General features: G+C 33.9%; 12 protein-coding genes and 1 long non-coding RNA gene across 21 annotated transcripts; 8 read left to right on the top strand and 5 right to left on the bottom strand.

Moving 5' to 3' along the window:
• Nucleotides 1-313,846: 313,846 nt before the first annotated feature.
• On the top strand, nt 313,847-326,514 carry LOC126965638 (uncharacterized). Of its 2 annotated transcripts, none has more exons than XM_050809313.1 (6): nt 313,847-313,996; nt 315,301-315,485; nt 319,484-319,619; nt 321,574-321,707; nt 324,216-324,375; nt 326,281-326,514. In XM_050809313.1, the coding sequence occupies exons 1-6, from the start codon at nt 313,954-313,956 to the stop codon at nt 326,370-326,372; spliced, it is 750 nt and encodes a 249-aa protein (XP_050665270.1). In that variant the 5' UTR covers nt 313,847-313,953; the 3' UTR covers nt 326,373-326,514. The 2 variants fall into 2 exon arrangements, with proteins under 2 accessions (XP_050665270.1, XP_050665269.1); XM_050809312.1 differs by having other exon boundaries at nt 315,280-315,485.
• Nucleotides 326,515-336,825: 10,311 nt separating this feature from the next.
• Nucleotides 336,826-339,628, bottom strand: LOC126965635 (vacuolar protein sorting-associated protein 4). The gene is made up of 2 exons (XM_050809306.1): nt 339,460-339,628; nt 336,826-339,210 (listed from the first exon to the last, which is right to left on the bottom strand). Exon 2 carries the CDS (start codon nt 339,188-339,190, stop codon nt 337,868-337,870), a length of 1,323 nt encoding a protein of 440 aa, XP_050665263.1. The 5' UTR covers nt 339,191-339,210; nt 339,460-339,628; the 3' UTR covers nt 336,826-337,867.
• Nucleotides 339,629-343,867: 4,239 nt separating this feature from the next.
• On the bottom strand, nt 343,868-344,964 carry LOC126965642 (putative peptidyl-tRNA hydrolase PTRHD1). Its single transcript, XM_050809316.1, has 2 exons — nt 344,601-344,964; nt 343,868-344,067 (listed from the first exon to the last, which is right to left on the bottom strand). The coding sequence occupies exons 1-2, from the start codon at nt 344,787-344,789 to the stop codon at nt 343,876-343,878; spliced, it is 381 nt and encodes a 126-aa protein (XP_050665273.1). The 5' UTR covers nt 344,790-344,964; the 3' UTR covers nt 343,868-343,875.
• A 5,124-nt stretch (nt 344,965-350,088) lies between these two features.
• LOC126965644 (U6 snRNA-associated Sm-like protein LSm8) lies at nt 350,089-350,765 on the top strand. Its single transcript, XM_050809318.1, has one exon. It carries the CDS (start codon nt 350,374-350,376, stop codon nt 350,662-350,664), a length of 291 nt encoding a protein of 96 aa, XP_050665275.1. The 5' UTR covers nt 350,089-350,373; the 3' UTR covers nt 350,665-350,765.
• A 375-nt stretch (nt 350,766-351,140) lies between these two features.
• On the bottom strand, nt 351,141-360,732 carry LOC126965637 (probable mitochondrial glutathione transporter SLC25A40). Of its 2 annotated transcripts, XM_050809311.1 has the most exons (10): nt 360,513-360,732; nt 360,209-360,366; nt 359,974-360,136; nt 359,095-359,217; nt 354,785-354,883; nt 354,534-354,640; nt 353,819-353,900; nt 352,841-353,048; nt 352,375-352,455; nt 351,141-352,234 (listed from the first exon to the last, which is right to left on the bottom strand). In XM_050809311.1, the coding sequence occupies exons 1-9, from the start codon at nt 360,604-360,606 to the stop codon at nt 352,419-352,421; spliced, it is 1,071 nt and encodes a 356-aa protein (XP_050665268.1). In that variant the 5' UTR covers nt 360,607-360,732; the 3' UTR covers nt 351,141-352,234; nt 352,375-352,418. The 2 variants fall into 2 exon arrangements, with proteins under 2 accessions (XP_050665268.1, XP_050665267.1); XM_050809310.1 differs by lacking the exon at nt 352,375-352,455.
• Nucleotides 360,733-364,174: 3,442 nt separating this feature from the next.
• LOC126965646 (uncharacterized) lies at nt 364,175-365,372 on the top strand. Its single transcript, XR_007729574.1, has 3 exons — nt 364,175-364,502; nt 364,617-365,175; nt 365,287-365,372. It is a non-coding gene; the product is annotated as an uncharacterized LOC126965646 (long non-coding RNA).
• A 2,070-nt stretch (nt 365,373-367,442) lies between these two features.
• LOC126965631 (NADP-dependent malic enzyme) lies at nt 367,443-649,927 on the top strand. Of its 2 annotated transcripts, XR_007729572.1 has the most exons (13): nt 367,443-367,605; nt 376,500-376,677; nt 378,177-378,335; nt 380,337-380,518; nt 381,677-381,857; nt 385,377-385,505; nt 399,477-399,659; nt 400,154-400,376; nt 400,814-400,956; nt 401,796-401,966; nt 404,347-404,470; nt 407,163-409,556; nt 649,912-649,927. XR_007729572.1 is itself a non-coding variant. In XM_050809302.1 (12 exons), exons 1-12 carry the CDS (start codon nt 367,577-367,579, stop codon nt 407,321-407,323), a joined length of 1,863 nt encoding a protein of 620 aa, XP_050665259.1. In that variant the 5' UTR covers nt 367,443-367,576; the 3' UTR covers nt 407,324-411,659. The 2 variants fall into 2 exon arrangements, 1 of the variants encoding a protein (XP_050665259.1); XM_050809302.1 differs by lacking the exon at nt 649,912-649,927 and having other exon boundaries at nt 407,163-411,659.
• Nucleotides 412,737-424,827, top strand: LOC126965633 (NADP-dependent malic enzyme-like). Of its 2 annotated transcripts, none has more exons than XM_050809305.1 (13): nt 412,737-412,839; nt 413,075-413,225; nt 415,113-415,271; nt 415,834-416,015; nt 416,675-416,855; nt 417,150-417,278; nt 418,634-418,816; nt 419,556-419,778; nt 421,178-421,308; nt 422,033-422,203; nt 422,720-422,843; nt 423,640-423,799; nt 424,629-424,827. In XM_050809305.1, exons 1-13 carry the CDS (start codon nt 412,820-412,822, stop codon nt 424,648-424,650), a joined length of 1,836 nt encoding a protein of 611 aa, XP_050665262.1. In that variant the 5' UTR covers nt 412,737-412,819; the 3' UTR covers nt 424,651-424,827. The 2 variants fall into 2 exon arrangements, with proteins under 2 accessions (XP_050665262.1, XP_050665261.1); XM_050809304.1 differs by having other exon boundaries at nt 421,166-421,308.
• Nucleotides 502,558-514,515, bottom strand: LOC126965639 (uncharacterized). The gene is made up of 6 exons (XM_050809314.1): nt 514,412-514,515; nt 513,618-513,718; nt 512,012-512,156; nt 510,878-510,997; nt 507,243-507,379; nt 502,558-502,778 (listed from the first exon to the last, which is right to left on the bottom strand). The coding sequence occupies exons 1-6, from the start codon at nt 514,448-514,450 to the stop codon at nt 502,595-502,597; spliced, it is 726 nt and encodes a 241-aa protein (XP_050665271.1). The 5' UTR covers nt 514,451-514,515; the 3' UTR covers nt 502,558-502,594.
• LOC126965630 (suppressor of lurcher protein 1) lies at nt 552,391-906,248 on the top strand. The gene is made up of 15 exons (XM_050809301.1): nt 552,391-552,531; nt 612,888-612,928; nt 634,258-634,324; nt 640,339-640,516; nt 703,377-703,603; nt 784,364-784,520; nt 785,352-785,411; nt 794,516-794,604; nt 800,086-800,208; nt 805,273-805,344; nt 891,407-891,593; nt 899,944-900,134; nt 901,054-901,261; nt 902,869-903,113; nt 904,996-906,248. Exons 2-15 carry the CDS (start codon nt 612,908-612,910, stop codon nt 905,055-905,057), a joined length of 1,887 nt encoding a protein of 628 aa, XP_050665258.1. The 5' UTR covers nt 552,391-552,531; nt 612,888-612,907; the 3' UTR covers nt 905,058-906,248.
• On the bottom strand, nt 879,957-888,373 carry LOC126965629 (DNA ligase 3). Of its 2 annotated transcripts, XM_050809297.1 has the most exons (5): nt 886,118-888,373; nt 885,682-885,835; nt 883,964-884,227; nt 881,805-882,529; nt 879,957-881,330 (listed from the first exon to the last, which is right to left on the bottom strand). In XM_050809297.1, the coding sequence occupies exons 1-5, from the start codon at nt 887,708-887,710 to the stop codon at nt 881,202-881,204; spliced, it is 2,865 nt and encodes a 954-aa protein (XP_050665254.1). In that variant the 5' UTR covers nt 887,711-888,373; the 3' UTR covers nt 879,957-881,201. The 2 variants fall into 2 exon arrangements, with proteins under 2 accessions (XP_050665254.1, XP_050665255.1); XM_050809298.1 differs by lacking the exon at nt 879,957-881,330 and having other exon boundaries at nt 881,511-882,529; nt 886,118-888,372.
• Nucleotides 906,249-909,104: 2,856 nt separating the features above from the next.
• Nucleotides 909,105-1,131,764, top strand: LOC126965627 (cadherin-99C). Of its 4 annotated transcripts, XM_050809294.1 has the most exons (32): nt 909,105-909,336; nt 1,002,423-1,002,468; nt 1,010,919-1,010,964; nt 1,040,495-1,040,547; nt 1,084,902-1,084,990; nt 1,089,212-1,089,277; nt 1,092,612-1,092,790; nt 1,094,238-1,094,360; nt 1,095,931-1,096,170; nt 1,097,325-1,097,474; nt 1,098,422-1,098,640; nt 1,098,930-1,099,124; nt 1,099,407-1,099,544; nt 1,100,462-1,100,611; nt 1,101,321-1,101,435; nt 1,103,670-1,103,872; nt 1,104,417-1,104,557; nt 1,106,107-1,106,230; nt 1,107,461-1,107,621; nt 1,109,632-1,109,805; nt 1,110,359-1,110,568; nt 1,113,265-1,113,513; nt 1,117,012-1,117,107; nt 1,118,178-1,118,331; nt 1,119,576-1,119,868; nt 1,120,381-1,120,605; nt 1,120,974-1,121,242; nt 1,123,912-1,124,091; nt 1,124,645-1,124,777; nt 1,127,338-1,127,434; nt 1,127,872-1,128,178; nt 1,130,207-1,131,764. In XM_050809294.1, the coding sequence occupies exons 5-32, from the start codon at nt 1,084,906-1,084,908 to the stop codon at nt 1,130,295-1,130,297; spliced, it is 4,767 nt and encodes a 1,588-aa protein (XP_050665251.1). In that variant the 5' UTR covers nt 909,105-909,336; nt 1,002,423-1,002,468; nt 1,010,919-1,010,964; nt 1,040,495-1,040,547; nt 1,084,902-1,084,905; the 3' UTR covers nt 1,130,298-1,131,764. The 4 variants fall into 4 exon arrangements, with proteins under 4 accessions (XP_050665251.1, XP_050665253.1, XP_050665250.1 ...); XM_050809296.1 differs by lacking the exon at nt 1,010,919-1,010,964 and having other exon boundaries at nt 1,127,374-1,127,434; XM_050809293.1 differs by lacking the exon at nt 1,010,919-1,010,964.
• On the top strand, nt 924,444-925,172 carry LOC126965565 (uncharacterized). Its single transcript, XM_050809202.1, has one exon. It carries the CDS (start codon nt 924,444-924,446, stop codon nt 925,170-925,172), a length of 729 nt encoding a protein of 242 aa, XP_050665159.1.
• Nucleotides 1,131,765-1,153,433: the final 21,669 nt, after the last annotated feature.

Here is a 1,153,433-nt window from a genome sequence, read left to right as displayed (position 1 = left end):
AATTTTTTTATTATGCCAATAAATCTTTACTGGCAAGTTGTAGAATTTCCTTGGTTGTTATACAGCGAGTATATAATATTGAAACACAAACTTGATATTAAATGTTGAGCTTCAATATGGAAATTGAAATGTGGAAATGCACGTATATTATAACTTTCTCTCTATATTAAATGTTAAATAAATCATTTAATGGCATGAAATAAAATAAATTACTATATTTACAATTAAACAAAATAATACTACTATAAAAAATAAATTAAATTGTCCTAAGAATTTTTATGATGAATTTCACCAATAGGTATTATAAACGCTTGTAAGGATAGATAGGTACGGATGTATGTATATGATGGTTGGTAGTAATGCAAAAGCCATAGGTAGTTGAGATATACTACTATGTCCTCCTTAATTAGGTTATACGATTTATTTCAGTCAGCATAAACATGCAGATCTTGCGATTTAAAAACGCGTGACCAAGTCACGTAGAGTTTGCCGTAGGAAAAACATGGCATACCCTAATGTATGCCTGCTTCTTTAAGGTTTGACCCTGCGAATCGTTGATAGTCATTGAAAAGGCAAACTAATAGGAACTGCATGTGTATAAAATTAAAAACCCCTTCACCCGCAGACGTCCGGTCGCCCGCAAGCACGTCCTACTGCCTGCCACCAGACCACACCACAATATCGCGCACTCGGTTTTTTATCGTCATCGTCATAACTATTCAAATATTTGTCAAACAATGTAGTAAAGACAGAAATTATCCACTTTAAATATCTGTTATGTATTTATTATTTAACTTTCGTATTTATAATATTAGTAGATACTTCTTTAGAAAGCCAGAAGGTAGGGCTGTGATTTTCACAGGTCCATACATTCATACAAACTTTCGTATTTATAATGTCAGTAGATACTTCTTTGGAAAGCCGGAAGGTAGGGCTGAAAATTTCAGATGTACTAAGCTATATAAGAAACTATAATAAACTCGTTAGTTTTGCAGGATGAAAGGTATCCAAGATGTTGACCGGCAATATAATTATCAACATGTCAAATTTTATTAAATTAGATTTATAATTTGTTGTTTACTAAGGTATATAAGAAACTATAGTTTTTTAATTATCGCACGGGAACTCTTTTTATTCTGGGATGAAAAGTATTTAAAGTATTGACCGGCAATTTAAGGTATCAACACCATAAATTTTACTAAATTAGGTGCATAAGTTGATGTGTGTTACGCAATATAAGTGAGTAGAGTATACTTGGTCCATTGCTTTTCACACTTTTTACTAATGACATCTCAGATTGCTTTAAGTCTTGTAAGTTTTTATTATATGCAGATGATTTAAAATTGTATTCCCATATTGTTGACTTCAATGATGTACTGCTTATGCAGGAAGACTTGAATAGGTTAGATGTCTATTGCAAAAGTAACAAACTATTTTTAAGTTACACTAAATGTAAGCATATCTCTTTTACGAAAAACAAAAATAAAATTGAAACGAGATTTACACTAGGCAATCAAGAACTTGAAACAGTTACCTGTATTCGTGATCTTAGAGTATACCTTGATGCCAAGTTGACACTTAATGACCACATTGATCACATAGCGAATAATGCATATCGTATGTTAGGCTTATTACATGCGTCTCTAAGGCATTTAAAGATAAAGATACATATATGTGTCTTTATCGAACACTTGTGCTGTCGCAGCTTGAATATGTCACCCCAATATGGAATCCGCTGTATAAGGTATATGACCATCAGGTCGAGATGATACAAAAGAAATTCTTGCGTATCATAAACTTTCGCTTGGGTGGACGTCGAAACCACTACAAGAATTTCTTAAAACAATTTAATATTCTTTCATTAAGCCAGCGACGGAGTTTAATTGAATTAGACACTCTGAGAAAAATATGTACGAGTGAAATCATATTTGCTCGGAATTGCTTCAGTAAATCGATTTTCTTATACCAGCCCGCTCTAATAATTTATTTCAATTCTCAAAAACCTGGACAAATACTGGTATATGTACTCCACTGCACAGAATGTTTGCTCTCCATAACTCTAGATTTAATGATGTAGATATGTTTTCGTGTTCCTCTAAAACTTACAAACTCAGAATAAAACAAATCCTGGCACAAACACACAAAGTGTAAGTTAGAAATCACGTAATTTCATCTAAATTGTAACAATGTCTACCACTGCATTATGTTAGATTTATTTATTAACTGGTTGTTTGCAACTAAGTGTAATGTAAGTGTAAATTTAAATATTAAGTGTACTTAGTGAAACTGTTTAATGAGACATCCTTGTGTCCATATTTATATTTTTACTTTATCTACTTTATGTTTAAGGATGTTTCTGTATTTGTTACCAAATAAATACATAAATAAATAAATAGAGGTTTTTAACTGTCCCAAGGGAACTCTTTAAGTTTCTGGGATGAAAAGTATCTAAGATGTTGACCGGCTGTATCATTTAATCATCTTAAAATTTCAACCAAATTGGTCCAACAGTTTCAGAGATTAGCCCGTACAAATAGGCAAACAGAAAGAGAAACAAAAAATTCTCAAAAAATATTCTTACATCCCCTGAATCGGATTTGATCATTTTTTTTCTTTGTACAGAAATTTGATCTCTACAGATTTATTATAAGTATATATAGCCTGAGGGCGGTCACTCCACTAAAAACCTGTGGTATCATTAAAAAATCATTTATGTTATAGTAACCTTAATGTCATAAAATTTACGTTATAGTTATAAAAATAATTTTGTTTTGACCATTTTCTGAGATCTTGTTGTAAAAGCATATACATCGCCCCACAAAAGACTTTCTTACTCGACTTAGCCGAGTAGTAGGCAATATAAGTATATGTCTGTTCCTGGTATTAACATTATGGTTATGACTGTTCCTAGCAAATTCACTTACATATATTACATTATCAAGAAGTTTGCTTCTATTACTAAAGAAATTAACATATTGAGACTGTTGAGTCAAAATGTTTATTTCTTTAAATTTTACTCTCAATGATTCGTTAGGATCTAGGTTATAAATAGCGCGAATAGCCCTCTTCTGCAGCAAAAATATTGTATTAATATCAGCAGTGTTGCCCCATAGTAATATACATAATACTATGGAAATAACTAAAGTAAACCAGTCACGCCGTATCTAGGTCAGTTAATTGTCTCATCTTTTTAACCGCGTATGCTGCAGAACTAAGTCTGTTCGCCAATACTTCAATATGGGGACCCCATTGCAATTTGGAATTCAGAGTAAAAATAACAATGTAACCTTTTGAATCCGTAGTACTTTCATGCACGAATATGGTGCTGATAAGTTACTCAGATTTAAAGGTCTGTAAGAAAAACCAATCATTCAATTCGTAACACTTGGAAGATTATCTCAGATCTCATTTATATTGATGGCAGCAATGATTCCAACATTTGCCGACAATTCAGTCCAAACGAAGCTTATCACGTGCGGTTTTTACAGTTTTGCCGTTTAATGTAATGGAAACGGTGATAAAATACGTTGTTACATTCTCGCTATTCGTTCTACAGACATCATTGCAGCTTCAAAGGTAAGTGTATCCGATACTTGATAGACGTGTTTTTGATGTTAACACATCTTTAAAATATCTTCAATATTGGGAATTCAAGGAATTAAATCCAAAAATGTGATAAAATACGGATACACAGTTTGATGTTTAAGAAAGATATTATTCATTCATTATTTATATCTAAAGTTGAATAATAATACCACTAGATAGAAGTCAAAGAAATTGTTATGTTGAGTGAGGAATGTGAATGATTACGCCTGGTGCAGGGAAACTCGTTTATATTTCAAACTTCTCATAAATCTATTGAAGTGAATACAATATTATTCATAAATGTAAATATAATTCTTCATAACATTTTGAAGTTTACATCTTTGAGGCGTTTGGTGTCAATACACTTGGTCCTTTGGGCGGAGAATGTACAAAGAAAGTACTATCTTCGTGCCACAATAGGGCTACTGGAAACCCAATCGCTGGCAGCTATTTCGGTTAACGAAATAGCTGACAGCTATCTATCCAACGTGGAAACGCTGCCAGTATTATTTGTCATAGTTGCCTTCAAAAATAATGTAAGCCTATCTTAGAGGCCGGCAACGCTCTTGCGATTCCTTTGATATGCTCACAGCACCGGTGAGCTATAGTGATCACTTACCATAAGTTGACTTGCATACTCGTTTGCCCCCTTGATCATGGCTTATGCCATATATGTACTTCACTTACACAATAACTATTTAAAAACGCACAAAGGATCGTTGCATCCAAAATACATTTTATTCATTTGCAACTGGGTATATGAATAATTTCTAGAGTTATTAAGAAATTAATACCTACGTCATTAATTTGTGTGGAAAACTCGTTCAACAAACAAGGCCTATCCAACATAAACATTCGTAGCTCACTGTTTGAAGTGATTGTTTGGAAACCTCATGCCTTATTCATGATTTAGGTGCGGCAAATTGAGTACACGATGCAGGTCCTCTAATCACCATACACCCAGTACTAGGAAGAAGTTACCATGAAAATGAGGGATATGAAAATTAATAAAAAATATTTTATTTAATTAATCCCAGAAGTGAGGGATATCACTTTAAAAATAACAAATTGATTAAAATGAATTTGACCAAGCCTTAAACCTACCAAGATCCTGTCATTAGCAATATTAACACGTGCCTTCTGAATTGGCTTCGAAAGTTGTTTAAGTATGCAATTGCTGTTTTGGGTTGCTGACTATTCTTTCTAAATATGTTTTTCATGACACCTAGAACATTCAATATTTAAAAAATGTGCCATACTTTATTGTTTGTCTTTTTTTCTATTCAGCCTTAAAAGTAAGGGAATCAAATTCCGTTGTGGAACTAACACGGCAGAAACAGCTAGCAATATCAAATCTGTGTTAGAAGAAGATACGGCTGACGAAACAACCCAGAGGAAGCCAATACAATAAAATAAAAATGGTAAATTTCATGGGATTATTTCTAAAACCGAAAACACGTGGTGGGCGAGGTTCGAACTGTGGGCAACTAATTTTCTAATATTGTATTGTGTTTGATCCCACTGTCTTGAATTTTTAGTTACATTTAATAAAACCGTTACAAAATAAGGTCCAAGGTTCAAAACAACAAAAAGATGTTAACAAAATCTACAAACAAGCCAGGTAAAACAGAAAATATAATAACTTTATTGATGGCACAGATAAAAGAATGCATTTTTATTGTAACAAATCACAGCGGTTTATTTGAAATACAATTAATGTTTTATTTATTCCCCAGTCTTTTTTAAAACTATTTCGCCTAAAAGACTAATTACAAAGTATTTTTTGTAACTGTCCCTCTGTTAAAATATGAAATTTATGAATTAAGCGATTTCAATGTTTAGTGGCCGCAAAGTTTTCTTATTTCAAACAGCTAAGTGATTAAGTGAGCTATTACCACAAAATAATTTCTAGTATAATTCCATATCAAACACTTGTATTTATCATTACGCATTGTAAATGGTAAAAGCACATTCTAATTATTAATAACTTTGGAAATACCAAATTTGTTTCTTTATCAGAAAATAAATAAGTTTAATACAATATTGACTTTTGTTTGTATTTTCAAATTATATTTTATACATAAATTTTAATTTCGCAGCCTATCCCAAATCCCCTAACTTGTAGTGCTAGGACGCGGTGGTTTGCTGACGTACTGCGTCATGGACGATTTTTATTATGGAGGCTCATTAGGAGGATAATGTGACTTTAACGCAAAAACGAATGTAAAAACACAATAACAATAACACGTGTATTAATCCTTTAGAAACTGTAATATTTAAATGTGTAACGGTCGTGTTAGTTAAAGAAAATACTAAGGAGTCCAACTCTTGCTGTTAACGAAATTATTACGTATTTTTTGTTTCAGAAGCTTCAGACCCATTTTATATTAACTTTATATCCTTAACATTATAAAACTCTTTCCTAAACATAATCATCACTGGGAATGAAAGGGTCAAAGAGAAGATAATATGTTAGATTTTGTTTCTTCGACTTTCTTGTAATATTATCATTTTGGTACGGGAAACTTTATAAGAGGATCGAATAAATTTCCATAACTATGAAGCTTGGATACAAAGAAAACGAATTTTAGGAATATAATATTGTAGTAAAAGTGACCCTTTAGTATATTATGTTTTATAAACACTTTTTTAAATATATCTATTATTAATACTGCAAAAGAGCACTCGTATAATTTTAAATTATAAACATTTTAAAATAATATTTATATTAAATGAAGAAAAATTAGAACTAAATGGTGAATTACAAGAACGTTGCTGATCTTTGAGTAGTTTATATATGGATAATATCACCCTCAAACACTTAGAACATACTATCGTATAGACGTTCTAGCAGCCCGATAATTTGTGACCAATTTTGATTTGTCAATGTGTGCGTGGTAGGTAGGTAGTAGTAGTTAGTCGTGGTAGTTTAGTATACATCATACTAAGGAGCTAATGCATGGCTGACTGTTAACGACTTTTCAAACAGTAACAAAAGATTCGCTTTCCTTTTATATCTTGTATGTCTAAACGCTAGTATATTGAAAATATATGGTCACACTTATCGACCTAAAACACAGCGTATGCAAAAAAGCTAAATAAATTGTTACTACGTGGGATAAAGTTCTTTACTGCTAACTAGATTAGAAAAATAGTGTAATTGGAGAAGTTAAATGCAGAAGGGCACTGAGTCGTTCATTTATTACATCTGCTTAGAGACTCCGTAACCAAGTTAAACGCTGGTTACAATTTGGACAAGGGGATACTTCTAATTCGTACATATTTCAACAAAAAAATATTATTTTATTTGGTGTCCAACTAAAACTAAACTTGGTTTCGAGTAGGCCCTGATTTAGATTTAGATAAGTCTAAAGCTGTCGGAAAAACAATAAAAATTATCGTTGAATCTTTTTGAGCCTTAATAAATATATACTTTCACCATTTTATATTGATAGTTATTGAGTTAACGTTAAGAACCATTGTTAATGCTTCTTTCGTTTTGTATAACTTGTAGATTTAAATGAAAAGTAACTCACTAATTCTGTTATGTGTATGATTTTAATAATTGTAATAATAGTGGTAATTATTGAGGCGCAGCTAAATCCTACCAAGGTATATTTTATGTGGCTTGATCAAGAAAATTAAAAGACGGTACCTCAACAACAAGCTACAATAAATTTATTTCATGGCTTTTTGTCAGGCTTAGTGTAATTTCGGATTTGATATTTTATTTATTATTATATTATTAAGAACATAACTCGCTAATGGTTGCATAACAATATGATCAATATAAATGTATTCTATATTTCAAATAGGTCACCTAAAATTAAATTATTTTAAATACACACACTTGTTCTTTACATTCCGTTTTTTTTTTATTTAGCGTAGTAGCTATATCGTGTAAGTGGTACTATAGGTATATTCGTCTAATGACATGGAAACTGTAATAAATTATGCTCTATTTTATTAAAGACTCAAGTACTTTTAGAATCATAAATTAATAACATGTAACTTTCACAAGAATTATTATATTATAACTTGATTATTGATAATTTTCGTATTAAAGGTATTTTTTTGTAGAAAAATTTTTATCCTACAAATACTCATAATAAACGTGGAGATTGATATGTATTAATATTATATTTAATTTATTTTTCAGTCAAAATAATTTATTGGAACCTATTAACAGAAATATCAATTTATTTTTTAATTGTTTTATTACAATATTTGAAGATTATATTATTTACTTAATCAATGCATAGGAAAAAAAACACGAAATTACGTTTTCAACGAACCTCTTTCAATAAAAGTTATAAAATACTGTCTTATTTTCCTTCAACTCTTAAAAAGCACAGCTAGAAATAAATATTGTGGTAACATCCAATATCTGGAATTCAAGAGTTTAACACATTTTCACAGTTTCAAACATTTTGCAAGGCAAGACTTTGACATCTCACAATCGAAAACAGGAATATTATAGTGCACTATCATTTATTTTCACTGTAATTTGATATGACGTATAAGATTATTATAAAAGGATTTGCTTGAGAGTATTTAATTATTTTCAAACACAGAAAGCTGCTCCCATTTCCGCATTAATGTTTTGGTACATAATATATTATTATTTCAGGAAACTGGAGCTCTGTTATCGACATGTTTGCAGCAAACCTTCCGCTCAATAAAACATTCAGAATGCGGTGACATTGTTCTCATGATCAAACAACACACTCACAATAGCATTTGATTATATCCATTATGCACACAGTTCTGTTAAGCGGATATAAATTAGCTTTCTGTTTACCATCAGTAAATATAACACAACCGCTTGATGAATAGGGAGCTGAGTTATATAGCCTTGTGTATAATCTTATTAGTATTAGCTTAAACATTAACTCAAATATTAACAAACTGTATATCTGATAAATATTTTACTGTAGTATTTTGATGTGATGAACTACTATTGACAGATGTATTTGATTTTCCAACTCTTCAAATAAGTACATCAATAAATGTAGTGATCGTACGGTCAGCACAAACCACATGCAATATTCATGAGTCAGAATGCTGCAGTTTGGTCAATACAATATAGTATGTGCTCTTATCTTTAATTTATTGACTATTCGCATTAAGCTAAAGTGGTGAACAGAGTCAAATAGTTCGTATACATTTATATATTCACATATAAGTTTGATAAATTTTGTTGATATTACACCGTATATTACTCCATACTTTATTTTCCTATTCCTATCTATTTGGTTAGCTTCTAATATTAATTATATATCGTAGGTATTTAGGGCGTCTTATATATTGACAACAACAAGCTTTATATCTTCTCTGATTGCAGTAAATTATGACTTTAGCAGCATTAATAGGCATTTTAGTTCAGCACATGATTGCCTCGATCATTTTCAATATTATCTTGTGACCCACTTTGTGCAAACCAATCACCTTCAATTCCTTTCCATTATTGCTACTAAGGAATTCGCGAGATATTCCAAATACACGTGTCCTAAGACAACTATATTGGGAAGTCTCAACCACTAAAATGTATATGCAGTCTTTGAAATAAACGAATTTTATTATTAATATTATTATTATATTTATTTATTATTATGATTTAATATTAACTTGGAAAAAAATATGTGAACTGATGAGAAATGATCGAGGCTTCTAACATAATAAATGCATTCTGACAGAGAATTCATTAATATATAAATGTGCACGTCTGATATTATGTCAATTTTAATAGCTATTCATTATTCTTAATATGAGTGATTGTGTAACATTAATTAGGTACTTTTGTGTTCGTTCGGGTAAAAAAAATGTGTATTACATATAACGAATAATAAAAATATAGTATTGCTAGCTCTACTTTAAGAAATAGCAACACATTGTTTATTCATAACAACTGTTAATTAGTTTAAGAAAGGGCAAAACTATGTTTATTCATAGCAAATGAAACATATTATTTTTTGCAGTAAGAAAATTGTCCAATATATTACCGCTATGTATATAAATACAAACTGTCGACGCCAGATTTCCTATCGTCGACTGGATTATATTAAATTTTATTATTATATCGAGCCATACACCTAAACCTATCAAACAATTACTCTAATATTACTCCATTTGCCTACTCTGTCAATCATACTGCATCCTTCATCTATTTGTCAAATACAACATTCATTCATTCACTCTTTTCTACTTCAACTACTTGCACACGACACCTGAACTACACAAGAAACTATTTTATCTAATCCTGTTAAAGACAGACGAAATATACATCTTTAAGAAGATATCAATCGTCCTTTTGTTCATCGCGAACACAAACCTTAAGTAAGCCAGAGATATCCTCTACATCACAAAATATATTCGTAATTTGTTGATAAAGGGTCAACCCAAGTTTTGGGTCATGTAGATAACAAGTTAACTTGGTCAACTATCAAATGGTAAAGATAATGATGGACAAAAATTCGCAGGTTATTTGTACTGTAATTGTCTAGAGATCTAGAAGTTAGACTTCTTTACTAAGAAGAACTTCAGTGAAGTTTCATGAATATTTACAAACATTACATTATTTTGTGATTAGAAATGAAGAAATGAGAAAGACGATTATGAAGCGCCTGCTCATTTTTCTTTCTAATTCTTGAAGATTCAATATTTTGTAGCACCGCGATTACGATCTTTGACATAAAAACGCAGAAGTAAAACGACACAACCGCAAAGAGTTTGTACTCGTTTGATCCGTCTTAACGAGTACTTTAGTACTAAATATTAACCAGGGTCTGATGATGGAGTTGGAGGGTGGCCATATGACCTCGGTTATTAAATAACACAATTCCATCAGGTTTGGCCTCGTATTGTTCATCTTCGCCATTACTTTGGCTTTAGAAAGTAACCAGGGTCTGATGATGGAGCTGGAAATTGGCCACAGGAATTCAGAAACTATGCGATACAATTGTATTGAGTGTGATAATGGGTGAACCGTTATTGGTGAACGGAAAAATAAAGCTACGCGCTACGAACTACGCTGTAGTCATTCTCGCATCAAAAATACTAAAAAGTTAAAAATAATTAAAACCTGATAAGAAATATACCATTATAGGTAACCACATTTTCTAAAAATAATAATTATATAGGACCATCCATTCTTAACCCTAAAATTTGTATGTAAATACAAAGCTCACAACGTATATAAATTAGAGTTATCATTTTAGTACCACTATTAATTATAATTACCCTTTATGTGTACCCCTGAGATATTTTACGGCTTCTTTTATTCTTTGCCAAATTTGCTCCAACCTATTGTATACAGCTGTTGTAAGGGGTTACAATTAATTTTTTTTTTTTTTTTATTTTTTTTTATTAGGAAAACAACAGTATTACATGACATAAATAGGTTACAAAAAATGTACATCTATTAACCATTTACAGTTTTCGCATATAAGAGACTATAAGCGTGTTACAAATAATTAACAAAAATACAAAAAAAAGATCAAAAAGTAATACAATAAAAGTATATAGATATAATACACGAAGACAAATTGAATGGATATTATAGTATTCAGGTATTTAGTAATCAAGAGAACACACACTCATCCAACGCCTCGTCAATGTACCTCTTAACGCGTTTGGTGACGTATTGAATATATCGAAATCTGGCAAGTCTACTGATATCTGATTTATTCCTTGTGGACACCTTATAAAATATGAATGTTGCCTGTAATTAGTACTGCAATGTGGAACGTATATAGTACATTTTGTCCTGGTGTAGTTATTGGGCGCTTTGATACCAATTTGTGATGTTAATTCAGAAGAGTCTATCTTAGAGTGAAGTAACTTAGAGTAAAAAACAGTATCAGCTATTTGACGTCTTATTTGTAATGGAAGTATCTGATGCCTTTTACATCTTATTATATAATCTGCATCATATGTATTACACTTATATTGTAAATATCTTCAAAAACTTGTTTGAATTTTTTCAAGTCTATTAATGTGAACTTCATATTGAGGGTTCCAAACCTGAGAACAATATTCAAGGGTGCTTCGAACATATGAACAGTATAGTATTTTAATGAGTTTTATGCTAGAGAATTGAGAACATATCCGTTTGATGAAACCAGAAGATTTCTTGGCCTTTTTAACTATGGTATCGATGTGTTTTTCATATGTAAGTTTACTGTCATGTGTAACACCGAGGTCTCTAATTTCATTAACAGAATTAAGAACAACGCCCTTTATTTTATATTTGTATTCTATTATATTATAATGACAATGAAATGACATTTTAATGCGTTTAGGTCTAGTTTATTAAGAAGACAGTATGCCTCAACTCTTTCTAGATCCGCTTGAAGAAGCTGACAATCTGAATCTCTGGTGATATTTGAGAATATTTTCATATCATTAGCATACAGTAAAAAATTGGATGTTTCAAAGCAACCGTCTACATCATTAATAAATATATTAAATAATAGAGGGCCTAGTAATGAGCCTTGTGGCACTCCAGAACATACAGTAATCCAAGAAGAGGCATAGCCTTTTACAACAACTTGTTGAGACCTGTTTTCAATGTAAGAGGTGAACCATCTGAATAGATTTCCATGTATTCCAGCAAATTGAAGTTTCTGTAATAGTATGCAGTGATCAATTCGGTCAAATGCTTTACTAAAATCGGTGAAAACAGCATCTACTTGTCCACCTCCGTCCATACCTGCAGTCGTGTAATCAATAAATGATAACAGATTAGTGGTGGTCGACCGATTCTGCATGAAACCATGTTGTTCAGGTATGAACGTAGATTTTAGAGAGCTGTAAACCTGAGTGTGAATAATACGTTCAAAGATTTTGGCAAATATACATAGCTTGGAGATAGGCCTGTAATTTTTAATGTCATTTTTATTTCCATTTTTGTATACAGGAGTAACGAAAGCGGATTTCCAAATTTTAGGTACTATACCTTCATTAATTGATCTGATAAAGAGTATTGTCAATGGTTTAACAAGGCTATTGGAACAAGAGGATATAAATAATGGGTCGATATGATCTGGTCCCGATCCTTTTGTAAGATCAACAGACTTAAGCTATTTTCTAACTGTAGAATCATCAATATATACGGTGTTGATAGTGCTGCTATAAACAGAAGGACAATGATTAACTGTATGTGAGCTTTGATGAGGCTGTGACGTGGGAATGAGGAAATTAGACTGAAAGTATTGAGAAAAGAGATTACATATTTTAACACCTGTATCAGCTACATGACCCTCTAATGTTAATGTCCCCTTACTTTTATTATTTCAGGATAATGTTGTTTATCATATAAACGTAAGGGTTGTTATAATGTGGTTCGTTTATTATGTACAAATTATTATAGGTACATTTTACAGAACAATCTTTTCCATTGACCAATAAGAAGAATATTTCTATTCTTGAATAATTGAATGCATTGTGTAATAGACAAAAGAATAAATACTGTTGTTTTACTCATGCATTGTCCATGATAATAATTCCTTATTTATTAGTTATTTTTGAATTTATGTTTATTTTTAATTTATTTTGTATGTTATATTAATATTATTATATTATCAACAATTTATTTAAATAGATAAAAGCTTGTAAAAGCTAGAAAGTAATCAACACTCACTAATACTTATACAGATAATTTTTAGAAGTTGCAGAATACATTTAATTAAATTTTTAACCAAAATTTATGAACGATGCGGGAGTCAAACCTGCGACCTCGCGGGTTCCGTCCGAGCGCTCTTCCTACTTTGCCAACCGTTCCAGTGACTTGTTTAACTTTCAGGTTGAGGCTCCATCTACAGGATGTACTTTACAGTGGATAACCTGCTCCACCCCAATAATTGCATATTAGGAAATTGACTTGAGATGGCGCTCATTCAAATCAAAATTGCAGAATACATAATATTTCGTTTGTGGTCGACTTTTCGTCACATTGATGTGTAACGCAAAATTTTATCGATTACAGTTATTCACGAGGGCTCTTACTTAAATATTATGTACGTCTTACTTGGTCTATTTCATAATCTTACATTCCACTTACCATGATGTAATTATTTTATTGCTGTCCAAATTTTTTTTCCACATTCAATTCAGAAATTATATTTGGACACACAAGTAACAAGTTTTCTTTGGAGTGTTGTACGAATCAAACTTGGCTTAATATGGCTTTAGTTAAGTCTATGGTAATTACAGAATTTCATTTGTACAGAGTATTCATAATGAAAATGGATTCAAGGCATATTAAATGTATCCGAGATATGTTATTGTTGCATATAGGAAGAGTTATTGTTCGATATTTAAAAGAGAAAATCATTTCAATAGATTTTTGTTTTCTTTGTTTCATAACATATAAGTCTTGTTTGTATGTACTCGTATAAGTGATGATTATTGGTTATTTGAATTTATTATCTATCTATTTCATTTTTTCAATTACTTTTCATTTTTACTCACAAAATATTTTGAAAGTTTAAACGAATAAGAAGATGGAATTATTAAGAAATACATTAACAAAACAATTAATATCGTATAAATCATTTGTCAAAATCTCCCAAAATTACTTATATAACGAAATGTTAAATGAAGAATCAGATGTTACACAAGTGTTATATAATAAAAGTACTGACAAATATATAATCCAATTCATTGTTTATACCTTGGATCTCCGCTAATGTGTCCGTGTTGCAACACGAAGTAAAATTGCCTCCAGTTGTCGGTGCATTCGTCGTAATCCTGTAATCCTAGAAAATACGCCTCGATTTTCTCAGCTACAGCGGAGTATTGAAAATGTTGTTTTATCAGCTGAAGTAGTCGATTTGTGAAGTATATTTTGAATTTTTGTCTCTTTTCATTCACGTTTAAGAAATGTTTTGCTTTTCAACCGACTGCAAAAAAAGGAGGAGCTTCTCAATTCGAATGTAGTAGTAATTTTCAATAAGATTGTGCAAGCCGTTCTCCAGACAGACAAACAGACACAAATATTACAAATGTAGAATTGGTGGTGGCTCTGTAACATCTACCTACGTAGCATAAGATATTTGATCAATGACCAGTTGAAGTGATTCTGAAATGTTAAACCCAGATTCCATTTCCATACGTTTTACTAACATCCCGCACAACTCAGCAACGTATCCAATCATTACCTATTAAGTACAAAACTTAATGACCTTATTATAAATATTAAAAAAAAATAATCCTCAAATTTTGCAAAATATTTACATCTCATTTTAAATAGATTTTACTTGTGTATTATTATTTAGAAAATAAAAACTATTTTTAACTTTCATCATATTATGTGAAAGTAAAGTTCTTAACACAGATGAGAGCCATTCCCTGCTCGGATATTGGTCTAAATACCTCTTTTGATAATTAATTCCTTTCAACCCTTGTATAACAATCTAAATTGCTTGGAAAGCGCCTTCGATTGGCGTGAGTGTGCGTCAATTTTTTCGTATAAATATGCGAACCGAAGTAAATTAATAAAGTGGGTTGGTGGGTTGAGCGAGTAGAAAAAATGTATGAACACGAATTTCTAACGCGTTTCATATAATTTGCTTGTTTTTATATTTTAGCTATTGAATATTTTGATAGAACATCATACTCGCCAGTTACGGTTATAAACAAACTATTCAATTATAAGTTCTGTGCGATCAATTTTTAACATCGATAGTCATAAGTTCTTTTCTAAAATTAAAATATTTTTTATTTTCTTTTCCGTGTATTATGAATTTTGTATCACTCGGGCGAAATAACAATTATACTATTGGGCTTACGGAGGCCCTTGATTTCATCACATGCTTACAAATCGTACCCTCGGCTGCTCTTTGAAAATGTTTTGATAATTGAACTTTATGAATTCTTTTTGAATTGACTATTTAATACTGTAATTTTATTCTTTTAATGCCATAATAAGTACTGAAGAAACACCAGAATGTTCGACTGCTCAATATCAACGCAATTTAGAAACAAAGCAAGACTGTTTTCATGATGAAGTTGAGATATCTCTTTTCTCTGATTAGTTTAGATTGTATATATATTGACACACTTTCCACACAAATTATCTTGCCCCAAGTAAAGCATATATAGCCTGTGTTATGGGTTACAAGATAATGATATATTTAATACAATATACTTACTTAAATATACATAAATTCGTATAAACATACATAAATACATTTAAACATCCATGACTCGGAAACAAACATCCATATTCATCATATAAATGCTTGCACCTACCGAGATTCGAACCCGGGACCTCTAGCTTAGTAGGTAGGATCGCTAACCACTCGGCTATGTTGATGAATTTTTATTTTTATTTTATCCTGAAACAGGACTTAGGAATTAAAATTAGTTTATAATGGGTTTTGGCAAATTGGCCCTTTTGCTCTCTAGTCCTCTCTTATACAAAACTAATTGTATGTAGGTTTGTAGAGAAGATCTTCTAAGAAAACATTTAAGTATCAGATTCATACAATAACAAAGAAGAGTTATTAGGTTATATACGATTATATTATGAAGTCCAACATTGCAGTAATTACAAACGTATAACTGATATTTTGAAGGTACTGTACTAATGGGTATTGAATAAAATGTAAAAAAATAAATTCATTATTTTTATTTTAAAATCATATAACACATGAACTTATTACATAATATTTTTAAAAAGTGAATGCAATACTACAAATTCGACAAATTATCATACTTTTAGAGGGCCCCCGACTTTTCCCAGTATTTTTGGAAGACTAAGTTTTAAATATATTTAAGTATTTTTTATATAAAAAAAGGTACAAATAAATTACTGATTTCACATATGCATTTTTAATTGAAAATAATGGATCTAAAAAGAAAAAATATAACATATTATGTTCTCCGATGTTTCCCTCTTTGGTATTATATTCACTACTTTAGTATTGTACGTACCCAACTAGGATATAAGTCTTAACAGCAATCAACTCCCAATTACAAGAGGTTAATTCGTTGTAATACAGGTCAGCTTTGTGGGATAAATTTAGATAAATTAATTTTGTTCCGGCAAGTCATGCATGCTAGAGAAACATAATAATTATTACTAGTGTACTTAATAATGTATTTAACTAGCAATATCATAGGGTTTCACCTGTTAATGAAAAAAGAAACCCTTATTACGATCACTACTTTGTCTTTTTTTATGCCAATACGGGACGAGATGAGCAGGACTTTCATCTGATGGTAATTGATACACCCTGCCCATTGTCGTGCCGCTAAGAATTCTTGATAAGCCCATAAACTCTGAGCGGCAAAACAATTGCGCTCGTCCCCCTAAGACATAAGATGTTAAGTCTCATTTGCCCAGTAATTTCACTAGCTACGGCGCCCTTCAGACCGAAACACAGTAATGCTCACACATTACTGGTTCACGGTAGAAATAGGCATTGCACACACACACCTTAATCTAGCCAGCATCCTGTGCAAAGGAGCCTCCCACTTAAGGTCTGTCTCACCGTCCGTCATTTACCCCTTTATTAAAAAAAAACAACATTTACCTTCTTTCTTATGGTAGGAATTTTATTCACATAGATTTATATGCGTATTGCGGATAGAAGCTTTGTTGTAATAGAGTCCATTTACTTTTATGTTCAAAAAAGCTGACAATTTATTCAGACAATTTCGATAAAAAGTTGAGCGTGGCGACCGGAGGAAAAGTACATAATTTATTCGAGAGGCGATCCACCAATAAGTATTGTAACTTTTTGCTGTTCTCTAGACACTTGTGAGCTAGTACTCGTATTCCTTGTCGAAACCTTTGTATTTTTTAAATACACCGAGAAAATATTATTCATTTTGTATTAAATTTATTGTTATGGTTGTGGTTTGTAGAGCGGCTTTAGTTCAGTTCAGCGCAGCCCTGTTTCACCAATGTGATATTTTTAATAGCCACTGTTAATTTAATTGTTTAGTTAAATTTTATATGATGTTACTTATAGTATGAAAATATTTAATAATTTCGTATAAAGGATAAGGTTATGGGCATTCATTTACAATTAACATGCTTCTTCCACACTTGATACTCTTAACCATTGCCCGATCCAGGATACATCCTTGAAATGGTTGTGGAATGTACGTCTTGGTATATCTATTTCAAAAATACTGAACACATTTGAGAGTTTCATTAATAATGTAACATTGAAAGCTACTGAAAGGATTTAATTGCCCACAAAGCGGTTGCCGAATGTTCCAGCAAATTAATTCCTTTCGGGATTTGGCTTAGGGCCAATTTTATACACTTCAAGTGTGATTCATATATTACTCATAATTACTTACACCTCATACTAACTCTTAACCACTGTCTTATTAAATTATTCGTGCTTTATAAGATTAAGTTAAGATTATAATTCATTGCGAGTTAATACTTTGTCGGCCTGACTATAAACCAAGAATTTGCAAAATGTTTATATACATTTTGCTTATGATTGTTTTATTCGGACGTATAACGTGTCCCGCTATTCTTTGCAAGGATGTCCGATATCCGGAAAACTTCAGAATTATCATTGTATTATACTTATTTCAGACAGTTATTTATTAATCATGGCATTTAAATTAGTTGTTACCATGAAATAAAATAAAAATGAAAATCAGCTCTGTACCGAGTACTGGTAAACAGCACAAGCTGAGCATCGGCCTCTTCTTTTGCTGATACATAGACACACATACACAAGATAGTTAAGTTAGGATTAGGAATATATTAATTACTAAGATTGTAATGTTATGTGTGGCATGGAATTTTTTGTCGAGCAATGTAGTTAATTTTATTACTTTTATACCGGAATATAAATAAATCAAAATAGGCGTATAACATAATTACATAATGCCTCTCATATCCGACAGAAGCCCGCATAGTTCTTGAAAATGCGGCCATTTTTATTCCCTGGAATTTCTGGCCTTCGTGATATTAATATTCATTCATCATTATAATTTATAAATACAGCAGCAAATAGAATCCTTCTTTCATTTTCATGAAATTAATATTGAACTTAATCGGTCATTATTTTTTTAATTGAATTTACCATGACTAAGAAATTTATAGTTTTATCTTTTTAGACCAAATTAATGTACCTGAAAGAAGTCGACACTAAGAACGGCAAACTAATTATGAATGTGTAGTTTTTGTGTAGAGAGATGTGTAGAGAGCTTTGCTAACTTGTAATTTCGTGATTTCCTTTCTACGTTTGAAAAGGTTTTCACATTAATATATGGTATCAAATTACTTAGTACTTCTATAGAGTTAATTTGTACAGATTGTAGGGATTCTTTATGAAGCCAGATAAGATAAGAAGATTATTTACAGTAAATAATGACAGATAATTTATCAGATTTATCAGGTTTAGTGGTTAGTAAGATTATAGTTATTAATAATATAACTGGTGCTATTATCCATACTATGATTAAAGATAAAAATTACTCGTAATTCATACTTTGCCTGTTCGTTTTTTTTTTTTATGGAATAGGAGGACAAACGAACGTACGGGTCACCTGTTGTTAAGTGATCACCGCCGCCCACAATCGCTTGCAACACCTGAGGAATCACAGGAGCGTTGCCGGCCTTTAAGGAGGTGTACGCGCTTTTTTTGAAGGTACCCATGTCGTATCGTCCCTGAAACACCGCACAAGGAAGCTCATTCCACAGCTTTTGTAGTACGTGGAAGAAAGCTCCTTGAAAACCGCACTGTGGAGGACCGCCACACATCCAGATGGTGAGGATGATATCGATGATAGATGAAATGTATAAGAAGATGTCATAAAAATATAGATCATTCGGTGTAATGGCGTTTTGTATACATGTCTCGCCGCATAATATTACATTATTATCTATTTTGTATTTGACTTATAAATGAATTTAGAATGTATTAAGTAAGTATTATACAAGGGTATTACAAACTTATGACGAAGTAGCGATGAGCACTTTAAACATAGATTGTCTCATACAAAGGAGCGTCTAACTTAGTTTCACCACATCACTATAATAATTGTAACTTTACACTGTCATACCTCACTAACAATTAAAATACGTGGGTAAAAACTGAAAATGTTTAGAAATTGCCAGTTAGAAACATTGCTAATGATATGACAACCGGCGTGTGCCTCGTCACAACCGGCGTGTGCCTCGTTCAGGTCGATCGTGCGCGCCGTTCTGTTTTAATATTATTTCAATTTAATTACAAGTTAGCTCAAGGGATTATCAACTTAACACAAAGATTATAGTGACCAGTGTTGCGTGATAACAAAGTGTCTATCGCAGTCGCACTCGATAGTAACGCGTTCGTGGGTGAGTGAATAAGATATACGTAGTGCTTACTTCAACTCATCATCAGTGATAAGGTGTGTACGCTATTGTGTGTGTACCGTGTATCTATTACCTACACTGAGTTGGGTTTTTAACGTATTGCATTCTCAAACGGTCGGAGTAGTTTTCTTATTTGGTTACAATGGAACGTACACCGCCATCCAGATACGGGTCGGACCCTGACATTGCTCGCCACAACATGGACATAAGTAACGTTAACCTACGTAAAAGAAAACAGCATGATATCGGATGTCACTGTGAAACTACCATGTTAAAATACCAAAAAGATCTAATGGACTCCATCTCTGATATCATAAAGTCGTCAGTCGAATCCGTTATATCAAAAAAAATGGAACAATTCTCATCTGACTTCGTGTTACTTAAAACGGAAGTGACAGATTCACTTAAAGATATTAAGACTAGATTAAATGAGATCGAGTCCGGAGCCAGCTTTGCCGCTGATCGTCAGGACAAACTGGACTCTCGAGTATCCGTCCTGGAAAAACAGTCTGAGCTTATTAGCCAACAGGAAAAGGATATAACTATTTTGAAAACTGAGTGCGCTCGTCTCAGCGCGCAAATACAGAATAAAGAGCAGTGGGACAGACTATTAAATCTAGAAATAATCGGAGTTCCAGAACACAATAACGAACAGCTCAATATCTTAATTATCCGGTTAGCCAAGTCTATCGACGTCACCCTAACCACACAGGATATAGAATTTGTAAATCGCATACAACCGAAGCAATCGAGGCCCGGTGTACCGCGCACTATTATCGTCAAGTTCAAAAACCGTGCTATTAAGGACAACATTTTAGCGGGCGTACGGCGCTGTCGCGGTATTACTCGTAAACACATGGGACTACAGGGCGACCAGCGCGTATTTGTCAATGAACACCTCACGCTTGAAAATAAAAGTCTGTTTTATAAGTGTCGAGAGCTTACAAAATCAAAATCATACAAGTATATATGGATTCGAAATTGCCAAATTTTTGTGCGAAGGGACGACAAATCTCCGAAAACACCTATAAACAAAGAGGTAGATCTCTCAAAAATAAAGTGATTTGTTGTCCATCACTTTCAGTACCGATCTGCATATTTACTTTTGCGATAATTACAGTTAACTATTGTATACATGCATTACACACCAATGCAATCACCCAGTCATATTATCATGTATATATATATTCACACTATTTTTACTCGTATATTAAAAATACATATTATAATAATCACCAAGTAACAAGGAACTCAAACACAACAAAATTTATTTATCACTATACTGCTACCACAATTATTATACTTTATACAAAATATTACATAATACAATATTTAACATTATTATGCTTTTACTGTCGATTATGTCTGATAGATAATGTAATGATCATGCTAAAGCTATATAGCACTCTGTTCATACGATATAATAACGCATTATGTTTTTGTTTTATTATTACACTTTTTTTTGATTTATTATTACACTTACTTACTATAAATTTTGATAGCTGTATTAATTTAATGGCGTCTAACACTAGTAATTTTTATTTGTATTTATCGTTGCATCTTTTTTACACAATTTGTAATTTTGAACTAAATAATGACTCATAAATCGTTAGTTATTTTTTACCAAAATATTAGGGGCCTACGTACAAAGACTTTAGAATTTTACAGGGAATTAAATAAACATAATTTTGACTTAGTGTTAATCACAGAGACTTGGTTACACGACGGGATTTTAGATAGTGAATTCTGCGATCCTAGATATGACGTATTTCGAATAGACAGAGATTTAGCTCTTACGAATACATCCAGAGGGGGTGGAGTTATGATACTTGTACGCAGTGAGCTAGGGGCATTTCTTTTGACTAACAACAATGTAGTGCAACCAACCGAAATGATATGGGTTACTATTCCGGCTAGTTCACTCAATACTTCAGTTGGTGCGAACTTACATATCGCAGTAATATATGCGCCACCTAATAATAACTTACCTCATACTTTAGAAAATGTTACTTCCAGTATCACATATGTCATGAATTCACATAAAAATGATAATTTTTTGATTGTAGGTGATTTCAACTTGCCGTATATTAATTGGGATAACTGTCTAGGGCCAATTTTTACTAAGAAGGGTTCTGTAGAAATTCAAAATGCAGGGCAATTATTACTAGATGAATTTAAGTTATTAGGTTTAGAACAAGGAAACTTTATTAAAAACTCATATAATAATAATTTAGATCTTGTATTTAGTAACTTTTCTGCCTCCACCACTCGTTCGTTGATCTCATTAGTCAGTGAGGATTCAGCGCATCCATGTCTAATAATTGATGCTTCAAATATATCACTTAATTTCATGGAAGAAAATTCAATAGAGAAGTATAATTTTAAAAAATGTAGTTATGATAAAATTATAGATTACCTAAACAATCTTAATTGGCATAATATTTTTGAATCATGTGACACGGTAGATTGCGCATTAAAATGTTTTTATGATGAAATTTATACATGCATCAGCCTAATGGTACCTAAATATAAAATAAATAAGAACAATCACTATCCCATTTGGTACAATAATACACTCAATAAAATTATCAGAGAAAAATCTAAAATGCATGCTTAATGGAAAAGATTTAACAATCCACTAGACTATATTGAGTTTTCTTTACTTCGAGCTAGATCGAAAAATTTAGAATGTGAACTTTATAACAAATTTATAACTAAAATTCAAAAAGATATTAAAACTTGTCCTAAAAATATGTGGCGTTACGTGAAACTCATGAGACGAAAATCTAATTACCCGAAGACATTATCATTGAACACCCAAGTCTTTAACAACGGCCCGGATATATGTAATGGTTTTAATACTTTTTTTAAAAGTGTTTTTGTCGAACCCGCCTCAAACTATAACCTTGACAGTCTTCAATTACCCAAATGTAATGACGCATATGCAATTGGTAAGGCTGGCGTCTGTAAAAATAAATTATTACGATTACTCAAAACGATTAATATTAATAAATCCAGCGGACCCGATAATATACCTCCTATCTTTATTCATAATTGTGCCAGAGTGTTAGTTAAACCTCTCAAATATATTTATGACAGATCTTTATCAGAGGGCATATTTCCATCTAAATGGAAAGAGGCTAATGTCATACCTATTCATAAAAAAAAAACGAAATCCAAAATTGATAATTATAGACCTATCTCAATGCTTAATACATTTAGTAAAATATTTGAAAAACTTGTCTACGATCAAATTTATCCCACAGTTATGAATGGAGTGAGTCATTCACAGCACGGTTTTCTTAAACATAAGTCAACCCTGACGAACTTAGCTGAATTTATACAGTTTGTCCTGAAAAATATGGAAAATGGTGGTCAAGTTGATGTGGTTTACACTGATTTCGAAAAAGCCTTCGATCGCGTAGACCACATCATCTTGCTAGCCAAATTAGAAAGTCTAGGTATACATGGGGATCTGTTAAGATGGATTAAATCATACCTGTCTAATCGATCTCAGGCAGTGATAGTAGGTGGGTACAGATCGGATTTTGTGAAAATTCCATCAGGTATTCCACAGGGATCTCACCTGGGACCATTGCTTTACAACGCATATATTTATGATATATACAGATATTTTAATCCATGCAACCATCTTTTATACGCAGATGATAAAAAAATATTTTACAAAGTACACAATCATAATGACTGCATTGAATTACAAATTACTCTTAATAATCTATCTGAGTATTATAAAAACAATTTTATTTCAGTTAATGCACCTAAATGTCAACAGATATCGTTTAGTCGTAAGGTAAATAAGATACAATTTACATACTCGCTAAATGGAATTCCTATTAATAAAGTAGGTGTTGTTAGGGATTTAGGTGTTATTTTTGACAGCAAGCTAACTATGTCTGAGCATATTGATTACGTTGCGAATAAAGCGTTCAAGAGCTTAGGTTTTGTGATACGTACCTGCAAACCTTTTAATGACCTTGAATGTATTAAATCTGTTTACTATGCATACGTGCGTAGTGTCTTAGAGTACGCAAGTTGTATCTGGTCGCCCCATTATATGACATATATTGAAAAACTTGAAAAGATTCAAGCTAAATTTATAAGGCACCTTAACTTTCATCATAAAATTTTTTCCAACTACAAAGATGGCTGCATGCACCATAATATAATTTCACTAGTAGACAGACGAACGTTATTAGATACAATGTTCTTATTTAATATAATAACTAATCTTCTGGACTCCCCAACATTACTTGCTAGTATTAACTTCAATGTACCACTAAAACGAACGAGAAATACGCCTCTTTTTTCATTATCATTTTACACTACGAACTATGGTAAAAATTCTCCCATTAACAGAATTTGTAAGCATTACAACGAAGTTTTTTCGAATGTCGACATTCATAATCGCAGTAAAAATAGCTTCAAAACAGAAATTATTAAAATATTAATGAATACACTAGATACAAAAAATGTTACTGGAGCAATATAAACCGAAAAAATAGGTACATTAACACACGCGCATATACACAAACCACACTACACGCACACATACACATCCAAACATAAAATAAACACTATAACCGATAATAACATAATATAATAATAGATATATATATATATTAAATTCGCATTCATACGCATAATATTATTCTTTAAATGTTTAAACTATACATATTATTATGTTAAAGTAAATTAAGTTGAAATTCATTTAAGTCGATTTTTTTGTTTATAAGTTAAAGTAATTTAAGTTGAAAACTCATTAGTTGATTTTTGTTTATATAGAGAGACCTGTAATTGGCTATTATATGTACACTAATTTTTAAGACTAATTTGTAATATTTATGCTGTTGGTCTTTTCAATAAATAAATAAATAAATAAACTTTTTTTGAATTTCAAGTTTAGAACTCTTTGGTAACCTAATGTAGTATATTGCATTAATTTGACATTTGTTTTTGTGAATTGGCGGCAAATCTAAAACTTGTTACACGTGAAAATGAACCTAACGCGAGAAAAATGTTTTTTTTGAAAACTTTAGTTTTGGGCTTACTCAACAACAAAGCTGATAGGTTGCGATTAGCATTTCATATGAAGCCCCATCTCGTGCCACTATTTACAATTGATTTAACGAGTTTAAGCGTGGACGTAGCAATCTCAATGATGATCCGCGTGAGTTACGTCCTTTAACAGCGACTACTGAAGATAACATTAGATCTGTGCGACGCACGATAGAGGAAGATAAGAGAGCGACCTATCAGCAGATACCGGCAAGCCTAGGCATTGGTATGAGTCAAGTTCAAAATATTACACGAACATTTAGGCGTCAGGAAGCTTTGGAACCAGATAGATTCCCCATACTTTAACCGACGACCAAAACCACCTTCGCAAGTTCAACACCGGTGACTCAAATGCTGTATTTGACATCGTCACAGATGATGAAAGCTGGATATATAGCTACGAACCTGAAACCAAAAGACAATCATCTCAGTGGGTGCTTCCTTTCGAGGATCGGCCAACTAATGTAAAGAAAGGAAGAAGTTGTGCTAGAAAATAGAAGGACAGTTACTGCAGACTGGTTTTTTTTTATTGAATAGAAGGACAAACGAGCGTACGGGTCACCTGTTGTTAAGTGATCACCGCCGCCCACACTCTCTTGCAACACCAGAGGAATCACAGGAGCGTTGCCGGCCTTTAATGGCCTGGTATGTCAACTACTGTTTGCCTGTTGTCTTGGAAAAAATTCGACAGCAGCGCCCTCGAAGCAGGATCCTCCTTCACCACGACAATGCTTCAGCGCACTCCGCAAAACGCACTGTTGAATATTTGACTATGGCAGATGTCGAGACAGTGAGTCATCCGCCATATACCGTCCTGGCCTGGCGCCCTGCGACTTTTATTTATTCCCAAGAACTAACGATAAGATTCGAGTTATTCGCTTTACGAGCCCTGAAGACGCGGTGAAAGCATTCAAAAATGCCATAGAAGAGACCCCTAGAGAAGAATGTCAAGAAAGTCATGAAAGCCCACTGCTTAACTCAGTGGCTCCATTGAATGCGATGATGTGTAGAGGAACGGAGATAACTTCGAAAAAAAAAATAAAAGTATTGGCAACTTTCTACAATAAGCCATTTTTCATTTTCTAAACATTTTCAGTGTTATCTAGGTATAGTTGTCTACTTCTTTTAGTTAAGGAGAAATTCCGGATCCTTATCACAATTACTTCCAGTTTTGATCATTATTTGGCTTGGATGTTAGAGCACTTATCACTAGGCTTATTTCCCGATTGATATTATTAGTTACGTTAAATAAATATTAAGTTTTCCCTATATCATTAGAAACGGAGGCAGACTTAGGCTAAGATCTATAGAGCGTACTTAGAATTTGCGGAATCTCATAATTATCCAACTGTGTTGAGTTTTCTTTAGTGTTAATTCTGCCAATATTTGTTCTTAAACAATTTGACACGTGTTTCGCCTCTACACGAGGCATCCTCAAGACATGGTGACTCGGCAAACCCTGGCACGAGACTGACGGACAGACAGTACAAATATTGGCGGAGTTAACACTTAAGAAAACTCAAAACGCTTGGATTCGTTTTATAATAATTTGAAAGCTGAAATTTTACTGAGCTTAAGTTAAGACAGCCGAATACAAAAGTCAATTTCGCATTTTATCACAATCAGCAAAGTTTTACTTAAGTAAAGTCTGAGCAAAGTCTAATTTCACTCTAAAGATACCAGCCTATGAGTTTGTGGATCATTAATATAACGTAATAATAACATCGGGATCTGCTAATACCAATGCTTTACCAGTGGAAGGCTCCTTTGCACAGGATGCCGGCTAGTTTATGGGTACCACAACGGCGCATATTTCTGCCGTGAAGCAGTAATGTAAACATATGTATGTAAATACTGTGTTTCGGTTTGAAGGGTGCCGTAGCTATAGAAATTACTGGGCAATTGAGACTTATCATCTTATGTCTCGAGTTCTTGGTTTGGGTCTTTCAAGAATCCTAAGCGGCACTGCATTGTAATGGGCAAGGCTTATTAATTACCATCAGCTGAACGTTCTGCTCGTCTCGTCCCTTATTTTCACTAAAAAAAAAAACAAATAAACAAAATGCCACATTGTCGCAAAATTGTTATTGATAGTATATTCTACATTACTTAGATATCTACACGATTTATAAAAATACTAGTTTAATTATTTGATTATTAAATGTAACTTAGACACACCCACAACAACTGTACGATATTATTAAATACATACATACATACACTCACGCCTTGTTCCCGTAGGGGTAAGCAGAGACAATAGAATGCCACTTTGGGGACCTTTTATATCCATTGGGCCCTAGGCTGCACTCAAATATTTCCTTTTACAGAAGCGCTCCTGTTATATCTTTTCGTTTTTTTTGACTGCACCAAGTATTATACTTCATAAAATTAAAATCGGTCAATAACCATGTCTACTATGAAATGTTTTTACCGCAAATATTGTGGTAACGTAAAATTTTTACCGCATACCTTTTAGAATACTATATTATACGTATAGAAATTGTTAATGATGCAAAGGAGCCCTAACATATTTTATTGATACAATATGCTACAGATAAATTAAAACATTTATTTTTCTTATAACGTATGTCAATCTCATTATAAATATAAACGTATCAAGGTGCTGAAAAGTTTATATCTGCAACATTATTGGTGTCAGTTGAAAATAAAATTTCATGATCCATTTTAAATGAGTACCGCGTCATTATCCTCCCAAAATTAAGAGATAATGATGTAATTACTGCTGAAATTGCTCAATTTGTTAAAATAATATACAAAACGGGTTCACAATTACCCCTTTTAATGAAAAAGCAAAAAGTTCGTGAGTATTATAATATTAATTCAGTAATAAAATATGATACACTATTTTATACGTCACTTAATCCGGTATTATGTACTAGGAGTTCGATTCAATGAAACATTTTGAAAAGTATGTAGTATTTTGAGTAAAAATGTTGGTTTGCAACAATAGTTGACTTATTTATTAATACGACTTTTTAGTCTCGATTTATCGGTGTAAGTACCGACTAGTGTCGGATCATTCGGAGGTCCTTAAATAATAATAAATAATAATAACCTAACATCCACAGTTCATCTGTTTATAAATGGAAATCTATTTTATACGCATTCCTTAATTAGTTTAAATTATTAACAAAAAAACCCTTACCATAAATATTCACGTCTATTACATGATAGTGATAAAGGATACCTTAGACGATGTTAATTTTTCAGAATAACACTATATTACGGCTTATATTATAAAACGTTTATAGATGTGTCTATTCACAAGAAAAAAAGATTATTATATTTACCATATATCTGATATAAGGACTGCCCTATTTTAAGAACACAAATATAAATGTTTTTGTTTTCAACTTATTAAATAAATTAAATTTGACTATCAATTAGAATTTAAATCAGTTAAATCGCAGGCAATAACAACCCCTTGTACATTTGACATAAAAGCTTAAAAATATTCGTCTCGCCGCCGCAAACACACAATATTGTTTTCATTTAAATTTTTTAAAGTATTGGATTTTTTGATAACTCATTGGATGTCAAAATCAATCATGCTTTTGCCACAAAAACGAACAGCAAAAGAAAATTGATTGTCAAGAGCTGTGGTAAGATATACTACTTACTCTTGAACGATTTCCAGAAACTGCAGAATGCATTCCGTGTCCCAAAGTGAACATTTAAGGGGACTTCTGCATTCATTTCATTCTCAAAGTAATCATATGAAAAACAGTAAAGCTTGTAATATTTAGTGTTGGAATACAGCGGATTATGCATATATTAAAATATGATAGAAAATGAACATTAAACTTTTAATATAAATAAAATAAAAAGACTTTCAACTTTTGATTTTACTTTGTAGTGAAACCTTTTCATTTTACGGAAACGAAGGCAACTTCAGACGTTTCTATTTCCATTATTTCCGTTTGTTTAATATTGACCAACAGTATAAAAAATACTCCCTTGAAAGATGCTGGCTTAGATATAATTTAACCGATATGTTTTTAGAAATATAGGCAAAATTATTATAAGGTAGGAACTCATAGATTAATGTACACAAGTTTTATTAACACCATTGTTGAGATATAAAGATTATGCTGTGAATTGTGAATTGTTGTTGTCTTTACTGTCAATTAATTGATATTATAATATAATAAAAAGCATTGTACATAAATATTTATAAAATATTTTATATTAAATATTTTATTTTGTAGGATCGTCAGAGACTTTAAATATTTAAACCAATTAACTTCCACACAATACCTACACGCATTATTGTTATTCTTTCTAAAACGTGAATCCACATTCATGTTCAAAAGAAATTTATGAAAGGAAAGTTTGTGTGAATGAACACGAAGCCAAATGTGGTCCCCGAGCGAAGTTGAAATTTGTAACTGCTTGTGAATCTACTTTTAATATTATATTTCTACTTTTTCATGAAAAAAAATCTCGTTAAAAAGTTTAATTTTCATTTACATTTACAATGTTACTATCAGTTTATTCACACTATAATATATATACACATTTATAATATATGTACACAATGCCTATAATAGTTCTATTGAAAAACTTTATAAAGCTCTATGAAAAAATACATTTGAAAATCGTTTTAACAAATTATTATTTCTTGTACTCTGCATTGTTTTAATAAACCTTCCTATTATCAAAATTTAGGTTTTAAATGCGGAACTATAATTATTAAAAAATAACAATTTATTTTGTCAAAAAATCTCGCAATCGCTGAATATAGAATCTAAACGAGTTTTTAATTTCCCGCTATTCTTGATTGTTCTGTTTTAATCGAAAGCTTCTTTCATGAAATTCGTTCCACACCATCATTATGTAAATTCAAAAAGGGCATTGTTATTATTAATTTCTTCATAATATTATTAATCATAAAAAAGGAATGTTTTGCTGTTAAATTTCAATTGGTTTTAATTTTAATTTTAATTCTAACCAATGTTGAAAAAATTAATGTTTCTCAAAGTTTATGAATTGAACGAAAGAGCTGTTGAAGCAATTAATGATGTATAAACAATAGATTCATTAAGAGAAAAAAAAATTAATGATATCAAAATATTAACAGTGCAGTCAATAAATATTTGTTAATCTAATATTTGTTTGTAAAAGTATTAATTGTTTCACTAATTCACACATAGATAAGAGCACTTAGGGCACAAAGTGTCCGTTCCTAAAATAAAATCGCAAAAGATGTGTGACATACACTTAAAATTTTTAAATATTTGCAATACGTATACTAGTAGATAAACGTAACAGAAACCCATTATCTTAAAACAGTAATTGTGTAAGTATAGTTTAAAACAGAAGTTGCGATTCTTCTTAAATATTATTATTTGAAAATGTTAGTTACACAAATAAAATTTGAAAAACAACAAAATTTTATGAACGATGCGGGTCTCGAACCCACGACCTCCGGCGTTTCGTGCCGGTGCTCTAACCAAATGAGCCAACCGTTCTGGTGACGTCTCGTTATAAAATCTTGTATGCTTTGTTCCTGAGAGTTGAACAAAGCATGTTTTTGAATATGGGATGAGATTGTTCGTAGTACAATAACACTTTATATCTAATCTTAATATTCTACAAAAATACACGCACATCAAGTTCAGTTCATGATTGTATGTTTTTATCAAATGTCAAATGTTACAATAATTCTGTTATGTTAAAGACATTAAGCCTGGTATCAGTTGCATAAATACAAAAATATTCAGTGAACTTTTAAAATTACAAGATTTAAATTAAACAAAAATCTAAATAATCTAATAAATAAAAGTTAATTCAAACGTTGCATCAATGGAATTATAACTTCTATCTTCATCTATGCAGTTAATACACACATATTTATAATACAACAGAAAAATTATTCATATAAAAAATTAAAGGTCTTGTGATGAAACTTCAAAAGAGCCTCGCAACTGACGTAAAAGTATGGAATCCTTATGAATGCCTTTCAGATGCTCCATTTTTTCAGTTACGGCTGCTAATTAACATGGAAACTAATTTGAAATGCAAGAAAGCATTTCCTCGAAGAACGGGACATAATTTAATCATACTGTGTTTTAAATAATTACAAATTTATGAATAATGTATCGGTCAGTTTTTAATAAGTTTACATTGAATTTAAATTAAGGTTGAATAATGATGTTAACACTCATTATTTTGTGCAAAGCCTGATGTATTTGAATCAAATCAATAATAATATTTGAAAAATCATGTATTTCAAGATCAACATATATCGTTATTGGATTGCCCGAATGATAATATTTACAAAAGCAATACAAGTAAGATTATCAAGACTGATTTATTAAAGAAAACTAATACCTAGTATGTCTTAATAATTTTATAAATAATAATTATACCAATAACACTATAGGTGTGATTTGTTTGATTTTTTACTATTGTTATTATCTATAATTCAAAATTCTGAAAATTTCCATTAACTTCATTTTCGCAATCTTAAACTACATTCTAGTAAGTCATTTAATATCACAACAATTAATTAAATAGATCTAATCAAAAGTTATTAGCCCAGGTGGAATTTTCAGTTGATTTATTTTTACATCTTTTTGAAGCGACTTAAGACCTTGCAATGTTTTTTGTCTCTCTGGCAGTCTAGTCAAGAAGTTCACGGGGTAATTCTTGGTAAAAGCTCCTAAAAACATGGGCTCATTCAAATCGGAATGACATCTAGAAATATTTATATAATACTTCATATTATTACATAAAAATTTCAATTGTTATAAGGTAAGATGAAAGGATAGCATTTAGTATTTCGTAAATTTCTTAAAGACGATTAATATTTAACGCATTCAATAGTAAGACGATGAAAGAGGAATTAATTTTCAATACAAAGTTGCTACTCACAGAATTCTATTTATATCTATTATTTATAATTTTAATTCAACCCAGAAAATAGGTCCATGCGCGTCCGTTACGCTGTGTGCGCACCGCCACTAAAAGATGGTTTACTATATTAAGTAATTTATTTATGGTAATATATACTAATTGACATGATTACGAACTTGTTCACTAACAAAATATCAGAAAAATAAAATAAGAAAACAAAATTACAAATTTGAATAGTAAAAAGTAGAAGCTGTATAATCTTGGTTGTGTTATGTTACTCGTATCCACATAATTAATAGTAATAATGGAGCAGCAATTATTCCGAACAAATTAATTATAAATTTAATCATCTTTCAACCACAGAACGATGCCTGATTACAACTAAACTAACTTAGGCGAAATTATTTTACGGTTCGAATATTTTAATAAACTACCTTAAGGGGCGGGAAATAAAGAAAATTATAAAAACGACTGACAAAAAGCTCTTGATATTCTGTGAGGGCATTTAATTATAATTTACTCTTTGTAATACGAATTATTGTCTGCTTATAATTTCTCGTTCTTCACAGTTTTTGTTCGTGTCGTCATGGCTTGTTAGGCCCTCTTTCAAAAACTTCTTTTGATCGAAGATATTTCGCAGAGCAAACTATTATTTTGCACGACAATAGTACCATTTATTTCGAAATCATTCATTTGTATCGTAAAATTATTTTTGTTTATAATACAATGCAAAATATAAAGATTTGAAGTACAATTTTAAATAAATATTTATTTTTTTAAATTATGAAAACTTTATTCTACATTTGTATGCTGTAATCATGTAGTTAAAAAATTTAACAATTTGAACTAAAGTATTGAAGAGCAATTCTCTGATAACTATTTAATTTTCAGAAGCAGTTTTATATCAGAAAAAATAAACATAATATAAAATGAAGAGCTTAAATATAACAAATTTCAACGGGAGGGGTGTGCAAATTAAATATATTTTAAGTATTTTGAATTATTTTTACAGAGATATCATATTTAATACGTCCTTAGTAATAACATAGTATTTTTAATCAGTTTCAATTATAAAAAGTTTGCAAGTTTCAGATGCAACAATAATATTGCCTTTATAATACAGTCCTCTATACCAGTGGGAGGCTCCTTTGCACACGATGCCGGCTAGATTATAGGTACCACAACGGCGCCTATTTCTGCCGTAAAGCAGTAATGTGTAAGCATTATTGTGTAACGGTCTGAAGGGCGCTGAAGCTAGTGAAATGACTGGGCAAATGACACTTAACACCTTGTCTCAAGGTGACTTGTGAAATTGTAGTACCACTCAGACTTTTTTGGTTGAGAGTCCTGAGCGGCATTGTAATAAGCAGGGCGTATCAATAACCATCGTCTGCACGTCCTGCTCGTCTCGTCCCTCGTATTGTCATAAAAAAAAGTCTATAGAAGACTTTTTGTTATTAACAACATTGTGTGTTCCGTAGCATTGGGAAAGAGAAGCGGAAAAATATTAATCCCTAAAATGCTTTAGCTATAGATAATACTACTAAGGATACAAAAGGCAAGGTTTGCATAACTTTTCTCATTATGTCATGTAACAAGGTAAATTTTTGCCTTTATCATCGCAATATATAAGACCTACAGAAAAGTTTGTTCTTTGAAAAGATTTCACTGTGTTACTACATTACTATTTCTATCCCTATCAATAACAATATTTTTGAAGACAAGTCCGCAAGAGTGTAAGTTACAATTATCTTTGTTTTGTCAATTATTTATAGTTTTACTACTTTAAAACAAATTATTTTCCAAACAGTTTTTCGATAAGTCCTTGATAATAATTGTTATTAGGTTATTAAGTTATTATTTTTTGCTGTGGTTATGAGGAATGATTGAATTAAGATTCATCAACGGATTCATATGCCTTTTCAAAAAGTCGTAAGATTTCACACGAACGTTTAGGAAAAAAAATGCAACGCGCTGGGTTCAAAGAGAATTATACTCTAACCTAGTCCAGTTCACGTCGCATGATTTCAAGCGAAGCTAAGTCTAGCAACACTGTGCTCGCGGAGTTATTTAGGGCCACGGGCTGGATGGCGATTGCATAAATTGGCAGCGAGAAGCCTCTTCATGACAGTCCATAAGCTGGTTTGCACACCTCTCACCTCATCTAGAGTCTTTTTGAGGTCGACATAAGAAGATTTGTGATTTTTCAATGCCTAATGGACCAGGAAAAATAATAATATATAGGTATGTATATAATAACATTGAAAAAAATATATAATTATATATGTTTGTATTGAAAAATCCTGCTGATTTTTTCTTAGGTATTTTATAACAAATTACCAAATATTATGTACCACATTCCAACTTTCAATTAGACTTCACTTTTTATAAAAATAAGAATTGACATTCTAACTGATCTAGAAAAGGTATACTCGTAAATAAAAAATACACTCACAAAACAATACGTTAACTGATGACTACTGATATGGCCTACCCATTACAATACAGAGCCGCTCCAGATTCTTGATAATAATAAAACTCCAAATGATTTCAGTTTTCTTTATTGTTAATTCCGCCAATATTTGTCTGTAAGCAATTCGACACGTGTTTCGCCTCTACACGAGGCATCCTCAGCACATGTTGAGTCACCAAAATCTGGCACGAGACTGCAAAAGTCAGTCACTAAAGAAAACTCAAATCATTTGGATACTTATGGATTTCCACGAAGTAACGCCTACTTCAATAAATAATAAAACTATTAATGATGAGGTGAGAGATGTTTAGTCTCTAAACCTCTAAAAAAAGAAATAACTTTTGTACACTTCTGCGGTAAATGAAAGCGCTGCTATTATGCATTCACCCATTAAATTAAATGAAACCCATACTTTGCAATACAAAACTTAAGTAAGATGAGGTCAGGGAATTAATAAAAAATAAAATTTAATATTTATAACTGCACAGAACCCACTCATTAATTCATGCTATTTGCCATCATCAAATTCCTCTATTCCACAAAAACTTGGACAGAACCTTTGCCATTGAGTCTGTGAAAATAAAGCTCATAAACGAAAATAACATCCCCATGTAACCCACTACAATATTTTTACAATTTTCTCATCGTTGAAAATAGCTAAAAAAGCGTCATAAAGCTCTGTTCAAATGGTCTAGGTGTATTTGAATATTGTTGTATTTGGAATGAGAAATATGAAAGGCCTACGCTGGACATGGTATGAGTTTAATACGAGATGTTTTGAATCGGAGTTATAAGTTGGTTATAAAAATTAGATATTTATATCAATCAAAATCATGTTCATTTAGGTTAATGAAATGACACATAAGAATGTTAAAAGTATTTTTTTATGGAATAGGAGGACAAACGAGCGTACGGATCACCTGATGTAAGTGATCACCGCCGCCCACATTCTCTTGCAACACCAGAGGAATCACAAGAGCGTTGCCGGCCTTTAAGGAAGGTGTTCGCCCTTTTTTTGAAATCACCGTTTACCCATGTCGTATCGTCCCCGAAACACCGCATAAGGAAGCTCATTCCACAGCTTTGCAGTACGTGGAAGAAAGCTCCTTGAAACAGTTACAACAAGTTGATCTGTAATGAGAAATTAGTAAACAAATACTTTAAACTTTAACATGACATTGACCAAATTTTGGTATATTATTCACAGAAGTAATAGTAGGAAGAATAGTATGAGTAAATGTGATATGATATTGATTACCACTCATATAAATGATTAATCATACCTTCAATATTTGTTTCTAGTTGCATAATATCACAGTGATGCAACAAAAATACTCAAATAATGGGACTTACACAATGACTTACACAATTAAGTTGAACAAAATATAGTACGCATTCACAATATTAGTTAAGGTATACACGATTTTATGTGAATGTTGACGTATTGAAGACGAATTGAGACAGAATTTGTAAGCAATATTCACCGAACATTGAGAACATGAAACTGACACAATCGATTCTGATACAGGCCTGTTAGATGATGTATGACGTCAGCTGCTTAATACGAGCCGGCTTACAATATGGCCTAGATTTACACAATTGTTTGGTGAGTTTGAATTAATTAATACCTGCATCATGAGTGCTGAGGATACATTTATTCGTTATACAAACATACATAACATACGTTATACATAGAGGATACATTGAGCCTTCATGTAATTTCAGTGTTGTAAAATGGATATATAATTTTGTAAAATAAAATTATTTGCAAAGTCAAAGACAAATAAAATTCAATTAGTATAAATTAAGCGCTTTTGAATCGCCACTATAAATATTTCTGTTAAATTACTAAATCTAACTTACTAACTAAACTAACCTGAGCCAATTTATTAGAAGAAAATTTCACACGTCATTTAATAACAATGCAGAGCATAGTATCAATTTTAAATAGCTTTGTAAAACCTTTAAAAAAGTGGAGCTTAAACGGCGACCAATGCTTCCATGATTCCTCTGTTATTGGATGCGCCGCAATTTATTCTATTCTCTTTCTTGTAATATTGGTTATGGCAAATTATAGTGCAGATGGTTTCCTATTAAAAAAACAGAGAGATATCATAGACAACAGACGCATTATCATATGAGAGGCTAATCTAATGACAATTATTTCTTGCGCCGCTTAATATAAAAATTGTTACCGAGCAACACAGTTCGCATACAAATCGCAATATACGCTTAATATACGCTTAATACAATAGTTAATTGAGACTTCATCAGTGACCAACAACCTAATTGCCTCGCATTAAGTTCTCGGTGTAACGCAACGCATAAATCCTTTTCGTCTCACACGTCGAGAGGAAGTAACACACACCTCAGCACCAGGAGTGCCTAAAGGATTGGCGGGGGTCCCCAGCTGCAGATCATCGCCCCTCGGAATCTCAGGTAAGTCGGCCTATTATAGCTATAACTGGTTTTGAATTTTTACTAATATAATACGTTTTCCTACTCACGCACTAATACAGATTTATCAAGAGGATTATCTCTTGATAGCGGTAGTGAAGTATACCACTGCACCATTAGGGTCTTCAAATGCTAATGCAAAACCATTTTCAAATAATTCAGTCGTTTGGGAACACGCAATAGCTATAAATATGTAAAATCAGAGAAATATTGAAACTCATGTCGAAATAATTAATGTTAAAAGTCAGCTGTAAATACACGCGTTTTAATTCTTTAAATTAAAGTTTTATTTTAAGGTGCAGACTACCAAATTTTTGAACAAATATTCACCAGTGGGAGGCTCTTTAGCATAGAATGCCGGCTTGATTATGGGTACTACGGCGCCTATTTCTGCCGTGAAGCATAAATGTGTAAACATTATTATTGTATTTCGGTCTGAAGGGCGCCATAGCTAGTGAAATTACATCTAATATCTCAAGGTGATGAACGCAATTGTAGTGTCATTCTTGAACGCCTTGAAAAACGTTCAAGAATCCTGAGTGGCAATGCTTTGTAATGGAAAGGCCGTATCAATTACCATCACGTGAACGTCCTGCTCGTCTCGTCCCCTATTTTCGTAAAACAATATTGTATTATAATATTGATGTATCATTTTAATCCTATAAAAAATATTTAACATATAAATCATTACAGTAGAATGTTATGGTTTATCGACAAAAAGCTCCATACAAGTTTATTAATTATTAGTACGTAAAATGACCGTATATTTACTTAGGAAGATCTAAGGAACTAAAATAATTATACCATATAAGGCGAGGAAACAACATAATATATACAAACGCTGTTATGTGCAACTCAGGGGACTTGTAAAAATTAAAGAGAGGCTAGTTAATTAACAGAATGGGTACTGACTATATATCATATTACGACATACCTGCTAAGAGACGCGGTAACAAACTGAATGAAGGGTTATTGCGCTCACAATAGGATCTACACGAGAATTGTCGAAATGTTTTCCTTTTTTTTTTGTAGAGACTAGCTGCATGGTTTATATATCATCCCATCGAGCAGAGGTTAGTTGAGGAGAAAGAAGGATTTTAATTCCACTGTATTTTTTTTTGTTGGCTTGTTGTTACTCCCAAAAATGTCTCAATAAATATCTGCAAAATTGTGGAATAAATCAGATCAAATGATGGAATCTATGAGAAATTGAGGGAACTAAGCAATTGATACAGAAACAATATTATGGTGAAGCGAACCTCATTCATCATCAGATGAAGATCACAAGACCACTGAATTTTTTTTTATTTTTTCTTACCTTTTCATTTGTATTGACAAAAATATTAAGCGAACATGACCAATCAAACTCCAAGGCCTTGAAAATACGATGGCTGGTGATGAAGCCAGAAGGTGGACATCGGAGTTTCTAAATATAACATGTATATAAATTTTTTCTGTGACCTCCCTTTGCGTACCATTTGAGTACTTGTTTTGATTTTACCACCCTATTCTTTTAAATTATCATTTAAGAAATGACCAGTACGTCATTTACAGGTTGCAAGTCCTAAGTCAAATAAAATGTCTTTTAAAATACGCAACATGATTCTTAGTGCTATCTTCATCTCCCGAGATAAAATCTGCTTTGACCACCTTTCTCGTACGAACACTACGTGGACGGCCAGATCTTTTTCTGTCACAAACAGAAGAGGTCTCATTGTACCTATTAATAACCCGGTACACAAACATTTTACTTATACCAATAACACTTCTATTCATTTCTAGAATTTACCTATAAACGCTTAAATTTTGAAATCTTATTTAAGCCTTGTAAGATATATCAGGATGACTGAACATATTAACAGATTTCAGATACAAATCAATCTTGCAATCACAGTACTAAATATTTTATTCATGTTGCTCAAAGTGTTTTGAAGTTTGTTGAAACAATAAAGTAATGCGTTTCGTTACAATTTTAATGAAACTTGTCCCATTTTATGAATTAGAGCATAGAAATTTAATCATACAAAGGTCATCTTTAGTTCAGTTAAATCCTTAAAAAGCTCTACACATATCTTCTGAATTCTACATCATTATCCGTGTGTGTGTGAGATATTTGTAACATATGAACACATAACCTCAATCACCTGTTCCTCTATTTGTTATATTTATGTGACAGTTACGACTAACGCGAGATATGAATGTTTCTCTAGTGTATAAAGTTCAGTAACTGTAATTTTATACGATAAAACTGCATCGGATTTGACATTTATGTAGCTATCTACCTTACTAGATCAATTTTAATTTTATCTCGGTATATTCTTTTACGATGCAGTTATTTGAATGGATTAAATTTGAGGCATTACTGCCTACTCTTATTGCCACTGCCAAAGATCAGTGCACTGTTGTTGTGTGTTGCTAATAACATGCACTTTTTAAAAGTTTTGGTGTCGGTTTATTAAATTCTAAAATGTCTCATATCTCTTAAGATAAGATATATCTCTTAAGATATGAGACATTTTTTATGACATTAGGAGACGAGACGAGCAGGACGTTCAGCTGATGGTAATTGATACGCCTTGCCCATTACAATGCAGTGTTTCTCAGAATATTCTATTTACAACTCTGCTTTAAAAATTAAATCTGTAGAAATAGGTAAGCTTGAATGCATTTCTTTCAGTGTCATTTATAATATAATTTGAAAAATCAGTAAAAAATTTGGACTCTAACAAAGGCTGCAAGGCCCTTAGTCCTTACACAAGTACATTAGATATATTAATTTGTTTTGGTCTTTGCACTGTGTAGGCAGTGACGTGTTTGTAGGGTGGTCGGGATGTAGTAGTTTATTGTTTGATGCTTTACAACTAAGATCAATGTAAAGATGCAGCTAAACATATCAAAATCATTTAGAATAATTTAATGAACGCGCAGGAAAATTTTAAACATAGTATGGAGTTTTGAATGCATAAGATTATGCAACTTTAGCTGAAAGCCTAAATACACCTTTAGGGTCAATCACAAAGTTTACTAGGGATTTTATTTGACCCGATTCCTATGAACGAATCTTAATATTATCATACATTGGGTAAAGTAATATCAATGTGTAATGACCTTCTGTACACTGACATTATGACATTGTTACCTGCAAAAAAGTGTATACGCACTTTAAACTAAAGATCATAATATGGAATTTAGTTTTGGTAACAACTTGTAAAAGTAGTTTGAGAGAATGAAATGAATCTCCAATGAAGAAAAACTCGAATTATTATAATAGATCTCCGATTGACTAGACGATTTGTGGATGAGGGTATCTCTGCTCTGTCGCATATATCACGGGGAGTTTTCGGATGATTTTTTAATCTTGTCATGGATTAAATATTCCGTTAATCCATGACAACATTATCATTTGAAAATTAGACATAATATCTGCGGCACTGCTTATAATAATACGAATTACTCTAACTGACAGTTAGAACATGCTGTCACATGAAAGGCCAATAAAGTATCGCCCAGCATGTATGACATTGCAAGTGGTGCTAACTTCAAAACCTTACTGCCGTGGTGTATCCAGGTAAATATGACACTAATTTAAGAAGACCGCTCTTATTAAGATTCTCTTCTACTTCAGTCTTATTCAAATCCGAAGACATTCTATGATAATAGAAAATAATTTACGGATGCACAAAGGTGAATTCCTTGTTGAAATAATTTGCACCTGAAAGAGGACATTATAAACTATTCATGTACCAGTAGAGCTGGAGTGGGCTTCACTAGTACTAACATTTCGTTTATTAATAGTTTTGCCCTGTACTTTCCCCGGGGCGTAAAAAGAATAGGGGAGTCCCAGGCCCATGGGTGTCGTAAGAGGCGACTAAGGGCTTTTTAGGTGTGGGAGAGTCACGCTGCCGTCTTATGACGTCAGCACAATCGGGCCAGACTCGTCGGGGTTAATTACCACACTCGCACAGAATACCGGCGTGAAGTAGCGGCCTAGTGCCGCTATGTTTTGCATAGGTTAGTGTCGAGGACAGGAGGCCATCCCTTCCCCCCCCCACAAAATATGAGAGCGGTCCGTAAAAAGATATTACCCCAGGAGGGTACCGGCTCTACCAGAGCCGGAGAATCCCTCCCCGAGCACTCTCGCTCGGGCTGCCCTTCGTAGTCTGGGGTGGGCACAGAACCGCGCATGACCGAGGACAAACGAGGCAGTAACACCACGGCACCCCGCTCCACGCTCAACGTGGACTTTTGCAATATCAGGGGAATTCACTCCGATTTAAACGCCGTCCACCACCACCTTGACACGGCGCAGCCGGCCTTGTGTTTCCTTACGGAGACGCAGATATCTCGACCTAGCGATACGTCATATTTAACGTACCCCGGGTACAAAATTGAGCACAACTTTTTGCCTCATGCCGGGGTATGTGTGTACGTTAGGGAGGATATCTGCTGTCGCCGTCTCGGCAACTTTGAGGTTAGGTACCTATCTACTCTCTGGCTCCGCGTAGATTTAGACGACCGCGTCCGTATCTATGCGTGTGTCTACAGGTCCCATAGTGGTAACGCAGAAACCGATCATCTCATGGGCTGCGTTCAAGCGGCAATTGACGACGTGCTTGCACAGATCCCCTCCGCTGAAATCGTAGTCTTGGGTGATTTCAACTGCCACAATGCCGAATGGCTTGGATCACGTACCACAGACTACGCAGGGCAATCTGTGCATAATTTTGCATTGGCGTATGGTCTGTCCCAATTGGTTGAGTCGCCAACGCGGCTCCCGGATGTGGATAGCCACATGCCGTCCTTATTAGATCTTCTGCTGTCTACACATCCCGATGGTTATCAGGTCTTTGTCGACGCCCCTCTCGGAACGTCCGACTATTGCCTGGTCAGGAGTGTAGTGCCTATCCGACGCCAACGTCGCAGACCACCAGCGACCCGCCGCGTTTGGCACTACAAGTCAGCAGATTGGGATAAGATGTGTTACTTTTTTGCATCCTACCCTTGGGGCAAGATTTGTTTCCCTTCGGATGATCCTAGTGCCTGCGCCATTGCAGTAGCCGATGTGATACTGCAGGGCATGTATATTTTTATACCAAGCTCTGTAGTACCGATCGGTGGCAGATCACAGCCCTGGTTCGATGCGTCAGTTAAAGCAGCATCTGATTGCAAAAAACAGGCGTATCGAACTTGGGTTGCGGCGCTGGGCACAAAGAATCCGAACTGCAAAGTTCTTAAGAGGAAATATAACCGTGCCTCCAGATGTTTTAAGCGGCAAATCGCCCGTGCGAAGTTTAGACTTAGGCTTAGGCACGTCGTCAAAATCGGCGAGCAGCTTTCCAGTTACCCGACCGGAACACGCAAGTTCTGGTCGTTTTCGAAAGCTGCTCTTGGTAACTTCAACCAGCCGTCCATGCCACCGTTGCACATGAGGAATGACACCCTGGCTCATACGGCAAAAGAGAAAGCCGAGCTCCTGTGCGCTCTTTTCACCTCCAACTCGACTCTTGACGACAACGGAAATACACCGCCGACCATCCCGCGGTGTCAGAGCTCTATGCCTGAAGTACAGTTCAGACAGAAAACTGTGAGGCGAGCTCTGTTTTCGTTGGACGTCAAGAAGTCGAGCTGGCCGGATGGCATTTCTCCAATCGTGCTTAGAACGTGTGCCCCTGAGTTGACGCCGGTGCTAACGCGTTTATTCCGGCACTCTTATTCCAAAGGCGTAGTCCCTGACTCATGGAAGTTAGCCCTTGTCCATCCGATCCAAAAAAAAAGGAGACAGTTCGGATCCGGTGAACGACAAGCCTATTGCTATCACCTCCCTGCTCTCCAAAATCATGGAGAGCATAATTAGCCGCCAGCTTTTAGTATACCTAGAGGGTCACCAGTTGATCAACGACCGACAGTACGGCTTTCGCCATGGACGGTCGGCAGGTGATCTTCTGGTATACCTAACACATAGATGGGCGGCGGCTATTGAAAGCAAGGGGGAAGGCCTGGCAGTTAGCCTGGATATAGCGAAGGCCTTTGATCGTGTATGGCACAAGGCGCTCCTCTCAAAACTTCCATCATTTGGGCTTCCCGAGAGCTTGTGCAAGTGGACCTCCAGCTTCCTCACTGGGCGTAGCATACAGGTCGTTGTCGACGGATATTGCTCGAACCCGAAGCCCGTGAATGCTGGAGTGTCCCAAGGCTGTGTGCTATCTCCTACGCTGTTTCTTCTGCATATCAATGATTTGTTGGACACCTTCAACATGCAGTGCTATGCAGATGACAGCACTGGTGATGCCGTATACACGGGCCATGCAGGTCTCTCTCGGGAAATCGTCGACCAGTGCCGGGAGAAACTTGTGTCTTCTATCGAGTCCTCTCTAAAGAAGGTCGCGGAATGGGGTAAATTGAACCTTGTCCAATTTAACCCCCAGAAGACTCAAGTTTGCGCGTTTACCACTAAAAAAACCCCATTTGTCATGTCACCGCTCTTCGAGAACACATCTCTTAAAGCCGCGCCTAGTATCGGAATACTGGGTCTTGAAATCTCGAGCAATTGCCAATTCCATGGCCATCTGGAGGGCAAAGCCAAATTGGCTTCGAAGAAGCTGGGCGCCATCAATAGAGCACGGCAATACTTCAAGCTGGCCCACATTCTAGCGCTCTGCAAAGCGCAGGTCCGGCCACACATGGAGTATTGCTGTCATCTCTGGTCTAGTGCACCCCAGTATCTGCTCGATCCATTTGACCGCGTGCAACGTAGAGCAGCTCGAATTGTCGGAGACTCAGTGCTCTGTGAACGGCTGGATCACTTGGCGTTGCGTAGAGACGTCGCTTCATTGTGTGTCTTCTACCACATTTATCACGGGGAGTGTTCCGAAGAGCTGTTTAACCTGATTCCTGCCGCCGAATTTCACCTTCGCACGACACGCCACAAGTTAGGATATCATCCCCACCATCTGGATGTGTGGCGGTCCTCCACAGTGCGGTTTTCAAGAAGCTTTCTCCCTCGTACTACAAAGCTGTGGCATGAGCTTTCTTGTGCGGTTTTTCCGGGACGATACGACATGGGTACCTTCAAATAAAGCGTGTACACCTTCCTTAAAGGCCGGCAACGCTCTTGTGATTCCTCTGGTGTTGCAAGTGAATGTGGGCGGCGGTGATCACTTAACACCAGGTGACCCGTACGCTCGTTTGTCCTCCTATTCCATAAAAAAAAAATTGTTTTAGTACTTGTGATTTTTTTGCAACATAGTTCATCAACCTTTAATGAATTTCTATATATATATATATATATACATATCCATTTAAAAATTCGTAAATTAGGTGTTATGTGAGTAAATAAATGTTAATACCTTGACACACCTGGCTTAGCCATTTTGGTTGATTTTTATAGAAGTATTAAATGCAGTCTTAAAATCATAATTATTAATGAATCAAGTAAAACGACGCAGCGCACCTTTGTCTGCCTTTAAGTGAGTGTTCACGATTTGTGTTTTTGTTTAGTGGCCAGATCGAGAGTTCTTTTTTTGTAATTGTTTTCAGAATTTTATTAAAATACTAGCTCTAAAACATTCATGGTTTTGAACGATTTTTAATGTGGTTTTAAATAAGGTTCAAAACTGTAACAGAGTTATCCAATAATAATCGTATTTTTAAATTTTTATTAGTCAATATTAAGGTTACAAGAACGTGTTAATAGATCCTCAATTTCCGCTAGAGTTAAATCGTTTCTGATGGCTGAGCTCTGAGTCGCTTTCAATTTACTTTCGATGAATAGCGGTGATCTATCTTGTGCACGTTTGACGTGTTTCAGTGATATGTTATACAGGATGGACCATAAGTCCGTTTATAATTGGAATGATGATTAAAAAAAAACTAATTACAGTAGATCAAAATTGTTTATTGTTTTCGATAGGAAACAAAAGGGCAATTTATTTCTTAAAAATCACATCATCCATATGCAATCCTTCATTATTCTGGCATTGCTGCAATCTAGAGCGAAAATTTTCGATGACAGCTTTACATGTTTCTGTTGAGATGTTTTGGATTTCTGTGCGAATACGATCCTTTAATTCGTCAAGAGTTACTGGGTTGGTTGGCTGGAATGCAGGGGTTTTTGATCACCATGACATAGTGTCACTCCAATAACGACAATTTTGTCTATTAACATGCCCATTTAGGTGGAAGTGTGCCTTGTTGAGAAAAAAATGTTTGTAAAACTGGTGAATCGCTCTACCATTTCGTTCGCAAACTGCAACCTAGTGGCATGGTCCTGAGGCCTTAATTCCTGCACCATTTGGATTTTATAGGAATGTAGACTTAAATCTTTCTTGAGAATGCGGTTCAATACATCATTATCTTGGCACGTTAAGGACAGCAGACCGCTTTCGAGTTGATAGTCCAGGTTGGTCACGAACAGACGATTTTACTCGCTCCACGTTTTCGGGGTCCCTCGACGTTCTAGGCCGGCCAGATCGACGTAAATACATTGTTGAACTCGTCTTCTCAAACTTGAGCACCCATTTTTTAAATAACACACCTGATGGAGCTTGATTTTAGTGTCGTATCTTGTAATGATTGCAAAACTTTCGTTGAGCTAAGGTCGCAGAATCGTTGTTTCGATAGTACTCGCGTACACAAAATGCACGTTGACTACCGCTAAACGACGCCATGGTACTAAATTCCCATTGGCCGCTCTTGCAATGCGTAACCCTTCCACCCCCCTCCGCCGCCGTTGCTAGACACGGCAACCTATTCAAATGTAAACGGACTTTTAATCCACCCTGTATATTCCGTGCTTAGATTTTGAATTAGAATGAGTGAAGTAAGAATGACGCATCAAATATATAAAGCAAGTTGGTCATGGGAGACCTCGTAGAGCATTCGTCGACCAAATTGGGGACGTTTTGAGAAAGGGAAAGGTCCGGAGCACCCGCTACCGGCGAGCATGTATGAAAAGAGTAATGAATATAGAGGAAGCGCGTGTGGTTTGTAAGGATAGAATCAAGTGGCATTCTATTGTCTCTGCCTACCCGGAACAAGGCGTGAGTGTAGGAATTTTGTTAATTTAAATAAATTAAAGTATTTTCTTCGATTAACATCAGTATCATTTAACAGAATATTATTTAACAGAATAAATTTAATTTAGGGAATTAAACTGGGTGTTATTATAACTTAATTTTAAGATTTATCCTACGATTAACATTATTTTTCATCCCGACGATTTTACTCTTACTTTAATATTGTAAATATATATCCAAGATAAAAATTTGTTTCAGGTTGGGGTAATATTATTATGCCGAAAGTTATAATTATATAATATATAAATACATAATTATATATATGTCATTAGTTATAATTCATAATATAATGATCGAGTTAAAGAGAGGCGAGACTGGTGAGGAGAAGTATTTAAGTTAAGGCTTTCGTTCACCGCCTTTTTTCTATGTGGAGAAGACCTAATACGATCGAAGTCGTGGGCATAAGCTAGTTGACAATACATGCTGGTATCAACCCGAACAAGTCCCTTTGAACACTCCCCGTGATAACTGCGGTAAAATGCGTGCGGCTTAAGGGTTATAAAAATAATAACAAAAACGTAACTTTTACGCAAAGACCTACTGTATAAATATACCTGTAATAATTTTAATTTTAATCATTCTAAAAGTATTTTATTTTAATGTTTGTAATAACACTTGCGTTGATAAAACACCATTTTTTTACAAATATAAAAAACTTATACTACATTAAACATGATATACCCACAGTAAATAAAATGAACAAGGTAATGCTTATTGATCATAACATATGATAAATTATCTTCCATAGTATATTGTTATTGGAACTCTGATCTCTATCGATTTATACAAACGACCTATATCTTGTCAGATCAAATATACTATTAATATGAGGCAATCATAAATTACTTTCTTTACTTTGATACAAAGGTTTTCACTTTCACAATTGCTATAAGTAAAGTGAGAATTAAAAATATTATAGTTGACATCTTTTATAGTTACTTGTACCTTTCTTAATAATTTAAAATTATCAACGCTTTTGTTTAAACTACATTAAGATGTTTGTAATAATTTGACTTGTATTTTAAAGCCAAAGATTTTATATTCGTAAAAGGCATCATAAGAAACGTAACAAAATGAGTTTCATCAGTTAAAATAATGACTTCCAAAAACATTTGCTTCCGCAAATTCAATGCTTTCATCTCTGACTAATGGACCATTAAATTTCTTTAAATTTGATCTTATAATATTTGCACAATATTGGTCTCAAAACGTTTTCTTAATTTCTTAAATTTACTCTTATTCTTAAATATATTTAATGAAAAACCTACTAAAATATTTTTGATGTCCATCTGAAGGGCGAGCATGAGGCTCACTTGAATGTTAACTAATATCTCCCGCTTATAAGATCATTAATAACACTCAGTCAGATAAGTTTGTATTATATCTTTACTTACGGGCGTGACTCACACGCTGGTGTAAACGCTATATTATACTCAATCTGCTCGGAGTTTAACTGCAAATTCAAATCAGAAATAAGGAGAGCCTTAGCTTAAATACTTCTCCTCACCAGTCTCGCTTCTCTTTAACTCGTTCATGATATTACGTAGATTTATCGTACTTCCTTGGAAACTATTAAAACTTTCGACATAGTTACTATATACCCCATAATACTCTGTTCTGTAAACATGACAACCTGAAACAAAATTCTTCCTTGTATTAGATTTATAACATTAAAATTAGGGTAAAATCGCCGTGATAAAAATTAATGTTAATCATAGGAATAAAAAGCTCGTGGTTGCTCAAAGGGCTATGCTTGGAGTTTCCCTGCGAGATAAAATCAGAAATGAGGAGATCCGTTGAAGAACTAAAGGGCACAAAGTTCAATGGACAGATGGCCGGTGGGGCAGAAAAGTCTTTGAATGGCGACCAAGTGCCGGAAGACGTAGTGTTGGTAGGCCCCCCACAAGATGGACCGACGATCTGGTCATGATCACTGGAATACGTTGGATGAGGGCAGCAGATACCGATAGTCGTAGAAATACTTGGGGGAGGCCTTTGTCCAGCAGTGGACGTCTTCCGGCTGATGATGATTATGATTATACTCAATCTGTACGAAATATACTCAATTAAAAACAAATGTAGTCAACCGTTGAAATTTATAACTGAATCTTAATTTAAATAACGAATATTTAGATATTTTATAGATATAGAGATACTATTGTTACATGTCATGACAATAGGACCTACACGGTTTGGTATATACTTAATTCTCTAAATACCTTAGATAGTCAAAATGTTTCATCCATATTAAATATTGAGGTAGACGCTCGTAGAATAAAAAATCTTCTTTTAAATTTGGATCCCTCTAAATCTGCAGGTCCAGACAATGTGCCAGCTATCTTTTTAATTAATTGTGCTAGTACTTTAGCCGTCCCGCTGGCAATTCTGTTCCAAAGATCACTAGCTAATGGCATTGTCCCTACCATCTGGAAACGCGCCTTTATTACACCTATTCATAAAAAGGGTTCCAAAAACAATATTGAAAATTACCGTCCTATTTCCAAATTATGTATAGTATCCAAAGTTTTCAAACAAATAATTTATTCTCAGGTCAGTCTTGCCTTAAAACAATCTTTAAACTCCCAACAACACGGATTTTTAAAAAATAGGTCAACTACAACAAATTTAATTATCCTTAATTCCAGTATTACCGATGCTATGGCTGATGGTCACCAGTTGGATGTAGTTTACACTGATTACAGTAAAGCCTTTGACAGGATACAGCATCGTAAACTTATTGATAAACTCAAAAAGATAGGCATTAGCGGTGATTTATTGCAGTGGTTCACATCATATGTTCATAACCGAACTCAAGCAGTGGTCATTAACAACTATATATCTAGTTGGGTTCCTATCCCTAGTGGCGTCCCACAAGGTTCCCTTTTGGGCCCTTTGCTCTTTGTAATATTTGTAAACGACATATACAGGTGCCTACATCACTCACAGTTTCTATGCTTTGCGGATGACATGAAAATATACATGAAAATCACATGCTTATCTGATGCTTTGTCTTTGCAATCTGATTTGAAACGCCTTGAACACCTTCAAAATCAGTTAGAATTGAACGCGTCTAAGTGCAACATTCTGACATTCACTCGTAAACGTAATGTCCTATTGTTTGATTATATGCTTAAAGGTACTAAGCTTCAACGTAGCTGTGTTATTCGAGATTTGGGTGTTCACCATGACTTAAAGTTACTTTTTGACACTCAAATTGATACAATAGTTAATAAAGCCTCTAGAGCTCTTGGTTTCATCATACGTAACTCAAAAGACTTTAAAAATATCAAAACTTTAAAAATTCTGTACTGTTCATTTGTCAGGAGCAATCTAGAGTAAGCCTCTCAGGTCTGGAACCCATCATACTTGAAGTATGTTAACCGCATCGAAAATATTCAAAGGAAATTCCTCAAACATCTTTGTTATCGTGTGAAAGTAACATACCGCTCTGATGACTACCTCAATCTTTGCAGTAAACATTACCTCCTGCCTTTAAAGAATCGTCGCGAAATAGCCGATATTACTCTCCTTTTAAAAATAGCCCAAGGGCTAATTGACTGTCCAGACCTTCTTGCTAAGCTTCAGTTCAATACCCCTGTTAGATTACTGCGACAGCATGATTTACTAAGGCTTCATCACACTAACCTAAAGTGCAAGTATTAGCTTCAACAATCTGTCAAGTAGTGATAATAATTTAGATCTCTTCTGTTCAAGCGTGGACTCTGTAAGACGTGCCTTAGCCAACAAATTCTTTGCTAATAACCCTACATCTTCTTAAGTTGTTACATTAACTTAAACTTTAATGATAATGTAAATTGTAATTTTCGAATTGTATATGCTCACGTTGTCAGTTAAATTTTTCTACTCTAGCACTAATTGTGGAAACCTATAATTTTAAAGCTGTTGGTTTTCCAAATAAATAAAATAAATAAATAAAATACCTTTGCTATCACTACGGTATTTTGACATTAATCGCAAAGCAACGGAATGAAAACACAAGATATTCGCTCAATTTATTCAATCCAAACCATCCTGTGTACTAAGAGTCTATCTTAGTCTCTTTCAGGTTTCTAGATTTATCTACAGTGAAGTTATAGGGGGTTGAATATGACCTGAACTGCTTCGATAAAATGATGGTAAGGCCGTGCCGCTTGTTTTTTCTCAACTTGGCGGGGGCTATGCCAGGCTCCCATAAAATCATGAACTCTCCTTACGGTCGTTATTCAGTCGTTATAATCTTTCACTTGCTAGTGATTCATATATAGCGAGGGCGCTTTAAATCCTTCTATTATTTAGTAATTGCATTATCTACAAATGTGTCTTTCTTGGCCTGTGTATGAGGCAGTAGAACGCAATTCTTTGTCTTTATGATCTTAACATGAGGATTGAGCGGGATATCTACGACAATGTTAAACTGAACCACTTATGGTTTTGACTGGCATTGAATCCCTTATCCCGGTTTCAATTCAATTCAAATCAATCTTAACTTATACATGGATGATGTTATATGAACGGAATAAACAGGATTTCATATCGTTATTAAATGTCACGCCAAAATATAATTATGACATTTGAATGGAATTTGGTGGAAATATGTACGAGCAAATATGTTTACAGAGCAAAAGTTTTAAATAGCAAGCATTTTCAGCTCTCAGTCGTTATTTGTCTAATCACTTAGTAACAAATAAATTCCTACATTATGTCGCTTTTGCAAAGTTTGAATGCGCTTTTTATCTGGTCGTAACTAAGTGACCCACAGTGGCGGAATGCCATACGAAATCAAACAGAATTAGACACGAATAAAATTTAGTATCAATAAATTTACGTAGGCTGCGTAAAAAAATATTCTTTGAAAATTCACGAAAATTATCTAACATAATATATACATTATCGAAGATCTCAATTATGCTGTGGCAACAATTTAGACACTTGCAGACAATCAAGTTCGCTTATCGTGTGGGGTTTTACTGTTTTCACGTTTAATGGCATGGAAACTGGTAAATTATGCCATTATCTTGATATCGTCACTTTATTGAAGCTTTTAAATTGCACGTTCGGAAGAAACTCTCCCCATAAATTTCGTGAGTTGGCAACTCGATAATACAATGTATTTATGAAGTTTGGCCTGAAATATTGTCACAATTTATGCTGTTATTGCTATTCAAGGCAGAATTGGCTGAAATACTTTTAAGAAAAAAATATTGAGAAATGTTAAATATTATATATAGCGTATTATCAAAGATGACCTGAAACTAAGAGCTTATTGTTAATATACAGGAAATACCCTAAATATATATTAAAAGTGTAGTTGAGAGTTTTTCGATTAAAATGCTCGCTGTCCCGATATACGGGTTAAATGTATAGAAATATAAATTACACTGATGAAGAAATATTACAATTGAAGAACACCACAAAAAACAAAATGACAAAGTGTACGCTCATAGCCAGAGCCGACCTTGAACACACCTTGGTCTAAATTCTGTGAATTACAACTTATGTTCAATTTTAGAAGGAATTGCCTGCTCTAAAGGACATGCCAATATCGATTCGCTAAAGAAGTCTTTTGATCAAACATTGCCTTTGTTTCCCATGGAAACAATGTATAAATCCATAGGTTCATTTCCAGACAGTTTAACGGCCTGCAATCTGCATGCAAAGGTAGCTATAACAGAGTTCTTCTTTATTCGTGTTGGTACAAGCCGTGTATGATTCTTTTTATGTGTAAGTAAATAAAATAAAATATATAAGCATAGATGTACTACTGTTCTGAGTAACGACTACACTCAAAGCTAGTTGTGCTGCTACTAGAATCATATTTGTTGTAATATAATAGTTTAATTGTAAAAGTAAAATAATAAAGATTTTTTTGACTATGACTACGTCTTTCATATTATAAATTGTTAATATTCTTATATTTTTTTGATTTAAGATTCAGAGTACTGATATAAGAGTACATAACAAGTGTAAAAGTCGGATAAAATTTTATGTATGATGATAAACAGAAAATTCATGAACGATGCGGCACTCGAACCCTCGATCTCTCGGGTTCCGTTCGAGCACTCTTACCACTGAGCTCAAACTCGAACGGTAGGCTCAGTGGTAACAGCGCTCGGGCAGGACCTGAGAGGTAGCAGGTTTGAATCCCGCATCGTTCATAAATTTTGCTTACAAATTTAATTTGTATACGCTAAATGGAGTGAAGAGGTGTAGCAGAGAGGAAAACAATCCTGATAAGTTTCACTGTTATGCTGAACCTACAAAGTTTAATTTTTCCTGCTAATTTCATGGAATGCTCGATTTGCAGCAATTATTTCAAAAACTTTTCACCTGGTCGAGATATTTGATTCTGTTGAAGTTTTATGAATAATTTACCTTACGTCTGTCGATAACAATCATGATATTGTATGAAATTCAGTAACCACATTGTATGACAAAAGCTACCTATGTTACTCTGAATTGCCATATATCAAGCGACGTTCAGTGTTCACGTTACTTGAAAGAGAAGGTCAAATTGGCTTAGTTTACTGAATATGGCAAGACATTATTTCACTTCAAGTCACTCTGCTGCAACTACAACGGGAAATTACATAAATTATATTTTTAACTCGCACAGCTAATTTGTGGAGTCATTAACCGGCTATAGATTTCCCGAAACGCCTACCTACCTTCGAGCCTAGAGCATTCTCCCACTTTTAATACCGGAAATCCATCTTTTGACCTCTGGTGTTGCGAACGTCTTTTGGTGGTTGCTTTATCACTTCTACTCACGAGAACCTCTTGCCCGCGATTTCCTTTACGTACATTTGTATGAATGTTTATTTTTAATACAAACCATGCAAACAAAAACATAACTTTTTTTTCTCCATGCACACATTTTGATCAAATAAAGCTTAAATGGCTGCAGCAATCCAGGCTACGCTGAAAGCAAAGTATCATAACGGTCTGTCCATCAGTTCCAGCGATTAGAGTGTACAAAAAACAGACAAACAGACAGAGAGACTGATATAATTTAAATTTGTATTTTTGTATTCAGCCATACTGTCTTTATCACTACTATCGGTTTTTAGATAAATAACAATGCACAGACACGCTAGCTCTACAGGTTTACTATAGCACCAAAGATATTCACGACGATCAGTCCTGCGCTGCCCTCATCCAAATAAATCCGGCGATCTTGACCAGATTATATGGTGGGGGGCCTAAAAACACTGCTTTTTCCGGTACGTGGTCGCAATTCAAGGACTTTACTGCCTCGAAGGCCATCTGTCCGTCGAACTATGTACCCTGCCCACTGTCACTTCAGTTTTGCAATCGTTTTGGATATATTGATAACATTGGTTCTCCTACAGATCTCCTCATTTCTGATTCGAACTCGCAGGGAAACTCCGAGCATAGCCTTCTTCATTGCCCTCTGAGCGACCATGAGCTTTTTTATAAGGCCCATAGTTAGTGACCACGTCTGCGTACCGTAAGTCATCACTGGCAACACACACTGGTTGAAAACCTTCATCTTCAGACACTGCGGTATTTGGGACAAGATGATTTTACGGTGCTTCCCGAACGCTGCACATCCGAATAACATAATAACAATAATAACATCTGCACTAGTTTTATTATAATATAATATAAATTATATTATATTATATTATTTTACTTTACTTTTTGTTTACTTACTAGGAACTATTTATAATATATACTATAATAAATTACAAATAAGACATAAGAGCTCACACATTTTATAAAAACAACGAAGATTAAGCTACGAAATATATTACAACATTTATTTGAGAGGCGAGCCTACCGGTCAATTTTATCTCTATCGTTACGCCTGAATAAAATGTCAGTTATTTTTCAACCTGAAATGTTAGGGTAGGTCGTGAAATGGACTGGACGAGACTAATAAGCTTATGTTATGGAGAAATTTATAATTTCTGAATTACTCCAATTATTTTAGAATAAAATAATAACTTGATAACAGTTTGTTTATTAACTACAATTTAAAGTATTTTACTTTATTTAATACGAGCTTTTTGCGGTTTTTTGGCCATTTAACTATTTCAATGAAAGTTGTTCACAATTTCATGGGTATTATTGTTTTACAAAACTAAATCAATTTCTAATTTAAAAGCAGCAGTTACTCATGTATTGTAAGATGGATGACATGATCTAACCGCCAGTGAGTGTCCCATCACGAAAGCTAAATTATTGTAATATATATAAAACTAGCTGACCCAACAGACGTTGTTCTGTAGATAGTAAAAAAAATACTATTGTATAGGAATTTGTCAATAATATTTCAAAACATCAAGAATTATTTCGTAACATATGCTCCTTGTTATTATAATGAAATTGTTTCACAGCAGAACTGTCAAACCATGCGTCACTAAATTCTCTCATAAAAAATATGTCCATACAAAACAAATATTGGAAATAAAAATAATTATGGGTCCCAAATCTAAATAAAAAGTATCCTATCTCTCAAGTTGGACTAAACTTCACTCCATGAAGTGATCCCCATTAGAATCCGTTCATTAGTTTTGGAGTCCATCGCGGGCAAACAACGTGCCACGTAATTAATTTAATTTAAGAATGGCTTTCAGGTGTATCTAACATGACAACATAAGTAAGTAATAAGCTGTTATTTTCAATAATAATTATAAGCGTATAATCATAAATCATAAAATCAATAATGTTATTCATTTGCTGTTACATATTATTTCAATATTATATAGTGTTTGTATTTTTTTACTTTTAGACCGAAGGCCGACCGCTCTCACTTCACCTGATGATCTGTCTCTTTTTCGATTATGTCATTTACGTGTTTTAATTTATTTTCCATGTAACCTTTACGGCCAACATTGTTACAGTGAGATCTCAAATACGAATACTAATATCTCATTGCTACAGTACCTTCGTAAATATATATTTTTTTATATTTTGTAATATATAACTCATTTGTCATGAATACCCAAAGCACTTTAGCTCGATCAAACGAGCATAATTTACCACAGTTTCCATACCATTAGACGTGAAGACTGTTTAAACCACACACTCGATAAGCTTCGTGTGAACTAAATCGTCTGTGAATGTTCAAATCCTACTTTCACCAAAATCTAAAGCTGTCAAACGGAATGATGAATACTGTTTTAATAACGTTTCAGTAAGTAAAATAAATGTATTTTAAGGCCTAAAAAGTAACATTTTTAAAAATCTACTTAAAATACTTCTACAAATACTACGGTTCCAATTTTTTGACATGTTTAACTTCATTTCTTTATCTAAATTATCGCTGTTTGGAAAACACGATTACGAAAAAAAATCTCGATAGATTTACTTTTTGAAAAATAGTCTTTTTTATTTGAATTGTTTATATTATCATAAAACTATGATAGCTTTAAAAACAAAACTTATTTTATTCGATAGTTTATTAGTATTTATAAGTTTTCACTGTGGGATTTATCAATACGCTTTGTGAATTATTTTATATAATTTTTTTTCGTAACAAACCAAACGCGACGCCTTGGTTGCATGCTCGCTCAAGACAGCAGTACGACCGTGACCACTGTCAAGGAAGGTACTGTGTTCGTGTCTCTCGGGCTCACATTACGTAAGACTTTAGCAAACAAAAAAATAATGATGATGCCACAGCGTATTTGTTGAAATATATAGGTAAATGTAAGTCGGAAAGTACTAAAATAAAATTTACGTAATTTTATTTTGAATATTATGCCACGCGGGATTATTGTATATATGTACTTTAGGGAAGTTAGATAAATCCAAGATGACCGCCGCACAAAATTATGATTTCAGCAATATGGATATCGTGTCCGAGGTTCTCGAGGGTGCAGATAACGATTTTGTGATCATTTTTGAAATCCAAGATGGCCGCCGCACAAAATTATGATTTCATTAATATGGATATCGTGTCCGAGGTTCTCGAGGGTGCAGAGAACGATTTTGGGAATATTTTTGAAATCCAAGATGGCCGCCGCACAAAATTATGATTTCAGCAATATGGATATCGTGTCCGAGGTTCTCAAGGGTGCAGATAACGATTTTGTGAGCATTTTTTAAATCCAAGATGGCCGCCGCACAAAATTATGATTTCAGCAATATGGATATCGTGTCCGAGGTTCTCGAGGGTGCAGAGAACGATTTTGGGATCATTTTTGGAATCCTCGTATAACCCTCGAGAACCTCGGATACGATATCCATAATGTTGAAATCATAATTTTGCGCGTAATATAACATTTCTCTCATACGTCGATAAAAAAGATTTACTTCAAAAATGCATAAAAAATATTATCACAGTAATTCCTTACTCTAGCACAACTGTAAGTTTTAAAATATATTACGCGGTCCTCCTGGGTCGGCGGTCGTTGACCCGCATCGCTCGGTTCGTTCTCAGCCATGCCCGACGCCCGTGTCCATGCGTACCTATCGAATCTAACGTTCGCGCAATTTTTACCTAAAGTGTTGGGAAAACCTCGCCTTAAGAAATATCAAAAATTTCTTACTTTTTAAAATAATGCCAAATATCTCCTGTCGGGAAATGGGTTGTGGATTTCCAAATTTGTCACTTTTACGTATTTGTTTTTTTATAGTAAATCTAAGATCACAAATATTAGAATAATATTTGTAAATCAGTGTACTTTACAAGTGGAAAATAATGGTTGGAAAATAGCGATTCGGCATCAAAATTCGGTTCGGCCTCCATTTTCTTTTTTTTGACGGTGCAAAGCTATTAAGTTGAGATTTGCACTCGATACTCAATAATTGATTATTAAGATACGGATGCGATGCAGGAATTATGTTTGATCATCATCATCAAATAACCTTACAATAAATACATTTTCAAAATTCAATTTATCACCAGCATTGTATAAATTTTATTAGCTTTTTTACGTATTTTTAAAAAGGTATATTTTAATGACTACAACTATTCAGACCTTTTAAAGCATAATACGGGGAAACGGAATTCAATAAATAATTGAGAAACGAATCGAAATGAACGCAAAATTCAGGCCAAAGTGAATTCTTGAAAGCGATATAATGAATGCAATTTTTAAAAGTTCGCCTGAATTTATTTATTCGTTGAATGACATTCATTTCTCATGATTTATTTTCGTTCAGTTATGATTCTTGAAAATTATTTATTAGAGTCCATTACTAAATTTGTATTTCCTGTAGTTATTGGTAATTTAATTTTTATTGTTTCGAATCACGGAATAATTTAGGAGCTTTACCTCTTCTCTAGGAGCTATATCTCTTCATTGTCGGCCTGGTTGTCTATATGCACAAATTATACCAATACTTCTTAAAAAAAGTGTGCACAAATTTAATTATTTTAGGTGTTTTTAACCGACTTCAAAAAGGAGGAGGTTCTCAATTCGTCGGTATGTTTGTTATCTTCAAACTTTCGACTAGCTGGACCAATTTTGATAGTTCTTTTTTGATTTGAAAGCTGGAATCTTCCCGTAATTTGGTCCAGATCTAATACTGGCATCTGTGAGAAAACCATAAAAGTCTTATTGAATTAGATTAATTAATTAGATTGTATAAAAATACGCAATTATTTTTATACTTTTTAGTGCAAATTATATCTATTGTTTTGGAATAGTGTTTTAGAAGTCGGTTGTTTTTTTGTTAAAATATTTTTTTCAATGGTGCAAGGTGGTTGTCACTAATATTTAAACTAACCCATAATTTACCTTGAAGATAAGTATTGCCTCTTTTAGATAAAATAAATAATAATAAATGATCATCCAATTACGAATTGGTTAGAGCACGTCCATTTTATGTAATATAGCGGGTACTCAGAAGAAACAGATTTGTATCGGATGTTCGAATTACTGACACAGTAACGGTTCTTAGGTACAATAAAAGAAGAAATACGTCACTTCACTGAATCACTGAATTTATTAGTGGTGATAGGTGAAGACCATGGGTAAAAAGGGCCCGTCAAATTATGTGCTTCCCAAACTCTGTAGTGGTAGTACTGCCCTGTTGTCGCTGATGGCTGCAGGCCCCAAACAGGGCACTTGGATACACCTACCGGCCTTAGAGGTGCAGTGTTGGCGGTGGAACCTTGGAGGTGTCGATTGGAGGTGCAGTCTTGGAGGTGTCAGTTTGAGGTGCAGTCTTTGAGGTGACCTTTTGAGTTATCAGTTGGAGGGGCAACCTTGGATGTGTTGGTTCAAGGCAGTCTTGGCGGTGCAACCTTGGAGGTGTCGGTTGGAGTTGCAGTCTTTAAGATGAAATCTTGGAAGTGTCGGTTGGAGGGAAAACGTTGGAGGTGTTGGTTCAAGATGCAGCCTTGGAGGTGCAACCTTGGAGGTGTCGGTTGGAGGTGCAGTCTTTGATGTGTAACCTTGGAGGTGTCGGTTGGAGGTGCAACCTTGGAGGTGTGGATTAAAGGTGCAGTCTTGGAGGTGCAACATTGGAGGTGATGTTTGGAGGTGCAGTCTTGATGGTGCAACTCGGAGGTGTTGCTTGGAGGTGCAGTCTTTGAGGTGCTGCAATCTTGAAGGTGTGGGTTAGAGGTGCAACCTTATATTGAAATTTTTAATTAATGCATTGTTTCTACATTTTCTTATGTTTTTTATGGAATAGGGAGACAAACGAGCGTACGGGTCACCTGGTGTTAAGTGATCACCGCCGCCCACAATCTCTTGCAACACCAGTGGAATGACAAGAGCGTTGCCAGCCTTTAAGGACGGAGTATTCACTTTTTTTGAAGGTACCCATTTACTATCGTCCCGGAATCGCTGCACAAGGAAGCTCATTTCACAGCTTTGTTGGACGTGGTAGAAAGCTCCTTGAAAACCACACTGTGAAGGACCGCCACATATCCAGATGGTAGGGATGACATCTTAACTTGTGGCGTGTCGTGCGAAGGTTGAATTCGGCGGCAGGAATCAGGTTAAACAGCTCTTCGGAACACTCCCCGTGATAAAAGTGGTAGAAGACACACAATGAAGCGACATCTCTACGCAACGCCAAGTGATCCAGCCGTTCACAGAGCACTGGGTCCCCGACAATTTGAGCTGCTCTACGTTGCATGCATTCAAATGGGTCGAGCTGATGCTGGGTTGCGCCTTACCAGAGATGACAGCAATACTCCAAGTGTAGACGGACCTGCGCTTTGTAGAGCGCTTGAATGTGGGCCAGCTTGAAGTATTGCCGTGCTCTTTTGATGACGCCCAGCTTCTTCGAAGCCAATTTGGCTTATCCCTTCAGATGGCCACGGACCGGCACTACACTCCTGACCAGGCAATGGTTGGACGTTCCGAGAGGGGCATCGACAGAGACCTGGTAACTATCGGGATGTGTAGTCAGCAGAAGACCCAATAAGTACGGCATGTGGCTATCCACATCCGGGAGCCGCGACTCAACCAATTGGGACTGACCATATGCTAATGCGAAACTATGCACAGATCGCCCTGCGTAGTCTGTGGTACGTGATCCAAGCCATTCGGCACTTTGCCCGTTGAAATCACCCAAGCCTACGATTTCAGCGGAGGGGATCTATGCAAGCACGTCATCAATTGCCGCTTTAAAGCAGCCCATGAGATGATCGGTTTCTGCGTTACCACTATGGGACTCCTCCTAATCCTAACCGTCCTCTAAATCTACGCGGAGCCAGAGAGTAGACAGGTCCCTACCCTCAAAATTGCCGAGACGGCGACAGCAGATATCTTCCCTAACGTACACACATACCCCGGCATAATGCAAAAATTTGTGCTCAATTTTGTACCCGGGGTACGTTTAATATGATGTATCGGTAGGTCGAGATATCTGCGTCTCCGTAAGGAAACACCAGGCCGGCTGCGCCGTCTCAACGTGCTGGTGGACGGCGCTTAAATTGGAGTGAATTCCCCTGATATTGCAAAAGTCCAGGTTGAGCGTGAAGCGGGGTGCCGTGGTGTTACTGTCTAGTTTGCCCTCGGTCATGCGCGGTTCTATGCCCTCCCCAGAATACGACGGGCAGCCCGAGCGAGAATGTTCGGGGAGGGATTCTCCGACTGTGGTAGAGCCGGTACTCTTCTGGGGTAAAATCTTTTTGAGCACCGCTGTCATATTAAGGAGGGGGGGAGGGGTATGGCCTCAGATCCTCGATACTAACCTCCCACTTCTAAAAAGACCTTAGTCGCCTCTTACGACATCCTTGGGCCTGTGACTCCCCTATTCTTTTTACGCCCCGGGGAAAGTACAGGGAAAATGTCAATCATAGACTGAAGTTTAAAGTGTTATTATTTTGTTGTTATTCTAAACAAATTTGACCCTTATAGACAAATAATTTATTTTTCTACTTTTAAAAACAGACAGACCTTGTCTTTGCGGATAGATTTTCGTTACCTTATTTTGAAAGGACTCTCGAATCTAACTTTTCATGACGATCACGGAATGTCAATAAAATCGAATAAAACTTACGAACAAAAGAAGTTACCGCGTGATAGAATCACGAAAACTTGTTTGACGTTCGTGGCATAAAATATTGCATACTTATTGTTTACCAAGATAAAACAATTCAAATATAAGCTCATATATAAAACTATTGCATTTTCATTTGTGCTAAGTATTATCTTTTGTTAAGATAAAAGTTTTTAATGTAATAAATGTTTCTTAAAGACGTAATTTTGATTTCTTTCGTTGCTTTGTATGAATATAGATAATGTTAAACATACTAAGTGGGGTTCTTTTAGTTATTAAGACCCCTCTCTGGTATTTTCTAATTGCCTTTGAACTAAATAATTATATTTTAATTAAATTTAAAAATTTTATTACGCTGTTTCCGTTTTATATGAAATCATATTGCAGAAGCCTCCATCACCCATTTTTATAAAGTATATTATTAACATTATAGAGTTTGTAATAACCACGGATTAAAAATGTAATACTACCAAATACAGATTTATAAGAAACAAACCGAAGATAATAATAAAACTATACATTGATAACAGATTTTAAACAATACTGTTGGTTGTCTCGCGTAAATCAATTCGCGTAAAATATATACTTAAGCAATACAACAGTCAGATATTTTTTTGATCAAGGGTTGGGCAAAGATCCTGAGGTTAGCAAGATTAATAGATTTTCGGATTTAATAATAATATTTTCTATCAACAATGTTTCATATTTTGTTCCAAATGAGATTCAACATTGCCGACTAGATTATGGGTAACGGCGCCTTTTTCTACCGTGAAGCAGTAATGTGTAAGCATTATTGTGTTTCTATGTCTCAAGTCCGAGTGCAATTGTAGTGCCATTCAGAATTTGTGGATTTTTCAAGAATCCTGAGCAGTACTGCATTTAATGGGCAGGGCGTAACAATTAACATTAGCTGAACGTTCTGCTCGTCTCGTCCCAAATTATCATAAAAAAAAGAAAAAACATTTATTAGTTATACTGATTTCATTTAAAAAAAAATTAGAATAATTCCGTACATCAAATCGCCTCATCCAGTGGTCTCCTATACTTTGTCTATTAATAAGAGTTTTATACTTTTATTCGCTGTCTGCGGAACGGCAAAAGAGTGCTTAAAGACACTGTAAGCACACTTTCCTCCTTAGTCGTGTGTCACGTTCACTGTCCAAATTGGGTTCTAAATTCTACATACGTAGCCAAAACTGAATAAATGTTTTACATTGCTGCTTTTTCATCCATAATATTTAAACAACTCGAGGAAATGTGGCAATGTATAGAATTAGCATTCGAAGCTTATTATGGTGCAATTTGTGAAATGTTCCATATTTCGGCTTTTTTTTTATATGACGTGATTTCTGTACATGTATAGAGTGCGATTGGACTTATGCTATAATCGATGCACTTAATTTGGAAGTAGTGCAATTATCCATCGACATTTTTTAAAAATTTGTTGCCTGGTACTTTAAGTATGCATTTCTAATTAGGTCACGTGCTGGTTGAACACTCTGTTTCAAGATTGCTTCGATAAATATTTAGCCTACAAACATTTTTGTTACCAAAAAATTTGTACCATTAAAAATTACGTTATACTTTGGCGTAAGAGGGGCGATCGGTATTTTCAACCGACTTCTCAAAATGGAGAGGTATTCGATTTGACTGTATTTTTTTGTTTATATCCCAGACCAGTGGGAGGCTCATTTGCACAGGATGCCGGGCCTATTTCTGCCGTGAAGCAGTTATGTGTATGCATTATTGTGATTCGGTCTGAAGGGTGCCGTAGCTTGTGAATTTATTGGGCAAATGACGAGCGCAAAATATAGTGCCGCTCAGAATTTTTAAGTTTCTCAAGAATCCTGAGCGGTACTTAATTGTAATAGGCAGGGCGTATCAATTACAATCACCTGAACGTCTTGCTCTTCTCGTCCCATACTCTCATAAAAAAGATGTTTATTGAACGACTTTTTAGTCATTTCTAAGGGTATACCTACTCCCAGATTTTTTAAGAAATCAGATCTGATTTCTAGTACTGAGTACAATTCAGCTGTTCTGGTGAAGAAGCCGGAAGGTGGCGTCAGAACTCCTTAATATAATCACGTATCACGCATTTACTCTTAATAACAATATTAATTTCATTTATATCAAAGATTGCATATACATTTTACTGGTTGAGATTTCCCAGTAAGTTCTCTTAGGGCAGTTGCATTGGGATTATCTCGCAACTTCCTTAGCAGATTTCAACAAACTTCCTTTGTGTTTCATTGAGCACCAACTTAATTTTTTTTTCTTTTTAGATACATTGTTGTGAATTTAATATAGTTTTGAAATTAAACAAGATTTATATGTTATATCATATACAAATAACATATCAAAATATATGTGTGTGGACTTTCCAAACATTAATTTCCTTAAACTAAACGTGTATGTAATATTATCATTATTCATTACTATCACATAATCTTATAATCGATATGATTCACAAATTTTATGAATATATAGGCATAATTTTCAATGATTATGTAAATATGAATTGCACTATAAGCTGAAAGTTTTTGTGAAAATATTTAGTTGTTACAACTGTAAGCGGCTCCACGCACGCTGTGTTCAAACGTTGTCCTAACTTTCCGCAAAAACGAACAGATTGTCATTATCCGGAATTACGCTTGAATAATGCATGAGGTGATACTTTGTTGAAATTTGAATTAGATCCCTATCTTTATTGTTGAAGAAGAATAGCTGAAGCTGAAGCTGCATAGATTGCTCTACGCAAGGAGAGAATGTAAATTATATGTTTAAAAATTATAATAAATTGTTGTGTTGACTGGACATGTTCGACACTAAAAACTTTTTGCACCACCCATTTTTTTATTTGACGCAATAGTTATTTATGCAACTGTTGTGTAATAAGTATTAAAACACGAATTTGGGTTTATCACATGAGTATTTTAATACCTAATTATCAATAGTTGCATACAAGACTTTATCTACACCCATAATATGAATCCTCTATAAAAGATTCTGAAACAGTTAGCTTACTGCTAACATTAAAAAAGCCAGGCATAGTAACCATATTAATATCATCAAAAGAAGTGTTATTATTATGAAGAAGGATGATATAATGTTGTACTGAATTTCAATACAACACTCGTTTGGATGATGTAATGGTTATTAGGTCAATGGGTGTTTTAATGTTGGCAATAAGCTAACTGTTTCAGAATCTTTAATAGAGGATTTAAAGCATGCGTGTAGGTAAACTAATAATTATGAATTATAAAGTCACAGTAATAAATTAATTAATATTCTATTCGAAATGCCTGTCTTTGACTTTATTACAAGACCATGCACTATATCTCCTTGGCTACTAATCTTTGCACTAACGCACTGCATCTTTGATAAATTTTGTGACTGCTTGTTCTAGAGATTTCTTAATTAGTTGATATTGTATGAGATTGGCGTGTTGTTTATAGCAACCCATAGTTCAAAATGACTGATTTGTCGGAGAGATTCATAGTTAAACTAGATAAAGGCTAGTCTTTAGCTCTTATATTTGTGGAATGATACAAGATCCAAGAATGTTGAACTAGTGAATAGTTCTTTGACGTTTTGCTCGTTGGTAAATTATCTTATCTTATATCTATAAACGAGCAATTCTTGTATATATGTAATCTGAGTCTCGAAAACGGCTTCATCGATTTTAATGAAATTTAGTATACAGGTAGTTTCAGGGGCGAGAAATCCATCTAGCTAGTTTTGAATCTGAAAAATTGTTTTTAAGTGAGGAACAGCTGCTATAACAATAGAATAAAAAAGGTTAATTTCGCCACTATGTACTAGACTATAATAGCTCAGATGGGACGTTGGCTGATCCGGAAAGCAGAAGATCCCGGTTCGAATCCAGATGTCCTATTAGTTTTTTTTGTTGTTCAAGTTTTGTACATTCTTAAAAATCCGAGCAAGGCTCGCTCGTCCAGATATTTAATATTAAAATGAGACAAAACAATTTAAACATAATTTTGCTGTTCGTACAATCTGTGGAAGTAAATAGCGAAAGTACAACCCAAATGGAAATTAAATGTCTTCTACGTCAACCCAATGTCAACAGCCCTAAGTCTATGACTTCAACACTGGAAATAAGCGATAATATCATCACCCTTTGTGTGTGGCTGTCATTTAAGGTAATTGAAAAATAAAGGCTATATTATTATTATTATTATAAATATTTACAGCAAAAGTTCTTGAGATATTTTTTATATATTCATAATATGTATTTCTTTTAGAAATTATAATATGTAAACATTGTACTTTATAAATTATTTTGGTCTGTCTTCTTCCATAGTTCTCTTCTGTCTACTTATCATTTTTCATTTTAAAGATTATATAAAGTTATTTTCAATTTACTGATTTTCACAATTTAAATCACTGCTTATTTCCAACTGATTATTATTTGTTACTGTAGTATAGTTATATCTCGTATATATATTTAAGTATGAATCAACAAATGAAAGTATGAGTAGTAGAGAAAATCAAGTGGACTGCATAATATGTTCATCTCGTCAACAACTCTAATAAAGAAAATATTGCTTTAAGCATACGTTATTATTTTTGTTATTAATATTATCAGTTCATAATAAAATAACAATTGTAACAATTATATAATTGAATTAACAACATAAATAATTATTAACTCTCAACCAAAAATACTCTAATATTTTTACTATCGTTGTAAGAGAGCTAGAGCGGCGTTGATCACCATTGACACATTGCTTGCTCGTGCTCCCGTTGACAAAAATAGTATTCTCTCTAAAATGGAAGAAATCTTCAAACACGTTAACAATTCATTATTTATTCAAGAGAATTGTACTATTGGCAGACATTTTGCATCTAGAAGGCATCTCGTGTATTCTTTGTGCTATACAGTTTCCTTGCCGTCATAACCAATAAGATATATGCAAGTCTTTTGTCGATAGTTCAATGGAGCGTCGTGAGAGCTTTTACTGACTATACTTTAAAGCTTTAAAGTTATAGAAGGTTGTAAATCAACTGTCTCTTCTCTTTATACCTACATGTATATTTACAATATTTTTGCAAGTAATAAGTAGTCAATGTTGGTTTTTTATTTAATTTAAATATTTTACTATTTTTAACCGACTTCAAAAAAAGAGGTGGTTCTCAATTCGTCGGTATGTTTTTTTTATTTATGATTGTTACCTCAAAACTTTCACTGGGTTTCAATTTTGATAATTCTTTTTTATTAACCGATTTCAAAAAAGGAGGAGGTTCTCAATTCGTCGAATTCGTCAATCGAATTCTACTTACGATTATTTTAATTTTTGGAGTCAGTGTCAGCCAAGATAGGTTTGTAACTACATCCATAGTTATAGGTGAGATATGCTTGAGTCGTGAAGAGGCGAGAGGCAAGAGCGGATGGCGGCGGAAGGATACCGATTCCAAAAATTACAATAATCGTAACTAGAATTCGATTAATTAATTACATTGTATAAAAATACACAATTATTTTCATACTTTTTAATGCATATTATCTGTTGTTTTGGAATAGTGTTTTTGAAGTCGGTTGCTTTTTGTTATTTTTTTATATTGAAATTTAATCTATGATGTTATATTAGGACATCCAGGAGAGTTTTACACGCTGTTGATTAACTTGGTACCGAAAATTGTATGTATTTATAACTTATCAATTGTAACTGCGTGATAACTAATAGTTATAAAGACTTGAAAGATCAAATGAAATGAACTGGCACCCTACTCTTTTTATCCATCGGCTCCTTTTTTATTTGAATTGGTTAAATAGTAGATAATATTAACAAATAAAATTTCGCTTATAATAATGCCAACTTCATTTTCAAATTAATTTAACAATCTATCTTTGATTTTATTATGTAACTTCAATATTATGCCAATGGTAAAATTGGTATTTGGAATAAAATTTATCTCTTCACATTATTATTAGAAACGCCTGGGTTGTCCCATTTCTTTCTTTAATAACTTTTTATCGTCATCATTATCTTCAAGTTCTCGTTAGTGGACGATCCTTACGGTCTCGGTAGCGATATTGTCACGTAAGATTTGAATTCGTGTTTTCTCACGATCCGTAAATAAGACGTTATTATGTTATTCATATTGCAAGAAGAATTGATATTTTTATTTTACATAGATTTAATAATTCCAGTAATTTAATAGGACAAAAAGTTCCCTAAGTATTAGTATTGACTAATTAAATTTCTTAAGCAGTAACTGTTGAAAATAGTGGGCCAATACAGGTTTTTGTGGGGCTTATAGAGTTATTTTTTATGACGATGAGAGACGAGATGAGAAGGAGGTTCAGCTGATGGTAATTGATACGCCAACCCATTACAATGCAGTACCGCTCATGATCCTTGAAAAACCCAAAAATTCTGAGCGGTAATTCAACTGCGCTCGTCACATTGAGACAAGATGTTAAGTTTCATTTGCGCAGTAATTTTACTAGCTACGGCGCCCTTCAGACCGAAACACAGTAATGCTTACACATTACTGGTTCACGGCAGAAATAGGCGCCGTTGTGTTGCGTTGCGTACCCATAATCTAGCCGGCATCCTGTGCAAAGGAGCCACTGGTCATATAAATAAAAAAATTCAACCTGAGAAACAGAAAGGCTGAGTAAAATCCACAAATTTTCTCAGGAATTTATGTTTGAAGTTCTAAGTTCTAATGATAATTTTATATAAAAATGTGATTTTGCCTGTTCATAATTCTCTAAATATAATAAATTACTGTACTATCTATAAATACATAAAATTTATCATGCCTGGACTTAGTAAATATTACTTTTTTTAATTACTTAAAGTATCAATCTGATATTCGTTTTTATTGGTCAAACGAAAAGTGCCAACGACAACTTTATAAATAATTCTTGAGAAAGTTTAATTTCAATACCATGCAACAGTGTTATTATTCCCATATTATTTTAAAATATTGTTCTACAAACATGCTATTTTCCAGAATATTTTTGTATTTTTTAATAAACCTTAAATATTATACGTGATATGATGATAAATTAGTTTTGCTACTTTTAACATTAACTCGTAACAAATATAACTAGTAGTATTGCAAAAATAACAATAATTGTAACTAAAATTTGATTAATTAATTAGATTGTATAAAAAAACGCAATTAATTTTATACTTTTAAGTGCACATTATATCTATTGTTTTGGAATAGTTTTTTTGAAGTCGGTTGTTTTTTTTTGTTATTTTTTTTTTATAAATCCATAAGGAACAAATAACAGGTACAATACCTAGCCTGGTCATAAATTCTGTTACACATATAAATGCATTTATTGTCTATGACGTAATGTAAACTTATCAAAACTGATAAATATTGGAAGTGTATTTATTTATTGAAGTCACACTAATAAAGAAACAATAATTATTTTTAAAATGACTACTTTTGGCAATTAATGTGAGTGAATTAAGTATAGGAAAATTTATTCTCTGCGTTTTTTTCTTTAGAGGTGGTCATCTCAAACAGTTCATAATTTATACTTCAAGGGGTTCAAGATCCGAGCGAGACGAGGGCCAGTCTTCAGCTTCAAGATTATTCATGCCAAGTGACCAGGTGCAGATCCTTGCTGGAAAGTCCAGGGTCCATTTTTAAAAGTTTTTGTTAAGCTGAGAGGTTTCATAGAACGATCCAAGACACATTCTAATTTAGATTTGTAAAAAATTAAACAGAACAGAAACTAATTAAAACTCATTCGCTAGTAGTAAGTATTTTATTTATTTTTGTCTTAATGAAAGCAATTTTGAATGAATAGCTAGAGCAATATTATCGTTTATAAAATATATGTAACTGCAGACTAAACAATGTTACTCTGTGGTGGCAGTGTAACACTAATGGAGGTTATACGTTTATTACATAGTATATACATTGATATATATTTACTTATTTAATCATGATTTTATGTGACGTTCGTAAAATTTTCGTTGTAATAAAACAGCCTATCTTCTATTCTTAATCGAGGGCCCCTACAAATAAGTGTACGTTGAAATTACCCTTCCCTATGAGAATCAGCTTATAAAATAAATTATGTGCCTCGTAAAATTTTGATTTGACAGCACAACTATTTGAATAAATTGTAAGGATTTTATTAGTCTTAGTCTATCTTAGAATAATCGTAATATTATTTAGTTTAATATGCTATTGTGTTATTTTTTTTTATTTATGGAATGATTCCTGTCGGCGCGCTTGCTCCTCCTGTCGGAGAGTGCTACGTCATGGAGTGCAGAGTGTTCACATCAGACGATGTAGACCCGGGTTCGATACACATACCAATGTATGGATTTTTTTTAGATAAGTGAACGCAAATAAAGACTCGTTCCTATAAGCGGAGTATTATTTCCAATACCTGACCCACTCTTGTGTCAATACTAACTTGTAAGCCTAAAGCAGCTAGACTTTACCTGCTGATCATCAATAGAGGATTAAAAAAAAAATTATGCTATATTTTAACAGAAATTTTATTACAAAATAATTTTCACACTCTTACGTAAATTTCAGCACTGCACTGTTCGCCATAAGCAAAATAGAGCACGCTCAGGGCACAAAAGATCCACGGATTTAATTGGTGCAACTCCAAATATTATAAAAATGTATTAGGATGTGTGAATGGTTAACAAGAACAAGGGCTGTCCATCAAAGTCAATGGTATATAGAAAGTAGTCGCGTGTTTTTATTCTGTCTGTAAAAGCCTCTACCAGATGTTCAGAAGGTTTATGGATTTAATAAAGTATTTTTATTGGAATAATAAATGTCCATTCTTACTTGAATGTTCTGTTTCATTTTAAAAGTAAGTGTTGAATGGAATTATCACAAAGATTCAAGGATTTTTGTGATTCTCTTTATAATCTTGATGTACGTTGAAACTAACTCACGGCTCAGTGGTAGGACTTAGTACCGATAATAACGTTCAAAACCATGATAACTTTAAAAATTTTAAGTTAATTTACAAGGCACATTCGCTAAGAAATTTTAAGAGTATGTTAAAAATTCTATGAAACATAAATCGTACAAAGGTGTAAGAGTAAATTATATATTTGTGCACGAGCATTGAACAATACCATCCTCTTTGTGCCAATTTTCCCTGATATATAACATCAGAGGGCGCCATTATAAGCCATCATGTTAATTAGGAGGTGACAGATTAATAACATATTTACGTGCTAAGTAGTAAATGTGTGTTATTTTGATAAGTGCCTCAAATTTATATTGAATTAATGTAATATATTTATTCTATTATGATTTACTACAATCTTTTTGTTATAAGGATATTATAAGTGAATCCATTTATTTTTGGATATAATGGTGTCCTATTAAGCATAATAATGTATAACTTTCAATAAAAGTAAGTAAAATAATAAATATATTATTCGGATGACACTTCACTCATTTTCGTATGACGAGTTAAGCGATGTTTCAATCTGACATCGTGTACTGGTAAAACTATTTGAATTTGTAATTTATACAAGCTAGTTATTAAAATCAGGACGTAGCGAGGAATAAAAAGTAAAAATTGTCTTTAAAAAACTAATAAGGCTTAAACTTTTGAAAAAATATCTAAATACGTATTGTATAAAAAAGAAAATGTAATTCCAACTAAATGAAAGTATAGTTTTACGTATTTGGCCTAGAACTGTCAATAAAATACGATATAACATAAAATATTTACTACGTAAATCGTACGTGGCATTTAAGTACAAAAGGTTAAGCAGCGTAATAATATAAGTTAAAAGAGCAACCTATATAACCCTAATGCTTCATAATCAGCCTGTATTTTCAGTCTTTAGAAAAGGTTTATAGTCAGAAATTTGTCATTCTTTACACACAGGGACTAATAATAACAAAAAGATTTTTTCTACAAACACATTTGAGATGGATTTAATACAGTCCTAAAAGGAGTAGTGGGTTAATCTACTAAAGCTATTATCTAATACAGTTTGATATCGGACGCAGAAAATCTTAGGAAACCTTTTTTAATGTTCAACCCACGTCTGGACGAAGATAAATTAAATCAAACCGTTGCGACAAAGCCCATTCCATTACGGCAAGTAAACTGTAGTAATTGAGTTTAGATTGCTTCATAGATTACCACTACCTGCCTACGGACTGAAAGCAATAATTCAGCTTTAATTAAAATAAAACGATTACTTACACAGACTTAAAAAATGTATCGGTGTTAAGCTTTCTTAGACTAAACCAAATGCTTTTTCAGTTGTTGATAATATAGATTAATTTCTACCATCTCCACCTCGTTTAGATGGTAATGCTTTCTCCGTTCCTAATGCATATTATTTAGGTATATTTATTTTTTGATTTTCAAATCATATTTTATTTCAATATACATAAATGGTGGAGTTGTAAGGTACAAGGTAACGAGGTGACGAATGTGTCACTCATTTAATGAAATAGCCAAATTAGACATAGATGTTTTCGATTCAATAATTTCGTAATTTTTTAATAATTATACTATGTGAAATAATTAATTAGATTAGAAATTTTTGTGCGACGCATAATAGAGAGTGACCTATCAGCAGATACTAGGCATTGGTATGAGTCAAGTTCAAAAAGTATTACACCAACATTTAGGCGTCAGGAGCTTTGTACCAGATGGATTCCCCCATACTTTAATCGACGACCAGAAACACCTTCGCATGGACTGGTGTCGCCAAATGTTAGATAAGTTCAACGGCGGTGACTCAAATGCTGTATTTGACATCGTCACAGGTGATGAAAGCTGAATATATTACTACGAACCCGAAACTAAAAGACAATCAGTTCAGTGGGTGTTTCCTATTGAGGATCGGCCAACTAAGGTAAAGAAAGGAGGAAGTCAAGGAAAAAAGATTTTGCCTCTTTCTTTGGTCGGAAAGGTCATTTCACGACAGTTACTGCAGTCTGGTATGTCAATCACTGTTTGCCTGTTGTATTGGAAAAAATTCGACAGCAGCGCCCTTGACTCAGGATCCTCCTTCACCACGACAATGCTACAGCGGACTCCGCAAAAAGGACTGTTGAATATTTGCCTATGGCAGGTGTCGAGATAATGAGTCATCCGCCATACAGTACTGACCTGGCGCCCTGAGATTTTTATTTATTCCCAAGAACTAAACATAAAATTCGAGGTATTCGCTTTACGAGCCCTGAAGATGCGGTGAAAGTGTACGAAAATGCCATAGAAGAGACCCCTTAGGCAGAATGGGCTCACTTCTTTTCTCAGTAATTCCATAGAATGCGACAATGTGTAGAGAGGAACGGAGAATATTTCGAAAAACAATAAAAGTATTGGCAACTTTCTACATTAAGCTAATTTTCATTTTCTAAAAATTTTCAGTGTTACCCAGGTAACATTCCAATGAGTTGTAAGAAAAGGTGTTGTTAGATTTTTAGCAAGAATATAATAGGGATAAACCTACACAATTAAATATGATTAAAACATCCTTCTGAAGCTCAAGTGGTGTCATAGCGTTATAGAAGGCTATCATAGTTAATCTAGTATTTGGAACATAATTAGGTTGAGATTGGTGGTAATATAAAATATGTATAGACAATTCATTTATTGTTTGCCTTCAACTTCGTACTTGAATGTTATGCTTGCTTAAATGTCACTGCTTGTGGCGGCGACGTGGGACGGGTCGTTCCCTTCCCTAAAGTATGGTAGAGGAAGGCGATGGCTAGCCCATGCGTCATGCTTGTGAACGGGCACTACTTGTGGTTGCAGGATGACCCTGTAGCTAGAAACTGTATTATTTATAATCACTAGTAAAATGCTCGCAAAATACCTTTATTTATTTACGGTATATGGGGACTGATGCATTTACTAGACTTAATAACTCTTGTTTTACGTATTATTTCACATTTACTTTTGACTTACTCGTGTAAGGCGTTTATTATTTGAGGTTTGAGTGTTTTTGTTGCATCACTTTACATATATTTTTACTGAAATGATTTATAAAAATGAGTGTATTGCCACTTCTTGATCTCATTAAAGCTCAACCCTTTCATAAGTGGCAGTAGATTTAAGAAACTAAAACGTTTAACATTCATAAGTGTCATTTCCTTGACCTACATGAATAAAGTGATTTTAAATTTGATTTGAATCTTTAATTACGAATAATAAAATTCAACATCATGAGAAATAAGTAGAAGTATAATTATATAGTAGATTTCACAAAGAAATATATTTTTTATGTATGGACACAGGTACAGACAAAAAGATAGTTAAAGACATTTATAATAATGGCCCAACCAAGTAACAATACCCTCGTCGTAACACATCAACAACTTGTGATTGACATGTCAAGGCTCATAAACATGACGGCTAGACTTGAGTAACAAATATGAGAAATATTTTTCCAGTCACGTTTTTCCTCAAATGATAATGTGTGTGATAAGATTTGATACATAATGTATATATTTTGTTAAGTGAGCCAACTAATTTGACACAACAATAACGAATGCAAACTATTTCATTAATGTAAACTATTTCATTAGTTAATACTAATGAAATAGTTTACATTATCACTCATTTAATGAAATAGCCAAATATATTAATTAAACAGTTAATTTATAATAGTTATTTTTTTAAAAGAAGAATTGTGGTGCAAATCAGTTACCTGATAGTATGTAATCACCACAGCCCATGTTCTTTTAAATACCATAGGAATCAAAGGAGCGTGTTCTACCAGTTGACAAACTTGATCTTTATTGAACTTGTTTCAAATTCAAATTCTTTTATTCAAAATAGGATTTAAAATCCCTAACTGAACGTCAAAAAGTACCATCCATTCGAATTTAGTCATTTATGTTATGGTAACATTTTCGACAATTCATTTGAATTTCGTGTTTTGTACATTTTATGGGACGATCCCAAATATATGTAAGTTATAAAAGCGTGTACAAAAGACTTATGTCAGCTTGATGTGTTAACAAGCGCTACCAACGTCATGAACTGCCATCCCAATTAATAATTACATTCACTTAACTACTTACTGTGGTAGTAATGTTATTTTATATAATTATCACTTCAATTAGAAATAACTATAATATCATATAATATTCAGACCTTTAGTTAACTTGATTCGTGTAAGTTAGTTGACACTACAGCAGTGCCAACTCACAGTTGATAGCATCATCACGGTAGACGGTAGTGCCATATATAAGCCAGAGCGCTAAGTTCGAGTAGACTTTACTTATTGTGAACTCTAAGGGGCAGCGCTGCTCAAATTGTATTGAGTCAGTTATTATAATAATTATTTTTAGTGGGAACTGTAAAATACACATATGTTAATTTTAAGTGCGTTTAAATTACCAACCGCTTCTACACTTACTTACTCGACTTAAGCGAGTTGTATGCATAACAAGTCCGTTCCTGGTGTTAACAATATGATAATCACAGTTTATAGCAAATTCCTTTCCTGCATCACATCATCACATCATACGCAACAACGTAAATAACATCTTCACCACTTGTATTGGTGATGAAGTGAAGTTAGGCGTTATCATCTCTTTGGCAACAGTGAAACAATTTTTGACTGTATATACCACACTGTTTCCGTTTAATGATGTGTTCATCTTTAATTGTTACATATATCAGAATTGACCTAACATAAGTTTATATAAATGTTTAATATATGTAATGTTGATGATCTAAATAAATAAATCAAAGTCGTAACGTTAAAAATACATTGTTCTTATAAGAGGCTGCTTTGCTCCTTTTACCATACGAAAAAAAAAAACAACTTATATCTGTAATCTGTATTTATATGTAATCTATTTATTTTTTTCTAATTCTGCTTTGGCTTTAAGCCAAGTTGTTACAAATTGTGGCGAAAGCGACCAGTTAAAGAAGTACTTTGAAGAAATAAAAATCGAAAATATTCATAAGTGTATCTACGGGCGAAACTTCAAACATAGGCCTTGTATTTATACCTTCATTAATGTTATATTGAAATACAGCCTTTGATTATATCCTTGTGTACCTCTATGCAGATCTAAATTAACTTTCTGTTTACCATCAGTAAATTAGCCACAATCGCTTGATGAGTAGGCGTTTAAGCTGTAAAGCCATGTGTATAATGTGATTAGTATTAGATTAAAACTTACTGCAAATATTGACAGACCTTCAAGCAGTAATAACATTAAAATATGAAGGATGAACTAATAGAGAAAACTTTTAACAGTTTACTAGCGGCTACCATAATATTTTCCCGTAATTGCGCGTTTCCGTGTCAATCTTTTGTTCATCGATTTTTATATCGATTGGACTATTGAAACCCTTAATAAATGATCTAATTTTACTTCTGAGTTTTCTTCTAAAATAAATACAAAGTGAATAGAATGTACGTTGACCACATCTACTAGTACATGTAATATGTATGAGTCAGTATGCTGCAGTTTGGACAATATAATATTATATCTCCTCTTGACCATAATTTATAATGTTATGTTTGTACTATTATTAGTTTGTATATACTTTTTTTTTATGGAAAAGAAGGATAAATGAGCGTTCGGGTCACCTGATGTTAAGTGGTCACCGTCGCCCACATTTTCTTGCAACACCAGAGGAATCACAGGAGCGTTGCCGGCCTTTAAGGAAGGTGTACGCGCTTTTTTTGAAGGTACCCATGTCGTATCGTCCCGGAAACACCGCACAAGGAAGTTCATTCCACAGCTTTGTAGTACCTGAAAGAAAGCTCCTTGAAAACCAGCTATGTGGAGGGCCGCCACACATCCAGATGGTGGGTTTGTGGGATATTTTCCCTCCTCCTCCTTAGTCGTTCGCTCTTGACAGAGTCGTTGTACTTGCATGATGAGACTGTAAGTACACACAAGACGTATCTATGGTGGATGATGCAGCCCTCGCAATGCTCCTCCACTTGCCACGACAGCGTTACGGGAACATTGGAGTATGGTGGTTTGTGTCGCAGCCCTTATCAGATCTGTCCAACGCGTAGGTGACCGACCTCGTGACTGCTTGCCTTCCAATCGACCTTGGACGACGAGTCGTTCCATGGAGTTTTGGTTTCGTGTAACGTGCCCAAAGTACTTGAGGATTCGTATTTGTACAGTCGACGGTAATCTCTCCTTCACCTTGAGTTCTTCCTATATCGAAACATTGATCCGAAACGCAGTCCAAGGAATTCGCAGCAGTCGTCACCAGCACCACATTTCTAGTGCGTCAATTTTGCGTCAGTCTTTCAGGCGCACCGTCCACCTTTCTGCACCATATAAGAAAATTGGGAAGACTAAGCTTCTCATCAGGCGGACTTTCGTGACTTTAGTGATGTTGCAGTTGCACCAGACCTTATTCAGTTTGTCAACGGCAGATCGTGTGATAGCACATCTCCTACGGATCTAGTCTTAACACCCACCAGTGTTCGTGATCGTGGAGCCGAGGTGTACGTAGCTTTGGACAACCTCACAGTTGCCAATCAGGGAGATTTCAGGTTAATTTTTTTCCATTCGGTCCACGATCACCATTTTGGTCTTGGCTCTGTTGATTGCCAGTCCAAAAGAGAGGCTAGTTGTCTCTAGGCGTGCCAACAGCTGTTCCATGTCTTCTCTTGTTTGAGCGAGAAGAGTATACAACTCTTCACTCAAGAGTATACAACACATCAGCGTATCTTAAGTTCTATGTTTTCCTTCCTCTTACTGAAACCCTCTTGTCGCATTGCTCTGAAACAATTCTCATGATGCACTCTTTGTATATATTGAATAAAAGTGGAGAGAGAATGCATCCCTGCCGAACACCAGCGTGTGTGTGGAAACTTTCCGGGTCAACGTCATCAATCCGAACAGTCGCAGTTCCGTCCTCGTAGAGTCGAAGCATGAGACGTACTAAATGAGTGGCAACTCCCATCTCGCGTACAAAGTCCCAGAGCTTATGCCATTTCACGGTGTCGAAGGCCTTGCGATGATATTTTTACGAGAGCCTTTTTTTTTATAAAAAAAAAAACATTAAAAAAATTGATTTCCTTGTGGTTAAGTTTTAATTTGTTAGTCATACAAGAATCATGACTAACAAATGAAAGCTTATCGCCTTATGTATTCACAACAGTGACCCAGAAATGGTGATGAATTTGGAATTAATATCACTCTTATATGACAGTCTTTGTTAAAAGTTGCAAATTCCTAACAATTGCGCTTACATGAAACCGTAATGAATTGAGTTCTTATTTTTTAACAGAGCTGAATTCTTAACTGAATTTGAAATTTGAATTTCTTAAATGTTGAGCTTCTCAAGGAAAACACTCTACTTTCGTTGAAAACTTTTACAATCAACAGAATACCTAAAGGACCTGATTGATTGAAAAAACCGACTTCAAAAACTGAAAAGTATCGAATAAGTAAAAATTTAATTTAATACACCTCTTATGCAAACCTTTACCTTTAATATTAATAAAAACTATAACTTATATGTGCTACCTATTGATAGGCTTTAAGTCGGTGCCTAGTAAATATATATACTAGGCATATATATATATATAAGACTTTCGTAAAATAATCAGTGCTATTATAGATACATGTATATATATAATATATCTTTCAGCTCTTGGACTTTCAATGTGAGAGTTATGCTACTACTATTATTGTTGTAGTTAAAAGGAAAACTAATAATTTTTGGGTCATAATTTCATAGTTTTTGGATTATATTTATTTATAATAATATGTTATATATTTATTTATAACATAATATGATAATATATTTATCTACACAAGCTATCTAAACGACAATAATCTCTGTACTCATTGTCGTTTCTATTGTTCAAACTATGAGCATTGAACTCGTAAACGACTCACTTCTAGTAAATAATATTAGTAATTATTATCAACTCAGCATTTTTCCACTACTAGTATACTTTAAGCCCACTCAGGTTTGGACATGTGCCAGAAGTTTCAAAATTAATTTAGCGGTTTATAGTCAGCCGTACATCATTTTGTGGTAAATGGATTTAATCGTATAATTGCATCGATTTATGAATAAGCATAATAATATCAACATTATCAGAATCATCTGACAGTATTATAACGAGATTGATCCCGATCACACTGTATCATGCACCATCAGTCTTGAGGAGAAATCCCTTATGTTCAAATTACAAGCACCGGCTAACTCTAAACTTTACAGTATGTATTTCTAAAGACGAAGACTGCAAATACAGATAGTTTTTTTTCCATTACGTTTTTTTTAAGGGTCGAGATGAACAGCTGATGGTAATTGATACGCCCTGCCCTATACAATGCAATGCCGCACAGGATTCTCGAAAAACCCAAAAACTCTGAGTGGCACTATAATTCCGCTCGTCTCCTTCAGACATAAGATGTTAAATCTCATTTGCCCAATAAGTTCACTAGCTACGGCGCCCTTCAGATCGAAACGCAGTAATGTTTACACATTACTGTTTCACGGCAAAAATAGGTGCCGTCGTGGCACCTATAAGCTAACCGGCATCCTGTACAAAGGAGCCTCCCACTGGTAAAAGGTTTTTCCCACTATGATAGTCTGCTATAAATTTAAATTGTACCAAAACTTATGGACCATGCGGGATTCACCCGCGCCTCTCGTCCCAACGCTCTACCAACTAAGCCTACCGTCCGCATGCCACATTGTCCGTAAACCTTGGTACAGTGCTCCAAAATTAATAATGCGCATACAGAACTTCGCCACTTTTCGGCAACGGTCGCATTATTTTGCTCCGGTCACTATATGATTTATAACAAACGTTCTATCAGAAGCATTATCAGTCATTAAGTTTCCAACTAACTAAGTCTCGTTCCTCTGACTCGTAAGCATTCCAACATCGTTTCGAAGAATAATAGGGATTTCGATCTTAATTAATTACCTCGAACCTTGAAGTGTTTCTAGGTTAATATATTAGTAAGATAATTTTTATGTATGTATTCAAATTGATATTTACATCAATGTATTAGAATTCTATCATTATCAGAGGCTTCAAATTGAATGTTATAAATTTAACACGGGTTAATTAATTTAATGGGTTTATTGGAACTACATATTTTGGTGTTATTTTTTTCGATACACGATATTATATACTTGAATCTTGATCGCGCTCAGTGGTTCAATCATAAGGCTGAGTAAGATACTTTGATTAATTATACTTATTTTTTTACTCTATCCTGAGAAAAAGAGTATTGGTAGACAAACAACAGGGTGATTTATTATGAGTCTCTTTTTTCATTCTTTTACATAACCCTAAAATTTAATTAAGTTATAAAATATAATAAATTACTGTAACCAAAATGGAGAAATAATAGATTTTTTAAAAACCTATAAATGAGCCACTGAGTACGATGGGGTCGAAACAGTGGCACGCCCCGAAATATACAGTGAATCGGAGTAGTATACAGTGGATAATTGAGGAATAATCGTCTAAAATAATACAAGACTATAGAAAAATTTCTTTTCTATAGTCTTTAATGGTAAATCAAATATTTTTATAATTAGTCACAGTATCCTTAAACTTAAACACATAATTGAGATCAAATAATAGAGACCAATACTTAAAATTATTTGGAAAATTACTAATCCTAATAAATCAAACCACCCATTAACGCTCAATTTGGCTATAAACTAAAAATGCTATCCATAACAAAATCAAATAATTCTCATTTTTAAACACAAAAAAAACTCTACCTATCTAAGTCTCTGAAGTCAAAACAAGAGAATAAGTTAAATGCATTAAAGCCACTTTAACGCTTAAAATTATATAAACATTCATCAATCAAATAATTTTCATAATCAAACATAAAAAACACCTTCATAATAAGAAATAAAAAAATTAAAAATAGCAAATAACACATTAATGCATATTTAGTTGAGAAAAAATAATAAGATTGTTGACGTATGATACTGCCACCGAAAGTGGGTTTTGGTAGTATCAATTTGATATTGTGTTCTTTTACACTAGATAAATCAGGATTTATAGGCATAGCAAATTTATTGAAAGCCTTCTTGCGTAGGTAGCTAATGTAATATTCTAAGTTCCTATTCCTGCTTTCCAAAACTCTACCAATATAATACACTTTTTGTTTTTTAGTTGCAAATTCAACTTAAACAAATTCTCCTTCTCTAGGAAGTCTTGGTAGGGGCTTTAGGAGATCATTTTCTGTTAAAAATATTTCAGTTTCGACGGCTTCGTCTGGCCATTCATTGTCATCATCGGATTCCTGGTATTCCACATTCATATGAAAATATCTTCTTCATCTGATTCACTTTGTAGCACTTTCTTAACTACTTTTTTTTGTTTAGGCTCTTTTTTCTTTTTAGATTTAGCCATTTCAATTTTAGTATTTCTCTGGTGTGTCAGTAGCTATCAAACTTCGTCCTAATTTTCTCGGTTTTCGCTTAGATTTTTTGGCCCAGCTTTGATCGGATCCCTAAACTGAAATGGAGATATAAAGTCAATGCTTTTTGTTTGCGAAAAATCGTTTTATTCGGCTGAAGATCTTGAGAGAATTGCACGTGTATTAGACAACTCTGTCAGTACTTGGGAAGCATGTCTTTTCTCAGATTGTAGTCCTAATCCTTGCTCTAAATTATTCGACTGTGAAATTTCTCTAGTGGTAAGTTCTCGAGTTGGTGTTGTAGTTTCATTTGAATAATTGCAAATAGGTTCAAATTCATCATCGTTGGAGCAAAGTGACTCGGTGCCCAACACTTTGATCCTCATTATTGGGATAAGGGCGATCTGTCACTGTACTCGGCATGTAATCGTCTTCAGTAAATATGTTGCGGTCGAAAGGAGAAATCCCACATTTCTTAAACGAATTGATGATATTGACCGGTGTCATTGCTTTGAGAAACGCAATACCGACGATTTCGCCAATATCGTAAATTGATACTGGTCTTCCAGGATGTTGCATCAACCAAGAATCGAAGCGTTGTAATACGTTTTGAAGGGCCCATATATTCCAACATCTAGAGGCTGCAATTTAGCAGATATATGCGTCAAAATGTGAATTCCAGAAGCTTTCGCTAAGTTTAATGCTTCGATTAATAGATGCGACTCGTGGTTATCCATTATTAAAATGCATGGATTTTCAAGAGAAGAATTCGAATACTTTACTAAATTCTTGATTACTTCAGGAAAAATTTCTGAATTCATCCAGCCACTGGATGCAGCTAAGCCCAAAGTACCAGGAGGAGTATTCTTGATCATGAAGTTTTTAAAATTCTTTCTCGGAAAAACCATAATAGGCGGTAGTGCTGTTCCAGCCGCACTTATGATACAACAAGTTGTTACCAAATTACCTCTTTCTCCGCTAGTTACTTTTCCTACGTAGCGACGGCCTTTAGGTGCAATTACACGCTGCGGCTTTTGCACAGTTGTGGTGGATGTTTCGTCTAAGTTTAATATACGATCCGGACGCATGGATTCAATAGAGCTACAACTTTTTGATTTGTTAAAGTTTTTCCTTACATTCATTCCGTTTGCTTATTATTATTATGCTGTTAACGGTAAAAACAAATCACCAGTAAAAAACATGCTATATTTAAGATAGAACAAAAAAGATCTTAACTTAAAAGTGTATTTATCGGGTCCAAAAAACAAAAACCGTCCTAACCACAACTAACAAGCCTAAGACTAGTTGCTATGAGTAAGTATCCGAAGCGCTATCGAAGAGTGAATGAGACAACTGTATAGCTATCCTGTAAGCTTCGTACTGTTACTGAGCCACTGTGTCTGGCATAGCCACTGTTTTAACTTTTATTACATATTTTGTTTTTATGATAATTGTGAAGTTATAGTTTTAAGTTTAAGGGAAAGTCCCTTAAAGGCAGTTTTTATCCGATATAATTATTAATGCATATAAAATAATGTATCAGCTATTTAATAAGAATTTGGTACATACAGCTTTGCCTAAGTATCTAATATATATATTTATTTTAAAACTTATATACACGTAAATTTACAATTTTTTATTATTGTATCAATATAGTACCTACAACATATTTTTCAATCACATTTAGATTAAGGATGTTTTGATAGTGTTATCTTGTAATTTTTTCCTAAAAGTTTCTCGTAACTTTATGTTTGAGATTTTTCGAAATACAAATAAATTAAGAGGATTTAAAAGGACTTAAAACATTTTCTAAACTCAAAGGCCCTTAATTGCCCTAACGCTTATGGCAGCTTGAGGAAATTTGTTCCAAATTCAATAAATTAACAGGCGTATTTTTAACGTCGATTTAAAATACGAATGCTGGAATTTTTTAAATTGAATTCATTAGCTTTAATATAATTTTGTAAAAGAATTTTAAAATCCTAATGATAATTTTAATCCACAGATACCGATTGAGATGCGGTTTCGCAATTGAGTTACACGGTTAAGTTTAATTAATGTTTTTCCTGATTACATACGAGTAGTAGTCTTTCAATTGAAATAATAAATTATATTGTGACAAGTAGCAATAATAAACCACACAAAGCCTTGAGTAAAAAGGAACCTTTTTTTACTTTTGTAAAAAGGATCCTTTTTTATTTGCATTGTGGTTGAGAATTGTGGCTGATATTGATATGGAAGGAATCCTTGAGTCCTGAGTCTATAAGTAACCATAATAGGAATCTCATTGTTTACTATTCAGGTACGTTGTACTACGTAGGAAGACGCAGTGTTGGTAGGTCCCCCACAATATGGACCAACGATCTGGTCAAGATCGCCGGAGTAGGTAGGATGACGGCAGCGCAGGACCGATCGTCATGGCAATCTTTGGGGGAGGCCTCTTTGGAGGTCGTCCAGCAGTAGCCTTCTTCCGGCTGAAATGAAGACTCTTCGGGTACGAAATCCTTAAAACTTAGATTCCGCGGCTACTTCGGACGGAATACTTCCCGGGCGACATTTTAAAAAGATCTAAAATAACTAGCTAAAACTCCGTCACTGTTAATATGACATAATTATTCATATTTTGTGCGGATGGGATTCAGGTGGTTTTTCTTTATTTATTTTATTTATCAATTATTTAATTAGTTTATCTCCAAGTTTATGTTATAGTAACCTTTACCACACAAACGTTTTTTAACCATTCTTTTGAATAACGTAATACTTTTGTTTTGAACATTTTCTGGGATCTTGTTGTAAAAGCATATACATCGCCCCACAAAAGACTTACTAACTCGACTTAGCCGAGTAGTAGGCATCATCAGTTTATGTCTGTTCCTGGTGTTAACATTATGGTTATGACAGTTTCTGGCAAATTCACTTATGTGCCGTGCCTATGAACATACATTACATTATCAAGAATATATTGAGAAGCAACAGTCAAGATGTTAATTTCTTTAAACTTTGCTCTCAATGATTCTCTAGGACCTAGGTTATAAATAGCGCGAATAGCCCTCTTCTGCAGCACAAATATTGTATTAATATCGGCAGCGTTGCCCCATAGTAATTTGTATATATTACTATGGGGCAACGCTGCAATAATCTCTCACTATATAGTTCATATAGCCTTTGTCTGCTCCTATGAATGCCAGCTGTTGCCCAATCATTAAATGACAAGAGACCACCTGATTCGACTGTCTTTGAAGTAAATATAGAAGCAGACTCTGTTTTAATTATTTTAAATAACATATCATACATTTCATTAGGATTAATATTATGTTTCAATAAATCCAAATTTGAGAGTTTAACTGACACATTACCTCTATATTTCTCCATCCGCCTATTATTCACAGGAACAAACGTAAACTTTTTAATTTTAGAACATTTATTGACCTCAATATTAAAAGAGGCTAACTGGCCAAAGTGGTCTGAACTCAGTTGGTTTATTATTGCCTGAGAAATGGATTTATAATTTGAAAATATGTTATCAATACAGCTTTTGGAGGTGCCGGTTACTCTAGTAGGCTCTAAGAAAATATTGGTTAAATCATATGATTTGAATAAAGATCTGAATCTAATACTGGTGGTGGATTCTTCTAATAAATTAATATTAAAAATATACACAGAAACCGTAAATATAAATAAAAAAATATTTAATAATAAACACAGAAACCGTAAATCCTCCAAGATGTTAAAGATTGTTAAAAAAGTTAAAGTGGATTGGAAGCAGCTGCTATCAAATTGTAATTACATATCTAGATTTGTTTATGAAACGAAATAATCTTTCCTTTTTTGACTGGAAGGTAATTTAATAATTACATTGTCGCTATTACCAATATAATTATTAAAACGACAGGAATAAGGATTAAAAAATAATTATGGTTGAATTTATAAAAAGTTAAGTCTAGGGAATAATTAATGGCTAATAGTTCCAATGCAAATATCCAGGGTACCTGTAAGTATGTACATGGATTTTTTAAGAAGGTTCTTGAAATACGTTTTGTGTATATTATTATTGAAGTTTTTATGTTTATAATAATGCTGGCTTTATAAATCTAACAAAGCTTTCCACTAACCTAATTATAATTTTGTTGTTGTGAATTATAATAAGTGCACTATTGAGGTTGGACAGTTTTTGAAATCATGCTATAAACTATTTTTGATTACTATAGACTTATAAATCTATATTTGATTTTAATTACAGAAAGTTATAATAGTATTTTTTTTAATTAACTCGAGTGTTACTAAAATTAGATAAACACTTTTAAAGGATTAAAACGACTTCATTCAGGGAGACTGAAAACGTGCTCTGAAAAGGTCAAGGAAACATCAGGTAAGTTAAGATAATTATAAAAATATTACTTTTAAGCAAAAATTAATGTATAAACACACTTACAATTATTGGCGTTATAGGTATAGCGTAACGTTATAGGTATAGGAGTAGGTACTCCTTTAAAGAAAAAGTTATTTCCAATCGTTTTATGACTTGAAATATTTCTTAAAATCTAGGGGATCTTGATACTACTTTACACTGTCATTGCACAAAAACAAAAATGAAAGATGATAGTTATTGTAACGATAAAACTAAAGTTGTTAATCCAAACAAACATTTAATTGAAACACTCAATGTTATTGTTAAATGAATCTCATCTTGATGAAATGGAGTTTTGTACGATTACGTTAAGTTATTGTGATTGTATTGTACTTGAGACAGTGTAAATTATAGAAACGACAGAATTGTTCTATTTTATTGCTTTACAGAAACATTTTTGCTGCCGTTACATTTGTGTATTGGAAAGTGTTAGTGTAGTTTTTATTGAGCTGATTGTACAAAGAGCACTATACGTAGATTGGGTACGCCTAAATACATTTTTGTTATAAATGATTGAAACATTTTTTTTTCTACTGGATTATTTATACTTTCAAGTTCTAATTCAAATAATTGATTCAAAATAGGATATTATGTTATCATTACAAAAAATTGCCACTTATTAGAAAACACAGCGGGCTTATTTTTTCTTTTTGTATTGGATTTAATCTTGCCAAAGCTGCATCTATGCTTGTTCCTTGTTAACATTATATAAATATTTTTTATCGTACACAAAGCTACTTTTATTAATATAGCTTAATAATTTATGGATTTGGTAATATTTTTAGGGAGAATTCTATTAATTGATAATAAGCCTGTTCCTAGCTAAGGGGATATCCCTATAGCAAGAACTAAATGACGTACTTTCATGGTCTATTGCCAGCTAAAAAGCTAAGGAGTTTTTACCCGAACTATTCTTGTATCTGCGCTTAACCTAATGCACATTAATCTGCAAATGAAAGACCCGTATCTCGACAAAACTATAAGAAATGACAAATTATAAGGGTATTTATTTATCTAAATCGTCTTTACACACGAATAATCGGTGCGCACCCGTCTCACACATCGATTAACCGTGAGTAAAGCCTATTTAAATAAAGTTAATAATGTCTTATGAAAGTTTTAAAAGGGTTTTATTTTTCTGTAAAGTTACTGTACTGTACGAAATCATCATAATTTACCATATTTTGATGTCCGTGAACGACGTAATTCTACAGAAAGAAATGTAAAGTACGTATGATACTAACAAACAAAATATTTTAAATTGTTTCTAACTAGACTTGGACTATGACACCTTTATATGGAAGACGTGTAATCATACTGGTCACCCAACTGCTATTTGATCACTGCCGACCTGATAAGCATGTATGTTTAATACATACGAAAACACAGTCAACGCTTCAAAAAAATTGAAAACAAATTATGTCAATGTGGTTTAAGTGATTAAAGTATTCAATACATTAATTGTACGTGATTCAACAATTTACAACAGTTAAATATTGTATTACAAATAGCTAGTGTTTAATTTGTTATTTGAGTATTTGCTGGATATTATGAATGTGGGTGGAAATTACCGCCCACACAAGTTCCACCTCAGAGACGCTGACAATATTGGCTGGCTGATTTATGACGCGTATCTATTGTGTAGTAATGAGATGGTGTTGATAGCAGAGCTAATGTATTATATAATCCAGACTTCTATTGTGAGTGGAGCTTGTCACTTAACCATAGAAAATTTATTTTGAACGTACACAAAGCCTCAATATACGTGTCAGAGGCGTAGACGTAAAAATTTCAATCTGTATGCAATAATAACCCCATTTTTGAAATATAATTTATAAATTCGGAAAAAGAATTGTTAAAAAATGTTAGTGTGGTAAAGGTTACTATAACATAAATAAGTTTCTTAATGATTCCACAGATTGGGAATGGAGCGATCGCCCTCAGGCTATTAAATAGTTAAAAAGATTAATTGTACAATATTACTTTGTAATTATATTTTTGATGAAAACAAGCTCGCTGAGTTTGTTGCGCCCATTCTACTCAGAAGGAAAATTCAAAGAATAAAAATATTTGAATTTGAGTATAAACTAAAAATAAAACGACATAAATTATAACTATTCATTGAGTTGACGAAAGAGTTCAACGCGCTCACTTTAATTGTAAGAAAAAGACAACCGATATTCAGTTGTGTGTACGCCTCACAGGCGTAGATTAAGCTTCTAGAGTTAAGAGAGAGTTAAGGGCTAAGGAGGCAGACGTCACGCGTCTGAACACACCAGTGACCACGATTGATTAAACATGTGTGCGTGACAAACATGGACCCATCGTGCTTAAATATCTGTGCGTTTGTTCTGAACGAGTTTTTTTAGGTTTTCTGTCCTGGGTAGCAACAACAAAGCTGATTAACTGAAACAAATAAATAAACAAACTAACTGATAAAATATAACACAATAGTTACACAAATTATTTGAAAACATAATTTATGAACGATGCGGGACTCGAATCCACGACCTCTCACGTTCCGTGCGAGCGCTCTTCCACTGAGCCAACCTGAAGCAACAACCGAGAGTTGAAGAAGACATATCAAGATTAATGGACAATACGTCACTCAAACGGTTGGTTCAGTGGAATAGTGCTCGCACGGAACGCGAGAGATCGTGGGTTCAAGTCCCACATCGTTTATAAATTTTGCTTTATATTTAATTTGTGTAATTAATCCCAGACCTCAGGGTAATCACTTTTAAGAAAATAACAAATAGCTTAGATTTGAAAGAGCGACATCTCAAGTCAATTTCCAAATATCCAAATATTTGGGTTGAGCAGGTAAACTGTAAAGTGCAAAGTAGATCCTGTAGATGGAGCCACAGCCTGAGAGTTGAATAAGACAAATCAAGATTTATGGACGATACGTCACTCGAACTCATCATGGCTCAGTCGAATAATATTATTAGTAGAAGTTATACTTCTACTAATAATATTTATGTGATGCCTAAAATCTTAAGTTTTCATCTTAGTTTCTTTAATCTAAATATACATGAGCAAAGTCAGGTCTTTCGTCTTTATTAATTTCTGCTTTTGCAATTCTTCCATTACAAAACCTGTAACAGAGAAATAACTTTTGTAGTTATATTACAAAAATTTGCAAATTTATTGATGAATTATCGAGAAAACCTTAAGCAAATGTAATACTCATGTTCATAACCCATAAATATATTATTAAATATCGAACATAGGTTGAATGCTTGTGGTACAAGCAAACGGTCTAAAAAGACAAATCATGAGGCAGAAATTATAATGATGTGGATATTCATGAAAGGTTACAATTTCAATATTCACTGAGTGTTCATTCATAATCGTAGGAATCATTGAACCTGCAATACATCTAAGCAGCCTACTTTATAAAGGACTTCAATACTGGAGGAGTAATATTAATAAAATAGCACATGAATATGATTTAATCAAATGTAAACATGGATTTTTTAGCTTATTTATATACCGCCAATAACATATCCATGACCTGACCTCTACTAAATACCACTGAACTGGCAGCTGTCAAAGTGCTTTTTTGCCTGTTTGATATTCCCCATTTTGGCGCTGTTGGCCATGCAGCGAGAGTCTGCGGTACTAAAACTAGTGGTGACAAGCTCAGTAAACATTGAGGGTTACGTTGATTCTGAAAGTATAAATAGCACGGAAAACGAACGAAATAATTCAAAATGCAAAAATACTTCAGAGTATTGTACGTTACTTCGCAGCCATTTGTATTACTCGTCGAAATTAGTTCTCTGGACGCTTGCGAGTGGCGCTTCAAATAGGCACATACAATTTGCTGTCAAACATATGGAACAGCCTGTCCAGTGGTATTTATTAATACAGGTCAGTGACCATATCTCATTTGAAAATATTTGACAATATAAATATTGGTACGCAGAGTTCAACAAAATGAAAATGAACATATTTTACTAATCCATTTCTACAACAATATTCAAATTTGATTTCAGTACCATTTAAATTTATCGACAATAACGTTTATTTCCATTTACAAAACTATTTCGTTTCTACAAAGTACGGTTAAATTGCTGTGCAATCTCCAAATGGGATAAACAGAAGAGATTTTCAAAACAATTTTCCATAAATTTTAATGAAGCTTACTCTGAATTGATATTTGTTTTACTATTTTAATATTTTCATAATTATGACTTTGCACTACGAACAAACGGAACTACACTCAAACGGAATTTCAAAAATGGCGATGCAAGGATTTACTTAACCACAGATTTATTTTTTAAATTAAACTTATTGTTTTCTTTTGATGTCTGTGTAATATTTGAACGTAATTTAGATGTTACTAACTGGCAATGTTGGAATATTAGCACTTACGTAACTTATTTGTGATGAATATTTTTTTCGTTTTTTGAACTACCAAAGATAATAAGAAATACTTAACATTAAACTTTATTTTTAGTGCTTTCATAATAACATTACAGACATCTGTGTTTAACTTTAAAAGATATAAATTCATATTATGTAGTTTCATACAGTGTACAAATTTATATATATTATGTAGATAAATATTTATATATATTAAAATACTTCATTGTTGCTAGAGTTTAAGAAAATTATTTCTTGTGTATTGCAATTATGTTACAAAATTGTGGATTTTTTATTGCTGTTTAAGAACTATGTAGGATACATTATTTGTAATATAGTATCTTATTGTTTTTAATCACTTAAAGTATTCAAATACTGTATTGTAATTGTCACGATCATATCCTACATGTATTTTTATGATGTTTACTTTATGTACAATATCCAGACGACCGAGCCTTGCTCGGATTTTTAAGAATGTACAAAACTTGAACAAAAAAAAAACTAATAGGACATCTGGATTCGAACCGGGGTCTTCTACTTTCCGGATCACCCAATGTCCCATCTGAGCTATAATAGTCTTGTATATAGTGGCGAAATTTACCTTTGTATTCTAATGTTATTGTAGCTGCTTCTCATTCAAACATGGATAAAACCATTTTTTTTAAATTGAAACCTAGCTAGATCGATTTATCACCCCCGAAATCCCCTGCATACTTAATTTTATGAAAATCGTTGGAGCCGTTTCCGAGATTCAGATTTTATATATATATATATATATACAAGAATTGCTCGTTTAAAGATATAAGATTTTATTACTTTGTTGAGTCTCAACACTCCTTTGCATATATTGTACAAGTAGTGCTTATCAGACAATCAAATACAATTAATTCCACTATAAGGCATTTCGTTCGTTTACTTTGTCCAAATGAGGTGTTCTTAGAATCACAAATTAGCATCAGTGAAACTAACACAATTACTCACTAATAGTCTTAAATCTCCAATCTGAAGGAGAGGAATCTGAGGTTCAGTGAGAGACTCCGAAAAAAAATATCAAAATTTATCTCAATTATTCAATTCTTGTGTGTAAAGATACTCAGTATTAGGACCGAGTCTTAGACCATACTTATAATAAATTGAATTATTTTGTAATTTTGAAGTTAGGAAATATTAACCAAACTGACAATGAAACCTGCAATACTCGCGTATCGCTATTGTATTTTTTAAATAGTCATAGTAAATTATATTTGTTCTTAAAAAGCGTAATAATAACCTCAAATTTGCTTTTATTTTCTTTTCGCCACACTTGTCTTTTTATTTTTTCATCTTCACTACCGGATTCAAAAAATTGTTTTATTTTTATTTATTAATCGATCATCCCTTTTATTTAATTCATTATTCCTTTTGGGAAGTAGGTATCAGGTAGGTCATTATGAAATTAAATACGAAGAAAAAATATAATACTATTAAATAAAATTGTTAAGGTTTCAATTGCGCGTAACATATTTTTTTTTTATGGAATAGGAGGACAAACGAGCGTACGGGTCACCTGGTGTTAAGTGATCACCGCCACCCACACTCTCCTGCAACACCAGAGGAATCACAAGAGCGTTGCCGGCCTTTAAGGAAGGTGTACGCGCTTTTCTTGAAGGTACCCATGTCGTATCGTCCCGGAAACACCGCATAAGGAAGCTCATTCCACAGCTTCGTGGTACGAGGAAGAAAGCTCCTTGAAAACCGCACTGTGGAGGACCGCCACACATCCAGATGGTGGGGATGATATCGTAACTTGTGGCGTGTCGTGCGAAGGTGAAATTCGGCGGCAGGAATCAGGTTGAACAGCTCTTCGGAACACTCCCCGTGATAAATGCGGTAGAAGACACACAATGAAGCGACGTCTCTACGCAACGCCAAGTGATCCAGCCGTTCACAGAGTACTGGGTCCCCGACAATTCGAGCTGCTCTGCGTTGCACGTGGTCAAATGGATCGAGCTGATACTGGGGTGCGCCAGACCAGAGATGACAGCAATACTCCATGTGAGGCCGGACCTGCGCTTTGTAGAGCGCTAGAATGTGGGCCGGCTTGAAGTATTGCCGTGCTCTATTTATGACGCCCAGTTTCTTTGAAGCCAGTTAGGCTTTGCCCTCCAGATGGCCACGGAATTGGCAATTGCTCGAGATTTCGAGACCCAGTATTCCGATACTAGGCGAGGCGTTAAGGGAAGTGTTCTCGAAGAGCGGTGATACGGCAAATGGGGTTTTTTTAGTGGTAAACGCGCAAACTTGAGTCTTCTGGGGGTTAAATTGGACAAGGTTCAACTTACCCCATTCGCGACCTTCTCGAGAGAGGACTCGATTGAAGACACAAGTTTCTCCCGGCACTGGTCGACGTTTTCCCGAGAGAGACCTGCATGGCCCGTGTATACGGCATCACCAGTGCTGTCGTCTGCATAGCAATGCATGTTGGCGGTGTCCAACATATCATTGATATGCAGAAGAAACAGCGTGGGAGATAGCACACAGCCTTGGGGCACTCCAGCGTTCACGAGCTTGGGATTCGAGCAATAACCGTCGATAACGACCTGTATGCTGCACCCAGTGAGGAAGCTGGAGGTCCACTTGCATAAGCTCTCGGGAAGCCCAAATGATGGAAGTTTTGCGATGAGCGCCTTGTGCCATACACGATCAAAGGCCTTCGCTATATCCAGACCAACTGCCAGGCCTTCCCCCTTGCTTTCAATAGCCGCCGCCCATCTATGTGTTAGGTATACCAGAAGATCGCCAGTCGACCGACCTTGGCGAAAGCCGTACTGCCGGTCGTTGATCAACTGGTGACCCTCAAGGTATACCAAGAGCTGGCGGTTAATTATGCTCTCCATGATTTTGGAGAATAGGGAGGTAATAGCAATAGGCCTGTAGTTCGCAGGATCCGAACTGTCTCCTTTTTTTGGGATCGGATGGACAAGGGCTGACTTCCATGAATCAGGGACTACGCCTTTTGAATAAGAGTGCCGGAATAAACGCGTTAGCACCGGCGTCAACTCAGGGGCACACATTCTAAGCACGATTGGAGAAATGCCATCCGGCCCGCTCGACTTCCTGACGTCTAACGAGAACAGAGCTCGCCTAACAGTTTTCTGTCGGAACTGTACTTCAGGCATGGAGCTCTGACTACGCGGGATGGTCGGCGGTGTTTTTCCATTGTCGTCAAGAGTCGAGTTGGAGGCAAAAAGAGTGCACAGGAGATCGGCTTTCTCTTTTGCCGTATGGGCCAGGGTGTCATACCTCATGTGCAACGGCGGCATGGACGGCTGGTTGAAGTTACTAAGAGCAGCTTTCGACAACGACCAGAACTTGCGTGTTCCGATCGGGTAACTGGAAAGCTGCTCGCCAATTTTGATGACGTGCTTCGATTTCGCACGGGCGATTTGCCGCTTAAAAAATCTGGAGGCACGGTTATATTTCCTCTTCAGAACTTTGCAGTTCGGATCCTTTGAGCCCAGCGCCGCAACCCAAGTTCGATACGCCTGTTTTTTGCAGTCAGATGCCGCATTAACTGACGCATCGAACCAGGGCTGTGATCTGCCACCGATCGGTACTACAAAGCTTGGTATAAAAATATCCATGCCCTGCAGTATCACATCGGCTACTGCAACGGCGCAGGCACTAGGATCATCCGAAGGGAAACAAACCCTGCCCCAAGGGTAGGATGCAAAAAATAGGAACGCATCCTATCCCAATCTGCTGACTTGTAGTGCCAAACGCGGCGGGTCGCTGGTGGTCTGCGACGTTGGCGTCGGATAGGCACTACACTCCTGACCAGGCAATGGTCGGACGTTCCGAGAGGGGCGTCGACAGAGACCTGGTAACCATCGGGATGTGTAGTCAGCAGAAGATCTATTAAGGACGGCATGTGGCTATCCACATCCGGGAGCCGCGTCGGCGACTCAACCAATTGGGACAGACCATACGCCAATGCAAAATTATGCACAGATCGCCCTGCGTAGTCTGTGGTACGTGATCCAAGCCATTCGGCATTGTGCCCGTTGAAATCACCCAAGACTACGATTTCAGCGGAGGGGATCTGAGCAAGCACGTCATCAAATGCCGCTTGAACGCAGCCCATGAGGTGATCCGTTTCTGCGTTACCACTATGGGACCTGTAGATACACGCATAGATGCGGACGCGGTCCTCTAAATCTACGCGGAGCCAGAGAGTAGACAGGTCCCTACCCTCAAAATTGCCGAGACGGCGACAGCAGATATCCTCCCTAACGTACACACATACCCCGGCATGAGGCATGAAATTATACTCAATTTTGTACCCGGGGTACGTTAAATATGACGTATCGCTAGGTCGAGATATCTGCGTCTCCGTAAGGAAACACAAGGCCGGCTGCGCCGTCTCAAGGTGGTGGTGGACGGCGTTTAAGTTGGAGTGAATTCCCCGGATGTTACAAAAGTCCACATTAAGCGTGGAGCGGGGTGCCCTGGTGTTGCTGCCCTGTTTGTCCTGTGACATACGCGGTACTGTGCCCTCCCCAGAATACGAGGGGCAGCCCGAGCGCGAATGCTCGGGGAGGGATTCTCCGGCTCTACAAGAGCCGGTACCCTCCTGGGGTAATTTCTTTTTTAGGACCGCTCTCATATTTTGTTGGGGGGGGGGGAAGGACGGGGGGGAATGGCCTCCGGTCCTCGACACTAACCTATGCGAAACATAGCGGTACTAGGCCGCTACTTCACGCCGGTATTCTGTGCGAGTTTGGTAAGTAACCCGGACGAGTCTGGCCCGATTGTGCTGACGTCATAAGACAGCAGCGTGACTCTCCCACTTTCAATATAGGGATCACTATCAGCTTAAAAGGTTTTAATTTCTCAATTTAAAAAATTGAGAAATTAAATTAAAAAGAGTTACGCCTTCCGGTACGTGGTCACCATTCAAGGACTTTACTGCCCCAACGGCCATCTTTCAATCGAACTATGTGCCCTTCCCACCGCCACTTCAGTTACGCAATTATTTGGGCTATGTCGGTGACTTTGCTTCTCCTACGAATCTCCTCATTTCTGATTCGAACTCGCAGGGAAACTCCGAGCATAGCCCTCTTCATTGAGAGATCCTCCTCTCAATCGAGCAGCTAATAAAGCTATTTTAGCTTAATCTATACCAACCGAATGAATATATTTAAAAATAAAACCTTATACTAATATTCTAACACTAATTATATTCCTACATACCAAACGTGCAATTTGTAGAAATGTTTAGTATTTAATCTGTCGTGTAACTGTCAACTATAATAGGAACTGACAATGATATCTATTTCGGCAGCAAGGATAATTCGGAGTCATCTCGCCACCCTTACTGCTCATCCAAAACGTGACATATATTGTAATTACTGTTATGTACGATACCTCATACTATCTATTACAACCCTCACAATAAATTTACAAAATATTGATATTACTTAGCAATTTGTTTTGTTTTTAAAGCGATACCCTCACTTCTAGGATTAATACACAAATAAAATTTGATAAAAAAAATTTATGAACAATGCGGGACTCGAACCCACGACGTTCCGTGCCAGTGCTCTCCCATCTGAGCTAACCGTTCGAGTGATGTATCGTCATAAAATCTTGTATGCTTTGTTCAACTCTCAGGTTGTGGCTTCATCTACAGGATCTACTTTACAGTTTATAACCTGCTCAACCCCAATATTTGCATATTAGGAAATTGAGTTGAGATAATCTAAACAATTTGTTATGTTTTTAAAATGATAACCCTCACTTCTAGGAACTATTTACAGTTTTAAGCATGAAAAAATTGGCCGTATTAATTAATTTTTTTTCCTGGACTAATTATTTCGTATGAAACGGAAATAATAATCGGTGTGATTTAAGTTAATTAAGGGTAGGTCGAGTACTAATGAACTTACAGCTGCGTGCACGGACGGTAAAGGCCATGTTTGAATATTAATAATTCTCATTAACATGTATACCATCCAACCATCACACAGGGCAAGGATAAAATTCGATGCTAATACAAAAGGAAAGTTCTAGAACAAAATGAAATACCTTGAAATTTTGGGTTTTACTAAATAGTAGTGGGTACTAGTTATTTATGCAACTGTTGTGTGATAAGGGGTAGTTAACATGAATGTGGGTTAATCACACGAGGCGAAGCCGAGTGTGATAATAGTATCACATGAGTGTTTTAATAATTACTTATCAACAATTGCATACAAGACTTTATCTACACCCAGAATATGAATCCTCTAGATTCTGAAACAGTTAGCTTACTGCTAACATTAAAATCAGTCCTAGTAGTACCTTACCTAATATCATCCATTACTGATTATGTACAAATAAACTAAGTATTAATAAAAGAATTATTTACTTTAGTAGTAATTTACATTTTGTATAGCGCAATTATTAAATTCCATTTGAATATTATGTTCTTTTGCAGCGTTTAAAATATCTGGCGGTGTGCGGTGTCAAAACTTGAATCTCTCACTTTTTGTAAACAAAACAATATAAATATCGAAGAAAAATGGCGGAGTTTCGAATAACCTAATTTTTTTACGGCGCGTGACGTTCTGGTAGTGTGGAACGCGCGTAAACGAAAATGTTCTTCTTTTGAAATTCATACAGATACCACCCATCGAGCAATAAGAATGTGGCTGTTTGTTGAAACTCTGCGCATGATCGAAAAAAAGCAAAGGAGGTTTGTTATGAAATTTAGTACAACATTGCAACACTCGTTTGGATGATTATCAGGTTATTAGGACATTGGGTGTTTTAATAAGCTAACTGTGTCAGAATCTTTAATAGAGGATTTAAAGCATGGGTGTGGATAAATTATTTAAAAAAAAATATCCACGAAGATTTATAAACATATATACCAGATAATATCAAATAAAAGTTTGTTTTTTTTTTTCAATATCAATCTTATTATAGACAATGTAAATTTTTTAACAACTCACAATAGCTTGTCTTCATTATATGCAATAGAAAATTCGCCTTAGAAGAAGTTTTAGCAATTCCTATTTTTGTAGGTTGGTTTATATTTTGTTTGTCTTCAGATATAATTGTATTTTTAGTTCTATTTAGCTTTGTATGTCACAGTGAAACACATAATATTTACCTTTGTTATTAATTAATTATATTTTCGTTCAGATGAAAAAGTCATAGCGAGTATAAATAAATATTAAAAGCCTTATCCGTACTGTAACTCAAAATTTTATATATAATGAAAGATTTGTCGTCAACTAAAGATATTGAATGCATAATTTGATTCGATGCAACATTTTATTCAGATATAAACTGGTTTTTCCCAACATTCCCAAGTGATAAATTTCAACCATCGATGAATTAATTAATTTACAGTGCAAAGAATCTGGTAATCATAAGGCTTAGTAAGATACTTTGATTATTTATACTTATTTTTTACTATATCATGAGAAAAAGAGTATTGATACACAGACTTTTTTCATTCTTTTACAAAATCCAAAAAAATATTAAGATATAAAATCCAACAACGTAACAACCTATACAATGGTTAAGGGATGTTTTGGAAATAAACATTATAAAAACCATCAAATTTCTTTGATAATGAAAGTATAACAGACAGTATTGTTTAACTTTTTTTTGTAATACATTATAATTTTTATACGCGTGAAATTATATATCTGCTATTTAATAAGAATAAGAATTTGGTACATACAGCTTTACCTAAATATCTAATGTATGTTTATTTTTAAAATTTATACACACGTAAATTTACAAATTTTTATTATTGTATTAATATAGTACACCATATTTTTTAATCACATTCAGATAAAGGATGTTATTATAGTGTTTTCTTGTATTTTTTCCTAAAATTTTCTCGTAAATTTATGTTTGAGAATTATCGAAATACAAATATATTAAGAGGATTTAAAAGGACTTAAATTATTTTCTAAACACATTGCCCTAACGCTTAAGGCTTGAGGAAATTTGTTCCAAATTCTATAAATTAACAGGCGTATTCTACCGTTGATTTAAAATTTGAATGCTGGATTTTTTTAAATTGGATTCATTAGCTATAATAAAGTAGAAGAATTTTATTATCCTAGTGATAATTTTAATCCACAGATACCGATTGAGATGCGGTTTCGCAATTCAGTTACACGGTTAAGTTTAATTAATGTTTTTACTGATTACATAGTAGTCTTTCAATGGAAATAATAAATTATATTGTGACAAGTAGCAATAATAAACCACACAAAGCCTTGAGTAAAAAGGAACCTTTTTTTACTTTTGTAAAAAGGAACCTTTTTTACTTGCATTGTGGTTGAGAATTGTGGCTGATAGATAGGAATTAATCCTTGAGTCCTGAGTCTATAAGTTACCATAATAGGAATCTCATTGTTTAGTATTCGGGTACGTAGTACTACGTAGGAAGACGCAGCGTTGGTAGGTCCCCCATAATATGGACCAACGATATGGTCAAGATCGCCGGAATAGGTTGGATGACGGCAGCGCAGGACCGATCGTCATGGCAATCTTTGGGGGAGGCCTCTTTGGAGATCGTCCAGCAGTAGCCTTCTTCCGGCTGAAATGAAGACTCTTCGGGTACGAAATCCTTAAAACTTAGATTCCGCGGCAACTTCGGACGGAATACTTCCCGGACAACATTTAAAAAGATCTAAAATAACTAACTAAAACTCCGTCACTGTTAATATGACATAATTATCCATATTTTTTGCGGTTGGGATTCAAGTGGATTTTCTTCATTTATTTCATTTATCAATTGTTTAATTGGTTTATCTCCAAGTTCATAGCCAATCGTATTTATTTTGTGACATTCATTCAACTACCACTTTAATTGAATCTCTAAATTTTGATTTTATTTAATTATATTATATTGCAGCTGTTTTAAATTTTACGTGCTCCTATGTAAAAAATCTTCTATCATTAAAATTTAATTCTATAATTCCGATTGCTTAAAGGAATAAATATTTAATAATATACACAGAAACCGTAAATCCTCCCAGATGTAAAAGATAAAATGTATAATTAGATTGTTAGAAAAGTTAAAGTGGATTTGAAGCAGCTGCTGTCAAATTGTAATTACTTATTATGTTTTGTTTTTGAAACAAAATAATCTTTCCTTTTTGACTGGAGGATAATTTAATAATAACATTTTCGCTATTACCAATATTACTATTAAAACGACAGGAATACGGATTAACAAATAATTATGGTTGAATTTATAAAAAGTTAAGTCTAGGGAATAATTAATGGCTACTAGTTCCAATGCAAATATCCAGGGTACCTGTAAGTATTTACATGGATTTTTTTATTACTTGTACAGTTTTGAAGTCCTTTATAAAGCGGGCTGCTTAGATGTAATGAAGGATTGAAGACTCAGTGAATATTGAAATTGTAACATTTTATGAATATTCACAATATGTATTTATAATTCTGTCTCATGATTTGTCTTTTTAGGCCGTTTGTTTGTACCACAAGCTTTCAGCCTTTGTTTGATGTTTAATAACATATTTAAAGGTAATGAAAATGCGTATTACTTTTGCTTAATGTTTTCTTGATAATTCATCAATAAATTTGCAAATCTTTGTAATATAACGACAAAAAGTGTCGTATCGTACATAAATCTTGATATATCTTGTTTAACTCTCAGGTTGTGGCTTCATCTACAGGATCTACTTTACAGTTACTCAACCTCAATATTTGGATATCATGAAATTGACTTGAGATGTCCCTCTTTCAAATGTAAGCAATTTGTGATTTTTAGTGATAACCATTCAAATGTTGTTAGCTTTCTTGAGTGTAAATTCCACTAAGATTCGTCTTCAATCAATTCGACACGTGTTTCCCCTCTACACGAGGCATCCTCAGGAAATGTGGACTCGCCAAATTCTGGCACGAGACATAAAAGATATAAAAGTGATAACTTTCACTGGGATTAATTACACAAATTTTTGAACGATGCGGGATTCGAACCCAGGGACCTCTCACGTGCCATGCGAGCGCCATTCCACTGAACGACCGCTCGAATGACGTACCGTCCATAAATCTTGATATGTCTTGTTCAAGTCTCAGGTTGTGGGTCCAGGTTGGCTCAGCGCTCGCACGGAACGTGAGAGTTCGTAGGTTTGACTCCCGCATCGTTCATAAATTTTGTTTCCAAATTTAATTTGTGAAACTATTGTGTATTATTTTATCACTTGTTTATTTATTCGTTTCAGTTTATCAGCTTTGTTGATACTCAGGACAGAAAACCTAAAAAACTCGGTCAGAACAAACGCACAGATATTTAAACACGATGAGTCCATGTTTGTCACGCACACATATTTAATCAATCGCGGTCACTGGTGTGTTCAAACACGCGACGTCTTGGGTTGTTTTATTTTAAGTATTAAGTTATATTCCAAATTTAAGTTCCCGTTAAATAATATTTCGAAAATGGGGAGAGAATTATTATATATATATATATATATATCTGTATGCAACAGATTGAAATTTATACGTGTACGGCGTCTCTGAGACGTCTATTAAGGCTTTGTGTACGTCAAAAATAAATAAGTCTTCTAGGGTTAAGTCACAAGCTCCACTCACAATAGAAGTCTGGATTATAATACATTAGCTCTGCTATCAACACCATCTCATTACTACACAATAGATACGTGTCATAAATCAGCCAGCCAATATTGTGAGCGACTCTGAGGTGGAACTTGTGTGGGCGGTAATTTCCACCCACATTCATTATATCCAGCAAACACTCAACAAATTAAACACTAGCTATTTGTAATACAATATTTAACTGTTGTAAATTGTTGAATCACGTACTTCTTACTGTGGAATTACGTCGTTCACGGACATCGAAATATGGTAGATTATTATGATTTTGAACAGTACAGTAACTTTACAGAAAAATAAAACCCTTTTTAAACTTTCATGAGACATTATTAACTTTATTTAAATAGGCTTTACTCACGGTTAATCGGCGTGTGAGACGGGTGCGCACCGATGATTTGTGTGTAAAGCCGATTTAAATAAATAAATATCCTTATAGTTTGTCATTTCTTATAGTTTTGTCGAGATACGGGTATTTCATTTGCAGATTAAGATGCATCAGCGCAAGTGCAGATACAAGGTTAGTCCGGATAAAAACTCCTTTACTTTTAAACTGGAAACATACCATGAAACATCATTTTGTTCTTGCCATAGGGTATTCCTTTAGCTAGGAATGGGCCTATTATAAATTAATAGAATTCTCCATTAGAATATTACCAAATCCATAAATTATTAAGCTATATTAAGAACAGTAGCCGTGTGTACGATTAAGATTATTTATATAATATTAAAAAGGGACAAGGATAGATGCAGTTTAGGCAAGTTTAAATCGAGCATAAAATGAAAAAAGAAGCCCGCTGAGTTTTCTTCTCAGGTTTGAGGCATACTTTTTCGAATGTGTGGTAGTTTTTTTGTAGTGATAACATAATATCCTATTTTGAATTCATTATTTGAATTAGAATTTGAAAGTTTAAATAATCCAGTAGATAAATATTTTTTTCAATCATTTATCACAGAAATATATTTAGGCGTACCTAAACTACGTATAGTGCTCTTTGTACAATCAACTCAATAAAAACTACACTAACACTTTCCAATACACAAATGTAACGTTGTAAAAATGTTTTTGTAAAGCAATAAAATAGAACAATTCTATCGTTTCAATAATTCAAAGTGACTCAAGTACAATACAATCACAATAACGTAACGTAATCGTAATAAACTCCATTTCATCAAGATGAGTTTCATTCAACAATAACATTGAGTGTTTCAATTAAATGTATGTTTTGATAAACAACTTTAGTTTTATCGTTACAATATCTATCATTTTTCATTTTTGTTTTTGTGTAATGACAGTGTAAAGTACGAGGACTCCTAGATTTCAAGAATATTTCAAGTCATAAAACGATTGGAAATAACTTTTTCTTCAAAGGAGTAGGTATAACGCCTATAATTGTAACTGTGTTTATACATTATTTTTTCTTAAAAGTAATATTTTTATTATTATCTTAACTTACCTGATGTTTCGTGACCTTTTCAGAGCACGTTTTCAGTCCCCCTGAATGAATTTGTTTTAATCCTTTAAAAGTGTTTATCTAATTGTGTAACACTCGTGTTAATTAAAAAAAATACTGTTATAACTTTCTTTAATTAAAATCAAATATAGATTTTTAAGTTTATAGTAATCAAAAATAGTTTATAACATGATTTCAAAACTGTCCAACCTTAAGACTCCACTTATTATAATTCACAACAACAAAATTATAATTAGGTTTGTGGAAAGCGTTGTTAGATTTATAAAGCCAGCATTATTATAAACATGTAAACTTCAATAATAATATACACAAAACGTATTTCAAGAACCTTCTTAAAAAAATCCATGTAAATACTTACAGGTACCCTGGATATTTGCATTGGAACTAGTAGCCATTAATTATTCCCTAGAGTTAAGTTTTTATAAATTCAACCATAATTATTTGTTAATCCGTATTCCTGTCGTTTTGAATGTAAGGAATCTTCGATTTTTCACCTTATTGCAAATTTTGTGAAACAAAAACTTGTATTAAAAGCTTTTGCTCCAATTGGCTATTTCTCACGACAGTAAATGATGGAGCAGATAGCCCGCTATTTAATAGATAGATAACAATGAAAATATAATCGAAATATTAATGCATCATTCAATCACACAGAGAATTGAAAATGGAAAGTTCCATATCAATAAAATGCCAGTTATTACATCCAGATTCTTCGAACCGGAATGCGACGATACAGGGGCACATTATTTAGTGTAACAGCTACTGCTGTCTGTGGGTGTCTATGGCAGTACTCTACCACAGACAACCACAGCACAGTCTACGTTCCACTTCATTTCATTACATCATTTACTTGTAGTCATGGGTATACATAAGATGTTACAAATCATAATAAATGTTTTCCATACCAAGTCAATTAATAACAAGTCAAACAAATATACAAACAATACAAAATGTCATCAAATTGATATGTAAATAATTGAAGTTAATAATTACTTAAAATAAGTAATTTATACTTATTACTTGATTACTGAATTAAATTAAACGAAAGATGCATCTTATCAAGTAAGTGTAATAACAAATAAAATTTGACAACATTTTTTTATGAACGATGCGGGGCTCGAAGCCACGACTTCTGGTGTTGCGTGCCAGTGCTCTTCCAACTGAAAATTAATCCTAGAAGTGAGGGTTATCACTTTAAAATCATAACAAATTGTTTAGATATACAAGAGCGACATCTCAAGTCAATTTCATAATATGCAAATATTGGGGTTGAGCAGGTTATCAACTGTAAAGTAGATCCTGTAGATGAAGCTACAACCTGAGAGTTGAACAAAGCATACAAGATTTTATGATGATACGTCACTCGAACAGTTAGCTCAGTTGGGAGAGCACTGGTACAGAACGCCAGAGGTCGTGAGTTCGAGCCCCGCATCGTCCATAAAATTTTGTTTTCTAATTTTATTTGTGTATTAATCCTAGAAGTGAGGGTTATCACTTTTAAAACATAACAAATTGTTAAGTAAATCAATATATTGTAAATTTATTGTGAGGGTTGTACTAGAGTGTATTTTTTTTTATATGCGAGGGGGCAAACGGGCTCACGGGATGGGGAGAGGTGAGGCAACCGCCCATGGACATCCGCAACAACAGGTGTGTCAAGAAATGCGTTGCCGGCCTTTAAAGTGAGAGTATGCTTTTTTCTTGAAGGTCCCTAAGTCGTATCTGTTCGGGAAGACCGCTGCCGGTAGTTGATTCCACAAAGTGGCTGTGCGAGGCAAGAAATTTCGAACAAAACGCGCGGTTGTGGAATGCCAGACGTATAAGGACCATTTTATATTTTTACAATTGTGACCATCATTTTAGTGAAACTATTTTTTTGGAAATTTATCAAAACTCAATAAAAATCATTCAATTAAACTTAGGACTATAAAAAGGTAGTGTTTTCTTCAATATATATACTTAAACTTTTTCCATTCTTGTGATATATTATTATATGTATGGTTTAAAATGAAAGGTATATACGTATAGATTGTTAATATACAATGGTGCCCGCAATACTATATTACTTCATTAATATTAACATGTAAATACGAGTTGGGAAAGTAACATCATTTACGTAATCTTATTGTAGTATGTCGCTTAAATGTAACAGGGCCTAACTAAGAGCACAATGGACATATGGTGGGTGAGAGCCGTGCCCATACGGGATTAGCTCCAAACGATCCGCCTACCGTGTTTCAGCACAGTTTACGGTTATGACGCTGTACTAACACTAACAACTGCCCACATATCCAGACTTGTAGACTAATTTTTACTAAAATGTTTTTATGGTGACATCAAACACTGACAATTTTATCATTAAAACTTTAAAAAAGAAAATATTGCTTATGAATTGAATCTGTTATGACATGCTGTATTAAACAAATGAAATTTTAACAAAAAAACAACCGACTTCAAAAACACTATTCCAAAACAATAGATATCATGGGCACTAAAAAGTATAAAAATAATTGCATATCTTTATACAATCTAATTAATTAATCTATTTCTAGATACGATTATTGTTATTTATGGAGACGGTGTCCTCCCGCCGCGGCCCCGCTCTCACCTCTCGCCTGATCATGTCAGGCGTACGACTCAAGCACATCTTATCCAATAACTAATGTATGTAGTCACAAACCTACCTTGGCTGACACTGACTCCAAAAATAACAATAATCGAAACTTTTTTGTTAGAATTTTTTAGCCTCACATATTTCGTTGATTTCACTCTTTTTTTCCAATGTCTTTTCCACTTTACTAGAAGTATTGTTTTCATATAAAAAAAGAATTAATGGTGCCCTTTCCTAAGAGGTCTATGGTTAGTTATTATTCCAAGTGCAATAGTGGCTGACTACAGACTCTTTCCTTATTCTTTGGAATAGTTCTAAATTACACTATATTTTAGATTTAATTAATAATTAGGACGACTTTTATAAAAGTCAATATAAATAATAAGTGATGACTCGAAAACAAACATTTCATCATACAAATGTTTTCATCTACCGGGATTCGGACCCAAAACCCTTAGCTTAGACGTCAGGGTTACTAATTACTGTATCACGAGGTACTCAGCACACTTTCAAGACATAATTGAAATTCTTGACACGAGTCCATTAGTTATTACAGGTAAAATACATTTATAAACTATAAGTTAAATTGTATGAAAAACGGTGTACTAAGTCAATTAGATAGGAACAAATACTGTTAGAGAGTAGCAAATTACAAGGGGAAGATAAAAGTTCGGACTACTAAGAAAAAAATTATGTTAAATGGCTCACTGTTGTACGTCATGTTACTTTACCGAAACAACCACATTAAGATCCTTTTGTGACTTGTTTTAATATTTCCGTTCCTTAAGTGGGACGCGTATGAAAGTATTCGAAGCTAAAGATAATTCCCTTAGTATTTCGCGTTGTGATAAGGTATCGTTCTATGTCAATATTATAAAAAATATATAAATTGATAGATATAATCGCTACAATATTATTATTTAAACTTATTTTTACAGTTTTGGGATGAGCAAAAAGCATAGAAACTGCGTGGCTGTCAGACTAAAAAGGTTTAAAAGTAGAGATAAAGTAACAAAATAATACAATCAGGTACCGAACTGTTACATTCTCGTGTTATATTCAACTAAGCGTGCGTGGTTATATGTCATGATATAAAATAATCGTTCGATGCCTTCTTGCGCGTTCTTTGTATCGTTTTACTATTACAATGTTATTTGTTTAATAATTTCATCTTGTCATTAAAGGTCAACCTTCTTGAAAGATGTGGTAGCCAGTAAAAAGAAAAAAACTGTTAAATTAAGTAAAAAAAAGTCATAAGTGTCATTTCCTTGGACTAGATGAATAAAATGATTTTGATTTGATTTGACATAACTGGAGAGTTGAAAAAACATATTATAAATATTAAACTGTGGACTAAATATCGATATAAAGACTGATTCAACATAATGCCTTTTGACGTCATTATTTATAACAAACGGATAAATACATTATTTAAAAAGTTAAATTTAAAATGCTTCCATTATACTGCGTTGCTTGCAGAACAGAACAGCTTTCTTGCATTTTAATAAGGCTCTCTGTTAATTAGCAGCTATTACTGAGAAAAGTGAGCATCAGAAAGGCATTCAGGAAGGAAACCATACTATAATATAAATTTCAAAGGTCTTTTGCAGATTAGTCTCGAGACTTGTAATTTTAATATGATAAAATTTTTCCTATTATCGTCAATGTCTATTATTATTCTAGTCAAGTAAGAATTTAAACTGAATTCCGTTTTTCATTGATTCAATTTCTTTGTGATTCATGAACTTTTCATTAATTTGTTATTCGTATAGTTGATATCTGTAATTAAAATGTTCCTATCATTACTAAATACTTAAGAATCAACAGATTAACTACTATTTTCATACTAGCTATATATTACCTCTAGTCTCAGTTTTCCTCAAGGCAAAGTCCTCCTCTGACTCCTTCCAATAATTCCTGTCCCCTGTTACTTGTCGATAGTTACCCACTGACTTCTTAATTTCTACTTCCTATCTAACAGCTTATTTTCTTATACTCTTGTTGAGTTTCTGGGATATCAGTTTGTTCCCATTTTTCTCCACTTTATATCCTTAATTCTTCACTCATGACGTGTCCATTTCCATCTCTCAGGCATAAGTCATATTACGTAGATTGCATTAGTGAAATACTTTAAGGAAATACTTCAAGTTGGTCAACATTCTAAAATATTCTTTTTCATTAAAGAATCCGAAGCATTCTCAGTATTCATAGAAATGAATCTGGTTACATTTTTCTCCATTAAACATTGAGTATCCAGTCAACATCATACATCATTTTCAGGTAAACGAAGAAAAGTGATTGATGGCACGTAAAATGTCGTGTCATTGTTTTTGTTATAAATCTCCATCATTTTATCCATATCCATCGAGAATAGAAATTTATATTTAATTGAATTATTTAGTTGCGTATATTTTATAATGAATATGTCTACATACGCAGCCCATACTCTCTTTTAACATCAGAGGAATCATAAGATTGTTATTCATCTTATAAAGTGTTTTATAAACGTATATATGAATTCTAAAACCAAAAACACATTGGGTCGTGGAGGGATCGAACCGGGGGCTTCGTGGTGAGAGCCAATGTTTTAACCGATTGCACTACCCACGCATTAACAAATACTATGAAAAGTAGTTAGTAATTAGTGCATTATGACTTGAATTGCTGTATAAAAGTGGTGCGGTAATATGATAGAATAGAAGCAACTTCTCTATTTACTTTCCTGTAAACTTCAAGTTCACTTTAATATAATCAAGGAAGTTACGTTTTGTTATCCAATAACAGCATTATACACCTCAACTTGCCTTACAACTTCTAATTAATTAATACTAGACTTAAGTAGTTATACCATCTTACTAGTTTTCTGCTTGTTGCGGCTAAATCATTTTTAAATAATAATATGTAAGACAGCAAGTTTATAAATCGATGTTTGTTTTTATTAACGTTAGATATATTTATTAAGATCCCTACAAGTACAAGAATATTCAAACCACAAAATGTTATATAACACATTATTATACTCTATGTAACGGGTGGATGGAAAAGTCTTATCGCATATAGTATTTTGTATATAAAATTCTTGTGATCCGGTGTTTGTTACCAAACTCCCCCGAAACGGCTAAGCCGATTTGTAATCCTTTTTGCCTTTTTGCCTAAGTAGATCTGAGAATCGGCCAACATCTATTTTTCATACCCCTAAATGATAAGAGTGACCTTAATATTTAAAAAAATACATACAACTTCAAATTTTCACCTGTCTACTATCAATACCTAGTTTTGTAGCGCGATTTTATATTATTCTGTTCCATCCACGGATCCGCAATAGGGTATCGAATATAATAATTATTGTAATACGATAACTTTTGTACGATATATTTGGTAGGTCTGAGAATCGGTCGTCATCTTTTATACGGTCATTTTTTATACCCCAAAAATTTTAATAATAGATTATTTTATTATGTTATATGGCAATACAACGTTTGTTGGGTCAGCTAGTAATATTCAAAATCTCTATGGCTGTAATATTTCTATCTGGCCTCCACAGTGAGATTATCAAGGAGGATTCTTCCACGTACGACAAAGCTGTGGAATGAGTTTCCTTGTGCAGTATTTCTGGGACGATTTAGCATGGGTACCTTTAAAAGAAAGCGCGCACACCTTCCTCAAAGTCCGGCAACGCTCCTGTAAGTCCTCTGATGTTACAAGAGAATGTGGGCGGCGGTGATCACTTAACATAAGGTGACCCGTACGCTCATTTGTACTCCTCTTCCATTAAAAATTTGTGGGATTATACTAATGCAGCTTTTTTTTTATGTAAATGAGGGACGAGACGAGCAGGATGTTCAGCTGATGGTAATTGATACGCCCTGCCCATTACAATGCAGTTCCGCTCAGGATTCTTGGAAAACCCAAAAAAATCTGAGCGGCATTACAACTGCGCTTGTCACCTTAAGACAAAAGATTTTAAGACTCATTTGCCCATTAATTTCACTAGCTAGTACCCCCTTCATACCGAAACACAGTAATGCTTAGACATTACTGCTTCACGGCAGAAATAGGCGCCGTTGTGGTACCCATAATCATAAGCTAGGCGATACTTAATGCAATCTTAATCAAATGATGAGATCTTCAAATATGGATCCATTTTGAATCAGAAAACGGTTGAAATTTCATATAACAGCATTGCTAAGATCAAACAAAACTACATGAAATGAAGCGAAGTAATTTCAGAGAACATCTAGTGTTGGGAAAGTTTGATATTATGATGATCAGAGAGAAAGTTTGATTTGCATTGTCTGTTTAGTTTTAACAAACTGTATTTCAGTTGTCAGTCCGGTAATAATTGATGAAGCATGAATTTTATTTTCAATGTTTAATAGTGTTTTATATTCAATATATTAAAATATCTATCGATGTCGTTAGAACTTACCAGACTGCAATGTGTTTTAAAATCCTTTACTAGTTTTATATTATGCTTAAATATTAGAAACAGCTTACGCTACTGTTTACGACTTTTGTTGATATTTATAGATACGTAGGGCACACTAAATATTTTGCGTAACTTAAAAAACAACATGTTATAACAAAAATATTATGTTTATTAATTTTCAAAATACTCTCCTTTACATTTTAAACATTTTTTCATGCGATCGAACCATTTTTTAAAACAGGAGGACCACAGTTCTTAATGCATGTTTTATACGTGCTGATTGAACGCTATCACTGCCTCTTCGGAATTGGTAAAAGTGAAACCTCTCACCAAATCTTTGATTTTGGAGAAAATACAGACCTCACAGGGGGCTAGGTCTGGGCTATGTGCAAGATGGGTGACGAGTTGTATTTAAAACTTAGTTTTGTTTGCCGTGTGTGAAGAAGCGTTGTCGTGATGTAGGAGAAAGCGGCTATTTGGTCGTCTTTCGCGAACTTTTTTTAACACGCTCAATATTAACACTCTTTTGATCTTCAAGTGGAACTTTGAAGATGGGACCCGTGGCTCATAAAAAATGCGATCATTATTGTACCAACGTTTCTCGCCTGCCTCACTTTCAAACACCCATTCACAAGATTGCTGTTTTTTTTTCGGGTTCAAAACAATAAGTTCACGTTTCGTCTCCTGTGAGAATGTGAATGTGAGAATCATAAACAGCATTAGAATGTCCGTGGTCATACTTCATTAGCATCTGTGAGCACCATTCCACGCGAGCGCGCTTCTGCTCCGCTGTCAGTTCATGAGGGATCCAACGACAACAAAGTTTCCGAACTTTCAATTCTTCGTGTAAATTTTTTTGATTTGGCTCGTACCAATCTTCAATAGTCCTCGAACTGTCTCATAGGTAATTCGCGGGTTTTCTTCAATTAGCTGCTTAACAGTAGCCACATTATTTTCGTTGACGGCAGTTAAAGGCCGCCCTTCACATAATTAGTCATATAAAGAAACTCGACCTCTCTCAAATTCAGCAAACCAACACCTCACGGTGTTCAAGGAAGGTGCTCCTCTTCCAAAACATTTTTAAGACGAGTGGCACTGTCTTGTAGAGAGAGAGTACATTTAAAATCATAAAAAAATCATCGCTCTATAATCTTTTATTTTACTTAATTCCATTTTCTTTGCGTTCGTAGATGTTTGATAAAAAACAATTGACAAATGATTTCCCGCCAATTGTTTTTTTTATTATTACTAAACAGGGTTGCAACGTTTCAAAAAATATAATAATAATAATATAGCCTTTATTCAGATCCTTACTAACATAGAGAACTAACAATACTCAAACATAAAACATTAGAAACAAAATAACTTATTCTAGTATTTGTATTTTTTTTATTTTTTGTGAATCTGTTTGCCAATCGGCAAAGGCCTCCTCCAACCGTTTCCATTCGTGTCTTTCTTGAGCCACTCTGTTCCAAGTTACTCCTGCCACTTCCCTGATATCGTCCTCCCATCTTTTCTGGGGTCTACCTCTTTTCCTTTTCCCTTCCCTGGGATACCATCTTGTCACTTTCTTACTCCATTTGTCATGTCCTCTTACCATGTGCCCAGCCCATCTCCATTTGAGTCTTCTAATTTTGGATTTGACGTCAATGACTTTTGTTTTACTTCTGATGACGCGGTTTTTTAGTCTGTCTGATCTTTTCACGTTCAGAATACTTCTCTCCATAGCATATTGGCAAGTTGCGAGTTTGGTAATCATTTCATGAGTTAAAGTCCATGATTGACAGCCATACATCAGAACGGGTAAAATACAGGTGTTATACAATTTGCTCTTGATATTAATATTAAGTTTTTCGTCTTTCATAACCTCTCTCAAACTCCAATATCTTCTCCAGCTGTTCGTAATTCTTCTCTTTACTTCCTCGCGCATAGGTTCTTTTTGAGTTATGAGCTGTCCCAGATATATGAATTCATCAGTATAGTTGATTTCAGTATTTCCTAATTGTATCATGTCTTTTTTCCCATTTGTCATCACTCTAGTTTTGTCTGGATTGAGTTTTAACCCTATTTTTTCACTTTCTGTTGCAAGTTCTTCTATCATAGTTTTCATATCTTCGGATGTTTTAGCGAATAGCACTATGTCATCAGCGAATCTCAAATGCGTTAATGATTCGCCATCTATATTGATCCCGAAATTTTGCCAATTGATTCTTCTGAAAATTGATTCTAAAACAGCTGAAAATATTTTTGGAGATAAGGGATCTCCCTGTCTAACGCCTTTTCCTACTTTGAATGGATGACTCTTCTTTTCTAGTTGTATTCTGGCTGTACTTTGACTGTATACGTTTTTTATTAATCGAATGTATCTATGCTCAATCCCTTGTTCTGCTAATGCTTCCCATATATTTTTGTGTACTAGGGAGTCAAATGCCTTACTGTAGTCGACGAATGCTATATAGTATGTAAGCTGGTATTCATTGTACTTCTCTAAAACTTGACGAACTACATGGATGTGGTCAATCACTGAGTAGTCCTTACGAAAACCAGCCTGCTCTATCGGTTGATGTTCATCCAATGTCCTTTCAATACGTTTTAAAATGATCTTCGCGAAGATTTTGTAAATATTTGACATTAGGCTGATAGGGCGATAGTTACCAATATCATGTTTATCTCCTTTTTTATAGAGCAGAATAATGTTAGACTCTGTCCATTGCTGAGGTATTATTTCAGTGTTTAAGATAGTGTTAAACATCTCTGTAAGGACAGGTACTAAAACTTCCTTGTAATTTCTCAGGAATTCGTTGCTTATGCCATCAGGACCCGGTGTTTAATCTACTCTTTGGGTGACTATAGCTTTTTCGACTTCAGCTTGAAGAATGCTAGAAACGCTTGAAGTACCCACCAGAGTGTTTTCACATGTTGTTGGGTTGCTTTTGTACAATTTCTTGTAATAAGATGTTGCAATTCCCAATATGTCGGTTCGGCGATGATTCCATTTTCCAGTATCATCTTTCATTTTAACGATCCAATCATTTGAATTCTTCAATTCTTTGTATGCTTTTTTGACTCCACCCGTTTTACTTATATACGCTTCTATGATTTCCATTCTACTTTTTCTCTTATCCTTCCTTATGCTATCTTTAATTTCTTTACTAATCTTCGTTAAATGTTTTCTTCTATCTTGTGTATCTCTGGCTTTGATTAAGTGATTTCTCTCTTCTAGCAGTCTTACGGTATTTTTTGTCATCCATTTTCTTGGTTCATCTTTGGTATTTGCATTTAGTTGTATTTGGGTTTTTATGGTATTTTCTATCCAGTTGTATTTTTCTTGCGTACCCATCTCCTTTGCGTTAGATTGAAAGTCTACAAATTTGTCCCTTAGATTGATTGTTATTTGTTCTAACTGATATTTCCCGAGCTTTATATTTCCTGGGCCTCGTCTTGGTCTAGACTGTTTTGGTTGATTTGCTACCAGTTCTGTTCTAATTAATCTATGATTAGTGTTAAAGTTAAATTTGTTAATCACGGAGAAGTTAGTGAAGTCGCTATTTCTGTTAGTCATTATAAAATCAATTTGATTTTTTGTTTTACGATCAGGTGAGATCCAGGTCCACATGTTTTTATTGTTTTTCTTGAACAGAGTATTTAAGATGGTTAAGTTGTTTTGTAGTGCAAAGTTAGTGATATGTTCTCCATTTCTACTTCTAGTTTTGTCACTGTAGTTGTATGGTCCTAGTACCTTTTCTTCTCCTGGGCGCCTATCTCCGATTTGACCATTACAGTCTCCCATTATTATGAGGTTTTTATGGCCATGCTCTTGGATTGCATTGTTTAGATCAAGGTAGAATGTGTTTATTGTTTCTGGATTAGATTGTTCGGTTGGAGAGTATATTTGTAGAATAGACCAAGGATTTTTATAACCAGGTAATTTTATATTCAGCATGGCAATACGTTCCGAAATACCTATAAATCCTTCCACGTAATTTGATATATGCTTTTTTACTATGAATCCAACCCCGTGAAGGCCCGGGGTCTCGCCTATATGGTAAAACAAGTAATCAGGGTAAGAAATGATATTTTCCCCCATTCTTCTCACTTCACTTAGGCCAATAATGTCCCATTTGATGTGCTTTAAAGCATACATTAGTTCTGTGAGATTTTCTTCATTTTTCAAGGTAAGTACATTGAGGGCTGCGATGTGTATTTTGTTATCATAATTTTTATTGTTATTTCTTATTGTTGGAGGGTTGTGGTCTCTATGCCCCACGAGGACCAGTCGGCTTGGGGCAGTTTGATGAATTTTTGTTTTGTTGTTAGTTTTTTTGGTTGGTTTTGGTTTCCGTTTGCCGATTTTTAATTGTTATTGTTTTTTTATGTTAGATATAGTAGAAAGGGAGTTGGATCTCGACCTCATCATATCAAAGGCATTTGTCCTGTTTGACTTGATTGAGGAAATAGTCTGTTGTTTTTTATAATCTTCATTATAAGCGGCAGGTGAAGCAGATAATTCTCTTTTTCTTTTCTCTTGGCTATGTATGTTCTGTTTCACTATTAGTTTGTCATATTTCAAATATGCTATATTGCCTCTTTTCCTCTCTTTAGCTAGCTCTGCTTGCAAAGTTTTCCTCTTTTCCAAAACTTCCTTTGAGTAATCTTCACTAATGTTAATTGACTTCAAGTTCTTTTTATTTTTAATTATTTCGTTCTTTTTCATGTTGCTTGTAAACGAACATAGTACCGGCCGCGGCTTGTTGTAATCTCTATTCTTAGTTCCTAAACGATAAATTTTGTTGACTTCGTAGTCTTCTATATTGATATTTAGATCATGTTTAAGGTTTTCCTTTAATTTTTGCAGTAATTCATAGGTTGACGTTTCTTTTTCTTCCAGGCCAAATACAATAATATTGTTTATCTTCTCCGCTCTTTTCAGGAACTCTGTTTCTTTTTCTAGTTTTTCTACTTTTATTTTTCAAAAAATATACCATTCGAAATTCACATAGTTCCGATTAGCTAGAAGTGCAAAACTTTCAGTATGCCCCATGTAGAAATAAATTTTTATACCGAAGGGAGTGACAATAACATAAAATATTGCAACAACACTTAGTAAACTAGATCATGAAGCTACATCAGTTCTCTAAGATATTTGGAGAAATGCTGATAAGAAACACCGAGCCCATCTTTTAAGGCATATAATAACGAAATATCTTAGCCTAAATAATATAATACAATACAATTGTAGGTGGCCTGTACAGAACCAGTCAGTTGCTCTGTGCTTCCCCGGGGCGTAAAAAAAGTAGGGTAGTCCCAGGCCCAAGGGTGTCGTAAGAGGCGACTACGGGCTTATTGAAAGTGAGAGAGTCACGCTACCGTCTTTTGACGTCAGCACAATCGGGCCAGACTCGTCCGGGTTACTAACCACACTCGCACAGAAAACCGGCGTGAAGTAGCGGCCTAGTGCCGCTATGTTTCGCATAGGTAAGTTTCGAGGACCGGAGGCCAATCCCCCCCCCCTTCCCCTCAACAAAATATGAGAGCGGTATTTAAAGAGAAATTACCCCAGGAGGGTACTGGCTCTAGTAGAGCCGGAGAATCCCAACCCGAGCATTAGCGTTCGGGCTGCCCCTCGTATTCTGGGGAGGGCACAGTACCGCGTATATCACAGGAGAAACAGGGCAGCAACACCACGGCACCCCGCTCCTTTTGTAACATCAGGGGATATCACTCTAACTTAAACGCCGTCCACCAACACCTTGAGACGGCGCAGCCGGCCTTGTGTTTCCTTACGGAGACGCAGATATCTCGACCTACCGATATGTCATATTTAACGTACCCCGGGTACAAAATTGAGCACAATTTTTTGTCTCATGTCGGGGTTTGTGTGTACGTTAGGGAGTATATCTGCTGTCACCGTCTCGGCAATTTTGAGGGTAGGGACCTGTCTACTCTCTGGCTCCGCATAGATTTAGAGGATCGCGTCCGCATCTATGCGTGTGTTTACAGGTCTCATAAAGGTAACGCAGAAACCGATCATCTCATAGGCTGCGTTCAAGCGGCAATTAACGACGTGCTTGCACAGATCCCCTCCGCTGAAATCGTAGTCTTGGGTGATTTCAACGGGCACAATGCTGAATGGCTTGGATCACGTACCACAGACTACGCAGGGCGATCTGAGCATAATTTTGCATTGGCGTATTGTCTGTCCCAATTGGTTGAGTCACCAACGCGGCTCCCGGATGTGGATAGCCACATGCCGTCCTTAATAGATCTTCTGCCGACTTCACATCCTAATAGTTACCAGGTCTCTGTCGACGCCCCTCTCGGAACGTCCGACCATTGGCTGGTCAGGAGTGTAGTGCCCATCCGACACCAACGTCGCAGACCACCAGAGACCCGCCGCGTTTGGCACTACAAGTCAGCAGATTGGGATAGGATGAGTTCCTTTTTTGCATCCAAGGTCCAAGGCAAGGTTTGTTTCCCTTCGGATGATCCTAGTGCCTGCGCCGTTGCAGTAGCCGATGTGATACTGCAGGGCATGGATATTTTTATACCAAGCTCTGTAGTACCGATCGGTGGCAGATCACAGCCCTGGTTCGATGCATCAATTAAAGCAGCATCTGACTGCAAAAAACAGGCGTATCGAACTTGGGTTGCGGCACTGGGCACAAAGGATCCGAACTGCATAGTTCTAAAGAGGAAATACAACCGTGCTTCCAGATTTTTTAAGCGGCAAATCGCCCGTGCAAAGTCAAAACACGTCGTCAAAATCGGCGAGCAGCTTTCCAGTTACCCGACCGGAACACGCAAGTTTTGGTCGTTGTCGAAAGCTGCTCTTTGTAACTTCAACCAGCCGTCCATGCCGTCGTTGCACATGAGGAATGACACCCAGGCCCATACGGCAAAAGAGAAAGCCGATCTCCTGTGCGCTCTTTTCGCCTCCAACTTGACCCTTAACGACAACGGAAAATCACCACCGACCATCCCGCGGTGTCAGAAACAGAGGTGACAGAAAACTGTTAGGCGAGCACTGTTTTTGTTGGACGTCAGGATGTCGAGCGGGCCGAATTGCATTTCTCCAATCGTGCTTAGAACGTGTGCCCCTGTGTTGACGCCGGTGCTAACGCCTTTATTCCGGCATTATTATTCCAAAGGCGTAGTCCCTGACTCATGGAGATAGTTCGGATCCGGCAAACTACAGGCCTATTGCAATTACTTTCCTGCTCTCCAAAATCATGGGGAGCATAATTAGCCGCCAGCTTTTAGTATACCTAGAGGGTCACCAGTTGATCAACGACCGACAGTACGGCTTTCGCCGTGGACGGTCGGCAGGTGATCTTCTGGTATACCTAACACATAGATGGGCGGCGGCTATTGAAAGCAAGGGGGAAAGCCTGGCAGTTAGCCTGGATATAGCAAAGGATTTTGATCGTGTATGGCACAAGGCGCTCCTCTCAAAACTTCCATCATTTGGGCTTCCCGAGAGCTTATGCAAGTGGACCCCAGCACTGGGCGCAGCATACAGTCGTTGTCGACGGTTTTTGCTCGAATACTAAGCCCGTGAACGCTGGAGTGCCCCAAGGCTATGTGCTATCTCCCACGCTGTTTCTTCTGCATATCAATGTATGTTGGACACCTCCAACATACATTGCTATGCAGACGACAGCACTGGTGGTGCCGTATACACAGGCCATGCAGGTTTCTCTCGGGAAAACGTCAACCAGTGCCGGGTTAAACTTGTGTCTTCTATCGAGTCTTCTCTTGAGAAGGTCGCGGAATGGGGTAAATTGAACCTTGTCCACTTTAACCCCCAGAAGACTCAAGTTTGCCCGTTTACCACAAAAAAAAACCATTTATCGTATCACCGCTCTTTGATAACACTTCCCTTAAAGCGGTTGCCAATTCCGTGGCCATCTGGAGGGCAAAGCCAAATTGGCTCCAAAGAAGCTCGGCGTCATCAATAGAGCACGGCAATACTTCAATCCTTTTCTATTCCAGCGCTCTACAAAGCGTAGGTCCGGCCACACATGGAGTATTGCTGTCATCTCTGATCTAGCACACCCCAGTATCAGCCCGATCCAATTGACCGCGTGCAACGCAGAGGAGCTCGAATTGTCGGGGACCCAGTGCTCTGTGAACGGCTGGATCACTAGGTGTTGCGTAGAGACGTCGCTTCATTGTGTGTCTTCTACCGCATTTATCACGGGGAGTGTTCCGAGGAGCTGTTAAGCCTGATTCCTGCCGCCAAATTCCACCTTCGCACGACACACCAAAAGTTAGGATATCGTCACCACCATCTGGATGTGTGGCGGTCCTCCACAGTGCGGTTTTCAAGGAGCTTTCTTCCAAGTACTACAAAGCTGTGGAATGAGCTTCCTTGTGCGGTGTTCCCGGGACGATACGTCATGGGTACCTTCAAAAATAGCGCGTACACCTTCTTTAAAGGCCGGCAATGCTCTTGTGATTCCTCTGGTGTTGCAAGAGAATGTGGGCGGCGGTGATCACTAAACACCTGGTACGCTCGTTGTGCTCAGTGAGTCCTACTAATGATGTCCTTTATGTTGTCTGGCTTCACATAACCTAGAATCTGTACAAGTGTACTCTATAGAAATACCAAATAATTTGATAGCACGCACTAATGAGAAAACCTTTACAAACGTAGCGAGGGTCTTACGTGATTACATGTTAGAAACACTCTCAATAGAAGCTGATTAAGCTTTATAAGTGAAACGAAATACAATACATTTACATTATATTATTGCAGATCTATGAATTAGTTTGCGGGTCATTAATCCTTATAGCGACCTTAATTTATTTTATTTTATTGTTAAGTGGTAAATCTGTATGTTTTTACAACAAGATCCCAGAAAATGTTCAAAACAAAAGTATTACGTTATTCAAAATAATTTTCTGACTTTCTTCATAATACCACAGATTGGAATGGTGCGACCGCCCTCAGGCTATTAAATAATAAGTTTAATTGTACAATATTACTTTGTAAACATATTTTTTCCATGAAAAAAAAGCCCGCTGCGTTTGTTGCGCCCGTTTTCTCAGGTCTGAGGCATTCGTTTTGGAATGGGTGGTAGTGTTTGACTTTCAATGAGTGACGTCACATCCTTTTTCGAAAAAAAATATTTGAATTTGAATTTGTAAATGTAAGATTATTGGAATTACTTTCAAAGTCATGATCAATTTGTTATTTTTTTAAATTGATAACCCTCACTTCTGGTATTAATTGCACAAATTCAATTTTTTAAAGATGAACAATTTATGAACGATGGAGGACTCAAACCCGCGACTTCTCGCGTTCCGTGCGAGCCATAGTCATGCCATCCAAGAATAGTCAATTTAGGGGATGATTGTATAAATAATGATTAATAATTTCAGTTTTTCAAAAGAGTGCTGAAATTATGTGCACGAAATTATTTCTGCGCAGTTTTTGCTGCAATATTTATAAATTATAATGACCAATGCAAATTAGTAACACGAAGTACAGAAATTCCAGCGAACGAAAATGACCGCATTTTCAACACTGATGCGAGCTTCTACCGGACGTGAGAGGAATTACCTAATAATGTCAAACGCGTGTTTAGGTATAATTATATTCCGCTTTAAAAGTTAAATTCAAATAAATAGTGCATGACAAATCTGAAATAAAATTTAATAATTATTTGTAATATGATAGCTTGATGACAAGCGCAGCGCTACCAACGTCATAAGCTGCCAGAAGATATCCCAATAAAAAATTACATTTATCTAAGTACTATTAATATTTATATACTATTTCGTATAATTATCACTATAATTAGAAATAACTATAATAGCGTATTATATTCAGATCTTTAGTTAACTTGATTCGTGTAATTCGTGTTACTTGGCACTACAGCAGTGCCATATTTATGCCAGAGCGCTAAGTTCGAGTAGGCATTACTTATGGTGAATTCTAAGGGGTAACGCTGACCAAATTGTAGTGTGTCAGTTATTATTATAATTATAAGTAAAAACTGTAAAATACAGATATTTCAATTTTATTAAGTGCGTTTAAATTACCAACCCCTTCTACATAATTATATGTATTTCATTGTGATCTGGGAGCACGTTAGTGCCCCCTTCAAGTCGAGGAAAAACAAGCGGCACGGTCGTACCAACCTTTTCTCGAAGCAGTTAAGGCCATTTTTGACCCCCGATAACTTCATTGGGGATAAAATTAGTAGCCTGAATTTTCGGTAAGCAAGCAGACATTGTATGAACACGGTATATTACAAAATTCATTCAATTTGAACCTGTAGTTGGGAATTATAACTAGTCAAAGTTTCTTAATTTTGTCACTCATTGACGGATTGACCGATCATTAAAAGTTTAAGGCACTTCTTGCAGACATAGAAGCTACAAATTCAGCATAGAATAACTGTATAGTGTATAAATTAAGGATTAACGAAAATATTTTGCAAAGCTAATGTTATTATTTAAAACTTTAAATATTTTCAATATTGGTTTGGTCACTGTAAGATGTTTTAAAGTTAGCTAATTATGTAATAACTTCAGACAGAAATACCAATAAGTAGGGACTAAATAAATTCTGATCTCACGACTTTTTACAAAAGAGGAACTGAGTTTCGAGACTCGGCTTTTTTTACAAGTTATGTTTTTGATGGCATATCTGTATTGTAAGTCGGAAATGGACCTTGCAATCAGAATCAAATTTAAAAATAAGGTAAGGCTTTACATTTTAAGTTTTCCTACATACCTATAGCTATTTCCTCCAAAACACGGTACTTCATTGAGCCAATTACATTAATTTTGGATGTAAATTCAGATTTACATTGAATAATAATTTCGTGGTTGTACCTAAGGGATTGTAAAAATAAATTAAAATCTCATTTTAAAAATAAGTACAATGGAAATGTAATACAGATCAAAGCTTACTATGTAGAAAGTCTTACTATATGAATTACAATATTTAAGCGCTCTACTAAGGAATCTATGCATCACCATCATTTTGCTTCTCTCATGTCATTTTACCACTTAAGAAAACTTTAAGAAAACTTTAGCTACACAATAATATATAACTCGCAGTGAATCAAATTCAAATTCAAATATTTTTATTCAAAACAGGATTCAAAATCACTTTTTTTTAAATAGGTATATACCTAAATATGGATTACAATGTGATATCGTACAATAAACATTTATAATAAAAAAAGAGAGATGAGGGTGTTCGCTTTATTCCCAGTCCGTTGTGTCATTAAGAAAATCGTTTATGCTGTAGTAACCTTTCCCACACAAACGTTTTTTAACAATTCTTTTAAATTTCGTAACACATTTGTTTTGTACATTTTCTGGGATCATATTGTAGAAGCATATACATCGCCCAACAAAAAACTTACTAACTCAACCAAACCGAGTAGTAGGCATAACTAATTCACATTCTTATTTTAATCTAAATATCGCAAAACACGAATCGTGTAGTTAATCCATTTAAGAGCAACTGTGATGTATAAATAATTTGAATTTGAATATACGAATCAAACTTGTAGCGGCATTTAATACAATTATTGGCGGTATGCCAAGGCCCGTAAGGAATTAATATGCTGGATCATTCAACTTTTTAACCGATTTCAAAAAGGAGGAGTACTGTATTCGATTGGTATTTTTTATGGTATGTATACCGAGATGATGCTGAGATTTATGAACCGATTTACGTGATTCTTCTTTAGTTTGATGCGGAATAGATGCCATTTGGCATAGTGTAGCCCAGTAGTTTTCGTTTTATGAATATTTCTTATGAACATTCATAGACAGAATGTTTATTATAATAATCCTAATTATAATTCAACCACGTAGACACGTGGATGATGTTATTGTTTACGTTAGCGATGTAAGGCTTTTTTAAGAGTTTTCATTTAGGTTGATTACATATTATTATTAGCCTGTGTCCCGATAAGTGGGTCTTAGGCTACCTTAGACAATATATCGCAACGAATTTATAGTTCACCTGATTTAATCGAGAAAAAACCTACTGTAGTTTACAGAACGACCTATAAACCGACTTCATAAACAAAAAAGTATAAAAAACCTTAATAGAGATTGAATTTAATATAACTCTTATGCATTTTTAAGGAAAGGAGGATAAACGGGCGTACGGTACACCTGGTGGTTAGTGTTTACTATGCCACCCACATTCTCGTGCAACATCAGAATAATCACAGGAGCGTTGCCGACCTTTAATAAAGGTGTATGCGCTTTTTTTCATGGTACTGTCCCGGAAACATTTTGTTACAAAGAGAAATATTGTAACTAAACTAAATATCTATATAAAAGATACTGCAAAAAAATCTATACTATATGTATAAACATATAGATAATATTATAGATTAGAAAGTGTAAGTGAGCGTCAGTTACTGAAAGTAGCTATGAATTATGATTTGAACTAAGATTTATTTATGGTGAAAAGGTCTACGTGACTGAAATATGTGTTGTAAGTGCCCGTTATATGAAAGTTTTTTAAAATAGTTTGTATATAGTTATTGTTCATGTCATCATCATGTCATGGATATAATAAATGGAGGCGCGGTTATGTTGTATGTTATAATAAATAATAACATAGGTGGTTGCGCCGCAATTGCTTATTCTCTTTGTTGTAATTTTTTGTTATGGCAAACTGTGCAGATAGTTCCTGTAGAAATATAGAAATACTCATAGAGAACAGATGCATTCGTATTTGATTGGCTAATCTTATGCCAATTGACTCTCGCGCCGGTTTATAACAAAATTGTATCCGAGTACCGGCAGAGTCGCACGCATTACGCATATTAATTAATATTTCATCAGTGGTCAACGACCTAATTGTATTGCATTAAATTACTCGGTGTAAAGCAATTCATATTTCAATCTACAAACGCCGAGAGCACACAAAGCAAACTTTAGCACCAGGAGTTCCTAGAGGATTAGCGAGGGCCCCAGCTGCAGACCATCTCCTCCTCAAACCTCAGGTATGTGTGTCTTTTGTTTCGTCATAACTTATTTTTAGTATCTTATGTTTTCCTATGCACGCGCTAATACAATAGGTTTATTTTACTGTTTATTTAATAATTACCAGTATATTACCAGTGGGAGGCTCCTTTGCACAGGAAGCCGGCTAGATTATGGGTACCACAATGGCGCCTATTTCTGCCGTGAAGCAGTAATGTGTAAACATTACTATGCTTCGGTCTGAAGGGCGCCGTAGCTAGTGAAATTACTGGGCAAATGAGACTTAACATCTTATGTCTCAAGGTGACCAGCGCAATTGTAGTGCCGCTCAGAATTTTTGGGTTTTTAAATTACCATCATGCTGAACGTCCTGATCGTCTCGTCCCTTATTTTAATTAAAAAAATAATAATACTGTGGGCCAAGTTCCATTTAAAATCCAAAGCGGAACGATACGACCATAATTGATCTACGTATTAATAAATTAGTTTAGAGATTTTAAATATCAAAAATAAATTCTTGGTATTAAAAAAAAACAAGCTTTGGATGGTTAACTATCAGCTATCGCTCACAAGCATCAAGAGAGCAGCAAAAAATTACAATACTTATTGGAGAATCACCTCTCGAATAAATTTTATATTTTTTGCCCCGGCAGCCGCGCTCAATTTTTATCCAACATGGACTGAATTTTCAGCTATTTTTCAATATAAAAGTAAATGTACAGTATGATGAGAGTGCTATCCATTGTTACCTCAGATTGTTACCATGAAATGTTAGACATCGAATAAAAAATAATTTGCCAATATTTCAACAGAATCCCATCACAGCTTTTACAGAATTCTTTATAAAAATTATACTTACATTTTTGTTTTTATAGAAATTAGTACCAAAATTTATAGACAATGCGGGTCTCGATACATATAGGTACCGTTTATACGTAATATAGGTACAGGTTATCAACTATAAAGAAGATCCTGTAGACAGAGCCCCAACCTGAGAGTTGAACAATACATAATATAACGATTTACGGACTATACTTCACTCGGATGTTTGGTTCAGTTGGTAAGAGCGCTCGGATGGAAACCGAGACGTGCGTTCGAGTAGTAGACAGACACTACAATCGGAAGAATACAATAGATTAATATATATATTTAGTTCATTTAATATATAAAGAACACCACTTTTGTATATATTATATTATTCCTCATCATAATTATCAGCAAGGAACGATTACGCGGTGGTCTACCAATGTCATACAATTGTGTTAAATAAAAATTCAGGTGTTGTCATTACAAATGTCGAATTTGAGGTCAACGATCACATTTAACATCCAGTATATCAAATCGGAATCATCGCTCAAACGATCTGCTCTCCATGATAATGTAAATGTGTATGCAGGTTGTTCAGTCATGTGATATAAAACTCATATTTTTATACATTTTTTATGAAAATAAGGGACGAGACAAGCAGGACATTCAGTTGATGGTAATAGATATGCCCTGCCCATTATAATGTAGTGCCGCTCAGGATTCTTGAAAAACACAAAAATTCTGAGCGGCAATACAATTGCGCTCGTCACCTTGAGACATAAGATGTTAAGTCTCATTTGCCCACTAATTTCATTCGCTACGGCACCCTTCAAACCGAATAACAGTAATGCGTACAAATGTTGGCCGATTCTCAGGCCTACCCGATATACACACAAATTTTCAAACAAATTGATTTAGCCGTTTCGTAGCAGTTTGGTAACAAAAAACACCGGGACACGAGAATCTTATATATAAAATTTTATTTCAATCTAAAAGATACGATGGATGATGGAGGATAATCTAAAAGATGCCCTACGGCAGAAATAGGCTCCGTTGTGTTATCCATAAACTAGCCGGCATCCTGTGCAAACGAACCTCCCACTGGTAGCTGTGATCATAACCTTATAATGAGGATTCCGCAATAATTTCTCCATCGAATTTTATTTTATCAGACAACTTACTGGCGTTGATTTATGCTTGGGACATAAATTCCAAAATCCTTAACACAAATGAAGGATTAACTCGCGAAACAACAACTGGAATCATGAATATCAAAATGAGCAACAGAAAAGCAAATAGCTATTGAGTTCATGTTTTCAATCAGATTATTAAGTGTTAGTACCAGTCAATGTAATGTCTTATAGTTAAAAATAAATAACAGTGAAAAAAGATTTCATTAATGAATGATTTTCTTCCGAAATAATTTAAGTGTAATTAATATAGGCTCCAATTCATATGGGCTCTAAAAGCAGCACAGCATCAAAATGTTACTGTGTAAAACATATTATAAGATGGTTTTAGTCAAATAACGCGTTAATAAAAATTAGTTTTCATATATGATGGTGAGTGAATGAGTAAGTAACGAACATTAAACATATTCGCATTTTGGTGATTTAAAATTTTATTTTGACCATATTAATTTAGCCGAAAATAATCAATATTTATCTTTATAGCCTTTCATTTAATATGTCTACGACTTACCACTAGACGCAAAACATACACATCTTTTTGTCTTAGTACTCTACATACAATCTAAATCCGTTCTATAACTTATAACTTGTATGTAGACTTGCATTTGTATGTAAACTTGTATTTGGTTTCATTTTTTAAATTGTTGTTCATACCTGTCTAAATATAGAATATTTAAAAAAATGTAATTTTAATATAGTTTCAATTAACGGGTGACGGAGTCTAGCTTATTTTAGACGACTCATTTAATTATTATTTATATATTGCTTAACATTAATTGCCAAGTAAAAAGTAAAATTTAATAATACAATTTATGATTTATTAACAGCTTTTACTTAACACTATAAACTTTGACCCACAGATACACAGAATATACAGAAATTTGGATAAAAGCAATATAAATTGTCCAAAATCACGCATACATTGATAATGGGCCAGCAATTAGATTGGACAAAATGATCACTATTGTATTTCAAGGAACTGACTGTAAGTACAGTACTCTATAAGAACAACATATTTCAAAACAAGCGCAAATTACACACACCATGGACAAGATAATATAGCACATATATCCTGCAACATAATATGTAATAATGTAAACATAATAAGTTTAAAGAAAAAAAAATTGAAATCGAATACATATTCAAGTTGACATTCATCAGAATGACAACTTGAATATGTATTAAGTAACAACTCAAAAACTACCGACTTTAATGCTGTTTTCACAAATAGCGTGGTTAAGTTAAGAAGGTTTTAGTATATTATTTGTTAAGTCTTTGCTTATATTTTTGTATATATGAACGGTATTTGTTGGAGGTGTCGGAAAAAATAAGCCGTCTGGGAGCTTTCAACGAAAACGCTGTGTAACCCTTTCAGATATAACAAAATAATGTATGATGGAATTGTGTATCTTAAGGTCTACAGAAAAGTCCGCGATGGCATTTCTATCTATTAAGGATAACATACTATCTCCATTTTAATACTTTAAAAATTTAGCAAGTATAAAGCGGTAATGTAAAAGCTAAATAATACCTATCATTTTATTACCACATAATATTATAAATTCAATAAGAAATACGTTTTTGTTTCATATTCAACTCATTAACTTTGATTTCACATTTCCGATAACTTTAGACAACATTATTCCCGAATATCTACATCATTTTTTTCTATTAACAGAACAGTATCTGTCGGGTCAGCTAGTTATTTATAAAACGAATCCGAAGCTATATTGAATAGTTGGAAAATGGACGCACTTCTGAATTATTTTTAATATTTTTAACCGACTTCAAAAAAGGAGGAGGTTCTCAATTCGTCGGTATTATTTTTATGTTTGTTAGCTCAAAACTTTCGACTGAGTGATTTTGATAATTCAAAGTAAGTGTACTTCAAATTCACTAAAAATCATAAAATAAAAAAAAATAACAAAAAAACAACCGCCTTCTAAAACACTATTCCAAAACAATATATATAATGTGCACTAAAAAGTAAAAAAATAATTGCGTATTTTTATACAATCTAATTAATTAATCTTATTCTAGTCACGATTATTGTAATTTTTGGAGTCTTCAATTTAAGTATGGCATCTTGATTTAAAAAGAATTGAAATATTATTGTTTATTTTTTATTTAGTAGTATGTCGTATAATAACATTCTCTACTTTCTATTTAGTACATTAAAATATGTTAAATATTTTAAATGTTTATTAAATCTTATTAATTGCAGTAATTAAGTTAAATAAATTTCATTTAATTTTAACATGTTCCTCTTATCTTCACCTAAGTATGTCTTTTGATGTATGAAGGAATTATGAAAATACAATATTTTTAGTCTGATGCTGATGATCTGATGATGATATTTTTAAGTGATCTACAAAAGTTTTGACAATTATGTACATGAATTGAGTTAAATACCATGTATGAAATGTTGCAAAACTTTAGGGGTCTACCTCTGAGGTTTTTATTTCATATCAACCTGGAATGAAAGTAAAAGAAAGTTATTTCCTAAATTTTATTGTCTGTGTGTGGTCCTACTAACCACAAATTCTGGAAATGGGCTTTATAATATATATTTTTATATTATATAAAATTATTCATATAATGACACGTGAAACATGAGATATCATTTTTTTTATGGAATAGGAGGGTACGGGACACCTGGTGTTAAGTGATCACCGCCGCCCACAATCTCTTGCAACGCCAGAGGAATCACAGAAGCGTTGCCGGCCTTTAAAGATCTTTATTATATAAAAAATAGTGTTTTTCTGGTATTTTATTGTTACGGATAATAGTTTCGCCGAAGATTGGGTAGTATAAGTTAAATTAATGGTATTAATCAATATCTTATCATTGCTGAAATGGAAGAGCGGAGACACCTGGTACAGGCATTATTTGCCTAAAACTCCGGCCACTGGCTGCTGTAAGCCTTTGTTTTTAAGAGAAATAAATTATTATTATTATTATGTATATGTGTGCTAATTTTAATATTTAAATTATAATGATTAAATATATTATATTATAAATATAACTTTTATAATTTAATAGAATCTAAATACTGCAATATTTAATTTAAATATGAGTAAGAAATATAATACAGGATATAAGTTCACTTGAATGCTTCTATAAGGAACTGTCTGATCTCGAGATGAAAAGATTGGAGATGAAGGACCATTAGTGCGTATTTCGTTGAGTTTACTGATGTCATTCAGTGAGTCAGAAGACACAAGCCATTTGAATGTCCTTTGTTTTCGCTAAAGAATCACTTACGAAAACCTTTTAAAGATGAGTATAGAATATATTATGTAAGATTTTAATTAATATTCATATTTTTTTAGTTCCATGCAATGTGTTCAAATACCTTATATCTAAGATATACCTTTTCTCGTAATGCTTGTCAATTATGAGAAACTTATTTAAAAATTATAACCATGATAATGCGATGCGATACGTATATACAACACTGGGCTAACTTCACACATACAACTTTACCTCTAGGATACAAATATGATACAAAGGATTCATATTATGTGAAGTTGTATTGTCCCAAATAAGTATATAAGTGATATATATAATTACGAACTAAAGCCGTATATAAATATAATAGTTATTCGAATACATAAAATCGAAAATATTTAAATAATAAGCTTTTTTCTTGTCAGTAAATTTACAAAGATGTTATAAATTTTCAACAAACTAATAATAATAAAAATCTTAAATATTTTTTTCAGTTTCACCAAAGTAGTGGTGTACTTTTTATGCTGTGGTCCTGTTTGAAGGTTACAATGATAGATACGTATAATAATCAATAATTTAAATATAATCTATTTCACTTCCATATCTGTTGCTTACTTGCAGTATAAAGCAAACGTAAATTGGTATTCTGAGGCATAAGTGAAATGTGTGTAATGGAATTGATTTCAGTTTACAAAAAATTTATAAATAAATGAAATAATATAAATGTCAAAATCTTTATTTTTAAAAATATTTATCCAAAGTTGGCTCGCTAAGTTACTTAGCTCTTTTTCTCAAATCAACGATGAATAAGAGTGATAATTTAAGGACTAAATCAAATAATTTATAGTATATACTATATAGTTTATCTTCTTGAGAATAATCTCAATAGAAAAGTAAACCTCAACTGTTTCTAAGTTTGCAAGCGCGCAATTAAGATTTCCTTGCGCACTCGTTTATTGCTCGGTTACATCTTGCCCATACTTCTTTACGGATGTGAGGCGTGGACTATTAAAGAAGGCCTCAGGAAACGTATAGAAGCTTTTGAAATGTGGCATAAAGACGTATGTTGGCCATTAGTTGGACCCACAAGATCACGTAATCTAAAACGCGAACTCATGCAAACCATCAAGATGAGGAAAGACGCATATTTGGGCCACGTACTTAGGCACGAGAAGTACGTACTCCTACAAATCATCATGATGGAAAAAGTTGCCCGAAGAAGAGGCGTAGGTCGCAGGAAAAAGTTTTGGCCGGGCAACATCTGAGGGGACAGGAATCGCGAGTGCTGTAGAACTATTTCGCCTCGCGAAGGACAAAAAGCTAAAAATTACAAAGCTGCCAACCTTCGCTAGTCGGGGAACGCTGATACTAGGCGAGACATTAAGGGAGTGTTGGAGCGGTAACACGACAATTGGTGGATTTTGTGAATAATTTATAGTAAATGGAATTCCCGTGCCGCAACCTTCTCAAGAGAGGATTCAACAGAATTTCTCTTAATTAATTCCATGTAACCTAATCCCATATATCATCGTATTTGCAGAATATTTATATATTGAAGCGTTCAATACAAATATTTAATGAAATAATATTATCTTTTCTAGTGATTGTACTTATTGTGAAACGATGATTTATTGCGATATTTACCATTCCTTGGAATTGTTGTACCAGGCCCTCATATCGTACATAGAGTATATTATGATACAAGTCACGTTCCGGACGCACAGTAGGGTGGCGAGACAGCTCCGAATTATCCCTCCTGCTGAAATAGATATTCATGTCAGGGCCCATTACTTTTCAAAATGCTTGTTTTTCTTTTGGTTAAATTAAAAACCTTTTATCTCTTATGCAGTATGTACTCATAAAATATAAGTGAATAATTATAAGTTTGAATAAGAGTCGAGTAAACAGATTCGCTCGATGAGTATAGTTGTATTTCATTGATACTAATAACCTTGCCTTCATGAAGTTTTCACGTCTTTCATGTCGTCTAAGTTGTAAGTTGTGCAAGCGAGAGCGTGAAACAAACGATAGAGAGGCACGATCGACATGAACCATCGGCTTGTCACGCATCTTGTTCTTCGATTTAAAATAAGTAGCACCGGTCTGCGAGTGCAGTAATAATAGGTTATATGTCACAATTTTGACTGAAAATATTGTGATTTATAATATAATAGTGTATTTTTTTTAGAAAGTCTAATATTATCCTTATAATAAATAAAGTATAAGCTTTAAGGCAAATATTAGATAAATTATAAATATTTTGGTACATTTTGTGAACGTCTAGAGAGCGATTTATCTCCCCCAACGTCTGGAAGTCGTTCCGCTGGGACTACTTTATTATACTTATAATTTAATGTGGAATATTACCTACAATTCAACTGGAAAATACAATTATTTTACACCTCAAATAATCATCTTGTCACTCTCATTTTGTTTTTAAAGTTATGATTTTAAGAGATGCATGCTCTTATTTATGATATGAGATTTGCATGGTCTTATGGCTTGTTTGAATAGTTTTCTTACATATTCTCTCATATCATCCTAATTATAAGCAATATATTGCTATTGCTGAATACACGTAAAATAATACGCATTGACAGGTCGCTGCGCACGCCATAATGCTGCCGATCCATAAATCGGATGCCATAGCATACCGCGGCGCGGGGCACTTGTCTTTCACGGAAGGTTAAGTCACAATAAACTAATTATGTATACTTCTTAGTCGGACACTCTTGTTAGAGTGGTCGTGGTTGCGCTTTGTGTTCGGTGGGTCAGTATCCTTTCTGAGGGTAGATCTCCTGGCGATGTGCTTCTATTTCTGACGATTAGAAGCGTTGCGAGTACACTGGACTATAGTGGACTCAGTAGCCTTTGTGATGGCGTCTATCCAGCGGGCTGGTGATCGACCGCGTGCTCTCTTGCCTTCTACCTGGCCCTGAACCACCAGTCTCTCCAAAGAGTTCTCATTTCTAGAGATGTGACCAAAGAACTTCAGTATTCTTAGTTGCACAATTGACGATAGTCTGTCTTTAATACAAAGCTCTTTGAGGATGGATACATTGGTGCGAAATGCCGTCCACGGGATCTTTAGGAGGCGTCTCCAGCAACACATCTCTAATGCATCGATTAACGGCGGTCCTGCAGTCTCAGAGACCAAGTTTCGGCTCCATAGAGAAAGATTGGAAACACAAGGCATTTCATCAATCTGACTTTAGTTAACTTGGTAATCCTCCTGTCCCTCCAAATCTTTCCCAGTTGACGCACCCTCGTCTGATCTCGTCGCCACATCCTCCAGTACTTGATATAGTAGAAACAAGACAAATATAGTTCTGTACAACTTCACAGTTGGCTATATGTATACAGATTTGTATTAAATTAAAATACCTGTTGTTTATTTTTATTTTTGTCACCAATGAGCAGCGAGCTCACGTGATAATTTCTTTTATATTGTATGCTGGGGAGATTCACTGAGTAAGTGCAAAACGTGATATTCATAAATGTAACACGTGAACTGTTATTTATGAAATCTCCTATACTGTTATACTCCTAGCACTGCGCGGGAGAAGTAGATGTGTTAGTAGGACTGCCTCGAGCGAATACTGTGATATTAATAAATTCATTAAACTAACATTATTTAATGATTTCAACGTATCGCTTTTGTTCAAGTTGTTACTAATATAGCACCATCTGTTGTATTTAATATTAAAAAATAACTACGTTTAAACAACTGACTTGAAAAACTCAAAAGTATATAATGACTTAATAAAGATTTAATTTAATGTAGCTTGTATGCAAACCTGATACCTTTTAATATTAATAAAATATTACCTATTGATAGGTTTGAAGTCGGTGCCAAGCCATAGACGGAGAAGTATGACCAGCCACTATGTGGCCGGCGTTCGTCGACCGTCGAGAAAGCGTTTGATACAATAGAGATCTGGGCGATGCTTTAGTCTCTTGAGAGGTGTTGATATATCGATGCGTTGAAGTGTTTGTATGAAAACGCTAACATATTAGTCAAGAATCAGACAAGGCGATGTCATATCACCAAATCTGTTCACCGGTGCGGTGAAAGATATCTTTAAGCATTAGGGCGTTTATATATAATATGTATAAATAAATAAAAATTAATAACGTTTACATACCTATATTTTAAAATTATGCTTTGATCTCAATAAAGTTTGTTGTTATTCTCATTATGATTTTATAACAAATTTAATTCGACCGAATACTGTATATACACGCTAACGAATGTGATCAATAACAACTAATTTACTCGCGAAACTAAACTAATGGTTGTCAGCAATAGTATAATAATTATTACTTGGATGTGTAAAAGCGCTACCAACGTCATGAACTGACTTTGGGTTGTTCAAGAATCCTGAGCGGCACTGCATTGTAATGGGCAGGGCGTATTAATTATCACCAGTGGAATTTCATGCTGTCATTAAAAAAATCAACCATTAGAAACATGTCGAATACAGAATGTCTTTAATTAAGAATTATCAATAGTCTAATTATTGAATCATCAAGGTACAGTACGATACCTTTATAGTACTATTATAATTTCAGTTGCTAACCATAATTTTATTCCAAACTAAACATGTAAATTTCTTCAGAATCAGTTTGTTGTAACTTTAATAAATTCAACTTTCAATTATGACCAACACTATTTGTTCTACATATTCTTTGCCAATAATAATAAAGTACTTTGTCTATTTTGCAAGGAAGTAATCTATACATACAACAATACAAATTGTTGCAGTGTATTTTATAATTGCTCTGTATTCTATAAACAAAACTGAATTTATTTCTGTTTATCTGCATGTATGTCCAGTTAAATCTCAAAAACTACTGAGTATATTGAATTCTTATTTTCATTGAATATTAATAAGTGGTTGAGACAGCTAGATATTTAAAGGCTATGCATGTATGCAATTTTTATTGTTTTATAGCTTCCTCGCTTGCTCGCAGCATAGACAACGACTAGCTAAAAAATATTAAAGTAATCTGAACGGAAATTATAAACGGAAATTTTTGAACTAAACATGTAAAAAAAAAGAAAAGTCTGTAATGTAAAAAATAACATTTTCTTACCTACTATTTATGATATTGATTAAATAGTTAATATTAACCTGCATTTAGGACTGAAAAAATAACAAACTTTTGTGTCTGTTTATGCTGGATCTATTGTAACTAGAGTTCAGGGACGTGCATTGGTTTTCTAGCCAGGTAGGCACTGTAGATCTAACTAGTCGTAGTTGAGCTTGGAGATTGTTAAGCGTAGGTATTTTGGAAAATTTATGAGTGGGGGTTCAATAGAAGTTTGGTTATAAAATAACGGGACTAAATTAAACTAAATCAACTTTCACATTATATTTATCTAAGTTCATAAGAGGTAGGCACTGCCTAATTGCCTATATGATATGCACACCCCTGCTAGAGTTTCTCTGTCAGATTGTACACGTGATAATAGGTTATCGTGACAAAATATTAAAATTGTTAACAAATTGAATAATAAGTTGCTCCGTTAATGAAGTCTAAACAGTCAAAGTTGCGAGCGGTCACGCACTATCACATTAAATCAAAACACCGCTACGTCGATGTGATTTAAATATAATTTATTAAGAAACAACAACCATTTTATTAAAATGAAATCGACCTTAAAATTGTCTTTAGGATTATTAACATGTAGAATCTTACTTCAACGGAAATCAAAATTACCAATTCAAATTAGCCATTTTGTTTTAGAAAAGGTGAACATATTGAGTCTTGAAACAATAAAGTTAAAGAAAAAGACAAACGGGTGGAAGTTAGCACAATGAAAACGTGAGTGGAATTACTTGGAAATAGAAAATTGGAAAAGTGGCAGTAAATTATGTGTTGGATATAAAGTAGCTACCTACAAGTTTTGAGTTAATTAACCTACTTCAAAAGGGATAAGGATTTCAATTCAATTGGAATTTTTTTTTTGCATGTACACCGATTACTCTGAGATTTATGATCCAATTCATTCTTAATTCTGATTCTTCCTTAGTTTGATGTAAATTGTTTGCCATTTGGTCCCATAAAAAGTCTATATAGTTTGGCCCAGTACTTTTCATTTTATGAATATTTTTGTTAACGTGGATGATGTAATTGTAGTTTGTGTACGGCTTTTTTAGGAGTTTTCATTTAGGTTAATTATATATTATTAACCCGTGTCCAGATAAGTGGCTGTTAGGCTACCTGTCATTCTAACCTAACAAATGTTTACGATATTTGAGTGTCTGACAAGAAAGTGAAATAAAGTTTCCAACAGCATCATTTCGTAGTCGATTCCTATTTTCGTTGCCGTTTCTTTGAATCTATATTATTTAAGGCGCGCGGCACTTTTTGTAGGCCTACCCATAGTTACTTAAATAAAATCTATTTAATATTATACTTAAAACGAAAAGCAACGAAATCTTATAGTTCACAAGATGTATCTAGAAAAATCTAAAAAAGAGAAAAAAGGTGTACTGAATTAAATCTTTATTAAGTTATTTTATATGTTTCAGTCTTAAAGGTCGGGTTTTTAAAAGTAGTTTCTTTTTATTTTTTATAGATGCTGAAATTATAGAGGTTTTCCAGGCCTTTAAGATATTAATGGATATTAAAAATTATACTGTAAAAATATTTTGCCCCTACGTGATCAAGATGTTGTCGAATTTTGTAGTATAGAATAATAGTAGGAAACAATGTGAAAATGTTTTTCCGGCTGCTTAATGGCCCTTAGCCTACGCATATATAAATGAAAACGTTATCCCTTAGCTTAAAATGTGTAAGCGACAATAATTTACTTTCACATTAGTACATTCTTGGATATAATATAATATCAACAGATGCTGAGAAAGGGAAATACATACAAGAATAAAAACAAGACCAATTAGCATAACTTAACGAGACACTTATTTCCATTTAAACACCAGTAAAAACATTACATTGCAAAATAAAACAATTTTTTTATATTAAGTGAATTGTAGCAAGGCCCAAAAGTAAAAAGCTGGAGTAGTTTTATATAAAATCACAACTAAACTTTATTCACTGGAGAGGCATTCAGAGCTCGCGTTTGTTATAAGTGTCACATAACTATGATGTAGAGAGGAACAGGTGACGGGAGATATGTGTTCATAAGTCACAATGACCTCACACACCTAGATAACGGTATAGAGCGCTTAGAATATAAGTTCTATGTGTAAATATTGAATCGTGTTTATAGACTAGTGATTTTACAAATAATTTGAAAATAAATTGTATATGTTATACACACACCTATTGATTTATTGAAGTGAAAACTTCTTAGCGGCGTTGAGCACTTTTCCTGGGATGGGTATAAAATGTTAAGCTCGCATCTGGCCACGTGACCTGACCGAAAATTCGAAAAGACTGTCGTTGAAATTATGGATGAAAGTTGATTTTTCTGAGAGATTAATTAACTTTTTGATGTAAAATAATTTTTTTATAATAGTTTTGTAGTGATAATTTTTTTAGTTAATATAAATTGTCATTTTTGTGAGCGTAATATATGAATATTGTATTCAACTACACGAAATTTCTTGCCTCGCACAGCCACTTTGTGGAATCAACTACCGGCAGCGGTCTTCCCGAACAGATACGACTTAGGGACCTTCAAGAAAAAAGCATACTCCCACCTTAAAGGCCGGCAACGCATTTCTTGACACACCTGTTGTTGCGGATGTCCATGGGCGGTTACCTCACCTCTCCCCATCCCGTGAGCCTCTTGCCCGTTTGCCCCCTCTCATATAAAAAAAAAACACTGATAAATAACGCAAGTCGTGTATTCCCTAACCATTCCAAAATATTCAAAAATGCAAAACGTTAATGTTCAAGTTTTCACTTCTGCTGGCTCTGACAGAGTGCAATCCGTATTTTTTTCTGAATATACAATATAGTTATAAAGTATATGCAGTGAATAAATTACTCAAAGTTATATTTTAATAATACTTCAAAATAAAAAAGTACTTCATTTTTCCAAAGCTGGATTTTAATAAGAAGGTTTGTTGTTAAGAAACCATTTTTATCAAATCAATTGGCAACAATGTAAAGAAAGGTAGGATTTTAAGTGATCACCACCGTCTACAATCTCTTTTTTTTTAATTGATTAGGAGGACAAACGAGCGTACGGGTCACCTGGTGTTAAGTGATCACCGCCGCCCACATTCTCTTGCAACACCAGAGGAATCACAAGAGCTTTGCCGGCCTTTAAGGAAGGTGTACGCGCTTTTTTTGAAGGTACTCATATCGTATCGTCCCGGAAACACCGCACAAGGAAGCTCATTCCACAGCTTAGTACGAGGAAGAAAGCTCCTTGAAAACCGCACTGTGGAGGATCGCCACACATCCAGATGGTGGGGATGATATCCTAATTTGTGGCGTGTCGTTCGAAGGTGGAATTCGGCGGCAGGAATCAGGTTAAATCGATCTTCGGAACACTCCCCGTGACAAATGCGGTAGAAGACACACAATGAAGCGACGTCTCTACGCAACGCCAAGTGATCCAGCCGTTAACAGAGCACTAGGTCCCCGACAATTCAAGCTGCTCTGCATTGCACGCGATCAAATGGATCGAGCAGATACTGGGGTACGCCAGACCAGAGATGACAGCAATACTCCATGTGTGGCCGGACCTGCGCTTTGTAGAGTGCTAGAATGTGGGCCGGCTTGAAGTATTGCCGTGCTCTATTAATAACCCCCAGCTTCTTCGAAGCGAATTTGGCTTTGCCCTCCAGATGGCCACGGAATTGGAAATCGCTGGAGATTTTGAGACCCAGTATTCCGATACTAGGCGAGGCTTTAGGGAAGTGAAGTGTTGTCGAAGAGCGGTGATACGGCAAATAGAGTTTTTTTAGTGGTAAACGCGCAAACTTGAGTCTGCTGGGGGTTTAATTAGACTTGGTTCAATTTACCCCATTCCGCGACCTTCTCGACAGAGGACTCGATAGAAGACACAAGTTTCTCCCGGCACTGGTCGACGATCCCGAGAGAGACCTGCATGGCCCGTGTATACGGCATCACAAGTGCTGTCGTCTGCATAGCAATGTATGTTGGAGGTGTCCAACATATCATTGATATGCAGAAGAAACAGCGGGGTATATAGCACACAGCCTTGGGGCACTCCAGCGTGCACGGGCTTGGCAATCGAGCAATAACCGTCGACAACGACCTGTATGCTGCGCCCACTGAGGAAGCTGGAGGTTCACTTGCATAAGCTCTCGGGAAGCCCAAACTATGGAAGTTTTGAGAGGAGCGCCTTGTGCCATACACGATCAAAGGCCTTCGCTATATCTAGGCTAACTGCCAGGCCTTCCCCTTTGCTTTCAATAGCCGCCACCCATCAATGTGTTAGGTATACCAGAAGATCGCCAGTCGACCCACCATGGCGAAAGCCGTACTGCCGGTCGTTGATCAACTGGTGACCCTCAAGGTTAACCGAGGACTGGCGGTTAATTATGCTCTCCATGATTTTGGAAAGCAGGGAGGTAAGGGTGCGCTTTAGGCCTGTAGTTTGCCGGATCCGAACTGTCTCCTTTTTTTGGATCGGATGGACAAGGGCTGACTTCCATGAGTCAGGGACTACGCCTTTTGAATAAAAGAGCCGGAATAACGGAATAAACGCGTTAGCATCGCCGTCAACTCAGGGGCACACGTTCTAAGCACGATTGGAGAAATGCCATCCGGCCCGCTCAACTTCCTGAAGTCCAACGAAAACAGAGCTCGCCGAACAGTTTTTAGTCTGGACTGTACTTCAGGCATGGAGCTCTGACACCGCGGGATGGTCGGCGGTGTTTTTCCGTTGTCGTCAAGAGTTGAGTTGGAGGAAAAAAGAGTGCACAGGAGATTGGCTTTCTCTTTTGCCGTATGGGCCAGGGTGTCATTCCTTATGTGCAACAGCGGCATGGACGGCTGGTTGAAGTTACCAAGAGCAGCTTTCGACAACGACCAGAACTTGCGTGCTTCGGTCGGGTAACTGGAAAGCTGCTCGCTAATTTTGACGAAGTTCTTCGATTTCGCACGGGCGATTTGCCGCTTAAAAAATCTGGAGGCACGGTTATATTGCCTCTTCAGAACTTTGCAGTTGGAATCCTTTGAGCCCAGCGCCGCAACCCAAGTTCAAAACGCCTGTTTTTTGCAGTCAAATGCTGCTTTAACTGACGCATCGAACCAGGGCTGTGATCTGCCACCGATCGGTACTACAGAGCTTGGTATAAAAATATCTATGCCCTGCAGCATCACATTGGCTACTGCAACGGCGCAGGCACTAGGATCATCTTAAGGGAAACAAACCTTGCCCCAAGGCTAGGATGCAAAAAAGGAACGCATCCTATCCCAATCTGCTGACTGGTTTGCGACCAGGCAATGGTCGGACGTTCTGGGAGGGGCGTCGACCTGGTAACTATTGGGATGTGTAGTCAGCAGAAGATCTAATAAGGACGGCATTTGGCTATCCACATCCGGTAGCCGCGTTGGCGACTCAACCAATTGGGACAGACCATACGCCAATGCAAAATTATGCACAGATCGCCCTGCGTAGTCTGTGGTACGTGATCCAAGCCATTCGGTATTGTGCCAGTTGAAATCACTTAAGACTACGATTTCAGCAGAGGGGATCTGTGCAAGCACGTCATCAAATACCGCTTGAACGCAGCCCATCTCTTGCAACATCAGAGGAATTACAGGAGCGTTGCTAGCCTTTTAGAAAGTTATACGCGCTTTTTTTAAGGTAACCATGTTGTATCGTCCTTGAAACAGTACAAAATTCGTTGAAAAGTCTTTTGATTTTGAATTTGAGATTCAATGATTCAACATTTTGAGATTGGAGAGACTGCAATAATAATTAATGACAAAAAATCAAAAGTAATGTGAAAATGTTTATTTCAAAGAGTGGCAATGAGTTTCTTGCCAAACTTCTTAATAAAAATCAACCTTTTCCGAAGTGGTGGTAAATGTAAAAAGGAAAGAAAACTTTGTCATTCATAAATGTCGTTTCCTTGACTGTCATGAGTAGAGTCATTTCGATTTGATTTGATTTAAATACAAAAGATTCTTATTAAGATGACATTAAGTCAAAAACAATAATTGCATTTTTATTTGTAGCAGTTTGGCCAGACTAGGTTATACACTACTTCGTTGTTACTACAAAAAACTACTTAATTACAGAGCTCTGAAAAGCTAGTCTTATAAAGCTGCTTAATTAATACATCGACCTTTTTTTGTATCAAGCCCTCGTCCAAAACGAAGATAAAATTAATTCCAATCAATAAAGCTCGCCATATTGCCAACGAAAACTGTAGTAATTGATTTTAGATTGCTTCATAGACTTATAGCGTTATCTGCTGACGTACAAAGAAGATAATTAAACGTTGATTGAAGAGATAAAACATAATTTAAGTAGATTTTAATTAATTTTTTATAGTATTTTCTTAAGTGAAGTGGCAGTGGGCAGTGCACATAGTTCGACGGACAGAATGCCGTTGGGGCAGTAAAGTCCTCGAATGGCGACCACGTACCGGAAGACGCAGTGCTAGTAGGCCCCACATAAGATGAACCGACGATCGGATCAAATTCGCCGGAATACGTTGTATAAGGGCAGCGCAGGAGTGATCGTCGTGGAAATCTTTGGGGGAGGCCTTTGTCCAGCAATGGACGTCTTCCGGCTGACGATGACGATAAGTATTTTCTTTGATGAACGCGAGTGATACACATTTAAATAAAATATTTCAGATCAGTCCAATTGAAAACGAGATCTGGAAAGGTCTCTTAATAAAAATGTAACATTTATGCAAAAATCTAATGTAAAAACACAGTTACAATTACTCGCACTTTAATCCTGTGTTTTATTTGATTTTTATGTTTCCAGAGTAACGAGGCTTATCATAGAGAATGATTTTATTAAGAAATTAGAGATTGCTTATTTTACTTATGCGAAATGTTACATTTATTGATATAATAGTTAAAATATCAGGATCATACATTTTATAATATAGTTCTAGTGTGCAGTGATGCCCAATTCTTGAAACAAAAAGTTGTTAGCAACACTAACTCACCAATTACAATTATTGATTCTTACCCATTGTATTTATTGGAATTGAAGTACAACTTTGAAGCCATAGCAGGTCATAATGGGACAACAGGTGTAAATAAGAAAAACAAAAGATGTTAAACAGTAAAGAAAAGAAGAAAATTAATTAAACTATAGAAATGACGCGAGAAGATAACACTGAAAGTACTACTTTGTCATCACTATACCATATACTCTGTGTCATCACACTTGTAATAAAAGAACTTGAAATAATTTATGGCGAGTCCACTTCATACTACTATTACTTAATTTTACTTCAAATATAAACTCTTGTATTTGGATTGGTTTAAAATAATCGTACATCAACAAGAATCCACTAACATTATCTATCGTTGATACCTTAATACAGCAAAATAATCATATGAGGCATCGTTTTTTAGAGATTTAGAGATCAAAAGGCAAAATGACGGTTGGATTAGCTGGTAAGAGTGCTGGAGAGCCGCTTGTATATTCAAAAGGCATTTTAAGGAGACATGAACTGAAATAAATTTTCCATTTATCCGCACATCCAATCAGGATGGAGGGCAATAAATTAAATTAGTTAGTAGATTAGTATTTAAAACATTCATGCATTGTAATTTTTTCTGTGTAGATAATATCATCCAAATTTTGTGAGTTTTATTGTAAATTTTAAAAGGAAATTTTAAAAGGAAACTACAGCTTGGAATTCAAAAAAACGGTAATGGAATCCTGTGTTCATCCAACTTTGTTATATGGCTGCCAAACATGGGTGTTTACGAAGAAAATACAACACTTAATTAGGACATGTCAGCGCGGAATGGAAAGAAGCATGCTTAAATTAAGAAAAATTAATAAGATACATAGCCAGAAGATAAGGAAGAAAACAAAATTAACTGATGCCTTAAATCAAGCATTAAAATTAAAGTGGCAATGGGCCGGACACATTTCCAGACTAACAGACGCTAGATGGACCATTCAGACCACAACATGGAAGGGACCTGTAGGAAAGAGAAATGTGGGCAGACCACATAAAAGGTGGACCGATGAGATAAGAGAGACTGGCGGAACTAATTGGCCCGAAAAAGGAAAAAATAGAAAGGAATGGAAAGGAATGGAGGAGGCCTTTACCCAACTGGGATCCATTTGAAAATAATCAAGAAAACTAACATAGTGCATGCATTATAACTTACTAACATAAAAGTTAATAATAAAATAATCATGTTTGTCGACTAACCGTACTAACATACTAACACTAAAATGTAGAAATCAAATGGAAAATCATTAATAAAGGCTTTATTATTATTATTATTATTATTGTAAATTCCGCTAAGTTAATCAATTCGACACTTGTTTCGCCTCTACACGAGGCCTCCCAGGGAGATGTTGACTCCCCCAATTCAGATTGTTATGTCTCGTGCCAGAATTATGATCGAATTGATGAAAGACATTAGTGGAATTTACATTCAAGAAAACTCACAAAATTTGGATAGACTAGATTTCCTCAACAACGCCTACTTCAATAAATATATGATCGACAATATTATTGTTAGCGCAGTATCATCTTTGCACTGATAATATTAATAAAACTTTGGAAGGCTGGCGTCGAGTGACAATTTAATTTCATCCGAAACAAACAGGGCAGCCAAATTAACTGCAAACTGACACAATATAATATGGCAAAGTGGTATCAAAGAATTAGGTAAAATAAAAAAACAACATCGGTTATTTGGTTCGAATTTCTGAAATAGTAAAATTTGGAATTACAGTACAAATTTAAATCTTAAAAATTTACTATTAAAGAATGAAATATATGTGGATATAGAAAAATAGATAAAACTAATCTTTATGAAAGGATTTGAATCAGTAAATAAAATATTATTTCACGTATAAGATTCATTGTCGTCTGTTACTTTATTGCAATTTAGTTGCGCCGAGCCAAGAAAAGAAACTGAAGGCGGATGGATATCCGGTTCTAAAAAGCAAGGAAGTAGCAGAACTTCGAGTTCCATTTGTTTATACAATTTTCATTTTAAATTTTAATTTAAACAACAATTAATAAGAACAAATAAAATCTTACATTACTTAGTTATTTGCCTATACAGAACACCTAACTCAGATCCCACCCAATTCTTATGTAAATTAAACGACCTTTTAAAGTACTCAACTAATAAATATAAATTTAAAATGCGTATAGTTATAGCAGGGGACCCTTAATATAAACACGTTAAAAAAAGGCAATACTACTAATCATTTACGAGACATAACCTACAATTTTAACATGAAAATTCACTCGCAAGTCATCTTGCATCGATCATATTCTTAGCAATATTCCAAACGTTAACGCATCAGTCATGCCGCTTTATCTCTCTGACCATGACACAGGCCAAATGTTAAGCTTTTCTGTTAATGAAAAGCCGCAAAATAGTACTACATATTTTATTTATAAAAGGGATTATAATTTGGACAATATTCGCAAGTTCAGGGAATGCTTAAACAATTTATCCTGGGCGCATATATATATGGAAAATGACGCAAATGTATTCAATGAGCTTCATGAACTAATATGTCTATTTTACAATCCTTGCTTCCCAAAAGTGAAAGTAAAAATAAATAACAAAAATAAAAATAAACAAAACTGGATAAGTCATGGCTTAAAAAAAAGTTGTTTAAATAAACGTAAACTAAGATGTAAATACTATAAAAATAAAAATAGTAGTAATTTAAATAGATATAAGACATATTCTAATATTCTAAAAAAATGTTTAGTGAATTCAAAAAAAATGAAAACATTAAGTATATAAACAAACATGATAATAAATGTAGAGCCACATGGGCAGTAATTAAAAATGAAATACGAGACACACACTGCAAAGGAAACATAGAGAACATTATAGTTAACAACATGACAATAACAAAACCCCTTGATATTGCTACTACTTTTAACAATCACTACATTAATTTAACACATAAAACAACACAAAAAAGTATTAAAAAATCAACTAATATTAGTGCCCATGTAAACTCAATGTTCCTAAAACCCATGACAGAAAACGAGGTTAGACGAGAAATAATGTCTTTAACTAACTCCAATTCTGTAGGTTATGATGAAATCAACACCAAAATTATTAAAGAGTGTGCTAATCAATTAACTGCCATTTTAACACATTTAATAAATACATCATTCGAGACGGGCACTTTTCCTGACGCCATGAAATATTCAATAGTCAAGCCATTATTTAACAAAGGTGAAAAATTTAATATTAATAATTATCGTCCAATAACTTTGATACCCATATTGTCTAAGAAATATGAAATGTGCATGAAACAGAAGATTAACCGACTATTGCGAAAAATTTCATATAATTAGCAACGAACAGTTTGGCTTTCAAAAAAATAAGTCCACTTCATTAGCGGTATTCACTCTTATAAAGGCTATAGTTACAAGTATCAACAATAGCAATCTAACTACTGGACTATTATTTGATATCTCGAAAGCCTTCGACTTAGTCTCCCACAATCTGCTACTAGATAAGCTTGAATTAATCGGTATCAGGGGACCTACACTTCAGTGGATAGCATTATATCTTAGCAACAGGCAACAATGTGTCGTTATTGATAAAATAGATGACAATGGAGATATGGTCCCTTTCTTGTCCGAATACAAGCACAATAAATGGGCGTTCCACAAGGAAGTGTGCTGGGCCCTATCCTATTCTTATTATATATAAATGATATTATTAACATAACCAAACATCAATGTTTGTTATTTGCTGATGATATCACAATCATTGTAGCGTCTGAAAAAAATAATAACTGTATCAATAATCATGAGATTGAAATTAATAACACTATAAATAAATTAATACAGTGGCTTGATATAAATAATTTGAAAATAAATCTTAAAAAATCCGTATATATCAATTTCAATAAATGTTATAATCCTAAATACAATATACAACTAAAAATAACAACAATTAAAGAAGAAGCACATACAAAGTTTCTAGGAGTAATAATAGATGGCAACTTCAATTGGAAAGAGCAAGTAGATAATATATCCAAGAGAATAAATAAGTTCGTACATGCGCTTAAGCAAGTCAAAAAAGTAACAAGCTTAAAAACTGCTATAATGACTTATCACGCACATGTAGAATCGGTACTGCGCTACGGGCTTATATTATGGGGACGCAGTACAGATATAAACAGAGCATTTATTGCTCAAAAAAAGTGTATAAGGGCAATGTACGGGATGCATCCTGAGCAATCGTGTCAACCCGAATTTAAAAAACTAGGATTGTTACCTTTGCCGTCGCTTTACATCTTCGAGATATGTATGTTTGTAAAAAAAATAAAGAATTGTTTAAATCAGCTAAAGTTCTAAATCCGCGGAACCGACATGATCCACAAAGACTCGTTCTTCATGATGTTCCAAAAATTACCAAATATAATAAAAGTTGTGTATGTAATTGTGTTCGTATTTATAATAAGTTACCGAGTAGCATAAAAAATTGAAATTCAAGATTATTTAAGAATAAGCTCAATAGTTGGCTAAATGGTTATAATTTTTATAGTGTTAAGGAATTTATGGTAATGATGATGAAAGATTTATGATGATGAAAGATTCTGATATTCATTGTGGTTAAATATTTGCATGCTAGGAATAGTGCTGGCAAAACATATAAGCTCATTATTATAATTTATAAACACCATTGTATATTATGTTTTTTGCAAATAAATATATTATTATTATTATTACACGTAACAGTCACTTACGAGAAATCCATTGTCATAAGTCCAAAGTGAATCTTCTATAGGCACGCTAACGGACTATACAACTACTTAAATAATATACTTATTAACAGCAAGAATACTAGTTTTATATTTATAATTATTATTAAGAAACCGATTGATATAAAGTATATTATTCTAGTATATAATATAATTATAGTACTTTATATCTATACATCTAAAAATGTATTGTTGTTCGTTAGTCTCGCTCAAACTTGAGAACGGCTGGACCGATTTAGCTAATTTTTGTCTTGAATTATTTGTGGAAGTCCAGGGAAAGTTTAAAAGGTGAATAAATATGAAAGTGTTCGGAATTAAATAAAAACAACAATTTTGTTTTTCCTTTGACGTGTTCTCGATATTTGTTTTGTATGGACATATTTTCTATGAGAGAATTTATTGACGCACAGTTCTGACACTCTGCTGTTCTCACAGACAGTTCTGCTGTGAAACAATTATAATTATATAATAAACAGTTCATTACAACAACAGGGAGCATATTTTACGAAATAATTTTTGATGATATATTATTGACAAATTCATAAAAAACATTATTTTATTTATTATATACCTACAGAACAACATCTGTCGGGTCAACTAGTTATTAATTATTATTACCGATACATTAATCGATTCATAATCATCAAACGAAATGAAGCACTCATGTAACTACTTAAGCTTATCTAGACATATTTGCTAGCTATTTAGCATTATACATTTATGCTTGCGCTGGTGACGGGGCAACCAATATGTAAGAAACTTTTATTTATTTATTTATTTATTCAGCCCACATAGAAGCTGTTCCTATAGGAGACCTAATGCAACAGTTACTAACAAACAAGAATAATAATATATGCCAACAACAAGCAAATCAATCTTAAACTAATCAAATAACATTAATACAATACCTATACCATTAAATAATACATTACAAAACATACATTACATTACACTAGAAAATACATACGCTCAACTCATTATACCCTATCATACCCAGCAAGAACAGTATCGCGTACATAATGTGGGTTGGTGTGGGTATAATGGGTATACTCCACATACCTTGAAGTATAGGTAATAACGAATTTATTTTGGACACGATCTAACATCATATACATCACCTACTTATTGTAGGGGCCCAGATCGCCTAGTTGTACTCCAAACGACTCCTTACTAGTAAATTGTATCGTACTTTGAAGGTTTTGATATTAGTCAACTCTTTAGAGTGCCTCGAAACAAACTCACAATACCTATAGGCCTTTTTGAGATATTAATCCAAATCCTATATGTATCTGTGCCTATCTGACTAACTATAACTTACTGAATAAACAACAATGTTTTGTACGAAAAAAGATTAGCTTCTTTTGTGAATCATATCAACATTAAATAAAATTGGGGGGCTATGTGGGTACACAGGCACAGGCATGTAGAGCACCAAAATTTCTTTCAATCATAAATCAGTAACATAAAACCTTTATTTAAATTATATACCAAGTTTCATTAGTTCCGTGAGCTTCTATATTATCATTAATCTATCACTCATTATGAAACAATTACAACGTCTCATATTAATATTTGATTTAACGCACGAACGCGGACGTTCGTCCAAATTAATCAGACTCAAATGTTCAAAGCCGAACAAATTACTACGATTTTAATTAATTCAAATTTATTACTTGTGTGCTTGATAATAAAATATTACTGTTAGATGTCAATAAGGTTCTCAATTTTACGATGTGTTTTATATCTGAGTGTTAACCTGTTGCCTCATATTGTGGCCGTAAATTTGACCGATTTGATTTTCAATTAGGTCAACATTACACTTATAAAACCAAAAAACTATACATACTTAAACATACATAAATACATATTATCATCCATGACTTGCACACAGACATCCATATTCATCATGTTATACATGTTTGCACCTACGGGGTATCGAATATGTCCCTCTTGCTCAGTCTCAAGTCTAAATTAATAAAATATTTCTTTTTGTATTCCATTTAATAATGGTGATAATATAATCCTTAGTAATATCATATCATATAAGTAATATCATATCTTAACATAATTGTATTATAAGTTTGTGGCAATTTATAAAAATAATATCATAAAATCAATACACTTCATTTAGGTCTTGAAAAAAGTAAGTTAAGGAACTCATATGTTTGTGATAAAGTCTGTTACAAGTTAATAATAAATACAATATCACATCTCAATACTTTTTCACTTATCATTTTATAACACGTTTCGAAGGAGTCGACTCTATTTCACAGAAATATAAGCCAATGTTTTGTTGACGTCATGACTCCGTGGAGGAATCTGCGTCTTGAAATGATATATGTGGCTTGGATTATTATTTCTTTTTTATGGACGTGGATGGTTTTATGAAAATGTTAGCATATTGACACGGGAGTGGGTCAGGGATTGGAAATAATACTCCGCTTCTAGGAACGAGTCTTTATTTGCGTTCACTTTTTCCGAACTTGCACTTCGCCGGTCTGCCGCTGTTCCTCTAATGGGCAGCGGTACCTTCAACGCATCACACCGCACCGAACACTAGGTCTCTTCTATCTTCTTCTTCTTGGAACGCTTCCACTTTTCACTACTTCTTCTTTTCTTCTTCTTCTTCTTTACACTTTCGAGTCATAACTAGAACTGCCGTAGGCCACGCTTAGTACGGCGTATATACCCCCGGATCTGTTCTATTTTTAAAATGATTCTCCCATTCCATCCTTAAATTTAAATTGTACTAGAAAATTCTTTTAACTATTTTTATCCTTTTTTCTGTTCGATTTGATCCTGAACTTACTAGAAATTTCCATTTACTTAACAAAACCCAAAAAATTCCATACACTGATGGGTGTATCGAACCCGGGTCTACAGCGTCTAAAGTAAACACTTTTCGGCTGAGCTACGAGTATTGCTGACGGAGCTGTTGAAATTAACAATGTCTTGAAGTTTGACACACTCGTCATTTACGTTGCAGCGTTGCTACGCAACGATATTTTACTCCTTTTAAAGGATTACTTGGTTATAAAATAAATAAAAGCATATCGGACGACCAAAATGACCCAGTGGTGAGTGACCACTGAACTTCGCGGGTTCTATTCCCATAACGATAAATTTTATGGGTGTTTGTTTTTGAGTCATGGATGTTTATACGTATTTATGTATGTCGTATTAAGTTTATCGTTGTCTTGCATCCATAGCACAGGCTATGCCTAGTTTGGGGAAGATAATTTGTGTAAAAGTGTGTTAATTATTGAAGAAGCGGTTAAGAAGATAAGAGAACTGACTGACATAGATACGGCCAGAATAGTATATTTTAGTTACTTCCACAGCATTATGAGCTATGGTATCCTTTTATGGGGTAATGCTGCTGAGATCAATACGATATTTGTGCTGCAGAAGAGAGCCGTTAGAGCCATTTATAACATGGGATCTAGAATTTCGTTAAAGAATAAGTTTAAAGAAATAGGTATTATGACAGTGGCCTCACAATACATTTACGAGAATTTGATGTTTGTACAAAAGAATAAAAATAAGTTCACAAAACTAAGTGACTTACATAGTATTAATACTAGAAATAGGGGTAGACTTGTCATGCCTGCCACAAGACTCCATAAAGTCAGTAATTCTTTTAGGTGTCAGTGTGTTCGCTTCTATAATAAACTCCCCGAACATATAGCAAATATGTCTATAAATAAATTCAAAGCCTACACTAAAAGTAAATTAAGCAGCAAAGGCTATTACAATATCCAAGATTATTTAAATGATAAAGAAGCCTGGAATTGAATTGATCTATTTAAGTGTGATTTGTTTTATGTGATTTTAATTGTTTGATGTTATTTATTTATTATTATGAAATTAAGTGTATGACTGAACTTAAGCCATTGTAAATCAATGTTATAGTTCAATAGACGTTTTGATTTTGATTTTGATTTTGAAGGGGATTAGATTCATTATTCTTAATCCTACATTATTTTACATTATAAGAAAATATTATACAGAGCAACAATGATTTTATGGCAGTATAACTGCTGCAGTTAAAAGCATGTTATGGAGTTATTATAACACGGTTACAAGGATGTAAATTAAAAGGCGGTTATAAAGAAAAAACTGAAACATTTTTATTTACTTTATATACTTCGTAATAATAACTTTATTTTCTGTGTCAATTTCATCACTGCTTGGAAGTGAAGCTACTTACATACCGTCGCAGATGCAGAATCCTATATAAAACTATAAATGTTAAATGTAAATTATATCTTCATACTTCAAAAAAGAGCTGTACGTGCCTTGCCATATACCAAATGAGCCCACGAGAATTTCTAAGGGACAATTTAAAAGATGTTCATATTATGACCATGTACGGCCAATATATTTATAGCAATCTCCTGCACGTACATAAACTTTATAATTTCTTCAAAATAAGCGACAACCATAACTTAAATACTAGAAATAAGTACAACCTTATAGTGCCCCCTACAAGGCTCTGTAAAATAAGCAATTCTTTTGCATGCAATGGTATTAAATTTTACAATAACTTACCAAAAAGTGTATCGGAAATATCTATAAATAAATTTTAAATCTTTTATTTAACGCAGACTTATGTCGAAGGCTTATTATATTATTGAAGATTACGTAAACGATATTACAATTTGGAATTGAATAGTATTACAGTTGTTTTTTTTATGAATTTTATGGTTCAGCCATGTATTGTTTTACTGGATTGTATTATTATAAAAATATGTTTAATCTTTTGTGTAATTCACATGTATCTGAATCGTATTTTTAGAGATTGACGTTGACGAGCAATCTTTTGATTTTATGTCAATAAAATATTTTTGACTTTGACTTTTGAATTTGTATTATGAGTGCTACTTCATCGCAAACACGCAATATACACACACAATGAAAACCTTCCTATAATTCTGTATCGAATATATGATGACGTCATAATTTAACGAAATGTACGCAGTACGCAGTACTCTGCCAAAACACACTTTTTGAGGCTAAAGCTTTTCATACCGCATATTTCTATGTGCATTCGGCATAGCAGCTAAAATGTGATTTTACTTTTTAAGGTAAACGTTACAGCAAGAATGTTTGTGATTTGATATCCCGCCAGGATCTCGCGTATTCATTCAATCCATCGCAAGAACGTGACATAGAAACTAGAAATAGCCAGATGTGATGCTGTCTAAAAAATTAATATTACTTTAATTACAAATTCAATCTAATGTTATTCATACAATTGGCCCCCCTAGACTTAGTCCTCGTAGATTGTGACGTAGCATTTCAATTTACTTTACTTTTTCATTGTGAAATGAAACGGAATAAAAAATGAAACAAGTACTAATCATCATCACAACACACACAGCTCAACAATGTAACGAGAAACTTCCGAAAAACATCAAGTAAAACCGTATCAAAATCAGACTACACGAACAAGGACACAGACAGACAAATAGAGCATTTTAATTTATATTTTTACAGACAAAGATGACATAAATAATTTAAATATTATAATAAAGCTGAATCATTATGTTTATTAATTAGAAACAATAAACAATAAAACTGATCATGCTGTCTATATAAAACAAATAAACACCATTTTTTATTCAGAAGCAATGCAGCATAAGCATGGATTATGTAGTATTTATATGAGGAAGGTAGATAACATATAAGATTACACACTGACTCGTCATGATCTTAATTTATATCAAAATATTAACAAAATGGTGTAATAAGTCACCATTAGAAAAGATAGCAATACCAACGACGTCCACCGTCCACCACCACCTTGAGACGGCAAAGCCGGCCTTGTGTTTCCTTACGGAGACGCAGATATCTCGACCTAGCGATACGTCATATTTAACGTACCCCGGGTACAAAATTGAGCACAATTTTTTGCCTCATAAAAGCCTCGTCTAGTATCGGAATACTGGGTCTTGAAATCTCGAGCGATTGCCGATTCCGTGGCCATCTGGAGGGCAAAGCCAAATTGGATTCAAAAAAACTGGGCGTCATTAATAGAGCACGGCAATACTTCAAGCCGGCCCACATTCTAGCGCTGTACAAAGCGCAGGTCCGGCCACACATGGATCTCTGGTCTGGCGCACCACAGTATCAGCTCGATCCATTTGACCGCGTGAAACGCAGAGCAGCTCGAATTGTCGGGGACCCAGTACTCTGTGAACGGCTGGATCACTTGGCGTTGCGTAGAGACGTCACTTCATTATGTGTCTTCTACCGCATTAATCACGGGGAGTGTTCCGAAGAGCTGTTTTACCTAATTCCTGCCGCCGAATTCCACCTTCGCACGACACGCCACAAGTTAGGATATCATCCTCACCATCTGGATGTGTGGCGGTCCTCCACAGTGCGGTTTACAAGGAGCTTTCTTCCACGTACTACAAAGTTGTGGAATGAACTTCCTTGTGCGGTGTTTCCGGGACGATACGACATGGGTACCTTCAAAAAAAGCGCGTACACCTTCCTTAAAGGCCGGCAACGCTCCTGTGATTCCTCTGGTGTTGCAAGAGAGTGTGGGCGGAGGTGATCACTTAACAACAGGTGACCCGTACGCTCGTTTGTCCTCCTATTCCATAAAAAAAAAAGATAGATCACCGCTATTTATCTCGGCTAGATTGTAGGTCGCTCAGAAGTTGGTTAACAGAATATTACTACTATTTAGTATTTAAATCGACGCTACATTCAAATATCTCACATCATATCAGCAACATTATTAAAAAGCAATAGCGTTGGAATATTTTTCAATACGAGCACTTGAAACGTTCAAAAAATGTGAACCAACTATTTTAATATTATAATATTATGTTTATATTGCAATTTAAAACGCTTCGGCTCACATCGCAACCCACACTACTTACTTTCGTCTTTTCTCCATTATTTTACAACTGATACATTAAATACTATTTTCTTATGAAAAATATGTTGTTATAATATTCCGTAATCTTTATTTTTTTCAGATTTATGACCTTCTTACCCCTAGTGATAACAATATTATCCAAGTAATCACTCATAAAATATTACAAAGATAAAAATTGTCTATTGGTTATTACAATAATAAAGGCCTATAATCTCGACAAACATTTCCTACACTCTGCAACGTTATCAAGGTATGGGAAGTAGTAATAATATATAAATGTACATATAATGTGGCTTTCGGTTTTAATTAATGCTGAAAACCAAATAGTTTTGGAATTGCAAATTTGTTCAGCTGATTCTAAATCTATTGTATGCCATACTATCATCAAATAACCGAGAATAATTAAATATTTGAGTTGTTGGTTCGACTTTTATACACTCGTCTTACTCTCATAATAAAGTGTTGGTCTATACAATTGTTTTTTTTTAAATTGATATATTATAATATTTAATAATACTGCCATGTTTATCAAAATGGCAAAAAGTTTAGTATCACAAATAATTACAATATTAATATGCTGAAGTAAAGAATATTTTGATGTCTCTAATCTCATTTACTTTGACTTATTCCCTTATGGGTTACCCACATCATATGATATTTTGAATCGCAGCCAAAAAATTTTTTTCAAATAGTTCTCATAAAGGTAAAGTTGGATCCATTGGTCGTTTCTATAATAAGCTCAAACAAATCAGGATATATTACAGTATATGTCATAAATATAGCACTTGCTGATCTGATAGTCGTTCTGTCCATAATAAAAAAATACTCTTGCGCGTGGAATTTCGTAATATCCGTCCGTTCTTAGCTGACTTCTACTCGGCGTAAGAAATATTCCTACCAAATTTCAAGTCTCTACTTCTAGGTTCCAGAGATATTGTGATGAGTCAATACATAGGTGGAAATCTCTTATATAATATAAGCATGGACCTTTATATAAATATCTTCAGTAAGAGCAATATTACGTCATTATTGAGTTGACTAATAATCTAGGTTTTATTTTCATTAAATAACTAGCTGATACCCGCGACGTCGTCCGCGTACACACATGAATGAGCGCATAAAAATATCTGTTCTTAAAACCTTCATAACATTGTATTAAATTAAAGTATCGCAATTTTTTTTTGGTAGGGGCCAAGTGTCTTATAAATAAAACTAAGAAGACTTAATTCAAATCTATCCATTATTTTAACGTCACTAAAAGCGTTATCATTTTATATATATAAATCTCGTGTCACAATGTTTGTCCTCAATGGACTCCTAAACTAATGAACGGATTTTAGTGGTGATTACTTCATGGAGTGCAGTTTGGTCCAACTTGAGAGATAGGGTAGTTTTTATTTCGATTTGGGACCCATAAATATTTTTATTTTCAATATTTGTTTTGTATGGACATATTTTCTATGAGAGAATTTAGTGAAGCACGGTTTGACAGTTCCGCTGTGAAACAATTTCATTCTAACAACAGGGAGCATATTTACGAAATAATTTTTGATAATATAAAACAGTTGTTTTTTTACTATCTACAGAACAACGTCTGTCGGGGCAGCTAGTCATTTTATATATTATATACATTAACAAGGTTCTTGTATAGTATTAGAAATATGATAGGTACTCGTATCATCAGATTTTTGTGTTCATGTATTTTGGTACTGTAATTATTATTCATGGGAGTAATAAATACCGGTATGACATGATTACATATTTCCTCTCACGTCCGTTAGCAGACCGCAGCGGTGCTGAAATTGCGGTCATTGTTATCCGCTGGTATTTCTGTACTTCTTGTTATTTATTTTCAGTGGCCGTTATTATTAATTTTCCGTAGATTTTTATGCGTCAAGATATGTGGCAAACTAACATCTAGTTTTATTTATAAGGATATAAGAGCTGTAACATATATCAGAGTATTTATATTCACAGTCACTACTAAATGATAAGTATTTAATAATCACAATTTTTATCTGTTGATATGCTCTGTGAACCGCTCGATCACTTGGCGTTGCGTAGAGACGTCGCTTCATTTCTTCTATCGCATTTATGACGGGGACTGTTCCGAAGAGCTGTTTCACCTGATTCCTGCCGCCGAATTCTACTTTTGCACGACACGCCACAAGTTACTATATCATCCTTACCGTCTTTGTGAAGTTCTTTCACAGTGCGGTTTCCAAGGAACTTTCTTCCACATACACATCTTTGATACGACATGGGTATCTTCTAAACAGCTGGTGAGCCGTACGCTCATTTGTCCTCCTTTTCCATAAAATAATATTTTATTGTTAAAATTAGTATTAAGGTCCACCTTTAGTATTGTATCAATATCTTCTACACACCTTCTTTGAAACCGATTTGGCATTTCTTTTTACCAGCGGTACTGGTAATTGCTCTTAATTTTCATGGTGGGGCACAGAGGGGAATTTTGTCGAAGTGAATTATATAAGCCAATTCAGAAGATATTTATATTTTTTACACATTCTAAATGCCTTGGTTGGTAATACACGCTTCTTTCGGCACTCGGCTATAATTTCCCAGGAGAGACCTGCATAGCTGGCATATAGCAACCCTAATATTGTCATCGGTATAACAATGTATGTTGTAGACATCAAACGTATCAAAAGAATACGAGTGTAACTATAAGTTATGCAAATGAAACGAATTAATAACAGTAGTTTACTGATAAAAATAATGAAAATAACGAATCACTGAAATACCTAATGAATTATACAGTTGTTTTAATATTTAATTATAACTAATTTAAATTTAAAACTATCTTCGGTTTTCTTTTTATGAAAATACCGCATCATTCGCTTTTCCATTTTGTTAGAAAATGCGAGAAACAATAAACTTTAAATCATGTATTATTAATTATAATTACTGATTTAATTGATATTCCAAATATATTTTATTCTTATATTTTTAAAAGTGATGAACAAGGTTTTAGAATTTTGTGTTAATTTATTGAAGTTCTGGCTCCGTTTCGAAAAAAAACATATTTTTTTCGAGTTATGCAGACATACATACATTTAACTCATCATTAAAAACGAAAAAGTCGACTAAGACACTGCTAATCCTAATAGTGGCTTCTTTTTATTAATATCCTAACTATTATCTAATATATGTTACCATAACATATACGATTAAATTTTATTTCTTTCTCATTTTATTGGTTTAGATTGGCGATGGCTTTTGACTAATTAATAAAAACCAGTTTTCTTATTAAAAACAACACAACGTCCGTCATCATAACATACAATAAAAAAATATTAAGTTAAAAGTTAAGAGTTAAATGATTTACATAACTTTATTTTAAATAACATCATTAAACTGTCATCATTACTTGCATATACGACCAAAAAATACAGTTGATAATACATTTAATAAGTCCTAAAAATCCAATATGCCCTATGTAATATAAAAGATACACAGGAGCACCAATGAGTATTAAGCTGTTGCGAGTCAGCTCGAGTACTTCAGACAAATCAAAATATTAAAAATATACAAATTATGTTTATATTATTAATACTAAAAAATAATTTAAAAATGTGTTATACCATACAAAACATAGAAAACATAATTTAATACTTAATTAAGATAAGTCATTGTAGTTAAGTACAATATTGAATCATAATATAATAAAATGACCTCATATAATTTATAGGTCTAGAAACACTAACACTAACACATCGAAAAAATAGCGGTGGACTGTTAACTTTAATTTTCAGTAACCAACGCACACTAGAACAAAGTGACAGTAAGAGGCTTTATCTCAACATATAAATTATCCTAGAAAATTACATATTTCGTCGCTATTCGACTCTATAATATGATACGACTCACTTTCATGAATTATAAACACAACCTGGATACATCTCACACACAGCACTTTAGACTAAAACGAAAGAGGATTAGAACACCATTTATCTCAATTTCCGTGTCATTAGACCAGAAGCCTGCTGAAACCACACTTGTGATAAGCTCTGTGTGTACCAGATCGTTGGAATTATTTAAACTACACGCTGTTTTTATTATTATTTGTCTTGACACTTATTTGGGATGATTTAGTTGGAACTTGTTTCAACATCATTATTTTACTTATAATACCGTCATTTCCGTTTTCAATACTTTATCCTGTTTACCCGTCTTATACTTCTTCTTGATAATATAAGGACCCTTTCATGATTTGAGTCTAATATAGATGATATTAAAAATTATTTTATAGTATTAAAAAAACGGGCAAAAGAAAAGAAAAATATTCATAAAATAGGATTAACCTCAATATTATTGAATAGAAAATACCTCTTAAAGGATTAAAACGCGTGTATTTGTAGCTGTATTTTAAAATTAGATTGTTGCGTAAAAGTCCCCCGAAAACGTGAGCCTATAAAGGTCACGAAACGTCAAGTTAAATTAATAATATCTATTAAAAATATTACTTCTTTTTCCACTTCGATGAATAGCTCACTTTTAATCCGTGGTACGAGGGAGAAAAGGGCCCATTTTCCCGGCAAGACGACTTTTGTCCCTCGTACTAGGGATTGAAAGCGAGCTTTGTCATCTAGGTGTGAAAAAAAATCGTATACGCACCACGTGAAATAAGAATATTAATATTCCGCATATATCTAATGTAAGTATACTGCTACAATTACACGCAATTTAATCCATAAAAAAATATTTAATAATATATTATGAATTTATATAAAAGTCAATGTTACAATAATAGCTGTTGTTGCTGCCATGATACATGATATATATTACGTCAACAGCTTATTTTCATTTCTTTGAAATGCTTCATAATTAAAATGTAACTTGTTGTAAATACCACAATTAAAAAGTGTCTATTGATTTTCTTGTATGTTCTTCTTACGGACTTTTCTTATTTCGAACATAAATATGAGACATTCAATATTTTAAATAAAAAATATTATATATATATATATATATATATATATATATATATATATATATATATATATATATATATAAAACTATATACACACATATCTTTAAAATTAAAAGACATATATACCTTCTTGAGTAGGTAACTATTATGTTTACAAAAATCACAATAGACAATCCTTACAATAATACAATATTTGCTATGAGAAATGAAATTCACTTTAAACATCATTATTCAAGTTAGATCAACGGGTTATTAACTAGAATGTTTAAATTGGCGGCATAAACCATAAATTTGCAGTTTAGAGTGCCTATTTTAGTATTTAGCGAGAAATCCTCAACATGAATTATTTTATAATTAACAGAAGCTTAATGAGTGAGTTATCAATAACATTGTATGAAGTTATTATTCCGTACAGGGTAAATATTGGGCGATGTTCGAGTTAGCCGTGTGATTACATGTGAGATATCAATGTCCTATTAATTATAGTACACGAGGGCCCTAGACTAATGTGCGGAGTGCCGACACAACTGGTACCTGATACTCATTTAATAATTTTGTTACCTTTTATTGCAATTCATGCTACTTCATTATGTTTATTAATAACTAGCCGTTCCCGCCCGCTTCGCCCGGGCGAATTTTAAAAGTAAATAAAATCAAAAATAAAAAATAAGTAGCCATAAGCAATCTAGGATAAATTTCGCATCAAATGGTGGTAGTTTCATGTCGATACGATCAGTGGTTTAGGCGTGAAAGAGCCTCAAACAAAGACCATTTACATAATTGAAACTGCTATAAGCCGAGACTACCTAACTATATATATATATATACCTATATAGAACCGAGCAGTTTTTCCACTCATTTTATTTTACACGTGGTATGTTAGGTAGTCTCGGCTTATAGCAGTTTCAATAAACTCAATAAATACAAAATATCTTAATACGAATTAAATTTATGTCCTTAATTTATGAACGATGCGGGACTCGAACCCGTGACCTCTCGGGTTCCGTCCGAGTGCTCTTTCTAACTGAACTCGAACGGTTGGCTCAATTTAATTCGTATAATTGATTCCAGAAGTGAGGGTTATCACTAGAATAATAACAAATTTCTTATCTTAATACAATATCACAATGTTGTAGTTTATTCCTGTCATAGTGACTGACTACATCAACTTCCATGAACATTTAATAACACGCTCCAAAGGAGACTGATTCTATTTTCAAGAAAGATGAGGCAATGTTGTACTATCAAAGCACCAAGATGAAATATGATTTATACGATTATTGTAATATTTTCTCTTTTACAGTGAGCGCATATCATCAGATTAATACATACAAATAAGATATAGTTCCAATATAGATACTTGAAAAGTAATATCATCATCATCAGCCCGAAGACGTCCACTGCTGGACAAAGGCTACCCCCAAAGATTTCCACGGCGATCGGTGCTGCGCTGCCCTCATCCAACGTATTCCGGCGATTATAACCAGATCGTCGGTCCATCTTGTGGGGGGCCTACCAATACTGAGTCTTCCGGTACGTGGTCACCATTCGAGGACTTTACTACCTCAACGGCCATCTGTCCGTCGAACTATTTGCCCTGCCCACTGCCACTTAAAAAGTAATATAACTGAAGCAAATTTAATTTCAATATTAAGTACTAATGGCTCGCCCCAACTTCATTCAGGCAACATTTTGTAGTATATGTGCAAATATTACGCCTTACTCTTTAAAAGCAAAGTATGCAAACTAACAGTGGCTAAATACACTAGAATTCAAAAGTAAGTATCAGACATTTAAAATTGGGATAACGTTTTAAGTTTACAAGATATACTTTCGAAATAAAAAGGACTCCAAAGAAAATTTAATTTTGTACATAAAAACTTCATAGTGGGTAACCTTCTTTTAAGAATTGGCTGAAAAAAAAACTACAAAAACAAAACCATTCCTTTTTCAAAGTGGACGTTTCCGAATTACAATTTTACCATTCACATTTTTCTTTCTGTTTTAAATTTTTTTCAAGATCGATGGGTCTTGTTTTAAAAATTTATGCTGAAAAGCACATAACATTCATTTATCATGCCTCTTTCAGTTGAAGAATGTGCTAGGATCATGGCTTTTCTGGAACTAGGCATCAGTATGCGTCGCACTGCAAGAATGGTGGGTGTGACGGTATGAACGGTCCAGAAGGTAAAGCGAAGGTACGAAGAGACTGGACACCATCTGAGGAGACCTTGTAATGGCAGACCCAGGTGTACCAGTGCCCGAGAAGATCGTTATATTATTTCCACTGTGTTAAGAAATCGCCAACAAAATGCAGTTGAAGTCCAGCAACAGCTACTTCACCGGAGGGACGGTACCCGAAGGGACTACATTAGTGACAGTACAGTGAGAAGAAGACTTGCTAAAGCAAATTTGAAACCCCGAAGACCAGCGGTGGCCCAAAACTCGAGCGACAGCATCGAGTAGCGAGACTGCGATAGGCCCGTGAACACATGCAGTGGGATGAAGAAGAATGGTCAAGAATTTTGTTTGCAGATGAATCTCGATTCTCCCTTTACACTTCTGATGAAAGGCGAAGTGTTTACAGGCGACCTGGTGAGCGATACCTTCAAGTCTGCATCTCAGAAAGAGTCCAATACGGTGGAGGCAGTGTACATGTATGGGCTGGCATATCTTCAGAAGATCGCACAGAGCTAGTAGCCATAGAAAATGTCACCCTCACTGGGCAAAGATATGGCATAAGCATCATATATTTTGTTATGCAGGGCCGTATTTAGCAAATTTGGGTGATGGATCGATGCTGATGCATGATAATGCCTGGCCACACACGGCTCATATCGTACAAGAGTATATTCAGGAGGTCGGTATCAGCGTGATGGCTTGGCCATCAAGAAGTCCTGATCTCAACCCGATTGAACACGCCTGGGATGAGCTTGGGAGGCTAGTCAGAAATCGCTGACCACCACCTACTACCCTCAGGGCACTAAAGCAGGCCCTGGTAGAAGAATGGGAGAATATTCCCCAACATCGGCTCCGAAGCCTAGTGTTCAATATGCCAAACCGGCTCGAAGCTGTTGTCAGAGCTCGAGGAGGCAATACCAGTTATTAAAAATTAAAAAACATGTACATTTTAGTTGAATTTTTTTACACTAATCTAAAAATGTCTATTTTCATTGTTTTATCTTTTTTAATTTAAAAATGTTACTAATGTATAATTTTAGTTTCTAAGAATTAAAACCTATAAAATTTGCAAAAAACGTTTTTAATCTTAAATCTCTATCTTCTATAGTTAAGAAAAAAAATTAATTTGAAAAGTGTGATACTTACTTTTGCAGGCCAGTGTATGTTTTCATTTATCAAAGTATTGCATTTTGCGCGGATCTGTCACCTTTTTTCTTAAAATAAAGCCCATGTCTCTCCTTGTTAGTCACTCTGCAAGTGAAATAATTTTTAAAATCGTTCAAGACTTGTGGTATAAGGTTATATTCGTATTGAAATAGATTAAGACATCAATATTGAGAAAATAAATGTCTTAAAATTAATGATAACTGTAAATTTATTTATCAGCAGGTATTAATGATTATCTTTGAATAACATTGAAATCTGTTACCTGATATTTTTTTTGCTTGGAATTTAATTTGACAAAATTTTCATATTATATGTATATAGTAAAACTAAACCAAAGCTAAAAACCATCGTAGAACTAATCTTAAACTTAAATTTTTTATTTTCAACTTTCGTAACGTTAAAGTTGAGTAATAAAATTCAACAACTAAACTATTGCTCTTGAAAATAGACTAAAAAACTGCAATAATCTCAATTTTAGGTTTTGATTGCGTTTGAACATGTATAAATAACACCTATACCAGTAACGTTGCCTTTTCTAGCGATACCAAGTGAGGGTTAATAAGCACAGGCGCCTTTTTAATTATAGAATGGATCAAATAGAATCAAAAATATTTTATTTCGTAGGTAAATTGCATTACACTTGAAATGTGTAATTTTTTCATACAGCTCGTTCGGAAGGCAGATTTCCTTAGAGAAGAACGAGCAAGAAACTCTAAGGTTGCTCTTTTCAAAACACAATGGTATAACAAGTCTTATTTTCAATTAAATTTACAAATCATTTCAATAACAATAAAAGTAATGCAACAAAAATACTCAAACGTTCTAACTCAGATCCAGTAGTAAATAGCATTTCACGTGACGAATATGTTAGTTGTCTTAGATGATTTATAGATAGAGCCTCTTGCTGTAAGGCAACGCATAACAATAGGTCAGGTTTATTACTTTACTGTACATGACAGCTATTTCTTACACTCACGATACGTCCGTCACTTTGTTTTAGTGAGCGTGTGTTGCTGAAAATAGAAGCTAACTCTTCGCCGCTATTTAGTTCGACGTGTTCACAGCTATCACAGTATATCTAGACGTAAATATTATCTAAAGTTATGACTTATGAAAGGTATAAGGATATTAAATTGTAATCATAGTGAAGTGATGAATGTTTGTGTCTTCTTTGTGCTACACAATCAGCTGTATTTGGAGTTCTCGTCGCTGCTTTGACGTCAAGTTTACAAGATCGCTGCTTGTGTAGAACTTTTTATAAGTTCCCGCGGTTAATAATAACTAAAACACCAAACAATCTACAATATTATAATTCAATGAAAACAACACCGACAATGGTGTGTAGGATTATGTATATATTATGTACTTCGCCTTAGAGAACCACCATTGGGACCAGTGGGATGTTCCTTTGCACAGGATACCAGCTAGATTATGGGTACCACAACGGCGCTTATTACTGCCATGAAGCAGTAATGTGTAAGAATTAATGTGTTTCGGTCTGAAAGGTAGTAGTAGTAGTTTCACTGTAGCTAGTGAAATTTCTGGGCAAATGAGATCTTATGTCTTAAGGTTACAAGCGCAATTGTGGTGCCGCTAAGAATTTTTGTGTTTTACAAGAATCCTGAGTGGCACTGCATTGTAATGGGCAGGGCGTATCAATTACCATCAACTAAACGTCCTGCTCGTCTCATCCCTTATTCTAATAAAAAAAGTAGTCATTCCGAACAAACTATAGGGCCTTGACACTATCCTCGTTAAACAGCTACCTACATACTGCGCATAGTTATAAGATTTATAAAGAATTAAGAAATTCTTTATCAATCCAACAGCTACTCAAATAAGCTTAGATATAAGATAATATTCGCATGTAAATGTCAATAAAGTTAAGCTTGCACAAACGAAAATTTTAACTTTGTTCGATGACCAAAGCTTAGCTGATTCGAAAATGTTCAGAAAATTCTGTTTCATTTCATTCCTTTGAAGTTAAACACAATTCTCTCGGATTATATTATTGTGGCTAATACTGACTGCATTCTGTTAAATTTAAATAGTGGAAATAAGAATTGCTTCAGCTGCTTTGTGCACATGTTTTCATATCAGATTATGCTACAGTAACTTTGTTGTCATATAGGTTCACTATTTAGATTATTAACATTTGGTGATTGCTATCGTATTTTTTGATTGTATATTTTATTTTGATAACATAACCTCATACAAAAAAATATCGTACGAAAAAGGTGGTCAAAGCAGTAAGGGAAAGAAGAAATCCTGTCCGAAAGCAAAAGATTTAATCTCGGGAGATGATGATAGCACCTTGAACCATGTCGCGTATTTTAAAAGATGACTGAGGACTAACAGCCGATACGAGATGGTCTGGTCATTTCTTCAATAATAATTTAAAAAAGAATAGGTTGGTAAAATCTAAACAACCACTGAATCGGTACGTAAAGGGAGGTTACAGAAAATTTTTGTTTACGGATGAAAAAATGTTTACAATTGAGCAACATTTTAACAAATATTAAACATGCTCAAAGCTCTAAGGAAGTTTCCCAATCAGCCGACAGTGTACAACGTGGGCACTATCTGACTTCAGTGATGGTTTGGTGGGGTATTAGCTATGAAGAAGGGACCGTAAGTTTATCAAGATACCATTCTTGAGAAGGTAGTGAAGCCCCTTAACAACACCATGTTCAATAACCAAGATAGGTCCTTCAAGCAAGACTCGGCGCTGAGTCATAAAGCTCGGTCTACGCAGTCTTGGCTGGAAACGAACATTTCGGACTTCATCAGAGCAGAAGACTGGCCGTCGTCTAGTCCCGATCTTAATCCGATGGATTATGACTTATGGTCAGTTTTAGAGAGTACGGCTTGCTCCCTTCAGATGTACTTCACGTGTCCTAACCTGCAGATGTACTAAATTTTGCAATGCAGCATTGAACTTAAGCTCATTGCAATTTGATTATAAACACCTAGAAATTCTTTCATATATCTCACCCGTACTGTTAGTCGTTAAGGAGTTCCATTGATCATCATATTTGACTACAACAATTACATTTCCATAACGACGTTACGCTAGGTGACTCAAATGCCCGGAGAGCAAAAAAAAGATTCGGCTAAGTATCGATAATTTGCTTCTTAGAATTGAAGAGTTCCGTTACTTTGTCGTGGATCCCATTATTACAACCTAACCAAACTTTCACCAAAATACCTTTGAAGTATATCCTTTCCAATAACAATTATCAAAATCGGTTTGAGTGATATTGAGGTATATAGGATATATAGCAAATTTAAGACTTATGGTTTTCCAATGGTTGCTATGTTCTAAATACTCACCAGTCTGACAGATTTGTACCAAATTGCAACACGGGAAGCACTAGCTATCAAATAAAAAAAGGATTATCTATATCGGTTCATCCTGTCGAAAGTTCTGAGGTAACAAACATAAAAAAAAAAACATACCGACGAAAAGAGAACCTCCTCCTTTTTTGAAGTCGGTTAAAAAAGGCACGAGCCCCAATTGACTTAACGAACTCTCACGTTATAGCCGTAAATATTTAATATTCGACATTTTATGAAAAGATTACTGAAATTGTAGAAGTTTTCTTCTGTAATATTAATATGTCATTTTGTAATTTACTGGATTTTATATTATATTCTAATAAATTCATTAACTTTGTGACTTAATTTCTTTCTTAATATTATTATTTATATAATATACACTAGATATTTTATTATTATAATTAAATGTAAAAGTATCGTAGATCGTTTTGAGGAAATAATTAATGCATAATGAATATGATACTAATTTTATTATCATAATCTCATACATTTGTAGAGGCAATCTACAATAATTACATAAATAATGGTCGCAGCTCGTAAAAACTGCAAAATACAGACCAACATTTTAGCGCAGCTTAATATTGCAGTCGTTTTTATTTAGTTCAAAGCTATGTTTGGCAAATGTAACAAAGACGTATAAGAAATGGAGTAGATTTAAGTTGATTTCCTCTATCCAACATTTCGCGTCCATTTTCATTTCTTATGAATATTTATTCCCGAGTCCAAGATGTTTATATATGTACTAGTTTATTTGTGTGAAAGTTCGTCATTTATGTTACAATATTTCTTGATAATATTCATCACTGGCAGCAAATCGATTTTAGCTAATGTAAAAAAATTAATTTAATAATAAAACTGCTCAGATGTATGGATCATACGTCATTCACATGGTTGACTTAGTTGGTATGAGCGCTGGGGTGAATCCCGAGAGTCGGGGTGCGAATCCCACATCGTCCATAAATTTTGGTATAATATATTACATTTGTATTATTCCCAAAATTAAGGAATATCACTTAAGAATACTACTATTACTTAATTTGCAAGAGACTGCACATCAGCGATCACTTATTAAAAAAGATATAAACACTTTCCAGCTTACTTAACAACTTGACTTAAAATTCATAACTTAAAACGAATTATAGTAATACACAATAGGTGGTCAACTCTTTTAAATTAAACTTTAAAAAATACCAACAATGATACAGGATACAAATACATTTATTATTATTATTTTATTAAAAGCAGATAAGCGTCTCAAAAATAAATTTTAAACGCCTTTAAAAGTGTTTATATTGTTATGACTGGAATGAGCAGACATGAGCAGTTTAACGTAAGTTATATATGCACTTTCTGACACATATTCATATAAAAAACCGTATCGCTAAGACCAATCCAGTCTATCTATATCTACGTTCAGCGTGAACTATAGACGTACGCTGACTATGTAAGGTGTAATCAGAGTTTCATCAAAAGAGCGACATGTTCTGTACGATTCAGTCATCAGCCTTTGTCATTTTGATGCCCTCGCAATTATCTTACTATAAATTTGCAGTGTTATGATTTATGTTACACTGAGCATTCTTAACTTGATGTGACTTATTTTTTTTTGTTGTAAATATTATCACAGACAATCGTTGCCATTTATATCTCTCACTTTTTATGTTATGTCACATTTTAAACAGACTTACTATTCAAAATTGAAATGGCAATGTTATTCGTGCATGTTTTTACAATTTTATCACATGAAATTAGAAACGAAAAATTTAATACATTATTTTGCTGTTGTATTGTCTTGTATTTTTTTCCCGCATTTGGAAAGAACGAAAACAATATCCAGCATAAGAATAATAATTATCGGACCAAGATAAAAACAAGGATCTGCTCAAAGATGAAAAGATAATGTTATGATTCTATTATCTTACTGACTGTAACAAGAGCAGTTGTGGAAATATAATAAAATTGGAAATTTTAAAATGTTTTAGATAAAATGATGAGATATCTGTCAGGATACGTTATTACTTGTTATTCATAATATCAATTACATTATATTACATCAAGTTTTGTAAGTTAATAACGCCCCAATCTTTTGCTGCAAACTTTTATTCAATTTTATTCACATTCCGTGACCAACGTGAAAATATGGAGTTTTAAGAACATTTCTTCATTCACGCTAAAACTTTCTACTTTTAGAAATTATTTGCATCTTAAAGAGGATGGTTGAAGCTCTTCGTGTCCAGTAGTGACACGGCGGACGGGGGCGTCAGTTTAATTTCACCTTAGTCAATGTAAGTTTCGACATGAACAACTTTAGACAGAATTATAATAATATCTTATACTGCTATTATTTATGGTATAATCTATACATTTTTGTAAATGTTATAGTGATGGTCGAAATGCAATTGGTAGTGGAATATCTATGGTATGGAATATCTATCAAGTGTAAGTAAATTCGTTATTATTGTACAGACAGTGTATTAATAAGTAACTTTAAATATTTCTTAACCCAATAAACATATTATACATAATATTATAAATTTTTGGACCTAGAAGATACTTATTTTGGACCCCCGCAGTCTTTTTTTGCGCTCTTTTTAATAAAATATACAATATTCTACTGAAATTGTTATTGGTATAATATAATTATAATCTAGTCCCAGGCTGTCCACTTAGATATTCAGCTGTGGAGTAGTAGGAATTACGATAGGGTCATTTCTTAACAAAACATTTAAATTTATTAATAAATGATGCCTGATCAATGGCTGGGACTTTATTATAAAAGTGTATACATTTACCCTTAAAGCTATTTTGTATCTTATGAAGCCTACTAGAATTAGTTACAAGCAATCCCTTATTTTTAGTATTATTATAATGAAAATCAGTATTAAGAGCAGAAAGGTGTCGATTTTTGTGAACGTATATTAATTTTTCATAAATGTACTGACAATGAACATTCATAATATTTATTTCTTTAAATTATCTTTGACTGTCTATAACCAAGCTGATATGTAGCACGAACAGCTCTCTCTTGCAGAGCCAAACACTATCATGAATGTCAGCAGCAAATTAAAACTTTGAAATAATTTTTTTTTGAATAGCAATGGACAGAAGGTTCAAGTAAGTTTATATTGAAATCTCCTCACACAATAATTGACTAGTTGTTTTTTCAGCAGCAGTAATATACCAGCCCTTAGTCGTAAAGTTGAATTAACTCCCAACATAACGGCCGGCAACGCATCTTTGAGCCCTGGTGTTGCTGATGCCCATGCGTGGTTGCCTCACCACATCCTATCACATGAGCGTGTTACCTGTTTGCTCTCTCATATAAAAAAAAAAATAACTATTATGCATCAGAATCTATGAGCATGCAGAAGTTACATCAAATGTTTTCTCAATTAAAAACGAATAAAACTGTCGTTAATTAACAAGATTAGCACAAATACAGAATTCCGATTGAAGAAAAACATACTGGAAAAAGTGCACTTAGTGCAGCGAATCAATATCATATTACAGTACCGCTGGCTGTTATGGAATTAGTGTTTGTTTGACGAGCGTTCGCCTCCTAACTGTTATTTATTACCTATGTAACGATACAGTCCACAAACACCATAAATCAGATGAATTTTATGAGTCGCGTTTATTATTGCTTTCAAGTTTCGTTCAGTTTGTGTGAAACGCAATAATTAATACTTTCAATTGAACAAAATCGTTATTTGAAAGAAATGTTACAAAGCCTAGTTAATCATTGTTGTTTAACAAATTTAAGTACTATATTTTACAAATTTAAGTATTATATTTATGAGATAACCTTGTAATATATTTTCCACGGCACCTTTTATGTTAAATTTAATTTAAAGAATCTAAGATTTTAAAAGCAATAACTGCAAAATATTTATTATACTTGATGTGTAGAAAACTTTTTTGCTTAAACTATAACTTAATTCTAAGAGTTACATTTGTGGATTAAATTTTAATCAAATTGTTTGAAATCAAGGAGTCAAAGTATAGGTTATAACAGTTTCTAACTTTGTTTCTACAATGTTACTAATAATAATATCATCTCTATTATCGACAATTTCACGGAGAATCGCATAAATTTACATTTATATAAGCCATGATACAAAAGAGTTTTATGGGGTATATTATAATTGGAGATATTTTAGCTATTATTGAAAATCGTTGAGAATACAATGAATCAAGACTATAATACCGATTGAATTAGCAATAAAACATAATATTATTGTTTTAATATAAAAAATAGCTTTTTTATCGCGACGATGAAATGAAAGAGAGTGATGAACGAGATTTTTGAAATAAAATTATGAATGTGTTTTACCCAAAAATAAAATATTACTACTCATAAATTAATAGCTTTAATTTTTGCTTACTAAAAGAAGCTCAAGCTGGACAAGCTTACTATTTATTTTCTGAAGCCATTGTTCTAAAAGTACATCGAGAAATGTATTGTGTTTGTCATTATATAATATTACATCGTTACCAACAACTACAGGCACTCCAACTCACTGTAGAAGTGTTACAGCTTGATTGAACGTACAATTATAATTTTACGCAATTACCATTAGTACTGTTGCATACATTTTCATAATGGCATCAATTTACCTGTAATATACTGCTAAGTGCTTCTCGAAAGTACATATTATGTACATGTAAGTTCGAAGGCTCATATTGAATAATTTAAGGTAGTAAAAAGCTAAAATATTTTTGCGTAGCAACGCTGCAACGTAAATGACGAGAGTGTCAAACTTCAAGACGTTGATAATTTCAACAGCTCCGTCAGCAATACTCGTAGCTCAGCGGAAAAGTGTTTACTAGACGCTGTAGACCCGGGTTCGATACACCTACCAGTGTATGGATTTTTTTGGGTTTTGTAAAGTTAAAGGAAATTTCTAGTAAGTTCAGGATCAAATCGAACAGAAAAAAAGGGATGGAAAATGTGTAAGCAGGATAAAAATAGTTAAAAGAATTTTCTAGTACAATTTAAATTTAAAGATGGAATGGGAGAATCATTTTGAAAATAGAACGGATCCGGGGGTATATAAGCCGTACTAAGCGTGGCCTGCGGCAGTTCTAGTTCTGACTCGAAAGTGTAAAGAAGAAGAAGAAGAAAAGAAGAAATAGTGAAAAGTGGAAGTGTTCCAAGAAGAAGAAGATAGAAGAATCTTAGTGTTTGGTGCGGTGTGACGCGTTGAAGGTACCGCCGCCCACAAGAGGAACGGCGGCAGACCGGCGTAGTGCAAGTTCGAAAAAAAGTGAACGCAAATAAAGACTCGTTCCTATAAGCGGAGTATTATTTCCAATCCCTGACCCACTAGCGGGTCAATATAATACATATAGTTATGTTTTAAATTGAAACGGGTATAAGTTGGGTAACACTAAAGTATATAGTATATTCAAAAAAAATAACGGATTGTAATTCGGGAGTGCTGGCAGAAGTAAAATCTTAAATATTTACATGAAATCTTATATTTTATCTTATATATATAATTATAATTGATGGGAACACATTGTGGACACGCATATACATACAAATAACTTCCATAAGCATAATTTCATACGTGTGGTCCTACATACCTCATCAAGTTTTCTTTTAAGGTGTATGTAACTGCAGTTGAGGTTACTCAGCGCATGAGTCACTAAAAAGCGGTCGTATCGTGGTTTTGTGCAACATTTTCTCGAAAAATCTTGCCCTCTCTGAACGGAACATATTTTTTGGTATAGAGTTCAAGTTCTTTGGACGGTTGAACGCCTCATGCTTAGCCAGGGGTGTGCATACCATATAAGCAATTAGTTTAACAAATTGAACAGCATAATAACAATAAATTGAACAGCAGTAGGCAGCCTCCAGATAGCCTATTCGGTATTCAACTTCAATATTTAGACCTCAAAACCTACTACTGTCGGACAAAAGCACAACCATGACTATTTAAATCTACAGTGCCTACCTTGCTAGAAATCCAATGCACGCCGCTGTGTTTAGCCCCTGTGAGACGTTACATTAGCTACGCTCCTCTTCCAGCAGCTCTATAATTTCTAGCCCTAATTGGCTTTAATATGTTTTAAGTCACAATAAGCCAGGATGGTGGGATAAATATAAGTTATAATACTTAAAGTAATTCGAAGTTTTTAACGCGCGAAATGTAAGTAAAACGTCACAAAGGGAATATTATTTTTAAGACCAGTGTCCAGGTAACATAGTTGGCTATTTAAACCTTTTTATAATGAAATTATTACCAATTATTTAGAAAATCAAAACCATTTGAAACCTTTTGTAAGTACAATAATATTCCATGAGACAATATCATACCAACACAAAAATTAACCGAGTATCAAATTTCGAGTATAAATAGCTTAAACACATACTCCAATATCATATAATTTGGCGAGTTCTAAATAATTCAATTATTGTGATAATTCATTTAAATGCTCGGTGCGTAACGATTGGCACAGCTAATAATTATAAATCTAATTCGATTTTATCATATTATAATACTCGCTTTACTGATTAAAAATCTGTGATAGTATTAGTATTACTAATTGTGTGTAATCAATCAACAATCAACTTGTAATAAAAGCTATTTGTGTCTGGCTGGTTGTGATGATAACATAAAAGGTTATAATATGCTGTTTCCAGTTATTATCCACTTGTTTTTCTTTCTGTCAAGATTAGTGAATCTATTGAAGAAAATCGATACATTTTAAAATTTTATTACAAAATTGATAATGCAACGCAGTGGCTGTAAAAAGTGGCTGATTTCAAAAATATACCTATATCAAGTTCGACATATCACTTGTTACGACATGCCTTAAGATCTGGAAATTGCCTACAAAACAGTTTCAACCTAACCTAGGTTAGGTAGATAACTCGATATTTGTATGCTCGCCAAAAGAACCATAATGAACCGTGTACACAGGATTCCGGCTAGATTATGGGTACCACAACGACGCCTATTTCTGCCGTGAAGCAGTAATGTGTTAGCATTATTGTGTTTCGATCTGTAGGGCGCCGCATCTAGTGAAATTACTGGACAAATTAGACTTAACATCGTATGTCTCAAGGTGACGAGCGCAATATTAGTGCCGCTCAGAAATTTTTGGATTTTTCAAGAGTCCTGAGCGGCACTGCATTGTAATTGGTAGGGCGTATCAATTACCAGCAGTTGAACGTACTGCTCGTCCAGTTCCTTACTGTCATAAAAAAACTCACTTTGGATTCTTTAATTGGACAAGGAAAAATAAAAAGTGATTAATGTACGATAAGAGCAATAGGTACATGTATGTACAAATAGCAAAAACTCAAAACAATAGCGTACGCATGCCAACAGGCCAGGTTAATTACTTTAGTGTGCATGTTAGTCACTTTGTTTTAGTGTGTATGCGTTGCTGAAAATAGATTCAAACGGTTCATCGCTGTTTTTTTCCATTTGTTCACAGCTATCACAGTCTGATTCTATATATCTATCTAATAAATACACTGTCATTAAATTTAAAGTAAACGTTGAAAAAAATACGTTTAAAAAACCGACTTCAAAAACTGAAAATTAATAAATAACTTCGTAAAGATTTAATTAAATACACCTCTTATGCAAACCTAATACATTTAATATTAAAAAAATACGACCTATTAATTTAAAGGGTTTAAGTCGGTGCCTGCGCGCTTGTCACTACAAGTCAGCAGATTGGGATAGGATGCGTTCCTTTTTTGCATCCTACTCTTGGGGCAAGGTTTATTTCCCTTCGGATGATCCTAGTGCCTGCGCCGTTGCAGTAGCCGATGTGATACTGCAAGGCATGGATATTTTTATACCAAGCTCTGTAGTACCGATCGGTGGCAGATCACAGCCCTGGTTCGATGCGTCAGTTAAAGCAGCATCTGACTGCAAAAAACAGGCGTATCGAACTTGGGTTGCGGCGCTGGGCACAAAGGATCCGAACTGCAAAGTTCTTAAGAGGAAATATAACCGTGCCTCATAAGATTTTTTTAGCGGCAAATCGCCCGTGCGAAGTCTAAGCACGTCGTCAAAATCGGCGAGCAGCTTTCCAGTTACCCGACCGAAACACGCAAGTTCTGGTCGTTATCGAAAGCTGCTCTTGGTACCTTCAACTGGCCGTCCATGCCGCCGTTACACATGAGGAATGACACCCTGGCCCATACGGCAAAAGAGAAAGCCGAGCTCCTGTGCGCTCTTTTCGCCTCCAACTCGACAATTGACGACAACGGAAAAACACCGCCGACCATCCCGCGGTGTCAGAGCTCTATGCCTGAAGTACAGTTCAGACAGAAAACTGTTAGGCGAGCTCTGTTTTCGTTGGATGTCAGGAAGTTGAGCGGGCCGGATGGCATTTCTCCAATCGTCGAACGTGTGCCCCTGAGTTGACGCCGGTGCTAACGCGTTTATTCCGGCACTCTTATTCCAAAGGCGTAGTCCCTGACTCATGGAAGTCAGCCCTTGTCCATTCGATCCAAAAAAAAGGAGACAGTTCGGATCCGGCGAACTACAGACCTATTGCTATCACCTCCCTGCTCTCTAAAATCATGGAGGGCATAATTAGCCGCCAGCTTTTAGTATACCTAGAGGGTCACCAGTTGATCAACGACCGACAATACGGCTTTCGCCATGGACGGTCGGTGGGTGATCTTCTGGTATACCTAACACATAGATAAGCGGTGGCTATTGAAAGCAAGGGGGAAGGCCTGGCAGTTAGCCTGGATATAGCGAAGGCCTTTGATCGTGTATGGCACAAGGCGCTCCTCTCAAAACTTCCATCATTTGGGCTTCCCGAGAGCTTGTGCAAGTGGACCTCCAGCTTCCTCACTGGGCATAGCATACAGGTCGTTGTCGACGAATATTGCTCGAACCCGAAGCCCGTGAATGCTGGAGTGCCCCAAAGCTGTGTGCTATCTCCTACGCTGTTTCTTCTGCATATCAATGATATGTTGGACACCTCCAACATACATTGCTATGCGGACGACAGCACTGGTGATGCCGTATACACGGGCCATGCATGTCTCTCTCGGGAAATCGTCGACCAGTGCCGGGAGAAACTTGTGTCTTCTATCGAGTCCTATCTCGAGAAGGTCACGGAATGGGGTAAATTGAACCTTGTCCAATTTAACCCCCAGAAGACTCAAGTTTGCGCGTTAACCCCTAAAAAAACCCCATTTGTCGTATCACCGCTCTTCGAGAACACTTCTCTTAAAGCCGCGCCTAGTATCGGAATACTGGGTCTCGAAATCTCGAGCGATTGCCAATTCCGTGGCCATCTGGAGAGTAAAGCCAAATTGCCTTCAAAGAAGCTGGGCGTCATCAATAGAGCACGGCAATACTTCAAGCTCGCCCACATTCTAGCGCTATACAAAGCGCAGGTCCGGCCACACATGGAGTATTGCTGTCATCTCTGGTCTGGCGCACCCCAGTATCTGCTCGATCCATTTGACCGCGTGCAACGTAGAGCAGCTCGAATTGTCGGGGACTCAGTGCTCTGTGAAGGGCTGGATCTCTTCTCACGCCACAAGTCAGGATTTTATCCCCACCATCTGGATGTGTGGCGGTCCTCCACAGTGCGGTTTACAAGGAGCTTTCTCCCTCGTACTACAAAGCTATGGAATGAGCTTCCTTGTGCGGTGTTTCCGGGACAATACGACATGGGTACCTTCAAAAAAAGCGCGTACACCTTCCTTAAAGGCCGGTAACGCTCTTGTGATTCCTCTGGTGTTGCAAGAGAATGTGGGCGGCGATGATCACTTAACACCAGGTGACCTCGTTTGTCTTCCTATTCCATAAAAAAAAAAAAAGGAATTGACTCCGAAAAAATGCTGTTCAAAACACTATTCCACATTATTGTCAGACACTGAAATATCGTGACGAACGTTGGTTAAGTTAGAATGACGGGTAGCCCAAGACCCACTTATCGGAACACGGGTAAATAATTATATACAGTAAATAATTATATAAAGCTCCTTATTCGCGATTCCTTCACTCGCGTTTTCACTATTCGCGGATTAAAAAATTGTGACCCAATTCTATATTCGCGGCTAAAGATTCCTTTAATCGCGGATGTAATCGGTACATAGAACATGCATATTAATAAAAAGAATTCCTACATAGTTGCATAATTGAGAATGGAATAGGACAAGATGGGTTCGAACAAATAGAATCAAGTGACATTCAGGAGTTGCTTGAATCGCAAGATGAAGATTTGACTGAAATCGACTTAGAGGAAATGTTAAACTGATAGACCATTGAAGAAGAGGCTTCAACAAGCACTGGAAATGTGACATATAAATTGACAAATCTTAGTGAAGGTTAAAGAATGGCAAATGAGCTTTGTGATTTCGTTTTGAAAATTGATCCGTCTATGGAACGAAGTCTTATTTTTAAGAGGCAAATTGCTAATGCCACTACTGAATATCAGTTTGAACTAAAGGAGCTTTTAAAAACTGTTATGCAAGAAAAATTACCAAATTCTTTAATCCTTAGGCAACCTAAGCCTGATGATAATGATTGATAAGTATAGTCAAAAGCTTCAATTAAATTGTTTTTTTTAAGTTTGTGTTTTATTTTGTCACCTAGGAACGTATCCCTTATAATCCCATATAAATTACCATTCCGTATTCACGTTTTCTGTATTCGCGGCATATTTACGGAGCATATACCCCGCGAATAAAGAGCTTTTACTGTATTATCAACCTACATGAAAACTCCGTAACATAAATAAAAAGCCGTACGAAAACTATATCCATATCGTCCAAGTAAACAAAGATATTCATAAAAATGGTCATAAAATGAAAAGTTCTGGGCCAAATTGTGTGAAATTTTAATGGGACCGAAAGGTAAATATGCGGAATATTCAATCAAAATATGAAGAATCATGTAAATGGGATCATAATTCTCAGCGTAATTGGTGTACATACATAAAAAATACCGATCGAATCGAGAACCTCCTCCTTTTTAAAATCGGTTAAACAATATAGAGTTTTCATATAAAACGCAAAAACTATTTTTTCCCCGAGCAATTTAATATGTTAAGCTTAATTCCATGTAAAAATAATGTTAACTTGATACTATAATATTAAGATATATAAATTATGAGATAGAACGAATAAAAAAAAGTCCATGATGTTGTGATTATGTTTTCGTGAGCGCCTATTTGTTAAAATTATAAAAATGGAACAAGTCGCTTACACGTGATTTGACGAACTGAAAAGGAACCGGCAGCAAATCTTGGCAGTAACTGGCAGCGACCATGTGTCTTAACTTGTTTTGTTCCTGGATCGTAATCGAGTTCTTTGTTCCAAAAGCCATCAAGCTGCCCAATCAAGTAAGAAATTGGCAATAGTGGCTGCTGTCTGCAAAATGCTGTATCTAAAGATAAGGTTCGGTTTCAGAAAATGTTCCCTCGGTTGGAAAATTTACGGTTTTAAGAGATTTGGACGTTGGGTTTCTGGTGTGTGTGCCAATATATGAATTTTGATTCTTTTAAATTATTGGAACAAATTCTTTACTAGAGATAGCATTATTGTCTACATCGGATTTTTGTTACAATAGCTTTTATTATTTCTGAATTATTTTTTCTTATATTAAATTATTTTATACACTCCAATATCATAAATCCTACATGATGCTTTCAAGACCGCACATTATCACGACCTTGAAAAAAAATACGGGTAGCACTCCGGGAGTGCCGGCAGAAGTGAAAACTTGAACATTAATGTTGTGCACTTTTGAATATTGTGGAATGGTCACGGATATATATCGCACGAATTGCTTTATATATTAGTTTAAAAGTACAAGCATATTCAATATTCATTTATCGTACACAAAAATAAGGTTTTATTTAACATAAAAAATTTAACACTTCAGAACTTTTAGAATTATTTTACATTACAAAATGTATCTCTCAGAAAAATCAACTTTCATACATAATTTCAACGATTGTCGTATTAAGTTTTATCAGGTTATCATCCTGACGCGAGTTTAACTTTTTATACCTATCCCAAAAGAGCTCATCGCCGCTACAGAAATTTTTACTTCAAATGGAATGTTATAATAAATTTCTTATTTATAAAAATTTAAGTATTGCTAAATAATAACATCGATATCGATAATTTATTATTTCATTGAGATTTCAAACATCTGTGAAATACAAAGAAATTTGATTTGACCTGTGTTCTAATATCAGTCAGTTATTTTATGGAAAACGTGCATTAGGTTACAATTCTTTACTTTCTTAAATTTTATTAAAAACCTGAATAGCTAGGTTTATACAATAATTAAATTACACATAATAATAAAGTAATCACTTATAATTTATCGCTAACAATAATCTTAAATCATTTATTCGTCTAGATAGACTATGACAGCTGTGAAAACGTCTAAATGAATTGAGTTTAGAACTAACCTCTATTTTGAATTATCTCATTAATACACTGGTGTTATGTTATTATAAAACCCACACCCGTGTTTAATGCGCTTCATTATTTACAGTCACATAAACTACTATAATAATCGCAAAAAAAATATAATATTTTCATGTTCGTTGTACGTTCATAAAACTGTTACAGAAGTTTCAACGCAATACTTAACAAAATTTAATGGGTAAAAAAGGTAAGAAGTAGTGTCTCTGTGCAAAAAAAATATTAGACACACATGAAATTATTAGATGGTATTTTTACTTTTTTTAATTACTTAAGATAGTTTGTAAAGATATTTGCAGTGAAATTATACAATCTTTATGAATATATAAGTAGTCACGGACGCTCTTTTAAAGAGGAATTTCGAAGAAAAATTTGATAAAATGTAAAACTCGAAGAAGCAGCTTGAAGAATTTCGTAATAATATCTGCAACTTTTACAGTTTACCTAAGCAAGCATTCTAATTTATGAACACTTAACATTAATCCAACGTCATAAAGTCGAGAAGCAATTTAAAATAGCTAGAGCCATGATCAAAAAGCACACTCACTCTTGGACTTTTGCCAGCAGCTACCGGATGCATTCCGTGGTTTAAAGTGGACTTTAAGGGGTCCTTCCGTAACTTTGTGGTAAACACTAAAATTTGGGAAGTAGTGTGTAAATTTTGCGGATTTTTCAAACTTTATACAAAGATATTCTCAGAAACTCGGAAGCAGAAAGTTGTATGCTGATATAACTTCTTCTGACGTAATTAGGTACTATTACGTAGATATACAGTTATTTTGATCAATAAAACCATTGACGATATTGCTATGCAATATGATACCGTAATCACAGTAAGTGACATGTGTAAAGTTCCCAGTAATGGTTTTTCTTTGTGAATGTAATCGTTCTGAGCCGAGGATTATATACTCGTTACTTTGATGTGCCTCGCTGCTATCAACATTCGTTTACGCTGCAATTGTTAAGGCTTTAGTGTGACGTTCAGTTTAAATGAAACGTTGAAAAATACTTTTAAATGTGCACATTTTGTACCTCTGTTAGGTTTTCAATGTTAGTCATGAACATTTAATGAAATAGAAATTAATAATACTTTCTGATGTTTTCATAAATGTAGTAAATGTAGACAATGAACAGTCATAATATTTATTTCCTTAAATTTTTCTTTAAGAGACTGTCTATAACCAACTGATATATAGCACGAATAGCTCTCTTTTGCAGAGCAAACACTATATCAATGTCAGCAGCATGATGACCCCACAGTACGTTATGATGCTGTGAAAACAACTGAAGTACACTAATCTAGCGGTCACAACATTCGTGGACTCTCTAATCATTCTAACGGCGTAAGCCGCAGAGCGGAGTATACCTGCTAGTTGGGCAACACCTTGACCCCACTGAAGCTTTTTATCTTACGTGATACCCAAGAATTCAGTAGTCTCCACTCTCCACAAGTTCCAATCTCTGGTTATTTATAAGTACGTTGGTTTGTACCTCCACTATGTTTGGTGTAATGAACCGTAAACACTTTGTTTTTTTACTGTTTAAGATTATTTGTCTCAAACCAACGCACGAGAGTGCTTTGTTCACCTCGTCAACATTATCTGCACGTCTGCAAGCAAACATACAATCTCGTGGCTATCATCTACCACTACCGGTAAATCGTTAATATATATAAGAAACAAGAAAGGATCGAGAAAAGAACCCTGCGGAATACCTGTTCCTACATGTTTACCCGAAGACCGTTTGCTATTTACATCCACAATCTAAACTCTTTCGCTCAAATATGATTTTAACAGATTTAGGGCTGAATTTTTTACTTCATTATGTTTTAGTTTTAGGAGTAAATTTCATTTTTTGGACAAATCACAAAAAATGCCCAATGCATTTTGTTACTTGTTAGTGGTCTGCATTAAAATTTTGTACCATTTATTAATCATGCCTTTGAATATTTTTGCCCGGCTTATGTTACAAAGCTAGTAAATTGTTTTAGTATTGTATAAGAGAAATAAATTATTATTAATATTATACGGGGAAAAGCGGCTGCCAGGTTGTGAGAGAATCAAGAATGAGAGAAGCTGTCACGTAACGTCAGGTAGGTAAGTAAAATAATAAGAATAATGTAACTACTACTAAAATACAGTTACAATGACACAGTTTTTAATCCTTTGAAAAGTATTTCAATGTACAACACTCGCATTATTCATAGAAAGTACTCTTAATTTAAAAAGGATAAACGTTCCATAGATTGGCTATTTATTAAAATATCAATGTTGAATCGCCAATTCAGGATTCAGATTGAATATATAAATTACCCGTTACTTCAGGCCATAACTCTTGTGTTTTTTTTATGAAAAATATAAAGTGACTGGTTTCTTGAGTTACAAACACATACCTAAAAAATCGCGTTAAAGGCGTTCGGTACAGATACTATTTACTCTATTTCGTAAGCTGTGATAATTATTATTATATATTTAAACATTTTAATTATTACTATATAAAACAGTGATTTTAAAAATGAATGGGAGAAATCATTCGCCGTCCGGTGACGCTAAGGCCCCATGCCCAATAGACGACTGTTAATCAAATATAATAAAGTGAAATTATTTTATTTAATGTAATATTTAGAAATAAATAGAACATTTCAGCGTATTTAATTCCGTGTATTGTAGGAGAAATAAAGCAAGCAAAACTTTAAAGTTTTATTACGACATTGGTATAATAAAGTAACTCCATCAGTCAGTGACGAGCAGACGTTGGAAATAAAAACCTCTCTGAAGTTGTTGTTTAATATTGTACATAATATATTTTTGAATAAACATTCTTCGCTCAATAACTTTTGCAGACCATACTGTAGATAGAGGTTTACAAGTGGTTCTCAATCGAGTAGTGGTGTGTAATGTAAGTCCTGACGAAGAACATTGCATTGTTTCTACGTATGTTGTTTGTAATTGGATTTTAAGACTTGCTGCTGCCTGCGGGGTCATCCACGTGAACGATATAAAACAGCAAAAATACTATCCCTGCATCTAGCGTGATAACACATAGTTTATAAGTTGTTATGACCCCTTGTTAATATTCATGCAAAATTAGAATTAAATCTATTTAGTAGATTTTCGTATTGCCCGGACATACAAACAGACAAACGGACAAATAGACAAAAATTATGTAAACACTTTTTTGGATTCAATATAGATCCAGCAACCCGCATACGTACGGATTACCTGATGGAGCCTTTGGCTTCTACCATGAAAAAAAACCCGATTAGTTAGAAACAAAGACATATTACGGGACGTTTGCACGACGACGATAACAGTGATTGTTGAAACAGCTTAGTATTATTGGTAATATGTGAAAAAGGGGAAAAACGTCTTCAAAGTAGAATATACGTTTCTTAAATAAGCGAGCACGCACAATCACGCGTTTTATATATTTAGCTTTCAATATATCTAAAAGTAATACTTATTTAAATTTCTTGTACCTGTAAAAATATAGACAAATTTGTAAATCGGTGTTACATTTAAAGCGACGGAAACAAATAGGTCAATAGAAATTATTAAAGTATCAATTTATCATATCATATTAACACGTCAATATGATTATAAATGTAAGCTTGTATACACGCTGCACTTCATATTATATGATGATGCCCGATTAACTTATATGATTACGTTGGTAACACTGAAAATGTTTAGAACTAGCCAGTTAGAAACATTGCTTATGAAAACTTTTTTGAATTTTAATTTTAGAACTGTTTGTTAACTTAATGTAGTATATTGCATCCATTTGTAATTTGTTTTTGTGAATTGGCGGCAAATCTAAAAACTCTTGTTACACGTGAAAATGAAGCTAAGGCGAGAAAATTTTCGGTTAATGATTGATTATGACTTTCTTTGTGGGCTTACTCAACAACAAAGCTATGATAGCATGGCTGCGATTAACATTTCTTAATGAAGCTCCATCTCGTGCCACTATTTACAATTGGTTTAACGAGTTTAAGCGTGGACGTTGCAATCTCAATGATTATCCGCGTGAGTGACGTCCTTTAACAGCGACTACTGAAGATAACATCAGTGCTGTGCGACGAATGATAGCGAAGAACAGATACGGGTAAGACTAGGCATTGGTATGAGTTAAGTTCAAAAAATATTACATGAACATTTAGGCGTCAGGAAGCATTGTACCAGATGGATTCCCCATACTTTAACCGATGCGACGACCAGAAACACCTTCGCATGGACTGGTGTCGCCAAATGTTAGATAAGTTCAACGGCAGTGACTCAAATGCTGTATTTGACATCGTCACGGGTGATAAAAGCTGTATATATTGCTACGAACCCGAAGCGGTGCAAGCGTACGAAAATGACATAGAAGAGACCCCTGGGGAAAAATGGGCACACTGCTTTTCTCAGTGGTTCCATCGAATGCGACGATGTGTAGAGAGGAACAGAGATTTTCAGAGAGAACATTTTCAGTGTTACCTTGGTAATAAAGACAGATAACATTGCGCACTGGGTTTGAGCTCTCGTCATAATAGTTTGTTTTATTTCACAACTCATAAAGATCTAACCTCGAAAGTGGTGACCCCGACGTGATTTGAACACGCAACCTTCTGATTATTTAACAAATCAAAGGACCGAGTCGTTATGATTATTATAATATTATCTTAACAGTTACACAGATTGCGAAAATGTATTTATACAGTAAAAGCATACAATAAAAAATGAAATACATATATTTAAAATGTCATCTTTGGTTAAATAGGGACGTAATGATATTCTCTCCAAACGCAGTATTCTCTGTGGTTCCTCTGAACAATATAGATTGGGATTAATTCCTAATTTCAACAAAGTATCATCTAATACATTATTCAAGTTTAATTCCGGATAATGACGTCTGCTTTGCGGATAGTTAGCTCAACTCGAGCGTGGTCTGAGTAGATTCGCATTGGGTTGTAACAGCCTTGCACGAAACTTATAGCTTAGAGTGCAATGTCCAACTGAATTTACATAATCGGCAACTGAACTAATATCCATTATCCTAATCTAAGATTTCTCAACGACTGTTATATAGTTACGAATTATATTAAGGAAATCTTGAAGTCCTTTTAGATAATTTAATCATGAAGTGACACTTCAGGACTAACGAGCGTACGGGTCATCTGCTGTTAAGTGATCACCGCAGCCCACAATCTTTTATAACACCAGAGAAATCACAGGAGCGTTTCCGGCGAGTACGAGCTTTTTTTGAAGGTACCTTATGTCGTATCGTCCCGGAATAACCGCATAAGGAAGCTCCTTCCAAAGAGAACACAATGAAGCGAAGTCTCTATGCAACGCCAAGTGATCCAGCCGTTCACAGAGCATTGGGTCCCCGACAATCCGAGCTACTCTGCGATTTTAATAGATAGAGGTATTGTACATGGGGGAATATGAGTGTATAGTTAAGTTTATGTAAAAAAATTACGGCAATAATGATAATGTATGTAACACAATTACATCATATTAAAGATTTGTTAGGTTTTTAAAGTGATAACCTTCACTTCTGGGATTAATTACACAAATAAAACTTAAAACAAAAATTTATGAAAGAAAGCGGGACTCGAACCCACAACCTCTCGCGTTCCGTGCGAGGGCTCTTTCCAACTGAGCCAACCGTTCGACTGATGCATCGTTGATAAAATCTTAATACGTCTTTGTTCAACTCTTAGGTTGTGTTGAGTTTGTTTTCAGTTTTATTTGTGTACATAATATTATGCATTTTTATTCTATAAAGATTCTGTAGACTTTGTATATCGATGATAGGTATATTAAATTATTTTGCCTTACCGTAGAGCTCTTTGTTATTCGGAAATGCTACAAAAATATGTTTCAAATGCAATATATTTTTCAATCCACAGCGAGATTGTTAAAAGGATTTCAGATTTGATGTTGTCGTAACGGCTTTGTAAATCTGATCACGTTTTACGCCTTAGCAGCTTATAGTAGAGTGACGTATTATATCTCCATTTTGTTGAAATAGCAAAAAGATTATTATTGCTAAAATAACTTCCCAAAAGAAATACATTGTTTGTATAATTTTATATGTTAAGAAGTTATTTTTTTTTTCACGCAGTTTCATTATTATATTAGTTTAGTTATGGGTACGAGTATGTAAAGAAGAAGTGGTGCTATAAAGTATGTAGTAAGAAGGTCCCAAGTAAAATATATCTGCAGAAATAGGTGAGTTAGTGCCCCTCAAGATAAGCCATAGCTTTCTATGACTGAGCTCTGGCTCAACTTAACTTAAACAATCTGTTGTTTAAGTTTTTATTTGCTTCCATGGGGATAATGCACGATTGCTTAAACTCTTAGGAAAATTATGTATATGTTTCATTTTTAAGCACATTTTGTTAAATTTTTCTCATGAAACTCATAAAAATCTGTAAAAAAAGGTTTTCCCAGAAGTCAAAGTAAACTTACATCTGGTTGTGTAGTTTGGTTCATATATTATGTATAGTGTGAACATAAACTAAACACCAGTAAAGAAATGAAGTGTCATCAAAAGCATTTCATTTTAAGTGGTTTGGCAGGACTCGAAGTATCATAACCCATTACTTACAAGTTATAAGATCTCTACAAGTGCCAAGCTATATAAGCCAAGACTATATAAATACTACATCTTGGTATTCTATGTATTATTCATATATGTTATTTTATGTGGAAATATTTACTGATTGACTGATTACCTTGAAAAATATAAACTAGAGTTTTCATCTGCCTTTTTGTTACTTTTTTACAAGAATTTTAACGAGGTTCACTGTTACTTATTTTGATACATGTCTTGTTCTTAGTCTAGTCTAGTAGTTTTGTTAAAATGTATATTGTTTCTTACTTGTGATTCGCCTAATTTTGGGAACGTCTAGCAAAGCATCCTAACACAAACAACGAATTCAGGCTATATAGGTTAATACATCCAATATCTGGTAATTTATATTTATACAGTTTTTTTTAAATACTCCTAAATAATAAAAAGTATAATAAATTAAATTTGTAATCAATAATATCGAGTTTAATGTAACTTAATTTGTTAGATCTTTTGTATTATTGCGCATATTTAAATTAGTTATTTTAATTATTTCTGTGAATGTTTGAGTTTGTGATTTAAATACCTTTGATTTTTCTTTTTGTTATTATTGTATCTGTAAACATGTGTTAGGACGCATCTATATTTATATTTTGTATCTAGTTAGATTTCGGGAGCGAGCGATTGGGTTTTTAAAAATAGAAATTAAAATTAATATTTTAGAATCGAAATAAGAGTTTATTATTTACGACCCGTGCTTAGAGTTTGATGCAAGACTGATCTTAAAAACTAAAATATAAATGCAGAATGTAACTTAAAACTATCTTACCAGCTACTGTTATAATAACAAGTCGCCCGGAAGGGCCGACTGATAAGAGAAGTGCTGCGTTAGGCTCTACCGCAGCGTGAGAGCTTAAGGCTCTGTTGCACTATGGGATAGGATATATAACTATCTCTTCCTATATTGTTCAGTTCTTGTGATGTCTACTTAGAGTAGGGCCTCTTTTGCTTGTCTACACCCTCTCACTTCCGTCCAGTATTTACTCTGTAATTCCTTGGTATGTTCTCGTATGACCATTGTAGGCCATCTAGAGGGGAGGGGGACGATTGGATCTGGTCCTATTGCTATCATCTCCGAGCCTTTCCTGGCCAGTTCATCCGCAGCATCGTTGCCGCGTGAGTCACTGTGACCCTTTATCCATTGAAGAGTTTCCTGGTTGCCATTTGCACATAACTCCGTCAGATACTGGTGACAGTCGTATATTAGCTTTGAGGTGATAGTGTTGCTTTGTAGAGCTTGTAGTACTGATTTGCTATCTGAGAGGATGCGGATTGAGTAATCCTTTACCTTTCGTGCCAAAATAGCTGTGGCCGCTTCTATGATACCCATGCACTCTGCTTGGAAGACAGTGTTCTGAGCTCCTAGTGGTGCGGCTATTTTTATATTAAGATCTTCCGAGAACACTCCGTATCCTGTACCAGATCTTGTTTTCGAGCCATCGGTGAAAATCCTGAGGTCTATAACATTAAAGTCCTGTTTTGGTTCTTCATACAACTGTATTTTGTATTTCTTATCGAATATGTATTCCTTTGGAGACCTGTCACTTACCGCGAGCAGCAGAGGCTCCTTTTCAATCATCTCAGTTAGGACCTCTGGGTGTGCGGGTTGATTGGTTCTCCAAAGATTTAGTGTCTTCAACCTTACTGCGGCGGAGGCCGCCTCTTGTTTTATAAAGACGTGTAGAGCCGGAAGATTTAGCATTGTTTCTAAGGCTGCAGTAGGTGTAGTACGCATGCATCCTGTGATAGCCATACATGCCAGTCTTTGAAATCGTTGTAGTTTATTACACGTGGTTCTAAGTCTAGTGCGTGACCACCAAACTACTGCACCATAACATATCACAGGCCGTATCACAGCTGTGTAAAGCCATAGTACGATTTTCGGGGCAAGACCCCATGTCTTCCCTATCATTCTACGGCATTGCCAGAAGGACATTGTAGCCGTATTAATCTTCGCATCTATGTGGGCGCCCCAGTTTAGTTTGCTGTCAAGTATTACGCCGAAATACTTTACTTCGCTTGTTAATTGGAGTTCAGTGTTAAACAGTTTCGGCAGCATGTAATTACCTAGAACTCTTTTGTTTGTGAACAATACCAGTTCCGTTTTCGTTGGGTTAACTGTCAGATCGTTATCTTTGCACCATTTTTCCACAATTTTAAGTGCCGCATTTGTTACTTCACATACAGTATTGGCAAACTTTCCGCATATCAGTATAGTTAGGTCGTCTGCGTAGCCTACAGTATAGTAGTGGTTTTCGTTGAGGGTGGCAATCACATCATTTACAACCAAGTTCCATAGAAGAGGTGAGATTACACCTCCTTGGGGACAGCCTTTGGCAACTATAGCTTTCTGTGTTTCACCTTCATCGAGTAAAATTACTCTGTGCTTAAGCATGTTTTCAATCCATAATGTCAGAGTTGTACATACACCATGTCGTTGTAGGGCTTCTTTCATTTTTGTAAATTTTGTCTTATCGAAAGCTCCTTCGATATCCAGGAAGGTTCCTAGACAAAAGATCTTTTCCGAAAGTGCACCTTCTATAACGTTCGTTACAGCGTGTAGTGCAGATTCAGTGCATTTACCTTGACTGTACGCATGTTGATTGGGGTGTAAGGGTATATTCCGCAGGTAATTTTCCCTCAGTTCTCTTTCGCACAGTCTTTCTAGGGTCTTCAAGGCAAAAGAGGTGAGACTGATGGGTCTGTATGATCTAGCATTAGAGTAGTTGCTTTTAACCGGCTTCGGTATGAAGATTACTTTCACCTCCCTCCATTTCCTGGGGATGTATCCATGCGCTAGACATGCCCTGAAAATGTTAATTAACCGGATGTGAAGGGACTCTCCTCCCCATTGCAATAAAGCGGGAAAGATCTCATCCGGTCCCGCCGATTTAAAGGGGTGGAAGGAATTTATAGCCCACTTCGTCTTATCATTCGTCACAACCTTATGGGCCAGTTGCCAGTCAGCTTCTTCAGCAGTTGTGTTTTCAACCACCCACTCCGTTTGCTGCGTTATTTTGCAGCCTGGGAAGTGCGTTTCTGTTAATACACGCTCTGTTTCTTCTGGTGAGTTAGTGAAAGTACCATCAGGTTTTCGCAAGGATTCCAGAATATGTCTAGGTTGATTGGAGACCATTCTTCTTACCCTGTTTGCTTGGTTTTGGCATTGAATGCCATTGCAATATTTACGCCAACTTTCAGATTTTCTGTATCTGATGCGTTTCTTGTATTCAGACTTACTTTCCTTGTAGATATCGATATAGATAGTAGTCGTATTGTTCGCCTGTGTTCATTACACGGTTTAGATGTCTCCTCAATTTTTTCTTGAGCCTTTCCAGTTCAGGTCCCCACCATGGCTGGGGTTTAGGTTTGTCAGATTGGGGGGAGATGAGGGGGCATGTAGCGTGATAGCTGGCTATCATAAGATCACTGATTTGTGATACTTGTTTTTCGATGTTATCAATGCCGATTATCTTGTCAGAGAGTGTTCCCTCATTCAGACGTGATTCCATCATCATCTTGTATTGGATGAGGTTCGTTCTGCGGGGTTTCCTCCTGGGAGACGGTTTAGTAGTGTTTACCTTCAGGTTAAAGAGTATCCATCTGTGATCTGAGCAAGATGCTTCTTTCGAGACATGCCAGTTGGATATAGAATTAGACATACCCTCCGTTGCCAGGGTAATGTCAATAATTGTTTTGCTCCTCTTGTTAATAAAGGTGGGTTCTAACCCTACATTTAAAATATTTAGGTTAGTAGTGAAAAGGTATTCAGTAAGTTGCTTACCTCTTTCGTTAGGTGTCTGCATGCCCCAGAGCGGGTGATGTGCGTTGCAGTCTGCAGCTATTATCAGCTCGCTCTTGGTGGTCTCGCAATAGTTCACCAGTCTGACGAGAGCTTCTGGCGGTGGTTCTTCTCCATCCGGCATGTATGCTGAGGCGACCACTATCACTTTAGTCCAGTAGTTTTATAGCGCATAAATCTCTGGAACAATAGTCTGTTAGGGATTGCACATGTAGGTTATTTGAAATGTAAATACAGGCTCTAGGATGTTCTGGCCCTGAGTAATGTATGAGCTTACCTCCAATAGGCCTCGTCTAACCCACGGCTCCTGGATTAGGGCGAGAGCAGTAGAGTTAACCTCCAACCATTTCCGAAGTTGAGCCGTTGTGGTTTCACTATGTTGGAGGTTTATTTGTATAAATCTGCACTTAGAAGGGGATGCCATCTTTGGATAGCAAGCCCTCCTCACCGTCCCTGATGCAGAGTTCTTCGATACCCTTAGTACAGTCGGCATCGCCCTTGGTGCCCGAAGCCAGAAGCTCTTCGAGCTCCTTCAGGCTGTCGAGCGCTTCCTCAGAAGGGGAGCTTGCGGCACAGGTTCCGTCTGCTGGGTTATTCCCTTGTGTTTCCATTGGTTCCGGTGGTGCAGTGTTATGGCCTTCGTTCGGCTCTGCAGGCCCCTGGAATTTCATGTAAACTGAGCCCAGCATAAACGATAGCCGGCGCTCATGTTCCATTATCCTGGGGATTTTCTCCTCCGGAACGCTTACGATGATGAATGTGTCATCATTATGATGGTGAAGAGCATGTAGCAACCAGCAGTCTACCTCGGCCCAAGAGTTTTGGAACCTAAGCATGCCACCGATCGCCTTGGTGTCCCTCCACACTCCAGGCAGCAGGATGCCGCACTTTATGCGGTAAGGGGCTTCCCACATGTTCTTTACAGTTAGGCTGTCTCCATTTGGTAGTGTTATTTCTGGGACCGCTGCCTTTAGCCACTCAAGTGTGTTGAGATTGGAGCACCACAGTTTCAGGACGCCCCCGTCATAGATTGGCTTGCCCAGAAAAGCAGGCCCTTCTCTCTCCTCACTTATAGCAGCCAGCATAGCGGCCATCAGCTTGTCTTCAAGTTTGTTTTGTATAAACTGGACTGCATTTGCGTCTATGTGCCCTGTTGTGACGGATGTTATTGCTACAACTGGGTCAGTTTTCGCGGCGTTGGCATATGTGGTAGGTTTAGGCCGATTCAATAGTCTTGCCCTCTTATGGTCCTCCCTTGGGGAGTTAGTATCGTTCAGACGAGAACGTTTGGTCGGTACAGAGGGTTGGGCTACGGCACTGACTTTGTTGGAAGGAGGCCCTCGGTTGTTGGTTGTTGGGGCCTTCCTGGAATCAATTCGGGTTTGGTTCCCCGGTATTTCTGAACCACGAGAGGTGCTGGGTTGAGGTTCTGTTGTTGAGGCGGCCATCGGCGCTTTGGCGTTTTGAGCTTCGGCCTTGCGAAGGCGGGCTGCTATGCGCCTCTGTCTCCTGTTGGGACTATGGTGACTCGTAGGTTGCGTTTGACTTTCCCTTATACAGGGCTTGTCTTGCTTTCGGCCCTTGTAGGACACGAGGGTCCAACCAGCCTCCAGTCTACTGACTGCTTGGGCAGGCACCACTTGCGCAGTGTCTGTGCCCATAGACGGTTGGGCCTTTGATGGCTCTTTCGCCAGTATGCTCCGGGTGCCAGTAGGTGCTGAACACTCTCCGGATGTGTTAGTATCCTTGGTAGATTTCTCCACCAAGGAACCAGTTATGGTACCTTTTGGTTTCCCTCCAGGTCCCATTTTAAGGGGTTTGTTGGATCTGTTATTCTCCATGTTAAAACCGGGTTAGATTTCATTCCCTGCGTTCCCCACCCTCCACGGAGCCTGCACCTGGGGATGGTTAACTTAACCATCAGGGCTACGAAGGGAATATAGGTTCAGCTGGTTGGCCTCTTGCGCGACATCGGGAGCTCGAGATGGATGGCTGGTAGATCGATCCAATCCGCCAGGTTCTCCACCCATTCTTACCCCGTCAGCATGGCCGAGCACCTTCCCCTTAGGGGACCAACCTTACCTCGCCTGTGACCCCGCCGAGGCGGGGACACGTGACCATTACCCACGTGACGGCTACTCACGGGGCTACCGTTTAGCTTGAAATCAGGGCCAAAGAGAGCGTATTACGTTACAGGCGTAACTAAACCCCGACCCCTGTCCCGCTCAGCTCCTCAGGATTCCGTCATCCCCGCGTACGGCGATCAACTGCGCAGGCCAAAACACAGGTGGATGCTATAAAATCTTCCGGTTGGCACCCACTAACCGCCGGAAGAGTCGAGCAGATATTAGCGATTAGCCAGCAAGAGACAGCCATTGCGCACGGTTAGTGAAAATCGAGCACAATAACTAATCAATCACTGGACCAATGTTACCAGGGCGCACCGGGGAGGTAGGTGTCGCTCCATTCAGAACGCCTCAAAGAGGTTTCTTTGTGGATCCACTCCTCCGCCCACACGTAGAGATTTCTGCTGAGCGCCCCTCCTGGGCGATTTGCCGCTTAAAGAATTTGGAGGCACGGTTATATTTCCTCCTTAAAACATTGCACTTCGGATCCTTTGAGCCCAGCGCCGCATACCGCATGATACGCCTGTTTTTTGCAGTCAGATGCTGCTTTGACTGACGTATTGAACCTGGGCTATGATCTGCCACCGATCGGTACTACAGAGCTTGGTATAAAAATATCCATGCGTTGCAGTATCACAGGCTTATGTTAAAATTAAAATTAAGTCCAATACAAAACAACACTATTTACTTCTAATGAATTTTAGTACTTTTATTTATAATATCATACATACTATACGATATTTTAATTTTATTCTCGTGTTTATTATATTGAATAATAAATACGTAAGAGGATTATTAACTTCTAATCTCTAAACATCAAATACAATTTTATATATATCTAAACTCCAAGTAGAGAATGTCTACCAAGGATTTCGTAAGTTTCACACTCGACTACAGTAACAGTTTACCAAAGTCATAGCTCACAAATGAAACTGCTTTCATACAAACATCAGATCCGGCTTCCTTATCAGAGTCACATCCGGCTTAGCTTGTTTGTTAGCGCCGGCTTTTTACTGAAATACTCCGAGTGAGGATCTTTGTTATTAATACTACTCCAACAACACCTCTACCAACCTCGTTACATATTATTATACAATTAAATGTTGCTATCGCATAATACTTTTATTTATTTACAGCGTATTTGTATTGATGCATCTTCTGTACTCAATAACTATTGTATTTTTATTACACTCTTTTTATAAGCTTCCCTTGAAAGTATGTTTGTAACCGACTCATTTGGGCGACATTTTAAATGGCCATATTTCGTTCAAACTTCATAGATTTATCGAGGACCGATGACAATACATTAATTTGGTAAAATTATTCTAGTTTTCAATTTGCAAAACAAGAATTTTGATAATAAAAAGATATAATTTTTTCCTCCGAATCTCCGTCGTCAATAAGGCAGGAATTTATGTTAATTTTAAATTTCGACCATTATCTATTAAACCAAAGCGTGTTTTTTAGTAATTGTTAACTATTTTTATTTATAAATTAACATTATTTTTGACTTACTCGTGTAATTCATTGAATATTTGAAATTTGAGTATTTTTTTGCCTTGCTTTAAATGTATTGTAATTATAATAACTTGTAAACGATGTATTTGTAAATAGTGATTCAAATCAAATCAAAATATTTTATTGCAAGTCACATTTTACAGTAGGATGGTTGGTACATTAATGGGTAGACAATATGTGACGCCCTGCAAGGGCACAGCAACGTTATACATAAAATAAATAAGTCTTATACATTTTTTACATTCTTATACTATATTGTAACTAATTCTCACACTTGTAATTACAAAATTCGGGTAAATCGTAGAAGCATTTTGAAACTAAAAAATTTTTAAGATGTCTTTTAAATAGAGAAGGCTTCTCTTTATTTTTAATTTCGTTTGGGATGTGATTATAAATTTTGATTGCCATGTGGTGAGAGCTCGATGACACTAATGACATACTTGTTTGGGGAATTTTTAATTTGTTTAAATTTCTATTATTTCGCTTGTTATTTGGTAGTGTTGAGTATAAGTCCGAATGTTTTTTAACAAATTTACATGCTTCTAGGATGTAAATTGAAGTAAGAGTTAAAATTTTGTGTTTAATAAAATATGGTCTACATTAATCCATCTGCTGAATATTTTCTAAAATTCTGATACATTTTTTCTGTTGAATAAATATATCTTTTATTTTACTACAGTTTCCCCATATTAATATTCCATATGATAATCTAGAATGTGCATATGCATAATAAGCAGCAAGGGCAGATTTGAAATCTGTTACGCGTTTTAGTTGGTAAAGAGCATAAGTAAAAGATGACATTCTGCTTTTTAATTTCTGTAGATATGGCTTCCATGTCAAGTGTGAGTCTAAATCAATTCCCGGTAGTGTAATTGTGTCAACTGTTTCAAGTTGTGAATTTTTATAAGAATAAGATTTTTGATGAGGTTTAAAAGGTATAATTTTAGTTTTATTAATATTAAGTTCAAGATTATTATTATTTAGCCGATAAAAGATTTTGTCCATTGTAATATTTAATTTTTCTTCTAGTTGTTTTAAATTAGAGCATGGGATCAAAATAGAAATGTCATCAGCAAAAAGAGTACAATGAACGTCTATTGTAGTACGTGCATGGAAGCTCCTTGAAAACCACACTGTGGAGAACCGCCACACATCCAGATGATGGGGATGATATCCTAACTTGTGACGTTTCGTGCGAAGGTGGAATTCGGCGGCTGGAATCAGGTTAAACAGCTCTTCGGAACACTCCCCGTGAAAAATGCGGTAGAAGACGCACAGTTAAGCGACATCTCTACGCAACGTCAAGTGATCCAGCCGTTCACAGAGTACTGGGTCCCCGACAATTCGAGCTGATACTGGGGTGCGCCAGACCAGAGATGACAGCAATACTCCATGTGTGGCCGGACCTGCGCTTTGTAGAGCGCTAGTATGTGGGCCGGCTTGAAGTATTGCCGTGCTCTATTAATGACGCCCAGTTTCTTTGAAGCCAATTTGGCTTTGCCTTCCAGATGACCACGAAATTGGCAATCGCTCGAGATTTCGAGACCCAGTATTCCGATACTAGGCGAGGCTTTGAGGGAAGTGTTGTCGAAAAGCGGTAATACGACAAATGGGGTTTTTTTAGTGGTAAACGCGCAGACTTGAGTCTTCTGGGGGTTAAATTGGACAAGGTTCAATTTTCCCCATTCCGCGACCTTCTCGAGAGAGGACTCGATAGAAGACACAAGTTTCTCCCGGCACTGGTTGACGATTTCCCGAGAGAGACCTGCATGGCCCGTGTATACGGCATCACCAGTGCTGTCATCTGCATAGCAATGAATGTTGGAGGTGTCCAACATATCATTGATATGCAGAAGAAACAGCGTGGGAGACAGCACACAGCCTTGGGGCACTCCAGCATTCACGGGCTTCGGGTTCGAGCAATATCCATCGACAACGACCTGTATGCTGCGCCCAGTGAGGAAGCTGGAGGTCCACTTGCACAAGCTCTCGGGAAGCCCAAATGATGGAAGTTTGGAGAGGAGCGCCTTGTACCATACACGATCAAAGGCCTTCGCTATATCCAGGCTAACTGCCAGGCATTCCCCCTTGCTTCCAATAGCCACAGCCCATCTATGTGTTAGGTATACCAGAAGATCACCTGCCGACCGACCATGGCGAAACCCGTATTGTCGGTCGTTGATCAACTGGTGACCCACTAGGTATAGCAAGAACTGACGGCTAATTATGCTCTCCATGATTTTGGAGAGCAGGGAGGTAATAGCAATTGGCCTGTAGTTTGCCGGATCCGAACTGTCTCCTTTTTTTTGGATCGGATGGACTACTTCCATGAGTCAGGGACTACGCCCTCAGAATAAGAGTGCCGGAATAAACGCGTTAGCACCGGCGTCAACTCAGGGGCACACGTTCTAAGCACGATTGGAGAAATGCCATTCGGCCCGCTCGACTTCCTGACTTCCAACGAAAACAGAGCACGCCTAACAGTTTTCTGTCTGAACTGTACTTCAGGCATAGAGGTCTGACACCGCGGGATGGTCGGCGGTATTTTTCCGTTGTCGTCAAGAGTCGAGTTGGAGGCGAAAAGAGTGCACAAGAGATCGGCTTTCTCTTTTGCCGTATGGGCCAAGGTGTCATTCCTCGTTTGCAACGGTGGCATGGAAAGCTGCTCGCCGATTTTGACGACGTGTTTTGATTTAGCACGGGCGATTTGCCACTTAAAAAATCTGGAGGCACGGTTGTATTTCCTCTTAAGAACTATGCAGTTCGGATCCTTTGTGCCCAGCGCCGCAACCCAAGTTCGATACGCCTGTTCGTACGTGTTCGACGTATCGAACCAGGGCTGTGATCTGCCACCGATGGGTACTACAGAGTTTGGTATAAAAATATCCATACCCTGTAGTATCACATCGGCTACTGCAACGGCGCAGGCACTAGGATCATCCGAAGGGAAACAAACCCTGCTCCAAGGGTAGAATGCAAAAAAGGAACGCATCCTATCCCAATCTGCTGACTTGTAGTGCCGTTGGGTCGCTGGTGGTCTGCGACGTTGCCGTCGGATAGGCACTACACTTCTGACCAGGCAATGGTCGGACGTTCCGAGAGGGGCGTCGACAAAGACCTTGTAACAATCGGGATGTGTAGTCAGCAGATGATCCAATAAGGACGGCATGTGGCATATCCACATCCGGGAGCCACGTTGGCGACTCAACCTATTAGGACAGACCATACGCCAATGCAAAATTTTGCACAGATCGCCCTACGTAGTCTCTGGTACGTGATCCAAGCCATTCGGCATTGTGCCCGTTGAAATCACCCAAGACTACGATTTCAGCGGAGGGGATCTGTGCAAGCATGTCGTCAATTCTCAATTTTCTTCAATCCTCTTGAACGCAGCCCATGAGATGATCGGTTTCTGCGTTACCACTATGGGACCTGTAGACATACGCATAGATGCGGACGCGGTCCTCTATATCTACGCGGAGCCAGAGAGTGGACAGGTCCCTACCCTCAAAATTGCCGAGACGGCGACAGCAGATATCCTCCAAAACGTACACACATACCCCGGCATGAGGCAAAAAATTGTGCTCAATTTTGTACCCGGGATACGTTAAATATGAAGTATCGCTAGGTCTAGATATCTGCGTCTCCGTAAGGAAACACAAGGCCGGCTGCGCCGTCCCAAGGTGGTGGTGGACGGCGTTTAAATTGGAGCGAATTCCCCTGATATTGCAAAAGTCCACGTTGAGTATGGAGCGGGGTGCCGTGGTGTTACTGCCTCGTTTGTCCTTGGCCATGCGCGGTTCTGTGCCCCCCCCAGAATACGAAGGGCAGCCCGAGCTAAACTGCTCGGTGAGGGATTCTCCAACTCTTTTTATGTTCCGCTGTCATATTCTGGGGGAATGGCCACCGGTCCTCGACACTAACCTTTGCGAAACATTACGGCACTAGGCCGCTACTTCACGCCGGTATTCTGTGCGAGTGTGGTAATTAACTCGGACGAGTCTGGCCCGATTGTGCTGACGTTAAAAGACGGCAGCGTACTCTCCCACTTCTAAAAAGCCCTTAGTCGCCTCTTACTACACCCATGGGCCTGGGACTATTATTTTTACGCCCCGGGAAAAGTACAGGGCAAAAGGATGAAAGTGATATTTATTTGATTTGTTTTAAGTCTGACATATTTTTTACAGTGAAAAATAGATAATGTTAACAATGATAAAGATATATGTTTCCATTCTGTCGCTATCTACACCTGAGAACTGGTATTTTGGCTTCCGACTGTAAAAGCGTACAATGATTTATTTAATAAACGTACGGTGTTCACATGCCTTTACAATACCTATACAAAGCATAGACAGAGCTCTCTTATTTACAAATTTAATTTTGTATTTTTAGTAATAATGTCAGAAAATATGAGATTATTCATCGAGTAACGTAACAAAATTACTGTTACATATTTAAAAAAAAAATCACGACAAATGAAGACCAGATCAAATTCTTCCAAATTTTTATATAAAATATATTCATCGAGATTTGTGAGAAAATGCAAGATTTATAAAATGTAATAATAATATTATGTGGCCTGTATTTGTCTTATCTTGTTATAGCCAACCTACATCTTTATATATATATTTCTTGTGTGCGTGTGTATGTCACTGAACTCCTCCTAGACGGCTGGACAGATTTTGCAAATTTAAGACGTGTGTACAGGACAACGTCTGTTGGGTCCACTAGTATATATATATATAATAGGTTGGCTAGAAAATAATAAAATGTATCCTCCTGTAAATATCCTATAATCACCATTTCAACTTTCTGCCAAACGGTTCAGCCGCTTTGCTGTGTAAGAGCAACAAACACACAAACATACAAAATTACAAACTTTCGCCTTTATAATATTATTAAGATGTATATCTTAATAAAAAGAAGTAAAATTATTCTATACAGTAGATAAATATTTGGTGTAGGTGGTTAGTACATTATTTGGTGGATATTCTAAAAAGTACATTGTTATATTTTTGGGTCTAACTAGTAAGTACTTTTCAGGCTTAATTGGGCGTAACTTAATTAATTCATCAGTAAAAATAACTTAAAGTTATGAATGTGATCTCGATGAAGCAGATATGACCTGGTTAAATGAGAAGGTGATAAAAGTTTAATGATACAGTATTCTGTCTCACAATGTATTTTCTTTGATTAACACGAGAGTTACACTTTTAAATAAAACAATTTTTAAAAGGAATAAAACGCGTGTAATCGTAAAAATCGTATGTGTTTTTACATTAGATTTTTTATAAAGGTTACATTTTTATTAGTATTTTAGCTAACCCGAGGGGGACGCCCCCTGAAAAAGTGCTCTGGAAAGGTTACAAAACGTCGGGTTAACTAAGATACGAGCGCTGTCTAATCAAGTAAATAGTGCAAGACTTAGCGGATTAATTACATGTTACTGTGATATAATGCTGACCAGCTCCGGTATTAGTGTTTGTGTTACGACCGTTCACTTCCTAGTAGTAACTGTTATTAATTACCAGAAAGATACATTCACTTACACAATAATTCCAAATAATACACATTTATAATGATAGATGTAATTCGAAAGCTTTAAAATCACAACCCTAAATATTAAGGCGGATTTGCTCCAACTAATTTTAGCAATAACTAATCTGTTAAAGTACCGATTCAGCAAAAAATGAGTTGCAAATTTGACAATTTTTAGACGACTTTTTTGACAACTTTAACTGCTAACCGTACCCGTGCAATCTACGTCAGTCAAAGCTAATGTTAATGAAAAGAAATATATATTTATTGCACACCACAAAATAATTAAATATAACAAAAAATCGAGTATACAATATTACAAGTAACAGGCGGCCTTATCGCTTCAGAGTGATTTCTTCCAGGCAACCTGAAATAGTTTTAGTTGTTAAGATAAAAGTAGGTGGTGTTATCGATATACATATAATTTAAACATACACATACAATACATAATACCAAGGAAAAAACTAATGAATTCGTCACAGTAATTAAAAATAATTATGGAGGATTGTTTTAAAAGATTGGAGAGTTTGAGCCTTTCTGATTTCAGTGGGAAACGTTAACGTAAAGAATTGTTGAAGAAGGAAGTTTTATGATAAGGAGTACAAAATAAGAGATTATACAAAGATCGAAGATATAGTTGGTGAGAACTTTATGCTGAAAATTTTCTTGAGATATGTAGGAGTTTTAGGATCAAATAGGACTCGATTGATTCCTACGTAAGCGCATAGGGAGCCATTTGAACTTTTTGCGATGTTTAGACACGTGGTCATACTTACTTAGTCCAGATATAAAATGAATACAAATGTTCTGCAATCATTCAAGCTTATCGAACTGGAGTTCGGTTAAATCGACATATGAAATATCAGCGTAGTCAAGCATGGACAAGAGAAGGGATTGAGCATGCAAAGTCTTCGTAGGAATGAGAAGAAAGTTTTGGTATTGTTTTAATGAGTGAGAGGCAACAAAGAGCTTCCTACTAACTTCTTTTAACTGATGGTGCTAAGAAAACTTTGATCAATGAACCTCTTAACAGATCAGATAAGAGTTCCTCCTACACAAATGGGAGGAAGATTACTCCACTCAATTTTATTGGTTAGTTGTGAGCTACTGGCCATGGGCGGTACTCCATTCCACGATCGTAAGTTGTAAGTATAAAAATATCTATCGCTTACAAACTATAAAGTATGATTGAAAGCATAACAAGAATATAGAAATAAATGTTGCACATACAAAGATTGATATGTTTTATCTACTAAAATAAAGATATTTGAATATAATATAAACATATTGAATTAAATTATGTGTGGTGCAAGAATGGCTTCACTTTGAAGCGATTTACATCGGGAACTTTTTTATTATCAACAATTAGATAGTAAAGTAACAGTTGTGTGAGTATATCAACAATATTATGGATAATTAATTAATCATTCTTATTCTTATGCATATACTGCAAATTTGACTCCTGTTGGAAATAAATGTCTACGAAAATAAAAAATTCAATAACGAATCGAAATGAATTTTTAATCTATCTGCAGTTTTATTCAGGTTGAAAGGAAATTTTGATAGCTCCATAATGAAAGCATTTCGTGAAAGCTCGCTTCTGCTTATTTATTCGTTGATTTTGTGCCAACTATTCAAATTCATTCAGTATTTAACCAGTAATTATTTACTACACCTAGGTATAAATGTCACTTCTTTTAACATTTCTTACTATAGTTATGGTAAACAAATGTTTGTTATTCATTCGTGTTTACAATGAAATGTGCAGATAAAGTCTGGGACTAGATTATGATTATTTTATAGCAATAGCAATGATAATACAATATTGTATATTTTTATTAAAAAGATATGAAATATATCTTTATTGCACACCATATTATAATTAAATATAAGAAAAGTTGAGAATACATAACAAGTTATAGGCGGCCTTATCGCTTAAGAGCGATTACTTCCTGGCAACCTGTACTGGCTAAACTGAAATAGTTTTAGTTTTTAAGATATCAGTAGGTGATGTTAATAAACATATAATTTAAACATACACATACAGCAAAATGGAATTATACCAAGGAAAGAACTAATGAATTTGTCACAGTAATTAAAAAATACTGGGATAGTTTCTTGCTCCGCTTTTTCTCTCTCAGAGTGCCATTGGTTTTCGAAGCGGTAGTAGTATCTAGTATATTAGAAATGACATCGAAATACAATCTAAAGGAATCAATTTTGAGAAAATGAATGCCTTTTATGCCTTTGCCTTTTAAAAGGTTCATGCTCGAACCTATATTATTAACAAAGACCCTGAATCCTTATCATGGCCGCTTAATGCCGCGTGACCCCCTTATTCGACTCAAGCCGACTTGACCGAATGAGCGTTACAAATCCGAGTATGGCGGATCAATCTCATTCAATACCCATAAAATAAAGTAGGCAGCACGCCTAAACGAGTTTTAACTTCAAAAACATGCAGATGTAGTATCGCTTGAGAACAAGTTCTACATATAAAGATTATTATCTACTTTGAAATATTTTTTGTTATTTTAAACTATATTTTTTTGTAATGAAAAAACTGGTTAATCGGTTTTGGAATTAACTAAATATTTAATATTTGTTTTAAATCAATACATTTTAAAATAATAATGTTTATTGAAAAAATATATTAACACGCACTATCGTTAGTTAGGTTTGGTCTCTGTACATAAGCCTCCTAGAATTGGACCAATTAAATTTTACCTATCGTTAAAGTTGGCTTTACGATCTTCTCTGCAGCAATTTTTCCCTATTTAATTATAATATCCCCATATTATCTCTGTTATAGCATCGATCGACATTCAAAATATTTTATTTGTTTTGAAACTCTACCCGCTTCAAATCTCTTTAATATTTCCCCTGTTTAGACCCGTTATCCTGTAAACTATAAAGATGATAACATAAAAAAAAGAGTTTTTTTATTATGAACAGAACAAGGTCTATCGCGTCAGCTAGTCTGAACATAAACAATAAAGTTAACGTAAATCGAAAAACGCAAATCTATAAGAATAAATTACGTGCTTTTCAATAATTTAAGCAAATGTTTGAATTCTCAATTTAAAAACTTCATCTTAATTATTCTCCAATACCAGGCCGCTTTAATCTTAGTAGCATTTCATGCTACTAAGATTATGGCTGAATCCAGACTTCTGAGCTGCATCGCGTTGTAATGGGCAAATAGTGAACCTCTTTTTCATCTTGTTAGTTTTTCTCATAAGAAAATAACGGATTTCACTCCGGGAGTGCCGGTAGAAGTGAAAACTTGAACATTAACGTTGTGCATTTTTGAATATTTTGGAATAATGGAGGGAAGAATTTCAGACGAATTGCTTTATCCCTTGGGTGGCGCCCTAGATGCCACACAGCACGTGGCGCACGAGCCAACTGTCTACCGACGCCGAGGTCACCGCATGACGCAACGGACAAAATCATTTATTGCTTTTGAAGTGTTTGGGCTTGTTTATAAAAACGAATGTCGACGCTTTTGTTTTTAAACAAGCAAGCGCTTTGTTAGATAACATAAACAATAGATACCTACAGATTACATTTCGATTATTACTAATGAATGTAGTAATTTTTTATAACTAAAACATACTTCAAAGTTACTAATTAGTAATAGAATATTTACTAAAACATCATAGATAATCCAAAAAAGAATTTTTAAAGCGACTGCTACAGATAATTTTTACGGCTGACCGCATTTTGACGGCTTGTCGTTTACGTTTAAAGTAAAACCCAATTTATTTTTTTTACAATTAGGTAATTATTAAAATATGTGTAAGAGGAGTGGTTATCCAAATCACACCTATATTGTTATATGTATTTGGGCAGTTTCCACTTAAAATTTACAATAAGTAATAAATACTCGAACTTATCACTCTAGTCTATTTAGGGTACGACAATCAACTGTAGTAATAATGCTAACATAATATTAACTTAACTAACACAAATCAAATTAAAGTTAATTTACCCAAAGATGGGAATATTAAGTGCTATAACAATGGTCTTTAAAACAAAGTGATAGTCATATAAAATAACAGATTGGTAAGAGCGCTCGCACGGAACGCAAGAGGTCGCGGGATCGAGTCCCGCATCGTTCATAAAATTTTATTTTCAAATTTTATTTGTGTAATAAAATAACATTCCTTAAACAGTTATAAATAACAGCAGTTACATATTCGTAATTATTGAATGGGATATCTTGTGGCCCCATGGCGTTGGAACGCATTTTAACTCATATTAAAAATTAATATATATCGTACATATTTGTTAGATTACGATGTATAAGAGATTTTAACGTAGAATGCGATGATCACTTGTCATTAGATGAACCAAACGCTGGTTATAACCAGATCTATATATAGCTCGATAAGATAACAATAATATTACGAACAGCAGCCATAAATAACATGACATAAATCTTTCTGACACTTGAATAACATGACTGGCTAAGCCATCGCCTCTTACGGAAACAATGGCTTTCTAGAATGGACTTCATAACAGCCAGCAATTTGGATATCTCTGTAATAGTATTATGAGTAGGTAAGCATTCAATCTTAGAATAAGTTCTCTTTACAAAGATCGTATGCTAAGAGTATTCGAATCATTATATTTCCTAGAGCTTTTTTACAATATTAATTAGGTATTATATATAATACGAGTATATATTAAATACACCTTGTTACAAGTTCCAGAAAAAAAAATTGACATGATGCGGAAACGGTTGTTGTTTTACTTGAATATGTACATTAAGGTAGATATTTAAGATCGATATTTTCTTAGACCGTATTATATGTGTGACATAATAATTTTTAGCAATAAGGTCCTTCAAATTATGGTGTTTTATTGCTAATCACAACATTTTACATTCACACTCTTCTCAGTTCGTGAAACGTGATCAGATAATATTTTACCATGTATCTCGGGGTCAATGAACTTCTGCTGCCTATCATTGAAATATTCTAGTTCCACATAAACTTTCATTTTATCGGAAATATTCAATTCACTTGATCCAAACTGTTGCCAAGGTCGCGTGTATACAACGTTGACTGCTATCAAATTGTTTTCAAACTATTCCATCAAACAGATAAGTACATAGGTAGTTGTTAAGCAATGAGTTATTAATATCGAAACTATGTGATTAAATTATAAGTTTTGGTTTATGGTGTTTCAAAATAAATGATATACGTAAAGTATTTAATGGTAAAAGAATAATTTAATTTCATGGTCCATGCTAACAATGCAGTAAGTTATAGGCGGAGTGTATTCTAATACTGTTCTAATTTTTTCTTTATGTCGTAGTCAAGAACGGTGATTTAAGAAGCGAGTACGAAGATGATTTGGTATTCGTCTTGGCTTGGGTGTAATCGGCGTGCGGTGCGAGTGCGGGCGAGAGCAGACGCCGGACGAGCGCCGGGCTGGCAGTCAGGGAAGAACTATCGATTGAGGCGGTTGTGTCCTACGTGCATTCCGGGAACACCACGTTCTTATTACATAATCATAAAAATGCTTTGTGAAGTGTACCTGCCATTATGATTGTAACGTTTGTTGCTTATAATGATACAGTGTCTTTTTTATAAGACAGTGGTTTACTTCCTGTCGTGTTCGACGCCCACAAAAATAGACAACTACAAAGATCCAGACCATGCCATGCCTTGCCCCGACACACATATAAGTTTTATTATGACAACGTTACGTCACAAAAAAAAATGCATTTTTTTATGGAAGAGCAGGACAAACGAGCGTACGGGTCACCTGTAGTAAAGTGATCACAAGGGCGTTGTTAGCCTTTTTGAAGATACCCATATTGCATCGTCCTGGAAACACCGCACAAGGAAGCGCATTCCACAGCTTTGTAGTACGTGGAAGAAAGTTCCTTGAAAACCGTGGAGTAATGCTAAACATAAAGATGGTGGGGAAGATATTCTAATTTGTGGCGTGTCCTCTGAAGGTGGAATTCGGCGGCAGGAATCAGGTCAAACAGCTGTTTCGGAACTCCTCGTGATAAACGCGGTAGAAGACACACAATGAGACGATCTCTCTTCTCTCATTTTAACAGCAAGACTAGGTATATAAGCTCAAACTACATTTTTATTATTTCTGACTACTTTCAAGCAAATTTTATAGTGTGCAAACATACAAAGGGGATGAACGCTATGGAGAGAATCACGACTTTAGAACAAAATACCGTAATAGCGTTTGCGTGTTAGTTTTTTGATAATATCAGCTGTGTATGGGCATTACAAAGAGATTAACAAGAAAAATATAGGGCAACGAGGGGAAAGCTATTCAAGTTACACTGCAGTTAGACCTGCATTCTGTTAATATGTTTCACAGAAAATAAAATAAAGAGTTAGAAGCAAAGTAATTAAGTGGCGATGCGAAAGTTTTTATGATTACCACAAAGTATCTAAGTAAATACAAATGACTTTGCTAGGCGTTAACACACTTTTCAAAGGATTAAAGCGCATGTAATTGTAACTGTGTTTTACATTAGGTTTTGCGTAAAAATTACATTTTTATCATCATTTTAGCTAACCCGACCAACCAGTCCCTCTGAAAACGTGCTCTGGAAAGGTCACGAAACGTCGACGTCGTCGTTTTAATCGTCTAATAAGTATTTTATTTAGATTCATATATTTATCTATGGATCTACATGAATACAGCGATTTTGATTTGATTTTTTTACAAATTTTGTTTAGATTACATTACGTCATAAAGAAATAAAAGTATTTTTATTCGTTAAAATTGGAGCTGCCAGCCATTGATACCATTTGAAAATAGAAAAACACAGTTTATTAGACAATTAAATTATAATTAATTACATTAAAGTAATGAATAATGATAACGTATATATAATTCTGGCGTATTCTATTTTCTAGTGGTTGGCCGCAAAAAATCTTGGTACGTATTGACTTAATCTGAGTTTCAACTCATATCTAATTTAATTAAAGTATTTGGTAGTAATAATTGCAGAGTATGTTGGGTACTAATTAATTTACAGCGGTGTGCACGTGCGACTGATAAATTATACTCATAATTTCGGCTGCAGGTCAGTCCATTGTTAAATTCATTCAACGTTCTTTCACTAAACATCCAATAGATATCGTCGTCCATATACGTTGTAAAACGTGAAATGCGCAAAAAAAAGGTAAGTCTATATGGTATAGGTTGGTTAATTAATTTTGGATTATTACTGAATAAAAAAAATAAAATGTTAAGTTAAAGTGAGTGCGTTTGTGTGCATTTTCTGCATCGTTTCCCATTATCCCATGCAATTTGCAATCCATAGAAATTTCATGATTTTTGCCGGCTTTTAAGGTTACGCACGGTACCTATTTTGTTCGCCTCAAATACGACCACCAAGTGACTCGGAGGTAAGGTAAATAGGTCTAACCACCCTGACCTAGTACGCTGAAGTCAACTTCACACACAACTTTTGCATTTTTTTGCAGGTATGTGTGTAGATATACATACGACTTATGATGTATTCACCGTAAGAGCGTTAAATAAAAATCGTGGTTCGAACTGGCGAATCGCCAAGGAAAAGCAACGAACGATTGATGCATCTACTGTTCTCAGTAACTCTTGTTTTTACGTATTAACTTATATTTACTTTTTTTAACTTACTCGTATAAATAATTGAGTATTTGACATTTTAGTATTTTTATTATATCATTTTACATATTATATTGTAATTGAAATGCTTTGTAGGATGATGAAGCTATAAATGTGGATTTAAAAGAGTGGCAATGAGTTTCTTGCAACTTCTTCTCATTTAAGCTCAACCTTTTCCAAAGTGGTGGAAATGTAAAAAGAAAAGAAATCTTTTGACATTAATAAGTATCATTTCCAAGCCCTTCATGAATAGCGTAATTTTGTTGATATTTATTGAAATTATGGGCTGATGAGAGAATAGTTATCAATTTTCTTCTTCTTCTTAGTCGTTCCCTCACTGCTGAGAATCGTGACTCGCATTCAATTGGTCAACGAGCTGTCTCCATCGGATTCACTCCGTCGCCTGGTGGAGTGCAGCGCTTATAGGGATCTTCAGATTATCAGCGATTTGATCCGATTACCGTTAAGGACTATGGCCAATACGTCTTTTATCTATTTTTCCCGTCACCATCAAACGCTCAAGATTGTAGGCTTCTCTGCATGCAACATGGCCTAAGTATCATGCTATGCACTGTATGCAGACCGTGTACATACGCTGAGCATCCTCTATCTTGAGCTGCTTTAAGATGGAAATGTATGTGCGAGGGGCCGTCCATGGCATTTGGAGCATACGACGCCAACACCACGTTTCAAAAGTGTTGATTCTCTGTCTATCTGCGGCCTTGTAAGTCCATATCTCTGCGTAGTATAGAGCGATGGGGAAGACAGGGACGGGGAGGGTAATGGAACTGATCCACGGTTTGAAAACTCTTGTAATAGGCCGCTACGATGAATGGTTGTGAAACTATTAATCACCATTACTTTGGTCATCGCTTTATAATTAATGAAACGGCTGTCTACGGCGGAGTTATATATAAATATAGTAATCGACAGAACTGTATAAATCTGTAGTATCTGTAATTAAGTTTTTTTGTGATCGATAAACGTTTTATGGCAGACTAACACCGATTCTACAATTTTTGAAATATTGGTCTGTCTGTATGTTCTTTTATAACTCTAATTATGAATTTCACAACACTTCTTTCCTAACTCACGCTAACGCTTATTCTCTTAACGTTTGACTTGGCTTTGCAATACATCTTCGTAATCGTAATATATATTATTTGTTAAAAGTATAATATTTACTTTTCGTACTCGGCATACATCGTATAAATCAAACAGATACAAAACACAAACACATTGCAAGCTTTGGCCTGGCAAACTAAACTTGCTTAATATCCCATGTATGATAACGTGAGTATTTATGAACAAACGTTGCTGTTTACTTCACAACTACGACAATAAGTTAAACAATCCTACTCTAACCAATCCTAATTCTACTAATCGAAATACTTAAAGTGTAGAATTAGTAATATTATGAGTCCACCGAAATTATAATGAGTTAATACCAGGGTTATAATAAGTTTTTTTTTTCCAAAATACATTGGATTCATTCAATGGTATTTTCGAAGCAATTTAAATACTACAACATTTAATGATATTTTACCAGTGGGATGATTCTTTGCACAGGATTCTGGCCTGATTATGGGTAACTCAGCGGCGTCTTTTTCTGCCGTGAAGCATTAAGATGTAAACATTATTGTGTTTCAGTCTGAAGGGCTCCGTAGCTAGTAAATGTACTGGGCAAATGAGATAACATCTTATGTCTCAAGGTGACGAGCGCAATTGTAGAGCCGCTCAAAATTTTTGGATATGTTTAACATCATAATAAATTAAGCTTATAATGTATAATAAGTAATAAATAAAGCTTAAGCATTGCTTATAATATGATCATAAATCTTAGTAAAGTGTATTCTACAAACAACATGTCTGTTTATCTGTATGTATGTTCGGGCAAAACGTGCATTGTGTGAAAACGCAAAAACTATGGAATAGATAATACTGTATCAATATTAACAAGGGGTTGGGACAACATATATAATACTTAGTGTCGTGCCAGATGCAGCTGTAGTATTTTTGCTGCTATATAGCGTTCACGCAGACGACGTCGCGGGCAGCAGCTAGTAATACGTAAAATATTGTGTGTACTTTACACACAAACCAAAGCATGTTGCACTCAGCGAACGAGGCCATTCACATGCCAGGAGTATTTATGCGTCGCGACGTAGCCTCATTATGCATGCAAACTTGAGACATCTTATAATCGACTCATGAAAGTCTTATGTTTCTTTAGAAAATCTGAAGACGATTTTCTATTGAGCGATCCATCAACAGACGAACCTGGGGATCACCTGAGAGAGCTTCGATATATTTTTATTCTATAGACATATAGTTTATACTCTAGACACTTGACCCTTATCTGAAAAATAATTGTGATATAATCATTTAATTTAAGGTTATTAAAGCTTTAAGCAAAAACCATCTTTATAAGCACTTTTGCTTAGTTATGTGAGTACGCAGATGAAGTCTTGGGTATCAGCTAGTTTTAAAGAGAAGAAGATTATACGTTTCATATCTCGAAATTTACAAAGAATTGTAGAACAAATAGTGTTTAGGATACCACCTGCAAACCTACTTTGTGAGACAGCCAGTATATTATATCCTAAGCTATCAATTATATCAGGTGAAAGTCATGCTCCTTGAATGACATTACTTGCGGCGGCGTCGTGTGCTGGGTTATCGCCATCCCTCAAATATGTGCGAAGGGAACGATGGCTAGTCCATGCGTCAACTCATGAACAGGTGCTGTGGTGCAGCTTGACCTGTTATAGTTAATAAATCATTGTATTTGTTAGATTCTATTACTAATTTTGACAGTAATCGCGTGTTCTTCTCACGTGCTCAACTTTTTAGGAACATATAGTAAATTCAGTAATTTAAAAGAAATATGTGTAGTGACGATTCAAAAGTGCTTAGTTTAAGCCTAATTAAATAAAGCTAATTTGACTTAAATTTGACTTTGAAAGGTTTTTTTATTCTGTCCACAGCTGAGCATGAGGCTTATTTGGAGGTGAGGTCAATTAATTCGATAATTGGGCAGAACTGTAAATGAAATGTGCAATTATCAATTTATAGTATGTGAACGGTTAACGTCAGAATTTATTTATATACATTTCTACCATCTGGAATATACACAATTAAAAACATATGCGTGAAAAAATATGCAAAAATCTGATACACAAACATTATCATAAACAAAAATTATTTCCTAGAATAAATAAAAGTTAACTCTGCCAATTCAGATTAGTTAAATGTAAAACTGTTCAACTAAACTTATTTGCGGACACAAAAATTTGTTTAACTCAGAGCAAAACACTCGAGGATAGCCGGCAATTAAAGTGTCTAAACATATTTTCGATTCAGCCTTCCTGCAGAAATTTACTTAAAATTTTATAAAACAATAAAGAAAATTTGTGTTGTTTCACAAATAAATGCATTGCATGCAATTTTGCGTGTAAAATGAATTAACATGATATATGGCGTTAATTAACATTTAACAACATATATACTACTAGCTACTTTGTTCGCATTAAATGCGTTTCGCTCTCTTTAAAAACTCTTAAAAATATATAATCACGTTGCATGTGAAAGGTGTGACGCATCTTCACATGCAACGTGTTATCAATTTAAAATTTGTAATAAATTTTATGTATTGATAGGCGGACAGAAATGCAGTTACATAATTAATCTATTATTATGTTATTAATTAATTTATTAATAATTATGTTATTAATTATTATTAATATTATTTAATATTATTTTAATATTATTATTTAATTATTATTATTAAATATTATTTAATTATTATTATTATTAATTAAGTATGTCATTAATTAATTATGTTATTAATTATTATGTTATTATAATTTATGTTATTAATTATTATTAGGTTCCGGATTATTTTACTTGGACGTGCGGGTTCCGGATTTTATTACTTGGGGCACCCTAAATATATGTGTAGGCTCCTATGTTAATGTGCAAAGTCGATGACGGCCGCCAGCGTGTTTGAATAATAGTTATGATATAAACTGAACCTTTATTCGAAGCTTAAAAAGGTCGGCAACGCTAAGGAGGTTTTCCTCTGGTGTTACAAGAGACTATTGATCGTGGTAGTCATATACCATTAGTTGACCCGAATGTGTGCTCGTTTCTCCTCCTAATACACCGCTGCGCTTCAATAACGAGATAAAATGAACGCATGTACATGATATGATAGGCGTGTTAATGATAGGACTACGTAATTAAGTAGCCGCCCGCTGTAGTACGGCTACGGTACGTAGTCACTAACTGCCGTAGCTGTTCAGAACTCATAGGTGCGTAGCGCCTACGTAACGGTGATAAGATTTGTTTTTTTAAATATATAATTGGTCTGAGTAAAAATATTAAAATTTCAAGTATTTATTTTTATTTTTAGATTTAATTTTATATGATTTCGGTTAAGTAGTTCTAACCTTCCTTTCATTTAATGTCGCCATTGAAACGCGACGCTATCTCATAATAAACGATATAGTAATATTTATTATATACGTATTACGTACATGTACAATTATTGGAACCTTAATCTATTTCGATAGTAATGAATGCAGGCTGTTTCCAGATAAATTGATGTCGTTAAATCCCACGTCTGGCTATTTCTGTTCAGCTAACGTGAGATGGAGTGATTTCCCAAGAGTACCGTCCCATTACCAAGATTAAAGGTCCTTCCCGTAAATATTATTCAGTAACTTTATAAGTAAGTAAATGCATGAATAATTTCTTCAATAACATAAAGTATAAAATTATAAATCTTAAAATAAACTAGACAGTGTAAATAGTCTGGCCAAAAATATTCTTATAGGTTAAAAGCTTCTTGACTTTTATATGTATTTAAATAAGGAACGGAATTTATTAGGAAAAGCTGTGGAATGAGCTTCCTTTTGCGGTGTTTCCGGGACGATACGACATGGGTACCTTCAAAAAAAGCGCGTACACCTTCCTTAAAGGCCGGCAACGCTCTTGTGATTCCTCTGGTGTTGCAAGAGAATGTGGGCGGCGGTGATCACTTAACACCAGGTGACCCGTACGCTCGTTTGTCCTCCTATTCCATAAAAAAAAAACATAAAGACATAACACCGCAAGGATACATAAATCAAATCAGATTTAATCAATTATGTCAAAGAAATAAAGTTAGGAATTTCAAAAGTAATAAAGAACATTATCAATTTACATCGTATTGGAAAAGGTTTAGCTTCTTGAGAAGAAGGCAAGGAACATATTGATAGAGAGACTTTAAACCAATATTTACAAATGATTTCAATTGCAATATATATGAACCAATGTGACAAACATGCTCGCATGTCATGAAAACTAATTAAAAAAGCCACAAGAGTTATTGAGTACAGTAGATGCATCAATTCACACATAAATAGGTATTTTTTTTATTTCTCGATGACAATTGACCAGCCACCAAAACTAGTACACGTTCAAGAGCGTGATGACGTGACCAACCACCACATTGCTCGACCATATTTTAGAGAAGGAAACGACCCGCCCTACGACGTTGCCACAAGCAGTGACAATAAGCGAGCATCACGAAACCTGCCGCAAAATCTGAAGCAAGTAAGAAGCAATACTTTGAACCTTCTACCAGCCTTTATTAAGCAATGCTCACTTAAAACTTCTTCTTACAATTTAAGTTGATCGAACTTCACCTTTTCAAATTAAATTTGTATATTTAATGCCAGATTTGAGGGATATAACTTAAAAATAAATATTAAACTATTGAGTTCATTGTTAAAACTTGTTTAAGTAGCTATTAGGTTCAATATATTAATATATAATATATATATTGCAAAATCAGTGTACAAAGAGCATTGTTAATATTGTCAAAAATTGTTAAATGAAGAATAGAAAAGGATCTAAAACTGAGAAGTAACTAGTCAGTTAATAAACGTAAATACTATGATAACTAATGAGACGAGCCGCATTCCTCAAAAGTATGTGAGTTTTAGCAAAACAAGAATTTATATAAAAAAACAATTTGTTTATGTATCCGCCCTTCTAAAAATATGAAATGCTTACGAAATGCACATAAATCTTCCTGAAGAGTTACAATATCGTTTAGGAGCTTTTCTATCACATTCCCTGCAGATTCTCCCACATCATTCTAAGCTCCCAGTTATTACAAATACTAATTGAAGTGATCCTCGAAAAAGTATGAAAATTGTTACATTCCTTACATAATTTTTAGAGAATTATGAAAGGTATTATTACAAGTAAAACCTTATTTGACCTTATCAATATCAATGTTCACATCGTCTAAAAATTTTGGGAATAATATACGTTTTATGTTGAACCACAAAACTTTTTTCCCCATACATTTGCATAAAATGTATAAATACATTAGGAGAGAAGCCTTCAACACAAACCACTTTTTAATAATGGACGCGTACTCGAAAAACCGGTTCAAAAATGCTCAATGTCCTTTATAAATTCTACAAGTCATGCCTTACTGCTTCTCCATTTATAATATTTCAAGTTGCTTTAACTCGTTCGAGCTATTCAAATATTTTTATTCAAAACTAGCTGACCCGACAGACGTTGTTCTGTATATAATAAATAAAATAATGTTTTTATATGAATTTGTCAAAAATATATCTTAACATCAAAAATTACTTCGTAAAATATGCACCCTGCTGTCGTAATGAAATTGTTTCACAGCAGAACTGTCAAACCGTGCGTCAATAAATTCTCTCATAGAAATTATGTATGGACACATCATAGGAAAAACAAATTTGTTGTTTTTATTTAATTTAGCAGCATTTTCCTATTTATTCACCTTTTAAACCTTCTCTGGACTTCCACAAATAATTCAATACCAAAATTAGCCAAATCGGTCCAGCCGTTCTCGAGTTTTAGCGAGACTAACGAACAGCAATTCATTTTTATATATAAAGATAAGATAAGAAGACAAAAACAAAGACAAAAACTACTTTCTTCGAAAATTAATGTCTCAGACTTTAGCAATTTAAATAGCCTAACGGAGGCCACTTTTCCCATATCATTTTTTCATTTCCAATCTGTGGCGTCATTAAGAAGGTCATTTATGTTATTTAATTAAATATTTTACCTCGTCTATATCTTGATTTCGCTATAACGCATTTATTTTTTAATTTAAAAAATTTAACATAGTTATGTTCGAACTCATTTATATGATACGTAATGCCTGTTTTTTGGTTAACTTAAATACTGATTGAATAACCAGCACCTACTTTAGAGTGAAAATATAAAATAATTAATAATAGGACTTATAAGTATAAATCTGGTTTTTCCATGCGGTCCGATGTAACTGGAACAAAAGTTATTTTTCGTTTCATTATATTTGGTCTTAAAAATTCAAGCTGATTAAACTGTCTAGAGTCCGAATCTAAAGTAAACTAAAGTAACCAATTATGTTTTTACTACTACTACATTTGTAAAATATTATCAAAGCGTAGCACTACTTTACTACTGTAGAATTTATCTCTATTGGAAATATTACAGGGTGTTCCAAAATGTTCTTATCTTTTTAATTTAATTAGATAAAGAATTTGTTCCAATACCTTTTATTATTTCTGAATTATTTTTTCATATATGATATTATTTTATATACTTCAATAACATAAGCCCTCGATGATTCGTTCAAGAACCAAACTTTATCACCTCCATTAAAATAATACGGGTTGCACTCCGGGAGTACTGGCAGGATTGAAAACTTGAACATTAACGTTGTGCATTTGGAATATTTTGGAATGGTCACGGGATTCATTTCGCACGAATTGATTTATTTATCAGTATAAAAGTACTAGCATTTATGTTGTTAGATACAATATTCATTTGTGTGCACTATCGTTCACAAAATTGAGAATTTGTATTACATAAAAAAAATTGCACTTCAGAACTATTACAGAAAAATGAACTTTCATCCATAATTTAAACGACTGCCACGTGTCCTGACGCGAGTTTAACATTTTATACCCATCCCAAGAAAAGTGCTCAACGCCGCTAACAAATTTTTCACTTCAAATAGAATGTTAGAAGAAATTTTTATTTGTAAAAATGTAGTTATTGCTTAATAATAACATCGATATCGATAATATTATTTCAAACATCTCTGAAATACAAAGAAATTTGATTTGACCTCTGTTTTAATATCAGTTGAGACGACATGTCTAATGAAATATCAATTTGCAAGCACATTTGACAAATGTTGCTCGTAAGTAAGATATGAACGATATGATAGTTGGGGCCGACTCTTGTTTGTCTCTGAATTTAAAAAAAAACTATGACAGCTGCCAGGAAACTTTTAAATACCGTTATTACTGGTGAAAATTAATGGTGTTCATAATATGCGACTCCTGAATGCATCATGAAGGCTTACATTAAGTGGGTAGATAAAGTAGTGTGTAACTGTATTTATTATTGAAATTTAAAATTAACATCAATTCCTGCCACGTAGATAGATGAAAATTTCTTAAGTAATTAACTTTATAAATTAACAAAAATATTATTTTGAAAATTGAAAAATGGAATAATTTTACCAAATTAATGAAGTGACAACGGTCCTCTATAAATCTACGAAGTTTGAACGAAATCTGGCCGTTTAAATTGGGTCAAAATCGCGCCCAAATGAGTCGGTCACAAACAAACATACATCTGTATGTATATATATATATACACGCTTTATATTAGCTTCACACATGTGAAAAGGTAACAGGTCGTATCCATTGTACAATAAATTGTATTATATGATATAAATAGTCAAAATTAAGAATTTATTAACCATTAACTGATGGAATGACCATAGTACCTTGGGCAGGGGAAATGGTGCTGTCGTGGGTTGCAACTTGCGTCGATACTCTGGCTCCTTCTCATGTCCAAGCTACTTGAGTAAGTGGTAGGTGCTCTTTAGCAACCGAAGACAGAAAACGTCGTAAATATTTTGGACTCAGTAAGTCTTACATCTTTTTGCCGCTTGGTGTTGAGGCACTTGGGTAGTGGGGCCCAAGGTACATGCCACAATAAGACTACTGGAAAAAGTAATATCATTCATTTCTTCGTGTTATCATTTTAAATATAGATTTAAAAAAAAACATATATTTTATAAAATAATATAAGTATTATAATAGACCTACTTATAAAAATATAAATGGTTAAAAAATAATTATTTGAACCAAAACTAACACAAGACAATTCCTAATAAGAAAAATTACATAGAGATACGGATATCTTATCCATGTTTATGTTGAACCCAAATAAAATGTTCCGAGACATCCATCTAATGGGCTCCATGGTGAGTAATGTATAAAACATACTTTACCCTCAGTCACTAAGCTCTTTATTTAGTTGGCTACCATAAAACATTGCTTTATCGATAATCCTACCCAAAATTAATGCGCCTTCAGATCTGTTTTCGGGTTGTTTACTTGTGTTAGATTAGTTAACAAAAGAAGAAGAGGAACCTGGTGCGAGACTGAGTGACCAGCTACAATCACAGAACAATGTTTTTATTACATATGGAATTATTAGACAGTACTAGTACTAGACGAGCAGGACAATAAGCTGAAAGTAATTGATACGCCTTGCCCATTATAATGCAGTGCTGCTGAGGAATCTTGAAAAACCCAAAAACACTGAGTGGCACTACAATTATTGCACTGGGACTTAGGATGTTAAGTCTCATTTTTCCACTCCGTCTCATAGCTACGGCGCCCTTCAGACCGAAACACAGTAATGTTTACACATTACTGCTTCACGGCAAAAATAGGCGCCGTTGTGGTACCCATAATCTAGCCGGCACCCTCTGCAAAGGAGCCTCCTACCGAATATTTGCATAATACTCTATTCACGCAATATTCTCTACTTCATTAAGACGTCTATACATGCATTTATTATGTATGTGAGGCGTACGATGTTAAGGTCACCACAATCCACATGAAATATTCATGATTCAGAATATTGTAGCACATAACACAATTATTAAGCATAATTTAACAAGGACTTGAACTTAGCTCTAACGATAAAAGCTGACTGCTACATTTATATATGACATTTGTATTGACTGACTTAAAAACGGAGATATACAATTAATTTGTATCTTTATTACTTCATTACTCATGCCTTTAAAATCTTGTAAAAGCAATTTATTTTTAAATTTTTGGTAATTATAGCAAAAAGTTAAAAATAAATATATATATATATAACGCATTTTTGAAGTCTATGAAAACCAGTGACGTTTGATTGAAAAGTAGCTTCTATTAGTATATTTATTTGAAGAACGTCCACAATCATTTATTTTAAATAAATCACCTTTGAAAATCTGCAAAATAATGCCTAATCAATAATTTAAAGTGGTTTGTAAATTTTATGGAGTAAAATATGAAGCTTGAAATATTACTTTATATTATTATATCAATATTTTAAACGTTAAATATATCCACAGCTAGTGAAAGCTACATGAAAGACATCTATCTATATATTTTGCACTGAACTTTCATATCCAGTAAAGGGTTTTGCACCCCTAGTCACTTTATGTCTAGCCTTCATCATTATTATTTCAGCCGGAAGATGTCCACTGCTGGACAAAGGCCACTCCCAAAGATTGCCATGACGATCGGATCTGACCAGATCGTCGGTCCATATTGTGGGAGGCCTACCAATGTACGTCTTCCAGTACGTGCTCACCATTCGAGGACTTTACTGCCCCAATGGTTATCTGTCCATTGATCAACTTACGCGTTTGTCCCCTGTATTGACATAAAAAAAGTAAATTTTAAAATAACTTAAGATACTTTGTAAAGATATTTGCACTGAAATTATACAATCTTTATGAATATATAAGTAGTCACGGACGCTCTTTTAAAGAGGAATTTCGAAGAAAAATTTGATAAAATGTAAAACTCGAAGAAGCAGCTTGAAGAATTTCGTAATAATATCCGCAACTTTTACAGTTTACCTAAGCAAACATTCTAATTTATGAACACTTAACATTAATCCAACGTCATAAAGTCGAGAAGCAATTTAAAATTGCTAGAGCCATGATCAAAAAGCTCACTCGCTCTTGGACTTTTGCCAGCAGCTACCGGATGCATTCCGTGGTTTAAAGTGGACTTTAAGGGGTCCTTCCGTAACTTTGTGGTAAACTCTAAAATTTGGGAAGTAGTGTGTAAATTTTGCGGATTTTTCAAACTTTATACAAAATCGCAAGCAGAAAGTTGTATGCTGATATAACTTCTTACGACGTAATTAGGTACTATAACGTAGACATAAAGTTATTTTAATCAATAAAACCATAGAAGATATTGCTATGCAGTATGATACCGTAATCACAGTAAGTGAAATGTGTAAAGTTCCCAGTAATGCTTTTTCTTTGTGAATGTGATTGTACTGCGCTGGGGATTATATAGTCGTTACCTTGATGTGCCTCACTGCTATCAACATTCGTTTACGCTGCAATTTTAAAGGCTTTAGAGTGACGTTCAGTTAAAATGAAACGTTGAAAAATACTTTTAAATGTGAAATTTTTGTACCGCTGTAAGGTTTTCAATGCTAGTCATGAACATTTAACGAAATAGAAATTAGTAATACTTTCTGATGTTTTCATAAATGTTGATTTCACAATGAACAGTTATAATATTTATTTCCTTAAATTTTTCTTTGAGAGGCTGTCTTTAACCAAGCACGAATAGCTCTCTTTTTCAGAGCAAACACTATATCAATGTCAGCAGCATGAGCCCACAGTGAAATACCATACGTCATGATGCTGTGAAAATAACTGAAGTACACTAATATAGCGATCACAACATTCGTGTACTCTCTAATCTTTCTAATAGCGTAAGCCGCAGAGCTGAGTATATCTGCTAGTTGGGCAACATCTTAAACCCACTGAAGCTTTTTATCTATAGTGACACCCAAGAATTCAGTTGTGTCCACAAGTTACAATCTCTGGTTATTTATAAGTACGTTGGTTTGTACCTCCACTGTGTTTGGTGTAACGAACCATAAGCACTTTGTTTTTACTGTTTAAGATTATTCGTCTCAAACCAACGCACTATCGTTGAGAGTGCATTGTTTACTTAGTCATCAGTATCTGCACGTCGCTTTACTTAATAATAAGTGAAGTATCATCAGCAAACATACAATCTCATGGTTATCATCTACCACTACCGGTAAATCGTTTATATATAATAGAATAGAACCCTGCGGAACACCTATTCCTACAGGTTTACCCGAAGACCGTATGCTTTTTACATCCACTATCCCAACTCTTTCGCTTAAATATGATTTTAACAGATTTAGGGCTGAATTTTTCACTCCATAATGCTTTAGTTTTAGGAGTAAAGTTTCATGGTAGACGCAGTCAAATGCTTTGGACAAATCACAATAAATTCCCAATGCATTTTGTGACTCGTTAGTGGCCTGCATTTAAATTTTGTACCATTTATTGATCATACCTGAGAATATTTTTGTCCGGCTTTTGTTACGAAGCTAGTAAATTGTTTTTGTATTGTATAAGAGAAATAATTTATTATTATTACTATACGGGGAATAGGGGCTGCCAGATTTTGAGAGAATCGAGAGAGAGAAGAAGTTGAAAATTCAGTCACTCTGAAATGTGCCTTTTTCATAGCGGTCACGAAACGTCAGGTAAGTAAAATAATAAGAATAATGTAGGCGTTTCGTAAAACCCTAATGTTTAAATACAGTTACAATGATACGGTTTGTAATCCTTTGAAAAGTATTTTATTTCAATGTGTAACACTCGCATTAATCATAGAAAGTACTCTTAATTTAAAAAGGATAAACGTTCCATAGATTGGCTTTTAAAATGTCAAAAGCAGGAAATGGATTAAAATATTAATGTTGGGTCGCCAATTCAGGATTCTAATTGAATATATAAATTACCCGTTACTTCAGGCCATTACTCTTGTGTTTATTTTTTATGAAAAATATAAAGTGACTGGTTTGTTGAGTCGCACACACATTGCTAAAAATATAAAATAGTGTTCGGTACAGGTACTATTGACTTTATTTCGTAACCTGTGATAATTATTATGTACAAATATTGTACTACGTTCATCACTGACTTATAAAACAGTAATTTTAAAAATTAATGGGAGAAATCATTCGCCGTCAAGTGACGCTAAGGCCCTATGCACGTCTATTGTTAAAAATAAAAATATAATAGAGTGAAATTATTTTAATTAATGTAATATTTAGAAATAAATAGAACATTTCAGCGTATTTAATTCCATGTATTGTGGGAGAAATAAAGCGAGCAAAACTTTAAAGTTTTATTACGACATTGGTATAATAAAGTAGCTCCATCAGTCAGTGACGCGCAGACGTTGGAAATAAAAACCTCTCTCAAGTTGTTGTTTAATTTAGTTATTTAATTGTACATAATATATTTTAGAATAAACATTCTTCGCTCAATAACTTTTGCAGACCATACCGTAAATAGAGGTTTACAAGTGGTTGTCAATCGAGTAGAGGTGTGTAATGTAAATCCTGACGAAGAACATTGCATTGTTTCTACGTTTGTTGTTTGTAACAGGATTTTAAGACTTGCTGCTGGGTGCGAGGTCATCCACGTGAACGATATAAAACAGCAAAAATACTATCCCTGCATCTAGTGTGATAATACATAGTTTATAAGTTGTTATGACCTCTTGTAATATTCATGCAAAATTAGAATTAAATCTATTTAGTGGTTTTTCCTTTTGCCCGGACATACAAACAGACAAACGGACAAATAGACAAAAATTATATAAACACTTTTTTGGATTTGATATAGAACATTCAGCAACCCGCATACATACGGATTACCTGATGGAGCCTTTGGCTTCTACCATGAAAAAAACCCGATTAGAATGAAACAAATTGGCGGCAAATCTAAAACTCTTGTTGCACGTGAAAATGAACCTAACGCGAGAAAATTTTCGGTCAATGACTTATTATGACTTTCGTTGTGGGCTTACTTAACAACAAAGCTATGATAGGCTGCGATTAGCATTTCTTAATGAAGCCCCATCTCGTGCCACTATTTATAATTGGTTTAACGAGTTTAAGCGTGGACGTAGCAATCTCAATGATTATCCGCGTGAGGAACGTCCTTTAACAGCGACTGCTGAAGATAACACCAGTGCTGTGCGACGCATGATAGAGGAAGATGAGAGACCTATCAACAGATACGGGCAATCCTAGGCATTGGTATGAGTAAACAGGATATTGACTGGTTCAACAGGATATTGATTCCGTAGTCAAATGGTCACACGGCAATGGTATTATGTTAAATGCAGATAAAACAAAACTTCTAGTGATTGGATCGCCTCATCTTCGTTCTACAGGTTCACCGCATCCCTTGTATGCACACAGTTTTAACTGCTTTCATAATAATTTAAGTAATTGCCTATGTAATCCTATAGAAAAAGTTAAATTTGTAACATACTTAGGTATTAAAGTAGATTCTAATTTCTCCTGGTTCCACCATGTTGACTTTATTTGTAGCAAATTAAGAATTATTCTACTAGGAAAATTTTACCACCTTAGTTTTAGAATACCCATTAGTACCCTAAAGCGCTTATACTTTTCTTTGGTGGAATCCATAATTGATATGCGCTTGATAGCTATGGGCTTACTTTTAAAACATATATCGATAGGCTCGAATCACTTCAAATGCGATTTTTAAAATTTCTCGTCACCAAAAAAGTTAAAAATAATTGTAAAAATGATTATAGAAAATTATTTAAAATATGTAAAGTATTGCCAGTTAGGTTAAAACATAAGTACTTATTATTACATTAACAATCATGGCAATTATGTTCTTGATTTCAAATCCCAATTATGCACAACCACGATACTCGGTTGATGTCCGCTGGTAAGTTCGAGGTTCCTTGAATCAATAACTACTACGGAGATAGGACTTTGAAAAAACGCCTACCTTATCTATTAAATAGCTTGCCTGAGGACATCCGACTAGAAACCAGTAAAAGAAAATTTAAAACTAAACTTAAGAAATATTTATTGTCAACACTGCCTTAAAATTAAAATCAGATTTTTTATTATATTTTTTATCAATATTTGTTTATTACACTTGTATAAAATCAATGTTCCAATAAGCACTAATGTATTACAAGAGACTTAATCCTGCAGACAAACTGTCCAAACAGTTTTGCGGGACTATGTTAGCTTTTAAGATTCTTTCTGTAAATGATTAATAGTATAAATAAAAAAAAAAAGTTCAAAAAATATTACACGAACATTTTGGCGTCAGGAAGCTTTGTACCAGATGGATTCCCCATACTTTAACCGACGACCAGAAATACCTTCGCATGGACTGGTGCGCCAAATGTTAGATAAGTTCAACGGCGGTGACTTAAATGCTGTATTTGACGTCGTCATAGGTGATAAAAGCTGGATATATTGCTACGAACCCGAAACCAAAAGATAATCAACTCAGTAGGTGTTTCCTTTCTCGGATCGGCCAACTAAGGTAAAGAAAGGAAGAAGTCAAGGAAAGATGATTGCCTCATTCTTTTGTCAGAAAGGTCATTTCGCGACACTTGTACTAGAAGATGGAAGGACAGTTACTGCAGACTGGTATGTCAATCGCTGTTTGCCTGTTGTCTTGGAAAAAATTCGACAGCAGCGCCCTGGATCCTCCTTCACCACGGCAATGCTTCAGCGTACTTCTCAAAACGGACTTTTATTTATTCCCAAGAACTAAAGATAAAATTCAAGGTATTCGCTTTACGAGCCCTGAAGATGCAGTGAAAGCGTACGAAAATGCCATAGAAGAGACCCCTAAAGAAGAATGGGCCCACTGCTTTTCTCAGTGGTTCCATCGAATGCGACGATGGGTAGAGAGGAACGGAGATTAATTCGAAATACAATAAAAGTATTGGCAACTTTCTACATTAAGCCGTTTTACATTTTCTAAACATTTTCAGTGTTACCTAGGTAATAAAGACAGATAAAATTGCGCTGGGTTTGAGCGCTCGTCATAATAGTTTGTTTAATTTCACAACTCATAAAGGCCTAACCTCCAAAGTGGTGACCCCGACGTGATTTGAACACGCAACCTTCTGATTATTTAACAAATCAAAGGACCGAGTCGTTATGATTATTATAATATTATCTTAACAGTTACACGGATTGCGAAAATGTATTTATACAGTAAAAGCATACAATAAAAAATGAAACACATATATTTAAAATGTCATCTTTGGTTAAATAGGGACGTAATGATATTCTCTCCAAACGCAGTATTCTCTGTGGTTCCTCTGAACAATATAGATTGGGATTTATTCCAAATTTCAACAAAGTATCACCTAATACATTATTCAAGTTTAATTCCGGATAATGACGTCAGCTTTTCGGATAGTTAGCTCAACTCGAGCGTGGTCTGAGTAGATTCGCATTGGGTTGTAACAGCCTTGCACGAAACTTATAGCTTAGAGTGCAATGTCCAACTGAATTTACATAATCGGCAACTGAACTAATATCCATTATCCTAATCTAAGATGTCTCAACGACTGTTATATACTTACTAATTAATTAAGGAAATCTTGAAGTCCTTTTAGGTAATTAAATCATGAAGTGATGCTTCAGGACTAACGAGCGTACGAGTCACCTGGTGTTAAGTGATCACCGCCGCCCACATTCTTTTATAACACCAGAGAAATCACAGGAGCGTTTCCGGCGAGTACGAGTTTTTTTTAAAGGTACCTTATGTCGTATCGTCCCGGAATAACCGCATAAGGAAGCTCCTTCCAAAGAGAACACATAAAATGAAGCGAAGTCTCTATGCAACGCCAAGTGATCCAGCCGTTCACAGAGCAGTGGGTCCCCGACAATCCGAGCTACTCTGCGATTTTAATAGATAGAGGTATCGTTCATGGATATGTTCGTATATGAATGTATAGTTAAGTTTATGTAAAAAAATTACGGCAATAATGATAATGTATGTAACACAATTACATCATATTAAAGATTTGTTAGGTTTTTGAAGTGAAAACCTTCACTTCTGGGATTAATTACACAAATAAAACTTAAAACTTAGCGGGACTCGAACCCACAACCTCTCATGTTCCGTGCGAGGGCTCTTTCCAACTGAGCCAACCGTTCGACTGATGCATCGTTGATAAAATCTTGATACGTCTTTGTTCAACTCTTAGGTTGTGTTGAGTTTGTTTCCAGTTTTATTTGTGTACATAATAGTATGCATTTTTATTCTATAAAGATTCTGTAACATCGATGATAGGTATATTAAATTATTTTGCCTTACCATAGAGCTCTTTGTTATTCGGAAATGCTACAAAAATATATTTCAAATGCAATATATTTTTCAATCCACAGCGAGATTGTTAAAAGGATTTCAGATTTGATGTTGTCGTAACGGCTTTGTAAATCTGATCACGTTTTACGCCTTAGCAGCTTATAGTAGAGTGACGTATTATAACTCCATTTTGTTGAAATAGCAAAAAGATTATTATTGCTAAAATAACTTCCTAAAAGAAATACATTGTTAGTATAATTTTATATGTTAAGAAGTTATTTTTTTTCACGCAGTTTCATTATTAGTTTAGTTATGGGTACGAGTATGTAAAGAAGAAGTGGTGCTATAAAGTATGTAGTAAGAAGGTCCCAAGTAAAATATATCTGCAGAAATAGGTGAGTTAGTGCCCCTCAAGATTATCCATAGCTTTCTATGACTGAGCCAGATTGTTTTAGTTTTTAATTGCTTCCATGGGGATAATACACGATTGCTTAAACTCTTAGGAAAATTATGTATATGTTTATTTTTAAGCACATTTTGTTAAATTTTTCTCATGAAAATCATAAAAATCTGTAAAATAAGGTTTTCCCAGAAGTCATAATAAACTTACATTTGCTTGTGTATTTTGTTTCGTATATTATGTATAGTGTGAACATAAACTAACCACCAGTAAAGAAATGAAGTGTCATCAAAAGCATTTCATTTTAAGTGGTTTGGCAGGACTCGAAGTATCATAACGCATTACTTACAAGTTATGAGATCTCTACAATTGCCAAGCTCTATATGGCAAGACTATATAAATACTACATCTTGGTATTCTATGTATTATTCATATATGTTATTTTATGTGGAAATATTTACTGATTGACTGATTGATTACCTTTAAAAATATAAACTAGAGTTTTCATCTGCCTTTTTGTTACTTTTTTACAAGAATTTTAACAAGGTTCACTGTTACTTATTTTGATACATGTCTAGTTCTTAGTCTAGTCTTGTAGTTTTGTTAAAATTTATATTGTTTCTTACTTGTGATTCGCTTATTTTTGGGAACGTTTAGCAAAGCATCCTAACACAAACAATGAATTCAGGCTATATAAGTTAATACATCCAATATCCGGTAATTTATATTTATACAGTTTTTTTTAAATACTTCAAAATAATAAATTTGTAATCAATAATATCGAGTTTAATGTAACTTAATTTGTTAGATCTTTTGTATTATTGCGCATAATTAAATTAGTTATTTTAATTATTTCTGTGAATGTTTGAGTTTGTGATTTAAATACCTTTGATTTTTCTTTTTGTTATTATTGTATCTGTAAACATGTGTTAGGACGCATCTATATTTATATTTTGTATCTAGTTAGATTTCGGGAGCGAGCGATTGGGTTTTTAAAAATAGAAATTAAAATTAATATTTTAGAATCAAAATAAGAGTTTATTATTTACGACCCGTGCTTATAAAATATAAATGCAGAATGTAACTTAAAACTATGTTACCAGCTACTGTTATAATAACAAGTCGCCCGGAAGGGCCGACTGATAAGAGAAGTGCTGCGTTAGGCTCTACCGCAGCGTGAGAGCTTAAGGCTCTGTTTCACTATGGGATAGGATATATAACTATCTCTTCCTATATTGTTCAGTTCTTGTGATGTGTTTCCTTGTAATAAATAAATGAAACAAATTGAGTTCATTACATTGAAAATATTGTCCATCATTCGTATTTTAATGAATTATATCTACTTTGTATACTTCTCTTATTTATTTATTTATTCGGAAACCCAACAATCGCACACTAATACATAAACTACATACAAAAAATAAAAATATATATACCTAAGTGTACAGATAATTTACAGGGTTACACATCATTCATTATCTGTTACCTTCCTTACAATATTCTACAACTTGGATTACAATAGTTATGTAGTTACAATATGTTACAATTTACAATAGTAACAATATGTTAGTAAAATTACAGTTTATCTTAATATTTTTTTATGGAATAGGAGGACAAACGAGCGTACGGGTCACCTGGTGGTAAGTGATCACCGCCGCTCACAATCTCCTGCAACACCAGAGGAATCACAGAAGCGTTGCCGGCCTTTAAGGAAGGTGTACGCGCTTTTTTTGAAGGTACCCATGTAGTATCGTCCCGGAATCACCGCACAAGGAAGCTCATTCCACAGCTTTGTAGTACGTGCAAGAAAGCTCCTTGAAAACCACACTTTGGAGAACCGCCACACATCCAGATGGTGGGGATGATATCCCAACTTGTGACGTTTCGTGCGAAGGTGGAATTCGGCGGCTGGAATCAGGTTAAACAGCTCTTCGGAACACTCCCCGTGAAAAATGCGGTAGAAGACGGACAATTCAGCGACAACTCTACGCAACGTCAAGTGATCCAGCCGTTCGCAGAGCACTGCGTCCCCGACAATTCGAGCTGCTCTACGTTGCACGCGGTCAAGTGGATCTAGCTGAAACTGAGGTGCACCAGACCAGAGATGACAGCAATACTCCATGTGTGGGTGGACCTGTGCTTTGTAGAAGAGCTAGCGCTTGAATATGGGCCAGCTTGAAGTATTGTCGTGCTCTATTAATGACGCTCAGTTCCTTCGAAGCCAATTTGGCTTTGCCCTCCAGATGGCCACGGAATTGGCAATAGGTGGAGATTTCCCAAGTTTCTCCCGGCACTGATAGACGATTTCCCGAGAGAGACCTGCATGGCCCGTGTATATGGCATCACCAGTGCTGTCGTCTGCATAGCAATGTATGTTGGAGGTGTCCAACATATCATTGATATCCAGAAGAAAAGAAGCGTTCACGGGCTTCGGGTAAGAGCAATATCCGTCGACAACGAACTATATGCTGCGCTCAGTAAGAAAGCTCTCCAGCTTTCACTTTCTTTCTTTCGCTTTCACACGTCCACTTGCATAAGCTCTCGGAAAGCCCAAATGATGGAAGTTTTGAGAGGAGCGCCTTGTGCCATACACGATCAAGGGCCTTCACTATATCCAGGCTAACTGCCAGGCCTTCCCCTTTCTTTCAATAGCCGTAGGCCATCTACGTGTTAGGTATATCAGAAGATCACCTGCCGACCGACCATGACGAAAGCCTGTCGGTCGTTGATAAACTGGTGATCCTCCAGGTATACCAAGAGCTAGCGGTTAATTATACTCCCCATGATTTTGGAGAACAGGGAGGTAATAGCAATAGGCCTGTAGTTTGCCTGATCCGAAGTCTCTCCTTTTTTTGGAACAGATGGACAAGGGCTGACATCCATGAGTCAGGTCCTACGCCTTTGCATAAGAGTTCCGGAATAAACGCGTTAGCACCGGCGTCAACTCAGGGGCACACGTTCTAAGCACGATTGGAGAAATGCCATCCGGCCTGCTCGACGTCCAACGAAAACAGAGCTCGCCGAACAGTTTTCCGTTGTCGTCAATAGTCGAGTTGGAGGCGAAAAGAACGCACAGTAGATCGGCTTTCTCTTTTGCCGTATGGGCCAGGGTGTGATTCCTCATGTACAACGGCGGCAGGGACGGCGGGTTGAAGTTATCAAGAGCAGCTTTCGACAACGACCAGAACGTGCGTGTTCCAGTCGGGTAACTGGAAAGCTGCTCGCTGATTTTGACAACGTGCTTCGATTTCTCCTGGGCGATTTGCCGCTTAAAGAATCTGGAGACACGGTTCTATTTCCTCTTTAGAACTTTGCACTTCGGATCCTTTGAGCCCAGCGCCGCATACCGCATGATACGCCTGTTTTTTGCAGTCAGATGCTGCTTTGACTGACGTATCGAACCTGGGCTGTGATCTGCCACCGATCGGTACTACAGAGCTTGGTATAAAATATCCATGCCTTGCAGTATCACAGGCTTATGTTAAAATTAAAATTAAGTCCAATACAAAACAACACTATTTACTTCTAATGAATTTTAGTACTTTTATTTATAATATCTTACATACTATACGATACTTTAATTTTATTCTTGTGTTTATTATATTGAATAATAAATACGTAAGAGGATTATTAACTTCTAATCTCTAAACATCAAATACAATTTTATATATATCTAAACTCCAAGTAGAGAATGTCTACCAAGGATTTCGTAAGTTTCACACTCGACTACAGTATTAGTTTACCAAAGTCATAGCTCACAAATGAAACTGCTTTCATACAAGCATCAGATCCGGCTTCCTTATTCGGGTCACATCCGGCTTAGCTTGTTTGTTAGCGCCGGCATTTTACTGAAATACTCCGAGTGAGGATCTTTGTTATTAATATTCCTTCAACAACACCTCTACCAACCTCGTTACATATTTTTATACAATTAAATGTTGCTATCGCATAACACTTTTGTTTTACGTATTTGTATTGATGCGTCTTCTGTACTCAATAACTATTGTATTTTTATTACACTCTTCTTATTTTGGATATTTAGTAATAATGTCAGAAAACAGTAAAATATGTAACAGTAACAAAATTACTGTTACATATTTTTTTAAAAATTCACGACAAATGAAGGCCAGATCAAATTCTTCCAAATTTTCATATTAAATATATTCATCGAGATTTGTAAGAAAATGCAAGATTTGTATAAAAGGGAATTTGAAATTATCATTAATATATCGCAACTAGTTGGTGCCCGCGACGATATAGTGTGTAATAATAATATTATGTAGCCTGTATTTGTATTATCTTGTTATAGCCAACCTATATTATATATATATATAATATAGGTTGGCTAGAATATAATAAAATGTACCCTGTCCTGTAAATATCCTAATCCAAGGTATAGTCACCATTTCAACTTCAGCCGTTTTGCTGTGAAAGAGAAAGAAACACACAAACATCCAAAATTACAAACTTTCGCCTTTATAATATTATTAAGATATACTATTCTATACAGTAGATAAATGCACATTATTTGGTGAATAATCTAAAAAAAAAATATATTTTTTTGGTTCTAACTAGTAAGTACTTTTCAGGCTTAATTGGGCGTAACTTAATTAATTCATCTGTTAAAATGACTTAAAGTTATGATGTGATCTCGATGAAACAGTTATGACCTGGTTAAATGAGAAGGTGATAAAAGTTTTATAATACAGCATTCTGTCTTACAAAGTATTTTCTTTGATTAACACGAGAGTTACACTTTTAAATAAAACAATTTTTAAGAGGATTAAAACGCGTGTAATCGTATAATTATGTATTTTTACATTAGATTTTGCATAAAGGTTACATTTTTATTATTATTTTAGCTAACCCGAGGGGGACACCGCCTGAAAAAGTGCTCTGGAAAGGTTACAAAACGTCGGGTTAACTAAGATACTAATTAAAATGTAACTTTTAGGCAAAAATCTAATGTCAAAACACAGTTACAATTACACGCGTATTTATCCATTTAAAAGTGCTTTATTTAAGTGTTCTGTCTATTCAAGTAAATAGTGCAACACTTAGCTTAGCGGATTAATTACATGTTACTATGATATAATGCTGCCCAGCTCCGGTATTAGTGTTTGTGTTACGACCGTTCACTTCCTAGTAGTAACTGTTATTAATTACCAGAAAGATCCATTTACTTACACAATAATTCCAAATAATACACATTTATAATGATAGATGTAATTCGTAAGCTTTAAAATCACAACCCTAAATATTAAGGCGGGGTTGCTAAAACTAACTTAGCAATAACAAACCTGTTAAAGTACAGATTAAGCAAAAAATGAGTTGCACTGTTTGACAATTTTTAGATGTTGTCATAACTTTAACGGTTAACCGTAACCGTCCAATCTTCGCCAGTCGAAGCTAGTGTATAATGAAAAGAAAAGAAATCTTTATTGCACACCACAACATAATTAAATATTACAAAAAATCGAGTATACAATATTACAAGTAACAGGCGGCCTTATCGCTTCAGAGCGATTTCTTCCAGGCAACCTGTACTGCCTGAACTGAAATAGATTTAGTTGTTAAGATAACAGTAGGTGGTGTTATCGATATACATATAATTTAAACAAACACATACAGTACGTAATATCAAGGAAAAAACTAATGAATTCGTCACAGTAATTAATAATAATTATGGAGCTTTGATTTAAAAGATTGGAGAGTTTGAGCCTTTCTGATTTCAGTGGGAAGAGAATTCCATAGGTTAATAGCTTGTACAGTAAATGAATAGTTAAAGATGGAAGTTTTTTGATAAGGAGTACAAAACAAGAGATTATACACAGACCGAAGATATAGATGGTGAGAACTTAATGCTGAAAGTTTTCCCTTGAGATATGTGATATGTGAGTTTTAGGATCAAATAGGACTCGATAGAGAAGTGTATTTACATGGGAATACCAACGTGAGCGGATAGGGAGCCATTTGAACTTTGTGCGATATTTAGACACGTGGTCATACTTACTTAGTCCAAATATAAAATGAATATAAATGTTGAAACTGGAGTTCGGTTAAATCGACATATGAAACATCAGCGTAGTCAAGCATGGACAAGAGAAGGGATTGAGCATGCAAAGTCTTCGCAGAAATAAGAAGAAAAATTTGGAATTGTTTTATTGAGTGAGACGCCATTCCCCCACCCCCTCCCCTTACCCCCACAAAAAATATGAGACCGGTATCAAAAGATAAATTACCCCAGGAGGGTACCGGCTCCTGTAGAGCCAGAGAATCCCTCCCCGAGCATTCGCGCTCGGGCTGCCCCTCGTATTCTGGGGAGGGCACAGTACCGCGCATGACCAAGGGCAAACGAGGCAGTAACACCATGGCACCCCGCTTCACGCTTAATGTGGACTTTTGTAACATCAGGGGAATTCACTCCAACTTAAACGCCGTCAACCACCACCTTGAGACGGCGCAGCCAGCCTTGTGTTTCCTTACGGAGACACAGATATCTCGACCTAGCGATGCGTCATATTTATCGTACCCCGGGTACAAAATTGAGCACAATTTTATGCCTCATGCCGGGGTATGTGTGTACGTTAGGGAGGATATCTGCTGTCGCCGTCTCGGAAATTTTGAGGGTAGGGACCTGTCTACTCTCTGGCTCCGCTTAGATTTAGAGGACCGCGTCCGCATCTATGCGTGCGTCTACAGGTCCCATAGTGGTAACGCAGAAACCGATCACCTCATGGGCTGCGTTCAAACGGCAATTGACGACGTGCTTGCACAGATCCCCTCCGCAGAAATCGTAGTTTTGGGTAATTTCAACGGGCACAATGCCGAATGGCTTGGATCACGTACCACAGACTACGCAGGGCGATCTGGATAGCCGCATCCTTATTAGATCTTCTGCTGACTACATCCCGATGGTTACCAGGTCTTTGTCGACGCCCCTCTTGGAACGTCCGACCATTGTCTGGTCAGGAGTGTAGTGCCCATCCGACGCCAACGTCGCAGACCACCAGCGACCGGCCACGTTTGGCACTACAAGTCAGCAGATTGGGATAGGTCGCGTTCCTTTTTTGTATCCTACCCTTGGGGCAAGGTTTGTTTCCCTTCAGATGATCCTAGTGCCTGCGCCGTTGCAGTAGCCGATGTGATACTGCAGGGCATGGATATTTTTATACCAAGCTCTGTTGCACCGATCGGTGGCAGGTCACAGCCCTGGTTCGATGCGTCAGTTAAAGCAGTATCTGACTGCAAAAAACAGGCGTATCGAACTTGGGTTGCGGCGCTGAGCACAAAGGATCCGAACTGTAAAGTTCTTAAGAGGAAATATAACCGTGCCTCCAGATTTTATTAGCGGCATATCGCTCGTGCGAAGTTAAAGCACGTCGTCAAAATCGGCGAGCACCTTTCCAGTTACCCGACCGGAACACGCAAGTTCTGGTCGTTATCGAAAGCTGCTCTCGGTAACTTCAACCAGCCGTCCATGCCGCCGTTGCACATGAGGAATGACACCCTGGCCCATACGGCAAAAGAGAAAGCCGATCTCCTGTGCGCTCTTGACGCCTCCAACTCGACTCTTGACGACAACGGAAAAACACCGCCGACCATCCCACGGTGTCAGAGCTCTATGCCTGAAGTACAGTTCAGAGAAAAAACTGTTAGGCAAGCTCTGTTTTCGGTGGACGTCAGGAAGAAGACGAGCGGGCCGGATGGCATTTCTCCAATCGTGCTTAGAACGTGTTCCCTGAGTTGACGCCGGTACTAACGCGTCTATTCCGGCACTCTTACTCCAAAGTACGCCTTTCCCTGACTCATGGAAGTCAGCCCTTGTCCATCCGATCCAAAACAAAAAGGAGACAGTTCGGATCCGGCAAACTACAGGCCTATTGCTATAACCTCCCTGCTCTCCAAAATCATGGAGAGCATAATTAGCCGCCAACTTTTAGTATACCTAGAACTCGTATACCGTCGTGGTTCAACGTTTGGTCACCAGTTGATCCACGACCTTCAATACGGCTTTTGACATGGTCGGTCGGCAGGACATCTTCTGGTATGGTACCTAACACATAGATGGGCGGCGGCTATTGAAAGCAAGGGGGAAGGCCTGGCAGTTAGCCTGGATATAGCGAAGGCCTTTGATCGTGTATGGCACAAGGCGCTCCTCTCAAAACTTCCATCATTTGGGCTTCCCAAGAGCTTATGCAAGTGGACCTCCAGCTTCCTCACTGGGCGCAGCATACAAGTCGTTGTCGACGGTTTTTGCTCAAATCCCATGCCCGTGAACACTGGAGTGCCCCAAGGCTGTGTGCTATCTCCCACGTTTTTTCTTCTGCATATCAATGATATGTTGGACACCTCAAACATACATTGCAATGCAGACGACAGCACTGGTGATGCCGTATACACGGGCCATGCAGGTCTCTCTCGGGAAAACGTCAACCAGTGCCGGGAGAAACTTATGTCTTCTATCGAGTTCTCTCTCGAGAAGGTCGCGGAATGGAGTAAATTGAACCTTGTCCAATTTAACCCCCAGAAGACTCAAGTTTGCGCGTTTACCACTAAAAAAACCCATTTGCCGTATCACCGCTCTTCGATAACACTTCCCTTAAAGCCTCGCCTAGTATCGGAATACTGGGTCTCGATATTTCGAGCGATTGCCAATTCCGTGGCCATCTGGAGGGCAAAGCCAAATTGGCTTCGAAGAAGCTGAGCGTCATCAATAGAGCACGGCAATACTTCAAGCTGGCCCATATTCTAGCGCTCTACAAAGCGCAGGTCTCTGCATCATCTCTAGTCTGGAGCACCCCATTATCAGCTCGATCCATTTGACCGCGTGCAACGCAGAGCAGCCCGAATTGTCGGGGACCCAGTGCTCTATGAACGGCTGGATCACTTGGCGTTACGTAGAGATGTCGCTTCATTGTGTGTCTTCTTCCGCATTTATCACGGGGAGTGTTCCGAAGAGCTGTTCAACCTGATTCCTGCCGCCGAATTCCACCTTCGCACGACACGCCACATTTAGGATATCATCCCCACCATCTGGATGTGTGGCGGTCCTTTACAGTGCGGTTTTCAAGGAGCTTTCTTCCTCGTACTACTAAGCTGTGGAATGAGCTTGCTTGTGCGGTGTTTCCGGGACGATACGACATGGGTACCTTCAAAAAAAGCGCGAACAACCTTCCTTTGATTAGATAAAAGGAATAAGAGTTCCTCCTACACAAATTCGAGGTGGATTACTCCACTTAATTTTATGGGTTAGTTGTGAGCTACTGACCATGGGTGGTACTCAATTCCATGATCGTAAGTTGTGAGTATAAAAATATCTATCGCTTACAAACTACAAAGTATGATTGAAAGCATAACATGAATATAGAAATAAATGTTGCACATACAAAGATTGATATGTTTTATTTACTAAAATAAAGATATTTAAATATAATATAAACATATTGAATTAAATAATGTGTGGTGCAAGAATGGCTTCACTTTGAAGCGATTACTATCGGGAACTTTTTTATTATCAACAATTAATTAGTAAAATAACAGTTGTGTGGGTATATCAACAATATTATGGATAATTAATCAATTACTCTGTTATCCATTCGTGTTTAAAATGAAATGTGCAGATAAAGTCTGGGACTAGGTTATGATTATTTTATAGCAATAGCAATGACAGTACAATATTGTATATTTTTATTAAAAATAGCGCAAAAAAATACTGGGAGACTTTCTTGAGCTGCTCAGAGTGCCATTTGTTTTCGAAACGGTAGTAGTATCTAGTATATTAGAAATGACATCGAAATATATTCTAAAGGAATCAATTTTGACAAAATAAATGCCTTTTTATGCCTTTGCCTTTTAAAAGGTTCGAACCTATATTATTAACAAAGACATGTTTATGTCCTAACCCTGAATCCTTATCATGACCGCTTAATGCCGCGAGACCCCCTTATTCGACTCAAGCCGACTTGACCGAATGAGCGTTACAAATCCGAGCATGGCGGATCAATCTCATTCAATACCCATAAAACAAAGTAGGCAGCGCGCCTAAACAAGTTTTCACTTCGAATCATGCAGATGTAATATCGCTTGAGAACAAGTTCTACATATAAAGAATATTATCAACTTTGAAATATTTTTTGGTATTTTAAACTATATTTCTTTTTAATGAAAAGACTGGTTAATCGTTTTTGGAATAAACTAAACATTTAATATTTTTTTAAATCAACACATTTTAAAATAATTATGTTTATTAAAAAATTTATCAACACGCACTATTGTTAGTTAGGTTTGGTCTCTGTACATAGGCCTCCTAGAATTGGAACCAATTAAATCTTACCTATCGTTAAAGTTGGCTTTACGATCTTCTCTGTAGCAATTTTTCCCTGTTTAATTATAATATTATTATTAATTATATTATCTCTGCTATAGCATCGATTTGGACATTCAAAATATTTTATTTGTTTTGAAACTCTACCCGCTTCAAATGTCCATAATATTTCCCCTGTTTAGACCCGTTATCCTGTAAATTATAAAGATGATAACATAATAAAATCAATTATATAATAATACGAATGTAATGCTTAACACAAACACGTTTATTGTTTAATTATTCTTCAATAAAACTATTTTTAAATGACGTATGATGTAATCGAGGCCAATTTAAATAGTTTTTAGAATTTCTGTCTGTGTGCGCACACAAATCACAGAAACAGTTAAACCGACTGATTCAGAGTTTTTATAATTGAACTGTATTCACTCTTGTAATATGTAATGACTCATCACAATATCTCTAGAACCAAGTAAGAGTAGGTGTCAGCTAAGAACGGATTTTACGAGATTCCACCCGCAAGAGTATTTTTTATTATGAACAGAACATGGTCTGTCGTGTCAGCTAGTCTGAACATAAACAATAAAGTTAACGTAAATCGAAAAACGCAGAATCTATAAGAATAAATTGCGTGCTTTTTTATTATTTAAGCAAATGTTTGAATTCTCAATTTAAAAACTTCATCTTAATTATTCTCCAATACCAGGCAGGCTTTTTAAATCTTTAAGTTTGTATTAAAACTAGCCGTTCCAGCCCGCTTCACTGGGCGAATTTTAAAAGTAAATAAATTAAATTTTATTCATCTTATTACTAATATAATAAAAAAACCGGTAACTATAAACCATCTGGGATACATTTCGCATTGAATGGCCTCAAACAAAGAACATTTTCATCAGATAACAGTTGTCGTATTTTTTCAATAAACGCTATATAACAAATCATTCTGATACTAAAAAATATTATATAGGCGTTATTCAAAATTAATACCTAACGTTCTTCTTTTAAGGCTCAAATTTCCGATAACTATAGTTTGCTTCACTTCAAATGTAAAAATGCAGCATTGCTATAATTACCTACTAAGGTTCCAAGTTAACATTCACAGTAGTGAGTAATAGGGTTGTTGTCGACGACTTAATTAGGAGAGCGCTCGACACTTGATAAACCGTTGTACTGTAGCTATACAGTTTTAACTTACTTGTTTCAAAATGTGATTTAAAATAGCTATTCGACTACATGCTTCACATAACTAGCATATGTTACACAAAAATTACAAAGCCTAAAATAAATGAAGTAATTTATTTTATCTAAACCCATGCTTTAAATCCACTATTAAAGATTCTTAAACAGGAGGCTTATCGCCAACTTTAAAACACCCAATGTCCTAATAAACATTACATCATCCAAACGAGTGTTGTAATGAAATTCAGTACAACATGATGTAATGGTTAAAAGAACTGGCTTTTTTAATGTTAGTTAACAGTTAACAGTAAGCTAACTGTTTCATAATCTTTTATAGAGGATTCATATTATGGGTGTAGATTCTTGTATGCAACTGTTGATATTTAGTTATTAAAACACTCATGTGATACTATTATCACCCACATTCTTGTTTTGATACCCCTTATAGGTTATAGGTTATCAAGGGCTACTATCCGCAACTCGACGACTATGGCGCGCCTATTTTGCGTGGTGAGATGGGCGGCTAATCTTGCCATCCCAGCTCCTCAAGGTAGTTAATCAAACCTCTGATGTCCCCTCGGGGAGAGTCCTCGGTGACCCCAGGTGTTTGGCCCGATAAGTGGCCACACTCCTACACTCCAGAATGATGTGTGCGGCCGTCTCTTCTGCCTCCATGCAGGCTCTGCACAGCGGGCTGTCGGTGACACCTATACTAAACAGATGTTTGTTAAAAGGGCCGTGGCCCGTTATAACATGGGTTAATTAACGTAATCTTTGGCGTGGGAGTTTTAGTAGCTTGCGAGAGAGCCTGAAGTCTATTTGGAGTAGGGCCTCTTTTGCTTGTCTACACCCTCTCACTTCCGTCCAGTATTTACTTTGTAATTCCTTGGTATGTTCTCGTGTGACCATTGTAGGCCATCTAGAGGGGAGGGGGACGATTGGATCTGGTCCTATTGCTATCATCTCCGAGCCTTTCCTGGCCAGTTCATCCGCAGCATCGTTGCCGCGTGAGTCACTGTGACCCTTTATCCATTGAAGAGTTACCTGGTTGCCATTTGCACATAACTCCGTCAGATACTGGTGACAGTCGTATATTAGCTTTGAGGTGATAGTGTTGCTTTGAAGAGCTTGTAGTACTGATTTGCTATCTGAGAGGATGCGCATTGAGTAATCCTTTACCTTTCGTGCCAAAGTAGCTGTAGCCGCTTCTATGATACCCATGCACTCTGCTTGGAAGACAGTGTTCTAAGCTCCTAGTGGTGCGGCTATTTTTAAATTTAGATCTTCCGAGAACACTCCGTATCCTGTACCAGATCTTGTTTTCGAGCCATCGGTGAAAATCCTGAGGTCTATAACATTAAAGTCCTCTTTTGGTTCTGTATTTTGTATTTCTTATCGAAGATGTATTCCTTTGGAGACCTGTCACTTACCGCGAGCAGCAGAGGCTCCTTTTCAATCACCTCAGTTAGGACCTCTGGGTGCGCGGGTTGATTGGTTCTCCAAAGATTTAGTGTCTTCAACCTTACTGCGGCGGAGGCCGCCTCTTGTTTTATAAAGACGTGTAGAGCCGGAAGATTTAGCATTGTTTCTAAGGCTGCAGTAGGTGTAGTTCGCATGCATCCTGTGATAGCCATACATGCCAGTCTTTGAAATCGTTGTAGTTTATTACACGTGGTTCTAAGTCTAGTGCGTGACCACCAAACTACTGCACCATAACATATCACAGGCCGTATCACAGCTGTGTAAAGCCATAGTACGATTTTCGGGGCAAGACCCCATGTCTTCCCTATCATTCTACGGCATTGCCAGAAGAATATTGTAGCCGTATTAATCTTCGCATCTATGTGGGCGCCCCAGTTTAGTTTGCTGTCAAGTATTACGCCTAAATACTTTACTTCGCTTGTTAATTGGAGTTCAGTGTTAAACAGTTTCGGCAGTTTGTAATTACCTAGAACTCTTTTGTTTGTGAACAATACCAGTTCCGTTTTCGTTGGGTTAACTGTCAGATCGTTATGTATGCACCATTTTTCCACGATTTTTAGAACCGCATTTGTTACTTCACATACAGTATTGGCAAACTTTCCGCATATCAGTATAGTTAGGTCGTCTGCGTAGCCTACAGTATAGTAGTGGTTTTCGTTGAGGGTGGCAATCAGATCATTTACAACCAAGTTCCATAGAAGAGGTGAGATTACACCTCCTTGGGGACAGCCTTTGGCAACTATAGCTTTCTGCGTTTCACCTTCAACGAGTAAAATTACTCTGTGCTTAAGCATGTTTTCAATCCATAATGTCAAAGTTGTACATACACCATGTCGTTGTAGGGCTTCTTTCATTTTTGTAAATTTTGTCTTATCGAAAGCTCCTTCGATATCCAGGAAGGTTCCTAGACAAAAGATCTTTTCCGAAAGTGCACCTTCTATAACGTTCGTTACAGCGTGTAGTGCAGATTCAGTGCTTTTACTTTGACTGTACGCATGTTGATTGGGGTGTAAGGGTATATTCCGCAGGTAATTTTCCCTCAGTTCTCTTTCGCACAGTCGTTCTAGGGTCTTCAAGGCAAAAGAGGTGAGACTGATGGGTCTGTATGATCTAGCATTAGAGTAGTCGCTTTTACCCGGTTTCGGTATGAAGATTAATTTCACCTCCCTCCATTTCCTAGGGATGTATCCATGCGCTAGACATGCCCTGAAAATGTTAGTTAACCGGATGTGAAGGGACTCTCCTCCCCATTGCAATAAAGCGGGAAAGATCTCATCCGGTCCCGCCGATTTAAAGGGGTCGAAGGCGTTTATAGCCCACTTCGTCTTATCATTCGTCACAACCTTATGGGCCAGTTGCCAGTCAGCTTCTTCAGCAGTTGTGTTTTCAACCACCCACTCCGTTTGCTGCGTTATTTTGCAGCCTGGGAAGTGCGTTTCTGTTAATACACGCTCTGTTTCTTTTAGTGAGTTAGTGAAAGTACCATCAGGTTTTTGCAAGGATTCCAGAATATGTCAAGGTTGATTGGAGACCATTCTTCTTACCCTGTTTGCTTGGTTTTGGCATTGAATGCCATTGCAGTATTTACGCCAACTCAGTTTCTTGTATTCAGACTTACTTTCCTTGTAAATACTCCAGTTGTATTGTTCGCCTGTGTTCATTGCGCGGTTTAGATGTCTCCTCACTTTTTTCCTGAGTCTTTCCAGTTCAGGTCCCCACCATGGCTGGGGTTTAGGTTTGTCAGATTGGGGGGAGATGAGGGGGCATGTAGCGTGATAGCTGGCTATCATAAGATCACTGATTTGTGATACTTGTTTTTCGATGTTATCTACGCCGATTATCTTGTCAGAGAGTGTACCCTCATTCAGACGTGATTCCATCATCATCTTGTATTGGATGAGGTTAGTTCTGCGGGGTTTCCTCCTGGGAGACGGTTTAGTAGTGTTTACCTTCAGGTTAAAGAGTATCCATCTGTGATCTGAGCAAGATGCTTCTTTTGAGTCATGCCAGTTGGATATAGAATTAGACATACCCTCCGTTGCCAGGGTAATGTCAATAATTGTTTTGCTCCTCTTGTTAATAAAGGTGGGTTCTGACCCTACATTTAAAATATTAAGGTTAGTAGTGAAAAGGTATTCAGTAAGTTGCTTACCTCTTTTGTTAGGTGTCTGCATGCCTCAGAGTGGGTGATGTGCGTTGCGGTCTGCAGCTATTCTCAGCTCGCTGCTTGTTGCGGTGGTTCTTCTCCATCCGGCATGTATGCTGAGGCGACCACTATCGCTTTCTGGTGAGTATGTTGGTCCAGTAGTTTTATTGCGCATAAATCTCTGGAACAATTGTCTGTTAGGGATTGCACATGTAGGTTATTTGAAATGTAAATACAGGCTCTAGGATGTTCTGGCCCTGAGTAATGTATGAGCTTACCTCCAATATTGGAGAGATAGCAAATGCGGCCTCGTCTAACCACGGCTCCTGGATTAGGGCGAGAGCAGTAGAGTTAACCTCCAACCATTTCCGAAGTTGAGCCGTTGCGGTTTTACTATGGTGGAGGTTTATTTGTATTAAACTGACTTAGAAGGGGATGCCTTCTTTGGATAGCAAGCCCTCCTCACCGTCCCTGATGCAGAGTTCTTCGATACCCTTAGTGCAGTCGGCGTCGCCCTTGGTACCCGAAGCCAGAAGCTCTTCGAGCTCCTTCAGGCTGTCGAGCGCTTCCTCAGAAGGGGAGCTTGCGGCACAGGTTCCGTCTGCTGGGTTATTCCCTTGTGTTTCCATCGGTTCCGGTGGTGCAGTGTTATGGCCTTCGTTTGGCTCTGCAGGTTGAATAGTTGCCTCATCGTTAGCATCCTTGGAGGGGAGGGGGGTCTCAATAAATTTTCCACCTGGCCCCTGGAATTTCATGTAAACTGAGCCCAGCATAAGCGATAGCCGGCGCTTATGTTCCATTGTTCTGGGTATTTTCTCCTCCGGAACGCTTACGATGATGAATGTGTCATCGTTGTGATGGTGAAGAGCATGTAGCAACCAGCAGTCTACCTCGGCCCAAGAGTTTTGGAACCTAAGCATGCCACCGATCGCCTTGGTGTCCCTCCACACTCCAGGCAGCAGGATGCCGCACCTTATGCGGTTAGGGACTTCCCACATGTTCTTTACATTTAGGCTGTCCATTTGGTAGTGTTATTTCTGGGACGGCTGCCTTTAGCCACTCAAGTGTGTTGAGATTGGAGCACCACAGTTTCAGGACGCCCCCGTCATAGATTGGCTTGCCCAGAAAAGCAGGCCCTTCTCTCTCCTCACTTATAGCAGCCAGCATAGCGGCCATCAGCTTGTCTTCAAGTTTGTTTTGTATAAACTGGACTGCATTTGCGTCTATGTGCCCTGTTGTGACGGATGTTATTGCTACAACTGGGTCAGTTTTCGCGGCGTTGGCATATGTAGTAGGTTTAGGCCGATTCAATAGTTTTGCCCTCTTATGGTCCCCCCTTGGAGAGTTAGTATCCTCCAGACGAGAAGTTTTTGTTGTTGTCCAGAGTTTGATACCCCTTATTACACAGCAGTTGCATAAATAACTATTTCCTGGCTGAAATAAATAATTGTATTCTCCGGTAACCTCCGATCCATTTGCTCAAATGCAACTCTGAAATGCAAACATTATATTTAAAAGCAATATAAGCCCGCGTGGGACTGTCCCGGAGTTCTATCACATCTCACCACCATAATATCTAAGCCATTGTTCGTCACAGGTGCACTCACTATTTAATCTCTTAATGGTTTCCGTGCGACGTTCATTGACCCCTTTTGCAAATACACTATCGAGTTACCTCCGCGTCTACACTATCCTTAATTAAATGCAGTTATAAAATATTTTAAAGCGTTAAAGATAATATTTTTTGGAAGATTTATTATTTAAATTGTATGAAGGGAGAAGGATTGAAACATAACTGTTGTTTGTTGTTAGGATAAAATTATAAGTAGCTGGACCTGTGCTTTGTAGAGCGCTAGAATGTGGGCCGGGTCGGCTTGAAACATTGCCGTGTTCTATTTATGAAGCCCAGCGTCTTCGAAGGAAATTTGGCTTTGCTCTCCAGCTGACCGCAGAATTGGCAATCGCTCGAGATATCGAGACCCAGTATTACTATACTATTAAGAAACGAAACAAGAAGAACAAAATATATATATTTTTTGCAAGTAATGTGTAAATGTGAATAATATCAGTTATCGTCATATTATTCAAATATAGTACTTAGTTACTAGTAGGTTTTTAAATTACCTGCGCTAATTATCCTTAACATGTTTCATCTCAATCTTAGTACCATTTCATGCTACTAAGATTACGGCTGAATCCAGACTTCTGAGCAGCATCGCGTTGTAATGCGCAAATAGTGAAACTCTTGTTCATCTTGTCAGTTTTTCTCATAAGAAAATAACGGATTTCACTCCGGGAGTGCCGGCAGAAGTGAAAGCTTCATTAACGTTGTGCATTTTTGAATATTTTGGAATAATGGTTAGTGAAGAATTTCAGACGAATTGCTTTACCCTTCGGTGGCACCCCAGCTGCCACACTGCGCGTGGCGCACGAGCCATTCGTGTCTACCGACGCCAAGGTCACCGCATGACGCAACAGATAAAATAATTTATTGCTTTTGAAGTGTTTGGGCATATTTATAAAAACGAACGTCGACGTTTGTGTTTTTCAACAAGCTAGCGCTTTGTTAGATAACATAAACAATAGATACTGCGTGATTTGAACTAATTTCGTATAAAGTAGGGCATGCATTTTTTATGATTTTTTTTAGATTTGCCTACAGATTACATTTCGATTATTACTAATGAATGTTGTATTTTTTTATAATTAAAACATACTTTAAAGTTACTAATTAGAAATAGAATAGTTACTAAAACATCATCGAAAATACAAAAAAGAATTTTTAAATCGACTGCTACAGATATTTTTACGACTGACCGCATTTTGACGGCTTGTCGTTTACGTTTAAAGTAAAACCAAATTATTTTTTTTACAATTACTTATTCAAATATTACGAGGAGTGGTTATCCAAATCACTCATAATTCTTGTTATACCTGTATTTGGGTAGTTTCCACTTAAAATTCACAATAAGTAATAAATACTCGAACTTATCACTCTAGTCTATTTAGGGTACAAAATATTAACTTAACTTACACGAATCAAATTAAAGTTAATTAACCTAAAGATCTGAATATTAAGTGCTATAACAATGGTCTTTAAAATAAAGTGATAGTCACATAAAATAACAAATTGGTAAGAGCGCTCACACGGAACGCAAGAGTCCCAAATCGTTCATAAAATTTTATTTGTGTAATAAAAAAATCTTCCTAAAACAGTTATAGTTATAAATAAAAGCAGTAATATATTTGTAATTATTAAATGGGATGTATAATGGCTCCATGACGTTGATTGCGCATCTTAACTCATATTAAATAATTAATACAACAACATCGTAGATATTTGTTAGATTACGATGTATATGAGATTTTAACCAGATCTATTATAGCTCGATAAGATAACAATAATATTACGTACAGCAGCCATAAATAACATGACATAAATCTTTCTGATACTGAAACTGATAACATGACTGGCTCAGCCATCGCCTCTTACGGAAACAATGGCATTCTAGAATGGACTTCATAACAGCCAGCAATTTGGATATCTCTGTAATAGTAATATGAGTAGGTAAGCATTCAATCTTAGAATAAGTTCTCTTTACAAAGATCGTATGCTGAGAGTATTCAAATCATTATATTTCCTGGAGATTTTTTACAATATTAATTAGGTATTATATATAATACGAGTATATATTAAATACACCTTGTTACAAGTTCCAGAAAAAAAAATTGACATGAGGCGGAAACGGTTGTTGTTTTACTTGAATATGTGCATTAAGGTAGATATTTAAGATCGATATTTTCTTTGACCGTATTATATGTGTGACATAATAATTTTTAGCAATAAAGTCCTTCAAATTATGGTGTTTTATTGCTAATTAATCACAACATTTTACATTCACACTCTTTTCAGTTCGTGAAACGTGATCAGATAATATTTTACCTCTCGAGGTCAATGAACTTCTGCTTCGTATGATTGAAATATTCTAGTTCCACATAAACTTACATTTTATCGGAAACATTCAATTCACTTGATCCAAACTGTTGCCAAGATCGCGTGTGTACAAAGTTGACTGCTATCAAATTGTTTTCAAACTATTCCATTAAACAGATACATTGGTAGTTGTTACGCAATGAATTATTAATGTTGAAACAATGTGAATAAATTATAAGTTTTGGTTTATGGTGTTGCAAAATAAATGATATACGTAAAGTATTTAATGGTAAAATAATAATTTAATTTCATGGTCCATGCTAACAATGCAGTAAGTTATAGGCGGGGTGTATTCTAATACTGTCCTAATTTTTTCTTTATGTCGTAGTCAAGAACGTCGATTCAAGAAGCGAGTACGAAGATGATTTGGTATTCGTCTTGGCTTGATTGTAATCGGCGTGCGGTGCGAGTGCGGGCGAGAGATTACGATTGTAAAGATTGTTGCTAATAATGATACAGTGTGTTTATAAGACTATGTTTTACTTCCTGTCGTGTTTGACGCCGACAATGGACAACCACAAAGATCCAGACCACGCCTTGCTTTGCCCCGACACACATATAAGTTTTATTATGACAACGTTACATCACAAAAAAAATGTGCATTTTTTTATGGGAGAGGAGGACAAACGAGCGTACGGGTCACCTGTTGTTAAGTGATCACAAGGGCGTTGTCGGCCTTTTATAAAAGTGTACGCGCTTTTTTGAAGGTACCCATATCGCATCGTCCTGGAAACACCGCACAAGGAAGCTCATTCCACAGCTCTGTTGTACGTGGAAGAAAGTTCCTTGAAAACCGTGGAGTAACGCTAAACATAAAAATGGTGGGGAAGATATTCTAATTTGTGGCGTGTCCTCTGATGGTGGAATTCGGCGGCAGGAATCAGGTCAAACAGCTGTTTCGGAACTCCTCGTGATAAACGCGGTAGATGATACTCAATGAGGCGATCTCTCTTCTCTCATTTTAAGAGCAAGACTAGGTATATAAGCTCAAACTACATTTTTATTATTTCTGACTACTTTCAAGCAAATTTTATAGTGTGCGTTTTGCACACTATAAAATTTTTTTTTGTATGTATTGTTGTATAAACAAAGGGGATGAACGCTATGGCGAGAATCATGACTTTAGAACAACATACCGTAATAGCGTTTGCGTGTTAGATTTTTGATAATATCAGCTGTGTATGGGCATTACAAAGCGATTAACAAGAAACATTTAGGGTAACGAGGGGAAAGCTATTCAAGTTACACTGCAGTTAGATCTGCATTCTGTTAATATGTTTCACAGGAAATAAAATAAAGAGTTAGTAACAAAGTAATTAAGTGGCGATGCGAAAGTTTTTCTATTAGGTTTGCTCACAAGGCACAAAGTACACAAGCTTGGCAAGAAGTCGTTCCGGACTTTATAAGAGCTGAAGACTAGTCATTCTATAGCCCAGATCAGAACCCCTTGGACTACAAATGGTTAGTTTTAGGAAACATGGCCTGCTCTAAACGACGCGCCTAGTTCGAATCTATCTGTAGGGCAAATATTGATTTTTATTAATATGAGTTTCTTCTTCTCATTAAAGTTCAATCTTTTCCGAAATGGTGGTAACTTTAAAAAGAAAAAAAAATCTTTTGACATTAATTGTAGTAATTTCTTTGATTAACGCAGGAGTTACACATTTAAATAAAATACATTTTCTCGTCGTGAAAGTAATGAGATCAATTAATTAAAATAACCATTATAATTATTGACGTGGTTTAATGACGACAGTAGGTACGAATTTATAACAGAGAGAAACAACATCTTACATAACAATAATTATGATTACCACAGTGTTTTACATTAGGTTTTGCGTAAAAATTACATTTTTATTATCATTTTAGCTAGCCCGACCAACCAGTCCCCCTGAAAACGTGCTCTGGAAAGGTCACGAAACGTCGACGTCGTCGTTTTAATCGTCTAATAAGTATTTTATTTAGATTCATATATTTATCTATGGATCTACATGAATACAGCGATTTTGATTTGATTTTTTTACAAATTTAGCTTAGATTACATTACGTCATAAATAAATAAAAGTAGTTTTATTCGTTACAATTGGAGCTGCCAGCCATTGATACCATTTGAAAATAGAAAAACACAGTTTATTAGACAATTAAATTATAATTAATTACATTAAAGTAATGAATAATGATAACGTATATATAATTTTGGCGTATTCTATTTCCAAATGATTAGCCGGAAAAAATCTTGGTACGTATTGACTTAATCTGAGGTTCAACTCATATCTGATTTAATTATACGTGTTTGGTAGTAATAATTGCTGCGTGTCAATTATAATATTCAGAGTACGTTGGGTACTAATTAATTTACAGCGGTGTGCACGTCAGTGACGTACCTTCAGAATATTAATACTTCAGTTAAACGTGTTTATAGTGTATGCGACTGATAAATTTTCTCATAATTTCGGCTGCAGGGTCAGCCTTATTGTTAGAATCATTTAACGTTCTTTCACTAAACATCCAATAGATATCGTCGTGTGTATATGTTGTAAAGTTAAAACGCGCAAAAATATTGTCACAGCGTTATAATTCTATATGGTATACGCCGGCAAACAAAAAATATTGGGTTATCTTCTTTCAGTGAATAAATTATAGTGTCAAGTTAAAGTGAGTGTGTTTCTGACTTCTGCATCTTAATCCTACTTTGCGAAGTGTACACACATCTTTCCATTATACGGCAATAATTTCTTATTACTTTTATTAATTTAAATTCATTCGAGCACGTGTATCACTTGATTAAGCGATCCTTTCAGACATTCCATTACAATACCATAGGTCTTTCATTGTTGTTACCGGCTATTGAGGTTACGCACGGTACCTATATTGTTCGTCCACCAAGGGACTCGGAGGCGAGGTAAATAGGTCTTACCAAGTACACTGAAGTCAACTTCACAAACAACTTTAGCATATTTTTGCAGGTATGTGTATACACATACGATTTACGATATATTCACCGTAAGAGCGTTAAATACAAGATCGTGGTTTGAACTGGCGAGTCGCCAAGGAGAGGCAGCGATTCATGCATCTATTGTAATCAGTTACTCTTGGTTTTACGTATTAACTTACTTCGAAGTGGTGGAAATTTTGTTTTGAAAAACCATGTTTGAATGAACCGTCTACCATAGTTTCCAAGGGATTTTGAAAATCTTCCATAACTGGGCTGCTGGCGCATATATCTGGATAATATTTAGAGGAAGTGGGGTGCAATCTATATGCGGATGGTCTTTATTCTGTCATTTATGGAATTATAGCTAATGACAAAATGAGCTAACTTGCCAGATACTATAACGCCTATGCCATTCTTGCTTTCCGACTCATAGCTAGAGAAGTGTACAGTATTAACATTTGATGTTTTAATATGACCCTTTCCTTTCATGTGAGTTTGACATAAATCTAGCATTGTAGAGTTGATGTTCATTCATTTTTTTCAACTATGGCGAGATTGCCCGGCTGTATTAGTCTTCTTACATTCCATTTTGCCTATTCTATTTTTGGATCGAATATATGTGTTGCAGTCCTCAGTTGCATTACTTATCTTGGCAGCCTGCTGACAAACTGACGAGAGGTCATCGGTAGCATATTTCACACTCATTGACCCGGGTATCGACAAACGCCAGGCCTCAGCAGGGTCGTCCGACGTAACAGCACTTCTATTGTTAATATTTGTCATAGAGTTCTCGTGGGAGTTTAAATCGTAGTGTGTTTCACATTACCTTTTACATCAAATTGTTTAGGGGGCATTTAATCCTCAAAGTCTCTGAAACCTAATAATAAGTAGGCTAATTTACCGCTGCCTGGCGTTGGCTTACTTTATGGCTGCTTTTTATTATGATGTATGCAATTCACAGGCCAACCTTCACAAGCCGGGTTTGGGACTATGTACGTTAAGAAGAGTTAAAAATAAATATACTAATCTATAGTACTGTATAAATCTGCAGTATCTGGAATTAATTTTTTTTTGTGAACGATAAACGTTTTATGGCAGACTAACACCGATTCTACAATTTTTGAAATATTTGCCTGTCTGTATGTTCTTTTATAATTCTAATTATGAATTTCACAAAACTTCTTTCCTAACTCACGCTAACGCTTATTCTCTTTACACCTGACTTGGCTAAAGGCAAGTCCAATACATCTTTGTAATCATAATATATATTATTTGCTCGAATTATAGTTAAGAGTATTTACTTTTCGTACTCGCCATATACCGTATAAATCAAACAGATGCAAAACACAAACACATTGCAAGCCAAACTAAACTTGCTTTGTATCCCATTTATGATAACGTGAGTATTTGTGAACAAACGTTGATGTTTACTTTACAACTGTGACAATAAGTTAAACAATCCTACTCGAAATACTTAGTGTAGAATTAGTAACATTATAAGTCCACGGAAATTGTAATAACCAGGCTTATAATAAGGTTTCCAAAATATATTGGATTCATTAAAATGATATTTTCGAAGCAATTAAAATACTACAACATTTAATGATATTTTACCAGTGGGATGATTCTTTGCACAGGATTCTGGCCAGATTATGGGTACCACAATGGCGCCTTTTTCTGCCGTGAAGCAGTAAGATGTAAACATTATTGTGTTTCGGTCAGAAGGGCGCCGTAGCTAGTGAAATTATTGGGCAAATGAGACAACATCTTATGTCTCAAGGTGACGAGCGCAAATGTAGTGCCGCTCAGATTTTTTTTGGTTTTTCAAGAATCCAGAGAGGCACTGCATTTTAATGGAAGGAGCTAATGTCCTGTTCGTCTCCAATAAGGAATATTGCCAAAAAACAATGCGGAAATAGTTTCACTAAAATAAAAAATTCGTGTCGCGTCGTTCGCACAAATTAGCAAATAATGGTTGGAATTTTTAAATTTTGTTTTAAATTATCTTTAATTAATTTAGATTCATTGTTTTAAAAACTTTAGAGTTAATTAGCTCTATACAATACACTATAAAATGATTTGTGCTATTTTTTCTTATATGTTTAATATAACTGTAATACAGAAAGCTTAAGTATTATTTATTATATGATTAGAAATCTTAGTAAAGTTAAAACTTTACTTTTTTTTGATAAACTCCTGCTGTATATTCTACAAACAAGATGTCTGTTTGTCTGTATATATGTCCGGACAAAACGCGCGTTGTGTGGAAACGCAAAAAGTACTTAAGAGATATAATTAAAATTTTGTATGAATATTAACAAGGGGTTGGGACAACATATAGGATACTAGTAACATGCTAGATGCAGGTATAGTTTTGCTGCTATATAGCGTTCACGCAGACGACGTCACGGGCAGCAGCTAGTAATACGTAAAATATTGTGTGTACTTACACACAAACCAAAGCATGTTGCACTCAGCGAACGAGGCCATTCACATGCCAGGAGTATTTATGCGTCGCGTCGTAGCCTCATTATGAATGCAAACTTAAGACATCTTATAATCGACTCAAGAAATTCTTATGTTTCTTTAGAAAATCTGAAGACTATGTTCTATTGAGCGATTCATCAACAAACAAACAGGCAACAACAACCTGAGTGAGCTTCGATATATTTTATATAGATTTTATACTCTAGACACTTGACCCTTATCTGAAAAATAATTGTGATATGTTCATTTAATTTGAAGTGAATTAAGAAACCACCATTTTTATAAGCACTTGAGCATTTAAGTACGCAGAAGAAGTCGCGGGTATCAGCTAGTTTTATAGACAAGAAGTTTATTAGTTTCATATCTCGAAATTTACAAAAAATTGTAGAACAAATACGGTAGTGTTTAGGATACTACACTACTACCCCACTTTTTGGGACAGCCAGTATATTATTCCCCAAGATATCAATTATAGCAGGCGAAATTCATGCCCACTGAATGGCATTGCTTGCGGTGGCGTCGTGTGCTGGGTCTCCTTCCCTCAAATATGTGCGAAGGGATCGATGGCTGGTACATGCGTCAACTCGTGAACAGGTGCTGCTTGTGGTGTCAGGTCGACCTGTTATAAAATAATAAATCATTGTTTTTGTTGGATACAATTACTAATTGTGACAGTAATTACACGTTCTTCTCACGAGCAAATTTTTTCGATTTCAAAAAAAATAACAAAGCGTCGTTTAAGCCTCATTGAATAAAGTTTATTTGACTTTGACCTATTATACATATACACATTCTAGATTATTGTATAGAATATTAATACGGGGAAACTGTAGTGAAATAAAAGATATATTTATTCAACAGAAAAAATGTAAATAATAGAAATTCAATCAAATTAAAAATACCCCAAACAAGCATGTCACTCGTGTCATCGAGAACTCCTCACCAAATATATATAATAAAAATCTATAATCACATCCTTTGGGATGTGGGGACATCCCAAACGAAATTAAAAAAAATCTAGTTTCAAAATGTTTCTACGATTTACCCGAATTTTTAATTATACTAAGTGTGAGAATTAATTATTATAACATAGAAATAAATAGTTATACTAATAAAAATAGTTTTATCATCTGTATTTTTAATATCTCTTTTCTTATGTATAAAAACTTATTTATTTTATATAAAACATTGCTGTGCCCTTGCACGGCGTCACATACTGTCATTTATGCCTTTTTATGTCTTTTACCCATATGAAGTACCAACCTTTTGTAAATAAGTGACCTGCAATAAAATATTTTGATTTGATTTAAATTTGAATGATTTTTTTATTGTGTCAACAGAGGCTCACTTGCAGGTAATGTCGGGTCATTCGAGAATTGGGGAGAATCGTAACCCAAGTAAATTATTTATATATAAGTATTGATGTTCCCTATAGCCCAGTGCTTAGTGACCCTGCCTACTGAACTACAAGTCCCTGGTTCGAATCCCGGAAGGCGCAATCATTTAAATCATATGTATGAATGTTTATTTCCGTGTCATGGATGTTTAATTGTATTTATGTATGTTGAAGTAAGCATATTGTTTTAAATTTATCATTTTCTTATTCATAGTACAGGCTATGTATTTTGTCTTAAATATATCGTTTTCTTGTACCATAATACAGGCAATGCCTAGTTTGGGGTAAGATAATTTGTGTTAGAGTGTGTCAATATTATTATTGAAATTGTGCAATTATCAATTTATAGTAGGTGGATGGTTAATCTCAGAATTTATTTATAAATATTTCCACCACCTAGAATATACACAATTAAAAACATACACACTCAAACGTGACAAAATATGCAAAAATCTGATACGCAAACATTATCATGAACAAAAGTTATTTCCTAAAATAAATAAAATTTAACCCTGTCAATTCCGATTAGTTAAATGTAAAACTGTGCAACTAAACTTATTTGCGGACACGAAAATTTGTTTGACTCAGAACAAAAGAGCAGAGGATAGCCGGAAATTAAAGTGTCCAAATAGAAATTTATTTAACATTTTATAAAACAATAAAGAAAATTTGTGTTGTTTCACAAATAAATGTAATGCGATTTCGCATGTAAAATGATATAATATTATATATGTCGTTAATTAACATTTAACGACACATATACTACCAGCTACTATGTTCTCATTAAATGAATTTTGATGTCTTTAGAAACTATTAAATATATAGTAACACATCGTAATACGTTCCATGTAAAAGTATTTCAATGAATTTAAAATTTGTAATAAATTTAATGTATTGACAGGCGGACAGATATGTAGACACATAATTAATCTATTATTAGGTTCCGGATTATTTAACTTGGACGTGCGGGTTCCGGATTTTATTTCTTGCGGCACCCTAAGAATATGTGTAGGCTCCTATGTTAATATATGATAGGACTACGTAAGTAATTAAGTAGCCGCTTGCAGTAGTACGGCTACGGCACGTAGTCACTACCTGCCGTAGCCGTTCAGAACTCATAAATGCATAGCGCCTACGTAACGGTGATAAGATTTTTTTTTAAATATATAATTGGTTTGAGTAAAAATATTAAAATTTCAAGTATTTATTTTTATTTTTAGATTTAATTTTGTATGATCTCGGTTAAGTAGTACCTTCCTTTCATTTAATGTCGCCATTGAAACGCGACGCTATCTCATAATAAACAATATAGTAATATTTATTATATACGTATTACGTACATGTACAATTATTGGAACCTTAATCTGTTTCGATAGTAATGAATGCAGGCTGTTTCCAGATAAATTGATGTCGTTAAATCCCACGTCTGGCTATTTCTGTTCCGCTAACGTGAGATTGAGTGATTTCCCAAGAGTACCGTCCCATTACCAAGATTAAAGGTCCTTTATAAGTAAGTAAATGCATGAATAATTTCTTCAACATTATAAGGTATAAAATCATAAATCTTAAAATAAACTATAAAATGTAAATAGTCTGGCCAGAAATATTCTTATAGATTAAAAGCTTCTTGAATTTTATATATATTTAAATCAATGTAATCAGATTTAATTAATTAGATCAAAAAATTCAGATAAGAAATTCCAAATTAAAAAAGAACATTTTACCATTTACCATCACATTGGACAAGGTTCAGCTTTTTGAGAAGAAGTGGAAAGGAACACATTGATAGAGAGGCTTTAAACCAATATTTACAAATGATTTCAATTACAATCTAGGTATATGAACCAATGCAACAAACATACTCACATGGCATGTCAAAGTTAGTTACATATGTTAGTTAAAATAAAACAAAACATGTAAACTAATTAAAAAAAACCACAAAAGTTATTGAAAACAGTAGATACATCAATTCACACATAAATATGCAACATTTTTTTTTTATTTCTCGTTGACAATTTTCTAGCTACAACAACTATCACACGTTCAAGAGCATCGCGACCAACCACCACATTACTCGATCATATCTTAGAGAAGTAAACGACCCGCCCCACGACTTTGCCACATGCAGTGACAATAAGTGACCATCACGAAACCTGCTACAAAAACTCATCCAAGTAAGAAGCAATACGGTGTACCTTAACTAAGTAATGCTCACTAAATACCTCTTCTTACAATTTAAGTTGTTCGAACCCCCCATCGGCCATGAATTTTGGTACATATTACACATATATATATTTAATCCCATAAGTGAGAGATATCTTTAAAACAAAATAACAACCTTTGAGTATATTGTAAAAATTTGTTTAAGTAGTTCAAATAGTAGTACGTTCAAATCACTGTACAAAGAGCATTGTTGACATTGTCAAAAATTGTTAAATCAAGAATAGAAAAGGATTTAAAACTGGGGAGTAACTAGTCTGTTAATAACCGTAAATACTATGATAACTAATGAAACGAGCCGCATTCAAAAGTACGCTTGTTTTAGCAAAACAAGAGTTTATGTAAGAAAACGAATTTTTATATATCCACATAAATCTTCCTGAAGAGTTACAATATCGTTTAGGAGCTTTTCTATCTTATTCTCTGCAGATTCTCCCACGTCATTCTAAGCACCCAGTTATTAAAAATACTAGTTGAAGTGATCCTCGAAAAAGTATGAAAATTGTTACATTCCTTACATAATTTTTAGAGAGTTATAAAAGGTATTATTAAAAGTAAAACCTTATTTAACCTTATCAATATCAATGTTGACATCGTCTAAAAATTTTGGGAATAATATACGTCTTACGTTGAACCACAAAACTTTTACTCCCATACATTTGTATTAAATGTATTGGGTAAATACGTTGGGTGAGAAGTTAACCCTAAACTTTCAACATAAACAAATTTTAATAATAGACGCGTATTGGAGAAACTGGGTCAAAAATGTTCAATGTCCTTTATAGATTTTACGAGTCATGCCTGACTGTTTACTCATTTATTATATGTCATGTTGCTTTAACTCGTCAGAATTATTAAAATATTTTTATTCAAAATAGGATAAGAACAATTATTGAAAGACAATGACTACTAACTACCCATTCGGAAGTTAATGTCTCAGACTTTTAAATATAAATACACTAACGGCGGCCTCTCCATTCCCAATCTGTGGCATCATTAAGAATGTCATTTATAGTATTTAATTAAATATTTTATCTCGTCTATGTCTTGATTTTGCTATAATGCATTTATTTTTCAATTAATCAAAATTGAACATAGTTATGTTCGAACCCATTAATATGATACGTAATGCCTGTTTTTTGCTTACCTTAAATACTGAATGAATAACCAGCACCGACTTTGGAGTGAAAATATAAAATAATTATTAATTAATAATATTATATAATAATAACTCATAAAGGTAAGTCTCGTTTTTTCTATGCGGTCCGATGTAACTGGAACAAAAATTATTTTTCATTTTATTATATTTGGTCTTAAAAATTCAAGCTGATTAAACTGCTTAGAATCCGAATCTTAGTGACCAATTATGTTTTTACTACTACTATATTTGTAAAATATTATCAATGCGTTGCACTAGTAGAAAGTGTGTGATATTTATGTAAGCTTTGTGTTGACCTTGACACAGACATTGACATTTGAGAGCCACCAGTGAGGAGAATGTAAAAACGTATTTTTCTTTGTTCCAATTGAATAGTTACGGATAATTAAATTACAAATGTTTTTTATAACTTCTTTAAAACCCAGTTGTGTTTGTGAATTTGCTTCAATTTAAAAGTGACCAACCAGGAACCAACTTACTTTCTCTCTGGCTCCTTTCCATGTCCAAGTTACGTCAGTTGGTGCTGGGGCTGCTGCATCGACTGCCGATGACGGCAAGCGTCGCAAATATGTCGGTCTCAGTGGTCATTCATCTTTGTGCCGTTTGGTGTCGAGACACTTGGCCCATGGGGCCCAGAGTCGCGGAGAATGTTCAAAATACTATCTCCGCGCCTCAAGGCTACTGTAAACCCGTTTCGTATTTATATTGTAATAATATTATATAATATAGATAATATGTATTGGATATTGTTTCTTCTATATAGTAGTTACTCTGCAATTCGTAAGACCTATCATACTCCTATTTATCAAAGATTATTCTCGGTCATATTACTTATATATAACAGTACGAGTGTGGTAAGCTTTCTCCTGTTGTTTTTTATTTAGTAATGGATAATGATAAAAAGTGCCTAACTATATTTTATCAAAATGTCCGCGGCTTACGAACAAAATGTGTAGATTTTTATAACAATATATTGGCAAATGACTTTGACTTAATTGTAATAACCGAGACCTGGCTGCGAAGTGACATATTAAATAGCGAACTATGTGATGATAGATACGAGCTATTCCGGTATGATCGTAATGGTCTATCTAGTGACAAAACTACAAGCGGCGGGGTGTTGGTGTGCGTGCGCCGTTCTTTATGTCCTATCCAGAGTATCGAATGGCAATGCGAGTGTAGTGAAACGCTTTGTATCACAATACCAATGCGTGTTACTAATTCTATGGCTGACTTACATATTATTACTTCATATATTCCTCCAGAAGACCACAATAAATCACTATGTTTGAAAATTTTTAAAAATAGCTTTCGAGAATACTTTGAAAAATATGAAACTGATAAATACATTATAATAGGGGATTTTAACCTACCTTGTCTACGCTGGCATGGCGAAGGTTATTCATTGATACATGTTGGTAGCACGGAGTTACAAGAATGTGCACTATGCTTAGTTGATGAATTTACGTGTTGTGGCTTAACTCAGTTTAATTCTATACCCAATGTCTCTAATAATATATTAGACTTGTGCTTTTCAAATCTCTTTCTACATGTGTCATCTAGTGCATCGCCTTTAACTAGAATTGATCCCTTTCATCTACCTTTGAATGTTATAGTTATAGACTTACAAATGAGACCTTTCAAAGAAAAGCTTCAACCAAGATATAAATTTTATAATTGCAATTACGGTTTAATTAATAATCACTTAAAATCAATAGATTGGTACAATGTCTTCAATGGCACCTCTGTAGATTCAACGCTAAATGTCTTTTATGAAAAAATATATGAATGTTTCGAAATGTTTATACCTAAGACTTCTTGTAATTATAATAAATTCCCCGTGTGGTATAGTCCCGCATTGATAAAAATCATGAAAGAAAAAAATCGTATTCATAGTAGATGGAAAAAATATCACAACCAGAGAGAGATAGGGACAGAGATGAGTTTTTATTTTTGAGAAATAGACATAATAAAGTTTTAAAAGAATGTTATAGAAGCTTTACTAGTAACACTGAAAAACTAATTCGGTCTTCTCCAAAACTCTTTTGGCGTTATGTGAAGTCAAAACGGGGTGGATCATCTTATCCAAACAACTTCACTCTCAACTCCGAAACATATAATGATGGTGTTAGCATATGCAATGCATTTAGTAAATTTTTTGAGAGTGCCTTCTCCAACCCTTCTGCACCTATATCTCGTACTGACCAATACAAATCTAATCTACACGTTTCTGATGAAGTTATTGCTAACGTTGATATAACGGTAGGCCACATAGCTTCAATATTAAAATCGTTAGATAAATGTAAAGGCGCTGGTTGTGATGGCATACCTCCCATATTTATTTCATCGTGTGCCGATAGTCTTGCAATACCTATCACAATTCTATTTCGCCGCTCTTTGAAAGAATGTACTTTCCCATTGATTTGGAAAAAAGCGTTAATTGTACCAATTTATAAGGGAGGCCAAAAAAGAAATATTGAAAACTATCGCCCAATTTCTAAATTGAACACTTTAGCGAAGGTTTTTGAAAAAGTCGTTTTTACCAGCACTTATCCTACAATAGCTAACGGCATTTCTTACGCACAACATGGTTTCTTGAAGAATCGTTCTGCAATTACTAATTTAGCTTATTTAAGTGAATTTTTATTGATGAATATGGAAATGGGTGGGCAGGTAGACGTGGTCTACACGGATTTCGAAAAAGCTTTCGATCGTGTGGACCATGACATTCTGCTCTCTAAGTTGCATTTATTAGGTATACACGGTGACCTCTTAAGGTGGTTAAAATCCTACCTGTCTAACCGTTGTCAAGCTGTTGTTCTGGGAGGATTTAGGTCAGACTATACATCTATTCCATCGGGAGTGCCGCAGGGCAGTTTGCTAGGGCCCCTGTTTTGGAACGCCTACATTTACGATATAGGAGCAAGCATCGTTAACTCTGATTATTTATTGTATGCTGATGACAAAAAAGTCTTCATTAAGGTGCACTCTGAGGATGATTGTGAATTATTACAACATGACCTCAATAACTTATACACCTACTATAATAATAATAATATCACAGTCAGCCTCAAAAAATGCCAGGTCATTAGTTTTTCGCGCAAACCTACACCAATAATTTTCTCTTACAGTTTTAATGGAGAGTTAATACAAAGGGTTAATGTTGTTACAGATCTTGGTGTCTTCCTGGATTCCAAAATGAATATGTCAAACCACATAGATTGCATAATAAATCACGCTTATCGTAATTTGGGCTTCGTAATGCGTACTTGTCATCATTTTGAAAATCCACTTTCCCTAAAAATAGTTTATTACGCATACGTTAGATCAATTTTATAGTATGCCTCCGTGATATGGAACCCATTTTACGCCATATATATTAATAGGTTGGAAGGAATTCAGAAAAAGTTTATAACACACTTAAACTATAAATTCCGGAAAGTTGCATCCAACTACAAAGACAATTGTCGCATATACAATCTGCTGACATTGCAGGAAAGGCGTACTGTCTCGGACATAATGTTCTTACATGATGTGCTGAGCGGTCGTCTCAACTGTCCCTCTCTTCTGGCAGGAATATGCCTACGCGCTCCGTCGTTGCGCACCCGTGACATTTCTACTTTTCAAGTTCCTACTCGTCGTACTAATTATGGCTAGAACAGTGTTCTCACTCGTTGCACAAATGTATATAATAACTCCTTCAAAGATATAGACCCATTCTACGGTTCTTAAAACGGTTAAAAGTTAAAAACGTTACGGTTAAAAACCACATCATAAAAAGTATTGTAGAGAAATCTCATTTGTAGCAAATATCTTTATTTATTTATTAAAAGATTAAACTATTAAATGTATGGATTGTACTATTTAATCTGTAAATCTGTGTATGTATCATGTTTTTCTCTTTTATAATCCATTATGCAACCAACGCAGGCACTTTTTTTGAATACTTTTTTTTTTTTAATTTCTCTGATCGTGTGTTATTCATTGTTCATTTTTCTTCTTTATTATTGTAAACACTGCTGTTCCTTCCATTAGGTAAACTGTGGTAGACTATAATTGGCTATGTTTTGTATTTAACTATAAGTGATTATTTTGTATTAAGCTGTTGTCAACCCTAATAAAATAAAATAAAATAAAAAAATAAAAAACCCAAGCGCTGGCAGCTATTTCAGTCAAAGGATCAGCCATGCTATCCAACGCGGTAATGCTGCCAGTATTCTTAGTACGCTTCCACATAATGGTAGTTTTAATTTTATGTAGTCATAGTATTGTAAATATAGTAATGAGATTTGTTTTGTTAGATCTCAAATGATATCAAGACTTATCTATATTAATACAAAATAAACCTCTGTTTTACATGAATCAAATTGTGTTATGCTTCAACAAGAAAATAACTAATGGTCCTATATTTACATAAGAACGCTTTAATTAAAACTATAATTAAGTTATTGACATCATTCATTTGCTGCAATAGCAAACGCACATTAATATAATATTTATAATACTTACCTTACATAACCTCACATAAAAGTTACCCTTCCACATAACTTTGAAAGCAACTGGAATACGTCAAAATGTTGACGTTACCTTGACATAAGCCGTACACTGATATACTGTCAGAGGATTAATGTCACAAGTGTTTGAGATTGTGGGTGAAAGTATATAATAATACATTTGTATAATAATAACAATCTTAACATTAACCTTATGGTTATAAACAGTTCAGTTACTCGTTATATTTTCTATTGAATATATATTTAAGTCAAAACAATGCTTATAACTATATTTACAATACTCATGATTACATTATTACGATCACTATATGACTAGTGGGAAGCTCCTTTGCACAGGATGCCGGCAAGATTATGGGTACCAAAGACGCCTATTTCTGCCGTGAAGTAGCTAGTGAAATTACTGGGCCAATGAGACCTGACATCTTATGTCTCAAGGTGACGAGCAGTAGTAGTAGTTGTAGTGCTGCTCAGGATTTTTGGGTTTTTCAATAATCTTGAGCGGCACTGTATTGTAATGGACAGGGCTTATCAATTACCATCAGCTAAACGCCCGGCTCGCCACATCCCCTATATTCATTAAAAAATATATAACAAATATATACACGTGAGGAAGAGTACCAAAAACACTGGCAGCACTTCTACGTTGGATAACTAGACTGATCTGTTGACTGAAATAGCTGCCAGTGCTTGAGTTACCAGTCCCTATTAAGGCGCGTAGTGTCTCGACACTAAATGACACAAAAATGTAAGACACACTGAAAGCAAAATATTTGCGACGTTTGCACTGTTATTCAATATGCAACGCACTTTGCGTGCCCAATCCACTCGGGTCATTTGATGAGGACGCTTGCCAATGTCATTCTTTTAAATTGTTTCAATATTTAAAAGGTCCTTGCACATTTGCTTATCATTGTAAATCGAGTGAATTTGAAGCAATAGATTATTCAATAAGTTTTTTTTTATGGAGAAAATGACGAACGAGCGTACGGGTCACCTGATATTAAGTGATCACCGCCGCCCACATTCTCTGTCAACACCAGAAAATATGGGCGGCGGCTAAAAAAATCGCGCTTTTTTGAAGGATTTCATGTCGTATCGTCTCGGAAACACCACACAAGGAAGCTCATTCCACAGCTTTGTCCTGTGTGGAAGAAAGTTCCTCGAATACCGCACAACAAGTAAACGATATTTTGGAAATGCGACGAGTAGAAGTCAGGGATTTTCGATCGCCAAAATTAATTTTCAAGAACATTTTCTGAAATTTTGTTAAGCAACAAAAGTGGTCAGTGTAAATAATAGCCATCTTTAAGTGTAAGTTTTTATACAAAAATTAATTAAATAAATACATTGTAATAGGGAAAATATGTATATGATATCTGCTAATAGATAAACAAATCAATCTATAATATAAAGGAATACATTCATTTCTACATACTAAATCTTAAGTAGAATATTACTTTGAACATTTAAGACGATGAGTATTCAAAATGAGGAATGAAAAATAGCATATTTAATAAAATATTAATGAAAGTATTTATACAAGAATTTATAAAAATCAATTGTAGGACTTGTAGAAATATAAACTTTTGCAACGTTGTCGGGAATGTTTTAAATACTGCTGCCGGTGAAAAGGCAAAGAATAAAACAACAATTGTTTTAACAGATTAAATGTGAAAGTACATTTTAGTTCCTTTACAGATCGCACTCAGAGAGATGAGCAGCATGAAAAGGATAAATCTAAAAAGAATATTCTGGCCAAGCGAACTAATAGCCTTCAGCATACGGCGCGGCGGGATATTAAATTCCTTTCATTTTGTTTCTCCATGACTGTTGTTTTTTAAATGTTGTTTTGACTAAGTTTCGTTGAGGTTTTACTATTCTGTATTTTAGCAATAAGTTTTCATAACATGACGTATGGTCATTATGACAATCATGAATCAGCCTTTATTTTTACACGCTTTTTATTACCTTCACCTGTATGTATGTTTGTTTGTAACCGACGCATTTAGACGCGATTTTGACCCACATCAAACGGCCAGATTTCGTTCAAACTTCGAACATTTATCGCGGAATGATGACAATATATTAATTTGATAAAATTATTTTATTTTTCAATTTGTTAACTAAGATTTGTGTTAATTTAAATAATTATCATCTATCGTCTATATGGCAGGAATTGATGTTAATTTTAAATTTCATTTTTATTTTAATTAATTAAATTAAATTAAATTTTCAAGTATCAAAGACAATTTATAAGTCAACACAGTCAAGTGAAAGTTTAAAAAAACATACATGAAAATGAAACTAAACTAAAAGGTGTGTTTTTAGTTTTTTTTAACTCTAATTTATGGTAAATAACTAGCTGACCCAACAGACACTGTTCTATCAATAGAAAAAAAGATGTGGGTAACTATTCGGGAATAAAATATATTCGTTCTAAAGCTATCGGAAATGAGTAATCAAAGTTTATAAGTTTAAAATGAAACAAAAATATATTTCTGAATGATGAGTGGTAAATCATATAGTAATAAAATTAAAAGGATTAATATCTTATTTGTGTAAACAGGTTATATATAACGGCTTTATAATTGAAAATTTTTTGAAGTATTAAAATGGATATGGTATGTTATCCTTAAGAAATAGACTTTTGACATCGCGGACTTTTCAGTAGACCGTCTGTATCGCAATGTAATATATAATGGAAGCGTCGGCAACATATCATAGATATGCAGAACATAACAGTGTGCGAAATAGCACACAGCCATGGGGAACCCTAGCGTTTTCGGATTTCAATAATCGTCTACTGTTGCGCCCAGTGAGGGAACTGGTGATCCACTTGCATAAACTCTTGGGAAGCCCAAATGATGGATATTTTACATACACCATCAAAGGCCTTCGCTATATACAGACTAATTGCCAGGCCTTCTTCCTTACTTTCGATAGCCGCCGTTCATCCATGTATTAGGTATACCAGAAGCCGGTCATCATTGTCGGTCTAATTAACTTGTGACCCTCAAGATATTCCAAGAACTAGCGGCTTACAGAGCCTCCCATGATTTTGGAAAGCAGAGAAGTTCTTTTTTGGAATCGGATTAACAACGACTTCCATGAGTCAGGGACTACGAATTTTCAATAGAAGTACTGGAATAGAAACGAACAAAAAATATTCAAACCCCAAAATGATTGTACAAACTTATTTATAAATGATAGGTGTTACAATAAATCTGGTAACCGCAATGACAACAGACTTTCAAATAACAAAATTATATAATAACTTTTTCAAATTATATTTTGTTTAAAAACAAAAAGTCAAACAAAGCGCTATGAAATTCATTCTGAACAAACAAGAGATATAAGCGTCTCGATTGTTGGTCTTTATTACGTTTCTCTGCAAACTTCCATTTAATACGGATTCTTTGGTGAGCTGCGATAATCTGAATAATACATTGATAATGTTTGAAAATTGTGGACTACTGTAGAATTTATCTCTATTGGAAATATTACAGAGTGTTTCGAAACGTTCTTTTCTTTTTAATTTAATTTGTTGATTACAGTTACGTGGCACTCGTTACTTTAACAGGTTCAGAGTACAATCGGATCTACATTATGAAATTTCAATTTTTCAATCCTTTCTCATGGTTAAATTGCTTGCAATCTTTCCCTTATTATTCTTATGTTTGGTTTTACAGTCAAAACTCAAAATTAACTGTTATTTCAATACTTAACATTAAAATTCCTCAAATTTTCCTTTTCGTAACACTTCTTATAACATTTATAGAAATAAAACACAGGCATCTGAAGCTAGCTGCTGTTATTCTGTTTGCTTTTAACAAATTGTGATAACACTTTTGTCTTTAGCTTCTGTTAAGATCAGGCAGTCTGGTTACACAATAGGAGCAGTCGCTCGATATCTCCGCTTTAGTAATGAGAGATTTATAAACAAACAGTTTCTAGCCATTTAAACTGAATATCATTTACACTTTGAATAAAACGCTAGTTCATAAATTTAATATTCTTAACTTTTTTGCTCGAGAAGCAATCTTGTAGTTCAACTTTGTACACGTAATAATATGTGGATATTATATGTACATATTTTAGTTTGGTAAAAATATTGTTTGACAAATGACCTTTGCAATTTAGTTCAGATAATATCGAAAATAAGTTCTGTTTTATAAATGTAGTTCTTTTATGTATTAGTGCTTATTATTTAATAGAAATAATGTAATGTTATGTAAAATCTTTTAGCTCTCTAGTACTCTATAAACTAATTAGAATAATATATGTGAAAACTTCTAAATGCGTTATGTTATAGGAGTATTCGATGATATAATATAATATAATTAAATTTATATTGACCAAAAAACCGACAAACAGTTCGATTTTGTAATTATATCTTTGCTTGTTGTTGGTTATGTTTTCACCATGTTATTATTTTGATATTCAACCGGTTAACACGGGTCTACGAGCCAACTTGAAAATTTTAAATTAAGAGTATTTTAAAAATATGAGAGAATGTCAATTCCTGCCTCTATGAATGCCTTATAGACTCACTTACGAAAGCATTTTCACTTTAATAACAAAACTTAATATTATAATTGCAGTAGTAGAAATAATGGCAGACAAAACTAAACTAAACCAACTGAATTGTTAATTGCACTCCACACTGATGTTTGTCAGTTTGTCAATTAACCTCTCCGACGAACGGAATACTAATTTTGTCAATACGGAACACTCTGTAGTGCCGGAAAAATATACGATAGTACTGATAACTGATAGAAATATAAAGAAGAGTAATTTCTTGTGAATAATACCTACTGGATTGAAATAAAGATAACGGATAGTTGTAAGCCATTCTTTAATCAACTTAAAATTCTTTCTTTGACCTCACTATATATTTATGAAATAGCATTATTTGTATAAACCAATCCTGATATATTTGTAAGAACATCTGAACAATTTGAGACGCAAGAATATATAACGTTTACATGGTAGCAACACAACATAAATGAACAATAGTGTTCTTGAAATGGCGCCGAGAATTTTTAACAAGATACCAACACATATCACAGAACTTAAGTTTATGATGATGTTTGAATAAGAAACTATTTAATCTCCTACTGACAAAATCGTACTATTCTGTAAAAGACTTCTTTTCAGATGCTTCACTCAATTGACATTTTAAAATATCATTTTACATAATTTAATTCAGTAATCAAGTAATAAGTATAAATTACTTAATTTAAGTAATTATTAACTTCAATTATTTACATATCAATTTGCTGACATTTTGTATTGTTTGTATATTTGTTTGACTTGTTATTAATTGACTTGGTATGGAAAACTTTTATTATGATTTGTAACATCTTATGTATACCCATGACTACAAGTAAATGATGTAATGAAATGAAGTGGAACGTAGACTGTGCTGTGGTTGTCTGTAGTAGAGTACTGCCATAGACACCCACAGACAGCAGTAGCTGTTACACTAAATAATGTACCCCTGTATCGTCGCATTCCGGTTCGAAGAATCTGGATGTAATAACTGGCATTTTATTGATATGGAACTTTCCATTTTCAATTCTCTGTGTGATTGAATGATGCATTAATATTTCGATTATATTTTCATTGTTATCTATCTATTAAATAGCGGGCTATCTGCTCCATCATTTACTGTCGTGAGAAATATCCAATTGGAGCAAAAGCTTTTAATACAAGTATTTGTTTCACAAAATTTGCAATAAGGTACTTATATGTGAAAAATCGAAGATTCCTTTCACATACATTCAAAGCATCGATTGAAATATTTATTTATTGAAGTCAACTTTGTTTTTTTTTATTAAACTTTTAACGGTTAATTGGTTATTGAAGTTAATTGGATGGAAGACAGAGCCTTTACGTCATTTTATATTGTGCTTATAATATTTCTACTTAGCAAGTTACTTAGCAGATCAGCTACTCAGTAAATCTTTTTGCGCTTCTTTTTCCCTTTGCACCTCTCTCTCCCCAAGAGAAGGTCGCCTTCGATGAAGGCTTAGAGGGCACTTGCCCTAAGCCAACCTCAGGTGGTGTTTAGTGGGTAGGCACTTAGGTATGGATGAGCATTCACCACCTCCCTCCCGTCGTTATCCCGGAGAGTAGCCCATTCAAAAATACTGTGAATCTCATCAGTATATATAGTTTATATCCACAAAACGAGGTCGCAACGTAAAACTCTCAATTCGAGGTCATTATTTATTAGTGTCAATCGGTTAACATTTTGTTCAATATCAATATTTTTTTCCTTGACGAAACAGTTCTTGATTATATTTCTGACATAACGGCGTTTCTAACGCGTTTTATTTCTAACAGCGTTATTCATTACGAAACGCTTATCGGAGTTATAAATCTATATTAGTAAAATCGTGGTTTAAGCTTATCGATTAAAGTTGGATACAATTCTTTATTCATAATCGTTTGTTTAGACTCCGATACCTAATTACATACAATGATACCATTTCGGAAACGAATATTATTTAAATATATTTATGGAGGCTTTGTCTCTAAAAATAGACAACGCAAAATGACAAAAATTTGTCAAATATATAATTTGTCAAAAATATAAAATTCACGCTTGAAACTTGGGGGTATTATCTCCGATGTTATTAATGCGTTATTCGTTTGGTACACATGGTTCGAATTTAATTAAATCTGAGACAATAAGATTGAAGTTTTCGGTTTGATTAAAAAAAAAAATGTGAAACAGCTGAATGACCGTCGGCCATGTTTTGCAATCGAGTGCTTAAAATAGGTTTTTATAAGATTCCTAGTAACATCAACTTTATTGTGGAGATAATGAGTGTTTTTCTCTTATATGGGATTATTAACAAACCATTTTTAACAAACGTATATTAATGACGTTACCCCCAATAAGTTATTGGGAAAACGAATAATATATATGATAAATATTAAAAATATAAATATTAAAATGTTTGTAGAGATAACTTTTGAAGGCGTTTGAACACTTCAGGGGTAAAAAATAAATTCAAATATTTTTATTCAAAATAGAATTTAAAATCTTACTTATTGAACGTCAAAAACTAGCACCCATTCGAAATAGTGTGCCTGGTCTGACCTGACAAGAACGGGTGCAAGGCTGTTATTTCATAAATAATATAGTTTTAGTATCGTACAATAAATATTTATAATTAAATAGCTTGAGAGTGTTCGCTCCATTCCCAGGCTATGGTATATTAAGAAAATCATTTAAAAAAGGCATTTATTTCCTCAAAATTGATCCTTTAGAATTCTTTTTGATGCCATTTCTTATACACTAGACACTACTACCGCTTCGGAAACAAATGGCACTCTGATAGAGAAGAAGCGGTGCAAGAAGCTCTCCCAGCATTTTAATTATGCTCTTTTTAATCAAATATACAATATTGTATTGTCATTGCTATTGCTATAAAATAATCATAATCTTGTTCCAGCATGTCGGATCACTTAGATATTCAGCTGTGGAGTAGTAGAATTTACGACAGAGCCATTTCTTAATAAAACATTTAAATTTATTTACATTTTTTTCAAATGATAATAAGGGACGAGACGAGCAGGACGTTCAGCTGATGATAATTGATGCCCATTACAATGCAGTGCTGCTCAGGATTCTCAAAAAACCCAAAAATTCCGAGCAGCACTACAATTGCGCTCGTCACCTTGAGACATAAGATGTTAAGCCTCATTTGCCCAGTAATTTCACTAGCTACGGCGCCCTTCAGACCAAAACACAGTAATGCTTACACATTACTGCTTCACGGCAGAAATAGGCCCCGTTGTGGTACCCATAATCTAGCCGGCATCCTGTGCAAAGGAGCCTCCCACTGGTGGGAGTAAGGGATATAATGCCTGAACAGTGGCTGGGTGTAAAAGAGTATACATTAACCCTTAAAGCTATTATGTATCTTATGAAGCCTACTAGAATTACTTACAAGCAATCCCTTATTTCTAATAATAATGAAAATCACTATTAAGAGCAAAAAGGTGACTATTTTTGTGAACGCATATTTATTAATCTTACCACACAAACGTTTCATAAAAATTCTTTTAAATTTCGTCACACATTTGTTTTGTATTTTCTGGGATCATGTTGTAAGAGCATAATTATATATACGTCGTCCAAATAAAAAATATTACTAACTTGACTTACCCAAGTAATAGTAACTTATGCTGATTACCCACCATCAAACAGATATTACTTTCTATAAGAAAAAATTGTTTGAAAAATACTTGCATTTTCAAGTCATTTGTTATTGCTACAAAAACAGAATGCAAAAAATAAAGTGTTAAATAGGATAAAACTTTCATAAGAGTTTATATCTCCGGAGTAATCTTCGGACTTTCTTGTTAGCAAACTTTTCTTTGCAACGTTGAAAAAATACGTGCAGGAATAATCTTTTCTTTTGTGAAAATAAGGGGCGAAACGAGCAGAACGTTCAGCTGATGGTAATTTATACGCCCTGCCCATTACAATGCAGTGCCGTCAGGATTCTGGAAAAACTCAAAAATTCTTAGCGGCACTACAATTGCGCTGGTCACCTTGAGACATAAGATGTTAAGTCTCATTTGCCCAGTAATTTCACTAGCTACGGTGCTTCTCAGACAGAAACACTGCTTCACAGCAGAAATAGGCGCCATTGTGTTATCCATAATCTAGGCAGCGTCCTGTGCAAAGGAGCCTCCGTGAATCTGTCTTGAATTATTTAATTTTAGTTTAAACAGTGGTACCTTGTAATTAATTAAATATGGTTTATAATAATAATACACGGTTTTGTACATGTTGGCAGTTGAATAAACTAGAGAACGTAATACAAATAATAAACTGAACATACATGTACATACTAAATAATGGGCATGGTATTTGACATGTAAATTCAAATAAAAGCTTTGACTTTGTCTCTCATGTAAGGTAAGAATATACTGGGGGGGTACATTTAGTAGTATTTAGTTTTTTAATCTTACTTTACTAAATATGTCAATAGAAGACACCTTAGATCATTTAAACATCTAGAAAGCTTGTGAGAGCTGTGAAAACGTAGAGAAAAATTGAGGTTGACAACAAAATAGAGGCTAACAAGCCTCTATTTCGAGCAATGCACACTAACACAACTTACATACAAATCGCGAGTGTCATGCGTAGCTTGTCACGCACACCAAAGTTATAAACCTGGCCCGTTTTCTTCAGTTGTCTAGCAGCAAGAGCCGTATAAATTATCTAAGGAATAGACATTATGATTTTGCAATATTTAAAAGAAGTTTGATTGAAGTAATTTATGGATTAAGGAATGATACCAGCCTGTGTTGAAGGTTGTTTGAAGGTCAAGAACTACTACACCAGTCTCGGACTTATGTCTTTTTCATCTTATTGTTGTAGAAAGTCATAAATATGAGCAGTATTTCACTTTGAAATACACAAAATTTACAATTTAGCTACAAAGTTTTGAAAAGCTCCCTCAAAAGGTTACTCTAAAGTATGGAACACATCCTGTAGGTTCTGGCAGATATCCAAGAGTGAGTAAGATTATCGATCATGGCTTCCTCTTTTAAATTGCTCTGAACATTGCTAAGTTAGGTTAACGCCAGGTGTTCTACGTCAAGAAAATATGGTGTTATGAATTATGTAATGTTTATATGAATACATTAAATTAATTATACTACAATATAAGCTGCTCGGACAGAGTTCGTTATGTCAAAAGTTAATATACGCAGACTCTTTTGTAGACCTTTATAAATTGTACAATACAAAATTAAGTTTTACATTATTTTGATCTCTTTCATAGGGTTTAGCACGCGTTTGCAATTTAAGCCCAAAAAATGTGTTCATTTACGACATCACATTAGGCTTAGAGACTTCTAAAATTATGAGTGTTTTGTTACTATATCATTCTTGTATTATCATGCTTTAGGGGGGCCTTTATCTAGTAGTGAATATCTTTCGACTGAAATGATGATGTATAATATTTTATTGGGTGTTAATAACAATTATTGCTTTCAGAGATTTTGTATCATAGATCTTTAATTTTTTTATTGAAATAGTAACGTATTAAAATAATTATTAAATAAATAACAAAGAATTTAATAAATTTAAACAAACTTCAATAAATAATTATAAATAGAATATTACACTCTCCTTTTAAATTTATAACTATTGCAATCGTCTTTTCTAATGGTTGCTTAAATAATAAATTTAATTATTTAATTTAGATAAAGGTTAATACTATTTATTCATCAAATTTTGTCTTCATTTCTCGCTTAAAATAATTATAAATCTATGAATATTTTAATTAGTCTATTGAGTACACGGCAATTAGGTAGATTTATGTACGTATTTAAGTTTTTTAATCGACGAGAGGACAAACAAGCGTACGGGTCACGTGATGTTAAGTGATCACCGCCGCCCACATTCACTTACGACACCAGTGGAATAACAAGGGCGTTGCCAACTCTTTAGAAAAGTGTACGCGCTCTTTATGAAGGTACCTTTTTATGTAGAATTAGATTAGACCTGCAATTGAAATAGTTAACGATGAAGAGTACATTAATTATGACAGCTATTTGAGATCTTTAAGCTTCCGAAACCATTCATCAATCTGATGAATAGATGATGAATAGATCTCTATCTGTGGACGCCCACGACGATTCCTGGCCCAAAAATGAAATCACTAATGATCTTTCTTTATACTACTTTTAACATGGCATTGCAACGCTTGCCGGGTACACGTATTAAGGCTTCAAAAGTTTGTTGTAGAATATACTGTTTGTGTAGGTACATTATTATGCACGCCATCCACACAATCAGGTGGTAACTATGAGTACAGTACTACGAGTACGATTCAAGAAACTACAATAACCACACTGCATGCGGGGAGCGAGCTCACTCTCTTCAAGAAATCAAAGCACAAACACAGATTAAATACCTAGTACTAAATTACTAAGCATTTTTTGTAACTTCTATAAAATAAATATTTGTACTGTTCAATAAACTATTAATTGTAGTCAAAGATAGGCAGATCCCTAACATCGCCATCAGCGCCAACATTATAATTATGTAGTGTAATTGTTGTTGTGTTATCTTCGAAAAGTTCAAGTTACTGCTTTGCCCATTGAACGTGACCCCATTATCTTAACAACTTTTTAAAGTGCAAACTTTAATAAATAGACTGATATTAAGTAATATATAAACGGTATAATTATTAATAATACTTTTTAGAAAAACATCTCGCAAGTGTCAAAAGGCAATAAATTTTAATACAGTTTACTGAATCATTAATCATCGAGGAGGTAGTGGTTATTCTACGTAACACATCAAAATATATGATACTAGCTGATATCCCATGACTTCTTCCGCCTACACATAAAACTGAATACGAAGTAATGTCATTTCAATTAATTTTAAAATAAAAGAACACATAACATATACTGTCGCGACACACTTTGAAAATAATAATGTGTTCTGCAAAGTCGTAGTACATTATTTTATTCTATCATCAATAGTTTTAGCAACGCACGCGATGTAAAGTATATTATTTTAGGTATTTTTTACACCGTGAGATACATTACTGGTGTTTTAGTAAGGATCCCTATTTTTTTTAAATACAATATAGCCTACGACACCCGGGGATAGTGTAGCATCTCAACAGCGATAGAATTTTTCCAATCGGTTCAGTAGTTTCGGAGCCTATTAAATGCTTAAAACATACAAACAATCAAATCTTTCTTAGATTTATAAGTCTTATAATCATGATTATAGTTTTCATCATATATTAATTGTACAGTAAAGTATGATTCCCCTACATATCTGGCTATGTGGGTAGTTGTAAGTGCTACGTCATAACCGTAAACTGCGCAAACACGGCTCGCTTGGTGCTAATTCCACATGGATCTCGTTTGTATTTGGCGCCACACGTACATTTCGCCAGTCATTCTTTCTAGATTTATACGACAAGATCCTTTCCCTCTGCAACTTGCAATCATTCAATGGTTCTTTATAACTCTGATAGTATCTTTATTTTGCATTACTCTTATTATTATTTATCTACTTGTATATTGACACGTGTATAAAATTGTACCCCATAGCACGCACGAAGGAGTGTGTATGGCATTGTTAAAGTTTACATAAAGTAGAAAGGTAATACGAAATTTATATAATTTACAAGTGTAAAAATACTAATATAATTAAGGGATATGTTGATTCGGATTGGGCAGGTGATGTGAGAGATAGAAAATCTACTACAGGATATATATTTTATATTTTTAAATGTCCAATATTGTGGTGTACTAAGAAACAAATGTCAGTATCTCTATCATCTACTGAATCTGAATATATTGCTTTAAGCTCATCTATTTCAGAAGCTTGTTGGATAAAAAACTTATTAAACAAGTACTGTAAAATAACACATATCATTTAAAAAAATATAAGTCCAATACAGTACTGAAGTATGATGAGGTTTTAGACAGAAAGCTAAAAATATAAATGAATATTTACTGTGCAAAATACTATCTTTCGTTCATGCTATTTGCCAGCATGAAATCCCTCGCGATTCGACAAAAACTCCACCGCTCGTATTAAATATTCAGGTATCTGTCTGTTAAAATAAAGTTCAAACGAAAATAACATCCACATAAACCTCGCAACGATATTCTCACCGTGAAAAATAATCAACGTTATAAAGCTTGGTTTAAATGGTTTTAGATGCATTTGCATAACGATGTGTTTGGCGTGAGATATATTATGATAGGCTCCCGCTCGACTTTCAATCATAATTTGCGAATATTGGCTGTTAAAGTGTTTGGTTACCACTAATGTTATGAGTTCCATACGAGATGTATTAAATAGGGGTTATTAGTCAATTACCACTAAGCTAAGAAGGGTCAAAGGTTCGAATCCTGGTAGGTGCATGTTGTCGTTGATTTATGGTTTTGAATGAAGCGTTTCATGTTTACTGTGAATAATAGTAATCCCAACTCATAAATTATTAACCATAAGTAATAATAAATTTATGTGGTGTTTAAGTATTAATAATTAAAAAAAATTATATACCTCGAGAACTTTAGATGCGATCGGTACAAACATTTTTAGATAAACTACAATGTTTTAAAATTCAGATATTTAAGAAAAGTATATCATCCTATATTAGAATAGTTGTCGTTGATTGAATGAATGATAATTCAAAATTAAGTAAAAATTTTTAATACGCTATGTTGACAATAATTTTTTCTCAAATAACAAAAATAAATTGGTAAATATATTTAAATTAATAATTTTGTCAATTAATTATCTTGTTCACTCTATTTACTTTCAACTTTTTAAAATAGCCTGATAAACTTAACATTCTTATTCAAAGTTTCAATGTATACAAAATTCTTTTTTAAGGTTTTATGGTGTGTTTTTTCTTCTTCAGTGATGTGACAAGGCCAATAAAAGTAGATCGTCCTCTATCTCGCATTTCAGCAAGCGAAAATGAGAACAAATTCGCTGTAAGTCTCATATAAGAAAAAGTTATTGTAAATGATTACTATAGTCTGCAATTTCCAAGTATTTTCGTTTAGACGATTTACTTTTTTAACTTAGGGGTTAAATATTAAAATGAATGAGCGTTGATATAATTATTCATTTCCATGAAGCGTGCTCGGCCAGCCATGTTTCATAATATTTAAGCCATTCCACGGTCTCGCTGGCTATTAAAGAATTCTCACGTGCTTACCTGAAATATTTAATTTTTTAACAAAAGCGTAATAACAATGTTGTGAAGCAAAAGTTCATGAAATATTTAGTAGGATTTTGAGCACCTTAAGAAATATTTTTAGATACAATTTTTGATAATTATTGTTTAATAAAAGTAAATTCGTTAACAATATTCAAACAACTTTTTTATTGTCTTGAGTACTTCAAACAATCTTCGCGCTTCTGGGCCTCACAGGCGAAATGAGTGAACACTAAGAGGCATAAATGTCTAAGACTGTCAAAGGTGGTTACTGAGCTCTCTTATATATCTCTTTTTCTCTTATTTCTCTCTTTATCTAGTAAGGAGATTATTTAGGTTGCTATTTTCAAAGATGTTATTACTACCAACTTCAGACGGTTACTTTTAAATTTTTAGTTACGTTGTTATGAAGCACAGATAGTATTGTTACATAAAGGTATTTTTTATAATTTTATATTGTTTGTATTATATGTTTCTTTTCATATTATTTTAATGAGATCTATTCATCAGCACATCAGTTTAATTGTAAAAAAATTAACACTATAACAACGGGTTCATAAAAAGGGGAAGAAATATAAGTGGGAGGCTTCCAGGATGCTGTATAGATAACACAACCGCGCCATATTCTGGTCAACTGCTGTGAAGCGGTTATGTGCAAGTATTATTGTATTTTAGTTTAAACGACGGTTTCAGTTTGAATAAAAGCTGCCGTTACTTGAAGTGAAATCACTGGGCCACTGAGATATGACATCTTATACCTCAAAATGACTGTTATTTGTGTTCAATTAAGATTCTTGAGTAGTACTGCATTATGATGAATGGAGTGTTTCACACCAGAAGAACAAACGATGAGAAGAACGGGCGCGAGAAACTCAACGAGCGCTTTTTTTAATAAAAATATGGTTAAAATGGTAAAGTGTACAATAAACATTTATAATTAAATAGCCTGAGGGTGTTCACTCCATTTCCAGTCTATGGTATCATTAAGAAAATTATTTATTTTATAATGACCTTTTACACACAAACGTTTTTTAACAATTCTTTTAAATTTCGCCCAGTAAAAGACTTATAATTATGTCTTACTCCTTAACAAAGCCCCATAAAGATCTAGAGCAAACTGGGTTTATTCGTACTCGGTGATTTTTTAACAAACAGTCTTAAATTAAACATTGTATGAGTTTAAGCTTATTTAGAGTTTTATCATCATCATCATCATAAGCCCAAAGATCTCCAAGACTACCAACACTACGTCTTCCGGCAATCAAGGACTTTTCTGCCACAATGGCCATCTGTCCGTTGAATTTTGTGCCCTGCCAACTGCCACTTCAGTTTCGCAATTATGTGGGCTATGTCGGTGACTTTGGTTCTGCTACGGATCTCCTCATTTCTGATTCGATCTAGTAGGGAAACTACGAACATAGCCCTCTCCATTACTGAGTTTAAGTAAATTACATCTCAATTGATAGATCCATCTTAGTAAATGTACCGAGAGAAGTAGTAAAGTCTTATTATGTTAAAGTAATTTCTGAAATGAAATGAAATGAAATGAAATGAAAATGATTTATGAAATGATTTGATTTATTTGTATGAATCGTGGTAACATAGTTGTTAACAATTAATTGGTGTACAGCACAATTCGCCAATATATCGGCATACAAATATTTGATTGTCAATATTGGAATATCATATTTAATTTATACTTATACGTTCTTAATACACATTACATAGCTTTAATTCAATGAGATAATATAAAATAAACATTAGTTTGTAGGTACCTCTCAAAAATTACATTTGAATACTATTATTTTTGGCTAAAGAATTCTTTTAAACTATAAAAGCATTTATCTATTAGCCATAATTTTAATTTTTTATGCATTAATGTTTTAGGCATCTCTCTAATATTCTTTGGAAGGTGGTTAAATACCCTAATACACATAACATTTGCGTTATTTTGATGAAGCGCTGTTCTACAGTATGGCATCAGAAGGCGAGTTGGATCTCTTAATCCTAATATGGAATAGTCCTTTGCTGGTTTAAAAAGTTCACCATGTTTTTTAATGAACATACAAATTTCTAATATATATAGACCAGTAAGCGTTAACAGACGGTGCTTTTTGAATAATGGTCTACACGATTCTAGAGGACTGACATTGCATAAAGCTCTTATACATTTTTTTTGTGCCAGAAAAACATTTGAAATATTAGTGGAGTTTCCCCATAGTATTAACCCGTACCGTAAAACTGACGCAATATAACCGTGGTATGCAGTAAGTGCAGCATTAAAGGATGCAGTTTGTCTGAGCCTTCTTAAAGCGAAAACGAACTTATTTATTTTGCCTGCCACTGTATCACATTGAGCTTTCCAGTTACTATTGCAATCTAATATAAGGCCTAAAAATTTTATTGTGTTTGTTTCTTTAATCGTTAGGTCACTGTGTGTTATATTTAGAGATTTATGTATTGTTTTATAATTAGAAAATTGTATATATTTAGTTTTTGTCGTATTAGCGAATAAATTATTCTCATTAAACCATGTCAATATAGTTTCTAAATTTTTATTAATAGTCATATTATAATTATTTATCGCTTTATGCTCGTCAGGAATAATTATGGATATGTCACCTGCAAATAATACACAGTTATAGTCAACCACATCGGGTAAATCATTCAAATAAATTAAAAACAGTAAGGGTCCCATAAGACTTCTTTGAGGAACTCCAAATTTACTAAGTAAATAGGGTGACTTGTATGTAGTCATCTCCAGTTTCTCATTTATGTTATTTATTTCTACAATTTGTTGTCTATCGGCTAAATAACTTTCAATCCATTTTAGAGCAGGGCCTCTTATACCATATTTTTCACATTTATATATTAAGATATGATGATCAACAAAATCGAATGCTTTTGACATATCAAAAAAGGTTGATATTACAGGTACTTTCTTGTTAATACATCTAGTTATTTCTTCTATTAAGTAATAAGCAGCCAAAGTAGTTGATTTGTTAGCTTGAAATCCAGTTTGTTCTTTTATTATAATATTATGTTTATTTAGAAAATGCATTATTCTTACATACATTGCTTTTTCCATTATCTTTGAGAAAATAGATATAAGAGTAATTGGCCGATAATTATTGATATCGGTTTTAGTACCCTTTTTGAGTAAAGGCTTAATAACAGATAACTTTAAGCTTTCTGGAAAGACACCCTGTGAAAAGGATATATTAATTAAGTAAGTCAAAATATGAGAGATATTGTGCTTGCAGTGTTTGAGTATATGTGTAGATATGGAATCATAACCTGTTGCCTTTGTATTTTTAAGAGAATTTATTATCTTTATTACTTCGTTTTCGGAACATGGAGAGAGAAATATACTATTATTGATTGCATTTATTTTGTATTTATATTGATTATTCCAATTATGATTACAATTTTTAGTCAAATCAATAAAGGAATTATTAAATGTTTTTGCAATGTCTGATGGATTTGTTATATCAACGTCGTTATAATGAATTAGGTCAATACAATTTTTAGCTATCATATTATTATGACTACCTTTTTTCTTTATTATATCCCATGTAGCTTTAGTTTTATTTTTTGAGTTTTGTATATATTGATTATTTAGGTGTCTCTTAGAGCAGTCAATACAAGACCGTAATATTTTGCTATATTTTTTTAACTTTATCTTACTTTCATGAGACTTTGATTTGTAGTGATTAAATCTCAACTGTCTTTTCTTAATACAAGCTACCTTAATACCTTTTGATATCCATTTATTATTGCCAACATAATTGGACATTTTCTTATTATATATGGGAAAGCAAAGATCGTATAACAGGCAGAAAAAATCATGAAAATTTTTGAAGGCTGTATTGGCATTTGACTCATTTAATACATCGATCCAATTTAGAGATTGTAAGTACATATTAAATTTATGTATATTCTCTTGACAATAATCCCTAATTTTTATAAACCAATTTTTCGGTTTATTTATAAATATTTTCGGTAAACTTACTAGTTGGCATGATTCATGATCCGATAGAAAAAGCATAATTACTTTGCCTTCCGCTGTAGGAATATTTGTCGCTATTATATCTAGGCATGCTTGTTGTCGAGTTGGTTCCGTTATATTTATATTAATATTGAATATGATTGAACTATGACTGAATCTGCTCGTTTCATCAGAATGTTGAAAATCCAATGTTTGAAAGCGTTCGCTGGACTCATATAGGATTATAACGAATTTGTCAATTGAATTAACATAGTCCACAGTTACTGCGCCAATATTCATAAACCTTATCTGTGTATTTTCAGTGCCGCACATGGAATTCAACGAATTCTGATAAAGTCATTAATAGTTTATTTTAATAGGTATTTCAATATAGCAAATCAAAATTAATTTATATTTTTTTTGTCAAATATTACACCGATTATTATCAATATTATATATTTTACAATTTACCATCATTTTGGAAAAGTTGAAAGAAGTGAAAACTGAGTTTTAAAAATAAAATACCCAAATTACATATTCTTCAGATTCTGAATGAAACAATGGCATCTTAACCATTCGCCTAAAATACCAGTGCTCAGTAAGGCGTGTCGCTATTGGATGATACTTGTTCAAAATAGACCCTTATTCCACTAGGTTCAAGTGCTCCTCACTCGAAATGGGAAATTAACAGAGGCTACGATTATATACAGCGAGGCGCTACAATGGCAACATTAAATGAACGCATGGATAGAACTACTTAAGCATAAAAAAAATTGAAATTTTGAAATTTTCAAGCAAAAACATGATAGATTTAGAGAATAAAAATTTAATCACCCTTACACTTACGTACTTATCACACTTACGTGGGCGCCATTCACCTTCGATTTCTGACGGCTACGGCGTAGCGTCAATAAGTATTTGTCAGTGCCTACGCTAGCTCTCGGCCGCTAGATTACTTATAGGTGTTCCGAAATGATATTATGGAAAATTGATTTATTTAGGTGAATTATGTATTTTATGTGTATTTTTTTTTATTATTTCGGTTAAGTACTTCTACCCGTGTGTTAATTTAATGTTTTAATGTAAGCCACGCTTTATATTTTTAAAGGTCCACTAACACTGTACACACCGATATTATAAAATATGACCTGTCTTAGAAGTAGATAATAAGCTGGATGTTAAAGCTTTTACAGGCAGAGACAACACCCAAGATAAATAAATATATTTTTTTTAAGTTACGAGTCAAAATAAATACACAATTTGTGTAAAATGATGACTAGATCCTAATAATAAAACACAATAATCAAAATAATTTAGAGATTCACTAAAGGTATTAATAAACTGCGGGTGATTATTTAATCCAGGGCTTTCTGGTATGACGCTTTTTAAAAGATCTGTTCCTTTATAATTTGTTTCTGTTTCTTGCTAAGCTTCGATGTTGTGTATTGACAAGATTTTATGTTTGAATAAATAGTTTTGAAATTATTTAAATAATGCTTCATTCTAATATAACATATGAAAACATTGATGCCAACGCAGTAAAAACAGAAATTATATGAATAAATAATAACATGTCATTCTTTTGAGTGAGTATCGATGGCTAAATCAGAAACTTTGAGGTATAGCGAACAGTACTGACAAGATTTTCTTTATTCGCTAGATTTTGATAAAAACATGTTAACATAATTTCTTCATTCATTTACTACCATCACTAACTTAACCTTTTTTCTTATAAACGTATTCCTCTTTATCTTTTAACTTTATTGCTTTAAAAGTCTATACGTTAACGTTTCCCAAAAGAAAAAGTGCCGATATACGGATCATTAATTCTGAAGTTACCTTCAGGGTAGAATGAATTGAGTTCTACCCTAAGGATATGGATCAGTAAGTGAAATTTATTTAAATTAGATATGCTGAGATACGAATGAATTGGATTCGGAGTTAGCATATAAAACCAATAAATAGAAAAAGTTCAACCGATGCTACATTATGTAATATAGATAACTAATTATATATTTTTTTTATATAAGAGGGGGCAAACGGGCAAGAGGCTCACGGGATGGGGAGAGGTGATGCACCCACCCATGGACATCCGCAACAACAAGTGTGTCAAGATAGCGTTGCCGGCCTTTAAGGTTCCTTAAGTCGTATCTGTTCGGGAATACCGCAACCGGTAATTGATTCCACAAAGTGGCTGTGCGAGGCAAGAAATTTCTAACTAAACGCGCGGTTGTGGAATGCCAGATGTCTACTTGGTGCGGGTGTTGTAATTCGGCCGCTGGAATCAACCCGAACAACTCCTCTGAGCACTCCCCGTGATAAATGGGGTAAAAGATGCAGAGAGAACCCACATATCTACGCAATGGCAAAGAATCAAGTCGATGGGAGATGGCTTGATCGTCGATGATTAGAACCGCTCTTCGTTGTATGCGGTCAAATGGAAGAAGCTGGTACTGGGGAGCACCTGCCCAGAGGTGAGAACAGTACTCCATGTGTAGTCTCGCCTTACTGAGTACAACAAGCTTTTTAGAAACTAGTTTGGCGTTCTCTTCCAAGTACCACGGAACTGAACTAAAGATAATATTCTAATAACATTCTGAAGAATGAAGTAATACCTGACCAGTGGTGAACATTCACAACACAGAAAAGGATACAAAAGGTACAAAAAATTTGTATGGACCTATAAACTTAATGTCGAATAATTACAAAGTGCTCCTTAAGGTCATAAGTATAAGTATAAGCATTTAGTAAGTATAAAACAAAAAATCCTGTTACAAAGAGAAAATTATATTTAAATACATCGCACACCCTACTTCACGGAAAATAGGACATTAAAAGCCCTTTGTGAGTTGGTTTTATTACTTTCTTTATTTCTCGTCTCTTAAGTGAGGCCTCTATTAAAATATTTGAATCGTAAAATGACGACCCTGGTCATTTTTGTTCTCATTAAGCTTCGTTCTATTGTTTGAGGACGACGAAAAAATTGTCATAAATTTTTGCGGCCTAATTGCTGTGCTATTATTACATTATGAAACAAAAACATAACGAGATCTGACGTTTTAATTAAAACAATATGCTTTTTCATAATTTGAAAATGATCTTATATTTTGTGTATTGTGTTTAAACAACTTTTTGTACTTTTAACAAGTTGCTACAATTTAAAATTGTCTATCCTTACATTAATATATATGCAGGATCTCGATGGGACCGTACTGCCACTACAGAACAGGTGATAGACATCTCTTTTACCTGTTCTGTGGCTGTGATGCAACTATATTGATGTGATCTGTTTTGAGTTTTGATCTGATGTGATGTTTAGAGTAAGGAGTGAATACTTTTTTAAGGTTTATGTTTTTTATAGTGCCCACCTCATTTCGACTTGGAAATGCTTTGAAGAAAGTTTGTGAAGAATCGTTATGTGGAAAAACTCCAGATATCCAGATGGTATTTTTAGGGTTCCATTTCCTTTTTCCAACCTTCCGTCCGTCCATCTGTCAAAATCCTTTACCTCGGGAACGCGTGGAGGTATCGAGTTGAAATTAAAAGGATATACTGAATTCCACAGCCTCTTAAAGTTGTTAACCAAACGTTTAAGTTAATGTTAATTAAAATGTGGCCGTTTAAGCCGAAAAAAAAAATTAACACTCCCAAGGGACTCAAAAATTGTATGGTATTTTCCGTTGAGCTACAACTATGTAATTTGGCAAGTTATATTGTCACATGATAAAATATAAAGAAAAGTCTGAAAATTTATAACGAAATCATAAGACTTAATGTAATTGAAGTAACGGCGGTCCAAAATTTGAATTAAGTTAGTGATGTAATGTTGGGTATTGTATGAAAGGGCTTCATTGGCACAAGCTGAAACAGATTTTTAATTATTTTTTATGTACACGTATAACATAAAAGTTTTTGATTTATGTCGAAGAATAAATATATAAATAAATAAAAATAAACCATTTCCCTTTCTTATTAAAATTATAGGTAGGTAGGTACGTAATAATATGTACGAAAATTTCGAATAATCGAATCATACTTGTCCAGTTTTGAATTATTTAACAGTGAAAAATGGCCAGGAGACCGATAGAAAGTAAGAATAGGCTACCCATCGCGCAGATCCGGCCACACATGGAGTATTGCTGTCATCTCTGGTCTCGCGCACCCCAGTATCAGCTCGATCCATTTGACCGCGTGCAACGCAGAGCAGCTCGAATTGTGGGGGACCCAGGGGAGTGTTCCGAAGAGCTGTTAAACCTGATTCCTGCCGCCGAATTCCACCTTCGCACGACACGCCACAAGTTAGGATATCATCTCCACCATCTGGATTTGTGGCGGTCCTCCACAGTGCGGTTTTCAAGGAGCTTTCTTCCACGTACTACAAAGCTGTGGACTGAACTTCCTTGTGCGGTGTTTCCGGGACAATACGACATACCTTCAAAAACGCGCGTACACCATCCTTAAAGGCCGGCAACGCTCCTGTAATTCCTCTGGTGTTCCAAGAGATTATGGGCGGCGGTGATCACTTAACAACAGGTGACCCGTATGCTCGTTTGTCATCCTATTCCATAAAAAAAACCATAAACTTGTGCATTCCCAGAAGTCAAGATATGTGTTGCCAGCCTTTGAGCGATGCTTTAAGCTTGTAGGTACAAAAATCACATCGATTCAGTAATACAGCGATGCGCGTGAAATTTCGTATTTTGATGTCCGATGCTGTAATTACCAGTGGGAGGCTCCTTTGCACAGGATGCCGGCTAAATTATGGGAACCACTGCAAACCAAGCATTAAAGTGTAAGCATAACTGTGTTTCAGTCTGAAGGGCGCCGTAGCTAGTGAAATTACTGGGCAAATGAGACTTATACATCTTATGTCTCAAGGTGACGAACGCAGTTGTAGTGCCGCTCAAAATTTTGGGATCTTTCGAGAATCCTGAGCTTGCATTGTAATGGGCAGGGCGAATCAGTTACCATCAGCTGAGCGTCCTGCACGTCTCGTCCATTATTTTTATAAAAAAAAATTGTTGCTGGAGTACTCTCTTAATAATACTATCTTTACATGCAAAAGGGCAGAATGTTCGATTTTATACTTTACTAGCTAACCCGGCAGACAATGTTCTGTCAGCAGAATTAAAATTGAAACAAAACTGTATTTCTGAATGATTTTATAATATGTTGTAGTAAAATTATAAGTATTAATATCATAGTGTCGTGTATACAGCTTTTATATAATTGCAAATTTTTTAAAGTATTAAAATGTATATAGAACGTTATCGTTCCCAATATTCAGTCTATCTCCGGTTGTGGCCTACTTGAGATAAAAATTGTAACTATCGTTGACTTTTCTGTCCCATTTCACTTACCGATGGTAACTCACCTTTTCCGTACACGCTGTCTGTCAATGGGAAGACGTATAGCTTACCAGCGACAGAATTTTGTATGGAAATTGCAATTCACGCGTCCCAATATAAGGCGATAAGAATGACTTATCGGGTATATTGGGACAGCTTCAGATTATTGACAGCTAATTACTGACAGTAGAAGATAGTAATTTATTACTATCTGTAGATAGTATATTGGGAACGCCCGTAAGAGACACATGCCATCACGGACTTTTCTGTAGAACTATATAAGATACACAATTCCAACATACATTACTTTGTTATATCTCGAAGGGCTTAGACAGTTTTCGTTGAGCTCCCAGACGGTTTATTTTTTCAGACACCATCAACAAATGTCGTTAATGTATATGAAACCTTAAAAAAATATATACTAAAACCTGCCTCAAAAACTACGCTTTCCATTGGTGAAAACAGCATGAAAATCAGTGGAGTAGTTTTTGAGATTATCGTGAACAGACAGACAGACAGACGCGGCGGAGGACTTTATTTTATAATAATATTATGTAGAGATAATGATGTGTTTTCACTGTTTTTTCTTTTTGTTCATGTGTAATCGAAGTTCGCTTATCTCGTATATTGACTGTAATCTTACAAAATAATATAAATATTATGTTTTTTAAGCAAAATATAGCTTCAAATAGAATCTAGGGTATCCTGTATAATATACGATTGGAATCTTGATTGCGATTTCGTAATTTAGTCAAAGTCGAAGTCAAAGTCAAAAATAAACTTTATTTAATTAGGCTTTAACTTAGCGATTTTGAATTGTACTACAAATATTTATTTTAAATTACTGAGTTTACCATATTATGTTCGTAAAAAGTTGAGCTCGTGAGAAGAACATATAAAAAATGGCCACTCTTTTCAATCAAATAGATTTTACAATGGCTGTACGATAATGTAAAAAAATGTTTGTATGTTTGTAATGTCCTGCATCCAATATATGAGTGGCGTCTAAATTATATAAACTATTTCATAAACAGTAATTAAGAATCAACTGCATATATATAAATTATCGTTTATTGAATGCATGCAACCTTAAGAGCTTGAATTCATTGTTTGTGTAAGGAGTGGCCAGTGAGTTTCTCGCGCCGACTCTACTTTTGCGTTTAACGGTTATTCGGTACATTGTAAGTTAAATGAAAAGATGTAATGAAGTATCTTAAATGCTCTCTAGCTGTATAAAATGTGTCTATGACCCATCAGATAGCCTTCACAGTTAGTGGATTAAAATTTTTAGTCTATGACATAATTTTTTGTAATGAAATTTAACATCATGGAAATTAGAAATAGTATAGTAACAGTAAAATATATATATTATAGTAATAGTAAATTCATGAGCTCTTTTATATGAATTTCATAGATCCACAAGAATGTTGTATTCAGAGACATCTATCGGGCCATACAAGAACTAAGAGGTCGCGTAAAGCTATCTAAGCGAAACGTGATTATGTTGTTGAAGACACCAGACTGTATTGTGTATGTATAAGTTTGCTATAATAAAGGATAGATGGCAAGGCTTTATAAAATAAGTTGCGGGCTACATTTCAAGCTTAGTTAAAACAGGAAATTTTGCCAATGCGTCATCTAGGATAAGCTGCAAGAACCAACATAAAATGTGCGACGGATAACTTTTATGGTAATAAGAAGTTATAGCTACTACTAACAGGTGCCATGAAAGTATCCTAAACGCAACAATTCTATTTGGTGAATTAAATTTTAACAAATTTAATAAATATAAACGGCAATAACGGGCCCATTCTGAGTACCACCCAATTTGAATACATACATTTTAAAATAAAGCATTAGCTCCAAAAATTGTAAACACAGGGGAAACACAGATACTTACGTATAAATTAAAGAACAATCATCGCGGCCTAACCATTGATGAGTGCAATGACGTTCACATAACGTCATTGGATGTGTGTCACCTAATAGAACATCTCGTCCTCTATTCCGTAACGTAATCTTGCCTAAATATTTGAAGCAATGTCGAGATAGTTTGGGCAGTTCAACTTTGATCGTGGCAACCGCATTACACTTGCATTGTTACCGAGAATGAAGGAAGTCAACACCTACAAACTATAACCAAAGACTTACAAACTGTAACAAAGAAAGAAGCTTGTATGTAGTTTGAGAATATGTAGCCTCTGACTGTAATTTATTTTTGTCAAACTTAATGATCAATATTAGTTTTATAATCACTGTCACAAATTTGACCTTGTCCGCTTTGGTTGTTTGGTTCTATACGCTAGAACTATCCCGCTCAAAGTCACGCGTGGCGAGTGTAGGTTGCTAACCTACTATTACATTTGGCTTGGCACCAAACCTATCAATAGGTAGCACATACAAATAATGGTATTTTATTGATATCAAAGGTATAAGATTTCCATAAGAGGTGTATTAAATTAAATCTACTAAGTTATTTTATACTTTTGAGTCGGTTTTTTACACGTAGTTTTTATTGCTTTTTATTGTCATATATTAAATAGTATTTTCTTAAGTAGCTATTGGTAGGCCTACGAAAGGTTCCGCGTGCCTTAAACAATATAGATCTCCTATTTCACGTTCTTGTGAGACACTGAAATATCGTGAAAAACGTTTGTTAGCTATGAATGACAGGTAGACTAAGACCCACTTTTCGGCACAAGGGTTTATAATAATTATATATAATCAAACTAAATGAAATCTCTTAAATAAGCAGTACACAAACTATAATAACATCATCCACGTAAACATAAATGTTCATAAAATGAAAACTATTCCAAAATATGTCAAAAAATCGGATCATAAGTATGTTAAATAAAAAAAATACCAATTTAATTGAGAACCTCCTCGTTTTCGAAGTCGGTTAAAGACAAAGCACTACTAAATCGCTACGAGAATTTTTATTTACTGAACCTACCGTCTGTTTAATACTGAGTTTCAGAGTAGTGTAGAATTAGCATCAAACTGTCCTAACGATAACGTTAACACCAGGAACAGACATAAGCTCATAATGCCTACTACTCGGCTAAGTCGAGTTAGTAAATCTTGTGTGGGGCGATACATATGCTTTTACAACAAGATCCCAGAAAATGTACAAAACAAAAGTATTACGTTATTCAAAATAATTGTTAAAAAACGTTTGTGTGGTAAAGGTTATTATAACATAAATGACTTTCTTAATGATACCACAGATTCGGAATGGAGCGACCGCCCTCAGGCTATTAAATAATAAGTTTAATTGTTCAATATTACTTTGTGAACATATTTTTTATGAAAAAAAAGCCCGCTGAGTTTGTTGCGCGCATTCTTCTCAGACCTGAGGCATTCATTTTGAAATGGGTGGTAGTTTTTTTGACTTTCAATAAGTGATGTCACATCCTATTTTGAATAAAAATATTTGAATACAAACCCTTTAATTCTCAAGCGACGCTATTCAATAACATAAGCCATAAATCTTTTACAAACAAGTGGAAAGGCAAGGCGCCCGCAAGCGTTCACAGCGATTTTTGTCAATCGCTTGAAACAAAAGAAGGGGTGAATATTAAAGAGACGAGCGACACTTGAGGTGGTTTTCATCAAGCTGCGAGACACCGAGCCTTTCATACCCCTTTATAGATCCGGTGAAAGATTAGGCTAGTTCTTAAGTTGTGCTTACACGTAGACCAATGAGGTGGTGAGTCGAAAAAATTATATCGATAATTAATTTTGTTTATTAAAAAACTTTCTATGAGTTAGATAAGAAAAGAATAAAAAGTAAAACGTCTGTACGGAGTGAAAGTATTAACTTAAAATTTGTAAGAGGTCTTAATAATAATTTAAAAAAATATACTATACATTATACTATATATACAATTGTTTAAGACTCTTTAAATTTAACAATTTAATGAGTCAAGACGTGTGACAATCAAGACGTGTCGCTACAACCGTTACACCACCGATAGATATGACGATGATATGAAGCAGCAAACTTACCAGCGTGATTTTATTACATTTTTTTTATGAAAATAAGGGACAAGACAAGCAGGACGTTCAGCTGATGGTAATTGATATGCCCTGCCCATTACAATGCAGTGCCACTCAGGATTCTTGAAACCCCCAAAAATTCTGAGCGGCACTACAACTGCGCTCGAGACCTTGAAACAAGATGTTAAGTCTCATTTGCCCAGTAATTTCACTAGCTACGACGCCCTTCAGACCGAAACACAGTAATGCTTACACATTACTGCTTCACGGCAGAAATAGGCGCCGTTGTGGTACCCATAATCTAGCCGGCATCCTGTGCAAAGGAGCCTCCCACATAGTGCAATGATCCAAAAAATAGTTGGGTTAAAACAATAAAATTAAACAGGCACCGCGGATATGAAAATGCGTGATTTCCATTTGAAAACCTATTCCGAAGTCCAATGGTCAAATCATTCATTTAAAGATTTAACAGGTTTTGAACAATTTAGATTCAATTATGTTAGAAATTTCGCAAATTTCTTTAGATCCGTTCTTTAGATCTGTTAAGACCTGCTGAGTTTCGTTACCCTATACATTTTTGATAAAATTACAAAATTTTACAAGTTCTCTTCTTTCTGATGTGTTGCTTGCATATTTAATATTTTTACATACATTTAAACATATTGTTTTATTGTATACTTAAGTATCTTTTTAAATTTCCTTCTACTATTTAGTATTTTCTAATACGTTCTCATAAGTTTCGCAGTACTAGGTTTTCCAGCACTAACTCTCAAACATTCCAAATCCTCAATTTTTTTTTATTTGTACGACGATTTATCAATGCTGCCTTCTGAACTACATCAACAATAAAATTATAGAACAGTTCCATGCTCAAGAAATATCATTATAATGCGTAGAAGTTTTATGCTACATTGATATTCATATATGTATTTGTAAGTTCGTATATTGTATGAAATATATTGTTGGGTGGAACGCATACTATAAGCTATGCTTAATTTGGGGCTTGGTAATTTGTATGGAAGGGCGTCAATATAATGTTATTATATTAATAATATTATATTGATATCTGTTGCAGACAAATCGTATTATTTGGCGTCTTACATACGGCGTCGTCCGTTTACAAACGCTCGCTGTTTGAAATACTCCTTGGGCAAATTGGCAACTTGTTCGATTGCTATATTTTTGAAATTGATAATTGTAATTGTAGGGGGACCATCGTAAATAACAGGACAAAGCAGACTTTATTTCAGAAATCAGGTACCATGAAATATTAAAATATGAAGTAATAGATATCAATATGGCACTTTCAGTGAAAAGAAAGACTAACAGCTACATTATAATAAGAAAAATCAATGCTAACTAAAAACATAAAGAACTCAAAAAAATGAACCGATATATAGGTACACATATGATAAGAAAAATCCGTTCATTATTCTACCATATTTATAATACCAGATATACCCATTACTCGACGCCATTTTTTCTTATTCTAATCAAAAAGTGCTAATAAATAGAACTAAACACTTCAGTTTCCCGCGGCAGTTTGTAAACAGCGTTTGAATTGTCCATAAAACATTGCGGCATATTATATAATGACAAGACACCGAAGGCATATTTAATTAAAGCGAGCGTTTGTTAATGGAAGACGCCGTATGTGAAATGCGAAATCATACAATGTGCCTTCGATATGTCGATAAGATTTACATGCTACCACATGAATATTAACCTTAAAAACAAAGTGTACTGGTGTATATGGTTGTGTAGCAGCCTGATTTCTATGTAACCATATCTTCTAGGCCACCTCTTATATGTAAACAATCAATATATTACGACGTCATATTTCAAATAAAATAGAGACTGAAAGTAGTATAAATATTGTAGTCAACAATTTATCGTCAAGCGATTTCGATACATTCACAGGGGTTGTATACTTATCGATTATGTGGGGCACGTCTCTAGCTAGTTATTGCACGTCACAGCTTGTAACTCGCGACACTCCACTCTAGCGCGATGATTCAGCATTTTCAATCCGAAAGCCTTTTACGATTGCATTCTTTCATTCCCGACTCCGTGTCAATTCCTCTTGTAACAGACAACGCATTATATATCTAGCGTTAGAAAACATGAATGCAAAATAGTTTTCAATTTACACACTTTACACGAATGAAATCTATAAAATAGATAAATAAAGCTAATATTAGTTTGTTCAAAATTGCAAAATTTTCTAAAGTTCTTTGCCGATCATTTTGAATATTTTATAAAGAGAGGAATATTTTTTATTTATCTATTTATATATTACGGGTTATAAATGAATAAAAAAAATTTGGAAAACGGTTGACTCTTCCCGCCATCCCTGCAACTTCCCGCTAATTCCCTACCTAAATGCTTCAAATTCTTCGTATGACGATTTTGAGCTCTTCGGGCTGAAATAGTTAGCTGTTCTATGTTTTTGAGCTCGAAATAATTTTACCAAAATATTTAAAAAAAATGTATTTTCAAACGGCAATAACTTTTGAATGAATGAACCGATTTTCACGTGGTTCGCGACTTTCAACACAGTTTTTTGCCTCAGAAGAATACATCGTTTCGATTTGAATTCAAAATCTAAGTTTGGTCAAGCCCTTTAGAATGGTGCTAACCGCGGTGAAATCGGTCCAGCCGTTCAAAAATTCCATAGACACACACACACACACACACACACACACACACACACACACACACACACACACACACACACATACACATACACATACATACAGAGGTACGGACACCATCACGGGAATAGTCAGTCGCGGTAAAATAACTTCCCGATTTTAGAAAATTTTCTATTTACTTAGCGGGAAGTTAAAAAGCGTTAGTATCATGTATGTTAATATTATGATCTCATATCAAGATAATTTTAAATATTGTATTTTGATATTATTACTTGTTTCTTAATAATTATGCTTTGTATGATTATTGTTATTTATAAAATGGCAACTCACACTGGTTGAAAACCTTCGTCTTCAGGTACAGTGATATTTGGGACGAGAAGATTTAACGGAGCTTCCCGAATGCTGTCCATCCGAGTTGGATTCGAGAAGTGATTTCTTTTGCGATATTGGACCTACCTAACTGGCTTGTTTGTCCAATGTAGACGTGCTCGTCAACAATTTGGAGAGTACAGTGCCCAACTACTACTGAAGCAGGCAGGAGTAGGTACAGCTTATGAAATACTAAAAATATTTTTCTTTATTCTAGTAAAAATTTCATTCTTTTTATACATCCGGTAAATAATATTGGTGTACGTTCAAGCCATTGTTGATCTAGAAACTTGGATAATACAAGAAAATGTTAAGCTGAATTCACATAATAAGAGTAGTTAAAAAGTGCACTGTAAAATTGAGACAGTTTCAGGCTATGCGCTGAACTTCTTACATTATGAAAGTTTCAACTTTCCCACTAACAATTTAAGTTTAGATTTCCGCATGTACGTTCACATACTCGTCTACTTAACTCGGTCAAAATACGGCTTACATTTGTAAATGTAAAACCTCATGTATTTTCCAAACTGTAAATTGAACTTTTATTACAAAATATTTTTACAGGAAGTTGTGATATTAATGCATACACATTTTTTATATATCCTCAATTTAAAAATTATTATTTATCAAAAGATAATTAATTTAAATACCTTCCCGTTATATCTTTATCAGTAGGTATCTAATGCACAAAATTATTAAATACTAAATAATCCACCACCATATTATTAAAAGTTTATTTTAAGTTCATTACAATCACCTCGATTTACTTAAAGCAGTGGACTTTGTATCGCTATCGATCCCTTCATGTTGAAATTATATTCAAAATATATTTGACTTACTGAAACCCCCGGTTTATTTTCTTAAACTATACGGAATAATCTATACTAATATTATAAAGCTGCAGTGTTTGTTTGTTTGAACGCGCTAATCTCTGATACTACTGATCCGATTTGAATGATTCTTTCAGTGTTGGGTAGTCCATTTATCGAGGAAGGCTATAGGCTATGTTTTTTTTTTCAAAATTAGGGATCCGTAATAAAATTGCTATTTTGTAACACAAGGTGTAAAATCGAAAACCTATTTTTGCGTGCCCTGCAAAAACTATTGACAATAGAACAAAATGATGTACAGGCTATAATATAGGCAAGATTTTATTACTTATAAAACTATCGCGTGAATTATACTTTATATGGCAAAACAACGTTTGCAGGGTCAGCTAGTCAAAAATAACAGCAGACTGCTATGACAGGAGCAAACAGACACCGGGAGTAGTGCCCGTTCACGAATATGATGCAACGACCGGTCCCATGACGTCACCACAAGCAATGATAATTCAGCGAGACGGCCTGCCCGGAAACCTCTATAAAAATATACTATATCAAATAATATACTTAAGAAAAATTTATTTATAAAATAATACTCAGAAGTACCTGTATTTCTAACTTCTGTACTTTTCATGTTTCTTTCATGTATATGCGAGTTAAGAAAATAATAAAATATATTTAAATTTGTTTAACTTTAAATAAATTGTATTATTAAACATTATTAAATACTTCAAGCTATATTAAACTTTAACTGTTTAAATTGATATTGTTTCATTTATCCCTCACACAATTGTAATACGAAATAGCTCATAAAAATATAATAGCTAATAAATACAAATAAATAAATAAAATCTACAAATACTATTTAAACTATACAAATCTATACAAAAACAAAGAGGAAGTTTCGTCAATGATGATCACGTACAAATTTAAGTATTCCTTTAAGATAACTTTAATAAACTTCGCATTTTTGAAACTCCAAACTCCGCTGTGTGAAACTTGAAATCATTTTGAGAATTCAAACATTTTCTGCAATTCGTTTACAAAGCACCAGACGGTCAAACGTTTCACGTAAGTATTTAATAATTATAACCAAGAATTATTTACAGTCATCAGAATCTTAATAAAACCAAACATCAATCAAAAAGCTAAGGCGCTAGCGAAATATAGCGACAACCATTAAAATGTAAACGCACAATTACAACGTTGCACGCGAATTTCCACTGTAATTACATTCAACAAACATCAATCATTCGTTTAGATTTTTTGTATTAGAAAAAGCTTATTGTGTTTACGTAGGAACATTAATTACTAAGGACCCTCGTGAACAAGCATGGTATGAAAACTCGGTAAAACTCGATTATCCAGATGTGAGACATAGCTAGATTGCTTTTTGTCCCCAAAAACTTAAAGTAAATTCCACATCGTTCCGAGATACACAAAATATGCATAATAATATATGTACAACGATAAGCTTGTTTAAATAACTATGAAAATATAATATTAATTTACTATAATAACCTGAACAATTATTTAGAAACATTAAAGTCTACAATCTATATCTACAAATCTGAAAATTTTAAACGCAGAACACCGTAGCACTACTTGGGTTTTGGTTTGAGGGTTTGGGTTTAATAGACATTAGATATTACATCTTAGATTCTCAGGAAATGCAGATTGCGATGTTACAATGATAATATTCCTATGCGCTTATCCTTTACTTGTTTCTTTGATTAATTGATGCATTTTAACTTAGCGGTCACTTTTTGAAGTTATACTTCTTTATCGCATTATGAAAAAATTATGAGAGTGAAATTTTAAGATGCGCCGCGCATCACTGTAACACAAAAGTAAGGTTGAAAACGGTTGTTCCTAAAATTTTCTGACGTTTGCGTCATTCGCTATATTTTTGTTTCTTCGTCCATTATAAGGAGGCAAGGCCAGGCAAAGGGTTCAAGCCCATACAGCCGTATTCATTTTTTAATAATTAATGGTCAAAGCCATCTTTGCAAGATTAAAAAAAAAATGCTCTTTCTAAAAATGTAGAATAGCACGAGGAATAAATCATTTTAATGATTTTTGCTTCGTTAGGCCAAAGAAGTATAACTTATTGGATGCATACATTTACACACACACACTTTTTTATCTGAAAGCGATAGTTAAATTTTAATTTAATTATATCAAAGTACTTTTTTATATCGGCCTTAGTCACGGTTCATCGGTGTTGAACCAACTTATTCTCACCCTTTCAATGTAAAAGTATTTTGAAATGTCTAGTTGAATTAAGCTCTAGTTATAAGCCCAGATTCTATAAACTCTATATCTTGGCTTGGGCGTTTGATGAATGTCTCACAAACTATTCCATACGGACTAAATTGTGAGATATGGCACGTAATAGTTTCGCGATCCACGAACATTAAACTTCTTAGCAGTGATTTAATTATATTAAGCTGTGAGTCTTAGCAACCTTTAAACGTGGGATAATTTGGTAAGGTCATTTTAATGAGCAGATAAATCTGCTTATGTGGATCAGTATAACAGTTGTGTGTTCGAACTTAGACAACCCTATAACATATTTAAGGATCACTGCTATCCTTAACTCGCTTTATACAATCTCTGGTATCTGGGCCCTCCGAGCCATTTCATTCGCTATTTAGACGTAGTAATTTTTGGTATAGTTGCACAAGCAACTCAGAGACTCAGCAGTCATGATTCACATGTATGATCGTCATAACTTCAGCCGGAACACGTCCACTGCTGGACAATGGCCTCCCCCAAAGAACGCCTTGACGATCGGTCCTACCCTGCCCTCATCTAACCTATGCCGGCGATCTTGACGAGATCGTCAGGCAGGGTCTAACCCTGCCGTTTAAACAGCTGCCACGAACCTGCTATTGTACTCGTCCATGTAACGCAGTCACCGAGGCATTCGAAGCGGTTTTGCAAATTGAGTTGAAAGTTTTCCGTATTTTGGATCTAGATGGATGCAGGTCGTAGCGTAGACTTAACCAGTCGAGAGCGCTCCAGTTTTGGATTAATATTGAATGTGCCTCTTACTATGCGGTGATCTCTCCCAGTTTTCACTGAGTTGATCACCGAGACATTATTGAATATCTGTCTTTTGGTCAACATAATAAAATCAATCTTGTTTTGGTGCCACCATCGGGGCTTGTCCAAGTCAATTTGCGTTATTCTGGCTTCATGAAGAAGGAGCTCATCACATAGAGATCGTCCTTCTCCTTGAAGTCAGCCAGAAGAAGAGGCCAGCATCTGGCCTTGGGAGTTTACATTTCCAAAACCAAATTGCCCCACTCTCGACTCATCGCAGGTACGTTTGCCCAGTTTTGCCTTGAAATCTCCCATGACTACGTTGAAGTCGGTCTTACGAGTGTGAATGGCTGTTGAGATGTCCTCATACATGGCCTCCACCTCCTCGTCTGAGTGTGTCGAAGTCGGAGCGTGAACCTGAATAACCTTCAGCAGATACAAATAGTGTGGTGCGTTTTTGTAGATTTTTGCAAAGCAGTATATAGAGAATACTATTTTCATCTTTATCAGTTCGAATCGTTTGCATTTACATTTGTGTAAAAGGGTTTAGTTAGAGAAAGGGTTCCTTAATTTCTTCAAATTTTTATAGTGCTACTGCCAATTAGTGGAGCTTTAATGTTCTTTGTAATTGAGCAAATGTCCATCGAAATTAAAAAAGATGCTGAAGACACAGAGGAATCCGATGATATTTCATTGCAACATATACAAATTTTGTAATATCTAGCCGCATCGTTCTCACCAATTTGTTCGCGTCTTTCAAAGGAACCTCTTTTAATATTACAAGCTGGCTCTTAAATTAAAGTTCACAATGCCTGCAAATTTGTATCAAGCGTTTATAAATTACCCATTAGGGTGTTATAAAAGTATTTGTATTCAAAGGAAATTAAAAAGAAATCGTGTGGTTCCTGTCAAGACCAAAGTTTCGCAAACCTTTTCTTGACTTCGTATTTTTATATAATATTTGATTGTATATATTTATAAATTTTCGTGAAGCATTACTTTCGCTCCTTGCAACTTTAGGTTACAATAACCCTCATAAAAAATAGTTCTGTATTTTTTTCATTTTCAACATAAATAATACAAAGTAACGAGTAATAATGTTACTCGTATCTTTGTATTAATTAAGAGGAAATTAAAAATAAATGTAGTGTGTATACATATAAAAGAACAATAATTTACAATTGTCTCGTAGATTTTATGGCGGTTTCCGCTATCTGTCAATTTTTATTATTCCTTACATTATTATAAGTATTACCTGGTTGTTGTTCTATATACTTAGTCTGGCCATAAATACTATTACAATTAAAAATAAGCAAAATATTACATTTGAATTTGGAATCTGTCATTTTTATATGATTGTTCATTGAGTTTTCTCATTTCGGCCCCAATACAGTACAATAGTTTGCGATATTAAAATGGAGTGGGGTGATAATGAGAAACCAATGGCTGTGATTGCATTACACTAGGTACGTATGGAGCTAAATGCAATTTTAAAAACTCCATACGCTTGCTATTAGTAGGTACCGGGCTATTAATAGGTATACCGGGCTATTAATAGGTACAATGGGACCTCCTCTGTTCATGACAGAAAAAGATCTGGCCTTCCATAGGACATAGTGTTCGTACGAAAAAGGGATTTTATCTCGGGAGATGTAGATGGCACCTAGAACCATGTCACGTATTTTAAAATATAACTTAGGACTTGCAGCCTATAAGAGTGGTCATTTCTTAACTGATAATTTAAAAAAGAATAGGGTGGTAAAATCGAAACAACTACAATCGAAATCACAGAAAATTTTTGTTTTCGGATGAGAAAATTTTTAACAATTGAGCAATATTTTAACAAACAAAATGAACGTATTTATGCTCAAAGCTCTAAGAAAGCTTACCAATTAGTCGGAAGAGTACAACGTGGGCACTATCCGACTTCAGTGATGGTTTGGTGGGCTATTAGCTATGAAGGAGTGACTGAGCCATACTTATATGAAAAATTTATCAAAACATCGGCACTAGTGTATCAAGGTACCATTCTTGAAAAAGTAGTGAAGACCCTTAACAACACCATGTTCAATAACCAAGAATGGTCGTTCCAGCGCCGTGTCATAATGCTCGGTCTACGAAGTCTTGATTGGAATCGAACGTTTCGGACTTCATCAGAGCTGAAGACTGACCATCGTCTAGTCCCGATATTAATCCGCTGGATTATGATTTATGGTCAGTTTTAGAGAGTACGACATGCTCTAAACGCCATGATAATTTGGAATCACTAAAACAATTTTTTTTTCTTTGTTTCAGTATTTATTGCAAGACTACATGTATTATTATTCGAATTCTATCAACTAACGCTGACCGTAAGCCTCTTTGAAGAATTTCGGTCCAAAAAGCCACTTAACAAGCACTCCGAAGTTTTGTCTCAGCCTAATTATAAAACAAAGGGGGACCTAAATGCTAACAATACACTTTTTGGTAAGCAATTATCATTACAGTGAGTGATGCCTGTGGAAAGTAGGGTATGAAGTTTATTTAAAATGAACAACTAATGTTGAATTTATTACTAAAGACTTTTATTTACTACAGAATTTCGCTTAGTCTGGTCTGGCTTAGTTGCATATAGAATGTGATAGCTTCAGTTTAGGTCAAGTGGACTGGTCTAAATTACTATAAGTTACACAGGAAATGTTGACAACCACGTCGTACTTGCTTGAAAGAGCTCTCTTGACCACATTTTCAAGAACGAAGTATTTATGTACTTCACTGAAGCTTTTAAGGAGAACCTGGGGAGCCAAACTCATTGTTTTCAGTACCCTTCACGGCTAAATACTAATTGTTGGTTTGACTTACGTCTTTCTGAAATAATTTTTCTAAGAATTCACATTTTAGGGGGTCGCTTTGCTCTTGGGACATTTTTTTTAATAAATTACCAATTTTTTCAAAATGCTTACTAAGCAATTAAAACCACTGAGGTAACTAAGGCTTACTTTTATACATGAATAAATAAATTTTAAAATTTAATAAAATTTAAATTAAACATAACAGTGATTAACACAATAGGACTTAGTGGATTGGTGATCAGTCTTGTCTGAAAAAGTATGTCTTTAAGTTCTATTCCTTTATTTATTTATTAGGAAGACAGGGTGAGGGCTCTATAATTTTACATTCTGAACACCTGCTCTCCTTCCAGGAGGGCAACCAACTGTCCTGACATGAAAAACAGGCCTTAGACTCATCTAAGGCCTGTATTTCAGAAAACTTCTCAGAAAGTAGTCCGTAATCAAGTGTGATTTGTCTCTTTTCTACATGCCTCCAGCGGGGATCCATTGCACAGGATGCCGGCTAGATTATGGGTACTACAACGGCGCCTTTTTACCGTGAAGCAGTAAGGTGTAAACATTACAGTGTTTTGATCTGAAGGGCGCCGTAGCGTGGGGTTTTCAAGAATCCTGTGCGCCACTCATTGTAATGGGCAGGGCGTATCAATCACCATCAGCTGAACGTACTGCTCGTCTTGTCCCTTATTTTCATTTAAAGAAAAATAGTTTAGACAGTGACAAAAAACAAACTTCATCACGGATTAAGTATTGAAACACTTTCTAGAATACCGACATATACACGCAAAGAGGATTAAATACTGATGGAATAATAAATACTGATGAAATACCTAAGAGACTGGCAACGCTCCTGTGATTCATAAGATGATTAAGATTATGATTATGGGTGGCGGCAGAAACAGGAGACATAAAATATCTGATTTGCATATTATCCATCAACAATTAATTTAAAATCCAAAATAGTATTGGCTTTTCGCTTCGTGTAACTCTCTTATGTTAAACGAAATATCGCTATTCACTTCTTTTCTAGGTTTTCTCTCTCCTTATCTACAAGTAAATTCAGGATTCGCCGCCAGGAAAAGGAAATTGTAAACGTGCCGAGACGAACCTGTGTCAAATTTGTCCGTGAGATACAATATTTATGTTTCGGTCCTAGAGAAACACGGATGTAAATTGTAATTTTAATATTTTTTTAATTCTAAGTTCCTTAAGGAAGCTTTACGCGCTCTTTTAAAGATTATGTCGTATCGTCGTAAAGGATATACCACCACATGGAACATCTAAAACATACCTACAAAACCTAACCGTACTTTATAAATAAGGTTCCTTAAATATTTAGTAAACAAAAGAGGCAAAGAAAGGTAATAAAAATAAAATAAATTGAAGTATTTAATAGAAATAGAATATTAATTTACATGAGCATAAATTTAATGTAAAAAATGTTTGCGAAACAAAAAGTGTAAGAGTAGTATGTAAAATTATATCATCCAAAGTAAAGAATTAATATGGAGAACGACTAACTCAATGTAAATACCAAAGATTTTCAATGATTTAAAATTACTCAAGCAAACCAAAAATGAGCAGATGTTGTTTAAAATCCACCCTTAAAAAGTCTTACTAAAGAAAATGTGTGATAAGGTTTGTGTTCAGAACAAATTGTTAGTTCAAAACATATGTGTATACAGAATGCAGAATTACTAACTTTTAAAAATAACATAAAGTCTTCTTTCAGTAAAATAGCCTATCTTCGATATTTAAGGTACTTTCCCTTCCCATAACTTTGGAACATCCTGTATATGTATATCATATATTACCTCTTAAGTGGGCATTGTACATTGATTTTTTTAAATAAGAGCGTTATCTCGCAATCAAAGGATAAAGTGTGGCGAGTATAGTGTGTTTGGCCTTAACTTTAATCGGTGTCAGCCAAGGTAAGTTTGTAGCTACATAGATAGTTATAGATAAGATGTGCTTATGTCACACGCGCGATTTTCTGTCATTACGAGTATGGATGTGATGAATAATACAAGCATAACAATACCAATAATCAAGTCACTTATTTTATTAAGTATTTTATCGGATTATAGATAATGATAAATTGATATCTATTTTATGCTTATAGGTAAGATCAAGTAAAGTTTTAAGCTCAAGCAGGTAGACAAGTTATAGAACATACCTTTAGTATTTAGTTATGAATATTAACGCTTAATCCAAAACTTTGGCCTCAGAAATTCAACACTTGGGGTAAACGTGTTCAAACAATGTCTTGGGGGATGCGAGATGATTTTCTGTCCATATATTATTGACAAACAGTGAACAGCTAAGGCAACTTAAAACTAAAATTACCGCATTACTCAAACTTTAACTACGTTTCATCCCACTATTTTATGTACCAAACATATCCTACTTCAACACTGTTATTACGTCTCTTAACTATTATTTACAGTTTTAAAATCCTTAGGGAATATTAATACGAAAGTTTTATTTACATACGAACTCCTTTTAGTTATTAAACACCAGCAAAAGTATTATTTGTAGCTGCTTTGCAGTTTTCGAAGTCATTTGTATCAATCTCGGAGAAGAATTTGGTGGTGATCCAAAGTTGTGAACAACAAATAACTTTGATCGTCTTCAATTATCAAAACAGAGCACTCGAGCCCTTCAGGCTACTGACGCAATCCCACTGTCCACACTGAAGCCTTTCAGGCCCGTAGCACTGACCTTGGCCTGACCACGGAGGCGTGCTAGGCACTTCCGGCCCTAATGAAGGCAGATGCAATAAGAGCGTCTAGAAATGCCACCCAAGATGAGAGATCTCCTTCGATCTGGAGAGAACCACCATGGTCTATGATTGTTATCTGATGATCTGTTCTCGATGATCTATCACTACGGAATTTGTTCCTTCACACTAGTTAAGGAACAAATTCCGTAGTGATCATTTATCTGCACCTCTCGCAAAATAAGATCAAGCATGTTGAAAGTATGGTCGAAACGTAGACCTCCAGTGGAATCTGTGTATTTTTGATATTTAACATTAAACAATCTTTAGACAGTGCTTATATGGAAACACGAGCCAAACCTAGATGACTAAGGAGTGTCTAAAGGATAGATTATAAAGAAGATTTAGATTCAGACAGTAACAATTGTTTTCCGTTCCTTTACTTGTTCCGAACAATTCAGCTTATGTTGTGTTTCGTTGTATATTCTTTACACATATTCTTTGGTTTCATTCGTGTTTATAAAAAAATGTGTAGGTAAGCATAATTTTAATACGGGTTGCATAGTTTCTTTAAAAAAAAACGAATAACAATATTTTTAACGCGAAATATTTATGTCATTTGCTTTAAATGGATCGCGTGTGGGTGAATGACAACTCAGTTAATGGTTAGCCTAACGACGTTTTAGTTAAACACAAGATAAGCACTGTTTTGTAATAGATAAAGATAAATTTCACTTCATTGTAATTTAAGTAGTTAAACAATGTTTAAAAAGATACGTGTCTAAGCCATGTTTAAATTATTTTTTGTAATAACACCATATAACTGAACGATATCCAAGAATATTTTTATGTCGAAGTGAACAGTATCGGAGTTTATGCTGATGCGTTTAAATCGTAACATTTATAAATGGAATGTAAAGGGAAATAGATTGGCCCTATTAGTGCCCTTAGGCGGGTTTCCCTTTGATGTGGTAGTGCATAATTCAAAGCCTTTCCTCAATTTCCTCTCGGGATGTGTTAGCACCTGACTTGAAATTTGCGGAGCTGGAATTATTTGAAGCTATTTGCTGTTGCTTTGAATAATGTACAGTTGAAATCATTGTTTGTATCGGCTTATCTCTTTGTTCAGTACTGAAAATCACGTGATCAAAATAAATGTGAAATATCTATTTGTAATGACAAAGTAGCAGCTTTTTAAATATATTTGAATAATTATATCTTATATCTTTAAACTAGCAATTCTTATATATACATATATATATATATATATATATATATATATATATATATGTATCTTATATATATATGTATATATATATATACATATATAATACATATAATATCTAAACTGAATCTCGGAAATGGCTCTAACGATTTTCATAAAACATAGTAGTATACAGGGGATTTCGGGAGCGATAAATCGATCTAGCTAGGTTTCAATTTAAAAAAAATATAGTTTTATCCGTGTTTTAATGAGAAACAGCTACAATAACATTAGAATACAAAGGTATATTTCGCCACTATATACAAGACTATAATAGCTCAGATGGGACATTGAATGATCCGGAAAGCAGAAGAGCCCGGTTCGAATCCAGATGTCCTATTAGTTTTTAACCGAATTAAAAAAAGGAGAAGGTTCTCTTTTTAATTGACTTCAAAAAAGGAGAAGGTTCTCAATTCGTCGGTTTTTTTTTTATGCTTGTTACCTCAAAACTTTCGACTGTGTGAACCGATTTTGATAATTCTTTTTTTATTTGAAAGCTGGCCTACCGAATGGTCCCATTGTAATTTGGTCCAGATCTGACAATTGAATCCATGAGAAAACCATAAAAGTCTTAAATTTGCTATACGTATGTGGACGACAAATTAACGAATAACTCAATATCACGGCAATGGATTTCGATTATTCTTCTTTATTGAAAAGGATATACTTCAAAGATAGATTAGTCAAAGTTTGGTTGGGTTCTGATTATGGGATCCATGACAAAATAACGGAACTCTTTAATTCTTAGGAGCAAATTAAGGATACTCCGCCGAATATTTTTCATGCTAGTAGGATACTCATCTAGTTGTCGTAGTATAATATGATGATCAATGGACCAGCTTTCAAATAAAAAAAGAATTATCAAAATCGGTTCACCCAGTCGAAAGTTTTGAGGTAATAAACATAAAAAAACATACCGACGAATTCAGAACCAAAAAAAAATTTTATAACAAAAAAACAAACACTACTCCAAAACAATAGATATTGTTGGTGTCATCCAAGTTAGGTTTGTAACTACATACATTGTTATAGGTGAGATGTGCTTGAGTCGTGAGGAGGCGAGAGGCGAGAGCGGGTCGCGTAAGCAAAAGCAGATGTAAACTTGTAAGTACTATCCAGAAAATTTTTACGTTAACCACCTTAATGTCATTTTTCGACAGTTGAAATTAGCTTGAACAAATATTTCCTAAGTAACTGTTATCATTTATTACACACTGACTGTACACTAATTGTCATAAAATGTTTTTCATGCAAATATAAATCCGTTTTTATAGTTTTTAAATAATTATCAGCATAGTATGTCATGTATCAATGTAGTCGATGGTATCTTTTAAGTTTATTCACTACAAACAAAAATATTATATCTCCTTATAATTTATTTACTCATGTATAGGAAACAAACAGTATTATGATACTTAAATATTAACAAATCTTAAAACTTACACTTTCACCAGTGAAGTTTCCAACAATTTATACGACACTTTTAGTTAAGAGTTAAGCAACGGTAAGATAAAAACCACAAAACAAAAGTAATACAAATTAACAACTAATTACAAGCTAAGTTACAAATGAGTTAAGTATACAGAAAAAAAAATATAAGAATGGGGTTAAAAAAATCAGTAATCATTTAAATTATCACAAACCAATGATCTGAAAACATTTAACTTTTCATGAAATATGTCAATATGACTGTATGCTCCATTATAACAGCTACATGCCCGAATTATAAGCCTGTTCTTTCCATGTACAGTTCTCGCATAGGCAACATCTAATACATCTTTACAACATTACATAATATTAGTATATACGAGTATATATGTCAAGACCATTTAACATAGTTTAACTCAATGTAAATTGTTGCGTACTGTGTAAGTTAAGATCTAGTCGAGGAACGTTGCATGGAAATGGTTATCTGAACAATAAAGTTTCGGAACGAAATACCGAAGTTGAGTATAACTTGCGAATCCCGTAGTCCAGTTCGTATCGCATGCACTCGATGGAGCACGTCCCGTGATGGTCACGTTATCCGGCTTTACCCGTAAACCCGGATAACCAGAAAATCGATTGCTGCGAATGTTAAATATTCATATGGAATTTTACTCGGCCATTAAAGTTTTTAAGTCCAAGGCTTAGCGTGCGATCGTTTGCTAAGTATTTAATGATATCTGCAAATCCCGCCTGAGTGCAGGGATTTTCAGTAATTGGCAGTCTTGCTATGCAGATGTTCAATCTTTGAAGAACTACGTCTACATCTCAAGAAGTTAAAAGTCCTTGTATAACTTTTATCCACGAACAGTTTGTACTTTGTTTATGGTTTCGGTATATAGTTCGAAAGATTGACAATTTTTATGCTTATGTATATATATATATATATATATCGTCGTTATGCGCTATTAAAATGTAAAAGAATCTTTTACTATATTATTTATTTCTTATTAAATGAACAACACAACTTATGTTGCTCGACATTTTAACTAATTACGCTACATCAATGAATTTAACAAAAGTTGAAAATTTGGAAGTTGTAAATAAATGTATCAATGAAAAATTTATTGAAATTTATTTCTACACACAAGTAATTTTTTTTTCTATATAAAGTAAAACACCCATGAATTACATAGTATAGTTTTTTTTATGAAAATGGACGTCCTACTCGTCTCGTACCTTACGAGACGAGTAGGACGTCCAGCTGATGGTAATTGATACGCCCTGCCCATTACAATGCTGTGCCGCTCAGGATTGTTGAAAAACCCCAAGAATTCTGAACGGCACTACAATTAAGCTCGTCACCTTGAGACAAGATGTTAGGTCTCATTTCCATTGCCCAGTAATTTCACTAGCTACGGCGCAGTTCAGACCGAAACACAGTAATGTTTACACATTACTTCTGCACGGCAGAAATAGGCGCCGTTGTGGTGCTCATAATCTAGCCTTCATCTAGGCTTCATGTGCAAAGGAGCCTCCCACTGGTAAATTTCTAGTCTGTCTAGTAGTCTCCTAATTGTAATTATTGTTGTAGCTTTAATAATGTTATTCTAAGTATTATGGTACAGACCTTACATAACAGCCGTCTCGTAGCCCAATTCACTCCAATGTATCTCATAGTGAACAACCACAACATTCGTATCGAAGTTGTAACTTTACATGATGGGAACCAAATTTCGGCTAATATCTGGCTTCAATAACACTTGCTTCATTAACTCCTGCGTCCGCAATAGACATTAGACAACTTGGCCACAATAATATATATACACTGATCTCAAACTTAAACCTTAACAGTATACCATAAAGTCTATATTAATTTGGAATCCATGTATTAGATCTCAAAGCTTAGTATTAAAACATCTTATGTCAAATACAAGAGCACAGAATATTTGTAATCCACACTGAAATCATAAAACCCAAATTTGTTTAACAGATTTGTCGTATGCGCTGTACATATATGAGGGATTTATTATATTTCATGAATGTTAAAATTACCCACATTTAACGTAATGGTTGTATATCACCGCTTTCTGGTGTAGCATTGTGTGATCTGATTTATGGTGATCGTAAGTAAAAGTACTTACTTGTTAATGCGCCAGCCAATTAATGTTGCCCTTATTAAATGTCCCAAATTCATTGCACTCGCCTGCCTTTTAACATTATCAAATTAATGTTTGATGACGTCTTTTACAGATTTTTTACTATAATATGTGTGAACAATACAAAATACTATTAACCTAAGCTATGCTTTCACGACCCGCGCGCCCGTAGACGGCACCCGCTCACGCTCACGGCTGTTTTGGCGCCAAACCCGCCGCGGCCACTTGAGATGCTATAGCCACTTGTGTTTACATTAGCCGAGGTATCATCATGCGGTTTATGTTACGGGTTACTAGATAAACCAGCTTGGTTATTGTACGCAAAAAACGTGATTGTGATAGATTCATGCTGTGATATCGCCGCTCATTCAGAGTTGTACAAAATTGTGCCTATTTTGCTAAACGAGTCAAAATAAAAATATTACAATTGAATTCTTTGCATTATTTTTACTGTAGTTGACACGAGAAGTCACAAAACCGTCTTTATCAACGTTAATTTTGCCCTTACATTAGAATTGATTTAACAATTCGAGTAAAAACGATATTATTTGTTCAGTCACAGTTATACTTTATGTTGTTAGCAGTACATCCACCACAAATGATGACTTCTTGTTTGAAGGGTAAGGGTCTGTACACAGAGTTAGAACTACATTACATATTGTAATTTAAAGTATCAAAGTAGCACAACTCGCTATCTGTGAGGTCACCATAGGTCATTTTGTGATGCATAATAACTTACATAATGATGTCACTGCTTAGCATAAGTCCATCTGCTCGGTTCGTCACTCTAATCGGCCCTAATCCGTTTTCAAATGACTACTTACCTTTACCATTCAATATCACACATAACAGATACCAAAAATGTGAATAAAAACATATACCTATACTACATATAACATTACACCAAACACAGCGGAGGTACAAACCAACGTACTTATAAATGACCAGAGATTGGAACTTGTGGACACTACGGTCTTCTTGGGTATCACGTTAGATAAAAAGCTTCAGTGGGGTCCACATATTACCCATCTAGCAGATAGACTCAGCTCTGCGGCATATGCCTTAGATTAGAGAGTACACGAATGTTGCGACCGCTAGATTAGTGTACTTTAGTTATTTTCACAGCATCATGACGTACGGTATATTACTATGGGGTCATGCTGCTGACATTGATATAGTGTTTGCACTGCAAAAGAGAGCTGTTCGTGCTATATATCAGCTTGGTTATAGACAGTCTCTCAAAGAAAAATTTAAAGAAATAAATATTATGATTGTTCATTGTCAGTACATTTATGAAAATTTAATATATGTTCACAAAAATCGTCACCTTTTTGCTCTTAATAGTGATTTTCATTATTATAACACTAGAAATAAGGGATTGCTTGTAACTAATTCTAGTAGGCTTAATAAGATACATAATAGCTTTAAGGGTAAATGTATACACTTCTACAATAAAGTCCCAGCCACTGTTCAGGCATTATCTATAAATAAATTTAAATGTTTTATAAAAAAAATGGCTCTGTCGTAAATCCTATTACTCCACTGCTGAATATCTAAATGATCGGACAGCCTGGGACTAGATTGTGATTATTTTATAAGGGATAGAAATGATTGTACAATATTGTATATTTTTATTGAAAAGAGCGCAAAAAAAAGAATGCTGGGAGAGTTTCTCGCGCCGCTTCTTCTCACTTAGAGCGCCATTTGTTTCCGAAGCGGTAGTAGTATCTAGTAGTATAAGAAATGACATCAAAAAGAATTCTAAAGGAATCAATTTTGAGAAAATAAATACCTTTTATGCCTTTATATAAGTATGTATGTGTGTAATGTATGTTTAACGAGATTAATACAATTTCGTTCAATTCGATCATTGTCATTCGACATCTCCAAACCATATTAGTTATCTTTGCCTCGCGCATTCCGTTAAAAACAAAACAATAATTGTATTTTTGGCTTCTATTTGTTTTGTGTTTAGTGCGCCTTTCTAACACATAAAATATAGCTCGTAAAACATGTCGAGGAGCACATAAACAATGGGGTTTTATTCTTTAATGGCCATCGACAGGACAATATAAATGTGATATCGTATTTCATGACGTTCGAATATTGCTTGCCTCACTGGACTAGATTCCCACATAAAATATAGTCCTCAGAGTATTTTCTTGTACATTATTGTACTCTGCAGTGAGTAAATAAAAGATTTCTCAATTAGATCTTGACACATGTTTCTGCTACAGACTTTGAAATAGTATAATACTCTGTGTGCAGTAGAGTGCATTACTTTCAGACGACGACTACGACTAGTAAGACGTCTAGGTCAAATGGCAGAAGTTTTTTTAACTCTAGGATCCCAAAAAGCATTTCATGAACACATACTTGAGTAGGAAGTGCGTAATTTGTTTGGGAATTTTCAAGAATTTCTCAATACCGATGTTGCGGCAACCTTATCATCAGCTAGTCTTTGTTACTTAGAGTTGCGTCGTCAAATCTCAAGCAATAATTCAGTGCTAAGAATCTTTTCCCTGACATGACTGATTAGTGTTAGTGACAAATATAACAGAAATCATCTCATCAGTAAATAATATAGGCCACAGTTCAGTTAGCTGTGACTACATTGCTCAAAATTTCTGTCATACGTCGATAAAGATGTTTCATTTAAAAAAAATACCTGGAAATAGGGTTTTTTGGTATACTCACACACATTCAGCTGTAATACAAGCGCATGGTTCAGTACTACCTATTCAAAGGTAGACCGCACACCGACACCTTCGACCGACAAATTTGTCAAGTTTTGCGAAATACCAGATAGTTGAGCAAGTCCAAAGTCCATCGTTATGACCGACGACCTGAAGTTAGCTAACAAAGCTTAACTTATCTAATTGCTATAAACGTTCTTACATCATTATTTGCACTTAAGTACAAACATTGTCTTAGTGTTTATTTCTTATTCAAAATAGATTTATAAGCATTCTTAAAGCGCTGTAATATTAAATAATGTTGGACTATTGAATTAAGAATACACTTGCAGATTATATTAACCGCTGCCGTTTTGATATTACCATTTATTATATATTTATCAATAAAGAAGGAAAGGAATTTTACGTTTACTTTTAACTGTGAAATAATATCACATTTGGCAGAAATTTATTTTATAAAATTATAATTAAAAAAACAATACTTTTCGCATACAAAAATACGATATTGACATAGAGGTCGTGGATTTCATGATGTTTTGGTCCTCAATTATTAATTTTTATAACCACAAAAATAATAAATAAATAAAACATGTGAAGCAGAACATGGTCTCGTGTATTGAACTATTTTTGGAGGCTTGGAGCCTCGAATCATTCAGTAACCGTACATTACCGCTGGAGTTGGAGTGAGTACAGTATAGATAGGGATAATACAGTATAATAGACATACATAATAACAGCCTTGGGTATTCAGTTATCAACGCTATTATTACAGTACTATAAAAAAACAATTTGATTATTTTTATAGTAATACTATGAAGACATCTACTATTTGTTCTACGATATTATCATTGCATATCACATAACACTGTGATGGCTTTTATTAATTGGAATAAATAACTTAAAAATTCGTATTTTTATTCATCTTAGGAAATTTCTCCTCCACACGGTAGTAAAAAAAGATATGAGACTTCTCTGCTTTTTTTATCCATATACATTTTTTTTTTCAACACACGAGTATTTCTCGCTTTATAATTCATATATTTTACTGAATATTTTTATTATATAAGAATAAAACTAATATTATCACTAGAGACCGGATTATATGCAAATGCATACTGCATATGCTTTTGCATATTTAGTACCTTTTCAGCGGTAGTTGCATATTTAAAAAAAATATTATGCATATTTACGCTCGATCTAGTACCTCAAGGATTGCAGTTGAATGAATCTATTCAGCATATGAAGAAAATTTGTCTTATGAACTCCTCGTTGCCAGAGTCATTTCCGAGAAAACTCAAAGAAAAGTTAGAAAACATATTGAGCAACAACCCAGGGTTTGAAACCTTGTGCGAAATTGATAGTTTCATCAACGGGATGGGTGAAATTTTGCCCGGCACATTGCACCCAAATTTTAATTCTGCCCAGTAACCTCAGTATACGTAGAACTCTCCTTTTCCGCTTACAAAAATTTACTAAGCGATCGTAGACACAATTAGTCTACAGAACATTTAGAACACTACTAAGTAGTACATATTTTTAAAGGTAAATCTTAAATTTTATTGCTACCTTGGTAGGTATATCCTGTCATAGTATTTTTCACAAATACTATAATCAGTACAAGCCTTTATAAAATAAAATTAAATATTTGTAAATATGACTTTTTATTATTTCCTGTATAATTGTATGCATAAATTTCGTGCATATCTTAGCTATTTTACTTGCATATTTGCATTCATATTTTGGGCAATTTTTGTAGCATATAATCCGGTCTCTCATTATCACTATTGTGATCGATACTCGTAGCGATAATAATTGAAATTGTTTAATTTAATTCGTGACACGTAAATTTCAGATACAGTAGATGCTGCGTTACACTAAGTATAGTTCACGTTACACAATTACTATCGCCGCTATCACTTCATGGGACCGAAGCATTCTAGAATGTACATTTTTTTTTATTTAAATAAGGGATAAGACGAGCAGGACGGTCAGCTGATGGTAATTGATGCGCCCTGCTCATTACAATGCAGTGCGGCTCAGGATTCTTGAAAAACCCCAAAAATTCTGAGCAGCACTACAGCTGCGCCCGTCACCTTGAGACATAAGATGGTTAAGTCTCAATTGCCCATAATTTCACTAGCTACGGCGGTCTTCAGACCGAAACACAATAATGCTTACATAACTGCTTCACGGCAGAAATTGGCGCCGTTGTACCCATAATCTAGACGGCATCATGTGCAAAGGAGCCTCCCACTGGTATTTATACAACAAGCATTACATTTGTGATATCAATTACTTCAAAATACATAACATAATATTATAACTCTTAAGAATTTGAATGTCAAACAAATATACTTTCCCATGTAGGACACAAAACAATGGAAGAAAGGCCGATTAGCAAAGATAACCCGTAGACGTATAATGTCAAAAATTAAAGAATGAAATAATGAATAATCAATAATGTATATAGCCTAACAGCGTTCGCTCTATTCCCAATCTGTGGTACCATTAATAAAATCATAATTATTAAGATTGTGCCTAATAGAACATTTCACATAACTTTTTTATGGAAAAGGACATACGAGCGTAGGGTTCACCTGGTGTTAAGTGATCACCCCGGCCCACGTTCTGTTGCAACACCAGAGGAATCACAGGAGCGTTGCCGGCCTTTAAGAAAGGCGTACGCCCTTTTTCATCTATATCACATAAAGAATAGTTATTGATAAGTGAAATTATTTTCAAATAATGCGCATTTTACTCTCATTATTTATTTTGATTAAATATCTTTCTACATTATGTTAATTTATCAAAGCTTAAATTATTCTAACCTCAAACTTGTTTGCAATTGTTTGAATATCGCTGTACATTATAACAAATGTTAAATTTATTTTGAATTAATAAAGAATTTTCAGATGACATTTAAAAATTCAAATTCAAAAATGTGACAGTAGACTGTTATTTCATTATTAACTATCATTAAATTATCCCAACACATAGCGCTACACCCTGGATCGTTTTGTGATGTTTTGGGGCTTAGGTCATATTGCCACTGCTATGAGCAGATGATAGAGATGTTACATCAGGTGAATGACCTGTTTATTATCTATGTGAACATTACACTGTATAAAATTTATAGAGATAGTATCTCTACTGACCTCGCTGACCCAGCAAACGATGTTTTGCCATATAAGTTATTTCTAATGTTCTAGTGTTTTTTCTCCGACTTAAGGCTGGCTGCCATGAAAAAGTCTTTTCATTTTTCGGGTTAGTTATAGCCTATGTATGACACACACGTAAAATGTGGCTTTCTAATGGTAATAGAAATTTTAAAATCGGTTCGGATACAAATATTATCATTTTTAGAAAGTATTTAAAGTTTTCGTCAATATTTAAATATTTTTATATTATTAACCAGTTTATAAATTCAAATTCAAATTCAAAAACACTTTATTCATGTAGGTTACGGAAATGACACTTATGAATGTCAAAAAAAAATAAAAATATTGTTTCTTATTGAATTTACCGCTACTTCGTATAGGGTTGAGCTAATGAGAAAAAGTAGCAAGAAACTCATTGCCACTCTTTTAAGTCAAGATTTACATTTAAATTGTTTTACAAATCATTTCAATTACAATATATGCAAAGTGACGCAACAAAAATACTCAAATGTCAAAAACTGAAAGGCTTACACGAGTAAGTCAAAAAAAGAAAAAAAAAGTAAATTATTACTTATAAACACAAGAGTTATTGAGTATAGTAAATGCATCAATCCACACATAAAATAAAATATATAATAACTTTAAGTTTAAAAGAAATAATAATAATAAAAAACACATCAAGCAAACCTCCCGGTAACAAGATCATACAGCCACCACGAGTAGCACCCGTTCACGAGCATGACGCATGGACCAGCCATCGCCTCCCTCGACCATATTTTAGGGAAGGGAACGACCCGCCCCACGTCGCCGCCACGTGTTAGCGTATTATAACGTGATTAGCTCAGAGGTACACGCTCCAGACACTCATACGGATCTGTGGTATGCACATGTCTACTCCCGATACCTTAAGGCGACTCAACCCCTCAAGAGATCCTTCTTGTAAACAAAAAATCAAATAAAGTTTTACTATATATAAAGGATTTGTAGTTATCAGAAGTATATGACGTGCTTAGCTCAGAGGTACAACGCTCCAGACACTTTTTCTCGTAGGTATTTCTCATAGATTTATTAAAGAGCCCTTCTCGTAAGGTTGTTGGAATTCGCTTGCTTGGTTATGCAACTGGATCTCGGTGAGTAGGTGATTCAATTTCTGCCGAAACGGTCAACTGTTCACCAGAATGAGATACCCGAAGGCTTACAACTCAGCGTACCACACGGTCAGTTGCCAACCACGGCCAGAGCTTCCACTTATTGCACCGCAATTGCATCATCAAGTTAGATCATACTATTGATATTTTTTCAAATTTAATTTTTTATAATAAAGAGGTGTGCTCGTCATTAAAAAGCTTAAATATATGTAGATTAGTACGTAAGTAATCAGTAGTAAATTTATTACTGTTATTTTTTTAATTTGGTTTTAGCATCATTTAGTTTAGTAACGTTGTGCATACCTTTAATTTAGATATGTAAATAGTAACTCTTAGTAATATTTATCTTATTCATATATGTTAAATTATGTATATAGTTGGTAAGCCTTAATAAATAAATAAATAAATAAATCAGACTAAAAGTCCGAATTTCGGCTATGTTGCTCACGTTGACTGGCTGCCATCATTTCTATCAACCACGACGAATGTTAAGCTCCCAAAGATCGTGAGTACCCTGGACTCAACCGCGCCCTTTAACTATCTTGTCCCCCCTGGAACAACAAAAATAATACAACACGGTTCACGGGCACACCCTTTAAGTTATTAAATTTCATGTGAGCACTATGCTCCTCTATCGTAACAAAATTAAAATAACTCAACCTACACGTTGCTGTGACAAACCACCGGAACATGCATACAAAGTATGCGCGTCTATCAGCACACCACGTAAATAAGCAGCGTCACGAGCAGATGCCGCGATGGAAAAATCAGATGCTCCACGCCTCTTCAACAGACGCTACTATTTACGCCAGGCTAAGTAGGAAAAGGAGTTTCCACTTACCATAAAACATGAAAATATAAAAATATCATTAGAACATTTTCATAACATGCCATAAAAACGTAAACACTATGTAGTTTAACATCGTGACATGTTCCGTTAACTTCTCGTTCGGTCGAACCTGAGCAAATGTCCCATCCCTGTCTCGTAAATATAAAGATCCCACAAACTATGTCACCAACATACAGGGACATTCGCCAGTGGTTTTGCATCCCATAAGCTTACTGCGCAGGGCATTACGTGACATCACACCATGTTCTGCACTATGCATTGCAGCGCACTCGTTCCAGTATGTAAACAAAATTCGTTACAAAGTACAACTGTAAATATCATAATTAACGTTTCCCACATGCTCAGCATAATGAGACTTACAACTCGTCACTTTCGGGAAACTCACAAACTCACATTAAATTAATACCAGACGTAATAACTTATTACGAATCAGTAAATTTTCTGCTATGATTTACAGAAATTTTAATCACAAAATAGCAACTCACTGAACAATTTAATTCTCTTTAGTGTTGCTACAAATAAGTGCTCAACACTCATTGCACGCGGTATCTTTTTATTTACTTACACAAGCGTTAAGTCTTAAATACTGACGGTAGGGTGAACATATTTTCATAAAATTTATAAGAAATAAATTCAAATACTTAATTAAATTTGTACGTTATGATGGTGGCTAAAAATTATTCGCTATCACACGTAAACAGTAGCTATAAAACTCTTTTTTGGTATTAAAACTACCTTCAAAAATTACAATGAATAATCGGTAAATTTAAGTTTTACCAAATCAAGTGAACTTGAATCCTGTATCCCACACTGATCACGAAGAAAGAGCCTCTGTATTGTTTATTGTACGACAGCTCGAGTGTACGTGTTTTCGATTTATGCTTTTTAACAATATTTTTACATCACAATGTAATCAAATGTTAATTTATGATTAAATTTTACAGTAAAATTTTTATAACTCCTACAGCCTTTGTGCCGCAAACATGAATAGCTCGCAGATTGCAGATTTTTTCCTACTTCTGGACACTGATCGGTATATTTTGGATAATTCACACTATATCTTTATAAATTATAGCCTATGTATTATTCTGATGTGTAAGCTAAATTATTGTAAAGTTTAATTAAAATTCATTCTGTAGTTTTTACGTTAAAGAGGTACAAACATACATCCAGACATTCTTACAAACTTTCAGATTTATAATATTAGTAGTATAGTAGGATTAAACCCAACAATAAACACTTTACAAAACAGGTTCCCAGTGATAATATTAAATTTAAATTTTCTTGTTCTATAAAGTTGAAATGTCGACTATTATATAGTTGATACAGGTAAGTGTCCAATTTGTTCAACGAACTCAAGACAGCTTTGATAATATTAACGCTCTCAACTCAAGAGTCAGCAAGGACCTTTGTAAGAGAGTCTTATTGAAACTGGATAAACGGTTATTATCATCGGCTAACCGTTCAGACAGGGCTATTAAAATGTAAATTACAGCTATATTTTAACGTTAGTGCATTTCTATTAAAATATTTTAAATCAAAATAGCGTATAAATTATGCAATGTTGTTATATTTATTTCTATGGAAGTTAACGGGATAAGGGTTGAAAATGTATAATTAAGGAATATTAATAATATTTACTTTAAATTACAATGTGTAAGTCTGGGCTCGTGGTATTATAGAATGCACACTAGCCACATTAAATCTCTTACCGTTACTATAACGTAATCGATTTTACAATGTTGAATTAAGTCGAAGTCAGTTAAATAAGAATTTACACAACACATAGGCAAATTCCTTGTTCTATAGATAACTTTAATTAATTATTATTGTTTTGGTATCGGTCTCAAGCGAAACAATATTTGAAGCCTCTCCACAATATCTTAGTGCCTACATTTGCAAAATTTCGATGTGATTGTAGGACTAAAAAAAACTTACAATATAGAATATATATATATATATAATACCTATAGAGAAACAAATCGTGTGAGAGAGAACATCTCTAACGGAAGTACAGATAATGTAAGCAAATCTATCAACGAGTCGTACAAAGTCAGCCACGCTTGACATAAGCTCCTCAGTATTTTAAATATTAAATCACTAACTAACGCACACATTTGTAAATCAAAATTGGTCCCGCATTATCGAGCTGCCAGGTCGTCTATATTATAGTATATTCAAAGTCAGTTGTATTTATGTGCAGTTGATGAAGCTAAGTTTATATTTATACGGATATGAAACGCTCCAACGCTAATCTTAACGTCTTATGACGCATCCACCATACATCTTGATATATTTGCAGATGGAACCAGAACTTCAGAGTTGAACTTAAGAGGAAGAAGATTTGGATATTATAAAATAGAGAAGTTACGGAATCACTTAAAAAGAAAGATGACATGTCCAAGGCCCAGTTTCCACCAAAACGGAGAGGAGAGGAGACGAGATGAGATTAGCCGCGAAGCGGTCAGGTTATTACCACCGAAGCGGAAAGGAGGCAGAAAGGAGCTCCCAACCAGTCAACTCACAGGTCGACAATTCAAGTACGGAAATTTTGAAAGTTAGACTGACAATTTTATAAAAAAATAAAATAAAAACCGACATCAATAACAACAAACACTAAAAGAGAAAAAATCATTTAATTTATTACCGACTATATAATGTATACAAGAGTTAATGTAATTCTATAAGAATATTTTTGGAGCCTCCTTCTTTTTTTGAGTAAAAATACTTTGCTAAACTACTAAATTCAGTTAAAGATGCCATTTGTTTTCAAGATGAATCAGGAGTCAATCGAATAAATAACGAAGAGAGCGGAAGTGCGCGGGCGTCGCGCCGACCGGCCGCACGACCACTGACATCTCATAACTCCGGTCTGCCGCGCCGCTTGCTGGCTCGCGGCAATAAAATCAAAGAAAAATTACACATCCCTTCTCCTCTCCGCTTGATTCATTTCCAACGAAGCTAAGGAATAACGAAATCTGATTGGTTTTCAAAACGCATCTCCTCTCCTCTCCACTTTGGTGGAAGCCGGGCCTAATGCGGGCTGTCATCTGTGATCTGTCAGCTGTGTTCTTTATTAACAGTGTTGTCGATATGACAACAAATAATTCATTTCATTTATTAATTATTAATACGAGCGTTGTCTTCTGATTCCTAATATAATTATTTTTTTAATTGTAAAACAAAGAGACACCTTTTATATATTAAACTAGCTGACCCGACAGACGTTGTTCTGGTAATAATAAAAAAACTCTTGCGGATGGAATTTTGGGTAATCCGTTCTTAACTGACCTCTACTCGCTGAAAAGAATATTCCTACCAAATTTCAAGTCTTTAGCTCTAGTGGTTCCAGAGATATCGTGATGAGTGTTAATACGTGGAAATCTCTTATATACATATATAGATTGAACTTCGGAAATGGATTGTCTTGATTCATACCACAAACTTTCAAGGATTGGCCTTAAGATTTGAATGGTCAGGGCGAATGCGAGACGGATCGGAAATTAAAGATTTGCGGGCTAACTCGTCATGCAAAATGTTCATTAAGTAGTTGCTGCAGATCTGTAGAATTGCTATTATCATTGCTGCATTGATCTCTTCACATCGATCAAGTTATTTGTCCATGTTGCCCATGAAGTATAATTGTAAAAATTTAAGCTGTGCATCTTCGAGAGGTTGCAGTGATCCAATACGATGGTGAATCTGTCCTTATATCTACAATATCAAAAGCAAAACCCGTATTACTACTGATTTATAAACACTTTTTTTAGAATTAGCATACACAATACATAGGAATAAGTATAGTACGTATGGTATTCTTTTACTGTATTGTGTGTAAGTATGTAAATAAATAAATACCTTGAATGTCGGATTAAATCCTCGTTCTTAAATATCTGCCCCAAATGAGGTCATTTGGAAACAAACATTGTATTTTTAAGTGTTTTCTAGAACATGGCAGCACAATTCTTGCGTTTCTCCGCAGAATACTCGCAAACAACGTCCATCTGCCCAATGCGAAAGCTAGTATGCAAGCAGTACTACAGTACAGTATAAGTACTGCAATCGTATCGAAACGCTGCTCGATTCAAATCAGTACTTCATCAACTTCTTCTTGTGCGTCGAAAATTATCTATAAGTTGTTGATCTCTGAGGTTTTACTGGACGATTTCGTATTGCCAGCCGATCCGTTTTACGGGCTGCTACGCTTTGCTCTTGTGATAAAATGATATAAAACTATATAATACTTAGCTACCATAAAATATGCCTAGCTTATAATATAAATCTTTATAAAACTAAATAAGTTACAGATAAAGAAAATAGTTGTAAACATATCAAGTTAATATAACTTTGATTTGATGGTTTTCATACATCACTTTGCATAATACTTGCCATATAAATGAGAAAAATGTGTTTTTAGGAAATTATTTAAGAAGTAGAGCATAATATCTTTTTCTAAGTACGGAACTCTTAAACTTCTATTCTATTCTATTCTTCCTACTGTGGATTCTGTAGAAGACACACCACAGATATGCCAGAATCACGTTAAAGTACACTACCAAGCTTTGAGTATATTGTGTCTTTTAAGTTTAACGGTAGTAATCGGTGTTAAGATTACATAAAGTTAAATTTTCTTATAATATCAACTCTTAAAGTTAAACTTTAATTTATATTTGACAAAGGGACATTTGTCACCTAAGTCAATGTCGTTGCCTTTTACGTCTACAGATCAACTAATATTCCATTTGTATAAATAGTCTCCTAGATGACAGTATACTCTTGACTTGAACAGTGTTTAAATTCTCTTTGGACTTGAAGCCTGTCAAGGCATACAGGCTTGAAATACAGTGGCTGGCAGCTGATCACATAGAGAGCATAATCGTGGCCAGAGGTTTCATTTATATCGGGCACTTATTGAACGGCAGATATTTTCATATCGTAAGCGGAATTTCGCAAATTAAATTTTTCGTTGCTATTCACACAACTTATCTAATAATTTCTTTAAGATGTTATAATCTTAATGAGGTTTTTAATGATTAATAGTAGATCAAAATTGTCTCATTGATCGTTTAATCCTGCATTTTGCCTTCTAGTTTGATATTTTTATAAGAACAACAACAATGATTGTAATACTAAGTAAGAATTAATTTGTAACACATGTTACAAAGCTATTGGGTTTCGATTACTGCAGTTCTTCTCTATATAAACTTTCACAATGCTAAATCATACCATACCTTTTTTTCATTAAAATAAGGGATTAGCAGGACGTTCACTTGATGGTTATTGATACGCCCCGCCCATTACAATGCAGTACTGCTCACGAATCTCAAAAAACCACCACCTGTCACCTTGAGACATAAGATGTTAATTCTTATTTGCCCAGTAATTTATCTAGCTACGGAGCCCTTCAGACTGAAATACAGTGATACTTACACATTACTGCTCGAAATAGTATAATAGTTATTGGTATTACCTAGTCTTGTCATAAATACTGAAACAAGGAAAAAAAGAAATTTCCTATTGCAAATAACATTTATTACTTTTACAGTGTGTTAGTTTAATACGTCAATATAAAACAATTTAAAATATAAAAAGCTTATTCGGTCTTCGTAATCGTACGGATTAGGGTCTCCAAATTATCATGGCGTTTAGAGCAAGCCATACTCTCTAAAACTGACCATAAATCATAATCCAGTCGATTAAGATCGGGACTAGATGACAGCCAGTCTTCAGCTCTGATGAAGTCAGAAACATTCGTTTCCAACCTAGACTGCGTAGACCGAGCTTTATGACCCGGCGCCGAGTCTTGACAGAAGGACCATTCTTTTCAATTCTTTATTCAAAACGCATTTGGCTCCATACCTACTTTGTGTAATGCAATCACAGCGATTCGATTCTCTTTATGATCATAACACCTAGAACCATGTCGCGTATTTTAAAAGATATCTTAGGACTTGCAGCCTATAAGAGACGTACTGGTCATTTTTTAACTGTTAATTTAAAAAAGAATACGATGGTAAAATCGAAACAACTACTGAAGCAAGCAAAGGGAGGTCACAAAAAAAAATTTGTTTACGGATGAGAAATTTTGTACAATTACATTTTAATAAACAGAATTACCGTATTTATGCTCAAAGCTCTAAGGAAGCTTCATAATTAGTCGACAGAGCAACGTGGGCACTATCCGACTTCAGTGATGGTTTGGTGGGGTATTGGCTATGAAGGAGTAATTGAGCCATACTTTTGTGAAAAAGGTATCAAAACATCGGCAGAAGTGTATCAAGATACCAATCATTGAGAAGGTAGTGAAGCCCCTTAACAACACCACGTTCAATAACCGAGAATGGTCTTTCCAGCAAGACTCGCCGCCTGGTCATAAAGAGCTTTTAATATTTTAAATTGTTTTATATTTATGTATTAAACTAACACACTGTAAAAGTAATAAATGTTATTTTCAATAGAAAAATTATTTTTTCTTTGTTTCAGTATTTATGGCAAGACTAGGTATTTATATTTTATATATTATACCAGTATTAAATATTATAAATATTATCTACTTATGAGCTGTTATTATAGATGACCGTTACCAGTTGCGACACGGTTTGCGAAAATTAAATTTTGAATATCGCACGAGGCAATTTCCCCGTGTGAGGATATAATAACCTATTTACGATGATCTAGCTTCCGATGAATATATAATTTGCCTCTGAAATTCCGGCAATCGGAATTGCATCTAGGTGGTAAATGACTTCTGTATGTTGTGCGATTCAATTATTAATTCAATTAAAGACATCATAATCATATTTATTTACAATTATATTTTATAACTCTATACATTTTCAACATAACGCAAAATCAACATATGATATTCATTAATTAATTAATTACGATGGGAAGACTACAGGAACTGTCAACTCGAAACGTCAAGAGGCTTTGCTGAAAACCAGTGTGTTGGTGTCTTCTGTACTGACCAACAATGTACTGAGTCAGCTCCTTTTAGCAGGGTTTTAATAATTTTTGTTGCTTCTTTCATTTAATTTATTATTTTAAGATTGTAATTAATACTGTAAATTGAAGGTGTGTGTTTTTTATTGCAAATAAAGTGATTCTATTCTATTCTATCATTAAATTTTTTCCTCCAATATATTTAAATAAATACCAAATTGTTTTTGTTTTAGTTTTACTATACACGTTCCGATAAAATTGCTTATTCATTGAGCGAAAGGAAAGTTCATTGAGCAAAATCGCATGATAATTTTCATATGGGGTATTTTGGTATGGGTAAAAATTATACTTTTCAAAATCTAGCTCCAATTCTTAACCGTTAGCGGTTTTAAATGAAGCGTTGACTCTTGTAACGGTGCCCTCAGTTACATGTCCTTCGCCTACCAATATGTTATCGGTTATCGAATTCATTTATTCCACGCTTCGAGATGAGCAGGACGTTCAGTTGATGATAATTGATACGCCCTACCCAAGACAATGCAGTGCCGATCAGGATTCTTGAAAAATCCAAAAATTCTGAGCGGCACTACAATTGCGCTCGTCACTTTGAGACATAAGATATTAAGTATCATTTGCCCAGTAATTTCACTAGCTATGGCGCCCTTCTTCACGGCAGAAATAGGCGCCGTTGTGGTACCCATAATAATAATTCCAATCATTACAATAATTAATAACAGTATTACTAGTTACAAATGTTTCTAAATTATATTATTATTTACATACAAAACAGGGAGCAAAGACAGCTAAACTAGTATGAACTGTGTTTCAGCTGTCAATGACATATCGGTACCAGAAGTAATTACCTACATAGTCAAATCAAATTATCAAAATCAGATATAATAAAATAAAAATACTGTCTGAATACAAAAGTCAGATTAAAATTAATATAACATAAAAGTATAACTTCTAAGAATGTGTGGGTATGATAGTGTTTAGATATGTTATTATGTTGGTTTATATTTATTAAGATGTTTTATTGAATAAAATTCTCGGTCTGATGGAAATTCAGTCAATGGAGCCAGTTTTGGTTGTTTTCTTACATTGTAATATAGTCTGTGGGTATATGTTTAGTCTTGCGTTGGCTGCATTATATATCTGGTTACTGTAAATATACAATTGTCGTCTAGCCAAATTTGATTTATGTGGGGGAATTTTATATACTTCACTTTTATTTCGTTTTGTAATAGGTCCAAATGTTAAATGTTTATGCTTCTTTAAGATAGTCATTCATAAAATAATCTAGCCGGCTTCCTGTGAAAACGAGCCTCCCACTGGTGAGGAAGTATCTTTGGTATTGTAACAAAAGAGTGATCACGGTGACCACATACCATCAGGTGATCCTTATGTATGCTCGTTTGTCTTCCTCTTCCATATAAAAGATCACATAAAGATAGTGACAGTGTCAAATCGGCTAATTTATTTTTTTACAAAAACATTATTTAACCACGAAATTCATTATAACTCTTAGAAATATAAATAAAACAGATAGCATTACTTGTAGTTCATAAAATAGTCCAGATTATCTTGCGAATTATGCAAATTAATCCGCAAAAGTCCTAAGTGAAATTCAAAGGGTATCCCTTGTACCAATAAACTTTTGTATGGTACAAGTACTACTGGAGCCATGCAAACTAAACATACAGCATATCTTTTTAAAGCATTCTTATAAGCATTTATTTTAACTTCGTCTTAAGTAGTACCAGGGGGAGGCTCCTTTGCACAGGATGCCGTCTAGATTATGGGTACCACAACGGCGCCTATTTCTGCCGTAAAGCAGTAATATGTAAACATTACTATGGCGGCACTGCATTGCTATGGGCATGTCGTATCAATTACCATCAGCTGAACGTCCTACTCGTCTGGTCCCTTATTTTCATAAAAAAGCAAAAGGCAAAGAATACATATAATCAAAGAACAGGGATATCCTCTATAGTTTATATATTCAAATTTGAGAAGTTACCTGACCATGTAAACAATTTTACTAGTTTGAATTAATGGTTATGAAATTTAACATTTAATACATTTACTTAGAAGAATAAAATATTTTATTTAAAATATATTATATTGCACCTGACTTTGATTATTGAACTATATATACTTGAAAAATCTGAAAGAACCTGTTTTCCTGAACTTATAATCTTGTTATAAAGTGTCACAGCCGTAGCATGTAGCAAACAGCATTCTCGTAGTATTATTCCGGAGTCAGTAGCAACAGTTGCTCACTATTCGCGCTACGAATCGCTCGTTTCTAGTGCTACGACCCCCCTATTACTAGATGTTGCACCTCTTACATACCGATGTTTTGTTACTTGTAAACAATTTGAAAGTGTGAAATATGAAGTTGGGAATTGTATACTTGCTTCTATCTTATGTCAAAGGTAAGAATGGACGGTTATATTATGAGATATTTATGATGTAAAAAGTGAAGAGACGATTAAGACCTTATGGTAAGTGATACGCCCTACCCATTAAAATTCTGTGCCACCCAGGATTTTGATTTATCCAAATTTCTGAGTGGCACTACAATTGCGCTTTTCAGCCATTTGAGTTTATGAATTGTTTGGAAATCTTGTTACTTATAACTATGCTGTAATATATACTTACTTACATAAAAATTTTGTTTATTACTTAGACATACGTCCACTTGGTGTATGTTTTGACCAGTATTGAGATTTTTGTTTAAGTTTGTTTAACTATCGAACAAACTTAATAAATGCTATTTAAAATTATTTTTAATATTATTAACAAATTACATATAAATATCTAATATATATATACATAAACTCATTCGAGTGTAACCATGTACAAAAGGTCGTCGGAACAACTTAAAAAAAAAACAAATATTAAGTATGTAAAAAAAAAACAAAACAAAAGCATAAGAATTTAGGTACGAATAATAAGTTGTAGCACTGTCATATCAAAATATATTTGATATACTTTTGCAAGAAAAATTGTTCAGCTCTAGGTTTTTTTGTACAGCTTTACTTTTATTAAAACAAAGAGGAAGATCTCATGAGCCGAACTTTTCCATTGTAGATGACGTTCATGGTCATTATTCTATCTTTAAGTAATTAATAAAGTGGCACTCATCTACTGGTCCAAAAACGGGTAGTGGGTTCGACTCCCGCTGAGAACATTGCAGATTATTTCACATTTTATATGTTATTTTATTTAGGTATTCACGTTCTGTTTTATTATCAGCGCTAGGGAAAATAGGCTTATAATTTATTGACTGTACTACATCCTTTATAAATAAGTAACAGTAAAAGTCAAAATTAATGTATATGGAGAATTTTATTATTTTTTTAATCAACGCCACGTTTCAAGACGTTTCCAGTGCCCCTAAAAACGAGATCTGGAAAGATCTTGAAATGTTGAATTTGCTAAAATAATAATTAAAATGTAACTTTTACGCATAAATCTAATGTAAAAACATAGTTATAATTACACGCGTTTCAATCCTTTAAGGAAAGTGTTTTCTTTAAACGTGTATAACTTCAAAAAATAGCAAAATAGCCTCTCACAGTTTCACAAAAGTGTGCTGGCATAATATTGGGCACTTTGGCGAAGGCCTTTGCCTTTGGCGTGCTTTTGAGTGGCCGGAAATTCATTCGGTATGCAATATTCAGCTAAATAAGTATAATTACTTGATATCTTTTAGTTTCAATTTGCCTGCAAATAGTCGGTATATCGGTACCGGCTATGAAACAGCGCGGTGACTCCGTAACAATGGCATGTGACTTCGACCTGGAGGGAGGCAGACTGTACTCTGTCAAGTGGTACCGAGACAATGAGGAGTTCTACCGGTACATGCCCAGACTTCGACCTCCGCAGCATGCTCATAGGCTGGATGGGGTTAAAGTGGACGTGAGTATTTTATTCAGTATTTTACATTCACTGGAATTATCTAGTCCCATTTTTATCATGGGTACCAAGACAAAGATATTAATCAAATAAAATCAAAGTCACTTTATTCAGTACTATTATTATTACTTATGAATGTCGAACTTATTTTTCTTTATACTATAACCATCACTTTGGAAAATGGTATGCTCAATAAAACAAGAAGTGTCAAGAAACTCATTGTCACTCTTTGTCATTGAAGCTCAACCCTTTCCTTTAAATATAAAAAGAAAAGTTAACTTTTGACATTCATAAGTGTCATTTCCTTGACCTACAATAATAAAGTTATTTTGATTGAAAATAATATTTAACCTGGGGAATATGAAAACAAATAAATCAAAGACGGTGTCCATATTCCATGACATGAAGGCAGAACGCTACCGTGATTCCTCTGGTATTGTAATTGTAATCACTTAACATCACATAATAAACGCCTCAGCAACATCTTTACATTTCAAATAAAACAAGTGTACTAAACATATTCAGCTAATCGATTTTGAAGGCTCTTTCACTGGGCAGATAATCTATACTATAAGTATAAACAAAACTGCTTTTATTTACCAGTGAGAGTACCATTTCTGCCGTGAAGAAGTGTGTGTAAACATTACTGTGTTTCGGTCTGAAGGGCGCCTTGGCTAGTGAAATTTCTGGGCAATTGAGACTTAAGCATCTTATGTCTCAAGGTGACGAGCGAAATTGTAGTGCCGCTCAGAATTTTTGGGTTTTTCAAGAATCCTGAGCGGCACTGCATTGTAATGGGCAGGGAGTATCAATTACCAAACCAGCTGAACGTCCTGCTCGTCTCGTTCCTTATTAATAAAACAAAAAAAAATTGAATAAGTGTTCATTGCAAAGAAATAAATTTAAAATGCAACTCGCACACGTAGGGCTGCGTACCCTTGTACAAAATAAAACAAAATGGGGCGCTGTAACAATATGTAAGCTTTGAATCTTGTAATTTTCCATCTTGGGATTTAAAAGGGACAAGAGAGGACCCCAGTATGTAAAAAAAATAGGTCAAATTGATTTTTTTTTTCAAAATAGGATATGACATCAATTATTGAAAGTCAAAAACTATCTCCCATTCCAAAAAAGAATTCTCAGCGGGATTTTGTTTCATAAAAAATATGTTTACAAAGTAATATCGTACAATTAAACGTATTATTTAATAGCCTGAGGACAGTCGCTCTATTCCCATTCTGTGGTATCATTAAGAAAATCGTTTATGTTATAGTAACCGTTACCGTTTTTTATCAAACGTTTGTGTGGTAAAGGATATTTTGAATATCGTAATACTTATGTTTTGAACACTTTCTGGGATCTTGTTGTAAAAGCACATACATCGCCCCACAAAGACTTACTAACTCGACTTAGCCGAGTATTAGTCATTATAAGTTAATGTTTGTTACTGGTGTTAACAAAGGTTTTTTTTTTATGGAATAGGAGGACAAACGAGCGTACGGGTCACCTGTTGTTAAGTGATCACCGCCGCCCACAATCTCTTGCAACACCAGAGGAATCACAGGAGCGTTGCCAGCCAATGAAGGAAGGTGTACGCGCTTTTTTTGAAGGTACCCATGTCGTATCGTCCCGGAAACACCGCACAAGGAAGTTCATTCATGTGGAGGACCGCCACACATCCAGATGGTGGGGATGATATCCTAACTTGTGGCGTCGTTATCACAATTTCTAGCAAATTCACTTACGTGCCTATGTAAATAGATTACATTATTAAGAATATATTGGAAGCAACGCTAAAACGCTAAAACGAAAATTGAAAAAATTCAACGCTCTTGTGATTCCTCTGGTGTTGCAGGAGAATGTGGGCGGCGGTGATCACTTAACACCAGGTGACCCGTACGCTCGTTTGTCCTCCTATTCTATAAAAAAAAAAAAAAAGCAACAGTCAAGATGTCAATTTCTTTAAATTTTGCTCTCAATGATTCTTCAGGACCTAGGTTATTAATAATAGGATGTTAAGTGGCTCATGCTTGACAGAACATCCGAGAAAGGACATGGTCAAAGGTCGGTAAGCGTTCACAGACTGTGGGAAAAATCTTTATAATAATAATATATATTTTTAAACTAAAAATTATTATATAAGAGTTTCTAGTATTGATATTCATAATAACTCTCTTGCTTTCTTTACAACAGTACAAAATATCGCAAAAAATATCTTGTACTGCAAACTCTTTTGAAGTGCTGGAATTAAAACAAACTGTTATAGAGCAATTAAATTAATGTCGAGCAACTAGGTCTCGGAAATATTGCTAATTTTATTGCTTATTTCATGTAACTTTTATTCTTTTTGTATATTTTGTAAATTTATACTTTGCTTTATGCTTTGACTTCTTCTTTCACGCAAAAAAGATACCAAATGCTATAATGGTTATGATGAGCAATTAATAAACTTAAGTGTCGGAATTACTTATACTTCATAATTTATATTACGTAACGATATATATACACAGGAGAAAAATTTTGCAAATCTTTAAGGACTTAAATTAAAAAAATATTGAGTGAATACAATAAAAAGTAGGAGTGTGGAAACTGATCTATATTACTTAAATGTCAGATTAAGATGTGGACTCAAATAAAAAGATCTCGTAGGAAGTTGTTAGGAAAAAATACTACAGATGAAATATAATACTTAAGAATTATTTATGCACGGATAGCAAATAAAAGTACTAGTCTGTGAATAATATTTGCAAATTATTTGATCGTTGATATTAAATATTAAAGTTTCATCATTTTTTCATTTTTGTATTTATGATACAAATTTAAATTGAATAGAAAATGAATAAGAATATGAAAACGAAAATCTAAATCTAAAAACTAATTTACTACGGTTAAATGGTTATACTTCTGAGTCGTCGGAATGAATGAAAAAAAAAAAAAAAATGTGAGCCTTGATTAAATTCAATAAAATACGTTTACTTTTATTTCAATAGAAAAATAAATTGAAATCATAAGTTTTGATATGAGACTCGGCTGCAAATTTCAAGTTGCAGCTAGATTCGAATAAACTTTATTTTCACATTTTTGCGTCTGTGCATCCTTTGCTGTTTTACTGGCTATTTACTTTCTTTGCTATATTTGAATTTTCCAATTAGCAAAATCGTTATCCCAATCGATTCATTTTAAAGTTTGCCTATACGTTTAGTTTTGATGACAACGCCCCCTGAAAGCTTTTTCGCCTTGAAATTTTTTTATCGGTTAATAAACCTGATGAAGTAAAACAATATACACATGTGTTGATTGTTTTTTATTATGAAAAAATTTCTTAAGACATCATGGAGGAGATTTAAAATATTTAGATCAACTAACAAAATTCTCAAACATGGTTTTAATGGATGCTTATTTTTAAGATACGAATGACGGTAATTTTTAAAAGAAAGCAAGACGTTTACCTGATAGTAAGTGACATGTCTTGTCAACTTTAATGCCACGCTGTAGGATTCTTGAAAACATAAGATTGTGAACAGCACTGCAATTGCTTGGTGGTAGAAAAATGCGTCCATAAGTATATCAAAGCATGGCAACTATCTTATGGTTCCTGTGAAGCAAGAAAATTGGTGAATGGTGAAATCAAAAATAGTCTAGTCGAGTTAGATACTGAAAAATTATAGTGAAATTCTATGAAAGAAAAACATGCAACAATGAAGATCTTAAATGAACTTAAAAGGGCATAGCATTTTCTTATTTAAACAATATTCATACATCATATTAAGGTTATCAATACGCATCCCTCGTTTTTGGAGCACAACTAACAGATTTGCATTTCCGTAAGTTGATATTTGTTAGGGAATAAGTAATAGTAACTTCTATCAATAAGAACGGCACCACGGGTATCCTTTGTTCTATTCACAAACAGATTTCCACATTGTTTTGTTTGTAACCTGATCTCTCTTACTGGGTGAATAATGATCAAGACATAATGCAGTTTAATATAAATATTGCAGCTAGAGAGATCGAGCGCACGTCGAGTCCACCTCAGGGATCTTACGTTGAAATCTCGGGGACTTTATCGCTGTGAAGTTTCCGAAGAGGCGCCATCTTTTCATTCTGCCCAGTCCGAAGCATTTATGGAAGTATACTGTAAGTTGTACATACATTTGTAAAAGTCAGGCTTTAGCATTAAAGAATTATATAATTTTAATTTGGTTAATCAATATTAAACATTCGCATTATAATTTAATGTGAATTTAACTGTCTCACAGCCACTATCTTAACGTTGTCGATTCAAGACCATAACGTATTACGTAGTATTTACATCCTCTTTGCTGACTACAAATTCTAAATTCGAAAATAGATAAGATTTTTTTGTCGGCTTCTTTTCTTAATTGCTGAATACATGCTCATCGTTATGGCATGGGCTCACTGCTGCTAAAGGGAGCACACCACATTTTTTTATAGTATTCAATTTTAAAAATATTAAAGGGTACCAAAACTGTTACTATTATTACAAGTACATATACGCTAGTATATCGTGAACGTGTTTTAGATTATTAGAGAAGTCGTAAGTTGCACTTTTTCCAAATTTTTTAAGTTTTTAAAAGTTTTTTAAGTAATTAAATAAATTTTGAAATTGGTGGTAATTACAAATTCAATTTATCACTAGCATTATATTATATAAGAATCTGATGTTACAATTTTTATATTTAACTTAACACCGACATCAAAATGTTTTAGTCAATACAATAACATATTTTTTTTATTTTTAGGTTCCTTTATTCACAACATATCAATGCTTACAAAGATATTTAAAATACTTAATAATTATGATTACATACATTAGAAAGTATCACTACAATACACATATTTTAGGTACCTTGTTTTAAATATATAAATATTTGTTCTAAGTTTTGTTCATAGAAACATTTTCTTTATTCCGTACATCAAATTTTATCCGTCAAACTCTATACACTCGAATTTGGTACGAGCTACTATTTACTCCATTAAGAATATAATATTGCCCATTGAACACAAACATTCGAGGAAACTGCGCCCAATCATTATTTTATATTGTTTTAATAAAACTCACTAGTTCCGAACGTCCAGCAAATATTTCAACTTTATTGACACGTAACAGGTTTGAAAGCGAATTTTCGCAGATATACTATTGTATAAGACACGGATAAGCTCCATTTTTTTTTGTTGAAGTAATTTATTTTGGCTAACGTGCTTAAAAAGCTAATCCATTACAAGTTTTTTGATAAGTTTTTTAATTACAGTAACTATTTTGTTAAATTCTAAGAAAGAAAATAGTTTATAAGCAGTGGCAATCATTTTATAACTTCTCAATAAATTCAACTATCAACAATCGTAGGAAAACCTTAAATTTAAAAATTTTGATATGACTAGTTCGTCTATGTCCCCCCCTTGGGTTAAGAAACGGACCAAAAAAATTTTCATTATGCAAAAAAAAGACTATTGACTAGACCAAGACTATTTAAGTCAGTATTTTGTTTGTATGTATCATTTATTCTTTTTATTTCGTTACATAATTAATATGTACACGTTTTGCTGGTGTAATAACATTATTGTAGAGTCAACAAGTTCAAAAATGTATTAATTAGAGATAAAGCTCTTCAAAAATATGAGCGTAAAATATATATATCTGGAGGATTTATTGGGACAAAAAGCATTGCAATTGCTATTAACAAATTTAGATGAAAGAAATTGCATCAGGTTTTTCGTTAATAACTCAAAAACTATTATCATTTTTTATGAAATTCTGGGAGTAACTCATTTCACTAACATTTATAATTTTTACTTTAGGCCAAAAATACAGCTTCACGAGACTGCATGGCTGCAAAAGATAGCATAGTAAAATAAAAACCTATTTTAAAATTATAATATTTTAAAACTTAAATTTAAAGTGACATATACAACAAATATTATTAATTAAACTGTCGTATATGTTTAACGAGCTTTCTCTCTATTTAGCTCGTTTTGAACGTATCTAAAATAATAGGAGAATACCACATTCCATTAAGATGTCAAGTTGTATAGTGTAATTGCTTTGTTTTAATCCTTTGTTTCAAAACAGACTTTTCACGTGAAAGTCCTCGTATAGAAGGACACGAACGTCTGTACGAAGTGCAAGAACCTCTAGACGTGAATTGTTCCTCGGCGAAAGCTTACCCAGCTCCACAACTACAGTGGCACATAGATGGGCAAATGGTATGTTTTACTTATGGTATTATAGGTTTCAACACATAAAGTAGCATATTTACATAAAAACATTCATCACTCAAAAACTAACATTCATTTCGTTATACAAATCTGTCTGCTTTTTAACTACTCGTATTTGAATCCAGAATCCTTAGCTTAGAGGTCTGGGTTACTAACCACTAGGTTATAATATTATTATTTTAAGTAGGCTAAGTTGTTTGATTGGTGATTTAAAAGATGGACTGGTACTGTCTTATCAGTTCTTGCGCCATGTCAAAAACCCTTTACCTTTTGATAAGTTAACTCCTTGGTTGCTATGTTTCGGAGTAAAAGATTGTTGCATTTTTAAATTACTACGCAATTGATTTGGCCGCTAAACTACGATAGATAATTATTTATTTTATACATTCTTGCCGGCCGTGTTTTGGCAGTAAAGCTATATCGATTTGTGTCAAAGAAGGTTGTCAAAATAATGATCTACGAGCATGTTTGAGAAACATAAATTAATTATGTTAAAAATCGGAATTTTTGTTGTTGTGAAACATGGTTAGCGATCCTACCTACTAAGCTAGAGGTCCCGGGTTCGAATCCCGGTAGGTGCAAGCATTTATATGATGAATATGGATGATGTTTAAATGTATTTATGTATGTTTATATGAATTTATGTATGTTTAAATAAGTATATTGTATTAAATATATCATTGTCTTGTAACCCATAACGCAGGCTATATATGCTTAACTTGGGGCAAGTTAATTTGTGTAAAAAGTGTGTCAATATATTATTATTATTATGTGGCGTGTTTGAAAGCGTCGTACTCGATGTCCCCAATTTGATCCTCTTGTGATTTCCCTGGTGTTACAAGAGATGGGCTGCGGTGATCACTTACCATCAGGTACCATCATATATCGTAGGTACACTGGTTTGTCCTCCTGATCAATAAAAAAATTTGGAAGCAGAGCTGTCAATTTGAATGTCAAACGCAAAGTACGCAATAAAAAGAAACACTCTAACAGATTCTTAAAATAATAATCGAAAATAAAATCTTCTACACGCGTAATAAGAAATTAACAGTAGGTAAGACAAATGGCTTGGGTAAAAAAATTACAAATTAGTTTTGTTTTAAAAAACATTTTGAATAACAACCCTTATAATTACGTGATTCTACTAGATATATATCGACGCCAAAGAATATAGTATTGCTCTAAAGGATTTGATCTTTTAATTAAATAAAATTATTACATTAATTATGAATTATATGCATACATAAACACAATAGTAATATATCGTAGATGATCATTCTTCTTGTTTCCTACTGTACTCAATATCTCTTGGTTTCTACTTATTAATTTACATTTACTTTTACTTACTCATGTAAGGTAGTAAGTATTTGACGTTTTGTTGCATCACTTTACATATAAGTATTGTAATTGAAGCGATTTGTTAAACTATGAAGCTGTAAATGTTGATATATAAGAGTGTGAATGTGTTTCTTACCACTTCTTCTCAATAAGGCCCGGTCGTACCTCAATATCCACAAAACTTGGTTCCTTGGAATCGATTAGAACATAACGCAATGAAAATATTTCGATGCAAAAAATACAGTGCAGAAAGAACGACTTAAAGAAAATTTTTAATCGACTAGAATATTCATATATAATTTGATATATCCAATAAAAAATTTGGAAGCTGCTTCCCAAAAATAAACTTTGGAGTCAAAAATCTCTCAATTTACAGAAATAAAATTTTATTTTTTTAAGAATTTAATAGAATTAGTGCTTTTCTAAGACTTAAACCGAACAATTATTCGATAATAATAATATCTAAATTTTTAATTAAACAAAAGAAAATCAGTAAAATAAATGCCCATTTGCAGCTTAGCCACATGATCAACACAAATATTGTAGCGTTGGTTGTAGCGTTTACAATCCTGGTCAGTCCGCGCCTCAAAGCGCAATCTATTCAAAGAGGTGGTAAATGTAAAAAGAAAACTTTTGACGTTCATTAGTGTAAATCCCTTGACCTATGTACATGAATAGTGATTTTGATTTGATTTTATTTAATTCATTTAAATAAAACACTTTTAAAGGATTAAAACGCGTGTAATTGTAACGGTTTTACATTAGATGATTGCGTTAAAGTTACATTTTTATTATAGTTAACCCGACGTTTCAAGACCTTTCCAGATCTCGTTTTCAGGGGGACTGCAGATGAAGTGAGTCAAAGATAGTATTTGTCATAGTTGTCATTATGAAGTTTAGCGCCATTTATTTCCTCGGAGGTGGTTTTTCCTGTACGCAGTCCCCCTGAAAACGAGATCTGGAAAGGTCTTGAAACGTCGGGTTAACTAAAATAAAATTGTAACTTTTACGCAAACATCTAATGTAAAACCGTTACAATTACACGCGTTTTAATCCTTTAAAAGTGTTTTACTTAAATGTGTAACACTCGCGTTAGGCAAAGAAAATACTATATTGATTGAATTCATACAATAAGTGACTTAAATAATGTATTTTCAGGTTACAGAACCGAGTTGGCTACTTGAGTTTGCACCAAAAGCTGCAGCGCAGGGCTTGTTTGTATCACAGCTGGGATTACGAGCTCCGGCCAAGCCGCATTTGCGGTTGCGATGTGTTGCGATCATGGCCAGCCATAGACGAGAGAGGACCGTTGTTATAGGTATCTATCACAGTGCAGATAATGTTCGGAGTTGTAATTTATAATCTTAGACCTTTTATATTTCTATACAAAATTTAAAATATTCTTTTGTTAATTACGAAATTTGAAAAAAATTAATGATTACTATATTTCATTGAGTTTAATAATTATTTCGTTGTTCCCTGTTCATGTAATGAATAATGTCACAAAAGAACTGGCTAAGTGTGCGTCAAAACTCTATGTCATAGAATTATTCATACAAAAATAAAAATTGAAATGAAAAAATTTAAATTACGGGTCACAAATATAAACGATCTCTGAAGTTGGAGTAGACTGCACAATATTTGATTAAAATTGGTTCAGTAGTTTTGATGTTCATCGCGGCAAACAACGTGCTGCTAGACAACCAATGGAAACAGGCCAGGCTTATTACTTTAGTGTGCGTGACAAGCCACGTCTTACACTCGCGATCTAATAAAATTTATCTAGCTAGCTACACTCAAACGGTATATCCGTACAATGCAGTGTTTATCTAGCTTATGATTAGGTATTTGACCAAAGAAAATAGAAAGGCTCATGAATTAGTCTTCATTATTTACAAGCGAATGAAAACGTAGCATAACTTACAATCTTATTTTGCAAGGTATTTTGAAAATAAAAGAAAGAAATGTAATTATCAATGTGACGACCCGAAATATCTGTGCCAGGCACGTTCACCCTCTAATATTGAATTAATAAAATAAATTTGTAAACATAATTTATACTGTAAGTATGCTCGATCGAAGATAGTTGATGAATATAAAAAAAAGTTTTTGTAGATTAATATTTTATTTTATATATGACATTTTTAACGGACTTCAGCAGACTTAATCTTCATTGAAACCAACTTAGTTTTTTGAAGATAAACTTCTTTAGGCGCGTTATGAAAAAATGATGAGAGTGAAATTTTAAGATGCGCGCGCATCACTGTAACACAAAAGTAACAGGGTGAAGTTGGTTCCTAAAATTATCTGACTGTTTGTGACATTCGTCATTTTTTTATGGTTACTTCATTCATTATTAGGACAGGCCCATACTGACGTATTATTTATTTAATAATTAATTGTCAAAGCCGTCTTTGCTAAATTTTTACAATATTGTTCTAGTATAACTTCTTGCGTGTATAAATAAGTACACACACACACACTTTTTTACATCAGTTAACTGTGAATACAAAATACGGATTATTATGGTTCACGTTTGATAAGAATTATATTTGAAAATGTATTTCAAAAAGACAAAAAGAAACACTTTTTTACATCAGTTAACTGTGAATACAAAATACGGATTATTATGGTTCACGTTTGATAAGAATTATATTTGAAAATGTATTTCAAAAAGACAAAAAGAATAATACAATGTTTAGCATACCTGCACTCACACTTCAATGACATTACCTACTTTGTTTTCGTTTAGACATCTAATTATCTGTGGACATTTTAAGTTGTAACTGCATAAAAATCAGCCTAGCTAAACTCTCTAAGAAAAAAGCGATTGTATGAAACATGCAGTCATTGATAGATTGACAGATGACGGCTATTATGTTGTAAAAAACGGAGATAGCCGAAATCAACTACGTTTTAAGCAACTGTTCGTTTTCCAACTCACCCGGATTATAATTCGTCGCCAATCGCCATACTGTAATTACTACTATTTCAAACTTATGTCAACTTATGCAGTCCTGCCTCTTATTACGTAGTATTTACAACCTCTGTGAAAGAAATATTGAAAATAAAGTTACAATTAAGCTACATTATAAAATTTTAATTAAAAACACACATAAATAATTTTTAATTTCAGATTGAGCTAATTTATTTGTAATATCAAAACATTTAAAGTGTTTCCAAGAAATTTTGTAGCATTTAAAACCTTTTCTTTTTCTTACAGAAACCAACTCGACAAGCCGGCGAGTATTTTCAAACTGGATTTTAATTTATTTATTATGTACTTTTATAATAAGACATAAGACAGTTTCGTGATATGTCATGTTATCTTTTATCGAATTATGTTAACAATATTGTATGGGTTAATACTTTAATGATGATATATTTATGATCACAAACTTTTTATTGTAAGTAAATAATTGTAAATGTACGATTGTAAATAAATCTTTTTGTTATTGTTGGTATTTTGCTTAACTTCGCTTTGGAAGGACGCCGGTAAATGGTAATAAGTACATCATAACCGTCTCGAAACGAGAGGCAGTGTCTAATAAATCCTTAAAAAATTAAGAATATTTTGGACACAGATTATTCTAGACTGTTTTTGGATTCGTCGGTAGTAAAAGTCTTCATCTTTGTAATTATTTTGCAAAAACATGTCTACTATGTAGGTAACCACTAGACGGTTCGAAAATAGTTCTGAGACTGATGAACAAATAGGATATCGTTCAGACAAGCCAGTATAAAAATACGTAGGCTATTTAAGAAATGCAATCTTTTATACTTTTTAGTGCATATTATATCTATTCTTTTGGAATAGTGTTTTTGAAATCGGTTGTTATTTTGTTAAAATATTTTTTACTTTTTGATTTTTAATGAATTTGAAGTATACTAACTAACAATTTATCTTAATATGTGTAGAAATACAAAATTTTTCAATGCAGCAATGAACGTAAGCGCTTTGCAATTTGATTACAGACAATAAGAAATTCTGCCACAGATCGCACCCTTACTGTATGTCGTTAAGGAGTCCCATTGATCATCATATTATTAGACTACGACAATTATTTGACCAATAGTATGTTATGGTAGATGATTTAAATATCCGGATAGCATAAAAAAGATTCGGCCGAGAATCGTTAATTTGCTCCTAAGAATTGAAGAGTTCCGTAACTTTGTCATGGATTCCGGAATCAGAGCCTTACCAAACTCTCACCAAACTAAACTATATTTGAAGTATATCCTTTCCAATAAAAAAAGAATCATCGAAATCGGTTGGCACGATATTGGGTTAATCGTAAATTTATCATCCACTTTGCTATGCGTATGTATAGCAAATTAAAGACTCTTATGGTTTTCTCATGGATGCTAAATTGGCTACAAAGAAACTGGGCGTCATTAATAGAGCACGGCAATACTTCAAGCCAGCCCACATTCTAGCGCTGTACAAAGCGCAGGTCCGGCCACAAATGGAGTATTGCTGTCATCTCTGGTCTGGCGCACCCCAGTATCAGCTCGATCCATTTGACCGCGTGCAACGCAGAGCAGCTCGAATTGTCGGGGACCCAGTTCTCTGTGAACGGCTGGATTACTTGGCGTTGCGTAGAGACGTCGCTTCATTGTGTGTCTTCTACCGCATTTATCACGGGAAGTGTTCCGAAGAGCTGTTTAACCTGATTCCTGCCGCCGAATTCCACCTTTGTACGACACGCCACAAGTTAGGATATCATCCTCACCATCTGGATGTGTGGCGGTCCTCCACAGTGCGGTTTTCAAGGAGCTTTCATCCACGTACTACAAAGCTGTGGAATGAGCTTCCTTGTGCGGTGTTACCGGGACGATACGACATGGATACCTTCAAAAAAAGCGCATACACCTTCCTTAAGGGCCAGCAACGCTCCTGTGATTCCTCTGGTGTTGCAAGAGATTGTGGGCGGCGGTGATCACTTAACAACAGGTGACCCGTTAGCTGGTTTGTCCTCCTATTCCATAAAAAAAGGAGTGGTAGTGCCATGTTGGGTCCTCACGGACACAACCGAATTAGGCCGGCACGCCCGGAGAAATACCACTCCCCCACTCGAAACCGGCGTGAAATAGCGGCTATGCCGCTGTGTTTCGTCCGGTGAGTGGGGTATCCGGAGGCCTACACCCCCCCTCCCAAATACAAATGGCAGCACAGACTAAAACGAGACTACTCCAGGACGGTACCAGGCTATGCAGCCCTGGAGAATCCGTCCCTGGGCGTCCACAATTAGGGCCTGTACCTAACAGTGGTTGCCCAGGCTGCCCCGCGTATTCTGGAGGGGGCAATACTGCGCTGACTCGGGGCAAACAGAGCAGGAGGCTCAAACCACCCTCCTCCACACTCGCTGTGGACTTTTGCAACATCAGGGCTTCGCTCAAATTTAAATGCCGTCCACTTTCACCTGGAGACGCCGAAGCCGGCCCTGCTCTTTTTAACCGAGACACAGATATCCTCCCTGGCTGATTCATCTTACCTTTCCTACCCGGGGTATAATTTGGAACACTCCTTTATACCACGGGCTGGCGTGTGCGTTTACGTCAGGGAGGATGTCTGTTCTCGACGCCTGAGTTTTCTTGAAGGACAGGACCTATCCATCATCTGGCTGCGTGTAGACTGCGATGACCATCTGCGAATCTACGCATGCCTGTATAGGTCCCATAGCGGTAACGCAGAGACTGACCGGCTCCTCGAACACATCCAAATGGCTACAGATTCCGTGTTGGAGCAGATCCCCACTGCAGAGATCGTGTTTCTTGGCGATTTTAACGCCCACCACGCCGAATGGCTAGGCTCACGTACCACCGATCATGCAGGGAGATCTGTTCACGACTTCGCCTTAGCATATGGTCTGACGCAACTGGTTATTGCGCCAACGCGAATCCCAGATGTGCAAGATCATACACCTTCACTGTTGGACCTTCTGTTGACCTCACATCCGGACGGCTACCTAGTTTCCGTTGACCTTCCTCTGGGATCGTCGGACCACTGCCTGATCCGGAGCACCGTGCCGATCATGCGCCTAACACGGCCCCGCTTCTTTGGCTGTCTCTTTAGATGCGGTGCTTTTTTGCATCCTACCCGTGGAGGCAGATCTGTTTTTCGCTGGGAGATCCAGATGCCGCTGCTGACGCTGTTGCTGATGTGGTACTGCAAGGTATGGAACTCTTCATTCCATCCTCCTCTGTGCCTATCGGTGGCAGGTCCCAACCGTGGTTTGACCGCTCCTGCAAAATGGCCTCTCGCCGAAAGCAGGAGTGCTATCAGGCTTGGGTCAATGCGGTGGTATCTAAGGATTTGAATTCCAGCGAACTTAAAAAACACTTCAATCATGCCTCCAGGTCCTTCAAAAGAGTTATTGCTGACGCGAAGTCGAAGCACATTGGCAGAATTGGCGAGAGACTTGCACGCCTTCCCTCGGGAACTCGTGCGTTCTGGTCGCTCGCCAAGGCTGTCCAAGGAAACTTCTGCGAGCCAGCCATTCCGCCACTGCACAGGGATGATGACTCGCTGGCCCATGACGCGAAAGAGAAAGCTGATATCCTGGGCTCCCTCTTCGCGTCCAACACGACTCTGGATGACCAAGGTGCACCACCACCGCATATTCCGCGGTGCGATTCATATATCCGATTCATATATAAAAATCCGGCATGGTGACGTGCTTAAGGCGCTTCTCACCTTGGACATTCACAAATCGAGCGGGCCCGATGGCATTCCCCCGATAGTGCTGCGGACATGTGCTCCGGAACTGGCGCCGGTCCTTACCCGTCTTTTCCGGCTCTCCTACTCATCAGGCGTAGTCCCGAAATTATGGAAGGCGGCTTTAGTGCACCCGATCCCTAAGAAAGGTGTACGCTCAGATCCGTCCAACTACCGCCCCATTGCCATTACCTCCATTTTCTCCAAAGTAATGGAGTCGATCATCAACCGCCAGCTCTTGGGATACCTAGAGGGGCACCAGCTGATCAGCGACTGCCAGTACGGTTTCCGTCAGGGTCGCTCAGCTGGTGATCTTCTTGCGTACCTCACCCATAAATGGGCGCAAGCGGTTGAGTCGAAGGGAGAGGCGTTGGCGGTGAGTTTGGACATAGCGAAGGCCTTTGATCGGGTGTGGCATAAAGCGCTTATAGCGAAACTGCCATCCTTCTGCCATGGGCTTCCCGAGAAGTTGTGCAAATGGGTCACTAGCTTTTTGGCTGATCGGAGCATCAATGTTGTTATCAACGGTGCATGCTCCGTCTTAAAACCCATAAACTCTGGTGTCCCGCAAGGCTGTGTGCTATCCTCTACGCTGTTTCTTCTGCATATCAATGATATGCTGCAAATCAGCAATATTCATTGCTATGCGGACAACAGCACGGGGTATGCTTCCTACACCGGCCGTGCCAACATGTCCCGGGATAGCGTCGACGAGAACCGGATCAAACTTGTGTCTGAAATCGAGACTATGCTTTGCAAAGTCTCGGAATGGGGCCGACAAAATTTAGTCCAATTCAACCCCAAGAAGACACAAGTTTGTGCGTTCACCACTAAAAAGTCTCCCTTTGTCGTATCCCCTCGATTCGGGATCACTCCTCTAACTGCCACAGCCTGTATTGGCATACTTGGCGTCGATATATCGAGCGACGTTCAGTTCCGTGGTCACTTGGAAGAGAAGGCCAAACTGGCCTCTAAAAAGCTTGGTGTACTCAGTAAGGCGAGACAGTACTTCACTAAAAGCCACCACCTGCAACTTTATAAGGCGCAAATTCGGCCTCACATGGAGTACTGTTCTCACCTCTGGGCGGGTACTCCCCAGTACAAGCTTCTTCCATTTGACCGCATACAACGAAGAGCGGCTCGAATCATCGACGATCAAGTCATCTCCGATCGGCTTGATTCTCTAGCATTGCGTAGAGATGTGGGTTCTCTCTGCATCTTTTACCGCATTTATCACGGGGAGTGCTCAGAGGAGCTGTTCGGGTTGATTCCAGCGGCCGAATTCCACCATCGGACATTACGTGCAAAGTACAATCCGCATCACGTAGACGTCTGGCATTCCACAACCGCGCGTTTTCTTCGAAATTTCTTGCCTCACACATCCACTTTGTGGAATCAACTACCGGCAGCGGTCTACCCGAACAGATACGACTTAGGGACCTTCAAGAAAAAAGCATACTCCCACCTTAAAGGCCGGCAACGCATTTCTTGACACACCTGTTGTTGCGGATGTCCATGGGCGGTTGCCTCACCTCTCCCCATCCCGTGAGCCTCTTGCCCGTTTGCCCGCTCTCATATAAAAAAAAAAAAAAAAACCACTGTCAGATCTGGACCAAATTACAATGGGACCACACGGGAAGCACTAGGTTCCAAAATAAGACTTATCAAAATTGGTTCACCCAGTCGAAAGCTTTGACATAAAAAAATATTTTTTATGTCAAAACCGACGAATTGAGAACTTCCTCCTTTATTGAATTCGGTCAATAAAACCGGTATATTGCGATCATTTTAGTAGCGATCCTCCCTTGACAAGCGTCCTCCGTCACAAGCTCTAAATAGTCTGGACGTCTGTCCTGCATCGTCCGTTTGGTATGTAAATAAAATTTGTATATTTAATCCCAGGACCGCAATATCACTTTAAAATATCATTGTTTCGATTTACCACAGCGACATCTCAAGTCAATTTCCTATCAACTGTTATCAACTGTTGATAGGTTTGAACAAAAATACGATAATATAGATCTATGGATCGTGCGTCATCCAGACAGTTGGTTAGTTTATTTAAAGAGTGCTAGGGCGTACCCCGACGGGTACGTGCAGGTTCGAATTCTGCATCCTTAAAAGTATTGTAATAAATAAAAGTAACATAACTGGGTCTGAATGTAGTTCACTGGATGTTAAGAAGTCAAACATAGAGAAAGCCTGGATCTGGCTTTTGCTATAACCTCTTCAAAATCATGGAGTAAATCATTATTAACCAGCTCTAGGTTACATCGAGCGAGAGTACGGCTTTCGCCCGTTTTCGTTTTCGTTTTTTAAATGTGGGAGAGTCAGGACAAACGAGGCAGTAACACCACGGCACCCCGCTCCACACTCAACGTGGACTTTTGCAATATCAGGGGAATTCACTCCAATTTAAACGCCGTCCACCACCACCTTGAGACGGCGCAGCCGGCCTTGTGTTTCCTTACGGAGACGCAGATATCTCGACCTAGCGATACGTCATATTTAACGTACCCCGGGTACAAAATTGAGCATGGGGACCCTTGGGGCAGGGTTTGTTTCCCTTCGGATGATCCTAGTGCCTGCGCCGTTGCAGTAGCCGATGTGATACTACAGGGTATGGATATTTTTATACCAAACTCTGTAGTACCGATCGGTGGCAGATCACAGCCCTGGTTCGATGCGTCAGTTAAAGCAGCATCTGACTGCAAAAAACAGGCGTATCGAGCTTGGGTTGCGGCGCTGGGCACAAAGGATCCGAACTGCATAGTTCTTAAGAGGAAATACAACCGTGCCTCCAGATTTTTTAAGCGGCAAATCGCCTGTGCAAAGTCAAAACTCGTCGTCAAAATCGGCGAGCAGCTTTCCAGTTACCCGACCGGAACACGCAAGTTCTAGTCGTTGTCGAAAGCTGCTCTTGGTAACTTCAGCCAGCCGTCCATGCCACCGTTGCACATAAGGAATGACACCCTGGCCCATACGGCATAAGAGAAAGCCGATCTCTTGTGCGCTCTTTTCGCCTCCAACTCGACTCTTGACGACAACGGACACCGCCGACCATCCCGCGGTGTCAGAGCTCTATGCAATAAGTACAGTTCAGACAGAAAACTGTTAGGCGAGCTCTGTTTTCGTTGGACGTCAAGAAGTCAAGCGATGGCATTTCTCCAATCGTGCTTAGAACGTGTGCCCCTGAGTTGACGCCGGTGCTAACGCGTTTATTCCGGCACTCTTATTCCAAAGGCGTAGTCCCTGACTCATGGAAGTCAGCCCTTGTCCATCCGATCCAAAAAAAAGGAGACAGTTCGGATCCGGCAAACTACAGGCCTATTGCTTTTACCTCCCTGCTCTCCAAACTGATGGAGAGCATAATTAGCCGTCAGCTCTTGGTATACCTAGAGGGTCACCAGGTGATCAACGACCGACAATACGGGTTTCGCCATGGTCGGTCGGCAGGTGATCTTCTGGTATACTTAACACATAGATGGGCTGCAGCTATTGAAAGCAAGGGGTAAGGCCTGGCAGTTAGCCTGGATATAGCGAAGGCCTTTGATCGTGTATGGCACAAGGCGCTCCTCTCAAAACTTCCATCATTTGGGCTTCCCGAGAGCTTGTGCAAGTAGACCTCCAGCTTCCTCACTGGGCGCAGCTTACAGGTCGTTGTTGACGGATATTGCTCGAGCCCGAAGCCCGTGAATGCTGGTATGCCCCAAGGCTGTGTGCTGTCTCCCAAGCTGTTTCTTCTGTATATCAATGATATATTGGACACCTCCAACATTCATTGCTATGCAGACGACAGCACCGGTGAAGCCGTATACATGGGCCATGTAGGTCTCTCTCGGGAAATCGTCGACCAGTGCCGGAAGAAACTTGTGTCTTCTATCGAGTCCTCTTTTGAGAAGGTCGCGGAATGGGGAAAATTGAACCTTGTCCAATTTAACCCCCAGAAGACTGAAGTTTGCGCGTTTACCACTAAAAAAACCTCGTTTGTCGTAACACCGCTCTTCGACAACACTTCCCTTAAAGCCTCGCCTAGTATCGGAATACTGGGTCTCGAAATATCGAGCGATTGCCAATTTCGTGGTCATCTGGAAGGCAAAGCCAAATTGGCTACAAAGAAAGTGGGCGTCATTAATAGAGCACGGCAATACTTCAAGCCAGCCCACATTCTAGCGCTGTACAAAGCGCAGGTCCGGCCACACATGGAATATTGCTGTCATCTCTGGTTTGGCGCAGCCCAGTATCAGCTCGATCCAATTGACCGCGTGCAACGCAGAGCAGCTCGAATTGTCGGGGACCCAGTGCTCTGTGAACGGCTGGATTACTTGGCATTGCGTAGAGACGTCGCTTCATTGTGTGTCTTCTACCGCATTTATCACGGGAAGTGTTCCGAAGAGCTGTTTAACCTGATTCCTGCCGCCGAATTCCACCTTTGCACGACACGCCACAAGTTAGGATATCATCCTCACCATCTGGATGTGTTATATCATCCTCTACAGTGCGGTTTTCAAGGAGCTTTCATCCACGTACTACAAAGCTGTGGAATGAGCTTCCTTGTGCGGTGTTACCGGGACGATACGACATGGATACCTTCAAAAAAAGCGCATACACCTTCCTTAAAGGCCGGCAACGGTCCTGTGATTCCTCTGGTGTTGCAAGAGATTGTGGGCGGCGGTGATCACTTAACAACAGGTGACCCGTTAGCTGGTTTGTCCTCCTATACCATAAAAAAATCACGCTATCAGGCCAGACTTGTCCGGGTTATTACCACACTCGCACAGAATAACGGCGTGAAGTAGCGGCCCAGTGCCGCTATACTTCGCATGGGTTAGTGTCGAGGACCGGTGGCCATTCCTACCCCCCCCCCCCCCATTCCCCAACAAAGATTATGAAAGCGGTCCTAAAAGAGATAGTACCCTAGCATTTTCGCTAGGGCTGCCCCTCGTATTCTGGGGAGGCACAGTACCACACATACCTAAGGACAAACAGGGCAGCAACACCACGGCGCCCCGCTCCACGCTTAATGTGGACTTTTGTAACATCAGGGGAATTCACTCCAATTTAAACGCCGTCCCCCACCACCTTGAGACGGCGCAGCCGGCCTTGTGTTTCCTTACGGAGACGCAGATATCTCGACCTAGCGATACGTCATATTTAACGTACCCCGGGTACAAAATTGAGCATAATTTTTTGCCTCATGCCGAGATATGTGTGTACGTTAGGGAGGATATCTGCTGTCGCCGTCTCGGCAATTTCGAGGGTAGGGACCTATCCACTCTCTGGCTCAGCGTAGATTTAGAGGACCGCGTCCGCATCTATGCGTGCATCAGGTCCCATAGCGGTAACGCAGAAACCGATCATCTCTTGGGCTGTGTTCAAGCGTCGTTCAATTGACAACGTGCTTGCACAGATCCCCTCCGCTGAAATCGTTGTCTTGGGTGATTTCAACGAGCACAATGCCGAATGGCTTGGATCACGTACCACAGACTACGCAGTACGATCTGCAGCGTATGGTCTGTCCCAATTGGTTGAGTCACCAACGCGGCCCCCGGATGTGGATAGCCACATGCCGTCCTTATTTGGCACTACAAGTCAGCAGATTGGGATGCGTTCCTTTTTTGCATCCTACCCTTGGGGCAAGGTTTGTTTCCCTTCGGATGATCCTAGTGCCTGCGCCGTTGCAGAAGCCGATGTGATACTGCAGGGCATGGATATTTTTATACCAAGCTCTGTAGTACCACTGGGTGGCAGATCACAGCCCTGGTTCGATGCGTCAGTTAAAGCAGCATCTGACTGCAAAAAACACACGTGTCGAACTTAAGTTGCGGCGCTGTGCTCAAAGGATCCGAAGTGCAACGTTCTTAAGAGGAAATATAACCATGCCTCCAGATACTTTAAGCCGCAAATCGCCGCAAAAAAAAAGGAGACAGTTCGGATCCGGCAAACTACAGGCCTATTGTTATTACCTCCCTACTCACCAAAATTATGGAGAGCATAATTAGCCGCCAGCTCTTGGTATACCTAGAAGGTCACCAGTTGATCAACGACCGACAGTACGGCTTTCGCCATAGTCGGTCGGCAGGAAAAAACAGTCTTGTGTACATTTTAAAAATAGAGTTTTCACTACATGACAAATTCGACCTTCAGGAGTACGATGGCATACTTAACTCTATTTTGACCAAAGTGTGGTTTGAGTCCTTTATGCTTAACTACGTCCAACTGGTCTACCTTTTGCGCCACCCACACGTTTTTATATGTACTGATGTTTATACTAAGATAAATTTTTCATGCCTAAATATCTTTCGGTTCAGTTGAATATTTACGTCTCTTAATGGGCGATATATTTGGATTTGTAATAGGATTTAAAAAAACGTACAAATGTAAAATACATGCGAAATTTAAAAGAATTTTTAACAAGTTTTGATTAGCAAAGGCTACTATTATAGTCCTATGGTTTCGAAAGATGACCACGAATAGTCGTAATCTTTAGCTGCTAAAAGACGAGATTTGTTAAATATAACTTAAGAACCTATCAGCCAGGCTAGTTTGTTACATTATGGCGGTGGAGATATCTCCTCAAAGTACAGCAGGTAAATTTTTAAAGTAAAACTTTTATCATATCGCACTAATTTCGCAGTTTGGCCGCGCCTTTCCGTCATTAACTGAATTTCAAGCGAAATGCTACTACTATTATGTTGCAAAATATAAATTTTATTAATTATCTTCAATGTATTTCAAAATTTATATTATTAGTATTGCATTTACTACCATATTTATATAGAAACCATTATTGCATCACCTCAAACTCTGTCCGTTGAAGTTTCACTTCTACTATGTGTCCCAGCACAATTTTTAAAAAATTGCTATTGACAAAACAACATTTTAAAAAATTAATTGGAATTTGATGCAATAGCCTTGTTTTAAAATGTTCTAAATACTGAACATTGTAACTGTGCTCTGATACCAATATTCAACATTCTAATACTAATTATAAGTAACAAAATGTTAGAAAATATTCAAAAACCAAATTAAGAAATAAGAACATAGACATTTACTACATATCACTTTATTAATTATTATTAAGCATATAAAAATAAGTATGAGAACATAATACTATAACATGCTACTAACATCAAAACCTTGCAAATATTTAATAAAATATTTTTTATTATCTAAACACCTTTGACATTTAGGCTTTTATCTAATAGGTTGTTGTTTATTGTTCGTGTATCAAGAACTAAATAACACAGGTTTTGCTTTTGTATTTCTACTGTTACATAATTGGATGTAATACCAGAAAAACGAACACAAAATTGGTCACATGATTCATATTAACGGACTTATAAAAAATGGCAGCCCTACTGTAACTCTTTAAATGACACCATGAGCCTGACCCACATGTATGGAATACACTAATATTTAATAAACTTTAAGCCCGAATTCCTTAAAATGTGATGTTTGTGGCTTGGAGCATTTTTCAGGAACAACATCCAATTATAATAATGTTATACAATGTAAGCACTCATGACAATAGTAAAGATTTTCCTTAACAATAAGTAAGTAGAAGGCAACAATATTATATGATTAGAACAGTGCAGTTATTTATACAATGAAAAACATCTTATTATGACATTTCAAAATGGTATTATAATGAAAAATAAAATGTAATAAACATTAATTATTCACTATATTTTTTTAAACTAATACAGTTCTACAATACATCATTAGGTTTTAAATATTATGTTAGCAGAAGGGAAAATTTAAGCAGTTTTATTCAATTGCAAGACAGATGTATAATTTCATATTCTATCAAATGTTTTAAGTAACATAATTTAAACAAAATTTACCAACAAGAATGTCGAGTTTCCTGTGCTCATTCTGTGGCATAAATTTACAAACAGGTAGTAGTTTTTGACTTTGAATAAGAGATTTTATATCCAAATTTGATTAAAAATATTTAAATTTGAATATTAACAAATAATTATGCAACTACAGTGATAATAATAAATCACAATATTTTACATCAATATAAGCTCAGTGCTTCTATCTATAATAATAAACAAAATAAAATCTCAAATATTTAAATATAAAATTAACCCTCCTGTCCAAAATCTTCCATAAATTTCTTCAATTTAATCATATCTTCATCATTAACTGTCGGTTTTGATGTTGCAAGTGATCTCAGCATGTCAGACATAACAACGGGTGGCTCCCCCAATTTGTCACTTGGTACGTCCATCCATGTCATTTCCATTGCTCCAGGATCACCAGGAGAACATGGTGTCAACAAATCATTCACAATAACATTTGGATCAGTTGGACTCGGACCAGATATTTTCTTGAAGTGTGTAGCAGATTGAACTTTACGAACAGGCTGCATCAGTGCATCTCTTACCACAATACTAATATCAGCCCCGGAGTATCCCTCAGTTTTTGATGCTAAAACCTTTAAATCATTTTCACTAAGCATATGCCTAGTATTTCCCAAATGCAACTTAAACATATCCAACCTAGCATGTTCTTCTGGCAATGCTATGTATATACGCTTTTCAAAACGCCTCCTTATAGCTGCATCTAATACCCATGGAATATTTGTAGCTCCAAGAACAAGTATACCGTCCATATCATTACCAACTCCCTGCATTTGAACAAGAAACTCAGTTTTTATCCTTCGAGCTGATTCAGACTCATTATCAGAACGAGATGAACAAAGTGAATCAATTTCATCAATAAATATAATGCTGGGCTTATGCTGTCTTGCAAGGTCAAACAAATTTCTCACCAGTTTCTCAGACTCACCAAGCCATTTAGACACAAGATCTGATGATGAGACTGAAAAGAATGTAGAATTATTTGCCTCAGTTGCAACAGCTTTGGCTAAATATGATTTACCAGTACCAGGAGGTCCAAATAGCAGAATTCCCTTCCATGGAATTCTCTTTCCTGTAAATAAGTGTGGGAATTTTATGGGTAAAATAACTGCTTCTTTGAGAGCTTCCTTGGCTGCTTCAAGGCCGGCCACATCACTCCATTTCACATGAGGTTTTTCAACAACAATGGCACCTTCAAGCTTACCCTGCAACTTTTTCTTTTCTGGATCATCAGAGTCACTATCACTGTCACTCTTTTTCTCATCACTCTTTGAATTTGACTCGCCAGCTTTGACAGGTTTCTTCTTTGTATCTTTTTTCAAATATTCCTTTAATTTTTCTGCTCTATCTAAGTACTGTAAACATTTTGCTCTTATGCTCTCTTTTGCTCGCTCTCCTTGAGCCTCATATTTGACTGCATGCAAAAAATATTCAACTCCATGCTCATACAATCTCAATGCTTCCTCATAGTTCTTATTTTTATCCTCTTCTGTGGCTTTAGTTACAAGATCAATGGCCTTCTGTAGTGTGTTGGATGAAGTCATTCTTGTCCTTCATATATCTCCTGCAAAGAATGAATGATAATAAAAACCAACTAACAAACACATTTCATAATTTTAAAGAATAAACATTTATTAAATGAGTTCGACGTCACTTTTCTGTAGAGATAAAAACTACTTAGTCAAAGATAAAAAAAATGTATTTAAAACTAAGGAATTTTATAACATAACTCGTAAGAAAACGTTAATCAACAAATATTATATGGTAGATTCGTAATATAGATAATCACCACTACAAATAGAAGCGTACTAACCATTCAAAGCAAAAGGGTCGTCGTAGTTCTATTTGACTACTCTTATTAAATCAACGAGGCTGATTAGCTTTAATAATGAGCTCAAGAAACACGAAACATTACATTTATTTAATAATTTTACAAGAGAAGCTTAGCTTACTCACAAAATATGACGTAAAAGTCCAAAGAAAAACAATGATGGCTGAACTGACATTGACATTCGACAGAGCACATATGTATATATAAATATGTATGTATATATAAATATATTTAGCTAGCCGTTCCCCCGCTTCGCTGGGCGAATTTTAAAAGAAAAAAATTAAATTTTATTCATAATTTTCATTTTTTTGAATTTTATAAAAGTAAAACCGCGATAAAAAATTAAGGAACGTTGGAATTCAAAAAATAAGCCAGTAGCCACAAACCATCTCGGATAAACTTCGTATCGAATGGTGGTAGTTTCATGTCGATACGATTAGTGGTTTAGGAGTGATTGAGCCTCAAACAAAGACCAATATATAACTAGCTGACCCGGCAGACTTCATACTGCCTCAATCGATAAATAAACTTAAAACCTTAAGCCTTTGTATAAAATAAACTTAAAACAAACTTTTATTAAAACAAATAAAAAAAAAGCTCGATACGAATGAAATTTTGTTATTATTTTCGATTAATTACACATGATGTTGCTTACTTACAAAACAGAGTTTTCCTGAAATACTGTCTATTTATAAAATTTCAATTTGATATTGACAGACACACAGTTATGATACAGTCTGTTAATAAATTTAAAGCTTTTTGATAAACTATATGTTTTGTTTTGTGGTGTGGTTAGCTTCAGAAATTTTATTTTTTGACAAAACTTATCCATCTATTTATAGTCAAATGTCACTTAATATTGTTTGCGTTCAGAAATTAAATTTATCACAAAATTTAACATTTATCAATCTACATAAAAATAATTTGATAGATAGTTAACAACTGTAGTTAATCTACTAAAGTTACCTAAAATTAAATTTATTTTTTAACTCTTGAGAAAGTTGATTTCTGACCGACGGGGGACACATCAACGGAAAAACAAAATTGTTGTTTCTATTTAAATCCGAGCATTTTCATATTTACTCACCTTTTAAACCTTCTCTGGACTTCCACAAATAATTCAAGACCAAAATTAGACATATAGGTCCAGCCGTTCTCGAGTTTTAGCGAGACTATCGAACAGCAATTCATTTATATATATATATATATATAAATGAATTGAATAATGATAGCGAAACAGTATCTGGAATAGTAGAATTGGATGAAAGTGACGAACCAGCGTGATATTAGAAATTTAACTTTTAACTGAAGTAAATAAATAAAATTAATACAAAAATACGAGAAACTATTTAGTTTTGTTTTATTTCCATAAAAATCAAATGACAACTACAAGCTACTACCTAAACATTATGTAATAATATACATGCATAAGTTTATTAAATATTTTTCGTACGAGAAAGTAAAATGGAAGTGTTACGCTGATGACAAAGTTATTGTTTTCCACTGACTCTCTAGGGGTAACGTTTACGACTATGTCGAGCAAGGTATGTCACTGGTATCATACTGGCTGAAACAGAATATTCTAACTTTAAATACTTCTAAAACTAGATTTCAATGCTTTTATAAGACTTCCGCTTCATCACCAAGCCAACAGCAGAATCTTAAAATTCACAGTACAAATTGTACTAGACGTCCAGCTCAAAATTGCACTTAAGACCACACAAAAAGAGTTAGAGTTAGCCCAAGGAAATAGAGAAAATTTAAAAAGATAAATTGGTTATTAATTCGCAAACGAAACTTATTAATAATTATATATCTTTAGACCATTTTACGGAAATACTACTTTAATTAAGGTGCAGTTAAACCCGTAGTGTGAAGACGAGGAAAAAAACATTTTCCATCCATAGTCATTCGTTATCTAAACTATCGAGAATGTCGAGATCATGAGAATAGGACGACGAGGAAAAAAAATTACTCGTAGTCACACTGGTGTGACCACGAGTCGGGAATCAAGGCTAAAGAGCTTCTATCAAAATATTTAATACACCTATCCTATGGAAACTGAAAATTCCTAAAAAATACACATACTTATACACAATTCACACACTTTCACCTACGTATACACACAATTAATAGATACTTGTATAGTTATTTCTTTTAGGTAATCAGCTTGTCACTAGCCGCTTGTATATTTATTTTCTGTTAATTCTACTATTTCCCCCACGAGACAGGCAACGCCTAGTGTGGGGGTCTGTATAAAATGTTAATTTATACATGTAAAGTGCGAAATAAATGATTTTTTTGTAAAATAACTTTTTTGCACATTTTACTGTTCAAACGACATTTGAGCCAGGTGTCCGCCCGAGGTGTAACCTACATCAAGATTTTTTTTGCCCATACACCTAACGGGGACTTCCTTGTAATCGAGTGATGATGAAAATGATTATATCATATACAAACGACGAACAAACGATTTCTTTATAAAAAAAAATAGTAAAAACTTATTCAGCCACCAGGTTCAAGGAGCTAATAGGTCAGAGAATCTGCTCTGAAATAATAATTAACAATTAATTTAAAACACACATATTTAATTTTATTTTTAATTTATTACCTAGGTACGTCTGTATATTGTACAGTTTCGACAATGAAACGTTCGTAGGTTCTTTAAATTCGCTATTAAGCGGGCTACACGACTGACAGCCAACCTTAATACTGCTTTTCAATAATTTCAATAATAATTTTATAACAGAAACGAAACCTAACAAGGGTTCATATTTGGGCGAAGGCAAGTTCGATACGCCTGTTTTTTGTAGTCAGATGCTGCTTTAACTGACGCATTGAACCAGAGCTGTAATCTGCCACCGATCGGTACTACAGAGCTTGGTATAAAAATATCCATGCCCTGTAGTATCACATCGGCTACTGCAACGGCGCAGGCACTGGGATAATCCGAATGGAAACAAATCTGCTGACATGTAGTGCCAAACGCGGCGGATAGCTGGTGGTCGGCGATGTGGGCGTTGGATAGGCACTACACTCCTGACCAGGCAATGGTGGGACGTTCCGAAAGGAGCGTCAACAGAGACCTGGTAACTATCGGGATGTGTAGTCAGCAGAAGATCTAATAAGGACGGCATGTGGCTGTCCACATCCGGGTGCCGCGTTGGCGACTCAACTAATTTCGACAGACCATACGCCAATGCAAAATTATGCAGAGATCGCCCTGCGTAGTCTGTGGTACGTGACCCAAGCCATTCGGCATTGCGCCTGTTAAAATATCGCCCAAGACTACGATTTCAGTGGAAGGGATCTGTGCAAGCAGGTCGTCAATTGCCGCTTGAACGCAGCCCATGAGATGATGTTTCTGCGTTACCACTATGGGACCTAAGAAAATTTATTGAATTAGGCGTTACTTTGCGAAAATCCATAATTATACAAATGATTTAGGTTTTCTTTAGTGTTAATTCCGCCAATATTTGTTTTTAAAACAATTCGACACATGTTTCGCCTCTACACGAGGCATCCTCAGGACGTGTTGTCTCGCCAAAATCTGGCACGAGAAATATTGGCGGAATTAACACTAAAGAAAACCTAAATCATTTGTATAACTATGGGACCTGTAGACACACATAAATGCGGATGTGGTCCTCAAAATCTACATGGAGCCAGAGAGTACACAGGTCCCTACCCTCAAAATTGCCGAGACGGAGACAGCAGATATCCTCCCTAACATACACATACCCTGGCATATGGCAAAAAAATATGCTGAATGTTGTACCCAGGGTACTTTAAATATGATGTATCACTAGGTCGATATATCTGTGTCTCCGTAAAGAAACACAAGGCTGGCTGCACCTTCTCAAGGTGGCGGTAGACAGTGTTTAAATTGCAGTGGATTCCCCTGATATTGCAAAAATCCACATTAAGCATGGAGCACATATGGTACACAAGACTGTTAACATGTTAAATTACAAACTAAGATTATGGTGTATTTAAAATGAATATTGTGTGTAAAATTATTAAATATTTTTTAATAATAAATCATAATAATTATAGAAATGTTTAAATTGGAAATTTAAGAAATCATTAAAAATACATCAGTTTTCACAACTTATTTTATAGTATTCCATATTGGCAACTATGAACAAAAAGAAAATCAAGATGTATATATTGTACTCCCAGATGAAATATATAATTCGTTTTGTATCTTTTGATTGCAGATTCATTAGGACTCTCCGCTAAAATAAATTAATTGGTATTTTCAAATTAAGCCAAAAGATTAAACTAAGCATCTGTGCTACATTTATAAATTCTATGTGCTGATTACGAATTTACATTGCCCACCCAACGGCCCCATTCTATTAGTGATGGCTATAATTTTGAACAATAATGACAATATTAAAGACAATCATTTAATGTAGATTTGTATAATTTAAACATTCCAAAGTATTTCTTAACTTCTTCTTTGGGATATGGTTTAAGTGCTAAGCAGGTTGGAATATTTTCTGGTTGTTCAATCCATAGCTTATGATCAATTGAATTTTCTTTTAATTTATCTGTTACTTTCTTGAGTGAATCTTCATTAGGTACCTAAAACACAAATGAAGGGTAAAATAAATTTTAATTGTAATTCATCATCTTTATATGTATATTTCTTGTGTGCGTATGTCACTGAACTCCTCCTAGACGGCTGGACCGATTTTGATGAAATTTTTTGTGTGAGTTCAAGGGGATTCGAGGATGGTTTAGATTTACAATTGAACTACCTCCTAAACGGCTAGACCGATTTTGATGATATTTTTGTGTGTTCCAGTGAATTTGAGATTGGCGTGTGACTTCAGGTAGATTCGAGAATGGTTTAGATTCACAATTAAACTACCTCCGAAACGGCTGGACCGATTTTGATGATTTTTTTGTTTGTTTCAGTGAATTTGAGATGGGTTTAGATTCTTAATTCCGTCCATATATAATTCTCCTGCTCATGTGTATGTTAGTGAAATCCTCATAACGGCTGGACCGATTTTTCAGATTTAAGACGTGTGTACAGGACAACGTCTGTTGGGTCCACTAGTAAATATATAAACAGTACAAATGAATAATGAAATTGGGTTAAATTTACTAACCTCTAAAACAACTTTATGCATATTATCCAAATTATTTAAATATTCTATAGTATTCTTATCATCTTTAAATATGTGGAGCACTGCTGTAGATGCATGACAGGCCTGAGCAACCAGCGCACCAATTGACCACCCCAAGTCTTTCATTAAGTCGCTTCTCAGTAAAATATACTGTACAGACAAACCCGACATTTTTGTTACTTTAAGAATTTGTAGTAAGTGTACTAAGTTGAAATACTTTGTTTTAAATTTTAAACCACAGTAATAACTAGTACCTATTTACTATTTACAATATTATCGTGGAATATTGACACTATATTATAATATTCTTATCTTAAGTACAGTCAAAAAAGTAGAGATGGCGATCTCAAATCGATTAATCGAAGGATCGATTCGGACCAAATAAAATCTCGGACTTAAAATCGATATGTTTTTCTGATTCGATTCAGTTAATCGATATTTTACCCTTGAAAATCGACTTTCGATTTTTTCTGTTTTGGTAAAAAATCATTTGTTAGCTGCTGCGACATTTTTAGATCCTAGATTTATAAAAATACATTTTGCTGACCAAGTAGCCTGTTCTCGAGCAATAATTAGAATCAATACTTCAATTTTAGATATTCAATCACAGTAACAACTTCCACAAAATAATAGTGAAGAATTCGGCGCAATAGAAGGGACTGATTTAGAAAAAAGAATTTGAGATTTTCATAAGTTGCTTGTCAAAAAGCAACTCTCTACATGTAATACACTTGCACTGGAAAGTCAAGGCTCAAACGAAGAGTTTAAACACTATTTATTAACAAAAAAACTCTATTTATCACCATGTTCACTCAATAGCCGTGATGTATATGAGTATCGTTGGATCATATGTTCCCTGTGAGCGCCTTTTTTCGATTGCCGGCAACATCGCAAGTGATGAGCGGAACCGTTTGGATCCCAGTAGACTTGACAGATTGTTGTTTTTAAAAAGCTTAGATATGAAGCATTAGGAACTATAAAGCTATGTTATCTACTCTCAACTTTTTAATGTAACAAATACATTTAGAAAATAAATGTCTTCTTTTATATCTCCTCTGATATTTTGATATGGTAATAAAAATAATTGTAATTATCGAATGCCCTGAACTAAAAAATTCCTGATTTTACTGATAAGAGATCCCAGAGATTGTTTATTATGGTATCATTCTTGTTTTTCATAAAATGGATTTATATTTACATTGTAAATACGAAATCGATTTTTAAGACCTCGATTTTTTAAAATCGATTTATAAATCGATCTTTTTTGGAAAGAATCGCCATCCCTACAAAAAAGTCACAAAACCATAACAAATAATATAGAATAGGTACCTATATTTTTACATAGATAAGCATAGATAACACTAAACCAAAGAGAACTTAATTATTTAGACAGAACCACACAACCAGTGAACGAATACTATTTTTTTTATAATATATTATACAAACAATTTTCTTCACCGCCTTAAAAATGTGAAAGCAAAGGTAGAGTCATGCAGCTATCGTCAAATATTCAGTAATTCATGTAAGAAATACTTTGACATAGTCTGTCTAGCGAAAGCAGAACCTAGCAAAAGGCGGCAAATTCAAAAAAACTTCATATGGTATTACCAAGTAAAGTAGGAATAAATAATTTTAATACTTTTTCTATTTACTTTTGATAATTCCTTACCTGTTATGTATGTAGTGTATGTAGGTAATGGTATATTTTTCAATTTTGTAAAGACTTTAATTACACAATTGAAACATAAGTTCTTTGCAGTAAAATGTATTATTTAAAATTATTACATCATCGAACAAAGGGATCATATTATAAGAACCTAGAGTATTAAAGGGGTAACAAATACATACAGTGCAAGAACAATATTTAACGAAAACTACTACACAGCTAAGGTGAGCACAAAAATAAGTCATAGGAAGAAAAACATACTTTATCAATTATAATCAGAAGCTGATTCTAACATTTCTATTTCCATAGATTTGTCTGAACTACTATTGGAACTATTATCCTGCACACTTATGATCAATGGTTCCAGCTCTTGCATTACTCCATCCCACGTTTTGTTCTGAACTTAAGCATGAAGAACATGCTCTATCATTGTGTTTCAATTTGAGCTGCTGAAATGTATGTATCATCTTGGTATATTATTTGTTTTCTTGGTCGCAATTGTCGTCAAGATTTTCTGAAATACAATATAATAGTTAATACTTTCTAGTAACTAAACCAATAAACGCAAATGAACATCACACATAAACAATACTGTGCAAACAGCAGGTGAGCTATGTGAAACACAAGAAACTAAGAAGTTTATATACACCAAAAGACTCAAAATATTAACTCCACAATCACAACAAATGAAACGATATCAGCAACGACAGCCTAGACGGTGTCGATGAGATTATCGGAAAAGTGACGTTTGATTATTTGTGAAATTCGAATATTCGTCACTGACATTTACAACTAAGAGTAGGGTTAGGACCATTATTGTCGATTATTGTTTGGTTCGTTCAATCATCGTTTCGACATTGAATACGATGTAACTAAGAGTAGGATTCGACACGACTATGCCACGATATATCGAATATCGACCCGACGCGTTTGGCACTACAAGTCAGCAGATTGGGATAAGATGCGTTCCTTTTTTGCATCCTACCCTTGGGGCAAGGTTTGTTTCCCTTCTGACGATCCTAGTGCCTGCGCCGTTGCAGTAGCCGATGTGATACTACAGGGCATGGATATTTTTATAACAAGCTCTGTAGTACCGACCAGTGGCAGATCATAGCCCTGGTTCGATGCGTCAGTTAAAGCAGCATCTGACTGCAAAAATCAGGCGTATCGAACTTGGGTTGCGGCGCTGGGCACAAAGGATCCGAACTGCAAAGTTCTTAAGAGGAAATATAACCGTGCCCCCAGATTTTTTAAGCGGCAAATCGCCCGTGCGAAATCGAAGCACGTCGTCAAAATCGGCGAACAGCTTTCCAGTTACCCGACCGGAACACGCAAGTTCTGGTCATTGGCGAAAGCTGCTCTTGGTAACTTCAACCAGTCGTCCCTGCCGCAGTTGCACATGAGAAATGACACCCTGTCCCATATGGCAAAAGAGAAAGCTGATCTCCTTTGCGCTCTTTTTGCCTCCAACTCGACTCTTGACGACAACGGAAAAACACGGCCGACCATCCCGCGGTGTCAGAGCTCTATGCCTGAAGTACAGTTCAGACAGAAAACTGTTAGACGAGCTCTGTTTTTGTTGGACGTCAGGAAGTCGAGCGGCCCGGATTGCATTTCTCCAATAGTGCTTAGAACGTGTGCCCTTGAGTTGACGCCGGTGCTAACGCGTTTATTCCGGCACTCTTATTCCAAAGGCGTAGTCCATGGAAGTCAGCCCTTGTCCATCCGATCCAAAAAAAAAGAAGATAGTTCGGATCCGGCAAATTACAGGCCTATTGCTATTACCTCCCTGCTCTCCAAAATCATGGAGAGCATAATCAGCCGCCAGCTCTTGGTATATCTAGAAGGTCACCAGCTGATCAACGACCGACAGTACGGCTTTCGCCATGGTCGGTCGGCTGGAGATCTTCTGGTATACCTAACTCATAGATGGGCGGCGGCTATTGAAAGCAAGGGAGAAGGCCTGGCAGTTAGCCTGGATATAGCGAAGGCCTTTGATCGTGTATGGCACAAGGCGCTCCTCTCAAAACTTCCATCATTTGGGCTTCCCGAGAGCTTGTGCAAGTGGACCTCCAGCTTCCTCACTGGGTGCAGCATACAGGTCGTTGCCGTGAATGCTGGAGTGCCCCAAGTCTGTGTGCTATCTCCCACTCTGTTTCTTCTGTATATCAATGATATGTTGGACACCTCCAACATACATTACTATGCAGACGACAGCACTGGTGATGCCGTATACACGGGCCATGCAGGTCTCTCTCGAGAATGTCGCGGAATGGGGTAAATTGAACCTTGTCCAATTTAACCCCCAGAGGACTCAAGTTTGCGCGTTTACCACTAAACAAACCCTATTTGTCGTATCACCGCTCTTCGACAACACTTCCCTTAAAGCTTCGCCTAGTATCGGAATACTGGGTCTCGAAATCTCGAGCGATTGCCAATTTCATGGCCATCTGGAGGGCAAAGCCAAATTGGCTTCGAAGAAGCTGGGCGTCATCAATAGAGCACGGCAATACTTCAAGCCGGCCCACATTCTAGCGCTCTACAAAGCGCAGGTCCGGCCACACATGGAGTATTGCTGTCATCTCTGGTCTGGCGCACCCCAGTATCAGCTCGATCCATTTGACCGCGTGCAACGCAGAGCAGCTCGAATTGTCAGGGACCCAGTGCTCTGCAAACGGCTGGATCACTTGGCGTTGCGTAGAGACGTCGCTTCATTGTGTGTCTTCGTCCACATTTATAACGGGGAGTGTTCCGAAGAGCTGTTTAACCTGATTCCTGCCGCCGAATTCCACCTTCGCACGACTCGCTACAAGTTAAGATATCATCCCCACCATCTGGATGTGTGGCGGTCCTCCACAGTGCGGTTTTCAAGGAGCTTTCTTCCGCGTACTACAACGCTGTGGAATGAGCTTCCTTTTGCGGTGTTTCCGGGACGATACGACATGGGTACCTTCAAAAAAGCGCGTACACCTTCCTTAAAGGCCGGCAACGCTCTTGTGATTCCTCTGGTGTTGCAAGAGAACAGACTAATACATAATTAGTAATTGATCTTACAGAAAAAAATATAATCACAATTAAATTAAAATTATTATTAGTTACAATATAATTTGCAAAGACTTAGTTTGTGTGAGTGCAAGTGAAGAAGTGCGAGATTGCTTGGGTATGATATAAAATATAATTAGGAAAAAATAACTACCAAATTACATTGAAGGATAATTTTCCAAGTAAACATATTTCAACATATTCCAAACTAAAAACAGACAGAGAAACGACTCTTCAAAGTCCTTATTCGATTTGAATAGACCCTATATCAAGTCTTATTTATATCAACAAGTACTATAAATCCTTACTATTGTAATTATATCATATCATTGTGTTATAAGAATAGCGACTTACCAAATGTTGGGTATAAATCCAAAAACAATAAAAAACTCAGCGCACTCGCCACTCACGGAAATTACTACTCACGTACGGCAAGTACTGTTACATTCCCGCGCAATTTTTTGTAAACATTTGTTTAACGTTCCAAACTACCTGTTCAAAACTATACTTACATTATTCTCTTCATTCTATTATAAGTTCAAAGGGAAAAAGCACTTCCTAAAACCAGAAATCGAATGAGGTTTGCTACCGATCGACTCACTTGGATTACCGGTCAAATTTCAAAATGCTTCCAATTGACTTACTCGGCGCGCCTTGCGTAGCACTCTATTTATTTACTCTAGGGAGCACAAAACACTATTAACTCTGTCTGTCAGTGTCAACAGCACAACAATCAACAAGCGGCAAGTTGACAGATCTCACTTTACACTTCTCGCTAGTTTAGACTGTAAAGCTCAAAGATTTCTGAGAGGATAAATATTAGTTATATTAATAGTTTTCAGTCTCACTAAAAGTTCAATTAAATATACCTAATAATTTACAATATTGGGCTAGGAAAATTGAACTAGCCGAATAATATTAAATTTTGGTGTGATATATTAAAGTTTGATTCTCATGTATAACCTAACCAAATTCCATCACAAAAAAGGATTACAATTTACCGAAAGCTTGGTTGTATAAATTCTGTTTATTTTTTCATCGATTATTATGGCGTCAGGCTTAGAAAATTATATAAATCAAACTGTGTCCGTAATAACGGCTGATGGAAGGAATTTCATTGGAACTCTGAAAGGGTTTGACCAGACAATTAATATTATTTTGGATGAATCTCATGAAAGAGTGTATTCATCAACGTCGGGTGTGGCGCAAGTGGTTTTGGGATTACATATTATTCGAGGAGATAATATTGCTATTGTTGGCCTAATTGATGAATCAATAGACAGTAGATTAGACCTTGGGAACATCAAAGCAGAACCACTGGGAATGATAGTTCATTAAATTTTAAGAATAACAGACTTATAATAGTGTGCTAGTTTTTTTATTCACAGAATGTTATTTGTGTGGTGATAAAAATCATTAAATAATTTCAAGAATATTGATGTAGTTGTTTGTTTGAATATTCAAAGCTATCTTCATTATATTAATGGAATAATGATATTGAAATTATAATAATTCATGTTTTCAGACCATTTCATTGTTATTGTATTTTAAGTTCAATATTATCAATTTTTGTCTATACATTTAGTTTACAAAATAGTTCAAAAATAATTTAAGAATATCTATTATAGATAATATCAAACTTTTTTGTTATTGATTGAAGATAAATTCAAGGTATGTAACACACAAAATATATACAATAATTAAAACAAATTCTCCCATAAATTTATACACAACTTCATGGTCCAAAACACATACCTATAGTTAAAATGGTTTTCTGAAATAAACATTTTGTACAAAGTAAATAAAATTACAACTGAACTGAAATTAACACATTTAATGCATTTTATTTACAATTATAATATTTACATAACTACTAAAGCTAGAAAAATCACAATTTAGAACATATTATTGTATGTCTAACTAAAGTAAGAGTGAAGAATAATATGTTATAAGACTTCATTGTTCAAATAAAACAAGTTTTATGTCAAACCTTCATATAATAATGGAATAAAACTATATTATGAACTTCAATACACATGTAAGACAATATCTTTTTTATACTTGAATAATACTTATATATTAAAACAATTTCATTGTGTTTTATTGTTCTAACATTGGAAAGTTTCTTTGTAATAAAGTTTTATCCTGCCACCTACATTATAACTAGTGAAAAATAACACACAGAAGTATGTCATCAGAAATTGAGAAGAATATAGAAAGAATTAATTTAACTAATTTTGTTAATGCATTTACCCACATGCACATGCAAACACATGTGTCTAGAAACCCCAGGGAAGATATGCATTCCAACTGCTTCCTTTACAAGATGACTTTATCAACTTCATGAAAGGTGTCATTCATAGCACAGATGGGCATACATTGCAAAAGATAAAAAGGGTATCTGTATGCTAAGCCCACCATATATTATATTGTATATATACATGTATATAACTTTAAATATCTGTTGTCACCACACAGGTGATTTATAGTAGCATATTAAGGCAAGATAAAAGAACACCATTGACACCTTTTCTGCTATGAAGCAGCAATGAGCAAGCATTACTAAGGAAAATTCTGGGCTAAAGTGATGACCACAATTATGATGCTGATCCAAACTTTGGGTTCAATCAAGAATCCTGATCTGCATCATTGTAATGGGAAGGGTGTACTTAGCATCAGGTGAATCAAGTCATCATGGCTCATTTTGTCACTTTTTCTAAAAAAACATTTTGGTTTAAAATTAATAATTTCATGCTAGATTTTTGTTAAATTAGGTATTATCCATAATGGGTGAATACAACAGTTGGTGTTCACTTTTTAATTTCAACTTGAGCTATTCATTTCTATTACCTAAGAATAACCTTTACCACTTGACGCTGATCCAACTATAATAATATCTTGGTGGTATCTGAAAAATATTTCTAACTTAGTTTGCTTTTATCTTTAGGTTTTAATAATTGGCAATGTCATTAATCGGTTCAAAGGAAAAAAAAAATTTAAAAAAATAACAAAAATATTTTTTTGTAAAGTGAGAATTATGGAATATACCTAAAATAATAAGAAAAAGCGACTGAAGACTCTTTCTTCAAACTTCAATCGCATTTTATAATTTCTATGTCTACACCTTCGCTGAAATTAAAAAAAGGATTTAGGATAATGGATATGTCACAAGTATATTTTCAAAGCTGTGATATTACAATTTCACGAGTGGTATTATAATTAAACGGTAGATTGTCAATAGTCTTCATTTCTCAGGCCGTTAAATTGTAAGAAATTAAGTCGATTGACAATCTACCGTTTAATTATAATATCACTAGTGAAATTGTAATATCATGGCATAGACAATATACCTACGACATATTTAAGGAAAAAAATAATAATTTAGCCTTCTGCACATTTATCAATTAATATAATGATCAAATAAAAAACCAAAAAGGAATTTAAGGAAAATGGATAAAGGATGAGAATTTACCTTTGATTTTTGTCATACTAAAAATCACTACATGGAACTAACCTTTGCATTTTTTCCTTATACTTTTGGGAGTTGTATTTTCGGAAGAACTGTTTTCCATATTCGAAAGTTGCTATCATGATAGCACAGGCTGGAGCTACTTTAAATATTCGAGGCAAGAATCCAGTAAACAAACCTTTAATACCATGGTTTCTGTATATAGATTTTGCTATATCTTGCATATTCGAGGCTCTTTGTTTGATTCTACCATCTAAAATTTTAAAGAAATATAAAGAGTAGAGAGAAGAAATGAAAAATAATATGTATATTTGATAGCCATTAAAATGTATGTTATGCAATAATTGTTTAGATTAGATTTTAGAATTTAAAGCTCTTTGTGCTTATGTTATGGAGAGTAGAGGCAAGGAGAATCATGTGTATATGAAAAAGTGTCCGTCATAATGTATTAAATTAGGGTGGCGCCACAGTACCAACAGGGTAAATCTTAAAAGAAGCGCCATATTTAAAATAATACTAATCACTCTATAAACACGTTTTCTGGCAAGTTTGATGGCGAGCCGACACTCTTATACACAAAATTAAAGGTTATCTGCTGTTATAAAGTTAGTTTCATTTATGAACAGTGTCATCAACTGATTAGATCTACCGGTGTGAACATAGCCAACATCAAACAAAATTTACTTTTCTTGTTCTCTGTTAGTTCCAACAAATTCCGGAGTATTAGGGTTAGACCATAATCGTATTTTAATCTAAGTGTTATTTTTAAATGAAAACCCACATTTTTATTAAAAATAATTTTCACCCCATTTGAGAGTTTGCTACATTTATTGTCGTTTTTGATAGATCAAAGAATTTGTCTATTAGATATAGAAATACAAGTCCAGTAAGTGGTTCACCTATTGGTAAGTGATACACCCAGCCCACTAAAAATTTCTAAGTTACACCACGAATGTGCCAATCACCCTGCTACATAACATTTTAAGTTTAGTGGCCTAATTAATTAAACAGTTGTAACCTTACCTGTATATATTTCTTTCTCTCCTAGCTCTATTTGTTGATGAGTTTTTACAACATCAAAAGGTAATGTTATGAAGGCAGCAATCTAAAACAATGCAATTATTCATTATATAAATAAAATGTATACAGTGTCATATATATATATCTCCACAAATTCTTGACTCTTCTATTATGGTGATCAGCTATGATGGTTCATAATGGGGATAGAACCAGCACCTAATACAATAATACCTTGTATACAAAACAATGCGATATGTGAATAGCCGGTATTGGGTGAGATCTAATTGTAATAATTTTTTTGTGTTTCAAAATTTCTATTTTGATGTATTTTATTTTATAGACTCACTAATAAATAATAGACGTATCTCTCATCATTTCAAAAATTTTAATGATGTCACACGACAATGTTGAATTAACTTAAACTAAGGAACACTTCGGATTCGCGGCAGTCTGCCGTCTTCAAGGTCACTGATCTCATGAGATGAGTTAGCAAATTGGAGGTTAAATTTCAGAAGATATTTCTTGAGGCAGTGTTTGGCCTGGGCCACTAATATGCATTATTTTTTAAATGAGTATGAAATTACAAAATTATGCAATCACACTATAAATATAGATTTACATATAACCCAACGTCTAGTGACCATCTAACAAGAGATTATCCCTAACAAATTAAAGTGATTCTTACTGCAAGGAATAAAATATTTAAATTATTACTTACACTGCCAGCAACAGACCCACAGAAAAAGTTAAATAAAAAGGAATTCTTTTCTGAATCTGGTTTGTCAAATACCTTTTTAGTAGTTTCAAATGTCGTCCAATATATACCTGTAATTTAATTGTAGATGCGTCAGAAACTATTTTTATACATCAGATTTCAGTTGTATATAATAGATAATTAAAACTTTGTACACTACAGAATATGTGTTTTACATTTTATCTTAAATCTGTCAATTAATAATAATTAGGTACCTGAAAAAGGCACATCTCTCAAAAGAGTGGATCCCAATCCTCTGAAAAGTCCCCTATATCCTTCATATTTCAGTACTTGAGCTAAGGCTGTTTTTATTTCTAAAAAAAAACAGGAAAACTAAATTAATCAAAAGATAGATATATTTAAATCTTTCTTTAATACTTTGGAACCAAGGATACTTATGATATTTAGGCACATAGTGCTTCATCATGAAGGTTTAAGGCGAAACACGTCACAGTGGAGCTCACTTACTAATTTTTTCATAATCCTGATAACTATAAATGATTTTTTTAAATATAATTATTCTATTTGGAACCAAGGATATGACTAGTAATACATTGCAAGAGCAGCCAACATATTTTTGATTGTAACAAAATAAGTTAAGTATTTAGTTTTCATGATGAAATTATGTAAATAAAGGTTTACTGCTCTTGTAAAAAAACATAGCAGAAAATATCGCAGAGACCAACTAAAAAAATCTGCTTAACGCAGGATTTAAAGTGGAATAGTACCTACACCATGTTATGTAATTTTTTAACCGAATTCAAAAAAGGAGGAGGTTCTCAATTCGTCGGTATTTTTTTTATGTTTGTAACCTCAAAACTTTCGACTGGGTGAACCGATTATGATGATTCTTTTTTTATTTGAAAGCTGGTGTTTCACTGCTGTGGTCCCATTGTAATTTGGTCCATATCTGACAATGTCATCCATGAGAAAACCATAAAAGTCTTAAATTTGCTATACGATGTGGATGATAAATTTAAGAATAACTTAATATCGCGACAACTTTAACAACTTGGTGTTTCAGTCGGGTAACTGGAAAGCTGCTCGCCGATTTTGACAACGTGCTTCGTTTTCGCATGGGCGATTTGCGGCTTAAAGTATCTGGAGGCATGGTTATATTTCCTCTTAAGAACATTGCACTTCGGATCCTTTGAGCACAGCGCCGCAACCTAAGTTCGACACGTGTGTTTTTTGCAGTCAGATGCTGGTTTAACTGTCACATAGAACCAGGGCTGTGATCTGCCACCGATCGGTACTACAGAGCATGGTATAAAATATCCATGCCCTGTAGTATCACATCGGCTACTGAAACAAACCTTGCCCCAAGGGTAGGATGCAAAAAGGAACGTATCCCATCCCAATCTGCTCACTTGTAGTGCCAAACGCGGCGGGTCACTGGTGGTCTGCGACGTGGGCGTTGGATAGGCACTACACTCTTGACCAGGCAATAGTCGGACGTTTCGAGAGGAGCGTCGACAGATACCTGGTAACGATCGGGATGTGTAGTCAGCAGAATATCTAATAAGGACGGCATGTGGCTATCCACATCTGGGAGCGTTGGCGACTCAACCAATTGGGACAGACCATACTGCAATGAAAAATTATGCACAGATCGCCCTGCCTAGTTTGTGTTACATGACTCAAGCTATTCGGCATTGTGCCCTTTGAAATCACCCAAGATTTCAGCGGAGGGGATCTGTGCAAGCATGTCGTCAATTGCCACTTGAAAGCAGCCCATGAGATGATCCCTTTCTGCATTACCACTATGCGACCTGTAGACACACGCATAGATGCGGACGCGGTCTTCAAAATCTACACGGAGCCAGAGAAAAGACAGGTCCCTACCCTCAAAATTGCAAAGACGGCGACAGCAGATATCCTCCCTAGCGTACACACGTACGCCGGCATGAGCCAAAAATTATGCTCAATTTAGTACCCGATTATTTATTTAATAGGTACACACAACAGAATTACAACAAATACATAAATTAACAAAAAACTATCAGCTAAATACAAGATAGGCTGCAACTCCACGAGGGTGTGTACTCAGCATGTTTAGCATAAATTAATAACTATGAAACTAAAATACAACAATAATAGCGATTATAAAACTAGCTTTACGTAATGTTATAAAAGAAAAAGACAGAGAAAATATATATTTGGTTAAATAGAAGTGCGATTGCCAATTCCGATTGGCAAAGCCAAATTGGCTTCGAAGAAGGGTCAACAATAGAGCACGGCAATACTTCAAGCCGGCCCACATTCTAGCGCTCTACTAAGCGCAGGTCCGGCCACACATGGAGTATTGCTGTCATCTCTGGTCTGGCGCACCCCAGTATCAGCTCAATCCATTGACCGCGTGCAACGTAGAGTAGCTCGAATTGTCGGGGACCCAGTGCTCTGTGAACGGCTGGATCACTTGGCGTTGCGTAGAGACGTCGCTTCATTGTGTGTCTTCTACCGCATTAATCACGGGGAGTGTTCCGAAGAGCTGTTTAACGTGATTCCTGCCGCCGAATTCCACCTTCGCCCGACACGCCACAAGTTAGGATATCATCCCCACCATCTGGATGTGTCCTCCGCAGTGCGGTTTTCAAGGAGCTTTCTTTCACGTACTACAAAGCTGTGGAATGAGCTTCCTTGTGCGGTGTTTCCGGGACGATACGACACCTTCAAAAAAAGCGCCGGCAACGCTCTTGTGATTTCTCTGGTGTTGCAAGAGAATGTGGGCGGCGGTGATCACTTAACACCAGGTGACCCGTACGCTCGTTTGTCCTCCTATTCCATAAAAAAAATAGAAGTGAATAATTATGGTAATAATATTAAGATTTTTTTTAAATAATTTGAACTAATAATTAAGGAATTTTTATATAAACTAGATTTCCATTTACAAACAGATGAACTGTAGACGTCAGGTACTTCACTGATTTCGAGTAGTAGTGCATTGTATTGACAACAAATTCTATAGATAGGGTTATTATTATCACGTTATTATTGCAGAACGGAATGGTAAAAGGCTGTTCATGTCTTGAAGACCGATTGGCAACTTTTAGATGAATATCCGACAAGAGGGTAGTAGAAATTGTGCCATCGAGTATTTTGTATAAAGTCGTTAGGCCATGCAATTTGCGACGACTCTCAAGGCTCAGTTACTTGAAGTGAGATAGCCTTTCCTCATGTGTAGTCAGCTCCCTTTTTAGACCAAACCTAATCGTCAATACACGAAGTCGTATTTGAATAGACTCAAGCATATCAGTATATGTATTATATTGAGGTGACCAGACAATGGAGGCGTACTCGAGTTGGCTCAGGATTAGCGAATTATAGAGTAACAGTAAACTATTTGGTGACTTGAATTATTTAGTACCTCTACATATGAAGCCAGATAGCTCATTACATTTCTTGGCTATTGCTTCATAGTGATATTTAAAAGTTAGTTTCGAGTCAAAAGCAACACCTAGATCCCGTAAAACAAACTTCCGCTCAAGTGGTATATTATTAATTTTATAGTCAAACAAAATTGGGTTTTTAATATGAATGACAGATATAATGGAGCATTTTTTTATACTCAAACTCATACTATTAGCACTACACCAGTTGAGTAGAGTATCAAGATCGAATTGTAGATCAATACAGTCACTAACAGTTTTAATTCAACTAAAAATTTTAAGGTCACCCACATAAAGTAGGGAAACATTTCATAGCCTAGGGATCAGATATTAATATATATAATAAACATCAATGGGCCGGGATGGGATCCCTGAGGGACTATATGATATGATAGAGACTCGTCGTGAGTCCCGTTAGAGCTACTAATTGACTACAATTGGATATATAAGATTTTATCCAACTAAGAGGCAACCATGCAGACCCATAGTCTCCAATTTAAAGGCCAATATTCTATGATTTACTCTATCAAAAGCCTTTTGGAAGTCAGTATAGATAGAGTCAACATGGCCATGATTGTTGAAAGCTCTACAAATAAAGTCTGTATACTCCATCAAGTTACTGGCAGTTGACCTTCCTTTTAAGAAACTGTGTTGCTTCTGAGTGATATGCGGGCTAATGTGGTGGAATAGGTGGTCGTAAACTAAGGACTCTAATATTTTGGCAAAACTGGATAATTATATATGCTTATAGGCCTATAATTAGTGCAGTCGCTAGGGTCACCCGATTTGTGTATTGGTATGATGTGTGCTTCTTTCTAGACATGAGGAAAAACACCAGTTTGTATATATTTAAAAAATGTGTGCAATGCTTAATAAAGTAAGGAGGAATGCCATCTGGCCCAGCTCCTTTGTTGGGATCTAATGTATTGAGATTCTTTAGAAATGTGTTCTGACATCATGGCGACGGCAGTGTGAGTCTCACACTTAGTTGCCTCTTATGACACCCTTGGACCTGGGACTCCCCTATTCTTTTTATGTCCCGGGGAAGCACAGTGCAAAATAATTAACTTTTGTTACTCTTTTGCATGAAATTTTGTTACTTTTTTGCATAAAAGACAAGCAGGAGTTAAAGCTACCTGAATATGTCAATTTTTTAGACTGCATTTTAGTTCTTATCAGTTCTACAGGACTGACTAGTGTAACAGCTGTCATTCTTGCAGTTGCACCTGCTATTAATGGAATCCACATTGGTTGACTAGCTGAAACAATAAATAAAATCCATTAACTATTATGAAGTATCTAAATATTTTTGAAGTAAAAAAAGTATAGGTAATAGGTGGAAAATAAGGGAGACAAAACAGGTCAGACAAATTGATGCATCTTAAGCAAATATGGTAAGTTTTGGTCCAATTTTGAGGAATTCATTTACTTATTTATAAAAAATAGTTTAAAACAGTAATTAAATAGATAATATTGAGCTTTTTATATCATGCACTCAGTAATGTAAGCAAATGTGTTCTTGCAGCAGATTTCATTGAGCATTCATCATATTTAATCCAGTCTACACTATATTATTCAGTAGTTTACTAATACTCATAGAAATGTTGTCATTTTGGAAAACTCAATCATTTATGATCACAAAACCTCAGGAAGTAAGTCTTACTGTAACAATGAGCAAAGAATTGTGACACCCATAAGACCAATTCACTGCTCATACCTTCATTTTTTATAAATTTTAATATGGTTTTAAATGAATTTGTTTCACAGCAGAACTGTTAAACTGTGTGTCAATAAATTCTCTCATAGAAAATATGTCCATACAAAAAAAATATTGGAAATAAAAATAATTATGGGTCACATATTGAAATAAAAACTATCCTATCTCTCAAGTTGGATTAAACTGCACTCTATGAAGTAATCCAAATTAAAATCTGTTCATTAGATTAGGAGTTCACTGGGAACAATCATCAGGAAAATGGATTTATATATATTAAGATATGAATGCTATGACTTACTTGTTCCAGTTACATTATTGTATGTTGTTTTCATCTTGTACCTCAGTTGTTCATATGAAACAAAATAAATCACTGTACATGGTAGAGCTAACACCAGAGTTGGGCTAAGTCCTGACCACAATGCAGTGACACCTTCCAATTTGGTTATTTTGTAGAAAGCATCCTACAATTTGATTATTTTTCTGATTTTATAGCATTAGTTATTTTTAAAATAAATAAATAATGCATCACTCACAAATGTTCCATGAAAATGAACTCTTCTGGGTATCCATGCTGTTTCGCCACATGGGCACAAATGTTCCATTAACCCATTGCAATATAAATAACATTTATTGGATAGCAATGCCTTTTGTTGTGCTTGGAGTCTTATTTTAACAACATCTAACGGAGTCACTGTAAAAATGTTATTATGTCAGAAAAATAAGAATTTATTCATTCAATTCTTACGGCGAGCTGTTCATTATTGTTACAAACGTAGTGCACTTGAAATTTTATAAATAAAGTTATATTTTACTACGAATGAATTATTAAAAACATACTGAAAAGCGAGGTTATAAGAGCGCCGGAACATGCCGATGCCATTTGTTGAACAGGAGTAATTCGGAATTGCGGATCGTCTTCCCGAATCATCATTCTAAATTATATTATGTTGAAGAATATCACTTCTTGACAACTATTACTAGACTATTGTTTTAAATTGTTAATTATTATTCTATGCAAACATCATTATTTTTCTCAAGGTAAATCAGCTGACACATAACAGCTGTCCACAAGCTTACAATTGTTGTCACAGCCATTTGTCAAATTATCAGTCTTTTCTTACTTATTTTACGGCCGTAGGTAAAAGCCTATAAACCTTTCTGATCGTGCTTGGGATTTAGCAGAAAATACAATAGATTTTTAGTAGGTCAGTGAATGCGATTTTAGTAATAGATAAGAAAATAACTAACTACGAATTTGTAGTTTCACTTGTCGTATATTTAAGTAAAATGTGGCAAAGTAAAAACATGCACGAGCCAATTCGTGAATCAGATCAAGAAAATGGTTTTCAGTCACCCCTTGTAACAGCGAGAGAAATAGCTGAGAAAAATTATATTGGCAGTTCAAAGAAGTCAGGAGACGATGTAAAAAAGGCATTTTTATTATAAAAGGGAAGATGAAGCTAATGAATTTAATGCGGAAAAAATTTTAAGAAAATCTATTTTTATATCATTGTCAACAATGTGCTCGCAAGCTTTCACCATAGATTTGAGGCTTTTGTATAGCTTTAGCATTTCTCATCAAAGATGACAAACACCAAAATCAAACAACCAGAGCCTCGCCATGGGTAAGGCCGCCTGTGTCATTTTGTCATTGCCATTATCATATTAGTATACATAAATTTAACTATAACCTAAGCTTTTCTCAAGATAGACAAATTCGATATTAAAAAGTTTAAGTTATCAGTGTGTTCCATACATGTGGGTTGGGCTACTAAGTCATGATGTCATTTAAAGAGTGACAGTATGGCTGCCATTTTTTGTCAGTTCGTCAATATGAATCACGTGACCAGTTTTGTGTTCTTATCTCAATTTCGACATGATTGTGGCTTGGAACGTTTTTCTACTACTGTCAGGCGTCCCAAAAGTTTTTATGTATTAATTTAAATTTGACGTATGAGTATTTTTGTTGCATCTCTGATTTGGCTGCAAATGATTTGTCAAAAAATTAAGCTGTAAATGTTGATTTAAAAGATTGGCAATGAGTTTCTTGCCATTTCTTCTCATTAAAGCTCAACCTTCCTGAAGTGGTGGTAAATATAAAAGAAAAGAAAACTTTTGATATTCACAAGTGTCATTTCCTTGACCTAAATGAATTAAGTGATTTTGATTTGATTTATCGAAATAGGTTTTCTATGGTAGCTATCTCGACGAAATGGCTGATAACACTGCATATGAGGTTATTAATCCCGTTCATTTAACAATTAATATAATACATAGAAGTCACTATGACTGATTGCTCCAGTAAAGTCCAGTATATCCATCAAGAAATTATTAATTATTATGGTTGGAAATATTGAAGAAATATCAAGATATTAAAGGAAAGTGGTATGGCAACATACAAGCACTAATAAGTATACCTCTTAACCTGGCAAGTTGAAACAATACATATTATAATACCACTAAATAAATTAAAAAAAAAAACATATAATATTAATGAAAGATAACAACAACGATTTTTTTTTCTTCTTTTGGCAATAGCGTTTACTTTTTGCCAATAACGTAAATTAAAAGATTGGGAAACTAAGTTAAAAAAGGATACGGAACACGGGAAAGGATCAGATAAGTAGAAAGAGGATTGAAACGGATATTAAAAATTTCATAAATATACATATATACTTGCTACTTACACAACATTACAAATATTTAAACTTTAATATGATTCTGAAGAATGAAAGATGACAATATTTTATAAAATTTACATGGATACATAAATAGACAGGATATACAGGTAGGAAAAGGAACATTAAGAGATATTAGATCATTCAGGAATGAGGAGCGGTCGTATAGAGAACATGAAAAGAAAATGTGATCTAGATCACATTTATCGGATTCACATTCACACATGTCAGTAGATACAATGTCTAATCTATTAAGATGAACAGGAGTGCAAACATGACCCAAACGCATTCTTATGATAGAAGAACATACTAACTTATTGCATTTGGCACGGAAAAACCATGGTTTAAATGAAATAAGTGGCTGAAGGTTAAAATATTTCCTGCCTTTTGATTGACCAGTTTCAGTCCAAAGCCTATTCCAACAATCCTGAAGGTGAACTATAGGAAGAGCACCTAGATCCTGGCAAAAAACTTTATAAGGGAAAATGTCGCCATCGACCACGGCTTCATTAGCTAGTTGGTCTGCTTTTATATTTCCAGGAATGTCGCTATGGCTGGGGATCCATACAAACAACACAGAAAGACCAAAGTGATTGCATTTATTTAATAGATTTCTTAATTCTATGACAACAGAAGAAATGTTTTTTGATTTAAATGGGAACCTATTGAGAGACTGTAAGGCACTTTTTGAATCAGAGAAAATTATTGTTTTTGGAAGTTTAAATAGAATAATATATTCAATAGCCTTAAAAATACCATAACATTCCCAAGTAAACACCGATGTTTCCGGAGGTAGTTTAATTTTCTGTGATATTTTAAATTGAGCATGATAGACACCTACACCAACGGGATCCGAGGAGAAATGTTTAGACGCGTCTGTGTAAATATGATGGTAATCAACCCAAACAGTATTTTTAAGAAGATTAAACGAAAAATTTGTACTTATATCGTGCTTATTTAAATCTGAGTTAAAATTAATTTCTGGAAGCAACATTAATGCTTCAAAGCTAGTACTGAAAAGAGGATAATTAATGGATCGATGAATAGGAGCTTTTATGTTGATAAATTTCTTAAAACTATTGATTAGACAAGGTGGTTTTTTATTTGACCAATATGCAGATGAATCTATATAATGAGAAAGTTTCTGAAGTTTGTTATAAAGAGAGTGGTTAAGAAACTGAAAAGATCGAAATAAAAATCTAAGAACGCAGCTATTACTGATTTATTATTTGAAAATGATAATTGAATATCAGAAATGAATATACTTAAGCTATCAATAGTACTTTTCCCACGTCTGAAACCGAATTGGGATTCACATAATAGACCGTTATGCTCAACAAACCATTCTAAACGATTTTTTATAAGGTGTTCTGTAATTTTCATCAAAACAGAAGAAAGTGCGATTGGGCGATAGGCAGAATGGTCTGCAGAACACCTATTAGGTTTCAGTACGGGAATTATTTCTTGACGTTTCCACGTGGAGGGGATGTTACCAGATGTCACTATGGAATTTATAAGAGATAAATAATAAAATAAAGCATCATCATCTAAATGAGAGATAAAGGAATACGGAATACCGTCCAGTCCAGGAGCAGAATCCTTAACATGAGACAATACACCTTTTAGTTCAGTGAGAGAAAATATACTGTTTAAACCAAAACAGTTATCATTATTTATATTTATTACAGGGTAATCAATTATTAAGTCTTCAGGAACGAAAGGTGGAGCCAATTTATCTAAAAAGCTATTAACTAAATGAAAAGGGATTGATTTTGGAGATCAATCTTTGTATGCAGATCTAAACCTTCTTATGTTTTGCCATACAAGAGATGGTTTGACATCAGGTGATATTGAATAGCAGAAATTTTTCCAGCCATCAAATTTCTTTTTCTTTAGAAATTTTGAAGTTTCTGACATACTCTTTGTAAGAATTTCAAAATTCTCATCAGTGGAGCATTGACAGTATGTAATTTCAGCATATTTTCTTCTCTTTACTGCCTCAGTACATTCGTTATCCCACCAAGGAGGAGAAGGAATAAAACCCAAAGAGCTATTTTTACTTGGAAATATCTCATTGGCAACCTCAATAAAGATTCTTGCTAAAGAATCTGCACACTGAGATTCTGTACCTGGATTAATTTTTGGAAGTGTAATAATTTTGTTTTTTATTAGATCTTTATATAAATCCCAATCAACATCATTAAGCTTATATTTTAAACGAGGAGAATAAGTTTTATGTAATACTTTATTGTTATTATTGCAGGTTGGAAATGATAATAATAGTAGGAAGTGATCACTACCAAAAGTAGATCGTAATGGATCCCAGGACAAAGAAGAAGCAAGATTAGGTGTAGTGACTGTTAAATCTGGAGCACTTGGGCCCTCGTCAGGATGAGAACGTCGTGTAGGACGACCATCATTTAATATACACAAATTCACTGAATCAAATATATCTATTAATGTGTTACCATAACTATTAGAAGATAAGTAACCCCAGGATTCATGGCGACAGTTAAAATCACTAAGGATCATAAAAGGCTTCGGAAGAATGGAAATAATATCTTTGATTTCATTTAAGATTGCAGAAGAAGGATGAGGTATATAAATAGATACATAACAGATATTTTCAACTAAAGCAGCAATAATAGAAAAATCATTACTGTGAGAAGGAATAGAGAAGAGAGAAAAGGAAAGAGGGTGTTTCACAAGCATGGCTACTCCGCCATGCCCATCCACACGATCTTCTCTGAGACATGAATAACCACGAATCTTAAATAAAGATCCTGGTTTCAACCATGTCTCTTGAAGAGCACAGATATAAGGTTTATATTTATTTAATAAATAAATAAGATCACTTTTTTAGGAGTGATGCTTTGACAATTCCATTGAAGAACTTTGTCCATTATTTGGTTTATAAATTTGAGTAATTGCAGAAACTAATAAGGCAGCGTTGGACGGTGAAAATTCATTCGATTGACTAAGAGATTTTATAAGAGAAATAATTAAATCAATTACTGAGGATTCCAAAGGATTTTCATTTACTTTGTTAATTTATGCACATCCATTAGAGGGTTGGGGAATATTAAAATCCCTTAAAATTTCTTGGTGAGCAGATTTGTCATATCCTTTGCTAAGTGTAGGTGGAGGCTTTGGTTTAACAAAAACAGTTTTTTTATATGAAGTATTGTTTATAGCTTTATGTGTTGAATGTTGATGCTGGGTTGGAAAAGTATCAGGTGTGATGTTAGGTGATGAGAGTAATGTATCTGCATATGAAATTCGAGAGACAGTTGGATGTATCTTTGAAGCTTCTGAATAGGAAATACAGTTTTTAGCCATTGATTCCTTTATAGCTCTTTGTCTTTCATATTCTAAACATTTTTTATCAGTTGCAATATGGGAACCTTTACATAAACAACAAGATATAAAATCATCTTGAACAGAGCAGTTAGCACCACTATGTCCTTGACCACATCTAAAACATCTTGGTTTAGATCTGCATTGAGATTTCACATGACCAAACCGACAACAATTGTAGCATTGAATAGTAGGATATATATACAAGTCTACAGTAAGAGAAGTGTAGCACATATATACTCGTTTAGGCAAAAACTGTCCATCAAAAGTAAATACCACAGACTCAGTACATTTAAGATGGTTTTGTCCATCAATCATCATCTTTCGTTTTATTCTCCTAATTTTTATGATTGGGCCACAGCCAATAGGAACAGAAACATTATCTTTTATTTCCTCTTCAGACCACTCAGCTGGTACTCCTCTGACTATTCCTATTCTACTCACAGAAAATGATGGAATAAAAGCCTTATATTTTTCATTTTCTAATTTTTTGTTTTCAACAAAGTCATTTGCATCTTGGTACTTAGAAAAAGAAATAGATAACCTATTCCGGCCTATCCTTTTTAAACTTCCATTCACAATATTTTTAATAGAATTTCTTTTGAGAAAACGACCAAATGTAACTGGATGTAAAGTAACATTATCATCGGGAGATGAATACTGTTTCTGAATGTGTACAACAAAAGGAGCAGCATCTAATGAGTTATATAACAGCCTTGCAACAGGGGGCTGTGGCTGTTGTGGAGTGTCTGTGTTATTTTTTTGTATGTTCTCTACTACTATAGAAGAATTATTGCAGGAATCGACTTTGGAAAGAATTTGTTTATCACTAATGTCTACACATTTGCAATCACTTTCCTTAATATCCTTCTTATCACCACGGTGTTTTCGTCGTCTTTTATTACAGTGTCTGCATATTCTGGGTCGAGCTGACACTCTTTTACGGCCACTAGATGTCTGAGACACAGAACCATCTGTATCCATCGTGCTACCTTCGTCATTATGAGAAATTGTCACTACATGACCTATATCAGGGGCTGTCCCCCCAGGATCATCCGGGGGGTCCATCATATCATAGAAAAGTGAAGAAAAGAAGACGTACCAATAGGATGAAATTTACACAAATTTACACTTTAATAAAAACTAACTACTAAAATATATACAAACTACAACTTATCTGATCAAAATATCTAAATATTTACATGAAATTTAAAAATAAAATGAAAAATTATCAAAATTACGTGCGACCGATCTTAAGTTTCCCGCCCTTTTTTCAACAACGATTTAAAACCATGATACTTATGCTGCGTTTTGGCCATAAAACCAAAGAGAATTTAAACACTAAGTTCAAAAACACTGCACTGTCATAGCTTACCAGACTAGGTATGAAAATAATGTATGCCCACATTGTAACTTTAACAAAAGAATAATGGAACAACTTTTTTTTGACTGCCAAACAGTTATGATTGACAGATTTGTACTATTGAATTCAGTGATCCAATTTTTTTTTTATGTACTCTTCTTCCCACCCGCCGCTATTTGATCAGATAAATGGTATAAGAATTTATAAAATACAATATCAGCATTATAAAGTGAATTGGAGTAAATTATTAGAAAAAGAAAAGCAAAAAAAAAAAAATTAGGACTGCACGTAAAGTTCTTAGTTACCAGTTCATAAAATTCCAACAAAATAAATTAAATTGACAATTTGACAGTTGATTTGTTTTCCGCATCGCAGGCAGATGTGGATGTGCGTTAGGGTGCCGATGGAGGATGAAGAAATAATTATTCTAAATTAAAATTACGATACAGTGAACTAATTTACCTTGATTCAGTTATATTGTAAATAAAAAATATTTTTTGAAAATGTTTTCGTGCGTTCCTAGATCGTTGTCGTGAGTATCAATTTTCGTTTATTTTGGGAGTTTACATAACGTGACACCTGAAATTTACTTATTCTAGATCTTCCATTACCCATATCCTTTGCCAATACATACATAAGCACTGTAGGTTTTCTTCGAACGGGTTCTTTTACTGATGAAATATCATCGATGACAAAATGTTCATGCTTTTAAAATTTACTGCATATTTTTCGGAAGTTAATATTTATACGTTCAAAACGTTAAACATATTATTCCAACAAACTCTTTTGTACAATACATAGTACCAATATTCATTTCTGGCATGAGTGGTAGTGTGATTTGCTTTTTATTATAATATTTATTTAATTATTAGATTAAAAAAAATCTTTTGAAATTTAAACGCTAAGTATTTATTACTTACTTCCATTATTTCTTATGATTTACTTTTTAAGGATAGACATATTTACTGATAAACATTCAGTGACAAAATATTAATTAGCTGTTTATTGATTATAATAATTATAATAATAATATGTTGTGGCCTATGAACAAAATATAATGACAATATATAATATAAGGACCAAAATACTTCTTATGTATCAAAACTCATGACATATACTACAAAGTTGTTAAATAATTCCACTAAAATGTATTACTTTTCTATCAGAATTATATTAATATAATAAAAAAGTTCCTTCCAATAATTTCCGAAGTTAAGTACAAATAAATATTTTCGATGTTTGATGTCTTCTTTGTTCTGATTGACTTCATGCATTTATTTGAAAATAATAACGTACATTTAAAGAGTACAATTATAAAGGTCCATTCTCTTTGGACTTGTAAAAAGTTTATTTATTTGGGAACAAATACAGATACATCCTTAACCAGGAAATAGATGTAATGAGATAGAAATACTTATACAGGAAATAGGCTTAAGGTGTCTCTTTACACAGTTTCACTGTGTACACATAATATTTAAATATCAAACACTTAAATTAAATCCAATAGCAAACAGCTAGTAAATAAATGTAAGAACTTGAATGTATACAGAATAAAAAATAAATCTGACATAATTGGATTATAGACATTGTTAGAATAAAATTATGATCAAACCTAATAAATAGTGTTTTCCAACAAATTATAATTGTGTGTGGATTTGTTTTATTTTGAATGTTACAAAGAATAAATAATATAATATATTAAAATCTGTTTATTCCTCATAGTTGTTACACTCTGATAAGCTTAATAATAGAAGAAAATTGACTTGTGTAAAAACAGCTGTGAGAAATAAAACTCCCTGCTATAAATTTAGTTCTCAGTATAAGAAGTGTTCAAATGTAACATACTCATAAAATAGTCCAAATGTTTTAACGACATAATATTGTGTTCATATAACTTTTGGAGAAAACAAGGTTGCTACTACCTATATTAGAAAAAAATCTGAAATCGAATGGTGTTATTCTTTTTCTGTGGAAACATCTACATTATGAAATGAGTTTTTGAAGGATTCATTATGTAATAAATGTTTAATGTCATTGACTAAGTTAGGTATTTTGTGTTTGTTATGTTTAGAAATACATATTATATATTTTTTTTAATTGTTTATAATAATCTTATAAATTGTATATAATTATAGATAACAATAATAATTATGTGTATGTTAAATATTTATGTTATATTTGCTATTGCAAATTTTAAATAATTTTTTTCTTTTCTGTACTTGGTGTTTGTTTTCCTCCTGCCTATAAAATGCATACAAAATGTTTGTATGAAATGACTATTTGACAGTGTCAATACTTTTTTCTTATGAATGATGAATATGATAAATTAATAACTCAATTATTAAACTAATTTAAAATTTAGATAAGTTATTGTCATTGGATTGGCTGAATGCATGGGAATGATGTCCTGCCATATTGTCAAAAAAACTAAATTTCTTCATTATTTGGCGAAATTAAATTTCTTCATTTTTTATGATTGAAATTTGAAAAATTCATACTGTTTGAGTTTAGTATAAAATGTTTTTTTTCGCAATTGTATTAAAAGTAATTCAATGCACCAGCCTAATGAAATAATTTCCGCATATGTTTAAATTGTACTATTATGAAAGAACTAGCTGATGACCCACCAGATGTTTACCAGTGGGAGGCTCCTTTGCACAGGATGCCGGCTAGATTATGGGTACTACAACGGCGCCTATTTCTGCCGTGAAACAGTAATGTGTAAGCATTACTGTGTTTCGGTCTGAAGGGCGCCGTAGCTAGTGAAATTACTGGGCAAATGAGACTTAACATCTTATGTCTCAAGGTGACGAGCGCAATCGTAGCTCTGCTCAAAATTTTTGGGCTTTTCAAGAATCCGAAGTGGCATTGCATTGTAATGGGCAGGGCGTATCAATTACCATCAGTTGAACGTCCTGCTCGTCTCCCGTATTTTCATAAAAAAAAAGCATCTGTCCATAACAGTGACACTAGTCTGGATTTGTAATACATCATAAAACAACCCAAGGTGTAAAGTAAAGTGATACTACTCTCGTCCTGAGTTCTGATATTAATGTTTTATAAACCTATATGTACACCGGCCTGCTATTCTTAAACCAGAACATATTACACACATGCGCTGCTCCTTTGGAGCAAAAATAATGTTTGATGGCAGTACTGCACTGGACAACCATTACCACTTACCACATCCAGTAATAGCATACCATCTTAGGTAGGCAAGGTAGGCTTGACTGTGTTGCAGATGTCCATAGGTGTACAAATTTAATTTGTACCAAAATTGATGAATGATGCGGTACTCGACCCTGCACCTCTCGGGTTTCGTTCGAGACCTCTTACCAACTGAGTCAACTGTCCGAGTGACAAATCAACTGATTTTTTTTGTGTATCGTTCAACTCTCAAGTTGTGGTCCATGAATTTACGTTCAAATTAGGTTTGTATATTTAATACCAGAAGTGAGAGATATCACTTAAAAAAATAGGTGGTTAGTTTTTTTTCTTTCTATCAGGTGAGCCATCCCCTGTAATATAAAAATTAAAGTTTTACTGGTAATTTCTAGGTCTTTTCTAGAACCAGAGACTGCATAAAAAACCATAATTTACATACTAGGTATAACACAATTAATCTATAATCAATCTTGGTGTAGTAAGCTGGTTAGTATATTTTTAATATGGTTTACTTTAGATGTATCAAAACCTGCTAATATATTATATACATGCGACATTTTGTTTTCTTTGTGACACGTCAATTCACAAATTTAAAATGTTCACGAAATGACGACGAAAACATTTCGTAGAATTGTTTCATAATTGGTTTAGTCATAGTAAGCTAGATGGTATAATATTGACTGACGTCATTATTACTGCTTTTATATTATGCTGTCATCACTTAACATACCTGGACGTACCTAAATGATGTTGCTTTCAAGGACAAAGCCCATGTTAGTGACTTATTTGATTGTTGTTTTTATATCACGATTTATTTGAGCATACAACTATTTTGATTATTCATCTGTATTTATTATATTTTCGTAAAAAAACACTTTTGGAACACGGTTGGAGGAGGCCTTTGCCGATTGGCAAACAGATCCACAAAAAATAAAAATAATACAAATACTAGAATAAGTTATTTTGTTTCTAATGTTTTATGTTTGTTTTAGAGTATTGTTAGTTAAGGTCTGAATAAAGGCCATATTATTATTATTAAAAAAACACTTAAATGCTAAGTTGCAAATCGTTAATCTGCTTATGTTGAGCAAAATCGGCAATTTTTTTTAAAGGAAACTATAAGTTTAAAATTAAATTTAATTGAAAAAGGTTAGTAACTATTTTAGTGCTAATTATCTGACAAAGAGTTTCCGTTTCCGCTGTAAGAAAGCAAAGAAATAACGAGCAACAAATTAGCGCGCAGATAATTAATGTCTTTACTTTTAATTCGCTGAACAAATGAAATCGTTCATTGTAATTTTCCCCGCCTTCGAAAATTCCGAGTTAGTTAAAAATTTACATAATATACAGTGCATTATCATAACTATGCCCTTTTATCTTTAACAAGATCAACAGGAAAAACAATTACACATACAATAATTGTATATAGAAAGTAATCGTGTCTTAATCAGAAGCTGTGTTTTCAGGGTGTTTTGAGAGTTAAAAGGAAGATAATAAATTATGAAATTACGCTAAAGACAATAGAACTAAAACTGATAATATCAAATTGTTCATTTTGAAAAGCGATTCCTAACGTGGGTGCATTTTAGCGTAGGCACGAGACAAAGTCAACGGACTCAACACACCCGAGTAGTCGTATCGCATTTTCTCCCGAGTGATAGATATATATGCATTATACTACACCTCCGAGGAAAATAAAAACAAATAATAATTCAATAAATTGCAAATATTAGATATCAAACAAGAGGAAAATGATTGAAATATATACTTGTATTTTGACAGCTCTTTTAAAAAATACTTGTCGGTGGTTACATAGTTTGTATCATAGTCTTACAATATACTAGCGAATAGAGTGTATACAAACAAAGCGTGAGAGAGAGATGAGCATCTCTAACGGAGATACAACGAGATAGAAAGGTAAGATAGGAAAGCGAAGCGATTGTTACTGTAACCGACTTTTATTTACAAGTGGAAAAAAGTCAGCCATGTTTGGCATTAGCACTTTAGTAGATATTTTTTAACTTAAACTACTAGCTAACGCACACATTGACAAATCACACTTGGTCATTGTCGGGCTCTGTATATTCCCTCTCTCTCGTACTCTACCTCAGTATATTCTAAGTCTATGGTTTGTATACAGTACATTGTAATCAACCAGTGTCGCAGTCAGACTATTAAAAATAAACAAAGTCCAAATAGACAAAAACAAATGAAGAAAACCATATGATTTCCATACGACTTTGGCGCCCGTAGGTAATATGCGGATATTTGCATGTAATAGATATTTATTTTATATAAACCAAACATTACAATAATTTCTTACCTTAAGTCTTAATAACTTAAACTTAACAATTACATTTAAATCTTATTGAAATCCTACAGGGTCCCACAGCTTGAATACGATTTCAAAATCAGGCGCGCGATATATTTATCATACATAAACAACAAAATTCCTAATCTACTTAATTATTTTACTGTATTCTCAGGCATTTCTTCTGAACACTTTCGATATTATTAGAATGTACAGCAGCAAGGGGTCCAAATTATTGATCATTAGTTTTTTGAACAATTTCGCGTTTATTACTATGAAGCCAGGGTTCTTGCAAGCTTTGTTTATTATACTATTGTAATGATCGCGGAAACTAAGCCTGTCTTCAAACAGTGCACCAAGATCCTTGATAACAATAAAGGTTAATCGTTAATTTACAGTTACATATCAATGTAATCCAATAAAGTAAATGAACCATAAATCACTGATATCATTAATTTTATTGAATATATTTTAAAATTATCAGCATAGAAAAGATACGATGATGACAATTTTTCGACTAAGTCATTAATAAAAATTGCTAAGAAAAGGGCACCCAAGTGGGACCCTTGAGGTACACCGGAACTGATTATAGTTGGCTCTGAAGTTTATCCCTGGACGCCGAATAAATGACGCTCTTTTAGCCCAGTTGTCATATACGTACGAAGACACTTTCTGAGGTGTAGTTAAAAATAATTTATGTATAATACGGTGTGTTTATTTTGAAGCGATATTAAGTGCTCCGTATTTATAATTATTTGTTGTTCAACCTTTGCCATATATTTTTAATAGCCTCAATAGGCGATACAGGTGTCTGTGCATACAAGTCGGTCGCGTGGCGTTAGGAAAGCAAATTTTGATGGTAAGACGTTTGCTATGCATAAATTATTTTATGACGATGATAATATATGCGCGCAACGAAGGGTATAAACTAAAATATATCCATTTTTATGATGGACACCTCTTTTAATGGGGACCAGTCAAACGAGTTTGTAAGATTTAAGGATCCACGGTTATAAGTGCAAAAAAGTGTGACTCAGAACATCTTTTTGCGAATATAAATTTTGAGCGTCCGTCCGCGATGTTTGTTGTTCACGTTTAACTAATCGATACAGTTTAAGAATACCCGTAGTCTTTGCAGTTGAAATAAACTCGAACAGCGCTTAAAAGTACTGACATAGGCGAGATCATTAATGTAAAAAACAAAAATATACCATGTTTGTGGATTGTTGCTATCTTCGTGCTAATTGCATCATAAATTTGCATCGTGGCTAATTATTAAGGGCTGTTTTGTGATTTTTATTGATCTCATCTTTCATCAGAAACATTTGACCGCCTGCAACGTAGATTAGATCGAATCGGCGATTTAGCCTCTTCCCTTAATTGTCTGTCTTTTATCGCATCTATCACGATGAGTGTTTCGAAGCGCTGTTTAACTTGATTAGATTGACTGAACTACAGACTTTGCGGCATCCGAATGGGTGGCGATTCTTCACGGTGCCTTTTCAAAGAACTTTAGAATAAGTTTCCTTGTGCGCTGTTCACCTTCCTATAAAGCAGATAACGCTCTGTAAATTCTTCTGTTGTAACGTGGATCAAACTAAATCATAATAAAACTCCAAGGTGCGAAATTTCACAGTGAAATGTTTTCACATGACACTTAAATCAGTAAAGTTCGAAACTAGCGCTTTAAATGCTGTGTGTGGAGAGGATAGTGAACGCAGGGTGCGTTTTTCGTTTATTCTCTTGCGTAGAGGAAATTTTAGACTTGAAAAATGAACTCTTAAGAAGTCCAGCCACTAATGTAAATAATGATGAATTGATTGCGATAATAGAAGCCGATTTGCACCAAACTACCAAGGAATTAGCGCCATGCTTTGAAGATAGCTTACCCACAATCTTAACCTTTGTGCATCAATTCGATTTAATAAAAGAGGTTGAAGAACGGTTGTCCCATGTTCCCTGAACAAATACAGAGAGAAGCGTTGCAGCTTACCTCGTTGAACCGGCACACAAATAAAGGGGTTTCGGGATGAATTGTGTGAAGCGTGATGAAAAGTAGATCATAAACAATGATCCCAGGTGAACATCGCAATGGATGACTCCAGGTCAAACGCCGCAACATTGCCCTAAAAGGAAACTTACCGATACAAAAGAGGTGAAAATTGTTTTCATCGTGATGTAATTTAGTTGCTACAGTCTACAACTTCCCAGATCACGTCTATTTTACTGAACTTCGAACAATAAGGATGAAAATCTCGGTAAAACAGCCCCCCACTCGTCAAACGATCTACAGCATTATTGCTCTATGAATACGCAAGACCTCACACGGCTCGAGAACCAGAACCAGACCTACAGGTCTTCGACTTCGACCCTCGGACATCACCAACCGAACCAACTTCTGCGGTTTTGACAGTCTTTTACTACTGGTAAAAAATACAAATTGCCTTCACAAACAAGTCAGTCGTATATATATATATTTAATGCTATGTTTTGGCGTTGATAACTTGATACTAATGAGTGCTAGGTCATGTAACTAGTCGGTAGATAATTATAACTGTCATACACGGGTATGCTGCCACAGGATATATTAATTTAGAAGCTGTTGTTGCCTGTATCATAATATAAATACTCTTCTAAAAATAATTCAAGTCCAAAAGGTGTGTTTGCAGAGTTAGTCAACAAATAATTGTTGCTCTACGTTTCAGCCATGGCAATGTCGTTCTACAGAGTTTTTCAACGGCTAATTAGTATTGTTTCCTCATTAAAAAACATCTTCAGCTGTCTTATAAAATAAACGCAAGGTAAGATAAAGACAAAGTTTTAAATTTGGAATATGCTAATGCTTGCGTGATTCATTATGGAAATAATGTCAATACTCGAAACAAACATAAACTCGTCTCCATCTAGGCTCCGTAAAACTGCAAAATCTTTTAAAGCGGATTGTGTTATATTTTATAATAAACTCCCAAATGATATTAAAATATTGCCTATTAAAAATTGTTATGTATCGTAAAAAATAAAATAACATCTAAGGCCTATTATACTATGAAAGATTATTGGAATGATAAAGATAGTTGGAATCAATGTTTCTAAATTGTAATGAATATTGTTATACTCATTTAAATATTATTGTAACTTTTGTACTTCATTGACATCAGACTTGCACTAAATAAACTTATAAAGTTTTACAGTGAATAAATATTATTTTTAATTGAATTTGATATACTTATTTGAGTTGGGTCAAACGTGATGGTTTTGTTTGAAAGTTTCTGCATCTCCGCCCATGATAGAGACTTTATGATCTGAGTGGTATGAGGCTATCCATAATTTACGTTATATATTAACTAGGGTAAACAAAATGTGACATGACTTGGTGATGTCACATGTCACAAAATACAACAAGTGAACGAGACCAACAAGTTTTTTTTCCTAAATATAATTTTAACGCAAAATTACGTGATGATGACCCCAAAATGGTGCATTGCAGTGAGCAGCACTACATGGTTTTTTAAAATCAATTCGTGAACAGGACATAGCGTCATTCATTGGGATATAATACTGGGCGGCTGAAACAGTTGTCGTATCATCGTAATCACTTAGTTGGCTGATTTCAACATTTAGCCAAATCTAAACAACCACTTAACACACCTACTTACTACCTTCAAAAAGTGTCTCCAAAACTACAATTCTCTAGTTTTCAACTAAATGTACAACTGTGATGATAATAACGAAATTGTTACAAGAATATAAATTTATTCACATATAGGGTGATAATGGTAAGATGTGGTGGACACAGGAGCAATATTACTTGAAGGTCGAGTGAAACACTTTGAAACCTTCGCGGCGATCAGGAGTCTACCCAAGAACTACTCTATGAACGTTTGGTCCGTCACTCAGCTTTTAAATATTGCTTTTATAACTTGATAAACATTTGACAAATTTTGTTGCAGATGCTGCACAAACGCTATAGGCTTGAATAGAGCCGTTGCGTGTGCATTGACGAAATGCCCAATGTTCCTAGATCCATCACTGGCACCATGTCGGAATTACCACGAGGTCACCGGCGATATCATTTGCCCCAATATGGTGCGAGGCATCGATCATCTAAGAGATCCTCGCCTCAATAAGGTTGGTTATGAGATGATTGAGTACCATCGACAAAATTGATTCGTGAACCGCTAATTTTTAATAATTCTTTTAAAATCATAAAAACAGTGAGGTTTATTGTTGCACGAAAATGTATGTATGACAATAAGTGGACTGTCAGAGTCTCATAAATTGATAACAGTTAATTTAGGAAATGTATGTTCAAGTTAATTTCGACCTACTTGTTAATTATCACTGTAGGAAAATTACAATTACGGTTAAATTTTGTCGATAGTACTAACAGTCAAAATATTTTTTTTATTACCAATAAATGCAGAAGGTCAGTAAACAGTTGATAATAAATAATCTTATGAATACGAAATCTGTATCGCCTCATCAACCTCGGTGATTGTGATCTCGTATCGTTTTCTAAAATTTGGCAAGGGTTCAAGTGAATTAATGTTTTCACAGCTGCAACAATCTCATTAAGAAGTTCGCGATGTGTAGGTAGATTAATTATTATTGGAAAGGTAGCCTCAATGTGAAAATATATTATGTCTTGAAAACTTCAAAGGGTTATATCCCATCAAAATATATCGTATAATAATTCAAGTATCGCAATGTAATTCGTCGTTGTGGGATCGATTGTAGAACCTAGCCTGTTTATTTATTCAGTTCATACCTATTCAGTAACATTGTCGTAAATTGTTAATTTAAAATAGAAGAAAATGGAATAAGAAATATGTAGTGATTGGCTGCGATAAGAATTCCTTACAAATATGACGTTACATACTTTGTCAAGTTGAACTTTTACGATCGAAAAATCGTTCGGCACACCGCACTATAGGAATTGCTTTCATTTTGGCTTAGTCTCGTTTCGATACTTCATAATATGTTGATAAACATTTTATTTCTTTACACTAAAGTAGCACCTATAACAATGTACATTTAGCGTGGTTCACCGATTCAACTTTGTTCACCAAGCGAAAGAAGAAGTTTCTCTGCAAATCTATTATTAAAACAATTTATAAATACAGTCTGTATTTAGAAACCGTTTTAACATTTACACTTACGCAATGCGTAACGATAGATTGCTAGTAATGAGCAATCAACAAAGTGTATTGTATTATTGCTTTGTTCTAAATCGAAAAGGTAATTTAAAGCAAAGAAAAACTCAATGTTTCATTTTCCTGAAGTATGGTTTAACAATACCGCTGTAAGAATAATTAGCACCGATCATAAACTATCGTCTAAAATAGCTTATTCACACAAGAAGCAAAAAGAAAAATCGTTACACGTCTCCTTATTATTTACTACTGAAAGAGTCGAGAATCACAGATTTTAGTTACGTAATAAGTAATAATTTTATGTAATGTTTTTACAGTTTTGTGGGTAGTCATAAATAAAAATAAGACAATATAGAACATATAAGACGTATTTTCGTAAATATTAAAAATTTGCTTATCTATTTCTTATTTAACTGTCGACATAATTCGTGGCATTCAATTTTAGAATCAGTTCTTAAGGTGAAATTATTTCAGGGTCTTGCGTTTACGCTAGAGGAGCGTCAAGCCCTCGGCATTCATGGTCTTTTGGCGGCCAAGTTCAAAACCCAAGAAGAGCAGTTGGATATCTGCAGAATAGCCGTAGATAGATACGAGGACCATCTGAACAAATACCTCTACCTCGTCGAGTTACAGGTGACTAGCCATCGCGAAGGTACCACTTATTTGATGAACTTACTTTTATTCTGTTCCAACTATGTATTGCACTCTTACGTCATACTGGTGCATGAATTGTTGTATCTCTGTCATCAATTTATTATTCTGCGAATATTTTTTTCAACATTTCAAATCTTAATATAAAAATTTGTGATAGTTTAGTTAAAATTTAGACAATTTCATAGTATCGTATTCGACCATTTCATAGTACAATATTATAATAGAGTACGGATCTCCTGGTGGCAACTGATATTTGCCTTCTATCCTAACATATCATAAGATTATGATAGTTATGCCCACTTTTCAAACAGTATATTTTATTTTGCTTTTTTTTATTAAACTAGCGAGCCTGTTTTTTACATAAAAAATTAACATTCAATCATGTCTTTACAATTTAACTTAATATATAAAGTATTTGGAATCGCCAATTTTTATTGTGGCCATAGAGTTATAATATAGTACAAACTAGCGGATAGGCGAACAAAGTGAAGAGGCAAGACCATCTCCAATCTCCAAAGGAGATATAACAACATAGAAAACGAAAGCGTATCTGGTGTGACTGTAACTGATTTTGACTAGCAAGTCGTATAGTGTCCGTCATGCTTGGAATTACCTCCTAAGTATTTTGAAGATTAACCGCCGTACTCATAGTCGCTTAAGGAAGACTTAAATAGCTAGTTCGTATAGCATTAAAAATATTCACTCTTATAGTCACCTAAGGATTCCTTGATAGGCCTAAGGAATATTTACTTTAAGTATCGTCGAACCTATACCTAAAAGGTTTAGGAATGGATGGAGGATGTGTCGAAGATACTTTTTAACAGCTACGTGCGTAGTCTTTTAGAGTATTGCAGTCCGGTGTGGAACCCTTCTTACAAAGTTCATATTAAGAGGTTAGAGCAGGTGCAGTCGAAATTCTTATATCATCTCTCATATTCAAGTAATCTTTGTCGTCGATTAGACTGCTACGAATCTAGACTTGTGCATTTTGGCATGACGTCTCTTGTACAGCGTAGGAAAGTGTCAGACATTGTCTTTTTACACAAACTGATTCATGGCCACATAGACAGTCCTCTTTTATTGAGTAAAATTACCTTGGCTGTCCCACGGCACTGCAGCCGTATTATTAATAGGAAAACGTTCAGTCTACCCTCAACACGCACAAATTATGGTCAACATTCTAGTTTATATCGCATTTGTTCTCTGTATAATGAAGTCTGTCAGAAGGTAGACATATTCAATCCGTCAGTCCCTAGGTTCAGAAGACTTCTGCTAGAAAAAGCGGATTATTGGCTTGGGGACTGTGGGGTTGAATTGTGTTCATCTAGCTTAAGTTTATGTTTTTAGTTTTATATAAAATCTAGAACACATTTAAAAGCATGCTGTGTTCACTTCCAGAAGGAGGCACTCGCCCCAACATGTTAACATATTTTTCTGTTTTATACAACATTAAGAGTGTATCCCGTTTAGTGAACCTAATAAAAATAAAAAAAAGGAATCATTTTGACTTGTAAATATTGAGATTAACATGTATACGTATGAACACGGCGGTAAATTAGCTAACGCATACATTGACAAACCAAAATTTAACTCTATGATTGTAACTGTATATCTCTTCATTATATTATACCCTCATAGATATGAATGTATGAGGGTTTAATATTATGAATACAGTAATAGCCCTATATTAAGGTTATTTTCACCTGAATGAGCAAAAATTTTTGTGGAGCCTTTTTTTATGACGAATGAAGCTGATGGTAATTGATACGTCCTGCCCATTACAGTGTTTGATGTGTCTGTGCCGCTCAGGAGTGTTGAAAAACCCAAAAATTCTAATCGTCACCACAATTGCGCTCGTCATCTTGAGACGAAAGATGTTAAGTTTCTAGCCGGCATCCTGTGCAAAGGAGCCTCCCTGGTAAATGTCTAATGAACATCCTTTTCGTAATATGTCATTCCTTCCACTTCATATATTTACAGGACAGAAATGAGAAGTTGTTCTTCCGTCTTCTCTCTGAGAATATTGAGAAGTATTTGCCAATAGTATATACGCCGACGGTCGGTCTTGCTTGCCAAAGATTCGGTCTTATCTATAGGAGACCTAGAGGACTCTTTATCACCATCAACGACAAGGGACATGTATTTAATATTCTAAAGAATTGGTGAGTATAATTTTTTGTTTTGATGTATTAGGTTAAATTTGTTTTGTAAATGGCCTAATTTTGCGCTTTTTGTTAAGAATCTTCTTTAGCTAACAAAGTGCCGTCTTATCGAAAATTCAAAGAATAAATCTTCGTCTAAATAACTCTACTTTCAGTTACTTCGTGTTTTGTGCCACGAATGTGTTTCTTTCTATTTTGTGATGCAGATTAACAAAGTGGGTAATATTTAAATGTGACAGGTTCGATCATTATGCGTTTCGTAGAGACGTCGGTCGTTGTCTATACCTTTATGAGTCTATCGCAACTACTTTTGGTAAAGAAACATGAGTCTTTAAAGGATCCTTAAAAATAATAAACTACAGACGAAAGGTTGACTAACATATAATTAATCGTCCGTAAATTTTCGTCACTAAACTAATAAGAATTCTGATGAAAAATCCAATTGAAAACGTGTTTATATTCTGACATAAAAAATAATAAACATACTTATTGAAATAAGTAATATGTTATTCATTTAATAATTTTAAACAATTGGTGTTGTTTCATACCCCCAGAACCTGTTGTGTCATTTATATAAAAAGGCTAAACTGGAGAGGTTTTTTCTTTTATACGAACCCATAATAAAATATAAATAAAACAAAAAATATCTCAAGCATTCGAGTTCCCCTTAAATGGGCGGGAAATGTAGTGTACATATTTATCTCTGGTGAGTGGTTTCATTTTTTCTTCAACGAATTGCAAAGGCACACCCATACAGCCAGTGCGGGAAATGCGAAAATTACCAAATATACCTAGCAGCACATTAGCAAATTATATTAACAAGTTTTTAGGGTTCCGTAGCCAATTGGCATAAAACGGAACCCTTATAGATGCGGCATGTCTGTCTATCCGTGTATCTCACAGCCACTTTATCCCAAACTAAAGGAACTATACTGTTGAAACTTGGTAAGTAGATGTATTCCGTGAATCTCATTAACATTTTACGTAGATGTTTAATGCACTCCAAAAAATATATAATTTTGGAGGCTCTTCCATGTTAATAGGTAACGATGACAATACTTAATTGTAATCGTTACCTATTAACAATCAGAAGAGTGCGGCTCGCAGCGCCTATGTTAAATATGAAATTGTTTTTTCCTTAAAAGGATATATTTTTAGGCCTGAACCAGATGTGAGAGCTATTGTGTTCACTGATGGCGAACGTATCCTTGGTCTGGGTGATCTGGGCGCTTATGGAATGGGAATTCCCGTCGGAAAGCTATCGTTATACACGGCACTCGCAGGCATCAAACCCCACCAATGTTTGCCGATTACATTGGACGTCGGCACCGACAACCAGGTAGGTAATGTGTTTCGTATGCCTTAATGGCTAATTTCTTTGGTTCAAACTCAATGTAATTTATATTGTAACGTACGTATTCTTCAGAGTTCGGATAGCACTAGTAAATTGTAATAATAATTTATTACAAGTTCCGGTTGTCAGTAAAACAATTCTTACTAGGTATCAGAAACTCGTACTACACTAATAATGATCACCAACATCATATTCGTATCGCTTGTTAAATCGCACTGAATGTTGATGACACGAATGAATTCATTAAAGTACGCCTTGCTTACTCTTAAGGATTTTTCTCGAATGATGCCATACAGTGGCTTAAACATAATGAGCAAGGAAAGTAAATAAAAATATGTACCGGAAAATTATCATACTCAACCCTAGTGTGAGAGACAAAAAAAGGAGACGGATTTCATACATTACTGGGCCAAGATGTAAAAGGATGAAATAAGTGTCAATAATAGCTTATAAATTAAAAAAACATCACTGAGAATTTGAGGATTTTTGGCAATCTGAAAGCAGAGTTATAGGAGGTTTTGTAAAATTGAGGTTATGCAATATATGGGCAACAATCTATATTAAAACAGCTGATTTTTGAGATGCGATTGTTTTTTTGCCGTACGATGATGATCGTACAAGTTTAGCAATATCAGAAGTCAAATAGAAAGAAGGAAAATATCAATAAAACAACGGGAAACACTCAAATGACAAATGGCGTAGGTACGCACAAACGATACAACGAAATGATGATTGACAATTGACATTCTAGACAATTCTCAGCACAGATTATAAATACAGAACGAGATTCAGAATCGACTTTTTCTTCGATTGATTTCTTTGTAATATTAAGTTGATATTTAATTTTGTAAGTAAAGACGTTATGTTCATTATAATGTATTTTTTTAGGTACTGTTATTGAATCAATCATCTGGTTTAAGTGGTTTTGGGTTGAATTGTATTAACTCATTCACATAATAAGATTATAGCAATCGATATCCCATTTTAATCGTGAATTTTAAGATAGCGAGAACTTAATTTTAGGATTTCACGTTTTCTAGATTGTGAGTTAGCCTAATTTTCTATATTTTGAAATAGAAAAATATGAAAATTTTCATAACCCATATCTCAACTTATTACATTTTGGCCCAGAAATCCCCGTCTCCTTTGATGTGACCTTCATAGCAACATGAGCTACATTGGTTTTAACTATAATATATAACAATGTTGTAAAATTATTTTACTTAATATATGGTTCCGATGTACTGGTTTCCACATCTTTTATTGTTGGTACTCTTGTGAAAAATTTGAAGTAGCGGAAAGGCGCAGCCCCTTTTCACGACTTGCCAGATCTTATGACGCTCAAGTTGAACTTTACTATATCGTTCTATATGTAAGTGCAGTCAATCAACTCTCATCCATCCTACAGCCTATCGATTGAAGTGGTCAATCCATCTCAATTCATTCATTGAATTAAATTCTTATATCATAATTATTACTTTGGGGAATATCGATCATTAATATCTTATTGATCGATAATAAAGACTTTTCTAAAACTTATAATTTAATTTGATGTACAGTGCGTTTTAAATTGAGATACAAAGTCTACTAAACTACTATACTTTATTATTTTGAATGAGCCAGCTTTAATGCTTTGTACGTTATATCATTAGAAATACTATAAAGTTATCGTATTTACCGCTAGGTGTGATGCTTTATAGCGTAATGACCCTCCTTTTACGTCGTATTTGCAAACACCGCAAGAGGACAAATAGATCGATACCATCCAACTTTAAGATATTTGTACTTGACTATAGCTATTTTATAGAGTGTATTCGGTATGCTGATAATATTGATCACAACATGAGATTTTATATTAAATGCCTTATAGATTGTTGAGAGGGTGGTTAAGTCTCTTACCACAATGTTCCATAACCATGACTGTTCCTTACAGTAAGAATCAACACCGGGTCATAAAGCCTGATCCACACAATTGTTGTTATACTTAATCAGAGCTCTACTACTGGCCGTAGTGACATCTAAACATTATGAACAGGTATACAGAGCATGGCAAGCTCTATCTATAGAGTCCCTAATACTATCCTAAGCAAATAATTTTCACATGCATGTTATCAATTGAAGATAACTAACCTCAACAATTAAAGGATAAGGCCAGTGGTAAGACAAGTTTGTATTAAGTCATTTAGACTGAGCTTCAAATTTTTTAATACTATTATACCAATTTATAAACTCAGGTTAACTACAGTTAATAAATGTTGATGTTGAAAAAAAAAGATCTTTGTAATAAATATTTCTGGCAAGACAATATGTATTAATATTTTGTATCGATTAAACCGTTGAACATTATTACGTTCTAAATCAATTAAAATTGAAATTAAATCCTATCCGTTATGGTACAAAGTCTATGTTCACTTGTCACTGTTGCATCGAAATACAGTCTAGATCCAAGGACAATCGATGAGGAAAATCTGTTTCACTGACATCGCATTGTTTGAAAGAAAAAACCATTCAGATACTGAATGTTATTTTTATCTGTACGAGTACAATCGCAATGTTTGTTTTTTGATCGTTATCATTAAGTAAATAAAATTTGAATTCTGTACAAGCTGTATTGGTGGTATATTTAGTTTGATTAATCTATATAAAGTGCAAATTTTCACTGACAGATCACCACTATAATCCTCGATTTCCGTTTAAACTACCAACTAACCACTAATAATAATAATATTGACACACATTTACAAAAATTATCTTGCCCCAAACTAGGCAAAGCCTGTACTATGGGTACAAGACAAAGATATATTTAATACAATATACTTACTTAACATCGATGACTCGGAAACAAACATCCATATTCATCATATAAATGATTGCACCTACCGGGATACGAACCCGGGAACCTCTAGCTTAGTAGTCAGGGTCACTAACCATTCAGCTATATGGGTCGTCAAAACTAAGCATTGTGAATTAATAATAAACTCTCAATCAGAATTATTTTCAATGTGTTCTGCGACTTTTATGTAACTCTAAACTACGCTTATCGCTGATAATAAAAGACTTTTTAAAGGATTACAACGCGTGTAATTGTAACTATGTTTTTACATAAGATTTTGCGTAAAGCTCGCGTTAATCAAACAAAATACTATGTTATCCGTGTATCAGCTCGCTAAATAAGGACACAGATATTTACACCAATCGCAATTGAAACTTAAAAATATATTCACTTACTTATTTGTATCTATGTCAATTCACTCAATGTGTTTAAAAGGAATATACTTCTTGTTCGCATCAGTATATCCCCCGGCCCCTCGATAGATGATATTATACTAGATGGATGTCACTGTAGATTCATAACAAAATACTGTAACTTAATATTAAGATGTAACTTAATTTTTATGACAGTGTCATCGCGAATTTTTTGGGCTACTAGAATGCTTTATTTAAAATCTCGAAGTGAAATATGTTAATTTAATAGACAGAAATTTTAATAAATTTTATACACAGGATTTACTGGAGGATCCACTTTATATCGGTCTCCGTCAGAAGCGCGTCAGAGGTCAGGAATACGACGAGTTCATAGACGAGTTCATGGAGGCTTGTGTGCGGAGATACGGCCAGAATACGCTGTTACAAGTAAGTTACTATAAAGTATTTATTTTTTTTTCAATCCACCAGCGATAATTATATTAATTCAAGCAACAATACAACATATAAAAGTTAATACTAAATGCGTTATCTTTTAAGGCAGATACAGCTTGCAATTATTATGAAGCTTACAAATATGGTATAATCAAATGAGGTCACAGTTCGCTATATTGAAATCAGTTAAATATATTTTGTTAATATTACAAATTATTTAATTTTTCACTTAATAAATTTTTACTACGGAATGTTTTTAGTCAGTCCCCAAAAAGGGTCCAGATGTTTGCAACTATCGTTTAGTATTTTAGACATCCTGGAAATTGATGAGTTATTGCTGAGTACAGTTTTTCGAAAAGGTCTTCGAAGAAGTGTTATTGTTTTGCGGGGATAACATTAAATTTAATCTTGGATCCTAAATCTGGATTATCATATCAAGTATAGGCGAACCAGCGTTAAGCTTTTCTGCACGTATTTTTGTGGCGTTGCCAATCATTAGGCCCTGCTTGAATTATAGCAACGCCCTTATGAGCACTCGGCAGCTATAAATGCCCGTATTCAATAAGGCGTTGCAATACGAAATCCTTCATCATGTTTCATCACTTTTATACACAGTTATGAAGACAGTGACAAAACACACCTCATCATTAATTACGTATTTTGACGCCTCCTTGAATACGGGCCTGAGTAGCAGTAGCATTTGTTAAAGCGCGTGTTTAACACTACGGTAATACAGAGTATGAGAGATTTAATCTTTAAATTTTAATGGATTTGTATTGCATGGTTTACAACGGAGTAGCTTCGGGTTCGCCTCTCTATTTTTTATTTTATTTTATTTGGGTAGCTTACAGCAACATTTACAATATAAACAATAGTAAACATAATTCTAAAAGCCAATTACAAGCTTCCACATATAGAAAGAAATTTGCTTAGTCTAACTATAACTATAGATTTAGAATAGAAACACTTATATAAAGATACACTTATGATATATTTTTTGACTTCATAAAATCATTTACGAACGCACCTTTTATGCTTTTTATACTACAATCTAAAAAGATCAAATCGGCTATCACAATTATACATATTGAACAGTTTGGTGACGCGTGGTATGTAACTGTTTATTCTATATTGAGAATAACTGGTAGGTACGTAAAGTAAATCATGCTTTCTTAATGTTCGATTTGGAGTTTTTGGAGGATTTGGAGGAGGAGGACAATCCACCACACTTTGGGCTATTTTTACAAGAAACCTAATATCAGTCGAGTCTCTTCTAAGCTGGAGTGGTAACAGATGAAATTTCTGACAGCGCTGAGGGTATTCATCTCTAGGCACTCTAAATTGATAGCAGAGAAAACGAGTGAATTTCTTCTGAATCTTTTCTATATTCTTAATGTATGTGGCATAACAAGGGTTCCATATTTCAGACGCGTATTCTAAGTGAGTTCGCAAATAAGCACAGTAAAGAACTTTCAACGTTTTCATCTGCTTGAAGTCTTGAGATGACCGGGCAACAAATCCTAATGCTTTGAATGCTTTCTCAGTTATATCATTAATATGTTCACTAAATGTTAAGTTGGTGTCAAAGGTAACACCTAAATCTCTGATCGTATTAACACGAGATAAAGCTTTTAATCTCATAGTGAAACTGTTTGCGAGTAAAAGTTAATACAAAGTATTTCGCAACATTAAGGTCCAATCTATTGAGAGCACAATACTGGTCAAGTCTCAAAAGATCTTCTTGCAGTTGAAAAGCATCGCTAGTGGAACCAATAGATTAAGACCTTCATATCGTCAGCAAAAAGTAAATTATAATAAAGTCGTAAGCGTGCTGTGTCACCGTGTCCATGGTAGAGATGAATTTTGATGTAATGACAATAAGGAACGAGACGAGCAGGACGTTCACCTGATGGTAATTGATACGCCCTGACCATTACAATGCAGTGCCGCTCAGGATTCTTATAAACCCAATAATTCTCAGCGGCATTATAATTGCGCTCGTTACATTGAGACATAAGATGTTACGTTTCATTTGCCAAGTTATTTCGCTAGGCACAGTGCCGTTCAGACCGAGAAACAATAATTCTTACACATTACTGCTTCATGGCAGAAAAAACCGCCTTTGTGGTAACCATAATCTAACCGGCATCCTGTGCAATGGAGCCTCCTACTGGTAAATAATAAATATAATAAATACCCTTAGTCACCTCTTACGACACCTTTGGGCTTGGGACTTCCCTATTCTTTTTATACTCCGCGGAAGCACAGAGCAAGACTCTTACACTGTAACATGAGTTGTGGTCAGCTGCTGTCAACTTAGTCTATGTTAAGCATTTGTAGTAATAACAAGCATTTGACTGGTGGGTTTATTTTAAAATATGTCAATTAAATCACATTAAGATTTGAGATACCGTTCTTAAAAATTCTTAAATCACAAGTAAAAGTCAAGGAGTAAACTTTGTCACCCGTACATAAAATATTTAAAAATGCATAATTTAATTATGTAATATTGTTGTTTTAACTGGTCACGCCTTGTCGGGCGATGACATCTGTCAACTTTTTTATAAACATTGATTGTCAAAGTCTTTGTCTCCAGGCCACAAGATTAGTTTTCAGACTGTCTGCTTGTTGATTCGTTCGTGGACGCTAATCTCAGAACACACTAATATCTTATAATGGCTCTCGGTACTGTATAACGCTTGGTTCATTCCTAATTGACATAATGTGTAGAAATATATGCACGCACAGTCATTAATACATATTATAACTATACATTATAGCATTTTATAATTTTCGACTTCACTTCATATTTATAGTTTCTAACTACGTCCCTGATGAGAAAGGTCTTGATCGCACAGAGGGCAATGGAGAGGGCTTTGTTTGAATTTTCCCTGCGACATCGAATCAGAAATGAGGAGATAGCCCAAATGATTGCGAAACTGAAGTGGCAGTGGGTCAGTGATGTCCTCGAATGGCGACCACGTGCCGGAAGACGCAATGTTAGTAGTCCCCACCACAAGAAGGACTGACGATCTGGTCAAGATCTGCGGAATAGCGCTGGATAAGGGCAGCGTAGGACTTTGTGGATATCCTTGGGGGAGGCCTTCGTCCAGGATTCGACGTCTTACTGCTGATGATGTGATGCGTGTATTGTGTTCTCTTAGGGCTCTCACGTACAAGCGCTAAGTCGCCTAGATGGTTCGTTTAGACCGGCAACAAAATTGTACATGGTTAAAGTAGCGTGTACTAAATCTTTCAATCGTCCACGTTTCACTCATCCGTTATTACGGTACTCCAGTCCAGAAGTCCAGTGAAACGCCTATTACGCAAAGACACGATGACGGCCGCAAGAAATTATAAAGCAAATTAAAATCTAAACGTGGCCTGTTAATTGCTAGTGTGTTTGTGTGTATAATCCCTTAATGGAATCAAAAGTTTTTATAGTAAACTTTATACTTGACTGATTTTTATGATATCATCGCCGTCAGATTGTAGAAAGCAAAATGTTTTCAACGTTTCATAATTCTCAAGGGCATGTTGAGGCAAGGCAAATTAACCGCTACCAAGGACAGTGGCGCTGGTATCTTGGATACTTGTAACGATGCCGTATTATACCGAGGTATGGACATGATATTGATCTACATTACACCGAAGCGAAAACGCTTTCTTATGCGTTATTATAATCAATGATGAAGCATTTCTTTTCCCGCTGAAAATACTGACGGTAATTTCCTCTCAATGCTACTGCAGTATCTTGCGCTCATGTTGACACGGGTATTAAAATACTTTATGAATTGAGGTTAATGCCATTTTGCACTGTTTAATAATACATTCATATGTTATATTTATTTTCAAGTGTCGCTTTTCTCGGTAGCGACGCACCACGCGAGTAAACATTTCATCTGATATTGTAAAAAACGGGACTTCCTAAATGCTACATTATATATTAATGTTGACTAGTCCTCATATGCATGTATAAATACCTATAAATGTTTTTTTATAAATAATATATTTAATATTATGGGTTTTTACCTATAATATAATGTTATTAACTGGATACTTCATTAAGATATTCCCGTTTTGTACTGCTCCAAAATTTCTTTTGTTAGTTAGTATCTATTTATTTGATCGAAATACTTCGAAAAATAAATAAACAAATACTTACCCTCGTCATCAATACATTTCTGCCATCTCAAGGGATGGTCATAAGTGCCTTTGTGATACAACTTTCTGGACTGGACTCAATCTGGCTCAAATCTCAGAAAAAATGCTAGTCGGTTGGGACAAGTTCTGGTAGGATGTCGGAGGTATTGTTAATATAGGATCTGTGAGTTTAAAAGTATTTTTCGAGCCGTGTGAGGTCCTGCGTTAACATAATAATTGTGAAGAACGGATGACGAGTAGGGACTGTCCTACTGCGAGTTTTGAAATAATTGTTCTAAATTCAGTACAAAAGAAGCTGTTGTGTCTTACACCATGACCACCATACAGTTATCGTCACTTTAACAAAGGTAAGCTTTAGGACATTGCTGCCACCTTTAACCTGAGTCAGCTTTGCGATTAAAGTTTAAAATCCACATTTCTTAATTATTTCGATTACTTATTTTAGAACAACTATTAGCCTGTACAACAGCACTATTTTAGAAGTTGATATATTTCATCTTTCAATTGGTAAATTTAAGATATATGTAAGAAAAATACTGTCCTCTTTATAGATAATGGTCAAAATTGTGATAACTATATTATGTTGCGTCTACACTTGAAAAATTTCTTATGTTTAACCTGTACGGGACTCATTGTCACTGGGATATTAATTTTACCTATATCATGTATATCATTTGTTAAAGACTGTATGTTCCCTGAAAATAAATAAATAATTTATTTCTAAGCCGGTGCCAAGGGTCTATGTAAGTAGGTCAGTTCATGTCAGTAATCATGGGACACCCATTTTCAAGGTTTCTTATGTTACCGATTTGATGCAAATGGATCAATATAATGCTGATATCAAACCATGCCCCTTATTCCTTGGTCCTTCTATTCAAGCCCTTCCTCCTCCTTCTATTCAAGTCTTAAGTTTCCGCGATCCATATCGTTGCGCGTGGTTGCTAGCTACTTGATGAAACAATACAATGTTATTTTACAGTTACCAAAACAACTGGTTTATTGGTTACCAATACTGAACACAAAACAACGTTCAAATATTATCCCACGAAAAACATAACATTCATACATAAACTCACGCCTTGTTCCCGTCGGGGTAGGCAGAGACAATAGAATGTCATTTGCTTCTATCCTTACAAACGTCACGCGCTTCCTCTCCATTCACTACTCTTATCATACATGCTCGCCGGTTCCGGGTGCTTCGGACCTCTCCTTTTCTCAAAACGTCCCCAATTTGGTCGACGAATGTTCTACGAGGTCTCCCGCGGCCGACTTGCCCACACACACTTGCCTTATATATTTGATGCGTCATTCTTTCTTCACTCATTCGCTTCACGTGTCCAAACCATTTCAGCATAAGAACAAGAACAAAGTATTAATAATTTACAACCGATACATAGTATTTTTATATAGTGTTATTGTGAAAAGATTAATATGTTTTAATTAAGTTACTATGCAGAACAAAAAAAAGCCTGCATATTTATGATGACTTAACTATTCTACATACCCAACTTTTTTATGGAGTTCTAGTGTTGTATATCACGTGGGGGCGACGATCTGTCCGACGTAATTTCTATCACTATTTATATTACTGTAATGCTATAAAGAATATTTCAGTTTGATCAAATCAAAATCAGTTTATTTACGTAGGTCACGGAAATGACATTTATGAATGTCAAAAAAAAATCTTTTTGAATCTACCGCTACTTCGTAAAGGGTTGAGCTAATGAGAAAATGTAGCAAAAACCTCAATGCCACTGTTTTATATCAAGATTTACATTTATATCGATTTACAAATTATTTCAATTACAATATAATATGTATAATGTAAAATGATGACCTTAACATTGTGTTACGATAAAGTAAATTTAACAATAATGCATTTATATATACATATGGTATATATATATACATAATGGTTTTTCTCGTTATTGAAAGTCTGATACAATGGTTTTGGAACGTTTCACAACCTCCTCTAAGACTGACAGAGCTGAAATTTCTCTGTTGTTGCAATAGAGCAATTTGTTTGCCCGGAACGCGATAGTAATATGTAATTATAAATTTTACCCGTTTATATTTCTTGCAAACATCAATTTTTTTATCATTTACTTAATTTTTTAAACTGCTTTTATACATTTTTTTTTATGTTTATTTTTAGTAACCTGAGTTTTGCTTAGTAATACACTTAATCGAGTGTTATGTAATAAAATCGTGATTCTCAGCAATCATTGACGCAATTCCAGCAGTTTATCTTATCATTTTGCGCTATTGCAATCTCAATGTGTGGCCTTATTGATGATAAGCGATAAGCCGCTTGTTTTGTTTTTATTTACAATTGTGTGAAACAACTGCTTTTTTTGACAACCTGTATAGCCGAGTGGTTAGCGATCCTACCTACTAAGCTAGAGGTCCCGGGTTCGAATCCCGGTAGGTGCAAACATTTATATGATGAATACAGATGTTTGTTTAGGAGTCATGGATGTTTAAATGTATTTATGTATGTTTATATGAATACTAGCTGACCCGACAGATGTTGTTCTGTTCATAATAAAAAAAACTCTTGCGGATGGAATTTTGGAAAATCCGTTCTTAGCTGACCTCTACTCGGTGAAAAGGATATTCCTACCAAATTTCAAGTCTTTAGCTCTAGTGGTTCCAGAGATATCGTGATGAGTGACTATATACGTGGAAATCTCTTATATATATATATAGATTGAACTTCGGAAATGGATTGTCTTGATTCATACCACAAACTTTCAAGGATTGTTCTTAAGATTTGAATGGTCAGGGCGAATGCGAGACAGATCGGAAAGTAAAGATTTGCGGGCTAACTCGTCATGCAAAATGTTCATTAAGTAGTTGCTGCAGATCTGAAGAATTGCTATTATCATTGCTGCATTGATCTCTTCACATCGATCAAGTTATTTGTCCATGTTGCCCATGAAGTATAATTGTAAAAATGTATACTGAATAGAGCTGATGATTAATATTTTTTCGTAATTTTTTTGATATTTTAGACTTATTATATCCTATGTCCGTCTCCTGGCTCTAAGCTACCTCCTCACCAATTTTCAGCCATATCGGTAAAGCCGTTCTCGAGTTATAAATAGTGTAACTAACACGACTTTCTTTTATATATATATATAGATATGTATGTTTAAGTAAGTATATTGTATTAAGTATATCATTGTGTTGTAACCCATAACACAGGCTATATATACTTTACTTGTGGCAAGTTAATTTGTGCCATAAGTGTTCTAAAATATAAAACTGCTACGAAATTGTAACTTTATTCACCTGTACCCTACCCATGTTTTGATACTTATTTTGGGCAGACTACGTATAAAAATATTTATCAGTCTTTATGATTTTCTTATGCCCAAAACAAATCGTTTCATTAAGTTATGTAACGATATCGTTCATTTGTTTGTTATCCTTGTATCAGATGCTTGTTCTGTTTATTATACTGTCATGTATCTACTATATTATTTATACACGATTGTCATACTGTTTACATGTATGATTAGAATATAATGATACTTAAACATGAAATATAATGATATTTAACAGCGAGTACTGGAGAGTTTTTAAATTAACGCCGAAACGTCGCATCATGCGGAAATGTACTTAATTCTTTTGTATTAATATTTATTATTCCAAATTGTTCTTTTTTTTAGTCTTTTTAGGGGCTAACATATACGCAGATAAGCTCTATTCAGTTTAAATTTTTGTAATTATTATTGTATTTAAATCTAAGTACTATCTTATGTTCCATAAATGAAAAAAATACATAATTTGATAATGGGGGTAATTGCTCACCTGGAATATTTAAACGTTAACAGAAGCTTGAAAATATTTAAAGTTTTTTTGACAAAGATGGTTACTATACTATAGTAGATTATTTAGAGGATAATGATGCATTATTCTTGTTGGGTTCGGTGACGCAGGCCATCTAGTAGACTTATATAATATTAAACAGTTGTTTTATGATTCAAAAGATGGGTGGGCTGGGAGTTTCTTATAAGTTCCTATCCCCATGTCAAAGCCACTTTTCTAACTGATTTATTTGTTATTTATTTAGATTCACCAGTGGTAATTACAATAATACATTTATTATTATTATGCGAATTTACAAGGGTCTTATTACTAAATGCATTACCTTTTAAGGTGAATACCGCATGCTAAATTATGTGTGAAATAGTTTCATAAAGTAAGTATAAGTTATAAAACAACCATACTATAATGTAATGAAACTAAGAAATTAACAAAATCTACTAAACAAGTCAAGATAAACGTATTAAACAAATCAAGAATACTTATAAATTATTTATTTACAATACATTTTTTTACATTTTTGCGAAACCTTGGCAACTGATGTAGCTTCATGACGTTTACCAAGTGTTGTTGCAATATGTTATGTTATTGCCACTCCTGGTGGTATGCCTTTATGGTAAATAAATTTATTTCTTTTTTTTGAAAAACAAAATTGATGTCTCCAGTGGTTTCATACTATAGAAATCTAAATAGGAAGGTAAACGTGTCCTACTCACAACTCATATAGATTACCAGCGAGGATATAAATTGATGATGATTTGGTATTAATCAGAGTGACAGATGTAAAACAACGCCTAGAATTGGTGTATTTCATTACATTGCATCGAAGTCTTTTTTTACTAGTGCTATTTGAAAATATATTGGCTGCATGCGTACTTTTTCTATATTCACATCAAAATTACTCCCCGAGTTGTTACTTATCGGTCTCGTAAATAAAACCAAAATCCTTCACAATTACTGCTCTCTAACTTGAATTGAGGTCATGAGAATCATAGAGGCCTTACTACAATTTTTACAAAATTAAATTTATGGTTTCTAAAATGAACCATTTTGGTCCAGAAGAAGGGTCTGAGCGATTTAATAATAAAAAAAGTAATAATACAAATTTCCATCACTTTGCATAATAATATTTTTTAATTTGAACGCATGGCATTGAGTGTCATAGTTGCAATGGTTAATAATATTTATTAACTTTCACGTGTGTAAATTTGAGTTATCGCTGTGGAGAATCAGGATTGTGCACTTGAAAGATAAAAGATAAGATTTCGTTATGTTATGTCATACACTAAATATATAATATTTGATGATAGTTTATCATAATAATTTATACCTACTCCCAATGGACATTTCTGTTTTTATCTTTTTATACTTCAGTTTCAATAAAATATTATGACCAACAATTCTATCCGCCAAATATCAATACTGTCAAATAAAAAATTCAAGTCAGTTAAACTTTTTTTTATATTATACTAGCTGACCCGACAGACGTTGTTCTGTATATAATAAATATAATAATGTTTTATATGAATTTGTCAATAATATATCGTAACATCAAAAATTACTTCGTAAAATATGGACCCTGCAGTCGTAATGAAATTGTTTCACAGCAGAACTGTCAAACCGTGCGTCAATTAATTCTCTCATAGAAATTATGTATGGACACATCAAAGGAAAAACAAATTTGTTGTTTTTATTTAATATAGCAGCATTTTCCTATTTATTCACCTTTTAAACCTTCTCTGGACTTCCACAAATAATTCAAGACGAAAATTAGCCTAATCGGTTCAGCCGTTCTCGAGTTTTAGCGAGGCTAACGAAGACTGCTTGAAGACATCGGAAACGCGAATTATATAACTATAAGAGTTTGAAACATATGTCTTTGTTTGAATCCCCGATCACTCTGCATGCAGTATGTATAAAGGGGATTCGCTGTGAGGAAGTAGCGAGCGTCTCAAGTATGGCTTCCAGAGAATAGAATTGCTAATCAGCCTTAAATCAATAACTTTTTTGTTTTACTTCTTCGCCTCTTGTGATATCAGTTCAGCAATTTCTTTATGAATCTTGCTTCTTCTAAGTATTTCTTTATTTTTGCCCTTGCATATTTTGTAAAACATATTTGCACCTCGTAATATCAATGACGTTCTATAGTCTGTACATTTAAACAATTCACGTCATACTAAAACAAAATATGGCACATGCCACAAATTACACCAAGCTATACATTTATGCGATTACTCTAGTTGTTTAAAATATTATTTCAGTTTAAGATGCGTATGTTGAATTTAGAACCCGATTTGGACAGTGACATCAGTGGAGTAGCTGCAGTTGAAAAAGAGGATTACTATAAGTTTAACGTTTGTCAGTCTGTCCCTATTTTCTGATCAGTCGGATTTTTTTTTACGTTTTTATCAAAAATCACACTCGTATTGTAAAAGCGAAAGTGTGTATGTTTATTTATTACTTTGTGTTTATTTTTATTACTCCTTAACGCACCTCCTAAATGGATTTGGACCTTATCTAATAAGTTAAGGTAACCTACAATGAGAGAAACAATCACTCAAATATAATATTTTTATCTACATAAAATAATTCGGTTAACTGGTTATTAAAATCTTAAGTTCCCTAAAATAAAATTTATTTGTTAAAATTTGACTTTTAGACTAACAAATCTCTTAGTAATAAGACCGGCACAGGTGAAATGGGCAATTAAATCGTTCCAACCCTATAAAACAAGTGGGGAGGATGGCATCCTTCCTATCTTGCTGCAGAAAGGAATTGACATTCTCCTTCCACATTTACTCAGGATCTACAGAGCGAGTTTTGCATGTGGACACATCCCAGAACAGTGGACTACGGTCAAGGTACTGTTTATAGGCTGGCAGAAAGGACTACTCAATTCCAAACCAATTCCATCCTTCCCACCAATCAGCCTTACCTCATCTTAATTGAAAGGTATGGGGAAGGTGATAGACAGGTACATCAGAGATAATGTTTTACTAATAACCCCATCCACCGTACTCAACATGCCTATTGTAGAGATAGATCTACTGAAACCGCCCTATTACATCTAGTAGACAGGGTTGAAAGGGCACTTGAGGACAAACAAATTGCGCTTTGCGCCTTGCTAGACATTGAAGGAGCATTTGATAAAACACCCATAAAGGCCTTAGTTAAGGCTTTAGCCGATAAAATGGCCGATTCTACCACGGTCAAATGGGTTGAGTCGATGCTCTCAAGTAGGATTGTTAGATTGAGGCTACATGAAGTTTCTCTTGATGTAAATGACCACAAAAGGATGTCCACAAGGAGGCGTCATTTCGCCTCTACTATGGATCCTTGTCATTGATGGGGTTCTCTATAAGATAAATGAACTTCGAATCGACACTCAAGGTTATGCTGATGATATAGTGAAAATGATTCGAGTTGACAGCCAAAGTACCATCTCGTACCTTATACAGAAAGCGCTTAATATAATATCCAAATGGTGCCAAGACAATGAAGTGGCGATATTAACCTTATATTATTATTAGCTGACAAAACTGTCCTGATTCCTTTCACAAGGAAGCGGAAGTTAAAAGGCCTCATATCTACGCGACTGAATAATAAATCTATACCGTTTTCCGACAAGGTAAAATATCTGGGACTTACTTTAGACTTACCTGGAATAGTCAAGTGGACGGTATTGTGCAAAAGGCAAAATTTGCCTTAAGTAGTTGTAGTCGTCTTGTCGGCCAAAAATGTGGCCTGAAGCCCAAAATGGCCCTTTGGTTGTACACAGCCATTGTAAGCTTTGTGGTCTGGTGCAGAAAAATTGCCCAAAAGACCGTTATTGCCAAAGGAAGGAAGCCTTCAAAGAACTGCATGCGCGATAACAACAGGAGCCATGACTTCCACGCGGGCAGCAGCTCTAAATGCACTTCTGAACCTGCCGCCCCTAAACCTATATCTACAAAAGGAGGCGAGGGCCAGCATGCATAGAGTAATGACCCATATGCGGACGAACTGGCTCTCAAATTCGCTGCGGCTATTTGAGTAATCCTTACTGAGAAGTCCTGTATTAGACATGGTGAGTGACGCCATGTTGCCGAAATTTGACTTCATCAGCAACTTTAGTATTGAATTCTCCACAAGAGAGGACTGGTGAAACTATCGAATTACTTGAAAAAAAAAGGGAGCCTTGAATGGTATACCGATGGATCCAAGTCGGGTTCTTACGTTGGCTATGGAATCTTCGGAGAGTGCCCCGAATTTGGCAATTCTGTCAACTTGGAAAGTTTGCCTCCGTTTTCCAGTCGGAGGTATACGGCATAATAGAATGTGCGGAAACCAACCTAAATAAAGGCTACGTCGGCAAGTGTATTTATATCCACACAGATAGTCAGGCGGCTCTGTCCGCTATAGACTCCAACAGAACAGTCTCAAAGCTTGTAGACTACTGCGGGACTATACTGAATACTCTGGGAGGAATAAACAGAGTGACACTTCGATGGGTTCCAGGACATGCAGGGATCGAAGACAATGAATACGCCGACGAACTTGCAAGAATTGGTGCTAAATGCACTCAATTTGGCCCTGAACCCTTCTGTGGTGTCCCAAGGAGTCTTGTTAAATCAACCTTTGATACATCATGTTCACAAGAGTGCATTAAACTCTGGAGCAACACTCCGAGCTTAACCCATTCGAAAACCCTAATCCAAGCCTTCAACAAAAAGGCTGCGAATGAGACACTAGGGCTCGTAGAGAAAACTTACGCATATTAACCAGGACATTAACGGGGCACTGCAGATAAACAAACACCTCTCAATCTTAGGTCTCAGAGATTGCAGAGCGTGTAGATTCTGTAATAGTGCAGATGAAACCCCGCTACACATTCTCTTTGAATATGGTCCTTTAATGCATAAACGTACCATCTCTTTGGGAAGTCCAATTCTTCAACCATTTGAGATACATCAGCTCACTACAAAAGACAATAAGATTCATGAAAAGAATCAATGTTAGCAGAGAGCTATATAGTTAACAGTGGCTATCACAATAGATCACATTGGTCGCAGTGAAACAGGGCTGAACTGAACTGGATCAAAGCCACTTTACAAACCATAACCATAGACATCCCTTCCACGTTATGTTTTTGGCATATGTAGTATACGCGGACATCAACATATCTTTGTATGACAGCTTTTATCAAATTATAAATGTAACTATTGGACTTTTGTGTGTGCGTCAACTTGACTACATATTATATTGACTTTGAAAAGAAATTTATGATAATTTTAATGTTAAAAAAGTTTTGTTTCATAATTTTTGAGCATGAATTTTTATACGCTTTAATCTTTAGTGGTGATATACAAATAAAGCTCGACAAAATGATTCGAGCAAATGATACTCGACTTTGGTTTGTAAATTTTCTCCTTACTCTCTCTTGCTACCAACTGGCGCCAATTCTCTTTCTTTATCTCGTGTACGGAAAGGCTGAAAAATATTAGCTTTTACAGATGTGCGGTGTAAATAAGTATCAATTATTATTTGGTAACGATATGTCTGTGTTACCGTGTAGATAGCACTAGTTTATAATTGTTCACGTTTTTGTATACCGCTCATTCACCGGTTCACTGGTCCTTTAAAAAAGAGCGTCTCTATAGTTTTCATTTTTAATTGTGTGCTGGTCTCGTCCATTCATCTGTCTCATTCTGACAAGCGGGAGTGAAAGGGATGTGATTACCAAAACGTCGGCGAATCTCTTGTGATTTCTCTGTTGTTGTAAGAAGAAGGTGGTGTCCACGGAACACCAGGTGACCCGTACGCTCTTTGCCGTCGGAGTTGTTGCACAGACTATTCCATATGGACTTATATTTTGTGTTACGTAATAGTTCCACAATCTTCTAGTAGTTAAATATTTGATTAAAACATTAAACAAGCAATGCATAGTGCTGTATTTCGACCTTGGGCTATCCAAATGTCTATTTGTTACAGTTTGAGGACTTCGCGCTGGGCAACGCTGGTCGTCTGCTAGCCAAGTACCGCAACAAGTACTGCACGTTCAACGATGACATCCAGGGAACGGCCAGTGTCGCCGTCGCCGGGCTCATGGCTGCCGTACGGGTCACCAAGCGGAAACTTGGCGAGAACATATACTTCTTCCTTGGAGCTGGCTCTGTAAGTACATGATGTAAATTGGGGTTTAATGTTCACTGTAGGCGTCATCAAAATTTTCCTGAATGCTCTACAAATGTATTACATACACGTCCACTGCATGATTACGAAAGCCTGTCAATGTGTATTAAGAAGGGTTAACAACTGCTCCCAAATTATGACGTTGTTATACACGAGGGTCTACTAATTTAAGGTTGAAATGGCTTACTTATGTCGAGAGGGTGAATAAAAAGAAAATGGACTGTAAAAGCTTACAGAGCATTCGCTATTCCCAATTCGGAGATGGCAGTGTTGGAAAGGGTCAATCACAATTAGATCACGGATACACTGAACATGGTCCAGAATAAAAGAACATGAACCAGTTCAAATGGCTAAAATAAGCGAGAGCAGTATGCCTGGAACCGTTCCCTGCCTTGGGACATAGGCGTGGCCTGTGTGTGAATCAAACCAATCTAACTTTTATCCGTTTAGTGTAAAAAGTATGATGCGTATTTCAGGCAGCCAATGGCATCGCCAACCTTACGGTAGCGGCCATGGTAGCAGAGGGTCTTAGTATGGAGCAGGCTCAGGCGCGTGTGTACATGTTCGACGTAGACGGGCTGCTGTCGACGCGCCGAGAAGGGGGCGTGCCCGAGCACGCGAAGGCGTTCGGGAAAGATATCGAGCCTGAGACAGACTTCGAGAAGTGTATCGCTAAGATCAAGCCCAGCTGTCTCATTGGTGAGGAAAGATAAACATGTTGCTTGTTTATTAGAGGCGACAAATATAAAAGATGCAATCTTTTTTTTTAATAAAGGGGGCAATGCGGCAAGCAACACATAATAAATTAATACCGCTGCTCTTTTGAATCTGCAATACCAGATGTCTTAAAGAGACATTATCCACAATATCATATTAATTATAACAAGTAAAACTTTTTTTTAATGTTTTATTTTTAAGTCTTCATTTCATTATCTTAACACGTGTAAGAAGTTTCTGTAATATGCGAAATAAAAGATTTTGCTCTAGTGCTATCTTGTATAGTTAACAAGTAATACAATGACCGTCAGCGCAGCGAGGTTTGGCTTATCTTTTGCCAGGTCTTCCTCTCGTTTCTGGTTCATAAAGACGTAAGACGTCACAAATCATAATATTAAAGAAATATATCACCTTGTTAGGTTGTTCGACCGTGGGCGGAGCCTTTACGACAAACGTGTTGAAGCAAATGGCCAAGAACATCGAGCGGCCAGTGATCTTCGCTCTCTCCAACCCGACGAGCAAGGCGGAGTGCACGGCGCAGGACGCATACGACCATACTGATGTAAGTGACGTGTTAGTACAACAACAATTTGTTTTTTTTTGTTGTGCTAATTATACAAATTATTTGTATCCCAAATTCATGAACGATACGGGACTCGAACCCAAATTCCGTCCGAGCGGACTTCAAAACTGAGCCAACCGTTGGTGTATATGTTTGTCGCAGCTTGGCCCTGAGAGTATAAAAGGACAGAATATGGAGTCTTATAAAAAATGTAGGAAAACATACGTCACTTGTGTACGTATGGCACGGTGTCAAAGTACGAGTTGATAATATATAGGACGTCCCGACCCGGTGGTGGTTACGGTAGTAATTCGTGGTGGTTCTTCTAATGTAATATTCTAATTTTTATTTCACTTTACTTTTTCTATGCCCATTTACTTTCTAACTCGCGCTGCCCTGTTGTTACCATGGCACTACGGTCGAGAATATTTTATCTAAGATACGGTACCATATCAGCATACCCTGTTTATATTGCCCAAAATTTCACAAGCCCATCATGTTTTAACTTTGTTTGATATTATTTAAGTAACATTGAGTAGAAAAACGTTTTTAGGGTCCGTTAGTTCAGTTTAAGTATTAATATTATAAAATTGATAATAATAGTAATGTTTTATGCTAAGATAATTCATACATCTGATAGAGACTCTTGCTCTTCAACAACCGATGAAAACAGGCCCGGTTTATTACTTTAGTATGCGTGACAACATACGTCTTACACTCGTCTTGTATGTTAACTGTCAACCTCAATTTTTTTCGACGCTGCCACAGTCTATTTAGATGTATAAATGATATAAGATTTTATGTATGAATATTGAAGTAAGTTATGACGTATGTTTCAGGGCCGGTGCATATTCGCGTCCGGGTCTCCGTTCCCGCCGGTCCAGTACAACGGGCGGGAGTACCTCACGGGACAAGGCAACAACTCGTACATATTTCCCGGAATAGCTCTGGGCGTGATCGCGACCGCCACACATCACATACCGGAGACTATGTTCCTCACGGCCGCTAGAGTAAGTCATTTTGACCCTTGAAGACCATCGACGACTCCTCACAACACTTCCCGTGACATAAGCGGCTGAAGATTCAAAAACACCGCACATCTGTATGCAAATAATGTAGTCACATTTATCACAGGGTGTTTCAAAGAGCTGCCTTGCCTGATTCCATCTTACTACACGCTAGTAATTTATCTACGGTGCGGTTCCTATTCCGTGAGACGCAAATGCTATAAGACCTGGATACCTCCCGAGGAAATAGCCGGAATATCCACATAAGAGGCTAAGGCTTTATAGCTTAGGCTTTCACAGGATGCCGGCTAGATTACGGGTCCCACAACGGCACCTTTTTCTGACGTGAAGCAGTAATGTGTAAGTATTATTGTGTTTCAGTCTGAAGGCCTGAAACCTAGTGAAATTCCTAGGCAAATGAGACTTTACATGTTATGTCTCAAGATGACGATAGCAATTGTAGTGGAATTATTGGGTTTTTCAAGAATTCTGAGCGGCACTGCATTGTAATGGGCAAGGCGTATCAATGACCATCAGCTGGACGTCTTGCCCATATCGTTCCTTATTGTCATAAAAAAGGCAGGCAACACTCTTCTCACTCCTCTGTTACAAACAAATAGGTTTATTTCTCCGTCTATTCTATAAAATGTGATTTGCTTACTCACTAATCTATTTAAGGATTATATCTATGTTAGTGATATAAATATCTCTTTGTCGTCATTCATACTCACAGATAACGGCGCGGCGATAAGTTTGATTGATTGCAATATATTAATGTTCATTATCTGTGATCATCAAGGGCTATATCAATGTTGTTTTGGCTTATCGCTGGATTTCATTTTAACCTTGATATTGAACTTAAATGTTTACCTTTTTTTAGTGGTTTGAATTTCAAAGATTCGCGTTATATTTAAGATTTTAAAAGCTAACTGATAAATAAATTAAAATTTACAATATTAACCTATTTAATATCTAATTGTTTACAGTTGGATGCACAACTTTATCTACACTCACTTTTTGAACAAATAAATCAATAATGTGTTATACTAATATCGAAAAACATTGTCGTGAATAAGCTAGTGTGACCATAAGTTGTTCCAAATAAAAATGCATTTCTTTAAAAAAGTATGTTTGTGTACACAAGGCACACAAGTACACAGGCAATCAGTGAAAATTCTATAAAGTAGTTTCATTTATACACAATAAAACCTATATGTATGTATTTATTTATTGACGTCTCTGCAATAAGACTAAAGGCTTTGAATTTTATGCCGACTTTTAATCTGTCTTAAACAGAGATATAAATAGATTGACGCACTATTTTCATGGGCAATTTAATCACGGCTTGTTCTATCTCTTAAGCAACTCTATATCGGCGTGTCGATTAGAGCAAGCCACATCTTCTAAAACTGACCATAACTTGTTGGGTTCAGATTTGGGCTAGACGAGGGCCAGTCACCTCTTATAGAGTCCGCCACGTTAGCTTTCAGCTAAGACTAAGTAGTTCGCGCCTTGTGATATAAGCAGTCTGGATGGAAACTCCAATTTTTAAATGTAAAAAAGTGTATGTCTTAGAGGTTTTTCAACATGGTCTAAGACAATCTCTTGATACATGATTGATGATGTGGCCAAAGGCTTCACTCCGTTATCATAAAAAATTAGGCTTTGTATACAATTGCGCTGTTATTAAATCGTAGCGCTGCGAATGTATATTTTAAATACGGGGATTCGAGACGTAGATGGAAGAAGGCATTTGGTGTTTAATTATATTATATTAATTATAAAGTAAGTGACTCCAAGGCCCTAAGGGAATCGAAATTTTAAAAATAAAGCGGTGACATGCGAATCGTAAGCATACGAACTACGAAGAGAAGTGCAAGGTATATTACTATTGTAGTTTTAAATACTTTTGTGAATGAAATATGAATGTGGATGATGATATGATGTATGTGGGGTGCTTGCTACACAAATTTTTAAAAATATAGATATTTCTCTAGGATATTCCAGCCGGGTCTGTTGTGGAGACCACTTATAGGATATAACTTGTCTCCGCCGCAGGCGTCGGCTGATTGTAATTTCCCCAAGGTTTCCATTTCGAGAACTTTAGAGATGTGATGTATTTCTTACTATTACATATCTACTTATTTCAAGTATGTTCTCCGAACGATGTCATCTCCGAACAACAATAAAATTCTATGTTTATTGGAATAGAAAGGCTTGCCGACATTATAATATATAATTTCATAACGACCTCGAATCGAACTACGTTTTAGAATGATCGAAGAATTAAATTTCTTCCTAACAATGTTGTTATTATTTTTTAAAAACCTTAGTTTGTAAAATTAAGGGTGCATATAGTTAATGTTTTCTTTTTAATTTTCAGACTTTGGCGAACTATGTGAGTGAAGCCGACTTGGCTCTAGGACGTATATACCCCTCTCTGTCCGAAGTGAAGGATGTCTCGCTCGCGATCGCAATAGAAGTCGCCAAGATGGCCTACGATGAAGGTAAACTGTGCTATCTTTACATACATACATATTTTACATGTGCTATATTGTACATATTTCTTTATAATATATACTAATCCAGTATATACCATGCAGTCATAACTGCTTACGGTTATGAATATTACAACAATTATTGAAGCTCAGAATTCAGACTCACTCAGATAATAAAATATGTTGCAATTTTTCTTGTATTTTCCGATATTAAATTCGGTTTTGAATGTATAATTCAGTTAGTTTTTTTCTTTAATCTCTTAACTTTTTTTAAAGAATTAAAATGCATGGAATTCTAATTGTATATTAAAATCTATTACTTATTAAAATCAATATTAAAATAACATTTACTTCACCCCTTAGCAGATATAATCGTGTGTTATAATTTTTCAGTTGATCGTTCGTTTTAATAACATAAAAGTATTAATTCAATAGACTTATTAAAAAGTTTGATAACATTTCACTGATTCCTGCCGACATTAATCTACCATCTACGGAGCCTTGTCTTACTTTGTTTGACGAGTCTCACACACTCAAAATCGAACACTCACACACACACACACGCCTTTTTCCCGTCGGGGTAGGCAGAGAGAAGTGAACGCCACTTGCTTCTATCCTTACAAATCTCACGAATATAAAACGGAAATCGAAAATCTAACAAATGGTCGTTTTGCCAGGAATCGGCTCTATATACCCAAAGCCCGAGGATTTTGAAAGCCACATAAAGATACGTCAGTACAACTATTGTTACGAGTCCCAGGTACCTGATAGCTACACGTGGCCACAATACCAGAGAGTATCGTATAAGGAGTCCGAGGGTCGGATGTTACCGAACCATTAAGCAATAAGTGTTAGTTTTGCTAGACCAATTTTTATAGTATCGTTGTCATGTAGCTGTTCTAGTATGTGTAACGCAGGCGTCACACTCGATATACCCGTGTGTAGTAGCAAAGTAATATTATTCAGTCTATTCGCTAAACTTCGACTTAGAATATTTAATGAATTCCCATGAGGTAACCAGTTGGACGTTGCTCTCGGTCTAAGTTGGAGGCTCCTTTGCAGAGGATTTCAAAATTGGTCGTCAAAATAAGCGAGCAGCTTTCCAGTTACCCGACTAGAACACTTAAGTTCTGGCCGTTGTCGAAAGCTGCTCTTGGTAACTTCAACTAGCCGTCTGTGCCGCCTTTGCACATGAGGAATGACACCCGGGCTCATACGGCAAAAGAGAAAGCCGATCTTCTGCGCACTCTTTTTGCCTAAAACTCGCCTCTTGACAACGACGGAAATACACCGCTTACCATCCCGCTGTGTCAGAGCTCTATGCCAGACGTATAGTTCAGACAGAAAACTGTTCGTCTCGTATGTTGAACGTAAGGAAGTAGAGCTGGATCGCATTTTTCCAATCATCCAACGTGTGCCCCTGTTCACTCCGGTGCTAACGCGTTTATTCTGGCACTCATACTCAAAAGGCGTAGTCCCTGACTCACCGAAGTCAGCCCTTGTCCATCCTATCCAAAAAAGGAGAAAGTTCAGATCCGGCAAACTTCATGCCTACAGCTTTTACCTCCCTGCTCTCCATAATCATGGAGAGGATAATTAACTGCTAGATCTTGGTATACCTAGTAGGTCACCAGTTGATCAACGACCGACAGTATGGCTTTCGCCATGGTCGGTCGGCTGGTATACCAAACTAGATGGGCGGCGGCTATCGAGAGCAAGGGCCTGGCAGTTAGCCTGGATATAGCGAAAGCCTTTGATCGTGTATGGGACAAGGCGCTTTTCTCAAAACTTCCATCATTTGGGCTAGAGCTGAGAGCTTATGCAAGTGGACCTCCAGCTTCTCACTGGGCGCATCATACAGGTCATTGTCGACGGTTATTGCTTGAACCCGAATCCCGGAACGCTGGAGTGCCCCAAGGGTGTGTGCTATCTCCTACACTATTTCCTCTGCATATCAATGATGTGTTGGACACCTCCAACATTCATTACTATGCAGGTGACGGCACTGGTGATGCCCTATACACGGGCTATGTAGGTCTCTCTCGGGCAAACGTCGACCAGTGCCGGGAGAAACTTGTATCTTCTATCGAGTCCTCTCTTAGAAGATCGCGAAATGACGTAAATTGAACCTTGCTCAATTTAACTCCCAGAAGACTCAGGTTTGCGCGTTTACCACAAAAAAAACTCCATTTGTCGTGTCACCCCTCTTCGACAGATCAGTTCGATCCATTTGTCTGCGTGGAACGCAGAAAACCGATTAACGGCGAATTATTATTGTAATTTAAAGAGTGGGACTGATTACCTACCCTCCAGTAAGCCCTATGCTCGAGACTGTTATAAAATAAACCTACTTCGCAATTTTTCAGTTTATCTAAGTCCTCTTGCTATGCTTTTTTATGAAATTGGCAATCGTATAATATTTAATTTGTTTAATAATGTAAGTATCAATATGTATAATAGGTATTATCTATAGCACTTTATATATTTTTTCATCATTAATTTTTTCATATTTTCATTTAATGTAGATTTCAGGTATCTGCTTTTTTACCTATATTTTTTTATTCTTAGAAGATCATTATATCTTAATAACGCGAGTTTTTATTTAAATAATTATTTTGTAGTTCTGTCATATTTTGTAAACATCCCAAGTATTGTCATACATATTTTAACTTTTTGTATAATAGCTTCATTATATTTCCAGGTCTCGCATCCGTGTATCCGGAGCCGAAAGATCTAGCGAAACATGTCGAGAATCAAATGTACAACTACTATTACGAGAGTTCGATGCCCGCCGTGTGGGACTGGAAGCCAGAAGAAAAATTCAACGTAAGACCCATCCAGCCTGTCCCCAAGAATATCTAAACACTGAGGACTAATCGCGACCAGCTCAGACGCGTCATGGCTCTGGTCACTGGTGTCTGTATGGTGTCTAGTTTGGTAGCTTACTGACTCCACGGTGACGCGACTGGTTGCGCCACCATGGAGTCCCGCTAAAATATAGTCCTTACTGTTCCACGATCTTAGAACTTTATATATAGACATCGGATTATATGCGAGAATAATGTGGCAAATTTGCAATGCCTATTTCAATTGAAAATTTTTGTTCGTTTTTGATATCATGTCAATATTGTAATGTATTTAATTGCAAGCACATTAGATATTCCCTAAAGACTGAGATCTATAGAGTGTACATAGACTTTACTAAGACTTTACTTACGTAAAACCTGAGTTGAGCTTACCGCAATCTTTGATTTAGTATATATAGTCCGTAACAGCTGAGATTATGCTGAGCTTTTAAGCTAAGACATACTTTAAGGGCGCGATTCATTTACTATTATTTTTCAACAATAATAACAATAAAAATAGAAACGATTTTTTATTTAAAATTAAGTTATACATTATTCCAAATACCTTTTTTTTAAATGTAATATTATGTAGAAAAAATTATGGAACTAAACATTAACATTAGTGAAATCTGAATCCTTTGATTTCCACAATTTTATGTAATTCTACTACCATCTTAATTTTCTTGTATTATACGGGTACTTTAAAATGTCGAACAACAGCTGTGTTGGCGCAAGGAATTGTTGATCTCTGTTATTTTCCGCTTAAAGTCTAAGTTTTTCCTAAGTCGTTATCTTATTATCGTTATCGATTTTTTCGCATTCAAAGCAATTTTTATAAATATGGACTTACTTACTTTTACTGGCAGTCTAAGTACGCTTTTTAGTTCTCAGCCTTAGGAATCGCATAGCGAGGATTCATTGCGATATACCTTGTATACCTTTGTGACGTGTTCGACTTAGCTATTGTAACTGCGGGCTGGTGAACGCGGCTGTACATCAAGTATCAGTGACAGTGTTCGTCACTTATACCCACAAAAGTCACCCGTGACTTTGTGACACCTCACTAACACATATTTTTAAGCAACACATAGGGCAAACTTTTTCATCACCAAGTATTAATCTAATAGCGACCTTGCCAGAACACAAAAAAAAAGTCTTTATTCATAATCTGGTAATCCGATCGCTACATTCATTGGTCTAATTTGAAGATTGCATTAAATTAGTTTTTTTTATTCTGCACACATAATATACACATACTACTATTTCTATAAGTGTTATAGATATTTGTGAACTGAATGACGTCAGTGAATTATGGGATTTACTGTTTTATGGTAGTAGGAGGACAAAAGAGGAGTGATTGTCAGACGGAAAGTGATCACTGCCAAATAATTCATATGAGATATTTATTCATTATAGTTCTTAAAATTAAAAAACAATGCAGATATAATATTAACGGTTTGAATATCAGAAATATGCATATAATGCGATGTCTAGGTAAGACTTGATGTTGTTGATGTGTGATTAAAGTTCAATGTCTGAATACATATACAAAAATAACCCATGTTAAATATAAACTACTAGAAAAAAAATTAGTATACCCTTTATCTTCTCGGAATATTTGTAGAACCATAGTTAGTTAATTTTTTTATTTGCCCTGTCGTTCAGCCATAGACAAATTTACATTTACACTGCATTTATGGTTCTGTTGTATTATTAAATTACAGAATACTATAAAAAATATGTAAAAATAATCATTATGTCAATGTATGCATTTTTCAATTAGTATAATTAATATTATGTCGTCGAAAGTTCAATATTTTTAATAGCAAAGTATCAATGTACACGAAAATATTCTACAAAATACCAGAGTAAGAATATGTTACATTAAGATTAAACTTATTTTATTCTGATTTCACAGTAGTAATAATTTAATTTTTTACAAGAGTTTTATATACACACGTGATTCAAGAAATGCAAGACGGTAATAGTTGTCCGTACGTAATATTATAAAATTCGCGTCCATAATCCAAGTTCCGTATTTTTATTACAGATATAATGTGTGTTTTGATGGGAATACCATAGATAATTTTTACGTCTTGATAGAGCACTTTGCTTTTAGACAACCGATGAAGATAGGCCAACTTTATTACTTTAGTGTGCGTGACAATCTACGTCTTACTCAAAATAAAGATTGACTATGAACATCAATTTATTTAGACGTTTTCCAAGCTGTCACGGTATATCTAGACGTATTAATGATCTAAGGGGAATACTTTAAACTTATAAAAGATGCTGTAATGACTGCATCCAGTTAGTAACAGTAAAGTTTCTACTTGAATCAGTCTACTCATTCATAATTAAATATGAATATTACTCTTAGATGCCTAGTAAATAGAGAAATAATCAAAAATTTTCTTTCTCGTTTCTTCTAGATCATTCTAATCTATTCTAATCTTTGTCGCGAGCTCTACATCCTTTGACAACTGATCTTCCCACCTCTCGATATGATGTCCTTCTTAATATATATTAAAGTTCATTAATGATATATTAAAAAAAGTGTGTGTGTACTTATGTATGCATCCAAGAAGTTATACTTCTTTGGCCTAACAAAGCAAAATCCTTAAAATTATTTATTCCTCATGCTATTTTACGTTTATAGAAAGAACAATATTGTAAAAATGTGGCAACGATCGCTTGGTTTTTCAATTAATTATTAAATAACGAATACGTCTGTACGGGCTTGAATCCTTTGCCTATCCTAATAATGGACGAAGAAGCAAAAAAAAAAAAAAATAAGGAATATCGCAAAAGTCAGAAAATTTTAGGACCCAACTTCACCCTGTTACTTTAGTGTTACAGTGATGCGCGCGCATCTTAAAATTTCACTCTCGTCATAGTTTCATAACGCGCCTACAGAAGTATTACTTCAAAAAGTTTTGGATTTATTTTGAATTTTTCTAATAACTTGATTATTTATTATAATATTTATGTAACAAAGGCTTACACTAATGCAAACATTTTAACATAAATTATCTCTTCTCGTAGTGTAGGGTGCGACTGTGTCCAAGATATTTTATACAAATGTACTTGAAACTGAAACTAGCGATTATTTTATTACAAGCTTTATCAACTAGTGTACTACAATCGTAATTTATACCAAATGGTGTTCAATTTTAGACCAATTTCTTTAGGACAATCGTAATATTTGTAGCAAACAGATTATTTCAACGAATATTGATTGCTGTTTGAAGGGGCATTTAATAAATTGACTGATTTACTCCCATCCTTGCATAAATAACAGTATGATAAAGTATTAAATTTTAACGTGTGTGTGTCTGTAGTGTAACCATAAATTAAGACAATGTTGTGTTAGTAAATAATTATTGTAATCGGAACTTGTTCCCATAGTCACCCTCTAGCGCAACTAAACTTATCGCTTGGGTATATCTTTTGTTCCCTATTTGAGACTAAAGGTTGTAACTAAAATAGCAAATCTATTGTCACTTCTACGTTCTAATGTAATTTAAGACGTTTTTTTTAAGTGTTTGACTAGTATTATTAATATCTTATCTGTTTCCTAATTTATATTTGATTTAAGTAAAAATGCTATAAGCATTATGTGTGTGTTAGTTTCATTTGAATATATTTATTAAAATCGAAGTCTAGTCACCGCAGCATTATTAAAACGATTATATATTTTTTTTATAATTGCAATTAGTTTCTTCCGATCACAAAGACAGTGTTCATAGAATTGACATTCTTTACCTCTGCACGTATTTTTTTTATTATAAATTAAGATTAATTTATATTATTAAATTTTAAAATTATGTTTATAATATGTCTGCCTGTGCAACATAGCTCTTAATCCATGCGATTAATTTGTACAACATCTCAATCACTAGTATATTATCGTATTTTCTTTGCAATGTTTCAATATATTTTGACTAGGACCGTTTTCGTATTGCTTTCAGTATTTTAGGAACAAATATAATAGCTGGAAAGTATTAATATAATTATGTTAAAAATGTAAGTTATTTTAGAGCTTGTGTCTATTGATACATGTGATTATGTTGCTGTGACGATCTAGATAATATTATGACTGTATTAAACTAACATGAGTTTGTAGTTAACGTTTTGTTTGTCATCTCTGTTCTTAAACTAATCTATGTTCCGTTTCATGTATTTGTTTCGTTACCAGGGTTTCTACTTTAAGTGCATTTTAGGTCAATTATTAAAGTTTTTTTTTTATTTGTGAGACGTTCTCAAATAAAATGTTATTGTATGTTCGTAATCATAATTGTTAAATAATATAATATGAATAGATGTTATTAATTAAACATGTTCGAACCAAACAGTGTTTTAATAACGAGTTATCGTTATAAAGTGTAGGTGAATCACAAATTATTTACATTGACGTTTGAATGCTGTGTCTAATGAAATAAGTAAAGCGCCACCTCCACGAGCGAATAATATACGATATCATGGTACCCATTGTTAAATTATCGCACTGACGTTAGTATAATACATTAATAGTATGGTATACCACTTATTTTTATACATTTTTATAGAACGTGCCTTTATACGACGCGTTGTTAAATGTGAGTATAATGTCTGGTCTTACACGTGGTGTTTGTGACACTTGCGCTACGAGAGCTCTGCGAGCGCGCCATCTTTTTTTCAATTCAAATAAGGGAACGAGTAGGACGTTCGGCTGATGGTAATGAACTTTCAATAAAACAATAGTACAGTGAGTCCACTAGCAGACCACTATTTTTAAATTTAAACATACTGACTGTTACCGAAATTTATATACTAGAGGCTAGTTTATTGGTTAAGGAAAATTTAAATTCATTACCAAAATAAAAAAAACCCTCAAATATTTGCATGATTGATACGAAACATGTGCCTACTCTTAAATTTGTAATAACTGTTTCTGCCAAATAAAGAACTTTGATTTGTCGTGTTCAAGCTTCGTTTCCGTATCGAGTCCCAACGATATGCTGACGGGATGATCGTCGTCTCATGGAGATCACCCGACAGTAAAAAAGTGGGCGACTCGTGGCGATCAACACGATCGTTGAGGTAGCGCCGTGAAGGATAAGACAAGTGAAATGTTATGTGAATATTTAACTAAATATTTTGACAACAACAATTTTGAGACAAAATAATTATAACAACTAGTAATGTTTTATATATTTGTAATAAACTTAGTTCTTGTATCACTTTCAATAAGTGAGTTTCTACTACTAAGTTCATCCCACCTACTTACACACTTAATACGCACTGAAATAAAGGTTCCGTAATCTCGAGAAATGCTAAAAATTTCAAAGGAAACTTCTACACCAGTTGTTGAAGTTGTAACTCCTTCCGAAAAATTAAGTTCTATAGTGATAAAAAAGTAAAACTCTATCAAAATGATCATAGACACCCAATTCTTGAAATCTGATAATGCGTCAAAAGCTAAAGAAAACGTAATGTTTTGTATTTTAAATGTTTTATACAATTTTTAGAAATGTTTTACAGAAGAGCTGTGTAAGTAAACAATATATAAATTTCGTATACCCTTTTGCTTAGTCAGTGTGGACTACATATATCACGGCATGTTAATTGAATGCAACATGTCTATCGATATGAATGATCCTTGAGTCCATTTGACACCATTGTTTTGTTTGTTTATTGGGCATGTTGTAGATTATAATGACCTGCTAGCACAATATAATCACACAATGAATAGGTAAGTAGATTGCTTAATGTTTCGTTTCATTAGTTGTAGGCCATCAAGAAAACTGGGCTTCTGCTTACAAAAGGAACATGAACGAACCATACAAAGTCGGCAATTTAATGAAACGACGGGAAATTACATCTGCCCTAACATGGTGAGAGGAATAGACCATTTGAGAGATCCCAGACTAAATAAGGTGATTATTTTTCCATCGATGATATTTAGTACGGTTTTTTCAAATAAGTAGCCGTTCGATATCTGTTATTAGAAAAGTACAGCTCAAAATCTGTGATAGCTTTTTCTATGGATCTGATTGATGTCTGCTAAAGCAAGACCATAACATAAATATGTGATTCGGAAGCACATTAGGTAAAATAAAATATATTTACGAGGTGTGTTCAAAAAATAACGAGAATTTTTGTTTTATGAAAAAAATCTTTATTTATTCATCAATATCTATTCTGTCCCCTTCAAAGTAATCCCCCTCGGATATAATACACTTGTGCCAACGCCTTTTCCAATCCTCGAAACACTTTTGAAACTCGATCTTCGTAATAGCTTTTAGCTCTTTCAGCGATTCGCTTTTAATGTCATCTATGCTTGTAAAACGACTGCCTTTTAATGTTCTCTTTATTTTTGGAAATAGAAAAAAGTCACATGGAGCCATATCTGGCGAATATGGAGGCTGAGGCATCGTTACAGTTTTGTTTTTGGCCAAAAAAACACGAACAAGCAATGAAGTGTGAGCAGGTGCATTATCGTGGTGCAAAAGCCATGAATTGTTTTGCCACAAATCCGGGCGTTTTTTTCAGATTGCTTCACGCAAACGGCGTTGAACTTGTAGGTAGTACTCCTTATTGATTGTTTGACCTTGTGACAAGAATTCATGATGCAATGATGCACTATGCCATTAAGATCGAAGAACACAGTGAGCATAATCTTCACATTCGACCGCACTTGTCGAGCCTTTTTCGGTCTTGGCGATCCAGAATGCCTCCACTGGGACGATTGAGCCTTAGTTTCGACATCATATCCGTAAACCCATGTTTCATCACCTGTTATAACACGTTGTAGTAGTTCTGCATCGTTATTTACTTCATTTTGCGACTCCTGGGCAACTTCCATTCGCCGCTGTTTTTGTTCGTAATTTAACAATTTTGGAACGAATTTTGCTGCCACACGTTTCATACCCAAAACATCCGAAAAAATTTCATGGCATGAGCCAACTGATATGCCAATATCATCAGCGACTTCTCTAATTGTGATTTGGCGATCGTTCATAACCATTTCTTTCACTTTTTTCACGTTTTCATCGGTTGTTGATGTGCTTGGGCGTCCGGGTCGATCGTCATCTTCAACGTTTTCGCGGCCATCTTGGAAACGCTTATACCACTCGTAAATCCTTGCTTTACTCATAGCAGACTCACCATATGCCTTTGTTAACATTTTACAAACTTCACTTCACTTTATTTCATTTTTTACGCAAAATTGAATACAAATTCTTTGATCCATTTTTGTCACAAACGAAAATCGCCGAGCTCGAAAAACACGTCTAACGTTAGCGGCTGCCACTCAAAAAGTATGCAATGAATATTGTTGAAAATTTTATCGTACTTCAGGGGCATGTGTACCAACATGATAAAAAAATTTTTGTACAGGCGGACTCTCCAAACCCGCGAAATTTAAAAATTTCTCGTTACTTTTTGAACACACCTCGTAATTTGTAGTTGGAAGACAAGAAGCCAAGAATCAGCTATAATGCATTTACTTAAAAGGTTAAGTATAAATTTTTTTGCACGAAAAAATATCTCTGAATACACCACTGTGATTATATATTTATAAAAAATATGGAGAAGGCTTTGACACTTCCAGAAAAGAGAGCTAGTTTGTGCCCTCATTTTGCTTGCGGTTGTTCCTTTATTTCCACAAATCACAACAAATTATTTTATTAATGCCATCATCTGGCATCTTTTGCAGTTCGTTCACACCTTCAATAATTCAAGTTCTTCTTTTCACATATTATGCAAACAAACTCACCCATTTCGCTCTAACATCATTTAAATCTGTGAAATTTTTTCAATAGGGTCTTGCATTTACTTTAGAGGAACGGCAGGCACTCGGTATACAAGGACTATTAGCTGCAGACTTTAAAACTCGAGAAGAACAGTTAAATATCTGCAGAATATCGATAGACAGATATAAAGATGACCTCAATAAGTATCTATATTTAGTGGAACTACAGGTAAATATCTTATTCTGTCTATAAAAAACTATCGCATCAGTCCATTTCTGAAAAATATAGAAATAGGTATAATAAGTTGCATAAACTGCGAATCCTGTCGCAGTATTTCCATGTGGATTTGAAATGGGTAGGTACCTAGTGAAAGCGCGTACACTCAAATATCTTAAAGGTTATCAACAATTAATTGGTCCGGTTTGGCGAAAAGCGGTGGCGATAATTCCAACGGGACACCTGGAGTTTTGTTTGTCCCCCTTTTTTCTAAAGAAACTCTGATTTAAATAAAAACCGCTTTCCAATGCTACTAGACCCAAAACTCTACAAATTTTCTGCAGATTTTCACTATTACTTAAAGGTAACCTAAAATAAGTGTTATGTAGTTCGAGGCGGAACAGTTGTGTGACGGAGATATTTCCAGTCCACTCCCAGACATTCTGTAGCCACGATGTTGTTCATCCAACGCGTCTCTTTTCAGTACCTTCCCCATCATTAATAGCTAAAATAATTGTTTAATAATATACCTAGTTTAGTTACATACACTTGTGACGTGCTGTGCTCTTTTCAGGATACAAATGAAAGATTATTCTTTAGTCTAATTTCACAGAACATTGACAAGTATATGCCGATTGTTTATACGCCAACTGTAGGCTTGGCTTGTCAGAGATTTGGACTCATCTACAAGAAACCGAGAGGGCTGTTCATTACTATTAATGACAGAGGCCATGTTCTGAACATTTTACAAAATTGGTTAGTTGCCTTTATTTTTAGTTTTTTATTGTAACAAACAGATGATCTACCTAAAGCGAAATAATCTGCTCATGATCAACATCGGCCGGAAGACGCTCATTGCGGGGGGCATTAATTTTGAGGGGGTTTTGCCAAAATCGCCACGGTTGACAGGCGGGTTGGCGATCGCAGTTGATGGTGATGCTTTTAAGGAAAGATGTTACGTTCTATGTATCCCTTAGTCGCCTGTTGCGACATTCACGGAACGAGATGGAAGTGTGCTATTCTGGTGTGATATCACACGCCAAAATCTGCTTATACAGTGACAGTATCGGAATAAGTCTGTATCGACGTATCTATCTTAATGCGATACCTCGTTCGTGTCGAACTGCGCCAGCCAATCAGTATTTGGTATATATATAATTGGATACCTCGCCAATCACCAGTTAGGTGAACGGTTGGAATGGAATGGAATGCATTTAATACCTTATATATAATTAGAAGTTGGTTTCTTTAGTTTACTATATTCTATCAGCACTAAAGGGATGATCTGCATAATCAATTTAACGTTGTTTGGTGTGTAGGTAAGTAATTGAAATTATCATCATCACCATAGATAATTTTTTTCACGACAACAAATATTATTATTTTATTATTGAGATAATATATCTTTTACGTAGGCCTGAGAATGACGTGAGAGCTATTGTGTTTACCGATGGAGAACGGATTCTTGGACTTGGAGATTTGGGCGCGTACGGGATGGGGATTCCTGTTGGGAAACTGGCATTGTATACTGCCCTGGCTGGAATACCTCCTCATCAATGTTTACCCATAACATTAGACGTCGGTACGGACAATCAGGTAAAAAGGTTTCGATCTGTTATACTATAATAATATACAGAAATTGAGTGTTCTTAACAAGCTTTTACTAGCTGATGTGTCTATGTAACGAAAATTTTAAAACATCGGATTGAAATCAAACGTTGATTAATAGTAAATTTCAATTAGGAATAGATTAATAAACAAAAAAATTGTAAAATCTTATTGTAAAAAAAGTGCTAATACGCATTTACTCCTATCCCATATATTAAAATAGGATTGCTAACTTTTTGATTCTATATGCAATGAACAGTCTTGTTTAATTATGATTTCCAGACCCTTCTAGAAGATCCGTTGTATATTGGATTACGTCAAAAGAGAGTTCGAGGAAAAGAGTATGATGATTTTATAGCAGAATTTATGGCTGCGTGCGTGAAAAAATTTGGATCCCATGTTCTTTTACAAGTAAATAAATCAATATCTATATCTTCTATTGTATTTTCTTCGAATAACACGAGTGTTACACATTTAGACCACACGCTTATTTAAGGATGTTTATCAGAAAGATGACCTGATTTACACCTTCCTTAAAGGCCGGCAACGCTTCTGTGATTCCTCTGGTGTTGCAAGAGAATGTGGGCGGCGGTGATCACTTAACACCAGGAACCGAAGGCCCGTACGCTCGTTTGTCCTCCTATTTCATGAAAATATAGATAATCAGGAAATCGTGACCTTGCTAAATAGAAAATAAGCGAAGATGAATTAATTAATGTTATGTTTCAATATGTATATATGTATATATAGGTATTAATTCGTATACCTATATATAGATTTGGCGTTGAAATTGAAGTAAGAGAAATACACATCAAATATAATTCGAATTGCTTGTACTTGTTATATGAAAATATGATCATAAAATATTATTATGAAACATGACGCTGAGTTTGTTGCGCCCATTCTTCTCAGGCCTGAGGCATTCACTTTGGAATGGGTGGTAGTTTTTTTGACTTTCAATAAGTGATTTCACATCCTATTTTGAATAAAAATATTTAAATTTGAATTCTAACCCCCTTATTCATAATGGTCCGCTAACTTTAAACAGCCGCTTAGGAGTGTTTTTTATCATTCTGACTTAGGTCAATAGAAGAAGACAGAGCGAGAATTAGCAATGCTTTAAGTTAGCAGACTATTATGAATAAGGGGGTAAATATAGTATTTGTTTATAGCATTGAAAATTAGTCCATGATACTCATACAGTTTATCCGCCTGGGGGAAGTACCTATAAGTAAGTTATAGGTATATTCCGATAAAGCCTTTAGAAATTTAAATAAGAAGGTATTGAAAGTAAGAAAGTAAAAAAACATAGACCTCTAGTGAGTAGTGATTTAGTATTCAATGGAACGGCGGAAGTGAAGCGTGACGCGTAAATGTGGTGTATTGTAGTTATACTAACTATGGAAACTCTGCACAAACTAACTATACCAACCAAACGGCTTGTAAGTTTTTTAAGTAATCTGCTGTTTAAAATCAAATATAACGATCATTGTTCACTATAAGGTTTCTAATTTATTCACTCACCATTGCTGTTCATCACTCTCAATAATCGGAGCGTTACAAGCGTACGTAGCAATGTATTGTATGTAGAGTCGACAGTCTATATAGAGTCGACAGTCTACCTGCAAGGAATTACCAACATTCCTATTTCTATGACTGAGATAAACTAAATAATTATAACTGTAAGTTCCACCCCTTATATATGACCCCCCGTATGACGTGACACGAACGAATTTGGTCGGTCATAGAACTATTTAATTTCGCAGTTTGAAGACTTTGCTCTCATAAATGCAACGCCTCTGCTTCATAAATACAAAGACAGATATTGCACTTTCAATGATGACATTCAGGGCACGGCTAGTGTGTCTGTGGCTGGACTTTTGGCAACTGAGAGGATATCGAAAAAGAAGATTACTGAATACAGTTACATGTTCTTAGGTGCTGGCTCTGTAAGTATTATTCATTTGTTTAATATGGTTTTAAAAATATAAAACATTTCGAATTTTAATAAAAATAAGGGACGAGATGAGCAGGGCGTTCAGCTGATGGTAATTGATACGCCCTGCCCATTACAATGCAGTGCAGGATTCTTGAAAAACCCAAAAATTCTGAACGGCACTACAATTGTCACCTTGAGACACAAGATGTTAAGTCTCATTTGCCGAGTAATTTCAGTAGCTAAGGCACCCTTCAGAACGTAACACAGTAATATTTACACAATACTGCTTCACGGCATAAATAGGCGCCGTTGTGGTACCCATAATCTAGCCGCCTTTCTGTGCAAAGGATCTTTCTGTCCCACTGGTAAATCTTTGAATAACAATGGGTGAATGTAATTCTTTGAAATAGTTTGAGTTTGGGGAGAGGATGGATTAAAGAAGATGCACTGCAAAAGAGGTAAATGACATTCAATTATGATAATTATAAATTTAACTATTTAAAAATGAAAGTCACACTAATTCTAGTTCAACATTATACAAAGGATATATTGATGTATTGTTTTGTCCCAAAAATTATTTGGTTCTCAGTATATTAGTTGTGTAAGACAGCGGTCGTCACGATTACCTAGCACGGGAAAAGTTGATACAATGTTATGTTGATATACTGACGATTTCGCTTAGTTTGCTGTTTGCGATTTTTTTCCATTTAAAAGTTAATTTAAATTAATTATTATAAGATTATTTGCAGGCCGCTACTGGAATTGCAAGTCTAATTGTAGCAGCCATGGTGGACAGCGGAATGCAAAAGAGCGATGCTCTAGAACGCATTTTTATGTTCGACGTTGATGGTCTCCTCTCTACTAAACGGGAGACTGGTGTACCCGAACACGCGAAGGAATTCGGCAGAGATTTAGAACCCACGAAGGATTTTGCAGCGAGTGTTGAGATATACAAACCTACATGCTTAATTGGTAAATGAATCTCCTACTTATATGATAAGTGCTTTGCTTTTTAGTGATTACTTTTCCAGTTTTAAATCATTATAGGATTAAGTAGACTACCGTACGGGTCATCTGATCGTAACAGCATCTCCTGTCTCATTTAATACATCAGTGGAGTCATAAGAGCTTTGTCGCGAACCGAACGCTTATCAGCTTGATAAATAGATGTTCCAGATGTTTATAACGGTATTTACGATTACGACGGCGATGCTAGAGTTGTTCAGAACAAAGACGTTCGTCTGATGGTAGTGATACGCACAGCCCATTACAATGCAGTACCGCTATGGTATTTTGATTGAACTTGTGGTGCCGCTATGTGGTGCCCACACATAATATCTACTAAATCTAGTAAATCTCCTATTGCAATCTACCAGAGATTGCAGTAGAAGACGCATCTTAAAGTTTCGTCGATACTTTGAGCATGTCAATGTTGCATAAATCTGTTAAAAATTTAAATATATTTGATTTACTGCAGCGGGATAAATTGCCAAAGAAATTATTGATTGACTGAAAAGCCAATCAATTAATTTCAATTTGATAGTTCCTAAAGTTCTGATAGGCAACGAACGTATTTTAAACGGGTTTATTTATGTAAAACCGAAAAACTAACAAAGTTTGATTTCAATTGAAATTGTATGGTCCTCGAAAATCGAGTCGAAATTAGAATACTTTAGGTGCAAATTGAAAGTACACGTGAAATAATGTTAGAAGTTTTGTTCCAATTTACCCCACGCGTTTGAAATCTAATTTACCATAGAAATCAATGGTAGCTCTTTAAATGGTTTTATGCTATCTATATCCCATATATCGTTAATAATAAGCGAGGTTTAACTTCTTTTCTCAAGTCTATCGTAGATAAAAAGGATATTTAGTGTTGAGAATAATAAATTTAGCATAGTTGCTAAATTTATTATTCCCAACACTAGTTTAGAAAAACCTACTACCCATAGTTTTAGAAAAGATTATAAATCCTCAGTTATCTTTCAATTTCAATCATAAAATTTTCACGAATAATAGTTAAATTAGGACAAATTATCTCTAACATCCTGGATATAATAATTATTATAAATGTGAGTGTAAGTTTGTTTATTACACTTTTTTTCATTAATCAATCCACTTATTATCATGAAATGTTGCACACACGCTGCCATTTATTGGTATATTTCATCCCGAAATTGGAGCGCGACAAAAATCTAACGCAGACGTAGCACGCAAAAGGTAGATTTCTAATAAAATGACGATTTTTAGAGGTTGTAGAATATGGCCTATATTTATGACAAAACCTGCTCTGTATTTTATGATGCGCAGCAGGTTTTTAAGACTGCTATAATTTTAATTTAATAAACTAATTGTGTAGGCTGTTCGACAGTTGGTGGAGCTTTTACCGAGAAGATTTTGAAAACAATGGCTAAGAACCACGAGAGGCCAGTCATATTTGCCTTATCGAATCCAACAAGCAAGGCGGAATGTACGGCCGAACAAGCTTACACTCATACCGAAGTGAGTAATATTCTTGTGTGCGTTTAAAAGTACTAAAACACTTCTTTTTTTAATATGGCTATTTATCAAAAAAGCATATTATTTACGTGAATACTGATAATGTCTACAAAAAGATGGTTATATTAAGAAAGAAAGGAAAATATTTGATTGATACATACAATAGGTACATTACACGAATTAAAGGTGTTAAATAAAAAAGAAAGCATGTTAAAATAGATTGCGGATAGTAATTGTTTGGATTCGTCACAAATCGGTCCCAAGTATTCAAGCGGTCAGCATTGTTCGACAGCGACAACTATTAAAAAAGCTGTAGTAAAAAAAAAAATAAAAAAATATTTATCATAAACTTCTAAACACAAAAAAGAAAATTTATTTACATGGCAGGTCGTGTGCTATCTATTATAATATCTCCTTAGAAAAAAACGATAACTTTAAAACAACCTTTAAGGCTTTAGCTTAAACAACAAACATATTTATACCAATAATAATCAATTATTAAAAGAAATTCGTTCTTTTTCTCCACATGCCATTTTATACCTGCACTGGCCTATAGAGACTGACAGATCCAATAATTCAATAAATAACTATTATATCTGAACATTATTCTGTGACCGAAATAGTTATTATTATATTAAAGTAGTTAATATGAAGTCTTAATTTATTATTGTGACCCAATATTCTTTTACAAGATTTGATTGATGATTTTGATTCAATTTTTCGCCAGGGCAGATGTATTTTCGCTTCGGGATCGCCGTTTGCTCCAGTTAAATATAAAGGGAAGGAATACCATACAGGACAGGGAAACAATGCGTATATATTTCCTGGATTAGCGCTTGGTGTGATTGCTTCACAAGCAAAATGTGTTACCGATGTCATGTTTCTTATGGCAGCTAGAGTAAGTAGCTTGCTTAAATCTTAGATTAATTATACAAATAGATGGACTGTGACAGCTATGAACACATCGATTAAAATAGCGGCGAACTGTGTTAAACTCTATTTTCACCAACGCACGCACATTAAAAAAAGTGACATACAATATCGTGAGTGTAAGATGTAGCTATCATGCATACAAACGTAACAAACATGGCTTGTTTTCATGAGTTGTAAGGCAAAGAGGCTCTATCAAGACGTTTTAATTATAGAACGTTTGAATATCATTCTAAAATATATTATTATTTCTTCAATTTTTTTTAAATGTAATTGAAGAACAAACGAGCCACCTTGGCACCTTGCTGGTCAGCTTGGAATCTGATCACTAAATCTGGCCAACCTTTCCTGTAAAATCAGGGTTTGCAGGAGTTCCGCTAGCTTTTGGATTGCATTGATATGTGGACGTAGAAATACAGAGAGAAAGAAAATTCAGCCGTAAGTTTGGTTGCACGTGAAAGTAAAATAAATCCTTTGTTTCCAGACCGTCGCAAATTCTGTCAGCGAATCAGATTTAGCTCTCGGAAGAATATACCCTCCTCTTTCTGATATAACAAAAGTCTCCTTCAATATTGCCGTTGAAATTTGTCAGATGGCTTACGAGAAAGGTACTATATTAATTTATTTAATTAATTACTGTTTCACATGTCTAGAAGTATTAAATATGAATTGCTAAAACATATCGGTCCATATCGGGGACGAATCTTTCTTTGTTACGTTTAGCTCAATTCAAAAAACTATTAGGTACTTCGACTAAAAGAACTTTCGATGTTAGTATATGTGTCAAAATACAAACAGTAACTCAACTCCTCCACAGAGAACCGGATAAGATAGAGAAATATAGGAGAGCTTCGTCCTTCTCCGTCTGCAGTCGTACCGACTTGTTCCATTGCGAATTTGGTACTCGTACTTAGGCGTTTCATTACTCAGGGCCTAATGCACCTCATTCTACACCTGCAGCCTTTGGTTCTAGTACAACAATGCTTTCAGGATGTTGACCTCTGGTATTCCGTGCGAGTGTTCTCCCAACTGAGCTAACCGTTCCAATGAACTATCGCAATAAAATCTTTATGCTTTGTTCAACTCTCATCTCTCTCATCTCAAGTCAATTTCCTAATATGCAAATATTGGGGTTGAGCTGGTTATCATTTGTAAAGTAGAACAAAGCATACAAGATTTTATGATGATACGTTACTCTAACGGTTAGCTCAGTTGGCAGAGCACTCGCCCGTGTTGACTGTTTCTATGCAATGATGCGAAAGAGACAGGCACCTCACTGCTTGCTTGCTGCACTGGCAGATCGGCTCCACTGTGTTTATATAAACCGCTGTTGTGGACTGCACGTTGCACACAGGGATACACATAGTAGCCATAATATAGCATTCAATTATTATTAATTCACAGGACTTGCGACTGTTCACCCAAAGCCTGCTGACTATAAAGCGTTCGTGAAAGAAAACATTTATGATTTGAATTACCACAGTTGCTTACCGAACTTCTTTAAGTATCCCAAACCCCCTAAAGTTAATGTGAAGACTGTAGAAGAAGCATATAAGGATATACTGTAAGTTGTTACAATCTTATTGACGTATGACGTTACTTTATTGTCTTAGCCTCTTAGTAGATTTTTGTTACAATCTATTAGGGAATTTGTATAAGTTTCTATTCTATATTTCGCAATACATACAAAAATCTAACAGCAAAGTAATTTTTTTTAAATTTAGTTTCAAATTAACAATCGACGCTGACACTTTAAAAGCCTGTCCGAGATTTTGGCGCGCTTGGTAATTGTGAACTATGACGTCATAGTTCACAATAATGAACAAAAAAGTGCAGAGATTGGTTAACGTTGAATATTGTTGTCGTTGCGTTGCTTTCATAATGTTTTGAATTTCTCAAAATTCTTTGCAATTCAAACATTTCATGATATTATTATCTTGTTTAGTAAAATATATCATCATTAATATTGATGTTGGCATAATTAGTTTCCCTGTATGATCTATTCAGAAATGGAGAGTAGGAAAGGTCTCCGACATAGCCCGGATGATTGTGAAACTGTAGTGGCAGTGGGCACTTCTGTTTCACATAGCTCGAAGCATAGATAGCCGTTAGAGCAGTAATTTCTTACAATGGAGACCACGTACTGGAAGACGCCGGTGTTAGGTGCCCCACAAAATGGACCCATGATCTGGTCAAGATTGCCGAAATAGGTTAGATGAATAGGTGCCGCTAAGTAGACAAGCAAAAGGCATACTGATTTTTCATCCCTTCACATACTCTTTCTATTTAGTTAACATGCTCGTTTCTTCTTTTTTATAATAAAAATAACATATGTATTAAGCACACGTACTATTTATCAAATATATGTAACGGCTTATAATATTATCTTTCAGCCCAACTCCACCTCCAAGATAATCAAATGAATAATTATCTATGTAAGTAGTTTATACATGAAATGAATTTGAGAATCAATCTACAAGATGAGGGAGGGAAATAACAGATCGAAAATCTGATATAATATATTAATTTACAAGTTTTGAACATTTTATTATTTTATATAAGTTTCTTTTACAATACACAGTTTCCTATACAGTTTTGTGTTTTATTATTTTGTGTTTTATATTAAGTTTGTATTATAATAATAAAGTTATAATTCCCAAGCTTCTTATTATCTAATTACCAGATATGTGGTCTAATAATTATCACGATGTTGGTCGTTCGTGACGTGACGTGACGGGTCGTTTGTGATAGGTGCCATATTGAAAATATATAAGCATGGCAATGAGTTTCGTGCTACTTCTCATAAAAGCTTAACTTTTCCGAAGTGGTAGTAAAATCTTTGACATTCATATATGTTATTTTGATCCAATTTAATTAATGGATTTTCTTTATTTATTTTTTCTTTTCATTTATCCCATCCTTGTTTGTAATGGCTTTTTGTACACTTTTAAGATACCATTACTTACCAATTGTAACAATCAAGGAAAATAATACACCATCAATAAACGATGAAGCATTTCAACTAATTGAGATTGACAAAAAATTAATGGTAATGGCCAACGTATGAAAGATATTTTACTTCACATTTTATTTTAATGAAAAACATATTGACTGGATAAATGATAGCGAAGTTCGAAGGAGAGCTGTCTATAATATTGTTATAGTTTATGGTACTGGTAGGTGTTTGAAGGTATCCATATGATATGGACTGGGAAATACCTCAGTTTTATAGTCTTTTATAGACATAGAATACAAAAACGTAGTAGACAATATTAAATAGATGTTTGTCAATGTGTGCGTTAGCTCTTTTAATGTTCAAATAATGGGTTAATGTCAAGCGTGGCTGACTGTGAACGTTATTTGCTTGTCAATCAAAATCGGTTACAGTAAGAATAGATTCGCTTTTCTTTTCTATCTTACTGAACATCTATGTTATAGCACGGACGAGTAAAAAAAGAAGGACTCTGAGCCGTGATATTAGCAAGTGAAGCACCGTTATGCTAGTGTGGGTGCGGTTACTATATAATAATAATTAATAATCATATATGGCCACAAATACTTATATAGTGTCGTTTTTACACTTTTTCACAACGCACGACGGCATTTTTAAAATATTTTATTGAGACGCAAACTGATCTGTCACAGACGATGACAATTATCATAATGTCCGCCTATTGGCCTGTAGTAGTGTGTGTGCGTGGGGCTATGTATTTACACGTTAATCGGCTTGTTTTGGTGCTACACTGTTATGTAAGGTGACACGGAGATCTTATTTTCTTTCTAGTCCGTGTGTTATAGATGTTCTTTTCTCTCACATGTTTTGTTACAGTTTAGTTACACATCAATGAAAGCGGGAAGAGCTAGCGGTTCGTAAGGCTCTTCACTTTACTACACTGGCCTTCAAAAGTAAGTATCACACTTTTAAAATTGGGATAACGTTTTAAGTTCACAAGATATACTTTCGAAATAAAAAGGACTCCAAAGAGAATTTAATTTTGTACATAAAAACTTTATAGTCGGTAACCTTCTTTTAAGAATTGGCTGAAAAAAAACTTCAAAAACAAAACCATTCCTTTTTCAAAGTGAACATTTCCGAATTACAATTTTACCATCCACATTTTTCTTTTTGTTTTAAATTTTTTTCAAGATCGATGGGTCTTGTTTTAAAAATTTATGCTAAAAAGCACATAACATTTATTTATCATGCCTCTTTCAGTTGAAGAATGTGCTAGGATCATGGCTTTTCTGGAACTAGGCATCAGTATGCGTCGTACTGCAAGAATGGTGGGTGTGACGGTACAAACGATCCAGAAGGTAAAGCAAAGGTACGAAGAGACTGGACACCATCTGAGGAGACCTTGTAATGGCAGACCCAGGTGTACCAGTGCCCGAGAAGATTGTTATATTATTTCCACTGTGTTAAGAAATCGTCTCCAAAATGCAGTTGAAGTCCAGCAACAGCTACTTCAGACCCGGAGGGACTACATTAGTGACAGTACAGTGAGAAGAAGACTTGCTGAAGCAAATTTGAAACCCCGAAGACCAGCGAGTGGCCCAAAACTCGAGAGACAGCATCGAGTAGTGAGACTGTGATACGCCCGTGAACACATGCAGTGGGATGAAGAAGAATGGTCAAGAATTTTGTTTGCAGATGAGTCTCGATTCTCCCTTTACACTTCTGATGGAAGGCGAAGTGTGAAGGTGACCTGGTGGGCGATACCTTCAAGCCTGTATCTCAGAAAGAGTCCAATACGGTGGAGGCAGTGTACATGTATGGGCTGGCATATCTTCAGAAGGTCGCACAGAGCTAGTAGCCATAGAAAATGGCACCCTCACTGGGCAAAGATATGCTCAAGAGATTCTCAATGAGTATGCAGGGCCGTATTTAGCAAATATGGGTGATGGATCGATGTTGATGCATGATAATGCCCGGCCACACACGGCTCATATCGTACAAGAGTATATTCAGGAGGTTGGTATCAGCGTGATGGCTTGGCCATCAAGAAGTCCTGATCTCAACCCGATTGAACACGCTTGGGATGAGCTTGGGAGGCTAGTCAGAAATCGCAGACCACCACCTACTACCCTCAGGGCACTAAAGCAGGCCCTGGTAGAAGAATAGGAGAATATTCCCCAACATCGGCTCCGAAACCTAGTGTTCAGTATACCAACCCGGCTCGAAGCTGTAATCAGAGCTCGAGGAGGCAATACCAGTTATTAAAAATTAAATAACACGTAATACATTTTAGAATGTTAAATGTTACTAATGTATAATTTTAGTTTCTAAGAATTAAAGCCTATAAAATTTGCAACAAAACGTTTCTAATCTTAAATCTCTACCTTCTATAGTTAAGAAAAAAAAATAATTTTAAAAGTGTGATACTTACTTTTGCAGGCCAGTGTATTTATATTATTAGAAGTAATGACCCGGTACACGTTATTTTGCAATATAAATTAAGTAACCCATATGTCAGTGAATTATTTGTATTGCAAATATATAGTTATTTCTATATCAAAAAATATATGTTCCGAATACGTTATCACCAAAAAAGATATACGAGTACTAGGGCCTTCTACCAAACACGCTGCATCTTAATGGTATAATTATTATTCTGTTCGGCTCAGTAGTTATCGCAGAATAAATGAAGGTAAAAAAAATGCTGTACATTTATTAGTATAGACGATAGATAAACCACATGGTGTTTTACAAACGTTGGTTATGTCGTTGAAATCAATACAAAATATCAAACTGACTTATTGGCATAAGTTTACATAAAATATGATTCCAAAAATATTACGAATGCTAATATTGTCTACTACAAAAAGGGACCACTAATGTATATTTTACAACGTCTTTTATAACACACGTAATGTAAGTACAATCCATCATATTATAGTGGATTTAAAAGCTTCCGAGGACGCATTTCCTTTAAGACACGCCTTATTGACATAACGTTTATGAAAAACTACTGTCTTGCCTTCTAAAAATTATACTCTTTTTACCTTTTTTATGAGGAAGACTGGACTTGTGCGGATGTGAGTACACTAGGTGTTACGTCAGGTACATACACGTACCTCAGCGACGCGCATGGCACGACTAGCTGGATCGACCATGTCGTAGTAACGAATGCTGCCCTGCGCGCGCTCAGGGGCGTGCGTGTACTCAATAATGTATATTGGTCGGATCATTTTCCTTTAGCTGTTGAATTCGATTTTGAAGTAATTGTACCAAAAAGTGTTATTTTAAATAAAACACTTGTTAATAAAATTCAATGGGGATGTAGGACCTCAGACCAGCAGTGTAATTATACCGAATTATGTAGTCAATATCTAGATAACTATAAATATAATAACTTACCGTGTTGTGGTACTTGTTGTAACATGCGTGATCACCACCAGTATATAGATTCGTTATATGCTAGCATGATTGAATGTATGACTAGGGCTGCCACTGACACCTACACAGGAGGAACAAAAACCAGGAAAAAGACAGTGGTGGGCTGGAATCGACATGTGAGGGAGTCCCATGCCAGGGCTAGACAGTCATTTCTGATTTGGAATCGGCATGGACGTCCTTCTCATGGAGATATTTATGAAGAAATGGCTAATTCTAGAAAATCATTTAAGCAAAAATTAAAATGGTGCCAATCCAATCAGGATAAAATTAAAATGGACATAATTGCAACCTTTAGACGAAATAATGACTTTGGAAAATTTTGGAAGGAAACGAATAAATTAAAGCCTAAATGTAGTACTCCTGTGTCGGTGGGTGGTTTACACCACCATAAAGATATAGCAAACTTATTTGTAAATACATTCCGTGTAGACTGCCCCTTAATCGGCGCATGCCCTACCGCTGAGTCACACCCCGGTGGCGACGCGGGCGCGGGCGACTCGTGCACGCTACACGTGTCAGTTGACGAGGTGGCGCGGTGCGTGAGTGACATGCAGCGTGGCAAGTCCCCGGGCCACGACCACCTCAGTGTGGAGCATGTGCTATACGGTGGCCCGAGGCTCTTTGAGATAATGGCTACATTATACAATTCATGTATCGATCATAGCTATCTCCCTGTAAATATGATGAAAACGAATGTAATACCGATCGTTAAAAACAGAGCTGGTGACGTCTCCGACCCTAAAAACTACCGCCCTATTTCTCTCACAACAATATTTTCAAAAATTTTTGAGAGATTGTTAATATCCCACTTAAATTGCAATATCAAATTACACTGCGGTCAGTTTGGTTTTCGTAGCGGTTTATCAACAGACTTAGCCATTTTTGCCTTAAAAAGTACTGTTAACTATTATCTCACTAGGGAAACATCCGTATATGGATGTTTCCTGGATCTGAGCAAAGCATTCGATACTATTAATTACAATATTTTGTGGAATAAACTGCGAGCTACCAAAGTACCTAGCAGGATAGTGGATTTGTTACAGTTTTGGTATACAAACCAAATTAACCAAGTAAAATGGCAAAATGATTTTTCCGATACCTATCGGTTAAATTGCGGCGTTAGGCAGGGTGGTCTGACGTCACCGATTCTATTTAACATCTATGTAAATGAACTGATCGGGGAACTGAGCAGTGCTAGGGCAGGCTGCCAGATTGGAGGCGTCAGCGTTAACAATCTGAGCTACGCTGATGACATGGCTCTGCTCAGTCCCTCGGTCTGCGGCTTGCGTAGCCTTATTGTCATTTGTGAAAAATATGCGGAAAAACATGGATTATTGTATAATGTGTCTAAAACTAAAGTTATGATATTTAAATTCAAAAAAGGTCCAGAAAATGTACTGCCTATAAAACTATGTGGCTCAGAACTGCAATATGTGACTAAATTTAAATATCTAGGACATGTACTAAGTGAGACGATGAAAGATAATGAGGACCTAGAGAGACAGAGAAGGTCACTGGCAGCAAAAAGCAATATGCTGGCTAGGCGTTTCGCCCGCTGTTCCCGACAAGTAAAGGTCACCCTGTTCAAAGCCTACTGTCAGGCACTCTACACCTCTCAGCTCTGGTACAATTACACCAAAGCCACCTTTGACGCTCTCAGAGTGCAATATAACAATGCGTTTCGGTCTCTACTGGGGTTGCCATGGAGGTGTAGCGCGTCGGGTATGTTTGCGATGCACAGGGTTGACGATTTTTATGCTGTAATGCGTAGGGCTAGAGCGGGATTTCTGACGAGATTATATAATAATCGTAAAAATTGTATATTGAAAACGGTAAAACATTACCACCGAAACATACCAAAATTTTTTCTTATATAATAATGTTATTTTTAATATTTTTAATTTTCCATTTGTAATTTATACTTTTTAATTCTAATTTATATAAAATTTCTTTTACTAATTAATGTTATCTAATTAAGTAATGTTGTATACCTTTTTTAATGCAAAATTGGCTATGGATGATATAATCTGTCCGAAATAAAATATTTTTATTTATTTTATTTATTTATTTATCACAAATTTCATGTAAAACGTATTGTGAGTTATCATGAGTATATTTCATGTAGACTGAAGTTGTTGCTAAAAAATTATAGCGAATAATCTAAGTATCAAAAATATTTTATTTTCTAATATATAATTATAAATTGCGGGTCTCACTTATCAGTTTATGGATGATGAACACCAAGGAAGCGGAGTTTGCAGCATGCATTTTTAATTAATAAGGCCTTAAAGTTCAACTCCTTATTACAATCCCAGCAGCTTAGTGACGACAGCTCCTGGTCTAAACACTTCAAAAATCACCAGTTCAAAGTGCTTAGGGCGGTTTCCCTGTCACGTGCATGTAATTCCGCGTGTGTTTTGTTTGCGTAAGTTTTATTTTGTTTACATTATAAGGAAATATAAATAGAAAAATTATTCTATTCTCTATTTATAGTAAGTAACATAACCAGCATGAGACCCACGCGATTGGAGATGATCGTTGATTTTTTTTTATGGATAGGCGAGCGTACGGGTCACCTGTTGTTAAGTGATCACCGCCGCCCATAATCTCTTGCAACACCAGATGAATCACAGGAGCGTTGCCGGCCTTTAAGGAAGGTGTACGCGCTTTTATTGAAGGTAACATTCCACAGCTTTGTAGTACGTGGAAGAAAGCTCCTTGAAAACCGCACTGTGGAGGACCGCCACAAGAATGGTGGGGATGATATCCTAACTTGTGGCGTGTCGTGCGAAGGTGGAATTCGGCGGCACGAATCAGGTTAAACAGCTCTTCGGACACTCCCCGTGATAAATGCGGTAGAAGACACACAATGAAGCGACGTCTCTACGCAATGCCAAGTGATCCAGCCGTTCACAGAGCACTGGGTCCCCGACAATTCGAGCTGCTCTGCGTTGCACGCGGTCAAATGGATCGAGCAGATACTGGGGTGCGCTAAACCAGAGATGACAGCAATACTCCATGTGTGGCCGGACCTGCGCTTTGTACAGCGCTAGAATTGATTGACGATAAGTAGGTTTATTTTAAGTTCAAGCATTGGGATGTGATTCGAAACGTGTAATTTTGTAATTTGAATTAATATGGATTGTCTTATAAAATAACTAATGATGTAAGTCTCAATATGAACTAAAAAATTTCATTCATTCTTTTTTTGAAAAAAGAAAAATAGTATTATTTCAAAAGGTTTGATAAGGCATCGTTTTTCTAATATAATATACTCATGAACAAATATCTAACAATTTTCATTTTACATTAATGAGATGTTTGGTTAACTCTTATCTTTTTGACATCATCATATCATTAATCATTTAGTTCCGCTCATTGAAATGACATTCAGACAAGAACAAATGATTTACAGTGCCACAGTCGTCGGTATGTCAAGTGATTTCACAACAGCGTGTCTGTTTGTCAATCGCATACAATAATTCACGAATTGTTGTTTCCAAACTGAAATAGATATTGACAGCAATATGATTGTTCGCTTGAAATTAATAATTCTATTTCCTTGTGTGTTATTGCTGCTTTGTATTTCAGATTTATTGAATCATTCTATTTATAAAATCATAAAAATATATTAGTAATTTTAGTCTATTATAATTGTTCTATGAGTATGATGCCTCCTGCTTCGTTCGAGACATATAAAATGTTGAAAAATCACCAGATGTCAAAAAGACAAAACTATACAGGTTGTATACAAAGTTATTTTTATTTTATTTATTTATTTATTTTGATTAAACAGTTACAAGACCAATTACATTAATCAAGTACCTAGCTATTGCTAGACACTATTATTTGAGGACTCACAAAGTTGGAGCAGCAACTACACCAACACCACAAGTTTGTTAGTAAATAGATCACAATCAGGTCGAGGCGATTAAAAAATTTCAAGACTCGCGGCACGGGCGCCGCAGTGCGTGCTACCGTGCGACACGCTGGTACCGCCAGAAGACAGTGATGTGTACTACGACTATAATTATCAGGTGTATATAATCGAATCAGCTCATTATGAATACCACGGGCATCTATTAAGGCTCAGCTAACTTTAAGTAACTAAAGTGTTGTATCCAGGCGAATTAAAGTGAGTGAGTCACCACAGACTACATTAGCTCAAACACACCATACCGCTGCATTCAAATTTTTCGCTACATAAACATAAGTCAACCAAGGCATTGATAATTTCGTAGCTCAGCGGAAAAGTGTTTACTTCAGACGCTGTAGACCCGGGTTCGATACACCTACCAGTGTATGGAATTTTTCATTAATTGTATGGGTTTTGTAAAGTTAATGGAAATTTCTGGTAAGTTCAGGATCTAATTGAACAGAGAAAAAGAGATGGCAAATGTGGAAGCAGGATAAAAATAGTTAAAAGAAATTTCTAGTACAATTTAAATTTAAAGAATTGGAAGAGAATTATTTTGAAAATAGAATAGATCCGGGGGTATATAAGCCCTTCTAAGCGTGGCCTACGGCAGTTCTAGTTCAGACTCGAAATTAAAAAGGAAAAGAAGAAAGAAAATAAGAAGTAGTGAAAAGTGGAAAGTGATCCAGGAGAAGAAAGAAGAGAACTAGTGTTCGGAACAGCGGCAGACCGGCGAAGTGCAAGTTCGCCGGTCTGCCGCTGTCCGCAAAATGAACGCTAATAATAATAATAAGTTTTTATTAAAAGCAAAATTACCCAGTATACATATTATGAAACAAATAAGTACTAATATTCTAATACATTATATAAAGATAAAAAGTAAAATTTACACAAAAATTATAATCTATCTGGAAAGGTTAATAAAGCTCTTCCCAGGTGTCTCGGTCCAGGCACCGTCATTTATTTACTATTTTTGTTATTATGCACAGATAGCCAATATGAAAAAATATTGCTAGGCATTCCGTCACAGACCGTTTGGAGAATGCGGTTCTGAGATTTGCGGAGTCTATCCCATAATGAAGCAACTCTTTTTCTCATCACAGCATAGAAATCAGGCACCCTCGATTCAGCAAACATACCCGAGGCACTGCAGTACCAAGGCAATCCCATCAATATGCGAAAAGCATCATTGTACTGCACGCGCATTGTCGTGTATGAATTTTTGTAGAAATTTCGTCCAAAGTTGGCAGGTGTAGAAGCACTGGCAATACGCATTAAACAGTACAATCTTGACGGGATTGCTGCATTTGCCAATAAAGATTCATAATCGGAGCTAATAAAGATTCGTTCCTATAAGCGAAGTATTATTTCCAATCTCTGACCCACTCTCGTGTCAATGTGTATTGTCATACAATATAATTTATACAGTATTTTATTTGATTAACGCGAGTGTATCTTTTTTTATTCATTTTTGTTAATGTATTTTACAAGTAATACGTATTATATTAGATTGATAAATGCGATTGAAGTTTGGAAAAAACCATAATACCATGTCCGGGTAATAAAAATGAATTTTAACCTAAATATTATGTGCAAAACCGAATTAGCAGCCCATAATATGTGTGTATATTATACTTTACATACTTATAGTTTATAACCGGCTTAACCCAATATTTGCATGTTAAAAAAAATGTTCTCAGTTTTATTTGTGTAATTAATTCCAGAAGTGAATGTTATTACTTTAAAACATAACAAATCATTTTAATATTGCAAAGAAGCTAGCTAAAAAATAGTAATGGTGCTCTTTATAATTAATTATTTCCTTTTTGAGGTACATTGATATTCTAATCTATTTAGAATATTATGAAATTATTTGAAAAAAATAATGTTTGATAGTTACTTGACGTGCCACAATTGAAGAGAAATGATCATAATATAATGAATTTTGACCCGTTTTTACTGTCGTGATTTTTTAAATAAAGATATTTTAAATGATGATGAAAATTCGGAATTGTGTAGAGGGGTAGTGGAAGGATTTTGGGTTGTTATAAAAATAACCACGAATACAAAGGGAGGAATTCAGTTTCACTCTGTTCCTGCCTCGGACTTCTTACCTACCTGACACACAAATTATAATTTAATTAGAAATAATTAAAAATGAGGGTCAAACAACAGCTCACTTAATAGGGTTGAATGTAATTATCATGTTAATCTGAACGCTCATTTTCAGTTCATTTTAAAATGTTTTTACAAAAAAGACTTTCTTATTATATTATAAGTTTGTTGTATTAGTTTATACAATCTCTAAGTATTGCATGAGCTAGGTAAAGTATGTTATGGACGTGTAGTGTATCTGATTTCATGATGACCATAAATCAATGTCAGCTGAAAGTTAGTTGTCTGAGTCAATGTACTCGTTGTAGTGTATGTGAGTGAAAGAGAAGGAAGCATTATGTCATCTCTAGCGCACGTGTGGTCGTGATACAGTCAGTCCGCTGTGAGCGACGGGAGTGAGTGGACGCGAGTGTCTAAGAGCCGATAATATTGAAGAATATACTACATTTTGGCGACGAGGACAAACTACAGGACTACTGTGAGTTATTATAATTTTAAAAAAATAAGAAAAAGAAAGAATAAATACTAATTAAATTTGAAGTACAAATACGGAAAAGCAAATATCCTATTCGTTTAGTAGTTAAATAGTTATCTATGATGCGAGACAACCACGTGATAATTGTTTTGTTGATACTGTAGGTTATAATTTTCGAGGATTTCGAAATTTGTTCTTTTTTTATTTGTTGGTCTGTGGGTTACAGTTCACTTTTGTCGATTAACGTAATTGTTTTGAATTGCACGTAGAAGACTACGGTAAGTGAACGGTAAGAACCGTGTCTAATTATTATATTAGTTTGTGTAATTGTGTAAACCACAAAGGTTTGAATTCAAATGAAATTTTCTTTTATAATTTTATGCTACCGTCAATATTTAGAAGAATTACCTTTTGTTAATTAAATAAAAGATAACGTCTTAAATATAGCTAAGGTAAATTTCTCTGGCTTACTTCGATACGGAGTGGTAACTTTCACTTCACTTTCATTACCACCGTACAACACCTGAGAATTAAATTGTAGTTTTCTGAAAATCATACCTACTATTCGAATGGAAATATTTCAGTTCAATAACTAGGAATTAAGATCTTAACAGCCCTTTACAAAATTTTCATAGTTTCATTTTGGATCTAGTTTTAATAGAAGTGTGTAGATTCAATTAGATATTACTTCAGGGTTATTACTTACGTAGGGTACGTAGCGTGAACCGCACGCAGGTGATGCCTGTAAGGACTTCGTAACATAATTCAGTACAGGTGATGCCTGTCAAAACATGATGTGAGGTGACATACGTGTTTTACCTTACTTTGGAAAAATTTGAATGCGATGGTGAAGCAGGATCTGTTGGAGCTAGATGGGAACGTTGGAAAAGAAGTTTATATATTTACTTGGAAACGGCTGATATTAATACTAGTTCAAAAAAACGCGCAAGTTTCTTGCATTGGGGAGGGCAAGAACTTCAAGAAATACTGTTTAATTTACCGGGTGGTTACGTTCAGGCGATAGATGATGGTGACATAGATGTGTTTGAAGTAGCAATAAAGAAGTTAGATGAATATTTTGCACCTAGACAAAATAAACGGTATGAGAGACACCTATTCAGACAAATAAAACAAGATGAAAACGAGAAATTTGAAAAATATTTAGTTCGACAAAGACAACAAGCTTTGAAATGTCAATTTACGGATATCGATGACAGTTTGATTGACCAGATAATTGAAAAGTGTTCATCGGAAGAACTCAGGAAGAAAGTGCTCCGGGTAGGCGAGAAAATTACCTTAAGTGAAGTAATAAACGAAGCAAATACTCTAGAGGTGGTAGAGCGTCAATTAGGTGATTTCAGCCAGAAAGGAAAAGACCAAACTATTCATGAAATCGATACACAAGCGACGGAAAAGACATTAATAAATAATAGAAAAAAGACGTGTTTCCGATGTGGTAGCTGGAATCATCTGGCTTTCGATGCGAAGTGCCCAGCAAAAGGGAAAATATGTATTAAATGTAAAAAGGTGGGGCATTATCAATCTCAGTGTAGAGGAACAGGCTTAAAACGAAGCAATAAAGATACCAAAGCGGAAATGAACGTAGACGCGAAAAGATCAAAGAAGTCGAGCCAAAGAGTTAAAAATACAGAGCAAGCGAACGCGATAGAAAACAAAATTGATTATGTTTTTAATGTTCTTCCTAATGATACAATCACCAGCTTAGTAGGTGGAACTCAAGTAGAGATGCTTATTGATTCAGGATGTCAATATAATTTAATAAGACATGGTTTGAAATTAAAGAAAAAATTTTGAAGACAGGAAAAGAAGTAAAAAGTTAAAAAAAACATTTGTTGCTTATGGAAGTGAAGTTCCTCTCAAGTTATTAACATCTTTTAATGCAGATATCCACGTGGGATCTAAAACACAAAACACCAACTTTTACGTAATATGTAAAGGGACACGTAATTTATTAGGTAAGGCAACTGCAATAGCGTTAGGCGTATTAAAACTCGGATTAGACATTAATCAAGTCGAGACGACACCTTTCCCTAAATTCAAAAATGTTCAAATACAAATACCAATTAATACTGATGTAAAACCAGTCGCACAACCTTATAGACGAATACCGATTCCACTTGAAGAAAAATCAATTCAAAAATCGATGAACTACTTCAAAAAGATATAATAGAAAAAGTAGAAGGACCGTCTGAATGGATATCGCCGGTAGTGCCGATTTTGAAAGCTGATGGGGATGTTCGTCTCTGTATTGATATGAGGCGTGCAAATTTGGCAATCAAGCGAGAAAATCACCCACTACCAACCATGGAACAGCTACTACCGAAAATCCAAAATGCTAAAATGTTCAGCAAATTAGATATAAAGGATGCCTTTCATCAATTGGAGCTTGTATCCGGCTCAAGACATATAACAACATTCATATCTGGAAAAGGATTATATCGTTTTAAGAGGTTGATGTTTGGCATAACCTGTGCGCCGTTAATGTTTCAGAAGAATCTCGAAAGGGTCTTAATTGAATGCGAAGGGGTTGTCAACTTTATTGATGACATCTTGGTATATGGAAAGGATAAGGCAGAACATGACAAACGGCTGCAAAAAGTAATAGAAACAATAAGGACGAATCACATAATGCTAAGAGAAGATAAATGTATCTACGGAACAACCAAAGTTCAATTTCTAGGACATGAGTTGTCAGATCAAGGAATCCGACCACTTGACAAATATGTATCGGCTATAAAAGATTTTAGGACTCCTGTTAACATTTCGGAAGTACAAAGCTTTTTAGGGCTTATTAACTACATTGCGAAATGGATTCCTAATATGGCTACTCTTACAGAACCGTTGAAACTATTGCTTCGTCAAAAATCAGCCAGAAATGCTGATATTAGGGATTCTTGGGGGAAAAGTCAACAAACGGCCTTTTGTGCTTTGAAGGCCGCATTGAGTGACATACCAAATTTGGGGTACTACAATGTGGACGATAAAACGACGGTATTTGCAGATGCTAGCCCGGTCGGGCTTGGAGCAATCCTAGTTCAGACAAATAAAAGTGGTCCACGCATTATTGGGTTTGGAAACAAAACTCTCAGTGATTGTGAACGTCGGTATTGCCAAACTGAAAAGGAGGCTTTGGCATTGGTGTGGGCTGTGGAGCACTTCCACATGTTTCTGTACGGCAAGGAATTCGACTTAATCACTGACCATAAACCTCTTGAGGTTATATTCGGTCCGAAATCCAAACCTTGTGCGCGGATTGAGCGTTGGATACTGAGACTTCAATCCTGTAGATATAATGTCATTTATCGTCCTGGAAAAAATAATATAGCTGACCCCTTGTCTAGATTATGTGCTTTTACCCATGATAAGACTCAATACAGAGACTACGTCCAGAATATTAATGAGCATGCTAGACCAATAGCCGTATCGCTAAAAGATATTGAAGAACATTCGAATACTGACGCTGGAATACAAAAAGTGAAACAGGGCGTATTTAATAAAAAATGGGATGACTCTGTAAAGAATTATAAGCTATTTGAGAACGAACTGTGTTTCTTTGGTGACATATTGTTGAGAGGTACTAAAATAGTGATACCGACACAATTACGACGACTCGTTTTAGATGCTGCTCACGAGGGCCATCCTGGAATGGTGGCGATGAAGTTGAGACTTAGAACGAAAGTTTGGTGGCCTAACTACGCCAAGGATGTGGAAAATTTAGTACGGTCCTGTAAAGGATGCACACTGGTATCGGCACCAAATCCACCACACCCACTCAAGAGGAGAGAATTGCCCACCCAATCCTGGGTTGATATCGCCATAGACCTTTTAGGTCCGTTACCGAGTGGTGATTACCTTCTGGTTGTAATTGATTACTATTCGAGATACAAGGAAATCAAAGTATGTCGAGACATAAGCAGTAAGAAAATGATTTGCTTACTTAAAGAGATTTTTAGCCGTTTAGGACATCCAGTTTCCATAACTTCCGATAACGGCAAACAATTTGTTAGTACAGAATTCAAGGATTTTTGCTATGAAAATGATATAAAACTATTCAATTCAATACCTTATTGGCCGCAACAGAATGGAGAGGTGGAGCGACAGAACAGGGATATCATTAAACGTCTCAAAATATGTCAAGTAGAGAGAAAATGCTGGAAAGAAGCATTGACGGAGTATTTGACAATGTACAATAGCACACCACATAGTGTGACTGGGAAAACCCCGGCAGAGCTATTTTTTCAAAGGAAATTTAGAGACAAGATTCCGATGATAGATATTGCAGAACAAAGTTTTGGAGACATGGATGTACGAGATAAAGACAAAGAACAAAAAGAAAAAGGGAGAGAATATGCAGATAAAAGACGAAGAGCACGTGATGTTGATATACATGTGGGAGATAAGGTGTATGTAAAAAATGCCAATAAAACGAATAAACTTAGTCTAAATTTTGATACAGCTACGCATACGGTGAAGTCCAAAAACGGGGGAGACGTAGAAGTACAGAACGATGAAACAGGACAGCAGTTAAGACGCAACATATTGCATTTGAAAAAAGTGGAGGGAGAGTGGAAATCCGTGAACAGAGAAGTCGATGAACAGAATTTAGAAATGGCAGTTGGGGGAAGTTCAGGAGAGGAGGTTGAGGATGATCAGGATTAAATTGAAGATCATAAATAGTTTTATGTATACTGATATATATTAATAAAATTGTAGTTGATTTTGCAATCATGTAATCAGAAGCTAGGGTGTTAATAAATTGATCAAATAAGAATTTGTAAATTATTTCTTTAGACAAAAATTAATAAAATAAGGAAGGGATGTAGTGTATCTGATTTCATGATGACCATAAATCAATGTCAGCTGAAACTTAGTTGTCTAAGTCAATGTACTCGTTGTAGTGTATATGAGTGAAAGAGAAGGAAGCATTATGTCATCTCTAGCGCACGTGTGGTCGTGATACAGTCAGTCCGCTGTGAGCGACGGGAGTGAGTGGACGCGAGTGTCTAAGAGCCGATAATATTGAAGAATATACTACAGGACGATAAAATGAATAATATTCCATAAATTTCTCAACACCCCAAATTAATCTATGCATTGCCTAGGTATTGTATGTAATACCTAAATTATACAGATTGTCCGTAACATAAACAACATAATAGTAAGCAATTATTTGAATAAAATGTCTGCAAATTAGGAATAAAGCTTAAGTCAAATTGAAGTAATAAACTATAAAAAATATATTTTCCGATTTCCTTACTTTCACTTTGATAGTTTCTCTCGATAGAGCCTTATTACCCGTATTTGCGAAGGTTAGGGGTTGGTTAGATAAACTTTCACTGATGGCTGAACATTTACGAAGAATACGATACAGTTACGAGTTACGGAGATTTTATTAACATCAGGGTTTTATTACAAGGACGTTGATGAACGAATCAAATAACTTTTGTCTTGCTTGATTGAAAGATTCTGGGTATTTATTGAAAAATAAAACGTTTAGATAAACTTGAAAAATGTTTGTGTGGTAAAGATTACTATAACATAAATGACTTTCTTAATGCCACCACAGATTGGGAATGGAGCGACCGCCCTCAGGCTATTAAATAATAAGTTTAATTGTACGTTATTAATTTGTAAACATATTTTTTTGATGAAAAATAAAAGACCGCTGACTTTGTTGCGCCCCTTCTTCTCAGGTCTGGCATTGTTTTTGGAATGGGTGGTAGTTTTTGACTTTCAATAAGTGATGTCACATCCTATTTCCTAATAAAAATGTTTTTGGTTTTGTGACAACAGTTTCAGTAACAGTAATGAGCAGAGGCTGCGGGGGAGGCTCAGGTGCCGGCTTAGCACTGGATTTTCTCAACTTCCTCCACAGGTGGAGTTACTGCCCTCTCACGTTTCTGAAATGTTTATTAAATTTACCATTATACCAAATTACTAAATTATCATTAGACTTGTGGTAATGAATACTAATATGTTTTATAAGCTGTTTGGAGGGTTTTTTTTTTTAAGTATAGTATTCCAAAATTCATTATGAGATGCATTTTAAATATTCACTGTTTTTGGATATTAAAGATGTGTTATTTGTTTTTTTAAATCATCCCCTTTTCTTGCTTTCCTTATCCTCTTTCTCCTCATCTACTTTTGTCTGTTTGTAAAGTTTAGGTGCAGCTGATAATATGACTGGCTGTGTCTTAGGAGGCGCAGGTGGTGGTGGGAACAGCTGCAGTCCCTGCATGCCAGGCCGAAGGAAAGGGATTGGTCGAGGAAACTGTTCTGAAGGTCCTATTGGAAAACGAAATCTTTGGACTTGTACCTGAAATTCAAATATAATTATATTTATATTCAGAAAGCACAATGATGGACAATAATCTCAAAATATTCTCAGATCAAAAAGTTCTTTAACAAATTTCGCTTTGTATGTTACACCCATTATATTTTTTTTATGAAAATAAGGGACGAGACGAGCAGGACGTTCAGCTGATGGTATTTGATATCCCCTACTCATTACAATGCAGTGCCGCTCAGGATTCTTGAACAACCCAAAAATTCTGAGCGGCACTATAATTGCGCTCGTCACCTTGAGACATACGATGTTAAGTCTCATTTGCCCAGTTATTACACTAGCTACGGTGCCCTTCAGACCGAAACACAGTAATGTTTACACATTACTGCTTCACAGCAGAAATAGGCGCCGTTATGTTACCCATAATCTAGCCGGCTTCCTGTGCAAAGGAGCCTTCCATTGGTAAAATTGGTTTGCAAATTAATTTTCAATAATAGTAGCCCTTAAATCATTTATGTTGTGCATTTTTCTCCACTTTCATAGCAAAATCATTCTTTAACAAACGAGTGGTTGCAAAATCTAACTCTGATTGTGAAGATTATACATTTTATAAAAGAGATTTTGACACTTTATATTGAATTTAAATATTAATTGAGTATTTATATTTAAGTGTATTCAGTAAATAGTATAGGTACACTCTTGTACAGGAATCAATTTGTCATATTATGTTTTTTTGTATTTAATATGCCACGCGCCTAAACCTTAGCTAATTGCTCCAAAGTAAGTTGTTCAAAAATTTACTTGGCTATAAGTTTTTTTTACCTGTAGATAGATTTTTATTTATTTATTTATACAACTCTATATGACTAATACCAAAACAATAACTAGTTGCGACTGTGAAGCGCCGAGGTGCCAATCAGACATATTATGTCTGCTATAAAATCTGCCGTTGAGTGAATATGTCTTGGCAGATATTTTTTCGGAAATTTGTATTAGGCATCAAGAAACGATGTATGCATGTAATTAATAATGACAAATTAATGAATAACAAAAAATATCTTAGTTGACACCGTCAAATGAAATAATTCATAATCTGATTCCACTATTTATGGGCCACTCTATCAAAATATATGGGAATACGCGCGTTTTGAAATCATTATCTTAAAAATTGCGATCCGGATTGAACAGATCAATCATAGAAATTCATAATCTGAATGTGTGTTTAGCTTCATGGTGCTGTATTGTATTCCGGGCTTTCTGAATTAATAATATTATGAACCCAGAGAGCCATTCCGGATGTGTGAGGCCAGCCTTAGTGTTGTGTAATTGTTATCAATATAATATATTGTATCCTTTTGTTTTATTTTACTTTAATATTTCATAAATACAATAGGAAACATCTCACAGAGATGAAATAAAAGAGAACATGAATGAGACAAATATATTTTTTACGATTTCATGTCAATATATCGCAATAAGCCGTGCGCTAAAGGAAATGAGCCCTCAGAAACTTCTAAATCCGCAATATGATGGATGCTCCTTACATTACGTCTGTTATGAAGTATCCATTAGTGGAAGGATTTTTATGTGATAACATAAAGTAGCGAACAAATTTTCTTTTCATACGACATAATGAAACCTGAACTTAACTAGTGACAACTGTCAAATGAGATCAAATATACAACTAAAACTAACAAATTTATTTTATTATTATGTAGAGTCAAAACAATGATATTATAGTATTAAAAGAGGTAGATATGACACTAGTGCGCCGAAAATCAATCGCCTAAATTGAGTCAATTGGTTCCTTTTGTCGTAGTCGCTCTCTCGATACGAAAACGGTACACACAAGTTTGTTGTTGACAGAATTGCTTACAAAATGATATAGGTACAACATTAAAATGCTGTCTTGTGTTATGGGAAGATGTACTAATTGCGAAAGTAAAAAAAATCATAGAATTACATACCACAAAATAAATATGTTGGCATGACAACGCCGATCGCCGCCAAGCCGATCATAGATTAACGTACAGAAATGACAAAATATTGATGCTGTCTGTTGCGGGATGATCGAGGTAGAATATTTTAGGAAATGATCTAAAAAAGTCATTGTTGCAGTGAATGTAATAATTTTAATAAACAAGTGCGTATATAGGTAGCTGAACTATCAAACTACTAAAACAAGTTTTAGAGTAGGTAGCGGATGTAGACAGTGAGTGCTATTTGTTTACGTAGGAGTTTTTTCAGTATATCCCTTGCTAACTGCAGAAGAATCAATGGATCATTTTCTTCTTCTACCATTACCTTATTGTAATAAACCCTCAACAAAAAGACATTCATAAATAATATAAGATACAAAAAATTATAATTGAATCCTTAAAACTTTTTGGGAGCCGTTGTTAGTAAAATTGTAAAAATGGGACCCTTACTGTAGATACCTTTCGGTTTTGTTTTTGTGTCTGTATGTTTTTTTATTATTTTATATATAAATAATTAATATCATCAATGTGGCTATGTATTATAATCAATATTAAATAATTTTTTATAAAATCAATGACACATTATCTACCTAATTTCAATGCATTTTTACTACTTTATAGCTTTTACTACATGAACTCATCATGAATCGTAATTTAGGCATAAATCTCGGTGTACGGTAAAAAATCATATCTGATGAATTAACTGTATTTTCTCTATATAAATACGAAGCAATTAGCAAATTAGAGTTATCTCTTTTTCGCTTGCGATAATTGCATTTACTATCCTTCTTTGACGTGTAATTGTAATGTAGTGTGCTATTGCAATGTTAAATTATTCATGTGTAACGCACACAGTGTATCATTTTTAAACACCGATTGTCTACGTAACCTATCTATACTTTTAAATATCATTGGTCAATGGTCAATTTTTAAATATTAAAATAAGTAGTCCTTGCGAGTCGCTTGACATACAAAATATAACAGAAAATCAATACAATTTGTTTTACAATGGCGAATGACACTAATTGTGTCGCAAACAAAGCTCACGTTTGCTTTCACAGCTTTTTACTAAACCAACAACAAGCAATTAATTGTTGTCATCATTGTAATATTCATACAAACAAGGTTTGATGCGACGGTGATAATAATTGATGTATTTTTTAACATATATTTATTATTTATATTGTTCTTGGTGTTAATATTAAACTATCTGACCAATCTATTTAAAAAATGTTAATATAAATCAACAACGTATGTCTGAATTATCTTATAATATGTAGTAATAAAATGATAAGGATTAATATCGTATTTGTTTAAACAGGTTTTTTATTACCGCTTTATAATTGACAATTTTTAAAGTATTCAAATAGATGTAGTATGTTATCCTTAAGAGATAATATTATGCCATCGCTGAATTTTCTGTAGACATTTTAAATATACAATTCCACCATACATTATTTTGTTATATCTCAAAGAGTTCAGACAGCGTTTCGTTGAAAATTGTCAGGAGGCGTATTTTTTTCCGATATCGTTAATGTATACAAATATCTATACGAAAACGTAACAAATTAAAACCTTCCTCGAGAACCAGGCTATCCATTGGTGATAACAGCATGAAAATCGGTTAAGTAGTTTTTGGGTTTTAGACCGCTGACCGTAATGTTAAAAGGTTAAGTAATGTAAGTACTATACAATTTTATAATTGTACATGTTATGATATGCAAATTGGAAAAGTTTTGTTCAGGCTCGACTCTTTGCCGACAATTTCATGTAAATTTTCATGGCATTGTGTAAGCGTATAATTTGCACAGTCTTTTATTTCATTGTAGGGATGTTCAAGTCTATAGGAAGCGGGATCCTGAAATTATTTCTTTTGAAATTTTATATTCTGTGGACGGCTGAATACAATAAAAAATATAAATATCTACATACTTTTTTACTGGCTGACGAGAATTACATTTAAAAGATACCACAATAAATTCCAAGATACCACAATAAATAACAAGATACCGCAATAAATTACAAGATACTACAATAAATTTATGATCTAGGGGTGCATATTAGGCGCAATAAACAAATTTTATATTATGTATCTGAGCACATGCAGTGGGCACACTAAACATACAATAAACATGTTCTGCACATATTTTTTTGCAGCTCTTTAATAATAAAAACCGATTAACTTTTACAATTTTTCAATTTATTCCGACGAGGTTTCTACGTGCAGGATGCATTTTACTTTAAATCAAATGGTATTAAAACATCGTTATTTCGAAATTATTTATGGTTATAATAAATACACAGATAATCAGTACTACTCATCGTCCCAAAGTGGTCGTAGATTACGTAATAAGTTACACTGATTCCCCAGACTTAAACTTTATCTGATACAGCTCTACTGAAATTTATAATACCTTATATACATTAACTTACAGCGAACTTGACTAATGGATGTTTATAACAAATGAAATATTAGCTATTTATGATTTTATGATCAAAATTGTAATTATAAATGCGGCGGGTATGGTCCTTGGCGACGCAATAGAAAATTTATTTTCTTTTTTAATTATACTCTCATTCAAGAATTTCTAAAATTTCTAAAACACTTTTCTAAAAGGCTGACAATGCTCCTGATTCCTCTGGTATTGAAAGGGACATTCCCTTTTGTTGTTGGCAAGTTGGCGGTGATCACTTAACATCAAGTCACCCATGCGCTCGTTTGTCCTCCTCTTCCATAAAAATAAGAATTGGACAGTGTGAGAGAAGTATTATTCCATATTTCTCTATCGTGATGCGATCCATGTGATTATCTCCTTCTTGAATATATATTTTACGGGATGATTGGGGATCCATTGGGGAAAAAGTGCTATCTTTTATGGTCATCTCCTTTGTGTGGGGAGTTGGGATTATATTTCACTTGTCATTGTCATTTGTCGAGGAAACACTGACTGCGAAAGAAAAGTATGGTAAATCCAATTGTGCCTTACTCTTATATTATACGCATTTTTTTTAAATAGCTTAAATACAGCGAAGTTTTCACTAATATATAACAATTTTTTTATGTAATTAAAAACCGCCGCGGCCCCGCTCTTGCCTCCTCACGTGGCACGTGCGACACAAGCACATCTCACCTATAACTATGTATGTAGTTACAAACCTATCTTGAATAACAACGACTACAAAAATTACAATCAGCGTAACTAGAATAAGACTCATTCATTAGATTTTATTAAAAATACACGATTATTTTTATACTTTTGTTTTGGAATAGTTTTTTTGATGTTGGTTGTTTTTTTGTAAATATTTTGTTATTTGTTGATTCTCAGTGAATCTCAAGTATACATTTACTGCATAAATTTTGCAATGTAGCATTGAACGTAAGGGCATTGCAATTTTATTACAGACAGAAATACTGCCACAGATCGCGCTCCCTTACTTGTATTTTTTTTTATGGAATAGGAGGACAAACGAGCGTACGGGTCACCTAGTGTTAAGTGATCACCGCCACCCACATTCTCTTGAACACCAGAGGAATCACAAGAGCGTTGCCGGCGTTTTTGTATGTTCCATTGATCATCATATTCAACTTGACCATAACGATGTAACGGTATAATATCCGGATCATCCCAGTCGAAAGTTCTGAGGTAACAAACATAAAAGGCGTGTTTTTAAGCATGGTGGGTCGGGGAATCCCTCCGTAGGAAGTATACACCAAAAATGTGTAATAGTAGGAAAATATTTGTCGAGATTAAGATGGTGTCAAAACATCAAGATCAATTAAAAATGGACGTACTCGCTTCTAAGCACTGTGCGAAGGATTTCAGAGGTTTTTGGAAGCACACAAATCAATTGATAGGTCAGCCTAGTCTTCCTGTGACGGTGGACGGTAAATGATCCCAAATTAATTGCTGATAAGTTTAAACATAATTTTGTCAGATATCAGGTGGGGTGAGCGGGGAGTGTATAACTACTACAGTCATGGCTGAGGATGTATTGAAGGCAGTTTATTCGATCACCAAGGGTAAATCCCCTGGCCATGATGGGCTGAGTGTGGAGCATGTTCAGCTCGCTTGACCTCATATGTACAGGGTGCTGGCCATGATGTACAACTTTTGCATTTCGCACTCATACCTACCGACATATTATTATTATATTATTAAAAAAATAAAAATAACAGTCGAATTGAGAACCTCCTCGTTTTTTAAAGTCGGTAAAAAAATACCAATTAATCGTTTTTTTTAATAAGCTCAACAATCATTTATATTTCTTACGATGTGCTTTTTATATTAATTTCATTGTTATATCCTACGATTTTATACGGCAAAACGTGGTAGTTTTGATTTTTAGCTCTAGTCGAACATAACTACGCGCTTCGCGCTTAAGGATTGATGAAAAAAAAAGTTTTCTTATAGGAGTGGTTTTAGACAAGTCAATGCAATTTATTATGGAGTAACCTAATAAATAAATTTGTAGGAAAATTGTAAATGTTTAAAATTCAAATTAAATATTTCCTCTAAAGCTGGAGCTTGATACTTTCAGACATGCTTTCATGCATTTAAATCGTCTAAAAGGAGGCGATGAAATTGTATCATGAATTTGGTTACACAATGCGATATAAATTGTGATTTGACGTAAGCTCAGAACATACAGCAGAGAATATGTCACATATATTCATTATTACAGATTTAATATTATTACATACATATTTTTAAAAATGGAAATTTATTACAGATACATACCAACTATTACAATATATACGTCTAATTAGAGCAATCGATAACTAAATAATAGTAAATTGATAACACTCAGTGTTGAAAGAATAAATTGCTAATCTGAATACATATTTTTAATATATCGGTGAAATTCCGAAGCAATCATCATTAAGTATTATTAAAATTCAAAACAAAGGGTCCTTCCTGATCTATCGGGAAGAGTAATTATCTTGGCAAATTCAAATTAATAGAACTGGTTTCTCTAAAATATAAAATTGTTGGAAAACAAAAACTTAGATTTGTATAAATGTATTTAATACTCAGATGTATATATTATGTACTAGGCAGACCCGTTTAAATGTCTGGCGTTTAAAACAAGTTTATACTCCAAATTGAAATACTTACGAATCAATATCATACAAGTAGTTGTTTGCACACCTAATCTATCGTAAAAGCGGTTAGCCACTAGTTCAATGACTTCAGTCGATTAAACGCAAAATTATATTCACTTCACGCCCTCACTGAGAGCACATCTTTAGCTTAGAAATAGCCCGCTAAGAAATAATTCTTTCGAATAAAAAATTGCTTGTTATTTTCAAAGATATTATTGACATGAATACGTGATTAAATAGCAAACCATTAGTAGTGATGATAAATAAATCGGAAGATACAGTTTGGTGGTACAGCTATATAACCATCATCCATAGACGAGGTTTAATTATACCACTCGACAGCTAAAGAATTTAAGAAATCGTTACGTCGGTGTGGACTGTGAATTATTGCTCCCGGTCGAGAGGTGTTCACTCCAAAGTTCAGGTATTTTCACCGTGTTGCATAATTTTCGATTTCAGTATCTTCAGAATTGGGGTAATTACGTTCTTAGAGCTGAGCTCTCATTGTGATCTATCGATTGCGTATCAAATATTAGAGTGATATACTTATATGGAGAAAAAAAAGAGGAAGTTTTGTAAACAAAATAAGCAATACTTTGTTTGCCTATGCTCATAAAATAGGCAAATGAAAATGCAGAGATCTACAGTTGGAAAGGTCTTCTGAAAAGCAATCTAAGAATATCCATAAAATACCATATCACAGATTGCAGAGGAGTAAGGAACATAAAATAATGACCGGTGTCCAAGCACGTAAACGCTGCGTCACTCATTTGAGACATGGGAGATGTTAGCTATTTTGCACTCATTGAATATATTAAGGGGTAACACTTAAAACCACTGCTAAATGGAAAGAAGTCAATAAAAGTTTCAACTAATTCTTTCCCTTAGGAAAGAATAGCAAATTATCTAGATCTAAATAGAGATCCAGTTTTTTTCCTTCGGTTATACTGCAAAAACTACAGAACCGTTTGGAATGATGCTTATAACATAAGATGCAGCGAAGGTATAAGAGTATAAGGTAGTATATGATATGTTGGTGACTACTTATCCGAAACCTACATTTTATTGATTTAAACAGTGACGTTCTATACATATAGACAATGCACCTCTTTCTCTCTCACCGCAAACAGTTTTCAGGGTGCCAGAGTCATTCCTTCCTATTTGTTATTACAGTTACTCGCTCGCAGCGAACCGGTTTGAACGCATCGCGCGCGCTAACTTGTGTGTAGTTGTTTATCACGTTTTAGTTAAAAATGGCAAACCACAAATGTTCCACTGCAAAGTGCTCTAAACCAGTAAACAAAAAATCCCCGGGGCTTATGTGTCCAAAGTGTAATAAGTGGTTCCATGCATCATGCATGGGAATGTCTACGGAACAACTTAGTGCTTTACAGTCAACAGATTCTGTGGATTGGAAATGCAGGAATTGCATAGGGACAGCGAAGCCAAAACGTCTGTCATGTATCCTACCAGAAGACGAAGATGAAAACACCGACACTGAGATCCTTACGCAAACCGTAGCTAGTAATATCCTATTGGAGCTACGCCGCGAAGTGCGTGAAACGATACGTCTGGAAATAAATTCATCACTTCAATTCTACTCGGAAAAAATAGATGACTACGAAATTAAAATGAAATCACTACAGGATACCTCGAAATTATTAGAAAGACAGTGCTATGACTTGAGAAATCTATATACTAACGTGAAAACGCAAAACGAGGCGCTGGAACAGAGATTAGCGGCAATGGAACAAGCCCAGCTATCGGAATGTGTGGAGATATGTGGCGTAAGGGAGGTTGAGAATGAAGATATTAAAAAGGTATGCGAAAACGTCTGCAATGCATTTAACGTTAGATCTGACATTATAATAAGAGCGTACCGCAAGCACAAGAAGGGTAACGCGAGAAATGCAACATCGTCGACGATTGTTGCTACGTTGCGTGAAGGTCACAAGGACAAATGGCTCTCCGCTTCAAAGAATTCCCATGTAACGGGCAAGGACATCAGCTCAGAGGACGCAAATACAAAAATATATATTCGCGAGCTTCTTTCACCTCATATGTCGTATCTCCTGTGGAAGGCTAGAACGAGCTTAAAGGACACGGAACTTTTTAAGTTTGTATGGTATACTAACGGCAAGATATTAGCAAGACGGTCGGAAAACGAAAAAGTTCAAAATATTCGATGCGAAAATGATATAAAAAATCTTGTTCTTCAAACGGAAAACACCAAGAACGCGCCTTGATTTAATCTACCTACCTACGTAGCACCGTGATTAGTGTAACTATCCTCATAACAGATAAGTGGATACCTTAATTTTAGAGAACACATATGATGACTGGAATGCATTTTCTGATAAAATGCAACTAAAAAACTTTAACCATCTAAGTATATTACATGTAAACATACGCTCAATGATTAAAAACTTTGCCAGCCTTGAGTACATAGTGTCTATGTACCAACACACAATATATGTGCCAACACACAATACACGCTATCATACTTACGGAGGTTAACATTAAGGATGAATGTAAAAATCTTTTTCAATTAGATAACTACGATATGCATACAGAACTTCGAGCGCATAGGCTAGGTGGCGGCGTAATAGTGTACATTCATAACAGCCTGAGCTTCACGAGACACACCATACCTACATGCTACTTCGAGTGCATCATAGGTGAAATCGAGACATCCTTTAAAACAAGACTGGGCCTTTGTGCAGTGTATAGGCCGCCTAACCTTAATAAACCGTTATTTATTCAAGAGATTAAGCGTATAGTCGAGCTGTACCCAAGTGAGAAATCTTATATACTTATAGGTGATATGAACATTAATTTATGCGACCATAACCCGATACGCAACCAGTACTTGGACTCCATGAGTGAGGTAGGATTAGACTGTGGTATTACGCAATACACTCGTGTTGAAAATAAAGGTGACTTACTAACGAAATCGTGTATAGACCATATCTTTTTGCGTGCGACTTCACATCAAGAGGTGCATACGGCTGTGATAAACAATGCGATCGCCGACCACTACATAACCGGTTCTATTATAGTGCATAGCTCAAAGATAAAGAACTCCGCGAATAGGTTTGTAAATAAGTTAGATAATAATTTATTAGAATGTGAATTGCGAAAAATAGATTGGAGCCCTGCCTTAGATCTTGTTTACCCGCGCGATATTCTAAAATTTATAACAGATAAATATTGTGAAGTATATAATAAGTGCATGAAGAAATTTAAAATAAAAGAAGGGAAACGACAAAAATGTAAATGGGTTAATAATCGTGTTATTAGCATGAGTAAAAAAAGGTTACAGCTGTTAAAAATCTGCAAATTGGACGAAAATAATAAAGAAAACAGGCTATTATATAATAAATATAGAAACCAAACTAATAAGCACATAGAAAAAACTAGAAATAATTATTTTAAAAATGAAATCCTAAATAATTTCACTAACCAGAAGAGAGTGTGGGAAATAATAAACAACATCTGCGGCAGGGTTTCCAAAACAATAGATGACGTAATTTCTAAGTATTTTAACATTGCAACAGGAGCAATCTGTAATACTTTTGCCTACGGTTTTGAAGATAATTTAAAAAATATCTGTTCTACTTGTAACACTCAACTACTACACGGTGGGTCGTACTGCCAAGAACCGACTGTTTCCATGAGGCTAAAAAAGGCAACTAATGATGTTATTTTTAAAATTTTACACCAGTTGAATAATAAAAAAAGCCCGGGTATTGACAACATACGGGTAAGAGATTTGTTATGTATTAGCTCAGAAATAGCGCCGGTAATTACACACCTTATTAATGCGTGTATTTCCACGTCCTCGTACCCAGATCAGTTAAAAATAGGTATAATTAGGCCAATTCACAAAAAAGGCGCATACAATGACATAAATAAATATAGACCGATTACTATATTGCCGTGTATTGATAAGATAGTTGAGAGGTATATCGGAAATGAAATAACAAGTTTCCTTGCTAATAATCACATAATAAATGATAAACAATATGGTTTCCAAAAGGGTCGAAATACCTCTCAGCTGTTATCAACCTTTGTCAATGAGGTCAACCAGCAACTGAACAACCGTTACCAGGTGCTGGTTGTTTTTGTTGACTTCACTAAAGCATTTGATACACTACGATATCACACGCTATTTTCAAAGCTCAGCCAGGCTGGTATACAGGGGCCTTTGCTGGAGTGGTTCCGCGACTATCACAGCAACCGAAACACCGTCGTGCGCATTAATGGCCAAGACAGTGATCAAATACCTACGCTGAGAGGCACCGCACAGGGCTCGATATTGGGCCCTACCGAATATTTAACTTACGTCAACGAAATGTGTAACATATTCACGAGGGGCTCTGTATACCAATTTGCCGATGACACATGCTTAGTGACGCACGGTAGAAACATCAAAGAGGCACAAGAGATTATGCAAAACAATTTTGACATTCTATGCAAATGGGCCCATGACATGGGCTTAATTATTAATGTAAGCAAAACAAAACTTTTACATATGCGCTCCCCATATTCAAAAAGTGCCAATCCTACAATTATTGCTCATACGCACACATGTTTGCACGGCGAGCCCGTGCCGGAGCCGTGCGCGTGCGGCCCGCTGCAGCTCGTGGACAAGCACACCTACCTTGGCATTGTTATTGATGAAAATATAAACTGGAAGCCCCATATTGAGTACGTATGTAATAAGCTACGATCTCTGCGTTCCAAAATACTTAAACATAAAGTACCATATAATACACTAAGACTACTATATCTTTCTTTGGCAGATCCAGTTATAAGTTATGGACTAAGTAGTTACGGACGAACATACAAAACATACATAGATCAAATCTACAAACTTCAACTTAGTATACTTAAAACGATAATACCTGCATACTTATATAAATTTAATAATGAAATCGACGTTTTTAAACATTGCAAAGTGATGTATGTCTTTGATAAAATAAACATGTCGGTAGTTCTGGAAGAGTATGATAAAATAAAATTGTTAGTAAAAAAAATTAGGCATGATAAACTGCGGACCGGGGTTAATCAAACCAGATATATTTTACCTAGGTATGTTAATGTGTATGGAAAAAGGACGTGGGAATACATGCTACCTAACATATTAAATAACTTACCTGAAGATCTATACACAATCATCCTCAAAAATAAAAATTCGTGTAAATACGCATTTAACAATATGCAGTATACACTAAGAGGAAAAGGGGATGTAATGGCTGGTGTTAACAGTTCTTAATATTTATGTTTATAAGTTATTTTTTTTTTTTATATTTCTATTTCATCTTTTGTTATTTAACAATATACCTTCTTATGTATAATAATAAAATATTGATATAAATACTTCTTAAGTACAGTAGTTGTGAGCGAAGTGATGCATTTGCACCACACATAAACCTACACAGGTTTCTTAGTTTTAAGTTTTCATGTACTCTTTTTTTTAATATGAGTAAATAAATAAAAAAAAAAAAAAATTATGTGTTTTTTTATGTCGTGTTTGTGTTTTGTGTTGATTATTAAAGTATAAGTTGCTTAGAACATCATGATCGTAGGGCGACATCGAACAGAAGCGAGTATTTCAATATCCGAAACGTGTTAAATATTTCGTTACAGGTACTAATAAGGCCTTAATTGTCTACTAGGAATAATTCTAACCTACAATAAAGATTTTCAGCATGGACTTAAAGAAAATAAGAAAATTGAAATTAAATACGATCTTCTAAGCTGCAAAACGTTTCTTTGTGAACAAAACCTTTGTTACGGCACAGCTTAATGAAAAATTGGTGCCATCTCTCTCTACATTACATATACCTTTATATATATATATTTTAAAATAGAAATGTGTTAGATTTAGCTGTCCAATTTATTTACATGTTGGTTAAATTTATGTTTGACTGAAAAGTTTTGATGTATCACTATATTGTGTTTTTTACATTTAAAAAACTATTAATTAACTACTAATTTTGTTAATATTAATAATATTCTCATAACGAATTTAACAAATTGCAAATCCTTGACAAGGAAAACATTTACAGCATAACAATTACTCTTACAAGGAATACATGAACTGCAAAATATAACAATTTAAACACCATTACAAATTCCAGAAGAAGCATGATATACAGTCGTCCAGGATACCAGTAGATCACTGCAAATCTGCCAAACAGCGAGGAACCTCACATTTTGAGAATAAATATTCGGACTTACAACTTCGTGTAGTAAAGCTCAAAAAAGGATTGATGAGTTAAGTATAGTATTAATTGTATATAGTTTTTATTTGGGAACCTAATTGTCTCATTAAAACTTACATGCAATCAAATGAATCTAACTATGTAATAAAATTTATGCGAATGACTTTGAAACAGAGCTTTTAAAGCAACAATTGATGGTTAAACACCTGAGTCTTATTCATTACGTGAGTACACACGACTTCATAAAACTTCTAATATTATTCATCATTTCATGTACTACGACTATAAATAAAATATCAAGTAATGGCAATTCTATTATTTTATAGACCTTACCTGAATCATTTATTAAAGAGTTTCATTATTTGCCTTACGTTATGATAATTATACATACTGCTTGAAATCAGAACTAGGTAATAACCTTGTGGTGAATTTTTCATAGGAGTGTTGCCGGCGGTTTAGAAAAGTGTACGCCTTTTTGAAAGTACCCATATTGTATCGTCCTGGTAACACCGCACCGCACGCACGAAGCTCATTCCACAGCCTGGTGGTCCATGGAAGAAAGTTCCTTGAAAACCACACTGAGAAGGAACACAATGATGTTCTTATCTGTGGCGTATCGTACGAAGGTGGAAATTTGGTGGCAGGAATCAGGTCAAACAGCTCTTTCGAACACTCTCCGTGATAAATCTGGTAGAAGACACACAATGAAGCGACGTCTCTACGCGAAGCCAAGTGATCTAGCCGTTCATAGACACTGGGTCCCCGATAGTTAGAGCAGCTCTGCAGTGAAAGTAAAGTATATAAAATATTTATGGCAATACATATTTCACAAACTATTGAGCACTCAACAAAAAGTTTAATTTTAAAAGAAATATGTAAATGATTTCCTTAGCCATCCATGTAAGTTCACTGAAATAAAAGATTACGTACAAATTATAGGCCAATACAATGTTATGAAAATTTGCATGAAATTGTCGGCCAATGTCGAGCCTGAACAGAACTTGTTTCAATTTGCATATCACGTGCAAAATAACAAAATTATGCACTGTTTACATTTCAAAAACCTTTTTACATTACGGACTGGACAGCGGTCTAATTAACTTTGTATGACAAACAAACAATGTTTTCAATCTAATAAAATCAGTTAAGACGTTCGCTCACAACTCACTTTAGAATTTATTTCTAGTTTCCTTTACTTATGACAAAATAATGAGTATTTACTTTGATAAAATGTAAGACTTATTACGTGCGTCCTAAGCATACCCTTTTATATTCCTACTCTGGACTTTTAAAAATAAATTTCACTTTTATGTGTGATGACAGCAATTAATATTAGGTTGTTTGTTTAGTTAAAAGCTGTGAAAGCATAACGTCGAGCCTTTGTTTGAGCAAACAATTAGTGTAAACTGCCTTCGTAAAACCAATATATTTTCTCCACCTAGTAAGCTTGTCATAAAAACGATTTATTTGATAAGGCTTGAATATTATTTTTTTATATTCCCTATGAATAAACGTAAGTAACGAAAAATTTAACACGTTTCGGATATTGAAATACTCGCTTCTGTTCGATGTCGTCACCCTACGATCATGATGTTTGAAACAACTTATACTTTAACAATCATCAGAAAACACAAACATTTTCGATCACGGTAAATATATAAAAATAAAAAAAAAATTAAAAAAATTAAGTAAATTCCTGATAGTTTAAAAAGTCACGGCCGTTCTACTCAAGATAAAAGTTGTGTAATTATTACGTGATGTAATATCGTCAATATTATTTCATTATCTTGCTTAGAGCTTCGGTTGAGAAGACACGCCTGACAACAAATTTGCATTGATTAAAGATTTTTATTATAAAAGAAGTGGCAAACTGGCAATAGGCTCACGGGATGGGGAGTGGTGAGAATGATGAAGTGCAGCCGCAGCAACAGGAGTCAAGAGATAAGTTGCCGGCCTTTTGCATTCTGCGTATACCCCAGTATGCTCTTTTCTTGAAGATCTCTAAGTCGTATCAGTTCGGGAGTTTTCCCGCAAAACGCGCGGTTATGGGATGCCAGACATTATGACGTAATGTCCGGTTGTAGAATTCCGCCGCTTGAATCAACCCAATTTAAAATAGAATAATACACAACTATGAGGGTGACCTGGTGGTCCGTCATCACCCTGCTAATTTGACTTTTGAGCGCTCATTTGAGCGACGCAGAGCTGCTCGCATTGTAAGGGTTTGCAGTATTCCTGACGTGTCTCCTCTACCGCATTTATCAAGGGCTATCTTCCGCAGAGCTGTTTCACCTGCTTCCTGTCATCAAATCTCAATACTGAAGCACAAGCCACTACAATAAGGAAAAGGAGTACCTTCAGAAAAACGTATTCAATTTCAGCCGGAAGAGGTCTACTGCTGGACAAAGGCCTCCCCCAAAGATTGCCATGACGATCGGTCCTGCACCACCCTCATCCAACCTACTCCGGCGATCTGTACCAGATCCAGAAAAGCGTTTACACCTTTGACACTTTCAAAAAAATGGAGTTTCCTTACAAAATCTGACATTGACTTTTATGAATATTTTAAAAGATGCTATTATTATACAATATGAAATCTAATCGATTTGGATACGTAGCATTTTTCTTTGAATAATAATAAACTAAAAATAAATATTTTATTTCATTTAATTATATTATACTGTGATTTTTCGTAACTTTAAGGTTTACGCACATATTTAATTTTTTTACAACTATAAGTACTGTCAATTGTTCCAAGTGCTTTTGAAATTGTCAATTGTTTAGCAGAAGCGATAACAGATGTAAGTTCATTAATATTAAATATTTTTTATTAATATTGTATATATTGTTTTTTTTCTTTATTGTAAAAAATTAAAACTCATTCTGCTGTAAGCTCACTACGTGTTGACTTGCTTTTATTATTTTAATCTATTTTTTAACAGTTTGTATGCATCCAAAACAGAAGTTTCGATAGTAATAATTATAATAAGAAAAGCTTTAAAAATCTCTGTAAGTTAAAAATAACAAACTTTTCATGGGAAATGTATAATTAATTTTTAAGTTATAGTTAGTAGTAAGTATTTGAGAAAACTTGGATTTTTTGCAACAATCACATGCTTGATAAAAAACGTTTTACCTCTTATCTTATACATTATGCAAAATTTCTTTTAAAATCCATTCCTTGAATTATTCCGAATGAACATTCTTCAGACACTAGTAAATTTGTGAAACCTTTTTGAACTGAATATACGGTTCTTTAAATAAAAATAAGGTAAATATTGTCATATTTATTTAAGTTTTGTATTATTTTCAACTAAAGTTTATCCAAATACACACGATACAGAAAATATAAATTAAAAAGCTCTTTTCGTTGTCCCATTTTGGTGTGGCATCAATCTAGACTGATACCACAAATTCATTTTACTTCTTCTTCTAGTTTACCAGATTTCAGTTAAAAATAACATTACTCCCTGAGACTAATGAGGAAATGACTCACTGAATGGTATTTGGTTGGAATTAATCATTGTAATGAGTTCTATTGAATCAATTACCAGTGGGAGGCACCTTTGCACAGGATGCCGGCTAATTCTAGCCGGCATCCTGTGCCATTTATCATTAGTGCCACAATGGTGTCTTTTTCTGCCGTGAAGTGATGTGTAAGCATTATGGTGTTTCTACTACTACTTCTGGTGTACTATAGAAATTACTGAACATTTCTCGAGACTTAATATCCTATTTCTCAAGGTGACGAGTGCAATTTTTTAAGGATCCTGGCACTGGCACTGCATTATAATAATAGGCAGGGCGTATCAATTACCATCAGCTAAACGACCTGCTCGTCACGTCCCTTATTGTCGAATGACAGTGTCATAAAAAAAGAACAACAGTGACACTCACAATAATTGTCATCATTCAACGTTTAAGCCGTTCTCGGTATAAGCAGACTAATTCGAAATCCATCTCTGCATAAAACACTGTGAAAGGGACACAAAAACTCGTGGACGAGCGATATTTCCTTGTCCCAAATACGGGGTACATTAAGGAACATTAGTTGGACAAAGGAGGCGATAGTGTCTGGTGACGGGACAATGGGGTGTCTTCAAGATGCACGCGAGCGACCTTTCCGCTAACGACTTAATACATTGCCTTGTAAGTTGGTAACTAACTACTTATTGCATTGTAGTCATGTTCAAAATGCTTTACCGATCTTTGTTCTTTGATGTGTTAGCGTAATTATACATCTCGCAACAAAGCCTGTTTGACACTTACATTTTAAGAGATAAAAGCCTTATCATAATAACAAAGAGTATTTATTGATAGTTTCGTGTAAACAATTTTCTATTAATTAGGTGAATCAGATTGACTTTTAACCATCGTAGAGCTGTAGGTTTGAGTAACATTATTTTATGTAGCGGTAATTGGTCACAAGAAATACGTAGTACATGTGTATTAAAACATATAATATAAGTAAGGTACGAAGGATTGTGTCTTGAGGAAGAATCCGAGAAGAATGCAAGGAAATATCCAGTCTAAATTGATGTTTTGTATTAAATACTAAATTAATTTCTGAATACAAGTATATATTATTTATGTGAAGTGCTCATTATTATAATTTCAAGTAAATTATTATGAATGTCTTATTAATGTTTATTTTCCTAATTAAAGGTTCACAATTGGATTAAATAAAACCAGATAGATAATCTAACTTCAGCTGTCGATATTTCAAAACAAGGACACTTTTTGTATTTGTTTTAATTAAACCTATTTCTTCTTTCATAGCAAAATATTTAGTAATAATGTGCTACTGGGTCGACAGAATACATACACCAGGACCGTATCAATTAGAGGGTTCGGTCACCTATATGTATATGTATAAATGCATGTTAATATACATATATTTTTATATCGACACTATCATATTGCTGAAAGGTGCAGAATACAATTTAATTGGTGGAAATTCTATCAGATAAATTAATTAATAAATAAAATCTGGAAATAAATTAGTAACATCAAAGATAAAAACTATAAAAAAGGATATCTTCCTTTTGAAAGTTTCTCGCGATAGCATCATATTACACGCACTTAGGATGGTTAGGGGTATGTTAGATAAACTACCTCTGATGGTGGAGTATTTACGAAGAATACGACACAGTTACGAGTTACGGACGTGTTTCAAATCACGATTTTCCTCCAAAGGTTGATGACGACCTATGTTGGTTTTTATTAATAAGACGTTCATATATATAAAACAGGAAAAATGTTGATTTGTGTAATGATATTAAAAGGTATTGTAGCGGAATTTAATATGATGTTGTCAGCTTACTGTTTTTTTTAAATAGTGGAACTTACTGCGCAAGGATAAATAAAAAAATTTCTTTTATTTGAGTATTCAAATGCCGCATATAACTTTTCAACAGGTTAATATAAAATTTATCTGGCAGGTAACATGAGTGTTCGGACTAAAAAAGGGATGTAGCTTTTTATATTAACGATATACTGGCTTGCAATTTTCTTGTTGAGTATAATATAGTAATCATCGCCACATAGTAATTAACAGTATCGTCATCACATAATAATTATTGTAAACAATCTAATAAATTGTTTACGAGAGTTTATGTATGAAACTCATTTCTTATTTGGTGTTAAATTTCTACAATAACATAAACATTCTACTGGAATATAATTTTGAAAACAAAACCACAACTAGTCGATACCACAAAGGCAGGCAAATATATGATCTGCCCACAGACAAATATATGATCTGCCCACAGACAGGTTGACTTGGCAGATAATACCAATGTTTTGTATCAATAATATCATGATCCAGATCATATAGTGACACGGTGGGGTGTATACACATTACACACTATTAAATAATGCATGAGTGAACCGTTGAAGATACACTCATAGCTGAATAATTCTCGCGTTAAAACTGAGAGTTTATTTATTGCTTCGATATCTTATCCCGCTGCGCAAGACAGGTTATTTTGAAAATCACATTTTATTGAGATACAAATACATATCATTCATATGAATATCATGATGAAGTGGCTGCCATTGCTCATTCAAATTCAAATATTTTTATTAAAATAGGATTAAAAATCACTTATTGGACGTTAGAAACTACGATAAAAACGACCATCTATTCAAAATATAGTAGTACTATGCCTGAGACCTGAGAAGAACGGGCGCAAGATACTCAGTTTTTTTAAATTTCGTTTCAATATATTACGTGGGTAATAAAATACAATAAAACTTATTATTAAATAGCCAAAGGGCGTTCGCTCCATTCCCAGTATCTAGTATCATTAAAAAAGTAATTTATTTTCAATTGTAACATTTACCACACAAACGTTTTTTTAACAATTCTTTTGAATTTCATAACGTATTTGTTTTACTGGGATCATATTGTTCCTGCACAAGAATATTAAAAGTCAGGAAAATTTGTTATTCAGGAGTCATTGTAGTGCAAATAATTTGCACTTCCTTCAGTTGTAATATATTTTTAAGCGTCGTTGTACTTTTAATGGGTAATTGTTTCTTTACGTTCTACTGATGTGACTACTGCGCTGGGGTTGTTTGGATATATATTATTATATTGTTTTTTCCAACGTGCTCTTCATTTGTTATTTTGTTTGGTTTATGATGTTATATTTCGTTACATTTTTATGATCGTTCTGTATATTCATTAATTTATTGTTAACTTTAATGATCCAAGTGACCGACAAGTCATTTAATAATCCTAGATATTTTTATGAAGAGTGCTTCTTATGACAACCCCATTAAGTTAAAACACGGCCTATGATAAATGACTTAACTTAGCATTTCCTACCCTCCAGCTTTATCACCATGAGTTGGATGGTACCATTTTTATTACATTTCCTATTTATTTCTTTCGTTGGTATAACTTACTTCTTGCGGCTGGTCGTTAATTGCGGGTTTTTTCGTCAGTTCGGCTTCATTTATTACTTTCACTAAAGCAAAAATTATTTTTTGGAGTTTCCCTTAGTTAATTATAACTTCCATCACCCGATCAAAACTTTTACAATACAACCAAGGCAAATAACTAACGTATCAAATTCACGAATTGATAAATTTCTCTTTTCTCTTAAACTCTCTTTAAACTATGCTCAAAGGTGGCGGAATAATTGGATATTTTCCAACAAAGAACACACACAACAACGAAGAAACACAAGAATAATTCAGATTTTAGAACCTCCTCGTTTTTATAAAGCCGGTTGAAAAGCACCATAAAAGTTTCACTTAAATATCGATAAGCTTGAGTTTAATAGAGCACTTTAAATATATTTTGCTGAATTCCAGCTATTTTACTCCTAACATCAATTTCTTAGCGGTCGACTTCTAAACCTGCAATGTGCATTTAGTGAAGCCGCGAAGTGAATATAATTGCTTTCCATCGGCTGCGGTGAACGGCTAACAGCGTTCACGACTGAATAGATCCGAAAAGTATATCTGGATAGTGAAAACCTTGCTCATCTTTTAAATAGAGATAATTGAGAGAGTAATAACAAAGTCAAAGTCAAATAAACTTTATTCACTTAGGCTTAAACTAAGCGCTTTTGCATTGTCACTATAAATATTTCTTTTAAATTACTGGATCTACCATTTTTTTAAATTATCTGAATTACATAACTTTTATAGTGCCAATATATTGAACCATGGTCCAATTGCAACCCCCCACTTTTAGGATGATATTGTTATATAGTCCGAAGCTGTAAGTACTCTCAAATGTTTCACGAAGTTGTGAATTTGTCGCTTGGCGCAATTGATATGAATTAGCGGTTTATTATTATTAAATATTATGTAATTATAAAAATATAATACGAATTATATTCCACAGAGCAGTGCACATGGAAATTTCTTCACCTTCAACTAAGTTGGGGACGTACATCCATTGCTTTCGCATCTAAGTAAAAAAATATCGACTTAAAATATACATATAAAACAAGATAATAATAAAAAAAAAATCCCTACTTTTTGAAGTTTATGCCAAGTTAAACATTTGTTATTTGTGCAACTGTTGTGTAATAAGGGGTATTAAAACACGAATGTAGGTTTATCACACGAGGCGAAGCCGTGTGTGGTAATAATATCACATGAGTGTTTTTAATTATCAACAGTTGCATATAAGAGTTTATCTAAACCCAGAATATGAATCCTCTATAAAAGATTCTGAAACAGTTAGCTTACTGCTAACATTAAAAAGCCAGTCAGTAAAGATTCTAAAACGTAATGAAATTCAGTACAACATTACAACACTCGTTAGGATGATGTAATGGAATTCAGTACAACATTACAACACTCGTTTGGATGATGTTATTGTTATTAGGACATTGGGTGTTTTAACTGTTAGTATAATACTTAATAGAGGATTTAAAGCATGGGTGTAGATAAAATTACTTAATTACTTCGTACCCGTCGTGTAATGTCAACACGAAATATATTAGTTTCACGTAAATTTGTGATTAACACCAAGCTTACAATGTTGTAGAGAAAATTTATTTTTTACTTCAGTAACCTAATACAGTATGCATGTTATTTTTATGCATATGTATACTATAAATAGCGTTAATAAGGAAAATACCATTGTAATTTAATGAAAGTATACGTATATTAACGTATACTTTCATACCTATACAAAAAGTTCGTCTCATGAAAATTTTAATAAGCCCTAACACGGTTCACACCAAAAATCGCTGTGTTTTCCAATAAATTAAAAAAAAAAATGTTTTAAACGAAAAAATTGGTCAAATTGGTCCTTGTGTGCATGGTAGTAGCATTGAAAACTTATTTCAGTCTTTCATTTGATCTTTTAACTTGTCCTAAGCCCTATGATGGTCTTGTTTCATCCTGGGTGCATTTTTTACTATGACGTTGTTTCTTGAATTTATCCAAGGAGCATTCTCCAGAGCCTTGCAGCTTTGTGGGAACATTTTATACTTGAAATATTATTTAAGACAAAATGCTTGCGAATAAAGTTATTACTTATATAAGTTTTATAAAACTTGTCTTCGCAATATGAGCAAAAAATTACTCATGAAATACAAAACATGAAAGTAATATACTTCATGCTCTTAAAACTTTCATTCATATGAAAACTTTCATTTATATGTGCTAAATTGTTTGACTAACTCTATACAATCTAGTTTTTTCAACAGCATATATTTTATTGTTAATCTATGAAAATAAAAAAATTTATTATGTGTATACAAAACTTGAGTACGGTGGACCGCTATGACAAATCTGAATATTAGTAAATAGCACTTGCACAGGAGCTAATATGAAGATGGTCAGAGAATTTAATCAAAATTGGTTCGTATGTTTTGGAGTACACAGATTCGATCATATATCGTTTAAAATCGCGTATTTCTCTAAATTCCAATAATAAAAGCAATATATGATGGTGATAATTTCATTCACAAGAGCAAGCTTAGCAATCCGTATCTTAAAAATATTTAGGTTTAATTCCTAAATGAAAGTGCGCGTCGCTACAATGGGCTACCCACGCTTTGCCATGTTTCCAATTTGAACAAAAGATGTGTAATATTAAAAATGATAAACATTTACTAGGTCACATCTTGAATGAGACTACATTCTCATTTTCGTTTATTATCAACTGGGCTAGGTGTACTATCATGACAATTTTTATTTCGACCTAGATAAAATGTACTTCCTACCTGATGATATTTAATTCCTTCAAGATTTCATTTGGGCAATGACTATACTAGTACATTGATCTTTCTAAATGTTTTAGAAATGTATACAATAGATTAAAAAATCCACGATGGAGCCACATATCCTTGGCCCAGAAACGGGGAATTGAGGAAAATTGCTTTGGCGTCGTGTCTGCGTAGTGTCTTGTAAGTTAGTAACTAACTACTTATTGGATTGTAGTCTCATTCAAAATTCTTCAGTCAGCTTTGTTTTTGGATGTAATAAAGTTAAAATATCTCGCAATAATATTATTATGTACCTCAAGTGCAAAACAGATTATTTCTGAATACAATCAGCTTTTGTGTGTACAGAAATACTTCAAATCAATTTGATTAGAGTATTTCATCAAGTATTTAAATTAGCACTTACCGTAGAGTGTAGGTCGCTTAGGTCCACTTTTCCCGACATATTATCGTATTACAGCTTCCCTCCAATCCTTCGCCATATTTTATGATTTACTCGCTCTACAACACCACCACAAACAATGCTATTTAAAGACTGCTTCTTCATATATGTTACAATTTTATGTTGTACGAAATAAACAGATTATACTGACAAGTGGGTTCAATAGTGATTCATTATAGATATTATTATTGACCTATTAATGTAGATATATTCCATTATACATATAAGGAATGTATACAGTAAAAGAGATTCTATAGTAACTTTGAGTTTCACTTCATTATTTACAAGCAGCCATGATTTAAATCAATGTAATTCAAGGTTACGCCGAAATATCGGAATTTCAATATCTCCATATCATTTTATAAGGTGCATAATACTTAATATTATATACCTACATAATACAAGAATGCGTTTAGTCATTCACCAAACAACAAATAAAGAAAAGAATCACTAAATTCTTTTAAACTAACATTTGAAATAAACTAGGGCGATTCATAGCCAAAGTTATAACTACTAAATAATTAAACATAAAGAAACTTTCCTTTTATGGGAAAAGTTTTACTGTCAATGTGTGTTTAGGTCTTCACCATAATGGGTTTCTGAGTGTCGATTGAATATAATGTTTAGTTTGTTTTAGTACAGGCTTAATACGGTTTATCGAAAGATTTTCTATAAAGTTTAATGATATTTGGATAGATTTTTTCATGTATTTCGTTGTACTATAAATTTGTCATTGATAACTGATTTTGAACCGAATCGTTGTAGCTATTGCCTTTTCTTTTTTAGGAGAAACGATCGTATCTTATATCTTTAAACGAGCAATTCTTGTATAAATATATATAACCTGAATCTCGGAAACGGCTCCAAGGATTTTTATAAAATTTAGTATACAGTGGATTTCGGGGGCGATAAATCGATCTAGCTATTAGCTAGTTTCAATTTAAAAAAATATAGTTTTATCCATGTTTTAATGGGAAACAGCTACAATAACAATACATAAGTAAATTTTGCCACAATATACAAGACTATAATAGCTCAGATGGGTCATTGGGTTATCCGGAAAGCAGAAGACCCCGGCTCGAATCCAAATGTCCTATTAGTGTGTTTTAGGTTCAAGATTTGTACATTCCTAAAAATCCGAGCTAGGCTTGGTCGTTCGGATATTATACCATTATAAGGGTCACCTGATGGTATGTGATCTCCGCGGCCCATACCGTGTTGTAACACCAGGGGACTCACAACATTGATAACATTATAAAGCGTCCAGTAAACGTACTATCCACAAAATTGAAACGGGTCACGTTTCAATTTTGTGTTACAACTTTAATGTTATTTTCTTCAATTATAATATACAAGTAGGTCGAAATTCTTACTAGCTTTTTTAATGCTAGCTTACTGTTTCAGAATCTTTTATAGAGGATTTATATTGTGGGTGTAGATAAAGTCTTGTATGTAACTGTTGATATACTATTATCCACATTCGTGTTTTAATACTCCTTATCACACTTTCACACACACATTAACAGTTGCATAAGTAACTATTAAACGAATTCCCAGCAAAGTGGGCCATGAATCAATTTTTTTGATGGTACATAATATGAATTCGAACACCAAAACCCATTGGTAGGTTGCGCACGGGGATCGAATCAAGAGCACAGTGGTCGTGAGCCAACGGTTCTACGTACTTCACCACCGACACTAAGATTTTATGAAATATCTGCATTTCAATCAACAATGGTTTTCAAGTCAAACCAAATACCAAATTTATAATCCATGTAGCTTCCTAGTGTCTCGAGAAAATCAGCGTGTTATGGGAACATAATGTTATGTAACTCGAGTTTGGGGCTGCTTAGATAAATGAACTCTTATAGCTGGCCATTTACGAAAGATGCGTTACAGTAGCTGAGTATTATAAAAGATTTTTTCTGCCAACAATGATTTTCATGATGTATGAATTAAGTTACCTCGTTTGATCTTTATGTGTTTACATTATATTTATAAATTAGATTATTTTTACATGCTAGGCGATTATTTTAGGTATAGATAATTAATTCCTCTTACAACGATTTACGCTAAAAATTGTAGAACAAATTTAACATTTTTTATATTGATTATTTAGAGGTTTCTGTTTTCTGAATCAAATTAATAAGTGTTGTAAGAAATTAATGCAATTTAAGCACATTAATAAAAGTATGGAAATATATTACTTGCTCCACCAGACAGGAATACGGTTCTCGAGGAAGTAACGATTTTTGTTTCTGAGATATTCTTTACATGTTAACTCTACTATAACCTCGTGAAAGAACTTCAGTCCAATAATTACCATTACCAGTGAGAGTGTTCGCGTGCACTTCATAACATAAAACAGATATCGTACGTGGCATCTGTCAGCCAGCTATTGTCCTGCAATTCTTCCTAGTTTACTTTTAATGCCTGTAGTACCTGGCCTTGATGATGTGATGAGAGCAAAACACTTTAATTAATAATGCACTATTGCAGTTAAATCAACAAAGATACAATTGTGGTAAAACAAAAGCGAGAACCTTCCATTTGAATTCTCAAAGCCGAGTGCCGTTACAGCTTTTGAACAGGTTAATGTATATTGCAAGAAACATAAACTAATAGACAAAACAAATTGCTCGTAGTGTATTGTCGTTTGCAATTTGTTGTTGAACGTAATGAGATCTGAATAAACTATTTAAATCAGAATTAAGACAGTTTATGTATGAAATGCTTGTTAACACAATTTGTTACTTTTAGAGTGATTCAATATTTTTAGCTTTTGAATTTTTTCAATATCAAAAGGAATTATTCTGCACTAATTTTTTAACTTTAATTTTCTTTTTTCAATTTTAAGATATTATCATACCTTATCAAAATAAATAAATAAAAGACAGTGTAAATTAAGTCCTAGCGGTACAACATCATAAAATTATTATTTCTAATAGTTAGCAACTTCTGGTAATAGATTTTGAGAATGATATGTATGGTTCGCTCGTTTGAGTCGACGTAAAAGTAAACTCAGTAGAGTGATAGTAGTGAGTAAAAATTAATTAGAATTTTGGAATATCATAACTATAGTTAGCAATATAACTCAGAATTTTTTATGATAAAACTTAAATTTTTATCATTTTAATTACTATCTAGCCTAAAGCTTAAACGAAGCAATTTATTTTAACTTCATTTACTAAGTAGAGCAAAATTAAGATCTTTCTTGCCCATTAGCACTATTCTGTCTCTACACCTATTAGGCTATATTCTTGTGTTCCTTACACTTTGTAGGTACATATTTGACCGCGTGCAACGCAGAGCAGCTCGAATTGTCGGGGACCCAGTGCTCTGCGAACGGCTGGATCACTTGGCGTTGCGTAGAGACGTCGCTTCATTGTGTGTCTTCTACCGCATTTATCACGGGGAGTGTTCCGAAGAGCTGTTGAACCTGATTCCACCTTCGCACGACACGCCACAAGTTAGGATATCATCCCCACCATCTGGAGGTGTGGCGGTCCTCCACAGTGCGGTTTTCAAGGAGCTTTCTTCCTCGTAGTACAACGCTGTGCAATGAGGTTCCTTGTGCGGTGTTTCCGGGACGATACGACATGGTACCTTCAAAAAAAGCGCGTACACCTTCCTTAAAGGCTGGCAACGCTCTTGTGATTCCTCTGGTGGGAGAATGTGGGCGGCGGTGATCACATAAACACCAGGTGACCCGCACGTACGCTCGTTTGTTCTCCTATTCCATAAAAAAAAACATATTACCTCTACTGTACACTCGTTAGTAATAACCTTAACATAACATACTACATGTTACTGAAGCAGCAAAATATATAGTTAATTGATTATTATTAGTACAGATGTAAGACTTGTATACTGAAACCGAACAAAATGGACACTAGATATAGCGAACTTGAAGAGATAATGTCACAAACAGGGAAACAATTCTATCTTACACAAATTTTCTTGCCCCAAACTAGGCATAGCCTGTACTATGGTTACAAGATAACGATATATTTAATAGAATATACTTACTTAAAAATACATATAAACATCCATATTCACAATAAATGTAAATAAAAATAAATTAAAACCTTGAGCTCAATAGGCAGTGTCCACTAACCACTGAGCTATATGGTCGTCAATCGCAAATTTGATGTTAAGAAAATCAGATTTTTGTTCCTTTTATGATAAAAACCTAAATGTTATCATTTTTATTACAATCTAGCCTTTGGCTACTAAGCAATTTAATTTAAACTCAATTTACTAACTAAATAAAAATTGAAAATGTCTAAATGTCCTTTAGTACTATTCTTATTGCGTCTATTAAGGGAAAGACACTATGTTCTTGTGTTCTTTACAGTTAGAACATTTTAGTTTCACTATTCATTGCACTATATTACACTAGTTTTACACTAACTCAAAAAGTTCTTTGTTCTTTTAAGGCGACACTAAATGCCAGCGACCTTGAGCGATATGAGTTCACGGCTGCCGCCACTATTTTCAAAATTCTTGGGTGGAAAACAGTTTATATGCTTACAATCCTCGTTATTCACTACTAATCTGAATAAATGAACCTACACAAAAAAGTACAAGGTATAAGAATAACTTTTCTGAGAGAAGTACCAAAAAAATGCGTCACGCCATGCCAAAAAACTTGTTAAACTTCAAAGAAAAGTGGTAGTTCAAAGAGGCTCGGCAATGTTGACTATAACCAACAACAAGCATTAGCAACCTACAAATAAGACTTAAGGATATGTGTAACAGGATTAAGTAGTGTTCATAAGTCCAAATGCTATACTTTCACCACAAAACTTGTCTAAAAACGCCATGTTTGCGTGTTTTCTGCTTACTCTTCGCCTTAAGTCTTCTCCGTCGTGTTCTTGTTGTCGAGGAGTTGGATAACTACGGCGTTAGCATAATGGTGAAACAATGAATTAAGAAAAATATTAAAATGATTCAAAGGTATTTTCACGATGATTTAATTATCGAGTTTATCCAATAACCTGAAGAAGTTTATGATGAGTATAATTAACTTCTAGTGTTGGAAATATCTTAAGGATCTATTCATTCGTGAGCACTTCTCACCGCAGTGGAAAGGCAGTTATGTTCGCTTCAGGCTTCATCAATTATAGGGCGTTGCCGCCGATATCACTGATGTAATGATGAGAACGAACAGATTGTCAATTAAGAAAAAATTGTTGTCTGTAAGTCCGTTTACGGATGATATTTCTACGTGTAAACGTCATAAGAAAGCATTAATGAAAATTTTCATACTTGTATGAATTACAACATTTTATTATCATTATTTTTTGTACAATACAAAGAAGAGGTTAATTGATAACTACAATTATTTCGATAAATTAGCATTTATTTGCACTCGTTTACACGTTGCACTTCTTTTAAAAATGTGCAACATTCGATTATCGTCTTTCAGTTGTTTTTTTATTCAGCTTAGACAAGATAAATGGATACTCGAAAATTCGAGTGATTTTTGAATACAAGTTCCGACGCGGTACTAACGCGGAAGAAACTCGCGCGAAAAACGACTTTTTTCCTTATTTAACAATTGTTCATAACAGCTCGTTACTTTGAGACACGTTAACATCTCTTTGATGTATCAATCAATAGCCAAGTATTTTCCCTATCTACTAATCCTTCAAACATAAACACAATAAAAATTTCATATTATTGCTCACGGTTGGTACTATTGAGGTACCTGTATACTAGTGAAACTACACGAGACTCAATTTAAAAGGATGAATAAAAGCGTTCTAAACGCGTTTGAAATTATTATTTACTTTTTTTTTATGGAATAGGAGGACAAACGAGCGTACAGGTCACCTGTTGTTCAGTGATCACCGCCGCCCACAATCTCTTGCAACACCAGAGGAATCACAGGAGCGTTGCCGTCCTTTAAGGAAGGTGTACGCGCTTTTTTGAAGGTACCCTTGTCGTATCGTCCCGGAAACACCGCACAAGGAATTTCATTCCACAGCTTTGTAGTACGAACCTTACTAATGAGAACTTTATTTGATTTATATTCTTAATTGAAAGTTATCCAAACTGTTTTTGTTTAGTAATTTGTTATAACCGTTTTATGACGCTATTGTGGTTAATGAAATGAAATCATAACATTAAATGGCCTCACGCAAGCAATACGCCGTTCTATGCGTGTTTTTGTAAACTCAAGGAAATTAGATTGCCACATACATAATGAATAAACACACGCAAAACTGTTACTTGATGATCAAAAACTTACATAAATGCCTTATAGACTTGTGGTATTGATATTTTTATTTATAAATCAATTAAAATTACAAGTTAAGGTGGATCTTTATTAATTTAATAGGGAAGCCAAATCAGAATCAGCCAGCATAAGTTCACGAGTATGACGCATGAACCAAATTTCGCTCCCTTCAACTCATCTTAGAGAAAGGCATTTGTACGTAACTTAACTTCAAGAAGTAAATAACAAAACCTTTCTCTGTTTCTAATAATAGGTAAAAATCACAAAAATACATAAAATTTTTGTTTGTATTTTAATGTGACGTAATATTTTTTGTATGTAAAAGGGTCATTTGGTGGTAAGTGCTCACAGCCCATACTATCTTGTAACACCAGAGGAATCACAAGAGCGCTTTTAACCTGATTCAAAAGTCTAATAAATATACGTTTATTAGACTTATGAATTAAAAACAGAAAAAACATTAATACGTGACATGCGAGGATAAAACTGGAGACTCCGAGGTGTGAGTCAACTGTGATACACAATAGGAGCACACGGACGTAACTCGAGCGGCCGTCCGTTCATTACGGTACAAATTAATTTTTTACAATAAGCCCAATAAAGAATTAAGGACTTAAAAATAATAAACAATAAGGTGAGAGATATTTTATACTTATATTTTAAATACAAATATTTTATTTATATGACAAGTGCGCATAGTAGTCCATTCCCGGAATCCCAAACTGGTCATAGATTAACACATAAATTTGGTTTGATTCCCTAGACCTTTGCTCTATCTGATTCCACTGATCCATATTTATAATAGCACTATCAAATGTTATAGTTTATGTACTAACTTATCTTTATTTTAGAGTTTGTGATTCTCTTTACGATCTATTTAATAAACATATAATAACTACTATCAACAAAGGTTCGAACATTTCATGGGGAATATATAGTATTTTTATTCGTAAGACTTATAATATTTATTTCATTATAAGCGTGAAAAAAGGTGGAAGAAAGTTAAAAAGTGTGATTGATAAAGTGAAAAAAGAAAATTATAAATGTATGTTAATAGCCAACACTACAAAAATCGTCGCCAAAGTTTATAGGACTTATTTAAAAATACAAATGATGGCTTTATTTAAATTATGTATAATAATGAAACAAACATAAGTACTGAACTCATTAATAAGAAATAAATACATTTGTTGGGATCAACTGTCACAGTCGTAACCAATGACGTTTTATACACATTTAAGAACATATCATTCGCAATCTGAAGGCGGAACAGCAAAAGTGTGCTTAAAGACTATGTTAGTATACTTATCTCCTTAGTGGTATGTCTACTGTGACATGGGTGACTTAAATACCACCAGAAAGTACGTACTGATATAGTGTTAATCAAATGGAAACAACGCGTAAATATGACGTAATTGCTCTAAATCTATCCAATGAAACTCCGCCACAACCTGCAACTATTAATCCAATCAAAATATTACATTGTATCCCTAAGCAAGGGTGTCACTAGGATTTTGTTAAGGGAAGGGCAGGCGAGACAAACCAATAATATTATGTAGAATAGGTAGTAGTAGTAGTAGTAGGTGCGAATCTAGATTCAACAATTCATAGTACAAACAACACGGACGAGTAAAAAAAGAAGGACTCCGTGTCACCTTACATAACAGTGAGGCACCAAAACAAGCCGGTAAACGTGTAAATATATAGCCCCAGACATACACTTACACTAATAAAAGCCGATCAGCCGTCGATTTGCCATCGTCTGTGACAACGGTCAGTCACGTCAGTTTGCGTCGCAATAAAATATTTTCAAATGCCGTCGTAAGTTGTGAAAAAGTTTAAAAACAATAATATGAAAGTATTTGTGGATATATGTATGATTATTTAAGGGAGAAAAAATTGTGTAACTGGTATAACCCGTAACCACACACACACTATCATAAAGGTGCATCACTTGCTAATATCACGGCGCGGAGTTCTCCTTTTTTACTAGTCCGTGAGTACAAACTTATAAAATTCGCCTGCCAATAGGATCAAGTTTGTATTGTTTATTAATTGGCACCCTCCTTAATATTACTTTATGGTTGGTGAGCATTTCTGCCTCTTCTAAACTAAACTGATATTTCTTAAATACAATATACTTTGATAATTTTTCACTACGAGATACTCTTTTGATTCGCATTGCCGTCATATTGCACACAAGTCCCTCAATATTGAGGGTGTTGCAAGATTACATAGCGATTATTTAATGAATAGAGGCGACAGTGATCATTTAGCAAAATATTCAGATACTCGGACCCAAATTGACTTATACCAAATAGTTACGTTTAATTTGATGTGGTTTGCGTGTACAATAATCAGCTAATCAGTACGTTACTTATACGCTCCCTAATAAATAATTATTTTATCATTAATAAGTGTCAAATATAATAACGTCTCTCCCGATCTTTGGTGTCAATCATCGCCTTATTTTAACAAAGCCATTTCAATATTATGCCAATTAATTTACTCCCACGCTCTCGCCTCTTATAGTCTGTTAATTAGAAGGAGTTGACAAAGTGTTAATGTTTCAAAATTTTCTTAATGAAGCACACCAAAAGGGCTAAAATTGATATTTAAATATTTTTGTTATATACAATATAGGCCAAATCAATCTTGTTGTATGACAAGTATATTTAGATTACGTATGAATACATCTTAAAGAAGGATGTGAAAGAAAATCTTCTCAACCTTTTTTTTTGGAAGAGGAGAAACGAGAGTACATACGGGTCACATGAAGGTGATTGACGCGGAGGAATTACAAGAGTATTCTCATTAATAGTCTATCTACATAAACATTCGAAAATCGAAAACCCATGGGTACGCGGCGGGCGATAATCGAACCGGGGGTTCCGTAGTAGTTCTACCTTCTATTTTTGATGATAATTTGAAGATGAAAGTTTTGTAAACCTGGGATAATGTAACCAATCCTAATCATAGAAAAAGTGTTGATGACGACACCGTTACAAAACTTCCAGCGATTAATCGAAATAAATAATATCTTAATACAGTTTGTTTTTTATTTCTTACTATAAATCAATCAGTTAACAAGGTCTTTCCAGGATCGCCAATTATGTCAATTATCAAGGCAGACAAATAATCAATGTCAGAAGATGAAGTTTTGTTGAATTTAAATTACTACAAGTGTATCATGTATTGGAAGAATAAAATTTTAAGAAAAGAATTATTAAAATACTTTCCTAATACATACTGCCAATGTTCAAACTTTTCCATTAAATACATGTAAATATTGTTTTAAGATATCTCTGATGTGAATTTTACTACGAAATTACAGATTATCTAAGGGCTCAGGATGCCTGGGTTTATAACCAGATTATGATTGTCTTATATCAATAACTTAATATGCACACCATTTAACGTGAGGAAGAGATAATCTCTTCTACACATAGACATATGACTCGGCAAGGCCGATCATATTATGGTTAGGATCCTCGATGTTGTCCATTGTTGTGGGCCTTCAACACGACAGCATGTAAATCAATGTCTTACAAACACACGGTATCATTATTAGCAACATTAAAATCGTAATGGTATGTAAACTTCACAAATCCATATGTAAATGATTATGTAATAAGCACGTGGTGTTCTTACCATGCGCGTGTGACACAACCACCTCGTTCGATAGTTCTTCCGTCACTGAATGCTTTACGCTCGCCCGGCACCCGCTCTCACCACACGCTGATCACACCCAAGCTAAGACGAATACCGAATCATCTTCGTGCTCGTTTCTTGTGTCAAGTTCTTGACTACGACACATATATATTATATACAGAGCGATTTCTTCCGCCATTTTTTCTCTCTCTGAGTGCTATTCGTATCCGAAGCGGTATTTATTAGTGATTAGTTTTATATCAAAAAGAATTCTTGAGTAATGAATAAATTATGAATAGTAAATTATATTAAGCAAAATATATATCTTAAAGGGGAGTCTGTTGACTAACAAGCGGTTGTAGAGTGCCAGACGTTAACATGATGCGGTTTTAGATTTACCCTTGATAGTAAGACTCGATACAGTTACCAGAGATAAACTTGAAACGTAAACCATCAAAGGGCTTCCACCTTGTTCCACCTTGAATATATAAAAAAAAGTCTTATAAGCATAATAATAAATAAAATAAAATAAATAAAAAAGCCTTTTATTCCCATACTAAATTACATAATTACATAATTAAGTTAAGCTAAATTTAAAAATTAAAACAAACTTATAATTATTGTTAGAAAACTTAACTTAAGACTAATATTATAAGAATTTAAAAAGAGAATAGTTTTATGTTAGTATTTTTTTTTCTATTTCTTAATAATAAATGTTTAATTAGTAGTATGGGCCCCTCTTTGGGTGAAGGCCTCCTCCATTTTTTTCCACACTATTCGGTCTTTGCCCAATATTAGCCAGTCTTTTCCAGCGTATTCAATCACACATCAGCCCACCTCTTACACGGTCTTCCAACTTTTCTAATGCCCACCGGCCCTTTCCATTTCGTTGTATTTATCGTCCATCTGTTGTCTGTGAGTCGTGATATATGACCGGCCCATTGCCATTTTAGTTTCAATGCGTGGGTCAGTGCATCTTTTATTTTTGTTCTTTGTCTAATTAGAACATTTCTTATCTTTTGAATTTTTCTTATTTTCAATATACTTCTTTCTATTGCTCTCTGTGTCGTTCAAATTTTTTGTTTAACTTTATTCGTGAAAGTCCATGTTTGACATCCATATAGAAGACAAGGTAATAAGCATGTGTCAACTACAGTTTTCTTCAGCTTTAGATTGAAATCTCCCTTTAGAATTTCTTTCAAAGACCAAAATTTTTTCCAGGTTAAATTCCTTCTTCTTTCGACTTCTTCTTCGTTGGAATTTTTATCAAATGATATTTGTTTGCCTAAATATATATTTTTTTCAACGTATTCAATTTCATTGCCGCTAGTGGTGATTATATCAAAAAGAATTCTTTAGTAATGAATAAATTATGAATAGTAAATTATATTAAGCAAAATATATATCTTAAAGGGGAGTCTGTTGACTAACAAGCGGTTGTAGAGTGCCAGACGTTAACATGATGCGGTTTTAGATTTACCCTTGATAGTAAGACTCGATACAGTTACCAGAGATAAACTTGAAACGTAAACCATCAAAGGGCTTCCACCTTGTCCCACCTTGAATATAAATTAAAAAAAAAGTCTTATAAGCACTAAGTACACTATTATAATAATACAATTTTTGATTTGATACAAAATTTAACAACAAATTTTTGGTTTTGAAAATGTTATATCTTAGCTTGGAGTGTAGGAAGTATATGTAGGACACAAAAATTCAGTCTAACTTTGAACATACGATCAGGGGAAAGTGCAACACTAAGTTAGATATACCTCAGGCTTAGAAATTTGTTTATATATAACTTGTAGTATATATATATTACACAAAGGTTCTAGATAATGCGCGCTGGCTCGTTGTTAAGTCTTAACTGGCTTTCGTAAAGTTATTTAAACAATGTTTACTGAATTATATTTAAGCTTATTACTATAACATAATGCTATCAACATAATATATTGCCTAGCATCCAAGGTTCACTTAAATACTGGTAAAATAATTAATGAAATTGAAGGGCTTCTCTTTTAAAATACCAATTAATAAATAATATAATTGGAAATTTAGATGATACTGGGAAAAGAAACAGTTGAAAATATTTAAAGGCGTAAAGTTAATTTACATAGTTACATAGTATTTAAGAAGGCCTCCTGAGCTACTAGCATAAATTATGTTCTTATTTGGTAGTAGATCTTAACCCTGCCACTACACCCTTCCTCTTCCTTCCTTCCTTCTCTCGAAAATAAAGAGAGAAAAACATGATCGAAATACTCCGTCGTCCATATACTACATAAATACTAATGCGAATTCATAACTTAAATTTTAAAATTGAAGTTATATAAAAATAAATTGTGTTATTGTTGTTGAGAAAGATTCGAAGTTGTGATTTTCTATTTATAATAAAATCTACTTACAAGCATTGTTCAAGCAAGAGAATTTTTCGATAATTGAGAAAGGTGGTTTTAAATGTGAAGCAATTTGATGGCGAAAGTATCCGGAGTCAAGTTTATTTACAAACATGAAGGTATATAGAGATCACAATTATGAATATATATTTATTTTGTGCGTCTGTTGTAACTGAACTCTTTTTGAATTTTATTTTTTAAATTTGATTCACAATTGAACTATCTCCTATGCGGCTGGACCGATTTTGATGATTTTTTTGTGTGTTCCAGTGAATTTGAGATTGGTGTGTGTCTTCAGGTGGATTCGAGAATGGTTTAGATTCACAATTGAACTGCCTCCAAAACGGCTGGACCGAGTTTGATGATTTTTTGTGTGTTCCTGTGAATTTGAGATTGTATTAGATTCTCAATTCCGTCCATATATCTAAAATACAAAATTCTCGTGTCACGGTGTACGTAATTAAACTCCTCCGAAACGGCTCGACCGATTTTCGTGAATCTTAGCGTGCATGTCGGCTATGATGGAGAACCGGACAACATCTATTTTTCATTCCCCTAAATGTTGAGGGTCCACCCCTACATCTTTTTTATGGACAAAATTTTTTGTTTTTAATTTTGATGATATAACAGCATTAAAAATATATGCAACTTCAAATTTTCACCTGTCTACGATCTACAGCTATTTTTGTATCGCGATTTTTATATTATTCTGATCCATCCACAGATCCGCAAGATGGCAATAGAATACAATAATTGTGGTACGATAAATTTTATGTACTTACAATATATTTGGTAAGTCTGAGAATGGGTCGTCATCTATTTTTAAACCCCAAACATTTTAGTTATTGATTTTTTATTTATTTACTTAATTGGCATAACAAAGTTTGCTGGATCAGCTAGTCATTTCTTCTGTGCGTCTGTTGTAACTGAACTCCTCCTGAGTGGCTGGACCCATTTTAATGAAACTTTCTGTGTGTCTTCAGGTGGATTCGAGAATGGTTTAGATTCACAATTGAACTACCTCCTAAACGGATGGACCGATTTTGATGACTTTTATGTGTGTTACAGTGAATTTGAGATTGGTTTAGATTCTAAATTCCCTCGATATAATATAATTCTCCTGCTCATGTGTATGTTAGTGAACTTCTCCTAACGGCTGGACCGATTCTTCAAATTTAAGACGTGTGTACAGAACAACGTCTGTCGGGTTCACTAGTTAATATATAGATTAATTTCCTTCATAGAACTCGGGATCTTTCATATCAATACATTTTGGGTATAAATTGAACATTAGAACGAAGTAGATGGTTCTGAAATATAATTTTAGTTAAAAATACCAAAACTAATCATTTATATTTAGAAAAAGTGCATCAAGGCATTTTCAAATATGAAAAAAAGAAAATAAAGTGTAATTCTTAACAATATAAGCTATCTTTGAATCTCTAAATGAGAATAATCCAGTGGATAATTAGGTCAGAGTTGACCGCATTGAGCTCGTTGTTAAAGTCAAGCCAGCCCATAAGTGGAAGGATTAATATAGCTGGCAGGACTTGCGATACACTGTTCAGTATTAGTAAGGCTTTAGATTCAGTGGTATTTAATTACGTAGGTACAATCCGTTTTGAATTAGAGTGGATTGAGTAATTATTGTAATTATTAGCACTGCTGCTTAGTGGAATGTACTGGGAATTTAATTTCTACGTATTGGGAGTTGTGTTCAATGCCCTTTTGTTCATTCTTTGTTTGAGAACCGCTTTGTTTAATCTTATTACTATGGACAATGACAGTATGGCAAGATTGACTTTTTTGATTGAATAGGAGTTCAAATTAGCTAGTGATTCACTAAATCTTTTGCAACACTAGAGAATTGACCAGAACGTTGCCAGACCCATGGATGATACCCATTCACTTACACTTTTAAATATTTTTTTTATTGAAAAGCAGAATAAACAAGCGTACGGGTCATCTGGTGTTAAGTGATCTCCGCCGCTCACGCTCTCTTCCAACACCAGCGGGATCATCAGAGCGTTGTCGGCTCTTAATGATGGTGTACGCGCTTTTTTTGAAGGTACCCATGGCGTATCATCCCGGAAACACCGCACAAAGAAGCTTAATCCACAGCTTTGTAGTACTTCCTTAAAAACCGCACTGTGGAGGACCGCCACACATCCAGATGGTGAAGATGATATTTAAATTTGTAGCGTGTCGTGCGAAGATGGAATTTGGCGGCAGGATTCAGGTGAAAAAGTTCCGAAGAACACCCATGATATATGCGGTAGAATACAAACAATGAATCTAAGCAAGCCAAGCATTTATTTTATTTCGGTCATATAATGAGTAAGAAAAAGAACGTATCGAGAGGTTATGAGTTGTTGGAAATATATAATATATATATTAAAGGAATGAAATCACATGGCTGCTCCGCAGCAAGTTCGAAGACCAGTTTAAAGGCGAGCTTAAGTTTTATAATATGTCGAGGAAGGCAATGCAGATAGGAAAGCATGGTGGGCGTTAATTCGTGCCCGGATTACAATCACCGACGACTATCCTAAGTCAGTAGGTCTCTAGTGTTTTCCAAACTACTATATGGTGCCGAAACATGCACAGTCAAAGAACGAGAGAGACAAAGGATTGACGCACTAGAAATGTAGTTGGAGACGAATGCTATGAGTATCTTGGACACAACTCCGCACAAACGTGTCGATACTTGAAGAACTTAAGGTGAAAGAAAGGCTTTCATCTATAGTCAGTGCGCGTATCCTCAGATACTTCGGACATGTCACGCGACGTGGAGAGCATGCCATAGAGAGACTTGTTGTTCAGGGAAGGGTCAGCGGCAGTAGGTCAAGAGGACGCTCCCTTATGCGCTGGATAGACCAGATCAAAGCCCTATCCAACACTCCCCTCAAGAGCAGCTCCCCAGAAAAGATCAGCCAGCGATAACTGGCGTAGAATCGTTTGTCGTTCGACGTGACCACGACTGCTCTGTCAAGGGTAATCTGACGAAGAAGAAGAATCATAAGTCGTGATGGAAACGGCCAAGAAGAAGAATACTTTTTTTTGATATCTCTTATAATTGGATTAAATAAAAACAGTTTGTTATTGCTAAATAATATCCCTCACTACTGGGATTAAATATACAAAATTAATTCGTACAAAAAATTTATGGACGATGTTGGACTCGAAGCCGCGCCTATTGGCGCGAGCTTCGAGTCCACTTACCAACTTAGCTAACCGCCCGAGTGACGCATCAGTCTTAAACCTTGGTATTGAACATTTAACAAGACATATGCGGGGCTCGAGTCCTGCATCGTCCAATATTATGGAAAATATTATTAAATTATTTCATACATTACGATTAACTTCAAGCGGATATCAAATTCATTAGAATAAAATCTTTTATAAAAGCTTTGTTTAAGAACTTTGTTTAGAACCAGTGTTATATGCGGGAATGTGGGTCATCACACCCGTTCATTGTGCAGACTTACCTGACATCTGTGAAGTTATTCACGTAAACTAAGTTTAATTGGATGGTATTATTGTCGGTTGAATTTTCCTGAATTACATTAATATTAAAATGCTCATAAAACGTAGCACAATTTGTTGTGAAAATAGCTAATGGCTGACAATGCAACGTGTTACAAGTTCTGAGTTTAATTAACTAAAAAAAACATCAGAAGCTTTAATCGCTAGTAAAACTACTAAAAAAGATAACTTTTAATTTATGCATGACAAAGAAAATACGGCTAAGAAGTAAACTCAACTTCAAAGAATACTAAAGAAATTCAAGAAAATATTTAGTGAAGCAACGAAACGTATTATTAGTTGGAAGATACCAATTACATAAAACGGATGCACAATTGCAGCCCAGTTGAAACAACACGGATACATTCGTGGTCAAACAAAAAGAGAAACTTTTATTCGAGTGCTCAAAGCCAGAGTGCCGTTACAGCTTTTGAGCAGGTTAATGTTTATGGCAGGAAACACGAGTATGCGGACAATAAAAAGAAAAAGCTATTTGTGTACTGCTGTTCGCAATTTGTTTCTGAATACGGGATTTCAATGGTAATTCATTGCTTATCATCTTTTATTTTAAATTAGTAGCTATTTTAAATGTGTCATTGTAATTAAGGGAAATGAATAAAAGCATAGACTCACAATACCTATTAGCGCATAATATATTCTAAGTATATCAGTAAATGGTGACGTCACTCGTCGAATCCAACTCGGATGGGCAGCATTCAGGAAGCTCGGTAAAATCTTGCCCCAAATACCGCAGTGCCTGAAGACGAACGTTTTTAACCAGTGTGTGAGTGATGACCTACGGACGTGGTCGCTAGCTATGGACCTTATGAGGAAGCTCATTGTCACTCAGAGGGCAGAATGGTGAGGGCTATGATTGTAGATTCCCTGCGAGATCGAATCAGAAATAAGGAGATCCGTAGGAGAACCTAAGTGACCGACATAGCTCAGATGGTTGCGAAACTGAAGTGGCAATGGGCAGGGCACATAGTTCGACGGACAGATGGCCGTTGGGGCAGTAAAGGACTCTTATAGCGACCACGTACTTACTGGCAGACGTCGTGTTGGTAGTCTAGTAGTAGTAACTCAAAAACTCTGCGTCGTAGCTATGTAACCAGCATCGTATACCAAACAAGATCACTCCAAGAAGTTTGCAAACATCCCAGAACTGTTTTGAATTTCTGGAAGAAGTTGTTGGAGAGACTAGCAAACACTGCATGATAAATCGACCCAATTAAGCAGTCTAACTTCGGAACCAGAAGTCCCTATACCTTAACAAATATGATAAATGACTTTTAACATCTATGATGATATCAACCTAAACACAGCCTTAGTTTTATGCATTCAACACCCATATTCATAAAATAACGATATTCTTAAAATATAAATAGAAATTATCAGATTATAAACCTATTTTAATCTGCTTACAAAGTTTTCGTTTGTTATGTCTCAGGATACAATTTTACAAATTGATTAAGATGTTCTCTAAAGTAGACATAATTATTTGGAGCGTTAACAGTCGAAACTTTGGTTATTCGGTGTCAAGTTTTGTTCAAATCACCAAATGAATATTATCATAATAGAAAATGGAGGGTCTCAGCTCGCTTTAATTTAATGGAATCGCAATGGTTCATTGATTTTTTTAATCCAATCTTTTCTATTTATTTTTTGTTATTTTGTTACTGTACTCTTGAACTTTATAAGCTTTGCAATTTCTTTATTTTAAAGTTCATGTTTATTGTTTTACAAAAATTCAACAAACCTCTTTTAATTTTTCTCCAAGTTGCTTGTATTTTTTAAATCCGGACATTATTTTAATTAATAGACTGATTTCGAAATTTGTCTTGTTATGTAAAAAATATATCTGATAATTTAATCCAAGAGTAAATGGGGGAACAGTTCAACAACAAATCAAGCATTTGTATAAAATTTAATTAGCAACAAAACAAATCTTATAACTATATTTACAATACTATGAAAACATGAAATGGCACCAACAATACGGGGATGTGCACCAAGAATACGGGCAGCATTCCCCGGTTGTATAGTAATATTAACAGGTCAGGCTATGAAGAATGTGTAAAGGATCGAAAATTAGAGTTGTTTTTTTTTTGTATTATAATATATTATTATACTGTACAAAATTATGTATATCGTGAAATTTATATTATTCTGCTCAATTTTATGAATTCATATCTACTGCAATAAGTACCGTATAATATCGTGGCTACCTGGTAATGTCCTAATTGGCTTGGTGATGTAATTTGTAATATTATAGTGACTTGTACGTTCCTCTCTAACAATGTACGTTATTAGAAGTATTGTTATATGTTTATGGTACTTAACTCAATCGGTTAAATTATCATTCCCACAGCAATGCTTTCGATTTTATAATTGTAGCATTAAACATTCACTTTTGTGTGTGTTACTTATTAAACAGAGTACAGATAAAAGGTAACATGAAAACACCACCAATTCTAATATTTGTGCTGCAGTCATTGAACGTTCATTTACATTTCATTTGTATTAAAAATATCTTTTAAATATTCAACTATAATGTGATTTTTCTAATATTGCAAATGATCGATATTTCTTAGAATATTGTATAACATTAAAAATTTGCAGTTTAAGTTACTATATTTCCATTGAATGTTGCTATCTACTTAAGTCTTTCATTTTCTGTTCTTATACAAACATTAATTCTAACGAACATTTGTTATTTTTTATACAAATTAATTTTATACGATGTGAGACTCAAACCTGCGAACTCTCGGGTTCCGTCCGAGCGCTCTATCCAACTGAACCAAAAAAGCCGGGTCGTAAATTTTTGTAAGTATATTATGTTGTTCAACTCTCAGGTTGTGGCTTCATCTACAGGACTACTTTACAGTTGATAACCTGCTCAACCCAATATTTGCATATTAGGAAATTGACTTCGGATGTCGCTCTTTTGAGAAAAAATAAGTTAAAAGTATCGAGTTGTAGAGATAAAGTGAACATCAATTTCGGCTCTATGCTAGGATGATAGGTCGAGGTGGCTTAATAACTAAGCGTATCATGTTTTAGAGATCTCCTTTGATGTTGGTGAATACATTTTATTTTTTCCGGTACGAAAAATACTAGAGGCGTAGAAAAGCAGTGTTTGTTTACAGAAAATATTTTCTATAAATAGCTACACAGGTAAATTATGAATCAGAAGAAGGCTGAATATTTTTTCATTACGCTTTACTTTTAAAATAAACGAGAACCTTTGTTCACAGAGAAACGTTTTGAGACTTTTACATTTGTATTAATTTAACTTTCCATATTTTTTTGTTTATTAACGCTGAATATATTTAGAATAGAACTTTCGATTACATTGTACGCGATTGTATTGAACAGTACCTAAAAATCTATTTTGAAGTTTGACTTCAAAGGTTGAATTGGCCATACTCGTTGGAATATATTAAATAGAAAGACGCAAAAATAAAGTGAAAAATCTTTGATAAACGCGAGTATTTCACGGTGTCATTATTGAGCGAAGTGAAGCTGAGCGGGGCTCCCACCGGGTGACTCCAATTGATTTCTGTGTTTAATTGTTTCGCAATTTCTGGACCGCTTTAAAAAATTTTTGAACTCATAGAAAGCTTTAGAAATTTTCTAGGTTATAGTCGAGACAGAATTTTGAATTTCAACTTGATTCAATTATTATATTAAAAACAAGCATGATTTACAAATTATTCTAAATTAGCACGCGCTATTTATATTTATTTAAAGCCGATAATTCCTCATGTCAATAGCAAAAAGCCAGGTTTTCCCAGTTTCCTGGATTTCCCCCCCACAAACCTCATGTATTAGTTTTTAAGCATAATAAAGTTTTATCCCTTAATACGTAGATAGGGTTGTAGAAATAAGTTTTCTGATATACCTACATATGTAAGGCTTAATTGTAAATTGCTTGGATAAGTAATTTTGTATATATATTTTAATACCAAATATAGAAATTTTGAATTTTTTTTTAATTCCTCATGTTTGAATTGGCGCTAAAATCCAAAAGATTATTTTTATTGTTTTTGTTTAGATTAATCTTGTTTTTATTTTTGTACATAGACTTAGTTTACCTCGGTTCGCTCAAATATACACGAAGTGGTACGAAGAGTGACTGAATCCTAGTAACTGTAGTTTTCATTAGGTTTTTTCATAATAGTTACAGTTTGTTATTTTTCAAGTGATATTCCTCACTTCTGGAATAAATTATACCAATTTAATTCCTACCAAAATTTATGAACGATGCGGAATTCAAATGTTATGTTGTTACATCCCAGCACTCTTAGCAGCTAAGCTAACCGTCGGTATGACTTCGTAAATCTTGGAATGTTTGTTCAACTCTCGCCTTAATTGTGGTAGAAATTAAATTATTTATATTTTGTTATTATTTGTTTAATCCGACGCTTCCGTGACCTTTGAAGGATCACATTTTCCGGTGACTCCAGGACCAGCTACGCAAAAACCTGATTTGAAAATACAGTTACAATTACACGCGCTTTAATTATTTTGCTTACATGTTTCTCAAATATATAAAACCTATTTAGTTATTTATTGTAATAAATAATAGTAATCTGGGGAATATTGAAGCTATACGTGCAGAATGGTTCATTTATTATTTTTGATAGGTCTGTTTCAATTCTTAAAACTTATGATAAATACAATTCATTCCTTAGTTTAACATTAAAATATAATATTAGTTTTGGTTGAGAAAGATATTTAAATTTCGTCTCAGAAGACCAAAACTATAAGTTTGTCAACTGTTTCTCGAAGTGGTTATCGGTTGGTGCAATTTTGATGCAATAGCGTTTAATTTTTTATTAAAATATTATTGATAAAAAATAAATAGTTATTCATTTAATTATTTAGTTGTTAAGTAATCAATCTCAATTTTAATTAAATAAATTGAAGTGTATGTCAACAAACCTACATATCTGCAGTACAGACTGTGTGGTATGATTTAAACAGATATGTGTTAAATCAGAACTTTGATGTTTGCTTTACATTTGTATACCAGGCCTTATAAATTGTACTCGAACCCGTGATGATCTTGTTTCTTCCCGGATGCATTTTCTACTATGTTGTTGTATTTCTTGAATTTATTCCAACGAGCATTCTCGAGAGGCTTGCAGTTTCGTGGGAACATTTTAATATTACTTTATAAGAATTAAGTATGTAAGTATTATATGAAACAAAATAGACCCACGAAAGATGTCAAAGCTTCATCAAGGCCAAGTTATTAATTCGAATTACACCTTGCTCGCTGACTTTACACAAAACAGTGCTACGTAGACGAACGTGACGTCTCAATCCTATTCAATGAGCACAAAATATAGTGCTCAGCGCACCTAAAGATATTCACTCCAACAATTTATATCAAGGCTTAAATAGCAGCAGTCTCTATATTGTATCGTTGTTATATCTTGACTAGAATTGTAGATTCTGTAAGATTAGAATATTTGGAATTCGTTTTAATTGTCTATTATTACAATTGAAACTACTCCTTGAAATTGAAATAAATTAACTAAACTATTCAACCATATTATTTTTTAACCGACTTCAAAAAAGGAGGTGGTATGTTTTTTTTTAAGTTTGTAACTTTCGACTGGGTGAACCGATTTTGATAATTAGATAATTATTTGAAAGCTGGTGCTTCCCGTGTGGTCCATTGTAATTTGGTCCAGATCTGAAAATGGCATCCATGAGAAAACCATAAAAGTCTTAAATTTTCTATACATACATTGTATAGCAAAGTGGATGATAAATTTACGAATAACTCAATATCGCGCCAACTGATTTCGATGATTAGATAGGAAAGTATATATACTTCAAAGATAGTTTGGTTAGAGTTTGGTAAGGTTCTGATTACGGAATCCATGATTGAATTGTTAGTAAGAATTAGTAGTTCAAATTCACTAAAAATCATAAAATAAAATAAAATTTAACAAAAAAAAAACCTACTTCAAAAACACTATTTCAAAACAATAGATATAATATGCACTAAAAAGTATAAAATAATTGCGTATTTTTATAAAATCTAAATAATTAATCTAATTCTAGTTACGATTATTGTAATTTTTGGAGTCGGTGTCATCGAAGATAGATTTGTAACTACATACATAATTATAGGTGAGATGTGCTGAGTTGTAAGGAGGCGAGAGCGAGTCGCGGCGGAAGGACACCGATTCCAAAAATTACAATAATCGTAACTAGAATTGGATTAATTATTTAGATTGTATAAAATGCGACTACATTCAATCAAAATAGTATTTTTTTATCTGAAGATTATAATTACGCGTATATAGCTATATTTTACATCACCAGATCGATGGAGAAAATTATTAGTAAATACAATACATTGTAAAAATTAAGACAACATCTGTCTTCGATTTTAAATAAAAGTTACAAAAAGTGCGATAGAGCAATCGAATATTGACAAATGAACGCTGTGAACATATTAAAAGGCATAAAAGGCATTTATTTTCTCAAAATTGATTCCTTTAGAATTATTTTTGATGTCATTTCTAATAACTACTAGATACTACTACCGCTTCGGAAACAAATGGCGCTCTGAGAGAGAAGCGGCGCAAGAAACTCTCCCAGCATTCTTTTTTTGCGCTCTTTTCAATAAAAATATACAATATTGTACAGTCATTTCTATCGCTATAAAATAATCACAATCTAGTCCCAGGCTGTCCGATTATTTAGATATTCAGCAGTGGAGTAATAGGATTTACGACAGAGCCATTTTTTATAAATTATTTAAATTTATGTATAGATAATGCCTGAACAGTGGCTGGGACTTTATTTTAGAAGTGTATACATTTACCCTTAAAGCTATAATGTATCCTATGAAACCTACTAGAATTAGTTACAAGCAATCCCTTACTTCTAGTGTTATAATAATGAAAATCACTATTAAGAGCAAAAAGGTGACAATTTTTGTGAACGTATATTAAATTTTCATAAATGTAGTGACAATGAACAGTCTTAATATTTATTTCTTTAAATTTTTCTTTGAGATACTGTCTATAACCAAGCTGATATATAGATGATATATATTAAGCTTTAAGCTTCCCTTGTTGTAATGCGATGATTGTTGTATCACTGTTTGTCTAATTACAATTATGTTTAGCAAAGAAAATTTCTATATAATACTCACGTACACAATTATACCTACTTACTTGAGGTGTAGGCAGATAAACTCATTCAATACCCACAAAAAAAATCGCCTAAAGATGTTTTAACATTAAAGAAAAACAATAATTTCTTGTAGAAACAATATTCAACACTCATTTTTGGCTTGAAATTGCTAACTCGGAAGTTATAATATTTCTTTGTTTCAGAAAATCCACGAAACTTAATAAAAATGTAGGATTGGTATGCAATTATACCTATTTAATTAAATGTATATAAATCAGGGTTCAGTTAAAACAACAGGGATATATTCGTGGTCAAATAAAACGAGAAACTTATATTAAAGTGCTTAAAGCCAGAATACCGTTACAGCTTTTGAGCAGGTTAATGTATTTGGCAGAAAACACGAGTGTACTAGCGAAAAAAGGAAAATGCTCTTTTTGTATTCCTATTCATTCTAAATACAATTATTATTTTAATTTATTTCTCTTTACTCTTTAAATTTGGACATAACTCGTTTGATACTTACAAAGCAATTGGAGACGAACATGTTTCTAGTATTTTCTAGGACAATACCATATATTTACGCCCGTTACATTAGTATTTTTTTTTCATCGAACTTTGCTTATGTGACGTAGATTCAATGAGTTATCTTTTACTTTCATTATTTATAATTTCCGTATCATAACAGATAACAGAAACTCATAAAAGTTGAATTATCATCAGCACATTGTTTTCTAAGCAGAGCAATTAATATTGGTAAAGGAGAATAATGGCGACATTATGGCCGGCGTCTATCTTTATTGTCAGATCCGGAGATAGAGTTAAAATTGAGGTCAAATGAAACCGATTCCACAAAATTGACGCCGAAACTTTTGGCTGTTCAAAAATGATACGTAAATTACCGAGAACATAATATAAGAGTCTATATATAATATTATATAATGTATCGATCTGTACTTAGCATGGGTAGATTATGATTTTTAAATTTGAACAAAACCTGCCTGGGATGATAAATTGATGATACCCGAGTAAGCTTTAATACTAATCTAGTAGTTCTCAGGGTCAGCCTCGATTACTAATTACTTTTTATATAAACTTTTAGTATTTGAATAGAATTAGGAAATTTGGCTTAATAAGCCACAATTGGCACGAAATTGATACTTCTATGATGCTAATTGATAGTGACGTTATATCGGATTAAGTGTTGGCGAAATCATAATTAAAAAAATCGTATCACTAAAGAATAACGAAACTCTCCACAAAATTATCACTTTTGGAGTTGAATTTATATTTTAATTTAAACTTCGCAATCAATATATTTAAAGTACTTATCTTTTTGCTAATTTGGTTGCAAAGTCTTTTAAAATAATAAACTGCTATCGTATTTAAGAATAAACATAGTTAATTTCGTAATTTTAAATATATGCCGTGAGTGTGAAGAAAAGAAAATAAAGTATGATTGTATGTATTACTTATGTAATGGTTGTATGGGGAAAATAAAATATGTGATATTGGTAAATTTGTAATTGAGATCTACTTATAAGACTCCAGATTATTAGAAATTTCGTAATAAGGAGGCATGTTTTTGTCAAAAGGTTTTTATTTTCAATTTTGTTTTTGATTTCTTGGAACTTTATTTGTACTCTATTTCTTTTTATTGTATAACGTTTTAGAATATCATATAAGTAGACAAGTAAAAAAATTATATATTGCACAAAACTTAGTAAAGCTTTCATAGAATTCGTAAGTTAAGAATAGTCTTTTAATCAACAAACGCAAAAACTAGAGCACTAGCGCTGATATAGTTAGTTTTAGAAGTTAGTTTAAAGCTGGTGTTGTATGAAGTGTTACGTCACGCAGGCTTGTTATTCAGTCTTTACCTTGCTTTTGTGAAGTTATCTAAACAAAGTTTACTCGCATGTTGCATGAATATATCCTTTATAAAATACACGTGATGTAGTGAATCATTATAAATGGGATTTTGTGATGATTTTTGAAATAGGAATATAGAATGTATTTAGTATTACTATGCTATTTACTGCATGAGCCTTTATCAATGACGTTCTATACATAGTAAAACGTCATGGGCCTTTATAGCCTAAATTAAACAATTTCTAGTTTCGATTTTTTTTGAATTGCCTTAGTATGTTTTAGTTAAACAGCATTAACTTAAAATGTTTCTTATAGGTTTGTTATATTTTATGGGTGTTAGATAATATATTGTTCAATTTTTTCATTGCATATAACCTGTAAATTTGAGTTGAGCTATTGAACTCAATTGCATTATCTATACTAATACTAATCTATACTAATATTATAAAGCTGCAGTGTTTGTTTGTTTGTTTGTTTGAACGCGCTAATCTCTGGTACTACTGGTCCGATTTGAATGATTCTTTCAGTGTTGGGTAGTCCATTTATCGAGGAAGGCTATAGGCTATGTTTTTTTTTTTCAAAATTAGGGATCCGTAATAAAATTGCTATTTTGTAACACAAGGTGTAAAATCGAAAACCTATTTTTGCGTGCGCTACAAAAACTATTGACAATAGAACAAAATGATGTACAGGCTATAATATAGGCAATATTTTATTACTTATAAAACTATCGCGTGAATTATACTTTATATGGCAAAACAACGTTTGCCGGGTCAGCTAGTTTATGATAAGAAGTATTTAAGACAGTAGAAAACGAATTATATGGTCAATTTATCCGTAAATGCAAATTGTCATTTTTATGCAACAGTGATGAAAATATTACTCAATTAAACAAGATTCGAGGCTATTAAGATTTTCATACAAACATTTATATAATTTGTATTATTACTATGGTTTGAATATTATCACTGAGTTTTACAAAACATGCTATCGCTGACCGATTTCGCTTATTTATTGTAAACACATTAAGTAGATGACAATGCACTGGAATTATAATTATTTAGTATGGATATACATGATTCTATATAAGTTAATCAGCTAAAAACAAACTGCGATGCTAACTTGGATTTGATTCAAATTAAAAAAAATATCAATGAAATTATAGCATCAACATTGATTCAACCAAATTTTTTCAACTTAGAACGTTCGAATACAGTCGCTTGGACTTCATTGTTTTAACTTATTTTGTTATTTGGATACTTAATTTAAAATCAAATTGAGCTGTCATTGAAAACTTTTTTTGAATCATTAATGTTATGAAAATGTATTATAAATGTTGTTTATATTCAGCTTCAGAATTTGCAAAGTGCGGAATTATTGAATCTACTAAATCTTAAAGCAATTAAACTTTGAATAGTTAATTGTCTTGAATAAACATTGTCCAAACCTTTTAGGAGAATGTTTATTTCTGTTCTAATAACAATTTCCAAATAATATAAATGTATATATTATTAATTAGAACTAAATCTCATTAAATTTGTTGTTAAAGTTTATTGGTAGGATTAGTACTCCTGATAGTATTTATAATATTCTCGTCGTCTTTGAATACTTAGTAAATTTTATTTTGTGTTTTATTATGTTTTGTTTTATTTCAGGCTCCCCTGATGGAAAGTGGAAATCAGATGTCCAAAGACTTCAACAATTCTAGACAAAATATCAGGTGATACGTTTCCACCATTTTACGTATCTATCAAAACGCATTATTGTGGAATGGCAGACGTCAAATTATAGATTTTCACGTCAGTGTTGAAATTTGGCTGCTGGTATTATTTAATGTAACTTAACAACTGCCTCACACACTCTCAGTGTTATATGCGATTGAAGATGTAGAGACCACACATTTTAGTTACACAGTTTTTATGAAATTAGTACAATAAGGTCTTTTCGCATAATGTAATGGTATTTTTTTTTGGTAATTGATTCTTCAGGATTCTTGAAAAACCCAAAAAATCTGAGCAGCACTAAAATTATTACGCTCATCACGTTCAGACATTAGATATTAAGTCTCTCTTCTCACATTGTTTACACATAACTAAAGGAATGGAAATTAATTGAATACTTATTCCTTCTTACCATGTGTGTGACTCACCACGATCTCAAATTAAGAGTTAGTCAAAGGGACCGCCGATTGAAGTGAAAACTTAAAACAGCAAAATAACAATGGTTTGTTTGAATGTTAAATAAATAGAAGTAGAAATTAAAATTTTATAAATAGCCTGATATTAATTCTATTTTTATAAAGCTTTTTTATACACTACATATAACAAGTTCCTTATAAATAGTCTATGGTAGATTTACAATATGCTAGCGTACAGACGAAAAAGTGTGCAATAGAGAAGAACATCTCTTACGGATAAATAGCAAGATTCACAAGTGGGAGGCTCCTTTGCTCTGGATGCCGGCTAGATTATGGGAACCATAACGGTGCCTATTTCTGCCGTGAAGCAGTAATATGTGATCATTATTGTGTTTTGGTCTGAAGGGCGCCGTATCTAGTGAATTTACTGGGCAAAAGAGGCTTAATATTTTAGAAATTGTAGCACTGCTCAGAATTTTTGGGTTTTTCAAGAATCCTGAGCTACTACATTATAATGGGCAGGGCGTATCAATAAACATCAACTGAACGTCCTGCTCATCTTGTCCCTTATTTTTACAAAAAAAAGAGATAGAATAGGAAAGTCAATCCATAGTTTCTTCAAGTATATACGATATTGATTTGACGCAGATATTGACGAATCAAAATTGTTCTCTCATGATCGGTCTGTTAGGTCGTCTGTAAGGTAGTAGTATATTGTAAGTGTATGGTCTGTATAAAGTAATATCAAAACTTAAATAATAGTCACTAACCGATTTGATAGGTGACTCAAAGGTCTGGTACGTTCCTCTGTCAAAGGATAAGTTTAGCCATAAAAAGAGGTAACGTTGCCAGTTTCATGGGCACCTTGCCTGCCGACCGCGATCCTCTCGATATATACTATTTGTAATTAATTAATTTAAATATCATTAAAATAACATTAAAATGGCAGACTCCCAGGAACACTAGTCTTTCTTTGAATAAATGAAAATAAAAGAATTCTCTCTGTATATATATTCTAAAATTTAACTTTGAAACAATTGTGTTTAAACAATAAATACTTAAATTGTTTAATGTTTTCTCGCAGGTGTTTCTCCCCATTTGTAGGCTCTACGCAAAGCCGAAGGCTGCAATACACTAGATTGACTTATATTTTTGTAAATGAACTATTTGTACCCAAGTCTTGTATCTTCCTTAAGTAACAATCTTTAAAATATTTTTACCAGTGGAGGCTTCTTTGCATATGTCTACATGAATATCACGGTAATATTGACGCACTCTTACACAAATTATCTTGCCCCAAACTAGGAATAGCCTGTGCAATGGGTACAACACAACGATATATTTAATACAATATACATACTTATACATATAAACATCCATTACTTGGAAATAAACATCATAATTCATCATATAAATGTTTGCACCTACTGGGATTCGAACCCGGACCTCTAGTTAAGAGGGCAGGGTCACTAACCATTGGGCTATATGGGTCGTCAATATGTATTGTGCAAGTATTCTTGTGTTTACTATTACTTGGTTAATGACAGTTATGTCTTAAATTGACATGTCATTCAGTTTTGGGTTCATACAAGAATCCGGAGCGTCTTGCTCGTCTCGTGACTTGCTCCAATTTATATTATTATTAAAAAATATTATTATTAAAAAAAACCAAGACTCACAATGGGGTTGTATCATAAAAACATTGCTTTTATAATTGTTTTATACCATTACAAAAATTATACATGCTATTATGCTTAATCAAGGAGTTAGTAAGTTAATAATGTAAAAATGTATGAAAATATTTCTCATCTCATCGACTATAAGAGAAATAATTTAGAAATAAATTGCTGAAAAGCTCTCTCTGTGTAAGAACAAGTATTATATGTGGCCCGTTACTCCAGTTCATTGTAAAGTCTTACCCGGCTTCTGTGAAGTTATTCATGTGAATAAAGTTCATCTGCATAATATTATTATTGTCGCTTCAATAGTTAATCTCAGAGCTTACTACGTTTAACCCTATTTGGAAGGTGATGTATATATAATTACTTCAAAACGTAAAAATGTTACATTTGAAATTTAGTTAGCATATTATATGTATATTTATTATTCAAACAAAACAACTCTTTATAACTATATTTACAATACTACGACTACATAAAATTAAAACAATCATTACGTGGAAGCGTACCAAGAATACTGGCAGCAAGAGATGACCATCAAGTGTACAAGTAATCAGATATTGGGTCATCTCCGCTGCCCACATTCTCCTGCCTCACCAGAGGTATCACTGATGTATAATGCTTGGAACACAGTAGTTGATATAATATAGAAAAATATTATTAACTACAGATATCAAAATATCATCAACGTGTCTCCAAGACTGGATGTGTATAAAATTAAATGTATTGCCTTGTTATCTAATGCAAGGCTTTTAATATTTATGATAAAATGACATGTTTTTGCAAATTTTAAGTTACAAAACTTCAAAAACTTACTCTTTCGTTAATGTACTCTTTGTAATATTTGTGCTATCAAGAACATAACTTGTAAATAAAAAAGACTTACAACTCACTTCTTCTACCGTAAAACTTTGTGAGATCCATGTAGTACCAATTAATTCAGTCCCTACATAAGTCTTTCTGTCTTAAGTTATTACGTCATTAGCTAACCTAACAACATTTAATAGGGACCATATCAATATTAAAAATCTTTAATATTGACACGGGAGTGGGTCAGGGATTGGAAATAATACTCCGCTTATAGGAACGAGTCTTTATTTGCGTTCACTTTTTCTGAACTTGCACTTCGCCGGTCTGCCGCTGTTCCTCTTGTGGGTGGCGCGGGCGGTACCTTCAACGCGTCACACCGCACCGAACACTAAGTCTCTTCTATCTTCTTCTTCTTGTAACACTTCCACTTTTCACTACTTCTTCTTTTCTTCTTCTTTTACTTTACACTTTCGAGTCAGAACTAGAACTGCCGTAGGCCACGCTTAGTACGGCTTATGTACCCCCGGATCTGCTCTATTTTAAAATGATTCTCCCATTCCATCTTTAAATTTAAATTGTACTAGAAAATTCTTTTAACTATTTTTATCTTGCTTACACATTTTCCATCCCTTTTTTTCTGTGCGATTTGATCCTGAACTTACTAGAAATTTCCATTAACTTAACAAAACCCAAAAAATTCCATACAATGGTAGGTGTATCGAACCCGGGTCTACAGCGTCTAAAATAAACACTTTTGCGCTGAGCTACGAGTATTGCTGACGGAGCTCTTGAAATTAACAATGTGTTGAAGTTTGACAACTCTCGTCATATACTTCGAAGGGTTGCTACGCAACAATATTTTAAATAAACAGATTGACTAATTCAGGCTTCTAGTTTTATTAACTTATTGTTAAATAATCATAAAACCAAATACATTAAATTCACCGCACCAAATGACAAAAATGTAGATGCGAATATTTTGTTAAATGGAGAGATGGTAAAACCAGTGGAATCTGCTATATTTCTTGGCATTACTCTTGATTCCAAATTGCAGTGGGGCCCCCATATTGAAGGATTGGCGAATAGGCTTAGTTCTGCAGCATATGCGGTTAAGAAAATCAGACGGTTAACTGACATAGATACGGCGAGATTAGTATACTTTAGTTATTTTCATAGTATTATGTCCTATGGTATATTGTTATGGGGCAGTGCGGCCGATATTAATACTATCTTTGTGCTGCAGAAGAGGGCTATTCGCGCGATTTATAACCTAGGTCCTAAAGAATCATTAAGAGAAAAATTTAAAGAAATAAACATTTTAACTGTTGCTTCTCAATACATTTTTGATAATGTTTTGTATGTTCATAAGCACATTGAGGAATTTTCTAGAAACTGTGACATTCATAATGTTAACACGAGGAACAAACATAAACTTGTTATGCCTACCACTCGGTTGGGTCGAGTTAGTAAGTCTTTTGCTGGGCGATGTATATGCTTCTACAATATGATCCCAGAAAATGTACAAAACAAATGTGTTACGAAATTTAAAAGAATTGTCAAAAAACGTTTGTGTGGGAAAGGTTATTATAGCATAAACGATTTTCTTAATGACACCACGGACTGGGATTAAAGCGAACACCCTCAGGCTCTTTAATTATTAATGTTTATTGTACGATATTACATTGTAATCCATATTTTATATAAAAAAAAAAGCCCGCTGAGTTTCTTGCGCCCATTCTTCTCAGGACTGAGGCAGTCTCTTTTGAATGGGTGGTAGGTTTTGACGTTCAATAAGTGATTATAAATCGTATTTTGAATATAAATATTTGAATTTGAATATCCACAACAAGTTATAGGGGGTCGAAAATGGCCTGAACTGCTCCAAGAAAAGGATGGTATGGCCGTGCGCTTACTGTAGCTCGACTTGGAAGATTTTTACAGGTTTATTAATAATGTAAATAAACTCCAAAACAACCTAACTGATTTGAAAAAAATGGAAAAGTTTTGTCAGTCTGTAACATAGATTTAACTTTAATTTGAAAGAATTTTTAGTTCACTACCCAAATTGCAATAATTTAAGCCAATTTATCAAAATTTTGCAGATACCTATAAGTCATTGGGCTTGCGCTGTAAATAATATTTCTGAAATAGTAAAATCAAGTTTATTCAAGCTGCCTCATATTATATTATAGCGCTTTAAACAATCGATTCAAAAACGAAACTATTAAATTAATATATAGATACCAATTATATAAAACAGCTGCACAATTGCAGTCCAGTTGAAACAACACGGATACAATCGTGGTCAAATAAAAAGAGAAACTTTTATTCGAGTGCTCAAAGCCAGAGTGCCGTTACAGCTTTTGAGCAGGTTAATGTTTATGGCAGGAAACACGAGTGCGCAGGTGAAAAAAGGATAATACTCTTTGTGTATTTCTGTTCGCAATTAGTTTGTGAATACACGGTTTTAATTTTTATCTTTTCATGCTGTAGCTAGCCGTTTCTTAGATTTCTTGCTGTGTTACGTTGCAGTATTTGTATTAATCAAACTTTTAATTCTATTCTTTTGTTTGTATTTGTACACATAGATATATTTATGTTGACGGGTTAATAAGATAAGATAATTAACTGGTATATATATGACTCACCTAGCGTATTCCAGCTATTTAGTCAGTGTTTTAATCTAAAATGACATGCCGATATTAATATCATCTTTGTGCTTCCGTCCTAGCTTAATATATAGCATATTACTTCTGGATATATTCTTGATAATGTAAATTTATTGACATGTTAACCAGATATGGGTTAACCTTCATAAAAAGAGCTTGCACCCACCTAATGGTCGTCAACGCTCCAGTGATTCCTCTGGTCAGGGATTGTGCGTGCCAACCAGCGGAATCAGTTACCATTTATTATTTGAAAGATTTATTTCAAATCATAAATCAGGAAACATTCTCAATGTCAGTATTAAATAGCTCAGATAACAGAATCGAATAAAAGTTAATTTATCAGCACATTGTTTTCTAAGGAGAACAATTAATAATGGGAACAGGAAGAATTATGTTGACATTATGGTTCACGTCTATCTTTTACTGTCAGATTCTGAGATAAGATTGTAATTTGGCGAGAATAGAGGAATTGTAGCCGTTTACATGAATTACATTTTGATTTAACAGTTGGAGAAACACCGAGAAGAAGAGAAGAATAATTTGCAGTTAATTGACAATTCACTAGAAACTCTTATATTTAGAAATATTTTTGACCACAATAACATTTTTTTGTCATTTACTTTTTACGACAAATAATGGCTAATTTTCGAAGCGATTTTAACCACCTCATTAAATACCTTAAATACATTGTTGATTTAATATAGATCTATATGGCCCTTCACAGCATATAATTTAAATGAATATTTTCGAGGATATTACAGATTTCAAAATTGCGAGCCGTAGCGTTTGCGGCGGTTGCTCCAGCCGGCCGGGCCGGCGGGATCGTGCGTATAAATAGCGCATCGGAGGCCGCGGTATCCCATATAGCACTTTGAATTTAGCAGGTTTTCTGATACCTACATATATAAGGCTTAATTGTAAATTGCTTTAATAAGTAGATTATAAGTAATTTTGTATATATTTTTAGTAACAAATATAGAATTCTGAAATTTGATTTTTTTTGCGGTTCTCCCTATAGCACTTTGAATTTAGCAGTGATCAGACGCGTTCGTTGTTGGAGCTGTCTAGCGAGGAAAATAACAATACTTAATAAAAACGTGCTGATATTCCAAAGATAGCAGGAAATCTTCATGGTTTAGGGAAAGAAGAATTGTTTTCCTCTAAATTTAACGTGTGCGGGCCACGGGCAGTAATGAATAAATCAAAACTACTGGATCGATTTTAATTTTTTATATCCGTGCGAAGCCGGAGCGGGCCGCTAGTTTTTAATAAATAGATCCAAATTTCTTGAGTCACGTAAGATTTAATATTTGGGCTTTTAATTAAACTTTTTAATATGTTATCGTATTAAACAATCTTCTTTATTGCAGTGCTATATTCTTTGAGATTTCTTTAAAGCTATTTTCAGACAATACTATAATATAAAAAGAGGCCAAGTGCGAGTTGGAATCGCCCATGAAGGGTTCCGTAGCAGCAAGTAACATAATATAAAAGTTATATAGAAAGTAAAATGATATTAAATTATTTAAATGGAACAGGCAAAAAATCTTTTCTCAAAATCTTACAGTGCAAATGAGCTCTCATCATTTATACGTATTAAAAAAATCTACTTACTAGATCTCGGTCAAACCAATTTTCGGTAGAAGTTTGCATGGTAATTTACATCATAAATTTCTTTTAGTTTTATCATTCCCTTATTTTAGAAGTTACAAGGGGGACACATTTTACCAATTTGGATTTGTCCCTCGTGCAACCTGTTTGAAGACCTATCCATAGATCTTCTGTTATTAGTTAATGAATGTTAATGTGGTTCACAGAATACATCTACTTACCGAGTTTCAACATGGTTCTTATAGTTCTGGAAAAAAGTGGCTGTGACATACGGAGGGACAGACGAATCTATAAGGGTTACGTTTTTTGCCATTTGGCTACGGAACCCTAATAAATAGATATAAGTGACAATCCAATCATGCCAATATGTAATTTATAATTGATTTACTTATATGGTAAAGTTGAGTTATATTCTAATACAGAACAAACAACCGAAGGTTATAGCAGAATAAGAAAGCTCTTCGATTCCCGTGTCCTTGTTACTATACCGGATTGTGTTAAATTTAATCTATTAAGTTCAAAAAACAAATAAAAATGTGATATATTTTTGTAATGGAATTTAATATAAAGAGGTTATTCCCTTTTATTGTATCTGCTAACAAAGTTGCTGTTACTTGAAGAAACCATTTCACAAATTAACGAAGTGTCGACGGCCGAAACTTTGGTTATACAGAGTTTAAGTTTAATTGAATTTTCTAACTGAAAATCAAAATAGAATGCGAAGGATCACATCTCATAATAACTTCATGCAAACACAGTGATTGATTGTTTTTATCAAAACTTATCAAAATTTAATACTGAATATTGAATAACGAAATATCAATAATTTTTGAAAATAGACTTTTAAATATCAATTAATTTATACGTCTAGATAGAGCCTCTTGCTACTAGACAATCGATGAAAACAGGCCAGGTTTATTACTTTACGAGTGATTTCTATGTCACCTGTGTTAGTTTGCGTGCATTGCTCAGAATAGAGGCTTATTGTTAACTTCAATTCTTTTCGACGTTTTCACAGTTCTCATCTGGACGTATAAATGATCTAAGTTTTAAATTATCGTTTGAGCTAAAATAAGGAAACACTATTTATTCTATTTGAAATAAGTGTCAAAATTAAACCTTAACAGTGTTATAACAAAAAAATAATGTAAACATGGCTTAGACACGTGTTTTGTTAGACAGTGACCTAACAAGAATGACGTCTAAAATGGAGTTTATCTTTTTCTGTTCCAAAACATTGTTTAGCTTGTGTTTAACTAAAACGTTAAAAAAAGTCATTAAACACAGTTAAAAAACTAGATTACAGGGACATATAAAGAAACGGAACGCCATTTTTGCAAGCTGTGATTACTAGAAAAACAACCGTTAGGTTACTGCCATCATACATGGGGCAAATTAAAAGTTTTGCACTTCTAGCTAATCGGAACTATTTGAATTTCGAATTTCATACTTTTTGAAACGTTCAACCTTCTTAGTAGGGGAAAAATTAATAAATATTAGTATAAAAAAAGAAATTTTAAAATAAAATACTGAATAAAAAAAGCAATTGGCCTGAAATCATTTGTCAATTGTTTTTATCACACATCACAGTTCTACGTACGCAACGAAAATGGAATCAAATCGAAAAGATTTTAGAGCGATGATTTTTATGATATTAAAAGTTCTCTCTCTCCGTAAGACTGTGCCGCTCGTCTTCAATATGCTTTTGGGAGAGAAGCACCTTGCTTAAGCACCGTGAGGCGATGGTTCGCTGAATTTGAGAGAGGTCAGATTTCTTTACATGACGAATTTCGTGAAGGGCGGCCTTCAACTGCCATCAACGAAAATAATGTGGCTACTGTTAAGCGGCTAATTGAAAAAAACCCGCGGATTACCTATTAGAATGCGGAGCAGAAGCGGGCTCGCGTGGAATGGTGCTCACAGATGCTAATGAAGTACGACCACGGAAATTGTAATGCTTTTAATGATATTGTCACTGGAGACTAAACGTGGACTTATTGTTTTGAACCCGAAAAAAATAGCAATCTTGTGAATGGGTGTTTGAAAATGAGAACACGCCAACAAAAGTGAGGCAGGCGAGAAACGTTGGTAAAAAAATTATCGCTTTTTTTTCTCAGCTACGGGTCCCATCTGCATAATTCCACTTGAAGATGAAAAGAGTGTTAATTCCGAGTGGTATGCTACCATCTGTTTACCCAGGGTGTAACCAACTCATCACCCAACTTGCACATAGCCCCGACCCAGCACCCTGTGATTTCTGTATTTTTCCCAAAATCAAACATTTGATGAGAGGTTTCACTTTTACCAATTCCGAAGAGGCAGTGATAGCGTTCAATCAGCACGTAGAAAACATGCTTCCAGATCTGTGATCCTCCCGTTTAAAAAATGGTTCGATCGCATGAAAAAATGTTTAAAATGTAAAGGAGAGTATTTTGATAAGCAATAAACATTTTTTTTAGTTATAACACGTTGTTTATTTAAGTTACGCAATATTTTTAGACCTACGTATAATCTAAATCTTCCCTAAGAATATGATCTATCCTTGAATTGATTGAAGACTAATTTTAGAGGAATTTACAAGGAATTTTAAAGATAACTCAGAAGATTCGGATAAATATATCATTGAATAAGATTTTACCTATCGTGAGATTGTTAGGCTTTATTTGCTGGTTGTTCTGGTACTGCTTAAAAGATATCCATAAACGTTGTTGGTTGTTTGTTCTGAGCCAACATTGGCCATGTTACTCTTTGTTTTAGACGCATCAGCGCATACAATGTTATTAGGATTCATTGGATTATTTTGTTTATGGTCTACGCTTTATTTTTTATTTATTTTTGTTATGTGTCCTTTTTGACCTAATTAAAAAATCTGAACTTTTAGAATATTTAAATGTTTTGTAATATTTAATGCAATAGGAGAACAAATAAGGGTAGGGTATCTCTGAAAGTTATGTTACCAGTACAGTGTAACATGTGACACTGTACTGTCAGCCTTACTTGCAACACATGAGTGTTGCTCGATTTTAGGGGAATTACACACAGCACCGTGACGTAAGAAAGACATACATCCAGGTATTGAAGATTATAGTGATATATATTGTAGTGGTGTTATGATGTTGTGTGTTATGATGAGTTCGGCAACAGATATCATAGGAACGGCTCATTCATACGATGCTCCCGTGATAAATGTGAAATGAAATACCTACGCATCGCCAAGCGATCGATCTGGCCACAGAGTAATTATCCTTATGGTTAATTTAATTTCCCACGACACGCCAAAAATTAGGATATCATCCCCACCATCTGGATGTGTGGCGGTCCTCCACAGTGCGGTTTTCAAGGAGCTTTCTTCTACGTACTCCAAAGCTGTGGAATGAGCTTCCTTGTGCGGTGTTTCCGGGACGTTACGAAATGGGTACCTTCAAAAAAAAGCGCGTACACCTTCCTTCGTGGTCGGCAACGCTCCTGTAATACCTATGGTGTTGCAAGAGAATGTGGGAGGCGATCACTTAACACTAGGTGACCGTACGCTAATTGGTACTCATTTTCGATAAAAAAAATTAAGCGCTTGTCATCAACTTATGTATTCCCGTTTTATTCTTGCCGCTTGCTGAATATAAAAAGAAAATACTACATTTGCACAAGTGATTAAGAAACCTTGTTTTGATATTTCAATTTTATTTTTCAATTATATATTAAAATATATATAGATTTAAGTTTCTAAATTGTTCTACTGTCTTAAAAATGTAGTAAAAATTATGAATGTAAAAATATAGTAATAATAGCTACCATAGTAGCTATTATTACTATATTTAAGTTTAAGCATGTAAAGAGTGTAATTTGTTAGTTACGCTAGTAAATAAATAAATTAAAAAAGAAATTACTTTAATAATGTTAAATAAGGTAAAACTTAGAAAATCTTTATTTAATTCTTTATTATATTATTGCTGTACTTCCAGAACATGTTTGTTTGGTTTCTTCAGACCACACAATTTCCTACAGAACTGCTTGTAATCGATCAAAATGTATCCATTTTTGTCTCGTATCGTCGGTGCTTCATCTAATGCGTAGTCAGCTTCTTTTTCAGTGAAGCGATCACCCCATGTCATCAAGTCGTGGCGAATCCTAATATAAAAACGGGATTAATTAATTTTCTAATATATTTTTGAGAGGAAGACTAATATAACATACGTTATGTACTTAATAATATATAAGCCATATACCTCAGAATATATGCATTTAAACTAAAAACAATAATACTTAAATCTAGTTTTTAATCTAGAATGTAATATTAGCAGAGATAACATTTAAAATAACTTTATAATGATAATTATCGTGCCCTTGAGTGACACATATTAATTCCAATTTAATGTTTTTGTATTAGTTTATTATATTAAGTAGATATATAAAAATTAAGCCCCACTAATAAGTAAATAGTAGTAAGAAAGTTGAAACTGTACATTGAATACTTTAAAAAATATATTAACAATACCGAATCCAGCAAAGTAGTTTATGGAATTTTTCTTTGTATGGCTGTACGAATGTCCGGGCAAAACTCAAAACTACTAAATTGATTAATTGTAATTTTGCTTCCATATAAACAAGAGATCAAGAGAATATATAGGTACATAATATTATGACGCTAGGATAGATAGATATAGCGTTCACGCGGGTGATGTCACGGGCTAGTAGAAAATAATTTCGAATTATGCAGACATGCTCTTTGATAGAGATATATTATAAAGTTAAAAAAAATAAACAGATTCTCAGTGATCTTTAAATTTATTCTTGGTTATGAGTTGTTAAAACTATATTTAAAAAAAAAACAAACAAAACAAATCTATTATATTTACAATACTGATTGAATGATTATAGTACATAGAGAAAGTTAAAACTATCATTACGGGAGAGTATACCAAGAATACTGGCAGCGTTGTCACGTTATATAGCTAGTCTGAGCCGTTGACTGAAATAGCTGCCAGCCTTGAGTTACCAGTAGCCCTATTGAGGCGAGAAGATAGTACTTACTACACCTCTGGGCCTCACGGGCACAAAGATGTAAGACTCACGAACTCACCATTCGGATAATTGCTACATGGAAGTGTATATTTTTTATACTATATTTATTTATTATTTTTACACAAACAGCTTTGTAAACGATGTATCACTGTACAGTAATACAACAGACATCTGTTGTTTTATTTCGGTTGGAACTAGTTTTAAGTTGGTCTGCCAGTTTATTTTCTCAGCGTTATCAAGTTGAGAAGTTCTGATTAAAGAAAAAGAACGGTTCCTAATCAAGTTAAAAGTTTTTCACGTAACAAAAGTCTCTCTTATTTTGTTTGTTTTGTACAAGATTCAACGGTTTGACTCAAATACGAGTAGTATCGTAGTACGTAAGTATTGTAGGAGGGATTCATTGATTACGCTTCCAAATGTTTGTAATAATTATTATAACATGTATAGAATCTTCCAGATTTTAAAACACGCTTTTATAAGCTTCATACTTCTGTTAGTATGTCTATCTATATAACGGAAATTTAGCACACGATTTCCAAGCACTAAAATATTGGATTGATTTGAATCTTTGCAGACTTATCATCTTTGATAATGACAATATAATAATTTAAACAGTCTGTCCCACTTTTATAAGCTTGGTATGTCTGTCTGTATGTTTGTAACGGAATATTTGAACGTGATCTTTGACCCTTTAAAAGGCTCTTATTAATTTGTAACTTTGCACACTAGTCAAGCAGTATTGTCTATCTAGTAATTAATATAGTCTATCCCATTATTCTTATGAATTTTATCGTACAAAAGCGTGGATTGTTTTTTAAGATATCTTCAAAATATCTCTAAATTTAATAAAATTTGTAAATAAAAAAAAACATTTATAGCAATATGACATCAAGCACCCCGTGCTTTTATTTATGAAAAAAGAAAACATTTTAATGTTAATTAATCACACTATTCGTGTAATGCATATTAAAGTAGTATTTTCTACTTTTTAGTTTCGTTCTTTTAAAAGCGTGTTTTCATTTTGTTTTTCCTATTATTTCTTGATAATAAACAGATATTTCTGAATGAGACTCAGTCGTTATAAATTGGAAACTGGTGTAATCTCACAAATAGCTCTCCAACATACATTAAACAGCTCACGAAGCTTACCCTAAGATCGACAAATCTGTCTGTATTATTCTTGTCGATACATTCGAGTGAGGATTATGTAAATTACCTTCTTAATGTAATCGAGACACAAGAAATGAATTTCATTCATGAGTCGTACTAAAGGTATGATAATGATTTTATTTCCGTTATTATTATTTTTTTGTTTTATGATTCAACGTTTTTTATTTATACTATTCGCATAACATCTATGTGGAGGTGTTAGTTAATAAATTGATTTTACTGTACTATGTTTATATGTATTTATATATGTTTAAGTAAGTATATTGTATTAAATATATCGTTGTTTTGTACCCATAGTACAGGCTATGCCTAGTTTGGAGCAAGATTTATTTTGCGGCGCCTATTATTGCCCTGAAGCAGTAATGTGTATATATTACTGTGTTTCGGTTTGAAGGGCGCCGTAGCTAGTGAAATTACTCGGTAAATAAGACTTAACATCTTAGGTCTCAAGGTGACGAGCGCAATTGTAGTGCCGCTCAGAATTTTTGGGTTTTTTAAGAATCCTGAGCGGCACTGCATTGTAATTGGTAGGGCGTATCAGTTGAACGTCCTGCTCATCTCGTCCCTTATTTTCATTAAAAAAATATCATTTGTGTAAAAGTGTGTCGTTATAGGTGCAACGAATCCACACTTATAACATTTATTTTATTATCTTATTTTTACTTGTATGCTTTGCACTGTTATTAAATAATTTATACGTCTGTAGATAGAGCCTTTTGCTGTTAGGCAACGCATAACAACATACCAGGTTTATTACTTTGGTGTGCACGAAAGAAACGTCTTACACTCGCGATACGTATGTCACTTTGTTTTAGTATGCGCGTGTTTGCCTAAAATAGGGGTTAACTGTTCACCGGTGCTTATTTTCTATTTCACAGTTGTAGACGTATAAATTATCTAAGACACTATTAAATAGAATCAAAATTGTTATCAAACTTTTAATTTTACAAAATACATCAAGTAGGGAATAAGATCTATATTTCGTAATAGCCCGGATATGACCTTTCCAAAATAATATACAATTAAAACTTGATTTTTAAAAGTATAAGAATTTTATTTAAATATTGTAATATTTGCGTTCATTATAAAAAAAATACGGGTTGCACACCGGGAGTGCCAGCAGAAGTGAAAACTTGAACATTAACGTTGTACATTTTTGAATATTTTGGAATGCTTAGGGAATAATTTCGCACGAATTTCTTTTTTTATCGGTATAAAAGTACTAGCATTTATGTCGTTAAATATAATATTCATTTATTACGCTATCGTTCACTTAAATGACAATTTATATTTCATAAAAAATTTAACACTTTAGAGGTATTACAATTATGCTAGATTAAAAAGTTTATCTCTCAGAAAAATTTACTTTCATCCATAATAAACTGTAAAATTAATTCACGGCTGAGATTCGATCTCAAGACCTCGCGGTGTTTCGACTTCGCAATCACAATGATTTAACCACTGGTCCAATGACCGTGTGATCACTAAGTTGAGAGAGCCGAACTATGATTAGTTAGAAGTATCATCTAATCTTTCATCCAAAATTTCAATGACTGTCTTACTAATTTTCTATCAGGTCACTGTCCTGTCGCGAGTTGACATTTTATATCAATCCCAAGAAAAGTGTTCAACGGCGCTACAGTTTTACTTTAAAATTATTACAACAACTGTTAATTTATCACACGCTTGTAACTTGCAAAAAAGTTTTCCATTTATTTTCCGCAACACAACCATTCAAAGCAGGGTCATAAGTGGCTATTGTTAAAACTCTATTACGAATAGAATTAATGATATAAGGACACAGCTATAACAGTATTGTATTGTGATCGGCCTTGATACTTATCAAACAAAATTTTAAGTAAATCGGTCATCTTGAGGGTGTTGAAAGTTATAATAACAATCATAATATCTTTGACGCACTTTCACCGAAATTATCTAGAACCCGGAATAGGCACAGTCTATATCATAGGTGCCAGACAACGATATAGTCAATATAATAAATTTAAATATATAAATATATTTTTATATACAAACAAATATAAAAATTACCATGTCTCGGAAACAAATACTAATATTAGTTATACAAATGTTTGACTACCGGGATTCGGCCCGGGAATCCCTAGCTTAAAGGTTTATCAGTCAATTGATCTATCAATCTATCGTCAATCGTTCGACGATCAAAGGTAAACTGAACATACACACAAAGCGCCGCGCGCCTAGATGACTTGACGTATCTATAACATATTATGTCTCAAAGTGACGAGGGCAATGGCTTTTCTCTTAAAAAATTATAATTTAAACTTTATCTCTAATATTAGTTTAACAATGAGTATTTTCATGTAAAACCTTGTGGTATAGAAACCTAATCATTAAAAATGCATGACACATACAAAGACGTACCTCTCCTCAGAAATGTATCCCGTATTGTCGGAGTCCCAGCGCGACAGAGCGGCTATTAAAGTTTCCTCAGAATCTAGCTCAAGTGTCTTATATCCAAGCAAGTTGACAAACGCGTCGAAATCCAAAGGATTTGATGCCTAAAAAAATTATTATAATATTTTATTCTGTAACTAGATACGTTACTTAGAAAACGTTTTTGTGATATTTAAGGTAACAAGAAACTATCTAATTCTATTTTATTACTTATATGAATCATAAATTATAAACTAACGTAATTTATTTCTGTACAAAAGTTTTGTAATTTTAACTGTTATGATATTGGAATATTAAAATTAGTGTGTTGTTGTATAATGTTGATGCTAAGTTTCAAACGGCTCAAACAGCTGCGTGAGTATATTAGGTTATTATATTTTTATTTATCATAGAATTATATTATTATCTGTTACAATAATAATAAAAAAACAAACTTAAGATTTTATTGATTTCTAACTAAATATAATTTATCATTACATGCAACTTTTGTAATACACTTTGTACAAAAAATTGAGAAAAGAAGGTTAAGTTGAATTGATTTAAGCTATCACATTCACACAGTGTTATTCAAAAAATGTATGAAAGTCTTTTGAAAGAAAGGGTGTGATTGTGGCATTGGAAATAGTAGTGAACAAGGGACGATTCGGTTCTGGCACTCGCCAGACGCTGCCGCGGCACGCTACGCTCGGCTCGTGCGTTGTGATGAACAGTGTAAATTTGTTTTTGGGATCTACTAGTTAATACACATACAGAAACTCACATGCAGCAAACAATCACGCCTCACGCGCTTCTTCTACATTGATTACTGAAAAGGGGTGCACTTAGGGGTAGATATATAATATTTTGATTTTTTTATGGTAAATATATTTATTTACGGTACTAAATTAATCTATGACACGTTAAATAACTTTAATAAATGGTTCTACTCGTGAGTACGCGGATCTCTACTATTAATTGGTTAAAATGGTTACTCGTACTGGCCCTGTAATGGTCATAGACGAATGGTTAATGCTAATTGGGACCGGCCTGATCAATGGTTATACGCGTACTGCCTTACTACTAAAGGCAACACATGGTTATAAAAAATTAGTTTTATCTACAAGGCAATATTTGTAATATAATGCTGTTCGATGGATTTACTTTGAACATGCATGCCCGCCGGTTCCGGGTGCTTCGGACTTTTCCTTTTTAAAAAGAAAGTCCCCAATTTGACAAATGTACTACGAAGTCTTCCGTGACCGACTTGCCCACACACACTTGCTTTTTATATTTGATAAGTCATTCTTTCTTCACTCATTCGTTCCACGTGTCCAAACCATTTTAGCGTTACTTTCTCAGTCCTTGTCACAACATCTTCTTTCAGACCACTGCGTTCTCTTAGTACCGGGTTCGGAATTCTATCAATCAGCCTCACCCTCAATAATTGCGTTAATTCTGCTTTTATGCTTCTTCCGCCATCAAAAGTGTGAAAGTTCTACCCAACTTTTACTTCCGTTCATCAACGTGGCGACAAGCACTCCGTTATGAACTGCCATTCGCTCCTCTTTTAGCAATGTCTGGCCATTCATAAAGGCATGCAGTGCTCTATTCACACATTTTCCCGCAGTCACCCTCCTTTCAATATCTGCTTCATGTCTTTCGTCTCTTGCAAACATGCCACCCAAATATGTAAATTCTGTAACTTGTTCTAACTTTTCATCCTCAATCACAATATTAGACTCAATCAAACTTCTATCGTTCTCAAATACCATAATTTTCGTCTTTCATGCATTCCCTTTCAAACCTCTCGCTTTAAAACTTTCGTTTAAACAGTTGATCATGATGTTGCAACTCATTCGCCGATGATACAAAAATGACTTGATCATCTGCGTACAAGAGGCACTCTACTAACAGCACTTCCATATGGATCCCACATTCGTTTTCTCTCATATAATTCATGTATCTATTTATGAATAAGTTGAACAACCAAGGCCAAGCTACACAAGCTTGTCTGGCAATCTACTGTTGTCGACTGTCAATCTACCGTTTAATTATGATATCACTAGTGAAATCGTAATATCACGCCTTTGACAAAACACTTGCGGCCTATATAAGACAAGACACTTTAATAATAATAATAACTTTAATAATAATAATTTTATTTCTCACCAACAACCAAAATTACAATATAGCGAAAACTAAAAAATACATAAGTTTTGGTTGTGGATCGCTGTTGCCTGTGTTAGGTAATAAAATACCTGTATTACTGGTCAGTGACTAAAAAGCTTGAAATTCCAAAGGATAGAGGTAAATGTGTGTGTGTGTGTGTGTGTGTATGTGTGAGTGTGTAAGAGAGAAACAAGCGTACGATAGGGTGTTCTCGGTTTATAGGTGTGCTAACTATCCGAGACCTCCAGAAGTCTCTCTGTGTGACAGTAATCTTGCAAAAGGAGCCATTCGTGTGCAGTTGACCGACATTTGTACATGTTTAGACCATACAAACATAATACCTTGTGTAGCTTATTATAAAGGTACGGTCCCAGAAACAGAAAGAATCTGCGGCTAAATGATGTCCTTACCTTCGTAGATACTGCCACAAGATGATTGCGGCGAGTAAACTCTGGCCTAAACTCTGTTAAAGGGTGCTGTTTTATAACAATCGCCAATATGAAGAGTACTTACTTTAACTGTACTTTACACAGTTAAGTACCTACACTTAGCCTTAGCATGACAGAAATATTTCCAAATTATCATGACAAGTTTGATTTAATAATAAAATACCGGAATGCGATTCAACACAAACAAATCTGGACACTTTCCTCGAATAAACTTCAGCAGGAACATAAAATTTTATCTTACTCTCTTAAAGTTCAGATATCGTGTAAACAAATAATAAATTAATTGAACAAATACTTTTGTTTACGTTGATACAGAATAATTGTATAAACATATCGTTTTCTTCGCCGCAATTCAGATTACTTCAAGGATAATTTACGTCACTATGAAATTTTATTCTACTTTAAGACCGAGCCACTTAACAGATAATAAATTGTTATGCTAAACCATTGACGTACAATAAACAACTAGACTCCCAATCGCCTATTAATAGGTCGTCAAAAAATGTCTGAGTGGCATTGTATATACATTTACTTATAATATATAACATATATATAACATTCATTCAAATTAACATCCTATTTCGTGGCAGTAATGATCAATGTCTATTGAATATGCTCAATACAATTTGATTTAGAGTTTGATTATGGTGCGAGAGACGGACGCGAACACGAGCCAAGAACATTTTGTTTTAGAAATTGTAATGTTAGTTATAGTAATTTAGTAAAATGATTAAAAAAGGTCAAATTGCTTTAACAGTATTGTTAATTTAATCAGTGCGTGGCGTTGTACTTAAAGCGCGGTCGAAATACAACTGAATAAAAATTCTACCTAACGCATTACAATATCACTAAAACCAGACCGTTAAATTGTAAGAAATGAAGTCGATTGACAATCTACCTGTGACATTATAAAATCACGGCTTTAACAATATACCTACGACATAATACACATAAATACTTTTTGACAGATCAATTTAATATGAAATGTAATCTGTAATATATTACCTCGGAAAGCATGTTTTCCACTGCGCTTTCATCCACCTTCTCACCAAGACTGATCAGCGTTCCTCTGAGGTCATTGTGATCGATGCAACCATCTCCATCCATATCAAATAACAAGAATGCCTGTAATGGAATCTAATTGTCATAATAATATGAACAATCTTAAATCAGGTTCTAGTTATCTTCAAGTACCTTAAACACTGCAATACTAATAACTTATATAAATACATTTTGATTCAAATTTCAAATTCAACATCTTGTTTGGAACATAGTGAAGATATAACTTTTGAATTTGTCAATTCATAAATATCCAATTTCATTACAGTGCATTATAAATATACAATTATCATAATAAATTTCCCATATACTTATGATTATATCTCCGTCTACAGTTAGATAACGTAAGTAACGGTTGGTGTTAGTCTTATAAAATAAAGTTATATATTGATTTTCAATGATAATAATTATTATTTTCACTTCATACAATTCTCCCTACTTTAAAGTATAAGTAAGATATATTTTTATGCTTTATAGGTACAGGGCCATGGAGAGGGCTAAACACGGAGTTTCCCTGCGAGATCGAATCAGGAATGAGGAGATCCGCAGGAGAACCAAAGCCACTATGATTGCGAAAGTGAAGTGGCAGTGGGCAAAAATAGACGGACAGATGGCCTATGGGGTAGTAAAGTCTCGAATGGCGACCACGTACCACGGAAGACACAGTGTTGGTAGGCCCCCCATAAGATAGACCGATGATCTGGTCAAGGTCGCCGGAATACGTTGGATGAGGGCAGCGCAGGACCGATCATCGTGGAGATCTTTGGGGGAGCCCTTTATCCAGCAGTGGACGTCTTCCGGCTGATGATGATATAGGTACAGTGTGAGGCTCCTTTGCACAAGATGCCGGCTAGATTATGGGTAAAACAACGGCTCCTTTGTCTTCCGTGAAGCAGTATAAATGTGCAAGCATTATTGTATTTTGGTCTGAAGGGCGCCGTAACTAGTGAAATTACTGTTAATTCTCAGGTCTCTACTCGTCTCATCCCTTATTGTCATAAAAAAGTTACATACCCACTTGTGCGTACATTGAAACAAAAACAAGCACATTATTTATGAACTGGTTAACAGTGTACAAACCTCTTTCAGCTCGAAAATTTTAGTTTCATCCAGTTCAGCTAATACGTTAGCCGGTACAGCGAGTGACTCCCTCGCTTTCGAACCTGACCTTGACCTGGGCACCGCTGGTATTGATAGCTCTAATAAGTTATCTGACTGCATTCCACTAAAATATGAGAAGGGGAGAAGAGTATTAATCACAAATTCAATTGATGGTATTCATAAGTTATTCATTATTTTCAATGGAACTGATCTAGGCCCATTTCATATTTAATACACTTTTATATTAAATTCATTCTTGAAAGAAATAAATGAATAAATCACGAATTATGATATAAGATAAAATATAAGTTGATCATGTAAACTGCAAAGAAAACGATACGTTTGATAAAAACACAGTAAATACTTTTCAATGTGATGATTTTAAAATTCAGTAAGGATTTTTTTTATTATTTACTTTAATAAGATATTTATAAGGCCTCACACTTTGTAAGGTAGGCCGATAACTTTCAATGAATTTTCATAACACTTATTTGAATGTTTAAGTTGGACGGGTGAGATACTTAGATCTATTATAAGGGTTGAAGCAAGTTGATGAAGTCAAAGTTTAGGAACGCGCATTTTATATGTTGCCAATATCGTATCGTCCTAGAAAACTGGATATTCTGCGATCTCTGCATACTCCTGTTGGAGACAGGCGTGATTTTGAATGGTATATTAAAAAAAAAACAAGTGTTTGTGTGTATTTCTATTAATCAATGAAAAATATTTTATTTCGTAGGAAAATTGTATTACAAAATATGTCATATTTCATACAGCTCGTTTGGAAGGCAGATTTCCTTAGAGAAGATTTCAATTACAATATATGCAAAGTGATGCAACATATTACACAAACGTCAATTACTAAATGCCTTACACTAGTAAGTCAAGAAATGTAAATTAATAAGTAAAAACATAGCTATAGTTATTATTATCATTTATTATCACGTATCACTCAAATTAAGATTATTTAAGTTTGTTTTTGTAACACGCACTGTGTTTGGTAATAATAATAAATTCAAATTGAATTGAATATTGTGTTTCGGTCTGAAGGGCACATGGAACAGGAACATCTTATGTCTCAAGGTTACGAGTTTTGAGTTTTTCAAGAATCCTGAGCGGCACTGCATTGTAATGGGCAGGGCGTATCAATTAGCATCAGCTGAACGTCCTGCTCGTCTCGTCCCTTATTATCATAAAAAAATTGACCTTGGGTTCAAGCCTTTTACAGACTATAATCTACTGTGTCACTGCGATATAGATTACTTCACTTAATTTAAATAACATCGTACGTATGTTGTGTCACAATGCTTTTCTTCATCGTTTCAAGATTGTCGAAGAAAATCAAAAATACACGGGGAGGTACCGGGGATAGTATCAACACCTACCTGAAGACGTGGTGGCCCTACCCGTTGTACAACCAATACTCTTGTTATTTAAACTATAAAAGTTATTTAGTTAATGCCAGGAAAAATAAATATGTATAAATATTATTCAATATTATATTTTATGATATTGAAAATGTAAGTTAGTCTTAACAAAACTTTGTATTATTTCGTGCAATATATTTTATATATGTAGTACTTACTGATCTGAAACTGACTGCAATAAATTCTCTTTGAATTTCTTTATTTCATCTTGAGCTGTCGCAGACTCCTTTCGGCTATCTTTGCGTTCGCCTTTGATCTTCTATAAAGGAAAAAGCAATTCTGCGGAAGTTTTTCTTAAAACTAATCTTACACATTTATGACGCCCTTGAGAATTTTTTTTCACATTTTATTAAATGCAATATGTTTACTAAATGCTATTTTGTAATTATTTATAAGTATTTTCATATAAAATATATATTTAAAATATATAAATTTTATATGAAAATACTTATTAATAATTTAAAAACATAACCGTATTGCAAAAACAGAGTAAAACTAAAACAAAATGGTTTATACATCATTTTCATTATAAACATAGCGAAAACTCATGCAATCACTCCCTGCCAAATGTGTTTTTAGTAATTTATCAGTATTTTGTACAAATAAGTAACAAGGTTTATTAAAAAAAAATTTTTGCATGGATGTTTAATTTACATAAGAAATCGAACCTTATTATATTATAGTCAGAATATATCTCTATAAACCTCAATCAAATCTTAAGACCCCCATTGAATTATTACTCTTAGTGTAGTACATGCTTACACAGCCCTTCTTTAGCAGTAGCGTGATTCGTTGCAAATATTTTTTAAATACATAATAGAGTGTAAGAGATAATAATTATTAAAATTAGGAGAATTCTTCATTAATGGAGGATAATAATCGCATCGGATGTAAAATATATTTTATTTCACACAAAATCTACAGTAATCTATGAAATATTTATTTAACTCACTTTTTGCTTCGTTGGTTTTACAATGTTTTCCTCCTCCATGTTGCGAGTGACTTCTTAAAATAGAAAAAATGAAAACGCGACAGCAACGTGTTTTCGGCGTACACCAGGAGTACTAACTAAACAATTTTAGGGAGATCAAATTTACGTGCGGTCGTGCGGTTGATATAATTCCAGTGGGTTGTTCAGTCATCTCTGATTAGTTTCTGTGATTACGTCAACTAATTAATCATTGTGAATATTTTTAGATTTTTAGGTCAATGAGTCATTCATAGATTCACTTAATAAAACATTTTCTTCACTAAAAACTCAAAATATTTAATCTCATAATTAATGAAATACTTATTACCTTTGAAATCAATTTATTTCGTAATTCCAAATAAAATGTTGACTTGGTAATGAAATCAAATAACTTAAAACAACCTTCATACTGAAAAGATTCAGTTAAATAAGAAAAACATAAAACCGCTCTCCCATTTCTAGTTCAATCGCTATCGAAAAACTTCGAAAACAGATTCGAATTAATGTAGAAGAGCTCACTTTTAATTTCAATTTTGCCAAGCAAATATCGTTGGAGATTTTTTGTGGTAATGCTTCGGTTTTTAATCAATTACAAGTGCAGGAAACTTAAATCCAAATGTAACTGAATTGCGGTTGGTAAGTAGAATTAAACTCGCTTGCTCTAGAATTTAATTTAGATTAAACGAGAATTTATATTTACTCCACGTTGGATTTTATCTTTGTCTGGACAGGTCTGATCTTTACTTTTAATGTTGTTTTCTCTAGATAAGCTAGAGGTTAGTTTCATTATACACGTAAATAATATATGTTCCGTAACTTGTACGTGATATTTTAATCCTGAGCACGATCCCTTGGCACTGCCGACAGTCGTCGCTCTATTCTTTGTCTTCTACCGTATTTATGTGGTAAGTGTTTCATACAGTTGACGAGATTCCTGCAACCGATTTCCAACATTGTACCATACTCCGCTAACTAAAATATCATCTTTTTCATCTGGATGTATGGCGTTCTTCCTTATTACAATTTTTCAAGCAACCTTCTGCTACGTCCAATTAAACTGTGTAAAGAGCTTCTTTTCGCAGAGATTTCAGGTCAAAGTGACATGACCCTTCAAAAAAGGTGTGTATATCCAACCTAAAACATATGATAACTTCCAGTATGTTTGTGCGGTAGATTCACTACTACTCACGCTCATTATCTATCTATTAACTCAATTATATTTTTTTATTATGCTGGTGACAGATGCACTTTACTTCACCTAAACAAATGCATATTAATTATTTATACATATTACTCATATATTAAACAAAACTTCTTAACAAAATTTTAAATCTTTTTTGATGATTTCGACGTTCGTCGAAGTTCAATCAGTACAATAATTATTTAGTTTTTTCTTGTTCTATTTCAAATGAAAGTTTCTTCTCAGGTCTGAGGCAGTCTCTTTTGATTGGGTGGTAGTTTTTGACGTTCAATAAGTGATTTTGAATCCTATTTTGAATAAAAATATTTGAATTTGAATAAACTTAAAGAATACTTTAATCATTATAAATAAAGTACGTGATGTTGCATTGGCATTTGGCATTTTGCAAATTTAATTTCAATATCTTGTTAATACTTTAATCAAATAAGACAGTGCTGATGCCTTTGGAAATGATAAATCGTGAAAAAAAAATTGGAATGAAAACCATTGGAAAAGGAAGAGAATATAAGAAATGAAAAGAAAAATAATTTACAGCGATCTGAGGTTGGTAATTGGTGTCGGTAACTTTTTGATGTTGTAAATAAAATATACGTTACCATATTAAATAAATGTTTTGAGAAAATGCTATGAAACGAATAAAAACTCGAATCCGAAAAATTTCTTTGTATATGTACAATTTTGAGCTATTTATTAATTAAACCTTCATTTTAATTACTCGAAAAAAGTAAAATTACATGTTACATTGGAAAAAAAAAATGAAATCGAAGTACTCTACTATAATTAACAACCAAATAAGTTAATAAGGTTTATATTTAATAAGAAATATATACAATAATTGGAGAAAGTTGTAGAATCTTATTTAAATTATATGCGAAGATGCCCAATTATTGCTATTTTAAGACAACTGACTGACCTACGGTAAATTTTAGCTCGTATTTCATAGAGGTGTTCTCTTAATTTGTAGCAGCAAAAATATGGATAACAACAAATCAAATCGATTAATAAATCTAAAAAGTTATATTATCCTATATGCTATATATCAGTGATATTTGAAAATTTTATTATTGTAAGCCATAAAACGTAAAATGACAATTCAAAAAAAATGTTAAACAATCAAATATTCAAATAATATGACACCCAGGTGCAATTTTTACGAGGAAAGATTATAAAAGTTTTCATTCCACAGAATAAACATGAAGTAGGAAGTACGTTTGTCACGCAAGTCACGGGTTTTCATCAAATATTAAATATATTCGTAATAAACGAGTGTTTTTATGACTGCCACGAGTGTGCACGTATCACCAAGTGCTTTATAAATATGTGAAAAAGCCTTTTACAAATATTACAACTGCAGCTAATGTTTCTTGCGGGTCGGGGCCTGGACTACTTATTTGAATATACATTGTGACTACGTTTTGTGGACGTGAGTCTGAATGAACAGTCGGACCTTTTTTCCTGATTTTAAATGCTACGCTCATTTTAATTGAAGTGTCAGAGTTGGATTTACATCACGAAGAGTACAATGGTCTGCGCACTGAAATACTTTTGTCAAAGAAATCTTCTGTATTCACAAATAATACTTAAGTGAAGAGAACGCAAGCTGAGTGATATTCTTTGAATCTATTTTCGAGTTTAAAATTGCTAAAGTTTAATCGAAATAGTCTGTTCATCTGAGTTGTTGTAGTAAATTTATTAGATATCATGAAATGTGCATATGTAGTACATAGCATAATTTTTTTAAATGATGATGAATACGATGAAACATTGAAAGAGTGAAAACCCCTGAAAAGTAAAAAAAAAAAGCAATAAATTAAAGTTTGGTAAATCCAAATGTGCATGCATGCCTTTAGCGCTCATATTTTACGTATTTTTTTAAAGTAGTTTAAATATAGACAAGTTTTCACTAATATAATATAAACTTATTACTTCAAATTTTCTTGAGGTCAATAAATTTTACCGGAATAGTACCGGAGTCACCCGTTGGGTTAAAGCGCCAGAGGCGTCAACTCTTGTATATATAATATGTTCGCATTTAATAATAATTTTTTTCATGTGATCAATTGACTAACCGATATGAGGTACATGTGGCGTTAAGCAAATTTGAATACAGAATATCCGAAGAGCTATGTGGTGCCACTACTGTGGCATCGATATATAATAAGATAGGGTTTTCAACTGCAATATTCAGGCTTTGTTATTTAATAATTGTGTGGTGGTGGTGTGTTATCAGTAAATTTTTATTCTATTCTATTCTATGTCATCACGTATGTACTATATTTATTATTCAAACAAAACATATCTTATAACTATATTTACAATACAACGACTACTAAACTAAACTTAAAACTGAAACTAAGACTAAAATTAAAACTATCATTACGTGGAAGCGTACCAAGAATACTGGCAACATTACCGCGTTGGATAGCAAGGCTGATCCGTTGACCGAAATAGCTGCCAGCGCTTGGGTTTCCAGTAGCCTTATTGAGACGCGAAGATAGTATTTTGAACATTCTCCACGCCTCTGGGCCCCACGGGCCAAGTGTCTCGACACCAAACGGCACAAAGATGTATGACTCACTGATATATATATACTCACTTCAGGCTTTTATACTATATACTATGTACGTGTATTCTTAAAAATATATATTTTTAAGTTTTTATTTAATCAAAATATCTGAACAGGTTTTATTTCACACCTTTTACTGCCGATATAAAAAGGTTTCACTAACCAAATAAAATATTTGCATAAAATACTTATGAGTTAAAAATAATTTCGTAAGTGCAAAAATATTTTCGTACCAACACTGAAACAAAACGTTGTCGAATTCTCAAGCCGCCAACACGAAGGCCTGTCATAAGAAAATACTAAAGAAAATAGCGAAACCCTTTTATGATGCAATTTTTCACGACAACATCAAAGCAAATATGTGTGAGTGACTTCGATAGTAAAGCTCGCCGCAGGTGGTGTCATGAAATATGTCCCAAGTTACAAGCGATGACATATCACAGACAAGATTAATGATAGACCAAGCCTCAGCCTCCGTTCAACATTTTTCATTTTCTACCTACCTCATAATGACGTAAATAAGAAACTTACTTAGCATTCCAGGCTACTACTTGGTTACTTGAGACACAAACACTTTCAAGTAGGTAATATTTCGTTTCTATTTTTCAACATAAATTTGTTTATGAAGCGTGCTATGTATGTATAAATCTATACTAATATTATAAAGCTGCAGTGTTTGTTTGTTTGAACGCGCTAATCTCTGGTACTACTGGTCCGATTTGAATGATTCTTTCAGTGTTGGGTAGTCCATTTATCGAGGAAGGCTATAGGCTATGTTTTTTTTCAAAATTAGGGATCCGTAATAAAATTGCTATTTTGTAACACAAGGTGTAAAATCTAAAACCTATTTTTGCGTGCGCTGCAAAAACTATTGACAATAGAATAAAATGATGTACAGGCTATAATATAGGCAATATTTTATTACTTATAAAACTATCGCGTGAATTATACTTTATATGACAAAACAACGTTTGCCGGGTCAGCTAGTGTATATATTTATCTAAATTATTTATGTTTAAATAACCATATTTTATAATTTATTAGTATTTACCTATGAGGTCATATGATAAAAACATGCCAACAGCTTAAAGTTATTTTATTCTATAAGATTTTGCTTAACTTATTAGGTATGTTGTATAAATTTTTTTTGGCTTGGTGTTATTAATAAATGTTAGTTTGTACTGTTTTGCCTTTACTGTGGACACCAAGCTGTTTAGTGTCAGGCACTGACACAAATTACTGGGCAAATGAGACTAAACATCTTATGTCGTAAGGTGAGGTGTCTTTCACAGCATTATGTCATATGGTATTATATTATTATGAGGTAATGCTGCTGATATTGATTCTATTTTTGTGCTGCAGAAAAGATCTGTCCGGTAATTTATGGTATAAGGTAAAAAGCTAAGGTAGTCGCTTAGTAGGTAAATTTAAAGATTTTAATATTATGACTGTTTCTAACCAATATTTATGTGAAAATTTTGTATATGTTACTAAAAATGGCAATAAATTTCAAAAGGTATATGAAAAACGTAATATTAATACTAGAAACAAAAATAAACAGTTAATGCCAACTTCTAGGCTTAGTAAACTCAACAAGTCATTTATCAGTAATTGCGTTAGATTTTATAATAAGCTTCCTGAGAACATAATGGAAATGTCCCTCAACAAGTTCGAAGCCTATATTAAACATAAACTTATAGAAAAATCGTAGGACAATCTATAGGATTATTTAGATGATAAGAAAGGTTGGGTATGAATTGCTCTAAAATATAGTCGAGGGAGGCGATGGCTGGCCCATGCGTCATGCTTGTGAACGGGCGCTACTTGTGGTGGCAGGAAGATCCTGTAGCAGGAAACTCTGCTTCATAGTTTTAATATTAAAAATTATATTATTTATAATTGCTGATGAAATGGTCGCTAAATACCTTTATTTATTTACGGTGTGTGTGGATTGATGAATCTACTGTACTATGGCCTACTATTATTGTTGATACAGTAATAGTCGGCCATGACTGTACTCAATAGCTCTTGTTTTTACGTATTAATGTACATTTTTATTGAGTATTTGTAGTTTAAGTATTATTGTTGCATCACTTTACATATATTGTAACAAAAATTATTTGTGAGTGAGTGATTGTCACAATTAATATCTTGCCACTTTTTCTTATTAAAGCTCAACCCTCAAAGGCGGTGGATATAAAAAGAAAAGTCATTTCCTTGAACTGCATGAATAAAGTGATTTTGATTTGATTAACCTAAGGGATTGAGCTTTTGATTACTGTTAGTAAAAATATAATATAAATAATTATAAATTATGTTAATATATGATATTTATTACAAGTTTAAGCAGAATAGTCAAATTGTAAGTAGGGATTTGGTGAGTATTGCACGATATGTAGATTAAGATTCTTTTACTGTCGTTTGCTTGAGTTCTCGTAACAGGCTTCGTCCGACAAGCAGTGACATTTAACCGAGCAGGTTAAATGTCACTGCTTGTGGCGGCGACATGGGAAGGGTCGTCCCCTTCCCTAAAATATGGTTGAGGGACGCGATGGCTGGCTTATGCGTCATGCTCATGAACGGGCGCTGCTTGTGGTGGCAGGATCATCCTGTTGTCGGAAGCTCGGCTTCAGATTCTTAAAAGTTATTATGTGTATATGTGTATATATATTGGATGCTTGGGAGGATTCATGTGATGCGCTAGGAGTGTTGTGTGATTTATCCAAGGCATTGGCTTGGGTTCGAGTCCCGCATCGTTCATAAAAATTGTTGTTTTTCAAATTTTATTTGTGTATTAATCCTAGAAGTGAGGGTTATCACTTTAAAAACATAACAAATTGTTTAGATGTACATAGTCTCAATACTCGAAACAAATATAAACTCGCAATTCTATCTACTAGGCTCCGTAAAATTGCTGAATCTTTTAAAGTGGATTGTGTTATACTTTATAACAAACTCCCAAATGATATTAAAATATTACGTGTTAAAAATTTAAATGTATCGTAAAAAATAAATTAACATCTAAGGCCTTTACAATGTGAAACATTATTTGAATGATAAAGATAGTTGGAATTAATATTCTAAATTTTGTTAATGAATATTGTTATACTCATTTTAATGCTGTTGTAACTTTCGTACTTCATCCTGACTTGCACTAAATAACTTATAAAGTTTTACAGTGAATAAAGATTTTTTTGACTTTGACTTTTGACTTATATATACTTTATTTATAATCGTTTATAAAATGCTCACAGAATACCTTTATTAATTTATGGTGTGTGTGGATGATGCAGTTACTGTACTCAATAACTTTTGTATTAATTTACATTTACTCTTTTGGCTTACTCTTTTAAGGCATTGATTAATTGACGTTTGAGATCGTTTTTCGAATCATTTTACATATTATATTGTAATTGAAATGATTTGTAAGTCGGAGAAAATGTAAATCATGATATAAAAGAGTGGCAATGAGTTTTTTGGTACTTTTTCTCATTAGCTCAACCCTTTACGAAGTAGCTTATAGGTAGATTCATTAAGAAAAAATATTTTTTTGACATTCATAAGTGTCATTTCCTACCTAACTACCATGACCTACATGATAAAGAGATTTTGATTTGATTTTATTTGTGACCAACGGAATTGTAGTGCCGCTCAGAATTTTTGGGTTATTCAAGAATGCTGATAGGCACTGCAATGCCCAATAAAATGGGCAGGGCGTACCAACTACCATTAGCTAAATGTCCTGCATGTCTCGTCCCTTATTGTCATAAAAAAAGGTGTACCCGGCTTCCACACAGATATTCCATTTAATGCTTTCAATATTTATGGTGACTAACTGAATATACTTTGTATCATAATGAAGGGTTAACTTGGTTCAAGCCAAGGGTATTTTTTTACGTTACCGGGTGTATGATATACTTATATGGGCACCTACATACATACTAATTATGACAGTAATCACGACCATTCTAGCTCTAAAGCTTAATGCATCCAATAAATGATAGTTTGTATTTATAGAGTTTATTTTTTACAACTTTTATTAAATATATGATAGAACAATTTTAGATTTTAACACGGTTCGTATATGAATTGATTCATCACCTTATGAACCTTGCTATATTATAAAAGGCATAAAGGCATAAAAGGCATTTATTTTCTCAAAATTGATTCCTTTAGAATTCTTTTTGATGTCGTTTCTAATAACTACTAGATACTACTACCGCTTCGGAAACAAATGGCGCTCTGAGAGAGAAGAAGCGGCGCAAGAAACTCTCCCAGCATTCTTTTTTTTGCGCTCTTTTCAATAAAAATATACAATATTGTACAGTCATTTCTATCGCTATAAAGAAATCATAATCTAGTCCCAGGCTGCCCGAGCATTTAGATATTCAGCAGTGGAGTAATAGGATTTACGACAGAGCCATTTTTTTTGTAAAACATACATAAATTTTTTATAAAACATACATTTTTTATATAATACATCTCTCAGCTATCCAAATACTCTAATTGATTTAAAGCAGTGGCCATTGAGTTTCTTGTATTTTCTTCTCACAAGATCTGCATTTTTCGAAATCATCGTAGAAAGAGTAATTGAAAAAAATTTTAACAAAAAAAAACAACTGCCTTCAAAAACACTATTCCAAAACAATAGATATAATGTGCACTATAAAATTATAAAAATAATTGCGTATTTTTATACAATCTAATTAAATAATCTTATTCTAGTTACGATTATTGTTATTTTTGGAATCGGTGTCCTTACGCTCAACCCGCTCTCGCCTCTCGCCTCCTCACGACTCAAGCACATCTCACCTATAACTATGTATGTACTAACAAACCTATCTTGGATGACACCGACTCCAAAAATTACAATAATCGTAACTAGAATAAAGATTGTAAAAAAATACGCACTTATTTTAATTCTTTTTAGTGCACATTAATTATACTTGTTTTTTTGTTATTTTTTTTTATTTTATGATTTTTAGTGAACTTGAAGTACACTTAACAACAATTTATCTAAATATGTGTTAATATACTAAATTTTTTAATGCAGCAATGAACGTAAGTCCTTTGCAATTTGATTACAGAGAGTGTTCCGTTATTTTGTCATGGATTTCGTTTTCAGAACCTAACCAAACTATTTTTGAAGTATATGCTTTCCAATAAAAAAAGAATCATCGAAATCGGTTGGCGCGTTATTGAGCTATTCGTATATTTATCATCCACTTTGCTATACGTATGTATAGCAAAATTTAAGACTTTTATGGTTTTCTCATGGATTTCATTGTCAGGTCTGGACCAAATTACAATGGGACCACTCGGAAAGCACCAGCATTCAAATAAAAAAATATTTATCACCCAGTCGAAAGTTTTGAGGTAACCAACATATAAAAAAAATACCGACGAATTGAGAACCTCCTCCTTTTTTGAAGTCGGTTAAAAAGAAATATTTATCATGACGATTGAAAAGCACTTAGTTAAAGCCGATTAGAATAAAGTTTGACTTTGGACTTTGACTTTCATCACATCATGCCAAGCGTACAACAAAGAAAGGGAAAATATAAACAGGTTCACGATTTTCATCGACCGCTGACTCACAACAAGTTAGTATTCGCTTTATCTTAGAGCTCAAGGGTCTCACGTGATTGAAAGTGGTGAGGCAACCAGGCCCATGCACATCTGCAACACCAAGAAGTCTACTACCAGAATTGATAGCCAAAGTTTCGGTCCGAAACAAAAGCACGACGAATTTCAAATTGAAATCCTATTACCAAAATACTTTGGATCCGAATAGTGCGGACAAATTTCGCTTCAGAACCATAAACATAACCATAAAGGGTGAAGTAGTTACGATCATAATAATATTAAACAACAAGAACTGAAAGTGGTTGAATGTAAAAAGGGAATAAGGTAAACGAAAGACAAAATGTCTCTTGGCGAACTTCGTATCGATCTTCAGATCTGAAACACTTACGTAAAAGGAAAATGCACGATCCGTCAACCGAAACTTCGTGTTACGATTTTGGTAATAGGGCTCAGGAGATGCGAGAGCTTGAAGATCTGTTAGCCGTATTGGTTCTGGAAAAACTGTAGCCGGTTGATCTCACAGAGTGGATGTGCGAGGTAAGAAGTTCCTCGCAAAACACGCAGTCTTCGAAGGCCAGACGTCATTGTGATGCGGGTTTAGTTTCGTCATTTTGACGTAATGTCCGGTGGTGGAGTTTGGCTGCGGTATTAACCCGGACAACTCCTCTGAGAATTCTCCGCGATATATGCGGTAGAAAAGAATCAAGCCGATCGGAGATGACTTGATCTACGGTCATTCGTTGTATGCAGTCAAATAGAAGAAACTGATACTGGGGAGCGGCCGCACATAGATGAGAACAGTACTCCATGTGAGGCCGAATAAGGCGCCTTATTTAGTTGCTTACAGTGAAGTACTGTCTCGCCTTACTGAGTAGCGCAAGCTTTTTAAAGGACAGTTTGGCCTTCTCTTCCAAGTGGCCATGGAACTGAAAGTCGCTCGTTATATCGACACCAAATATGCCTATACAGGCTGTGGTATTTGGACGAGTGGTCTCGAACTGGGGGACTAAGTTACGTCTGTATTGGTGTTGCTGAAACATTTGCAATGATAATTTCGTAACTGGATCACTATTATTATTATACACTAGTAACTTTGGAACGTTTCATAATATGTTGATTACTGTTCATTTATTTTAGGTAATAACAAAAGATTGTTTTGATTTGTTATTTAAAATGTGACACATGGAAATATAAAAGAGATGTCAACTTCTCATAGAAATTTCTATTTACGATACCCAAGGGTACAGGCAACACTCGCTTTGGACCCATAAAAATATTTATATTTTAACATAATAATATATAAAATCGTATTTTATCTCTTCTTTACGCTTCTCCAATGCTCAATGAGGCATAAACGTATATTTCTTTGGGCGAGCGTATCGTGATATGATATTGTGTCATTGACAATGTTTATTTTATTAAAGCCATCGCAGAGTCATTAGAACAACTAAAGGCTTGGAATATACTAGCGTAGAGAAGACTTGACAGCCCGATAATATATGTCCAATATGTGTCAATGTGTGTGTGAGCTAGTTGTTTATTATTAATGATATTCAGGAGCGTCAAGCGGGGCTGACTGTTTACGACTTCTCAAAAAAAAATCGTTTTTTTTTTTATGAAAATACGGGACGAGACGAGCAGAGCGTTCAGCTGATGGTAATTGATACGCCCTGCCCATTACAATGCAGTGCCGCTCCGGATTATTGAAAAGCCCAAAAATTCTGAACGGCACTAAGTAGACTTGCGCTCGTCACCTTGAGACATAAGATGTTAAGTCTCATTTGCCCAGTAATTTCACTAGCTGCGGCGCCCTTCATACCGAAACACAGTAATGTTTACACATTACTGCTTTACGGCAGAAATAGGCGCCGTTGTGGTACCCATAATCTAGCCGGCATCCTGTGCAAAGCAGCCTCCCACTAGTGTAATGTGATGTCTATAAGACTATGAGGAAAAAACATTAGTCTTAAATTTATTTCGGTCTTTTTTATCGGTTATTCAATACATTTAAATAGTAATTTACGTGATATCCATCGTGATGAATACTCGCCAGTCACCTCGCGTTACAGTATCCCTTTTGTAACTGCCGTTAAGTTTACGGCTGAAATATCAGGAGCTCAAATATATTAACTTATTCATCACGACATAATATATCCCGAAAGTCACTATTTAAGTGTAATAAGAACATTAAAATAGGTTATAATGTATTTATAGTAAATTAGTGAAACAATCGTAAACAGCACATCTACTGGCTATATTAAGCCATACTGAAAGATCATGCATTTTATTTTACTAAATAATTTTCTAACTTTCATTAATATTAAATGTGCAATTTCTTGCAAGATTTACCTTAAAAATACTAAACGATAGATGTTAAAACTTTATCAAATTAACGTTAATAATATGAAAAACAACAATGTTTTTGGTTGTTTATTCGGTAATAATATAAGAATATCTTATATTATCTTATATTTATTTTAAGTTTTTATTTTTTTTCTGTTCTCCTTATACCTTTCTATTTTTTGTTGAAGTATGGATGTGTTTTAAATAATTATTCTTATTATACTCTTTATTATAATTTCATCTAATTTCTTACATTTATATAGATTACTAGCTGACCCAGCAAACGTTATATTGCCGATATTAAAATCGCTATACCAAGGTAACTGTTGATTGTAGATGGGTGAAAATTTGACGTTGTATGTATTTTTTAATGCTGACTCACAATCAAATTTAAAATAAAAATGTAAAAAAAAATAAAAAAAAAAATTTCGTGTGGACCACCCTTAACATTTAGGGGGATGAAAAATAGATGTTGTCCAATTCTCAGACCTACCCAATATGCACTCAAAATTTCACGAAAATCGGTCGAGCCGTTTCGGGGGAGTTCAAAGTTTAACACCATGACATGAGAATTTTATATATTAGATGTGCCATTCTAATTGCGTATAAATTACACTGAAATATTCTGTTGTGATTGATCGCAGTCTCTTATTCAACTCGAGCCTATTTACAATTACATACCTGAGTACGAAAGCTGAGTCTCTTTTAATATCCACAATATAAAATGGTCAGCTTGCCAAAAGAAGTTTACTACTTCAAAAATTTTTGAAAAACAAATACCGATTCCTGTCACCAAATATTTGTATGTGTGTTTATACTATCGTATATTATGTTAATTTATTGCCTTATGTCAAGTTATATGTAAATAGATTCTCCTATAGACAAGATTTGCAATAAACTCATAAAATTCCGTTACGTTCTTTCAAGATTACCCCAAACTGCATCTGTGGAGGTAGCTCTTTGAGCATATCATGGTTACGTAGCCTCGAATCTTAAATATGGTTTATTATTATGGGGCTCATCAACTCATTTTCAAAGAGCTTTCGTAGCACAAAAACAATGTGTTCGGGCTATATTAGGTATCCCCCGTACGAATCTTGTAGGCCACTATTTCGTTAGCTGAATATATTAACACTAATTGGCATGTATATATTGGAAGCATGCATGTTCGTTAAAAAACATAAAAATTTGTTTAAAACTGTTAGACATGTTCATACACGCTGCACCAGAAATGGTCATACACTGGTTTTGGATAGACCACAACGTACTTCATTGCTTCAACGTAACGCAAACGGAATGTGTGTTAAATTATTTAATAAAATACCCGAATGTGTACAAAATTTACCCGAATGTAAATTTAGATTAACTATTAAAAAATTTCTATTGACATCAGTATATTATAATGTAAGTGAATTCTTGAATTGTCAAATGGATATTTAAATTTCTTATTTATATAAATAATTGTAAATCACTGACATTTGCATGCTTTGTATAGAGCTGAATAGCAAACTGTAAACATTTTGTACTATACCATCTTGTAATGAAACCTATTCAATGCAAATAAAGTTTATCTTATCTTATCTTATCTACACCTTTAGGTTACCTGGAAGAGATCGCTGAATAGCGATAAGGTCGCCTAATTGTGCTACCACTACTATTATATACAAATTGAAGCTTTATGTACTTTTAGTGCAATAAACAATTTTAATTCTTTCATGTCCTATTGTAAATATTGTAATATATATGTTTAAATTAGCATCAACTTCAAAATGATATTTAGAATAATATTTTTTTAAGTTTTAGTTATATTGTATAAGTAGATTCAGATTTTTGATTTTTAACAGCCTTGAGAGTTATAGACTGCGTTGACGCCAGCGAGTATCATAACCGGTTCTTAGAAGCTGTTCAAACTGTGTATGAGACTGATATCTATAGAACGTACATAGACTTTACTTACGTAAAACTTTGCTGAGTGTGATAAAACGTGAACTTGACTTTTGCATTGGGCCGTCTTAGCTTGAGCTCAGCATAACTTCAGCCACCAAATGTTTTATGTAAGTAAAGTCTGAGAAAGAGTCTTAGTACTCTCTATAGATCTCAGCGTTAGAAGAATTCTCAGATTCTATCTTCAAGTAAGACGTCAAATGACCCTTCAGGCACTTCAGACACATCTCCATGTGAATGACTCGCGTTATACACCGCCACAATACAGATTGTGTGAAGGCTGCCATAGAGCGTAACAAAAGCTCAAAAGTATTTGCACGAGATTTGTCTATTGGACAGAGCCAACTGATGAGGCTAAAGACCGGCGACGGCAGGGTCATTTCGTCTAAACCCGAACTTTTGAGGGAAGTCGAGAAGTTCTACGGACAGTTATAGACGACCGCACAGGTGAAACAGTTTTCACAAAGTGAATTTTTATGTCATGCGTGTGACTATAATTAATAAGTTTTGTCAATATTCCTTTAATGCTAATTGACTCAGTATCATGCGGAGATTGTTTTAGTTTATGAGAAAAAAAATCGGATCAAAACTCTAAAAGGCAATTGCGCTCGTCATTTTGAGTCAGAAAATGTCTCAATATTCCAGCAGTTTCACTAGCTACAGCACCGTTCAGGCCTCCGACTAGTTCAGTCAAATTCAGTGTAATGTTTTTATCATATTAATTTCCTACTGTTATTTGTCTGTTACGTTTGCACAAAAATTTGAGACTTTTTATTAACACAATTTCAAAATTTTTGCTTTTAACCCGTGACCTTCAGTCCTTGGTCTGGTGTATACACTTTGTATAGTTTTATTATGTAAATTTAACTTCGTACTAATATCAGGCTTAAATGGCAAAATGTGACTTTTAAATGGTATTAATTTAGATTCTTGATTAAACATCATCGGAAAGCTGTTTTAATTAATTTAAACTGCATTCATCCGCGCTTTGTTTGGAAAATTGTATTTCATCGTTGGCCAGATGGTAGACAATTACATGTTCTTCTATGGTATATTAAAATAGCAGTAATTTGGAATATGTATGAATATTTTTTTTTTAAATCAGCAAACTACTCACGTATGTAGGGATATTTATAGATCTAGCAGTGTGTTAACAACATTGTAAGGAACACGTCTCCAGGTTGTAATTAGTACTGCTGTGAAATACGACATGACTCATCTTAAAACTTTAGATATTGCACACACTGAGGTGATTTATTAACACACACGTCATGTACACAGCGATTACAAGATTAAGAATTCACGCATCATTTACATTGCAGGAAGATTGTTGATACAAATGTTATTTATTATTAGGAATGTTACTGAAATAAACAGAATTGGCTGGAGCTTTACTGGAGTTTGCTAAATATACCCACTGAGTTTGAAATATTATCTCTCTATACATTAGTTAACATTGATAATGTTCCAATAGACTTGTTGTATACTCATAGAACAACCGACAAAATGCTCCGTGCAGCATACAGACACCATTTCAATCATCTTATAATTCTACTACACAGCAAAATTTCAAAAAAATTAAAGATAGATAGGTATAGGTTTTCACGGGCTACTTTCCGCATTTCGACGTCTGCTATGCGCCTATTTTGCGTGTAGGGTTTGGGTTGCTAATCTTGCCATCCCAACTCCTCAAGGCAGTTACTCAAACTTCTGATGTCACCCATGACATCGGGCAGAGCCCTAAGTGACCCCAGGTGTTTGGCACTCCAGGATGAGGTGTGTGGTCGTCTCTTCTATCTCCATGCAAGCCCTGCACAGGGGACTGTCGGTGACACCTATATTAAACAGATGCTTGTTAAAGGGGCCGTGACTCCTTATTTCATCAGTTATGTTATGTAATCTTGATCGTGCGACTTTCACCAGCTTGCGAGAAAGCCTCTGACCCATGCATGGTAGAGCCTCTTTTGTCTCTCTGCATCCACTCATCTCCGTCCACTGTTTATTATGTACCTCCTTGGTGTGTTGCTTTATGAATGATGCGGGCCAACCAAAGGGGAGAGGAACCATTGGTTCCTATCCAATGGCTATCATTTCTGAGCTAATTCGTCAGCAGCATCATTACCTCTAAAGCCACTGTGACCCCTTGATCCATTGTAGAATTACGCGATTGTTGTTATCAAATACTTTCGTCAAGGAACAGTAGCAGAATTATGAGCTCCTAGTGTTGCAGCTATGTTTATGTTTAGATCTTCCGAAAATACTCCGTATCCTGTTCCAGACCTTGTTTTCCAGCCGTCAGTGAAGATCCAGAGCTCCTTTCCATTAAGACACTCTTTCGGTTCTTCATGCAGCCGGACACCTATCCCAACCGTACCTCGCCTGTGGGCTGCCGAGGCAGGGACACGAGACCATTACCCACGTGGCGACTACTCACGGTACTACCGAATCGCGTGAAACCTGGACCGAAGAGAGCCAGTTACAGGAGTAGCTAAGCCCCGACCCCTGTCCCACTAAACTCCCCAGGATTCCGTCATCCCCGCGTACGGCGATCAACCGCGCAGGCCAAGACGCAGGTGGTTGCTATAAGATCTTCCGTTTGGCATCCACTAACCGCCGGAAGAGTCGAGCAGATATTAGCCAGCAAGGGACAGCCATTGCGCAGTGGTTAGTGAAAATGGAGCACAATAAATATCAATCACTGGACTAATGTTACCAGGACGCACCGGGGAGGTGAGTGTCGCTCCATTCAGATTGTGGGTAACACTTCTTTATGGAGCGACACCCCCGCCCACACTTGGAGGTTTCTGCTTAGCGCCCAATGATAGATAGATTAAAACGATAAGAAAAATAAAACATTTCCGCATCAAACTGCCAGAATCAAAATTTGATTAGCCTCAAGTAGCAGAATATTTATCATACAATGGACGACCCAGAATAAAAAAAATAGTTGCCGCACTGGGTCTGGTATATATTTACTTCTTTTTAATATATAATAAACACATATTATAATTACCGCAATGAAAACTGCAAATCGTTGACAAAGTTTTATTTTACAAAGGCGTGCTCTACTTATGGCCTCCAAGTGAGACGTCATTTGTTTGTCCTACTGGAAGATCAGCTGCTGTGACGAATTTGTACCAAACACTAAAGTATAATTTGTCATGTTTATGTTTGTTCTGTATAATTATGTGGTGTATCTTATTCATAAATCGGTAAATTTGCCTTCGCACTCCGCAATATTCCTGCTCCATCTAAACATTCATTAGATGATATGTCCATTGTCTTAGGCAGGATTAATTAATTTTTAATAATTTCTTGACTGCCCAGTACAAAGATAATCTAAATTCAAATTCAAATTTATTCTAATTCTTATAATTTGTTCAAAATATACAATAACGCACTCACAAACAATTTAAACATCAAAATCCTGCCTGAGACCTAGGAACGGGCGCAAGAATATCAGCGGCCCATTTTTCAAATAGAATTTCGTTTAAATAAAATTCATGAAATGAGGATGGTCGGTCTATTCCTAACATGAGATATCATTAAGAAAGTCATTTATGTTAAAGTAAACTTTAAGACATAAACAGTTTTGAATTTCGTAACACATTTGTTTTATACGTTTTCGGGGATCATGTTGAAAATTGACGCCTCGCAAAGCATTTGAGGTAGTCTACTCATAAATATCAAAAAAGGCAGATTTCTCAACACTGATTTTTTTTATTCATATCTCACACAGGTTCATATGAGTGCACTTATTATTATTATTACTAACTCGACTATACTAAGTAGTAGGCATAACAAGTTTATGTGTCTTCCGGGTATTAAAAATTAAGATTTATTAAATATTCTGCACTGTCAAACTTTGTTTGTATTTAAAAATATTAAAATCAAAAATTTTTTTTATGAATATAAATCAAATCAAAATCTGTTTATTCACGTAGGTCACGGAAACGACACTTATGAATGTCAAAAAATATTTTTCTTATTGAATCTACCGCTACTTCGTAAAGGGTTGAGCTAATGAGAAGAAGTAGCAAGAAACTCATTGCCACTCTTTTATATCAAGATTTACATTTCCATCAATTTACAAATCATTTCAATTACAATATAATATGTAAAATGATTGAACAAACATACTATATAATATAATAGATAAGTAGGGGCAATACTCATCTGAACCAATTATCTATAAATATATAATAAATAAAATTCTTTATTGGTTTTAACAAATTCTCTATAATAAATAGTGGCAAGAACCCCCTTTTAAGCATAGTGCTACGCATAGAGGCTCCGCTCTTTCTTAGCCTTTAAATAACATACTTAGAGAACATAGTAATATTATAAAACGTGCGTGCGTGTATGTGTGTGTGTGTGTATGTGTGTTAGCGTATGTGTCGTATGGGCAACTCAGTATCATCATAATTTAGCGGTAGTATTCAGGCAAAATGATTATGCCAGGACCACAACAATCACTTTTTTCTATTATCCTTTCAAAGTGATCTTGTTCTAATTTCTCAGTTCATTTTAGAAACTAAAAGACTTGAAACATTTCAAGATAACAAATTGCAAACATAAATGCTTCACTAAAAGATCTCCACTTTAAGATAAAACCTGCTAAAGTATTCTGAAGTGTAACGAATGAAATGAAATGTAAATCACTTTTAAAATTGTCGCTACAATATTCGTACATCGTGACCTTTCGGAATACCTGCTTAACCTCAGGACTTTTGTTAGTGTACACTTTATTCAAATTGTATGCAGAAAAGCAGATGTTTTAGTTGGTTGAAACAATAAAAGTTGGGTGTAATTTTCGAAACTTACTTTGTAGTGTTATGATTTGAAATAATATTATACATTAACCGTTTACAAAATAGAAAACAGTAAAGATAAAGAAAAATTAAGTATTGCCTTTAAAAATTATATCTCAGGTACACTTTACAGGAAAGAATATCCATATATGTTGCAAGACATTTGTAAGCTTCATCAGTAAAAAACTTTATACGCGAGAAAATAATAATGATTCATTTTGGATTAAATATATTATCATATATAAATATTTATGTATAGGTATATAAGTATATATCATTATCGAATTTACTTGTAAACATTTTTTTTTACCAATATCGGTCCGGATGTTTAGAAGGAGTTCACTAACATACACAAAGACAAAAGAATTATATATGTACTGAATTGTGAATCTAAACCTATCTCGAATGCACAGGAACACTCACAATAAACTCCTTCTAAATCGTTCCAGCCGCTTAAAAGGAGTTCAGTGACATACACACTCGTGTCTTAATATATATATTTCTTTTGAGCGTCTGTTGTAACTGAACTCCTAAACGGCTGGACCGATTTTAATGAAACTTTCTGTGTATGTTCAGGTGGATTCGAGAATGGTTTAGATTCACAATTGAACTACCTCCTAAACGGTTCCAGTGAATTTGAGATTGGTTTAGATTCTCAAATCCGTCCATATAATATAATTCTCCTGCTCATGTGTATGTAAGTGAAGTCCTCCTAACGGGTGGACCGATTTTTCATATTTAAGACGTGTGTACAGAACAATGTCTGTCGGGTCCACTAGTATAATATATAATACGACGGCATGTCTACTATCCCATTATGTGAATACATAAGCAACTTTAAGCTTGTATTTATCAGTTTTTAAAATTCATTCTCCTCAAATACATCAAAATCGTACTTTATATCAGTATAATAATAATATACATTCTATATATATTCTTTAATAAAATACTATTATATTATCTGTTTCTAAATTATATTCTTAATTTTACAAGTGAAAACTGTCAAATATGTGCAGGAATTTATTATGAAAGAAACTTTAAGCTATTTAATGAATCTCATGTAACAAAAATAACGGAGATGTTAATAAGCTCCTTAACTTTTCCCACCCCATTCTTCAAAGTTAGCCTAGATTCCTCGCCAAGATTAAAGTTCGGTTTTGTCTTAATAAGAGAACAGATTAATAGTTTTGCTTATGGGAAAAGTTCTAAAGTTGAATTCGCGTTGGTACGCTCTCGTTGTGAAAACTCCTTTATCCTAAAATACACGTGGAAGTAAGATTACAGGATTGAAAACTTTACTAGGAAATTGGCCGGCTTTTGTTACAATTTATGACAATCTATAAATTTAATATTACTCTTATACATGAAATAAATCTGTATCATATTTTTATCTTAATTAAAAGCATTCAAATTCAAATATTTTTATTCAAAATAGGATGTGACATCACTTATTGAAAGTCAAAAAACTACCACTCATTCCAAAATGAATGCCTCAGACCTGAGAAGAATGGGCGCAACAAACTCATTCACTCTCCTTCATGTATGGTAAACTCAATTGCCGTCTTTCTTAACGATTGCATATTCTGACATCCTTAAAGTAACCTTTATAAAATACTGTATACCGATAAATTTGTGTTTTCTTTTTAGAAGTGCTCATAAAATTATATTAATAAAATGAAATAAATACATTATTGATCCAAATCGATTCAAAACAAACGTATCAATTATTTAACGACAATGGGACGCATTTCACATTTATTACGTATGCAAATGCACAAAATTTCGAATCGGTATTGTTCAATACTCATAAATGTAATATTTACGAAGCAATAGAGGTGCAATAGTCAATTATTCGCGTATAAATAAATACTATATTCATAGTACATGTAGTACGCACAATAACAGATAGGGTTTTCGAACGTAAACACAAATTACATTGTCAGCAAGGCGGTCGCCGCACTCTCTGACATCAATATTCACTGACGCAACTTAGTTGTTGTTGATCGAAATTCAATTTGATTTAGGACTGTGTGTCTGTTGAGGGTTGTAGTTCATTTGGAAATGCCTATTTATGTTATGTAGCTGATATACAAATTCGTGAAAGTTAACCAGTGAGTGTCTTTGTATATTCTTCACATGGGCTCACCTTTTTCAAAATACAGTAATGAAAATGTAAAGTGATAATTAAAAAAACGTTTAGTGCACGTTTTCTTTATGGAGGACAAACGAGCGTATCAACAGCGGTCAGCTGGTATTAAGTGATTACTCTTCTTGATTCTCTTGCAACACCAGTTTTTTACCAACAATACTATTGTAAAGATTATGTGAATTTTGAACTTTTGAAATTATTTATCTGTACTATAGGTACTTGCCAGAGACTTCAGTGATGAAGTTCCAACTCGTAGCTCTGTCTTTTTCTAGTTTAGTAAATTTACTGTCATTTTTATGAAGATTTTTGCTAATAATGAAGCTAAAATTATTACCATACGATAACTGTGAAATTGTTAAAAAGCCGATATGTCAGGAAATTCATAGTGTATTAAGTTTTGGTATTAGCCAAGTACAAATGATTTCGCATGTAAAATGCAATTATTTTCTCAAAATTGATTCCTTTAGAATTCTTTTTGATGTCATTTCTAATATACTAGACACTACTACCGCTTCGCTCTGAGAAAGAAGAAGAGGCGCAAGAAACTCTCCCAGCATTCTTTTTTTGCGCTCTTTTCAATAAAAATATACAATATTGAACCGTCATTTCTATCGCTATAAAATAATCATAATCTAGTCCCAGGCTGTCCGATCACTTAGATATTCAGCTGTGGAGTAATAGGATTTATGACAGAGCCAGTTTTTTTATAAAACATTTAAATTTATTTATTGATAATGCCTGAACAGTGGCTGGGACTTTATTATAAAAGTGTATACATTTACCCTTAAAGCTATTATGTATCTTATGAAGCCTACTAGAATGAGTTACAAGCAATCCCTTATTTCTAGTGTTATAATAATGAAAATCACTATTAATAGCAAAAAGGTGACGATTTTTGTGAACGTATATAAAATTTTCATAAATGTACACCTCAAGATTCAGAAGAATTACAATCTATGGATACTGCATTATTTAACGGATGACCAAAAACTACTGCGTATATAGCGGAGCCGTAAATGATAAAAATATCTAATTGGGTGTATATAATAACATTACCACTAATGACGAAAGGTATCTTATAATGCACCTGAATGAAAAAGGTGAAATGGGTCTTTCCTTTTAAAGAATTGATTACTCAAGTTGGAAAAACTTAGAAGCACTGGGCAGAAGATGGTATTTTTGTCATAATTAGTAATTGCATCAAACAAATACATTGATTTATTAACTATAACATACAAGCAGCACTTGTTCACACGTTGACGAAAAGAGCAGTCATTGTTCCCGTCACATATATTTGAGGGAAAGACAATATTCTGAGAACTTCCAAGGACTGTTGCTTCTATGCTGCTATGGACACTAAACTTTTTATAATAGAAGTCTTAAATAGTCTTGTGTGAGTTTTGTTGTTCTGAAAACTCGTTTAAAAAAGGCAGTAAAAGAATGCAAATGAATTAAATACTCAAATATTGTGAATATGGGAATATTTCAATGTTGCTGAATTAAATATGAACTCAAACGGCTTTACAAATAAAATAAGTTGAAAGATCTACCTTAGAATAAGACAACAATATGCAAACTGTTTACAATAATTATTAAGATATTTATTATGAATGGTTTATTCGGACGTATAAAGTTTCCCGCATTTATTTACAAGGCTGCTTGACATTCGGAAAACTTCAGAATTATTTATCGTTGTACTAAAAGGCATAAAAGGCATTTATTTTCTCAAAATTGATTCCTTTAGAATTCTTTTTGATATCAATCCTTATAACTACTAGATACTACTACCGCTTTGGAAACAAATGGCGTTCTGAGAAAGAAGAAGCGGCGCAAGAATCTCTATCTATATCTATTGACAGTGTTGTCAGCGATTTAGTCAACATTTTGCATATTCTCGGTTGATTCTCAGGTTAACTTTATACCAATATTATTTGTAAGGCCTAAAGAGTATAAAATATAATACTCATTAGCATTATTAATCAATGTCGTTGGTCATACTTGAACTGTATATTAAGATTCCAATGTATTGTTAGCGTAAATAAGCCAATCCGGTATCTAGTATTTTAAGTCACGAGAACAAATAAAACTAAACATGATTTAAGCTTGCAATATAATGGTGCTATATATTCTCCATTCACTATTGATATTGGCCTACTGCTAGCTACACTGTTTGCCAACAGAGAAAATCACGACGCTCGCGTTTCATGCATATTAATGTAGTCACGCTGTACTATGCTGCGCTTAATAAAATCTCATACTTTTTATACTTTGGAGTTTGGCATGAGATCTTCATGTCTCTATTCTAATTAACTTCGGGTTTATTATACGATATTACGTTATGTTACGTTCAATTGTTAAATTAAGTTAAGTAAGAAATTGCCGTTTTATTGTAATAGGTATCGGCTATATATAGGCTTCGAATTGATGAAATGAAATGAAATGATTTATTTGTATGAATCGTGGTAACATAGTTGTTAACAAGTAATTGGTGTACAATTCGCCAATATATCGGCATACAAATATTTGATTGTCAATATTGGAATATTATATTTAATTTATACTTATACGTCATTAATACACATTACATAGCTTTAATTCAATAATATAATATAAAATAAACATTAGTTTGTAGGTACCTCTCAAAAAATTACATTTGAATTCTATTATTTTTGGCTAAAGAATTCTTTTAAACTATAAAAACATTTATCTATTAACCATAATTTTAATTTTTTATGCTTTAATGTTTTACGCATCTCTCTAATATTCTTTGGAAGGTAGTTAAATACCCTAATACACATAACATTTGCGTTATTTTGATGAAGCGCTGTTCTACAGTATGGCATCAGAAGGCGAGTTGGATCTCTTAATCCTAATATGGAATAGTCCTCTGCTGGTTTAACCATGTTGTTTAATGAACATACAAATTTCTAATATCTATATAGACCAGCTTTTTGAATAATAGTCTACACGATTCAAGAGGACTGACATTGCATAAAGCTCTTATACATTTTTTTTGTGCCAGAAAAACATTTGAAATATTAGTGGAGTTTCCCCATAGTGTTAACCCGTACCGTAAAACTGACGCAATATAACCGTGGTATGCAGTAAGTGCAGCATTAAAGGATACAGTTTGTCTGAGCCTGAGCCTGATGTCAATTCGAAGAACATAGAACCTTCGTGGTTTGAGATTTTTGAGTTTTATTCAGGTTAGACAAGACAGATGGATACTTGGATAATTGGAATAATTTTTGAATACGAGTTCCGACGGTGAATTAACGCGGCAGAAATAGTTCGCTATATTATCAATGTTGCGTTTGGAGAGGTTACTGCTAATAACGTGATGGAAACTTTGATTTGAAGAACGAACCACGTGTAAGACGCCCACACAGGTGAATAACAATGAATTGAGAGTGATGGCGGAAACCGGTCCGAGCCAAACTACCCAAGAATTAGCGGCTTGGTTTAACGTGACCTCACCAATAATATTGACTTATTTGCATCAAATTAATAAAATAAAAAAATATGAAAAATAGATGCCTCATGATTTGACTGATCTACACAAATTATTGCTCCAATTTCATACTTTAACCCTTAATAAATTGTTATGAAAGGGAAATACGAGCGCGCTGTTGTCTGAAAGAAAATGTCCTGAGAGGGATTGAGAAAAGAATGCTGAAATGGTTTGGACACGTGGAGCGAATGAGTGAAGAGAGAATGACAAATCAAATGAGGCATACACACTGTGTGAGCAAGTTGGTCGCGGGAGACCTCGTAGGACAGTCATCGACCAAATAGGGGACGTATGAAAAAAGCAAAGGTCCGAAGCACTCGGAAGCAGCGAGCATGTATGAAAAGAATAATGAATATAGAAGAGGCGCGTGAGGTTTGTAAGCAAAGAAGCAAGTAGCGTTCTGTTGTCTCTGCCAACTTTGACGGGAAAAAGGTGTGAGTGTGTGTCTGTGTGTGTGTGTGTGTGGAAATAGCTCACTACTTGACCAACATTTTATAATAATAACTGATGCACTATATTATAAATTAATGATTATCTATCTCCAAACTTAGCTCAGCCTGTGCTATGGGTGTCAGACAACAATATATAATAACATAATATTGACGCACTTTTTACACAAAATATCTTGCCCCAAGTTAAGCATATATAGCCTGTGTTATGGATTACAAGACAATGATATATTTAATACAATATACTTACTTAAACATACATAAATTCATATAAACATACATAAATACATTTAAACATCAATGACTCGGAAACAAACATCCATATTCATCATACAAATGCTTGCACCTACCGGGATTCGAACCCGAATAATAAAATATATAAAAATATCTTCTTCAGCTATGATCGCCTGGTACCAAAACACTGTACAAAATTAATTTCATTCGTGTCCTGACACGAGTTTAACATTTTTACCTTTCCCAAGAAAAGTGCTGAACGCCGCTAAAGAAGTTTTCACTTGAAAACATTGGACATACATACAATACAATATGATATCGTACGTTGGTAGGTGGCGGAAAAAGATCAAACCGGGGGCACCGTGGTCAAGAGTCAACGGTTCAACGAATTGTACCACCGAAGTCTTAAACTAATAAATGAGTCAAGCTAATAAAAAATATAGGTATAGTAAGATAAAGAAATATTTGATATTATCTAAATACGATTCATATTTTGGACCTTACAAACTTATTTGTTATGTTTAATACTACTTGCCATTGTAAAATAATCTATTTGTTTGAAAAGGCCGTTGTTTTGTTGTGCTTCCCACAAGCTCTACTTTTTCCAAACTTATGGTAGATTCAGTAATTCAAAATAAATATTTTTAGTGATGATTTAAAAGCGCTTAGTTTAAGCCTAATTGAATTAAGTTTATTGGACTTTGAATTTGTAAGCGTGTTTTAAATCGAATTTAAACTGTTAGATACAATTATACAAGTTCATTGAAGTGAAGCGAGAATTGAAAACCAGTATAATCTAGAATTCTGTTACTGCATGAGTAGGGAGGGAACATGTAATATCCGTTTATCACTTTACACCTGTCTTATCCAAAATTATGCTCCGGATTATACGACGATTTGATTTAAATATTCAGCAGACGCACAGACCTTGTGATATTTTGATGAAATTTAATATTGGATTATTCTTTACGTTATATTCAAGTGAATTAATAAAATAATAATGGTATTGAAAGAAATATAAGAACATTTTGTAGTTAGCTTTTAGAGTAAGTACTACACTTAGATTTTAATAGGATTGTAAATAATTGTCGATCTTCCTTAAAAATAATATTTTTAAAATTCTGGCCGCACGCCTAATTTTTTAGTTAAGTCTGAATCTTAAAATATTTTAAAGGTATCTATTAAATGTTTGAAGCATATATTTCTTTACAAAAATTTAAGCCTAGATATAAATATTCTTATCAATAGGCCGAAGTGTTAATTTAAAAATAAAAGTATACGCTATTTAATACCTACAGTCAATATAACCACTAATTACAGTCGTTAATGCGAAATGGTATCCGGTAGTGGATATATCCATTCGATGTTAAGAGTATCTATTTAAAAATATTTACCCTTTTTAATGTAATATTATCTATAATATGTGAAAGTTGATATTTTTATGACACACAATCAATATTCAAGGTTTATCAAAAATTCACACATTCACAGTTCCATGGTACAAATTCCATCAGAAATTATTTGAATTTGGTTAAAGCCTTACAATCATTTTGTGACTCGTAAAATATTTATCATTGAGAAATTCCGATGGCCGTTTGTGGTCGTTTTCATCAGTTTCACTTCATTAAACAATATTTTCTGCTTACAAATGATAGATTTATTGATTACAAAACCAATAATGCTACGATATCCAAATCAAATCAAAATCATCACAGTTGTTTCCTTATTTTATTTTTTAAATTAAATTGATTTTTTTAATGAAGCGTAAATCGCAGAGTTTTAAGGTAATAAGCAGAAAAAAGACACACAGGAGAATAATGTCCTGTGTAATTTTTTTTCTTTTCCACACATATTATTTAATTATGCCAAAAATGTTAAAGCTGTTTAATAAATTTACTATTATATATTTTATAATGCTTTAATTAACCGACTTTATTGGTATTCGTATTGCTTTGTTGTTTATTTTTTTATATCTCTATATTATATTTTGTGTATACTTGAGCTTCTTTTTAATATCTTTAAGCCTTAAGTTTCCTTTCTTACTCATAGATTCCATTATCAGATCATTATTATTATATAGTTCACTTATTAGAAATTACTGAAGTTAAACTTCTTTAGTTGTGATTTGAAACTCGATGAAACAAAAAAGCGAGACGATAGAGACACAAACAGGTAACCGTATAGGATTCAGCCGGCGAGAGAATGACATAGAATACTTTCTCTAAAATGGTTACAGGTTATTAAAAATAATTTAAAGCGACAGTAAAAAGAGACACAGACATAAATTCATAAGAATTAACATGGGAGAAAATGAGATAGGTAGCAATATACTGTGTTTTGGTACCAAGCGATCATCATTGAAGAAGTGGTTGTCTTATGTATGACGAGAGTATACCTCAATATATTCTGACATAATGCGCATGATGACAAAGACACAAGAAGAAAATAAATATGGTAGCGGTGATAGTAAAGTCTTTCATAGCGGTTGAAATACCAGGACTTCATATGCAGCTTAGATGTTTAATGTGAATTTTGCATTGACAGCGATTCCGTTGATTTTTTGGACGCCAAATTTTATTTGAAAATGTACAGCAGTCATACTGTATCAACAACAAGATAACAAGATCTTTGCAGTAATTGACGCAGTGTTCCAAAGATATATTTTCACCTAAGTATTTATTTCATACTTTAGTTACCGCATCATGTATCATTTATTGAAAATGTAAGCTCGGTGTCTGAATAAATCTATGTAATATATACGAATAGATGTAAAATAATTATCAAACATTGTATCACTATGATCATTACTAAAATCTACAACTATCCTCTTTCCGAAATTTTATATTAGTCTTATTATCTTGAAGCCAAAATTTTAAGGGTTTCACTTCTACCTCGCGTGAAGTTTTTGAAATGAAGACAAACGAAGGTAATCTGGAAAATAGATCTGATAATGGAATCTATGGTTTTATAGATAATTAAAAGCTCAAGTATACACAAAATATCATTATATAAAGTGGAATTGTTGATGACCACGAACGGCGAGTGGAAATTTTTAAATGTAAAAAGATTGTTAAGTGAATAATTCACTTCGAATTTTAGAGGGAATAAAAATAGTTTGATCTGTTGTTGAAGATGGAAGATTGTCATCTGAACTCCTTTAAAGAAAAATTTAGCCTTAACATGTTTCGGCCATTCGTCAATTTCGCAAAGTATTTTTTTTTGACTTTGTCAACTGTCATTTTTTTTCTATTATCTCTCTTCTATCAAGTTGTACTAACATAACTGACCTATTTTTTGTGATAAGAATTTTATTTGTAGTAAGATATTAAAGTATTATAATATTAACTAGGCATTGTAATTGAAAAGATTCATTACTATTCGGTATAGAGCTTTTCTTTTTGCGATATAAAACTGAAAAACTGTATTTATAAAATATTTTTTCTGAGTATGTTTAATAATTTTAAATAAACTCTAACTTAGGTATTGAATTGAATTTTCGTGCTGAGTAGGGTTTATAAATTACTAAGCTTAACTTGCATATATGCGGCGAAAACGCGTTTAATCATCTAGACCATTAATTATTCATTCATTCACTTAGGGGTGATGACTTGCGCATGATTTAGGAAAACTGCACGGTAAACACGGAAGCACGTATATCTTCCGCTGCTAATTCTAATAATTATTGTTCTTAAATAAATTACACTTTTAAAATGCTTGCGTTTTCAATATTTCGTAGTTTATTTTTATTCAGATCAATAGAATTGAAAATATCATTTAACTCATTTAAATTATTATGTTTTGTTGCATGTTATCCATTGCAGTCTTTCTTCAGCCAGCAATGAAAATATATCAACTTCACGCCTGCCACCTGTCTGATGCCTTTTCAATGGTATTTTTTCCAAATGGAAAATTTCCGTTTCATCTAAATATATGAAAGAGAAAAATGCTTCAGTAGTTTCTCTGGGGTACCAATTTTATTCCATCTGCATCTCCTACAGTCCTATATCGCTTTGTTGAAAGGTTTATTAATTAATGATAAAATTAATTAAAGTCTCACAACGAATAATATAGATGCAGTATTAACTGTCCCATACAATAACGTTCTACCAATCAATCAATCAAATTCTATATTTGCGTAAAAAAAATGGTATGTTACGATGGCACAATCTTACATGGGGCACACTAAAAGTTTTGCACTTCTAGCTAATCGGAGCTATTTTAATTTCGAATGTTATATTTTTTGAAACGTTGCAACCTTCTTAGTTATAAAAAAAACAATTGGCGGGAAATAATTCGTAAATAATTTTACACGAAGAATTGAAAGTTCGGAAACTTTATTATCGTAGGATCCCTCATGAACTGACAGCGGAGCAGAAGCGGGCTCGCGTGGAATGGTGCTCACAGATGCTAATGAAGTAAGACCACTATTTTGTTTATGACATTGTCACAGGAGACGAAACGTAGATTTATTGTTTTGAACACAAAAAAAAATAGCAGTCTTGTGAATGGGTGTGTGAAAATGAGAACTAGCCAACAAAAGTGAGGCAGGCGAGAAACGTTGGGAAAAAATGATTTTTTTTTCTCAGCTACGGGTCCCATCTGCACAATTCCACTTGAAGATCAAAAGAGGGTTAATGCCGAGTGGTATATTACCATTTGTTTACCCAGGGTGTTTAAAAAATTCGCGAAAGACGACCAAAAAGCCGCGTACTCCTACATCATGACAACGCTTTTTCACACACTGTGATTTCTGTATTTTCCCCAAAATCAAAGATTGAATGAGAGGTGTAAATTTTACAAATTCCGAAGAGGCAGTGATAGTGTTCATTCAGCACGTAGAAAACATGCCTTCAGATCTGTGGTCCTCCCGTTTTAAAAAATAGTTCGATCGCATGAAAAAATGTAAAGGAAAGTATTTTGAAAAGCAATAAACATAATATTTTGGTTATAACATGCTGTTTTTTAAAGTTACGCAAAACTGTTAATGAGACCTTCGTATACATAACCTCATTGGTCTCATAAACTAGTTCCAATTTAATCTGAATCATCACCCAACACAAAGCGATCTATGACGTATCGGACTTCCATACGTTCAATCACATCACCCTTCTCTCGGTATATATACAACAGATTTCGAGCTGTATCGACTCGTCACGATATCTCAGGCACCATAAGGCGTAGAGACTTGAAATTTGGTAGAAATATTTCATTTGCAGAGTAGATGTAAGCTTAGAACGGATTTTACGAAATTCAACCCGAAAGAGATTTGTTTATGATGGGCAATATAATGACCATGGTGGGATATATGATGACCAATAAATAAATCGGCCTTAAGTTATAAGAAGGGCCCTTAGGCGAAAGCCTAGAGAGGCAATGAATAGAAAAAGAGCTCTCTCTGCGTCGACCACTCCAGGGTGACTTCAAGTGACTTGCTTACTCCTGGATGTGAGGCTGTTGTGGGCATCGCTGCTGCTGAAGAAGGTAGCTTGTAAAAGTATTTGTGATTTCTTATTAATAAAATAGCTGGTATCATATCTATTATTATTATTGGGGAAATTAGCAATTAAATCTGTCGTCCTATTATGACCCCTACATTTGCTCGTACGCGTGCCTTTGCAGTGATTATGTTCATTGTGATGAGGTAGTTGGGCAACGTTTAGAATTTTTTCACTTGCATAATCTGAGTTCTAGGTCCTCTGCCTGAGTATTGGATCCATATCTAACAAACCGGAACACAAAGTATCAATGCACCACTGCTTTGGGGTAAAAATAAGGAAGGTAAAACTGCAAGTGTCTTTTATAAATACAAATTGAATATTTTAATAAAAAAGTGTGTGTGTCAGCTCCGACGCACGACTGGAGTTTACTCCTCAAGAACGATTGTCTTTGAATAGGTACTAAACAAAATCAAGTCCAATGAAGTCGGTTACGAATAGACATACAGTAGAAGATAATAAAAGCGTATTAATTATAAAAAATCTATAAAAATCAAATAAATCCTTAACGCTCAAAAAATGTCAGGAAATGTCCAAACACAAGTCCTGTAAAAAGCGGAACTCAAAATTCCAATTTTAAAAGGTCCATCAAGGAAGTTACATTTTGGCACACCCTAATAGGTATATTATACTACATGCGTAAGCTACCACGCAGTATACTGTGTATGCTGGCTGCACACAAGCATATGCACACACACACACAACTGAAAAGTGAAAGGCACGCGAGAAATGATGTGCACCAAAAACGTTACTATACCATTTGATATTAAGGTTTTACTCTCCATATTTTTCTGATACATCTCATACCTTATAAGGCGTCCTTATATGAAAATCGATTCTTAAGGAGTAAAGTCCGTAATGTGGGAGTCCCCTGAAAGAAGGCGCAATATGTAAATAACAATTTATCGAGAATGGCCATAACGCCACTTAAAAACCTTTATCCGGCAGTGACAATCGCTATCCGGCGGGTATTTATCAAAGAGCGAAAAGCCTCTATAATGGGTTTCCATTTACTAACAGTGATTTGCTTTTAGCTAGTTTTTCACGACACAATCAGCTTCTAACGATGCAATCACAATAAGTTCCAAATAGGCTTTTGATATCTTCAAAGAGATGGAGTTTATTTGAATATTATTACTCTTGACTTTGACAAGAAAATTATTAAGTTCTAATAGTGGTCTGATGTGTATCCCTCCCCCATTGATCAGGAATAAATACCTCGCAATTTTATGCTATTGATTGTATTTTTCAGCCTCGCGCTTAAAAAGTCTATTAATATACGTTTTATATAAATATTTATGAACCTCCATGTTTTTTGCTCTTCTAAATATATTCAAAGAAATCTTAGAACTATATTTTCAATACTATAATTACGGGGAAGTGTACAAAGAATACTGGCAGCATTGGATAGTTAGTGCTTGTAGTAGCCCTATTGAGGCGCGTAGATAGTACTTTCTATATTCTCCGCACCTGTGGGCCCCACGAGCCAAGTGTCTCGACTCCAAACGCAACAAAAATGAAAGATTCACTGAGACCGACGCTTGCTGCCTCGGCAGTCAAAGCAGCAGCCCCAGCACCAATTGACATAACTTGGACATGAGAAGGAGAGTGATCAGAACCAGAGTGTGAACACAAGTCTTGTCCCACACCTGCGCCCTTCCCCGTGACCAAGCCATCAGGGTCATTTCATCACGACGCTTGCCATCGCGACGGCTAATATTAATTGACTCTAAAACTGCTGGTATATAAAGAGCGAAATATGCCGGGTGGATGACTTCATTATTGTCTCTTTTACGTTTTTGTTTATAAAATGTTACTGCATTGAGTACTTCATATTTATGTATTAATATATGTGTTCTGCAAATAAATAAATAAAATAAAACGTTAAATACGAATGGATGTGATGATTGACAGGAATTCATTGATCTAAATGTTATACGTAATCTATTTTGGTATGCTCATTTGTAAGTATGTTAAGGTGGCGATAAGTATTAATGAAAAAAAGTGTAGTAATTTAAAAATAGTTAAGTCTTGCATTATGTTACGGAACGCATAACTTACTAATTCCTGTAATACAATTGAAGTCGTATTAACTGTAAATAATTAGTAAACAATCTAGGAGGCAGGAGTATATAAACATCATAAGTCATAGAACCCTCGTCAAGTAACATTGTTTAAAGCAGTTTACAATAAAGCCATCACTGTGTTTAACTTTATGTCTTAAACACTCTGCTCTGCACACATAACTCCACTTGTCTAACTTTGTGCGTTTACATGACATTGACACCCGTGGATTCATTAAGCCGCTTCTAAAATAAGCCGTCACATATACTTGTATATTCTAGTATAAGTCTTAAACTATTCCACAACCTTCATTATACCAATCAGAACATATACAATAAAATACATAAATACGTATCATCAGTGTTTTTAACTTTACTGCTATTTGTTCTTAAATATAATTTTATAGCGATCTTTTTTCAGTATGAGATTCTTTATTTATTCGTATTCTCATAATTTTTGTGTTCACCATTGATGCAAATATACTTCAATATCTGAATCATTGCAAGCGAACGTAGCAGTATAATTTATTATTCATATACTGGTAATAAGTTTTTAAAAATAGTGTGTGTGTGTACTTATGTAAGCACGCAAGAAGTTATACTTCTTTGGCGTGATAAAACAAAAATCCTTAAAAAATATTCCTGAATGAAAATATTATTGTACCGCTCAATAAAGTTTAATCAAATCAAGTCATGTATTTGCATAGATTGAGTTTGTTCTTTGGTGTTACATTATAATTATAGGTGCTTTCAATCTGTTGGGTAGGCATGCAAAAATAATATTTTAAGTTTATAGTGAAAAAATACAGCATTAATTTAAATTTATTTAATTTTCGTGCATTGGTTCAGTAGACGAATGAGTTACAAGAGGCTTAGTAGTTGAAGTATGATACAAATGATCTAGCAATATCTATCAAAGCACTGTCAAAGCAAACACTATAATGGATTTCCTCAAGGTCTTTACAATAGCCATATAATAATTACAAAGAAATGGCTGTAGATGATCTACAGCAATTTCTTCGTCATTATTATGCAATCTTTGCTTAGGTTTTTGAGTTTGGAAAACATAAAATATATATGGAAGAATTGGGGCGCCAGATCTAGTTTTACTTATGAATGCAGTTTTGTAATCTGTCTGTTATCTAAGTATAATATTATAAACAGTTTATGTTTGTGAGGTTGTAGGGGTTAATTTTTGGACCTACTAAACCGAATTTGAAAATTCTTTTATCAATAAAAAGCTACATTATATGTGTATCATAGGCTATATAAAAACCCGAAAATTTTTTCGTGGTGGTCGTATTTGTAAAGTAAGTCGGAGAAAAAATAGTCGAACAAAAACGTTTCTTATAACACTGCCTTAAGGATGAGAGATACATGATTGTTTTGTATGTGGCAGCATTAAAACAACAACGAATATTAAACTGGTAAATAAAGATGAAGTCACGCGTACCAGATAGTCAATAATTAAAACGATCATAATTAGTTCATGTTAAGATTCAGTAATTAATCGCATGATAATCAAAGAAAATACTATCAACAAATATAGGATCATTATAAACTAGCTATGAGTACATGGCTTGAGGAAATGCTGCAGGGCTATCGACAACAGCATTACATTAATTAGGACGTGAAGTTGCGTGCACGTTGACGCAGTGACCTCATGAAGTGTAAACATGAGATTGTAGTGCTCCACGCCTCGTTATAACCTTATTAAAACTTTTTGATGAAAACGAGAGTTTTGATGCCGCACATTTTGTTAATGACCGGCTAAAAGTCGTGCATCTTCGCGTATGTGTATGATTATTTAAATATTTTTAGACAACGAAATTTGGACAATTTATACACAGGACAATTATAGATAAGATTTATCTAAGCATGTTTGAAATCGTTTTTTTATTTTACACTTATAAGTTATATGACAATTGCATAGTATAAGAGTGTATGACAAGTAGCGTGATATATATGGAAAGATTACGTCGTATCTGCAGCCTCAAAATTACTTACTAAAACTTGTCTTTGTCACTTCTTTGAAATTTCTATTCATTTTATCTCTTGCTTTGAAATAAGAGTAAGATTTTTTATGGCAACATACTTATTGGCATAATTATTAGTACCACCTATTGGAATTGTCATCGTCCTATATTTCGTTCCTGTGATATACCATGGCAACAATTTACGTAAAATCATTGCCCGGCGAAGCTTTAAATGCAAAGTCATCTATTGTTGAAAATTTACAATCCCGTGCTTGCTTATAATTTAGTGACAGTTTCACGTGGATGCTGCCAATCACAATTATTATACCGAGGGAAATAAATAATTTATAGATAATTAGATAATAGACAAAGTTTGTTGATAATAATGTCACTAATCATTTCAAAATTATATAGAGCTTGTAGAATGTTATTTTAGTTTAGGTTAATTGTAGCTAAAAAGTTGTGAGTGCATTTGAGTCACCGTTACATCAATAAAATGAAAATAACTAGGACAAATAGTTTTATTCCAATTAGTAATTATAATTTAATAGGAATGATAATTTGAGTAGCGAATGAGATTTATTGGTATCGTCAATGACGTTCTATGTATCGTAGTTAAAGCCATCAGATATGAATGGGGTTTGTAGCTTGGGGAATACCTACTGTTAAGGCTATCTTTGTGTATAACATTCAATCAGATTGTTAGTCTATTGCTCTGAGTGTTTGCTTATCAAATCATTTTGTTATATTTTCTGGGTGTTCGTTAGGATATCGAAATATTTTCGTAGATAAGAAGTTTAATTAATGCATACTCATTCTAATGAAAGGGTGGATAATACTAGATTAATTTAATCTTCTGTGTTACATTTATACAAACAAAACAAATATAATAACTATATTTACAATACTATGATTACATTAAATTAAAAAATAACAATAAATAATTAAATGTTGTTTGAATTATTAATTTGTTTTAATTATTAATTATGTTCATATATATTTTAATTGAAATTTGCACCAAACGTACTTTCATATAAAAAACTCGATTTTAAATAACATTAAATATCAAACATATTATAAAACGAAGTCTTCCGCCGCGTCTGTCTGTCTGTCTGATCACGATATACTCAAAAACTACTACACCGATTTTCCTGTAGTTTTCACCAATGTGTAGCGTGGTTCTCGAGGAAGGTTTTTCTATGTAATTTGTAAATTTTTTGTGCATATTTTTGTATTCATTAACAATATTTATTGGAGATGTCGGAAAAAAGTAAGCCGTCTGAGAGCTTTAAATAAAAACGCCGTCTAAACCCTTTGAGATATAACAAAATAATGTATGGTGGAATTGTGTATTTTATGTAGGACTATAGAAAAGTCCGCGATGGCATATTATGTCTATCTCTTAAGGATAACATACGATATCCATTTTAATACCTTAATAGATTGCCAATTATAAAGTGGTATGTAAAGCTGTTTACACAAATACTATAAAACATATTATTATTTATCATTTTAAACAAGTTAGATATTTTATTCTTTAACACCATATAATTGTTTGATGCGATACGACTCTCTCCCCGCACCATCTTGCCCACTGAAAACATGGAATGGTAGTTGAAGGCTATGATTCTTCATAAATACTTTTTTGTTTAATTTTAAACTAATTAAATAACATTACACTTACGTTGACGCTTTCTTCTTCACAGTTGTTCCCTCATTGCTGAGGATCGTGACTCCGCTTAAGTTCGTCTACAGCTTTCCTCCATCTGTTTCGGTCTGTCGCATGGTGGAGTGCGATGCTGATGGGTTGTTTAGTCTGCTGGGATATTTGGTCAGACCAGCGTCGTGGGCTCCGGCCTCTTGTACTCTTCCCCTCAATTTTCCCGGTGACCATCAAACGTTCTAGGTTATCAGCACCGCGTCGTGCAATGTGGCCAAAGTATCTCATGATCCGCTGCAAACATGTAATTGATAGACGTGGACTGCTCCCTATTTTAAGCTGTTTAAGGATCGAGGCGCTTTAGTCTGCATTATTCCTAAATACTTTCATCATATATTTTTCGGGTCAGCTAATTAAACCTAAAATTCGTATTTGTGAGTATATTTTTGTTATCCTATCAACCTGTTGTCAAAGTCAACTAAACTTTATTCAGATTGGCTTAAACTAAGCGCTCTTGAATCGTCATTTTAAATATTACATTTAAATAACTGAATCTACAATATGATCGAAAAAAGGAGAGCTCGTGAGAAAAACATATTAGAAACAAAACGGCCATTCATTTAAATAAATTTGTATTTTGCAATAGCTGTAATACATAACAAATAAGTTAGTTCTTGTTAAAATGGACGGACAACCAAAGTAATGAAATTAATGTAGTTATCGTTGCTCCTACATACTTGTGCAAATTTTCAAGTAAATCGAATGCCTTCAAATGGGTAAAAATTACGTTGAATGATTTCATTCCATACATAGATATAGGCATTGTTTATAGAATAAAGCGTATAAAGAGATTAAAGTCTGGTCTTAAGAATCTTCCCTTAATATACATACATACATGCATTTACACACTCACACAATCATGTTCCCATTTGCAGATTCAGCTACATATGGAGTATTGTGTCATCTCTGGACTGGCAATCCACAGTTTTACGTCCAACCAATTATCTGCATGCAACGCATAGCTACTCGAATTGTCGGGTATCCACCCTTCTGTGAACGGCTAGATCTCTTGGTATTGCGTAGAGACGCCGCCTTATTGTGTGTCTTCTACCGCTTTGATCATGGGGAGTGTTCCGAAGAGTTATTAGACCTGATTCCTGCCGCCGAATTCCAACTTCGCACGACATGCCACAAATTACGGTATCATGTGTATCTGAGGCGTTCCCTTACAGAGCGGCATTCAAGAATCTTTCTTCCACGTACAACCATGATATGGAATGAACTTCCTTGTGCGGTTCTTCCTACCGGAATGTTGTATCGTACTCGATATGACATGGGTAACTTCAAAAAGGCGCGACACCTTTCTAAGAGGCCGGTAAGGCTCCTGTGATTCCTCTGGTGTTGAAGCAGATTGTAGGCAGCGGTTATCATTTAGCATCAGGTGACTCGTACGTTCGTTTGTGTTCATCTTCAATAAAAAAAATTATGCTGAATAGTCCTCAAAATTATATCAGAAAATGTATATTATAATAATGTAATATTATTATCTGGAATAATAATAATATTATAATATATACTTAGTAAGAAAAGTGTCTTAATCATAAATCAAAATCTATCCTCACTTTCTCTTTAACTTATATTCAAGTATTGTTCACTGTTATGAATTAAAAAATATTTCCACTTACATTTATTTATATATCAAAACTCGTTATCATCTTAATTTTACAAGCTGTGTGCGTAAAAAATTAATAATTCATTTGTCTGCTAAATGCAACAAGAACAAAGCAATGGCTGCATATTTAAACACAAAGAGTTTTATATCACTTGAAAATAATCCAAAGCGAAAAATATAACCCTTTGAATTTACAATCCTTGACCTCTTATTATGTGACTAAGAAACTCTCAAGTGGTAAAAATGCCTACTAATATTCATAAACGTAGCCGAAAGCCTTCAGTGCTACGCGTACGCTACGAGAGGTCGGTCGACTACGTCGTAGCAAATATGTAACTGCGCGGTTTGTTCTTAAAACTTAAGAGACGTACTATGTTATGTGAAGTTCAAAGTGATATGTGGAATCATTAAATCTGAACTCATGTTTACTTTAAGACCCAAGGTAATTTAATTTGAATTTATTATTCACTTTTATTTTAAGAACCGTCAATGTATTTTCGACTGAAAATAACAGTTTATGGACTACTTTACTTGGCTGCCACCTACATTTTTCCATATTAAATCCAGATTCAAGATTTGTTTGCTGTACACATGGAAAAGGCTTCACATTTTTATTTAAATAATAATTAAAATAATTTTAATGATAAATTCAAACTATAAATGTAAACAATAAATCCATCACAAACAATAAAACTTTATGCGCAAAATTTTGCTGATCCAATCGTGCTTATATAGAGACACTTTTCTGGGAAGTAATTTAATAATAAATTTTAAAGCTTAGTATTGGATTGTATTTGTCAAGGAGGTGTCGGTTCTTAAAAATTTTTATTAATCACCAAATTGGTTTCTTAATATTTAATTTTATAATAGACAAACTTGATTATTCTATGAACTCTTTGAGCTGGTTAATATTACTGATCATAGAGATGGAAAATAATTTAAAACTTTATCTTCTTATATTATATATCTTTGAACCCTATTCAAAATCTACAATCTCGTCCTTATCTTTCTTAATGTGTGTAATGACAGTACAATGTTACATTTATTTCACTCTTTACAACATAACTATATTTAATGTATTAAAACTTTCCTTTTGAAAATCAGCAAGCTTGTTTAGAAATGTAGAACAGTATGGATGTATACAATAATATATTAATAAGAGGTGACGACAATACGCCTACATCTGAAAGTAGCGCGTCATTTGACATAATCGTTGCACATATTTAGCTTTTATTACATCTATAATTCACTGCGTCCCAAGAAACTACAGTGTAGGAATAGATATTTAGGAATATTTATCTAGACTTTTTGTTATAAGTATGACTATTCAACTAAATTCAAAAATAGTCATACTTATTGAAGTCAAAAATAGTCATACTTATAACAATAAGTACTTATTACAAAAAAATAAATCTCTCTCTCTTTACAGCTAAATTTGGGTTTAAAAATGCTTGCTAAAAGTATTCCAAAAGATATATTATGTATGTATTATAAATATGTGTGTAAGGATATGGAGAGAAAAAGTCATGTTGCGTTATTGTGTATAATCCCAAAAAGCAACTTTTACTGAAAAAGGAAATATTTGATAACAAAAGCGAAAATATAGAATGAAACACGAACCAATCTCGTTTCGCCCACAAATGGAGAGTCATCAAGATAAGGTGACAGTATGTCGATCACAATACCGTTGATTGAATGACATTGCGGATAAGTTCTAGTATTTAATAGTAGTGGTGATAAAGTTACTTCTAGAATTAAGAGTAACCTTGTAATTATTATTATTAAGAAACTAGTGTGCTATGTTTGAGTAGCACCTTTAGCGTGATAAGAAAACTGAGTGTCATGGTCTCATGCCTCGTCAGTCAATTACATATTGATTTTCTGTCATCTTCTGGCCCTTCTATGCCTTTTAATAGCAGATACATTTTCTTTGTTTATCGTGAGTATCAGACATCAATGTAGATTGTTTTTTAAAGAGATAAAACGCATGTACAATGAAGCTCCCTGTATTTGGCTAGCAGATGTGACGAAGTCAGTCTCTGAGTAATAATCGGCAGTAAGAGAGAATGGGTTAGTGAGTTGGAATAAGTAGCCTACCGCTCTAATCCTTAAATAGCTCCATGTTTAGCTATATTGTCAGTAAGTATAGTCACAGGCGAATAAATAAGTATTATTATTCTTCAGAAATCATTAATTTTAAAATCCAGTCATTTTTTTGTTGATGCATAAAGACTTTTATGTCTGGAATAGTATTATCCCGTGGCATTATCACGACATAAGTCGACTAATAATAATTAATAGTGCAGTGTACCGTTAGCGCTCCGTAGATTAGAAAAGACATTAGTGTAATAAATCGTAAGGTTGGTACTCTCGTATGCGAGAGGTGGTGCTAGACATTATGTCGAGCGGGTTTCGTGTTAAAACATTCCGGCTAAGCTTGAACACATTTTACATAATAATGAATGTATTGTGTTTTTAATTTATAAATTTGATAAAAAATTCATTTATATTTACTTTATTTCTTAAAATACTCGGCAAAAAAATAATGACTCCGTCACCATTTCATTCACAGTACGTTAATAAAGGAAGTTTATTTTTTTACTAAACTGATCGGGTTGATGCCACACGGGTATTTTAAGAAAATAATAGTGCATACACATAGGTATGTGGTTTTAGGTAAAAAGTCGGCAATTCTCCAGTGTTTCCGCTGTTGTCGAATAGCCTCTTAGGCTATGAATGGCGTTGATCATACCATAATCGCTTGTCCGTGCACCACTATTTGCGGCAGAAGTAGTTATAGTGGCAAGATAAATACTGCACACACAGTGTTATTATAGCCGAAAGAGGCATAGACTTAGAATATTCTGGCTTATAGACAAATAAGGAGTGCGAAAGAGAAGTACGTCTCTTGAGACAGAGCAAGATAGAGAAGATTAGCGGAAGTATTGTTACTATTACCAATTTGGATTCACAAGTGGTACAAATTTAGCCACGTTTGAGATTAGCTCCTTTGGTTGGGTTGCATCATATTAGCTGTTAAAGTTAATTTTAATGTTAATAGTACCTTTGACTTAAACATAGACTGCGGTATGAGTGGCTCCATCGTATTCCTTGGCATAGTTAAAATTAAAAAGTGAAATAACAAGTCAATATCAAATATTTATCTGAAACTTTTAACAGGTCGCTATTTAACATTAAAAATAGCTTTTATCAGCAAAGATTGGACGATTACGGTTAACTGTTAAAGATATAACGTTATCTAAACATTGTCAAATGGTGCAACTTACTTTTTGCTTAACCGGTAGTTTAACATGTTTGTTACTGCTAAAGTTAGTTAGTGTAAGTCAGTTGTTTTTTGATTATTAAAACACAAGCTAACGCACACATTGACAAATCAATATTGGTTACGACCTGACAGTCTAATAGACTGTCAGGTCGTCTATACGCTATTCTATGCTAAATCTGTGGTTATAATACAGTATAATCGATTTTCAAGACATAAAAGAGATAGCATAGAGCAGTTATAACAATACTTTTAAATACTTCAACATAAAATAAGATGAACGAAAATAATATTTTTAGTTCACCATAAAAATAGGAAAACTCACTTAAAATAATAAACATGGGTATTTTCGGGAAAATGTTCCATAAATTATGTTTACATAAACGAAACTACATCAAACATAATAACGGAAATATGATAATAAAAGTAAGGAAGTGAGATATGGAATCGTTAAGTGCTTGATTCTGACTTTTTATTCAGCGCTATCTTATAGTTTTTTCATAAAAATAATATTAACTTCCTTGTTTTAAGTTGATAAGTCAAATCTTTACGTTAACTTGAAATTTTTATAGCACTTTATTTGATTTGAGGCTCTTCACATGTGAATAGTACTATAAAATATTTAGAAACAGAATGTTGCTTAATTTGTTTATATTTAATATTTATTTATGTTTTATTTAGAAACAAAACAATACTAATAGCTATATTTACAATACTTAAAATGATTACATAACATTAAAACTATAATTACGGGGAGGTGTTCCAAGAATACTGACAGCATTATTGCGTTGGAGAGCTAGGCTGACCCGTTGACCAAAATAGCTGCCAGAGCTTGAGCTTCCAGTAGCCCAATAGAGGCGCGTAGATAATACTTTGTACATTCTCCGCGCCAATGGGCCGCACGGGCCAAGTGGGACAAAGATGATAAGATTCACTGAGAAATAAAAACGAAAACTGTTAATACAATAATTAGTAATACAATAAGACTACCATTTTAGTGAGTAATTCCTAGCTCCGCAGATTCTGCGTGATGTAGTATTTCCGTCGTGCATACTACATTAGTATATTATCATAAAAACATCATTTCCCTTGACATTTACCGTCGTGCATCATTTATTTACTCATGCGATGAAGGATGAGTTAATTGGATGCTGGAAAAAATATATCCCCGCGTAAGGTTTACGTGGTCCGCAGTGTATTAATTATAATTTAAAAATAACTGCGATTTTACCGCTACCTTTGGGAATCAAAATTATATTTATAAAAATGCTGGCTCCAAAAGATATACTTTAGCATAAATATTCAAATTAATTTAATTTTGCTTCACAAACGAAATTGGAAGGCGTCTGTAAATCGAGGATTGGCATAAAAAATGAAACAGTTTGCTATTTTGTAAAAATAAATTGCTTTTTAAAACATCAAACTTACTGAGATTGCTGGAATGTTTTAAGAGTGCATAAAATATGCAAAGAGGGCACATACCAGCAGTTGGTAGTCGTCATAAGGGAGAGAAGGCAATATTTCCAAAGAATTTAATGAAATTACTATATATGATGAAACCTATTGGAAATGAAAGATAATATAACAAAAATGAAAGGAAAAACAAGTTGCGGGTGATCTGAGTTCGTGAAGTGGAAAAGGGGGGGCGTTTTAGGGTAAAAATTGAGAAAAATTAAATGACAAAGTTGTAGGTAATTTTAGTTCCTTTTTTATTTGATTAATACGGTTTACACCAATTACATAAATTAAAGAAAAATTTTTATTAACTCAGACATTCATCTCGCTCACAGTACTTCAGGCATTCTGACATTCATCCGCAAACAAGTCACAAATTAAATTAATAAAATGATCTACAAGTTTTGTTTTCACTCTTTTTCACATACCCTTTAAATTTTAGGTTTTTTACCCTAAAAATTCCCCCCTTGTCCACTTTCCGAACTCAAATCGCCCGTAATTGTAACTTTTATATATATTTTATGGAAGATGAGGACAAGCGAGCATACGGGTCACCTGGTCATAAGTGACCACCGCGGCTTATACTCTTTTGTAACACCAGAGGTATCACAAGAGCGTCGCCGACTTTATATAGCGTCTAAGAAACGTACATATGAATTCGAAAACCGAAAACACATCGGTATGTGGGGGGCGAGGATCAAAATTGGGGCTCCTTGGCGACAGTAAACAGTCTAACCTGTTGCAGCATTGACGCTTCAAAAATAAAACTGTAACAGATTTTCGTCAACAAATAATTAAGAATGCCATAAAAATCATATTTTGCACAAAATTAAAAGTATCTATTAGATTGCTCTTAAAATATCTCAACGATGTTCAATTTGATAAAATAACTATGAATTTGTCATTGATGAAACTTTATTGTGTTATTTAATATTGAAATTACTAAAATACATAATATTTACTGTGTGTCTTTCTCATTTTTAGTAGTATTCTTTTTACAAAGTTTTACCACACAACCTAAAATTTTAGTTTCAACTATTAGAAAAGTTTAATAGAACATGTGGCACGTCAACGTGACACATTGTCGAGACTGGTTCGAGTGAGTTATTAGTTGCCGCATCAATAGATGAAACATCAAAAAAATGTAAAATAAGAATTTTGATATATAAAGTTGTTTAAATTCACATTCACATGCCTCAATGATCACGATTGGATATATAACTAAGTCACAGGTCTATCGTAACAGTTCTTGTCTGATGAATACTAAAAATATTTTTTATTAATAGACAAAGGCTATCGAGCGGAGCTTTTACGAGGACAAGCGTGTTACCTAGTAACACGCTTTCTCTCATAAATGTTTCAAGCCTTCTAGAATCTAGTGCGAGTTGAGTTTGAAGCGATTGAGACTTTATAAAAATAATATTTGTGTGAATTTATGATATTGTTTTGAAGAATGATCCGTTGCTACAGGTTTTAGTGTGTTATTATCTTATATCATTAAATGAGCAATTCTTGTATATATATATATATATAATATGTATCTTGAAAACGGCTCCAATGATTTTTATGAAATTTTGTATACAGGTAGTATCGGGGGCGAGAGATCGAACTAGATAGGTTTCAATTTTAAAAAATGTAGTTTTATCCGTGTTTTAATGAGAGATAGCTACAATAACATTGGAATACAAAGGTAAATTTCGCCACTATATACAAGACAATAATAGCTCAGATGGGAAATTTGGTGATCCGGAAAACAGAAGACCCCGGTTCGAATCCAGATGTCCATTTAGTTTTTTTTTTGTTCAAGTTTTGTACATTCTTAAAAAACTCGTCCATACATTAATAAATAATAAACGCAATGAAAAGTGACTCCAATTTTAAAATTACTTCTCCCTGTCATGTCATGTAATTCTGTGACAGAGGTACGATTAGACAAAATGTTTTCAATTTGCAGTAACTTCACTTCGCATTTATCAATGATACAGTATAAGTTTGTGTTTTTATTTACTTACTACATTTATTTTTACTCGTTTACATATTATATTGTAATTAAAGTAATTTGTGAAACGAGGAACTTGTAAATTTCGAATTAAAAAAATGGTAATGAGATTGTATCCACTTCTTCAAGTTCAACCTTTTTCGAATTGGTGGTATTTGATGTAAAGTTAAACTTTATTATTCATAAGTTATTTCCTTGATCTGAATGCATTTTAATATGTCATATTTATGTCGTGTTTAACAAAATGGCGATAATTCAAAAATTGTATAATAAAACAAATTTGATTGGAGATGAGTTTCACACTAATCAACAACAACGTTATTTCAGTTCAGTTGAAAAAATAATGAACTATGGTGGGGCATTTTTATTATTAGTTTAACAAGTTTAAACGCGTCGAAGTTATAGGGAGTTGAGGATTTACAAGAAAAACAGCTCTTAACGGTGACCACAGAAGATGAGGTGAGCTTTTCAGTGCTAGAATCTGTTAAAAGAGGGACATAATATCAACAGATTCCGGCCATTTAGTCACATTTTTTAATTTGATTGTCAAAGACTTAAACTTAACTTAAACACGAATAAATCTAACGCAACGCATCGAAAATAGAAAAGCAGTCACGCGTGAGCTGGTCATGATTCACTTACGAACGAAAGAAGAAGTACAAGATATGTACACTATGTTCTTTTGAAATGATTTTGTACAAAAAAAAGGATTCAATAACAATATGTATGATGTGTTAGTTCAATTGAATTCGCTATCTTGATAATAATCATAAAATAAAAGCAGCTATCTCAACATACAGCAACATATGAAATATTATATAGATTGTTGTGAAACAGACGAACCTCGACACTGACACAGGGATCAGCTATTGAAATAATACTATATTTTTTTCCAATTTAGAAAATATTTATTATGCTTGTGTCCATTAAATTTGTAAAAAAATATGAGTAGAAAACAAATATAATGCGATATATAAGCGAAAAATTTTGAAATACGGATATTTATATACTACAAATATATTTAGAAGATATTCTAGGAATAAAATAAAGCCAAAAACTATATCAATTTCAATTTACTCTCGCTCACGGCGATGTATTATCCAAAACGAGCTTTTAATAGCCATAGATAAAAATAAATAAATGTAGTTTAATATTAGTTTTATTAAGAGCTGAATAAATCTAGACGGTTCGATCGATGGCTGGCAACGGTTTCATGGTTCAGAAGGTTTTTAATGAATTCTACGGGTCATTAATTTTTATACGTTGGCTTAATGTTTTATACTGTGCGGGTTAAATGAGAATACTGCATCAAAATTATACTAAGTTCTTTAAGTCTCGTCTAGAAATATATTAAAAGGAATTTAATCTGTTTGTTTTTCGCAAACTGTAATGCAAAAAACAATTAAGAAAAACTTTAAACATCATCAGCGTATTTTCGCTCCAGAATGAATGGAATATTGCGTCCTGGATTATGTCACCCGAAATACAAATAAAATAATAATAATAAAAATCAGTCTTTAAAGCATCCCTATGTCATTTAGTAACATAAAATAACTAGTTATTAAAGTAATAATACCCCGTTTTACTGTCGTAAGTTAAAAAGTGTTTTTAACATAAACCTACTCTTCGTTATTTCATAATCGAGCTAGTTTTCGTAGAGGGATATGAAACCTCGATCTGTTTAAGTTGTCATAGTTATAAACGGACAGAACTGCATTTTTTCCTATTAGGTACTCTGTATGGGGTCGGACAAATACGTCAATAGTGGCAATAGTTTCTTGAAATGTCTCTTCTTCAATTCCATAACAGCTTACGTGCTTGATGAGCATTTATTTATTTAAAATTGTAAAAATAACTGTAGTAATAATCTAAAACAGTTTTAAACAATATGTTATGTTTTTAAAGTGATAACCCTCACTTCTAGGATTAATACACAAATAAAATTTGAAAAACAAAATTTTATGAATAATGTGGGAGTCGAACCCACGACCTCCGGCGATCCGTGCCGGTGCTCTATCCAACTGAGCCAACCTTTCGAGTAACATATCGTTATAAAATCTTGTTTGCTTTGTTCAACTCTCAGGTTGTGGCTTCATCTACAGGATCTACTCTACAGTTGATAACCTGCTCAACCCCAATATTTGCATATTAGGAAATTGACTTGAGATGTCGCTCTTGTAAATCTAAACAATATGTTATGTTTTTAAAGTCATACCCCTCACTTCTAGGATTAATACACAAATAAAATTTGAAAAACAAAATTTTATAAACGATGCGGAACTCGAACCGACGACCTCCGGCGTTCCGTGCCTGTCCGTGAAAAAAAAAATTAAACGATATTTTTAAATGCCAGACTAATCATAGAATAAGAAATAGACAAAAACTAAGGATTGAAAGGTAGGACTAAATTGATATATTTTCTGGTTTTATTTTATTACGAATATAATATCTTCTAAAAATTTATAGGTACTTTATAAATATTCAAAAATCAAATAAATTTATTCAAGTATTTGAAGGTAACTTTTAAGTTAATAACTTCCACTAAAGTATTATTAGAATGCCTTTAGTTTTGTAACAAAGAAAACAATGTAATATATCTTCTGAAATGGACATTATCAAATCGTGTACGTGAAAATACAAGTTTATGACGTCACAAGGAACCGGAACGCTATTCATTAAATGATAGTAGTGCATGTAGACATTAACCTTAACGCATAGAGCTAAGAAGTTATCACCCAATTAACCTACCCATACCTCCGTTATAAGCATTTAGCGCTTAGCACCCGGAGGTATGCAAATTCATTTTAATCCATTTACAATGTTGAAATTATTCTAGTTGGGATTCGACGTTATGCAATTATGTCTCTCTAAGATTAAGGAATTTTAAATGTAGATTCTGTTTCTCGTTATTATTCTAGCACTTTCTTGAGTATGCCAGTATTAACACTACTAGCTACTCTTTCAAAAATGAATTATATTTACTTTATTCAATCTTTTCGTTTTTGATAAATAATTTTTAAAGACTTAAAGACTTTACTTTTAGAAGTAATAATTTTAATGACTCTTTTCTATGAGGTACAAATGTATCTAATCATGTTGATCATCATAATGTATCTCATTGATCACAAATTTAAATATCGCTGTAGTAAAATTATCATATTGACGTAGTTAAGATGTAGGTAGTTAAGAAGTCTATTTGATACACATTGCTAAATTATACATAATATTTTTGAGTTTAAATCATTCAAAAATACGATTAATGGGTTAACAGTGTAAGGTTGTCAATTCATTTTGACCTCTCCTCCCCAAACCAGTGGGTGGCTCTTTTGCTCCGAATGCCGGCTAGATTATGGGTACCACAACAGCGTCTATTTCTGCCGTGAAGTAGTAATGTGTAAGCATTACTGTGTCTCGATCTGAAGGGCGCCGTAGCTAGTGTTATTACGGGTCAAATGACACTTGACATCTTATGTCTCAAGGTGACGAGAACAGTTGTAGTGCCGCTCAGAATTTTTGTGTTTTTAAATAATCCTGAGCGGCATTGCATTGTAATGGGCAGGGCGTATCAATTGCCATAAGCGGAATATCCTGCTCGTCTCGTCCCTTATTTTCATAAAAAAAAACCAACAAATAGCGCACGACTAGGGATGAGTCGTTTCGGCTTTCGTAAAGAACAAAAGTAAAATAAATGCAACTATCGTACCGTGTTCTTCGTTACAACCGACACATATATATTAGTTACTGCATCAATTGCACGTGAGTTAACCACTTCCGTCATATAGTGTATTCGATTTCTATCGAATATAAGAAGTATCTTTTCTCCGAAAAATAACGCGTTATGGATTACCACATTTCAAGCTTTTAAGTATGGACTTAATAATAACACAATTTTATTTAATTTTTTGAATATACTAAAACCCTTACTGCACTAAACATATATCCGTCTAGGTACTATACTGTTTAGTCAAGCAATAAGCAGTCCTACCATTAACAATTTAAAATTCAAGTTCCTCTCAAGCCCTCTCGGAATGACATTATTTGACTTTAATAAAGATTATTCCGCTTAACATTTTTCTTCCAAACCGTTGCTATTTGTTTAACGAGACAAACACCGAGGCCGCATGAAAAGAAAAATGTATTTCATTACGTTTCTGAACCACAACCATAGAATATATTCAATTATTTACTTTACAAAATTATAATGTTCAAAAATGTGTTTTATTAGAACGCAATATGTACTATAATAGCTATCAGACCCTCCCCCCACACTACCCGTCCTTAGAATTACGACTTTTTCACCATATTTTACTACAGGAGCTATTTAGGTGGCCTCGAAATAACGTTTCTATACGTTTAATATCAATACTTATTACACAGCGTTAACTTAAAATAAATAACTGCTGATTATTTTTGTAGTAGAAGTCGTGCCGCCCATAGGCGCGTAGAATGTACTCGCCTCAATAAGACTACTGGAAACTCAGGCGCTGCTGGTCAGCGGATCACTCTAGCTATCTAACGCAGAAATGATGCCAGTACTCTTGGTACGCTTCCACGTAATGATAGTCTGTTTTAACGTCATGTAAATCTTACTAAATATTGTAAATGTAGGTATAAGAATAGTTTTGTTTTGAATAAAATATGTTATGAAATCTGTACAAGAGGAGACTTCTAAAAGAATATTGCAATCACGGCGCAGTGTGATATTTTTTTTTCGTTAAAATTTATAAAAAGGAAAAGCAGAAGTCAGAGAGCAGAACGAAAAATCATAGGTTAAATTGTCATCCATGTTGCCATATGCACAATACTCAAACATCAATGAACAGAAGGAGGAAGAGAAGACAAGGAACTTTTTTGCATTTTATACAAAAACCTACAGATAGAAGTATTTAAATGTATCTGTTGGTAATATAGTTTGGGCAAACCATTCGACATGTTTTACTAAAGCCATATCATTTATTTACTATCTAACTATATAGACAATTATCGTTGATAGTATTGGGAGTCTCCTCTAAGCGAAGCTATTCACGAAAATTCTACTGGATTCTTATTAAAAACCATCGAAAATCATCTTTTACAACAAGATCCCAGAAATTGTTCTAAACAAAAGTATTACGATATTCAAAAGAAATGTTGAAGATCGTTTGTGTGGTAAAGGTTACTATAACATAGATGACTTTCTTAATGATTTTTTATTTATTTTATTTGGAAAACTGACAGTGTTACAATAACTTAATTACTATACAATAGTGTGAACATTTAACACCATTTAAAAGTTTGCGCATATTGATTCTAATAACAAATAACATTATACTGATACAATTTTTTTTAGTATTATATAAAATATGTTGAGGATTAAGTACATAGGTTTGTGTATAGATATATATATGATTCAACAGATTTGGAATCGACCGCCCTCAGGCTATTAAATTATAAGCTTAATTGTACAATATAACTTTGTAAACATATTTTTTATGGAAAAAAAGCCCGCTAAATTTGTTGTGCCCATTCTTATAAATGTAGGTATTTTGAATAAAAATATTTGAATTTGAATTTGAATATGCCGCAACAAACGTTTACTTAGACACTCTACGGCCGCTTATGTAAATCACATGGATAAAATATTCGCTTTGTGTGAAAAATGAATATTAACGAATATTAATAATGTCTTATCTATTGAAGTGAAACTTCATTAATTCAACGCAATAAAGTGACATGAAATAGACATGGACGTTTTTGTCCAGGAAGACGAGAGAGAGCGATTAAGACCGATTGAAAGAGAGTGAGAAAGGGCAAATATGCTCATAGCGCCGCTAGTATAGTAGCCATCTTCCGACGGCTGCTCGCTTAGCCTGCACGATACACCGTTAGTAGGGAAGATGTTCTACGTACTCGTAAAACATCTTAATTTTTTATACCTCTCCCGCTGCCTCTCACTTTAACCCTACACGCAACACACTCTCAACTCGTTTGCAATAAAACCGGCAGTTTTAATTATTTGCGTCTCCTTAAAATATTTATGTAATATATTTCCGTCTCTAATACCAAAATAGTGGTAGCGTATTCCACAAGATACAATTAAGAATAGCATCGATAGCATGCCCGGACGAATACACGTTGTCATTTTAGCAAGAGGGGGGATATTAAACTATTACTTTTTTTAATTAAAAAAAAAACTTAAGCTTTTAGCCTGCTTTTTTATTTAATGCACAGATTCGCAACTAGTTGTTTACACTCTGGGATCTGGGTCTCTGAAAATGCCAGTGTAACAGGTTATTTAGAGTGTATATAAATTTAAAATAGGATTATAAATGACTTATTGAACGTCAAAAATTACCACCGATTTAAAAATTAATGAATATAAATGAAGAATCTTAGCGGTACTTTTGATTTATAAAATTTTGTTATAATGAAATTTGTCATTTAAATAGACATAGGTTGGTTGCTCAACTCACAACCAATTGGTAAGAAAGCCGTTTATGTGGTACAGGTTACTAATAATAGTAACTGATACTTTTGAACATCATAATGTTTAGCACTTTTCCTGGCATCGTGTGCTAAAAGCGTATATATCCGTCAATACATATACTCACATCGCCCAGTAAAAGACTTACTAACTCGACTCAACCGAGTAACAAACATAAATTTATAAGACTAGGAAGTAATTAAATAAAGTCTTTTTTAATGAACTGAATAAAACAGAACACTTTACCGTTACATTTTTATTTTCATTACAAAATGTTAGCTTCATTTAACGCACAGATTAATATTTTAACGTAACCTCGGTTAATTAAAACGCAAATTAAGTGAAATGTCAAGTGCCATTTCCACAGCTGCTGCTGCTATTGTGACTGTTGTGTTCACTTTACATTGCTGTGTTCCTGTAGTCTTTTAGATAATGACGATCAAAGTCTTAATTAACAGCCAGACATGTATTGTTCCTTTCATTATATAACTCGTGAAAAGATAAATTTGCAAATAAATCATTCCAATTACATTCCAAAGGATTTCTATAAGCCGCATGCAGTCTACAATTCACAAAAGTCTTTCTGTTTAAGGTAGTAGACGTATGTGTATAAGGAAAATAGTATTTTCTTTGATTGACGCAATTGCAACTCTATTATTTAAATTAACTTTTGATGGATTAATACGACAAACAAATCATAACGGAGTATAAAATGATTAAGTCGTATTATAATGTAATACGACCCTTCCCATATGGCCCTACGCTATTCACCATCTCCCCAGAGTGACAGTGAGGAACATCAGACATTCCATGGTTTTTTACAGATAAATAAACATAGAATATCTCATGCTCTTGTACACAAATTTACTGTACTGTAGTTTTGTTAGTTGTTCTGATTTAAAAACTCTCTCTTAGGCTGGGTTGATCCAACTAACATTAGCAATAACATACATGTTAAAGTACGTATATATAGGCAAATCAGGTTGTATAAAATCAAAGCCGAAACATGGAACATACCACAAATTACACCGTAATAAGCTTCGACTGCTATATCTATACATTACCGCATTTACTCCAGTTGTTTAAAATATTCTTGGGCAATAAGCAGCAATGTAAAAAAAATATTCAGTTCAGGTTTGATTCGGACATTGACAGTTGACACACGACTAAGGAGACAAGTGTGCTTACATTGCCATCACGCACACTTTTGCGGATCCGCTGTCAGAGTGTGAATGATATTTCCTTATATGTCTATTATAGAACGTCATTGCTTGCACCGTTTGACAAATTTTAGATGACTATAACTGTAACCGTCCACAGCTCGCTAAAGCTATTGTCATTACTCATTGTTAAATAGCCAAATAGCGACCTGTCAAGTTTCGTTTCAAATAAATATTCTACGATTTTGACTTGATATTTTACTATTTAACTTGAACTTTAATAATGCCAAGGAATACGATGGTGCAACACATTTCGAAGTCTGTGTTAAACTCAGCGTTACTGTTAACGTAAAATTTAACTTAAACCTTAACTATAAGAGCTAATATGAAGCAAGTCACCCCTAATGACCTGCGTGTGCTAATTACTAATAGATTTGCTGGTAAGAATATTAAAATAATTAGTGTAAAAGCTGTGGTAGAGGGACTGCGAACGGAAACCGTTACCGCTTTGTTATACACAGTATCCATTATATTACCTTACAGCGCTAATAAACACTGTTTTCAATACACCCGCAGCGTAAACCTTGAAGGTTCAACGCAATGAATTACAAACGTTATTTCGTCACAAAAAAAGCAACAATTTTCTGTTAATTACTCCGTGATTTGATATTAAATATAGATAGATTAAATCAAACGTTATGTAGCGTTATAAGGAGCCTTATTTAGTGTGGCTTGGCACGCGACCATCGAGACCTTTGTCTACTGTGTGATTATTGTATGAAATTATTCTTAGTATTCATTGAATAGGCCATTATGTGGCTTTTGTGGTTTTTATACACAACGCTTGTGTTCATATTTTATTTGGGCCACTAATTTTCTTCGTCTAAAATAAGTATTGCGTCTTTAAATTTGTGACTTTATTTATTTATTTAAGCAAACTTTACAGCATTTCTATTCTACAAATGTATTGCCTTTAAAAAGTTTGGTGCGCTGGTAAATAAATGGTAATTATAAAAAAAAAAAGAAGAAGAAGTCCTGAGCAATATGTATGCATTTGATACATAATTTGTTGTGAGTTGTGATAAATGTGTAGTGTTCAGTCTAATGGACATCGTTCTCTGCTTGGGACATGTGCTCGATCACTGAGTTAATAAATTTATTACGGCTGATGAAAAAAATGTCAATATCTTTAAATTATATTTTCGTATAAATTTACTATCCTCTGCAGAACAGAATGTCTGCCATTGTTAGTACGCGGCTGGCCAACGTCGAAAAGGTGTCTACTCCCTGTATGTGCTGTACTGGCCCATACTCCGATCCGTCCGGTCAGAAGCGACAATCTATTGCAGAGTTAACCACATCGAATAATAATTTCATGTACGCTACTTTCCGTCTATCTTCAAGAATAAGTAGACCAAAATATATAAGTCTATTCTCGTATACGTCCTGTCTTCGTAGAACATAATTTAGGCGACGTGTAAAGGACAAGGAAATAGACTCTAATTGAGCTATGTAAGTAATATACGATGGGGACCAGATCAGTGATGCGTACTACATAATGCTTTTTTTTTCGAGAAGAGTAAAATACATTTACGTATTGAAGACCCCAAAACGGGGCCCATATGTCGGGCTCGGGTGTAAACACCTACCGACTAAAAACCTTCTCTGTGCTGATAGCCCTGAAGGCTTTTACAGCGAAGCCGGGCGGGGGCCTTGGAGACTGAAAATGTAGCTCACAGGCGCGGGGCGTCTCGGAAGGAGACTCGAACCTCGGACCGCCTGCTAATCTAGGCTGGATGGAGACAAGATCACTAACGATCTAATATATCTGTTAGTCCAGTGGACTCTAGGTTTGAAGAGACTTCCATAATGCTACGAACATAAGCAAAATACAAAATTTTATAGGAGGCAATTTTTCTAAAACTTTTAACATTTCTATATAAAAATCCAAGCATTCTATAAGCTTTTTGTGTTATATAATCATAGTGACAATAGTGACTGGTTGACAAATCCTCAAGATTCACTTTTTCTAATAAGTTAAAAGAATAAATTAATCTATGTAAGAAAACCAATATAGAATTTGATTTACATGCATCAATCTATACAAGTAATGCAGCAATTCTATTGAATTTCATAACTATTATTTTGTACACTTTCTGGATTCATATTATTAAAGCATTTAATAGTGGTTAAAGTATGAAATTGCAGGGTTGAATTGAAAAATTGAAATTTCGTTTTTTTATTTAACATATGAATAACATAATCAAAAACATTGCTGAGAAGTAAACTTTTTATCGCGTAGAAAATTGTGTCTTTCACGAAAAAAATGGTAGTCCGTTGAAGCATAGTCTGGCGAATAGAGAGAGTGACGAATGGTTTCTGATTGCAGTTCCTATAGAGTTAAAACAGTATCTCGTGCTGTTCATACAGCATACCTCATGGTCTCGCGTTATCATGGAACAATAATGGTTGATTTTTGTCTAGATCGATTCATGAGTCGGGGCTGTTTCACTGCTAGTTTTGCTATCATTGTTTGGAGATCGGAACAGTAGAAATCTGCCGTTATTGCTTGATTGACGTGATTTTGGCCAGATTGAAGAAAGCTATAGTGACTAACACCGTGCTGAGACCACCAAACTGTTACTATTAACTTTTTAATTAAGAATTGAATTTTACGCTTACGGCTATCGTGAACAATCCACTTTCCATCCCATGTCACAATTTGATCCAATATTCCTTCATTTCTGGATCTACTGAACAAGGCAACACAAACGACACGCGTTTGTTTCTGCAGATCATCAAATCATGCGGCGCCCATTTTTCATATATTTTTATTTTATCATTTGACTAGTCAATATTGTAGGTAGCGTAAAGTTAAACCATGCCGCTAATCTATGGGCAGTTTGGCTTGGATCAGCTTCTACCATCTCTTTCAATTCATTGTTATTCACCTGTGTGGGCGGTCTTCCATGTGGTTTGTTCGTCAAATCAAAGTTTCCATCACGAAAGCGCTTAAACCAAAATCGCACGGTGCGTTCATTAGCAGTCCCCTCTCCAAACTAAACATTGATATTGAGAGCTGTTTGTGCAGCGTTAGTTCCGCGTCGGAACTCACATTAAAAATCATTCGAATTTTCGAAGTATCCATTTTTCTTGTCTATACAAAAATACACCTGGAAGTCGATAATCGAATGTTGCACATTTTTTAAAAGAAGAACTACATAGGTACTATGTGAAAAAAAAATCGCTCAAAAATCTCAAACCACGAAGGTTCTATGTCGATTCGAAATACCTATTTCAATAAAACGGCAATTTCAATCTTTAACCCCTATTACATCGCCCAACAAAAGGCTTAGTAATTCGTCCTCCAAGTAGTAGGAATAACAAGTTAATGTTTGTGCCTGGTGTTAACATCATGGTTATCACAGTTTCTAGCAAGTTTGCTAATGTGAAGAAGAATTAGAAGAGAACAACAGTTATTCTATTGAATATTCACTTCTGGATTCTGTTGTCTCTTTTAGCTTAATAACGATGTACATAATATAGAGTCACAGAATATAAAATATTGCAAACTCAGTAATTGACTGTTGGAACGAGATAATAATATTTATAAATTCAGGCGAGAAGTCCGCACTTCAGATCAAATAAATCTTCAGCGACGCGAACAAACCAAGTTGTTTCAAATTAACAATTATTTGACTTAAGCGCAGCAATGTTGTGTTCAATTGAGATAATATTTTCTACAGAAAGTTATTAATTGTTACGTTTTTGATAAATTTAACGCCTCTTATATAAATATTATTTATAATTACAGAAACATAAATAAATATGTGATTCTTTCGTGAATTTCCATTTAGTTAAAGAACTAAATACTGGATTCTTTAAGGTTTAGACAATAAACTGACACAGATATGACTAGTTTACTTTAGATATTTTCATAGCATAATATCCTATGGTACATTTTTATGGGGCAGTCGACAATAATACCATCTTTGTGCTGCAAATTTAAATAACCAAACATTTTTATCAATTATAGTCACACTGTATCTATTAACAAAATAAATTTCTTACATAATGATAGATTACTGAGTACGTACATTATAAATCCCTTATAACATCTTCTTACTGATTACTTAGTATATTTCAATTATAAATCCCTTATCTGCGCCAGGGAGCGAGATCACGAGAAAGTTAAATGAGGAAGAAAATCCAAACTAAATCGCTAAGGGTCACGGGATCAAGATCACTCAGAAACTACTTAAACTGATAACAACTGCTTTTAGATTGAGATAAAGACCGTTAAATTAATAGCACTTAGATGATTGCTATCGGCTTTAGCCTTCACTCAAATTTACAAGTTGATTCCTGACTCGATGCTATATTTTTAATTAGGAAATAGTAATTTATTGAAATGGTTTGCTATCATTCGGTAATAATCTAGAAGAATAAGATTTTATTAACTAACTAAAAACAAAACCTACATACTTACATTTCTTGCCACATACTTGCACATCCACTTTGTGGATTCAATTACCGGCTGCTGTTTTCCCCAACCGCTTCGACTTACGGACTCCCACCTTAAACGCCGGCAACGCATTTCTTAATACCTGTTGTTGCGAATGTCTATGGGTGGTTGCCTCACAAATCCCCATCCCGTGAGCCTCTTGCCCGTTTTCTCCTTTTTATATAGAAGATATATATTTATATTTTGTGGAGAAAATTTGATTAAGCGCGCTGTGCTGAGTTTGTTGGTGAAACTGTGCCGACACGCTGCCATCCTGCTGGCTCGTGTTGACTAAAGGAAGACTCGCTTGATGCGCTTAATTTTTTACTTTTAAACGGGTAAGTGACAATTCTAATGAAAAATATGCCTCTGGATATGAAAAACACCAGAGTTCAAGAGATGTGCTGGCGACCTTTGAGATGGGGCTCCCTCGAAACTTGAACATCTCTAAGTAATAGTAATTATTAGATCGGGAATACAGGATTGCACTGCATTGTAACGGGCAGGACATATCAACTTCCATCAGCTGAACGTTCTGCTTTTCCCGACCCTTATTGTTATAAAAAAAAGAAACAGTTCCAATGTTTCCATCCATTGATCATTATCAATATACGTCATCAAGTTGCTTATGGGTCTTATACGTTGACATGGCAGCAATGTTAGTCAACTTCTCTTAAGCACAGATTTGAGATCTGTTTCAATAAACTGAATTCCAAGAGCGACTCAAATTGCAATCGCCACTTGAGATCGTGTCGGGTTTCCATCAGATGGACAATGACAATAGTCAATACTACGTTCAAGTGACCTGTGAGGAATACTTGAGTAGTTGAGTGCGCTCTTGTTGTGTGTATGTTTGATACGGTATATAGTAAAGCCACTACTATGACATATCGCGTATAGTATGGTTGGTATTCAAATTTAGGTTTTCATTATAAAGAAAAATTGTTGTTCACATATTTTACAAATAGATTATTGATTATTTACGGATATTTATGTATTGTCAAATTAATATGGGACATAGTGAATGCAGTATGTAAAATAGCCAATATTCTATATAAAGATTTGCAACTTACTTGAGTATTAAACAATAATCAATCAGAATCGACTATAGATTATTAAAACAAAAAACATCGCTTAAAACAGCCGACTTCAAAAACTCCAAAAGTATAAAATTACTTAATAAAGATTTAATTTAATTCACTTCTATGCACAACTCATAGGACTTAGTCGCTGCCTGCCCGCTTGTTATGTTCTAGACGAAACCTCCCCTCAAAGTCACGCGTGGCGAGTGTAGGTACCTGCTATTACATTTGGTGTATTACAATACATAAATAATTTGAAAAGGTAATCATAATGTATACCGCGTAGAATTTTGGTTCAATTAAGAAACTTGATCAGCACTGCATGATTGTAATGGGCAGAGCGTATCACTTACTATTAGGTGAACACTATCTCGTCTTTTCTGTTGGTAAAAAATACAACGTTAAAGGTAGAGTGAAATACCCTATTAAACATGAATTATGTTTGAAGGTGTGAGAACCCCTCATTCTTTTTATTAGAGCTCACAAACTATCAATTATTTCCTATCATCATTCTTTATAGTGTATAGTAGTGGAAAGTCTCAGTGGAATTCCAAATTTAGTCTCATTTTGCTTCTGTCAGCATTTGCATTGACACAGTTTATCTTTGTCTCTCCTCAGTTACTTCAGTCGTGATATTCGAGTCAATAGAGCACATTTTTCTTAATTTTCACTGCCACTGTTTGAACAAATAAATAATTCTATTAAGTTCTTCGTTCATGGTTATAAATGAAATAATATACCATCATTGTCGTCATCATCATATCGATAAAAAGAAAATTTGAACTTTTGATACTTAATACATTTAATAATATATTAGCCATTTGGACTATTCATAAGCTTATATAGATATTTGTAAAATCTATATTATTGGCACCACCTACCAAATATTTATTACAATCTTATCTGTCTGTGTGCCCTGTGTCTTAGGCCTCCTCCAACCTCTTCTACAGTACTTTATCCTTTGCTGTCTCGGGCCATAACTTTCCACCTATGTTTTCAATGTCATCTCTCCATCTTTTATTTTGAAGTCCTCTATTCCTTTTTCCGGTTTTTGGGCATGTCATTTTACTGCCCATTGAAATTTTTCATTTAGGAGAAAAAAAAGTCAAATGCAAGTCAGCCTCGCACTCTAATAGTTCCGTATCGTTGCATAAGGAACATCAACTATATACTTTTTACACATAGACAGTTCGGGCCGCCGCGGCGCCGTGCCGGCTCCGCGGGCACTAAGCGTCAGATTTTAGCGTTACACGAGAGCGTCAGATTCAGGTCCGTTACACGACACATATTATATAGGTATACAGAGTGGCAGCTACCGCGCGCATTGCAAAACCTTAACGTAAACAGTTTTCGGTATATAGTAAAAAGGTTATTGGTAAGCTAGGGTAAGGAACCCAAATAAATAAACTAGTCAAGTTAAATAAAATCTTGTAATGAAGTCTCAATTTCGTCAGCCCTTAATATTACTCGTACCGCTGATTCCAATAAGCTGAAGTACCCATTCATAATATCCGAAATCCATCGTAGACCTTTTCCATTATTCCCATAACTTATCGACTGAGTTTTTGGGTACCTGAAATTTCTTACCAATAATTGAATAAGGTTGACATTTGAAATATAGTTTTTTCTTTATAACTTAATTTATTGACACGCTGAGGTTGATTTTATCGTTGATAATGCTTTTAATGTAGATAGAAGTAAAATAAAGATATAAGAAAGCTGTTATAATTGAACTGATTTTCGGATAGTAATGACATATATGTAAGCTATGATATGAAAAGCCTTTTAACCTTCCATGTGTAGTTAGGAGGATGAGGTCCAGGTAGTCAGAAAGTATTCAGTGACTAATCGCATTATTTTCATTATTTGAACTGTCTTGACAAACTCTGAAGCCTTCTAATGTTGGAATTCGATCGATATAAAATAACTTTTATATCGAGGCGGTTTTGCAAAACTTAAGCTTTTCGATCATGTTACGTTTGCGCATGGTTGTATCTAGAATATTCCCAAATAAGCCCCTGCATCGGTAACATTGATAACTTTCATCATTATTCACCCAACCAGGCCTTTGTAAGCGTCAACGGCAGGCTGTTGTAGGACCGACTACCCCGGTTTGTTTTCACGTGATAGTGGTATTGAAAAGAAGCCTGTTGTTAGCTCGCCAGTACAGTTTTCAAAATATTCAACTGTGGCACAAAATTTGATATTACTATCTCAGAAGGTGTAGTATAAAAAAGGTATTTCTACAGTAAACTGACGTCTTATAACGTGAGCGTTTGGTTCACATTTTGACACGTAAATTGTAATATTGTTTATAAAAAAAAAAAAATAAAAAAAACAACCGACTTCAAAAACACTATTTCAAAACAAGAAGAGTAAGAATTATCAAATGCGGTTCACACCGTCGAAAATTTTGATGTAACAAACATAAAAAAAACATACCGATGAATTGAGAACCCCTTTTTTTTGAAGTCGGTTAATAAATGTACAAAACAAATGTGTTACGAAATTTAAAAGAATAGTTAAAAAACGTTTGTGTGGTAAAGGTTATTATAGCATAAACGATTTTCTTAATGACACCACGGACTGTTTATTGTACGATATTACATTGTAATCCATATTTTATATAAAAAAAAACCCGCTGAGTTTTTTGCGCCCATTCTTCTCAGGTCTGAGGCAGTCTCTTTTGAATGGGTGGTAGATTTTGACGTTCAATAAGTGATTTTAAATCCTATTTTGAATAAAAATATTTGAATTTGAATTTGAATTTAATGCTATTCTGATAAATTAAAAACTTAAAATTATTAGAGGAGACAGAGACTGGTTGTGATACTTTCCTTTGCCAATTTTTAGTTGAATCGATAATATTATCTGTTTGCAATATAATATGTATATTACTATATAATTTGCTCTTTGCTCCTCAGGTCTGAAGCAGTCTATTTTGAATGGGTGGTTCAATAAGTAATTTTGAATACTATTTTGATTAAAAATATTTGAATTTGAATTAATGTGGATTTCTTTACGTGGATTTTATTGATGTCTTATTAAACAAGCATTTGCAAATTGCATATTGGCATAGAACCGTTTTAATTTGCTTCATTCCCAGTCTTTTAATATCATCTCAAAATTCTAGTGTTTTTTAGTTCTTCCTCCAAAGTAGTATTAGTTGTTTCAAAGTTAAAGGTGAACACACACTAGTTGTTGCCTATCTTGTGATGCAAAAAGTCATATTAATAAAAAAATTGGAGCCACTCGGGGCAGGGATAACAAACTGTTAAATTTAATAAACGAGTTTATTGACTGGTGTTACAAGGGAATGTGGGTGGAAGTGATCCTCTTCTTTCAGGTATTCTACGCTTGTCTTTCTCTTCTATTGAAAAAAAATTGATATCAATAACAGGGCCATTATGTAATTCTATAAGGGTTTCTATCAACTCTATTAGAGAATAAAGGAATTTACGACTTACACTTTATCACAATGATATTGCTCACATATAATTAGTGACTTTTACACACAAATGTAAAACTCATTTAAACCATAAAGGTGTCTTTCAAAGGCTTCATGTTTAGCAGTTTGTGGGTACTTATCTACTTAATTATTATTATGTCCCGTCAACGCAACATCATAATATCATGTTTGGTTAATTTAATGATGATATGAGTTTTGATACAGAGTTGCTTCACAATTTATATAAATTTGATTAAAGCAAAGATTGTTTTCCTGAAAATATAACTAATGATAAATAATTACGTTATTTCATTAATGAGACTTCACCCTTCTTAAATATTATGAAATGTTATGCTTCAATGAGCACAATGTGCTACAAAAATGCAGCCAGGATCGAGCAAATATAGAAGGGACTGTTCATAGAACATAAATACATTGATACTTCTCCCATTCTAGCACGGGTAGAATAGAAGCCGCGCGGAGAATCATGCTTTCCAAAACTTGTAGCTTCGGCGTAGGCGTAGGCGTAGTACCCCAGCACGTAGCATGCTGGTGTTGTTTAAGTGTGGCGGAGTATTAATGTGATGTTGGTCTTGTAGACCCCTACCTTGTACCTCAAAGGGAGGCTGGAGCTTCGGGCAGAGAAACGTGCGGCAATGTTGATCTTTGCCACAGTATCTTTGACGTGCTACATCATATTGAGTCGATCACTTATCGTGATTGACGTTTTTTTAAAAAAAAAAGAACGCAAAAAAAGAATGCTGGGAGAGTTTCTTGCGCCGCTTCTTCTCTTTCAGAGTGCCATTTGTTTCCGAAGCGGTAGTACTATCTAGTATATTAGAAATGACAACAAAAAGAATTAAAAAGGAATCAATTTTGAGAAAATAAATGCGTTTTATGCCTTTTATTCTAACCGTGAGAGACTCTGGGATCCTCCGTGTGTCCAGCTGGCACGTCATCTTTAATGCGGCGTGTGTCGATTTTATTTTAAGTAAAGATGCGAATATCATATGTCTTAGAGTAGTTTATAATCAAAGGCAATTATATTAATACTATTAACTTCTTAAGCCAAACTTTTATTAGAATAAACAATTATAAATGTTAATAGAGGCCATATGATCTAAATGTGTTAATACTGTCGTGGATAAGTCGCTACTCATTAACATGTTCTTACAACAAAAGTGATAATTGTATTGTATTAATAATCTACTAAACAGATTTATAATCGTATGTAAGACATCATACAGTTGAATAAAACCTCTACTTCTTTATTCAGTTATACATACATGCATATTTAAAATGTAAATAAATTCGTAAAATTTCATAAGAAATCCCATGGGAAAAATAATCCCATAGATACAAGCGCGCACACGTTGAACTGGTTGGCATTCAAAGAGGTTGGAGAGCCTGCAGTGATATAAAATATTATTGAGTCAATTCATGAAAGTTCGATTTCGTCCAGTTCCTGGCCCCCGCAATAGTCCCTCCCCGCCACTGTAAGTATTCCTACATTAGTACACTTTCATTAATTTTATTTAGGAGGTCGGTAAAGTGGACACCACAGCGGCACCTTTTTCAGCCGTTAAGCATTATTGTGTTTCGGTCTGAAGGGCGCCGTAGCTAGTGAAATTACTGGGCAAATGAGACTTAACATCTTATGTCTCAAGGTGATGAGCGCAATTGTGATGTAACGCAGATTCTTGGGTTTAATCGAAAATTCTGAGCAACACTCCATTATAATTTTGATAAAGAAATGGCTGCATTTAGAAAACATTTTTAAATATACGATAGTAATAATATTTTTGTTAAAATTGTAATAAACAATTATTAGAGCACTCGTCGAGCGCTGTTACTGTTTTTTAACAATCAAAGAACAAGATTCGTCACAAGCCGAACGCTCAGATACTATTTGATGATGGTGTTTATAACACGTTATCATATCAAAATAATAATAAAACAGCACGTAGTATTTTGCTTGTTAGTAAGTACTATATTAATAGTCTTCTAGTAATATTACTTTTATATATATAAAAAGATGATCTGTTTCGTGTGTCTCTGTCTGTTTGTGTTTTAGTCTTGGGCAGATATTTCTAAAATATTAATGTATAATAACATATAAGTCTTAAACATTCTACTAAGTAATGCAAATTTTTACAAAATGCAAATAAATTCGATAAATTTTCGCAAGAAATTCCATCGGAGTCACAAGAATGTCTAACAAATACCTACCCAATGTGAATAGAGCGCCCGTTGAACCGTTTGGCATTCAAAGACGGTGGAACGCCTGCACTGATATGAAATATTATTGAGTCATGTTCATGAAAGTTCATAGAAATTTGATGTGTCGCTACTGAATTTCAAAACAATACAATTTTATAGCATTATAGAAACACATTTTAAACTTCATATACGACTCTTCTGCGAGTTTATTTAAATATGGAAATAAGTTTTAAGTTTACTAGTGGATTAATTCCTTTTGATTTAAGTTTACAAGATGAAGCTAGGTGAGTAAGTACTTCGGTTTGAATTAATGTTGTACTTGGTGAAGTTATTGGCCTAATGAGTTTTGGCCAAGTTACTGTATTTATTAAAAACATAAAATATATCAAATATTGATATGTTCAATATAAGATGTTGTAAGGTTGCATAGTTACGTAATAAGTTAAGACAGAATGAACCTTACGTAGGGACTAAATAAATTGACCGAAGCCCTGTTATATGGATCCCAAAACTTTTTACGGTGGATCAGCTGAGTTACGAGACTTCGTTTTTTTTACGTTATTTTGTTGATGGCTATTATTAAGTTTATTTATTTAAATCGACTTAACTCAGGGCTGATCAGTGTTGATACCGACTAGTTTACCCACTGCTCTCACCCTCATGAAGGACCGCCAAATGATCCAAAATCCAACACCGAGAAACTGTGAGTAAATTCGATTTAAACAAATAAACTTAACCTTTAAGGCCTAACAAATAAACTTGGTATAAAGTTAAGCCTAAGAATAAACCAAGAATAATTAAAATGTTTACAAATATATATATTTTGCTTATGATTGGTTTATTCAGAAAAAACTTCAGAATCATCATTGTATTGACAGTCTTTTCAACGATACAGTCAACATTTTGCATATTCATGGTTTATTATTACAGGTAAAACTTTATATCAAGTTTATTAATTATAAGGTGGTTAGTGTCAAAGTGACGAGCGCCATTAAAATGCCGCTCCAAGTTTTCGGTTTTTCTAGTACCCTGAGTGGCACTGCATTGTAATGGGGAAGGCGTATCACCTACCATCAGATGAGCGTGTTGCTCATCTCGTCACTTTTTAATTAAGCGACGACGAGATATAGCGTCAGTCACCATTGTGCCACTCATCGTTAAATACTAGTAACAACTCTTCCCAACCGGAATGTAAAAATATAATTTTTAATTATTTACCTGAGCTATGTAGTATTAGCTTTCTTTCTTTCAAGTTTTTATCTACTTCTTCAAGTATTACGATATTATTGATAGTGTCAGTATAAAATATGTTTTTAAATTATTTACATACAGGTAGCAAAAACTGATGAACTAGTATGAACTGTGCTTCAGCTGTCAAGGACTTCTTCTCCCTGCCAGACATAATTACAAAGTCAGATTCTTAAAATGAAATAAAATTAAAATACTGTCTAATTATAAAAGTGAAATTAAAATAAAAGTATAACTTCTACGAATGAGTGTGTTTGTGTGTGTGGTAGTTATTATATTATATTCATTAATAAATAGTACGTAATCAATTAATACAACTAATTACCAAATTCATTAATTGAGTAAGCAGTTCTTCATTCGCCATAAACAGTTAGCACACAGTACAAAAATAACAATAATCGTAACTAGAATAAGATTATGTTATTAGATTGTATAAAAATACACAATTATTTTTATACTTTTCAGTGCACATTATATCTATTGTTTTGGAATAGTGTTTTTGACAAAACAACCGCCTGGTTGTTTTTTTGTTATTTTTTTTTTAACACAAAGAAATCACTGTAACACAACTACATTATTGTGAACTTGTACTATATTATGTACTTTAGGAAATTAATCCTTAAAATTCCTGCGTATTCTAGTTCTGAAGGCAATATACTCTAGACAATACGAAGTAAAGCCGAATGCAATATCTTAAGATTTCTCTACTGTGTGTGTGAAAAGTGTGGTTTATAATACAGTATTTGTGTTATTGTTCGTTTCTTAGTAGTATTTTATTACCATCCGAATGTGAAGCTGTGAGCTAATATTAGAGTAATGACACGTAAACTTCTGTGAGGCCAGCTGTTATATGGCTAGCTGTAGTTTATTTATATTAGCTCACTTCATTCGTTGTTACTTTCTTGTAGTTCGTATCTTGGTGAGTTTATGTACCAATGTGTGTTTATATGATAGAAAATTTTTATATAATTTATAAATCTAGATAGACTGTGATAGCTGTGAAAACGCCGAAAAAAATTGAGGTTGATAATTAACCTCTATTTTGAGCACTGCACACATAGTAACACCAAGTAATATAGAAAATTTATTGAAGTTGGCAAGTTTTTTTTGTCGTTACTTTGCGGAAATCCATAACTGATTTTTTGATTAGTCTCGTGCCAGATTTTGGCGAGACAACACGTCCTGAGGATGCCTCGTGTACAGGCGAAACACGTGTCGAATTGTTTAAAGACAAATATTGGCGGAATTAACACTAAAGAAAACTCAAATCATTTGTACCAAGTGACATGCAAATCGCAAGTGTAAGATATAGCTTGTCACATTAAAGTAATAAACTAAGCCTGTTTTCATCGGTTTTCTTGCAGCAACGGGATATCAAGACCTAAAAATTCCTAGAAGATAGGTGAATAGAAACCATTCTCTTCTATATTATTTTTTCAAATGAAGTTAAAGTCCAACCTTAAAAGCGCACAAATAAGATTAGTAAACTCAATATGCCATAATAATGAGCTTGATATCAAAAAAGTTGTTACGAAATCTGTAGCAGAATATTGAGAAGCCTCAATTTAATAGATAATTTGAAATACTTCCGCTGTCTAGTGAATATCAGAATTTTCTCCTTACACACCAATATTCCTTGGCCTGACGAGCCTTTCACAGATTGATCAATATTAATGATTTCCATAGGGAGCTAATTTGCGCAGAATAATGAAATATTTAGAAAAGGCTTGCTTACTAAATTTCTTGCAAAATAAACATAATTAATCAATTCAATCTTTGTTTTGTAATTAGTTTGTAAGAATGTTTTTTTTTTAATATAAAAGTGTCGATTTGTCACGATAGTGCTTGTTGACTTAGACATTTTGTTTAATTTCAACTATCTAGAACAGGTTCTTATAGAATAGTTAAAAATTACCTTCTAACAAAACCAAATAAATAATAATACTAACACATAGAAAATAAAATAAAAGTATTACTAACCTTTATTAATAAAACTAACTGAATAACAAAGACTCTTTAAATTTAAGTTTATTGAAATCAGCAGGATATAAAAGTCTTTTATATTTTTTTTAAATGGGTCTTAACAGGAAACAGAATTGCAGTGATTGCCTTGCATAAACTGGGTATGTGGTCGGTTATAAATAATATTTTAACGGTAAAATTAAACATAAGCGTTCCTTCAAGTTAAAAAAGAAAAAATCTGTTCTTTGTTCGCAGCAGTTCTATGTATCCAGAACTTATCTAGACCAAAACACAGCTATTCCCCGGCTTTGTACATCATAATATAACTCGCTGATCAAATCGCAGCATATTGATTTATACATGCCGTTTGCTCAATATAAAAAAATGCTGACGTTATTTACTTTATTTTCACATTACATTTTTATTTTTCTGTCTATTATTATAATATTTGAAGATTTAAGTTTTTCAATTGTATAACTTTTAACACTGTCTTAAAACTTAGTTTAAAATTATGAATGCAATATGTAACTTGTAATTAAATTAGCTACTATGCACATTATTACTATTTATAAGTGTGTACGTAAAGAGAGTTAGTTCTAATTAAATAATAAATAAAAGTTAAGACCCGACTAGTTAAGTTCTAAATTTAATTCAATATATAATTTTATGAAATGATTTCTTAGTCTTAAGATTAACAATAAAAATTATTAATGATGCATTAATTTGATAATTACTTCATTAAGAACTAGAGAGTTTTATTTCATAAAGCGACCACTCTCTTCATCAATACATAATATTATACATCATCAATAAATATATTAATGATATATTTATTTTAGTTTAATACTGTATTTTCCTTTTTCTTAGTATTTTCTTTGAATAACGCGAGTGTTACACATTTAAATAAAACACTTTTAAAGGATTAAAAAGTGTGTAATTGTAATTAATTAGATTTTTGTTGATTAGATCTCGTTTTCTGAAAACTGAGATCTGGAAAGGTCTTGAAACGTCGGGTTAATTAAAATAAAAATGTAACTTTTATGCATAAATCTAATGTTAAAAGCACAGTTACTATTACACGTGTTTTAATCCTTCCTTTTTCTTGCTAATTGTGCTAATAAATAACAAACTTTTGTTTAATTTGGTGACAAAAATACATTCAATTCAAACAAAGTTAATTTCTCGATGCTGATTCGAACATAAAAGCTCTTGTGTTTCTCAGCGGTTTCCAAGTTTGTTGAGAATCTTTGGTCTTAATTAAGGAATTCCGTTCTTATTATACTGAGGAGAGCACAGTGTCGCAATCGCCTTGCAGATTTGAGTAATATAATAAATTTAATAAAACTTTAATTATTCCTCGTTTCTTAGAGAACGCGACATTGCAAATTGCAGGCCAGAAATTGGCGTGCGAATTCTACAGGCTAGAAAATTATGCCGTGGCTATTTAATTCAAAGGATTATGCTATAATATATAAGGCTTATAACTAAAGGCTATGTATACATTTCAATATAAAGTAAAGAGGCCGGGAAAGTCTTTCGTATAGAGTATGTATGAAATTGGCGTACGGGTCAGCTGATGTTAAGTGATCACCGCCGCCCACAGTCTCTTGCAACACCAGAGGAAACACAGGAGCGCTGCCAGTCTTTAAGGAAGGTGTATGCACTTTTTTTGAAGGATTTACTTTTTTTTTGGAAGGTTGTACTCGGAAGAAGTTCCTTGAAAGCCGCACTGTAAAGGACCGCCCATCCAGATAGTGGGGATAATATCCTAATTTGTGGCATGTCGTGCGAAAGTGGAATTCGGCGGCAGGAATCTGGTCAAACAGCTCTTCGGAATACTTCTCGTGATAAATCTGGTAGAAGACACACAATGAACATCTCTACGCAATGCCAAGTGATCCAGGCGTTCACAGAGCACTGGCGGTGTTTTCCCTTTGGCTGAACTATATGTATCTGACTGGTTTTGATAACATTAATAAAGGTAAGGTGATAACATAAAAAAATACATTAAAAAAAAACAATTTGGTAAAGTGTTGTTTCCAGCTATTTTGTACAACATAGCAGAAGATCTGGAAATTGAATACCTGACTTGAGCTCTCTGGTCTAAAGCCATTCAACATTTAGACAATCTCTACATCAAAGTAATCATGCCGCTACCTGCAAGATGTCAAAAAGTCATCGAACAAAGTGGCACATAATATTATGTACTGGAATTAAAAGTAAATAATGAAATTTTCACATAAAATGCGAAGAAACTTTTCCACCTACTCAATATTATTAAATATTGGTAATATTTGTTTTAAGATGATTTCCGTTATTTCTTGTAATTTTACTCTAGGGAATGTCGTATTGCTCATTAGAATGAATCGACTCCGTAAAAGCCCTTTGTTCCTATGAGAGAATAGGCGTTGCTAAGAGAGGGACTACTCAGGTAAATGTTTATATCAATTTTGAAAATGTATCAGATATTTAATTGACAATATCTATAATAATATTCGAAATACCAGGTTGTGATTTCTTAGGAGCGTTTGGCTTAAAGTTTTACAAGCCCCAGTGCGCTTCAAAAGATTAATTAAGATTTTGGGAAATTGCCACGGAAATTACAGTAAGACTGAACGAAATGGTTTGAGCAGAGACATTAATAATGCAAACAATATTTAGTAAATATCAGATAGTTTAATTTTTTTGTCAATTAACAAGATAATAAGTAGCGAGCAATAACATTGTAATCAGAAAAATAAATTATTCAAAATAACGTATTCGTAGTTCATTTTAATCTATTTATAATTTTAATCAATAATTTTTTAATATTTATCTACAATAATAACAAATAAACAATGATGTTCTACACATATAAGGACCTACCATTCGGAGTCTTATAACGGAGCGAAGTGTGCTTAAAGTCAATGTAAGCACACTTTCTCCTTAGTCGTGTGTCAACTTTCACTGAACTGAATAAATGTTTTACATTGCTGCTTATTCTCCAAGAACATTTTAAAAAACTCAAGTAAATGCGGCAATGTATAGATATAGCAGTCGAAGCTTATAACGGTGTAATTTGTAGCATGTTCCATATTTCAGCATTGTTTTTATATGATAAGTTATGTCTATATGTATACAATGTCATTGCAAATCACATTTTACAGTACAACAATTATTTCGCTCATGAGTTGCGCAACAAATCCTAAACAACAGAAATGTTGAATAGAAGTTTGTTTTTAAAAGTTTTTTAATCATAATATTGTTACAGATTGTATAATAAATGGATGTATTACATATAATGTAATGATAGTTTTGTGTTATAATTAATGTAAGTTAGTCGCTCATTAGTGGCATCATTAATATTCAAGGATCTGAGCTAACGTTGAGGTAAACAGACATGAGTTACTTGGCTCTAAACGTGTGCATTCATTATTTATGTGTTGATATGTTTAACTGTGATGATAAAATTACATCTATTTCTATGTAAATCATCAGACTCTGTCTATAATATTTCTATTCTCAATTTTTGTTATGGTTTTTTTATTATGTATGTAACCTTAAAAATAATCATTCTAAATAGTTTGTTATTTCTGGGATTATGTATGAATTTGCATCATTGATGGACTTGTTTCTATGGACGATGCAAGATTGGAACCCACGCCTCTCGCGTGACGTCTTCGCGCTCTTACCAACTAAGCGGACCACCAGATAAAAATAGATGGATAATAATTATGCACATCTAGATCATACTCGTTTTCGAATGACACGAAGAATTGAAGTCGTAGTTGGTGTTAAAAGTTATAACAAAATATTTACTATGATTGCAAGAGTTTAATACTGATATACGTTACATTATTGTGGCAGGCCTTACCATGCTCACCTAGAACCCGTAGAAAGCCCATCGTCCCTTCCCTAAATATGGTCAAGGGAGGCAATGGCTGGTCCATGCGTCATTCTGGTGAACGGGTGCTACTTGTGATGGTTGGATGATTCTGTCATCGGGAAGTCTGCCTGATATTTATAAATTTAAATTTATCTTGTTATTTACATTATTTATTTACGGTGAGTGTGGGCTTAGCATATACTGTACTCAATAACTCTTGTGTTTCTTTAATATTGAGATTTATTTTTAACTTACTCGAATAGATTAGTGTAGGAAGTACATACATATATACATACATATAGAACAAGTAAAATGTCATGAGGACACCTCATGTCGTCTCCTTCCCAGCCCATCTTTTAAAACATAGAATAGCAAAATTGTTTAAGTTACCTTATATAATATTTAACAATTTTAGATGGACCTGTCAAGAAGCATAATTATCTTCTATGTTATTTTTTTTTATGAAAATAAGGGACGAGACGAGCAGGACGTTCAGCTGATGGTAATTGATACGCCCTACTCATAACAATTGAGTGCCGCTCAGGATTCTTGGAAAATTCAAAAATTTTCAGCGGCACTACAATTGCTCTCGTCACCTTGAGACATAAGATGTTAAGTCTCATTTACCCAGTACGTTCACTAGCTACGGCGCCTTTCAGACCGTAACACAGTTATGTTTATACATTACTGCTTCACGGCAGAAATCGGCACCCATAATCTAGCCGGCTTCCTGTGTAAAGGAGCCTCCCACTAGTAATTTACAATAGTACAGAAAGTTTTCTTTGTTAAAGAAGTATTATATTTGTTTAATTTGTGCTTATTTTAAAATTGAATATCAAGACCTACATAGGAGCCCATAGCCCTAGATAACATAAAACGGAACGTAAAATTTCATCTTTCTTCTTGAATCGAATGAAGTAAAATCAGTTTTCAAAAATCACTCGAGTAAGTCATGGCGTTTGTTGTATCACTTTACATAGATTATAATTAAAATAATTTGTAAAACGATAAATCTATTGATGGGATTGAAAAGAGAAGAAATAGGTTTATTGCCACTTCTTTTCATTAAGCTCCACCTTTTCATAAATGTTGGTAAATTATACATTACTATTTCTTTTGACATTATTAGGCCATACTGCTGAAAACTATAATAGTTAAAAAAATGTACTTAAACTTATGAGGAGCACATTTTCTTGAACAAAAGCCCTCGGTAGGAAGCGCGATGTTCAAATGAGTTAGGTCGAGATATAAGGTACTTTCTGGAATGGCCTGTCATTGTCCATAGGAACGAGATGTGGTCCTGAGGGAATTGCTGTGAACGGGTCAATATAACCGTAATTTACTGCCGCGTATCTGTGCCACACAACGTGACTTTTATTTTTGTGTTATGAGTGTATTTTTTTTCAGAATGCTGTAGAAACAATTATGATAGTTTATAATATACTTTTAATAGTGATAAAACGCATGTAATTAAAACTGTATTTTGATACTTTTTAATAAATAAATGAAAATTATTTATTATTTCCGATATTACCATAATTCCAGGTAGTGTAATCGTTTAAATTTTTAATTTAACAGGTCGAGTGTAATAGGGGATGTAAAAGGTCTCTTACGAGACTTTCAGCCAATACTCTGCCAAAAAAGAGAGAGAGCCCTCTGTGCGGAAGGCCGTAACTTATTTATTTCTATGTACTATGTCACAGAGACAAATATAGATGTATGCTTCCCGTTTTATGTTTCACTCAATAGTTATTTAAAAAAAAAATCGAGATCTAAGAGGTCCCTAACGTAATAAATAATAACGTAAAGTAAAATAATAACGTAAAGTAATGATGATATTATAACTTCAGCGTAAAGACATCTGTTATATCTCCTAAATCGGAGACCTTGTAAACGCAAGAAATGAAAATATTTTTTTTTTAGAAAATACAACCGATTTAAAAAAAACAAAACAACAGATATATTTGCACTAAAAAGTAAAAAATAATTGCGTATTTTTATTTATTTAATTTTAGTTACAATTATTGTTATTTTTGGAATCGGTGTCCTCCCGCCGCTGCCTTTCGCCTTGTCACGTTGCGCGTGCGACACAAGCGCATCTCACCCAATCTTCCTTCAACTATGTATATAGGTACAAACCTATCGTGGCTGTCACCACCTCAAAAATAACAATTATTTTTTCTATCAATTTTCCTAGCCAGAAAGCGAACCTGTTATTTAAAAAAATACAAACATTATTTTTTACACCATATTATACACTAATTAGGAACGAATTCTAGAAAATTAAGACGTTCAGTAAATTTAAAAAAAGAGCTCATTGAAAAAAACATATTTTTAAAGTGGAAACTTCTATAAGCAGGTTTATATGATTAGAAAGGATTAGAGAAGTAAATTCATGTAACTCGTCACTCAATTTATATCAAAATAAGACTTTAATTTTGACTTTTTCTATAGGGTTTCTTGGCTGATCTTGAACTACCAATGGTTACTTTACCAGGCAGATCTAAAAACAATATTTTTATATTAAGTGGCTTAACCAAAAGTTGAAAAAGTTTCTGGTGTTACATTCTTCTAGATTATTGTTTCAAGCTTATTAATTGAAGTCATTCTATTGTTGCTCTATGCTTAAATTAAGATTAGATTCAGATTTAACCTCCTAAAACTAACTGCCAGGTTTTTTAATTTTATAACATCTTTTGTAGCCATGATAAAATTTTGGTTCAATAAAATTTAGAAGTATGATGTTTATGCCTACTTATGTATTTAACAGTAATTCAAGTTTCATCATGTATTTTATTGCAGGTTTTCATAAAGGAAAGTCTTCGGTCTTCAGACCATCATTCCCAACTATAAAAAGCAATAAATTACTGCTTACATTGAATAGCATGCATATCTGAAAAACAAAACGAATAATGACATATCATAATGTGCAATTCAATCAATCGTATGTTTAAGATATTTTAATAAAAAGCGCTTTTATTAAATGAGCAGTTTCCAAAACGAATATTTGTATAACTAAAAAAAAACTTTTACTATAGATAACTGAGTTTAATAATTTCCCCTCACTAGTCCCTACTCAATTAGACTATATTTTTATAGAAACATCTAATTTTATTTGGAATTTTTTCTTAATCAATTTGTCATCACTGCGTGCGAAGTAACCGAAAGATAGAGTAACCGATGATAATTGCCTACAATTCATAGAGTTCATAAGTTCATATCTTATTTTTAAGTCTTCTTTTATAAATCAATTTTTAGGAGATTGTTCAAGTCTCACACGCACAGTGGTTAAGCATGGTTTTGAGATGTAATAAGTCACTAACGCACTGGCTGTAAGTTGCAGCTAACGTGATAGCTCGTTGTGTGTCTTTTTCAAGGTTACACTATTAGTTATGATTTAGATGTTAGTACATCTGACGAAGTATTCATTATTAGGCAACCAGTTAGCTGGTTTTAGGACAAAGCCTATGCTTCTTCCAGTCTTCTAAGTTGCGAGTGAACTTTCTGTCTCTTTTCCATCCTCAGCAACTAGTTGTGTAAGAACTTCTCTATTCTTTAGGAACTATAATCTACGTTCAACTGTCGATCTAAGACAAATCACTCTGAAATGAACTTATACCACCGTGTATTTAGTTGAACATGCGCTGAGGAACTTTAAGAAAGCAACTAAAATCACCTTTATAACTAGTTACAATTCTGTAATGTCTCTGGTCCTACAATAGTCCATGAACGGCGGTGAGCTGACTATTACGTGACCGTTTCTATACCATGAAAATACACAACATAAGATCTTCTCCACATGTCCCTCTGTTTATGAAAAAGTATCTACAAGTTGCTTGGTGTTAGTATATTTGGCACGATATCGGTCCGTTACAGATAATACCAGATGTTGTACACTGGCCGCTTGCCACAGAACTGGTTAGTGGCAACATTGTGTGCTCTGTCACAAGCACGCCACCGAGACAAATATCATTCAATAGCCAGCCTCCAATAGTATAGGTTTTTATTGCCAGCTGCCCTCTTTCATATTTTGTTTAAGAGGTTTAAATCAAAATGGCATTGGCGCTCAGGATGAAATCATTATTTGAATTCCCACATTCTTAGTACCTTGCGTTTCTGCAAGCTGTAATGTTATTAGTGTTGAAATATCACATAATTTTAATATTTTTTTTATGGAATAGGAGGACAAACGAGCGTACGGGTCACCTGGTGTTAAGTGATCACCGCCGCCCACATTCTCTTGCAACACCAGAGGAATCACGCTTTTTTTGAAGGTACCCATGTCGTATCATCCCGGAAACACCGCACAAGGAAGCTCATTCCACAGCTTTATAGTACGTGGAAGAAAGCTCCTTGAAAACCGCACTGTGGAGGACCACACATCCAGATGGTGGGGATGATATCCTAACTTGTGGAGTGTCGTGCGAGGGTGGAATTCGGCGGCAGGCATCAGGTTAAACTAATTATATTTAAATAACAAATAGTATTTAAAGAAATCTCAGAGCTCAAATGATCATAGGACAAAAAAAAGTCTTCAAAATTATTACTTATAAGTTTTTTAAATGTGAACTTTAAAAAAAATACATTTTACATTACTGAATGATAATTTTAAATAGGACATAATGCAACGAAAGCTTTATCAAGATAAGATGTATAATATTATGGTAAAAAGAAAAGCGGAAAAATCAGTCGTCAGCGCTTTAATGCTTTTGACAGGTTGATAGCCTGTCCAATCATGATCCTGCTATGAACAATCTTGGATATTTTCCCTTTACCTTCTAAACCTTATTAATTTTTAAAATTAAGATCCTCTATGATTCACTGAATTTTTTAGGTAAGAGCGATGAAAATATATATGACTGAGCTCGTAGTAGCGACATTTCAATTATTTATTTAAATAAATGAACACTTTATATAAAGCTATACTAAAACTTTATATATTTTCGCGACACATTTCGTAAATAATGATCGTAAATTATTATATTCTATCAATATCATAATCATCAATACTTTTTGCATATTTAGAATATTTTAGGTATTTTTTTACACCTTAGGTTACATTATTGGAGTTTTAGTAAGGATCACTAATTTCACCCGGGGATAGTGTAGCTTCCCAACAGTGCTAACAAACAAACCTTCAAATCTTTTCTCTTTACAATATTAGTGTATATAATGCAAATGACATTTAAAAAATATTTGTAATAGTTAAATAACAACTGTGTCTATTTATTTACCACTTTAACGAAAACTTAATAAAAGGCAACGAACATAAATCTAATAAAGTTAGTTATTATATTATAGTATATTATAGTTGTGATGCGTTTACGTATAAAATAAATTATGTGTTACTTAAATTACGGTTTGAAATGTGTGGAAAAATTAAACTTATACAAAAAATAATGAAGTATTGTAACGCGCATGAGCCCTTTTACTACTCATGGCATCGTAGAGTAAAACGTAAATCTACTATATTTCATTCAATGACTGTCTAATATATAAAATTCTCGTGTCATGGTGTTAAACTTTGAACTCCTCCGAAATGGTTTGACCGATTCTCATGAAATTTTGAGTGCATATTGGGTAGCTCTGAAAATCGGACAACATCTATTTTTCATCCCCCTAAATGTTAAGAATGGTCCACACGATTTTTTTTTTAATTTTTGACATTTTTTTTAAATTTGTTTGATTATGAGTCATCATTAAAAAATACAAATAACTTCAAATTTTCACCCATCTACGATCAACAGTTACTTTTGTATCGCGATTTTAATATCGGCAATACAACGTTTGCTGGTTCAGCTAGTTATATTATAATATCACATATGACATAATTTATTACATTTTTGACTGAACTTAAATGATCTCCGATTTTCTATTGTTCCTCTTTCGCGACATCTGACTTTTGGATTTTAAATTTAATTATTTTCAACCGTCGCGGCCAACAGTATGATTTATATACAAAATACCTTGTGAGAAAATACTCTATTATCATCTATCTTGTTTATACATAGTATTTAATAGGTTATAGACATAACGGAGATACAGCAAGATAGATAAGGTGAGCGAATCTTAATAGATACATACAGTATAATTACTGTTACAGATTTTGATAGACAAGTCGTAAACAGTCAGCTACGCTTGGCATTAAATACTTAGTAATTGGAATATTAAGCCGCTAGCACACATTACCAAAAAAAGTGTGTATGTGCATATGTATTCACGCAAGAAACTATACTTCTTTGGCGTAACAAAGCAAAAATCCTTAAAATAATTTATTCCTCGTGCTATTCTATGTATGTACATATGTATGTACGTATGTGCATATGTATTCACGCAAGAAACTATACTTCTTTGGCGTAACAAAGCTAAAATCCTTAAAATAATTTATTCCTCGTGCTATTCTATGTATGTGCATATGTACATATGTATGTACATATGTGCATATGTATTCACGCAAGAAACTATACTTCTTTGGCGTAACAAAGCAAAAATCCTTAAAATAATTTATTCCTCGTGCTATTCTATGTATGTACATATGTGCATACGTATTCACGCAAGAAACTATACTTCTTTGGCGTAAAAAAGCTAAAATTCTTAAAATAATTTATTCCTCGTGCTATTCTATGTATGTGCATATGTACATATGTATGTACATATGTGCATATGTATTCACGCAAGAAACTATACTTCTTTGGCGTAACAAAGCAAAAATCCTTAAAATAATTTATTCCTCGTGCTATTCTATGTATGTACATATGTATGTACGTATGTGCATATGTATTCACGCAAGAAACTATACTTCTTTGGCGTAACAAAGCTAAAATCCTTAAAATAATTTATTCCTCGTGCTATTCTATGTATGTGCATATGTACATATGTATGTACATATGTGCATATGTATTCACGCAAGAAACTATACTTCTTTGGCGTAACAAAGCAAAAATCCTTAAAATAATTTATTCCTCGTGCTATTCTATGTATGTACATATGTGCATATGTATTCACGCAAGAAACTATACTTCTTTGGCGTAACAAAGCAAAAATCCTTAAAATAATTTATTCCTCGTGCTATTCTATGTATGTACATATGTATGTACGTATGTGCATATGTATTCACGCAAGAAACTATACTTCTTTGGCGTAACAAAGCTAAAATCCTTAAAATAATTTTTTCCTCGTGCTATTCTATGTATGTGCATATGTACATATGTATGTACGTATGTGCATATGTATTCACGCAAGAAACTATACTTCTTTGGCATAACAAAGCTAAAATCCTTAAAATAATTTATTCCTCGTGCTATTCTATGTATGTGCATATGTACATATGTATGTACATATGTGCATATGTATTCACGCAAGAAACTATACTTCTTTGGCGTAACAAAGCTAAAATCCTTAAAATAATTTATTCCTCGTGCTATTCTATGTATGTGCATATGTACATATGTATGTACATATGTGCATATGTATTCACGCAAGAATCTATACTTCTTTGGCGTAACAAAGCAAAAATCCTTAAAATAATTTATTCCTCGTGCTATTCTATGTATGTACATATGTGCATATGTATTCACGCAAGAAACTATACTTCTTTGGCGTAACAAAGCAAAAATCCTTAAAATAATTTATTCCTCGTGCTATTCTATGTATGTACATATGTATGTACGTATGTGCATATGTATTCACGCAAGAAACTATACTTCTTTGGCGTAACAAAGCTAAAATCCTTAAAATAATTTATTCCTCGTGCTATTCTATGTATGTACATATGTGCATACGTATTCACGCAAGAAACTATACTTCTTTGGCGTAACAAAGCTAAAATTCTTAAAATAATTTATTCCTCGTGCTATTCTATGTATGTGCATATGTACATATGTATGTACATATGTGCATATGTATTCACGCAAGAAACTATACTTCTTTGGCGTAACAAAGCAAAAATCCTTAAAATAATTTATTCCTCGTGCTATTCTATGTATGTACATATGTGCATATGTATTCACGCAAGAAACTATACTTCTTTGGCGTAACAAAGCAAAAATCCTTAAAATAATTTATTCCTCGTGCTATTCTATGTATGTACATATGTATGTACGTATGTGCATATGTATTCACGCAAGAAACTATACTTCTTTGGCGTAACAAAGCTAAAATCCTTAAAATAATTTATTCCTCGTGCTATTCTATGTATGTGCATATGTACATATGTATGTACGTATGTGCATATGTATTCACGCAAGAAACTATACTTCTTTGGCGTAACAAAGCTAAAATCCTTAAAATAATTTATTCCTCGTGCTATTCTATGTATGTGCATATGTACATATGTATGTACATATGTGCATATGTATTCACGCAAGAAACTATACTTCTTTGGCGTAACAAAGCTAAAATCCTTAAAATAATTTATTCCTCGTGCTATTCTATGTATGTGCATATGTACATATGTATGTACATATGTGCATATGTATTCACGCAAGAAACTATACTTCTTTGGCGTAACAAAGCAAAAATCCTTAAAATAATATATTCCTCGTGCTATTCTATGTATGTAGAAAGAACAATATTGTAAAAATCTAGCAACGATGGCTTTGACAATTAATTATTTAATAACAAATACGGCTGTACGGGCTTGAGCCCTTTGCCTATCCTAATAATGGACGAAGAAACCAAAAAATAATAACGAATGCCGCAAACGTCAGAAAATTTTGGGAACCAACTTCACCCTGTTACTTTTGTGTTACAGTGATGCACGCGCATCTTAAAATTTCACTCTCATAATTTCTTCATAACGCGCCTAAAGAAGTATAATTTCAATTATAACGTATTATCGGGCTATGAGGTTGTCTATATGCTAGCACCCTCTAAGTCTATGGTATAAGTAGAGACTGTAAATGTGATGAAATAAGATTCCTGTAGAAATAAGTGTTTAGTGACAAGTCTACCGAGCTACTTAATAGATAAAATTTCTCCACACAATGAACATTTGTAAGAGGATATTAATTAGCTTGTTTTCTGGACAGAAAATTGGGCTAAGAAGACCTTTTACATTTCGTATATAATTAAGAACCTCTTTGACAAAATGTATTATTTAATGCCCAACTGCCCAATTGCTAGATACAATTAATTGTAGAATGTTGATAAAGTAAAAGGTAACTTAGGGGATGAGTAGGTGAGGTTAAGTGTAACAATTGATTTACGTTTGGATGTTTTTTAATGAAATTAAGGGATGAGACGAGCAGGAAGTTCAGCTGATGGTAATTGATACGCCCTGTCCATTACAATGCAGTGCCGCTTAGGATTCTTGAAAAACTCCAAAAATTCTGAGCGGCACTAACACTTTCGTCAACTTGAGACAAAAGATGTTAAGTTTCATTTACCTAGTAATTTTTTACTAGCTACGGCATCCTTCAGACCGAAACACAATCATGTTTTTTTTTTTGCACATTACTGTTTCACGGCAGTAAGGCGCTGTTGTGGTACCCATTATCTAGCCGCCATCCTGTGCACAAGAGCCTCCCACTGGTAAATAAAGTAATCCGGTGATTAGAATATATCCAAATAGGGTAATAGGACTTTCTCAGAGCATATTCTGAGACATTCTCTGTTGTAAAATGAAAACCAGTTACCAATGGACATGTAGAATACCAGAGCGAGTTCAGGAGATGCGTTGTCGTTTAAGGTTTGTGTTGTTTCGGAAAACTGCAGCTGAATTGAAAGAAGCTATATCATTGATCTCCCTTCTTCTTAACTTACGCAGTTTTTATATAAAATGGAATTCAGTATTATTTTTCCGACAAGGAAATTAAATTAAAAAACAGCCTTACAAAAATGTTATGAAAAGCACGGTTGAAATCTATTTTTTCTTTCTCCGCTCGCTATACCATGTTTGAAAGGGATTAGGTATCTCACAACCCATCTGCACAAATAATTATACCAATAAAATGACAAAATTACTGAGAAGGTGTGCCATTATAAGATAACATAAACAAAAACTCTTTATTACAAATATAACATAATGTGATTGCAGAGAAAGTATATTAATCAACCATTTATATTCGCCTAAGCATGCCTATATTTCAGTGGTACAAGGCTTTGAAAATTAAGAACGGTTAAATTAGTATTTCATACTTTAATTAGTCACGCAAATCAAAGTAAAATTGTAAAAGTTTCAGTTCCAGCCATGAACGTGGCAGAACACACGATAGGATCTCGACCGTACAGTCACGTAAACTAAACTATTGTACATACAGTGGGAAACTTTACGAGCAACACGCTTTGAATACAGCTGTATACGTGGCTTCTGTTCTGTTAAAGAAAATACGCAATCTTTTATTAAATATACGTCAAACATGCTCAGTTTTAAGGTTTCGTACCTACAAAATAAGATAAGGAATATCTCATAATTCAGAAACGTGGTGGAAAATTCTTGGATCAATATACAGCCTGTTATCAGATCAATTGAAAAATGCGGTCACTGTAGCTTGCCATTTAAACTCACTTGTTAATTTAAATCTGTAATCACGATATTTGGTGAATGAAAAAAAAGTAGACGTAAGATACATATCGTTTTATTTGCAGTCTTCTTAATTCTTCAACACTCAACGCTAGGTGAACGTTTCAGATTCACACTTCGCTGCTTTAAGGGCTGTCTGTCCTTGTATCAACGTTCTGTATCTTATAAAGCACAATACAGACAGCTGACAATTTGACGAAAACCATGATGGTGAATTAAAAAATCCGACATGCAAATAAAAAAGTATGACAAACTAAACATGTACAATAGTAAGAAGCCATGTGCAACACTCATTTGACTGGTATTTTTATTGACTTCCATTTCCCTTTCGGTGAAAATTTTACCAAACATGTTAAAAGAAGGATGAGGACTGATATAGTGGTTAGTGACCCTGCCCGATGCGCTAGAGTTCTCGAAATTCGGAAGTTGCAAGTATTTATATTATGAATAGTTGATTCCTCGTCAAGAATGTTTGTAAGTTTTATTGTATTTTAACTATGTATTATTGTGATAAATACACCGTTGTCTTGCACTCATAGGCGGTGCCTTGATTTAGGCAAAATAATATATGTTAGTATATCAATATTATTATTATCATAAGGAATAAAAATTAAGCTTTTAATCGTCTGTATAAAAAATGCGCAAGGCAATATACTGCTTATTTCATTCTAAATTGTTTGTTGAGAGTTACATCACTCAAAACAAAAATTTCCGCTTTGATGAACACCTCAATTAAAAATTACAAGAGAATGTGTTCATTTCATTTTAGATAAGCGAGTTACGATATTCGCCCTTATTCCATTTAAACAATAAATTATCGCCGATTTCGAGGTAGCTTTGTTTCTATTATTATGGAAATTTATTTCGGCTCTTGAATAGAAACGTTCGGAAGCATTTATTTATCTAGTAAATCTCGTTATAAAATACTTTGGAACTCGTTAATTTCGCTATTTATATAAACAACGATGGATTTACACTCGCTCTTGAATTAATTTAACTCAAACATTAAACACATTTTATGAATAGGTAAACAAATCACAGCTTCAATAGATTGGATTAATCCCAATGTATCAATGACTAGCTCCCGCCCGCGATGTCGTCCGCATGGACGCTATAAGCATCAAAAACACTATGACCACTTCTAGCGTGACAATATTTTGTCCCGACATCTTGAAAAACTTGATTGAAATATGTTCAGTAGTTTTTGCATTCTGCTAATCACCATCATCATCATCACCAGCCGGGAGATGTCGACTGCTGGACAAAGGCAACTCCAAAGACCTTCAAGACGACCAGTCCTGCGCTGCCCTCATGCAACGTATTCCGGCGATTTGAGGAGTTTACTGCCCCTAGGGCCATCTGTCCGTTGACTTAGTGCTCTGCCCACTGCCACTGCAGTTTCGCCATCATTAGGCTATGTCGGTGACTTTGTTTTACCTAGACAGACAAAATTCTATGAAGTGCATTTCTGTTTTCGAACTCTTTTGATTGTTTGTATCTACTCATATATAAGGTGCAGTTTTTACTTTGTTACTATTTTATTTGTTCAATGTATGGGTTTTGTGATTTTTTTAATAAAATAAGTATTTTTAGGGTTAGTAGGAATTTTATTGTATTATTTCTTATTCGAATGACTCTAGTAAATTTATTTTCCTCTAGAATTTGATTTTAATATCGAATTTAACTCTCAGATTGTTTGTGATATTTCAATTATTACAATTTTTAGCTTTGGAATCCTTTACTTTATACGTGAATAAATAAGTCTTTTGTTATTTCTGTATGAAACATTTATACAGCTTTGAACTATTTTGCGAAAAATAGTTTGAGTTGTGTAATTGTTTTATTAGAAAAAATTGTTTAATACTTTTGTTAATTGCATCGATATTACTTGTAGCAATATTATCCATGTTTAGTTACTTGTTGACTTGTAAACATGTATTTATAAATAAATCATACAAATGTGATATAAGACTAATTTGATATGAAACCAGTACAAAGGATTCACATGATATTGTTATCTCACTGACAATATAATAGGCACGTATCTTCGTTTATACAAACTGCTCTTTTGAACGGAGACGACAAATTTTCAAAGAATCTTATCCGCCCGCTTCCACAAAGGAATCTAAGAAAACTTTAATGATGTGTGCATACTTTGAAAAATATATTCCTCGTTTTATTCAATCTTTATTTGGATGCTTTGAATATTTGGTTGTTAGATTGTGATGAAATATTTTATTTATGTAAGACAGTGTTTAGGTAGTGCTCCTTACAGTAATGATTCATGAGATATCTTTAATATGATTTGCATTTTATATACTAAAAAACGAATAATTAATGACTTAACATAAAAATATTAAGCTTAAATTATTTACAAATATTTTTATTACATTGCCGTCTCATTTTTTTTCGTTCATCTCGCATCGTTGTCGCATTACTTCTAGCCGCAGAGCAGGAGTGAAGTTTAATCGTTAATTTCAACTATTGCTTATTAGTCAGTTTGGCCGAGTGGAGTAAAGTCTCAGGTCGAACCTCTGGTTTCCGAGACGGAGCGTGGGTACCGAGCGAGCAAACCCACCTGAAAAATATTTTTTTTTTCATTAATATATTTTTATTTTATGACCAAGTTAAGCATAATATATACATAAATGACTTTTTTTTCATTATAATTATGCTGATATTAATACATTATTTAACGAAAAAAAAATTTTTATGAAACTTGAATCGTTTTGTTTGTTTAATTATTACAGCACTGGTGTAAGTTGCCATCGAACGTGAAACGTTCAGAACCATCGTAGAAGACAATCTATTCCGTGAAAAAGACACTTAGCACATTAACTTACTCTAGTAAGTTATTCAAAATTATTAAAATCGTGAAAAATGCTCAAAAGAGTTATTATAAGTACAGTAGATGCACACAATGTAAAGGTATGCACAATTTAAATTAATATAATATCAAATAATTTTGAAGTTATATGTAACTTTAATTATAAAAAATTATCAACGCCGCAAAAAATGGTATATAAGTGAGCATAACGATTATTATTATTATATCGATTAAGAATCCGTAGTAAGAGATTATTGAAGATTATAATATCGAATATATAAAGCACATTATATCGAATTACTAACCCATAGTATTAATTAATATACTGCCTTATGATCTGTATTGGTATTATGTCCGGAATACGATTAAAGCGCTTCAGACACGAATAATAATTAGAACCAACTTTCCTTAATCGACATTACAATATGCTGCAATTGGATTACCCGATAATGAAGAATATCACCAAATGTTGTCTTTTCCTTGCTGTATGATATATTAAGAACAAAATAAATAGGATATTAAAGTATGTGTGTACTTTTGTACGCACGCAAGAAATAATAAAGAAGTAATACATATAAGCAACAAAACAAAAATCCTTAATTTTCGTGCTATTTTACGTTTGTGGAAAGAAAAATATTGTAAGAAGGTATTAAATACAATCAAATATTATTATTTTACGTATGTTTTACAACTTAAAATTGTTTAAATCTCGTCCAGCGTGGGTTACAAGAAGTTTGGTAGCTGAAGTATGATACAAATGGTCTAGTTGACCAGTTAACGTCAGGCTGTCGTTTACTCAGTGAGTCTTTTACTCGCTTATGTAAACAAAATATGTTAACATTAGTTTAATAAAATATGCTTTTTTGACAGTATAAACAATATATTTATTTATACGTAAAAATTTTAAAATAAAGGAAACAAAGATTCATTTCATCGTCGATCAAAACTGACAATAAAAATCATAAGCTTTACCACCACAGACTGGCCGACTACTTAATAGTTTAAAATAATAATCTTTGAACCATTATGCAGTGTTATTTGTAGTAAAGGCCTGAATATAATGTCTATGCTATCGTTTTGTTCGGAGCCATGTTTTATCCACTGCTGTCCCTTACAGCAATATATGTCAGTAGCGAGTGTTCCGACCATGTGTTAGCGCGGTAGTTAATCTATTTAATGAATTTTCATAGACAGCCTCGACTCATATTGAATCTATTCACGACATACTTGTGACACATGTTTCCTTAATAACACTTTAATGCGTCCGGTTTTTATGAGATGTCCATCGACGATTGATTACAGCGGCTATTGCTTTCTAAATAAATTGTTTGTGTCATCTGGGGTTGAGGAAATACAATTTTCGTTTATGTGTATTTTTTTAATATTTATACGTAACAATGTTACAAAGTTTTCCGCCATTTATAAATGGCGGAACATATATGTTTGATCACTAAACTCTTTGAATTGTACAAATTAAATTTGTTATCAAAATTTATGAATGAAGCAGGACTCGATCCCGCGACTTCTCGGGTTCCGCTCGAGCACTCTTACCAATCGAGCCACGTTTGAGTGACGTATGGTTTGTAAATCTTGGTGTGTCTTGTTCAAGTCTCAGGTTGGAGTTGTCAGGTCCATGAATTGTTTTAATATTGAAATTTTCCAGATTCTTTCTTTTTATAGTAAGGGCCCACTTTCACCACTACTACGTCTGTTTTGGCATAAAAATGACATCAGTAGAAAAATAAATAACTTTGATATCAATTTGATAGATAGGATTTGGTCATGTATACAATGTATGTTACTCAAACCAAAGAGTAGTAATGGATACTGATGTATTAACTCAAACCTTCAAAATGTTAAATAACTATTTGATAAATTGTTAAGGTGAATTGAGAAGCACCTTTAAATTCTGAAATTTGTAAAATTTTCATTTTATTCTACTTTATGTAATGTTTTACTAATTTTACCTAAGCAATAGAAACTCGAGTACATCAAGAATAGGTAATTACTTCAAAAAAATTTTTTTTACGTGTCATAGCTTTATATATATATACAGTCGTGGTTAACTAATTAGGGACATTCAAGATAGTCAAGAGAAATAATCAGTTATGTACATATAAATATAAAACCCTATTGATTTCTCAGTAACTATTATTTGCATAGTTTGGTCCAACTATTATGCAATAAATAGCTGTAAATAAAAGATTAAATGAATAGAAAAAAGTGTTTAATATCCAAGGTTAACCATGTATACAATTTAAGGTATAATTTCGGTAGCTGGACATTTAATTAAGGAAAGTAAAGTAAAATGAAAAATAGAGTTAAACAAAACTAGTTATCTCCAGTATTTTAATTTCTTTAACAACTCCATTTTATTACGTGTAAAATAACCCAGTAACCTTTGTTAGTTATTATCGCTAGACACCGATGTGGCATAGACATTATCAGTTGCTGACATGTTTCGACAGGAATGTTTGTCCATGCCTCACGAAAAGCTTCATTAAGTTCATCTAAAAATATGGTACGATAAGTGGCAACTTTTTCTTGATTTCGTGCCAAAGGTGCTCGATTGGGTTGAGATCCGGGCTATTTGCTGGCCAATCTAGCACTGATACCGGCTGACTGTTATGAAACGACTTGACTGAACGGGTGGTATGTTTCGGGTCGTTATCATGCTGAAACATCCATATAATAGGGAGATGTTCCTCAGCGTAGGGAAGCATAGTTTCCTCTAATATTGCCTTGTATTGATGTTGGTCTAAATTACCCTGAACTTTCCTCACAGGTCCCACTCTACGTCCAGAAAATGAACCCCACATTTTAATGTTTCCACCGCCATGTTTCACCTCCTTTTTGTGAATCTTGGATTCATTTCCGCTTTTACAGGACGCCGTACGTATTTCCTTCCATTTGAAGAAATCAAATTAGCCTTGGCTTCGTCAGAGAATAATACGTGTTGCCATTGGTTTGTCCAATGTAAATATTTACGTGCAAACGTCAAACGTGCATTTCTATGTTCTTTCTTCAACAACGGTACTTTGCGAGCCACTCATTCGAACATCCCTGCTTCTATCAGACGTCGTCTAACGGTCCTCGCTGTAACAGCGGCTCTTGCGTCCGCCCCAAACACTTCGTGTTTAATTAAAACAGAGCCTAAAAATGGATCTTTCTTAGCTAACCTAGTTATCATTCTTCATCATCTTCTTGCGGAGTTGTTTTTCTCGATATTTTTTATCTGGGCACATTTAAAGCTGTGTTGTTGCGCCTGAAATGTTGCACTGTATTGCACACCATAGTTTGTTAAATATTCTGTTATCCCTCGGTATGACCAACCACGCTCGACAAACTTCATGATGATTTTTCGTAGTGTTGCCTCGCAACTTTTATTTTTGCCCATTTTTCTTCAAAATAGTTCTCAAAACTTAAAAATAATAATCTTGATTGCCGCCAAAACTACCACGAAACAATAGGAGAAGATATAAAAAAACATTGAGATTCAGATTTTGAAATTAGAACGCAATATCTCAGTGTCCCTAATTAAATGACCAGCCAGCATTTTTTGGACAAATAACACTGTGATAATCTATCGGCTATACTGTAAAGAGTTTTAATGTTTAGGAAGTTGTTATTGTTTGTATAATCGGGCACATAAATGACTAATTATACTTACATGAAAGGGATATGAAATCTTGTTGAGACTCGTTGGAAAATAAAAAATAAATTCACAATTTGGTTAAACTACAGAGTGTCACTAATTAGTTGACCACGACTGTATATATATGTATACTGTTGATATATCTGTATTATTTATTGAATCGAGTCGACAACTCGTGAGTCTACCTTGGTCAAGCCAAGGTCTGCCTTCAGCAGAGTTAGCAATAACCCTGATCAGTGAAGCTATCAGAGTATTCAAGATTGTTACTCAGATTTGAGGTGATCACCTTTATCCATGACATCATCAATGGTGCGGTGACTCCTGGACAAATTGAACCAAATGATCCAATTCTCAAGCATCACGGGGTTTAACTTATAAACTGCGATTTGTTATTACAATTAAGATAAAATCAAGGTTAAGATCTCAGCGATACAAAAAATCACTTAACACATTTTTTGTTTTATTTATAAGCATTTTACATTCATTTAAAATGTCTATAATATATCAAATTAGGCCAATAAATCAAATTGGGAAATTTAGCTATCCAATTCACACTGTGCCCTCTCTGTTGAGTATTTTTGAAAGCCTTCATTAAATATTCCATCAGCTATAATGCAATATTCCTAGCGGGGATTGAACCTGAATCCCGTAACTCATCAGAAAATGAATAATGCCACTGAACCATCGGGTCATCAAAATTAAGCCAATCGTTGTTGATATTGGTTACAAACGCCAGCGCTCCTCGACTCGCAATATTAATTTCGTTCAATTGTTTCGAAATATCAAAGTTTCTCGTAAATGCAATAAACGAAGTGTTCACATAGCTCGAGGGAAGCACGAACAATATAATGTAAATGGTCATTGGAATTTAAGACTGGGATAAAAGTTTTGTACACGCGAACTACTCCGTGCCGTCTGACTGAGTTTAGATTGAATAATTAACTGGGTGCCTTCGTTTTGTTTCTTTTTGGTACTATTTCGGCACTAATCTATATTTATTTACTTTTTCATTATTACGACTCTTGTAACTTGAAGGCTTAGATCATATATACATCGAAAAAAATTGAGTTTGATACTCAAAGTGACATGCTAATCTCGAGTGTAAGACGTAGCTTGTCACGCACACTAAAGTAATAAATTTGAGCTGCTTTCATCGGTTGTCTAGCAGAAAGAGGGTCTATCTAGTCGTACAACTTATCAAAATCACTTTATTCATTTAGATCAAGGAAATGGCACAATTTTTTTTTTCTTTTTACCATTCACTTCTATAGAAAACGTTAAAGCTTTACTGAGAAGAAGCGGCAAGAAACCTATAACCACTCTTTCAATCCAACATTTACAGTTTTATCGTACGTATATACGTTAAGTGGTGCAACAAAAATACTGAAAGGTCAAATACTCTTTTTTTTTTTTAATATATTTATTTAAAACTTTACATATTTATATAAATAAAGCAGCAACCAAAAATCACGAAGATTTGTCCGGATTGCTAACATGAGTTGAGTTCGCAATGATAATTAAAATAAGATCAGAAAAAACTTAAGTAAGTACATACACAAGGTTTACAAGCAAAGCATCACTAGATCAGGTTCGCATTCAACCGGTCATCGTTGATTCATATCTCTATGCGAAAGCGGGACACTGCTATCTTTCGATCGCGCTATTCCGTCGCACACGCACAGCGATATGTCTATTCGCTCGGCCGGTGGGCGGTGACAAAGAACCCGATGTTTGACCCACTTAGAATGTAAGCTACAGGGTGTTCAAAAATTGCAATTTTAACTTATCTCTAATATTTTTTTTGGTGATGCTAATTTTTACAGATGGATCAATATCATTTAATAGCCGAGGAACCAAATATTGTGTTGTGCGCGAACCATAAATGTTATTGGACTTTAATGTTTTTAAGTGATTATTTGTGATTTTCCTAGTGATTATTTTATGACAAATTTTACTTTGAATTTCATGATTAAAAAATTGTTCCTTAAGAAGACAATACTTAAATTTTGTGTGTATTGGTAAGATTTTACAGTGCCTGAAGAGATCGTTATATTCATTCGCTTTATGTTGTTCTTTTACTACTGGGGAGACTATTTCTTTAATTATCCTAATTTGCATGTTTTGTATTTTATCTAGGTAGGTCTTAAATGTTCTGCCATAGCTGGTAATACCATAACTTATAATGGAATCGGCTAGTGAGTTATATAATAATAATAATATTTTATATGGTATTCTACCCTTTATTAAAATTAAATTGGCTAAAAATGCTCTGAGTTTGTCACATACAGTATTGATATTATACTTATTATTATATATACTCAATGCCATACATTTTAGTTATTGAGTTCAGTAAATAAATAAAGGTGTTATGTAAGAATTTAATTAACGATCACAAGTACATATATATATATATATATATATATATATATATATATAATTCGATCAATTGTAATATGTATTATGAAAATATATATTTTTGTAGTTTTGCTTGTAATTTCTACAAGCTTGTAGGTTTATTTTGTTTGTAAGTGCTACAAAACCGGTTTTTGAAACTCTTTCACTTATCAATTAACTTACCTAACTACATGATCAGCGAGTAATAGCGGGATATTTTATATTCAAGGAAATTAAAGATACATGCGAAAATGCGATCGCTAAAATCAATGGCATTAAAAACAAGTTATTAACGATATTAACAATATTTTTTTTGACACCTAAAACTAAGTGAGGACGCGTTACCAGTAGCTAGCCAACAGAACTTTCTTTTGAACTTTACTTCATAAAAATTATTAATTAATAACTTGTACATGTTTTCAAAACCACGAATTCAGATCATTTAACTTAGAGTTAATAGATATACATTAAATGTATAATTTAATATATTCCTGCAAGCAAATGTATGATTTAATTTTTGTCTTATAAATGCCTTTGCCTTCTAAAAGAGCGCGTACACCTTTCATAAAGGCCGGCAACGCTCCTGTGATTCATCTGGTCATCAAGAGAATGTGGGCGGCGGTGATCACTTAACACCAGGTGACCCCTACGCTTTTCCTTAAAACGTTTGTGTTTTTTTTTATAAAAAAGAAAAAAATATAAATAATGTTAACAATTTGAACATAACTTAAGTGGCACTTTTTTAAATTCCATTATATTTTATTGAGTAGGTACATTATGATCTTACATGAAGTTTGACCCAATTTTACGAGATACCATAAATCTCGCAGCTCATATCGCTAAGATAGCTAAGCCATCTAAGTTATTCTGCCAGGCGTTATATTACTCGACATATTTTAATAAAAGCCGTCTTCAAATTCTGTTCATCAGATTAATGACACCATATGTTGGCTTGATGGCACAGATCACGCGAGATATCAAATGCGATTCTCTAGAGTTGCAAAGGAAAAGAAATAGCGTTTTTATGTAGAAAAAGGAAATGAATGACAAATGACAGAAATGTTCATAAAAATACTCTTCAACATTAACTTGAGGAAAACATGTGATTTAATATTGAAGCCTATATTTTTACGAGTTGGTTTGTTGCTTCATCGGATTGTTTTTATTAAAAAATATTTCCATCCCGAAAAATAATTAAGTCCTGTTAAACCCATACACGCTTGCTAAACAAGGTAGACCAAAGCAAGTAACTTTAGTAATGAGTCAGTGATAACCAAATTCAATATTAATATAGGTGGTGTAACAATTAACTCTGGGAGACCGGCAGGTTACCGGGTTTAAGTTTAGTTGAGCGAGCGACTAGGTATAGGATAAAGTTTATCTACAGCAAAACTTGAAAAATATATGATTTTAATATTTTTCTATAATTTGTAGACCATATCTAATAATAGCTATGAGTGGCTAAGAGATAAAAATCGAAAATTATTATAAAATCAAATTCAAATAATCTTTATTCGATTAGGCTTAAAATAAGCGCTTTTTAATCAACACTACAAATATTTCTATTGAATTACTGTTAATGTTCTGAAGAGGTAGAGCACGTGAGAAGAACATACAAGAATCTCAACGACCACTCTTTTCCATCAATAGAGCATTTTGTAAGATGGTGTATTCATAGTTAAAAGTGTTTTGAATATTAAATATTCCATAAAAGTAATAAAGAATTAAACGAATAAATATAAGTTATACTTTATTGAATTCATTAATCTTTATAGCTTGAATTTATTGTTTGTGTTCAGATGTTTTGTGAACACGATGGTCATGATTACTGTCATAATTAAAATTTATATGATCACCGATCCTAAATACCAATAATATACTGCCATCTAATGATGTAATCGAAAGCTATTATCAAATTACTTTCTATCGCTGTCTACCTACCACTATAGCAACCATTCATTTAAGCGTTAGAAATTAGTTGTTGGTTGACTTTACTAATAATTTACAAGTTATTTATTGATAATATTATAAACACAAAGCTACTTCTTGAATGAAGTGGAAGTAGCTAGCCTAAAATCTTAGATAATTTATAAGTCTAGACAGAGCCGCTTGCTGCTATACAACCAATGAAAAAAGGCCAGGTTCATCACTTTAGTATGTGTGACAAGCTACGTCTAAGAGCGCTTTCGCACTATTTCCAATCCGTATCCTTGAAAACACGGTCCGAAGTAGTCGTAGAACTATGTCTATGGTAGTTTACGCACTAGATCCATTTTTCACACCGGACCGTATTATGACGGGTACGGATCGGATTCGGATCGGACGTAGTGCGAAAGCGCTCTAAGACTCGCGATTTGTATGTCACTTTGTGTTAATTTGTGTGTGCGTTGCTGAAAATCGACTATCTAGGTATATAAATTAACTAAGGCAGAAATATATATTTTATTATAAAGCCAGAGAGGGTTATCAATAAAGTAGGAAACGAATAAGCGCGCAATTAACTTGGCCGAAAGATCGACACTTAAACTACTCCAACAACTGGCACGAATACAATAAAATAGCATAAATAATATAGTGTGAAATAAAATTCGAAGTATGTACAAATATTAAAACATTTAACAATGCAATTTGTTCTGTTCCGAATACACTGATGATTCAGTGTAAAGTGTCAAGAGTTTGATTTATTGACACTCGACACTGCTACTGACACGACACTATCAGATTTACAACGAAACGAAAATTGGTACAAATGACACTGCTCTCTACGTATTCAATATTTGACGTATCAGTTTGAATATGGAAATGATTAGTTTAGGATAGTTTTACTACAGTTAGTAAATGCAAAGATTATTGTTTTCGTTTGTAGACTGCCGTAGCTAATGAAATTAACTCTAATAATACTTAACATTGTATGTCTCAAAGTGGCTCTGAAAGCGTTTTAACAAAATTCAAATACTAACAAGTACATTTCTCTTAATATGTGTTGTTCTCATAATGTTAAACTACAGTTGTGAGACTGGAGCTCACACTAGATAGAACCTCTGCTGATGAGTCTCCTGACCTTACCACTCATAAGTAATTGCATCTTATTCTCTATATTATTGAGCCTAAGTATAAAACATGTTTGAGTGTACATACGTCTGTGTATGGGTTGTATGAATGCTTTCAAAAGAATGTCATTCTCTTATCAGTTTGGACTCAAAAGGCTGTCTGTATTTCTATAGTGTAAGTAATGTGATAAGCGTTTGTGTTAGAATTAAAGATCATAATATGATTATGAACCTCTCTATTATATATATATATCTATTTGAAGTTACAGTAACCCCAATGTTACATACAGATTTTCTGTTTCATCATGATCATAACTACATCGCTCAGAATCATGTCAATCAACAACCTGAGCGGCACTTCATTGTAATAGATTATTGGCGACGGATCCCTTACTTGCCATGTATCCTTCTCTTGCATGTCTTGTCACATTTACTTATAAAAAATACATTTTCTTAAACAATAATGTTTTCATCCCGACCTACTTCTAGTCTATTTTAAAGAATAAAATTACCACTGATTGTTTACTAAGCTAACGACCTAGCTCAGCCATTTAATTTATAATTATCGTTCTCAATAGATTTAATTGATATCTACTGTATTATATAATTATAAAGCCCCGATTGAGATATGTTTTATTTGTAAATCCTTGAAAGTGTAGTGAAACGCTCTTGTTATTAATATCGTATCCAGTTCATGTTAGAAGTGTTTTGTTACGTATATTACTGAACTATTCGCGTTATTAAATTATGAATCTAAAGAGCTTCGATCGAATATTTGCAAAAAATTTTAACATATTTTTGTTTAATCTAAATGTGTAGTTAACCGGTAAATGTAACATAATCGGGTGTATCGATATGGTTTCGGTGTTTTATAGCATTCCAGAATTCTAAATTAAAATTGTTAAAAAAACTGCTTCATTAAATATTTTTGCTAATTTTGATTAAATTTTAAAGACATTTAAAAATAAATAGGTAGGATGTGTATAAATGTAACCTTACAACATAATATAATAGTATTCCTTAGAGGTGACAGAAAAATGAAAATATGTATATATCATATGTGAAAAATGTTTTTAAGAAAATAACTAACCGTTAAAAGTTCTCACATCAAAAACAATTGTATTTCTTACTAGTTTCTTCAATTGAGTTTCTTTGATGTTTTTTGCCTACTATTTAGAGTATTAGCAAGTTATTTCAACAGTTATCCGTAGACGGTCAGCCGTAAAAACATCATAATTTTTAGTTAACTAATAAAATAGCTTTCGCGTCATGTTATGATGTTTATGTTGAAAGTTAGACAGTGTAATACACTTTCGGAGGAAAATAAAACTCAAAACGAAAATTTATACGCCAAAGTCTCTTTGTTGAGTTTTATGCGCGGTCATCTCATGAAAACTAAGTATAGTGTAAATTCTTAAAAGTTTCATACAAAGTTGTAGTCTTTACTAAAATGCAACACCAAAGTTTTGAGCTCCAGACCATTATGTATAGATACATACTGTTAAGTTATACGGTGTAAGCTATGGCACGTCACACTTTTGTTGGAAATTTAAAGGAAATTGCTATATTTCCGAACAAATTGCGGAAAGTGGCGCCTTTCCGTCTTTAACTGAATTTCAAGCGAAATGCTACTACGTGCGATATTATGTTGCAAAATATAAATTTTATTAATTTACTTCAATGGAGTTCAAAAAGTATTTTCTTAATATTGCATTTATTACCATTATATTTTATAATAATTAACCATATTTATATATAAACAATTATATTAATTAATAATAATAAACAATTTTTACTATTATTATATCATCTCTAATTTCTTCGGCCATCTATCGCATATCCCATAACAGTAGGCCGCGGAGTAGGAGTGAAGTTGAATCATTAATTTCATCTGATTCAATTCCCTAGAGGGAGCATGGGTTCGAATACCACAATTGACAAAGGTTTTTTTATGAAATTACGTTATAAATTTATGTATAAGTAAAACATAATATAAATAAATTTGTTTTTTTTTTTGCTTTCCATTGTTATGCTGGTAATCTATATCATTTATACATCTAGGTACACTGTGACAGCTGTGAAAACGTAGAAATAATTGAATTAAGAACTAACCTCCATTTTGAGCTATTCACGCACACTAATAAAAAGTGTGAGTGTAAGACGAATCTTGTTACGCACACTAAACTAATATTCCTGGCCTATGTTTATCGGTTATCTAACAGCAAGAGACTCTATCGAGTCGTATTAATTATCTAAGCTGATAATTATAAGTTTCACTTGCATCGTGGTTTGATAAGGCCAAACAATTACATTTTTTGTTTCAGTCGTTTTAATATGTATATTAAACATGAAGAAATTAGATTTGGCTTTTATTGACGACCTGTATAGCCAAGTGGTTAGGTTAAATCCTACCTACTAAGCTAGAGGTCCCGGTAGGTGCAAGCGTTTATATGATGAATATGGATGTTTGTTTCGAAGTCATGGATGGTTAAATTTATTTATGTATGTTTATATAAATTTATGTATGTTTAAGTAAGTATATTGTATTAAATATATCATTGTCTTGTAACCCATAACACAGGCTATATATGCTTAACTTGGGGCAAGATAATTTGTGTAAAAAAGTGTGTCAATATTATTATTATTAATATATACAGTTTTACAGGTTAAGTCGACCTAATTCCCTTTAAGTGCGAATAGATTACATCGTTTCTGACTGACATGACTATGAAATACCCTTTCCAAAATCTAACCATTTTCGAGATATTTGGTCTAAAGGAATAATAAGAATATATAAATAAGAAACTATAAAAAGTACCCGATTTTCGGCTATCAGCTTAAATATTATTAAATATTGTCGTTGCTATAATTTATTTTTACATGTAAAATAAGATGCTTTATGACCTCAATAACCAATATTGTATGTAATATTAATAAATAAGTCGACGATTAAAACTAATTAAAAACTAAACTAAAAATTAATAAAAAATTACAAAGATTTTTTTTTATTTATCTTGCTAGGATATTAGAAAAAATATTACGGCACCTGTTTTGCAGACACACATAAAAATACCTACTTTCTTCCAAACAGGTATTATATAAATAATAATCTAGGGTTTTATAAAATATTTGGAAAAATATACAGTTACATAGGCTACAGAGGAGGCATAATAAAAACTATTAAAACTATAAATAAAATAAATTTCATTTTCAACACGTCCACCTTTGTATAGCACACCTCTTCGCAGTCTTTTACGATATCCACTTATACGAGTATTTTAACTACACCAGTAGTTTCTATTTCCTTCTCATTTCATTCGCCGAATTAGTTATCTTATCTCTCAATTATCATTTTTCATTCATTTACATGTAAAAATCAAATAATAGTATTGTAAATGAGTATTGACACACTTTTCACACAAATTATCTTGCCCCAAGTTAAGCATATATAGCCTGTGTTATGGGTTACAAGATAATGATATATTTAATACAATATACTTACTTAAACATACTTAAATTCATATAAACATACATTAATACATTTAAGCATCCATGACTCGGAAACAAACATCCATATTCATCATATAAATGCTTCCACCTACCGGGATTCGAACCCGGAACTTCTAGCTTAGTAGGTAGGATCGCTAACCACTCGGCTATACAGGTCGTCAAATAGTAATGATAAGACTTACACATTTCAAAACATTTAAGCTGATAGTCGAAAATCGGATAGTTTTTTAAAACTTTTAAGTCCAAATATCTCGAAAATGGTAAGATTGGATAGGGTGTTTCATAGTCAAATCAGTCAGAAACTATGCGAAGTATACGCACTTAACGGGAATCTTTAAACTTAATCTGTAACCCTATGGAAAAGGTTAAATTCGATTGTTATGTTGCCAAATAAACTTCTTTAAATTGTGTTTTTACTTTTCGCCTGAAATTAGTTATGATGTTGCAACAGTATTGTATTAAATTTCCCTAATAGTTATTGTTATTACTTGTTCAAGGAAACAATTTACTTTATCGTTCCTAACATGGCAAACACTCGAGATGTGGAATGTTTTGAAAGCTTTTCGCATTTATTTTATTTACAGTGCTAGAACCCGTGGTTAAGAACTTATATTATATTATTACACATGGAAAACGTTTTGAAACGATTTCTTCAATAAAGCCTTGCTATTACCAAAATTATATCAGCACTTGAAGTATAACTACTGATTATTATTAATGATATTAATGTTGGAACAATTTAAACTCACTCAAATTAATATTCACTCGAGCTTGAAGCAGAGTCACCACTCTAAGCCGAGATCCAGACGTTTGCACTGGGTGTGGACCAATGGGCAAATATGATCTTAAACACTTTTCAAAGCTTTGATAAAAATATAAGAGTACTGGCAAAAGTATGAATGACTACTAGAATAAATCACATACTAAATCAATGAGTCTTCTAGGTGCGTATTCTATTTGTTGCGGAAAGTATGAAACACCATGACACATTAGAAAACTAAGTTTTTGGTTTTTTATTTTTATCGTTATAGTTATTTTCCACGAAATTTAGTCGTAAGTTACCTTTTAATATCTCAAATGCACTGTAATCTTTTTGATTTGAAATATTTCACCGGAAATCGAGGTAAAACGTTTTTAAGCCTCAAGCACCCCCCGTTTTCCATTTCCCGAGCTCAGATCGCCCGTAATTTATTTTTCCTTTCCTTTTTGTTACATTCTCCTCCTTTTACAATGGATGAGATTTAACCAAGATGAAATTAAAACGATATACTAAAGTCTATGGTCTTTTGAAGCTGTGAAAATATCAAACTTATAAGTAAACTTAAAAAGATCCGGCCCTTTATGTCACAAAAAGCGTATATTTCGATACACTCAGTATAATCAAAATTTATAGGGTATTTTTGACCTAGATATCTATCTTATATATATCTTAATATATATAAATTATGTGTCAAGTTGTATGTCCGCGATGGAATCCTAAACTAATGAACGGATTTTAATGGAGATTACTTCATGGAGTGCAGTTAAGTCCAACTTGAGAGAAAGGATAGTCTTTACTTTGTTTTGGGACCCATAATTATTTTTGTTTTCAATATTTGTTTTGTATGGACATATTTTCTATGAGAAAATTTAGTGACGCGCGGTTTGACAGTTCCACTGTGAAAAAATTTCATTAAAACAACAGGGTGCATATTTTATGAAATAATTCTTCATTTCGTTAGTTCGCCACAACGGCGCCTATTTCTGCCGTGAAGCAGTAATGTGTAAGCACTACTGCGTTTCGGTCTGAAGGGCGTCGTATCTAGTGAAATTACTGGGCAAATGAGACTTAACATCTTATGTCTCAAGGTGACGAGCGCAATTGTAGTGCCGCTCAAAATTTTTCAGTTTTTCAAGAATCCTGAGCGGCATTATCAATTACCATCAGCTGAACGTCTTGCTCGTCTCGTCCCTTATTATCATAAAAAAAATGTTTTGTAATATTATTGACAAATTCCTATAAAACAGTATTTTTTTTAGTATCTACAGAACAACATCTGTCGGGTTCGCTAGTACTATTATATATAGTATACTCTAGTATATTTTGTGTCAATGCCTTCAAAGAAAAATATCTCCATTTAGTTATTTATTAAAATAAATTATTATTTTCAGATCTGTGAAAAGTGACAAGAATGAACTTCAGAGATATGCAGGTAATATAACATAACGCTTGAAGTTTTTGGTAACAAAAATTTAAATCTTAGAGAGTTACTTATTCCTGTAGGAGTATCGCACAGTCACCTCGACAATAGTATATTAAAAACATATAAAAACGTCTCCATGAGCATCAAACAAAACATTCATAATAATCAGCTTCAATTTAAAACTTAACGTTTAAAACAGGATCAATAAAGTAAATGTTTGGTTTATTGTTACTTCGTGCACAATAAAACAATAGAAATGAGAAAGTTTGCCGTTTACTTCAGTCTAGCCAAAGTTTACACAAATCCCTAGGGGGTCAAATATACTTTCATTATGGAAAGTTCTGGGTAGATCTTTAATAAAATGAAAAGCGTAGTATAACAATTCTTATATACGGCAAAGCAACTTTGCTGATAGCAACTGGAAAATTTAAGTTTTAATGTCGTAACGAATTACTCATAAGATTTAATTTATGATATTAAGATACATACAGAAATTCATTATGTAACCGTTGCATTCTCAGCCGTTTCCCTTTTTAATGAACTATTCTCTGATAATTGTTATGGTTACTTCAATATTAAGATGGCGCATTTTGGTAATCAAATATTAATTCAAAATATGAGGATAGCATAAAATTGTATGAAATAGAAAGGAAACCGTGGAAACATACATACCCCGCTCGTTTGTTATCCAAAAGCCAAATTAAGTGCACTGGCACAGGATTATTTAAAAGATTTATCCACGAAAAATCACCTTAAATATATTCTAAAAAAACATTATCTGTCACTTGCCCTTGAAATGGATTTTATCAGGTACATTTTTTTATGATAATATGGGACGAGAAGAGCAGCATGTTCAGCTGATGGTAATTGATAAGCCCTGCCCATTACAATGCAGTGCCGTTCAGGATTCTTGAAAAAATCAAATATGCTATATATAGCGGCACTACAATTTCGCTCGTCACCTTGAGACATAAGATGTTAAGTCTCATTTGTCCAGTAACTTCATTAACTTCAGACCAAACCACAATAATTCTTACACATTACTGTTCACGGCAGAAATAGGCGCCGTTGTGGTACCAATAATCCAGCCGGCATTCTGTGTAAAGGAGCCTCCCACTGGCAAATCTAAATAAATCCAATTATCCTATCACACGATGTTCACAAATGATTGTATACAAGTTTAATACTGTAACATTAGTTTTAGTTTAATCACTTCAAAGTAAGTAGTATTATTGTTAAACGAGAAATACAGTCCTAATTACGTAGTTTTGCAGATTATTAATATTATAAAATATTTTATGGCTAAATAAATAAAAAAAAAAGAACTTGTTAATCTTGGTCGGTACGTCGTGTTAAACTTTCGAGTTGTCGTCACATCTTCAGGATCTACGTTACAGTTGATAACCTGCTCAACCCCATTAATTGCTGATTAGGACATTGACTTGAGATATCACCCTTTAAATCTAAATAAGCTGATAAGATGTTAATGGATATTTTTAAGGTGAAAGATACTCTTAGGTGCATTTTTACACCTTAAGTAGGAACAATATTTAAAAGATTGCGGTTGCATCACCAACATGCTGAAATTATTGTTTATCTGTAGCTTTATAATTTATTCTTAGATGAAGCAATACAAAATTAACCTACAGAAAAAAATCCCTCTCAGTAATCGTATAGTTCTTTATAATTTAATAAAAAAATCTCAATGAAGCGATTAAAATATTTTTAGTGTAAGAACAAAATGAAAGAGTAGTCAATCGAACAACGTTATAACTTTAAATTCTAACCATCCTTATATTATTTTATCATTTGTTAATTTTTAGTTTAGTACCTAGTGTTTTTTTATTTAAATTTTACAAGAAAATATTTTCGATTCACTAATTTAAACTGTCATAAATGAAAGAAAATATATGGCCCTCACGTAACACTTGACGATTTTGCACCTTTACCTAGTTACGGTAGTTGGTTGAAAGGAATTTCCGCAGTTAATTGCTATTGGCTTTAGCCACGGCTTTTACAGAATCAAACAATTAAATAATTAATTGAAGCCCCTAAGAAAAATATTTCATGGATTATAAAATATAGATGTTGTTGACCGCTGAATTAAAAATATTGTACTCTAAATTTCATCTAACATCAAATAAAGAGTAAGCTGTTAACTTTGAGGAACCTAAATAATTAAAATTACGAGATAACATTTTTAAATACAAATTTCTTTTAAAATAAAAAAAAACCCAGTTTTAAATTTTGTCAGCCATGATCACCACACAGTCATTAATTACAGAATTTTGTTAATTTAATGGCAAATGAAAATGTAGTAGGTATAAGAAAGTTATATGTATTTCACAAAAATTACTCTCTCTTCGCGATTTAGAAGAATTTAATTTATTGGGCCACACTTTAATCATCGCTCGAACCTGTGAACGCAGAAGTATAAGATTAAAGAGCCCTGAAGAGGCGATGAATGAGTTACATGGGGCAATTTAAGACGTCTCTCAAGACCATACTGCTTTACAAAATAGTTCTAATGAACGCGGGATTATCAATGAGAGCTGAAAAACTTGCAGCTTGCTTACTTATAACTCGATTTTCTTCGATGATTTATCTTCGATGGGCAAGAGGCTCACGAGATGGGGAGAGGTGAGGCAACCGCCCATGTACATCCGCAACAACAGGTGTGTCAAGAAATGCGTTGCCGGCCTTTGAGGTGGGGGTATGCTTTTTTCTTGAAGGTCCCTAAGTCGTATCTGTTCGGCAAAACCGCAGCCGGTAATTGATTCCACAAAGTGGCTGTGCGAGGCAAGAAATTTCTCACGAAACGCGAGGTTGTGGAATGCCAGACGTCTACGTGGTGCGGGTGGTACTTTGCACGTAATGTCCGGTGATGGAATTCGGCCGCTGGAATCAACCCGAACAGCTCCTCTGAGCACTCCCCGTGATAAATGCGGTAGAAGATGCAGAGAGAACCCACATCTCTTCGCAATGCCAAAGAATCAAGCCGATCGGAGATGGCTTGATCGTCGTAATTAGAACCGCTCTTCGTTGTATGCGGTCAAATGGAAGAAGAGTACTCTAAGCTTTTTAGAGGCCAGTAACTCATAAACACAAAATAAAAAACTCTCATAAAACGCATATCACACACAATTCTCTTTATAGTCTATATCATGTCAGCTTGATGTGTGACAAGCGCGACCAACGTCATGAACTGCCATAAAATATCACAATTAATAATTACATTTATTTAACTAATGTTATAATTTAAATACTATTTAATATAATTATCACTATGATTAGAAATAACTATAGTAGGATATAATATTTAGATCTTTAGTAAACTTGATTCGTGTAAGTTAGTTGGCACTACTGTAGTTGGTAGCATTATCACGGTAGATAGTCGTGCCCTATATAAGCCAGAGCGCTAAGTTCGAGGAGGCATTACTTATTTTGAATTCTAAGAGGTAACGCTGCCCAAATTGTATTGAGTCAGTTAATATTATAATTATTAGTGGGAACTCTAAAATACAGATATTTCAATTTTATTAAGTGCGTTTAAATTACCATCCCCTTCTACAATCATAAATTCTTTGCATACTCGTACCTATGTTTCCAAAAACAAAGGATGTTTTTAAATATCCGAGCTCGAACACTCCGACTATCACTTTTGCTTTATAAAAGTTTCTACAAAGAGCGTTCACTAACGGAGTTTCAAACAAAATCAACTTAAATTCTCCTCTAGTGATATAAAGATGTAGTTTCCCGATATAGTTGGTGATATTAAAAGTATGTCACACGAGTTTCTTGTCGTATTTTATAACAGCGTTCTATTTTGTGACAGGCTCTTGTTTATGTTATATCATTTTGTTTTCGTCTGCGTTCGCCAAATCGTATTATGTTTGTTTTCTTTTGAATGTCGGATCAAATAAAACCGAGTGTGGTAATTAGAATTTTCATTTTGATTTTCCTGTCTCGTCATTTCATATGCTCATTTAGACTTTCCCGTCTAAATATCTTTAAGTAATAAAAATTCAAACATGACAAGATAACGTGTATAATGTGTAAATGTATAATTAAATTAATAATCTGCCGATACATACATACTGTAAGTATGTCTTTATATATATATTTATTTCCGAGACAAATGGAAGGGTAGATAAAATATTGCTTATAGAAAATAAAGAAAACTCGCAAGTAGACACGTTTCAGGTTAAATTACACGATATTTTTATGTAACGGTTTCTTTAATAAATCATTGCAATGCCAATTTCCTTTTGAATTTATATGTTGAGATTTCATAAATAATCATCTTAATGATTCAAAACACCTTAAAACCACTACTGGAACCTATAAATTGTAAGATGTTTAAATGATGTTATCTTACTTAAACCTTCCATAATTCATATTCATGATCATGATTTTGAGTAGTCTGCTGAATACATCAGTGCACTAGATAAGCGGACTTCGAATCATACTCTGGATTAATATTATTACGAATACAACTCTAGAAAAATTATATTAGCCTTCTTTTCTACCTTCTACTTAATTAACACTAAAATCTATATCGTTTTCGTATCAAACGACATGCTTTGATGGATTCAGCTGGTATGTGACAGACAGACCAAGGAATGCTTTCACATTGACGTAATAATCACAATCCCTTTAAAATATATAATATCAGGTCTATTCTGCGACATTATAAATACTATAACATTTTACGAAATTACGTATAGCTATTATGTCATGAGTAACAACTAAACCGACAAACAAACTTTCACCTTCATAAAATATTAAGACTCATTACTATTTCTGACTCACTGAGAAAAGCTAATAATAGTAATAATTAATATTAAGTACTTATTTCAAAAAGCAGCGGTTTTCTCACAAAACAACAATATTTCATTCATATTATTTGAACTAAAATTACGCCAGTACAATTTAATGTATGTAAATGAAAACTTTGGTGATATCATAAATTTACATTTCGTGAAAATATTTAAACAATAAGTTCATGTACCATGCATATTATGTGCATGTTGTATTTATTGCATTTAATCAAAGAGTATAGTAACGAAATTAGGCAGTGAGATACAACGCGTAAACGGGCTATTAAATTTTAGAGTAATATTGATTGAGAATTGTAATTCGAGATCAAAAATGTAAACAAAGACATGTCATTGTTAAAATGACAGTTCTTATTTTGATACATACATATATATGTATATATATATATTTAATATTCGCTCTCTGACTCAGGGTCTGAAGAGCTTGATGTCGACGCATCGGAATTGGTTACTTAAATAATAAATTTTATTTTCCGCAGCCAACTTGTTCCCAGCAAAAGTTTGATAATTCGATATTTCTCTTTTTACGATTTCTAGTAACAGAGCTTTTATCATATTTTCTTCATAATTTATATTTTTGGATATGAGCTTTTCAATAATTAGTCGGGCAGTTGTGGAGTTCGATTCTAACCTTCGGGAGTGGTAAGGGATATTAAAACAAATATCAAATTGGTTTTTAGCTTTGGCAGTGTGCCCTTTAACCACTTTTCATAATGAGCGAATTTTCAGTGTTTTTTTTTTTGGATTCGAACATCAATAATGCTCCATCTACAAAAACCGTCCTCCAGCCTATATGCGATATTATAAGACGCCTTCCTTTTCCGGTTCGAACTTTTAAACCTGTGGTAAGGCACTCTAAGATTGCTTATTTAAGAATTTTAATTTGAGAATCAAACCATATTTTCGATGTTGCATGGCCTGTGGCGCTTGCGGGTAGCGGTAGGTAGGGTATATTAAAAATTTACATATTTTAGGACGATTCTCATCATGTGCATTGAATAATCAGGCAGATCTTCGTTGGAGTTAACAGCTTGAACAATCTTAATTAATTATTAATATTTTAATTACCCATATCAAATAACTTATGAGTGCAAGAGTAGCCAACATACATACATACAATCAAATGCCCAAACTATCATTATAATATCATTACAGATTATGTTTTACATAAAATTGATACTGTTAACATAGCATAACCCTTTTACTGTAGGTAGTACTTGTGTAAAAGACAGCATGCACTTCTCGTCTAATTGCTGAAAAAGTAATTTCATCAAATTTGTCTGAAATATTCTTTTAAGGGCTGCTTTTACGAGGTGGTTTAAATTCTTCAGTGGTTTATTTTCAATTTATAATATAGCTCACTGGCACCGGAGAAATACCCATAATTTCTGCGGCCTTCTTTTTCCAATCACCTAAAGAGCTGTGGGAGGCTCCTTTGCACGGGATGCCAGCTAGATTATGGGTACCACAACGGCGCCTATTTCTGCCTTGAAGCAGTTATGTGTAAACATTACTGTGTTTCTGTCTGAAGGGCGCCGTAGCTAGTGAAATTACTGGACAAATAAGACTTAACATCTTAAGTCTCAAGGTGACGAGCGCAATTGTAGTGCCGCTCAGAATTTTTGGGCTTTTCAAGAATCCGGAGCAGCACTGCATTGTAAGTGGCAGGGCGTATCAATTACCATCAGCTGAACGTCCTGCTCGCCTCGTCCCGTATTTTCATAAAAAAAGAGCAATACTGATGCTTAGGCCAATTTTTATAGACATGCTGTTATGATAAATAATGCCTTTAAGGTATTCATTATCATAACCTTTTCAGACACAGAAATAGGAGTACGTTGTGCGCGTTTTTGAGCGGCGTCAGAGTGTCCTGTTTGTTCGACGAACCTGGCTCAGCATCCATGATTCGTTATGTTATGACAACAACGAACTAAAACAAAAATGATACTGACTACGATGATACTACGGGAATGCAAGAAGAGCACATACAATCACAACGAACGTCAGAAACTGAATGGACAAAACAATATACCAGTCATACCTGTCATTACGACCAAGATTTTTATAAAATTTACGTTTTTCTTCTGTAGACGAGCCAAATATTTAGAGCTTCTTTCTTATTGCCAGTGTCAAAGCAAAGTTTGCACGATAAATTAAAGTTAAATTATGGATGTATTTTATGCTATATTACAAAAAGAAAACGTTGTGCAATATTTAATTATATTTATGTAGACTACACTTATAATTTTAAAATGATATTTTAGTACATTTCAACAAGCACAATGGAATTTTTTTTGTTGGCAACACCATAGCTTACATTTTTGATCTCGAATTACATTTCCGACCATAGTTATCAAATCAGAACTGAATCATGCTCCAATCACTTGTAAATGTCAACAACGGAATGTAACATCTATAATTTAAGATAATTTGTTACGTTCTTGGCAATAGCTGAGCGTACAGACGTATTTCAATAGAACGGTGCTATCGTAAATTGTGTTGGCTTTGGACAAATAAGTTCACGGCTTGTATCCTGCCAAGCTGTTCGCATTCCAACTCTACGATTGTACACAAGAGACCTATGGAGACGTTATTGCCTCTAATTCAATGTAAGAATCTGCGGGCTTTGTCGACTGCTATTCGACTTTAAGTGGACCACTCTTCCGTAGCGATTTGTAACGTAATATAGGTTTGAATAATAATAACTTTAATGTTTGATGTAATTTTATAACTTTAGGTTTATATAAGGCTCTTAACAATATTTAAACTGGTAATATTTTATTTACACGATGTTCAGAATTTTGTGGATTCTCCAAATGGCTACACAAAGAAAATTAATATGATTGCTAGTAACTATTCTCAACACACAACCTTCAGTTCTCTAATGAGAGTTATCAGGCGCGTCACGGCAAGACTCTTTAGTGGAAGTGTCTTTACATTATATCATAACATTTAGAGGTAGTTTAAAATACAGCGCCTTCTTATTGCTGGAATGATTAGATTTGATTTCTGTTAGAATTTAAAAAAACATAAAAAGACATTAAAAAATATTAATGAATCAGTTCCACGTTATTACAAAAAATACATTTCCATACATAGAGATCCATGAAAAGGGAATCTGTGGTTGTGCTGTCACCAGGTGTATTCTAAGGTACATTGAAAATCAGTGATGGAGTTGGCCTTGCAAATATACTGAGTGAGTGTCTTTTTGGTGCCTTCTTTTTTTTTTCTTTTGTTCGTTTTATAGATATACAAATGATTTGAGTTTTCTTTAGTGTTAATTCCGCCAATATTTGTCTTTAAAAAATTCGACACGTGTTTCGCCTCTACACGAGGAATCCTCAAGACGTGTTGTCTCGCTAAAATCTGGCACGAGACTGAATCTCGTATCGGCGGAATTAAAACTAAAGAAAACTCAAATCATTTGTATAATTATGGATTTCCGCAAAGTAAAGACTTCAATAAATTTTCGTTTTATAGATTATCAAATGCATGAATGAATTATCGGTTCCGAACTTCTCTTTCTATGCTTGTGAATCACCACAATGCTCAAAGTTGGTTAAAACATATATTATAATATAATAATCTTTACTACGAGCTGAGCCACATATTGAGTATGGTGACAAAAATATGTTTGTATAATGCCGCTCAACTATCACTTCATTAAGAAATCTTCACACACAAAATACAGAAAAATACAAGCTTCTTATAAAGGTAAATATTATATCCATATGAATATAAATTCTAACAACATAAGGGTAAATCCGCCAAAAGCACGTCTAGTCACGTATATGTATTTTATTCTAAAACCAATCTATAGCTCAACTTCATAAAAGTGAATAATATGTAATAAAAATACGGTAGTGCCGGCAAAAGTGAAAACTTGAACATTACCGTTGCGCATTTTTGAATATATATATATTTATATATATATTTTGGAATTGTAAGGTAATGGTAATAATTTAACACGTTTTCACTTCAATAATTAAACTGTAAAATATTTCACGGCTGAGATTAGATCCCTCGACCTCGCGGTGTTTCGGCTTCGCAATCATAATGATTCCAATGACATGCGGTCATTGGAATCATTAAGTTGAAATAGCTGAACTATAATTAGTTAGAAGTATAAATCTTTCATCCATAATTGCCATGATACGATTTTTTAACCGACTTCAAAAAAGGAGGAGGTTCTCAATTCGTCTGTATGTTTTTTTTATGTTTCTTACCTCAAAACTTTCGACTGGGTGAACCGATATTGATAATTCTTTTTTTATTTGAAAGCTGGTGCTTCCCGTGTTATAATAAATATACGCAATTATTTTATACTTTTTAGTACACGTTATATCTATTGTTTTGGAATAGTGTTTTTGAAAACGGTTGTTTTTTTGTTAAAAATTTTTCTATCAGGCGACGTGTCCTGACTCGAGTTTGACATTTTATGTCCATCCCAAGGAAAGTGCTCAACTCCACTAAAGAAGTTTTCAATTCAATAAGGCTGATTGAATTATTTTATCTAATACAAATTAATATTATAAATGCCAGAGTGATTGTGTGTTTGTACATTCTCCTCTCATCATGAAATTTGCACACACGATATAAGGGGTACAGAAAAGGATATGGGGCATGTCCCAAAAAATTTTAAGAGATCCCGAGATAGGGCGATGCTTTGCAAGGATAACTTAATATTGATAAGTCACTTCTAACACAAAACACAAAAAATTTCACAACGAATTCTAAATAGAACTTTGTCTTGGAAGTAGCGAAGTACAACGACGAAGCTTTGTAAAATGGTATTTATTATGGAGATTCTAGAATAAATAAAGCTAGCAAAGGAATATTATCGCATTGTAGAACAGCGATTTAACGACAAACTGGCCGTTACAATGAAGTAAGCAATAAAGTAAATAATTTACACTGTCGGTATTTTAATATTGATTAGTTCGATGCCCCCAATAAAGTAAGGACATTTAAATGCTTTGAAAAGCCATTAATGTCTTTTATAACAAACATTGAGTCGACATTTTTGCGGTGCCACTCCAGGGTTTTTGTACCATTATCAAACGGAATAATAGTTGTACCAACAATACAATAATGTAAATTATTTGTACAAACATGGCATTGACTCGCTGCGGAAGGAATCAATACTACAATAGTATTAACAAAGTGGATTCATGCGGGCCTTGAGAAATACATCAAAGATTAAAACGTTCGTGTTTAGTTTGTACTTAATAAAATTTCTACTAATATTATAAATTAATATGTAAGCTTTTTTGTTACACTTTTACACCGGAGCTACAGAACTGATTTTGATGAAATTTGGTATAGCGATACACTAGAGCTTAGGAAAAGACGTAGGCTATGTTTAATCCTGGAAAAATCCATGGATCTTGTGATGAGCTACAACTATACCAACAGTAGGTTGAGTTCGCAGTCAATTTTAGTAGGCTTAGTATTTTAATTTCATAACAGTGTTGGTAAATCATTATAAAGTAGCAGTAATGTTAAGCAATTTAGATAAATACAGATTATAAAGGTAAAGCGATCAGGTATCGGTCTTTTACTAAAATTATGTGACTTCTGAATCTATCATAGTAATTGTAGGTGATATTAACATGAATAGTTCATCTAATTCCTTACCGTAAATTATACCCTCATTATCTTTAATAGCAGTTTTTCATAATTCATCATCATGGTCAAATTCATCTTCAATTATTTTCTTCCTTGTCATTTTCAAACGTGGTATTATCAGAACGATAAAACATGGATGTACTTAGAATGAGGGTGTGGAACTGATAATGTTATTGTGGTTCCTCTTGTGTTGTAAGAGAGCACGACGTTAATCACTTCTCACCATCATCATCATCATCATTCTTCTATTAATATAGGTTCTATCTATGTATGATATATTTCGGTTGTGACTATAACTTTTTCTCCGACCTTAATGCTATTTTTTCTGTCAAAATGCGTATAGATGTTTTATTTATCAATTTAAAATTTCAGCTTTAATATAACCCTGATTTTTTTACCTTTATTAATTACATCGATAGACTATAAAAAATGAACACATTATCAGAAGAACTAATTAATAAACATTTTTCAAATATCTTTTTCGTTCTGTGTAATGTGGCTGAATTTTGGGATCAATTTGTGTTGCAGTATCTTTTGTCGTAATGTCTGTCCGATTTTTCATACTCATCATTCTAGCAATACTCCTAAAACTACCACAAACCCCTTATTGTTCAAAAGAACAATTTTGTTTTGTTTCACACCATAAGATTCAAATATAAAATCTTTAATTTACTGTACACAAAGCTGACGACATCATATTTCACAAGGACAAGTAATTTTTCGCACGCTGTGATTCTATTACAGTCTTGATTGTTTTTTATTATGCTGTGTTTTTATCTTTGATGAGCTGTTGTATGGTAAAAAGTCTTAAATTACTTTAATACTCAGCAATTTCTTTTATATTTTTAATGAATTAGGCGTTATTTTGCGGAAATCCATAATTATCCAAATTTTGGGATTTTTATTGAGTGTGATAGTTTTGGCTTGAATAAATTCGACACTTGTTTCGCCTCTGCACGAGGCATCATCAGAAGATGTTGACTTTAAGATATATATATTCTTATATATGTTAACGCCTGCTACTTTGAAGGGACAGAGATTCCGAATCTCCATTTGCTACGGTCCTGATACACGCTCCTGGCTTCATTTCACTCGTACCAGTTTTTGCAAACTATCTTATTCTTGGTAATTGTGACCTGATCTCTTTTCATTGCATTATTATTTACAATCTATAATTTTGCATTGATTGGAAGATATTTCCCTAAACAAAAACAATATTATAATGGTTAATTAAAAAATAAAAAGTCGCTATCAATCATTCTATTCGCCATTGGCCATCAGTCTGTTAAGCTTACTGAAAAAGATGCGAGATAATCATGCGGTAAATAGCCGTTCTGTAATCACGATATGTAAAATAAACTGGAGAAGATGTATCCGTTTGATACATTTACTAAAACATGTTATTGAAGCTCCATCGTACTATTATGAGCTGCATAAACTATTAAGACCACATGATTAATGTAAATTTTATTCATGATTTTTATGCAACACAATATACACCATTCATATTATCATGAATTTCATTTAACTAATGCCTTGAACGCGTGCATCACAAGAATATCACTATACACTCTGCTGGAAGCTGTTCAAAGCATCCAAAGAAAGTTTTTAATTAAATGGTTATATAGCTTACAAAATAGCTCATCCCGTTTTACCTTTTAATTTCAAATCGGATAAACAAACTAATTACTCGTATGTTCCCGTTTCCACAAATAAGGTAGATCAAAGATTCTAAAAGCACTCAAGTAAATGAAATAGTAATCTTTCAATAATGTCACATCACGACTACAATAAACTCACACAAAACTTATATATATCCTTCTATTTTATGAATATTATTAATGGATTCCTGAATTCATAAAATTATTTCCATGGTAAATATTTTGTTAATAAAAAATATAATATATTCACTTCTAAGTACGTACCAATTATGTTATATACGTAATACAAGTATATACCATTTTATAAAAAAATAATGGGAATAAACTTAATTAAACTAAAATGTAAGGGTCAGATAATTTAAGTAAATCTTGACAGTTGTATTTTTTCCTTGAGATAAAAACTTACTCCTAAACCTCTTACTTGTCCAAGTAAGTGGTACTGTAACTAAATTATTTTTGTAGTCTCGTTCAATGTCATTTTAGTATAGTTATGTTACTTTAAACGGCAAAAAATAATTGAAACAAGGGCTGGGAGTAGTACTGGCATTTATAATATTGTGAAAGTGATAAAAAAAAGAAGAAAACTTGTATTTGTGAGTCGCAGGCGTGAGAGTAAAAATGTTAATTCCGGTCAAAATTCATCACGGACATTGTCGTGTCGCACGATGCACATTCTAATTACATAGCGCCTACTTATTCATTGGCCTCATTGTTTCCTACACTCATCCATGTAATTTTTCTCTCGTCAACGCAAAGATAGTCCACTCTTGAAGTTAGGTAGTGGCTTTGCCAATAACATGTCTATCATAAGATAATATTTGAAGTTAACACTCTGTTGGGTTGGTCGACTGGACGTAATCTGCAGGCATTAAAGACTGGTAAATAAATGTTGAATGACAATGAAAGAAAATTATAGAATGAAAAGGTATGTGTAGTTACGGCTAAAAGTACGTAGGCAAGTGTTTTTATATCCACACAGACAGTCAGGCGGCTCTGTCTGCTGCAGGCTCAAACAGAAGGGCCTCAACACTTGTAGACAACTGCAGGACTATACTGAGTACAATGGTAGAAGTAAACAGGAAGGATATGAATGCACTGGCAAACTGGCTAGAATTTTTGCCAAAAGCACTCAATTTAGACCTGAACACTTCTGTCCTGGTGGCCCAGCGAAGCTTTTTAAATAAACCCACGAAACATCATGTTCTCAAGAGTGTAATATCTGGACCAAATTGTAATGGGACTAGCATGAACACAGGAAGCACTAGCTTTCAAATAAAAAAAGAGTTATCAAAATCGATTCACCCAGTCCAAACTTTTGAGGTAACAAACATAAAAAAAACATACCGACGAATTGAGAACCTCCTCCTTTTTTAAAGTCGGTTAAAAATAATCAATATTAGCAGCGAGCTACAATTAACTGTGGCTATCACAATGGACCACATTGGTAGTAGTGAAACAGGGCTACGATGAACTTGTACTGAAGCCGGTTTGCCAACCACGATCATGTGTAGATATGTGAGTGAAGAGAAGGGAAAGCATCATTGATATTTTATTTATTTTCGGTTGCCGGTCTCTGTTCTTTGTAGGTGGATAATAACCCTACAATGACAATTAACTTAACACTCAGCAATAACAGTGCAATTCAAGTATATTCCGAACGAAGTAAATAATTCCAAATATCACCCAAGAATATGCACAAATTAAAACCGTCGTAAAATATAAAAAGATTTCTTATAAGACATTTTAGTAGTAATTGTTACAATTATACAACTGGCTTTTGAGGCGATATCAAATATCTGAAAAGATTCGATCACAGCCAGGATATTTCATAAAATAATTATTTATTCAAATTGATATTATGCCATCGGCCTTATAAAAATCTCGATGAGTTTTAGCCCTCGTTCTTAGCTTGCAGTAGGAATTTCTTTTGCAAATTCTGAAATTAAATAATTGCGTTGACTAAAATATTTGACATCAAATTTGGTTACATATTAGTACTCTATTCTACAACTTCGTACATGAGTAATAACTTTTGATTTAACTGCTGTAATAAATAAAATTGTCCCTGTAACACTTGATAATAAAGAAAGAGTGTTCATTTCATACAGTTAATGTTAGTTGAAGTCTATTTAGATCTAGATATATCTAGTACTAAAGCTAATGGTGATACACTGACTCAACAACACAACGTGTATCTTTACGTCACAGGTACCTCACTTTCATTTGTCTTTATGTTGTTTCGCAGAAACTCGCACACACGAAAATAGTTTCTATGTGTAAGGTGTTTGATGTGTTTATGCTGTATGCATGATTTTTGACGAGTTCACTATATGTTGGGTGTTAATGGTTCATTTCGTGAATTCACATATTATAATCTGTCTTATACAGTTGTGGTTTACGCCTGTTAGTCTTAATTCTTTGTATCTGCAGCAACTTTACTATCGACACTATGGTATTTGGCTTGGACATTCCCCTTTATTTCAATGGTTACATATTATATACAAATTATTTTCTTAAATCTTTATGCTACGGATATAGCACGCTTTTCCAAAAACTCTCACCAATAAAAGTTTCACTACTGTTAGAAATTTAATTTATTTACTTAAATTTATATTCGATGGGGAATTCAAACGCATTCCTCTACAGATACTCCCTAGCGCTTTAACCACTTCGTCAACCAATCTTGAGTCTACGTACCTTTGCTTTTTACAAAAAAGGCATTTATTTTCTCAAAATTGATTCCCTTAGAATTATTTTTGATGTCATTTCTAACACTACAAAAACACTCTGAGAGAGAGGAAGCTGTGCAAGAAACTCTCCCAGTCTTCTTTTTTTGCGCCCTTTTGGGCATGTAATAAATAATGAAAAACACTTTGTTACGTAATAAAAATAATAATAAATTAAATATAAATAAAATAAAGTAAGTAAACTTCTTATTATTAGTGGTGTAGGCATTCTATGTACATATATCAGATATCAACGAACAAGCCTTCAGTTCACTTGATGGTAGAAACAAAACCCTAAAGAGCATCGCCTCGATGATCAAACATTATCCCAGTGCTCCTTTGGTATGTTTTCAATAACATCAAACTTAAAAAATAATAGGACTCATCATATTAATGCGGAGGTTTAATTTTCAAGATTCAAGATCTCCACTCTTATATTTAACTGATAGCTTCGTTACTGCACTTTATTCTTCTTCCGGTACATTTAACACCTTTGTTTTATTTTAGCTCACTTAAATAGATCGTGCTGAAAATGTTTTCACTCTCTTAAATTTTCATGTGTCTTTTTACTAAGCGATTTAAAACAAGAGTAAATACGTGTTCTTTATGTATATATTTAGGCTACAAAAAATTTAAGCATTGTGTTGTAAGAACAGAACAGGGGTATTTGTACTGTCCCATAAAATATGTTGAATCCACAGAACAGTTTAAGGAGATGTTGAACCTGTTTACCGTTGAGTCCCTGACTGTAAAACAGTATCTTTACGATAGTGAATACTCTGATTGATCTTTTTCTTCTAAATTCTCATAAAAGTGTCTTTTCTGAGTTTGGGGCCAGTCTATCTAGTTAGTCGGGTACTGACTGAGCGAGAAGCCTCGCGAGGAAGCCTCGGACGTTTGCCGCACAACATTCGCCTATAGACTTTTTGCATGGGGATACCGCGCGCGGCAAGGCAGAGTCACCGTCAGGCTGAGCCAGCGTCGAGCTGTCAGCTTAAAGTGAAGTCGAGATTGCACGTGCCAAACACAACCTTATCTTAATTAATTTATATTAATTCTTCGAAATGTACAAAAAATAACACGTAAACCAACAGACTGTCTAGCGCGAGAAGACTTGAGGAGAACGCCTTCGGTATTTTACGTTCTGTTCAGAATATTGTGGAAACTATTAGAAACAGAAAAAGATTCCATCGTTCATCGGAAAAGCGAAGTCGAGGCTAAACACAGCCGTGTTGAGTGCGCGAGGCAAATATACCGAGCCGCTTTTGAACATGGACAACAACTGACAACGTTCGCCTCGGGCCGTGGCACGTGTTAGCCAACAGAAGATTTGCCTTACGAGGCTGCTCCCTCAGTCAGTACGCGGCTATTAGTTAACGTTCTTCGATATTTCGTTTTCTCTAGAATCTAAAATGTTGGAGTCCTCTCTTTCTTTTTGCTTTCCTTATGCAAGACCTGTTTGGTCTTGAGGGTCATAAACTTACATAGCCGGCTATCTTTCACTTTTGCGTTACATTACAAGCTCTAAAACATGAAAGATCTATTTATTTTGAATATCTCTGCTGGTATTCGATATAGCCTGGTAGAATCACACCAGATATTTTATTTTTTTCTATTTTATCTATGAAGTTTTCCAGTGCACACTATGGAATGATATTGTACTTATAAAGCAGCTCAGAGTTGAGAGTGTCTATCACGCTCCAAAGCCTTCATATTCAATAAGATGATGTTATGTTTTTTCATTTAATTAAGTAATAATACTAAGTAGGATAAAAATTCTTCACTTTAATATTAGATGATTAAACAGAACAAATCTATGCAAACAATAACATCCACTGACAAGCACAATATATTATATTGTTATAATTTTCTCATACGTCATTGTTGAAAGTAGGTTAATTGACATTAATGTCCATGACATAGATAGCGGCTATATTAGCATTAATCATAATTATTTAACATGCATTATGATTAGTACGCGTACGGATTATAATCTAATGGTGCAAGATACAAGCATTTTAGTCCTTAATTTTTGGCTCCAAAGAAAAATTTCATTTCAAAACTATTTTTCCTTAGATCTTAGGTTGGTTGAAATCACGGTCCATGATAATGGGATTCCTTTTAATATAAACGTATTTCATTTTAACAAATGTAGGTTTTTTTTAGCAAAAACAGTTCTGTTGTAAAAGGATACTGGTTACTTAATATTCCTAAGGAAAATTCTTCCGCGTACCTCGGAAAGAATGCGCATCTTCATTATTAGTGTGTTATAAACCGATAGTGTGTAATAAATAAAACAACTCGCATATGATAGAACCAATTTTTTAAATTTAAAAATACTGTCGGATTTTTCAAGTGTTTTTTTAGTCTTTTAATTTACAATTTATTTGCAAGACGCAAATAAAGTTAGCGACGAAGATTTTTTTGAATAGACTTGACCATAACAGTTGAATTTGAATGTTATGTTTTGACTAAAAAACTCAGGCTTACTCGAATCGGGCCTCCGATAAGCGACTTAAGAGTAGCAGTAAAATTAAAGACTCAATCTGATCTAATAACGTATGTGTGTCAATATATTTAGGAATAACTTGATGATCCTTCTTAGGAAATAATACTAAAGTTATGAATTTATTATATTTTTGTCAGTCCTTGCAAAATGCGATGCCTTGAAGAACCAAGTGGAATATTCGAACTGATATTCGGGTCGGGTCAAAATAAAAGTTCTTCTCACGGTTCACATAAACGTATCCTATCTCATCGCCGCGACATACTAAATTACATTGCATTATAATACCACCAAAAACCTGCTGACATGACCCTTGTGCCTTGGGCAGGGGGAAGGGCACTGGTGTGAGACCGTAACTTGCGTCAATACTCTGGCTCCTTCTCATGTCCAAGTTACTTCAGTTGGTGCTGGGGCTGCCGCTGAAGACAGCAAACGTTGCAAATATGTCAGTCTCAGTAAGTCCTACATCTTTGTGTCATTTGGTAGCGAGACACTAAGCTACAAGACTACTACAAGAGCTACTGAAAATCGAAGCAGTTAATTCGGATAACGGATCAGCCGAGCTATCCAACTCGGAAATGCTGCCAGTGTTCTTTGGTATATTTCATAGATAGTCTTTAATTCGTGTAATTGTAGATATAGTTATAAGAATGTTTATGTTGTGAATAAGTATATTTCAATAACTTTTATGATATGCCTACGCTATGCAAAATCTGAATGACAGTTGTTAGTCTCAATTACAAGCGAAAGAGTCGAGTGCTTCTATAAGCTCGTATAGTACTAATGAAACTCTACACTTCATTCTGAGCTCTTTAATTAGAAACAACTATGAATTGGAGAACTCTTTTATTTATTTTCAATATAAACTGTGAACGTGTAAAAAAAGATATAAAAAACAACTGCGATTCGTTTTGATCGAAAATAATACTGAATATATTCTCCATGGCTCAATGGCAGGGGCGGATTTTAGAAGTTTGTTTGGGAGTTTGTTATTAAAAATGATAGTAAGCATGTGTTGCACGAACTTTGGAACTAGCTGGTCTGTGAGGCCATTTTGATGGTCCACTCTAGCACTAACTTCTTAAAACTAAATTATGTTATTCTTTGCAAACAAATAAGACAAATTCAACCATTTATTATCATAATAGTATTGTTTTAGTATCGTTCTGCTGAACGAACGACGAATCATATTAAGCGACCCATACAGCTCAATGGTTAGTGACTCTGTTTACTGAACTATAGGTCCTGGGTTTGAATCCCGGTAGGTGCAAACATTTATATTATGATGAATAATATGATTTTTTTTCAGAGTCATGGATGTTCATATATATTTAAGCATGTAAATTGTATTAAATATAACGTTGTCTTTCACCCATAGTATTTACACAAATTATGATTACTGCAACTGGTCATAGCCAAGTTTGAGGCAAGATAATTTGTATAAAATTATGTGAATTATAAAATAAATATGTCTGTATGTTCAAGTAAATTTCTGACTTATTCGATTTAAAAGCTACTTGATGAGTATAGCAAATACTAAAGATTATTTTTAAAAACTACATTATCTTACATAAAAACGTAGTTTATGTACAACTATGCCAAATAGGAATCAAGGTTTCATAAACAAACCTTTGAGTATGCAAATTTAACTTAGAATTATCTTATTAATTAAGCGTCAATATTTGTTTTGTCGTGTGTTATCATCGATAAAGAATTATACTAACAATTATAAATAAGAATCTAGATTATATTGTTTAAATAGGTCAGTTATATAACCGCTAGAAAACCTTTACTTTCAACATATAGGTATACCAATATATCACCAGTCTAGGCGTGGAAAATATTAAGTTTTGCGGGTTTTTGCGCAGTTATCGCGTCGAATGCGGGATTATATCGAAATTGTTTTTGTTTCAGACATGGCGAAATTGTGTTGTAGTTAAGGGATTATAACTTATAACCTAGTTATTGTGCAAACGTAGTTATACTGTGTTTGTACAAGAACTTTGCTGATTGTTATTATGTTGTAATACAAGCTTATTTTCTAGTATCAGCACGTAGAAATATGTGATTCACCAAATGAGTTGTATGATGTTTTATGATAATTTGACGTAATATAACCTTTATGTTTGGTCAGATTTTTTGTAGTTACAATAAATATAAATATATTTCATTTAATTAACTCGTTTATTGGAACAAAAATTGTATTTTTTTAACATTTTATTACAGTAATATAATATGTGCCATTTTGTTCGAAGACTCTTTGCCTTTTCGTAGGTACTCACATGATTATGTTGCTAAAGATATTTTTGAACTACGAGTGAGAGAAAAGAACTGAAAGGACTTCACTAGATCCATTAATGTGGAAATATTTTTAGAAGAAGAAGGAAGAAAGCTCCTTGAAAACCGCACTGTGTAGGACCGCCATATATCCAGCTGGTGGGGATGATATCCTAACTTGTAGCGTGTCGTGCGAAGGTGGAATTCGGTGGCAGAAATCAGGTGAAACTTCGGAACACTCCCCGTGATAGATGCGGTCGAAGACATACAATGAAGCGACATCTCTACACAACGCCAAGTGATCCAGCCGTTCACAGAGCATTGGGTCAGTCGCCAGACCAGAGATGATAGCAATACTCCATATGTGGCCAGACCTCCACTTTGTAGCTCCTGTCCTGCTCGTCTCGTCCCTTGTTATCACAGAGTTGAACAAATGTACCAAGACTTGACTCTCTTGACTTAGTTGGTAAGTGAGCTGGAACAGACTGTTAAAATTAAGTAATTACACGAGTTATAATCCTATAAAATATTTTATTTTAATTTTGAGCGTAGATTATTTTCGTCCACTGTTCTTCAAATAATGCAAATCTCGTGCAATATTAAGAACACGAATGTTATAAAAACAACATGTTGAACAAATTAAAAACATGTCAGGGCTGCCTCTCAACAATTTACTTAATTTATGATGCTATAAGATCCTAAAGTGCAAGGCATTTTGTGGTGTTGAAGTTCATTAAGCTCAGCGCAAAGTGGAATTTTAATATAATTTGCTAGTTGCAGTGTAAAACCCTTAGCGAGGCGAAGCAAGTAAACCGCAGTTTAGTTACACTAACACTATTTGAACGATTTTAATTTTCTTCGAAGCTATGAATAAGAATTTGTCTTTTGGGAAAAAAAAAATATTCACATTTATATTCCTAAACACATATGAATGGACGTATATATAATTTTTAACAGTTGGTTCTTTGACAATTATTTATCATACAATAATGAAAACAGTTATTCACTTCTACTGAAATTGTCAATTTGGTCAATAAATCATTGCGAATAAATAAATAAATTAAATAATTATATTATTTCAACCAAATTTTATTCAATTCGTTCACACTAAGTGAATATTAATCACATAAAGTATCCTGTACTTGTTATTAGATCATAGTTTTGTCCTGTTATCTGTTATTGTACTCAATTGTAAATAAATATGTAATGTCAAAAACTTGAAAGGCTTGGGTTTAGAGGCTTGGCTTTAAGCTGAATCCATTCTTATCTTGAGAATCGAAGGCAAAGGATGGGCTTACACGCTAGTAATTTAGTAAATATCCACCTCAAGGCAGTATTTTCGAACCAACGCTCTTCTTGAACTACATAAACCTTTGTTCCATGGTATTAACCCATGCACCCTATCTTTACCTTTACAGGTGACATTGCTGTGATATTTTAAAATATATTGCTTTCAATATATCTGTACGCTCTACGTAACAATAAAACAATACATCAATACAATACAATCCTTTGCTCGAAGAACATAATATTATTTTCTGGAGACTGGACCTCACGATGCAGGGAATGTTAGTATGAGGCCAGAATTCTTGTAAAATTAAAGTTACTTACATTGTACTTTGTTGCAGATATTTTGTAACTAATGTACCCAATAACTTATCTTATTATTATGTCATTATTAAATGTATAATAATTGTTTCAGTTATCAATAACATTGCTGACGTTGTTCTCAATACACGTTGTGGATGAAGGATATGCGCTTAACCCAAGTGAGTACTATTTTGTATGGAACATATTAACAAACTAGCGTAAGGATTACACTTGTCACACCAAATGTTTTGATACTCAGACCAAGACGAAGAAATGGAAAAATCTTTACCAGCTCTTTTGCACAGGATGCCGGCTGCATTATGGGTATCACAACGGTGCCTATTTCTGCTATGAAGCAGTAATGTGTAAGCGTTATTGTGTTTCGGTCTGAAGGGCGCATCAAAATGTTGTAGCAAAAGTTAGGAGAAAGTGGTGAGTGAGATGTGATGATGGTAACAGTAATCTTCTTTAAAAAAATTATAATACTTAATGTTTCATGTTTCATTAGATCATAAAATGATTTTGTATAGTTTTAGTTTTACTTAAAATCTTTTGTATGAAAAATGAACAAAAATCTCCCTTACGAATTTATTGTTTACAGCGCAACATATGAGCAAGTGTACGCAAAAGAATGAAAATAGATGACCCTTCTTTTCACAGTTGGGTAAAAATAGCTAGCGATCATTGCCTTAATAGTCAATTTAGATTCAGGCCCAGTTTACATCAAAATCACATGTAATGTTAATTAAAGCTAAGTGCTCATCAGTCTCTCGGTAATGTAGCCTAATCTAGATGCTGTCACTCCAGTTAATGTTCCATACATAATGGAGTTATTACTTTTTTAGGAGCAGCACCCCAAATATACGTTATCATACGATTTAATTCTTTGTAAATATAAATGAATGTGGCTCACATTCATTTATATTATTATTATAGTTTACCGAGGGGATTTAATAAACTAATTAGTCAGTAGCTACTGGGAGACAATACAGCAATAGAAAAGTACTTGACCTTCATACTAGAGCGCACAAAGTGACGCACGCACACATACACACGATTTACACGGCCGCCAAGCAATCTTGGGAAGATAAAACTATTGAGTACCACGCCGTATGGCACTGAGACTGAGAGCTGTCCGTGTAAAATTAGCTGCGCCGCACCGTCCACGTGATCTATCTTCTTATATGTACCAACCCTAGCGCTCCGCCCAGACGTAGGTATAAATCACTATTCTATCACCTGTATTGTGACTTTGGTCCATTTACCGGGTTTAATAAACACGGGTTCATTAGTAAACGGGATTCAGTAGAAGCTGCAGCAACATTTTTCTGAATTCAGTTAAAAGTTTTAGTAAAGGAACAAAGGTTAACCTTTTTAACTTAAAAGGTAACATTATTAAATTTTCTAAATATTGTCAGATCGTGTGGAGCAATGCAGTACCTACTTCCACCATATAAACTAAATGATGAAATAATGACTATTTAATTTCAATAAATTAATTAGTACCTCAGCATTAACATTTCGTGATCTCAAACCATCTCGAGAATGGTCTATTGAAGCATTAAAATTTCATAGCACATTACTTTCCTTTGCAAACAGCTTTAGAATATTGTTTGGCGATTCCTCAAACCCGGATAATACCCGGCATTATATAACAGATAATCAAAACGCGAAAGCACGTGAATATTCATTGACAGTGGATTTGAGAATTAGCTCAATTTAGTGAACGCTATAACGTAGAAGTACCTATACTCACCTATTAGGAATAACTAATAATATTGGAAGCGAACTATCCAGACCAATAAAAGTTTATTTCATTCAGAGCTACCGGGTTGGGTGCTCTTTGCGGTAGTTTAAGCTGCGAAGAAATACTTTCAATACCTTTTACTTTGAGAATATTTTAGTTTATGATCTATGGACGAATTGAAGACGTTATCGACTCCTCATCTTGAAGGCCCTGTAAGTAAATATTTGTATGATATGATTATTTTTTCCAAGTCACTGGAATTTTTATATGTATTTCTTTAAGCCTAAGTTCTGTATTATAACGAAAATTCAAATTCAAACATTTTTATAAAAAATAGGATGTGACATCACTTATTGAAAGTCTAAAACTATGAGCCATTCCAAAAAGAATGCCACGGACCTGAGAAGAATGTGCGCAACAAACTTAGCAGGCTTTTTTTTTCATTAAAAAATACATAATTATGTTTACATAGTAATATCGTACAATTAAACAAATTATTGTAAAGCCTAAGGCGGTCGCTCCATTCCCAATCCGTGGTATCATTATAAATATCATGTATTTACAATTGTTGTTATTTTTGGAATAGTTGTCCTGCTGCCGTGGACCCGCTCGCCTCGTGTCGCGTCACGTCGGGGTCGCGGGTGCGACTCAAGCACATCTCACTTATTACTATGTATGTGGTTATAAACCTACCTTGGCTGACACCGACTTCAAAAATGACAATGATTGTAACAACATTATATTGTCCTACTAATTGGATTGACTTTTAGGTAGTCATTTTTGATTTCATTTTTCTTATGAGAACTCAAAAAATAAGCTGATTATTAAGTTGTCGACAGAGTGCAATGTGGGCACTATCCAATCTAAGTGATGGTTTGGTGGGGTATTAGTTATGAAGGAGTGACTGAGCCATACTTTTGTGAAAAAGGTATCAAAACATCGGCACAAGTGTATCAAGATACCATTCTTGAGAAGGTTGTGAAGCCCCTTAACAATACCATGTTCAATAACCAAGAATGGTCCTTTCAGCAAGACTCGACGCCGACCGACTTTATCAGAGCTGAAGACTGGCCGTCGTCTAGTCCCGATCCTTATTCGCTGGATTATGGATGGTCAGTTTTAGAGAGTACGGCTTGCTCTAAACGCCATGATAATTTGGAGTCCCTAAAACAATCGGTGCGATTGGCAGTGAAGAATTTTCCCATGGAAAGAGTACGTGCTGCTATTGATAACTGGCCTCAACGTTTAAAGGACTGTACTGCAGCCAATAGACACCACTTCGAATAAGCTTTTTATATTTGAAATTGTTTTATATTTACGTATTAAAGAAACTTTATTTGTAGCAAGACTAGGTATATAGCTCACCTGATAATATGTAATCACCGCGGTACACACTCTCTTGTAACAGAGTGTCCAGAGTAATCACAAAAGCTTTGCTGCCTTAATTAATTATTAAATTGAAAACTTAAATAATTATTTACGAGATCTGGAAAAAAATTGGTACGTGGCGGGAGAGGATCAAACTCGGGCCTCCGGGCTGAGAGTCAAGCTATTGCACCACCGATGCTTATGTAATTATTTATAGATAAGTGGACCCTGCGTTGAACATTAAAAGAGCCACATGAAATAACAGAAAGCATTTTGAAACGCGCACATGTGACATAAATCCAGAAGTTTCTAATAACCGAGAGTGCCTCGGCTACAAATAAAATATGAATGACGGCCGTGTAATGCTTTTTCCTAGTCTACAGTTGGTTATTATCCCGGATTTCAGCCCGTCTCGTGTCAGACCTTTTATTAAAATTTTATACTCTGAGTCTACCATTACAGGGACTTCACTTATGTCAGCTAAAATACTTGATCCTTTTAAATCTATTTAGTAAAAACACTAAGTTAGCCATAAGGTTTTTTTATTGGGGGTCAATACGAATTAAATAGACACAAACGTCAAAGCAAAAGCTATATCATATATTATATTCTTTAACTTCGTCTTAATATTGTAATTTGGTATTAATATTGTAAGTTGGTAATAACCAACGTACTATCAATAGATAAAACAACACATCCTCAACCGAAATCCATAAAAAATATGGGCAGCCGCCTGCTTTATTAATTTGATGTTAAAGTTAGAATATGCCAAAATTTAATTAGAAAACAAAAAAAAATCTAAAATAAAGAAGATTTTTGCTAGAAATATTTAGTGTATCATAAAAAAGACCTGAAACTTCCTACGAGTAAAAAGAGGGGCTCGATCAAAATAATACTGACCCAATATATGAACGAAAGTACATTAATATCTTTTTTATTAATGAAAAGATTTTCACTGTTGAAACATGGTCAGTCGGTGTGATTTTATTATAAATTATTTTTTTGTCAAAGCCCTTATTTATAATATATTTGAATAATTTCTTACAATCCACATTCCGTTGCACGATCGTTAGACATCACTTATCTTGCACTAAATATTGTAATGAAGGAAATATACTTTTGTTCTACTGCCACACTTATAACTGTAGTAACCGCCAGTTTCTATATTAATATAATAACATTAAAATGATCAAACTTATTCAAACACTTTGGTCTTTAAACTTTGAAGCATCAATTTAAAAACAATCTAAATAGGAAAATTCATTACTGTTTGTTTTAATGACTCCAAATCATTATGGCGTTAAGAATTGCCATACTCTCTAAAGCTCACCAAAGCATACAATCCAGCGGATTAAGATTGAGATAAGATCAGGCGAAAATTCCTATACAGCCCTGTCTACGTACAAAGAACAACTCTAAGTCTCGCCATTTATATCTTTTCTCTTTCGTGCTGTGCCTTCCTTTGCCGAATTAATTCTATGTGGACTTAGCTTTAAATGACAGGTTTTAAACACAATGTGATAATTTTGTTTACTTTTTTTCATTGGTAACAGTATTTAAGGCTACCACTTAACCCTGATATAAACACAATTCTAGTATGATGTTTATACTATGTTTGAATTCGGTATGGTTCAGTCTCTTTATGTTCTGAAGTTGAATTTTAAAGTTTAAAGTTTAAGTGAAAAATACGTAAAATATATAACGTAAAATATATAACGTATAATATATAAATAAAATAGATCGCATATTGTAGTCTGTCGACATTGGAAATAAAACTTTTTCACTTAACTACACAATTAACAAATAATATAGATATTTCTAAGAAATTTATTTGTGTTTCAATGAGATATGGGCAATCAATATTTGATTCCTATAAATGTACTGCTATTACATTAATACAACTAAATAATATGAAAATCATTAAGATAATGAACAAATCAGTAAGTTTCATGCTCTCTGATTATGATACTTTAGTTCCCTTATGTCGTAAGCAAATTTACAACATAATTTTTGGAAAAAATATGATTAAGATAAACTCGAGAATCATAAAATAAATCTAAAATAAAATGTCACGAATAATTCTTATAATAAAAAAAAATAAAAAAAATCTAGGTAAGAAAGTTTTTGTACAAAAAGTTTCTTTCATAATTACTGAAGATATTTTTACTCAGTACAATGGGCTAATTGTACTAAGTACTTAAAGCTCATTTTATAAATTCCCCTAATCTTCAAATTGCTCTCATTCATAAATATTTTTTTTTTCATTTTTTTTTGTATCTCAAATTAAAATCGAGTGCATGCTAAGGGCACTTTCATTATCAAATAAAACTACTAATTATGCCATATTTGGGTATACGTAACTGGTCACTACACTTAACTATTTCAAACCAAATTTTATTGAAAGTGAGAAAAATAAATATTGCCTTCTCGATAGGTTAAGACATGGAAGTGCTCTTGCACGAAAGTAATGATTTATTCCGGCCAATTTTAATCTATTCTTCATTATTTCTGTGCATACTAAAATGCCACAATTTTTTGGAGCTTCGAACATATTTCAGCAGAAGTTGAAATCAGATCAGAAAGCAATTTTTAAATTCGCCAATTTCCGTTTATTATTTGTTGTTATAGCAGAAATAGTTCTCGAATTCTCTTAAAACTTCTTATGTCTTTCTATTATGGCTTATGAGATAATGCTCACTTTCAGCCGGATCCTAAAAGGCATGCTATGACAGTACTGCCCGGGCAAACAATACACGTATATTTATATGAAACACTTTTGAAAGTATTAAAACGCGAGTAATTGTAATTTTGTACTTGCATTAGATTATTGCGTAAAAGTTACGTTTTTATTATATTTTTATTATTTTACTATGCAAAAATCAAATAAATAAAATCAAAGTTACAATTACACGCGTTTAAATCCTTTGAAAGTGTTAAAAGTTAAGTGTTAATCCTTTTAAATGATAATCAAAGAAAATACTGTACTTCACATATAGTTAGTTCTACTGGTATTAAAATGTAAAAATGATCTAGAATGACTATTCTATAACAATCTTTTTAACAGTAGATTTTTTTCAGGTTGCTCGTGCATCCGTTTCACGTCTTCTCATGGCAAGACACGCGGCACCTTCAGCAGTCCAGACTATCCTCACCCGTACCCTCACTCTCGCTGTCTTCTCTACACTTTCCTCGCTCAGCCACACCAGATTGTAGAGATAACTTTCACGGAATTTGATATCTACAAGGAGCATCTAGAGTGAGTAATTGTTGATAAGGTCTTAACTTAAATGTTTTTTTTTTTATTTGAACATTTATATTTTCGTGATTTATTATCATAACAATTTCCTGTATAAGCCTCTAGAAATTGATCATTTTAGCAATATAGTAGGATTTAATGATTCGAGTAACTAAGTTACCTTATGTGGATGATGTTATAAGCAATCTGCCATAGATGCTTGTTTCATTAGTGGGGTGCTATTAGGTGAGTTTTCCAGAAGGAGTCTTGTTCGTAAAAGAGATAACACTACAATTAATAATGTATGACGTAATTGAGACGTCGTGTTGGAATATGGACTAAGGAATATATGGATTCCTAGCCCAATTTCAGTGTCACTCATAATTTTTTACCGGCCATGACTTACAATCAAATGAAATTCTTATTCATTGAAATGCTTTATAACTTCGAAGATGATTTTTATATATGCCACCGTAAGAGTATTACATCTCGCTCTTTGTAGATTACAAGTGCTTCTTATAACGTAAATGAAGAGGTTTTGAGAACTTTAATTTCATTCATAATTACCAATTAAATGATAATATATTATCATCGAAAATCAGACACGCTAATGTAATTAACAAGACGAATACCTAGTATCTACTTAATAGTAGTACAACTCAACTGGGAACAAAGCATCAATGTCATGACCCTTACAGTATTACGTAGTAACAATGGGCTTTGTCAAAGTTATACTAGCATCTAGTGATTCTCAAATTTGTTACCATGATAATGGAAAGTATATAGACATAGAATAATATACTAAAACTTTTAACATTTACTATTCTATAAACTTCGACTTATGTAACCGAGGCCAAAAGTATTTACTTTTTACTGTATGTCGTTCTATTTTGAGCACGTTACTCTCAATAACGGCTAAAACGATATGAATAAACTTTCAGTACTATCCTTGGACTAGTGTTTCATTCCGATCGATTCACAAATAAAAAGTAAAGTTCACTAAAATATAAAATAAATAACAATATATAAGCGAAAAAAGTCGCAGGCGCTCGCTCGTTATACATAAACGAATGTTTTAAATGAAAATTTGAACTCAAATATTCATTTATACAAATAAAATTTGTAAAGAAAATTTTATGAACATTGCGGGACACCGGCGACTGGACTCACGACCTCTGGCGTTCCGTGCCAGTGCTCTACCAACTGTGCTAACCGTTCGAGTGACGTATCGTCATATAATCTTGTATGCTTTGTTCAACTCTCAGGATGTGGCTTCATCTACAGGATCTACTTTACAGTTAATAACCTGCTCAACCCCAATATTTGCATATTAGGAAATTGACTTGAGATGTCGCTCTGGTAAACCTAAGCAATTTTTTATGTTTTAAAGTGATAACCCTCACTTCTAGGATTAATACCTCTGGTGTTCTAGAGCCGTGGGCTCGAGTCCCGCATCCCGCATAAAAAAATTGTTTTCAAATTTTATTCGTGTATTAATTTTAGAAGTGAGGGTTATCACTTTAAAACATAACAAATTATTGAGTTTACATGTGTCATACACTTATCCGTCATCACGAAATTATTATTTGGTTATATTTAATGCTCAACTTTTTAAAGAGTTCTCAAGAGAACAACGGGTCGTGAACATAAGATACTAATAATTATGATTTGATTGATGAGCTTGTTGAAATCAAAATACAAAGCAGTTATTCTCAGAGTTGTTTTGATTATGACTTCAATATTATTATTTCATTAATGATCCTTAACAAGCTTCGTCCTAATTAGTTCTATTAAGTGCTTCTCAAACTCATCCTAAATTTTAAGTGAATGCTTATATTAATAAATTTAATTCGAAATCGTATCGTACGCCTACTAAATAATTTTCAAATGTTACTTGAGAAATTTTATTAAAAATTAAAACCTGGAGTAAAAAGAAAAAAGGTGAAACGCGAAAGTAGTAACGTTTGCAATTAAACTTCGAGAGAATTGGGCCGCTAAATCCTGTTGCGAATTTCCGTGTCGTTGCTTTTTAATGTAGACATGAATTTAGAAGTTTGTATTCTTATATTTTATTTGAGCTATATTCAACTAGTATTATGAACAGTTTTATGGAAATAATAGTAAAATTTTTGTTTATCGAAGGGATATTGTAAGCGACTTCTTAGAGAGTGAACTTAGCACCCGACTGGGTAGGTTTCCAAGTGTGAGACTTTATGGTACAGATTACCAGCCAAATGTGCACCATTAAGTTGCCATTTTCTCCCGTCAAGTAGTAGTACGCAAACAATAATGTAATTTAGTTTGAATGGCGTCGGAGCTAATTAAATTATGGGGCTAGTAATGACGAAGGCAATTGTGATGGCGCTCCGAATTTTGGATTTATTGAAATTTAACAGAATATTTATATCGAAGTGTTAGGGGAACTTATCGATAGTGTCTTCACCAAACAAAGTATGGTCGCACTTTCTCCCGAATAATACATAGTGCTTTATATTACACATACCAACCAAGGAAAATAACCATCTACGGAGCTACGTCTCTACGCAACGCGATTTGACAATTCGGGCAGCTCTGTGTTGCAACAATTAAATACAACATTGTGGGCCAGTAGAAGTGTTATATTTTTCTAGATGAACATGAAATTGGCAATCACTCGAGATTTCAAGACCCAGAATATCGATAATAGGAGTTATTAAGAGCAATATTGTACAGAGCGATGACCACGATATATGGGGTTTTTTAGTGGTAAGCCAGCAAACTTGAATCTTCTTCGGGTTAAATTGAACAAACATTTCATCCTCTTTTGCGACATTCTCACGAGAGTCGATTAGAAGTTTCTTCCGGCACTGCTCAATATATTTTTGAAAGAGAACTGGATAGCTCGTATATACAGCATCTCTATCACTGTGATCTACATAACAATACATGTTGGAGGTGTCCAACATATCATTGACAATATGCAGGAAAAACAGTGTAAGAGATAGCACATGACCTTGAGGAACTCCAGCGTTGACTGGCTTATATCAATCTGAGCAATATCCATTGATAGCGTCCTGTACGCTGTTCCCTCTTAACTAACGCGTTCCTACTGGGTAATACTTCTTTAAGCTATCAACGATACTTCGTTGACTGAATCAATGGCTTAACCTAAGAAGTGGTTTTGAATATAAGTTTTCTGTCCTCTGAGCCACACACGTTCATGCACATTTGTACGAAATAAAAGATGTTTGTTAGTCTTTAATTCAGTTGTCACTTCAATTGCATTTTCCAAGGAAATGTTATATAAAAGTGATTGTTCAACTCCAGTTTCATAATCCTTGAACTTCTGACTTATAATATAAATAATAATATAATACTAATTAATACCCAACCAACCCAACAAAGTTGTTAGCTACATAAACTTACAACTGTTCTAATAGGAAAAAAAAATATAATTAAATTTTTAATTGTAATTAAATCTATTTTATTAAATCCATTCTGGTTCCATATTGACATGTGGAAGATATTAAGAACTGCACAAAAATTCAAATTCGAATATTTCTATTCAACATAGGATGTGACTTATTGAGCAGCTCGAAATGTCGGGGACCCAGTGCTCTGTGAACGGCTGGATCACTGGGCGTTGCGTAGAACGTTGCTTCAATGTGTGTCTTCTACCGCATTTATCACGGGGTGTGTTCCGAAGAACTGTTTAACTTGATTCCTGCCGCCGAATTCCACCTTCGCACGACACGCCACAAGTTAGGATATCATCCCCACCATCTGTATGTGTGGCGGTCCTCCACAGTGCGGTTTTCAAGGAGCTTTCTTCCTCGAACTACAAAGCTGTGGACTGAGCTTCCTTGTGCGGTGTTTCCGGGACGATACGACATGGGTACCTTCAAAAAAAGCGCGAACACCTTCCTTAAAGGTCTGCAACGCTCTTGTGATTCCTCTGGTGTTGCAAGAGAATGTGGGCGGCGGTGATCACTTAACACCAGGTGACCCGTACGCTCGTTTGTCCTCCTATTCCATAAAAAAAGTCAAAACTACCAACCATTCTAAAAATAAAGCCTCAGACCTAAGAAGAACGGTCGATCACAAACTCAGCGGGCTTCTTTTTTTTATAAAAAATATGGTAACAAAGTAATATCAATTACAATAAAAATTTAACTTTTTCTTTAATAGCCTGAGGAATTATTTTATAGTGACGTTTACCACACAAACGTTTGTTAACAATTATTTTGAATATCGTAATACATTTTTTTTGAACATTTTCTGGGACCTTGTTGTATATGCATATACATCGCCCCAAAAAAGACTCAACTTGACTTAGCCGAGTCGTAGGCATTATAAGTTTATGTCTGTTCATGACGTTAACATTATGGTTATGACAATTTCTAGCAAATTCACTTATGTGCCTATATACTTATCTCATCGAGAATATATTGAGAAGAAACAGTCAAGATGTTAATTTCATAGGACCTAGGATATAAATAGCGCGAATAGCCCTCTTCTGCAGTACAAATATTGTATTACTATCGACTGCGTCGCCCCATAGCAATATACCATAGGGTCCATAGGATATAATACTATGGAAGTAACTAAAGTATACTAGTCGCGCCGTATCTACATCAGTTAATTGTCTAATCTTTTAGACCGCGTATGCTGCAAATGACCTACAAAATTATAAATTCCAGAAATTAAAACATAAACTACAATGCGTATTTTATGATACCTTTTATGCTACTCATATTTCTCCTTTACGAGTCATTACCGTGGTCAGACGAACATTACATTATTTATTCTGCAAATATGTAATACCGGAAGCATTTCATATTTTTATTGTATTACTTAATAAATATGTCTTATAAACGATTAAAGGCATAAACATAGGTATATATTTAAAAAAATATTACAGCCTAAAGATAGAAAAATATTGACTATATTTAATCTTAATTCTTCGAACAAAATTTTAAAGTCAGTAATTAAATAGATACGATTATAAATACTATAATTTGAATTTAATTTCGTGCCTATTGGCTTTGCGACACAATGTGTTACCCTGATACTAATTAGATCTTGATTTGCATTATCAAACCCGGGATATATATATTGATTGATTTCCCCAGAGGGAGTACGTTGTTGGTTTTTTTTTATCATAAAATATTTTTGCTATGTTCAATTGCCGTGTGTCGACTGAAAGATTTCAAAAAAGTTTTATGGTTATATATTTATTTAATCGAAGTATTATAATAATAAAATTGACAAACTTTCACTAAAATTATCTTGCCCCAAACACGGCATACGGTGTACTATGGGTGCAACAAAAGGATTTATCTTATACAATATACTAGCTTAAACATAAAAATATACACATAAATATCCATGACTCGGAAACAAACATATAAATTCATTACTAAGAATAAAAAAAAAACAATTGTGTTGGTTCATGAGATGAAAAAGTTTACCATGTAATTTTTTTTATAAAATTTAATTAAGCTTAAAGAAAAAACGCTAGTCACTTGAGGGCAGTGTTGGAGGGTTTCTAAATCTATATTTATATCCCGTTCCCGTCCTCGGGAAACCGTTTCAACTCTACAAGACATAGGTCTTCATTTCCCGAGTTGCGTTAGGTCTTACGTTATCACGGAATGATAATGGTGAGGATATCTTTTATTACTTGACTGGAACTCAGGAACCAATAATAAAGTGAATTACTCTGTCAAATTAATACAAACAGTTACCATCACCTTTCTTCACGAGTAACCTTCGCCTAAGGGGCAATATTTACTTGCGATTGCCGTATAGAATCTACTTTTAACCGAATTCAGAAAGGAGGAGATTCTCAAATCCAACTGTATATTTTTTATGTTTGCTAACTCAGCACTTTCGACTGGGTGAACCGATTTTGATGATTCTCTTTTTATTTGAAAGCCGTTGCTTTCCGTGTGGTACCATTTTAATTTTATATTTGGAGTAAATGTCAGCCAAGGTGGGTTTGTAACTAACAACATACATAGTTGTAGGTGAGATTTGCTTGTGTCGCGCGTGTGTTTTTTTGTCGACGTAAGGAGGCGAGAGGCGAAATCGGGGCCATGTCGGGGTTCTTATTAATAGTTGTAACTTAATTAAAATTATTAGATAAATACGCAAATATTTTTTTACTTTTTAGTGCCTACGAGTATCCGCTATTTATTGCTTTGGAATAGTTTTTTGAAGTTGGTTCTTTTTTTGTCATAATTTTTTCACTACACGACACCATCCGCCCCAAAATCGGCATAAATAGTTTAAAGATAAACCTTTAAAAATCACTTTGTGTTGCAAAACTAATTGTGTAATTTTTTTAAAAGATTGCCTTTAAATGCTTTGTTTAATTTAATTGATTATTTGTTTTGAGTTATGGCAAGTAATATAGCCCTTTATGATAACTTTAATTATTACGGCGAGAAATCATAATTGTAAAGATAAATTTCCAGTTCGATCGAAGAGAATCCATCGGCAATTTATCTTCGATAAGTATCGCAAAAAGCTAATCAGCAACATGACAGCCCAACTTCTCAGTCCCCGCCGAGATTACGCAAGTTAGCCACTTCTTACTTCTAACTTGCTACTTGTGAGGCGATGGGCTAGATATTAATTAATTTACGAACTTTGTTATTATTTTGGTGTTTTCTTTCTATCGGAATAATTTTGGTATAAGCAATGGTGTACACTCAAACTTTGTTTCTGTGATAAGTGTGTTAGCTTAACTTAGATAACATCAATCAGTACTTTATATTAAGTTCATTATAATAGTTTTTTAAGGGGTTTTATACTGAAACAAAGCAATTTGTGCGAAATGATTCCCTACCTTTCCAAAATATTCAAAAATGCACAAATTTAATGTTCAAGTTTTCTCTTATGCCGCCACTCCCGGAGTGGATCCCGTTATTTAATTATATCAAGATATAAAATTATAATTATTTTGCATACTTTTTTAAGCAAAATTATTATTATTTATTCATTCCGACGTTTCATTGACTTTACAGAAACTTTATAGTTACACGTAAAGTATTTAGTTCGACTACTATTTTTATACATTTATAATTAATATCATCAAAACATTGAATTACTTGTACGGTTTGCAACATGAATATAAAGTAAATAAAATAATTAACAATTTAAGATGAAATCGTACTAAAGAGTTCTATCAATGCCAAAATCTTCCTTTTCGTAATTAATCTTACAGAAAAATTTCATTTTCTTAGGCTTTCAGGTCAACGAGTTTTTCCTTTTCATTTTCCGCTCATTTGACAATGAAATCGAGTGTAACTCTTCTAAAAGATATCGTTTTGTTCTGTTTGTTTGTAATTGTATAAACATTTTATACTTTTAGTCTGGGAAAATTATATTTAAAATTTTGTTTGCTTACGATAGAATAGTAGTTTCGTCAATGAGAACTTTGAAATAGTAAAACATAATTATATTCTTAGAAGCGTACATAATATCAAAAAATTATTTGACTTGTATGGTATCTGGATACATTCAGACTTCTCAAAATTGGCTCAAGTAATACCACATAGTAGGGATGCATACTTATGGTAATGCCAAATAATAACTGCCAAATTAAAAAGTTTATTCAATGACATTCTATACTTAATAAAGAAAAATCACGTCGTATAAAAATAAGGCCAAAGTATGGAACATACCACAAATTACAACATAAGAGCTTAAGCTTCGTCTGCTTTATCTATACATTGCCGCATCACTCGAGTTGTTTAAAATAGTTTTGGTAAATAAGCAGCAATGTAAAACATTTATTCATTTCAGATTTAATTCGGACAGAAGGAGTTGACACACGATTAAGGAGAAAGTGTCCTTCTTTACATTGTCTTTAAGCACACTTTTGCCGTTCAGTTATCAGACTACGAATGAAATGTCCTTATATAGAACGTCATTGGATTTATTGCTAGTTTATTGGTAATCATAGATTTATCTGTGTGAGTGTCGCTTTACTGACACACAAATTTACTAAAGGCTTGTGAAATTTTTAGACTTATGTAATCAAATAATAATGTAATTGTAAAGATATTGTTTTAAAAAAATTGTAGGATTCTTTGAAATTGATACATTGATATACCACTGTTTCTGCAAACAATAAATTTAAAAACAATTTGTAATATTTTTATTTTAAATTTGTTTTAAATAAAAATAACATGTAATAGGTAGTACCTAGTAAGTATCAGTTGAGAACTATTATTTAAAATAGACTTTATTCTCGTTTTGTGAATGAATAGTAAAACAAAAACCCATTTCATTTTGTAAAGTTTAAAAAAAATTTATATAAACTGACCTTTAATATTTGTTTTTATTTATTTTAGTTTCGTTTATCATTTTCGTTGTATTTTAATTTCAAACATTTGTATTCGATTTGTTTTTTTTAAAGTCTATAAGTTGGTAATTATTAACTATTCTACCGGAACCCCTGATCAATCCAACCATCCTCCAAAGAACTGTTAATATCTCTATCCTGTGCAGTTAATATCCCGAATGGTCTGGTAATTATTTCTATTGCATTCTTTCATTTTGCCAAAGGTCTGTTTTTTTTCTCAATTTTCATTCTAGTTTAAGTTCAAATAATTAATCTATTATATTATTGATCAAAAATCATATAATAATAATATTGACACACTTTTATACAAATTATCTTGCCCCAAACTAGGCACATAGCCTGTACTATGGGTACAAGATAACGTTGTTTTTAATACAATATACTTATTATAGATTATTCATGACTCTTAAAAAACATCCATAATCATCATAAAAATGCCAAATAGGCAGGGTCACTAACCACTGGTCTATATGGGTCGTCTATATATCTATGGAAAAAGTTTAAATATCGACTCTAATTTGATTATAAATTACATTTTAAATGAAAATAAATAAATATATATATTAGTGCCTTTTTACTTATACTATACTTTACTAGATTCTCTAAAATCTTAATGTTAGTAGGATTGTATTTTACTTGTATCCGTAGTAGAAACTATCAGGGTTGTCTTTCCCTGTCGGTATACGACACAATACAAGATGAATGTGATATAAATTGCGCCATTACCCACCACCATCCGGTTTTTGTTGCGTCAAGTCACGACATCGTATTTTGTATGAGATAAGACGTTAGTAGTTGGTTTTTCTTCATTTATTGAAGTAAAAACTTCTTAAGATAGTATGCTGTGCAATTAGATAATTTATATGTCTAGATAGAGTCTATTGCTAGACTACAAATGAGAACAGGCTAGGTTTATAACTTTAGTGTGCGTGACAAGTTGCGTTTTACACTAGCGATTTGTATGTTACTTTGTGTTATTTGCGTTCATTGCTCAAAATAGAGTTAATCCCTGACAATTTCAATTTTTTTCGACGTTTTGACAACACTCACAGTCTATCTATAGGTATAAATGATCTAAGTCTGTGCATTTAATTTTGTAAGTATCGGATGAGATGGCAATACTTCAAGCTAGTGCTCTACAAAACGCAGGTCCGTCCACATAAGGAGTATTGCTATCATCTCTGGTCTCGCGCACCCCAGAATCAGCCGAAACAATTTGACTGCGTGCAACGTAGAGCTACTGCTCATTGTCTGGGATCCGTGCTCTGTGAACGGCTACAGCACTTGGAATTGCGTAGAGACTTCGATTCATTGTGTGTCCTGCCGCAATTATAACGGGGAGTATTCCCAAGAAACTGATAGACGTCTATCAGGTGATGCCTGCAGTAGGATTCCAGTTTCAAATGATAATCCACAAATTTGGATATGATCCGTTCTTATCATAATATCGTTCCTCTACAGTGCGGGTTTCAAGGAGTTTTCTTCCTCGTATAAACAAGCTGCGGAATGAACTGCCCTGTTCGGTGTTTCAAAGACTATAAGACATGTGTACCTTTAAAAGGAGCGAGTACACCCTTCTAAAAGACTTGCAACGCTCTCGCGATTTCTCTGGTGTTGCAAGAAAGTTATTGAAAAATAAAGTAATGGAAAATATGCAAATACTTTGAGGTTATAGAAGAAAAAGTATTTGTTTTTCGTATTATTACTAACCATGACTTGATGAAGTTTTCACATCGATCTGATTTTATTTCACAGATTTGTGAATTTCTTAGGTTTTTAAAACGCAAGAAATAAATAGGGGTTTCGATACTATCTATCCCGCTATAAAAAACTTTTTCAAGAAAACTGAACAACAAAATTCCATTTAATTGTGGTTCATTAGTACAGATCGTATTAGAATCAATAATTAATGTGTGACTATTTTGTAGTTCGGTAAGCTAAATATTTTACATACGATTCATCCCTGGGGAGCAATTTTTCGTGACCCGAAAATGTGTTCCGTGATTACAGTAATTCTTGTGAATCCCAAAACTCGTTTAAACTTTAAACTATGTGTTACCGTCCGCGTCCTACTCATGTCACCCATTTGTTTGGTTTTGGTTTTTAACTAACGTCCACAAAAAATATATCCGTGTTATCCTTCCATTTTATTTGTATTTTGGAAGATATTTTTGAACGTATGAATAGAGTATTTCTAAACAATGATTTGGTAAACCAAGCGAAGGGTATTGTGTTGAAATCATGATAGGTGCAAATATATTTTGCATCATGAATATGAATGAACATTTAGCCATGGATGCTTAAATGAATCTATATATTATGGCTGTCATGCAATATGGTATAAATTGTATATCATTTAGTTAAAGTAAATACCATTTCAGATATTTGAAGTTGGTTATTCTTTGTAGAAAGCTTTTATTTATTAAAGAATTAGATTGATTTTCATTGAAATGAAATCCAATATGTGTATTAAATAGTGTATTTAAGCAACAGTAAACAGTTTCAAAAAAAAATTTTCTGAATCCATTTACTTATCGATTAATTATTACGTCATATTATAAAAGTATACATTACTCATATTTAATAAAAGTTATTACTAACTATTAAGCTTTTAAGGACATAACATATGTAAAAATTAGGGGGAATATGTTGAATTTGTTGAAGTTGAATATGTTGTTATTAATTCAGATTAAAATTTGGACGATGCGGGCGATCAACCCGCTCGGGTTCCGTTTGAGCTCTCTTACCCTTGAGAGTTGAACAAGACATACCAAGATTTACGTTCTGTGGCACTTTAATGGTTGGCTCAGTTGGTAAGAGCTCTCGGACGGAGAGAGGCGTGGGTTCGAGTCCCTCATCGTCCATGAATTTTGGTTACAAATTTTATTTGCATTATTAATACCAGAAGTGAGGAATATCACTTTAAAAAAACCAATCGTAAAAAATATATTATACTCTTAAATCTATCTAACGGAACGCACAATATTGATTAAAGGAAAGTTCCCTGACAAGTCAGAAGTAGAAGCAAAATTGCGTAGGATATTGAATTATGTAATAAAGAATACAGCGCCGCGGCCGCTCTAATATGACTTGTGTCTTGATCTGAATAATGTTTACAAATATATTTATTATTATTATTATGACCACATAAAAGTAGTAGTAAGAAAATAACAAAAATGAAAAACAATATGTTATGTTTTTTAAAAAAAAACCTAAATAAAAACATATTGTTTTGATTTACTAGAGCGACATCTCAAGTCAATTTCCTAATATGCAAATATTGGGGTTGAGCAGGTTATCAACTGTAAAGTAGATCTTGTAGATGAAGCCACAACCTGAGAGTTGAACAAAGCAAACAGAATTTTATAACGAGGCGGTACTCGAACGGTTAGCTCAGTTGGTTAGAGCACCGACACGGAACGAAACAAACGGAAATTTTTTATTTCTGTAAAAATGAAAAAATCTTTAAATCTTTGCTTTACATTTTAAGCAATTTTCAGGTGGCTTTTATTTATGTTAAATACTAGAATAACGGAAATAAGTAGACAACCTGTAACAATAAGGCTTAGTAGAAGTCTAGATAGAGCCTGTTGCTACGAAACAACGCATAACAACAGGCCATTTTTTTTACTTTGGTGTGCATGACAGCCTACGTGTTACACTCGCGATACGCCACTCACTTTTTTTTAGTGTGCGTGTGTTGCTGGAAGTAGAGGTCAACAGTTCACAGCAAATTTTTTCCTCATTTTCATAGCTGTCACAGTCTAGACGTTGTTTATATCATAGTATTGCATGAAAATACATTATTTAATTTTATTATTTTCAGTCCACTAGTTCCCGGTTAAAATTTCTTAATATGGCAATTTCAATCGCTTTATTGGCTAGTCTTGGAATGCAATATCGGTCCGTTGATAAAATACGCGGCTTATGAAACTCAAGGATTGGGTCTGGGCTGACTCCAATAAATATTTACTCATAGCAGATATTTGGAATGCCCTTATTTTTCATTGTTTCATGTGGTTTTTTGATTAGGCATGAGATAGGATCATTACATATTATTAAGCAAAGCCCTCCGCCGCGTCTATCAGTCTGTCTGTTCGTGATAAACTGTTTGCACTAATAGATAGCGTGGTTCTCGAGGAAAGTTTTAGTATAGTAATTTGTTAAGTTTTTGTATTTATTTTGTATATATGAACGGAATTTGTTGGAGGTGTCGGAAAAAAATAAGCCGCCTGGAAGCTTTCAACGAAAACGCTGTCTAATTTTAATTTTTTTCTATTGACAGAACAGTGTCTTTCGGGTCAGCTAGTTATTTTAAATTTAAATTAATTTTATTAATTTGGCATATGATTTGTTGGTGCTTTTATGTTTAGGCATATGTTAAATATTTTTTCTCAGACACATGTCATAGTTATAGCCATGGAGGTTAACAATTGAAGGATCATGTTTTCAGAGAAACTGTGGCTTTTAGGAGTCATGAAACTCCTGCGAAGATCATGCAACTTCGGAATAATAAAAATGTAACCTAAAACAAATTAAATGTGCGTACATTTAATTCATTATATCACATTAAAATCGAATGTAAAATTTTAATAATAATTACACTCGAAATAATCCTTTAAAAAAAATTTATATAAATTGACAATGAAGTAATCTTTTAAGGGTAATGACTAATGTAACGTTTAAGTTATTTTGGTGCATCACAAAAATTACTTACAAATCGTATAAAGTGTTGAAACTGTTAATTAAAAATCGGCCAACACCGGCGCGTACACCTTCCTTAAAGGCCGGCAACGCTCTTGTGATTCCTCTGGTGTTGCAAGAGAATGTGCCCACACCGCAAAAAATGATTTTTCTTACCATCTTGTAACGGAAACGAATGCGATTTCCGTCCACTTCACGACGTTCGACGAAAATTTTCACAAGTACAGTTGACCAACGACATTGTATTGTCGTTCATTACGTTATTTTTTAATTCTAACTTAGATCATCAAGATAATAATCAGCAATATCTTGATACAAATACGATAGAAAAACAACCGTGCATAAAAAACTTTAGATTCTTAAAATAAACAGAAGAATCAAAAGTAAAATTAATACAAATTAACAAATGAAACATATACATGGGATAGAGAGAAGCGTATTGGGAGTAAGGAGAAGGGATAGAGTACAGATAAATAAGATAAAAGGGATAACTAAGTTCAAAAAAGTTCAAACAGTATACAGAAAATTTAAATGGCGCTGGACAGGACATATGTTGAGAGAAAAGACAGAGAAATGGACCAAAATTATAACCGAATGGTACCCTAGAGAAAGCACACAAAGCAGAGGAAGACAGACAAAGAGATGGGAAGATGATTTTAAGAAAGCAGCGAGCCCAGAATGGTTAGGTATAGCAAAAGATAGAGACAAGTGGAAAGCCTTAGAGGAGGCCTTTGGCAAAAGACAAGCTGTTACAAGGAGAGAACAACCGAATGCCAACGATAGATTGATAGTTTAAGTTAATGATATTTTGTTACCTCTATTAAACTTTTAATATGTTATGTTAATTAAGTTCAAAGTAACAGCAATTAAGGTTTATTTTTTTTAAATGAAACAAATTAAAGGTAAAAACATTGACGTACAATAAACAGATAGAAATCCCAATCGCCTTTTAAATGGTCGTTAATTAGCATCCGAGCGGCTTTTGCATATACATATACTTATACAAATAACATTAAAATATTCATTCATGTTCATAGTCTATTGTATACGCTAACATCTGGCAAGCACATGTTGTTTTAGCAATTGAATGTAATTATTTAGCAAAAATAATTAAAAACGTCGAGTTAGTTACACATTTTATATTTATTTTAAGGGGCACTTACCTGAAACTCGATACTCTATCCTTTTTAAGTTTGCATATGTAATTATTTGGACAGTTTTTCACTGAAGAATTTGGCATTGCGTGGCATTGTATTCAAAGCGTGGTCGAAACACAACTGAACGAAAACTTTGCATAATTAACGCGAAGGTAAAGTTTTGCTCCTCAATTTTTGAGCAAGATTGTGATTCTAGTCAGATGACTACATTAGATAATGTACATCAATGGTAAAAAAACTGAAGTATTACTGTTAAAAAAAAATAAAAAATATTGAATTTATTACAAAAATAAAAGAGGTTATAAAATTTTGGGTGGAATGTTAAACTCCATATTTAAAAATTATTATTTACTTTTTAAAGCGTATTTGGATGTTTTTTTATAAATTGAATTAATCATTTAGTTAACAGGTACAGAACTCTAAAATAAGTTAGCAAAACGCATGAAGAAATGTCAACATAAAATCCATAACATGTTTCCGAATAAAAGCACCCGGCTTAATCTTGTAATGGTGCGAAAAATCTTAAGCCAAGCGAAAAATATGTACTGATAAATTTAACTGGGATTTTACTGGAAACGTTTTTGCAATTCTTATACGAAATTTGCTTAGCAGGATTACATTAAATTGTAACGATGTAATATAGTACTATTGTTCCTTCGACAAATTTCAAAATTGTTAACGATGATTCTCACAAATAACGTCATTAAACTAATAACTATCTCGTATAAGATACTCTCAAAGTGACTTTCATAATAGATGTTCGCTTGCGAGTTTGAATTATTGATATTTAGATGGCTTTCGCAGTTTGATAGGAAATCTAGACTGCAGAAGATACAAAACTATCTGACCCAAACTTCAGTAGCTCGCATTTGGATTAATTCATTTCAACTTGTTTAAGTTTATAATAAAACTAGCTGACGCGGCAAACGTTGTTTTGCTATATAAATTATTTTTAGTGTTCGACCTTTTGAAAGCCGACTACAGTAAAAAATACTTTTCATTTTTCTAGTTAGTATAATATAGCCCATTCACAAAAAATGTGGGTTTCTATTGATAACAGAAATTTTTAAATCGGTTCAATAGATCCAGAGATTATCATTATCAGTATTTTAATTTTCGTCAATATTTCAATGTTTTTATATTATTTTGCCATTCGAAATGGAAACAAATCCGATAATTTAAAAATCATGAAAATCATTCCAGCCGTTCTCCTGTTATAAGTGATCGAACAACTATATTTTGTAATGTATGTTAATTGGAACTAAGAAAAAGTCTATTCAAACAAAACAAATCTTATAACTATATTTAGAATACTATGATTACATAAAGTTAAAACCATCGTTACGGGGAAGCGTACCAACAATACTGACAGCATTTTCGCGCTGGATAGCAGGCTGATCCGTTGACCAAAATAGCTGCCAGCGCTTGGGTTTCCAGTAGCCCTATTGAGGAGCGTAGATTGTTCTTTATACATTCTCCGCATCTGGGCCCCACGGGCCATGTGTCTCGACAATAAAGGCCACAAAGATGTATTACTCAATGAGACCAACATATTTACGACGTTTGCTGTCTCCAGCAGTCGAAGTAGCAGCCCCAGCACCCAACGTAACTTAGATATGAGAACTTATGAACTAACCCCTTTTTTCTGAACTTGGTTATTATCACTTCTATAAAATTTAATTTAGAAGCGATATTACTTCACTCGTATTTCGTTCTTTGTTTCTATTAAGGCCGTTCAAATTGCGACAGCTGTGCGGATTTTATTACAGAAATCATTCAGAAGGTTTATCTTTACTGTTTTTCTCAATTCTATTACGAACTATAAATTCTTCGAAATAACACCTATTGAACATTTTAATTTAATTGTAATAATAGTATTTTAAGCATGGGAGAAAAGTATTGTGTTAACATTTTGACAATATCAGTTTATATTGACTCGGTGTTTATTTTATCTTAAATAATGAGCTTTCAAATGAATAGCATTGTATTTTAAAACGTTTTAACTTAAATAAGGATTTTTTACGCTCTGATAAGCAATACAGCCATATTATCTTATTTTGTGATTCAATTCATACAATTTTTATACTATGGGTTTGTCGACATTAATTTTATTTGTATATAATTTATTTAAGTTTTTGAAAACTTAACTTTGCAAACGTTGATAGTCAAGCTTACATCGTACATCATTGTAAAGCATCGTACGTTCATGAACTACATCTAGTTAATAAAGGGTAAATAATATATGGATGCATCTATGACCCTTTATTAAAAGTATTTATTATATTATATTACTTTCATTCTATGTTGGGGGAACTGATTGAATTTTAAATTAATATATATATGAATTGTAATGATTGTGTGTGCATATTAAGTCAGTGTGCCAATTTTTGAGAGATATACAATTTTGTTATTTATATTAACTAGCTTTTAACGCTTGCTATTACATACAAAAAGGCAAAGCTTACAGCAAATAAAGTTATTAATAGAATCTCTCAGGTAAAAGCTGTTCAAAAAATATTGGTCTTACAAAAGTATGAGCACTCTTTCCGGTCAAGTTATTTATTGTCATAAAGCGGACAAAAGGGTCTCAATTGAGTGAATTTTCAAGGGTCAAATTGATTTCAATAACGACAGTATCGGTCTCCGCTTCATGACTTTATCTGCTGTCTTGTCGAGTCTTAGATATTTCATTATTTACGTTCTGCCTTTCTTAACTTACATAACCACGTAAGTAGTCACATTTTTTTCAAACGTTTTACAATACTTATTTATTATACCTATAAATAAATTACTTATAGTTTATTTTATTTTACTTTACTATATAATTACTAGCTGACCCAGCAAACGTTGTAATGCCGATATTAAATTCGCGATACAAAAGTAACTGTTGATCGTAGATGGGTGAAAATTTGAAGTTATATGTAATTTTTAATGCTGACTCATAATCAAAAAAATTTAAAAAAAAATGTCAAAATAAAAAAAAAATCGTGTGGACCACCCTTAACATTTAGGGGGATGAAAAATAGATGTTGTCCGATTCTCAGACCTACCCAATATGCACTCAAAATTTCATGAGAATTGGTCAAGCCATTTCGAAGGAGTTCAAAGTTTAACACCATGACACGAGAATTTTATATATTAGATATGATATTAATATTATTCCGTCCCTTTCCCGTCAAATCCTCGAAACGGTTGGACTTATTTTTACTAACTAAAAATAAATAAAAAAACAAATAACTAAAACTAGCCTCATCTGTAACCTAACTAACTCAACTTTGCGATTGTATCTTGTATCGGTTCAACTTTATTAAACTTTTGGAAGAGGAGGGCAAACGAGCGTACGGGTCACCTGATGTTAAGTGATCACCACCATCCACATTCTCTGGCAACACCAGAGAAATCACACGAGCGTTGCCAGCCTTTAAGGAAGGTGAACGCGCTTTTTTTGAAGGTACCCATGTCGTACCGTCCCGGAAACACCGCTCAAGGAAGATTATAAGTACACACCATGTTGTTATTTCTATTCATTCTGCAGAACTTCCCTGATTTCTTCAAGTCGCATTAACAATTTGCAAATCAGATATTATAATACATATATAATTTCGTATGAGCTACACACATGGTACGTTTTATTCCTTTACAACAACTCGATTCTTAACAAAATAGATAAAAAATACGAGTTAACTTTCAATGATGATAATTCTTATGAAATTTGTTTCTAGAAAATTTAAGGCTAGGGTTAAAATGTTTTTTGGTGAAGTAATATGATTAATCTTATAGTGGGTTAAGTCAAAAGCATTCAGATAGTTTTAAGCAAAATATTTACGTGGACGTGAAGTGACGTGAGTCTTAAAAGTACATAATATGTTAATTTGACTGTCCATGCTTCATGTCTATTTAATGAACCCCAACTAGGACTAATCTTAACAAATAAAACTCCACCAAGTAAAAACATGGTCAGTTAAATACGTCATCAATAAGACGTCATTGTTCTTAAGTCTCAATCTTAGACTGAGGTTATCACTATAGTTGGTTAAACCTATAGTTTTCAATCGACCTCTCACAGATATGTCAGGTATCCGATGTATTCATTTCATCAGCAGTACATTTACACGTGAACAAGCTGATAAGAACCGCTCTTGTGAGAGACCCAGTTATTATTATGAATCAATGTGATAATTACTTTGTACATACAAGAGTAAATTATTCATTCAAACTGTCAGTACAATACGATTAGCCATTGATGATTATTGAAATTAAAAAAACGATAATTCGAAATTTGAAGATATATTAAATCAAATTAAATACATTGAATACTTAAGTCCATAGCTTAATGTACTTAAAATGTGCCATTAATACGCTGAAAATTAAATAAGGTTACATTATAGTTGAAGAAATAATTACTACGTTATCTTTCTCTCTACAAACACTTGATCAGCTCCATTCCCTTTTAAACTACAATATTTATATGCGTTGAGCTTGTAGTCTATCCAATAGTGATCTGTTTAATTGGATTGAAGCCCACGAAGAAATTTAATATAAATTATTTAAGATAAAAAGAATGTTTAATTTGAGAAATTAATGGCTATAACACATACTATAAAACATTTTAATTAATTAACTTATCTTACATAACTATATGATTAACTTAATTATTTGCAGTAACTTTTAAACAGTCTGTGTCCTCTTTCTGCTGTTTGTCTTTCGACAAAGGTCTCCTCCAAGGTATTCCATTCTTTCCGGTTCCTTGTTATTCTAGTCCATAGTGGTCCTCCTATCTGTTTCAGTTCATTCTCCCACCGTATGAACTGTCTTCCTCTATTCCGCTTATCTTCTCTGGGGTACCATTCAGTTATTGCTTTAGTCCATTTTGGTGTTTCATCCCTCATAAAGTGGCCTACCCATCTCCATTTCAAAGTGCGTATTGTTTTCTCTATGCTTTTGGACTTAGTTTTTCTTTTAATATGATCCAATCGCACTTTGTCTTGGCGCTCTACCCCGACTTCTTCTATTCGTTCTATACTTCGTTCTATTGAATTTTGGCAAACTTTTAACTTACTTAGTTGTTTTTGGGTAAGGGCCCAGGTCTGACAACCATAGGTAAGGCAAGGCAGTATGCAAGAGTTGAATACTTGTCTCTTGTCTTTTATAGAGATTTCCATATTCTTCATCACTTCTTTTAATGATCAATACTTCTTCTAAGTGTTTGTAACCCTTCTGTTGATTTCTTTTTCTGTTGACTCCTTAGTAGCCATCACTTGTCCGATATAAATATACTCTTCTACACATTCTATGGGTTCATTATTTACTGTTATTGTAATTTTATCAGAATTGGTCATTATTTTCGTTTTTTCGATGTTCATAGAGATGATGAAGAAGATGTTATAGTATATGTATTAGTTAGTACGTAAATATTTATGTTTTGTTAACTGTAATAAAGGCTTTATTATTATTATTATTATAATTATTGGCTAATTTTATTTGTCATATTTAAGAGTAATTCATTTGCCGGCTAAGCAATAACATCCGCATATAATCCACATAAGTGTGTTTGAACATGATATTGGTGAAATAAAGTCACTAGTGCACATTTCGAACATAAACTTTAATTATATGCGCTTTGAAGGTATAATAGTTTTTTTTAAATAATGAATATGGGGTAGTTAATTGATTAAGAATAATCTAGCTCCGACTTATATCACTCAAGTACAAGTTTAATTATTTAAACACGAGATATTTAATTCCATTCCAATCTACTCATTTGTACAAATAATCTTCGTCTCATTACAGTCCAATGAGCAAAACCACGGGTAGGATACAAATGAATTCATTTTCAATGGAATTTTGATACCAGCTTCATTACCAAATCACTGTCTCTCGTTCTATTTTACTAATTTTATACATTTAAAAGTTTAATTGTAATTGTTGTGAAATTCTTCTTTTGTCCAACAAATATTAAGTATTTTTTAATTGTTTCATTAAAATTATCAACGATGATAAAATTTTGATCATCTGTTCCACGTCAACACAATAAATGCCTGATTTGTTCTGGCAAAATTGTGAGCAATTTACGCATTTAATTGTAGATTCCATCATCATGTCTGATTATTTAATAATGGGAATAATCTAGAAATTAAACTATTTAAAATAAAATTTGAATCAGAAAATAAAACAGCAGGTGACCACGACCTCTTTCTTTTTAAAGTCAGGTATAATCTGAGTCCAGTGTATGCTATAATTACTTCAATATTCTAATTCCAAAAACATCTTTCGTGATATAAAGCTAAAACACAGATTTTGATAAATGTAACAAGAAAAGTTGTGAAATAATAAAAAAAAATACCTTTATTTTGCAATAATCAACCTAAATATGAGATTTTATTGAAATTTGAACCTTCAAATAAATACTTTTCAAATAAAAGTTCATTAGGCACGGCTTGGGGGTAACAATTATAGTAATTCTCAGTATGTATTGTGATATATTTATGTATCTGTTAATTATTCCTAAAGTGATTTATTTTAAAGCTTTACTTCAGTTGCATTTGTTTTGCAATAGAAAATTATCTACGAAATATCGAGAAATTTTAAATGAACACATTATTTTCATTATTGAAGCTTTATGACCCAAATATATTTTAAAATTAAAATTCTTAAATGTTTTAATCAGCAATTGGAGCTTTAAACAAAAGAGAATTCAGAATGAAGAGATCTTTTTAAATCTTTCGGCTCAATAAGCAGTCGGAATTTATTGACATTCAAATAAAAGTCGTGGCTACCGCAGATTCAAATTCAGTTTTAATCTAGTGAATTTTGATGATGTCTTGAATTTTAGCCTTCCATTGGTTTATAACCCTGTCTTATAATGAAGATATTTATTTATTAATTTAGGATTACCCTCAGAAATTACAACATATATTCCACTACAACTACAACTTACTTAAAAAAATGTTAATTTCGTTTCTTCTTACAGACAATCAGACATGCGTGAACAATAATTTTGTGACATTGTTTGACGGCTATGTTAAAAGTAATAACGAATTATATAAATCTAAGACATATTTTAAAACTATTTCTACACAATTAAAATTATTTAAAGAAAAAAAATTAAATTAAATTATTTTTATTTAATATATTTTGATATTTTACTGTTCATAATATTATGAGCTATTGTCAAAATTATTTTGACTCGATATCAATTTTTAAAATACTATTTCTTATTTTTACTTCAATTTATTACAATTGTGCTCTTGTTATTTCTCTGATAATGGTTCCGTAGCTTATCTAATAATCTTAAGTTTATAGTAATTATTGCCATTGATCTTTAGCATTCCAGATTTTTATTATTGAACCAATCTCTTAGTTGCCTGCTGTTTCATAAAACAGTAAATACAGTAGTTGTCAAAATTTGTCTGTGGAATAATTCTCTATAAACGTAAACAGGTAACTTCACTGCAACGTTGTTTTTAAACTATAATCGACTGAGTATGACAATTTCCATAGTTTTCATTGTGATTCATAGTTTTTCTTACTCTGATCTAACTAGGAAATTTAGTTTCGTGCAATGTGACTCTCAAATCAAGTGGATACTATTCAAAGTATGAATTCCCTGTGGAATATCAATTTTCACCCGGAAATCCAGAGCTGCATATCTTCGCTATCCGGGTGCCGCAGGTGAATATAAGAGAAAGCACAGTCAAACACTGTGCGAAGAATTCCTAGCAACTCTACTAGTTTTATATTACTACATTACCAATTAAATACTCTGAGAATTAATGTATGTTAACAATTTTATTGTATCATAGTGTAACTTAGCTATTTATATATATATTTATACCAATGTCAGAGCTTTTTGATTTGGTGCTATTATTTGAAATATTATAAATAAATTAGATGAATTAAAAGATAATAATAAATAGATCTATTATTAAAAGGGCAGAATTTAAAACAGTTCAGTTAAAGTTACGGCAAAGTTATTTTTTATATTATTATATTATTTTTATGTTACCATGAGGTGATGATGATTCCAAAAACAACAATAATCGTAACTAGAATTAGATTTATTAATTAGATTGTATAAAAATACGCAATTATTTTAATAATTTTTAGTGCATATTATATCTATCTATTGTTTTGGAAGTGTTTTTGAAGTTGGTTGCTTTTTTTTGTTAAAAACTTTTTTTTGTTTAACATTATATTTTCATGTTTTCAGAATTTCTATAGGAAAATACACATATTGATAAGATATACGCAATAATTAATTTTCATTTTTTTAACATTCATAGTCTCGAAAGAATTTCAAAGAAATTATTGAATGAAATATTTTAGTGCATAGGTCATATAGACATAATATATAATATGTGAAACATAAACAGGAAATTAGAACTTTATTATTAAGTGGAATTCCACTTACACTTTTCTTATTTAGTAAGTACCTTAAGAGATTAGTAGAGATGTTTATACGTTTACTGAAAATAAACTTTAATATATTATCAAGATGGGAAGAGTGAGAAAAATACTTATGAATGTCAAAGTTTAAGAACTTGAAAAATAAAAGTTAGCTTTTATGAGAAAAATTTTCAAGAACCTTATTGCCAGTTGTCACTCTTTATAATCCACTAGTTATAGCTTTCGCATTTAATGATTCAACTTTTATTTTTCACAACAAGTAAGTAAGAAAATAAAAATAAAAAATCATTAGTACAAACCTCGAGAGTGATTGAGTACAATAAATAAACAAAGGCATTATGTTAAAATGTTACCAACGAAAGACGCCAACTCTATTTATTCCTCGGGCTATTCCAGCCTTTTGAAGGTATTGACTAGGAATCCGAACAAAAACTGCCTTCTTACTTGAATATTTTAAGTTTTCATTTTCAATTACTGCCTATTTTTTGATATAACATTCAATAAGAAACAACTACACATTGCATAGCAACACACAGAAATGTCTTCGTCCAAAACAAATTCCGTTTCATTTGTTTCTCGATCTTCAATTGTTTCTCTTCAGTGATATCTTTAGCAATTTCCCCATTCTTTGCGGTTCACTGGAGCTATAGCGTAATCTATAATAGATCGTGCTCCTGTTTATGTGGAGTTGTGTGTTGCCGGTCACGTATCATCCACTGTAGTTCGATTTAAACTTTATTTTCTTAGCTCTTTGTATAGAAATATAAAAGTGCAATAATATAACGAATCACCGCACACCAAATTAAAACGCTAAATCTACATTTACATAATATTATTTGTAAACAACAATGAAGAAATCATTTTTGAGGATCCCTAATACCTCCCAAAGCTCCCATACCTCAAAAAGAAAAAACCGAAACCGTATAGTCTTTGTTGTCCGACCGTTCTTCCGTCAGTCTGTCTGTCTGGAGAACGCGTGGAGGTATTGAGTTGAAATTAAAGCAGTGAAAAAATCAAACTTCTAAGTTACCGTAAAAAAGATACGCTTATTTTTGCCGCAAAAAACGTATATTTCGACAGTTTGGAACTGTAATGTCAGCGAATCAAAATTTATAGGGTATATCCGTTGACCTAGAACTATTAAAGTGGGCCAGTAATACCGTCTTATACTACAAGTATAGGGAATAGGAAATCCTTAATTATGTTAATGATGTTTTATAATTTTCGATTTATGTCGAAGACTGAAAAATACAGCCTTGCCCTTTTTATAGAGTTTTTTTTTTTTAATATTTGGACCAATAATTCAGTTACAAGCAGAAGTTTAAAGACTATCAACGAAATATGTCACACATCTTTATATTTTTTTTACATCAGTTAGGTTCCCAAAATATGTTAGTAACAATAACAATAGATATATTATGTGCGTACACACAGGGCTGAGCACGTAATAGAGCATTTTTTTTTAAATAAACAACATTTGTAACATAATATGCTGTCACCACACATTTTGTAAATGTGTTCTGCAAAGTCGTAGTTTATTACTTTATTCAATCATCAATAGTTTTTGCAGCGGACGTGATGAAATAAAAATATTTTAGGTATTGTTTTACACCTTGGGTTACATTACTGGTGTTTTAGTATTTTTGAAAATATAATATTGGCTTTGTCACCCGGGGATAGTGTAGCTTCCCAAAAAAAATTTTTCAAATCGGTTGAAATTTCGGAGCCTATTCAATAAAACAATCAAATTCTTTTTTCCTCTTTATAATATTATTATTAAGTTATTATAAATCCAAACACTGGTTATTTTGACAGACGGACCAACAACCCAGCTACCCAACACAGAAATGCTGCCAGTATACTTCTACGAAGCGATAGTTTTTTATTATTATCTTTAATATAACATTAATACTTATAATTATTATTTTCAGTATTATAAATAAGACTAGTATATGCCTCAAGGAGACGAGCGAAAGTGCGATGCTGAATATTGGGTTCAATCAAGAATCGATAGTGGTAGTGCTTTGTAATGGTCAGGGCGTATCACTTACGCTCAGGTGAACGCCTAACTCGTCTCGTCACTTCTTTTCATTAATTTTCTTTTATTCTACGAAATAAGTATTTGTGAATTTTTATAAAATTTATAGTAGTATTTACGCGCGATAACATGTTTACATTAATAATGTCATTTTAATATAATTCTACTCCGAGAATAATGCTACATACATTTTCCATTAAATAGAACATCATATACCGATTTTCGTTGACAGCGCAAATTTGCCCAAAGGTATAATTTAGAAACATGACAACATTTGCAATTACCTGTCACCTGATGTTAAATGATCTCCGTCACCGATGTTGTACTGCAATACCAGAGGAATCACAGGAGAATTGCCGCCCTTTTTTCAAGGTACCCATATCGTATGGTCCTGGAAAACGCGCACAAGGAAGCTCTCAGTTGAAAAACGGATGACACAATTCAAATTATATCTCATCAGCTCTTCAGACGTCTTCTATATGAATGTGATAGAAGACACACAATGAAGCGATATTTCTACGCGACGCCAAGTGATTGAGCCGTTCATAGAGCACCAAACTTAGAACAGCTCTGCATTGCATACGGTCAAATAGTTCAAGCTACTACTGGGGTTCTCCAGAATAGATATGGGAGCAATACTCTATATGTGGCAAGACCTACGCTTCGTAGAGTGCTAGAATATGGGCCGACTTGAAGACAAAGCCTTGGTCTATTTATGTATGACCCCAGTTTCTTGCAAGTAAATTAGATTTTAGTTTCCAGATTACCACGGAATCTACATTCGTTTGAGATTTCGAGACCCAATATTATGATAATAAAGGCATAAAGGCATAAAATGCATTTATTTTCACAAAATTGATTCCTTTAGAATTATTTTTGATGTCATTTTTAATAACTACTAGATACTACTACCCCTTCGGAAACAAATGGCGCTCTGACAGAGAAGAAGCGGCGCAAGAAACTCTCCCAGCATTCTTTTTTTGCGCTCTTTTCAATAAAAATATACAAAATATTGTACAATCATTTCTATCGCTATAAAATAATCACAATCTAGTCCCAGGCTGTCCGATCATTTAGATATTCAGCAGTGGAGTAATAGGATTTACGACAGAGCCATTTTTTTATAAAACATTTAAATTTATTTATAGATAATGCCTGAACAGTGGCTGGGACTTTATTATAGAAGTGTACACATTTACCCTTAAAGCTATTATGTATCTTATGAAGCCTACTAGAATTAGTTACAAGCAATCCCTTATTTCTAGTGTTATAATAATGAAAATCACTATTAAGAGCAAAAAGGTGACGATTTTTGTGAACGTATATTAAATTTTCATAAATGTACCGAGAATGAACTAATAGGCGAGGCATAAGTGAAGTGTTGTTGAAGAGCGAAGATACGATAAATGATGTTCTTTGTTAATGCTCAAATTTGAGGTTAAAAATTAAACTTGGTACGGACTCGGTTACCAGGGTGACAGAACAAAAATATAACTTGGTTTTCAGCAGCCAGACGTGACATTGATATTAAAATTTATTCGCCACAAAGTTAATGTAATGGAGATGAAGGTGTAGTAAATTTGTAAAATATACTTCAAAATGGAAGTTATCGTTGCATTTTTCTTAAGTAAGTACATGTCCATAACTTTTGATGGCAAACTACGGCAATTATTAGATGATGAACTTTACTCCGAAAAACACATTTTCCCTTGACTAGAATAATAAAAAAACAAACAAATATTTTTTATATAAAAATTATTCTTACACTTTTATTTGCCTCCTTTCCGATTTTGCACGTGTTCACGTGAAAACTTACCCCTGAAAATAACATCAATTTTAAGTATACATTTGTAGATACAACTAAACATACAGTTAATTTTAGAGATCTAATAAAGTATAAAGAATCTTATGTGAAAATTTAATTTAGCACTACGTGACTTAAAATACGAGTTAAAGCGACTCAGGGCATAAATTCACTGTAGAATATCAATTTGCACGCGGAAATCCAGAGCTACATATCTCTGCAATCCGGGCGCCGCAGGTGAATATCAGAGAAGGCGCAGTCATACATCATGCGACGCTATCTCACTTACTCATACTGACCTCTTGTTTTACGTTTACATCACTACCAGCGAAATGGTATAGCTTCATAGACGAACTCATCCGTCGAAATAGCTATATTAACAACAGCTACAACTATCGATTGATACAAACCTTCTTGAAGGGACGGACCATTTTATTCATTTGTTCGTAACTTTGTAGATTGTACGAATTTTTTTTATCTTAAGACATTGTATGAAAGATCTGAAATTGAGAAAACGGTAAGACCCTTCCAATTTGTTTGAGAGTTGCAAGAGTTATTGAATTATCAATTTTCAAGTATTTAAAAATTGTAATTAAATGAAAACAATATGATAAATATTTATGCAAAGTGTATAAAAAACAAATATAAAAATAACTATAGCTTTTGTGGTAACAATTTAGTGGATTGTAACGTTTTATCATTATTTATTATTTGACTTTAAATTTAATTATTAAAAAATTAAAGCCTTTTTTGATTTGATGATAATTTATAAAGACACTAAGAGTTCATTCTTGTTGATCCAATGGCATCTGTCCGCATCAGTCCGCAACAATTTTGGAAATTAATTAACAGTTTTTTAATATTTTATGAGATATAGTATATTATATATATATTGAGTTTGATATCATATTTTGGATAAAGAACAGTTAGGAATTTCATTTCAAAAATTGTGAAAATAGATGGAGGTTTATAAGAGTGATTTTTTCGTTTACATCTCACAGGCCTACTTTTGCAAATATATCAGATAGAAGATAGTTCGTCAAAGAATAATAGAATCAATAAAATAAAGTTGTAAATGTATAGTTTTTTGAGGAAGGGTTAGTAGAGACACACTCCATAAATCGTGTACTAAATGGCAATCGAAAATAAATTAACCCATATACACTGGCCTTCAAAAGTAAGATTCACACTTTTAAAATTGGGATAACGTTTTAAGTTCACAAGATATACTTTCGAAATAAAAAGGACTCCAAAGAGAATTTAATTTTGTACATAAAAACTTTATAGTCGGTAACCTTCTTTTAAGAATTGGCTGAAAAAAAAATTTCAAAAACAAAACCATTCCTTTTTCAAAGTGGACGTTTCCTAATTACACTTTTACCATTCACATTTTTCTTTCTGTTTTAAACTTTTTTTCAAGATCGATGGGTATTGTTTTAAAATTTTATGCTAAAAAATACATAACATATATTTATCATGCCTCTTTCAGTTGAAGAATGTGCTAGGATCATGGCTTTTCTGGAACTAGGTATCAGTATGCGTCGCACTGCAATGTGGGTGTGACGGTACGAACGGTCCAGAAGGTAAAGCGAAGGTACGAAGAGACTGGACACCATCTGAGGAGACCTTGTAATGTCAGACCCAGGTGTACCAGTGCCCGAGAAGATCGTTATTATTATTTCCACTGTGTTAAGAAATCGCCACCAAAAAGCAGTTGAAATCTAGCAACAGCTACTTCAGACCCGGAGGGACAACATTAGTGACAGTACAGTGAGAAGAAGACTTGCTGAAGCAAATTTGAAACCCCGAAGACCAGCGAGTGGCCCAAAACTCGAGAGGCAGCATCGAGTAGCGAGACTGCGATACGCCCGTGAACACATGCAGTGGGATGAAGAAGAATCGTCAAGAATTTTGTTTGCATCTGCAAACTGCAAACAAAGGGAGAATCGAGACTCATCTGAGTCTCGATTCTCCCTTTACACTTCTGATGGATGGCGAAGTGTTTACAGGCGACCTGGTGAGCGATACCTTCAAGCCTGCATTTCAGAAAGAGTCCAATACGGTGGAGGCAGTGTACATGTTTGGGTTGGCATATGTTCAGAAGGTCGCACAGAGCTAGTAGCCATAGAAAATGGCACCCTTACTAGGCAAAAATATGCTCAAGAGATTCCCAATGTGTATGCAGGGCCGTATTTAGCAAATATGGGTGATGGATCGATGCTGATGCATGATAATGCCCGACCACACACGGCTCATATCGTACAAGAGTATCAAGAAGTCCTGATCTCAACCCGATTGAACACGCCTGGGATGAGCTTGGGAGGCTAGTCAGAAATCGCAGACCACCACCTACTACCCTCAGGGCACTAAAGCAGGCACTGGTAGAAGAATGGGAGAATATTCCCCAACATCGGCTCCGAAACCTAGTGTTCAGTATGCCAAACCGGCTCGAAGCTGTAATCAGAGCTCGAGGAGGCAATACCAGTTATTAAAATTTTAAATAACATGTAATACATTTTAGTTGAATTTTTTTACACTAAACTAAAAATGTCTATTTTCATTGTTTTATCTATTTTAAGTTAAAAATGTTACTAATGTATAATTTTAGTTTCTAAGAATTAAAGCCTATAAAATTTGCAACAAAACGTTTTTAATCGTAAATCTCTACCTTCCATAGTTAAGAAAAAAATTAAATTTGAAAAGTGTGATACTTACTTTTGCAGGCCAGTGTAGATAGATTATGATTGTAAAGTGTATAGTAAATAGAAACAAAGTCAGATTCTGATTTTGTAACTGAGAAAGTATATAATAATCATCAAATAAATTGTCAGTTTAATAATTAATTATTATTTTATACAAGGGAAACAAACCTATCTACAAGAAGAACATTTTATTGAATTGAAATTAAACTTTTAGTCAGAAACTTGCAAATAACACTTTGATAAATAGACAAAGTTTCAAGATAACTCCAATTAGATATAAGAAATTATTTTACTATCATTTTGTATTGAGTTATCATCTAAAACGGTTGGTATCATGCACAGAACAATGAACATATTCCCCCGTACAGACACTTAACTAAGTCTCACAAGAGCAGTTCTCATCAGCTTGTTCACGTGTTCCATTCCGTTGTGTAAATTTACAGCTGATGAAATGTATACATCGGATACCTGACATATTTGTGTGAGGTCAATTGGATTACTATTATGCACCGCAATACCACTAAGACTTACCTAACTATGTACTAACAACAAACAAGATTAGTTGTTGGATCTAACAACTAATGTAAAATTTCGATGTTTTAACACTTATATTTTTGTCAAGTTATAAATGCGTATCCTAATACGTTTGAATCTGATTAAAATTTCCTTTATCATCCAATTATTTTGTAAAAATGTAATTTTATCATTTGAGTTTATTTTCATCTCGTTCTTGCTAAACTTGGTAGTATTTGAAGTGATAATATATTCTGCCTTGGCCCTTTTAGCAACAAAGTTTGTAAACAAACAATGATATGTTTCCTCAGTCAAACAGTTATTCAGTAAACTCATTAATTTATAAATATTGAAGTTAAAACTATAGACATAAGCAATACTTATTATGACTGTTTCTTATAAAAAATCTCACAGTCTACGTCCCAAAATGATTACATTTTTTTTTGTATGATAATAAGGGACGAGACGAGCAGGACGTTCAGCTGATGCTAATTGATACGCCCTGCCCATTACAATGTAGTGCCGCTCAGGATTCTCCGCTTTGAAAAACTCAAAAATTCTGAGCGGCACTACAATTGCGCTCGTCACCTTGAGACATAAGATGTTCAGTCACATTTGCCCAGTAATTTCACTAGCTACGGCACCCTTCAGACCGAAACACAGTAATGCTTACATATTACTGCTTCACGGCAGAAATAGGCGCCGTTGTGGTACCCATAATCTAGCCGGCATCCTGTGCAAAGGAACCTCCCATTGGTGTGACGTTACATCAGTTTGTGACGTTAAGGTTCTCAAGGAGAAGGAGTGAGGAACTTCATAAGGAACGATCCTTTGCATAGAATTCTAATAACAATCAACGATATAATTAAACTAAGCTGTAACAGACAGTAAACAGTAATGAGATTATTTTAATAAGTTATCATAAATTATAAATACAGTATACACAAAACTTGGTAAACTTAGCATACATTGATATTAATTTTAATTTTATCTGTTTGATATTAATTATTTATTATTAAGGAATTAAGTGTATGACGCAACTTAAGCCATTGTTAATCAATGTTATGAGTACAATAAATATTTTGATTTGATTTGATATTTAAAACTACATTAAATTAATTAACGAATGTCACAACTTAGCCTATTAACTAACTTAAAAAAATTATCATCTTTATGATCGTCAATACAAAAATGTTTTACAATGTGCATATTTTTATATTAGAGGGCGAGCAGGTAAGTCCCTCACAAGAAGAAAAGTAAATCAACCAGCTAACCATGGACATCAGCAATACGAGAGATAAAAAATACCGGCTGTTGAGATAGATGATTACTAATTGGTATTTGAAGGTCCCTGATGTTGTATCGGTTCAGGAACACTGCAAAATATTCTGCAAAGTGGCTGTGCGAGTTAAATAACGCCAATAGTGGAATATTAAATTGTGACGTAATGTATGGTGGTGAAACTCGTCTAAAAATTGGCATCGATACTTGGCTTTATTTAAGCGTCTCAATACCTTCATACCTTTCGATTTCAACTCGAAATCGGTTGATAATTCTATTTTGATTAAAAACATTTGAGTGTAGTTTGTTCTAATCATCCAACTAATTTGCCGCATGGTTTAATTTAACTGTAAACAAAAAAAAACAAGTCGACGGGTTGCAAACCTGAAAAACAAGAAAAGGTAATCTGCACCTTATTTGAAGTCGGTGGAAATGAAATAACCATCAGCTTAATGAAACGAACGTGTGTTCTCTAATTCCATAAAGAACTGACTACGAACTTCCATTAACTTACTCCTATATCTCATCACAAGGCTTTGTTCCCATAAGAATCATTATTGGATTAATTAAAATTTAACACACACTCATGGACCTTCAAAGTAAGTTACAAAGGAATGAAACTTATCAAGTCTTTGTAGATGAAGGAGTAATTATTACTCTTGAGAGCTTACTTATAATGAGGATAAAATAGGGCTTGTTTGTATCTAAGTAATTAATGGTGCTTTAAAATGTTTGTTTTCGGTGTAAATTAACCATTTCTTCAAATTTTCTTATGTTAAGATACAGAATTTTAATATACATGTTACATAGTATATCATATATTATACATTGTATGTTTGTTTAATCCACATCGATTTAAAGTTCGAAGTTTGCTTCTGCAATATTGCGTAGAAATTTTGTTTTATGTCTGCTTATAATAAAAGAAACAAATTAATGATTTGACAAATCACTTCCTACCGCATTCAAGTTGAAAAAAACCCATCCACTGACAAGCATTTGTTACATTCTTGTGTGTTACACATTTTTATTATTTCACAGTTTACATCAAACCAATCGTTTAACCAGCGAGGGTCACCCAGCAGTACCATATTAGATAATATCTACTAAATGCGTAGCACTGATCTATTAAAAAATATAACAAACAAAAGTAACATAGAAAATGTACCATTCAAATAATATCATCATTAACTGGAAGATGTCCACTGCTGGACAAACGCCTCCCCCAAAGATCTCCACGAAGATCGGTCCTGCGCTGCCCTCATCCAAATATAAGCATAAAATATTTTATGTAATTTAAATCCATGTTTTCTTACAAAAGAAACATAAATATGAAGAAATGTATTTTGTAATACGTGCGGTGATTGATACTGACGTTATTGATCACATAGACCTTTGAAATTTCAAACAACTGAATCCGTAATGACTGATATGATAACCTTAATTAAATCGATACTTTTTAACAACAAAATTTACTGAAAAGATGTTACCAAACGGTTAAACCTGTTCAGTATATACATTAATTCAAGACAATAGTTCTGATACGTTCTATTTATCATTTCGGATGTCGGTGTGCTCTATATATTTTTAAATAATTTTATCTGCTACATGTTAAAACTATATTGAGTTTAAAATACGTTTAGGACAAACAAGAAGTATATACGGGAACAAAAATAATTTCATTTTTAAACGAAGTATACACTAACAAATATTAAATAGTTGTTGATACTATTTAGTATTTGTATATGTTTTATTGGTTCCATATTTTTTTTTCAGAGGTTAATCAATCTAAAAAACTAGTTGCTTTTCCAGATACTATCATCTTGGAACGCTTAGACAGTTCAAAAACAAGAAAAGGATTGGTAATAATTATTTTTTAGTGAATTATTATAAAATAATTATTATTCAGTAAATCAAAGTATAAAATAATTAATTTAATTACAATTCCATGTCGTCATTATAAAAAATGTTTGCAATACTTTTCAGAAGTAACGCTTTAATAATCTCGCTGAAACTTCTCTTAATGATGGTTTACGTAGGTCACACTAAAAGTTTTGCGTTACTTAAAAAACAACATGTTATAACCAAAATATTATGTCTATTGCTTTTCAAAATATTCTCTTTTACATTTTAAATATTTTTTCATGCAATCGAACCATTTTTTAAAACAGGAGGCCCACAGATCTGAAGGCATGTTCTACGTGCTGATTGAACGCTATCACTGCCTGTGAGCACCATTCCACGCGAGCCCGCTTTCGCTGCGGTGTCAGTTCATGAGGGATCCAACGACAACAACGTTTCCCAACTTTCAATTCTTCGTGTAAAATTTTCTTGTTGAGAAGGTTGCAACGTTACAAGAAATATAACATTCGAAATTCAAATAGTTCCAATTAGCTAGAAGTGCAAAACTTTTAGTGTGCCCCATGTATTAAAAAAACTTAATAAGCAATTAATATTTGATTTATCTACATGTGGATAAATATTATATTTTATGTTGAAATAAAGACCGACTCACTGATTTGGAGAAAGGATCAATCAATCAAATTAAAATATATTTATTAATATTATTTAAAACAAATATTAATATAATTTGGGCCTGTGGCCTATAGTGTCATCCGGTGAGGTATATACCTACGTATGTGTTTGTGTGTGAGGCATGTATTTTGGGGAAATATATACACTTTTCGTATCTTTAAATACGTACGTACGCAAAGGTTGAGTTCTAATTTTGCATCCTACCCTTTGCACAGGATTTGTTTTCCTTTGGTTGATCACAGTGCCTATGCCCTTGCAGTGCCAGATCTGATTATATTATATGGTATGGATATTTTCATAAAAAGCTCTATGGTATCGATCGGAATTGATTGCACCCCTGTACCGATGCGTCAGAGTACAAGAAACAGGCATAGTTGGGCAGCACAGGTTGGGCTGCGGCGCCGGCCACAAAAGATCTGAATTTCAAAATTCGAAAGTGTAAAAACAAACATGCTTCCAGATTGTTTTATCAGCAAATCGCCGTTGTGAAATATAAGCTCGTCCTCAATATTAAACAGTCTCTTTTTGTCTTCATATTGACTATCCAATAGAAAGTCACCGTCAAATATCCCACGTTGTTAGAGCTCACTGAACCTGTTCGGATATCTCTGGTTTTCTTGGAAATTAAGATGTCGAGCGGGCCGGATAGCATATACCCATCGTGTTTGAAACATGTGCCCCTGAATTGGTACCCGTGCTAATGCGTTTATTTGGGCATTCATCCCGTGACAGCCCTTGTCCATCCAAACACATAAAAGCTGTAACAGCTCGGTTTCAGCTCGGACCTTTCTGCTCCTGAAAATCATGAATAGCATAATTAATAAATGCGAGTGAGGAATATTGCTCTTAAATTTAGTATTTTAGAAGAGTGCAAAATTTATTTCGAAAGTATTATTTCAAAGGAAAACTTCAATACATGTTCGTTTATTCGTTCTATGCTTTCACTAGGAGCCTTATAGTTTGAGTCTTTTGTAGATGCTACCAATAAGAGGAAATTTATCCGACATAGCAATTATTATTCTACCAAACATTTCGAAAACTGTAAACATATTTTCTATTAAATATTTGAAATGGTTGCTTAATTTGTTTTGTGCAATTTTATTGAATTCACTTTAAGCATTATGGTGCTTTAATAAAATACGGGAAGGAGAGAAAAATATACCAGATGGCATAGGTTATCTTAATGGAGTTAATTGACAGTTATGTTCATTAAAACTGTAAATGTTCACTTAAATTTAAGTTATATTAAAGATTGACATTGTAATCTGAACATCATAGGAATGAATTCTTATATAAGACCAGGATAAGAACAGTTAAAATAAGAGAGCTTGTGGGGTTTAAGCTAATGGACTTTACATACATGGCATATGATGTGCTTTGGAAAAAGATGGAGAGAGCTGGCGTACAACCGGAGCTGCTTAATATTATGCGATTTTGGTACGCGAACCAGTTAAATAGTGTCAGGTGGGGAAGGGAGCTCTCTGAGCCGTACGGATTGGAGTGAGGCAGGGGGGTTAACCTCGCTTAAGCTCTTCAATCTGAACAAGCTGATCGTGGAACTCAGAAAAAAGCCAGTGAGGTGCTAAATAGACGGCATCTGTGTAAATAATCTAAGCTATGCAGTTGGCATGGTGTTGTTGGATTGTTGTTCAATCATGTGAGGAGTACGCTGCTAAACATGGGTTAGTGTATAACGTGGCCAAAAGTGAATACCTGATCTTTAAGGCCCCTCGTAAGCAAGTGCAATATTAGGCTAGTATCGACTTTACTCAATCGAGTGACCCAGTACAAATATCTAGGTCATATACCAGGTGGACATGGAACGAGAACGAAGAGCCTTAGCCGAAAGGTGTAATATGTTGGTCCGAAGGTTCACCCGATGTAGCAAGGAAGCAAAAATTACGCTATTCAATGCCTACTGTCAAACTTTCTGCACGGGGTGGCTGTGGACCAACTACACTCAAAAGACATTTGACACGCTATGGGTGCAGTATAACAATAGTTTCAGGATGCTGCTGGGCTTGCCGCGGTTTTATTCGGCGTCAGGCATGTTTGCTGAAGCACAAACGGATGATTTCTATGCCATCATAAGGAAAAGAACGTCATCCGTCCTAGCAAGGCTGCGTTCGAGCTCAAACAGTATCCTGATTATGATAGCGGGAAAACTGGATTCGCCAATACTGCAACGATTCATTCAAGTGCTTGTCCGATAAAAACACGCTATCTCAGATTGTTATCAAAGTTTTCCTATGTTTTTATTATGTATTAAGAATAAATTTTAGTATATTTTGCAAATCATAGAAATTGAAATATACTAACATAGTTTTTTAAGCCTGTTACTAACAAAATATGGGCCTCTGTTGCCCCAATAAAGGAATTTATTATTATTATTATTACTTACCAGTAGAAGGCTTTTTTGTACATGATGATACCAGATACGGTGGCCTTCAAACTGCCTACATTACCTTTCACTTGTGAAATGACTATGCCTATAATGCATATAGTGGTCATGTGGGAATGCAATTATTCGCATTTAAAATATAAATCACAACAGTTGCTCATACAGTAATTTATGTACATTTTCAAGGATACATAGTGGGAGACTGTAGCGTGTGAAGTTTAAATTCAAGTTCAAATTAAAACTCGTCACGGAGGATGATACTAGACTTGATATACATAACTGTACATCCACAAATGATAAAAATGTGTAAATTAATTTCACACACCACATAGGATGAGAAAAAAGTAAATATATCACTCAAGAGAAGCAACCATGGGAACTTGTAAAATGTAAGTCATTGTAGTTCAAATTTAAATTCAAATATATTCATTCAAAATAGGATATGACATCACTTATTGAAAGTCAAAAACTACCACCAATACCAAAAATAATGCCTCAGACGTGAGAAGAACGGGCGCAACAAACTAAAAAGAAAAGTAAAATTAGAAGTAGAATACAATTATTCTTGTGTCATTCTTGAGTTTCAAGTAGCTGAAACTTCGTAGACATCAATGTTTATTTTTGTTTTGAGAAAGTGTCGCGATGAACAACTTTTAGCTGATTTAAGTATGATAAAAATAAATAAAATAGTAAGTAACACCCTGCCCTGCCCATTACAATGTAGTAGTCTCACGAAACGTTATTCTATCCTTTAAGATAAATTCCATCAAATTAGTCTCTTTTCTCAAAGTTAATCATTCTATTGCTGGCTAAATGTTCTCTTTTGCATATCTCCGTTAAATCTTGTCAGTATATCTTCTCCACATGACTCAATCATTAGTTAATCCCGAGAAAATTTATATTTCTACTCTGTATATTGTACTCAATCTAAAACCTTTTCTATAATTTTACTTCAAACAGAATCAATATTACAACTTATATATATAATATAACATAATACATTATATAACATTACTGATTATATTAGATCGACGGGATACATCTTGAATATCAATGATGTCAAGCGTATACGGCTAGATCAAACAATAGTCAATATGTAAAGTACACGGACTCCATAACACAGTACCTGATTGTCTAAGACACTGTAATAGGAAACATGATTGGCAGTTGCTGTGTATATAACTATTGAACTAATTTACTGATATATTCATTTTCATTGAACTCATTCATTCCTGTTCATCTATTTATTGGGCAGAAAACGCTTTTCAGACATATAAAGGCAAAGTACATTGATAATATAAGTTATCGGTTCTAAATAATTTTCAAAATCAGATTAGAATTTTCTCTATTACAAACAAGTATCAAACATTTTATTTTCATAATATGAGTTGAAGCTCAAAACCTTCCTTGATACGTCTATTATTTTATCAACAAAATATTAACCCTAGCAACAAAGCATCACATTCAATCGCTGAGTAAACTTATTGAGAAGTCAAGTACAAAGCGATGGATGTCTAACTTATCTAAAATTTCGTAAAGCGAGCATCGATTTGAATTTCAGAGCAAGTTTGAAACTTGTTCGTATGCATAACTATTAATCTAAGCCCAAGAGCGGATATCCGCTGACATACCATTATATTATGTTCTTTGGACTTAGCCACAATATAGTTACATCTCTAATTACAGTCCAGTAAAGTCAAGTCAACGCCAATTCTGTTCTTGAATTCATGTACTCGCGAGAATTCTTGAGTGAATTCAGCACTTTTGTGTTATATGACGTGATAAGACGAATGAGACTTATGTCATGATTAGTGATACGCCTGCCCATTACAGTACATTGGCGACCAATTCTTCTAAATTCAAAATTAAAACAGCATCGTATTTTCCCTCGTTTGAGACATAACATACAACACGCTCACATTATCTCCGGACCTCACTGGAACGTAAGGCCCGTTTCCCTCTCGCTTCCTCCCGCTCGTCATGTTGCGTCAGGACGGTTTGCAATTTCATGTTTTTTTAAGTTTTCATTGTCACGTTTTGACTTTTGTTGTTAAAAGTTCTAGAGTTTCTGTTGTTCTGTCTCGCTATAATAGTTCTATAAGAAAAAAATACTCTTTCAACTTAACCTTACTTCCACTAACTACGGAGCCCTTCTCATCAAAAAGCAGTTCTAAATGTTGCCTTATTAGCGTAACTAACATGTCAATTATACACAATATAGCCTGTTATTGTCTTAAGATATATGAATTTCGGGGAAACGCTAAAACAAAAGAGTCGCAAGTATCGCGACATTTATGGTTCATATCTCATGTGTTCCACTCGAGTTTGAAATCTAATACAGCGCTGGCTTTGTATGCAGTATTCACAATACAGGACGATAGCTTGCACTGGATACATATTAATGTATTCCCGCCAAAATTGCTCCAATTTCCGCGGCACGCTCAAATGAAAAAACGTAACGTATCGTTAGAATGAATCGATACTACGTATTGGTTTCCATTAATTTGTGAAAATTTGTTTACATTTTAAGAGTTGGATTTATTAACTCTGCTTTTTATATCGATGTATTCTATAGCGTTTAAATACACATACCAGTTGTTTTATTCATACGGAAGATAGATTAGGAATCTACAGTTTTCCATGGATTGGAATTTATAAGATGGCATTGAATGCTTAACAAAAAAAAACATAACGGGTTGCGCTCCGGGAGTGCCTGCAGAAGTGAAAACTTAACCATTAACGTTGTTCATTTTTTAATAGTTTAAAATGGTTAGGGAATAATTTCGCACGAATTGCTTATTTATCAATATGAAAGTACTATTCAAACATTTAAGTGGACAAATGACAATTTATATTACATAATTCAATTTACAAATTATATTGTTGTTATTATATTATTATGTATATTTTATAATTGTCACAAAAGACTCAAGTCCCCCCCAACTTACGAATTCTCGATCAGGCTGCGTGTCCTGACGCGAGTTTTACATTTTATACAAATCCCAAGAAAAGTGTTCATAGCCGCTGAAAAAGTTTTGTGTTTGTAATTCTCTCTACAGACTTGCAAATTGAATGAATTCAGGATGAAAAAACAAGAAATACACTTGATGAAATCGAGTTTCAAATACGCAAATAACTAAATACTAAGCCCAAAAAACGTACATGTCGGACGCTACCCATTTACTTATATTTGTGAAACATTACCTACATTTGTAAAACATTACCTACATTTGTAAAACAATACCGACATTTGTGAAACATTACCTACATTTGTGAAACATTACCTACATTTGTGAAACATTACCTACATTTGTGAAACATTACCGACATTTGTGAAACATTACCTACATTTGTGAAACATTACCTACATTTGTGAAACATTACCGACATTTGTGAAACATTACCTACATTTGTGAAACATTACCTACATTTGTAAAACATTACCGACATTTGTGACACATTACCTACATTTGTGAAACATTACCTATATTTGTGAAACATTACCTACATTTGTGAAACATTACCTACATTTGTGAAACATTACCTACATTTGTGAAACATTACCCACATTTGTGAAACATTACCTACATTTGTGAAACATTACCAACATTTGTGAAACATTACCTACATTTTTAAAACCTAATGGAATGTACTCAAATAGGTAACAATATATCCATACCCAGACAGCAAAAATATACCGACGAATCAAAATCAAATTGAGTTTATTTAAACCCTGGAAATTAGACAGATTTATAATGAGGCTATAATTTACGATCCACATTTCACAGCTTTTAACCGCAGCTCGATGATCAGATACTTGGAACTGTAAACTAGTTAAATTAACTTTAAATAAGTACACTGAAACATACAATCAGATTATATAATATTAAGAATAAAATATTTAAATTTGAGGTAGAGTCCAGTTTAGTTAAGTTAAAAAAAATTACGGGTTGCACTCCTGGAGTGCCGGCAGAAGTGAAAACTTGAACATTAACTCATAAATTAATTTTGCTTTATTTATCAGTTTAAGAGTACTAAAGTATGGGAAAACTTAGGAATTAAAATAAGTGGACAAAACCTTAACAATCTATGATTTGCTGATGACATAGTTATTTTCTCAAAAACACCTGAAGACTTACAGACAATGTAAGAAGATCTTAAAGAAGAATGGAAAATGTAGGACTCATAATGAACATGGAAAAATACCAAAGTAATGAAAAACGAGGAAGAAATACCTTAAAACTTAAATAAATCTATACTAATATTATAAAGCTGCAGTGTTTGTTTGTTTGTTTGAACGCGCTAATCTCTGGTACTACTGGTCCGATTTGAATGATTCTTTCAGTGTTGGGTAGTCCATTTATCGAGGAAGGCTATAGGCTATGTTTTTTATTTTCAAAATTAGGGATCCGTAATAAAATTGCTATTTTGTAACACAAGGTGTAAAATCGAAAACCTATTTTTGCGTGCGCTGCAAAAACTATTGACAATAGAACAAAATGATGTACTGGCTATAATATAGGCAATATTTTATTACTTATAAAACTATCGCGTGAATTATACTTTATATGGCAAAACAAGGTTTGCCCGGTCAGCTAGTAAATAAATAAAAGTACTAGCATTTATGTGGTAAATAACAATATTCATTTATGTTCGTTTGCTTACAAAAATGACTATTACTTAAAAAATTTAACACTTCAGAACTTTCAACACTTCTTTACTTTTATTTTTTACTTTAACAAGTTTATCTCTCAGAAAATCCATAATTTCAACGACTTTCTTACGTATATCTGATCATGCCACGTATCCTGATACGAGTTTAGCATTTTATACCCATCCCAAGAAAAGTGCTCAACGCCACTAAAGAAATTTACACTTCAAAAACTAACACGCTCTCATAGCAATCTCGAACAAAAAAGTAGAAAATTGCTATCAAATAATTATGGAGATTTTGTTCTACAGCGATTTCTTGAATAAACATCGTAATGCATTTTTGTGGTAAGCATGACCTCAATTAATATTTAATATAGCTCCATGTCAAAAAGGAATTTCACCGGTCAACTGCAACTGCACTGCAAGTTACAAGAATCTACTTTTTTTTTAATTTCATCACAACATGGCTGCCCTCAATGTAGGCTACTAATCAAGGGCTGGACAGCACATACATTTTTCGCGACCCCCTATGATATGGGTATTAAGGTATATTTTTGCACGGATAAAAAAGGTAAAAGCGGGAATTATAATTAAATTAATTCACGATACTGGCTTTGATTTATTTCATAATTGAATAAAAGTTAGGTTTGGAAACGTTTTATATAGTTTATGTCATATGTTCATATTACGTTTCAATCCGCATTTTGAATGGAGTACTGCTATTAATGTTGATTCTTTTTTTGGGCGAAAAGACAACAGGTCTTTACATAGTATGGAACCAATAGAGTCATTTAGATCTACTTTTTGAAATCATTACTGTTTACAACCAATATATAAATATGCCAATAAAACACACCAAAGGTATAATACTAATACCAAAAATCAAACAACTTAATGATTAGTAAACTCAATATTTTATTAATCGACAATTGCTAGATTTTATAATAAGCTTCGTCGAAACATATAACAAACTCTTAACAAGTTCAAAGCCTATTTGGAACGAAAATTTATAGAGAAATCCTATTAGAATGAAAAGAACTCTTTAAATGATAATAAAGCTTGGAGATAAATTGCTCTATAGGAATTTAGCTATCAATTACGTTAACGACAAAATTATATTAATAATTTATATAAAAATTTAAAGAAACTGGTCATCTTTTACATTTTATTGTTAATAATTGAGTTCTTGTGGAATGCTTCTTATATTCTTACTTAAATGTATTTTTTTTTTGGTGATGTCATAGGCCGGGTCAGTCCTGATGTCATGCTGGTGAACGGGCACTACTTGTGGTGGGTGGTTGATCTTCTCATCAAAAAGTTTCTTGCCAGCAGTAAAAGCCCTATTAAAGCTCAACCTTTTTCACTGTGGAGGTCGACGGTAAAATGTAACAATTTTTGATATTCCTAAGTGTGATTTTTTCACCTTAATGAATAAAGTATTATTGATTTGATTTGATTTATAGTCGAAATACTAGTACAACACTCGATAGATACTTGACTAACGCTCTATAAATAAAGTATTTAAAAAAAGTTTTCTATTGTGATTCGCAATAAAGACAATTTCAATTTACTTTTATTACGAAAATAACAAAGAAACGGAGCGTGGAAAGACGAAATTGACTACGCGGTTGAGCAAGAATAACTTTGCTTATTTATGTGCTTTTATGTGCTCCATTCTTACTTCACTAATGGCTGTAACAAGATTGTCATGTCAACTAATATTTTCCTTTCCTTCCAGTATATTAAGTTTATATTGTTAAGTGGTTCTTAATATTATTTATATTACTTTCAAAGACATTGTTGGTAGTGAACCACTGCGATCATTATATAAGTTAAAATATTCTGTAATAAGCTCATAGAACTCATAAAAAACACTCCTTTAAATGTTTCAATTAAACTAAATTATTATTGTAAGTTTATTATTATTCTATATCTGCTCCCATAACACCATTATTTTTGTAGCGTATGTGGATTGATGCATCTACTACACTCCATAACTCTTCTAGGTTTTATTTACATAATATGCTGTTTTTAAAATAATTTCTAAAATGATCAAGTTGTAAATATTGATTTAAATGAGTGGCAATGGGTTTTGGTTCGAGCAGCTATTGACTTTCAAGCCAGAGATTAAAACAATACTCCTTGTAAGAGTGAATGAGTGCCCACATTTTCTTCGAAGCCAATTTAAAATTTTCTTTTAGACCCAGTTAAAAGGCCTTTTTTCGAATAAAATAGGGCACATTTTTCAATTGAGTTTTCAATTGAATTTTCAATTGATAAAAATTTCAATTGAGCGTTTGCCCTAACTTTCAATGAGTTCTTTAATTATTATTTTGAATTAAGCAACATGTTTTGTACCACCCAACAAAAGACTTACCAAATCAAATTAATTGTATAGTAGGCATAAGAAGTTTATGTTTGTTCCATGAGTTAACATAATGATTATGATAGTTTCTAGAATATTCGCTTATATGTCAGTGTATATAAATTATTAAGAATATAAATAGAGAGGTAACTGTCAATATTTTTTTTTTTTTTATGGAATAGGAGGAGAAACGAGCGTACGGGTCACCTGGTGTTAAGTGATCACCGCCGCCCACACTCTCCTGCAACACCAGAGGAATCACAAGAGCGTTGCCGGCCTTTAAGGAAGGTGTACGCGCTTTTCTTGAAGGTACCCATGTCGTATCGTCCCGGAAACACCGCACACGGAAGCTCATTCCACAGCTTCGTGGTACGAGGAAGAAAGCTCCTTGAAAACCGCACTGTGGAGGACCGCCACACATCCAGATGGTGGGGATGAAATCCTAACTTGTGGCGTGTCGTGCGAAGGTGGAATTCGGCGGCAGGAATCAGGTTGAACAGCTCTTCGGAACACTCCCCGTGATAGATGCGGTAGAAAACACATATGTTTCTCTGCGTTAGTTAGTTCTCTCGAACCTGAGTTATAAATAGCGCGAACAGCCCTCAACTGCAGTACAAAGATGGTATTTTATTGACACATATTGACACACACTTTTTACACAAATTATCTTGCCCCAAGTTAAGCATATATAGCCTGTGTTATGGGTTACAAGACAATGATATATTTAATACAATATACTTACTTAAACATACATATATTCATATAAACATTCATATAAATATACATAAATACATTTAAATATCCATGAATCGGAAACAAACATCCATATTCATCATATAAATGCTTGCACCTACCGGGATTCGAACCCGGTCCTTTTTTTTTATGGAATAGGAGGACAAACGAGCGTACGGGTCACCTGGTGTTAAGTGATCAACGCCGCCCACACTCTCCTGCAACACCAGAGGAATCACAAGAGCGTTGCCGGCCTTTAAGGAAGGTGTACGCGCTTTTTTTGAAGGTACCCATGTCGTATCGTCCCGGAAACACCGCACAAGGAAGCTCATTCCACAGCTTTGTAGGGAGAAAGCTTCTTGAAAACCGCACTGTGGAAGACCGCCACACATCCAGATGGTGGGGATGATATACTAGGCGCGGCTTTAAGAGAAGTGTTTTCGAAGAGCGGTGATAAGACAAATGGGGTTTTTTTAGTGGTAAACGCGCAAACTTGAGTCTTCTGGGGGTTAAATTGGACAAGGTTCAATTTACCCGATTCCGCGACCTTCTCGAGAGAGGACTTGATAGAAGACACAAGTTTCTCCCGGCACTGGTCGACGATTTCCCGAGAGAGACCTGCATGGCCCGTGTATATTCACGGGCTTCGGGTTCCAGCAATATCCGTCGACAACGACCTGTATGCTACGCCCAGTGAGGAAGCTGGAGGTCCACTTGCACAAGCTCTCGGGAAGCCCAAATGATGGAAGTTTTGAGAGGAGTGCCTTGTGCCATACACGATCAAAGGCCTTTGCTATATCCAGGCTAACTGCCAGGCCTTCCCCCTTGCTTTCAATAGCCGCCGCCCATCTATGTGTTAGGTATACCAGAAGATCATCTGCCGACCGTCCATGGCGAAAGCCGTACTGTCGGTCTTTTATCAAATGGTGACCCTCTAGGTATACTAAAAGCTGGCGGCTAATTATGCTCTCCATGATTTTGGAGAGCAGGGAGGTGATAGCAATAGGCCTGTAGTTCCGGATCCGAACTGTCTCTTTTTTTTTGGATCGGATGGACAAGGGCTGACTTCCATGAGTCAGGGACTACGCCTTTGGAATAAGAGTGCCGAAATAAACGCGTTAGCACCGGCGTCAACTCAGGGGCACACGTTCTAAGCACGATTGGAGAAATGCCATCCGGCCCGCTCGACTTCCTGACGTCCAACGAAAACAGAGCTCGCCTAACAGTTTTCTGTCTGAACTATACTTCAGGCATAGAGCTCTGACACCGCGGGATGGTCGGCGGTGTTTTTCCGTTGTCGTCAAGAGTTGAGTTGGAGGCGAAAAGAGCGCACAGGAGCTCGGCTTTCTCTTTTGCCGTATGGGCCAGGGTGTCATTCCTCATGTGCAACGGCGGCATCGACGGCTGGTTGAAGTTACCAAGAGCAGCTTTCGACAACGACCAGAACTTGCGTGTTCCGGTCGGGTAACTGGAAAGCTGCTCGCTGATTTTGACGACGTGCTTAGACTTCGCACGGGCGATTTGCCGCTTAAAAAATCTGGAGGCACGGTTATATTTCCTCTTAAGAACTTTGCAGTTCGGATCCTTTGTGCCCAGCGCCGCAACCCAAGTTCGATACGCCTGTTTTTTGCAGTCAGATGCTGCTTTAACTGACGCATCGAACCAGGGCTGTGATCTGCCACATGCCATCCATGCCCTGCAGTATCGCATCGGCTACTGCAATGGCGCAGGCACTAGGATAATCCGAAGGGAAACAAACCTTGCCCCAAGGGTAGGATGCAAAAAACGAACACATCCTATCTCAATCTGCTGACTTGTAGTGCCAAACGCGGCGGGTCGCTGGTGGTCTGCGACGTTGGCGTCGGATAGGCACTACACTCCTGACCAGGCAATGGTCGGACGTTCCGAGAGGGGCGTCGACAAAGACCTGGACCTCTAGCTTAGTAGGTAGGATCGCTAACCACTCGGTTACACCACAGGTTGTCCAAGGTATTAATATGAAAATATCTACGACTGTTAATTATCTAATCTTCTTAACCACATATGTCGTAGAACTTTAAGCTAATTACCATTAATATCGCTCATTCTCGAGTTAGAGAAAATCCTGACAGACAGTCGAACAAAATTTGAACATGAATTTGAATCAAACAATATAAAAAGCTGTTAGTAGTAGGACAGAACGAGAAACTTTTTAGCTTCAAAAATTTATAGAAAATATTTTTTGGGTTTTAAAAATATTTCGTCATGTATTTTTATTATAAATATTTTTTATCAACTTTTTTTTACTATAAATATATATTTCATCCATAATAATAAAACAAGCTTGGTGTACTCAGTAAGGCGAGACAGTACTTCACTAAAAGCCACCGCCTGCAACTTTATAAGGCGCAAATTCGGCCTTACATGGAGTACTGTTCTCACCTCTGGTCGGGTGCTCCCCAGTACCAGCTTCTTCCATTTGACCGCATACAACGAAGAGCGCTCAAATCATCGACGATCAAGTCATCTCCGATCGGCTTGATTCTCTAGCATTGTGTAAATATGTGGGTTCTCTCTGCATCTTCTACCGCATTTATCACGGGGAGTGCTCAGAGGAGCTGTTCGGGTTGATTCCAGCGGCCGAATTCCACCACCGGACATTACGTGCAAAGTACCATCCGCATTACGTAGACGTCTGGCATTCCACAACCGCGCGTTTTGTTCGAAATTTCTTGCCTCGTACAGCCACTTTGTGGAATCAACTACCGGCAGCGGTCTTCCCGAACAGATACGACTTAGGGACCTTCAAGAAAAAAGCATACTCCCTACTTTAATACCTTAAAGGCCGGCAACGCATTTCTCGACACAACTGTTGTTGCGGATGTCCATGGGCGGTTGCCTCACCTCTCCCCATCCCGTAAGCCTCTTGCCCGTTTGCCCCCTCTCATATAAAAAAATAAATAATATAATCTATCATTATAATACTATAAATATATTCAAAAACTGGTTCTATAGGCTTATGGTAAATAAAATATTATTAAAAAATTACAACGGGGCCCCCATATTGAAGAATTGGCGAACAGACTTAGTTCTGCAGCATACGCGCTTAAAAATATTAGACAATTAACTGACATAGATACGGCGCGACTTGTATACTTTAGTTACTTCCATAGTATTATGTCCTATGTTATATTGCTGTGGGGCAGCGCTGCCGATATTAATACAATATATATGTGCTGCAGAACAGGGCTATTCGCGCTATTTATAACCTAGGTCCTAAGGAATCATTGAGAGCAAAATTCAAAGAAATTAACATCTTGACTGATGCTTCTCAATATATTCTTGATAATGTAATGTATGTTCATAGGCACATAAGTGAATTTTTGCCAGAAACTGTCATAACCATAATGTTAACACCAGGAACAGACATAAGCTTATAATGCCTACTACTCGACTAAGTCGATTGAACAAGTCTTTTGTGGGGCGATGTATATGCTTGTACAACAGGATCCCAGAGAATGTTCAAAACAAAAGTATTACGTTATTCAAAAGAATTGTTAAAAAACGTTTGTGTGGTAAAGGTTACTATAACATAAGACGTACTTTCTTAATGATACCACAGATTGGGAATGGAGCGACCGCCCTCAGGCTATTAAATAATAAGTTTAATTGTACAATGTTACTCTGTTACTTTGTAAATGTTACTTTTATTGTAAAACATATTTTTCATGAATAAAAAAGGCCCGCTGAGTTTGTTGCGCCCATTCTTCTCAGGCCTGAGGCATTCATTTTGGAAATGGGTGGTAGTTTTTTTTACTTTCAATAAGTGATTTCACATCCTATTTGAATTTGAATTTGAATTATGTAATGCTAGTTTAGTAGCATGCAGCTCTTAATTCTGTAAACCAAAATGATGTAGTTTTGTAACGAATACGAGTTGAAGCGAGATTTTAGTTAGATAAACAGGTGTCTGGGATAGTGTTAATGAACATCTAGATATGAGTGCAATACGTACATTAAACATTTAATATACTCTTAGAGACCACGGGTGAATACAACTTTCAGAATCAACATGGAATCGCAATTACAATTGTTTTTTGACAAAATAAAGACAGAAATGAACAACCAAACTAAAGAAATTTTATCACAAATAGACGAAAAATTAAAACCTCTAGTACTCGAAATTGAAGAACTAAAAAGAGATAACAGCAATCTAAAAAACAAATTGGAAATGTACGCGCGCAAAGAAAGGAAGAAAAACTTAATAATTTTCGGCATAAAAGAAATGGAACAATCACAGAAACAATTATTAGAATGGACAGTCGAAAAATTTAAAAATGAAATGCTAATAAATGTTTCCAACAGGGATATTGACAACATTTTTCGAATTGGAAAAGGGGAAAAAGGTAAGCCCAGACCAATATTAATATCTTTTACAAATTATTGGTTGAGAAATGATCTACTAAAAAAATCAAAGAAAATTGAAAGATGCTTACATCACAGAAGATTTCCCCAAGGAAGTACTAGCAATAAGAAAACAACTACAGGAAAAAATGATGGAAGAATGAAAGAATGGAAACTTCGCGGTAATAAGTTATGAAAAACTAATAATCAAGGAAGGTAAACACAGAAACCAGAAGAACCGCAAAAGAAAAGAATTGACATCACCAGAGATAGCACAAAATCCGCGAAAGCAATACGCTTCATATAACAAAAAAACTACAACGAATACAAGTCTCGTCAACGCTTTCGATTTAATACGCTGCAGATCAGATTCATTTCCATTCTCATCAAAACAACAAAACACAGGAGAGCACAGTAGTTAGCAAAAAGCAATCGGCCACCAAAACAACCCGCACACAAAAGAACAAGTAAGTAACCATAACATTAGAAAAACATTTCCCAACACGAGTGGTCTTCGTGGGAAAATAGACCAATACCCTCCATCTAAAACGTACATACAAAATTATAAGACTAACCCAAGAAACAATCTACTAAGGATATGTACATACAATGTAAGATCCATATCATCTTATGAAAGGTACCTAGAGTTATCACACGCTCTTGAAAACATCAATTTCGACGTAATGGGACTCTCTGCAGAAGGAACAACTGCAACTTCGAAGAGTACACTGACCATATATTATGTTACATAGGAGAGACTAAAGGCTTATACGGAGTCGGATTCCTTATAAATAAAACTCATAAAAACAATATAGTAAACTATAAAGGAATCTCGGAAAGAGTAGCCCTCCTACAGTTAAAATTCGCAAAGCTATATCTTTCTATCATACAAGTATATGCCCCAAATGAGAAAGCAACGGAAAATGAAATAGAAATGTTCTATGATAACATCAGAATGGCTCTCGACCTATCGCACGGTACTGTAATCATTATAGAAGATTTTAACGCAAAGATAGGAATGCCGAAAGAACATGAATACCCTATTATGGGCAGATACGGTTATGGTAAACGAAATGAAAGAGGTGAGCAACTTATCTCATTTGCAAATGAATTCAAAATGTCAATAATGAACACATACTTCAAAAAAAAAGAGAGTAGAAAATGGACGTGGATATCTCCAAACCAATTAACAAAAAATGAAATTGACTTTATATTATGTAGCAAACCAAAACTAATTACAAATATAGAAGTTATTACAAATATTAACTTTGCTTCAGACCATAGACCCCTACGCGCTACATTAAACATTGGAACTCAAAAGAAGAAAAGAACAAACTTTAAAACAACTTTAAAACACCCGACCACACTACAAGAAATAGAACTATATATCACACAACTAAAGAAATGTTTATCAGAATTCGAGCAAGGAAAACAAAACACAAATAATGTACAAACATATTACGATACATTGGAAAAAGCTATTACTAAGGGGTTAAATTTAAAACTAAATACAAAAAAAGTCAAAAAATATCTTAAATGACACAACAAAAAGCCTATTGAAAAAAAGATCAGAACTTATAAAAACAAAACTTAAAGATAGAAAAACTAGAAATGAACTTAGTAAAATATTCAAAGAACAAAAAAAATCAATTAAACAAGACTACGAAATATATAGAAAAAGAATAATAGAAACCAATCTTACTAAATATAGAAGTACAAAACGGGCAAAGAAAGAATTAATATCACATAAAAAATGGATACAAAAACTGAGCAAAAAAATTCAATAGAAACGAATTCAAGAATGGACATACTAGAACAGGCTACTGACTACTACAGGAAGCTCTATAAATGTACGGATGGACACACAGAAAATGAAATTTTCGAGTACTCAAATATTACCGACACTGATGTTATGGAAATCAAAGACACGGAAGTTATAAAACACATAAAACAAATGAAATTGAATAAAAGTCCTGGTCCGCATGGAATCACGACCGAAGCTATAAGAATAGGAATACCCGCCATAACAACTCATCTCACTCGACTTTTCAACTTAATATTAACCACAGAAACCATACCCTTGCAGTGGACTATTTCAGAAATAGTACTGTTATACAAAAAAGGAGACCCTCATAATATAACAAACTATAGACCCATTAGTCTTATGTCTAGTATTTATAAACTGTTTGCATCAATAATACTAAGCCAGATCACAGAACGCATAGATGCCACACAACCCAAAGAACAGGCTGGCTTCTGATCCGGTTTCACAACAATGGATCATATACATTCGGCCGAACAAATAATTGAGAAGTACAAAGAATATAATAAAACCCTCTACATAGCCTTTGTGGACTACAGCAAAGCTTTCGATAGCATTAGCCACACAGCCATATTGAATACTCTAAATAATCTAAAGGTCAACTCAAAATACATAAAGATAATAATAAATATATATATGAACAGTGTTTGCAAAGTTAAATTAGAAACTAAAGGAAAAGACATCAGGATTGAAAGAGGAGTCAGACAAGGAGACCCACTCTCTCCTAAATTATTCATAGCCGTACTAGAAGAAGTTTTTAACAACAAAAACTGGGTGAATAGAGGTATAATGATCAACAAAGATTTCTTAAGTCATCTTCGATTTGCCGACGATATAGTCATCTTTAATGAGAACCCAAAGCAACTGGAATCTATGGTTAATCAGTTACATGAAGCAAGTGCCATAGTAGGCTTGGAAATGAATTTTGAGAAAACAAAAATTATGACAAATGGTCTATCAGTACCAATAAGCGCCGGATCACAAACACTTGACTTTGTGAATGAATATATATACCTAGGAAAGCTGATATCCTTCAATAAAATAGGTCATGAAGAGGAAATAAACCGACGAATAAATCTAGCCTGGAAAAAATATTGGAGCCAGAAGGAAATTTTAAAAGGAAACTACAACTTAGAATTCAAAAAAACGGTAATGGAAACCTGTGTTCATCCAACTTTGTTATATGGCTGCCAAACATGGCTACGTTACGAAGTACGTTACGTTACGTTTCGTTTACGAAGAAAATACAACACTTAATTAGGACATGTCAGCGCGGAATGGAAAGAAGCATGCTTAAATTAAGAAATATTACTAAGATACATAGCCAGAAGATAAGGAAGAAAACTGATGCCTTAAATCAAGCATTAAAATTAAAGTGGCAATGGGCCGGACAAATTTCCAGACTAACAGACGCTAGATGGACCATTCAGACCACAACATGGAAGGGACCTATAGGAAAGAGAAATGTGGGCAGACCACATAAAAGGTGGACCGATGAGATTAGAGAGATTGGCGGAACTAACTGGCTCGAAAAAGGAAAAAATAGAAAGGAATGGAAAGGAATGGAGGAGGCTTTTACCCAACTTGGATCCATTTGAAAATAATCAAGAAAACTAACATAGCGCATGCATAACTTACTAACATAAAAGTTAATAATAAAATAATCATGTTTGTCGACTAACCGTACTAACATACTAACACTAAAATGTAGAAATCAAATGGAAAATCATTTATAAAGGCTTTATTATTATTATTATACTCTTAGATAAACAAGGATTAAGATACCTCCACATTTTAAGTGTTTTGTAAAAAAAAATTATGTCATATATTTCTCTTTAAATAAATGATAACATTTGATGGTATCCTATAACTAATAACAACTAAAATTAAACTGTAACTTAACGTATATGACCAGTAACTATGAGACAACTCTATGACTCAGAACTTAACTTGTTAGCGTAGAAGTTTTAAGGAGCTCAATGAAGCGTCAGAATTACATTCATTGTTCAAAGTTTACGAGAGTAGATATGGGCTGATAAGTTGAGGAAACTTCAACTTAATGTGAGGCTATTACACTATGTATTCTTGTGTGATCATCTAGATAGAATTGGGGGGGACCCAGTGCTCTGTGAACGGCTGGATCACTTGGCGTTGCGTAGAGACGTCGCTTCATTGTGTGTCTTCTACCGCATTTATCACGGGGAGTGTTCCGAAGAACTGTTTAACCAGATTCCTGCCGCCAAATTCCACCTTCGCACGACACGCCACAAGTAAGGATATCATCCCCACCATCTGGATGTGTGGCGGTCCTCCACAGTGCGGTTTTCAAGGAGCTTTCTGCCACGTACTACAAAGCTGTGGAATGAGCTTCCTTGTGCGGTGTATCCGGGACGATACGACATGGGTCCCTTCAAAAAAAGCGCATACACCTTCCTTAAAGGCCGGCAACGCTCCTGTGATTCCTCTGGTGTTGCAAGAGATTGTGGGCGGCGGTGATCACTTAACAACAGGTGACCCGTACGCTCGTTTGTCCTCCTATTCCATAAAAAAAAGTAACCAATAGCATCTAGTACTATATTTTAGCAACACAAATTATGATGTCTTAACATGTTTGATAAATATCAATTAATAAGTATATTATATTAATATTGACACAAACAACAAACTAGACATAGCCTGTACTATGGGCACAAGACAACGATATATTTAATGCAATATACTTACTTAAACATACATAAATACAAAATATAAACATCCATGACTCGAATTTAATTGAAACACAGTGTAAATAGCTTAAAATACAATAACATACAGTTAAACATTAGGAATCGTATCTGTATATGTTAGCAGCTTAAAATTAAATTACATAAATATTTAAAATCAGTCAGTCATGTAAATAATTCTGGGGAATAAGATATTATATTCATTTTATTTGTAGTTAACATTGAAAATATACGTCACTGGCAATGTAATTAATTTAGGTATTCTATAAAATGCATGTAATATAAAATATTATTTAAATTATACCTTACCTGAGTAGTCTATTTTTTTTTTAAATTGTCCATTTGATTGAGTTATTACAACTAACTTTATAGTACATTTTAAAACTCGGGAAATAATAAGCATATTTCGATTAATTGGTTAGATTATTACTTAACAATCTCCGTGGCACAGCTGCTCATATTTATATAGTTATCACACAGTATTTTTGTTAAGTATACAGTTATAAGTATTAAATACACTGAATCAACTCCGCGAATAGATTGAGCAACGCTGAGGTACGGTTTGAGGGAGAGCAACGTGCTTCACCTACCCTAACTCAATCACACCAAGATGGATTGTAAATTGGATTAACACATAGGTTATATTATATTGATGTTAAGTCAACGCGCAAGAAGTCGCGAATTACAGCTATTATATTATAACATAGCGAAAATCACGTATTTACCATCGATTGCTTTGGTATCAAATGTTTCAACATTTTTTGATTCCCTGCGGATCATCCTTCCTGTAAAACCCTTTTATGTCAACATCAAAGCACAGGCATTATGTGTAAGTATCAATGACGTATCGATATAAATGGATGAAAGAAATACGTTTGATCGGGAAAATCGACGACGTGTTCAACCAATTTTATTTGTATGCCAGGGGAATCGAGACACCTTTAACAATAATTATTTAAAATATGTCTCATATACGAGAGAGTAAATCAGAATGTAGTTTTACAAAAAAAAATTACATCATTGACTTTGAGTAAATCTGCACGATGTATATACTCGTATACCACATAAAGGCTGTAGTATAATTTATAACTTATTAGCCAAGCCTTTGCTGGTATACTTAATAGAGATTTGGGGATCTGCATATAAAACTTATTTTAAATAACTTCAAATATCTCAAAACAAACTGTTAAAAGTTTTGTTCCAACTCGATTATCACTTCCCGACTAGAGAACTATATAAGAAAACTGATCAACTATCAATGTGTCAGTTATACAAATACAAAGTATGCATAATAGTGAGGAAAATAATCTAAAATTCCGTACATACAAAAATCACTTTTAAGACAAAATAACATAAACATTGTACCCGAAACAAACATAAACTACAATTAACTAAAGCTGGGACAAATTATAGTACGAAAACTATGCAGTTTGAGGGAGCCCTAATATATTAAGAAAAAGAATATTTGAGGAAAAATCTTACCCAAAATTTAAAGCTAAATTAAAAAAGCACTGTCAATTACTATAGATGCATTGTTACATTAGAACAAAGCGTGTTTTAAACATTTATTATTGTTTAAAGTCGCCGTAACTATAAAGTTTATGTTTTCTTTTATATTTATTTAGAATCATTGTTCTCATGTATGAGAACTTTTGTTCTTTATGAGAAAATAAACTCTTTAAACCTCTTTAAGCAAATAGTATGCGTGATTATAAAGGATATTAGAGGATCAAATAGGATTGTACTTAAAAGGTACCAAGCCAAGAGTATCAGGTATAAGAATCATTGAAAGCAAAACTTAAACAAATTAACATTTTAACTGTTGCTTCTCAATATATTCTTGATAATGCAATGTATGTATATAGACACATAATTGAATTAATAGAAACTATCATAACCATAATGTTAACACCAGGAACAGACATAAACTTATAATGCCTACTACTCGGCTAAGTCGAGTTAGTAAATCTTTTGTAGGGCGATGTATATGTTTTACCAACAAGATACCACAAAATGTTTAAAACAAATGTTTAACGATATTCAAAAGAATTGTTAAAAAACATTTGTGGTAAAGGTTACTATGACATAAATGACTTTCTTAATGATACAACAGATTCGGAATGGAGTCACTGCCCTCAGGTTATTAAATAATAAGTTAATTTATTGTAATTTAAGAGGTATACTCGTATTAAAAGGTTAAAAATAGTGGAAGAGCTTAGGATGCATGACATAACTGTGACATATGAAGCTATGGATGTGATATAGGTTCGTTCTATAATTGGTTTGTCAAGGATACCCTTAAGCTCCACACAAAATCCATATTTAAATATCACTGACGTTGAATCAGGAAAAATACGAAAAATTATTTTATTTTCATTTAAAAGGTATCACAACCTTCGCGTCCCTTCATTTCAGTTGAGTTGGGTATAGATTAACCTCAAAAATATTTGAATTTACAAGAAATAAGATTTTTTCTTAATATTGTGTCAATTTTAGGTGTTTAAAATAGAATACACTCCTAATAATGCTGTGAATGGCAAAACAGTTATTTTTTATTATTTTCTTCTTTAACGGGTCTTCTTTACATTATTATTTTTGACTAGTGTCATAAATTATGTCATTATATCTTCAAGTCCTTGTTATTATGTCTATCACAACTTTTTCTAGACGATATTTACTCTCAAAATTGAAACCTAAAATATTTGTTGTTTCCAGCTAGCTCAACTGAAAAATTGTCAGTTATTAAATAATAAAGTCAAAAAATTGTGTGTAACGTTACAAGCAATTCTCATCCCCCATCCTAGACGGACCATAATTAATTTTGAAAGTTTCTATATTTGTATCTGCAATAATTTATATAATCTTAATAATATATCTAGATTTGGTTAAATGAAATATTAAAAAAAAAGATAATAAAGTTTTATATTTATGAAAGAAAGTAATTTCATCAGTCATTATTCTTCCGCTTATATAAAACTTTTTAGGTTAGACTCCCAAAATCAATATGAAATTGAAACGACTCTGCAAATTACCTTTCTCATCTCATTGAAGATTTAATCACCGACGATCGTGAGAAAATTACGAGGGCAAAAATATTATTTTCGTAAATTAAAAACTGGTGATATTTCATCGAGATTATAACAATAAAGTATCGTAAGATGACAGTAATGCTTGTTCAATTTTAAAATATAGACCGCTTTAAGTGTATAAAATTGGTGACCAAAAGAGCGCCGGTGGTAGTCTTAAATAAAAATGTGATAAAGTTTCATGCATTAAAGCTTCTACATTGAAATACAATTATTTATCCGATATAAATGAATTAAAAATCATAAAATCTATCCAGGAAAGTACGTACATCTGTACGACAAGGATGCATCTTATCGCCATTACTCTTTAACATCTACACAGAGTATATTATGCGCATTGTCTTGGAAGATTGGAACAAAGGAATATCTGTTGGGGGACGCGTGATAAATAACCTCAGATACGCTGATGATACTACCCTTCTCGCACAGACTAGAGAAGATATGGAAAATTTTCTAAACCGTCTAGAAAGTACCAGTCTCCAATTCGGACTTATTATTAACCGAGACAAGACGAAGATGATGATAGTAGACCGGGCCGAACAAATTGGAACCAACGTACCCTATGTAGCCAACTGTGAAGTGGTTCAGACCTATATTTATCTTGGTTCTACTATATCAAGTACTGGAGGATGTGGCGACGAGATCAGACGACGGTGCGCCATCACCAGGTCTGCAGTGGAACAACTGGGAAAGATTTGGAGGGACAGGAGGATTACCAAGAAGACTAAAGTCAGATTGATGAAATGCCTTGTGTTTCCAATCTTTCTCTATGGAGCCGAAACTTGGTCTCTGAGACTGCAGGACCGCTGTAAAATCGATGCATTAGAGATGTGGTGCTGGAGACGCCTCCTAAAGATCCCGTGGACGGCATTTCGCACCAATGTATCCATCCTCAAAGAGCTTCGTATTAAAGACAGACTATCGTCAATTGTGCAACTAAGAATACTGAAGTTCTTTGGTCACGTCTCTAGAAATGAGAACTCGATGGAGAGACTGGTAGTTCAGGGCCAGGTGGAAGGCAAGAGAGCACGCGGTCGATCGCCAACCCGCTGGATAGACGCCATCACAAAGGCTACTGAGTCCACCATAGTCCAGTGTACTCGCAACGCCTCTAACCGTCAGAAATGGAAGCACATCGCCAGGAGATCTACCCTCAGAAAGGATGTTGACCCACCGAACACTCCACCATGTACCTCGTCAGCGCAACCACGACCACTCTGACAAGAGTGTCCGACTAAGAAGAAGAAGATCCAGGAAAACGGAGGAAAGTAAAATTCATTTGGCCTTTGATTGAAATTTTTCTGTTAACTTCGCTTACATATTTTATAATATTATGTTATGTTACTATTTGAACAAATCTTTTTTGGATGAAGTATGTTGAGATATTTTTGATTAAATTAATTCTTAACCTATCCTTTACCTTTAGGTATAGGTAAAGGTTAAAGGTTCCTATAGCATAAATGACGTTGTAAACGATACCAATTTATTGGGAATGGAGATGTTTGCGCTTGACTATCTAAGTGATATCTTTTCGAATGGTTGGTCTACCAGAATCTATCCTGACGTTCAGTTGTAATTTCAATATCCTGTTTAGAATCAATATACCTATTTGAATTTAAATCTGAATAATCAATTTATTTTATATAAATTCAATTGATTATTAGTATGCTGCGTGGGCCATGCTGAGAGTTTCAGGACTTGCCATTTGTAACTGTATGTACTCGGTTCAGTTAATTCAGATGTGGACATCTTTGTGACGATTTTCGTGATGGTCGCCGGGCGACTGATATTATCGCATCTAATAATGATTTTATATCACAAACACCATAAGCGACCGTAATATGTTCATTGTATTGGTATTGTAATAAGTATATATTACATGGACACCTTACGGTTCGGAAGCTTTGCACTTAATGGATACCGCATGATTTTCCGGATATCTAGAAACAACTGCTTGCAAAGTGGGGCCGTAAAATGATTTTTTCTCCTGTGAAAAAACCTGGGCACATTGCTTGAACCTTAAAGAAAAAGTCACTCAATATAATGGGTCTTTCTTTTTGAAATTTTGTCTATGAAATTTAAGAATAGTCTATTCTTTGATAATAAAAGGTTTACTTCTGTTTTGGGCAAATCAGGATATTACAATAACGTCGAAAATAATGATCAGTTACTGTAAATTGGTATTTAAATACAATCATATTTTCCTAGAGTTTTTTGAAAAATATCCCCGCATTACAAACGTCCTTCATCACGACAGCATCTCCTCACATACAACGAACCTCACACGTTGTATTTTTTTTATTTCCCGAAAATTAAAGATAAGCTAAGAGGTATAACACGATTATAAGTCCTGTAGAGGTGGTGAATGCGTTCGATGAGGCTATTAAAACGTTGTCCAGGAATAAGTTCTTTGAACAATAGTTCCAGATATTGCAAAAGAATAGTAATAGAGAAGATATATACATTGTAATAGTTATTTATGCAACTGTTGTGTAATAAGGGTTATTAAAACACGAATGTGATAATAGTATTACATGAGTGTTTTAATATCTAATTATAAACAGTTGCATACAAGACTTTATCTACACCTCACTCTAAAAGATTTTGAAACAGTTATCTTACTGCTTACCTAGTAGTAACCTAATATCATCTATTACTGATTATATACAAACTAAGTATTAATGAAACAATTATTTATTTTAATAGTAATTTACATTTTGTATAGTTCAATAATTAAAATTCACTCGAATATAATGTTCTTTTGCAGCGTTTAAAATGAATCACTCATTTTTTGTAAACCAAACAATAAAAATATCGAAGAAAAATGGCGGGGATTCGAATAACCTACTTTTTTTTACGGCGCGCGACGTTCTGGTTGTGCGGAACGCGCGTAAACTAAAATGTTCTTTTTTTGAAATTCATACAGATACTATAGATATCGAGCAATAAGAATTTGGCTGTCTGTTTAAACTCTTTGCGCATGAATTATTCTCTAGCATTGCGTAGAGATGTGGGTTCTCTCTGCATCTTCTACCGCATTTTTCACGGGGAGTGCTCAGAGGAGCTGTTCGGGTTGATCCAGCGGCCGAATTTCACCACCGGACATTACGTGCAAAGTACCATCCGCATCACGTAGACGTCTGGCATTCCACAACCGCGCGTTTTGTTCGAAATTTCTTGCCTCGCACAGCCACTTTGTGGAATCAACTACCGGCAGCGGTCTTCCCGAACAGATACGACTTAGGGACCTTCGAGAAAAAAGCATACTCCCACCTTAAAGGCCGGCAACGCATTTTTTGACACACCTGTTGTTGCGGATGTCCATGGGCGGTTGCCTCACCTCTCCCCATCCCGTGACCTCTTGGCCGTTTACCCCCTCTCATATAAAAAAAAACAAATGAAGGGTCAAAAAAAACATAGGAGTGTTGTTATGAAATTCAGTACAACATTACAATACTCGTTTTGATGATGTAATGGTCATTGGGTGTTTTAATGTTGGCAATAAGCTCACTGTTTCAGAATCTTTAATAGAGGATTTAAAGCATGGGTGTAGATAAAATAATAAATATATTATGAGCATATTAAGTCATATTAATGAGAATCGAGAACCTGACAGTACGATCTAAGTATGAGATCGTTGCTTTAAAGTATATATCTTATTATGATTGTCTGCAAAATGAATAATAAACTATTGTCCACTAATATTACGGCCGCGAAGTCAAGATGGATTTTGGATTTAGTTTGTAAAACCCTTAAATAAAAAGGTAAATATTAATGATGCAATCCGAACTACCACCTACAATCAAGTGAGATCAATCTCATCCGGTGATAATCTAAACACAAAATATCAAATAAATAAAAAAAAAATTATCTTAGTATACAATTACATTATCATTTTTGCAGCCTCGTATAGTTGCAATTCATTCAGTTGGATATTAGAGTAGAGTACGAAATTACAGTTTAAATTATATTAAAATAACTGCGCATAAACTCTTCCGGCTCAGTAAGTTTTTGACCAAGAGATGACCAACAAATTAGCATGCATTAGCTACACCTTATCTACTCACATATTTGTCAAGAAAGTATTGTTATAATATTCGAATGTTGTTACATACTGTTTATCCGCTATTTCGACGACCGACCCGAATCGAAAAATTACGTAATTTTTGGCTTAACTGACATGTGACTCGAATCAGGTCTCTATGATACCTACTCATTTCGCGGTAAGCTATTCCAATATCATTAAAAAATCTAGGTTGAGTCTCTTGCTGTTAGATAACCGTTTAAAACAGGCCAGGTATACTTGTTTACTGTGCGTGACAAGCATCGTTTTATACTCGCTATTTGTATGACACTTTGTGTTAGTGTGCATTGCTCAAAATAGAGGTTAGTTCTTAACTCAATTTCTTTCGTAGTTTTCAGCTGTTATAATCTATCTAGACGTATTAATGATCTAAGGATGACATTGATCAGAGACAATATTGTGACGTAAATATTATTAGCGCCGTAATCTGCAATCTCGCCTCTGCACGTGTTTGTTGTTATAGACTGTGACGTTATAAGAAGTGCACGACGTGAAAGACGTCCAAAGTATCCGAGTTGATTGGTCCAAGTATAATTTTATTACTATACTAAAATATAAAAATACACGCATATTCACTATTTTTGTGAGATGATGCGCAAATACAAGTACTAGAAAAACATGCTCTTGATTTATTTCCACGATACATTTACAACAAAGCTTTAAAAATGTTATCCTAGCTCCTACACTACTTCCATTTCACTTCCGTATATCTCCGCATACCATCTTAATACGCTTAATGAGCGTTTATTGCGCCAAATTATCCAGATGAATTATTTAAATTCCACCATAATTCCTGGCATTTAAGTATCACTTTAATTACTCTAGCATCAGTAATTAAAATAGTTAAGCTATTCAAATTTATTCCCAGAGTTTTTTTTTATGAGATTTGATGAAAGCTTAGAAACAAAAGGTATTTATTGGTGTGAAGGTATTTTATTTAAATTTAAATTATTACATTGTTGGTTTTGAAGTTTCGAGTGCTTTATATCCTTCACGGTTATGGACGACTATATATATTGACAGAAGTTACATCTAGTGAGCGGAATACTATCAAATTCCCCTTCTTTTAAAATTAAGTTGAGGTTTATTAAGTTGAGGTTTATTATATTATGAGGGTTGTGAAAATATACGCATTAGATGCTGCGACGTCAGCTTGTAATTTATAAAAAAGCTCATATTGGGGCCGCATTCCTCTCTCAACTCTTAAAAGATGTCGTTTTATTGCATCCTTTAAATTTAAAATTAATTCCTTAATTCCCATAGCCTATATCTTCATACTTGGCGTAGATATCTTGATCGACGGGAAACTTGCTTCTGTCAGTCTTGGTGCACTCAGTAAAGCGATTGGTAGAGACACGTTGTGTTGAACTTTGTGTAATACTGTTTTAATTACAACTCTCTTGCTAGGAGAATCTATACCTGGATGTCCACAACCAGTTTCTAATAGTTGATGCCCGGGCTGCGCCGCGTACTCCTGATACGGCGAAACTATGTTGACTCGGAGCAAATGTAACAAGAAGCTCAAACATTCCCCTTTCCGTATTTGCCTTGGACTTTTCAATATCAGGGGGCTTCGTTCAGTCACCGGACGCCGTCCATTTACATCTTGCGACGGCTAAACCGGCTTTGCTCTATTTGACGGAGACACTTATACTTATTGGCTGACACTTTGAAAGGGAGAAGTCTTCAGGAATAAATCTCCTGAAGGTGACTGATCTTGACGAAGTACCGTCTTTCGTGGCAAGGAACTTGAACAAGTTACCGCCCATCACCTTCGACCATGTCGACGTCATCAGGTTGCTGAAGGACATCACAAACCTCAAGGCAGGCCTGGCAGATGTATTGTTGAAATTAGAGGCACCTCAGAACACCATCAGGGACCTGTAAGCTGAAGTTGCGACTTTGCGCAACAATACTGTTGTAAGTAGGTCAATAGAGGCCAGTAACATCAACACACTACGTGGTGCTTGCATTGCTTCGCCAGCGATTTTGAATCAACGAAATTCGACTCGACACCCGCCACTGTGCCCGCACGAGTAAGCGGTAATGTACTTGCCACCCATCCCTCACCTGCTCCCCTCTCAGAGGTGTTGCCTGCTGTCGTTACGTCAACACCTCAAATGTCAGCAGCATAGTCACGTCAACGTGACTATGCTGCTGACATCCACCAGCAACCCAAAAAGCGGACAGTGCTGAGGACAGAAAGTGGAAGCAGGCACGCCCGCAACGAACTCGCTTGTAGAACTGTGACGAAGGGTCTGACCGACAAGGATGGGTTCATTAAGGTTGAGCGGAAGAAGAGGAGGCCTCCTATTCATAGCCAATGTGGCACAGCACCGATAGGACAGAGCCAGCTACTGCGTCCCGTAATCCCAGCGACGTATATCTACGTCTCTTGCTTTCACCACACCACCAAGGCCTCTGACATAGTTCAGTACTTGGTGGAGAAGACAAGGTACCGGTTGGGGGTCGAAAAGTTGGTGACGCGTCACGCAGTAGACTTCAACTCTTTTGTTGTTCGCGTTCCGATAGAACATATATCGACCTTCCTGGACGCGCAGCTGTGGCCAAAGGGGGTGGTGTTCCGCAAGAATCGCGGACGTCGCCGACCGCCGGAAGCTACCGAACCTGCGCCTAATATCGCCGCGAAAATGTGACGAAGATATAAGTTATATTTCATATGTATGTTAGACTATAAGGTTTATTTTTTATTTTATGGGCCTTGTAGCGTGAAATAAAGGAATTATTATTATTTTTTAGTTAATCAGGGTAAAAACTTGAGCACTCCTTAATGCCAGGGTCTTGTGTATACGTTTACGTCGAGAGGGTGTCTGTTATTGTCACTTGAGTAATTTTTTCTGAGGTAATTCGTTGAAGGAGAGAAGGTTTCCATTCTATGGGTCTTTCTTCGTAGACTACGACGACCTTCCGCGAATCTATACATGCGTATTTAGTTTAATCCTTTTTGCATTCGGCCCATAGAGACAGATAATGATTTCTTCCGATGATCAAGATGTCAATCCTTAGTCTGTTTCTGATGACGTGATACTGTAGGTTATGGAACTATTTATTTCGATATAACATGACTACTCTGATTAATGATCTTAAGAGATGGATGTAAACAAATTAATTATTTCAACAGGTGTACCAGAGGCGACTACATAAAAGTGTACTGGGAGGTCCAGGGTCCTGGTCCTCCGGGAGCTATCAACGAGCGATCTGCCTGGGCTAAGGAGTTGTGTGGAAGTAGAGCAGACATTCCTCCAAGTCTTTACTCACCAGGACCAGCTATGGTGTTAGAGTTTCACGCGGGAGTAAAGCAGAACAATGCAACAGGCTTCCTTGGAACTTACAGCTTTATTGACAAACGTGAGTACTTTTCTTAATATTGACATATATTATATTGTGGGTTTTGATGGCGATAGAAATGACAAAATGGATAATAATTTTGACAGAGACGTGAGAATAAAGTGATCCCTTCATGTTTTTCTAGAATTTATTTACGACCATCAATTCGAAAAAAGGTAGATAAGTTAAAGTTGAATCATATTTAGTAGCAAAATCAAGCATACCATCAGATTTGTTTAATGTTTATCACATACGCGCCTCGACCCATAGTCGCACCGTAACATTTGTGAATCACGTAACGCACATATGAATGCGAAAACCGAAAACAGATTGGTACGTGGCAGGTCAGGGTCGAACCGGCACCTCCAGTCAACGATTCTATCTATTACGCCAACAACGCATCATTTTCGGACAGAGAGAGTTTAAAGTCTCCGACGAGGAGCAAATTTCAGGGCTGTCATTAAGCTACCAAGACCTAATTAGAAACGTAAACGCCTCTATGACTGCTGTATTTTAAGTAATGGACATAAATACTTATAACCACCAATATTTATATTTGGAAGTATTTTCAGTCTCAATATTCAACCTTCTGTTAAGATATTTTATTTTAAAGCAACAGTCATATTCCATACAACTATAACAGCTTATTGTTTTAAAACCTATTCAAGTTTTACTATTTGGTTTCAAAGGCGCTTAAATAAAGTATTTTTTTTTTCACTTTATACGTATTTGTAATAAGGCTATAAGTCATCTGCGATCTTAATTGATTATTCAACTTAAAACGTGCCTAAATATTCTGAGGAGGGTTGCCAAGTGAGCTTGCAACGAAGCAGCTGGCATCAACCCATTTGGCCAAGCAGCTTGAGTGCGCTTACAATGCTCATGGTTATTGCTGTAATTGTAACGAATGCCAATTTATTTTATAACGTCATCGAGCTTCAGCAGACCAAGAATTAATGATGCATAAAGTTCATAGTTTTATTATACATTGGCAGCTAAGTGTAACTTATTAGCTAAAATAGTTTATTACATTAATGACAAAGCTATAATATTATATTGTATTGTTCATTCTCTTATTGTGCTTTTCCGGCTTCATTTTATCGTATTGAAAGTTTTGTCAGCGATATGATCAACAATTTCCATAATATTATTGGTTTATTCTCAGGTTTAACCTTATACCAAGTTTATTGTAAGGCTGTATAGATACAGATTAAATCAACCTATCGGTTGAAACCAATGACGCTCATAGAACGTCATTTGTTGAAACAGTTTGAAACAACAGTTTAAAAAAAACGTGTCACCATAAAGTGATATTGTTTTTGTGGAATATATCGCAGGGAATTAATGCAGAACGTTCATTGTTTTAATATCAAGTTTTAATTTCTATGTCAAGTCAGAGTAACCTGCTGGTTAAAGCGGTATATTTCACGACATTTTTTCTTGAATATCAATCAAGGATGATTTCAAGGCTTTTCACATCACATCCACAAATTGCAACCAGTATAATTTATATCCTGGATTTCGATAAAATAGTAGTCAAGCGCTTTTTCTTCTAACTTCGTTACTTCCCAAATATTAATATTTAAGGTTAGCTGAATCTCGCTGTCATAATATCACAATAGTAATAATTCTTATCTGCTCAAGAGATATTTGCATACAAAGAAACAGAAAACTCTCTTCAGATTTATAATAGTATGGAAGTGTATCAAAATATTTATCTTTCAATTTAAATTAATACCAATATAAGCTTGGTAATACTTTACTGATTTTTAACTTATACATAGTACACTCTCTGAATAATCCTATCATTGAATATATTAACAATTGTATAAATTTTCATAATATTGATATAATTCTTCGAATAAAAAACACTGTACTCGATAATTCTTGTAGTTTTCTTAATTTATTTAGATTATTACAACTGACTCGTGAAGTCATAGATTGCCCTTAATATGATTTATAAAAACATAAAACTGTAAATATTGATATGAATAAGTGGATATCTACCGACGTATTTCAATTAACGAAGGTTTAAACAATTTGTAAATTTATAAAGTGATAACCCTCACTTCTGGGATTAATTACACATGTTACATTACGGATGTTAACAACAGGTTTAAAGGAATTCTGCCATTCCTAGGTGTCATTATTAGAGCTAATTGAAAAATCTGATATGACTTAATTTGATTTATCGAAATAAATTACCAAAATATCATCCCTTTTGTCGTCTGTCCTTATATATGACAAATAATAATATTTTGCCTATACCATTAAAACAAAAAAAATATATTACATATTATAACGTTAAGATTCCTTCAAACTAAGCTGAATTTAAAAGTACTTTAAAGTCTTAACCAAGAAGATCAAGCCTTTGATCTCAGCTGAGAGGTCAGGTAAAGGACGCTCAAATTTTAATTATAAAGAGAAAACATTTACTGTGAAAATTATTCTTACAAGAGAACAAACTGTCTGTAAACGAACTTAGTTCTTTTTGGGAATCTTATTTCTACAAGTCATAGTTGTAGTATACATTATTTTTAGTATCTATTTGACTATTTTCTTTTTCGTCATATTTTACAAATACGACTACTACGAAAAAGTCATTTCATTTTTCGGTTTAATTTATAGCATGTATGACACTCACAAAAAATTTAGTTTTCTATTGGTAACAAAATTTTCAAATATCAGCTCAGTAGATCCAGAGATAAAGGCCGGGAACGCTCCTGTGACTCCTCTGTGTTGGTAGAGAATGTGGGCGGTAGAAGTGATCACCGCACTTAGAATAAGTGGGCCCGTACCCTCGTTAGTCCTCCTTTTCGATAAAAAGAGATTAGCCTCTAGAAAATTGTGAAAATGACTTTAAACGAAAGATTTTTTTTTCTTGTTTCGTCAATTTTTCAAAGATTTTCTATTGAAATTGCTATTGCTATTCGGGACTGAGACAAATCCAAAAATTAAAAATCATGAATCGGTCCAGCCGTTATCTAGATATAAGTGTTCGAACAAATATATTCTGTATTGTATGTGAATTTGAATTAAATATTTTTATAATGATCTCACTAATAGGTATTATAAACGCTATAAATGTTTGTAAGGATAGATAGGTACGGATGTATGTATAATATGATGATTGATAGAAATGCAAAAGTTATAGGTATAACCGAATATATACGATTTATTACAATCAGCATAACCATGCAGATTTTGCGATTTAGAAACGCGTGAACAAGCCTCGTAGTGGCCGTGGGAAAAACGTGGCATGCCCAAATGTATACAAGCTCGCAGATTGCCAAATTTCTTCCTACTTTCTGACACTTACCCTATTTTGGATGATACACACTTTGTCTTTATAAATTATAGCTTATGAGTTATTCTGATGTGTACTTAAGCTATATTATTGTAAAGTTTCATTAAAATCCTTTTCAGTAGTTTTTGCGTGTCAGAGTAACAAACATACATCAATATATTCTTACAAACTTTCACATTTATAATATTAGTAGGATGTATGTTTTTTAATGGAAGAGGAGGACAAAAGAGCGTACGAGTCACCTGATGTGAAGTGATCACCGCCGCCTACATTCTCTTGTAACACCAGAGGAATGACAAGGTCTGTAACCTTATATAACGTTGAATAAACAAATAATAATTACAGGTTATTATGAATTTAAAAGAGAAAACACATGGATATAAGTATATCATAGAATTATAAATATAAGCAAAATTTCTTTCTTAATATTTTATTTATTTGGCGACTTTTCCGAAATCTCATTAAACACGACTACAGAAAAATCGACGAAAATCTGGAATAAATAAAAAATTATTGATTAAATGCGTATTAAACTTTTATGGTTAATTTTGTCAGCATGAAATAACATAATAGATAAGTAATTTGTGTGCTAGATAACAAACAACCCTGAAAATTGTAATTTCACAACACAATAATTGAATAAACATGACGATAAATCCTTCAAAGAGATCCGAGCGTAAGTATTTGACGTCGGCACGGTTGGACCCGCATCAGGGATCGGCATTATACCCGAATCTGTGATTGAGGATCATCCTGGATGGGATCAGTGTATACACACCACACATAGTGGTTTATAGAATAACTTTTTTCGAATACTCGCAAAGTTTGACATTTTAATGATTTTATTACGTGAACGGTCGACTAGCGACCTGACCAAGGGTGTTGCTAGGATTTTGTTAAGGGGGAGTGGGGGTGATAGGCGTAAACAAACCAACAACATATTATCTGAAGTACATGCAAATCTACATTCAACCATTCATAGTACAATCTTACAAAATTCGCCAGCCAATATAATAATATATAATATAGGTATTATAGTAACTTGCTCAAGCTAGAATTAATTTTAATTTTTAATATTTGGAGTATTTCACATATTATATTTCCTCCTTTACAAAATTGTTTTATATAAACTGAGCAATGAGATATCCGATTAGAATAATTGTACAGAATTACAATTTTATTGTTCTTTACCTGTAAATTTCCAGCTTCTATAATTGCACTGTGTTATTAGAAAATGGAACGAAATTAAATTTATTTACTTGCATACGTCGTGGTAACAAAGTAATTCTTAAGTTGTAGTTGCAGAGCATATTTCGAGAAAGCATTCGATATTCCATTTAAATTAATAAATACAACATCAGACCCATCAGAACCCCTGCTATGTATGTAAGTAACGACCGAGTTATCAAATTAAGTAAGTAGTTCAAAAAGGATTGGCTTACAATATCTATAGTCGTTCGTGCTACTCTACAAAGGTGAATTCCTAGAACGTCTTAATGGCAGGGAACCTGCTCAATTCTAAAAGAGAATTCTGCCATCTAGCACAATAATATAGCCTTCTACGTTTGATAGATCGCTTTGTCGGCATTTTCTATGAGCTAATAAATCGTTGAAAGTTTAATTTTAACCGTCCTTTGAACATGATTAGAACGGAGTGTGGTCATCTCCATATCAAATTATCTAGACGAGCTCTTGTACTCTCGAAGCTGCTACAAAGATAAGCGAACGTTAATTAGTAAATACTATCTACTAATAAGATATCACGGGCTATTTTATGAAAATAGATGTCTACTGTGTGACAGTTTCACGTGAAGACTAAGCCCTGTTTTGAAGTTTGAAGCCCTTTTAATGAGTCAATTGCGAGTTGGCAGTAGTTGGCACACATAACTATTGAATTTCTTTGCAGGTGTGTGTAGGTTCTCTTGCGATGTTAACGTACATACGAGTACAAATTCGAAAATCGAAAACTCATTGTACGTGGCGGGTGGAGTTAATCCGGCGATCAGTACAGTTCTGTTACCTACTGGAAAAAATATTACAATTTGGTTGTATTTTTTTTTTATTAAAATACGGGACGAGACAAGCATGGTGTTCAGTTGATGCTAATTAATAAGCCCTGCCCATGATTTATTACACATTACATTACATTTATTTATTTATGGTGTATGTGGATGATGCAATAAATTTTGTATTAATTTACATTTACTTTTTTAACTGACTCGTGTAAGACATTGACTATTTGACGTTTGAGTGTGTCTGTTGCATCATTTTACATTTTACATATTACATTGTAATTTGAAATGATTTGTTAATCGATTTACTTAAATGCAGGGCCGGATTTAAACTTAATGCCGCCCCTGGGCACCTGAAAAAATTCCTGGAAAATACTGGAATTTTACTTAAACTTATAGTTTATATATTTTATTTTTCAAAACTAAAATAACTAATTTATTGCAGAAACTTTATCAAAAAAAAAAAAACTAAATTAATTTCTTTAGTTCCAAAAATAAAAACAATGATTACTATTTTAAATCTCCAAGGAAGTAATTGATTAAATCGTTTTTATTATTAATTTTTACTAAATGTGCCAAAATAATAATTTCCAAATAATGGATAAGTTGAATTTCTTGAATTATCAATTAAACCAAAACTTATTAATTAACAGAATTAATTAATTATATTGAGCAAGCTTGATAAGACTAAAAAAATATTTTTCACTTTCAAAATTTTCCGCCCTAAAAAATTTGCCGCCCTGGGCACTTGCCCCAACTGCCCCTAGTGTAAATCCACCGCTGCTTAAATGTAAATCTTGATATAAAAGAGTGGCAATGAGTTTCTTGCTACTTCTTCACATTAGCTCAACCCTTTACAAAGTAGCGGTAGATTCAATAAGAAAATAATAACCTGATTAAACTGAACTGATAAAAGAATAAACTGATTTTGATTTGATTTGATTTGATTACAATGCAGTGCCGCTCAGGATTCTTGAAAAGCCCAATAATTCTAAGCGGCACTATAATTATTGCGCTCGTCACCTTGATACATAAAATGTTAAGTCTCATTTGCCCAGTAATTTCACTAGCTACGGTGCCCTTCCTCCGAAACACAGTAATGTGTAAACATTACTTCACGACAGAAATAGGCGCCGTTATGCCCATAATCAAGCCGGCATCTTGTGCAAAGGAGCCTCTCATTTTTTCAACTATATATGGAGCCTGGTCGTAAAACCTTGAAAACTGAGCGTAATTAAAACTTATTCAATTTGTTTCATGGGCCAAATCCATTGCAGAACTGTTAGTCATATTGTTGTAATGACAATGTTAAAATCAATCTAGCTATGGCAAAACTGTAAAAAAATATATAATCACAATTCGAAACAGTCATTATATTTAAAAATTATTAAATGAAAAACATTGTATTTGACAATAACATAACAAACAATTTAATATAGATTGTTGATAAAGGGATTAGTCTACCAATCATCAATTTAATAAAGTTATCCATCATTGTCATTATGTCGTATCCAGAGGTACAAGTACCACAAATTAAATGTCATGATCAATTGATTCCCAATAGAATTCAATTTTGGAATGAAACGCTAGCAGCATTACAGTTATGTAAGCACCGTTTTTAACATAGTCGCTGGATTTCTAGTTAAATACATTATAAAAAAAAATTAACAAAAAATACATCCGCTTTCAAAAACACTATTCCAAAACAATAGATATAATGTGCACTAAAAAGTAGAAAAATAATTGCGTATTTTTATACAGTCTAATTAATTAATTTAATTCTAGTTACAATTATTGTTATTTTTGGAATCGGTGTCCTTCCGCCGCGACCCGCTCTCGCCTCTCGCCTCCTCACGACTCAAGCACATCTCACCTATAACTATGTATGTACCTATTCTATTTATACTTGTTAGTGCACATTATATTTATTTTTTTGGAATAGTGTTTTTGAAGGCGGTTGTTTTTTTGTTAATTTATTTTTATTTTATGACATTTAGTGAATTTGAAGTACACTAACTAACAATTTGTCTAAATATGTGTAGATATACTATATTTTGCAATGCAGCAATGAACGTAAGTGCTTTGCAATTTGATTACAGACAGTGTTCCGTTACTTTGTCGTGGATTCCATAATAAGAACCTAACTAAACCCTCACCAAACTATCTTTGAAGTATATCCTTTCCAATAAAAAAAGAATCACCGAAATCGGTTGGCGTTGATATTGAGTTATTCGTAAATTTATCATCCACTCTGCTTTACGTATGTAAAGCAAATTTAAGACTTTTATGGTTTTCTCATGGGTGCCATTGTCAGATCTGGACCAAATTACAATGGGACCACACGGGAAGCACTAGCTTCCAATTAAAAAAAGAACTATCAAAATCGGTTCACCCAGTCGAAAGTTTTGAGGTAACAAACATAAAAAAAACATACCGACGAATTGAGACCCTCCTCCTTTTTTGAAGTCGGTTAAAAATCTAAAAATGGTCGTAAGTAATAAACGTAGAAAAGAAAAATATGTAAAATTAAATTAGTAATAAGAAGGGCTATACCACTTTCTCTGACTGACACGAGAATAAAATTATAAATTTAGTTCAAATAACATGTGTTTTAATACTTAGAAAAGTATTTTATTAAAATGAGAATGGCTTTCGAAAGACATACTACATTAGTGCATTTGGGAGAAATCGTAAGAGATGAGGGTGAAACATAATTTAAGCAGACTGTGTTGTGTGGACTGATATTATGTATTCAAGATTCCGATATATCAGTCACTTGTGTCATAGGTCTGGAAATTGTAAATAGAAAAAAACAAGGCATCAAGAGATGTTAGGGTTGATTTCATCTTTACCGGTATGACACAAGTGTCACTAATTAATCTTTAATGATCATAATATTAAATCACAGCGGTCCCCCAACGGGGCATAGTTCACATATAGGTACCTCAATTGATCGCACTTCTCCCTTGGCTTTTTCCACTCGTATAAGACCTTTCATATAAGGTCATTCAGTACATTTTAAATCTTATGCCTAGATTGAGACTTATTTTTATATTCATCTATGATGGATGTTAGTCCATCAAATGTATTGTATGGTAATATGTTGTTTTAAAAAGTTCTATAATGAAAAATTCAGATCAAAAAAACTATGATTTGTAAAGGATATCAATGTTATTGAAATTTTAATAATACTAATATTAATCAGAAATAGTTCTAAGCTTATTATTAACTCAATATGCACTCATGCATAGTTACAATATTTTTAACTCGTTATCGAAAATACCAATATTTACAACAGTAATCGGTGAGATTATTGTTTATTGTTCTTTGTGTGTTGAACATTTTCCTTATTGATGATAAAGGTAAAAATTTATTTAACAAATGTAAAATGTGTTTTAATAAGCCTTTCTAGGCAAACAAAAACAAATAATTAATGTTTTTTTTCTTTTTAACTTTTATCCATCAAATACTACAAAGTATTAAATCACTTCTGAAATGATAGTTCTTCCTCAGCGGCTATGAAAAGAGGATCTAAGTCATCGATGAAATGTTGCCAGAGCTATAAACTTTGAAGACAGCTAAAGCTTTGGCTATTTAGCTCAAACCTGAAACATTTATCTACAGCAGGTACGGTGTCTCAGTTAATCCAGGTTTCTTGCAGATATTTACCGTACACTATTTGTAAAAACTCCTGTAATAAACAAACGTTAATGTTTTTGTATTTATGAATCATATACCAACAAACTTATAAAATGATCTTGGGAACCGGTTAGTATTATTTTTAACAGACCGATCTACGTTTAAAAAAACCAACTTCAAAAACTGAAAAGTATCAAATAACTAAAAATTTAATTTAATACACCTCTTATGCAAACTTAAATTTAATATTAATAAAATACTATTATTTGTATGTGCTACCTATTGATAGTTTTAAAGTCGGTGGCAACCCCTAAACAACATAAAATATTGCTCTAATTATTAAGGTTCTCTGGCCACGCGTGTCTGTCCGCATGGGTTGTTCTGTTCTAGACGAAGCTATCCCGCTCAAAGTCACGCGTGGCGTGTGTAGGTACCTACCTACTATTACATTTAACTTGGCACCGACTCCAAAGCTATCAATATGTAGCACATACATATAATAGTATTTTATTAATATTAGGTAAATATTATATTGAGGTAAAGTTTGCATAAGAGGTGTTTAAATTAAATTTTTTCTCTTTTCTTTCTTCTTTTCAGTTTTGAAGTCGGTTTTTGTTAACGTGGTTTATTTTTTGTTTTTGTACTTGTTAGTGTCAGTTAATAATAAAATATAATCAACCTAAATGAAAATCCTAAAAAAGCCGTACACAAAAAACAATTATATCATCCAGGTAGACAAAAGTTTTCATAAAAAATGTTCATATAATGAAAACTACTGGCCAAAACTATGTAAAATTTATGGGATGCCAAATGGCATATTTTCCGCATCGAACTAAAGTAGAATTACATAAATCGGATCCTAAGAACCTCCTCCTTTTCGAAGTCGGTTAAAAACGAATATTTTTTCATTAAATATGGTTATGGACAAGTATCCACATCCCTTTCTCTCCCGGTTGTCAAAAAGATACAAATGAAAGGACGCGACCAGCACACAGATAGAAATGAAAACTATGGAGTCGCTTTGTCCCAGTGAACTGTGAATTGCGATTTTTTATCATAGACTACACACAAAACTTCAAACAATGAAGTTAAGAACCAGATAGTTAGTTAACATTTCTGGATTTGTGATATACCAATTAGTTAAAAAGTAACAATATGATGACTGTAAATATATTCTATTAGCCACCGAAAAAGAGTGGTTCCAAAAACTAGTCGATTTATGAGACTTAGGTGGCTTATGCTATGCATTGCATGATGTATTCTAGATAAATACTAAAACAGAAAACATTATAGGACATTACAATATCCTCAGTCGTGGTAAATTCATGCTCAAAAAGTTTGATAAAACTTTTTTAAACTTAAAAGTATTCAAATCTCTTTTAAATGTCAATATTTTTACTCAAATTGACGCACACAAAAGACCAATTTAGCCACATTTATAATTTGATAAAGGCTGTCATACAAAGATATGTTGATCTCCGCTTACACTACATGGGCCAAAAAGATACCCTTGAAAAGATGTCAAACAGACATGTTTTTAACAAATTAAATTTATTTCAGGGAACCTTACTTTAATAACCGGCTTACCGTATTTTTTAAGTAAATAAAAATCTTATATTTTAAAGTATTTGTTTCTGTAATTATAGAATCCTAATTTAATAGATCCAAATCCATTTAGAGCGAGCGTTAAGGAGTAATAAATATAGACACAAACAAATAAATAAACATAATATAAGCCTTTGCCTTTAGTGTAATTTTTGAATAAAAACGTAAAAACCTCCAACTGAACAGATCTTGATCAGGAAATAGGGACAGACTGACAAAGGTGACACTTATATCCCCTCTTTTTTGTCAGGGTTTAAAAAAATACCTAACTGCTACTCCACTGATATCACTATCCAAAACAAGTTTTAAACTCAACTTTATTGACCAATAATATTTTCAATAACTGGAGTAAGTGCAGAAATGCGTATTTAGAAAATTATTATGGTGTAATTCGTAGCATGAGCCTTATTTGTTTGGTCCTGTATGACGTGAATTGCCTATATGTATAGAACGTCATTACGGTCACCTGATGCGTCATCGTGGCCCATTCTCTTTTAAAACACTAGAACATTAACAAAAGTGCTGGCCACCGTATAAAGGGGAATATACGAAATTATACGTACATAATAATTATATAATGTATAAAAATATTCGAATGATAAAATCACATTAGTATGTGGTGGCGAGGAACGATCGGACAATTTGCGCCCCGATAAAACTTCAAAATATATGTTTCGTTTTAACCTGATGATCATTGGTATCATAAGTAGTAGTTGGCTGTTGGTAATAATCTGTGTCGGTACGGTATATGACGGATGACCAACGTCAGTAGTGATCGGATATGAAGACTGCGTAACTTTTTTTTACGTGACAATCTGGAATTTCTTTTATGCGCGGTAAACTTAATAATTTTCAAAATAAGTACAGTTAGTTACTGGTTATACCATATTATGAATGAAACCTGAGCTAAAATTTGTTCAGCAGTTTTGTAGATTAGCCAGAAAAGAGTGTTGAAATTATAGAAATAATAATATGATATCAGACATGATAAACAGACACTGCAATTTTGTTTATGTGTATAGATTTCAAGCTACGCGTGAAATATGTCAGCAGATTATACCAGAGTATATACCACAGGTAAATTTCACTCATACATACAAAGATATCTACATTTATAATCTATATACATTGTTATAAGTGTCTACAATCAAAATGCAAAGCTGTAAAAGTGGAAAATTCTTTGGAATCTCCCTCAGGGGAAATCTTCTTAACTGAGCATTTTATAAGCACATTGTCTTCCAACCTGAGGGAGTACCAGGAAATTTATTTTAAATTCAAAGATACTTACGTAATTTATCTCATTTTAATTTCGTGTCGAATATAATAATATTCATTTTTAATGGATCAGAGCGTCACCAGGAGAATTTTAAATTTATATGATAGTAATTGATCATAAAATAATACCTATATGTTGTGGTTATTTTTTTTGTCGTATAGAACTATCACCTTTTAAGCCCATTATCTAAGCAAAGCTCGGTTATATTTATGGGACCTGGTTGATATACACCACTATTATTTAATTACGATAAAAAAGGTAAGCTTATGTAGAACCGTCTTCTTATGTATTTTATTAAGAGCTTTATTTCATTTTATTTATGTCTTCGTATTGGTATCTATTAATATCATATTACTACAAAGATTTAGATCATTATTCATTATTATACTACAAAGATTATGTTACTGTTAATGCGGTCAAATAAGATCGCTTAACATCACTACTTGTTCTTAAAAATACCACAAATATTATTTTCAATCAACGAACGACAACGTTCACAAAATTGTACAATATAAGTGGATATAATAGATAACAACAGTCGTTCCAAATCCAAGTCGGAACGGATTTCATTTAGCAAAGCTAAACCGAGTTGCAGTTAATTTTGCAACAGGATCAGTTGTACAGTTCAGTTGAAACTTTTAACATATAAATTGCAAACGACACAAACCACATAAGGGCTGTCACATGCTGCCAACCTCGTTATTGTAATTATTTTGTTCATATTATGCTTAGAATATTATATTGTTAAATTACGAATCAAGAGTGTCATTTTCTTACGGAAACGAGCGTACGGGTCACCTGGTGTTAAGTGATCTCCGCCGTCCACATTTTCTTGCAACACCAGAGGAATCACAGGAGCGTTGTAGGCCTTTAAGGAAGATGTACGCATTTTTATCTAAGGTATCCATGTCATATCGTCCCGGAAACACCGCACAAAGAACCACAGCTTTGTAGTACGTGGAAGAAGACCAGTAGAGTCGTAGAGCGCAAGAATGTGGGCCAGCTTGAAGTATTGCCGTGCTCTATTAATGACGCCCAGCTTCTTCAAAGCCAATTTGTTTTCGCCCTGCAGGTGACCGTGGAATTGGACACAACATGCCACAAATCATTTTATTAAGTTATCCTCACTATTCTTTCATTCTTCGTATATTCGTATCTTAACAAGCTGACCCGGCAAACGCCCAGACTTCACCAGTGGGAGGCTCTTTCGCACAGAATGTGGCTAGATTATGAGTACCACCACAATGGGGACAATATGGGTACAACGGTGCTTATTTCTGCCGTGAAGAAGTAATGTGTAAACATTACTATGTTTCGGTCTGAAGGGCGCCATAGCTAGTGAAATTACTGGGCAAATGAGACTTAACATCGTGTGTCAAGGTGACGAACGCAATTGTAGTGCCGCTCAGAACTTTTGGGTTTTTCAGGAATCCTGAGCGGCACTGCATTGTAATGGGCATGGCGTATCAAATATAGCAACATTATAATGTTTGTATACTTACTACTAATTTCGAATGAATCACCTATTGAAATAATTTACTTTAGTTTTTCTTTTAACCAGAGAATTTCATAGATTGGGGTCAAGTCGTCTTTCTCTTTATAGCTTTACCTTTAAATTAATTACGATTATAAATCGTTCGTCATTGCGCTTTTGAAAATTATTAGACGTGTTACTTATAAATTGTTTTATTAAGTTCCCAATTCTATAAAACCAGCGTAAGAGGAAGGAATATTTTGCTTTTAGAAATTATTATTTATAACAATCTCTATAAAAAGAAATTTAAAAAAAATCTGAAAAATAAAAACATTGTTACAATTAAAAATAAATGATTATACACTATAATATGCACTCCACAAGTTACTTATCGATAAAATATATAATATAATCGAAAAGTATCTGATAGTCTGAAATACTCTCCAGGAGTGTTGAATTATATATTAAACACGCGTGCTTTCTTACTGGAGTTTTCAAAGTTAAAATTGTCCAGATTGATTTGAAATCTTAAGATACGTGGGTAACACTGAAAATGTTTAGAACTGGCCAGTTAGAAACATTGCTAATGAAAACTTTTTTAAAAACATTGAAAAACAATGATTTATTATGACTTTCGTTTTGGGCTTACTAAACAACAAAGCTATGATAGGCTGCGATTAGTATTTCTTAATGAAGCCCCATCTCGTGCCACTATTTACAATTGGATTAAGGAGCTTAAGCGTCGACGTAGCAATCTCAATGATGAACCGCGTGAGGGGCGTCCTTTAACAGCGACTACTGAAGATAAAATCAGTGCTGTGCGACGTATGATAGAGGAAGATAAGAGAGTGATAGATACCTATCAACAGATACGGGCAAGCCTAGGCATTGGTATGAGTCAAGTTCAAAATATATTACATGAACATTTAGGCGTCAGGAAGCTTTGTACCAGATGGATTCCCCATACTTTAACCGACGACCAGAAACACCTTCGCATGGATTGGTGTCGCCGAATGTTTAATAAGTTACGGCGGTGACTCAAATGCTGTATTTGACATCATCACAGGTGATGAAAGCTGGATATATTGCTATGAACCCAAAACCAAAAGACAATCAGATCAGTGGGTGTCTTCTTTCGAGGATCGGCCAAGTAAGGTAAATAAAGGAAAAAAGATGATTGCCTCATTCTTTGGTCGGAAAGGTCATTTCGCGACAGTTGTGCTAGAAGATAGAAGGACAGTTACAGCAGACTGGTATGTCTTGGAAACAATTCGACAGCAGCGCCCTCGAAGCAGTATCCTAATTTACCACGACAATGCTTCAGCACTCTCCGCGAAACTGACTGTTGAATATTTGACTATAGCAGTTGTCGAGATAATGAGTTATCCACCATACAGTACTGACCTGGAGCCTAGCGACTTTTATTTATTCCCAAGAACTAAAGATAAAATTCGAGGTATTCGCTTTACGAGTCCCACTGCTTTTCTAAGTGGTTCCATCGAATGCGACGATGTGTAGAGAGGCACGGAGATTACTTCGAAAAACAACAAAAGTATTGGCAAATTTCTACATTAAGCCGCTTTTCATTTTCTAAAAATTTTCAGTGTTACCAAGGTATAAGCTCAACTGTTTAAATTCCATTGGATTTTCTTGGAACAATTTATGACAAATTCTTAATTTTAGGGAGCCTATACTCAGCATGGAGTACTTCATATCCTAAATAGTAATAAAATACAAATAGGACAGATTAATCAAACTAAACTAGTTTGATAAAAAGAAACAAACCAAATAACTCAATACTATGTTAAAAGCGACACACAACAAACAAGAGGTTTATTATAATACGTATGATGAAGTAAACAATGATCTTTGTGATATATTGTTAAATATCAATTATACGAGAAGGTCGCGGAATGGGGTAAGTTGAACCTTGTCCAATTTAACCCCCAGAAGACTCAAGTTTGCGCGTTTACCACTAAAAAAACCCCATTTGCCGTATCACCCCTCTTCGAGAACACTTCCCTTAAAGCCTCGCCTAGTATCGGAATACTGGGTCTCGAAATCTCGAGCAATTGCCAATTCCGTGGCCATCTGGAGGGCAAAGCCAAACTGGCTTCAAAGAAACTGGGCGTCATAAATAGAGCACGGCAATACTTCAAGCCGGCCTACATTCTAGCGCTCTACAAAGCGCAGGTCCGGCCTCACATGGAGTATTGCTGTCATCTCTGGTCTGGCGCACCCCAGTATCAGCTCGATCCATTTGACCGCGTGCAACGCAGAGCAGCTCGAATTGTCGGGGACCCAGTACTCTGTGAACGGCTGGATCACTTGGCGTTGCGTAGAGACGTCGCTTCATTGTGTGTCTTCTACCGCATTTATCACGGGGAGTGTTCCGAAGAGCTGTTCAACCTGATTCCTGCCGCCGAATTTCACCTTCGCACGACACGCCACAAGTTACGATATCATCCCCACCATCTGGATTTGTGGCGGTCCTCCACAGTGCGGTTTTCAAGGAGCTTTCTTCCTCGTACCACGAAGCTGTGGAATGAGCTTCCTTGTGCGGTGTTTCCGGGACGATACGACATGGGTACCTTCAAGAAAAGCGCGTACACCTTCCTTAAAGGCCGGCAACGCTCTTGTGATTCCTCTGGTGTTGCAGGAGAGTGTGGGCGGCGGTGATCACTTAACACCAGGTGACCCGTACGCTCGTTTGTCCTCCTATTCCATAAAAAAAAAAAAATACTAAATATATCAAAGGTACTGAGGTAAACGTAAATACGAGTGAGTTATTTTTATTAGAGAGGATGTAAAACCGGTGGAATCTGCTAAATTTTTTGGCGATCGAATTCCAATTTTATTCCCAAATTAAAGAGTTGGCTAATATACTTAACTGCATCATTCGGGGTTAAAACGATTAGATAATTGACTGACATAGATACGAATAACCTAGTTTACTGTTGTTACTTTCATAATAATAGCTTCTTTGTTCTGCAGATGAGGGCTATTTGCGCTATTTAAATGTCCTAAATAATCATCAAGAGAAATATTTTAAGAAATTGACATAATATATTATACTCATGACTGTGTATTTATATAGACACATTTGCGAATTTTCTAATGTACAATAATGATCATCATAATTTTAGTACCAGGAATAATCATATACTTGATATGCCTACTACTCGGTAAACTAACAAAACCAATGCGTTACGAAATTCAAATAAATTGCTTATTTATAATGATGCCCAATTCGGTTTTAGACCAGGCTTATCAACCGAAACTGCGATACTATGTCTCAAGCAAACTGTCCAATATTACACGGCAAGAAAAACGCCAGTCTACGCCTGCTATCTAGACCTATCGAAGGCGTTCGATATGGTTTCGTATAATATCTTGTGGGAAAAATTACGTCGTGATACTAGTGTAACAGACGACATAATTTCGCTCCTAAAATTCTGCTACGGTAATCAAGAAAACGTGGTTAAGTGGGTTAATGCCTATTCGGATGCCTTTGGTCTGGAGTGCGAGGTGAGACAGGGGGATCAGCTCGCCTCGTATTTTTAATTTGTACATAATCTCCCTCGTTGAGGAGCTCAGCCGTACCAGGATTGGGTGTCACGTGGCTGGTGTATGTGTCAACAACATCAGCTACGCAGATGACATGGTTCTGCTGAGCCCCTCAATGAAGGGGATAAGAAAGCTGCTGAAAATATGTGAACGTTATGTGGAGGCCCATAGTCTTCGATACAATACAAGTAAAAGCGAATTTATGATATTTAAGTCGGGTAATAAAATTTACGAACATAAAGAACCTCTATCGCTGTGTAACGCACCACTAAATATGGTAACGAAGTTTAAATATCTTGGCCACTAGGTCTCCGACAACCTAAGTGATAACCTAGACTTGGAGAGGGAACGTAGGGCGCTGGCTGTCCGCTGTAATATGCTGGCCCGAAGGTTTGCGCGTTGTAGTGAACAAGTCAAAATAACTCTGTTTAATGCTTATTACCAATCATTTTACACGTGAAGCCTTTGGACCGGCTATACGCAGAATCCGGCATGTTTGCGGAGGCGCGCGTTGATGATTTTTACGCGATCATTAGAAAAATATGCGCATCATTAATGAACAGGCTCCAGGCTAGCCCCAACACTATTCTAAGCGCGTTAGCATGAAGGTGAGACTCCCCACTGCTGAGGCATTGGATAGGTTTGCATGCGCCTCTAGCTAGGTGCAACTTATTGTGAAAATAACTAACCTTACTAACATCATTTTAAAAAAAAATTGTAACTAACATACAATTACTAACACTACCACTAACATTACTAAGTTAGTCTAAGAATAATTGTTACTAACTTAATAACTAATACTTATGGATGTATAGTGTCCGAAATAAATGATTATTATTATTATTAAAAACTTTTCTGTGGTAAATGGTAAGAAAAAGTAAATGATACCTTTCGTTGGGAGTGAAGTAACTGTATATATATATAACATTCAAATGCTGTTTTCAAGTTTAATTTGTGTTATTAATCACAGAAGTGAGAGTTATCACTTTAAAAAATATCAAATTGTTTAGATTTGAAAGGGCGACATCTCAAGTAAATTTCCTAATATGCAAATATTGGGGTTGAGCATGTTATCAACTATAAAGTAGATCCTGTAGATGACGCCACAATCTGAGAGTTGAACAAGACATACAAGACTTATGAACGGTTTTCTCAGTGGAAGAGCGCTGGCACAGAACGTTAAATTTTCTAAAAATAAAAAAAATAACAAATCTCTAACATATCATATATAATAAAACCATCTCCTAAACACTTTGCATCTTATGATGTAAGTATTACTCCGGTAAGGTAACTTAATTTTCGCAGCATAACCGAAGGACAAAAACCGTCTCCCTACTTATTAGTATAGACACATAAATGTAGTAAGGATCAATATTTTTAGAGCTAAGTCACTTATTGTTAACTATTTCTCCAGCGCAGCTGCAGATAAAATCAGTGCAGTGCTTTTTGTTTAAAAAAAAAGGTAGCTAAGAGTTATAACATAGTGCTAGATAGCTATTTATTCTTCATGACTCTTGCCATCATCAGAAATCAATAATTAAATTCCAGTAATATAAACAAAAAAACTTGTTAGCCTTAAGATGTAAGTAAAGATAAAAAGAACAGTTGATTATTCTTAATAACAAAATTTTACTGCTAAAAGTTTCATCTTTAAAGAGCTGCCTAACAATTTACCACATTAACTTTTCAATTCATGTTCTTAATGAGTTCTGCGGGGTTCGATGCTTCAAAGCTATCAGCCTACAGATTAGTGAACAGGAAATTACATACGAACTAAGTTGGGAAACTGTGTGAAGGAGTTATGCGTTGTTAGCAGCTAAGCACCGTACGGTAAGTAATAGTTTTTATCGAAAGCCTCTCTTTGTTTTGTGCAACAGATTCTGATAATTATCCATTCAGAGATCCCTACATAATATTATAATATTAATTGCAGTTAAAGCAAAGCCCAATTCAAACTCATAAATAACATTTTAACAAAATCGCTCACGTCTTTCAGGAGTTCAGCGTTCATACACGAACACACAAGTAAATAATTTATAACAATTGTCATAAACTAGTGAAATGGGATTCAGATTTTGATACGACTACCAGAGAGTTATAACATAATATACGAGTAGTTTATGTTGTTGTGCACTATAAAATAGAATAATGTTAATATTTCAAAGATACGATAATGGTTAAGGACCTTCACAAAGACACGAACAACACAAGCCCAGGTGTACAAAGTACTCAACAAACATTTGTCTAGGCTATCTTCAAAGACATTGAAGAAACGTCCTTCTTACCAGGATATAGAGATCATTATTCTCATACAGACATCCAATTCCGAAGCTTGCACTTTGACAAGGATTTTCTTTGCTAACAATGCTGATTTCACATCACTCGTGTATATACGCTATATATATATAGCACGTGAAGTGCCACACTATGTAACGTCTTGTAATATATATAATTCTACACGAAGAACTAAGATATTTCAAGGGATTTTTAAAGATTATATTTATTAACTTTCATATTTTCACTAATTGTATCTTGAAATTAACTGTCATATCAAAAATTTATTGAGAAAGGCAGATTTCATTAAAGTGCTGATCTTATTAACCAACCCACAAAATATTACGAAAATAGTTTTCGTTCCACTATTGCTATATCGCCTTGATCACGAGAGCTCTAAAAGTAATGCGCGTAATAAAGTCAGTCTGGTTCAAAGTCTTAATATATATTTTAAAATCAAGTCACGTTACTAAGACAGTTTTTATGTGTACAACCGAAGACTCATAGAGAATACTTAAATATTCCTAGGTATACAAATATTGTGCTTTAAAATAAAGAACCCTTTCGAATATGGATAGATACATCTGTATGATAATACAGCAATGGTTACTACGATTTGTATGAAAATGAAATAACAACCCGCCGCGACGTAGTGGCTACAGTTTACATTTTAAGTGTCTCTGAAAATGTATGAAACATTTGACACAAACGTTACTTTGTATAACTTATAATGAGAATGGTGCAGTGCTTAATAACTTAAACAGTATAGTTTAAGAGCGGTATCGAATTGAAGAAGATTAATATTAAACGTTATTGAAAAAGCGAAACGTCTTTTTGACGTTTGGCATTCTATAACCGTGCATTTTGCGAGGAACTTCTTGTCTCGAATAGTGATTAGTGGGCAGTTTTCCTGCACACTCTCAACTCAAAGGCCGGCAACCCATCTCTTGCCCCTGGTGTTAAAGATGTCCATGGGTCTGCCTGTCCATGCCTCTCCACTTCCCATCCTCCTCCCCCCTATACAAAAGAAGCATGGATTCAATTTATGTGATATTGATATTGTATCAAACAACCGTAGTTGAACCTTCTGATATGACTTTTAAGATTAAGAATACCAAAGGTTGTATCGTTTATCAGACATATGATCAGGCGTGATTATATGTATGTATAGATGTATAAAACTCATCAAGTCGATTTGTAGACGAAGTGCAGGACAAACGAACATATCATCACTTCATAATTATGTGATTATCGTGGCCCATAAAAAATGTTGCCGACCTTATAAAGCATCAAATAAACGTTTATATTGGGGCGAGGATCAAACCGGAGGCATCTTGGTGAAAAATAACATTTTTACTTATATACAAAGTATTAGTGGGGGGACATGGACCATATTTTATTTTGTTATGATTTTATAACATGCTGGGTTTCTTTAGTACCAATGCTGGTTACTAGATGGTATTAGACATTGGTTACGAAACCAAAACCATATTGAGCATTTAACTTATAGACATTAGTGAAAATTTCGTAGATCACGGTAGCTCTAATCATGTCTATTGGCTTCAGATTTACAATGCCTTAAATTACTATATAATCAATATGTTTGAAAACAAGAAGTTATCAGATAGATATAAGATCCATAAATTGTTGCGTATATATTGTGTATAATTAGTTTATCGATAATGAGTCTTTAAGGCCTGGTCTGTAATCACTTTAGTTATAACAGTTTTTCTCTAAATTCACAAACTAGCAGTAGAATAAATAAATATAATAATGATGATATAAAACGTCGGATGATTGTTGTACTTTTTATTTCTTCAAATCACTTGTTATAATTAAAATCATAAACTGTCCTTGGAATATTTAGTTTTAAATGTAAACGGTAGGTTAATATTATTCCAAATAACATAATTTTTGTCACCAAAAATGCAGAACAACGCTGATCGCAGGTCACCCGCCTTAGCACTATGAGCAAAGTCACTGGCATGCACGAATATTAACACCTAAACTTCTTATGATGAGAAGTGATACAAGCAAGATGGTCACCAGATGGTGGATGATATGTGTGGATGTGCTTGCATACTTCTGTTTGACGACAGAAAATAGTGTTGAAATCATAAACTTAGTATACAACCTTAATAGACGAAACCTGTGTGAAAGTGAGATAGCTATCCTTACATAAAAACTTAGGTGTAAGAAACAGACGGATTAGATGAAGACCATGAAACCGTTTTGAAACAATTAAGTGTCCATTTGTTTCCTATCAATTTGAACCGCGTTATATTTTTTATCGCTATTGTTCTGTGTTTTAACGGATATTAATTAAAAAATATAATGGTGTCGTTTTTTGTAATTGTTGTGTTTACATATAGCTACAATCCAACTAAAGAATCATTTCACAGGTAAATACAGATCCATGATGCTTTCATGGTGTTTATTTTCGTAGAAAATACGCACTAAAATTCTTAATATTATATTTTTAATATGCAGTTAACACTAAATTTTCTAAAGATCTTTAGAAAATTGAGTTCATTTAATTGATTTAAATTAATTAAAAAAATATGTGGTAGAAAATAAAAAATATTAAACGTGAATATGTCGCCGTTTATTAATATTTATGATAGGGAAAATTGTCAAAAAGCAAAATACTACACACATCACTTACTCACTAACACATCTGTAAAAGTAGCACACATTGGTGTTGCGGAATTTAGTGGACTGTATGCGCTGGTTCAAATTAAGGAGGTAGGAAATAACTATATACTTAAATTAGGATTATATTGTAATATGGCGGAAGGAAGGCAACGTACCTACCTTGTTTGATGAGCTCGTTCTGTCTCCAGCTGATCTTCAAGTAGGAAACGCTATGACTAAAACTTGACACATACACAGGTATTTAATTAATTTATAAAGTTAGTGCGGTGATTGCGCGAATCTCAATATAATGCGTGCGGCGGCGCAGCGGTGTCACTCAGCGGCACTTCGAAAGCAATAATGATCGTCCTTCGATTCACTTCGCGTAATTAGCGGATTTGAAGGCTTTTGCGAACCACTAGCGCCATCTCTGTGGCCTTGTACGCTGCCATTAGGAAATGGAATATAGAAGCGGTAAAGAGGATACTGAAGGAGGAGTAGGATAATAAGAAATAAATATATATAATATAAATACATATATTCCGCGCAACCATTCCCCCCGGGCTTGAAGCCTTGCCTTCAAAAACTATTATGCGAACAAAGGTAATCGAAATCTTAACCTAATCCTAAACTAAGCGAAAGTAACAAAATTATTTAGGTAGCGGACAAAGACGTACTACAGGACGCAAATATGAACCTATAGCAGTGCGCACGCGAACAATTCGAGTAACATTGTTTGATCCAGGAAATACTTCCTCGACTAGCCCTAATGGCCAGTGAAGCGGCGGTGCGTTATCAACCTTTATAATTACGACATCACCTACCTCGATAGGGTTGGTTGGCTTGTTCCATTTGCTTCGCATTTGAAGGGTATGTAAGTAGTCAGATTTCCATCGCTTCCAGAAAGACTGAACAAGCTTATCAATTAAATCTTGTCTCGAAAGCAAATGTAACGGCCCTTCCTCTATTTCTCTAGCCGGTAGGTAATTTAGAGGCGTAAGCGTTAAAAGTGAGCCGGTGTTAACGCGAGCGGTTCTGAAGGATCATTAGATAGCGTGCGACACAAAGGCCTAGAGTTCATTACTGCCTCGATTTGGGTAAGTACAGTGCTAAACTCTTCTAACGTTAAAATTTGGTCGCCTACTACACGATATAAGTGAGTTTTTAGGCTCTTAATATTGTTTTCCCAGTTACCACCAAAGTGACCGGCAGTTGGGACATTTAATGACCAGTGGATGCGATGCTCAGCTAAAACATGACCAAATTCAGTCTTGAAATGTTTTGACATTAAAAAGTCGTGTAATTCTGAAAGAACACGTTTAGCACACACGTAGTTTCCTCCATTATCAGAATAAAGACGCGAAACAAAACCACGGCGTGATAAAAATCGTTTAAAAGCCGCGAGAAAACTGGCGGTGCTTAAATCAGTAGCACATTCGATGTGCACTGCGCGAGTGGTTAAGCATACGAAAAGGCACACGTATGCCTTGGTTGGACGAATTCCACGACCGCGTGACATAGTCACCTTAAAAGGGCCTGCGTAATCCGTTCCCGTATGTACAAAAGGCTTAACAGCTGGCGTAACTCGACAAGAGCGGTGATCTGCCATTTCTGGAAAACTCGACTTAGCATTGAGTCGAAAGCAGGGTAAACATTTGTGCACCCGACTACGAATCAAATTACGAGCGGATAGAATCCAATATCTTTGGCGTAGTATAGACATCAAAAGATCCGGGCCCGCGTGGCAGTTCAACTTATGATTGTAGTCAACTAAAAGGTTTACAATGTGACCCTTTCGCGGAAGTATGATAGGGTGCTTATTGTCAAAACTTAGATCAGAATTCCTTAAACGACCTCCGACTCTAATGAGTTTATCCTGTGTAAATGGTTTGAGGCGTTGAAACGCCGGACTACAACATTTTCCTTTCTGTAAGTTAGCTATTTCGTTAGGGAAGTGAGCGCGTTGAACTTGACGCCATATTAAATTTTCAGCGTAATTTAAATCTGACGCAACGATAGCTTCACGAAGCGGTAATAACTTTGCAAAACGACATATAAAAACTACACAGCGTAGAAGCTTTGACCAAGATGAAAAGCGATCTGCAAGCGACACGATCAAGTTTTCTTCCATAAATTCAGCGGTGACATGAACATGATTCCTTTCTTCAGGTGGATGCGACACTGTCGATGGGTTAAAAGCGATAACTGGCCAATGATCTGGATTCAATTTAACCCATTCGGGACCACAGAACCAAAGCGGATGATCGATTATTTGTGCGGGGGTGAGCCCTCTAGATAAGCAATCAGCGGGATTATCAATACCTGATACATGATAAAATGTATTCACGGGAAGGTCATTTTGTATTTTAGTTACACGATTAGCCACGAAGGTATCCCAACGATGGGGCGAAGAATGCACCCAACACAAGGCAACCGTTGAGTCCGAAAATGCGAAAATTCTATGAATATTTATGCGATTATTGCAAGCTTCCATTACCTTGGTAATCAAGTTACTTAATACAAGGATTGCACAAAGCTCTAAACGTGCGAGTGATATGACTTTACGAGGCGAAACTTTCGATTTAGCAATTATCAAATGAAATTCATTCTCACGCAGACCGACACTATCTCTAACGTGGAAGTAAACTACGCCACCATAGGCCTTTTCACTTGCATCTGCAAATCCCACTATGTTTATAATGTCACCAGCAAAGATGCCTACATGCCGTGGAATCTTTATTTTGCTAAGTAAAGGAAGTTCCTCTTTGAAACGATACCACTGTTGGAGAATATGTTCAGGTGGTATGTCATCCCAATCACATTCACATAACCAAAGTTGTTTAATGAGAAGTTTTGCGTATAGGACTACAGGAGCTACGAAACCCATAACGTCCCATATTCTAGCAACACAAGACAAAATAGTGCGCTTTGTACAAGACTCTGCGGGTGTACTAATTTTAAGACCAAAGCAGTCTGTAGCGGGAGACCAACATAAGCCTAGTACTTTATGTGGTTCAGAATCATCGAACTCCTTAACTGAAGAGAGACGATGAGACGGCGGAATGGAGTCTAAAACCCTTTGTGAGTTGCATGTCCATTTTACGAGATCAAACTGGCCTGCCTTAAAAAGAGCAATTACTTCGGCTGCGGTACTAATAGCTTCTTCATCACTATCGACACTATACACAAAGTCATCTGTATATAAACCTGTATCGACAGTCTCCTTTGCTCGCGGGAAAGACGCACCTTCGTCCGAAAGTAGCTGCTTAACAGTACGAAGTGCGTGGAATGGACTAGACGTTAATCCGAAGCAAACGCGGTTGAATTCATATGTCTTCAAAGGTTCTTGCGGGGAAAAGCGATATAAAATACGTTGAAATCTGCGATCACATGGCCGAATCCCAATACAAAGGAACATTTGACGTATGTCAGCGGAAAAAGCGATGCGGTATAGGCGGAAATTGACCATAATATTAAATATGTTTCCTTGAAGATTCTGACCACTGTATAAAATATCATTGAGAGATACTTGTGTAGTAGTTTTAGCACTAGCGTCTAAGACAACGCGTAACCTTGACGTAACCTTGTCCTCTCTTATAACTCCATGATGCGAAATGGTATACGACCGTAAGCTCTGTGTTGCGTCCGTATCTGGAAGTACTGGCGAAATATACCCCTTTTCTAAATACTCGAGTATGACACTATCGTAAGCTTCCTTGAGCTTAGGCGAAGATAACATTTTACGTTCTAAGCAATAGAAGCGCGTTGTTGCCTTTTGCAGTGAATCCCCTAATGACAAAACATCTCCTTTGAATGGTAGTGCGACTTCGTAACGACCGTCTGCCTGGCGGGTAGTAGTTTTACTATAAATTTCTTCACATGCCGCGTCATCTGGGCACATTGGATGCGGAGCATCTATCTCTTCTATCTGCCAAAATTTCCGCACGGCAGCATCAAGCGGATCTTCTGAGCAACAATTCGATACTGACAAGCAATTATCAATACAAGCAGGGGCAGAACCGACGATGACATAACCTAGAACTGTTTCTAGAGCGACGGGTGAAGGGGAATCAGGCTGACCTTGAACCTTGTGGGACAAAAGAAGGTGAGGAAAGACTGAAGCTCCAACTAGCAAATCAATGTCTCCTGGAATAGAGTAACTATCGTCAGCCAGAGGTAAATTATTAAAATTAATTAAGGCTAAATTATTAACCGACACGGTAGGTAAGCGTTCAGTTACCTTATCTACTACGAATGAGTTCATATCGAAGCATACACCTAGATTGAACCTGGAAAAGAATTTTATCATGACTGAACTGTCTATCGATTTAGTAAGACCTCCAATTCCCTTGACTACGGAACACCTGGGCTTCTGGTTTGGTTTCAAACCCAATCGTTGACACAAACTGCGACTAATAAAATTGCTTTGTGAAGCACTATCGAGTAAAGCGCGAGCACTATGTTCCCTGCCATGAGAGTCAAATACAACGACGCGTGCGGTAGCTAATAATACTGTACTATGAGTACGCGGAGCGGAATGAACACTATTCAAAAAAGTGCACAATGTCACATCTTTAGCGTTGGAGCGTTGTGTTCGATTGGTCGACGCCTAAGTTTGATGACGATGACGCTGTGTGGCTGACTTTCGCGGGAGCTACATAACGATTAGTTTCGAAATGCAACAGCGTGTGGTGTCTTCCTTGACACTTGCGACAGAGCGATCCAGAGTTACATTTCAAAGCGAGGTGACGTGAACTCAAGCAGTTTATACACAAAGAATTTAATTTTACGAATTTAAATCGCTCCGTGGGGTTCATCTCTTGAAACTTAGTACATTTGTACAATTGTTCATGGTACGACTTACACAGTGAACAAGCGCGCGATGAGGAATCACTAGTATTGACATATGTGTGAGTAGTCTTATTTTGTTTTACAGTCGCATCGCTACGCGAGCGATTCTTAATTAATGAATCACTGTTTGAAGTGCGCTGCAATATTTTAGCGTGATCGCGAACAAATGAAACTAAGCTTTCAAACGATGGAATTTCAGATCCACGATGTTGTACCTCGAAAGCGCGGGCGGTCTCCGGATCGAGTCTCTTCAATGCGGTATACAAAAATATAAAATCAGCGAGTTGATTGAACTTCAAGTTATTTAACGCCGAAACAGAAGTAGCGAACTTATCAAGAAATTGTTCAAGACCTGTAATACTAACAGAAGTTAAAGGTTTAAATGCGAATATTTGATCTAAATAAGCGGAAGCGAGCGAACGCTTGTCTTCGTATTTGTCTATTAAAGTTTGTAGAATAATGCCATAATTCTCGGCAGTGGCTGACACACCAGCAAACACCGATAGTACTTTTGAATCTAATCTACCTAACAAGTAATGTAATTTCTCGGAGTCAGTGAGAGTGCGGTTATCATGGACAGTGTTTTTGAAAGCAGAGTAAAATAGTGGCCAATTTTTAACATCACCATTAAACTGACACAATTGAATAGGCGGTAATTTTGGGCGATCGCGACACACTGTCGACAAGTCTTGCATTTCCGATGAAATAATTCTCGCGGTATGCTTGACACGACTATACAAATCTTCGAAAGCACACAATGGTTGTATGTTAATTGTGTACTTGGGGTTTATAGTCATTTCCAATAAATTAATTTCATCTAAAATGTTCTCGAAATCCAATCGCAAACGATCTACGGTTTCAATATCAGCTAAAAAACATTCTTTCGCGGATTGTGCTGATAAATCCTTAGCCCTCTCTGCTAATTGTTGAACTCGAGAAAACATTACATTCTTCTTAGCGTGTAAAAGCAACAATTTATTTTCACTAGCCATTTTAAATTTGTAAGTATATATATGTATACAAATGCGTAAGTGAACAAACTAAATAATATTAAAGTTTAATACAATTTAGTAAACACTATAAATCAATCAATAAAGGATGAGCAATCTATCATAACTCGTTAACTAATATTCAATGTTAACTAAGTACCTACAGTATAAGTCAGAACGAATGACCACTTACAGATGATCTATCGACGTCGCATATCTATACGAAGCTACGGGTCAGTACTAGACTGGTCATGCATTCAACAATCGTAGATTGCTTAGCGATAAGAACATTACGACAATATAATTACCTACAGGCCAAGCCTACAGGTGTCTTAGCTATGATTTAAACTTAATATTAAAGAATTATTTGTTGAAGCGGAGTGTAGGTAGGTATTTCACAGCGTGTGGCGAGACTTTATACCTACTTCGACAATGCGGTTATATTAAGACGAAAACGATGTCTTAATTAATACTTTTTACATTAAGCGGGTTAAATATTTACTAAGCGAGAAGCGAATTAAATACCTATTGTATTAAAGCGGATTATATTCCTACGAAACGAGAAGCGAATTAAGTATTCGATTATAGCGGGTTTCAACAACTATGTAGGTTAAAATACCGATCACTCGCGAACAATATATTAACCTATTACATTTGAGAATTTAAGTATTTAATAAAGTAACGATCCGGGTCGATTCAGGACCAGAAAAAAAATGGTGTTGCGGAATTTAGTGGACTGTATGCGCTGGTTCAAATTAAGGAGGTAGGAAATAACTATATACTTAAATTAGGATTATATTGTAATATGGCGGAAGGAAGGCAACGTACCTACCTTGTTTGATGAGCTCGTTCTGTCTCCAGCTGATCTTCAAGTAGGAAACGCTATGACTAAAACTTGACACATACACAGGTATTTAATTAATTTATAAAGTTAGTGCGGTGATTGCGCGAATCTCAATATAATGCGTGCGGCGGCGCAGCGGTGTCACTCAGCGGCACTTCGAAAGCAATAATGATCGTCCTTCGATTCACTTCGCGTAATTAGCGGATTTGAAGGCTTTTGCGAACCACTAGCGCCATCTCTGTGGCCTTGTACGCTGCCATTAGGAAATGGAATATAGAAGCGGTAAAGAGGATACTGAAGGAGGAGTAGGATAATAAGAAATAAATATATATAATATAAATACATATATTCCGCGCAACCACACATGAACATTTTAAATTTAGTCTCGCCGTAATAAGGAGAGTGTTTATCTATTACGGTAGTATACTCGTGCTAAGTTTATGGTTGAAATAGTTATGACATTCACGAAATAGATTTTTTGGGATTGTTATGGTAAAAGTATCGACTTATCATGGTTCTATCTGAGGACCTTTAAATTTCAAACACTGTTTTTATTTATAGAAATACTGGTGTCATGTACTGATAAACTATATGAGAAGTTAATTCATGTTAAAGTATTATTAACAGCAAAGTGAAATATGTGCTTAATGTTAAACGAAATAAGGTTCTAATCTGACGTTATATGAAAGAAGGGGAGTTTTAAAACTAAACTTTGAATAGTGTCCTGATTGCAGAAACTCGTCGACTGTGGGGACACGTTCATTAGAGTCCCGTGACCGCGCCGTAAAAAGTTTCCCACTTCATTCGTTTTCATTTTAAATGTAAAGGCAAATGTAAGTGTTATTTATTTTAGTTGTCACTGTCAAATTATTTACAACTCTTGTTGGAATGACTTGACTAACAACATTAATAAAAGCACTTTTTTGTAATAAGTCAACCAATACCCTTTAAAAAGCTGCGTTTAATATTAAAATGGTGTTATATAAACTATTTGTTATTTTAAAGTCTCTTAATTCTGGAAACAATTTATATACAAATTAAATTTGAGAAGTGAGGAATATAACTTTAAAATAATAAATTGTTTAGATTTGAAAGAGCGACTTCTGAAGTCAATTTCCTGATATGCAGTTATTGGGGATGAGCAGGTTATCAAATATAAAGACCATCCTCTAGATGTAGGTACAACCTGAGCGTTGAACAAGATATACCAACATTTACGAACCACGAACTATGTGTCACTCGAATGGTTCAGTTAGTAAATGCTCGGACGGAACCCGAGGCCTCGCGGGGTTACAAATTTAATGGTGTTTTATATTAGAGTTCTGTTCTCATATAAGAACAACGCCACGTCTACCGACTAATCTTAGCCACTTTAGCTGTAGAAGTCCGTCATGGAAAGAACGGCTTGCAGTTAACAAATCGTATCATGGGTATGGCAAAGGAGTTTCTGTTTCTGTTATTAAATCAATTAGTTGGGTCTATTGTGCGAGCAGTGTTGGCCAGTTATTCCAACCAGCCCAGCTTCTTCCAGAAGTTCAGAACTCTCCTGAGATGTAGACGACCATATTATGTTTACTAAGGTTTAAGCCCGTTGCTTGGCCACACCTACACATTCATCACCACCCGAAACGAGTACGAATTTAGTATATTTCTTCTCGCCGTAGTTCTGAACGCAAGAAGTTTTCACCTCAATAATACCTTCATTAGCTTTTCATTCACTGCTATCTAAATAACGAGTTAACTCACAACACATTCTCGAATCACTCTGAATGTTTATGAATAACACGCATTATGTATGAGCACGTAGTGTACACTTTAAATAAAATTGAAACTTCAGCCGACTAATTGAAAACACGAGTGTTTTGAGCTTGTTTCAATAAAAGCATTGCGCAGTTATCAGGATTGTGTACACGTGAGTGAAAGACTGTGAAATGATCACTAAATTGCTTTAACATGGGCAATAGTGTGAATGTGTTTTTGGCCCTTGAATAACTTTAGAATTTGATCATTGTATAAGTGTTCCACACGTGAAAACCATTTACTTGTGATTTTTGGAAATAAACTACAGTACCAACAGTACGCCCCTGTTTGTTTCGAATCTAAAATGACCGAAATTAAAAGATTTGTGGCATATCCTGATGCATTGAGACCCTGATCACATAAAACTACGCCCGTCACTTAGTCTCAATCGCCTGTATTTTATGTGGAGCTCACAGTCCTTTGTATATTCTGTGGCAAGAAATAGATGTCGTGGCAGTATGTATAGCTAATTTCACTGCTGCTAATTATAGCAACGCGAACGTCAACAACGAAAGTCATGCCATATATGTATTTATAAAATGCTTGAATAATATTTTATAAGGCCGGACTTACATATAACGAATTCAGTGAAAAAGATATGGAGCGGAAGACAGAGAGTTATAATATGTGCCATCGTAGACTTATATACTTATCATATAGTTCTGGCGTATAGATAAACAGAGCTCGCGAGAGGGAAGAACATCTCTAACAAGATAGAAAATGAAAGTGAATCCTTAGTATTTTGAAACTGCTAAAGCACTCATTGACAAATTCAAATCACGCAGATAGGGCTAAGAATATACTAACGTATAGGTGACCAGACAGCCCGATAATGTGTGATCTATATATAGATGTTTTGTCAACGTGTGCATTAGCTAAAAAACTAAAAAATGCGAATGCGTGTCTGTGAAATTCGAAATTGAAAATATACTAAAACAAGAAAATCATCATACCCGAATGCACTTAAGAAACGCCAAAGTTGATACAATATTTTTAAATAAAAGAAAAATTCTTGCAGGCGTGACCCAATATTATTGAATGAGTTTGTATAACAGCTCATATACATTACACACATTTGTGTGTAGATAGATAAATTTAATAAAATTTAAGTATTTACATTAAATTTATCTACGCAGATTATTAACTTATTAGTTTACAGAATAATATTCTAGTATACGTCGAGTTCTAAGAATTCTGGCAGAACGTGCCATATTTGATTATGGCGCCAAAAATCCGCCAATTGTTTTTTTTTATAATACAAATCAAACGACACCTCTCAAGCTAAAATCCATCCGTTCAGGCCGTTCAGGCCGAAAAGCGTGCCAAACAGTTTGTTATACATACGTTTATACTTTCGATAAACAAACCTCCTCCTGGCGCAGTGGGTAAATAATAAGGAGATTAGCACCCTAGTATTTTGAATCCAAGCAAAAATTTTCTGTTAAACAACCTAAAATGACATATGGAACTGGTTACATAAATAATATTTCATACTTAAGCAGTTGTAAAATTATATTTCATCTGCTTCTAAATTCTGTTTTAGCACAACAGAAATACACAAGGCGGTGAAGTTATTTTTATCGGCTAAAGGTCTGGTAAGTCTACAAATCCCCGGTCACGGTCGGCTGGCTCAGAGTGGATCAACTCGGGGTATAACAATAGCTTACCGTTCACCCTCTTGCATATTAAATCCAGCACAACACTTGGTCACCGCTAAGAATATTTTATTAGGTGATAAAAGAAACAGACATTTATTTGGCCAACCTTTGTTTACTGAACACATGTTGTCGTTATGAGTGAGACGTAATTGTGTTTCACCTCGATTTTTTTATATCTTGGACTAGTTTTATAAGTCACTTAATGGTGACTAATCACCACTGCCTGTTCCCCTTTTACTTAAATATTCAAGGACGAGTGATGTTGCTGAAGAGATAGGCTTATTTGGTAATAAGTAATAAAATATTGAATTCTTACAAGAAGTCATGTAGTTACAAGTGTTCACTCGATAGTAAATTCTATATTAGATATTATTACAATACAATTTAACACAGGATTCTTGATGACATAAACAACACAATTCAAATTAAAATAAAGGATATAAAATGACGATTCCAAAAATAACAATAATCGTAACTAGAATTATATAAATTAATTAGATTGTATAAAAATACGCAATTATTTTTATTATTTTTAGTGCACATTAATTATTGTTTTGGAATAGTATTTTTGAAGTCGGTTGGTTTTTTGTTAAAATTTTTTTTTCTTATAGTAACCTTTACCACACAAACGATTTTTAACAATTCTTTTGAATTTCGTAATAAATTTGCTTTGAACATTATCTGGGATCTTGTAGTAAAAGCATAAACAACGCCCCACAAGACTTACTAACTCGACTTAGCCGAGTAGTAGGCATTATAAGGCTATTTGTTGTTCTTGTTATCAACATTATGGTTATGATAGTTTCTAGCAGATTCATTTATGTGCCTACGAACAGACATTACATCATCAAGAACATATTGAGAGGCAACAGTCAAGATGTTTATTTCCATAAATTTTGCTCTCACTGATTCTTTAGGACTTAGGTTATAAAGTGTTGCAAGAGTCCTAGTCCTCCTAATCTTGTCGTTAAAGAAGGTTTTTTGTTTCCTTTTAGAAGTATATAAAATAAATACAGTTTTTTTTCTTTTTTTTTTTGATATTTGACAGAGGATTTGTCGGTCCTCCTTGTCCTCATTCTTCCATAAAATAAATACGAGTAATACGTACGTTGAGTTTCTTATAAATGACCGATGGCTCAATACCCACTTTGTGCAAGTCCAATTCTGTTTACTTAAACATTCCATAATTGTGATTTAATACAGAACGCGTAGCCATTACACACGTGCCGGGAAATTATCTGAGTTTCTAATAAAATAAAAATTTGAATTTTTCTACTAGTAACAATATTTATCTTCAGTTAATTAATATGATTCTATAAATTTATTTAAATGATGCTAGGGCATGGGAGTGAATGTCTTCAATTCATTTTCTCATTTATAAATTAAGATTTTGATTACGTTTAAGGTTTAAGCATATAAACATTAGCGTAAGTAGAAATCATAGGAATAAATAATCAAGTTTGGCTATCCGATGGTGAAATTTACAGATTGTTTACTATTTAATTGAGCAACGCAAGTATTAAGGAAAGTGATGGCTGGTCCGTGCATTATAGTCGTGAGCGGGCGCGACTTTGTGGTGGCTGGAAGTTTCGATTCTGTCATCGAGAACCCTGCTTCTGTTGTTACATTTTAAGCTGTATTTTCTTTAAATACTTCTAACGTTAACAAAATGTTCGTATATTATTACTTATTTACATTGGCTAAGAATTGATACCCGCTTTACTCACTAACTATTTAAGATTTAACGCTTGTGTATTTTGTTGCATCACTTTGCATTTAAATTGTATTTAAAATGTTGAAGCTATAAATATAGGTTTAAAAGTGTGACAATGAGTTTCATGCCACTTACTCTAATTAAAGCTCAACTTTTCCGAAATGGTGGAAAAATGGTAAAATGGAATATCACTTTGACTTTCGCTTTTTTTAAGCATAGAAGGTTTACTTTACTTTAAATTGAAACAGTATTATCCAGAGAGTTATAATTAATGCATATTAAATTTTTTAAGCCAAAAATAATGTTTAGTAACATTCAAATTCAGTAGTAGATAATTCAACATCGGTAGGTTACGTATTTACAGAATTTTTGAAGCACAATTTGAACCGACGTTAGCTCGTAAAAGCATCGATTAAACTACGTAAGACTTTATTTGAATTTACGAACGCCTTTATAAATTTATGTTAAGCCAATAATGAATTAAATGCTATAAATTATTTAAAAAATGAAGAGTTGGTGAGATGAACAAAACATTTAAATATATATATTTTTGATCAATGTTAATACATTGTGCAAACATGCGCGTGCGTAGGAATACATATGACATTATTAAAATTGCTAATCAGTTATGACTAAATAATAGGCCGTCGTGCCTGAGATTCTGAGGTGCAATGGTCTGCAGCTGGGGGCCCTCGCCAATCCTCTAGGAATTCCTGGTGCTAAGGTGCGTGTCACTTCCTCTCGAGGAACTCCTGGTGCTAAGGTGCGTGTCACTTCCTCTCTAGGAACTACTGGTGCTAAGGTGCGTGTTACTTCCTCTCTAGGAACTCCTGGTGCTAAGGTGCGTGTCACTTCCTCTCTAGGAACTCCTGGTGCTAAGCTGCGTGTCACTTCCTCTCGAGGAACTCCTGGTGCTAAGGCGCGTGTCACTTACTCTCTAGGAACTCCTGGTGCTAAGGTGCGTGTCACTTCCTCTCGAGGAACTCCTGGTGCTAAGGTGCGTGTCACTTCCTCTCTAGGAACTCCTGGTGCTAAGGTGCGTGTCACTTCCTCTCGAGGAACTCCTGGTGCTAAGGTGCGTGTCACTTCCTCTCTAGGAACTCCTGGTGCTAAGGTGCGTGTTACTTCCTCTCGAGGAACTCCTGGTGCTAAGGTGCGTGTCACTTCCTCTCTAGGAAGTCCTGGTGCTGAGGTGCGTGTCACTTCCTCTCTAGGAACTCCTGGTGCTAAGGTGCGTGTCACTTCCTCTCGAGGAACTCCTGGTGCTAAGGTGCGTGTCACTTCCTCTCTAGGAACTCCTGGTGCTAAGGTGCGTGTTACTTCCTCTCTAGGAACTCCTGGTGCTAAGGTGCGTGTCACTTCCTCACGAGGAACTCCTGGTGCTAAGGTGCGTGTCACTTCCTCTCGAGGAACTCCTGGTGCTAAGGTGCGTGTCACTTCCTCTCTAGGAACTCCTGGTGCTAAGGTGCGTGTCAATTCCTCTCGAGGAACTCCTGGTGCTAAGGTGCGTGTCACTTCCTCTCTAGGAACTCCTGGTGCTAAGGTGCGTGTCACTTCCTCTCGAGGAACTCCTGGTGCTAAGGTGCGTGTCACTTCCTCTCGAGGAACTCCTGGTGCTAAGGTGCGTGTCACTTCCTCTCGAGGAACTCCCGGTGCTAAGGTGCGTGTCACTTCCTCTCGAGGAACTCTTGGTGCTAAGGTGCGTGTCACTTCCTCTCTAGGAACTCCTGGTGCTAAGGTGCGTGTTACTTCCTCTCGGCATGTGTAGGAAAAGGATTTATGCGTTGCGTTTTGCGATTTGCGAGCGAACTGTGTTGCTGATAATTTTGTTACTAAGCGGCGCAAGAGAGTGTCATTAGATTCGCCTCTCAGATACCAATGCATCTGTTGTCTATGGGTATCTATGTATTTTCTTTCTACAGGAAACCGTCTTCACTATAATTTGCCATAACAAAATTACAAGAAGAGAGAATACGTAATTGCGGCGCATCCAATCAGAAAAGTAATAACTGAATTTTTGGGTTATTTTATGGAACAGCTGATTTACCAGCCTCAGCTAGATTATTAAGTGGGTGTTGCATTAGACTGTGATGACAGCCCAGACTCATATCAAGCTCTGCTTTGTAATACTCGTTTAGGTAAAGTCGGCTTGACTAAGGGACACTTTATAATTAATTGTGAACATTTCATTATCTAACTATTGTGGTTTATAAGAAACAATGGTGGTCACTAAGAAATTCATATATACATTAATGAATATTCAAAGTATTCGAACAGTCATTAATGATACGGAAACAGACGGCAGTTCAAGTTCATAGAGAGTTCATTCCCTATTGAAATTCATTTGATGTACGTACATAGTAAAGTAGTCAATATGAGGAACTGTTTGTCGTGTAACATTTATTATGTTAATAATTGCAAAGCTGCTATGTATGGTGGTCAAAGCAGCAACCCATTGTTTGATAACATTTATTGTATATCATGCACTGTTGAAAACCTATCTAAAGGTTAAACACTGACATTATTTTCAAAGGTTTTATAAAATCCCCAGCTGATTAACTCAAACTACTTTCGATAGGATGTTTCTGGCTGTTTCCGAAAAACAAGAAAACAAAACATGCAAAATAAAAGATTTTTCAATTAAGTTGCATATATTTATGTATTCATATTGCTAATGATACATTTCTTGTCTGCTATTACAAACCACATCGACAAATTATAAAATGATATTCTTTGGTCATCACTGTTTTGCTTCCTCAGGTTTTAGCTTAAATTCGCCGACCTGAAATGATGAACACTTAATAGACATTACATATTAATAAAATTAAATAGCCTATTTATAATGTATAAATAACATGTTATGTTTACTAATACAATATGTTTACAATTTCTTATTTGAATTTTATTTAATAAGTTATTTTAATAAGAAATTGCTTAGATTTGAAAGAGCGATCTTGAGTCAATTTCCTAATATGCAAATATTGGGGTTAAACAGGTTATCACCTGTAAAGTAAATCCTGTAGATCAAGCCACAACCTGTGAGTTGCACAAGAAGTACCAAAATTTACGTAATATGCGTCACTCGAACGGCTGGCCCAGTTAGAATAGCGCTCGGGCGGAATCCGATAGGTAGCGGGTTCGAGTCCCGCATCGTTCATAAATTTTGGTTACAAATTGAATTTAAGCATTAAATATTGAGTTTTGGTCTGAAGGGCGCCGTAGCTAATGAAATCACTGGGCAATTGAGACTTAACATCTTATGTCTCAAGGGGACGAGCGCTATTGAACGGCACTGCATTGTAAGGGGCAGGGCATATCATTTACCATCAATTAAACATCGTGCTCATCTCGTCCCTTATTGTCATAAAAATAGTATTTATTTTATTAAAACAAATGGGCGTTTCAAGATTAAATAAAAATCTAGACAGGCATATTCACACGCACATATATATATCTAAAGACCTCAGCATGGACGATTTATTTATTCAATTTAATATCTAAAACAGAACGAAGATGCTTAGTAGCATTATTTGAGTCATCAGAATCATAACTAAAAATTATGTGAACTGTCCATTATAAAATAGTGTCGCTCAGTTTTCTTGAAAAACCAAAAGATTACAAAAGTAAAATTATATTTAAAAAAAAACGAAAAAATTTACTTCAATATCTTGGTAAATATTCAACATTATACAACATTATGAAATTCAAAGGACTTTTACAGACACAAAATTACTATTGGCCTATATATATATATATTTTTTTTTTAATATTTTGTACTTAATATTGTTATGTTAATTTTAATACTAACTGTTTAACCTAAACCTTGTAATGTGTATTAGTAAGTCGAATTTTTTTCGACACAGATTTTTTTATTAATTTAACCTTACCATTGTATTTATGCTATTGACCGCTTTTTCCCAATTTTCCTTTAAATTTTCCATATTAACGGTGTCACTGATTTTTTTACCAATTTCAGAAAGGCTTTTCTCCAATGTCACCCTGAAATCCTCGGCTGGTTTCTCTGTGTCGCGTTTAACAAAACCATGAACCTAGAGTAAAATATTGTTTATAAATAGCAATATATATATGCGGTCCCATCGAATGTGACATGTTTTTATAAACTTCTGAGGTACACTCTACTTTTAAGTATGCACTGTCAATAGAATTACTTAATCATAACATGAAGTTCTTTCGTTACGTACAGACGTCATTAAACTACATTTTGTACTGCGGAGAGTGTTCCTACGAGTCATTTTTCCTGATTCCTGCTGCCAAATTCCACATCCATCTCGATGTGGGGCATTGGTTTACAGTGCGTTTTTCAAAAAACGAGTTTATTTAAGTGCAACAACCCCCAAAAAATAATAAATTCGTCAACTGATACTGTTTTACTCCATTATTGACTTTTAGAATTAAATTTTTAAAAACTTTTAAAAATTGCTTGAATAACTTAATTATTATATTAAAGAAGTTTAAGTAAACACATATAAGTATAGTGAATAAGTATAAGTATTGTTTTAGTAAATAAAAGAAAATAAGACATTATGTTGGTCCCTTTACTTAATACTTGTAATCGCTTAGACAACATGTGCGTTTGTTTTTATTTTTAATTTATGTTCAATTATTAATTTATGTCCATATATATATATTTAACATATATCCTATGGTTTTTGTCTGTTACTAGAATATTATAAGCCTCTCTACTATGTTAGTCAGGGAATTTGTCATTATTTTTGAAATTTTGAAACACGATATAGCATGTTGGTTTTTACTTTTACATTATTCAAAATAACTTCTATTTCACACACTGTTTTTATGCATAAAATCTGAAATCTAAGCAGATTTTATATAGATATTATTTGTTACGATCTAAACTGGAAACCCTTAAATATAAAACAATATTATCAAAACGGTTTAGGTGTATCAGAAATATCTCCGATACGAATATTGATGTATAAGTAACATATTATTAAAGATTAGTAGAATAACAATTATAACTTACACTGACTAGGCATATCGCCAAAGTAATGATAAGTAATTTATTCATTTTAATGACGACTGGACTTCACAACAGCAAACCACACACTAACAAACTGTCTTTCTGAACTGTTCAGGTCACTTTTATTATATCGTATGGAACTTATCAATGGCCAAAGGTCATATTAGAAGCTAATTATGAGACCGGATGTTACTTGTCACCGATAGAATTATGTTGTTAATCGTCATTAGCTTCAACAAACAATGCCAGCTTCTTTTGTTTCACGACTCTTATTATATACGATAATGAGGTAAACTTTGTTGAGACTATTGATAAGAAAGATTTTAGGACTTTTTGTGTGAGACCCAAATCACTTGGATAAATTATTGGTATGTTAGTGATCTCTATAGATTATTTTTGTTTTTGTATGAATATCACAACTTCAATAATTCTTCATGTTTTAATGTTTTAAAGCCTTAGCTTAAACAAATTTTTCAAAATAATAGATATAACAGCCTTACACGCTTTCTGTCGGTGGATTAATTTCTGAACTGAAGTTTGATATATAGACTAGCTCTAAGTCCATGAAATTTTGATATTTTTATCTTTTAGGCTAATTCTACTTTGAAACAATATTTCAAACTTGATAAATAATATTTTGAATTTTTCGAAAACGCCCGAAAGCAAGATTTCGATTAGTTGATAGAGACGTATTATTGCTACAATTAATACTTTTGTAATATTTAAATGCAAGATTAAATGACAGAATTACAGAAACATAGAATTACGGAAAACCACAACTACAGTGGAACACACACACCAACGCAACGCTTAGCAGCTGACCTGACGCTGCTCTGTCAATAGAAAAAAAAATATGTAAGAATTCGGAGAGTAAAGCCATGTGCAATCAAAGTTATTGAAAAATTACTTAATTTAATTAAAATTACTATCGTATTTGTGTAAGCATTTACATTACCGCTTTATATTTGAGAATTTTTTAAAGTATTAAAAATGTATATAGTATGTTAATAAGAGAGATGCCAGCGCGCACTTTTCTATTTTACGGAAATTATATACAGGAAGTATATCCTCCAGAATCACACTATCTATTGGTGAAAAAAATTTAAAATCAATGCAATAGTTTTTGAGTTGTGATAATAAACATAAGACGTACAATAAATCTTACTGCAATGATACTCATGCCGATTCTCATGAAATTTTGGGTGCATATTGGGTAGGTCTGAGAATCGGACAACATCTATTTTTCATCCCCCTAAATGTTAAGGTGGTCCACAAGAATTTTTTATTTAAATTTTTTGACATTTTTTTTTAAATTTCATTATGAGTCAGCTTTAAAATCTTCACTTCAAATTTTCACCCATCTACGATCAACAGTTACTTTTGTATGGCGATTTCAATATCGGCATTACAACATTTGCTGGGTCAGCTAGTTTACTTAGATTACTATAAAAGCTATAGGCTGAATATAAAATATGTACTTTATTTTTTTTCTAATATTAGGAATTTATTTCCATTAGTAGATACCATAAGATTACCGTATGATTATTATAAGTAACTGGTACAGCCTTTTTTGAGCTTAGGTGCGTGACGAGAGGTACATACCTCTCGTAATTTATATGTCACTCAGTCTTTGTGTCAGTGCTCAAAATATACGTTATCTGTCAACCTGCATTTTTTCGACGTTTTCACAGCTGTCTGTATTATTATTATATTATAGGTACTTATATTTGTTTACTTACTCTTACGCCTTATCTACAAAACTAAATGTTGTTTTTAATAACTTATGTTCATGGTTCTCTTGCTGATTTTTGTGAATCATATTATAATAAACAATTTCTTATTTCATTTCATTTTCTATTATATATCAAGAGCTAACTATATCTGGACAAGCTCGGTAATAAGTCTGTTCAGTGGCTGTATCAAAATAATGCAGCCAAGACTCCATTATTAAAAATAAATTGAAATGTTGACAAATTGCTTTCGATGTTATCTTGTGTTGTGAATCCATTTACATCGCGTTTTCCCATTAGCATTTAAATACATTTATCTTAAGGAGTTATCGTATGACAATAATAGCATTCAAAAAGATTATTCCTCTAGTTCTGAAAACCGTTCTTTAATCATATGTGACCAGAAAATTGATTAAATATGCTAGAAGGACTGACTAAAATCAGAATCTGACTAAAAATATCTATATTTTATATTTTTATTGAACTTTACAGAAGTTACTAATTGTAATTAATAATAGTAAAACCGGACCCTATTACGAAGAGTCCGCTGTCTGATATACAGGACATGCCCTGAGTCAATCTTTACAACTATGGAGAGTGGATCGATCAAAACGACTTCTGTCACGATACGCAGATGAAAGACACAACGTGGTTATCATCCTGCGTCAGTGATGGTTTGGTGGGGCGTGTCTTATCAAGAAGTCACAAAACTACATTTTTGTGAAAAAGGAGTGAAAATTTCAGCCAAAGTGGATCAAGATACAGTCTTGGATCATGTTGTGAAACTTCTCAGAAATACACTTTTTAAAAATATACCGTGGAGTTTCTAGCAGGACTCTGCAGCTCACACGGTCACAAGGCACGAACTATCCAAGCCTGGCTTGAAACCAACGTTCCGGACTTTATAAGAGTTGCAGACTGGCCCTCATTTAGCCCAGACCTCAACCCTTTAGACTTCAAATTATGGTCAGTTTTAGAGAACATGGCCAGCTCCAAAACGACACAGTGACACAGTAGCGAAATTTCCCTTGGAAACAGTGCGTGAATCCAGATTCGTGGCCAAACAGATTAAAGGCCTGTATAAAAGCTAATGGTGGCCATTTCGAAGAGAATATTTTTTATTTTATTGCTGAGACGTTAATAAATATGTAGATATAAATTTTCATAATATTATATTACTTCATTTAAAAAAGAATGCATTTTCATTTGTAACAGAACTTATGGCTGGACTTGGTAGAGGACGTTTTTATAGATAGTACGGAATACTTTGTGCGTGAGTCAAGCTCGCACTTGGCCGGTGAGTTTTGAATTTTATTAAAGTTTTCCAAGTAAAACCATTTTTAGGTGCGCTGATCACTATATTTTGTGGGTACTAAATAAGACTGACCTGTCGCGCACGGTCATGTAACGCTCGTTTTTATAAAGACAGCTCATAATAATGATGATAATGTTATTGATGACTTTTATGAATATAGAATATAAAAATATTGTATTTTGTAATATTAAACTGAAGAAGTTTAATATTACTTCTGTCTAAGTAAACACCGTTTTTCCATGTTTTTGGAAAGCTTTATATTTTACTGAAACTTTTTATTTTAAGATTAAAAAGTAGCCAAGTGTGAGTCAGACTCACCCATGAAAGGGTTCCACAGCAGTAAGTAATAATTTATAAGCAATAAGTAAGACTTTTATACTATGGTATAAAAGTCTTGTAGTTCCTTGTAACGATTTATGACGTATTAAAAAAAACTACTTACTAGATCTCGTTCAAACCAATTCGGTGGAACATTTTACCACTTTGGAAGTGTCTTTCGCGCAAACTATTCGGTTTAGCAAAAATAATATGAAAAACATCAATATAATTTTTTAAGACTTATCCCTATCCATAGATACCACACCCCATACGTATGGATGTGTTGAAAAAAAATTTTTGAGTTTCAGTTTCAGTATGGGGAACCCCCAAAATTAATTGTTGTTTTTTTCTATTTTTGTGTGAAAATCTTTATGAGGTTCACAGAATACTTACCAAGTTTCAGCAGTATAGTTCTTATAGTTTCGGAAAAAAGTGTCTGTAGCATACGGACGGACAGACAGACAGACAAGACGAATCTATAAGGGTTCCGTTTTTTGCCATTTGGCTACGGAAGTCATTTTGAATGGATTTGAATGAGTTTTCTTGTTTGTTTTATAAATTTTAACTTATTGTATTAATTCATTTCCCTCTTCAAATTCATTTGAACTCTTTTTATTGGAAGCCATATTAATTACTTTATACAAATTAAGGTTGACTATATGTTAGGAGTAAGTTTTAAAAACCATATATGTACTTCTATTCATGTATATAATATTATTTGCATTATATCTAGTTATTATAGTTATTATATTTATTATTTATTATTATTATCAATTATTATAGTTAAATAAAATCAATGCGAATTCACATAAAAATAAGTCCCAAAGTTATGGGACATGAAGGGAAAGTACCTTAAATATCGAAGATAGGCTATTTTACTGAAAGAAGACTTTACGTTATTTTTAAAAGTTAGTAATTCTGCATTCACAGATTTTCTAAAAATTACTTGTCTCTTCTGGGAATCGAACCGACCTTAAATGTAAAAAAAACACCCCTAGTTTTATGATGCCAATCGAAAGAATAGCCAAAAACTAATAACTCTTCTTGAGTAAAATAGTATTTTAAAAGAAAGTAGTCAATTAAGTGGGTATTTTTTTGTAAATTAATTAATTAAATGCTCAAAATGTGATCTCTTTTAATGAGTCCTCTGCCTGTTGATTTTATTATCATTTTATGGTAAATACTCGATATGATATGGCACAATTATGTTTGAAACTCGCCCATGTCCACGTATCGCTTTTTGTATAGCATTTCTTTCCAATATCCCCAAAAGACGAACTGTAATGGTGTAAGGTCCGGTGATCTGGCCGGCCATCTAATCGGTCCATTCGTACCAAGGAGGAAAACATTCATTTTACGTTGTTCCTTTTTTTTTAAATACTATGTTACTTAAGAAGAGTTATTAGTAATTGGCCATTCTTTCGATTGGCATCATAAAAGTAGGGGTGTTTTTTTTTACATTTAAGTCGGTTCGATTCCCAGACGAGGCAAGTAATTTGTAGAAAATCTATGAATGCAGAATTTCTAACTTTTAAAAATAACAGAAAGTCTTCTTTCAATAAAATAGCCTATCTTCGATATTTAAGGTACTTTCCCTTCATGTCCCATAACTTTGGGACAGCCTGTATATGGGCGCAAATCGCCACCTACCGTCAATTGTTTGCAACTATTGATATTTATGTTTTAGTTTATTGTTAAAATGAATTTATTATTAAAGATATATCTGAAATATATAACATTTAAATAAAAATAGCTATTTGTAAATATAAAACTGTTATTTATTAAGGTCTAACTAATTTAATAGACACTTTTGACTGTTTGAATTGTTTGAAGATGTTTGATGTTTCATTAATTGTTAAAATACTTAATTGAATGTGTAAATGTTCAAATTAATTTGTATTAGAATTAATATCGTTATTCTGTATCAAACTTTATTATTTTATGCAATAAGTCTTTCTTAATTGTATTTCGAATTTTGCTTGCAGCGCCATGTTCTTACTTCGTAATGTTTGTTCAGATTAAATGAATAAACTATAATATAAATCATTTGAAGTTATATAAATTCACTAAAACATTTATTGAGCTGTATTTAGGAATTATTTTACAATACCTAATTTTATTTGTGTTTTAAGAGAAGTTGTATCTACTCTGTTTCGTCTATTGTATGGAAGCTATAAAAGCGGTTGTTTTATGTAAAGACGGGTCATATCTATACTAGCAGTTGTGCTTCAATAAACTGAGAAATTCTTAGTGTTGTATTTCTTCATGATGGACAATTCAAGGAAACCCTGGTTTAACGCCGACATATATTATCAATGCCGTGATATTATTATTAAACAGTAAATTGTCAATAGACTTCATTTCTTACAATTTAACGGCCTGGTTTTAGTGACATTGTATTGTCACGCGTACACTATAGTGATATTGTAAGTCAATGATATTTTAACAATTTTACTGGTATTATTATAAAGCCATTATTAAGTAATTGGTATCTAAGAGAATCGGCCTTTCTTTACTAGTAACTCTAAAAAACAAATTGAGACTGTTAACCACAACGCATGAGCCGAGCGTAGCATGCCGCGGCAGCGGCCGGCCAATGTCAGAACCTTGATCACTACTATGTCGTCAATAATTCCAGACGGAAAATTGCATACACGCTCCAATGTTTACTAACACTGTTCTGCAAATTGCGTATGAAAATAAATTGCTACTGCTAACTTCATTTGTGATAATATACCTAGATTGATTATAATATCGCTATAGTGTAAAACCAACCCGTTCAACTGTAAGAAATGATGTTGACATATATACTATTATATCAATGTTTAAAAAGAGCATTTTCTTCGACTAACTATTCGGTTAAAGTATTCTGGACTCCAAAGTGATTCTGAGTAGATACTTTTGTACACACTAATCTATGAAACATGGGACAGTTTTTAGAAATTTTCACGAATTCCTTCAGCGTAGCGTGTAGCAACTATGAGACTGTATTTGATCGATGCAAGTAGTGAATAAAACTAGCTAATTACGATATTATTATAAAAAATAACAGTTATACATTAGGTTATTTCTAATAAATAAATGTTATTTTATTTATGTAAAAATTAAAGTTCTTTTATCATGAACAAAACCTATAATGTATCGTGCAAATCAAAACAGGCCCCTGCCTATAAACACTATAAAACCACAACCTTACATTAAGCAAATACCAACATTGTTATTTTACGACACAAATATTGAACTGAGTATGAGCAGAATTCGTTATTGTGATTTTATTATTGCCTTGATAAGGCACGTACTTAACATAGTCATTACTTTGAAACAACAATGTTAGCTGACAAAGGTTTATATGCTGACTATAAGTTAATTGACATTTAAAATGTGAAATAATACTTTAATGTATAAACTCAATGGACACGCAGACTTAGATTTAAACAAATGTCATTTTGATTATTTTTTTAAATTGCGTCTTGGAGTCTTTTAGCACAAAGAAGAAGCCTTCTGAGTTTGATGCCCCTTCTTCTCAGGTCTGAAGCATATTGTATGGGTATTGTGCAATCAAATATATAGACGATCCTATAACAGTTGGCTCCGGTAAATTTAGTTTTAACTTTCATGGTATGAATATTTAAGTTATTTGGCAATATTATCGTTTGCAACGAAATACTTTAGAACAATTTGTAGAAGGGAAAACAAATCGTCAAAGTTCTCGCAACAGAACAAGATGATCAACAACCTTGTTAACGGATTGGAAGTATTTCCTTGCCGTTTCTAAACCACTGTTTTTTTAAATTAAATATCAATATTTCATGATATCGATCTCAATGTCATATGCATATTGCCACTCACATATTGCCGCAAAAGTCCCTCACTATCCAGAGCGTTGCAAGCGTACCTAGCAATGTAATATAAGTAAATTATAATATTATATAATTAGGCGAATATAACCCGAAATTTGCTCTAATTGATTTCTATGCTTTAAATTAGAATTTATGCTGAGCTGACTTGAAAAACAAAGGCGATAAAACTTTTGACAATTTTAGTTTGAACATTGCTATTATAAACATGATAAAATTGGCTGTCAGATCTAAATTTTAAAACTTTTTATATAATATTTCTTCAAATACAATATAATATGACTTTTATTTGCAAAACATCTCGATCAAGTCCAGACGGTTATCACAATAAAACTCTTTTCTCTTTAATTAAGCTTCGTTCTGTTTGTTTGTTCGCTGCGAACAACAAAGGTATTTGTTCCAAACGAAGGGCCGATAGCTCCAATTTCAAGTGTTTGTTTGAGGTTTCCCAGCCCTCGGTAAATGTTTGCTCAAAACCTTCGGGCTTCTCAGCAAGCAAGTTCTTCGTATCATTGTCGGTTGAATGGACGTGCCTTCATTTTGTTATCATGTTAATAAGCATGCCTAATCTTATGATGTCAAATGAAATTTGGTTGCATAGAGTTTTTTTCAACGGTCACATCTATATTGTAATCATATATATATCATCAATTCTTGACAATCATGACCCAAATTATCTATTTGTAATTGTTTTAATTGAGTAAGGACCTTAACCAGATCTCCTTTAAGGTTTGCCTACATTTCCACTCGGTCGATAGTCTAATTTTGTAGCTTATTCAATAAAAATATTAAATAAATATAAATTAATATGCCAGCTGATATTAAGGGTCTTCAGTTGCCAGTGACAGTTACTTGTGAGCGTCGCCTTGAGAATTAAGTTCTAACTGCAGTCCAGACCTCAATGACTATTTTCCACGTATACGCTGCTCGTTAGAATTTATTTCAGTAAAGTCATCAGAAGATACATTAATATAATGTACATTTTTATCATAAAAGTTCTTTTTGATAATTTCTTAGTAATCACCAACCATCTGGAGATCTGTGATGTTTTTGTCCTTTTAAAGTTGTCTTTTACTGTCTTGAAAAGATTTGCGTTTTGTATGTCTACTTCTTCATAATGATTTGAAAAATAAAGGTGTGAAAAAACAACAAAAGGAATGATTTTTTTCAAATGATTAATAAATAAGCAAGCTTCCAAAATATTGTATTTTGTTAATTTATGTACAATTTTAATATCGCTACTTAAAATATACAATGTCTGTTTTATTACATCAATCAATAATTACACTCCGTTCTCTAAGTCATGATAGTACTATTTGTTATAATTATTACGGGAATGACAGTTGTTGTCATACGTCGGCTTATATTTGGGACATGAGGGTGTACATATTCAACTACTTAATCGAAATCTGTAGGAATCTTCGGGTTTTTTTCCTCCTCACTTGTATCGTCTGAATTCAAATCTAATTCATCTTCTGGAACTAGCATAACGATCATCTGATCTTTACACTCCTCCGAATCATCATTGTCACTGCTAGATTTCAGGCTATGCTTAGCGTTAAACTGAAATGAAAAATGGTCAATTGATTAGGATTATAAAAACCAGTGGGAGGCTCCTTTGCACAGGATACCGGCTAGATTATGGGTACCACAACGGCGCCTATTTCTGCCGTGAAGCAGTAATGTGTTAACATTATTGTTGATGAAGGGCGTCGTAGCTACTAAATTACTGGGCAAATGAGACTTAACATCTTATGTCTAAATTTTTGGGCTTTTCAAGAATCCTGAGCGGCACTGCATTTAAATGGGCAGAGCGTATCAATTACCATCAGCTGTCGTCCGTACTGCTCGTCTCGTCCCTTATTCTCATAAAAATATATATAATATATAGTGGATAACATGTATTGAGGTGGTTTGGTCGTGTAAAGAGAACCGTGTCAAGAAAATTTAATGCTATAAGATATAGAGCAAATATGAGTGAGTGTGTAAATCAGTGAAAAGTGAAGTAAGGTCAAAGATAAATAAAATAAAGGGGCATGCGTGGACTACATAGATTACATTCACACACGTAGACACAGTACATTTGCCAAACATGTCCGTTTATTCTTATAATATATTTGACACATTTTTATACTAAATAAGGAAGTCAAATTGTGGATTTCTTTAATTTAAAAAAGTGTTCGTGTACATTTGCACACAAATTTTAATTTATTTAATTTTTAAAAGTTTAATTTCTTTGGCGCAACAAAACAAAAATCGAGGTAAGGTTGAAAAACGCGTTCCAAAATTATAAATTTTTGTCAGAAAGATTCTGCAGGGAAGAAAATATCTTCAATAAACATACATACGATAGCATTCCTCACTTTCTGTACCGATTATACTATCGGATTATTTTGAACTCTAACCCACCATTCAATAATAATTTTTATCGTTATGAAACGAATAATGACAAATTTCAATTTAGTTAATTTAGCCACCCACTAATAACTCCGTGGCAATTGATAATGATGTTGGGTAATAATTGCTATCTCTTATTCAGATTCACGACAAAGCAAATAGTTACTACGGCTTTAGAAATGATTAAATTTTCTTAACTTAATCAATTATGGATAGACCGAAAAACATGTTTATCTGAATCATTTTGGCTATCTCTGATTATATATGGTATTTAAAAAGAGTCAAAATTTGATATCTAACGGCCCTATTTTATTAATTTCTAACACAATCCACTTCTGAATCTACTGCCAATGTATCTAGAAATTTTGGTTCATACCCGGACCACCAGTTTGGTGTTAGTTACCAACTATATTATCTTCAAAAGTGGTGTTTAGTTGAAGTGAACTGAAATTAAAATGGATAAACAGATTACTCAAATACTTGTATCATAACGAATCAAATTGAAGGAACTCTTTTAGTCCAAAACACAATAAAGCATTAAGTTAAGTACAAGTCCTTACGATAAATACCATTGCTTCGCTAGCTAATGTTAACACTAGAAGCGTTTCAAAGCGATTCAACATAAATAGACAAGATGAGTAAAACTAGCCCTAATTAACATGGCACTTAATTAAAACATACAATTTATAGCTGCTTAAGTAAGTTCTAAGTAACTATACCTTCGTAAATTAATATAGAACATGCAATATACTTATCTTAAATATCCGGTTTACATAGCAAATATAATTTATGATTTTTATAAATAACATATTTTTATAAAAGAGGGGGTCAAAGTAGATTCTAGATTGTTCTGCAATAACGGAGGAATCGAGAGTTGCGTGTCTTTTAGTTACCGGAGTTTAATATTGATATGTCACACGGTGATAAGTAAAAATAATTTTAAAAACAAAAAGTAACAAAAACCTAAATAAATTATTGCAATGATAATATTAATAGTTTTTTTAAATTATTGGAATGGAATGAAGTAGCGCATTTTCATCGCTGTGTGGTGAAAATATAAAAATCATAATTACATAATATATTCCCGTTCATTCGATTCACCATATTTATTTTCTTTGCATCCGTTAGAATTCTTTACATGTGGAGCGGCCATAAATAAAGATAAGATTTGGTACAAAATTGTACTTTTAAAACAACCGCATTTTAGTAAAGTCGATATTGCACTGACCAAGATAATATTTCTGTAACAAAACTCACCGGAAGTTCGATGAATGCAAGCTTGGCTTTCAGTTGATTGTTAATTTCCTCATCGATGTTGCTCATTTTTGCCATAATAGGGGTCAACTGATAGTTGGTTGTGTCGGAAGAGTTAGCGACCAGTAAGTGTAGCTGATGATTGGCGACACTCTGTGTCTCTGATGCTGGGCGGCATTGTATCTGTAAAAGATAGCGACATTTGAATACTCTTTCTTTCATTACTGATTATTTTGGTGGTTCATCAAGCCATCCCTGATCATTTTTATATTTTAGATACTGATTCATTTGATTAACAGTTATTTTAAATATTAAAAAAATATTTCAAAGGATAAAAACACGTGACAAATAATAAGTGAATTTTAATTAGTTGTTTGGTAAAATATCAATTATTTATTTAACCCGACGGTAAGAGTCTATAAATAACGTAAGCTTCATATAAACAACTATCGGCCGATTTCTACATTCGATCTTAACCCTAAATTGACAATCCGAGATTAAAATTATGAATCTCAATTGTTTTATCGGCTCAATCTACAAGCAGGTAGAATTAATATTATAATTAACTTATTCTCACTAAGTCTCACTAAGTTACTAGTTCATTAAATGTCCATGATTGATTTCTTTGGTGACGGAAACTTAAGTTACAGTATCCACATTTCAAATTTAAATCAATAATTTTAAATAATATGGGATTAGGCATATATATAATAAGTGAAAGATATAAACATAGACTTTAAGACTAATGTTTGATATAATATAAAATAATATACCTATTATAGAAGTAATATGTAACAGCACCTGAATAAAATATAGAGGAAAGAAAATTTATGTTTTATTCTTCTATAATCCTACGTATTGTTGCAGAACCAACACGATATAAAACAATTACTATTTGACAAAATCAAATGAATTTAATTTACAATATAATAGAAGACGATTTTTAAATCCTCCGATAGGCAGACAAGACAGTTTTTGACACTCAGATAAAAGTTATTAGCAATATTGTTATCTTCCTCTTTCATCCTCAAATAAGGCTTATGCGAGTGATGTAAATGAAGTTTACTTAAAATAGTTTCTCTTGGAGGAAGTTTAGCACCTATAATTAGGATCAGATATGATTTTTCTCCTTTAATGTGTCAAGCCGGGTGTACCAGCAATATGAAGTCATAAAATATTATAAAACGGTGCCCAAGATCTTTTTACGGCAGTTTAATTTTCACAAATTCTTTAGCCAAGTTCCAACTGTATGGTAATTAATTTGGTAATGGCATTGTCATCGCGTTCTAACCCGTGAGTGTACGTAAATCAAAGTATCAACAACGGGCAATTTTATACTCTAACCCCTAATACGCTTACAAAGAAATGTGAATAATATTTCTTACATTTTGCACAACGGCAGCAAAAATCAACGCAATACACACTTTACACATGGTGAGCTCCTTATAATTAAAGTCTTTTTAAACCTTGCTTATATACATAAATATTATTAATATTTATTGTAACGGAAATTGGTTCAAAGTCACGTTCGTATACGTTATCTAGTGCTTACGATTTCTTTTTGTTTATTTTTTAGACTTAGAGTTCTATAACAAAGTAAATTTAGTAGGTACAGAAGATATAGGTAGAAAAGTACATGCAGAATAGTGGATTGTTTGCCTAAGCGCAGTAAAGGATTTAAAATTACGTTACTCGAGTGTTTTCTTTGATTAACGCGAGTGTTACACTTTTAAATGCAATCAAACGTGTGTAATTGTAACTGTTTTAACAAGAAGATCCAGCAATTCTTGAGACCAGTAAAGTGTAATATTCGTTCAACCAACCAAAAGTTTTGGTAAAAGAGAATAGATTTCTCCCAAGACGTGAAGCCATCGAAATTAAAAAAACCCAATTTTCAATAGAGAAGACGCTCTAAAATTATCTCACACCTGGGATCCAATAACATCTAAATTAAAACCCACAACTACACATACCAAAAAAGAAGAGGCACTGTCAGTAAATTTTGCCAAAAACCATCTGTCTACAGCAAAAAATACCACCTCCGAGGCAATAAATGGCGCTAAACTTCATAATGACAGCTATAACAAATACTTCAATCTTTGACTCATTTCATCTGCTGTCCCCTGAAAACGAGATCTGGAAAGGTCTTGAAACGTCGGGTTAACTTAAATAAAAATGTAACTTTTACGCAAAAATCTAATGTAAAAACAGTTTCAATAACACGCGTTTTAATCATTTAAAAGTGTTTTATTTAAATATATTACTCGAGTTTCAAATAGTATGGCTCCCGAGGTGGACGCTATGCTTTTTATAACCTCTATGAGAAAATAAACACATGCAACTTATGAAGTATAAAATACAATTATTTATTTAAATACATTAAGGAACAATAAAATTATAAATAATTAGAGGTTAATGATCATATTTAATTTAACGTAACTGTTATATTACCAAATTTGATATAACAGACTACAGAAGAAAGAGAGTTATGTTTATTATTAATTGTAGATTAAACAATTCAAGCTATTGAGATAAGGATGTACATAGAAGATTGACTCTGTATCAATTTTAGCGTCTGATACAATGTCCTCTAGAGAAATATTATAATGCACTTATCCTTACTAGTTGAGGAAATAAAACAAAGTATAATTTGGATTTAAGTAAAAGTTTGGCTCGCGCTTGGTTTATTTATCTTTATAATTGATCTCTTTGGTGACTGAAACTTTTACTAACAGTATCCATATTCCAATATTGCCTTAAAATCAGTCCGAGGCTGATAAATATCCACACAGTTATCAATGGACTTAAAAGTTGAGATTATTCAATATATTATTGCCGATCATATAGCTGAGGTTTTTCTGTTCCTATCTTCACACTCATGTTGTCAGAACGAGATAATCTTATGCAAAATTACTTATGGGAGTGAGAGCGCAAAGATTTCTACAGTTTGACATATTATATCTTGGTTAGACATAGCTAGTTTGACGTGCGGATATCACTACGATAATGTACAACATGAGCTCACAAATCGTATGTAACAATTTGTATATACAGGGTGGGCCAAAAGAAGTCATCCGATGTTGTTTGGCTCTCTTTTTTTTTCTAAATGAATAACTTCGATTCTGTTTATTGATTATGTTTATTTCAAATAAATCCTCCATCCTTTATAATTGTATTGGTCAAGTCGAGAAGATGATATCGGCCAAATGGGCGCCGTCACAATTGGGCTCGTTTTATGGCATTTTTCATCACTTCAGCGATAACTTTGGGCGACAGATTCTTGCACTCGTGTCGAATGTTGTCATTGAGGGCTTCCAGAGGCTCCGGCTTGTTCAGGTAAACACGGGACTTCAAAAAACCCCACAAAAAAAAGTCTGAAACGGTTAAATGATGCGATCTTGTGGAAAAGTGCAAATCGCCAAAACGAGAGATGAGGCGACCCGGGAACGGAATATCGGTTCTGGCTCGCGCAGTGTGTGCCGTTGCTCCGTCCTGTTGGAACCACATGTCCTGCAGGCCTAATTCGTCCAATTGCGGCAAAAAAAAGCGCGCAGCGTCCACTGTTGTCGTTTGGCCAGCGGTGTTCTCGAAAAAAATGGCCCGATGACTCCTCCAGCATGAACAGCGCACCATGCAGTCACTTTGAGCGGGTGTAATGGCTCCACGTGCATCACTCGTGGATTTTCGGTGCCCCATAGTTTTGTGTGTTCACGTAGCCACTGAGGTGGAAATGAGCCTCATCGCTCATTATGATTTTGATCGAAAAATCGTCCACTCCTTCCTCGAGATTGAGGGTGGCTTGGGCGTACGTTACCCGCGTTTGGCGGTCGTCAGGCAGCAAGTGATGCACGGACTGAACTTTGGACGGGAACATGCGTAAGTGTTTGACCAAAATTTGCCTTAGGGACGTCTGGCTGATGACTAATTGTGTGGCACGTCGTCTGGTCGATGTCTCCAGCGACAGCTTGACATCCTCGGCAACAGCAGCGATAATCTCAGCAGATCGGGCCGCTTCGTGGCCGGCCACTCTTGGCATCATCTCGTGTAGTCCCATTCTCTTCAAGGTTGGTGACCAAACGGCGCAGTGTTTGCGCAGTCGGTGTCAGGGAGGAATCAGCAACGGAATCCGCGCTGCGCCAACAACACAGACGAATTATCACGCAAAAAATAGACACAATTATTCCGCGTTCTTGGGGAGTGTATCGCTCCATAGCTTGTTCATTTGTATTCTGCATCTGTCTAGTCAAGAAATGTCAAAACAGATTTGACATTGGCTGCCATTTGCAAAAATGAGAGCATCTTCCAATAAAGTGATTTCTTTTGGCCCACCTTGTAGATGCAGACTGCTCATAGACCTAAGCTGAAATAGATTAACAAATCTTAATTGATTTGTCAATGTGTGCGTTTGCTTGTTTAATATTCAAATTTCTCAGAAATTTTTTACATCTAGATAGACTGTGACAGCTGAGAACACTTCGAAAAAAATTGCGGCGTTAAACAGTTAACCTCTATTTTCAGCAACGCACGCACACTAAAACAAAGTGACATACATTGATTCCCCTAACACTATTCGTAAATTAATTATTAGCATATTAGTTAGATAGTCATGAGTGTGATAGATTACTTTGTCATTTTAGTTATTACATAATATTATATTTTAATTTTAGTTTGGTTAAATTTATTGTATATTTACTTAGCTTAGATTTGGGTTTTTGTTATATTTAGTTGTAATTAAAACACTTATTATTTGTTTCCCAAACTATCCTTAAATCAATTCTCAATTGGTTATTGCAGACTTTTAAATTATTTTTGTATAATTTTTTTTTCTCAGTTAATAGTTTTAAGCTCATTTTTACATTTATATAATGATAAGCAAAATGATCATGGAGTGTTTACCTTTAAATTATTTTGCATACACTGTGCATGTTATTTAAATTGTTAATAGTTTATAAATATTTTTATGTAAAATTGCTAGTAGACCATGAAATAAATAAATATCGTGAGTGTAAGACTTAGCTTGTCACGCACACTAAAGTAGTAAACCTGACCTGTTTTCATTGTTGTTTCCTAACATCAAGAGGCTTTATCTAGATGTTTAATTAATTATCTAAGCAAAATACTAAAGAACTAATTCCTAGCGTAGCTACTGGTGGTGTAACTATACATTCGCTTTTCTTCTCTATCTTGCGGTATCTCCGTTAGAGATTTTCTCCTCTTGTAAACTATTTATAAGTCTATAAGACTTCTTGTGTTTAAGTCATGTTGACAATTCATTAGTAATGATAGAAGAAATCAACAAGCGGGAGCATTCATCCAATTTTTTGGACAACTGAAATGCGATTTCTAATAAACTTAGAGGTAAAATGGGCTTGTCACCATCAAGGTGAAACATGCAATTTCCAGTTGTTCTCATCAATGGAGAGTGTATGAACAAATGCAACCACGTCACGAGGATTATCTTTCAGAAATTCACTTATTCTGCAATATCATTTTATACATTTTGAAGGGCGTTGCTCTCTGTGAGATCTTTTGGGACCAGTTTATCATCACAGATAGAGTTATTGTTGCAAATAAATTAATTTAATTTAAAAAATTACCAACTAAGAAAAGGAAAAATAAGTAAAAAAAAACTATCGTTAAGGGCACTCATGTTTCGTAAGTCATGAAATACATAGTGATATTTTGTTAATGAGTAGATGAACTTGAACACTGAAGTAAAATATGTAATTCGTCAACAAGAAATAGATGGTGAACATGTCATATTATAATTAGTGGAATGAGGAATAAGGCTTCCTTGTGCGGTTTTTCCGGGATGATATGACATGGGTCCCTTCAAAAAAAGCTCTGTTGCTGCAAGATAATGTGGGTAGCGGTGATCACTTAACATCAGGCGATCAACACAACAAGAAAGATAGCATAAATGTTTGGAAGATGATGATGAGAAAGTTTACTTTAAATAATAACTTGTAATAAGTTAAATTAAATATCTTGTATATATAGCAACGTGTATATATGTGTTTCAAATTCAGCTAAATTTAACTAATCTACAGGAAATAAAACGCCTTTCATTTTAATTGTATTATTACATATATTTCGTAGAGTACAATTGATTATATTTCTTGATTAAAACTCGCATATAAATAAAATTATAATTGAATTAATATATAAACAAGACTTAACAGAACCGTACAAAAGTGCTACACATTAAAATACAGTTTATTGATATATTTTGTACATCATTTTGGCTACAAATAGTGAGCTCATTATTTATTTGCGAATTATAAGTATTTCGTATTTGTTAGTTGATTGTAACTTATAACTTATAGTTAACTATGTGTTAGGCCATGACTATATATAAAAACACCAACGAAAGCTCTCCCATCTCTTTCACTCATCCTCAGTGAACCGTATTCTCTTTCATTCGTTACCTTTCTCTCCCTCGTTATTTATATCTGCACCTGCATAAGAGAGCTAAACATATATTTAATACAGGTATTAAATTAATAGTATTCATAGCTTAAATAGCAGTGGTTGAAAAAGGGATTATTCATGTTTATGTTAAAGATAGTACGATTGAGTCGCCCTCCGAAAAGATCCAGTAAGGTGGAAGGAGATATTGACTCTTCTTTTACAGTCTTTTCAGTGTGTTTTGGTTTTGGATGTAGTTTTCCATCGAACTGTAACAAATTCAACGATTTTAATGGCATTTAGTCAATGACGTTCTATAGAAGGATAGATAGATATTAGATAGAAGGACATATCATTCGCAATCTGGGACAGCAAACGTGTGCTTAAAGACAATGTAAGCACACATTTTTCCTAAGTCGTGTGTTAACTGTCACTGTCACAGCTTCTAAATTCAACATACGTAACCTAAACTAAATAAATGTTTTACATTGCTACTTATTGACCAAGAATATTTAAACAACTGGAGCAAATGTGGCAATGTATAGATGTAGCAGTCGAACCTTACTATAGTGTAATTTGTGCCATGTTTCATATTTGGCATTGTTTTTATACGAAGCGAATTGTCCATTTGTATAGAACGTCATTGACTTAAGGACGTTATTTAAAATAAGTCTAAAGAATGTGGAATGCTAAACAACCGAAAGACACAGAATTGTAATAGAACTTTTTTAAAACAAGTGTTTAAACATAGCTTGAACTGTTTTATAATAACACAACTGGAGTTTAAATGGGGCTTTCACTTGATAGTGATATCTGATGATAGCTCTGCTTAAATATGTTATGCTTGATCGTTGGATTGTAGAAACAATTAACGTGATTTTACTACTCGGCTAAGTCGAGTGAGTAAGTCTTTTGTGGGGCGATGTACGAGTATATGCTTTTACAACAAGATCCCAGAAAATGTTCAAAACAAAAGTATTACGTTTTTCAAAAGAATTGTTTAAAAACGTTTGTGTGGTAAAGGTTACTATAACATAAATGACTTTCTTAATGATACCACAGATTGGGAATGGAGTGGCCGCCCTCAGGCTATTAAATAATAAGTTTAATTGTACAATATTACTTTGTAAACATATTTATTCGATGAAAAAAAAAAGCCCGCTCAGTTTGTTGCGCCCATTCTTCTCAGGTCTGAGGCATTCATTTTGGAATGGGTGGTAGTTTTTTGACTTTCAATACGTGTTGTCATATCCTATTTTGAATAAAAATATTTGAATTTGAATGTGAATTTGAATTCTATAACGAAGTCTGATTAATATATTATTATACAGGTATATTAAGTACATTTACAATGATTTTGTCGCAAAGTTTGTATCTTTCTCTATTTATCACCCTCGCGAGGCAAATTACGCGAAAGCTTTTATAAGTTGGGTAATATTTTTACATAGCAGTGATATTCTCGCCTGATATTATATACATACATATATTCTCAATAGATATACGGTTTTAAGCTTTTATCATAGCGAATGTTATTGAATTGAATATTGAATAAAAGGCATTTATTTTCTTAATATTGATTCCTTTAGAACTCTTTTTGATGTCATTTCTAATAACTACTAGATACTACTACTACTACCGCCTCGGAAACAAATGGCGCTCTCAGAGAGAAGAAGCGGCGCAAGAAACTCTCCCAGCATTCTTTTTTTTGCGCTCCTTTCAATAAAAATATACAATATTGTACAGTCATTTCTATCGCTATTAAATAATCACAATCTAGTCCCAGGCTGTCCGATCATTTAGATATTCAGCAGTGGAGTAATAGGATTTACGACAGAGCCATTTTTTTATAAAACATTTAAATTTATTTAAAGATAATGCCTGAACAGTGGCTGAGACCTTATAGAAGTGTATACATTTACCCTTAAAGCTATTATGTATCTTATGAAGCCTACTAGAATTAGTTACAAGCAATCTCTTATTTCTAGTGTTATTTCTAGAATCACGTTATTAATGCGTAGGTACGGGTGCTAATAATTTTTTATAATAAAACTAAAAGCATAATGTAAAAACAACTATCAATTATAATTATTTTATAAAATCAATCAATAGTAAGTAAATAATAAGTAGGTGTTATTTGTAACAGCACCAATTGAGAGTCACTTCGTTTCTAAGGTAGTTTATGTAAATGTCATAAGTATTGTTTATATATCCTTAAGAATAAATGAATATTAAATGCAGGTATTTTACCGCAAAGATTTCAGCGTATTACATAAATTTATGTTATAACTGTTTGTATACAAAGAGATTGCAATGACAGACAGCCAAAATGCTACGTGCGTTCTTACATTATATGTAATTTACAAAAACACATCTGCAGTGAAGACTACGGTCAAACCGGCCGTTTCTGTGATTTGGACTGGTGTAGGACTTAGGTACAGATAAGCTAACAACCAAAAATTATAAAAACAAAATAATATTAATATTGTAAGTAACTGTAAACGAAAATATTAATTAATATCAAAATCATATATATCTATCATTATAATATACAGATTGTCTATGCCTAAAAATTTAATTGTAATTGATTGATATCTGATCATTTACCCTGAGTATTTTATAAGTACCTAATATAAAACTTTTGTCTATGGTTTTTGAAATATTCGTCTGTGAGTTTGTTTCCGCCAATCTCAGAATCTGATTATATTATTTAGATTATATATCCAAATAAGTGATCTTTCGGTAACATGCAGTGTTTATTTTGATTAGTTCACATGTAAAAAGATATTTCAAAAAAAGCTGCTGGTGAAAACTTATTAACAACAATATAATTTAATATAACATAATATCATTAATTATTGAGAAGATGTTTTAATATATGTAATTCAACTCAATAGATTTACCGAAAATCTAAGCTAAGTTTTAGATGCACTCGTGAAATTTTCCTTATTACTGTTCATTTTTGCCAATTCAGGGTCCAATGCATAAGTGTTTCTGCCTGAAAAGTACAACTCGTCAGAGGCAGTATAAGATTCCAATGATTCTAGCTGGCTGGATGATTTTGTATGCAAAAAAATATTGGAAACATTAAATAATAAGAATAATTAATACATTTTCACACAAATCATCATGCTCCAAATAAGCATAGCCTATAACTACATAATAATGTATGTCTCAGATTTGTTTGCATTAAGATTGGGCGTCACGTTTACAATGGAGCCGGCCGTGCACATTAGTGGCTCGTGGGCTAGCTTCAACACGACTGACAGCCTAACGAAACTGTCTAAAAAAAAGCAATTCACTCGATAGTCGAGATGAAACATGCAGTCATTGATAGATTGACAGATGACGGCTATTATCTTGTAAAAAACGGAGAAAGCCGAAATCAATTACGTTTTAAGCAACTGTTCGCTGTTCGCAAACTTCGCCGGATTATACTTCGTCGACAATCGCGATACTGTAATTAGTACAATTTCAAACTTAATTTGTCAAATCACTGCACCTTACATACTAAACTAAATTACAACTTTAACTTAGGGAGCCCCGCCTCTTCTTACGTAGTATTATCATCCTCTTTGCACTACTGTCGCAGTATGGTTCCTAAACGAGCCCTCTACTGAAGGATAAAACCTGTATTTAACTTCAATTATGTCACAGACTGACATGCGCACGAGCGCGACTAACGGATATGACAGCGACAGCTTTAACCTGTGTTTAACAGCTGATGATGTTAGCACCAATGATATTATAGTATTAAAAGAGGTAGATATGTCACTAGCGCGCCGAAAATCTATCCCCTAAATTGAGTCAATTGGTTCCTTTGGTCGTAGTCACTCTCTCGATACGAAAACGGTACACACAAGTTTGTTGTTGACAGAATTGCTTACAATTTGATGTAGGTACAACATTAAAATGCCGTCTTGTGTTATGGGAAGATGCACTAATTACAAAAGTAAAAAAAAATCATGGAATTACATACCACAGGTAAGAAATCATGAATTATAACATTTTATTTGATTTTATTATTTATCTAACATATTTAATGTTGCCATGACAACGCCGATCGCTGCCAAGCCGATCATAGATTAACGTACAGAAATGACAAAATATTGATGCTGTCTGTTGCGGGATGAGCGAGTCCAGGTAGAATATTTTAGGAAATGATGTAAAAAAGTCATTGTTGCAGTGAATGTAATAATTTTTAATAAACAAGTGCGTATATAGGTAGCTGAACTATTAAACTACTAAAACAAGTTTTAGGGTAAGTAGTGGATGTAGACAGTGAGTGCTATTTGTTTACGTAGGAGTTTTTTCAGTATATCCCTCGCTAACTGCAGAAGAATCAATGGATCATTTTCATCTTCTCCCATTACCTTATTGTAATAAACCCTCAACAAAAAGACATTCATAAATAATATTAGATACAAAAAAAAATAAAGATAAAATAAAAAATAATAAAAAAAAATTAAAACTTTTTGGGAGAAGTTGTTAGTAAAATTGTAAAAATGGGACCCTTACTGTAGATACCTTTCGGTTTTGTTTTGGTGTCTATACATTTTTTATTATTTTATATATAAATAATTAATATCATCAATGTGGCTATATATTATAATAAATATTAAAAACTTTTTTATAAAATGAATGACACATTATCTACCTAAGTTCAATGCAGTTTTACTACTTTATAGATTTTACAACATGAACTCATGAATGAATCGTAATTTAGGCATAAATCACAGTCTACGGTAAAAAATCATATCTGATGAATTAACTGTATTTTCTCTATACAAATACGAAGCAATTAGCAAATTAGAGTCATCTCTTTTTCGCTTGCGATAATTGAATTTACTATCCTTTTTTGACGTGTAATTGTAATGTAGTGTGCTATTGCAATGTTAAATTATTCATGTGTGCGTTAGTGTATCATTTTCAAACACCGAATGTTGTCTATGTAACCTATCTATACTTTTAAATATCATTGGTTAGCACGGTATTGGCGTTCGAAATTAGGATAAATTAAAATATTTTAAATAATATCATACAGGTCATATTGCTGGTACAATAAACATTATAAATTAATCAGAATATAACAGAATAAACACCAATGACTTAGAAATAAACATTAATATTAATCATATAATAAGGTTGCACCCACCGGAATTCAAACCTTGAAGCTTTACAATCACAGTCACCAATACTGGGCTATGTGACTCGAATAATATTCTAAAATACAATTTTCAGGGAATAACATCAACAAAAGATCTATTTATTGGCTTTCTTAATTTGATTGCTAACGTACGATAAGGAGTCACATGAAGGAAGATGACAGATGTAAGCTGGCGTGACGAAATTCATAAACCAAGCCATACACGTGAGATCTGTCTAATTCTGTCGCTTGTAAAAGGGAAATATATACTTCTAACAAATAATTGAAATTCGAAATAACCCTACTCGATAGCCAGATATTTATTACTCAAACTGTAGCAATATGAGTAAATGTAATTGAGGATTCTCTGTAAACGGAAGAATAGTTTGAAAGGTTTTCATTGTCCTGTGTGGAAGCAATGTTCTTTGATCCCAACATTTCCTTATCTTGAAATTGACATAATAATACTACTGTATTAGTTTAGACTATAACTGCTATTCTACTGAATAGCAGTAGTCTAAACTCTAAACCTGTTATAAGAGGATTTAAGACAGGATTTAATTTATTATGGTCAAGACTGCACACAAGAAATGTTAAGTTTATATTATATACATAAACTAATAATACAGAACATGTATACTTGACTCAAGATAGTGAGGTAAGTAATATCAAACCATAGAAATCTTAAGTGCCTTATTATTAAGATTTCTATGTAGCAAACCAACCCTAGACAGTTTGCCGCTGGCATGCGGTATTAAAATAAAAGTTACACATCAAATTTTCTTATTAATTTATATTTTCATAAAATACTTTTTAAGCGCTTAAAGTGCATTTACTTGGAACTTGCATGTTAAAAATACAGTTACAAATACCAACATTTTTGCGAGAAATGCTTATAATTATTTTATTTAAACGAGTAACACTTGCGTTGATCAACTAAAATTTATTTTTGATTTAATCTATATGTTAGTGTTAAGAACAATTATAATAATAGTATGAAAGACTAGCTAACCCGGCAAACGTTGTTTCGCCATATAAATTATTGTTAGATTTAGACCGTTTCTTGGACATTGCAACATTACTTTATTTTTCTAAAATTTTTTTTTTCTAAAATAAACGTAGCCTAAGTAACTCTTTATTACATCTGCTACCTGCCAATAAGATAAAGTCCTCTCAAAATAGCTCTAGCCATTTCAGATATTAACCGGAACAAACAGACAGACAGACAGTCAGACAAAAATTGTAAATAAATGTTACTTTGGTGTATGCACCGTAAATATATTCACATACGTATAGTAAAAAACAGTTTTTTCCATATTACAAACAGACACTCCAATTTTATTTATATGTATAGATGTTATATATTTAACTCGTGCATAATCAATACGAGTGACGTACACAAATATATTCTTTTGCCTCGGTTCAGTTGTTTAACAACTGTGGCTACTTCTGTCTTCTTCTGTTTCGGATAGAGTATACTATAGACAAATAAAGCGTGAACTAGGAAAGAACATGAACAACTGTTACTGTAACCGATGTTGATTGACAAGTCGTAATCAGTCAGCCACGCTTGACATAATAATAAATTATTTACTCGTCGTGCTATTCTACGTTAGACGAAAGAACAATATAGTAAAAATCCTGAAATAAATTATTGAATATGCTATATATTTAAATATATATATATTTTATTTATAATCGCTCATAAAATGTATGTGGATGATGCAGCTACTGTACTCAATAACTTTTGTATTAATTAACATTTACTTTTTTGACTGACTCGTGTAAGACATTGACTATTTGCCGTTTGAGTGTGTCTGTTGCATCATTTTAAATATTATATTGTAATTGAAATGATTTGTAAATCGATAGAAATGTAAATCTTGATATACAAGAGTGGAAATGAGTTTATTGCTACTTCTTCTCATTAGCTCAACTCTTTATGAAGTAGCGGTAGATTCAATAAGAAAAATATTTTTTTTGACATTCATAAGTGTCATTTCCTGACCTATAAAGTGATTTTGATTTGATTTGAATATTAATGAATACGGCTGTATTGGCTTGAACCCTTTGCCTGTCCTAAATAAATAAATAAATAATCCAAAAATGTTATGTTCAATAACATTAAAAAGATACAAAAGCGATTATGTTTTGCTTTTATGTCAATGCTATTTTGCAGTTATAAACCTATTTAAATATGATTTAAATCTGATTTTATTGTATTTTGGTTTGGTTTGGTCTAAATAAATACCAATGCTCTAAATAAACAAAACCAACAATCGATGTAAATTCTTCAAAATGTGTCCAATGTCAATAATTGTTAATTGTCAATGCTTAAAAGACATATTTTAATAATCAACCTGTTACTTTTGTGTTACAGTGATGCGCGCGCATCTTAAAATTTCATTCTCATATTTTTTTCATAACGCACCTAAAGATGTATAGCTTCAATAAAATATTTGAAATTCGACACATTGTATTATCAAAATTATAGTTTATTATATCAAACATGATTACCGTAAGTCTTAACAGAAACAAGAAACCCTATAGGACAGTTACAAACTAAGGCTATTAATAATTGTTATATATATATATGTTATAAATGTCTGTCGTGTACAACTATTGGTTCAGATAATTAATAGGATTAAAAATGGCGCCTCTTTGCCATGTGTGTGTATGTGTGTGTGTGTGTGTGTATACGATTTATTTGTTTACAATAAAACAAAATGTTTGACGTTATTTTTTACGATTGATATGTATCGAATGATGTGACAATAGACCGCGAAAGTTTATTTATTAGTTTATAAGTTTTCCAGCATAATGCTTTATGTGTATTTTTCTACTAATTGCAACCCGATTTAATTAAATGTATAATCAAAAAATACACAAATATTGTCACATAATGTACAGCACCAGACAATATCATAATTAAAATAACTTTTAACATTTTGAGTTATTCTTTTGTGGTTTAATAACTTCTGTTTAAATATCTACTCGTAGTAGTTATTGTTTTAGAAATAAGATCAAAGTCACGTTCCTTAGAGTTATCATGTTCCCTAGAGGCTATTTAGATAGGATTATTTCTTCGTTTTATCTAGAATTAGTAATTTTAGGAATACTGAAGAATGTTACAAAGTATACACTATATAGTACATAATAATAGGGCTTTGAGTAAGAATTATTTAGATTAAAATAAATACATCCTTGGTGCTAGATTTCCAAGTGAAAATTTTAGGTTTGATTTTGTTGGGGCATTGATGTTAACATACCTATTACGTTGACCCATTTCCATGAAATAGGTAAAAAAAGCAATTGTATGGTTTTATGTAACCACGATGAAAGTGAAACTTTGTTTCACATAATAACATATTAATATCAGCACAGCAACCGAAAGAAAAAACGAATGCTTTACTTTTATTATAAAAAATTAAATTTAATGTTATAAAAACTTTGTGGGGGGTTCGGACCCACTCTCCCTCTCGTAAGCAGAGCTTAAATCCGTCGCCTTAGACAGCACGGCTAAACTGACTTGAAAGCGTGTTGAAATTAATGATACAACTTTACTAGGGGTACTACTTACAAAGAACCAGGGCCTATTGTAATGTCATAATATGCTATAGATGGGCGGGAAATTTGAGTTTGAAAAATTCAAAATTAATTTGGGTGATTTTTCGTAATTTGTTTTGTTATGGAGGAGGAGGACAAACAAGAAACAAGAAAGCTTTACCGACCCTATAAAGCGTCGAATAAACGTACATATGAATTCGAAAACAGAACTTTTCTTGGGATGGGTATAAAATGTAAGACTCGCGTCAGTATACGTGGCCTTATTGAAAATTCGTAAGACAGTCGTTGAAATTATAGACGAAAGATTTATACTTCAAACTGATTGTTACAATGCTAGTACTTTTATACTGATAATAAAGCAATTCGTGAGAAATTGTTCCGTAAGCATACCAAAATATTCAGAAATAAACAACGTTAATGTTCAAGTTTTCAATTCTGCCGGCACTCCCAGATTACAATCCGTTTATGTTTTTGATTCTTTTATGATCTTAGTGTAAATGTTTCTGTTTGAAAACCAATTAATTATTAGTAGTAGTATTTATCACATGTATTTAAAATTTAAATCTCACACGTAATACATCTTAAAATTGCATCGTAATACGTAACACATTTACTTTATCTCAGCTATTTATTGTTATGTACAATGAAGTCAATGAAGAGTCAACCAATGAGTATTTATGTGATAACGGACATGTGAAACATAAGCACGTTCGTACTGATAAAACTTCACCTTACACTTGACACCTAGCTATCTATATTTCTATATCATGTTTCCAGTTACATCGCTAGATGTCAGATCATTTCTTGTCATCAGGAACTCTGTTTCATGTTGTTAATTTTTAAGTTATTTCATTTTTAGTTATAATGATGTTGATATTATAATGCTCCCATAATACCTTTAGTTATATAACAGTGTCTGTTTGGATTGATGTTTCTACTATAGGTACTCAATAAACTGTATAGTTTTATTTTTAAATCGCCTAGCCCAAATCCATTGGCTACTAAACTGCTTGAATAATCTCAAGGAATGAGAAGATTAAAAAGAAAGCAAGTCTCATTAGAATAAGACCTGGTCGAGGTGATGGCCTCCAAAATCGCTTAAACTAATTTCCACGGAACTGGTAGTTGTCGTTACCGTCCCATGGCAGTTATATAAATATATATATATTTTTTTAAAACATTATTTTAAATTACTTTTTGTACATGACGTTTGAGTATTTTTATGCAGCAGCATGTTGTAATTAAATTAATTTGTCAAATGATGAAGGTCTAAATATTGGCTGGAAAGAGTAGCAAAGAGTTTCTTGACACTCTTATAATTAAAGCTTCACACAATTTCTCATTACAGCTCAACAAATTTAGAAAGTTTCAGTGACTATTTCACTCTGGTGGGCTTCGTTCCCTAAATTACTCATAGATTCTATTGTAAGACTAATTTTTTTAGGACCATTTGGAGACTATACACTAGCAATGTCTGTCGTTGATATTTCAAACTCTCAATAAATTTATTCATTTTTATGAACCGAAACATGGAATTCAGCTATAAACAGGATTATCATAACACAGTCCACCTGACTTGCTTTTAATAAAAACTCACTGGATTAGACTTAATACGCGATAAGAAGTATATTTTAATCGGACCAATGATTCTAAATAAAAGACTTTTTAACCAATCATCAACGGACGAGCTCATTTGGTGGTCGAATTTTTATGTATACTTCAAGAAATTTAAAAAGTTACGCAGAACGTGTGATTGTGAATATCGATTAGCTTAGATTACAATTTTTTCGTAATCAAATCAATGTTATTAAAAATCAGAATATGTAACCCATGCAGACGAGAAAATGTTTCCTAAGATCTAAGAAATGCAGCGAAATTTCTTGTTTTTTTTTATGTTTTCAAATTGTATTACAATTTTTTTTATTTTTGTTAAAATCTTGGCGATTATTGATATATTCGCAAGTTTTAATATTGTTTATAAACTAACCTTTGTTTCTTAAATGTCTCCTAAAGTACGTCAAGTTGGATCAAGGTATACCCCAAGATCGCAAATACTTTTTTTACAATTTTCAATCGAATCGCCTAATGTAAATCTTGTTTCAATTCTGTTTTTATTTTTCCTAAAATAGATGTGGTAACATTGATTGTATCCTATTTATTCCGGCTAAGCTACAGGAATTCGATATACAGATATTGATCGATGTATTTTCGATTATCGAATATGAATTCGATGAATCATTGGTACCTATGAGGTGAGAGTCAATGGTTCTACCTATTGCGCCACACAGGCTTTTTAATTAGATTCTTTTATATTTGAAACAAACAAACTTAACTTAGACTTAGGACTTCAAAATGACTAAACCAACATTTTATTTTTACTAAATTGGTAAGTTTTTACTTAATAATATATAGTTTACAGACCCACAGTGCTATGAATTGTTCGAAATCTTAGAAGAAACAATTGAAACAGAGACAGCAAAACTGAACCACACGAACTAAAAGTGTTGATATCGTGCAGATGAAGTTACTTTGTGAATAGTTGAAGTGGTTGCGAAACATTTTGCTTGAGAACTTCTGCAACCTCGTCGGTATTCCCTTGTTATTGAATATTCATGTACCATTCGTTTCAACTTGTATTTTTGTTATTTCATATTTTATTCTTATTTGTTTGGAGTTTTTGTGAGATAGGTACGTTCCTGAAATAGTTATTTTAGAACTAGCTGTTGCTACATGAGTTTAACTTTGTGTTTTTTATTATTTTATTTCATTTAGTGATAAATATTTCAAAACACGCCACTGTAGTTACGCCCAATGATCAAGTTGCGAGCCGAGGATCTCTAAAACCTTTACGGCAAGCTGAAATCTTTAGTGGCAATTTTAATATATTAGGCTAATACCCGTAATTCCATCTGCATTGACTTGAAAACTGTGTCCACATTGATTAAAAATTATCCTTAGTAACCAAAGGAATTTTCTTCCATATTTGCACGAAGAACTGTAAGTCCAAGCTGTGCAATGAATTTCCTATGGTGTTTAAAGAGAGCATGGACGGTGATGATGACCCACCATTAGGTGCCCAGTTAACGCTTACTTGTTTTTTTTTATCTAATAAGAAAGAAACTCCATTACCGTCACTGTGTCTTTTGTCCCCGGTCGATAGTCGAGCCTAAGCTTTATAATCTATTTCGACACTATTGATTTTAGCTGAACTGATAGAGAATAGTAATCATATTATACATATTGTGATTATTAGTAGTTTTCTACGACATCAATTTGTTTTTGTATCACTCAGTCATTAGACCAATAACAGCAAAATGTATTACAAAGAGAAACATCTATCTACAATATAAATTAAACTTAAATGTCAACTCTCAATATGTTTGCGTTGTGAGTAAAATACAATGCGCTCTCATTCAACAAAAAAGTCGAAAGTAAAATAAAAATGTTGTATGTATACGAGTATGACTTGTGCCAAATAGGTCCCAGGTGCGATTGTTTCATTACCAGTAACATTCGAAGGTTTTTACGTGTTGGCGTTTTATTTATCGATATTGGTATGAAATATTAACTTGCGTTTTATTCATGAGTACCTCTGTTGTGTCACGAATAAATATTTCACAGGTTCATTAAAATAAAGGCGACATGCATTTTTCTCGTAAAACCTCGTTCAATTCAAAGGAGATTAAATTACAATTCATCCAAGCACACAAATATATGAGCAATAATATTGTAAATATGTCCAGGGTTGCGAGCTTAACGGATTATGAAAAATTGGTGGCCAGGCAATGTTACTGTAAGAACTAAAAAGGCTGTTAATGCTGTTAAAGCCAGAATTTACCAAAATCTTATGAAGTAACAAAAAGTTTATCGCGACAAGATTCCTGTTTTCTTTCGCGTAAGCTTGGTGCTTATTGTCGATATACTATACAGACATCAATCGCAACCTCGTTGGGTTCTGATTCTGATTTTTCCTGTAGATTTTTCTAAAATTTTAATTGTTTAAAGAGATTTTTTTTAGTACAATGCTCGCTGTGCTGATACCTACTATTAGACTATTTTTTTTATTAGATTAAAGTAGACTATGAAAAATATGCACTCCTACCTTGATTAGTTCTGTTTCTGAATTTCCCTATTGATTTACTGAACACAGTTCGAACATAGTGTCTTCGAGATCGATGTCAAATTATTAAGAAGGGAATATTAAGGTGAAGAAAGAATGATTTGTCAAAAAAAAATAGGCACGTGTGTGTAGGTAGGTAAGTCCACACACGTGCCTATTTTACGTACCCCTCAAAAATAATTCGTGGACCAAAATTTTTTTTATTACGACGATGGAACGAGACGAGCAGGATGTTCAGCTGATAGTACTTGATACGCCCTGCCCATTAAAATGCAGTGCTGCTCAAGATTCTTGAAAAACCCAAAAATTCTGAGTGGCACTGCAATTACGCTCGTCACCTTGAGACACTTATGTCTTAACACATCTTAATGTTAAGGCTCATTTGCCTAGTAACTAGCTACGGCACCCTTCAGACCGAAATACAATAATGCTTACACATTACTGCTTCACGGCAGATTTGCACCTTTGTGGTACCAATAATCTAGCTGGCATACTGCGCAAAAAAGCCTCCCACGGGTAAAACTTAAAATTGGGGACGTTTTGAAAAAGTACGAAGCACTCGGAACCAGCGAGCATGTATAAAAAGAGTAATGAATGTAGAAGAAGCGCGTGAGGTTTATATGATACAGTCTTCTCTGACGAGAAAAAGACGTGGGTGTGTTTGTGCATTATGGTGCTTTGGTCTTAGAGAAGATGGGTTTATTCAGTTAGTCTACCAATAAGTTTGAAGAACAAATGTGAATAGAAGTATTGGGAAAGGTAGGAAGACATTAAAAAATTAGATCAGGGATGTTCATAAAATTCGCCAGGTCAGAGTACCAAGAATAAGAGAGCTTACACGAAGATTGATTCGGTTTAATAGCGCCAGAGAAGTGCTAAATGTAAGTATAACATTAGTTTTTCTCTACAGTAGGTAGGCGCATTACGCCTATATCTATGGCATCACCATAGATAACAAATACATCATCTTCGATGAATATTCGTTAAAATACCCCATTATGTTAGCCCTTTCTAAGGTTATGTAGCGAGTGTCTAAGCGCATGACGTATTTTAAATTACGTTTTGATGATATTTATTTCAAAGCGAGTAAAAGGCAAGGACGACAATAATGATATAAAGCTTACTACAGTAAGAACTTCGGATCTGAACAAGAAGGATATCTTTCTGTTTGGTATAAAGCTATGATTTTATCTTTACAATTGAGAACTACTGCAATTTTCTGGTTCAAAAATTAATTTGAAATATCGCAACAGATTATATATTATCTTGTATTCTTATATATATTTTGTATTCGAAATGTTAATCTCTGTAAGGCTCTGTAATTGTTACCTCAAAACATAATATGTCATAATACTACTCCTAATAATAATTTTACCACATAGCCAATGGGTTTTCAAATTACGATAGAACAAATTAGTAGTTATTAACTTACTTTTTTTTATGATAATAAGGGACGAGACGAGCAGGACGTTTAGCTGATGGTAATTGATACGCCCTACCCATTACAATGCAGTGCCGCTCAGGATTCTTGAATAACTCAAAAATTCTGAGCGGCACTACATTTGCGCGCGTCACCTTGAGACATAAGATGTTAAGTCTCATTTGCCCAGTAATTTCACTAGCTACGGCGCCCTTCAGACCGAAAGACAGTAATGCTTACACATTACTACATCACGGCAGAAATAGGCGCCGTTGTGGTACCCATAATCTAGGTCGGCATCCTGTACAAAGGAGCCTCCCACTTATTGGCTGACAATTATAAAAGTGTTTAAAAGCATTCTGAAGTTATTAGTTTCTTGCCCATGGGGCATGGACAGGAGGTCTTTTTAAGATACATAGGGGCTTTTAAAGAACTTTCTTGTTCGTACAAGCAAACTATTGCCTTGCGCAATTATTGATACAAGGTGGCTCTAGAAAAATAGCCGGAACAATCAAAAGTTCAATAAAGATATTGCATTCCATTTTTAATGGCTGCCATATCATAACTCTATAAAACTGTGAGAAGGAAGTATATTACATAATAATACGTAAATAATAAAATAATATTTTTAAAACCTTTCCAAAAATATTTTTCTAGTGAATTAATAAATGCCTAATGAAGGCACAAAATTCAATAAGGTTATTGTTCTCCATTTTCTTATGGCAAAAATAACCATAATTTAATCTTTCTACAAAAAATAACAAAATTCTCCTTTTCGATAAAAAGCTTCCATTAAAAGAGTTTTAATTAAATAATGTTATTTGTTAAGTATTTGTTCGTCTCAGAATTTTTTGCTCGTGCCTCGGATTCTTTGGCAGTTTCTTACAAATAACTTTCTTATTGGATAAGAAAATATATTGGAAAGTCATGTAATGATTGATGTAGTGAAAGTAGCATCAATATTATTAAATATTGATATCTGTACTTTAGGATTTTAGTTAAGTGCTATATGTTTTGTATAATGCAGTTCATATTTTTGGATTTAGATTTCTAATTTAATTATATAACTGACGATTATTGATTATAATATCTGAAAACAGCTATTTTATTAAGCCAATGGAAACCAACTACTTATTAAAACAAACCATAGTGTTTTCGTTGATTATCGCGAGTGTGGCACATTTAAATCAAATACTTTTAAAAGGATTAAAACTCGACTCAACTCCTGCCAACCGGAGTCCCCTGAAAACGTGATCTGCAAAGGTCACGAAACGTCGATTTATTAAATACTAAAGAAAATGTAACTTTTACACAAAAACCTAATGTAACACAGTTACAATAACTCTCATTTTGTCGTTCTGAAAGTATTTAATTTAAATTTAAAAAACCGGTCAAGTGTGAGGTGTGCAGCGCACGCAAAGGGTTCCATATCATCGTATCATATGTTAAACTTTTTATGTTTATTTTGTTTTCATTTTCGTAAGGTATGGCCACTTTGAATTTTAGGTGTCTGTTAAGGCTGGATGCTGAAGTCTGGAAGGCTTTGTTGTAGATTGTACTGCAATTGTCTGCAGGCCGTAGGGCTCAGCTGGTCTGGTTCCAAAGGCCGCGTATGCATAATATACGAAATATCGTATGACTAAGACGGGAGAGAGTGAAGCAAAGAATGAAGACGCCTTCTCCAAGCGACACGCTGAATCGAGTGGCTTATCTAATCTCTAGAATACCCATAGTAACGTAAATCCATAGATCCGTGGTAAGACAAGTTTCATTATGATTTCATTACATATGACACAATAAATAAATACAATTTCATTGGTAACAGAACTCTACGGCCATTCTAGGTTGATAGCAGCTACGTTCATAAATACTATATTCGAGATAATTTATAAGTTGAATGACACACAATAACACCAATATAACTACGTCACAATGCGTGATATGTTCGTGATTCAGCAATAAGACTGCTGACGTACATATCTTTTGATTGGGCTTACGATTTTTACTAAATAATAATTTGATGAATGTATCTATACTTGTATTAAAGGCATAAAAAGGCATTTTTTTTTCTCAAAATTGATTCCATTAGAATTCTTTTTGATGTCATTTCTAATATACTAGATACTACTACCGCTTCGGAAACAAATGGCGCTCTGAGAGAGAAGAAGCGGCGCAAGAAACTCTCCCAGCATTCTTTTTTTGCGCTCTTTTCAATAAAAATATACAATATTGTACAGTCATTTCTATCGCTATAAAATATTCACAATCTAGTCCCAGGCTATCCGATCATTAAGATATTCACCTGTGGAGTAATAGGATTAACGACAGAGCCATTTTTTATAAAACATTTAAATTTATTTATAGATAATGCCTGAACAGTGGCTGGGACTTTTTTATAGAAGTGTATACATTTACCCTTGAAACTATTATGTATCTTATGAAGCTAACTAGAATAAGTTACAAGCAATCCCTTATTTTTAGTGTTATAATAATGAAAATCACTATTAAGAGCAAAAAGGTGACGATTTTTGTGAACGCATATTAAATTTTTATAAATGTACTGACAATGAACAGTTATAAAATATACTATAACGATTGTATGCGTTTATATAACAATAATCGTAACTAGAATTAGATTTATTAATAAGATTGTATAAAAGTACGCAATTATTTTTATACTTTTTAGTGCACATTATATCTATTGTTTTGGAATAGTGATACCGAAGTCAGCTGTTCAGTTATTTGTTAATTTTTTTTACATTTGGTTTTTGCATAAAAGTCACATTTTATTTTTATTCACTTAACCTAATGTTTTGGATCTTTGATGGTCACATATTAAGGGAGACAAAAAACATTCAATAAGTAATAGTTAAAATGTAACTTACACAAAATTGTTATTGTAAAAATACTGTTAATTAATCCTTTAATGAGTAATCTTAAATTAAATATTATCCCTTAAGGGCGGCAGATTTCGAGTGTTTGATAGTTGAATACAATCTCAAATGTGCACTATTAACTTTCCTGTAGATAAGTAAACATTAATCGCCACCAGTATTAAACTAATCTTAACTAAAACAGAAATCGTCATGAGTTTAAAGTTATATTGGCCTTAGACTCCGCTGGGATTAGAACATGTTGTGTGAAGATATTAACAAGACAGTCAAAGATAATTCAACTTGATCATATAATTGTTATATTAAAGTTAATTATTCAATTCATCTCCTATACTGTTTGAATAGGTGTAAAGGGAAAGATTTAGATTAAACACTGAAAGAGGGTATTGTTGAGTTTCCTAATGTCAAAATGTAATTGTTATAATTATTAAAACAATAGCCTGTGCTTAATTTTGGAAGATTCAAAACGTCGCCTTGGTGATTGTATTATTTTGCATTCGCAAATTATTATGTACTGAAACAATTCACATTGAAACAGAAAACTTCAAAAATATCTTCTTTGATAAATAGATAATTTTAATGAGCCCAATGAAAATTCAAATTAAATATTTGTTAAAAAATTTATTTACCCGATGTTTTGTTGTCTCTCCAGAACTACGTATTTTTTTATGAAAATAAGGGACAAGACAAGTAGGACGTTCAGCTGATGGTAATTGATACGGCCTGCCCATTACAATGCAGTGCCGCTCAGGATTCTTGTTTAACCCCAAAAATTCTGAATGGAACTACAACTGCGCTTGTCACCTCGGGACATAAGATGTTAAGTTGAGACTTAACTTGCCCAGTAATTTATCTAGCTATGGCACCCTTCAGATCGAAACACAGTATTGCTTACAAATTACTGCTTCACGGCAGAAATAGGCGTCGTTGTAGTACCCATAATCCAGCCGGCATCCTGTGCAAAGGAGCCTCTCACTGGTATAAAGGAATAGTTTAAATATTACTGAAGAAATCAACATTTTGAGAGACAATTACAATATTATGCATTTCAGACTTATAACAGTTCCCCATGTAATAAGCGAGTAGAAATTCATCCACATGATATTCAGAATCGAATGACACCTCATATGTATTCGTTACTGCTGAAAAAAGTAATTAGAAATCTATATCGTCGACTCTTCCTTTAAACAATTAATTAATTCAATTAAACGTCACAATTATGATTCGTATCTGACTTAAGACGTTACCAGCCCAAACCCAACTCAACTGATTGACCGCAACCTACGTTATATTTTAAGTGGGATATCCCCTCACATTGAAGACATATTCAATGTTATTACGAGGAAATGACACCCGAGATCTTATCGTAAAATCATTTTACTGAACTACCTGTATGGGGGTTCCTTTATCTGTGTTGTATTGTGCGGTATCCCATCAAAGTAATTAACCTAGAAACGTGCCCATAATTTACACCGCTACGACCTTTAGTTGACCGAATACATTATATTTTATTCGTTTATATTAACATCAGTGAACAAATAATTTTAATGAACGTACTTTCATAAACAGTAACATATGAATATATTAGAATAAGGATATTATACTTATAATCTATGCTTATAACTAAGAGTAACCAGTACCCCTTTTTCAATCTATAGTAAAGAATACGGAAATGCGGCCAAATTATGTTAAATAGCCAAATTAAACATAGATGTTTTTGATTCGAGATAAGGAATTTTCATTTAATGTATTCAAGCTTTGGGACCCTGTAGGATTACAATAAGATTTAACTGTAATTTAATTAAGACTTTCGGTTAAAAATTATTGTAATCTGTTTGGATTGCCTAAATAAATAAATCTAGCCTACCTTCCAAGTAAAGGTATTTGAGGAGAAATATAAAATTATTCAGAAAGGTAAACCAGAAACTTCAGATTTATTTTCTATTTTCTGCGTAGCCTCGAGTGTTTCAATAGTTTGAATACAAAACAAACTAAAATGAAAGTGTGTATTATAAAGAATGTAGGAAGAAAAGTTAATTGTTTAGAAATTACAATCAAAATATATAAATTCCAAACGTGTGATCATAATTTTTGATGTATATAACTTTGCAGCAAGCAAGATTTCTACTATGAGTTGTTGTATGTCATGACTGTTATATTAATTACTCTGCTTTTGTGTGATTTTCGAAGTCAACCCATTTTGATCTCGTTTACCAGTGTAATATAAGTTTAGCTGCTTTATGTTTTTTTACTGAGACTTACGGTATTTTAAAACACAATTGTCGTTATTTGAAATATTGCGGGACTAGTTTAGGTTGGTGTTCTTAGGTTTGGGTACAGGTGATTTAGAATAAAACACAGAAATGATGCTGGGCATTTGCCTACTCAGTAAAATAATTGTTGTTCAGTGAGTAGCACTGCACCCGGGGATGACCGCTCCCGACCAATGACCGACTGGAAGTGGCGTTCCCGTTGTTCTGTGAATTCCGCGTGCGTGCGTTGTGATTGCATAAGGCGTCCCAACTGCAACTCTTGTGGATAAAGCAAGGATTTGTGGCTGCCTCAGAGGTACACACACAGAGGTAGACACTTATTCTCGAAGGCTTTCCTCGTAGATTTATAAAAGTTTTTCGTCAGGCTGTTTTTGTCATTGTAATTATTGAATAGAGGTACTTGCCCTTTATTCTGATTGATTATCCTCACACTGTGAGTCAAGTGTGGTTTTCGTGCTTACCTTCTCGTAAGGTTGATGTAATGGATTTGGTTGGTTATGTAACAGGATCTCGGTGAGTAGGTGATCCGTTTTCCGCCGATACGGTCAACTGTGTGAGGCAGCCGACGGATTGTAAATTGGCGCACCACACGGACATTGCAATGACGGCTAGAGCTTTCACTAACTGCATCATGAGACTAAAAGTCCGATTTTCGGCTATGTTGCCCTCGTTGAATAGATGCCGTCACTGCAGTCAACCACGATGACTGTCAAGCTCGCAGAGAACGTGAGTGCCATGGACACAAACACGCTCCTCAACAAAACAATCTTGTCTTCCTCCTGCAACAGTAATAAAACAACACGATGCACGGAAACGCCCTTTAAGTTATTAAATTTCATATGAGCACTATGCTCCTCTATCGTAACTAAATTAAAATTTCTCGCCTTACACGTTGCTGTGACAAACCACCAGAATATACCAAAGTATGAGCGTCTATCCGCACACCACGTAAATAAGCATGTACAGGTGCCACTCTTCAAGAGCAGATGCCGCGGTGGCAAGTCATACCAATTGTGAACTTGAATCCTTTATCCCACTTCTGATGACGAAGAAAGAGCCTTTGTATTGTTTTTAAAGGTGCGACGTCATCACTATTGTCAAGTAGGCTGGTGATCACATCATAATTGCTTTATCGAAAGAAAACTGCACGAGAATTTGATCACCTTCGTGTATTCCAAATGCGGCGTAACGACGTCCCAGAGAGGTCCGCACCGTACGACAGCTCGAGACCATATTAGGTACTCGTATCAGCGCAGGTGCACGTGTTTTCGATTAATGCTTTATAACAATAATTTTACATCATAATGTAATCAAAATATGATGATTTATGATTTAATTTTAGAGTAAAATTATTAATCTCATTATTCTTGTTTTTATAATATCGTACAATATATGTAACTCTTACGGGCTTTGCGCCGCAAAACTGAATAGCTCGCAGATTTCACATTTTTGCCTACTTCATGACTCTTATCGTTATATTTTACATAATTCACACTATATCTTTATAAATTACAGCCTATGTGCTATTCTGATGGGTAAGCTATATTGTGGTACAGTTTCATTAAAAAATATTCAGTAGTTTTTGCGTGAAGATATAACAAACATACACACAAACAAACTTTCGCATTTATAATATCAGTAGGATATAGAATTCTTATAATGTTTCTGAAGTCAGTATAAAAGTAATATGCTTCAGAATACAAGGTGGTGCTTTTATGAAACATTCTTCCCGGCATAAAATTAATATATTAATTATAATTTAAATAAGATGGTGGATAGGTGCACAGGTACTAATTCCTTACGGACAGATTGTTGCCTATATTGCTTACATACGCTGGAAAAAGGTTAAAGATCTCAGAGAAAAATTATCACAATATGTTTTTAACCGACTTCAAAAAGGAGGAGGTTATCAATTCGATCGGTATTTTTTTTAATGTATGTACACCGATTACTCTGAGATTTATGATCCGTGATATTGATGCTAATTTTTCTTTAGTTCGATGCAGAATAGATGCCATTTCGTCCCATAAAAATAATATATAGTTTGGCCCAGTACTTTTCATTTTATGAAAATTTTTGTTTACCTCGATGATATCATTGTTTTTTGTGTACGGCTTTTTTAGGAGTTTTCATTCAGGTTGATTATTTATTATAATTATTAACTTATTAGGCACCGACGTAAAACCTATCAATAGGTAGCACATATAAATATTAGCATTTTATTAATATTAAAGGTAAACGGTGTATTAAATTAAATTTTTAGTTATTTGATACTTTTCAGTTTTTGAAGTCGGTTTTTTTTAAACTAAAATCAATTAAGTTTTAAAATTACTTACTTGCCTATGAAACATAATAGTTTAATTTTATTTATTTGTTTTTTGGAGAATCTACAGCTGAACTCTTTACAACAGATACAGGATAAAGTAACAAGAAGCCATTTACAGATTCCCACGAGTAGCAAGTTAATACATAACAACAACAATGTGAACATTTACGTACACGAATCAAATTTTTAACTGGTGTTAAGAGAATTATACAATAGTTTGTTTGATTGATCTAATTTCCAGCTCGACCGCCAAATTGACCGAAGAACTCATTTTGTAACTGTCGCTTAATAGAGTCGGAGCTGCTATAGATTTACTCCCTTATTCATAATGGTCCGCTAACTTTAAACAGCCGCTAAGGAGTGTTTTTTCTCATTCTGACTTAGGTCAATAGAAGAAGACAGAGTGATAATTAGCAATGCTTTAAGTTAGCAGACTATTATGAATAAGGGGGTAAGTCAAGATCGAGTTGTTTTGATAATTTTGATTTGGGGTGAGTCAGATATTGTGAAAGAGTTGCCATAGTTACAAATACTGAAATACACGACATTTGTGCAATGTACCTCGTCCACTGTTCCGACTCATAATAAACCGCATTGTTCATAAATTTTTAATAATTTTAAAAAAGGTCCCAATTTGGCTAATAATGTTTTCACTTCAAAAAACATTTCACTTAACTATAAAATAATGAACAAAACCCAGAACATGAAATACTAATTTACTTAAACTTTCTCGTTTTTATATTATTAATATTACAGTTTGCTTAAGCCCGCTTATGTTGAATAAAGTAGCAAATTAAAAACTAAAATACACAAAGGACAGAGAAAGAACCAGGCTCGAGGCAGGGTAACATTGTTTAGATATTTTAAACAAGAGTTAGTTAAGTACCGCTCTTCATTTAATATTTTTCTACTCACTTTAATAAACTTTAAATAACTTTATCTACAGATCATATTACATCATTGTTTTGCGGTTCAATATTCAGAGTTACGGAACATAACAGATGTTAACAAGTACCCTGTAAGTAAACTGACAAAACTGGCGGCGGTGTATCTGCATACGTGCATAATGACCTACAGCACGGTTTAGTTAACTCAATTTATGAAAATGGGAATAATTATCTTTAGATAAACCTAAAAAAATATTCACTTGATATAGCAGTTATTTATTATCCTGGTGATACTAATTTTTTAGACGTTTTTGGATTCCTTCGAAACACAAATTGAAAATCGGAAGAAGGCTATATTATTTGGTGATTTCAACGTAAATCTATTAAAAACTGATAGCAAAAATAAATTATATAAGTCTGTTATACGTGAGTCTGGATAAATACTTTTAAGTAATTTACAAGAAAGATACTGCACCAGAGAAACAGCCACTTCCAAATCAACCATAGATCATATTAGTACCAACCTAACGAATGAAAACTTCCACATGATAAATATAGACTCTTCCATGGCTGACCATAAACAGATCATACTACAATTGAAAAAATTTAAAACAGCACCTAAACAGAATTTAAATACGAGGCTATAGAATATAGCCACTTACAAAATTTAGTTAAAACTACCATCGATGAACTACCGGCAAACTATAGCGATTTAGAAGAGTTTATTAAAGACAGTATTAAGAAAAGTAAAATAATGAAAAGTAAAATACTTAACTTACCACAAAAAGATTGGATTAATAAAGATATAATAGACTCAATTAATCAAAGGAATAAATCATGGAAAGACTTGAAACAAGACTCAGAAAATGAGGATCTACGGAAAGCCTTTAAAAGTAATAAGGAAAATACAGAAAGAAAAATTAAAGCTACAAAAGAATCGTATTACCGTAAAGAGTTCCAAAAATATACAGGGGTTCCAAAAAAGACGTGGACTCTTATAAATACCCTTGCATCTAACAAATTTAAAACCTTCGATTTTTCTCATCAAATTATATCTGAAGCTGGTCCCATCACAGAACTGCCAGAAATTTGTACGAAATTCAATGATTTCTTCTCTACAATTGGCCCTTTACTTGCACACCAAATACCAAACAAATATCACAACAATATCACACATACAGTACCACATATTCAAACACAATGTAGTCTATCTGAACTAGTACCATGTAATGAAACTGAAATATCTAATATTATCAACAATCTTGATCCTAATTGCAGTATAGACAAAAAAATACATTCAGAAATAACATTTATAAAAAAGAAACAAACACAAAATAGACGCAATAATGATTACTTCATTCTACCAAAACCAAGGACCAATTATGGACTGAAAACAATTTCATATGAAGGTGCTAAAGTGTACAATGGGCTATCTTCGGATATCAAAGATGCAGGCACTTTTAATTTATTCAAGCTTCGTTTAGCGAAATGTATTGCAGATGATACTTCCTTTTTCTAGTGCACACACTTATATTTAGTTTTATACCTATGTTTATCATAAGGACGATTCATAGATTATTATTTATAAATATTGTTCTCATGTAAGTGACAGTTTGTAATGTTTTTAATGAGAATAAATGATCTTTAAACCAAACCCACGAACAAGAGTGTAAAAAAACTAATGAATTATTTCACAAGTAATAATATTATGAATACATTTCATAAAACAATCCAATATATGATTCCTGCGCGTTTATAATGGCATAATTCGCCATCATAATTATGTCAGTTTCATTTCATCCTAAGAATTACATGATTTTAATGTATCATTTGCAAATTAACGCCGATGTAATGTAGACCTTAATGTGATTTGATCCCCAATCCCCCATCCTGTTTCAAATTTACAGATTCTTGCGTAATTCTACATATCTCTTGCTGTTAGGAAACGAATGACAACAGGCCAGGCTTATAACTAGCTATGTTTTCTACGTGACTCGCGATACATTAATCACTTTATTTTAGTATGCGTGCATTGCTGAAATGAGAGGCTAACAGTGCGCCGCTAAAACTTTCGACTAGTTCACAGCTGTCACAGTACATCTAGATGTATAAATTATATCTAAGATTTAATATATAAAATACAACAAGTGTGAATAACAGAAGATGTAGGGATATCTTACTCTTGATGCGGTGTTACCTGAAATTAGCGGGTTACGTTGTTGTTTTCAGGCTTGTTCGAGACGGAAGGCGTCCGGATACAGGGGACGGCGTGTGACTATCAGTTTAGCCGGTCCGGAAACCGACCGGCACATGGCCGGCTCTACAGTCCAAGATACCCGTCCAACTATCCCAATAATGTGCGGTGCTCCTATCATTTTCACGCCAGGTATATCTTGTAATAGCTTTCAAATAGAACTTGAATTATATATAACTGTTGTCAGTTCGTTTTGATATTACGTTAACGAAGCATATCCTATCGGCCTTAGAAATAAACTTGTTATAAATTTTTACCTGAGAATAAAGCAAGAATATCGTAGGTATGTATATCGAATATCTCTGACAAAACTGTCAATGATAATTTTACTTGTAAGTTTTCCGAATTTCCTTGCAAATAAACGTGGAAAACTTTATACATCCGAATAAACCAAATGTCCATTGGTAAAACATTTTGCATATTATTCTTGGTTTTCTCTTAAGCAAAACTTTATACCAAATTTATTTATAAGGCCGTATAAGTCAATACAGCTAATCAGCTATGTGTGTGTCAAATATTGTTAAGATCCATTCAGTCGTTTTGGCGTGTTAATAAATTAATGATCCAAAATATACAACTTTTCAAATTTAGTGTGTTAGTATCGATGGAATATCTATCAAATATCTAATTATATTTGGCTATTTCTCCAAATTTTTGTTTATGTGTTGTGTGAAAGACAAATTTAACAAAATTAATATAAAAAAACAAAAGACAATATATTTAAATTTCAGATAGAATACATAAATATCTCAGCAGAGGCTACATTTAAGGAAATAAAACTATTTAAATTAATAATTAAAAAATTTCAAGAAATTATTCCATGGAAGAAAGTCCAATAAAACAAAATAAATATCGTAAAAGAGTTTATTTATATATAATATAATAAGTTCTTTGTTAGGTAAATTCAAAGCACTTCTGGATCCTACAATCTATTATTATAATTTAATTTTCTTTCATTTTCAGGCCAAAAGACCGCGTCAAATTAGTCTTTGAAGAAATCTCTTTACAGAAAGGCGATGTAAGGTGAGTAAAAAACGATCCTAATTGCTTTAAATGTTTAGCTTGCTCCGAGGTAATTGCTATTTGCCGAGAAAAAATCTAAGATAAAAGGTATTATAAATTATGTTACATCTTCTGTCAAGAAAAAAAAATCCTTTGTAATTTCCGCTCCTATTATTCGTAGGTACTTGAGAGTATTAATTATTGATTTTTCAGCAATTTTATTCTACCAGTATAGGTATAACATAGGTACAAACTTCTTGACAAATATTTTATTTATAGGTCAAAGTACTTATCTTTTATAATTTAAAAAAATATTGAATATTCAAAACACTTTTAACTTTGAACTCGATTCATATACTTAGTGATGTTCTGCATCCATCCTACCTTACAAACTAATTTATGTTTTATGTTACAAGCAGATTTAAAAAAGTGAGTTTGTTTTATGTTCTTCTCACGAGGTACTTTTTTCGAACATATGGTGGAGTCAGCAATTTAAATTTATAAAGACGTTTTAAAAGTATTTATTTTGACTTTGACTTTGACTTTGCTAAATGGGAGGCCTAACTCTCATCTTATTCTTGAAGAAGAATAAGAAGAGAGTTAGTTGTAAAAATAAACAGATTACTAAAGCTGTTTAGGATTATTTTGGTAGTTGAATTTTTTAAAGATATCAAACTTCCTTTTGCAACAATTCATTTGCTGTGCAAGCTGTTAACCTCTTCTCTCTTCTCTCTTCTTCTTCGAATTCTCTTCCCTCTGAAATCAGAAAGGCTCAAACTCTCCAATTTTTCAAAACAATGCTCCATAATTATTATTTATTACTGTGACAAATTCAATACTAGTCCTTTTCTTGGAATTATTTACTGTATGTTTAAATTATATGCATATCGATAACACCGCCTTCTGTTATCTTTTCAACTATAACTGATTCATTACAGGTTGCCTGGTAGATATCGCTCTTAAGCGATAAGGCCGCCTATTGCTTTTGTAGTCTAGATTTTTGTTATGTTTCATTATTTTGTGGTGTGCAATAAAGATATATTTCATTTCATTTCAACTTAATAATTTAATTTTTAACCTCATTTCGTATATGATTTCCCTTTCGTCATCGCATAATTTATTATCTTTTTATTGTCTTTAGACATTAATGAAGATGTGGTGTTTCTCTACGGTGCTGTTTTAACTGATTTTATGAAATATTGTTATAACAGTGTTATTTTTGTGTATAATTTACATGTTTTTTCTAGAAAATAATTTTGAAAATACGATTGGAATACGTATAGCATGAATCAGTAAAATGTGTTAATTATAAGGTAGGGTACAGTATACTGTACTGTACAATAATCACTATAATGATTATTCAAAGTATCATCAAAATTAACAAGAATTAAACTAAATTTGTAGCTGCGTTTGCCTCGAGAGTAATTATATAAAAATATATGGGTTGCACTCCGGGAGTGCCGGCAGAAGTGAAAACTTGAACATAAATGTTGTTTATTTTTGGAATGGTTAGGGAATAATTTGGGACGGTTTGTTTTATTAATCAGTATAAAAGTACTAACATTTGTGGTTAAATACAATATTCATTTATTGCACTTCAGAACTATTACAATTATTTACATTAAAAATTTTATCTCTCTGAAAAAATAACTTTCATCCATAATTTCAACGACTGTCTTACGAATTTTCGAACAGGTCACGTGTCCTGACGCGAGTATAACATGTTATACCCATCCCAAGAAAAGTGCTCAACGCCGCTAAAGAAGTTTTCATTTCAATATTTCATACTGTCTTAAATCATATACATTTTTTACATGATTAGATTCAATTCCCAAATACACAACTGGTTTTAAAAAAATATCATATATTAATTTGAATAATACTGAATTCAGACTGAATATTGACTATACTCAGCCTGAATAATATTCAGTTTGAATTCAATATTACAAGCGAGCGAACATCATGTTTTAATTTGATTTCTTCAATATAACCTCAATGATAAATCACAATCAGCATGATGTGTAAGTGAATTATGAACACACATAGTTTCAGTAATAAGCTGATGCCGTATCGCTTAATTAACTTCATTATGCATGGACGCACCTGCACGGAACATCATTTTATCAAAATAACCGTATACTCATTAAAATAAAACACATTTTAAAGGCTTAGAACGCTTGTAATTGTAACTCTGTTTTTACATTAGATTTTGCGTAAAACTCCCCCTGAAATGTAATTTCTAAGATCACGAAACATCGGGTTAACTAAAATAATAATTTAAATATAATCTTTACGCAAAATCCAATATAAAACACAGTTACAATTACACATGAATTAATCCTTTAAAAATGTGTTTAATTTAAATGTGTAACACTCGCGTTATATAATATTATAATTTTCAAATAATATAAACACTTCAAAATTGAGATGCTTTATGTATCTCCGAATCGTTTCAACTAATGGACCTTCAAGTGTAAAACAATTAACTTAACTGCCAGCATTGGCAATGCAACTCTTGACCTCTGTCATCATCAGGTAAAACACTTGCCCGTTTGCCCTTCTGATGATAAAAAAAATCTGTTTAGGTTTATGCCTTGTGGTGCGATAAAATAATTATGTCTGTGTTGTGTATATGTTATTTAATTTAATTATAGACGTGTTTCATATATAGTAATTTTTTTTCCATATAAACTTCAGCGATGTTGAAATTTACCATCGTTCGTGTGCGCAAATCTAGATATTATAATATATACTATTCTTTTTGGGACTTTTCTTAAGATGATTTTTCTTATGATGGGAACCATAATATAGAATATTAACTTTACGTGCGTATACGGTTATCTTAAGTCAAACCGAAGATTCGAAGCCTATGTAATTCTTAGTTAATCTGGCTCTCACATACAAAATTAATATCTGTGGTAGATCCAGAGTAATACGTGTTCAAATACAAATAGAAATATATTTATTTCAAACATACTAACGTATAGATACACATCTTGATAAAACCAAGACACTAAAATACGAGACACAGAACTTATTCAATAACATTTGTATTGAATTCCGAAGTTATCCGTCTCAATTAAGTTGGTCTCCGTCGCCGCTATTAGATTTGCGAGTGCCACATTGTTTCTAGAACATTGTTATCTGTCACCGCAACTACATTTATTGAATTCCTTTCAAAATTTTAATATAGTTTATTTTGAACATGCGTCTTAAATTTTTTAAGAAAGTTCTTTTACGCAGTCTACAGTAGAGTGAATTGGCAGAAAATATTATGTCGTTACGAAAAAACTTAAAGCTTAAACACATGGTCGGATTTGGTACGGCCGGCCGAACCATCAGACGGTTCGGTGGTCGCACCAATCGGTCCGCCGTACCATTGAATATAGTCCGGTACCGGACCGCGTCCGATAGTTTGGCCGGACCAAATCTGAAAATATGTGTAGGCTATTGTTCCGCTACTCGAGGCGTTGAGTCCTGTCCGGAATATTTTGGATTCTATCGTCAAGCACTGGCCGTAACTACTTCACATATTTCAACCCATATGTTTGTTTCGATGTAGCTCAAGTGGTCTTGCAATTTGCAGTGCACTATTCCTCGGAACTGTTGGGGAAATTGTTGTTTTTTTATTGGAACAAATATTTTTTACGTTGCTTACGATAGATTGAACTGAACTGAACGTTTAGTTTTATTCGCCATATTTTATTGTCGTCAATCGCTGATGATTATTTACATGTCTTTATTTTGGGGTACATATATTTATTTTTGGTGAAAATAGGCAAACTTACTATCGCTTTGAGATTATGTACATAAATTGGAATACATGATGTTTTAAATATGGTTTTCTTAATTTGGGATCATTTTATGAAATCAGATTAGACATTATTGCAACGACATAGATTCCTAAGGTTCTTGAGGAGACAGAGAGCGAAAATTGATTATAACATATCTATTTAAAACTTCGGTCGTGCGTTGAAGTTGACACATGTAACTTACATTTTCTTAAATCTTATAACTTATTTTTATTGTAATGTTTATTTCCCTATAATATCAAATTTAAATATTTGATTTTATTCAATATTTGGTTTCTAATATTTAAGATATATTTATCCTCAAAACTTTAATACAACATTATTCTATTTTAGAAATAATATATTTCACATGTTCATATAAAGGAGAACATAAAATTGTAGATTTTATTCAATTGATTTGATTAACAAAGTTAGTAAATTAATTAAAATTTCAACAAAATGATTTTCAAGAAGAAATTAATAATTACTTTAATAAAGTAAGTACTTTTATTCATAAATCTCACTAGACGTCGCTCGTAAATTTATTAGATATTCATATATGAATAGAAATTATTCAATAGTTAGCGAAATCATCTATCAACATAGAAAATAATCAACTACATTATAGCTACTATTGTAATAATCACATTATTCGTACAATTAAATATATTAAACAATATATCAGCTAGATAGGGCGCCGTGACCGCATCGCCCGCGCCATCGCTCACGGCTCACTGATGTTTAGTTCGCAATTGACGGACCTAAATTTAGCATAAATTCATTACCGCCCTATTTGCAAATTAAGCCGGCATATTGTTTCTAGATATTTAATACTATTTCCAGCTGCTTCAGTCAGTCAGTTAGTACCTTATAATGGAATTAATTATCCCTCTATTATTATTTAGCGAATTTTGTAATCTTAAAACCAATAGATAATTAATATTGGTGTAGTAGCTCAGTGTATAACTTTAGATCGTCTGCGTAAAGGAGACACTGTGCATGCCCAAGAACTGCCGGTAAGTCGTTCAACATAACAAGAAACAGCAAAGGATCGAGTATCGAGCCTTGACCTACTCCCGAGCGCGTGTGGTAAGGTGCGGATTCATAAATTCCCAACCTAACGAACTGCTGCTTGTTGCGCATGTAGTCTGCTAGGAGTTTAAAAAGCCCTGGTGCAAAACCAATGTTACTAAGCTTCTTCAGTAAAATGTTATTATTGACACAGTCGAACGCTTTTTTGAAATCAAAATAAAGTACATCCACCTGAAGGCCGCGGTCCAACCGTGCAGAGATATAATCAGTGATAGTCAAAAGATTTGTTTTAACCGTTCATTTCACTCTGAATCCATGCTGGACATTTGTAAGATATTTTTCTACTTGTGAGTAAATTAACCTATGCAATACATTTTCGAAAACTTTTGCTGGAGACGAAAGTATAGCTATTGGCCGTTATTGTTCAACTGCAGAGCTGCCAGATGATTAAGGAATTGGAGTGACTCTTGATATTTTCCATTGAGGAGGATAAATGCCTGTCCTTAGAGCTAAATTCAATATGTAACATAGTGGCTCATATTTTTAGTCTGTTTTAAAATCACTGATGTGATGTTATCTGGTTCTACAGAACTTGTAGATTAAGTTTGTTGATACCATAAAAGATATCCGAAGGAGTGAATTTTAAGATGTTGACATAATTACTGTTTCAGCTAATATCTTCACTTACCAGACAAGATCCGAATTTAAGTTTGGTACTTTTGGCGAGAAAACGCTAGCAAAAAAAGCTTGCAAAGGCTTTCACAGCTGCTACTCCAGAGAAGGGTTCACCCTGATATGTGACTATAGGCTCAAAACCTGCTTTGAATCGCAGTGCGGTGATAAAATGCCAGAATTCACGGGACCGTCCTTTATTTCATTTTCAATTTGCTCAAGGTGGCTTTTGTAGGCCAACTTTACTCTACACTTTAATGATGCCCTGATGTCTGAAAATTGCTTATATGTGTCATCAGATCTAGTTCGTATCCACTTACTGTGCAGTCTAAACTTCTGCTTTACATCTTGAATAATGTCATGCGTGAACCAGACCGGGTAACGGTGGTGTTTACATTTCATGAGACGTTTCTTCGGCATACATGCATCAAACAGCTCATATAGGATGTTATAGAAACACTGTACTGCATTAGGCGAGTCATCCACTTGAAAATCTCGGTCCCATGAGACACAGGAGAGCAAATGATGCAATTTGACATAGTCGTATTTCTTAAAGTTGAAGTCATTTCTTCGGCCTATGTTACTGGGTGGAATTACTTCCAGATCAAAGGTTGCTTTAACCTCTAGCTTGATATCTAGAGCAGGGTGATAGGTATCAATGGGAACTATACCTTCTGTACTAGTAACAACCACATCTCTTATGTCAGCACTTTCCTGAACTAGGACAACGTCAAGCTACCTCCATGAAAGTTCGGTACTAAGTTTCTCTCAAGTAAATTACAGAAAGATAAAAAATAACAATAATAATTATTAAGAGACAGTGAGGCACTGTTTAAATTTATATAACCTAATATTCCGACCGATCTAGACCGATCATTTTCCAGGTGCTAATTCCGAATCATAAACAGAGCCGTCGAGAAAAGTTTCCGCAGCAGCCACCAAGTTATACTTCCAAGATGGCTAAGTGATTGCGCCACAATGCGAGTTTAGTTTTATACCCCGAACATTCTGGTACAATATGCTTAATTCCGCTTTTGTAACCCTACTGGGTGTCTGGGAAGTCAAGAAAGGGCCGATTATAATGGTCGGTACTGAGCGAAACGTTCGGTTTTTTAAACGTTACCCAGGCTTTAATCCTCACATTTATTGGCCAGACATCCACAGAGAAACAAGCTTCATAGTAGGCTACTGGTCGCCCACATTGAAAGATTTATAGTTTAAGTTCCTTAACAGTACAAGTTGCTCCTGGGCACAATTTGTGTAAGTATTCTTGAACGTCTTCAGCCCCTGATTCCATATTCCATAAATAGAGGTGTATGCGAGGTACTACTGCTTTCAAGGATGTCACAGTAGGGCCTGCGGCACCGCACATTGAAGTAGCAATGGCTTGTAATTTAAATATCAAATAAGTATCAAACAAATCTCTTCCTCACTTATACTCTCCTGGTACAAATATCAACAATGCAACGATATCGTCGCATATTTTCTAATATATATATTTTTTTATATTTATACAATAGCATTATCATACAAACATCGTCAACGGTCTTGTCTCGGAGGAGATTAGTCCTGATGACTTGACTGGCGAAGCATTTTCCTCCCGTAAAAAAATATATGAAACTTCACACTCGTTGAATTAAACTAAAGTTTATATATTATATTAATTGGGTTAAAGTAACTAATATACTTGAGTTGTTTCAAAGAAGCAGCTACCAGCAAAGTAAATGCTTATTTGGTCGAACACAATTCCCGAACTGAACAAAGTACAAGTAGTCTTAATTATCTCCAAGAAATACAGACTTTGTTGATTTTAATGAAATATTATGTATGTTTTTAGCAGAACATTATATTAGGCTTCCATAAGATGCTTGTTCTATTTGAAGTTTTATTGTTAGTTATGTTATTCCAAGTGCTAATTATTTTCTTTCTTTTGAATTCTAGAAATGATTGTGTTTGGTATTTTCTATATTGTACGTTTCATGACATAAAGTATAATAACAAGCATTTTAACAAACAAACTTATTCTTAGAAAATGTTTAAAACAAATGTAATACGAAGTTCTAAACAATTTTTAGGAGACGCCTAATGATACCAAAGATTGGGAATGGAGCGACCGCCTTCAGGCGATTTAAATAAAAACTTTCGTTAAATCTAAATTTTATTAACAAAAGAAGAAGCCCTCTCCCCTCGTTTCTTGCGTCCGTTCTTCTCAGTAGTAGTAGTAAAGTAAAAAACTTTAAATAAGTGATTTCATATCCTATTTTGAATAATAATAAATAAAAATAAAAAATTTGAATCGCTATAGTAATTATAAAATAACAACAAGCGTCGTACCTCTGTCTCCTTTCCATGTCCAAGTTACATCAGTTGGTGCTGGGGCTGCTGCTTCGACTGCCGAAGACAGCAAACGTAGCAAATATTTCGGTCTCATTGATTTTTACTTGTTTGTACCGTTTGGTGTTGAGAGACTTGCCCCTGGGGACCAGAGGCACGGAGAATGTACAAAGTACTTTCTACACGCCTCAACATTGCTACTGGTAACTGCTGGAAGCTGGCAGCTATTTCAGTCCATGGATCAGCCTAGCTATCCAATGCGGCAACGCTGTCAATATTCTTAATACACTTCTCCGTAATGATAGTTTTTAACCGAGTTCTAAAAAAGGAGGAGGTTCTCAATTCGTCAGCATGTTTTTATTTTATACATTTGTTACCTCAAAACTTTCGACTGGATGAACCGATTTTGATAAATCTTTTTTTTATTTGAAAGCTGGTGCTTCCCGTGTGGTCCTATTGTTATTTGGTCCAGATCTGACAATGGTATGCATGCGAAAACCATAAAAGTCTTAAATTTGCTATACATACGTATAGCAAAGTGGATTATAAATTTACGAATAACTCAATATCGCGCCAACCGATTTCGATGATTCTTTTTTTATTGGAAAGGATATACTTCAAAGATAGTTTAGTGAGAGTTTGGTTAGTAACGGAACTCTTCAATTCTTGGGAGCAAATTAACGATACTCGGCCGAATATTTTTTTTTGCAATCCAGATATTTAAGTCATCTACCATAACATAGTTATGGTCAAGTAATTGTCGTAGTCGAATATGATGATCAATGGGTTCCTTTACGACTTACACATAAGGGTGCGATCTGTGGCAGAACTATCTGTAATCAAATTGCAAAGCACTTACGTTCATTGCTGCATTGAAAAATTTAGTATATCTACCCATATTTAGACAAATTGTTAGTACCTAATTGTACTTCAAATTCACTAAAAATCATAAAATATTTTTTTTTTAACAAAAACACAGCCGAATTCAAAAACACTATTCCAAAACAATAGATATAATGTGCACTAAAAAGTATAAAAATAATTGCGTATTTTTATACAATCAAATTAATCAATCCAATTCTAGTTGAGAGTCGGTGTCATCCAAGATAGGTTTGTTATTAGTTTGTGTAAAAATACGCAATTATTTTTATACTTTTTAGTGCACATTATATCTATTGTTTTGGAATAGTGTTTTTAAAGTCGGTTGTTTTTTAATTATTTTTTTTTTTAACTTTATGTAATTATAGGTAGTATTGTAAGTATAACTACAAGCGTGTTTATAATTTTAATTTTCAGTTGCCTACGGCGAGCGGATATCATCAAGGTGTTTGATGGCAATGACACAGAAGGGCCAACAATAGCGATGCTGTGTAACGAGCTTACAGGTAAGATTTTAAAAGTAATCTCATAATATTTTACACAGAAAGAATATTCAAGGGAGAAAATAAATTTAACTTATTAATACTCGTGTTTGATGGTTCTTCTTTTAGTGATAGAAGTTATAGTATTTAGTTTATTAATATTAATAATAATAGTTTCGACTTCATTTTACTATAAAGTAATATTTTTTTGACGAAATGAGCAAGATATTCCTAATTAATTAAATACTCGAGATTTATAACAGTTTTAACAGTTAATGTTAAGCCTGTATAATAAAGTCCCAGTCACTGTTCAGGCATTATCTATAAATAAATTTGAATGTTTTATTAAAAAATAACTGTTTGGTAAATCTTACTACTCCACAGCTGAATATCTAAGCAATGCCATGGATAAGGACAGCCTGGGACAAGATTATGATTATATAGCAAGCAAAATAACACTACAATATTGTTTATTTTAATAAAATATGCGCAAAAAAGAATGCTGACCTCTGTCAGCAGCTAGAGACTCTTCTCTTGAGCCGTTTCTTCTCTCTCAAAGCGCCATTTGTTTTTGAAGCGGTGGAAGTGTTTAAACTGACATCAAAAATAATAATTTTTATAGAATTCTATAGGAATCAATTTTGAGAAGATAAATGCCTTTTATGTCTTCTACTGTTAGAGGCATCACAATTGCGGTCGTCATTTTGAGACATCAAATGCTAAGTCTTGTTAGCCAATTTATTTTACTAGCCACGACGCACTTCTAATAGACTTGACGACAGACAAAAACGTCGCCATTATATGATATAATATGATATGATCTTCCTTGTGCGCTGTTTCTGGGACGATACGACTTGGGTACCTTCAAAAAAAGCGAGTAATCCTTCCTAAAAGGCCGGCAAAGCTCCTGTGATTCCTCTGGTGTTGCATGAGATTGTGGGCGGCGGTAATTACTTAAGAACAGGTGACCCGTTTGTCCTCCTATTCCATAAAAAAAAATATATTCAGCCGACATCCTCCCCAGTGGTAAACTTAATCATTAGCGGTTAGCCTCGCTAAGGTCCCACTCACTATTAGTAAACTATTTAAGAGCAAAAAACATCAAAATTGAAGTTCATTAGTCTCTTAGATAATTGATACATCTCAATAGACTGTGACAACTGTGAACACGTCGAAAAAAATATTGTGAAACTGTTGCCTACAAAGACTATCTTAACGAATAAATTATCTATGATTCTTCTTGTATCAAAAACCAATCCAATTACTGCACTGTAATATTTAATTATTAGAATACGCTCATAATGCAAATAATATTATAAAACAAAATATTTTACTTTTATATATTTACATGTTTGATTGTAAGACTTAATCTCGAGAACTATTTAAACAAATTTAAAAGATATTTTACTTGCATAAAGCTATAATAGCGCAATTAATTTAACTAAGCTACATTCCAATCAATTCACAAACAAAATAATTAGGTACTTTAAATAATACTTCAACGTAAGTCCTATTACTCTACAGCGGAATATCTAAGTGATCGGACAGCCTGGGACTAGATTACCATTATTTTTATAGCAATAGCAATGACAGTTGTATATTTTTATTAAGGAGAGCAAATACGGAATGCTGGGAGAGTTTCTTGCGCGGCTTCTTCTCTCTCAGAGCGTCATTTGTTTCCGGAGCGCTAGTATTATCTAGTGTATTGGAAATGACATCAAAAAGAATTCTAAAGGAATCAATTTTACCAATTTTACCTACGCAGTCAAACCCGCGGGCGGCGGCTCATATGATAATATATATATTTAAAGCCTCGGAACCAAACGCTCAGGGCCGACACCTCTCGTGAACTTAATTTCAACGTTTGCAACATTCATATTGGGCTATTCAAAAGATACCCAATCGATCCTAGTCGAGTATTCAGTTCGTATCGCCTTCGTCACCTACCAATAGTCTAGCGCTCCCTTTTTGAATGAATAATGTTCCTTCAAAGTGGAATTGACTTCAGTCAGGGTTGTCTCTCTACTGTTCTTATTAAACTGGATTATTATTATTATTATTTTCGATTATTCTCGAATAATATAAAATGAAGAGTGTTACACATTTATTACATTCATTTGTCGTGTAATTATACAGGTCGTCCCAAAGTTTTGGGACATGAAGGGCAAGTACATTAAATATCGTAGATAGGGTGTTTTACTGAAAGAAGACTTTATGTTATTTTTAAAAGTTAGTGATTTAGCATTTAAAGATGTTCTAAAAATTACTTGCCTCGTCTGGGAATCGGAACCGATTTAAATGTAAAAAAAACACCCCTACTTTTATGATGCAAATCAAAAGAATGGCCAAAAACTAATAACTCTTCTTAAGTAACATAGTATTTTAAAAGAAAGGAGCAACGTAAAATGTTTAAGTCAATTTTCGTCGATGTTCGAAAAGTAGCGATAACTAAAAAAATCATAGAATGCAGAATTACTTACTTTTAAAAATAACATAAAGTCTTCTTTCAGTAAAATACCCTATCTACGATATTTAAGTTACTTTCCCTTCATGTCCCATAGCTTTGGGACTCCCTGTATATATCCTAGTGCTGTGTGGCTGATATATGGGTGAAAAGTACAGAAATATCCATTTAACTGCTGAAATAAATTCACAATTGAAGCAAAGATACAACAAGAAAATGATAAAGTGCACTAAACATGCAACGTGGTCTGATCCTGTATCAGTCATGGTTTGGAGAGGGATTTAGTAATTTGGAAATTAATGTACGTCGATTTTAATATAAAAAATGACGTGGTAATCTTAAGAATAAATGTTAAGACTCTTTTCGAATTCACACATTTAAAAATTTTTAGCATGTCGGTTTTAATTGGCTATTTTGCTCTCCACTCAAATATTCAAAGCTAAAAATATTTAAAGTTAGAGTGACAACCCTATTTGTCTAGTTCTCGCTTTATGATTTCCGTTAGTACCCGCACTTCAATACCTAATTCCCGGTACTCTGTATTCAAACAATGCGCCACACTTTTATTCCTGTTACAGAACTACGTTAAATTCGCGACTATTGCAAATTCGCTTTACAGGGTTGAAACATTGTGGTTTTTATGTTTTATGTTAAATACGAAACTTTGCCGTAGTTTCATTGACTAGCTGTTATTGTGCACGATATTCGTAAAATTTAAACTTAGTAATTGTCTGTTTGAGCAAACGATCTGTGTCATTATTATTATATTACAATCTTACGGATTTTGTGTACAAAGTAGATCATAATTATAAAATTCTATGTTTATCCACCAAATTCATAGGGTATAATATAGAGAGTTTTATAGAATACCTAGTGTACTCGTAACTAACACTTCTTCTCTTGAGAAAAGACGCGACCGACGTGACTTCAATATTAATATTCAATATTCCAGTCACACATAACAGTCTGCTTGAGACACAAGTTAACTCATAGATACGAGATAACTTACAATTAAACAACCAATATTTGTAAATAACGTCGGTGTAATTTACGATTGATGCCAGCTTGTACTAGCACTCCGGCTAGCCATCACTTCTTCAGAAACAGGGTAGTACATAATTGAAAATCTTGAAATGATCCTAACAAGTATAAAATGTATTTTAATTTATAAAACCCACTGCCAGAAGATGTTGCATTGACTTCTATAATGCTTTTAGGAATAGGCTCTACAACTGCATATGATTAGAAAATTCAGTGCTCAAAAACCAAACAGACAATCGAAACAAAAATTATAATGAAAAACACTGGATGTGGAACAAATCAGCAAGCAGCTATTTGTTCAAAATTAAATAATTATAAATAAATTAAATAAAAGCGGGCAAATGGATACATTACAGACGGCTCATGATATATTAGGTACAAGATAAACTTAATAATAAATATCCTGAAAATATATATAAGCATTACTTAGATACATACAAAATATTGTTATAGAAGAAAACAAATCAAATCTTCCTAAGCCAGAAAGTCTTTCAATAAGATGATAGGTACTAAGCATTACAACAATTATCAGTGAGCAAACAATTATACTATATTAGGGAAAATTAAAGAATTAAGAAATCTTTTCAGTATCCTTTATACTGATCATAATCCTATAAAGAAATTTACTTAAGAAGAAAATCTATTTCGTTTGAATAAATCCAGATATAACACATTCGAAGACTAATAAAAACATTTAACTAAAGTAACCCACACCACACGGCCACAAAAATACATAGTAGAGTGTCAATCACTGACAAACCGCTGCCGTCCGGGAGGTATACTATCACACTGATTTGTGACTGAAAGCCAATTTATATGGCATTAAATCTAACACAAAGTTTAAATGCTTTAGTTTCAAATAGTGCTGAACTGCCAAGCTGCTATCATAAATACAATATGTTATAAATATTATATATCAAACAGATTAATATTTTCTATTCTCACTACGGTCATATTATGGTATTCGATAGTATTTAATGTATTTAGATAATTTAACATTGCTAAAAGGTAAGCCATAATTTTATTTTAGATACTTGTTGGGCCTAAAAATTTAGAAAAATTAGTAGGTAAGCATGGATTTGTAAACTATTATAATACTTCGATTTATCTAAATTAATGACACTACTGGGATTTATGGGTACAATTACATCAATCTCATTTCAAGAAGTCATTTTTGATTCCATAAACTATATGAAGCTTTACAACTGAAATTTTTGAAGTGAAAACTTCTTTTGGCACGCCGAGGACTTTATTTTGTGGGAATCGAATGAGACTGACCCGTTAATCTCGGCAAACACTCGTGCGGGTAAAGTCAGCTTCACGAGACAGCTGACCGGCTAGCTAAGGATGGAGCCTCATCTCACTTCATAGGCCCAGAACCTTTTTGTGATGCTAGAGAATCTCTTATCCGCATATATTCCTAAGGAAAAGGTGCAGATTCTGTTTTGAAGCCGCTGAAGACCACATTCTACTTCAGCACAGTAATGGCACACGTATCGTAGCTAGTGCCCAATATTTTCCATATCGCATTTTTTAGATATTAGGAGTCGAGGGCAGGCGCGCTAGTGCAAGAGGGGGCACAATAGATCCTAGGGTTTAGTGTATTTTAATCCCCAAATCATAATAGTAAGAATGTCATCTTTCGAATTTTCATTTTTGGTATTAAACATAATTTAAAAATGCCAACAAGCTTTTTATTGCTATAATTGTTTTCATTTCTATCGGCCAGTCTGCCGGTCTGACTGTCACTTGTTTGTGGTATATCTGTTTCTACTTGCAATCATAATATTATACTGTACGGTACTTGATATTAAACTCCAGTTGCATTTATGTCCCTAGTTACAAAATATTTACGTTATTTGTTATTTCCTGCTGTTCCTAAATTGCGTATGTCTTTGTTTTAATATAATCCTTTTAATATAAGCTTTTGCAAAACTTGCTTTACTATGTATATTAAATTACCTATTGTCGTTATTTAGTTAAACTAATTAATATTTTAGGGTACGAAGTGTTGTCAACGGGTCCCTACCTACTGCTGCAGTTCACGGCTAACTCAGCATCACCTGGACAAGGATTTGCTGCCACCTTCCACTTCCAACCACCGCCTGATTCAACAGCTGCTGGTATGTTCCCTCGTGACCCTCTTAAATGTATTCTGGATCGTTTGTATACATGTATTTCCCAGTAAATGACGGTTCATTAATTAAAATCGAATACTTTTACGAGAACAATTGACTCAGTCATCATCAGTGTGTGGATCTTTGACAACTATTTTAGCTAGTGGTATATTGTACTTTATTCCAAGTTGTGGAAGCACCTGCGCTTCTAAGTTTGGCTAGCCCAGGTCAGAAAAGAAGTTAAAGGGGCTGGTTTCAAAATTAAAGAACTAAGTTTGCGCCTGTAAGCGACTTTACAGCTTCAATCAACACAAGCACACGAAATTCTTATTTTCAACGTTTTACATAATATATGATCGGGTTCAAGAGCTGCTACTGTCGTTATCAAAACAGAAAAATTTAAATTTAAGAATTTTAGAGTTATAGATGATGATAGTCTTAACAGCTATTTTATGTATTATTTAGTCTATAATATGAAAGCTTGGTTTTTATAGAGGCGTTTAAAATATATTGGTGGAATCACATTATCTTTCAGGGGATCAAGAATGGCATTTGAACTAGTGTATATAGAAGCATAAAATTAAGTTTTGTTAAACTTAGTTTGAAGTGTCATTGGTGAATTAAGCTTTCAAGGCTGTCAGGGCTTAGACCCGTTTTTTAGAACGCGTCTCAATACGTATTCTGCACAGTTATAAAGACAGTGACAGAACACATTTGATCATGGATTATCGTACTGGAAGACGTTGTGGATTAGTCAGAATCCAAGCTGACGTGTTTTGGCCTAGTAAGATTAGGACCGAGTAGGTTTAGACAGTGAGAGTCCCAAATGAGGTACAGAAAAGTGCTCGTTTGTTAATTTAATTATAAAAACATGTCATCTTTCTTCCAATTTTTCCTATCCTGATCTAATCTTCATATCGGATCTTACTATCTATACTATATTACACACATAAATTATTAATTATAAAAATTACTGGATTAACACGTAGCATATGTTTTATAATTTCAATGTGAATAAAGTTGCAGATAATAGCTAAATCGCCATTTAATGAAATCGTCAAAGTCGCTCCTAAGATCGGCGATTTACCGAAACGCGTTACTGACTTATACAGTAATTCCATAAAGCGTGTAACTTTTGATTTTTAATAGCACACCAATATGCTAATTAATTTGTACAAACAAAAAAAAATTTCAATAAAATGTAACGCTACATCGTAACAGTACATCCTAACACAATTTGGAATATATATTTTGTACATTTTGACATCTTTTTCGTCCTTTTTACGTTGTTCAGAATTGAAAGCCAAATCATATAAATTGTAGAAATTCAAACTTTATACGCAACATCTTAGCAAGTAATAAAAAACAGTGCTAATTTGAGTAAAGCCTTTCATTTGTAAGTTTATGCAAACGAATGCAATACAACTGAATTTTCCAACAAGGTATGAATGAAAGTTGGCGAAAAGCCAGATGGCTTTCGGCTGTGCTTATTTTGGGAGGAGCTGTTAATAGCCCGGGGCCTGTAACAAGTGTACCGACATGCTTCCATGCCTAAGTACACAGTTCAGCCGTGTTCAGAAATAAGTAACGTGAGTTTAACAACCTCTTGTTTCGGAAACTCGCTCAGTTGTAGGATGCATTCAGGGCACAATATGCCATTTAGAATTGAACTGTTATGTGAAAATTCTCCTTTCCATATTCGGTAATCACTACAATATTCGAAAATGTACATTTTGAATTCCTAGTGCCAAATTCGTACTGGTTATGTCGTAAAAACATCACTACATATCATAAAACAATGTCCTCCGCCGCGTCTGTCTGTCTGTTCGCGATAAACTCTAAAACTACTGCACCGATTTTCATGCTGATGTCACCATTGGATAACCTGTTTAAGTGTATAATTTGTCAAGTGTTTGTGTATATTTACTATATTTGTCGGAGGTGTTGGAAAAATTTCCGTCTCGGAGCTTTCAACGAAAACGCTGTCTAAACCCTTTGAGATATCTCTATGCTATATTATATTAAAAATGTGAATGTAAGTTTGCCTATTACAGATTCACGCCTAAACCACTGAAGCGGTTTTGACGAAATTTAGTACAGAGATAGACTAGAGCTTGGAAAAGGAAATAGGGTACCTTTTATCTTAGGTTTAGAGGGGTTCAAATAGGGGGTGGAAGTTTTTATGTAAGTTCATCATTATCAAAACTGACACCATGAAACTTTGTGTTCGGGCACTTGATAAGAAATAAAAAAAAAAAAAATTCGACCTGTGTGGGGGTGAAAGGGGAGGGGGGTGAGTCCACATAGAGTCAAAACAATGTCACGCGTTCCTGCCAAACTGTATTCGATTTCAATTTTATTTCATACAAAAATAGGCTAGACCAACTTGAGAAAGGACATGAGCTAACTATTGTTATTTAAAAAGTGCATGAACGGTTGAAATAAGGGATGAAATCTTACATAGGAGCTTTCTCCCTCGTACTACAAAGCTGTGGAATGAGCTTCCTTGTGCGGTGTTTCCGGGACGATACGACATGGGTACCTTCAAAGAAAGCGCGTACACCTTCCTTAAAGGCCGGCAACGCTCTTGTGATTCCTCTGGTGTTGCAAGAGAATGTGGGTGGCGGTGATCACTTAACACCAGGTGACCCGTACGCTCGTTTGTCCTCCTATTCCATAAAAAAAAAGGAATCCATAATTTTCTGAACAAAACCCATATTTAGGCACTTGATAGGGAGTCAATAAACATTTGTTCCAGTGTTTTTGAAATTTTGACCTTCATGGGGATGAAATAAGAAATGAATGTTCGCAGGGAAGTCCAAACTAATTTTAGGAAAAATTAAAAAATGATATAGCGAATGATATTTTACACAGATTACAAGAACAAAATCGGAATGCCTCATAGAATCATTAAATATACAAAGCCTGAAGATCAAGTGATAACTTTTACTAGAAAAGATTTATCTGATTTTGGAAAGGGAAGAACACAAACAATTGGGAAAGTTTATAGTGATTTAATGCAAGAAGTTGATTACGCATACGATACTGTTTCTGTAAAGTGACAAATAATGGAGGCCCTTCTACATTTGAATCCAGATCAATGATAAAATAGACAATAATTGTCAGTTGTGAAGGTAGTTTTTTGTTTTTTGATTGCTTCAGGAGGCACTAGCAAAACCCTTTCTTTTAAACATACCTACAATTAACTCTAATCCAGAAATATAAAGGATTCACTACTTAGTAGAGGTTCTTAAACTGCCATTGAACTTAGCTCATGAGGAAATGTCAGTTTTTAACATTAGCGCGGAAGGATGTTGCAACAGTGCAAGCTATTAGCCTGAGATAAATGTACGATGTCCCACAAAAAGGCCATCGAGGACCAAGATCACACAATGAAAGATAGCAAACTAAGTGAATTTATACAGACCCTGCCGTTTATAACTAGGCAAACTGGAATAAACGACATAAAAAAGTTTTTCTGACTACAAATATGCGAGAAAAATAATTGCACACTGATTCTCAAGCAGGGCAATATGCGGATGTTTTTCTTAAAATAATTCTGTCAGTTATTCTGTGTCTAACAAATAAATATGGCAATAAATATAATCGAGAATAGATGTGTGAAAGGGCAATTTTGGCGCTGACAAGTGAGACCGTAGGCCGGGTAACCGAACTAATAATTTCAGCGATAGAGGAGGATCGAGTGCCTCTCAGTAGACAATCTTATTGACACTGAACAGGTGACATCGTATCCTATAAGAGTTTCTCAACTCCGTAAGTTGAGTCTGAAAGTTGGTGTTCCAGAACTATTGATGAGAAATTTTTACGCTCCAAGGCCACGTAATGGCACACGCATGTTACTCATCTGGGACGCACTATTATATAAGCTATAATCTCGACTGGCATGGACTTAGACTGGAATGGCAAAAGGAGATAATGTTTTGATTTCCCGTATTCCAGTCATTGCGACCGATTTGCCATTTCAGGAAGAGTGCAGTTTGACTGAAAGCAGCATTTACAATGACAATAAACAAATCTCAAGGACAGACTCTTAAGTATCGAGTGTACATTTAGGACAAAATTGTTTTCCCCAATATTGATTTTTATAGTTCAAGAACTTTTTTTTTTTCATATATTTTATTAGTTTGTATGGCAATACGACGTTTGGTGGTTCGGCTAGTGTTAAATTATATTTTTATGATTCTGTAAAGTAAAATATATCAATAGGTTTTTTTTTCTATGCTGATAATATTAATATGGATTACTTGCCCTCAGAGGACAGAATAGGATACAAATTTAATTAATATAGCGGAGTATACAATACCTTATTCTCATTAAAAAAATCATTACAACTCTATTAATAGTTTACGGTGACATTAGTGAGACACAACCCATCGTGTGCGATTCACACGATGGGTTGTGTTGTATTGACAGACGGGCGTCGGTCATCAGAGCCATACTTATTTCATAACTGTTATTTTTGCGGTTGAATCGGTAGTAGTGCTTAATGACACCAAAAACTATTCGAAAAGAATCAATTTTTAAAGCTTTTTGTTAGGTAAGTTCATATTATATTGATGTGAGATATAGTAATTATAGTCTGTCTGTAAAACAAAGACTAGGGCAACTGTTACCCGACAGAAGCTGCTAACATTTTGATTTAAACAGTAGACTATGTGGAGAGTTTTCTAAATTAGAAATTCTAAACAATATGTTATGTTATGTTAGAAATTCTATTAAGTATCTACCTAAGTCCTTATCATAATTATTTACAGATACATGCTAGTTGTTATCTATTAAAAATCGTTTCTTGTGTTATAATACAATGTGTTATAATACAATGCAAGCTAAAATAGTTCCACATAACAGAATAATAACATAATATAATTATTACTTAATAATTATTGTAATACAAAATTTAATTTATATTTATGTTTAATTTAAAAACTAGCTAATAGCGCCATCTATTCTGCTAGGTATATACTACGATCACATTCAAAAAGTTCATAGTCACTAATAACATAGCTCCCCAACAGATGTCGCTATAACCAACTTTAACTTTCTTCGCAGATTCAGATCGTCTTTTGAAGCTGAGCTTTGGAAAAGCCTTCGAATCGCTTGGCCCTGAAGTAAGCGCAACAAGTAAGTGGTAAAAAGTTCTACACCAAATAATTGTGAATCATATTCATGTACTTACACAATTCCATTATCTTGTATTGAGTCAATTTTACATATTGAATAATACATTTAAAATACTTTGAACAGTTCAATAACTCTGAGTTAACGTTCAAAATTTGAAGATCTACAGCCAAATGCTATTTTAGTGAAAAATTAATAATGGATAAACGTGTTTAAATATCTCGATAATTTTCAACGAATTACCAAGAACCATAGGAAGTTATCAAGTTTAGTGAATATTTGTAAGGTTTACTACGTTTTTAGGGCTTGTTTGAAATTATTCGTAAAACACCATATCGCCAGATTCATTATATCAGGTTTAGTATTCACATAGGTGTTGCATAATGTATCATCTGATGTCAAGTAAAAACTGCTGCAAATGCCCATCTGCAATACTAGAACTCTTTGCTAGTTCTTGTTACTGGCTTAAGAAGTAAGAGTATTGTCTGAGCTTTGAGTGTCCCATTTCGTATCAGCCGGAAATACTGCGGTCAGCAGTCGGTACCATTAAGTCAATAAATTTCTTGAGTGAATCTTTTAAGAGTGAATAAATTTCTTGCAAATCACGCAGTTTAAGGAATGACAGACATGAACTTAATTTATGGAGATCGTTACTTGATTCGAGATGAGTGACTTATTATAGAGTATTGTCTACAGACAATGCTCATTCTAATTCTTATTCTTTCATAAATTCATATTTTTCACACCATTACCGATGATTTTGTTTGAACATCTCCTCAAGCAACGGATCCCTGTTTGCTTTCTGTAACTGTTCTACTAACGAGTGAGACCCGTTATTATTTTACACTGATAGTCGCACACTTTTAAAAATGGAACTAAGTGTTTCGTCACTATATTGATCGAAAAACATCGAAAGAGATGAAGCTGAAGCTGAAGAAAGAGACAGTGAAACCTGAAAGTGAACGGATAACGTGAAAACTAGGTAAAATGAGTTTTCGCAGAGATGAAACAAGTTTTGTCATGCCTTTTTGCCGTCAAGTTTTATCACATTCAAACATAAATATTATAATTTATATATTTACAAGTTTTTGTTGTTGACATACCCAAGTGGTACCTAAGTCCTATGGGTAAAACAAATACCTTTGAATCTTTGAATCAATGACTTCTAGTTTACATGATTTTTTTTATATAAAAGGGGGCAAACGTGCAAGAGGCTCACGGGATGGGGAGTTGCCGGCCAAGATCTGGGTTGCCGGCCTTTAAGGCGAGAGTATGCTCTTTTCTTGAAGGTGCCTAAGTCGTATTGGTTCGGGAAAACAGCGGCCGGAAATTGATTCCACAAAGTGGCTGTGCGAGGCAAAAAATTTCTTGCAAGACGCGCGGTTGTAAGATGGCAGATGTCAACGTGATGTTGGTGGTATTTCGTATTTTGACGTAATTGTCCGGTGGTGGAATTTGGCCTCTGGAATCAACCCGAAGAGCTCCTCTGAGCACTCCCCGTGATAAATGCGGTAGAAGATGCAGAGAGAACCCACATCTCTACGTAACGCTAAAGAATCAAGCCGATCGGAAATGACTTGATCATCGATGATTCGGTCTATATGCGGTCAAATAAAAGAAGTTGGTTCTAGGGAGCGCCCGCCCAGCGGTGAGAACAGTACTCCACGTGAGGCCAAATTTGCGCCTTATATAGTGGCTTATAGTGAAGTACTGCCTCGCCTTACTGAGCACACCAAGCTTTTTAGAGGCCAGTTTAGCCTTCTGTTCCAAGTGACCACGGAACTGAAGGTTGCTAGATATATCGACGCCAAATATGATGATACAGGCTGTGGCAGTTATAGGAGTGATCTCGAATCGAGGGTATACGACAAAGGGAGAACGCACAAACTTGTGTCTTCTTGGGATAGATTTGGTCTAATTTTGTCGGCCCCATTCCATGACTTTGCAAAGCATAGTCATATAGTCTCGATTTCAGACACCAGTTTGTTCCCGTTCTCGTCGTCGCTATCCTGACACGTGTTGGCACGGCCGGTGTAGGAAGCATACCCTGTGCTATCATGTGCAACTTTAAACTGATAGCAAGATACTTCTCGTTTGATTTTAAAAAGGTATTGATGTCATTTCACTGATAAGGTAACGTACTTTCGACAACAGTTAAAAGTTTTTGACGTTTATAATAATTACGTAATAATCGCCTGGTCACACTTAATGACTACACCCAGTTTAATTTTAAAATAAAAGTTATTTGCCTTACTCTCAAAGGCTCAGCTTGTTTTTCATGACAAGAAGCGTAAGCTTAATATAATTATGCTGTGAGCTAATTTCATTGCTTTTACTTAACTTGTAAAGCTGATTAAAGTTTTCTATGCTTCTTGAAGTTCCAGTACCTACAGGTAAAATAGATTCCATAGAGTTATGCTTTGTAGAGTTTTATACCCGACAATATTAATATAAACTGGTATTTGGAGTCTGGTAATAAATACAGATTGTCTTGGATTGGATAATATACTTACTTTCTAGGTCTCATTGAAAAAGATAAGAGCATTTAACCGACTTTAACGACAGCTCGCTTAGATTACTTAGTAACTTTCACAGAGTTATCTTCTACGACACACTATATTATGGGGCAAAAGAAGTCTTTATTTGTACGATTTTGTAGCTTGCTAGCTTGGCTAGCGCTCTATTTATAACTTAGGTCCTAAAGACTATAAAAGAGAAAAATTCAAAGATATAAGAATATAGGCTTGGAGTACACATAGGCACACTAATTAATTTTCCAATGATTATCAAAATAATATATCGAATAATATTAGTACCTGAAATAAATATAAAATTCTTACGCCTTTACTCGGTTAAGTCTTTTTTTTCTTTAAGTAAAGTATGCTTCTGCAAGCAACACAATGCCAATTATAAAAAAATATTTTAGCTTATAATAACTAATTAATGACTCTATAAACGAAAGAAATAGAGTGATCGCCACCAGTCTACTGGTGTGAGTATTAAAGGAAAAACAAAATAGCTATAAAAAATGCTACTATATACCTGCGCTGATTCTTATCAGACTATTTTTCCTTGCAAATGAGTGGTAGATATTGACTTCAAAAAAAAATTTTGAATCGAATTCTGAATAAAAAAATTAATTGTGTGGTTTTATGAAACCACTATGCATGTGAATTTTTTGTTACAAAATAACATATTAATAATATTATGCTTTTCATATTGATATATAGTAGTGAGTGTAATTGAAATTAATGATACAAGTTAACTCCTACTGCAATAACGCGGAGTACCGCAGCCGATAGTAATGCGACATGCGATAGATAAGTTTCACTTTAAAATATTAGTTTAAATTTGACTAAACGAGATCTATCCAGGAATAGCCATGGGGGGTTCTTGTTCGAAATATATGTAGATGTCCTTTACCAATTACTGTCGCTCTTTAGGTGGATATCATGTAAAAATAAACCAAACAAATAAGCCAGGAACACAGAACGACATGTTACAAATGGAAATGATAATGAGTCTGAAAATTACATTAATTATCATTGTATTAATGAACTGTTACACAATATTGTTGGCTGTATCTATGATTTTTATTGTCATGTCATATTTTTATTTAGTTTTATACGCATTTTATAATGTCTTCTGTAATGTTGTATCGGAATCCTTCAAAATGATTTTCAACAGCTTCAACGTGTACTTGTTGAAAAATTCCATATCAAGAACCAATTATTTTCAATGAATTAGAAAAATATTTGTAAGTCTTACATCGTAAAAAGGATTGAAACAAATTTAAGTACAATTTTCATACAATAATTTTGTCAATTATAACACATATTAAAATAAATAGCAGTTATTTCAGCTATTGAACAGCAGAGTCCGAGCTACTTTGTGCTATGTATGAAATATTAGTCTCAGCGTTCGTGCTTTTTCTTTTTGCAAAACAAAAAACATCCACCCAACCTCTATACAAGTGCATATCTGGTTTGCGTCATTTTTCTTGTAGTTCTATCTGTTTTAAAAAAGTTTCAAAAAATTCGTCATATTTAATGCTGATTTTTCAGAATTACGGCCCAAACTAACCATCAAATATAATATTAAATTCTACATCCAGATAATTTTTCAGTACCAAGTAGAATGTTATTTCTCGGAGATAAAGGGAATCGCAATATACTGTCATTCCGTTCGTCCTACAGTTTGCGGGTCCGTCAGTGCAGTGTATCAAATAAACAACAATATACCTCGTCCAATAAATTAATTTACTTTTCATAGAGATGCCAATGTCCTACTGATGGCAGAGACCATTGAGGATTTAACCCATTTGCTTGATGGCCTCTATATAGCTTCCCAAGAAGTAGGTTCTAGACGAAGATCATATCAAAAAAATCTGCATGATATTACAAATTTACCATTTATATTAATTTATTTCTAAGTCTTCTTCTTCTAACACTCAAAGTGTTTAGGTATGTAAACATTTTTGTTGTTGATGACATACTGGCTGGTTGTGAAAATAAATCGATTATGTTTTGTTTTTTTTCATAAAATTGAATGAAAGGGAATTTGTTTGAATTTAAGTGCGTTTTTATTGCTACGTTTAGTCTTGATTTATAATTTTACCAACCATATAAATAAAGATAGCAACAAAATTGTATTGTTAGATATTCTTTACGTCATGGAGCGACGTCATTTGACGGCAAATGAGATGCAAAGAGCTGTAGGGATGTTGCAAGCGGGAAGTAATCAATCTCAGGTATCTCGGCATTTTGGCATTCATAGAAGTGTTATTTGTCGTCTTTGGCAGCGCTACAATAATAAAAGAGCACCCGCTGAACAATATTCAGGCCGTAAAAGGGTTACAACCACTCGGCAAGACCTGTACATACAACTGACTGCAAGACGCTAGCCAATGTTAACCGCTCGAGAGATAAGTTTGAGGCAACAAAATTCAAGTGGTGTTGATGTAAGTCCACAAACTGTGCGATAGCGACTGCATAAAAACGGCCTACGAGCTCGACGCTCAATTAGGTGTCCACCGATACGTCACGGGAATCGCGCTCGTCGTGTAGAAAACGCAGAACATGGACCCAGGAACAATGGGATAAAATAATGTTTTCCAATGAGTCGCGATTCGGTTTTAGGCCCGATACAAGAAGGGTGCGAGTGTACCATTGGCACGAAAATACTGAAAGGCTCAGGTGCATTCAGGAAGTTCATCCATACAGCGGCTCAACAGTTATGGTATGGGCGGGTATTATGAAGAAAGGCGAACTGAGTTCGTTTTTGTAAATGGAAACATGAACGCTGAAAATTACGTTGAGGACATTCTCAGACCTTATCTCCATCCATTTGCACAAAACTTTGACTCCGTTAATGCATGATAATGCGCGTTCACATACAGCTAATCAACGAACGGCGAACCAGTCAATACTTGGCAACGGAGAACGTCCGGGTATTGCTCTGGCCTTCACAATCGCCAGACCTCAACCCTATCGAGCACGGGAGCATGGGACATGCACCAGAGACGTGTTTTGAAAGACTTGGACGGAGTTACAACAACCCAACAGCCGAAGGATTTGCTACAATTCCATTGGGAGCGAATACCGCAAGATGACATAAACAGTCTCATTAATTCAATGAATAATCGTTGCCGACAAGTTCTGAATAGCAGAGGACGCCATACTTTGTATTAAATTATCCTATTCTTTCACAATAAATTCATTTTCTTTAGAAATTTAATTTTGTTACAAAAATGTTTAGTTGCTTATGTACCTTAGTTTCTGCAGTATATTCTAATATTGTTAATTTCTGTTATTAAAAGAACTTATAAAGACAACAGCTGTTATTTTATAATAATGTGAAAAACCATCTTAAAATTTAAATTAGTACATGTTGCTTAGACTTTTTTGATGCGTGTAGTTAAGATAGCGAATTCCAAAATGACCGAAAACTCTTTGTAATATTTATTTTTTCTTCGAAGCAAGTTTGACTTTGCATTCCATTTTATTATTATGGGGAAACCGACGCATCTTTATATTTTAGTATTTAGTATTTAAGGGTTTCAAACAGCACCAATAGTGGATATTTATTATCAAAAGGCTCGAGTTCCTCTCATAATATATTATTGTTTAAATTGATAGGCTATCCTTGCAATCCTAGTTGGGACACAAATCTAATTCTAATTATTGTAAGGTCGTCGGTACGTCTTAAAGTGGGAAATCACGGAAACGATTCCGTAACATGCATACATACATACATGAGTATATGACGTGAGTATTTGTATGAGTCTGCGGTGTTGTACTTCTATTTCTTGTAAATAAACCACAATAGGAATTTTATATAATATAAGGTTAGGTTAGGTTATGATCCCCACCATCTGGATGTGTGGCGGTCCTCCACAGTGCGGTTTTCAAGGAGCTTTTTCCACGTACTACAAAGCTGTGGAATGAGCTTCCTTGTGCGGTGTTTCCGGGACGATATGACATGGGTACCTTCAAAAAAGCGCGTACACCTTCCTTAAAGGCCGGCAACGCTCTTGTGATTCCTCTAGTGTTGCAAGAGAATGTGGGCGGCGGTGATCACTTAGCACCAGGTGACTAGTACGCTCGTTTGTCCTCCTATTCCATAAAAAAAAATATATATAAAGTGTCTGTTACACGCATCTTTACCAGTGTTACCGCATATATCTGTTGGTGTTCAAATGTTGCCACATCCGTATTTACAAAACAATCATATTTCTCATCCTACTACCATATAAATTTTTTTTTCCTTTTTCGGGTTAAAATAATAGACACAAATAATATGGCTTTTAATTGGTAACAGAATTTTCAAAATCCGTTTAGTAGATCCAGAGATTACCCCCTACAAACTTTACCATTTTATAATTAAGTATAGATTATATACGTGGGTGATATTGCACGCTATGGTAAGGAATTTATTTACACATCATACATTGTTTATTTTACTCTGTGCGCTATATCTACACCAAAGTAAGAGAGGCATAGCAAGCTATTTGAGTGAAACTTTCAAATAAAAACTGTATTCAAAGTGTTCTTGGTTCGAGTCATAAAATCTGCAAGTGTCCTTGCGCCGTGACCGTTGACCGAATTAGGTGCCAAATAAATTCCAAGCGAGCCAATAAGCTTGAAAAATTTGGCTCACTTTCAAATATTAGCTAATATAGCCACAGATACTACGGGGCATAGCTACAATCAAATACTTTGTAGGCAATCATAGCTTTCTACAAAATGTATCCAACATTGAAGCTAAATTATGTTAAGAAAGTTTCGGTACCTCAATAATTAGGACCGTTGACTCTCATCTCGACATTGAGATTACATGGTGAGTCTATGTATACATATAAAAATGATCTAAAGTGTTAGAATTTTATTTATCATAAAAATATTACTTAAATAATGTTGCATTTTGTCGGCCATTTATTATTTTAAAGTCGGGCCCATCCAGTAGTCATAAAATCAATAGAATTATAGTACGTGCTATGCGAAAAATAGTGAAATATATTTGTATGTAACTTGCATTTTATCGGCACTGCTAGATTATGGTCTGATTAATAATGAATAAATATACGCTTGTTAAAAAATTATATTCGTAATAGCATATCTTATATCTTTAAATGAGCAATTCTTGTATATATATATATATAATTGGAATCTCGGAATCGGCTCCAACGATTTTCATAATTATTTTTATATAGGGGTTTTCGGGGGCGATAAATCGATCTAGCTAGGTTTCAATTTAAAAAAATGTAGTTTTATCCGTTTTAATGAGAAACAGCTACAATAACTTTAGAATACAAAGGTAAATTTCGACACTATGTACAAGACTATAGTAGCTCAGATGGGACATTGGGTGATCCGGAAAGCAGAAGACCCGGTTCGAATCCAGATGTCCTATTAGTTTTTTTTTTAAATTCTAGTTTGTACATTCTTAAAAATCCGAGCAAGGCTCGGTTGTCCGGATATTTAGTACTAAAACACACACTATGTCATCGATATGTGACTTACGGCCGTTCCCAATATACTATCTACAGATAGAGATAAATTACTACCTTCTACTGCCAGTAATTAGCTGTCAATAATCTGAAGCTGTTCCAATATACCCGATAAGTCATTCTTATTATTCCTTTATTATTGATTGATTTATATCCCCTTATATTGAGACGCGCGAATTGCCGATTTCCATACAAACTTTATATCGCTGGTAAGCTATACGTCGTCCCATTGACAGACAGCGTGTACAGATAAGGTGAGTTATCGTCGATAAGTTTATTGGGACAGAAAATTCAACGACAGTTACGATTTTTATCTCAAGTAAGAGATAGACTGAATATTGGGAACGGCCGTTATAGAAGCTGAAAAAAAAGTGGCCGACATTGGGCAGCTGTTTATTTGTCGATGCCAGTTAGTTGATAATATTATGTTATTACCATAGTTATATATATATATATATATATATATATATATATATATATATCTACCGGGTTCCATACTTTCCTATGTAAGGTTAGTAAATATTACATACCATCGATAAGCAATTTGTTATGAATAAGGCGGAAAATGTTTCGGGAATATGAAGCTAATATGACGTCATAATATTGCGGCCTTTTAGCTTGGCATTCAACAATTGAACCAACTGATGCTTCGTTTTAAATCCGTGTTGCTGTCGTCACGAAAATGAAAAATCTCCACCTTAAAATGCAATATTAGATATTACATTTGCTCTCAAATATGCTTCATATGAAATAGTTTTGTCAAAGAATATGTTACGGTGGTTTGGTCTGCAGAATGGAAGGGTGTTAGTTCATTGATGTATAAAACGCGAAAGTTGAAGTAAAATTTAAAAAGGATGAATTGGGCGTGGTATGTACGCCCAGAACGATCGGGGATGTTCGACTGGCGCAACTCGCATGTTCCGGATTTGGAGTGTTGAAATTTTTTAATTAATGATTAATAATAAGAATTATATATAATTATTATTATTAAGAATTATAGGCAAGCGCCGTCGCATAGTTGACCATTCTCTTTCCTCGTAAGTGTTCAAGAAAACAGGGGTTATAAGACACTTCTTTAATTTGCCTCACATTTTAGTTATCTATAAGACACAGGTCCAGCTACATATTGAATATTGTTCTTATATTATGGTCTGGTGTATCCCAATAACTTGGCATAAAACAACACTTTCCGTGTTAGTACAGAGTCGCATACACATATTCTTCGGACACATTACCCGGCACGAGAATAAGACTAGTCCTTCTTCCTTGCTTAGAGCGCCTTGTCGTGCAAGGCAAAGTGGAGAGCACCAGAGGGTATCGCCCATGCGATGGACTGACCAAATTAATGCTAATAATTTGCTTTTGAATAGTAAGAAAACTAAATGTATTAAATTCATAACCCCAAATGTCAGTCAGGTGAATTCAAATGTACTTGTGAATGGGGAGTACTTGGAACTTGTTGAAACCACAGTTTTTTTGGATATTACTTTAGACGCAAAACTCCAATGGCGTCCACATATAGCTGGTTTGGCGAATAGACTTAGTTCTGCAGCATTTGCTGTAAGGAAAATTCGCCAGCTCACAAACGAAGACACGGTACGTGTCGTATATTTTAGTGATTTCCATACTGTTATGTCTTACGGTATATTACTGTGGGGACACGTTAGTGATATTCAAACGATTTTTGTGCTGCAGAAAAGAGCTCTTTGAGCAATCTACAATCTATCCAGTAGACATTCGTTGAGAGATAAATTTAAGGAGATCAACATATTAACAGTACCATGTCAATACATATTTGAAAACCTAATATTTGTGCATAAAAATATAGATCGTTTTAAAAAAAACAATGACATTCATAACTGCAACACTAGAAATAAACATAATCTTGCTCTGATACACACAAGGCTAAATTAGACAAATCATTCAGAGGACAATGTGTCCGTTTTTATAATAAAATCCCTGAAGAAATTTGCAAACTACAATTAAAAAAGTTAAAAATATTTGTTAAACAGAAACTTTTAAAAATAGCTTATTATACAATTAAAGATTATATAACAGATAAAAGTGGATGGGATTAATGCAATGTAAATAATTTTAAGGTCTGCATACTATTTTAATTTATAAGCAGTAGGTCTGTATTATTCTAATATTTGTATATTTTCTTGACTTCAAAAAGTGATGCGGTTATCCTATTTTGAGAAATAAACTATTTGAATTTGAATTTAAGTCGGCTGTACGCGGTCCATTGAACGTGTGTACCAGGCTGTCGGCCAGCAGGGAAAATTGGCGAATGCGCGTGGGACGAATTACTGCCCTAAAAGACGTCACTCGTGATTACCACGACCGCTCTGCCAAGACTGTAACGAAGAAGATGAAGAAGATACACTCCAGAATCACTTCGAACTAATTGACCGCATGCAATGCAAAGCTGCTCAATATTCGTAGATCCAGTACTCTGTGAGAAGCTCGATCACTTAGAAACCATGACGTAAAAAAATTGATTCGTTCCAAATCTTCCACCGCATTCATCACGAGGAGTGTTCGGAAGAGCTGCTCGATTTAATCCCTGCACTAACTGCTACCTTTGCACTAAATTCGTCCACGCTGAATATAATCCTTACCATTAAGATAATGGCGATCAACAGCTTGGTATTTAATTAGTAGATATATAAACTGATTAAAAGATATATAATGATTATAATATTTTAGATACACAAATAAAATTGAAAACAAAATTTTATGAACCTCTCGCATTCCGTGCGAGCACTCTTTCCAACTGAGCCAGCCGTTAACCGTGTGGCTTCATCTGCAAGATCTACTTTACAGTTGATAACTTGCTCAACCCCAATATTTGCATATAAGGAAATTGACTTGAGATGTCGCTCTATCAAATCTAAACAATTTGTTATGTTTTTAAAGTGATAACCCTCACTTCTGGAATTAATTATAATTTTAATTTGTAAGTTAAGTATTTGCAAAGTCAAATTTTAATACGACCATTCTAAATAATTAACTGTAAAATTAAATAGCACAATTTACTTAGAATCTAAGAATTAATGTCAAATACACAATGCCTAATATTCGAACAGAAAATGGCCAGAGTAATTGCCTCGTCAACAGTTGTAGCGGAAATGTTTGTGTCGACGCCAGGGAGACATCGCCTTTTATAGACATCTTCACCGTGCTCTCCTGTCACTGTCAACAATTAATATAATTTGACCTATGATCTCGTAAAGCTATCCTCAGGGAATGTATTTGTACCCAATTATCAAACCGTCACTATATCGCTGTATAATCCACTAAGAAAGAACATTTCTCCAAATGCTTTCAAAGCCTTTTCAAAGTGTTGCAAATAAAAGGTCCTGTTTAAGTAAGAAAACAACTCTAAGCTATGCATTATAAAGTCTGGGTGAAGCAAGTTTCGCGATTTTTAATGTTATATGAAGTCCCTGAAACAAAACTTGAAAGTTCAAAAGATTGCTTGACGTTTTTTTATAAATTTAAGCGCTAAATACAGAGTTTTAATTAATTAAAAGCGCTATATTTTATGACCTTATTGAATTACTTGACAAAAATTTCTAAAAAGTTGGGAAGTAAAAGGTAACTTTTGAGATAAATATAATAATACGAGTCGGTTACAAAAAAACATACATACAGGTGAAGCTAATAAAACGCTTGTAAAAAAGAGCACACAACTTGAAATGTCACTATCAAATAGGATAACCGAAGTAAAGAAAGTTGTAGCGGTAATCGTCACTCACAAAGATGGATGCACTCTTTGTCTAACTCTAAGGTATCGATCGACATAGAAGATGGATCAACATTTTGGTTGTCAAATGGTTAGGTTCAGAAATTTAATTTGTGACAAAACTTATGATTTATCAATCTACATAAACATAATCTGATAGATAGTTAACAACTGTAGTTAATCTACCAACTATAGATAGCTAAAATTAAGTTTTAGTTTATTTTTTCCCTCCTGAGAAAATTAGAAAGAATTGTAAAAATTCTAATTAGTTATTCATTTGAAACTATTCTTTCAATTTGTTTTTTGAACGACGGGGGACACATCAAAGGACAAAAAAAAATTATCGTTTTTATTTCATTCCAAGCATTTTCCTATTTATTCACCTTTTAAACCTTCCCTGGACTTTCACAAATAATTCAAGACCAAAATTAGCCAAATTGGTCCAATCGTTCTCGAGTTTAAGCGAGACTAACGAACACCAATTCATTTTTATATATATAGATTAAAATATATCAATATTTAAAAACAATGACGACCTGTAGATATATACAAATAACGTCGCACAAATAATAAAGCCGAGTTATGGAACATGCCCCAAATTACACCATCATAAGCTTCGTCTGCTATATCTATACATAGCCGCATTTACTTCAGTTGCTTAAAATATTCTTTGTCAATAAGCAGCAATGTAAATTATTTATACAGTTCAGGTTTGTATCGGACTTTTTCTTTGTTGAGATCTCTTTTTTTGATTTTTCTGATGTGTCTTTTCATAATTTTATAAGTATTTAATTATTATTTACTTTTATGTTTAATTATTATTAAGTATCAAAATATAAGACACTTCTCGTTTGATTTTTAAAAGCTATTCGTTGTCGTTTTACTGATTAGGTAACGTCCGGCGCGTCGTTTCGATATCAGTTTAAAGTTTTTGATATCTGTAATAGTTACAGAATAATTGCCCGGTCATACTTACATCCTGTATATATATAAAATTATATATCAATAAACTAGCCCACATGGTTATTTATATAGATAAAGTCAAAGTTATAAAAATTATTGTGTATCACATAAAGACTTTAGCGTTGTAAAAACTAGGTTTAGCCTCCGAGTAGAACACAACCTAGTAGTAACGCCGGAAAAATTGCTAACCTTACATCTGCAAATTCTATTTGGTTTATTCTTACAATTGGTGCGTCGTAAAACAAAATAATCATATTTAATTAAAGTTTTGACAGAAATATTTTTTCTAAAAGCAAAACGTATCAAAAAGTTATACATTTTACACTCATAAGTGTCATTTCATTGACCTACATGAATAAAGTGATTTTGATTTGATTTGATAAAACAAAAATAATACAGTCGATAATTCATCAAACAACCGACATCTTAAATGGCTGTAAATAAAGAAAGCCCTTCGCTTGTCAGTATCTAGGTATATAATATTAATTAATCAACTGATCTAAATACATAGTTGCCAAAACTGCAGATTAGATCTGACCCAATTGAAGTATAAATTTTTAAGCTTGATCCAAAGAGAAATTGTCGGACGAGAGCTCGAGCGGACTAAAGTCTGACCTTGACCTATCTAATACTGTGAGCTAAACGTTAGAATTGCATGTATTCAATCAGTATTTTAACTATTAACATTTAGTAGATTATTTCCAAGCCTTCATTAGTTTCTTTTTGAAATTTTTTTATTTAACAGTGAGCCCATTCTCTTAACAATAAATTATGGTTACACGCGTAAAATAATTGAATTAATTTCTACTTAACAGTAAGCCAGTTTGTAATTCTCATTTCGTACTTCAGCTCTTAAGAGCTTATTTATTATATAAAAGCAAAGTTAAACAACTGTACTATTATTATTATTTTTTAATTTTTTAATTATTATTTCCATAGGAAGATGATACCTCTTAGCTCGTCAGAACTGACAATCTCGTGTCACTTAATTCCAAGCCTTTCTTCTTTTCTTCTGTCTATTTGCTTCTGTCAATTGACTTGCTATTAAATACATTCTTCGTTAGATATTTTTGAATTAAATTTTACGAACGTTTTTCTTCTGGTATCTCATATATATATCTCCCTAAGGTATGTCGGCGATCATTTCTCTATACGCTACTCAATCTTAAGCCTATCTTTTCAGCTCATCAGCTCTCTGAATATTAGGAACCAAATAAAACAATAACCGATCGTCGACACAATATAAAATATTCCTCAACATCAAAAATTCTGGAATAATTTAGTTCAATTTGTTGCAAAGTTTCGCTGTTTACTTAGTTGATGCAAAACCTGTGTTGAATTGTTGCCAATGTACTGCATATTAACAGAGCTTCGTGTTGTTCACTCATACCTTAGGGATTGATTCTATTTCGCTTGTAACGCTCAGCTTAGCTTTATTAAGGTTATGTGATGTTAACATATTTTGGTAAGAAATAAAGAAATGTTTCTCATAGAAAGAAGTGAAGTTAACTGTTGAAGTAAATTTTGCTCTTATTTTTTACATACGCGGTTGCTGCTAATGTTATTTTACTGGAACGAAGGTTTCCCTGAAGGTCTCTAAATCATGAATGAATTGCTTGCCTGCATATCTAGTTTTTGTTCTTTTGTTTCGTTTTGTTTTTTTTTATTGTAGCATTTGTGACACTTCATGTCGTTTTAAATATCCAATTTAATTATTTTATTCAAAACATTTCGATTTGACTAATAAATTAAAACAATTTGTTATGTTTTTAAAGAGCTAACCCTCACTTCTAGGATTAATACACAAATAACCATACCATCGCACTAAATTCTTAACTAGAAGACTACTTAACTTAAGTAGAGGCACATCATAATTATTATAGTACAAATTTAAATAAAAATATAATAATTTTTAGAAATTCAGATTGACCAAACATTTTCATTTATTACAAAAATAAAATTTGAAAACAAAATTTTATGAACGATGTGGGAATCGAACCCACGACGAGGGTTATCACTTTGAAAACATAACAAATTGTTTAGATTTGTAAGACCGACATCCCAAGTCAATAATTTCCTAATATGTAAATATTGGGGTTGAGTAGGTTATCAACTGTAAAGTAGATCCTGTAGATGAAGCCACAACCTGAGAGTTGGACATACAAGATTTTGTGACAATACATCACTCGAACGATTAGCTCAATTGGCAGAGCACTCGAATGGAACGCGAGAGGTCGTGGGTTCGAGTCCCGCATCGTTCATAAAATTTTGTTTTCAAATTTTATTTGTGTAATAAATGAAAATTTTTGGTTAATCTGAATTTCTAAAAATTATTATATTTTTATTTAAATTTTTACTATAATTATGATGTGCTTCTACTTAAGTTAAGTAGTCTTCTAGTTAAGAATTTAGTGCGATGGTCAAAAACTAACAGAATAATTTGTTAATGTTGTTGATTAATGGTTTATTGTTTCGATTTTAATTTCTTTTGCAGCTTGCTAGCCACTAAGAAAACGCAAACAAGACACTCTAACCGCCAATTAATTACAGATGAATTACAGATGCATTTGATGAGATCCGATTTCTGTTGGTAACTTTGTTTAACTTGTCATTAATAGCTCTATCTCTGGGTCGTTGAGTGATTGGGCTCATTCAAACAGATCACATTCGTATTACTATTGGAAATAAGGTCTACCATTCCATAAAAATCTCGATTCTAATTGACTAATTATTGAATTACTGGCTGGTAGATTGCCCGAATTCGTTCGACGTCAATGTGTTAGAAAAAATTTGGTTTATGCAATATAGCCCGATGACCGTTTGATGACCGATTTGTGTTGTACTTAGAATTTTAATTGCTGTTTTTCTTTATGTAAAATATAAACAGTGTTATATAAATCATATGGAAGGCCTGATGGTCCATTTTAGGGTTGCCAACTCTTAATTATAATATAATAATCCACTATACTATGTATTAAGGGTCTGACTAATATATTTTCAGGATGGTTTAGAAAATATTTTGAATGTAACAACTATATTTTTTCCATATTCTATATTATAATCTATTATCTAAAACTACTATATTTAACAGAAAAAGGTTGCCTACTCTAGTCCATTGTATAATAATTGTGATAAGTTCAATCTAATTTTGTCTTAAGAGCCTTACATTTGTGTGGTTAGTAGTAGGGATTCGCCGGTTCTGGCTCACAGTAGTGGGGATTCGCCGGTTCTGCCTCCCCGGTTCTGGCTCACTTGTTCGTGATGCCTGCTAAAAAAAAAAAAAAAGTTTGGTGTCAAACTGGGGGTTTTGATGTATTTCCGAGCGATTGCGCTGATCCGTTTTTCGATATCTCTTATAGTTACAAAGTTAGCTTTGTAAGTTAAACAGATTCATACTCATTACTAATCAGTGGTAATTAACCTAATGATTGGTGAGCGACTCAATGTCGATTCTTTGAAAGTGATAGATATATAATATAATTAGTAAATTACCTCTCACATTCGTTACTACGATTAAAACGACAGTTTTGTGCTGTGTTTATTATTAAGTTAACAGATGATATAAATAAAGTATATAATAAAACATCGTTGCAGATTGTATCATTTTAAAAATATTTGATGAAATCATTCAAACTCTTCTTATTAAACTTAAAGTATAGATACATTAAACAGTACTCGCAACACATGCAGCGGTAAATAAATTCTTTACTCTTGTAGTATTGTGGATATACATTCTGCAATTGCTTTGTAAAAACCTCAGCTGGAATCCCTGACTTGGACGATCATATGAATTGAAGTATTGTCCAATACCCTGCTCACCAATGTGTATTGCAACCCAGTGAGAGCCTGGCTTATTTTCACTATCTACATTGTTGACAATATAACAGGGCGTTACAACGTATATCGACAATCGGTTTGCTGCATAAACATTATTTTGAATACTGAGATCAATTTTCTTCAAATAATTCTGTATCTCGATTGTATTCATATTACCGTAGAATAATGTATTTAAAAGTCATTGGATTACAACTTACAAAAAAACAAAACATCATTTTAAGTACATATTTAATTTCAATATTATAAGGTAATATAGTAGTAAGTTTAACTAAAACTATTACACACCCTTACAAACGATCAAACATAAACATAACTGCGGTAATCTACTGAAATATTATGATTTTTATCAATTTTATTGTACAACTTGAGTTAAGTGATAAAGCTCTTTGTCATTTTCTTAATGTAACAAATATTGAGATAAATAAAATACACTTTAGTTTCTGTGATTATTTCCTTTCGCGAATATATCAATAATTCGACCATCAGATTTCCTCATCGGGTCATTAATTATTTTTAGTATTAGTTTAAGATTTTTCTTTCGCCAAACATATTATAGAGATCAGGTAGTTATATCTTGAAACTAATTGACATGGTTGAGATTGTATAAAGGTTGCATTTCATCAAAGCATCAGGTGATTTAGATACAATTTGTGTCACTGACATCATTCAAAAATATTATAAAATTATTTACGAAAACTGATTTTCCACACCCACACACAATGCACCCTCTACTACAAAAAGGTTTCATATAATATAATGAGACAATTTATTGTTAAACTACCATTTATTGATTATATTTAAATAGGACTATTTATAAGTAAAACAATATACAGTACCTACATCATAACTTACTCCACAAGTTATATATCTAAATAAACGATGTATCTACTCTCGTTCTTTTCAAAAAAAAAATTCAAACTTAAAACTTATATAACATTTATTTTATTTTATGATGACTCCAAGCTAAGGTATCAATATAATTTGCTTAATATACCGTTTGGTATGACAAAGTAGATTTATTTATTCGTTGAATGAAAATATTATGCTTTATTGACTTAGGTCTATGCATTGAACAATATTCATCCTTAATTTTAAATAGGCATTATTCATTTTCATATATGTACTTACTTAGTAACACTTATAAAATTTGGAGTAGCAATTTCCCGCAACATCTTACGCATATACTTAGACCTAAGTCCTAGGAATTCATTAAATATGTTTACTTTGTTCCATCTTTAAAATAGCCTAACTTCTTATTATTGAGTTTTAGATAACAAAATATTTGTTCTGCATTGTCAGATGTTTCGAATCGCAAATGTAAATCAGGTTTTATAACTCTTTAAAAATTTATATATTAAAGTATAAGTATCAGTGTACAATAATTTCAATATATTTTGAAACTTATTTCACATATAGTTATTATATATTAAAATAAATTAAATATTATTATATTGGATATTCGAAATATCGAATATACCTGCATATACCAAATAAATATGTTTATTGAGGAACAATTTAGTCTTTTGTAATTGAACTGCAACCAATTTTCATTTTAAAATAGATAAACTATGGAATTCTATCTTGGCAATGAAATCATACAGTGCAATTTTACATTTACTCTTTTTTCAATATTTTCCGTTGTTATTTATATATTTGAGGTATTCATTAATTTATAAAAATCTTTTCGATATCAGATGTAGGTAGCTTGTTTATGCATGTTTGTATTTAAATCTATGTAATTTTGTGGCCATGTGCTTTGTTTGAATTTTAAAATAATGTGATTTTTTTATAATGAGACGATTTATTGTTAAACTTCCATTTATTGATTATATTTAAATATAAAAAATTATAAATAAAACAATATACAGTACCTACATCATAACTTACTCCACAACTTATATATCTGATCTATTCTTTTCAAAAAAAATAATTCAACCTTAAAACTTATATAATATTTATCTTATTTTATGATGACTCCAAGCTAAGGTATCAATATAATTTGCTTAAATATACTGTTTGGTATGACAAACTAGATTTATTTATTCGTTGAGTGAAAATATTATGCTTTATTGACTTAAATCTATGCATTGAACAATATTCATTCTTATTTTTAAATAGGCATATCTTATAATTTTCCATTTTCATATACTTACTAAGTAACAATTTTATTAAATTTGAATGCGTATTTTCCCACAACATCTAATACATATCGTACCGTACTTCTTTTTATTGACTTATGTTAAATTTTATATATTAAACTATCAGTATCAGTGTATAATAATTTCAATTTATTTCGAAACTTATTTAACTAGTGAAAGTCATCGCATTAGAGTTTTAGAAATTTTCAATATATAAAATCCCAACTAAATATGTTTATTGAAGAACAATTTAGTTTTTCGTAATAGAACTGCAACCAAATTTTCATAGAATTTTAAAATTCAAACAATGCTCATGGTTAAAATATTACATAGATTTAAATACAAACATGCATTAACAAGCTACCTACATCTGATTTCGAAAAGATTTTTATAAATTAATAAAAAACTCAATGTATAAAGAACAATAGAAAATATTGAAAAAAGAGTAAATGTAAAATTACACTGTATGATTTAATTGCCAAGATAGAATTCCATAGTTTATCTATTTTAAAATGAAAATTTGGTTGCAGTTCTATTACGAAAAACTAAATTGTTCTTCAATAAACATATTTAGTTGGGATTTTATATATTGAAAATTTCTAAAACTCTAATGCGATGACTTTCACTAGTTAAATAAGTTTCGAAATAAATTGAAATTATTATACACTGATACTGATAGTTTAATATATAAAATTTAACATAAGTCAATAAAAAGAAGTACGGTACGATATGTATTAGATGTTGTGGGAAAATACGCATTCAAATTTAATAAAATTGTTACTTAGTAAGTATATGAAAATGGAAAATTATAAGATATGCCTATTTAAAAATAAGAATGAATATTGTTCAATGCATAGATTTAAGTCAATAAAGCATAATATTTTCACTCAACGAATAAATAAATCTAGTTTGTCATACCAAACTGTATATCTAAGCAAATTATATTGATACCTTAGCTTGGAGTCATCATAAAATAAGATAAATATTATATAAGTTTTAAGGTTGAATTATTTTTTTTGAAAAGAATAGATCAGATATATAAGTTGTGGAGTAAGTTATGATGTAGGTACTGTATATTGTTTTATTTATAATTTTTTATATTTAAATATAATCAATAAATGGAAGTTTAACAATAAATCGTCTCATTATAAAAAAATCACATTATTTTAAAATTCAAACAAAGCACATGGCCACAAAATTACATAGATTTAAATACAAACATGCATAAACAAGCTACCTACATCTGATATCGAAAAGATTTTTATAAATTAATGAATACCTCAAATATATAAATAACAACGGAAAATATTGAAAAAAGAGTAAATGTAAAATTGCACTGTATGATTTCATTGCCAAGATAGAATTCCATAGTTTATCTATTTTAAAATGAAAATTGGTTGCAGTTCAATTACAAAAGACTAAATTGTTCCTCAATAAACATATTTATTTGGTATATGCAGGTATATTCGATATTTCGAATATCCAATATAATAATATTTAATTTATTTTAATATATAATAACTATATGTGAAATAAGTTTCAAAATATATTGAAATTATTGTACACTGATACTTATACTTTAATATATAAATTTTTAAAGAGTTATAAAACCTGATTTACATTTGCGATTCGAAACATCTGACAATGCAGAACAAATATTTTGTTATCTAAAACTCAATAATAAGAAGTTAGGCTATTTTAAAGATGGAACAAAGTAAACATATTTAATGAATTCCTAGGACTTAGGTCTAAGTATATGCGTAAGATGTTGCGGGAAATTGCTACTCCAAATTTTATAAGTGTTACTAAGTAAGTACATATATGAAAATGAATAATGCCTATTTAAAATTAAGGATGAATATTGTTCAATGCATAGACCTAAGTCAATAAAGCATAATATTTTCATTCAACGAATAAATAAATCTACTTTGTCATACCAAACGGTATATTAAGCAAATTATATTGATACCTTAGCTTGGAGTCATCATAAAATAAAATAAATGTTATATAAGTTTTAAGTTTGAATTTTTTTTTTGAAAAGAACGAGAGTAGATACATCGTTTATTTAGATATATAACTTGTGGAGTAAGTTATGATGTAGGTACTGTATATTGTTTTACTTATAAATAGTCCTATTTAAATATAATCAATAAATGGTAGTTTAACAATAAATTGTCTCATTATATTATATGAAACCTTTTTGTAGTAGAGGGTGCATTGTGTGTGGGTGTGGAAAATCAGTTTTCGTAAATAATTTTATAATATTTTTGAATGATGTCAGTGACACAAATTGTATCTAAATCACCTGATGCTTTGATGAAATGCAACCTTTATACAATCTCAACCATGTCAATTAGTTTCAAGATATAACTACCTGATCTCTATAATATGTTTGGCGAAAGAAAAATCTTAAACTAATACTAAAAATAATTAATGACCCGATGAGGAAATCTGATGGTCGAATTATTGATATATTCGCGAAAGGAAATAATCACAGAAACTAAAGTGTATTTTATTTATCTCAATATTTGTTACATTAAGAAAATGACAAAGAGCTTTATCACTTAACTCAAGTTGTACAATAAAATTGATAAAAATCATAATATTTCAGTAGATTACCGCAGTTATGTTTATGTTTGATCGTTTGTAAGGGTGTGTAATAGTTTTAGTTAAACTTACTACTATATTACCTTATAATATTGAAATTAAATATGTACTTAAAATGATGTTTTGTTTTTTTGTAAGTTGTAATCCAATGACTTTTAAATACATTATTCTACGGTAATATGAATACAATCGAGATACAGAATTATTTGAAGAAAATTGATCTCAGTATTCAAAATAATGTTTATGCAGCAAACCGATTGTCGATATACGTTGTAACGCCCTGTTATATTGTCAACAATGTAGATAGTGAAAATAAGCCAGGCTCTCACTGGGTTGCAATACACATTGGTGAGCAGGGTATTGGACAATACTTCAATTCATATGATCGTCCAAGTCAGGGATTCCAGCTGAGGTTTTTACAAAGCAATTGCAGAATGTATATCCACAATACTACAAGAGTAAAGAATTTATTTACCGCTGCATGTGTTGCGAGTACTGTTTAATGTATCTATACTTTAAGTTTAATAAGAAGAGTTTGAATGATTTCATCAAATATTTTTAAAATGATACAATCTGCAACGATGTTTTATTATATACTTTATTTATATCATCTGTTAACTTAATAATAAACACAGCACAAAACTGTCGTTTTAATCGTAGTAACGAATGTGAGAGGTAATTTACTAATTATATTATATATCTATCACTTTCAAAGAATCGACATTGAGTCGCTCACCAATCATTAGGTTAATTACCACTGATTAGTAATGAGTATGAATCTGTTTAACTTACAAAGCTAACTTTGTAACTATAATAGATATCGAAAAACGGATCAGCGCAATCGCTCGGAAATACATCAAAACCCCCAGTTTGACACCAAACTTTTTTTTTTTTTTAGCAGGCATCACGAACAAGTGAGCCAGAACCGGGGAGGCAGAACCGGCGAATCCCCACTACTGTGAGCCAGAACCGGCGAATCCCTACTACTGTGGTTCAAACCCCCTAGAAATACTTATATTAAACATTCTCACCCGGAAATTAAAAGCAATGCATAACAAATATCCAGTCGTGAAAAAAGTGCATTGTACCCAGCGGGAAATGAAGTATTACTTTGATCTACTCGAAAATATAAATGTTGAAAAATGTATGTTTCCTTTGTATTTCTCTCTACATTCCAAATTGTATGTCATCTGTCAGCTATCACTGGTTGCCCAGCGTCGACATTCGTTCATATCTCATTCAATTTATAATTCTTTTTATTTCGACTCCTCTTCGTTACGTAAGTTAAAGTTAAGATTTTTTTTTATTGTATGTACTTAACAACACCAGAGTTCGCGGTAACAGGACTGTCCAGCCGCCACAAGTAGCGCCCGTTGACTAGCATCACACATAAACTAGCCAGCACTACCGCACCATATTCTAGGAAAGGGAACGACTCGTCTCACGGCTCCGCCACAAGCAATCACATTCATGTCATAACATTAAGGTCACCGACATGTGAATGTAAAAGTTAATTTACAACTCTTAAATGGTGCTTACTTTATAAGACTGTTTAGTTGTTCTTAAGTTTTCCAAAAAACAACAAAATAAGTATGACAAACCTATGTTTGATTTGCGCGTTTCATGTTATAAAGGTATAAATAATTTATTTACCCTTTTTAAGATTTAATTTTGCGATATGCAGTTTTGCTAGGCTTCAAAAATATATTATCTAGTAAAAAAAATTATAGGATATAAATAAATTTTAAGAAGCTTTTTTTTCATTTGTAAGATCCCATTATTAAAAAATAATAACGTAACTCCTACAACTTTTTAATAGAACATCATATTATGTTTTTGGTTTTTTAATAATAAATAAAGCATTTGTACACAAAACCTGATTCCTGCCGCCAAATTCCACCTTCGCACGACACGCCACAAGTTAGCACATCATCCCCACCATTTGTATGTGTGGCGGTCCTTCACAGTGCGGTTTTCAAGGAGCTTTCTTCCACGTATTACGAAACTGTGGAATGAGTTTCCGGGACGATACGACATGGGTACCTTCAAAAAATGCACGTACACCTTCCTTAAAGGCCGGCAACTGTCCTGTGATTCCTCTGGTGTTGCAAGATAACGGGGACGGCGTTGATCACTTAACACCAGGTGACCGTTTGTTGTACGCTCGTTTGTTTACGTAAAATAAAAGAAAACTTTGATCTTTTGGAACAGTGGAACTCATAGATCACACACGGCCATTTTTCTAATATTCATTATTTCTGTTTTACGGTTGTAATAAGATTGTTAAATGACTATAAGCAACCAAATTTAAAGGCTTCTAATGAAAGTGGTCCCATGGTACTTATGTATTGATGAAGTCAGAAGGTAGGCATCGGAACTCCTCAATTAAATCATGATCCTAGACGTATTTTGCTTAATTAAAATCACAAAAATAAAACTGAAAACAAAATTTTTTGAACGATACGGGACTCGAACCCACGACCTCTCGCGTTCCGTGCGAGCGCTCTCTGCAACTGAGCTAACCGTTCGAGTGATAAATCGTTAATAAAATCTTGTATGCTTTGTTCAATTCTCATGTTAATTGTAATAGTCATGAAATGTACTCTTTCTAAAAATTCCCTTTTATAGTTTCTTATAATATTTTGCACCTTTAATAAATAATCTGCTTGTCCTTGGATCAGAGTGAGTGCGGTTTGCGGTTTATGTGGACCTCTGTATCTACCTACTTATATTGGAAATTAAAGAAGTAATTATAAAATATTCCTTAATAATATATTTTCAAGAATATTATAACATAATAACGTCCTTAATATGCAAATATTGGGGGTGAGCAGGTAAGCAACTGTAAAGTAAACCCTGTAGATGAAGCCACAAACTGAACTAGACATACCGAGATTTACGAACCATACGTTACTTGAACGGTTGGCTCAGTAGAAGAGCGCTCGGAACGAACCCAAGAGGTCGTGGGTTCGAGTACCGTATCGATCATAAATTTTGATGACAATAAATTTTATCATATTTTACAGCAAATACTAGATCATGCGATCTTTTCCTGCTATAAATATTTATATTAATGTTCAAATTTTAAGTATACGATGCGATGCGTTACACCGACAACTTCTTGATTATTCAATGATAAATCTTCTGAATAACTTGGGTAATTATTAAAGTAAAATATTTAACGGAATTTATGCGTATGTGACGATTTTGCGTGCGATCTGTGCAGGTGCTCGGTGACGATTTTTTTTGTTATATTTCAGGCGGCGAATTAGACAGCTGTCATTATTTTAACGTCACAGATAACAATGCGTCGGTTGTGGTATGGTATTTCTTTGTCTGCAGGAATCGTTGACCATTATTTAGCCACAGCCAAATAATAATAAAAATAATAATTGTGGCGCATCCACATGGCTATAATACCTCTAAATAAAATCTGCAACAAACACAATTGCAATTCATTGAACCATTAATTTAACTGAAGAAGGAACTTAATGATGAATAAATAATTTTAACGTTGTTAATCTCTTTGAATTCATTCAATGTTCAAATTAAAAAGTTAACATCAGTTAATTATAACTCAAGCTTGGTCAACAAAACTCCCGTATCGAGTGTCGTATTGGTTTTCGATATCACCAAATATTTGCTTTGGATATGCAAACATTCGTTGTTATTGAATAAATATTGATTCCGAGTTTTACCCAGAAAACATTCCACATTTTTACAAACGTATTCTTTGAATTCCATTCATAAATGCATAAATGTTTGGTTGATCTCGCCCTGAATTAAAATACAAATTTTAATTTATAACACTGATCCAGAGAACCCTAACCCTACAACGGCAGATTTTACGTCAAAATCAATGAACCTTACAATAATAAAGAAAAATTTCAGAAGTGTTTCTCACATCTATACTTCTCAGAGCTGAGACTTTTCTTTACCAAAGAGTGGTGAATTCAAACTTTCAATAGATGAGAAAAATGGTTGAATTTAGAAAACGTTGATGTTTCAAATGAAAATATCAACAAACCGACCGATATCAACAGACCCAATCGCCAAATTTGTGCCTAAAAGACTGCGTGGGCAGTATCGGCCCGAACCAATCAAAATATAGTAAGCTATTTTTACTATGACAATAAGTGATGAAACGAGATAGACCATCTTATGTGACTCAGCCATAATGACAATATGATATAGGAGAGATCTACCCCAAGCACATCGTACTGAAACCGTCGCCCGTTATGTCTCTTGTGCCTGTAATCTCACCGCCACTCATGCACAAACCGTTATTTTGAAGGTACAACAAGTTACAACATTCATATAATAATTGTTGACAATTTCTACCACTTTGTTACTATAATTAATTCAAATGCCATTTTATTAGGTTCATCCTTACTGTACTACACAGGGAACTTTATATCACATACAACCAAATAATGGCTATGGAACTAACTGCCTCACTGGAGCCTATCTGGTGTTGCAGGTGGGCTTGGTCAATGGTGATCGATCTAAAAGACATCTGCATGCTCAATTTCACCCATTTTATTGTAAAAAGAAATGATAATTTGGCAAGCGATATTTTAAACAATTTTCTCCATAGATTAAAAATTTAATCAACAAAATATTTCACCGTCATAATTTAGAATATTTGATTACAAACTCCATTCAAATGAAATCTGGGAATTTTCTTTTTTAAAGATTTTGTTCATTCGTCGGTCAACTTACCATTAAGTTATTTCTATTATTTCCAACTAATAATTGTTTCTTTAATTGTAAGTTGACCAATCTCAAGGTAAAAAATAGTTTTATTTAATTAATTACGTAGGATAGCAATGTTGAATGCTATTGCATTTCTAGAAGCTATGCAAAATTTTATTCGCATGCCAATATGTTGCAATTCTGAAACGATCAAAAAATCTCTTAACAATATTCGCACTAGGGTTATGAATTTACACTCAAAGAGATGCTTTTAAGAGCTATTGAGCAACGGTAATCAATTGTATTAGTCAGTTAGATACAAGAGGGTGTCTGTAACAACCCTTGAAAGGGTGTCCCTCGGGTGTTCCTCTATTTACATGTCCAATGAACTGTAAGGGCTACATATACTGGTTTTGTATATTAGTAGATATGTATTACCTTCCAACAAAATATAGTCAGATTAACAAGACGAGTGGGAATTATTTCAATTATACTCGTCAATATTTATTACACCTAGCTTATATTTGAACATTGGTTAATGTTTTCTGCGAAACATATTTAAAATAAATAGATTAACTTGGCCATCGGACTAAATAAATTAATTTAATATAATATGTTTTGTTTTTTCATGCGAACATGAAATATATTTAATATTGATATGGTACTATACACTATAAGATGTTGTTAGGTGAGCTAATTACGTAAAAACTTAATACAGAAGGACTCTTAAGTAGGGACTGAATAAATTGACCGTCATGGATCTCACAACTTTTTCGGTAGAAGAACTAAGTTGCCAGACTTGATTTTTTTTTAAAGTTATGTTCTTGTGGGCATCCCATATCTTTTTGCATATAAACCAACTTTTTTCTTTCCGGGATCTTGTACTTCTTGAATGCCAACAACAGGGTTTTCTTAAAAAATTTTATTTTCCAAATGTGTATTAATTTCGTCTGTAAAATTTGATAATAAGGTGTTGGTGCTTTTATTTTTCAGGAAGCCATGTTGACATTCCGTTAAGATATTATTTTTTTGTAAAAAAGTTCCTATTTGATTGACAACACATTTTTCCATAATTTTATCAATACTTGATAGTATAGCTCGATAGCTATAGACCGATGTCTATAATTTGAAAATACTTTACGATCACCTCTCTTATGGACTGGACGAATGATTGCTTCCTTTTAATTTTTGTGGAAATTTGTGATATTTTACAGATAGATTTATCAGCTTAGCTAAAACAGGGCTAATTTTATAAACAATTATTTTTAAATCAGACATACGTATAAGATCACTGCTTGGTGATTTATTTTTATTAATTTTATTAATTATTAGTTTTATGTCCTTATCATCAACCGGTTGCCATCTCATACACATATTAGTTAATTTAACATAAGAGTGCTTTATTTGATCAATTTCCTTTAAGAATGTATCAGCAAATTCATTACAGATAGCCTGCGTGCCGCCTTGTTTAGTAATGTTACTTATGATTAGGTTATCCAAAGACTGCTTATTTTTACCCAATATCTCATTAATTTTATCCCAATTTTTTTTAATATTATTATTACAATCTAAAATTTTTTTTTGTCATGTTCTACGTTACATTTAAAAATTGCCTTTTGGCATTTGTTTCTGTCCCTAGTATAAGTTAGTCTTTTTACCATATTCTTTGGATCGCTGCAGCATATTTTGAATAATCTATCATTTTCAATAACCATATTTTTTAAGCTGTTGTTTAACCAATACTTTTCATTTCTAAAGTCCCTGTTTCCAGTCATATTTTTCACTGTATAACATTGGTTGTATATATCACTAAATAAAGTTGATAGCTCATTGTATAATTTAGATGGGCAATCAATAATTAAGAGATAATCGAAGTTAGATTCTAATAATTTTTCTCTGACTAATCTGTAATCAAGCACACGGCGGCGGCGCTGGGCCGCGGTAATGGCGGGCGCAGCGCGTGATTCACACATCTCGCCCGAGTGAGTTACTTTCGGCGTCTGTTTCCATTGTATAGATGCCGTGACCAAATAATGATCAGATAATTTATGTTTTATAGGTTTTTCTTTAGGTAGTCTTCCTCTTTTTCATTGCAGGTACTAATTCTTGAGCTTTAGGTACAGTTTTTCTCCAAGCCCACTCCCTGTCTCTATGCGTTTCTCTCGGAAGCTTGATGTTAAATTTTTGACAAATCTGGACGTTAAATGTTTCTTAGTCTATTGTATTGGATTGTATTTCATACTTCTAAATTCTTAATTTATTAGTTGTAAGTCACCTAGACTTTTAACTCTCAAAAGTGCCATGTAAGCCTGCAACACAAACACCAATTGCCTAAATAACTTTGTAGTTTCATATAAATAAATATATTGGATTATAAAGTAATTTATGCAATTGGTGTATCTAGAACACTGGACCGAAATTGCAAAATAAATTAGTTTTTCTTTGATATTTATACACTAAACACTAAAGTATTCTAAATTTGAAGCTTCTATGTACGCTAGCCTTAAGTCTTAGAGATTTGATGATACATCAGTCTGTCAGTGGGTGACATACTGACTTGTTATAATAAACCACTGGTTTAAATTGAATGAATTATACATTACCTGCTTGGTTACTGAAAATTCAGGCTTCTAGTTTTACCCACAACGAAGTTGGTCGTAAGCCTAGGTCGAAAAATGGACTGCTTCGAGAAATGAATGGTATGGTACGGCCTTGCCGCTTGTTTTTGCTCGACTTGGCGGGGGACTGCCGCGGCCTTGCTCACAGGTTACTTTATGTTAAAAGGGCAAGTTGTTTCATGCTTGTTTTACGTGCTAATACACATAAGTCTGTTAATGACTAATATTATAACTGGAAGTCCAAAATTAACAATAACTTGATGATATATTAAACAAGGTTCCAGAAATTAGTTTAAGAAACAAAGTTAAAAACTTTAATAAGTGAGAAATTTTAAAGGGATTGTTGAGGTGATTTGGTCAAGAAGAGAAGAAGGAGATGCCAGGTCAACAGTAATAGAGCTTGCTTCAAATGTTGGATGACAGTTGAAGAAGCCTAGGTTGAGACTGAGAAACATGAAGGGCCGTAATCTATACCATCTTCTGCAGAAGTCATGTGTAGTTTTACATATCTATGTAGGTACCGTGTTTCTAATACTATGTGATTTTTAGGCAAGATTTGAAGATTTACCAAAAATCTTTATGTTACACAATAAATGTTTTTTTTTTCTATTCTTACTTTAACAGAAATATTCACCACCGTTTTTATGATACTTTAAAACGAGCGGTGTATATAATTTGAAATACTGTTTCAAACATTTACTATATAATTACTTAAGACCTAAATATTAATTGACATTAAAATAACAGCAAGCTTTTAATAAAGCTTTAAGAACAATCATAATTTTAATTAAAAGCGAGTACGTTTCATTTCCACGTGCTAATCGCTGCGTACTTATTTTCACTGAAATTCTGCCATTCACAAACAAAGTTATAACTTAGGCACGAGTATTTGTGTATCTTATGGCCCTGAGTATGTAGAACCCTCTTGCCTTGTGTGTAGACCCCTCTTGCTTCACATAACTCAAGAAACTTCCGCAAACTCACTTACATTTACACTCAGGTAAAGATGCTTTTGGAACAAAGTGAACGAACTGTTCTGGAGCGTCCAAATCCAATATTTCTGGTAATTTTAAATCATCAGTATCCTACTATTATAGCCTACACATTTATAAAATCATATATCAAGACAAAATAGTACTGTATCAAGGATATCTTCGGAGTTCCAGTGCTCTGTGAACGGCTAGATAGCTTGTCACTTACCGTCGCTTCTTTATATGTCTTCTACCGCATTAATCACGGTGAGCGTTCCGAAGAACTGTTTGACCTGATTCCTGTCGCCAAATTTCACGACATGCCACAAATTAGGATATTATCCCCAACATCTAGATGTGTGGCGGTCCTCCACAGTGCGGTTCTCAAGGAACTTTTTTCCACGTAAGATCAAGGTGTGGAATGAGCTTCCTTATGCGGCGTTTCCAGGATGATACGACATGGGTACCTTCAAACAAGTGCGTACACCTTTGATCGTGAATCGTGTGATGCCTCTGGTGTTGCATGAGAACATGGGTGACGGACTTGATGTTAAGTGATCAATTTAACATCAGGTGACCCGTACGTACGTTTGTCCTCTCTTCCATAAAAAAAGATCTTATTTGCGTTTGAGATTTGATTGTTACACTGTTAGCCGTGAATTGGCCGTAAATGGTGAAATTATATTAAATATTCAAAATTAATGTAGTTTAAAAATTAAAAAAAAAAACACAACATACAAATCGATAAAAAAGCAATAGAGAAATCAAACACATTATGGACTAAGTTGAAACGAGAATGGCCTTCTATGTAATCTTCTATATCTTTATATATATATTTCTTGTGTGCGTGTGTATGTCACTGAACTCCTCCGACGGCTAGACGGCTGGACCGATTCTAATGAAACTTTCTGTGTGTATTCAGGTGGATTCGAGAATGGTTTACATTCACAATAAAACTACCTTCTAAACGGCTGGACCGATTTTGATGATTTTTTTGATTGTTTCAGTGAATTTGTGATTGGTTTAGATTCTCAATTCCGTCCATATAATATATATAATTCTCCTGCTCATGTGTATGTTAGTGAACTCCTCCTAACGGCTGGACCGATTTTTCAAATTTAAGACGTGTGTACAGGACAACGTCTGTTGGGTCCACAAGTAATATATAAAAATCAATTGCTGTTCGTTAGACTCGCTAAAACTCGAGAACGGCTGGACCGATTTGGCTAATTTTGGTCTTGAATTATTTGTGGAATTTCAGAGAAGGTTTAAAAGGTGAATGAATAGGTAAATGCTGCTTAGTTAAATAAAAACAACAAATTTGTTTTTCCTTTGATGTCCCTACATAATTTCTATGAGTGAATTTAGTGACGCACGGTTTGACAGTTCTGCTGTGAAACAATTTTATTACGACAGCAGGGTACGACAACAGTATTTTACGAAGTAATTTTTGATGTTATGATATATTATTGACAAATTCATATAAAAATATTATTTTATTTATTATATACAGAACAACGTCTGTCGGGTCAGCTAGTATTTAATAAAATAATGTGTAATAAATGATATATACATAACAGTGACAGAATAAAATATATAGAAGAAAGAAGGCTAATGTCTTAGTATTGTAGAATCCTATTTGTGGTACTCTTACCACACATAGAATTTGTCAATCTTGTTTTGACGTTAATGGATGTAAGGAAATAAGAAGATCGCAAGCACGTTAATTAAGGTATGAAATAAGAAATTAATGCAAATTTGTCTTAAAATATATCCATGAGATTACACGCAAGGAATATCTATAATAGAGTGTTGGTGTATATCAATCATGTTTACAAGGTTGTGCCTGTAACGTACAAAGCGTTTGTTTACTCTGTCAATTAAGTTTTAACACAAAATGACATCCGTGTGCTTTTTCATATATGTAAACATTTTATATTTTATACATATTTACATATAAAACAACAACCACATAAACATTACCAAATATTGCTAATTTTTAGTTTTTAAAATGCTTAAAATAATCTATCACAAGCAATATATAGAATTTTTATATACAATTAAAGTTAATTTAACCGAGTTATGAAACAAGGAGCACATAGAATCGTATTTTTATGAGTAATAAGAATATCAGTAATGGAGAAATTCGCACCAAAGCTTTTAAGGATAATGCTTAACCCTTAAATGCTCTTGTCTATATTGTTTATCCAAGCGTTAATCCCTCACCAGTGTTGATATTGGCTCCCTATCTAATACAATATATATACAATGCATGGATAGTCAAGCTAGTTATATATTTATACACGTGATGTATTGAGTAAAGCCTCAATACAGTACACAGTGATCTATTGGAAAGATGAAAGATTTGTTTAAGTAGGTAGGCAGTAAGTTTATCTTTAACCTTTAATAGTGTGTTTTGCGTTGTTAAAGCATAACTGTAAACGGTTTATTCCTGTGTTTGTATAAGGGGAGCTTGTTTAAATATTGAAACGTTTTTTATTAAATTGAAAGTAATAGGCATCCTCAAAATAAATTACTTAATCTGTTTTATGTAATGGTTGAATTTGAGCATCGTCTTTCTTGTACCGATATATAGTTGCATCCTGAATTACTTTGAGTAAAACCAAATCTACAAGATTACATTTCGCTTCGAGTTCCAACGTCATTTGGGTCGCTATTACTCAGCTTAAGTAAACAAATCTATGTTGACATTTCCAACTTTATGAAATATGGCATTTCGATGACGCCACCAACAAACTATGCTCATTAGAACACTTTAAGGCTGAAATCTATAATAGAGCGTAGTTAGACTTTACTTAGAGTTTTCTTACGTAAAACTTTTATTTTATGAAAATAAGGGACAAACGAGCAGGACGTTCAGCTGATGGTAATTGATATGCCCTGCCCATTAGAATCCAGTGCCGCTCAGGATTCTTGAAAAACTCAAAAATTCTGAGCGGCACTACAATTGCGCTCGCCACCTTGAGGCATAAGATGTTAAGTCTCATTTACCCAGTAATTTCACTAGCTACGGCGCCCTTCAGACGGAAACACAATAATGTTTACACATTACTGCTTTTCGGCAGAAATAGGCGCCGTTGTGGTATCCATAATCTAGCCGGCTTCCTGTCCAAAGGAGCCTCCCACTGGTAAAACTTAGATCAGTGTCAGCTAACATTATCTTTCAATTCCTATTTTTAGAATATCTTAAATTTGTCACGTATCATCAAATTCAGATAGGTTTATTCAAATAGGATATGAAATTAGTTATTGAGCGACAAACACTACCGCCCATTTAAATATTAATGCATCAGACCTGGAAAAAACGAACGCTAGAAACTCAGCGGGTTCTTATTTATAAAATTTCATTTCAATCAAATTTATGATTTAAATAGCCTGAGGACATTCGGTGCATTCCCAACTAGTGGTTAAGAAGTTATAAAGAAAAGCATTTTATATGTTATAGTAACCTTTACCACACAAAGGACTATTTACAATTCTTTGGAATAATTTAAATCACTTATTTTGAAATTTATCTGGGATCATTTTGTCATAAAAAGGTTATCAAAATTATTTAAAAATTTTAACACAGTTTTTGTCTAATAGATAAAAAGTAAAATGATAAATTAATAAAATACCTCAACAGGAATTGAATACAACGAATCGTTTAGCGCGGCTTGCAATCTTAACTTCATTTATCATACAAATATCTGTTATTATTCAATATATTACAAATTATAACACATATCCATGTTTATCTAACCTACACAAGCACAAACATAAGCTCTCTCTTAATTAAGTCAGTATACATCATTAGAGTGCATAGAGTAATGAATGTTGAGCGTTAGTTGTTAATATAGTGTCATTACTCTGTGCTGTTAGTTAGATAATCTGTAATGGTATATTCTAGGCTCTGCGGTTTACGTATATTTGTTAAGCGATATGAACGAAGACTTTTTTCGAGAGCAGGAAAATGCATTTATATATTAAGACCCATTCACTGCGTCCATATGTCAGACATTATAAGGTCAAAGTCTTAATTATATATTCAGGATCACTAGGATAACCTAGCCTACTCTTGCCTTCTAGCTACAAATCTGAGGATTATCGATTTAGACTTTGAAATGAAATGAAATAGCATGACCATATTTTAGGAAAGGAAACGACGCGCCACACGTCATCGCCACAAGCAGTGGCATTTAAACGATTATTTGTAACCCAATGAAGGTGCACTAAAAGTATCGGCAATGGAATATTTCCACTGTTCCTGTCATACTAAAATCTTTTTAATTGAAAACTCCTTGGTTTTAAAAATCGAATGCCATTTATTTATTTAAAAAAAGATTATCGGTCTTGTCACCAGGTCTTGTCAAACTTGTTTAGTCGTTGAGAAAATGGAATTGACTCAAGAAAATTCTAGAGCGATGATTTATTATGACTTTCGAAGTGGTTTAACACAAAAACAGTGTGTTGACCGGATGATTTCTGCATTTGGTGATGAAGCCCCATCCAAAACCACAATTCATCGCTGGTTTGCTGAATTTCAACGTGGGTGTGTCAAGGTCAGTGATGATCCCCGTCAAGTTCGTCCAAAAACTGCAGTCACCAAAGAAAACGTTGATACTGTACGTAAGCTGATTGAGGAAGATCGACATGTGACATACCGCGAAATTCAGGCAACATTATCCATTAGCATGATTCAAATACAAATAATCTTGCATGAACAGTTGGGTGTAAAAAAAATTGTTTTCCCGATGGATACCGCATTTGCTCTGTGAAGAGCAAAAAGCGGCTCGCGTTACTTGGTGCGTCAGAACTCTCGAAAGATTCCACGCAGGATCCCCAAATGCTGTATACAACATCGTATCAGGTGACAAATCCTGGATATACGCGTATGAACCCGAAACAAAAAACGAGTCACGAGTTTGGGTGTTCGAAAATGAGTTCAAGCCAACAAAAATTGTTCGTTCACGGAGTGTTGCAAAAAAAATGGTGGCCACGTTTGTCTCCAAAACCGGCCATGTTGCGACTATTCCTCTTGAGAGACAAAGAACGGTTAATGCGGAATGGTATGCTAGCATTTGTTTGCCACAGGTTGTTTCTGAACTCCGTAAAGAGAACTGCAACTGCCGCATCATCCTCCATCACTACAATGCGAGTTCTCACCCGTGCACATAATAAAAGAGTTTTTATAGCAAGAAAACATGGAATTATTAGACCATCCGCCGTACAGCCCCGACCTAAGCCCTAATAATTTCTATACTTTCTCTAAAATAAAGAATAAATTGCGTGGTCAGAGATTTTCATCACCTAAAGCTGTGGACGCCTACAAAACGGCCATTTTGAAGACCCCAACTTCCGAATGGAATGGTTGCTTCAATGATTGGTTCCATCGTATGGATAAATGTGTCAAATTTCGCAGAGAATACTTCGAACTTTTTTTTTTATGGAATAGGAGGACAAACGAGCGTACGGGTCACCTGTTGTAAAGTGATCACCGCCGCCCACAATCTCTTGCAACACCAGAGGAATCACAGGAGCGTTGCCGGCCTTTAAGGAAGGTGTACGCGCTTTTTTGAAGGTACCCAAGTCGTATCGACCCGGAAACACCGCACAAGGAAGCTCATTCCACAGCTTTGTAGTACGTGGAAGAAAGCTCCTTGAAAACCACACTGTGGAGGACCGCCACACATCCAGATGGTGAGGATGATATCCTAACTTGTGGCGTGTCGTGCGAAGGTGGAATTCGGCGGCAGGAATCAGGTTAAACAGCTCTTCGGAACACTCCCCGTGATAAATGCGGTAGAAAACACACACAATGAAGCGACGTCTCTACGCAACGCCAAGTGATCCAGCCGTTCACAGAGCACTTTGTCCCCGACAATTCAAGCTGCTCTGCGTTGCACGCGGTCAAATGGATCGAGCTGATACTGGGGTGCGCCAGACCAGAGATGACAGCAATACTCCATGTGTGGCCGGACCTGCGCTTTGTAGAGCGCTTGTATGTGGGCCGGCTTGAAGTATTGCCGTGCTCTATTAATGACGCCCAGTTTCTTTGAAGCCAATTTGGCTTTGCCTTCCAGATGACCACGAAATTGGCAATCGCTCGAGATTTCGAGACCCAGTATTCCGATACTAGGCGAGGCTTTGAGGGAAGTGTTGTCGAAGAGCGGTGATACGACAAATGGGGTTTTTTTAGTGGTAAACGCGCAAACTTGAGTCTTCTGGGGGATAAATTGAACAAGGTTCAATTTTCCCCATTCCGCGACCTTCTCAAGAGAGGACTCGATAGAAGACACAAGTTTCTCCCGGCACTGGTCGACGATTTCCCGAGAGAGACCTGCATGGCCAGTGCATACGGCATCACCAGTGCTGTCGTTTGCATAGCAATGAATGTTGGAGGTGTCCAACATATCATTGATATGCAGAAGAAACAGCGTGGGAGACAGCACACAGCCTTGGGGCACTCCAGCATTCACGGGCTTCGGGTTCGAGCAATATCCGTTGACAACGACCTGTATGCTGCGCCCAGTGAGGAAGCTGGAGGTCCACTTGCACAAGCTCTCGGGAAGCCCAAATGATGGAAGTATGGACAGGAGCGCCTTGTGCCATACACGATCAAAGGCCTTCGCTATATCCAGGCTAACTGCCAGGCCTTCCCCCTTGCTTTCAATAGCCGCTGCCCATCTATGTGCTAGGTATACGAGAAGATCACCTGCCATGACCATGGCGAAACCCGTATTGTTGATCGTTGATCAACTAGTGACCCTCTAGATATACTAAGAGCTGACGGCTAATTATGCTCTCCATGATTTTGGAGAGCAGGGAGGTAATAGCAATAGGCCTGTAGTTTGCCGGATCCGAACTGTCTCCTTTTTTTTGGATCGGATGGACAAGGGCTGACTTCCATGAGTCAGGGACTACGCCTTCAGAATAAGAGTGCCGGAATAAACGCGTGAGCACCGGCGTCAACTCAGGGGCACACGTTCTAAGCACGATTGGAGAAATGCCATCCGGCCCGCTCGACTTCCTGACGTCCAACGAAAACAGAGCTCGCCTAACAGTTTTCTGTCTGAACTGTACTTCAGGCATAGAGCTCTGACACCGCGGGATGGTCGGCGGTGTTTTTCCGTTGTCGTCAAGAGTCGAGTTGGAGGCGAAAAGAGTGCACAAGAGATCGGCTTTCTCTTTTGCCGTATGGGCCAGGGTGTCATTCCTCATGTGCAACGGCGGCATGGACGGCTGGCTGAAGTTACCAAGAGCAGCTTTCGACAACGACCAGAACTTGCGTGTTCCGGTCGGGGAAAGCTGCTCGCTGATTATGACGACGTGTTTTGACTTTGCACGGGCGATTTGCCGCTTAAAAAATCTGGAGGCACGGTTGTATTTCCTCTTTAGAACTGTGCAGTTCGGATCCTTTGCGCCCAGCGCCGCAACCCAAGCTCGATACGCCTGTTTTTTGCAGTCAGATGCTGCTTTAACTGACGTATCGAACCAGGGCTGTGCCACCGATGTGTACTACAGAGCTTGGTATAAAAATATCTATGCCCTGCAGTATCACATCGGCTACTGCAACGGCGCAGGCACTAGGATCATCCGAAGGGAAACAAACCCTGCCCCAAGGGTAGGATGCAAAAAAGGAACGCATCCTATCCCAATCTGCTGACTTGTAGTGCCAAACGCGGGTCGCTGGTGGTCTGCGACGTTAGCGTCGGATAGGCACTACACTCCTGACCAGGCAATGGTCGGACGTTCCGAGAGGGGCGTCGACAAAGACCTGGTAACCATCGGGATGTGTAGTCAGCAGAAGATCCAATAAGCACGGCATGTGGCTATCCACATCCGGGAGCCGCGTTGGCGACTCGACCAATTGGGACAGACCATACGCCTTTTCAGTGCCGCCCTCGTATTTCAAATAAGAAGAACTCACAATGAAAATGATATCCGCCAGTTTCAAATACATCCAACTAACAACCATCCAGGATCCTTTATTTTATCCCCTAAGTAGTTTCAACTGCGTTCAAAATTGCGGAAGTAATTTTTATTTAGATCGGATTAAACTCTAATGTTGCAGAGACGGAATGCTGATTATTAAATCAGCATTTCGTACCAAGTCATTGGTAGATTATTTATGGAAGAAGAAGACATACGGGTCAATTGGTAAGTGGTAGTAAGTGATCACCCCAGATCATACTCTCTTGTCAGGTCAGAGAAATCATAAGAGCCTCCATAATTCGCGACCTTATAAAGCGTCGAATAAACGTAGAAACTAAAAACTGTTGCGGGCGAGGTGGTATCGAACCCGGGGGCTTCGTCGTGAGAGTCAACGGCTCAACCTATTGGATAACCGACGCGGACGCTTATAATATTTGTACAAAGTGAATATTAGGAATATGACTATAAATCACAAACACAAATTTTCAGAAGTTATTGTATTCAAAAGAACGATGGATTGATTTAAGGTATTGTAAGTAAGCCATCGCGCATCTTCTCAGTTTGAAAGGTGACCTAGCATATTAATTATTACTGTAGGCCATCCCACAGGAGAAACAATTTGGCTCTGTAAATCCTAGTTTGTTATTCTCAATGCGTAGCGTGTGGTTATATAAATTTATAATGAATGATTAGTTACGGGTTTATATCGATTGAAACAGTGACGGCCGTAAAGAAGTTGAAAAGGGGTTAGTAATTTCTCCACATTTAAATGTTATAAGTTAAAAGTATTTTTGATTTACCGAATACCATAAGATTATTTTTCAATGAGGTGAAATTATTATATAATATGTAAGACTGTATAAATATTTGTTATTGTCTCGGTTAAACATCTTTTTCCAGAACTAACACTCCACTACTCCAATGTAAGTACATTTTTCAATTAATATGACACAGACGCTTTCCTCGCTAACAGGATTAACATACCTGCTAAATGCATCTCGTAATATTCTTCGAACACTTCCCCATCATATTTTTAATGTAAGCTGCCATCTCTACTGTTATACATAGCCATACTTAACTAATTATGCGCCGTACACCACTGAAGTGCGAGAGAGCACATGCTATCGGTACTACCGCTCACACATTTCCTACGCTATGTTAGCAATAATGCAAAATTTTGATACTGAGAAATGTGATACAGATACGTCTAGAGAATTCACAAACACACCATGATTACTTATCATCGCAAATATGAATAGCTCTCGGCAGACAACACACATTTACAATGATATCACAATTAGACACACATAAGGGGAGCACCGAGCACGGTAACTGCATTGCGGAGCAACAGTTTATTTAATACTGATTGCTGTGTCCGGTTCATCGGTCACTATTTTGTCAAACTGACAGCGCTAGACGCTTGCTTATAGATTTAGTTATTCAAATTAACACAAAATGCTTTATAATATCATGTTAGTTACATTGGAAATGGCAATGTTTTACTTTTACGTTATTTAGATAAAATCCAGAACATTTCATAACATTTTCAAACATTCAGTCAGAAATTTAATAATAAGCATAAAAGGCATAAAAAGACATAAAAGGCATTTATTTTCTCAAAATTGATTCCTTTAGAATTCTTTTTGATGTCATTTCTAACATAACTACTGTATACAACTACCACTTCGGAAACAAATGGCGCTCTCAGAGAGAAGAAGCGGCGCAAGAAACTCTCCCAGCATTCTTTTTTTGCGCTCTTCCCAATAAGAATATACAATATTGTACAGTCATTTCTATCGCTATAAAATAATTACAATCTAGTCCCAGGCTGTTCGATTATTTAGATAGACCCATGTTTTTATAAAACATTTAAATTTATTTATAGATAATGCCTGAACAGTGGCTGGGACTTTATTATAGAAGTGTATACATTTACCCTTAAAGCTATTATGTATCTTATGAAGCCTACTAGAATAAGTTACAAGCAATCCCTTATTTCTAGTCTCATAATAATAACAATCACTATTAAGAGCAAAAAGGTGACGATTTTTGTGAACTTATATTAAATTTTCATATATGTACTCACAATCAACAGTCATAATATTTATTTCTTTAAATTTTTCTTTGAGAGACTGTCTATAACCAAGCTGATATATAGCATGAACAGCTCTCTTTTTCAGAGCAAACACTATATCAATGTCAGCAGCATGACCCTATAGTAATATACCGTACGTCATGATGCTGTGAAAATAACTGAAGTACACTAATCTAGCGGTCGCAACATTCGTGTACTCTCTAATCTTTCTAACTGCATATGCCGCAGAGCTGAGTCTATCTGCTAGTTGGGCAATATGTGGACCCCACTGAAGCTTTTTATCTAACGTGATACCCAAGAAGACCGTAGTGTCCACAAGTTCCAATCTCTAGTCATTTATAAGTACGTTGGTTTGTACCTCCGCTGTGTTTGGTGGAATGAACCGTAAACACTTTGTTTTGTTACTGTTTAAGTGCAGATTATTCGTCTCAAACCAACGCACTATCTTTGAGAGTGCATTGTTTACCTCGTCATCAATATCTGCACGTCGCTTCACTTTAAAAATAAGTGAAGTATCATCAGCAAACAATACAATCTCATGGCTATCATCTACCACAAACGGTAGATCGTTAATATATATAAGAAACAAGAAAGGACCGAGAATAGAACCCTGTGGAACACCTATTCCCAGAGGTTTACTCGAAGACCGTTTGCCATTTACATCGACTATCTGAACTCTTTCGCTTAAATATGATTTTAACAGATTTAGGGTTCTATTTTTCACTCCATAATGCTTTAGTTTTAGAAGTAAAGTTTCATGGTGGACGCAGTCAAATGCTTTGGACAAATCACAAAAAATGCCCAATGCATCCTGTGACTCTTCCCAGGCTTGAAATATGTGCTCAATGAGTCTAGTATCCGCATTAATTGTTGATAAGCCCCTAGTGAAACCAAATTTATTTTTGTTCATTAATTTACAAAAATGCATTTGTAGCTGTTGAAGCAAAACTTTTTCAAAATTTTACTAAACATAGGCAGCACTGAAATAGGTCTGAAATAAGCAGGGTCAAAGAAACTGGTCAGTTTCTTTGTTTTCTACTGGTCACTTTATTTAAACAAAGGTATAACTCAGCTGTATTTCATGAGGTCAGGGAACACACCCTCATCTATGCATTCAACAAATTCTAAATTTAAAAACATTTCATTTACAAAAGTATATATTATTAAAGTAAAAGTATTAAGGACATGGTGACATATATATCTTGCACAAAGTACGAAATCCATCCCTAGAACACATCCTCCACATAAATCCTCAGTCGCAGCAATGAAAGCCCAAAGCCCAATAAAAAAAAGGCCCATTAAAGGCTATGACCACAAGACAGAAGTGAAAACTTCATCAAGGGCAAATACGAAATGTAACTCAATTTTCTTTATTCAAAAAGAACAACATTTTCAATATAATATATAATCATATTTATTTATCTTGATCGATCATAACATAGCAGTCAGTGTCAGTTGCTTAGTCTCTTTCAATACTCAAAAAAATTGAGCTCGCCTTAAGAAGTTTTCATTTCAAAAACAGCAATTTAATCTTATCTGAATATAAGTGAAGGAACAACAGATGACCCACCTCATCGTCTGCATTACAAAAAGAAAATCGTAACTCGTCCTCGTAAATTGACAGGCATGAAACTATTGATCGCATTTACTTGTGTTTGTTTGTCGCTAGTCTGCACAGGCCTAAGTCATCTATCAACAATATTCCATCATCCAAATACAATACTAGCCTCTTAATTAAGATTTACCTCACTATTAACGCGGCCGTCATTTATTTAGGTCATAGTTCCAACAAGCGTTACACTATCGACAGGCAGCCAATATTTCGTTAATACACCGACAGGTAACGGAAGCCAGGCGCGTTCGATTCAATATTCCAGCTTTTACGCAAAAGTAGAATTAAATTATTTTCTTGTACCCGCAGTGTACCTATATTAGAAATTTGGCGCGACATTCACAATCGATCAACACATTCACTTGATGGGTAGTACTTAGTATTACAATATATAAGTATCTATCCTTACTCCGTGGTAATAAGAATTGCCCATTACAGTGCAGTGCTGCACAGGATTATTTAAATAAAGGTGAGATCAAACCTCTTTGGTCAATCTTTTAATATTGAAGTAAATAAATGTACTTTAATTAAAAAGTTTGTTGCGCTGAATAATAGGCTAATAGAGAAATACAGAGGTAATGTTTCGGTAAAACTCTCAAATTTGTAAATGAATTATGACAGTTATCCAAATGAGATGTACTGCTTACTTCAAAGACAGTCCACTCAGGTAGTATCTTGTCATTTAATGATTGGGCAACAGCTGGCATTCGTAGGAGCAGACAACGGCTATATGAACTATATAGTGAGAGATCATTATTATAATCCTGATTTATCTTTTATCGTATTTACCAGTGGGAGGCAGACAGGATGCCGGCTAGATTATGAGTACCACTAGGGCGCCTCTTTCTGCCGTGAAGTAGTAATTTGTAAGCGTGTGTGTTTCGGTCTGAAGGACGCCGTAGCTAGTGAAATTACTGGGCAAATGAGACTTAACTTCTTATGTCTCAAGGTGACGAGCGCAGTTGTAGTGCCGGTCAAAATGTTTGTGTTTTTCGAGAATCCTGATCGGCACTGTATTGTAATGGGAAGGGCGTATCAAATACCATCAACTGAACGTCCTGCTCATCTCGTCCCTTAATTTCATAAAAAAAAGATGTGGTGTCGTGGGACACCAGGTAGGAACGAAGTTCCTTCGGCTAATGTAGAATCGACACAATTTGTAAAAAAAAATCGTGTTCAATTTTATGTAGGTTTTCTTGATTGACATGACATATATTTTAAATACGTAAAAATAATATATATTTATTAACACAGAAAGTCATTTTTCAATCAAATTTCGCGCACTGATTGTCCTGGAAGTTGAATAAATATTATTATACTGTTGTAATTCAATTTTACATTGCATTACAACAGCTATGACACTAAAATTACGAAAGAGAACGCACAGTCTGAAGAATATATTAATAACTGTATTGAAAGTAACCTTGCTTTTCTTCGTTTTATAAATAACTTTTATAATATTTAAATATTAAATTATAATAAAGAAATATAAAGTCCATTAGACAGAGAAACGTATTATACACTACTCGCTTGTGTATACGACTGTCGCGCCTGTCTCATTTAACGGTTTTATTCCACGGACTTACTCTTACGGTTTTACTATCACATTTTTTTCAGTTCGGTCCCGCAGCAAAATTGCTATCTCCTCCAAGCCTGCCGTAAGGAACTGCGTTCCAAAAATATGTGAAAATTACTCTAATTTATTTAAAAATGTATATTCTATTGCAAACTTAATTATAGAAAATATAAAAAAAAAACTCAAATAAAAATGATGAATGAGATTTGATATCATGTCTCATTAAGTCCCAGTAATTTCATTAGCTACGGCGCCCTTCAAACAAAAACAAATGCGTAAACATTCCTCGCGCCTTTTTCTGCTTCATGCAGAAAAAGTCGTTGCTGTGGTACCCTCTTAACTTGCATTCTGTTCAAAACAGCCTTCTGCTGGTAATTTTTTTCCTTATTTGATGTTCTGTCAAAAAGCAGCATCATACAAGTCATAAAATTAAATATGATGATGGTTTACGTAATAATAATATAATAGTAATAATAATATTGACACACTTTTCACACAAATTATCATGCCCCAAGTTAAGCATATATAACCTGTGTTATGGGTTACAAGATAATGATATATTTAATACAATATACTTACTTAAACATACATAAATACATTTAAACATTCATGACTCGGAAACAAACATCCATATTCATCATATAAATGCTTGCACCTACCGGGATTCGAACCCGGGACCTCTAGCTTAGTAGGTAGGATCGCTAACCACTCGGCTATATAGGTCATCGGTTAATAAGGCCTGAATCGACTTAAATTAAATCAAAAAATAAAAAAATCGAAGAAACAAGGAATATAAACTAAAACAATCCCACACAGAATATTTCCTTCCAATTCAATTTCCAAAATTTCATTACTATTGTTATAATTTGGAGGAGAAGGAGTCGAGAATGAAACCTTGATCTTAGGGTCTGTTACTCAGGATTTTCAATTTTTATTATAGCACTAATTCTTCTTCCAGCCGCGTTATCGCGAGAGAAATATTGATTTAGAATTCTTAAATTTAAGTGAAGCCTTTCAAAGAAAAACTCTAAAACCTCAATAGTATATAGAGGCATAACACAATATAAATCAACCTATAATAATTGTTATTAATTTACTAATCACCAACGGATGTATGGCATTCTTTCCTAATGCGTTTTTTCAAGAAAAATCGAAATAATATATTTTGAATTAAATCTACCTACTAAAACTACCTACTAGCTAAGACGAGATTCTAAATTACAAAACGCACGTTATGGCTTCAAATCAAACTATAGTAAAGCCAACAAGACGAGATTAAAATGTAAACAAAGTTTCAGAGGTTCAAAACATTATCATGAATATCTTTGAATATTGAAAAGAATTGATATATTTCAAAAATAATTGCTCGCTATCGCATTGGAACTCAGTAACAGTCCGTTTGTTTACATTCTTTATCTCGCCTCGCTGGCTTTAGTATAGATCACATCATATTAAAAAGAGCGGAATACCTGCCATCAATTAAGCGATATTCTTAATTTTCAACCTCACATTAACGGCTGACCTCCATAAAAATATAACGAAGCAAATTAAACGAGAAATGGAATTTGTCAGCCTGTACCAAATATTATGTTGAAGACAATACCAAAAACAGCTAATATATAGCTACCATAGTAATATCACAATATTAATCCAATAATTATTTGCTATGTCTGTTTATTGTGCGTGTGTTTACACAATAATAATCAGCTTCATTAGGGTTGGCAATGTTATTGATTATTGCAACAGGCCGTTTAATTATTTGTATTATTTGGTAACGTAGCTTAATGTTACAAATTTCATATATCTGGAGAACAGATCGTCTTGATTTGAACGATATACCTATATTTTATGCGTTATCTTAGAAGACATATAAAATAGAAGCTGGGCAACCGCGCCTAGGCCCGTATAAAAAACTCTCATATTAATTTTTGACGAATAGCTTGCGAAAATAAATCTGGGAGAATTCATTTCAATCCTGCACCAACAAAGAAACGAAAAATTTCAAAATCATTTTTGTCTAGATTGCATACATGCAGTAATACAATACGTAGAAGGTTTATCAAACAACTATCTATACGAACTCTATGGTGATAATTACTTCTTGTGAAACAGTAGGTACCGCCATACATTTTTCATGCATCTTTAATTATTAACAAATTCGGTGACGTGAATCCTTTTTAAGCTGCACGAATTAATCCCTAAATAGTTAACGAATAATAAATAAAATAGAATTAAAATAAAAAGCCTTTTATTTCATGGAGAAAATTTGTCTATAAATTTGTTTGTCTGCAAGAAACCCTCTGTACGTGAAGATCTCTTGCAAAAAACCGTATTTTATTTCTATTTTGGGCTTATTGCATCCAGCTCGGACTTGTCATTTTAATAGATCTATCTACACTATCAAAACCACTATATAAGAGTCCGTCTTCCTATGCAGCAATTACCATTTCGGCCTCTCCATGATTAGCATCATCTTTCAGTCCATCGCCCTTATCTCAGTAAGTCGCTACACATAATAAATTTAAATGAAAGATTTAGAGATAGAATGTATGTGTCAATAAAGAATAACTAGGAAACTTTTTAAGATAAGACTAGGCTTCCATAATTAGTGCAGAGAGCATCTAGCACTGACATCAATATTCAATATCAGTCTGAATTTTTGTTTATTTTTACCCAAATTTTGATTGTTTATTCACCCAACGATTTATATACCGTGCCTGGTCAACCATCCAACACAAGCAGCGCCCTCTTCCTCGAGATAATGGACCAGCTATCGTCTCCGTCGCACATAATCACAAAAAGTTTCGCACTCTCTCTTAAAACAATAAAAAAATGCCAACGGCCAACTCATCAGCCTTAGTATCCACTGTAAAAACTGCCAGCATTCTTAATTCATATCCTCGTAGTAAATTTTTTTACTACAGTATAATAATAATATTGACACACTGTCACAGAAATTAATTCACATATAACACTGATATAGATACAGGTATGTTATATATAATATATTATTATATATAGTTACAAGCATTGTTATATAGTGAATAAAAAAATGGGAATACCAGAGTAATATTATTTGAAAAGTACTTACGGAAGACAACACACCGTTTTATCAGATGCAGTCATTATATTTTCATCGCACCGTAGGATGTAAGTACGAAATGCTTTTCATCAATTTTAAAACTTACGTTCGTATTTTTCACCAAGGCAGCGCTCATACATAAATTCAGTGGGCGAAACAGGCCTTGACTGATACACAAACGTAAGTGCCAATAGAATGGAGATGTAAAAATTTTAAAAAGAAAACCAAAGCCTTTATTCGGCCGTAAAAATCCGTGTTTCGCCCGCAGCGTGTGTTCAAATAGTTGTAGCTTGTTTTACGGTTTCGTTTCGTGAATATATAATTGGATAGTTATTTTAATATAGTTTACATTACGCTAATTAGTAGGTTAATTAGTGTTATTTTTTTATAATTAAATATGGAAGATGATATTAAGGAATTCTAGAGCTAGGCTGTACTGCGCAGGGTTTTTCAATGCTCCAGCGGTAGAGAACAGTTTAGTCGCATCTCGTGTGTCGAGAGCTCTCCACCTTAAGGCGCGCTGCAGGGCCAATATGTCGCTATGCGAATTGTAAACATTGTTAAGTGTAGCAATGATTAAGGAAACGTACCAAGGGATTTTTTTGAGTTTTATTTCGATATCCTTCTGCTGTCAACTTAGTGAGACAATGGCGAAGAGTGCAAGTCGGTTTATCGGTGAGTTTAAATGCAATTAAAATAGTTGTTATAAATTTTAATAAGTTTTACGAAGCTAACACTAAATAAAAAATATTTTAGTGATTGTTTTATCGAATGAAACCGTCACTTAATATTATTCAGTTTAGTATTACATGGCTTTTCAAACACTTGTTGACTTCTTGAGTTGAATGTGTGGTTTTTGACGTTCAATAAATAAATATTAATCCTATTTCAAAAATATTTGAATTTGACTCTGATGTACATTTGATGGTGGTTTATCACGATAACGTAGTATTGTGTATTATTCTATATTATGCCGCCGATCGATTTTATTTTATTATCGTCTACAAAACGTGCAATATTCACGATCCTTACATGAAGTTAATGTCTTTTTAATAGATTTTCACTTGACTTATCCTACAACCTTCGTGCAAAACTAATGTTTTATTTACCTACCAATAAATAAAATTTATTTCTGTATATACATTAGATTTGTTACTTTATTTTTGACTTAACTATCCATATAACTTATTTTCAGGTGCAAGCAATAAGTTGGCATAGTTTCAAAACGAACACATTAATCTTATAGATTAGTTTAAACATATATTTCCCAGATTTGTTTCACTACAATTATTTGATGCAATAAAAATATATTTATTCAATAAAATAAACCTATCGGAATTTTAATAAAAATACCACATATTTGTTATATGTGGTATTTTTATACCACTAAGTCATTGAAGACTCACCAAGTGACATTGGAAATATTAGGTGTATAATAGAGAAGATTCCGTTTTTGAATTTTTTTCTAATTATCTTAAGGAATATTAGAGAAACCAACATGGTAACAATAACAACAAAAGCGCGTACACCTTCCTTAAAGACCGGCAACGCTCCTGTAATTCTCCTGGTGGTGCAAGAGAATGTGGGTGGCGGTGATCACTTAGCACCAGGTGACACGTACGCTCGTTTGTCCTCCATAAATAAAAATTATTGAATACATAGATAATAATAATTTTGAGATCATAATATAACAATAACTAGAAGTTTGATTTCAAAATCGTTAGTTTGGCTAGTTCCTTTATTTATAACACTTGACAATTACACATTCTTTGTTAGTACAAAAGCTCATAAGTGTTACTATGCCCTTCCCGGGCGTCACATTTTGTCTATTATTATTTATTTTATATTAGAGGTTGCAAGCAGGGAAGTGAAAAATCAACCATCCATGAACATCCGAATTACCAGAGTTAACCTCTGTCAGATACCAGTCTTTAAGGTAGGAGAATGCTCTCTGCTTGAAGGTCCCGAAGTCGTGTTAGTTTTTGTGAATCTACAACCGGTAATTGAGAAAATGAATTCCACTCTGCAATCAAAACTTTGAATTTGGATACATTCGAATATCAACAAAAAAATGCAGTTGATGATCAAAGTATATAGATCCCAGCTCCATGCGAGGTATGAACCAGCAGCCTATTGGTCGCGAGGCGGACCCGGATATCACTCTCAACACGATCGTGAAACTAATGTTGCCTCAAAACACAAAAATGAAAACTCTTGTACGTGAAACGTGTTCTAAAACAGTGGCTTTCCACATAATATTTGAATGAATTTATCTATTCGCGTACAAGTGCAGTGGACTCGGCAAACGTTGTTTTGCCATATAAATTATGTACCCCGCGTCCGCTCATTGTATGAATTGTCATATTATGTAATGAAATGTCATTGACTGAATCATTTGTATTGCAAATATATAAATAGGTATTGCTAAGTCAAATAATAAAGATTCCGTATAAGTAATCACCATAAATTATGTACTGAAACTTTCTCCGTAATTTTTGCAGTGTAAGCGAAGGTAAAACATGGCTCTCCATTTACCTATCCTTGTAGATTTAAATCTTGATGTCTTATACCTAGAAGTCATATCTTAAGATTCTTCATCTATGTCCAGTTACATTTGGACCTACGAACTCCATCATTTGGTATTATGAAATGAGTTTGGTTTCACTAAAATAAAATATGTTAATATTCTTTATGAAACAGAGTACGAGAACATATAGAAGCTTTATCAATAACTCAAAGTGGTTAAGAAATGAATAATAATATTTTTATTACTTCTGTATGCAATAAAATGTTTCGTTTATAACCGGAGTTTGAAACTTTGAGTCGAAAAGTTCACGTTAGTTTTCCGTTTGGTTTAGTATCGACTCAACTGTTTTATTTTCTGATTTAAGCATTTATGATGAAGCGAGCTCTGGCTTCTCAAAGACTTGCAATTGTTTTTGTATTCTTCTGCTGTCTCAATTAAATTGCTTTGTTATGAAGTTATCGACTTGTAACACAATTTCGTTTAAATAAGCAACTGTACCCATTTTGGGTGTTTTTTAATATTCGTAACATAACCTAGACTTTTATTAAATTTAAAACAGCACATTTTACACGCTCAATAAATTATCATTTATAACCTGTTGGTTAAATAACTTTTAAAATACGTTAAATAGTTTTTATATTCATTAATTGCAAAGAAACCAACAAAAAATCTAATCATTCGTTTTATGATTTGTTCAGATATAATTAATATGGTTCTTTGTTAAAGTGCCAGCTTAGTATATTTTTTAACAAACTACTTCATTGCCTTAACCCCACCACCCGACTTAATCCAATAAAATATAACGATGAAAAAGAAAACGCTTCGCCTTCATCTAATTACATTAGTTCTAGAATATTTTGTTTTTCTTTCCGGAAAATGTAATTTAAACGGAATAATGTTGTGGAAAAATGTATTATGTCAAAAGTATATAATATACTTACTCTAGCCATAAATACTGTTTCAATTAAAAATAAACAAAATATTACATTTGATACAATATTTTGAGATATTTAAATAAAGTCGGTAATAAAGAGAATTGAATCTTTATGAATGCATTACACAAAGTAGGTATACGCTTGGTATTAGTAAAATGTTTGTGTACCGAGCTATTGATAGGTACAATGACAAGACAGAGATCTGGCCGTCCCCGTAGTGTTCGTGATACGGACAAGGTGGTCAGGTAGTAGCAGTAAGAGAAAGAATTCTAAGAAATCCTGTCCGAAAGCAAAAGATTTTATCTAGGCAGATGAAAATAGCACCTAGAACCATGTCGTGTATTTTAAAAGATGCCCTAGGACTTGCAGCCTATAAAAAACGTACTGGTCATTTCTTAACTGATAATTTAAAAAAGAATACAATGGTAAAATCGAAACAACTACTGAAGAGGTACGCAAAGGAAGGTCACAGAAAATTTTTGTGTACGGATGAGAATTTTTTTACAATTAAGCAACATATTAACAAACAAAATGACGGTATTCATGCTCAAAGTCCAATGAAATTCCCAATTAGTCGACAGAGTGCAACGTGGGCACTATCCGAATTTACTGATGGTTTGGTGGGAGTGACTGAGTCATACTTTTGTGAAAAAGGTACCAAAACATTGGCACAAGTGTAGCAAGATACCATTCTTGAGAAGGTAGTGAAGCCCCTTAATAACACCATGTAAAAAAACCTAGAATTGTCCGTCCAGCAAGACTCGATTCTGGGTCATAACCTCGGTCTACGCAGTTTTGGTTGGAAACAAACGTTTCGGACTTCATCAGACGTCAAGACTGGCCGTCGTCTAGTCCCGATCTTAATCCGCTGGATTATGATTTATGGTCAGTTTATAGAGAGTACTTGCGTGCTTGCTCTAAACGCCATGATAATTTGGAGTCCCTAAAACAATCCTTACGATTGGCAGTGAAGAATTTTCCCATGGAAACAGTGCGTGTTTCTATTGATAACTGGCCTCAACATTTAAAGGACTGTATTGCAGCCAATGGAGACTACTTCGAATAAGCTTTTTATATTTATGTATTAAACTAACACACTGTAAAAGTAATAAATGTTATTTGCAATAGAATTTTTTTTTTCTTTGTTTCAGTATTTATGGCAAGACTAGGTAAATCAGCTCCTAATATTATCTCGTATATCCAAACTTAATATTACCTCTTTATTATGTGAGTAATTCTCGTACAGAATTATTCATCCAGGCTGCAGTCCACTGCAGCGTACAGGATTAATATGAATGTGTCTGACCTTTATATTTAATCTGTGATCTGATGGGTCACGCTACAAGACCTAGCTCATAAGGTTGCGTGACAACTAGAAACGGAACAACGACAATGGCTTTCTGAACTTGAACTTTAACAGTTATCATATGTCATGATATACTAGTGGCCAGTAATAGAATAAATGGAGGTTGGTTAAGTGAAGTCTGTTGGACTCTGTACAAGCCCGAAATCGTGAAAAGATGCTTTGGATGACTTACCGATGTTATCGCGAACTCCATTTTTATTGTCACTAAAAATATTATTACCTTTTTTTCTCTTGTCTCATACTCACATAAAAACCTTTGTTTATTTTTAATGTAAATATGAGTATTTTTGTATGTTTAAGTATGTATATTGTATTAAATATATCGTTGTCTTGAGCCCATAGTACAAGCTATACCTAGTTTGGGATAATATAACCTTACATAAATTGTTTGAATATTTATGAAAATATTGAAGTTGTAAACATTACTTTATATAGAGTGTGACAAGAATTTTCTTTATAATTCTTCTCATTTAAGCTCCAATCTTTCAAAATAGTAAGAGGTAAAACTTTGAAATTAGCAATGTAATTTTTTGGTCTAACGTAATAAGAGATTATTCACATTTCACTTTGACTAAAACTTCATAGCTACGAAATATCTCTTACGTTCGACAAAATTTTCTCAAAATTTCTTTTCGGCCTTCTTTAGCTTTATTAATTTTGTAACACATGCAAAGATCAAGGCCAAGCACGGCCAATGTCAACATTACATTCTAAGAACAACAGTCAAAGATCACTAGCGGTGGAGGCTGGCTTCAATATGAAGTTCAAAAGTAATCTATTAATAAATAGAGTTTCTTTGTTGTTCCATTACACTAAGATAACTACTGAACCGATCTAGACAATACATATACCTTAAAGTGCAGCAAGTTTAGGAAAAAGGTTTTAGTATATGATATGTGGGTGAGTACTTATCCGGAACCTATATTTTTTAACTTAGAAATACCTGTATTATATTCTCTATGCAAAATCAGTGGGAGGCTCATCTGCACAGGATGCCGGCTAGATTATGGGTACAACAACGGCGCCTATTTCCGCCGTGAAGCAGTAATGTGTAAGCATTACTGTGTTCCGGTCTGAAGGGCGCCGTAGCTAGTGAAATTACTGGGCAAATGAGACTTAACATCGTAGGTGACGAGCGCAATTGTAGTTCCGCTCAGAATTTTTGGTTTTTTTCTAGTATTCTGAGCAGCACTGCATTGTAATGAGCAGGGCGCATCAATTACCATCAGCATAACGTCCTGCTCGTCTCGTCCCTTATTTTCATTAAAAAAAAATCAGTAAATGACATTTTTTCGTACAATGAGCGGACGCGTGGCAAGACAACGTTTGCCGAGTCAGCACTTGTAGGTAGATAATATTAGTAAATATGTTTCAATTTTTAATTGTGGTTACAATATGTTTTTACCGATTGGAAAATGAATTCCTGTTGTAATTGTAGCTTATAAACTAAGGAGCATTGACCCAAATCAATAACCCATTCGTTTGTGACGTAGAAATAAATACTTATACAAATTTTCATAAAACCTTAGTTGGTTTTAATGTTTAAAATTTTATTGCAATACTTACACTCTGGTAGGTGAAGAGAATCGAACCGCACGTTAAACGGAATTGTTTTAAATCTGGCACAAAAAGCTTTGAAATAAAAGCTATCATTCAGCCTTTGTGGTTTACTTAATGAAACTTTGAACCGTAGGTGCTCGTGAGGAATTTAATTGGGCCAGTAGAAGTGCGGCTTGTTTGTAAAAACTAAGAAGTGAACGAGCGAAATTCCTACTTTTAGAGGTTATTTAATGAAAAATGCTTTGCTTTGCTATGTTTTAAATTACATTCATAAGATTCTCAGAGATGTTCATAATAACAACGTGATTGTCCGCGAAATCATACAATTTTTAAGGTATTGTATAAAATTTTATCGTTATTTTTTCACTGTATTCAAACATATCACTCCAGGTTAGAAATTCAACATTTGGTTAGATGGCTTTCATCCTCCAGTGTAGTTTTTTTATATCAATAGGGGATGACACGAGCTCCTGCTGCGTTCAGCTGCAAAATGCAGTGTCGCTCAGGATTCTTGAGAAATCTAAAAATTCTGGGCGGCACTACAATTACGCTCGTCACCTTGTGACATAAGATATTAATTAGTCTAAAATCAAAGTCAAATAAACTCTATTCAATTAGGCTTAAATTAAACGCATTTGAGCGCGCTTGTAATGAATTCTTCCGCAGTGCTTCCAGATCTATTTAAAATAAGGTTTTAAACAGTCTCGTTGATGTTTGTCCACGTTGTTTCTATATCTGTTGTTTTAATACGGGGCTGGCGTTCATCACTTACAATCTGATGACCTCATTGTCCTTTTATATTTTTAATAATTAAATTTTTATTATCTGAGATATTTTAATTATTTCTTGAATATCTGTATTAGCTATTTACGTACATTATAAAAATACAATAATAAACTTTGAATTCAAATAGCTGTAAGAATATTTTAATTTTGTAATAATACCTTTAACAAAAACACATTATTTGGTGCTTCAGTAAATTAGAAAATCCACCACTTTTTTGTAGTTTTCACAGTTTGGGTACAAACAATAAAGACATATTGTTATAAATAATATCTATCTCGGTGCTAAATTTAAAAAAAGCTGTGAGAATAGTCTCAGTCGGTCTAAGCTTAATAGAAAATCCAAATAATTATTAAGTACTGCGTGATATAACGCCATAACATTCTAAAAAACTACACTACTGAAATATTTAGTTTTTAGTACCAATAACATAAACTGACCCATTATTTATATTCCAAGCAGGACAGCCGTATTACTCATATAAACTGTGGATGCTCATACAAATATAGGTCATCCTTTAAAATACCCACTGTAAATACAATGCGGCGGTTTCTATACACTAAATGGGCTTGTATCTTTTAAGCTTCACAAGCGCTTTTGTAAATGCATTAAAACTTTTAATGCATTCATCAATTCAACAAGTTTATCTGTGGAGTGGTTCCGTGAGTTAGTAATACGCTCTATACTAAAATACTTAAGGAAACTAAAGAAAGTAGTTGTATTGGAAACACTATGTGAGAGTTATCAAAAATGTTGTTACAATGCAATTGAGTGTTAAAAAGTGGATATTATATTAAATCAATTACATTAAAATATGATTTTTTCAAAGGAGGACATTGACAAACGACTGGGTCACCTGACGTTAAGTGATAACCACCACCCACATTCTCTGATTAATTATAATTTAATTTAATTTTTCATTAATAAAATCTTAAGTCGCAGGTTGACGGGGGCAGTGTTTCGTGATCGGGGTCGTACAGTATTATAGCCTGAGGTCGTTAGGACACTGTAAATTACCGACGACTATTTGAACACTGATTGAGCCCATTGGCTAGTGACCCTGCCTACTGAGCTAGAGATCCCGGGTTTGAATCCCGGTAGGTGCAAACATTTATATGATGAATATGAATGTTAAATTCCGAGTCATGGATGTTTATATTATGTATTTATGTATGTTTAAGTAAGTATATTGCATGAAATATAATATCATTAGTGTGTCTATATTTAATATATCAATATATATGTCAGAATTTATACATTCTTGATAATAGTATGTATGTATGCACATAAGTGAATTTGCTAGAATCTGTCATAACCATACTGTTAACACCAGGAAATGACATAAACTTATAGTGCCTACTACTAGGCTAAGTTGAGTTAGTAAGTCTTTTGTGGGGCGATGTAGCTTTTTCAACAAGATCCCAGAAAATGTTCAAAACAAATGTATTACGAAGTTCAAAAGAATTGTTAAAAAACGTTTTTGTCGTAAAGGTTACTATTACATAAATGAATTGATGATGAATGAATATAAATGATACCACAGATTGGGAATGGAGTAACCGTAAAGATATATACAGTATTATAAATATGAAAATTTGTAAAAATGTATGGATGTATGTTTGTTACTGTTTCATGTAAGAACTTTTGAATGGAATTTGATTAAACTTTACAATTAAACTTCCACATCAAAATAACACATATGGATGGTAAGAAATAGTGTGAATAATCCAAAATATAACGATAAGTGTCAAGTAAGCAGGATAAAACCTGCCATCTGCAAGCTATTCTGGCGTGGGCCACAAAAACCATTGTAGTTACACGTATATAATGTATCATATAATTAATGTTTATCTTAAATAGTTCTACACAAAGCCCGGGGCAGCTTATATCTTTTTAATTTATGTGTAAGCCATTATCGCCAAAATAGTGAACCATAAATACAATAAGATGTGATATTTGATCTCTAACGCTAATATAATATTGGTAGTTACATATAATTGATCCTTATATCAAAATATAAAATATACTATATCGCATCTGATATTTAAGGTATTTAGTCTTTATGACGATGACGATAAACATCCGAGTGCGTGATATTATGGTGCGGTCCGGTGGCGGGCAGTGGGATGGGCTGAAATAAATCGTTTGACATAGTAATTTCTCGGATTATATTGCAGTAGCTACCTAGAACTTTTCATTACTATCAATCATCATATACATACATCCGTTCCTATTTATACTTAGAAACTAAAGCGCTTATAATATACCTATTAGTGAGATCATCCCAAAAATACTTACTTTAAATTTACATACAAAACACAATAGATGTTCGAACACTGGTTCGAATATCTGGAGAACAGCTGGACCGATTTTCACAATTTTTAATTTGATGGATTTGTCTCATCATTTCTGAACTTCGAAAATACTTCCTTTCATTTAAAATCACTATCATTTTCTAGAGGCTAACCACCTGGTGTTTAGTGATCACCACCGCCCACATTCCACAGGAATCACAGAAGCTTCTGTTAGCAATAAACGCCATTTTTTTTATATAAGAATATATATATGATACATATATATGTTTAGTAGTAGTCGTATTTGTAAAATACGTCGGAGAAACAAAATTCAAATACTAAAAATAATTTATATGGCAAAACAACTTCTGCCGGGTCAGCTAGTCCATAAATAAATTTAAATTTATTATGAAAGAACTCTAAAGGAATCAATTTTGAGAAAATAAATGCCTTCATGCCTTTTAATATTAGGGGTTAAAGCATGAAATTGCCGATTTGTACTGAAAAATTGCAAATTTTTAATACGTATTTATTAAGTCAATATAAATACGATTATTATCTATAGATTGCTGCCATCTAATAGGAAGGTCAATTATGCCTTTGTAATAGAACTGTGGTGATCTAGATTATTCATATTCAAATCCAAATTCAAATATTTTTATTCAAAATAGGATTTAAAATCACTTATTGAACGTCAAAATCTACCACCCATTCAAAAGAGACTGCCTCAGACCTGAGAAGAATGGGCGCAAGAAACTCAGCGGTTCTATTCAAACTGTGAATCACTTAGAAAATTCTCCAAATCACGAAAAATATGGTAGTCTGTTGGAGCAAGGTCTAGCGAATACGGATGGTGACGAATGGTTTCTAATTGCAGCAACATACTTTATATAATTTTTGGATATACTAGCTGACCCAACAACCAAATTCCTATGGTAGGTATATTTTATAGGTAAAAAGGTATTCGTGAAAGAGTAACAGACACACATATTAATATCTTCACAACATACTTAAAATTTTAAATAAAATTGTGGTGTCTTCTTGTGATTTACGAAACACAACTTTCATAAATGAATATAATATGAATATTTTTACGGGACATTTGAAATACTTGTTTATACATATTGTTGCGTAGCAACGCTTTGAAGTATATGACGAGAGTTGTCAAACTTCAAGACATTGTTAATTTCAACAGCACCGTCAGCAATATTCGTAGCTCAGCGGAAAATTGTTTTCTTTAGACGCTGTAGACCCGGGTTCGATACACCTACCAGTGTATGGAATTTTTTGGGTTTTGTAAAGTTAATGGAAATTTCTAGTAAGTTCAGGATCAAATCGAACAGAAAAAAAGGGATGGAAAATGTGTAAGCAGGATAAAAATAGTTAAAAGAATTTTCTAGTACAATTTAAATTTAAAGATGGAATGGGGGAATCATTTTGAAAATGGAACAGATCCGGGGGTATATAAGCCGTACTAAGCGTGGCCTACGGCATTTCTAGTTCTGACTCGAAAGTGTAAAGAAGAAGAAGAAGAAGAAAAGAAGAAGTAGTGAAAAGTGGAAGTATTCCAAGAGGAAGAAGATAGAAGAGACCTAGTGTTCGGTGCAGTGTGACGCGTTGAAGGTACTGCCGCCCACAAAAGGAACAGCGGCAGACCGGCAAGTGCAAGTTCAGAAAAAGTGAACGCAAATAAAGACTCGTTCCTATAAGCGGAATATTATTTCCAATCCCAGACCCACTCCCGTGTCAATATGTTTATATGTATGTTTATATAAATTTATGTATGTTTAAGTAAGTATATTGTATTCAATATATCATTGTCTTGTAACCCATAACACAGGCTAGATATGCTTAACTTGGGGCAAGATAATTTGTGTAAAAAAGTGTCAATATTATACCTGCTTTTTCTGTATTTATCATCAAAATGTTGCATATTTTTTGGCGGGACTCTTACAGTCATAGAGTAGGAATTTATTTTTAAATAAAAGATAAAGCTCGACATAAATAATTTTTTTTCAAGTAAATGAAATTTGATTCATTAGTCAGTTTTATACGTTAACAAAATCTCCGCAAATGAAAGCGAACCACGTCCGCAGTTTGTATTTAACCAATGTCAATTCAATACAAACTACTTACATAAACAACCTCTTTGTAAAATTTAAAATATGCTTTCATCCAGAATGTCGCGATGTATCATCCCTATTTTCACACCTTCACACATTCAGTCACATTAATGTATCTTTACACGAGACAGCATTAAGTGAATTCCCGTACGCTTGGTTTTATATTTCTCACTTACGTTAAAGCATTTTGAACTCTACGTTTTATATTGTTCCCTACAATGTTGAGGATCAATACTCAAAACAGCGTAAGCGGGAATTGCCATTAATATTACATTGAGTTGCCAAATTAAATTTTTATGTTACAGTCTTTGGAAACCTTGTTTGACGGCTATGGACATAGATTGGATATACTTGTAGTGAACGTATTTAAATTCAATAATTTTTATTCAAAAACAAACTCCCAGCAAAACTATCACCAATTCGAAGAAGTATAACTCAGACCTGTGAGGAACTAGTGCAAAAATTCAGCGGGCTATTTTTTTAATAACGTTACAATATCATATCATTAAATATATTTCTCAATTCCCAATCAGTGATATCATTAATAAAGTTATTTATGTTATAGTAACCTTTACCACACAAACGTTTTTTGACAATACTTTTGAATTTCGTAACAAATATGTTTTGTACATTTTGTGTCATGTTGTAAAAGTACTATAATACATGGCCCAACAAAAGACTGAGTAACTAGACGTAACCGAGTAGAAGACACAATAATGCTCTGGTGTTAGCATTATAATTATCAGTTTCCAGCAAATTTGATAATATTATGCTAATAACTAATAATATAAAATAAACTATAGAGTGTCTCTTGCTATTACAAAAGAACGGGGAAGAGAGTGTAGGAGAAATGGCCACGAGACGAGCATGACGTTCAAATGAGGATTAAATCAGAGGAGAATCCGGTTGCCCCGGAAAGATTTTGAGCAACGTTGACATTGCGGTCGTCAATTTGAGACTCATAAGCACATTGATTCCACTAGTAAGGCACTCTGCAAACAGAAATAATTGTATGAAAATATATATACAAATTGATATCAAAAGGAATTCTCAAAGAATGCTTTCAAAATAAATTGCAAGTTTAGCCAAGCAGACACAAACAAAATGCGCTAATCACCAATTAATTACGGATGAAATGATGTCATTAATTTGCTGAAATCCGATTTCAGTCGGTAACTTTGTTTAACTGGCCAGTATTTGCTGTATCGCAGTATCATTGAGTGATTGGGTTCGTTTGAATAGTTTCATTTGATAGTGCATGTTCGATGTAGTTTTTTGTTTCATGAAATTCACAACAGAATCCAAAAATAGCCTTATTTACAACTAAGGTTTTACTTGAATCTAGACTTCTCCGACTTTGAATTGATTGGAAAAAAGAATAGAATTAAATGGGGGCTTAATGAATTGCGCTTTTTTTTTAGTCCCAGGCTGTCGGCTGACTTATATATTCAGCTGTGGAGTAGTAGGATTTATGAAAGAGACATTTTTTATAAAACTTTTAAATCTATTTATAAATAATGCCCGAACAGTGACTTTATTCTAAAGGGTATACATTTACCTTTAAAGCTATTATGTAAGATGAACTACTAGAATTAGTTACAAGCAATCCCTTATTGCTTATTTTAATAATGAAAATCACTATTAAGAGCAAAAAGGTGACGATTTTTGTGAATATGAACGTATCTTCAAAAATCGATTTCCAACTAAGCAATTATTAGGGTTGAACAGGTTATCAAATGTAACATATATCCTGTAGATTGCACCACAACCGGAGAGTTGAACAAAATATATTAGTGTAAAAATAATTAAAATTTGAATACTTAACATCTTTTATATCAATGTTACGAGCGCAATTACTGAGCCGCTCAGATTTTGTGTTTTTCAAAATTTCTGAGTGCGAACATCCCATCTGTGTCATCAATTATTTTACTCAATTAAAAAAAGCTATATAATTTTATATTATTAGCGAACTAATCCAGATTTTGTTTAAACCTCACAAGACTATTTTATCGTTTTAATTTGTTGTATTATGATAAGCACAACGAAGGTATTACATTTTTCCCGTACATAACAAGGTTCCTTGTAAGAAAGTTACTTATAAAAACTTCGGCAACCGAAGCCTCCAGCAAAGTATAATGAGATTGTGGCTTGCAACGACACCTATTCATCATTTCATAATAGACCCCGTCGCCATTTTCATGCAAGTTTAATTAACTAACGCGGTAAATGTCTTGTTATATTATAAATAGTATAGTTTACTCTAAAGTATTGACAAATTATTAGTGAAGGGTGTGAAATACTTTATGATTCATTCACATCATAAAATATGATAGACTTGTCGGTATAGGAACAAAAAATAGACAAAACTAAAATATTGTCCCAAACGATCAAATCGAACATGAAAAAAATTATAAGAAAAGGAACTCATTAAAATCACCGGAATCACTCCAGCAATAGTGGGCACAAAGAACAATCAACAAAAATGATTAAAAATAATAACATGACGAGCCACCTTATAAAAAAAGAACGCTATCATTTCATGGGCTCCCTTCTCAGCCTACTCCAGAACAAGACAATATGAAAACTATACAATAACAATTAACGCGAACCCCTCCCAATCTCAATGTCCCAAGCCGGTTGATCACCGCGGGAGAATCAGACCAAAACGTTCCAATGGTAAATAAATAAGTTTGCAATAAAAACCCAAACTTATGTTATATAGCTACATAAAATTAGAACTCTATCAACACATGCACACCTAGTGCTACTGGATGGCCTGGGAATTCCCAGGGGAATTAGGAAGAAAGGAAGACCTAAAAGCAGATGAAGCAAAAATACCACAGATAGAGACTACTCTTCGGAGGAGACCTTTACCCCCAAATAGAGGGGTTCACACTATTAGTAATAAAGCAATTGAAAGTAATTAATGAAAAATAATAATAATGTACATTTTTTTTTTAATTTACTTGTATGAACACTGATAATTCATTTTAATAATATTTTATGTGTACAATGATTTAATGCATGATGTTTTCCAATTCCGCATTAAAATGTACTATTTAATTATAATATTTGTATACTTTAACTACATTAAAGTAATGATATGTTAAATACATTAGTCTATATATATTTAATGAAAATGGTCTTTGTTTGAGGCTCAATCACGCCTAAACCACTAATCGTATCGTCATGAAACTGTCACCATTCGATGCGATATTTATCCTAGATAGTTTATGGCTATGTTATGTTTCGAATTCCAACGTACCTTCCTATTAAAATTCACCCAGCGAAGCGGGCGGGTAAGTATGTATAAGTGTGAAATAAAAGGCTTTATATTTTTTAATTTTTTTATTTTATATAGCTTCACGGGATTGCAGGTATTCTGCAACTTTAAATATTGTAAAAGACTTAATGACTTATCTCCGCATTCCTAATGATCCTCTCAATCCTCAAAATTAGTTGATTTTTTGAAGTTATACATGTTGAACTCATGCTGTACAAAAAATATTTTTTTGAATTTTTGTCAGTTTTTCTTTTTATTTGTGCACTTTAATCTTGAAACGGCTAAAGCGATTTGAATTATGTTTACACTTGTGTGTATTGTGGCAAATTACTGTGATTAATTAAAGAAAAATCCAATGAAGAATCCTTTCGTGCAATATTCAGTAAAATTCTGGATATCGGAAGAATAAATATGCAGTTAAATAAGCGACTGGTTTTATCCTCGAAAGGGTTGATGAAGGTGACCTACCTACATCGTACAAGCTGGTTAGGCTAGACATAAAAAAACTCAATCAAATATTTCAATAAAAGTATTAATACAAATTTCAGCAACAAATCGATTTCTGGTGAATCTTATTCAATGAAAAGTTTATTTTGTATGAATATATTCAAAAAAAAATTATTGAAGTAGGCGTTACTTTGCGGAAATCCATAATTATACAAATGATTTGAGTTTCCTTTAGTGTTAATTCCGCCAATATTTGTCTTTAAACAATTTGACACGTGTTTCGCCTCTACACGAGGCATCCTCAGGACGTATTGTCTCGCCAAAATCTGGCAAATTCTGGCAAAGTCTCGTGCCAGATATTAGCGAGACAACACGTCCTGAGGATGCCTCATTGGCGGAATTAACACTAAAGAAAACTCAAATCATTTGTATGCATATATTCAGCTTATGAGCCGGTTTATAATTCTACAACTACAAAAAATAATATATGAACTTTCAAACCACGAATTTCTGTTTAAATATTATCATACTTCTAGTTTCTAGAGAGCAATTTCAAGTTCACATGACGTAATATTTTAATGAGGAATGTTGTGCTTCTGTAGCCTAAAAGCCTGAAGGTTGTTTTAAAACATAACTGGCATAATATTAAAGTAACAAATTTAAGTACTCCAAAGTAATAGTAATTAAAACAAAGTTCTATACAAGAAATTTCGAAACAAATTGTATAAAGTTTTAAGTTGCAATGAACTTAAAACTGGTAATATTAACTTTTAAAGAGCGGAAGTACAATTCATAATTGAGTATACTATTAAGATTGAAATATTATATATATATCATACACATATTTGTACATATTAACACATAATATAATATCAATAGGCATTTAATTAAAGAGTATTCGAACGATATCATCTCAAAAAATTATCCAATTATAATGCTGCTGGGCCTATAATATGGTATATTAATTTTTCGAGTTGATATTTTAATTTCGAAACAGTTGTTAATTAGTATAAAGTTTATGTAAAGTATAAACCATTCAACTAAGTAGTGCATTAATGGCTAACCGTTCGAGTGACTTGTCGTCATAAAATCTTGTATGCTTTGTTCAACTCTCAGGTTGTGGCTTCATCTACAGGATCTACTTTACAGTTGATAACCTGCTCAACCCCAATATTTCCATATAAGGAAATTGACTTGAGTGTTGATCTTGTAAATCTAAACAATTTGTTATGTTTTTAAAGTGATATACCTCACTTCTAGGATTAATACGCAAATAAAATTTGAAAACACAATTTTTATTATATATTATATTAATATATGATTATAAAAAAATATGTGTGCAATTCACACGTGGTAGAAGTGAAACCAGCAAAAAATTTGGCTTCAAGATAATGAGACGAATGAAATATTTCGGGAAGAGAATAATTGAAGGTCTTAGTGCTGATCATAGTGATACAAAGCTTGATAATTATTTTACATTTTATTCGTATATATCACATAGATTTATTCAGACTCAGAGCTTACATTTTCAATAAATGATACAAGATAAGATGCTTATTGTAACTAAAGTATGAAACTAATATTTTGGTCTTAATACGGTCTTTTGAATACTGTGCAATTTGATTTTGTTGTTGATACAGTGTGACTGTTGCTCATTTTTAAATTTATTTTGTCGTCCAAAAACTCAATCAAGGGAAAAAGGCTGTATCCGATGCGAAACTTACATCAAGCCTCTAAACTGCATATGAAGTCCTGGTACATGTTTCTAGGATCACACATGATTTCAACCGCTATGAAACACATTACTATCACCGCTACCATATTTATGTTTGTGTCTCTATCGTCTCGCTTTTTCTTATCATTATATATCATTCAAATAATAACTATTCTAAAGAAGTTTCACTTCAATAAAATACAACGTCGGGGACGTCTACAAATTGGTAAGACCGATGAAATTTTCAAGATTCTTCAGATCAGAGGAACATTTTTTTTTATTTCCATAATACTATAAGAATTACCCTCGGTGAAGGATGTAGTAGGTAGATGATCAGATATAATCGCAAACCCCCATCGGCTTTTATTCTTCAATTCAAATTTATACAATTTTAATAATTTAATACTTCACTTAACTTATTTACAGGGTGTGAGTATTGATACATGAGCTGCAATTAATAACCGTTGAGGACTTTTTGGATTTTCCTAACCTTTTTGCTTTTTCGTTTAAGTATGTCGAAACTTTGTAGTGTTTTAGTTGCATCACTTTCCATAGATTTAAGTTAAAATACCTTGTAAATAATCATAAATGAAAGAATATTTATAGCAAATGTTGATTCAAAAGAATCATCTTCTCTTTAAATTCGAATATTTTCGAAGTGTTGCTAACTAATAAATAAATAAATAATAATTGATATTCATTTGATTTATTTTTGTCCTAAAAAATAAGTCAGTCAATCTGTCAGCCAATCTTAGCTTTATAAACTTGCGTTTGGATTATTTTACCTTGATGAAAAAAAATATTACTATATATTATATGTTTTTCATGTCAATATTACTTTCATCAATAATTTCAACTATTTTTTGATTATAATCATTTTTATGTTCATATTCATGTACTGTTATTTTTGCTTATTGTGAGTAAAATAAGAAAAAACAATTTTCAAATAATTCCTGTCAAATTCAAATCGCATTATAACGTATTAAAGAAGTTTTCACTTTATAAACTGTATACTTAGCTCCATGTGAGATGGAACTCTCTGTTTGATTAAAGTTTTTCGTAATTTCGTAAGCATAATTGGTATGATTGCTCTCAAAGCTTGTAATTACATTAAAAAACACAACAGTTTATTCACGATTACAGGTCAACCAGCAAACACAGACATCAGCTTTAACCACTTGCTGTAGTTAAAAATGTATATTGGCATTGCGTAAAGCTCGCATCATAGCGAGTCTTCTACCGCATTGATGAAAGGTTCCCTGTTTCCTTGGATATGTTGGCGCTCGTCCATTGTACATATCTCTACGATATTTCAATTTGACTGAACTGCTAAACAAACTTCTTTCTTGGTGGATATCTGTTACTGACAAAAATGTTACATCTAAGTTTATACTTATGCCGACAACAATTGACACTATTAGTGTCAAGGTCGTCTTCGTACATAATATGTTAAACAAATTGTAAATATAGTACTTATACAAATCGTCACTGAATTTGTGTCATCGCTTTTCTTCTACGGTATTTATCACGGGGAGTTTTCCAGTGTAGCCTTCCTCCTCAGTGTGGTTTTCAAGATACTTTTCTCTGCGTTCAACCAACCTATGAAATTAGCTTCGGTAGTGAGTCGGTCTTTGGTACCTATTTATTTCATGCGTACGGAGTATCTGGACCAGAAAATCAAAAGTAAAAGAAAAATTAACAAAATAACAACCGACTTCAAAACACTATTCCAAAACAAAAGATATAATATGCACTAAAAAGTACAAAAATAATTGCGTATTTTTATACAATCTAATAAATTAATCTAATTCTAGTTACGATTATTGTTATTTTTGGAATCTGTGTCCTTCTGCCGCGATCCGCTCTCGCCTCTCACCTCCTGACGACTCAAGCACATCTCACCTATAACTATGTATGTAGCAACAAACTTATCTTGGATGACACCGACTCCAAAAATTACAATAAACGTAACTAGACAATTATTACTTGACCATAACTATGTTATGGTAGATGACTTAAATATCCGGATAGCATAAAAAAGATTCGGCCGAGAATTGTTAATTTGCTCCTATGAAATGAAGAGTTCCGCTACTTTGTCATGGATTCCGTAATCAGAACCTTACCAAATATAAGAGTAAATAACAAGCCCAATTTAAAACTAATAGCAACTAGTACTTAAATATTTGAAGGACTTATGTAAAGCGCGCTTTGAATGGTTTCCCGAGCTCTGACTTGGCATGATGATGCATAACTTGCTTGCAAACCTGATAGATCTGTTACACCCTTGTTAGTACTTCGACCTATTTCTGATATATTTGTAGCATTAGTTACAACTTTTCAAAATTAACATTTAAATTGTGTTTATAATGTTTGGAAGGATGTGAGTGGCAATGTGATTGCAGAACACATTTTGTTCTTTATTTAAGGTACCTCAATTAAAATATATGATAATATTTGAATTTGGTATTTTTGGTTAAAAGTTGTATAAGTATCGGATCAATATGTCATTTTTACTTAACTCTAGTAAATATTCATTTATGGAGTAACATTGCATTCTATTGTAGCATGTAGGCATTCAATCACGATATGTTTTATAACGATTATAAAGTATCGGGCGGATAATAAAAACATCAGGAACGAAAGTGTAAATGTCCGAATCACCCTTAACACTGACATAGAGCTCGCTACGAGCTTCGCACAGCTTAAGTGCTACAAATCATTTACCATTAACATATTGCCTACTGGATCTACGTGAAATCGTATATCTTTCAGCTGGGAAATAACCCGTAGAAATTTTCGTAAGATATTAGTTTCGACTTTGTAAAAACAGTATAATAAATAAATAAATAAAAAATAAGCAGAAGCGGAAACATTGTGAATAGTGACGAGCGTAGAGCGATCTGATCACAATACGCCTCAAGTGATGCGTTATGATCACATTCATTAATGGGGTTAACGTATGTCGTCTGCTCGCTCCTTCACTTACTTCGTCATTTATTTATTCCCAGTTTACAATACTACGATATTGTTTACTAATATTATGATGATCTGGCCAAAATAGTAATTTCCTTCCTTTCGTACTAGATAAGTATCTAGTTAAAAGGAATACGAAACTCAAAACAAACTCAAAAGGTTTGGGTGTTTGAGTCTACTATATCCATGTTGTCGAAAAGCTCTACAACCTTGATATCAAAATATAGTAAAATATTTTATACTCGTGACCTTCTTCACAGTGCTTCGTGACTTAAATTGGTCAGCTCTAATATTTAGATCCAGGAGAAGGTTACCATTTTTACGTGCCAGGATTCCATAAAACAACTTTGACTTTATTTTATGTTTTATTATTGACTTATTTCCGAAGTATCGAAAATAATATTAATTGACAAAAATGTGAAATTTTAAATTTGTATTTGTTATACTGATAGATTTCACATTTCTTTCAGAACGTAATTCCACGCAGACGATGGCGCAGGCACTAGCTAGTCAGCAATATGTCAATTATTCAATCGTTGGCCGAGCCCGTAAAAATCAAATTGTAGTACACAATGCATACATTTCGTGAACTTTTCCAGAGAGTTACAGTTTAAACAAACATACGCCGGGTCCAATGGCTTTAGTAATGCATGGAACGGTCCCAACCTTCGTTAATTATGACGGCGTGTCGCTACTATCCTGCTGGAAAATTGGATGTTTAGTACAGAATTTACAATTATTCGAGTTGTTTGAACAACTGAAATTATTCACTGTTTACTAGGAAGTTGGTTCGTTATGATTCTGCCCCTTGCAGCTTACAGGTAGAGTCGAGTGGGGATATTATTATTGCTATTAATAGCGGATGGGTACACAAATACTTTATGCAATGTTTCTGTTTTGTACCGCAAAAAAATAAAGCCCCAAGAGCACCTATGATGTTAACAACCTCATCAACTAGAACACAACTACCCTCAAAACTTTATTGAACACTTTATTTTTTGAGTATTGAATGAAACTGAGTTGTCACGTTCGTATTCCTGACAATTGTTAATGGGTAACGTCAAGGGAATGCCATAGGTGCGCGATCAGTCGGAGTAAAATTTACCAGAGTAATTTATACATAAGTATTATCGTTTTTATCTCGGACATTATATTTTCCATTCCCTAATAAGGTTGTCTCTTTATATGTCTGGTTTTTTATATTATATCATTTTTACTTTACTATTCAAAATACATATAATTGCATGGTGGATGATAATCTGTGCTGATTGGCTCCCAAATGTGATTACCACTGGGCATGATCATGCCCATGTCTCTGGTAGGGAGCAGACGCTTCATGTGGGTTTGGTTTAGTATTGTAACAAGAAGTTCTTATTCAGATTTAAAAACTTATTGTTATACGGTTAACCATAATAGTGGTAAAATAATTTATTTAAAATTTGAATCTTAAATGACGCGAATAGAACAAAATCGATAAGGGGAGACAGATCGGAAAGTGAAGTGTCGCCCTTCAGCCTAATAGTTAATTAAATGTAAAATATTGTATGATACTATCACTATATATTTACAAAAGCAGACAAAGAGTGTTTGACTTGTATGACATGAAAGCATATTCCAATGCGTAGGTACTATTTACGAGCCTCAATATGGCGACTGGAAACCCAAGTATTGGCAGCTGTTTTGACCAACGGATCAGCTTAGAGATCCAACATGGAAATGCACATTAGTACAAATCCTTGTATGTGTGTGTATATTAAATTAATAATTATATATTGTTTAGGTAGGTAGTATTGTAGGTTTATGTATAATTGTGATATTGGTGATCAAATATCAGTGAAACGTTTACACAATATGTTGTTGATAATATGTGTAATCTTGACATATTTTAAGAGTTTTCTCCAGTTTAATACCAATTCCTTATATTAACCATACCATTAGAGTTCCTCAATATTTTTTGTGCGAAACCTTTTTAAGTTTGCATCCCTTTCAGTTTCGGTCTCTCTTGGTAGTTTGAATAAACAGAATATCGAAGCAAACTGACCATTTCACCTCGAATTTTGCACAAAGTAGGAAATACCAACGTCGAATGCAAAAAGTCGTCTTTATTAACAGAATACATCGCTTGGCTTTTTCTTTATTGCCTTTTGAGAGAACTCGTTTCAATTTCAAATAATTAAAACTACTACCCGAAAGCAATAGCTGTAGTGATGTGTTTCAAAAGCTATATAAATTATACTAAATGAATTACATTTAGTGGGAGATAAATTATGTCATAGCAATAAATAAAGTAAATTGGTTCTTCTTGTGTTTGTTTATTAAGTTCAATATTGTATATAATTTATTAATTGCCCCTCACTACTGAAATAGGGGTCCCGGGTTGGAACTCCGGTAGGTGCAAACGTTTGTATGATGAATATTAATGTTTGTTTCCGAGTCATGGATGTTTATATAATATGTATTTTTGTATGTTCATGTAGATGTCAATAGTATTAAATATGTTGTTGTCTGGCATCCATACAATAGGTTATACTTAATATGCCTAATTTGGGGCTAGACAATATGTGTAAAGTGTGTCAATAAAAAAAACATTGAAAATTTTTCCTTGATAATTCTAACTTTCTGCCTTCTACTGGGAATGGGTTTCCAGGCCGATACGATATGGGTTTCTTCAAAGTATGTGCGTGCACCTTCCTAAAAGACCGGGAACGTCTTTTCCTCTTAGAGTTGTAGGAGAATGTAAGCGGGGGTGATCACTCAACATCAGGTGATTGGTACCAGTCTTTTTGGTTGGTCTCATGACCGACTTCCCTTAACTCTACGTGTTATTATTTGTGTAGATTCCTAGTAGGAATGTTCATTGATTAATTCTGAATGCAAATGAACTACAGAACATCATAAATGTAACTGTATTCAATAATAATACAAGGTTGTGTCTGTGCTTTAAACCATAAAGGCGGGGTTAGTAATACAATACGTACGTATCTAAGTATCGTAAATAATTTTTCAAAATAAATAAATGTAATGTGTCGTAAAAATCGCTCTTCTTTACTCGACTTAGAGTTAAGCTGATTATTAGTAATATGACGACACTTAACTACAAATATAATAATAACTACATATAAACACATAATAATAGTCTTTATAAATACAATAATTGATAAGTACTGAGAATTACATAACTAGTATCTATGTATTTTACATTTGGAATAGTGGTTGAAAAAATATGAGTATTATAGGTATTAGAAGTATGCTGGGTTTGAAGTTAGATGTATTTTTTCATGATAATAAGGGACGAGACGAGCGATACGTTCAACTGTTGCAGTGCCACTCAGGATTCAAAGTCAAAGTTAAAGTCAAAAAGTTATTCAGGTCAGTCAGGATGAAGTACAAAAGTTACAATAGCATTCAAATGAGCATTACAATATTCATTTACAAAATTTAGAACATTAATTCCAACTATCTTTATCATTCAAATAATCGTTCACATAATAATAGATAGATAGCTTAGATGTTAATTTATTTTTTACGATACATTTAAATTTTTTAAAAGGTAATATTTTAATATCATTTGGGAGATTATTATAAAATATAACAAAATCCAATTTAAAAGATATAGCAATGTTACGGAGCCTAGTAGGTGGAATTCTTGAAAAAAAAACAAAAATTCTGAGCGGCACTACAATAGCACTTCACCTTGAGACATAAAATATTTGTCCAGTAATTACACTAGCTACGGCGTTCTTCAGACCGAAACAATAATGCTAAAACATTACTGCTTCACGGCAGAAAAAGGAGCCGTTCTGGCACCCATAATTTTGCCGGTATCTCGTTCAAAAGAGCCTCCCACTGGTAAAATTTATTTGAGAGACAGTTCAGAATACAGTGTAATTAGAGTCATGTGGAGTTTTCAACACAAGAGTTAGTTAAACTCACATCATGATTATTCACAGCGTTAAAAATATCACCAAATTCGCTATCACATAATAATAGTGTAAGTAATCCAATTTGAAAGTGCCAGTGTCACTCGCCAAACCGAGTAATAATTAACTGGAGCTCGACGAGAGAGGAGAGGCTTCATGAATAAATGAACTCCATTATGACATGTCATAAAACAAGTGCGGATTTGTTTATGTCATCGTATCAGGGTATCAAAGTTGTATTCATTGAACGAGGGGCTTTAGCAAGTAATCAGTATCAAATTAACTATTTACAGTATTTGATTGATGATCTATCTAAATCATAAGAATATAAGTAACTTTCATCCACAATCGTTTTTTCCAGTATCCCAAAGATAATTTAAGAACGATAATATTTTTGTCATTAATATAATAACGATTTTATCGCAGGCATCACTTCCGAGTGTGTGACTAAAGATAGCAACAGAGCGTGAGTGAAAAATAATGCTAACCCACGCCATTTTTAATTCTTTTCACTATTTACTTGGCTTGCACTTACAGGGATCTCTACTGCTTCGTACAGGCAAACATAAATAAATTTATTATGATTAATAATTAATACAGTGATAATAACAGTAAGTTTCAATCGATATATTGCTTTTAACTATAATTATTGTAAGTCTTCTACGTCGGTCGCTCCCAATCAATCATCATCCATCATACATTTGCTAAACGAGCTCGTGAACACCATTTATCTAAGAACTCTAGTTTCAACTCTGGTCTAGAACTCGATACAATTCTTACCACAGTATTATAAACTAGTAGTCAACCCCGACCACGTCCGGATATCATTTGGGAAATATAAAATCTATCATTTTATTTACAAAGAACATCCTTTTACTAAAGGGATGTAAATGTATGATGTACTTAAAACAGAAAAACTGATTTCGTAAATTTCTGGTTTTGTTTTTTCTGTGTTATTTCTGTCGGTCTGTTTCAACGACGGGACGGAAGAAACATAATTTTAGAAAATTAATGAGAGATGCACGCAAAAAATCAAACACTTTATATATTATGAACGAAATTTAATACATTATGTAAATTTAATACATATTGCCATGTAAACGAAGTTCAACTTAATGTAGCACTTATAAAATAAATTTGTAATTGATCAATGAACATGAAAGATAAAGATAAACTATCAATTATGGTTATTATCACCACCATAGATCCACCATAGATCATATGGATATTTGTCAGTTTGTTTGAGCTTCCCTTAATTTCATAAACATATTTTGTAAACCTTATAGTCCAGGAATCCTTGAATAATTAAAAAAAATTTTTTGAATTTAAAACTTTTGAAACGCGATGTTATATCGCGATCATATCAATTTTTTTCGTAAATCTGTAGCATGTTGCATTACAGGCGACAGCCAGATGAATCATTACTATAGCAATACTAAAGTTAAGACATGTTAGTTGAGTGATCTAAGGTGCCATATTTAAGGTGTGGTCGAATATGGGAGGCGGTGCTCACTTATCATCAGGTGACCCCTTGTATAAAAGAATCCATTCGATGATAATACAATATATTCATTACTTTGCTCTTGTATCCTACCAAGAATCACAATTATAATTAAAATTATCGAGACACGTACGATATATAAAGATATTGAGCTTTTTAATTATAGTTTTAAATATCACATTGTATCTATATATTTGATTTAATCCCGGTCTTACCTTAACCTTTAATGCTATTCCCAATATTGTTCGATTATCTTTCCTGTGAATTGAAACGAATGCTTTTAAATTACTGTTGATTTCAAACAATATTGTTCTAAATATTAGATTTGCGTTAAATATTTCACAAAATAGATGCAAGCTGCAGAGGTACTCCACCGGCATCATGTTAATATTTTATAAAGCTGAATGGAAACTCTACCGTCTGTTGCGAATAAAATGTTACTGCCGGCAATAACGGTGTTATTCAATTGAAATTTCATAGCAACGAAGATAATGTGGAGTAGAAAGCCCGTTAGATACAGATCTCTATAATATAGCTGAAATCTGTTGATTGTGCAATAAAACACTTTATTAGTATTATATTGCAATAATTTTAAGAGTTTTGTACCTGATAGTTAACCAGTGCAGTCGTCCAGAGGGGGTCATGTAACAGGATGTCGCAGCAGCTTTACTAGGGATGATACCTGATCAAATGAGTCCACAATTAACCCAGTGGTTTGACAGTTCAAACACTATATTGTGGAACTACCTTCTAGAGACGACTGGATGAACAACAAAGTCTGGTTGGGGAGTTTAACTACGATATTTAAAGCAGAGATAAACGAGAAGGCTACTTCAACCAAAACATATACATTCACTCTAACAGTCAGGCAGTATTGTTTCCTTTAGACGCTGACTTGACGGCGTCAAAATTAGTCAAAAACTGCATTGATTGCCGAAACACATTACTCATGAAAAATAGAGTGAGCCTCAGATGGGTTCTAGGGCATGCCGGAATCATAGGCAATGCAATGTCCGATAAGCTCGCAAGAGCTGGAGCTAAAGTCATCCAAAACGGACCGGAACCTATTTATTGACTGCCTAAGAGCGCCATTCATCATACCCTGAGCAACCAATGTCAACAAGAAAGCATTTAAACGCTGGAGCAATTCAACAGTTTTAAACCATTCCAAAGCATTGATAAAGCCAAACAATAATAGAAACGCGAATATAGCCCTATCATTGAGCAGGAAAAACCTATGCATACTCACCAGGATGTTAACTGGGCACTGTCGCCTAAATAAGCACCTCAGTGTGGTCGGATTAAATAACGATATGCCTTGCCTTTGGCCGACAAAACGCCTCTTCATCTCCTCTGCGATCGCAGCCCAATCATTTATGTGTAACACCATCCTTGGCGACTACACCCTGCTCCCAGAGGCTGATGTAATACTCGCGTCAAGAAGGTACTGCGGTTTGTAAATACGAGTGGCGAGGAGGACTCATTAGGAGTAGACAAATAACCACCCTCTCCAAATATAATAATAATGTTACTATTACCGTTTTAACAACAAATAATGAAAACCAAGATGTCGAAATCCAAATAGCCGACATGGATATAAGAAAAAGGAATTCTTTTACAATAAAATAAGTATTTAAAAGTTGCTTCTTGTACGGGATACATTTGTGTGCGAGTCAGACTTACGCTTGACCTTTTTTTAATAGGTAATGCTGTCTCGAAGCGTTAATAATAACATAAAGGTAGGCGGTTTTACGTACTTTATTTCTTGGCCTTTTTTGCTTCTGCCTTTAAGTAAATTTTTCATGGATTCGTTATTCGAATTATTTTTAATTTTTTAAGGTTTAAAATGAAACCTTAAATTAACCCACATTATGTGGATAAAATATAATTAATACTATAATGCAGGAAATTATTATTGTATCAATCTCGGATCGCAGAGTATATAGGAGTCGGCCGCTACACGGCGATATAAAAACCATTTCAGTTCCATTTTGTAGTTTGCTTTGAAGTAGAACATTATTCGCTAAAGGGAGAATAGTAGTTAGAGATTCGTAGGTATGGTGTTTTATCAAATAAATTAAAAATATATTTTTTTTAAATCAAAAACTTGTAACTAATTGAATTCTGATGAAAGCACTTAAAATGATTTTAAAGACTGTCAAATAGTTTATCTGTTTGTTATTGCGACTGGTACTTAAGTATCATTTCCTGTCAATCTATATATACGAGTATATAAGAGATTTCCACCGATGTATTGACTTATTAAGATATCTCTGGAACCATAAAGCGTGGAGATTTGAAATTTTATAGGAATATTCCTTTCGCCGAGTAGAGGTCAGTTAAGAACGGATTTCACGAAACTCCTCCTGCAGGAGTCTTTTTTATTATGAATAGAACATCTGTCGGGTCCGGTCGGCAAAAAATTTAAATTGTGAACAAAATTCAATGGCCAACAAACCTATATATAAAAATCTGCGAGGGTGAAGCCGCGGGCGGCCGCTCTAGTACAAATAAAATTTACTCTTTAGTAAAGTCACATTTTAATAATTATCCGGTACAACATAATAATGTTAAAATCCCACGGGCTTTTCGCGCGTAGTCCGGGTTTCAGAGTAAATAATTAACTTGGCGTACACAAAGTCTGCAAAACCGTTGAAAATTTAAAACGGCAAACACGATATGTAGCTAGCGAAAGGTGTTTTCGACTGTTATGAGCGATATTTGTTTTGGTTACGAGCCTCCTGTGCTCTGTCGTGCGAATAAGAATAGCCATTTGCCATAACATTTTATTCAGTCGTTTTCAGGTAAATGGGATTTCGTGTTTCTAGGGCGTACCTACCTATAACACTGGTCACGGTAAATATTGCTTTAATAGAAAATACTGCCCGGGTATTATTGTGTAATTGTGCAATCACGATTGAAGTTAAGATAAATACAACAAGAAACAACAACAACAATTATAACTGAGAAAGATCTATTTTCAATTATCTGAAAATTATATTCAATATTCAGTTAGGAATATTTTTATTATCTGCTAGTAAAAAGTATAATAAAACGATCGGCCCTTCGAAGACAACACAATTGGACCATTAAATCAGTTTTTAATTTGTTTCTTGATTATAAATTTAACAGAACCCTTATTCAATGTCTATAATAAACGCAGCATAAGTTATTCCTAATGACATAAGTTATTTGCCGTGAAAGTTTCGTCGAAATGAGATTCTGCGACGTGAAACAGAATGTATTTCACAGAACATCATTCACGTTTCATACATTTTTGGACCAAAAAATGAAAATGCCGGCCAAAGAGAAAAAGTACTATATTCGAATAGAATACACAATTCCTAACATTTTTTACTATTACTACCAATCTGTGGGCACAATGGTTACGTCGTAATAAAATAATTAAAAAAAAATCCATTGGTGATAAAAAGGTTGGAGTGTCACTATTAAAAGCATGGATATCTTACGTTATGACATAATACTTGATAGTAAAACAGTGGTAAGGTTGATGAATAGTGTTGGAAAAAAAAATTCGTCATAAAATATAAATAAAAAATATTTATCAACTTATTACTTAACAGCATTTATTTTGTTTGATCGCTATTACAAGGTAAGGGCAACATTACTAACTTAGAAAAAAACGCTCTGGCAAGGTGTGATGGCGCTGGGAGAAATAAACAATATTAACCTTAACATTCTTGCTTAAAATCAGTGGTAATAACTCATAAGTTAATGACATATAAATAAACATTTTCTAGTCTTACAAATACGTCATCTAAACTTATTGCGGGTGGGCTGAGGTAAGGGTCACGTCTAGCATAACCCATGTACCAGACTATGCACATAGTATGGGAGCAACATCCGGTGGCTCTCTTTCCTATATGGCATGTGCAATAACAATGTTTTAATGCTCGACGCCCGGTTGCTGTTCTATCCAGTGCAATATACAGATAGTAGGTATGTTTGGGATCTGATGTGTCGGTATTGTATTCGCCTCTAATCAACCACTAGTCCTTTCCCTCCAATTCCCTTACAAGCTCTAGAGGAATTCCACCACTGAGCTCAATGCTAAAAGCTCCATCTGGTTGAACATGCTCTCCATAGTAACTCTCTTGTCGCTTGTTTCAGCTGATATATACCGAGGCTAAATAATATTATTTCTTCTTCGGTCAGCGTAGGAAAGTCATTAAACTCTGCCATATCCGCAGACATGGGCTGGAACTGTGCTCTCATTCTGTCCAAGTTATGTCTGGCGACAAGATCTGCCAGTGTATTGGGCTTGTTTATCCTTACCCGGACTATTTGTAACAAATCAGATGCATGGACATTATCCACTATCAACACGTAAGAAGCATTAATTAATGCTGCTAAGATTCTAAAATATTCAAACATATAGGGCAATGTTATATTAATATGCACGTTTCTCAGCAGGCGGAAATCGAACACTTCTGTTTCAATATGGTTTATTAACAACCTTAACGCACTAACGATCTGTGCAGAATTAAAATCTTGAATTAAATTGTCTTGCATACCAAGTAAATGCCATTCATCTTGCTCGAGATGCATCCAAGAACGAAGTGTCGGTTGAAATACTTCTACTTAATTTACGTTCGGACTCCGAATTCCAGATGCGACTTAAGTGTGGGTATTGTATTTGTTTTAAACTGTAATAAACCTACACTAATTTATCATCCAAAAATTGAAATACATAATTTAAATACGCAATAATTGCCTACATCCAATTACCGAATAGAGTAGGGATTTATACGCCTGCGTATTTTCAATGCCACAGTAATTGCATCACTCAAATAATCCAATAATCCACTTTCATGGTTCAGTCTATCGAATGAAACAATTTCAACTATCAAATCCATTTAAGTTATTCTAAAATTTACGTACCGTAATAAATAATAAAAATTATAACATTTTAATAGAGATTTTTATATGCTATAAAAATGCAAAAACGTTTATATACACTGCACAATAACAGTTATTTCTCATAGAAATATTATGAAGGTCAAATCCATTACACATAATTATTTAGATTAAAACTTTACAAAGGCAGAACAGAAACAGCAAAATCCTTAGTATCACACGGTTTAACATTATTTATACAATTAATCAACCAGTACTTTGTTACATGCCTTACATTGTCTGTTAATTTCTTTTTTAATCTCTCCATTTTCCTAAACTCAATTTCACTGTCATTATGTAAAACATAATCTACATCCATTTGCTTTATAGATTTAACAACCTCTCCACCATAAGCAATCCAATGTCTTTCAAAGATTCTTCGTTCTTCTTCAGGTATACTGATAAAATCAGGGTAGAAGCCCAATCTCAAATCTTTAAATATATCTGGTAATGGATTTTCAGGGTATGTTTGGTTTTCAATTTTAATCTTATCGATTCTCTCAGTGTCTAAGTCAATGTTTGAATTAATTTTGCTTTCTTTTTTTTTCTTTTGCTTTGGAGTTATATCTTTCTCATCCTTAACATCCATGCTTGTATTACTCTCACATTTTTTACTTTTCTTTTTGTTTGGAGTTATATCGATTTCATCTTTAACATCTATGTTTGAATGTTCCTCACTTGAAGATTTATTTCTAACAACAAAAGCATCTAAACTACCTTTAATTTTAGATGGACTTGCTTTAATTTTTTTTGTTGGAGGTTCATTGTTGTCTGAAATTGCAGCCAATTTGTTTAGTAGAGTTACATCCGTTTTTTCTTTAGAGGTTTTGTATAAATGTTTCAATTCTTCTAAGTTTGTGGCTGTTTTCCAATCTTTGTCGTTTCTAATTCTAGTTACCCTTGGAAATCTTACAGATATACCATCTGCTGTATGTTGATTTGCTTTGGTTAACTCTGTACCTGTGAAACAAGTAAATAAAAATCAGAAAATTATTTTTTTTCTACAACATATACATGATAATAATAAAAATTATCTTTCAGAATGCAATAGAGAAGTATTATATTTTTCTTTCCTACTTCGCAAATACTTTGGTCTTATGTGATCATGGTTGCTGTTGAATATTTGTGTCATGAAAAAGCAACATATAATTAATTTGGTGTGCAATGATAAATACATATAATCTATACTGTATACCTAGTATGGCCATAAATAAAATATGTTTTTGCAGAACCTATTTTTAATAACACTTAATAAAACATTAATGTATTTATCTATTGAAGTCTTAGCAAACAATAAAAAAGATTTATTTTCGCACTGTTTCCATCGAAAATTCAGTCACTTCACAAAGTTTGTTCAAGGGGTTCAGATCTGGACTAGACGAGGGCCCAGCCCAGCTCCGTTAGTTCGTACCTTGTGACCAGATATTGCTGTATCATCCAAGGTACATTTTAAGAAAAAGTATATTGATAAGAGGCTTCACAAGAAGATCTAAGACAGTCTGTTGAAACACTTTGTGTGATCTTTTTACTTTTTTTCACAAATTTGGTGACTCGTTGATAAGACACTCCCCACCATACCATGACTGATGCAGAATGATAGCCACATTGTACTTTACTTAAAAAATGGGCTGGGACATTATTTTTTAGTTCTTCTCGCCATTTCAAACCCCTTTTCAAACTGATTTAGCTTCTATTCTATTCTAGTGGCTTCTGTGGAAGGGGCACCACAACTCGCCAATGTCACGTTTCAGTAGACCAACAAGCTTAGAGTGTGTCATTTGATCGGTGTAAACGAATTTATAAGTGATTATAGTAATGACCGGTGCCCAGAATCAAAACAGATTTATTTTCTTATTATACCTGAAACAAATATACATGCTGTTAGATTATAATGGACAAACACTGATAATATTACTTATATAAAACATTTATTGTGTTAGTTATAACTTAATATTATATATATTATAGCTTCATGCTGTTTAACAAATGTTGTTGCAATATGCTATGTCATTGTCACTCCCTATGGTAAATAATGATGATCAAAGTTCTAAAATAGTACTAACTTCCTGTGTTCCAAATTTGAATTCAAACAAATAAACTATATATATTTTAATTTGTTTGTTACAACATTTATGGCCAGTCTAGAAGATGTTATGCAGTATTTAGTCAGTACTGTCAGCAAAAAAACTGTCTGGTGACAAAACATAAGGGTGTCAGTGCCAGTATAATTACAACTGCATGAGAAATTTCATTTCATGTCTCAGGGTGATGGCAGAGAGAGATGATGTTTGAGTTATACCACATTTGCTACACCTTAGGAATTTTTGTAAAGTGTTATAAGGTTTCATGACTTTGGTCATTCTGTCATTTTCACCAATAATAATAAATATTTACCTGTGATTTCCCAAACAGGCTGATTTTTTGGATCCAAGGCTATAAAATCGGGTACCATTCCTCTATTACATTCTAGCCAAGGTGGCACCTTATTATAATCCTGTGATATTTTCATCATCAAGGGTGTCAGTTCTTTTTGCAATCTGTCCAATGAGCTGTCATCATGTCCGGTGTGTACTTTGGTCACTGTTAGCCATTTATTTCTACGCTGATCATGACAACCCATAAGAAAAACTGACATCATTCCACCCTTCCTTCCAGTCCCTGAAAATGTGTCAAGTAAAATATGAACTGGGATTAATATTTACATACAAAATAAAAAGTAAAGTCTATTGCTAACAACAACAAACTTAAAATTACGGGAAACTTTCCAACAGAAATAATTTAAGTTAACAATGTTGTGTATTTCTACAGATTTACACACCTCTGATAACATAGATAATGCTTATTTTTGCTCAAACAATTCTTTGAGTTGTGTTTGCATAATATGTCTTTCAAGCAACAAATTGCAGTTTCATCCCCAACTCAGAAATAAATTCCCATAAGATTAAATATCACAGTATGTTAATGTCTCTTATATGTGATGATTAAATAAAACTCAATCATCAGCACATTATTAATATTGTATTAGGTGGTGGTTATCACCTAGAATCTTCTATTGATGACTGACATAAAGGAATTATTATTTTCAAACACCTTAAATCATGAGTAAGAAAAGATCAAACAAATCAACTGCAAACTGACAATAATTTCTATATTGATTTTACAGGAATTTTAGTATTTTTACAATATTGTACAATTCCTTGATGTTATCATTCTGTGTTATAGTAAAAATTTCTAACTGTGCTTATTTGTTTAAAAAAATCCCTGTGTCAAAGTAACACCAAACAAAGTAAACCATATCATAGGCCACTACATAAACCACCAAAAAAAGTGGTGAATTTGAGACGGGACATCACCACTAGCTCACTACACTCATCCTGATGATGGATCTCCAAATGGTTGGAAACTATTTGGTACCAACTCTGACAAACCCTGAGTAAAACCGTTTTAGACAAATAAAGTTTATAATGTCTCACTAGCATTTTAATAAAGTTTTTGGTGTGATATGGTATGGTATAGGGGCTCCTGTTTCCGCAATTAAACCACTAGCATGGGTTCATTTTGTGTGCAGTAATGGCCAGTTACTCAAACAAGCCCAGCTCCTTCTAGAAGTTCAGAACATTCCTGTGGTATTTGCAGACTTCCTGGAGCGACCTCGTATTGGTTAAGGTTTTTGCTCGTTGGTTGGCCACCCCCGCACATTCCAGGATTACGTGAGCGACCGTTTCGTCCTCGGCCAGACAGCCTCTGCACTTAGGACTGTCCGTTACGCCGATTGTGAAAAGGTGTTTGTTTAGCGATGTGTGACGCGTTAGGGTGTCCACCATTATATGGATGTCATGTCTGTTGAAGCTGATAAGTCTACGTGTCAGTTTGGGCGACAGTGCAGGTATCGCCTCTTTTGACTGTCTACAGCTTGAGACATTCATCCATCGGGTGTTGTGTAGGTTGTTGGTGAGAGAGCATATCCATGGGCGCATTTGGCTGAAGGACAGTGGCAGAAGTGGCAATGGACCAGTCACTAGATTAGTCACTAGAATGTTTTTGGTAAATGTACAAAGTTTCCAAGATGGATATAGGATATATTATTATGAAAGCTGAGATGCTTATATTACCAAACCATGCCCCCAAGACAACTAAATCAGCTGTGTCAGCCATAGCTCCATCAAACAAATAGTCTTTCTTGACCTTTAGCCAATGTCTTTTCCCTGGTTCGTAAGTTGATTCCAAGTCCTTAAGCACTAATCCTTCTAATCCCAATTGCAGAACCTGAAAAATATATTATACATATCAAACTATAGCTGTAATAAATTATTGATTAGATATCTAATGTTTTGTATTCTCATAATAATAATTGTATAAAAGTAGGTTGTAGAAATTTATTTCAGTAATTTTAATTAATATAATTTAAAGTATTCATTTCAATGTCATTAATTATGCAAATGAAGTGTAATATCAACTTAATATTATAAAATATCTATCTTAATAAATTATCTTTATCTAAATATAATAAATAGTTGAAAAGTATATGAAATGACCTTAAAACATTACCTTAGCAATCATACTAGCTAAATCAGAAGGTTTCTTAATTAACTGCTGTTCAGAAAACATAACATGATTTTTCACCTCAACCATATTATCATGGAGAATCTTACGTCTCTTTCTAATTGGCACATCAATTAATACTTCTCCATTGTAATATAAACAGTCAAATATATAAAGACATACTTGTGCGTCTTTAAACTCTGATTGTTTATGAATACCTAATGTACCAAATGGTAAAGGCTTTCCGGTGTTAACATCCACCATTAATACTTCGGCATCAAGAATCATGTCAACACCTTCAGGAAACGCTTTGGGTAAATAATCTTTGAAATGATTCACTTTGTGTGGCATAACAGGTTTAAGTGCCCTTGAAAAGTACTTGAACTCATTGCCTTTTTTATGCACTTGTACTCTTTCTCCATCATATTTAATTTCAGAAAACATACCATTTGGGCACTTCTTCATAGCCATTTCTACAGACTTACATGCTTCTGCTAACATAGGTAAAACAGGTGTCATAAGGCTCAGTTTTGCTTGTACAGTTTCTTGTGTCGAATCTTTGTGTTTAACACCAGTGCTTGTTGATAGGACTCTATCTATAACCATGTTTAGGTCACGAGATGTTTGAAATACTTGATAAGCATCAGGATGGACACCTTCAAGAATGTGTTTTGGTCCAGCATTGATCCTCAAATCACCTTTGATTAACCTTATCATCATTTTTAAATCAGATAGTGTACACTTCTTTACTATTTTCTTAAAATGATAGATTTGTTCTTCTTCTTTTGTAAGTTTTGAAAGATCATCTAAGAAGTTATTTATATCATGAATTGTGAGAGTACTTCCTGATGCAGGTTGAACTGCTCTGGATTTGGAAAAGAAGGTCTCGATGGTCTCAGAGACATCCCCTTGTTCAAGATGAGTTAACATATCATCATGATCAGTATTCAAAATTCTGGAGAACAGCTTTACAAGCTGCTTACTTTTTAAATTATAAACTCTTTTTGATACTTGGGGTAAAAGCATTTTACACCATAGTATTAAATCTCCTTGAAATTTTTTTCCATCACAACCTTTTGTAAAAAACCTATTTACTGCAGCAGTTTTCTCAGTGTAAGCATCAACTTTAGATATTTTATCACAAAGTAAGCAAAACATGTTAAACTTATTATCTTCTGTGAGAGTCACTCTAACTGCACTATCTGTTAATATTTCTGAGGGTTCAATTTTCTTGCTCAAAGGCAAACTCTCATTTTTTATCACTTTTGCTGAGTAATTCCCACTGTGTTTATCAGCATATATTTTTTCCATTTCATTTATTTTTCGCAGGACATACTCTTGGTCTTCTTTAGTTATATTTGCCCAATTACCAATATCATTGATTGATTCGATGCGTTTAGTTGTTGGTCGTTGTTTGAGAAGAGCATTCATTAAACAATCTATGTGATGCCAAGATTTCATTGTTTGGTTTTCACCATATGGACTTGGCACTACCTTCGCAATACGTAGCTCTCCGCCAGGGCAATTCCCTTTACATCCTTTACATGACGCCCTAGCCCCTTTTGCACGATCCACGTAAAATGGAGTTACTTCCGCCATGATCTTAATTCTTTAGCTTATGATACATAATATGCGTAAAATTACAACATATTATTCTATTGTAAATTGCAACAACACCAGCTGAATAAGTTATACGATTCTGTATGTAAAATTGAACCGGTAAAAGTCAATAAAGTAAATTAGAAACACGTTCAAACTAACGATATGAAAAGTTAAGACTGAGTTTTATTTACATTATGAAGATAAACAAACAAAGCTAATAATTTGCAACTTTTTCAAACACAAGTCACAACCACGGGCAAGAGCCGGAGGCTCGTCGTCGCTCGTTTCACTCGATTGAATGAAACGTGCAGTTATTGACAGATTGACAGGTGACGCCTATAATCTTGTGAAAAACGGAAATAGCTGAAATCCACTACGTTATAAGCAACTGTTCACTTTCAAACTCGGCTGGATTGCCAATCGCTATACTATAATTACTACTATTTCAAACATAAGTCAAATCACTACATATTACATACATACTAAACTAAATTTAAATTTTTACTTTGGCAGTACCGGCTCATGGTACATGGTATTTACATTTACTTTGGGAGGCCTTGTCTTTAATATGTTCTTCAATAATTTCAACTTCAGTTCTACACTTCACAACTCACGAGGTTAACACTTGTCAGTGTCGTCCACTTGTCACATACTATATAAGTCTATAACTACGCGAGTGCAGTGATCAGTCCTCAGTCATTAGCAAAAAACAAGTCAATTAGTTGTCATATGTCAAAATATAATGACAATCGTACTTCACTTTTAAATAATGGATTACCATAAAGTTGAAATAAGGCTATAAACTATCGACTTGATTAAATTATGTTAAAACGCTTACTCAAGCCTCATCTTTTAACTGGAAGCAACTGCAAAGGCCTCTCCTTAGAGCGCATGTGCAAATTGTTCAACGTCAATATTACCGTCCACACAGCGGAGAGTTGACCAAAATGAATAGTTTAGATGCATTAAAAAGTGACTTCCGAAAGTTGTCGGCGCCTTTACACTGCAAAGTTCTTCAGTGTTCACTGTTCAGTCTCCTAATTACCAACGCCTGGCATACGTTTATGTCACTGCTATTAAGATAATAAAGTAATAAGTTAAGAAAAAAAAAATCTCGATTGGAAATTTTAATAAAAATATATAGAAAAATATAAATTAAGTATTATTATACATATATATCATAAAAATTGCACTATTTATTTAATCAGGCTGGTTTACCTTTACGTCTAAAAATGGTTTGGCTTTTTAAAATTTTTTAAAAATTTAACCGAAAGAAAATTAGTACAAAATCAATATTTTACGTTATGTACATACTGGCATGTGTATATTGATGCTATTTCACACAAAATTATTCAGGGACACACACTTAACTACAAATACTAGTATTATATTACTGAGGTCAATAATTATTATAATTGTAATCTTAATATTTGTGTCAGAATAAAGAATTTATGTGAGCGCTCCTAGTAAAAACATAATAATAAGTAAATTAGATTTGGACCACTGTGTTCAGTTTATTTAGTTTGAATCTTCAAAACCCAAGAAAATTAAACGTAAAATAGCTTTTGCACCAGTTGCATCAGACTGCATACAAAAAGTGAGAGCTACTCTTCTTAGAGATTTTTACGAAATACATTAATACCAAATGAAATATTTATTTATTCTTTGATAGTTCTATAATTTAATAAATTCCATTTTCACTCCAAGTCGATCATCAAAACTGGTGCAATAGTTTTGAGCGAGTGAGCAACAGTTAAATTACACAGAAACAGGTAAAAATTTTATGGTAATATTATGTCGAGGGTCAATACAACTGTAATGATGAATTGAAACGATATATTCAATGTTTCTCTGATCAAATGAAGAAGTCGGAATGGTGACCCATGAATTAATGTCAATGAGTTAAATTTAAACATTGATAACAAATCTGTAACGTCGAATTGCGAAGTTGCAACAATTCTTTGAAATATTCTTTACAGATATACCTGTTTCCACTACAAATTTGTTAAGCTTATCATCAGACTCCGCTCTTTCGCTATTAAATGATAATATTATTGAAAAAAGATGTTATAAAATCTTTTAAATTTATTAAAAATAATGTGACAAATAATCTTTGGGGCATATCAGGTATACCGAAAGCATCCATCTTTACTCTGTGGTTATGCTTTGAAATATTGTTGCACCAGATTAAGCTGTAATATTTAACAATTGTACAGATCAGTTTGTACCAGTGACTACCTACTAGCTAATGACCAATATCTGTACTATCCACTTTAGTAAAATTTTTGTAAAGTTGATATTAAATAAATTGCATCTTCTTTTTTTCCATAGTAATTTACTACACACTTAACGGTTTAATTTTATCCAGAGTCTGTCTGTAATTTGATTACAAACAGTTAGAAATTCTGCCACAGATCGCACCCTTACTATAAGTCGTTAAGGAGTCCCATTGATTATCATAGTCGACTACGACAACTAATTGACCATAACTATGTTATGGTAGAGGACTTAAATATCCGGATAGCATAAAAAAGATTCGGCCGAGTATCGTTAATTTGCTCCTAAGAATTGAAGAGTTCCATTACTTTGTCATGGATTCTGCAATCAGAACCTAACTAAACCCTCACCAAACAATCTTTGAAGTATATCCATTCCAATAAAAAAATAATCATCGAAATCGGTTGGCGCGATATTGAGTTATTCGTTTTTAAATTTATCATCCACTTTGCTATACGTATGTATAGCAAATGTAAGACTTTTATGGTTTTCTCATGGATGCCATTGTCAGATCTGGACCAATTACAACGGGATCACACTGGAAGCACCAGCTTTCAAATAAAAAAGAATTATCAAAATCGGTTGACCCAGTCGAAAGTTTAGAGGTAACAAATATAAAAAAAACATACCGACGAATTGAGAACCTCCTCCTTTTTTGAAGTCGGTTAAAAATAAACTGAGTGCCTATTTCTAGGCTAAGTAACAATTGCGTTAGGTTTTAAAAGAAGCTTTCTGAAAACATAATGGAAATGTTTTTCATCAAGTTCAAAGCCTATATTAAACTTAAAGTAATAGAAAAATCGTATTAAAATTAATTGGATTATTTGTTGATGATTCGAACTTTAATAACTCTTAATGAAATATTATAATATTTACAATTGTGAATTAGAGGTTGCTACAATGCTTAAAATATTGTAGATGAACATTTTTTTTTGTTATTTGGTAGAGTTCTCGTGACTCGTGACGAGCGTGATTTCATCATGCTCGATTAAATGTCACTGATTGTGGTGGCGACGTGGGATGATTGTTCCCTTCCCTAAAATATGGTCGAGGGAGGCGATGGCTGGCCCATGCGTCATACTCGTGAACGGGCGCTACTTGTGGTGGCAGAATGATCCTGTAACAAGAGACTCTGCTTCATGATTTTAAGATTAAAGTAATTATATTTTTTATAATCGTTAATAAAATGCTCGCAAAATACCTTTTTATTTACGGTATGTGTGGATTGATGCATCTACTGTACTCAGTAATTCTTGTTTTAACGTATTAATTCATTTTATTTTTGACTACTCGTGTAAGGCATTGACTATTAAAAATCTTATAATTTTGATCATTTATCGACTAGTCTTTTGACGATGAACAACTTTTTCAAAAACATTGTTCGATGTTAAAGTGCATACTTTATTAACCTTTCAGCCTCATCGTGCCATCAAGAGTTCAACAGTGACGGCTCAAAACACGGCACCCTGACATCTCCTCACTATCCGCTCGCTTATCCTTCAAATACACACTGTCACTACGAGTTCTTTGGCAGAGGCAAAGAAAGAGTACGCCTTATTTTTCAAGACTTCATACTTTATAAGCCACCAGACGGTTCCACAGAGTAAGTACCTATTTAAACAAATTTAATAGTTAGAAACTTGTTTAACACTATTGACATAGACATAATATTGTCACAGAAAATATATCAAGCGTATTGAAGTGCCTCGGAGGACCAAGGTCGTAGATAGAAGAGGAACACTAGATACGCTGTCAGCGTATGTAAATGAGATAGCGATTGCACATGAGTAACTAAACGGTACAGAGGATAAATTGTTACATATTTTGGTAAAAAAAAAACAAAAAAAGTGAAGATAAATTAAACAAAACATTTTTATTGAGTTGGATTATTACTAAGCAAACCTAGATGCAAGATTTTAAACATCATAAATATATATTAATATAAAAAATACAAATTACTTACTATAATAATTTTTATTTTGTTATTATTGATTTTTAATATTTTTTTTTTTTACGTAATTACTCGAACATCAACGACACAATCTTTAATACTTTTAAGTATTTCATTTTGATTTCAAAATCAATAATAAGGTGTTCCCTCGTGAGATGAAAATCATCACTGCAGCGGCAGTTCGTAGTAAAAACGTCATTAGTTATCAAAACGAAACTTACATACAAGATATTATCATGACTGTTCTACTAACCGCTGAAGAATCCTGGCTGCAGTGTCAGATTATGTACGATATCATATTATTGCATTGCAACAGAAATTATGCAGGTGTACAAAATGACATACTATTTCCGTAAATAAAAGGATCATACAAATATAGATACTAACAAATATTTACTTACATACAGTACAGTAAACAACCATATCAATGGTATAATATCACTTTTAATGCTTATTATTAGTATTCAAGCTTGCAATTAATATTAACCTTGAGATACGGTTCTCGCCAGCCTAGAGAAACTCTCTAAGAAAAAAGTGATTCACTCTATTGTATGGAACATGCAGTCATTGACAAATGACGGCTATAATTTCGTAAAAAACGGAGATAGCCGAAATCCACTACTTTGCAACTGATCGCTTTCAAACTGAGCCGGATTATACTTCGTCACCAATCGCCATAACGTAACTACTACTATTTCAAACTTATATCAAATCACTGCACGTTTCATACTAAACTAAATTTTAATTTTTACTTAGGCAGTGACGCCTCACGTAGTATTTCCATCCTCTTTGGTTCTCGCCGTGTATACAACAAGCCGCCGGTGGGCACCACAGAACACTTTTACTCTAACGAGGTGACACTCACACATGCCCGGGGCATGTATGCTATCATTGTTCTAGTGCGTAGAACCATTTTCCGTGGTTGTATGAAGCCTATACCTACTCTATACCATTTAATTTACTCATGTGATGATAGTCTGTGGCGTGTATAATTACTTATTATATTTTCATGTTTTCGTTCTGGACGATTTGTACAACGGAATAGACAACAAGGTTCTATATTTTAATAATAACTGAATTCACAAATTTACACCAAATTACTCAATTACATATTAAGCAATCAGAATTTATTCAACTAGAATTTAAATTAAATATCACGGCACCATCGTTTGTTATGAGCCGATGAACTGGATCCAAGCAAAAAAACCGCATCCGCGAAAGGGATAGCAAATATTGAAGTGAAATATTTTTGTGTCTCTGTCACATTATTATTGTTATTTTAGTGCTGCATTTAGTCTTCAACTTCTATCAACGACAAAGATAATTTATAAGGAATCAGTAGGTAGGGTAGGTCAACAATAACATAGTTATTACGATGTGAGTACCTAGGTATTTTATTCGGGTAGTTTTTTTACAGAACCACATATGATGGATACTAATCACTTACTATATTCTGCATTAAGCTGTTAATGTAGATAATGTAACATGAACGTTCGTTATGCCAACATGGTTGCTTACGTTTGCTAGGCCAATTTGTAATGTGATAGATAGGTTATCACGGGCTATTATCCGCAACTCGATGACCACGGCGCGCCTATTTTGCGTGGTGAGGTGGGCGGCTAATCCTGCCAACTCAGCTCCTCAAGGTATTGTATCAAACCTCTGATGTCACCCATGACCTCGGGGAGAGTCCTCGGTGACCCCAGGTGTATGGCCCGGTACGTAGCCACACTCCTACACTCCAGAATGACGTGTGCGGCTGTTTTATCTGCCTCCATGCAGGCTCTGCACAGTGGACTGTCGGTGACACCTAGGTATTAGGTAGGTATAGGTATTCACGGGCTACTTTCCGCAACTCGACGTCTGCTATGCGCCTATTTTGCGTCATAGGGTTGGGTTGCTAATCTTGCCATCAAACTAAAGCAAATCAAACCTCTAATGTCACCCATGACTTCGGGGAGAGTCCTCGGTGATCCCAGGTGTTTGGCCTGGTATGTGGGTGGCCACACCACCGAGTGTGGACTCGGTGACACCTATAATAAACAGATGCTTGTTAAAAGGGCCGTGACCCGTTAGTACATTAGTTATTTTTCGTAACCTATGTCGTGGAAGTTTTACTAGCTTGCGAGAGAGCTTGGGGTCTATTTGAGGTAGAGCTTCTTTTGCTTGTCGACACCCACTCACTTACATCCAGTACTTATTATGTAGTTCCTTGGTGTGTTGACATATTACCGTTGCAGGCCAGTGGGAGAGGGATAGTTGGATCTGGTCCTTTTGCTGTCATCGCTGAGCCCCTCCTGGCCAATTCATCAGCAGCATCGTTCCCTCGTAAGTTACCGTGGCCCTTTATACATTGAAGAGTTACTTGGTTGTTGTTTTCGCCCTCAGACACTGGTGACAGTTGTATATTAGCTTTGAGGTGATAGTGTGGCTTTGTCGCTACAAGCCTCGTTGTACTGATTTGCTATCTGAAAGGTTGCGGATGGAATAGTCTTTTACCTTTCGAGTCAAAGTAGCTGTGACTGCTTCTATTATACCCATGCATTCTGCTTGAAAGACAGTGTTATGAGCTTCTAGTGATGCAGCTATTTTTGTATTTAGATCTTCCCAGAACACTCCGTATCCCGTGCCCGACCTTGTCTTTGAGCCATCTGTAAAAATCCGGAGGTCTTTTATACTGAAGTCCTCTTTCAGCTCTTCGTACAGCTGTATTTTGTATCTCTTATCGAATATTTATCATCTTTTGGGGATCTATCACTTACTGCCAACAGCAGAGGCTCCTTTTCAATCACTTCATTTGGAACCTCTGGGTGTGGGGATTAAATGGTTATCCAAAGATGTAGTGTCTTCAACCTTACTGCGGTGTAGGCCGCCCCTTGTTTTATAAAGAGGTGTAGAGCCGGAAGATTCAATATTGCTTCTACAGCCGCGGTAGGTGTAGTTCGCATACATCCTGTGATAGCCATACACGCTAGTCTTTGGAATCATTGCAGTTTATTAGTGTTCAGCTTGGTACGTGGCCACCAGACAACTGCACCGTAACATATCATTGGTCGTATCACAGCTGTGTAGAGCCATAGTACGATATTCGGGGCAAGTCCCCATGTGTTTCCTATCATTCTACGGCACTGCCAGAAGGTTAAGGTGGCTGTATTTATTTTTGACTCCAAGTGGGCGGCCCAGTTTAACTTGATGTCAAGTATTACTCCTAAATACTTCACTTCGCTGTTTAATTGGAGTTCGGTGTTAAACAGTTTTACCCAGAACTGTTTTGTTTGTGAACATTACCAGTTCCGTATTTGATGGGTTGACTAATAGGTAGTTATCTATGCACCATCTTTCCACAATTTTCAATGCTGCGTTTGTTACTTCACATATAGTACTGGCAAACTTTCCGCATATCAATATAGTAAGGTCATCTGCGAATTTTCGTTGAGAGTGGTAATTAGATCATTTACTACCAAGTTCCATAAAAGAGGTGAGATTACTCCACCTTGGGGGCAGCCTTTAGCGACAATTGCCTTCTGTGTCTCGCTTAGTAATGTAACTCTGTGTTTGAGCATGTTTTCAATCCATGATGTCAGAGTTGTACATACTCCATGGCGGTGTAGTGCTTCCATTATTTTTATAAATTTTGTCTTATCGAAGGCTCCTTCATGTCCACGAAGGTTCCTAGACAAAAGATTTTTTCCGAAAGTGCGCCCTCTATAACGTTCACTACAGCGTGAGGTGCAGATTCGGTGCTTTACCTTGACTGTATGCATGTTGATTAGGGTGTAAGGGTATGTTCTTAGGGTAGTTCTCCCTCAGTTCTCTTTCACACAGCCTTTCTAGGGTCTTCAGGGCGAAAGAGGTAAGACTGATGGGTCTGTATGATGTAGCGTTGGATTAGTCACTTTAACTGGTGTAGGTATGAAAATCACTTTAACTTATCTCCATTTCCTAGGGTATCTATGCGCTAGACACGCCCTGAATATGTTGATCAGGCGGATGTGGAGACCCACTCCTCCCCATTGCAACAATGCGGGAAAGATCCCATCAGGTCCTGCTGACTTAAAGGGGTGAAAGGAATTTATAGCCCACTTTGTTTTATCGGTGGTCACCTTGTGTGCTTGTTGCCAGTCAGCTTCTTCAGCGGTTATGTTTTCATTTACCCACTCTTTATGCTGCATTATTTTGCATCCTGGAAAATGAGTTTCCGTTAGGACTCGCTCTGTTTCCTCTGGTGAGTTGATAATGTACCATCAGGTTTCTGCAGGGATCCGAGGAGTTGTCTGGGTTGGTTAGAGATTACTTTCCTTGCCCTGTTAGCCTGTTATGGCTTTCCATGCATTGCAAAATTTACGCCAGCTTTCTGATCTTCGAAATGATACTTGAAACGCATCAGATACAGATGCGTTTCTTGTATTCAGACTTACACTCTTTGTAGATGTCCCAGTCGTATTGAACGCCTGTGTTCATTGCGCGGTTCAGATGTCTCCTCACTTTTTTCCTGAGCCTTTCCAATTCAGGTCGAGGGTTGGGGTCTTGGTCTGTCTGTTTGGGGTCTGGTGAGGGGACATGTAGCATGATAACTGGCAGTCATGAATTCGTACATTTATGCTTTGTGGCTTTCGATGTTTTCTACTCCGATTATCCTAGGAGAGCTTCTTCCTTTAGACGCGAATCCATCAGCATCTTGTACTGAATAAAATTCGTTCTGCTGGGTTTCTTCCTGGGAGGCGGTGTAGTGATGTTTACCTCCAGGTTAAAGAGTATCCATCTGTGGTCTGAGCAGGATGCTTCCCTCGACACATGCCAGTTGGATATAGAATCAGACATTCCCTCTGTTGCTAAGGTAATATCAATAATTGTTTTTTCCTCCTGTTTACAAATGTGGGTTCTGAACCTACATTTAAAATATTGAGGTTAGTAGAAAAAAGGTATTCAGTAAGTTACTTACCCCTTTCATTGGATGTTTGCATGCCCCAAAGCGGGTGATGTGCGTTACAGTCTGCAGCCACTATAAGCTCGCTCTTGGTTGTCTCGCAGTAGTTCACCAGTCTGACAAATTCTTCAGGCGGTGGGTCTACCCCGCCTGGCATATAGACGGAGGCGTCCACTATCGCTCTCTGGTGAGTTTGATGGTTGTGTCTGTCCAGTATTTTTATTGCGCATAAATCTCTGAAACAAAAATCTGTTAGGGATTGCACATGTAGGTTATTTGAAATGTAGATACAGGCTCTAGGGTGGCCCTGTGTAATGTAGAAGCTTACCTCCTATATTAGAGAGATGGCATATACGGCCCCGCCTAACCCACGGCTCCTGGATTGAGGCGAGAGCTGTAGGGTTAACCTCTAACTATTTCCGATGTTGGGCCGTTGCGGTTTCGCTATGGTGGAAGTTTATTTGAATGAGACTGCACTTAGAAGGCGATGACATCTTTGGATAGCACACTCTCCTCGCCATCTCCGATGCAGAGCTCTTCAATGCCCTTGGTGCAGTCGGCATCGCCCTTGGTGCCCACCGCCAGAAGCTCTTTGAGCTCCTTTAGGCTGTCGAGTGCTTCCTCCGAGGGAGAGCTAGTGGCGCAGATGCCGTCTGCTGGGTCATTTGGTTGAGCGTCCATGGGTTCCGGCAGTGCAGCACTGTCGTCTTTGTGTGTCCCTTTAGATACCTTATTCGCCTCACCGTTTGTATCCTTTGAGGGGGGGGGGTCTCGGTGTATTTACCCCCTGGCCCCTGGAACTTCAGATACACTGAGCCCAGCATGAACGACAGCCGGCGCTCGTGCTCCAAAATTTTGGGGATATGGTCCTCCGGAATGCTTACTACGATGAAGCTGTGGTCATTGTGGTGATATAGGGCATGTAGCAGCCAGCTGTATACCTTGGCCCAAGAGTTTTGGAACCGCAGCATACCGCCGATTGCTTTGGTGTCCTTCTATTCACTAGGTAGTAAGATGCCACACCTAACGCAGTTGAGAATTTCCCAAATATTCTTCACTTCCAGGGTGTAATGGTGCATTAAGGAGTTGAATTTCCGGGACAGCCGTTTTCAGTCACTCCAATGTTTTAAGATTAGAGCACCATATTTTTAGGACGCTCCCATCGCGGACAGGTTTGCCCAGAAACCCAGGCCCTTCTCTGTCTTCACTCATAGCGGCCATCATGGCTGCCATGAGCTTCTCTTCAAGCTTACTTTGGATAAGCTATGCCATATTCGCGTCAATGTGCCCTGTTGTGACGGATGTTATGGCCACGACAGTGTCAGTTTTCGAGTTTTCGCGGCGTTAGCATATGACCTCAGTCTGGGCTGATTTAATAATTTGGCCCTCTTGTGGTCTCCCCTCGGAGAGTTGGTTTCATCCAAACGAGTGCGTTTGGTGGATAACGAGGGTTGGACTACGTTACCTGCTTTGTTAGAAGGAGGCCCTCGGTTGTCTGGGGCCTTCCTGGGATCATACCGGGCGTGTCTACCCGTCATTTCCGAACCTCGTGAGGTGCTGGGTTGCGATTCGGGTTCAGAGGAGGACATTGAGGCACTAGCTTTCTGTGCGTTGTCCTTGCGAATGCGAGCTGCTATGCGCTTTTGCCTCCTGTTGGGTCGATGGTGAGCTGTATTTGCCTGTGTCGAATGACTCTCCCCTATACGGGTTTTTTTTTGGTTTCGGCATTTGTAAGATACGAGGATCCAACCTGCCTCCAGTCTGCTGACTGATTGGGCAGACACTGATGATGCGGTGTCTGTACCCATAAACGGTTTCCTCATAGGCTCCTTGGCCTGTATTTTCTGGGTGCCAGCAGATGCGAACAATCTCCAGAGGTATGTGTGGTCCCGGTGGATTTATCCACCGGGGAATTGTTTGTTTTCGGGGGTTTTTTGTATCTTATGTTGTCCATATAGTTACCGGGTACTAACTGGCTGATGGTTATGATCCTGTCCATCAGTTCTTCCACTCATTCTTACCCCGTCAGCATGGCTGAGCACCCTCCCCTTGCGGGGACAAACCGAACCTCGCTCCGCCCCGTGAGTAGACACGTGGCGGCTACTCACGGGGCTACCGTTTAGCTTGAAATCACGACCGAAGGAAGCGTATTACGTTACAGGGGTAACTAATCTTCGACCCCTGTCCCGCTCAACTTCCCAGGACTCCGTCATCCCCGCGTACGGCGATCAACTGCGCAGGCCAAAAACGCAGGTGGATGCTATAAAATCTTCCGATTGGCACCCACTAACCGCCGGAAGAGTCGAGCAGATATTAGCCATTGGCCAGCAAGGGACTGCCATTGCGCAGCGATTAGCGAATATCGAGCGCAATAACTAATCAGTCACTGGCGCAATGTTACCAGGGTGCACCGGGGAGGTAGGTGTCACTCCATTCAGAACGCCTTAGAAAGGTTTCTTTGTGTATCGACACCACCGCCCACACGTGGAGGTTTCTGCTATGCACCCCCAAAAATAGTGTGATAGACATAACTCATGCTTGCGTCCGCACTTATTCGTATAATTAATTATAGTTAAAAATAACGGTATAAGCAGAAGTGAAAATTTCATCAAGGTGATATTAGTAGTACCATACAATTTTTTTTGTATAAATTAATAATAGCAATTATGGCTGAAGCGGTTGATCGTGCTCCCTTGATCGACTCTAGTCATCTCTAACCATTCGGTATCATTACATAGCCGGGCGTCAAGTGTCAGTCTTATTCATTTCCCAGAAAATGAAGTGGAGCGCTGTCCACTTCATTTTGAAGCCTGAAGTTTTTACATTCGATATTTTATTATAATTCTAATGATGCTAGCATCATGATGAGCCCAATGTTTTCAAAATCTTAAGTAGTGGAGCGATTGAGAAGTGGGTAAATTTCCGTTTCTATATTCCGAATTAAAAAATAATTAAGTATAATTAATAATGATAATGTAATTTATAAATGACATAAATTGATTCTTTGATATAACATAACATAATTTGAACGGTTAACAATCATTGTGATATATCTCCATGTTTTATTGGTTTCAGTTGTACGAATGTTGATTCACTTCAAGCATTCATCAGCGTGGACGGCCGCTTAGAAAATGTTGCCTCATTCTGTGGAGTCAATCTCCCGAAACCAGTGATGTCCAACGGTCCAAAACTAATGATGGAGTTTAGAGGGACACAGTCATCGAGACAAGCTCGGGGATTCAAAATATCATATTCATTCGTAGAAAGTAAATTTAATTCTAATACAATTATTTATTATATTACACTTATTTATCTTTTTTTTTACTATTAATGATTTTATGGAAGACGGTGTAGCCCTTAGTGAAAGTACATTTACACCTTAGTTGTACGTTAAAGAAATTTCATAGAAAACCGCACTGTGAAAGAATGCCACACATAGTTAATTAATCACAGGCACATGAGACTCGGGGCTACCCACCCACAGTCATCGGAGTTGTATCCCTTTACACAATTCTTTAGTTCGCCAGTTCTTATGCATAGTAAAGAGACAGTAACATAATCATTCATATTAAAAAAATATCAAAAGTATTAATAAAATTAGTTTTAAATTCCTGTATTGCATATTGTTGGGTACAGAGTATCGTACCTAGATAATTCACTATAGCCGTATCTTCGTATTATCCCAACAAAGTTCAGAAATTATATTAGGTACTATTTTTATATTGTTATAAAATATAACAATAAGTATCTTGAAACCCTATAAGATATTATACTTAATCTTATTTTTTTTTACAATATCAAAGTATCAACTTGCGTTCGGTGGCACAAATTGACTCTCAATGGTTGATTGACAAATTGTTTTATAGTGTTAAGGATTTTTTAAATTTTAAGTAAACGTTTTGCATGCTAATTAAAATTAGCCGAATAGAAGACACTGCAATAAATATAATATCTATAATGTATACTGTATTCGACGCACGACGTTTATTAGACGCTTTATAAGGTCGGTAACAATCTGGTGATTCCTCTGGTGTTACGAGAGAGTATGGGCTACGGTGATCACTTACCATCAGGGGACCTGTATGCTCGTTTATCCTTCAACAAAAAAAAAAGAAAAATATTTTGTGTTTCTATCAATAACTCTGTTAATATATCACCTAATATTCATACTAAATACTTTTTCAGATTTTGGAATAACAACAGGTCGACAGTTGAAAGAATTTCCTTGTGCATTCGTTTATAATAGCAGTGAGGCTCACAATGGAACAATAGCGTCACCCAATTCGCCTGGTGCTTACCCGAGAGACACAGAGTGTTCATACTTTTTTCACGGAGGACAGACTGAGAAAGTTCATCTTCATTTCACGCATTTCGATGTGGAAGGGGTGTCGCCGTAAGTTTTATTACAAATTTCTTAATAATTTTAACTCAATACAACACAAGTAGTAAAAATAAGAGATAAAAAGAAATGTTAAAGTACATTACAACTAAGAGCTGAGAAATTATGAACCTACTCATGGAGGTACGTAAAGTAATAATTAATGATATTCAAATCTAAGTTATTTGATGGTTGGTAATCATCCCTCCTATTTTCTTAGTACGAACAAACAACAGAGTGTAAAAGAATACGATAATTCCAGGTTCTTGAAGGAAACATTCGTACAAGATTGAGTCTGGCCGAATTATACCGCTTGAGAGAATTATTATCCTAGAAAATTTACCAACGAGTTACTATACCAGAGTAATACTTCCCCATGCTTCTGGTAAGAGGTCTGCTACTGCCGGCCTAAATTAGTGAATAGGAGGAGGTGGGTCTCAGTTAACGGACGTGACTGTCTTTCTATTTGTCAAAAAACAAAGAAAATGTATTGTTATCATTTGACAAATCCTACCAATGATTGGAAATTTGTCAAACAGACAAGAGGATCTTCATTTAATGTGAGTGTATCTCCAAAAGGAGATTGTCACTCTCGTTAGTTGTAGTCGAGGTTTATTGGTCTGCGTTCGTACTAACATGGATTCTAACATTTGAAATGGTGAATTCATCATTGATGATGACGTCGGCTGGACTTCGTCCTCAATTTGAGTTTGGCATCTTTTGGGTAGTACACAAGATACACTATCATCAGCCGTCGTAAACTTCCGATTGTATCTGTTATAAAAGTAGCGGAAACAGAAGCAGAAACGAATGTCGAAAAGCGCGCGGAATTTCCGCACTTGCGGATACAGAAACAGAGATCCGTTGCATCACTAGTATAGATCTGTATCTATGGCTGATGTTCTGTATCGACTAATACAGAAAATGACACTATTATATTTTTTTATTAATATCCGTTAAAATAAAGAACAATAACGATAAAAACACTAAAATTAAAACGCGTTCGAATTTGACAGGAGACTAATGGCTACTAAATTGTTTCAAAATGGTTGCATACTCTTCATCTATTCCGTATGTTTCTCACACCTAGGTTTTTATGTAAGGATAGTTATCTCACTTTCTCACAGGGTTCGTCTATTACGATACTATACAAAGTTGTTGCGTAAAATTGAATGAATTAAATAAATGAATACTTTTGTCGTACTGGCGAATTGAAACCTTATAAGACCATGAAATTGCGTTCAAAAATAAGTTTATAAGATGTTTTAAGAATTCACAGGTAATTTCAGCACTTCCTTCCGGTATTTTGTTGATATTTTCGTTTAGAACACTGAGGTTTCAGAACCATACGTTAGTACGGGCAGAATGCAAATATACCTAGTTTTTACTAACGCTTTATATATTAATATATACATAGTGATTCGGTTCTCTTTATTACCCCACTCCATTTTAATACCGCAAAATATTGTACAATGTATAGGCGCCAAAATGAGAAAAATCAATGAACAATCATATAAAAATGACAGATTCCAAATTCAAATGTAATATATTGTTTATTTTTAATTGTAGCAGTATTTATGGCCAGACTAAGTATAATAACCAATCATCCTATGTGTTTACAGGTGTGAGGCAGTTTCAGCAAGCGATTACGTTGAATTTTCCAATTATATCACTGAAGACAGTAGGTATGGTAGATACTGTGGTCAGCAGAAGGAATTTCACGTGGAATCAGAGAGAAACTTCTTCAAAGTTACATTCCGATCTAATGATCGATTAGACGGAACTGGATTCAAAGCGATCTATCAATTTCTAGAAGTATCTGACGAATATCAAGCTCCGATATCTGACCTCGGATCGTCAGTCATTCGTAAGTTGGTTTTTGATTAATTATTAATTCTAAGCAGTACGTAACCAACGCTGGCGGCACAACAGTGATGTATTATGAGTGTGATCTATAAAATATCCACATAAATTTAAGAATTTTTCCAAAGTAAGAATAAAGATTTACTTGTCATATACCTTGAGCAAGTCAGTAAATGTCCATGACACTTTACCACAGTAGAAATATTATTCTGTCCAAGAAGTATAACCTTAATTATTATTAGGGGTTAAAGTAAGAAATTGCCGATTTGTACTGAAATGTTCAAATTCCTTTTTTTATATTTAACATATATCTTTAATCAATAATTACCCTTATTTAGTTGCTGCCATCTAATAGGAAGGTAATTTATGCCTTTGCAATAGCTATGCGGTGATCTAGATTCGACAAACTGTGTGAAAGCATTTTGTAGTGCCCCCTCAGAAGAAAAATTTTTATAACGTGGAAAATTGTCCAAATCACGAAAAAACTTTCTGTAGATCAGTCAAATCATGAGGCACCCATTTATCATACTTTTTTATTTTATTGATTTGACGGAAGTGAGTCAATATCGTTAGCAAGGTAACGTTAAGCCATGCCGCTAATTCCTGGGTAGTTTGGCTCGGATCGGCTTCCACCATCTCTTCCAATAATTGTTATTCAAATCAAAGTTTCCTTCACAAAAGCGTTTAACCCAAATCGCACGGTGCTTTATTAAAAGTCCCCTCTCCAAACGCAACATTGACTGTTTCTGCCGCGTTAGATTCGCGTCGGAAGAGTGAATTCGAGTGATTTTTCAATAATATTCATCACTTTTTCACTCGTATTTTCGAAGTATCCATCTTCTTTGCCTAGGCTGAATAAAAAAAAACAACTGAAAGTCTATAATCGTATGTTGCACTTTTTTTAAAAGAAGAACTACATATGTACCATGTCCAAAAAGTTTCACTCAAAAATCTCAAACCATTAAGGTTCTATGTCAATTCGTAGTAAAAATAAAACGGCAATTTCAAACTTCAAACCCAATTATAATAATACCAATTTTATAATATTACACAAATCATCTTGCGCCAAACGAGGCATAGCCTGTAGTATGGGCGCAAGACAAGATATAATATCGAATACAATATTATATAATATTTTCAATTACATTTATTATGTTTTTTTTTATATAATAGCTAATAAAATGCTCGCATAATGCCTTTATTTTATTAACGGTATATGAGGGTTGATGCATCTACGGTATTGTAGGTACTATAATAAATATTATGTATGTACTCAATAACTGTTGTGTTTGTACTTATTAATTTACATTTTTGTGATATTTTATTTTGATTTACATTAAGTATTTTTGTTGCATCACTTTGCATATAGTATAATTGAAAGATTTGTAAATTTAATTAAAATTAAGAACTTGTCATACCATTCTGTTTTGAAAACCTGCCTGATTAGAGAGCTCATGGTCGCTCAGAGGGCAATGGAGAGGGCTATACTCGGAGTTTCCCTGCGAGATCGAATCAGAAATGAGGAGATACGTAGGGGAACCAAAGTTACCGATATAGCCCAAAAGATTGCAGAAAAGTCCTCGAATGGCTACCACGTACCGGAAGACGCTGTGGTATTGGCTGGCATTCCACAATCGTTTTCAGGAAATTTCTTGCCTCGTACAGCCACTTTGTGGAATCAATTACCGCCTGCTGTTTTCCCGAACCGATACAATTTAGGAACCTTCAAAAAAAGAGCACACCTTTAGTGGCCGGCTATGGATCTTTTGACACTTGTTGGTGCGGATGTCCATGGGCAGTTGCCTCATCACTCCCAATCACGTGAACCTCTTGCCCTCTTATTAAAAAAACATACAATTAATTGTTATATTTTTCTATCTTTTCAGATTCCTATTTGTGTTTGGTGCTAACCACAATCATCTCAGCATATTATCATCTATGTAATTAAATGAAGTGATATTAGATAATATTATTATTATATAGCGTCTAGGTAGTTTTTCAATCCTGTACATTTTGTAATATAGTCTGTACCATACACTAGTAATTTGTTATCTGTAGGTTTGGTCTTTTGTTCACTATAACTTATCAAGAAATTCTGTTTTAGTAGTACCTATAAGTAATTACAGCCAAATACAGCCATAGAAGGTTCATATTCTAGAAAGTGTCTCAATTCATAATACTATTTAATGATTCACTGTCTTCATAACTAAAGTTAAAAGAAACAAAATTTACTTGATCACGGACTTCGTATAGAGGCGGATTTTGGAATATGGACTTAATTATCCTGGTAACGCGAGCAGTCCAATGTGCTCAAAATCCTATTTTAGAAACACTAAACCGACTGCTCAGGTGACGTGGAACAGTTATCGGCCTTATAGACCCAGTCAAAGTCGTTGACAGATGTATCTAAAAACTACACCTATTCTCTTTATTAGATAGATCCCTTGCGTGATGCGTTATGTCTTAAATCATAATTAAATTCTGTTTGCTAAGTGATGGCACTTAATATTTCCGTCATTGTTACCAATAAAAAAATAGTTTCAGCGAGATTTTAAAATTAGTATAGACTAAGTCAAACCAGTTTATCCTGAAGATCATATTAGGCTCGATCAGTTTATTGATATCATTCTCAACTAGTTCAGCCTAGGCTAAAGGGGTTTGTCCTAAGGCCGATACGAGAAACTAGTTTAACCTAGTCCCTACCAGCTTATTCTGTCGCCAAGAATGAACTGGTTTGGCCTAGGAAAAACTAGTTTATCCTAAAATCGGGTTTGGCTGGGAACAATAATTTTGCTTTACCAAATATCAATAATGACTTATGTGTTCAACACTAAAGGAATTAAAGGAGTGCTGCCAGTAAAGGAGAAAGAAGAATTTAACATGAATATAAATAAAAAATGTACTGTTAATATATTTCTTTAATCTTACGAGTAATCAATTTGTTTCTCGTTTTTAATTATTTAAATATAAAATGTAAATCAATACTTGTTGAATCTATGTGAAGTTTGACGAAAAAGAGAGTATCTAACTGCGTTTTGAAAGTAGATACTCTTAATTATGCTACCAAGTAAAACAATCACAATAATATTCTCGCTGGCACATATTGTACCTAATTATAATCAATAAATTATATATTTCATTTTTCTGTGTTTTACTTTTAATTATATCTACCTCGTGATATCTTTTATAGACATATAAGAGGACCAACGGGCTGGAGCCTGGAGGGTCAAGTGATGGAAAGTGAATAAATAGCCAGCCGCCCATCGTTGTCCACAATACACAATATATAATGAATATAATATATATAATACTAAAATGTTGCATTGAATTTCTTGCCACTTCTAATTAAAGCACAGAAAATGTTTCCGAAATGGTGGTAATGTTATATATAACTTTTGATATTTATAAGTGACTAAATTGTATAGATCTAGAGTGGTTTGTTTTGTAGGTCACTGTAAAAGTGATATTCATAATATATAAATAGCTTTTACAAGAGTTTTCATGCCGAAAAATAATATACGTGTAGTGTAGCACCAGAACAGCACCACCCCATCTCCTCTACCATCAACTGTGATCACCAACCCGCCTGCCAAGCGTGGCGTTTATGGCAAAACCCCCAATAAAAACATGACAGACAATACTATATAAGGCCCCGTGCCCCGCTCCCCGGCGGCTCCGCTCGTGGTGGTCACGGTAGCAGTCACATAAGCGATGGGGCAGGGGGTGCTAAAAACTTCTGCTACCCGGGTTCGGCAATGCTACCACCAACGAATATGTAGTGTTAGCAGTCTCCCCACAAGATGGACCGACAATCTAGTCAAGATCATCTGATCAAGGATGAGGGCAGGGCAGGACCTATCGTCATTGGGGGAGACCTTTGTCCAGCAGTGGACGTCTTCTGGCTGTAATGATGATGATAAACCAAAGCCCAATAAAAAATATGAAGTACCTATTTAAAAAAATATATCAGTCGCTCACTGGTATGATTGCCACACGAATAGGTATGAAGCTTGACAGGCGATACCTACAGCGCGGCAGCCATAATGGATTTAAAAAAATGATCTCATATTCGTTCTTTACTACCCTGAAAACCTTAAAGACGATATCCTTATAGTTGAAATCATTGTTTTTTCGGCAGGAATATTATGCACATTGTTGCAATGATAATTTTACTTAGCGACCATCTCGGATCTCAAAATTATACCAAATTAGTACCTCGAGAAACCCGAAAAAGATGTTCATATTGTGAAAAATATATTTTCGCGTGGATGTCATCTTGATTAGTAAAATGATCTAATGTTCGTTCTCTGCACCCCCGAGAACCTTGCAAGCTATATCCATTATACATATGATAATTGACGAATTTCCAATAATTCCTAAAATGACTCTTATTCGTTCCTTAGATCCAGAGGATAGGAAACAATGTTTTGCACGGTGGCCAACTTGTCTTTAAAAAATCCCAAAATTCGATCTCTGTAACTCCAAGAGTCTTGAAAATGATATTCATATTATGTTGAGTAAGTACATATATTTGCGCGACGTCTACCTATCTTGAATTTAAAAAAATATCCCAAAATCATGCTTTAAAACCCCGAGAACCTTGGAAATAATGTCCATATGTATAAAATTAAGGATTTGCGCTGCCGCTATTTTGGATTTTAAAAGTGCTTCCAATTTTCTTTTTTGCCATCTCTAGCTATAAAAAAATGATTCTTTTTGTTTCGTCATTCGTAATAGTATTTGAACCCGCCCGATAATCCTAATCGTTCCCTGGAGAACTCTAAAAAAGTAAGGAATAAAACTTAGGTACCGCAAAGTTAAGTGCAAAAAAAAACGTATCGAAATATTACTTCATCATGATTCACGATATCATTCCGCATAAGTAAGGAATGAGTTTTGAAGTCCCTAGAATTGATGACGTATCCACCATACGGTCTGAGCCTTGCACCTTAAAACGAGCATACGGGTGTCACAATACAGGAATTGCAATAGCTTTGCCGCCAATAAAAAGTGAACAAAATTTCCGACAATATGACCGATGACTGTGACTTCTAGATTGTTATACCTTATGTTCTGCCTATAATCTGTACTTATAATTATGCTGTTACTGATCCATGTATAAAAATGGTAACATACAAGTATCTACCTACCTAATTGAAAAAATTATTATCGTGTAAAAATGCTAACAACCGGAATAATAATTATTTATTGAATGCTTGTATGCTTCCCTGGTAATATGTTGTCACAAATCTCAGAAATAACTGATTAAATATTTACTTTTAATTTAAAATTAATTTTATTTTAAATAATTACCTATTAATTAAATTTAAATATTATTTTAAAATTTAATTAATAGCCTATTATTTGATTTTCAATTGGCTAAAAATAAAAAATTTAAAAAGCTATTTAATTAAACCTTTACAATTGAATTATTGCTTACTGTAGGTACTTCGGCATTTATCGGTATTTGATTTGATTTTATCTGAACACGAAATAAGAAATAACTGTTGTATTCAATAACAATAGTAACTAGGTACTAAGTACTAACTTCTACTAATGTAGGTTGAGCCCACGTTGACATGGTGGAACATATTAAAAAGGGTCAGTGCCGCTCGTTAAAATTTTTGACCACAATGACAACGAACAGTAACTTATTATCTTAAAATTCATAATAAAAAATTTTACTAAAGCAATTCCTAGATGCGCAGTCAACATTTGCCATCAGATCACTAGCGCCATCTCTTGAGTGTACCAAACATTTGTTACTCTCCGAGACTCCGATCCTCTTTTAACTTTTAAAATAAACATTACGAAAGATGATAGCAATACTTTACATGGACCTACATTTTGTATTAATAAATACGTCAAAAATCATAAGCATGTTTAGTTTTATTTACGCTTGATTAAGGAGTAATATAATAGATATTGTATTGCATTATTTGTAACACTGAGCGGATGCGATTGAGAGCGAATATTCAGTAAGAGCCCGGTGTCACGTTGGTTCGGTTGTGTGTATTTAGCAGAAGTGCGGGAACTTTTACGACACTGTTTTATACTTTACTAAAATTCCTTAATTTTGTGAGTGTAACGTTTATAAACACGATCCGTGTTAAATAGTGGATTGTTTAGGAGCTGTTTAGTGATCACAGGTGAAACATTCCAACGCCGACGCAGCCTCCGTACCTAGCAGGTGGACATTAGACTACTAGACCAACCCTGTTTGAAATGTAAGCTTTTGTAACACTCAAGTTATATTACTTATTCACTTTACTCATTGGATATAAACACTTTTATTCAAACTAACACAGAGTAACCGAAATCAATGATCTTTTATTAAAGTTCGAAAGTTAAGGTTTAATTTCTCAGTTCATATTGAAAATATCAAGCTTCGTATCAAGTACAACTTATGTTAGGTAGGCTTAACAAAAACTTAATGTAATCCTTGCTTAATGCTTGATTATAAATTAGTGTTAAATAGTACATCAATAATCATTGGTTTCCAGTTTTTTAAGATACTTTGTTGTACATGCGGTAATCAGGCTATTAATAAAGATTTATATTTAAACCACAAGAAATAAATCACGTATCGGATTTAAAATATGTTTATTCTTTCAGTTTTTTAAATTCCATTACAAACCTGTAAAAACTTATTATTAACTTCTAAAAAACCCAAAAGGCTGAAAAGCATTTCATTATGTTCTCAAATCTCGTATACCTACTATAAAATGTCATGTCTATAAATTTGTTATCGCCATAACTTACCTATAAGGACTCTTTTGAAATACAGGCCATAATCTTGAAACCATTTTAAGTGAAATTATCATTACGGTGAGATAATATTACTTATTGTTTGATACGTGCTTAGAACTTTTTTCATTCACCAAAATTGACATGCCTTGTTATGATGGAAATACCATGCATCTAAGATGCAATTTACTACGAACACTTTTAGCAATGGAAATAAACCACATGCATGCTGGAAATTACATGTATATAGGTAATTAATTGTCTTATTTTATGTATCTTTATTTAAAAAAATCAGAATTTATTATACCTATATTGAGAAAATTTAAGGATTTTCATAATTATAATGTTATACTTGTTTGTAGTTGCATTTTAATATTACCTATTTCGCAGAAGCACTCTGTCTAACTTATGTTATTATGCACATAATATTTTATAAAGGCATTCATATTATTACTATTATTTTCAACCAGTTACCATCCATAGTTTACGGTTATCGCGCTGGCCGGTTGATATTGACTCGTACATGCAAATTTTTGATAAATTGGGTTAAGGTTGAAATATTATTCGCAGATTATGCTTTCTATTATGTAAACAAACTGTTAAAGTCGGTTAGCGTTCTTAAAAATAATATTAGTATATTATATGTACTTACGCCGGTTTAAGTATTAGTTATCAGTACATAATACCTGTTAAATATTTAATAATACGATTTGAAAATGTTCATATTCACTATACCTATAAATGAAATGGGTGTTATAGGTAACAGGATCTTGTACTACTATTTAATTGATCCCCGCATGTCTCATTATTAACGTCCTGCTTCACCGACCACTTGATAGCTTTTATCTATTTCCTGTTTCGTCGATTCAACACAGATTGCGATTTACAACTAATTAAGAACAAAGTTACAACTACCTAATAAAATTTGATGGGTATTTAGGATGAGTGGTATAAGGAAATACCATTCACCATCCCCGCTAGGCAGTGCATAATTTCTAAAGTCTGGGTATAAAAATTATGACTTATAACGTTATATTTCATACATGGCGCCATACTATTGATGGCATGTCCATGCACTTAAAACCACATGCCACAACTTATATCATTTATACCTCTAGATAGACTATGACAGCTGTGAAAACGTCGAAAAAAATAGGCTTTTGAACTAGACTCAAGTTTGAGCAATTCACGCACTAACACAGTGTCATACTCGTACAAATCGCGAGCGTAGCTGGTCTAATAAACTAATATTCTTGGCTTGTTTTTATCGGTTGTCTAACAGCAAGTGACTCTATCTAGACGTTTAAATTATATAAGTGTCAAAAGTACAATTTGTGACTGTGCTGATGACACACAGACGTTGTTATGACAGGGTTCCGTCCCTGTTTGAACTTGCGGGTCTTATATTTGACTATTCTTCTACAAGGACCGCTTTTAAATAATCAATTCTCATGGGGAAAATGTTTATTCTTTAGAGACTCAAAGTTATAATACATTTATATGATGGTGCTGAGTGCATGAATAAGTCAAGTAATTCCTATGATACCACGTTAATGACAATTTGAGTTGGACCGATCAAGGGTTTCATACCTTCATATAAGATGAAAATAACGTAATTTTTAAATATTTTTGTTAAATAGACAAGAGACTAATTGTCATTGCAGGCATTGTACAAATGTATTTATCGGCGTAAATATATCGCGTCAAAATTTCATACACTGACAAACAGACGGATTTGAATCTTAAAATAGTAAGCTTGACTAAGGGGCACTGTTTTTAACTACCAATGAATATAGTATCTCAACATTCTACATACACATAATTCACCAATATGGCATAATGATACTCCTAACTTGATAACGGTAATTAAATTTAAACAATGCTACAATATTGCTCACGGAAATTGAAACTCAGTCATTAAAATTGCTTTTTTACAATCTGTGTCGAATTTTTAAGTATCGTAAAACAGTCACTTATATTCTATTATAATATTTGCTTAGCAATTATTTTTGAGCATTTATTATTTTCAATCACCATTAACCTGCTATATTGTTTATACGTTTCGTTTGTGTTGGCTAAACAACTGTACAGAATTTTGTAAGACGGAGAAAAGTTCACTACTAACGCGACCTTCATACAACTTGTGGGTTCTAATTTGATTGTACATAAACAATAGGTTTGTTTGTTGCTTAGTGTAAGTATGAATAATATTGTATTTTTAGTAGGTATGAAAATTATTCGCCTAGTATCGGAATACTGAGTCACGAAATCTCGAGCAATTGCCAATTCCGTGGTCACCTGGAGAGCAAAGTTAAATTGGCTTCGATGAAGCTAGGCCTCATCATAGAGCACAGCTCAGTACTTCAATACGGCCCACATTCTAACGCTCTACAAAGCGCAGGTCCGGCCAAATATGGAGTACTGCTGTCATCTCTGGTAGGTCGCCCCAGTATCAGCTCGATCCATTTGACCGCGTGCAACGCAGAGCAGCTTAAATTGTAGGGGACCCAGTGCTCGATGAACGGCTGGATCACTTGGCGTTGCGTAGAGACGTCGCTTCATTGTGTGTTTTGTTCCGCATTTATCACGGGAATTGTTCCGAAAAGCTGTTTAACCTGATTCCTGCTGCCTAATTCCACCTTCCCACGACACGCCACAAGTTAGGATATCATCCCCACCATCTGGATGTGTGACGGTCCTCCACAGTGCGGTTTTCAAGGAGCTATCTTCCACGTACTACAAAGCTGTGACATTGAGCTTCCTTGTGCGGTGTTTCCGGGGCGATACAACATGGGTACTTTAAAAAAAAGCGCGTACACCTTCCTTGAAGGCCGGCAACGCTCTTGTGATTCCTCTGGTATTGCAAGAGAATGGGCGGCGGTGATCTCTTAAGTCCAGTCAAGTACGCTCGCATATCAAGTGAACGACCGACCGACGAACAGCGATACCTTACACGAATGCAATATGTGCAACATTAATGAATCCACAAAGTAGCTAAGGTTCATAAAGGCCTCTTGGTATGTACTATTTACGTGTACTAAAGCTAATAATTGTTTGTTATTGCAGGGAAATATCAAGTTGGTAAGAGATGTACGAGATGTATAATTTATTGAAAGATAGAATTTGGCATTTTCTTTTTACACACGAGGTCATCTAGTAGTATACAGTGATCACTGCGGACCATACTGTCTTGTAACACTAGTGGAATCATAAGAGAGTGCTAGATAATTATAATAGAGAGTGATATTGGTTTGTAGCGAGGAAGAATTGACCCAGGGGATAAAGTGAGAGTCAACGTTCTTTACTCAGTGTGCCAACGAACTCTAAACGCATGTTCATGTTCAGAAAGGGTCACAACAACAGTACTAAGATTAAGATGATCTCTGACTACTACCGCCCTGGTTTGTAAATAAAGACAAACATACAAAGTACAATACAGATTATACAGTAAAAAATATATCTCAGTTAAAAAAAACATAGTTTTGTTCGTGTGCTATTTTATCATGAAGATTATAATTGCATTTGTGAAGTGCATATTACTTACATACAAATTTCACAAAACTTATTTTATTCCACTGACACAATGTAAGGTTTCTATTCTATGTACCAAAAATATTAAATGTTTATTGACTCATAAAAGTCGAAGGACCGCTGTTTTGTTAACATTTATAACTTTGCCTTTCAAAAGACTTAAACGCGCTTTAAAGTTTAATGCATTGACTTCACACCGACTTCGTAATTCTGTAACGTTTGTGCAAACTGCAGAATATAATATACTTTATAATATAATCATATGGAAATCTTTGTAGTATGGTCATATATAATTATTAGAAAGAATAAAGGAAACGGGGATGAAGGCAGATGAGAGATATTGTAATAGTATTTTTAGTATAAATACTAATAGTTTAAGTTTAGTTTGTCAAAGTGAGTTTTGAAAAAAATCAACAGGTTGTTATTTAAGGTTTTGTTAAAAAACTAGTTAAAACGGGTTTTTGCAATCGCCGAGTCATTTGTCAGAGCCCAGTTTAAATTTTACTGATATTCACACAATATTTTCTTAACGCAAAGAAAAAATACTCCAAATTTTAAATTACTTCTACCTGTTATGTAATTGTGTAGTGGCAAAGGTAAGATAAAGACAAAAGATTTAAATTTGGAATAACTTTTCTTGAGTTTATTAATAACACTGATAGCGTTTACACTCCGAATGAAATAATAAACACCAACCAATTTGTATCGGTTTAATCTGTTGAATTTAAAACATCCAAAGCTGTTCACCAACCAGTTGAGCAAATGAGACCTAACATCTTATGTCTCAAGGTGACGAGCGCAGTTGTAGTGCCACTCAGAATTTTTGGGATTTTTCAAGAATCCTGAGCAGCACTGCATTGTAATGGGCAGGGCGTATCCATTACCATCAGCTGTACGTCCTGCTCGTCTCGTCCCTTATTTTCATAAAAAAAAGTTGAATCGTGGAATCTGGCACTCATCATGCCTTACATTTGTGACTGGTGGTTTGTTGCCCGGCCGTGTTACTTAGATATTATTACAAGTTGGATTTTACTCGAACTACATCAGGTTCACCCGGAGGCAAAAAAATATGCAGCTCGTAACCAGTTTGTTGCTAGGGAGACCTGTGTCTATAAAGCGGTGATACTGTTTTGACATCAAAAGGAATTCAAAAACGTATCAATTTTAATACGAAAAGAAAATACTTAAATGCATTTAAAATTTTACGTGTTATTTATTTATTTATATTATATTCACAATCAATAATTATTGGCTATTGTTCTGTGCAACTACCAATTTCAAGAACTATATTATCTAACCACGAAACATACAAATAAATGAATTTCATATAATTTCTTTGATTTAAAGGTTTCCCTTGACTTTTTGACAACAGCAAACATTCACCTGTGCAATGACGTCAACCGCAAGTCAGAATTAACAAGCTTAACAAGCTATAAACTGTACTTGAATCGTGGGATTTATATCTAACAATCTTACCTGTCGAGGAATTCTGAGGCCCTGCCCAAATGCATTCAGCTGAAGGACAATTCGTTTACTGCGTAACAACGTGTTCCTTACTCACTTTATTCTCTTAATCACGAACCGCTGTGGATGACAAATAGTATCATTAACTTAATCACGACTCGTGTATGAAGTGTTCGTATTTGTTTAACTATAAGGGTGTTATTCGTTTGCATGACTTCAGAATGTGTCTCATACATTCTTCAGAATAATTGTATTGTATTAATGTTTTAACTTTTTGTGGATAGACTTAATGATATATGATTACTGTTTACTTTCTTCAGGATGAAATTGATAGCATAACAAATGAAAAATGTAACGCCTTCCTCTTTTTATGCATCTTAAGTAGATATTTTTATTCATTCCAAACAAAAATACTTTCGTATAAAGAATACCAGAACAGAAGTGAGGATTATTTACTTATAGCGTTAGTAAGTAAGTTCTGGCTTCAATCTTTCAAATAGCATTTTTTCGCAGAAAAAGCAATAGTAGGCATTTACTGTTTCTACTAAGACATTACATTTAGAGTTTCTGGGAGACGCGCGTATAACTGTATGATGTCGTTCGTATTGCATTATGATACGCCCTAGATCGTTGTGTAATACGACTATAATCATATTATCAATAGTATAAACAGACAATACTACTTATCATCAGTAGTGGACCACATGTTCGTTCCTCACAACAAAATTCACGAAATGTCAAACCAGTGTGTTGCGAACTCTTCTGCTTCCATCGTCAGTAATAGAAAAACGGCCAAAATAATTATTCAAGTTCTAGTTATGTGACTTTCATCACACACACGATTGTTAAATTATTTTGAAGTTCACAATTGATACTGCATGTTATATATCTTCCCGAAGAATATACTTCTTCGCCCAACTGATGATAAAGACTTACTGACTCGACTTTTCCGAGTGTTGGGTTGGTTCAATATAAATGAATATTTATTCCTGGTAGGTACATATTATATATTATAATGATAATCATATTTTATATTATCAAAAAAAAAGTAAGACTAAGTATTAATAATAAAAAGAAAATATTGTATGCAGTGGTTACTTAATTGAATGAATCCTAATTATTTTCTCATTTAACTTTGTAAGCAACGAAATTTTAACTAAGTCGTCTTATTTAAATACAACTAAGGCAATATTATGTTAAATTATTTAAATTAAGATCTAAAGATAGCCCAAATTGTCTTGTCTTCCGCTGCAAATCATGCAAAATCGTATTAATATATCGGGCCTGCAATCCAATTTTCGTTGTAAAGTTTGTAATGTTTAACAAAACAACGACAATTAATTTATTAGAACACAGCAGCTGTTACAGCTTACGATTTGTTCGTCATTGATTTTTTCTGTAACAGGTAACACGCACTGTACCTGTGAGGTTTCAAATAATATCCAAGCCATACAACTAACAGCAGATGTGAACACCAGGTGACCGAATTTATTATACGACGCCAGATAACAATCAAGTTATTTTTATTTTATAACGTCTAGGCTTAATTAATTTCAACCCTTCCTCACATTGTTTTCTGTTATTTTTATTATTCACCCTTAAGGTCTACCGAAATTCACTTTAGTTATAACTGTTCTAGATAAAACAAATTTTAAAGGATTTAAATGCGTGTTTAATTATTTTAAACTGTGGTTTAATTCGTTTTCAGGGGGGGAGAGGGGGGGAGATCTGAAAACGTCAGGTTAACTAAATTAATAATAAAAATGTAACTTTAACGCAAAATCTAATGTAAAAACACAGTAACAATAACACGCGTTTTAATCCATTAAAAAGTGTTTTATTTAAATATATAACACTCGCTATAATCTATTGGAATACTTTATAGCCGTTTTTTCTAAATAAATATAATTAGCAGTTTTAAATAACATAAATAATAAAATGTATCATAAAATACGTGGGATGGTTGTTGAACTTTTTATATTTTCAAATCATATGTAACTAAAAAATCATAAATAGAGCTCGGAATATTTAGTGAAATACTAACCATTGTGCTAATATAACTAAATGCTAAATAACATAATTTTTGCTTACAAAAGTGCACAAAACAATGTTACATTTTAGTTATCAATTATTATTCTTAATTAATAATTATTTTAACGTTTAAATACGACTCGTACGCCCTGCTCACTCATCCTCGCTCTATAGTATCTACTATCTACCAAGGTCACTGGCATGTATCAACGCCTTAATTCGTAGGGTCTATACAGGCAATTCCCACGATAATATGTTTTTGGTGATACAGTTTTTTATTGTTTAGTTTTAAGTACATTTATAAGTAAAATCATAAAATGTACCTACATTTCGTACCTGTCTTTAAAAAATAGCCACATAATATTGTATGCATTTATTTTAATAATGCCACATAATCAGGCCACCCGCTACATATTATGTCTGCGTGCGTGTTTTAAATCCGATTTTTTAGGAGCGTTAAATGGGGTGATATAACTATGTGGCTCCACAATTTGACCGCCATTAAGTTTGCCTGGTGTGTAGCCCGCCTAAATTGTAACTGAATAAAACTTCACTGTTGAATGTTAAACACGATATTTATATCTGAAAAACCAATTTTCAATATTTTTGTCTATTTAATTTCAGTCAGGCAGCATTTCTGAGATAAGGCTACTTGTATTATGGCAAACAAAATCAAGCATCGAATAAGACAGGTTAGGCGCGCGTTAGAATCTCACATGAAGGGTTCCGTACGTAGCGCACAAGATATACCTACTATTAAATGCTTTTGTAAAACAAACGTTTTTTTTTTAAATTATGATTGGTGACCATATTGTAATAATTCACCTTCTCGGTTATTATTTTTTGTTATAGTGACAACACACACATATATGATACTTGCCCGCCTAACTGTAAGTCATGCGTTTGAAATTAAGGGGAATTCTATGTTTAGAGTAACAAAACTTAACGGAATTAACACTGAAGATAACATCATAACATTTCTGTAGTTATGGATCTCCGCAATATAATGACTAATTCAATAAAAAAGATTTGCAAGTACTATTAATGTATGGAGATTTACTTAACGAGAACAAAGGCATGATATGTGACAAAAAGTAACTATCAAGGAATATAAAGTATATAATAAAAACACTAAAGGAATATTGCTCATATTACAGTCCACAATCAAGACTGTTTGTTCAACTTACATGTTATATATTAACATATCCGCCTTCAAGAGAATCAGATACGACTTTACCAATTCAAAATTAATTCAGCCGCATAATACGAAGCTTATGAATTTTAACACTCACGACTTAGCTGAATTCAAGTGTTTGCTCACCATTTTCGTTACATTAGCGAATAACTGCAATGCATGCTTAGGATGTCGCTAGACTTTGCATATTGTATACTTGGAGTGTTTGAAATTAAATTAGTAAGTACTGGCAGGGACTGAATCCGAAAAGTATTTATTTTAATAATCTTACGACATAATAAACTTGTATTATGTAATATAAGCGGTGCACATTTTGCTTTGCGCTTGACAACAGCTGCTTACCTCGTACCACAAAATTCTGCGATAAATAAGCGACAGTCACTATTGTAAGACGTTTCATAATGCTTCCATCTCTCAACTAACAGACAATTTAAAATAGAATTTGATGTTTAATACTATATGTAAAAACAATCGTTGGATCAAAATAATTTTGGAACTCGATACAAATTTGCGATGTAATTGTTGTGCTTTTTACTAACGGTGAATAACTTATGTTGCATATAAAGTTTAATATTCATAGAATATTACCTAAAATACATTCCAATTAAGTCAGAAAAAAAAACACACAAAGTGACCCTGTTATTGACAGCGGCAGCGCGAAGAAAAGATATGCCGCCGAATACCCACTTCGCACGACACGCCACAAGTTAGGATATCATCCCCACCATCTGGATATGTGGCGGTTCTCCACAGTGCGGTTTTCAAGGAGCTTTCTTCCACGTTCTACAAAGCTGTGGAATGAACTTCATTGTGCGGTGTTTCCGGGACGATACGACATGGGTACTTTCAAAAAAAGTACGCGTACACCTTCCTTAAAGGCCGGCAACGCTCCTGTGATTCCTCTGGTGTTGCAAGAGAATTTGGGTGGTGGTGATCACTTAACACCAGGTGAGCCGTACGTTCGTTTGTCCTCCTTTTTCATAAAAAAAAGGTAACCTCGAGGATAGGATTGATAGTCTGTTTTCCAAAATTTGGGGTGTTTTCTTTAAAAGCTCTCGCTCAGGTCCTTATATTCTGGAGAGAAAACAAGTAATAAATTTAGTGCACGACATATTATCTTGAAGTAAACCAGTTTTTACCGTTGATTATCGAGCAATGAGTTCGAACTCTGCTGGGAACATTGCATATTTTGTTCACATCTAGGTCATTGTGCGAATAATATCTAGAAATGTTTTAATGAACTCATAGTACAAGGGCGGAATAAACACGCCATAAAGTACCAGGAAAACAGAAAACTTAAAGACATTATATTGATAACAGAGTGTACACTCGAACCATCAATGTAGAAAGCCAGCTAGATAGCAGGTACCGGTTGGGTTTGCTAACAGGGTTATCTATTCTGGTTCACAAATGTACATTACGACAGGACTATTATTAATGCAAACTGTATTTAGTTTTGAATCATTCATTTGCAGTGAAATGCAGGTTGCGTGTGTCAGGCAGTGACTGAGCTTTTAATAAACCGTTTGCTTCGATATTTATCTAATGTGGTATAAAACTGTTAACGCGTACTATATTTGTATATTAAAATACAGAACATTTTATACTTACATACCTTGCTATAAATACTGAAACAAAAATAAGAAATATTTTCTATTGCAAATAACATTTATTACTTTTACAGTGTGTTAGTTTAATACTTCAATATAAAACAATTTAAAATATAAAAAGCTTATTCGAAGAGGTCTCCATTGGCTGCAATACAGTCCTTTAAACTTTGCACTGGCACTCTTTCTATGGGAAAATTCTTCACTGCCAATCATGCGGATTGTTTTAGGGACTCCAAATTATCATGGCGTTTAGAGCAAGCCGTACATTCTAAAACTGACCATAAATCATAATCCAACGGATCTCCCTTTGCGTACCACTTTAGTAGTTGTTTCGATTTTACCACCCTATTCTTTTTTTTTATTTTCAGTAAAGAAATGATCAGTACGTCGTTTATAGGCTGTAATTCCTCATTATCCTCTGCAGTCATCTTTTAAATACGCTACATGGTTCTAGGTGCTATCTCCTATATATAAGGGGTGTTCCAAAGTTATGGGACATGAAGGGAAAGTACCTTAAATATCGTAGATAGGGTGTTTTACTGAAAGAAGACTTTATGTTATTTTTAAAAGTTAGTAATTCTGCATTCAAAGATTTTCTAAAAATTACTTGCCTCGTCTGGGACTCGAACCGACTTAAATGTAAAAAAACACCCCTACTTTTATGATATGTAGATATGAGAAAATAGTCAATTAAGTGGGTATTTTTAAATTAATTAATTAAATTATCAAAATGTGATCCCTCCTGTCTTACGCAAATCGCCAATCTTTTAATGAGTCCGCTGCCTTTTGATTTTCGTATCATTTTATGGTGAATACTCGATATGATATGGCACAATTTTGTTTGTAACTCACCCACATTCTCGTATCACTTTTAAACTAAAACTATGCTATAAAGTATTTTAATTATGAAGATGGTACTTATTTACGAATAATCAATGCTATCTATGGATTGATAATATCTCTATTTTTCGAAAGTCGTCGTCGGCCAATGAATAACTTTCTTGAAATTTAACTCAAACATTTTACGTTGCTCCTTTCTTTTAAAATACTTTTCTTTCGATTGGCATCATAAAAGTAGGGGTGTTTTTTTTTTACTTTTAAGTCGGTTCGAGTCCCAGACGAGGCAAGTAATTTTTAGAAAACCTTTGAATGCAGAATTACTAACTTTTAAAAATAACATAAAGTCTTCTTTCAGTAAAATACCCTATCTACGATATTTAAGGTACTTTCCCTTCATGTCCCATACCTTTGGGACACCCTGTATATATATTCCTCTCCCGAGATAAATTATTTTGCTTTCGGACAGGATTCTTCGAATTCTTTCCCTTACTGCTTTGACCACCTTTTTCGTACGAACACTATACGTGGACGGCCAGATCTTTTTCTGTCACAAACAGAGGAGGTCTCATTGTACTTAAAAAAATATTGTACAATGTATTGGCGCCAAAATGAGAAAACTCAATGACCAGTCATATAAAAATGACAGATTCCAGATTCAAATGTAATTTATTTTTAATTGTAACAGTATTTTTGGCCAGACTAAATAGAATGGAGTTAAGCAGTTCTGCCAACTTTTCGATAATCTGCAGTTGCATAATATACTTAGAAAGGCCAAAACATGAATGGATGATATTGAACACATATTTCAACAGTACAAATCAGGTGGTGTCAACTTGCATTGATGCCCTCCTATTTCCTAGTCTTATTGTTATACACCTACCTGTATGTACGTGATTCATTCATGTATGTATGTGATTCACAAATTCTTAGAAAAGAAGATTGATTGCTAAAGTGTATATTATTATCTATTTCATTATAAATATAGTTTTATCGTAACAGCAACTGACTACTTTAATATTTAATGTTATTTGACCTTTCCAAACAATAACTTCTGCATTCTGAATACATTGAGATAGTTGACGTCCTTAGCACGACACGGGCCTTGCTGAGTTATTCAGTGCGACATTTCTATAAATGGATTAAATTTTTCAGGCTCTATCTTATAAAACTTTTATTACAGAAGCTGCCTTAGCTAATTTTACTGAATTTGGGTTTAGGTATTTGCTATTTAGCTAAAATGTAAGTACTTACACGTACACACACGTATATCGAGCAAAAATATATAAATAATTTGACATTTATCTCCAGGTGATGAGGTGATATGATATATTATGATATTTGATATTTAAAATGCTTTAACTTTAAACACAATTCATATATTGGATGCAGCACGGTACAAACTATTTTTTTATGTATAATACAGCCATTGTAAAATACTCTACTTGATTGAAAATAGTGCTCGTTGAGTTTCGAGCACTACTTTTTTCGAAAATATTATAGTAGATTAAGTAATTAAAAATACTTAAATATTTTTAATGACGATTCAAAAGCGTTTAGCGTAATCCAAATTGAATAAAGTTTATATTACTTTGACTTTTTGTAAGTTTAAATTTAAATTTTGATAAATTGTGAAAAACTATAAAGAAGTCTAAGAAATAATGGTATGCATGTTTAACTCAAGAATATTGATTTTAATTAGTGTCAATTAGTTTCTTACCACTTCTCATTAAAGATGAACGAACCTTTTCCGACGGTGGTAAATGTAAAAAGCAAAAAATCATTAGTGTTTGTTTTCTTGACCTAGATGAATAAAGTTTTTTTAATATGATGTGTATTTGATATATCTTAATCAAATAAAAGCGAAATCAGTTTATTCACAAAGGACAAGGAAATGACACATATGAATGTCAAGGTTTCTTTTCTTTTTACATTTACCGCCTTTTCGGAAAAGGTTGAGCTTTAATGAGAAAAAGTGGCAAGAGACTCATTGCCTCTCTTTTAAATCAACATTTACAGCTTTATCGTTCTACAAATCATTCAACTACAATGTATGTAAAGTGATGCAAAAAAATATTCAAACGTCAAAAATTTAAAAGTAATGCCTTACAGGAGTAAGTCAAAAAACGTATTACTTTTTACGTAAAAATAATTTAAGTGATTTCACATAATATTCAAGTAACTTTAACCGAACAATTAATGATATAATTGTATTTGGTGAAGTCACAGTTGTAGAAGCCGGCACAGACAACAGTTACTCGTGATTGTTTTGTCCTTGTCCTTCTGATTGACTGCACGCGTCACGATCTAAGAGGCTAAAACATACTGACAAATGTGTCTAATAACTTGTGTGAGATATACCTCTGGAGCATGTAAGCGTCACTCAAAGTTGGTCGGTTCTTTACGATGTTTTTATAAAAACAAAATAAAACTTTGTTTAATCTTAGCACCGACCATTACTGTTAAAAATAGAAAACATATGCCCTATTCCTTTAATGTATTCGTTCCTTCTTAGATCTGAGGCATAATATTACGGTTTTAAGTCCTATTTTTAATAAAAATATTTTAATTTGAATTTGAATCTTCAACAGAAGCTACATTAGAAAGAATAGAAAACGATTTTTTGAAGTGTTACAACAGTGGAAGGTAAATTAGTAGCTTGGTTTGAGAAGAATGTAAAAAAATATAAAAATTTTAGTGCTATGGGAATGATAATTATGTGAGTAATCAAAGGACGAGCAAGTTTTTAAAATAATAATATTTATAAAAAATATATTTCGATTGGTCCAAGTAATATTTTTATGATAATGTCATCTCATCTCCGCCAGTCATATAAATGATAATGTGCCTTTGGAAGCCGAATTTTAAGGCTACGAGTTTAAAGTTTTTAAAGAACTATTGTCACAAGCGACAGAGTCTAAGTGCGATTACTTTCGCACAAACTAAGTAAGAACTTGTAGACCTTCAAGCTTAGAGCATACTCACAACTTAAAAAGCCAGCAACAAATCTCTTCACCCACGTGTCCAAGGGTAGTTCCCTCACCACGTCACATCATGTGAGTCTCTTGCCCGCTTTTCCGTGCAAATATTAAAAAAAGAAAACCCTTCATATTGAAGTGGATCTTCTTAAGACCACTTACTATTTAGACTGACCTGTCACACTCGGCTGTGTAACGCTCGTTCAGTCATCTAGAGCAAAACTTACCGGAGTAAATTATACACAATTATGATTATAAGTAAATATTATTACATAATGAATGTATTTTTTTGTATATAATATGGAAATTTCGTATTATTCTCGCTTTAATCAAGTTTTAACTTTAGTTCTTTAATCCAAGAGATCATTTACCTGCCTTAATATGCTTTGTATATCCATTAATTGGAGTAGTTGTTGATCTTGTGTTTTCACTAACAAGGCACTATGATTATGCTTTTGCATAATATACTGATAGAATAATTGATGTTCTAATTAGCTATTATTGAGCGATTTATTTAAAAATGTAAGTCAGAATACGTACAATATCAGTAGAGGACTTTATGATAGATGTGACGAGCACTTGATGGCAAGAGAAACATCTTAACCATTTACAAAGTGGTTGCATCACAATTGCGCTCGTCAATTTGAGACATAAGCTGTTAAATTGCTCATTAGTCCAGTTATTTCTCTAGCTAGGACGCCTTTCAAACCAAAATACAATTATACGTGCACTACTTGGCGGCAGTAACAGGCGCCGAACCGCCCGCGCCCTGTGGAAACAAGACAAAAAAGTATGTACCTAAATGAACCAAGAAGGTTATTCCTATCAACCCTGTAATATTCTGCTCTTTACGATTCTAGTTCACAGAGTATAATTTAAAGCGATCTAGAGATGAATTTAATGACGCAATCACTAAGCAATTGGACGAACTCAGAGATGATATGCGTCAAATGATCTCACGCAGCTCGCATACAAATGAACAGGAGCTTAAGCGGGTTACAGCGGCTCTGAAGGATATACAAGAGTCCAACCTTAGTATCGGAAAATCGATGGAATACCTCACACTGCAAAACGAAGAGTTTAAAAAGAAGATAGCACAGTTGGAGAACCAATCCAGAGAAGGCAAAAAGTATATAGCTGTTTTAGAGGATAAAATTGAAGACCTACAGATGGGAAGCCGCAAAGCTAACTTTGAGATAAAAAACGTGCCTAAAAAGCAAAACGAAACGAAAGAGGATCTTATTGAAATGGCCCTATGTCTCTCACAAACTGTAGATTGTAAAATAAGTAAAACCGACATCAAAGATATATTCAGAGTACGAGGAAAAAACAATGATAAACCGAGCCCAATTATTGTGGAAACCGGCTCCACATTGATAAAAACCAATTTTCTAAGGCTGGGTAAGTCTTTTAATGTGAGGCAGAAAAATAAGTTATGTTGTAAGCATCTTGGCCTAAAATTTCAAGAAGACACACCGGTTTTTTTAGGAGAACATTTAACGATGAAGGGCTCACGGCTACATTTTCGTGCTCGCGATCTGGTAAAATCAATGGCGTACAAGTTCTGCTGGACGGCATATGGCAAGGTCTTTGTGAGGAAGGACGAGAGCTCCACAATAATTCGGATCAGATGTGAAGAGCAAGTTCACCAACTCTTTTTAAGAAAATGACTATCTGTTCTTGTAGTCATAAGATATCTGGTTAGTCATAGTAGTTTAGTTCATAAATGTAGTCATTCTTGTTATACATATATAAAACTGTTACACACGTTCACTCGCAAAAAACTTACACCCAACACAACAATAAATACACCTTTCACTCTTATTTATAATCATATTTATTGCATACACACATCTTGCACTCAAACTTATAAATATTGCACACTTAGATACAAATATCACTTTGGTATACTAGTACATCCTCATCATTCATTAACATACAACCCATTTTATTTTATTTATAAAATATATTATTTTCTTCTTATTACAAATGGCTGATACAATTGAAGCTTTACAGGAAATAGACAAAATTAATATCGCGCGTACTTTTGAATATGATAGTTCAAATTTAAATAAAATTTTAAACGTTAATAAAAATGATTTGACTATTATATCACAGAATATCCGTAGTATATATTGCAACTTTGACGCCTTTCTACTAACTTTGGCAGATTTTAAATTTCAAACTGACGTTATCATTTTGACAGAATGCAGGCTTAAAAGTAATAAACCAATACCGCAAATATCTAATTACTGTGCATATCATACCACATGGCAGAATAACCAAAACGATGGAGTAGCGATATATGTTAAAGAAGAACTCAGACATAAAGTCAAGGAAGTCATGCTATCTCAAGCATCATGTATGCAAGTAGACATATTGAATAATACAATCTTATGTATATATCGCTCCCCATCGTACACTAACACTGATACCTTTATAGAATCACTAAGTACCCATCTTGGTACATTAACAACTCATAAAAACATTGTACTAGCTGGCGATATAAATATTAATATTATTTATAAAGACACAGAATCTTCCCAACAGCATAGGAATAGATTAAACTACCTTAATATGCTGGCAACGCATGGGCTTCTCCCAGGACACACAAAACCCACCAGAGATAAAACATGCTTAGATCATTTTATGTTAAAAATTAATTAAAAGAATGTTTCGGCAGATATAGCGATTCTCCATACTTCTATTACTGACCACTTTACGACCTTCTTACGTTTATCTAAACTTAAATTAAAATATAATGCTCATAAAATCAAAACAATCATAGATTATGATAAGGCCCTTAAATATCTAATAGATCAAAATTTACCTCAATTACTATTCTGTCATGATCCAAACCTACTGACTGATAAACTGATTAATATGTTAACAGAATCAATTTTAACTAACACCACCAATACAGGAATCCCAAACAATAAACGTACTTTAAAACCATGGATAACTTCGGGTATATTACGCTGCATAAAAAATAGAAACAAATTACAAAAAAAAATGTCGTCAGGAACCGCACAACGTAATACTTAAAATAACTTATACTAGATACCGAAATTATTGTAAAAATTTAATAAAAAAACTTAAAAGGAAATACGAAAGGGATCTTTTAGCTAACTCCATAAGCAATAATAAACTATTGTGGAAAAATATTAAATTAATTACATATTCTAATAAAACTAATAATTCAAACTCAGAATTAATCAACATAAAAAATACTGCATCAGAGTCGGTGAATTTCATAAACGATTATTTTGTTAACATTGGTACACAACTGGCTCAACAAATTCCACCTTCTGTGCAATACTTAAAGAATGACAATAATCAATCAATACCACATTCTATGATCTTACTGGAGGCAGACGTAGAGGAGATAAACAGAATTATAATTGGTCTTAAGTCGTCTAGTGCAGCGGGTTGGGATAACATACCTACGAGCTATTTGAAACACATACGTCATGAAGTTGTACATGTTATCACTCATCTAGCTAACTTATGTTTTGAAAAAGGTGTTTTTCCTGACCTCCTCAAGCGATCTATAATTACACCGATTCATAAAGGGGGGGATAAGGATGATATTAATAACTATAGACCTATATCTGTTTTACCGTGTATATCAAAGATAATAGAAAAGCTACTGAATTATAGGTTGGTACAATTTTTAAATAAATTTAATATATTATCTCCATTCCAGTTTGGGTTTAGACGAGGTAAATCGACAGAGGATGCAGTAGCTCCTTTATCAACTTTAATGACAGAGCAATTAGACAAAGGTAACAAATGTATTTCTGTATTATTAGACCTTAAAAAAGCCTTTGATACCGTCTCAATACCAAACCTTATAGACAAACTAGAGAAGATCGGAATAAGAGGAACACAGCTTAAATTATTTAGAACTTATCTCACTCACAGAACACAAAGAGTAAGGGTTGGTGAGAATGTAAGCGATGATGCGATAATATCTTTTGGGGTTCCTCAGGGCAGTGTTCTAGGTCCTACCCTTTTTTTAATTTATATAAATGACCTCTGCAACATGAATATAGAAGGTGCTCGTATACTATCTTACGCTGATGATATTGCTATTGTCTTTAGCGGAAGTTCTTGGAATGAGGTTCGAGAAAAAGCTGAATCAGGAATAATACATGTAGCTAATTGGTTACAAATGAATTTATTAACACTGAATACGGTTAAGACTAATTATATCTGTTTCAGCATATCTAATCCCTCTCAGCCAAAGAACTTTGATATTAGAGTTCATAAGTGTGATAACATAATATATGGTAAAACTTGTGAATGCCCCACTATAAGGAAAGTTGCCAGCACCAAATATTTAGGAATCGTGATTGATCAGCGATTATCTTGGTACCCACATCTTGAGCAACTTACTAAGAGAATTCGGAAACTTACCTGGATTTTCAGAAGTTTAAGACACGTTGTTCCTGAAAATTCTTCAAATTCTACAAACACGCCTAAGCATCTTCTGAATAAAATATATGTAGCGTTAGTCCAGTCTATACTCATATATTGTATACCTATCTGGGGAGGCGCAGTAAAATCCAAATTTTTAGAACTTGAAAGGGCGCAACGTGCTTTAATTAAAATTATGTATTTTAAAAAACGGCGTCATCCCACGCATAGCATCTATTCTGACAGTAACTTATTAACAGTTAGAAAGTTGTATATAGTACATACGGTACTAAAAATACATAAAACTATTCCTTATAATAGTACATTACTAAATAAGAGAATTAAACACACTGTTGCTCATGTACCTCACACCAAAACATCGTTTGCAAGTATACAGTATGAAAAACGTGCGGCCTTACTGTATAATAAAATAAATAAACTAAACAATATATATGAAAAATCATACTATGAATGCAAGAAAATAATAATTGAGTGGATAAGGTCATTTAATTATGAAGACACAGAAAACCTACTTATAGTTACGTACTAAATCTTTAAGTTTTCTTTCAAAGTAACACACACACCCACACACACACACACTCACCAATACATACAATCACATACATGCATACACACAGCACATTAAGTTTAGATTACAAATAAATAAATTTTTAGTATATTATTGTTAGTAGATTTTTTCCCTTAGTTAATTAATTATGTATATGTTAAGGTCAACTTATCTATTATTACACCTCATTATTATGTTTTTGCTATGGAAGAGCGGGGCCTCCTACTACAGGCAATTCTTTGCTTAAAAGGAGACCCCAACACTGATTGTATTTTGTATTTTGTTGTAATAAATAAATATTTGAATGAAAAAAAAAATATGTAAAATAGCACGGGGCAGTAATGTGCCGATAAAATTACGTCTATTTTCATGAAAAAGTATGTCATGCCGCCAGTAATTGGACATATGCGTCAATACGAACGATCCGGAGTCGTCTGGGATTGTGATGGACGCATGATTGCTTCGATTGCAAGTATTCACCGTCCCTTTTATACTCTCTGTAACCCATACTTCTGTCCCATTTCAATCAGAGAACACGTCTCGCTGATTGGTACGTCAACTTGTCTTGGAATTTCAATCGTGACACGGAGATGGTATGCCAATTTACCAGGGCGTCAGAGCTAAGGGTATAGAATCAAAATAATAACGCATTGCAACATACAGCTAGCCACACATTCGTATTCTTTTTGTCAAGCGTTGAATCGTCTTTGCTTAATTTGCAGAAGAATCAAGATGCAAGTATACAGCGAGAATTGAAACAATCATTAATTAAGGATAATATATATTACCTTTACATAATAATATATTCAAGAAAAAATTTATATTTGTTTCAATAATTGACTCATTAGCTGATTGGATAGGATATATATTGCATCAGTGTAACTTGACGTAGAAGAAATATGAACGCAAATTATTTGTAAACTAATATTCCGAGAGAGTAATAATTATTTAGAAAATGTTATTCCTATTGAAAGCCATTACTTGCATTTAATGAAGTTTGCTATCGCAATTCCATATCTCCTGCATAAGCAGTTACACGGCAAACATTATCTATCACACATATGGTTGATGCATTCTGAATGTATTTCTTAAGCGAAGATATGTATCTATTGGCTGACAGTTGAAGTGAGAAATTTTCTGTGGGAAATCCTTTTACGTTTCTACGCAATTAAATTCTGTTCTTTGTCTATCATCTATGTATGTGGTGTTGATTAGCATGTACCATAAGTAAAAAGCCTCCATGGTGTACTGAAGGCAAATGCCTAAAATAAAATTTGGGCACTAGATTTATTTTTGCGTCGTTTGTGAGATTTTAGTCTTCTGGCTTACAGTTCATATTTGCATATTTGTTTCTTTATACATTTATGAGAATGTGAGTCTAAGTGGTGGGAAAGTTAATTTAATATCATTTAATATACAGCGTCACAATTTGTATAGGTTTTTATTTGAAGAAGTAAGTATCTAAAAGTAAGGCCAAAACTAATGAAACGATTTTACTATCCGCCACTGCCATGATAGCATCTGGTGGCAATGTTATATATATAATATTGACATCAACAAAATTCTCAAGTTATGTATTTTCTAAAAAGTATAAATATCAATGATATATATCCTCTTATAACTATTTTATAATTAAAAGAAACTTGTAAAGATAGTTTTATGAAATTACTTTAATAAAAATAATATCTGTTCATAATATAAAAATATAAACTGAAAGCTTCTTTCTTAATCTTTAAAGAACATACAATAATTGTAATAATGTATCATGTATGTATAATGGCGGAATTTTTTATATTTTAAATGTATCTGAGACAGGTAAGGAGTACGTCGGTTTATCTCACTACTAAATTCATTCGGCAGGTTTATAAGTATACTTAGCGCTGTTAAATTGCGAAGGTCATGCTATAGAATGTCTGGCGAACAACTAGCGTACTTTTGTCTCTGTTCGTATTACTGTGACTAATACTTTTTCTAAAGAAGTTGTACAAATCACTGCTTGCGTCGAATCTGTGGACTGCCTACCGGTGCTATTTAGTAGTATGAAAAACGTGAGAAAAACTTAACGAATGAGTGTTCAATAAAAGTTTGGTTATAGAATAACGTAATCAAATTAAACTTAATTATCTTCAACGCTGGTGTTATATTTATTTGGGTTCTTAATGAGGTAGGCACTGCCTTATTGCCTATATCGGAATACACGCCTCTAGTCTCTGTAGGTAGAACTATAAATGCGAAACTAAACGAACAGTCGACCTGCGTTAATTTTAGCCTCCTATAAAAAAAATTACTTTTTTTGTTTGATGTCTAAACGTTAACACTACAAAAATTCATAATAGGGTCTAGGCTTTCTGTAATTGTATTTAGAATGAGCTTCTCTATCGTTAATGTCGCAACTTCACGTGGGTTTTTATCTTTGTTGCTTTGGACGCATTTGAAAACATCGAATAGAAGATTGTTTATTTATAGTTCTCTGTCCAATTAACATAATCTAATGTGACCGAACGCGTCTGCATATTCAAATGTCATTCAACAGGTTATATTCCTCTTTTTATTTAAATTCAATGCTTTAAGTAGGTTTTTATATAATTACCAGCTGACACAGCAAACGTTGTATTGCCATATAAAATATTAAAAAAAAAAAAAATATTAAAAATTTTTTGGGTATAAAAAATAAATGACGACCGATTCTCAGACCTACCAAATATATCGTACATAAAATTTATCGTGCTACAATAATTATTATTATAATATTCGAGTGCCATCTTGCAACCTCATTGCGGATCTGTCGATGGAGCAGAATAATATAAATATCGCGATACAAAAACAGGTGTTGATCGTAGACGGGTGAAAATTTAAAGTTATATAATTTAATGTTGAATTATAATAAAATAAAATTTAAAAAAATTGCCAAAAAAGTTTATATAAATTATTTAGGGGTGAGACTCTTACCCTTATCATTTAGGGGAATAAAAAATAGATGTTGGTCGATTCTCATATGCACCTACCTACCGATACCCTACCCGATATGCACGCAAAATTTTAAAGAAATCGGTTTAGCCGTTTCGTAGGAGTTTGGTAACAAACACCGCGACACGAGAATTTTGTATATAAGAAGAACACTGTTTCAAGGTTTGGCTCCAACGATATTGCTAAACGTCCGTAAAATAAGTTTCAAAATGAAAACCACGTGAGAATCAAAACCATGACCTGTATCGCACATTTCACACACATACAAAAAACTGAAACAAGAAAAGTCCAATTTTTCTTGTGATCAAAAGTCTTTGTAGTAATAATACCTACATGTTAAATACCAAAGTCATTCGCATGGGCGTTGCCTGACATTACCAAAGTTCAGACGGTTTTAGTTCATTTAAATAATGTGGAAATTGTGTCGTGTTTTCTTTGTCACAAACTGAGTATATATTATACTTTGTATTTCAATATATATTTTATTATGGACATTTAAAATTTCGTTTCATTCTTTGCTTTGCAATTTAAAAAACAGTGCTCGTTAAAACTTTTACGTCAGCTATCAACATCCTGATCTAATCTCAATAATTACGCGCCACCGTCACCGGTTGAGTTTATTCTAACAATAGGGAGAAATAATTCTACATTCGTATGTTTTTGTTGACAAGGAATCAGAAATTAAAGAATCACTAACATCTGCCCGCAACACTGTTTTTGTTAAATTCGTATTACGCTTCGTCAAGAAGTCTTAAAAAAACTTTCGGTTTTTATGCTATTTCGGATATGTTTATTTATTTATTTATTTAGGCAACTAACAAATTACACTGTTTACATGTTTACACTTAAAATATAATAATAATATGGATAAGAGTTAAATCACATATAATCTACCACAGATTTCATAATTTTTACTACGTTTATTAGACAAATTTAACAATTCAAAAAGTAAAATCTGTAAATATTGTATATAATAGAAAAATAAAAATTAAATATGAAAACAAGGTTTCTAAGTCACGTGTGTAAATTAAGTATTTTCTTTTTATATTGAGCAAGCGGAATGAATAAATCAATCTCCTGCGATTTGGCCAGTGAGTTATATGACCTAAAGAGCCTAGAAATAGTTGCGTTTTGACCCACATTATTCCTTGATTTGGTACTACAACAACGAATAGGCATTTTTTCTTATTAATTTTGGAGGAACGTTTATTTTTATAATTTTGATAGCTAGTATGGAGAATCTTTTTTACCGCTAAGAATATTGTGTAAAAACAAAATATCTAACATTATCCTTCTATCCGCCAGTGGGATCACACCGTAATGTTTTAGTATTTTTTGGTAGCTAAAGAGTTGTTTCGCTAAGAAGTCAATATAAGATATATGATACTACGATAATACGCCTAATAAATATTATAATATCATACTGTGGACTCCAAACTACGCTGCAGTATTCTAAGATGGAGTTAAATAATGTTATTTTGGTTGAATGAGATTTAAATTCTTTGGTATTCCTAATTATAAAACCGAGTATTCTGAATGCTTTATTGGCAGAAATTTAATGTTGTTATATTATGTTTGTGAAATTTTGATTCTTTATTTGGATGTATTTAAAGACATATCGTTCAATTTGCACCAATCAGTCAATCTGTTTAGATCTTGTTGAAGTAATTTGGTATCTTCAAATGATGTTATTGGTGTTAATATTTTGAGATTAAATAATATTGGACCTAGATAGTCCCCTGTGGGACACCTGATATATTTTTGTAAGAATTAGATACGAAACCATTGATTACAACTGTAGAGTGTCTATCTTGAAGATAAGAGCAAAACCATTTCGAAATAGAACCGGAAAGTCCTACATTCTTAAATTTTTCAATGAGTATTATGTGATTAACGCGATCAAACGCTTTGCTGATATCTGTGTAGATCACGTCCACGGGAATCCGATTGTCTAGTAATTCAACCAAAATATTTGAGAATGATACTTATTAAGAGACAGTGGAACGCGACTTTACAAACCCATGTTATTCATTAGTCATGGTTTGTTTTAGATACCATTTTAATTTAGAAGTTATATATTTTTCAAGGACCTTACCAAAGTTCACTAAGAATGATTGAGTTTTGCATAAAACCTCATAATTGTTTTTTCTGTACCGTTTGTGTGCCTCAAATGATGATATTTCTTAATTAATTAATAGTTATGTCAGTCACCTGAATAAATATAACTACAATTCGATATTTTTATGTAAGTTAATGTTTTCATATAGTCGCTAAGATCTTTGATCTCTTGCAACACCAAAGTATACTATATATAAAAAACTAATGCAACTTGAACCTTAACGCCTTAATGTAAGGTTCAATTGACAAGGCTATCTGAAAAAGCAACGGTCATTATAATGAGTCGTCTGATATATATACCTAAAAATATTTTATGTAAGCTTCACTCTTCTTGGAATGTTGAAGTGACGCGCATCACGACTCTGTTCATAGCACGCTGATGACTGTGGCGCGCGGCCAATGAATGTTTGATTGATATCATTATACCAGTGGGAGGCTTTTTGGCACACAGCGGCGCCCATTGCTGTTTTGAGGGCCTTAGCTAGTGAAGTAACATGAACAACACATGACAATAGGCCATGTTTATTACTTTAGTGTGCGTGATAAACTACGGCTTACACTCAGGATGCGTATGTTTTAGTGTACGTGCGCTGCTGAGAATAGAGGTCAACAATTCACTACTATTTTTTTCGACGTGTTCACAACTGTCACTGTAACACTAGAAATAAGGCATTGCTTGTAACTAATTCTAGTAGGCTTCGTAAGATACTTATTAGCCTTAAGGGTAAATGTATACACTTTTATAATAAAGTCCCAGCAAAACTGTTCAGGCATTATCTATAAATAAATTTAAATGTATTATTAAAAAATGGCTCTGTCGTAAACCCTACTACTCCACAGCTGAATATCTTAGTGATCCAACAGCCTGGGACTAGATTATGATTATTTTATAGCAATAGCAATAACAATACAATATTGTATATTTGATTAAAAAGAGCGCAAAAAAAAAATGCTCTTTTTCACACACAAATGTATCATTGAGTTGTCTTCACATCTATAATATAGACTTCAACTTTTTCATACATATATTATACATATACTCGTATTATGTAAAATATGACCTGAATTGTGATTCTAATTTAATTTCTTAAATCGTGATTCATGTGATCTTGTTTATGGTAAATATTAATTTTTAAATGTCAGAGATTGTATCTAACGAACGAATAAATACATTAAATTATATTTCCATAATTCACACAGTTATAAAAATTAATAGCAGTTATGTGGGCGTCTATATGATATATTTATTCTGTATCATAGACACAAATTAGCTTGTATTATAACCACATACAACATTTAAAAATGGCAAATATATTTAAAGGATAAATATATTTGTCATTTTTAAAGCTGTAGCGAACACAAAACATCATACATTTATATATTGTATATCTGTGTGCCACGTACAAGCAATTTCTATATTTGCTAATAAAGTTTTTATAAAACAAAAAGCCTCTCTGAGAGCATTATGTGGACTGTAACCACTGGATACCTGTAGGCGTTTATTTAAGAAGTATCGTGTTCTACCCTTACCCTGTCTGTATATATATATATATATATGTATATATATATATATATGAATTGTTAATATTAGTTAAGAAAAATCCAAGCTATTTTAAAATGTATAATGAGTTGGATGAGGGAAGATCTCTGAGAGCTCAGAGAAGGAACAAACTAGTTCTGCCTCTTATATGGCTACTTGATGTTTGGAAAGAGTACACACTACACGGCACTAACTATATACAATAAATTTCCTGACAACTATAAAAGCAGTACTTTAAAAAAATTCAATCTCATGAGTTGCTTATAAGCAAATGCTAATTTCAGAATTCTTTAGTGATAAGCTTATCCTAAATTAAAGACTACCTAACGTTTAAGGATATTTTAAAGTTATTGACAATAATTACTTTTATTCTAGGCTGTTTTGTATAAAGTCTTTGTTTAACTTGATATTTGAATCCTTACTTGTTCCTTTTTTTTGTTTAATTTCATTTTATGTAATATTCAAACACCAGTTACACTGGTAAAATGTATAAAGCTCATCAGACATTATTTCTACCTATAGTACCTGCATTTTGTTGCATAAATAAATCATTCAATCATTCATTTATTCAAACTCTTGAATGAGAATTATTGTGAAGTAAGTTATGACACGTGTAAAAAATAACGCGCACACCAGCCTAAAAGTGTTCAGTAATTCCTGTTACATTGTAGGAGAGTTTGATCGATGTGGTCTCATTTAACATCAGATGATTCAGATGCTTGTGTGTTGTCGAGAGATAAAATATGCAGGATACCTGGATAAGGATAATTTCTCAACAATAGGTTATACAAGACTTAATATTCCAGTAAATGAATTAAAATGTTTAATATTAATAAAACCTTTAGTGTTAGTTCTATATGAAAACATTTATGGGCATGCTTTGAAAATACATTGAAACTGCATAACTTCTCCACTGCTCGAGACTATCGTGTGATCTAATATATGGTAGGTATTTTTGTCTCGTTTCGACTCTTGAGAAACTCATCGGTAAATAAATGTTATGGAAATCTCCTGAATGAAATAATAGGCACAAACATTTTAACTAGTAATAACAGTTAAATTTAAAACCGGTTCCATACAAGGAAAAGATTTCGATAAAAACATTTTACGAGTCCAATCCGTTTATTTTGTCACCTTTGTTTGTAAGATCGCGGCATTCTTAAACATTTTAATTAACACAAAGTGAACGAGATGGTATCAATTAATTAGTGCGGCTCGAATGATGTCGATTTCACAGCTCATCGGATTGAAACGTCGAGTTTAAAAAAAGAATAGATCGAAACACAGACAAGAGATGACGGTGGCTTTTAATGAGGTTTAATTCTGGTTTTTCTGGTGCTCTAAGAGTAGACGTTGAGTTGAAGTAATATAAAACGGGTGAATAGCTGACTAGCCAAATAAATAATTTAATTATTATTACTATTATGTGCTATAGCTGACAGGTGGTGCTAACACTGTCATAAAAATAATCTTATCAGTCGCGATGTACCAAAAATTTCCGAGATACAAAAATAATTACACAGTAATATCAAAAATAAAATAGTAAAGAAATCAAAGTTTTAATTAAATAAATAATTGTTTGATTTTGTTTTTACTTTGAGGGTATTTACTGGGTATTCTCTATTAAGTATTATTGGGTATTCTTATTAAGTATAACTCTATTAAGATTATCGCATTTTTTGTAAATACTTCAATAAAAATATATTTGCAATTGATTAGCATTGGGTAACACTATGATTGATGCAGATGTTCTCAACCAATCTGGTATTGTACATTACATTTGACGGTTTTCTCCGTCCCCTATACTATTTAAAATGAATATAGTGAGCTCTGTGTTTGTTCCCAATATTAGTACATAAAATGTAAACTGGGTTTCAATCACAATTTTTTAATAATGTCTTTGTTTCTTAATTAACTAACTTGTTTTTCGAATAGTAGCGAATAAAGTGGCGAATTGTATTGTAAGGTAAACATCCCCAAAGACAACATGATACGTAATTCACAAACAAGTGTATTGCTGTCTCTTTTGTGGTCAATTACAAAGACAGTGACAACGATAGCCTTGATCGTGGATTGAAACGCCTTCTCTACCTTCTCCTAAAGAGATGTGCATATAGAAAGGTTATAATATCGATCTGAAGAGAACGTCCCACGTTCATTTTATCACTCTACAATACGTACACTTCTTGTTTCTCTTAGACTTTTTCCCATTTCCTTGGTCGGTCTTCTTCCTCCTTTATTCCATTCGGCACGATTTAACGCCACGTCAGTTATTAAATGATCTTCTTTCAATTCTTTTTGGACCGACGTCAACTAGTCTTCCACGCGTGCGCTTCGCTGTTGACAAGTCTAGGGCAAGATTCACCATATAATCGTCTGGGCGCCATTAAAGGTTGAACCATCTAAACGTTTGATAAACTATCAGGGAAACTTTGAAACTTGACTATTCATTTCGGCTTGTCTAGCAGTGTGAACCCCGGTGACCAGCGTTCGATTTTCTGTCGAGTGCAGTTTATTAAGTGTTGCTTGTTGGTCTCACAACAATCGAAACAGCGATCTTTCTGTCACACGTAACGCCTGTGAGTTGTCAGTCCAGAATAAATTCACAGTAATAAAAATAACCACAAATGTAAGTAACATTTCAAGATCTCATGGGCCGAATGCTCGTCAATTTGCAATTTGAGAAATCTAGTTCAGGAAAAACGTGATAACACAGATATTTAACCGCAAATGCCATCGGCTCGCGATCTACGAACGCGACGCCGCAACACGTAATACGGAAATTATTTCGTGATCTCAAATTGCACCTTGTTTATTGTTGTATAAGAAATAATTTATTCCGCTTTTGTATAAAAATCTGAAATAGTACACTAACACGGGTTGGGAAAGAATTCGCTTGCGTTGGAAGATATTGTAGTGTCTTCTGTTATGTGAGTAAGACACGCGGTAGTGAAATATATTGTGAGCGTTTTCTTTATGAAGTGAAAACTTATTTAGACATAATGTCTGTTTTGGAATTTGGGTTAAATGAAACTCAGCTTATCATATACGACTACGGACACAGCACAATTATTCACGGATAAATTTACCATAAAGTAATTGATACACAATCATATCAAACTGATAACTGTACATTGAATATTGTTCTATTAACATTATCGAATCCAAAGAATATTCGTCTGTATGTATGTCCGGCAAAACGCATGTACTAGGTACTGAATAGATTTAATTCAAATAATTTTTATGAATATTAACAAAACCAACAATAGGTTGCTATATGGTTATGCATCTGGACTTTAAAGACTGCTCCGAATTATGTTAGGCTCTCTAACATGTCTGACAAATCCATATTAATATAATATATCAAAAAGTCTTTAATCTTTACGAGACCGAAATTTAAACGGGATCAACTTAAAAGTCCGGACCTTTATCGAAATGTCAGGCTTTTTGTAAGGACTTTTTAAATTACTAAATGGTAACCCTAGGTCAGGGCAACATATAGGCTTCTTATTATTATTACGCTAGGTGCAGTCATAGTATTGTTACTGCTTATAGCTTCCACGTGGACGACGTCGCAGGCACAGCAATTGTACAAATATTATAAATGAAAAAATTTATGAATGTAAAATGTACATAGTTGATGTAGTTGCATAACCTCTTCTTGACGAAGTTTTAAATTCTGTTTTAAGCACACTACCTTTTTAATAGAGTACATTTCTTCCTTTCTCTTTATTGTCTTACGTAACATCAAACAACTATAATCACAGTGACAAGATCGTATAAAATGAATCTTCTAGTAATCCATTCGCGTTACGCTCAAGTAAACATTCCCGGGACCGTTTCCCGTAAAGTCCATTCTCCTGCGGCTTCTTTGAGTCCGTGTATCGTGTAACTTGCCCCCACCCCCCACTGCTGACTGCATCCCCTTCAACGAGCACGACCGATTGCCTATTGTTTGTTAAATGCGTTACAAAACCAACACGTTTTGTGCTTCGTCACGTTGATAGTTTTTTGTTCGACCGTTTTATCAAGGACGATCCTTTAACGTCACTATTTACGAATCCCTCCTTATTGGACAACTTACTACTTTTGACTAGATAAAACTTGGCAGTCGTGTAGATAGATAGATAGATTATCGTAGAAGCTTTTTGTTGTATTAAATTTATGTTATTGTCTTAGTTCTTGCTCATTCGCAAGAAATATTAAACTACGCTAAAGCAATTACATACATACATAATATTTACTATTATGAAACGAAATCTAGTTTTTGCGTAAGTAGTTTATATGAATTGTTTGAATTCAGTACTGTTTGTAGAACACATATCAAATAACAATACTCTAAAAATTAAGTGTAGCTGTTTTCCTATAGATGAAGACTTCATTAGTCTATTGGAACGATTCTTGAAAGTAGGTCTCGAGTTTGTTTCCCGATGAACTAATATTTATCGAGCATACGAAGGTAAGTCATTATCGCTGTTTATAGTTCCTAACTTCCTATCACTCATCACTCACTGGGCGTGTTATTGTGTTGAAACACACTGAAGTGTGTCACACTGAAGTGTGAAACGAAAGATGCTGGAAATATTAAATTATCATTTATTATTTCATCACTTGATTTTTCTAGTTGATATAAATTTGAAGGTATATGGCAGTATACCGGCGCTTATTGATCAACAGCTTTTACTAACTCTTATATTATTAGTGGTCGAACCATAGAAATCTTAATAATAAGGCACTATTAAGATTTCTATGGCTCGAACCCAAAGCCCGTGAACGCTGGAGTGCCCCAAGGTTGGGTCTCTCTCAAGGAAATCTCGAGCGATTGCCAATTCTGTGGTCATCTGGATGACAAAGCCAAATTGGCTTCGAAGAAGCGGAGTGTCATAACTAGAGCACGGCAACAGTTCAAGCCAGCCCACTTTCTAGCGCTCTACAAACCGCAGACCCGGCCACACCTGGAGTATTGCTGTCATCTCTGGTCTGGCGCACCCCAGTATCAGCTCCATCCCTTTGACCGCATGTAACGCAGAGCAGCTCGAATTATCGGGGACCCAGTTGCTCTGTGAACGGCTAGATCACTTGGTGTTGCGTAGAGATTTGTGCGCTTAATTGTGTGTCTTCTAGCGCATTTATCACGGGAAATGTTGCGAAGAGCTGTTTCACCTGATTTCTACCGCCGAATTCCAACTTCAGCACGCAATAAATTAGGATATCATCCCCAACATCTGGATAAGTGGCTGGACAGTGCGTTTTTCAAAGAGCTTTCTTACACGTACTACAAAGCTGTGGAATCAGCTTCCTTGTGCGGTGTTTCCGGGACGATACGACATGGGTACCTTCAAAAAAAGCGCGTGCACCTTCCTTAAAGGTCTGATGATGTGATGTGATCTTATGGTTTCTCTGGTGTTGCAAGAGAATGTGGGTGGCGGTGATCACTTAACAAAGAACACAAGCGCATAGCTGTCGATGTTAAACTTGAAAAAGCTATTAGTCACAAGCGCACCCAACAATTACACATAACTGACTATCTTAAGATGACATCATCTAAAATATTTTAGCTGCTTTCACGTTCCGCCACGCCCTGGTGAGCGAAGTTGGAATATAATATAAAAATAATTGTTTCGATCCCTATCATTACACTCAATCCGGGATGGCTGCTGGCTATAGAGCATTTCAATGTTACAAAAAACTTCGGACCGCAGTAGGCGTGGGAATATTATATCTTTCAATTTGAGACATACTTGTCTAACATTTAATGTAGTAAGTAGATTTCATTCATTTCATTGAAAACTTGTCTATTGTCGGTACTGACCCGACATGATACAATATTACATAATTATGTTAAAAAGTAAAAATTACTGACGTTAATTTGTCATTCTAAGATTAGACCTTTAATACTTTTCACCTATGTATTTTTCTGAAAATATCTATTAATTTTTTAGAATATATTCATGGTAGAGTATTTCTCATCAATCCATCTCACAGCGTTGATAAGAGTGACGTTTCTTACTTGGACAGGTCGAGGAATATTTTATTACCTTATCATCCTAACGAGATGTTCTACAATCAGTTTAGGTCTCTTGTATTCCTTCTAACTGTCCTCTCCTAGTTGTCAGGGTGCCTGCGCGTCTAAAACTTGAGGTCTTCGAATGACTGTTACAGACAGTTGAATCTTATTTTAATATATTTTTATTACGACTACACGTGATCCCTTTTCATTAAAGTTAAATCCGAAGTTACTAGTACTACTTTGACTATCACTTTGTAAAATATGTTTTTTTTTGAAAATGTAATTGTAATACTTAATATAAACTTGCTCGAATTACTTGATTGCTTAAGATGACATGGGTGTCAACTGAGTTGAGTATAGCTGTAGTCCTCGCAAGAGTCAAGTTGGTGGTCTGCAAATAGTATAGTAATAGAGCATGAATTCTTTACCGTACTTTCATTTGCCTGCTTCTGTGACTTGGCTTATTTTGCAGTAGCACTACATAAGGCGATATTATTTTACAAAATGGCCAGAAGTCATTCGATACGCATGCGTCACTGACTCCGGATGTAGGCTGGTTCCGTAACATCATACAAACCTGTTCCATTACTTTTGTCCTTATTTTCAAGTATTAACTCCCCTCGGTCATTTGCGGCTAAATTATTGTGAGCTGAGACACTTTTTGCTGTATTTCAATCGGCTTTTAAATGAGTTCTTTAATTAGTGATATCTGTAGATAAAAATAATCTTATATAAACTCTTAGTTTAGTTTGGAAGAAGAATAAAATGAATAAATAATTTTATCTAAATATAAAAGTAATGTTTTGCACAAATTGACGTAACTAAAATCCTGGTGAAATGAGTTAGAATTGTAAAAGGATTGCAAAAATAGTTATTAGAAATAGTTAATTAATTTGCATTATGAAGATGAATTCTAAAAGAATAAACAATAAACTTGATTCTTACATGTAACTATAAACGGTCATTTTTTAAAACGTTATATTCTAGTTTTTTTCTGTATCTGCTTAACGAACCAAACTCAAGTCGTAGATATATATTGAATCTATAATAAAAGATATCTCGTAAAATTATATTAGTTCCAGGAATTTATCGAAAATATTTATAATATATTATAATTTTTCGTTAAAACTTATCGACATTCTAATATGCCAGGTGATAATGGCGACGTCCGCGTCGTGGGCGTTGTCGATATAAAGACCAAATCAGTTTTTAAAAGTAAAAAAATATTATACTATTTAAACTTTGTCGTTTAAAAAATGTTTTAAGTAAATACATACATTAGTATTTTTAGATACACTAAACAAAAGAAAGTTTGTTCGAACCGTGAAATTTTTAGTACGTAGATAATTTTTATACTCGTTACAATTTCTAAACAAAAAGCCCTATCCGAATAACATACATACATCGAGACAACCATAACAGAGTAACCTCTGTCACGGAAAAACTACTCAATGGATCTTAATAAAACTTTACAATAATATAGTTTACATACCAGAATAACACATAGGCTATAATTTATAAAGATGTATTGATATTAATAATCTATAAGTAGGTATGTATTTTCCAAAATAATATGATAGGTGTCAATAAGCAGAAAAACATTTTGCAAACTGCGAGCTATTCATTGTGCACTGCAAAAAACTGCAGTTTTTGAGTTACAAATATTATAATGTATAATATAACTGTTTATCTTAAATAATACAAGAAACAAGCCTGTGGCAGCTTATATCTTATCCCCCTTATTCATAATGGTCCGCTAACTTTCAACAGCCGCTAAGGAGTGTTTTTTCTAATTCTGACTTAGGTCCATAGAAGAAGACAGAGTGAGAATTAGCAATGCTTTAAGTTGGCAGACTATTATGAATAAGGGGGTATCTTTTATGTGTAAGCCATTATTGCAAAAAAAGTGAATAGCATAAATACAATAAAAATTATTAATTAATTTCATTAACCAAAAAATGAAAAGACTTGTTCGTAGTAGTCAGTAGTAGGGATTCGCCGGTTCTGGCTCACAGTAGTGGGGATTCGCCGGTTCTGGCTCACTTGTTCGAGATGCCTACTAAAAAAAAAAAAAAAAAGTTTGGTGTCAAACTGGGGGTTTTGATGTATTTCCGAGCGATTGCGCTGATCCGTTTTTCGATATCTCTTATAGTTTCAAAGTTAGCTTTTTAAGTTAAACAGATCAATACTCATTACTAATCAGTGGTAATTAACCTAATGATTGGTGAGCGACTCAATGTCGATTCTTTGAAAGTGATAGATGTAATTAGTAAATTACCTCTCACATTCGTTGCTACGATTAAAACGACAGTTTTGTGTTGTGTTTATTATTGAGTTAACAGATGATATAAATAAAGTATATAATAAAACATCGTTGCAGATTGTATCATTTTAAAAATATTTGATGAAATCATTCAAACTCTTCTTATTAAACTTAAAGTATAGATACATTAAACAGTACTCTCAACACATGCTGCGGTAAATAAATTCTTTACTCTTGTAGTTTTGTAGATATACTTTCTGCAATTGCTTTGTAAAAACCTCAGCTGGCATCCCTGAGTTGGACGATCATATGAATTGAAGTATTGTCCAATACCCTGCTCACCAATGTGTATTGCAACCCAGTGAGAGCCTGGCTTATTTTCACTATCTACATTGCTGACAATATAACAGGGCGTTACAACGTATATCGACAATCGGTTTGCTGCGTAAACATTATTTTGAATACTGAGATCAATTTTATTCAAATAATTCTGTATCTCGATTGTATTCGTATTACCTTAGAATAATGTATTTAAAAGTTATTGGATTACAACTTACAATAAAACAAAACATCATTTTAAGTACATATTTAATTTCAAAATGATAAGGCAATATAGTAGTAAGTTTAACTAAAACGACTACACACCCTTACAAACAATCAATTCAAACAAAAAATCAATCAAACGATCATACATAAACATAACTGTGGTAATCTACTGAAATATTATGATTTTTATCAATTTTATTGTACAAGAGCTTACTCAAAACGAACTTTGATTTATGAAATATGTAACTTGAGTTAAGTGATAAAGCTCTTTGTCATTTTCTTAATGTAACAAATTTTGGGATAAATAAAATACACTCCTCCTCATCCACATCCACACATCTCCTCATCGGGTCATTAATTATTTTTAGTATTAGTTTAAGATTTTTCTTCCGCCAAACATATTATAGAGATCAGGTAGTTATATCTTGAAACTAATTGACATGGTTGAGATTGTATAAAGGTTTCATTTCATCAAAGCATCAGGTGATTTAGATACAATTTGTGTCACTGACACTATTCAAAAATATTATAAAATTATTTACGAAAACTGATTTTCCACACCCACACACAATGCACCCTCTACTACAAAAAGGGTTCATATAATATAATGAGACTATTTATTGTTAAACTACCATTTATTGATTATATTTAAATAGAACAATCTTTAAGTAAAACAATATACAGTATCTACATCATAACTTACTCCACAAGTTATATATCTAAATAAAAGATGTATCTACTCTCATTCTTTTCAAAAAAATAATTCAAACTTAAAACTTATATAACATTTATTTTATTTTATGATGACTCCAAGCTAAGGTATCAATATAATTTGCTTAAATATACTGTTTGGTATGACAAACTAGATTTATTTATGCTTTATTGACTTAAGTCTATGCATTGAACAATATTCATTCTTATTTTTAAATAGGCACTATTCATTTTCATATACTTACTTAGTAACACTTATAAAATTTGGAGTTGCATTTTCCCGCAACATCTTACACATATCTATCTAAGTCCTAGGAATTCATTAAATATGTTAACTTTGTTCCATCTTTAAAATAGCCTAACTATTATTATTTTATATATTGAGTTTTAGATAACAAAATATTTTTTCTGCATTGTCAGATGTTTCGAAACGCAAGTAAATCAGGTTTTATATCTCTTTAAAAATTTATACATTAAAATATAAGTATCAGTGTACAATAATTTTGATATATTTCGAAACTTATTTAACATATAGTTATAGTATAAGTCATCGTATTAGAGTTTTAGAAATATCCAATATACCTGCAATATACCAAATAAATATGATTATTGAGGAACAATTTAGTATTTTGTAATTGAACTGCAACCAATTTTCATTTTAAAATAGATAAACTTTGGAATTCTATCTTGGCAATTAAATCATACAGTGCAATTATACATTTACTCTTTTTTTCAATATTTTCCATTGTTATTTAAATATTTGAGGTATTCATTAATTTATAAGAATCTTTTCGAAATCAGATGTAGGTAGCTTGCATGTTTGTATTTAAATCTATGTAATTTTGTAACCATGCGCTTTGTTTGAATTTTAAAATTCTATGATTTTTTTATAATGAGACGATTTATTGTTAAACTACCATTTATTGATTATATTTAAATATAAAAATTTATAAATAAAACAATATACTGTACCTACATCATAACTTACTCCACAAGTTATATATCTAATCTATTATTTTCAAAAAAATAATTAAACCTTAAAACTTATATAATATTTATTTTATTTTATGATGACTCCAAGCTAAGGTATTAATATAATTTGCTTAGATATACCGTTTGGTATGACAAACTAGATTTATTTATTCGTTGAGTGAAAATATTATGCTTTATTGACTTAAATCTATGCATTGAACAATATTCATTCTTATTTTCAACATCTAATACATACGTTTAGATCTAAGTCCTAGGAATTCATTAAATATGTTAACTTTGTTTTCATCTTTATAATTATCGTACCGTACTTCTTTTTATTGACTTTTGGGTAGCAAAAAAATTTTTCTGCAGTCAGAGGTTTTGAAACGCAAATGTAAATCAGGTTTTATATCTGTTTAAAATTTTTATATATTAAACTATCAGTATCAGTGTACAATCATTTTAATTTATTTCGAAACTAATTTAACTAGTGAAAGTCATCGCATTAGAGTTTTAGAAATTTTCAATATATAAAATCCCAACTAAATAGGTTTATTGAAGAACAATTTAGTTTTTCGTAATTGAACTGCAACCAAATTTTCATTTTAAAATAGATAAACTATGGAATTCTATCTTGGCAATTAAATCTTGTACAATTTTACATTTAATCTTTTTTCAATATTGTCCATTGTTCTTTATACATTGAGTTATTCATTAATTTATAAAAATCTTCGAAATCAGATGTAGGTAGCTTGTTTATGCATGCTTGTATTTAAATCTATGTAATATTTTAACCATGAGCTTTGTTTGAATTTTAAAATTCTATGAATATTTTGTTTTTTTCTGTGGGTGAGACATTGCTTTAAATTTCTAAAGTAAATGACATATGTATTTTTATTACGAAGGTTTGGAACAAATTTTATGCTTTTTGTATCATCAATACTTACATTTTATATTCTCGGGGCATAAGGATAGGTCAGAATGTAAATCATGCAGTTCAATTGAATATTCTTGGTCTACTTCCAAAATAAAACCAAAATCAAAATCATCCGGAACATCAAAATCTGTAGGGACATCTACCCGTTCAAAACCTTCTGTAGGAAGGAATCGAGATATAGCCCATCCGTAATGGTTATTAGCATCAAAATAAGTTATAAACGACTTTCGTTTTTCTTTGTCCTGTTCTCGCATAGTCAAAGTCAAAGTTCTTTATTTGCCAGAAATATTCACAAGTAAAGTCGTTACAAATTTAAGAGTAGGCACATGTTTCGTCTTGAGAGACATGCAAATATTTCAGTGGTTTCTTTTTATAGTATTACAAACCTATACTTAATTGTTTAAATTCGCTTTTTTATAACGATTCCTACATTGAGATATACAGTCTCAAATACCCGATCCAATAAAAGCTATTTGTTCAAAGCCCTAAAGTAATTCTAATTTAATTTTTGTGCATTTTAACATAGCACCCCAACTTAACCCAAGCGCTGTATAATAATGTGCTGTATCTAGACCATATTATGTCTGTAAACATAGAGCTGGGAAATTTTCAAATACATATTTTGTTTTAAGTGAAACATTGATTTTAAGATATAAATCTGAATTATCTAACTTATAATCTTCATCGGAAATATGTGTGTCGGTAACTGTATTGTAAAATATATCACGATCATGGAGTTCTGAAAGTTTTAAGCAATCGTGTGGTGTTATAAATTCAAATGGATCAATTCTTTTTTTCTGAGACGTAAAAAATTATTATTATTTGGAAAATTTAGTCTTAAATTTTGAAATTGTTCTTCCTTCAAATATTTGACAAGTTTGTCTAAACTGAATGGAAAAAATTTAAACGAATCAACATGTCAGTTGAATTTTACGATTATTTATTTTTATAATTTTTGTGAATGCCTTGTATTTTTCTTACGTTTGTGGAATAATATCAATTACTTTTTCAATAGATTTTAATGCATGAACAACGGAAAAGATATTATTCAAATCATCTTACAAGTAACCTATATAAAAATAACGTAATGCAATTATATATTACTTTTAAAACGTCACAGTTAATGATCAGCTTTTTGTAATAGAATAACTTCATATTAAATTAAGAGTAAGTAAATCTTACAAATTACAAACATTCGAATCACCAGAAATGTTTTTGAACTCTATCAAAAATGATATGATATATATTTGAGAAATCAGTTAGATTACAATTTTTTACGTTAATTTAGGCTGCACACTGATTTTGTTCAAGAAAAAAAATATTTCTAACATTTTATTGAGTACTTATTGTAAGATGAAACTACGAAAGTCGTTTATAACTTATTTTGATGCTAATAACCATTACGGATGGGCTATATCTCGATTCCTTCCTACAGAAGGTTTTGAACGGGTAGATGTCCCTACAGATTTTGATGTTCCGGATGATTTTGATTTTGGTTTTATTTTGGAAGTAGACCAAGAATATTCAATTGAACTGCATGATTTACATTCTGACCTATCCTTATGCCCCGAGAATATAAAATGTAAGTATTGATGATACAAAAAGCATAAAATTTGTTCCAAACCTTCGTAATAAAAATACATATGTCATTTACTTTAGAAATTTAAAGCAATGTCTCACCCACAGAAAAAAACAAAATATTCATAGAATTTTAAAATTCAAACAAAGCTCATGGTTAAAATATTACATAGATTTAAATACAAGCATGCATAAACAAGCTACCTACATCTGATTTCGAAGATTTTTATAAATTAATGAATAACTCAATGTATAAAGAACAATGGACAATATTGAAAAAAGATTAAATGTAAAATTGTACAAGATTTAATTGCCAAGATAGAATTCCATAGTTTATCTATTTTAAAATGAAAATTTGGTTGCAGTTCAATTACGAAAAACTAAATTGTTCTTCAATAAACCTATTTAGTTGGGATTTTATATATTGAAAATTTCTAAAACTCTAATGCGATGACTTTCACTAGTTAAATTAGTTTCGAAATAAATTAAAATGATTGTACACTGATACTGATAGTTTAATATATAAAAATTTTAAACAGATATAAAACCTGATTTACATTTGCGTTTCAAAACCTCTGACTGCAGAAAAATTTTTTTGCTACCCAAAAGTCAATAAAAAGAAGTACGGTACGATAATTATAAAGATGAAAACAAAGTTAACATATTTAATGAATTCCTAGGACTTAGATCTAAACGTATGTATTAGATGTTGAAAATAAGAATGAATATTGTTCAATGCATAGATTTAAGTCAATAAAGCATAATATTTTCACTCAACGAATAAATAAATCTAGTTTGTCATACCAAACGGTATATCTAAGCAAATTATATTAATACCTTAGCTTGGAGTCATCATAAAATAAAATAAATATTATATAAGTTTTAAGGTTTAATTATTTTTTTGAAAATAATAGATTAGATATATAACTTGTGGAGTAAGTTATGATGTAGGTACAGTATATTGTTTTATTTATAAATTTTTATATTTAAATATAATCAATAAATGGTAGTTTAACAATAAATCGTCTCATTATAAAAAAATCATAGAATTTTAAAATTCAAACAAAGCGCATGGTTACAAAATTACATAGATTTAAATACAAACATGCAAGCTACCTACATCTGATTTCGAAAAGATTCTTATAAATTAATGAATACCTCAAATATTTAAATAACAATGGAAAATATTGAAAAAAAGAGTAAATGTATAATTGCACTGTATGATTTAATTGCCAAGATAGAATTCCAAAGTTTATCTATTTTAAAATGAAAATTGGTTGCAGTTCAATTACAAAATACTAAATTGTTCCTCAATAATCATATTTATTTGGTATATTGCAGGTATATTGGATATTTCTAAAACTCTAATACGATGACTTATACTATAACTATATGTTAAATAAGTTTCGAAATATATCAAAATTATTGTACACTGATACTTATATTTTAATGTATAAATTTTTAAAGAGATATAAAACCTGATTTACTTGCGTTTCGAAACATCTGACAATGCAGAAAAAATATTTTGTTATCTAAAACTCAATATATAAAATAATAATAGTTAGGCTATTTTAAAGATGGAACAAAGTTAACATATTTAATGAATTCCTAGGACTTAGATAGATATGTGTAAGATGTTGCGGGAAAATGCAACTCCAAATTTTATAAGTGTTACTAAGTAAGTATATGAAAATGAATAGTGCCTATTTAAAAATAAGAATGAATATTGTTCAATGCATAGACTTAAGTCAATAAAGCATAAATAAATCTAGTTTGTCATACCAAACAGTATATTTAAGCAAATTATATTGATACCTTAGCTTGGAGTCATCATAAAATAAAATAAATGTTATATAAGTTTTAAGTTTGAATTATTTTTTTGAAAAGAATGAGAGTAGATACATCTTTTATTTAGATATATAACTTGTGGAGTAAGTTATGATGTAGATACTGTATATTGTTTTACTTAAAGATTGTTCTATTTAAATATAATCAATAAATGGTAGTTTAACAATAAATAGTCTCATTATATTATATGAACCCTTTTTGTAGTAGAGGGTGCATTGTGTGTGGGTGTGGAAAATCAGTTTTCGTAAATAATTTTATAATATTTTTGAATAGTGTCAGTGACACAAATTGTATCTAAATCACCTGATGCTTTGATGAAATGAAACCTTTATACAATCTCAACCATGTCAATTAGTTTCAAGATATAACTACCTGATCTCTATAATATGTTTGGCGGAAGAAAAATCTTAAACTAATACTAAAAATAATTAATGACCCGATGAGGAGATGTGTGGATGTGGATGAGGAGGAGTGTATTTTATTTATCCCAAAATTTGTTACATTAAGAAAATGACAAAGAGCTTTATCACTTAACTCAAGTTACATATTTCATAAATCAAAGTTCGTTTTGAGTAAGCTCTTGTACAATAAAATTGATAAAAATCATAATATTTCAGTAGATTACCACAGTTATGTTTATGTATGATCGTTTGATTGATTTTTTGTTTGAATTGATTGTTTGTAAGGGTGTGTAGTCGTTTTAGTTAAACTTACTACTATATTGCCTTATCATTTTGAAATTAAATATGTACTTAAAATGATGTTTTGTTTTATTGTAAGTTGTAATCCAATAACTTTTAAATACATTATTCTAAGGTAATACGAATACAATCGAGATACAGAATTATTTGAATAAAATTGATCTCAGTATTCAAAATAATGTTTACGCAGCAAACCGATTGTCGATATACGTTGTAACGCCCTGTTATATTGTCAGCAATGTAGATAGTGAAAATAAGCCAGGCTCTCACTGGGTTGCAATACACATTGGTGAGCAGGGTATTGGACAATACTTCAATTCATATGATCGTCCAACTCAGGGATGCCAGCTGAGGTTTTTACAAAGCAATTGCAGAAAGTATATCTACAAAACTACAAGAGTAAAGAATTTATTTACCGCAGCATGTGTTGAGAGTACTGTTTAATGTATCTATACTTTAAGTTTAATAAGAAGAGTTTGAATGATTTCATCAAATATTTTTAAAATGATACAATCTGCAACGATGTTTTATTATATACTTTATTTATATCATCTGTTAACTCAATAATAAACACAACACAAAACTGTCGTTTTAATCGTAGCAACGAATGTGAGAGGTAATTTACTAATTACATCTATCACTTTCAAAGAATCGACATTGAGTCGCTCACCAATCATTAGGTTAATTACCACTGATTAGTAATGAGTATTGATCTGTTTAACTTAAAAAGCTAACTTTGAAACTATAAGAGATATCGAAAAACGGATCAGCGCAATCGCTCGGAAATACATCAAAACCCCCAGTTTGACACCAAACTTTTTTTTTTTTTTTTTAGTAGGCATCTCGAACAAGTGAGCCAGAACCGGCGAATCCCCACTACTGTGAGCCAGAACCGGCGAATCCCTACTGCTGTAGTCGTATTAGAAAAATACGTCGAAGAATAAACAGTGGTACACTAAAAATAAATAGTAGGGCAAAAAAATTAAATTGCCGCGTCAGCTAGTTATTTTATACTTTCGAAAGATACTGCTCCCTAACCCTTACGGTAGATCGCACGATTATCATGAGTTTCTTCAATGTTTGCTTTTATATAAGTATCGTTGGAGAGGACACCTTTTTCAGTTATTCTAGTTAATAATAAATATATTATACTTAGCCTTTGGTATAGTGGTTTGTGTAGTAGACGAGCTAGTAATACTTCTATTAAGCATAATATTTGTCTTGACCACACCTAGTAGAAACTAGTTCATTTAATGAACACTGACTTGTAACGAATATCAAAATCTGGTGTTTACATTGAAAATACGATATACTCAGAACTCAATATAGCATTAATGGTTTAATTCTAGAGGATAAAACTGATATTAGAGACTTAGGGGTTTTTTTTGATAACAAATTAACGTTTCTGCCTCATATTGATAATGTTATTAATAAATCTTCCAAAATGCTAGGCTTAATCATCCGTAACTGTAAAAAATTCCGCAATCCAACAACTAAAATAACCCTGTATAATGCTTATGTGCGCAGTAATCTAGAATACTGTAGCATCGTTTGGTCTCCTCAATACAACATTCACCAATTAAGAGTTGAACGCATTCAAAAACGGTTCTTATGGCACCTTGCTTTTTCTTGTGGGGTACATAAGCAATTGCCATCGTACTGCGATAAGTTGAGACACTTTAACTTGAAAAGTCTTTCTGTTCGACGACAAATGCTAGATCTAATATTTTTATACAAAATAATTAGAAATCAGTTCGACAGTCCATCACTCGTGCACTCCATCAGCTTACGAGTTCCCCGCCGAGTACAAAGGCGTGCGCAAGTCGGAGCTGGCCTGTTCCATCAGCCATTTGCCAAAACTAACCTTAAGCAATTTTCTCCCATACCACGTCTATCAAGAACTTATAACTCCATCTGTGGTGAAGTAGATATTTTTAAAGATTCTTTACCTGCTTTTAAAAAAAATATTACGAGATTGTTAGGCGCCAAAATATGATTAATATTCTTCTTCTTCTTTTTTTTCCTTCTTTTCAAATTCATATCTTGATTTTATAATTTTTGTTTTATTTTATATAATTGTTTTCTGTGCATGTTGTGACACCTTAATTTGTTGTACGTTCAACTCATTATTTGTTAATATTTGATATATTTTAAGCATATTAGAATGTAACAACTACTGGTTGTCCTATAAATAAATAAATAAAATAAATAAAACTATAATTTATTGAAAGTAGATAGCAATCTTCATCCAATTATAAAGTATCTAGATCGAAATCTGTAACATCCAATTAGGTGAACAACTATTTCTGAATTCATTGCTATCAATTTGAACTAAATACTAAATTATCCTTGATATTACTATCGAAAACGCCTTTCATAAAAAAATATTTAAACCATATTATTACTTGTCTTATTAAAGTACATAATAAGCAGTACTTTCTAGTGCTCACAATAAAAGTAGTTAACAATTTCATATGTTCTTAGTCTGGCTATAAATACGACGTTATTAATACATTGTTACGTTAAAACAATATTACATTTGAGTTTGGAATCTATTAATTTAATATGATTGTTCTCATTTTGAAGCCAATACATTGTTACAATATTTTGCGATATTAAAGTGGAGTGGGAGCGAACCGAATCACTGTGAATGCATTACACAAATATTAATTATACAAAGAGTGATTGAGCCATACTTTTGTGAAAAAGGTATGAAAACATCGGCACAAGTGTATCAAGATACCATTCTTGGGAAGTTAGTAAAACCCCTTAACAACACCATGTTCAATAACCAAGAATGGTCCTTCCAGCAAGACTCAGCTCCGGGTCATAAAGCAGGGTCTACGCAGTCTTGGTTGGAAGCGAACGTTTCGGACTTCATCAGAGCTGCAGACTGGCCGTCGTCCAGTCCCGATCTTAATCCGCTGCATTATGATTTATGGTCAGTTTTAGAGAGTACGGATTGTTAATTTGGAGTCCTTAAAACAATCCATACGATTGGCAGTGAATAATTTTTCCATGGAAAGAGTGCGTGCTTCTATTGATAATATTGATAACTGGCCTCAACGTTTAAAGGATGTATTGCAACCAAAGGAGGCACTTGAAATAAGCTTTTCATATTTTAAATTGTATATTTTTTTTTTACAAAAAACAACCGCCTTCAAAAACACTATTCCAAAACAATAGATATAATGTGCACTAAAAAGTATAAAAATAATTGCGTATTTTTATACAATCTAATTAGTTAATGTTATTTTAGTTACGATTATTGTTATTTTTGGAATCGGTGTCCTTCCACCGCAACCCATTCTCGCCTCTCGACTCCTCACGACTCAAGCACATCTCACCTATAACTATGTATGTAGTAACAAACCTATCTTGGATGACACCGACTCCAAAAATTACAATAATCGTAACTAGAATAACATTAATTAATGAGATTGTATAAAAATATGCAATTATTTTTATACTTTTTAGTGCACATTATATCTATTGTTTTGTAATAGTGTTTTTGAAGGCGGATGTTTTTTTTGTTTTTTTATTTTATTTTATGATTTTTAGTGAATTTGAAGTATACTAACTAACAATTTGTCTAAATATGTGTAAATATACAAAAATTTTCAATGCAGCAATGAACGTAAGTACTTTACAATTTGATTGCAGACAGTGTTCCGTTACTTTGTCATGGATTCCGTAATCAGAACCAAACCAAACTCTCACCAAACTATATTTGAAGTATATGCTTTCCAATAAAAAAAGAATCATCGAAATCGGTTGGCGCGATATTGAGTTATTCGTAAATTTATCATCCACATTGCTATACGTATGTATAGCAAAATTTAAGACTTTTATGGTTTTCTCATGGATTCCACTGTCAGATCTGGACCAAGTTACAATGGGACCACTTGGGAATAATAAAAACTGAGACATAAGGTGTTAAGTCTCATTTGCCCAGTAATTTCACTAACTACGGCGCCCTTCACACCGAAACACAGACTGGATATAGCGAAGGCGAAAAGTGTATCAACTTTTAACGTTTCATTGTCCCTTTGGGCTTCAACGAAATTGCTAGCGAAATTAATGAAAATTACCAATAAAACGTAACTAAAGTAGGAGTCAATTTAAAGTTTATCTTAATATTTAATAATCGATATTTCTATTTTTCTTAGTACAGCCCATGCTAATTCATATCTTACTATACTAGTGTTCAAAGAATTTTTAAAATTAGTCCCTAGTTGTAATACTCATTACTATAGATGAACGACTATCGTGAAGTTGCTGCGAATAGTTGTGTAGTAACCAAACATAGGTCAGATGCGCGTGGCAACTTCAGATCAAACTAGGTGTTTGGCGAGGGGTATACGTGCGTGTAGGTATGTATCGGGCATTGGGAGTACATAATCATTGAAGCGGCACAAGTCGGTGTAATCTTATATGGAAACTGAGAATCAGGTTACTTCGTGCTTTTAGAGATAAGATAAAACGCGCAAACAACTATTATGGTTATTTTAGATATAGTTTTATTGATTAAACTCGAAATAAAAGAGAGAAACCAACGAAACAATAAAATTTATTGAATCAGGTGTTATTTTGAGGAAATCCATAATAGTAGCGGAACGTATGTCGAGTTGATTATAAAACAAAATATCTTAGCAGAATTTATACTCTGGAGAACTCACAACATTTGGATAGCAATATAATAGTAAGAGATCCTTGTAATTAGCCGGTCACAGATAGATAGATCCCGACAATTCAAGTAGATCTGCATTGTAACCAGTCAAATGAATCGAGCTGATACTGGGGTCCACCCAGGGTCTACAATCTTAGAACATAGATGCTGGGTAGACAATTTTAATTCCCACTTACGAATGAAAAAAAAAATCTTTCAACGTGCTTGTTTAATTTCAAGTAATATTTCTTCTATAAATATTACAGCATGCGCAAGTATTTCGAATACAGTTTTGATAACTTCTCTAACTAATCCAGAAAGGTTAAAAATATTTCGAATCGGTGATACTGGCGAGGCAAGGCGTAGGCCATCCCGATCTACGTTATTTAAAGTACTGATTCAACTAATAGATGGCGCCACATGACCTTACCTGACGATAGAGATTGATCTCTATTTCCTACATACAAAATGTACTCTGTGGGTACCTATAACAGACCAGACATTACAGATATATGGGCAAACCTATTCCTTATAAATCTTATAGAATGAGGGTTAGCTTGAAGTATTGTATCGCTCTATTCATTACCCCCAGTTTATTTCCCACCACCATATGATGCTAGTATTTAAAGCTACTTATTATATTAACATCAAAACCACAAAACATCGGCATAAACGTGTCCTACCTATATAAGTCTGTTCACAGCTTACCACAAGTGAAGGCTGCTCAGTACTAAGTTTGAATCGCTTGTATAACCACACACAATGATAAGAACTAGTTCAATATGAACTCACATAACATAAGTTCACATGTTCCATATTTATATCTCCCACGCAATCTATGTACATCAATCTACGCTGTAACAATGAATGGAAAATACTCCATCCAGATAATATAAATGAATGAATTAAAGAACTGTTGCTATTGGTAAAACGATGGATGGAGATAATAATACAATCTATTCACCATTATATACGTCTAATCCTCGGTTTGGACTTCCCCAAAGTATTGAGGAATAAACTCGGTCTCTGGTACATGATAATAATGGTGAATAGATTGTATTATTATCTCCATCCACCGTTTTACCAATAGCAACAGTTCTTTACTTTTACTACACAACTATTCGCAGCAACTTCACGATAGTCGTTTATCTATAATAATGAGTATTACAACTAGGGACTAATTTTAAATATTCTTTGAACACTAGTATAGTAAGATATGAATTAACATGGGCTGTACTAAGAAAAATAGAAACATCGATTATTAAATATAAAGATAAACTTTAAATTGACTCCTACTTTAGTTACGTTTTATATTTTATATATTTTACAGCGCGCATAATTTGTGTAGGTACATTTATATCATTGTTATCATAACACCAAAACAGGTCTACTGTATTGGTATTATGATGATATATAATATACTGGTATCGTTTGGTCAAGTGATGAGTAAATATCACTAAGATTAATACTTTGCTATGTCAAATAACTCGGCGATAAAGATAGATGAAAAAAACCGTAAGTAATCATTTTATTCAACAAAACCATTGTTATGAAGTAAAACAACAAGAACCGTATATCAGTGGTTGCGTTTCGCTTACCGCATTTATCACACCATACGACATACACTAAAATATCACATTCTAAAAGTGTGGCGTTCCTCCATTAATCTACTGTTGAATTGAAAACGGGATTACATACCAAAAGGTGAGCCGTGGACAAACGAGCGTCGTTTGTCCACCCTGTCCACAAAAAGAGTTTGACTACGAGATTTAATATATTATTAATTAATTAAAGTTTACTAACATCTCGGTATGGTTAATCCCAGATGTGGGCAAGAACTGGTTACTGCTTGATACACGTACAAATATATCACTGAACTACCTCAACTGTGGTATTTACTCTCATTATATCACAATTTATAAGATAATACATAGCAATTACCAACATTTTAACACATATTAAATTATCAATCACTAGTGCCTCTTACTTAGCAATAAAATCACTAAGTAACAGGTAAAGTTGTACTGCAAAGACTAAAAAAATATGTAGGTACAACTGACTTCGCATAAGTGCCATGCCAAAATATGAGTACCGGTTCGCAATAGAGCGCACCGGTACCTCGTGGAGGAGAACACCGCGTGGCTGATGATACCTTCAACTTCCAACCTAAAACATAGATTGATTTCATATTAGTAATAGACCTTTGACATTGACTTTGCACGGTGAGTATCTTGCGCCAGTTCGTTGCGTCCCAGAATGGGTGGTAGTTTATGACGTTCAATAAGTGATTTTAAAGCAAATAGCAAGTGGGCAGATCCATCGCAATTAGATGAACGCTGTTTACGCGCATTTAAATACGAACAAACAATCAAATATAAGTTTTATATTATTATAATAATATTGTATAGCATAATGTAAAATAACTTGCATTACTGCAGTGTGTATAGCTTCGTATCCCTTTTAGTTAATTACTTGTCTGTAACCAAATGATCAACTTACGTCAATTAGTACAACTAAATCATACACACCTTAATAAATCTCTAGAAATCATTAGGCTAAAACTTAAAAGCTTTATAAGTACCGCACTTGCAAAGGTTTCATAACACTTAGGTGTTTGCAGGTCATCCGTGACTGAGTAACTATTCTGTTATTACAGTTGTTAAACGTCTTGCGAAATTCTAATGACGACAAATTGTACTACAATACTCGTAGTTCATATATAGCTTGTGATTCGAAACGATTTCCTGATATGGGAAAATATGGCTGTTCGAAGTAAGTATGAAATATTTCTTCATTATTCACAAGCGCATGGAACTCAGTGGGAACTGTAAATCTTTATTGTACTGGCATACAAATTATTTTACTAAAATGTATTCCTTAGTAATTAGTTTTGATTGCAACGAAGCACTTTTTCCAATGCAATTGGCGATTTGAGAGAGAAAAACGGCCCAAGAAACTACTAGTATTATTTTATATGCATTTAAAATAAATATAATTCATACAAAACTGTATTACTGTTCACGTATATCTATATAATATAATCAAAATGTTGTCCGAAATTCTGCCATTGAGGAATAAGATTTATAGCAGATAGTTTTTTAAAGAAACTCTTTATATTATTTACTAGCTGACCCGGCAAATGTTGTTTTGCCATATATAAATAATTTTTAGAGTTAGACCGTTTGTTGGACACTGCAACATTACTCTATTTTTCTAAAATATAAGGTTTTATTCTAAAATAAACGTAGCCTAAGTTACTCCATATTACATCAGCTACCTGCCAATAAAAGTCCCGTCAAAATAGGTCCAGCCAATTCAGAGATTAGCCGGAACACACAGACAGACACACAGACAAAAATTGTAAAAAATGTTATTTAGGTGTATGTACCATATATCAATTCATATAAATGTAGTAAAAAGCGGCTATTTCAATATTACAAACAGACACTCCAATTTTATTATGTTTAGATGTATTGATATATGAGGTCTAAACAGTGTCTTAGGTTTTATTATGTTATTAAGTGTATACGTTAACTTATAAAGCTGCTATGTATCTTATGACAAAAATAAATTTAGCAGGTGTCTACTAGATTTATTATTAACAACCAATCTAGTGTCGTTACAATGTTAATCTCTATTAAAAGCAAAAGGATGACAATTTTTGTGAACGTCTATTCTTTAGATATGTCGCAGGGATATGATAAAAACAGAGATTAGCCAATTATTTGCTTAATCCAAAAAATAAATTCCCAAGAAAAGTTATAAATGTTTGTAAAATTGTATCTAGTGATTTTAACCACCCCGGTCAGGCTGATTTAATTGACTTACAGTCAACCCCCGACAAAAGGTTTAAATGGCTTTTACATTAACAGGATCACGCAACAAAATTCAATTTTCTCCGACTAATGATTTCAAAAAGAGCGGCTGAAGCAGCAATCGAACAATTTAAAATTTTCCTACAAGTTGGTTGTACTCATATTCTACAACGTTGCTTTAATGATAAAAATTATGTCTAAGTCTTAGCAGATAATTCTTTTAAAATATACCAAAGAAAAGATTTTTTGTCGTTTCACGGAACGAATTCTGGTATTTGATCAAATCACTAGATTTGCTTAGAGAAATGATAAAATCCTGTTGATATTTTAATATCTTCCGTGATTTGATTAAATCGCTTAGCGAATTGACCAAATCTCTGTTTTTATCATATCCCTGCGACAGATATACTGACTGTCATATTAATTATTAGAAATAAAAATTTTAGAATGCATCTGTTTTATAATGAAACTCGTTATTAATATGCTCTAAATTAAAAAACAATACGAAAGATTCAAGTCAACTCTATTTGAATTATCTTTTAATTCCACCTTTTTTCTTTTCAGGTACGTCTTCATATTTATCTCAACATATTTATTGCTACTCGGTATCATTAAAATCAAGGCAAGTAAACAGAAGGATCGCCAGAAAGCTCTCAGACTATAATTCCTAGCAATTATACATTTTTTGCTTCTTGAGTTCTGGATAATTATAAGTATTTAATTGTATAGAACTTTACAGCAGCTATAATTACTTTTGTTAAGTTGAAATTGTTATTTTGTGCTTAATTAATTTTATGATAATTTATAGAGAGTTATTATTATTAAAGAGTTAATTTTTACTTCGATTACTTTCGTTTTTTTATGACAGTTAGGGACGAGACGAGCAGGACGTTCAGCTAATGGTAATTGATGCACCCTACCCATTACAATGTAGTGCCGCTCAGGGTTCTTGAAAAAACCCAAAAATTCTGAGCGGCACTACGATTGCGCTTCACCTTGAGACATAAGATGTGGCGCTCTTATGGTACCCATAATCTAGCCGGCATCTTGTGCAACGGAGCCTCAAACTGGTGGCCGTTTCAGACATTCAGGAAATGCATCGATTTCCTGAGTCTCTGAAACGAATAGTAACCTCGCACTTCCCGACATGTTTGAGTCTTTGTTTAAATATATTATAGTGATCATGTTTCTATGGGATTATTTAATTCGTATTGTCTTCACCTTGGACACCATTGCTGCACAAGTCACTCAATAGACTCATTTATGGCTATAAATCCGAACCCGAAAATTTTACTTAACCCTATTTAAGGTAACTTACTCAGAGTAACGTAACAGATGGTTTTTTGTGGTATTTTATGAGTTGATGTTGTGTTCTGTTTTGATAAATAAAAGAAAATTGTCGATTGTAGGAATCACTGATTTCTTGAACTTATAGAAGGTTCTTATATATTGGAGTATTTGGTTTTTCTTCAACCTACAGAAGGCTTAGCCATTGAGTAATGGAGGTTTTAGGGCTTTTAACTTATCAAACGAGATTGTCCTGTATTTCCCTTGATGCAAGTTAAACATTCACTGTCTTATTAATCATCGCAGTGTAAACTTACTCTAAGTATAAAATTACTTCTCCCTGTCATATAAAGATATAAAGTTTTAAACTTGGAATAACTTTACTTCGCGTTTATGAATAACACAGTCAATGTTAATGGAACCATTTGACCGTGTTTTGAAGTGCTCGATGTAAAATGTATACTACAGAGAATTACTAGGAATCACTGATTTCTTCAACTTAAAGAATGTTAATGAATAATGTAGGGTTTGGGTCTTTTAACTTATCACGCGTCTTAAATAGTTCTACTGTATTTTCCTCGTTGCAAGCGTCATTCAATGTTAACGGAACCATTTGACCGCATTCAACGTATACCTGCTCCAATTATCAGAGTTCCTGTACTTGCTTGTGTTGATCCGCTATCTGTTAATTCTATTAAGAATGTTCTGAACAAATTTTCTGTCTTATTCCTGTCTCTTAATGCGCTGTATGCTATTATAACAAATATTAACTTTACCATCTGGATATATAGTGCTTAATAACATGCGGTTATTATTGGACCTTCCTCGTACAACCCAAAGTTGAAACGAAATTTCTTCTGTTGTGATTTCAGCTTGATCGTTTTAAAAATCAGTTACACTTTTGTAATTCTTGTAATGTTATTACTGGAAGGACCATTCTTGGTTATCAAACATGGTGTCGTTAAGGGGCCTCACTACTTTCTCAAAAATGGTATATGGTATGGATACACTTGTGCCAATGTTTTGATTCATTTTTTACAAAAGTATGGCTCAGTCACTCCTTCATAACTACTACCACACCAATCATCACTGAAGTCGGATAGTGACCACATTGCACTCTGACGACTAATTAGGAAACTTCCTTGGAGCTTTGAGCATAAAAACAGTCATTTTGCTTTCGGACAGATTTTCTTCAAATTCTTTCCTTACCTCTTTGACCAACTTATTCGTACGAACACTACGGCCACAACTCTTTCTGTCACAAACAGAAGAGGTCTCATTGTACCTATTAATAGCCAGGTGCACATTTTAGTAATACCAAGCGGATGGAGATTTTTAATAGTTGCATTTGGCTCCATATTTGTTTTGTGTAATGCAATCACAGCAATTCGGTTCTCTTTATCACTCAACTCCATTTTAATATCGCAAAATATTGTGCAATGTATTGGCGCCAAAATGAGAGAATTCAATGAACAATCATATAAAAATGACTCCATATTCAAATGTAATATTTTGTTTATTTTTGATTGTAACAGTATTTATTGCCAGACTAAGTATATTGGAAGAAAATCAATTTGCATTGAAATGTAATACTCTTGATAGTACCCGAAGCGAGCGTCTCATACTCTTAACATGCATGTTGCATACCTCGTGTTCTGTCTCTTGTTATAATTACAATGACAGAACTTCTTGGTTCACGTGATGCGTGCGATGGGACAAGAAAACTCACGGTGTAAAGGTCTTAACACACAACATGCGTCATGCGATCACGATGGGCGGCTGGCGTAATAATGCGTCGACCTTGTAACATAGTAGAATCCGATATTTATAACATTATTTGCATTTAAAAAAATTGACTCAAACGATGTGAGCCGGCGCGGTGTACTGGATACTGTGGTATTATTTATTTGTATGAGATTTGTTTTCTAAAGTGGTGTCTCAAATCTTTAGCCCATTATTACGTGTATATGGTTTGAAAGCCCGATGCCTTGAAATAATTAATAAGTTTTACTGACGAGCATTGAATGCTTTGTGACCGCTTTTTCATACATTTTAAACCACATCTTAAATTTTACAGCAGATAAGTACGATGATTTACTGCCTAAGGAACTTTCCGAATATCCTTTCTTGTTTTGCTTCTTGGGTCTATGATATAATTTTTTTTAAAAAGTTTACTAATGAAAAGCAGTCACACAAGTAATTTAATTTTATCCATATTGCGGCAGTGGCTCTGGAAAGTGAATTCAATCTTGTTAACTAACATTTTATAACAGGGTACCTTAACTTAATTACAAAATGACGTATTAAACTGTGATTAACACAGATATAAGGATAAAGTTAACATTATAGTCAGTCGGATTAACTTTGTATTGAATTGGATTTAGCCGTAATAGTAAATCTTATTAAAGCTGTATCGATTTCCGGTGTATGTGATCTGCATAGATCTCGCATGCCCGATACGTTACGCACGCCGCGACTAATCGTTTAGATTACCCGCGGTCGGTCTGGACTTCCTGTGATATTCCTCATTAGCCGTCTCATGTTACATAACACTGTATTTTATCTTATCTGGGATTTGTAAATTGTATGTGTATCGATAATTATTTATGATAATCGATCTATTATTGGAGATAGAGCTGTTGAATCGGCAGTGGCTATAATTATATAATTGAAATTGACAGAATATCTTTCAGCGAGTAACAATTAACTATTTAATTTTTATTCACACTTTTTCAAATGTATTCAATGTCGTAACTCTTATGTGTAATTTGGCCCAGCTTGGAAATGTAAATAAAATAAAGTTATTAATTTTTGTCATTCTTTTTTAAATTAGATATATTTTTGAAGACGGTATTTTATTTTGCAGGACAGTCTAGCGTGTCAGGACTTTAGCAATATTTAAAATATGTATGCAATAGACTTCAACTCCGAAGGGTTAATAAAACTGCGATCAAACAGTTAGTACAGTTTCGGCACAGTTCCCAGGTCGGTATGCAATGGATTCCTCAAAAAATCGCCAGTTTAACCCTTAATAGCCGTCAGCGTTTTTATGATTCCTTTGTTATTTAAGAGAATATGGGCAGCTTACTTTGAAGCTTGTAGATTACAAATTCACCATAATAGTAAATCTCCGCCCATATTCTCTTGCAACATCAAAGGAATCACAGGATATAGAGGAAAATATCACGACATAATATACCTAACGCTAATGAAACTGCAAACCGTACTGACGCAACAGGACGAGCGCAAGTGAAAGGGGAACGGGATTCAGTGAGGCCCAGAGGTAATATGGCCGTGTAGTAGTCAGTTATATACACATACAGAGTATGTGTATAGCCTGTTATAAAATATTAGCGAAGCCGTCATGTAAACATACGAGTGGCGTTACGGTATGCTTAGCGGGTCACTGCCCGTGAACCTCACTTCCTCTGTCCACTGTATGTAGGGCGTGAATATACGTGTCACTAACATCATGTTAACATACCTACGAAGATGAAGACAGCTGTTTCTGCTGAGATTGTCGGCTCTCTTACGGCGGGGTTTGTTATATGAGTCAACTACGGACGATCATAACTCACTCATAAACTGTGATCAATTAATAATAAATTACATGAAAAATAGTTACTGGGTAATTAACAGTGGCTTAGTGATCACTTTCTCATTCTATTCATTTCTAACTCATTTCGTTTACTAAATGGGCATGGAGTGTTTAGTTGTACCTCGAATTTCTAGGAGATTCTTGAAGTAAAGCCGATCAATCTATATATATAAGAGATTTCCACGTATATAGTCACTCATCACGATATCTCTGGAACCATTAGAGCTAAAGACTTGAAAGTAGTAGGAATATTCTTTTCACCGAGTAGAGGTCAACTAAGAACAGATTTTCCAAATTCCATCCGCAAGAGTTTTTTTTTATTATGAACAGAACAACGTCTGTCAGGTCAGCTAGTTTACTCATAAAACATTTCTGCCATTCGACAAATACATGAAAATCATTGTAAAATTAAAATGTCTAAACTTCTTTGAAGACCTAATGCACTTTCTTTTCTGAATGCGAAAAAAAATATTATAATTTTCATTTATTTATTTTTTGAACAATCCTTAATTATGTTAAGAATAAAAACAGGGGCTTGCTTTTACTTCTTGATGAGGAACGATGTATCCGATATTACCCGCCTGCGTATTAATTTCGTTGACACAAAAACTCAATTAACATTCTATAGAATATTATAAGAATACCTACATAAATGTAAATTGCTTAGGACACAAAGAAGTGAAATCTAAATGATATCATTTTAAAACCGCTTTCGAAAACAACATCGTAAATTAAAATTCAAATAAAGATACTATATTCACCCTTGTTAAACGATTTGAATAATAATGTCAATCCAAATTAGGTTTAAATATGTATGAAATCAGGCTTACTCGAAAACATTCGATCTGTTATCAAAAATTATCATATATTACGACTCGAAAACTAATAGAAAGCAAGACCTACTTTTGTATCACATTCGGATAAATCTTCGAGTATTCATAAAGGTATTTATGTTCCTATTTCTTATGACACATGATATAAATTACAATGCAGATTGTATTATAGCGATGTTTATCTATACCTTTTTATTTATTGTCTGATCAATATCGGTACTTATAACAAATAACACTATTATGCAAACAAACTGTTGAAACAGCTATTCTTATAGCGTTATATTGCGATATTAGCTGTTATTTTAATATTAAATTTAGGACTAATGAAATGTAGACCTATTCGAAACACGTGTTTAAAAGAGTCTGTTTAACCCTCCTAAATCTATGAAGATAATTGTAATAAATAAAACAATACTGACACAAATGATCTCGCCCCTAACAATGCATGGCCCCCTACATATTTAATCATTGGTGCAAGACGACGATATATTTAATACTATATTCATATCTAAATATATACAGACATCTATATCTATCTATCATTCACCATTTTTTATCATAAACTTCACTAAGCACTGGGCTAAATGAGTCGGCTAGATAAATAACTGATCTTCCATGAGATTTATTAAGGTGGCTACCTAGGTAATGATGGTAATAATAATAAAAAAAATATTATACCAAGAAAATACGATAGCAAGAAATGTTCAGAATTAACAGTATGTTAGTGAAGCTGTAAAATAAATTATAAGACTTTGTTGTTTATATATATCTTAACTGATATCAAAGAGAACAATAATTGCTATAATATTTTGACAGCCGCGGCCATTTTGAATTTGATGTCAAAGGTTAGGTGAGCGGTTTACTTCACCTCCGCAGATGAGTGTTTTTCGCACGTGATCGGTACATCTGCGTTACTTGCATCATTACGAAATAGCTACGTCAAGATTTATTTCAACATCAGTGATAAAATGAAATGATGCCACTTTTAAGAGCGATATGATATATACATTTTATTATGTATTATGTGAAGATTAGTTATAGAAATTTTACGAGTACTAATACCTTTCGGGACTGTTGGACATACACATCAGTATATGACATTTATGTGTTTATCTTACTATGAATTATTTATCCTTTGTAGAGGGCACTGTATCTCCAGAGTTGAACGGGCACCGTTCAAATCAGTGCTGTTTCATAGTCATGGCCGTGTCACAGATAATCCTGACTTGGTGACCCATTTTCTGCATTGCACAGGAACTCTTCAATCTTAAATCAAATATAATAATAAATAATGTTTTTTTGTTTTATATTTATCTTTATTTTATTTTATTAAGTGTGTCCTGTGAGTGTCTTATGAAATAAATGATTTTCTTTCTTCTTTCTTAAAATGCTACGCTTGCAACTCTCCGGATATTGAGGGACTACTTCAGCAATGATGTGTAAAATGACGACAACTCATATAAATTGAGAATCTTATAATGCAAGATAGTTAACCATATATATACCAAATAGTAATTTAAAACAAATGCAAGTCAACCTCACCCAACGTGGGTTTCGTCCAACTTTTTTATGTTTTAATTACAAATTTTTTTTACGATTTTTCCCCACACTTGTAGCATAAGTCTGTATTACTTGCTCATTTTCGTAGGACTAGGTCACTGTAAAATACCCTATAAATTTTGATTCTCTTAAGAGTGTCGAAATATATGTTTTTAGTGTTATAAATGACCGTATCTTTTTACACGGTAACGTTTACGCTAACTTAGAAGATTCATTTTTCACGGCTTAAAAATACCATATACTTCAGTATATCGTTTTAATTTCAACTAGAACCTCCACGCGTTTCCGAGATAAAGGTTCTTGACAGACAGACAGACAATAAAGTGATTCTATAAGGGTTCTGTAAGCAAAAAAGACTTACTGATGAAATGTAATGTTTTTGATTGATAGGTATAGAGAAATATTTCACTTTGCCCTCGTATATATATATATATATAGCTGAACACGCTGGCATCTAATACACATTATGTACACACATAATTTGCGTTATAGTTATTTAGCAAGTTGCAGTCTTGTTATACATGCGATCTGTCCACAGTTGGTTCGTGTCTTGCAGCTATATTTCAGCTGAGCAATTATATTCAATATCTCAATAGTGCGATACAAAATTGCCACGAATAATAACGATTACAATAAGTCTCGGTATAGAATGACAGATTTAATGATGTCTTTCATCATAAACATGAAATACGAAACTTAGAAGATTTGAATAACAATGAGTTGAGATAAATAATTATTTGGAAGACTCAGTGTTATTTTATATACAGAATGGGACTCTATTTTAACATTCCAAAAGATCCATTTTAACTTATCGCTCCTGACTGTTTTATTAGTTCTAATTAGAATGTAATGTTACATCGTCACATCATCATAAAAACGCTTGTCTCTTATTTGAGTAGGCAGAATTACAAACGCCATTTCGTCCTGAAATTCTTCCTAGGATCTTTCCACTTCCATCAACACCCTGTAAGTTTATTTCCAGTACTCTATATATTAGAGTACTGATATAGTATGTATGAACAGTTACGGGGTAGGTACTAAATGGTCATTGGTCAGGTAATAATCTCATAACATCGTAAACAATTAATATTGGCTACTGCAAATTTCTAAATTCTATTTTAATCCTAATATGGTATATGAATCTGAAAGTGTTTGCCTTATAGGTGTCTATAGAAGGCTTATATCAACACTCACATTTGCTCTGTCAATTAGTGCAGTTATTTTCATACATCCTCTCACAAAACATAATCATCCGAAGCTTTTTATAAACTGTTTACCGCTGTGGCTCTTGATGTTCATGAACTGAAGCGGAACTAGGGTGGTCGTGTCTACTGCGTGACAGATCACTGGTGTTCAAAACGTGTTTCGAAGGGACACTTCAACAAAGTGACGTCGTGGTAGACCAAAACGTTGGCGGGACGGACTTGATTTTGTTGGACGATAACCGAACCCGACCGTCACGAAGACGGACAACTTGGGCTAGCCAGATACAAGGATTATAAAAGTTATTTTATATTGATATTCCTAGTGAGCGTCATTCCAATTGTAATTCTTCAAACTTACCTTTAAAGGAAATCTTTTGCTGCATGTTGTATGATTTTTCAAGGGGGTCTTTAATAAGGACTCTAGGTGTGTCTGCGGCATTATAATATAAGATAATAATATTGACACACTCTTACACAAATTAAAAATAAAATAATAAATGAATATAAAACGAAACATGATTTTTCTGTCCGTGTTTGTTAATTGGGAAACATTGCAGACTGGATTTACAATAACTACCTGAACATTAACGCTTCTTTGTTTATCAAAATAGAAATCGAATTTCTAGGAATCGCATAAACGTTAAATTCGCAATATACATCTGCACAAACTGCAACTTATACACAAATGTACGCCTGCGATAGCAAGAGTTTCTCCTTGTGTTGTACTTGTGTAAATTTGTACATATGTGTAACATAAGCTCACGCAAATTGTACATGCTTAAAATTAAAATCGAAATAAGTAGGAGTTAGATAAATTCGAGGTATGAAAACACTATCTACAGTACTGCAACCTGTGAGAATATCTATTCCTCTTGAATTTCAAGTTTCAATCTTATGCTAAAGTAGACAAGCAATATTAAAGCGAAATTTCATACATTTTATTGATGATCATTGTGATTAAGATGAAAATATGATATGTTGACAAAAATTGCCCAAAACGCAGTTTTCCGACTGTATTTGGACGAAAACATGGTATTTGAAAAAAACTCATACTTAATACTCTCTAAACTCATACATATGACTTAAAATTAATTGACAGGCTCACTTATCTAGATCTGGAAATTTGTAGAAGCGAATTGAATCTAAGTTTACTTTATCACTATCGTAATTATGTCTGAGTGTAACAAAAACAAGTCTCATTTATATTGATAGTCGCTTATTACTTGGAGATTATTTCTGAAAAACATTATTTACTCTGATAAGTCGGTAGTTAGGTCCCGCAAAGCTCTTGCCGATACAAGAATAAATTGCTGCGATAGAAATATCTTTGCCATAAGATCATTGCAGTAGCCGCAGTAACAGGATCGATAAATAAATACATAGATATGTATGTCGTTTCTTATTATTCTTTGATTTAATTCTTTTATCTCTTGGATCTCTTATGTCGCCACATAATTGTATTAGTATTTTTTTGTACTGGTAAAATGCCATGATTTCGCTTTGGTTATCAATATATAATGTAGGGATTTCATAGTACCACTTGGTTCTCAGTCCGACTCAGTCTGTCTGTCAAGACCGTTTATCTCGGGGATGCGTGGAGGTATCGTGTTGAAGTAAAACGATATACTCAAGTCGCTAAAAAGTTAAAGCTGTGAAAATGTCAAACTACTAAGTTAACATATAAAACATACGGCTTCAAAAAACGTATATTTCGACAGTCTCAAGGGAATCAAAATGTTATACATTGACCTTAAACTATGATATTTGGCAAATAATACTGTCTTATACTATAAGTACAGGGAAAAGTCTAAAACCTATACATTTGTAATGAAATAAAAAAAAACAAGGTCGGTGCAAATTTTGAATTAAATTTACTATGTTATGTGGAGTATCGTATGAAAGGGCTTCATTGGCACAAGCTTAAACATATTTCTAGACTATTTTTATAGTATAGTTTTCAATTTCTGGCGAAGAATTAATAAAAAAACTATATGGGCGAGTCCGACTCGCACTTGTCTGGTTTTTTAAAGGATTATATATTTATATAAAATATACTCCATTCTCATGCTTTGATAACATAGCTTAGGTATGTGAACATTTTTATAATATTGTTTTTTAGTTTCTGGGTGTTTTATATATTTCATTCTGGTATAAAGTAAATATAAAATGTTCTTTGTAACTCAGCTGTGAAAATATGTTTGTTATATTATTTGAGTTATAAAAAAACAAACACTTCCAAAAAAGTATTTCTTATTATAATATTAGTTTAGTCGTTTGATGCTCTTAGGAACGAATCTTGTGTTACGCGGATATATTATTATCTGACCTGACGTTTTAAATGACTGACTAGGACAGTTATTGTTGGCATATACAATAAACTATTATTTATTTTCTGTATTGTTGATTGATAAAAGGTGTTGTGTGTGAGCACACCTTACAGAAGATTTCTGATGTCATACAAGTCGTATCAAGTACTCAATTACCATTATCTATAGGTATATATAAAAATGAATTGCTGTTCGTTAGTCTCGCTAAAACTCTAGAACGGCTGGACCGATTTGGCTAATTTTAGTCTTAAATTAATTGTGGTAGTCCAGAGAAGGTTTAAATATATATGAAAATGCTCGAAATTAAATAAACACAACGATTATGATTTTCCTTTGATGTGTCCCCCGTCGTTCAGATATCAAATTAAAATAATAGTTTAAAATTAATAACTACTTACTTAGAATTTTTATCATTCTAACTTTCTCAGAAGGTAAAAAATAAACTTAATTTTAGGTAACTATAGTAGGTAGATTAACTACAGTTGTTTACAATATATAAGATTATTTTTATGTAGATTGATAAATCTTAAGTTTTGTAAAAAAATAAAAAATTCTGAACCTAACCGCACCACAACACAAAACTAGGCATATACAAAATTATTTATTTATCGATTATCAGTACGAAGTCTGCCGGGTCAGCTAGTTAATTATTAATATTTCAATAACAATCGTTATATTTTATTTATTATTATTTTTCTAAAATCTTTCTTAAGTCATTTGAACATACTTTTTAATCTTGTATTGATATATTAGAGTTATAGTTCAATTTTTAAAACTCTATATTCATACTATGTGATAAATTATCATCAAAATACAACCCAACAAGACTAAAGGTATTTGTAAGAAATTTTTTGTTTAATATACGAGAACTTACTTATTATGACCAACATTTATTTTTGTCATTTTATTTACATAAAAACACTATTTTATTTAAAAAGATCATCTTAAAATACGCAGTAAAGGAATAATTAATTCAGTTATATGATTATATACTTATATAATAATTATTTTGATGAGCAAAGCTTATCTCATGTTACTTTACTTATAATAGTATAATGATGAGAACTTTGGTATTCCGTAACTATTGTTGTATGCCATTTATTGGACTTTTGATATTAAGCAATATTGTTTGTACTGTTTTACGTTTGGCATTTATGTTGATGACTACAGTGATACTGAAAGATGTTATATTATAACAATTATTTTTAACGTTTTTAAGGTTTCATTATGAACGTTTTGTTATGTAATTATCTGATTATTACTTTATATTATATTCAAATTCAAATATTTTTATTCAAAATAGGATGTGACATCACTTATTGAAAGTCAAAAACTACCACCCATTCCAAAATGAATGCCTCAGACCTGAGAAGAATGGGCGCAACAAACTCAGCGGACTTTTTTTTTCATCGAATAAATATGTTTACAAAGTAATATTGTACAATTAAACTTATTATTTAATAGCCTGAGGGCGGTCACTCCATTCCCAATCTGTGTATCATTAAGAAAGTCATTTATGTTATAGTAACCTTTACCACACAAACGTTTTTTAACAATTCTTTTGAATAACGTTATACTTTTGTTTTGAACATTTTCTGGGATCTTGTTGTAAAAGCATATACAACGCCCCACAAAAGACTTACTAACTCGACTAAGCCGAGTAGTAGGCATCATAAGTTTATGTCTGTGCCTGGTGTTAACATTATAAGAGACTTAATTAAGACGTAGTGAGAGCTGTTAAGGAAATATAAAGTTGTAAATATGAAATGGTTCAGTCATATAGAATGGATGTATAAATGAAGATTATTATAAATATGAAGATATTGTTATTATTTTTTCCAGACCGCCTCGAATTTTCACAGAATTAACCTTTATTTTTTTTTGATCTAACGGACTGCCATTTTTTTTATGATTTGGACAATTTTCTTCGTGATAAAAGTTTTCTTCTCAGGAGGCACTACAAAATTACTTTCACACAGTTTGTCGAATCTAGATCACCACAGTTCTATCGCAAAAGCATTATTAATGACCATCCTGCTAGATTCCTAGCACCAATGTATAAGTAATAATCGTAATTATTTTGACTAAATAAATATGTTCAATTGATAAAAAAAAAATAAATAAATTTGTAAGTACAAATCGCCAATTTCATACTTTCACCCCTAATATTATAATGATGATTTATTGTATTAAAGTAAACGCATTTACCTATTATACAAACAAAATTACTTTTTCACTACTTGTTGATATCACGGAGAAGTTACTATGAAAGAAGTTCCGACATGCCACCACGCGTAGTTATATCATATTAACGTATATTTAAAATATTATTTCTAATTTACGAAAGAAAATAAAACGGCAGAACCTTTGACTCTTCAGGTCAGGTTTCTCGTATCGATCATTATATTACAGTAATACTAATAGTTAATTAACTCAGTTATGCAAATAACAATACTGACGCTATAATTGTAGAGACGATATTAGATATTAAAATGTTAATAAGCGGTGGTTTGTTGCATTAATATTCATAAAACCGTATAAAGGTTAGCGGTGTCAGTAAGTAAGAGGAATAGAAATAGGTCACTATGACAATGAAATATTCTCATAAATAACGAGTTAACTTTGAAGCACCAATTAAAATAAAATTCTAGTATAAGTTGATGGCTTTAGTTTATATAAATAAATAATATTGATTTATTAGTGATGTTACAGAACTGTACTATTCACTCCGAACTGATATAAAATATAGAGATATCAATATAAAAACGAGATCGATTACAATAAAGTAAAAATAAAAAATCTTTATTCGAATAGGCTTATAACCAACATGTTTGAGTCATCAAATATTTATAAAAATATATCTAAATTATCAATAATTCGTGAAGGATGCTGCACTAGTGCAAAATTTCACTCGCATAACATTGATGTCTGACACTGTACAAGTGGCCCCACACAGAACTTTGTGGTATCATCTGCCAACTGCAGTATTCCAAAGACAATACAGCTTAGCGGCTTAGTTTATACTTTTACTTCATAGGCCAGCAATATATCACTTGGCCATTTGCCCCGACTAATATAAAAAAGATGAAGAATTACATAAACTCTAGGTATTAATTCTTTATAACGCAGTTTCTTTGTGTAATGTTAGCCGACAGATATGGCGCTGCTTAATGAACGACATTAAAAACTTAAACTTATATATTTTACAGGTATATGACTTGAAGATTATGAATATTAATTATTAGACTGAATGCATAATTAGTTAATCTGGAAATCCATTCATTGTCCTTCGTATAAATATTGTAATGGCATTGTGAAAGCATATATTATTTTTCATTTTGTTTCATATATTACCTTAGGGAGCTATGCTTGCTGTATTGGTAATGACCAATCGATGGTAAAGGCTCGAGGTGGGTTAACCTGAGAGTCAGAGAGAAAGAGATCAATGCACACGCATTTTAGACGTTTTTCAACAAACTTGAAAAAGCGCATACCTAGACCTTCCTTAAAGGCCGGCAACGCTCTTGTGATTCCTCTGGTGTTGCAAGAAAATGTGAGCGGTGGTGATCACTTAACACCAGGTGACCCGTATGCTTGTTTGTCCTCCTATTCTATAAAAAAAAACTTGTAAGGAAAAAATTATAATAATCAACTACCCAGTCAAAAATAGTAACTAATATTTACGTCATAATTATATATAATATATCATTCTGGACAAGCAAAATGCTGCAGCCGTAAATGTTGATTGAAAAAAGTATTTTGCCAATTTTCACTAGAAAGAGAGGTTTGGTAAATAGTAACCATCTAAATATTATGAGTTATTATAAGTATTAATTCTATTAAGATTGAATGGTCTACATGCAGAATGCACCTAAATCCCAACCGTATGGGTTAGAGTTTGGGGTTATGTAGGGTTAATCCAACGCCAACGCAAAAATAAGTCGTTTGTTCGGGGGTTCAGCGTACGCCGATTCTTTGTCACGTGTAACCACTAACTCTTATAGCTTGGTTCAATCATACCAAATCTGATCATGTGTTTTGGCTATAAGCCGTGCGGTTGGGCGTTAGGTGCATTATGCATTTAGACAATCAACTTAACAAAGTTAACTCATAACATTTAGATAATTATGGATCTCCACAAAACCGTCTGCTTCAATAAAATTTATTCAATAGGCGCTGTTACCACTCAGCCTGCTTGTCAATAGCTCCGTAGAACAACGCGCAACTTCGCACCAGGTAGTGAGTACGCGAAGTTTACATTTCCTGTAAACCACTAATCATGTTAAATGCGCCATTATTCCTTTAAACCCGCATCTCTAGCCTTCGCAAAGTAGACCAACATCCTGAATAAGTTATACGGTATTCCCGCGTCTGTATAAATCACATTAATGCGCTTCCTTTAGCATTAATATCAAGCGGTCAAGAGTGTGCCGTGTGTTTCTTGTTCTGATTTATTGGGTCTGCTTGTCAGTAAGGATGTTCTGTGATATAATATGCTAAATCATTCATTTAATAATAATATATTGCTTAGATTAGAATGCATTGACTCAGTAGTAATATTTAAGATGTTTTTTTTTTATCGGAAGAGATTTGAAATTTTAGAAATACGGTTTTCAAGGAACAGTCTTCCACGTTAGCATTCAACCAAGCGAGCTTCATATGCGGCGTTTCCAGAACAATACTACATGTTTACCTTCAGAAAAAATGCGTACACTTCACAGGTCCACCAGCGATCCTGTGATTCCTCTGTTGTTGCAAAAGGATTTGGGCGGCTGCGGCGGTGATCACTTAACATCAGACCCGTACGCTCGTATTATTTATGCCAATGCGGGACCAGACGAGCAGGATGTTCAACTGATGGTAATTGATCCTCAAATTATCTCAAAAGCTTTCAAATATTTGTTGATACGGTGAAAGAACATCTTATTTCGACTATTCATATAAAATAATCTATTATTTCATGAGGCATCATCAAGAAATAACTTTCGATTATCAGTTTCGTTTGTGGTATTTATAGAAAGGAATCAGAAATCTTTTACAAGGGAAAATCTCATTAGAACAGTCCTGATCTAAACTAATTAAAATGAAAATGCGGTCTTAAAAAGAGACAAACAATTATAATACATAATAAAATATATTACACTATTCGTTTCGGGCTTATTGTTTATAAGCCCGAAATTAATCTTCGAAACGAAGTGATGAGAAAAAATACGATAAATCGTTAATACGATAAGATAACGAGACTGTATGAGACGCATTATTAGACGAATGCAATTTGAGATCATAGCTATAGCAGTTGTTGTATGAGTAGAGAAAGTTGAAAAAGTATTTCACGATAGAATCTATCTATATATAATATTATTATAATGTTATTATTTTACATCGACAGTCCAAGGACTAATTCTTAAGAAGAAATATGATCCACGGTTTTATATAATATAAAAGTACATACGCGTAGATAAACAGTCGTATGTCTTTTTCAACATTGAATAAGTTATTGATATTGATTACAGTAGATGTTAGGTCAATATATTTATATTATCTAGTAGATGAATCGAAATAAAAAAATCAAAACTGTCAGTTGAAAGAGAGATGTTTTGCTAAAAACAAAATAAAAATATTTCACGACAGAGATACTACAACTAACAAACAAAAAATGAATACTATTTATCTTAATTAGGCTTCACAAAATTTTCTTCAACAGAACCAAGTTTCGAATCATCAATTCAGAACTTATATATATTTACTTTAACGTTTTGATGAATGAATAGATAACGAAGATGTAGTTATTTGGTCCCTGGCCCCTGATGTTATCTTAGAGTAAGAAGAAGCCGTTCAAGCTTACGTCATGTCAACAGACAAGCAAGGGACTCCCTTGAGGGTAACGGCTCCGTAGATAGACGCAGACACGTAAGCCGACGTCTCCACAAAAGGACTCCAAATGTTATGGTAAATTACAATATGACAACGATTTCAACGAGATTATAGCTTGGTGGTTAGTAACCCTTTTCTGTAGACTAAGGGTCGTTTGAATCCCGGTAGGTGAAGATTCATAATATGAATAGTCATAGTAAATAAATTTTTAGTAAAATATTGATATTTTTCATTTGTTGCAAGCATAAAGTTGGTCTAAGCGTTTCCGATCCAGAAATTTCGATATCAATCAGGGTGCTTTGGTCGCCCTTTATAGGAAGAGACGCTATTTTTTCAAATGGCGAGCAAGATTGGCAATATTACTATATCTATATGTTTGGAAACTACACGAGCTCACTAAAAGAAACCTAAAAGTATGATCATTTACGATTCTTTATTGAGACGTAATAAACCGAACCGTTTTAATGCATACTCCATATAGCGTTGACGTTCAATCTTCAAATTTTCACCTCTTTCATTCTCTTTCGGTCAGAACTGTTTAGTCAGTGTCAGCTTAACATTAAGAAAGGCTATGGTCTAGTTAAGCTAAAATTTTGTGAAAATATTATTATAATATGCACGTTAATTATATTTCTCCTGTATTGTAACAATTGAACGACCGCTATCGTAATGGGCTCTTAACGCACCATTCATTCAAAATGCCAACACGTTCATTCAGCAGAGCATTTCCGCGTTAACCACAATATGGTTGTTTAGTACTGAACTTGCCACATCCATCGAACTTACCTGTATGTTATACTGTAGCTTTGTAACTAGCTCTATACTGGAGTGGGCACAAGTTAGGGGCAGAAGGCGTAATTTTAGATCGATGTTATATTAGTAAGTTAATCTTAACATTTCTTAGTATGTCTTACCTTTTCGGTTTTTATTCATCAAAAAAGGGGATGATTTTGATGCACTTAATTTTCCTTACCTTTCATCATTCTTTTAATGCTTAAATTATTATAATCGATGAAATTTTAATGCTTTTGTTTTTAGTAACTTGTTTTAGTGTCAACTGGATTATTCTCAGTTATAATAAGAGTTTTTTGGTGAAGCTATTATCGAGATATAAATTTGAAAATTTAAATTCCCTAAATTTTGTACTTAAATAACACTTACTTATGGTTTTAGGTAAGTGGGGGATAAGCATAAGCTACATTATCTAGAAAAAGTCCCTTGAAAGATCCGAGAGCTATTTTATGATATTGGATAAGAGATAGTGATTGGATGAGCATGACGTTTACCTGATAGTTAGTGGTACCCTGATCATTACAATGCAGTGCAGGTCAGGATTCATGAAAAACTCAAAATTCTGATAACCGTTAAATTAGGTCACCAGCCCAGCTATTTCTGATATGATTTTTTGAATGATTTAGTGATATTTCTGGTATGAACTTCTGAGTGATGTCTCGTTCAGGATAAATAATAGCTAACAGTAATCATATATTCTTATAGTCATTATACTCAAATTCAACTGAGGTAACGACGACGCAGGCCACTTGTATATATAACTTAAGCCACTAAATTAAACTCACTATTAGTGTCACCCCAGCGAGGAAATCACGCAGGCGACCGCAAGAATCCGGAGCAATATTTTACCTTCTAATCCTCGTTGCACCTTTAATTTCCCAAGAGCTAATGCTGTAAGACATAGTGGTGTTTACTTAATAGTAGACACAACTATATCTTATGTCTTACGCCTATTCCGCGTCGGAGCTGGCAATGAATGTCCGGATGCAGCACTGGCTCACGCATGCATTTTGAGTTTTGACAATGTAGTGTTCGAGTCTTGGGAGATAAATAGCTTGCAATTATTTAGTACTGCTATTGTTATTGCAAATATACCTTCAGGCTTTACTCCGAACAAGGAAGTGTTTGTATTGTTTGACTAATTGCATGTTCTGAATGTGTTAATTCTGCATTTCGAAAGGTTGATTTTCATGTTATTTATTCAAAAGTGCTGAAAAAGACAAGCGCGTAGGTATTAAAATATTGCCTCTTTAAAAATTATCATTTTGTAAATATTCTAAATTAATATTACAAAATGGTCATAGCCTAATTGAGTTTTTTCTAGAAACTCTTGGAACACCAAAGTAGCACCGTAGTTAGTTTTATAATCTTTACATTCCGTCGAGGTTGTCTGTTTTGTGTTCAGTATTGAATTACTGTTAGCTGAGATTTGGTTGCTCAACGACTTTTTGGGTTGAGCATTGTATACAATAGACAGGATGAAAGCAACAAAACTTTACCCATTTTCGCTAAGCCCTTACCAAGCTCGTTACATACATTGTTATCGGATCAATTGTAAGTCGGATAATAAATCCATGCCCATTTAAAATCTATGTAAATTCAGTCAGTGATCTCAAAATACGATGTTAGGCTAAACTCAGTGATAAATATAAGATTACTTAACTGTCTTGTAAATTGAATACGGTACTCATGAACCATTAACGAGATGGTAGATTTATAATGCATTGCTTTTATTGCAGTTTAAATAGAAAACGTAAGTATTTCGTGGATTAATAACAGTAAACATTATGCTAGAAATCATATCGGAATAATAATCAGATATTAGTCCGTCCGTCTTTCAATAATAGTATTATTTATAAATTATCGTATTGTTATTAAATATTCAATACCTATGATATTTTTACCGGCAATATCGCAAAACTCTAAGTTCTCTTAACGATTTTTAAGTGACTATTAAGGACTTTTGGCCCGTTGAGCGGTTTGGGACCGAAAGATATTCCAGCATGTCATCTCACACACAATCAAAATCGAGGTCTAACCTAAATTAAAAAATTTTGCCCAGAAACCTAAAGGTGGTTTTTCTTGTAATTGAGTATATCAAAAATTGTTTGATTATTCTTCTTTAATTGTATCTTGGTTTGAGCATAAATTCTTGGTACTTAATGCTTTAAATAAATATAGATAAATAATAATACGCTACCAATGACAAGAGAGAGAGAATAGCTTTGAAACTTTTGTAACATGGCTAAGCTCTCTGTGTTGACGAAATAATGATACCTATTGTTTTTTAAGTATATTTAGTTTTATTATATAATATGTTTAGGCAAAATTAGAAACAACATAATGAATAGTTTTTCATTATTGTAGACCAATACATTCGTATTGAGTGTGATATTAACACGGGATCTGAGAGTGTTATTATTCGGTTCAGCGTCAGAATTATGATGCGAATGCTCATATGACGTGAACATAAAGGGGTCAGTAACGTGCGCCATAAGAAGGTTAATGTTATCATGATACCGTCGTTCCCTACATTAACCTATTAAGGAATTGAATTTGTTTGTAACTGTTTGAGTTATGTCTGAGAAATACACCAATATTTGTGTGAATTGGTGACTTTATGTTACTAACTTTAAACTATTTTAGAAAAACTAACTAGGGATTTCATCTAATAAATTGAAAATCACTCAATCTCAGCCTTCTCAATCTTTTAAAACGATTCACTGAAGAATAATAATAAAACTCCCAGCTTAAAAAGTTGTAAACCCTCGCCTGTTTTATGAAACAAAACATACAGAAAAAAATATTAGAAAATTGAACTTGTAATCATTTCAACTGGATATCCACGAATTCAAAAAAAGCCCGTCTCGGCATATGGACTATGGATAATGAATAGTTAATGAAACGTTTTTTTTTATAATTCGGCCGAGACGAGCGGGACGTTCAGCTGATGGTAATTGATACGCCCTACTCATTTCAATGCCGTGCCGCTGGAGACTAGAAAACCCCAAAATTCTGAGCGGCACTACAATTGCGCTCTTCACCTTGAGACGTAAGATGTTAAGTTTCATTTGCCCAGTAATTTCACTAGCTACGGCGTCCTTCAGACCGAAACACACACGCTTACACATTACAGCTTCACGGCAGAAAAAGGTGCCGTTGTGGTACCCATAATCTAGCCGGCATCTTGTGAATGCAAGCAAAGGAGCCCCACTGGTGAATGGTATGAAACGCAAGTTACAATAATATTAAAATTAATAGCGTAAAGCAGTATTCACTTTTAAAATCACGAGTTTCACTCTCAGGATCTCCTTTACTACGATGATTACGAGTTCAATGTTTTAAATATTTATGAGATAATTATTGCCAATGTTTTATTATTGTTCTTACAATACAAAGTGAACATTATAAATAATATTACAAGGTCGATTTTTATAATCCTTTACAAAGTTTAGGAATCATCAAAATACATTCTAATCTTATCCGCCGATTTTGTAAGCTGGTTTCGTTAATTCATTGGTAATTTCTTTTCTGCATGAATTCCCTTTAATGCATGAAGCAAATAATTAAAATATACTTTCGAATAAATTTATAAAACATGAAAAATATTATACTAAATAAAAATTACATATTGAATAATCAATATTAAATTCATTTTCATCACGAATAATCCAAAAAATACTAACTAATAAATATTTGAAGTAATATTAACTTTTTTTCTTAACTTAATTTCTGTACCTTTATCATTGCTGCATTGATTGTCACGTAGCTAAAACTTTTTTATTATATAAAGGTCGCAAATATCAACATAACGTGATGTCAGAAAATAAATATTTACAACGTTAATGTTATTGATACACAAACACATAAATACGACATAAAAATTTAAAACCGAACCATAAAATGATCAGTATTGTTGTTATTCACCGAGTTTCAATTTAAGTAATAAAATAAATCACACCTTCATTATTTGGGACACTTTTTATGTAACAGTTACACGTGACATATTAAATAATAATAAAACATATGACAGCGTCGCGTTGTCTATGGTATTGTGAATATATATGGCACGATATACAATAATGTGTTTTAAATAAATGTATTTAAAGATCGTTTTAGTTTGAGATATGTCGATGTCCCGTTAGCGTTCACCTGCGCTTCTCTGGTTATGCTAATACTTTGAACTCGTCTACAACTTAGCGTGGAGAAAGGCAAATGAGTGTATAAGGGTGTGCCGAAACTACGTCTATAATAATTTGAGCTATTAATATAATGAAATTTATATTATCACTCATTTTATTGGTTGGTTGGAAATAGAAGTTTCTGTTAACCCGCCATATTCATAATTCTCTTGAAACGGATAAGTACATGCTCATATGACTCGCTGACAATCGGGTAATTCATAAACATTTTTGATTTACCAATGTGTGTCATAAGCTAGTTGTTATCTATTTATAAATATTCGAAATACTAAAGAGCTAATTACAAGCGTCGCTGACTCTTGACTACTTTTTCCAATCAATTCGGTTACAGTTACAATAGATTCACTTTCCTTTTCTATCTTGCTGAATCTCCGTAAGAGATATTCATCTCTGTCGTACAATTTGTTTGTCTATGCTCTATACGATAGTATATTGTTAATAATTGAATCATTCACGAGAGATCAAAATTTAATTAAAACCTTTGTGTTTGAAAATTATTTAAAAATTTCATACCAACAATAATTATTATCTGTGTTCATTCGGAGTTTTAATTTCATAAAATCGTCATTACTTCATGATTTTCATATAATGTAAACGTAAATACCCTTATTTTAACTCTAAAATAAGTTGATTATGAGGTATGGGTTGAGGGATTGATTAGTTTTCATTTGCTTTTTTAAATATCATTAAAATAAATAATATATTATATGAGATCGTCGTAAATCACAACAGAAAACACATGCAATAATTACCCATTTATGGAATTTTTGTTAATTTTCTAATTTATCGTTCCAAAAGTACCTCTTAATTTCAAAATTCATATATTTACGCAACATACGTTCGATCGTGTAAGGTTACAAAAATTTACATAATGTGTTCAATGTTTACTTAATTGGTGCAAAAGATTCGGAGGAAAGTTGTAACAGGCGAACAGACAGAGAGAGAGACACAAGAGTGACACGATAAGGGTTCCGTGTTATTTGAGTCGGACATACGGAATCCTCAAACAAAAATAATGACCAGTTCCTTTATCTTAAAACTAAAGAGCTTTCTAATGTTCTCAAATTGTTCCATCCATGTTAATGTGACAGCGGGATTTTTACAAATACATTTCGTAGGCGTTTGTTTTTGTTTGTTCCCAATATGAGATCTTAATCCAGTGTTGTGGGTTGTAAGGAATGATTTGGCTCTACTCATTATGTTAGACTGTTTCATTATTATGAGTACGAATGATCTAATGAGATATAAATACTAATTAGATAAGCTTTGGGTTGAGATCTATAAAGCATACATAGACTTTACTTACGTAAAACTTAGCTAAGTGTGATGTGACGGAAACCTGAATTTTGCATTGGACTCTCTTACTTAGAGCTTAGTATAATTTCAGCTGTAAAATGACTATAAAAACGAAATCAAAGATTATGGTAAGAAAACCTTACACTCAGCTTAGTTTTACGTAAGTAAAGGTAAGAAAACCTTACACTCGGCTTAGTTTTATGTAAGTAAGGTAAGAAAACCTTACACTCAGCTTAGTTTTACGTAAGTAAAGGTAAGAAAACCTTACACTCAGCTTAGTTTTACGTAAGTAAAGGTAAGAAAACCTTACACTCAGCTTAGTTGTACGTAATTAAAGGTATGAAAACCTTACACTCGGCTTAGTTTTACGTAAGTAAAGGTAAGAAAACCTTACACTCGGCTTAGTTTTACGTAAGTAAAGGTAAGAAAACCTTACACTCGGCTTAGTTTTACGTAAGTAAAGGTAAGAAAACCTTACACCCAGCTTAGTTTTACGTAAGTAAAGGTAAGAAAACCTTACACTCAGCTTAGTTTTACGTAAGTAAAGGTAAGAAAACCTTACACTCGGCTTAGTTTTACGTAAGTAAAGGTAAGAAAACCTTACACTCGGCTTAGTTTTACGTAAGTAAAGGTAAGAAAACGTTACACTCGGCTTAGTTTTACGTAAGTAAAGGTAAGAAAACCTTACATTCGGCTTAGTTTTACGTAAGTAAAGGTAAGAAAACCGTACACTCAGCTTAGTTTTACGTAAGTAAAGGTAAGAAAACCTTACACTCAGCTTAGTTTTACGTAAGTAAAGGTAAGAAAACCTTACACTCAGCTTAGTTTTACGTAAGTAAAGTCTGAGCAAAGTCTATAGATATATACTCTAGCCTTCGTTAGAATATGTTGAATCTCCTGAAACCCTGATAAATATATCAGAAATCTTAATAGTGTACGGTAGCTACCATGATGGTTTTAAATGTTAAATGTTTTAATCAAAGTCAAATAAACTTTATTCAATTAGGCTTAAAATAAGCGCTTTTGAATCGTCACTATGAATTCTTTTAAATTACTGAATCTACCATATATTTGGAAAAAGTAGAGCTTTACCATTATTATGAACGGAGAAATACAGCTTTCGTCATCGGCTGGCTATCTTCTACTAAAGCTACCTTACGTAAATTCGGCTTGGTACTTAATCTTTCCTTCAAACCAATTATTTGAGCTTTCCGAAAGTTTTAGCTAGTGGACGACAAGCTGTTTCACTGGGTTCAGTACTCACGTCATTGTCGACGAGCATTGCATAAACGGACGGATGGACCATAAGGTAGAGCTGACGAATGTAAACTATGGTACAAAACCAAAGGATGTGTACTATCTTCTGCACTGTTTCTTTTGAATTTCAATGAAATGTTTGATGCCTCTTTATGTTGTACTTTAGATACAACAGTCATGCACGCCTCTTGTAGAAAATCGTCGAAGAGTCTTCGAAGAAATTTAATATTTCTATCGTTTGCTCCTTGATGAGACTGAGTTTGCACATTAACCACAAAAATCCTTCTTTCTCGTAGCACCGATCTTTGAAAACACTTTACGTTATGCCTCTCTTAGTGACTCTCCCTGGTATCGGAATACTAGGTCTCAAACTTTCGTGACGATTCCTCGGTCATCTGGAAGGCAAATCTTGGATTCGAAGAAACTGGGGGTCGTCTTCTAGCGCTTTATCTGAAGAATTACTCTCATCTATTATCTGGTGCATCCCAAACAACCATTTCAGCGTATCAAATGCAGAGCTGCTCGAATCCTTAGGGTTCTATAAGGGAGGATACTTGGAAAATAGCCATGTCGTATCTAACTGGAAACCCCGCGCTACTAAGGTTATATTCTACAGCCTCCGTGGAAATTAGTTCTTTGAAACCCAATCTTTGGAGGAACACCATACATTCAAATTGTGTGGACTATATTTTAGTGTGGTATATTGTGTGATGGTGACATCCGGGGGCAGGTATCTGGATTAATAGCTCGGAACTTCTGGATCATGACAGGGAAAATACCATTTTCATATCAAACAACACAAATTCCTGTTTTATTTGGAATCGTAACCAGATTTTCGTTCAATATGACTCCTATAAACATTCCTAACTTTGTAACAGGATTTCCAGTTCTATCCAATATGTCCACTAGGCTTCGTGAATTAACATTTGAGTAATTAACACTGGAGTGCTAAAATGTCTTGAATATTCAACTCCATTTTACGATGTTTTAACAGCGCTTGTGTTCAGTGTAATTGGAACATGTTGTGAGAACGACGTTATAAAGTTAATTGCGGGCGTTTCATAAATCTTTCACTGAAATTAACACTTTTTATGTAAATCGATAGGTTTTATAATTTTTTTAATTGAAATCTGCTTCAATCAACACTGTCCTTACTTTCGATCGATAAAATATATTCTCTCCATAGATTACTTTTTATTTCCTTTACTTGACATTCATAAGACGTGTTTTAAGCTACATCAATAAAGTGATTTTGATTTGGTTGTAGTTGCACTATTTTATTAAAGAGTACTATGTGAGAATATTATAAACCAAGAATATCAGTCATTATCACAGGGCGAAAGATGTAATTTGCGAGTTAATTTAATGGTGATCTTCACATTTTTTAGTGTTATAATTATAATGTGTCGAACTTTACGATCGTCACTACCATCAGTTTCGTTAAAGAATGGAAATCGAATTCAAAACAAAATTGACGTAATCGAAAATTAGTTATGAATATTTTTAATAATAATTATTTATTACTAACTGCTGTTCGTCACGCCGCGTAAATGATAATTAGTTAATAAACACCAAAAAGACTACAAAGCTATGATAATAGTTATGTTGCCCCTACCTCTTGTAAATAGTGAACAATTTGAAGTAAGTAAATCTATACAGTAGTTTTTGCGTTTTACCGGACATACATATAGACATACAGACAAAACTTGTACCCACCCACTACTTTTTGAGATTCGGTGATTTTTGTAGAACATACTCAATTTGTTTATATACAGGGTGTCCCAAAGTTATGTGACATGAAAGGAAAGTACCATAAATATCGAAGATAGGCTATTTTACTGAAAGAAGACTTTAGGTTATTTTTAAAAGTTAGTATTTCTGCATTCAAAGATTTTCTAAAAATTACTTGCCTCGTCTGGGAATCGAACCGACTGAAATGTAAAAAAAACACCCCTACTTTTATAATGCCAATCGAAAGAATGGCCAAAAACTAATAACTCTTCTTAAGTAACATAGTATTTTAAAAGAAAGGAACAACGTAAAATGAATGTTTTCCTACTTGGATTTGTACGAATGGACCGATTAGATGGCCAGCCAGATCCCCGGACCTTACACCATTAGATTTCTTCATTTGGGGATACGTGAAAGATATGCTATACAAAAAACGATACAAGAACGTGGGCGAGTGTTACAAACAGAATTGTGCCATATCATATCGAGTATTCACCACACATTTTGACCATTTAATTAATTTAACAAAAAATACCCACTTAATTAGTCAATTAAAATACTATGTTACTTAAGAAAAGTTATTAGTTTTTGGCCATTCTTTCGATTGGCATCATAAGAGTAGGGGTGTTTTTTTTTACATTAAAGACGGTTTGATTCCCAGACGAGGCAAGTAATTTTTAGAAAATCTTTGAATGCAGAATTACTAACTTTTAAAAATAACATAAAGTCTTCTTTCAGTAAAATAGCCTATCTTCGATATTTAAGGTACTTTCCCTTCATGTCCCATAACTTTGGGACACCCTGTATATTATATGTATAGTTCAAAAAAATATTCAATGCATAGTTTTATATTGTAATATTATTCGATTGAGTTCTTGCCAAAATAAAAGTAACAGATTGTCGATAGTGACTAGTTAATTATACGCGACGACTCCTCTTTGTCTTCGAACACTCAATATTCAAAAACCCGTTTTAGTTGTATGGAAATCCTCCTAAAATATGTTTTGTTTTAATTAAGTTATTAATTTTAAAGTGAATATTTATCTAAATATTTAACTAAACATTCTGTGAATATTTCAAGCGTCCACCTGCTGTTATTAAAGTCAATTGAAAATGAGCAAAAAAATCACGTCTATTGTATGAAAGCCCTCTTAAACAATAATTTTATTCTGTTTTTCAGTATTTGTTGTTATAGCGGCAGCAGAACATCTGTGAATTTCAATTTTTTCAAGAATTTCAATCGTCTAAGTATTACGATGCGTGAGATACATCAATACAGCCTGTTGACAGACGGACAGACAGACAGGTGGACACACAGCGGAGTCTTAGCAATAGGATGTTTACCCTGTGAGTACGGCACCCTAACAACGCCCGCTCGACTGGTATTTGATACTATATATCTACAGTAGGTACCCATTTTCCCAAAACGACTCTACAAGACAGACAGTTGAAAATGGTCTTCCCGTTTGAAATTAACATAGCCTTTCAAACAATCTTGATATTTTACCAAATAAATTACGACAAGAGATCCAACCATACGTCTGAAAGTATAAATCTATTACTTCAAATTTCATAATAAGCGCTATCATACTTTTTATAGATTAACAAAGTGGGATTTTTTAAAGGCATCATCAATTAATTATGTAGTTAACTAGGTTACTACGCTTTTAGCAAGGTGAATTAATAAAAATATATTAAAAATAAAAGTAAATCAAAATTATTATTTAAGGTAAATTTTACTAAAACAGTTTTCAAACAAATATTCGTTAAAGTTACTCACTTAAAATGTGAACTTATTAGAAATACGATTAGCAACATTAATGATCGATGCAATTGCGTGATGAATGGTGATTAAATATTATTAATAGTTAGTCGAAGCTCTATTATAATTTAAATTAAGTTGTATCTAATAACGTAATGTGTTAAATTACTTTTGTATTGTAATCAATTATGCAACCCAGTGTTACGCGTCCCAATCTAACAATTAAATTGGACTTTGAAGACATTTTGCCTCAAGCTGATTCAGCAGATGTGAAAGTTTGAAATAAACATCATCTTTTTTTAATTATTTGATTTTTCTTTTAGATTTTAATCAAGATAAAAGACGTACCTACTTAGGTCTTAATTTCAATTCCAAATAATATACTAGCTTGACCCGTCAATGTCTCACCACGGCCCATATTTACGTTTAAACGTTTCGTACGAGTATAATGTTGGCGGTAGTTTTTCACGTCCAATAAGTGATTTAAAATCCTATTTTGAAAAGAAAATTTTTGTATTTCAATTTAATGTCACAATCAGAGAAAAACTTAAAAAAAATATGTAATATGTTGACATCATCTGATTGAAATCTAATTTATAGTAATAGTTTAATACCGTGTACTAGAACAGTAATATTTTCCATCTCACAATAATATCTACCTAGGTGAGTACGTATTTACGCCATTCACCTATTTACTTAAGGTTATTTGAACTCTGAACTCGCTAAAATCACGATTTAGTAAAACCAATATTAGCTCAGCTTTGATTACTCAGTTAACGTTAACCATTCACATCGTATCTGAAAGTCGATTTATATTGATGTCAGATATTATGGTTTTATTGGTTGTTCAAAGTGTCATTTGTGAAGTGATGTATGATTGGAAATATAGGGCAGTTTGAGAACTGGACTGTTGTCTATTGTGTTTGAATTTGGAAAGTGGGTGTGGTGTAATATTTTTAACGAAAATGAAATATTTAATATCTCCATATTCATTTTAATACACAACATATTCTTCCCTGTACGTCCGGAATGTTGGAACGTGATGTTCGACCTTCAGGACGTTCCATTTGCACATATTGAATTAAGAGATATACCCTCGTTTTGTATCCTAATAAGTACTACCAGCATAATATTAAAAAAAAACATAAGTTTATAGATGGCCGCGAAATGTAACTACTTATCTCTGTGGTGGTTTTATTTTTTCTCTTAGATAATTTATACGTCTAGCTATCTACTCTATAGTCTCTTGCTGTTAGACAACCGATAAAACAGGCCAGGAATATTAGTTTAGTGAGCGTGACAATCTACGCCTTTCACTCGTGATTTGTATTACACTTTGTGTTAGTGTGTGTGAATTGCTCAAAATAGAGATTAGTTCTAAGGCCTATTTTTTTCGACGTTTTAACAGTTGTCATAGTGTAGACGTATAAATAATATAAGTTTTTACTTTAAGGAATGGCAAAGGTACACCCATACTATACAGCAAACGTGGAAAATGTGAAAGTTACAGAATATAATATACCTACCAGCATCTTGGTAAATTATATGTAAAAAAAATTTTCTTAAGTTCACATTAAAAGGTCTAATGACTTAAATATTATGTTTGTGATATAGTACGCATAACATATTACCTAATATTAATATGAACCTACCATACCGAACCTAGATATAGTTGTCTGTGGCACCAAGAATTTTTGCTCTTTTGGCGACATTTAAGTACAGTAAAAAACAATGGTTTTTTAGGCCATAAATTATTGACTTTTTCAAAGACTTAATTATTTATTATATTACTGATCGTGGCTATATTATTGACAAATAAAAGCAGAGGAGTAGAAAAAAATATTGTATATGTATTGTAGTCTTATCGTAAAATTAGCTTAAAAAGTATTCAAGTGAAGCTTAAATTTTATTAATCAAATATTAAAATGCACATTTCAATATCAATTAACAGATAGTATATCTGTGGTTTCCGTCAATGCTCACAACTCACAAGATGTTCCTAAGTCCGTGCTATTGACCCACTACAAGTTTTTGTTCGTCTAACGGATCGGCACACTTGATTTCTTCTTGACGTTTAACTTAATGACTTGGGTACATCTCTAGAAACTGTAAATTCATTAGACACGGTCTTTTTTTCTAGTGTTCGATTGTGTCGTATTTGTCACTGCAGAGACTTTTATTAATATAATAAAGCATATAATGTGTTTTGCCAAATTCATTAAAAGGAATTTTACATTGGGTGTAAGGCTGAGATGTATATAGCGTACTTAGACTTTACTTACGTAAATCTTTAGCAAAGTTTGATAAAACACGAACAAGGTGCCTTTTGCATTGTGTTGTCTTTAGCCTAATAATTTCACCTGTCAAATAAATCAATTTGAATTAAAAATAGTTTAAGAAAAAATGATTTTACTGCAAAAAAAGCGTGGGGTGCATGGTAACAATAGTTAGAAATATTTTATGAACAGATATGAGTAGAAGTGTAATTTTGATAATATCCTGAAAAGCACCTCACGCTTTTTATTACAATAAAATATTTTTTTCTTACACTATTTTTAATTCAAATTTATTAAGATTTAATTTCTATTTTTTCGTGGGATTTTCTATAAAAGCGTATTTTTTTAGTTTTTTTTTGTTCTTTTTGGTCATTAATAAGTATGGCAAATTTCGAAAATCCGACGTTTTGAAGAGGGTCAAAATCATGTTCAAAGATTCCGTTACATAATAACATACGTATGAAGCTAATAAAAAGGCGTATTAAAAATTAAATCAAAGTTAAGCTAAGCACACACTCAGCAAAGTTTTACATATGTAACATCCGAGCAAAGTCTTCGTAAGTTTCGTACTGTAATGTGACATATATTACTTTAATTTTTGCTCGAGGCTGTCTTGTAAATCTTAATGGGTACATCGTTTATTCAAAATTACTTATTGACAGCCATTTAACATGCATTCGGAAAAGGGAAGACACCTGAGAAGAACGATAAATATTCAAATTATAGAACAAATTAATAAATAATATCAAATAACCATAGTAGTGATTGGTCCATAGCCAAGGTATTGTTTATATTATAGTATCTAACATATTTTCACAATCCTTTTAAAGTTTGCACAAGGAAAGTGTTACTGACTCGTGATAGTCGAGTATTACTTACATACGTGGCACAAGTGATACTTGCTCCTGTTATTAACATTATGATATTCGCAATTGACATATAAGTAAGTCATAAGTCTGAGGTAACTAATATAATTTTTTCTCATAATGATTGCGTGGAATGTAGTAAACAAAATATTCATATCAAAAAGCCTATTGCTTGAATGAAGACAAACAGAGCGAGATTATAATATAATACCAATATGTTACACAGCTATATTATAAAAAATAAAAATAAAAATAAAAAAGCCTTTTATTCCCATACTAAATTACATAATTAAGTTAAGCTAAATTTAAAAATTAAAACAAACCTATAATTATTGTTAGTAAACTTAACTTAAGACTAATATTATAAGAATTTAAAAAGAGAATAGTTTTATGTTAGTATTTTTTTTCTATTTCTTAATAATAAATGTTTAATTAGTAGTATGGGCCCCTCTTTGGGTGAAGGCCTCCTCCATTTTTTTCCATACTATTCGGTCTTTGCCCAATATTAGCCAGTCTTTTCCAGCGTATTCAATCACATCATCAGCCCACCTCTTACACGGTCTTCCAACTTTTCTAATGCCCACCTGCCCTTTCCATTTCGTTGTATTTATCGTCCATCTGTTGTCTGTGAGTCGTGATATATGACACAGCTATATTACGTTTAACATATTATCATCTTCTTGATATTTCCCATACAGTATAAAGTATCGACGTGTTAATATAAATATTTTATTATATTTCTCACGCTTATTTACTTATTTATACGCACGACATTTGTTATTGTTAAATTATCTAAGGAGGGAGAGAGAGTAGCTCTCAGTCACTTCATTGATAAGTTAATAGAGACATTTACATCTATAGGGAAGAGAAATTAGCTTGTTATTTAGTAACATTTCTCGGGCCGTTGTAGGATTGATTGAGGTGATTTGTAGTTCGAATTTAAGATGTTAATAAATGTTGATTTTATGTTTCCGCTCAAAATATTAATGAGTTGTGGTAATTGTGTTAACTCTGGTAAGTTCGTTCAGGCTTCTGTAAGGTAAGAGGCCATCCATACGTCCCTCGAACTTCATCATTTTTTGACCTCCCTCCCAACCTTGCCACATCTGGTCCCTATTGTGAAACACACCACCCCCAGAACATATTGTGCAATTTAATATTAAGCAGTTAATGAAATTAAAGCTATAAGGCAATAAATACCCAGTTTTATTGAGGGCCTTTCGTTGCCGTTTCTAAGGCCGGGTCTACACATAACGAACGACAGCGAAAGAGAGCTATCGAACGAGAGAGAAAGAGTGTATGGCGAGGTTAGTAAAGGAGAAGGAATACTTTTCGCTGGCTTTCCTTCGCTGTATTTGTACAAGGTATAAGCAGAATTCAAAAGTTTGTTATAATTTTGAAATGATATTCCTCACTTCTGCGATTAAATATACCTACAAATTAAATTTACGTAAGAGTACGAATCGGTCGCAGCGAAATACGAAAATAAACTAAAATTATGACATCTTAATCTATGTGAAATAGTTGGTAATAAATACACACGCACACTTGACTATGAATCTCGCCAGCTCTTACCATCAATGTGATGCGAACTGCGACCAAGGGCTCATTAGCACGTTGACTTATCCATCAGGTATCCACATGTAGCCTGTGAAGTGTGAATCTACATCCCACACGCGGAAGTGCAACCTCAGGCACCAGACAGACATAATTTATTTATCCGTAGTAAGCACAGCCCCCAAGATCGGAGATTTGTAAATAAATCTTCCGTTTGGGAGCCTGATCATAGATACCGACAATTAGCTTCCCGCAGTTGGCAATTGTTCCACAATTACTGTCCGCAGCCTTATCATTATTCTCTTATCACTTAAGTAGAATTTACTTGCTGTTCCCGTGGGGCAAGTAGAAAGTATAAATTATACGATTATAGCCATTAAAGTGCTGAATGTTGGACCTAATAATATTTGTGATTTTAAATTGTGATATTTCGTTGAGTTTAGATTAGTATCAGTGTATAATACTTCGTAATTGATATTCATTTGTTTATATCTATTGATACTCTTACGAAATAACTGCTCAATTTGCCTAACTGCATTACACATAGATTGAAGCAAATAATTTTGCAACTTTTAGATTACCGGAATGAATTTAAATGAATTGCTGACTGTATTGATGCCTTACCAGTCCTGGATTGAACTGGATAACTTGATTCAATTTTTCCCGTTGTCTATCAGACATTTAAATATAAATAAATAAATAAAACCCAGGATCTCAAAACCCAGGGTTCAACTAAAGTTAAGGTTACCTTATTATTATTAGATATAGTAACCATATCAAAATTAAGGCTAATATAAATATAAAATTGTTCTGACTGACTGAAGTTGAGCGTAAAATGAAACTATCAATTTGATTATAAAGCAAAAATTAAGAACATTTAGTTTAGTTTAATTAACAGCATCCGGGGCATCGAACGGAACTTCGGTGATGTCAGCAGAAGCCTCTTGACAATTTCTCATTCTAATATTTAGTTAAAATCTCAAACCATCATAGCGTGCATTCAAACTGTTTAAACGTGAGACTAAACGCTAAGTACTAGAAGCAAAAGCCATAAAAACTTACTACGCAATGTGATAATATAATCGCACGCTCAAATAGTCCATAAACACGAAAACGTAGAACAAAAGACTACTGTTGTGTACACAGAAGTGTTAAAGTTAAAGCAAGCTATCTGCTGGAATGTTTGATTGACAGCAATGTTTTAAACCTTTTCTAGTAGTATTTTTGTAAGCAGTTTGTATTTGTATTTATAATAGAACTTCTACATAGTTAAAGTATATGAAAAAAGTTCCAATATAAACATAAATTAAAAAACGGAATTTATACCTCTGGATAATTTGTAGAAAATGTGTCGTGTTCTATTAACATTTACCTTTACTAAAGTAAAGCTGAATTAAATATAAAGTAAATATTATCGACTTTAAATTAAATAACTTCTTATTTCGTCCAACAAATATATATTTATGTGTATGTTCATAAGTATTTTTGTTGATGACGCGTGTGTTACACATTTAATTAAATAAAAACTAAAGAATTAAAAGTAGTGTGATTGTAACTGCATTTTTATATGAGGTTCAGGTAAATGTAGTTATACACATACTAAAAACGAAGAGGAACTGTTAGTAAATTTCGCCAAAACGCATGTGTCGAACGTAACGAACGGCCGAATTCCACCACCGGACATTACGTGCAAAGTACCATCCGCATCACGTAGACGTCTGGCATTCCACAACCGCGCGTTTTGTTCGAAATTTCATGCCTCGCACAGCCACATTGTGGAATCAACTACCGGCAGCGGTCTTCCCGAACAGATACGACTTAGGGACCTTCAAGAAAAAAAGCATACATACATACATACCACCTTAAAGGCCGGCAACGCAATTCTTGACACACCTGTTGTTGCGGATGTCCATGGGCGGTTGCCTCACCTCTCCCCATCCCGTGAGCTTCTTGCCTGTTTGCCCCCTCTCATAAAAAAAAACGAATGCCGGGTTCAATACAGCTACAATTACACGGGTTTCCATTATTAGTATTTAATATAAATATACTTTATTATTCCCTTCACATTAGATATCTACTATTTGATTTAAATATATATTTATTGACTGCGCTGTAATCAAATTTGAAACTTTCTTTATTAAATAAGTTTAAAAACATGAAGTATCTTGCCATGTAGCTGTTAAGTGAAATTAGGTGTAAAATCGAGGAGATAAACGCCAGTGGAACCGTACACCATAGTGGAATCCATTAATACTAGTTACTTCCTAATAGTACAAGTACTAAACCATATAGGCTGTGTTTAGTAACAAATAAGGGCATAATGGCGCCAAGAAAATTTAATTAGAGAACTTGTTTCATTGAATTATTTTATAACTAACAATTTATATTGACTCGGTTTTATTGGATTAAATAGTTGTAAATATTGAATTGCCGTAATTTAATTGATTAAATTGCTTAGAAAGGCTATCGTGTTAGCGGGTCGCTGTATTGTTTTATACAAATACTAGATAAAATCAGCCATGGCTGACTATGGTTCATTTATAATAATATTTTCGTAAAAGTTTGAATGTTTGTTACTTAATCACGCCATACTAGCTGAAATCAATGAAATTTGATCTGGATTAACATATATGATATGGCAATTATTTTAATAGATGAAGTCGAAGATAATAGCTTGTCTTTTATATAACCCCCGCTCGTTGAAACAGCGACGGAACTTTTCTCTGTTGACGAATGATTTTAAAAATATCGTCGGAGTTGACGTTACGAAGTTGGCGACCGGATCCCATCCTATCGTGCGCGTATTATACTATAACGAGCGGCCGACTGCGTACAATAAAATATAATATTATATAGCCTGAAGGCAGTCGCTCCATTCCCAATCTGTGGTATTATTAAGTCATTTATGTTATAGTAATCTTTACAAGTAACTGTACGAAGACGCAGTGATAGTAGACCCACGATCTAGCCAAGATCGCCGGAATACGTTGGATGAGGGCAGCGCAGGACCGATCGTCGTGGCTATCCTTGGGAAAGGCTTTTGTCCAGCAGTTGACGTCTTCCGGCTGATGATGATGATGAACCTTTACAACATATACCTACGTTTTTTATAAAATTCTTTGGAATTTCGTAACACATTTGCTTTGTACACTTTTTGGTACTACGTTGTAAAAATATATATTCGCAATGTTATAATGCTGCCAAAATAGCTTGCACGGAAAAAAATATAGGAAGTACATAATATCAGTGTTAGGAAAATACGTCATAACGTTTGCTGAGAACTTTCCTTTTTGCGAATCGCGCTGCTGCCTCGTTTGTTATCATTCTAGTTATTAAATAATCCTTCCATGTTTTAAGGCATTAATATCTCTTTCTTTATTGTTTTTTAACATTTGTATTGTTATTTTTTCTTTTCTTTATATAATGTTAATTGTTCATATACTTGTAAAAAATTTGGTGGCAGTTTTCGCAAGTATATAAGTTAATATTAGGATTATCACTGTTTATAGCAAATTTGCTTATGTGCCTGTGGACATGATTAACATTATCATTAATGTTTATCTCTTTAAATTCTGTCTAGAGGAAAGCTAAGCCCTTTTTCACATTTAATAATTCTTAAACAACATTCCGTGGCGCTCACGCGGGCCTGCCACCAGTGTCGTAAGGACAACAGCATCTGAGAAGTTTGTTCTCGGCAATGTCTCCCTCGCAAATTGACTAACTGGAGAGATATTTTTGATGTTGAGTAGTTCAGAAATATTATATATCGGGCTGTTTTGATTTTTCAGTTATTGTTATCAGATTTACATACTTCGCCCCAGTTTCTGATATATATGATTAAGCCGATTTAAGTTCTTTTAAAGTACCTATTTTAGAACTAAAATGTCATAAAAGGAAAACAGGGAGACAAAGATAATGATAATATTGATATTATTTAAAAAAAAAAATGATTTAGCGTTAAAAACATGGAGAAAAGAGTCGAGAACGTTTGTATGGAAAAATTGCAAAAAAAAATCCTCTTTATGATATCATTCTGTTATTGCATACAAACTTATTGTCCCACCTGTTCAATAGATCATACCGCACTACGCCTGCTATTCGGCTTTGATCAGACGAAACATTTAAACTGGTTTGTTCACGCTGCCAGTCGATATGATATATACACCTAGTCACTAACAAGCAATTTTTCTTCGCATCTCTTAACAATTAATCTTAAATTACATTAACATATCATCTGCTATAGTTAATGCTTCGTCATAATCGTTTAAATTTACATAAGCGTTATTTCTTTAACGGATCGTGAACGCATTGCGATCATAAATCATTTAAATTAGCTCCTATTAATACAATGTTACGGTTGAGTTTGAAATTGAACTGCCAAATTTTGATAATGCTGTGTCGATGGTTTAGCTGGCATTGTTTGCATTCCAGAAATGTTTAGTTCCTCACCCACGGGTACTGTTATGAATGTTTGTTTTGTATGAGGTTGCGATTAAGATAAGCAAAGACATTCAAGTTCAAGAAGCCATATTTAATGCAAAGATAACACAGTTCAGTTACTATTATAAGAAATCATGTATCTCGAATACTTTTTAATGTCACCAGAGATACATTTTGAGAGAGAATAAAACGGCGCAAGAAACTCTCCGAGTATTATTTACTGCTAAACATTTAGCATATTGCGCACACGCATGAGTGAGTTTAATTGGACTATAAACTGGAAATACATTTATTTGTGTGACAAATACGGTAAAACAAATTAAATAGTCATATTATAAACCTCTTTAGAAAGAGTATTTACCACTCGGCAATAAGTTGTTATATTCAAAAAGTCATTTTGATTTTAAAATCGTAAACAATACAGTGTTCTTCGCAAGAATAAGGCCAAAAAGAATTTTAATTATTTATTTAGTATACTCGTAAACTATAATTATCAGAAATCTGTATCTAATGCCACATGCTGAGCTAATATCTTCGAAAAAACATCGCTTATTTATTCACCAGCCCTTTTAATAAATCGAAGCAGGTAGTAGTATTAGAGTAAATAAAAATCTGGTCAAGAACAAAATCCACTCTACTAAAAATTAATAATATCATATTATATTTAATCAAAGGAGATTGACCACCGAAGTAAGGGCATTGATTTCATCATCATATTTCGTTCATCATCATCGTATTTGCAAAAAATGGGTTCAAATGTTCACGAGTATAGTTTACATTAGTTTACAATTCTTGACAAAATTGAAACATATCAGATGATTGTAGAGCGATTCGTATTTCAAATAAATATTTTTTTGTATATCGGGTTTTTATCAGAGTTAAACATTACATTGTTATTACTTATAATAAAAAAGCAATACCTTTGTCTGACCTCATACCTACTAGGTAAGTACCTACTGAAAAGAACCGCAAATGTATAAAAATAAGGCTCAATATACTATTAATATGCATTCTTCGTATAAATAGTATGAACGGCGGCCACATCAACGCGGCTATCCAGTAGGGACTAGGGATTCACGAGCGAACAGTCACCTATTTCACCGTTCCGTCTGATCTTTTAATTATAAAGCAAAGCATATTAAAGGTCATTGCGATCCAAATTTAAGTATTTTAAGCTAAAACTTTTTATTTTATCATTTTTGTCTCAATTTTTTTTTATTACAACTACATTTTTGTCTGGTGAAGCTTCGTATTTTAGAGAATTTTATTAAGAAAATTGAATTTTTGACACCAGTTTGATTCTGATAACAAAACGAAACCATGTTCGGTCAATCCCCTTTACCTATTATATTTGTAATTTGTAAGCTTATTTAACATATTACAATGCTTTCAATCAATTTACTATACTTAGTTTGAGTTGTGAGTTTATTTGCTTCAACATTAATATTATTTTGTTTTCTTATGAATAGTACCTCCCAAGTATAAGATCTTTCTATTTGACTTCATACAATCGACAAATCAAGTTATCTGATTAAATATTATGTACATTTTGGTATATCATGGGGAGCACTGGGAGGAATTGCTCAGGTAAATACTGGCATTTCAAAACCCCGTCATAATCGTAATTTTAAATCAATATTATTTTTTGATCTATCTCGATAACGTATTAAGACCAAATCTCATGAAATCAATGTATTAAGGTCACGTGTGGACTACTTTAAATTATTGTGCCATTACCACCAAATAATAAACAAACAAGAAACCATGACTATAAAGTTACCAACGGAATAGAATCAAACATACAATACAAAACAACCGTTAGTCTGTGTAATTGTTTGTATAAACATGAACATCTTTATAGTGTTAATAAAGGGATCACGATCCCGCGAGCCCGGCTACAATAACAAATCACGATTAGACATCACGTCGTATGTTACTTAAACGATTCATTTCATCCAGTGCAGCTCTGGTAGTTACAGTTATTTTGTTTTCGGTTGTCTTGAATGCATGGAGATAATTACATATTGATTTAGGTGTTAACTGTCTGGTGGCGAAATACAGTACTTCGTTTTATTCATATAAGCGCCCTAATCGACGCACGCACACATAAACACCATTTACACGGCCGCATAGCAATCTTGGGGCGACAGAAGTATTGAGTGGCACGCCGTGCGACCCTGAGACTTGTGGCTGTCCGAGTTTAATAAGCTGCGCCGCGCCACCCACCTCGTCAATTCGAAATAATACTGTTGGTGTGTACCGACCCTAAAACTTCGCGAAGACGTAGGTATAAATTTCAAGATAACGCTGAGTTACGCTGCTATTCTATTACTGTGTTGTGCTGACATACGCAGTGCTTGAGGTCTCGGGTTCGAACCCGGTACCGATTTTTCAGTAGGAAAATTCGTGAGAAAATCAGCACAAGGTCAGGAATAATGCCCGTGGACTTACCATTTATTACGTAGAACTTAGAAATATAACCGGGAAATGCAGATTTGTAGCATCTCTGACTAATATCGCTTCAGGGTTATAAACACGCGGGTGTCTTTGATTAATTAAGATGTTATAAACAAATGAAAGGCTTTTTTTTTACGACAACAAGGGACGAGACGAGCAGGAAGTTCAGCTGATAGTTATTGGTACGCCCTGCCTGTTACAATGCAGTGTCGCTCAGGATTGTTGAAAAACGCAAAAATTCTCAGTAGATAAGTCTTATTTGCCCTGTAATTTCACTAGCTACGGCGCCCTTTAGACCGAAACAAAATAGTGCTTACACATTATTACAATAGGAGCCTCCCACTGGTAAATGCCCTTAATCGTTTGTTACGTCCTGTGACTTCCTCATTTTTCTTATACCCCGGGGAAGCACAGGGTATATACCGGAATTCGTGGCCCTCAGCCATGTGGTTGGCAGTAAAAGGCACAGGGAACGAGATCCCCAACTGGCATCCTGGCATCAGGAAAGATGTCACATGTGAAAAATTGAGAATTGATTAATTAGGGAAATATTAAAATTGAGGAAATATTAAGGATTAATTGAGGTACATTTAGTTCGAAGTATGTGTGGACCTGTCAAATAACGTCATGCCGTCAGTACAGTCACATTGAGGCCACCACATAGACTTTGGTTTGTGTCATTAAATATGCAGACCGCACACCCTACATTTTGCGGTTATCATCAATTGCTATGTTAATTCATGTGACTGACTTCTTGATCTTCTTCTCGTATTAGTTTCACTTCGTATTGATACAAGTACCATATAGTAATAGAACACTACTTTAACATAATACTAGAGCGCCTGAATCGACATACACTCACATAAACACGGCTGCCAGTGCCACGACGTACGCCGCTAGTCTGCGACGCTGGCCGCCTGGTCTATCGTTATATACATGTATACATACATACATATATATGTATGTACCAACCCTAGCGCTCCGACCCACACGTAGGTATAAATATCAAGGAGACCGCTGAGTTGCGATACTGTTATATTACTTGTATTGTGATACAAGTATCGTGCCAAACTTATATTAGTTATTAAAACACTAAGAACAGTGCATTTTAATATAGTCATAAGAACGACATTCCGCCTTCGACGCCGCCGGCTTGAGTAAAAACGTGACATTAGTTCTGAGCGAGGATGTCACCACATGTTATTGATGCGGTAGACCAATACATCAGTGTCAGTTTCAAGAGAGATTTATACTTATTCTTTGTAAATTTTCATTCCGGTAACACTTTTTTGCGTGCGATGAAAGATCGAATATATTAATAATATATTATCAAGCAATACGTACTTATCTATTTACTTTAAATAATCACGATAATTTATAATTTATATATATATATATATATATATATATATATATATTAATGAAATTTAAGTTAAAAAAACAGCGCTTGCCAAAGTACACATGACAGAAGTGCAAGTTAGAACAACAGACCAAGCATACACCATCGTAGCTCCTCCAAGCTGACAGCCCGATAATGAGCCACTTAATTTGATTTGTCAATAAATAGTGACTCTACCGTTGGTAGCACAACACAAATACGCAACGCTCAGAAGACTTACGCCTCCATTTTTTTATATGAGAGTGAGAAAATGTGTTTTTATGTTATGTTAATCGAAAACCGCGGCCTATTCACATCTTCAAGATGAATTTACAGCATTTGAGATGCCGTCAATTCATCTTAGGATGTACTGAGCTAAAGTTCAGTTTCAAAGTTTGGAACAATTTCTGTAAAATCCCACGTTTGTGGAACGCTAGGCATTAAACAACGACGTCAGGAGGAACGCTAAGAGCCGGAAACAATGTAATTATGACGTGACGTTCGGTGCTACATTTATTATACACAAATTGAATTTGTACTCTCAAATTTATAGAGGATTTAAACTTGCGCCCCAAAAAATATACCCTAGCAGTCTGACCAACTAAATCAAGCGCACTAATGACGCATGATCCGTTAAGTTTTGTATGTTTGTTCAACTCTCGGATTGTTACGCCTTACCTTATAAAATAGTATTTTTAATAATCACTTAAAAATTACAAATTGTTTAGAAGACAATACTTAAGCTTTTATTTAATTTTTGTAAGTATTATTCCTTTAGTCTGTATGGTAGGTACTTTGTCTACATGCTTCCATCTCAACCCGAAACTTTGTATTTGTGAAATTAGTGGTGGCCGTTTTCACAAATAAAGATTGTAATGATAACATTATTTAAAACTAATTTTGCTTTCACAGACCACATTTGAAATAATTGTTTTAAAAGAATTGAAATATTGCCATTAACAGATACATTAATTCATCATGAACCTAAATAGAACTACATAATATAAATTTCCGTAAAACAACATGAATGAAACGCCTTCCAAGTACTAATTTGCAATATTTTCGAATTGTATTCCACCGTCGTAACAGTCCATTCAACTTGCAATCTAAAAATATATTCGGAACGTGATCTGCGAAATAAAACTAGCTTCACTACGAACGGCTTCTCACTTCTTTTTATGTATCAAATGTAATTATCTCATCAAGCTTTTGCAAAATGGCATCTAGCGACGTAAGGGCTTTGTCAATAGCAATGTTAATATCAAACATTAAATTATTATGTCCCAGAAAGGAAATGCAATCGCACAAAAAGCTTACAACATTCATCACAGACGATTTTTGATTTATGTATCTTTAGATCGCTTTTAGCTACTAGATTAAGTTTCCATTCATTTCTGTGATTGCAGATTTTATGATTAGTATATTCATTCATTACTTTTATTAAAATACTAGCTGATACCGGAACATTGTCCTCGTACACACGTGACTGAGCACGTGCTTATGATAAATGTTTTTCCTTAAAACTTTAACACTTTACATTAAATGAAAATATCGCAATTTTTTTTAGATAAAGGCCATGTGTCTACTTTTATCATTTCATTTCATTTTTATAAATCACTATTGTCAGCATTTTTTCTCTTAAGCTGAGCCTTCTTATAAAGCCTTCTTAGACTCTGCCCAGACTTTACTTACATATATCTAACGAAGCTGAGTGTGATAAACCGTGAATTTAACCTATTGCTTGATCTTAGCTTTTAGCTCAGCATAATATCATCTGTCAAATGAGTATAATAAGAAAATCGAAGGTTATGCTAAGCTTACAGCCTTAAAGTCATTATAGCTGAAAAATAGATCAAATTGATTTTATTGTATAGTTATGAGATTTTCTTATAATAGCAAACTAATAAATAATCTAGTAATTGACTGTTCCAGAAAAAGAGAATGAGATATATTATTAATATTCGTGTGTTTTGAATGTTTAACAAATTAGTTGCACATTTATAATTGTTGAGGTTACAAATATTTTGTAAAACCCATTTGCTAGATTCGTACGGTTTGTGTATATCAGGCCAATGGGTTACGAATATAATATTTAAGATGCATGAGGATAACATATACAGGAAGAAACATAAACTATAATACATAATAAAGTCAGTGTTTGAACATGTCCACTTCGAACAAAAAAACAACAAAACAAAAAACATACCTTCCTAATCGATGGAGGATTTTTTAACAGTTGCAGCGAATGTACGGTTAAACTATAAATTGTTATTTGAATTACGATTGCATTTTATATGAGAACTACATTATTACTATAGCGATAAAAAATAATTGTCGTTAAAATCACAGCTTGATACAACGCCCACAGTGGGAGCTTTCTTATGTACCCAAAAATTCTTTGGTTGATTGATTTTATGTTCCAATAATAAAATATTTCTATAAAGTTTTTATTCCAGCCTTCACATTTAAAACAGATAAACTCGTTAAATAAGTAACTTTTGTTATTTTAATTAATTTCCTGGTATTATAATTATTAATGTATGCCATTTATTGTTCGCAGATATGAGGATGTTAGTGCGATTATGAGGAGTTATAAACGCTGTTAGGTAAGTTCAATATAATGAGGTTATTTATGAATTAATTGAAAATCCATTATGGATGAAAGCCAAGGTGTGGCTACGTGGACGGCTGTATCAAAGCTTGCGGAATTAGTCGACGACCTACGCAGCTCTTGTGAATAGAGATATTAAATTATTATGACTTGCTTAACGATGATTTACGAGCACAAAACCCGTATAAGGACATCTGAAAACTAACTATAACTGTTAAATATGAGCCATGCTAGGTGTTAAGTTTGTCTTGTTTTAATTATACACATAAAAAAGCATGAACTGTCGAATTGATTGATATAATTGTTCTGCACCTATAACAAACAATTCGCCGATTATAGTAAGCTTTATGAAATTTTTTTCTTATTTAGTTGGACGGAAACTCGACCTTCAAGAAGTAAAATGTGAAAATTAGAAATATGGATGTCATTAATAAGAAATATTCAGATCTAATTGTTTGGATATTGTCTACACGAAGAAATGTTAAATTTAACGTTATCAAAGTTTATATGTACAAAACTGTAGAAATGATTTGAATTATTTCTTGATATATATTACATTGTGCGACCGTCTAATTGACAATGTCGAAGAGAAGGCAGAGTATTAAAAATAAAGTGAGAAAAATTTCGATTATAAAATCTCAATAACTACCAATTTGAATGAATTGCGGTTGATTACAACCTCTGTGCTCGGGGCGACCACTAGCACCACTAGTCTCTATTATTGCCCGTCAATTAAACTTGACAATTTTATGTTCAATTGACGACTTACGAATCGTGAAAGGACCTTCAAGTAATTTCTATCATAATCCGTAATCAAATATCTGTTCGCCTCAGTGTTCCCGCGTTCCGCGTTCAATCAATAACTGTATTAAAAAAACACATGAGAATTATTTATACTTTCAAATTTAAAATCATAGTTTTATTACTGTTTTAGCAACACACCAACGATACAGGTCATTTATATAATTATAAAAATCAATAAGGATTGCACTGCACATTTGACATTTCTTTGTTTATGTTTTGTAAGAAATGACGATCATGGCGGCTCCCTTTTTGGAGATTATTTATCTTTTAAACTTAAAAAAACTTTTCTTACCATAATGTAAGTAAGAAGTATTTTGAGGCAATAAAAACACCAGTGGCTACCCCATCTTTACGATCATTTTCAAATATATTATAAACAATTGAAATTTATTCCAATATAATTTTCCTTACATCTGACTGATAACTTTCATTTTTCACGAACAGAGCAGTCTGCTCGTGAAAAAGTCAATGCCTAGTATATTAATTCTGGACTTAAAGAGACCCAAATTATATTGTTCTATAAAAACCGACATCGGAAGGTTCGCATCGTAACTTACATCTAATTTATATTTTCAAGTTGGCATCGTAACTTACCTTTAATTTGCGTTCGTAACTCGGCATCGTTACTTACATTTAATTATAAATGTAAGTAACCAATGCGTGAGGGAGTTTTTAATTCATTCCGCGACTAAGTGAAGTGCACTCTCTAAAATATATTCCACATTAAACCGATAAGAAATCCACCTGTCTGTGTTTCAAGTTTCGAAGCCTGTTTCAAACCACGAATGGTCGCCGCTTATCCTTTTGCTCAATGCTCTATTGATTCAAGAATTGCCAACTGGTATTAGGCACATCCTCCCAAAAATGGTTATAGTGTTCTAAACACGAGACGAGATTAAAATATATAAAGTATCGCCTGATCTTGTTTGAAATTAACTGTAATAATAATAATAAATCTTTATTTGTTGCAAAAAAAATACAATTTTGCTTAAAATTACCCTCGACCCCCAAACTAGGACAGCCCGTGACATGGGGGTCAGTCTCTTCCCAGTTGTGCAATGTAAAATGTCAAATAACAGACATCAACATATTTTAAGGTCTAACAATGGAAGTTATGCAACAAATTATGAACACAGAAACTATTTTATATATAATTTAGGGCGTGTGTTGTGTGTTTGTGTGTGTATGTGTGTGTGTGTGTGTGTGTGTATGTGTGTGTGTGTGTGTGAGTATGTGTTTAGCTTTTTATTTATCAAATGCTATACCTGGTTTAAGTAGTGGTGTCCGAATAAGATTTTCAGTAGCTTCATAATTTAGGTTTCTTAACATGTTCTTGAATTTATGTCTAAGTTCATATATATTACAATGCATTATTTTAAGTTTTGTATTAATATTTTTGAAAAGATATCGTCCCAAATAGTTATATTGGCGTTGTACAAATGAACTTTTTGTTCGGGGAATGTGTATTACAGGTCGACGTCGGGGAGTACTGTCCAGTGGTGGAACTCGGTGCATCCGATGGTAACGTGTAACGTTGTCTATATACAGCTGGCGTACCGTAAGAAGTTCAGTGATTTTGTATAGTTCCTCAGTAGAGAATCCACGAGGTTTACCGAGCATCACCTTTATGATAGCTCTTTGCGCTCTTTCTACCTCAATAAGGTGTGAGGAGGCTGCTCCACCCCATGCAGATATGCAATAGATCATTAGGGATTGACATAGTGCTTTATAAACCTGTATTATCAATTTGGTGTCAGCAACGTCACGGAGGTTTCTAAATACGGGGATTAGCCTCCTGACTCTATTAGCAAGTGCTGTGATGTGGGGGTGACACTTTAGGTTTTCGTCGATGACAACTCCCAAGTACTTCATGGTTACTTCTTTACCGAGTACTTCACAGGAGCAGTCATTAGGAGTGACTTCTAATTTGTTACAGTGTTAATGTGTGCTGTGATATAAAATATTCGGCAATATCTGCTTCCAAATCATGTATAAGTACAATAAATTTAATGGTTAATATTCAACTAAAAGGAGTAACTGTCACTTTTCTCCACTACAAGTCATTTATCTGTAAATCTGTTACATGTTAAAGATGTTTCAAGAATGTCTGTAACGTGATAACTTCTAGAAAGACACAACTAAGAGCGGCATGTTTCATATTCATACAGTTGTGTTTAGACAAACTTACAAATCTTGCCTGATGCTTATCAAATAACCAATAAAAACTGTTCAAAAATTTAAAGTGTTCTTTTTAGATAAGGGCCACGTGTGTAAAGAATAAAACTTAGAACAATTAATTGAACATTTTCAGTAGTTTTTCCGTGATATACTACCATTTTTTCTCTTAAAGTCTTTACGGTTGAAAAGTAAGTCAATTGTGTTCTTACTTTTGGATTTTTTTCAATTTCAAGTGAAAAAAAAAGTTAATCATGACCACTGAGCGACCTGTGAGTAAAATAATAATAAACACAATTTATTTTGCACATGAAACACCGCCAAAATGACAGTTTTTTGTCAACGAAGTCATTGATAGCCATCACTGGTTTTTTATTTGTAACGAAGTAAAAAATTGTTTTTGGCGATTTTCTTAAATTTCATTAACTTAAGTTAAAACGTGTATGTTCTGTGAATAACAGTAATGCAAACGATATTTAAAATTATTTATAATTGTCAAGAAACTGTTCATTGGTGTGATCATTGTTTTAAAGGTAAATATTAAATTTGATTTGACTTGACAGGTATTAATTTCAAACTTATCTGGTTATATAAATATATTTTTGCGTTGTTAGTAACAATACTGTTCTGTTAGAAATAAGAAATTGTTTTTCTCGTTTCTAACAACTTGTTAAAGTAAATACTTTTGCGCCGTTTAAAAAAGATTCAGTAGAGATGATTTAAAAAGCTGGAGGAGGAAAGTAGCAAAGCAACATTGTATTTTAAAAGTTGTTATTTAAAATTAAAGGAGGCTGCATTTTACCTGAGATACCTAAGATAAATATAGAATGTTTAAATGCGAATTATCAATTTTTTTTCTACATCCCCTCGGGTACTTACATTTTTATTTATTACTAGCTGACCCGGCAAACGTTGTATCGCCATATAAATTAATAAAAAGAAATGTTTGGTGTAAAAAAAATGGGTGTTGGCCGATTCTCAGATCCAAAATATAACGATAAGTGTGAAGTAGTAGGAAAAAAATAGGCAATCTGCGAGCTATGAATAACTATTATAATGTGTTATTTTGATGTGTAAGATTATTGTAATTCAGCAGTTTTTGCGTGAAGAAGTAACAAACATACACACACACTCACAATCTTTAGCATTTATAATATTAATAGTAGGATGTATCTAACCCGATGCCTCTTCCGCAAGACGCCGTATCCGCTGCATCCGACATTTTCTACTTGTTTGTTATATTTACTGGATTATTTAAGATAACTTCTCAATTAGATTTAATATTTAAGGATTTTCTCATCAATTTTTACGAATTATAACGGATAAAATATAAAAACCAAATATAAAACGAAAAGGTTACGTTCATTGAGTTTCAAACGTTAAGTAATACATCTAGAGCTACAGATATGTTCTGAATTAACTTAAGCAACCGTTTCATCTCGCCTGTTTGTAGGTGTAACTGAATCAGCTCGAGGCACAAAAGTAACAATACAATATGTACCGTGTAATGCATCAATGGGTTGAGACAAGTCGTGCTAGCCTTGCATAAATATGAGGCGATTGACAAAAGATACTTGCTCGAGAAACATCTTGGTATGACAATATAGAGCTAGCTAGCTATGAACTAACACAATAGCCAGTCGTTACGTTCAAATTTGGTTATTGTTACGTATTCTTATTTCTAGAAACTGTACCTCAGTAGGGATCTTTTGTGATTGTAAATCGGAGGCATTTGTGTCTTTAAACAGTACTTTGAGGTACTATGTTTATGTTTCTTGAGTGAATGCTTTCAATATTATATATGATGTTATACTTTCTTTGTAAAATAATAAATTCAATATTATTTAATTTAAATTGTTCTTATACGTAACTTATACATACTGTGTATTTTTTATGAGAAGTGACGTGACTTGTTATGCTTACAAGTCGGTAAAGTCGAGTCAATTTGTTGTGGGACGACTCTCAAATATCAAAACAACTATATTACGAAATTCAAAAGAATTATTTAAATACGTTTGTATGGTAAAAATTACTACAACATAAATGACGTTCTTAGCGATGATACCTAAAATTGAGAATGAACTGACCGCTGCTAGGGTATTTAAATTATAAATTTGTTTGTATCGAAATTTGATGTAAAAAAAAAGAAGATGCCTGCTGTGTTTCATGCACCTGTTCAACTCAAATCTTAAGCATAAATTTCGCTTGAGTAGTAGTTTGGGACTTTCAATAAGTGATTTCATATCTTTTTTAAATAAAAATATTTGAATTTCAACCCAAAACTCAAAGCGACACCACAATTGCGATGGTCACATTAAGACATGAAATTTTCATTCTCTTTGGCCCAGTAATTCATTAGCTACGATACCCTTCAAAGCAATCACAATAATGCTTGTACATTGCTGTTTCACGGCAGAAAGGGACGTCGATTTATTACCTAGCCGCAATCCGTGCAAAGAAGAAGCCTTCCAAAATTGTTAAAAGAGTGTAACTAGAAACATGTACATAATGAGATGGTACTGAAGTATTGTCTAAACTCTAAACTATCAAATGAAATATACACTCTTTAACAAAATACGGACACCTAACTAAATAACCTGTTTCACTGGCATAATTCTAACTAGTTGTATCGTCATAATACCTATGTTCATGTTGGTAATGTTCATTAAATAAAAAAGCAGTCAATACTTAATTTTTTTAACATTTAAGTATAATGTAATAGTTTAATATCGATTGTGGTCCCCTTTTGCTAAAATGACATCTAGCATTCGTCCGGGCATGCTATCGATGATATATTTAATTGTCTCTTGTAGAATACGCTCCCACTACGCATCAATTACATTCCTCAGCTCCCTGATGTTTTGCGGAGCGGACTGCACCGATCATACACTTCGTTATAGAATATCCCAAATGTGCTCCATAGAGCCCATAGGATTCAGTTCGGGATTTCGAGCTGGCCAATCCAAACGACGTATAGATTTTTGTGTAAAAGTTACGTTTTTATTCTTATTTTAGTTAGCCCGACGTTTCAAGACCTTTCCAGCCCTCAGTGTTTGGTTTTAGTTTTTTCCGTCCTTTAGAAAATACAATACCAAAACAGGCTTTAATCATTTGACAATATAAGTGGCATATATAAAGTGTTGTGGTGCATAAAAAGGTTACGACCCTACCCCTTGAATATACGTTTCCACATCGCCAAAACGGGAGCGTTATCGTCCATAAAAATCAAATTTTCTCCAAGAACAGTTGTAAGCGGGTTGTATGCGCAAATTCGGCCTCACATGGAGTACTGTTCTCACCTCGGGGCGGGTACTCCCCAGTACCAGCTTCTTCCATTTAACCGCATACAACGAAGAGCGGTTCGAATCATCGACGATCAAGTCATCTTCGATCGGCTTGATTCTTTGGTGTTGTGACTCTACACAACTCTATGTGGGTTCTCTCTGCAACTTCTACCGCATTTATCACGGGGAGTGCTCAGAAGAGCTATTCGAGATAGTTCCAGCGGCCGAATTCCTCCACCTTCACTCCACGTCAAAATGCAAAATACCAAATGTTTCTTTATCAAAGCTAAACTCAAAAACTAATCACCTATATGAAGCTACACCAAAATGTGTCCATAGAGCGTTTCAATCCTTGAAAACTCGATTATTTGAGAGATAGAATGAATTAGTTCGTAATATACTATTAGTTCGTAATATTTACAATAACCTCTACTAACTCAGTGAAACCATACTAATATATTATTGCTTTTATCATTTCCTATTATTAAGCAACAAAGTATCTAAGACCACACGTACTTGCACGCTATGCTGAAATCGCATTAAGTAAATCTAACAAAACACGAACCCTTGAAGGTAATAGGCCCTTTACAATAACACTAGGCTTCGTCTTATACGAAAAGAGATTGCCTCGGAACTTAGTTCTTCCGTCTAAGTCACAACATGTTTTGTTGTTGCTTAAGCTGTTCGACTTAAATTGTCCCGTGTTTAATTTCCGTCAAGCCTCTAGTCAGATTTTACAAGAGTGACGTCATAATTATTGTTGCTCTGTGGGATTTGCTAGTATATTATGACTGACATTTACATGTATCTTGTCATTAAGTGTTACAACTGCAATAAGGTTGAACAATTTTAAACGTAAATCTTTGCCATATCTTAATTTAAATATCCTTCGCCTTTGCACCAATCTAGATATATTTTTTTGTATGGTGTTCGTTTAAACAACTGACTGATTCTAATTAAAAAAACTGACTATATCCACACGTTCGATTTAATACTTATTTGGAATAGTAGAATAAAAATAAATAGGAAACCTTTATAATTAAATGTTACAATTAATTGCTTGTCCAAACGTGTCCCGATAAGGCAAAGAGTTGCGTCGTGGCCGCGAACATAGTTAAAACTATTTTGAATATAAAACTCCGTTTGTTGTTTAACATAAATGATGTAATGCATTACTTATAACAGTTCATCTAAAAAATACACCTTTAACGCGTGTAAGAAGTATGACTTCAATAATATTTTCCAAATCGGTTAATGATTAATGACTGTATTCTGAGATTGTCTCTAACAGACTCCACATATTATACTCAAATATCCCTAAAAGCGTGCCGTATCTTACATTAAATATTTTTAATGAAACAATTTATGCTCTCTTTCTATCCATGTTACCAAAGCTAAAAAGTTCTTACAATTTTATTTCCCTTGTTTGTGCATACTAATCTCAAAAACGGCTAAACCAGATTTAATGCGGTTCCATTCCAATGAAGTACTCAAACAAAAAAACTTAGTTAAATTAAAATTGTATGCCTAAAAATACGTGGGAAATTTCGCGGGCACCCGCTGATACGTAAATATATAATGCTACAATATGCACAGCTTTATGTTAATTTGATTTGTGTTCAGCTGTTTACATAACTAGAAACCCGGTATTAATGAGTGAAATGTGATTAAATACATGCTCTTTATTGATTTCTATGTAACAAAATACCGCTACTTCCACTAATATTTTAATTTGAATTTAAACCATAAAATTATAATCAATGTCAATTAACTAATGAAGTTGTAGGGTAATATGTTTTCATCTGGTTTTTTTATCCTAAAGGCATTTCTACGAAGAACGGGATAAATAGATATATTAAATCAGTAATATATTGTTTGCAAATATGGATCGATTGATGAATTGTATGCCAATCTTTATAAGCCGTAGGTAAAACAAATTCTATGACCGAAAATTGGTGAAATTGTCAGTGTCGAATTTCAATGATATTATTTTACTACATAATAACTTGTATATGCCGTTAACATCGGACTAGTCGAGATAAGCCAGAACAGACAGAAATAATAAAAAAAAAATCAAATTAAACATATAGAATCGACGCTTTAAACGCGCTTTACTTTCATTTTTAAACATTAAACTTCTGCAAATGTAGGACATGGTTCACTCACACGATTCAATTTTCAGGTTTGCTGAGTAACGGTTGGTGTGGTGACCTCGTTCTGACTCGCTGGTACGTCTGCAACCGATACTCGATACTTGACTAAGGAGCAAGGAAATTTATAATTGGCTCGATAAATTGAATCTCGAAAATTGATTACCGAACGTTGCTTGAGATGGTGTAATATTTGATACGAACAACGAACAGTTAATGGCTTCAACTATTGTGATCGGTAACTACTGCTATTACAACACCTATAATTCACCCTTATGATAGCGGCTTTCATTGTTAATTTTATTGATTTTTTGTATGTGAGTGCCGCAAATTTATTGATTCTAAAAGTTTTGAAAAAGTCGTCGCATTGTGTAACACTATACTGTAAACCATACAAGATTTATTATTAAAATTACATTTAAATTAAAATAGTTTTATTCAAAATAGGATTAGAAATCAATTATTTTTGAACATCAAAAATTACTACTCATTCAAAAGTTTTTGTCTCAGACCTGCGAAGAACGCGCACAAACTCAGCGGACAAGTTTCTGTTGTAAAATTATGTTTTAATAAAATTTATTATTTAAATTGCCTGAGGGCAATCGCTCCATTACCAATCTGTCGTGTCAGTAAGAAATTTGTTTATGTTATAGTAACCTAAAGGTTATATGTTGTGGTAACTAAATAAACGTCTTTTAACAATTATTTTGAATTTTGTAACACGTTTGTTTTAAACACTATCTCTACTCTATCGCCGAACAAAAGTCTAACTAACTAACTGATCTTAACAGGGTAATATATATAGCAAGTTTTTTGTTTGTTCCTGGTGTTAACATTATGATAATCACAGTTAATAAACTACCCATCACATTAGAATAATAATCGTCAGTATTACTTTTTATGATTTTTTTTTGTAAGCATTGATCTTACTTGTAAACTGGTGCTTAAAAGATGTGCTGTTAATCAAGTTTATTATTCAGTTATAATACCTACTGGGTTGGTTAAAGGTTCTCCCATTGACTTAAACCGAATTGAGCAATGCGAATATTGTTACAGATTGTTCACTTCTGCAAGGGAATTTGTTTAATATAAAAAAAACAATAGTGGAATATACTGAAATATATTCGAAACAAACATAAACTCGCAATTCCATCTACTAGGCTCCGTAAAATTGCTAAATCTTTGAAAGTGGATTGTGTTATATTTTATAATTAACTCCCAAATGAAATTAAAATATAACCTATTAAAAAAAATTTAAATGTATCGTAATAAATAAATTAACATCCAAGGCCTATTATAATGTGAAAGATTATTTGAATGATAAAGATAGTTGGAATTAATGTTCTAAATTTTGTTAATGAATATTGTTATACCCATTTGAATGCTATTGTAACTTTTGTACTTCATCCTGACTTGCACTAAATAACATAAAGTTTTACAGTAAATAAAGATTTTTTGACTTTGACTTTGACTATATTAAATGTTCAGCTCAGCGAGAATATAGAACCGACAGACCAAAGGATTGTCGATTCGAAAAAAATACCAATCAATCAACTACATCAAATAATAAAATAACTTAAAACTACTCTACAGAATACAAGCCATTCAATAAGACATGCAAACAACACTCGAAAACGGTACAAGTTTCCAAAACAGGCACCGACTTTGCAAGTACCGGTAAACGCGTTATTTACTGAACAGGTTGCCACAGACGTGCCCAATATTATAACAGCGAGTATAAATAACCATATTGTAATGTGCTGAATATAATTATTGTAGCTCATAAACAAATATATTGCATTGTGATCAGAACATATAAAGATTCCTATTGTCTTTGTTTTTTGTTCAATTGCCAATTCAATGATTGTTGTACAAATACAGACATTGATGTCATGTTTATTTATTATACAAATGTTTTGTCGTTAATGAAGGCTAGTAATTTTTACTTCTTGTATTGAAATAATAATACATATGCTAAATTCCATATCAGTTAATTTATAATAATTAGTGGCCGCCATCGACTTAAAGCTCGTAAATTTGGTGGCAATCAGACTTTGAATCACGTTCTTTAGTTATTTTGTATGTTTCGCTTATTTTTTCGTTTATTTATACACAGAAGTTATCAGTGGTACAGGAAAAGCCATTTTTTCTCTGAAATTCAAGAGTTCAAAAGTAAGTTCAAATTACTTGGAATTGCGAGTACAAACTTGGGACAAATGTGTCAAATCCAAGCTGGTCGCCGCAAAAATTTGTTATAACAATAACATGGATATGGGTTCCATGGTATCATATTATAGTTACAATCTTACGTAACAGCCCTGCCTATGTCTTAGGGTTCTGTATCTCCAAGTGAAATGATCAGGAACCCTTATAGTGATGTTGCGTGTCTGTAAAGGTTAAGGCTGTTTCAAACAAAATCCAACCAGATTTATTTAATAAGTCAAAAAATTATACTTTAACACCACTTGGAAAATGGTTGAGTTTTAATAAAAGTAAGTGTCAAAGTAATAGCATTCATTCTTCATTATTCTTTGTGAAGCGATGTAACAAAAATGTATTAAAAGGATATTAATTTTAAAGTAAAACTTCATCGTTAAAAATATGCAGAGATATAATAAAGTTGTTTGCCTTATTGCCCAGACTCAAGTAATAATTTTCTAAACAACTAATTATGATTTTCATTAAAATATACTACGGTTTTGAACTAAATAATCTCAACATACCGTTACGGAGTTAGATAAAAAATCGGTGTATTTAATTTTATACTTCGTCGTGGAATAAATATACCAAAATAGATTAGTAGGAAAAAATGGCCAATGATTTAGAGAAATAATCACGGCCCATGCTTTTAAATGATCTACTTAAATGTACTATTTACTGTTTTGAAATAAATGTACAAATATCGGCGAATTCCAAAATTTTACTCCGAAGAGGGTGAAGGAGGGGAAAGAAACATTGACTAAAATAAACCACAGCATATAGTAAACTAATAATAATATAATAGTATAACTATATGCAAATTTCAAACTTATTTCCTGATATCTTCTCAATTAATAGAACAATGTATTTGTAAGTTTCTCATCTCTTATGTAACGGACCGTTTGGAAATCGTTCCATATCAAGTCTGTCAGTCTTCTATATTTTAATATTCGTACCCTAATAGGTAATGTATAATCAAGCTGAAATGTTTATTTAGTATGAATATACTATACAAATTAAATTTGGAACCAAGATTTATGAGCGAATTGGGACTCGTGTATTTATTTTTTGTATTTATTAATATTTTTTTAATATAAGTATGTATACGATTCCCTAGACGTAGATAACATATTAACGTGTGAAGTTGCAGAAGCATGAAAGCAGTACTTGTAATGCGCCATTCTAGCTTCAAATTCCAATCGCTGCGATTTCTGATAAACATTGGTTTAAAGTTGAACCGATCACTAATCTTGCGTCGTTCGCGTTGCTTCTAACTTATAGTTCACGTTTCGCTACTTACGACGGTATTTTGTTGTAATGATGCCTCGATCTTGTAAGGAATTTCACAAACACTTGATCTATAATTTAGCTTCTATCTAGAGAATATTCCACAAACTATTTTCTCTAAAATAGAAAAGTTAATTTTAGTCTCAGGTATAAGACAATTAAAAGTACACTATCTTTAATAAAATAAAATTATGTCTTTTGTAGAATTTATATTTACAGATGGTGCCAGTTTTACAGATTTAAAGCTTACACCTTAATAGGTTTTCTATTAATAATGACGTAATCAAAATAGTGAACTTATAATATACGAAACTTTAACAGTCATTCGGTCTAGTAAAGCTGTGTAGGATATTGTTTTTCGCGCGAAAGATTATGAATATCTAACTCAGAAATTCTTATGTAAGAAACCTATTTCTCCCGTTTTGGTGCAAATTCTGCTGTAGATGGTAAATTTGTGATAGCAGCAACACTTGTTTGGCTATTAAAGTTTAACTAGAGCTGTTGCTGCGTTACAGATAATTTATTGTTAACAAATATTGTTTTCTAGTGTAGCCATTTCAACACGGCGTCGAATGCAGTAGGTACATAAACCCAGTGTGGATTTAAATCTTTACATGGATAACAGCACTGAATAGTTTCACTCATCTCTAACATAATTCAACATTGACTATAAATGGGACAATATACGGTAGGCACCTTGAAAGGCCGGAAACGGTCATGTGATTGCTTTTAGGTTGCAAGTTACCATGGTTGGTGGTGATCACTTGCCATCAGGTGATCCTCAATTTCGATTATTTTCTGGTTAGGTACCAGTTAGCTGATGGATAATGTAGCTTAAATGATTCTTTGGAATTAATTTACTATAATATAAGCATTTTGTTTTCTGGTTTAAATAATGGTTGTAACGGTGTGGAAGACATGACGTCATAGGAGTTATGACTAACTTCATTTTGCTATCAATTACAGGCAGATAGGTAATGCCGTTTAACATCAGCTCATTTCGCCAGTTATTCCTTTAGTACATACCTGCTAACATTGGTAGTCGATATCACTTTAAACCGACGTCAAACAATTTCCATAATGATCTTGATTGTAAACGACCCCACAGTGAAAAGGTAAAGTAAAGCTGAGTTATATCATTTGCAATCCAATAAAAATATTAAGTCGAGACCGTCGTGGTTCAGCGGCGTAGTGTTCAGAATAAATTGTCTGTGAATTGGATCAATTAGTGTCTATGTTCCGTAAAATTTGCATAAGAAAAACATTGCCTGCTCTCAAATTTATTGCAGTTTTGAACGTCTCGATGTGCGCCACTCTACTGGAAAGTATTGCAATAACCAATCCTGACAGAAAGATAAGATCTTTATACGCAAATGAAATTTTATTATTATTCTGTTCGTTAACAGTATTCGATCTATGTTAACGTTGTTTGATATTTCATTGGATGTAACAAATGGTTTAACTGTAGCTGTTGTAATGAATGCAAAAAATGTTTAACTGTAGCTTAAAAGAATAATGTTTTAAGAAGTGTTTTAGAAATTACAAACAACTTAACTTAAAATACTACAAACACACCACCTGATTATTGTAGTTATATGATGATAATTTAAATTGAGAAAAAATTTGTACCATTCGAATTGAAATCCTCCTTTTTGAAGTCGCTGTAACAGCGTTATGTCCACAAATATTCTTTCTGAATAACACTGCTAGGCTTTACAACACTCTTCTCGTAACGCCCTATTTATTTCGGTTTGAAGCTATTGAAGTTACTTGGATATTGAGACTTACCGTCCCAAAGAGAGAAGTGGGAAGCGCAAAGTACCCTTCAAAAATTTGGGTTCTTTCTTGTTTGGCGTTGAAAAAACAAAATATTTCAAAACAGTTATGTATAAATCATATGGCAAATTTCTTTTCTTGATAAGCAATGCGTTGCGAACTTATCACTACAATATGGCTGCATTATTAGATGTTCACAATTATTATGAATTCAATCCTCTGTAATAGGTAGGTTTAGATCTTGGTTACCTTAATTGTTTATGACTGTCACTTACATAATGAATATCTTGAATATAGTTGTATTATTACATAGTTCACTACACTATACCAGACGGAGATTTAGCAACCGTGTGCACGTTGCCGTAAAATAATGTTATTGTGATCCTATACATACCATAAGAAGTAGGATCACATAAACAATTCAATTTAATCTTATGCATCAATAAATATTAATTCCGTTAGTATTGTTACATACATACTTTCCAATCCATGCCATTTACAATTTGGCAGCTCTCGCTTGCTTCTACGATCATGCGGTCGACCTGTGCTCCTACCTTACATATATCGTGTAACATTTGCATATCAAAGGCACATATCTTTTCTAATCGAACATCTAATGAATCATTTGAAGTTTCCCTGGTGGCCTTTTATCTAAACCTCTACTCTTTGTAATGTATTGTATTAATTAAGAAAGAAACTGATTTATGACAGGAAGTGATCGTAAAAACCTGAAGTTTCTTATTCACACAGACTTCCGAGAGAAGTGATAATAATTGTAGATTGCTGCTCAAGACATGTATCTTCTTATCTATCTATATACTGTTATGTTCTACCATAGATATGTCCAAAAAACTCACACCAGATATTTTACCCGCTTTAGTTATACTTAATGAATTTAAAATATATACTTATCATAATATTTTCTTTGAGTAACGAATAAATTGCTGTTACAGTTACATGTGTTTTAATCCTTAAAAAACTGTTTTATTTGAATATTTATCGTTTTTACTCTAAGCATTTTTATAACAAGCCCTTATTAAGCTAGGATCATTTACATAAGTAGCTTAAATAATAACGCGTATTACCAACAGATGTGCAATGCTCCTGTACTGTGTTCTAGTGTTACAAGATAGTGTGGCGGTGGTGATCACTTACTATCCATAATAAACTGAGCTGGAAATTAACGTCTTTCGCAATTCAATACGGTGGACTCCTAAAAATGGCCGACGATGACTATGACAGTTAGGTATAATGACAAGAATACGAAAAAAATAATGTAGATAAAAAGTATTTAAAAAACGAGCATACCGTTTAAAATAATTTTATTGTGTGTCGCAATAACAATAATACCATGGTGAGGTCATCGCAGGCCGCCTTGATCTTATCTAAAAAAAAAAGCGTTATTTTAATACATATCTACCGTAATTATTTATACGTTAGTTTATACATTTTTGAAATAATTTTATATAGATATCGTTCATCTAATTGTAAAAGTTTAGTATCACTAAGCACTCAAAATGACTTTTCATATTCATTTAATGACTACGTTAATTTGTTAGTTGATTACAAATATTCCACTTATCGTCGCTTCCAAAAAAACCATTAAAACTTATCAGAAAACATTTGTCAATATTCTACCAACATTGTCTTAAATTAATATCAGATAGTTCAACTCGAGATTGGGCATAATATACTCGTATAGATTATAACTTCTTCTCTTAAGTCTGTATATTGCAGTAAAGCTGTCTTATAAACAATAATAACTGGTATGTAAAAACTTGTACAGTCAAGAATGTAAGAACAATTTATGCATGGGTAAACAGAGATTTTATCATGTGACTGCGCGCGTTAAAATAAATTGTCCAGTTCAATACGAGTGTCATATCCGAGCCGTTGCAAATGTTCTAAACCAAGTAGCACTTGGTTCCTAAATTAGACCACTGTATTGCGAATAAGATTAATTATTCCGAATGTTTATTCTCAATTCGAATTATTGCTACTGATTCGTGTTCGACTTATCATAACTTGTCCGTAAAGGTGGTTAATTGTTTCAAAATGTTCAGATAGAAATAAACATAGTACAGTATTTACTTTGAGTGAATTTAGCACAAAATTGTCAAGATATTTAGTTTGTACAAAAGCACGTAAATTTAAATTTAAATGAGATCAACCGATTTCAGCAACATCAATGTTATTCTCATAATTAATATTAAATAGTTAATTCTCAATGTGACCGAAGTTTTTGTATATTTGTTACCTCATATTTCCGCCGTTTATGGATTGTTTTAAGTGCTTAACTTACCAAACTTTATTAAAAATTATTATGATTTTCAACATGAATATATAAGATCGGTGAAAACATGAACATCTAGTAGCGAATCGTTATTTAAATGTAATATGAAAACCACGATAAAAAGTCCTATTGTCCTACCCCACAATATAATTCCTTAGGACATGACACTAAGAAAGTAGCTGAAATACAAAAGTCTAGCCGTTTCAACACCTGTCAGCTGCCTATTTTTTTATCGCGAATACTGCAGAGCTTAGTCTATTACTTAAGTTTTTTATATGAGCGCCCCATTGTAGCTAAGTCTAATATAATGCCTAGGAATGTTGTCATTTCTACTCCATCAAATTTGTCATAATTATTTTTTATAGGTTAGTATATTGGTTGGTGCTTTACATTTGGAAGTGTAAACCTAATACATTTTGTTTTCCTTTCGTTTAAAAGTAAGTTATCAACATTAAACCAATTTACTACTTCCGCAATGTGGTCGTTTTTATTTTAAGTAACAAAGATGTACCGTCAGCAAACAGTATAATATCATGTTTACTTTGAATAACAAATGGTAAATCATTGACGTAAACCAAGAACAAAAAAGGATACACTTTATATTAAACTACATCTTATTATCTAAATCACAAAATAGTTCCAACGATTTCCATTCCTATCTATTTTAACGAAAAACTTCCACTCTCGTCATTTTTATATCGCCTTTCTGTCTTACGTCCTGTCTACCGCTTCTTCCATGTGTGGGATCCCGAATCTCCTTTACTCCACTTTCCCTTATTATCCACTATAATAAGACCTGTCACCTCGATGGTGAATTTGTTCCAGTGTAATTAATAATTACTGGTACATTTTAGAAATCGCGTTGGAGAGCCCGTTGTGTCATTTTAATCGAGCTCCGCTCCACATCCAAGAGTTACGGGCACAATGGACACACACGCTCTGAACGAGTCCCCTTCGCATTCGTGTCATTTGTAATGAAGTGTACTGATGAAGTCTGCCAATAAATTCCTCGCAATTTATTTCACTAGTTTTATTACGCATAACTTCATATAATAAGGATATATCTGGTCAATTATGGAGTTCTGTTTGATTTTCAGCAGGTCTATATTAATTACACCATAAAAGATTATGTTATTAAAAAGAAGTGTTATTTGAATTGTATCTTACCTACATTTGGTTGTTCTACAAAAATCTTTTTAATTTTTGTATTCAACGGTACATTATAAACGTATTTAAAATCTTTTAACAATTTATTATAATACGATAATTACTTGTACCGTCGAATGAGGACATGTCTAAGAGTCAGGCATGAGTAAGATGAAAATTAGTTGAGATTTAGCAATGCGGGCCTCAATGAAAGTTTCACTTTTCTTGTTTAGTCATTTGATCTTCTTTTTTTAGTAATCTATTTACAAATCCTGATACACACTAATTCGCAACAATTCGTGTCAAATATGTTTGTTAGAGTGTGTACGTGATAGCTTATTTGATTAAAAAAAACTTTTTTGTAGTAATGTGCCCATTAAAACTCTATTTTACTATAGAAGAGGAGGAAAAACGAGCGCACGGGTCACCTGTAGTTAAGTGATCAACGCCGCTCAATGTGAGCTCTTGTCCGCTCATACAACACCAGAGGAATCACAGGAGTGTTTACGGCTAAAAGGCGAAAAGTTTATGCAATTTTAATTTGAAGGCATCCATGTCGTATCGCGCTGGAAACACCGCACATGGAAGCTCATTCAACAGTTTGTAAAAAAAAACGAGTAGTTTTGTAAAAAGTCAATGATTGCCTCAAAATGATTCAGAATTATTTAATATGTCAGTTGAATTAATACCCACTTTTACAAATGGCGCTCTAAGAGAGAAAAAAATTTTTCCTTATCAATAAGAGTCTTTGTTTACTACGGTTACAAATATGTATTGTTATTTTTGTTACCAAAGACTTCTTTATATATATATATATATATATATACTACTAGACAAGGAGTTTTGAATAGGTAACAATTATTGTGTCGCAATTAAGGATCGCGCGGGCGGCCAGAGAGGAGCAGGCATAGTGAATATGACTTACAAACACAGATGTGTTCATGATCAAATAATATTTGTGTGTGAAATGTTTGATGTTAATTCAGATAAGATTCCATGAAATTTACATCAATAACCGTATAAATACGTGCAAACAACAAAAATTAAATATCTTGAATTTGTTTTACTGAAAGTATAAATTGTAAATCTAATCATATGAGATTGTAACAAGATATATAGTACTATCTATATATTGCATGTATGCTACATATAATACGATATAAATAAAGAGTTGTACGTTCCAATAAGAAACTTTCTTAGAAATATGGTATCATAAAGCAAGTAAAAAGTTCACGTTTTATATTCTAGTTTTCCTGGTTTCACAGGAAATAAGTATTTTAATAACGAACGTATATAATTGTACATTTTTCTCCGCATGTTTTTGCCGGAGCTTGGTTGCCAGTGGGTCACATTTTAAACATTCTGGTCCAATTTTTATTTCTAGAATGATCAAGGGAAAATTATCTTTCATGATTGTCTTATGTCCAGTCTGGTTCTAACGTGGCATTACGTGACTGATAGTTTACTACAATTATATATAAGAGCATAAATGAAAACGAAAATGTAGTGTGTCCATAAAATATTTTACATGAGTTCCTTTCTGTGTTGAAATACCAAGAAATACTAATCCAAAATGTATTGAACACTCATAGAAGTGAAATTCAATTATTTTTATTAAAAAAATAGGATATGATATCAATTGAAAATCAAACACTACCACCTATAAGCGCGAATTAAGTTTTGCGTTAAATCTCCTAGAGATCGGCTAATAAATTACATTTACGTTTATGCTTATACGAGTCCTTAAATTTTTTTCCTAACGTAGCGCGCTATACAAGAATTCAAACATTCAGAATAGATTAAAAACGGAGTGGACATTGTACGTCTTTATACATCAATACCATGTGTATGAAAGTACAAAAAGTTTACTTAATTCAATTCAAATATTAAGTACGTTATTTAGGAGAGAAACCGTAGAAAACCTTTCCTTTCCTTTTTGTACACTTTGTGTACCTATTACTCTTGTTCTGTTCAACTCATTATTATGAAATTTTAGACACACGGTGCCAGGGTTTAATACAGGTTATAGGGTATATAGGGGAGATTCTGAGGGAGCTTTTAAATCATAATAAGTCAAGAATAATGAGGTGTGTTAAGGTTCTTAAATTTTGTTTTGTGATCTTAAACACAATCCAATGAGATTTTTGTCAACATCAAACTCTGTAATACGATACCGTCATCCGTCATGTTTGTTTATAAAATCAGCTCTGTATAACGTCATTGTTTGTTCTAGCAAGCAAGTTTTATCAATTAGATAGTTAATTATTTATTCTTGATCTCTCTTACATGCAAACTTAGTTAGGCTCGTCTCGAGTACAAATACGACACTGTGTAAGCAATTGCTTAAAAACTTATGCAATCAAAGTGGCCAAGTAACCTCTTAAAGTAATTGGTTTAATTAATGAACCAACAAGATTAACCGGCGTTAAAACTTTGTAATATTCAGTAACATATAATTTTGTAAATAGGTTCAATTATAAAGAAGATTGAATGGTTTTAATTGACGTTCTTATATGTACTAAGTAAGTTTTATTACTTAGGTGTTGTGTGAAACTTACGATTCAAATTTTATACGTATTTTGAAAGATTCTTTTATTTTTAGTTGAAGTAAAGTAAGTAACCCCCAAAAGAGTCAAGTTTGCGCGTTTACTACTAAACAACCCTATTTGTCATATTATTTCTTCCACGTACTATAAAATTGTGGAATGAGCTTTCTTGTGTGGTGTTTCCGGGACGATACAACTTGGGTATTTTCAAAAAAGCGCGTACACTTTCGACAACACTTTCCTTAAATGCTAGGACTACGATAGTTGCAAGGGATTGTAGGCAACGGTGATCACTTAATACGTGGTGACCCGTACTCACATTTGTCCTCCTTTTATAAAAAAAATTTTAACAAAAAAACATCCGGCTTCAATAACACTATTCCAAAACAATAGATATAATGCGCCCTAAAAAGCATAAAAATAATTGCGTATTTTTATACAATCTAATTAATTAATATTATTCTAGTTACGATTATTGTTATTTTTGGAATCGGTGTCCTTCCGCCGCAACCCGCTCTCGCCTCTCGCCTCCTCACGACTCAAGCACATCTCACCTATAACTATGTATGTAGTAACAAACCTATCTTGGATGACACCGACTACAAAAATTACAATAATCGTAACTGGAATAACATTAATTAATTAGATTGTAAAAAAATACGCAATTATTTTGATACTTTTTACTGCACATTATATCTATTGTTTTGGAATAGTGTTTTTGAAGGCGATTGTTTTTTTGTTATTTTTTTTTTATTTTATGATTTTTAGTGAATTTGAAGTATACTAACTAACAATTTGTCTAAATATATGAAAATATACTAAATTTTTCAATGCAGCAATGAAAGTAAGTACTTTGCAATTTGATTACAGACAAGTGTTCCGTTACTTTGTCATGGATTCCGTGATCAGAACCTAACCAAACTCTTGCCATACTATCTTTGAAGTATATGCTTTCCAATAAAAAAATAATCATCTAAATCGGTTGGCGCGATATTGAGTTATTCGTAAATTTATCATCCACTTTGCTATACGTATGTATAGCAAAATTTAAGACTTTTATGGTTTTCTCATGGATTCCACTGTCAGATCTGGACCAATGGGACCACTTGGGAAGCACCGGCTTTCAAATAAAAAAAGGATTATCAAAATCGGTTCACCCAGTCGAAAGTTTTGAGGTAACAAACATAAAAAAAATCGACTAATTGAGAACCTCCTCGTTTTTTGAAGTTGGTTAAAAAGTAAAGTACTAAATTTCGGGTGTTAAAAGTATGTCTATACCGTATGCCTCTTTTGTACTCTGATTAAAGTTTCATGACATGACAAACCTTCAAAAAAAACTAAAAAAAAGGCCATCGACACTCGTGTGATTCGCACCATCAACCTACGTATGTACGTAAAAATTCTTGTTAGTAGCGTCTGCTTTGTCTTTCTTAATAATAATAAAACCGAGTGCTCATATCATATTCAAATGAAATATATAACAATTTCGCACATTCATGCGCTTGCAAGGTGAACAAAACCGATCTTCATCGCTATCATACGGTAATAGTACTTACATTGAAATGACACAAAGAGGAGAATATTGTAGCCATAAATATAACATTAGTTCCAGTCACAGAATCACTATTGATTGTTAAAGTACTTTCTAAACGAGTTTAGAGAAAGGCTTTTCAGAACTACTACTAATAAAGACTGAAAATAACAATTGCGTGGATAGGTAAAGGTTATGAGTCTAAAGATATTTTTAAATTAGTATTTGCCTTTCTCTATTATTTTTTGGGTCTTTAGTTAAAGGTTATTAAAAATTCTGTTACTATATTATATAATATATACCTAAGAACAGAAATGAAGAAATCTATTTTTTTAGATGCCTTTTTCATGCCTAAGTCTGGTTTGCGGCTAACTTTTGACTTTATAATTTTTAACATTTATGTATGTTATATTTGGTCCTGCTCAATGAAACGGCTGACTTTTGACAATACTTACAAAGGCCGATAGACATCATATGAAAATGTAACTGGATTGAAAAATAAATGTCTGGCCATAAATATTGCTATAACTTACCAATTTCTTATTCAATTTTTTTGAATATAAATTCGGAAATCTAACTCTCATATTTTTTTTGAGCTAAATATTAAATTACAATTGTAGAATGGGGTGTTAAAGAACAGATTTTGCAGAAAAAGTGCGTATGCCATTGATCATCTTCAAGATACTTCAAAAGCTAAGTATTAGTCTTATATTCGTATACCGTACTATTTATAGAGATTTACCAACACCGACACCGATTTACCAACCCGATCTTTTATGGTCTTCTACAGAAGACCGGGGCGGCCGAGTGCTGTTAGATTTAAAAAGTCTGCTAATCCTGCCAAAGCCAGATGCTGCAGAACTCCTATAAGGATTTATCTTAATATTTTATTTAAGTTGTTTAAAGTGAATGCCTGTGGACCCTTGTATAAAATTTGTAATAAATTCCGCTTCTAAACTTCTGGTCAAGTGGCATATTATCATTTTTATAGCAATATATTATCTGGAATATATAAATAGAAATATTATATTTTAAGCAATAGATAAATTAGACATCGAAATACACTTAAGATTTGGAATGAATTGAGGTGAAGTGAAGTAATGCAATAATTGAAGCAAAATATTAAGTTGAAATAACTAATTACTAAATTACAAAATTGTTCGATACTGTAGATTAAATCTTCATCGTTCGATTCGTTTCATCATCCACAATCGGTATTGTGTAAACAGAAGTATAAACAGAGGCCATACGAACTTTAAATAATTAATAAAACTTTCGTGGGACATTATTAACTTTATCTATTTAAATCGGCTTTTTTTATGGAATAGGAGGACAAACGAGCGTACGGGTCACCTGTTGTTAAGTGATCACCGCCGCCCACAATCTCTTGCAACACCAGAGGAATCACAGGAGCGTTACCGCCCCTTAAGGAAGGTGTACGCGCTTTTTTTGAAGGTACCCATGAGTATCGTCCTGGAAACACCGCACAAGGAAGTTCATTCCACAGCTTTGTAGTACTCGGAAGAAAGCTCCTTGAAAACCGCATTGTGGAGGACCGCCACACATCCAGATGGTGAGGATGATATCCTAACTTGTGGCGTGTCGTGCGAAGGTGGAATTCGGCGGCAGGAATCAGGTTAATTTTTTGTTTTATGTTTTATTGCGGCTTATTTTTATAGGTGTTGGTTACTAGTTCCAGACCATTGGGAGGTCCTTTCATCAGGGTGAGTGTTCCTCCGTGTCATCTGCGGTGATGACGAGCACTCAAACTTTTGTGTCACTATTATTTAACTTATGTAATGTAATGGTTATTTAAATTAAAATGAATATTGGCGGTAATCTTGTCACCGTTACTTTTCAGAGCACTAATGCCATCTCAAGGTCATTACTTTTATGACTGACATTTATTTGTATCTATTGTCTTCATTAACCTGTCTTTTTATTTTTATCTGATAACATTTTTAAACTTAACCTCCACGAAAAGAATAGCGTCTTTTATAACGTACAAAAATGTGTGTAATGAAACGTTCAAACACGTGGTTTTAACGTGCACAAAAGTAATATGAAATTCCATTTCTAATTAGTTCTTTATGTTAAAATTAAAAATTTCCAAAACCTCTTTTTTCGAAAATCCAGTTTTCATCAGATCTAAAAAAAATGTGTTTTATTAAACTTTTACCAGACTTCCGAGGTCGAAGAACTCAAAAGCATAGGACAGCCAACCCTTTGAGGTCGAAGAGCTCATAAAAATCGTTATAAGAACAATTTGAAGCGTTATGTATGGTATTAGCGGGTAGTTGCAGGGATGGACTTTAGGGTCAACCGTTTTCATAATTTATTTTCTATTTCCACATAGAATATGTTGATGGACTATAAATACTGGAAAATTATAATTTTCATACAAATGATCAAGCTCAATATTTTTTTTTTAAATTAAAACAAATCTTTGCGTTTAATTTGTAAAATCGATATTTGCAAAATTTAAAATATATCTTTTTATTTTCCTCTTAGGTCTATACTACTATAAAACACTATGGAAAAATGCGATTCCACTACTCGGGTGTATTGAGGCCCTCGACTTCGTCTTGTGCACGAAAATTCTACCCTCGGTAGTATTAGACAAATTTCATCTCTATAATCAAATTGACTACTTTTCACGATAATTACATGTCGATGCTTTTAAATAATAAAAACTCAAGTGTGATTCGGACGAGCACACGAATTGGTTAAAATCGAAATATTTATTTTATTGCATGTAAGAAGCATCTATTCTTTCATAAAATTTTAAATTAAGAAACATTGAATTTTTGTATTCCAAACAAAGTCATAATGAAAACACTAGCGTAGATTAAGTAACTGAACCGTAAAAGGCACGCATTAGCTCAATGACCTCGATAACACGAAGCTCGCAAAAAATATCAAAAGTAGTTTCATAAAAACTATTAGAAAATTCCTCGAGTTTCAATTTTAGGTAATCGTGCCCCCACCAGGTTGCGTAGGGACTGCAGACAGCTTTTTGTGTTGATTTTATGATTGCAAGACAATCAGTCAGTTGTATATTTGTCTATAATAAAATAGATCTGTGGTATGTCTCTAGATATAGGCATGTCAGATAATAATGAGATATAGATTAAAGAAAGTTCACGCTGTTTGGACGCACGTGTTTCATTATTAAGATCCTCGACCAACTAAAATAAAAAAAAACACAAATAAAACATGGCGTCAGAAGTAAGATCTTGATAATAATAATAAATAATAATCCATCATTTTTAAAGATACAGAAGCTACTTCGATATATTGTTCTAATTGTAGGTAAAATACAGGAAATTTCGCTGAAACGTTTCTTTTATAAATCGTTCCTGTGTTGGTTTTCAAACATAAGATTATAAAGTAATTTTATATTTATTTTCACTTCACGTATAATTGCATCAGTGTTTTTGTAGAAGTTAAACGGCGGGTAACATTCATCGGAGTTTATCTATTTAACTATACTCTATACTGTATACATGCTTACGTAAGTATCTGCCTATGCCAATATTGTATTGATGTCATTGACACAAAACAATTATGTTATGGAAGAAGGCGACAAGCGGTCTAACGAGCTACCTTTTGAGTTGCCGCCCTTTTGGTGGACATGACACTTCTTCGTTGTCGTAGTTGTCAGTAGAAGGTTTGTATTAATATTTGCATCAAGGTCTTGACTCTAGATTTATGTAGCTGTAATAGACACTTCATAAGCTGACCATAGAGGTCAGTGTTGCAATGACAAGTCTGTGGTCATACTCACAGTTTCACGCAGGGTAAGTATTGAGTCTTGACACTTATAGTAGATCTCCATATTTTTACTCATACTGTAGATGCATTTTACTTAATAGTATGAAATTGTAATTAATAGTATACGTAAAAGTATGAAATAGCCGTTTTATTGTAATAGGTACTTTGAATTGTCATAGAACCTTAATGGTTTGAGATTTTTGGGTGTTTCACCCAAACAATCGATTATAGACATTCAGTTGTTTTTTTATTCAGCTTAGACAAGATAGATGGATACTTCGAAAATTCAAGTGATTTTTGTATACGAGTTCCGACGCGGAATATCAATGTTACCTTTGGAGAGGGGACTGCTGATGAACGCACCGTGCGATTTTGGTTTAAACGTTTTCGTGATGGAAACTTTGATTTGAAGAACGAACTACGTGGAAGACGCCCACACAGGTGAAAAACAATGAATTGAAAGAGATGGTGGAATCCGATCCGAACCAAACTAGCCCTAACCCAGGAATTAGCAGCATGGTTTAACGTTATCTTACCAACAATATTGACTCATTTGCATCAAATCTGTGCATGCAAATGCAAAAATGAGTCTACCGTTCCAAACTCCGAACAATGATAGCAAAACTAGCAGTGAAACGGCCCCGACTAATCAATCGATCTTCGCCATTATTGCTCCATGATAACGCGAGACCTTATACAGCATGAGAAACCGTTTAAACAATACAGGAACTGCAATTAGAAACCATTCATCACCCTCCGTATTGGCCAGACCATGTTCCAACGGACTATCATTTTTTTCATGATTTAAAAAGACAAAAAGTTTTCTTCTCAGGAGGCAGTACAAAATGCTTTCACACAGTTTGTCGAATCTAGATCGCCACAGTTCTATCGCAAAGTCATAAATAACCTTCCTATTAGATGGCAGCAATGTATGGATAATAATGATAATTATTTTAATTAAATAAATTAGTTAAGCTACATAAACAACGAATTTAAATTTTTCAGTACAAATCGGCAATTTCATACTTTAACTCCTTTTAGTTACAATTACTATATTGAATATCGTAGTTTTTATGAATAAATTGTCAAAACAAAAAATAGACAATATTTATTTCAAAATCATGTTAATCTAATAAAAAAAATTATCAACATACTATATAAACGATTGTACCTACTGGAAATCAAACCCCTAGCCAACGATCCTCTCACTTGTAAGTTAGGTGATCATCAATATAATATTAGGCTTATATAAAGTTCTATAAAATTCAGCCGGTATTAAATAGTTCAGTTAAAATTGCAACTTTAACTGTGACTTTCCACTTACTCAGCCACAAAGACGTATTTGTAGCAAAGTGCGTGACTTTCGTAACTGTGACAGTTCGTGTCAGAACAACATTGTCTGACCTCGCTCTGATAGCAATTCGATTTACTGAAATTATAACTTAAAAGTGAAATTATTCTTTGTGATAAGTGTTATTAAATCTACTAATTAATTCATTTAATTGTCTAAATTCTTAGTGAAAATATCTAACTAGACGACAAAGACTAAAGAAAATCCTAAAATAAGTTTGCAATATCACGTGACAAACTGTTACAGCAACGACGATAGTATGATTTCATACGATCAAATCTCTCATTAACATTCAATCTTAAATATTTAATGAATTCGTATGGAATTGCGACCACTAGCAAACCAATTGTATTATGAATCCCTTTAAATATTTCATTCGTCATCTCATGCCATGTCTCCATAATTCCTACTGGGTCATTGAAAATCCAGTTATTATTTGAAATTGATAATAATTGATTTATCATTTCTGATATTGAAGTCAAAAGCTCAATCACCTTAAAATGGTCGTGACCACATCCACCACTTACGATTTCGTTGGTAAAGATCATTATCTGTAACTATTATCGTCCGCATTAAGCTTGGAATGGCTATCGTACATTTTGTACTCTGTATTTGGCATGTGAAATAGAAATGCAACGCCGAATAGAGCTTCTACTGATATTTTTGTTATATTGATTTATGTCTTTATCTTTGCTTTATAATCTTTATAATTACTATTTTTACATATATCTTTATAATTACAAATGCAGCACCTTTTTAGATATGACAAGAGATAGACAAGTCGTTTACCTGATGACAAGTAGTACAATACTTTCCAATTCCAACTCACGGACGAGTAAAAAAAGAAGGACCTTACATAACAGTGAAGCACACACTTACACTAATACAAGCCGATCGGCCGCCATTATGAGATTTGCCATCGTCTGACAGATCAGTTTGCGTCGCAATAAAATATTTTAAAAATGCCTTCGTGCGTTGTGAAAAAGTGTAAAAATGATACTATAAAAGTATTTGTGGCCATATATGAATATTTAAGGGAGATAAAATTGTGTAAATGGTATCCCCCTAACCGCACACAAACTAGCATAAAGGTGCTTCACTTGCTAATATCACGGCGCGTAGTCCTTCTTTTTTTACTCGTCCGTGTTCCAACTATACGCCACCGTCCAAATTTTTTGGAAACTCAAAAATTCTGTGCAACACCGCTTAGACGGTGACTAAGGTAGCCCAATAAATTGAATAGCTATAGCGTCCTTCGAAACAAAAACAATTATAGTTTTAATATCCTCAGTTCCTCTTTCAAATCTTAAGTTAAACTTAACATTTTAAATATCATTGTCATTAAAGAATCTAAAAAATAATCGAATTTGTCTGCCGTTTTTTACACGTGAAACAAGGTAAATTGACTGTGATTTAATTTTTAATAAATCCCTTTACTATAGTTTGTTGATCTTTTAGATATCCTGAGTACCAATTTCACATTTTCAATTTCCTAACTGCAATTCAATATCTGAAATATCATTGCTATTAATGAATGCAGATTTAATTTCTCGTATTCAATCATTATTGTCTCTAACATTTCTATGTATTGGAAAGGATGTGCGTCATGTAGGTATAAGTAGAGAACGCCCTTCCTTATTGCAAATTCTATTTTAATGGGACATTGAAGAAGTATCATTATATGGATAATGACCACTTAACGTAATAGCTGCCAGTGAAGTTGGAATGAATTGGATAGATTTAAGGTGATTTAATACAATTTCCATTGAATACACTCAATTAATTAATTAATTTTGCAATAAATTCTTCTTTTTCGTTAACTCTCTAAGGCAACCAATGCAAAATAGTATAAATATAAATTTAAGAGACTTAAATCAAATCATTGAAATATTCATACTTTATGATTGTGCGTTCATGTTATAATTAATTGTTTGCACTTTTTGGTTCTACTACATAAAAATTACTATTTTCATTGGCCATATCATAGTTACCAAAGGTCATAGTACAATTCTATCTAACCTTGTAGAAGAAAAACACAAGGTGGTATTGTTTGCGGATGATACTTCACTTATATTCAAAGTGAAACGAAGCCAAGTTTTATATGATGAAGTAAACAATGCTCTATCTGACATCGTGCACTGGTTTAGCGCCAATGACTTATTGTTAAATAGTCATAAAGCCAAATATATTAAATTTACCGCGCCAAATGTCAAAAATGTAGATGCGAATATTTTATTACACGGAGGGGTGGTAAAACCAGTGGAACCTGCTGTATTTCTTGGCATTACTCTTGATTCCATGTTGCAATGGGGCCCCCATATTGAAGGATTGGCGAATAGGCTTAGTTCTGCAGCATATTATGTGGTTAAGAAAATTAGACGGTTAACTCACATAGATACGGCGCGACTAGTATACTTTAGTTATTTTCATAGTATTATGTCCATTGGTATATTGTTATGGGGCAGTGCGACCGATATTTATACCTTCTTTGTGCTGCTGAAGAGGGCTATTCGTGCGATTTATAACCTAGGTCCTAAAGAATCATGAAGAGAAAAATTTAAAGAAATAAACATTTTGACTGTTCCTTCTCAATATATTTTTGATAATGTTCTATATTATGTTCAAAAGCACATTGAGGAATTTTCTAGAAACTGTGACATTCATAATGTTTACACGAGGAACAAACATAAACTTGTTATGCCTACTACTCGGTTGGGTCGTGTTAGTAAGACTTTTGTTGGGCGATGTATATGCTTCTACAATATGATCCCAGAAAATGTACAAAACAAATGTGTTACGAAATTTAAAAGAATTGTTAAAAAACGTTTGTGTGGGAAAGGTTACTATAGCATAAACGATTTTCTTAATGACACCACGGACTGGTAATAAAGCGAACACCCTCAGGCTCTTTAATTATAAATGTTTATTGTACGATATCACATTGTAATCCATATTTTTATATTTAAAAAAAAGCCTGCTGAGTTGCTTGCGCCCATTCTTCTCAGGTCTAAGGCAGTCTCCTTTGAATGGGTGGCAGTTTTTGACGTTCAATGAGGGATTTTGAATCCTATTTTCAATAAAAATATTTGAATTTGAATTTAAATTTTTTTGATTTACTCGTGTGAGGCGTTTAGTAATTGACGTTTGAGAATTTTTATTGCATCACTTTGCATATATTGTAATTGAAATGATTTGTAAATTTTATTGATAATAAGAACTTGTAATACCATTCTGTTTTGAAAAGAGCAACCTTAGAGTTTCTTGCTCGTTCTCCTCTAAGGAAATATGCCTTCCGAATGAGCTGTTTGAAAAAATTATATATTTCAAGTGTAATGCAAATTACCTACGAAATAAAATATTTTTGATTTGATTTGATTTGACTGCCTCAGTATTTATATCAGATTATGCAGAAATTGCCCGTCGACCTCCTTTAATAAAAAAAAATCAAATGAATCAAATCGAAGGAATTCTTCGGAATTTGAATTTATGTTAAAGTTTATCTATGGTTTTAAAGTTCATTTACAATTACAAAAAAGGAAATCTTAACTAAATATTTCAGTAAAAAACAACTATGCTGACAAAGTAATGATTAATGAACATCAAAAGTAAAATTGTTTTAAAGGTAAACAAATTCTTAAATATCTTATAGTTTATTATAAAAATTAATCAAGATACCAGTGTCAGTTATAATGGCAAGAAGTAATCGTGACTTATCCCCATCGCAGAAGGAAGCTACGTCCAATAAGAAATATCCCTCTAGATAGTCCCGTAACAGTAAACCTTTACGGCCATGACTCAATGGGTGTAATGGTAACGCCCAATCGTGACGTTGTTGTGCCGATAACGGACTCTTTCTATAAGACCTTGAAAACTTGAACTTTAGAAGCGTTTAAGCGTCAGATTGTTCAATTTAATAGAATACATTCAACTATTATTTTAAATGTATGATGTAAGCTCATTCGTACACATTCCTAAAGGACCGGCTGCGCTACATTCCTCTGATATTGCAAGAGAGCACAGACTGTACAGATCAATACCACCGTACGCTCGTGTGTACTAATAAACTAAATCATCTTATCTTTATTTATCCCATAAAAACGAATTGCTACAATATATGTTTAGACGTGGGTTTATCAATAGATATTGGCGAGACACTACTTCAAGCACATTCTGGCGCTCTATAATAATATGGAGTACTGCTCTCAACTCTGGTCTGGTACACCCCAGTACCATCTTAAACCATAGATATAAATACCGCGTGCACCGTAGGGCTATTCGAATAGTCTAGGATCCAGTAGTCTGTGAATAGCTCGATCACTTGGCTTCGTAGTGTCTTCTCCTACATTTATCACGGGGAGTGTTCTCAGATTACCAGTTCCTTATCTTCCATAAAAAAAAATAGTAAAAATCACAAAAAGCAATGCCTAATTCCAGTTTATTTCCGTTTATATTTCGATATAGTATTTTTTTCAATGTTGATATTGAAATACACTTCTTGGTTTTTCAATTTCACAAAAGAAAACAATTTAAAATTAAAATTAAACAGTTAAAACCTGAATTACAAAATCATTTACATTCTACGTAAGGCTATAGAGACTACTTGTTTCGTCCAACAGAATTTCTAAACGGGAACATATATTATATTATCCAACAGATTAAAGCGACATGGTTTACTCAAGATTATCTACATTGTAAAATCAGAATTGAATCGACCGCACTGACACATACAGTAATATACGTGAGTTTACTTCAGCTGCTGTCTCTATGAAAGAACATTACGTAAAGCCGGAGACATTTGAACGGTATTGTGAACACTGGCGTAGCGGAGACGACTCTTTGTGGCTTTCAGATGTCAATGGTGGTCAGAGACGGTCATGTTGAAGACAACGTGGGATCATTTACCCTTCTACTTCCTGCATATGCTTTACATACATTCAAATTAACTTCTCAATCGGTCACTAAAGGTACAATTAAAAGGCGGTAATTTACGCTTGTTGTTGTAGAAACGGAGTTTAACTAAGGGTTCTTTTTGTCATAAAATATAATTCTAGAGGCCTCGGAGTATTTCTTTTTGGAAAGTGTGTGCCTTTATGACCTGATAGCGTTAGTTGATATTTCGGAGAATGCTCTTTGAAGCCTGTTCTATATTTAAAAGCTGAACTGCGATTTATAATTGTTGATAAAAGATGTGCTTATTGCTACATAAGTTTAAAGCCTAAACCTTTCCAAAATAGGCGTGTAGAATGACTTATAGTACTGCATGTAAAATAATATTGAGAATATTCGATTCGGTTTGTTTGCATTTAAAAAAAATATTTAATAAGAAATTGTTAGACCACAAAAGTCAACATATGCGTAATCATTTAGAACTAATCTCAGTTAACATTGTTTTGTTTTTTAGCTTAAAAAAACTTTTATGCATAGGAATTGTAACGCTTAACTTCTTATTATTAAAAACTTGAAGTTGTAAATACCTAAATAAACATTCAATTATTTCAATATGTAAATAAATTAATTTAAAATTATACATTAAACAGGAAATTTGATGCATTGATCCCAAAAAACGGCGACGTACAAAAATATAAATGTGTGATAGAATACAAACCATGAAAGCCAACATCCTATGATAAAACCAAATTCTGAACCCTAAAAGTCTGTCGTTCGACCGTACATCGGTCAGTCAGAGGCTTGTTTCACATAAACACCAAGTGTTGGACTGCTACAATATTGATAAAAACATCATAGCAAAATTTCACAAATCCGCCTTAAAAATTAAAGAAACAAATTTATTCACGTTCGTAGCACCCTTCGTTGGACTAACACCTAGTCCGTCTCACACTTGAGCATTTTATCTGCATCATTCCATCGCATGTTAGACATAAAACACATGTTTATTCAATCAAGCTCGTCGTGGTCATCAAATGACAAATACCAAACCGCTAGCCAGTCTTAGGTATTACTACAGTACACTGTACAGGTATGAGGTAGTCACCTATCTCAGTGCCTCTGTTGGTGTGAGTGAGTGAACACGTGTCAACGTAAGCAAAAAGTGAGCGGGCTTAAATCGATCAAGTTTCAATATTTTTTATACGATTCCAACATTCACTTTATGTTACGTTAACTGGATGTAATTAATTGTAATTCTTGTATCAATGTGCTAATGTATTTACTTATTGAAAGTGCGTGTCCTGGTTTAAGTTTGGATTACGTTATAGTGCGGTGCTTACGGACGTAAGTAGAAGCTTTTCTTTAATTCTTCTGATCTATGCTTATATTATAATAATGAGGAATAATTTGTATAATTGAATGGATATATTTTTAAAAATAATAAATCAATTCAAGAACTATTTGACTGATCTAAGATTTCTATCACCAGTTCAATTATGGTGTATTATCTTTCAAAACATAGCCTTAATTTATTCAATAAATTTGAGATTCCTAACTAAATTTCATAAATATAAGTTGTTAATATTGTATTCAACTTGACCAGTGAAGAAACAATGTTACTTACGTGTATTTAGACGATGTTAGTCATTGCTTTAATATTATTGTTGAAATAGGTCAGGAACTTGCATATTGTAAATGGGCCTTTATATCAATTATACACTCACAAAACCGTGCAGTAAACGTCCTTTCGGAAAATAATTGAATTAATGTAAGCCTTTAATATTTGAAGTTCAATGTGCCTTGAAACTGGCTGAACGAATAGGGTTTCTGCGTTGATGTCTTTCATTATGCTAACTTAAACTATGAGTTTATCTTTTTGGTCAATACGCTCTTGATGAAGTGGTTGTGGTTCTCCAGAGGTTTTAATAAGGACAGTTGTAATAAGTTTTAAATCTACGTGCAAAAATATTGTTAACTAAAAAGTCATGAATTGAGGGATCATTATCCAGTATTGATATAAATATCCATGCTATATGTATTAGCGGTAAATGTCGAACTGCCTGTTTTACTCTTCGATGGTTATCGTACCTAAACAATTTTCATCTTGTGTAGCTATGGACATAGACTGGGGCAAGGCAATAGGCACAAATGGCATAGCAATTGTATAAAAAACTTTGAAGATTTCGGTAATTTAATATTTCCCACAATATTTATATTTCCCATTTTCTTCTCAAAAAATAATGAGATCATATAATGATCCTAAAAAGTTATATTATTCTTTTGCTCAGCAGCTGTATTTAAAATTTTTGATTCAATGCTCTCTCATATATTGCTTGTAATTAATTGGTGACATTAATAAATTCCGACAGTCAGATGTTCTTACATAAAGACAAATGTTAATAAAAGTATTCTAATCTAATGTTCTTTCTTCCATTTAAAAGTATGAAACTATTAAATTCAAACAAGTTTGAAATATTGGGTTATTGAGACTTAACATTTTATGTCTCAAAGTGGCCAGTGCAATTGCGATACCGTTTACAATTTTAAAATTAATCAAGAATCCTAAGAATCCTACATGTAGGAACGTCAAACACGATAAAAAATGCATAAATACTAGCTGACCCGACAGCCCTAGTTCTGTTCAAAATATTGCGGGTTACGATGTGTTACTTACTGCCAAAAAAACTGACAGTTACTTCAAATAACACTGTTACATTAAAAAGTTTATAATAAAAGTAGTCATTAAGTTTTTTTAAGTTTCTGCGCAATTTTCTTGATCGTTTAAAATGTAAGAACCATTTACGAAGTATTAGTAATCCTATACAAGAAAGATGAATGGAATCGGTAAAGCCGTTCTCAAATTATTGAGTGACCAGGGGAAATAGGGGTTCAACTGTTATATATATAATATATACATTTTATATTACACCTTGATTTAAAACAACTAGAGTACCTCAATAAAATTATGTAAAAGATTTAGTATCACAATGTTGTCAACTTACATTTACTCTGTCCATGTAGCTCTGTGAGTTTTGATATCGAGTAATTGCATTACGTTTAAAATAACTGCAGGGGATCATAAAGTTGAAATTAACACTAGGTAGCCTAACACGCGATATCGCTTGTGTTTTATTTTATAAGAGCTCTAGGGCTGTTAAGTTGATCGCTTTAACAGGATCCCGAGATGTTAGATATATGATACAAAGAACGGGATGTTTATAACGACCATTGAAATGGATTTATTGAAGCAAAAATGAGTAGGAAATGTTTTAATGGCAAGGTTTCGACGTTAGTGATGAGATCGATCTGTTTTTATCGATAGATATATTATAAGCTATAAAAAATTAAAGAGAATTTTAAGTAATCATTTCTTAGTAGGATTCGACCATAATTTATAATTACTTCGACTACTTATATGAATATTCTTCAAAATTTCGATAAATGGGTAAGCAGTCGTTGTACAAATGATTTAAGTCTCAAATCAAGTCAAATGACTCGTGCCAGATTTTGGCGAGACAACACGTCCTGAGGATGCCTCGTGTAGAGGCAAAACACATGTTGAATTATTTTTAAAAACAAATATTGGCGGAATTAACACTAAAGAAAACTTAAATCATTTGTATAATTATGGATTTCCGTAAAGTAACGCCTAATTCAATAAATTTTCTTAAACAGTCGTTGCTTTAATGTTTGCATGTTTTTATCAAATATTTTAAATTTATTTGACGACAATATCTGAGTACTCTCCTCCACCCCGCGCCTCTTTTTTCTTGATTCTTTTTTGTATAATTTGTTTCCTTGTTGTATTTCCCTTCCAAATACCTTTAATTTAATATATAATTATTTAAAAAGTGTGTATATTGGTTAGTTTTTACATAATAACAAAAACTATTTTACCTGTTTTTCAGTCGAAGTAAAACATAATATCGTGTTTAAACCACACTCATCGCTAATATACATATGTCTTACATATAATATTGAAGAAACACATTTTTAAAAAATTATGTAGGCATAAACTTTAATCGCCGTTTAGTTTTTGCATCATATACAGTTCAATAATTGAGTAGCCACGCATATCTCTCTCATATATATCTCATCAATCTTATCAATAAAAATTAACAAATATTTATAATCATTGATTTATCGATAGTTTATTATGGCGCGTTTTCGACCGCGGAGGCACGGGTTGACCTGAAGTGATGCTGTGACCGCGCGCTCTCCGCCCTCTATCTCGAAAACGGTTCACCGTATAAACATTTTTTTAAACAAAATTTGTAGAGAATTTTGTATTCTACAATATTGAAAAAAATACAAATGGCAAAAAACCCATAGGAAATGAGATATTTCCAAAAAAAGCGCAAAAAAACCGACTGTTGTGACCTTTGACCTTGAAATTTAATAGTTGCTTACACCCTACCATATTATGTAGGTTTTGAGACAACGTTTAGGGTGTCAATATACAAGTATTTACAGACTTTCAGATGGGTATCTCGAATTCCGAGGTGAACTTTCTATAATGACTGGACTACGCAATAAATAATACAGCAAACTGTATTATTTGTTTATATTGCATAGAATAAGAACTTTAGCAAATTTTCTTTTTATATTTGCTATTAAAGTAGATTATTACAGAAATAGTTAATTAATTCAGCGGACCCTCGCATCCTGTCTCTGATTGGTCGGCACAGAGTCTGTATCGATAGCAATAATTATGCAAGTCCTTGTTTCTGCAACATTTGTATAACTTTATCAACAACCTGTTCGTATTATTGAAATGATTCGGTCGTCGCGGTGTCATGCTCGTCCGCCCACCTCACTCGCCGGGTTCTTACGAAACTTGAATTGAAAGTACTCTTGTTCTGACAAAAATCAATTTATAGCAACAACGGCAGCATATTGTTTTGATTCGCTGAATGATGATTGGAATAATCTGAATGTCGTAATTTTTCACATCTGGGTTGACATATTGTGTGGGCTTTGATCAATTCACACGATCCATGTTTGATGAATTTTAGTATATATTCACGTTAACTCTTTGTATTTATTGACAGGTTTGTGAAGATTTGTGCTCGTATTCATTTATTTGAAAGTAATGCGTATTTTTTTTTTTAATTTGATTTTAGTATGTTTTTTTATTTCAAATACTTATATATTTATACCCCACCACTCTTACTACTAATATCATATAAAACCTTACAAACTTCTCCATAAATATGCTTACGACATATTACTATGATATAATTTGGTAAATAGAGAATTATTATTTTTCGACCCCAACTAAGATAAAAAAGATATTTTCAGAAATTTGTGCAAGAAGGAAAATGTAACTATTAAAAGAAATATATCTTACAAGTGCAAGAGCAAAGCTTAACCCAGAATCGCTTTTTTCATATTTTAATTGCTTATGTTCTGGCCTAGATTCATGTCATAACTATGCTGCCCATATTATGGTCATTAGCCATATTCTCATGCCATGGTATATCGCTGGACTTTTCACAACTTCTTATGATTTTTTTTTAGCAGTTATTAGATATTTAATGTTTTAACACGGTTCGTAAGGCTCACTGAAATGGCAATGCTCTTGCGGCGGCGTCGTGTGCCGGGCTATCTCCTTCCCTCAAATATGTGCGAAGGGAACGATGTCTGGTCCATGCGTCATCATGTGAACGGGTGCTGCTTGTGGTGGCAGGTCGACCTGTTATAGTTAATAAATCATTGTATTTGTTGGATGCTATTACTAATTGTGACAGTAATCACAGCCATCATGTTGACACCAGGTGACCTATACGCTCGTTAGTCCTCCTTTTCCATAAAGAAACGAGATAATTAATGAAAAAGAAAGTTATTATAATCCCGCGTCTGTTTGTTTTGTTGCATTAAAACAGCAACACATTGTATGCCTGAAATAAATATTTAATTATCTGCTAATTACTGTGCCTCTATTGTTTCGTTGGCGATTCGTTCACACAATTGTTGTTGTCGCTAGACAATGTTGGGAGTTGACCTCAAGAATCCCATGTATTTTTATATGGAGATCGTGTGTATTGTAAATTTCGATAGTAAATGAACTTAGACAATATAGATTTTAAACCTTATAAGGAACCGTACAGACTACAACGTTGCCCTTCCATTATTTAGCTAAAAGAGAACCGCTGTTTTAGTTAAGGAGGCCTTTAGCGATTAAGATTTACCAAGATATGGTGACATTACATTTGTTTAGATATTACTATGTTAGGTGCATCTTGCAATGTCTTAAAACTTTCGCTTGACACGTTTTTAAAAAAGAAAAAGTAATTCTAAACATTCGTTTAATCTGAGTTGTTAATACAATTCAATCAAATAGACATATTAACTAAGTGGTGGAAATAACTAACAAAACATACTAACAAAATACTTCTATTTAAATAACGAAATACTAACACATACTAATAAATAAAATTTAGGGAAATACCAATGCATAGATATAAGGGAAATTAAGCTATAAATCAGGGTTTCCCATTTGCCGGGTGCCGGACCATCAAAATAAAATACCTCGTCGCAACATTCCCGCCTTATTTTGGATTTTTAATAAAAAATTAACAAAACAGCTACATAGTTCGCACTAAATCTTAGTGAATAAATAGGCGATGACAAAGTGTGTAGTATTAAAATAAGCATTTTACTATTAATAATTGTGTATTATTTTGGCTTGGGCTTAAAAGTAAGGTGGGTCACGATGGGGCTGTGTGAAGATTACCGGTCTATAAGAATAATGTTTGAAAAATACTGATCTAAATAAATGAAATAAATACAATAATGTTTTATTTTTTTATTTTCAGATGGACATTCAAAAACTTGAGGAATGAGATTACATCGGTGTTTTAATTACCGGGTAAGTTGAATTATTTATTTTTCATTTACATAAAGCTGTATTTATGTAAATATTGTTAGTTATATTCATATCTACGGGGTTTTCACGAATGTCACGAGCATCTTTTAAACTTTATTGAAAAGAAATAGTTTAATAATTTAATAATTATTTTACAGTAGGCATATCATCCTTTATAACTCGACGATATTTAGTATTTATTAATGCAAATGTTAGGCTTGGGTCTATAAAGGTATCTACTGGTGCTCGGAGAAAGTATTGGTTATTAATAACACGTCCTTTATTATTATTATTATACACTTTATTACAACTTAATATTATTATTATATACATTTTGCGCTTGATGTTTTTCGTGTTTTTTTTTTTAACTTTTTTTGTCGCTTCGCGTGCGATAAATATTTCTTTCAAAGTAAGCCATAGCCCCGTTTAATATTCAGACGAGACAGCCATAAGTGTTTTAAAGAGTCAGATGATACCAGAGTTATTCGAATTTTGTTTTACGTTATTGACTCATTATATGAATCAGTTTGTTAAAGCAACAGTTGTTCTGTCATTTATCTAGGGAAGGATTAGGCAAACGAGAATTGCATTCATATCCATATGGTATGAGTATCACATATACGGTTATAACTATTATATTTCAACCTTGTCTCCTGAATATTATTGAATTAAATATTGAAGGCCTCGAAATTTCCTGACAGCTTGCTAGGTTTTTTTGTCAAATTATACAAATATGTGATAAAAAGGTTGGTGTACTCAATAAGGCAACACAAAACTTCCCTTCAAGATACCGCCTGCAACTACATAAGGCACAAATTTGGCCCAACAGAGTACTGTCGTCACCTCTGGATGGCCGCTCTCCAGTACCACTTCTTCCATTTTATCGCAACGAAGAGCGGTTATAGTCATCGACAATTTTATATATATATTATCGACTGTTTATATGCTTACAATCCTTGTTATTGATTACTAATCTGAATAAATGTATCTATACAAAAAAAGTATGAGCTATACGAATAACTCTTCTGAGTTTCATACTAAACAAATGCGTCATGCCGAAAAAAACTTGTTGAACTGTAAAGAAATATAGTAGTTCAAATTAACTATGCAGTGTTAACTATAACCAACAGCAAGCATGGACAACCTAAGAATAAGACTTAAGCTTGTCTAAAAACACCTTGTTTGCGTGTTTTCTGATAACGCTTTGCCTTAACTCTTTGGCGTTGCATAGTGGTGTAGACTCAACCGTAAATATAGCAGGGGGAAATCAGAGTTGTTCGTGTTGATACCAGCAGCCAAACTCCACCACCGAACATAACGTCAATATGAGATATTCGACCCGTATCATGTTGACGTCTGGGGGCCTACTCCTAAAATCGATATTCGATTTATCGTGGCATTAGTCGTGTCGAATCCTACTCTTAGTTACATCGTATTCAATGTTGAAACGATGATTGAACGAAGCATTATTCGATATTATCGGTCCTAACCTTACTCTTAGTTGAAAATGTCAGAGACGAATATTCGAACTTGACAAATAATCAAACGTCACTTTTACGATAATCTCAACGACACCTACTAGGCTGTCGTTGCTATTGTCGTTTCAAGTTGTATAGATATATTTGTCATACAATATACATACTTAATAAATATAATTAAAATAATTATATGTGATTTACTTCAATTAACTGGATTTTTTACTACGTAGTAATTTAAGTCATTTTGTTGATCGTTTATGCGTAGAAATTAATGCAAATGGCCGCCTGAGAAATAGGAAGTCGACGAGTAGGGTTGAGTTACTTTTTTTATATTTTATTATCCGCAAGTTTTGTATTATTTATTCAATTTTAAATAGTCATATTATATTCATTACATAATTTTTTAATATTTATATTTTGTGTAAATGATGCAAATTGGTGGTGCAGAGTCTGGCATGGTCCTTAGCGCCTAAATTATGTTTTGACTTTTGACACTTAACAGCGACATAACACAGATAATATTTAGTTTTTCAAGGTTTGCGCATAATTCATTCACTCTAACATATTAGTCTATGGTTACGATGTTGTTACGATAAACGATATCGAATACGAACATTAGTTAGAGTAGGGTAGGTGCGATATATTCGGGGTATTATCGTATCGTTCCGAATATATCGTTGTCGATTTTGCGAGTAGACCTCCTGGTATTCTCTACCTTCCTTCTCGAACTTCTTACTTTGCACCGATTCTAATTAGGGAGCTTACCACTTGGAGCATATTCCCAAATTAAAAGCTGGCACCACATGTGTTGATCCCTGGTGTGTTCTGTACGGGGCGGTTGTCTCAACACTTCCCATCGCCTCAGGCTGTTTCTCGTTTGCCCTTTCTTATTTAATAAATTATTATCTATTACCATTTTACTACGTTAGAAGTATTAAGTCATGAGTATGCGGTTAAGAGGGCTTTCCCTTGGATACATGTATTAGGTTCTCACGGACTATTGTGGTTGATTTATATTACAATAGTGTAGAATTACTGCTTTAAGCTTTATTACTTTAGAACAGTGATAATAAGAAGATTTCTGAAATGTAAAAACAAAGGTTACTTTATTGGTATTTTAACATCTCTAACTAGAAGAATTTATGTTTAAGAACCTTATATAAATGATACCAAGGAAAACATGTAAAAACTCTTTACGCAAAAATAATTATTGTTATTGTTTTTAAGTACGCGGATACAACATATAAATCAAAATAGTGCTTCTAATAAAAATCGTTATATCAAAAAATTATTATTCTCAGTTGAAGTTAATACTATATATATATATATATATTTCTTATTTTTGCCAGGAGCATATTTCATGAATTTAAGGTATCCATAGACTAGCTAAACCAATTAAATTTACATTTAAATGGGCAATAATTCCACAGAATCTATTGAATTAATTCATAGACTCTATCTCAAAGTCGCCGTCTTATCATAGAGCAACTATTTCTATTATATCAAAAGCATTGATTGGCAAGAGATATGCTTATTCAGTTGTTGCTTGTTATCAACGTGGGTTGGGCATCATATTCTCAATGTAATGAATTACGATGAAGCCAGATAAAGTGGTTAATTCTCAATGTGTAGAAAAAATAACATATAAATAATAATAAAATTGAATTAACAGTTGTAATAAACAAATTTAATTAACAGTTGTAATAAATAAATCGAATTAACAGTTGTAATGCTCGCGTATTGCAAGTGTGCATGGCTCACAGAGATCACTTATCATCATATAAGCTGTATGCTCATTTGCCCTTCTATTCCTCTAAAAATATATGAGTACCAAAGGGGTCCTTTTCATAGTTATGCGTACAATAAACAACTGCGCACACAATCACGCTCAACAATTGTCTGAAGTAGAACTCTGCCTACGCGTCTAGATAGAGTTTTCGTTCAGTTGTGTTTCGATCGCGCTTTGAATACAACGCCACGCATTAACATAGTGTTTAGTGAATTTTTTCCCAAATAACAGCATATCCAAACTAATGAGCGTATACAACAAACAATGATAATTACTGCCATGAAATAAGGTGTTTATTCAATGAATGTTATCTGTGTAAGTTAATGTATATACACACCGGCGCTCAGATATTCTTTGACGACCTTTTAATAGGTGATAGTCTTGTTGTTAATTGTGTGTCAATGTAGCCGTGCTATATCTTCATGCCGTTTAGATATATATACCACAGTGGCGTCCATTGTTGGGCTTTCAAGAATCCGAAGCGGCGCTGCAAGGCGTAGCACTTCCGACCGGATGAGGCGTCTTTCTTGTCGAACTTCTTGTCATTAAATGATCAGTGTTGAATCATCAAATCAAATTGACATAAAGTTCTATTTACTACATTAAAACAATTTATTATACACGCTAAACCGATGAAAAATTGATTTCTCTAGTAACGCATTGTTTAAAAAAACTTTAATCATAAAAATATTGTACAATTGTTTGACAGTGAATCAATTTATTTGTTTATAATGTTGTAACTAAAATTAATCTTATTTAATAGAATTTCGTATTTGGAATATAGTGTAGACATAATGTCTACGATGTTAGAATGGGCCTACTATTTGAATGTCGCAACCTAATTATATAGAATTGCATGTAAATTCATGTGAACAATTGCACTTTCCAGCTTTAGTGATAAATAACTGTGATAAAAGCGGTCAAATGACAAGGGATAGTTATTGTATATGTTTGTTGTTATATATTTCCTGATATAATTGTGTGCGTTCAGGTCGTAGGAAACGCCTCACAGTCTATGTGTGAGTATGGATCTTATTTGCGTCAGAAGGCAGAACAGATTAAGACAAGAAAACTTTCTTAAGGATCGCTTGGCTTTGTGTAGAGATATAACATCTTCATCTGCGCCTTTATCATTGGGACTCCTTGGGGGGTTTCCTTACTCCTGCCACCGAATCCCAGATCATCTGCGTGTGTGTTAGTACAACAGATTTGTAAAATGTAAACGGCGGTGATCACTTAGATACTATCCGCTCACTCGTTTGTCCTCCTATTTCATAAAAAAGAAAAATTTACTTAACATTACTATACTACTTTGATGATATTAAAAGTTTCGACTATCCAAACAACATCCAGCAACATCTTACAAAGGCTCCGAATTGCGGAAAAAGTGAACATTTTTAATGGTGTTATAAGCGGAGTAGATCACCTTCTCTCTAGTAAACCATAACTGTTTGGTGATGACCAAAAATAACGTACATATAAATAAATTCTAAATTTATGTAAAAGAAACCAGAACAACATTGCAATTAAAATGTTACTAGTAATCCTAATAAAGTAATCTTCCTTCGCCCAAGTTTCATATTTAGTAATTATAATTTTTATTATATTATAATAAATAAACCTATAATTCTGACAATTCTACCATATTTGGGTAATAATTAATTAGGAATTACATTTTAACTTATCCCAATCATTACACCGGCTTTTTATTTGCGCCTTGACGTGGCCTCTCCAAATCCCCTCCTCACATTCCTGTAGTTGCGTTTCTGATCACCTTTAAACAAACAAAGAAGATCATATTTATTAGAATGTGATAGTTTGTACGTGTAGTGTACGAGTAGCACTGACCCGAAATTGATTTGCCTTGGTAACCTCAAAATTAATAATCAACGTAATTTTATATTGTAATTTACTAACTTCTAAAACTACAATTACAATCATCTAACTGTAATATTTATTGAAAAATAGTCAAATGTATAATTTTATACCACAACGTTTTTAAAATTAGCTGCAATATTATGAAAACGCATTTCCTGCGAGATATCGATTAAAACAAACACAACAATATGTATCCGTATCTCCACATAACACAGCGATAAAACCATTACCTTTCTGTAATGGATTTATATTATCAAATTGCTAAATTAACAAGTTTCAAAATTAAATTATCTATTGGCGTACGGCATTAAACCTACTGCGTGGCACTCTTGATTAGAAATTTATTATTAAGGTTGCGTATCATAAATAACTACTTATCCATGAACAGTGCTCCGCGGGTGGTTCGTAAACCCATGTTATAAAACATTGAGGCTTTAAACATGTCAATCATAAATTTAAAAATAAATTTAAATAACTTCTTAACAACCAAGATTACTTCCTCCCTTCTTACTATTAAATGTGTGCATTTATTATAAACTTATTATGATTACAAGCAACTTAATAAGAATTAAAAGAAAAGAAAGATTGAACTAAAGTAAATTTACAAATAAATAAAGTAAATTAAAAATTATTCGAATAATGTATTATTATATATATTCAAAGGCTCTTCTATACTCGTATGACTACAACAGTCTTATGAAGATGTATGACTTATGTGAAGTATTGTATAAATGATGTTTAAGAGTGCCAGTAAAGCAATTTCTTTTCTATTAGACCCATTTATTTCGAAAGCTCAATAAAGACGACTATCGCTTCAATGAATGAGCAATATTTGCCTCTATTTGGGCTACGCTTATCATGACTAAGATAAAACACAATTTAGTATCTTGTACGTTAGATAACACACAAAATGAACCACATTAAATGATCTATCAACATTACCGGCATACCTATTTCGTCACACCTCTCATACCGACACCACATTCCATACTAACTCCGAATACAGCGTGCCCATAACTCCTCTCACTACAGGATAGAGTAAGACAGTCCAATTAAGTGTCATGTAATTTGGATAATTAGATGTCACGGAATTATAATCGTTTGAATGTTGATTTAATGTGGTGTTACCTCATTTACGATTGATACGAATTCAAGGTTTCTAATTATTTTATTTATTGAAGGAAATACTATTTTATGCGCGCTGAACACAATATTCCGTTGATATTGAATGAGATGTGTAACGCTTGAACGCGAAATGTCGTGTCAATATGTCGAGTGATCCATATGACACCATATTATGGTACAACGATTGACGGAGTTTCTTGTTGGATATTTAACAAATCTTCAATATTTTTTTTTATATTTCAGTAACCATATGTCTATTGTTTCATTTTAAGTGTACGAAGCACATGTTGATTAGTAACAGAAAAATTTTCCAGAGATTTTATGAATATAAACAAAAATTAGTTCGCGCCTGCACTCACCGCTAAATTACACGATTGCATTACACTCGAAATACTGAAATAGCACTCAAATGTTCACATACTGCGATTCACAGTGAGATTTGTCTACGCCCTGGCTATTACAATGCAGTGCAGCTCAGGACTTTTGAAAAACTCAAAAATTCTGAGACGCTCGTCACCTTCAGACGTAAGATGTTAAGTCTCATTTGCCCAGTAATTTTTAGCTACGGCGCCCTTCACACCGAGACACAATAATGATTACACATTCCTCGTGTGGTATTTATAGATAGATAAGACATAGATATCTTCATAACACCATGTAAACCACCTAAAAGGCTGGTAACTGTCCTCTTTTTGTGATTCCACGAGTGTTGTAAGATGTCATAGAATCATTATTTAGTACCAGCAGGTGACGAGTACATCAGTACAAATTATCTCGCGTCGCGCATATTGTTTTACTATTTACACACTAATAGAAATTCTAACTCGTCACAACCTATAGGTACTATCGGTCCAAGAGAACGACATATTACTTAATACGATCCAAGACTCGGATGCAAATATTTACATTTTTTTAAATGTTTGCACCTACCAGGATTGTAAACATTCGAAATTCGAAAAGTATATAATTAGATTTAGTAATGAAATTGTAAAAAAGGTATCGCATTGGCCAACGGCTAGACCTCCTTTGTTATTCAAATTTATTTATTTTTACCGGCTACTATCTAGGTATTCCCATTAATAACGTGTAATTTAGATTTATAAATTTGCGATGTAGATTTTGATTTTACGATTGAATTACCTTAACTACCAGATTGTATCTTAAGCTGATACTATTCTAAGATTATTCGATATTAATATTAAAAATATAAACAATAATGAAGATATAAGATAAATCAACTTCTATTGAAACTGAATATAATGTAGAGTATTCATAAAATATTTTTTGTTTAGATTTCACAAACATAATATTTACTAGCCCGGAGCCAAAGTAATGTATAGAGCATTTTATAAGTGCATTATTCAAACAGGCTTCTTATAAGAAGTGGTTATTCATTTGTAGAAGTTGGTTTTATGTTGTAGCATTTAGCAACGCTATAAATATGTCCAAACAAATCGACTTTTTGCTCAGGGCTATTTTAAAAGTGGCAAGCAGTCTTATCGAGAAATCGATTTATACATTTTATATTGTTTGGGATAAACATCTCGAAACATATTTTCAACTCTTTTACGATTTTCTGTTTAAAAGTGTTTAGATAATAATATGCTTTCATTTATGTTAAATAGTACTTAATAGGGCTTGCGATTTGAATAGACTTTCCTTTTATCAACAAAGAAACGGGTGCTCAAATTCTATAAAAAAATAATGCATAATATAGACAATTAAAAGAATAACTAACAGGTTAGTTAAATATAACTAAATATATTCTTGAAACTCTTTGATATTAACATGTTATGGTGCGTTTGCAGAAATTGGCGAGAGTAGATGAATATCTAAATAGCCCATTGACAGCATCACAATTAACTGACATTCAGTCAATAAATCATCCAGTGCTGTTGTGTGAACACAAATTTATGTTAAAGATATTATTATTTATTAAGCAATTGATACTGTCATATACTAATATATAAGAAGAAGAAAATACTTCATACAGGTGTTTATGGTAACCAAGACGTCTCACTGAGTTTTATATTTAACATAGATTTTTTTGTGAATATTTTTTTTTTTTTTTTTTATGGAATAGGAGGACAAACGAGCGTACGGGTCACCTGTTGTTAAGTGATCACCGCCGCCCACAATCTCTTGCAACACCAGAGGAATCACAGGAGCGTTGCCGGACTTTAAGGAAGGTGTACGCGCTTTTTTTGAAGGTACCAATGTCGTATCGTCCCTGAAACACCGCACAAGGAAGCTCATTCCACAGCTTCTGGGTCCCCGACAATTCGAGCTGCTCTGCGTTGCACGCGGTCAGATGGATCGAGCTGATACTGGGGTGCGCCAGACCAGAGATGACAGCAATACTCCATGTGTGGCCGGACCTGCGCTTTGTAGAGCGCTAGAATGTGGGCCGGCTTGAAGTATTGCCGTGCTCTATTAATGACGCCCAGTTTCTTTGAAGCCAATTTGGCTTTGCCTTCCAGATGACCACGAAATTGGCAATCGCTCGAGATTTCGAGACCCAGTATTCCGATACTAGGCGAGGCTTTGAGTGAAGTGTTGTCGAAGAGCGGTGATACGGAGCTTATGGAGAATTTGTACAAAGCAGTAAAGAATTTTATTTATTATTTTTGATGACATTTCTAACACTAACGGCGCATTGAGAGATAAGAAGAGGCTCAAGGAAGTGTCCCAGCATTCTTTATATGATTTTTGAGCTTATATTCCTGAATGAATTCTGATTTTTGTTAATAGTGGGATTATCAAAATTTGCTGTACTGAAATATGCTGGCAAAGCAAGGTAGTCGTATACATAAATATATTATTTATTTCGAGTAAAATACATAAGATAAGAAAGGAAAGTATATATCATATGTTGGTGTTTATTTTTTTGTCTTAGAAGTATCTATAATATATTCGCAATATAAAAATTCATACTATCAGTGGGTGCGGGGAGTTTAATGTATATGACAAAAAAACGTTTGCCGGGTCCACTTGTATTAAATATATATATATATATCGTTGATATAAAACGTATAATTTGGATATTATTATAAAACGAAAGTAAATGGGTTGACGTGTCTCACGATTGACCTCTTGACCATAATATGAATTAGATCTGGTCAAGCTCTAGTCGTAGGCGACTCCATGAATTGTACTTCAATTTCAGCCAATTTAATTTTCATTTTATCGTATTTGTCAATATGAAAGCGCTACCAGAGAATTACGTGGTCACGACCTTGTTTCAATTTCTTCGAATAAGTTATGAAACTCAGGAGGAGCCGAGTTACTCGTACAAGCTAATTTATTCGCGTGACAGTTTTCACTGAGGTTCCTACGCCTACAATACAATAAAGCCTCTAGCTATTTAGTGAATGAGTTCTGTGTGAAATTGTGTACGATTATAGATTGCTGTGGGTGAATAGTTTTGTAGGATTATGTAACGTGAATGATTGAATTGTTGCATCAAATATGGTTGGAGATACTTCATTAGATAGACCTGGATGTATTGTGGCTAGATTGTGATTGAGTAAGATGACTACAGCTGTTTTATTGGATACCTATTTGTACATAATCGATATATTAATACGTTTGGTGATATCCTGTCTGTATATTTCATGATATATAGTATTAAGTACTTTATTAGAATACATCATCATACCAACAATACAAATGATACGAGCATTCTATTATATTATTAAACATTTTACTATATTTATATATCTACATACGATATTTTTTACTTTACTGACTTCGTAACAAACAATATGTAAAATTATCATTTTGTCTTCTATTCAAAGCATTCATTGCTTTAATATGATTAGATACTTATTCCATAGGTATTGCACATTTTAATAATATTTTCAACCTTTAATTTTAAATTTATTCTTACACATTCAGGTCATTGGCAGTCTACCTTGATCAACCTAAGGTGTTTTCATTACTTACCTATCGATACACAATTAAAATTTGAAAAACAACAAATTTTTATGAACGATGCGGGACTCGAACCCACGACCTCCAGCGTTCCGTGCCGGTGCTCTAACCAACTGAGCTTATCGTTCGAGTGTCGTATCGCTATAAAATCCTGTATGCTTTGTTCAACTCTCAGGTTGTGGCTTCATCTACAGGATCTACTTTACAGTTGATAACCTGCTCAACCCCAATATTTGCATATTAGGAAATTGACTTGAGGTGTCGCTCTTGTAAATCTAAACAATTTGTTATGTTTTTAAAGTGATAACCCTCACTTCTAGGATTAATACACAAATAAAATTTGAAAAACAACAAAATTTTATGAACGATGCGGGACTCGAACCCACGACCTCCAGCGTTCCGTGCCGGTGCTCTAACCAACTGAGCTTATCGTTCGAGTGTCGTATCGCTATAAAATCCTGTATGCTTTGTTCAACTCTCAGGTTGTGGCTTCATCTCGCAGGAACGCCGGAGGTCGTGGGTTCGAGTCCCGCATCATTCATAATCTTTTGTTGTTTTTCAAATTTTATTTATGTATTAATCCTAGAAGTGAGGGTTATCACTTTAAAAACATAACATATTGTTTACCTATTGATTGCAAAGGATCTTCTTGTAATCCCCAATATAAAAAGTTAAAGTTAGAAACACATGTACTGTCTCAGTTTACTGTTAAAGTAAAGGAAGTATTGTTTAGCGTATTGTAAAAACCAACAGTGTGTATATGATAAAAGCGTTATTGAGGTCAGTTTTATTAGCACAGACACTACATACCTTCCTGTAGAAAGTTAAGTCAAATACGACATGTAAGATACGAATATACTAATGAACTTTTGTAGGTGAGAAAACACGCTATAACTTATATTGGTATTATTTCAACATTATTTCCATTTGATAAATCATTACTGTAATATGAATTAACTAATCGATTTTTTAACGCAAAGATGTTTGTCATAATTTTATTTTATTTCTATGTGTTATTGATGTGCATTTGTTTATTCAGCGAGTCACATAAATATGAATTGCCCGAAGTGTTTACTTTGATTCTACGTTTCGGTCTCAGCCTCAGTCTAACTCGATGTTATCCAATCTGAAGCAGTGGCGGAGTTTGTCAACTGAATCAACATGAACTTCAAATGAGACCAAAGCTTGCGTCTGACATAAGATACATTCTGGAGTTTGAAAGAGCTGAAGAATTTGAATAATTAGTGACTATCGACAGAATTGACAAAACTTTGTTTTTCCTAATAATTTTTGGATCAAAAGTTAAAATTTAGAAGTTTGTATTTATACTGGCGATTACATTACGCAATTTATCTAGATCGGCGTTTAAGCACCCTGACTCCAGACTGATCCTTTAAACTTATTCGGTTACAACAACACCCAATTTTATTTTAAATATTTTTTTTCTCGATAAGGATACTTAGTTATTACTTAGTTATCATTATTGTGTAGTTGTGAATAATCAAGCTGTAATATAATCTACGTTTTAGACACACTTCTTTTAATGTTTTAATTCTCCCGCAAGTGTTAAATTCTAAAATTTCCTCTTTACGAATAATTAAATGAAATATTTTTTGCACCGCTAAATCAAAAAAACACATTCATCCATTGTTACTAAATTTATGGTTCTAATATTTCAAAGAAATATTATATTAAATTGTTAAAGTATCAGCGTGGAATTGGTTGCATAAAAATAATTTGCAGTCAGTTTGCGTAGGCTTAAACCTCCATCTAAGCTCAACTTATAATGAGATTGTTACAAATAGTATTATTACTGGTCATAATAACGCTTGCTCTTTCAATTTGCAATTTGATTCAATGCATTATCTAGTTTATTTAGTCTTTATGACTGTGTTGATGGTTGAACCGTAAACTTTATCATTCTTAATAGCAAGCACTTGTATAGTTATAGCTTTATATAAACCGTTTTATGGATTTGTTCCTGTTTCGTCCCACGTTGATTTTTATTCCTGTTTCGTCCCACTTTTTATAATGATATTTTTGTACAGTCAGAAAAAAAATCCCACATTCCTGTTTCGTCCCACGTTGATTTTTATTCCTGTTTCGTCCCACTTTTTATAATGATATTTTTGTACAGCCAGAAAAAAAATGTGAATTACAACAATATTCTAGATATAAATAAGAGCAATAGTTTACCCGAGACCAAACGATGGCATGAAAGGTGTTCATAAACCTATTACAGGATATAATGTTCTTGAAGATTGCGGCACAGCTGTCTTAGGTTGTCTCAAAAGTATAACGATAAAACTTGGCACAAAAATATCATAGACGGACCAAGTACATAGTAAAATTATCTTGATTCCGAAGTCCATGCATCAAGATGAAGGTGGAGAAAGCGGTAGATAAAAGTTAGGATTTTAAGCCATAAACTTGCTTGTTTGGGGGGCACACGTTGTACACGTTTTTTTTAAAGATATTGAGTTTTTAAACCAATTAATATAACAATTTGAATAAGTAAAATTTGAATTAGTTAAAAGGCTCCTGTTTCCATTAATTGATTTCTGGTATTGAATACTAACTTGTTGAGTTCATTAATTATATTTATCATCAAAAATATGATTTTTAAAATATTTTGTATGCTGTCCGTACAAAACATGTTGTAAAACACATAAATTACTACCCGGGGCGAAAAAAGAACAAAAAGTGGGGCAAAACAAGAATAAAATAATAAATCATTCATTATTCTTATTTCCGAGACGAAACAGGAATAAAATCTGGGGCAAAACAAGAATTTTTTGTGTGGGTGAAACTTTGCGGTGCGAAACAGGAACAATTCGTTTTATGTTGGTCTAATTACGAGGATATATTTTTTAGTCATTTAGAGAGTTTGTCTCCAATCTCTAATTTTGATTAGTGAGGCGCGTGAGGCGGTTTTTTGTAAGGTATATGTTTTTCCGTTTGGTTTTATAGGTACAATTAATTATACCAAGTAAATAAGACGTTCCTGTAATATATATGATATTGTAAAAGAACATGAGCAGCGTTCATCATTTAACATAATTCATCGTTTAACATAAATTGTGTCATCATCAGGTACTGTCCACAATCTCTTGCAATAACAAAAGAACTTAAAAGTTGCTTAAACTTTGCCAGCCTCTTATAAGTACACGTATCTAATGAAGTATACCCATGTAGTATTGTCTTGAAAACACCGTGCAAGGAAGCTCATCCTACAGTTTTTATCATATTATTTACAAGATGAATTTTATTGTGTTCCATAAAAAAAAATATGTGACACGATGCTCGAAATACTTATCAATCTGACCTAAATGAAAATTTAAAAGGTTATTTAACATTTTTAATACCCTTACTCAAAACCAACCAATCTAGACTTGGTTTTATAAAGTGAATTAATGACTGTTAGCTTCGACAATGAGAACAAAATGCAACTTACTTTGTTCGATTGACTAATATATTTTATTTTTTATTATTCAATTAGAGGATAACATCACATCCCAGATTCTATTCATCACTGCAGCCAATTCTCGCTTGTTGGTACCATGATGACAAGAACGCTATTAGCATGTAACATAATAAAACAACAAGTGACAATGTTCCTATTTCCTCTTAAACTAAAAATATGTCATAAGCGTGTACATTCAGAATAGATTTAAATTTTTATTTCTTTACTCACATTTTTGTTTTTATTTGTTTACTCATGGTGTTGGTACCGACTAGTGTCGGACCATTACGGGGTCCTTTATTGGGCGAGGGTAAGTGGCCCGTCTCACACTGTCACACATAATGTCAATAGAAAATTAGCAATAGCGCCAAACAACTCCCTTAGAGATTGAAAATTTTTATATAAATAAAAATAAATATAAGGCATCGTTAAAAAAGTACTTTTTACAAAATGCTTCATTAATATAAATGTATCTGCGGTAAGCTAAGTAGACAACTAATTTGTAATTACTAACATTTAGTTGATAATAATTTTTTGTTTTGCATTTTATTGATTTCTATACTACTTTGTTTAAAATTGTAATTTAACATCTTGTAATAACTGTATTAATTGAAAGTAATTGTTCTTTTCTTTTTAAATATTATGTAATTTAATTCTAAGCGGCTTCAGACACAGATAAGCTTCCTAAAGTTTAAGTGTGTGTTATTATATTGTAAGCTATACCTATATTGTATTTTAAATAAATATTCTAAAAAAAAAAACTTACAAGTTGTGATAATATAAATCGAGTCTATGATTAATGTAGATAGTTTAGAAAACGTCTGTTTTAGTAAAATACAGTTACATGAATGTATCAAACTTAATTTTAACTGCGAATATTACGTTATTTATAGGTACATACATCAAAATAACTTTATCCATGTAGGTCACGGAAATTACACTTATGAATGTCAAAAAAATATTGTTTCTTATTGAATCTACCGCTACTTCGTAAAGGGTTGAGCTAATGAGAAGAAGTAGCAAGAAACTCATTGCCACACTTTAATATCAAAATTTATATTATATTATACATACAACGGTTAAAATTTTTATATTTATAATTTATCTGTGGGGAAAGCTCAAGTTTTATCCTGTTTTGGCTCTTGATGTATATTTTATAATATAGTGAAACAACTTGATTTGTAGGTTTTTAAGCACAATCAGCAAATGTTTTTTTTGTAGGTAGGCAACAAAATAAAATATCTTAAGACGAAGACTTCCATGAAAATAAATACCATCAGCTATTACGGAAGCTAAGAATAATTTAATTGTGGCTTTTCTCTAAGCTTAAAGGGCAGTGAATCACCGTACAAGCCTGTACTGTTTCCAGGGACGCCTCCGATAGCATCATTGGCTATTTAAAATGTAGTATTGGCGTAGGTGCCTCAGTGAAACAATAAATTTCTTATTGCAAGTGTAACTCCAAGATGGCCGATATCTTTGACATGCAAGCCTTGGCGAATAAATTGCAAATGTTTGATGAACTCGCCTTTTCCCATGTCTCCCTTGGCTATTTGCTAGGGTTGAATTTATTGCTTTTGTGATTTGCATTAGATTATGTTTACATGAATTTGCAAATAGCATTCATAAGGCTTCAAGTTTCTTAGTTCTGTTTTCAATTTCTGAGATTATTCTGACAACTATGAACTCATCAATTATGTATTGTACGGCCGTGTTTCATATGGGTGGTCTTACAAATCTATAACACAGCTGGTTTCACCTGTTTTGGGAATAGTTACTGATTTCCTTAGGGAGAATAATATATCAACGCTTAATTAGAATAAGGTAAATAAAAATGCATTTGAAGCTTTACACTAAATTCTAAAGATTAAATTCAAGGAATTGTTTTTCAAGAGTTGATATTAGATGGCTTGATTATGGGTACCACAACGGCACCTGTATCTGCCGTGAAGCAGTAATGTGTAAGCATTACTGTGTTTCGGTCTGAAGAGCACCGTAGCTAGTGAAATTACTGGGGAAATAAGACTTTACATCTTATGTCTCAAGGTGACGAGCGCAATTGTACTGCCGCTCAGAATTTTTGGGTTTATCAAGAATCCTGAGCGGCACTGCATTGTAATGGGTAGGGCGTATCAATTATCATCAGCTGAACATCGTGCTCATCTCGTTCCTTATTTTCATTAAAAAAACTCGCCTTTTATAAATTATATATATAATATATTCATTTAAAAATACTTGTTTTTTATTTTTTTTTGTGTGGTCTTCAGAACAAACTTGTCTAAATAAATAGTACAGTATAGTATCAAAAATAGTGATATATCGTCTCAGAGAAGATGAAAACGCATCAATTACAAATTAATATAAAAAATATTACCCACTATACATTGTATTAATTAAAGGCAATACATAAATTAAACAAATAATACGTATAGGCTCAACGTTACCATAAAATTGACAAAGTATCTATTTGAAGTCGCTATGAACACTGCTGTTGAATAAATTCTATGATAATCTATGAGTTATTACTGCATTTGAATATATTATGTTCTACACATCTGGTATAGAGAGAGAGAATCATTGTGGGACATGTACTTTGTAATTCTGAGTTATGGCATTGAAAATACTATGTTATATGACTCTCTAGGCTTTCTATACAGGTAGTAGATAGGCATATTTTACTTATAAACTTTATTTTATGGGTTTTAAATGAGACTGTGATGTCGTCCACGGATATTTAACGTTGTTCAGGTAAAAAGTAATCATGTAATTGAGTATATTATGATATATGTTACATAATTTCAGGATTTAAAATAGTATAATATTACTAGCTGACCCAGCAAACGTTGTATTGCCGATATTAAAATCGCGATACAAAAGTAACTGTTGATCGTAGGTAAGTGAAAATTTGAAGTTGTATGTATTTTTTAATGCTGAATCATAATCAAACAAATTTAAAAAAAAATTTCGCGTGGACCACCCTTAACATTTAGGGGGATGAAAAATAGATGTTGTCCGATTCTCAGACCTACCCAATATGCACTCAAAATTTCATGAGAATCGGTCAAGCCGTTTCGGAGGAGTTCGGTCCTACGTCACACGAGAATTTTATATATTAGATCTGTTCTCCAACTCCATTAAATAATGTCAGTTCCAGTTGACTAAAGTTGCGTGATCTATCACAGAAAAAATTTCCAGAGTAAATTATATAATAATATTTTTATATAACTGGTGACCGGTGCGGTTCGATTCACCTAAACAAACGCATAAATTTATATAGAATATAGTATATCAAAATTTAAAATATATTTTGTTAACTAGCTGACCCGACAGACGTTGTTCTGTACAAAATAAGTAAATTACTATTTTTTATTAATTTGTCAATAATATTTCATAACATCAAGAATTATTTCGTAAAATATGCTCCGGCCTGTTGTTATAATGAAATTGTTTCACAGCAGAACTGTCAAACCGTGCGTCAATAAATTCTCTCAAAGAAAATATGTCCATACAAAACAAATATTGAAAATAAAAATAATTATGAGTCCCAAATCGAAATAAAAACTATCCTATCTCTCAAGTTGGAGCAAACTGCACTCCATGAAGTAATTCCCATTGAAATCCGTTCATTAGTTTAGGAGTCCATTGAGGACAAACATTGTGACACGAGATTTATATATATTAAGATTTCGAATATTGTAGAAGTTCAATCATTACAATAATTATTTCGTCGTTCGCTATTCCTGTAATGAAATAATGTCACAGCTGAACTGTCAAATTGTGCGTCAATAATTAATATATCTTAAAGAATTATTGATATAGAAATAAAGTTTGAAATTAAAAAAAAATATTATGGGTCACGAATTGCAATAATCTTAAAAAAAATCTTAAATCAATCTATCCTATCTCTCAGTTGGATTAAACCACACACAGTGTGCAAAATTTAATTAAAATCGGTTCAGTAGTTTAGGAGTTGTGTTATGAAGACATAAAACGCGACATGGTTGTTTTTTATAAATGTCGTAGGTATATTGTGAAAGGCGTGATGTTATACCTGTGACATTACAATGTCGCTAAAATCAGGCCGTTAAATTCTAAGAAAGTCGATTGACAATCTACCTTTTAATTATGATAAGACTAGTATATTTATAATGTAACAGCTTTGACAATATACCTGCGACATATATAAAGATGTTATAAATATTATTACTTTCCGAATTTGTTGTATTTCGTATTATTGTCCTCGCCCTTTTTAGTTCTTTTAAGTGGTCTTAAATACTGCATAGAACTATTAATTCCAAATTAAAACAAAATTAAAAAACTTTAGATCCAACGGAGACACAGTAACATGTCGTTGTCGTCATACAAAATATTAATATGACAATGAGTCTATCTCTATTACTATTTAATATTGTATACATCTACAGGGATATCTAAATATTAACTTAGCTCTCGATATTTTGGGATTGTTGATTTTGATTCCTCTGGTGTTGCAAGAGATTGTGGGCGGCGGTGATCCATACCAGTGGGAGGCTCCTTTGCACCGGATGCCGGCTAGATTATGGGTACCACAACGGCGCCTATTTCTGCCGTGAAGCAGTAATGTGTAAGCATTACTGTGTTTCGGTCTGAAGGGCGCCGTAACTAGTGAAATTACTGGGCAAATGAGACTTAACATCTTATGTCTCAAGGTGACGAGCGCAATTGTGGTGCCGCTCAGAATTTTTGAGTTTTTCAAGAATCCTGAGCGGACTGCATTGTAATGGGCAGGGCGTATCAATTACCATCAGCTGAACGTCCTGCTCGTTTCGTCCCTTATTATCATTAAAAAAAAATCACTTAACAACAGGTACGCTCGTTTGTCCTCCTATTCCATAAAAAAAAATGTTAACTGTCATGTTAACAAAAAAGTAACTATTTTAATAAGTGAATAACTTTGAATTATGAAAACTTGTGTTTAAACGTTAATATTGAATATTTTTGATCGACTTTAAATCTTATATTTTTGTATAATTAGTTTGGTAAATGTAACAATGGTAAATTAATTCAATTATTGACAGTAAATTGTTCGTGTAAACATCGACAGTATGTCGCGAACTCTTGCCCTGACATCACATTCAAATGATACATGTGCGTCTCTTTCCTTCATCTTGCCTATGATGATGAGTACTTTCTATCGCGTCTTATTAGTAAGCATCATTTGAATGTATCATAATATGATATACCCTGGAACTTACGCTGGAAAAGCATTACGAAGAGTCCATAGTATTACACATATCTGTAACTAATAATGGCGGTTGTCGTGATGTTAGTTAACATAGTTATATCCTCTACCTTGTAGTAATAAAATAATGGCAGTTGTAGAGACTGCCGATACAATTGAAAAGTAAAAACTTTTACTATTAAAATTTTACATATTGCTTAAAAACAATTTTAAACAGTATTTCAACATTACACAGTATATATACACAATAAACTTTTTACTAAATCCATTCAATTTTACTTATAAGATATACACAGCACTAATGTTGCACAATACGTCAGCTGTATAACTACACATATACTGCTATAAGCATTTCGATGACGCGAACTCATGAGATTTCACCCATCCAAAAAGTGTCAACTATATAATATGTTTATTTATCGCGTGCGCCAATCATAGGCATGTCGGTGACGCGAACCCATAAGATTTACCCCAACCAAAAAATTTAGTTTTTAAAATCCAACACTGAATTCATTTGGCCATTCTAAAGATTATACTTGTCTGAAGTAAATTCACTTGTTCAACATTCCAAGTATGATGCATTGAGCGGAGGAGTCCATCTTTAAAATAATAAATATGTACAAAGCATACATTAAGTTTTGCAATACGCGAAAGAATTTCAATTACCTACTATTACTAATTGGATATTTCCGATACGTTCACTATAATTTAATCTCTATAATAGTTAGAGGTTTTCTAAGGGCTATGTAGGGCTGTCAGCTCAGATATAAAATGAATCATAAATAATTCTTATCATCGATACCATCACTATTCTTACTGCTATATTTTCACTGCCATACAATTAAATCAGCAGGGTTTTTAAACATTTCAAAAACTGAAACTGTAACGATATAAAAAAGTTTTTATTGGGGTTGGATAATGTAATTATTACGGGCAGAATTTAATTAATATTAGTTTGTTGTTGACAACCCTAGCACCTTATGAAACAAGTTCTAAGAAATTACGCCTGTCGCAAGTCTAGTGCCTTCTTCTAATAAATAACAGTTTGCTTTCTAAAGCCAACATTACAACAACATCGAGAAGGTATTTAATCTTTAAACATATTGTTAGGGATATGGTTGATCCCCGGCACTAGATATTACTTAAGTAAAGGAATGTCTAATGATAAAATACAATAATAATGATTATAAATATATGTCAATTTGTTTGTTGTCTTATGTCAAATCCCAACTACATAAATGAAAATAGGTATAGATTTGTTTCAGGTATAAAATAAGAAAATAAAACATCAAATAAAATCAAAATCAGTTTATTTACGTAGGTCACGGAAATGACACTTAAGAATGTTAAAAAAAAAAAAATCTTATTGATTCTACCGCTACTTCGTAAAGGGTTGAGCTAATGAGACGAAGTAGCAAGAAACTCATTGCGATTCTTTTATATCAAGATTTACATTTAAGTACATCGATTTACAAATCATTTCAAATTACAATATAATATGTAAAATGTAAAATGATGCAACAGACACACTCAAACGTCAAATAGTCAATGTCTTACACGAGTAAGTCAAAAAGGTAAATGTAAATTAATACAAAAGTTATTGAGTACAGTAGCTGCATCATCCACACACACCACAAATAAGTACATGTTTCAATCATTATCACTAATCACTTTCTTTAACATTATAATATAAGAACTCTAAGCTTGGTGGTCAACTTTAGTGTGACATTGGCTAACTTGTGGTGTACCTTACCCAAAAGACACAGTATATAATATAGGTTGTAAATACTACGTAATAAGAGACGGGAACTGCCTGAGTTAAAATTGAAATTTAGTTCATTATGTAACATGCAGTGATTTGTGATAAGTTTGAAATAGTAATTACAATATTACGGCGACGAAGTATAATGCGGCTACGTTTAACAGCGAACAGTTGCTTAAATAACGAAGTGGATTTCGGCTATCTCCGTTTTTTACAAGATTATAGCCGTCATCTGTCAATCTGTCAATGACTACACGTTTCATACAATCACTTTTTTCTTAGAGTTTCGCTAGCCTGGTAGAAAGAATAGAATAAAATGGAAGTATAGATTTCCACCACTTCGAATATTTAAATATAAATTTATTTTTATAAATTTTTAATTAAGTATTAAAACGCAAAGTCACTTTTACATCCTCGACCTTACGAACGTTATTACAACAAATATTACGTCCAGTTGTAATTCACATTGAGAAAGCTCCAATTCAAATTACAAACTCAAATGAAACGTTACTCACAAAGACATTTCATTATAAACTATCACATTCCTATCACTATATTTTCTTACGAAACCTAATCGACATATTATTGCTTATTTTATTGCGGGTGTCTATTTGAGTCTTTCTTATTGATAATATAAATAATGCAACTGGCCCTAAAGTGACTTATATAAAATTATATGTATAGTACATATAAGTTTAATGAATGATACTACCGCGCCGCTGAAACTAGCATCCAAAACTGCACATACAAACGGATAAAATTTTCTCAAAACTGTAACCTCGAAACAACAGGTAATATAAAAAAAAACAACTTTCGTACTATACCTTTGGTTTTATTGCATCTTTAATAAAGATAACAATAAACATACTGACACCAATAATACTTGCAGATATAAGACAATGATATATTGAAAAATGATTAATAAGTGGACGGTAATGATGTAAATAACTCGGCGTGTTTGCTGTAAATAAATAATGTTATTGTTATAGTTTGTTTGAACAATAGCAATTGTTTGATATTTGCTGAAAATACAAATCACACTATTGTTTATCGTAAATGGCAAAAGGATAAAATTAGAGTACAATGAACTAGAATAACTGTACGGCTACCTGTTAGTGGGAGCCGCGGCCGGGTAATGAGCTGGAGTGGCTCGGAATGTGCTAAGTGATGGCACACGTGGGAGAACTAACCTCTTTGACATTCTGATGCCCGAGTATCATATTATATTCATGTTTAAATTTATGACGTGTTGCGACTGTAAAATGAAGATATATATTATAAAATATAGTGCATCATGAAGCCAATCAAAAAGAAAGACAATCAATTTATATTAAGACAAATAATCATTAATTCTATTTCCTAATATGCAAATATTGGGGTTGAACAGGCTATGAACTGTAAAGATCCTGTAGATGAAGCCACAACCTGAGAGTTGTACAAAGCAAAAAAGATTTTATAACAAGGCGTTACTCGAACGGTTAGAGCACCGGCACGGAACGCCGGAGGTCGTGGGTTCGAGTCCCGCATCGTTCATAAAATTTTGTTTTTCAAATTTTATTTGTGTATTAATCCTAGAAGTGAGAGTTACCACTTTAAAAACATAACAAATTGTTCAAATAATCATTGTTTAGTCAGTGCATCTCAAGTCAGCGTTAATGGACACTTACAAAGACTTACAATAAACTATCGTATAGAAAATCATAGCGTGCGAGAGAGAAGATCATCTTTAACAGAAATACATCAATATAGAAATGGTATTGTAAACCGATTTTGATTGAAAAATCCTAAACGGTCAGGAACATGTGGAATTAGCTCAGTAATATTTTCAATATGGAACTACTAACTAACGCACACATTGATAAATCAAGATTGTTCACTCATTATTGAGCTGTCAGGTTTACGTTGCTGTTTATACGTTAGTATATTCTACACTTCACTTACACCTCTAAAGAACATTTCCAATATTTAACATTCTTTTTATATTTAGATAGTCAATACATTAGATAGTCAATTTTATCCACTCTTCATGATCATATAATATCTTTTTTTGCTCTCATTTCATATCATACATACATAGGAAACTTTCTAAATGATAACACACTTTGAAAGTGAAGCAACTGCCCTCAGGCTATTTATTGAATACATATTAATGTAATTATTTTTTTTAATATTAGTAAAGACTCTTTCGTTACTAATATTTAAATAATAATTAATACTTTAATTTCTTGCACACGTTCTTCTTTTTGCTAAGCATATATTTTCGAATGGTAGACATTGATGATTAGTAAGTGATTTAAAATCAGATTTATATTGGTATAAGAATCATAATTATTAGCTTTAATGGTAAATGTATATATACTTTTATAATAAATTCCCATTATTATAAAATCCCAGTCAGTCATGTTCAGGCATTATATATAAATAAATTTAAATGTTTTATAAAAAATGGCTCTGTAGTAAATCCTACTACTCCACAGCTGAATATCTAAGTGATCGGGACTAGATAATTATTATTTTTATAGCAATAGCAATGACATTACAATATTGTCTATTTTATTAAAAGGAGAGTTGGGACGGAAGAAGACAAGAGAAGAAGAATAGTTTCTTACACCGCTTCTCTCTCGGAGTGCCATTTGTTCTCGAAGCGGTGGTAGTGTTAGAAATGACAACAAAAAGGATACTAAAGGAATCAGTTTGAGAGAAATAAATGCCTTTTGTGCCTTATTTTTTGAAGAAAGTTCTAAGTTTGAATTTTCATATAAATCAGACAGCAAAACTGACTTCTAGAATTATTTATATTACATAATACAGGTTTATGAACGGTCTTGTGATATTGAAATTGCTTCGTCATTATTATAGATATTGATGTGCATCTTAAATGTCTACTGTCTTGTTTGTGAGACATTGATGTTAAGTTCAAGACGATCGTGCAATACGTTTGGTGATGTGCAATTGAAAGGGTAATTATGACTTTACTTTTGTGTGTTTAAATGTGTGATACATCAAATCAAATTCAAATGAAAATAACTTTATTCATATTTTTCTTATTGAATCTACCGCTACTTCGTAAAGGATTGAGCTAATGAGAAGAAGTAGCAAGAAACTTATTGCCACTCTTTTATATCAATATTTACATTTCCATTGATTTACAAATCATTTCAATTACAATATAATATGTAAAATAATGCAACAAACATACTCAAACGTCAAATAGTCAATGCATTCATATCTACAGTTGATGCTTCCCCGAGTGGTTTTCATGTAAATTCCTATATAGCGAATGCTTATTCGCTTCTAGTAACATATATGACGAGGAAGAACCTCTGTATTGTTTTTAAAAGGTGTGACGTCATTACTGTTGACATCACAATTGCTATCTTGCTGAAGATCACTCATTGGTTCTTCTAAAGAAAACTACACGAGTAGGTATTTTATTACTTTCGTTTATTCAACGGGCTGCGTTACGACGTCCCAGAGAGGTCCGTACCGTACGACAGCCCGAGCACGACCAACTCAAGTGAAAAAAAAAAAAAAATTTTTTTTTTTTCAAATTCAAGATTTCTATATTTGGTATTAAATACATTTTACAAAATTACTTAAATCTACTTATTAAAGCAATTTACAATTAAGCCTTATATATGTAGGTATCAGAAAACTTATTTCTACAACCCTATCTACGTATTGAGGGATAAAACTTTATTATGCTTAAAAACTAATACATGAGGTTTGTGGGGGGGGGAATCCAGGAAACTGGGAAAACCTGGCTATTTGCTATTGATATAACGTAATATTAATCGTAACCTAACACTTAACCTAACTTAAGACTAATGACTAGAACTTAAAACTAACTTAAAAACTAAGGTAAATAAATACATAGATATGTATACATACATATATAACATAAATATAAGAGGGGGGGGGGAGGGGGGGATCTTGGGAAAGGGAAGGAGGGAGAGGGAATAGGAGGCCAATTTTCGCCGTTATTTAATTCTTATAACTAAACCAATTTACAATATATTGGTTTTACATTTATTCAGACCTAGCTAGAACTCTGTGTGCGTGAGTGTGTGTTTGTCTATACGCTAGTGTTCTGTGAGCTCTAACCAGTTGTGATGTGGTAATGCATGTTTATAACGTTTTATGCTGAGGCAGTACTCTGTGAGTGACTTACGACTACAAGTCGACCGGAGGGCGGGGTTTATTCCGTCCTTCAGTCGGCGTAGCCCTCTGTAGAAGTTATGAGATATCTCTTGTATGTGTTGTTCTAGTGTTGGGATGTTTTTCTTTACATGAAGTCGTTTAAGATTTGTACGCGGGTGGGTCCGGTAGATGGTTTTAAGGGATCTATTTTGCACAGTTTGTAGTTTACGATAATTGTTTTGATTTGTGTTAATCCATACCGGACTTGCGTATGTCATGACCGGGCGTATGTACGACTGGTATAGTAGACGCTTGTTACTAGTTGAGAGAGTGGAATTCCTATAGAAAATGGGTCTCAACAGGCTCAAGGCAGTAAGTGCCTTAGAGCGGGCGTAATTAATATGAGGCGTGAAGGAAAGTTTCCGGTCGAGGATAAGTCCTAGGTATTTAGCCTGTGACTGCCATTCGACCGGGTGGTTATTAATATGTGGCTTTAAAGAGGTATTGAGTTTACGGGAAGTTTTGTATGAGAAAAGAACCGCCTCGGTCTTTGTGTCATTGATTTTAAGCTTCCACTTAGAGAAGTAGTTGCTTACACAATGTAGGGCTGTATTAAGGTGTGAGACTATAGATTTGATGTTCTTACTGCTGCACAGATAAGCTGTGTCATCAGCGTACAGGGCGAGGACCGTGTTCGGAGGTTTTGGGATGTCTCTCATATAGAGTAAAAATGCCCTCGGTGAGATGATGGAGCCCTGTGGAACACCTGCTACTACTGGATGTGGGGAGGATAAACTATTTTTGACTCTAACTCTAAGAAATCTATTCGTAAGGAATGATTTTATTATTCTACAATATTCAAAGGGGACTTGTGCTTCGAATAATTTGTGAACTAAGGCATCATGCCAGACGGTATCGAAGGCTTTCTCAAGGTCGAGTAGAACCATACCAGTCTGGTGTCTCAAGTTAAATTGGTGTGTTATATGTTCGACTACGCGCGCCAGTTGGTGAGTAGTCGCGTGTGACCTTCGGAAACCGAATTGTTCGTCAGGTAGGTTTGACTCTATAAGTGAGTTTATTCTATTATTAATTAAAATTTCTAATATTTTACTTTGTGTGCAAAGTAAACTAATTGGTCTGTAGTTCGCGGGGGAGGTGGGATCTTTTCCCGGTTTGTGTATCGCGGTGATTACTGCTATTTTCCAGGACGAGGGAAAATAGGTAAGACGAAGGCACGCATTAAATATATTAACTAGGGTGTCTATTGCATTTGACGGGAGGTGTTTTAGAAGTATGTTCTGTATGTCGTCGTGCCCGGGGGCTTTTCGCGGTTTACAGGTTTTTAGAATTAATTTGACTTCGCGAGGTACAACTGGCGTAGGTGCGGTCGGTCCGTTTATTTTGTAAAGGTGGTCTAGAGACCGCGACACCTCGCGTTCGGTGTCGGGGTCGCTCAGATCCACGGTGAGTCTATGCTGTCGCTCGAAGTGTGTACCTAGGGCCTCGGCCTTTTCAGCGTCCGACCGGGCGGAGCCCGAGGGGGTGCTGAAGCAGGGTAGAGGGGTGTGTACGTTTTTGAGGCGTCTCGCGAACTGCCAGAGGGAATTGTCGCGGGTGTCAAGCGATTCGAGCTTTTTGTTCCATTCGTTGGAAGTGAGAGATTTTATTTTAAAAGATATTTGGTTTTGAAGTGAATTAATAATCGTGTTAAACCGACGCGTATGGAGTCTCTGTGCGTGATGTCGGTATTGGTTTTTTAGTTTGATAAGTCTTGTTATGTCGTGTGGAAGTTTGTTTGTTTGTTTCGGTGTGAACGTCGGGATGTTCGCGTTACGGGCTTTGATTATAGCGTCAGTCAGTGTTTGTATGGCGTTGTCCACTAATTCGGGTCGGTGTAATTTTAAGGAGCCGGGGGAGGGGAGGGCTTCGTTAATCTGTTTTTTATAAGTGTCCCATTTAGCATTACCGTATTTAAAAATAGGTCGCGAGATGCGCGGGATGAGGCTATTAATTTCGAAAATAATGGGACAATGGTCCGAGATAACGTCGTAAGTCAGTGGGTCTGTAACGTTTGTGATATTTTTGGCAAGGGTGAGTTGTAATTTAGCGGCCGAGTGCCTAGGGTTGGAGGGGAGGTGGGTCGCTTTGTCCGGAATTAAAATATTATATTCGTGACCTGCAAAGTGATTAAAAAGACGCGATCCGTTGGAATTTGCTCGATTGCAATCCCAGTGTCTATGGCGGGCGTTAAAATCTCCGGAACAGATGACGGTGTTGCCGAGAGAGAGAGCTTTTGCGATGGCTGTCGTGATTCTACTGTCTTGCTTAGGGCAATAAAAGTTAACTATTGTGATGGGTGTTTGTCCGCGGTGAGACTCTAATCTAATTGCAATTATATCGCATATATCATGCTCCACCGGTGGGAGTGAATGATGCGATATATTTGACTTGACAAAAATTGCGACGCCACCTCGGGCGCGGTTGTCTGTCTGTCCGTCACGTCTGTAGCAGGTGTAACCGGGAATTGAAAAACGTCGTGCGGGAACGAGGTGTGTTTCTTGTATGAGTGTAATGTCGATGTTGTGTGTACCTAGGAAATGTATGAGTTCTCTTTTCCTACTCACAATACCGTTTATGTTAAGCGACGCTACTCGTAGAGGACGAGCAGTGCCAGTCGGGAGAGGGGTCGCCGTCTCTTCATCCATGGATGCTCAGGAACTCGAATACTGTGATGATTTGCTCCTCGTAGCTCATGCTACGGCGGAGCAGAGGCTTCAGCTGACCTGCGATTTTAATTAATTTTATAATTTCATGTGTTGACATTTCCTCCGAGTCTGGCTCTTCGGTTGTTTTAAAGGCGGCTGAGTCTGTCTCGACTCTTTTAAAGCCACCTGGCATAGGGCCAGTGGGCCTAAGGCCTGGGAAGATTTGTCTTCCGGACTGGGTGCCCGTGAGGGGCGGCGGTCCGGCAGTGGACCGCGTTGTGGGTGGCTGAAGGCCCTGTGGCTGAAGGCCTGACGGTGACGGGGCGTTCCCTGTCATAACTGAGTTCCACCCGCGGCCGTTCGCCATTTTCGATTTGAACATGCGGGGCTGGGGTGGTGCGCTTTGGCGGGTCTGGAAGCGCTCCTGGCGCTCCTTGACGGCCGCAAGGTAGATGCGGCGTTGGGGGCACTGGCGGTACGAGGCCGCGTGCTCTCCGCCGCAGTTGCAGCACCGGACTGGAGCCTCCTCCTTCCGGTCGCACTCCGCTGTGAGGTGGGCTCCCGTGCACTTGACGCAGCGGGCGGCCCGGTTGCAGTTCCGCTCTGCATGTCCGAAAGTCTGGCACCTGGAACACATGGTGCCGTATTTATTGTTAGGTTTATATTTGTAGATACGCACCGATTGGTGGCAAATATATTTAATTTTCCTGAAGGCACCGATATCAGTGCTCTTCGGGAGCGTCACTTGGTACCTTGGTACCAGTGCATCGCCCTTGAAGGCGACAACTTTAGTGGGTTTGAACCCCAGTTCTAGGAGTGCACTACCTAGCTCCTCTGCGGAGCTGTAGTACAGCCCTTGGACGACAGAGATGTGAGCTCTGTCGTCCTTATCTGTGTATGTGTGGAACTGCAAACGTTCCACACCTTTGAGCGCTGCAAGGGCCGATTCTTTATCGGCCTTTGTCTTGCAGGACAGCTGTGCCATATGTGGCTGGATGTTGAAGTTAAAATTTTTGATGCCCGCGGCGATAAGCGCCGCTCGGCATCTTTCAAAGTCGAAATTCTCCTTAGAGATAACAATTGGAGTCGGCCTCGCCTGTGAGGGCTTGGCCGTTACCTTGGCTCCCGGTGTCTCCTGTACCGGGAGCGGCTTGAATACGTTGGCCGTTGCCAACGGCTTGGGGCGTCCGTTGTCCGGGCGCGGCTTGGCCGCACGTCGCCGCGTCACGGCGATCCAGTCCGGCAGGCCGCCGTGCAGCCGCTGGCCGGACTCCTGCTCCGGCGGCGAGGCCGGGCTGTCGATGTCCATTTCGGCGATCACCTTCGCCGCGGGTTGCTCACCGGGGCTAGGGCAGCCCCTCTTCATGTCCTGCGACACAGAGTTCAATACACTAATTAATACACTGCTTCGAAACCGTTAAAATGCGCGCCAAAGGGGCGCGTGTAGTTAATAATAAAAGAAATTGCGATGATAATAATTCCACAAAAAACCAGCGCGCAAACACGTCCCGTCCGTTCAAGCGCAGGTAGCGGAATCAAAAACGACCAACTCAAGTGTCGACCGGGCGGCTGTATTTATAGGACCCGGCGCACGTGTTTTGAAGTGCGGCCGTATTTATGGGGCTCGGTGCACGTGCACGTGATTTCAATTCATGTTGTTTTTACAATAATTTCACATCAAAATGTAATTACAGGATAAATTTAACTAAAATTAGTTAAACTGAATTATTCTCGTTTTTATAATAGGTGTGTTGTAGTACTTGCGCCCATATATATTTTTTTACAAGAAGTAACGAGACCAGCAAGACAAACAGGATTAGGCCAAATCCAACATTCAGTTAGGAATATAGTAGTTGTGCTTGTCGCGTTGTGACAAGGTAACTCTCATGAGCTCAGTGATCTCACTGATTACGGCGCATTTCAAAACGAAACCCAAAGAGAGCTTGTAACTTTCTGCATCCTGGCACCATTAACATAGTAGTAAAAGATACTTTTTCTTTATGGAAGAGGTCTTACATTTTGAGCAGTGGATGTATAAGACAGTGATTATTACGTACGGAGTATTTTAGTATAACAAATATGGCAGTATATATTTATATTGACTATTGAAAGTTTGATATAGCTTTAAATGCTTATAAATAATACCCATAAAAGGTATTACAAGCTGATAGGAGATCTGCGTATACCATCATGTAGCTGTCAGAAAGTATTCTCATTTCAAATTCATCACCAGTCGTCTAAGTAGACGCGATTAAATCAGTAAACATGAATGATTTACGACGTACCTTTGTTTTACAGTTTATCTATTGTACCATGTGAATGATTCTGAAGTCTGATGACCTCTCATCATCTAGACTGGAGGAATTATTTATTGTGTTCAGGTGTGGTGTCGTAGCTAGTAAAATTACTGGGCAAATGAAGTCTCATTTAGAGAGATTCGAGTCGAAGGTGACGAGCTCAACTGTAGGGCTGGTCTGCATTTTTGGGTTTTTCAAGAGTCCTGGGCGGCACTGAAATGTAGAGGGCAGGGCGTATCAGTAACCATCAGCTGAAAGTCCTGCTCGTCTGGTCCCTTAATGTGATAAAACTATATCTTTTTAATTTCAGTAGGATGTTAGACAGCCTCAACCCTGTATGTGTCACCAAAATGTAATTCTTAAATGTTTACAAAATATAATATATTTATTAGCAGGCCTAAGAGACGTTGTCTTGATGATAACGAGGGAGTGAATTTGATGAAGTTTATATTCTGATTTCAGAAAATTCATAGAATTAAAAATATTTATATAAAATTTTACACACAAGATTTTTTCGATAACCATCGCACCTATTTCATTATCGTGTTGATTTGTTCATCACCCAGCGATCCATTCAATCACATACAAAAAAAATTCATCAAAATTTATCTAGCGATGTAAAAAGAGATCAATAACACACACCTTTTCTCAATATAAACTGTAAATTACTACTACTAAACTAAACTACTTTTTATTTTAATTAAATGTTGGAATAAATTTATTTGAGTTAGAATTCTCAATATAATTTAAATATCTATATTAATGTATAATCTAATCAAAATTTCTCCTATCAGTCAGACACCCGACGATGGCGTCGTAACTTATGACTTCCATATAACCTTTAGATGACTGTTACCTAATGTTATATCATTACATGATTCATGGAATTATTTTACAACAAAAAAATTATTGTAAGAATAGTTCTTAATGAGAAGTGACGGCTTAACTAAACAGTAAGATTTAATATCATGTTTGTTAAGCTTAGAATTGAATTAGATATAGTTTTTGTCGCGTAGACACAGTGAATAGCTGTGAAAAACTGCACAGTTGTAATCTATATCAAGATCTCGCGGCCTGATTCTATCTGGCTGCAGTAATGAGACCCTCATTCACAGTCTTCTGTCTTACAGTGATATATTATCAACAAACATTATATGGAACAACTAAGTTATTACAGTTAAAAAAAATACAGACACATAATTTGCTAGATTATGTACTGTACACTATCGTTTTATCGCTTTTAGGTTTTTTAATTTTAAATTTATTCATTCGTTAAGTAATATTTTTAAACAATATTTTATATTAGATATTACTCTATATATAGTTTATTTTCAACAACAAACAATCTGATCGAATGCTCACTTAGTTCAATCTTTCACAGAACTCGAACCACAATAGTAGATAGGTACAATGAATGTGTTCAGTAACTCAATTATATTTACTTTTTCTTAAATAAAATACTATTCATTGGATTTAAACAGGCTAGGTGTGATTTTACCGAGCAGCCAAATTACTATAACGACGCATATTTTTTTAAAATATTAACCACACTTTACATAAATTTTCCAGTTCTAAACTAGGAATAGCCTGTACCTTTGGTGCAAGACAACGATATATTTAATAAGATTTACATACTTTAACACCATTAATATATAGAATTATCCATGACTCAGAAACAAACATCGATATTCATCGTATAAATGTGGGATTCGAACCGGTTACTGACAATATATGGATCATCAAACGTTATATATGTAACAAAATAAATGATTTAAAATAGCTAAAGTTAAAACTTACAGTTAATTTATGCTAAGGGGCCATTCAGTATCAAATCAAATCAAAAATCAAAATCAGTTTGTTCACGTAGGTCACGGAAATGACACTTATGAATGTAAAAAAAAAATCTTATTGAATCTACCGCTACTTCGTAAAAGGTTGAGCTAATGAGAAGAAGTAGCAAGAAACTCATTGCCACTCTTTTATATCAAGACTAGCTGACCCGGCAAACGTTGTTTTGCCATATAAAGTATAATTCACGCGATAGTTTTATAAGTAATAAAATATTGCCTAAATTATAGCCTGTACATCATTTTGTTCTATTGTCAATAGTTTTTGCAGCGCACACAAAAATAGGTTTTCGATCTTACACCTTGTGTTACAAAATAGCAATTTTATTACGGATCCCTAATTTTGAAAATAAAAAACATAGCCTATAGCCTTCCTCGATAAATGGACTACCCAACACTGAAAGAATCATTCAAATCGGACCAGTAGTACCAGAGATTTACATTTACATCGATTTACAAATCATTTCAATTACAATATAATACGTAAAATGATGCAACAAACACACTCAAATGTCAAATAGTCAATTGTGAATCCCCATTATCTAAATTTTTCTATACATCATACAGTATTTGCAGAATTAAACTTCTATAATAACATTATATTCGGTACATCGACACGGAAATATAACGAGGAAGATAACCACGGGTTATTTGACTCGTAAAGGTACTTTAATTCATTGGTTTGACCCATTGCACTTTGGCTGATAAAGTTGTTGCGTAAGACGTGCATAGAAGATGCGCCCAACAAGTTACAACATACAGACAGACGTCACATGTTTAATGAAGACAACATCGTTAAGTTATATTAAAGTAACTAACATTCAGATCACACTTATTTCTTATAGATGTAACTTAATATTTTAATCGATTGAGATGTTTCGGATAAGCGCCTAATATATATTTTTTCTTCATGTCGGAGTGGGTACAGTTATTAACAGTCCGTTACTTGATATTTTGATGTCAATATGGAGATGAACGACTTCTGCCTTTATTTTATATCTGTGTCACAGACCCTCAGGTGTCAGCTAAGTATTCAAAATATTTAATTTTTATTTTCGAAGCCATCAGTCAAATTCGTCTGTCGATGATCGCTGACTTTAGGAAGATGGACTTACTATTTAACAAACTGATTAAACTATTATACATGACAGTGGTACACTTACCGATTAACTTTAGACAAACAAAGCATGCGAGAGAGAGACAGAGAGAGATACAGCTAGATAGAAAAGGAAAGTCATTCTATAGTGACTGTAACCGATTTTAATTGAGTCGTAAATAGTCAGCCTCGCTTGGAATTAGCTGCTTAGTATTTTGAATATTAAAATAGCTAACCGTTATAACGTACATTGACAGATCACAATAAGTAGTCACACATCATGTCTGATATGTAACAGGAGTTACATTTCGTAAACTTTTATTTTCATACCCAGTTTACCGAAATGTCTGTGTAGGTAAATTAGAACTGGCCGTCTGTGAACACTTAATTCTCAGTCTCAATATAAAATACTAGCTCTCTCTACGACCATAATACTTAGGTATATCCATTGTCAGTTTCTTATCTTCTTATTGTTTCTTGCCGGAACCTAACACAAATATCAATGTATTGATACCAGTACTCTCAATTCGGACATAGTTTTGTTATGCAATATTAAATATATTTTATGACACGTCTCTCAATAGATGGCTTTTCACAAAATATATGGCTGGTGACAACGATATTTAGAACGTAATAAATCACTGAACACATTGTGAAATCATGATTCTTATATAATAGTGAAACCGTATAATTTCTGCACATCTGTGATTCATTTGACATGACAATAATTAAACCACATTAGTGGAATTCTTTTATTGTAACATTAATCACGTTATTACTACTGACAATGTTTTAGAACAATGCATTTTACTTTTAAGTCCATGTCTGTACTATAACTTCGACATTCCGCGGTAGTGACGAAATCAGCTTAAGAAACCTAACTGGAAAACAAAAGGTAAATTGAACTTTAAAATAATGGTGCAATGATTAAGTTTCCTTCGATCATAAATAACGGCCTGTCTTGAAATATCAAAGGACTATTACGTTCCCACTGAATTAATTTAAAAACTCAAGCCTACCTAATCACGTATTTAGCGGCGACGTAGCCTGATATTAGGTAAATGCCAAACGCGATCGACATTAATGTAAATCGATTATCAAGAGGCATTTGAGAATAATACATTGTTATATATTACAAAATATAAGTTGCTCTGAGCGTATATGTATCGATTCGCGTACGTTTTGATATTTTTTTTAAATTTAAACTCTAATAATTATGTAGGGCGTCAATGTTAATGTCGATGCCCTCAGCCAGGCATAGCAGGACCGTTTGTCTGGAGATCTTTGGAAAACTCTTTGTCCAGTTGTGGACGACTTCCAGCCAGTGTCGTAGCGTGCCTTGGCGGGGCCCCGTATAAAAAATTGTTTGGGGGGTAAAGATTTCCCACAAGAGAAAAAAAATGTTTGCACAAAATTAAAAAAAAAAAAAACATCATAATTATCTATCTGTCTTGCCTTTTTTTTCGGCAAACTGATTTATTAAATAATTTATAGCTGATGATGACTTTAGTATTTCGTGCCTGCCTCTGTGGAAAATAGTGCAAGGTAAGACCGATGTACAGTGTTGCCAAGTTTTGAACGCACGCTTTAGAATGAAATTTGGGAAGTTTTTAACCGACTTCAAAAAAGGAGGAAGGATATACTTCGTTAGTTCGTTTGGTATTGTTCCAATTGTGGAATCCATGAAAAAGTAACGGAACTCTTCATTTCTTAGGAGCAAATTAACGATACTAGGCCGAATCTATCGAATTTTATATGCTATCCGGATATTTGAGTCACCTACCGTCACGTCGTTATTGTCAAGTAATTATCGTAGTCGAATATTATGATCAATGGGACTCCTTAACGACTTACAGTAAGGGTGTGATCTGTGGCAGAATTTCTAACTGTCTGTAATCAAATTGCAATTGACATGCTCATCACTGGCACACGCGATAAATAAATTATTTAAAAAATAAAAAAGCTTAGAAATGCTTGTAGTTGTAATATATCTGTAGTTATACAGTTGACGTATTGTGCAACATTAGTGCTGTGTATATCTTATAAGTGAAATTGAATGTATTTAGTGTAAAGTTTAGTGTATATACTGTGTATATTATTGAAAATCAGTTTTAAAAATATGTTGAAATTAATAAATGAATAGTTTTTAAACATTATGAAATTTCCCACTTTTAATATTAAAAGTTCCAAGTTTTCACTTCAATCGGCAGTCTCTACAACTGCCAATTTTTTATTATTATTTGTAACATTAATATCATATTAATAAAATATTCACCGACCATGATATTCACAGGTAAATTACTTATCGATGATCAAATCATGGTGTTATGTGTGTGGGCTATTACAGACAATGTATAACATGGCCGTTAGCTCGCAGTTCATTGAGAGGAGGATGCGGAACTCTGCGATAACAGATATAACGGTACCTTGATGGAGGACGCTCGCGCGCAACCATTCCTTACAATTAGGTTATGGCAAATATTATGGATAAAGTTTTTCTGAATTCTCACAAGACTTACTTCAGAATGCTTCCTGTATCTCAATCGCTTTATTATTCTCAGATAGTTATACCCTCGTATTAATAATTACATTTATATGAATGCTATTATTTATTACTAAGTAATATTATTCTATATAATTAATACTTCAGTTTAAAGATATAAAAGCACATAATATTCAGATCTTTATTTCAATTTTATTCGTGTATGTAAGTTGGCACTATAGCAGTGCCAACTTACATTTGCTAGCAGTAATTCGGTTGGCTGTCGTGCCCTATATACACTTGAGTGCTAAGTTTGAATTTTCCTTACTTATTGTGGATATTTTGCCCAAATACAGTTATTACAAGAATTGGGTGTATAGGCACATAGCTTTATTAGGTTCCATATTATATAAATATTCATAATAATATTATTATTAACAATGGCTTATGGGGCAAAACGGACGGGGATGCCTTGAAGCGGAAAGAGACCTAGAGGTAGACCACAGATGCGATAGACGGATGACGTCAAGAAAACTGCAGAAACGAACTGGATGGAAGTAGCATGATGTCTTAATTATAAAAAGGCCTACACCCAACTGTTTGAGAATAGTGCATCCTATTAATTAAATTATAGTAAAGATATAAAGAAAATAGCTTATTGTTTTAAATATATATGATCATTTAATATAAATCACACTCGGTAAATAATAACTATTGTTTTTAACACTATATTATAATTGTGAGTAGTTTGTCAGGTGATTATCGTATACTTTTTATATTAATTCAATAAAAAGAGCGCGAATTCAATGAATCGTGTTAAATATATATTATATTATGTTTCGTTGAGTTTTAACACTTTGCTCGTTCCTTTTTTAATAGCTTTCCATGGAATAAGTTAGGCGTTTAACTTACATTAATAAATGTTTACAATATGTAGTACTTATATCAACTACTAGACACAATTGAGGATGGTTTGAAGAATAACTTTTGTAGGGTTATATTATCAATACTTATCCATTTTATTACCACAGAGTACGGATGGATACTTACGTATTAACTATAACTATATGATGTCTTTAAACTGTAATCATAGCGGAACTTTAATATAGTTAGTATTATGACTGATACTCACAATATATATATATATATATATATTATTTTAATTTGGTGCTGATATTTCCATCCAATTGCATGAATCGTGGTCGCGGCGGAACTGCGGAGGCGGCGAGGAAATCTTGAGACATATTGACACTTGACACTAATAGTGCATCAATCTGTCTGCGTGGCGTCTCATTCGTTTTGGTCTTTGCTTCCCTAATTCCATCCTAAATGCATCGGCATCAAATTAATAAAATATATATCGTGAGTAGGTCCCGTCATAATAATTACTAACTATAACTAAATCAAAACTTAGTTTCGTAATCGAACACCACAGATAATAAATGCCATATCTGTTGGTATTATTACTCTGTAAATTACGAAGATCGTCGTTTGCATTTGCAAGCTAAAATTTGTTGAAGGTTTCCAGACCGCCATTGGTAATACGTGCGCAGTCGGCCCGCTATCTGAAGAACAATAGACGATGTAACGGCTGCGGTATCGGGCACCTTTCAAATTATAGTTTACTTGAATTGACTTTTCATTATGAATAACTATTGCGTTTCACCACTTCAATTCTATTCAATATTGGAAATTTGTTTCTATTATTGAATGCAATGACGTTCTATACATTTTATAAAGACAAATCACGTCCTATTAAAACAAAGCCGAAATATGTAACATGTCACAAATGACACTATACTTCCTTCGGCTACTATAGCTATACATTGCCGCATTAACTCCAGTTGCTTTAGATATTCTAAAGGAATAGGCAGCAATGTAAAACATTTATTCAGTTCAGATTTGATTCCTTCCGCCGCGGCCACGCTCTAGCCGGTAACGTCGCGTGCGACTCAAGCACATCTCACTTTTAACTGTGAATACAGTTACAAACCTACCTTGGTTGACGTTGACTCCATTTGGAGTTATATTTATAACAATTATCGTAACTAGAATTAGATTAATTAATTATATTGTAAAAAACTCGCGATTATTTTTATACTTTTAAGTGCATGTACGTAGAAGTCATTTGAAGTCGATTGTTTTTTGTTGATTGTTTTGCGCTTACGCACATTGCAATTTGATTGCAGACAGTTAGAATTTCTGCCACGCAGATCGCACCCTTAATGTAAGACGTTAAGGGTTTCCATTGATCATCATATTAGACTACGACAATTACTCGACCATAACGATGTTTTCTCATGGATGTCAATGTCAGATCTGGGCCAAATTGCAATGGGACCACATGGGAAGCTTTAAAATAAAAAAAAATATATCAAAATCGGTTGACCCAGTAGAAAGTTCTGAGGTAACAAACATAAAAAAACAGACCTACCAATTGAGAACCTTCTCCTTTTTTGAAGTCGGTTAAAAATATAAATAATGTGTTAAGTTTTTTCCAGGGATAGGCACGGACTAGTAAAAAAATAAGGACTCCGTGTCATCTTACATAATAGTGTAGCAGCAAAACAAGCCCATTAACGTGTAAATACATAGCCCCACGCACACACTTACACTACTACAGGCCAATAGGCGGCTATTATGAGAATTGTCATCGTCCGTGACAGATGACTTTGCGTCTAATACAATAAAATATTTTAAAAATGCCGTGATGGGTGTGAAAAAGTGTAAAAACGATACTATATAAGTATTTGTGGCCATAACTAGTATCCCCCGTAACCGCACACACACTAGCATAACGGTGCTTCACTTGCTAATATCACGGCACGGAGTCCTCCTTTTTTTACTTGTCTGTGGGGATAGGATAACAAATTGCTTCATATAATCTAAATTACTATGAGGACAATGTTACCGTAACGTTATAAGATAGTCAAGGGAATCCCAATCTTTGTCTCATCGTATCTATCTTATAAAAATGAAGGCCAAATGCCTTAGACTAAATAACATTACTAGGATTCCCTGCTGTCAATACAAATGTGATATCTGACAAGTTAATTCTGAACGACCGTTCTTAAGCCGGCGCTGTACAAAGTGATCAGTAAATAAGGCTCTTTAGTAATTATCATATGTTAAGTTACTTTACTTCTTCTTCAATCATAATCAGATTTTATTATGTGAACTATATAATATTTAGTAGTACTTTCTATTCCTACAGTTTATTTTTTATTAATACTATAAATGCGCTTGTTTGTTTGTTTGTTTAAAAGTGCACGCCATTGTTGTTCAATCCATTATCATGATAATATATGTATTACACGCGCTGTCAGAGCTACCTACCGACCTACAGAATCTACTTAAAAGATAAAAATAATTACTGACTTCTGTCTGTCTGTCTGTTTAGATGATTTTGTCATTTGTAACACATACAATGTCCTAATTAAACTATAAATAAAATATTACATAAAAACAATATAATAAATACAACCCACAAATCGGTTCACCCAGCCGAAAGTTCTGAAGTAACACACATAACAAATAAAAATACCGACCAATTGAGAACCTCCACCGTTTTTGAAGTAGGTTAAAAGAGTATATGCTTTCTGTTATAAATACAGCATTATCTGGGATCACAGGATAAACGTCGAAGCCTTAAGGCTTAAAGCCTGTCTTTGTAAAGATGAGTGTCATTTTCTCCAAACAGTAAAATGCAAAAACTATATTTAATGTTTCAGTTTGACAGTCGCTTTAGTTTATAATCTCACTGGGCTTTTGAAATTTAACATCTTACGCATTTAGGTGACATATATATCGAGGCGCGCGCTGCTCCGAAATTATAAGAGCTAATAACAATTTCCATTTATCGCTCGTAACATTTAGCCGTGAGCTGCTCAAGTAGTCGGACATCCATCATCCACTTTCCGTTCAATTCCACCTTCACACATCACATCACTAACTTATTGAACAACTCCATCATTTGGTAGGAGGGGTTGGTCCTTCCCCATGTACCTTGGAAATAAACTTGCTGACGTGGTGTTCCCAGGACGATACGATAAGCGTACCTTCAAAAAAGCGCGTACACCTACCTAAAATACTGGTAGCGAAGAGAATGTGGGCATCGGTGATCACTTCCCACAGTGACACATACGGTCGTGTGTCCTACTTTTCCATAAAAAAATAATAAAATTTTTATCTTTATGTTTATCAAAATCGTTAAGAGCTGTTTCGGAGATATATATTACGTCAATTTACGAAAACTAAAATATAATACAAGCAATTAGTAAATTATATTTATTATCATAATATCAAAGTGTATACTGGTGAAACTACTTAGTACAGCTTAGTAACCAGTACTACAGACACTCGGTACCGTCCAGTTTCTAAACACCTACAACTTCGCTGACCAGTTTTTCTGCACTAATAATAATTAATAAAAATTTCAAACACGATTATATTCTTCCATAATATTATAATTATGTTAGTTTTATAACAGACACACCACTTTATAAATAAAAGTCCTATCACATTCATTCAACACAACGTAATGCTTATATTTATGTAAAACACTTTTTAAAGGATTAAAACGCGTGTAATTAATTATAATTTTGCTTTACACACACATTATTTATATTATTATTTTAGCTAACCCGATGTTTCAAGACTTTATCAGATCTCGTTTTCAGGGGGACTGCAGTCCCCAGTTAAAAACACAGTTGCACGTATCTTCATGTTAATAAAATGCTATATACTAACCCCCTTATTCATAATAGTCTGCTAACTAAAAGCTTTGCTAATTCTCACTCTGTCTTCTTCTATTGACCTAAATCAGAATGAGAAAAAACACTCCTAAGCGGCTGTTTAAAGTTAGCGGACCATTATGAATAAGGGGGTTACATTTTAAATACTTAATCACTACGGGGAAGTGTACCAAGAATACTGGCAGCACTCCACGTTGGATAGCTAGGCTGATCCGTTGACGGAAATAGCTGACAGCGCTTGGGTTTCCAGTAGCCCTATTGAGACGGGTAGATGGTACTATGTTCTTAAGTTGAAAACATGCTAAGGACATTTAATTTATACTACGGACGATAAGTGATTTGAACCTGCGCTGCGCCTCTTGAGATTCACCCCAGCGCTGTATTTATAATTTTTTTAACTATAACCAGTAAGTTCTATATGTTTAAGAAAAGGTTATATATTTGAGAAAGTTGATGTTGTTACTGAATTATTCATTGGCTGGGATTATTGAATACACGGTGCAAACATCAATCCGAAGCATACAAATATCTATGCTACCTATATCAAACTGACAGATTTTTACTTAATTCATAATATCAATAGCTATTAAGACGTTGTTATAACTAAGTGTAAAATGTTTTTCTGCTGCTTTGGTTGTTCTGGCTAGTATTAAATTAGACTGGACTGATTCAATGGTACTTTCACTGCTGGAGACATGCCTTTTTTCCTAATATGTATGAGATGATATAATATATTTAATAGGCTCATGTTATTTTTAGTAAAAAACGATCTGCTGTTATTACATCTTTATAATATGAGTGTAAATAATAAACCGTAACAAAACTTTTCTATTTTATACAAAACACAGTGTAATATGTTAAGAACGCTTTAAAAAAATTCCAAGAATTATGATATTATCACATGTTTTACTGTTCCATTTATACGGAAATATTTGTTGTTTATGTTAAACTTTAAACAAACCTTCTTTAGTAAATTGACCCAGCTCAAATAATGGATCTATTAACTTGAATAGAAGTCATTTTATTTTTTCTTTTACTGTCACTCACAGTGTACAACGAAAATAACGGTTTTATCAGATGCAACTTATATTAAATATAATTGCTTTGAAATTTTGTCATTCCTTAGTTAAAAGTTCAAAAATTATTATCAGTCAGTAACGACTTCCAATACTACATCACTACATACTCGTATTATAAAACAAAGTCCTCCGCCGCGTCTGTCTGTCTGTTCACGATAAACTCATAGACTACTACATCGATTTTCATGCAGTTTTCACCAATGAATAGCGTGGTTCTTGAGGAAGGTCTTAACATATTTTTTTAAAGTTTTGTGTTCATTAACGCTGTTTGTTCGAGATGTCGGAAAAAAAATAAGCCGGCTGAGCTTTCAACAAAAACGCTGTCTCGACCCTGTGAGATAATACAAAATAATGTATGGTGGAATTGTGTTTCTTCTATAAGTCTACAGAAAAGTCCGTGATGACATATGTCTATCTAATAAGAATAAGATACTGTATCCATCTTAATACTTTCAAAATTGGTACTTATAAAGCGGTAATTTAAAAGCTGTTTACACAAATACGATATTAATCGTCACCATTAGATAAATTCGATATTTTACTCTATAATTGTTTGATGCGATACAACCCTCCCATACACCATCAGCTTGCCTACTACAAACCTACAAACAAAGAACACGTGCAATACGTTTTGTAATTAAATAACACGTTTCTGGTAACATTAGACTCCATTATTCCCTAATACTTGCACCATACGTTTTTTCTATTGACAGAGCAACGTCGGTCTGGGCAGTTAGTTCTAAATAACTGTCACAATGCATGAATAAATAATATTACATAATTATTATTACTGAAGAATGTATTTTGATTAGGTTGACGAAAAAGTTTCTCCACATAATATATATGAAAACTCAAGACTTTATTTTTAAATGTTTATTTACAATGAATTACAGTAAATGTGAGCCATTTTGTTCGATGATTTTTTGCCATCTTATCGGTGAAAACATGATCCCGTTGCTATGCAAGTCGCATTTTGGGATTTCTAATTAAAAAACGTGAATAGTAGTTATGGCAGTCCTTTCTTGGTTAAGCTGACACTGTCTCAAGAATTCTGAAGAGACCGATATAGATGGAAGTCTGAAGGTGGCTAAAGATGTGTGCGGTCTAGCTATCGCGATGAAAGGTTTTGAGTTCCCTATCTATGATCAATTTCTACCGCTTTCTTTAAACTTCTTTCATTAATTTCTTCAGTTGACGGACGGAACGGGCAGGAGGGGCCCCCACTATTCGTCATTACTACACCTTATCGTTGTTCTAAATAGTTCTATACAGTGGCCAATTTCAGTCACTATTATTATATTTGAATGTACTATTTATACTTATCTAAATGGGTAAAAAAGTATTTTTAACCAGAAGCCGTAAGTTTGTGCTTCTTGTAGTAACTGTATCATTAAATTATTTGTTGTGATTGGAAAGCTAAATTAAAAATAACATCTATTATATAAGCCTATTTTTTATAATAATAGTTGTTCAAACATTTCAAACACTAATCAAGACAGCAAACCAGTTTCATCTAACAAATAATATAAAATATCACATCCTTATTTATCACAATCACTTACTAATTCAATTAAATTGGAGTTGGTCTAAAAATAACTTAAAATATATATCTGAAGTATTCTTTGTTGTCATAAGCTAAATAATTCTTCTACTAGTGTCATCCAAAATTAGGATTACAGATTTCTCGTCAGTTAGTTAACTATATTTCACTTTGGACTGATATGAAACTTGCCAATTAATCGATAGGCACACTCCCCTAAGCTTATCTTATCTGGACACACTCTTGGAACATGCAATAAAACTTTTGTCCTTTCTTTTGGGAATTCTATGTGATTCATATGAGTTTATTACTTTTGTTTCAGTTTTGTTGTTTACATTATAAGTAGCCTGTGTTGACTTGCTTTTACGGCTAGTTCAATGAGATTGCTTATTATATATTATAGTATAGAGGACTTGAATTTTGTCAGTATTACAGGATTACATCAATGGTTAACCTGAATATACGATGACTAGGATTCTGATTGTTCGATTTTCTACCGACTTCACAAAAACGGGGAAGTGCACTGCAATTGGTATTTATTACTTTCATTGTTACGCCAGATGTGTTCGCTTATAGACCGAATTTGATTTTCATTTTAATCGTAAGGGTAACACTACTTTCAGATTGATTCAATCATGAAATTTAAGATGTAACAATAATTTTTTTAAGAATATATTTCTCGTCATCATTATGTATATCTTATTATCTACGTATTGAATATCGTTTTTTTTAGTATTTTCTTTGATTGTTTTATTTAAATATCTTTATTTTATGCTTTATTGGTATCAACTTCATATTATTGTAATAGAGAATATTAACATTTAATTTGATCAATACTAGTGCGGCTCATTTATTTCAATTATTTACTTGCTTTTTATAAAAAGATAAAAAATCACAGTATGCATTTGTCTGAGTTTGTAACGGGTCGTACGCTATCCATATTACCGGCTTAGTATTTGTAACTAAGCTGATATAACCTAGGGATTTAGCACGGAAACCTCATATGTGCCTTCCCGCAGAAACTGTGTGGGCGTAAATATATTAGCAAAGTATAGTATTGGGACAGAAGTTTTCATTACTGTTTAAGCTATAGAGTTACCTTAATTTTATACCAATAAGAAAAAGACGAATTGAATTATTGGTTAAATCATAAAGACTTTAATATCACACTACATCAGAAATGCAATTCGATATCACAGACGTATAAAGCAATACGCATGTTGTGCAGGATATAGTGTCAGCATTTGTATAATGTAATAAAATACAATATTATTACTACGTCAAGATAGACTTCTGGTTCGAATACTTAGCTTGTTTTATTTAGTGTGCAGTTTTAGATAATTTTCCTGTGTTAAGGTTACAGCACAATTATTTTTTTGTTTATTGTTAATACTGTTTTATCTTTTCTATCTTATATAATTTTGATCGTTATAAATCAAAATAATGGATGTTAATATTATGTTGCAAGTATTTGCATGAATTAAGAAAGTACGTAGATATTGATTGTAAATAAGTGCGGTTTTTAAATAAACTTTCTTCCACATACGACCAAGCTGTAGAATGAGTTTCCTTCTGCGGTTTTTCCAGAACGATACGACATCGGTACCTTCAAAAAAAGCGCGTAGCCTTTTTTGAAGGGCCGGTAACTCTTGTGATTCGAATGGTATTGCAGGACAATGTGGGCGGTAGTGATCAGAAGGTGACCCGTAGGCTCGTTTGTCCTCTCTTCTATAAAACAAATTGATGAAAATTCCTTTTTTTGTTGCAGTGAGATGGCGCGGGTTGGCCCGCTGATACAGCGATGGACGGTCTGGTTTCTGGTCTGTCTACTGCATGGAGTATTGGAGGCCACACCAGGTACGGAGGACACATGAGATAAAATAGAAACATGTTAATGTTTTGTAATATGTGTCACCTAGAATTTATCCGTTTTGAATATTGTCCTGATAATACTATCTACGTAACTTATTTTAAACTAAATGTAGCAATCATATTACTAATACTTTTATATATTATGATTTATAAACTAAAATTTTTCATATTTTCATAATAATACAACTGAATAGATCGGTAATTATTCTTTCTATCAATCTTGGGCTGCTGAAAATCAGCCCTGTGTTGTGTCATGTCCTGCCACTGCAGGTAAGTCAGCTGGTTGTGTTAGCTGCATCTTATAACAGTAGTTTTAATTCAGATTGACAGTTATTTTTTCATCTTCCTTTGAAGTTATTTATTTGTTTTATATTTTTTATTTTATATAATATATTGTTTGTAATTCCTTATTTTTTTATGGTTTGTTTTTGTTATTTCTTATCTTATACAAAGAAAGTTATCAGTAAAATATATTATATACCTACACTTTGTCATAAATATTAATTTGGTGTGTAACTTGCATAGTTTTCCAACAACCATGAATGTTAACGATTTTCTTATTTATTTTCTTTGCTGTGCAAACTTTATAAATTACAAAACCTATTGAATAATTGTTCCCTTGGTTAAAACAGTAACAAATACTTATCCAATCTCCAAGATGCTGATATTAAATTGTACAGTTATCATGTTTTTATTATCAGACTACATATTATCACGTGTTAAGTACGTGATTGTTGGCTAGGTAATAATAGCAACAAAGTGTAAAAATCATGATTCAATAATTATTATATTAATTCTTTTAAATTATCTCTAAGTTTCCGTATACCAAGGGCTCCAACGGAAACCTGTTACTATTGTTAAACAGGAATGAATACTTCGAAAAATTTTATTTACATAAAATATGGGCTTTTTTTGTAGGTTTAAAGCACAGATAATGTAAATTAAAGGGTGTAAAGTCGTGTGTCTATTATCCGGAGCAACTTACGCAGAGGATAATCCTAGCCGAAAGCTTACGATAGGAACAACGGATACCTTTTCCAATAATTATTGTGAAATCAATATATTATAATATACATTTTTGAAGTTTTAATAATAGGTGCATTAGTAAGAGAGCTAAAGGTATAGCACATTGCCGCTGTAACAAATAATAATTTAGACCAAGATAGTGAATACCGAAATGTTTTTTTTTTTACAAAATACCTGAAGAAGTACTTAATTTTTATTATTACCATGTTCGAATGTACGAAACCCTTTGCATATCCGAAGTCTGACTCGCACTTTTATCTACTTCAAAGAACAAACTTAGGTCCCACATAAAGATAAGTGTTCAATTAAGCCGAACAACCCTATAACATACTTATAATATCCAAAATGCAAGCAATTTAGTCAACCAAGTGAGGAGAGCGGGTGCGGAGTACTGATAACTTACTCGTTGGTCAGGTCACATCGTAATAGGTCAGGTAATAATAATAATTACTGGCTACTGTGAATTACTATGAGATCTATCTTCCGAATCTGGTATCTGGAACCGTTTGTTCTATATTAGACGCCTTAGGGAGTAAATATTGTCGAATCAAATGCTAGTGTGGATATTGATTGGACTCTACACTCAGACAGTGAATCTAGAAACGCTAAGAAGTACATCTCATCATTTACAAGAATTGCATCATAAATCATGTCTAAAAATTACTTAAATTGCAAAATATTTCCTTACAAAAAGTAATCTTTTAATTAATGACATCAAGTCATAGAATTTGCCAATGATATTGACCAAAACAGCCAGTGTCATGACGCAATCGACTCTAAACGGGCATCGAGATATTGTAGATTAAATAGTTTTTGATTTCATATTCTATCCTCTAATGATCTAACTGAGTACGTAATCGTTGATGGATAACTTTTTAATTGAAAGTTTCTCAGGCACACCCACATAACAACATTTTATATGTCGAGTTACGTTTGATTTATATCGAATACATCTTGGGCCAGGTGTAAATGTTGTATAAAAAGAATTGGTATCATTTATGTTAATTTTATTGAATTTTAATCAAACGATTGGATTTATTTATTGTTTGTTAATAAATTCTATGTAGTCTTGTTAGTTATATTTTGAGGTCGTACATACGTTCACCTGAGTGATTTCAACGGGCACGATGCCGAATGGCTTGGGTCACACAATGTGTTGTGCATAATTTTGCATTGGCGTATGGTCTGTCCCAATTGGTTGAGTCGCCAACGCAGCTCCTGGGGATGTGGATAGCCACATGCCGTCCTTATTAGATCTTCTGCTGACTACACATCCCAATAGTTACCAGGTCTCTGTTTTTGCATCTCACCCTTGGGCAAGATTTGTTTCCCTTCGGATGATGCAGTATATGACGCCGTTGCAGTAGCCGATGTGATACTTCAGGGCATGGTTATTTTTATACCAAGCTCTGTAGTACCGATCGGTGGCAGATCAGGGCCCTGGTGCGATTCGTCAGTTAAAGCAGCATCTGACTGCATAAACCAGGCGTATCGAACTTGTGTTGCGGCGCTGGGCTCAAAAGATCCGAACTGCATAGTTATAAAGAGGAAATATAACCGTGCCTCCAGATTCTTTAAGCGCCAAATCGCCCGAGCGAAATCGAAGCACGTTATAACGAGCAGCTTTCCAGTGACCCGAATGGAACACGCAAGTTCTGGTTCAAAAGGCGTAGTCCCTGACTCATGGAAGTCAGCCCTTGTCCATCCAATCCAAAAAAAAGGAGATCTGTTCGGATCCGGCGAACTACAGGTTTATTGCAATTACCTCCCTGCTCTCCAAAATCATGTAGAGTATAAGTAACTGCCAGCTCTTGGTATACCTAGAGAGCCACCAGTTGATCAACAACCGACAGTACGGGTTTCGCCATGGTCGGTCGGCAGGTGATCTTCTGGTATACCTGACACATAGATGGGCTGCGGCTATTGAAAGCAAGGGGGAAGGCCTGGCAGTTAGCCTGGATATAGCGAAGGCCTTTGATCGTGTATGACACAAGGTGCTTGTCTCAAAGCTTCATTTTGGGCTTCCCGAGAGCTTATGCAAGTAGACCTACAGCTTCCTCACTGGGCGCAGCATACAGGTCGTCGTCGACGGTTATTGCTCGAACCAACACTGAACACTGGAGTGCTCCAAGGCTGTGTGCTATCTCCCACACTGTTTCTTCTGTTCTTTCATATGTTGGAGACCTCAAACATACATTGCTATGCAGACGACAGTACTCGATGATGCCGTATACACGGGCCATGCAGGTCTCTCTTGGGAAATCGTTGACCAGTGCCGGGAGAAACTTGTGTCTTCGAGTTCTCTCTTGAGAAAGTCGCGGAATGAAGTAACTTGACCTTGTCCAATTAACCGCCGCCGCCGAATTCCACCTTCGCACGACACGCCACAAATTAGGATATCATCTCTCCATTCCTTAAAGGGCGGCAACGCTCCTGTGATTCCTCTTGTGTTGCAAGAGAATGTGGGTGGCGTTGATCACTAACACCCAGTGATCGTACGCTCGTTTGCCCTAATTTTCAATAAAAAAAATGAACGATGTAGGGACTCGAACCCGTTACCTCTCGAGTTCCGGTGAGACGAGTAGAGCGATCCTAGCCACCCGTTCAAATGGCGCGTGGCTATCTATGGTAAATCTTGGTATGTTTTGTTCAACTCCTAGGTTGTGGCCTGATAGTAAGTGATACGCCCTGCTCATTATTATGCAGTGCTGCTCAGGCTTTTAATAGATCCGAAAATGATGTGCGGCGTCGCAATCAGGCTATTCACCTTGAGACATAAGATGTTAAGTCTCATTAGATACGGCGCCCTAAATTCTGAAATACTATAATAATGCTTTATATTACTTACTGCTTTCCGGCAGATAATGGTGCCGCTGTTACCCACCAAGTCTACATAGGTTGCCCTATGCGTGGAAGCCTCCCAATGGTAAAAGCTGGTATACCAGCTTCTAAAGAAGGAGGGAGGCTTCTATAGAAGATTCCGCAGTTTTTGTAAATATTTCCAAAAACGGGACAAATGCAAGTTGGACATTGGTTCTGTTCTATCGTTCAAAATATTATAAGATTATATACTTTATGGGTACTTTTATAAAACTTTTCTTATCTGCATGGTTATTATTTTGAAATGAACTGTCTTGGTTTGGTCTATCTGGATTTACTTAAAGTTATATTGTTTTACAGGGCCATGTGAAGTGGAGACCGGACAGTCAAGTATAATTGTTGATATAGAAGAAAGTCGAGGAGATCGTAAGTACTTATTCATGCTACTATTATAATAATAAAAATAAAAAAATTAAATCTGTTTATTTCAGACTGTTGTTTCGTAAGTGTTAGAATTTCTTAGAAACAATGTAGGCTATGCCCAAACTTGGCATAGCCTACGAGTATTTATGGGTACTAGGCAACGATATATTTAATACAATTCTTCTTCTTTGTCGGATTACTCTTGACAGAGCAGTCGTGGTCACGTCGAACGACGAACGATTCTACGCCAGTTATCCCTGGCTGTTGCTTCTCTGGCACATGTGTTGAGGGGAGTATTGGTTAGGGCTTTGATCTGGTCTGTCCAGCGCATAGGGGAGCGTCCTCTTGACCTACTGCCGTTGACCCTTCCCTGAAGAACAAGTCTCTCTATGGCATGCTCTCCACGAATAATTTAATACAATATGCATACAAAATTAACTTATATATCACTGACTTACCGAATGGGATTATAGCTAAGAGATTAGTTACCGTAAACTGCGAGATTATAATGTGGTCAAATATTATAGTCACAAATAATATTAAATTTCCGGCAATCTGTATAATTCAGGTTTTCGATACATTGCCTAGATAATATAAAGAATAAGTGAACTATGGGCCATCCAGGCAAATTATGTGTAATTCAAGCGTTTTGAAATACTTAATTTACAAAAGTATAAAAGAGTACTTATTCCAGTAAAATAAAATAAAAGCTTATAATGATTTTACGATGGTATGGAACTCTTCGTGTCCGACACTTTTTGCCTTAATGGCGGTTTCACAGATAACTTAAAACTGCAAAAAATGGATATCCAAAGTATTAGAAAAAGTGTTTTAACAGGATTCACTTAAGGTCTGGTCCACTCATAACAAACGACAGCGATAGAAAGCTAACGAATGGATAAAAATAAACTCGTTTAAAAAAACCGTCTTCAAAAACTGAAAAGTATAAAATGACTTTATTAAGATTTAATTTAGTACACCTATTATGCAAATCTTATAGCTTTAATATTGTAAAATACTATTATTTGTATGTGATACCTATTGATAGAGTTTGTCTTTTTTATTTTTATAATAATAATCAAACCAGTACACAAACTATAATCAACCACACGTATAAGTAACATCATCCACGTAAACAAAATATTCATACAAAATGTTCATAAAATGAAAACTACTGGTCCAAACAATGTTAAATTTTTATGGAATCAAATGGCAAACATTCTACATCAAATTTCGAAGTCAGTTAAAAAAAGAGTGCGTGTAACTTCAATGCGGTCAAGGCGTAAGTATTAGTGAAATGGAAGTGAAGTAACGAAATGAATTATTTACTAAATCATCAACAAGTGATGGATATTTTCTCTTTCTCTTGTAAATATTTTCCTGGATCAATTATTCTTTGTTATATATTATTTGCTTATTATAGTTTCAACTTCAATTTGCAAAATGCTCGTTTTTATTTCAACTTTTAACAAATAAGCAAATGTTTTTGCTTCGGCGAAATCTCAATACTTCTCTTTATTATTTCTTCAACACGCTTTTTGCTGAGTTCACGTTGAGCAGTTGTTCTGTGTAAAAAGTATTCCGAGAAATCCAAATCTTATGTCATTGAATAAAAACCAATCAATCATAAAGGTAAAAACAAAGTTGAGTCGGCAACAAACATTTGTTTATTTTTATGTGGTTTTGAATACTAAGAGAGACTTAGAGGTCGTTGGTTCCTACGTTGTTGAAATAATACTTACTTATAAATTTAGTTTTAATTTATAAAGTCTTTATTGTAATAAAGCTAATTATTACTAAAAAGTCTGATATCAAATAATTATTATATTCATTTGTTGGTAGAGGTACGTCAATAAAATATAAAACACCAATGCTAGTGAACACGTTAATAACAGCCTTATTATCATTTTCTTTATTACATACATACCTACACTACCTGGTTATTGAAATAAGAAAATAAATAAGATATAAAAATTATGTTATACTAGCTTTTACCCGCGACTTCGTCCGCGTGCAATAATTACTTTGGGCAGCATTTTTAATTTTTTAATTTACTAACATTTTACATAATACAAATACAAACTGCTGTGGTTAATACATTTATATAAGCTACTAACTACAGAAATTACCCCTAACATCTCCTCTTTCATCCCCACACAGGTCTAAATTTTAAAAACGCTAGAACAAATATTTCTTTATTTCTTATCAGGTGCCTAAATACAAAGTTTCACGGTGATATCTTCGATATTGACGAACTTTCATACTAACTTACCACCACCTATTTCAACCAAGCCAAGCCTTTTATTCGCGATAAAAGACTATGTCCTTTCCCAAGCTCTTGTCTATCTCTGTACTAAATTTCATTAAAACCGGTTCAGTGGTTTAGGCGTTAAAAAGTTAAAAACACACTTACATTCACATTTATAATATTAGTAGGGATTATATGATACTTAAACTTACATGCAATTAGGGAAATCCAAAAACCACACACAAACAGTGATAAATATGATTTTCACTTCTAATGCTCTGAAATTGCTTATTTGTGCACGATATAGGCTACACAAAATCTATTTTTGTACACAAAAGTCTCTACTCATAAATGTATCTATATTAAGGCAAAGAAAATGAGCCATACAGCCAAACACAATAAAAAGTTCAGAGATAGAATTTGTTATTTTATAATATTTACTTAAATTTATTTACCTCATGTGTTTTTTAAGACATAAAAGATATTAAAATTTTAATTAAGATACGGTAGGTTATTTAATTAATTAAGAATATATATATATATATATATTACAAAATTTATTTAATAGTAGGCTGTATAGGTCTGGAGCCCAAGCCTAATATCAATGTCGTTAGATTAAAAAAAAGCGAACAGGTCTTGTTTTTTCGTGTGTTTATTAATTTCTTCAAATTCGCTAAAATTGTTAAAAATGTCAATGTTATAAGACTATTTTATTTCCTCGCAATCGAAATGAAAAGCAGAGTTTATAACTCGTCCACAAAACCATTTTATCCTCGACATTACTATCATGCTAAAAGTCTCGGATAAATATGGTTCGTTTTATGCACTCGTTGTAAAATCTACTATTAATTACAAAATAAACAAATAAAATGACTTTGTATTATAAAATTTGCCACAGATCATAATTTTAAATAAAATACTATTTCTGTTTTTTTTTTATTTTATATTTTAGATTTATCACAAACAGTTTAGGACTATTTTTGGTTATCCGATTAATTTTAGGTTTTTTTTATAAAATTATGGACAATCATATAATATATTTCAATACCGTACCGCTACCGATATTAACAAATGTTATTTGTTTTGCAGAAGTAAACCAAAGCACAGTGCCCGCGATACTACCAATAGTTGGGGAACCTGATGTTGACGTCATATTATCTACGGTGTTCCCGAAGGGTCCGACGTTGTTCGAGCTGGATGGGAAGAGATTGCAACTTCTGGAGCCCTTGGACAGGGACGCTGAAAATCTCTCACATATGGTCTTCCAGGTTTGTTCAACTCCATAATACATAATAATAGTAAATATAAATAATAAAAAAATAGATTGAGTTAAAAAAAAAATATTTTCAGCAGTAGATTTTATGCGACAAAACGTTGATATTTTGATTTTAGACCCATTAGTAGAACATACCTAAGTGCTTCGCGCTCAAGACATGCAATACTAATACTTCTTTGTTATTCTTAATACCAATAACACGTTCTCTTTAGACGAATACAATCGGGAAGTAATTATTGATACAATGTTTAGGATAATAATGTCGAACGACGATATGTTAATATGCATCCACACATTATTATTTCTCAATTGTCTTTTTTTAATTCGTTTATTTAGTTCGCCTTTTAACATCAAGTGTCATTAGCGACCAAGGTGTTTTACAAATATTTATATGTATACAAATTCCAAAAATTCAAAGGCTTTTCATTTATATTTATACATCATTTAATACAATCTTTTATATTATACGGTGTTTTACATAAAGCGGATTATAAATAATAGGATGTTTAAGTTTATTTTACGTTAATCACAGACCGTCTCACTAGATTTAATCAACTAGTGTTCGGATCTAACAATTTTCTCATTTGGTAATTAACATAATTCAAGATGAAGATATCTTACACATCTATAATAATTTGCCTTGTATCTATTACAAAGATCTTAATCGTAAAATATCTTTTAAATTACCTTTCACGTTGTTTGTATCTCAACACGATCTAATTTATATTATCGCCTGAAGCTACACATATTTATTATAATAGAACAATTCCATACTTTTTCTATAATAACTGTGATATCATCTTGTTAATATATTTAAAATTAATTTCTTTTAGTGCTTTTTTATGTTCTTGCTATAGAATCATTATTATTAAATTTATTATATATTTTCTAAACTTTTACTTACTTGAATTGACAAAGTAAATAAAGTATTTCGGGCTTCTTCTTCTGTCGGGATTCTATTATTGTGTTTGACATGTTTCGAGCAATAAACGAATGATTTTGTTTTAATTTTTAAAACGAAACTCTTATTACATCAGCTCAATTTTTTTCACGCTTCTATCGCATGTCGCATTACGATTGGCAAATTGAGGTAGCGGTGAAATTGTATCATTAATTTCAACGACTACTTTCAAGGCAGTATGTCTAAGGCAGATTTAAGCTCTGGTTGCTGAGAGGGAGACTAGGCTAATTTTATGAATATGTTAAGCATGATATATAAATATGTTATATTTCTATGTTGATTGCTAGATATGTCATTTTGTGAATAAAATTTCACTTGCATCGGTTTCATAAAAGCACACGATTGCCTTTTGTACTGTTGATAGGCTATATTGATATGAACTGTTAATTAATTCAGGTTATGGTATGGATTTAAAATCCGTACAATTTATAAATGAAATGGTTGATTAAATAAACTGCAATATTTTGATTTTCTACAGTTGGTGTGTCAAGTTAAGTCTACTAAGAAAAGAAGGACCATTCCTGTGATTGTGAGAGTTTCTGATATCAACGACAACGCGCCCGTCTTCCAGGGAACTCCATATGTTACCACTGTACCAGAAGTAAGTTAAACTTATAAAGTATAAAGTATTATTTCGATTGAATTACGATTGAATGTGATTCGTATAATATTATGAATATTTATTGTGTTTTATCATTTATGAGTTATGAGTCAAAAATAATATTTTAAATTATATTCGCAGTGGGAGCTCAATAATCTATTATTAATTACTTACATGCAAAATAGCACTCACTGACTCATCACGAAATCTCCAAGACTATATACCTGATAGACTTAAGAAATTAAGCATTGTTAGTACTCATTTCGTGATGTAACCGGTCGCGGTGACTAACAACTGATTTCTGGGAAATCGTATACAAAATGTAATTATACTTAAAAAAACCCGTCATAGCGAAGCGTGGCTGGATTAAGCTTGTTCTTTAAATAAACAAATTTTTGATACCCTCGAATACGTTATTGTAATTTTTGTAGGGATTTCTTTAAAAATAAAAGAAAAACCATGTTATATGCTTATATACGTCTTTAAAGTTAGTTTTGTAATTTTGAGATTATTCTTATTCTCTGTCCGATATTAGTTTTGAAAAATGATTGTTGAAGTGATAAATTCTTATGGGAGAGTTAACCGCTTGTAACGTTACGCGTTACGGCGCCAGTCTGTGAGGCTTTCCTTTCTATCACGCACACGACAACGGTAGTCAGGCTCCTCCTCTCTCACTCTAACCAATTGTTTACTTTTAGGGATAAATAAATAGAAAGTTAACTAAAGATAACTTCAAGAACCAAGATAGACCTAAATGTCACTTACATGAGAAATTAACATTTTAACAATTAAGGTGGGTACTTACAAACAATGATTTTGATAGATATACAATGCAATACAAGAACCCACTTATGTTATTGAAACGTTTCATAATTATTAGGTATAATATTATGCCTTTGAAGACTTGCCTTAAAAGAAGTTAATCTTTTGGTATTTCTTATTTCTGAGAATAGGTTGTTATATATCTGAACTCCCTTAAAGGTTATCATCTTCTTTCCATAATTACTTCTATGACTAGCTCTTCGTGTAACAATTCTGGTTAAATCCTTTTTTTTAAAGAAGGGTGTGTTATTGTGAATTATTTAATTTAAAACCTTGTAAATGAGTAAGCATATAGTGTGTGTGTATAATTGATTGTTGATTTTTGTCTCTGTGTAGATTTTTTCAGTTGAAGTTAACTTAAGTAGGCATAATGAACTTTAAGCTATTTAATTACTAGTTAATTTTATGTTGTCTGCAGTTTAACTTTGTTCTTAATTTATCAACGTTTGAAATCCGTGTCATATCACTATCTAAATCACGTCTAGATATTTCTCTTTTATTTCTTCGTATTGTTAATTATTGTTTTTTAAAAGTGTGAAAGGAGGAATAGTTTTGTTTTTTGTTTAAAGATAATGTACGAGGTTTTAGATATGTTAATAGTTACTTTTATAGGATTAAATAGTAATAGTAATAATGCACATACATAAAATTCTTCACATTCAAGAATTCTAACTAAGAATAAAATATATTTTATTATCAATAAAATATTTTATAAATAAATAAAGTTTCCTTATATTTTTTTCTCCAGCTGGTGTCACTGGGATCAACAATATTCGACAAGATCAGAGCTGTTGACATTGATGCCGGGGTGAATGGTCTATCAGAGTATTTTATAATACCAGGAGATAATAAAACTTTGGAAGCAGAGAACGCTGTGGATGGGTACGGGTACTTCGCGATACCCATTCCACATCAGGGTCAGGTCACCGTTAACAGAAGCTTGGATTACGAACGAACTCAGAAGTATCTAGTCACTATTGTCGCTTCTGTAAGTGTTACTTTTATATTATTAAATTGGTTACAAAATGTTACAAACTCTATTTTGGTTAATGAGTGTAAGCTTTTACACATATATTCATTATTTTTGGGTTTCTGTACCCAAATTATAACAAACGAACCCTATTCCTTTTTTTAATGGAAAACAAACGAGCGTACTTGGTGTTGAGTGATCACCGCCGCCCACATCCAACACCAGAGGAATCACAGAAGCGTTGCTAGCCTTACTTACTGTAGCTCAGCCGTCGAATAGTTGACACCATTGACCTGACAGCCCGATTATGTCTGACCAATTGTCAATGTGTACATATTAGCTAGTAGTTCAATATTCAACAGAGTAAGGAGCTAACGTCCACCATGGCTGACTGTTTACGACTTGTGAATCATAATCCGTAACAGTAACAATAGATTCGCTTTCCTTTCTGTATTTTAGCTAGATATGTTCTTCACTCTTTGTTTGTCTACCCGCCAGTATATTGGCACGTCAAGGTGTAGACACCTGAAGTATTGACAATGCGTTTATTTTTATTCCTTGTTATTGCGTTACGCAATAGTAAAATTATTTATTAGTAATTATTACCACGACTCCACTGTAAAACCGTCCGTCTTTATGCCTTTCAAGCGGGCCTCACGGACTGCAGTAGTAAAAGACAACTATTATTTCACCAGAAACTATATTACTATACTATAGAGTCTAACTATTGCCGCTATAAAAACCAATATGGTGTTTTCTTATATGTCCGCTAAATTAAATAGTAAAAATTATATTAAAAAAAATATGAAAAAGAAAAGTATACAACTAAATAAACAAATTATTTATTGCCATTCAGAGCATTACAGAAATGAAATTCATAACTAAGCGATGAAGCAAAAGGCGGAAGGAGAAGGCTCAGCTCCTCCTGACATGGGATCATAGATTCATGTTTCTATGCCATGCGCTGTGTGTCTGATATTCCATCGCTAAGGTGTTGATTGGTAGTATTATGGCTCCCCGATAACCTACTTAAGCTATCGTTTTATTAAATGTATTATTAAAAAAAACTGTAACCTTTGGAAGTGTCTCAGTGTGTGTATTCTTGTTCTGTGTGAATGTTGTACGATGGTACGGAACTCCTTTGTTTGTCACTATATATTGTTGATATTCAGGATCGTGCTCGAGACACCAAGCGTCGCATGTCGGCCACCACTACAATGACAGTCAACGTACAAGACGACGACGACCAAGACCCTTCCTTCATTTACAAGGGATGTAGTTTGAACGAAGGCGCCTGTATCAACCCGGAGTATTCCAGTTATGTAAGTTTGAATGCATATTGCATAAACCCATCCATTTGCATCAAATATCATGTCCGACAAAGAAATTACGCTGAACTAGGCTATCAAATTAGCCAATAAACATATTATCCAATTTAAAAAGAATAGAGATGTACATAATACTCGAAACAAACATAAACTCGCAATTTCATCTACTAGGTTTCGTAAAATTTCTAAATCTTTTAAAGTGGATTGTTTTATATTTTATAATAGACTCCCAAATTATATTAAAATATTACCAATAAAAAAATTTCAAAGTATCTTAAATTACAATCTAAGGCGTATTATAATGTGAAAGATTATCTGAATGATAATGATAGAAGAGACTTATGTTTCTAAATTTAGTTTATTGAATATGGTTATACTCATTTGAATACAAATTTCAAATGACTTTTGTACAACTTCCTGACTTGCACTTAATAACTTGTGAAGTTTTACAATAAATGAAGGTTTTTTTGAATTTGAATTATTTGGTTAAAAATACAAGAGTAACTAACTGACAGTGGAGAATTTCACAAAGTCCGTTTAACAAGTCACTAACATAGTAGCTAATTAGTTGAAAATTTATAAAAATACTAGCTGACCCAGCAAACGTTGTATTGCCGATATTAAAATCGCGATACAAAAGTAACTGTTGATCGTAGATAAAATTTGAAGTTGTATGTATTTTTTTATGCTGACTCATAATCAAACAAATTTTAAAAAAATGTAAAAAAAATTAAAAAAAAAATTCGTGTGGACCGACCAGGGGCATGAAAAATAGATGTTGTCCGATTCTCAGACCTACCCAATATGCACTCAAAATTTCATGAGAATCAGTCAAGCGGTTTCGGAGGAGTTCAATGTTTAATACCATGACACGAGAATTTTATATATTAGATATTATTAAAATTGAATCTTTGTGAAATTTAAACAATAACACATTCCAGGTAAACAGTGGAGTGTTAGCTGGCATTCTCAGTATAGAGCCGGAAAAGATCCAAGCCGTAGACATGGACACCCTGAACGATAGAATTAAGTACAGCATCGAGAGTGGAGAGCCGGAGAGCTGGGGGACCTACTTCAGTATTGACGAGACCTCGGGCGCAGTCAGGCAGCTTGTTGTTGTGGACACCAGCGTCGCTAAGAAGTTCCAGTTAGTTATAAAGGTGAAACTAAACACCTATATGAATAGCCTTCCAATCTTATTTAGCAAAATAATCAATAGTTTTATCAACATATAACGAAACATCTGTTATACATATGTAATGTTAGTCATCCTGATCATTCAGACAAGTGTCACGGTGCTTCTTCGACCCTTTTGACGTTTTCCCGAACTCGAGTATGAAACATTTTGTTGTTTCAAAGGATCATGACACCGATACCAACACACGCTTCACAGTTACGATACTAGGGCATTGGCGTACAATAATAATTTATAAAAAAAATTGTTCTCAGGCTGAAGAAATATCAGAAGCAAAACGCTTTACAACTGCTAAGTTAACGATAACAGTACGTCCGATAGACGCCAGTCCGCCTGTAGTATCAACCACGTCCGATGACGGCCACGTTGAGGAGAACTCGCCAAGAGGAACCAAAGTATTGGACGGCGATGGCCAGCCGATACGGCTCAGTGTTTCTGACCCTGATCTGGTAAGAGAAGAGGCGAAAATTGATAATAGTTGAATTTATATAAGACTTAATACGCGAATTTTATTTTGTAGTCATTATTTTTCCATCGTCTTCTTTGCTATAAGAAATAATTATATCATAAATGACTCATAAGCGAATTACGGTGAAGCATCAGCTCATCTATTTTATCCGTGTATTTTAATTATTTTATTAGTTTATAAATTGTATTATTTATGTTTAAACCTAATTTTATCTGTTAATTTATTTCTTCAGTCCAATCTGATTTTTCCCATATTTTTCCAGGGACCAGGAGATCCAAAGCCAAAATATACATTTGAACTTACAACAAACTTGTTCGATATTGATAAAGACGGCTTTCTTATTGTTAACGATGAACATTTGGACCGGGATCCTCCAAACCAAAGTACATATAGAGTACAGGTACGAAAAATAAATATTTTTAACATATCAGATTTCTCTTGATACGAGTAGACAACTAAATATTTAGGAGTAATGTTTCATAAAACTCTCTTGATATATATGTCGCAGGTATATTGTCAAAGCATTGAAATTATAATATCACTAGTGATATTATAACGGTAGTTTTCAATCGACTTCATTTCTTATAATATAACGGCCTGGTTTTAGTGACATTGTAATGTCACGGGTACTCTATAGTGATATTGTAATATTTTGACAATTTTACTGGGAGTTAGTTCATGAGGCCGTCTCTGATTGATGTGTTTCTATTATTTATTGTATAGTTATCATTTTGTAGGTACGCAATACTTTAATCAACTAATTCTTGTTTTATTTTTTACTTATTGTAAGTGCCAGATCCGAATAATTTCATATGGAAAATTGTATACACACTCCAATGTTTATTATTATCAGAACGCGCGACGTCTCACACGTGCTTACTTTATTTGTAATATACCTAGATTTAATTATAATATAACTATAATGTACCCGTGACATTACAATGTCACAAAAACCAGGCCGTTAAATTGCAAGAAATGAAGTCGATTGACAATATACCGGTTAATTATAATATCACTAGTGAAATAGTAATATTACGGCTTTGATAATATACCTTCGACATTGACACATATCTGATAAAGTCTTAAATTTAAATAAAAATCAATGTTTGCTATTAATTAAATCTTAGCAATCGTTCATTCGTGCTTCGAATCTAAAAAAAGTAGACTTTCTTTCAGAATAAAAAGTTAGTTACATTGTCAGGTTTGTTATTTTTACTGAAATAATTGTATACATTTTAATTTTTATATTGTTATATGTTCCTTGTCACCGGTTGTGGTCGGACTGCTTATAATAGTCTTCTTTTTGTTTTTCTGCAGATAGTTGCCCGCGAGGCGAACGGCGGTGCAGCATCAGCGCCGCACCTGGTCATAGTGCGCTTGTTGGACCAGAACGATAACGCACCCGTCATATCCAAGACTCAACTGATTACTGTACCTGCCAGCTTGGAACCGGCAGCTGTTTATAAGGTACAATTCTTACATTTTAAACTTGTCTTGGAAGATTTCCGTAACTTTTTTTATACTTCTACACTTTCGATAAGTGATCACCACTGCTTGCTATTTTGCAAAAGCCAGATGTCAAATTAAGTCTTTTCTTAAAAAAATAAGTTGGCACTATTGTTTTAAGAATTCTTTCTAGCAATTTGTATAAATCCAGTAAATATCTCTTTTCCGTTCTTCCGTAACTACATAATCCGCAGTTTATGACGGAATGAACCAAATCCAGCGGCGTCCTATGAGGGCAAAAGTGTCAAGTGAAACACATGACTGTAGAATCCAGACTTATGTGATACAAAGTGTATAATCAAAATATGGTAAGGGTGCCTTCAAAATAGCACGTGGTAAATCTATCTCAACGACCGGTGACGCTCCTGTCATTCCTCCGGTATTGCAAAGCCACTCTGGCTTTGAACACTAACCATTAAGTGACCTGGTTCGCTTCTTTTCCCGTCATTCCATAATCTTATACATGTATTATGTAAAGTCCTTGAATGGCGACCACGTACCGGAACACAAAGTGTTGGTAGGCTATTCACAAGATAAACCGATGAATTGGCCAAGATCACCGAAACAGATTGGATGACAGCACAGGACCGATCGTCGTGGAGATCTTTGGGGGAGACCTTTGTACAGCAGTGGTAAACATGTATTATATGAATATGTTTTTATGTTTCAGGTGGTGGCAACTGATATTGACGAGGGTGAGAACGCTCGAGTGACGTACTCCTTGTATCACGTGTCTAACAATGGCGGGAACAAGTTCACTATTGACTCTAGCACGGGACTCATATGTGAGTTGCACTTTGCACTGCACTTTCACTCATTATTTAATTAATTTAATTTGAAAACCTAACTGATATCATTTAAAAAGATTTATTATTATGTTTTTATTACTAAATATATCATTCTGAGTTAGTTGAAAATACTTATTATTGATTTAATGAACGACATTCTTCTCAGGTCTGAGGCAGTCTCTTTTGAATGGGTGGTAGTTTTTGACGTTCAATAAGTGATTTTAAATCCTTTTTTAAATAAAAATATTTGAATTTGAATTTGACATGTACCTACTTAAGGGGAAGGCGAAAATATACTAATATACTTCTCCGTTATTTTATCTCTGGTACTGACGCCGATGACGTCACATCGTCGCTTCGGTACGGTGTGACAAAACAAACATCACTAGGATATTATTAATAATTAAATAATGATTTATTTTTTCAGTTTAATAGATTGATTTAAACGTGTTTTGATGCCGATTATTATTATTATTATTATGAAAAATAAATAAAAGGATCTATCTGGGTTAAGTAAAAGTATTTATCTACACCCATGCTTTAAATCCTCTATTAAAGATTCTGAAACAGTTAGCTTATTGCCAACATTAAAACACCCAATGTTCTAATAACCATTACATCATCCAAAAGAGTGTTGTAATGTTGAACTGATTTTCATAAAACACTCCTATTTTTTTTTCATTCCTTCATGCTCAAAGAGTTTTAACAGACAGCCACATTCTTATTGCTCGATGCGTGACATCTGTATGAATTTCAAAAAAAGAACATTTTGGTTTACGCGCGCTCCACACTCCTAGAACGTCGCGCGCCGTAAAAAAAAGTATGTTATTCGAATCCCCGCCATTTTTCTTCGATATTGTTATTGTTTTGTTTACAAAAAATGAGCGATTAATTTCCAAAAGAACATAATATTCAAGTGAATTTTAATTATTGCACTATACAAAATGCAAATTACTAGTAAAATAAATAATTCTTTCATTAACTTAGTTTATTTGTATATCCATCAGCAATGGATGATTTAAGGTTACTACTAGGACAGGCTGTTTTAATGATAGCAGTAAGCTGTTTCAGAATATTTTAGAGGATTCATATTTTGGGTGTAGATAAAGTCTTGTATGCAACTGTTGATAATTAGGTATTAAAACACTCATGTGATACTATTATCACACCCGGCTTCGCCTCGTGAGATAAATCCACATTCGTGTTTTAATACCCCTTATTACAGAACAGTTGCATAAATAACTATTATTTTCTGGTAGCACTATTATAGCGACACAGAACAATAAAAACTGAAGAGCTGTTAACAATAAAAGTCAAAACATAACAGTGAAAACTTCAAAAACAAAGTAGTGATAGCACGATGTTTAGAGAAAAAAATTATCAAAAAATTGTGTAAGGGTTGTCACTATTTTCACCTTTTGTGACATAATAGTTTTATTATCTAAAATTAACTGCATCTTATAAAGTTTCGATGAAAATACAAAAGTAATGTTATAAGATGAGTCAAGACAGTAAAAATTAAGTTTTTGTAAGCAGTTCTGAATGTTTTTTTAATTTATTTTTGTTGTAGTAGTGATTTAACGCTCATATTAGTCGTTGTTGTCGCGTTGTACACACAGAAGGCAGGTAACCCAACGAAGGAGATCGATTAAGTAAAATATTATGTTTTTATTATGAATTTGAAGCAAGTTGCACACTATACCACACTCCTTTGAATCACAATATTATTTGCAAAACTATTTTTATTTTTTAATTCACTTATCACATATTCAGTATATTTCACATTATTCTAAAATTATACCACGAATTGTTACTTCCTCGATACTTGTATAAAATGCATGTTGTGCATGCAAGCCACGGTATTAAATATTGGTTTATCATAAAAGTATTTTCCGTCACTTGACTTACATATGGCGGCTGGAATTCCGAACCTGACGATACATGTAATCCTTAGACCATATATACGTCTAGATAGACTTCGACAGCTGTGAAAACGTCATAAATAATTGAGGTTGACAGTTAACCTCTATTTTGAGCAATGCATTAACACTAACACAAAGTGACATACAAATCGCGAGTGTAAGACGTAGCTTGTCACACACACTGAAGTAATAAACCTAGCCTGTTTTCATCGGTTATCTAGTAGCAACAGGCTCTATCTAGTCGTATATAAGTTATCTAAGATGTAATGTATTGAATGTGACGTGGTGACTAGTTCCAACATCTTCCAGCCAGTACCGGGCGCCTGCAAGCGGGGGAACAGTACAGTGTCACAGTCCGGGCCACAGATTCCAAAGGTCTGAGCTCCCAGGGGATCATAGAGCTGCTGGTGGCGCCCGGACCAAACACACGGCCCCCGCAGTTCTCGTCCAGAGACTACTACGCCCCCGTGTCTGAAGGAGCAGCCATCAACTCAACGGTTACTACTGTCACTGTAAGTTGTACCGATATTCAATATTTTAACAACCATCGTCGGTATTATGAAACATGGACCAAGGTATCTATAGTAGGTATGTTCCCTACGAGAGAAGAGAAGTAAACATATTGTTTGTTACTCTCAGTAGTGGAAACTGCTTAGCGTTTATTAACTAAAGTTAAAGATTGTATTTGTTTGTTCGAAAAGTTTGGAGAAACTAATTGTGGTTGGAAATACCGAAAGAAAAAGATCGCACGTTCTTTCTTCAACAAGATGAACCGACTTAATTTAAGATTCGTTATCCAAAGTCTTCACGGTTGTAAGAGACAAGAAAGACTTTTTTTTATTTATCTATTATATATTTATTTGGAAACAAACTATGGAAAGTAAGGCCGAGAGATCCGTTGCCAACCTTTAAAGTGAGAGATGCTCTTAGTTACAGATCATTAAATACAGTTCTGAAATACACATATTGTTTCTTCAAAAAAGAACGATCTTTTTGAGTTGGTGGCTTTACATTTGTGACCCGGAAACTAAACTAAACTTTGATTTGTTTCCCCAGGCCAAGGACCCAGAGAGCGAGCCTGTAGCCTACTCCATAGTGTCTGGTAACGACCTGCTTCAGTTCGCCATCGGCTCTGGCACAGGCATCATCACCGTCATACGAAGACTGGATCGAGAAGTACTTACACGCTACCAATTGGTGAGATGGACAACTATCGTGGAATATTAAATATAGAAATTAAGATGACATGCTCGGCTATGTAGCAACAATCGGTTGACCGCAGCATTTAGCCGGTGTATTGGTTATTGACACGGTTGGCCTTTTAGATCTGCACGGCTTCATACATCGTCACAGACAGAGCCAACCACACCGGCTATAGAGAGCGTGATCACTCAGACAAAAAAATAACCGGAGTCATTTGTACAAAATTAATTGCATTGGAAACTGTCTACTCCAAATGTCACGAGGGGCTGCTGAAAACCAGTGTTGTGTTGGATGATGGTTCTGTACTGACCAACAATATACTGAGTCAGTCCTTTTAACAGGGAACCACGCGCCGCACGTGTTTTAAGTTTTAATATTTTAATAGCTTTTGTTAGTTATCTCATTTAATTACTTTAAGATTATTAATAATATTGGCAATTAAAGATGTGTGTTTTGATTATTGCTAATAAAATGTTTTCTATTCTATTCTAATTATGTTTTATTAGAATAAGTAACAAGACATTTAAGACGTTTATCTGATTGTAATCGTTACAATAAAGTGGGATTATTAAAGAACCCAAAATGCTAAGAGACATCACAAAAATTGTGTTCGTCACATTGTGAAATAGGATGTTAGATATTATTACATATTAGTAAAAAAAAAAACACTAACATTTGTACACAAGTACCTCTCTGTAGGTAGGCGCGTCTGTGGTACCAACTACCAACTAGCCGCCAATCTGTGCAAAGAGCCTCCACTGGTAGAAATATAGGGTAAATGAGCTGTATATTTCGAAATTGTTTTATTTCATATTGGATGAAGTTCTCACTTTTGTAATGTAAGTTTTGAGGCTTAAGGAAGGGAACGCGCCATTTTTTCGGTTTGTTGATTGTAATTTTATCGGTATTGAACTGAGAAAGGTTCCACTGTAATTTTAATGTATTTCATGAAATATAATCTACTCTAAGTACCCGAGTATATCAAAGTTATAGTTTTTAGAATATAATATAACAAATCAAAAAGCTAGAAGAACTACAAAGCTATATTAGCGCCATTTTAGAGATCCTTGACATGCCTACCCTAACGTCAGACAAGTGCAGCAATATGTCGCTGAATCTATTTTTTTCCATTAACTGTTGGTTAGACATGTAAGTAGCGATGTCTTACTGAGGAACCACAGTATTTTAATTAACCCGTAAAGCATTTGTCATCAATAATCTGAAAAGATTTTAATTTAAAATATGTAAGATACATTCGTCATAATGTATTTATATATATGCTATTCTTAGATCATTTATAGTAGATAGACTGCGACAGCTGTGAATGGGTCGAAAAAATTGAGGTTTACAGCTAACCTCTATTTTGAGCAATACATATATGACATACAAATCGCAAGTATACGACGTAGCTTGTCAAGCACACTAAAGTAATAAACCTGGTCTGTTTTCATCAGTTGTCTAGCAGCAAGGGGCTAGCTATCTAGACGTATAAGTAATGTAGGCTGATATTATTAATGACGGTAACGACATCAATTCACTTCAGATGGTGCGAGCCGAGGACCCCGGTAGACTCTCATCAACAGCTACAGTCAACATCAAAGTGACGGACATTAACGATAACAATCCAATATTTGACAACGATTCCTATTTGTTCCACGTTAAAGAAGGTATGTCTTAGTTTAAATCTAATTTTTCCTTTATACCTTGGTAACACTGAAAATGTTTATAAAATGAAAAACGGCGTAATATAGAAAGTTGCCAATAATTTTATTGTTTTTCGAAGTAATCTCCGTTCCTCTCTTCACAGTGTCGTCTTTTTTCCTTGACTTCTTCCTTTCTTTACCGTAGGCCGATACTCGAAAGGAAACACCCACTGAGCTGATTGTCTTTTAGTTTCGGTTTCGTAGTAATATATCCAGCTTTCATCATCTGTGACGATGTTAAATACAGCATTTGAGTCACCGCCGTTGAACTTATCTAACATTTGGCGACACCAGTCCAAGCGAAGGTGTTTCTGGTCGTCGGTTAAAGTATGGGGAATACATCTGGTACAAAGCTTCCTGACGCCTAAATGTTCGTGTAATATTTTTTGAACTTGACTCATACCAATGCCTAGGCTTGTTCGTATCTACTGATAGGTCACTCTCTTATCTTCCTCAATTATGTGTCGCACAGCACTGATGTTATCTTCAGTAGTCGCTGTTAAAGGCGTCCCACACGCGGATCATCATTGAGATTGCTACGTCCACGCTTAAACTCGTTAAACTAATTGTAAATAGTGGCACGAGATGGTGCTTCATTAAGAAATTCTAATCGCAGCCTATCATTTGTGTTACCCACATATACCATTCGATCTTTGAGAATATTAAAACAAAAGTCACGAAAGTCTTATTTGTTTTCTTAAAATTATTTGCTTTAGTTATTTTACGGAATAGGAGGATACGGGTCACCGTACGCTCGTTTGTCCTCTGGGGGGCATACCAACACTGCGTCTTCCGGTATGGTCGCCATTCGAGACCTTTACTGCCCCAACGGCCATCTGTCTATCGAACTATATGCCCTGCCCACTTCAGTTTCGCAATCATTTCGAACTATGTCTGTAACTTTGGTTCTCCTACGGATCTCTTCATTTCTGATTCGATCTCGCAGGGAAACTCCGAGTATAGCCCTCTCCATTGCCCTCTGAGTTACCATGAGCTTTCTCATAAGGCCCACAGTTAGCGACCACGTATCTACATATTTGTATATATTCTTTGAACTTATTTGTTTCAAATATTTAATTCGAATTTAAAACATATAACGAACACTCTCTTTCTCTCATCTAACGCGTTCATAATCACGAATCCATTAATGTTGCATAGTATCATAACTCAAATAAGTAATTTGTTTAATTTTAGGCCTCACTGGTGAATTAGTCGGCTACGTGCACGCTACAGACATCGACGAAGGAATAAACGCCATAGTTAGTTACAGTATACCTTCCAATGTGCCCTTCATGATCGACAACGCTACCGGTATGATCACCACCAGCACAGAACTTGATTATGAAGATACCAAGGTACGTCAGGAGATATTTAACGTTAATTCAAATATCGTTTGCTACTGTTTTTATTTTTATCCTCACAAATAATATAAACGCGTTTGTAAAGGAGGATGGCGAGAATGGACTCACATAATTTAAAAATTAAGGTAACATCGTACAAGCTTAAGTTTATATTAATTATAAACTTATTATACGATGTTTATACAAAAAATATTGAGGTGCTTAGATATGGGAGTCAAACTAAATAAATTATTATAATTTACTAGCTGACCCAGCAAACGTTGTATTGCCGATATTAAAATCGCAATACAAAATAACTGTTGATCGTAGATGGGTGAAAATTTGAAGTTGTATGTATTTTTAATGCTGACTCATAATCAAACAAATTTAAAAAAAAATGTAAAAAAAAAAAAATGCCGTGGTCTACCCTTAACATTTAGGGGGATGAAAAATAGATGTTGTCCGATTCTCAGACCTACCCAATATGCACTCAAAATTTCATGAGAATCGGTCGAGCCGTTTCGAAGGAGTTTAACTACAAACACCGCGACATGAGAATTTTATATATTACATTAAAAATTAAGTCATCTTGTACAAACGGAACGTTTTGCGCAATTGGCAATCTACATTTTTTTACATAATAGTCATTTTTTATATGGATGTTCCGACACCACCAAACTATCTATACCTACCCTAATCAAAAAAAGATTAAAAGAGAGAAAGCTAAGTCGAGTTAGTAAGTCTTTTGTGGGGCGATGTATATGCTTTTACAAAAAGATCCCAGAAAATGTTCTAAACAAAAGTATTACGTTATTCAAAAGAATTGTTAAGAAACGTTTGTGTGGTAAAGGTTACTATAACATAAATGACTTTCTTAATGATACCACAGATTGGGAATGGAGCGACCGCCCTCAGGCTATTAAATAATAAGTTTAATTGTACAATATTACTTTGTAAACATATTTATTCGATGAAAAAAAAATCCCGCTGAGTTTGTTGCGCCCATTCTTCTCAGGTCTGAGGCATTCATTTTGGAATGGGTGCTAGTTTTTGACTTTCAATAAGTGATGTCACATCCTATTTTGAATAAAAATATTTGAATTAAAATATGTATCAATGATTCAAACAAAACAAATCTTATAACTATACTAGTGGACCCAACAGACGTTGTCCTGTACACATGTTTTAAATTTGAAAAATCGGTCCAGCCGTTAGGAGAAGTTCACTAACATACACATGAGCAGGAGAATTATATTATATGGGCGGAGAATCTAAACCAATCTCAAATTCACTGAAACAAACAAAAAAGTCATCAAAATCAGTCCAGCCGTTTAGGAGGTAGTTTAATTATGAATCTAAACCATTTTCGAATCCACCTGAAGACACACACCAATCTCAAATTCACTGGAACACACAAAAATATCATCAAAATCGATCCAGCCGTTTAGGAGGTAGTTCAATTGTGAATCTAAACCATTCTCGAATCCACCTGAATACACACAGAAAGTTTCATTAGAATCGGTCCAGCCGTCTAGGAGGAGTTCAGTGACTTACACACGCACACAAGAATTATATATATAAAGATTTACAACACTGTGATTACAAATTGTTATTAAATTTTAGTTGATATTATAATATTATTTAATAGTAAATTATAAAAAGTATATTTTAGTAGTTAATTGTTACAGCAGCAACTATGAATGATGTGTACATCTGTTATCGAGACCCACAGCAGTAATTTAATTTCTTAGATGTCTTACGTAATTGTTATGTATACTGATGATATTTCGTTAAGAATAAATAAAATATCAAACATCAGAAAGCTAGAACCAAAAAGGCTATATTAGCGCCATTTTAGCGACACCGTAAATTTGACATGCCTGTCGTAACGGCAGACAAACGCTGCAACATGACGCTGTATTTGAAACGATTCAGACCGAACACGGTCTCCCTTAGTTGTAATAATATGCATTAAGTTATATTGAGATGAGAGTAAGTAAGTATAATAAGTTTCTCATATTTCAGGATTATGCTTTCGTGGTGACGGCAACAGATGGCGCTATTGACAGACGTTTCGGAACTGCATCTGTGAGCGTGCTTGTTGACGATGTACCCGATGAACCGCCAATCTTTCCGCAAGCTCTCTATTCTGTGCATGTACCGGAAAATGTGCCTAATTACCCTGTAGTTAAAGTCCACGTTAGTATATTTGGTTTTACTTATTTAGTAGCCGGTAAATGTGTAACATTAATGCTTCTGAACTCAAAGTTAAACGGTCAATGAAAAGTGATTTGTCATGTTATTGAGTGGTACTCAGCCATTACCGAGTGGAACCTAAACTATAGAACAATCAAATAACAAGTCCTCGGAACCCATATGAGTGACATTTTGCAAGTTCAAATGACTCTGACTCCTTCTGCGGTTCTCCACGTTGTTGTTGTTGACACAGATATCTTCAAAACATGCACACACACACATTATAAGGTCGGTCTTACTTTTATATTGTAAAAGTTACACGTTATAATGGTGATACCGTTGACGACATTACCTAAGGAGTGCAGCAAAACGTTCTACAATGTTTAACAACTTATAACTTATTCAAATAATATTAATATTTAAATATTCTTAACTGATCGTTTATCGTTTCATACTCATGTTTGCTTCTTAGCGGTAGTTTTAACGTTGATAAGATATAATTCCTACTTGTTATTTGTTTCCGCTCGTCTTCTAAATTTCAACAATATTTTTCCAGGCGGAAGACCCAGACACATTGTCCGAAATAACATACACGATTATCAAAGGTGATACGGACTCGTTCTCCATCGATCGTAAGACTGGTATGATTCGTACGGTGAAGGCGTTAGACCGGGAGATGATCACCAGGCACGAGATCATTGTTGGCACCGAGGAGAACAATGGTGAAGGAAATGGTGCCACAACTACTGTTGAGGTCGTTGTTGATGTGAGTATAATTGTATGTGTAATTTATACAACTAGTATGTCAACTCCGGTCTTTTGCTAAATATCTAATAACTGTGTCTTAACATCTAGTTTATAAGATATGCAGGGCTGTCATAAAAACATTTTCAAACATACTAAGTATGGATTATAGAGTTGACATATAATGTATATATATTTATCCACACCCATGCTTTAAATCCTCTATTAAAGATTCTGAAACAGTTAGCTTATTACCTACATTAAAACACCCAATGTTCTGATAACCATTACATCATCCAAAAGAGTGTTGTAATGTTGAACTGAATTTCATAACAACACGCCTATGTTTTTTTTATCCCTTTATGCGCAAAGAGTTTCAACATACAGCCACATTCTTATTGCTCGATGCGTGGTATCTGTATGAATTTCTAAAAAAATAACATTTTCGTTTACGCGCGCTCCACACTACCAGAACGTCGCGCGCCGTAAAAAAAAAGTAGGTTATTCGAATCCCCGCCATTTTTCTTCGATATTTTTATTGTTTTGTTTACAAAAAATGAGTGATTCATTTTAAACGCTGCAAAAGAACATTATATTCGAGTGAATTTTAAGTATTGCACTATGCAAAATGTAAATTACTACTAAAATGAATAATTGTTTCATTAATACTTACTTTATTTGTATATAATCAGTGATGAATGATATTAGGTTACTACTAGGACTGGTGTTTTAATGTTAGCAGTAAGCTAACTGTTTCAGAATCTTTTAGAGGATTCATATTCTGGTTGTAGATAAAGTCTTGTATGCAACTGTTGATAATTAGGTATTAAAACACTCATGTGATACTATTATCACTAAATCAATCCACATTCGTGTTTTAATACCCCTTATTACACAACAGTTGCATAAATAACTAGTAATATATAACAATGTATAAACATTGATTTCAATAGTATTTTTGTTACTTATGTCTTTTGATATTTAAGGTAATTTATATATCATAAGTATTGCTTATGTTATCTAAGCCATTGAAACTTTCGACATTACCTTATTTATTAATATGCATCTTGAAAAACAACTTTAAAAAATAAATTGCTGTAATGTTCTATACATATATATTATATATGTGTGTATACATTATTTATTTATTTATTATATACAGACACTTTATCACATAATATTACATCATATTTGGTCCCTACACTAGGCGTAGCCTGTCCTGTAGGCAACCAATTTACATTCTATGGTTAACAATATGAACCGAAAGGTCAAAAAGTGCACTCTGTATGTGTGTGTGTCTGGGTGTGTGTGTGTTGTGTGTCTGTGTGGGTGGGTGTGAGTAAGTGTGAGTATCTGTCTAATCATGTTCAGAGGTGGGCTAAACTGTTATAATTTTTCAATGAATTATACTGTTGTGTTATATTTTTCTAACTGTTGTTGTAAACTGTTATAATATATATTAGATATTATAAATTTTTATCGAAATTATTTACGCTGATAGTTGTTGTCGCGGTTTGATGTTATTTAGTGTTATAATATAACATATTTGAAGAGGAATAATTTCTTTAACACTAAGTAGGTACTAGGTAGATGGTATTTTTTGTTGTGCTTTTTAGAAAGCTTTTTTTTACCTGTGTACCTACACAGAACAATCTTGTCGACTAATGAGTTCAAGAAACTATTAACTAAACGTATATTTACACTATTCACAGATTTTATTTTTACACTAACACTTGTCTATTTACATAAAAAAATAAAAACAACTCAAGACGTATTATATAATACACATATCCATTTAATTTACTATTCATACTATAGTTTTTACAAACATTTTACTTTAAAATTGATAATAATAATTTTCGAAACACAACTAGCAGTTTGTCAATTTAAAAACTCGCAAATAATGATTCTCATTGGAAATATAATGAATGAAAGTGTTGTTTTATCCAAAATGTTATTTATCTTCGTCTCATCGCAAGTAAAAATAGCTCTAATGTTTATAGCGAGAGTGTTTACAATACTTTTCAATCTAAAACAACAGTGTTATAATTTTATATTTGTTCGTCGCAAGTAAAAATAGTTTTTATTGTGATATACGAAGTGTTCACATTACTTTGAAGACTAAGCACTTACTAAAGCGAATACGAAAAAGTGCCATCTGTTAAAAATATTAAATTTACAAAATTTAAATTTCATTAAAGAAACGCACCACTTTCCGCTCGTGTGCATAGATGGCGCTGTAATTAAATTTCAGACGAATTATAACACTATAGAAATAATTTATATTATAACAGTCTAGTGGCAAATTTTATAATGTGTTATACTGTTGTAAAAATATATTGTAATATATAATGTGTTGTGTGTTATAACGCCCATCTCTAAATTCATGTTACAAAGTATTAACATTATATGAATGCTAAGCTATCACTAAGAATAGCTTCCATTTCTGCATAAGTGAGTGTGTGTAACCATCTCTGTATTTTAAATTTGACCTGAGGGACCGAGCAATTTTTAATAGAACATTTTAAATTTACCTTGTTGTATATATATGAATGTAATAATAATAAATACTGCGAAGTATTGTGTTAGCATAATGTTTACACTATTTAGGAATGTTCCTTAAACATACAATGATAATAGATTTACGTAATGTTGCATCCTTTATTCTAATAGCCCATTTAACCCTTAGTTTTTCTACTAAAGTGATCTGTCTCTCAGGACAAAAACGACAACGCACCACAATTCACATCGGTGGTTCGTCCTGTGACGATAGAAGACACGTCGTCCATCGGGTCGTTGGTGGACACCGTGGCGGCCAGTGACGCGGACGCCACGGCGCCCAACAACAGGGTCCGCTACTCGCTGGCGGGCCGGGGCAAGGCCTCCGTGTACTTCCACGTGGAGCCCGACTCCGGCGCCGTGCGGCTGAGGGACGATCTGAGGAAGGAGACGGACAGTGAATACACGGTGAGTGTTGCGTCTCTTTACTACTAACTGTACTCAGCACTAACGTATTAGTACATATTATATGACATGTATTCTGTTTTTGAAATAACTTTCAACGTCTAACGTGTTTATTTACGTAATTTGTGGCTTTTTTATAAAATACTAGTAATCCGCTCCGGCTTCGCATGGACAGTAGAATATCAGTGGTGCCACTTGTCGCACCAGCATGCATCATTTGGATAGGTTTTAAATAAAAAACACGAAATAATAAAATATATGTACACTACTTGAAGTATTTTCATACATTATGATCCTATCCTGCAGTGCACTTAGTGTAGTGATTAAAAAATGAAAAGAACATCCTTCTTGTAGTATATTCTTCAATAATATTATCGGCTCTTAGACACACGCGCCCACTCACTTCCGTCGCTTACAGAAGACTGACTTTATCACGACCGCACGTGCGCTAGAGATGACATAATGCTACCTTCTCTTTCACTCACATACACTACAACGAGTACGTTGACTTTGACGACTGACGTTTCTAGGTTATCGTGAATTCACATACACTACACTTCTCATCACAATTTTCAATCCTTCATTGAAAATTTAAGGTTCACATAAATCAACTTTTATGGGGAAAAATGTAAATAAGTGTATTTACCTAAAGGTAAGACAAAAAGATGACCTGAATATTTAAAATTTTTGAAATTAATTTTAAAATAAATAATGGTGAAATCGTACTCTTACAACATACCTGCGTATAGGCAAACATAGCGTGCAAGAGAGAAGAACATCTAACGGAGATACAGTCGTAAACAGTCAGCCACGCTGGAGGTTAGCTCCTTAGTATTTCATAACATTAAACCACTAGCGTTACCTAGTGTGTTAGCACACATCGACAATTGGTCAAGCATTGTCGGGCTGTCAGGTCGTGTATACGCCAGTTTATTCTGAAACTATATTTGGTGAACCGCATACTTACGTGAAAAAATAGACTTATGGGGTCACATATATTTTAGAAATACTCTCTACTACTCTACGCCCACACTGCACCTGAAAAAATATGCTCAATATCTCTTGTCCGATTTCAGTGATTTATATTTATGAATTTTATTATTATTATAATTAGCTTATATTATAAGACCATTTCAAAAATCGACTGTTAATTTTAGAGATTGTCACAAACAAACAAAAGGTCCTGTATGTGTAAATTTAGTACATCATCAATCTAGGCTATTCTAATATCAAACACTCGATGCCTTCGATTTTTTCATAAGTTATAAGAGTATGTTCAATATAATATATAATTCATCAAAATGATACCAGTACAAGTGATGATAATAAAGTTCGCCGTTCAAAAGAGGGATGATTGATATCTGCAAATAACTATTATCTACATACAAATTATTTATAATTAATCCTATTAATATAATTTAAGAAACTTCCAATTATTGTCAGCAATATCATTATATTGATAAGTTAATGTGTTAACAAGTGCTACCAACGTCATAGCTATAAGATATCCCAATTAATAATGGCTTTAGCTTGGACACTCTTAAATGGTTTCTAAGTTACTTAGAATATCGTAAGCAGACTGTGGAGCTTACATCATCTGATGGCAAGAAATGTTTTTCTAAATTTACTCCTGTCAATCGAGGTGTTCCACAAGGTTCCATCCTAGGCCCTATAATTTTTGCACTTTACTGCGCAGACATTGTAGAAAGTATTAGACATTGTAAGTTCCACTTATATGCTGACGATATACAATTATATATTACATGTAAGCCTGACGATGTTAGTAGCACTGTTACTAAACTAAATGAAGACTTACAACGTATTTCAGAGTGGTCAGAGTCTCATACACTATTATTAAACCCCGATAAAACGAAGTTCATGATATTAGGAACTAGAAATCAGATCGATATTATTGGCCAACAGCATCCATTACTTCAAATAAATGAGAAAAGTATCGAAAGAGTTAATGAAGCACGTAACTTGGGTTTATTAATGGACGAACAGTTAAGATTTGAGAAGCATACACTCACTACCGTCCGAAACTGTTTCTATCGACTTAAAATTTTATACAATATTTGGAATTACTTGAATGTAGGGACACGTATCAAGCTTTGTGAGAGTCTAGTTCTATCTAAATTCAATTATGCCGATGCAGTTATGAGTCACAGGCTCTTAGCAAGAACTAAAAATCTTATTCAGCGGGTACAAAATGCCTGCGCTAGATATTGTTTTAAAATCCCTCCTCGTGAACATGTCTCACCATATCTAAATAATGCTAAAATGCTAAAAATGTTATATCGGCGACAATTGCATTTCGCTACTCTTCTTTTTGGGGTTATAAAATACAAAATTCCACAATATCTTTATACCAAGTTACGATGGTCTGCTGACACTTGCAAGTATCACACTAGAGCTTCTCCTTACCTGCTCTGTGTACCACCACCCCGTCAGCGGCATTCGAAGGAGGCTTTTGTTATAATTATTCTAAAATATGGAATGACTTACCTCCTCCCCTTCGTAATATAAATAGTGTTTATACCTTTAGAAATAAATATAAAACGTATTTGTTTACACTTCAGTTGGGCCTCTCTCAAAATAAATCTTAATATGTAGTTTTAAAAAAAATCACGCCGCAAATCTCTTTCATAGTTTGAATGAATATATTTAATGTGTATATGTATATATGGATATATATGTTTATATATGTATGTATATATATTTATATATTGGGCATATAAAATAAAAAATATAAAAAAACCGGTATGCACACAAAATTACATACAAATTGGTACAGCCATTTCGGAGGAATTTGGTAAGAAACACCGGGACACGAGAATTTTATATATTATATAATCAATATATATCTAATTAATAACTGTTACGATCTAGCCGTCTACTATAATATTATTTTTTACCTTATGTTTTGAGTACTATCATTTATTTATTTTTATTTATTACATAATTATTGTATTTAATAATGGAAGCACTTGTGGCTGTTATCGCGACGGCCGGCTTATTGAAGGTAGCTACTGAAAATCAGTGTTGGGTGATACCCAACTAATATGCTGAGTAGCAAACCTTTTTGGGACATAACACTGCAAATACCACCTTATTATGTTGATATAGAATAAGCCTTACTTTAGTTTTTTAATGTATGTTAGTTTTACTTAGATAAGGTATATTATAGTAATTTTTAAGATAAGTTTTTTCATGTTATTTGTTATTAAATTTTGTAAATGTTCTCGTGTATTTGTAGTGTTTGTTCCAAATAAAGATATACTTACTTACTTACTTACTTACTATTAATAATTACATTTATCTACACCCATGCTTTAAATCCTCTATTAAAGATTCTTAAACAGTTAGTAATACAGTGATTATAAGAATTGTGTGTGTTTAAATTACTAACCCCTTCTATATAATATACGTATATATCTTATAACTGTGATAATTTCGGTCGATGATAGCAATGCATTTTCTCAAATGTATATTATATTTTAGGTCGATATCCAAGCATATGACCAGGGCGAGCCTGTGATGTCTTCTGTTACGAGCCTCACTGTGTACGTCAGTCATTCCGCAACAGTGCCACTGGACGTATGTATATTTTACCTTCTTATTACCTATTTATGTTACATTTTTTGTTAACATACTTTATGGTAAAGGTTACTATGGCATAAATGACTTTCTTAATGATACTACAGATCGTGAATGAAGCGACATCTTTCCAAGTCTGAGGTCTGAGTTTTTGACCTTCAATAAGTGATTTTAAATCCCATTTTTAATAAAAATATTTGAATTTCAAATATGTAAGTACTTAGTACCATAAATGTAGATCTTCATGCTTGTAAAGCCTCTACATTTACAAATTCTTTACAGTTACAGAATTCTTTAGTTTCGTGCACTCAATTTCAATGAAAATATGTCACAATATTGTTCGTATGAACCCAATAATAACATAATGTTATATATATAGTATCACTAGCTGACCCAGCAAACTTTTTATTGCCGATATTAAAATCGCGATACAACGTTTAGTAACTGTGGGTGATGGGTGAAAATTTTAAGTTGTATGTATTTTTTAATGCTGACTCATAATCAAACAAATTTAAAAAAAATGTCAAAAAAATTAAAACAAAAATTCGTGTGGACGGTTGGACCACCCTTAACATTTAGGGGTATGAAAAATAGATGTTGGCTGATTCTCAGACCTACTCAATATGCTCACAAAATTCCATGAGAATCGGTCAAGCTGTTTCGGAGGAGTACGGGAACGAACATTGTGACACGAGAATTTTATATTTTATAAGATATTATATATTATATATTATTAGAATAAATAAAATTACATACAATAATAAAATAAATGAATATTCCACTTAAACATATTAATTTCTACTTTTTTACTAATTTTTTTTTCGGAAATAGTTCTACTATATAGACTTATGGGTCTTTTCTCATGTAATAATATGTTATCAGGTAGTATATTCTAATCATACTGTGCCACGTAGATTAATTTCTGTACAGTCAACAAATAAACCTCTTCAAGAGATCTCGACGTTTTTATGGAAGATTTTAAATAATATTAAAAGTATGAAATATTATAATATACTTACCTATTCGACTTTTACCGTTACATTCATTGTAACAATTATGTTACGTTTCAGGTCAGGTTGGGGTTCCCAGATACCTTATACACGGAACATGTGACCGAAGATTCGCTCAACAGCACTCTTGTAAGAGTTATTCCGATATGGAACAAGAGTAAACACTCCAAGGACACACCTCTTAAATGTCTACTTACAAACTCATCGCAAAAAGGTATGCATTGTTAGCATTCATATATCTTTATCTGGTTATCTTTACTGTGTCTATAATATACCATAATACAGCTGTTAAGTCGACGTGTATGTACATTTTAATATTTTTTATAAAGACCGTTTGTATGTGATAAAGTAGTTTAGCTGAACTCAACTATATACGCCTGTCTGTCACTTTATTCTACACGTTCATCTCTTTCACGAATACCTTCAACGTAGCCTCGAGAAATATTAAGTTTATATTAAAAGTAGGCATTGATACAAGTACACCCTAGTTTTTAAATATAAATAAATACTTAATACTTTTTTTTCTTTCATTATAAATAAATAATATCATTCCTTGATATTGGAGTATTTTTTTTAACACAGGTTAAAAAAAATATAACGGTGTACAAGATTATTTAACGGCATTCGATTGAAAGTCAAGAGTATCGGAGTTCTTGACAGTTCACTTTTGATAGTGTGTCTATAACTCGAATTTATTTATTTCCTAATAATTTCCCACTTAATTATAATTGTGTACAGTTTTCGTGGACCTTATGTTCCTCAGTAAACATAAATAGCACAAATGCAAACTCTATTAATTGCTGGTGTACACTACTGGTGTACTATTATTAGATGCGAGGAGTTCTTCGTGCTCTTATACATTGATTTATATTTTGGATATAGAGATATATTGATTATGGTTTCACGTATGCAGCTCCAGGACTCCAATCCACAACATTCCCAATTAACAAATGCCAAAACAATGATGTAAATTGTTATACGAACGACAAACATGTTGCCTTTTATCGTATATTAACATTCTGAGAAAGATACATATAAGAGAATGAAATAGCGGCCTAAGATCTGTAAAGTTAAGGTTTTATCAAAAAATATCATTATTGCATATTATTAAAAAGAACAGAGTTATAAATTAATTTAACTAAAGTAAAGTTGGAAGAAATTTAAATCATTAAAAAATAGCAGGAGTTTAAGAGACAACTTAATTCATTCATTTAAAAGATCTTTTGACACTAGATCGTACTTGATCCGCTGCCCACTCAATTACAACACCTAACGAATCATGTTTGGATTTGGCAGAATCTGTCTTGAGATTAGCACTTTTACGCCTCGAATATAGAACGGGGGAGAAATATATGATAGGATTAGTAGTTAAAATCAAATTATTAAATTAAAATTTCTATGTCCTTAGTTACTTCTACGTCCTCGATGGAGCACTTGAATAGTTCTTATTATTTTCAGCTGTATTCTACGTGAAATTAACAGAAGAAAGGGATTGCGCTATCTACCTCAATTCTTCGCTAGACTACGAAACCCTCACAGAATACTCATTAGAAGTTCAACTTGAATCTATCCAAGGTCTGATCAACCCTGACAGCAGTCGCGCGATGGTCAGGATCCACGTGACAGACGTCAACGACAACCCGCCCGTGTTCATATTCAACGAACAGTCCACGATAGCTGGTGCTAGGGGGAAATATTATGCAATCGCGACCAAAGATATGCCTTTAGGGACTAACGTGCTTCAGGTTAAAGTAAGTGTTATGTATTTTATCTATACAAAAATATATATGTCTACCAGACGCTGCAGGTAAGAAGTTAAACTTATTTTTGACATAATATCATTTTTCTACTTTTTACAACATCACAGAAATTGGGTAGGTGAGACTTAAGAAAAAAAAATCTAATTAAAGATATTTTATTATTATAGACATGCATACAATATTATTTTGTACGTCACTATACTGAACTTTGATAAAAAAACAATATGGTGCGTAACCGAAAATCGTGACGACACTTCTATAAAATTTCACTCATACGTCAGTTAAGAAGTTTCACTTCAAAAAATTTGATTTCGTATTTCGTGGCCGCAAATTTAGAAAGTAGATGTATGTATGGATTGATTTGAAATCTTTCATATCAAAGATTTCTATGGTCAATGAGCTACCGAAGAAATGTATTTAAAAATATACTATTATGTTTCTTGTGCCTCTGAAATAATATGTCCCTGACTTTATTTTTTTAAGTTTAGTTCTTTTTTTTTCAGGCAAAAGATAAAGACAGCGGTGATTTTGGAAAAATAGAGTATCGAAAGAATGCTTGGACCAAGTCTGCCGAAGAATATTTCTCTTTGGACACAGATACTGGAGTCATCAGCAATATTAAAACATTCGAGAATGTTCCTAAAGATATAATTCCGTTTAAATTTAATGTTATGGCGAAGGATAACCCAAAATCAGACAATTCCAAGACTGCTCGCGTATCTGTCGTGGTAAGTTCTTTAATGATTAAGGTACTAAATATTAAAAGCATTAACGATATTCAAATAAATACATTATATTTAATGGACTCCATTTTCATTCTGATAATGAGGGAATTCAATTGTATTATTATGCATTTATTGAGTACTTTGAGTACCTTAGGAAACGAATTCTTTACCCAAACAACATAATCATACGTACAGAATAAAACTAAGACTGTATGATTTTATCAATCTGTTTTTATTATAAGTAACAATCTGTGCTATTTCAGTATTAAATACATGAAAGTCTGTGGTGATTTTTAACATGAATAATACATTAAGTGCACACGTTTACATTTATTCGATTTTTAAAAATGCTATTTCTATAATAATTTTAGATAAATCTGCTGCAAAAAGACAACCAAATGATAATTGAATTAGCTGACGTAAACATCGATACCATGACAGCTCTGCAAGCAAGAAGTCTTCTCTACGAGGTTGAACAGAAAAGTGGCTTAGTGGCTGGCTTGGAGAAGCTAACGCCCAGGCTGTATCTAGGAGAAAATGGAACTTTGGAGAGCGATCCTAAAGGAACCAGCGTATGGTTGTACCTGTTAGATCCCAACAGTGGAGAAATATTGACAAGGGAGTCAAAACCTATTAAAAAGTAAGTGTCTATATATTATATTCAAATGAGTAATTCTGGTTTATAATTAATAAAATTATAAAATTGTATATACTTTCATTCAAATTATAGCCGCAAACTAGCGCGCCATTCCTATGGATGCAAGACAACGATATATTTAATACAATTTAAACTTACAAAATTACATGTGTAAAAATTTTAAAGTAATTTTTTGTAATGGCATTGTTTTTCATTATTATTTATTTTAAAAGAAGAACACAAACAGATTAGTACAGGGGTAAAAAGGGAGTTCTAACAATTAATAATCTTCATCTTAAAAATAAAATAGATAAAGATATAGGTATAATCTTATGTATGCATTTGAATATAATATTGACACGAGAGTGGGTCAGGGATTGGAAATAATACTCCGCTTATAGGAACGAGTCTTTATTTGCGTTCACTTTTCTGAACTTGCACTTCGTCGTTCTGACGCTGTTCCGCTTGTCGGCGGCGGTACCGTCACTGCCCCCTCCCAAGACATGATCGTCCCGATTATCGTTGCTTCCGTAGTACTTAGCTACCCGATCGACATGTACGATTTTCGAGGGATTTTGAGGGGTACGCTGGATCCTGAGAGTCACATCATTTGTCCTTGTGATTAGTTTGCATGATCCCTCACAACTTGGTTGAAGCATAGGAGACTTCCCATTTCGCCTTACGGGATTGTGTAACGAAATCAGGGTTCCCTCTTCAAAACTAGGAACATTAGCTCTTCTTCTCGTCTTCATCCGTTCACTTGCCTTAAGCCTAGTTCTTCTAATTTCCTCGAAGATGTCAACCATCTTATTCCGTAACTCATCCACATATTCTGTTAAACTATTATTGGAGTATCCGGTATACAGCCTGAGACTAAATCAGCTGGCAATCTCAATTCACTTCCAAAATTAGCGTACGCAGGAGTCACCGTAGTCGTCTCATGTATTGCGGCTCTATACGACATGAGAAACAGTGGAATGTACTCATTATACCCTATATCTACCCAGTTATCCTGATGACTGACCACTACCTTCGCCAAATACCGCTCCAATGTTTGGTTAAACCTCTCCATCATCCCGTCCGACTGTGGATGATTTGGCGTAGTTCTTGTCTTATGGATACCCAAGATCTTGCAAACTTCTTGATCTCGTCTCCATAGCACTCCACCAATCCCGCTGTTGCCAGCATCAGCATCCACTATGAATTTCCCTCTGTGTCAGGATATCCGACGATATGTGATTCATATAGTCGTTTCTTCAAATCTAAAAAAGCTTGTTCGCATTCTACATCCCAGGAAAAGGCTCTTTTCTCCTCCGTCAGTCGTTAGGGCTTAGTAATAAGGGCTTAGCAACATCGGAAAACCCTTTTACAAGCCGATAATAGGAGCATAGTCCTAGAAAAGCTCTCACATGTGTCTTTTCTGTCGGCGTCGGCCAGTCCTTGACAGCACTTATCTTGGTAGGATCCGACCCAACGCTTTGCTTCGAGAAATCGTGCCCCAAATAATTCGCCTGACGTTGAAAGAAGGGACATTTCTTTGGACTCAACTTCAAGTTGGCACCCTGCAGTTTTGCGAGGACTTTTTCAAGCTTCATATGATGATTTTCAAAACTTCATCCCATAATGATTATGTCATCCAAGTAGACAAGGCAGGTTTCTCCCAACATACCTGCCAGCACATGCTCTATCAACCTCTTGAAAGGAGCTGGGGCGTTACCTAATCCGAAGGGCATTGTTTTGAACTGCCATTTTTCCGGTTCAAAAAGCCTTCTTCTCCTTATCTTTATGGTCCAAATTGACTTGTCAGTAGCCACTTTTCAAATCCAGTGTGGAGAACCACGTCATGCCACAAAATAAATCTAAGGTGTCATAGATTCTTAGTTACATCGTTCAAACGCCGATAGTCCACACAAAATTTAGTTGATCCATCCTTCACCAGATCTACTGGAGAACACCATGGACACGAAGACGGTTCTATTACATCAGCCCCGTCGTTCTTCGAGAACATCCCGGCGTAGCGTAGTAAACAATTTTTCGCTTTAATTAACTGTAGCTTGGTAAGATTGTCCTTACAACCATCCAGAAGTTTCTGTATGTTCACAACTTGTCTACCTCCCTTCTTCACACTTGCTTAACCAAGCTATATCCACAAAAGCTCCGATCACTATTCCCTTCCTAACGATTTGCTTGTTTTTATGAGGATTAAACACGGGAATCATTGCAATTTGGGAGTTTCCCACAACAGTCCTGGCGGGGATCCATGCAGTGCCCCATGTCTCTCTTTCAATTGCAGCGCATTTACAGGCTCTTCCTCTGTCATCCCTTGGCAGGACTACCGGGACTAGGGTCTGCGATCTCCGATTTAAGGAAGTCTTTCAAACACAGCACTTTTCCAAAAATTCCGCCTTTTATTGGAATTTCTTCAACTCCATGCTTCAATTTCCATGTTTCATGTCAATGGTACACTGATGATTTCGAAGAAAATCCAACCCAATGATGCAGTCTGTGATATCCTCGATTATCACTGACAACTCTCGTCATGTACGTCGAAGCGTTGCTACGCGACACTAAGTATTATTAACCTTAAGCATGCAAGTTGTGCACTTTTTGGGTGTGTGTGTTACAATATATATTTTTATCTTTAATCAGGTTATTTCTTTTATTAATTACAGAGCGATAGATGCTGGCGTGTCAGTGAGAGCGCCGCTGGTGGCGGTGGAAGCGCCGCGCCGCACGCAGATAGCGGCCGCCCCGCTCGCGAGCGCGGTTCCGGCTGCCCTACTGGCTCTGGCCGCGCTCGTGCTCGTAGCGGCCACCGCGGCCACCGCCTACATCTGTGCCTCCTGGAACAGGTGACGTCATATTCAATCAATCCTCGAAATAGGGACAGGCTTGTTCTTAGTGACGTCACCATTGACGTATTATTAACAACTAGACTCCCAGTCGCCTATTAAAAGTCGTCAAATATGTCCAAGCGGCGTTATATATACGAACATTATTTTTTTAAACATTAATACAATCAAACAGGTATTATCGACCACTGTTAATACTTCAAGTGACATTATTAATACAATCACACAGGTATTATCGATCACTGTTAATACTTCAAGTGACATTATTAATTCAATCACACAGGTATTATCGTCCACTGTTAATACTTCAAGTGACACTATTAATACAATCACACAGGTATTATCGATCACTGTTAATACTTCAAGTGACATTATTAATTCAATCACACAGGTATTATCGTCCACTGTTAATACTTCAAGTGACACTATTAATACAATCACACAGGTATTATCGACCACTGTTAATACTTCAAGTGACACTATTAATACAATCACACAGGTATTATCGACCACTGTTAATACTTCAAGTGACATTATTAATTCAATCAAACAGATACAAGAAGCACAAAGAGCATGCAGTACAGCAGCAGTACGGTACCCTGAGCATGAACGTGGCTGTTCCTCGACCAGCTTCAGGATACGAGTCCAGCGAAGACGATCACGCGGCGCCGCGATATGAGACTCAGGTTTGTTCGTAAATACTGTTTAAAATACACGGTTACACTTAAACCATGACTCCACGATATTGGTCTTCGATAAACTCCCGATTTTTGGGACTATTGCAAGCATCAGTATCGCGAATGTCCAGCAATTCCTAATATTTTGTATTATTTGACTTTTATTTAATGTATTTAATATATTTATTACTATGCAATGCTTAGCAGTTAACATAACGGTTTTAGCGAAAAAAATTGTTGATTAAATTTTTAAAGTTATACTTCTTTTGGCGCGATGGAGAAAAATGATGAGAGTGAATTTTTACGATGCGCGCGCACCCCGACACCTGAATTCTACATCGTGAAGTTAGTTCTAAGTAGTAGAGTTGAGACGTACTAGGCAAAATGCAATACTAGGTATGACGGTGACTGTGACTCAAAAAAGTAACAGCGACAAATACCTGTTACAAAATACTAGCTGTTATTTAAATACTATCTGTGATAATATAATAGCTACTGTAGTGAGGCGTATATTTTTCGTTGTTTGGTGTTACTTGTTAGCGCCATCTATACGTATTACATAGTACTTTCTCTTGTGGTGACTTCGAATTTCAAAAGTTCTGTTTAGGTAAAGCTGTACAGACCTATTAATTATTTTTATAGTTTTGATGTTATAAAAATAATCATTATACTTTCGTATTCATTATGTTTCAATACTACCTATGCTTAAACAGTGATCCTTACCTAGTACACAATTAAAATGTGCCCTTATCATACGAATAATTCAACAATAAAGTTGAAATAAACATCATAAAAATATATTATTCAGTAGGTACTATCAAATTACCAATATAGGTTTTTTCTTTTGAAGAGGTGAGCCGTATTTTCCTGCTCGTAGGCACAATATAACTGTGAATAAATACGATTACGAAAAATGATATCAGAGACAGGGTCTTCCATTTGAAATTTACTTCAATATTTTAATTAGGTACCTACCTATCTTATCTTAACAATAGTATGTTAAATAAATGTATGAAAGTGATGTATCTATTATTTCAAATGTGTCAATAAAAGTAAACAGGCTTTTTCTTATCCCACATATTTTAAGAGAATAGTTGAACCATAACTATTTTATTACCTATTGAATTAAAAATAATATAACAGACCTACAAATCACACAATTATAGCTGTATCGAAATACTGTTAAAAATACCTACTAAATACTCATAATTATTTGTTCAATAACAGGTATTACTCAAATATCAGTTGTTACTAAAATACTAGTTGTTATCAAATACTTGTTCAGTAACGGGTGTTACTTAAATAACAGTCGTTACTAAAATACTAAGTGTTATAAAATACTAGTTGTTACAAAATACTAGTTGTTACAAAATACTCCTAATACTTGTCACTGTTATTTTTGATATCTTGTCACAGTGACAACCGGTGATATTTTAATACCTGTTACAAATACCTGTGACGATAAATACGTCTCACCCCTACTAAGTAGCATCAAAATCGATAACTATGTTCAAGTTGTATATACTAGTATTTTTATATTTAGAACACGTGTTTCGTAACAAAACGAATAAATAAATATTATTTTGGTGTTTTTATTAAATCAATTTCATATACGATGGTGATAGTATTTACTAATAACTTAACTATTTGTTAAAATGTGATTTATTTTTCCATACGCCAAAGAAGTATAACTTCTAACGCGTGTACATAAGTACACACACTCTTTTTTTTTAACAAACCTATTGGAATATACACTGATATACTTTTAACTCCACCTTTGACCCACTATGCTGATTAGGGTCGTATTGTTTTATTCGAAATTATAATTAAATCTAATGTTGTTTGTGCAATAACTGAGCCGACCGTTGTTCAATAGTTATATACCGCTTGCTGATACCGTGCGTGGTAGACAATTGCATGCATCTCTGAGCAATCAATTGCCATTATAATAAATGAAGTTTTTTTCAAAATAATTTATGCTGAAATTCAGAGTAACATCCGTTTCAATTCTTCGAATGTGTGATAACTTGCGTTAAGGTGTTTGTGTGATCCATATGAAATAGTGTGATTAAATAATACATAAGTGTATTTTGTCCTATAAAAGCGTGGGGTGTACTTGTGAATAAAACATTTATGACAAACTAACATCAAGCATCCCGTAGTTTATACAAAATAATACATTGTTTTTGTTTTTTAATCAGTAAACATAAACTAAACATAAACTATTCAGTTTATGTTTATAAAAATTATTTTGTACTTTTTACTTTGATTTTCTTTTAACCTAGTTTTTAAGTTTTTTTCTTACTATTATTTATTTGCGTACGACTTTGTTTTTTTAATAAAGGTTAAATATTATAAATTGTGTAGATTTATACATGTCTATAAAATTAAAAATATTTAGTTATTTTATTTAAAAAATCATTAATTACGCCACTTTTGCGTTAAGTATTGTCGCTTTATACTAGCTATCCGCGGCATTTTCTACTTCCAGCTTTCCCTTGGGTTCTCTTGAGTTGCATGGTCTAGTAGTAAAGCTAGTTAAATAAATAATAAGTGTCTACCTGTCCAGGTGCTGAACATGGCTGTCGACGACGCTGACCTGCAGCTGGACTTCAGTTCCAACAACCATGCCTTCAATGTACACAACGTGCAGTATTTATCTAAAGGTAACGATATTCTATTGTATTCACGGTCCCTGTTTGAGAGAATGGAAATGGAAATGGAATTTATGGAGGATGAAAAACTCGAACCCGCGTCTGTCGAGTTCTATCTAAGCGTTCTTATCAATTGAGCCAACCGTCCGAATAAATTTGGGTATAAATTAAATTTGTATATCGGCATTTCATCAATATTTATAATAATATCATATCAAATATGATATTTTACCTGTACTTACTGCTTTTGACGATATCCAGTTATCATAAAATTTTGATAATTTAAAAAAAAAATCTTGCATTTAACCTAGTTGGACAACTCACTTGTTCATCACAAAGGTTTGAAATGACATGTTGTACAACTATTAAGCTATTTTACCTAATCTAATAGCTAATACAAAATATTTGGTTCTTCTTTATGATTTTAATTATCTTTTTCTCGATGTAAGGTGAAAGAAGCCCCACTTTATCGGAAACGGCGACGACGGCGCGAGCGTCCAGTGTAAATGAAAGTGGCGGCACTCTTAACAACATGACTAACTTCGACAACAACATGAGTCGTAACACACAGACTCTCAACCGGCGGCCGCACACCTCACAGGCGCTCAACAACGCGCTCGGGACCTTGCCCAGGGTCTCCAACAATGGCGGCGGGGGACTCCTAGCGGCCACTCTGGGGAGGAAGATGAACGGCAACAACCATAAGAAGAAAGTGGCACCCATCATGGCGTACGATGAAATACCAGGGTTGCAGAGGTTCGTTTTACATTCGGTATATTATAAATTTTACCAGTGGGAGGCTCCTTTGCACAGGATGCCAGCTAATTTATGGATTCCACAACGATGACTTTTTCTGTTTCAGTCTAAAGGCCGCCGTAGCTAGTTAAATTATTTAACAGCGAATGAGACTTAACAGCTTATGTTTCAATGTGATTATTGCATTTGTAGTGCCCCTTAAAATTTATGGATTTTTCAACAATTTTTAGCGGTACTGCATTGTAATGGGCAGGGCGTATCATTTACCATCAGCTGAACGTCCTGCTAGTCTCGTCCCTTATTGTCATAAGAATATAGTATGACTAAATCGAAAAGTATGTCAAGTAAATAAAGTAGTATTTTTCAATAACTTTTATATTTTTTACATGCATTCTTACATTCTCAACTCATTCAACGTCAACACATTATTCGACAGAATGTTAGAATATGTTGATATTGCGTTGTCTCCGAGGACAATCCTTGTAAAGGTCCTTGTAAAGGACTCATACTATAGGAAATTATAAGAAATGGCTCTTATTTGTAATTTACTTCAATGTTTGGAAACGTCATTCCTACAAACAAATATAATCTGAATTGACGAACATAATTAAGTCCCATGATGTTTTATTTAGAGATACCTGACTTTGAATGTGGAAAACTTTTAATACTTCAAAAATTGCAGAGTTTATTAATGTAATTTAGTCCATTATTGTAAACAACATATTATTAACACTTTCAGATTAATGTGGAAATATAATAATAAACTATTCTTTCAAATTCAGGAAATGGACCTAGGAATGGGTGAAACTGTCATAATAATCCCTTCCTAATCATATAAGTTCCTATTCAAATCAAATCAAAATAACTTTATTCATGTAGTAGGTCAAGGAAATGACTCCTATCATTGAATGTCAAAAGTCTTCTTTTCTTTTTATATATAGCCAGTATGCCTGACAAGACATTGGTGCTAATTCTAAATATGTAATAAAATTCTGAATTAATTACTTACCTTTCGGTTATAGGAGAATGGGACTTTTGGGCCTGATAGTTAACAAGTTGAAATATACTTTAAAAAGGGTATATTTTTCTGGTGTAAAATACAAAAAACTAGCTCATTTTGCAATCTACAAACCGAGAAAAAATATTAAAATAAAGGAAATCGATTAAAATGTAATCGAATGAATATTTAATCGATTAAAATAACATTAAGATTCAGATGTTTTATTTCAATAATAAGAGTTAGGTGTATATTATTACGAATGACCATATTATTATGAATAAAATATACAATTTTCTCAGGAAAAAATAGAACTGAGCAATTATTTTACTATCAATAAATCGATCAATAAATCGATTTACATAAAAAATCGATACTTTTCTTCGTCACAAACGAAGTTGTCACTTCGTTTCTACTTTCTTGTTGTATTCGTTGAGTAACGACTTGTTAACTGTTAACCTACCCAATTGAATTCCAAGGAAAGTTTTCTCTAGCAGTCTGTTTTTCAGTTCATGTATGAGCTAATGAGTATATAAATTATTCTTATCTGAGCAAATAAAACTATCTTTTAATTTAGGTATACTATATTACCAATTGTCTTATATTAAAATGCAATAAAATGTCGTTACAGCAGTAGACTATATACGTAGATAGGTAGGTATTTTTTACCAAAAAAAAACTAGGTTGGTACCCATCTAATATAAGTATGTGATAAATCCTTAGCAGCTAGGCATTTAATAAACCTACTATAGATGTGCTGTCAACATAATATAGTAACCTCATTTTTATATTATCTTCGAATACTCAGCTCCTAGATTGACAAATCTTGCTAAATTTTCAATTATGGATTATTTAAATGTTATCTTTTAAATGGTGCTACTTTCCTCTTGTTATCACTTGGGCCCAGGAATGTATGGAAGCGTTTCAATCTCCTTTACTGAGTAGTCAATTGCTATTTATTTTTCATGTTACTTTATTTTATGCTGTATAAAACTTAATTTATATAATTAATTAATTCATCGGTCTTGCAGGGCGTCGGACAATGACAACGTGACTTTCGGTAAGCGGAACTTCAGCAGTTACTCGTACGACCAGCCGATTGAAACAACGACGGAATTATGAGCCACCAGACTAGTGAAATAAAGTGATGTCCGTCCATAGACTTTGTACTTAGTAAATGATGTGTTCAACGAATATACGACTGAATAGAAGCTCCAATGTAAGTGTGAATAACGAATTTCTATGTAATCGCGTAATTTTATTGTACTTAGCAAAGGCTAGTCTTATAATTGTGCATAATAATGTAAATAATAGAAGCATTGTGTAATTTTGATATTAGGGTACCTGAGATATGGTACAAATTTTATTGTACAGTTTCAAATTACTAATACTTGCCAGTTCATTAATCTACTTCTCATTATTTTTCTAATAGGTTTTAGAGATACAGTTTGTTCGCGCGTTTTTACTGTCTGTCCTGGCATACAAATATTGTTCGATTTGTTTATATTTTAAAGAATGAAAATATTAACAAAGGATGACTGCAGCTATAAGATCTAGATTGATGTATTATTGTGTCAGAAAATGAATACAAAGTGAATCATATATCTACACACTATTATCTATATTTAAAAGTGTAAATAACAGTAATAAAACGACACCTTTTGAAAAGTATAAAATGTAGTTTATATCCCAGGGAATCAGTAAAAACGTTGTTTTACTGTACCTACCTAATACGTTTTCTATTCTGCGCTATTTTATCTCTTAGTGTAAAAAATATTGTCTTATATCATAATATCTTATTTGGATCCTGTTTCGATCATTGTAATAAATATGTGCCAGTTATAAATTATTATAACAATATAAATCTTAATGCTCATTTTTCTATGAATGTGAGGTAATGTGCCAAACGAATTTAATTCTTAACAAAGACAATGTAAACTGTGGAATATAAATAAGTAGTTTACTTTTTTTATATATATATATTTATTAATAAAAAAAAAAACAAATTTTACATTGCGGTTTCAAAGCAATAAAAACCACTGAGGTTTGTACAATTGCTAAATTAAGTCTACACCAACAGAGTTAAATTAATAAAAGAAAAAATAGTTCACAATCGTTTGAAACTTAGCTATACATTATAATTATACAAATAAAAGTAAAAGTACTTGATACAATTAATAGTTAAGCACGATAAATTGATCGGTGGTTAGTCAAGTCTTAAGAAGTATTTTTTTAAATTCTGTTTTAAATTAGTCTCAGTCAACGAGTCGGACTTTAAACTAAGGACCCCCCTCCCCCCTTAACTTACGATAAAACTCATTAAGAATCTTTTTTACATCGCTCAGGAAGTGGTGTCGGGTCGGTGTGGTATATTATATTGTTTTTTCACAGTTGGCATTTAACCTTTGTAGTATCTCATGTTACTCATAATTTAATTGGCTAAGTGATACCTTGTCAAATTTTAATATATTGTATATTTTGTAAATTTTATATATTAATAATGTTTACATTCTAAAATGTAGATCATTTGTATGAAAATGTGTTTATGATTGTTTTCTTATTTTTGAGTAAATTAATTTTTTCAATAAATTTGTTTTAATTTATACGACGCTTATCTATGAATGAATATGTCATAAATGCGTATAGAAACCTACTTCGTTTGTTATATCGGAGGCAGAAAGTCTACGATAACCTAACGATATTAAGTCTTTTAAATCCATATTATATAAATTTTTCTCCCTTCATTAAGGGAGAAAAATTTACGTAATTCATTAAAGTCCTCTATAAAAATTATAATGACACAAACCTGTATTACTTCTGTCATACAATATAATTTTTGGGAAAAGAAAATAACAAGTAGGTACAAGTATACCATATTATATGGACCTCAGGGTCCGCCATGTTCCTTCAGTTCCTCTTTTTCCACTGTACTTTAAATGTATAAACTATATTAAATTTTGTATTTGAATCTCGTTAACGAATTAATCAGATTCAGATTCTTGTCGAATACTTTTAATATTATTGAGGGTTGAGGCACCCACCCATCCTTCAAGGTGGGAGTACGCTCTATTCTTGAAGGTTCCTAAATCGTATCGGTTCGGGAAAACAGCAGCCTATAATTGGTTCCACAAAGTGGCTGAGCAAGGAAAATAATTCTTACATAACCCACGGTTGTAGAATGGCAGAAGTAAACTTGATAGGGGTTTAATTTACAACTTTGACGTAATGTCTGGTGGTGGTGGTCCCACCACGCTGTTAGTATCAATCCAAATAACTCTTTGACCACTCCCCGTGACAAATCCGGTAATAAATACATTATGTGGTATAGAGTTGATAGATAATTAGTATTATACTCTATTAAACATAAAATAAAGTTCAATAAATGATTTGAAATTTCCGAAACATTGAATAGTTTAAATACGCTGTCACTGGCTGTTGTGACGTCAGTACACTACGGTCATGTCACTCATGGTCACGGCGGATCTCTAAAAATCAACTATCATCCATAATTTCAACGACTGTCTTACGAATTACATTTAACCCATCCCTAGAAAAGTTCTCAACGCCGCTTAAGAAATTTTCACTTCAAAATTAGCCAGATTAGAACCTACAAGCCATAGCATCTGATTAGAACTATGTATGCCCAGTGCTCGTAAGACCCCAAGTAATGCCCCTGCCGTTGTGTTCGGATTTCAAGGGTGTAAGTGCCGGTATTATGTACAGGAACATGAGATTATAATAGGAAATAAACAAACTTTATTCATTGATTAACCGACTTCAAAAAAGGAGGAGGTCCTCAATTCGTCGGTATGTTTCTTTCTTTTTTTTATGTTTGTTACCTCAAAACTTTCGACTGGGTGAGCCGATTTTTTTTTATTTGAAAGCTGGTGCTTCCTGTGTGGTCCCATTGTAATTTAGTTCAGATCTGACAATGGCATCCATGAGAAAACCATAAAAGTCTTAAATTTGCTATACGTATGTGGACGACAAATTTACGAATAACTCAATATCGCGCCAACCGATTTCGATGATTCTTTCTTTATTGAAAAGTATATACTTTAAAGATAGTTTGGTGTGAGTTTGGTTGGGTTCTGATCACGGGATCCATGACAAAGTAACAGAACTTTTCAGTTCTTAGGAGCAAATAAACGATACTCGGCCGAATCTTTTTTATGCTATCCGGATATTTAAGTCATCTACCATAACATAGTTATGGCCAAGTAATTGTAGTCGAATATTATGATCAATGGGAACTACTTAACGACTTACAGTTAGGGTGCGATCTGTGGCAGAATTTTTTACTGCCTGTAATTAAATTGCGAAGCGCTTACGTTCATTGCTGCATTTAAAAATTTAGTATATCCACACATATTTAGCCAAATTATTAGTCAGTGTACTTCAAATTTACTAAAAATCTTAAATAAAATTTTTTCTTAACATAAAACAACCGACTTCAAAAACACTATTTCAAAACACAAAACACACTAAACAAAAAAGCGCGTACACCTTCCTTAAAGGCCGGCAACGCTCTTGTGATTCCTCTGGTGTTGCAAGAGAATGTGGGCGGCGGTGATCACTTAACACCAGGTGACCCGTACGCTCGTTTGTCCTACTATTCCATAAAAAAAAAAAAACACAATAGATATAACATGCACTAAAAAGTATAAAAATAATTCGTATTTTTATACAATCTAATTAATTAATCTAATTCTAGTTACGATTATTGTAATTTTTGGAATCGTTGTAGGAGTAGTAGTGGTGATAGGTGAGATGTGCTTGAGTTGTGAGGAGGCGAGAGGCGAGAGCGAGTCGCGGCGGAAGGACACCGATTCCAAAAATGACAATAATCGTAACTACAATTACATTAATAAATTAGATTGTATAAAAATACGCAAATATTTTTATACTTTTTAGTGCATATTATATCGATTGTTTTGGAATAGAGTTAGTGAAGTCGGTTGTGTTTTTGTTAAAATATTTTTTTAACCGTTTGTTCGGTCACTACCATCATAAAGGAGCTAAGGGAGGGTCATCTTCCTCGTTTAATATGATGCGGCTGAGTATTTGAACCATTCTGTAAGTCTTAATTAACTTGTTCCTTACTTATATCACAGATAATTATTGCGAACAGTTCAATTTCACTAAATGGAAATAAAGCTAACATTTCTAAAAAACAGAAGATTGTATTTTTTTTAATAGTCTCGTTTTACCCGCCGGTATTTACTTTTCTTGGTTTTAAAGATTTTGCACTTCAGTCCGACTATAATATATAACATTTTTAACCGACTTCGAATAAGGAGGAGGTTCTCAATTCGTCGGTTTGTTTTTTTATGTTTGTTACCTCTGAACTTTCTTCTGGATGAACCGATTTTGATAATTATTTTTGTATTTGAAAGCTTGTGCTTCCCGTGTGGTCCCATTAGAATTTGGTCCAGATCTGACAGTGACATTCATGAGAAAACCATAAAATTTTTGTAATAAGTATGTGCGCGACAAATTTACGAATTAGTCATTATCGCGCCAACTGATTTCGATGATTATTTTTTTATTGGAAAGGATATACTACAAAGGTAGTTTGCTGAGAGTTTGACTAGGATTCATAACAAAGTAACGGAACTCTTCCATTCATAGGAGCAAATCAACAATACTTGGCCGAATCTTTTTTATGCTATCCGGATATTTAAGTCCTACCGTAACGTCGTTATGGTCAAGTTATTGTCGTAGTCGAATATGATTATCAATGGAACTATTTAACGTCTTACAGTAAGGATGCTGTGGCAGAATTTCTAACTGTCTGTAATCAAATTGCAATGCGCTTACGTTCATTGCTGCATTGCAAAATTTAGTATATCTACACATATAGACAAATTATTAGTTATTGTACTTCAGATTCACTAAAAATATAAAATAAAATTAACAAAAAACAACCGCCTTAAAAAACACCATTCCCAAACAATAGATATAAAATATGCACTAAAAAGTATAAAAATAATGACAAGTTTCTAAATTTAACAAATTAATCTAATTCTAGTTACGATAATTGTTATTTAAATTTTTTTCTTCCTAATTATTTACCCTTAAAATATCCCCCCTTTTCCACTTCCTGACCTCAGTTTGCCCGTTATTTATCTTTCCTTATGTTTTTGTTATATTCTCTTCCATTTCTAAACGGTTATTTCATCCTTCCATTATTTTTTTTGCTTTCAAAAGTTATGGACACTGGTCTATTTGACACTTGGAGTAGGAATATTTATTGAACGCGTCCTGTTTATTGTGTAGAGCCAAGTAAATGTTGTAATTCACATTATATACCTCACTTTGATGGTGTCATGTGGATTTTGATCTCAAGTTCTTACCTACGCACTATTTTCTAAAAATTCAAACCTCGGGTTTCCAATAAATTTTGCAATAAAATTCACCGCGAAACAAAGAATCGATTGAATGAAAAATGTTTCGTGTTCTCTACAATTCCAGCTGACAATACAAAAACTACAATGAATGCTTTTGTCGGCCGATATATAAATGGAGTATATTTTTTTTTACACCACAACTCGTTTCTCGGCGCATTTTTGCGGGCGTACATTTTAAAATTTAATATCTCTTCGTACACAGCGATCTCCTGTGTGCTTTCCATCGTAGAGAATTACAGAAATGTCGGATGTATAAAATGTGTTACACATTGTATCATGTTTCAATTAATTTATGACATGAAATATTCGATAACCGCAGCTGAATTTTATTGGACAGTTTCGGCAAATAAATTCAAAACGCAGTATACATATATATCACGCCTTTAAATTGAAACCACTGAAATGGAAACTAAATTACTCAAAAAAAGTACAATAGCTGATAAAACTGTTGCTGATATTAATATTATTATATAATGGTATTTACATAACGTACATTATTGTTACTATTGTTCGGTTACAGTAAAGCTGAACCGAATAAAAACTAACTAACTTAACTTTTGATATTATTTAAATTTTAGATAATCTACACATATTGGTTATTGAGACTATATTAGACTCAACAAACGGAAAATTTTATATTTATTTTTATCATTGTGTAACAAGGATTTAATTTCGAGCTTTCTGCTTAAAAAGGTAAGAGTTTTCACTGCAATAATTATTTCAAGGTTTTCATATAAATACTAATAATATTGATAGAAGAATAAAATCAAAATCACTTTATTCATCTTGTTAAAGGAAATAAAACTTGGTATATGGACATGTGGATGATTTTACGTTCACGAATACCAGATGGAGCCAACACGAGACGTGCAAGAAACATTTGTTAACGTACGCCAATATTGAAATCAAAATCAATAAGAAAAACTACGTTTAAAAAAACCGACTTCAAAAACTGAAAAGTATCAAATAACTAAAAATTTAATTTAATACACCTTTACCTTTAATATTTATAAAATGCTATTATATATGTGCTACCTATTGATAGGTAAGAAAATAAAATCTCGATTGAATTGATAACCTCCTCCTTTTTGAAGTCGGTTAAAAACATAGAATCTAACAACCAGTGGAAAGTCAATGATTTTATCATGGTTAAACTCCATTGGTTGTTATCTACGCTGCTTGCATTCCTTAAGATTGAGGTAAGTTACTTTCTTAAGAAAGTATCGCGATACACTACGCCACATACGATTGAAAGACTTATAACTGTAAGTAATACCGGAAAATGTCATTAATAAAATGTCAACGTAACTCGACGTTACAAAATTTTAGCGTTTAATATTCTGCTGCTAAATATGTCTGACCCTTGCCGCTCCCAGTATTAATTAAAATGGGTCTCCGAGGATCAGTCCTAAGCAGCGTTTGTAACCCTTTTAAATGTAGCTCTGTCTTATAATGTATATAATGTGTTGAGATGCGCTCTCTCTGCTAGAACATACCTTAATCCTTCAATTATGAACCGGTTTGAAATTCTCACCGGAACTTATACCAGTACTACAATTTAAAAGTATATTTTAACATTGATTTTGTATCAAATTGTACAATTTTGGCTTTAAATAAAATGACAAGTTTCTCAATGAGCTAATATCGAGATAAAAACCTAGATACCTAGTATAGTATATTTATTTGAAAAACAAGACAGACACTGTATACATATTTACTTATTTAAAGAATATTACTTTTGACTGGTTTAGGTCTGAAAAAATGGCGACGTAAAATTAGCGAAATTGAAAAAAAAAAAACACCGAAGTTTGTTGCTTTTTTGTTGCTAAAAAAATATATTTTTTGCTCTAACCGATCGCAAAAAATCGGCAATCCGGAAACGCCTACTATTTGGTTCTCTCACTCGCCGGCCGCTGCCGCGGCACCCTACGCTCCGCTCATGCGTTGTTTTAACTGTTCTAACATAACCTAACCTAACCAATTTTAATGAATTGTAGTTGATAGAGCTTTGGTCCATGAGTATAGTGCTATCACTCTTATTACAAACAACGTAATACACAGTTTTCATAAAAATCGTTAGTTAAGCTAGCGTGGCAAAATCTTTTTTTTTTTCTTCTTAGCATCTTTCAGCAACAAATTAGCAACAAATTGACCCCTACTTGCTTGATTGATCAGTCTATATTCAGTGATTCCCACGCTTACGCATCTTAATGTAAAGTTAGCGTTATTGCCGATTTTTTGCGATCGGTTAGAGCAAAAAAATTTATTTTTTAGCAACTAATTAGCAACAAAGAAGCAACAAATTTCGGTGTTTTTTTTTTCAATTTCGCTAAATTTACGTCGCCAATTTTTTCGACCTGACTGGTTTAATGTTGGTTTTATATTTTATTAATAAATTTGACACACTTTTACACAAATTATCTTTCCCCAAACTAGGCATAGCCTGTACTATAAGATAACGATACATTTAAAGCAATAAAGATAAATACTTATAACCATTCATGACTCGGAAACATTCATGTTCATCATATAAATGGTTGCACCTACCGAGATTTGAATCCAAGACCTGTAGCTATGTAGGGATCACTAACCATTGAGCTAAATGGGTCGACAGATGGTGAATTCCAAGATTATCGCCTTGCATTTATTATATTTTAAAAATATAGTTCACAAAAGTATTTATTATTGAATACATGGTGTTATATTTTTTCACCAATTGGTTTCTTTGCACAAGATGCTGGCCAGGATACCAAAACCTAACCTTTTTCTGCCTTCAAGCATGAATGCTTGCAATTATTGTGTTTCATTTTGAACTGCCCCGTACCTAATGAAATTAATTGTCTTTTGTGGATTAACATATATTATGTTGGCATTAAGATGACGAGTGAAATTGCGACGCTGTTTTGCAATTTCAAATTGCAATTTGCTTCATTGTAAGGGGCATTACAAATCAGTTACCATCAACTTACCAACACCACCACCTTGCTCATCTCGTCAATTCATAAAAATCCTGCACATTGAAATCAGAAGTTTCGATACGAAACCCTTTATATGTGACGTCAGTTCAATACAATGCTTGAATAAGAAGAAGCAATCCATACACAGCCGCTCGCGTCTCCGATACTTACGATATTGCACGCATTTAATTAGAATAAAGTCGTCTTTTCGGTTATCTTTCTTTGCCATTACAAAAAAATCCCATGCCTCATATTGCCCTTTATTGCCCAAGTGAATTACGACAATTAATGTCTTTAATGAAAAGAGCTACCAATATAATATATAAATAATAAATATTATTAATGCATTAAAAATATGTAAAATTATATAAAATAAACTTTAATATGACACAATAACAAAATAATATAAATGTGGTATCGTCACCAAATGTATTCGATGACTAATAACTTCCATGCTGTCGTTGCGGCATGGGCAAATACAAAATTGTGCATTAGATTTTGAAGTTTATACAGATGTAACGACTACCCTCATAATTATTATAAGTAATAATTTATTTATCCTGCTCACGCAAATGTAATAGAAATGGCTCTTTTTCAATTTTCTTTTTACCACCTAATTATAGTGTTTAGCAAATACAAGAAGTAACTATAGCGATATAGAGTCGTGATCTAAATAACGTTCCATCATCTCTTTCGGGCTTGGATTTAATTTACTAATAAGCGAATTACAAAAGGTTGTTAACGAATCAAATTAACAAACGTATTACGTTGGAATTAATTTCACAAATGTAGCGACAGGCCGTTCATTTTAATAAAGAATTTACTCAAAAACAATAATATTATTATCAACTACAGATATACCTAATATTAAGTGGGTCGGCAACGCATCTTTTGGCCCCTTGTGTTACGGTCAATGGGCGGTTGCCTGACTACTTTCTTTGACATGAGCATCTTACCCGTTTGCCACATTTAACAAAAATATATCTATAAGAGTGAGCGTGAACTCACTTCTAACTGTTTAATTATTGCCGAATTTCTGTACACACTTATACAAAGTTATTTATAGTTTGTTAATGTGGTTAAGATTATGATTTATATTGAAAGTTAATTAAATAATTATGAAAACTATATTAGAAAAATATATTATTACCACCTTGCACTTGGTAGGAACGGCTAAATTCGCCAATAAGCTTGATGTGTCCAGTAAAGCGAGACAGTTCTTCACCTCAATCCACCACCAGCAAATTATAAGGCCAAAATTCAGCCTCATATAGTACAAACAGTACTTGTTTCCAACCTCTGGGCAGAGGAGCCCAGAATCATGGTCGTTCAACTCATCTTTCTCCTACATAGTAATTTGTTTATATTCATATCGTATTTCATCACCGGACATTTCCCCCGCACCACTTAACCGCCAGTTTCTTCTCCCTCTGCTATCTTACACATCATCACAGTAAAGGCATCTTCCAACTTAGGAAGTGCTGTCATTCATGCATCACATCATTCACCTCTGGTATGACATATATTCTAATATGTAAAAAGTCCTTTGACACCTAAAAAAGTTATTATATCAATTAAAATTGTACTTATTGAAAATAATCTTTGCATATATTATGTTTTGTATTTTTACATTGATTAATAATAATAGGAACATAACAGTAATCAAGCTTTGAGAGAATACATGTAGTGAGTGATATTTAATTTCTTGACTCCCGTCAACTTCAGATCCCCTGAAAGAGATTTTCTTAAAAGACAATGAAACATCGACTTTAGTTTAATGTTGATTTTTACGAAACAATGTACAAAGTCGGTAATGATTACGTGCATTTTATTTACATATTATATCTTCAAATTTAAATATTTGAAGAGCCAGGATGGCCTGCCGGCCCCTCACCAGGATTCATCTTCTTCCAATTATGTGGGTAGGTGAACACGGAAACAATAAAATAATGTCTTTGGATCACAACCGGCGTATTTTAATTACTTTCAAAGAAATCACAACGTAATTAGGCGATTAGAGATAACTACTACAGCAAATCAACTAAATTAAATCGTAATACAGCGCGATGGCGAAGATTCCAAGCGATTCGTAACAAGCGCGGGCGCCGTCTCGTTCAAAAGTGAAGTCAAGATGTCCGCCCGCACTGCCATAGACAATGACGCTTCGCTAGGTCGACATTGACAGTTGTGTCAACCTGACGTTCGACGTAAACGCCGTCATATTTATTCTGTTAGTAGGCCACTTATATAGCACCTTTATACGTCTTTTATATATTTTTTACATTGTCATATAAATTTATTTTACAACTTATTTTGAACTAGTTGAAGTTGTGATACCAATGTTGTATTGTTATCCGTATCCGTGAGATATTTTGTAATAAGTACCCATTTTTAAAGAAAATTTTCTTAGTTTAATTTTTAAATTTACATAATGATGCACCTGGATATTAATAATAATATTAATTTATATTAATGCGAAGTTTGTCGTAAAAACGGATACACTGGCCCATAAACGAATTACTAATTTTGTGGGTCTGTGCTTAATGAAATAGTAGCTTTTGTTTATTTCTTGTATTTATTTTGTGAAGTCAAATTTTTTGATGAAGTTATTAAATTTTTACGAACATACTATAAGAGATTTTCATATATTATCGATGTATGTGTGGATCCTGTGTAAGTTAAATAAAATAAAAATAAATAAAATATTTTAATTTTTATGCTAACTGTACATTGATAAAACGTGTCAAAGCATACCACGTTTCCGGAGCAAATGTAGTGGTCAATTTTCATCCAAATGAAGGCTCTTTCACTCGCAAAAGCACAAATTAAATCAGATTACGATGGGATGTGATTTAAGCCTTTTGAGTTTTCTCGGTTATTTGTTAAACTGTAATTAATGTACTTATTATTAATATAATGTCATTTATTTTATTGTGCTTATTTACATAAAATTTTACAGGCATTTTATAATAAACTGTGTTAAGATTAATTTAACAATTCAAATTCAAATATTTTTATTCATATCAATAATATATTGAGAAGCAACAGCCAAGATGTTAATTTCTTTGAATTTTGCTCTCAATGATTCTTTAGGACCAAGGTTATAAATAGCGCGAATAGCCCTATTCTGCAGCACAAATATTGAATTAAGAGTGGCAGCGTTGCAATATATTGCTTATTAGTCCTATGGTATAGGACATAATACTATGGAAATAACTAAAGTGTACTAGTCGCGCCATACTTATGTCAGTTAATTGTCTAATCATTTTAACCGCGTATGCGGCAGAACTAAGTCTGTTCGCCAATCCTTCAATATGGAGGCCCCATTTCCATGGTCTGCACGCTGCAGTAAATAAACCAACCCATGGAAAAACATGTCTTGACCACTTCATGATCAAACTAGTAGGAAACCCCAAATGCTATGTTTTAAATACAGACATGACAGACCATTTACCACTTCTTCTATCGATCCCAGGTTCCCCAGCACCCCGAATACCCGATCAAGGAGCATATACTAGAACCAAAACCGATTTTGACGGAATCAAGAAATATTTAGTAGAATATGATTGGTCAGACTTCTTATTAATTACTGAAACTAATGAAGCAGCCCAAATACTGACCAATATACTTCAAGAAATTATTCTCAAGTTTACGGATACCACTATACTTTCACGCCGAAAAAGGCCACTTAAACCGTGGATTACCTGTGGTATAATTAAGTATATTAAAAGACGGGACCATCTTCATTCAGTTGCCAAGAAATTTCCTGAAAGTGCGGAACATAAATTAAAATATATCAGTTATAGAAATATGTGTAAAGAAATAAGTAAGAAATTAAAAATAAATTATTATGAAAATAAACTCCGGCAACAAAATGGTAAGAAAAAAGAAACCTGGGATGTTATAAAAGAAATATGCCAATTAAGCCCGCAAAAAACCTCGGCTAATGAATTATTAAGCTTGGCTTCCAATCCACTGGAATCCCTAGAAGGAGTTAACGATTTCTTCATTAATGTAGGAAGTTCATTGGCTAAGGAAATATTAAATTCCACCAATAAAACCGAAGAACAGTTAATATCCCAACAGGGAACACACGCACATAAAGGGAATTCGATGATGTTAAACCCCACAAATCCAATAGAAATTAAAGGTATTCTGGGGAACCTAAAAATTCGCTGCGCACCTGGCGATGATGGCGTACCTACGAGTATATTGAGAAAGTTCCGGGATATCCTTTGCTATCCTATTGATCATCTTTGTAACCTCAGTATGATGACAGGTACTTTCCCATCATTATTCAAGCAAGCGATAGTTGTTCCAATTTATAAGAGTGGTGATAAGCTGTCCATCTCAAACTACAGGCCCATCTCACTACTAAGAGCCTTGAGTAAGGTATTGGAAAAGGTGGTTAATTCTAGACTAATACGCTACCTTGAACAACATAACCTGATAGCAAGTAACCAATATGGTTTCAGGGCTAAAAAATCTACAGAAGATGCTGTGATCTCCTTTTCCAATACTGTCACCAAGCACTTGGACCAAAGAAACAAATGCCTGGGAGTATTTCTTGACCTCAAAAAAGCGTTTGATACCGTGTCCATACCTCTCCTACTCCGAAAAATGGAAGGCCTTGGTATACGAGGAATCGCACTTGACTGGTTTAATAACTACCTATTAGGAAGGACGCAAAAAGTAAAAGTAGCAGAATACTTTAGCAAGAACCTAAATGTGACACACGGCATTCCACAAGGTAGCACATTGGGACCGACGCTTTTTTTAGTATACGCTAATGAAATTTGCAACATAAAACTAGATAATGCCCAACTTATTGCCTTTACCGATGACACTGCCATAATATTTCATGGGAGAACATGGAATGAGACCCGCACAACAGCTGAAATTGGACTTAGCAGGATCACAAAAACATTGGAAAATAATCTACTCACCATAAATGCTTAAAAAACCAAGTACATTTGCTTTAGCATAACGCGAGTCACCCAGCCCCCTTCTAATTTCAAACTTAAGTTACACACGTTTCCCTGTAACAAATTAGAAGTCACTCCTAATGACTGCTCCTGTGAAGTACTCGGTAAAGAAGTAACCATGAAGTACTTGGGAGTTGTCATCGACGAAAACCTAAAATGGCATCCCCACATCACAGCACTTGCTAATAGAGTCAGGAGGCTAATCCCCGTATGTAGAAACCTCCGTGACGTTGCTGACACCAAATTGATAATACAGGTTTATAAAGCACTATGTCAATCTCTACTGATCTATTGCATATCTGCATGGGGTGGAGCAGCCTCCTCACACCTTATTGAGGTAGAAAGAGCGCAAAGAGCTATCATAAAGGTGATGCTCGGTAAACCTCGTATATTCTCTACTGAGGAACTATACAAAATCACTGAACTTCTTACGGTACGTCAGCTGTATATAGACAGAAGCGTTACACGTTACCATCGGATGCACCGAATCCCACCACTGGACAGTACTCCCCGACGTCGACCTGTAATACACATTCCCCGAACAAAAAGTTCATTTGCACAACGCCAATATAACTATTTGGGACGATTACTTTTCAAAAATATTAATACAAAACTTAAAATTATGCATTGTAATATATATGAACTTAGATATAAACTCAAGAACATGTTAAGAAACCTAAATTACGAAGCTACTGAAAATCTTATTCGATAACCACTACTTAATCCAGGCATAGCATTTGAAAAATAAAAAGCTAAACACATACTCACACACACACACACACACACACGCACACACACACACACACACACATATACACACACACATACACACACAAACACACAATACACGCCCTAAATAATATATAAAATAGTTTCTGTGTTCATAATTTGTTGCATAACTTCCATTGTTAGACCTTAAAATATGTTGATGTTTGTTATTTGACATTTTAGAATGCACAACTGGGAAGAGACTGACCCCCATGTCACGGGCTGTCCTAGTTTGGGGGTCGAGGGTAATTTTAAGCAAAATTGTATTTTTTTCTTTGCAACAAATAAAGATTTATTATTATTATTATTATTGTTATTTGGAATCCAGAGTAATGCCAAGAAATATAGCAGATTCCACCTCTCCATTTAACAAAACGCATCTACATTTTTAACATTTTGTAAAGTAAATTTTATTTATTTCGTTTTCTTGCCATTTAACAATATACCACGAATGAATGTCATGCGGTTTCATTGCGGTTGGTTCTCTATATTATTATATCTATAATACATCTGAACGAAGTGATATTGATACAGAAATCTTATTCTGTTGGTTTTTTAATCTTACTTGTGTGCGGAGTATTATTTTAAAGGCACCGATATGCTTAAGATTTGGAATCTTACTAACTGATTTTAGATCGAATCTAAAAAATTCGTTGCTCTACTTAACATGTAATAACATACCCATTGGTCTTGTGGAAATATAAATATAATATAGAAACAGATTGAAAGAAGATTATCAAAGTAAAATTCATGAACTTCGAAAGGCCAACAAACCACCAATTACAATATTTCTAAACACTGTTAACTGCATACATTCATAATATATTAAAACCGTTGGTATTAGTGTGGCTTAAGCACGTGGTAAATTTTAAGCGGATGCAAAGGCAATATGTTTTAATTTAATAAGTTTCAAATATTGCTTGGTCTAGTAATAATAATAAAAGCCTTAATTACAATTTTTTTTTATGGAATAGGAGGACAAACGAGCGTACGTACCTGTTGTTAAGTGATCACCGCCGCCCACACTCTCTTGCAACACCAGAGGAATCACAGGAGCGTTGCCGGCCTGTAAGGAAGGTGTACGCGCTTTTTTTGAAGGTACCCATGTCGTATCGTCCCGGAAACACCGCACAAGGAAGTTCATTCCACAGCTTTGTAGTACGTGGAAGAAAGCTCCTTGTAAACCGCACTGTGGAGGACCGCCAAACATCCAGATGGTGAGGATGATATCCTAACTTGTGGCGTGTCGTACGAAGGTGGAATTCGGCGGCAGGAATTAGGTAAAACAGCTCTTCGGAACACTCCCCGTGATAAATGCGGTAGAAGACACACAATGAAGCGACGTCTCTACGCAACGCCAAGTGATCCATCCGTTCACAGAGTACACAGAGTAGTATTACAATTCGTAAGTAGTACGACAATTCGAGCTGCTCTGCGTTGCACGCGGTCAAATTGATCGAGCTGATAGTGGGGTGCGCCAGACCAGAGATGACAGCAATACTCCATGTATGGCCGGACCTGCGCTTTGTACAGCGCTAGAATGTGGGCCGGCTTGAAGTATTGCCGTGCTCTATTAATGACGCCCAGTTTCTTTGAAGCCAATTTGGCTTTGCCCTCCAGATGGCCACGGAATTGGCAATCGCTCGAGATTTCGAGACCCAGTATTCCGATACTAGGCGAGGCTTTTAGGGAAGTGTTGTCGAAGAGCGGTGATGCGACAAATGGGGTTTTTTTAGTGGTAAACGCGCAAACTTGAGTCTTCTGGGGGTTAAATTGGACAAGGTTCAATTTACCCCATTCCGCGACCTTCTCAAGAGAGGACTCGATAGAAGACACAAGTTTCTCCCGGCACTGGTCGACAATCTATAAATAAGTGCAGCTACATTACTAATCTTAAATCTACTATTTAAATTTGTTTATATAAAAATACTTATATAATAATTTACTATATTAGAAACTAGTTTCTAGATTGTTTTGCTTTTCAGCATAGGCCTCCCCAAGTGTTCTCCACAAAGATCTATCTCTTGCTGTCCTCATCCAAGTCGCACCTGCCACCTTTCAAAGATCATCTTCCCATCTTCGATGCTGTATTCCTTTATTTCTGGTATTATATCGTGGACACCATTCTGTCACTTCTTTATTCCATTTCTCAGTCTTCACTTCGTATCATGTGTCCAGCCCATTTCTATTTCAGTTGTTTGATATGATATTTTATATCCATTTGATCTATGACATTGGTTCCTTTTCTTATTGTTGCTAGCCTAATTTTATCTTTAACTTTTATGTTAAGTATACTTCGTTCCATTCTGTGTTGGCAGTTTCCAGCGCTTTGATATTTTTGTTTGTGCAACTCCAAATCTGACACCTGTAGGTCACAAGTATTAAATATTTTTATTTTTTCCTTCTATTGGTATAAGCGGGTTTTTCATGATTCATCTTTTAGGGCCCAATATCTCTTCCATCCTATTGTCATTCTATTGTTTATTTCTTTTTTAGTGAGGTCTGTACGAGATATTATTTGGCCAAGGTATGTATATTCCTCTACATATTCCAATTCATTGGCGTCATTAGGTTTAATAACGCAGGAGAACGTAACGTAACGTAATGAGGAGATCCGTAGTAGAACCAAAGTCACTGACATAGCCCAAATGATTGCGAAACTGAAGTGGCAGTGGGCAGGGCACATAGCTCGGTGGACGGAAGGCCGTTGGGGCAGTAAGATCCTCAAATGGCGACCGCGTACCGGAAGGCGTAGTGTTGGTAGGCCCCCACAAGATGGATCGACGATCTGTCAAGATCGACCGGACCGGAGTAGGTTGGATGAGGGCAGCGCAAGACTGATCGTCGTGGAGATCTTTGGGGGAGGCCTTTGTCCAGCTGTGGATATCTTCCGCCTGAAATGATGATGATGATTAGGTTTAATAGGAACTTTTGTGTAATTAGTCATAACCTTTGTTTTCTCTGTATTCATTGATAGTCCAACCTGCTCATTTTCGTATACTAGTTGTTCTATCATGTTCTGTAGGGTTTTTGGGTCTTCGCTTATTAGTATTAGATCGCCGGCAAATCTAAGGTGGTTTAGTAATTTCCCATTAATATTTATCCCGTGTTGATACCAATCGAGTTGCCGAAATACGTGTGCTAGGGTTGCCGAGAAGAGTTTGGGTGATAGAGGGTCACCCGGTCGGACTCCTCTCCTAATGGGGAAGTAATCTTCTTTGTCCGTACTTTAGCTTTAATATTCCCTATGTTCCTAATTATACGAATGTATTTATTGTGGACACCTTGTGCTTCCCATACTTTCAAATGTTTAAGCGAGTCGAATGCTTTGTTTTAATCTATAAATGCTAGGTAGTAATTTTTTCCGATTTCTTTACATTTCTGAATTATTTGTTTTATGGAATGAATGTTGAGAAACCGCTACTAAACCCTGCTTGTTGTTTTGGTTGATTTTCGTCTACAATTTTCGTTAATCGTTCTAATATTATTTTGGAGAATATTTTATATATGTTGGACATTAGTGAGATAGGTTTATAGTTCGACATTACATCCACTTTTTTATGGAGTAAGATTATTGTTGACGTGCGTGGTCTAGTAGTTAAGTCCAAAGCAGTTAAAGATATCGCGTACAGGTCTTTTTACACGCTTCTTCTTAGCTTCACCTGTATGTATTATTGTTTGAAACCGATACATTTGGGCGTGGTTTTGTTCCACTTTAACCGGCCAGATTTTGTTAAAACTTCGTAGATTTATCGAGGACTGATGGCAATATATTTATTTAATAAAATTATTCCATTTTTCAATTTACAAAAAAAATAAGACTTTTGTTCATTTTTATAATTTTCATGTAAGATAAGATAGGAATTGATGTTTATTTTAAATTTAAAATATTATTATTATTATCGTTGGACGGAATAAGGTATATGCATGTAACATAAATTTGGTTCAAATATTATTTTTTTTCTTTGTATTGACTTAATCTTAAATAGTTTTTTCTTCTTAAATTTGCTGAATAATAAATATTAAATAAACCAAATTGCAATAAATACGCGCGAAATATAAAACATCGAAACGCAATACTATGGTTGAAGCGCACTGCGACGAGACGTCTCGATAAACATAATTACTGGTATGGGGTTCCTAGATATTATTTTCGGTGGTTAGATATATATATTGCGATATATTAGTTTTATGTTGGTTTTTTATAATTCAATGATCCTTATAACTATCATTAACAATGACTGGAACTGTATTTGTTACAACGCAATCAGATTATCTTCCAAAAATAGACGCGTTTATGATGCTATTTGATGACGCGTTTTTTGTTTCAAATCCTATTTTATTAGTAAATATTCATTATTATTAAATATTATTATATATTAAAATTATTTCTGCTGAATTTAATAGAGTGAAAGCTACAAATAAATTATCTGATATGAGATAAGTATTTTCAATTCATATTTTCTCACATTAATCTGTGAAACTAAACATATTCAATAAATGCAGAAAATAAAATTTAATTGGAATTACTATATCCAATGTTTTTTCTCTTATTAAAGATTTCAATGAGAATCTTAAGATATTCATATCAATGTTAAAGTTCTGTTTAAAGTTTAGATTTTTAAAGTAAAGAACAATAAAATTATAAATTAAATAAAAAAGGACATATTCATAAAACTCACTTCAAAATTGGTACCTTGTATTTATACTACAACAATTTAAGCAAGTTGTTGCAGATAATTTATTTTTTCTCATTGATTTTTTTCGAGAGGACAAACGAGCGTACGGGTCTGATGTTAAGTGATCACCGCCGCCCACATTCTCCTGCAATAAGAAACGCCGGCACTTTAAAAAAGTGTACGCGATTTTCTTAGAGGTACCCAATACCCATGTCGTATTGTCTGGAAGCACAAGGAAGCTCATTTCACAGCTTGGTCGTACGTGGAAGCTTAAGAAGCGTAAGCTTGGTGGTCGTATGTGAAAACCTAACTGTGGAGGAAAGCCAGTCAAATGTGCCACAATCAAATAGCTCTTCGGAATTCCCCCCGTCATAGATGCGGTAGAAGACACACAATGAAACAACGTCTCTCGCCGAGTTATCTAGACGTTCACAAAGCTGGCTCCGCGTCAATTCGAGCAACTCTGTTTACACCATTTCGTTCGGATAGTTGTGTCTCTTGGAACTAGGAAAAATACTTTATCTAGTGCACTTTTCGAAGTATGTTTGCACATTTGAGCGGCACTGCATTGTATCAATTACCATCAGCTAAATGTCCTGCTCGTCTTGTCCCTTATTTTCATAAGAAAAATTATTTCTATAGTAAACCGAACTAAAAAGTAAAAAAAAATAATTTAAATTAAGAATAGTGTTAAAAATTTTGATAAATATAAATAATAGTGTAAATGAGAAAAATAAAATAAACATTTTATTTACAAAATAGGGTGGGGTCATGGTGTTTAATAAAAACCGTGGTTTTTAGCTTTTTTTAACTATTTTTTTTTTGGTATTTGTTTCTATGGAAAAAATAATTTAAAACGTGTTTCAAACTTCAGCTCTTGTTATATTTAGACTTATTATTTGTGTATTGTATTGTTCAATTGAAAAATATATTATATAATAAATACAGACCTATTCATCGATACCACGTAATGAGAAATATTAAAAAAATAAACGCATTTTTTGTACCTACAAAGACAGACCCATATAGGCCAAATGAAGGATTTCTTTAAGGAAAAGGGGGATATACAATGAATCACCGCCTACATTGTTTGCGAAAAATTGCCGGCCTTTTGAAGTGAAAACTTTAGTAGCACGTTGTGATTTGAAAATCGATGGAAGGAAAAGGTGACAGCAAAAAGAGACATTTTGTCTCCCACGTTGAATCTTGTGAATATAAACACTTTTATTCACAAGTGCTTGAATGATGAACAAGAAAATATCTCATTTTCTTGTTCATCATTCAATTCAATGAAGCATTATAAATATATTATGTTGTCATAAAAAAATTACATAAATATGGTACCGGTGTTCAATTCATGTGTGATCCTAGCAGATGTACGAGAACTGCACATGGACATATCATGCAGTTTAGAAGTTCACGCACAATGTAGGTTTCACTTCTGACATGTGTACTATGTATGCACGCAATTTTTATTTAAAACTAGCTGACCCGGCAAACGTTGTTTTGCCATATAAAGTATATATATGTATGTATATATATATATATATATATATATGCCATATTCACGCGATAGTTTTATAAGTAATATATATATTGCCTATATTATACCTGTACATCATTTTGTTCTATTGTCAATAGTTTTTGCAGCGCACGCAAAAATAGGTTTTCGATTTTACACCTTGTGTTACAAAATAGCAATTTTATTACGGATCCCTAATTTTGAAAAAAAAAAACATAGCCTATAGCCTTCCTCGATAAATGGACTACCCAACACTGAAAGAATCATTCAAATCGGACCAGTAGTACCAGAGATTAGCGCGTTCAAACAAACAAACAAACACTGCAGCTTTATAATATTAGTATCGATTGAAATCAATTTTGATCATCAATAATGCGACGGATGAAGACTACACTTACCACTGAGTAATCCTCAATTGCCTCAATTCTTCAGCTTAATTAAACAGCGCTCGTATAATAATGCTTTAACTAATGAATTCTGTGCTTGATTCGTGTATTATTTTAATGAGTCCCTCACGAGTCTCATTAGCGTTGTTTGTTTTATCGACAACTACTAACTAGCGGCTCCAATTATGTCACTTTAACATGCTTCCTTTATTTATACTCACGACAATGACAATTCCATACTGATGTTAATTAATACTTTGTTCCATGAAAGTTTTCAAACATAAATTATGCTCTCGTAAAGCACTTACTTATCGACTTCCAAAAAACGTGTATTGTCGTTTGTGGACCGTCACACATAATAATTTGTTTATTCATTTGTAAGGCTATACTTATATAAATCTAATCTTATCTGGGTAGGTAGTGGATTTTTTTCTAAAAAGATAAAAATAGAAAACCAACAGCTTGGTATAGACCGTTTTTTACTCTTAAACACCCCCCCCCCTTCTCCGCTTCTCAACCTTACATCGCCCATAATTTATTTTTCCTTTCATTTTTGTTATATTCTCTTACATTTCTACACTGGCCTTCAAAAGTAAGTATCACACTTTTAAAATTGGGATAACGTTTTAAGTTCACAAGATATACTTTCGAAATAAAAAGGACTCCAAAGAGAATTTAATTTTGTACATAAAAACTTTATCGTCGGCAACCTTCTTTTAAGAATTGGCTGAATAAAAACTACAAAAACAAAACCATTCCTTTTTCAAAGTGGACGTTTCCGAATTACAATTTTACCATTCACATTTTTCTTTCTGTTTTAAATTTTTTTCAAGATCGATGGGTCTTGTTTTAAAAATTTATGCTAAAAAGCTCATAACATTTATTTATCATGCCTCTTTCAGTTGAATAATGTGCTAGGATCATGGCTTTTTTGGAACTAGGCATCAGTATGCGTCGCACTGCAAGAATGGTGGGTGTGACGGTACGAACGGTCCAGAAGGTAAAGCGAAGGTACGAAGAGACTGGACACCATCTGAGGAGACCTTGTAATGGCAGACCCAGGTGAACCAGTGCCCGAGAAGATCGTTATATTATTTCCACTGTGTTAAGAAATCGCCACCAAAATGCAGTTGAAGTCCAGCAACAGCTACTTCAGACCCGGAGGGACTACATTAGTGACAGTACAGTGAGAAGAAGACTTGCTGAAGCAAATTTGAAACCCCGAAGACCAGCGAGTGGCCCAAAACTTGAGAGACAGCATCGAGTAGCGGGACTGCGATACGCCCGTGAACACATGCAGTGGGATGGAGAAGAATGGTCAAGAATTTTGTTTGCAGATGGGTCTCGATTCTCCCTTTACACTTCTGATGGAAGGCGAAGTGTTTACAGGCGACCTGGTGAGCGATACCTTCCAGCCTTCATCTTAGAAAGAGTTCAATACGGTGGAGGCAGTGTACATGTATGGGCTGGCATATCTTCAGAAGGTCGCACAGAGCTAGTAGCCATAGAAAATGGCACCCTCACTGGGCAAAGATATGCTCAAGAGATTCTCAATGAGTATGCAGGGCCGTATTTAGCAAATATGGGTGATGGATCGATGCTGATGCATGATAATGCCGGCTACACACGGCTCATATCGTACACGAGTATATTCAGGAGTTCGGTATCAGCGTGATGGCTTGGCCATCAAGAAGTCCTGACCTCAACCCGATTGAACACGCCTGGGATGAGCTTGGGAGGCTAGTCAAAAATCGCAGACCACCACCTACTACCCTCAGGGCACTAAAGCAGCCCCTGGTAGAAGAATGGGAGAATATTCCCCAACATCGGCTCCGAAACCTAGTGTTCAGTATGCCAAACCGGCTCGAAGCTGTAATCAGAGCTCGAGGAGGCAATACCAGTTATTAAAAATTAAATAACATGTAATGTTTAAAAATTTTAGTTTTAACATTTTAGTTGATTTTTTTTACACTAAACTAAAAATGTCTATTTTCATTGTTTTATCTTTTTTAAGTTAAAAATGTTACTAATGTTTAATTTTTGTTTCTAAGAATTAAAGCCTATAAAATTTGCAACAAAACGTTTTTAATCTTAAATCTCTACCTTCTATAGTTAAAAAAATTTAATTTGAAAAGTGTGATACTTACTTTTGCAGGCAAGTGTAGTAGATTTCTCCTACTATTTTTTTTTCACTTTTTATAATTTTTAAAGGCTTCGGCACTGGTTTATAAGTCACGAATCGAAATAAAAACTACGCTATCACAAGTTGGATCAAACTGGATGCAGTGTGTAAATACGATTAAAATCGGTTCAGTAGTTTCGGAGTTCGTTGCGGACAAACAACGTGCCACTAATTTTCTATATAATAATTATTATAAAGCCGTGGAATTTAAGCTCGATTGCGCTTCAAATTGTATTCAAAAAGCTGTTCTAAAACCATGATAATTAGGTTACCTTTCTTTTAATGCTCAACCCTGGTAGTAATTTTTTATAACCACCTTCCTCTGGACAATATTTATTTGATTTGGTATTTTTCGTCTGTGAACGTTGG

Source organism: Leptidea sinapis, chromosome 8 (assembly GCF_905404315.1).
Source record: "Leptidea sinapis chromosome 8, ilLepSina1.1, whole genome shotgun sequence".
NCBI lineage: Eukaryota > Metazoa > Arthropoda > Insecta > Lepidoptera > Pieridae > Leptidea > Leptidea sinapis.
The sequence above is the reverse complement of the archived record's forward strand: the minus strand, read 5'-3'. Positions and strand labels throughout refer to the sequence as shown.

Bases quoted from the DNA above. Each gene is read 5' to 3' on its own strand.
- LOC126965638 (XM_050809312.1), top strand. From the start codon at position 313,954: ATGAAGTTGGGAATTGTATACTTGCTTCTATCTTATGTCAAAG. The intron at 313,997-315,279 runs GTAAGAATGGAC...GATATCTTTTAG, and splicing joins GCTTCTATCTTATGTCAAAG to TTTCAATTTGCCTGCAAATA. The intron at 324,376-326,280 runs GTATCTATCACA...TTTTTCTTACAG, and splicing joins AGAGAGGACCGTTGTTATAG to AAACCAACTCGACAAGCCGG.
- LOC126965635 (XM_050809306.1), bottom strand. From the start codon at position 339,190: ATGACTTCATCCAACACACTACAGAAGGCCATTGATCTTGTAACTAAA.
- LOC126965642 (XM_050809316.1), bottom strand. From the start codon at position 344,789: ATGTCGGGTTTGTCTGTACAGTATATTTTACTGAGAAGCGACTTAATG. The intron at 344,068-344,600 runs GTTAGTAAATTT...TTTGTGTTTTAG, and splicing joins TGCATAAAGTTGTTTTAGAG to GTACCTAATGAAGATTCACT.
- LOC126965644 (XM_050809318.1), top strand. From the start codon at position 350,374: ATGGCGTCAGGCTTAGAAAATTATATAAATCAAACTGTGTCCGTAATA.
- LOC126965637 (XM_050809310.1), bottom strand. From the start codon at position 360,606: ATGATGATTCGGGAAGACGATCCGCAATTCCGAATTACTCCTGTTCAA. The intron at 360,137-360,208 runs GTGAGTGATGCA...ATCAAATTGTAG, and splicing joins TTCATTTTCATGGAACATTT to GATGCTTTCTACAAAATAAC. The intron at 352,235-352,840 runs GTTAGTTCCATG...AATATTTTTCAG, and splicing joins TATAAGGAAAAAATGCAAAG to ATACCACCAAGATATTATTA.
- LOC126965631 (XM_050809302.1), top strand. From the start codon at position 367,577: ATGTTTTCGTGCGTTCCTAGATCGTTGTC. The intron at 367,606-376,499 runs GTGAGTATCAAT...ATTTTGTTGCAG, and splicing joins TGCGTTCCTAGATCGTTGTC to ATGCTGCACAAACGCTATAG. The intron at 401,967-404,346 runs GTAAGTCATTTT...TTTAATTTTCAG, and splicing joins TGTTCCTCACGGCCGCTAGA to ACTTTGGCGAACTATGTGAG.
- LOC126965633 (XM_050809304.1), top strand. From the start codon at position 412,820: ATGTTTTACAGAAGAGCTGT. The intron at 415,272-415,833 runs GTAAATATCTTA...TGCTCTTTTCAG, and splicing joins TATATTTAGTGGAACTACAG to GATACAAATGAAAGATTATT. The intron at 418,817-419,555 runs GTAAGTATTATT...GATTATTTGCAG, and splicing joins TGTTCTTAGGTGCTGGCTCT to GCCGCTACTGGAATTGCAAG.
- LOC126965639 (XM_050809314.1), bottom strand. From the start codon at position 514,450: ATGGAGGAGGAAAACATTGTAAAACCAACGAAGCAAAAA. The intron at 510,998-512,011 runs GTTTGTACACTG...ATTCCATTACAG, and splicing joins AAATTTTCGAGCTGAAAGAG to GCATTCTTGTTATTTGATAT. The intron at 507,380-510,877 runs GTAATATATTAC...TAATTTTTTTAG, and splicing joins TGGAAAACATGCTTTCCGAG to GCATCAAATCCTTTGGATTT.
- LOC126965630 (XM_050809301.1), top strand. From the start codon at position 612,908: ATGAACTTCAGAGATATGCAG. The intron at 703,604-784,363 runs GTGAGTACTTTT...TGTTGTTTTCAG, and splicing joins TTACAGCTTTATTGACAAAC to GCTTGTTCGAGACGGAAGGC. The intron at 805,345-891,406 runs GTAAGTGGTAAA...TTAACCTTTCAG, and splicing joins CCCTGAAGTAAGCGCAACAA to CCTCATCGTGCCATCAAGAG.
- LOC126965629 (XM_050809297.1), bottom strand. From the start codon at position 887,710: ATGGCGGAAGTAACTCCATTTTACGTGGATCGTGCAAAAGGGGCTAGG. The intron at 884,228-885,681 runs GTAATATAAGCA...ACACATTTTCAG, and splicing joins TGTCTTGGGGGCATGGTTTG to GGACTGGAAGGAAGGGTGGA. The intron at 882,530-883,963 runs GTAAATATTTAT...CTTGTTTCACAG, and splicing joins GCCTGTTTGGGAAATCACAG to GTACAGAGTTAACCAAAGCA.
- LOC126965565 (XM_050809202.1), top strand. From the start codon at position 924,444: ATGCGTCAAATGATCTCACGCAGCTCGCATACAAATGAACAGGAGCTT.
- LOC126965627 (XM_050809293.1), top strand. From the start codon at position 1,084,906: ATGGCGCGGGTTGGCCCGCTGATACAGCGATGGACGGTCTGGTTTCTG. The intron at 1,124,092-1,124,644 runs GTGACGTCATAT...TCAATCAAACAG, and splicing joins ATCTGTGCCTCCTGGAACAG to ATACAAGAAGCACAAAGAGC. The intron at 1,128,179-1,130,206 runs GTTCGTTTTACA...TCGGTCTTGCAG, and splicing joins GAAATACCAGGGTTGCAGAG to GGCGTCGGACAATGACAACG.